This window comes from Chenopodium album, chromosome 23 (genome assembly GCF_948465745.1).
Source record: "Chenopodium album chromosome 23, dcCheAlbu1.1, whole genome shotgun sequence".
In the NCBI taxonomy this organism is placed as follows: Eukaryota; Viridiplantae; Streptophyta; class Magnoliopsida; order Caryophyllales; family Amaranthaceae; genus Chenopodium; species Chenopodium album.
Window position 1 is genome coordinate 16,236,163 of NC_137856.1, and position 1,153,433 is coordinate 17,389,595.

Below are 1,153,433 nucleotides of genomic sequence, written 5' to 3' on the forward strand. Positions count from 1 at the left end.
AACAAAGCTTTTAGAATCAAATGAAAGTCAAACACATTCAAACAAAGCTTTTTGAATCAAATGAAAGTCAAATGCATTCAACAAAGCTAATTGAGTCAAATGAAAGTCAAACATTTTCAACATAGCGTTTAGAATCAAATGAAAGTCAAATACATTCAATCAAAGCTTTTTGAATCAAATGAAAGTCTATTGCATTCCACAATTCTAATTAAGTCAAATGAAAGTCAAACACATTCAACAAAGCAAATTGAGTCAAAAGAAAGTCAAACACATTCAAATAAAACTTTTTGAATCAAATGAAAGTCAAATGCATTCAACAAAGCTAATTGAGTCAAATGAAAGTTAAACACTTTCAACAAAGCTAATTGAGTCAAATAAAAGTCAAACACATTCAAACAAAGCTTTTGATTCAAATGAAAGTCAAATGCATTCAACAAAGCTAATTGAGTCTAATGAAAGTCAAACACTTTCAATAAAGCTTTTTGAATCAAATGAAATTCAAACACATTCTTTTTGAATCAAATGAAAATCAAATGAATTCAACAAATCTTATTGAGTCAAAGAAAGTCAAACACATTCATCAAAGCTTTTAGAATCAAATGAAAGTCAAATACTTTCAAACAAAGCTTTTTGAATCAAATGGAAGTCAATTGCATTCCACAATGCTAATTGAGTCAAATGAAAGTCAAACACATTAATCAAAGCTTTTAGAATCAAATGAAAGTCAAATACTTTCAAACAAAGCTTTTTGAATCAAATGGAAGTCAATTGCATTCCACAATGCTAATTGAGTCAAATGAAAGTCAAACACATTTAACGAAGCTAATTGAGTCAAATAAAAGTCAAACACATTCAAACGAATTTTTTTGAATCAAATGAAAGTCAAATGCATTCAACAAAGCTAATTGAGTCAAATGAAAGTCAAACACTTTCAACAAAGCTTTTAGAATCAAAAGAAAGTCAAACACATTCAAACAAAGCTTTTTGAATCAAATGAAAGTCAAATGCATTCAACAAAGCTAATTGAGTCAAATGAAAGTCAAAAACTTTCAACAAAGCTAATTGAGTCAAATGAAAGTCAAACACATATAAATAAAGCTTTTTGATTCAAATGAAAGTCAAATGCATTCAACAAAGCTAATTGAGTCAAATGAAATTTAAACCCTTTCAACAAAGCTTTTAGAATCAAATGAAAGTCAAACACATTCAAACAAAGCTTTTTGAATCAAATGAAAATGAAATGAATTCAACAAAGCTAATTAAGTCAAATGAAAGTCAAACACTTTCATCAAAGCTTTTAGAATCAAATAAAAGTCAAATACATTCAAACAAAGCTTTTTGAATCAAATGAATGTCAAATGCATTCAACAAAGCTAATTGAGTCAAATGAAAGTCAAACACTTTCAACAAAGCTTTTAGAATCAAATGAAATTCAAACACATTCAAACAAAGCTTTTTGAATCAAATGAAAATCAAATGAATTCAACAAAGCCAATTGAGTCAAATGAAAGTCAAACACTTTCATCAAAGCTTTTAGAATCAAATAAAAGTCAAATACATTCAAACAAAGCTTTTTGAATCAAATGGAAGTCAATTGCATTCCACAATGCTAATTGAGTCAAATGAAAGTCAAACACATTCAACGAAGATAATTGAGTCAAATGAAAGTCAAACACATTCAAACAAAGCTTTTTGAATCAAATGAAAGTCAAATGCATTCAACAAAGCCAATTAAGTCAAATGAAAGTCAAACACATTCAAACAAAGCTTCTTGCTTCAAATGAAAGTCAAATGCATTCAACAAAGCTAATTGAGTCAAATTAAAGTCAAACACTTTCAACAAAGCTTTTAGAATCAAATGAAAGTGAAACACATTCAAACAAAGCTTTTTGAATTAAATGAAGGTCAATTGCATTCAAAAAGCTAATTGAGTCAAATGAAAGTCAAACACTTTCAACAAAGCTTTTAGAATAAAATAAAAGTTAAATGCATTCAAACAAAGCTTTTTGAATCAAATGAAAGTCAATTGCTTTCCACAATGTTAATTGGGTCAAATGAAAGTCAAACACATTCAACAAAGCTAATTGAGTCAAATGAAAGTTAAACACATTCAAACAAAGCTTCATGATTCAAGTGAAAGTCAAATTTATTCAACAAAGCTAATGGAGTCAAATGAAAGTCAAACACTTTCAACAAAGCTTTTAGAATCTAATGAAAGTCAAACACATTAAAACAAAGCTTTATGAATCAAATGAAAGTCAAATGCATTCAACAAAGCTAATTGAGTCAAATGAAATTCAAACCCTTTCAACAAAGCTTTTAGAATCAAATGAAAGTCAAACACATTCAAACAAAGCTTTTTGAATCAAATGAAAGTTAAATGCATTCAACAAAGCTAATTGAGTCAAATGAAAGTCAAACACTTTCAACAAAGCTTTTAGAATCAAATGAAAGTCAAATACATTAAAATAAGCTTTTTGATCAAATGAAAGTCTATTGCATTCCACAATGCTAATTGAGTCAAATGAAAGTCAAACACTTTCAACAAAGATTTTAGAATCAAATGAAAGTGAAACACATTCAAACAAAGCTTTTTGAATCAAATGAAAGTCAAATGCATTCAACAAAGCTAATTGAGTCAAATGAAAGTCAAACACTTTCAACAAAGCTTTTAGAATCAAATGAAAGTCAAATACATTAAAATAAGCTTTTTGATCAAATGAAAGTCTATTGCATGCCACAATGGTAATTGAGTCAAATGAAAGTCAAACACATTCAACAAAGCTAATTGAGACAAATGAAAGTCAAACACATTCAAACAAATCTTTTTGAATCAAATGAAAGTCAAATGCATTCCACAATGCTAATTGAGTCAAATGAAAGTCAAACACATTCAACAAAGCTAATTGAGTCAAAAGAAAGTCAAAAACATTCAATCAAAGCTTTTTGAATCAAATGAAAGTCAAATGCATTCAACAAAGCTAATTGAGTCAAATGATAGTCAAAAACTTTTAACAAAGCTAATTGAGTCAAATGAAAGTCAAACACATTTAAACAAAGCTTTTTGATTCAAATGAAAGTCAAATGCATTCAACAAAGCTAATTGAGTCAAATGAAAGTCAAACACTTTCAACAAAGCTTTTAGAATCAAATGAAAGTCAAACACATTCAAACAAAGCTTTTTGAATCAAATGAAAATTAAATGAATTCAACAAAGCTAATTGAGTCAAATGAAAGTCAAACACGTTCATCAAAGCTTTTAGAATCAAATGAAAGTCAAATACATTCAAACAAAGCTTTTTGAATCAAATGGAAGTCAATTGCATTCCACAATGCTAATTGAGTCAAATGAAAGTCAAACACATTCAACGAAGCTAATTGAGTGAAATGAAAGTCAAACACATTCAAACAAAGCTTTTTGAATCAAATGAAAGTCAAATGCATTCAACAAAGCCAATTGAGTCAAATGAAAGTCAAACACATTCAAACAAAGCTTTTTGAATCAAATGAAAGCCAAATGCATTCAACAAAGCCAATTGAGTCAAATGAAAGTAAAACACATTCAAACAAAGCTTTTTGAATCAAATGAAAATCAAATGAATTCAACAAAGCTAGTTGAGTCAAATGAATGTTAAACACATTTATCAAAGCTTTTAGAATCAAATGAAAGTCAAACACATTCAAACAAAGCTTTTTGAATTAAATGAAGGTCAATTGCATTCAACAAAGCTAATTGAGTCAAATGAAAGTCAAACACTTTCAACAGAGCTTTTAGAATAAAATAAAAGTTAAATGCATTCAAACAAAGCTTTTTGAATCAAATGAAAGTCAATTGTTTTCCACAATGTTCATTGGGTCAAATGAAAGTCAAACACATTCAACAAAGCTAATTGAGTCAAATGAAAGTCAAACACTTTCAACAAAGCTTTTAGAATAAAATAAAAGTCAAACACATTCAAACAAAGCTTCTTGATTCAAGTGAAAGTCAAATGCATTCAAAAAAGCTAATTAAGTCAAATGAAAGTCAAACACTTTCAGCAAAGCTTTTAGAATCTAATGAAAGTCAAACACATTAAAACAAAGCTTTTTGAATCAAATGAAAGTCAAATGCATTCAACAAAGCTAATTGAGTCAAATGAAAGTCAAACACTTTCAACAAAGCTTTTAGAATCAAATGAAAGTCAAATACATTAAACTAAGCTTTTTGATCAAATGAAAGTCAATTGCATTCCACAATATTATTTGAGTCAAATGAAAGTCAAACACTTTCAACAAAGCTTTTAGAATCAAATGAAATTAAATACATTGAAACAAAGCTTTTTGAATCAAATGATAGTCAATTGCATTCCACAATGCTAATTGAGTCAAATGAAAGTCAAACACATTCAACAAAGCTCATTGAGTCAAAAGAAAGTCAAACAAATTAAAACAAAGCTTTTTGAATCAAATGAAAGTGAAATGCATTCAACAAAGCCAATTGAGTCAAATGAAAGTAAAACACTTTCAACAAATCTAATTGAGTCAAATGAAAGTCAAACACATTCAAACAAAGCTTTTTGATTCAAAAGAAAGTCAACTGCATTCAATAAAGCTAATTGAGTCAAACACTTTCAACAAAGCTTTTAAAATCAAATGAAAGTGAAACACATTCAAACAAAGCTTTTTGAATCAAATGAAAATCAAATGAATTCAACAAAGCTAATTGAGTCAAATGAAAGTCAAACACTTTCATCAAAGCTTTTAGAATCAAATGAAAGTCAAATACATTCTAACAAAGCGTTTTGAATCAAATGGAAGTCAATTGCATTCCACAATGCTAATTGAGTCAAATGAAAGTCAAACACATTCAACGAAGCTAATTGAGTCAAAAGAAAGTCAAACACATTCAAACAAAGCTTTTTGAATCAAATGAAAGTCAAATGCATTCAACAAAGCTAATTGAGTCAAATGAAAGTCAAACACTTTTAACAAAGCTAATTGAGTCAAATGAAAGTCAAACACATTCAAACATAGCTTTTTGATTCAAATGAGAGTTAAATGCATTCAACAAAGCTAATTGAGTCAAATGAAAGTCAAACACTTTCAACAAAGCTTTTAGAATCAAATGAAAGTCAAACACACTCAAACAAAGCTTTTTGAATCAAATGAAAATCAAATCAATTCAACAAATCTAATTGAGTCAAATGAAAGTCCAACACATTCATCAAAGCTTTTAGAATCAAATGAAAGTCAAATACTTTCAAACAAAGCTTTTTGAATCAAATGAAAGTCCATTGCATTCCACAATGTTAATTGAGTCAAATTAAAGTCAAACACATTCAACGAAGCTAATTGAGTCAAATGAAAGTCAAACACATTCAAACAAAGCTTTTTGAATCAAATGAAAGTCAAATGCATTCAACAAAGCCAATTGAGTCAAATGAAAGTCAAAAACTTTCAACAAAGCTAATTGAGTCAAATGAAAGTCAAACACATTTAAACAAAGCTTTTTGATTCAAATGAAAGTCAAATGCATTCAACAAAGCTAATTAAGTCAAATGAAAGTCAAACACTTTCAACAAAGCTTTTAGAATCAAATGAAAGTCATACACATTTAAACAAAGCTAATTGAGTCAAATGAAAGTCAAACACGTTCATCAAAGCTTTTAGAATCAAATGAAAGTCAAATACATTCAAACAAAGCTTTTTGAATCAAATGGAAGTCAATTGCATTCCGCAATGCTAATTGAGTCAAATGAAAGTCAAACACATTCAACGAAGCTAATTGAGTGAAATGAAAGTCAAACACATTCAAACAAAGCTTTTTGAATCAAATTAAAGTCAAATGCATTCAACAAAGCCAATTGAGTCAAACAAAAGTCAAACACATTCAAACAAAGCTTCTTGATTCAAATGAAAGTCAAATGCATTCAACAAAGCTAATTGAGTCAAATTAAAGTCAAACACTTTCAACAAAGCTTTTAGAATCAAATGAAAGTCAAACACATTCAAACAAAGATTTTTGAATTAAATGAAGGTGAATTGCATTCAACAAAGCTAATTGAGTCAAACGAAAGTCAAACACTTTCAACAAAGCTTTAAGAATAAAATAAAAGTTAAATGCATTCAAACAAAGTTTTTTGAATCAAATGAAAGTCCTTTGCTTTCCACAATGTTAATTGGGTCAAATGAAAGTCAAACACATTCCAAAAAGCTAATTGAGTCAAATGAAAGCTAAACACATTCAAACAAAGCTTCTTGATTCAAGTGAAAGTCAAATGCATTCAACAAAAATAATTGAAACAAATGAAAGTCAAACACTTTCAACAAAGCTTTTAGAATCTAATGAAAGTCAAACACATTAAAACAAAGCTTTTTGAATCAAATGAAAGTCAAATGCATTCAACAAAGCTAATTGAGTCAAATGAAAGTCAAACACTTTCAACAAAGCTAATTGATTCAAATGAAAGTCAAACACATTCAAACATAGCTTTTTGATTCAAATGAAAGTTAAATGCATTCAACAAAGCTAATTGAGTCAAATGAAAGTCAAACACATTCAACAAAGCTTTTAGAATCAAATGAAAGTCAAATACATTCAATCAATGCTTTTTGAATCAAATGAAAGTCAATTGCATTCCACAATGCTAATTGAGTCAAATGAAAGTCAAACACTTTCAACAAAGCGTTTAGAATCAAATGAAAGTCAAATACATTCAATCAAAGCTTTTTGAATCAAATGAAAGTCAATTGTATTCCACAATGCTAATTGAGTCAAATGAAAGTCAAACACATTCAACTAAGCTAATTGAGTCAACAGAAAGTCAAACACATTCAAACAAAGCTTTTTGAATCAAATGAAAGTAAAATGCATTCAACAAAGCTAATTGAGTCAAATGAAAGTCAAACACTTTCAACAAAGCTGATTGAGTCAAATGAAAATCAAACACATTCAAACAAAGCTTTTTGATTCAAATGAAAGTCAATTGCATTCAACAAAGCTAATAGAGTCAAATGAAAATCAAACACTTTCAACAAAGCTTTTAGAATCAAATGAAAATCAAATGAATTCAACAAAGCTAACTGAGTCAAATGAAAGTCAAACACTTTCATCAAAGCTTTTATAATCAAATGAAAGTCAAACACATTCAAACAAAGCTTTTTGAATCAAATGAAAGTCAAATGCATTCAACAAAGCTAATTGAGTAAAATGAAAGTCAAACACTTTCATCAAAGCTTTTAGAATCAAATGAAAGTCAAATACATTCAAACAAAGCTTTTAGAATCAAATGAAAGTCAATTGTATTCCACAATGCTAATTGAGTCAAATGAAAGTCAAACACATTCAACGAAGCTAATTGAGTCAAATGAAAGTCAAACACATTCAAACAAATCTTTTTGAATCAAATGAAAGTCAAATGCATTCAACAAAGCCAATTGAGTCAAATGAAAGTCAAACACATTCAAACAAAGCTTCTTGATTCAAATGAAAGTCAAATGCATTTAACAAAGCTAATTGAGTCAAATTAAAGTCAAACACTTTCAACAAAGCTTTTAGAATCAAATGAAAGACAAACACATTCAAACAAAGCTTTTTGAATCAAATAAAGGTCAATTGCATTCAACAAAGCTAATTGAGTCAAATGAAAGTCAAACACTTTCAACGAAGCTAATTGAGTCAAATGAAAGTCAAACACATTCAAACAAAGCTTTTTGAATCAAATGAAAGTCAAATGCATTTAACAAAGCCAATTGAGTCAAATGAAATTAAAAAACTTTCAACAAAGCTAATTGAGTCAAATGAAAGTCAAACACATTTAAACAAAGCTTTTTGATTCAAATGAAAGTCAAATGCATTCAACAAAGCTAATTGAGTCAAATGAAAGTCAAACACTTTCAACAAAGCTTTTAGAATCAAATGAAAGTGAAACACATTCAAACAAAGCTTTTTGAATCAAATGAAAATCAAATGAATTCAACAAAGCTAATTGAGTCAAATGAAAGTCAAACACGTTCATCAAAGCTTTTCGAATCAAATGAAAGTCAAATACATTCAAACAAAGCTTTTTAAATCAAATGGAAGTCAATTGCATTCCACAATGCTAATTGAGTCAAATGAAAGTCAAACACATTCAACGAAGCTAATTGAGTCAAAAGAAAGTCAAACACATTCAAACAAAGATTTTTGAATCAAATGAAAGTCAAATGCATTCAACAAAGCCAATTAAGTCAAATGAAAGTCAAACACATTCAAACAAAGCTTCTTGATTCAAATGAAAGTCAAATGCATTCAACAAAGCTAATTGAGTCAAATTAAAGTCAAACACTTTCAACAAAGCTTTTAGAATCAAATGAAAGTCAAACACATTCAAACAAAGATTTTTGCATTAAATGAAGGTAAATTGCAATCAACAAAGCTAATTGAGTCAAATGAAAGTCAAACACTTTCAACAAAGCTTTTAGAATAAAATAAAAGTTAAATGCATTCAAACAAAGTTTTTTGAATCAAATGAAAGTCAATTGCTTTCCACAATGTTAACTGGGTCAAATGAAAGTCAAACAAATTCAAAAAAGCTAATTGAGTCAAATGAATGTTAAACACATTCAAACAAAGCTTCTTGATTCAAGTGAAAGTCAAATGCAATCAACAAAGCTAATTGAGTCAAATGAAAGTCAAACACTTTCAACAAAGCTTTTAGAATCTAATGAAAGTCAAACACATTAAAACAAAGCTTTTTGAATCAAATGAAAGTCAAATGCATTTAACAAAGTTAATTGAGTCAAATGAAAGTCAAATACTTTCAACAAAGCTAATTGATTCAAATGAAAATCAAACACATTCAAACAAAGCTTTTTGATTCAAATGAAAGTCAATTGCATTCAACAAAGCTAATTGAGTCAAATGAAAGTCAAACATTTTCAACAAAGCTTTTAGAATCAAATGAAAGTCAAACACATTCAAACAAAGCTTTTTGAATCAAATGAAAATCAAATGAATTCAACAAAGCTAATTGAGTCAAATGAAAGTCAAACACTTTCATCAAAGCTTTTATAATCAAATGAAAGTCAAACACATTCAAACAAAGCTTTTTGAATCAAATGAAAGTCAAATGCGTTCAACAAAGCTAATTGAGTCAAATGAAAGTCAAACACTTTCATCAAAGCTTTTAGAATTAAATTAAAGTCAAATACATTCAAACAAAGCTTTTTGAATCAAATGAAAGTCAATTGTATTCCACAATGCTAATTGAGTCAAATGAAAGTCAAACACATTCAACGAAGCTAATTGAGTCAAATGAAAGTCAAACACATTCAAACAAATCTTTTTGAATCAAATGAAAGTCAAATGCATTCAACAAAGCCAATTGAGTGAAATGAAAGTCAAAAACATTCAAACAAAGCTTTTTGATTCAAATGAAAGTCAAATGCATTCAACAAAGCTAATTGAGCCAAATGAAAGTCAAACACTTTCAACAAAGCTTTTAGAATCAAATGAAAGTCAAACACATTCAAACAAAGCTTTTTGAATCAAATGAAAGTCAAATGCATTCTACAAAGCTAATTTAGTCAAATGAAAGTCAAACACTTTCATCAAAGTTTTTAGAATCAAATGAAATTCAAATACATTCAAACAAAGCTTTTTGAATCAAATGAAAGTCAATTGCATTCCACAATGCTAATTGAGTGAAATGAAAGTCAAACACATTCAACGAAGCTAATTGAGTCAAATGAAAGTCAAACACATTCAAACAAAGCTTTTGAATCAAATGATAGTCAAATGCATTCAACAAAGCCAATTGAGTCAAATGAAAGTCAAACACATTCAAACAAAGCTTCTTGATTCAAATGAAAGTCAAATGCATTCAACAAAGCTAATTGAGTCAAATGAATGTCAAACACTTTCAACAAAGCTTTTAGAATCAAATGAAAGTAAAACACATTAAAACAAAGCTTTTTTAATCAAATGAATATCAAATACATTCAACAAAGCTAATTGAGTCAAATGAAAGTCAAACACATTCAACAAAGCTGATTGAGTCAAAAGAAAGTCAAACACATTCAAACAAAGCTTTTCGAATCAAATGAAAGTCAAATGCATTCAACAAAGCTAATTGAGTCAAATGAAAGTCAAACACTTTCAACAAAGCGTTTAGAATCAAATGAAAGTCAAATACATTCAATAAAAGCTTTTTGAATCAAATGAAAGTCAATTGCATTCCACAATGCTAATTGAGTCAAATGAAAGTCAAAAACATTCAACAAAGCTAATTGAGTCAAAAGAAAGTCAAACACATTCAAACAAAACTTTTTTAATCAAATGAAAGTAAAATGCATTCAACAAAGCTAATTGAGTCAAATGAAAGTCAAACATTTTCAACAAAGCTAATTGAGTCAAAAGAAAGTCAAATACATTGAAACAAAGCTTTTTGAATCAAATGAAAGTCAAATGCATTCAACAAAGCTAATTGAGTCAAATGAAAGTCAAACACTTTCAACAAAGCTAATTGAGTCAAATGAAATTCAAACACATTTAAACAAAGCTTTTTGAATCAAATGAAAATCAAATGAATTCAACAAAGCTAATTGAGTCAAATGAAAGTCAAACACTCTCATCAAAGCTTTTAGAATCAAATTAAAGTCAAATATATTCAAACAAAGCTTTTTTAATCAAATTAATTCAATTGAATTCCACAATTCTTATTGAGTGAAATGAAAGTCAAACACATTCAACAAAGCTTTTTAAATCAAATGAAAGTCAAATAATTTCAAACAAAGCTTTTTGAATTAAATGGAATTCAATTGCATTCCACAATGCTAATTGAGTCAAATGAAAGTCAAACACATTCAACGAAGCTAATTGAGTCAAATGAAAGTCAAACACATTCAAACAAAGCTTTTTGAATCAAATGAAAGTCAAATGCATTTAACAAAGCCAATTGAGTCAAATGAAAGTCAAACACATGCAAACAAAGCTTCTTGATTCAAATGAAAATCAAATGCATTCAACAAAGCTAATTGAGTCAAATGAAAGTCAAACACTTTCAACAAAGCTTTTAGAATCAAATGAAAGTCAAACACATTCAAACAAAACTTTTTGAATTAAATGAAAGTCAAATCATTCAACAAAGCTAATTTAGACAAATGAAAGTCAAACACTTTCGACAAAGCTTTTAGAATCAAATGAAAGTCAAATACATTAAACTAAGCTTTTTGATCAAATGAAAGTCTATTGCATTCCACAATGGTAATTGAGTCAAATGAAAGTCAAACACATTCAACAAAGCTAATTGAGTCAAATGAAAGTCAAACACTTTCAAACAAAGCTTTTTGAATCAAATGAAAGCCAAATGCATTCAACAAAGCTAATTGAGTCAAATGAATGTCAAACACTTTCAACAAAGCTTTTAGAATCAAATGAAAGTCAAACACATTCAAACAAAGCTTTTTGAATCTGATGAGTGACATTTTTGGCACTCATTTGGTTCCTTTTTGGATGATTTTTATTTCTTTTTATCTTACTTTTGTTTAGTTTCCCTTAGTTTTATTCGTGTTTTCTTCATTTCGTGCTTTTTGTAGTTAATTTCTCTATTTCGTGCTTTTTCTTGTTTACTTGCTTTCTTTTCCCTTTTTACTTTCTTTTTATCCTTTGATTGTAGGTTGTGATTGATTGTCCAAGGATTCCCGGGCTTCCCTTCCATAGTTTTCCATTGATTATCATGCCTAAAGCTTGTGCAAGAAGTTTCAAGTCAATGTGAGGTTCAAGGAGCATGCTTCAAAGTCTTGTTTATGCCTTCCTCATAGCTCATTTTCTTCAAGAAATTCAAGGAAGTTGCTGCCTACCTTGTCCTCCATCATCATCATCTAGGATGCGTGCACCTCGTGAGCAAGGGCAAAGAAGAAAGGAGGAAGCTGCAGTTGTGTGCGGGCGCACTTGAGGAATGTGCGGCCGCACATCTGTCGTGTGCGGCCGCACATCAGATGTGTGCGGGCACACATACCTGGGTGTGCTCCCGTGCGCACCATTCTCTCTCCTCCGAGCGCCCGCACCAACGTGGGTCTATTTTTGGACGTCTTTCCCAACTTCCTCTTGGGATTATAGTTATTTCTTTCCATATTTAGAGAGAAGATTAGATCTTCATGGGGGGAATTCAGATTAGATTAGATTTTAGAGAGAGAAAACATTAGTACTTAGCATTTTTAGAGAGAGAAAGTGTGGGTTTGATGATTGAAGATTGCTTCATTTGATTTGATTTCTATCAAGTTTGTAAGGATTCTTTACTCTTTAATGCAATTCAAAGTTTGATTTCATTAGTATTGTTGTTTGATTTGGTTAATTGATAGTTAAATTGATTTGATTGAATTTGTTGGTTTCAATTTGATTTCAATTGATGAATTTGGGAATGATGATTAGTTTAGTTTTGATTTTGATGTTCTTTATGGATTGTGAGTAGTTTATTTGCTAGGGTAGTGGTGAAGCATGTATTGATGATGAATTGAGATTAATTTGGGGGAAATTGATTGAGTTGATAATGTGATTAAATTGGTTGATTGATTTTGTGCATGTGTGTGCTTGATTAGGCTTGATCACCCTTGTTATTCACACTAGATTGCATTGTGAGTTCACATTGATACGGACCATTGATTGGTGGCTTACATTTACTCGATTGAGATATCTTGTGATGTTTCCTAGCTAGTGTTTGATGTAGTTGACGCTAATTAGACCTCTAGGAGAATAGCTTGATATACTCTCTTGGTTGCAATTTCGGTTTTCCCTCGCATTGTTTGACTTAATCGGTTAATTCGCCGAGTTGATTGAACTACATCGTTGATGCATGTGGATCCATTCCCCTAGTGTCTTAGAATTCATTTAGTACTAGCATTTTGCATTGCCTAGCTTATTCTTAGTGTCTACCATATACCCCTACTAAATTTCGGAATAGCTTAATTTTGGCATCGTGCATTTATTCTCCATTCCCTTGGGTTCGACCTTGACTTGCCACTACGCTATATAGGGGTTAGTTAAGCTATAAATATTGTTTGATAGGGTGGGGTGGTAGCCCAACGACCTACCATTCTTCGCCACATCAAAATGGCGCCGTTGCCGGGGAATGGTGTTTTGTATGCATGTTGCTTTTGAGTCTATTCCACTCTATTTGCAAAATACAAAAAGATTTTACACTTAGGCTACACTTGTAGCCGTGCTACTAATATTGTCTTTGAGTTTTGTGTGTGTAGATCCCAAGTCATGGGAGGTAGTTCAAGGGTTACCTTGAAAGAGCTTGGAGTGCCCGGGGCTTATAGGTATGAGAGCGCAATAGCTCCACCTATATCACCGGAGAATGACTTTGAAATAAAGCCGGCAATGATCACTCTTATTGAGAGGAGACAATATGGTGGGGCAAAGAACGAGACCCATTGAACCATCTTAAGGAGTTTGAAAAATATTGTAACACAATCAAGATTAATGGAGTTTCTCAAGAATTCATCCGCCTTAAGTTGTTCCCTTTCTCCCTCATAGGAAGATCTTTGGAATGGCTAGATAAAGAGATGAAGCCCAATTCCTTGAAAACTTGGGATGATGTCACCAAAGCTTTCTTGTTCCGTTTCTATCCTCAAAAGAAAACGGCGGAAGCAAGAGCTTTGATTCAAAGGTTCAAGCAAAAGCCTAATGAAAGCCTTTATGAAGCATGGGAAAGATTTAAGGATTATCAAAGGGAGTGTCCATACCATGGGATTCCTACCTATCAAATCATACATATCTTTTATGGTGGGTTGAGTTCTCATGGGAGAGCAAGTTTGGATGCCAGAGCCGGAGGCCCAATCATGAACAAGACGGAAGAAGAAGTGGTTGATGCTATTGATGAAGTAGCTCGTCATTATATGAATTGGCAAGAAGTGGAAAGAGAACCAACAAGCAAGGGTTACTCGATTGAACAACTTAGTGTCATTAATGATTTGACCACTTTGATTGAGGATTTAGGGAAAGAAGTTAAGTCCCTCAAGGAAAAGCTTGAGAAGCCTCCTTCCCAAGCTCCAATTCTTCCCTCCCAAGTTAAGGGGAGAGGTACATCTTCTCACTCTAACTCCAATCTTTCTACTTGTTGCATGATTGTGGAATGTTGGCCATGTCAATTATGTGGAATGAATGATCATAATGCTTCTATGTGCCCAAATGTTTCTTGTAGTGAATGTGATGGAAGTGAAATTGAACACATGAATTATGTCAATAATCATGCTTGTGAACCTAGAAATGATGTTCAAAGGAATATTGGAAATAGGAATTATCATATGAATCATCATGATTATAACCAAAATGGAGGTTATAGAAATCATGAATGCCAAGAGATTCATGGTAACTATAACCATCATGGTTGTAAAGGTCATGGTCATGGCTATAGACATGGGGATCATAACCAAGGTTATGATAACTATGGTCAACAAAGGAGCCAAAATGAAACTAGGGGTAATTGGAATAATCAATCTAGGGGATATTTTCAAGCAAGTTTTCAAGATGGTTCCCCAATTGATTTAGTTCCAAATGCTCAAAGTTTAAATGATAATTCTCATGACCAATCATTTTCTTCTAGGGAATTTTTGGAAAATGTCATTGAAAAGCAAGCCAAGACTATGGAAATGTGTATGGTTTTGAATGAAGAGAAATTTAATTACATGTTGGCTTATAACAAAGATTTGAGTGAAAAACTTTCTCAATTGACTAGTATATTCAAGGAATATGCAAACTCTTCTTCTTCTTTGACTCCACCTAGCTTAGACTCTAGGAACCCTATGGATGCCATTGTTACTAGAAGTGGTAAGGTCCTTGATGGAGGTGTGCCTAAGAAGAGTGTTGCTAATGAGAGAACTAGTAAGAATTCCATTGAAATTGAAGGTGATGAATGCCGTTTGAGCGAAAATGTTGGTGAGAAACAAGTAGAGAAGGTGATAGAGAAAGAGAGAGAGGTTTGCAAACAAAGGCTTCCCTATCCTCAAAGATATAATAGATATAAGTTGGATGAGCAATTTGGGAAGTTTGTAGAGATGCTTAAGCAACTTCATTTAACTCTTCCTTTCACCGATGTTGTTGAGCAAATGCCAAATTATGCTAAGTTCCTTAAGGAAATTTTGAGTGGAAAAAGGACTTGTGATGTGGCGGAGACCATTAGCCTTACCGAGCATTGTAGTGCAATCATCATGAATAAGATGCCTCCTAAGTTGAAGGATCCCGGAAATTTTTCCATCCCTTGTGCTATCAACAAGACCCAAATTGATAATGCCTTATGTGATTTAGGAGCTAGTGTTAGCCTTATGCCATGTTCGGTTTATCAAAGGTTAGGTCTAGGAGAACTTCTACCTTCAAAGATTACCTTGCAATTAGCCGATAGATCAATCAAGATTCCTAAGGGAAAGGTAGAAGATGTGCCTTTGAGGGTTGGAAAATTTGTTATTTCGGTTGATTTTGTAGTGTTGGACATGGATGAAGATGCTACAATACCTATCATCTTAGGTAGACCTTTCCTTGCTACATCGGGGGCTATGATAGATGTGAAAAGTGCTAAGATATCTCTTAAGATAGGGGAGGAAGTAATTAAATTTGATTTGAATGAAGGAATGAAATATCCTTCCTCTTCTTTAGAAAATTGCATGAGAGTTGAAGTGCTTGATAATATTGTGAATTCCATGCATGAGCACTTGCTCACATCTAACGATCCTCTTGAGTGTGTTTTATTGAACAAGGAAAAGATAGGTATCTCAACCAAGGAAGAGCAATTGTATGAAAACTTGCTTAATGAAGGCGATATAGGGAGTGGAGAAGAAACTTGCATGGGGATATCAAGTCAAGATGCTTTACAAGTGGCCTCAACCAAAGAAGGTAAAGGTGTTCCCATGGTAGAGCTAAAACCTCTACCATCACACCTTAGGTATGAATTATTAGGCCCTAATTCTACATATCCCGTTATTGTTAGTGCATCCTTGAGTGAGAGCCAAGCTCAAGCGTTATGTGGTGTTTTAAGAAAGCACCAAGGTGCCTTGGGGTACACAATTGATGATCTTAAGGGCATAAGCCCCGCCTTGTGTACTCACCACATAACACTTGAGGAAGGCACCCTTCCTTCTATTGAACGACAAAGGAAACTACATCCCCAAATGGGAGAAGTAGTCAAGAAAGAGATCACCAAGCTTTTGGATGCGGGAATTATATTCCCCATTTCAAGCTCAAGGTGGGTCTCCCCCGTGCATGTCGTTCCTAAAAAGGGGGGTATGACCGTAGTTGAGAATGAGAAAGGTGAGCTCATTCCAACTCGAACGGTCACCGGTTGGAGGATGTGTATAGACTATAGACGTCTAAACACATCAACCAAAAAGGATCATTTCCCTCTCCCTTTTATTGACCAAATGCTTGAAAGGTTGACTTGGCACAAATTCTATTGCTTTCTTGATGGATATTCGGGATTCTTTCAAATTCCTATTCACCCCGAGGATCAAGAAAAGACAACCTTCACATGCCCCTATGGTACCTTTGCTTATAGAAGAATTCCCTTTGGGTTGTGTAATGCTCCGGCGACCTTTCAAAGGTGTATGATGAGCATTTTTGGGGACATGCTTGAAGAGGAAATGGAAGTCTTCATGGATGATTTTTCCGTGGGAGGTGTTTCATTTGAGGATTGCCTCAAAAATCTTGAAAGATGCTTAGAGAGATGTGAAAAGGTCAACTTGGTGCTTAATTGGGAAAAATGCCACTTCATGGAGGAAGAAGGGATTGTTCTAGGCCATAAAATTTCCAATAAAGGCATCGAGGTTGACAAGGCTAAGATTGAGGTGATAGAGAAGTTGCCTCCCCCGGTCAATGTGAAAGGGGTAAGATCATTTTTGGGTCATGCCGGATTTTATAGGAGGTTTATCAAAGACTTTTCTCTTATTGCTAAGCCCTTAAATGATCTTCTCCAAAAAGATGTTGATTTTGTCTTTAATGATGCTTGCTTGGAAACTTTTAATAAATTGAAGAAAGCTTTGACTTCTACTCCTATTTTCCAAGCCCCTAGATGGGATTTGCCATTTGAGCTAATGTGTGATGCAAGTGATACGGCTATAGGAGGTGTGTTGGGTCAAAGAATTGACAAGAAGCTCCATGTCATCTATTATATGTCAAAGACTCTCAATGGTGCTCAAAGAAATTACACAACAACGGAAAAGGAATTCTTGGCTATTGTTCATTCTTTTGAGAAATTCCGTTGTTACTTGTTGGGGTCTAAGACTATAGTTTTCACCGATCATGCGGCTTTGAAATATCTCTTTGGGAAAAAAGAATCCAAACCGAGGTTAATTCGTTGGGTCCTTGAACTTCAATCTTTTGATCTTGAGATCCGAGATAAAAAAAGGTGCTGAAAATGTTGTTGCGGATCATTTGTCTAGACTTGAAGATTTTCAAGTTCAAGACGATGGGTCTCCTATAGAGGACCGGATGTTGGATGATTCTTTGTATGTTATCAATATGAAGGAGCTCCCTTGGTTTGCCGATTTGGTGAATTTTCTTGCTTGTGGGGAGTTCCCTCTTTCTTTTTCCAACAATCAAAAGAAAGCTTAAGAGAGAAGTAAGGCACTATGTATGGGATGAGCCAATCTTGTACAAAAGAGGTGTGGATGGATTGTTGTGCCGATGTGTGCCAAATGAGGAAATACCAAATGTTTTGAAGATGTGCCACTCGGATCCTAGTGGTGGTCATATGGGTGTTTCAAGAACGGCCTCTAAGGTGCTTCAATGTGGATTATGGTGGCCTAACCTCTTTAAGAATTCTTGGGAGTATGTCAAAAGTTGTGATCAATGCCAAAGGACCGGGAATATTTCAAGGAGGAATGAGATGCCCCAACAACCAATACTTGAATTGGAGATATTTGATGTTTGGGGTATAGATTTTATGGGTCCTTTTCCATCTTCTTATGGGAATCAATATATCCTTGTTGCCGTTGATTATGTGTCAAAGTGGGTGGAAGCCATTGCTTCTCCCACTAATGACCATAAAGTAGTGATGAAATTGTTCAAAAAGATAATATTCCCTAGGTTTGGCATCCCCAAAGCGGTTATATGTGACAATGGCTCACATTTTGTGCACTATGCTTTCCGGAAGATGTTGAAGAAGCATGGAGTGAACCAACGATTTGGTCTTCCTTATCATCCTCAAACTAATGGGCAAGTTGAGGTATCTAATCGTCAAATTAAGTTAATTCTTGAGAAGACGGTTGCAAGGAGTAGGAAAGATTGGGCAAACAAGCTTGATGATGCTCTATGGGCATATAGAACGGCTTTCAAAACTCCTATTGGTACCACTCCTTATCGCTTGGTTTATGGGAAATCTTGTCACCTTCCGGTTGAGCTTGAGCACCACACTCATTGGGCTATTAAAAAGATCAATTTTGATTTGGCTAGTGCGGGTGAGCAACGTTGGTTAGATCTTCATGAGTTAGAAGAGCTTCGATTGGATGCTTATGATTGTGCTAGCTTGTATAAAGCTAGAACTAAGGAGGTGCATGATAAGCTCATTGAGAAGAAAGAGTTTGTTCCGGGGGATAAGGTGCTTCTTTTCAATTCCAAAATGAGACTTTTTCCCGGAAAATTGATGTCTCGTTGGACCGGCCCTTTTGTTGTTCAAGAGGTGTTTTCAAATGGTTCTATCGAAATTTCTCCTTTGGATTTTTCAAGAACCTTTAATGTTAACGGACATAGACTAAAGAGGTATTATGATGGAGTGTTCGTGGGGGTCATTCATGACATGACTCTCTATGATCCGCCTTGAAAGAGGTGGAAGATGTCTAGCTTAAGACTCTAAATTAAGCGCTTCACGGGAGGCAACCCGTGTTTTCTAACTTTTTCTTCCTTTTTCTTTTGGTTTTTCTTTGGGTTTTGATGATGATTTTTTGATCTAATTTTGTTGTGTTTGATGTTGTAGGATGGTTTGAGTTTAATTCCAACAATTTTGATGCCAATTTGAGGTAAACTTGTCCCAATTCTTAAGTTGGAAAGGTGGGTAAGTATGGAGAATGGTGAATACTTGTGTTTATTTTCATGATTTTCATGTTTTTCTTTCTCCAATATGAAGTGTAGCTACTGCCTATATGGTTCCTCATAACCATCATGGGGTGTGCGCACATGATGAGGGAGGAAGAAAATCGGGAATAAAAACCCAGATTTTGTGCGCCCGCACAACAGCACTGTGCGGCCGCACACGAGCACTGTGCGGGCGCACATCCCTCTTGTGCGGCCGCACATTGCTGGGTGTACGTGGGGAGTGTTTTTCCCTCCTCTCTTAAACCCGATTTTTCCTTCTCTCTCTCTCCTATTTCATTCTCCTTCCTCCTTAGGTATATTGTGGTTGCTCATAGTTGCTCTCCATTCTCCTCATAATATTTTTCATTTTTCCTCATCAAATTTTCCATAATTCTCATTACTTTGCTCCCCAAGTCTTCATTCTACATCCTTAAAGGTAATTTTCTCACTCCTAGTTTGAAAATTTTGGGTACTTGTTAATTGAAACTTGTTGGTATGATTGTTGGGGATGTTTATGTGTAGTAGTGTTTTTCTTGCTTAATTGTTGTGATTTCAATCAATTGAAAGTATAATTGCATGTTTTATGTGCTAAAGTTTCAATTTTCATATTTGAGCATGACTATTACTACCCTCATACTCTCCACCATTACTACCACTTGTTTTTGTGATGATGATTGTGGAATTGTTGATGATGGTTTTGTGAAATCTATCTATGATGTTGATTTTACTTGAGCATTCACAAATTTTGGCATGAACCTTGTTGGATTTCCATATGTTTAGTTTTAGGGTGTTTTGTTGATGTTGATGGTGATAATGGAGAAAGTGGTTGTTGGTAGTATGAAGTATAGTTGCTTTTGTTAATTGTGATTTGGGGTAATACTTGTGTCAATTGTGATGCCTTGATTATGCATTATTCACCTCTATTGAAATTTTGCTTAACTCATGTCATATTGTCCTTTTATTTTTCCCCATGTTCATGATTAATTTTCGGCACACCATTCCTACTATTGAATTCTTTTTCATTGTGCATTATCTTATAGATGGGTGGTTCAAGACAAGCTAAGCGTGCAAAGGTTACAAAATCGAGGAACACAATTGATCCACCTTCTTCCATAAAAGAAACTTATGGCATCAAGTTCACGGTTCAAGAGCATTGGGCTAGATTTGAAAGTCTTTCTTCACGGAAATTGTATTCCACAAGATTCTATGATAGAGACACTACTACTCTTCTTGGGATAGATGATGATGTGAGGATGTTAGCTCGGAATTTGGGACTTGAGCATTTCATTGACCTTAATGCTCCCACCTATGCAAGGCTCACTTTTGAGTTCCTATCTTCGCTCGAAGTGCAAGAGGATGGTGACGATAATGAATGTCCAACACTTACCTTCCAAGTATTCAATGAAGACTATTCCATCCCTCTTTCATTCCTAAACAAGATGTTCAACTTTCCGGAGCCTATTGATGGCAAGCCTTTGATTTATCCGGCCTATGAAGCTCTCCATCGCGACCATAGGTATGATGAGAATGATTGGTGGGATGATATTTCTATTGAGGATACTTATTGTGCCCAAACTTCCAAATCGGCCTCTATAGTCCATGGAGCGATGCGCTATTTTAGCCGCATGCTAACCTATGCATTTTTCTCCAAGGAATCTCTTGGAGCTATTTCTCAAGAGCAATTAAGTTGGCTATGGTTGGCTCATCGTTATAGGGATGATATGTTGGAGGACTTTGATGTAATTGATTTTGCTAGGCATTTGCTTGACCGCTTCATCGATATTCGTGACGGTTTCTTTCTCTCGGGGAAGCATTCAAATTGGGGGTATGATCACCCTCATCGTGCTATCACTTAACAAAAAATATGCTTCCATGATTGGAGATCTTGTGGAGATTAAGGATCCTAGAGAAAAGTCTCCGTCTTGTTTGTTGGGTACATTTGCCTTAATCAATCAAATGTTCATCAAGCGCACTATCATGGATGATTTGTTTATTTGGAAGGTGTCTCGAACAACCGATTGGTGCCTCATTCCCTATGAAGGGTCGATGGTGAGAGACAAGAGTTCGCCCTATCCTTGGAAGCCGCCCAAGAGAGACATTCCGGTTTCTTTTCGTCGGGGATCCGTGCCTTCTTCGGGTAATGTTCTTCCAAAGTCTAAGGCCTCTTCATCTAAGGGAGGTATCCCTCGAACTTCTTCTCCTACTCCTCTTCCTCCTTCGTCCCCTCCCTTGCATGATTTATCTAGCTTGCATGCCAAGATTGATGCCCTTTCTATTGCATTGTCTTCCTCTTCTATGGGAAATACTTGTTTTGTGGATGGTTATGATTATCATGCTAGGAGGGTGTATGACTTTCATGTTTCTAGGGGTGATATTGAGCCTTATGTGAATTATCCTTATCTCCCGGTCCAAGAGGGCCCTGTCCCACAGTGGGAGCCTTTTGACAAGGCGGTGGGGCCCCGTCTTTGCTATCCCTACTGGGAGGGCCCGCATATTGCGCATAGTGCCATTCGTGGGACCTCTAAGGGGGATTACGATTACAGGAGGCCGGGAGGATGTGACTGGACTTATGACCCAGCAAACCCTGCTCCTTTCCCTTCCCCTGAGACTGAGGGGAGATGGGGTCGTTCAGGGCCTCCTGTCTTGGATGACTGGTCTGACTATTTTGCTGCTGATGCCCTTAGGAGGTTGGGTAGGGCTAAGGGGAAGGAAGTTGTTTCGTCAGGTGGGGGGAGTACTAGTTCTACCCCTTACTTTAGTGCCGAGTGAGCCATTTTGGCTACCCCTCTCCGTATGCATGCTTTATGATTGTGCTTTGTGTTTGCCCTATGGTTGGGTTTAGCTTGGGGGAGGGGTGGCTCATTTCTAACTTGGGGGAGTTGGTTTAGGTTGGTTATGGTTTGCACGGTTCTCCTCCTTGCTAGTGGTTTACTTTGCATTTTTCTTTCTTAGCCTCTATGTCCTCTGTCTGCTCTGGTGTCTCTGTGATGTTTTATCTGCTGTTTCTTTGATGATGACTCGCTCTGTTCTTTATCTATCTGCTCTGCTATTGCTCCGATGATTCTTGTTGCTGATGATGTTTCCTGATGTTTCACTGTCTCTGATTTATATTTTTCATTTCCTATCGTTATGCTGCCGAATTTTCGGTTGGTTTCATTTGGAAGTTACTAACAATTTTCTTTGTATATAGATTCTTTTATTCTCTTTTTCTCACTTGGTCTTTAGCAAAAGCTTTTGTTTATGGAATGCAACGAGGTGGCTTCTACTTACTTCGTTTATTTTTGCTAAGCTTGGAGCCGGTGAGATCTTTCTTATTTTTCTCTTTATTTTCCTTGGTTGCATAGAATAGGATTAGTTTAGGAGAAGTTGAATGGTTCGAGGATGGATGCTTGTTAAGACGTAATGTGTTTGGGATCGGTGACTTTGTTGTCTATCGATCACTTGTTTATCGATTGGGATTTTTATGTGTTTAACATGCTTTCTAGAACTTTGCATGCTTTTCTCCTATGTTTTCCTTTCCTAAGTCTCCATTTTCTTTTCTTTTACTTTCTTTTATTTTACCTTTTTCTCTTATTGTCTTTTATTTTTCTTTTTAATTTTGATGTGATTTTGAGGCATTGTTTTTCATTTCTTTTCTTTTGAGATGAACATTGTACATTGGACTTGTCTTTTGCATGACTTTCTTCCTAGGTTGTACAGGTATGCACGGTTTGAGATTATGTTCGGTTGACTCTAGGATAGTGTATGCTAGGGTAGTTGGTTTGAACTAGGAGGATCATGAAGCCAGATTCTACTTGTTTGTGGTACGTTGGTAGTTGCTTCTCATGGTTGATTTGACACCATTAGTGAGTTTTTGCCACATCCTTGTGAGGTTACTTGTTTTTCTAGCCTTCAACATTCCTTGTATGAGCGGCATGGATCCTTGACTATGCAAACCTAATCTAATAAAGCTTGATGTATGATTCTCAAACACGAGACCGAACTATCTAGGAAGGACAAAGGCACATTTTTCGGGATGGTATTTTTCATTTTTAGGATAGTTTTTATTCATTTTCTTTATTTTTGGGTTTACATTTGCCTCCTTGCAACCATTTGAGCCTTATACCTTCTTTTCAAGCCACATCTTTAGATTTTTGGCCTATTGTTTCATTTTTCTACTTTTCTTGGTTTTTGTGAAGCAATTGATCATGTTGATGGAGTTTGTGGTGGAGAAGTTGAAATGTTAGGTTTTTATGAAAGCACGATTGTGTTATGATTTCCTTGTGAATAATGGCAAATGAGTTTGAGTGAAAGCCGTCCTACATTACAAAAGGCATGGACAAATAAGTGCGAAATCGAAAAAGCCGTCCCCACGTCAAAGAGGCAAGGACAAAGCATTATAAAAAAAAAGGAAAAAATTGAAAAAATGAAAAAAATTCAAAATATTTTAATGTGAGTTTTCTCCCTTTTTGAGCATTGAGGACAATGCTCCATTTAAGCTTGGGGGGGAAGCGTTCTCACGCTTTTTGTATATATGTTTGTGTTTATAGCTTTGAATAAGCTTGGGGGTGTGAGTATTTTTGTTTGGATTGGTGATTACTTGATTGTGTTTGTAAAGAAAGGCGCCCTCTTTGCTTCACTTTTAGGAAAACCACCAAATTTCAAATTTTAGCCTACCTTCACCCTTATTGCCTTACGTTACAACCTTTGGGAAAGACCTTTTGACCTAGATAGTTGAGTCACTATTCGAGGGAGGGCATCATGGGTCATTGCCTAAGGAAAGGGGATGCATAGTCAAGATGTCGAGTAGCCTTAAAATATTTCTTTTCCGGTTCCTTCGAGGAATCATTGGGACACTCACTAAGGGGAGATTTGAGACTAGTGGGAAGAACGCGGTAAGATTGTTTGGGATGAAAGTGAATTGTGATAACTAGTTCCTATGCCTAGCATACCCTATGTTTCAATCAACCTTGGATATCTTGGAACGTGCATACCTTAACTACTTGAGAAAGATTGTCATTCATTTGCATTGTAGTCTTTGTGTTGGTTCATTTCGTAAAGGTTTGTTTTAATTTCATTTTCTATCTTTTATTTTTATGGTTTGCCTCATTGATGTTTGGTGGAGAGTTATGGGTCAAACTCTTAGGATACCCTTACGAGACCTCACTCGTCCTCATAGGCGACTTTGGGGTTTAAAGGGCTTGTTGTAGCTAAAAACAACCGTGATTCCTACGACAATGAGTTTTAGTGTATATTCTTATCTTGAGTCTTCCTTTTTCGTTTTCAATAAAATTTTCATCCTCTCTTTTTCTTGCTTTGTTTTGCTCGAGGACGAGCAAAAGTTTAGCTTGGGGGAATTTGATGAGTGACATTTTTGGCACTCATTTGGTTCCTTTTTGGATGATTTTTATTTCTTTTTATCTTTCTTTTCTTTAGTTTCCCTTAGTTTTATTCGTGTTTTCTTCATTTCGTGCTTTTTGTAGTTAATTTCTCTATTTCGTGCTTTTTCTTGTTTACTTGCTTTTTATCCTTTGATTGTAGGTTGTGATTGATTGTCCAAGGATTCCCGGGCTTCCCTTCCATAGTTTTCCATTGATTTTCATGCCTAAAGCTTGTGCAAGAAGTTTCAAGTCAATGTGAGGTTCAAGGAGCATGCTTCAAAGTCTTGTTTATGCCTTCCTCATAGCTCATTTTCTTCAAGAAATTCAAGGAAGTTGCTGCCTACCTTGTCCTCCATCATCATCATCTAGGATGCGTGCACCTCGTGAGCAAGGGCAAAGAAGAAAGGAGGAAGTTGCAGTTGTGTGCGGGCGCACTTGAGGAATGTGCGGCCGCACATCTGTCGTGTGCGGCCGCACATCAGATGTGTGCGGGCGCACATCAGATGTGTGCGGGCGCACATACCTGGGTGTGCTCCCGTGCGCACCACTCTCTCTCCTCCGAGCGCCCGCACCAACGTGGGTCTATTTTTGGACGTCTTTCCCAACTTCCTCTTGGGATTATAGTTATTTCTTTCCATATTTAGAGAGAAGATTAGATCTTCATGGGGGGAATTCAGATTAGATTAGATTTTAGAGAGAGAAAACATTAATACTTAGCATTTTTAGAGAGATGTGATTAAATTGGTTGATTGATTTTGTGCATGTGTGTGCTTGATTAGGCTTGATCACCCTTGTTATTCACACTAGATTGCATTGTGAGTTCACATTGATACGGACCATTGATTTGTGGCTTACATTTACTCGATTGAGATATCTTGTGATGTTTCCTAGCTAGTGTTTGATGTAGTTGACGCTAATTAGACCTCTAGGAGAATAGATTGACATACTCTCTTGGTTGCAATTTCGGTTTTCCCTCGCATTGTTTGACTTAATCGGTTAATTCCCCGAGTTGATTGAACTACATCGTTGATGCATGTGGATCCATTCCCCTAGTGTCTTAGCATTCATTTAGTACTAGAATTTTGCATTGCCTAGCTTATTCTTAGTGTCTACCATATACCCCTACTAGATTTCGGAATAGCTTAATTTTGGCATCGTGCATTTATTCTCCATTCCCTTGGGTTCGACCTTGACTTGCCACTACGCTATATAGGGGTTAGTTAAGCTATAAATATTGTTTGATAGGGTGGGGTGCTAGCCCAACGACCTACCATTCTTCGCCACATCAGAATCAAATGAAAGTCAAATGCATTCAACAAAGCTAATTGAGTCAAATGAAAGTCAAACACTTTCAATAAAGTTTTTAGAATCAAATGAAAGTCAAATACATTCAAACAAAGCTTTTTGAATCAAACTAAAATCAAATGAATTCAACAAAGCTAATTGAATCAAATGAAAGTCAATCACTTTCATCAAAGCTTTTAGAATCAAATGAAAGTCAAATACATTCAAACAAAGCTTTTTGAATCAAATGAAAGTCGATTGCATTCCACAATGCTAATTGAGTCAAATGAAAGTCAAACACATTCAACGAAGCTAATTGAGTCAAGTGAAAGTCAAACACATTCAAACAAAGCTTTTTGAATCAAATGAAAGTCAAATGCATTCAACAAAGCCAATTGAGTCAAATGAAAGTCAAACACATTCAAATAAAGCTTCTTGATTCAAATGAAAGTCAAATGCATTCAACAAAGCTAATTTCGTCAAATGAAAGTCAAACACTATCAACAAAGCTTTAAGAATCAAATGAAAGTCAAAAACATTCAAACAAAGCTTTTGAATCAAATGAAAGTCAAATGCATTCAACAAAGCTAATTGAGTCAAATGAAAGTCAAACACTTTCAACAAAGCGTTTAGAATCAAATGAAAGTCAAATACATTCAATCAAAGCTTTTTGAATCAAATGAAAGTCAATTGCTTTCCACAATGCTAATTGAGTCAAATGAAAGTCAAACACATTCAACAAAGTTATTTAAGTCAAAAGAAAGTCAAACACATTCAAAAAAAGCTTTTTGAATCAAATGAAAGTAAAATGCATTCAACAAAGCTAATTGAGTCAAATGAAAGTCAAACACTTTCAACAAAGCTAATTGAGTCAAAAGAAAGCCAAACACATTCAAACAAAGCTTTTTGAATCAAATGAAAGTCAAATGCATTCAACAAAGCTAATTGAGTCAAATGAAAGTCAAACACTTTCAACAAAGCTAATTGAGTCAAATAAAAGTCAAACACATTTAAACAAAGATTTTTGAATCAAATGAAAGTCAAATGAATTAAACAAAGCTAATTGAGTCAAATGAAAGTCAAACACTTTCATCAAAGCTTTTAGAAGCAAATTAAAGTCAAATATATTCAAACAAAGCTTTTTGATTCAAATGAAAGTCAATTGCATTCCACAATGTTAATTAATTAAATGAAGGTCAAACACATTCAACGAAGCTAATTGAGTCAAATGAAAGTCAAACACATTCAAACAAAGCTTTTAGAATCAAATGAAAGTCAAATGCATTCAACAAAGCCAATTGAGTCAAATGAAAGTCAAACACATTCAAACAAAGCTTCTTGATTCAAATGAAAGTCAAATGCATTCAACAAAGCTAATTGAGTCAAATGAAAATCAAACACTTTCAACAAAGCTTTTAGAATCAAATGATAGTCAAACACATTCAAACAAAACTTTTTGAATCAAATGAAAGTCAAATCATTCAATAAAGCTAATTGAGTCAAATGAAAGTCAAACACTTTCGACAAAGCTTTTAGAATCAAATGAAAGTCAAATACATTAAACTAAGCTTTTTGATCAAATGAAAGTCTATTGCATTCCACAATGGTAATTGAGTCAAATGAAAGTCAAACACATTCAACAAAGCTAATTGAGTCAAATGAAAGTCAAACACATTCAAACAAAGCTTTTTGAATAAATTGAAAGCCAAATGCATTCAACAAAGCTAATTGAGTCAAATGAATGTCAAACACATTCAACAAAGCTTTTAGAATCAAATGAAAGTCAAACACATTCAAACAAAGCTTTTTGAATCAAATGAAAGTCAAATGCATTCAACAAAGCTAATTGAGTCAAATGAAAGTCAAACACTTTTAACAAAGCGTTTAGAATCAAATGAAAGTCAAATACATTCAATCAAAGCTTTTTGAATCAAATGAAAGTCAATTGCATTCTACAATGCTAATTGAGTCAAATGAAAGTCAAGCACATTCAACAAAGCTAATTAAGTCAAAAGAATGTCAAACACATTCAAACAAAGCTTTTTGAATCAAATGAAAGTAAAATGCATTCAACAAAGCTAATTGAGTCAAATGAAAATTAAACACTTTCAACAAAGCTAATTGAGTCAAATGAAAGTCAAACACATTCAAACAAAGCTTTTTCATTCAAATGAAAGTCAAATGAAAGCCAAACACATTCAAACAAAGCTTTTTGATTGAAATGAAAGTCAAATGCATTCAACAAAGCTAATTGAGTCAAATGAAAGTCAAACATTTTCTACAAAGCTTTTAGAATACAATGAAAGTCAAACACATTCAAACAAAGCTTTTTGAATCAAATGAAAGTCAAATGCATTCAACAAAGCTAATTGAGTCAAATGAAAGTCAATCACTTTCATCAAAGCTTTTAGAATCAAATGAAAGTCAAATACATTCAAACAAAGCTTTTTGAATCAAATGAAAGTCAATTGCATTCCACAATGCTAATTGAGTCAAATGAATGTCAAACACATTCAACGAAGCTAATTGAGTCAAATGAAAGTCAAAAACATTCAAACAAATCTTTTTGAATAAAATGAAAGTCAAATGCATTCAACAAAGCCAATTGAGTGAAATGAAAGTCAAACACATTCAAACAAAGCTTTTCGAATCAAATGAAAGTCAAATGCATTCAACAAAGCTAATTGAGTCAAATGAAAGTCAACTACTTTCAACAAAGCGTTTAGAATCAAATGAAAGTCAAATACATTCAATCAAAGCTTTTTGAATCAAATGAAAGTCAATTGCATTCCACAATGCTAATTGAGTCAAATGAAAGTCAAAAACATTCAACAAAGCTAATTGAGTCAAAAGAAAGTCAAACACATTCATACAAAGCTTTTTAATCAAATGAAAGTAAAATGCATTCAACAAAGATAATTGAGTCAAATGAAAGTCAAACACTTTCAACAAAGCTAATTGAGTCAAAAGAAAGTCAAACACATTTAAACAAAGCTTTTTGAATCAAATGAAAGTCAAATGCATTCAACAAAGCTAATTGAGTCAAATGAAAGTCAAACACTTTCAACAAAGCTAATTGAGTCAAATGAAAGTCAAACACATTTAAACAAAGCTTTTTGAATAAAATGAAAATCAAATGAATTCAACAAAGCTAACTGAGTCAAATGAAAGTCAAACACTCTCATCAAAGCTTTTAGAATCAAATTAAAGTGAAATATATTCAAACAAAGCATTTAGAATCAAATGAAAGTCAATTGCATTCCACAATGCTAATTGAGTCAAATGAAGGTCAAACACATTCAACGAAGCTAATTGAGTCAAATGAAAGTCAAACACATTCAAACAAAGCTTTTTGAATCAAATGAAACTCAAATGCATTCAACAAAGCCAATTGAGTCAAATAAAAGTCAAACAAATTCAAACAAAGCTTCTTGATTCAAATCAAAGTCAGATGCATTCAACAAAGCTAATTGAGTCAAATGAAAGTCAAACACTTTCAACAAAGCTTTTAGAATCAAATGAAAGTCAAACACATTCAAACACAACTTTTTGAATCAAATGAAAGTCAAATCATTTAACAAAGCTAATTGAGTCAAATGAAAGTCAAACACATTCAAACAAAGCTTTTTGAATCAAATGAAAGTCAAATGCATTCAAAAAAGCCAATGGAGTCAAATGAAAGTCAAACACATTCAAATAAAGCTTTTTGAATCAAATGAAACTCAAATGCATTCAACAAAGCTAATTGTGTCAAATGAAAGTCAAACACTTTCAACAAAGCTTTTAGAATCAAATGAAAGTCAAACACATTCAAACAAAGCTTTTTGAATCAAATGAAAGTCAAATGCATTCAACAAAGCTAATTGAGTCAAATGAAAGTCAAACACTTTCAACAAAGCGTTTAGAATCAAATGAAAGTCAAATACATTCAATCAAAGCTTTTTGAATCAAATGAAAGTCAATTGCATTCCACAATGCTAATTGAGTCAAATGAAAGTCAAACACATTCAACAAAGCTAATTGAGTCAAAAGAAAGTCAAACACATTCAAACAAAGATTTTTTAATCAAATGAAAGTAAAATGCATTCAACAAAGCTAATTGGGTCAAATAAAAGTCAAACACTTTCAACAAAGCTAATTGAGTCAAATGAAAATCAAACACATTCAAACAAAGTTTTTTGATTCAAATGAAAGTGAAATGCATTCAACAAAGCTAATTGAGTCAAATGAAAGTCAAACACTTTCAACGAAGCTTTTAGAATCAAATGAAAGTCAAACACATTCAAACAAAGCTTTTTGAATCAAATGAAAATCAAATGAATTCAACAAAGCTAATTGAGTCAAATGAAAGTCAAGCACTTTCATCAAAGCTTTAAGAATCAAATTAAAGTCAAATATATTCAAACAAAGCTTTTTGAATCAAATGAAAGTCAAATGCATTCCACAATGCTAATTGAGTCAAATGAAAGTCAAACACATTCAACGAAGCTAATTGACTCAAATGAAAGTCAAACACCTTCAAACAAAGCTTTTTGAATCAAATGAAAGTCAAATGCATTCAACAAAGCCAATTGAGTCAAATGAAAGACAAAAACATTCAAACAAAGCTTCTTGATTCAAATGAAAGTCAAATGCATTCAACAAAGCTAATTGAGTCAAATGAAAGTCAAACACTTTCAACAAAGCGTTTAGAATCAAATGAAAGTCAAATACATTCAATCAAAGCTTTTTGAATTAAATGAAAGTCAATTGCATTCCACAATGCTGATTGAGTCAAATGAAAGTCAAACACATTCAACAAAGCTAATTGAGTCAAAAGAAAGTCAAACACATTCAAACAAAGCTTTTTTAATCAAATGAAAGTAAAATGCATTCAACAAAGCTAAATGAGTCAAATGAAAGTCAAACACTTTAAACAAAGCTAATTGAGTCAAATGAAAATCAAACACATTCAAACAAAGTTTTTTGATTCAAATGAAATTCAAATGCATTCAACAAAGCTAATTTAGTCAAATGAAAGTCAAACACTTTCAACAAAGCTTTTAGAATCAAATGAAAGTTAAACACATTCAAACAAAGCTTTTTGAATCAAATGAAAATCAAATGAATTCAACAAAGCTAATTAAGTCAAATGAAAGTCAAACACTTTCATCAAAGCTTTTAGAGTCAAATTAAAGTCAAATATATTCAAACAAAGCTTTTTGAATCAAATGAAAGTCAAATGCATTCCACAATGCTAATTGAGTCAAATGAAGGTCAAACACATTCAACGAAGCTAATTGAGTCAAAAGAAAGTCAAACATATTCAAACAAAGCTTTTTGAATCAAATGAAAGTCAAATGCATTCAACAAAGCCAATTGAGTCAAATGAAAGTTAAATACTTTCAACAAATCTAATTGAGTCAAATGAAAGTCAAACACATTCAAACAAAGCTTTTTGATTCAAATGAAAGTCAACTGCATTCAAAAAAGCTAATTGAGTCAAACACTTTCAACAAAGCTTTTAATAATCAAATGAAAGTGAAACACATTCAAACAAAGCTTTTTGAATCAAATGAAAATCACATGAATTCAACAAAGCTAATTGAGTCAAATGAAAGTCAAGCACTTTCAACAATGCTTTTAGAATCAAATGAAAGTCAAATACATTCAAACAAAGCTTTTTGAATCAAATGAAAGTCAAATGCATTCAACAAAGCTAATTGAGTCAAATGAAAGTCAAACACTTTCAACAAAGCTTTTAGAATCAAATGAAAGTTAAACACATTCAAACAAAGCTTTTTGAATCAAATGAAAATCAAATGAATTCAACAAAGCTAATTGAGTCAAATGAAAGTCAAACACTTTCATCAAAACTTTTAGAATCAAATTAAGGTCAAATATATTCAAACAAAGCTTTTCGAATCAAATGAAAGTCAAATGCATTCCACAATGCTAATTTGGTCAAATGAAGGTCAAACACATTCAACGAAGCTAATTGAGTCAAAAGAAAGTCAAACATATTCAAACAAAGCTTTTTGAATCAAATGAAAGTCAAATGCATTCAACAAAGCCAATTGAGTCAAATGAAAGTTAAATACTTTCAACAAATCTAATTGAGTCAAATGAAAGTCAAACACATTCAAACAAAGCTTTTTGATTCAAATGAAAGTCAACTGCATTCAACAAAGCTAATTGAGTCAAACACTTTCAACAAAGCTTTTAAAATCAAATGAAAGTGAAACACATTCAAACAAAGCTTTTTGAATCAAATGAAAATCACATGAATTCAACAAAGCTAATTGAGTCAAATGAAAGTCAAGCACATTCATCAAAGCTTTTAGAATCAAATGAAAGTCAAATACATTCTAACAAAGCGTTTTGAATCAAATGGAAGTCAATTGCATTCCACAATGCTAATTGAGTCAAATGAAAGTCAAACACATTCAACGAAGCTAATTGAGTCAAAAGAAAGTCAAACACATTCAAACAAAGCTTTTTGAATCAAATGAAATTCAAATGCATTCAACAAAGCTAATTGAGTCAAATGAAAGTCAAACACTTTCAACAAAGCTTTTAGAATCAAATGAAAGTCAAACACATTCAAACAAAACTTTTGAAATCAAATGAAAGTCAAACACTTTCAACGAAGCTTTTAGAATCAAATGAAAGTCAAACACATTCAAACAAAGCTTTTTGAATTAAATGAAGGTCAATTACATTCAACAAAGCTAATTGAGTCAAATGAAAGTTAAACACTTTCAACAAAGATTTTAAAATAAAATAAAAGTTAAATGCATTCAAACAAAGCTTTTTGAATCAAATGAAAGTCAATTGCTTTCCACAATGTTAATTGGGTCAAATGAAAGTCAAACACATTCAACAAAGCTAATTGAGTCAAATGAAAGTTAAATACATTCAAACAAAGCTTCTTGATTCAAGTGAAAGTCAAATGCATTCAACAAAGCTGATTGAGTCAAATGAAAGTCAAACACTTTCAACAAAGCTAATTGAGTCAAATGAAAGTCGAACACATTCAAACAAAGCTTTTTGATTCAAATGAAAGTCAAATGCATTCAACAAAGCTAAATGAGTCAAATGAAACTCAAACACTTTCAACAAAGCTTTAGAATCAAATGAAAGTCAAATACATTCAAACAAAGCTTTTTGAATCAAAGGAAAATCAAATGAATTCAACAAAACTAATTGAGTCTAATGAAAGTCAAACACTTTCATCAAAGCTTTTAGAATCAAATGAAAGTCAAATACATTCAAACAAAGCTTTTTGAATCAAATGGAAGTCGATTGCATTCCACAATGCTAATTGAGTTAAATGAAAGTCAAACACATTTAACGAAGCTAATTAAGTCAAATAAAAGTCAAGCACATTCAAACAAGGCTTTTTGAATCAAATGAAAGTCAAATGCATTCCACAAAGCCAATTGAGTCAAATGAGAGTCAAACACATTCAAATAAAGCTTCTTGATTCAAATGAAAGTAAAATGCATTCAACAAAGCTAATTGAGTCATATGAAAGTCAAACAATTTCAACAAAGCTTTTAGAATCAAATGAAAGTCAAATACATTAAACTAAGCTTTTTGATCAAATGAAAGTCAATTGCATTCCACAATGCTAATTGAGTCAAATGAAAGTCAAACACTTTCAACAAAGCATTTAGAATCAAATGAAAGTCAAATACATTCAAACATAGCTTTTTAAATCAAATGAAAATCAATTGCATTCCACAATGCTGATTGAGTCAAATGAAAGTCAAACACATTCAACAAAGCTAATTGAGTCAAAAGAAAGTCAAACACATTCAAACAAAGCTTTTTGAATCAAATGAAAGTCAAATGCATTCAACAAAGCCAATTGAGTCAAATGAAAGTTAAACACTTTCAACAAATCTAATTGATTCAAATGAAAGTCAAACACATTGAAACGAAGCTTTTTGAATCAAATGAAAGTCAAATGCATTGAACAAAGCTAATTGAGTCAAATGAAAGTCAAACACTTTCAACAAAGCTTTTAGAATCAAATGAAAGTTAAATAAATTAAACTAAGCTTTTTGATCAAATGAAAGTCAATTGCATTCCACAATGCTAATTGAGTCAAATGAAAGTCAAACACTTTCAACAATGCTTTTAGAATCAAATGAAAGTCAAATACATTCAAACAAAGCTTTTTGAATCAAATGAAAGTCAATTGCATTCCACAATGCTAATTGAGTCAAATGAAAGTCAAACACATTCAACGAAGCTAATTGAGTAAAAAGAAAGTCAAACATATTCAAACAAAGCTTTTTGAATCAAATGAAAGTCAAATGCATTCAACAAAGCCAATTGAGTCAAATGAAAGTTAAATACTTTTAACAAATCTAATTGAGTCAAATGAAAGTCGAACACATTCAAACAAAGCTTTTTGATTCAAATGAAAGTCAACTGCATTCAACAAAGCTAATTGAGTCAAACACTTTCAAAAAAGCTTTTAAAATCAAATGAAAGTGAAACACATTCAAACAAAGCTTTTTGAATCAAATGAAAATCACATGAATTCAACAAAGCTAATTGAGTCAAATGAAAGTTAAACACTTTCATCAAAGCTTTTAGAATCAAATGAAAGTCAAATACATTCTAACAAAGCGTTTTGAATCAAATAGAAGTCAATTGCATTCCACAATGCTAATTGAGTCAAATGAAATGCAAACACATTCAACGAAGCTAATTGAGTCAAAAGAAAGTCAAACACATTCAAACAAAGCTTTTTGAATCAAATGAAAGTCAAATGCATTCAACAAAGCTAATTGAGTCAAATGAAAGTCAAACACTTTCAACAAAGCTTTTAGAATCAAATGAAAGTCAAACACATTCAAACAAAACTTTTGAAATCAAATGAAAGTCAAATCATTCAACAAAGCTAATAGAGTCAAATTAAAGTCAAACACTTTCAACAAAGCTTTTAAAATCAAATGAAAGTCAAACACATTCAAACAAAGCTTTTTGATTCAAATGAAAGTCAAATGCATTCAACAAAGCTAATTGAGTCAAATGAAAGTCAAACACTTTCAACAAAGCTTTAGAATCAAATGAAAGTCAAATACATTCAAACAAAGCTTTTTGAATCAAAGGAAAATCAAATGAATTCAACAAAACTAATTGAGTCTAATGAAAGTCAAACACTTTCATCAAAGCTTTTAGAATCAAATGAAAGTCAAATACATTCAAACAAAGCTTTTTGAATCAAATGGAAGTCGATTGCATTCCACAATGCTAATTGAGTTAAATGAAAGTCAAACACATTTAACGAAGCTAATTAAGTCAAATAAAAGTCAAGCACATTCAAACAAGGCTTTTTGAATCAAATGAAAGTCAAATGCATTCCACAAAGCCAATTGAGTCAAATGAGAGTCAAACACATTCAAATAAAGCTTCTTGATTCAAATGAAAGTAAAATGCATTCAACAAAGCTAATTGAGTCATATGAAAGTCAAACAATTTCAACAAAGCTTTTAGAATCAAATGAAAGTCAAATACATTAAACTAAGCTTTTTGATCAAATGAAAGTCAATTGCATTCCACAATGCTAATTGAGTCAAATGAAAGTCAAACACTTTCAAAAAAGCATTTAGAATCAAATGAAAGTCAAATACATTCAAACATAGCTTTTTAAATCAAATGAAAATCAATTGCATTCCACAATGCTGATTGAGTCAAATGAAAGTCAAACACATTCAACAAAGCTAATTGAGTCAAAAGAAAGTCAAACACATTCAAACAAAGCTTTTTGAATCAAATGAAAGTCAAATGCATTCAACAAAGCCTATTAAGTCAAATGAAAGTTAAACACTTTCAACAAATCTAATTGATTCAAATGAAAGTCAAACACATTAAAACGAAGCTTTTTGAATCAAATGAAAGTCAAATTCATTGAACAAAGCTAATTGAGTCAAATGAAAGTCAAACACTTTCAACAAAGCTTTTAGAATCAAATGAAAGTTAAATAAATTAAACTAAGCTTTTTGATCAAATGAAAGTCAATTGCATTCCACAATGCTAATTGAGTCAAATGAAAGTCAAACACTTTCAACAATGCTTTTAGAATCAAATGAAAGTCAAATACATTCAAACAAAGCTTTTTGAATCAAATGAAAGTCAATTGCATTCCACAATGCTAATTGAGTCAAATGAAAGTCAAACACATTCAACGAAGCTAATTGAGTAAAAAGAAAGTCAAACATATTCAAACAAAGCTTTTTGAATCAAATGAAAGTCAAATGCATTCAACAAAGCCAATTGAGTCAAATGAAAGTTAAATACTTTTAACAAATCTAATTGAGTCAAATGAAAGTCGAACACATTCAAACAAAGCTTTTTGATTCAAATGAAAGTCAACTGCATTCAACAAAGCTAATTGAGTCAAACACTTTCAAAAAAGCTTTTAAAATCAAATGAAAGTGAAACACATTCAAACAAAGCTTTTTGAATCAAATGAAAATCACATGAATTCAACAAAGCTAATTGAGTCAAATGAAAGTTAAACACTTTCATCAAAGCTTTTAGAATCAAATGAAAGTCAAATACATTCTAACAAAGCGTTTTGAATCAAATAGAAGTCAATTGCATTCCACAATGCTAATTGAGTCAAATGAAATGCAAACACATTCAACGAAGCTAATTGAGTCAAAAGAAAGTCAAACACATTCAAACAAAGCTTTTTGAATCAAATGAAAGTCAAATGCATTCAACAAAGCTAATTGAGTCAAATGAAAGTCAAACACTTTCAACAAAGCTTTTAGAATCAAATGAAAGTCAAACACATTCAAACAAAACTTTTGAAATCAAATGAAAGTCAAATCATTCAACAAAGCTAATAGAGTCAAATTAAAGTCAAACACTTTCAACAAAGCTTTTTAAATCAAATGAAAGTCAAACACATTCAAACAAAGCTTTTTGATTCAAATGAAAGTCAAATGCATTCAACAAAGCTAATTGAGTCAAATGAATGTCAAACACTTTCAACAAAGCTTTAGAATCAAATGAAAGTCAAATACATTCAAACAAAGCTTTTTGAATCAAAGGAAAATCAAATGAATTCAACAAAACTAATTGAGTCTAATGAAAGTTAAACACTTTCATCAAAGCTTTTAGAATCAAATGAAAGTCAAATACTTTCAAACAAAGCTTTTTGAATCAAATGGAAGTTGATTGCATTCCACAATGCTAATTGAGTCAAATGAAAGTCAAACACATTCAACGAAGCTAATTAAGTCAAATGAAAGTGAAGCACATTCAAACAAGGCTTTTTGAATCAAATGAAAGTCAAATGCATTCAACAAAGCCAATTGAGTCAAATGAAAGTCAAGCACATTCAAATAAAGCTTCTTGATTCAAATGAAAGTAAAATGCATTCAACAAAGCTAATTGAGTCAAATGAAAGTCAAACAATTTCAACAAAGCTTTTAGAATCAAATGAAAGTCAAATACATTAAACTAAGCTTTTTGATCAAATGAAAGTCAATTGCATTCCACAATGGTAATTGAGTCAAATGAAAGTCAAACACTTTCAACAAAGCTTTTAGAATCAAATGAAAGTCAAATACATTCAAACATAGCTTTTTGATTCAACTGAAAATCAATTGCATTCCACAATGCTGATTGAGTCAAATGAAAGTCAAACACATTCAACAAAGCTAATTGAGTCAAAAGAAAGTCAAACACATTCAAACAAAGCTTTTTGAATCAAATGAAAGTCAAATGCATTCAACAAAGCCAATTGAGTCAAATGAAAGTTAAACACTTTCAACAAATCTAATTGATTCAAATGAAAGTCAAACACTTTCAAACAAAGCTTTTTGATTCAAATGAAAGTCAACTACATTCAACAAAGCTAATTGAGTCAAACACTTTCAACAAAGCTTTTAAAATCAAATGAAAGTGAAACACATTCAAACAAAGCTTTTTGAATCAAATGAAAATCAAATGAATTCAACAAAGCTAATTGAGTCAAATGAAAGTCAAACACTTTCATCAAAGCTTTTAGAATCAAATGAAAGTCAAATATATTCTAACAAAGCGTTTTGAATCAAATGGAAGTCAATTGCATTCCACAATGCTAATCGAGACAAATGAAAGTCAAACACATTCAACGAAGCTAATTGAGTCAAAAGAAAGTCAAACACATTAAAACAAAGCTTTTTGAATCAAATGAAAGTCAAATGCATTCAACAAAGCTAATTGAGTCAAATGAAAGTCAAACACTTTCAACAAAGCTTTTAGAATCAACTGAAAGTCAAATACATTAAACTAAGCTTTTTGATCAAATGAAAGTCAATTGCATTCCACAATGCTAATTGAGTCAAATGAAAGTCAAACACTTTCAACAAAGCTTTTAGAATCAAATGAAAGTCAAACACATTCAAACAAAGCTTTTTGAATCAAATGAAAGTCAAATGCATTCAACAAAGCTAATTGAGTCACATGAAAGTCAAACACTTTCAACAAAGCTTTTAGAATCAAATGAAAGTCAAATACATTAAACTAAGCTTTTTGATCAAATGAAAGTCAATTGCATTCCACAATGGTAATTGAGTCAAATGAAAGTCAAACACTTTCAACAAAGCTTTTAGAATCAAATGAAAGTCAAATACATTCAAACAAAGCTTTTTGAATCAAATGAAAGTCAATTGCATTCCGTAATGCCAATTGAGTCAAATGAAAGTCAAACACATTCAACGAAGCTAATTGAGTCAAAAGAAAGTCAAACATATTCAAACAAAGCTTTTTGAATCAAATGAAAGTCAAATGCATTCAACAAAGCCAATTGAGTCAAATGAAAGTTAAATACTTTCAACAAATCTAATTGAGTCAAATGAAAGTCAAACACATTCAAACAAAGCTTTTTGATTCAAATGAAAGTCAACTGCATTCAACAAAGCTAAATGAGTCAAACACTTTCAACAAAGCTTTTAGAATCAAATGAAAGTCAAACACATTCAAACAAAACTTTTGAAATTAAATGAAAGTCAAATCATTCAACAAAGCTAATTGAGTCAAATTAAAGTCAAACACTTTCAACAAAGCTTTTAGAATCAAATGAAAGTCAAACACATTCAAACAAAGCTTTTTGAATTAAATGAAGGTCAATTGCATTCAACAAAGCTAATTGAGTCAAATGAAAGTCAAACACTTTCAACAAAGATTTTAGAATAAAATAAAAGTTAAATGCATTCAAACAAAGCTTTTTGAATCAAATGAAAGTCAATTGCTTTCCACAATGTTAATTGGGTCAAATGAAAGTCAAACACATTCAACAAAGCTAATTGAGTCAAATGAAAGTTAAATACATTCAAACAAAGCTTCTTGATTCAAGTGAAAGTCAAATGCATTCAACAAAGCTAATTGAGTCAAATGAAAGTCAAACACTTTCAACAAAGATAATTGAGTCAAATGAAAGTCAAACACATTCAAACAAAGCTTTTTTATTCAAATGAAAGTGAAATGCATTCAACAAAGCTAATTGAGTCAAATGAAAGTCAAACACTTTTAACAAAGCTTTAGAATTAAATGAAAGTCTAATACATTCAAACAAAGCTTTTTGAATCAAAGGAAAATCAAATGAATTTAACAAAACTAATTGAGTCTAATGAAAGTCAAACACTTTCATCAAAGCTTTTAGAATCAAATGAAAGTCAAATACATTCAAACAAAGCTTTTTGAATCAAATGGAAGTCGATTGCATTCCACAATGCTAATTGAGTCAAATAAAAGTCAAACACATTCAACGAAGCTAATTAAGTCAAATGAAAGTCAAGCACATTCAAACAAGGCTTTTTGAATCAAATGAAAGTCAAATGCATTCAACAAAGCCAATTGTGTCAAATGAAAGTCAAACACATTCAAATAAAGCTTCTTGATTCAAATGAAAGTAACATGCATTCAACAAAGCTAATTGAGTCAAATGAAAGTCAAACAATTTCAACAAAGCTTTTAGAATCAAATGAAAGTCAAATACATTAAACTAAGCTTTTTGATCAAATGAAAGTCAATTGCATTCCACAATGCTAATTGAGTCAAATGAAAGTCAAACACTTTCAACAAAGCTTTTAGAATCAAATGAAAGTCAAATACATTCAAACATAGCTTTTTGAATCAAATGAAAATCAATTGCATTCCACAATGCTGATTGAGTCAAATGAAAGTCAAACACATTCAACAAAGCTAATTGAGTCAAAAGAAAGTCAAACACATTCAAACAAAGCTTTTTGAATCAAATGAAAGTCAAATGCATTCAACAAAGCCAATTGAGTCAAATGAAAGTTAAACACTTTCAACAAATCTAATTGATTCAAATGAAAGTCAAACACATTCAAACAAAGCTTTTTGATTCAAATGAAAGTCAACTGCATTCAACAAAGCTAAATGAGTCAAACACTTTCAACAAAGCTTTTAAAATCAAATGAAAGTGAAACACATTCAAACAAAGCTTTTTAAATCAAATGAAAATCAAATAAATTCAACAAAGCTAATTGAGTCAAATGAAAGTCAAACACTTTCATCAAAGCTTTTAGAATCAAATGAAAGTTAAATACATTCTAACAAAGCGTTTTGAATCATATGAAAGTCAATTGCATTCCACAATGCTAATTGAGTCAAATGAAAGTCAAACACATTCAACGAAGCTAATTGAGTCAAAAGAAAGTCAAACACATTCAAACAAAGCTTTTTGAATCAAATGAAAGTCAAATGCATTCAACAAAGCTAATTGAGTCAAATGAAAGTCAAACACTTTCAACAAAGCTTTTAGAATCAAATGAAAGTCAAACACATTCAAACAAAACTTTTGAAATCAAATGAAAGTCAAATCATTCAACAAAGCTAATTGAGTCAAATTAAAGTCAAACACTTTCAACAAAGCTTTTAGAATCAAATGAAATTCAAACACATTCAAACAAAGCTTTTTGAATTAAATGAAGGTCAATTGCATTCAACAAAGCTAATTGAGTCAAATGAAAGTCAAACACTTTCAACAAAGCCTTTAGAATAAAATAAAAGTTAAATGCATTCAAACAAAGCTTTTTGAATCAAATGAAAGTCAGTTGCTTTCCACAATGTTAATTGGGTCAAATGAAAGTCAAACACATTCAACAAAGCTAATAGAGTCAAAAGAAAGTCAAATACATTCAAACAAAGCTTTTTGAATCAAATGAAGGTCAAATGCATTCAACAAAGCCCTTTGAGTCAAATGAAAGTTAAATACTTTCAACAAATCTAATTGAGTCAAATGAAAGTCAAACACATTCAAACAAAGCTTTTTGATTCAAATGAAAGTCAACTGCATTCAAACAAAGCTTTTTGAATTAAATAAAGGTCAATTGCATTCAACAAAGCTAATTGAGTCAAATGAAAGTCAAACACTTTCAACAAAACTTTTAGAATAAAATAAAAGTTAAATGCATTCAAATAAAGCTTTTTGAATCAAATGAAAGTCAGTTGCTTTCCACAATGTTAATTGAGTCAAATGAAAGTCAAACACATTCAACAAAGCTAATTGAGTCAAAAGAAAGTCAAATACATTCAAACAAAGCTTTTTGAATCAAATGAAAGTCAAATGCATTCAACAAAGCCAATTGAGTCAAATGAAAGTTAAATACTTTCAACAAATCTAATTGAGTCAAATGAAATTCAAACACATTCAAACAAAGCTTTTTGATTCAAATGAAAGTCAACTGCATTCAACAAAGCTAATTGAGTCAAACACTTTCAACAAAGCTTTTAAAATCAAATGAAAGTGAAACACATTAAAACAAAGCTTTTTGAATGAAATGAAAATCACATGAATTCAACAAAGCTAATTGAGTCAAATGAAAGTCAAACACTTTCATCAAAGCTTTTAGAATAAAATGAAAGTCAAACACATTCTAACAAAGTGTTTTGAATCAAATGGAAGTCAATTGCATTCCACAATGCTAATTGAGTCAAATGAAAGTCAAACACATTCAACGAAGCTAATTGAGTCAAAAGAAAGTCAAACACATTCAAACAAAGGTTTTTGAATCAAATGAAAGTCAAATGCATTCAACAAAGCTAATTGAGTCAAATGAAAGTCAAACACTTTCAACAAAGCTTTTAGAATCAAATGAAAGTCAAACACATTCAAACAAAACTTTTGAAATCAAATGAAAGTCAAATCATTCAACAAAGCTAATTGAGTCAAATTAAAGTCAAACACTTTCAACAAAGCTTTTAGAATCAAATGAAAGTCAAACACATTCAAACAAAGCTTTTTGAATTAAATGAATGTCAATTGCATTCAACAAAGCTAATTGAGTCAAATGAAAGTCAAACACTTTCAACAAAGCTTTTAGAATAAAATAAAAGTTAAATGCATTCAACAAAGCTTTTCGAATCAAATGAAAGTCAGTTGCTTTCCACAATGTTAATTGGGTCAAATGAAAGTCAAACACATTCAACAAAGCTAATTGAGTCAAATGAAAGTTAAACACATTCAAACAAAGCTTCTTGATTCAAGTGAAAGTCAAATGCATTTAACAAAGCTAATTGAGTCAAATGAAAGTCAAACACTTTCAACAAAGCTTTTAGAATCTAATGAAAGTCAAACACATTAAAACAAAGCTTTTTGAATCAAATGAAAGTCAAATGCATTCAACAAAGCTAATTGAGTCAAATGAAAGTCAAACACTTTCAACAAAGCTTTTAGAATCAAATGAAAGTCAAATACATTAAACTAAGCTTTTTGATCAAATGAAAGTCAATTGCATTCCACAATGGTAATTGAGTGAAATGAAAGTCAAACACTTTCAACAAAGCTTTTAGAATCAAATGAAAGTCAAATACATTTAAACAAAGCTTTTTGAATCAAATGAAAGTCAATTGCATTCCGCAATGGTAATTGAGTCAAATGAAAGTCAATCACATTCAACGAAGCTAATTGAGTCAAAAGAAAGTCAAACATATTCAAACAAAGCTTTTTGAATCAAATGAAAGTCAAATGCATTCAATAAAGCCAATTGAGTCAAATGAAAGTTAAATACTTTCAACAAATCTAATTGAGTCAAATGAAAGTCAAACACATTCAAACAAAGCTTTTTGATTCAAATGAAAGTCAACTGCATTCAACAAAGCTAATTGAGTCAAACACTTTCAACAAAGCTTTTAAAATCAAATGAAAGTGAAACACATTCAAACAAAGCTTTTTAAATAAAATGAAAATCAAATGAATTCAACAAAGCTAATTGAGTCAAATGAAAGTCAAACGATTTCATCAAAGCTTTTAGAATCAAATGAAAGTCAAATACATTCTAACAAAGCGTTTTGAATCAAATGGAAGTCAATTGCATTCCACAATGCTAATTGAGTCAAATGAAAGTCAAATACATTCAACGAAGCTAATTGAGTCAAATGAAAGTCAAACACATTCAAACAAAGGTTTTTGAATCAAATGAATGTCAAATGCATTCAACAAAGCTAATTGAGTCAAATGAAAGTCAAACACTTTCAACAAAGCTTTTAGATTCAAATGAAATTCAAACACATTCAAACAAAACTTTTGAAATCAAATGAAAGTCAAATCATTCAACAAAGCTAATTGAGTCAAATTAAAGTCAAACACTTTCAACAAAGCTTTTAGAATCAATTGAAAGTCAAACACAGTCAAACAAAGCTTTTTGAATTAAATGAAGGTCAATTGCATTCAACAAAGCTCATTTAGTCAAATGAAAGTCAAACACTTTCAACAAAGCTTTTAGAATAAAATAAAAGTTAAATGCATTCAAACAAAGCTTTTTGAATCAAATGAAAGTCAGTTGCTTTCCACAATGTTAATTGGGTCAAATGAAAGTCAAACACATTCAACAAAGCTAATTGAGTCAAATGAAAGTTAAACACATTCAAACAAAGCTTTTTGATTCAAGTGAAAGTCAAATGCATTCAACAAAGCTAATTGAGTCAAATGAAAGTCAAACACTTTCAAAAAAGCTTTTATAATCTAATGAAAGTCAAACACATTAAAACAAAGCTTTTTGAATCAAATGAAAGTCAAATGCATTCAACAAAGCTAATTGAGTCAAATGAAAGTCAAACACTTTCAACAAAGCTTTTAGAATCAAATGCAAGTCAAATACATTAAACTAAGCTTTTTGATTAAATGAAAGTCAATTGCATTCCACAATGCTTATTGAGTCAAATGAAAGTTAAACACTTTCAACAAAGCTTTTAGAATCAAATGAAAGTCAAATACATTCAAACAAAGCTTTTTGAATCAAATGAAAGTCAATTGCATTCCACAATGCTAATTGAGTCAAATGAAAGTCAAACACATTCAACGAAGCTAATTGAGTCAAAAGAAAGTCAAACATATTCAAACAAAGCTTTTTGAATCAAATGAAAGTCAAATGCATTCAACAAAGCCAATTGAGTCAAATGAAAGTTAAATACTTTCAACAAATCTAATTGAGTCAAATGAAAGTCAAACACATTCAAACAAAGTTTTTTGATTCAAATGAAAGTCAACTGCATTCAACAAAGCTAATTGAGTCAAACACTTTCAACAAAGCTTTTAAAATCAAATGAAAGTGAAACACATTCAAACAAAGCTTTTTGAATCAAATGAAAATCAAATGAATTCAACAAAGCTAATTAAGTCAAATGAAATTCAAACACATTCATCAAAGCTTTTAGAATCAAATGAAAGTCAAATACATTCTAACAAAGCGTTTTGAATCAAATGGAAGTCAATTGCATTCCACAATGCTAATTGAGTCAAATGAAAGTCAAACACATTCAACGAAGCTAATTGAGTCAAAAGAAAGTCAAACACATTAAAACAAAGCTTTTTGAATCAAATGAAAGTCAAATGCATTCAACAAAGCTAATTGAGTCAAATGAAAGTCAAACACTTTCAACAAAGCTTTTAGAATCAAATGAAAGTCAAATACATTAAACTAAGCTTTTTGATCAAATGAAAGTCAATTGCATTCCACAATGGTAATTGAGTGAAATGAAAGTCAAACACTTTCAACAAAGCTTTTAGAATCAAATGAAAGTCAAATACATTCAAATAAAGCTTTTTGAATCAAATGAAATTCAATTGCATTCCGCAATGCTAATTGAGTGAAATGAAAGTCAAACACATTCAACGAAGCTAATTGAGTCAAAAGAAAGTCAAACATATTCAAACAAAGCTTTTTGAATCAAATGAAAGTCAAATGCATTCAACAAAGCCAATTGAGTCAAATGAAAGTTAAATACTTTCAACAAATCTAATTAAGTCAAATGAAAGTCAAACACATTCAAACAAAGCTTTTTGATTTAAATGAAAGTCAACTGCATTCAACAAAGCTAATTGAGTCAAACACTTTCAACAAAGCTTTTAAAATCAAATGAAAGTGAAACACATTCAAACAAAGCTTTTTAAATCAAATAAAAATCAAATGAATTCAACAAAGCTAATTGAGTCAAATGAAAGTCAAACACTTTCATCAAAGCTTTTAGAATCAAATGAAAGTCAAATACATTCTAATAAAGCGTTTTGAATCATATGGAAGTCAATTTCATTCCACAATGCTAATTGAGTCAAATGAAAGTCAAACACATTCAACGAAGCTAATTGAGTCAAAAGAAAGTCAATCACATTCAAACAAAGCTTTTAGAATCAAATGAAAGTCAAATGCATTCAACAAAGCTAATTGAGTCAAATGAAAGTCAAACACTTTCAACAAAGCTTTTAGAATCAAATGAAAGTCAAACACATTCAAACAAAACTTTTGAAATCAAATGAAAGTCAAATCATTCAACAATGTTAATTGAGTCAAATTAAAGTCAAACACTTTCAACAAAGCTTTTAGAATCAAATGAAAGTCAAACACATTCAAACAAAACTTTTTGAATTAAATGAAGGTCAATTGCATTCAACAAAGCTAATTGAGTCAAATGAAAGTCAAACACTTTCAACAAAGCTTTTAGAATAAAATAAAAGTTAAATGCATTCAAACAAAGCTTTTTGAATCTAATGAAAGTCAGTTGCTTTCCACAATGTTAATTGGGTCAAATGAAAGTCAAACACATTCAACAAAGCTAATTAAGTCAAATGAAAGTTAAACACATTCAAACAAAGCTTCTTGATTCAAGTGAAAGTCAAATGCGTTCAACAAAGCTAATTGAGTCAAATGAAAGTCAAACACTTTCAACAAAGCTTTTAGAATCTAATGAAAGTCAAACACATTCAAACAAAGCTTTTTGAATCAAATGAAAGTCAAATGCATTCAACAAAGCTAATTGAGTCAAATGAAAGTCCAACACTTTCAACAAAGCTTTTAGAATCAAATGAAAGTTAAATACATTAAACTAAGCTTTTTTATCAAATGAAAGTCAATTGCATTCCACAATGCTAATTGAGTTAAATTAAAGTCAAACACTTTCAACAAAGCTTTTAGAATCAAATGAAATTCAAATACATTTAAACAAAGCTTTTTGAATCAAATGAAAGTCAATTGCATTCCACAATGCTAATTGAGGCAAATGAAAGTCAAACACATTCAACGAAGCTAATTGAGTCAAAAGAAAGTCAAACATATTCAAACAAAGCTTCTTGAATCAAATGAAAGTCAAATGCATTCAACAAAGCCAATTGAGTCAAATGAAAGTTAAATACTTTCAACAAATCTAATTGAGTCAAATGAAAGTCAAACACATTCAAACAAAGCTTTTTGATTCAAATGAAAGTCAAATGCATTCAACAAAGCTAATTGAGTCAAACACTTTCAACAAAGCTTTTAAAATCAAATGAAAGTGAAACACATTCAAACAAAGCTTTTTGAATCAAATGAAAATCAAATGAATTCAACAAAGCTAATTGAGTCAAATGAAAGTCAAACACTTTCATCAAAGCTTTTAGAATCAAATGAAAGTCAAATACATTCTAACAAAGCGTTTTGAATCAAATGGAAGTCAATTGCATTCCACAATGCTAATTGAGTCAAATGAAAGTCAAACACATTCAACGAAGCTAATTGAGTCAAAAGAAAGTCAAACACATTCAAACAAAGGTTTTTGAATCAAATGAAAGTCAAATGCATTCAACAAAGCTAATTGAGTCAAATGAAAGTCAAACACTTTCAACAAAGCTTTTAGAATCAAATGAAAGTCAAACACATTCAAACAAAACTTTTGAAATCAAATGAAAGTCAAATCATTCATCAAAGCTAATTGAGTCAAATTAAAGTCAAACACTTTCAACAAAGCTTTTAGAATCAAATGAAAGTCAAACACATTCAAACAAAGCTTTTTGAATCAAATGAAAGTCAAATGCATTCAACAAAGCTAATTGAGTCAAATGAAAGTCAAACACTTTCAACAAAGCTTTTAGAATAAAATAAAAGTTAAATGCATTCAAACAAAGCTTTTTGAATCAAATGAAAGTCAATTGCTTTCCACAATGTTAATTGGGTCAAATGAAAGTTAAACACATGCAACAAAGCTAATTAAGTCAAATGAAAGTTAAACACATTCAAACAAAGCTTCTTCATTCAAATGAAAGTCAAATGATTCAACAAAGCTAATTGAGTCAAATGAAAGTCAAATACATTCAAACAAAGCTTTTTGAATCAAATGAAAGTCAATTGCATTCCGCAATGCTAATTGAGTCAAATGAAAGTCAAACACATTCAACGAAGCTAATTGAGTCAAAAGAAAGGCAAACATATTCAAACAAAGCTTTTTGAATTAAATGAAAGTCAAATGCATTCAACAAAGCCAATTGAGTCAAATGAAAGTTAAATACTTTCAACAAATCTAATTGAGTCAAATGAAAGTCAAACACATTCAAACAAAGGTTTTTGATTCAAATGAAAGTCAATTGCATTCAACAAAGCTAATTGAGTCAAACACTTTCAACAAAGCTTTTAAAATCAAATGAAAGTGAAACATATTCAAACAAAGCTTTTTAAATCAAATGAAAATCAAATGAATTCAACAAAGCTAATTGAGTCAAATGAAAGTCAAACACTTTCAACAAAGCGTTTAGAATCAAATGAAAGTCAAATACATTCTAACAAAGCGTTTTGAATCAAATGGAAGTCAATTGCATTCCACAATGCTAATTGAGTCAAATGAAAGTCAAACACATTCAACGAAGCTAATTGAGTCAAAAGAAATTCAAACACATTCAAACAAATCTTTTTGAATCAAATGAAAGTCAAATGCATTCAACAAAGCTAATTGAGTCAAATGAAAGTCAAACACTTTCAACAAAGCTTTTAGAATAAAATAAAAGTTAAATGCATTCAAACAAAGCTTTTTGAATCAAATGAAAGTCAAATGCATTCAACAGAGCTAATTGAATCAAATGAAAGTCAATTGCTTTCCACAATGTTAATTGGGTCAAATGAAAGTCAAACACATTCAACAAAGCTAATTAAGTCAAATGAAAGTTAAACACATTCAAGCAAAGGTTCTTGATTCAAGTGAAAGTCAAATGCATTCAACAAAGCTAATTGAGTCAAATGAAAGTCAAACACTTTCAACAAAGCTTTTAGAATCTAATGAAAGTCAAACACATTAAAACAAAGCTTTTTGAATCAAATGAAAGTCAAATGCATTCAACAGAGCTAATTGAGTCAAATGAAAGTCAAACACTTTCAACAAAGCTTTTAGAATCAAAGGAAAGTTAAATACATTAAACTAAGCTTTTTGATCAAATGAAAGTCAATTGCATTCCACAATGGTAATTGAGTCAAATGAAAGTCAAACACTTTCAACAAAGCTTTTAGAATCAAATGAAAGTCTAACATTCAAACAAAGCTTTTTGAATCAAATGAAAGTCAATTGCATTCCGCAATGCTAATTGAGTCAAATGAAAGTCAAACACATTCAACGAAGCTAATTGAGTCAAAAGAAAGGCAAACATATTCAAACAAAGCTTTTTGAATCAAATGAAAGTCAAATGCATTCAACAAAGCCAATTGAGTCAAATGAAAGTTAAATACTTTCAACAAATCTAATTGAGTCAAATGAAAGTCAAACACATTCAAACAAAGGTTTTTGATTCAAATGAAAGTCAACTGCATTCAACAAAGCTAATTGAGTCAAACACTTTCAACAAAGCTTTTAAAATCAAATGAAAGTGTAACAAATTCAAACAAAGCTTTTTAAATCAAATGAAAATCAAATGAATTCAACAAAGCTAATTGAGTCAAATGAAAGTCAAACACTTTCATCAAAGCTTTTAGAATCAAATGAAAGTCAAATACATTCTAACAAAGCGTTTTGAATCAAATGGAAGTCAATTGCATTCCACAATGTTAATTGAGTCAAATGAAAGTCAAACACATTCAACGAAGCTAATTGAGTCAAAAGAAAGTCAAACACATTCAAACAAATCTTTTTGAATCAAATGAAAGTCAAATGCATTCAACAAAGCACATTGAGTCAAATGAAAGTCAAACACTTTCAACAAAGCTTTTAGAATCAAATGAAAGTCAAACACATTCAAACAAAACTTTTGAAATCAAATGAAAGTCAAATCATTCAACAAAGCTAATTGAGTCAAATTAAAGTCAAACACTTTCAAGAAAGCTTTTAGAATCAAATGAAAGTCAAACACATTCAAACAAAGCTTTTTGAATTAAATGAAGGTCAATTGCATTCAACAAAGCTAATTGAGTCAAATGAAAGTCAAACACTTTCAACAAAGCTTTTAGAATAAAATAAAAGTTAAATGCATTCAAACAAAGCTTTTTGAATCAAATGAAAGTCAGTTGCTTTCCACAATGTTAGTTGGGTCAAATGAAAGTCAAACACATTCAACAAAGCTAATTGAGTCAAATTAAAGTTAAACACATTCAAACAAAGCTTCTTGATTTAAGTGAAAGTCAAATGCATTCAACAAAGCTAATTGAGTCAAATGAAAGTCAAACACTTTCAACAAAGCTTTTAGAATCTAATGGAATTCAAACACATTAAAACAAAGCTTTTTGAATCAAATGAAAGTCAAATGCATTCAACAAAGCTAATTGAGTCAAATGAAAGTCAAACACTTTCAACAAAGCTTTTAGAATCAAATGAAAGTTAAATACATTAAACTAAGCTTTTTGATCAAATGAAAGTCAATTGCATTCCACAATGGTAATTGAGTCAAATGAAAGTCAAACACTTTCAACAAAGCTTTTAGAATCAAATGAAAGTCAAATACATTCAAACAAAGCTTTTTGAATCAAATGAAAGTCAATTGCATTCTGCAATGCTAATTGAGTCAAATGAAAGTCAAACACATTCAACGAAGCTAATTGAGTCAAAAGAAAGGCAAACATATTCAAACAAAGCTTTTTGAATTAAATGAAAGTCAAATGCATTCAACAAAGCCAATTGAGTCAAATGAAAGTTAAATAATTTCAACAAATCTAATTGAGTCAAATGAAAGTCAAACACATTCAAACAAAGGTTTTTGATTCAAATGAAAGTCAACTGCATTCAACAAAGCTAATTGAGTAAAACACTTTCAACAAAGCTTTTAAAATCAAATGAAAGTGAAACATATTCAAACAAAGCTTTTTAAATCAAATGAAAATCAAATGAATTCAACAAAGCTAATTGAGTCAAATGAAAGTCAAACACTTTCATCAAAGCTATTAGAATCAAATGAAAGTCAAATACATTCTAACAAAGCGTTTTGAATCAAATGGAAGTCAATTGCATTCCACAATGCTAATTGAGTCAAATGAAAGTCAAACACATTCAACGAAGCTAATTGAGTCAAAAGAAATTCAAACACATTCAAACAAATCTTTTTGAATCAAATGAAAGTCAAATGCATTCAACAAAGCTAATTGAGTCAAATGAAAGTCAAACACTTTCAACAAAGCTTTTAGAATCAAATGAAAGTCAAACACATTCAAACAGAACTTTTGAAATAAAATGAAAGTCAAATCATTCAACAAAGCTAATTGAGTCAAATTAAAGTCAAACACTTTCAAGAAAGCTTTTAGAATCAAATGAAAGTCAAACACATTCACACAAAGCTTTTTGAATTAAATGAAGGTCAATTTCATTCAATAAAGCTAATTGAGTCAAATTAAAGACAAACACTTTCAACAAAGCTTTTAGAATAAAATAAAAGTTAAATGCATTCAAACAAAGCTTTTTGAATCAAATGAAAGTCAGTTGCTTTCCACAATGTTAGTTGGGTCAAATGAAAGTCAAACACATTCAACAAAGCTAATTGAGTCAAATTAAAGTTAAACACATTCAAACAAAGCTTCTTGATTCAAGTGAAAGTCAAATGCATTCAACAAAGCTGATTGAGTCAAATGAAAGTCAAACACTTTCAACAAAGCTTTTAAAATCTAATGAAAGTCAAACACAATAAAACAAAGCTTTTTGAATCAAATGAAAGTCAATTGCATTCAACAAAGCTAATTGAGTCAAATGAAAGTCAAACACTTTCAACAAAGCTTTTAGAATCAAACGAAAGTCAAATACATTAAACTAAGCTTTTTGATCAAATGAAAGTCAATTGCATTCCACAATGCTAATTGAGTCAAATGAAAGTCAAACACTTTCAACAAAGCTTTTAGAATCAAATAAAAGTCAAATACATTCAAACAAAGCTTTTTGAATCAAATGAAAGTCAATTGCATTCCACAATGCTAATTGAGTCAAATGAAGGTCAAACACATTCAACGAAGCTAATTGAGTCAAATGAAAGTCAAACACATTCAAACAAAGCTTTTTGAATCAAATGAAAGTCAAATGCATTCAACAAAGCCAATTCAGTCAAATGAAAGTCAAACACATTCAAACAAAGCTTCGTGATTCAAATAAAAGTCAAATGCATTCAACAAAGCTAATTGAGTCAAATGAAAGTCAAACACTTTCAACAAAGCTTTTAGAATCAAATAAAAGTCAAACACATTCAAACAAAACTTTTTGAATCAAATGAAAGTCAAATCATTCAACAAAGCTAATTGAGTCAAATGAAAGTCAAACACTTTCGACAAAGCTTTTAGAATCAAATGAAAGTCAAATACATTAAACTAAGCTTTTTGATCAAATGAAAGTCTATTGCATTCCACAATGGTAATTGAGTCAAATGAAAGTCAAACACATTCAACAAAGCTAATTGAGTCAAATGAAAGTCAAACACATTTAAACAAAGCTTTTTGAATCAAATGAAAGCCAAATGCATTCAACAAAGCTAATTGAGTCAAATGAATGTCAAACACTTTCAACAAAGCTTTTAGAATCAAATAAAAGTCAAATACATTCAATCAAAGCTTTTTGAATCAAATGAAAGTCAATTGCATTCAACAATGCTAATTGAGTCAAATGAAAGTCAAACACATTCAACAAAGCTAATTGAGTCAAAAGAAAGTCAAACACATTCAAACAAAGCTTTTTGAATCAAAAGAAAGTAAAATGCATTCAACAAAGCTAATTGAGTCAAATGAAAGTCAAACAAATTCAACAAAGCTAATTGAGTCAAAAGAAAGTCAAACACATTCAAACAAATCTTTTTGAATCAAATGAAAGTCAAATGCATTCAACAAAGCTAATTGAGTCAAATGAAAGTCAAACACTTTCAACAAAGCGTTTAGAATCAAATGAAAGTCAAATACATTCAATCAAAGCTTTTTGAATCAAATGAAAGTCAATTGCATTCCACAATGCTAATTGAGTCAAATGAAAGTCAAACACATTCAACAAAGCTAATTGAGTAAAAAGAAAGTCAAACACATTCAAACAAAGCTTTTTGAATCAAATGAAAGTAAAATGCATTCAACAAAGCTAATTGAGTCAAATGAAAGTCAAACACTTTCAACAAAGCTAATTGAGTCAAATGAAAGTCAAACACATTCAAACAAAGCTTTTTGATTCAAATGAAAGTCAAATGCATTCAACAAAGGTAATTGAGTCAAATGAAAGTCAAACACTTTCAACAAAGCTTTTAGAATCAAATGAAAGTCAAACACATTCAAACAAAGCTTTTTGAATCAAATGAAAATCAAATGAATTCAACAAAGCTAATCGAGTCAAATGAAAGTCAAACACTTTCATCAAAACTTTTAGAATCAAATTAAAGTCAAATATATTCAAACAAAGCTTTTTGAATCAAATGAAAGTCAAATGCATTCCACAATGCTAATTGAGTCAAATGAAGGTCAAACACATTCAACGAAGCTAATTGAGTCAAATGAAAGTCAAACACATTCAAACAAAGCTTTTTGAATCAAATGAAAGTCAAATGCATTCAACAAAGCCAATTGAGTCAAAAGAAAGTCAAACACATTCAAACAAAGCTTTTTAAATCAAATGAAAGTTTAATGCATTCAACAAAGCTAATTGAGTCAAATGAAAGTCAAACACTTTCAACAAAGCTAATTGAGTCAAATGAAAGTCCAACACATTCAAACAAAGCTTTTTGATTCAAATGAAAGTCAAATGCATTCAACAAAGCTAATTGAGTCAAATGAAAGTCAAACACTTTCAACAAAGCTTTAGAATCAAATGAAAGTCAAATACATTCAAACAAAGCTTTTTGAATCAAACGAAAATCAAATGAATTCAACAAAACTAATTGAGTCTAATGAAAGTCAAACACTTTCATCAAAGCTTTTAGAACCAAATGAAAGTCAAATACATTCAAACAAAGCTTTTTGAATCAAATGGAAGTCGATTGCATTCCACAATGCTAATTGAGTCAAATGAAAGTCAAACACATTCAACGAAGCGAATTGAGTCAAATGAAAGTCAAACACATTCAAACAAAGCTTTTTGAATCAAATGAAAGTCAAATGCATTCAACAAAGCCAATTGAGTCAAATGAAAGTCAAACACATTCAAATAAAGCTTCTTGATTCAAATGAAAGTCAAATGCAATCAACAAAGCTAATTGTGTCAAATGAAAGTCAAACACTTTCAACAAAGCTTTTAGAATCAAATGAAAGTCAAACACATTCAAACAAAGCTTTTTGAATCAAATGAAAGTCAAATGCATTCAACAAAGCTAATTGAGTCAAATGAAAGTCAAACACTTTCAACAAAGCGTTTAGAATCAAATGAAAGTCAAATACATTCAATCAAAGCTTTTTGAATCAAATGAAAGTCAATTGCATTCCACAATGCTAATTGAGTCAAATGGATGTCAAACACATTCAATAAAGCTAATTGAGTCAAAAGAAAGTCAAACACATTCAATCAAAGCTTTTTGAATCAAATGAAAGTCAAATGCATTCAACAATGCTAATTGAGTCAAATGAAAGTCAAACACTTTCAACAAAGCTAATTGAGTCAAATGAAAGTCAAACACATTTAAACAAAGCTTTTTGAATTAAATGAAACTCAAATGAATTCAACAAAGCTAATTGAGTCAAATGAAAGTCAAACACTTTCATCAAAGCTTTTAGAATCAAATTAAAGTCAAATATATTCAAACAAAGCTTTTTGAATCAAATGAAAGTCAATTGCATTCCACAATGCTAACTGAGTCAAATGAAGGTCAAACACATTCAACGAAGCTAATTGAGTCAAATGAAAGTCAAACACATTCAAACAAAGCTTTTTGAATCAAATGAAAGTCAAATGCATTCAACAAAGCCAATTGAGTCAAATGAAAGTCAAACACATTCAAACAAAGCTTCTTGATTCAAATGAAAGTCAAATGCATTCAACAAAGCTAATTGAGTCAAATGAAAGTCAAACACTTTCAACAAAGCGTTTAGAATCAAATGAAAGTCAAATACATTCAATCAAAGCTTTTTGAATCAAATGAAAGTCAATTGCATTCCACAATGCTAATTAAGTCAAATGAAAGTCAAACACATTCAACAAAGCAAATTGAGTCAAAAGAAAGTCAAACACATTCAAACAAAGCTTTTTAAATCAAATGAAAGTCAAATGCATTCAACAAAGCTAATTGAGTCAAATGAAAGTCAAACACTTTCAACAAAGCTTTTAGAATCTAATGAAATTCAAACACATTCAAACAAATCTTTTTGATTCAAATGAAAGTCAAATGCATTCAACAAAGCTAATTGAGTCAAATGAAAGTCAAACACTTTCAACAAAGCTTTTAGAATCAAATGAAAGTCAAACACATTCAAACAAAACTTTTGAAATAAATTGAAAGTCAAATCATTCAACAAAGCTAATTGAGTCAAATTAAAGTCAAACACTTTCAAGAAAGCTTTTAGAATCAAATGAAAGTCAAACACATTCAAACAAAGCTTTTTGAATTAAATGAAGGTCAATTTCATTCAATAAAGCTAATTGAGTCACTTGAAAGTCAAACACTTTCAACAAAGCTTTTAGAATAAAATAAAAGTTAAATGCATTCAAACAAAGCTTTTTGAATCAAATGAAAGTCAGTTGCTTTCCACAATGTTAGTTGGGTCAAATGAAAGTCAAACACATTCAACAAAGCTAATTGAGTCAAATTAAAGTTAAACACATTCAAACAAAGCTTCTTGATTCAAGTGAAAGTCAAATGCATTCAACAAAGCTAATTGAGTCAAATGAAAGTCAAACACTTTCAACAAAGCTTTTAAAATCTAATGAAAGTCAAACACATTAAAACAAAGCTTTTTGAATCAAATGAAAGTCAATTGCATTCAACAAAGCTAATTGAGTCAAATGAAAGTCAAACACTTTCAACAAAGCTTTTAGAATCAAATGAAAGTCAAATACATTAAACTAAGCTTTTTGATCAAATGAAAGTCAATTGCATTCCACAATGCTAATTGAGTCAAATGAAAGTCAAACACTTTCAACAAAGCTTTTAGAATCAAATGAAAGTCAAATACATTCAAACAAAGCTTTTTGAATCAAATGAAAGTCAATTGCATTCTACAATGCTAATTGAGTCAAATGAAGGTCAAACACATTCAACGAACCTAATTGAGTCAAATGAAAGTCAAGCACATTCAAACAAAGCTTTTTGAATCAAATGAAAGTCAAATGCATTCAACAAAGCCAATTGAGTCAAATGAAAGTCAAACACATTCAAACAAAGCTTCGTGATTCAAATGAAAGTCAAATGCATTCAACAAAGCTAATTGAGTCAAATGAAAGTCAAACTCTTTCAACAAAGCTTTTAGAATCAAATAAAAGTCAAACACATTCAAACAAAACTTTTTGAATCAAATGAAAGTCAAATCATTCAACAAAGCTAATTGAGTCAAATGAAAGTCAAACACTTTCGACAAAGCTTTTAGAATCAAATGAAAGTCAAATACATTAAACTAAGCTTTTTGATCAAATGAAAGTCTATTGCATTCCACAATGGTAATTGAGTCAAATGAAAGTCAAACACATTCAACAAAGCTAATTGAGTCAAATGAAAGTCAAACACATTCAAACAAAGCTTTTTGAATCATATGAAAGCCAAATGCATTCAACAAAGCTAATTGAGTCAAATGAATGTCAAACACTTTCAACAAAGCTTTTAGAATCAAATGAAAGTCAAACACATTCAAACAAAGCTTTTTGAATCAAATGAAAGTCAATTGCATTCAACAATGCTAATTGAGTCAAATGAAAGTCAAACACATTCAACAAAGCTAATTGAGTCAAAAAAATGTCAAACACATTCAAACAAAGCTTTTTGAATCAAAAGAAAGTCAAATGCATTCAACAAAGCCAATTGAGTCAAAAGAAAGTCAAATGCATTCCACAATGCTAATTGAGTCAAATGAAGGTCAAACACATTCAACAAAGCTAATTGAGTCAAATGAAAGTCAAACACTTTCAACAAAGCTTTAGAATCAAATGAAAGTCAAATACATTCAAACAAAGCTTTTTGAATCAAACGAAAATCAAATGAATTCAACAAAACTAATTGAGTCTAATGAAAGTCAAACACTTTCATCAAAGCTTTTAGAATCAAATGAAAGTCAAATACATTCAAACAAAGCTTTTCGAATCAAATGGAAGTTGATTGCATTCCACAATGCTAATTGAGTCAAATGAAAGTCAAACACATTCAACGAAGCTAATTGAGTCAAATGAAAGTCAAACACATTCAAACAAAGCTTTTTAAATCAAATGAAAGTCAAATGCATTCAACAAATCCAATTGAGTCAAATGAAAGTCAAACATATTCAAATAAAGCTTCTTGATTCAAATGAAAGTCAAATGCATTCAAACAAAGCTTTTTGAATCAAATGACAGTCAAATGCATTCAACAAAGCTAATTGAGTCAAATGAAAGTCAAACACTTTCAACAAAGCGTTTAGAATCAAATGAAAGTCAAATACATTCAATCAAAGCTTTTTGAATCAAATGAAAGTCAATTGCATTTCACAATGCTAATTGAGTCAAATGGAAGTCAAACACATTTAAAAAGCTAATTGAGTCAAAAGAAAGTCAAGCACATTCAATCAAAGCTTTTTGAATCAAATGAAAGTCAAATGCATTCAACAAAGCTAATTGAGTCAAATGAAAGTCAAACACTTTCAACAAAGCTAATTGAGTCAAATGAAACTCAAACACATTTAAACAAAGCTTTTTGAATCAAATGAAAATCAAATGAATTCAACAAAGCTAATTGAGTCAAATGAAAGTCAAACACTTTCATCAAAGCTTTTAGAATCAAATTAAAGTCAAATATATTCAAACAAAGCTTTTTGAATCAAATGATTGTCAACTGCATTCCACAATGCTAATTGAGTCAAATGAAGGTCAAACACATTCAACGAAGCTAATTGAGTCAAATGAAAATCAAACACATTCAAACAAAGCTTTTTGAATCAAATGAAAGTCAAATGCATTCAACAAAGCCAATTGAGTCAAATGAAAGTCAAACACATTCAAACAAAGCTTCTTGATTCAAATGAAAGTCAAATGCATTCAACAAAGCTAATTGAGTCAAATGAAAGTCAAACTCTTTCAACAAAGCGTTTAGAATCAAATGAAAGTCAAATACATACAATCAAAGCTTTTTGAATCAAATGAAAGTCAATTGCATTCCACAATGCTAATTAAGTCAAATGAATGTCAAACACATTTAACAAAGCTAATTGAGTCAAAAGAAAGTCAAACACATTCAAACAAAGCTTTTTGAATCAAATGAAAGTCAAATGCATTCAACAAAGCTAATTGAGTCAAATGAAAGTCAAACACTTTCAACAAAGCTAATTAAGTCAAAAGAAAGTCAAACACATTCAAACAAAGCTTTTTGATTCAAACGAAAGTCAAATGCATGCAACAAAGCTAATTGAGTCAAATGAAAGTCAAACACTTTCATCAAAGCTTTTGGAATCAAATTAAAGTCAAATACATTCAAACAAAGCTTTTTGAATCAAATGAAAGTCAATTGCATTCCACAATGCTAATTGAGTCAAATGAAGGTCAAACACATTCAACGAAGCTAATTGAGTCAAATGAAAGTCAAACACATTCAAACAAAGCTTTTTGAATCAAATGAAAGTCAAATGCATTCAACAAAGCCAATTGAGTCAAATGAAAGTCAAACACATTCAAACAAAGCTTCTTGATTCAAATGAAAGTCAAATGCATTCAACAAAGCTAATTGAGTCAAATGAAAGTCAAACACTTTCAACAAAGCTAATAGAATCAAATGAAAGTCAAATACATTCAATCAAAGCTTTTTGAATCAAATGAAAGTCAATTGCATTCCACAATGCTAATTAAGTCAAATGAAAGTCTAACACATTCAACAAAGCTAATTGAGTCAAAAGAAAGTCAAACACATTCAAACAAAGCTTTTTGAATCAAATGAAAGTCAAATGCATTCAACAAAGGTAATTGAGTCAAATGAAAGTCAAACACTTTCAACAAAGCTAATTGAGTCAAAAGAAAGTCAAACACATTCAAACAAAGCTTTTTGATTCAAATGAAAGTCATATGCATTCAACAAAGCTAATTGAGTCAAATGAAAGTCAAGCACTTTCAACAAAGCTAATTGAGTCAAATGAAAGTCAAACACATTCAAACAAAGCTTTTTGATTCAAATGAAAGTCATATGCATTCAACAAAGCTAATTGAGTCAAATGAATGTCAAACACTTTCAACAAAGCTTTAGAATCAAATGAAAGTCAAATACATTCAAACAAAGCTTTTGAATCAAATGGAAGTCGATTGCATTCCACAATGCTAATTGAGTCAAATGAAAGTCAAACAAATTCAACGAAGCTAATTGAGTCAAATGAAAGTCAAACACATTCAAACAAAGCTTTTTGAATCAAATGAAAGTCAAATGCATTCAACAAAGCCAATTGAGTCAAATGAAAGTCAAACACATTCAAATAAAGCTTCTTGATTCAAATGAAAGTCAAATGCATTCAACAAAGCTAATTGCGTCAAATGAAAGTCAAACACTTTCAACAAAGCTTTTAGAATCAAATGAAAGTCAAACACATTCAAACAAAGCTTTTTGAATCAAATGAAAGTCAAATGCATTCAACAAAGCTAATTGAGTCAAATGAAAGTCAAACACTTTCAACAAAGCGTTTAGAATCAAATGAAAGCCAAATACATTCAATCAAAGCTTTTTGAATCAAATGAAAGTCAATTGCATTCTACAATGCTAATTGAGTCAAATGAAAGTCAAACACATTCAACAAAGCTAATTGAGTCAAAAGAAAGTCAAACACATTCAAACAAAGCTTTTTGAATCAAATGACAGTAAAATGCATTCTACAAAGGTAATTGAGTCAAATGAAAGTCAAACACTTTCAACAAGGCTAATTGAGTCAAAAGAAAGTCAAACACATTCAAACAAAGCTTTTTAAATCAAATGAAAGTCAAATCTATTCAACAAAGCTAATTGAGTCAAATGAAAGTCAAACACTTTCAACAAAGCTAATTGAGTCAAATGAAAGTCAAACACATTTAAACAAAGCTTTTTGAATCAAATGAAAATCAAATGAATTCAACAAAGCTAATTGAGTCAAATGAAAGTCAAACACTTTCATCAAAGCTCTTAGAATCAAATGAAAGTCAAATACATTCAAACAAAGCTTTTTGAATAAAATGGAAGTTGATTGCATTCCACAATGCTAATTGAGTCAAATGAAAGTCAAACACATTCAACGAAGCTAATTGAGTCAAATGAAAGTCAAACACATTCAAACAAAGCTTTTTAAATCAAATGAAAGTCAAATGCATTCAACAAAGCCAATTGAGTCAAATGAAAGTCAAACACATTCAAATAAAGCTTCTTGATTCAAATGAAAGTCAAATGCATTCAACGAAGCTAATTGTGTCAAATGAAAGTCAAACACTTTCAACAAAGCTTTTAGAATCAAATGAAAGTCAAACACATTCAAACAAAGCTTTTTGAATCAAATGAAAGTCAATTGTATTCCACAATGCTAAAAAAGTCGAATGAAAGTCAAACACATTCAACAAAGCTAATTGAGTCAAAGGAAAGTCAAACACTTTCAACAAAGCTAATTGAGTCAAATGGAAGTCAAACACATTCAAACAAAGCTTTTTGATTCAAATAAAAGTTAAATGCATTCAACAAAGCTAATTGCGTCAAATGAAAGTCAAACACTTTCAACAAAGCGTTTAGAATCAAATGAAAGTCAAATACGTTCAATCAAAGCTTTTTGAATCAAATGAAAGTCAATTGCATTCCACAATGCCAATTGAGTCAAATGGAAGTCAAACACATTCAAAAAGCTAATTGGGTCAAAAGAAAGTCAAACACATTCAATCAAAGCTTTCTGAATCAAATGAAAGTCAAATGCATTCAACAAAGCTAATTGAGTCAAATGAAAGTCAAACACTTTCAACAAAGCTAATTGAGTCAAATGAAAGTCAAACACATTTAAACAAAGCTTTTTGAATCAAATGAAAGTCAAATGCATTCAACAAAGCTAATTGAGTCAAATGAAAGTCAAACACTTTCAACAAAGCTAATTGAGTTAAATGAAAGTCAAAAACATTTAAACAAAGCTTTTTGAATCAAATGAAAATCAAATGAATTCAACAAAGCTAATTGAGTCAAATGAAAGTCAAACACTTTCATCAAAGCTTTTAGAATCAAATGAAAGTCAAATACATTCAAACAAAGCTTTTGAATCAAATGGAAGTCGATTGCATTCCACAATGCTAATTGAGTCAAATGAAAGTCAAACAAATTCAACGAAGCTAATTGAGTCAAATGAAAGTCAAACACATTCAAACAAAGCTTTTTGAATCAAATGAAAGTCAAATGCATTCAACAAAGCCAATTGAGTCAAATGAAAGTCAAACACATTCAAATAAAGCTTCTTGATTCAAATGAAAGTCAAATGCATTTAACGAAGCTAATTGTGTCAAATGAAAGTCAAACACTTTCAACAAAGCTTTTAGAATCAAATGAAAGTCAAACACATTCAAACAAAGCTTTTTGAATCAAATGAAAGTCAATTGTATTCCACAATGCTAAAAAAGTCGAATGAAAGTCAAACACATTCAACAAAGCTAATTGAGTCAAAGGAAAGTCAAACACTTTCAACAAAGCTAATTGAGTCAAATGGAAGTCAAACACATTCAAACAAAGCTTTTTGATTCAAATAAAAGTTAAATGCATTCAACAAAGCTAATTGCGTCAAATGAAAGTCAAACACTTTCAACAAAGCGTTTAGAATCAAATGAAAGTCAAATACGTTTAATCAAAGCTTTTTGAATCAAATGAAAGTCAATTGCATTCCACAATGCCAATTGAGTCAAATGGAAGTCAAACACATTCAAAAAGCTAATTGGGTCAAAAGAAAGTCAAACACATTCAATCAAAGCTTTTTGAATCAAATGAAAGTCAAATGCATTCAACAAAGCTAATTGAGTCAAATGAAAGTCAAACACTTTCAACAAAGCTAATTGAGTCAAATGAAAGTCAAACACATTTAAACAAAGCTTTTTGAATCAAATGAAAGTCAAATGCATTCTACAAAGCTAATTGAGTCAAATGAAAGTCAAACACTTTCAACAAAGCTAATTGAGTTAAATGAAAGTCAAAAACATTTAAACAAAGCTTTTTGAATCAAATGAAAATCAAATGAATTCAACAAAGCTAATTGAGTCAAATGAAAGTCAAACACTTTCATCAAAGCTTTTAGAATCAAATGAAAGTCAAATACATTCAAATAAAGCTTTTTGAATCAAATGGAAGTTGATTGCATTCCACAATGCTAATTGAGTCAAATGAAAGTCAAACACATTCAACGAAGCTAATTGAGTCAAATGAAAGTCAAACACATTCAAACAAAGCTTTTTAAATCAAATGAAAGTCAAATGCATTCAACAAAGCCAATTGAGTCAAATGAAAGTCAAACACATTCAAATAAAGCTTCTTTATTCAAATGAAAGTCAAATGCATTCAACAAAGCTAATTGTGTCTATTGAAAGTCAAACACTTTCAACAAAGCTTTTAGAATCAAATGAAATTCAAACACATTCAAACAAAGCTTTTTGAATCAAATGAAAGTCAATTGTATTCCACAATGCTAAAAAAGTCGAATGAAAGTCAAACACATTCAACAAAGCTAATTGAGTCAAAGGAAAGTCAAACACTTTCAACACAGCTAATTGAGTCAAATGGAAGTCAAACACCTTCAAACAAAGCTTTTTGATTCAAATAAAAGTTAAATGCATTCAACAAAGCTAATTGCGTCAAATGAAAGTCAAACACTTTCAACAAAGCGTTTAGAATCAAATGAAAGTCAAATACATTCAATCAAAGCTTTTTGAATCAAATGAAAGTCAATTGCATTCCACAATGCTAATTGAGTCAAATGGAAGTCAAACACATTCAAAAAGCTAATTGGGTTAAAAGAAAGTCAAACACATTCAATCAAAGCTTTTTGAATCAAATGAAAGTCAAATGCATTCAACAAAGCTAATTGAGTCAAATGAAAGTCAAACACTTTCAACAAAGCTAATTGAGTCAAATGAAAGTCAAACACAGTTAAACAAAGCTTTTTGAATCTAATTAAAATCAAATGAATTCAACAAAGCTAATTGAGTCAAATGAAAGTCAATCACTTTCATCAAAGCTTTTGGAATCAAATTAAAGTCAAATATATTCAAACAAAGCTTTTTGAATCAAATGAAAGTCAAATGCATTCAACAAAGCCAATTGAGTCAAATGAAAGTCAAACACATTCAACGAAGTTAATTGAGTCAAATGAAAGTCAAACACATTCAAACAAAGCTTTTTGAATCAAATGAAAGTCAAATGCATTCAACAAAGCCAATTGAGTCAAATGAAAGTCAAACACATTCAAACAAAGCTTCTTGATTCAAATGAAAGTCAAATGCATTCAACAAAGCTAATTGAGTCAAATGAAAGTCAAACACTTTCAACAAAGCTTTTAGAATCAAATGAAAGTCAAATACATTCAATCAAAGCTTTTTGAATCAAATGAAAGTTAATTGCATTCCACAATGCTAATTAAGTCAAATGAAAGTCAAACACATTCAACAAAGCTAATTGAATCAAAAGAAAGTCAAACACATTCAAACAAAGCTTTTTGAATCAAATGAAAGTCAAATGCATACAACAAAGGTAATTGAGTCAAATGAAAGTCAAACACTTTCAACAAAGCTAATTGAGTCAAAAGAAAGTCAAACACATTCAAACTAAGCTTTTTGATTCAAATGAAAGTCATATGCATTCAACAAAGCTAATTGAGTCAAATGAAAGTCAAACACTTTCAACAAAGCTTTAGAATCAAATGAAAGTCAAATACATTCAAACAAAGCTTTTTGAATCAAACGAAAATCAAATGAATTCAACAAAACTAATTGAGTCTAATGAAAGTCAAACACTTTCATCAAAGCTTTTAGAATCAAATGAAAGTCAAATACATTCAAACAAAGCTTTTGAATCAAATAGAAGTCGATTGCATTCCACAATGCTAATTGAGTCAAATGAAAGTCAAACAAATTCAACGAAGCTAATTGAGTCAAATGAAAGTCAAACACATTCAAACAAAGCTTTTTGAATCAAATGAAAGTCAAATGCATTCAACAAAGCTAATTGAGTCAAATGAAAGTCAAACACTTTCAACAAAGCGTTTAGAATCAAATGAAAGCCAAATACATTCAATCAAAGCTTTTTGAATCAAATGAAAGTCAATTGCATTCCACAATGCTAATTGAGTCAAATGAAAGTCAAACACATTCAACAAAGCTAATTGAGTCAAAAGAAAGTCAAACACATTCAAACAAAGCTTTTTGAATCAAATGAAAGTAAAATGCATTCTACAAAGATAATTGAGTCAAATGAAAGTCAAACACTTTCAACAAAGCTAATTGAGTCAAAAGAAAGTCAAACACATTCAAACAAAGCTTTTTGAATCAAATGAAAGTCAAATGTATTCAACAAAGCTAATTGAGTCAAATGAAAGTCAAACACTTTCAACAAAGCTAATTGAGTCAAATGAAAGTCAAACACATTTAAATAAAGCTTTTTGAATCAAATGAAAATTAAATGAATTCAACAAAGCTAATTGAGTCAAATGAAAGTCAAACACTTTCATCAAAGCTTTTAGAATCAAATTAAAGTCAAATATATTCAAACAAAGTTTTTTGAATCAAATGAAAGTCAATTGCATTTTACAATGCTAATTGAGTCAAATGAAGGTCAAACACATTCAACGAAGCTAATTGAGTCAAATGAAAGTCAAACACATTCAAACAAAGCTTTTCAAATCAAATGAAAGTCAAATGCATTCAACAAAGCCAATTGAGTCAAATGAAAGTCAAACACATTCAAACAAAGCTTCTTGATTCAAATGAAAGTCAAATGCATTCAAGAAAGCTAATTGAGTCAAATGAAAGTCAAACACTTTCAACAAACGTTTAGAATCAAATGAATGTCAAATACATTCAATCAAAGCTTTTTGAATCAAATGAAAGTCAATTGCATTACACAATGTTAATTAAGTCAAATGAAAGTCAAACACATTCAACAAAGCTAATTGAGTCAAAAGAAAGTCAAACACATTCAAACAAAGCTTTTTGAATCAAACGAAAGTCAAATGCATTCAACAAAGCTAATTGAGTCAAATGAAAGTCAAACACTTTCAGCAAAGCTAATTGAGTCAAATGAAAATCAAACACATTCAAACAAAGCTTTTTGATTTAAATGAAAGTCAAATGCATTCAACAAAGTTAAATAAGTCAAATGAAAGTTAAACACTTTCAACAAAGCTTTAGAATCAAATGAAAGTCAAATACATTCAAACAAAGCTTTTTGAATCAAACGAAAATCAAATGAATTTTACAAAACTAATTGAGTCTAATGAAAGTCAAACACTTTCATCAAAGCTTTTAGAATCAAATGAAAGTCAAATACATTCAAACAAAGCTTTTTGAATCAAATGGAAGTTGATTGCATTCCACAATGCTAATTGAGTCAAATGAAAGTCAAACACATTCAACGAAGCTAATTGAGTCAAATGAAAGTCAAACACATTCAAACAAAGCATTTTTAATCAAATGAAAATCAAATGCATTCAACAAAGCCAATTGAGTCAAATGAAAGTCAAACACATTCAAATAAAGCTTCTTGATTCTAATGAAAGTCAAATGCATTCAACAAAGCTAATTGTGTCAAATGAAAGTAAAACACTTTCAAAAAAGCTTTTAAAATCAAATGAAAGTCAAACACATTCAAACAAAGCTTTTTGAATCAAATGAAAGTCAATTGTATTCCACAATGCTAAAAAAGTCAAATGAAAGTCAAACACATTCAACAAAGCTAATTGAGTCAAAGGAAAGTCAAACACATTCAAACAAAGCTTTTTGAATCAAATGAAAGTCAAATGCATTCAACAAAGCTAATTGAGTCAAATGAAAGTCAATCACATTCAACAAAGCGTTTAGAATCAAATGAAAGTCAAATACATTCAATCAAAGCTTTTTGAATCAAATATAAGTCAATTGCATTCCACAATGCTAAAAAAGTCAAAGGAAAGTCAAACACATTCAAACAAAGCTTTTTGAATCAAATGAAAGTAAAATGCATTCAACAAAGCTAATTGAGTCAAATGAAAGTCAAACACATTCAACAAAGCTAATTGAGTCAAAAGAAAGTCAAACACATTCAAACAAAGCTTTTTGAATCAAATGAAAGTCAAATGCATTCAACAAAGGTAATTGAGTCAAATGAAAGTGAAACACTTTCAACAAAACTAATTGAGTCAAAAGAAAATCAAACACATTCAAACAAAGCTTTTTGAATCAAATGAAAGTCAAATGCATTCAACAAAGCTAATTGAGTCAAATGAAAGTCAAACACTTTCAACAAAGCTAATTGAGTCAAATGAAAGTCAAACACATTTTCACAAAGCTTTTTGAATCAAATGAAAATTAAATGAATTCAACAAAGCTAATTGAGTCAAATGAAAGTCAAACACTTTCATCAAAGCTTTTAGAATCAAATTAAAGTTAAATATATTCAAACAAAGCTTTTAGAATCAAATGAAAGTCAATTGCATTCCACAATGCTAATTGAGTCAAATGAAGGTCAAACACATTCAACGAAGCTAATTGAGTCAAATTAAAGTTAAACACATTCAAACAAAGCTTCTTGATTCAAATGAAAGTCAAATGCATTCAACAAAGCTAATTGAGTCAAATGAAAGTCAAACACTTTCAACAAAGCGTTTAGAATCAAATGAAAGTCAAATACATTCAATCAAAGCTTTTTGAATCAAATGAAAGTCAATTGCATTCCACAATGCTAAAAAAGTCAAAGGAAAGTCAAACACATTCAAACAAAGCTTTTTCAATCAAATGAAAATCAAATGAATTCAACAAAGCTAATTGAGTCAAATGAAAGTCAAACACTTTCAATAAAGCTTTAGAATCAAATGAAAGTCAAATACATTCAAACAAAGCTTTTTGAATCAAATGAAAGTCAAATGCATTCAACAAAGCCAATTGAGTCAAATTAAAGTTAAACACATTCAAACAAAGCTTCTTGATTCAAATGAAAGTCAAATGCATTCAACAAAGCTAATTGAGTCAAATGAAAGTCAAACACTTTCAACAAAGCGTTTAGAATCAAATGAAAGTCAAATACATTCAATCAAAGCTTTTTGAATCAAATGAAAGTCAATTGCATTCCACAATGTTAAAAAAGTCAAATGAAAGTCAAACACATTCAACAAATCTAATTGAGTCAAAGGAAAGTCAAACACATTCAAACAAAGATTTTTCAATCAAATGAAAGTTAAATGCATTCAACAAAGCTAATTGAGTCAAATGAAAGTCAAACACTTTCAACAAAGCTAATTGAGTCAAATGAAAGTCAAACACATTCTCAAACAAAGCTTTTTGATTCAAATGAAAGTCAAATGCATTCAACAAAGCTAATTGAGTCAAATGAAAGTTAAACACTTTCAACAAAGCTTTTAGAATCAAATGAAAGTCAAATACATTCAAACAAAGCTTTTTGAATCAAACGAAAATCATATGAATTCAACAAAGCTAATTGTGTCTAATGAAAGTCAAACACTTTCATCAAAGCTTTTAGAATCAAATGAAAGTCAAATACATTCAAACAAAGCTTTTTGAATCAAATGGAAGTCGATTGCATTCCACAATGCTCATTGAGTTAAATGAAAAACAAACACATTCAACGAAGCTAATTGAGTCAAATGAAAGTCAAACACATTCAAACAAAGCTTTTTGAATCAAATAAAAGTCAAATGCATTCAACAAAGCCAATTGAGTCAAATGAAAGTCAAACACATTCAAACATAGCTTCTTGATTCAAATGAAAGTCAAATGCATTCAACAAAGCTAATTGAGTCAAATGAAAGTCAAACACTTTCAACAAAGCTTTAAGAATCAAATGAAAGTAAAACACATTCAAACAAAGCTTTTTGAATCAAATGAATGTCAAATGCAATCAACAAAGCTAATTGAGTCAAATGAAAGTCAAACACATTCAACAAAGCTAGTTGAGTTAAAAGAAAGTCAAACACATTCAAACAAAGCTTTTTGAATCAAATGATAGTCATATGCATTCAACAAAGCTAATTGAGTCAAATGAAAGTCAAACACATTCAAACAAAGCTTCTTGATTCAAATGAAAGTCAAATGCATTCAACAAAGCTAATTGAGTCAAATGAAAGTCAAACACATTCAACAAAGCGTTTAGAATCAAATGAAAGTCAAATGCATTCAATCAAAGCTTTTTGAATCAAATGAAAGTCAATTACATTCCACAATGCAAATTAAGTCAAATGAAAGTCAAACACATTCAACAAAGCTAATTGAGTCAAAAAAAAAGTCAAACACATTCAGACAAAGCTTTTTGAATCAAATGAAAGTCAAATGCATTCAACAAAGCTAATTGAGTCAAACAAAAGTCAAACACTTTCAACAAAGCTAATTGAGTCAAATGGAAGTCAAACAAAGCTTTTTGATTCAAATAAAAGTCAAATGCAATCAACAAAGCTCATTGAGTCAAATGAAAGTCAAACACTTTCAACAAAGATTTTAGAATCAAATGAAAGTCAAACACATTCAAACAAAGCTTTTTGAATCAAATGAAAATCAAATGATTTCAACAAAGCTAATTGAGTCAAATGAAAGTCAAACACTTTCAACAAAGCTTTTAGAATCAAATGAAAGTCAAATACATTCAAACAAAGCTTTTTGAATCAAATGGAAGTTGATTGCATTCCACAATGCTAATTGAGTCAAATGAAAGTCAAACACATTCAACGAAGCTAATTGAGTCAAATGAAAGTCAAACACATTCAAACAAAGCTTTTTGAATCAAATGAAAGTCAAATGCATTCAACAAAGCTAATTGAGTCAAATGAAAGTCAAACACATTCAAATAAAGCTTCTTGATTCAAATGAAAGTCAAATGCATTCAACAAAGCTAATTGTGTCAAATGAAAGTCAAACACTTTCAATAAAGCTTTTAGAATCAAATGAAAGTCAAACACATTCAAACAAAGCTTTTTGAATCAAATGAAAGTCAAATGTATTCAACAAAGCTAATTGAGTCAAATGAAAGTCAAACACTTTCAACAAAGCGTTTAGAATCAAATGAAAGTCAAATACATTCAATCAAAGCTTTTTTAATAAAATGAAAGTCACTTACATTCCACAATTTCAAATTGAGTCAAATGAAAGTCAAACACATTCAACAAAGCTAATTGAGTCAAAAGAAAGTCAAACACATTCAAACAAAGCTTTTTGAATCAAATGAAAGTAAAATGCATTCAACAAAGCTAATTGAGTCAAATGAAAGTCAAACACTTTCAACAAATCTAATTGATTCAAAAGAAAGTCAAACACATTCAAACAAAGCTTTTTGATTCAAACGAAAGTCAAATGCATGCAACAAAGCTAATTGAGTCAAATGAAAGTCAAATGCATTCAACAAAGCTAATTGAGTCAAATGAAAGTCAAACACTTTCAACAAAGCTAATTGAGTCAAAAGAAAGTCAAACACATTCAAACAAAGCTTTTTGATTCAAACGAAAGTCAAATGCATGAAACAAAGCTAATTGAGTCAAATGAAAGTCAAACACTTTCAACAAAGATTTATAATAAAATGAAAGTCAAATACATTCAAACAAAGCTTTTTGAATCAAACGAAAATCAAATGAATTCAACAAAACTAATTGAGTCTAATGAAAGTCAAACACTTTCATCAAAGCTTTTAGAATCAAATGAAAGTCAAATACATTCAAACAAAGCTTTTTGAATCATATTGAAGTTGATTGCATTCCACAATGCTAATTGAGTCAAACGAAAGTCAAACACATTCAACGAAGCTAATTGAGTCAAATGAAAGTCAAACACATTCAAACCAAGCTTTTTGAATCAAATGAAAGTCAAATGCATTCAACAAAGCCAATTGAGTCAAATGAAAGTCAAACACTTTCAACAAAGCGTTTAGAATCAAATGAAAGTCAAATACATTCAATCAAAGCTTTTTGAATCAAATGAAAGTCAATTACATTCCACAATGCTAATTGAGTCAAATGAAAGTCAAACACATTCAACAAAGCTAATTGAGTCAAAAGAAAGTCAAACACATTCAAACAAAGCATTTTGAATCAAATGAAAGTCAAATGTATTCAACAAAGCTAATCGAGTCAAATGAAAGTCAAACACTTTCAACAAAGCGTTTAGAATCAAATGAAAGTCAAATACATTCAATCAAAGCTTTTTGAATAAAATGAAAGTCACTTACATTCCACAATTTCAAATTGAGTCAAATGAAAGTCAAACACATTTAACAAAGCTAATTGAGTCAAAAGAAAGTCAAACACATTCAAACAAAGCCTTTTGAATCAAATGAAAGTAAAATGCATTCAACAAAGCTAATTGAGTCAAATGAAAGTCAAACACTTTCAACAAAGCTAATTGATTCAAAAGAAAGTCAAACACATTCAAACAAAGCTTTTTGATTCAAACGAAAGTCAAATGCATGCAACAAAGCTAATTGAGTCAAATGAAAGTCAAATGCATTCAACAAAGCTAATTGAGTCCAATGAAAGTCAAACACTTTCAACAAAGCTAATTGAGTCAAAAGAAAGTCAAACACATTCAAACAAAGCTTTTTGATTCAAACGAAAGTCAAATGCATGAAACAAAGCTAATTGAGTCAAATGAAAGTCAAACACTTTCAACAAAGATTTATAATAAAATGAAAGTCAAATACATTCAAACAAAGCTTTTTGAATCAAACGAAAATCAAATGAATTCAACAAAACTAATTGAGTCTAATGAAAGTCAAACACTTTCATCAAAGCTTTTAGAATCAAATGAAAGTCAAATACATTCAAACAAAGCTTTTTGAATCATATTGAAGTTGATTGCATTCCACAATGCTAATTGAGTCAAACGAAAGTCAAACACATTCAACGAAGCTAATTGAGTCAAATGAAAGTCAAACACATTCAAACAAAGCTTTTTGAATCAAATGAATATCAAATGCATTCAACAAAGCCAATTGAGTCAAATGAAAGTCAAACACATTCAAATAAAGCTTCTTGATTCAAATGAAAGTCAAATGCATTCAACGAAGCTAATTGTGTCAAATGAAAGTCAAACACTTTCAACAAAGCTTTTAGAATCAAATGAAAGTCAAACACATTCAAACAAAGCTTTTTGAATCAAATGAAAGTCAAATGCATTCAACAAAGCTAATTGAGTCAAATGAAAGTCAAACACTTTCAACAAAGCGTTTAGAATCAAATGAAAGTCAAATACATTCAATCAAAGCTTTTTGAATCAAATGAAAGTCAATTACATTCCACAATGCTAATTGAGTCAAATGAAAGTCTAACACATTCAACAAAGCTAATTGAGTCAAAAGAAAGTCAAACACATTCAAACAAAGCATTTTGAATCAAATGAAAGTAAAATGCATTCAACAAAGCTAATTGAGTCAAATGAAAGTCAAACACTTTCAACAAAGCTAATTGAGTCAAAAGAAAGTCAAACACATTCAAACAAAGCTTTTTGAATCAAATGAAAGTCAAATGCATTCAACAAAGCTAATTGAGTCAAATGAAAGTCAAACACTTTCAACAAAGCTAATTGAGTTAAATGAAAGTCAAAAACATTTAAACAAAGCTTTTTGAATCAAATGAAAATCAAATGAATTCAACAAAGCTAATTGAGTCAAATGAAAGTCAAACACTTTCATCAAAGCTTTTAGAATCAAATGAAAGTCAAATACATTCAAATAAAGCTTTTTGAATCAAATGGAAGTTGATTGCATTCCACAATGCTAATTGAGTCAAATGAAAGTCAAACACATTCAACGAAGCTAATTGAGTCAAATGAAAGTCAAACACATTCAAACAAAGCTTTTTAAATCAAATGAAAGTCAAATGCATTCAACAAAGCCAATTGAGTCAAATGAAAGTCAAACACATTCAAATAAAGCTTCTTTATTCAAATGAAATTCAAATGCATTCCACAAAGCTAATTGTTTCAATTGAAAGTCAAACACTTTCAACAAAGCTTTTAGAATCAAATGAAAGTCAAACACATTCAAACAAAGCTTTTTGAATCAAATGAAAGTCAATTGTATTCCACAATGCTAAAAAAGTCGAATGAAAGTCAAACACATTCAACAAAGCTAATTGAGTCAAAGGAAAGTCAAACACTTTCAACAAAGGTAATTGAGTCAAATGGAATTCAAACACATTCAAACAAAGCTTTTTGATTCAAATAAAAGTTAAATGCATTCAACAAAGCTAATTGCGTCAAATGAAAGTCAAATACCTTCAAAAAAGCGTTTAGAATCAAATGAAAGTCAAATACATTCAATCAAAGCTTTTTGAATCAAATGAAAGTCAATTGCATTCCACAATGCTAATTGAGTCAAATAGAAGTCAAACACATTCAAAAAGCTAATTGGGTTAAGAGAAAGTCAAACACATTCAATCAAAGCTTTTTGAATCAAATGAAAGTCAAATGCATTCAACAAAGCTAATTGAGTCAAATGAAAGTCAAACACTTTTAAACAAAGCTTTTTGAATCTAATTAAAATCAAATGAATTCAACAAAGCTAATTGAGTCAAATGAAAGTCAAACACTTTCATCAAAGCTTTTGGAATCAAATTAAAGTCAAATATATTCAAACAAAGCTTTTTGAATCAAATGAAAGTCAATTGCATTCCACAATGCTAATTGAGTCAAATGAAGGTCAAACACATTCAACGAAGCTAATTGAGTCAAATGAAAGTCAAACACATTCAAACAAAGCTTTTTGAATCAAATGAAAGTCAAATGCATTCAACAAAGCCAATTGAGTCAAATGAAAGTCAAACACATTCAAACAAAGCTTCTTGATTCAAATGAAAGTCAAATGCATTCAACAAAGCTAATTGAGTCAAATGAAAGTCAAACACTTTCAACAAAGCTTTTAGAATCAAATGAAAGTCAAATACATTCAATCAAAGCTTTTTGAATCAAATGAAAGTCAATTGCATTCCACAATGCTAATTAAGTCAAATGAAAGTCAAACACATTCAACAAAGCTAATTGAGTCAAAAGAAAGTCAAACACATTCAAACAAAGCTTTTTGAATCAAATGAAAGTCAAATGCATTCAACAAAGGTAATTGAGTCAAATGAAAGTCAAACACTTTCAACAAAGCTAATTGAGTCAAAAGAAAGTCAAACACATTCAAACAAAGCTTTTTGATTCAAATGAAAGTCATATGCATTCAACAAAGCTAATTGAGTCAAATGAAAGTCAAACACTTTCAACAAAGCTTTAGAATCAAATGAAAGTCAAATACATTCAAACAAAGCTTTTTGAATCAAACGAAAATCAAATGAATTCAACAAAACTAATTGAGTCTAATGAAAGTCAAACACTTTCATCAAAGCTTTTAGAATCAAATGAAAGTCAAATACATTCAAACAAAGCTTTTGAATCAAATGGAAGTCGATTGCATTCCACAATGCTAATTGAGTCAAATGAAAGTCAAACAAATTCAACGAAGCTAATTGAAAGTTTAACACATTCAAACAAAGCTTTTTGAATCAAATGAAAGTCAAATGCATTCAACAAAGCCAATTGAGTCAAATGAAAGTCAAACACATTCAAATAAAGCTTCTTGATTCAAATGAAAGTCAAATGCATTCAACAAAGCTAATTGTGTCAAATGAAAGTCAAACACTTTCAACAAAGCTTTTAGAATCAAATGAAAGTCAAACACATTCAAACAAAGCTTTTTGAATCAAATGAAAGTCAAATGCATTCAACAAAGCTAATTGAGTCAAATGAAAGTCAAACACTTTCAACAAAGCGTTTAGAATCAAATGAAAGCCAAATACATTCAATCAAAGCTTTTTGAATCAAATGAAAGTCAATTGCATTCCACAATGCTAATTGAGTCAAATGAAAGTCAAACACATTCAACAAAGCTAATTGAGTCAAAAGAAAGTCAAACACATTTAAACAAAGGTTTTTGAATCAAATGAAAGTAAAATGCATTCGACAAAGGTAATTGAGTCAAATGAAAGTCAAACACTTTCAACAAAGCTAATTGAGTCAAAAGAAAGTCAAACACATTCAAACAAAGCTTTTTGAATCAAATGAAAGTCAAATGTATTCAACAAAGCTAATTGAGTCAAATGAAAGTCAAACACTTTCAACAAAGCTAATTGAGTCAAATGAAAGTCAAACACATTTAAATAAAGCTTTTTGAATCAAATGAAAATTAAATGAATTCAACAAAGCTAATTGAGTCAAATGAAAGTCAAACACTTTCATCAAAGCTTTTAGAATCAAATTAAAGTCAAATATATTCAAACAAAGTTTTTTGAATCAAATAAAAGTCAATTGCATTCTACAATGCTAATTGAGTCAAATGAAGGTCAAACACATTCAACGAAGCTAATTGAGTCAAATGAAAGTCAAACACATTCAAACAAAGCTTTTTAAATCAAATGAAAGTCAAATGCATTCAACAAAGCCAATTGAGTCAAATGAAAGTCAAACACATTCAAACAAAGCTTCTTGATTCAAATGAAAGTCAAATGCATTCAACAAAGCTAATTGAGTCAAATGAAAGTCAAACACTTTCAACAAACGTTTAGAATCAAATGAATGTCAAATACATTCAATCAAAGCTTTTTGAATCAAATGAAAGTCAATTGCATTACACAATGTTAATTAAGTCAAATGAAAGTCAAACACATTCAACAAAGCTAATTGAGTCAAAGGAAAGTCAAACACATTCAAACAAAGCTTTTTGAATCAAATGAAAGTCAAATGCATTCAACAAAGCTAATTGAGTCAAATGAAAGTCAAACACTTTCAGCAAAGCTAATTGAGTCAAATGAAAATCAAACACTTTCAAACAAAGCTTTTTGATTCAAATGAAAGTCAAATGCATTCAACAAAGTTAAATAAGTCAAATGAAAGTTAAACACTTTCAACAAAGCTTTAGAATCAAATGAAAGTCAAATACATTCAAACAAAGCTTTTTGAATCAAACGAAAATCAAATGAATTTTACAAAACTAATTGAGTCTAATGAAAGTCAAACACTTTCATCAAAGCTTTTAGAATCAAATGAAAGTCAAATACATTCAAACAAAGCTTTTTGAATCAAATGGAAGTTTATTGCATTCCACAATGCTAATTGAGTCAAATGAAAGTCAAACACATTCAACGAAGCTAATTGAGTCAAATGAAAGTCAAACACATTCAAACAAAGTTTTTTTAATCAAATGAAAATCAAATGCATTCAACAAAGCCAATTGAGTCAAATGAAAGTCAAACACATTCAAATAAAGCTTCGTGATTCTAATGAAAGTCAAATGCATTCAACAAAGCTAATTGTGTCAAATGAAAGTAAAACACTTTCAAAAAAGCTTTTAGAATCAAATGAAAGTCAAACACATTCAAACAAAGCTTTTTGAATCAAATGAAAGTCAAATGTATTCAACAAAGCTAATTGAGTCAAATGAAAGTCAAACACTTTCAACAAAGCTAATTGAGTCAAATGAAAGTCAAACACATTTAAATAAAGCTTTTTGAATCAAATGAAAATTAAATGAATTCAACAAAGCTAATTGAGTCAAATGAAAGTCAAACACTTTCATCAAAGCTTTTAGAATCAAATTAAAGTCAAATATATTCAAACAAAGTTTTTTGAATCAAATAAAAGTCAATTGCATTCTACAATGCTAATTGAGTCAAATGAAGGTCAAACACATTCAACGAAGCTAATTGAGTCAAATGAAAGTCAAACACATTCAAACAAAGCTTTTTAAATCAAATGAAAGTCAAATGCATTCAACAAAGCCAATTGAGTCAAATGAAAGTCAAACACATTCAAACAAAGCTTCTTGATTCAAATGAAAGTCAAATGCATTCAACAAAGCTAATTGAGTCAAATGAAAGTCAAACACTTTCAACAAACGTTTAGAATCAAATGAATGTCAAATACATTCAATCAAAGCTTTTTGAATCAAATGAAAGTCAATTGCATTACACAATGTTAATTAAGTCAAATGAAAGTCAAACACATTCAACAAAGCTAATTGAGTCAAAGGAAAGTCAAACACATTCAAACAAAGCTTTTTGAATCAAATGAAAGTCAAATGCATTCAACAAAGCTAATTGAGTCAAATGAAAGTCAAACACTTTCAGCAAAGCTAATTGAGTCAAATGAAAATCAAACACTTTCAAACAAAGCTTTTTGATTCAAATGAAAGTCAAATGCATTCAACAAAGTTAAATAAGTCAAATGAAAGTTAAACACTTTCAACAAAGCTTTAGAATCAAATGAAAGTCAAATACATTCAAACAAAGCTTTTTGAATCAAACGAAAATCAAATGAATTTTACAAAACTAATTGAGTCTAATGAAAGTCAAACACTTTCATCAAAGCTTTTAGAATCAAATGAAAGTCAAATACATTCAAACAAAGCTTTTTGAATCAAATGGAAGTTTATTGCATTCCACAATGCTAATTGAGTCAAATGAAAGTCAAACACATTCAACGAAGCTAATTGAGTCAAATGAAAGTCAAACACATTCAAACAAAGTTTTTTTAATCAAATGAAAATCAAATGCATTCAACAAAGCCAATTGAGTCAAATGAAAGTCAAACACATTCAAATAAAGCTTCGTGATTCTAATGAAAGTCAAATGCATTCAACAAAGCTAATTGTGTCAAATGAAAGTAAAACACTTTCAAAAAAGCTTTTAGAATCAAATGAAAGTCAAACACATTCAAACAAAGCTTTTTGAATCAAATGAAAGTCAATTGTATTCCACAATGCTAAAAAAGTCAAATGAAAGTCAAACACATTCAACAAAGCTAATTGAGTCAAAGGAAAGTCAAACACATTCAAACAAAGCTTTTTGAATCAAATGAAAGTCAAATGCATTCAACAAAGCTAATTGAGTCAAATGAAAGTCAATCACATTCAACAAATCGTTTAGAATCAAATGAAAGTCAAATACATTCAATCAAAGCTTTTTGAATCAAATGAAAGTCAATTGCATTCCACAATGCTAAAAAAGTCAAAGGAAAGTCAAACACATTCAAACAAAGCTTTTTGAATCAAATGAAAGTAAAATGCATTCAACAAAGCTAATTGAGTCAAATGAAAGTCAAACACATTCAACAAAGCTAATTGAGTCAAAAGAAAGTCAAACACATTCAAACAAAACTTTTTGAATCAAATGAAAGTCAAATGCATTCAACAAAGAGAAATTGAGACAAATGAAAGTCAAACACTTTCAACAAAGCTAATTGAGTCAAAAGAAAGTCAAACACATTCAAACAAAGCTTATTGAATCAAATGAAAGTCAAATGCATTCAACAAAGCTAATTGAGTCAAATGAAAGTCAAACACTTTCAACAAAGCTAATTGAGTCAAATGAAAGTCAAACACATTTACACAAAGCTTTTTGAATCAAATGAAAATTAAATGAATTCAACAAAGCTAATTGAGTCAAATGAAAGTCAAACACTTTCATCAAAGCTTTTAGAATCAAATTAAAGTTAAATATATTCAAACAAAGCTTTTTGAATCAAATGAAAGTCAATTGCATTCCACAATGCTAATTGAGTCAAATGAAGGTCAAACACATTCAACGAAGCTAATTCAGTCAAATTAAAGTTAAACACATTCAAACAAAGCTTCTTGATTCAAATGAAAGTCAAATGCATTCAACAAAGCTAATAGAGTCAAATGAAAGTCAAACACTTTCAACAAAGCGTTTAGAATCAAATGAAAGTCAAATACATTCAATCAAAGCTTTTTGAATCAAATGAAAGTCAATTGCATTCCACAATGCTAAAAAAGTCAAAGGAAAGTCAAACACATTCAAACAAAGCTTTTTGAATCAAATGAAAATCAAATGAATTCAACAAAGCTAATTGAGTCAAATGAAAGTCAAACACTTTCAATAAAGCTTTAGAATCAAATGAAAGTCAGATACATTCAAACAAAGCTTTTTGAATCAAATGAAAGTCAAATGCATTCAACAAAGCCAATTGAGTCAAATTAAAGTTAAACACATTCAAACAAAGCTTCTTGATTCAAATGAAAGTCAAATGCATTCAACAAAGCTAATTGAGTCAAATGAAAGTCAAACACTTTCAACAAACGTTTAGAATCAAATGAATGTCAAATACATTCAATCAAAGCTTTTTGAATCAAATGAAAGTCAATTGCATTACACAATGTTAATTAAGTCAAATGAAAGTCAAACACATTCAACAAAGCTAATTGAGTCAAAGGAAAGTCAAACACATTCAAACAAAGCTTTTTGAATCAAATGAAAGTCAAATGCATTCAACAAAGCTAATTGAGTCAAATGAAAGTCAAACACTTTCAGCAAAGCTAATTGAGTCAAATGAAAATCAAACACTTTCAAACAAAGCTTTTTGATTCAAATGAAAGTCAAATGCATTCAACAAAGTTAAATAAGTCAAATGAAAGTTAAACACTTTCAACAAAGCTTTAGAATCAAATGAAAGTCAAATACATTCAAACAAAGCTTTTTGAATCAAACGAAAATCAAATGAATTTTACAAAACTAATTGAGTCTAATGAAAGTCAAACACTTTCATCAAAGCTTTTAGAATCAAATGAAAGTCAAATACATTCAAACAAAGCTTTTTGAATCAAATGGAAGTTTATTGCATTCCACAATGCTAATTGAGTCAAATGAAAGTCAAACACATTCAACGAAGCTAATTGAGTCAAATGAAAGTCAAACACATTCAAACAAAGTTTTTTTAATCAAATGAAAATCAAATGCATTCAACAAAGCCAATTGAGTCAAATGAAAGTCAAACACATTCAAGTAAAGCTTCGTGATTCTAATGAAAGTCAAATGCATTCAACAAAGCTAATTGTGTCAAATGAAAGTAAAACACTTTCAAAAAAGCTTTTAGAATCAAATGAAAGTCAAACACATTCAAACAAAGCTTTTTGAATCAAATGAAAGTCAATTGTATTCCACAATGCTAAAAAAGTCAAATGAAAGTCAAACACATTCAACAAAGCTAATTGAGTCAAAGGAAAGTCAAACACATTCAAACAAAGCTTTTTGAATCAAATGAAAGTCAAATGCATTCAACAAAGCTAATTGAGTCAAATGAAAGTCAATCACATTCAACAAAGCGTTTAGAATCAAATGAAAGTCAAATACATTCAATCAAAGCTTTTTGAATCAAATGAAAGTCAATTGCATTCCACAATGCTAAAAAAGTCAAAGGAAAGTCAAACACATTCAAACAAAGCTTTTTGAATCAAATGAAAGTAAAATGCATTCAACAAAGCTAATTGAGTCAAATGAAAGTCAAACACATTCAACAAAGCTAATTGAGTCAAAAGAAAGTCAAACACATTCAAACAAAACTTTTTGAATCAAATGAAAGTCAAATGCATTCAACAAAGAGAAATTGAGACAAATGAAAGTCAAACACTTTCAACAAAGCTAATTGAGTCAAAAGAAAGTCAAACACATTCAAACAAAGCTTATTGAATCAAATGAAAGTCAAATGCATTCAACAAAGCTAATTGAGTCAAATGAAAGTCAAACACTTTCAACAAAGCTAATTGAGTCAAATGAAAGTCAAACACATTTACACAAAGCTTTTTGAATCAAATGAAAATTAAATGAATTCAACAAAGCTAATTGAGTCAAATGAAAGTCAAACACTTTCATCAAAGCTTTTAGAATCAAATTAAAGTTAAATATATTCAAACAAAGCTTTTTGAATCAAATGAAAGTCAATTGCATTCCACAATGCTAATTGAGTCAAATGAAGGTCAAACACATTCAACGAAGCTAATTCAGTCAAATTAAAGTTAAACACATTCAAACAAAGCTTCTTGATTCAAATGAAAGTCAAATGCATTCAACAAAGCTAATAGAGTCAAATGAAAGTCAAACACTTTCAACAAAGCGTTTAGAATCAAATGAAAGTCAAATACATTCAATCAAAGCTTTTTGAATCAAATGAAAGTCAATTGCATTCCACAATGCTAAAAAAGTCAAAGGAAAGTCAAACACATTCAAACAAAGCTTTTTGAATCAAATGAAAATCAAATGAATTCAACAAAGCTAATTGAGTCAAATGAAAGTCAAACACTTTCAATAAAGCTTTAGAATCAAATGAAAGTCAGATACATTCAAACAAAGCTTTTTGAATCAAATGAAAGTCAAATGCATTCAACAAAGCCAATTGAGTCAAATTAAAGTTAAACACATTCAAACAAAGCTTCTTGATTCAAATGAAAGTCAAATGCATTCAACAAAGCTAATTGAGTCAAATGAAAGTCAAACACTTTCAACAAAGCGTTTAGAATCAAATGAAAGTCAAATACATTCAATCAAAGCTTTTTGAATCAAATGAAAGTCAATTGCATTCCACAATGTGAAAAAAGTCAAATGAAGGTCAAATATATTCAACAAAGCTAATTGAGTCAAAGGAAAGTCAAACACATTCAAACAAAGATTTTTGAATCAAATGAAAGTCAAATGCATTCAACAAAGCTAATTGAGTCAAATGAAAGTCAAACACTTTCAACAAAGCTAATTGAGTCAAATGAAAGTCAAACACATTCTCAAACAAAGCTTTTTGATTCAACTGAAAGTCAAATGCATTCAACAAAGCTAATTGAGTCTAATGAAAGTTAAACACTTTCAACAAAGCTTTTAGAATCAAATGAAAGTCAAATACATTCAAACAAAGCTTTTTGAATCAATCGAAAATCATATGAATTCAACAAAGCTAATTGTGTCTAATGAAAGTCAAACACTTTCATCAAAGCTTTTAGAATCAAATGAAAGTCAAATACGTTCAAACAAAGCTTTTTGAATCAAATGGAAGTTTATTGCATTCCACAATGCTCATTGAGTCAAATGAAAAACAAACACATTCAACGAAGCTAATTGAGTCAAATGAAAGTCAAACACATTCAAACAAAGCTTTTTGAATCAAATAAAAGTCAAATGCATTCAACAAAGCCAATTGAGTCAAATGAAAGTCAAACACATTCAAACATAGCTTCTTGATTCAAATGAAAGTCAAATGCATTCAACAAAGCTAATTGAGTCAAATGAAAGTCAAACACTTTCAACAAAGCTTTAAGAATCAAATGAAAGTAAAACACATTCAAACAAAGCTTTTTGAATCAAATGAATGTCAAATGCAATTAACAAAGCTAATTGAGTCAAATGAAAGTCAAACACATTCAACAAAGCTAGTTGAGTTAAAAGAAAGTCAAACACATTCAAACAAAGCTTTTTGAATCAAATGAAAGTCATATGCATTCAACAAAGCTAATTGAGTCAAATGAAAGTCAAACACATTCAACAAAGCTTTTAGAATCAAATGAAAGTCAAACACATTCAAACAAAGCTTTTAGAATCAAATGAAAGTCAAATGCATTCAACAAAGCTAATTGAGTCAAATGAAAGTCAAACACTTTCCACAAAGCGTTTAGAATCAAATGAATGTCAAACACATTCAATCAAAGCTTTTTGAATCAAATGAAAGTCAATTGCATTCCACAATGCTAATTGAGTCAAATGAAAGTCAAACACATTCAACAAAGCTAATTGAGTCAAATGAAAGTCAAACACATTCAAACAAAGCTTTTTGAATCAAATGAAAGTCAAATGCATTCAACAAAGCCAATTGAGTCAAATGAAAGTCAAAGACATTCAAATAAAGATTCTTGATTCAAATGAAAGTCAAATGCATTCAACAAAGCTAATTGTGTCAAATGAAAGTCAAACACTTTCAACAAAGCTTTTAGAATCAAATGAAAGTCAAACACATTCAAACAAAGCTTTTTGAATCAAATGAAAGTCAAATGCATTCAACAAAGCTAATTGAGTCGAATGAAAGTCAAACACTTTCCACAAAGCGTTTAGAATCAAATGAAAGTCAAACACATTCAAACAAAGCTTTTTGAATCAAATGAAAGTCAATTGTATTCCACAATGCTAAAAAAGTCAAATGAAAGTCAAACACATTGAACAAAGCTAATTGAGTCAAAGGAAAGTCAAACACATTCAAACAAAGCTTTTTGAATCAAATGAAAGTCAAATGCATTCAACAAAGCTAATTGGGTCAAATGAAAGTCAATCACATTCAACAAAGCGTTTAGAATCAAATGAAAGCCAAATACATTCAATCAAAGCTTTTTGAATCAAATGAAAGTCAATTGCATTCCACAATGCTAATTGAGTCAAATGAAAGTCAAACACATTCAACAAGGCTAACTGAGTCAAAAGAAAGTCAAACACATTCAAACAAAGCTTTTTGAATCAAATGAAAGTAAAATGCATTCAACAAAGCTAATTGAGTCAAATGAAAGTCAAACACTTTCAACAAAGCTAATTGAGTCAAAAGAAAGTGAAACACATTCAAACAAAGCTTTTTGAATCAAATGAAAGTCAAATGCATTCAACAAAGCTAATTGAGTCAAATGAAAGTCAAACACTTTCAACAAAGCTAATTGAGTCAAATGAAAGTCAAACACTTTCATCAAAGCTTTTAGAATCAAATTAAAGTTAAATATATTCAAACAAAGCTTTTTTAATCAAATGAAAGTCAATTGCATTCCACAATGCTAATTGAGTCACATGAAGGTCAAACACATTCAACGAAGCTAATTGAGTCAAATGAAAGTCAAACACATTCAAACAAAGCTTTTTGAATCAAATGAAAGTCAAATGCATTCAACAAAGCCAATTGAGTCAAATTAAAGTTAAACACATTCAAACAAAGCTTCTTGATTCAAATGAAAGTCAAATGCATTCAACAAAGCTAATTGAGTCAAATGAAAGTCAAACACTTTCAACAAAGAGTTTAGAATCAAATGAAAGTCAAATACATTCAATCAAAGCTTTTTGAATCAAATGAAAGTCAATTGCATTCTACAATGCTAAAAAAGTCAAATGAAAGTCAAACACATTCAACAAAGCTAATTGAGTCAAAGGAAAGTCAAACACATTCAAACAAAGCTTTTTGAATCAAATGAAAGTCAAATGCGTTCAACAAAGCTAATTGAGTCAAATGAAAGTCAAACACTTTCAACAAAGCTAATTGAGTCAAATGAAAGTCAAACACATTCTCAAACAAAGCTTTTTGATTCAAATGAAAGTGAAATGCATTCAACAAAGCTAATTGACTCAAATGAAAGTTAAACACTTTCAACAAAGCTTTTAGAATCAAATGAAAGTCAAATACATTCAAACAAAGCTTTTTGAATCAAACGAAAATCATATGAATTCAACAAAGCTAATTGTGTCTAATGAAAGTCAAATACTTTCATCAAAGCTTTTAGAATCAAATGAAAGTCAAATACATTCAAACAAAGCTTTTTGAATCAAATGGAAGTCGATTGCATTCCACAATGCTAATTGAGTCAAATGAAAGTAAAACACATTCAACAAAGCTAATTGAGTCAAATGAAAGTCAAACACATTCAAACAAAGCTTTTAGATTCAAATGAAAGTCAAACACATTCAACAAAGCTAATTGAGTCAAGTCAAACACATTCAAACAAAGCTTTTTGAATCAAATGAAAGTCAAATGCGTTCAACAAAGCTAATTGAGTCAAATGAAAGTCAAACACTTTCAACAAAGCTAATTGAGTCAAATGAAAGTCAAACACATTCTCAAACAAAGCTTTTTGATTCAAATAAAAGTGAAATGCATTCAACAAAGCTAATTGACTCAAATGAAAGTTAAACACTTTCAACAAAGCTTTTAGAATCAAATGAAAGTCAAATACATTCAAACAAAGCTTTTTGAATCAAACGAAAATCATATGAATTCAACAAAGCTAATTGTGTCTAATGAAAGTCAAATACTTTCATCAAAGCTTTTAGAATCAAATGAAAGTCAAATACATTCAAACAAAGCTTTTTGAATCAAATGGAAGTCGATTGCATTCCACAATGCTAATTGAGTCAAATGAAAGTAAAACACATTCAACAAAGCTAATTGAGTCAAATGAAAGTCAAACACATTCAAACAAAGCTTTTTGAATCAAATGAAAGTCAAATGCATTCAACAAAGCCAATAGAGTCAAATGAAAGTCAAAGACATTCAAATAAAGCTTCTTGATTCAAATGAAAGTAAAATGCATTCAACAAAGCTAATTGTGTCAAATGAAAGTCAAACACTTTCAACAAAGCTTTTAGAATCAAATGAAAGTCAAACACATTCAAACAAAGCTTTTTGAATCAAATGAAAGTCAAATGCATTCAACAAAGCTAATTGAGTCAAATGAAAGTCAAACACTTTCCACAAAGCGTTTAGAATCAAATGAAATTCAAATACATTCAATCAAAGCTTTTTGAATCAAATGAAAGTCAATTGCATTCCACAATGCTAATTGAGTCAAATGAAAGTCAAACACATTCAACAAAGCTAATTAAGTCAAAAGAAAGTCAAACACATTCAGACAAAGCTTTTTGAATCAAATGAAAGTCAAATGCATTCAACAAAGCTAATTGCGTCAAACGAAAGTCAAACACTTTCAACTAAGCTAATTGAGTCAAATGGAAGTCAAACACATTCAAACAAAGCTTTTTGATTCAAATCTAAGTTAAATGCATTCAACAAAGCTAATTGCGTCAAATGAAAGTCAAACACTTTCAACAAAGCTTTTAGAATCAAATGAAAGTCAAACACATTCAAACAAAGCTTTTTGAATCAAATGAAAATCAAATGAATTCAACAAAGCTAATTGAGTCAAATGAAAGTCAAAAACTTTCAACAAAGCTTTAAGAATCAAATGAAAGTAAAACACATTCAAACAAAGCTTTTTGAATCAAATGAATGTCAAATGCAATCAACAAAGCTAATTGAGTCAAATGAAAGTCAAACACATTCAAACAAAGCTTCTTGAATCAAATGAAAGTCATATGCATTCAACAAAGCTAATTGAGTCAAATGAAAGTCAAACACATTCAACAAAGCTTTTAGAATCAAATGAAAGTCAAACACATTCAAACAAAGCTTTTAGAATCAAATGAAAGTCAAATGCATTCAACAAAGCTAATTGAGTCAAATGAAAGTCAAACACTTTCCACAAAGCGTTTAGAATCAAATGAATGTCAAACACATTCAATCAAAGCTTTTTGAATCAAATGAAAGTCAATTGCATTCCACAATGCTAATTGAGTCAAATGAAAGTCAAACACATTCAACAAAGCTAATTGAGTCAAATGAAAGTCAAACACATTCAAACAAAGCTTTTTGAATCAAATGAAAGTCAAATGCATTCAACAAAGCCAATTGAGTCAAATGAAAGTCAAAGACATTCAAATAAAGATTCTTGATTCAAATGAAAGTCAAATGCATTCAACAAAGCTAATTGTGTCAAATGAAAGTCAAACACTTTCAACAAAGCTTTTAGAATCAAATGAAAGTCAAACACATTCAAACAAAGCTTTTTGAATCAAATGAAAGTCAAATGCATTCAACAAAGCTAATTGAGTCGAATGAAAGTCAAACACTTTCCACAAAGCGTTTAGAATCAAATGAAAGTCAAACACATTCAAACAAAGCTTTTTGAATCAAATGAAAGTCAATTGTATTCCACAATGCTAAAAAAGTCAAATGAAAGTCAAACACATTGAACAAAGCTAATTGAGACAAAGGAAAGTCAAACACATTCAAACAAAGCTTTTTGAATCAAATGAAAGTCAAATGCATTCAACAAAGCTAATTGGGTCAAATGAAAGTCAATCACATTCAACAAAGCGTTTAGAATCAAATGAAAGTCAAATACATTCAATCAAAGCTTTTTGAATCAAATGAAAGTCAATTGCATTCCACAATGCTAATTGAGTCAAATGAAAGTCAAACACATTCAACAAGGCTAATTGAGTCAAAAGAAAGTCAAACACATTCAAACAAAGCTTTTTGAATCAAATGAAAGTAAAATGCATTCAACAAAGCTAATTGAGTCAAATGAAAGTCAAACACTTTCAACAAAGCTAATTGAGTCAAAAGAAAGTGAAACACATTCAAACAAAGCTTTTTGAATCAAATGAAAGTCAAATGCATTCAACAAAGCTAATTGAGTCAAATGAAAGTCAAACACTTTCAACAAAGCTAATTGAGTCAAATGAAAGTCAAACACTTTCATCAAAGCTTTTAGAATCAAATTAAAGTTAAATATATTCAAACAAAGCTTTTTTAATCAAATGAAAGTCAATTGCATTCCACAATGCTAATTGAGTCAAATGAAGGTCAAACACATTCAACGAAGCTAATTGAGTCAAATGAAAGTCAAACACATTCAAACAAAGCTTTTTGAATCAAATGAAAGTCAAATGCATTCAACAAAGCCAATTGAGTCAAATTAAAGTTAAACACATTCAAACAAATCTTCTTGATTCAAATGAAAGTCAAATGCATTCAACAAAGCTAATTGAGTCAAATGAAAGTCAAACACTTTCAACAAAGAGTTTAGAATCAAATGAAAGTCAAATACATTCAATCAAAGCTTTTTGAATCAAATGAAAGTCAATTGCATTCCACAATGCTAAAAAAGTCAAATGAAAGTCAAACACATTCAACAAAGCTAATTGAGTCAAAGGAAAGTCAAACACATTCAAACAAAGCTTTTTGAATCAAATGAAAGTCAAATGCGTTCAACAAAGCTAATTGAGTCAAATGAAAGTCAAACACTTTCAACAAAGCTAATTGAGTCAAATGAAAGTCAAACACATTCTCAAACAAAGCTTTTTGATTCAAATGAAAGTGAAATGCATTCAACAAAGCTAATTGACTCAAATGAAAGTTAAACACTTTCAACAAAGCTTTTAGAATCAAATGAAAGTCAAATACATTCAAACAAAGCTTTTTGAATCAAACGAAAATCATATGAATTCAACAAAGCTAATTGTGTCTAATGAAAGTCAAATACTTTCATCAAAGCTTTTAGAATCAAATGAAAGTCAAATACATTCAAACAAAGCTTTTTGAATCAAATGGAAGTCGATTGCATTCAACAATGCTAATTAAGTCAAATGAAAGTAAAACACATTCAACAAAGCTAATTGAGTCAAATGAAAGTCAAACACATTCAAACAAAGCTTTTTGAATCAAATGAAAGTCAAATGCATTCAACAAAGCCAATAGAGTCAAATGAAAGTCAAAGACATTCAAATAAAGCTTCTTGATTCAAATGAAAGTCAAATGCATTCAACAAAGCTAATTGTGTCAAATGAAAGTCAAACACTTTCAACAAAGCTTTTAGAATCAAATGAAAGTCAAACACATTCAAACAAAGCTTTTTGAATCAAATGAAAGTCAAATGCATTCAACAAAGCTAATTGAGTCAAATGAAAGTCAAACACTTTCCACAAAGCGTTTAGAATCAAATGAAATTCAAATACATTCAATCAAAGCTTTTTGAATCAAATGAAAGTCAATTGCATTCCACAATGCTAATTGAGTCAAATGAAAGTCAAACACATTCAACAAAGCTAATTAAGTCAAAAGAAAGTCAAACACATTCAGACAAAGCTTTTTGAATCAAATGAAAGTCAAATGCATTCAACAAAGCTAATTGCGTCAAACGAAAGTCAAACACTTTCAACTAAGCTAATTGAGTCAAATGGAAGTCAAACACATTCAAACAAAGCTTTTTGATTCAAATAAAAGTTAAATGCATTCAACAAAGCTAATTGCGTCAAATGAAAGTCAAACACTTTCAACAAAGCTTTTAGAATCAAATGAAAGTCAAACACATTCAAACAAAGCTTTTTGAATCAAATGAAAATCAAATGAATTCAACAAAGCTAATTGAGTCAAATGAAAGTCAAAAACTTTCAACAAAGCTTTAAGAATCAAATGAAAGTAAAACACATTCAAACAAAGCTTTTTGAATCAAATGAATGTCAAATGCAATCAACAAAGCTAATTGAGTCAAATGAAAGTCAAACACATTCAAACAAAGCTTCTTGATTCAAATGAAAGTCAAATGCATTCAACAAAGCTAATTGAGTCAAATGAAAGTCAAACACTTTCAACAAAGCTAATTGAGTCAAAAGAAAGTCAAACACATTCAAACAAAGCTTTTTGAGTCAAATGAAAGTCAAATGCATTCAACAAAGCTAATTGAGTCAAATGAAAGTCAAACACTTTCAACAAAGCTAATTGAGTCAAATGAAAGTCAAATACATTTAAACAAAGCTTTTTGAATCAAATGAAAATCAAATGAATTCAACAAAGCTAGTTGAGTCAAATGAAAGTCAAACACTTTCATCAAAGCTTTTAGAATCAAATGAAAGTCAAATACATTCAAACAAAGCTTTTTGAATCAAACAAAAATCAAATGAATTCAACAAAGCTAATTGTGTCTAATGAAAGTCAAACACTGTCATCAAAGCTTTTAGAATCAAATGAAAGTCAAATACATTCAAAATAAGATTTTTGAATCAAATGGAAGTCGATTGCATTCCACAATGCTAATTGAGTCAAATAAAAAACAAACATATTCAACGAAGCTAATTGAGTCAAATGAAAGTCAAACACATTCAAACAAAGCTTTTTGAATCAAATTAAAGTTAAATGCATTCAACAAAGCCAATTGAGTCAAATGAAAGTCAAACACATTCAAATAAAGCTTCTTGATTCAAATGAAAGTCAAATGCATTCAACAAAGCTAATTGTGTGAAATGAAAGTCAAACACTTTCTACAAACCTTTTAGAATCAAATGAAAGTCAAACACATTCAAACAAAGCTTTTTGAATCAAATGAAAGTCAAATGAATTCAACAAAGCTAATTGAGTCAAATGAAAGTCAAACACTTTCAACAAAGCGTTTAAAATCAAATGAAAGTCAAATACATTTAATCAAAGCTTTTTGAATCAAATGAAAGTCAATTGCATTCCACAATGCTAATTGAGTCAAATGAAGGTTAAACACATTCAACAAAGCTAATTGAGTCAAATGAAAGTCAAACACATTCAAACAAAGCTTTTTGAATCAAATGAAAGTCAAATGCGTTCAACAAAGCCAATTGAGTCAAATGAAAGTGAAACACATTCAAACAAAGCTTCTTGATTCAAATGAAAGTCAAATGCATTCAATCAAAGCTAATTGAGTCAAATGAAAGTCAAACACTTTCTTCAAAGCGTTTAGAATCAAATGAAAGTCAAATACATTCAATCAAAGCTTTTTGAATCAAATGAAAGTCAATTGCATCCACAATGCTAAAAAAGTGAAATGAAAGTCAAACACATTCAACAAAGCTAATTGAGTCAAAAGAAAGTCAAACACATTCAAACATAGCTTTTTGAATCAAATGAAATTCAAATGCATTCAACAAAGCTAATTGAGTCAAATGAAAGTCAAACACTTTCAACAAAGCTAATTGAGTCAAATGAATGTCAAACACATTCAAACAAAGCTTTTTGATTCAAATGAAAGTCAAATGCATTCAACAAAGCTAATTGAGTCAAATGAAAGTCAAACACTTTCAACAAAGCTTTTAGAATCAAATGAAAGTCAAATACATTCAAACAAAGCTTTTTGAATCAAATGGAAGTCGATTGCATTCCACAATGCTAATTGAGTCAAATGAAAAACAAACACATTCAACGAAGCTAATTGAGTCAAATGAAAGTCAAACACATTGAAACAAAGCTTTTTGAATCAAATGAAAGTCAAATGCATTCAACAAAGCCAATTGAGTCGAATGAAAGTCAAACACATTCAAATAAATCTAGATTCAATTGAAAGTCAAATGCATTCAACAAAGCTGATTGTGTGAAATGAAAGTCAAACACTTTCAACAAAGCTTTTAGAATCAAATGAAAGTCAAACACATTCAAACAAAGCTTTTAGAATCAAATGAAAGTCAAATGCATTCAACAAAGCTAATTGAGTCAAATGAAAGTTAAACACTTTCAACAAAGCTAATTGAGTCAAATGAATGTCAAACACATTCAAACAAAGCTTTTTGATTCAAATGAAAGTCAAATGCATTCAACAAAGCTAATTGAGTCAAATGAAAGTCAAACACTTTCAACAAAGCTAATTGAGTCAAATGAATGTCAAACACATTCAAACAAAGCTTTTTGATTCAAATGAAAGTCAAATGCATTCAACAAAGCTGATTGTGTGAAATGAAAGTCAAACACTTTCAACAAAGCTTTTAGAATCAAATGAAAGTCAAACACATTCAAACAAAGCTTTTAGAATCAAATGAAAGTCAAATGCATTCAACAAAGCTAATTGAGTCAAATGAAAGTTAAACACTTTCAACAAAGCTAATTGAGTCAAAATAAAGTCAAACACATTCAAACAAAGCTTTTTGAATCAAATGAAAGTAAAATGCATTCAACAAAGCTAATTGAGTCAAATGAAAGTCAAACACTTTCAACAAAGCTAATTGAGTCAAATGAATGTCAAACACATTCAAACAAAGCTTTTTGATTCAAATGAAAGTCAAATGCATTCAACAAAGCTAATTGAGTCAAATGAAAGTCAAACACTTTCAACAAAGCTTTTAGAATCAAATGAAAGTCAAATACATTCAAACAAAGCTTTTTGAATCAAATGGAAGTCCATTGCATTCCACAATGCTAATTGAGTCAAATGAAAAACAAACACATTCAACGAAGCTAATTGAGTCAAATGAAAGTCAAACACATTGAAACAAAGCTTTTTGAATCAAATGAAAGTCAAATCCATTCAACAAAGCCAATTGAGTCGAATGAAAGTCAAACACATTCAAATAAAGCTAGATTTAAATGAAAGTCAAATGCATTCAACAAAGCTGATTGTGTGAAATGAAAGTCAAACACTTTCAACAAAGCTTTTAGAATCAAATAAAAGTCAAACACATTCAAACAAAGCTTTTTGAATCAAATGAAAGTCAAATGCATTCAACAAAGCTAATTGAGTCAAATGAAAGTCAAACACTTTCAACAAAAATAATTGAGTCAAATGAAAGTCAAACACATTCAAACAAAGCTTTTTGATTCAAATGAAAGTCAAATGCATTCAACAAAGCTAATAGAGCAAATGAAAGTCAAACACTTTCAACAAAGCTAATTGAGTCAAATGAAAGTCAAACACTTTCAACAAAGCGTTTAGAATCAAATGAAAGTCAAATACATTCAATCAAAGTTTTTTGAATCAAATGAAAGCCAATTGCATTCCACAATGCTAATTAAGTCAAATGAAAGTCAAACACATTCAACAAAGCTAATTTAGTCAAAAGAAAGTTAAACACATTCAAACAAAGCTTTTTGAATCAAATGAAAGTCAAATGCATTCAACAAAGCCAATTGAGTCAAATTAAAGTCAAACAAATTCAAACAAAGCTTCTTGATTCAAATGAAAGTCAAATGCATTCAACAAAGCTAATTGAGTCAAATGAAAGTCAAACACTTTCAACAAAGAGTTTAGAATCAAATGAAAGTCAAATACATTCAATCAAAGCTTTTTGAATCAAATGAAAGTCAATTGCATCCACAATGCTAAAAAAGTCAAATGAAAGTCAAACACATTCAACAAAGCTAATTGAGTCAAAGGAAAGTCCAAGACATTCAAACAAAGCTTTTTGAATCAAATGAAATTCAAATGCATTCAACAAAGCTAATTGAGTCAAATGAAAGTCAAACACTTTCAACAAAGCTAATTGAGTCAAATGAATGTCAAACACATTCAAACAAAGCTTTTTGATTCAAATGAAAGTCAAATGCATTCAACAAAGCTAATTGAGTCAAATGAAAGTCAAACACTTTCAACAAAGCTTTTAGAATCAAATGAAAGTCAAATACATTCAAACAAAGCTTTTTGAATCAAATGGAAGTCGATTGCATTGCACAATGCTAATTGAGTCAAATGAAAAACAAACACATTCAACGAAGCTAATTGAGTCAAATGAAAGTCAAACACATTGAAACAAAGCTTTTTGAATCAAATGAAAGTCAAATGCATTCAACAAAACCAATTGAGTCGAATGAAAGCCAAACACATTCAAATAAAGCTAGATTCAAATGAAAGTCAAATGCATTCAACAAAGCTAATTGTGTGAAATGAAAGTCAAACACTTTCAACAAAGCTTTTAGAATCAAATGAACGTCAAACACATTCAAACAAAGCTTTTAGAATCAAATGAAAGTCAAATGCATTCAACAAAGCTAATTGAGTTAAATGAAAATCAAACACTTTCAACAAAGCGTTTAGAATCAAATGAAAGTCAAATACATTCAATCATAGCTTTTTGAATCAAATGAAAGTCAATTGCATTCCACAATGCTAATTGAGTCAAATGAAAGTCTAACACATTCAACAGAGCTAATTGAGTCAAAAGAAAGTCAAACACATTCAAACAAAGCTTTTTGAATCAAATGAAAGTAAAATGCATTCAACAAAGCTAATTGTGTCAAATGATTGTCAAACACTTTCAACAAAGCTTTTAGAATCAAATGAAAGTCAAACACATTCAAACAAAGCTTTTTGAATCAAATGAAAGTCAAATGCATTCAACAAAGCTAATTGAGTCAAATGAAAGTCAAACACTTTTAACAAAGCGTTTAGAATCAAATGAAAGTCAAATACATTCAATCAAAGCTTTTTGAATCAAATGAAAGTCAATTGCATTCCACAATGCTAATTGAGTCAAATGAAAGTCAAACATATTCAACAAAGCTAATTGAGTCAAAAGAAAGTCAAACACATTCAGACAAAGCTTTTTGAATGAAATGAAAGTCAAATGCATTCAACAAAGCTAATTGAGTCAAACGAAAGTCAAACACTTTCAACAAAGCTAATTGTGTCAAATGGAAGTCAAACATATTCAAACAAAGCTTTTTGATTTAAATAAAAGTCAAATGCATTCAACAAAGCTAATTGAGTCAAATGAAAGTCAAACACTTTCAACAAAGCTTTTAGAATCAAATGAAAGTCAAACACATTAAAACAAAGCTTTTTGAATCAAATGAAAATCAAATGAATTCAACAAAGCTAATTGAGTCAAATGAAAGTCAAACACTTTTAACAAAGCTTTAAAATCAAATGAAAGTCAAATACATTCAAACAAAGCTTTTTGAATCAAACGAAAATCAAATGAATTCAACAACACTAATTGAGTCTAATGAAAGTCAAACACTTTCTTCAAAGCTTTTAGAATCAAATAAAAGTCAAATACATTCAAACAAAGCATTTTGAATCAAATGGAAGTCGATTGCATTCCACAATGCTAATTGAGTCAAATGAAAGTCAAACACATTCAACAAAGCAAATTGAGTCAAATGAAAGTCAAACACATTCAAACAAAGCTTTTTGAATCAAATGAAAGTCAAATGCATTCAACAAAGCCAATTGAGTCAAATGAAAGTCAAACACATTCAAATAAAGCTTCTTGATTCAAATGAAAGTAAAATGCATTCAACAAAGCTAATTGTGTCAAATGAAAGTCAAACACTTTCAATAAAGCTTTTAGAATCAAATGAAAGTCAAACACATTTAAACAAAGCTTTTTGAATCAAATGAAAGTCAAATGCATTTAACAAAGCTAATTGAGTCAAATGAAAGTCAAACACTTTCAACAAAACGTATAGAATCAAATGAAAGTCAAATACACTCAATCAACGCTTTTTGAATCAAATGAAAGTCAATTGCATTCCACAATGCTAATTGAGTCAAATAAAAGTCAAACACATTCAACAAAGGTAATTGAGTCAAAAGAAAGTCAAACACATTCAAACAAAGCTTTTTGAATCAAATAAAAGTAAAATGCATTCAACAAAGCTAATTGAGTCAAATGAAAGTCAAACACTTTCAACAAAGCTAATTGAGTCAAAAGAAAGTCAAACACAATCAAACAAAGCTTTTTGAATCAAATGAAAGTCAAATGCATTCAACAAAGCTAATTGAGTCAAATGAAAGTCAAACACTTTCAACAAAGCTAATTGAGTCAAATGAAAGTCAAATACATTTAAACAAAGCTTTTTGAATCAAATGAAAATCAAATGAATTCAACAAAGCTAATTGAGTCAAATGAAAGTCAAACACTTTCATCAAAGCTTTTAGAATCAAATTAAACTCAAATATATTCAAACAAAGCTTTTTGAATCAAATGAAAGTCAATTGCATTCCACCATGCTAATTGAGTCAAATGAAGGTCAAACACATTCAACGAAGCTAATTGAGTCAAATGAAAGTCAAACACATTCAAACAAAGCTTTTTGAATCAAATGAAAGTCAAATGCATTCAACAAAGCCAATTGAGTCAAATGAAAATCAAACACATTCAAACAAAGCTTCTTGATTCAAATGAAAGTCAAATGCATTCAACAAAGCTAATTGAGTCAAAAGAAAGTCAAACACATTCAACAAAGCGTTTAGAATCAAATGAAAGTCAAATACATTCAATCAAAGCTTTTTGAATCAAATGAAAGTCAATTGCATTCCACAATGCTAATTAAGTCAAATGAAAGTCAAACACATTCAACAAAGCTAATTGAGTCAAAAGAAAGTCAAACACATTAAAACAATGCTTTTTGAATAAAATGAAAGTCAAATGCATTCAACAAAGCTAATTGAGTCAAATGAAAGTCAAACACTTTCAACAAATCTAATTGAGTCAAATGAAAGTCAAACACATTCAAACAAAGCTTTTTGATTCAAATGAAAGTCAAATGCATTCAACAAAGCTAATTGAGTCAAATGAAAGTCAAACACTTTCAACAAAGCGTTTAGAATCAAATGAAAGCCAAATACATTCAATCAAAGCTTTTTGAATCAAATGAAAGTCAATTGCATTCCACAATGCTAATTGAGTCAAATGAAAGTCAAACACATTCAACAAAGCTAATTGAGTCAAAAGAAAGTCAAACACGTTCAAACAAAGCTTTTTGAATCAAATGAAAGTCAAATGCATTCAACAAAGCTAATTAAGTCAAATGAAAGTCAAACACTTTCAACAAATCTAATTGAGTCAAATGAAAGTCAAACACATTCAAACAAAGCTTTTTGATTCAAATGAAAGTCAAATACATTCAACAAAGCTAATTGAGTCAAATGAAAGTCAAAAACTTTCAACAAAGCTTTTAGAATCAAATGAAAGTCAAATACATTCAAATAAAGCTTTTTGAATCAAACTAAAATCAAATGAATTCAACAAAGCTAATTGTGTCGAATGAAAGTCAAACACTTTCATCAAAGCTTTTAGAATCAAATGAAAGTCAAATACATTCAAACAAAGCTTTTTGAATCAAATGAAAGTCAAATGCATTCAACAAAGCTAATTGAGTCAAATGAAAGTCAAACACTTTTGACAAAGCGTTTAGAATCAAATGAAAGTCAAATACATTCAATCAAAGCTTTTTGAATCAAATGAAAGTCAATTGCATTCCACAATGCTAATTGAGTCAAATGAAAGTCAAACACATTCAACAAAGCTAATTGAGTCAAAAGAAAGTCAAACACATTCAGACAAAGCTTTTTGAATTAAATGAAAGTCAAATGCATTCAACAAAGCTAATTGAGTCAAACGAAAGTCAAACACTTTCAACAAAGCTAATTGTGTCAAATGGAAGTCAAACATATTCAAACAAAGCTTTTTGATTCAAATAAAAGTCAAATGCATTCAACAAAGCTAATTGTGTCAAATGAAAGTCAAACACTTTCAACAAAGCTTTTAGAATAAAATGAAAGTCAAACACATTAAAACAAAGCTTTTTGAATCAAATGAAAATCAAATGAATTCAACAAAGCTAATTGAGTCAAATGAAAGTCAAACACTTTCAACAAAGCTTTAGAATCAAATGAAAGCCAAATACATTCAAACAAAGCTTTTTGAATCAAACGAAAATCAAATGAATTCAACAACACTAATTGAGTCTAATGAAAGTCAAACACTTTCATCAAAGCTTTTAGAATCAAATAAAAGTCAAATACATTCAAACAAAGCATTTTGAATCAAATGGAAGTCGATTGCATTCCACAATGCTAATTGAGTCAAATGAAAGTCAAACACATTCAACAAAGCAAATTGAGTCCAATGAAAGTCAAACACATTCAAACAAAGCTTTTTGAATCAAATGAAAGTCAAATGCATTCAACAAAGCCAATTGAGTCAAATGAAAGTCACACACATTCAAATAAAGCTTCTTGATTCAAATGAAAGTCAAATGCATTCAACAAAGCTAATTGTGTCAAATGAAAGTCAAACACTTTCAACAAAGCTTTTAGAATCAAATGAAAGTCAAACACATTCAAACAAAGCTTTTTGAATCAAATGAAAGTCAAATGCTTTTAACAAAGCTAATTGAGTCAAATGAAAGTCAAACACTTTCAACAAAACGTTTAGAATCAAATGAAAGTCAAATACATTCAATCAACGCTTTTTGAATCAAATGAAAGTCAATTGCATTCCACAATGCTAATTGAGTCAAATAAAAGTCAAACACATTCAACAAAAGCTAATTGAGTCAAAAGAAAGTCAAACACATTCAAACAAAGCTTTTTGAATCAAATGAAAGTAAAATGCATTCAAAAAAGCTAATTGAGTCAAATGAAAGTCAAACACTTTCAACAAAGCTAATTAAGTCAAAAGAAAGTCAAACACATTCAAACAAAGCTTTTTGAATCAAATGAAAGTCAAATGCATTCAACAAAGCTAATTGAGTCAAATGAAAGTCAAACACTTTCAACAAAGCTAATTGAGTCAAATGAAAGTCAAACACTTTCAACAAAGCTAATTGAGTCAAATGAAAGTCAAATACATTCAAACAAAGCTTTTTGAATCAAATGAAAATCAAATGAATTCAACAAAGCTAATTGAGTCAAATGAAAGTCAAACACTTTCATCAAAGCTTTTAGAATCAAATTAAAGTCAAATATATTCAAACAAAGCTTTTTGAATCAAATGAAAGTTAATTGCATTCCACCATGCTAATTGAGTCAAATGAAGGTCAAACACATTCAACGAAGCTAATTGAGTCAAATAAAAGTCAAACACATTCAAACAAAGCTTTTTGAATCAAATGAAAGTCAAATGCATTCAACAAAGCTAATTGAGTCAAATGAAAGTCAAACACATTCAAATAAAGCTTCTTGATTCAAATGAAAGTAAAATGCATTCAACAAAGCTAATTGTGTCAAATGAAAGTCAAACACTTTCAATAAAGCTTTTAGAATCAAATGAAAGTCAAACACATTTAAACAAAGCTTTTTGAATCAAATGAAAGTCAAATGCATTTAACAAAGCTAATTGAGTCAAATGAAAGTCAAACACTTTCAACAAAACGTTTAGAATCAAATGAAAGTCAAATACATTCAATCAACGCTTTTTGAATCAAATGAAAGTCAATTGCATTCCACAATGCTAATTGAGTCAAATAAAAGTCAAACACATTCAACAAAGGTAATTGAGTCAAAAGAAAGTCAAACACATTCAAACAAAGCTTTTTGAATCAAATAAAAGTAAAATGCATTCAACAAAGCTAATTGAGTCAAATGAAAGTCAAACACTTTCAACAAAGCTAATTGAGTCAAAAGAAAGTCAAACACAATCAAACAAAGCTTTTTGAATCAAATGAAAGTCAAATGCATTCAACAAAGCTAATTGAGTCAAATGAAAGTCAAACACTTTCAACAAAGCTAATTGAGTCAAATGAAAGTCAAATACATTCAAACAAAGCTTTTTGAATCAAATGGAAGTCGATTGCATTCCACAATGCCAATTGAGTCAAATAAAAAACAAACACTTTCAACGAAGCTAATTGGGTCAAATGAAGGTCAAACACATTCAAACAAAGCTTTTTGAATCAAATAAAAGTCAAATGCATTCAACAAAGCCAATTGAGTCAAATGAAAGTCAAACACATTCAAATAAAGCTTCTTGATTCAAATGAAAGCCAAATGCATTCAACAAAGCTAATTGTGTGAAATGAAAGTAAAACACTTTCTACAAAGCTTTTAGAATCAAATGAAAGTCACACATATTCAAACAAAGCTTTTTGAATCAAATGAAAGTCAAATGCATTCAACAAAGCTAATTGATTCAAATGAAAGTCAAACACTTTCAACAAAGCGTTTAAAATCAAATGAAAGTCAAATACATTCAATCAAAGCTTTTTGAATCAAATGAAAGTCAATTGCATTCCACAATGCTAATTGAGTCAAATGAAAGTCAAACACATTCAACAAAGCTAATTGAGTCAAAAGAAAGTCAAACACATTCAAACAAAGCTTTTTGAATCAAATGAAAGTAAAATGCATTCAACAAAGCTAATTGAGTCAAATGAAAGTCAAACACTTTCAACAAAGCTAATTGAGTCAAAATAAAGTCAAACACATTCAAACAAAGCTTTTTGAATCAAATGAAAGTCAAATGCATTCAACAAAGCTAATTGAGTCAAATGAAAGTCAAACACTTTCAACAAAGCTAATTGAGTCAAATGAAAGTCAAACACTTTCAACAAAGCTAATTGAGTCAAATGAAAGTCAAATACATTCAAACAAAGCTTTTTGAATCAAATGAAAATCAAATGAATTCAACAAAGCTAATTGAGTCAAATGAAAGTCAAACACTTTCATCAAAGCTTTTAGAATCAAATTAAAGTCAAATATATTCAAACAAAGCTTTTTGAATCAAATGAAAGTTAATTGCATTCCACCATGCTAATTGAGTCAAATGAAGGTCAAACACATTCAACGAAGCTAATTGAGTCAAATAAAAGTCAAACACATTCAAACAAAGCTTTTTGAATCAAATGAAAGTCAAATGCATTCAACAAAGCCAATTGAGTCAAATGAAAATCAAACACATTCAAACAAAGCTTCTTGATTCAAATGAAAGTCAAATGCATTCAACAAAGCTAATTGAGTCAAATGAAAGTCAAACACATTCAACAAAGCGTTTAGAATCAAATGAAAGTCAAATACAATCAATCAAAGCTTTTTGAATCAAATGAAAGTCAATTGCATTCCACAATGCTAATTAAGTCAAATGAAAGTCACACACATTCAACAAAGCTAATTGAGTCAAAAGAAAGTCAAACACATTCAAACAAAGCTTTTTGAATCAAATGAAAGTCAAATGCATTCAACAAAGCTAATTGAGTCAAATGAAATTCAAACACTTTCAACAAATCTAATTGAGTCAAATGAAAGTCAAACACATTCAAACAAAGCTTTTTGATTCAAATGAAAGTCAAATGCATTTAACAAGCTAATTGAGTCAAATGAAAGTAAAAAACTTTCAACAAAGCTTTTAGAATCAAATGAAAGTCAAATACATTCAAACAAAGCTTTTTGAATCAAACAAAAATCAAATGAATTCAACAAAGCTAATTGTGTCTAATGAAAGTCAAACACTTTCATCAAAGCTTTTAGAATCAAATGAAAGTCAAATACATTCAAACAAAGCTTTTTGAATCAAATGGAAGTCGATTGCATTCCACAATGCTAATTGAGTCAAATAAAAAACAAACACATTCAACGAAGCTAATTGAGTCAAATGAAAGTCAAACACATTCAAACAAAGCTTTTTGAATCAAATGAAAGTCAAATGCATTCAACAAAGACAATTGAGTCAAATGAAAATCAAACACATTCAAACAAAGCTTCTTGATTAAAATGAAAGTCAAATGCATTCAACAAAGCTAATTGAGTCAAATGAAAGTCAAACACATTCAACAAAGCGTTTAGAATCAAATGAAAGTCAAATACATTCAATCAAAGCTTTTTGAATCAAATGAAAGTCAATTGCATTCCACAATGCTAATTAAGTCAAATGAAAGTCAAACACATTCAACAAAGCTAATTGAGTCAAAAGAAAGTCAAACACATTCAAACAAAGCTTTTTGAATCAAATGAAAGTCAAATGCATTCAACAAAGCTAATTGAGTCAAATGAAAGTCAAACACTTTCAACAAATCTAATTGAGTCAAATGAAAGTCAAACACATTCAAACAAAGCTTTTTGATTCAAATGAAAGTCAAATGCATTCAACAAAGCTAATTGAGTCAAATGAAAGTCAAAAACTTTCAAAAAAGCTTTTAGAATCAAATGAAAGTCAAATACATTCAAACAAAGCTTTTTGAATCAAACTTAAATCAAATGAATTCAACAAAGCTAATTGTGTCTAATGAAAGTCAAACACTTTCATCAAAGCTTTTAGAATCAAATGAAAGTCATATACATTCAAACAAAGCTTTTTGAATCAAATGGAAGTCGATTGCATTCCACAATGCTAATTGAGTCAAATAAAAAACAAACACTTTCAACGAAGCTAATTGGGTCAAATGAAGGTCAAACACATTCAAACAAAGCTTTTTGAATCAAATAAAAGTCAAATGCATTCAACAAAGCCAATTGAGTCAAATGAAAGTCAAACACATTCAAATAAAGCTTCTTGATTCAAATGAAAGCCAAATGCATTCAACAAAGCTAATTGTGTGAAATGAAAGTAAAACACTTTCTACAAAGCTTTTAGAATCAAATGAAAGTAAAACATATTCAAACAAAGCTTTTTGAATCAAATGAAAGTCAAATGCATTCAACAAAGCTAATTGATTCAAATGAAAGTCAAACACTTTCAACAAAGCGTTTAAAATCAAATGAAAGTCAAATACATTCAATCAAAGCTTTTTGAATCAAATGAAAGTCAATTGCATTCCACAATGCTAATTGAGTCAAATGAAAGTCAAACACATTCAACAAAGCTAATTGAGTCAAAAGAAAGTCAAACACATTCAAACAAAGCTTTTTGAATCAAATGAAAGTAAAATGCATTCAACAAAGCTAATTGAGTCAAATGAAAGTCAAACACTTTCAACAAAGCTAATTGAGTCAAAATAAAGTCAAACACATTCAAACAAAGCTTTTTGAACAAATGAAAGTCAAATGCATTCAACAAAGCTAATTGAGTCAAATCAAAGTCAAACACTTTCAACAAAGCTAATTGAGTCAAATGAAAGTCAAACACATTCAAACAAAGCTTTTTGAATCAAATGAAAGTCAAATGCATTGAACAAAGCTAATTGAGTCAAATGAAAGTCAAACACTTTCAACAAAGCTTTAGAATCAAATGAAAGTCAAATACATTCAAACAAAGCTTTTTGAATCAAACGAAAATCAAATGAATTTTACAAAACTAATTGAGTCTAATGAAAGTCAAACACTTTCATCAAAGCTTTTAGAATCAAATGAAAGTCAAATACATTCAAACAAAGCTTTTTGAATCAAATGGAAGTTGATTGCATTCCACAATGCTAATTGAGTCAAATGAAAGTCAAACACATTCAATGATGCTAATTGAGTCAAATGAAAGTCAAACACGTTCAAACAAAGCTTTTTGAATCAAATAAAAGTCAAATGCAATCAACAAAGCCAATTGAGTCAAATGAAAGTCAAACACATTCAAATAAAGCTTCTTGATTCTAATGAAAGTCAAATGCATTCAACAAAGCTAATTGAGTCAAATGAAAGTCAAACACTTGCAACAAAGCTAATTGAGTCAAATGAAAGTCAAACACATTCAAACAAAGCTTTTTGATTCAAATGAAAGTAATATGCATTCAACAAAGCTAATTGAGTCAAATGAAAGTCAATCACTTTCAACAAAGCGTTTAGAATCAAATGAAAGTCAAATACATTCAATCAAAGCATTTTGAATCAAATGAAATTCAATTGCATTCCACAATGCTAATTGAGTCAAATGAAAGTCAAACACATTCAACAAAGCTAATTGAGTCAAAAGAAAGTCAAACACATTCAAACAAAGCTTTTTGAATCAAATGAAAGTAAAATGCATTCAACAAAGCTAATTGAGTCAAATGAAAGTCAAACACTTTCTACAATGCTAATTGAGTCAAAAGAAAGTCAAACACATTGAAACAAAGCTTTTTGAATCAAATGAAAGTTAAATGCATTCAACAAAGCTAATTGAGTCAACTGAAAGTCAAACACTTTCAACAATGCTAATTGAGTCAAATGAAAGTCAAACACATTTAAACAAAGCTTTTTGAATCAAATGAAAATTAAATGAATTCAACAAAGCTAATTGAGTCAACTGAAAGTCAAACACTTTCATCAAAGCTTTTAGAATCAAATTAAAGTCAAATATATTCAAACAAAGCTTTTTGAATCAAATGAAAGTCAATTGCATTCCACAATGCTAATTGAGTCAAATGAAGGTCAAACACATTCAACGAAGCTAATTGAGTGAAATGAAAGTCAAACACATTCAAAAAAAGCTTTTTGAATCAAATGAAAGTCAAATGCATTCAACAAAGCCAATTGAATCAAATTAAAGTCAAACAAATTCAAACAAAGCTTCTTGATTCAAATGAAAGTCAAATGCATTCAACAAAGCTAATTGAGTCAAATGAAAGTCAAACACTTTCAACAAAGCGTTAAGAATCAAATGAAAGTCAAATACATTCAATCAAAGCTTTTTGAATCACATGAAAGTGAATTGCATCCACAATGCTAAAAAAGTCAAATGAAAGTCAAACACATTCAACAAAGCTAATTGAGTCAAAGGAAAGTCAAACACATTCAAACAAAGGTTTTTGAATCAAATGAAATTCAAATGCATTCAACAAAGCTAATTGAGTGAAATGAAAGTCAAACACTTTCAACAAAGCTAATTGAGTCAAATGAATGTCAAACATATTCAAACAAAGCTTTTTGATTCAAATGAAAGTCAAATGCATTCAACAAAGCTAATTGAGTCAAATGAAAGTCAAACACTTTCAACAAAGCTTTTAGAATCAAATGAAAGTCAAATACATTCAAACAAAGCTTTTTGAATCAAATGGAAGTCGATTGCATTCCACAATGCTAATTGAGTCAAATGAAAAACAAACACATTCAACGAAGCTAATTGAGTCAAATGAAAGTCTAACACATTCAACAAAGCTAATTGAGTCAAAAGAAAGTCAAACACATTCAAACAAAGCTTTTTAAATCAAATGAAAGTAAAATGCATTCAACAAAGCTAATTGAGTCAAATGAAAGTCAAACACTTTCAACAAAGCTAATTGAGTCAAAAGAAAGTCAAACACATTCAAACAAAGCTTTTTGAATCAAATGAAAGTCAAATGCATTCAACAAAGCTAATTGAGTCAAATGAAAGTCAAACACTTTCAACAAAGCGTTTAGAATCAAATGAAAGTCAAATACATTCAATCAAAGCTTTTTGAATCAAATGAAAGTCAATTGAATTCCACAATGCTAATTAAGTCAAATGAAAGTTAAACACATTCAACAAAGCTAATTGAGTCAAAAGAAAGTCAAACACATTCAAACAAAGCTTATTAAATAAAATGAAAGTCAAATGCATTCAACAAAGCTAATTGAGTCAAATGAAAGTCAAACACTTTCAACAAAAATAATTGAGTCAAATGAAAGTCAAACACATTCAAACAAAGCTTTTTGATTCAAATGAAAGTCAAATGCATTCAACAAAGCTAATAGAGTCAAATGAAAGTCAAACACTTTCAACAAAGCTAATTGAGTCAAACGAAAGTCAAACACTTTCCACAAAGCGTTTTGAATAAAATGAAAGTCAAATACATTCAATCAAAGCTTTTTGAATCAAATGAAAGCCAATTGCATTCCACAATGCTAATTAAGTCAAATGAAAGTCAAACACATTCAACAAAGCTAATTTAGTCAAAAGAAAGTCAAACACATTCAAACAAAGCTTTTTGAATCAAATGAAAGTCAAATGCATTCAACAAAGCTAATTGAGTCAAACGAAAGTTAAACACTTTCAACAAAAATAATTGAGTCAAATGAAAGTCAAACACATTCAAACAAAGCTTTTTGAATCAAATGAAAGTCAAATGCATTCAACAAAGCTAATTGAGTCAAATGAAAGTCAAACACTTTCAACAAAGCTAATTGAGTCAAATGAAAGTCAAACACTTTCAACAAAGCGTTTAGAATCAAATGAAAGTCAAATACATTCAATCAAAGCTTTTTGAATCAAATAAAAGTTAATTGCATTCCACAATGCTAATTAAGTCAAATGAAAGTCAAACACATTCAACAAAGCTAATTTAGTCAAAAGAAAGTCAAACACATTCAAACAAAGCTTTTTGAATCAAATGAAAGTCAAATGCATTCAACAAAGCTAATTGAGTCAAACGAAAGTTAAACACTTTCAACAAAAATAATTGAGTCAAATGAAAGTCAAACACATTCAAACAAAGCTTTTTGAATCAAATGAAAGTCAAATGCATTCAACAAAGCTAATAGAGTCAAATGAAAGTCAAACACTTTCAACAAAGCTAATTGAGTCAAATGAAAGTCAAACACTTTCAACAAAGCGTTTAGAATCAAATGAAAGTCAAATACATTCAATCAAAGCTTTTTGAATCAAATAAAAGCCAATTGCATTCCACAATGCTAATTAAGTCAAATGAAAGTCAAACACATTCAACAAAGCTAATAGAGTCAAAAGAAAGTCAAACACAATCAAACAAAGCTTTTTGAATCAAATGAAAGTCAAATGCATTCAACAAAGCTATTTGAGTCAAATGAAAGTTAAACACTTTCAACAAAAATAATTGAGCCAAATGAAAGTCAAACACATTCAAACAAAGCTTTTTGAATCAAATGAAAGTCAAATGCATTCAACAAAGCTAATTGAGTCAAATGAAAGTTAAACACTTTCAACAAAAATAATTGAGTCAAATGAAAGTCAAACACATTCAAACAAAGCTTTTTGAATCAAATGAAAGTCAAATGCATTCAACAAAGCTAATTGAGTCAAATGAAAGTCAAACACATTCAAACATAGCTTCTTGATTCAAATGAAAGTCAAATGCATTCAACTAAGCTAATTGAGTCAAATGAAAGTCAAACACTTTCAACAAAGCTTTAAGAATCAAATGAAAGTAAAACACATTCAAACAAAGCTTTTTGAATCAAATGAATGTCAAATGCATTCAACAAAGCTAATTGAGTCAAATGAAAGTCAAACACATTCAACAAAGCTAATTGAGTCAAATGAAAGTCAAACACTTTCAACAAAGCGTTTAGAATCAAATGAAAGTCAAATACATTCAATCAAAGCATTTTGAATCAAATGAAAGTCAATTGCATTCCACAATGCTAATTAAGTCAAATGAAAGTCAAACACATTCAACAAAGCTAATTTAGTCAAAAGAAAGTCAAACACATTCAAACAAAGCTTTTTGAATCAAATGAAAGTCAAATGCATTCAACAAAGCTAATTGAGTCAAACGAAAGTTAAACACTTTCAACAAAAATAATTGAGTCAAATGAAAGTCAAACACATTCAAACAAAGCTTTTTAAATCAAATGAAAGTCAAATGCATTCAACAAAGCTAATTGAGTCAAATGAAAGTCAAACACTTTCAACAAAGCTAATTGAGTCAAATGAAAGTCAAACACTTTCAACAAAGCGTTTAGAATCAAATGAAAGTCAAATACATTCAATCAAAGCTTTTTGAATCAAATAAAAGTTAATTGCATTCCACAATGCTAATTAAGTCAAATGAAAGTCAAACACATTCAACAAAGCTAATTTAGTCAAAAGAAAGTCAAACACATTCAAACAAAGCTTTTTGAATCAAATGAAAGTCAAATGCATTCAACAAAGCTAATTGAGTCAAACGAAAGTTAAACACTTTCAACAAAAATAATTGAGTCAAATGAAAGTCAAACACATTCAAACAAAGCTTTTTGAATCAAATGAAAGTCAAATGCATTCAACAAAGCTAATAGAGTCAAATGAAAGTCAAACACTTTCAACAAAGCTAATTGAGTCAAATGAAAGTCAAACACTTTCAACAAAGCGTTTAGAATCAAATGAAAGTCAAATACATTCAATCAAAGCTTTTTGAATCAAATGAAAGCCAATTGCATTCCACAATGCTAATTAAGTCAAATGAAAGTCAAACACATTCAACAAAGCTAATAGAGTCAAAAGAAAGTCAAACACAATCAAACAAAGCTTTTTGAATCAAATGAAAGTCAAATGCATTCAACAAAGCTATTTGAGTCAAATGAAAGTTAAACACTTTCAACAAAAATAATTGAGCCAAATGAAAGTCAAACACATTCAAACAAAGCTTTTTGAATCAAATGAAAGTCAAATGCATTCAACAAAGCTAATTGAGTCAAATGAAAGTTAAACACTTTCAACAAAAATAATTGAGTAAAATGAAAGTCAAACACATTCAAACAAAGCTTTTTAAATCAAATGAAAGTCAAATGCATTCAACAAAGCTAATTGAGTCAAACGAAAGTTAAACACTTTCAACAAAAATAATTGAGTCAAATGAAAGTCAAACACATTCAAACAAAGCTTTTTAAATCAAATGAAAGTCAAATGCATTCAACAAAGCTAATTGAGTCAAATGAAAGTCAAACACTTTCAACAAAGCTAATTGAGTCAAATGAAAGTCAAACACTTTCAACAAAGCGTTTAGAATCAAATGAAAGTCAAATACATTCAATCAAAGCATTTTGAATCAAATGAAAGTCAATTGCATTCCACAATGCTAATTAAGTCAAATGAAAGTCAAACACATTCAACAAAGCTAATTTAGTCAAAAGAAAGTCAAACACATTCAAACAAAGCTTTTTGAATCAAATGAAAGTCAAATGCATTCAACAAAGCTAATTGAGTCAAACGAAAGTTAAACACTTTCAACAAAAATAATTGAGTCAAATGAAAGTCAAACACATTCAAACAAAGCTTTTTGAATCAAATGAAAGTCAAATGCATTCAACAAAGCTAATTGAGTCAAATGAAAGTCAAACACTTTCAACAAAGCTAATTGAGTCAAATGAAAGTCAAACACTTTCAACAAAGCGTTTAGAATCAAATGAAAGTCAGATACATTCAATCAAAGCTTTTTGAATCAAATAAAAGCCAATTGCATTCCACAATGCTAATTAAGTCAAATGAAAGTCAAACACATTCAACAAAGCTAATTTAGTCAAAAGAAAGTCAAACACATTCAAACAAAGCTTTTTGAATCAAATGAAAGTCAAATGCATTCAACAAAGCTAATTGAGTCAAACGAAAGTTAAACACTTTCAACAAAAATAATTGAGTCAAATGAAAGTCAAACACATTCAAACAAAGCTTTTTGAATCAAATGAAAGTCAAATGCATTCAACAAAGCTAATAGAGTCAAATGAAAGTCAAACACTTTCAACAAAGCTAATTGAGTCAAATGAAAGTCAAACACTTTCAACAAAGCGTTTAGAATCAAATGAAAGTCAAATACATTCAATCAAAGCTTTTTGAATCAAATGAAAGCCAATTGCATTCCACAATGCTAATTAAGTCAAATGAAAGTCAAACACATTCAACAAAGCTAATAGAGTCAAAAGAAAGTCAAACACTATCAAACAAAGCTTTTTGAATCAAATGAAAGTCAAATGCATTCAACAAAGCTATTTGAGTCAAATGAAAGTTAAACACTTTCAACAAAAATAATTGAGTCAAATGAAAGTCAAACACATTCAAACAAAGCTTTTTGAATCAAATGAAAGTCAAATGCATTCAACAAACCTAATTGAGTCAAATGAAAGTTAAACACTTTCAACAAAAATAATTGAGTCAAATGAAAGTCAAACACATTCAAACAAAGCTTTTTGAATCAAATGAAAGTCAAATGCATTCAACAAAGCTAATTGAGTCAAATGAAAGTCAAACACATTCAAACATAGCTTCTTGATTCAAATGAAAGTCAAATGCATTCAACAAAGCTAATTGAGTCAAATGAAAGTCAAACACTTTCAACAAAGCTTTAAGAATCAAATGAAAGTAAAACACATTCAAACAAAGCTTTTTGAATCAAATGAATGTCAAATGCATTCAACAAAGCTAATTGAGTCAAATGAAAGTCAAACACATTCAACAAAGCTAATTGAGTCAAATGAAAGTCAAACACTTTCAACAAAGCGTTTAGAATCAAATGAAAGTCAAATACATTCAATCAAAGCATTTTGAATCAAATGAAAGTCAATTGCATTCCACAATGCTAATTAAGTCAAATGAAAGTCAAACACATTCAACAAAGCTAATTGAGTCAAAAGAAAGTCAAACACAATCAAACAAAGCTTTTTGAATCAAATGAAAGTCAAATGCATTCAACAAAGCTATTTGAGTCAAATGAAAGTTAAACACTTTCAACAAAAATAATTGAGTCAATTGAAAGTCAAACACATTTAAACAAAGCTTTTGGAATCAAATGAAAGTCAAATGCATTCAACAAAGCTAATTGAGTCAAATGAAAGTCAAACACATTCAAACAAAGCTTTTTGAATCAAACGAAAATCAAATGAATTCAACAAAGCTAACAGAGTCAAATGAAAGTCAAACACTTTCATCAAAGCTTTTAGAATAAAATGAAAGTCAAATATATTCAAACTAAGCTTTTTGAATCAAATGGAAGTCAATTGCATTCCACAATGCTAATTGAGTCAAATGAAAGTCAAACACATTCAACGAAGCTAATTGAGTCAAATGAAAGTCAAACACATTCAAACAAAGCTTTTTGAATCAAACGAAAATCAAATGAATTCAACAAAGCTAACAGAGTCAAATGAAAGTCAAACACTTTCATCAAAGCTTTTAGAATAAAAAGAAAGTCAAATATATTCAAACTAAGCTTTTTGAATCAAATGGAAGTCAATTGCATTCCACAATGCTAATTGAGTCAAATGAAAGTCAAACACATTCAACGAAGCTAATTGAGTCAAATGAAAGTCAAACACATTCAAACAAAGCTTTTTGAATCAAAAGAAAGTCAAATGCATTCAACAAAGCCAATTGAGTCAAATGAAAGTCAAACACATTCACATAAAGCTTCTTGATTCAAATGAAAGTCAAATGCATTCAAAAAAGCTAATTGAGTCAAATGAAAGTCAAACACTTTCAACAAAGCTAATTGAGTCAAATGAAAGTCAAACACATTCAAACAAAGCTTCTTGATTCAAATGAAAGTCTAATGCATTCAACAAAGCTAATTGAGTCAAATGAAAGTCAAACACTTTCAACAAAGCTTTTACAATCAAATTAAAGTCAAACACATTCAAATAAAGCTTTTTGAATCAAATAAAAATCAAATGAATTCAACAAAGCTAACTGAGTCAAATGAAAGTCAAACACTTTCGTCAAAGCTTTTAGTATCAAATTAAAGTCAAATATATTCAAACAAAGCTTTTTGAATCAAATGAAACTCAATTGCATTCCACAATACTAATTGAGTCAAATGAAGGTCAAACACATTCAACGAAGCTAATTGAGTCAAATGAAAGTCAAACACATTCAAACAAAGCTTTTTGGATCAAATGAAAGTCAAATGCATTCAACAAATCCAATTGAGTCAAATGAAAGTCAAACACATTCAAACAAAGCTTCTTGATTCAAATGAAAGTCAAATGCATTTAACAAAGCTAATTGAGTCAAATGAAAGTCAAACACTTTCAACAAAGCGTTTAGAATCAAATGAAAGTCAAATACATTCAATCAAAGCTTTTTGAATCAAATGAAAGTTAATAGCATTCCACAATGCTAATTAAAATCAAATGAAAGTCAAACACATTCAACAAAGCTAATTGAGTCAAAAGAAAGTCAAACACATTCAAACAAAGCTTTTTGAATCAAATGAAAGTCAAATGCATTCAACAAAGCTAATTGAGTCAAATGAAAGTCAAACACTTTCAACAAAGCTAATTGAGTCAAATGAAAGTCAAACTCATTCAAACAAAGCTTTTTGATTCAAATGAAAGTCAAATGCATTCAACAAAGCTAATTGAGTTAAATGAAAGTCAAACACTTTCAACAAAGGTTTTAGAATCAAATGAAAGTCAAATACATTCAAACAAAGCTTTTTGAATCAAACGAAAATCAAATGAATTCAACAAAGCTAATTGAGTAAAATAAAAGTGAAACAATTTCATCAAAGCTTTTAGAATAAAATGAATGTCAAATACATTCAAACAAACCTTTTTGAATCAAATCGAAGTCAATTGCATTCCACAATGCTAATTGAGTCAAATGAAAGTCAAACACATCCAACGAAGCTAATTGAGTCAAATGAAAGTCAAACACATTTAAACAAAGCTTTTTGAATCAAATGAAAGTCAAATGCATTCAACAAAGCCAATTGAGTCAAATGAAAGTCAAACACATTCAAATAAAGATTCTTGATTCAAATGAAAGTCAAATGCATTCAATAAAGCTAATTGTGTCAAATGAAAGTCAAACACTTTCAACAAAGCTTTTAGAATCAATTGAAAGTCAAACACATTCAAACAAAGCTTTTTGAATCAAATGAAAGTCAAATGCATTCAACAAAGCTAATTGAGTCAAATGAAAGTCAAACACTTTCAACAAAGCGTTTAGAATCAAATGAAAGTCAAATACATTCAATCAAAACTTTTTGAATCAAATGAAAGTCAATTGCATTCCACAATGCTATTTGAGTCAAATGAAAGTCAAACACATTCAACAAAGCTAATTGAGTCAAAAGAAAGTCAAACACATTCACACAAAGCTTTTTGAATCAAATGAAAGTCAAATGCATTCAACAAAGCTAATTGAGTCAAATGAAAGTCAAACACTTTCAACAAAACTAATTGAGTCAAATGAAAGTCAAACACATTCAAACAAAGCTTTTTGATTCAAATGAAAGTCGAATGCATTCAACAAAGCTAATTGAGTCAAATGAAAGTCAAACACTTTCAACAAAGCTTTTAGAATCAAATGAAAGTCAAATACATTCAAACAAAGCTTTTTGAATCAAATGAAAGTCAAACACATTCAAACAAAGCTTTTTGAATCAAACGAAAATCAAATGAATTCAACGAAGCTAACCGAGTCAAATGAAAGTCAAACACTTTCATCAAAGCTTTTAGAATTAAATGAAAGTAAAATACATTCAAACAAAGCTTTTTGAATCTAATGGAAGTCAATTGCATTCCACAATGCTAATTGAGTCAAATGAAAGTCAAACACATTCAACGAAGCTAATTGAGTCAAATGAAAGTCAAACACATTCAAACAAAGCTTTTTGAATCAAAAGAAAGTCAAATGCATTCAACAAAGCCAATTGAGTCAAATGAAAGTCAAACATATTCAAATAAAGCTTCTTGATTAAAATGAAAGTCAAATGCATTCAACAAAGCTAATTGATTCAAATGAAAGTCAAACACTTTCAACAAAGCTAATTGAGTCAAATGAAAGTCAAACACATTCAAACAAAGCTTCTTGATTCAAATGAAAGTCAAATGCATTCAACAAAGCTAATTGAGTCAAATGAAAGTCAAACACTTTCAACAAAGCTTTTAGAATCAAATTAAAGTCAAACACATTCAAACAAAGTTTTTTGAGTCAAATGAAAATCAAATGAATTCAACAAAGCTAATTGAGTCAAATGAAAGTCAAACACTTTCGTCAAAGCTTTTAGAATCAAATTAAAGTCAAATATATTCAAACAAAGCATTTTGAATCAAATGAAAGTCAATTGCGTTCCACAATGCTAATTGAGTCAAATGAAGGTCAAACACATTCAACGAAGCTAATTGAGTCAAATGAAAGTCAAACACATTCAAACAAAGCTTTTTGAATCAAATGAAAGTCAAATGCATTCAACAAATCCAATTGAGTCAAATGAAAGTCAAACACATTCAAACAAAGCTTCTTGATTAATATGAAAGTCAAATGCATTCAACAAAGCTAATTGTGTCAAATGAAAGTCAAACACTTTGAACAAAGCGTTTAGAATCAAATGAAAGTCTAATACATTCAATCAAAGCTTTTTGAATCAAATGGAAGTCAATTGCATTCCACAATGCTAATTGAGTCAAATGAAAGTAAAACACATTCAACGAAGCTAATTGAGTCAAATGAAAGTCAAACACATTCAAACAAAGCTTTTGAATCAAATGAAAGTCAAATGCATTCAACAAAGCCAATTGAGTAAAAAATGAAAGTCAAACACATTCACATAAAGCTTCTTGATTCAAATTAAAGTCAAATGCATTCAAAAAAGCTAATTGAGTCAAATGAAAGTCAAACACTTTCAACAAAGCTTATTGAGTCAAATGAAAGTCAAACACATTCAAACAAAGCTTCTTGATTCAAATGAAAGTCTAATGCATTCAACAATGCTAATTGAGTCAAATGAAAGTCAAACACTTTCAACAAAGCTTTTAGAATCAAATGAAATTCAAACACATTCAAACAAAGCTTTTTGAATCAAATGAAAGTCAAATGCATTGAACAAAGCTAATTGAGTCAAATGAAAGTCAAACACTTTCAACAAAGCGTTTAGAATCAAATGAAACTCAAATACATTCAATCAAAGCTTTTTGAATCAAATGAAATTCAATTGCATTCTACAATGCTAATTGATTCAAATGAAAGTCAAACACATTCAACAAAGCTAATTGAGTCAAAAGAAAGTCAAACACATTCAAACAAAGCATTTTGAATCAAATGAAAGTAAAATGCATTCAACAAAGCTAATTGAGTCAAATGAAAGTCAGACACTTTCAACAAAGCTAATTGAGTCAAAAGAAAGTCAAACACATTCAAACAAAGCTTTTTGAATCAAATGAAAGTCAAATGCATTCAACAAAGCTAATTGAGTCAAATGAATGTCAAACAAATTCAACAAAGCTTTTAGAATCAAAAGAAAGTCAAACACATTCAAACAAAGCTTTTTGAATCAAATGACAGTCAAATGCATTCAACAAAGCTAGTTGAGTCAAATGAAAGTCAAACACTTTCAACAAAGCGTTTAGAATCAAATGAAAGTCAAATACATTCAATCAAAGCTTTTTGAATCCAATGAAAGTCAATTGCATTCCACAATGCTAATTGAGTTAAATGAAAGTCAAGCACATTCAACAAAGATAATTAAGTCAAAAGAAAATCAAACACATTCAAACAAAGCTTTTTGAATCAAATGAAAGTAAAATGCATTCAACAAAGCTAATTGAGTTAAATGAAAGTCAAACACTTTCAACAAAGCTAATTGAGTCAAATGAAAGTCAAACACATTTAAACAAAGCTTTTAGATTCAAATGAAAGTCAAATGAAAGTCAAACACATTCAAACAAAGCTTTTTGATTCAAATGAAAGTCAAATGCATTCAACAAAGCTAATTGAATGAAATGAAAGTCAAACACTTTCTACAAAGCTTTTAGAATCAAATGAAAGTCAAACACATTCAAACAAAGCTTTTTGAATCAAATGAAAGTCAAATGCATTCAACAAAGCTAATTGAGTCAAATGAAAGTCAAACACTTTCATCAAAGCTTTTAGTTACAAATGAATGTCAAATACATTCAAACAAAGCTTTTTGAATCAAATGAAAGTCAATTGCATTCCACAATGCTTATTGAGTCAAATGAAAGTCAAACACATTCAACGAAGCTAATTGAGTCCAATGAAAGTCAAACACATTCAAACAAATCTTTTTGAATCAAATGAAAGTCAAATGCATTCAACAAAGCCAATTGAGTGAAATGAAAGTCAAACACATTCAAACAAAGCTTTTTGAATCAAATGAAAGTCAAATGCATTCAACAAAGCTAATTGAGTCAAATGAAAGTCAAACGCTTTCAACAAAGCGTTTAGAATCAAATGAAAGTCAAATACATTCAATCAAAGCTATTTGAATCAAAAGAAAGTCAATTGCATTACACAATCCTAATTGAGTCAAATGAAAGTCAAACACATTCAACAAAGCTAATTGAGTCAAAAGAAAGTCAAACACATTCAAACAAAGCTTTTTGAATCAAATGAAAGTAAAATGCATTCAACAAAGCTAATTGAGTCAAATGAAAGTCAAACACTTTCAACAAATCTAATTGAGTCAAAAGAAAGTCAAACACATTCAAACAAAGCTTTTTGAATCAAATGAAAGTCAAATGCATTCAACAAAGCTAATTGAGTCAAATGAAAGTCAAACACTTTCAACAAAGCTAATTGAGTCAATAGAAAGTCAAACACATTCAAACAAAGCTTTTTGAATCAAATGAAAGTCAAATGCATTCAACAAAGCTAATTGAGTCAAATGAAAGTCAAACACTTTCAACAAAGCGTTTAGAATCAAATGAAAGTCAAATACATTCAATCAAATCTTTTTGAATCAAATGAAAGTCAATTGCATTCCACAATGCTAATTGAGTCAAATGAAAGTCAAACACATTCAACAAAGCTAATTGAGTCAAAAGAAAGTTAAACACATTCTAACAAAGCTTTTTGAATCAAATGAAAGTCAAATGCATTCAACAAAGCTAATTTAGTCAAATGAAACTAAAACACTTTCAACAAAGCTAATTGAGTCAAATTAAAGTCAAACACATTCAAACAAAGCTTTTTGATTCAAATGAAAGTCAATTGCATTCAACAAAGCTAATTGAGTCAAATGAAAGTCAAACACTTTCAACAAAGCTAATTGAGTCAAAAGAAAGTCAAACACATTCAAACAAAGCTTTTTGAATCAAATGAAAGTCAAACACTTTCAACAAAGCTAATTGAGTCAAATGAAAGTCAAACACATTTAAACAAAGCTTTTTGAATCAAATGAAAATTAAATGAATTCAACAAAGCTAATTGAGTCATATGAAAGTCAAACACTTTCATCAAAGCTTTTAGAATCAAATTAAAGTCAAATATATTCAAACAAAGCTTTTTGAATCAAATGACAGTCAATTGCATTCCACAATGCTAATTAAGTCAAATGAAGGTCAAACACATTCATCGAAGCTAATTGAGTCAAATGAAAGTCAATCACATTCAAACAAAGCTTTTTGAATCAAATGAAAGTCAAATCCATTCAACAAAGGCAATTGAGTCAAATTAAAGTCAAACACATTCAAACAAAGTTTCTTGATTCAAATGAAAGTCAAATGCATTCAAGAAAGCGAATTGAGTCAAAAGAAAGTCAAACACTTTCAACAAAGCGTTTAGAATCAAATGAAAGTCAAATACATTCAATCAAAGCTTTTTGAATCAAATGAAAGTCAAATACATTCAATCAAAGCTTTTTGAATCAAATGAAAGTCAATTGCATTCCACAATGCTAATTAAGTCAAATGAAAGTCAAACACATTCAACAAAGCTAATTGAGTCAAAAGAAAGTCAAACACATTCAAACAAGAACCAAATGAAAGTCAAATGCATTCAACAAAGCTAATTGAGTCAAATGAAAGTCAAACACTTTCAACAAAGCTAATTGAGTCAAATGAAAGTCAAGCACATTCAAACAAAGCTTTTTGATTCAAGTGAAAGTCAAATGCATTCAACAAAGCTAATTTAGTCAAATCAAATTAAAACACATTCAACAAAGCTTTTAAAATCAAATGAAAGTCAAACACATTCAAACAAAGCTTTTTAAATCAAACGAAAATCAAATGAATTCAACAAAGCTAATTGAGTCAAATGAAAGTCAAACACTTTCATCAAAGCTTTTAGAATCAAATGAAAGTCAAATACATTCAAACAAAGCTTTTTGAATCAAATAGAAGTCAATTGCATTCCACAATGCTAATTGAGTCAATTGAAAGTCAAACACATTCAACGAAGCTAATTGAGTCAAATGAAAGTCAAACACATTTAAACAATGCTTTTTGAATCAAATGAAACTCAAATGCATTCAACAAACCCAATTGAGTCAAATGAAAGTCAAACACATTCAAATAAAGCTTCTTGATTCAAATGAAAGTCAAATGCATTCAACAAAGCTAATTGAGTCAAATGAAAGTCAAACACTTTCAACAACGCTAATTGAGTCAAAAGAAAGTCAAACACATTCAAACAAAGCTTCTTGATTCAAATGAAAGTCAAATGCATTCAACAAATCTAATTGAGTCAAATGAAAGTCAAACACTTTCAACAAAGCGTTTAGAATCAAATGAAAGTCAAATACATTCAAACAAAGCTTTTTGAATCAAATGGAAGTCAAATGCATTCCACAATGCTAATTGAGTCAAATGAAAGTCAAACACATTCAACGAAGCGAATTGAGTCAAATGAAAGTCAAACACATTGAAACAAAGCTTTTTGAATCAAATGAAAGTCAAATGCATTCAACAAAGCCAATTGAATCAAATGAAAGCCAAACACATTCAAATAAAGCTTCTTGATTCAAATGAAAGTCAAATGCATTCAACAAAGCTAATTGTGTCAAATGAAAGTCAAACACTTTCAACAAAGCTTTTAGAATCAAATGAAAGTCAAACACATTCAAACAAAGCTTTTTGAATCAAATGAAAGTCAAATGCATACAACAAAACTAATTGAGTCAAATGAAAGTCAAACACTTTCAACAAAGCGTTTAGAATCAAATGAAAGTCAAATACATTCAATCAAAGCTTTTTGAATCAAATGAAAGTCAATTGCATTCCACAATGCTAATTGAGTCAAATGGAAGTCAAACACATTCAACAAAGCTATTTGAGTCAAAAGAAAGTCAAACACATTCAAACAAAGCTTTTTGATTCAAGTGAAAGTCAAATGCATTCAACAAAGCTAATTTAGTCAAATCAAATTCAAACACATTCAACAAAGCTTTTAAAATCAAATGAAAGTCAAACACATTCAAACAAAGCTTTTTAAATCAAACGAAAATCAAATGAATTCAACAAAGCTAATTGAGTCAAATGAAAGTCAAACACTTTCATCAAAGCTTTTAGAATCAAATGAAAGTCAAATACATTCAATCAAAGCTTTTTGAATCAAATGAAAGTCAAATACATTCAATCAAAGCTTTTTGAATCAAATGAAAGTCAATTGCATTCCACAATGCTAATTAAGTCAAATGAAAGTCAAACACATTCAACAAAGCTAATTGAGTCAAAAGAAAGTCAAACACATTCAAACAAGAACCAAATGAAAGTCAAATGCATTCAACAAAGCTAATTGAGTCAAATGAAAGTCAAACACTTTCAACAAAGCTAATTGAGTCAAATGAAAGTCAAACACATTCAAACAAAGCTTTTTGAATCAAATGAAAGTCAATTGCATTCCACAATGCTAATTGAGTCAAATGGAAGTCAAACATATTCAACAAAGCTAATTGAGTCAAAAGAAAGTCAAACACATTCAATCAAAGCTTTTTGAATCAAATGAAAGTCAAATGCATTCAACAAAGCTAATTGAGTCAAATGAAAGTCAAACACTTTCAACAAAGCTAATTGAGTCAAAAGAAAGTCAAACACATTCAAACAAAGCTTTTTGAATCAAATAAAAGTCAAATGCATTCAACAAAGCTAATTGAGTCAAATGAAAGTCAAGCACATTCAACAAAGATAATTAAGTCAAAAGAAAGTCAAACACATTCAAACATAGCTTTTTGAATCAAATGAAAATTAAATGAATTCAATAAAGCTAATTGAGTCAAATGAAAGTCAAACACTTTCATCAAAGCTTTTAGAATCAAATTAAAGTCAAATATATTCAACAAAGCTTTTTGAATCAAATGAAAGTCAATTGCATTCCACAATGCTAATTGAGTCAAATGAAGGTCAAACACATTCAACGAAGCTAATTGAGTCAAATGAAAGTCAATCACATTCAAACAAAGCTTTTTGAATCAAATGAAAGTCAAATCCATTCAACAAAGCCAATTGAGTCAAATTAAAATCAAACACATTCAAACAAAGTTTCTTGATTCAAATGAAAGTCAAATGCATTCAACAAAGCGAATTGAGTCAAAAGAAAGTCAAACACTTTCAACAAAGCGTTTAGAATCAAATAAAAGTCAAATACATTCAATCAAAGCTTTTTGAATCAAATGAAAGTCAATTGCATTCCTCAATGCTAAAAAAGTCAAATGAAAGTCAAACACATTCAACAAAGCTAATTGAGTCAAAGGAAAGTCAAACACATTCAAACAAAGCTTTTTGAATCAAATGAAAGTCAAATGCATTCAACAAATCTAATTGAGTCAAATGAAAGTCAAACACTTTCAACAAAGCTAATTGAGTCAAATGAAAGTCAAACACATTCAAACAAAGCTTTTTGATTCAAATGAAAGTCAAATTCATTCAACAAAGCTAATTGAGTCAAATGAAAGTCAAACACTTTCAACAAAGCTTTTAGAATCAAATGAAAGTCAAATACATTCAATCAAAGCTTTTTGAATCAAACGAAAGTCAAACACTTTCATCAAAGCTTTTAGAATCAAATGAAAGTCAAACACTTTCATCAAAGCTTTTAGAATCAAATGAAAGTCAAATACATTCAAACAAAGCTTTTTGAATCAAATGGAAGTCGATTGCATTCCACAATGCTAATTGAGTCAAATGAAAAAAAAACACATTCAACGAAGCTAATTGAGTCAAATGAAAATCAAACACATTCAAACAAAGCTTTTTGAATCAAATGAAAGTCAAATGTATTCAACAAAGCCAATTGAGTCAAATGAAAGTCAAACACATTCAAATAAAGCTTCTTGATTCAAATAAAAGTCAAATGCATTCAACAAAGCTAATTGTGTGAAATGAAAGTCAAACACTTTCAACAAAGCTTTTAGAATCAAATGAAAGTCAAACACTTTCAACAAAGCTTTAGAATCAAATGAAAGTCAAACACATTCAAACAAAGCTTTTAGAATCAAATGAAAGTTGATTGCAATGCTAATTTAGTCAGATGAAAGTCAACCACATTCAACGAAGCGAATTGAGTCTAATGAAAGTCAAACACATTCAAACAAAGCTTTTTGAATCAAATGAAAGTCAAATGCATTCAACAAAGCCAATTGAGTCAAATGAAAGTCAAACACATTCATATAAAGCTTCTTGATTCAAATGAAAGTCAAATGCATTCAACAAAGCTAATTGTGTCAAATGAAAGTCAAACACTTTCAACAAAGCTTTTAGAATCAAATGAAAGTCAAACACATTCAAACAAAGCTTTTTGAATCAAATGAAAGTCAAATGCATTCAACTAAGCCAATTGAGTCAAATGAAAGTCAAACACTTTCAACAAAGCGTTTAGAATCAAATGAAAGTCAAACACATTTAAACAAAGCTTTTTGAATCAAATGAAAGTCAATTGCATTCCACAATGCTAATTGAGTCAAATGGAAGTCAAACACATTCAACAAAGCTAATTGAGTCAAAAGAAAGTCAAACACATTCAATCAAAGCTTTTTGAATCAAATGAAAGTCAAATGCATTCAACAAAGCTAATTGAGTCAAATGAAAGTCAAACACTTTCAACAAAGTTAATTGAGTCAAATGAAAGTCAAACACATTTAAACAAAGCTTTTTGAATTTAATGAAAATCAAATGAATTCAACAAAGCTAATTGAGTCAAATAAAAGTCAAACACTTTCATCAAAGCTTTTAGAATCAAATTAAAGTCAAATATATTCAAACAAAGCTTTTTGAATCAAATGAAAGTCAATTGCATTCCACAATAGTAATTGAGTCAAATGAAGGTCAAACACATTCAACGAAGCTAATTGAGTCAAATGAAAGTCAAACACATTCAAACAAAGCTTTTTGAATCAAATGAAAGTCAAATGCATTCAACAAAGCCAATTGAGTCAAATGAAAGTCAAACACATTCAAACAAAAGCTTCTTGATTCAAATGAAAGTCAAATGCATTCAACAAAGCTAATTGAGTCAAATGAAAGTCAAACACTTTCAACAAAGCGTTTAGAATTAAATGAAAGTCAAATACATTCAATCAAAGCTTTTTGAATCAAATGAAAGTCAATTGCATTCCACAATGCTAATTAAGTCAAATGAAAGTCAAACACATTCAACAAAGCTAATTGAGTCAAAAGAAAGTCAAACACATTCAGACAAAGCTTTTTGAATCAAATGAAAGTCAAATGCATTCAACAAAGCTAATTGAGTCAAATGAAAGTCAAACACTTTCAACAAAGCTAATTGAGTCAAATGAAAGTCAAACACATTTAAACAAAGCTTTTTGATTCAAATGAAAGTCAAATGAAAGTCAAACACATTCAAACAAAGCTTTTTGATTCAAATAAAAGTTAAATGCATTCAACAAAGCTAATTGAGTCAAATGAAAGTCAAACACTTTCAACAAAGCTTTAGAATCAAATGAAAGTAAAAAACATTCAAACAAAGCTTTTTGAATCAAACGAAAATCAAATGAATTCAACAAAACTAATTGAGTCTAATGAAAGTCAAACACTTTCATCAAAGCTTTTAGAATCAAATGAAAGTCAAATTCATTCAAACAAAGCTTTTTGAATCAAACACTTTCAACAAAGCTAATTGAGTCAAATAAAAGTCAAACACATTCAAAAAAGCTTTTTGATTCAAATGAAAGTCAAATGAAAGTCAAACACATTCAAACAAAGCTTTTTGATTCAAATGAAAGTCAAATGCATTCAACAAAGCTAATTGAGTCAAATGAAAGTAAAACACTTTCAACAAAGCTTTTAGAATCAAATGAAATTCAAACACATTCAAACAAAGCTTTTTGAATCAAATGAAAGTCAAATGCATTCAACAAAGCTAATTGAGTCAAATGAAAGTCAAACACTTTCAACAAAGCGTTTAGAATCAAATGAAAGTCAAATACATTCAATCAAAGCTTTTTGAATCAAATGAAAGTCAATTGCATTCCACAATGCTAATTGAGTCAAATGATAGTCAAACACATTCAACAAAGCTAATTGAGTCAAAAGAAAGTCAAACACATTCAAACAAAGCATTTAGAATAAAATGAAAGTAAAATGCATTCAACAAAGCTAATTGAGTCAAATGAAAGTCAAACACTTTCAACAAAGCTAATTGAGTCAAAAGAAAGTCAAACACATTCAAACAAAGCTTTTTGAATCAAATGAAAGTCAAATGCATTTAACAAAGCTAATTGAGTCAAATGAATGTCAAACAAATTCAACAAAGCTTTTAGAATCAAATGAAAGTCAAACACATTCAAACAAAGCTTTTTGAATCAAATGAAAGTCAAATGCATTCAACAAAGCTAATTGAGTCAAATGAAAGTCAAACACTTTCAACAAAGCGTTTAGAATCAACTGAAAGTCAAATACATTCAATCAAAGCTTTTTGAATCAGATGAATGTCAATTGCATTCCACAATGCTAATTGAGTCAAATGAAAGTCAAGCACATTCAACAAAGATAATTAAGTCAAAAGAAAGTCAAACACATTCAAACATAGCTTTTTGAATCAAATGAAAGTAAAATGCATTCAACAAAGCTAATTGAGTCAAATGAAAGTCAAACACTTTCAACAAAGCTAATTGAGTCAAATGAAAGTCAAACACATTTAAACAAAGCTTTTTGATTCAAATGAAAGTCAAATGAAAGTCAAACACATTCAAACAAAGCTTTTTGATTCAAATGAAAGTAAAATGCATTCAACAAAGCTAATTGAATGAAATGAAAGTCAAACACTTTCTACAAAGCTTTTAGAATCAAATGAAAGTCAAACACATTCAAACAAAGCTTTTTGAATCAAATGAAAGTCAAATGCATTCAACAAGGCTAATTGAGTCAAATGAAAGTCAAACACTTTCATCAAAGCTTTTAGAATCAAATTAAAGTCAAATATATTCAAACAAAGCTTTTTTAATAAAATGAAAGTCAATTGCATTCCATAATGCTAATTGAGACAAATGAAGGTCAAACACATTCAACGAAGCTAATTGAGTCAAATGAAAGTCAAACACATTCAAACAAAGCTTTTTGAATCAAATGAAAGTCAAACAATTTCAACAAAGCTTTTTGAATCAAATGAAAGTAAAATGCATTGAACAAAGCTAATTGAGTCAAATGAAAATCAAACACTTTCAACAAAGCTAATTGAGTCAAATGAAAGTCAAACACTTTCAACAAAGCTTTTAGAATCAAATGAAAGTCAAACACTTTCAAACAAAACTTTTTGAATCAAATGAAAGTCAAATCATTCAACAAAGCTAATTGAGTCAAATGAAAGTCAAACACTTTCGACAAAGCTTTTAGAATCAAATGAAAGTCAAATACATTAAACTAAGCTTTTTGATCAAATGAAAGTCTATTGCATTCCACAATGCTAATTGAGTCAAATGAAAGTCAAACACATTCAACGAAGCTAATTGAGTCAAATGAAAGTCAAACACATTCAAACAAATCTTTTTGAATCAAATGAAAGTCAAATGCATTCAACAAGCCAATTGAGTGAAATGAAAGTCAAACACATTCAAACAAAGCTTTTTGAATCAAATGAAAGTCAAATGCATTCAACAAAGCTAATTGAGTCAAATGAAAGTCAAACACTTTCAACAAAGTGTTTAGAATCAAATGAAAGTCAAATATATTCAATCAAAGCTTTTTGAATCAAATGGAAGTCAATTGCATTCCACAATGCTAATTGAGTCAAATGAAAGTCAAACACATTCAAGGAAGCTAATTGAGTCAAATGAAAGTCAAACACATTCAAACAAAGATTTGTGAATCAAATGGAAGTCAAATGCATTCAACAAAGCTAATTGACTCAAATGAAAGTCAAACACATTCAAATAAAGCTTCTTGATTCAAATGAAAGTCAAATGCATTCAACCAAGCTAATTGTGTCAAATGAATGTCAAACACTTTCACCAAAGCTTTTAGAATCAAATGAAAGTCAAACACATTCAAACAAAGCTTTTTGAATCAAATGGAAGTCAATTGCATTCCACAATACTAATTGAGTCAAATGAAAGTCAAACACATTCAACAAAGCTAATTGAGTCAAAAGAAAGTTAAAAACATTCTAACAAAGCTTTTTGAATCAAATGAAAGTCAAATGCATTCAACAAAGCTAATTGAGTCAAATGAAAGTCAAACACATTCAAACAAAGCTTTTTGATTCAAATGAAAGTCAATTGCATTCTACAAAGCTAATTGAGTCAAATGAAAGTCAAACACTTTCAACAAAGCTTTTAGAATCAAATGAAAGTCAAATACATTCAAACAAAGCTTTTTTGAATCAAACGAAAATCAAATGAATTCAACAAAGCTAATTGAGTCAAATGAAAGTCAAACACTATGATCAAAGCGTTTAGAATCAAATGAAAGTCAGATACATTTAAACAAAGCTTTTTGAATCAAATGGAAGTCAATTGCATTCCACAATACTAATTAAGTGAAATGAAAGTCAAACACATTCAACGAAGCTAATTGAGTCAAATGAAAGTCAAACACATTCAAACAAAGCTTTTTGAATCAAATGAAAGTCAAATGCATTCAACAAAGCCAATTGAGTCAAATGAAAGTCAAACACATTTAAAAAAAGCTTCTTGATTCAAATGAAAGTCAAATGCATTCAACAAAGCTAATTGTGTCAAATGAAAGTCAAACACTTTCGACAAAGCTTTTAGAATCAAATGAAAGTCAAACACATTCAAACAAAGCTTTTTGAATCAAATGGAAGTCAATTGCATTCCACAATACTAATTGAGTCAAATAAAAGTCAAACACATTCAACAAAGCTAATTGAGTCAAAAGAAAGTTAACCACATTCTAACAAAGCTTTTTGAATCAAATGAAAGTCAAATGCATTCAACAAAGCTAATTGAGTCAAATGAAAGTCAAACACATTCAAACAAAGCTTTTTGATTCAAATGAAAGCCAATGGCATTCAACAATGCTAATTGAGTCAAATGAAAGTCAAACACTTTCAACAAAGCTTTTAGAATCAAATGAAAGTCAAATACATTCAAACAAAGCTTTTTTGAATCAAACGAAAATCAAATGAATTCAACAAAGCTAATTGAGTCAAATGAAAGTCAAACACTTTGATCAAAGCTTTCAGAATCAAATGAAAGTCAAATACATTTAAACAAAGCTTTTTGAATCAAATGGAAGTTAATTGCATTCCACAATACTAATTAAGTGAAATGAAGGTCAAACACATTCAACGAAGCTAATTGAGTCAAATGAAAGTCAAACACATTCAAACAAAGCTTTTTGAATCAAATGAAAGTCAAATGCATTCAACAAAGCCAATTGAGTCAAATGAAAGTCAAACACATTCAAAAAAAGCTTCTTGATTCAAATGAATGTCAAATGCATTCAACAAAGCTAATTGTGTCAAATGAAAGTCAAACACTATCAACAAAGCTTTTAGAATCAAATGAAAGTCAAACACATTCAAACAAAGCTTTTTGAATCAAATGGAAGTCAATTGCATTCCACAATACTAATTGAGTCAAATGAAAGTCAAACACATTTAACAAAGCTAATTGAGTCAAAAGAAAGTTAAACACATTCTAACAAAGCTTTTTGAATCAAATGAAAGTCAAATGCATTCAACAAAGCTAATTGAGTCAAATGAAAGTCAAACACATTCAAACAAAGCTTTTTGATTCAAATGAAAGTCAATGGCATTCAACAAAGCTAATTGAGTCAAATGAAAGTCAAACACTTTCAACAAAGCTTTTAGAATCAAATGAAAGTCAAATACATTCAAACAAAGCTTTTTTGAATCAAACGAAAATCAAATGAATTCAACAAAGCTAATTGAGTCAAATGAAAGTCAAACACTTTGATCAAAGCTTTTAGAATCAAATGAAAGTCAAATACATTTAAACAAAGCTTTTTGAATCAAATGGAAGTCAATTGCATTCCACAATACTAATTAAGTGAAATGAAAGTCAAACACATTCAACGAAGCTAATTAAGTCAAATGAAAGTCAAACACATTCAAACAAAGCTTTTTGAATCAAATGAAAGTCAAATGCATTCAACAAAGCCAATTGAGTCAAATGAAAGTCAAACACATTCAAAAAAAGCTTCTTGATTCAAATGAAAGTCAAATGCATTCAACAAAGTTAATTGTGTCAAATGAAAGTCAAACACTTTCAACAAAGTTTTTAGAATCAAATGAAAGTCAAACACATTCAAACAAAGCTTTTTGAATCAAATGAAAGTCAAATGCATTCAACAAAGCTAATTGAGTCAAATGATAGTCAAACACTTTCAACAAAGCGTTAAGAATTAAATGAAAGTCAAATACATTCAATCAAAGCTTTTTGAATCAAATGAAAGTCAATTGCATTCCACAATGCTAATTGAGTCAAATGAAAGTCAAACACATTCAACAAAGCTAATTGAGTCAAAAGAAAGTCAAACACATTCAAACAAAGCTTTTTGAATCAAATGAAAGTAAAATGCATTCAACAAAGCTAATTGAGTCAAATGAAAGTCAAACACTTTCAACAAAGCTAATTGAGTCAAATGAAAGTCAAACACATTCAAACAAAGCTTTTTGATTCAAATGAAAGTCAAATGCATTCAACAAAGCTAATTGAGTCAAATGAAAGTTAAACACTTTCAACAAAGCTTTTGAAAGGAATGGTGTCCTCCGAACAAGTGTACTATTCCGTTAGCGGGTTCAGAATTATTCGAAAGCTAATATATTCAGTAAGGTCAAGTGATCGGAATGCCTGGGTGGAGGCCGCTTCCGATCAGTAATATTAATGGATAATTAATGTTACAGCTTAATCTTGACTGAACCCTTCGGGTCACACCCAAGCATTCAACAAACCGAAACGACGAATTAATTCGGAAGGAATTAATGAGTCGACCGAGTAATATTTATTTAGACGTCGGAAATTCGAGCTTAGAGCGTCGAAACCGAGCGTCGGAAGTCGAGTCGAAAAATAGTGAAAGACGAGACGAGAAATAGTAATAAATCAACAAAAGACCAAAATACCCCTAGCATCGGAATGCCCAAGCAAACCGAGTGCTAAGGGCGTATAGCCTAGCATGGTGGCTAGCATGCGCACCAAGCCGAGCCTAGGCTGGCTGGTGCGTGCTAGCGCACTCATGCTGGCATCGCAAGGCTAGGCGCTGCCTAGTGCGTGCTAGCATGCTAGGCGCAGCCTTGTGCGCGCAATGGCTAGCAAGCCATGCCGCAACAAGCTGCTGGAGCTAGCACGCTAGGCGCGCCAGCTCGCCACAGCTAGCAGCAGCATGGCTAGGCCATTGCTTGCTGCCTAGCAGCGCTGGCCAAGGCACAAGGCCAGCAGCAGCAGCCCGCACAAGCATGCTGGGCGTGCTGGCCAACAGCGGCTGGCAGCCCGCATGCGAGTGCTGGGCTTGCTGGGCTTGCCAGAAAACGACCAGAAATGCATTTTTCGAGGGATTTTTCGTTTTGACGAAAAATTTTAAGTCTTTCTAACCTTGAAAATTGATTGCATATTTATGGTGGTTATGTAAATGGTTCTTTCCTTATTTTATATGCAATTTTAGACCACTTTAAGCATGATTACTTGGTAGTAATTTGTGCTTGAAAGTTTGGTTTTATTTTTCACATAATTGCAAATTAATTGCATTAAGTGTGAAATAGTTGTTCTTTGTTGCTTCCAAGTATTAAAGATTCAATCTTTACTTATGATAAGTGATTGAAACTTTGAGTTACTAAATTCCATGAATTTTGGTTAAACTTTGTTGATTTAATCATTTTTTAGTTGATTGGAATCATAAAGTTTAAAACTTGTGATAGAAATTGGTTTATCTTCATATTGGAAGATATAATTTTTCATGGAGTCACAAGTATTAAAGTTGGAGTCTTTATTGAACTTATGTTCATTTTTCCAACTCCCTTTTATTTTGTCAAAATCTCAAGATTAATTTAAAGTGATTAAATTAATAGTGAGAAATGCCCTAATTTATTTTGTTACACCAAGTTAAACCAATTTTATTAAAGAATGATTCTTGGTAATAAATTTGGTTAATTGCTTTGAATGAATTATTTAAGTTGGACTTGTTATTTTTTCATTTTTCCTCAAAATTGATTCTAAAATTAATTTAGAATTGATTTATAATGTCACGCACAAAATTCGATAATTTTCGAAGCATTAGCACGCAACACGAGGCCTAAGAGCCCCGAGCTAGCTCTCGGCCAGCTGGGCTGCTCACGCGTGTGTGTTTCGTTCTTAGGTGCGTGGTGCTGTGCGTCTGTGTGTGCGAGGAAGGGCGTGGGCTGCTGCTCGCTGCCAGCAACATAGCGCACCAGCCAGCAGCAAGCAGCAGCATGGCGCAGCAGCAGCATAGTGCTATGCGCGCTGTGCGTGCTGCTACGCTTGGCTCGGCTGGGCGTGGCGTGTGCGAGCACAAGCAGCCCATGGGCATGCTTGGTGTTGCGGGGGTACGAATGGGTATGTTACGAGCTTGTTGTACGGTACGTACGATCCCATAATTGGCACAATAACCCCGGGTTATTAAGGCGATGCTATTTTAAAGTTAATTTTAGCGTTGCTTAATATGTAAATAAGGGTAATTTTGGGTTCCAAGTCTTAGTGCTAGGCACTTAGACATTATGGAATACGTAATTTTGCTTAGATTGTCGTTTTAATTATTTTAATTATTTTGTTTATTTAATTAAAATTTTGGAGGCTAGGCCTCGGGTTTTTGAGCGACATTTGCAAAATTAATTTTGACAAATATTTGGGTTCACCGACTTAATTAATTGGATTAGTTAAGATTGGATGCGGAATGTAGTGGGAGGTCTCTTAGTTATTACCATAACCGGTTAAAACAACTTTGACTAGTTTAATTAGGCGTGTTAATTGGATTGACCACATAGATTAATTACTAGTTCTCGCGCGGTTTTATGCATTGTTACTTGTTTGATCGTTGTAAAATGCATGGGCCATTCACAGATAGTGAATGGATGAATGGAATGTAAAATTCTCTCGCAGGTTTTATGAAATGGCAACTAGTGGGGCCCGATTAGGATAGAAAATACGGACTGTGATCCGTGATGTATTTTTGTAAATCTAAATACGGTCTGCGAACCGTTGAGTATTTTCGTACCTTAATATTTAGATTAGTCCTAATCGTAGATATTAGCAATTATATTATTTGGTCAAGTCTTGAAGACGGGGTTCTTAGAAGACGAAGCCATGAAGTTGCAAATGAAGACCTTTTGAAGACTTGAAGATCTCAAGGGGTCATGCTAGTTGCCAAATGCATCTCTATTTATGTTTTCGATATATATTTATGTTTATATATTTGAATTATATGTTAGATGCATGGTTAGGATTTCGAATGTTGAGATGATTAATTAAGTTCACTTAAATCAACCAACATAGAAACCCTAGGTCCCTTAAAATTGAGTAAAACTTGCCATTCCAAAACACACTTACCAACCGAACGAGGGTAGTGGTGGGCTACGCCAAAGCGAGGCATCACTACTTCTCCAAGGAACGTAAGGCATACTGGGTATGCAAGTGGTTTTGGTTATACTCAACGATATGAGTGATGGAGTCCTAACATGTCGTGGCAAAGTGAATAAATTGTTTAGAGAGCATTGGATGCGACGATTTATTCAACCAAGAATGGCTTGGAGCCATTAGCAAAGCGTTGCTTACCTTAGGAGATTGAGTGTTAAGACAAGCCAAAGCATGCTTAACCACTCTTTGTTTCTTTGGATCTTGGAATCGACTTATTCTCACCAAAATTGGGGACAATCTTTAATGTGTGAATAAGACGTTTTAAATAAGTTTGATTAAAATGCATGATTTCAATCTTATTTAAGTATAATGAATGGTTTTTCATTTCAAATTCTTTCAATTGTAGAATCATGTCTTCAAATAACTTAAACAACCAATTCTCGTTACGCTCAATTCTCGACAAGGAGAAACTGAGTGGGCCAAATTTTCTTGATTGGCAAAGGAATTTGCGAATTGTTCTCATGCAAGAGCAAAAGGAATATGTCCTTGATGAGGAAATGCCCGAGACTCCCAATGAGGAGGTAACTCAAGCTGCCCTAAATCGATGGCAAAGTGCCAATCGAGATGTCAAATGTATCATGTTGGCCACAATGTCTCCTGAGCTTCAAAAGACTCTCTTTGAAAAGGAGACGACTTTTGAGATCATTTCTGAATTGCAGAATATGTTCCAAGAGCAGGCCCGAACTGAAAGGTTTGAAACCCACAGGCAGATCCTTGAGAGCAAGCTCAAGAAAGGAGAGCCAGTCAGCCCACATGTACTCAAAATGATTGGATTGTTTGAAAACATGGGAAGGCTTGATGCGGGGTATTCAACCGAGATGGCAATTGACATCATTCTCCACTCGCTGCACAAAGGCTATGATCAGTTCAAGATGAACTATAATATGCATATCATGGAGAAAACCCTCACCGAGCTTCATGGTATGTTGAAGCAAGCTGAGCAAACGCTCAAGGATGAGGGAAAGCATGATATGCTCATGATTAAAAAGGGCAAGCCGTTCAAATTTTCGGGCAAGAAGAAGAAAGGCTTTAAGGGGAAAGGTAAGAAGAAAACTTTTCCGCCTAAGTCTAAAGCTACCAAGGATAAGAGGGTAGCGTCTTCTAAATCTGATTCCGAATGTTTCTACTGTAAGAAGAAGGGACATTGGAAGAGAGATTGCCTCAAGTTCAAGGAAGATAAGAAGAACGGAACCGTTGCTTCTGAATCAGGTATATTCGTTATAGACTTTAACTTCACTAGCTTAACATCATGGGTATTAGATACCGGATGTGGCTCACACCTTTGTTCCAATTCTCAGGGACTAAGGAACGCTAGAAGGCTAGAGAAGGGAGAGATTGAACTCCGGGTCGGCAATGGAGCCAGAATTGGTGCCGTATTCGTAGGAACTCTCAGTTTGTCTTTGCCCACCGAGCTAGTTTTGGAACTCGATAATGTTTATTATGTTCCTAACATTACCAAAAACATTATTTCAATTTCGGCGTTGGACGCCAAAGGTTTTGAATTTCGAGTAAAGAACAAAGAATGTTCATTTTATCTCGATAATGTTTTATATGGTATTGCACATTCTGAAAATGGTCTTTATGTGCTTTCATTAGACAAACAAGTTTATAATGTGAATAATGATACCAAAAGAGCTAAGACCATGGAGTCAAATCAGACTTACTTGTGGCATTGTCGTCTTGGCCACATTAACATCAAACGCATCAAGAAACTTCTACAAGAAGGTGTTCTTGACTCTTTCGATTTAGAATCGTTTGAGAATTGCGAAGGATGTCTATTAGGCAAGATGATTAAACAGCCATTCTCCAAGATGGGAGAAAGGGCAAGTGACTTATTGGGTCTTATACATACCGATGTATGTGGACCAATGAGCTCAACCACAAGAAATGGACATCGATATTTCATCACTTTCACAGACGACTATAGTAGATATGGCTATGTCTACCTCATGTCGCACAAATCTGAATCATTTGAAAAGTTCAAAGAATTTCAGAGTGAAGTTGAAAATCAGCTTGGCAAGAAAATCAAAGCCCTTCGATCGGATCGAGGTGGTGAATACTTGAGCCAAGAATTCGATGACCATCTGAAAGAAAAGGGTATACTTTCAGAATTGACACCTCCAGGAACTCCACAATGGAACGGAGTATCCGAAAGGAGAAATCGGACCTTGTTAGACATGGTACGATCAACAATGGGTCTTAGTGATCTTCCTATCTCTTTCTGGGGACACGCACTTCTAACTGCGGCACTAACACTGAACCGTGCTCCATCAAAAGCTGTAGAAAAGACTCCATATGAATTATGGACGAAGAAACCTCCTAGGTTATCTTTTTTAAAGATATGGGGATGCGAAGCATATGTCAAGAAATTGATCTCTGACAAACTTCATCCCAAATCTGACAAGGTTTACTTTGTGGGCTACCCAAAAGAAACCAAAGGGTATCACTTCTACAACAAATCGGAGAACAAAGTGTTTGTTGCTCGCGATGGTGTCTTTTTGGAGAAGGAGCACCTTTCCAAAATGACAAGTGGGAGGAAAATCGAACTCGACGAAGTTCGTAAGGATGAGCAACAAAATCATAATGACAGTCAAAGTGCTCAAACAGCATCTGTTGACGCAAGTCAAAATGATCAAAATGTGCAAAGTCGAACCGACAATGCAAATGCTCAATCCATTACCCTACGTAGGTCTCTGAGGCCGAGATCTCAACCTGATAGATATCTTGGTTTAGTATTAACCGAGAATCAGGACATCCTGATTATGGATGGAGATGAACCAGCAACCTACAAGCAAGCGATGGCAAGCACCGACTCTGCTAAATGGAAAGAGGCCATGAGATCTGAAATGGATTCCATGTTTGAAAATCAAGTCTGGGACTTGGTTGACTTACCCGAAGGTTATACACCGATCGGATGTAAGTGGATTTTCAAGTTGAAAACCGACAAAGATGGAAATGTATTCATTTACAAAGCTAGATTGGTGGCAAAAGGTTACAGACAAGTTCATGGTATTGATTACGATGAAACCTTTTCACCAGTCGCAATGCTTAAATGCGTTCGGATCCTCCTAGTGATTGCTGCATATTACGACTATGAAATATGGCAGATGGACGTCAAAACCGCCTTCGTTAATGGTTATTTGGAAGAAACTGTGTATATGACACAGCTTGAAGGTTTTGTCGACCAAAACAATGCTAGGAAAGTTTGTAAGCTTAAGAAGTCCATTTATGGATTAAAGCAAGCAAGCAGAAGTTGGAATCTGCGTTTCGATGAAGCCATCAGTAAGTTTGGTTTTATCAAGAATCCAGATGAATCTTGTGTTTACAAGAAGGTCAGTGGGAGTGACATCGCCTTCCTAGTCTTATATGTCGATGACATATTGCTCATTGGAAACAGCATTCCGTTGTTAGAGTCTGTAAAGGCCTGGCTTGGAAAGTGCTTCTCAATGAAAGACTTGGGAGAGGGTCAGTACATACTAGGCATCAAGATCTATAGGGATAGATCGAAAAGGATGATTGGATTGAGTCAAAGTACTTATATTGATAAGGTACTTGCTCGATTTGGCATGGAGGAGGCCAAAAGAGGTCACCTGCCAATGTCACATGGCATAACCCTAAGCAAGAAGCAGTGTCCACAGACACCTGATGAGCGGGTAAGAATGAATCAGATTCCATATGCTTCGCTTATTGAATCTATCATGTATGCCATGATATGTACTAGGCCAGATGTGTCGTATGCCTTGAGTGCTACGAGCCGTTACCAATCAGACCCAGGAGAGGCGCATTGGACTGCGGCCAAAAATATCCTACAGTACCTGAAAAGGAACAAGGATAAATTCCTGGTGTATGGTGGTGCAAAGGATTTAGTTGTGGAAGGTTATACCGACGCAAGCTTCCAGACAGACAGAGACGATTTCAAATCGCAATCTGGATATGTGTTATGTCTAAATGGAGGGGCGTTTAGTTGGAAGAGCGCAAAGCAGTGTACAACTGCAGATTCTACAACTGAAGCCGAATACTTGGCAGCTGCTGAAGCAGCTAAGGAGGCTGTTTGGATTCGTAAGTTCGTTGGCGAACTTGATGTTGTACCCTCCATAAAGGGTCCAATAGCCCTCTATTGTGACAACAATGGAGCTATTGCTCAGGCCAGAGAGCCTAGGGAACATCATAAGGTCAAACATGTCAAGCGGCGATTTCACATGATTCGAGAATGGAAATCAGAGGGTGAAATCAGAATTTGCAAAGTTGGAACGGATGACAATGTAGCCGATCCACTTACTAAACCTTTGCCTCAAGTGAAGCACAACAAGCACGTTGAGGCAATGGGAATCAAGCATGTAGGAGACTGGCTTTGATTTTGAGAAAAGTTAATGTAAGACACTAAGGAAAACCATTCATGTTTTGGAGTAATATAAAATTTCATGCAACATTTTATTACTCCGTTATGCTATTTAATTGTGGTTTAGGATTAAATAATGAGTCCATTCGATTCTGAGAATATTCAAAATAGGGTATCAAGACCAGTCTTGGTAAGGAAACACCTATTAAGTGAACATTGAATATTATAATCGAAAATTATCCCTAATCAAGGTCATTTAAACGATGGACGATTAATGACCAATTGAGATTAGTGTGTAGTCTGATTTATAGCACCGTTTCATGTGCTACGAGGACATGATTGTCATAAATCATTTGCACAGGTATTGGTTTAGAACCATACTGGATCGACCTATGAGAATACTTTAAGAAATTAAAAATTTGTCATAAGTATACTTCTCATTATGGCTATCGGAACCTATTTCCTCGACCATGAGTAGTGTGAGTTCTCTTGTTTGAGTACTAGTTCGCTTTGATGTTGTCAAACGTCTGCCGTAATAGGGGATTATAACGGCAACACTCGGGCGGCTAGGTCCTCTCAGTAAGAGGAGCTACATTACAAGAATGGGAATGTCCCCCTAGTAAAATAGGGAAGATGTCTTTGTTGTATACAAGGCCTCTCGTAGAGCGAGACTGTAAAATGCATGGCCGTGCTCGGATGGATTTTAGAAATCATCTGTTTATTGACAGTCGGACTCGGAATCGGGAAACACTTCTGGACGTAATAAGGATGACAAAAATAAATCTTACCTTATAGTTCATGAAGAGACATTAAGCGACATAGGAAAAGGCTGTACACAAAATGAGCACTTGTCCGGAAGGACAAGTGGGAGATTGAAAGGAATGGTGTCCTTCGAACAAGTGTACTATTCCGTTAGCGGGTTCAGAATTATTAGAAAGCTAATATATTCAGTAAGGTCAAGTGATCGGAATGCCTGGGTGGAGGCCGCTTCCGATCAGTAATATTAATGGATAATTAATGTTACAGCTTAATCTTGACTGAACCCTTCGGGTCACACCCAAGCATTCAACAAACCGAAACGACGAATTAATTCGGAAGGAATTAATGAGTCGACCGAGTAATATTTATTTAGACGTCGGAAATTCGAGCTTAGAGCGTCGAAACCGAGCGTCGGAAGTCGAGTCGAAAAATAGTGAAAGACGAGACGAGAAATAGTAATAAATCAACAAAAGACCAAAATACCCCTAGCATCGGAATGCCCAAGCAAACCGAGTGCTAAGGGCGTATAGCCTAGCATGGTGGCTAGCATGCGCACCAAGCCGAGCCTAGGCTGGCTGGTGCGTGCTAGCGCACTCATGCTGGCATCGCAAGGCTAGGCGCTGCCTAGTGCGTGCTAGCATGCTAGGCGCAGCCTTGTGCGCGCAATGGCTAGCAAGCCATGCCGCAACAAGCTGCTGGAGCTAGCACGCTAGGCGCGCCAGCTCGCCACAGCTAGCAGCAGCATGGCTAGGCCATTGCTTGCTGCCTAGCAGCGCTGGCCAAGGCACAAGGCCAGCAGCAGCAGCCCGCACAAGCATGCTGGGCGTGCTGGCCAGCAGCGGCTGGCAGCCCGCATGCGAGTGCTGTGCTTGCTGGGCGTGGCTGCCACGGACAGCAGCACATGGCAGCCCACCTTGGCTGCCTTGGTGCCCAAGGGTGGGTGCCATGTGGCTTGTGGTCCTTGAGTGTGTGGGGAGTGAGGTGGCCGGTTATGGGAGAGGGAGTGGGGAGCAAGTTTGGTCCCCCCCTTCTCCAAGTGGTCCTCACCTAACCACTCACATGAGCTTGCCACTTGTTGATTTATTACTAGCTTGATTATTGATTTTATTTTAGCTTTAAAATAAAATGGAAAAATCATACTATCCCACATTGATGGGAGAGTAAATGATACTCCCATCATTTCCTATAAATACCCAAGTATGGGCATTGGGAAAGATGCTTGAGTAAGAGTTGGAAAAGGCATCACAATTAGTGAAAACCTTTGAACTCAATATAATTACTCGGGTTTTGTTGGTCGGGTCTTGCTAACCCCAAGACATTGGACCTAGTCGGTTTTGTTGGTGCGGGTGGACTTCGTTGGAGGTCTCCGTGCGAGCGGGACTTGAAGCTTTCAAGTAAGAGCTCATTTGGAGCGAAGCACGCGTCAAAGGTAATTAGCTTATCTTAATCTTGTGATTAATTTAATTATGTTTATGGTTTTATTTATTGCGAGTGCGGTCTTGGTTTTGGGTTTGTTTCCGCGGTGAGTCGGACTCACCAAACCTCAACAGCTTTTAGAATCAAATGCAAGTCAAACACATTCAAACAGAGCTTTTTAAATCAAATGAAAATCAAATGAATTCAACAAAGCTAATTGAGTCCAATGAAAGTCAAACACTTTCATCAAATCTTTTAGAATCTAATTAAAGTTAAATATATTCAAACAAAGCTTTTTGAATCAAATGAAAGTAAAATGCATTCGACAATGCTAATTGAGTCAAATGAAGGTCAAACACATTCAACGAAGCTAATTGAGTCAAATGAAAGTCAAACACATTCAAACAAAGCTTCTTGATTCAAATGAAAGTCAAATGCATTCAACAAAGCTAATTGAGTCAAATAAAAGTCCAACACTTTCAACAAAGCGTTTAGAATCAAATGAAAGTCAAATACATTCAATCAAAGCTTTTTGAATCAAATGAAAGTCAATTGCATTCCACAATGCTAATTATGTCAAATGAAAGTCAACACATTCAACAAAGCTAATTGAGTCAAAAGAAAGTCAAACACATTCAGACAAAGCTTTTTGAATCAAATGAAAGTCAAATGCATTCAACAAAGCTAATTGAGTCAAATGAAAGTCAAACGCTTTCAACAAAGCTAATTGAGTCAAATGAAAGTCAAACACATTCAAACAAAGCTTTTTGATTCAAATGAAAGTCAAATGCATTCAACAAAGCTAATTGAGTCAAATGAAAGTCAAACACTTTCAACAAAGCTTTAGAATCAAATGAAAGTCAAAAACATTCAAATAAAGCTTTTTGAATCAAACGAAAATCAAATGAATTCAACAAAACTAATTGAGTCTAATGAAAGTTAAACACTTTCATCAAAGCTTTTAGAATCAAATGAAAGTCAAATACATTCAAACAAAGCTTTTTGAATCAAATGGAAGTCGATTGCATTCCACAATGCTAATTGAGTCAAATGAAAGTCAAACACATTCAACGAAGCTAACTGAGTCAAATGAAAGTCAAACACATTCAAACAAAGCTTTTTGAATCAAATGAAAGTTAAATGCATTCAACAAAGCCAATTCAGTCAAATGAAAGTCAAACACATTCAAAAAAAGCTTCTTGATTCAAATGAAAGTCAAATGCATTCAACAAAGCTAATTGTGTCAAATGAAAGTCAAACACTTTCAACAAAGCTTTTAGAATCAAATGAAAGTCAAACACATTCAAACAAAGCTTTTTGAATCAAATAAATGTCAAATGCATTCAACAAAGCTAATTGAGTCAAATGAAAGTCAAACACTTTCAACAAAGCGTTTAGAATCAAATGAAAGTCAAAAACATTCAATCAAAGCTTTTTGAATCAAATGAAAGTCAATTGCATTCCACAATGCTAATTGAGTCAAATGAAATTCAAACACATTCAACAAAGCTAATTGAGTCAAAAGAAAGTTAAACACATTCTAACAAAGCTTTTTGAATCAAATGAAAGTCAAATGCATTCAACAAAGCTAATTAAGTCAAATGAAAGTAAAACACTTTCAACAAAGCTAATTGAGTCAAATGAAAGTCAAACACATTCAAACAAAGCTTTTTGATTCAAATGAAAGTCAATTGCATTCAACAAAGCTAATTGAGTCAAATGAAAGTCAAACACTTTCAACAAAGCATTTAGAATCAAATGAAAGTCAAATACATTCAAACAAAGCTTTTTCAATCAAACGAAAATCAAATGAATTCAACAAAGCTAATTGAGTCAAATGAAAGTCAAACACTTTGATCAAAGCTTTTAGAATCAAATGAAAGTCAAATACATTTAAACAAAGCTTTTTGAATCAAATGGAAGTCAATTGCATTCCACAATACTAATTGAGTCAAATTAAAGTCAAACACATTCAACGAAGCTAATTGAGTCAAATGAAAGTCAAACACATTCAAACAAAGCTTTTTGAATCAAATGAAAGTCAAATGCATTCAACAAAGCCAATTGAGTCAAATGAAAGTCAAACACATTCAAAAAAAGCTTCTTGATTCAAATGAAAGTCAAATGCATTCAACAAAGCTAATTGTGTCAAATGAAAGTCAAACACTTTCAACAAAGCTTTTAGAATCAAATGAAAGTCAAACACATTCAAACAAAGCTTTTTGATTCAAATGAAATTCAATTGCATTCAACAAAGCTAATTGAGTCAAATGAAAGTCAAACACTTTCAACAAAGCATTTAGAATCAAATGAAAGTCAAATACATTCAAACAAAGCTTGTTGAATCAAACGAAAATCAAATGAATTCAACAAAGCTAATTGAGTCAAATGAAAGTCAAACACTTTGATCAAAGCTTTTAGAATCAAATGAAAGTCAAATACATTTAAACAAAGCTTTTTGAATCAAATGGAAGTCAATTGCATTCCACAATACTAATTGAGTCAAATTAAAGTCAAACACATTCAACGAAGCTAATTGAGTCAAATGAAAGTCAAACACATTCAAACAAAGCTTTTTGAATCAAATGAAAGTCAAATGCATTCAACAAAGCCAATTGAGTCAAATGAAAGTCAAACACATTCAAAAAAAGCTTATTGTTTCAAATGAAAGTCAAATGCATTCAACAAAGCTAATTGTGTCAAATGAAAGTCAAACACTTTCAACAAAGCTTTTAGAATCAAATGAAAGTCAAACACATTCAAACAAAGCTTTTTGAATCAAATGAAAGTCAAATGCATTCAACAAAGCTAATTGAGTCAAATGAAAGTCAAACACTTTCAACAAAGTGTTTAGAATCAAATGAAAGTCAAATATATTCAATCAAAGCTTTTTGAATCAAATGGAAGTCAATTGCATTCCACAATGCTAATTGAGTCAAATGAAAGTCAAACACATTCAACGAAGCTAATTGAGTCAAATGAAAGTCAAACACATTCAAACAAAGCTTTTTGAATCAAATGAAAGTCAAATGCATTCAACAAAGCTAATTGACTCAAATGAAAGTCAAACACATTCAAATAAAGCTTCTTGATTCAAATGAAAGTCAAATGCTTTCAACAAAGCTAATTGTGTCAATAGAAAGTCAAACACTTTCAACAAAGCTTTTAAAATCAAATGAAAGTCAAACACATTCAAACAAAGCTTTTTGAATCAAATGAAAGTCAAATGCATTCAACAAAGCTAATTGAGTAAAATGAAAGTCAAACACTTTCAACAAAGCGTTTAGAATCAAATGAAAGTCAAATACATTCAAACAAAGCTTTTTGAATCAAATGGAAGTCAATTGCATTCCACAATACTAATTAAGTCAAATGAAAGTCAAACACATTCAACGAAGCTAATTGAGTCAAATGAAAGTCAAACACATTCAAACAAAGCTTTTTGATTCAAATGAAAGTCAAATGCATTCAACAAAGCCAATTGAGTCAAATGAAAGTCAAACACATTCAAAAAAAGCTTCTTGATTCAAATGAAAGTCGATTGCATTCAACAAAGCTAATTGAGTCAAATGAAAGTCAAACACTTTCAACAAAGCTTTTAGAATCAAATGAAAGTAAAACACATTCAAACAAAGCTTTTTGAATCAAATGAAAGTCAAATGCATTCAACAAAGCTAATTGAGTCAAATGAAAGTCAAACACTTTCAACAAAGCGTTAAGAATCAAATGAAAGTCAAATACATTCAATCAAAGCTTTTTGAATCAAATGAAAGTCAATTGCATTCCACAATGCTAATTGAGTCAAATGAAAGTCAAACACATTTAACAAAGCTAATTGAGTCAAAAGAAAGTCAAACACATTCACACAAAGCTTTTTGAATCAAATGAAAGTAAAATGCATTCAGCAAAGCTAATTGAGTCAAATGAAAGTCAAACACTTTCAACAATGCTAATTGAGTCAAATGAAAGTCAAACACATTCAAACAAAGCTTTTTGATTCAAATGAAAGTCAAATGCATTCAACAAAGCTAATTGAGTCAAATGAAAGTTAAACACTTTCAACAAAGCTTTTAGAATAAAATGCAAGTCAAACACATTCAAACAAAGCTTTTTGAATCAAATGAAAATCAAATTAATTCAACAAAGCTAATTGAGTCAAATGAAAGTCAAACACTTTCATCAAATCTTTAAGAATCCAATTAAAGTCAAATATATTCAAACAAAGCTTTTTGAATCAAATGAAAGTCAAATGCATTCGACAATTCTAATTGAGTCAAATGAAGGTCAAACACATTCAACGAAGCTAATTGAGTCAAATGAAAGTCAAACACATTCAAACAAAGCTTTTTGAATCAAATGAAAGTCAAACGCATTCAACAAAGCCAACTGAGTCAAAAGAAAGTCAAACACATTCAAACAAAGCTTCTTGATTCAAATGAAAGTCAAATGCATTCAACAAAGCTAATTGAGTCAAATGAAAGTCAAACACTTTCAACAAAGCGTTTAGAATCAAATTAAAGTCAAATACATTCAATCAAAGCTTTTTGAATCAAATGAAAGTCAATTGCATTCCACATTGCTAATTATGTCAAATGAAAGTCAACACATTCAACAAAGCTAATTGAGTCAAAAGAAAGTCAAACACATTCAGACAAAGCTTTTTGAATCATATGAAAGTCAAATGCATTCAACAAAGCTAATTGTGTCAAATGAAAGTCAAACACTTTCAACAAAGCTAATTGAGTCAAATGAAAGTCAAACACATTCAAACAAAGCTTTTTGATTCAAATGAAAGTCAAATGCATTCAACAAAGCTAATTGAGTCAAATGAAAGTCAAACACTTTCAACAAAGCTTTAGAATCAAATGAAAGTAAAAAACATTCAAAGAAAGCTTTTTGAATCAAACGAAAATCAAATGAATTCAACAAAACTAATTGAATCTAATGAAAGTCAAACACTTTCATCAAAGCATTTAGAATCAAATGAAAGTCAAATACATTCAAACAAAGCTTTTTGAATCAAATGGAAGTCGATTGCATTCCACAATGCTAATTGAGTCAAATGAAAGTCAAACACATTCAACGAAGCTAACTGAGTCAAATGAAAGTCAAACACATTCAAACAAAGCTTTTTGAATCAAATGAAAGTCAAATGCATTCAACAAAGCCAATTCAGTCAAATGAAAGTCAAACACATTCAAAAAAAGCTTCTTGATTCAAATGAAAGTCAAATGCATTCAACAAAGCTAATTGTGTCAAATGAAAGTCAAACACTTTCAACAAAGCTTTTAGAATCAAATGAAAGTCAAACACATTCAAACAAAGCTTTTTGAATCAAATGAAAGTCAAATGCATTCAACAAAGCTAATTGAGTCAAATGAAAGTCAAACACTTTCAACAAAGCGTTTAGAATCAAATGAAAGTGAAATACATTCAATCAAAGCTTTTTGAATCAAATGAAAGTCAATTGCATTCCAAAATGCTAATTGAGTCAAATGGAAGTCAAACACATTCAACAAAGCTAATTGAGTTAAAAAAAAGTCAAACACATTCAATCAAAGCTTTTTAAATCAAATGAAAGTAAAATGCATTCAACAGAGCTAATTGAGTCAAATGAAAGTCAAACACTTTCAACAAAGCTAATTGAGTCAAAAGAAAGTCAAACACATTCAAACAAAGCTTTATGAATCAAATGAAAGTCAAATGCATTCAACAAAGCTAATTTAGTCAAATTAAAGTCAAACACTTTCAACAAAGCTAATTGAGTCAAATGAAAGTCAAACACATTTAAACAAAGCTTTTTGAATCAATTGAAAATCAAATGAATTCAACAAAGCTAATGAGTCAAATGAAAGTCAAACACTTTCATCAAAGCTTTTAGAATCAAATTAAAGTAAAATATATTCAAACAAAGCTTTTTGAATCAAATGAAAGTCAATTGCATTCCACAATGCTAATTGAGTCTAATGAAGGTCAAACACATTCAACGAAGCTAATTGAGTCAAATGAAAGTCAAACACATTCAAACAAAGCTTTTTGAATCAAATGAAAGTCAAATGCATTCAACAAAGCCAATTGAGTCAAATAAAAGTCAAACACATTCAAACAAAGCTTCTTGATTCAAATGAAAGTCAAATGCATTCAACAAAGCTAATTGAGTCAAATGAAAGTCAAACACTTTCAACAAAGCGTTTAGAATAAAATGAAAGTCAAATACATTCAATCAAAGCTTTTTAAATCAAATGAAAGTCAATTGCATTCCACAATGCTAATTAAGTCAAATGAAATTCAAACACATTCAACAAAGCTAATTGAGTTAAAAGAAAGTCAAACACATTCAAACAAAGCTTTATGAATCAAATGAAAGTCAAATGCATTCAACAAAGCTAATTCAGTCAAATGAAAGTCAAACACTTTCAACAAAGCTAATTGAGTCAAATGAAAGTCAAACACATTTAAACAAAGCTTTTTGAATCAATTGAAAATCAAATGAATTCAACAAAGCTAATGAGTCAAATGAAAGTCAAACACTTTCATCAAAGCTTTTAGAATCAAATTAAAGTAAAATATATTCAAACAAAGCTTTTTGAATCAAATGAAAGTCAATTGCATTCCACAATGCTAATTGAGTCTAATGAAGGTCAAACACATTCAACGAAGCTAATTGAGTCAAATGAAAGTCAAACACATTCAAACAAAGCTTTTTGAATCAAATGAAAGTCAAATGCATTCAACAAAGCCAATTGAGTCAAATGAAAGTCAAACACATTCAAACAAAGTTTCTTGATTCAAATGAAAGTCAAATGCATTCAACAAAGCGAATTGAGTCAAAAGAAAGTCAAACACTTTCAACAAAGCGTTTAGAATCAAATGAAAGTCAAATACATTAAATCAAAGCTCTTTGAATCAAATGAAAGTCAATTGCATTCCACAATGCTAAAAAAGTCAAATGAAAGTCAAACACATTCAACAAAGCTAATTGAGTCAAAGGAAAGTCAAACACATTCAAACAAAGCTTTTTGAATTAAATGAAAGTCAAATGCATTCAACAAAGCTAATTGAGTCAAATGAAAGTCAAACACTTTCAACAAAGCTAATTGAGTCAAATGAAAGTCAAACACATTCAAACGAAGCTTTTTGATTTAAATGAAAGTCAAATTCATTCAACAAAGCTAATTGAGTCAAATGAAAGTCAAACACTTTTAACAAAGCTTTTAGAATCAAATGAAAGTCAAATACATTCAAACAAAGCTTTTTGAATCAAACGAAAGTCAAACACTTTCATCAAAACTTTTAGAATCAAATGAAAGTCAAACACTTTCATCAAAGCTTTTAGAATCAAATGAAAGTCAAATACATTCAAACAAATCTTTTTGAATCAAATGGAAGTCGATTGCATTCCACAATGCTAATTGAGTCAAATGAAAAAAAACACATTCAACGAAGCTAATTGAGTCAAATGAAAATCAAACACATTCAAACAAAGCTTTTTGAATCAAATGAAAGTCTAATGCATTCAACAAAGCCAATTGAGTCAAATGAAAGTCAAACACATTCAAATAAAGCTTCTTGATTCAAATGAAAGTCAAATGCATACAACAAAGCTAATTGTGTGAAATGAAAGTCAAACACTTTCAACAAAGCTTTTAGAATCAAATGAAAGTCAAACACATTCAAACAAAGCTTTTAGAATCAAATGAAAGTCAAACACTTTCAACAAAGCTTTTAGAATCAAATGAAAGTCAAACACATTCAAACAAAGCTTTTAGAATCAAATGAAAGTTGATTGCAATGCGAATTTAGTCAGATGAAAGTCAACCACATTCAACGAAGCGAATTGAGTCAAATGAAAGTCAAACACATTCAAACAAAGCTTTTTGAATAAAATGAAAGTCAAATGCATTCAACAAAGCCAATTGAGTCAAATGAAAGTCAAACACATTCATATAAAGCTTCTTGATTCAAATGAAAGTCAAATGCATTCAACAAAGCTAATTGTGTCAAATGAAAGTCAAACACTTTCAACAAAGCTTTTAAAATCAAATGAAAGTCAAACACATTCAAACAAAGCTTTTTGAATCAAATGAAAGTCAAATGCATTCAACAAAGCTAATTGAGTCAAATGAAAGTCAAACACTTTCAACAAAGCGTTTAGAATCAAATGATTGTCAACCACATTTAAACAAAGCTTTTTGAATCAAATGAAAGTCAATTGCATTCCACAATGCTAATTGAGTCAAATGGAAGTCAAACACATTCAACAAAGCTAATTGAGTCAAAAGAAAGTCAAACACATTCAATCAAAGCTTTTTGAATCAAATGAAAGTCAAATGCATTCAACAAAGCTAATTGAGTCAAATGAAAGTCAAACACATTCAACGAAGCTAATTGAGTCAAATGAAAGTCAAACACATTCAAACAAAGCTTTTTGAATCAAATGAAAGTCAAATGCATTCAACAAAGCCAATTGAGTCAAATGAAAGTCAAACACATTTAAACAAAGCTGTTTGAATCAAATGAAAATCAAATGAATTCAACAAAGCTAATTGAGTCAAATGAAAGTCAAACACTTTCATCAAAGCTTTTAGAATCAAATTAAAGTAAAATATATTCAAACAAAGCTTTTTGAATCAAATGAAAGTCAATTGCATTCCACAATAGTAATTGAGTCAAATGAAGGTCAAACACATTCAACGAAGCTAATTAAGTCAAATGAAAGTCAAACACATTCAAACAAAGCTTTTTGAATCAAATGAAAGTCAAATGCATTCAACAAAGCCAATTGAGTCAAATGAAAGTCAAACACATTCAAACAAAGCTTCTTGATTCAAATGAAAGTCAAATGCATTCAGCAAAGCTAATTGAGTCAAATGAAAGTCAAACACTTTCAACAAAGCGTTTAGAATTAAATGAAAGTCAAATACATTCAATCAAAGCTTTTTGAATCAAATGAAAGTCAATTGCATTCCACAATGCTAATTAAGTCAAATGAAAGTCAAACACATTCAACAAAGCTAATTGAGTCAAAAGAAAGTCAAACACATCGAAACAAAGCTTTTTGAATCAAATGAAAGTCAAATGCATTCAACAAAGCTAATTGAGTCAAATGAAAGTCAAACACTTTCAACAAAGCTAATTGAGTCAAAAGAAAGTCAAACACATTCAAACAAAGCTTTTTGATTCAAATGAAAGTCATATGCATTCAACAAAGCTAATTGAGTCAAATGAAAGTCAAACACTTTCAACAAAGCTTTAGAATCAAATGAAAGTCAAATACATTCAAACAAAGCTTTTTGAATCAAACGAAAATCAAATGAATTCAACAAAACTAATTGAGTCTAATGAAAGTCAAACACTTTCATCAAAGCTTTTAGAATCAAATGGAAGTCAAATACATTCAAACAAAGCTATTTGAATCAAATGGAAGTTGATTGCATTCCACAATGCTAATTGAGTCAAATGAAATTTAAACACATTCAACGAAGCTAATTGAGTCAAATGAAAGTCAAACACATTCAAACAAAGCTTTTTAAATCAAATGAAAGTCAAATGCATTCAACAAAGTTAATTGAGTCAAATGAAAGCCAAACACATTTAAATAAAGCTTCTTGATTCAAATGAAAGTCAAATGCATTCAACAAAGCTAATTGTGTCAAATGAAAGTCAAACACTTTCAACAAAGCTTTTAGAATCAAATGAAAGTCAAACACATTCAAACAAAGCTTTTTGAATGAAATGAAAGTCAAATGCATTCAACAAAGCTAATTGAGTCAAATGAAAGTCAAACACTTTCAACAAAGCGTTTAGAATCAAATGAAAGTCAAATACATTCAATCAAATATTTTTGAATCAAATGAAAGTCAATTGCATTCCACAATGCTAATTGAGTCAAATGGAAGTCAAACACATTCAAAAAGCTAATTGAGTCAAAAGAAAGTCAAACACATTCAATCAAAGCTTTTTGAATCAAATGAAAGTCAAATGCATTCAACAAAGCTAATTGAGTCAAATGAAAGTCAAACACTTTAAACAAAGCTAATTGAGTCAAATGAAAGTCAAACACATTTAAACAAAGCTTTTTAAATCAAATGAAAATCAAATGAATTCAACAAAGCTAATTGAGTCAAATGAAAGTCAAACACTTTCATCAAAGCTTTTAGAATCAAATTAAAGTCAAATATATTCAAACAAAGCTTTTTAAATCAAATGAAAGTCAATTGCATTCCACAATGCTAATTGTGTCAAATGAAGGTCAAACACATTCAACGAAGCTAATTGAGTCAAATGAAAGTCAAACACATTCAAACAAAGCTTTTTGAATCAAATGAAACGCTACTACAAAAAGAGTGATTTTTGGACGCAATTGGTTCGACGTTGTTGAAGTGGCGTCAGTCTATATTTTTTGGTTCTGTGTTTTTGCGACGCTTTTTGTAGTCTGAAATTTTCTCGACACGTAAAAGCGTCGAGAAACTCACGTGATATGCACGTGAATAAAGTTGCCCGCAATTTTGAATTTTTTTAATGAAATAATTAGCGGGTTTGTGTATTTTCACCCTCAGTCGAAATAGCTTAGGTTCCCAATTAAACTGCCCATCTCTATTCTGCTCTCCTCTAAACTCCATCATCACTCTCATATCGAAACCCTGCTCCCAAGGACAGTCGGCCTTAAGTGAGGTTCCCCCTTTCCCCAACTGGTTATCTGATGCTGATGCCGCTAAATTTCTGGGTTAATTTCTATTCTGCTCTCCGCTAAATTTGGTGAGGTTCCCCTTTTCACCAAAAAAATCACAAATTTTAGGTTAATTCTGGGTTTTGCTTGCTAAATTTCAAGGAATTTGGGGTTTTGTGGCTCGTCACTTTCATAAATTTGAGGTATCAATTTACAATTTGCTGAACAATATTGTTGCTAGGTATATCTCTATCGTTTTTGGCACCTAATATTCACAATTCTCTAAATTTTCGTTAAAATTGGGAATTATTTGTTTGCATGTCTTCGATTTTGCGTTGGTGATGAAGAACAAGAATCAATCTCTTGTTGCGAGGTAATTTTTTGGCCTTAATTAGATAAATTAATTTCTTTTTGTGTTGTTTTTTTTCGTGAATTCTGTTTTTGAATCCAAGTTTTCATGTTTTTTTTTTCAAATTGTTTTTTGGTTTTTGTTATGATTTTTATGGCATTTTAGGGTTTTAGTTTGGAATGTTATGGGTTTTTTATATGAATATTATAGGCTTTGAATTTTCTGGTTTTTTATATGAATTTTGTAGGCTTTGAATTTTATGGGTTTTAGTTTGTAGGCTTTGAATTTTCTGGTTTTTTATATGAATTTTGTAGGCTTTGAATTTTATGGGTTTTAGTTTGTAGGCTTTGAATTTTCTGGTTTTTGATATGATACCCGTAAAACAAACAATTGCTTCTGGTTCATTATGTAAAGGAAAATTCAGTACTTATTCTAATGATTGAGAGAGAGAAAAAGAGATGAAGACTTTCGTTTTATTATCAAATTGATGTAGAAATATTTATATCACATGTAAAAAATTAAACGAAAAGAAAAATATATGGTGAAATATTTATTCAAAATCATTAAAGAAAAAATAAAGTTTTTATGTGATTCACCTGGAGGGGAAGAATTGTGGACCAAAGTTAAGGTTGGTGATGCCAGCTTGAATGTGGAAGTGTTCCTGGGACACATATAGTGTGATGTTTATTTTGGTAACGTTAATGGCATTTGGATTAGGCTGATGCAGATCTGAGTAAGCTATTTTTGAGTATGTAACGAAAAAAATATCAATTATGAGCCAGCTATGGATAAAGTAGAGAGAGATATGTTAGTGATTTAATCCTTAATTAACCTTATAATATAGCTTTAAAATTTATTGACTGTTCTCTTTGGCAATAGTTAGGTTCCGTTCAGTATCACTATCAATTTATTATTTCATCTATTTCTAAATAATTTGATAAATCAAATATGGTTTTTGATATAAATTTTATGGGTTTTTTATATGAGTTTTCTTGTTTTTCTATGGTGATTTTGTGGCTGATGATTGCATTCTGTCTTCACATGCTCTACTCTTAGAAGCAATAGCCTACTGCCTCCCCTAGCCTAGTTCTCTTTCATTGCCTATATTTTTTTAGCTCTTATTTTGGATCAAGAATCTGAAATATTGACAATTGCTCGGTGATGACAATTGCCTCTTAGAGGTAAAAGTAAGCAATGTATGAATTTACATAATTGACAGAAATTTATGTGCAGAAAGCTTACTTCTAAGGTGGAACATTGTTAAATAACTTGTCATAAATGATTTGCATTATGTTTAAACAACTCTATGATGTTTGGAGGGAAGCATGATCGAGGCTAAAATTTTTCTTTATAAACAGATATTTCCTTTGATGTTGTTGCAGCTGTAGATTTTTTGGTTGAGAGTTACATTTCGCTTGTGGTTTTAGACAAGCCAAAGTTTATTAAGGTACGATTTTCATTGTATCAAACATCGATATATTCATAATCTTGTCTGATTTTGTTATGGTTGAGTAATTGACAGTGAAAATGCAGTTGTACATCATTCTGAAAGTCTCAATTTTATACATTTTATATTTAGTCTATATATGCAGTCCTAGTAGACTCCTATTGTTGTCTAGCAAAGATAGATTACCAAAATGGATGTGTGTGAGTTAGTTGGATTTGAATAGCTGCATGCCTCGACTTACCTTTTTTTATTCACTATCTACGACACTACATGTAAGGCCGTGGACAATTGTATTAAGGAATTTCAGAATTGTTGCATTTTGTCTTCCTATGAGCTCTCACTCATTCCCTTGCCTAATACTCATGACCTGCTGCTGTATTGGTGCCTTGGTGCCTGTTTTCAATTTAAAATCTATGTATATCAAGGGTTTAATGTTGTATATTCTATTAAATCCGGTGGTTATGAATATAGTGTTGTATACTCTATTTGTAAACTTTTTTTTGTTGTTGCATGTTTCTTTCTAATTTTCTTCTTTCACCCACAACAAGTTTGTAGGCTTGAATTACTTACTGTCATTGTTTTTGTTTGGCAATTAACTATATACTTCTTTGTAGACATGGATACTAGTTGGATTGATTTACCAAGAGGTGATCTTGGTTATTTTAAAGGTTGCATGAAATTCTTGGAACTTGCTAAAGAGACTCTTTTACCAAATACATGGGAAACTAAATGCCCATGTAATAAGTGCAAGTTAAATAAAACGAATTCTGTAGAAAAAGTTGGAGGGCATATTTTATTTTATGGTTTTTATAAAAACTATAGAAATTGGATATTTCATCGTAAAGATGAAGGGAGTAAGACCTATGATCTAAGTGATGATCAAGTGAATGCAGTAGGTCGAGATGATATGGACGGGTTACTAAGAGCAGCTTTTAGATTTAATACACAACAAACCGACAAAACTCAAGATCCATCATTTAATGAACAAAGTATTGAGGATGACAATTCATATATTCATCCCTAAGACACATACTTAGACGGTCTCTTACTTCTAATAGATTACTTACTGATTTATATTTTTAACTAATTATTTTTACTGAAGGACCGTTTTGTGATTCCTTCTGGCGTGGAATATGACAACCAAGCTCTCAAGCGTGCCAATAAATGTTGGAGGCAGTTCAAATATTCTCTGAAACTGATTCATTACAAGCCACTAGAGAAGAAATTGGATGATATGTGTAATAATGTGCCACATGGAATTACCAGTAGTAACTGGGTTAAGTTGGTAAAATATTGGGATACGGATTACGGGAAAGTAAGGACAATATTTACCTTATTGTTTACTCTATTAAACGTTATTTAATCTCTAACTAAAAAATCTGAAAATGTGATTGCAGACTATGTCAGAATGCGGTAAAAAGGCACGAGCTAGTCAAAATCAGATTCATACATCTGGCTCTAAAAGTTTTGCAAACCAACAAGCTGATTATGTATGGAATATATATGTCATTTTATATTTACTTAGGATATTAGTAAGAGCAAAGCCAAGTTATATGCGTTATATACTATTGTACACATATTTAATGCTTGTTTTGCCTTATTATTTATAGGAGGATGAACATGGACAAAAAATGAGCTTGTTAGCGTTGTGGATTAAAACCCATGCGGGTAAAGACGGAAAATTTCTTCCTGACACAGTCACTCAAGATTTTGTGGTATGGTTTTGTGACAGATTTCTGGTATCATTTTGTGTAGATTTTGTGGTGTGATTATGTGTTATTTGTGGTCTTACAATACTCCTAAATGTTGGTATAGGATGATGTTAAAGCTAAGGTTGAAGAGTTGAGGATGGTGCACCCTAAGATGTCTGAACAAGAGCTCGAAGATGAAGCATTTCAGCAAACTATGTATGGCAATGAGATTCCCGATCGTCCGGTGGGTTATGGACAAGGGGTTAAAAAGGGGGACATTTTCGGAGTACGTGGTGTGTTAAGGAAGGAAGGCTATGGAAAAGTTTAAAAGAGGACTATTGTGATGGATAGTGTTAAAGAAGAAGTGAATGCTTTGCACAAAAAAATGATACACTATCTCAAGAAAATGAAAAGTTGAAAGACGAGGTCGGACACAACAATCTTCTTCTTAAAGCGCTTGTTGGACAATTTTCTCAGATTGTAGGTGCAGTTCGTCAAGGGAATGCATCTCCGGGTCTTCTAGACAAAGCATCTGAATTCTTAGGAAAGGCAAAACATTAGGTAACATTTAGAGCTTGTGTGAATGCTTGCTTGTGATGTGTGTGTGTGTGTGTGTGTGTGCCCTACTCCCCTGCTGCTTTTATACTACTTGTCTTAACTTGAGCTTGTGTGAACATCAGAACTTGAGTTGTTGCTCTTATTTCAGAACTGACATTAGAACTTGAATTTCAGAACTGAATTCAGAACTGAATCTAGAGCTGAATTCAAGAACTGAACTCAGAACTGAATGCAGATCTGATCTTCAGAACCAGTTCTGGAATTCAGTTTTGAATTGCAGCTCTGAAAATCAGTTCTGGAATTCAGTTTTGAATTCAGTTCTTGTTATTTCAACTATGATGCATTGATATTTACAGCAGCACATACATTCACTAAAATAGCCATACAAACAACTAATTTGATCCATGTAACACATCAGAATCGCAGGGTCGAGTCAGCAACAGAGGATGCATATCCCTTTCTCCAAATCTGTTAAATTTCAACCGTTGAGCAACAATGACTAAAATTTTGGTGTAGAATGAAATTGGAATATAAATTAAGGTCAGATTTGTGTCTCTAGAGCTATATGTCAATATAATTATCAGGAAAGTACAGAATCAAATGTGATTGATATAATTATAGTTGGTTAGCTCTCAATAATTATACAATAATTATACAAGTTTAAGGATCTCTTGGGAATGTCAGCTTTTATTCAAGAAGTTCTGTTTTAGTAAAAATTATGACGTGTTTGGTGATTTTATTCAGCTGTGACTTTTACTTACATATATAGATTTTGCTCCATCCAACCCCACTTCACATTGGAATGGAGGAATTCTTTGGGTAATCCTTTTCTTTAACAAGATTATCTAAAAAATAGTAATTTAAGTAAAAAAAAAAAAAAAAAGTAATAATGTTGTATAGATAATGATTTGGCAGATCTGTGACAGAGAAACCCAAACTTCACATATGGAAGAGCAAGTGAGAGAGAGAGAGAGAGGCTCTATTAATTTAATCAACTTTTGGATGAAAACACTCACTATTTTTTTCTTTCTTTCTGATGCAAGCCGAGAATTATTTAGAAGTAGAAAGATTTCAGAGTACAACTAAGTTAGAGAGGTCTATCCTCCATCATTGTATTAGATAAGAAATTCAGGCTATTGTTCTCTGAATTGAAACAATAATTTGTGGAGTCACTTAGCCTACACTTCTTAGCTATAATTACATTAGATAAGATTGTTGTTTTATTGCATCCTCCAGGCTCATAGCTAATTTGAATATTAGGCGAAGCCTTCAGCGGGTCCCTGCATTGTTTGATAATAAGCAATTTAGCATCTTTAATTTGATCCTCTTGCAGCACCCTGTTAATTGCTTGTTGAGAGTCAAAGCAAATTTGGATGGTGGACTAGCCATTTGATTCAATAATAGAAAGCCCAATATGAATTGCCTTTAGCACCCTGCTAATTTGCTTGTTGAGACTTTTAGTTGCTATTTGCTTTTGTTTGTTTGCTTTTAGCTATCATCAACTTTCAAAGCTGATGTTTCCTCATCCTTATGCTGCTATCTTTTATTATTATGCTGTAATGCTTCTGTTTTTAGTTTATGTATGCTGTTTTAGGAAGTACTTTGAAAGTTTAGTGTGGTATCATATGCCCTCTACTTTCCTTTTGTTAGGATTGCTGGTTAAATTCAGCAACTTTCCTTCTTTTGTTCTGATGATTTATCAGTTATATTATGATATAATATGAATGTGCTTCCTTTGTGTTAAAAAATATATGAAGTATGAACTGAGTGTGATCAAGTTATTCATATGTGTAATGGTGGTTGCTCTGGTAAAAAATGATTTAGACTAATTTATACTTTGTAATTTTTTTTTTTTGAAGATTGGAAAAGGCAATGTAGGTGCAACAAAAGAATAGGCCGGGACACTTGAGCATCAACAAGCGACTATATCGATCAATGTGGCCATCATCTATCTATTTTGGTTTTTAGTCTTATATTAGTGATGTATTTATTTAGGGACAAGCTACATACTATAATATGCGGCCATTTTTTTTTATTGATCGATTGTACTGTGTTGATGTTTTCTTTTCTAAATTTGGTAATTCACTACGTACCCTTTTTATTGTTGATTAATTATTGTTTTTTTTATCTAGTTATATAGAATTTTTGTTTATTTTTAATTTAATGTTATTAATTAATTTAATTTATGATAAATTTAAATAATTATAATGTATTTATGATGATAAATTGATAAAAGAAAAAAAAAAGCTTAAAAAATAAATCTAGACGCTTTTTAATGTCTACATAATTGCACATTTTCAAATTTCAAAGACTTTCCCGCCATACCAAAGGTTGACACGAATAAACGCAAGACAACAAAAAGCGTCGCTAAATTTGATTATGTGGACAAGAAAAAGCGTCACTAAAAAACTACATACATTTGGGATAATGCGCGAAATACGTAATTTTCGACGCTTCGTATATTACTTTGGAAAAAGCGTCGAGAATCTCGACGCTTTTTTGTGTCTCTGAAAAATTTTCGACTCATGGATTTGCGACGCTTTTTTGCAGCGTCGAGAAATAATTTTTGTAGTAGTGAAAGTCAAATACATTCAACAAAGCCAATTGAGTCAAATGAAAGTCAAACACATTCAAACAAAGCTTCTTGATTCAAATGAAAGTCAAATGCATTCAACAAAGCTAATTGAGTCAAATGAAAGTCAAACACTTTCAACAAAGCGTTTAGAATCAAATGAAAGTCAAATACATTCAATCAAAGCTTTTTGAATCAAATGAAAGTCAATTGCATTCCACAATGCTAATTAAGTCAAATGAAAGTCAAACACATTCAACAAAGCTAATTGAGTCAAAAGAAAGTCAAACACATTCAAACAAAGCTTTTTGAATCAAATGAAAATCAAATGCATTCAACAAAACTAATTGAGTCAAATATAAGGCAAACACTTTCAACAAAGCTAATTGAGTCAAAAGAAAGTCAAACACATTCAAACAAAGCTTTTTGATTCAAATGAAAGTCATATGCATTCAACAAAGCTAATTGAGTCAAATGAAAGTCAAACACTTTCAACAAAGCTTTAGAATCAAATGTAAGTCAAATACATTCAAACAAAGCTTTTTGAATCAAACGAAAATCAAATGAATTCAACAAAACTAATTGAGTCTAATGAAAGTCAAACACTTTCATCAAAGCTTTTAGAATCAAATGAAAGTCAAATACATTCAAACAAAGCTTTTGAATCAAATGGAAGTCGATTGCATTCCACAATGCTAATTGAGTAAAATGAAAGTCAAACAAATTCAACGAAGCTAATTGAGTCAAATGAAAATTAAACACATTCAAACAAAGCTTTTTGAATCAAATGAAAGTCAAATGCATTCAACAAAGCCAATTGAGTCAAATGAAAGTCAAACACATTCAAATAAAGCTTCTTGATTCAAATGAAAGTCAAATGCATTCAACAAAGCTAATTGTGTCAAATGAAAGTCAAACACTTTCAACAAAGCTTTTAGAATCAAATGAAAGTCCAACACATTCAAACAAAGCTTTTTGAATCAAATGAAAGTCAAATGTATTCAACAAAGCTAATTGAGTCAAATGAAAGTCAAACACTTTCAACAAAGCGTTTAGAATCAAATGAAAATCAAATACATTCAATCAAAGCTTTTTGAATCAAATGAAAGTCAATTGCATTCCACAATGCTAATTGAGTCAAATGAAAGTCAAACACATTCAACAAAGCTAATTGAGTCAAAAGAAAGTCAAACACATTCAAACAAAGCTTTTTGAATCAAATGAAAGTAAAATGAATTCAACAAAGCTAATTGAGTCAAATGAAAGTAAAACACTTTCAACAAAGCTAATTATGTCAAAAGAAAGTCAATCACATTCAAACAAAGCTTTTTGAATCAAATGAAAGTCAAATGCATTCAACAAAGCTAATTGAGTCAAATGAAAGTCAAACACTTTCAACAAAGCTAATTGAGTCAAATGAAATTCAAACACATTTAAACAAAGCTTTTTGAATCAAATGAAAATTAAATGAATTCAACAAAGCTAATTGAGTCAAATGAAAGTCAAACACTTTCATCAAAGCTTTTAGAATTAAATTAAAGTCAAATATATTCAAACAAAGCTTTTTGAATCAAATGAAAGTCAATTGCATTCCACAATGCTAATTGAGTCAAATGAAAGTCAAACACATTCAAACAAAGCTTCTTGATTCAAATGAAAGTCAAATGCATTCAACAAAGCTAATTGAGTCAAATGAAAGTCAAATGCATTCAACAAAGCTAATTGAGTCAAATGAAAATCAAACACTTTCATCAAAGCTAATTGAGTCAAATGAAAGTCAAACACATTCAAACAAAGCTAATTGAGTCAAATGAAAGTCAAATGCATTCAACAAAGCTAATTGAGTCAAATAAAAGTCAAACACTTTCAACAAAGCTTTTAGAATCAAATGAAAGTCAAATACATTCAAACAAAGCTTTTTAAATCAAACAAAAATCAAATAAATTCAACAAAGCTAATTGTGTCTAATGAAAATCAAACACTTTCATCAAAGCTTTAAGAATCAAATGCAAGTCAAATACATTCAAACAAAGCTTTTTGAATCAAATGGAAGTCCATTGCATTCCACAATGCTAATTGAGTCAAATGAAAAACAAACACATTCAACGAAGCTAATTGAGTCAAATGAAAGTCAAACACATTCAAACAAAGCTTTTTGAATCAAATGAAAGTCAAATGCATTCAACAAAGCCAATTGAGTCAAATGAAAGTCAAACACATTCAAATAAAGCTTCTTGATTCAAATGAAAGTCAAATGCATTCAACAAAGCTAATTGTGTGAAATGAAAGTTAAACACTTTCAACAAATGTTTTAGAATCAAATGAAAGTCAAACACATTCAAACGAAGCTTTTTGAATCAAATGAAAGTCAAATGCATTCAAAAAAGCTAATTGAGTCAAATGAAAGTCAAACACATTCAACAAAGCGTTTAGAATCAAATGAAAGTCAAATACATTCAATTAAAGCTTTTTGAATCAAATGAAAGTCAATTGCATTCGACAATGCTAATTGAGTCAAATGAAAGTCAAACACATTCAACAAAGCTAATTGAGTAAAAAGAAAGTCAAACACATTCAAACAAAGCTTTTTGAATCAAATGAAAGTAAAATGCATTCAACAAAGCTAATTGAGTCAAATGAAAGTCAAACAGTTTCAACAAAGCTAATTGAGTCAAAAGAAAGTCAAACACATTCAAACAAAGCTTTTTGAATCAAATGAAAGTCAAATGCATTCAACAAAGCTAATTGAGTCAAATGAAAGTCAAACACTTTCAACAAAATTAATTGAGTCAAATGAAAGTCAAACACATTCAAACAAAGCTTTTTGATTCAAATGAAAGTCAAATGCATTCAACAAAGCTAATTGAGTCAAATGAAAGTCAAACACTTTCAACAAAGCTTTTAGAATCAAATGAAAGTCAAACGCATTCAAATAAAGCTTTTTGAATCAAATGAAAGTCAAATGCATTCAACAAAGCCAATTGAGTCAAATGAAAGTCAAACACTTTCAACAATGCTTTAAGAATCAAATGAAAGTAAAACACATTCAAACAAAGCTTTTTGAATCAAATGAATGTCAAATGCATTCAACAAAGCTAATTGAGTCAAATGAAAGTCAAACACATTCAACAAAGCTAATTGAGTCAAATGAAAGTCAAACACTTGCAACAAAGCGTTTAGAATCAAATGAAAGTCAAATACATTCAATCAAAGCTTTTTGAATCAAATGAAAGTCAAATATATTCAAACAAAGCTTTTTGAATCAAATGAAAGTCAATTGCATTCCACAATGCTGATTGAGTCAAATGAAGGTCAAACACATTCAAAAAGCTAATTGAGTCAAAAGAAAGTCAAACACATTCAAACAAAGCTTTTTGAATCAAATGAAAGTCAAATGCATTCAACAAAGCTAATTGAGTTAAATGAAAGTTAAACACTTTCAACAAAAATAATTGAGTCAAATGAAAGTCAAACACATTCAAACAAAGCTTTTTGAATCAAATGAAAGTCAAATGCATTCAACAAAGCTAATTGAGTCAAATGAAAGTTAAACACTTTCAACAAAAATAATTGAGTCAAATGAAAGTCAATCACATTCAAACAAAGCTTTTTGAATCAAATGAAAGTCAAATGCATTCAACAAAGCTAATTGAGGCAAATGAAAGTTAAACACTTTCAACAAAAATAATTGAGTCAAATGAAAGTCAAACACATTCAAACAAAGCTTTTTTATTCAAATGAAAGTCAAATGCATTCAACAAAGCTAATTGAGTCAAATGAAAGTCAAACACTTTCAACAAAGCTTTTAGAATCAAATGAAAGTCAAATACATTCAAACAAAGCTTTTTGAATAAAACGAAAATCAAATGAATTCAACTAAGCAAATTGAGTCAAATGAAAGTCAAACACTTTTATCAAAGCTCTTAGAATCAAATGAAAGTCAAATATATTCAAACAAAGCTTTTTGAATCAAATGAAAGTCAATTGCATTCCACAATGCTGATTGAGTCAAATGAAGGTCAAACACATTCAACGAAGCTAATTGAGTCAAATGAAAGTCAAACACATTCAAACAAAGATTTTTGAATCAAATAAAAGTCAAATGCATTCAACAAAGCCAATTGAGTCAAATGAAAGTCAAACACATTCAAACATAGCTTCTTGATTCAAATGAAAGTCAAATGTATTCAACAAAGCTAATTGAGTCAAATGAAAGTCAAACACTTTCAACAAAGCTTTAAGAATCAAATGAAAGTAAAACACATTCAAAAAAGCTTTTTGAATCAAATGAATGTCAAATGCATTCAACAAAGCTAATTGAGTCAAATGAAAGTCAAACACATTCAACAAAACTAATTAAGTTAAAAGAAAGTCAAACACATTCAAACAAAGCTTTTTGTATCAAATGAAAGTCAAATGCAATCAACAAAGCCAATTGAGTCAAATGAAAGTCAAACACATTCAAATAAAGCTTCTTGATTTAAATGAAAGTCAAATGCATTCAACAAAGCTAATTGAGTCAAATGAAAGTCAAACACTTTCAACAAAGCTAATTGAGTCAAATGAAAGTCAAACACATTCAAACAAAGCTTTTTGAATCAAATGAAAGTCAAATGCATTCAACAAAGCTAATTGAGTCAAATGAAAGTCAAACACTTTCAACAAAGCATTTAGAATCAAATGAAAGTCAAATACATTCAAACAAAGCTTTTTGAATCAAATGAAAATCAAATGAATTCAACAAAGCTAATTGAGTCAAATGAAAGGCAAACACTTTCATCAAAGCTTTTAGAATCAAATAAAAGTCAAATACATTCAAACAAAGCTTTTTGAATCAAATGGAAGTCGATTGCATTCCACAATGCTAATTGAGTCAAATGAAAAACAAACACATTCAACGAAGCTAATTGAGTCAAATGAAAGTCAAACACATTCAAACAAAGCTTTTTGAATCAAATGAAAGTCAAATGCATTCAACAAAGCCAATTGAGTCAAATCAAAATCAAACACATTCAAATAAAGCTTCTTGATTCAAATGGAAGTCAAATGCATTCAACAAAGCTAATTGTGTGAAATGAAAGTCAAACACTTTCAACAAAGCTAATTGAGTCAAATGAAAGTCAAATACATTTAAACAAAGCTTTTTGAATCAAATGAAAATCAAATGAATTCAACAAAGCTAATTGAGTCAAATGAAAGTCAAACACTTTCATCAAAGCTTTTAGAATCAAATTAAAGTCAAATTTATTCAAATAAAGCTTTTTGAATCAAATGAAAGTCAATTACATTCCACCATGCTAATTGAGTCAAATGAAGGTCAAACACATTCAACGAAGCTAATTGAGTCAAATGAAAGTCAAACACATTCAAACAAAGCTTTTTGAATCAAATGAAAGTCAAATGCATTCAACAAATCCAATTGAGTCAAATGAAAGTCAAAGACATTCAAACAAAGCTTCTTGATTCAAATGAAAGTCAAATGCATTCAACAAAGCTAATTGAGTCAAATGAAAGTTAAACACTTTCAACAAAGCGTTTAGAATCAAATGAAAGTCAAATACATTCAATCAAAGCTTTTTGAATCAACTGAAAGTCAATTGCATTCCACAATGCTAATTAAGTCAAATGAAAGTCAAACACATTCAACAAAGCTAATTGAGTCAAAAGAAAGTCAAACACATTCAAACAAAGCTTTTTGAATCAAATGAAAGTCAAATGCATTCAATAAAGCTAATTGAGTCAAATGAAAGTCAAACACTTTCAACAAAGCTAATTGAGTCAAATGAAAGTCAAACACATTCAAACAAAGCTTTTTGATTCAAATGAAAGTCAAATGCATTCAACAAAGCTAATTGAGTCAAATAAAAGTCAAACACTTTCATCAAAGCTTTTTGAATCAAATGAAAGTCAAATGCATTCAAAAAAGCTAATTGAGTCAAATGAAAGTCAAACACATTCAACAAAGCGTTTAGAATCAAATGAAAGTCAAATACATTCAATTAAAGCTTTTTGAATCAAATGAAAGTCAACTGCATTCGACAATGCTAATTGAGTCAAATGAAAGTCAAACACATTCAACAAAGCTAATTGAGTAAAAAGAAAGTCAAACACATTCAAACAAAGCTTTTTGAATCAAATGAAAGTAAAATGCATTCAACAAAGCTAATTGAGTCAAATGAAAGTCAAACAGTTTCAACAAAGCTAATTGAGTCAAAAGAAAGTCAAACACATTCAAACAAAGCTTTTTGAATCAAATGAAAGTCAAATGCATTCAACAAAGCTAATTGAGTCAAATGAAAGTTAAACACTTTCAACAAAGCTTTTAGAATCAAATGAAAGTCAAACACATTCAAACAAAACTTTTTGAATCAAATGAAAGTCAAATGCATTCAACAAAGCCAATTGAGTCAAATGAAAGTCAAACACATTCAAACATAGCTTCTTGATTCAAATGAAAGTCAAATGCATTCAACAAAGCTAATTGAGTCAAATGAAAGTCAAACACATTCAACAAAGCTAATTGAGTCAAATGAAAGTCAAACACTTGCAACAAAGCGTTTAGAATCAAATGAAAGTCAAATACATTCAATCAAAGCTTTTTGAATCAAATGAAAGTCAATTGCATTCCACAATGCTAATTAAGTCAAATGAAAGTCAAACACATTCAACAAAGCTAATTGAGTCAAAAGAAAGTCAAACACATTCAAACAAAGCTTTTTTAATCAAATGAAAGTCAAATGCATTCAACAAAGCTAATTGAGTTAAATGAAAGTTAAACACTTTCAACAAAAATAATTGAGTCAAATGAAAGTCAAACACATTCAAACAAAGCTTTTTGAATCAAATGAAAGTCAAATGCATTCAACAAAGCTAATTGAGTCAAATGAAAGTTAAACACTTTCAACAAAAATAATTGAGTCAAATGAAAGTCAATCACATTCAAACAAAGCTTTTTGAATCAAATGAAAGTCAAATGCATTCAACAAAGCTAATTGAGTCAAATGAAAGTTAAACACTTTCAACAAAAATAATTGAGTCAAATGAAAGTCAAACACATTCAAACAAAGCTTTTTTATTCAAATGAAAGTCAAATGCATTCAACAAAGCTAATTGAGTCAAATGAAAGTCAAACACATTCAACAAAGCTAATTGAGTCAAATGAAAGTCAAACACTTGCAACAAAGCGTTTAGAATCAAATGAAAGTCAAATACATTCAATCAAAGCTTTTTGAATCAAATGAAAGTCAATTGCATTCCACAATGCTAATTAAGTCAAATGAAAGTCAAACACATTCAACAAAGCTAATTGAGTCAAAAGAAAGTCAAACACATTCAAACAAAGCTTTTTGAATCAAATGAAAGTCAAATGCATTCAACATAGCTAATTGAGTTAAATGAAAGTTAAACACTTTCAACAAAAATAATTGAGTCAAATGAAAGTCAAACACATTCAAACAAAGCTTTTTGAATCAAATGAAAGTCAAATGCATTCAACAAAGCTAATTGAGTCAAATGAAAGTTAAACACTTTCAACAAAAATAATTGAGTCAAATGAAAGTCAATCACATTCAAACAAAGCTTTTTGAATCAAATGAAAGTCAAATGCATTCAACAAAGCTAATTGAGTCAAATGAAAGTTAAACACTTTCAACAAAAATAATTGAGTCAAATGAAAGTCAAACACATTCAAACAAAGCTTTTTTATTCAAATGAAAGTCAAATGCATTCAACAAAGCTAATTGAGTCAAATGAAAGTCAAACACTTTCAACAAAGCTTTTAGAATCAAATGAAAGTCAAATACATTCAAACAAAGCTTTTTGAATCAAACGAAAATCAAATGAATTCAACTAAGCTAATTGAGTCAAATGAAAGTCAAACACTTTTATCAAAGCTCTTAGAATAAAATTAAAGTCAAATATATTCAAACAAAGCTTTTTGAATCAAATGAAAGTCAATTGCATTCCACAATGCTGATTGAGTCAAATGAAGGTCAAACACATTCAACGAAGCTAATTGAGTCAAATGAAAGTCAAACACATTCAAACAAAGCTTTTTGAATCAAATAAAAGTCAAATGCATTCAACAAAGCCAATTGAGTCAAATGAAAGTCAAACACATTCAAACATAGCTTCTTGATTCAAATGAAAGTCAAATGCATTCAACAAAGCTAATTGAGTCACATGAAAGTCAAACACTTTCAACAAAGCTTTAAGAATCAAATGAAAGTAAAACACATTCAAACAAAGCTTTTTGAATCAAATGAATGTCAAATGCATTCAACAAAGCTAATTGAGTCAATGAAAGTCAAACACATTCAACAAAACTAATTGAGTTAAAAGAAAGTCAAACACATTTAAACAAAGCTTTTTGTATCAAATGAAAGTCAAATGCATTCAACAAAGCCAATTGAGTCAAATGAAAGTCAAACACATTCAAATAAAGCTTCTTGATTTAAATGAAAGTGAAATGCATTCAACAAAGCTAATTGAGTCAAATGAAAGTCAAACACTTTCAACAAAGCTAATTGAGTCAAATGAAAGTCAAACACATTCAAACAAAGCTTTTTGAATCAAATGAAAGTCAAATGCATTCAACAAAGCCAATTGAGTCAAATGAAAGTCAAACACATTCAAACAAAGCTTCTTGATTCAAATGAAAGTCAAATGCATTGAACAAAGCTAATTGAGTCAAATGAAAGTCAAACACTTTCAACAAAGCGTTTAGAATCAAATGAAAGTCAAATACATTCAATCAAAGCTTTTTGAATCAAATGAAAGTCAATTACATTCCACAATGCTAATTAAGTCAAATGAAAGTCAAACACATTCAACAAAGCTAATTGAGTCAAAAGAAAGTCAAACACATTCAAACAAAGCTTTTTGAATCAAATGAAAATAAAATGCATTCAACAAAGCTAATTGAGTCAAATGAAAGTCAAACATTTTCAACAAAGCTAATTGAGTCAAAAGAAAGTCTTACACATTTAAACAAAGCTTTTTGAATCAAATGAAAGTCAAATGCATTCAACAAAGCTAATTGAGTCAAATGAAAGTCAAACACTTTCAACAAAGCTTTAGAATCAAATGAAAGTCAAATACATTCAAACAAAGCTTTTTGAATTAAACGAAAATCAAATGAATTCAACAAAACTAATTGAGTCTAATGAAAGTCAAACACTTTCATCAAATCTTTTAGAATCAAATTAAAGTCAAATATATTCAAATAAAGCTTCTTGAAAGCTAATTGTGTGAAATGAAGGTCAAACACATTCAACGAAGCTAATTGAGTCAAATGAAAGTCAAACACATTCAAACAAAGCTTTTTGAATCAAATGAAAGTCAAATGCATTCAACAAAGCTAATTGAGTCAAATGAAAGTCAAACACATTCAAACAAAGCTTTTTGAATCAAATGAAAGTCAAATGCATTCAACAAAGCCAATTGAGTCAAATGAAAGTCAAACACATTCAAATAAAGCTTCTTGATTCAAATGAAAGTCAAATGCATTCAACAAAGCTAATTGTGTGAAATGAAAGTCAAACACTTTCAACAAAGCTTTTAGAATCAAATGAAAGTCAAACACATTCAAACAAAGCTTTTTGAATCAAATGAAAGTCAAATGCATTCAACAAAGCTAATTGAGTCAAATGAAAGTCAAACACTTTCAACAAAAATAATTGAGTCAAATGAAAGTCAAACATATTCAAACAAAGCTTTTTGATTCAAATGAAAGTCAAATGCATTCAACAAAGCTAATTGAGTCAAATGAAAGTCAAATGCATTCAACAAAGCTAATTGAGTCAAATGAAAATCAAACACTTTCAACAAAGCTAATTGAGTCAAATGAAAGTCAAACACATTCAAACAAAGCTAATTGAGTCAAATGAAAGTCAAATGCATTCAACAAAGCTTTTAGAATCAAATGAAAGTCAAAAACATTCAAACAAAGCTTTTTGAATCAAACGAAAATCAAATGAATTCAACAAAGCTAATTAAGTCAAATGAAAGTCAAACACTTTCATCAAAGCTTTTAGAATCAAATTAAAGTCAAATATATTCAAACAAAGCTTTTTGAATCAAATGAAAGTCAATTGCATTCCACAATGCTAATTGAGTCAAATGAAGGTCAAACACATTCAACGAAGCCAATTGAGTCAAATGAAAGTCAAACACATTCAAACAAAGCTTTTTGAATCAAATGAAAGTCAAATGCATTCAACAAAGCCAATTGAGTCAAATGAAAGTCAAACACATTCAAACATAGCTTCTTGATTCAAATGAAAGTCAAATGCATTCAACAAAGCTAATTGAGTCAAATGAAAGTCAAACACTTTCAACAAAGCTTTAAGAATCAAATGAAAGTGAAACACATTCAAACAAAGCTTTTTGAATCAAATGAGTGTCAAATGCATTCAACGAAGCTAATTGAGTCAAATGAAAGTCAAACACATTCAACAAAGCTAATTAAGTCAAATGAAAGTCAAACACTTGCAACAAAGCGTTTAGAATCAAATGAAAGTCAAATACATTCAATCAAAGCTTTTTGAATCAAACTAAAGTCACTTGGATTCCACAATGCTAATTAAGTCAAATGAAAGTCAAACACATTCAACAAAGCTAATTGAGTCAAAAGAAAGTCAAACACATTCAAACAAAGCTTTTTGAAACAAATGAAAGTCAAATGCATTCAACAAAGCTAATTGAGTCAAATGAAAGTTAAACACTTTCAACAAAAATAATTGAGTCAAATGAAAGTCAAACACATTCAAACAAAGCTTTTTGAATCAAATGAAAGTCAAATGCATTCAACAAAGCTAATTGAGTCAAATGAAAGTCAAACACTTTCAACAAAAATAATTGAGTCAAATAAAAGTCAAACACATTCAAACAAAGCTTTTTGAATCAAATGAAAGTCAAATGCATTCAACAAAGCTAATTGAGTCAAATGAAAGTTAAACACTTTCAACAAAAATAATTGAGTCAAATGAAAGTCAAACACATTCAAACAAAGCTTTTTGATTCAAATGAAAGTCAAATGCATTCAACAAAGCTAATTGAGTCAAATGAAAGTCAAACACTTTCAACAAAGCGTTTAGAATCAAATGAAAGTCAAATATATTCAAACAAAGCTTTTTGAATCAAATGAAAGTCAATTGCATTCCACAATGCTGATTGAGTCAAATGAAGGTCAAACACATTCAACGAAGCTAATTGAGTCAAATGAAAGTCAAACACATTCAAACAAAGCTTTTTGAATCAAATAAAAGTCAAATGCATTCAACAAAGCCAATTGAGTCAAATGAAAGTCAAACACATTCAAACATAGCTTCTTGATTCAAATGAAAGTCAAATGCATTCAACAAAGCTAATTGAGTCAAATGAAAGTCAAACACTTTCAACAAAGCTTTAAGAATCAAATGAAAGTAAAACACATTCAAAAAAGCTTTTTGAATCAAATGAATGTCAAATGCATTCAACAAAGCTAATTGAGTCAAATGAAAGTCAAACACATTCAACAAAACTAATTGAGTTAAAAGAAAGTCAAACACATTCAAACAAAGCTTTTTGTATCAAATGAAAGTCAAATGCAATCAACAAAGCCAATTGAGTCAAATGAAAGTCAAACACATTCAAATAAAGCTTCTTGATTTAAATGAAAGTCAAATGCATTCAACAAAGCTAATTGAGTCAAATGAAAGTCAAACACTTTCAACAAAGCTAATTGAGTCAAATGAAAGTCAAACACATTCAAACAAAGCTTTTTGAATCAAATGAAAGTCAAATGCATTCAACAAAGCTAATTGAGTCAAATGAAAGTCAAACACTTTCAACAAAGCATTTAGAATCAAATGAAAGTCAAATACATTCAAACAAAGCTTTTTGAATCAAATGAAAATCAAATGAATTCAACAAAGCTAATTGAGTCAAATGAAAGGCAAACACTTTCATCAAAGCTTTTAGAATCAAATAAAAGTCAAATACATTCAAACAAAGCTTTTTGAATCAAATGGAAGTCGATTGCATTCCACAATGCTAATTGAGTCAAATGAAAAACAAACACATTCAACGAAGCTAATTGAGTCAAATGAAAGTCAAACACATTCAAACAAAGCTTTTTGAATCAAATGAAAGTCAAATGCATTCAACAAAGCCAATTGAGTCAAATCAAAATCAAACACATTCAAATAAAGCTTCTTGATTCAAATGGAAGTCAAATGCATTCAACAAAGCTAATTGTGTGAAATGAAAGTCAAACACTTTCAACAAAGCTAATTGAGTCAAATGAAAGTCAAATACATTTAAACAAAGCTTTTTGAATCAAATGAAAATCAAATGAATTCAACAAAGCTAATTGAGTCAAATGAAAGTCAAACACTTTCATCAAAGCTTTTAGAATCAAATTAAAGTCAAATTTATTCAAATAAAGCTTTTTGAATCAAATGAAAGTCAATTACATTCCACCATGCTAATTGAGTCAAATGAAGGTCAAACACATTCAACGAAGCTAATTGAGTCAAATGAAAGTCAAACACATTCAAACAAAGCTTTTTGAATCAAATGAAAGTCAAATGCATTCAACAAATCCAATTGAGTCAAATGAAAGTCAAAGACATTCAAACAAAGCTTTTTGATTCAAATGAAAGTCAAATGCATTCAACAAAGCTAATTGAGTCAAATGAAAGTTAAACACTTTCAACAAAGCGTTTAGAATCAAATGAAAGTCAAATACATTCAATCAAAGCTTTTTGAATCAACTGAAAGTCAATTGCATTCCACAATGCTAATTAAGTCAAATGAAAGTCAAACACATTCAACAAAGCTAATTGAGTCAAAAGAAAGTCAAACACATTCAAACAAAGCTTTTAGAATCAAATGAAAGTCAAATGCATTCAATAAAGCTAATTGAGTCAAATGAAAGTCAAACACTTTCAACAAAGCTAATTGAGTCAAATGAAAGTCAAACACATTCAAACAAAGCTTTTTGATTCAAATGAAAGTCAAATGCATTCAACAAAGCTAATTGAGTCAAATAAAAGTCAAACACTTTCATCAAAGCTTTTTGAATCAAATGAAAGTCAAATGCATTCAAAAAAGCTAATTGAGTCAAATGAAAGTCAAACACATTCAACAAAGCGTTTAGAATCAAATGAAAGTCAAATACATTCAATTAAAGCTTTTTGAATCAAATGAAAGTCAACTGCATTCGACAATGCTAATTGAGTCAAATGAAAGTCAAACACATTCAACAAAGCTAATTGAGTAAAAAGAAAGTCAAACACATTCAAACAAAGCTTTTTGAATCAAATGAAAGTAAAATGCATTCAACAAAGCTAATTGAGTCAAATGAAAGTCAAACAGTTTCAACAAAGCTAATTGAGTCAAAAGAAAGTCAAACACATTCAAACAAAGCTTTTTGAATCAAATGAAAGTCAAATGCATTCAACAAAGCTAATTGAGTCAAATGAAAGTCAAACACTTTCAACAAAAATAATTGAGTCAAATGAAAGTCAAACACATTCAAACAAAGCTTTTTGATTCAAATGAAAGTCAAATGCATTCAACAAAGCTAATTGAGTCAAATGAAAGTCAAACACTTTCAACAAAGCTTTTAGAATCAAATGAAAGTCAAACACATTCAAACAAAACTTTTTGAATCAAATGAAAGTCAAATGCATTCAACAAAGCCAATTGAGTCAAATGAAAGTCAAACACATTCAAACAAAGCTTCTTGATTCAAATGAAAGTCAAATGCATTGAACAAAGCTAATTGAGTCAAATGAAAGTCAAACACTTTCAACAAAGCGTTTAGAATCAAATGAAAGTCAAATACATTCAATCAAAGCTTTTTGAATCAAATGAAAGTCAATTACATTCCACAATGCTAATTAAGTCAAATGAAAGTCAAACACATTCAACAAAGCTAATTGAGTCAAAAGAAAGTCAAACACATTCAAACAAAGCTTTTTGAATCAAATGAAAATAAAATGCATTCAACAAAGCTAATTGAGTCAAATGAAAGTCAAACATTTTTAACAAAGCTAATTGAGTCAAAAGAAAGTCTTACACATTTAAACAAAGCTTTTTGAATCAAATGAAAGTCAAATGCATTCAACAAAGCTAATTGAGTCAAATGAAAGTCAAACACTTTCAACAAAGCTTTAGAATCAAATGAAAGTCAAATACATTCAAACAAAGCTTTTTGAATTAAACGAAAATCAAATGAATTCAACAAAACTAATTGAGTCTAATGAAAGTCAAACACTTTCATCAAATCTTTTAGAATCAAATTAAAGTCAAATATATTCAAATAAAGCTTCTTGAAAGCTAATTGTGTGAAATGAAGGTCAAACACATTCAACGAAGCTAATTGAGTCAAATGAAAGTCAAACACATTCAAACAAAGCTTTTTGAATCAAATGAAAGTCAAATGCATTCAACAAAGCTAATTGAGTCAAATGAAAGTCAAACACATTCAAACAAAGCTTTTTGAATCAAATGAAAGTCAAATGCATTCAACAAAGCCAATTGAGTCAAATGAAAGTCAAACACATTCAAATAAAGCTTCTTGATTCAAATGAAAGTCAAATGCATTCAACAAAGCTAATTGTGTGAAATGAAAGTCAAACACTTTCAACAAAGCTTTTAGAATCAAATGAAAGTCAAACACATTCAAACAAAGCTTTTTGAATCAAATGAAAGTCAAATGCATTCAACAAAGCTAATTGAGTCAAATGAAAGTCAAACACTTTCAACAAAAATAATTGAGTCAAATGAAAGTCAAACATATTCAAACAAAGCTTTTTGATTCAAATGAAAGTCAAATGCATTCAACAAAGCTAATTGAGTCAAATGAAAGTCAAATGCATTCAACAAAGCTAATTGAGTCAAATGAAAATCAAACACTTTCAACAAAGCTAATTGAGTCAAATGAAAGTCAAACACATTCAAACAAAGCTAATTGAGTCAAATGAAAGTCAAATGCATTCAACAAAGCTTTTAGAATCAAATGAAAGTCAAAAACATTCAAACAAAGCTTTTTGAATCAAACGAAAATCAAATGAATTCAACAAAGCTAATTAAGTCAAATGAAAGTCAAACACTTTCATCAAAGCTTTTAGAATCAAATTAAAGTCAAATATATTCAAACAAAGCTTTTTGAATCAAATGAAAGTCAATTGCATTCCACAATGCTAATTGAGTCAAATGAAGGTCAAACACATTCAACGAAGCCAATTGAGTCAAATGAAAGTCAAACACATTCAAACAAAGCTTTTTGAATCAAATGAAAGTCAAATGCATTCAACAAAGCCAATTGAGTCAAATGAAAGTCAAACACATTCAAACATAGCTTCTTGATTCAAATGAAAGTCAAATGCATTCAACAAAGCTAATTGAGTCAAATGAAAGTCAAACACTTTCAACAAAGCTTTAAGAATCAAATGAAAGTGAAACACATTCAAACAAAGCTTTTTGAATCAAATGAAAGTCAAATGCATTCAACAAAGCTAATTGAGTCAAATGAAAGTCAAACACTTTCAACAAAGCATTTAGAATCAAATGAAAGTCAAATACATTCAAACAAAGCTTTTTGAATCAAATGAAAATCAAATGAATTCAACAAAGCTAATTGAGTCAAATGAAAGGCAAACACTTTCATCAAAGCTTTTAGAATCAAATAAAAGTCAAATACATTCAAACAAAGCTTTTTGAATCAAATGGAAGTCGATTGCATTCCACAATGCTAATTGAGTCAAATGAAAAACAAACACATTCAACGAAGCTAATTGAGTCAAATGAAAGTCAAACACATTCAAACAAAGCTTTTTGAATCAAATGAAAGTCAAATGCATTCAACAAAGCCAATTGAGTCAAATCAAAATCAAACACATTCAAATAAAGCTTCTTGATTCAAATGGAAGTCAAATGCATTCAACAAAGCTAATTGTGTGAAATGAAAGTCAAACACTTTCAACAAAGCTAATTGAGTCAAATGAAAGTCAAATACATTTAAACAAAGCTTTTTGAATCAAATGAAAATCAAATGAATTCAACAAAGCTAATTGAGTCAAATGAAAGTCAAACACTTTCATCAAAGCTTTTAGAATCAAATTAAAGTCAAATTTATTCAAATAAAGCTTTTTGAATCAAATGAAAGTCAATTACATTCCACCATGCTAATTGAGTCAAATGAAGGTCAAACACATTCAACGAAGCTAATTGAGTCAAATGAAAGTCAAACACATTCAAACAAAGCTTTTTGAATCAAATGAAAGTCAAATGCATTCAACAAATCCAATTGAGTCAAATGAAAGTCAAAGACATTCAAACAAAGCTTTTTGATTCAAATGAAAGTCAAATGCATTCAACAAAGCTAATTGAGTCAAATGAAAGTTAAACACTTTCAACAAAGCGTTTAGAATCAAATGAAAGTCAAATACATTCAATCAAAGCTTTTTGAATCAACTGAAAGTCAATTGCATTCCACAATGCTAATTAAGTCAAATGAAAGTCAAACACATTCAACAAAGCTAATTGAGTCAAAAGAAAGTCAAACACATTCAAACAAAGCTTTTAGAATCAAATGAAAGTCAAATGCATTCAATAAAGCTAATTGAGTCAAATGAAAGTCAAACACTTTCAACAAAGCTAATTGAGTCAAATGAAAGTCAAACACATTCAAACAAAGCTTTTTGATTCAAATGAAAGTCAAATGCATTCAACAAAGCTAATTGAGTCAAATAAAAGTCAAACACTTTCATCAAAGCTTTTTGAATCAAATGAAAGTCAAATGCATTCAAAAAAGCTAATTGAGTCAAATGAAAGTCAAACACATTCAACAAAGCGTTTAGAATCAAATGAAAGTCAAATACATTCAATTAAAGCTTTTTGAATCAAATGAAAGTCAACTGCATTCGACAATGCTAATTGAGTCAAATGAAAGTCAAACACATTCAACAAAGCTAATTGAGTAAAAAGAAAGTCAAACACATTCAAACAAAGCTTTTTGAATCAAATGAAAGTAAAATGCATTCAACAAAGCTAATTGAGTCAAATGAAAGTCAAACAGTTTCAACAAAGCTAATTGAGTCAAAAGAAAGTCAAACACATTCAAACAAAGCTTTTTGAATCAAATGAAAGTCAAATGCATTCAACAAAGCTAATTGAGTCAAATGAAAGTCAAACACTTTCAACAAAAATAATTGAGTCAAATGAAAGTCAAACACATTCAAACAAAGCTTTTTGATTCAAATGAAAGTCAAATGCATTCAACAAAGCTAATTGAGTCAAATGAAAGTCAAACACTTTCAACAAAGCTTTTAGAATCAAATGAAAGTCAAACACATTCAAACAAAACTTTTTGAATCAAATGAAAGTCAAATGCATTCAACAAAGCCAATTGAGTCAAATGAAAGTCAAACACATTCAAACAAAGCTTCTTGATTCAAATGAAAGTCAAATGCATTGAACAAAGCTAATTGAGTCAAATGAAAGTCAAACACTTTCAACAAAGCGTTTAGAATCAAATGAAAGTCAAATACATTCAATCAAAGCTTTTTGAATCAAATGAAAGTCAATTACATTCCACAATGCTAATTAAGTCAAATGAAAGTCAAACACATTCAACAAAGCTAATTGAGTCAAAAGAAAGTCAAACACATTCAAACAAAGCTTTTTGAATCAAATGAAAATAAAATGCATTCAACAAAGCTAATTGAGTCAAATGAAAGTCAAACATTTTTAACAAAGCTAATTGAGTCAAAAGAAAGTCTTACACATTTAAACAAAGCTTTTTGAATCAAATGAAAGTCAAATGCATTCAACAAAGCTAATTGAGTCAAATGAAAGTCAAACACTTTCAACAAAGCTTTAGAATCAAATGAAAGTCAAATACATTCAAACAAAGCTTTTTGAATTAAACGAAAATCAAATGAATTCAACAAAACTAATTGAGTCTAATGAAAGTCAAACACTTTCATCAAATCTTTTAGAATCAAATTAAAGTCAAATATATTCAAATAAAGCTTCTTGAAAGCTAATTGTGTGAAATGAAGGTCAAACACATTCAACGAAGCTAATTGAGTCAAATGAAAGTCAAACACATTCAAACAAAGCTTTTTGAATCAAATGAAAGTCAAATGCATTCAACAAAGCTAATTGAGTCAAATGAAAGTCAAACACATTCAAACAAAGCTTTTTGAATCAAATGAAAGTCAAATGCATTCAACAAAGCCAATTGAGTCAAATGAAAGTCAAACACATTCAAATAAAGCTTCTTGATTCAAATGAAAGTCAAATGCATTCAACAAAGCTAATTGTGTGAAATGAAAGTCAAACACTTTCAACAAAGCTTTTAGAATCAAATGAAAGTCAAACACATTCAAACAAAGCTTTTTGAATCAAATGAAAGTCAAATGCATTCAACAAAGCTAATTGAGTCAAATGAAAGTCAAACACTTTCAACAAAAATAATTGAGTCAAATGAAAGTCAAACATATTCAAACAAAGCTTTTTGATTCAAATGAAAGTCAAATGCATTCAACAAAGCTAATTGAGTCAAATGAAAGTCAAATGCATTCAACAAAGCTAATTGAGTCAAATGAAAATCAAACACTTTCAACAAAGCTAATTGAGTCAAATGAAAGTCAAACACATTCAAACAAAGCTAATTGAGTCAAATGAAAGTCAAATGCATTCAACAAAGCTTTTAGAATCAAATGAAAGTCAAAAACATTCAAACAAAGCTTTTTGAATCAAACGAAAATCAAATGAATTCAACAAAGCTAATTAAGTCAAATGAAAGTCAAACACTTTCATCAAAGCTTTTAGAATCAAATTAAAGTCAAATATATTCAAACAAAGCTTTTTGAATCAAATGAAAGTCAATTGCATTCCACAATGCTAATTGAGTCAAATGAAGGTCAAACACATTCAACGAAGCCAATTGAGTCAAATGAAAGTCAAACACATTCAAACAAAGCTTTTTGAATCAAATGAAAGTCAAATGCATTCAACAAAGCCAATTGAGTCAAATGAAAGTCAAACACATTCAAACATAGCTTCTTGATTCAAATGAAAGTCAAATGCATTCAACAAAGCTAATTGAGTCAAATGAAAGTCAAACACTTTCAACAAAGCTTTAAGAATCAAATGAAAGTGAAACACATTCAAACAAAGCTTTTTGAATCAAATGAGTGTCAAATGCATTCAACGAAGCTAATTGAGTCAAATGAAAGTCAAACACATTCAACAAAGCTAATTAAGTCAAATGAACGTCAAACACTTGCAACAAAGCGTTTAGAATCAAATGAAAGTCAAATACATTCAATCAAAGCTTTTTGAATCAAACTAAAGTCACTTGGATTCCACAATGCTAATTAAGTCAAATGAAAGTCAAACACATTCAACAAAGCTAATTGAGTCAAAAGAAAGTCAAACACATTCAAACAAAGCTTTTTGAAACAAATGAAAGTCAAATGCATTCAACAAAGCTAATTGAGTCAAATGAAAGTTAAACACTTTCAACAAAAATAATTGAGTCAAATGAAAGTCAAACACATTCAAACAAAGCTTTTTGAATCAAATGAAAGTCAAATGCATTCAACAAAGCTAATTGAGTCAAATGAAAGTCAAACACTTTCAACAAAAATAATTGAGTCAAATAAAAGTCAAACACATTCAAACAAAGCTTTTTGAATCAAATGAAAGTCAAATGCATTCAACAAAGCTAATTGAGTCAAATGAAAGTTAAACACTTTCAACAAAAATAATTGAGTCAAATGAAAGTCAAACACATTCAAACAAAGCTTTTTGATTCAAATGAAAGTCAAATGCATTCAACAAAGCTAATTGAGTCAAATGAAAGTCAAACACTTTCAACAAAGCGTTTAGAATCAAATGAAAGTCAAATATATTCAAACAAAGCTTTTTGAATCAAATGAAAGTCAATTGCATTCCACAATGCTGATTGAGTCAAATGAAGGTCAAACACATTCAACGAAGCTAATTGAGTCAAATGAAAGTCAAACACATTCAAACAAAGCTTTTTGAATCAAATAAAAGTCAAATGCATTCAACAAAGCCAATTGAGTCAAATGAAAGTCAAACACATTCAAACATAGCTTCTTGATTCAAATGAAAGTCAAATGCATTCAACAAAGCTAATTGAGTCAAATGAAAGTCAAACACTTTCAACAAAGCTTTAAGAATCAAATGAAAGTAAAACACATTCAAAAAAGCTTTTTGAATCAAATGAATGTCAAATGCATTCAACAAAGCTAATTGAGTCAAATGAAAGTCAAACACATTCAACAAAACTAATTGAGTTAAAAGAAAGTCAAACACATTCAAACAAAGCTTTTTGTATCAAATGAAAGTCAAATGCAATCAACAAAGCCAATTGAGTCAAATGAAAGTCAAACACATTCAAATAAAGCTTCTTGATTTAAATGAAAGTCAAATGCATTCAACAAAGCTAATTGAGTCAAATGAAAGTCAAACACTTTCAACAAAGCTAATTGAGTCAAATGAAAGTCAAACACATTCAAACAAAGCTTTTTGAATCAAATGAAAGTCAAATGCATTCAACAAAGCTAATTGAGTCAAATGAAAGTCAAACACTTTCAACAAAGCATTTAGAATCAAATGAAAGTCAAATACATTCAAACAAAGCTTTTTGAATCAAATGAAAATCAAATGAATTCAACAAAGCTAATTGAGTAAAATGAAAGGCAAACACTTTCATCAAAGCTTTTAGAATCAAATAAAAGTCAAATACATTCAAACAAAGCTTTTTGAATCAAATGGAAGTCGATTGCATTCCACAATGCTAATTGAGTCAAATGAAAAACAAACACATTCAACGAAGCTAATTGAGTCAAATGAAAGTCAAACACATTCAAACAAAGCTTTTTGAATCAAATGAAAGTCAAATGCATTCAACAAAGCCAATTGAGTCAAATCAAAATCAAACACATTCAAATAAAGCTTCTTGATTCAAATGGAAGTCAAATGCATTCAACAAAGCTAATTGTGTGAAATGAAAGTCAAACACTTTCAACAAAGCTAATTGAGTCAAATGAAAGTCAAATACATTTAAACAAAGCTTTTTGAATCAAATGAAAATCAAATGAATTCAACAAAGCTAATTGAGTCAAATGAAAGTCAAACACTTTCATCAAAGCTTTTAGAATCAAATTAAAGTCAAATTTATTCAAATAAAGCTTTTTGAATCAAATGAAAGTCAATTACATTCCACCATGCTAATTGAGTCAAATGAAGGTCAAACACATTCAACGAAGCTAATTGAGTCAAATGAAAGTCAAACACATTCAAACAAAGCTTTTTGAATCAAATGAAAGTCAAATGCATTCAACAAATCCAATTGAGTCAAATGAAAGTCAAAGACATTCAAACAAAGCTTTTTGATTCAAATGAAAGTCAAATGCATTCAACAAAGCTAATTGAGTCAAATGAAAGTTAAACACTTTCAACAAAGCGTTTAGAATCAAATGAAAGTCAAATACATTCAATCAAAGCTTTTTGAATCAACTGAAAGTCAATTGCATTCCACAATGCTAATTAAGTCAAATGAAAGTCAAACACATTCAACAAAGCTAATTGAGTCAAAAGAAAGTCAAACACATTCAAACAAAGCTTTTAGAATCAAATGAAAGTCAAATGCATTCAATAAAGCTAATTGAGTCAAATGAAAGTCAAACACTTTCAACAAAGCTAATTGAGTCAAATGAAAGTCAAACACATTCAAACAAAGCTTTTTGATTCAAATGAAAGTCAAATGCATTCAACAAAGCTAATTGAGTCAAATAAAAGTCAAACACTTTCATCAAAGCTTTTTGAATCAAATGAAAGTCAAATGCATTCAAAAAAGCTAATTGAGTCAAATGAAAGTCAAACACATTCAACAAAGCGTTTAGAATCAAATGAAAGTCAAATACATTCAATTAAAGCTTTTTGAATCAAATGAAAGTCAACTGCATTCGACAATGCTAATTGAGTCAAATGAAAGTCAAACACATTCAACAAAGCTAATTGAGTAAAAAGAAAGTCAAACACATTCAAACAAAGCTTTTTGAATCAAATGAAAGTAAAATGCATTCAACAAAGCTAATTAAGTCAAATGAAAGTCAAACAGTTTCAACAAAGCTAATTGAGTCAAAAGAAAGTCAAACACATTCAAACAAAGCTTTTTGAATCAAATGAAAGTCAAATGCATTCAACAAAGCTAATTGAGTCAAATGAAAGTCAAACACTTTCAACAAAAATAATTGAGTCAAATGAAAGTCAAACACATTCAAACAAAGCTTTTTGATTCAAATGAAAGTCAAATGCATTCAACAAAGCTAATTGAGTCAAATGAAAGTCAAACACTTTCAACAAAGCTTTTAGAATCAAATGAAAGTCAAACACATTCAAACAAAACTTTTTGAATCAAATGAAAGTCAAATGCATTCAACAAAGCCAATTGAGTCAAATGAAAGTCAAACACATTCAAACAAAGCTTCTTGATTCAAATGAAAGTCAAATGCATTGAACAAAGCTAATTGAGTCAAATGAAAGTCAAACACTTTCAACAAAGCGTTTAGAATCAAATGAAAGTCAAATACATTCAATCAAAGCTTTTTGAATCAAATGAAAGTCAATTACATTCCACAATGCTAATTAAGTCAAATGAAAGTCAAACACATTCAACAAAGCTAATTGAGTCAAAAGAAAGTCAAACACATTCAAACAAAGCTTTTTGAATCAAATGAAAATAAAATGCATTCAACAAAGCTAATTGAGTCAAATGAAAGTCAAACATTTTTAACAAAGCTAATTGAGTCAAAAGAAAGTCTTACACATTTAAACAAAGCTTTTTGAATCAAATGAAAGTCAAATGCATTCAACAAAGCTAATTGAGTCAAATGAAAGTCAAACACTTTCAACAAAGCTTTAGAATCAAATGAAAGTCAAATACATTCAAACAAAGCTTTTTGAATTAAACGAAAATCAAATGAATTCAACAAAACTAATTGAGTCTAATGAAAGTCAAACACTTTCATCAAATCTTTTAGAATCAAATTAAAGTCAAATATATTCAAATAAAGCTTCTTGAAAGCTAATTGTGTGAAATGAAGGTCAAACACATTCAACGAAGCTAATTGAGTCAAATGAAAGTCAAACACATTCAAACAAAGCTTTTTGAATCAAATGAAAGTCAAATGCATTCAACAAAGCTAATTGAGTCAAATGAAAGTCAAACACATTCAAACAAAGCTTTTTGAATCAAATGAAAGTCAAATGCATTCAACAAAGCCAATTGAGTCAAATGAAAGTCAAACACATTCAAATAAAGCTTCTTGATTCAAATGAAAGTCAAATGCATTCAACAAAGCTAATTGTGTGAAATGAAAGTCAAACACTTTCAACAAAGCTTTTAGAATCAAATGAAAGTCAAACACATTCAAACAAAGCTTTTTGAATCAAATGAAAGTCAAATGCATTCAACAAAGCTAATTGAGTCAAATGAAAGTCAAACACTTTCAACAAAAATAATTGAGTCAAATGAAAGTCAAACATATTCAAACAAAGCTTTTTGATTCAAATGAAAGTCAAATGCATTCAACAAAGCTAATTGAGTCAAATGAAAGTCAAATGCATTCAACAAAGCTAATTGAGTCAAATGAAAATCAAACACTTTCAACAAAGCTAATTGAGTCAAATGAAAGTCAAACACATTCAAACAAAGCTAATTGAGTCAAATGAAAGTCAAATGCATTCAACAAAGCTTTTAGAATCAAATGAAAGTCAAAAACATTCAAACAAAGCTTTTTGAATCAAACGAAAATCAAATGAATTCAACAAAGCTAATTAAGTCAAATGAAAGTCAAACACTTTCATCAAAGCTTTTAGAATCAAATTAAAGTCAAATATATTCAAACAAAGCTTTTTGAATCAAATGAAAGTCAATTGCATTCCACAATGCTAATTGAGTCAAATGAAGGTCAAACACATTCAACGAAGCCAATTGAGTCAAATGAAAGTCAAACACATTCAAACAAAGCTTTTTGAATCAAATGAAAGTCAAATGCATTCAACAAAGCCAATTGAGTCAAATGAAAGTCAAACACATTCAAACATAGCTTCTTGATTCAAATGAAAGTCAAATGCATTCAACAAAGCTAATTGAGTCAAATGAAAGTCAAACACTTTCAACAAAGCTTTAAGAATCAAATGAAAGTGAAACACATTCAAACAAAGCTTTTTGAATCAAATGAGTGTCAAATGCATTCAACGAAGCTAATTGAGTCAAATGAAAGTCAAACACATTCAACAAAGCTAATTAAGTCAAATGAACGTCAAACACTTGCAACAAAGCGTTTAGAATCAAATGAAAGTCAAATACATTCAATCAAAGCTTTTTGAATCAAACTAAAGTCACTTGGATTCCACAATGCTAATTAAGTCAAATGAAAGTCAAACACATTCAACAAAGCTAATTGAGTCAAAAGAAAGTCAAACACATTCAAACAAAGCTTTTTGAAACAAATGAAAGTCAAATGCATTCAACAAAGCTAATTGAGTCAAATGAAAGTTAAACACTTTCAACAAAAATAATTGAGTCAAATGAAAGTCAAACACATTCAAACAAAGCTTTTTGAATCAAATGAAAGTCAAATGCATTCAACAAAGCTAATTGAGTCAAATGAAAGTCAAACACTTTCAACGAAAATAATTGAGTCAAATAAAAGTCAAACACATTCAAACAAAGCTTTTTGAATCAAATGAAAGTCAAATGCATTCAACAAAGCTAATTGAGTCAAATGAAAGTTAAACACTTTCAACAAAAATAATTGAGTCAAATGAAAGTCAAACACATTCAAACAAAGCTTTTTGATTCAAATGAAAGTCAAATGCATTCAACAAAGCTAATTGAGTCAAATGAAAGTCAAACACTTTCAACAAAGCGTTTAGAATCAAATGAAAGTCAAATATATTCAAACAAAGCTTTTTGAATCAAATGAAAGTCAATTGCATTCCACAATGCTGATTGAGTCAAATGAAGGTCAAACACATTCAACGAAGCTAATTGAGTCAAATGAAAGTCAAACACATTCAAACAAAGCTTTTTGAATCAAATAAAAGTCAAATGCATTCAACAAAGCCAATTGAGTCAAATGAAAGTCAAACACATTCAAACATAGCTTCTTGATTCAAATGAAAGTCAAATGCATTCAACAAAGCTAATTGAGTCAAATGAAAGTCAAACACTTTCAACAAAGCTTTAAGAATCAAATGAAAGTAAAACACATTCAAAAAAGCTTTTTGAATCAAATGAATGTCAAATGCATTCAACAAAGCTAATTGAGTCAAATGAAAGTCAAACACATTCAACAAAACTAATTGAGTTAAAAGAAAGTCAAACACATTCAAACAAAGCTTTTTGTATCAAATGAAAGTCAAATGCAATCAACAAAGCCAATTGAGTCAAATGAAAGTCAAACACATTCAAATAAAGCTTCTTGATTTAAATGAAAGTCAAATGCATTCAACAAAGCTAATTGAGTCAAATGAAAGTCAAACACTTTCAACAAAGCTAATTGAGTCAAATGAAAGTCAAACACATTCAAACAAAGCTTTTTGAATCAAATGAAAGTCAAATGCATTCAACAAAGCTAATTGAGTCAAATGAAAGTCAAACACTTTCAACAAAGCATTTAGAATCAAATGAAAGTCAAATACATTCAAACAAAGCTTTTTGAATCAAATGAAAATCAAATGAATTCAACAAAGCTAATTGAGTCAAATGAAAGGCAAACACTTTCATCAAAGCTTTTAGAATCAAATAAAAGTCAAATACATTCAAACAAAGCTTTTTGAATCAAATGGAAGTCGATTGCATTCCACAATGCTAATTGAGTCAAATGAAAAACAAACACATTCAACGAAGCTAATTGAGTCAAATGAAAGTCAAACACATTCAAACAAAGCTTTTTGAATCAAATGAAAGTCAAATGCATTCAACAAAGCCAATTGAGTCAAATCAAAATCAAACACATTCAAATAAAGCTTCTTGATTCAAATGGAAGTCAAATGCATTCAACAAAGCTAATTGTGTGAAATGAAAGTCAAACACTTTCAACAAAGCTAATTGAGTCAAATGAAAGTCAAATACATTTAAACAAAGCTTTTTGAATCAAATGAAAATCAAATGAATTCAACAAAGCTAATTGAGTCAAATGAAAGTCAAACACTTTCATCAAAGCTTTTAGAATCAAATTAAAGTCAAATTTATTCAAATAAAGCTTTTTGAATCAAATGAAAGTCAATTACATTCCACCATGCTAATTGAGTCAAATGAAGGTCAAACACATTCAACGAAGCTAATTGAGTCAAATGAAAGTCAAACACATTCAAACAAAGCTTTTTGAATCAAATGAAAGTCAAATGCATTCAACAAATCCAATTGAGTCAAATGAAAGTCAAAGACATTCAAACAAAGCTTTTTGATTCAAATGAAAGTCAAATGCATTCAACAAAGCTAATTGAGTCAAATGAAAGTTAAACACTTTCAACAAAGCGTTTAGAATCAAATGAAAGTCAAATACATTCAATCAAAGCTTTTTGAATCAACTGAAAGTCAATTGCATTCCACAATGCTAATTAAGTCAAATGAAAGTCAAACACATTCAACAAAGCTAATTGAGTCAAAAGAAAGTCAAACACATTCAAACAAAGCTTTTAGAATCAAATGAAAGTCAAATGCATTCAATAAAGCTAATTGAGTCAAATGAAAGTCAAACACTTTCAACAAAGCTAATTGAGTCAAATGAAAGTCAAACACATTCAAACAAAGCTTTTTGATTCAAATGAAAGTCAAATGCATTCAACAAAGCTAATTGAGTCAAATAAAAGTCAAACACTTTCATCAAAGCTTTTTGAATCAAATGAAAGTCAAATGCATTCAAAAAAGCTAATTGAGTCAAATGAAAGTCAAACACATTCAACAAAGCGTTTAGAATCAAATGAAAGTCAAATACATTCAATTAAAGCTTTTTGAATCAAATGAAAGTCAACTGCATTCGACAATGCTAATTGAGTCAAATGAAAGTCAAACACATTCAACAAAGCTAATTGAGTAAAAAGAAAGTCAAACACATTCAAACAAAGCTTTTTGAATCAAATGAAAGTAAAATGCATTCAACAAAGCTAATTGAGTCAAATGAAAGTCAAACAGTTTCAACAAAGCTAATTGAGTCAAAAGAAAGTCAAACACATTCAAACAAAGCTTTTTGAATCAAATGAAAGTCAAATGCATTCAACAAAGCTAATTGAGTCAAATGAAAGTCAAACACTTTCAACAAAAATAATTGAGTCAAATGAAAGTCAAACACATTCAAACAAAGCTTTTTGATTCAAATGAAAGTCAAATGCATTCAACAAAGCTAATTGAGTCAAATGAAAGTCAAACACTTTCAACAAAGCTTTTAGAATCAAATGAAAGTCAAACACATTCAAACAAAACTTTTTGAATCAAATGAAAGTCAAATGCATTCAACAAAGCCAATTGAGTCAAATGAAAGTCAAACACATTCAAACATAGCTTCTTGATTCAAATGAAAGTCAAATGCATTCAACAAAGCTAATTGAGTCAAATGAAAGTCAAACACATTCAACAAAGCTAATTGAGTCAAATGAAAGTCAAACACTTGCAACAAAGCGTTTAGAATCAAATGAAAGTCAAATACATTCAATAAAAGCTTTTTGAATCAAATGAAAGTCAATTGCATTCCACAATGCTAATTAAGTCAAATGAAAGTCAAACACATTCAACAAAGCTAATTGAGTCAAAAGAAAGTCAAACACATTAAAACAAAGCTTTTTTAATCAAATGAAAGTCAAATGCATTCAACAAAGCTAATTGAGTTAAATGAAAGTTAAACACTTTCAACAAAAATAATTGAGTCAAATGAAAGTCAAACACATTCAAACAAAGCTTTTTGAATCAAATGAAAGTCAAATGCATTCAACAAAGCTAATTGAGTCAAATGAAAGTTAAACACTTTCAACAAAAATAATTGAGTCAAATGAAAGTCAATCACATTCAAACAAAGCTTTTTGAATCAAATGAAAGTCAAATGCATTCAACAAAGCTAATTGAGTCAAATGAAAGTTAAACACTTTCAACAAAAATAATTGAGTCAAATGAAAGTCAAACACATTCAAACAAAGCTTTTTTATTCAAATGAAAGTCAAATGCATTCAACAAAGCTAATTGAGTCAAATGAAAGTCAAACACATTCAACAAAGCTAATTGAGTCAAATGAAAGTCAAACACTTGCAACAAAGCGTTTAGAATCAAATGAAAGTCAAATACATTCAATCAAAGCTTTTTGAATCAAATGAAAGTCAATTGCATTCCACAATGCTAATTAAGTCAAATGAAAGTCAAACACATTCAACAAAGCTAATTGAGTCAAAAGAAAGTCAAACACATTCAAACAAAGCTTTTTGAATCAAATGAAAGTCAAATGCATTCAACAAAGCTAATTGAGTTAAATGAAAGTTAAACACTTTCAACAAAAATAATTGAGTCAAATGAAAGTCAAACACATTCAAACAAAGCTTTTTGAATCAAATGAAAGTCAAATGCATTCAACAAAGCTAATTGAGTCAAATGAAAGTTAAACACTTTCAACAAAAATAATTGAGTCAAATGAAAGTCAATCACATTCAAACAAAGCTTTTTGAATCAAATGAAAGTCAAATGCATTCAACAAAGCTAATTGAGTCAAATGAAAGTTAAACACTTTCAACAAAAATAATTGAGTCAAATGAAAGTCAAACACATTCAAACAAAGCTTTTTTATTCAAATGAAAGTCAAATGCATTCAACAAAGCTAATTGAGTCAAATGAAAGTCAAACACTTTCAACAAAGCTTTTAGAATCAAATGAAAGTCAAATACATTCAAACAAAGCTTTTTGAATCAAACGAAAATCAAATGAATTCAACTAAGCTAATTGAGTCAAATGAAAGTCAAACACATTTATCAAAGCTCTTAGAATAAAATTAAAGTCAAATATATTCAAACAAAGCTTTTTGAATCAAATGAAAGTCAATTGCATTCCACAATGCTGATTGAGTCAAATGAAGGTCAAACACATTCAACGAAGCTAATTGAGTCAAATGAAAGTCAAACACATTCAAACAAAGCTTTTTGAATCAAATAAAAGTCAAATGCATTCAACAAAGCCAATTGAGTCAAATGAAAGTGAAACACATTCAAACATAGCTTCTTGATTCAAATGAAAGTCAAATGCATTCAACAAAGCTAATTGAGTCAAATGAAAGTCAAACACTTTCAACAAAGCTTTAAGAATCAAATGAAAGTAAAACACATTCAAACAAAGCTTTTTGAATCCAATGAATGTCAAATGCATTCAACAAAGCTAATTGAGTCAATGAAAGTCAAACACATTCAACAAAACTAATTGAGTTAAAAGAAAGTCAAACACATTTAAACAAAGCTTTTTGTATCAAATGAAAGTCAAATGCATTCAACAAAGCCAATTGAGTCAAATGAAAGTCAAACACATTCAAATAAAGCTTCTTGATTTAAATGAAAGTGAAATGCATTCAACAAAGCTAATTGAGTCAAATGAAAGTCAAACACTTTCAACAAAGCTAATTGAGTCAAATGAAAGTCAAACACATTCAAACAAAGCTTTTTGAATCAAATGAAAGTCAAATGCATTCAACAAAGCCAATTGAGTCAAATGAAAGTCAAACACATTCAAACAAAGCTTCTTGATTCAAATGAAAGTCAAATGCATTCAACAAAGCTAATTGAGTCAAATGAAAGTCAAACACTTTCAACAAAGCGTTTAGAATCAAATGAAAGTCAAATACATTCAATCAAAGCTTTTTGAATCAAATGAAAGTCAATTACATTCCACAATGCTAATTAAGTCAAATGAAAGTCAAACACATTCAACAAAGCTAATTGAGTCAAAAGAAAGTCAAACACATTCAAACAAAGCTTTTTGAATCAAATGAAAATAAAATGCATTCAACAAAGCTAATTGAGTCAAATGAAAGTCAAACATTTTCAACAAAGCTAATTGAGTCAAAAGAAAGTCTTACACATTTAAACAAAGCTTTTTGAATCAAATGAAAGTCAAATGCATTCAACAAAGCTAATTGAGTCAAATGAAAGTCAAACACTTTCAACAAAGCTTTAGAATCAAATGAAAGTCAAATACATTCAAACAAAGCTTTTTGAATTAAACGAAAATCAAATGAATTCAACAAAACTAATTGAGTCTAATGAAAGTCAAACACTTTCATCAAATCTTTTAGAATCAAATTAAAGTCAAATATATTCAAATAAAGCTTCTTGAAAGCTAATTGTGTGAAATGAAGGTCAAACACATTCAACGAAGCTAATTGAGTCAAATGAAAGTCAAACACATTCAAACAAAGCTTTTTGAATCAAATGAAAGTCAAATGCATTCAACAACGCTAATTGAGTCAAATCAAAGTCAAACACATTCAAACAAAGCTTTTTGAATCAAATGAAAGTCAAATGCATTCAACAAAGCCAATTGAGTCAAATGAAAGTCAAACACATTCAAATAAAGCTTCTTGATTCAAATGAAAGTCAAATGCATTCAACAAAGCTAATTGTGTGAAATGAAAGTCAAACACTTTCAACAAAGCTTTTAGAATCAAATGAAAGTCAAACACATTCAAACAAAGCTTTTTGAATCAAATGAAAGTCAAATGCATTCAACAAAGCTAATTGAGTCAAATGAAAGTCAAACACTTTCAACAAAAATAATTGAGTCAAATGAAAGTCAAACATATTCAAACAAAGCTTTTTGATTCAAATGAAAGTCAAATGCATTCAACAAAGCTAATTGAGTCAAATGAAAGTCAAATGCATTCAACAAAGCTAATTGAGTCAAATGAAAATCAAACACTTTCAACAAAGCTAATTGAGTCAAATGAAAGTCAAACACATTCAAACAAAGCTAATTGAGTCAAATGAAAGTCAAATGCATTCAACAAAGCTTTTAGAATCAAATGAAAGTCAAAAACATTCAAACAAAGCTTTTTGAATCAAACGAAAATCAAATGAATTCAACAAAGCTAATTAAGTCAAATGAAAGTCAAACACTTTCATTAAAGCTTTTAGAATCAAATTAAAGTCAAATATATTCAAACAAAGCTTTTTGAATCAAATGAAAGTCAATTGCATTCCACAATGCTAATTGAGTCAAATGAAGGTCAAACACATTCAACGAAGCCAATTGAGTCAAATGAAAGTCAAACACATTCAAACAAAGCTTTTTGAATCAAATGAAAGTCAAATGCATTCAACAAAGCCAATTGAGTCAAATGAAAGTCAAACACATTCAAACATAGCTTCTTGATTCAAATGAAAGTCAAATGCATTCAACAAAGCTAATTGAGTCAAATGAAAGTCAAACACTTTCAACAAAGCTTTAAGAATCAAATGAAAGTGAAACACATTCAAACAAAGCTTTTTGAATCAAATGAGTGTCAAATGCATTCAACGAAGCTAATTGAGTCAAATGAAAGTCAAACACATTCAACAAAGCTAATTAAGTCAAATGAAAGTCAAACACTTGCAACAAAGCGTTTAGAATCAAATGAAAGTCAAATACATTCAATCAAAGCTTTTTGAATCAAACTAAAGTCACTTGGATTCCACAATGCTAATTAAGTCAAATGAAAGTCAAACACATTCAACAAAGATAATTGAGTCAAAAGAAAGTCAAACACATTCAAACAAAGCTTTTTGAAACAAATGAAAGTCAAATGCATTCAACAAAGCTAATTGAGTCAAATGAAAGTTAAACACTTTCAACAAAAATAATTGAGTCAAATGAAAGTCAAACACATTCAAACAAAGCTTTTTGAATCAAATGAAAGTCAAATGCATTCAACAAAGCTAATTGAGTCAAATGAAAGTCAAACACTTTCAACAAAAATAATTGAGTCAAATAAAAGTCAAACACATTCAAACAAAGCTTTTTGAATCAAATGAAAGTCAAATGCATTCAACAAAGCTAATTGAGTCAAATGAAAGTTAAACACTTTCAACAAAAATAATTGAGTCAAATGAAAGTCAAACACATTCAAACAAAGCTTTTTGATTCAAATGAAAGTCAAATGCATTCAACAAAGCTAATTGAGTCAAATGAAAGTCAAACACTTTCAACAAAGCGTTTAGAATCAAATGAAAGTCAAATATATTCAAACAAAGCTTTTTGAATCAAATGAAAGTCAATTGCATTCCATAATGCTAATTGAGTCTAATGAAGGTCAAACACATTCAACGAAGCTAATTGAGTCAAATGAAAGTCAAACACATTCAAACAAAGCTTTTTAAATCAAATGAAAGTCAAATGCATTCAACAAAGCCAATTGAGTCAAATGTAAGTCAAACACATTCAAACATAGGTTCTTGATTCAAATGAAAGTCAAATGCATTCAACAAAGCTAATTGAGTCAAATGAAAGTTAAACACTTTCAAAAAAGCTTTAAGAATCAAATGAAAGTAAAACACATTCAAACAAAGCTTTTTGAATCAAATGAATGTCAAATGCATTCAACAAAGCTAATTGAGTCAAATGAAAGTCAAACACATTCAACAAAACTAATAGAGTTAAAAGAAAGTCAAACACATTCAAACAAAGCTTTTTGTATCAAATGAAAGTCAAATGCATTCAACAAAGCCAATTGAGTCAAATGAAAGTCAAACACATTCAAATAAAGCTTCTTGATTCAAATGAAAGTCAAATGCATTCAACAAAGCTAATTGAGTCAAATGAAAGTTAAACACTTTCAACAAAGCTAATTGAGTCAAATGAAAGTTAAACACATTCAAACAAAGCTTTTTGAATCAAATGAAAGTCAAATGCATTCAACAAAGCTAATTGAGTCAAATGAAAGTCAAACACTTTCAACAAAGCATTTAGAATTAAGTGAAAGTCAAATACATTCAATCAAAGCTTTTAGAATCAAATGAAAGTCAAATACATTCAAACAAAGCTTTTTGAATCAAATGGAAGTCGATTGCATTCCACAATGCTAATTGAGTCAAATTAAAAACAAACACATTCAACGAAGCTAATTGAGTCAAATGAAAGTCAAACACATTCAATCAAAGCTTTTTGAATCAAATGAAAGTCAAATGCATTCAACAAAGCCAATTGAGTCAAATGAAAGTCAAACACATTCAAATAAAGCTTCTTGATTCAAATGAAAGTCAAATGCATTCAACAAAGCTAATTGTGTGAAATGAAAGTCAAACACTTTCAACAAAGCTTTTAGAATCAAATGAAAGTCAAACACATTCAAACAAAGCGTTTAGAATCAAATGAAAGTCGATTGCATTCCACAATGCTAATTGAGTCAAATGAAAGTCAACCACATTCAACGAAGCGAATTGAGTCAAATGAAAGTGAAACACATTCAAACAAAGCTTTTTGAATCAAATGAAAGTCAAATGCATTCAACAAAGCCAATTGAGTCAAATGAAAGTCAAACACATTCATATAAAGCTTCTTGATTCAAATGAAAGTCAAATGCATTCAACAAAGCTATTTCTGTCAAAATGAAAGTCAAACACTTTCAACAAAGCTTTTAGAATCAAATGAAAGTCAAACACATTCAAACAAAGCATTTTGAATCAAATGAAAGTCAAATGCATTCAACAAAGCTAATTGAGTCAAATGAAAGTCAAACACTTTCAACAAAGCGTTTAGAATCACATGAAAGTCAAATACATTCAATCAAAGCTTTTTGAATCAAATGAAAGTCAATCGCATTCCACAATGCTGATTGAGTCAAATGAAAGTCAAACACTTTTAACAAAGCTAATTGAGTCAAATGAAAGTCAAACACTTTCAACAAAGCTAATTGAGTCAAATGAAAGTCAAAAACATTTAAACAAAGCTTTTTGAATCAAATGAAAATCAAATGAATTCAACAAAGCTAATTGAGTCAAATGAAAGTCAAACACTTTCATCAAAGCTTTTAGAATCAAATTAAAGTCAAATATATTCAAACAAAGCTTTTTGAATCAAATGAAAGTCAATTGCATTCCACAATAGTAATTGAGTCAAATGAAGGTCAAACACATTCAACGAAGCTAATTGAGTCAAATGAAAGTCAAACACATTCAAACAAAGCTTTTTGAATCAAATGAAAGTCAAATGCATTCAACAAAGCCAATTAAGTCAAATGAAAGTCAAACACATTCAAACAAAGCTTCTTGATTCAAATGAAAGTCAAATGCATTCAACAAAGCTAATTGAGTCAAATGAAAGTCAAACACTTTTACCAAAGCGTTTAGAATCAAATGAAAGTCAAATACATTCAATCAAAGCTTTTTGAATCAAATGAAAGTCAATTGCATTCCACAAAGCTAATTAAGTCAAATGAAAGTCAAACACATTCAACAAAGCTAATTGAGTCAAAAGAAAGTCAAACACATTCAAACAAAGCTTTTTGAATCAAATGAAAGTCAAATGCATTCTACAAAGCTAATTGAGTCAAATGAAAGTCAAACACTTTCAACAAAGCTAATTGAGTTCAAAGAAAGTCAAACACATTCAAACAAAGCTTTTTGATTCAAATGAAAGTCATATGCATTCGACAAAGCTAATTGAGTCAAATGAAAGTCAAACACTTTCAACAAAGCTTTAGAATAAAATGAAAGTCAAATACATTCAAACAAAGCTTTTTGAATCAAACGAAAATCAAATGAATTCAACAAACCTAATTGAGTCTAATGAAAGTCAAACACTTTTATCAAAGCTTTTAGAATCAAATGAAAGTCAAATACATTCAAACAAAGCTTTTTAAATCAAATGGAAGTTGATTGCATTCCACAATGCTAATTGAGTCAAATGAAAGTCAAACACATTCAACAAAGCTAATTGAGTCAAATGAAAGTCAAACACATTCAAACAAAGCTTTTTAAATCAAATGAAAGTCAAATGCATTCAACAAAGCCAATTGAGTCAAATGAAAGTCAAACACATTCAAATAAAGCTTCTTGATTCAAATGAAAGTCAAATGCATTCAACAAAGCTAATTGAGTCAAATGAAAGTCAAACACTTTCAACAAAGCTTTTAGAATCAAATGAAAGTCAAAAACATTCAAACAAAGCTTTTTGAATCAAACGAAAATCAAATGAATTCAACAAAGCTAATTAAGTCAAATGAAAGTCAAACACTTTCATCAAAGCTTTTAGAATCAAATTAAAGTCAAATATATTCAAACAAAGCTTTTTGAATCAAATGAAAGTCAATTGCATTCCACAATGCTAATTGAGTCAAATGAAGGTCAAACACATTCAACGAAGCCAATTGAGTCAAATGAAAGTCAAACACATTCAAACAAAGCTTTTTGAATCAAATGAAAGTCAAATGCATTCAACAAAGCCAATTGAGTCAAATGAAAGTCAAACACATTCAAACATAGCTTCTTGATTCAAATGAAAGTCAAATGCATTCAACAAAGCTAATTGAGTCAAATGAAAGTCAAACACTTTCAACAATGCTTTAAGAATCAAATGAAAGTGAAACACAGTCAAACAAAGCTTTTTGAATCAAATGAGTGTCAAATGCATTCAACAAAGCTAATTGAGTCAAATGAAAGTCAAACACATTCAACAAAGCTAATTAAGTCAAATGAAAGTCAAACACTTGCAACAAAGCGTTTAGAATCAAATGAAAGTCAAATACATTCAATCAAAGCTTTTTGAATCAAACTAAAGTCAATTGGATTCCACAATGCTAATTAAGTCAAATGAAAGTCAAACACATTCAACAAAGCTAATTGAGTCAAAAGAAAGTGAAACACATTCAAACAAAGCTTTTTGAAACAAATGAAAGGCAAATGCATTCAACATAGCTAATTGAGTCAAATGAAAGTTAAACACTTTCAACAAAAATAATTGAGTCAAATGAAAGTCAAACACATTCAAACAAAGCTTTTTGAATTAAATGAAAGTCAAATGCATTTAACAAAGCTAATTGAGTCAAATGAAAGTTAAACACTTTCAACAAAAATAATTGAGTCAAATAAAAGTCAAACACATTCAAACAAAGCTTTTTGAATCAAATGAAAGTCAAATGCATTCAACAAAGCTAATTGAGTCAAATGAAAGTTAAACACTTTCAACAAAAATAATTGAGTCAAATGAAAGTCAAACACATTCAAACAAAGCTTTTTGATTCAAATGAAAGTCAAATGCATTCAACAAAGCTAATTGAGTCAAATGAAAGTCAAACACTTTCAACAAAGCGTTTAGAATCAAATGAAAGTCAAATATATTCAAACAAAGCTTTTTGAATCAAATGAAAGTCAATTGCATTCCATAATGCTAATTGAGTCTAATGAAGGTCAAACACATTCAACGAAGCTAATTGAGTCAAATGAAAGTCAAACACATTCAAACAAAGCTTTTTAAATCAAATGAAAGTCAAATGCATTCAACAAAGCCAATTGAGTCAAATGTAAGTCAAACACATTCAAACATAGGTTCTTGATACAAATGAAAGTCAAATGCATTCAACAAAGCTAATTGAGTCAAATGAAAGTTAAACACTTTCAAAAAAGCTTTATGAATCAAATGAAAGTAAAACACATTCAAACAAAGCTTTTTGAATCAAATGAATGTCAAATGCATTCAACAAAGCTAATTGAGTCAAATGAAAGTCAAACACATTCAACAAAACTAATAGAGTTAAAAGAAAGTCAAACACATTCAAACAAAGCTTTTTGTATCAAACGAAAATTAAATGAATTCAACAAAACTAATTGAGTCTAATGAAAGTCAAACACTTTCATCAAAGCTTTTAGAATCAAATGAAAGTCAAATTCATTCAAACAAAGCTTTTTAAATCAAATGGAAGTTGATTGCATTCCACAATGCTAATTGAGTAAAATGAAAGTCAAACACATTCAACGAAGCTAATTGAGTCAAATGAAAGTCAAACACATTCAAACAAAGCTTTTTAAATCAAATGAAAGTCAAATGCATTCAACAAAGCCAATTGATTCAAATGAAAGTCAAACACATTCAAATAAAGCTTCTTGATTCAAATGAAAGTCAAATGCATTCAACAAAGCTAATTGAGTCAAATGAAAGTTAAACACTTTCAACAAAGCTAATTGAGTCAAATGAAAGTCAAACACATTCAAACAAAGCTTTTTGAATCAAATGAAAGTCAAATGCATTCAACAAAGCTAATTGAGTCAAATGAAAGTCAAACACTTTCAACAAAGCATTTAGAATCAAGTGAAAGTCAAATACATTCAATCAAAGCTTTTAGAATCAAATGAAAGTCAAATACATTCAAACAAAGCTTTTTGAATCAAATGGAAGTCGATTGCATTCCACAATGCTAATTGAGTCAAATTAAAAACAAACACATTCAACGAAGCTAATTGAGTCAAATGAAAGTCAAACACATTCAATCAAAGCTTTTTGAATCAAATGAAAGTCAAATGCATTCAACAAAGCCAATTGAGTCAAATGAAAGTCAAACACATTCAAATAAAGCTTTTTGATTCAAATGAAAGTCAAATGCATTCAACAAAGCTAATTGTGTGAAATGAAAGTCAAACACTTTCAACAAAGCTTTTAGAATCAAATGAAAGTCAAACACATTCAAACAAAGCGTTTAGAATCAAATGAAAGTCGATTGCATTCCACAATGCTAATTGAGTCAAATGAAAGTCAACCACATTCAACAAAGCGAATTGAGTCAAATGAAAGTGAAACACATTCAAACAAAGCTTTTTGAATCAAATGAAAGTCAAATGCACTCAACAAAGCCAATTGAGTCAAATGAAAGTCAAACACATTCATATAAAGCTTCTTGATTCAAATGAAAGTCAAATGCATTCAACAAAGCTAATTGTGTCAAAATGAAAGTCAAACAATTTCAACAAAGCTTTTAGAATCAAATGAAAGTCAAACACATTCAAACAAAGCATTTTGAATCAAATGAAAGTCAAATGCATTCAACAAAGCTAATTGAGTCAAATGAAAGTCAAACACTTTCAACAAAGCGTTTAGAATCAAATGAAAGTCAAATACATTCAATCAAAGCTTTTTGAATCAAATGAAAGTCAATCGCATTCCACAATGCTGATTGAGTCAAATGAAAGTCAAACACTTTCAACAAAGCTAATTGAGTCAAATGAAAGTCAAACACATTCAAACAAAGCTTTTTGAATCAAATGAAAGTCAAACACATTCAACGAAGCTAATTGAGTCAAATGAAATTCAAACACATTCAAACAAAGCTTTTTGAATCAAATGAAAGTCAAATGCATTCAACAAAGCCAATTAAGTCAAATGAAAGTCAAACACATTCAAACAAAGCTTCTTGATTCAAATGAAAGTCAAATGCATTCAACAAAGCTAATTGAGTCAAATGAAAGTCAAACACTTTCAACAAAGCTTTTAGAATCAAATGTAAGTCAAACACATTCAAACAAAGCTTTTTGAATCAAATGAAAGTCAAACACATTCAAACAAAGCTTTTTGAATCAAATGAAAGTCAAATGCATTCAACAAAGCCAATTGAGTCAAATGAAAGTCAAACACATTCAAATAAAGCTTCTTGATTCAAATGAAAGTCAAATGCATTCAACAAAGCTAATTGTGTCAAATGAAAGTCAAACACTTTCAACAAAGCTTTTAGAATCAAATGTAAGTCAAACACATTCAAATAAAGCTTTTTGAATCAAATGAAAGTCAAATGCATTCAACAAAGCTAATTGAGTCAAATGAAAGTCAAACACTTTCAACAAAGCGTTTAGAATCAAATGAAAGTCAAATACATTCAATCAAAGCTTTTTGAATCAAATGAAAGTCAATTGCATTCCACAATGCTAATTGAGTCAAATGGAAGTCAAACACATTCAAAAAGCTAATTGAGTCAAAAGAAAGTCAAACACATTCAATCAAAGCTTTTTGAATCAAATGAAAGTCAAATGCATTCAACAAAGCTAATTGAGTCAAATGAAAGTCAAACACTTTCAACAAAGCTAATTAAGTCAAATGAAAGTCAAACACATTTAAACAAAGCTTTTTGAAACAAATGAAAATCAAATGAATTCAACAAAGCTAATTGAGTCAAATGAAAGTCAAACACTTTCATCAAAGCTTTTAGAATCAAATTAAAGTAAAATATATTCAAACAAAGCTTTTTGAATCAAATGAAAGTCAATTGCATTCCACAATACTAATTGAGTCAAATGAAGGTCAAACACATTCAGCGAAGCTAATTAAGTCAAATGAAAGTCAAACACATTCAAACAAAGATTTTTCAATCAAATGAAAGTCAAATGCATTCAACAAAGCCAATTGAGTCAAATGAAAGTCAAACACATTCAAACAAAGCTTCTTGATTCAAATGAAAGTCAAATGCATTCAACAAAGCTAATTGAGTCAAATGAAAGTCAAACACTTTCAACAAAGCGTTTAGAATCAAATGAAAGTCAAATACATTCAATCAAAGCTTTTTGAATCAAATGAAAGTCAATTGCATTCGACAATGCTAATTAAGTCAAATGAAAGTCAAACACATTCAACAAAGCTAATTGAGTCAAAAGAAAGTCAAACACATTCAAACAAAGCTTTTTGAATCAAATGAAAGTCAAATGCATTCTACAAAGGTAATTGAGTCAAATGAAAGTCAAACACTTTCAACAAAGCTAATTGAGTTCAAAGAAAGTCAAACACATTCAAACAAAGCTTTTTGATTCAAATGAAAGTCATATGCATTCGACAAAGCTAATTGAGTCAAATGAAAGTCAAACACTTTCAACAAAGCTTTAGAATCAAATGAAAGTCAAATACATTCAAACAAAGCTTTTTGAATCAAACGAAAATCAAATGAATTCAACAAACCTAATTGAGTCTAATGAAATTCAAACACTTTCATCAAAGCTTTTAGAATCAAATGAAAGTCAAATACATTCAAACAAAGCTTTTTAAATCAAATGGAAGTTGATTGCATTCCACAATGCTAATTGAGTCAAATGAAAGTCAAACACATTCAACGAAGCTAATTGAGTCAAATGAAAGTCAAACACATTCAAACAAAGCTTTTTAAATCAAATGAAAGTCAAATGCATTCAACAAAGCCAATTGAGTCAAATGAAAGTCAAACACATTCAAATAAAGCTTCTTGATTCAAATGAAAGTCAAATGCATTCAACAAAGCTAATTGTGTCAAATGAAAGTCAAACACTTTCAACAAAGCTTTTAGAATCAAATGAAAGTCAAACACATTCAAACAAAGCTTTTTGAATCAAATGAAAGTCAAATGCATTCAACAAAGCTAATTGAGTCAAATGAAAGTCAAACACTTTCAACAAAGCGTTTAGAATCAAATGAAAGTCAAATACATTCAATCAAAGCTTTTTGAATCAAATGAAAGTCAAATACATTCAAACAAAGCTTTTTGAATCAAATGGAAGTCGATTGCATTCCACAATGCTAATTGAGTCAAATTAAAAACAAACACATTCAACGAAGCTTTTTGAATCAAATGAAAGTCAAATGCATTCAACAAAGCTAATTGAGTCAAATGAAAGTCAAACACTTTCAACAAAGCTAATTAAGTCAAATGAAAGTCAAACACATTTAAACAATGCTTTTTGAAACAAATGAAAATCAAATGAATTCAACAAAGCTAATTGAGTCAAATGAAAGTCAAACACTTTCATCAAAGCTTTTAGAATCAAATTAAAGTCAAATATATTCAAACAAAGCTTTTTGAATCAAATGAAAGTCAATTGCATTCCACAATACTAATTGAGTCAAATGAAGGTCAAACACATTCAGCGAAGCTAATTGAGTCAAATGAAAGTCAAACACATTCAAACAAAGCTTTTTGAAACAAATGAAAGTCAAATGCATTCAACAAAGCTAATTGAGTCAAATGAAAGTCAAACACTTTCAACAAAGCTAATTGAGTCAAATGAAAGTCAAACATATTCAAACAAAGCTTTTTGATTCAAATGAAAGTCAAATGCATTCATCAAAGCTAATAGAGTCAAATGAAAGTCAAACACTTTCAACAAAGCTAATTGAGTCAAATGAAAGTCAAACACTTTCAACAAAGCGTTTAGAATCAAATGAAAGTCAAATACATTCAATCAAAGCTTTTTGAATCAAATGAAAGCCAATTGCATTCCACAATGCTAATTAAGTCAAATGAAAGTCAAACACATTCAACAAAGCTAATAGAGTCAAAAGAAAGTCAAACACATTCAAACAAAGCTTTTTGAATCAAATGAAAGTCAAATGCATTCAACAAAGCCAATTGAGTCAAATGAAAGTCAAACACATTCAAACCAAGCTTCTTGATTCAAATGAAAGTCAAATGCATTCAACAAAGCTAATTGAGTCAAATGAAAGTCAAACACTTTCAACAAAGCGTTTAGAATCAAATGAAAGTCAAATATATTCAATCAAAGCTTTTTGAATCAAATGAAAGTCAATTGCATTCCACAATGCTAATTAAGTCAAATGAAAGTCAAACACATTCGACAAAGCTAATTGAGTCAAAAGAAAGTCAAACACATTCAAACAAAACTTTTTGAATCAAATGAAAATAAAATGCATTCAACAAAGCTAATTGAGTCAAATGAAAGTCAAACATTTTCAACAAAGCTAATTGAGTCAAAAGAAAGTCAAACACATTTAAACAAAGCTTTTTGAATCAAATGAAAGTCAAATGCATTCAACAAAGCTAATTGAGTCAAATGAAAGTCAAACACTTTCAACAAAGCTAATTGAGTCAAATGAAAGTCAAACACATTTAAACAAAGCTTTTTGAATCAAATGAAAATTAAATGAATTCAACAAAGCTAATTGAGTCAAATGAAAGTCAAACACTTTCATCAAAGCTTTTAGAATCAAATTAAAGTCAAATATATTCAAACAAAGCTTTTTGAATCAAATGAAAGTCAATTGCATTCCACAATGCTAATTGAGTCAAATGAAGGTCAAACACATTCAACGAAGCTAATTGAGTCAAATGAAAGTCAAACACATTCAAACAAAGCTTTTTGAATCAAATGTAAGTCAAATGCATTCAACAAAGCCAATTGAATCAAATGAAGGTCAAACACATTCAAACAAAGCTTCTTGATTCAAATGAAAGTCAAATGCATTCAACAAAGCTAATTGAGCCAAATGAAAGTCAAACACTTTCAACAAACGTTTAAAATCAAATGAATGTCAAATACATTCAATCAAAGCTTTTTGAATTAAATGAAAGTCAATTGCATTCCACAATGCTAATTAAGTCAAATGAAAGTCAAACACATTCAACAAAGCTAATTGAGTCAAAAGAAAGTCAAACACATTCAAACAAAGCTTTTTGAAACAAATGAAAGTCAAATGCATTCAACAAAGCTAATTGAGTGAAATGAAAGTCAAACACTTTCAACAAAGCTAATTCAGTCAAATGAAAGTCAAACACATTCAAACAAAGCTTTTTGATTCAAATGAAAGTCAAATGCATTCAACAAAGCTAATTGAATCAAATGAAAGTCAAACACTTTCAACAAAGCTTTAGAATCAAATGAAAGTCAAATACATTCAAACAAAGCTTTTTGAATCAAACGAAAATCAAATGAATTTTACAAAACTAATTGAGTCTAACGAAAGTCAAACACTTTCATCAAAGCTTTTAGAATCAAATGAAAGTCAAATACATTCAAACAAAGCGTTTTAAATCAAATGGAAGTTGATTGCATTCCACAATGCTAATTGAGTCAAATGAAAGTCAAACACATTCAACGAAGCTAATTGAGTCAAATGAAAGTCAAACACATTCAAATAAAGCTTTTTGAATCAAATGAAAGTCAAATGCATTCAACAAAGCCAATTGAGTCAAATGAAAGTCAAACACATTCAAATAAAGCTTCTTGATTCTAATGAAAGTCAAATGCATTCAACAAAGCTAATTGTGACAAATGAAAGTCAAACACTTTCAACAAAGCTTTTAGAATCAAATGAAAGTCAAACACATTCAAACAAAGCTTTTTGAATCAAATGAAAGTCAAATGCATTCAACAAAGCTAATTGTGTCAAATGAAAGTCAATCACTTTCAACAAAGCGTTTAGAATCAAATGAAAGTCAAATACATTCAATCAAAGCTTTTTGAATCAAATGAAAGTCAATTGCATTCCACAATGCTAATTGAGTCAAATGAAAGTCAAACACATTCAACAAAGCTAATTGAGTCAAAAGAAAGTCAAACACATTCAAACAAAGCTTTTTGAATCAAATGATGGTAAAATGCATTCAACAAAGCTAATTGAGTCAAATGAAAGTCAAACACTTTCAACAAAGCTAATTGAGTCAAAAGAAAGTCAAACACATTCAAACAAAGCTTTTTGAATCAAATAAAAGTCAAATGCATTCAACAAAGCTAATTTAGTCAAATGAAAGTCAAACACTTTCAACAAAGATAATTGAGTCAAATGAAAGTCAAACACATTTAAACAAAGCTTTTTGAATCAAATGAAAATTAAATAAATTCAACAAGGCTAATTGAGTCAAATGAAAGTCAAACACTTTCATCAAAGCTTTTAGAATCAAATTAAAGTCAAATATATTCAAACAAAGATTTTTGAATCAAATGAAAGTAAAATGAATTCAGCAAAGCTAATTGAGTCAAATGAAAGTCAAACACATTCAAACAAAGCTTTTTGACTCAAATGAAAGTCAAATGCATTCAACAAAGCTAATTGAGTCAAATGAAAGTCAAACACTTTTAACAAAGCTAATTGAGTCAAATGAAAGTCAAACACATTTAAACAAAGCTTTATGAATGAAATGAATATTAAATGAATTCAACAAAGCTAATTGAGTCAAATGAAAGTCAAACACTTTTATCAAAGCTTTTAGAACCAAATTAAAGTCAAATATATTCAAACAAAGCTTTTTGAATAAAATGAAAGTCAATTGCATTCCACAATGCTAATTGAGTCAAATGAAGGTCAAACACATTCAACGAAGCTAATTGAGTCAAATGAAAGTCAAACACATTCAAACAAAGCTTTTTGAATCAAATGAAAGTCAAATGCATTCAACAAAGCCAATTGAGTCAAATGAAAGTCAAACACATTCAAACAAAGCTTCTTGATTCAAATGAAAGTCAAATGCATTCAACAAAGCTAATTGAGTCAAATGAAAGTCAAACACTTTCAACAAACGTTTAGAATCAAATGAATGTCAAATACATTCAATCAAAGCTTTTTGAATTAAATAAAAGTCAATTGCATTCCACAATGCTGGTTAAGTCAAATAAAAGTCAAACACATTCAACAAAGCTAATTGAGTCAAAAGAAAGTCAAACACATTCAAACAATGCTTTTTGAATCAAATGAAAGTCAAATGCATTCAACAAAGCTAATTGAGTCAAATGAAAGTCTAACACTTTTAACAAAGCTAATTGAGTCAAATGAAAGTCAAACACATTCAAACAAAGCATTTTGATTCAAATGAAAGTCAAATGCATTCAACAAAGCTAATTGAGTCAAATGAAAGTCAAACACTTTCAACAAAGCTTTAGAATCAAATGAAAGTCAAATACATTCAAACAAAGCTTTTTGAATCAAACGAAAATCAAATGAATTTTACAAAACTAATTGAGTCTAATGAAAGTCAAACACTCTCATCAAAGCTAATAGAATCAAATGAAAGTCAAATACATTTAAACAAAGCTTTTTGAATCAAATGGAAGTTGATTGCATTCCACAATGCTAATTGAGTCAAATGAAAGTCAAACACATTCAACGAAGCTAATTGAGTCAAATGAAAGTCAAAGACATTCAAACAAAGCTTTTTGAATCAAATGAAAGTCAAATGCATTCAACAAAGCCAATTGAGTCAAATGAAAGGCAAACACATTCAAATAAAGCTTCTTGATTCTAATGAAAGTCAAATGCATTCAACAAAGCTAATTGTGTCAAATGAAAGTCAAACACTTTCAACAAAGCTTTTAGAATCAAAAAAAATTCAAACACATTCAAACAAAGCTTTTTGAATCAAATGAAAGTCAAACACATTCAAACAAAGCTTTTTGAATCAAATGAAAGTCATATGCATTCAACAAAGCCAATTGAGTCAAAAGAAAGTCAAATACATTCAATCAAATCTTTTTGAATCAAATGAAAGTCAATTGCATTCCACAATGCTAATTGAGTCAAATGAAAGCCAAACACATTCAACAAAGCTAATTGAGTCAAAAGAAAGTCAAACACATTCAAACAAAGCTTTTTGAATCAAATGAAAGTTAAATGCATTCAACAAAGCTAATTGAGTCAAATGAAAGTCAAACACTTTCAACAAAGCTAATTGAGTCAAAAGAAAGTCAAACACATTCAAACAAAGCTTTTTGAATCAAATAAAAGTCAAATGCATTCAACAAAGCTAATTAAGTCAAATGAAAGTCAAACACTTTCAACAAAGCTAATTGAGTCAAATAAAAGTCAGACACATTTAAACAAAGCTTTTTGAATCAAATGAAAATTAAATGAATTCAACAAAGCTAATTGAGTCAAATGAAAGTCAAACACTTTCATCAAAGCTTTTAGAATCAAATTAAAGTCAAATATATTCAAACAAAGCTTTTTGAATCAAATGAAAGTCAATTGCATTCCACAATGCTAATTGAGTCAAATGAAGGTCAAACACATTCAACGAAGCTAATTGAGTCAAATGAAAGTCAAACACATTCAAACAAAGCTTTTTGAATCAAATGAAAGTCAAATGCGTTCAACAAAGCCAATTGAGTCAAATGAAAGTCAAACACATTCAAACAAAGCTTCTTGATTCAAATGAAAGTCAAATGCATTCAACAAAGCTAATTGAGTCAAATGAAAGTCAAACACTTTCAACAAACGTTTAGAATCAAATGAATGTCAAATACATTCAATCAAAGCTTTTTGAATTAAATGAAAGTCAATTGCATTCCACAATGCTAATTAAGTCAAATGAATGTCAAACACATTCAACAAAGCTAATTGAGTCAAAAGAAAGTCAAACACATTCAAACAAAGCTTTTTAAAACAAATGAAAGTCAAATGCATTCAACAAAGCTAATTGAGTCAAATGAAAGTCAAACACTTTCAACAAAGCTAATTGAGTCAAATGAAAGTCAAACATATTCAAACAAAGCTTTTTGATTCAAATGAAAGTCAAATGCATTCAACAAAGCTAATTGAGTCAAATGAAAGTCAAACACTTTCATCAAAGCTTTTAGAATCAAATGAAAGTCAAATACATTCAAACAAAGCGTTTTGAATCAAATGGAAGTTGATTGCATTCCATAATGCTAATTGAGTCAAATGAAAGTCAAACACATTCAACGAAGCTAATTGAGTCAAATGAAAGTCAAACACATTCAAATAAAGCTTTTTGAATCAAATGAAAGTCAAATGCATTCAACAAAGCCAATTGAGTCAAATGAAAGTCAAACACATTCAAATAAAGCTTCTTGATTCTAATGAAAGTCAAATGCATTCAACAAAGCTAATTGTGACAAATGAAAGTCAAACACTTTAAACAAAGCTTTTAGAATCAAATGAAAGTCAAACACATTCAAACAAAGCTTTTTGAATCAAATGAAAGTCAAATGCATTCAACAAAGCTAATTGTGTCAAATGAAAGTCAATCACTTTCAACAAAGCGTATAGAATCAAATGAAAGTCAAATACATTCAATCAAAGCTTTTTGAATCAAATGAAAGTCAATTGTATTCCACAATGCTAATTGAGTCAAATGAAAGTCAAACACATTCAACAAAGCTAATTGAGTCAAAAGAAAGTCAAACACATTCAAACAAAGCTTTTTGAATCAAATGATAGTAAAATGCATTCAACAAAGCTAATTGAGTCAAATGAAAGTCAAACACTTTCAACAAAGCTAATTGAGTCAAAAGAAAGTCAAACAAATTCAAACAAAGCTTTTTGAATCAAATAAAAGTCAAATGCATTCAACAAAGCTAATTTAGTCAAATGAAAGTCAAACACTTTCAACAAAGCTAATTGAGTCAAATGAAAGTCAAACACATTTAAACAAAGCTTTTTGAATCAAATGAAAATTAAATGAATTCAACAAGGCTAATTGAGTCAAATGAAAGTCAAACACTTTCATCAAAGCTTTTAGAATCAAATTAAAGTCAAATATATTCAAACAAAGCTTTTTGAATCAAATGAAAGTAAAATGAATTCAACAAAGCTAATTGAGTCAAATGAAAGTCAAACACATTTAAACAAAGCTTTTTGAATCAAATGAAAGTCAAATGCATTCAACAAAGCTAATTGAGTCAAATGAAAGTCAAACACTTTTAACAAAGCTAATTGAGTCAAATGAAAGTCAAACACTTTTAACAAAGCTAATTGAGTCAAATGAAAGTCAAACACATTTAAACAAAGCTTTATGAATGAAATGAAAATTAAATGAATTCAACAAAGCTAATTAAGTCAAATGAAAGTCAAACACTTTTATCAAAGCTTTTAGAATCAAATTAAAGTCAAATATATTCAAACAAAGCTTTTTGAATAAAATGAAAGTCAATTGCATTCCACAATGCTAATTGAGTCAAATGAAGGTCAAACACATTCAACGAAGCTAATTGAGTCAAATGAAAGTCAAACACATTCAAACAAAGCTTTTTGAATCAAATGAAAGTCAAATGCGATCAACAAAGCCAATTGAGTCAAATGAAAGTCAAACACGTTCAAACAAAGCTTCTTGATTCAAATGAAAGTCAAATGCATTCAACAAAGCTAATTGAGTCAAATGAAAGTAAAACACTTTCAACAAACGTTTAGAATCAAATGAATGTCAAATACATTCAATCAAAGCTTTTTGAATTAAAAAAAAGTCAATTGCATTCCACAATGCTAATTAAGTCAAATAAAAGTCAAACACATTCAACAAAGCTAATTGAGTCAAAAGAAAGTCAAACACATTCAAACAATGCTTTTTGAATCAAATGAAAGTCAAATGCATTCAACAAAGCTAATTGAGTCAAATGAAAGTCAAACACTTAACAAAGCTAATTGAGTCAAATGAAAGTCAAACACATTCAAACAAAGCTTTTTGATTCAAATGAAAGTCAAATGCATTCAACAAAGCTAATTGAGTCAAATGAAAGTCAAACACTTTCAACAAAGCTTTAGAATCAAATGAAAGTCAAATACATTCAAACAAAGCTTTTTGAATCAAACGAAAATCAAATGAATTTTACAAAACTAATTGAGTCTAATGAAAGTCAAACACTCTCATCAAAGCTAATAGAATCAAATGAAAGTCAAATACATTCAAACAAAGCTTTTTGAATCAAATGGAAGTTGATTGCATTCCACAATGCTAATTGAGTCAAATGAAAGTCAAACACATTAAACGAAGCTAATTGAGTCAAATGAAAGTCAAACACATTCAAACAAAGCTTTTTGAATCAAATGAAAGTCAAATGCATTCAACAAAGCCAATTGAGTCAAATGAAAGGCAAACACATTCAAATAAAGCTTCTTGATTCTAATGAAAGTCAAATGCATTCAACAAAGCTAATTGTGTCAAATGAAAGTCAAACACTTTCAACAAAGCTTTTAGAATCAAATGAAAGTCAAACACATTCAAACAAAGCTTTTTGAATCAAATGAAAGTCAAATGCATTCAACAAAGCTAATTGAGTCAAATGAAAGTCAATCACTTTCAACAAAGCGTTTAGAATCAAATGAAAGTCAAATACATTCAATCAAAGCTTTTTGAATCAAATGAAAGTCAATTGCATTCCACAATGCTAATTGAGTCAAATGAAAGCCAAACACATTCAACAAAGCTAATTGAGTCAAAAGAAAGTCAAACACATTCAAACAAAGCTTTTTGAATCAAATGAAAGTTAAATGCATTCAACAAAGCTAATTGAGTCAAATGAAAGTCAAACACTTTCAACAAAGCTAATTGAGTCAAATAAAAGTCAAACACATTTAAACAAAGCTTTTTGAATCAAATGAAAGTCAAATGCATTCAACAAAGCTAACTGAGTCAAATGAAAGTCAAACACTTTCAACAAAGCGTTTAGAATCAAATGAAAGTCAAATACATTCAATCAAAGCTTTTCGAATCAAATGAAAGTCAATTGCATTCCATAATGCTAATTGAGTCAAATGAAAGTCAAACACATTCAACAAAGCTAATTGAGTCAAAAGAAAGTCAAACACATTCAAACAAAGCTTTTTGAATCAAATAAAAGCCAAATGCATTCAACAAAGCTAATTGAGTCAAATGAAAGTCAAACACTTTCAACAAAGCTTATTGAGTCAAATGAAAGTCAAACACATTCAAACAAAGCTTTTTGATTCAAATGAAAGTCAAATGCATTCAACAAAGCTAATTGAGTCAAATGAAAGATAAAACACTTTCAACAAAGCTTTTAGAATCAAATTAAAGTCAAAAACATTCAAACAAAGCTTTTTGAATCAAACGAAAATCAAATGAATTCAACAAAGCTAATTGAGTCAAATGAAAGTCAAACACTTTCATCAAAGCTTTTAGAATCAAATTAAAGTAAAATATATTCAAACAAAGCTTTTTGAATCAAATGAAAGTCAATTGCATTCCGCAATGCTAATTGAGTCAAATGAAGGTCAAACACATTCAACGAAGCTAATTGAGTCAAATGAAAGTCAAACACATTCAAACAAAGCTTTTTGAATGAAATGAAAGTCAAATGCATTCAACAAAGCCAATTGAGTCAAATGAAAGTCAAACACATTCAAACATAGCTTCTTAATTCAAATGAAAGTCAAATGCATTCAACAACGCTAATTGAGTCAAATGAAAGTCAAACACTTTCAACAAAGCTTTAAGAATCAAATGAAAGTAAAACACATTCAAACAAAGCTTTTTGAATTAAATGAATGTCAAATGCATTCAACAAAGCTAATTGAGTCAAATGAAAGTCAAACACATTCAACAAAGCTAATTGAGTCAAATGAAAGTCAAACACTTTCAACAAAGCGTTTAGAATCAAATGAAAGTCAAATACATTCAATCAAAGCTTTTTGAATCAAATGAAAGTCAATTGCATTCCATAATGCTAATTAAGTCAAATGAAAGTCAAACACATTCAACAAAGCTAATTGAGTCAAAAGAAAGTCAAACACATTCAAACAAAGCTTTTTGAATCAAATGAAAGACAAATGCATTCAACAAAGCTAATTGAGTCAAATGAAAGTTAAACACTTTCAACAAAAATAATTGAGTCAAATGAAAGTCAAACACATTCAAACAAACCTTTTTGAATCAAATGAAAGTCAAATGCATTCAACAAAGCTAATTGAGTCAAATGAAAGTTAAACACTTTTAAAAAAAATAATTGAGTCAAATGAAAGTCAAACACATTCAAACAAAGCTTTTTGATTCAAATGAAAGTCAAATGCATTCAACAAAGCTAATTGAGTCAAATGAAAGTTAAACACTTTCAACAAAGCTTTTAGAATCAAATGAAAGTCAAATACATTCAAACAAAGCTTATTGAATCAAACGAAAATCAAATGAATTCAACAAAGCTAATTGAGTCAAATGAAAGTCAAACACTTTCATCAAAGCTCTTAGAATCAAAATAAAGTCAAATATATTCAAACAAAGCTTTTTGAATCAAATGAAAGTCAATTGCATTCCACATAGCTAATTGAGTCAAATGAAGGTCAAACACATTCAACGAAGCTAATTGAGTCAAATGAAAGTCAAACACATTCAAACAAAGCTTTTTAAATGAAATGAAAGTCAAATGCATTCAACAAAGCCAATTGAGTCAAATGAAAGTCAAACACATTCAAACATAGCTTCTTGATTCAAATGAAAGTAAAATGCATTCAACAAAGCTAATTGAGTCAAATGAAAGTCAAACACTTTCAACAAACGTTTAGAATCAAATGAATGTCAAATACATTCAATCAAAGCTTTTTGAATTAAATGAAAGTCAATTGCATTCCACAATGCTAATTAAGTCAAATGAAAGTCAAACACATTCAACAAAGCTAATTGAGTCAAAAGAAAGTCAAACACATTCAAACAAAGCTTTTTGAAACAAATGAAAGTCAAATGCATTCAACAAAGCTAATTGAGTCAAATGAAAGTCAAACACTCTCAACAAAGCTAATTGAGTCAAATGAAAGTCAAACACATTGAAACAAAGCTTTTTGATTCAAATGAAAGTCAAATGCATTCAACAAAGCTAATTGAGTCAAATGAAAGTCAAACACTTTCATCAAAGCGTTTAGAATCAAATGAAAGTCAGATACATTCAAACAAAGCTTTTTCAATCAAATGGAAGTTTATTGCATTCCACAATGCTAATTGAGTCAAATGAAAGTCAAACACATTCAACGAAGCTAATTGAGTCAAATGAAAGTCAAACACATTCAAACAAAGCTTTTTGAATCAAATGAAAGTCAAATGCATTCAACAAAGACAATTGAGTCAAATGAAAGTCAAACACATTCAAATAAAGCTTCTTGATTCTAATGAAAGTCAAATGCATTCAACAAAGCTAATTGTGTCAAATGAAAGTCAAACACTTTCAACAAAGCTTTTAGAATCAAATGAAAGTCAAACACATTCAAACAAAGCTTTTTGAATCAAATGAAAGTCAATTGCATTCAACAAAGCTAATTGAGTCAAATGAAAGTCAATCACTTTCAACAAAGCTAATTGAGTCAAATGAAAGTCAAACACATTCAAACAAAGTTTTTTGATTCAAATGAAAGTCAAATGCATTCAACAAAGCTAATTGAGTTAAATGAAAGTCAAACACTTTCAACAAAGCTTTAGAATCAAATGAAAGTCAAATACATTCAAACAAAGCTTTTTGAATCAAACGAAAATCAAATGAATTTTACAAAACTAATTGAGTCTAATGAAAGTTAAACACTTTCATCAAAGCTTTTAGAATCAAATGAAAGTCAAATACATTAAAACAAAGCTTTTTGAATCAAATGGAAGTTGATTGCATTCCACAATGCCAATTGAGTCTAATGAAAGTCAAACACATTCAACGAAGCTAATTGAGTCAAATGAAAGTCAAACACATTCAAACAAAGCTTTTTGAATCAAATGAAAGTCATATGCATTCAACAAAGCCAATTGAGTCAAAAGAAAGTCAAATACATTCAATCAAAGCTTTTTGAATCAAATGAAAGTCAATTGCATTCCACAATGCTAATTGAGTCAAATGAAAGTCAAACACATTCAACAAAACTATTTGAGTCAAAAGAAAGTCAAACACATTCAAACAAAGCTTTTTGAATCAAATGAAAGTAAAATGCATTCAACAAAGCTAATTGAGTCAAATGGAAGTCTAACAGTTTCAACAAAGCTAATTGAGTCAAAAGAAAGTCAAACACATTCAAACAAAGCTTTTTGAATCAAATGAAAGTCAAATGCATGCAACAAAGCTAATTGAGCCAAATGAAAGTCAAACACTTTCAACAAAGCCAATTGAGTCAAATGAAAGTCAAACACATTCAAACAAAGCTTTTTGAATCAAATGAAAGTCAAATGCATTCAACAAAGCTAATTGAGTCAAATGAAAGTCAAACACTTTCAACAAAAATAATTGAGTCAAATGAAAGTCAAACACATTCAAACAAAGTTTTTTGATTCAAATGAAAGTCAAATGCATTCAACAAAGCTAATTGAGTTAAATGAAAGTCAAACACTTTCAACAAAGCTTTAGAATCAAATGAAAGTCAAATACATTCAAACAAAGCTTTTTGAATCAAACGAAAATCAAATGAATTTTACAAAACTAATTGAGTCTAATGAAAGTTAAACACTTTCATCAAAGCTTTTAGAATCAAATGAAAGTCAAATACATTAAAACAAAGCTTTTTGAATCAAATGGAAGTTGATTGCATTCCACAATGCCAATTGAGTCTAATGAAAGTCAAACACATTCAACGAAGCTAATTGAGTCAAATGAAAGTCAAACACATTCAAACAAAGCTTTTTGAATCAAATGAAAGTCATATGCATTCAACAAAGCCAATTGAGTCAAAAGAAAGTCAAATACATTCAATCAAAGCTTTTTGAATCAAATGAAAGTCAATTGCATTCCACAATGCTAATTGAGTCAAATGAAAGTCAAACACATTCAACAAAACTATTTGAGTCAAAAGAAAGTCAAACACATTCAAACAAAGCTTTTTGAATCAAATGAAAGTAAAATGCATTCAACAAAGCTAATTGAGTCAAATGAAAGTCTAACAGTTTCAACAAAGCTAATTGAGTCAAAAGAAAGTCAAACACATTCAAACAAAGCTTTTTGAATCAAATGAAAGTCAAATGCATGCAACAAAGCTAATTGAGCCAAATGAAAGTCAAACACTTTCAACAAAGCCAATTGAGTCAAATGAAAGTCAAACACATTCAAACAAAGCTTTTTAAATCAAATGAAAGTCAAATGCATTGAACAAAGCTAATTGAGTCAAATGAAAGTCAATCACTTTGAACAAAGCGTTTAGAATCAAATGAAAGTCAAATACATTCAATCAAAGCTTTTTGAATCAAATGAAAGTCAATTGCATTCCACAATGCTAATTGAGTCAAATGAAAGTCAAACACATTCAACAAAGCTAATTGAGTCAAAAGAAAGTCAAACACATTTAAACAAAGCTTTTTGAATCAAATGAAAGTAAAATGCATTCAACAAAGCTAATTGAGTCAAATGAAAGTCAAACACTTTCAACAAAGCTAATTGAGTCAAAATAAAGTCAAACACATTCAAACAAAGGTTTTTGAATCAAATGAAAGTCAAATGCATTCAACAAAGCTAATTGAGTCAAATGAAAGTCAAACACTTTCAACAAAGCTAATTGAGTCAAATGAAAGTCAAACACATTTAAAAAAAGCTTTTTGAATCAAATGAAAATTAAATGAATTCAACAAAGCTAATTGAGTCAAATGAAAGTCAAACACTTTCATCAAAGCTTTTGGAATCAAATTAAAGTCAAATATATTCAAACAAAGCTTTTTGAATCAAATGAAAGTCAATTGCATTGCACAATGCTAATTGAGTCAAATGAAGGTCAAACACATTCAACGAAGCTAATTGAGTCAAATGAAAGTCAAACACATTCAAACAAAGCTTTTTGAATCAAATGAAAGTCGAATGCATTCAACAAAGCCAATTGAGTCAAATGAAAGTCAAACACATTCAGATAAAGCTTCTTGATTCTAATGAAAGTCAAATACATTCAACAAAGCTAATTGTGTCAAATGAAAGTCAAACACTTTCAACAAAGCTTTTAGAATCAAATGAAAGTCAAACACATTCAAACAAAGCTTTTTGAATCAAATGAAAGTCAATTGCATTCAACAAAGCTAATTGAGTCAAATGAAAGTCAATCACTTTCAACAAAGCTAATTGAGTCAAATGAAAGTCAAACACATTCAAACAAAGTTTTTTGATTCAAATGAAAGTCAAATGCATTCAACAAAGCTAATTGAGTTAAATGAAAGTTAAACACTTTCAACAAAGCGTTAGAATCAAATGAAAGTCAAATACATTCAAACAAAGCTTTTTGAATCAAACGAAAATCAAATGAATTTTACAAAACTAATTGAGTCTAATGAAAGTTAAACACTTTCATCAAAGCTTTTAGAATCAAATGAAAGTCAAATACATTAAAACAAAGCTTTTTGAATCAAATGGAAGTTGATTGCATTCCACAATGCCAATTGAGTCTAATGAAAGTCAAACACATTCAACGAAGCTAATTGAGTCAAATGAAAGTCAAACACATTCAAACAAAGCTTTTTGAATCAAATGAAAGTCATATGCATTCAACAAAGCCAATTGAGTCAAAAGAAAGTCAAATACATTCAATCAAAGCTTTTTGAATCAAATGAAAGTCGATTGCATTCCACAATGCTAATTGAGTCAAATGAAAATCAAACACATTCAACAAAACTATTTGAGTCAAAAGAAAGTCAAACACATTCAAACAAAGCTTTTTGAATCAAATGAAAGTAAAATGCATTCAACAAAGCTAATTGAGTCAAATGAAAGTCTAACAGTTTCAACAAAGCTAATTGAGTCAAAAGAAAGTCAAACACATTCAAACAAAGCTTTTTGAATCAAATGAAAGTCAAATGCATGCAACAAAGCTAATTGAGCCAAATGAAAGTCAAACACTTTCAACAAAGCCAATTGAGTCAAATGAAAGTCAAACACATTCAAACAAAGCTTTTTGAATCAAATGAAAGTCAAATGCATTCAACAAAGCTAATTGAGTCAAATGAAAGTCAAACACTTTCAACAAAAATAATTGAGTCAAATGAAAGTCAAATGCATTCAACAAAGCCAATTGAGTCAAATGAAAGTCAAACACATTCAAACATAGCTTCTTGATTCAAATGAAAGTAAAATGCATTCAACAAAGCTAATTGAGTCAAATGAAAGTCAAACACTTTCAACAAACGTTTAGAATCAAATGAATGTCAAATACATTCAATCAAAGCTTTTTGAATTAAATGAAAGTCAATTGCATTCCACAATGCTAATTAAGTCAAATGAAAGTCAAACACATTCAACAAAGCTAATTGAGTCAAAAGAAAGTCAAACACATTCAAACAAAGCTTTTTGAAACAAATGAAAGTCAAATGCATTCAACAAAGCTAATTGAGTCAAATGAAAGTCAAACACTCTCAACAAAGCTAATTGAGTCAAATGAAAGTCAAACACATTCAAACAAAGCTTTTTGATTCAAATGAAAGTCAAATGCATTCAACAAAGCTAATTGAGTCAAATGAAAGTCAAACACTTTCATCAAAGCGTTTAGAATCAAATGAAAGTCAAATACATTCAAACAAAGCTTTTTCAATCAAATGGAAGTTTATTGCATTCCACAATGCTAATTGAGTCAAATGAAAGTCAAACACATTCAACGAAGCTAATTAAGTCAAAAGAAAGTCAAACACATTCAAACAAAGCTTTTTGAATCAAATGAAAGTAAAATGCATTCAACAAAGCTAATTAAGTCAAATGAAAGTCTAACAGTTTCAACAAAGCTAATTGAGTCAAAAGAAAGTCAAACACATTCAAACAAAGCTTTTTGAATCAAATGAAAGTCAAATGCATGCAACAAAGCTAATTGAGCCAAATAAAAGTTAAACACTTTCAACAAAGCCAATTGAGTCAAATGAAAGTCAAACACATTCAAACAAAGCTTTTTGAATCAAATGAAAGTCAAATGCATTCAACAAAGCTAATTGAGTCAAATGAAAAACAAACACTTTCAACAAAAATAATTGAGTCAAATGAAAGTCAAACACAATCAAACAAAGCTTTTTGATTCAAATGAAAGTTAAATGCATTCAACAAAGCTAATTGAGTCAAATAAAAGTCAAACACTTTCAACAAAGCTTTTAGAATCAAATGAAAGTCAAACACATTCAAACAAAGCTTTTTAAATCAAACGAAAGTAAAATGCATTGAACAAAGCTAATTGAGTCAAATGAAAGTCAATCACTTTCAACAAAGCGTTTAGAATCAAATGAAAGTCAAATACATTCAATCAAAGCTTTTTGAATCAAATGAAATTCAATTGCATTCCACAATGCTAATTGAGTCAAATGAAAGTCAAACACATTCAACAAAGCTAATTGAGTCAAAAGAAAGTCAAACACATTTAAACAAAGCTTTTTGAATCAAATGAAAGTAAAATGCATTCAACAAAGCTAATTGAGTCAAATGAAAGTCAAACACTTTCAACAAAGCTAATTGAGTCAAAATAAAGTCAAACACATTCAAACAAAGGTTTTTGAATCAAATGAAAGTCAAATGCATTCAACAAAGCTAATTGAGTCAAATGAAAGTCAAACACTTTCAACAAAGCTAATTGAGTCAAATGAAAGTCAAACACATTTAAAAAAAGCTTTTTGAATCAAATGAAAATTAAATGAATTCAACAAAGCAAATTGAGTCAAATGAAAGTCAAACACTTTCATCAAAGCTTTTGGAATCAAATTAAAGTCAAATATATTCAAACAAAGCTTTTTGAATCAAATGAAAGTCAATTGCATTACACAATGCTAATTGAGTCAAATGAAGGTCAAACACATTCAACGAAGCTAATTGAGTCAAATGAAAGTCAAACACATTCAAACAAAGCTTTTTGAATCAAATGAAAGTCGAATGCATTCAACAAAGCCAATTGAGTCAAATGAAAGTCAAACACATTCAAATAAAGCTTCTTGATTCTAATGAAAGTCAAATACATTCAACAAAGCTATTTGTGTCAAATGAAAGTCAAACACTTTCAACAAAGCTTTTAGAATCAAATGAAAGTCAAACACATTCAAACAAAGCTTTTTAAATCAAACGAAAGTCAAATGCATTGAACAAAGCTAATTGAGTCAAATGAAAGTCAATCACTTTCAACAAAGCGTTTAGAATCAAATGAAAGTCAAATACATTCAATCAAAGCTTTTTGAATCAAATGAAAGTCAATTGCATTCCACAATGCTAATTGAGTCAAATGAAAGTCAAACACATTCAACAAAGCTAATTGAGTCAAAAGAAAGTCAAACACATTCAAACAAAGCTTTTTGAATCAAATGAAAGTAAAATGCATTTAACAAAGCTAATTGAGTCAAATGAAAGTCAAACACTTTCAACAAAGCTAATTGAGTCAAAAGAAAGTCAAACACATTCAAACAAAGGTTTTTGAATCAAATGAAAGTCAAATGCATTCAACAAAGCTAATTGAGTCAAATGAAAGTCAAACACTTTCAACAAAGCTAATTGAGTCAAATGAAAGTCAAACACATTTAAACAAAGCTTTTTGAATCAATTGAAAATTAAATGAATTCAACAAAGCTAATTGAGTCAAATGAAAGTCAAACACTTTCATCAAAGCTTTTGGAATCAAATTAAAGTCAAATATATTCAAACAAAGCTTTTTGAATCAAATGAAAGTCAATTGCATTCAACAATGCTAATTGAGCCAAATGAAGGTCAAACACATTCAACGAAGCTAATTGAGTCAAATGAAAGTCAAACACATTCAAACAAAGCTTTTTGAATCAAATGAAAGTCAAATGCATTCATCAAAGCTAACTGAGTCAAATGAAAGTCAAACACTTTCAACAAAGCGTTTAGAATCAAATGAAAGTCAAATACATTCAATCAAAGCTTTTCGAATCAAATGAAAGTCAATTGCATTCCATAATGCTAATTGAGTCAAATGAAAGTCAAACACATTCAACAAAGCTAATTGAGTCAAAAGAAAGTCAAACACATTCAAACAAAGCTTTTTGAATCAAATAAAAGCCAAATGCATTCAACAAAGCTAATTGAGTCAAATGAAAGTCAAACACTTTCAACAAAGCTTATTGAGTCAAATGAAAGTCAAACACATTCAAACAAAGCTTTTTGATTCAAATGAAAGTCAAATGCATTCAACAAAGCTAATTGAGTCAAATGAAAGATAAAACACTTTCAACAAAGCTTTTAGAATCAAATTAAAGTCAAAAACATTCAAACAAAGCTTTTTGAATCAAACGAAAATCAAATGAATTCAACAAAGCTAATTGAGTCAAATGAAAGTCAAACACTTTCATCAAAGCTTTTAGAATCAAATTAAAGTTAAATATATTCAAACAAAGCTTTTTGAATCAAATGAAAGTCAATTGCATTCCGCAATGCTAATTGAGTCAAATGAAGGTCAAACACATTCAACGAAGCCAATTGAGTCAAATGAAAGTCAAACACATTCAAACAAAGCTTTTTGAATGAAATGAAAGTCAAATGCATTCAACAAAGCCAATTGAGTCAAATGAAAGTCAAACACATTCAAACATAGCTTCTTAATTCAAATGAAAGTCAAATGCATTCAACAACGCTAATTGAGTCAAATGAAAGTCAAACACTTTCAACAAAGCTTTAAGAATCAAATGAAAGTAAAACACATTCAAACAAAGCTTTTTGAATTAAATGAATGTCAAATGCATTCAACAAAGCTAATTGAGTCAAATGAAAGTCAAACACATTCAACAAAGCTAATTGAGTCAAATGAAAGTCAAACACTTTCAACAAAGCGTTTAGAATCAAATGAAAGTCAAATACATTCAATCAAAGCTTTTTGAATCAAATGAAAGTCAATTGCATTCCATAATGCTAATTAAGTCAAATGAAAGTCAAACACATTCAACAAAGCTAATTGAGTCAAAAGAAAGTCAAACACATTCAAACAAAGCTTTTTGAATCAAATGAAAGTCGAATGCATTCAACAAAGCTAATTGAGTCAAATGAAAGTTAAACACTTTCAACAAAAATAATTGAGTCAAATGAAAGTCAAACACATTCAAACAAACCTTTTTGAATCAAATGAAAGTCAAATGCATTCAACAAAGCTAATTGAGTCAAATGAAAGTTAAACACTTTCAAAAAAAATAATTGAGTCAAATGAAATTCAAACACATTCAAACAAAGCTTTTTGATTCAAATGAAAGTCAAATGCATTCAACAAAGCTAATTGAGTCAAATGAAAGTTAAACACTTTCAACAAAGCTTTTAGAATCAAATGAAAGTCAAATACATTCAAACAAAGCTTATTGAATCAAACGAAAATCAAATGAATTCAACAAAGCTAATTGAGTCAAATGAAAGTCAAACACTTTCATCAAAGCTCTTAGAATCAAATTAAAGTCAAATATATTCAAACAAAGCTTTTTGAATCAAATGAAAGTCAATTGCATTCCACAAGGCTAATTGAGTCAAATGAAGGTCAAACACATTCAACGAAGCTAATTGAGTCAAATGAACGTCAAACACATTCAAACAAAGCTTTTTAAATGAAATGAAAGTCAAATGCATTCAACAAAGCCAATTGAGTCAAATGAAAGTCAAACACATTCAAACATAGCTTCTTGATTCAAATGAAAGTCAAATGCATTCAAGAAAGCTAATTGAGTCAAATGAAAGTCCAACACTTTCAACAAAGCTTTAAGAATCAAATGAAAGTAAAACACATTCAAACAAAGCTTTTTGAATCAAATGAATGTCAAATGCATTCAACAAAGCTAATTGAGTCAAATGAAAGTCAAACACTTTCAACAAAGCTAATTGAGTCAAAAGAAAGTCAAACACATTCAAACAAAGCTTTTTTAATCAAATGAAAGTCAAATGCATTCAACAAAGCTAATTGAGTCAAATGAAAGTCAAACACTTTCAACAAAGCTAATTGAGTCAAATGAAAGTCAAACACATTTAAACAAAGCTTTTTGAATCAAATGAAAATCAAATGAATTCAACAAAGCTAATTGAGTCAAACGAAAGTCAAACACTTTCGTCAAAGCTTTTAGAATCAAATTAAAGTCAAATATATTCAAACAAAGCTTTTTGAATCAAATGAAAGTCAATTGCATTCCACAATGCTAATTGAGTCAAATGAAGGTCAAACGCATTCAAACAAAGCTTTTTGAATCAAATGAAAGTCAAATGCATTCAACAAAGCTAATTGAGTCAAATGAAAGTCAAACACTTTCAACAAAGCATTTAGAATCAAATGAAAGTCAAATACATTCAATCAAAGCTTTTTGAATCAAATGAAAGTCAAATGCATTCAACAAAGCTAATTGAGTTAAATGAAAGTCAAACACTTTCAACAAAGCTTTTAGAATCAAATTAAAGTCAAACACATTCAAACAAAGCTTTTTGAATCAAACGAAAATCAAATGAATTCAACAAAGCTAATTGAGTCAAATAAAAGTCAAACAATTTCATCAAAGCTTTTAGAATAAAATGAATATCAAATACATTCAAACAAAGCTTTTGTAATCAAATCGAATTCAATTGCATTCCACAATGCTAATTAAGTCAAATGAAAGTCAAACACATTCAACGAAGCTAATTGAGTCAAATGAAAGTCAAACACATTCAAACCAAGCTTTTTGAATCAAATGAAAGTCGAATGCATTCAACAAAGCCAATTGAGTCAAATGAAAGTCAAACACATTCAAATAAAGCTTCTTGATTCAAATGAAAGTCAAATGCATTCAACAAAGCTAATTGTGTCAAATGAAAGTCAAACACTTTCAACAAAGATTTTAGAATCAAATGAAAGTCAAACATATTCAAACAAAGCTTTTTGAATTAAATGAAAGTCAAATGCATTCAACAAAGCTAATTGAGTCAAATGAAAGTCAAACACTTTCAACAAAGCGTTTAGAATCAAATGAAAGTCAAATACATTCAATAAAAGCTTTTTGAATCAAATGAAAATCAATTGCATTCCACAATGATAATTAAGTCAAATGAAAGTCAAACACATTCAACAAAGCTAATTGAGTCAAAAGAAAGTTAAACACTTTCAGACAAAGCTTTTTGAATGAAATGAAAGTCAAATGCATTCAACAAAGCTAATTGAGTCAAACGAAAGTGAAACACTTTCAACAAAGCTAATTGAGTCAAATGAAAGTCAAACACATTCAAACAAAGCTTTTTGAATCAAATGAAAATCAAATGAATTCAACAAAGCTAATTGAGTCAAATGAAAGTCAAACACTTTCGTCAAAGCTTTTAGAATCAAATTAAAGTCAAATATATTAAAACAAAGCTTTTTAAATCAAATGAAAGTCAATTGCATTCCACAATGCTAATTGAGTCAAATGAAGGTCAAACACATTAAACGAAGCTAATTGAGTCAAATGAAAGTCAAACACATTCAAACAAAGCTTTTTGAATCACATGAAGGTCAAATGCATTCAACAAATCCAATTGAGTCAAATGAAAGTCAAGCACATTCAAACAAAGCTTCTTGATTCAAATGAAAGTCAAATGCATTCAACAAAGCTAATTGAGTCAAATGAAAGTCAAACACTTTCAACAAAGCGTTTAGAATCAAATGAAAGTCAAATACATTCAATCAAAGCTTTTTGAATCAAATGAAAATCAATTGCATTCCACAATGCTAATTAAGTGAAATGAAAGTCAAACACATTCAACAAAGCTAATTGAGTCAAAAGAAAGTCAAACACATTCAAACAATGCTTTTTGAATCAAATGAAAGTCAAATGCATTTAACAAAGCTAATTGAGTCAAATGGAAGTCAAACACTTTCGACAAAGCTAATTGAGTCAAATGAAAGTCAAACACATTCAAACAAAGCTGTTTGATTCAAATGAAAGTCAAATGCATTCAATAAAGCTAATTGAGTCAAATGAAAGTCAAACACATTCAAACAAAGCTTTTTGAATCAAATGAAAATCAAATGAATTCAACAAAGCTAATTGAGTCAAATGAAAGTCAAACACTTTCGTCAAAGCTTTTAGAATCAAATTAAAGTCAAATATATTAAAACAAAGCTTTTTAAATCAAATGAAAGTCAATTGCATTCCACAATGCTAATTGAGTCAAATGAAGGTCAAACACATTTAACGAAGCTAATTGAGTCAAATGAAAGTCAAACACATTCAAACAAAGCTTTTTGAATCAAATGAAAGTCAAATGCATTCAACAAATCCAATTGAGTCAAATGAAAGTCAAGCACATTCAAACAAAGCTTCTTGATTCAAATGAAAGTCAAATGCATTCAACAAAGCTAATTGAGTCAAATGAAAGTCAAATGCATTCAACAAAGCTAATTGAGTCAAATGAAAGTCAAACACTTTCAACAAAGCGTTTAGAATCAAATGAAAGTCAAATACATTCAATCAAAGCTTTTTGAATCAAATGAAAATCAATTGCATTCCACAATGCTAATTAAGTCAAATGAAAGTCAAACACATTCAACAAAGCTAATTGAGTCAAAAGAAAGTCAAACACATTCAAACAATGCTTTTTGAATCAAATGAAAGTCAAATGCATTTAACAAAGCTAATTGAGTCAAATGGAAGTCAAACACTTTCAACAAAGCTAATTGAGTCAAATGAAAGTCAAACACATTCAAACAAAGCTGTTTGATTCAAATGAAAGTCATATGCATTCAATAAAGCTAATTGAGTTAAATGAAAGTCAAACACTTTCAACAAAGCTTTTAGAATCAAATGAAAGTCAAATACATTCAAACAAAGCTTTTTGAATCAAACGAAAATCAAATGAATTTAACGAAGCTAATTGAGTCAAATGAAAGTCAAACACTTTCATCCAAGCTTTTAGAATAAAATTAAAGTCAAATACATTCAAACAAAGCTTTTTGAATCAAATCGAAGTCAATTGCATTCCACAATGCTAATTGAGTCAAATGAAAGTCAAACACATTCAACGAAGCTAATTGAGTCAAATGAAAGTCAAACACATTCAAACAAAGCTTTTTGAATCAAATGAAAGTCAAATGCATTCAACAAAGCCAATTGAGTCAAATGAAAGTCAAACACATTCAAATAAAGCTTCTTGATTCAAATGAAAGTAAAATGCATTCAACAAAGCTAATTGTGTCAAATGAAAGTCAAACACTTTCAACAAAGCTTTTAGAATCAAATGAAAGTCAAACACATTCAAACAAAGCTTTTTGAATCAAATGAAAGTCAAATGCATTCAACAAAGCTAATTGAGTCAAATGAAAGTTAAACACTTTCAACAAAGCGTTTTGAATCAAATGAAAGTCAAATACATTCAATCAAAGCTTTTCGAATCAAATGAAAGTCAATTGCATTCCACAATGCTAATTGAGTCAAATGAAAGTCAAACACATTCAACAAAGCTAATTGTGTCAAAAGAAAGTCAAACACATTCAAACAAAGCTTTTTGAATCAAATGAAAATCAAATGAATTCAACAAAGCTAATTGAGTCAAATGAAAGTCAAACACTTTCAACAAAGCTTTTAGAATCAAATGAAAGTAAAACACATTCAAACAAAGCTTTATCAATCAAATGAATGTCAAATGCATTCAACAAAGCTAATTGAGTCAAATGAAAGTCAAACACATTTAAAGAAGCTAATTGAGTTAAAAGAAAGTCAAACACATTCAAACAAAGCTTCTTGAATCAAATGAAAGTAAAATGCATTCAACAAAGCCAATTGAGTCAAATGATAGTCAAACACATTCAAATAAAGCTTTTTGAATCAAATGAAAGTCAAATGCATTCAACAAAGCTAATTGAGTCAAACGAAAGTCAAACACTTTCAACAAAGCTAATTGAGTCAAATGAAAGTCAAACACATTCAAACAAAGCTTTTTGATTCAAATGAAAGTCAAATGCATTCAACAAAACTAATTGTGTCAAATGAAAGTCAAACACTTTCAACAAAGCGTTTAGAATCAAATGAAAGTCAAATACATTCAATCAAAGCTTTTTGAATCAAATGAAAGTCAATTGCATTCCACAATGCTAATTGAGTCAAATGAAAGTCAAACACATTCAACAAAGCTAATTGAGTCAAAAGAAAGTCAAACACATTCATACAAAGCTTTTTGAATCAAATGAAAGTCAAATGCATTCAACAAAGCCAATTGAGTCAAATGAAAGTCAAACACATTCAAATAAAGCTTCTTGATTCAAATGAAAGTAAAATGCATTCAACAAAGCTAATTGTGTCAAATGAAAGTCAAACACTTTCAACAAAGCTTTTAGAATCAAATGAAAGTCAAACACATTCAAACAAAGCTTTTTGAATCAAATGAAAGTCAAATGCATTCAACAAAGCTAATTGAGTCAAATGAAAGTTAAACACTTTCAACAAAGCGTTTTGAATAAAATGAAAGTCAAATACATTCAATCATAGCTTTTCGAATCAAATGAAAGTCAATTGCATTCCACAATGCTAATTGAGTCAAATGAAAGTCAAACACATTCAACAAAGCTAATTGAGTCAAAAGAAAGTCAAACACATTCAAACAAAGCTTTTTGAATCAAATGAAAATCAAAGGAATTCAACAAAGCTAATTGAGTCAAATGAAAGTCAAACACTTTCATCAAAGCTTTTAGAATCAAATACAAGTCAAATACATTCAAACAAAGCTTTTTGAATCAAATGAAAGTCAATTGCATTCCACAATGCTAATTGAGTCAAATGAAAATTAAACACATTCAACGAAGCTAATTGAGTCAAATGAAAGTCAAACACATTCAAACAAAGCTTTTTGAATCAAATGAAAGTCAAATGCATTCAACAAAGCCAATTGAGTCAAATGAAAGTCAAACACATTCAAACATAGCTTCTTGATTAAAATGAAAGTCAAATGCATTCAACAAAGCTAATTGAGTCAAATGAAAGTCAAACACTTTCAACAAAGCTTTTAGAATGAAATGAAAGTAAAACACATTCAAAAAAAGCTTTTTCTATCAAATGAATGTCAAATGCATTCAACAAAGCTAATTGAGTCAAATGAAAGTCAAACACATTTAAAGAAGCTAATTGAGTTAAAAGAAAGTCAAACACATTCAAACAAAGCTTCTTGAATCAAATGAAAGTAAAATGCATTCAACAAAGCCAATTGAGTCAAATGAAAGTCAAACACATTCAAATAAAGCTTTTTGAATCAAATGAAAGTCAAATGCATTCAACAAAGCTAATTGAGTCAAACGAAAGTCAAACACTTTCAACAAAGCTAATTGAGTCAAATGAAAGTCAAACACATTCAAACAAAGCTTTTTGATTCAAATGAAAGTCAAATGCATTCAACAAAGCTAATTGTGTCAAATGAAAGTCAAACACTTTCAACAAAGCGTTTAGAATCAAATGAAAGTCAAATACATTCAATCAAAGCTTTTTGAATCAAATGAAAGTCAATTGCATTCCACAATGCTAATTGAGTCAAATGAAAGTCAAACACATTCAACAAAGCTAATTGAGTCAAAAGAAAGTCAAACACATTCATACAAAGCTTTTTGATTCAAATGAAAGTCAAACGCATTCAACAAAGCTAATTGAGTCAAATGAAAGTCAAACACTTTCAACAAAACTAATTGAGTCAAATGAAAGTCAAACACATTCAAACAAAGCTGTTTGATTCAAATGAAAGTTAAATGCATTCAACAAATCCAATTGAGTCAAATGAAAGTCAAACACATTCAAACAAAGCTTCTTGATTCAAATGAGAGTTAAATGCATTCAACAAAGCTAATTGAGTCAAATGAAAGTCAAACACTTTCAACAAAGCGTTTAGAATCAAATGAAAGTCAAATACATTCAATCAAAGCTTTTTGAATCAAATGAAAGTCAATTGCATTCCACAATGCTAATTAAGTCAAATGAAAGTCAAACACATTCAACAAAGCTAATTGAGTCAAAAGAAAGTCAAACACATTCAAACAAAGCTTTTTGAATCAAATGAAAGTCAAATGCATTTAACAAAGCTAATTGAGTCAAATGAAAGTCAAACACTTTCAACAAAGCTAATTGAGTCAAATGAAAGTCAAACACATTCAAACAAAGCTGTTTGATTCAAATGAAAGTCAAATGCATTCAATAAAGCTAATTGAGTCAAATGAAAGTCAAACACTTTCAACAAAGCTTTTTGAATCAAACGAAAATCATATGAATTTAACAAAGCTAATTGAGTCAAATGAAAGTCAAACACTTTCATCAAAGCTTTTAGAATAAAATTAAAGTCAAATACATTCAAACAAAGCTTTTTGAATCAAATCGAAGTCAATTGCATTCCACAATGCTAATTGAGTCAGATGAAAGTCAAACATATTCAACGAAGCTAATTGAGTCAAATGAAAGTCAAACACATTCAAACAAAGCTTTTTGAATCAAATGAAACTCAAATGCATTCAACAAAGTAAATTGAGTCCATTGAAAGTCAAACACATTCAAATAAAGCTTCTTGATTCAAATGAAAGTCAAATGCATTCAACAAAGCTAATTGAGTCAAATAAAAGTCAAACACTTTCAACAAAGCTAATTGAGTCAAATGAAAGTCAAACACATTCAAACAAAGCTTTTTGAATCAAATAAAAGTCAAATTCATTCAACAAAGCTAATTGAGTCAAATGAAAGTCAAACACTTTCAACAAAGAGTTTAGAATCAAATGAAAGTCAAATACATTCAATAAAAGCTTTTTGAATCAAATGAAAGTCAATTGCATTCAACAATGATAATTAAGTCAAATGAAAGTCAAACACATTCAACAAAGCTAATTGAGTCAAAAGAAAGTTAAACACATTCAGAAAAAGCTTTTTGAATCAAATGAAAGTCAAATGCATTCAACAAGGCTAATTGAGTCAAACGAAAGTCAAACACTTTCAACAAAGCTAATTGAGTCAAATGAAAGTCAAACACATTCAAACAAAGCTTTTTGATTCAAATGAAAGTCAAATGCATTCAACAAAGCTAATTGAGTAGAATGAAAGTCAAACACTTTTAACAAAGCTTTTAAAATCAAATTAAAGTCAAACACATTCAAACAAAGCTTTTTGAATCAAATGAAAATCAAATGAATTCAACAAAGCTAATTGAGTCAAATGAAAGTCAAACACATTCAAACAAAGCTTTTTGAATCAAATGAAAGTCAAATGCATTCAACAAAGCTAATTGAGTCAAACGAATGTCAAACACTTTCAACAAAGCTAATTGAGTCAAATGAAAGTCGAACACATTTAAACAAAGCTTTTTGATTCAAATGAAAGTCAATTGCATTCCAGAATGCTAATTGAGTCAAATGAAGGTCAAACACATTCAACGAAGATAATTGAGTCAAATGAAAGTCAAATACATTCAAACAAAGCTTTTTGAATCAAATGAAAGTCAAATGCATTCAACTAAGCTAATTGAGTCAAATGAAAGTCAAACACATTCAACAAAGCTAATTGGTTCAAAAGAAAGTCAAACACATTCAAACAAAGCTTTTTGAATCAAATGAAAGTCAAATGCATTCAACAAAGCTAATTGAGTCAAATGAAAGTCAAACACTATCAACAAAACTAATTGAGTCAAATGAAAGTCAAACACATTCAAACAAAGTTTTTTGATTCAAATGAAAGTCAAATGCATTCAACAAAGCTAATTGAGTTAAATGAAAGTCAAACACTTTCAACAAAGCTTTTAGAATCAAATGAAAGTCAAATACATTCAAACAAAGCTTTTTGAATCAAACGAAAATCAAATGAATTCAACAAAGCTAATTGAGTCAAATGAAAGTCAAACACTTTCATCAAAGCTTTTATAATAAAATGAAAGTTAAATACATTCAAACAAAGCTTTTTGAATCAACTGAAAGTCAAATGCATTCAACAAAGCTAATTGAGTCAAACGAAAGTCAAACACTTTCAACAAAGCTAATTGAGTCAAATGAAAGTCAAACACATTCAAACAAAGCTTTTTTATTCAAATGAAAGTCAAATGCATTCAACAAAGCTAATTGAGTTGAATGAAAGTCAAACACTTTCAACAAAGCTTTTAGAATAAAATTAAAGTCAAACACATTCAAACAAAGCTTTTTGAATCAAATGAAAATCAAATGAATTCAACAAAGCTAATTGAGTCAAATGAAAGTCAAACACATTCAAACAAAGCTTTTTGAAACAAATGAAAGTCAAATGCATTCAACAAAGCTAATTGAGTCAAACGAAAGTCAAACACTTTCAACAAAGCTAATTGAGTCAAATGAAATTCAAACACATTCAAACAAAGCTTTTTGATTAAAATGAAAGTCAATTGCATTCCACAATGCTAATTGAGTCAAATGAAGGTTAAACACATTCAACGAAGCTAATTGAGTCAAATTAAAGTCAAACACATTCAAACAAAGCTTTTTGAATCAAATGAAAGTCAAATGCATTCAACAAAGCTAATTGAGTCAAATGAAAGTCAAACACTTTCAACAAAACTAATTGAGTCAAATGAAAGTCAAACACATTCAAACAAAGTTTTTTGATTCAAATGAAAGTCAAATGCATTCAACAAAGCTAATTGAGTCAAATGAAAGTCAAACACTTTCAACAAAGCTTTTAGAATCAAATGAAAGTCAAATACATTCAAACAAAGCTTTTTGAATCAAACGAAAATAAAATGAATTCAACAAAGCTAACTGAGTCAAATGAAAGTCAAACACTTTCATCAAAGCTTTTAGAATAAAATGAAAGTTAAATACATTCAAACAAAGCTTTTTGAATCAAATAAAAGTCAATTGCATTCCACAATGCTAATTGAGTCAAATGAAAGTCAAACACATTCAACGAAGCTAATTGAGTCAAATGAAAGTCAAACACATTCAAACAAAGCTTTTTGAATCAAATGAAAGTCAAATGCATTCAACAAAGTAAATTGAGTCCAATGAAAGTCAAACACATTCAAATAAAGCTTCTTGATTCAAATGAAAGTCAAATGCATTCAACAAAGCTAATTGAGTCAAATGAAAGTCAAACACATTCAAACAAAGCTTTTTGAATCAACTAAAAGTCAAATGCATTCAACAAAGTTAATTGAGTCAAATGAAAGTCAAACACTTTCAACAAAGCGTTTAGAATCAAATGAAAGTCAAATACATTCAATAAAAGCTTTTTCAATCAAATGAAAGTCAATTGCATTCCACAATGATAATTAAGTCAAATGAAAGTAAAACACATTCAACAAAGCTAATTGAGTCAAAAGAAAGTTAAACACATTCATACAAAGCTTTTTTTGAATCAAATGAAAGTCAAATGCATTCAACAAAGCTAATTGAGTCAAACGAAAGTCAAACACTTTCAACAAAGCTAATTGAGTCAAATGAAAGTCAAACACATTCAAACAAAGCTTTTTGATTCAAATGAAAGTCAAATGCATTCAACAAACTAATTGAGTTGAATGAAAGTCAAACACTTTCAACAAAGATTTTAGAATCAAATAAAAGTCAAACACATTCAAACAAAGCTTTTTGAATCAAATGAAAATCAAATGAATTCAACAAAGCTAATTGAGTCAAATGAAAGTCAAACACATTCAAACAAAGCTTTTTGAATCAAATGAAAGTCAAATGCATTCAACAAAGCTAATTGAGTCAAACAAAAGTCAAACATTTTCAACAAAGCTAATTGAGTCAAATGAAAGTCAAACACATTCAAACAAAGCTTTTTGATTCAAATGAAAGTCAATTGCATTCCACAATGCTAATGGAGTCAAATGAAGGTCAAACACATTCAACGAAGCTAATTGAGTCAAATGAAAGTCAAACACATTCAAACAAAGCTTTTTGAATCAAATGAAAGTCAAATGCATTCAACAAAGCTAATTGAGTCAAATGAAAGTCAAACACTTTCAACAAAGCTAATTGAGTCAAATGAAAGTCAAACACATTCAAACAAAGCTTTTTGAATCAAATGAAAGTCAAATGCATTCAACAAAGCTAATTGAGTCAAACGAAAGTCAAACACTTTCAACAAAACTAATTGAGTCAAATGAAAGTCAAACACATTCAAACAAAGCTTTTTGATTCAAATGAAAGTCAAATGCATTCAACAAAGCTAATTGAGTCAAATGAAAGTCAAACACTTTCAACAAAGCTTTTAGAATCAAATGAAAGTCAAATATATTCAAACAAAGCTTTTTAAATCAAACGAAAATCAAATGAATTCAACAAAGCTAACTGAGTCAAATGAAAGTCAAACACTTTCATCAAAGCTTTTACAATAAAATGAAAGTCAAATACATTCAAACAAAGGTTTTTGAATCAAATGGAAGTCAATTGCATTCCACAATGCTAATTGAGTCAAATGAAAGTCAAACACATTCAACGAAGCTAATTGAGTCAAATGAAAGTCAAACACATTCAAACAATGTTTTTTGAATCAAATTAAAGTCAAATGCATTCAATAAAGCCAATTGACTCAAATGAATGTCAAACACATTCAAATAAAGCTTCTTGATTCAAATGAAAGTCAAATGCATTCAACAAAGCTAATTGAGTCAAATGAAAGTCAAACACTTTCAACAAAGCTAATTGAGTCAAATGAAAGTCAAACACATTCAAACAAAGCTTCTTGATTCAAATAAAAGTCAAATGCATTCAACAAATCTAATTGAGTCAAATGAAAGTCAAACACTTTCAACAAAGCGTTTAGAATAAATTAAACTCAAATACATTCAATCAAAGCATTTTGAATCAAATGAAAGTCAATTGCATTCCACAATGCTAATTAAGTCAAATGAAAGTCAAACACATTCAACAAAGCTAATTGAGTCAAAAGAAAGTCAAACACATCCAAACAAAGTTTTTTGAATCAAATGAAAGTCAAATGCATTCAGCAAAGCTAATTGAGTAAAATGAAAGTCAAACACCTTCAACAAAGCTAATTGAGTCAAATGAAAGTCAAACACATTCAAACAAAGCTTTTTGATTCAAATGAAAGTCAAATGCATTCAACAAAGCTAATTGAGTTAAATGAAAGTCAAACACTTTCAACAAAGTTTTTAGAATCAAATGAAAGTCAACTACATTCCAACAAAGCTTTTTAAATCAAACGAAAATCAAATGAATTCAACAAAGCTAATTGAGTCAAATGAAAGTCAAACACTTTCATCAAAGCTTTTAGAATAAAATGAAAGTTAAATACATTCAAACAAAGCTTTTTGAATCAAATCGAAGTCAATTGCAATCCACAATGCTAATTGAGTCAAATGAAAGTCAAACACATTCAACGAAGCTAATTGAGTCAAATGAAAGTCAAACACATTCAAACAAAGCTTTTTGAATCATATGAAAGTCAAATGCATTCAACAAAGTAAATTGAGTCCAATGAAAGTCAAACACATTCAAATAAAGCTTCTTGATCCAAATGAAAGTCAAATACATTCAACAAAGCTAATTAAGTCAAATGAAAGTCAAACACATTCAAATAAAGCTTTTTGAATCAAATAAAAGTCAAATGCATTCAACAAAGCTAATTGAGTCAAATGAAAGTCAAACACTTTCAACAAAGCGTTTAGAATCAAATGAAAGTCAAATACATTTAATAAAAGCTTTTTGAATCAAATGAAAGTCAATTGCATTCCACAATGATAATTAAGTCAAATGAAAGTCAAACACATTCAACAAAGCTAATTGAGTCAAAAGAAAGTTAAACACATTCAGACAAAGCTTTTTGAATCAAATGAAAGTCAAATGCATTCAACAAAGCTAATTAAGTCAAACGAAAGTCAAACGAAAGTCAAACACTTTCAACAAAGCTAATTCAGTCAAATGAAAGTCAAACACATTCAAACAAAGCTTTTTGATTCAAATGAAAGTCAAATGCATTCAACAAATCTAATTGAGTCAAATGAAAGTCAAACACTTTCAACAAAGCGTTTAGAATCAAATGAAAGTCAAATACATTCAATCAAAGCTTTTTGAATCAAATGAAAGTCAATTGCATTCCACAATGGTAATTGAGTCAAATGAAAGTCAAACACATTCAACGAAGCTAATTGAGTCAAATGAAAGTCAAACACATTCAAACAAAGCTTCTTGATTCAAATGAAAGTCAAATGCATTCAACAAAGCTAATTGAGTCAAATGAAAGTCAAACACTTTCAACAAAGCTAATTGAGTCAAATGAAAGTCAAACACATTCAAACAAAGCTTCTTGATTCAAATAAAAGTCAAATGCATTCAACAAATCTAATTGAGTCAAATGAAAGTCAAACACTTTCAACAAAGCGTTTAGAATAAATTAAAGTCAAATACATTCAATCAAAGCATTTTGAATCAAATGAAAGTCAATTGCATTCCACAATGCTAATTAAGTCAAATGAAAGTCAAACACATTCAACGAAGCTAATTGAGTCAAATGAAAGTCAAACACATTCAAACAAAGTTTTTTGAATCAAATGAAAGTCAAATGCATTCAGCAAAGCTAATTGAGTAAAATGAAAGTCAAACACCTTCAACAAAGCTAATTGAGTCAAATGAAAGTCAAACACATTCAAACAAAGCTTTTTGATTCAAATGAAAGTCAAATGCATTCAACAAAGCTAATTGAGTTAAATGAAAGTCAAACACTTTCAACAAAGTTTTTAGAATCAAATGAAAGTCAACTACATTCCAACAAAACTTTTTAAATCAAACGAAAATCAAATGAATTCAACAAAGCTAATTGAGTCAAATGAAAATCAAACACTTTCATCAAAGCTTTTAGAATAAAATGAAAGTTAAATACATTCAAACAAAGCTTTTTGAATCAAATCGAAGTCAATTGCAATCCACAATGCTAATTGAGTCAAATGAAAGTCAAACACATTCAACGAAGCTAATTGAGTCAAATGAAAGTCAAACACATTCAAACAAAGCTTTTTGAATCATATGAAAGTCAAATGCATTCAACAAAGTAAATTGAGTCCAATGAAAGTCAAACACATTCAAATAAAGCTTCTTGATCCAAATGAAAGTCAAATGCATTCAACAAAGCTAATTGAGTCAAATGAAAGTCAAACACATTCAAATAAAGCTTTTTGAATCAAATAAAAGTCAAATGCATTCAACAAAGCTAATTGAGTCAAATGAAAGTCAAACACTTTCAACAAAGCGTTTAGAATCAAATGAAAGTCAAATACATTTAATAAAAGCTTTTTGAATCAAATGAAAGTCAATTGCATTCCACAATGATAATTAAGTCAAATGAAAGTCAAACACATTCAACAAAGCTAATTGAGTCAAAAGAAAGTTAAACACATTCAGACAAAGCTTTTTGAATCAAATGAAAGTCAAATGCATTCAACAAAGCTAATTAAGTCAAACGAAAGTCAAACGAAAGTCAAACACTTTCAACAAAGCTAATTCAGTCAAATGAAAGTCAAACACATTCAAACAAAGCTTTTTGATTCAAATGAAAGTCAAATGCATTCAACAAACTAATAGAGTTGAATGAAAGTTCAACACTTTCATCAAAGCTTTTAGAATCAAATTAAAGTCAAACAGATTCAAACAAAGCTTTTTGAATCAAATGAAAATCAAGTGAATTCAACAAAGCTAATTGAGTCAAATGAAAGTCAAACACATTCAAACAAAGCTTTTTGAATCAAATGAAAGTCAAATGCATTCAACAAAGCTAATTGAGTCAAACGAAAGTCAAACATTTTCAACAAAGCTAATTGAGTCAAATGAAAGTCAAACACATTCAAACAAAGCTTTTTGATTCAAATGAAAGTCAATTGCATTCCACAATGCTAATTGAGTCAAATGAAGGACAAACACATTCAACGAAGCTAATTGAGTCAAATGAAAGTCAAACACATTCAAACAAAGCTTTTTGAATCAAATGAAAGTCAAATGCATTCAACAAAGCTAATTGAGTCAAATGAAAGTCAAACACTTTCAACAAAGCTAATTAAGGCAAATGAAAGTCAAACACATTCAAACAAAGCTTTTTGAATCAAATGAAAGTCAAATGCATTCAACAAAGCTAATTGAGTCAAATGAAAGTCAAACACTTTCAACAAAGCTAATTGAGTCAAATGAAAGTCAAACACATTCAAACAAAGCTTTTTGAATCAAATGAAAGTCAAATGCATTCAACAAAGCTAATTGAGTCAAACGAAAGTCAAACACTTTCAACAAAACTAATTGAGTCAAATGAAAGTCAAACACATTCAAACAAAGCTTTTTGATTCAAATGAAAGTCAAATGCATTCAACAAAGCTAATTGAGTCAAATGAAAGTCAAACAATTTCAACAAAGCTTTTAGAATCAAATGAAAGTCAAATACATTCAAACAAAGCTTTTCAATCAAACGAAAATCAAATGAATTCAACAAAGCTAACTGAGTCAAATGAAAGTCAAACACTTTCATCAAAGCTTTTAGAATAAAATGAAAGTCAAATACATTCAAAAAAAGCTTTTTGAATCAAATGGAAGTCAATTGCATTCCACAATGCTAATTGAGTCAAATGAAAGTCAAACACATTCAACGAAGCTAATTGAGTCAAATAAAAGTCAAACACATTCAAACAAAGCTTTTTGAATCAAATGAAAGTCAAATGCATTCAACAAAGCCAATTGAGTCAAATGAAAGTCAAACACATTCAAATAAAGATTCTTGATTCAAATGAAAGTCAAATGCATTCAACAAAGCTAATTGAGTCAAATGAAAGTTAAACACTTTCAACAAAGCTAATTGAGTCAAATGAAAGTCAAACACATTCAAACAAAGCTTCTTGATTCAAATGAAAGTCAAATGCATTCAACAAATCTAATTGAGTCAAATGAAAGTCAAACACTTTCAACAAAGCGTTTAGAATCAAATGAAAGTCAAATACATTCAATCAAAGCTTTTTGAATCAAATGAAAGTCAATTGCATTCCACAATGGTAATTGAGTCAAATGAAAGTCAAACACATTCAACGAAGCTAATTGAGTCAAATGAAAGTCAAACACATTCAAACAAAGCTTTTTGAATCAAATGAAAGTCAAATGCATTCAACAAAGCTAATTGAGTCAAATGAAAGTTAAACACTTTCAACAAAACTAATTGAGTCAAATGAAAGTCAAACACATTCAAACAAAGCTTTTTGATTCAAATGAAAGTCAAATGCATTCAACAAAGCTAATTGAGTCAAATGAAAGTCAAACACTTTCAACAAAGCTTTTAGAATCAAATGAAAGTCAAATACATTCAAACAAAGCTTTTTGAATCAAACGAAAATCAAGTGAATTCAACTAAGCTAACTGAGTCAAATGAAAGTCAAACACTTTCATCAAAGCTTTTAGAATAAAATGAAAGTCAAATACATTCAAAAAAAGCTTTTTGAATCAAATGGAAGTCAATTGCATTCCACAATGCTAATTGAGTCAAATGAAAGTCAAACACATTCAACGAAGCTAATTGAGTCAAATAAAAGTCAAACACATTCAAACAAAGCTTTTTGAATCAAATGAAAGTCAAATGCATTCAACAAAGCCAATTGAGTCAAATGAAAGTCAAACACATTCAAATAAAGCTTCTTGATTCAAATGAAAGTCAAATGCATTCAACAAAGCTAATTGAGTCAAATGAAAGTCAAACACTTTCAACAACGCTAATTGAGTCAAAAGAAAGTCAAACACATTCAAACAAAGCTTCTTGATTCAAATGAAAGTCAAATGCATTCAACAAATCTAATTGAGTCAAATGAAAGTCAAACACTTTCAACAAAGCGTTTAGAATCAAATGAAAGTCAAATACGTTCAATCAAAGCTTTTTGAATCAAATGAAAGTCAATTGCATTCCACAATGCTAATTAAGTCAAATGAAAGTCAAACACATTCAACAAAGCTAATTGAGTAAAAAAAAAGTCAAACACATTCAAAAAAGGTTTTTTGAATCAAATGAAAGTCAAATGCATTCAACAAAGCTAATTGAGTCAAATGAAAGTCAAACACTTTCAACAAAGCTAATTGAGTCAAATGAAAGTCAAACACATTCAAACAAAGCTTTTTGATTCAAATGAAAGTCATATGCATTCAACAAAGCTAATTGAGTTAAATGAAAGTCAAACACTTTCAACAAAGCTTTTAGAATCAAATGAAAGTCAAATACATTCCAACAAAGCTTTTTGAATCAAACGAAAATCAAATGAATTCAACAAAGCTAATTGAGTCAAATGAAAGTCAAACACTTTCATCAAAGCTTTTAGAATAAAATGAAAGTTAAATACATTCAAACAAAACTTTTTGAATCAAATCGAAGTCAATTGTATTCCACAACGCTAATTGAGTCAAATGAAAGTCAAACACATTCAACGAAGCTAATTGAGTCAAATGAAAGTCAAACACATTCAAACAAAGCTTTTTGAATCAAATAAAAGTCAAATGCATGCAACAAAGTAAATTGAGTCAAATGAAAGTTAAACACATTCAAATAAAGCTTCTTGATTCAAATGAAAGTCAAATGCATTCAACAAAGCTAATTGAGTCAAATGAAAGTCAAACACTTTCAACAAAGTTAATTGAGTCACATGAAAGTCAAACACATTCAAACAAAGCTTTTTGAATCAAATAAAAGTCAAATGCATTCAACAAAGCTAATTGAGTCAAATGAAAGTCAAACACTTTCATCAAAGTGTTTAGAATCAAATGAAAGTCAAATACATTCGATAAAAGCTTTTTGAATCAAATGAAAGTCAATTGCATTCCACAATGATAATTAAGTCAAATGAAAGTCAAACACATTCAACAAAGCTAATTGAGTCAAAAGAAAGTTAAACACATTCAGACAAAGCTTTTTGAATCAAATGAAAGTCAAATGCATTCAACAAAGCTAATTGAGTCAAACGAAAGTCAAACACTTTCAACAAAGCTAATTGAGTCAAATGAAAGTCAAACACATTCAAACAAAGCGTTTTGATTCAAATGAAAGTCAAATGCATTCAACAAAGCTAATTGAGTTTAATGAAAGTCAAACACTTTCAACAAAGCTTTTAGAATCAAATTAAAGTCAAACACATTCAAACAAAGCTTTTTGAATCAAATGAAAATCAAATGAAATCAACAAAGCTAATTGAGTCAAATGAAAGTCAAACACTTTCGTCAAAGCTGTTTGAGTCAAATGAAAGTCAAACACATTCAAACAAAGCTTTTTGATTCAAATGAAAGTCAAATGCATTCAACAAAGCTGATTGAGTCAAATGAAAGTCAAACACTTTCAACAAAGCTTTTAGAATCAAACGAAAGTCAAACACATTCAAACAAAGCTTTTTGAATCAAATGAAAATCAAATGAATTCAACAAAGCTAATTGAGTCAAATGAAAGTCAAACACTTTCATCAAAGCTTTTAGAATCAAATAAAAGTCAAATACATTCAAACAAAGCTTTTTGAATCAAATGAAAGTCAATTGCATTCCACAATGCTAATTGTGTCAAATGAAAGTTAAACACATTCAACGAAGCTAATTGAGTCAAATGAAAGTCAAACACATTCCAACAAAGCTTTTTGAATCAAATGAAACTCAAATGCATTTAACAAAGCCAATTGAGTCAAATGAAAGTCAAACACATTTAAACATAGCTTCTTGATTCAAATGAAAGTCAAATGCATTCAACAAAGTAAATTGAGTCCAATGAAAGTCAAACACATTGAAATAAAGCTTCTTGATTCATTTGAAAGTCAAATGCATTCAACAAAGCTAATTGAGTCAAATGAAAGTCAAACGCTTTCAACAAAGCTAATTCAGTCAAATGAAAGTCAAACACATTCAAACAAAGCTTTTTGAATCAAATAAAAGTCAAATGCATTCAACAAAGCTAATTGAGTTAAATGAAAGTCAAACACTTTCAACAAAGTTTTTAGAATCAAATGAAAGTCAACTACATTCCAACAAAGCTTTTTAAATCAAACGAAAATCAAATGAATTCAACAAAGCTAATTGAGTCAAATGAAAGTCAAACACTTTCATCAAAGCTTTTAGAATAAAATGAAAGTTAAATACATTCAAACAAAGCTTTTTGAATCAAATCGAAGTCAATTGCAATCCACAATGCTAATTGAGTCAAATGAAAGTCAAACACATTCAACGAAGCTAATTGAGTCAAATGAAAGTCAAACACATTCAAACAAAGCTTTTTGAATCATATGAAAGTCAAATGCATTCAACAAAGTAAATTGAGTCCAATGAAAGTCAAACACATTCAAATAAAGCTTCTTGATCCAAATGAAAGTCAAATGCATTCAACAAAGCTAATTGAGTCAAATGAAAGTCAAACACATTCAAATAAAGCTTTTTGAATCAAATAAAAGTCAAATGCATTCAACAAAGCTAATTGAGTCAAATGAAAGTCAAACACTTTCAACAAAGCGTTTAGAATCAAATGAAAGTCAAATACATTTAATAAAAGCTTTTTGAATCAAATGAAAGTCAATTGCATTCCACAATGATAATTAAGTCAAATGAAAGTCAAACACATTCAACAAAGCTAATTGAGTCAAAAGAAAGTTAAACACATTCAGACAAAGCTTTTTGAATCAAATGAAAGTCAAATGCATTCAACAAAGCTAATTAAGTCAAACGAAAGTCAAATGAAAGTCAAACACTTTCAACAAAGCTAATTCAGTCAAATGAAAGTCAAACACATTCAAAAAAAGCTTTTTGATTCAAATGAAAGTCAAATGCATTCAACAAACTAATTGAGTTGAATGAAAGTTCAACACTTTCATCAAAGCTTTTAGAATCAAATTAAAGTCAAACACATTCAAACAAAGCTTTTTGATTCAAATGAAAGTCAAATGCATTCAACAAACTAATTGAGTTGAATGAAAGTTCAACACTTTCATCAAAGCTTTTAGAATCAAATTAAAGTCAAACACATTCAAACAAAGCTTTTTGAATCAAATGAAAAACAAGTGAATTCAACAAAGCTAATTGAGTCAAATGAAAGTCAAACACATTAAAACAAAGCTTTTTGAATCAAATGAAAGTCAAATGCATTCAACAAAGCTAATTGAGTCAAACGAAAGTCAATCATTTTCAACAAAGCTAATTGAGTCAAATAAAAGTCAAACACATTCAAACAAAGCTTTTTGATTCAAATGAAAGTCAATTGCATTCCACAATGCTAATTGAGTCAAATGAAGGTCAAACACATTCAACGAAGCTAATTGAGTCAAATGAAAGTCAAACACATTCAAACAAAGCTTTTTGAATCAAATGAAAGTCAAATGCATTCAACAAAGCTAATTGAGTCAAATGAAAGTCAAACACTTTCAACAAAGCTAATTAAGGCAAATGAAAGTCAAACACATTCAAGCAAAGCTTTTTGAATCAAATGAAAGTCAAATGCATTCAACAAAGCTAATTGAGTCAAATGAAAGTCAAACACTTTCAACAAAACTAATTGAGTCAAATGAAAGTCAAACACATTCAAACAAAGCTTCTTGATTCAAATGAAAGTCAAATGCATTCAACAAAGCTAATTGAGTCAAATGAAAGTCAAACAATTTCAACAGCGCTTTTAGAATCAAATGAAAGTCAAATACATTCAAACAAAGCTTTTTGAATCAAACGAAAATCAAATGAATTCAACAAAGCTAACTGAGTCAAATGAAAGTCAAACACTTTCATCAAAGCTTTTAGAATAAAATGAAAGTCAAATACATTCAAAAAAGCTTTTTGAATCAAATGGAAGTCAATTGCATTCCACAATGCTAATTGAGTCAAATGAAAGTCAAACACATTCAACGAAGCTAATTGAGTCAAATAAAAGTCAAACACATTCAAACAAAGCTTTTTGAATCTAATGAAAGTCAAATGCATTCAACAAAGCCAATTGAGTCAAAAGAAAGTCAAACACATTCAAATAAAGCTTCTTGATTCAAATGAAAGTCAAATGCATTCAACAAAGCTAATTGAGTCAAATGAAAGTTAAACACTTTCAACAAAGCTAATTGAGTCAAATGAAAGTCAAACACATTCAAACAAAGCTTTTAGAATCAAATGAAAGTCAAATACATTCCAACAAAGCTTTTTGAATCAAACGAAAATCAAATGAATTCAACAAAGCTAATTGAGTCAAATGAAAGTCAAACACTTTCATCAAAGCTTTTAGAATAAAATGAAAGTTAAATACATTCAAACAAAACTTTTTGAATCAAATCGAAGTCAATTGCATTCCACAACGCTAATTGAGTCAAATGAAAGTCAAACACATTCAACGAAGCTAATTGAGTCAAATGAAAGTCAAACACATTCAAACAAAGCTTTTTGAATCAAATAAAAGTCAAATGCATTCAACAAAGTAAATTGAGTCAAATGAAAGTCAAACACATTCAAATAAAGCTTCTTGATTCAAATGAAAGTCAAATGCATTCAACAAAGCTAATTGAGTCAAATGAAAGTCAAACACTTTCAACAAAGTTAATTGAGTCAAATGAAAGTCAAACACATTCAAACAAAGCTTTTTGAATCAAATAAAAGTCAAATGCATTCAACAAAGCTAATTGAGTCAAATGAAAGTCAAACACTTTCATCAAAGTGTTTAGAATCAAATGAAAGTCAAATACATTCGATAAAAGCTTTTTGAATCAAATGAAAGTCAATTGCATTCCACAATGATAATTAAGTCAAATGAAAGTCAAACACATTCAACAAAGCTAATTGAGTCAAAAGAAAGTTAAACACATTCAGACAAAGCTTTTTGAATCAAATGAAAGTCAAATGCATTCAACAAAGCTAATTGAGTCAAACGAAAGTCAAACACTTTCAACAAAGCTAATTGAGTCAAATGAAAGTCAAACACATTCAAACAAAGCGTTTTGATTCAAATGAAAGTCAAATGCATTCAACAAAGCTAATTGAGTTTAATGAAAGTCAAACACTTTCAACAAAGCTTTTAGAATCAAATTAAAGTCAAACACATTCAAACAAAGCTTTTTGAATCAAATGAAAATCAAATGAAATCAACAAAGCTAATTGAGTCAAATGAAAGTCAAACACTTTCGTCAAAGCTGTTTGAGTCAAATGAAAGTCAAACACATTCAAACAAAGCTTTTTGATTCAAATGAAAGTCAAATGCATTCAACAAAGCTGATTGAGTCAAATGAAAGTCAAACACTTTCAACAAAGCTTTTAGAATCAAACGAAAGTCAAACACATTCAAACAAAGCTTTTTGAATCAAATGAAAATCAAATGAATTCAACAAAGCTAATTGAGTCAAATGAAAGTCAAACACTTTCATCAAAGCTTTTAGAATCAAATAAAAGTCAAATACATTCAAACAAAGCTTTTTGAATCAAATGAAAGTCAATTGCATTCCACAATGCTAATTGTGTCAAATGAAAGTTAAACACATTCAACGAAGCTAATTGAGTCAAATGAAAGTCAAACACATTCCAACAAAGCTTTTTGAATCAAATGAAACTCAAATGCATTTAACAAAGCCAATTGAGTCAAATGAAAGTCAAACACATTTAAACATAGCTTCTTGATTCAAATGAAAGTCAAATGCATTCAACAAAGTAAATTGAGTCCAATGAAAGTCAAACACATTGAAATAAAGCTTCTTGATTCATTTGAAAGTCAAATGCATTCAACAAAGCTAATTGAGTCAAATGAAAGTCAAACGCTTTCAACAAAGCTAATTCAGTCAAATGAAAGTCAAACACATTCAAACAAAGCTTTTTGAATCAAATAAAAGTCAAATGCATTCAACAAAGCTAATTGAGTTAAATGAAAGTCAAACACTTTCAACAAAGTTTTTAGAATCAAATGAAAGTCAACTACATTCCAACAAAGCTTTTTAAATCAAACGAAAATCAAATGAATTCAACAAAGCTAATTGAGTCAAATGAAAGTCAAACACTTTCATCAAAGCTTTTAGAATAAAATGAAAGTTAAATACATTCAAACAAAGCTTTTTGAATCAAATCGAAGTCAATTGCAATCCACAATGCTAATTGAGTCAAATGAAAGTCAAACACATTCAACGAAGCTAATTGAGTCAAATGAAAGTCAAACACATTCAAACAAAGCTTTTTGAATCATATGAAAGTCAAATGCATTCAACAAAGTAAATTGAGTCCAATGAAAGTCAAACACATTCAAATAAACCTTCTTGATCCAAATGAAAGTCAAATGCATTCAACAAAGCTAATTGAGTCAAATGAAAGTCAAACACATTCAAATAAAGCTTTTTGAATCAAATAAAAGTCAAATGCATTCAACAAAGCTAATTGAGTCAAATGAAAGTCAAACACTTTCAACAAAGCGTTTAGAATCAAATGAAAGTCAAATACATTTAATAAAAGCTTTTTGAATCAAATGAAAGTCAATTGCATTCCACAATGATAATTAAGTCAAATGAAAGTCAAACACATTCAACAAAGCTAATTGAGTCAAAAGAAAGTTAAACACATTCAGACAAAGCTTTTTGAATAAATTAAAGTCAAATGCATTCAACAAAGCTAATTAAGTCAAACGAAAGTCAAATGAAAGTCAAACACTTTCAACAAAGCTAATTCAGTCAAATGAAAGTCAAACACATTCAAAAAAAGCTTTTTGATTCAAATGAAAGTCAAATGCATTCAACAAACTAATTGAGTTGAATGAAAGTTCAACACTTTCATCAAAGCTTTTAGAATCAAATTAAAGTCAAACACATTCAAACAAAGCTTTTTGATTCAAATGAAAGTCAAATGCATTCAACAAACTAATTGAGTTGAATGAAAGTTCAACACTTTCATCAAAGCTTTTAGAATCAAATTAAAGTCAAACACATTCAAACAAAGCTTTTTGAATCAAATGAAAAACAAGTGAATTCAACAAAGCTAATTGAGTCAAATGAAAGTCAAACACATTCAAACAAAGCTTTTTGAATCAAATGAAAGTCAAATGCATTCAACAAAGCTAATTGAGTCAAACGAAAGTCAATCATTTTCAACAAAGCTAATTGAGTCAAATAAAAGTCAAACACATTCAAACAAAGCTTTTTGATTCAAATGAAAGTCAATTGCATTCCACAATGCTAATTGAGTCAAATGAAGGTCAAACACATTCAACGAAGCTAATTGAGTCAAATGAAAGTCAAACACATTCAAACAAAGCTTTTTGAATCAAATGAAAGTCAAATGCATTCAACAAAGCTAATTGAGTCAAATGAAAGTCAAACACTTTCAACAAAGCTAATTAAGGCAAATGAAAGTCAAACACATTCAAACAAAGCTTTTTGAATCAAATGAAAGTCAAATGCATTCAACAAAGCTAATTGAGTCAAATGAAAGTCAAACACTTTCAACAAAACTAATTGAGTCAAATGAAAGTCAAACACATTCAAACAAAGCTTCTTGATTCAAATGAAAGTCAAATGCATTCAACAAAGCTAATTGAGTCAAATGAAAGTCAAACAATTTCAACAAAGCTTTTAGAATCAAATGAAAGTCAAATACATTCAAACAAAGCTTTTTGAATCAAACGAAAATCAAATGAATTCAACAAAGCTAACTGAGTCAAATGAAAGTCAAACACTTTCATCAAAGCTTTTAGAATAAAATGAAAGTCAAATACATTCAAAAAAGCTTTTTGAATCAAATGGAAGTCAATTGCATTCCACAATGCTAATTGAGTCAAATGAAAGTCAAACACATTCAACGAAGCTAATTGAGTCAAATAAAAGTCAAACACATTCAAACAAAGCTTTTTGAATCAAATGAAAGTCAAATGCATTCAACAAAGCCAATTGAGTCAAAAGAAAGTCAAACACATTCAAATAAAGCTTCTTGATTCAAATGAAAGTCAAATGCATTCAACAAAGCTAATTGAGTCAAATGAAAGTTAAACACTTTCAACAAAGCTAATTGAGTCAAATGAAAGTCAAACACATTCAAACAAAGCTTTTAGAATCAAATGAAAGTCAAATACATTCCAACAAAGCTTTTTGAATCAAACGAAAATCAAATGAATTCAACAAAGCTAATTGAGTCAAATGAAAGTCAAACACTTTCATCAAAGCTTTTAGAATAAAATGAAAGTTAAATACATTCAAACAAAACTTTTTGAATCAAATCGAAGTCAATTGCATTCCACAACGCTAATTGAGTCAAATGAAAGTCAAACACATTCAACGAAGCTAATTGAGTCAAATGAAAGTCAAACACATTCAAACAAAGCTTTTTGAATCAAATAAAAGTCAAATGCATTCAACAAAGTAAATTGAGTCAAATGAAAGTCAAACACATTCAAATAAAGCTTCTTGATTCAAATGAAAGTCAAATGCATTCAACAAAGCTAATTGAGTCAAATGAAAGTCAAACACTTTCAACAAAGTTAATTGAGTCAAATGAAAGTCAAACACATTCAAACAAAGCTTTTTGAATCAAATAAAAGTCAAATGCATTCAACAAAGCTAATTGAGTCAAATGAAAGTCAAACACTTTCATCGAAGTGTTTAGAATCAAATGAAAGTCAAATACATTCGATAAAAGCTTTTTGAATCAAATGAAAGTCAATTGCATTCCACAATGATAATTAAGTCAAATGAAAGTCAAACACATTCAACAAAGCTAATTGAGTCAAAAGAAAGTTAAACACATTCAGACAAAGCTTTTTGAATCAAATGAAAGTCAAATGCATGCAACAAAGCTAATTGAGTCAAACGAAAGTCAAACACTTTCAACAAAGCTAATTGAGTCAAATGAAAGTCAAACACATTCAAACAAAGCGTTTTGATTCAAATGAAAGTCAAATGCATTCAACAAAGCTAATTGAGTTTAATGAAAGTCAAACACTTTCAACAAAGCTTTTAGAATCAAATTAAAGTCAAACACATTCAAACAAAGCTTTTTGAATCAAATGAAAATCAAATGAAATCAACAAAGCTAATTGAGTCAAATGAAAGTCAAACACTTTCGTCAAAGCTGTTTGAGTCAAATGAAAGTCAAACACATTCAAACAAAGCTTTTTGATTCAAATGAAAGTCAAATGCATTCAACAAAGCTGATTGAGTCAAATGAAAGTCAAACACTTTCAACAAAGCTTTTAGAATCAAATGAAAGTCAAACACATTCAAACAAAGCTTTTTGAATCAAATGAAAATCAAATGAATTCAACAAAGCTAATTGAGTCAAATGAAAGTCAAACACTTTCATCAAAGCTTTTAGAATCAAATAAAAGTCAAATACATTCAAACAAAGCTTTTTGAATCAAATGAAAGTCAATTGCATTCCACAATGCTAATTGTGTCAAATGAAAGTTAAACACATTCAACGAAGCTAATTGAGTCAAATGAAAGTCAAACACATTCCAACAAAGCTTTTTGAATCAAATGAAATTCAAATGCATTTAACAAAGCCAATTGAGTCAAATGAAAGTCAAACACATTTAAACATAGCTTCTTGATTCAAATGAAAGTCAAATGCATTCAACAAAGTAAATGGAGTCCAATGAAAGTCAAACACATTGAAATAAAGCTTCTTGATTCATTTGAAAGTCAAATGCATTCAACAAAGCTAATTGAGTCAAATGAAAGTCAAACGCTTTCAACAAAGCTAATTCAGTCAAATGAAAGTCAAACACATTCAAACAAAGCTTTTTGAATCAAATAAAAGTCAAATGCATTCAACAAAGCTAATTGAGTTAAATGAAAGTCAAACACTTTCAACAAAGTTTTTAGAATCAAATGAAAGTCAACTACATTCCAACAAAGCTTTTTAAATCAAACGAAAATCAAATGAATTCAACAAAGCTAATTGAGTCAAATGAAAGTCAAACACTTTCATCAAAGCTTTTAGAATAAAATGAAAGTTAAATACATTCAAACAAAGCTTTTTGAATCAAATCGAAGTCAATTGCAATCCACAATGCTAATTGAGTCAAATGAAAGTCAAACACATTCAACGAAGCTAATTGAGTCAAATGAAAGTCAAACACATTCAAACAAAGCTTTTTGAATCATATGAAAGTCAAATGCATTCAACAAAGTAAATTGAGTCCAATGAAAGTCAAACACATTCAAATAAAGCTTCTTGATCCAAATGAAAGTCAAATGCATTCAACAAAGCTAATTGAGTCAAATGAAAGTCAAACACATTCAAATAAAGCTTTTTGAATCAAATAAAAGTCAAATGCATTCAACAAAGCTAATTGAGTCAAATGAAAGTCAAACACTTTCAACAAAGCGTTTAGAATCAAATGAAAGTCAAATACATTTAATAAAAGCTTTTTGAATCAAATGAAAGTCAATTGCATTCCACAATGATAATTAATTCAAATGAAAGTCAAACACATTCAACAAAGCTAATTGAGTCAAAAGAAAGTTAAACACATTCAGACAAAGCTTTTTGAATCAAATGAAAGTCAAATGCATTCAACAAAGCTAATTAAGTCAAACGAAAGTCAAACGAAAGTCAAACACTTTCAACAAAGCTAATTCAGTCAAATGAAAGTCAAACACATTCAAACAAAGCTTTTTGATTCAAATGAAAGTCAAATGCATTCAACAAACTAATTGAGTTGAATGAAAGTTCAACACTTTCATCAAAGCTTTTAGAATCAAATTAAAGTCAAACACATTCAAACAAAGCTTTTTGAATCAAATGAAAATCAAGTGAATTCAACAAAGCTAATTGAGTCAAATGAAAGTCAAACACATTCAAACAAAGCTTTTTGAATCAAATGAAAGTCAAATGCATTCAACAAAGCTAATTGAGTCAAACGAAAGTCAAACATTTTCAACAAAGCTAATTGAGTCAAATGAAAGTCAAACACATTCAAACAAAGCTTTTTGATTCAAATGAAAGTCAATTGCATTCTACAATGCTAATTGAGTCAAATGAAGGTCAAACACATTCAACGAAGCTAATTGAGTCAAATGAAAGTCAAACACATTCAAACAAAGCTTTTTGAATCAAATGAAAGTCAAATGCATTCAACAAAGCTAATTGAGTCAAATGAAAGTCAAACACTTTCAACAAAGCTAATTAAGGCAAATGAAAGTCAAACACATTCAAACAAAGCTTTTTGAATCAAATGAAAGTCAAATGCATTCAACAAAGCTAATTGAGTCAAATGAAAGTCAAACACTTTCAACAAAACTAATTGAGTCAAATGAAAGTCAAACACATTCAAACAAAGCTTCTTGATTCAAATGAAAGTCAAATGCATTCAACAAAGCTAATTGAGTCAAATGAAAGTCAAACACTTTCAACAAAACTAATTGAGTCAAATGAAAGTCAAACACATTCAAACAAAGCTTCTTGATTCAAATGAAAGTCAAATGCATTCAACAAAGCTAATTGAGTCAAATGAAAGTCAAACAATTTCAACAAAGCTTTTAGAATCAAATGAAAGTCAAATACATTCAAACAAAGCTTTTTGAATCAAACGAAAATCAAATGAATTCAACAAAGCTAACTGAGTCAAATGAAAGTCAAACACTTTCATCAAAGCTTTTAGAATAAAATGAAAGTCAAATAAATTCAAAAAAAGCTTTTTGAATCAAATGGAAGTCAATTGCATTCCACAATGCTAATTGAGTCAAATGAAAGTCAAACACATTCAACGAAGCTAATTGAGTCAAATAAAAGTCAAACACATTCAAACAAAGCTTTTTGAATCAAATGAAAGTCAAATGCATTCAACAAAGCCAATTGAGTCAAATGAAAGTCAAACGCATTCAAATAAAGCTTCTTGATTCAAATGAAAGTCAAATGCATTCAACAAAGCTAATTGAGTCAAATGAAAGTTAAACACTTTCAACAAAGCTAATTGAGTCAAATGAAAGTCAAACACATTCAAACAAAGCTTCTTGATTCAAATGAAAGTCAAATGCATTCAACAAATCTAATTGAGTCAAATGAAAGTCAAACACTTTCAACAAAGCGTTTAGAATCAAATGAAAGTCAAATACATTCAATCAAAGCTTTTTGAATCAAATGAAAGTCAATTGCATTCCACAATGGTAATTGAGTCAAATGAAAGTCAAACACATTCAACGAAGCTAATTGAGTCAAATGAAAGTCAAACACATTCAAACAAAGCTTTTTGAATCAAATGAAAGTCAAATGCATTCAACAAAGCTAATTGAGTCAAATGAAAGTTAAACACTTTCAACAAAACTAATTGAGTCAAATGAAAGTCAAACACATTCAAACAAAGCTTTTTGATTCAAATGAAAGTCAAATGCATTCAACAAAGCTAATTGAGTCAAATGAAAGTCAAACACTTTCAACAAAGCTTTTAGAATCAAATGAAAGTCAAATACATTCAAACAAAGCTTTTTGAATCAAACGAAAATCAAGTGAATTCAACTAAGCTAACTGAGTCAAATGAAAGTCAAACACTTTCATCAAAGCTTTTAGAATAAAATAAAAGTCAAATACATTCAAAAAAAGCTTTTTGAATCAAATGGAAGTCAATTGCATTCCACAATGCTAATTGAGTCAAATGAAAGTCAAACACATTCAACGAAGCTAATTGAGTCAAATAAAAGTCAAACACACTCAAACAAAGCTTTTTGAATCAAATGAAAGTCAAATGCATTCAACAAAGCCAATTGAGTCAAATGAAAGTCAAACACATTCAAATAAAGCTTCTTGATTCAAATGAAAGTCAAATGCATTCAACAAAGCTAATTGAGTCAAATGAAAGTCAAACACTTTCAACAACGCTAATTGAGTCAAAAGAAAGTCAAACACATTCAAACAAAGCTTCTTGATTCAAATGAAAGTCAAATGCATTCAACAAATCTAATTGAGTCAAATGAAAGTCAAACACTTTCAACAAAGCGTTTAGAATCAAATGAAAGTCAAATACGTTCAATCAAAGCTTTTTGTATCAAATGAAAGTCAATTGCATTCCACAATGCTAATTAAGTCAAATGAAAGTCAAACACATTCAAACAAAGCTTCATGATTCAAATGAAAGTCAAATGCATTCAACAAAGCTAATTGAGTCAAATGAAAGTCAAACAATTTCAACAAAGCTTTTAGAATCAAATGAAAGTCAAATACATTCAAACAAAGCTTTTTGAATCAAACGAAAATCAAATGAATTCAACAAAGCTTATTGAGTCAAATGAAAGTCAAACACTTTCATCAAAGCTTTTAGAATAAAATGAAAGTTAAATACATTCAAACAAAACTTTTTGAATCAAATCGAAGTCAATTGCATTCCACAACGCTAATTGAGTCAAATGAAAGTCAAACACATTCAACGAAGCTAATTGAGTCAAATGAAAGTCAAACACATTCAAACAAAGCTTTTTGAATCAAATAAAAGTCAAATGCATTCAACAAAGTAAATTGAGTCAAATGAAAGTCAAACACATTCAAATAAAGCTTCTTGATTCAAATGAAAGTCAAATGCATTTAACAAAGCTAATTGAGTCAAATGAAAGTCAAACACTTTCAACAAAGTTAATTGAGTCAAATGAAAGTCAAACACATTCAAACAAAGCTTTTTGAATCAAATAAAAGTCAAATGCATTCAACAAAGCTAATTGAGTCAAATGAAAGTCAAACACTTTCAACAAAGTGTTTAGAATCAAATGAAAGTCAAATACATTCGATAAAAGCTTTTTGAATCAAATGAAAGTCAATTGCATTCCACAATGATAATTAAGTCAAATGAAAGTCAAACACATTCAACAAAGCTAATTGAGTCAAAAGAAAGTTAAACACATTCAGACAAAGCTTTTTGAATCAAATGAAAGTCAAATGCATTCAACAAAGCTAATTGAGTCAAACGAAAGTCAAACACTTTCAACAAAGCTAATTGAGTCAAATGAAAGTCAAACACATTCAAACAAAGCGTTTTGATTCAAATGAAAGTCAAATGCATTCAACAAAGCTAATTGAGTTTAATGAAAGTCAAACACTTTTAACAAAGCTAATTGAGTCAAATGAAAGTCAAACACATTCAAATAAAGCTTCTTGATTCAAATGAAAGTCAAATGCGTTCAACAAAGCCAATTAAGTCAAATGAAAGTCAAACACTTTCAACAAAGCTTTTAGAATCAAATGAAAGTCAAACACATTCAAACAAAGCTTTTTGAATCAAATGAAAATCAAATGAATTCAACAAAGCTAATTGAGTCAAATGAAAGTCAAACACTTTCATCAAAGCTTTTAGAATCAAATAAAAGTCAAATACATTCAAACAAAGCTTTTTGAATCAAATGAAAGTCAATTGCATTCCACAATGCTAATTGTGTCAAATGAAAGTTAAACACATTCAACGAAGCTAATTGAGTCAAATGAAAGTCAAACACATTCCAACAAAGCTTTTTGAATCAAATGAAATTCAAATGCATTTAACAAAGCCAATTGAGTCAAATGAAAGTCAAACACATTTAAACATAGCTTCTTGATTCAAATGAAAGTCAAATGCATTCAACAAAGTAAATTGAGTCCAATGAAAGTCAAACACATTGAAATAAAGCTTCTTGATTCATTTGAAAGTTAAATGCATTCAACAAAGCTAATTGAGTCAAATGAAAGTCAAACGCTTTCAACAAAGCTATTTCAGTCAAATGAAAGTCAAACACATTCAAACAAAGCTTTTTGAATCAAATAAAAGTCACATGCATTCAACAAAGCTAATTGAGTCAAATGAAAGTCAAACACTTTCAACAAAGCGTTTAGAATCAAATGAAAGTCAAATACATTCAATAAAAGCTTTTTGAATCAAATGAAAGTCAATTGCATTCCACAATGCTAATTAAGTCAAATGAAAGTCAAACACATTCAACAAAGCTAATTGAGTCAAAAGAAAGTTAAACACATTCAGACAAAGCTTTTTGAATCAAATGAAAGTCAAATGCATTCAACAAAGCTAATTGAGTCAAACGAAAGTCAAACACTTTCAACAAAGCTAATTGAGTCAAATGAAAGTCAAACACATTCAAACAAAGCTTTTTGAATCAAATGAAAATCAAATGAATTCAACAAAGCTAATTGAGTCAAATGAAAGTCAAACACATTCTAACAAAGCTTTTTGAATCAAATGAAAGTCAAATGCATTCAACAAAGCTAATTGAGTCAAACAAAAGTCAAACACTTTCAACAAAGCTAATTGAGTCAAATGAAAGTCAAACACATTCAAACAAAGCTTTTTGATTCAAATGAAAGTCAATTGCATTCCACAAAGCTAATTGAGTCAAATAAAAGTCAAACGCTTTCAACAAAGCTAATTCAGTCAAATGAAAGTCAAACACATTCAAACAAAGCTTTTTGAATCAAATAAAAGTCACATGCATTCAACAAAGCTAATTGAGTCAAATGAAAGTCAAACACTTTCAACAAAGCGTTTAGAATCAAATGAAAGTCAAATACATTCAATAAAAGCTTTTTGAATCAAATGAAAGTCAATTGCATTCCACAATGCTAATTCAGTTAAATGAAGGTCAAACACATTCAACGAAGCTAATTGAGTCAAATGAAAGTCAAACACATTCAAACAAAGCTCTTTGAATCAAATGAAAGTCAAATGCATTCAACAAAGCTAATTGAGTCAAATGAAATTCAAACACTTTCAACAATGCTAATTGAGTCAAATGAAAGTCAAACACATTCAAACCAAGCTTTTTGAATCAAATGAAAGTCAAATGCATTCAACAAAGCTAATTGAGTCAAATGAAAGTCAAACACTTTCAACAAAACTAATTGAGTCAAATGAAAGTCAAACACATTCAAACAAAGCTTTTTGATTCAAATGAAAGTCAAATGAATTCAACAAAGCTAATTGAGTCAAATAAAAGTCAAACACTTTCAACAAAACTAATTGAGTCAAATGAAAGTCAAACACATTCAAACAAAGCTTTTTGAATCAAATAAAAGTCAAATGCATTCAACAAAGCTAATTGAGTCAAATGAAAGTCAAACACTTTCAACAAAGCGTTTAGAATCAAATGAAAGTCAAATACATTCAATAAAAGCTTTTTGAATCAAATAAAAGTCAATTGCATTTCACAATGATAATTAAGTCAAATGAAAGTCAAACACATTCCACAAGGCTAATTGAGTCAAAAGAAAGTTAAACACATTCAGACAAAGCTTTTTGAATCAAATGAAAGTAAAATGCATTCAACAAAGCTAATTGAGTCAAACGAAAGTCAAACACTTTCAACAAAGCTAATTGAGTCAAATGAAAGTCGAACACATTCAAACAAAGCTTTTTGAATCAAATGAAAGTCAAATGCATTTAACAAAGCCAATTGAGTCAAATGAAAGTCAAACACATTCAAACATAGCTTCTTGATTCAAATGAAAGTCAAATGCATTCAACAAAGTAAATTGAGTCCAATGAAAGTCAAACACATTCAAATATAGCTTCTTGATTCAAATGAAAGCCAAATGCATTCAACAAAGCTAATTGAGTCAAATGAAAGTCAAACGCTTTCAACAAAGCTAATTGAGTCAAATGAAAGTCAAATACATTCAAACAAAGCTTTTTGAATCAAATAAAAGTCAAATGCATTCAACAAAGCTAATTGAGTCAAATGAAAGTCAAACACTTTCAACAAAGCGTTTAAAATCAAATGAAAGTCAAATACATTCAATAAAAGCTTTTTGAATCAAATGAAAGTCAATTGCATTCCACAATGATAATTAAGTCAAATGAAAGTCAAACACATTCAACAAAGCTAATTGAGTCAAAAGAAAGTTAAACACATTCAGACAAAGCTTTTTGAAACAAATGAAAGTCAAATGCATTCAACAAAGCTAATTGAGTCAAACGAAAGTCAAACACTTTCAACAAAGCTAATTGAGTCAAATGAAAGTCAAACACATTCAAACAAAGCTTTTTGATTCAAATGAAAGTCAAATGCATTCAACAAAGCTAATTGAGTTAAATGAAAGTCAAACACTTTCAACAAAGCTTTTAGAATCAAATTAAAGTCAAACACATTCAAACAAAGCTTTTTAAATCAAATGAAAATAAAATGAAATCAACAAAGCTAATTGAGTCAAATGAAAGTCAAACACTTTCGTCAAAGCTTTTTGAGTCAAATGAAAGTCAAACACATTCAAACAAAGCTTTTTGAATCAAATGAAAGTCAAATGCATTCAACAAAGTAAATTGAGTCAAATGAAAGTCAAACACATTCAAATAAAGCTTCTTGATTCAAATGAAAGTCAAATGCATTCAACAAAGCTAATTGAGTCAAATGAAAGTCAAACACTTTCAACAAAGCTAATTGATTCAAATGAAAGTCAAACACATTCAAACAAAGCTTTTTGAATCAAATAAAAGTCAAATGCATTCAACAAAGCTAATTGAGTCAAATGAAAGTCAAACACTTTCAACAAAGCGTTTAGAATCAAATGAAAGTCAAATACATTCAATAAAAGCTTTTTGAATCAAATGAAAGTCAATTGCATTCCACAATGATAATTAAGTCAAATGAAAGTCAAACACATTCAACAAAGCTAATTGATTCAAAAGAAAGTTAAACACATTCAGACAAAGCTTTTTGAATCAAATGAAAGTCAAATGCATTCAACAAAGCTAATTGAGTCAAACGAAAGTCAAACACTTTCAACAAAGCTAATTGAGTCAAATGAAAGTCAAACACATTCAAACAAAGCGTTTTGATTCAAATGAAAGTCAAACACTTTCAACAAAACTAATTGAGTCAAATGAAAGTCAAACACATTCAAACAAAGCTTTTTGAATCAAATAAAAGTCAAATGCATTCAACAAAGCTAATTAAGTCAAATGAAAGTCAAACACTTTCAACAAAGCGTTTAGAATCAAATGAAAGTCGATTACATTCAATCAAAGCTTTTTGAATCAAATGAAAGTCAATTGCATTCCACAATGATAATTAAGTCAAATGAAAGTCAAACACATTCAACAAAGCTAATTGAGTCAAAAGAAAGTTAAACACATTCAGACAAAGCTTTTTGAATCAAATGAAAGTCAAATGCATTCAACAAAGCTAATTGAGTCAAACGAAAGTCAAACACCTTCAACAAAGCTAATTGAGTCAAATGAAAGTCAAACACATTCAAACAAAGCTTTTTGATTCAAATGAAAGTCAAATGCATTCAACAAAGCTAATTGAGTTGAATGAAAGTCAAACACTTTCAACAAAGCTTTTAGAATCAAATTAAAGTCAAACACATTCAAACAAAGCTTTTTGAATCAAATGAAAATCAAATGAATTCGACAAAGCTAATTGAGTCAAATGAAAGCCAAACACATTCAAACAAAGCTTTTTGAATCAAATGAAAGTCAAATGCATTCAACAAAGCTAATTAAGTCAAACGAAAGTCAAACACTTTCAACAAAGCTAATTGAGTCAAATGAAAATCAAACACATTCAAATAAAGCTTTTTGATTCAAATGAAAGTCAATTGCATTCCACAATGCTAATTCAGTTAAATGAAGGTCAAACACATTCAACGAAGCTAATTGAGTCAAATGAAAGTCAAACATATTCAAACAAAGCTCTTTGAATCAAATGAAAGTCAAATGCATTAAACAAAGCTAATTGAGTCAAATGAAAGTTAAACACTTTCAACAAAGCTAATTGATTTAAATGAAAGTCAAACACATTCGAAACAAAGCTTTTTGAATCAAATGAAAGTCAAATGCATTCAACAAAGCTAATTGAGTCAAATGAAAGTCAAACACTTTCAACAAAACTAATTGAGTCAAATGAAAGTCAAACTCATTAAAACAAAGCTTTTTGATTCAAATGAAAGTCAAATGCATCCAACAAAGCTAATTGAGTCAAATAAAAGTCAAACACTTTCAACAAAGCTAATTGAGTGAAATGAAAGTCAAACACATTCAAACAAAGCTTTTTGAATCAAATAAAAGTCAAATGCATTCAACAAAGCTAATTGAGTCAAATGAAAGTCAAACACTTTCAACAAAGCGTTTAGAATCAAATGAAAGTCAAATACATTCAATAAAAGCTTTTTGAATCAAATGAAAGTCAATTGCATTCCACAATGATAATTAAGTCAAATGAAAGTCAAACACATTCAAAAAAGCTAATTGAGTCAAAAGAAAGTTAAACACATTCAGACAAAGCTTTTTGAATCAAATGAAAGTCAAATGCATTCAACAAAGCTAATTGAGTCAAACGAAAGTCAAACACTTTCAACAAAGCTAATTGAGTCAAATGAAAGTCAAACACATTCAAACAAAGCTTTTTGATTCAAATGAAAGTCAAATGCATTCAACAAAGCTAATTGAGTTAAATGAAAGTCAAACACTTTCAACAAAGCTTTTAGATTCAAATTAAAGTCAAACACATTCAAACAAAGCTTTTTAAATCAAATGAAAATAAAATGAAATCAACAAAGCTAATTGAGTCAACTGAAAGTCAAACACTTTCGTCAAAGCTTTTTGAGTCAAATGAAAGTCAAACACATTCAAACAAAGCTTTTTGAATCAAATGAAAGTCAAATGCATTCAACAAAGTAAATTGAGTCAAATGAAAGTCAAACACATTCAAATAAAGCTTCTTGATTCAAATGAAAGTTAAATGCATTCAACAAAGCTAATTGAGTCAATTGAAAGTCAAACACTTTCAACAAAGCTTATTGAGTCAAATGAAAGTCAAACACATTCAAACAAAGCTTTTTGAATCAAATAAAAGTCAAATGCATTCAACAAAGCTAATTGAGTCAAATGAAAGTCAAACACTTTCAACAAAGCGTTTATAATCAAATGAAAGTCAAATACATTCAATAAAAGCTTTTTGAATCAAATGAAAGTCAATTGCATTCCACAATGATAATTAAGTCAAATGAAAGTCAAACACATTCAACAAAGCTAATTGAGTCAAAAGAAAGTTAAACACATTCAGACAAAGCTTTTTGAATCAAATGAAAGTCAAATGCATTCAACAAAGCTAATTGAGTCAAACGAAAGTTAAACACTTTCGACAAAGCTAATTGAGTCAAATGAAACTCAAACACATTCAAACAAAGCGTTTTGATTCAAATGAAAGTCAAATGCATTCAACAAAGCTAATTGAGTTAAATGAAAGTCATACACTTTCAACAAAGCTTTTAGAATCAAATTAAAGTCAAACACATTCAAACAAAGCTTTTTGAATCAAATGAAAATCAAATGAAATCGACAAAGCTAATTGAGTCAAATGAAAGTCAAACACTTTCGTCAAAGCTTTTTGAGACAAATGAAAGTCAAACACATTCAAACCAAGCTTTTTGATTCAAATGAAAGTCAAATGCATTCAGCAAAGCTAATAGAGTCAAATGAAAGTCAAACACTTTCAACAAAGCTTTTAGAATCAAATGAAAGTCAAACACATTCAAACAAAGCTTTTTGAATCAAATGAAAATCAAATGAATTCAACAAAGCTAATTGAGTCAAATGAAAGTCAAACACTTTCATCAAAGTTTTTAGAATCAAATAAAAGTCAAATACATTCAAACAAAGCTTTTTGAATCAAATAAAAGTCAAATGCAGTCAACAAAGCTAATTGAGTCAAATGAAAGTCAAACACTTTCAACAAAGCGTTTAGAATCAAATGAAAGTCAAATACATTCAATAAAAGCTTTTTGAATCAAATGAAAGTCAATTGCATTCCACAATGATAATTAAGTCAAATGAAAGTCAAACACATTCAACAAAGCTAATTGAGTCAAAAGAAAGTTAAACACATTCAGACAAAGCTTTTTGAATTAAATGAAAGCCAAATGCATTCAACAAAGCTAATTGAGTCAAACGAAAGTCAAACACTTTCAACAAAGCTAATTGAGTCAAATGAAAGTCAGTCACATTCAAACAAAGCTTTTTGATTCAAATGAAAGTCAAATGCATTCAACAAAGCTAATTGAGTTGAATGAAAGTCAAACACTTTCAACAAAGCTTTTAGAATCAAATTAAAGTCAAACACATTCAAACAAAGCTTTTTGAATCAAATGAAAATCAAATGAATTCAACAAAGCTAATTGAGTCAAATGAAAGTCAAACACATTCAAACAAAGCTTTTTGAATCAAATGAAAGTCAAATGCATTCAACAAAGCTAATTGAGTCAAACGAAAGTCAAACACTTTCAACAAAGCTAATTGAGTCAAATGAAAGTCAAACACATTCAAATAAAGCTTTTTGATTCAAATGAAAGTCAATTGCATTCCACAATGCTAATTCAGTTAAATAAAGGTCAAACACATTCAACGAAGCTAATTGAGTCAAATGAAAGTCAAACACATTCAAACAAAGCTTTTTGATTCAAATGAAAGTCAAATGCATTCAACAAAGCTAATTGAGTCAAATAAAAGTCAAACACTTTCAACAAAGCTAATTGAGTCAAATAAAAGTCAAATGCATTCAACAAAGCTAATTGAGTCAAATGAAAGTCAAACACTTTCAACAAAGCGTTTAGAATCAAATGAAAGTCAAATACATTCAATAAAAGCTTTTTGAATCAAATGAAAGTCAATTGCATTCCACAATGATAATTAAGTCAAATGAAAGTCAAACACATTCAACAAAGCTAATTGAGTCAAAAGAAAGTTAAACACATTCAGACAAAGCTTTTTGAATCAAATGAAAGTCAAATGCATTCAACAAAGCTAATTGAGTCAAACGAAAGTCAAACACTTTCAACAAAGCTAATTGAGTCAAATGAAAGTCAAACACATTCAAACAAAGCTTTTTGAATCAAATGAAAGTCAAATGCATTTAACAAAGCCAATTGAGTCAAATGAAAGTTAAACACATTCAAACATAGCTTCTTGATTCAAATGAAAGTCAAATGCATTCAATAAAGTAAATTGAGTCCAATGAAAGTCAAACACATTCAAATATAGCTTCTTGATTCAAATGAAAGTCAAATGCATTCAACAAAGCTAATTGAGTCAAATGAAAGTCAAACGCTTTCAACAAAGCTAATTGAGTCAAATGAAAGTCAAACACATTCAAAGAAAGCTTTTTGAATCAAATAAAAGTCAAATGCATTCAACAAAGCTAATTGAGTCAAATGAAAGTCAAACACTTTCAACAAAGCGTTTAGAATCAAATGAAAGTCAAATACATTCAATAAAAGCTTTTTGAATCAAATGAAAGTCAATTGCATTTCACAATGATAATTAAGTCAAATGAAAGTCAAACACATTCAACAAAGCTAATTGAGTCAAAAGAAAGTTAAACACATTCAGACAAAGCTTTTTGAATCAAATGAAATTCAAATGCATTCAACAAAGCTAATTGAGTCAAACGAAAGTCAAACACTTTCAACAAAGCTAATTGAGTCAAATGAAAATCAAACACATTCAAATAAAGCTTTTTGATTCAAATGAAAGTCAATTGCATTCCACAATGCTAATTCAGTTAAATGAAGGTCAAACACATTCAACGAAGCTAATTGAGTCAAATGAAAGTCAAACATATTCAAACAAAGCTCTTTGAATCAAGTGAAAGTCAAATGCATTAAACAAAGCTAATTGAGTCAAATGAAAGTTAAACACTTTCAACAAAGCTAATTGATTCAAATGAAAGTCAAACACATTCGAAACAAAGCTTTTTGAATCAAATGAAAGTCAAATGCATTCAACAAAGCAAATTGAGTCAAATGAAAGTCAAACACTTTCAACAAAACTAATTGAGTCAAATGAAAGTCAAACTCATTAAAACAAAGCTTTTTGATTCAAATGAAAGTCAAATGCATTCAACAAAGCTAATTGAGTCAAATAAAAGTCAAATACTTTCAACAAAGCTAATTGAGTGAAATGAAAGTCAAACACATTCAAACAAAGCTTTTTGAATCAAATAAAAGTCAAATGCATTCAACAAAGCTAATTGAGTCAAATGAAAGTCAAACACTTTCAACAAAGCGTTTAGAATCAAATGAAAGTCAAATACATTCAATAAAAGCTTTTTGAATCAAATGAAAGTCAATTGCATTCCACAATGATAATTAAGTCAAATGAAAGTCAAACACATTCAAAAAAGCTAATTGAGTCAAAAGAAAGTTAAACACATTCAGACAAAGCTTTTTGAATCAAATGAAAGTCAAATGCATTCAACAAAGCTAATTGATTCAAACGAAAGTCAAACACTTTCAACAAAGCTAATTGAGTCAAATGAAAGTCAAACACATTCAAACAAAGCTTTTTGATTCAAATGAAAGTCAAATGCATTCAACAAAGCTAATTGAGTTAAATGAAAGTTAAACACTTTAAACAAAGCTTTTAGATTCAAATTAAAGTCAAACACATTCAAACAAAGCTTTTTAAATCAAATGAAAATAAAATGAAATCAACAAAGCTAATTGAGTCAACTGAAAGTCAAACACTTTCGTCAAAGCTTTTTGAGTCAAATGAAAGTCAAACACATTCAAACAAAGCTTTTTGAATCAAATGAAAGTCAAATGCATTCAACAAAGAAAATTGAGTCAAATGAAAGTCAAACACATTCAAATAAAGCTTCTTGATTCAAATGAAAGTTAAATGCATTCAACAAAGCTAATTGAGTCAATTGAAAGTCAAACACTTTCAACAAAGCTAATTGAGTCAAATGAAAGTCAAACACATTCAAACAAAGCTTTTTGAATCAAATAAAAGTCAAATGCAGTCAACAAAGCTAATTGAGTCAAATGAAAGTCAAACACTTTCAACAAAGCGTTTATAATCAAATGAAAGTCAAATACATTCAATAAAAGCATTTTGAATCAAATGAAAGTCAATTGCATTCCACAATGATAATTAAGTCAAATGAAAGTCAAACACATTCAACAAAGCTAATTGAGTCAAAAGAAAGTTAAACACATTCAGACAAAGCTTTTTGAATCAAATGAAAGTCAAATGCATTCAACAAAGCTAATTGAGTCAAACGAAAGTTAAACACTTTCGACAAAGCTAATTGAGTCAAATGAAACTCAAACACATTCAAACAAAGCGTTTTGATTCAAATGAAAGTCAAATGCATTCAACAAAGCTAATTGAGTTAAATGAAAGTCATACACTTTCAACAAAGCTTTTAGAATCAAATTAAAGTCAAACACATTCAAACAAAGCTTTTTGAATCAAATGAAAATCAAATGAAATCGACAAAGCTAATTGAGTCAAATGAAAGTCAAACACTTTCGTCAAAGCTTTTTGAGACAAATGAAAGTCAAACACATTCAAACAAAGCTTTTTGATTCAAATGAAAGTCAAATGCATTCAGCAAAGCTGATAGAGTCAAATGAAAGTCAAACACTTTCAACAAAGCTTTTAGAATCAAATGAAAGTCAAACACATTCAAACAAAGCTTTTTGAATCAAATGAAAATCAAATGAATTCAACAAAGCTAATTGAGTCAAATGAAAGTCAAACACTTTCATCAAAGTTTTTAGAATCAAATAAAAGTCAAATACATTCAAACAAAGCTTTTTGAATCAAATAAAAGTCAAATGCATTCAACAAAGCTAATTGAGTCAAATGAAAGTCAAACACTTTCAACAAAGCGTTTAGAATCAAATGAAAGTCAAATACATTCAATAAAAGCTTTTTGAATCAAATGAAAGTCAATTGCATTCCACAATGATAATTAAGTCAAATGAAAGTCAAACACATTCAACAAAGCTAATTGAGTCAAAAGAAAGTTAAACACATTCAGACAAAGCTTTTTGAATTAAATGAAAGCCAAATGCATTAAACAAAGCTAATTGAGTCAAACGAAAGTCAAACACTTTCAACAAAGCTAATTGAGTCAAATGAAAGTCAGTCACATTCAAACAAAGCTTTTTGATTCAAATGAAAGTCAAATGCATTCAACAAAGCTAATTGAGTTGAATGAAAGTCAAACACTTTCAACAAAGCTTTTAGAATCAAATTAAAGTCAAACACATTCAAACAAAGCTTTTTGAATCAAATGAAAATCAAATGAATTCAACAAAGCTAATTGAGTCAAATGAAAGTCAAACACATTCAAACAAAGCTTTTTGAATCAAATGAAAGTCAAATGCATTCAACAAAGCTAATTGAGTCAAACGAAAGTCAAACACTTTCAACAAAGCTAATTGAGTCAAATGAAAGTCAAACACATTCAAACAAAGCTTTTTGATTCTAATGAAAGTCAAATGCATTCAACAAAGCTAATTGAGTCAAACGAAAGTCAAACACTTTCAACAAAGCGTTTAGAATCAAATGAAAGTCAAATACATTCAATAAAAGCTTTTTGAATCAAATGAAAGTCAATTGCATTCCACAATGATAATTAAGTCAAATGAAAGTCAAACACATTCAAATAAAGCTTTTTGATTCAAATGAAAGTCAATTGCATTCCACAATGCTAATTCAGTTAAATAAAGGTCAAACACATTCAAGAGAAGCTAATTGAGTCAAATGAAAGTCAAACACATTCAAACAAAGCTTTTTGATTCAAATGAAAGTCAAATGCATTCAACAAAGCTAATTGAGTCAAATAAAAGTCAAACACTTTCAACAAAGCTAATTGAGTCAAATAAAAGTCAAATGCATTCAACAAAGCTAATTGAGTCAAATGAAAGTCAAACACTTTCAACAAAGCGTTTAGAATCAAATGAAAGTTAAATACATTCAATAAAAGCTTTTTGAATCAAATGAAAGTCAATTGCATTCCACAATGATAATTAAGTCAAATGAAAGTCAAACACATTCAACAAAGCTAATTGAGTCAAAAGAAAGTTAAACACATTCAGACAAAGCTTTTTGAATCAAATGAAAGTCAAATGCATTCAACAAAGCTAATTGAGTCAAACGAAAGTCAAACACTTTCAACAAAGCTAATTGAGTCAAATGAAAGTCAAACACATTCAAACAAAGCTTTTTGAATCAAATGAAAGTCAAATGCATTTAACAAAGCCAATTGAGTCAAATGAAAGTTAAACACATTCAAACATAGCTTCTTGATTCAAATGAAAGTCAAATGCATTCAATAAAGTAAATTGAGTCCAATGAAAGTCAAACACATTCAAATATAGCTTCTTGATTCAAATGAAAGTCAAATGCATTCAACAAAGCTAATTGAGTCAAATGAAAGTCAAACGCTTTCAACAAAGCTAATTGAGTCAAATGAAAGTCAAACACATTCAAAGAAAGCTTTTTGAATCAAATAAAAGTCAAATGCATTCAACAAAGCTAATTGAGTCAAATGAAAGTCAAACACTTTCAACAAAGCTTTTAGAATAAAATTAAAGTCAAATACATTCAAACAAAGCTTTTTGAATCAAATCGAAGTCAATTGCATTCCACAATGCTAATTGAGTCAAACGAAAGACAAACACATTCAACGAAGCTAATTGAGTCAAATGAAAGTCAAACACATTCAAACAAAGCTTTTTGAATCAAATGAAAGTCAAATGCATTCAACAAAGCCAATTGAGTCAAATGAAAGCCAAACACATTCAAATAAAGCTTCTTGATTCAAATGAAAGTCAAATGCATTCAACAAAGCTAATTGTGTCAAATGAAAGTCAAACACTTTCAACAAAGCTTTTAGAATCAAATGAAAGTCAAACACATTCAAACAAAGCTTTTTGAATCAAATTAAAGTCAAATGCATTCAACAAAGCTAATTGAGTCAAACGAAAGTCAAACACTTTCAACAAAGCGTTTAGAATCAAATGAAAGTCAAATACATTCAATCAAAGCTTTTCGAATCAAATGAAAGTCAATTGCATTCCACAATGCTAATTAAGTCAAATGAAAGTCAAACACATTCAACAAAGCTAATTGAGTCAAAAGAAAGTTAAACACATTCAGACAAAGCTTTTTGAATCAAATGAAAGTCAAATGCATTCAACAAAGCTAATAGAGTCAAACGAAAGTCAAACACTTTCAACAAAGCTAATTGAGTCAAATGAAAGTTAAACACATTCAAACAAAGCTTTTTGAATCAAATGAAAGTCAAATGCATTCAACAAATCCAATTGAGTCAAATGAAAGTCAAACACATTCAAACAAAGCTTCTTGATTCAAATGAAAGTCAAATGCATTCAAGAAAGCTAATTGAGTCAAATGAAAGTCAAACACTTTCAACAAAGCGTTTAGAATCAAATGAAAGTCAAATACATTCAATCAAAGCTTTTTGAATCAAATGAAAGTCAATTGTATTCCACAATGCTAATTAAGTCAAATGAAAGTCAAACACATTCAACAAAGCTAATTGAGTCAAAAGAAAGTCAAACACATTCAAACAAAGCTTTTTGAATCAAATGAAAGTCAAATGCATTTAACAAAGCTAATTGAGTCAAATGAAAGTCAAACACTTTCAACAAAGCTAATTGAGCCAAATGAAAGTCAAACACATTCAAACAAAAATGTTTGATTCAAATGAAAGTCAAATGCATTCAATAAAGCTAATTGAGTTAAATGAAAGTCAAACACTTTCAACAAAGCTTTTAGAATCAAATGAAAGTCAAATACATTCAAACAAAGCTTTTTGAATCAAACGAAAATCAAATGAATTTAACAAAGCTAATTGAGTCAAATGAAACTCAAACACTTTCATCAAAGCTTTTAGAATAAAATTAAAGTCAAATACATTCAAACAAAGCTTTTTGAATCAAATCGAAGTCAATTGCATTCCACAATGCTAATTGAGTCAAACGAAAGTCAAACACATTCAACGAAGCTAATTGAGTCAAATGAAAGTCAAACACATTCAAACAAAGCTTTTTGAATCAAATGAAAGTCAAATGCATTCAACAAAGCCAATTGAGTCAAATGAAAGTCAAACCCATTCAAATAAAGTTTCTTGATTCAAATGAAAGTCAAATGCATTCAACAAAGCTAATTATGTCAAATGAAAGTCAAACACTTTCAACAAAGCTTTTAGAATCAAATGAAAGTCAAACACATTCAAACAAAGCTTTTTGAATCAAATTAAAGTCAAATGCATTCAACAAAGCTAATTGAGTCAAATGAAAGTCAAACACTTTCAACAAAGCGTTTTGAATCAAATGAAAGTCAAATACATTCAATCAAAGCTTTTCGAATCAAATGAAAGTCATTTGCATTCCACAATGCTAATTGAGTCAAATGAAAGTCAAACACATTCAACAAAGCTAATTCAGTCAAAAGAAAGTCAAACACATTCAAACAAAGCTTTTTGAATCAAATGAAAGTAAAATGCATTCAACAAAGTTAATTGTGTCAAATGAAAGTCAAACACTTTCATCAAAGCTTTTAGAATCAAACAAAAGTCAAATACATTCAAATAAAGCTTTTTGAATCAAATGAAAGTCAATTGCATTTCACAATGCTAATTGAGTCAAATGAAAGTTAAACACATTCAACGAAGCTAATTGAGTCAAATGAAAGTCAAACACATTCAAACAAAGCTTTTTGAATCAAATGAAAGTCAAATGCATTCAAAAAAGCCAATTGAGTCAAATGAAAGTCAAACACATTCAAACATAGCTTCTTGATTCAAATGAAAGTCAAATGCATTCAACAAAGCTAATTGAGTCAAATGAAAGTCAAACACTTTCAACAAAGCTTTTAGAATCAAATGAAAGTAAAACACATTCAAACAAAGCCTTTTGAATTAAATGAATGTCAAATGCATTCAACAAAGCTAATTGAGTCAAACGAAAGTCAAACACATTCAACGAAGCTAATTGAGTTAAAAGAAAGTCAAACACATTCAAACAAAGCTTCTTGAATCAAATGAAAGTCAAATGCATTCAACAAAGCCAATTGAGTCAAATAAAAGTCAAACACATTCAAATAAAGCTTTTTGAATCAAATGAAAGTCAAACGCATTCACAATAAAGCTTTTTGAATCAAATGAAAGTCAAATACATTTAAACAAAGCTTTTTGAATCAAATGAAAGTCAAATGAATTCAACAAAGCCAATTGAGTCAAATGAAAGTCAAACCCATTCAAATAAAGTTTCTTGATTCAAATGAAAGTCAAATGCATTCAACAAAGCTAATTATGTCAAATGAAAGTCAAACACTTTCAACAAAGCTTTTAGAATCAAATGAAAGTCAAACACATTCAAACAAAGCTTTTTGAATCAAATTAAAGTCAAATGCATTCAACAAAGCTAATTGAGTCAAATGAAAGTCAAACACTTTCAACAAAGCGTTTTGAATCAAATGAAAGTCAAATACATTCAATCAAAGCTTTTCGAATCAAATGAAAGTCATTTGCATTCCACAATGCTAATTGAGTCAAATGAAAGTCAAACACATTCAACAAAGCTAATTCAGTCAAAAGAAAGTCAAACACATTCAAACAAAGCTTTTTGAATCAAATGAAAGTAAAATGCATTCAACAAAGTTAATTGTGTCAAATGAAAGTCAAACACTTTCATCAAAGCTTTTAGAATCAAACAAAAGTCAAATACATTCAAATAAAGCTTTTTGAATCAAATGAAAGTCAATTGCATTTCACAATGCTAATTGAGTCAAATGAAAGTTAAACACATTCAACGAAGCTAATTGAGTCAAATGAAAGTCAAACACATTCAATCAAAGCTTTTTGAATCAAATGAAAGTCAAATGCATTCAACAAAGCCAATTGAGTCAAATGAAAGTCAAACACATTCAAACATAGCTTCTTGATTCAAATGAAAGTCAAATGTATTCAACAAAGCTAATTGAGTCTAATGAAAGTCAAACACTTTCAACAAAGCTTTTAGAATCAAATGAAAGTAAAACACATTCAAACAAAGCTTTTTGAATCAAATGAATGTCAAATGCATTCAACAAAGCTAATTGAGTTAAAAAACGTCAAACACTTTCAAACAAAGCTTTTTGAATCAAATGAAAGTCAAATGCATTCAACAATGCCAATTGAGTCAAATGAAAGTCAAACACATTCAAATAAAGATTCTTTATTCAAATGAAAGTTAAATGCATTCAACAAAGCTAATTGAGTCAAATGAAAGTTAAACACATTCAACAAAGCTTTTAGAATCAAATGAAAGTAAAACACATTCAAACAAAGCTTTTAGAATCAAATGAATGTCAAATGCATTCAACAAAGCTAATTGAGTCAAATGAAAGTCAAACACATTCAACAAAGCTAATTGAGTTAAAAGAAAGTCAAACACATTCAAACAAAGCTTTTTAAATCAAATGAAATTCAAATGCATTCAACAAAGCCAATTGAGTCAAATGAAAGTTAAACTCATTCAAATAAAGCTTCTTGATTCAAATGAAAGTCAAATGCATTCAACAAAGCTAATTGAGTCAAATGAAAGTCATACACTTTCAACAAAGCTAATTGAGTCAAATGAAAGTCAAACACATTCAAACAAAGCTTTTTGAGTCAAATGAAAGTCAAATGCATTCAACAAAGCTAATTGATTCAAATGAAAGTCAAGCACTTTCAACAAAGCATTTAGAATCAAATGAAAGACAAATACATTCAATCAAAGCTTTTTGAATCAAATGAAAGTCAATTTTATTCCACAATGCTAATTAAGTCAAATGAAAGTCAAACACATTCAACAAAGCTAATTGAGTCAAAAGAAAGTCAAACACATTCAGACAAAGCTTTTTGAATCAAATGAAAGTCAAATGCATTCAACAAAGCTAATTGAGTCAAACGAAAGTCAAACTCTTTCAACAAAGCTAATTGAGTCAAATGAAAGTCAAACACATTCAAACAAAGCTTTTTGATTCAACTGAAAGTCAAATGCATTTAACAAAGCTAATTGAGTCAAATGAAAGTCAAACACTTTCAACAAAGCTTTTAGAATCAAATGAAAGTCAAATACATTCAAACAAAGCTTTTTGAATCAAACGAAAATCAAACGAATTCAACAAAGCTAATTGAGTCAAGTGAAAGTCAAACACTTTCATCAAAGCTTTTAGAATAAAATGAAAGTCAAATACATTCAATCAAAGCTTTTTGAATCAAATCGAAGTCAATTGCATTCAACAATGCTAATTGTGTTAAATGAAAGTCAAACACATTTAACGAAGCTAATTGATTCAAATGAAAGTCAAACACATTCAAACAAAGCTTTTTGAATCAAATGAAAGTCAAATGCATTCAACAAAGCCAACTGAGTCAAATGAAAGTCAAAAACATTAAAATAAAACTTCTTGATTCAAATAAAAGTCAAATGCATTCAACAAAGCTAATGGTGTCAAATGAAAGTCAAACACTTTCAACAAAGCGTTTAGAATCAAATGAAAGTCAAATACATTCAATCAAAGCTTTTTGAATCAAATGAAAGTCAGTTGCATTCCACAATGCTAATTGAGTCAAATGAAAGTCAAACACATTCAAACAAAGCTTTTTGAATCAAACGAAAATCAAATTAATTCAACAAAGCTAATTGAGTCAAGTGAAAGTCAAACACTTTCATCAAAGCTTTTAGAATAAAATGAAAGTCAAATACATTCAACAAAGCCAATTGAGTCAAATGAAAGTCAAACACATTCAAATAAAGCTTCTTGATTCAAATGAAAGTGAAATACATTCAACAAAGCTAATGGTGTCAAATGAAAGTCAAACACTTTCAACAAAGCTTTTAGAATCAAATGAAATTTAAACACATTCAAACAAAGCTTTTTGAATCAAATGAAAGTCAAATGCATTCAACAAAGCTAATTGAGTCAAATGAAAGTCAAACACTTTCAACAAAGCTAATTGAGTCAAATAAAAGTCAAACACATTGAAACAAAGCTTTTTGAATCAAATGAAAGTCAAATGCATTCAACAAAGCTAATTGATTCAAATGAAAGTCAAACACTTTCAACAAAGCGTTTAGAATCAAATGAAAGTCAAATACATTCAATCAAAGGTTTTTGAATCAAATGAAAGTCAGTTGCATTCCACAATGCTAATTGAGTCAAATGAAAGTCAAACACATTCAACAAAGCTAATTGAGTCACAAGAAAGTCAAACACATTCACACAAAGCTTTTTGAATCAAATGAAAGTAAAATGCATTCAATAAAGCTAATTGAGTCAAATAAAAGTCAAACACATTCAACAAAGCTAATTGAGTTAAATGAAAGTCAAACACATTCAAACAAAGCTTTTTGATTCTAATGAAAGTCAAATGCATTCAACAAAGCTAATTGAGTCAAATGAAAGTTAAACACTTTCAACAAAGCTAATTGAGTCAAATGAAAGTCAAACACATTGAAACAAAGCTTTTTGAATCAAATGAAAGTCAAATGCATTCAACAAAGCTAATTGAGTCAAATGAAAGTCAAACACTTTCAACAAAGCGTTTAGAATCAAATGAAAGTCAAATACATTCAATCAAAGCTTTTTGAATCAAATGAAAGTCAATTGCATTCCACAATGCTAATTGAGTCAAATGAAAGTCAAACACATTCAACAAAGCTAATTGAGTCAAAAGAAAGTCAAACACATTCAAACAAAGCTTTTTGAATCAAATGAAAGTAAAATGCAATCAACAAAGCTAATTGAGTCAAATGAAAGTCAAACACTTTCAACAAAGCTAATTGAGTCAAATGAAAGTCAAACACATTCAAACAAAGCTTTTTAAATCAAATGAAAGTCAAATGCATTCAACAAAGATAATTGAGTCAAATGAAAGTCAAACACTTTCAACAAAGCGTTTAGAATCAAATGAAAGTCAAATACATTCAATAAAAGCTTTTTGAATCAAATGAAAGTCAATTGCATTCCACAATGATAATTAAGTCAAATGAAAGTCAAACACATTCAACAAAGCTAATTGAGTCAAAAGAAAGTTAAACACATTCAGACAAAGCTTTTTGAAACAAATGAAAGTCAAATGCATTCAACAAAGCTAATTGAGTCAAACGAAAGTCAAACACTTTCAACAAAGCTAATTGAGTCAAGTGAAAGTCAAACACATTCAAACAAAGCTTTTTGATTCAAATGAAAGTCAAATGCATTCAACAAAGCTAATTGAGTTAAATGAAAGTCAAACACTTTCAACAAAGCTTTTAGAATCAAATTAAAGTCAAACACATTCAAACAAAGCTTTTTAAATCAAATGAAAATAAAATGAAATCAACAAAGCTAATTGAGTCAAATGAAAGTCAAACACTTTCGTCAAAGCTTTTTGAGTCAAATGAAAGTCAAACACATTCAAACAAAGCTTTTTGAATCAAATGAAAGTCAAATGCATTCAACAAAGTAAATTGAGTCAAATGAAAGTCAAACACATTCAAATAAAGCTTCTTGATTCAAATGAAAGTCAAATGCATTCAACAAAGCTAATTGAGTCAAATGAAAGTCAAACACTTTCAACAAAGCTAATTGATTCAAATGAAAGTCAAACACATTCAAACAAAGCTTTTTGAATCAAATAAAAGTCAAATGCATTCAACAAAGCTAATTGAGTCAAATGAAAGTCAAACACTTTCAACAAAGCGTTTAGAATCAAATGAAAGTCAAATACATTCAATAAAAGCTTTTTGAATCAAATGAAAGTCAATTGCATTCCACAATGATAATTAAGTCAAATGAAAGTCAAACACATTCAACAAAGCTAATTGATTCAAAAGAAAGTTAAACACATTCAGACAAAGCTTTTTGAATCAAATGAAAGTCAAATGCATTCAACAAAGCTAATTGAGTCAAACGAAAGTCAAACACTTTCAACAAAGCTAATTGAGTCAAATGAAAGTCAAACACATTCAAACAAAGCGTTTTGATTCAAATGAAAGTCAAACACTTTCAACAAAACTAATTGAGTCAAATGAAAGTCAAACACATTCAAACAAAGCTTTTTGAATCAAATAAAAGTCAAATGCATTCAACAAAGCTAATTAAGTCAAATGAAAGTCAAACACTTTCAACAAAGCGTTTAGAATCAAATGAAAGTCGATTACATTCAATCAAAGCTTTTTGAATCAAATGAAAGTCAATTGCATTCCACAATGATAATTAAGTCAAATGAAAGTCAAACACATTCAACAAAGCTAATTGAGTCAAAAGAAAGTTAAACACATTCAGACAAAGCTTTTTGAATCAAATGAAAGTCAAATGCATTCAACAAAGCTAATTGAGTCAAACGAAAGTCAAACACCTTCAACAAAGCTAATTGAGTCAAATGAAAGTCAAACACATTCAAACAAAGCTTTTTGATTCAAATGAAAGTCAAATGCATTCAACAAAGCTAATTGAGTTGAATGAAAGTCAAACACTTTCAACAAAGCTTTTAGAATCAAATTAAAGTCAAACACATTCAAACAAAGCTTTTTGAATCAAATGAAAATCAAATGAATTCGACAAAGCTAATTGAGTCAAATGAAAGCCAAACACATTCAAACAAAGCTTTTTGAATCAAATGAAAGTCAAATGCATTCAACAAAGCTAATTAAGTCAAACGAAAGTCAAACACTTTCAACAAAGCTAATTGAGTCAAATGAAAATCAAACACATTCAAATAAAGCTTTTTGATTCAAATGAAAGTCAATTGCATTCCACAATGCTAATTCAGTTAAATGAAGGTCAAACACATTCAACGAAGCTAATTGAGTCAAATGAAAGTCAAACATATTCAAACAAAGCTCTTTGAATCAAATGAAAGTCAAATGCATTAAACAAAGCTAATTGAGTCAAATGAAAGTTAAACACTTTCAACAAAGCTAATTGATTCAAATGAAAGTCAAACACATTCGAAACAAAGCTTTTTGAATCAAATGAAAGTCAAATGCATTCAACAAAGCTAATTGAGTCAAATGAAAGTCAAACACTTTCAACAAAACTAATTGAGTCAAATGAAAGTCAAACTCATTAAAACAAAGCTTTTTGATTCAAATGAAAGTCAAATGCATCCAACAAAGCTAATTGAGTCAAATAAAAGTCAAACACTTTCAACAAAGCTAATTGAGTGAAATGAAAGTCAAACACATTCAAACAAAGCTTTTTGAATCAAATAAAAGTCAAATGCATTCAACAAAGCTAATTGAGTCAAATGAAAGTCAAACACTTTCAACAAAGCGTTTAGAATCAAATGAAAGTCAAATACATTCAATAAAAGCTTTTTGAATCAAATGAAAGTCAATTGCATTCCACAATGATAATTAAGTCAAATGAAAGTCAAACACATTCAAAAAAGCTAATTGAGTCAAAAGAAAGTTAAACACATTCAGACAAAGCTTTTTGAATCAAATGAAAGTCAAATGCATTCAACAAAGCTAATTGAGTCAAACGAAAGTCAAACACTTTCAACAAAGCTAATTGAGTCAAATGAAAGTCAAACACATTCAAACAAAGCTTTTTGATTCAAATGAAAGTCAAATGCATTCAACAAAGCTAATTGAGTTAAATGAAAGTCAAACACTTTCAACAAAGCTTTTAGATTCAAATTAAAGTCAAACACATTCAAACAAAGCTTTTTAAATCAAATGAAAATAAAATGAAATCAACAAAGCTAATTGAGTCAACTGAAAGTCAAACACTTTCGTCAAAGCTTTTTGAGTCAAATGAAAGTCAAACACATTCAAACAAAGCTTTTTGAATCAAATGAAAGTCAAATGCATTCAACAAAGTAAATTGAGTCAAATGAAAGTCAAACACATTCAAATAAAGCTTCTTGATTCAAATGAAAGTTAAATGCATTCAACAAAGCTAATTGAGTCAATTGAAAGTCAAACACTTTCAACAAAGCTAATTGAGTCAAATGAAAGTCAAACACATTCAAACAAAGCTTTTTGAATCAAATAAAAGTCAAATGCATTCAACAAAGCTAATTGAGTCAAATGAAAGTCAAACACTTTCAACAAAGCGTTTATAATCAAATGAAAGTCAAATACATTCAATAAAAGCTTTTTGAATCAAATGAAAGTCAATTGCATTCCACAATGATAATTAAGTCAAATGAAAGTCAAACACATTCAACAAAGCTAATTGAGTCAAAAGAAAGTTAAACACATTCAGACAAAGCTTTTTGAATCAAATGAAAGTCAAATGCATTCAACAAAGCTAATTGAGTCAAACGAAAGTTAAACACTTTCGACAAAGCTAATTGAGTCAAATGAAACTCAAACACATTCAAACAAAGCGTTTTGATTCAAATGAAAGTCAAATGCATTCAACAAAGCTAATTGAGTTAAATGAAAGTCATACACTTTCAACAAAGCTTTTAGAATCAAATTAAAGTCAAACACATTCAAACAAAGCTTTTTGAATCAAATGAAAATCAAATGAAATCGACAAAGCTAATTGAGTCAAATGAAAGTCAAACACTTTCATCAAAGCTTTTTGAGACAAATGAAAGTCAAACACATTCAAACCAAGCTTTTTGATTCAAATGAAAGTCAAATGCATTCAGCAAAGCTAATAGAGTCAAATGAAAGTCAAACACTTTCAACAAAGCTTTTAGAATCAAATGAAAGTCAAACACATTCAAACAAAGCTTTTTGAATCAAATGAAAATCAAATGAATTCAACAAAGCTAATTGAGTCAAATGAAAGTCAAACACTTTCATCAAAGTTTTTAGAATCAAATAAAAGTCAAATACATTCAAACAAAGCTTTTTGAATCAAATAAAAGTCAAATGCAGTCAACAAAGCTAATTGAGTCAAATGAAAGTCAAACACTTTCAACAAAGCGTTTAGAATCAAATGAAAGTCAAATACATTCAATAAAAGCTTTTTGAATCAAATGAAAGTCAATTGCATTCCACAATGATAATTAAGTCAAATGAAAGTCAAACACATTCAACAAAGCTAATTGAGTCAAAAGAAAGTTAAACACATTCAGACAAAGCTTTTTGAATTAAATGAAAGCCAAATGCATTCAACAAAGCTAATTGAGTCAAACGAAAGTCAAACACTTTCAACAAAGCTAATTGAGTCAAATGAAAGTCAGTCACATTCAAACAAAGCTTTTTGATTCAAATGAAAGTCAAATGCATTCAACAAAGCTAATTGAGTTGAATGAAAGTCAAACACTTTCAACAAAGCTTTTAGAATCAAATTAAAGTCAAACACATTCAAACAAAGCTTTTTGAATCAAATGAAAATCAAATGAATTCAACAAAGCTAATTGAGTCAAATGAAAGTCAAACACATTCAAACAAAGCTTTTTGAATCAAATGAAAGTCAAATGCATTCAACAAAGCTAATTGAGTCAAACGAAAGTCAAACACTTTCAACAAAGCTAATTGAGTCAAATGAAAGTCAAACACATTCAAATAAAGCTTTTTGATTCAAATGAAAGTCAATTGCATTCCACAATGCTAATTCAGTTAAATAAAGGTCAAACACATTCAACGAAGCTAATTGAGTCAAATGAAAGTCAAACACATTCAAACAAAGCTTTTTGATTCAAATGAAAGTCAAATGCATTCAACAAAGCTAATTGAGTCAAATAAAAGTCAAACACTTTCAACAAAGCTAATTGAGTCAAATAAAAGTCAAATGCATTCAACAAAGCTAATTGAGTCAAATGAAAGTCAAACACTTTCAACAAAGCGTTTAGAATCAAATGAAAGTCAAATACATTCAATAAAAGCTTTTTGAATCAAATGAAAGTCAATTGCATTCCACAATGATAATTAAGTCAAATGAAAGTCAAACACATTCAACAAAGCTAATTGAGTCAAAAGAAAGTTAAACACATTCAGACAAAGCTTTTTGAATCAAATGAAAGTCAAATGCATTCAACAAAGCTAATTGAGTCAAACGAAAGTCAAACACTTTCAACAAAGCTAATTGAGTCAAATGAAAGTCAAACACATTCAAACAAAGCTTTTTGAATCAAATGAAAGTCAAATGCATTTAACAAAGCCAATTGAGTCAAATGAAAGTTAAACACATTCAAACATAGCTTCTTGATTCAAATGAAAGTCAAATGCATTCAATAAAGTAAATTGAGTCCAATGAAAGTCAAACACATTCAAATATAGCTTCTTGATTCAAATGAAAGTCAAATGCATTCAACAAAGCTAATTGAGTCAAATGAAAGTCAAACGCTTTCAACAAAGCTAATTGAGTCAAATGAAAGTCAAACACATTCAAAGAAAGCTTTTTGAATCAAATAAAAGTCAAATGCATTCAACAAAGCTAATTGAGTCAAATGAAAGTCAAACACTTTCAACAAAGCGTTTAGAATCAAATGAAAGTCAAATACATTCAATAAAAGCTTTTTGAATCAAATGAAAGTCAATTGCATTTCACAATGATAATTAAGTCAAATGAAAGTCAAACACATTCAACAAAGCTAATTGAGTCAAAAGAAAGTTAAACACATTCAGACAAAGCTTTTTGAATCAAATGAAATTCAAATGCATTCAACAAAGCTAATTGAGTCAAACGAAAGTCAAACACTTTCAACAAAGCTAATTGAGTCAAATGAAAATCAAACACATTCAAATAAAGCTTTTTGATTCAAATGAAAGTCAATTGCATTCCACAATGCTAATTCAGTTAAATGAAGGTCAAACACATTCAACGAAGCTAATTGAGTCAAATGAAAGTCAAACATATTCAAACAAAGCTCTTTGAATCAAGTGAAAGTCAAATGCATTAAACAAAGCTAATTGAGTCAAATGAAAGTTAAACACTTTCAACAAAGCTAATTGATTCAAATGAAAGTCAAACACATTCGAAACAAAGCTTTTTGAATCAAATGAAAGTCAAATGCATTCAACAAAGCAAATTGAGTCAAATGAAAGTCAAACACTTTCAACAAAACTAATTGAGTCAAATGAAAGTCAAACTCATTAAAACAAAGCTTTTTGATTCAAATGAAAGTCAAATGCATTCAACAAAGCTAATTGAGTCAAATAAAAGTCAAATACTTTCAACAAAGCTAATTGAGTGAAATGAAAGTCAAACACATTCAAACAAAGCTTTTTGAATCAAATAAAAGTCAAATGCATTCAACAAAGCTAATTGAGTCAAATGAAAGTCAAACACTTTCAACAAAGCGTTTAGAATCAAATGAAAGTCAAATACATTCAATAAAAGCTTTTTGAATCAAATGAAAGTCAATTGCATTCCACAATGATAATTAAGTCAAATGAAAGTCAAACACATTCAAAAAAGCTAATTGAGTCAAAAGAAAGTTAAACACATTCAGACAAAGCTTTTTGAATCAAATGAAAGTCAAATGCATTCAACAAAGCTAATTGATTCAAACGAAAGTCAAACACTTTCAACAAAGCTAATTGAGTCAAATGAAAGTCAAACACATTCAAACAAAGCTTTTTGATTCAAATGAAAGTCAAATGCATTCAACAAAGCTAATTGAGTTAAATGAAAGTTAAACACTTTAAACAAAGCTTTTAGATTCAAATTAAAGTCAAACACATTCAAACAAAGCTTTTTAAATCAAATGAAAATAAAATGAAATCAACAAAGCTAATTGAGTCAACTGAAAGTCAAACACTTTCGTCAAAGCTTTTTGAGTCAAATGAAAGTCAAACACATTCAAACAAAGCTTTTTGAATCAAATGAAAGTCAAATGCATTCAACAAAGAAAATTGAGTCAAATGAAAGTCAAACACATTCAAATAAAGCTTCTTGATTCAAATGAAAGTTAAATGCATTCAACAAAGCTAATTGAGTCAATTGAAAGTCAAACACTTTCAACAAAGCTAATTGAGTCAAATGAAAGTCAAACACATTCAAACAAAGCTTTTTGAATCAAATAAAAGTCAAATGCATTCAACAAAGCTAATTGAGTCAAATGAAAGTCAAACACTTTCAACAAAGCGTTTATAATCAAATGAAAGTCAAATACATTCAATAAAAGCATTTTGAATCAAATGAAAGTCAATTGCATTCCACAATGATAATTAAGTCAAATGAAAGTCAAACACATTCAACAAAGCTAATTGAGTCAAAAGAAAGTTAAACACATTCAGACAAAGCTTTTTGAATCAAATGAAAGTCAAATGCATTCAACAAAGCTAATTGAGTCAAACGAAAGTTAAACACTTTCGACAAAGCTAATTGAGTCAAATGAAACTCAAACACATTCAAACAAAGCGTTTTGATTCAAATGAAAGTCAAATGCATTCAACAAAGCTAATTGAGTTAAATGAAAGTCATACACTTTCAACAAAGCTTTTAGAATCAAATTAAAGTCAAACACATTCAAACAAAGCTTTTTGAATCAAATGAAAATCAAATGAAATCGACAAAGCTAATTGAGTCAAATGAAAGTCAAACACTTTCGTCAAAGCTTTTTGAGACAAATGAAAGTCAAACACATTCAAACAAAGCTTTTTGATTCAAATGAAAGTCAAATGCATTCAGCAAAGCTAATAGAGTCAAATGAAAGTCAAACACTTTCAACAAAGCTTTTAGAATCAAATGAAAGTCAAACACATTCAAACAAAGCTTTTTGAATCAAATGAAAATCAAATGAATTCAACAAAGCTAATTGAGTCAAATGAAAGTCAAACACTTTCATCAAAGTTTTTAGAATCAAATAAAAGTCAAATACATTCAAACAAAGCTTTTTGAATCAAATAAAAGTCAAATGCATTCAACAAAGCTAATTGAGTCAAATGAAAGTCAAACACTTTCAACAAAGCGTTTAGAATCAAATGAAAGTCAAATACATTCAATAAAAGCTTTTTGAATCAAATGAAAGTCAATTGCATTCCACAATGATAATTAAGTCAAATGAAAGTCAAACACATTCAACAAAGCTAATTGAGTCAAAAGAAAGTTAAACACATTCAGACAAAGCTTTTTGAATTAAATGAAAGCCAAATGCATTAAACAAAGCTAATTGAGTCAAACGAAAGTCAAACACTTTCAACAAAGCTAATTGAGTCAAATGAAAGTCAGTCACATTCAAACAAAGCTTTTTGATTCAAATGAAAGTCAAATGCATTCAACAAAGCTAATTGAGTTGAATGAAAGTCAAACACTTTCAACAAAGCTTTTAGAATCAAATTAAAGTCAAACACATTCAAACAAAGCTTTTTGAATCAAATGAAAATCAAATGAATTCAACAAAGCTAATTGAGTCAAATGAAAGTCAAACACATTCAAACAAAGCTTTTTGAATCAAATGAAAGTCAAATGCATTCAACAAAGCTAATTGAGTCAAACGAAAGTCAAACACTTTCAACAAAGCTAATTGAGTCAAATGAAAGTCAAACACATTCAAACAAAGCTTTTTGATTCTAATGAAAGTCAAATGCATTCAACAAAGCTAATTGAGTCAAACGAAAGTCAAACACTTTCAACAAAGCGTTTAGAATCAAATGAAAGTCAAATACATTCAATAAAAGCTTTTTGAATCAAATGAAAGTCAATTGCATTCCACAATGATAATTAAGTCAAATGAAAGTCAAACACATTCAAATAAAGCTTTTTGATTCAAATGAAAGTCAATTGCATTCCACAATGCTAATTCAGTTAAATAAAGGTCAAACACATTCAACGAAGCTAATTGAGTCAAATGAAAGTCAAACACATTCAAACAAAGCTTTTTGATTCAAATGAAAGTCAAATGCATTCAACAAAGCTAATTGAGTCAAATAAAAGTCAAACACTTTCAACAAAGCTAATTGAGTCAAATAAAAGTCAAATGCATTCAACAAAGCTAATTGAGTCAAATGAAAGTCAAACACTTTCAACAAAGCGTTTAGAATCAAATGAAAGTTAAATACATTCAATAAAAGCTTTTTGAATCAAATGAAAGTCAATTGCATTCCACAATGATAATTAAGTCAAATGAAAGTCAAACACATTCAACAAAGCTAATTGAGTCAAAAGAAAGTTAAACACATTCAGACAAAGCTTTTTGAATCAAATGAAAGTCAAATGCATTCAACAAAGCTAATTGAGTCAAACGAAAGTCAAACACTTTCAACAAAGCTAATTGAGTCAAATGAAAGTCAAACACATTCAAACAAAGCTTTTTGAATCAAATGAAAGTCAAATGCATTTAACAAAGCCAATTGAGTCAAATGAAAGTTAAACACATTCAAACATAGCTTCTTGATTCAAATGAAAGTCAAATGCATTCAATAAAGTAAATTGAGTCCAATGAAAGTCAAACACATTCAAATATAGCTTCTTGATTCAAATGAAAGTCAAATGCATTCAACAAAGCTAATTGAGTCAAATGAAAGTCAAACGCTTTCAACAAAGCTAATTGAGTCAAATGAAAGTCAAACACATTCAAAGAAAGCTTTTTGAATCAAATAAAAGTCAAATGCATTCAACAAAGCTAATTGAGTCAAATGAAAGTCAAACACTTTCAACAAAGCTTTTAGAATAAAATTAAAGTCAAATACATTCAAACAAAGCTTTTTGAATCAAATCGAAGTCAATTGCAGTCCACAATGCTAATTGAGTCAAACGAAAGACAAACACATTCAACGAAGCTAATTGAGTCAAATGAAAGTCAAACACATTCAAACAAAGCTTTTTGAATCAAATGAAAGTCAAATGCATTCAACAAAGCCAATTGAGTCAAATGAAAGCCAAACACATTCAAATAAAGCTTCTTGATTCAAATGAAAGTCAAATGCATTCAACAAAGCTAATTGTGTCAAATGAAAGTCAAACACTTTCAACAAAGCTTTTAGAATCAAATGAAAGTCAAACACATTCAAACAAAGCTTTTTGAATCAAATTAAAGTCAAATGCATTCAACAAAGCTAATTGAGTCAAACGAAAGTCAAACACTTTCAACAAAGCGTTTAGAATCAAATGAAAGTCAAATACATTCAATCAAAGCTTTTCGAATCAAATGAAAGTCAATTGCATTCCACAATGCTAATTAAGTCAAATGAAAGTCAAACACATTCAACAAAGCTAATTGAGTCAAAAGAAAGTTAAACACATTCAGACAAAGCTTTTTGAATCAAATGAAAGTCAAATGCATTCAACAAAGCTAATAGAGTCAAACGAAAGTCAAACACTTTCAACAAAGCTAATTGAGTCAAATGAAAGTTAAACACATTCAAACAAAGCTTTTTGAATCAAATGAAAGTCAAATGCATTCAACAAATCCAATTGAGTCAAATGAAAGTCAAACACATTCAAACAAAGCTTCTTGATTCAAATGAAAGTCAAATGCATTCAAGAAAGCTAATTGAGTCAAATGAAAGTCAAACACTTTCAACAAAGCGTTTAGAATCAAATGAAAGTCAAATACATTCAATCAAAGCTTTTTGAATCAAATGAAAGTCAATTGTATTCCACAATGCTAATTAAGTCAAATGAAAGTCAAACACATTCAACAAAGCTAATTGAGTCAAAAGAAAGTCAAACACATTCAAACAAAGCTTTTTGAATCAAATGAAAGTCAAATGCATTTAACAAAGCTAATTGAGTCAAATGAAAGTCAAACACTTTCAACAAAGCTAATTGAGCCAAATGAAAGTCAAACACATTCAAACAAAAATGTTTGATTCAAATGAAAGTCAAATGCATTCAATAAAGCTAATTGAGTTAAATGAAAGTCAAACACTTTCAACAAAGCTTTTAGAATCAAATGAAAGTCAAATACATTCAAACAAAGCTTTTTGAATCAAACGAAAATCAAATGAATTTAACAAAGCTAATTGAGTCAAATGAAACTCAAACACTTTCATCAAAGCTTTTAGAATAAAATTAAAGTCAAATACATTCAAACAAAGCTTTTTGAATCAAATCGAAGTCAATTGCATTCCACAATGCTAATTGAGTCAAACGAAAGTCAAACACATTCAACGAAGCTAATTGAGTCAAATGAAAGTCAAACACATTCAAACAAAGCTTTTTGAATCAAATGAAAGTCAAATGCATTCAACAAAGCCAATTGAGTCAAATGAAAGTCAAACCCATTCAAATAAAGTTTCTTGATTCAAATGAAAGTCAAATGCATTCAACAAAGCTAATTATGTCAAATGAAAGTCAAACACTTTCAACAAAGCTTTTAGAATCAAATGAAAGTCAAACACATTCAAACAAAGCTTTTTGAATCAAATTAAAGTCAAATGCATTCAACAAAGCTAATTGAGTCAAATGAAAGTCAAACACTTTCAACAAAGCGTTTTGAATCAAATGAAAGTCAAATACATTCAATCAAAGCTTTTCGAATCAAATGAAAGTCATTTGCATTCCACAATGCTAATTGAGTCAAATGAAAGTCAAACACATTCAACAAAGCTAATTCAGTCAAAAGAAAGTCAAACACATTCAAACAAAGCTTTTTGAATCAAATGAAAGTAAAATGCATTCAACAAAGTTAATTGTGTCAAATGAAAGTCAAACACTTTCATCAAAGCTTTTAGAATCAAACAAAAGTCAAATACATTCAAATAAAGCTTTTTGAATCAAATGAAAGTCAATTGCATTTCACAATGCTAATTGAGTCAAATGAAAGTTAAACACATTCAACGAAGCTAATTGAGTCAAATGAAAGTCAAACACATTCAAACAAAGCTTTTTGAATCAAATGAAAGTCAAATGCATTCAAAAAAGCCAATTGAGTCAAATGAAAGTCAAACACATTCAAACATAGCTTCTTGATTCAAATGAAAGTCAAATGCATTCAACAAAGCTAATTGAGTCAAATGAAAGTCAAACACTTTCAACAAAGCTTTTAGAATCAAATGAAAGTAAAACACATTCAAACAAAGCCTTTTGAATTAAATGAATGTCAAATGCATTCAACAAAGCTAATTGAGTCAAACGAAAGTCAAACACATTCAACGAAGCTAATTGAGTTAAAAGAAAGTCAAACACATTCAAACAAAGCTTCTTGAATCAAATGAAAGTCAAATGCATTCAACAAAGCCAATTGAGTCAAATAAAAGTCAAACACATTCAAATAAAGCTTTTTGAATCAAATGAAAGTCAAACGCATTCACAATAAAGCTTTTTGAATCAAATGAAAGTCAAATACATTTAAACAAAGCTTTTTGAATCAAATGAAAGTCAAATGAATTCAACAAAGCCAATTGAGTCAAATGAAAGTCAAACCCATTCAAATAAAGTTTCTTGATTCAAATGAAAGTCAAATGCATTCAACAAAGCTAATTATGTCAAATGAAAGTCAAACACTTTCAACAAAGCTTTTAGAATCAAATGAAAGTCAAACACATTCAAACAAAGCTTTTTGAATCAAATTAAAGTCAAATGCATTCAACAAAGCTAATTGAGTCAAATGAAAGTCAAACACTTTCAACAAAGCGTTTTGAATCAAATGAAAGTCAAATACATTCAATCAAAGCTTTTCGAATCAAATGAAAGTCATTTGCATTCCACAATGCTAATTGAGTCAAATGAAAGTCAAACACATTCAACAAAGCTAATTCAGTCAAAAGAAAGTCAAACACATTCAAACAAAGCTTTTTGAATCAAATGAAAGTAAAATGCATTCAACAAAGTTAATTGTGTCAAATGAAAGTCAAACACTTTCATCAAAGCTTTTAGAATCAAACAAAAGTCAAATACATTCAAATAAAGCTTTTTGAATCAAATGAAAGTCAATTGCATTTCACAATGCTAATTGAGTCAAATGAAAGTTAAACACATTCAACGAAGCTAATTGAGTCAAATGAAAGTCAAACACATTCAATCAAAGCTTTTTGAATCAAATGAAAGTCAAATGCATTCAACAAAGCCAATTGAGTCAAATGAAAGTCAAACACATTCAAACATAGCTTCTTGATTCAAATGAAAGTCAAATGTATTCAACAAAGCTAATTGAGTCTAATGAAAGTCAAACACTTTCAACAAAGCTTTTAGAATCAAATGAAAGTAAAACACATTCAAACAAAGCTTTTTGAATCAAATGAATGTCAAATGCATTCAACAAAGCTAATTGAGTTAAAAAACGTCAAACACTTTCAAACAAAGCTTTTTGAATCAAATGAAAGTCAAATGCATTCAACAATGCCAATTGAGTCAAATGAAAGTCAAACACATTCAAATAAAGATTCTTTATTCAAATGAAAGTTAAATGCATTCAACAAAGCTAATTGAGTCAAATGAAAGTTAAACACATTCAACAAAGCTTTTAGAATCAAATGAAAGTAAAACACATTCAAACAAAGCTTTTAGAATCAAATGAATGTCAAATGCATTCAACAAAGCTAATTGAGTCAAATGAAAGTCAAACACATTCAACAAAGCTAATTGAGTTAAAAGAAAGTCAAACACATTCAAACAAAGCTTTTTAAATCAAATGAAATTCAAATGCATTCAACAAAGCCAATTGAGTCAAATGAAAGTTAAACTCATTCAAATAAAGCTTCTTGATTCAAATGAAAGTCAAATGCATTCAACAAAGCTAATTGAGTCAAATGAAAGTCATACACTTTCAACAAAGCTAATTGAGTCAAATGAAAGTCAAACACATTCAAACAAAGCTTTTTGAGTCAAATGAAAGTCAAATGCATTCAACAAAGCTAATTGATTCAAATGAAAGTCAAGCACTTTCAACAAAGCATTTAGAATCAAATGAAAGACAAATACATTCAATCAAAGCTTTTTGAATCAAATGAAAGTCAATTTTATTCCACAATGCTAATTAAGTCAAATGAAAGTCAAACACATTCAACAAAGCTAATTGAGTCAAAAGAAAGTCAAACACATTCAGACAAAGCTTTTTGAATCAAATGAAAGTCAAATGCATTCAACAAAGCTAATTGAGTCAAACGAAAGTCAAACTCTTTCAACAAAGCTAATTGAGTCAAATGAAAGTCAAACACATTCAAACAAAGCTTTTTGATTCAACTGAAAGTCAAATGCATTTAACAAAGCTAATTGAGTCAAATGAAAGTCAAACACTTTCAACAAAGCTTTTAGAATCAAATGAAAGTCAAATACATTCAAACAAAGCTTTTTGAATCAAACGAAAATCAAACGAATTCAACAAAGCTAATTGAGTCAAGTGAAAGTCAAACACTTTCATCAAAGCTTTTAGAATAAAATGAAAGTCAAATACATTCAATCAAAGCTTTTTGAATCAAATCGAAGTCAATTGCATTCAACAATGCTAATTGTGTTAAATGAAAGTCAAACACATTTAACGAAGCTAATTGATTCAAATGAAAGTCAAACACATTCAAACAAAGCTTTTTGAATCAAATGAAAGTCAAAAACATTAAAATAAAACTTCTTGATTCAAATAAAAGTCAAATGCATTCAACAAAGCTAATGGTGTCAAATGAAAGTCAAACACTTTCAACAAAGCGTTTAGAATCAAATGAAAGTCAAATACATTCAATCAAAGCTTTTTGAATCAAATGAAAGTCAGTTGCATTCCACAATGCTAATTGAGTCAAATGAAAGTCAAACACATTCAAACAAAGCTTTTTGAATCAAACGAAAATCAAATTAATTCAACAAAGCTAATTGAGTCAAGTGAAAGTCAAACACTTTCATCAAAGCTTTTAGAATAAAATGAAAGTCAAATACATTCAACAAAGCCAATTGAGTCAAATGAAAGTCAAACACATTCAAATAAAGCTTCTTGATTCAAATGAAAGTGAAATACATTCAACAAAGCTAATGGTGTCAAATGAAAGTCAAACACTTTCAACAAAGCTTTTAGAATCAAATGAAATTTAAACACATTCAAACAAAGCTTTTTGAATCAAATGAAAGTCAAATGCATTCAACAAAGCTAATTGAGTCAAATGAAAGTCAAACACTTTCAACAAAGCTAATTGAGTCAAATAAAAGTCAAACACATTGAAACAAAGCTTTTTGAATCAAATGAAAGTCAAATGCATTCAACAAAGCTAATTGATTCAAATGAAAGTCAAACACTTTCAACAAAGCGTTTAGAATCAAATGAAAGTCAAATACATTCAATCAAAGGTTTTTGAATCAAATGAAAGTCAGTTGCATTCCACAATGCTAATTGAGTCAAATGAAAGTCAAACACATTCAACAAAGCTAATTGAGTCACAAGAAAGTCAAACACATTCACACAAAGCTTTTTGAATCAAATGAAAGTAAAATGCATTCAATAAAGCTAATTGAGTCAAATAAAAGTCAAACACATTCAACAAAGCTAATTGAGTTAAATGAAAGTCAAACACATTCAAACAAAGCTTTTTGATTCTAATGAAAGTCAAATGCATTCAACAAAGCTAATTGAGTCAAATGAAAGTTAAACACTTTCAACAAAGCTAATTGAGTCAAATGAAAGTCAAACACATTGAAACAAAGCTTTTTGAATCAAATGAAAGTCAAATGCATTCAACAAAGCTAATTGAGTCAAATGAAAGTCAAACACTTTCAACAAAGCGTTTAGAATCAAATGAAAGTCAAATACATTCAATCAAAGCTTTTTGAATCAAATGAAAGTCAATTGCATTCCACAATGCTAATTGAGTCAAATGAAAGTCAAACACATTCAACAAAGCTAATTGAGTCAAAAGAAAGTCAAACACATTCAAACAAAGCTTTTTGAATCAAATGAAAGTAAAATGCAATCAACAAAGCTAATTGAGTCAAATGAAAGTCAAACACTTTCAACAAAGCTAATTGAGTCAAATGAAAGTCAAACACATTCAAACAAAGCTTTTTAAATCAAATGAAAGTCAAATGCATTCAACAAAGATAATTGAGTCAAATGAAAGTCAAACACTTTCAACAAAGCTAATTGAGTCAAATGAAAGTCAAACACATTCAAACAAAGCTTTTTGATTCTATTGAAAGTCAAATGCATTCAACAAAGCTAATTGAGTCAAATGAAAGTCAAACACTTTCAACAAAGCTTTTAGAATCAAATGAAAGTCAATTACATTCAAACAAAGCTTTTTGAATCAAACGAAAATCAAATGAATTCAACAAAGCTAATTGAGTCAAGTGAAAGTCAAACACTTTCATCAAAGCTTTTAGAATAAAATGAAAGTCAAATACATTCAATCAAAGCTTTTTGAATCAAATCGAAGTCAATTGCATTCCACAATACTAATTGAGGCAAATGAAAGTCAAACACATTCATCGAAGCTAATTGAGTCAAATGAAAGTCAAACACATTCAAACAAAGCTTTTTGAATCAAATGAAAGTCAAACACATTCAAATAAAGCTTCTTGATTCAAATGAAAGTCAAATGCATTCAACAAAGCTAATTGAGTCAAATGAAAGTCAAACACATTCAACAAAGCTAATTGAGTCAAAAGAAAGTCAAACACATTCAAACAAAGCTTTTTGAATCAAATGAAAGTAAAATGCATTCAAAAAAGCTAATTGAGTCAAATGAAAGTCAAACACTTTCAACAAAGCTAATTGAGTCAAATGAAAGTCAAACACATTCAAACAAAGCTTTTTGATTCAAATGAAAGTCAAATGCATTGAACAAAGCTAATTGAGTCAAATGAAAGTCAGACACTTTCAACAAAGCTTTTAGAATCAAATGAAAGTCAAACACATTCAAACAAAGCTTTTTGAATCAAATGAAAATCAAATGAATTCAACAAAGCTAATTGAGTCAAATGAAAGTCAAACACTTTCATCAAAGCTTTTAGAATCAAATGAAAGTCAAATACATTCAAACAAAGCTTTTCGAATCAAATGAAAGTCAATTGCATTCCACAATGCTAATTGAGTCAAATGAAAGTCAAACACATTCAACGAAGCTAATTGAGTCAAATGAAAGTCAAACACATTCAAACAAAGCTTTTTTAATAAAATGAAAATCAAATGAATTCAACAAAGCTAATTGAGTCAAATGAAAGTCAAACACTTTCATCAAAGCTTTTAGAATCAAATGAAAGTCAAATACATTCAAACAAAGCTTTTTGAATCAAATGAAAGTCAATTGCATTCCACAATGCTAATTGAGTCAAATGAAACTCAAACACATTCAACGAAGCTAATTGAGTCAAAATAAAGTCAAACACATTCAAACAAAGCTTTTTTAATCAAATGAAAGTCTAATGCATTCAACAAAGCTAATTGAGTCAAATGAAAGTCAAACACATTCAAACAAAGCTTTTTAATTCAAATGAAAGTCAAATGCATTCAACAAAGCTAATTGAGTCAAATGAAAGTCAAACACTTTAACAAAGCTTTTAGAATCAAATGAAAGTCAAATACATACAAACAAAACTTTTTGAATCAAACGAAATTCAAATGAATTCAACAAAGCTAATTGAGTCAAATGAAAGTCAAACACTTTCATCAAAGCTTTTAGAATAAAATGAAAGTCAAATACATTCAATCAAAGCTTTTTGAATCAAATGAATGTCAAATGCATTCCACAATGCTAATTGAGTCAAATGAAAGTCAAACACATTCAACGAAGCTAATTGAGTCAAATGAAAGTCAAACAAATTCAAACAAAGCTTTTTGAATCAAATGAAAGTCAACTGCATTCAACAAAGCCAATTGAGTCAAATGAAAGTCAAACACATTCAAACATAGCTTCTTGATTCAAATGAAAGTCAAATGCATTCAACAAAGCTAATTGAGTCAAATGAAAGTCCAACACTTTCAACAAAGCGTTTAAAATCAAATGAAAGTCAAATACATTCAATCAAAGCTTTTTGAATCAAATGAAAGTCAATTGCATTCCACAATGGTAATTGAGTCAAATGAAAGTCAAACACATTCAGCAAAGCTAATTGAGTCAAAAGAAAGTCAAACACATTCAAACAAAGCTTTTTGAATCAAATGAAAGTAAAATGCATTCAACAAAGCTAATTGAGTCAAATGAAAGTCAAACACTTTCAACAAAGCTAATTGAGTCAAATGAAAGTCAAACACATTCAAACAAAGCTTTTTGATTCAAATGAAAGTCAAATGCATTCAACAAAGCTAATTGAGTCAAATGAAAGTCAGACACTTTCAACAAAGCTTTTAGAATCAAATGAAAGTCAAACACATTCAAACAAAACTTTTTTAATCAAATGAAAATCAAATGAATTCAGCAAAGCTAATTGAGTCAAATGAAAGTCAAACACTTTTATCAAAGCTTTTAGAATCAAATGAAAGTCAAATACATTCAAACAAAGCTTTTTGATTCAAATGAAAGTCAATTGCATTCCACAATGGTAATTGAGTCAAATGAAAGTCAAACACATTCAACAAAGCTAATTGAGTCAAAAGAAAGTCAAACACATTCAAACAAAGCTTTTTGAATCAAATGAAAGTCAAATGCATTTAACAAAGCTAATTGAGTCAAATGAAAGTCAAACACTTTCAACAAAGCTAATTGAGCCAAATGAAAGTCAAACACATTCAAACAAAAATGTTTGATTCAAATGAAAGTCAAATGCATTCAATAAAGCTAATTGAGTTAAATGAAAGTCAAACACTTTCAACAAAGCTTTTAGAATCAAATGAAAGTCAAATACATTCAAACAAAGCTTTTTGAATCAAACGAAAATCAAATGAATTTAACAAAGCTAATTGAGTCAAATGAAACTCAAACACTTTCATCAAAGCTTTTAGAATAAAATAAAAGTCAAATACATTCAAACAAAGCTTTTTGAATCAAATCGAAGTCAATTGCATTCCACAATGCTAATTGAGTCAAACGAAAGTCAAACACATTCAACGAAGCTAATTGAGTCAAATGAAAGTCAAACACATTCAAACAAAGCTTTTTGAATCAAATGAAAGTCAAATGCATTCAACAAAGCCAATTGAGTCAAATGAAAGTTAAACACATTCAAATAAAGCTTCTTGATTCAAATGAAAGTCAAATGCATTCAACAAAGCTAATTGTGTCAAATGAAAGTCAAACACTTTCAACAAAGCTTTTAGAATCAAATGAAAGTCAAACACATTCAAACAAAGCTTTTTGAATCAAATTAAAGTCAAATGCATTCAACAAAGCTAATTGAGTCAAATGAAAGTTAAACACTTTCAACAAAGCGTTTTGAATCAAATGAAAGTCAAATACATTCAATCAAAGCTTTTCGAATCAAATGAAAGTCAATTGCATTCCACAATGCTAATTGAGTCAAATGAAAGTCAAACACATTCAACAAAGCTAATTGAGTCAAAAGAAAGTCAAACACATTCAAACAAAGCTTTTTGAATCAAATGAAAGTAAAATGCATTCAACAAAGCTAATTGAGTCAAATGAAAGTCAAACACTTTCATCAAAGCTTTTAGAATCAAACAAAAGTCAAATACATTCAAATAAAGCTTTTTGAATCAAATGAAAGTCAATTGCATTTCACAATGCTAATTGAGTCAAATGAAAGTTAAACACATTCAACGAAGCTAATTGAGTCAAATGAAAGTCAAACACATTCAAACAAAGCTTTTTGAATCAAGTGAAAGTCAAATGCATTCAACAAAGCCAATTGAGTCAAATGAAAGTCAAACACATTCAAACATAGCTTCTTGATTCAAATGAAAGTCAAATGCATTCAACAAAGCTAATTGAGTCAAATGAAAGTCAAACACTTTCAACAAAGCTTTTAGAATCAAATGAAAGTAAAACACATTCAAACAAAGCTTTTTGAATCAAATGAATGTCAAATGCATTCAACAAAGCTAATTGAGTCAAATAAAAGTCAAACACGTTCAACGAAGCTAATTGAGTTAAAAGAAAGTCAAACACATTCAAACAAAGCTTCTTGAATCAAATGAAAGTCAAATGCATTCAACAAAGCGAATTGAGTCAAATGAAAGTCAAACACATTCAAATAAAGCTTTTTGAATCAAATGAAAGTCAAATGCATTCAACAAAGCTAATTGAGTCAAACAAAAGTCAAACACTTTCAACAAAGCTAATTGAGTCAAATGAAAGTCAAACACATTCAAACAAAGCTTTTTGATTCAAATGAAAGTCAAATGCATTCAACAAAGCTAATTGAGTCAAATGAAAGTCAAACATTTTCAACAAAGCTTTTAGAATCTAATGAAAGTCAAACACATTCAAACAAAGCTTTTTGAATCAAATGAAAATCAAATGAATTCAACAAAGCTAATTGAGTCAAATGAAAGTCAATTACTTTCGCCAAAGCTTTTAGAATCAAATTAAAGTCAAATATATTCAAACAAAGTTTTTTGAATCAAATGAAAGTTAATTGCATTCCACAATTCTAATTGAGTCAAATGAAGGTCAAACACATTCAACGAAGCTAATTGTGTCAAATGAAAGTCAAACACATTCAAACAAAGCTTTTTGAATCAAATGAAAGTCAAATGCATTCAACAAAGTCGATTGAGTCAAATGAAAGTCAAACACATTCAAACATAGCTTCTTGATTCAAATGAAAGTCAAATGCATTCAACAAAGCTAATTGAGTCAAATGAAAGTCAAACACTTTCAACAAAGCATTTAGAATCAAATGAAAGTCAAATACATTCAAACAAAGCTTTTTGAATCAAACAAAAATCAAATGAATTCAACAAAGCTAATGGAGTCAAATGAAAGTCAAACACTTTCATCAAAGCTTTTAGAATAAAATAAAAGTCAAATACATTCAATCAAAGCTTTTTGAATCAAATGAAAGTCAAATGCATTCAACAAAGCCAATTGAGTCAAATGAAAGTCAAACACATTCAAACATAGCTTCTTGATTCAAATGAAAGTCAAATGTATTCAACAAAGCTAATTGAGTCTAATGAAAGTCAAACACTTTCAACAAAGCTTTTAGAATCAAATGAAAGTAAAACACATTCAAACAAAGCTTTTAGAATCAAATGAATGTCAAATGCATTCAACAAAGCTAATTGAGTCAAATGAAAGTCAAACACATTCAACAAAGCTAATTGAGTTAAAAAAAAGTCAAACACATTCAAACAAAGCTTTTTAAATCAAATGAAATTCAAATGCATTCAACAAAGCCAATTGAGTCAAATGAAAGTTAAACTCATTCAAATAAAGCTTCTTAATTCAAATGAAAGTCAAATGCATTCAACAAAGCTAATTGAGTCAAATGAAAGTCATACACTTTCAACAAAGCTAATTGAGTCAAATGAAAGTCAAACACATTCAAACAAAGCTTTTTGAGTCAAATGAAATTCAAATGCATTCAACAAAGCTAATTGATTCAAATGAAAGTCAAGCACTTTCAACAAAGCATTTAGAATCAAATGAAAGACAAATACATTCAATCAAAGCTTTTTGAATCAAATGAAAGTCAATTGCATTCTACAATGCTAATTAAGTCAAATGAAAGTCAAACATATTCAACAAAGCTAATTGAGTCAAAAGAAAGTCAAACACATTCAGACAAAGCTTTTTGAATCAAATGAAAGTCAAATGCATTCAACAAAGCTAATTGAGTCAAACGAAAGTCAAACACTTTCAACAAAGCTAATTGAGTCAAATGAAAGTCAAACACATTCAAACAAAGCTTTTTGATTCAACTGAAAGTCAAATGCATTTAACAAAGCTAATTGAGTCAAATGAAAGTCAAACACTTTCAACAAAGCTTTTAGAATCAAATATAAGTCAAATACATTCAAACAAAGCTTTTTGAATCAAACGAAAATCAAACGAATTCAACAAAGCTAATTGAGTCAAGTGAAAGTCAAACACTTTCATCAAAGCTTTTAGAATAAAATGAAAGTAAAATACATTCAATCAAAGCTTTTTGAATCAAATCGAAGTCAATTGCATTCCACAATGCTAATTGAGTCAAATGAAAGTCAAACACATTCAACAAAGCTAATTGAGTCAAATGAAATTGAAACACATTCAAACAAAGATTTTTGAATCAAATGAAAGTCAAATGCATTCAACAAAGCCAATTGAGTCAAATGAAAGTCAAACACTTTCAACAAAGCGTTTAGAATCAAATGAAAGTCAAATACATTCAATCAAAGCTTTTTGAATCAAATGAAAGTTAGTTGAAATCCACAATGCTATTTAAGTCAAATGAAAGTCAAACACATTCAACAAAGCTAATTGAGTCAAAAGAAAGTCAAACACATTCAAACAAAGCTTTTTTAATCAAATGAAAGTCTAATGCATTCAACAAAGCTAATTGAGTCAAATGAAAGTCAAACACATTCAAACAAAGCTTTTTAATTCAAATGAAAGTCAAATGCATTCAACAAAGCTAATTGAGTCAAATGAAAGTCAAACACTTTCAACAAAGCTTTTAGAATCAAATGAAAGTCAAATACATTCAAACAAAGCTTTTTGAATCAAACGAAAATCAAATGAATTCAACAAAGCTAATTGAGTCAAATGAAAGTCAAACACTTTCATCAAAGCTTTTAGAATAAAATGAAAGTCAAATACATTCAATCAAAGCTTTTTGAATCAAATCGAAGTCAATTGCATTCCACAATGCTAATTGAGTCAAATGAAAGTCAAAATCATTCAACGAAGCAAATTGAGTCAAATGAAAGTCAAACAAATTCAAACTAAGCTTTTTGAATCAAATGAAAGTCAACTGCATTCAACAAAGCCAATTGAGTCAAATGAAAGTCAAACACATTCAAACATAGCTTCTTGATTCAAATGAAAGTGAAATGCATTCAACAAAGCTAATTGAGTCAAATGAAAGTCAAACACTTTCAACAAAGCGTTTAAAATCAAATGAAAGTCAAATACATTCAATCAAAGCTTTTCGAATCAAATGAAAGTCAATTGCATTCCACAATGTTAATTGAGTCAAATGAAAGTCAAACACATTCAGCAAAGCTAATTGAGTCAAAAGAAAGTCAAACACATTCAAACAAAGCTTTTTGATTCAAATGAAAGTCAAATGCATTCAACAAAGCTAATTGAGTCAAACGAAAGTCAGACACTTTCAACAAAGCTTTTAGAATCAAATGAAAGTCAAACACATTCAAACAAAGCTTTTTTAATCAAATGAAAATCAAATGAATTCAGCAAAGCTAATTGAGTCAAATGAAAGTCAAACACTTTTATCAAAGCTTTTAGAATCAAATGAAAGTCAAATACATTCAAACAAAACTTTTTGAATCAAATGAAAGTCAATTGCATTCCACAATGTTAATTCAGTCAAATGAAAGTAAAACACATTCAACGAAGCTAATTGAGTCAAATGAAAGTCAAACACATTCAAACAAAGCTTTTTGAATCAAATGAAAGTCAAATGCATTCAACAAAGCCAATTGAGTCAAATGAAAGTCAAACACATTCAAACATAGCTTCTTGATTCAAATGAAAGTCAAATGCATTCAACAAAGCTAATTGAGTCAAATGAAAGTCAAACATTTCAACAAAGCTTTTAGAATCAAATGAAAGTAAAACACATTCAAACAAAGCTTTTTGAATCAAATGAATGTCAAATGCATTCAACAAAGCTAATTGAGTCAAATGAAAGTCAAACATATTCAACAAAGCTAATTGAGTTAAAAGAAAGTCAAACACATTCAAACAAAGCTTTTTGAATCAAATGAAAGTCAAATGCATTCAACAAAGTCGATTGAGTCAAATGAAAGTCAAACACATTCAAACATAGCTTCTTGATTCAAATGAAAGTCAAATGCATTCAACAAAGCTAATTGAGTCAAATGAAAGTCAAACACTTTCAACAAAGCATTTAGAATCAAATGAAAGTCAAATACATTCAAACAAAGCTTTTTGAATCAAATGAAAGTTAGTTGAAATCCACAATGCTATTTAAGTCAAATGAAAGTCAAACACATTCAACAAAGCTAATTGAGTCAAAAGAAAGTCAAACACATTCAAACAAAGCTTTTTTAATCAAATGAAAGTCTAATGCATTCAACAAAGCTAATTGAGTCAAATGAAAGTCAAACACATTCAAACAAAGCTTTTTAATTCAAATGAAAGTCAAATGCATTCAACAAAGCTAATTGAGTCAAATGAAAGTCAAACACTTTCAACAAAGCTTTTAGAATCAAATGAAAGTCAAATACATTCAAACAAAGCTTTTTGAATCAAACGAAAATCAAATGAATTCAACAAAGCTAATTGAGTCAAATGAAAGTCAAACACTTTCATCAAAGCTTTTAGAATAAAATGAAAGTCAAATACATTCAATCAAAGCTTTTTGAATCAAATCGAAGTCAATTGCATTCCACAATGCTAATTGAGTCAAATGAAAGTCAAACACATTCAACGAAGCTAATTGAGTCAAATGAAAGTCAAACAAATTCAAACTAAGCTTTTTGAATCAAATGAAAGTCAACTGCATTCAACAAAGCCAATTGAGTCAAATGAAAGTCAAACACATTCAAACATAGCTTCTTGATTCAAATGAAAGTCAAATGCATTCAACAAAGCTAATTGAGTCAAATGAAAGTCAAACACTTTCAACAAAGCGTTTAAAATCAAATGAAAGTCAAATACATTCAATCAAAGCTTTTCGAATCAAATGAAAGTCAATTGCATTCCACAATGTTAATTGAGTCAAATGAAAGTCAAACACATTCAGCAAAGCTAATTGAGTCAAAAGAAAGTCAAACACATTCAAACAATGCTTTTTGAATCAAATGAAAGTAAAATGCATTCAACAAAGCTAATTGAGTCAAATGAAAGTCAAACACTTTCAACAAAGCTAATTGAGTCAACTGAAAGTCAAACACATTCAAACAAAGCTTTTTGATTCAAATGAAAGTCAAATGCATTCAACAAAGCTAATTGAGTCAAACGAAAGTCAGACACTTTCAACAAAGCTTTTAGAATCAAATGAAAGTCAAACACATTCAAACAAAGCTTTTTTAATCAAATGAAAATCAAATGAATTCAGCAAAGCTAATTGAGTCAAATGAAAGTCAAACACTTTTATCAAAGCTTTTAGAATCAAATGAAAGTCAAATACATTCAAACAAAACTTTTTGAATCAAATGAAAGTCAATTGCATTCCACAATGTTAATTCAGTCAAATGAAAGTCAAACACATTCAACGAAGCTAATTGAGTCAAATGAAAGTCAAACACATTCAAACAAAGCTTTTTGAATCAAATGAAAGTCAAATGCATTCAACAAAGCCAATTGAGTCAAATGAAAGTCAAACACATTCAAACATAGCTTCTTGATTCAAATGAAAGTGAAATGCATTCAACAAAGCTAATTGAGTCAAATGAAAGTCAAACACTTTCAACAAAGCGTTTAAAATCAAATGAAAGTCAAATACATTCAATCAAAGCTTTTCGAATCAAATGAAAGTCAATTGCATTCCACAATGTTAATTGAGTCAAATGAAAGTCAAACACATTCAGCAAAGCTAATTGAGTCAAAAGAAAGTCAAACACATTCAAACAAAGCTTTTTGATTCAAATGAAAGTCAAATGCATTCAACAAAGCTAATTGAGTCAAACGAAAGTCAGACACTTTCAACAAAGCTTTTAGAATCAAATGAAAGTCAAACACATTCAAACAAAGCTTTTTTAATCAAATGAAAATCAAATGAATTCAGCAAAGCTAATTGAGTCAAATGAAAGTCAAACACTTTTATCAAAGCTTTTAGAATCAAATGAAAGTCAAATACATTCAAACAAAACTTTTTGAATCAAATGAAAGTCAATTGCATTCCACAATGTTAATTCAGTCAAATGAAAGTAAAACACATTCAACGAAGCTAATTGAGTCAAATGAAAGTCAAACACATTCAAACAAAGCTTTTTGAATCAAATGAAAGTCAAATGCATTCAACAAAGCCAATTGAGTCAAATGAAAGTCAAACACATTCAAACATAGCTTCTTGATTCAAATGAAAGTCAAATGCATTCAACAAAGCTAATTGAGTCAAATGAAAGTCAAACATTTCAACAAAGCTTTTAGAATCAAATGAAAGTAAAACACATTCAAACAAAGCTTTTTGAATCAAATGAATGTCAAATGCATTCAACAAAGCTAATTGAGTCAAATGAAAGTCAAACATATTCAACAAAGCTAATTGAGTTAAAAGAAAGTCAAACACATTCAAACAAAGCTTTTTGAATCAAATGAAAGTCAAATGCATTCAACAAAGTCGATTGAGTCAAATGAAAGTCAAACACATTCAAACATAGCTTCTTGATTCAAATGAAAGTCAAATGCATTCAACAAAGCTAATTGAGTCAAATGAAAGTCAAACACTTTCAACAAAGCATTTAGAATCAAATGAAAGTCAAATACATTCAAACAAAGCTTTTTGAATCAAATGAAAGTTAGTTGAAATCCACAATGCTATTTAAGTCAAATGAAAGTCAAACACATTCAACAAAGCTAATTGAGTCAAAAGAAAGTCAAACACATTCAAACAAAGCTTTTTTAATCAAATGAAAGTCTAATGCATTCAACAAAGCTAATTGAGTCAAATGAAAGTCAAACACATTCAAACAAAGCTTTTTAATTCAAATGAAAGTCAAATGCATTCAACAAAGCTAATTGAGTCAAATGAAAGTCAAACACTTTCAACAAAGCTTTTAGAATCAAATGAAAGTCAAATACATTCAAACAAAGCTTTTTGAATCAAACGAAAATCAAATGAATTCAACAAAGCTAATTGAGTCAAATGAAAGTCAAACACTTTCATCAAAGCTTTTAGAATAAAATGAAAGTCAAATACATTCAATCAAAGCTTTTTGAATCAAATCGAAGTCAATTGCATTCCACAATGCTAATTGAGTCAAATGAAAGTCAAACACATTCAACGAAGCTAATTGAGTCAAATGAAAGTCAAACAAATTCAAACTAAGCTTTTTGAATCAAATGAAAGTCAACTGCATTCAACAAAGCCAATTGAGTCAAATGAAAGTCAAACACATTCAAACATAGCTTCTTGATTCAAATGAAAGTCAAATGCATTCAACAAAGCTAATTGAGTCAAATGAAAGTCAAACACTTTCAACAAAGCGTTTAAAATCAAATGAAAGTCAAATACATTCAATCAAAGCTTTTCGAATCAAATGAAAGTCAATTGCATTCCACAATGTTAATTGAGTCAAATGAAAGTCAAACACATTCAGCAAAGCTAATTGAGTCAAAAGAAAGTCAAACACATTCAAACAATGCTTTTTGAATCAAATGAAAGTAAAATGCATTCAATAAAGCTAATTGAGTCAAATGAAAGTCAAACACTTTCAACAAAGCTAATTGAGTCAACTGAAAGTCAAACACATTCAAACAAAGCTTTTTGATTCAAATGAAAGTCAAATGCATTCAACAAAGCTAATTGAGTCAAACGAAAGTCAGACACTTTCAACAAAGCTTTTAGAATCAAATGAAAGTCAAACACATTCAAACAAAGCTTTTTTAATCAAATGAAAATCAAATGAATTCAGCAAAGCTAATTGAGTCAAATGAAAGTCAAACACTTTTATCAAAGCTTTTAGAATCAAATGAAAGTCAAATACATTCAAACAAAACTTTTTGAATCAAATGAAAGTCAATTGCATTCCACAATGTTAATTCAGTCAAATGAAAGTCAAACACATTCAACGAAGCTAATTGAGTCAAATGAAAGTCAAACACATTCAAACAAAGCTTTTTGAATCAAATGAAAGTCAAATGCATTCAACAAAGCCAATTGAGTCAAATGAAAGTCAAACACATTCAAACATAGCTTCTTGATTCAAATGAAAGTCAAATGCATTCAACAAAGCTAATTGAGTCAAATGAAAGTCAAACATTTCAACAAAGCTTTTAGAATCAAATGAAAGTAAAACACATTCAAACAAAGCTTTTTGAATCAAATGAATGTCAAATGCATTCAACAAAGCTAATTGAGTCAAATGAAAGTCAAACATATTCAACAAAGCTAATTGAGTTAAAAGAAAGTCAAACACATTCAAACAAAGCTTTTTGAATCAAATGAAAGTCAAATGCATTCAACAAAGCCAATTGAGTCAAATGAAAGTCAAACACATTCAAATAAAGCTTCTTGATTCAAATGAAAGTCAAATGCATTCAACAAAGTTAATTGAGTCAAATGAAAGTCAAACACTTTCAACAAAGCTAATAGAGTCAAATGAAAGTCAAACACATTCAAACAAAGCTTTTTGATTCTAATGAAAGTCAAATGCATTCAACAAAGCTAATTGAGTCAAATGAAAGTCAAACACTTTCAACAAAGCTAATTGAGTCAAATGAAAGTCAAACACATTGAAACAAAGCTTTTTGAATCAAATGAAAGTCAAATGCATTCAACAAAGCTAATTGAGTCAAATGAAAGTCAAACACTTTCAACAAAGCGTTTAAAATCAAATGAAAGTCAAATACATTCAATCAAAGCTTTTTGAATCAAATGAAAGTCAATTGCATTCCACAATGCTAATTGAGTCAAATGAAAGTCAAACACATTCAACAAAGCTAATTGAGTCACATGAAAGTCAAACATATTCAAACAAAGCTTTTTTAATCAAATGAAAATCAAATGAATTTAACAAAGCTAATTGAGTCAAATGAAAGTCAAACACTTTCATCAAAGCTTTTAGAATCAAATGAAAGTCAAATACATTCAAACAAAGCTTTTTGAATCAAATGAAAGTCAATTGCATTCCACAATGCTAATTGAGTCAAATGAAAGTCAAACACATTCAACGAAGCTAATTGAGTCAAATGAAAGTCAAACACATTCAAACAAAGATTTTTGAATTAAATGAAAATCAAATGCATTCAACAAAGCCAATTGAATCAAATGAAAGTCAAACACATTCAAACATAGCTTCTTGATTTAAATGAAAGTCAAATGCATTCAACAAAGCTAATTGAGTGAAATGAAAGTCAAACACTTTCAACAAAGCTTTTAGAATCAAATGAAAGTAAAACACATTCAAACAAAGCTTTTTGAATCAAATGAATGTCAAATGCATTCAACAAAGCTAATTGAGTCAAATGAAAGTCAAACACATTCAACAAAGCTAATTGAGTTTAAAGAAAGTCAAACACATTCAAACAAAGCTTTTTGAATCAAATGAAAGTCAAATGCATTCAACAAAGCCAATTGATTCAAATGAAAGTCAAACACATTCAAATAAAGCTTCTTAATTCAAATGAAAGTCAAATGCATGCAACAAAGCTAATTGAGTCAAATGAAAGTCAAACACTTTCAACAAAGCTAATTGAGTCAAATGAAAGTCAAACACATTCAAACAAAGCTTTTTGAATCAAATGAAAGTCAAATGCATTCAACAAAGCTAATTGAGTCAAATGAAAGTCAAACACTTTCAACAAAGCGTTTAGAATCAAATGAAAGTCAAATACATTCAATCAAAGCTTTTTGAATCAAATGAAAGTCAATTGCATTCCACAATGCTAATTGAGTCAAATGAAAGTCAAACATATTCACCAAAGCTAATTGAGTCAAAATAAAGTCAAACACATTCAAACAAAGCTTTTTGAATCAAATGAAAGTAAAATGCATTCAACAAAGCTAATTGAGTCAAATGAAAGTCAAACACTTTCAACAAAGCTAATTGAGTCAAATGAAAGTCAAACACATTCAAACAAAGCTTTTTGATTCAAATGAAAGTCAAATGCATTCAACAAAGCTAATTGAGTCAAATGAAAGTCAAACACTTTCAACAAAGCTTTTAGAATCAAATGAAAGTCAAACACATTCAAACAAAGCTTTTTGAAACAAATGAAAATCAAATGAATTCAACAAAGCTAGTTGAGTCAAATGAAAGTCAAACACTTTCATCAAAGCTTTAAGAATCAAATGAAAGTCAAATACATTCAAACAAAGCTTTTTGAATCAAATGAAAGTCAATTGCATTCCACAATGCTAATTGAGGCAAATGAAAGTCAAACACATTCAACGAAGCTAATTGAGTCAAATGAAAGTCAAACACATTCAAACAAAGCTTTTTGAATCAAATGAAACTCTAATGCATTCAACAAAGCCAATTGAGTCAAATGAAATTGAAACACATTCAAACATAGCTTCTTGATTCAAATGAAAGTCAAATGCATTCAACAAAGCTAATTGAGTCAAATGAAAGTCAAACACTTTCAACAAAGCTTTTAGAATCAAATGAATGTAAAACACATTCAAACAAAGCTTTTTGAATCAAATGAATGTCAAATGCATTCAACAAAGCTAATTGAGTTAAAAGAAAGTCAAACACATTCAAACAAAGCTTTTTGAATCAAATGAAAGTCAAATGCATTCAACAAAGCCAATTGAGTCAAATGAAAGTCAAACACATTCAAACAAAGCTTCTTGATTGAAATGAAAGTCAAATGCATTCAACAAAGCTAATTGAGTCAAACGAAAGTCAAACACTTTCAACAAAGCGTTTAGAATCAAATGAAAGTCAAAAACATTCAATCAAAGCTTTTTGAATCAAATGAAAGTTAGTTGAATTCCACAATGCTAATTAAGTCAAATGAAAGTCAAACACATTCAACAAAGCTAATTGAGTCAAAAGAAAGTCAAACACATTCAAACAAAGCTTTTTTAATCAAATGAAAGTCTAATGCATTCAACAAAGCTAATTGAGTCAAATGAAAGTCAAACACATTCAAACAAAGCTTTTTAATTCAAATGAAAGTCAAATGCAGTCAACAAAGCTAATAGAGTCAAATGAAAGTCAAACACTTTCAACAAAGCTTTTAGAATCAAATGAAAGTCAAATACATTCAAACAAAGCTTTTTGAATCAAACGAAAATCAAATGAATTCAACAAAGCTAATTGAGTCAAATGAAAGTCAAACACTTTCATCAAAGCTTTTAGAATAAAATGAAAGTCAAATATATTCAATCAAAGCTTTTTGAATCAAATCGAAGTCAATTGCATTCCACAATGCTAATTGAGTCAAATGAAAGTCAAACACATTCAACGAAGCTAATTGAGTCAAATGAAAGTCAAACAAATTCAAACTAAGCTTTTTGAATCAAATGAAAGTCAACTGCATTCCACAATGTTAATTCAGTCAAATGAAAGTCAAACACATTCAAACATAGCTTCTTAATGAAAGTCAAATGCATTCAACAAAGCTAATTGAGTCAAATGAAAGTCAAACACTTTCAACAAAGCGTTTAAAATCAAATGAAAGTCAAATACATTGAATCAAAGCTTTTTGAATCAAATGAAAGTCAATTGCATTCCACAATGGTAATTGAGTCAAATGAAAGTCAAACACATTCAGCAAAGCTAATTGAGTCAAAAGAAAGTCAAACACATTCAAACAAAGCTTTTTGAATCAAATGAAAGTAAAATGCATTCAACAAAGCTAATTGAGTCAAATGAAAGTCAAACACTTTCAACAAAGCTAATTGAGTCAAATGAAAGTCAAACACATTCAAACAAAGCTTTTTGATTCAAATGAAAGTCAAATGCATTCAACAAAGCTAATTGAGTCAAATGAAAGTCAGACACTTTCAACAAAGCTTTTAGAATCAAATGAAAGTCAAACACATTCAAACAAAGCTTTTTTAATCAAATGAAAATCAAATGAATTCAGCAAAGCTAATTGAGTCAAATGAAAGTCAAACACTTTTATCAAAGTTTTTAGAATCAAATGAAAGTCAAATACATTCAAACAAAACTTTTTGAATCAAATGAAAGTCAATTGCATTCCACAATGTTAATTCAGTCAAATGAAAGTCAAACATTCAACGAAGCTAATTGAGTCAAATGAAAGTCAAACACATTCAAACAAAGCTTTTTGAATCAAATGAGAGTCAAATGCATTCAACAAAGCCAATTGAGTCAAATGAAAGTCAAACACATTCAAACATAGCTTCTTGATTCAAATGAAAGTCAAATGCATTCAACAAAGCTAATTGAGTCAAATGAAAGTCAAACATTTCAACAAAGCTTTTAGAATCAAATGAAAGTAAAACACATTCAAACAAAGCTTTTTGAATCAAATGAATGTCAAATGCATTCAACAAAGCTAATTGAGTCAAATGAAAGTCAAACATATTCAACAAAGCTAATTGAGTTAAAAGAAAGTCAAACACATTCAAACAAAGCTTTTTGAATCAAATGAAAGTCAAATGCATTCAACAAAGCCAATTGAGTCAAATGAAAGTCAATCACATTCAAATAAAGCTTCTTGATTCAAATGAAAGTCAAATGCATTCAACAAAGCTAATTGAGTCAAATGAAAGTCAAACACTTTCAACAAAGCTAATAGAGTCAAATGAAAGTCAAACACATTCAAACAAAGCTTTTTGATTCTAATGAAAGTCAAATGCATTCAACAAAGCTAATTGAGTCAAATGAAAGTCAAACACTTTCAACAAAGCTAATTGAGTCAAATGAAAGTCAAACACATTGAAACAAAGCTTTTTGAATCAAATGAAAGTCAAATGCATTCAACAAAGCTAATTGAGTCAAATGAAAGTCAAACACTTTCAACAAAGCGTTTAAAATCAAATGAAAGTCAAATACATTCAATCAAAGCTTTTTGAATCAAATGAAAGTCAATTGCATTCCACAATGCTAATTGAGTCAAATGAAAGTCAAACACATTCAACAAAGCTAATTGAGTCAAAAGAAAGTCAAACACTTTCAACAAAGCTAATAGAGTCAAATGAAAGTCAAACACATTCAAACAAAGCTTTTTGATTCTAATGAAAGTCAAATGCATTCAACAAAGCTAATTGAGTCAAATGAAAGTCAAACACTTTCAACAAAGCTAATAGAGTCAAATGAAAGTCAAACACATTCAAACAAAGCTTTTTGATTCTAATGAAAGTCAAATGCATTCAACAAAGCTAATTGAGTCAAATGAAAGTCAAACACTTTCAACAAAGCTAATTGAGTCAAATGAAAGTCAAACACATTGAAACAAAGCTTTTTGAATCAAATGAAAGTCAAATGCATTCAACAAAGCTAATTGAGTCAAATGAAAGTCAAACACTTTCAACAAAGCGTTTAAAATCAAATGAAAGTCAAATACATTCAATCAAAGCTTTTTGAATCAAATGAAAGTCAATTGCATTCCACAATGCTAATTGAGTCAAATGAAAGTCAAACACATTCAACAAAGCTAATTGAGTCACATGAAAGTCAAACATATTCAAACAAAGCTTTTTTAATCAAATGAAAATCAAATGAATTTAACAAAGCTAATTGAGTCAAATGAAAGTCAAACACTTTCATCAAAGCTTTTAGAATCAAATGAAAGTCAAATACATTCAAACAAAGCTTTTTGAATCAAATGAAAGTCAATTGCATTCCACAATGCTAATTGAGTCAAATGAAAGTCAAACACATTCAACGAAGCTAATTGAGTCAAATGAAAGTCAAACACATTCAAACAAAGATTTTTGAATTAAATGAAAATCAAATGCATTCAACAAAGCCAATTGAATCAAATGAAAGTCAAACACATTCAAACATAGCTTCTTGATTCAAATGAAAGTCAAATGCATTCAACAAAGCTAATTGAGTGAAATGAAAGTCAAACACTTTCAACAAAGCTTTTAGAATCAAATGAAAGTAAAACACATTCAAACAAAGCTTTTTGAATCAAATGAATGTCAAATGCATTCAACAAAGCTAATTGAGTCAAATGAAAGTCTAACACATTCAACAAAGCTAATTGAGTTTAAAGAAAGTCAAACACATTCAAACAAAGCTTTTTGAATCAAATGAAAGTCAAATGCATTCAACAAAGCCAATTGATTCAAATGAAAGTCAAACACATTCAAATAAAGCTTCTTAATTCAAATGAAAGTCAAATGCATGCAACAAAGCTAATTGAGTCAAATGAAAGTCAAACACTTTCAACAAAGCTAATTGAGTCAAATGAAAGTCAAACACATTCAAACAAAGCTTTTTGAATCAAATGAAAGTCAAATGCATTCAACAAAGCTAATTGAGTCAAATGAAAGTCAAACACTTTCAACAAAGCGTTTAGAATCAAATGAAAGTCAAATACATTCAATCAAAGCTTTTTGAATCAAATGAAAGTCAATTGCATTCCACAATGCTAATAAAGTCAAATGAAAGTCAAACATATTCACCAAAGCTAATTGAGTCAAAATAAAGTCAAACACATTCAAACAAAGCTTTTTGAATCAAATGAAAGTAAAATGCATTCAACAAAGCTAATTGAGTCAAATGAAAGTTAAACACTTTCAACAAAGCTAATTGAGTCAAATGAAAGTCAAACACATTCAAACAAAGCTTTTTGATTCAAATGAAAGTCAAATGCATTCAACAAAGCTAATTGAGTCAAATGAAAGTCAAACACTTTCAACAAAGCTTTTAGAATCAAATGAAAGTCAAACACATTCAAACAAAGCTTTTTGAAACAAATGAAAATCAAATGAATTCAACAAAGCTAGTTGAGTCAAATGAAAGTCAAACACTTTCATCAAAGCTTTAAGAATCAAATGAAAGTCAAATACATTCAAACAAAGCTTTTTGAATCAAATGAAAGTCAATTGCATTCCACAATGCTAATTGAGGCAAATGAAAGTCAAACACATTCAACGAAGCTAATTGAGTCAAATGAAAGTCAAACACATTCAAACAAAGCTTTTTGAATCAAATGAAACTCTAATGCATTCAACAAAGCCAATTGAGTCAAATGAAATTGAAACACATTCAAACATAGCTTCTTGATTCAAATGAAAGTCAAATGCATTCAACAAAGCTAATTGAGTCAAATGAAAGTCAAACACTTTCAACAAAGCTTTTAGAATCAAATGAATGTAAAACACATTCAAACAAAGCTTTTTGAATCAAATGAATGTCAAATGCATTCAACAAAGCTAATTGAGTTAAAAGAAAGTCAAACACATTCAAACAAAGCTTTTTGAATCAAATGAAAGTCAAATGCATTCAACAAAGCCAATTGAGTCAAATGAAAGTCAAACACATTCAAACAAAGCTTCTTGATTGAAATGAAAGTCAAATGCATTCAACAAAGCTAATTGAGTCAAACGAAAGTCAAACACTTTCAACAAAGCGTTTAGAATCAAATGAAAGTCAAAAACATTCAATCAAAGCTTTTTGAATCAAATGAAAGTTAGTTGAATTCCACAATGCTAATTAAGTCAAATGAAAGTCAAACACATTCAACAAAGCTAATTGAGTCAAAAGAAAGTCAAACACATTCAAACAAAGCTTTTTTAATCAAATGAAAGTCTAATGCATTCAACAAAGCTAATTGAGTCAAATGAAAGTCAAACACATTCAAACAAAGCTTTTTAATTCAAATGAAAGTCAAATGCAGTCAACAAAGCTAATTGAGTCAAATGAAAGTCAAACACTTTCAACAAAGCTTTTAGAATCAAATGAAAGTCAAATACATTCAAACAAAGCTTTTTGAATCAAACGAAAATCAAATGAATTCAACAAAGCTAATTGAGTCAAATGAAAGTCAAACACTTTCATCAAAGCTTTTAGAATAAAATGAAAGTCAAATATATTCAATCAAAGCTTTTTGAATCAAATCGAAGTCAATTGCATTCCACAATGCTAATTGAGTCAAATGAAAGTCAAACACATTCAACGAAGCTAATTGAGTCAAATGAAAGTCAAACAAATTCAAACTAAGCTTTTTGAATCAAATGAAAGTCAACTGCATTCCACAATGTTAATTCAGTCAAATGAAAGTCAAACACATTCAAACATAGCTTCTTAATGAAAGTCAAATGCATTCAACAAAGCTAATTGAGTCAAATGAAAGTCAAACACTTTCAACAAAGCGTTTAAAATCAAATGAAAGTCAAATACATTGAATCAAAGCTTTTTGAATCAAATGAAAGTCAATTGCATTCCACAATGGTAATTGAGTCAAATGAAAGTCAAACACATTCAGCAAAGCTAATTGAGTCAAAAGAAAGTCAAACACATTCAAACAAAGCTTTTTGAATCAAATGAAAGTAAAATGCATTCAACAAAGCTAATTGAGTCAAATGAAAGTCAAACACTTTCAACAAAGCTAATTGAGTCAAATGAAAGTCAAACACATTCAAACAAAGCTTTTTGATTCAAATGAAAGTCAAATGCATTCAACAAAGCTAATTGAGTCAAATGAAAGTCAGACACTTTCAACAAAGCTTTTAGAATCAAATGAAAGTCAAACACATTCAAACAAAGCTTTTTTAATCAAATGAAAATCAAATGAATTCAGCAAAGCTAATTGAGTCAAATGAAAGTCAAACACTTTTATCAAAGTTTTTAGAATCAAATGAAAGTCAAATACATTCAAACAAAACTTTTTGAATCAAATGAAAGTCAATTGCATTCCACAATGTTAATTCAGTCAAATGAAAGTCAAACATTCAACGAAGCTAATTGAGTCAAATGAAAGTCAAACACATTCAAACAAAGCTTTTTGAATCAAATGAGAGTCAAATGCATTCAACAAAGCCAATTGAGTCAAATGAAAGTCAAACACATTCAAACATAGCTTCTTGATTCAAATGAAAGTCAAATGCATTCAACAAAGCTAATTGAGTCAAATGAAAGTCAAACATTTCAACAAAGCTTTTAGAATCAAATGAAAGTAAAACACATTCAAACAAAGCTTTTTGAATCAAATGAATGTCAAATGCATTCAACAAAGCTAATTGAGTCAAATGAAAGTCAAACATATTCAACAAAGCTAATTGAGTTAAAAGAAAGTCAAACACATTCAAACAAAGCTTTTTGAATCAAATGAAAGTCAAATGCATTCAACAAAGCCAATTGAGTCAAATGAAAGTCAATCACATTCAAATAAAGCTTCTTGATTCAAATGAAAGTCAAATGCATTCAACAAAGCTAATTGAGTCAAATGAAAGTCAAACACTTTCAACAAAGCTAATAGAGTCAAATGAAAGTCAAACACATTCAAACAAAGCTTTTTGATTCTAATGAAAGTCAAATGCATTCAACAAAGCTAATTGAGTCAAATGAAAGTCAAACACTTTCAACAAAGCTAATTGAGTCAAATGAAAGTCAAACACATTGAAACAAAGCTTTTTGAATCAAATGAAAGTCAAATGCATTCAACAAAGCTAATTGAGTCAAATGAAAGTCAAACACTTTCAACAAAGCGTTTAAAATCAAATGAAAGTCAAATACATTCAATCAAAGCTTTTTGAATCAAATGAAAGTCAATTGCATTCCACAATGCTAATTGAGTCAAATGAAAGTCAAACACATTCAACAAAGCTAATTGAGTCAAAAGAAAGTCAAACACATTCAAACAAAGCTTTTTGAATCAAATGAAAGTAAAATGCAATCAACAAAGCTAATTGAGTCAAATGAAAGTCAAACACTTTCAACAAAGCTAATTGAGTCAAATGAAAGTCAAACACATTCAAACAAAGCTTTTTGAATCAAATGAAAGTCAAACACATTCAAGTAAAGCTTCTTGATTCAAATGAAAGTCAAATGCATTCAACAAAGCTAATTGAGTCAAATGAAAGTCAAACACATTCAACAAAGCTAATTGATTCAAAAGAAAGTCAAACACATTCAAACAAAGCTTTTTGAATCAAATGAAAGTAAAATGCATTCAACAAAGCTAATTGAGTCAAATGAAAGTCAAACACTTTCAACAAAGCTAATTGAGTCAAATGAAAGTCAAACACATTCAACGAAGCTAATTGAGCCAAATGAAAGTCAAACATATTCAAACAAAGCTAATTGAGTCAAATGAAAGTAAAATGCATTGAACAAAGCTAATTGAGTCAAATGAAAGTCAGACACTTTCAACGAAGCTTTTAGAATCAAATGAAAGTCAAACACATTCAAACAAAGCTTTTTGAATCAAATGAAAATCAAATGAATTCAACAAAGCTAATTGAGTCAAATGAAAGTCAAACACTTTCATCAAAGCTTTTAGAATCAAATGAAAGTCAAATACATTCAAACAAAGCTTTTTGAATCAAATGAAAGTCAATTGCATTCCACAATGCTAATTGAGTCAAATGAAAGTCAAACACATTCAACGAAGCTAATTGAGTCACATGAAAGTCAAACATATTCAAACAAAGCTTTTTTAATCAAATGAAAATCAAATGAATTTAACAAAGCTAATTGAGTCAAATGAAAGTCAAACACTTTCATCAAAGCTTTTAGAATCAAATGAAAGTCAAATACATTCAAACAAAGCTTTTTGAATCAAATGATAGTCAATTGCATTCCACAATGCTAATTGAGTCAAATGAAAGTCAAACACATTCAACGAAGCTAATTGAGTCAAATGAAAGTCAAACACATTCAAACAAAGATTTTTGAATTAAATGAAAATCAAATGCATTCAACAAAGCCAATTAAATCAAATGAAAGTCAAACACATTCAAACATAGCTTCTTGATTCAAATGAAAGTCAAATGCATTCAACAAAGCTAATTGAGTGAAATGAAAGTCAAACACTTTCAACAAAGCTTTTAGAATCAAATGAAAGTAAAACACATTCAAACAAAGCTTTTTCAATCAAATGAATGTCAAATGCATTCAACAAAGCTAATTGAGTCAAATGAAAGTCAAACACATTCAACAAAGCTAATTGAGTTTAAAGAAAGTCAAACACATTCAAACAAAGCTTTTTGAATCAAATGAAAGTCAAATGCATTCAACAAAGCCAATTGATTCAAATGAAAGTCAAACACATTCAAACAAAGCTTCTTGATTGAAATGAAAGTCAAATGCATTCAACAAAGCTAATTGAGTCAAACGAAAGTCAAACACTTTCAACAAAGCGTTTAGAATCAAATGAAAGTCAAATACATTCAATCAAAGCTTTTTGAATCAAATGAAAGTTAGTTGAATTCCACAATGCTAATTAAGTCAAATGAAAGTCAAACACATTCAACAAAGCTAATTGAGTCAAAAGAAAGTCAAACTCATTCAAACAAAGCTTTTTTAATCAAATGAAATTCTAATGCATTCAACAAAGCTAATTGAGTCAAATGAAAGTCAAACACATTCAAACAAAGCTTTTTAATTCAAATGAAAGTCAAATGCATTCAACAAAGCTAATTGAGTCAAATGAAAGTCAAACACTTTCAACAAAGCTTTTAGAATCAAATGAAAGTCAAATACATTCAAACAAAGCTTTTTGAATCAAACGAAAATCAAATGAATTCAACAAAGCTAATTGAGTCAAATGAAAGTCAAACACTTTCATCAAAGCTTTTAGAATAAAATAAAAGTCAAATACATTCAATCAAAGCTTTTTGAATCAAATCGAAGTCAATTGCATTCCACAATGCTAATTGAGTCAAATGAAAGTCAAACACATTCAACGAAGCTAATTGAGTTAAATGAAAGTCAAACAAATTCAAACAAAGCTTTTTGAATCAAATGAAAGTCATCTGCATTCAACAAAGCCAATTGAGTCAAATGAAAGTCAAATACATTCAATCAAAGCTTTTTGAATCAAATGAAAGTCAATTGCATTCCACAATGGTAATTGAGTCAAATGAAAGTCAAACACATTCAACAAAGCTAATTGAGTCAAAAGAAAGTCAAACACATTCAAACAAAGCTTTTTGAATCAAATGAAAGTAAAATGCATTCAACAAAGCTAATTGAGTCAAATGAAAGTCAAACACTTTCAACAAAGCTAATTGAGTCAAATGAAAGTCAAACACATTCAAACAAAGCTTTTTGATTCAAATGAAAGTCAAATGCATTCAACAAAGCTAATTGACTCAAATGAAAGTCAGACACTTTCAACAAAGCTTTTAGAATCAAATGAAAGTCAAACACATTCAAACAAAGCTTTTTTAATCAAATGAAAATCAAATGAATTCAACAAAGCTAATTGAGTCAAATGAAAGTCAAACACTTTTATCAAAGCTTTTAGAATCAATTGAAAGTCAAACACATTCAAACAAACCTTTTTGAATCAAATGAAAGTCAAATGCATTCAACAAAGCCAATTGAGTCAAATGAAAGTCAAACACATTCAAACATAGCTTCTTAATTCAAATGAAAGTCAAATGCATTCAACAAAGCTAATTGAGTTAAATGAAAGTCGAACATTTCAACAAAGCTTTTAGAATCAAATGAAAGTAAAACACATTCAAACAAAGCTTTTTGAATCAAATGAATGTCAAATGCATTCAACAAAGCTAATTGAGTCAAATGAAAGTCAAACATATTCAACAAAGCTAATTGAGTTAAAAGAAAGTCAAACACATTCAAACAAAGCTTTTTGAATCAAATGAAAGTCAAATGCATACAACAAAGCCAATTGAGTCAAATGAAAGTCAAACACATTCAAATAAAGCTTCTTGATTCAAATGAAAGTCAAATGCATTCAGCAAAGCTAATTGAGTCAAATGAAAGTCAAACACTTTCAACAAAGCTAATAGAGTCAAATGAAAGTCAAACACATTCAAACAAAGCTTTTTGAATCAAATGAAAGTCAAATGCATTCAACAAAGCTAATTGAGTCAAATGAAAGTCAAACACTTTCAACAAAGCGTTTAGAATCAAACGAAAGTCAAATACAATCAATCAAAGCTATTTGAATCAAATGAAAGTCAATTGCATTCCACAACGCTAATTGAGTCAAATGAAAGTCAAACACATTCAACAAAGCTAATTGAGTCAAAATAAAGTCAAACACATTCAAACAATGCTTTTTGAATCAAATGAAAGTAAAATGCATTCAACAAAGCTAATTGAGTCAAATGGAAGTCAAACACTTTCAACAAAGCTAATTGAGTCAAATGAAAGTCAAACACATTCAAACAAAGCTTTTTGATTCAAATGAAAGTCGAATGCATTCAACAAAGCTAATTGAGTCAAATGAAAGTCAAACACTTTCAACGAAGCTTTTGGAATCAAATGAAAGTCAAACACATTCAAACAAAGCTTTTTGAATAAAATGAAAATCAAATGAATTCAACAAAGCTAATTGAGTCAAATAAAAGTCAAACACTTTCATCAAAGCTTTTAGAATCAAATGGAAGTCAAATACATTCAAACAAAGCTTTTTGAATCAAATGAAAGTCAATTGCATTCCACAATGCTAATTGAGTCAAATGAAAGTCAAACAGATTCAACGAAGCTAATTGAGTCAAATGAAAGTCAAACACATTCAAACAAAGCTTTTTGAATCAAATGAAAGTCAACTGCATTCAACAAAGCCAATTGAGTCAAATGAAAGTCAAACACATTCAAATTAAGCTTTCTGATTAAAATGAAAGTCAAATGCATTCAACAAAGCTAATTAAATCAAATGAAAGTCAAACACTTTCAACAAAGCGTTTTGAATCAAATGAAAGTCTAATACATTGAATCAAAGCTTTTTGAATCAATTGAAAGTCAATTGCATTCCACAATGCTAATTGAGTGAAATGAAAGTCAAACACTTTCAACAAAGCTTTAAGAATAAAATGAAAGTCAAATACATTCAAACAAAGCTTTTTGAATCAAACGAAAATCAAATGAATTCAACAAAGCTAATTGAGTCAAATGAAAGTCAAACACTTTCATCAAAGCTTTTAGAATAAAATGAAAGTCAAATACATTCAATCAAACCTTTTTGAATCAAATCGAAGTCAATTGCATTCCACAATGCTAATTGAGTCAAATGAAAGTCAAACACATTCAACGAAGCTAATTGATTCAAATGAAAGTCAAATGCATTCAACAAAGCTGATTGAGTCAAATGAAAGTCAAACACTTTCAACAAAGCTTTTAGAATCAAATGAAAGTCAAACACATTCAAACAAAGCTTTTTAAATCAAATGAAAGTCAAATGCATTCAACAAAGCCAATTGAGTCAAATGAAAGTCAAACACATTCAAATAAAGCTTCTTAATTAAAATGAAAGTCAAATGCATTCAACAAAGCTAATTGTGTCAAATGAAAGTCAAACACTTTCAACAAAGCTTTTAGAATCAAATGAAAGTCAAACACATTCAAACAAAGCTTTTTGAATCAAATGAAAGTCAAATGCATTCAACAAAGCTAATTGAGTCAAATGAAAGTCAAACTTTTTCAACAAAGCGTTCTGAATCAAATGAAAGTCAAATACATTCAATCAAAGCTTTTTGAATCAAATGAAAGTCAATTGCATTCCACAATGCTAATTGAGTCAAATGAAAGTGAAATTCATTCAACAAAGCTAATTGAGTCAAAAGAAAGTCAAACACATTCAAACAAAACTTTTTGAATCAAATGAAAGTAAAATGCATTTAACAAAGCTAATTGAGTCAAATGAAAGTCAAACACTTTCATCAAGGCTTTTAGAATAAAATGAAAGTCAAATACATTCAATCAAAGCTTTTTGAATCAAATTCATTCAACAAAGCTAATTGAGTCAAATGAAAGTTAAACACTTCCAACAAAGCGTTTAGAATCAAAGGAAAGTCAAATACATTCAATCAAAGCTTTTTGAATCAAATAAAAGTCAATTGCATTCCACAATGCTAATTAAGTCAAATGAAAGTCAAACACATTCAACAAAGCTAATTGAGTCAAAATAAAGTCAAACACATTCAAACAAAGCTTTTTGAATCAAATGAAAGCCGAATGCATTCAACAAAGCTAATTTTGTCAAATGAATGTCAAACACTTTCAACAAAGCTTTTAGAATCAAATGAAAGTCAATTGCATTCCACAATTGTTATTGAGTCAAATGAAAGTCAAACACATTCAACGAAGCTAATTGAGTCTAACGAAAGTCAAACACATTCGAACAAAGCTTTTTGAATCAAATGAAAGTCAAATGCATTCAACAAAGCTAATTGAGTCAAATGAAAGTCAAACACTTTCAACAAAGCTAATTGAGTCAAATGAAAGTCAAACACATTCAACAAAGCTAATTGAGTCAAAAGAGAGTCAAACACATTCAAATAAAGCTTTTTGAATCAAATAAAAGTCAAATGCATTCAACAAAGCTAATTGAGTCAAATGAAAGTCAAACACTTTCAACAATGCTTTTAGAATCAAATGAAAGTCAAACACATTCAAACAAAGCTTTTTGAATGAAATGAAAGTCAAATGCATTCAACAAAGCTAAGTGAGTCAAATAAAAGTCAAACACTTTCAACAACGCTAATTGAGTCAAATGAAAGTCAAACACATTCAAACAAAGCTTTTTGAATCAAATGAAAGTCAAATGCATTCAACAAATCTAATTGAGTCAAATGAAAGTCAAACACTTTCAACAAAGCGTTTAGAATCAAATGAAAGTCAAATACATTCAATCAAAGCTTTTTGAATCAAATGAAAGTCAATTGGTTTCCACAATGCTAATTAAGTCAAATGAAAGTCAAACACATTCAACAAAGCTAATTGAGTAAAAAAAAGTCAAACACATTCAAACGAAGCTTTTTGAATCAAATGAAAGTCAAACACATTCAACAAAGCTAATTAAGTAAAAAAAAAGTCAAACACATTCAAACAAAGCTTTTTGAATCAAATGAAAGTCAAATGCATTCAACAAAGCTAATTGAATCAAATGAAAGTCAAACACTTTCAACAAAGCTAATTGAGTCAAATGAAAGTCAAACACATTCAAACAAAGCTTTTTGATTCAAATGAAAGTCAAATGCATTCAACAAAGCTAATTAAGTCAAATGAAAGTCAAACACATTCAAACAAAGCTCTTTGAATCAAATGAAAGCCAAATGCATTCAACAAAGCTAATTGAGTCAAATGAATGTCAGACACTTTCAACAAAGCTTTTAGAATCAAATGAAAGTCACACACATTCAAACAAAGCTTTTTGAATCAAATGAAAGTTAAATGCATTCAACAAAGCTAATTGAGTCAAATGCAAGTCAAACACTTTCAACAAAGCGTTTAGAATCAAATCAAACTCAAATACATTCAAACAAAGCTTTTTTAATCAAATGAAAGTCAATTGCATTCCACAATGCTAATTGAGTCAAATGAAAGTCAAACACATTCAACAAAGCTAATTGAGTCAAAAGAAAGTCAAACACATTCAAACAAAGCTTTTTGAATCAAATGAAAGGCAAATTCATTCAACAAAGCTAATTGAGTCAAATGAAAGTCAAGCACTTTCAACAAAGCGTTTAGAATCAAATGAAAGTCAAATACATTCAATCAAAGCTTTTTGAATCAAATGAAAGTCAGTTGCATTCCACAATGCTAATTAAGTCAAATGAAAGTCAAACACATTCAACAAAGCTAATTGAGTCAAAAGAAAGTCAAACACATTCAAACAAAGCTTTTTGAATCAAATGAAAGTGAAATGCATTCAACAAAGCTAATTGAGTCAAATGAAAGTCAAACACTTTCAACAAAGCTAATTGAGTCAAATGAAAGTTAAACACATTCAAACAAAGCTTTTTGATTTAAATGAAAGTCAAATGCATTCAACAAAGCTAATTGAGTCAAATGAAAGTCAAACACTTTCAACAATGCTTTTAGAATCAAATGAAAGTCAAACACATTCAAACAAAGCTTTTTGAATGAAATGAAAGTCAAATGCATTCAACAAAGCTAAGTGAGTCAAATAAAAGTCAAACACTTTCAACAACGCTAATTGAGTCAAATGAAAGTCAAACACATTCAAACAAAGCTTTTTGAATCAAATGAAAGTCAAATGCATTCAACAAATCTAATTGAGTCAAATGAAAGTCAAACACTTTCAACAAAGCGTTTAGAATCAAATGAAAGTCAAATACATTCAATCAAAGCTTTTTGAATCAAATGAAAGTCAATTGGTTTCCACAATGCTAATTAAGTTAAATGAAAGTCAAACACATTCAACAAAGCTAATTGAGTAAAAAAAAGTCAAACACATTCAAACAAAGCTTTTTGGATCAAATGAATGTCAAACACATTCAAGAAAGCTAATTGAGTAAAAAAAAAGTCAAACACATTCAAACAAAGCTTTTTGAATCAAATGAAAGTCAAATGCATTCAACAAAGCTAAGTGAGTCAAATAAAAGTCAAACAATTTCAACAACGCTAATTGAGTCAAATGAAAGTCAAACACATTCAAACAAAGCTTTTTGAATCAAATGAAAGTCAAATGCATTCAACAAAGCTAATTGAGTCAAATGAAAGTCAAACACTTTCAACAAAGCGTTTAGAAACAAATCAAAGTCAAATACATTCAAACAAAGCTTTTTGAATCAAATGAAAGTCAATTGTATTCCACAATGCTAATTGAGTCAAATGAAAGTCAAACACATTGAACAAAGCTAATTGAGTCAAAAGAAAGTCAAACACATTCAAACAAAGCTTTTTAAATCAAATGAAAGGCAAATTCATTCAACAAAGCTAATTGAGTCAAATGAAAGTCAAACACTTTCAACAAAGCTAATTGAGTCAAATGAAAGTCAAACACATTCAAACAAAGCTTTTTGAATCAAATGAAAGTCAAATGCATTCAACAAATCTATTTGAGTCAAATGAAAGTCAAACACTTTCTACAAAGCGTTGAGAATCAAATGAAAGTCAAATACATTCAATCAAAGCTTTTTTAAACAAATGAAAGTCAATTGCATTCCACAATGCTAGTTAAGTCAAATGAAAGTCAAACACATTCAAACAAAGCTTTTTGATTCAAATGAAAGTCAAATGTATTCAAGAAAGCTAATTGAGTCAAATGAAAGTCAAATGCATTCAACAAAGCTTTTTGAATCAAATGAAAATCAAATGAATTCAACAAAGCTAATTGAGTCAAATGAAAGTCAAACACATTCAAACAAAGCTTTTTGATTCAAATGAAAGTCAAATGCATTCAACAAAGCTTTTTGAATCAAATGAAAATCAAATGAATTCAACAAAGCTAATTGAGTCAAATGAAAATCAAACACATTCAAACAAAGCTTCTTGATTCAAATGAAAGTCAAATGCATTCAACAAAGCTAATTGAGTCAAATGAAAGTCAAACACTTTCAACAAAGCTTTTAGAATCAAATGAAAGTCAAACACATTCAAACAAAGTTTTTTGAATCAAATGAAAGTCAAATGCATTCAACAAAGCTAATTGAGTCAAATGAAAGTCAAACACTTTCAACAAAGCGTTTAGAATCAAATGAAAGTTAAATACATTCAATCAAAGCTTTTTGAATCAAATGAAAGTCAATTGCATTCCACAATGCTAATTGAGTCAAATGAAAGTCAAACACATTCAACAAAGCTAATTGACTCAAAACAAAGTCAAACACATTCAAACAAAGCTTTTTGAATCAAATGAAAGTAAAATGCATTCAACAAAGCTAATTGAGTCAAATGAAAGTCAAACACTTTCAACAAAGTTAATTGAGTCAAATGAAAGTCAAACACATTCGAACAAAGCTTTTTTAATCAAATGAAAGTCAAATGCATTCAACAAAGCTAATTGAGTCAAATGAAAGTCAAACACTTTCCACAAAGCGTTGAGAATCAAATGAAAGTCAAGTACATTCAATCAAAGCTTTTTTAATCAAATGAAAGTCAATTGCATTTCGCAATGCTAATTAAGACAAATGAAAGTCAAACACATTCAACAAAGCTAATTGAGTCAAAAGAAAGTCAAACACATTCAAACAATGCTTTTTGAATCAAATGAAAGTCAAATGCATTCAACAAAGCTAATTGAGTCAAATGAAAGTCAAATACTTTCAACAAAGCTAATTGAGTCAAATGAAAGTCAAACACATTCAAACAAAGCTTTTTGATTCAAATGAAAGTCAAATGTATTCAAGAAAGCTTTTTGAATCAAATGAAAATCAAATGAATTCAACAAAGGTAATTGAGTCAAATGAGAGTCAAACATATTCAAACAAAGCTTTTTGATTCAAATGAAAGTCAAATGCATTCAACAAAGCTTTTTGAATCAAATGAAAATCAAATGAATTCAACAAAGCTAATTGAGTCAAATGAGAGTCAAACACATTCAAACAAAGCTTTTTGATTCAAATGAAAGTCAAATGCATTCAACAAAGCTTTTTGAATCAAATGAAAATCAAATGAATTCAACAAAGCTAATTTAGTCAAATGAAAGTCAAACACTTTCAACAAAGCTCTTAGAATCAAATGAAATTTAAATACATTCAAACAAAGCTTTTTGAATCAAATAAAAGTCAATTGCATTCCACAAAGCTTCTTGATTCAAATGAAAGTCAAATGCATTCAACAAAGCTAATTGAGTAAAATGAAAGTCAAACACATTCAAACAAAGCTTTTTTATTCAAATGAAAGTCAAATGCATTCAACAAAGCTAATTGAGTCAAATGAAAGTCAAACACTTTCAACAAAGCTTTTAGAATCAAATGAAAGTCAAACAAATTCAAACAAAGCGTTTTGAATCAAACAAAAATCAAATGAATTCAACAAAGCTAATTGAGTCAAAAGAAAGTCAAACACTTTCATCAAAGCTTTTAGAATCAAATGAAATTCAAATACATTCAAACAAAGCTTTTTGAATCAAATGAAAGTCAATTGCATTCCACAATGCTAATTGAGTCAAATGAAAGTCAAACACATTCAACAAAGCTAATTGAGTCTAAAGAAAGTCAAACACATTAAAACAAAGCTTTTTGAATCAAATGAAAGTAAAATGCATTTAACAAAGCTAATTGAGTCAAATGAAAGTCAAACACTTTCAAAAAGCTAATTGAGTCAAATGAAAGTCAAACACATTCAAACAAAGCTTTTTGATTCAAATGAAAGTCAAATGCATTAAACAAAGCCAATTAGGTCAAATGAAAGTCAAACACATTCAAACAAAGCTTCTTGATTCAAATGAAAGTCAAATGCATTCAACAAAGCCAATTAGGTCAAATGAAAGTCAAACACATTCAACAAAGCTTTTAGAATGAAATGAAAGTCAAATGCATTCAACAAAGCTAATTGAGTCAAATGAAAGCCAAACACATTCAACAAAGCTAATTAAATAAAATGAAAGTCAAACACTTTCTACAAAGCTTTTAGAATCAAATGAAAGTCAAACACATTCAAACAAAGCTTTTGGAATCAAATGAAAATCAAATAAATTCAACAAAGCTAATTGAGTCAAATGAAAGTCAAACACATTCATCAAAGCTTTTAGAATCAAATGAAAGTCAAATACATTCAAACAAAGCTTTTTGAATCAAATGGAAATCAATTGCATTGCACAAAGCTAATTGAGTCAAATGAAAGCCAAACACATTCAACAATGCTAATTGAATCAAATGAAAGTCAAACACTTTCAACAAAGCTTTTAGAATCAAATGAAAGTCAAACACATTCAAACAAAGCTTTTTATATCAAATGGAAATCAATTGCATTGCACAAAGCTAATTGAATCAAATGAAAGCCAAATTCATTCAACAAAGCTAATTGAATCAAATGAAAGTCAAACACTTTCAACAAAGCTTTTAGAATCAAATGAAAGTCAAACACATTCAAACAAAGCTTTTGGAATCAAATGAAAATCAAATAAATTCAACAAAGCTAATTGAGTCAAATGAAAGTCAAACACATTCATCAAAGCTTTTAGAATCAAATGAAAGTCAAATACATTCAAACAAAGCTTTTTGAATCAAATGGAAATCATTTGCATTCCACAATGCTAATTGAGTCAAATGAAAGTCAAACACATTCAACGAAGCTAATTGAGTCAAACGAAAGTCAAACACATTTAAACAAAGCTTTTTGAATCAAATGAAAGTCAAATGCATTCAACAAAGCCAATTGAGTCAAATGAAAGTCCCAAACACATTCAAACAAAGCTTCTTGATTCAAATGAAAGTCAAATGCATTCAACAAAGCTAATTGAGTCAAATGAAAGTCAAACGCTTTCAACAAAGCTTTTAGAATGAAATGAAAATCAAACATATTTAAACAAAGCTTTTTGAATCAAATGAAGGACAATTTCATTCAACAAAGCTAATTGAGTCAAATGAAAGTCAAACACTTTCAACAAAGCTTTTGAATCAAATAAAACTCAATTGCATTCCACAATGTTAATTGAGTCAAATGAAAGTCAAACACATTCAACAAAGCTAATTGAGTCAAATGAAAGTCAAACACATTCAAACAAAGCTTCTTGATTCAAATGAAAGTCAAATGCATTCAACAAAGCTAATTGAGTCAAATGAAAGTCAAACACTTTCAACAAAGCTTTTAGAATCAAATGAAAGTCAAACACATTCAAACAAAGCTTTTTGAATCAAATGAATGACAAATGCATTCAACAAAGCTAATTGAGTCAAATGAAATTCAAACACTTTCAACAAAGCTTTTAGAATCAAATGAAAGTCAAATACATTAAACTATGCTTTTTGATCAAATAAAATCTATTGCATTCCAGAATGGTAATTGAGTCAAATGAAAGTCAAACACATTCAACAAAGCTAATTAAGTCAAATGAAAGTCAAACACATTCAAACAAAGCTTTTTGAATCAAATATAAGTCAAATGCATTCAACGAAGCTTATAGAGTCAAATGAAAGTCAAACCCTTTCAACAATTCGTTTAGAATCAAATGAAAATCAAATACATTCAATCAAAGCTTTTTGAATCAAATGAAAGTCAATTGCATTCCACAATGCTAATTAAGTCAAATGAAAGTCAAACACATTCAACAAAGCTAATTGAGTCAAAAGAAAGTCAAACACATTCAAACAAAGCTTTTTGAATCAAATGAAAGCCAAATGCATTCAACAAAGCTAATTTTGTTAAATGAATGTCAAACACTTTCAACAAAGCTTTTAGAATCAAATGAAAGTCAATTGCATTCCACAATTGTAATTGAGTCAAATGAAAGTCAAACACATTCAACGAAGCTAATTGAGTCAAACGAAAGTCAAACACATTCAAACAAAGCTTTTTTATTCAAACGAAAGTCAAATGAATTCAACAAAGCTAATTTAGTCAAATGAAAGTCAAACACATTCAAACAAAGCTTTTCGAATCAAATGAAAGTCAAATGCATTCAACAAAGCCAATTGAGTCAAATGAAAGTCAAACACATTCAAACATAGTTTCTTGATTCAAATGAAAGTCAAATGCATTCAACAAAGCTAATTGAGTCAAATGAAAGTCAAACACATTCAAACAAAGCTTTTTTATTCAAATGAAAGTCAAATGCATTCAACAAAGCCAATTGAGTCAAATGAAAGTCAAACACTTTCAACAAAGCTTTTAGAATCAAATGAAAGTCAAACACATTCAAACAAAGCTTTTTGAATCAAATGAAAATCAAATAAATTCAACAAAGCTAATAGAATCAAATGAAAGTCAAACACATTCATCAAAGCTTTTAGAATCAAATGAAAGTCAAATACATTCAAACAAAGCTTTTTGAATCAAATGGAAATCAATTGCATTGCACAAAGCTAATTGAGTCAAATGAAAGCCAAACACATTCAACAAAGCTAATTGAATCAAATGAAAGTCAAACACTTTCAACAAAGCTTTTAGAATCAAATGAAAGTCAAACACATTCAAACAAAGCTTTTGGAATCAAATGAAAATCAAATAAATTCAACAAAGCTAATTGAGTCAAATGAAAGTGAAACACATTCATCAAAGCTTTTAGAATCAAATGAAAGTCAAATACATTCAAACAAAGCTTTTTGAATCAAATGGAAATCATTTGCATTCCACAATGCTAATTGAGTCAAATGAAAGTCAAACACATTCAACGAAGCTAATTGAGTCAAACGAAAGTCAAACACATTTAAACAAAGCTTTTGGAATCAAATGAAAGTCAAATGCATTCAACAAAGCCAATTGAGTCAAATGAAAGTCAAACACATTCAAACAAAGCTTCTTGATTCAAATGAAATTCAAATGCATTCAACAAAGCTAATTGAGTCAAATGAAAGTCAAATACTTTCAACAAAGCTTTTGAATCAAATAAAAGTCAATTGCATTCCACAATGTTAATTGAGTCAAATGAAAGTCAAACACATTCAACAAAGCTAATTGAGTCAAATGAAAGTTAAACACATTCAAACAAAGCTTCTTGATTCAAGTGAAAGTCAAATGCATTCAACAAAGCTAATTGAGTCAAATGAAAGTCAAACATTTTCAACAAAGCTTTTAGAATCTAACGAAAGTTAAATACATTAAACTAAGCTTTTTGATCGAATGAAAGTCAATTGCATTCCACAATGCTCATTGAGTCAAATGAAATTCAAACACATTCAACAAAGCTAATTGAGTCAGATGAAAGTCAAACACTTTCAACAAAGCTTTTAGAATCAAATGAAAGTCAAATATATTCAAACAAAGCTTTGTGAATCAAATGAAAGTCAATTACATTCCACAATGCTAATTGAGTCAAATGAAAGTCAAACACATTCATCAAAGCTAATTGAGTCAAAAGAAAGTCAAACACATTCATACAAAGCTTTTAGAATCAAATGAAAGTCAAACAAATTCAAGCAAAGCTTTTTGAATCAAATGAAAGTCAAATAAATTCAACAAAGCTAATTGAGTCAAATGAAAGTCAAACACTTTCAACAAAGCTTTTAGAATCAAATGAAAGTCAAATACATTAAACTAAGCTTTTTGACCAAATGAAAGTCTATTGCATTCCACAATTGTAATTGAGTCAAATGAAAGTCAAACACATTCAACAAAGCTGATTGAGTCAAATGAAAGTCAAACACATTCAAACAAAGTTTTTTGAATCAAATGAAAGCCAAATGCATTCAACAAAGCTAATTTTGTCAAATGAATGTCAAACACTTTCAACAAAGCTTTTAGAATCAAATGAAAGTCAATTGCATTCCACAATTGTAATTGAGTTAAATGAAAGTCAAACACATTCAACGAAGCTAATTGAGTCAAACGAAAGTCAAACACATTCAAACAAAGCTTTTTGAATCAAATGAAAGTCAAATGCATTCAACAAAGCTAATTGAGTCAAATGAAAGTCAGACACTTTCAACAACGCTAATTGAGTCAAATGAAAGTCAAACACATTCAAACAATGCTTTTTGATTCAAATGAAAGTCAAATGCATTCAACAAAGCTAATTGAGTCAAATGAAAGTCAAACACTTTTAACAAAGCTTTTAGAATCAAATGAAAGTCAAATACATTAAACTAAGCTTTTTGAATCAAATGAAAGTCAATACCATTCCACAATGTTAATTGAGTCAAATGAAAGTCAAACACATTCAACAAAGTTAATTGAGTCAAATGAAAGTCAAACATTTTCAACAAAGCTTTTAGAATCTACTGAAAGTCAAACACATTAAAACAAAGCTTTTTGAATCACATGAAAGCCAAATGCATTCAACAAAGCTAATTGAGTCAAATGAATGTCAAACACTTTGAACAAAGCTTTTGGAATCAAATGAAAGTCAAACACATTCAAACAAAGCTTTTTGAATCAAATGAAAGTCAAATGCATTCAACAAAGCTAATTGAGTTAAATAAAAGTCAAACACTTAAAACAAAGCGTTTAGAATCAAATGAAAGTCAATTGCATTCCACAATGCAACGTGAGTCAAATGAAAGTCAAACACATTCAACAAAGATAATTAAGTCAAAAGAATGTCAAACACATTCAAACAAAGCTTTTTGAATCAAATGAAAGTCAAATGCATTCAACAAAGCTAATTGAGTCAAATGAAAGTCAAACACATATGACAAAGCTTATTGAGTCAAAAGAAAGTCAAACACATTCAAACATAGCTTTTTGAATCAAATGAAAGTCAAATGCATTCAACAAAGCTAATTGAGTCAAATGAAAGTCAAACACTTTCAACAAAGCTAATTGAGTCAAATGAAAGTCAAACAAATTCAAACAAAGCTTTTTGATTCAAATGAAAGAAAAACGCATTCAACAAAGCTAATTAAGTCAAATGAAAGTCAAACACTTTCAACAAAGCTTTTAGAATAAAATGAAAGTCAAACACATTCAAACAAAGCTTTTCGAATCAAATGAAAATCAAATGAATTCAACAAAGCTAATTGAGTCAAATGAAAGTCAAACACTTTCATCAAAGCTTTTTGAATCAAATGTAAGTCAATTGCATTCCACAATGCTAATTGAGTCAAATGAAAGTCAAACACATTCAACGAAGCGAATTGAGTCAAATGAAAATCAAACACATTCAAACAAAGCTTTTTGAATCAAATGAAAGTCAAACACATTCAAACCAAGCTTCTTGATTCAAATGAAAGTCAAATGCATTCAACAAAGCTAATTGAGTCAAATGAAAGTTAAAGACTTTCAACAAAGCTTTTAGAATCAAATGAAAGTCAAACAAATTCAAACAAAGCTTTTTGAATCAAATGAAAGACCAATGCATTCAACAAAGCTAATTGAGTAAAATGAATGTCAAACACTTTCAACAAAGCTTTTAGAATCAAATGAAAGTAAAACACATTCAAACAAAGCTTTTTGAATCAAATGAAAGTCAAATGCATTCAACAAAGCTAATTGAGTCAAATGAAAGTCAAACACTTTCAACAAAGCTAATTGAGTCAAATGAAAGTCAAACACATTCAAACAAAGCTTTTTGATTCAAATGAAAGTCAAATGCATTCAACAAAGCTAATTGAGTCAAATGAAAGTCAAACGCTTTCAAAAAAGCTAATTGAGTCAAATGAAAGTCAAACACATTCAAACAAAGCTTTTTGATTCAAATGAAAGAAAATTGCATTCAACAAAGCTAATTGAGTCAAATGAAAGTCAAACACTTTCAACAAAGCTTTTAGAATCAAATGAAAGTCAAACACATTCAAACAAAGCTTTTTGAATCAAATGAAAATCAAATGAATTCAACAAAGCTAATTGAGTCAAATGAAAGTCAAATACTTTCATCAAAGCTTTTTGGATCAAATGAATGTCAAACACATTCAAGAAAGTCAAACACATTCAAACAAAGCTTATTGAATCCAATGAACGTCATTGCATTCCACAATGCTAATTGAGTCAAATGAAAGTCAAACACATTCAAACAAAGCTTCTTGATTCAAATGGAAATCAAATGCATTCAACAAAGCTAATTGAGTCAAATGAAAGTCAAACGCTTTCAACAAAGCTTTTAGAATCAAATGAAAGTCAAACACATTAAAACAAAGCTTTTTGAATCAAATGAAAGTCAAATGCATTCAACAAAGCTAATTGAGTCAAATGAAAGTCAAACACTTTCAACAAAGCTTTTAGAATCAAATGGAAGTCATATACATTCAAACAAAGCTTATTGAATCCAATGAACGTCATTGCATTCCACAATGCTAATTGAGTCAAATGAAAGTCAAACACATTCAAACAAAGCTTTTCGAATCAAATGAAAATCAAATGCATTCAACAAAGCTACTTGAGTCAAATGAAAGTGAAACACTTTCATCAAAGCTTTTAGAATCAAATGAAAGTCTAATACATTCAAACAAAGCTTTTAGAATTAAATGAAAGTCAATTGCATTCCACAATGCTAATTGAGTCAAATGAAAGTCAAACACATTCAACGAAGCTAATTGAATCAAATGAAAATCAAATGAATTCAACAAAGCTAATTGAGTCAGATGAAAGTCAAACACTTTCATCAAAGCTTTTAGAATCAAATGAAAGTCAAACATATTCAAACAAAGCTTTTTGAATCAAATGAAAGTCAAATGCATTCAACAAAGCCAATTGAGTCAAATGAAAGTCAAACACATTCAAACATAGCTTCTTGATTCAAATGAAAGTCAAATGCATTCAACAAAGCTAATTGAGTCAAATGAAAGTCAAACACTTTCAACAAAGCTTTAAGAATCAAATGAAAGTAAAACACATTCAAACAAAGCTTTTTGAATCAAATGAATGTCAAATGCATTCAACAAAGCTAATTGAGTCAAATGAAAGTCAAACACATTCAACAAAGCTAATTGAGTTAAAAGAAAGTCAAACACATTCAAACAAAGCTTTTTGAATCAAATGAAAGTCAAATGCATTCAACAAAGCCAATTAAGTCAAATGAAAGTTAAACACATTCAAATAAAGCTTCTTGATTCAAATGAAAGTCAAATGCATCCAACAGAGCTAATTGAGTCAAATGAAAGTCAAACACTTTTAACAAAGCTAATTGAGTCAAATGAAAGTCAAACACATTCAAATAAAACTTTTTGAATCAAATGAAAGTCAAATGCATTCAACAAAGCTAATTGAGTCAAATGAAAGTCAAACACTTTCAACAAAGCGTTTAGAATCAAATGATAGTCAAACACATTCAATCAAAGCTTTTTGAATCAAATGAAAGTCAATTGCATTCCACAATGCTAATTAAGTCAAATGAAAGTCAAACACATTCAACAAAGCTAATTGAGTCAAAAGAAAGTCAAACACATTCAGACAAAGCTTTTTGAATCAAATGAAATTCAAATGCATTCAACAAAGCTAATTGAGTCAAACGAAAGTCAAACACTTTCAACAAAGCTAATTGAGTCAAATGAAAGTCAAACACATTCAAACAAAGCTTTTTAAATCAAATGAAAGTCAAATGCATTCAACAAAGCTAATTGAGTCAAATGAAAGTCAAACAATTTCAACAAAGCTAATTAAGTCAAATGAAAGTCAAACACATTTAAACAAAGCTTTTTGAATCAAATGAAAATCAAATGAATTCAACAAAGCTAATTGAATCAAATGAAAGTCAAACACTTTCATCAAAGCTTTTTGAATCAAATTAAAGTCAAATATATTCAAACAAAGCTTTTTGAATCAAATGAAAGTCAATTGCATTCCACAATGGTAATTATGTCAAATGAAGGTCAAACACATTCAACGAAGCTAATTGAGTCAAATGAAAGTCAAACACATTCAAACAAAGCTTTTTGAATCAAATGAAAGTCAAATGCATTCAACAAAGCCAATTGAGTCAAATGAAAGTCAAACACATTCAAACAAAGCTTCTTGATACAAATGAAAGTCAAATGCATTCAACAAAGCTGATTGAGTCAAATGAAAGTCAAACACTTTCAACAAAGCGTTTAGAATCAAATGAAAGTCAAATACATTCAATCAAAGCTTTTTGAATCAAATGAAAGCCAATTGCATTCCACAATGCTAATTAAGTCAAATGAAAGTCAAACACATTCAACAAAGCTAATTGAGTTAAAAGAAAGTCAAACACATTCAAACAAAGCTTTTTGAATCAAATGAAAGTCAAATGCATTCAACAAAGCTAATTGAGTCAAATGAAAGTCAAACACTTTCAACAAAGCTAATTGAGTCAAATGAAAGTCAAACACCTTCAAACAAATCTTTTTGATTCAAATGAAAGTCAAATACATTCAACAAAGCTAATTGAGACAAATGAAAGTCAAACACTTTCAACAAAGCTTTAGAATCAAATGAAAGTCAAATACATTCAAACAAAGCTTTTTGAATCAAACGAAAATCAAATGAATTCAACAAAACTAATTGAGTCTAATGAAAGTCAAACACTTTCATCAAAGCTTTTAGAATAAAATGAAAGTCAAATACATTCAAACAAAGCTTTTTGAATCAAAAGGAAGTCGATTGCATTCCACAATGCTAATTGAGTCAAATGAAAGTCAAACATATTCAACGAAGCTAATTCAGTCAAATGAAAGTCAAACACATTCAAACAAAGCTTTTTGAATCAAATGAAAGTCAAATGCATTCAACAAAGCCTATTGAGTCAAATGAAAGTCAAACACATTCAAATAAAGCTTCTTGATTCAAATGAAAGTCAAATGCATTCAACAAAGCTAATTGTGTCAAATGAAAGTCAAACACTTTCAACAAAGCTTTTAGAATCAAATGAAAGTCAAACACATTTAAACAAAGCTTTTTGAATCAAATGAAAGTCAAATGCATTCAACAAAGCCAATTGAGTCAAATGAAAGTCAAACACATTCAAACATAGCTTCTTGATTCAAATGAAAGTCAAATGCATTCAACAAAGCTAATTGAGTCAAATGAAAGTCAAACACTTTCAACAAAGCTTTAAGAATCAAATGAAAGTAAAACACATTCAAACAAAGCTTTTTGAATCAAATGAATGTCAAATGCATTCAACAAAGCTAATTGAGTCAAATGAAAGTCAAACACATTCAACAAAGCTAATTGAGTTAAAAGAAAGTCAAACACATTCAAACAAAGCTTTTTGAATCAAATGAAAGTCAAATGCATTCAACAAAGCTAATTGAGTCAAATGAAAGTCAAACACTTTCAACAAAGCTAATTGAGTCAAATGAAAGTCAAACACCTTCAAACAAATCTTTTTGATTCAAATGAAAGTCAAATACATTCAACAAAGCTAATTGAGACAAATGAAAGTCAAACACTTTCAACAAAGCTTTAGAATCAAATGAAAGTCAAATACATTCAAACAAAGCTTTTTGAATCAAACGAAAATCAAATGAATTCAACAAAACTAATTGAGTCTAATGAAAGTCAAACACTTTCATCAAAGCTTTTAGAATAAAATGAAAGTCAAATACATTCAAACAAAGCTTTTTGAATCAAAAGGAAGTCGATTGCATTCCACAATGCTAATTGAGTCAAATGAAAGTGAAACACATTCAACGAAGCTAATTCAGTCAAATGAAAGTCAAACACATTCAAACAAAGCTTTTTGAATCAAATGAAAGTCAAATGCATTCAACAAAGCCTATTGAGTCAAATGAAAGTCAAACACATTCAAATAAAGCTTCTTGATTCAAATGAAAGTCAAATGCATTCAACAAAGCTAATTGTGTCAAATGAAAGTCAAACACTTTCAACAATGCTTTTAGAATCAAATGAAAGTCAAACACATTTAAACAAAGCTTTTTGAATCAAATGAAAGTCAAATGCATTCAACAAACCTAATTGAGTCAAATGAAAGTCAAACACTTTCAACAAAGCGTTTAGAATCAAATGAAAGTCAAATACATTCAATCAAAGCTTTTTGAATCAAATGAAAGTCAATTGCATTCCACAATGCTAATTGAGTCAAATGAAAGTCAAACACATTCAACAAAGCTAATTGAGTCAAAAGAAAGTCAAACACATTCAAACAAAGGTTTTTGAATCAAATGAAAGTAAAATGCATTCAACAAAGCTAATTGAGTCAAATGAAAGTCAAACACTTTCAACGAAGCTAATTGAGTCAAATGAAAGTCAAACACGTTCAAACAAAGCTTTTTGAATCAAATGAAAGTCAAATGCATTCAACAAATCCAATTGAGTCAATTGAATGTCAAACACATTCAAACAAAGCTTCTTCATTCCAATGAAAGTCAAATGCATTCAACAAAGCTAATTGTGTCAAATGAAAGTGAAACACTTTCAACAAAGCTTTTAGAATAAAATGAAAGTCAAACACATTCAAACAAAGCTTTTTGAATCAAATGAATGTCAAATGCATTAAACAAAGCTAATTGAGTCAAATGAAAGTCAAACACATTCAACAAAGCTAATTGAGTCAAAAGAAAGTCAAACACATTCAAACAAAGCTTTTTGAATCAAATGAAAGTCAAATGCATTCAACAAAGCTAATTGAGTCAAATGAAAGTCAAACACTTTCAACAAAGCTAATTGAGTCAAAAGAAAGTCAAACACATTCAAACAAAGCTTTTTGAATCAAATGAAAGTCAAATGCATTCAACAAAGCTAATTGAGTCAAATGAAAGTCAAACACTTTCAACAAAGGTAATTGAGTCAAATGAAAGTCAAACACATTTAAACAAAGCTTTTTGAATCAAATGAAAATCAAATGAATTCAACAGAGCTAATTGAGTCAAATGAAAGTCAAACATTTTCATCAAAGCTTTTAGAATCAAATTAAAGTCAAATATATTCAAACAAAGCTTTTTGAATCAATTGAAAGTCATTTGCATTCCACAATGCTAATTGAGTCAAATGAAGGTCAAACACATTCAACGAAGCTAATTGAGTCCAATGAAAGTCAAACACATTCTAACAAAGCTTTTTGAATCAAATGAAAGTCAAATGCATTCAACAAAGCCAATTGAGTCGAATGAAAGTCAAACACATTCAAACAAAGCTTCTTGATTCAAATGAAAGTCAAATGCATTCAACAAAGCTAATTGAGTCAAATGAAAGTCAAACACTTTCAACAAAGCGTTTCGAATCAAATGAAAGTCAAATACATTCAATCAAAGCTTTTTGAATCAAATGAAAGTCAATTACATTCCACAATGCTAATTAAGTCAAATGAAAGTCAAACACATTCAACAAAGCTAATTGAGTCAAAAGAAAGTCAAACACATTCAAACAAAGCTTTTTGAATCAAATGAAAGTCAAATGCATTCAACAAAGCTAATTGAGTCAAATGAAAGTCAAACACTTTCAACAAAGCTAATAGAATCAAATGAAAGTCAAACACATTCAAACAAAGCTTTTTGAATCAAATGAAAATCAAATGAATTCAACAAAGCTAATTGAGTCAAATGAAAGTGAAAGACTTTCATCAAAGCTTTTAGAATCAAATGAAAGTCTAATACATTCAAACAAAGCTTTTAGAATCAAATGAAAGTCAATTACATTCCACAATGCTAATTGAGTCAAATGAAAGTCAAACACATTCTAAGAAGCTAATTGAATCAAATGAAAATCAAATGAATTCAACAAAGCTAATTGAGTCAAATGAAAGTCAAACACTTTCGTCAAAGCTTTTAGAATCAAATGAAAGTCAAACATATTCAAACAAAGCTTTTTGAATCAAATGAAAGTCAAATGCATTCAACAAAGCCAATTGAGTCAAATGAAAGTCAAACACATTCAAACATAGCTTCTTGATTCAAATGAAAGTCAAATCATTCAACAAAGCTAATTGAGTCAAATGAAAGTCAAACACTTTCAACAAAGCTTTAAGAATCAAATGAAAGTAAAACACATTCAAACAAAGCTTTTTGAATCAAATGAATGTCAAATGCATTCAACAAAGCTAATTGAGTCAAACGAAAGTCAAACACATTCAACAAAGCTAATTGAGTTAAAAGAAAGTCAAACACATTCAAACAAAGCTTTTTGAATCAAATGAAAGTCAAATGCATTCAACAAAGCCAATTGAGTCAAATGAAAGTTAAACACATTCAAATAAAGCTTCTTGATTCAAATGAAAGTCAAATGCATTCAACAGAGCTAATTGAGTCAAATGAAAGTCAAACACTTTCAACAAAGCTAATTGAGTCAAATGAAAGTCAAACACATTCAAATAAAACTTTTTGAATCAAATGAAAGTCAAATGCATTCAACAAAGCTAATTGAGTCAAATGAAAGTCAAACACTTTCAACAAAGCTAATTGAGTCAAATGAAAGTCAAACACATTCAAATAAAACTTTTTGAATCAAATGAAAGTTAAATGCATTCAACAAAGCTAATTGAGTCAAATGAAAGTCAAACACTTTCAACAAAGCTAATTGAGTCAAATGAAAGTAAAACACATTCTCAAACAAAGCTTTTTGATTCAAATGAAAGTGAAATGCATTCAACAAAGCTAATTGACTCAAATGAAAGTTAAACACTTTCAACAAAGCTTTTAGAATCAAATGAAAGTCAAACACTTTCAACAAAGCTAATTGAGTCAAATGAAAGTCAAACACATTCAAACAAAGCTTTTTGAATCAAATGAAAGTCAAATGAATTCAACAAAGCTAATTGAGTCAAATGAAAGTCAAACACTTTCATCAAAGCTTTTAGAATCAAATTAAAGTCAAATATATTCAAACAAAGCTTTTTGAATCAAATGAAAGTCAATTGCATTCCACAATGGTAATTAAGTCAAATGAAGGTCAAACACATTCAACGAAGCTAATTGAGTCAAATGAAAGTCAAACACATTCAAATAAAGCTTTTTGAATCAAATGAAAGTCAAATGCATTCAACAAAGCCAATTGAGTCAAATGAAAGTCAAACACATTCAAACAAAGCTTCTTGATACAAATGAAAGTCAAATGCATTCAACAAAGCTGATTGAGTCAAATGAAAGTCAAACACTTTCAACAAAGCGTTTAGAATCAAATGAAAGTCAAATACATTCAATCAAAGCTTTTTGAATCACATGAAAGTCAATTGCATTCCACAATGCTAATTAAGTCAAATGAAATTCAAACACATTCAACAAAGCTAATTGAGTTAAAAGAAAGTCAAACACATTCAAACAAAGCTTTTTGAATCAAATGAAAGTCAAATGCATTCAACAAAGCTAATTGAGTCAAATGAAAGTCAAACACTTTCAACAAAGCTAATTGAGTCAAATGAAAGTCAAACACCTTCAAACAAATCTTTTTGATTCAAATGAAAGTCAAATACATTCAACAAAGCTAATTGAGACAAATGAAAGTCAAACACTTTCAACAAAGCTTTAGAATCAAATGAAAGTCAAATACATTCAAACAAAGCTTTTTGAATCAAACGAAAATCAAATGAATTCAACAAAACTAATTGAGTCTAATGAAAGTCAAACACTTTCATCAAAGCTTTTAGAATAAAATGAAAGTCAAATACATTCAAACAAAGCTTTTTGAATCAAAAGGAAGTCGATTGCATTCCACAATGCTAATTGAGTCAAATGAAAGTGAAACCCATTCAACGAAGCTAATTCAGTCAAATGAAAGTCAAACACATTCAAACAAAGCTTTTTGAATCAAATGAAAGTCAAATGCATTCAACAAAGCCAATTGAGTCAAATGAAAGTCAAACACATTCAAATAAAGCTTCTTGATTCAAATGAAAGTCAAATGCATTCAACAAAGCTAATTGTGTCAAATGAAAGTCAAACACTTTCAACAAAGCTTTTAGAATCAAATGAAAGTCAAACACATTCAAACAAAGCTTTTTGAATCAAATGAAAGTCAAATGCATTCAACAAACCTAATTGAGTCAAATGAAAGTCAAACAATTTCAACAAAGCGTTTAGAATCAAATGAAAGTCAAATACATTCAATCAAAGCTTTTTGAATCAAATGAAAGTCAATTGCATTCCACAATGCTAATTGAGTCAAATGAAAATCAAACACATTCAACAAAGCTAATTGAGTCAAAAGAAAGTCAAACACATTCAAACAAAGCTTTTTGAATCAAATGAAAGTAAAATGCATTCAACAAAGCTAATTGAGTCAAATGAAAGTCAAACACTTTCAACGAAGCTAATTGAGTCAAATGAAAGTCAAACACGTTCAAACAAAGCTTTTTGAATCAAATGAAAGTCAAATGCATTCAACAAATCCAATTGAGTCAAATGAATGTCAAACACATTCAAACAAAGCTTCTTCATTCCAATGAAAGTCAAATGCATTCAACAAAGCTAATTGTGTCAAATGAAAGTGAAACACTTTCAACAAAGCTTTTAGAATAAAATGAAAGTCAAACACATTCAAACAAAGCTTTTTGAATCAAATGAATGTCAAATGCATTAAACAAAGCTAATTGAGTCAAATGAAAGTCAAACACATTCAACAAAGCTAATTGAGTCAAAAGAAAGTCAAACACATTCAAACAAAGCTTTTTGAATCAAATGAAAGTCAAATGCATTCAACAAAGCTAATTGAGTCAAATGAAAGTCAAACACTTTCAACAAAGCTAATTGAGTCAAAAGAAAGTCAAACACATTCAAACAAAGCTTTTTGAATCAAATGAAAGTCAAATGCATTCAACAAAGCTGATTGAGTCAAATGAAAGTCAAACACTTTCAACAAAGGTAATTGAGTCAAATGAAAGTCAAACACATTTAAACAAAGCTTTTTGAATCAAATGAAAATCAAATGAATTCAACAGAGCTAATTGAGTCAAATGAAAGTCAAACATTTTCATCAAAGCTTTTAGAATCAAATTAAAGTCAAATATATTCAAACAAAGCTTTTTGAATCAATTGAAAGTCATTTGCATTCCACTATGCTAATTGAGTCAAATGAAGGTCAAACACATTCAACGAAGCTAATTGAGTCCAATGAAAGTCAAACACATTCTAACAAAGCTTTTTGAATCAAATGAAAGTCAAATGCATTCAACAAAGCCAATTGAGTCGAATGAAAGTCAAACACATTCAAACAAAGCTTCTTGATTCAAATGAAAGTCAAATGCATTCAACAAAGCTAATTGAGTCAAATGAAAGTCAAACACTTTCAACAAAGCGTTTCGAATCAAATGAAAGTCAAATACATTCAATCAAAGCTTTTTGAATCAAATGAAAGTCAATTACATTCCACAATGCTAATTAAGTCAAATGAAAGTCAAACACATTCAACAAAGCTAATTGAGTCAAATGAAAGTCAAACACATTCAAACAAAGCTTTTTGAATCAAATGAAAGTAAAATTCATTCAACAAAGCTAATTGAGTCAAATGAAAGTCAAACACTTTCAACAAAGCTAATTGAGTCAAATGAAAGTCAAACACATTCAAACAAAGCTTTTTGATTCAAATGAAAGTCAAATGCATTCTACAAAGCTAATTGAGTCAAATGAAAGTCAAACACTTTCAACAAAGCTTTTAGAATCAAATGAAAGTCAAACACATTCAAACAAAGCTTTTTGAATCAAATGAAAATCAAATGAATTCAACAAAGCTAATTTAGTCAAATGAAAGTCAAACAATTTCATCAAAGCTTTTAGAATCAAATGAAAGTCAAATACATTCAAACAAAGCTTTTTGAATCAAATGAAAGTCAATTGCATTCCACAATGCTAATTGAGTCAAATGAAAGTCAAACACTTTCAACAAAGCTAATTGAGTCTAAAGAAAGTCAAACACATTCAGAGAAAGCTTTTTGAATCAAATGAAAGTCAAATGCATTCAACAAAGCTAATTAAGTCAAACGAAAGTCAAACACTTTCAACAAAGCTAATTGAGTCAAATGAATGTCAAACACATTCAAACAAAGCTTTTTGATTCAAATGAAAGTCAAATGCATTCAACAAAGCTAATTGAGTCAAATGAAAGTCAAACACTTTTAACAAAGCTTATAGAATCAAATGAAAGTCAAACACATTCAAACAAAGCTTTTTGAATCAAATGAAAATCAAATGAATTCAACAAAGCTAATTGAGTCAAATGAAAGTCAGACACTTTCATCAAAGCTTTTAGAATCAAATGAAAGTCAAATACATTCAAACAAAGCTTTTTGAATCAAATGAAAGAGAATTGCATTCCACAATGCTAATTGAGTCAAATGAAAGTCAAACACTTTCAACAAAGCTAATTGAGTCAAATGAATGTCAAACACATTCAAACAAAGCTTTTTGAATCAAATGAAAGTAAAATGCATTCAACAAAGCTAATTGAGTCAAATGAAAGTCAAACACTTTCAACAAAGCTAATTAAGTCAAATGAATGTCTAACACATTCAAACAAAGCTTTTTGATTCAAATGAAAGTCAAATGCAATCAACAAAGCTAATTGAGTCTAATGAAAGTCAAACACTTTCGTCAAAGCTTTTAGAATCAGATTAAAGTCAAATATATTCAAACAAAGCTTTTTGAATCAAATGAAAGTGAATTGCATTCCACAATGCTAATTGAGTCAAATCAAGGTGAAACACATTCAATGAAGCTAATTGAGTCAAATGAAAGTCAAACACATTCAAAAAAAGCTTTTTGAATCAAATGAAAGTCAAATGCATTCAACAAATCCAATTGAGTCAAATGAAAGTCGAACACATTCAAACAAAGCTTCTTGATTCAAATGAAAGTCAAATGCATTCAACAAAGCTAATTAAGTCAAATGAAAGTCAAACACTTTCATCAAAGCTTTTAGAATAAAATGAAAGTCAAATACATTCAAACAAAGCTTTTTGAATCAAATCGAAGTCAATTGCATTCCAGATTGCTAATTGAGTCAAATGAAAGTCAAACACATTCAACGAAGCTAATTGAGTCAAATGAAAGTCAAACACATTCAAACAAAGCTTTTTTAATCAAATGAAAGTCAAATGCATTTAACAAAGCCAATTGAGTCAAATCAAAGTCAAACACATTCAAATAAAGCTTCTTGATTCAAATAAAAGTCAAATGCATTCAACAAAGCTAATTGAGTCAAATGAAAGTCAAACACATTCAAACAAAGCTTTTTGAATTAAATGAAAGTCAAATGCATTCAACAAAGCTAATTGAGTCAAATGAAAGTCAAACACTTTCAACAAAGCGTTTAGAATCAAATGAAAGTCAAATACATTCAATCAAAGCTTTTTGAATCAAATGAAAGTCAATTGCATTCCACAATGCTAATTGAGTCAAATGAATGTCAAACACATTCAACAAAGCTAATTGAGTCAAAATAAAGTCAAACACATTCAAAAAAAGCTTTTTGAATCAAATGAAAGTGAAATGCATTCAACAAAGCTAATTGAGTCAAATGAAAGTCAAACACTTTCAACAAAGCTAATTAAGTCAAATGAATGTCTAACACATTCAAACAAAGCTTTTTGATTCAAATGAAAGTCAAATGCAATCAACAAAGCTAATTGAGTCAAATGAAAGTCAAACACTTTCAACAAAGCTTTTAGAATCAAATAAAAGTCAAAATTCAACAAAGCTAATTGAGTTAAATGAAAGTCAAACACTTTCAACAAAGCTTTTAGAATCAAATGAAACTCAAATACATTCAAACAAAGCTTTTTGAATCAAACGAAAATCAAATGAATTCAACAAAGCTAATTGAGTCAAATGAAAGTCAAACAATTTCATCAAAGCTTTTAGAATAAAATGAAAGTCAAATACATTCAAACAAAGCTTTTTGAATCAAATCAAAGTCAATCGCATTCCACAATGCTAATTGAGACAAATGAATGTCAAACACATTCAACGAAGCTAAATGAGTCAAATGAAAGTCAAACACATTCAAACAAAGCTTTTTGAATCAAATGAAAGTCAAATGCATTCAACAAAGCCAATTGAGTAAAATGAAAGTCAAACACATTCAAATAAAGCTTCTTGATTCAAATGAAAGTCAAATGCATTCAACAAAGCTAATTGTGTCAAATGAAAGTCAAACACTTTCAACAAAGCTTTTAGAATCAAATGAAAGTCAAACACATTCAAACAAAGCTTTTAGAATCAAATGAAAGTCAAATGCATTCAACAAAGCTAATTGAGTCAAATGAAAGTCAAACAGTTTCAACTAAGCGTTTTGAATCAAATGAAAGTCAAAAACATTCAATCAAAGCTTTTTGAATCAAATTAAAGTCAATTGCATTCCACAATGCTAATTGAATCAAAGGAAAGTCAAACACATTCAACAAAGCTAATTGAGTTAAAAGAAAGTCAAACACATTCAAACAAAGCTTTTTGAATCAAATGAAAGTCAAATGCATTCAACAAAGCCAATTGAGTCAAATGAAAGTCAAACACATTCAAACAAAGCTTTTTGAATCAAATGAAAGTCAAATGCATTCAACAAAGCTAATTGAGTCAAATGAAAGTCAAACACTTTCAACAAAGCTAATTGAGTCAAATTAAAGTCAAACACATTCAAACAAAGCTTTTTGATTCATATGAAAGTCAAATGCATTCAACAAAGCCAATTGAGTCAAATGAAAGTCAAACACATTCAAATAAAGCTTCTTGATTCAAATGAAAGTCAAATGCATTCAACAAAGCTAATTGAGTCAAATGAAAGTCAAACACATTCAAACAAAGCTTTTTAAATCAAATGAAAGTCAAATGCATTCAACAAAGCTAATTGAGTCAAATGAAAGTCAAACACTTTCAACAAAGCGTTTAGAATCAAATGAAAGTCAATTGCATTCCACAATGCTAATTGAGTCAAATGAAAGTCAAACACATTCAACAAAGCTAATTTAGTCAAAATAAAGTCAAACACATTCAAACAAAGCTTTTTGAATCAAATGAAAGTAAAATGCATTCAACAAAGCTAATTGAGTCAAATGAAAGTCAAACACTTTCAACAAAGCTAATTGAGTCAAATGAAAGTCAAACACATTCAAACAAAGCTAATTGAGTCAAATGAAGGTCAAATGCATTCCACAAAGCTAATTGAGTCAAATGAAAGTCAAACACTTTCAACAAAGCTTTTAGAATAAAATGAAAGTCAAATACATTCAAACAAAGCTTTTTGAATCAAATGAATGTCAAATGCATTCAACAAAGCTAATTGAATCAAATGAAAGTCAAACACATTCAACAAAGCTAATTGAGTTAAAAGAAAGTCAAACACATTCAAACAAAGCTTTTTGAATCAAATGAAAGTCAAATGCATTCAACAAAGCCAATTGAGTCAAATGAAAGTCAAACACATTCAAATAAAGCTTCTTTATTCAAATGAAAGTCAAATGCATTCAATAATGCTAATTGAGTCAAATGAAAGTCAAACACTTTAAACAAAGCTAATTGAGTCAAATGAAAGTCAAACACTTTCAACAAAGCTTTTAGAATCAAATGAAAGTAAAACACATTCAAACAAAGCTTTTTGAATCAAATGAATGTTAAATGCATTCAACAAAGCTAATTGAGTCAAATGGAAGTCAAACACATTCAACAAAGCTAATTGAGTTAAAAGAAAGTCAAACACATTCAAACAAAGCTTTTTGAATCAAATGAAAGTCAAATGCATTAACAAAGCCAATTGCGTCAAATGAAAGTCAAACACATTCAAATAAAGCTTCTTGATTCAAATGAAATTCAAATGCATTCAACAAAGCTAATTGAGTCAAATGAAAGTCAAACACATTTAAATAAAGCTTCTTGATTCAAATGAAATTCAAATGCATTCAACAAAGCTAATTGAGTCAAATGAAAGTCATACACTTTCAACAAAGCTAATTGAGTCAAATGAAAGTCAAACACATTCAAACAAAGCTTTTTGAATCAAATGAAAGTCAAATGCATTCAACAAATCCAATTGAGTCAAATGAAAGTCAAACACTTTCAACAAAGCGTTTAGAATCAAATGAAAGTCAAATACATTCAATTAAAGCTTTTTGAATCAAATGAAAGTCAATTGCATTCCACAATGCTAATTAAGTCAAATGAAAGTCAAACACGTTCAACAAAGCTAATTGAGTCAAAAGAAAGTCAAACACATTCAGAAAAAGCTTTTTGAATGAAATGAAAGTCAAATGCATTCAACAAAGCTAATTAAGTCAAACGAAAGTCAAACACTTTCAACAAAGCTAATTGAGTCAAATGAAAGTCAAACACATTCAAACAAAGCTTTTTGATTCAAATGAAAGTCAAATGCATTCAACAAAGCTAATTGAGTCAAAAGAAAGCCAAACACATTCAAACAAAGCTTTTTGAATCAAATGAAAGTCAAATACATTCAACAAAGCTAATTAAGTCAAACGAAAGTCAAACACTTTCAACAAAGCTAATTGAGTCAAATGAAAGTCAAACACATTCAAAAAAAGCTTTTTTATTCAAATGAAAGTCAAACACATTCAAACAAAGCTTTTTGAATCAAATGAAAATCAAATTAATTCAACAAAGCTAATTGAGTCAAATGAAAGTGAAACACTTTCGTCAAAGCTTTTAGAATCAAATTAAAGTCAAATATATTCAAACAAAGCTTTTTGAATCAAATGAAAGTCAATTGCATTCCACAATGCTAATTGAGTCAAATGAAGGTCAAACACATTCAACGAAGCTAATTGAGTCAAATGAAAGTCAAACACATTCAAACAACGCTTTTTGAATCAAATGAAAGTTAAATGCATTCAACAAATCCAATTGAGTCAAATGAAAGTCAAACACATTCAAACAAAGCTTCTTGATTCAAATGAAAGTCAAATGCATTCAACAAAGCTAATTGAGTCAAATGAAAGTCAAACACTTTTAACAAAGCGTTTAGAATCAAATGAAAGTCAAATACATTCAATCAAAGCTTTTTGAATCAAATGAAAGTCAATTGCATTCCACAATGCTAATTGAGTTAAATGAAAGTCAAACACATTCAACAAAGCTAATTGAGTCAAAAGAAAGCCAAACACATTCAAACAAAGCTTTTTGAATCAAATGAAAGTCAAATGCATTCAACAAAGCTAATTGAGTCAAATGAAAGTCAAACACTTTCAACAAAGCTAATTGAGTCAAATGAAAGTCAAACACATTCAAACAAAGCTTTTTGATTCTACTGAAAGTCAAATGCATTCAACAAAGCTAATTGAGTTAAATGAAAGTCAAAAACTTTCAACAAAGCTTTTAGAATCAAACGAAAATCAAATGAATTCAACAAAGCTAATTGAGTCAAATGAAAGTCAAACACTTTCATCAAAGCTTTTAGAATCAAATGAAAGTCAAATACATTCAAACAAAGCTTTTTGAATCAAATCGAAGTCAATTGCATTCCACAATGCTAATTAAGTCAAATGAAAGTCAAACACATTCAACGAAGCTAATTGAGTCAAATGAAAGTCAAACACATTCAAACAAAGCTTTTTGAATCAAATGGAAGTCAAATGCATTCAACAAAGCCAATTGAGTCAAATGAAAGTCAAACACATTCAAATAAAGCTTCTTGATTCAAATGAAAGTCAAATGCATTCTACAAAGCTAATTGAGTCAAATGAAAGTCAAACACATTCAAACAAAGCTTTTTGAATCAAATGAAAGTCAAATGCATTCAACAAAGCTAATTGAGTCAAATGAAAGTCAAACACATTCAAACATAGGTTCTTGATTCAAATGAAAGTCAAATGCATTCAACAAAGCTAATTGAGTCAAATGAAAGACAAACACTTTCAACAAAGCTTTTAGAATCAAATGAAAGTAAAACACATTCAAACAAAGCTTTTTGAATCAAATGAATGTAAAATGCATTCAACAAAGCTAATTGAGTCAAATGAAAGTCAAACACATTCAACAAAGCTAATTGAGTTAAAAGAAAGTCAAACACATTCAAACAAAGCTTTTTGAATCAAATGAAAGTCAAACACATTCTAACAAAGCTTTTTGAATCAAATGAAAATCAAATGAATTCAACAAAGCTAATTGACTCAAATGAAAGTCAAACACTTTCATCAAAGCTTTTAGAATCAAATGAAAGTGAAATACATTCAAACAAAGCTTTTTAAATCAAATGAAAGTGAATTGCCTTCCACAATGCTAATTGAGTCAAATGAAAGTCAAACACATTCAAACAAAGCTTTTTGAATCAAATGAAAGTCAAATGCATTCAACAAAGCCAATTGAGTCAAATGAAAGTCAAACACATTCAAACATAGGTTCTTGATTCAAATGAAAGTCAAATGCATTCAACAAAGCTAATTGAGTCAAATGAAAGTCAAACACTTTCAACAAAGCTTTTAGAATCAAATGAAAGTAAAACACATTCAAACAAAGCTTTTTGAATCAAATGAATGTCAAATGCATTCAACAAAGCTAATTGAGTCAAATGAAAGTCAAACACATTCAACAAAGCTAATTGAGTTAAAAGAAAGTCAAACATATTCAAACAAAGCTTTTTGAATCAAATGAAAGTCAAATGCATTCAACAAAGCCAATTGAGTCAAATGAAAGTCAAACACATTCAAATAAAGCTTCTTTATTTAAATGAAAGTCAAATGCATTCAACAATGCTAATTGAGTCAAAAGAAAGTCAAACACTTTCAACAAAGCTAATTGAGTCAAATGAAAGTCAAACACTTTCAACAAAGCTTTTAGAATCAAATGAAAGTCAAACACATTCAAACAAAGCTTTTAGAATCAAATGAAAGTCAAATGCATTCAACAAAGCTAATTGAGTCAAATGAAAGTCAAACAGTTTCAACTAAGCGTTTTGAATCAAATGAAAGTCAAAAACATTCAATCAAAGCTTTTTGAATCAAATTAAAGTCAATTGCATTCCACAATGCTAATTGAATCAAATGAAAGTCAAACACATTCAACAAAGCTAATTGAGTCAAAAGAAAGTCAAACACATTCAAACAAAGCTTTTTGAATCAAATGAAAGTAAAATGCATTCAACAAAGCTAATTGAGTCAAATGAAAGTCAAACACTTTCAACAAAGCTAATTGAGTCAAATGAAAGTCAAACACATTCAAACAAAGCTTTTTGATTCAAATGAAAGTCAAATGCAATCAACAAAGCTAATTGAGTCAAATGAAAGTCAAACACTTTCAACAAAGCTTTTAGAATCAAATGAAAGTCAAACACATTCAAACAAAGCTTTTGAATCAAATGAAAATCAAATGAATTCAACAAAGCTAATTAAGTCAAATGAAAGTCAAACACTTTCATCAAAGCTTTTAGAATCAAATGAAAGTCAAATACATTCAAACAAAGCTTTTTAAATCAAATGAAAGTGAATTGCATTCCACAATGCTAATTGAGTCAAATGAAAGTCAAACACATTCAAACAAAGCTTTTTGAATCAAATGAAAGTCAAATGCATTCAACAAAGCCAATTGAGTCAAATGAAAGTCAAACACATTCAAACATAGGTTCTTGATTCAAATGAAAGTCAAATGCATTCAACAAAGCTAATTGAGTCAAATGAAAGTCAAACACATTCAACAAAGCTTTTAGAATCAAATGAAAGTAAAACACATTTAAACAAAGCTTTTTGAATCAAATGAATGTCAAATGCATTCAACAAAGCTAATTGAGTCAAATGAAAGTCAAACACATTCAACAAAGCTAATTGAGTTAAAAGAAAGTCAAACACATTCAAACAAAGCTTTTTGAATCAAATGAAAGTCAAATGCATTCAACAAAGCCAATTGAGTCAAATGAAAGTCAAACACATTCAAACAAAGCTTTTTGAATCAAATGAAAGTCAAATGCATTCAACAAATATAATTTAGTCAAATGAAAGTCAAACACTTTCAACAAAGCTAATTGAGTCAAATGAAAGTCAAACACATTCAAACAAAGCTTTTTGATTCAAATGAAAGTCAAATGCATTCAATAAAGCTAATTGAGTCAAATGAAAGTCAAACACTTTCAACAAAGCTTTTAGAATCAAATGAAAGTCAAACACATTGTAACAAAGCTTTTTGAATCAAATGAAAATCAAATGAATTTAACAAAGCTAATTGAGTTAAATGAAAGTGAAACACTTTCATCAAAGCTTTTAGAATCAAATGAAAGTCGAATACATTCAAACAAAGCTTTTTGAATCAAATTAAAGACAATTGCATTCCACAATGCTAATTGAGTCAAATGAAAGTGAAACACATTCAACGAAGCTAATTGAGTCAAATGAAAGTCAAACACATTCAAACAAAGCTTTTTGAATCAAATGAAAGTCAAATGCATTCAACAAAACCAATAAAGTCAAATGAAAGTCAAACACATTCAAACATAGCTTCTTGATTCAAATGAAAGTCAAATGCATTCAACAAAGCTAATCGAGTCAAATGAAAGTCAAACACTTTCAACAAAGCTTTTAGAATCCAATGAAAGTAAAACACATTCAAACTAAGCTTTTTGAATCAAATGAATGTCAAATGCATTCAACAAAGCTAATTGAGTCAAATGAAAGTCAAACACATTCAACAAAGCTAATTGAGTTAAAAGAAAGTCAAACACATTCAAACAAAGCTTTTTGAATCAAATGAAAGTCAAATGCATTCAACAAAGCCAATTGAGTCAAATGAAAGTCAAACACATTCAAACATAGGTTCTTGATTCAAATGAAAGTCAAATGCATTCAACAAAGCTAATTGAGTCAAATGAAAGTCAAACACTTTCAACAAAGCTTTTAGAATCAAATGAAAGTAAAACACATTCGAACAAAGCTTTTTGAATCAAATGAATGTCAAATGCATTCAACAAAGCTAATTGAGTCAAATGAAAGTCAAACACATTCAACAAAGTTAATTGAGTTAAAAGAAAGTCAAACACATTCTAACAAAGCTTTTTGAATCAAATGAAAGTCAAATGCATTCAACAAAGCTAATTGAGTCAAATGAAAGTCAAACACTTTCAACAAAGCTAATTAAGTCAAATGAAAGTCAAACACATTCAAACAAAGATTTTTGATTCAAATGAAAGTCAAATGCATTCAACAAAGCTAATTGAGTCAAATGAAAGTCACACACATTCAACAAATCTTTTAAAATCAAATGAAAGTCAAATACATTCAAACAAAGCTTTTTGAATCAAACGAAAATCAAATGAATTCAACAAAGCTAATTGAGTCAAATGAAAGTCAAACACTTTCATCAAAGCTTTTAGAATAAAATGAAAGTCAAATACATTCAATCAAAGCTTTTTAAATCACATCGAAGTCAATTGCATTCCACAATGCTAATTGAGTCAAATGAAAGTCAAACACATTCAACGAAGCTAATTGAGTCAAATGAAAGTCAAACACATTCAAACAAAGCTTTTTGAATCAAATGAAAGTGAAATGCATTCAACAAAGCCAATTGAGTCAAATGAAAGTCAAACACATTCAAATAAAGCTTCTTGATTAAAATGAAAGTTAAATGCATTCAACAAAGCTAATTGTGTCGAATGAAAGTCAAACACTTTCAACAAAGCTTTTAGAATCAAATGAAAGTCAAACACAATCAAACAAAGCTTTTTGAATCAAATGAAAGTCAAATGCATTCAACAAAGCTAATTGAGTCAAATGAAAGTCAAACACTTTCAACAAAGCATTTTGAATCAAATGAAAGTCAAATACATTCAATCAAAGCTTTTTGAATCAAATGAATGTCAATTGCATTCCACAATGCTAATTGAGTCAAATGAAAGTCAAACACTTTCAACAAAGCTTTTAGAATCAAATGAAAGTCAAATACATTCAAACAAAGCTTTTTGAATCAAACGAAAATCAAATGAATTCAACAAAGCTAATTGAGTCAAATGAAAGTCAAACACTTTCATCAAAGCTTTTAGAATAAAATGAAAGTCAAATACATTCAATCAAAACTTTTTGAATCAAATCGAAGTCAATTGCATTCCACAATGGTAATTGAGTCAAATGAAAGTCAAACACATTCAACGAAGCTAATTGAGTCAAATGAAAGTCAAACACATTCAAACAAAGCTTTTTGAATCAAATGAAAGTCAAATGCATTCAACAAAGCCAATTGAGTCAAATGAAAGTCAAACACATTCAAACATAGCTTCTTGATTCAAATGAAAGTCAAATGCATTCAACAAAGCTAATTGAGTCAAATTAAAGTCAAACACTTTCAACAAAGCTTTTAGAATCAAATGAAAGTAAAACACATTCAAACAAAGCTTTTTGAATCAAATGAAAGTCAAATGCATTCAACAAAGCTAATTAAGTCAAATGAAAGTCAAATACTTTCAACAAAGCGTTTAGAATCAAATGAAAGTCAAATACATTCAATCAAAGCTTTTTGAATCAAATGAAAGTCAATTGCATACCACAATGCTAATTGAGTCAAAGAAAAAGTCAAACACATTCAACAAAGCTAATTGAGTCAAAAGAAAGTCAAACACATTCAAACAATGCTTTTTGAATCAAATGAATGTAAAATGCATTCAACAAAGCTAATTGAGTCAAATGAATGTCAAACACTTTCAACAAAGCTAATTGAGTCAAATGAAAGTCAAACAGATTCAAACAAAGCTTTTTGATTCAAATGAAAGTCAAATGCATTCAACAAAGCTAATTGAGTCAAATGAAAGTCAAACACTTTCAACAAAGCTTTTAGAATCAAATGAAAGTCAAACACATTCAAACAAAGCTTTTTGAATCAAATGAAAATCAAATGAATTCAATAAAGCTAATTGAGTCAAATGAAAGTCAAACACTTTCGTCAAAGCTTTTAGAATCAAATTAAACTCAAATATATTCAAACAAAGCTTTTTGAATCAATTGAAAGTCAATTGCATTCCACAATGCAAATTCAGTCAAATGAAGGTCAAACACATTCAACGAAGCTAATTGAGTCAAATGAAAGTCAAACACATTCAAACAAAGCTTTTTAAATCAAATGAAAGTCAAATGCATTCAACAAAGCCAATTGAGTCAATTGAAAGTCAAACACATTCAAACAAAGCTTCTTGATTCAAATGAAAGTCAAATGCATTCAACAAAGCTAATTGAGTCAAATGAAAGTCAAACACTTTCAACAAAGCTTTTAGAATCAAATGAAAGTCAAACAAATTCTAACAAAGCTTTTTGAATCAAATGAAAGTCAAATGCATTCAACAAAGCTAATTGAGTCAAATGAAAGTCAAACACTTTCAACAAAGCGTTTAGAATCAAATGAAAGTCAAATAAATTCAATCAAAGCTTTTTGAATCAAATGAAAGTCAATTGCATTCCACAATGCTATTTAAGTCAAATGAAAGTCAAACACATTCAACAAAGCTAATTGAGTCAAAAGAAAGTCAAACACATTCAAACAAAGCTTTTTGAATCAAATGAAAGTCAAATGCATTCAACAAAGTTAATTGAATCAAATGAAAGTCAAACACTTTCAACAAAGCTAATTGAGTCAAATGAAAGTCAAACACATTCAAACAAAGCTTTTTGATTCAAATGAAAGTCAAATGCATTCAACAAAGCTAATTGAGTCAAATGAAAGTCTAACACTTTCAAAAAAGATTTTAGAATCAAATGAAAGTCAAACACATTCAAACAAAGCTTTTTGAATAAAATGAAAGTCAAATGCATTCAACAAAGCTAATTGAGTCAAATGAAAGTCAAACACTTTCAACAAAGCGTTTTGAATCAAATGAAAGTCAAATACATTCAAACAAAGCTTTTTGAATCAAACGAAAATCAAATGAATTCAACAAAGCTAATTGAGTCAAATAAAAGTCAAACACATTCATCAAAGCTTTTAGAAGCAAATTAAAGTCAATTATATTCAAACAAAGCTTTTTGAATCAAATGAAAGTCAATTGCATTCCAAAATGCTAATTGAGTCAAATGAAGGTCAAACACATTCAACGAAGCTAATTGAGTCAAATGAAAGTTAAACACATTCAAACAAAGCTTTTTGAATCAAATGAAAGTCAATTGCATACCACAATGCTAATTGAGTCAAATAAAAAGTCAAACACATTCAACAAAGCTAATTGAGTCAAAAGAAAGTCAAACACATTCAAACAATGCTTTTTGAATCAAATGAAAGTAAAACGCATTCAACAAAGCTAATTGAGTCAAATGAAAGTCAAACACTTTCAACAAAGCTAATTGAGTCAAATGAAAGTCAAACAGATTCAAACAAAGCTTTTTGATTCAAATGAAAGTCAAATGCATTCAACAAAGCTAATTGAGTCAAAAGAAAGTCAAACACTTTCAACAAAGCTTTTAGAATCAAATGAAAGTCAAACACATTCAAACAAAGCTTTTTGAATCAAATGAAAATCAAATGAATTCAACAAAGCTAATTGAGTCAAATGAAAGTCAAACACTTTCGTCAAAGCTTTTAGAATCAAATTAAAGTCAAATATATTCAAACAAAGCTTTTTGAATCAATTGAAAGTCAATTGCATTCCACAATGCAAATTGAGTTAAATGAAGGTCAAACACATTCAACAAAGCTAATTGAGTCAAATGAAAGTCAAACACATTCAAACAAAGCTTTTTAAATCAAATGAAAGTCAAATGCATTCAACAAAGCCAATTGAGTCAATTGAAAGTCAAACACATTCAAACAAAGCTTCTTGATTCAAATGAAAGTCAAATGCATTCAACAAAGCTAATTGAGTCAAATGAAAGTCAAACACTTTCAACAAAGCGTTTAGAATCAAATGAAAGTCAAATAAATTCAATCAAAGCTTTTTGAATCAAATGAAAGTCAATTGCATTCCACAATGCTAATTAAGTCCAATGAAAGTCAAACACATTCAACAAAGCTAATTGAGTCAAAAGAAAGTCAAACACATTCAAACAAAGCTTTTTGAATCAAATGAAAGTCAAATGCATTCAACAAAGTTAATTGAATCAAATGAAAGTCAAACACTTTCAACAAAGCTAATTGAGTCAAATGAAAGTCAAACACATTCAAACAAAGCTTTTTGATTCAAATGAAAGTCAAATGCATTCAACAAAGCTAAATTGAGTCAAATGAAAGTCTAACACTTTCAAAAAAGATTTTAGAATCAAATGAAAGTCAAACACATTCAAACAAAGCTTTTTGAATCAAATGAAAGTCAAATGCATTCAACAAAGCTAATTGAGTCAAATGAAAGTCAAACACATTCAACAAAGCTAATTGAGTCAAAAGAAAGTCAAACACATTCAGACAAAGCTTTTTGAATCAAATGAAAGTCAAATGCATTCAACAAAGCTAATTGAGTCAAACGAAAGTCAAACACTTTCAACAAAGCTATTTGAGTCAAATGAAAGTCAAACACATTCAAACAAAGCTTTTTGATTCAAATGAAAGTCAAATGCATTCAAAACGCTAATTGAGTCAAATGAAAGTCAAACACTTTCAACAAAGCTTTAAGAATCAAATGAAAGTCAAACACATTCAAACAAAGCTTTTTGAATCAAATGAAAGTCAAATGCATTCCACAATGCTAATTAAGTCAAATGAAAGTCAAACACATTCAACAAAGCTAATTGAGTCAAAAGAAAGTCAAACACATTCAAACAAAGCTTTTTGAATCAAATGAAAGTCAAATGCATTCAACAAAGTTAATTGAATCAAATGAAAGTCAAACACTTTCAACAAAGCTAATTGAGTCAAATGAAAGTCAAAAACATTCAAACAAAGCTTCTTGATTCAAATGAAAGTCAAATGCATTCAACAAAGCTAATTGAGTCAAATGAAAGTCAAACACTTTCAGCAAAGCGTTTAGAATCAAATGAAAGTCAAATACATTCAATCAAAGCATTTTGAATCAAACGAAAATCAAATGAATTCAACAAAGCTAATTGAGTCAAATGAAAGTCAAACAATTTCATCAAAGCTTTTAGAATAAAATGAAAGTCAAATACATTCAAACAAAGCTTTTTGAATCAAATCGAAGTCAATCGCATTCCACAATGCTAATTGAGACAAATGAAAGTCAAACACATTCAACGAAGCTAAATGAGTCAAATGAAAGTCAAACACATTCAAACAAAGCTTTTTGAATTAAATGAAAGTCAAATGCATTCAACAAAGCCAATTGAGTAAAATGAAAGTCAAACACATTCAAATAAAGCTTCTTGATTCAAATGAAAGTCAAATGCATTCAACAAAGCTAATTGTGTCAAATGAAAGTCAAACACTTTCAACAAAGCTAATTGAGTCAAATGAAAGTCAAACACATTCAAACAAAGCTTTTTGATTCAAATGAAAGTCAAATGCATTCAACAAAGCTAAATTGAGTCAAATGAAAGTCAAACACTTTCAGCAAAGCGTTTAGAATCAAATGAAAGTCAAATACATTCAATCAAAGCATTTTGAATCAAATGAATGTCAATTGCATTCCACAATGCTAATTAAGTCAAATGAAAGTCAAACACATTCAACAAAGCTAATTGAGTCAAAAGAAAGTCAAACACATTCAAACAAAGCTTTTTGAATCAAATGAATGTCAATTGCATTCCACAATGCTAATTAAGTCAAATGAAAGTCAAACACATTCAACAAAGCTAATTGAGTCAAAAGAAAGTCAAACACATTCAAACAAAGCTTTTTGAATCAAATGAAAGTCAAATGCATTCAACAAAGTTAATTGAATCAAATGAAAGTCAAACACTTTCAACAAAGCTAATTGAGTCAAATCAAAGTCAAAAACATTCAAACAAAGCTTCTTGATTCAAATGAAAGTCAAATGCATTCAACAAAGCTAATTGAGTCAAATGAAAGTCAAACACTTTCAGCAAAGCGTTTAGAATCAAATGAAAGTCAAATACATTCAATCAAAGCATTTTGAATCAAATGAATGTCAATTGCATTCCACAATGCTAATTAAGTCAAATGAAAGTCAAACACATTCAACAAAGCTAATTGAGTCAAAAGAAAGTCAAACACATTCAAACAAAGCTTTTTGAATCAAATGAAAGTCAAATGCATTCAACAAAGCTAATTGAATCAAATGAAAGTCAAACACTTTAAACAAAGCTAATTGAGTCAAATGAAAGTCAAACACATTCAAACAAAGCTTTTTGATTCTTATGAAAGTCAAATGCATTCAACAAAGCTAATTGAGTTAAATGAAAGTCAAACACTTTCAACAAAGCTTTTAGAATCAAACGAAAATCAAATGAATTCAACAAAGCTAATTGAGTCAAATGAAAGTCAAACACTTTCATCAAAGCTTTTAGAATAAAATGAAAGTCAAATACATTCAAACAATGTTTTTTGAATCAAATCGAAGTTAATTGCATTCCACAATGCTAATTGAGTCAAATGAAAGTCAAACACATTCAACGAAGCTAATTGAGTCAAATGAAAGTCAAACACATTCAAACAAAGCTTTTTGAATCAAATGAAATTCAAATGCATTCAACAAAGCCAATTGAGTCAAATGAAAGTCAAACACATTCAAATAAAGCTTCTTGATTCAAATGAAAGTCAAATGCATTCAACAAAGCTAATTGTGTCAAATGAAAGTCAAACACTTTCAACAAAGCTTTTAGAATCAAATGAAAGTCAAACACATTCAAACAAAGCTTTTTGAATCAAATGAAAGTCAAATGCATTCAACACAGCTAATTGAGTCAAATGAAAGTCAAACACTTTCAACAAAGCGTTTTGAATCAAATGAAAATCAAAAACATTCAATCAAAGCTTTTTGAATCAAATTAAAGTCAATTGCATTCCACAATGCTAATTGAATCAAATGAAAGTCAAACACATTCAACAAAGCTAATTGAGTCAAAAGAAAGTCAAACACATTCAAACAAAGCTTTTTGAATCAAATTAAAGTAAAATGCATTCAACAAAGCTAATTGAGTCAAATGAAAGTCAAACACTTTCAACAAAGCTAATTGAGTCAAATGAAAGTCAAACACATTCAAACAAAGCTTTTTGATTCAAATGAAAGTCAAATGCAATCAACAAAGCTAATTGAGTCAAATGAAAGTCAAACACTTTCAACAAAGCTTTTAGAATCAAATGAAAGTCAAACACATTCAAACAAAGCTTTTGAATCAAATGAAAATCAAATGAATTCAACAAAGCTAATTGAGTCAAATGAAAGTCAAACACTTTCATCAACGCTTTTAGAATCAAATGAAAGTCAAATACATTCAATCAAAGCTTTTTGAATCAAATGAAAGTCAATTCCATTCCACAATGCTAATTTAGTCAAATGAAAGTCAAACACATTCAACAAAGCTAATTGAGTCAAAAGAAAGTCAAACACATTCAGATAAAGCTTTTTGAATAAAATGAAAGTCAAATGCATTCAACAAAGCTAATTGAGTCAAATGAAAGTCAAACACTTTCAACAAAGCTTTTAGAATCAAATGAAAGTCAAACACATTCAAATAAAGCTTTTTGAATCAAATCAAAATCAAATGAATTCAACAAAGCTAATTGAGTCAAATGAAAGTCAAACACTTTCGTCAAAGCTTTTAGAAGCAAATTAAAGTCAAATATATTCAAACAAAGCTTTTTGAATCAAATGAAAGTCAATTGCATTCCACAATGCTAATTGAGTCAAATGAAGGTCAAACACATTCAACGAAGCTAATTGAGTCAAATGAAAGTTAAACACATTCAAACAAAGCTTTTTGAATCAAATGAAAGTCAAACACTTTCAACAAAGCTAATTGAGTTAAATGAAAGTCAAACACATTCAAACAAAGCTTTTTTATTCAAATGAAAGTCAAATGCAATCAACAAAGCTAATTGAGTCAAATGAAAGTCAAACACTTTCAACAAAGCTTTTAGAATCAAATGAAAGTCAAACACATTCAAACAAAGCTTTTGAATCAAATGAAAATCAAATGAATTCAACAAAGCTAATTAAGTCAAATGAAAGTCAAACACTTTCATCAACGCTTTTAGAATCAAATGAAAGTCAAATACATTCAAACAAAGCTTTTTGAATCAAATGAAAGTCAATTGCATTCCACAATGCTAATTGAGTCAAATGAAAGTCAAACACATTCAACGAAGCTAATTGAGTCAAAAGAAAGCCAAACACATTCAAACAAAGCTTTCTGAATCAAATGAAAGTCAAATGCATTCAACAAAGCTAATTGAGTCAAATGAAATTCAAACACTTTCAACAAAGCTAATTGAGTCAAATGAAAGTCAAACACATTCAAACAAAGCGTTTTGATTCTAATGAAAGTCAAATGCATTCAACAAAGCTAATTGAGTTAAATGAAAGTCAAAAACTTTCAACAAAGCTTTTAGAATCAAACGAAAATCAAATGAATTCAACAAAGCTAATTGAGTCAAATGAAAGTCAAACACTTTCATCAAGGCATTTAGAATAAAATGAAAGTCAAATACATTCAAACAAAGCTTTTTGAATCAAATCGAAATCAATTGCATTCTACAATCCTAATTGAGTCAAATGAAAGTCAAACACATTCAACGAAGCTAATTGAGTCAAATGAAAGTCAAACACATTCAAACAAAGCTTTTTGAATCAAATGAAAATCAAATGCATTCAACAAAGCCAATTGATTCAAATGAAAGTCAAATGCATTCAACAAAGCTAATTGAGTCAAATGAAAGTCAAACACATTCAAACAAAGCTTTTTAAATCAAATGAAAGTCAAATGCATTCAACAAAGCTAATTGAGTCAAATGAAAGTCAAACACTTTCAACAAAGCGTTTAGAATCAAATGAAAGTCAATTGCATTCCACAATGCTAATTGAGTCAAATGAAAGTCAAACACATTCAACAAAGCTAATTTAGTCAAAATAAAGTCAAACACATTCAAACAAAGCTTTTTGAATCAAATGAAAGTAAAATGCATTCAACAAAGCTAATTGAGTCAAATGAAAGTCAAACACTTTCAACAAAGCTAATTGAGTCAAATGAAAGTCAAACACATTCAAACAAAGCTAATTGAGTCAAATGAAGGTCAAATGCATTCCACAAAGCTAATTGAGTCAAATGAAAGTCAAACACTTTCAACAAAGCTTTTAGAATAAAATGAAAGTCTAATACATTCAAACAAAGCTTTTTGAATCAAATGAATGTCAAATGCATTCAACAAAGCTAATTGAGTCAAATGAAAGTCAAACACATTCAACAAAGCTAATTGAGTTAAAAGAAAGTCAAACACATTCAAACAAAGCTTTTTGAATCAAATGAAAGTCAAATGCATTCAACAAAGCCAGTTGAGTCAAATGAAAGTCAAACACATTCAAATAAAGCTTCTTTATTCAAATGAAAGTCAAATGCATTCAATAATGCTAATTGAGTCAAATGAAAGTCAAACACTTTAAACAAAGCTAATTGAGTCAAATGAAAGTCAAACACTTTCAACAAAGCTTTTAGAATCAAATGAAAGTAAAACACATTCAAACAAAGCTTTTTGAATCAAATGAATGTTAAATGCATTCAACAAAGCTAATTGAGTCAAATGGAAGTCAAACACATTCAACAAAGCTAATTGAGTTAAAAGAAAGTCAAACACATTCAAACAAAGCTTTTTGAATCAAATGAAAGTCAAATGCATTAACAAAGCCAATTGCGTCAAATGAAAGTCAAACACATTCAAATAAAGCTTCTTGATTCAAATGAAATTCAAATGCATTCAACAAAGCTAATTGAGTCAAATGAAAGTCATACACTTTCAACAAAGCTAATTGAGTCAAATGAAAGTCAAACACATTCAAACAAAGCTTTTTGAATCAAATGAAAGTCAAATGCATTCAACAAATCCAATTGAGTCAAATGAAAGTCAAACACTTTCAACAAAGCGTTTAGAATCAAATGAAAGTCAAATACATTCAATTAAAGCTTTTTGAATCAAATGAAAGTCAATTGCATTCCACAATGCTAATTAAGTCAAATGAAAGTCAAACACGTTCAACAAAGCTAATTGAGTCAAAAGAAAGTCAAACACATTCAGAAAAAGCTTTTTGAATCAAATGAAAGTCAAATGCATTCAACAAAGCTAATTAAGTCAAACGAAAGTCAAACAGTTTCAACAAAGCTAATTGAGTCAAATGAAAGTCAAACACATTCAAACAAAGCTTTTTGATTCAAATGAAAGTCAAATTCATTCAACAAAGCTAATTGAGTCAAAAGAAAGCCAAACACATTCAAACAAAGCTTTTTGAATCAAATGAAAGTCAAATGCATTCAACAAAGCTAATTAAGTCAAACGAAAGTCAAACACTTTCAACAAAGCTAATTGAGTCAAATGAAAGTCAAACACATTCAAAAAAAGCTTTTTTATTCAAATGAAAGTCAAACACATTCAAACAAAGCTTTTTGAATCAAATGAAAATCAAATTAATTCAACAAAGCTAATTGAGTCAAATGAAAGTGAAACACTTTCGTCAAAGCTTTTAGAATCAAATTAAAGTCAAATATATTCAAACAAAGCTTTTTGAATCAAATGAAAGTCAATTGCATTCCACAATGCTAATTGAGTCAAATGAAGGTCAAACACATTCAACGAAGCTAATTGAGTCAAATGAAAGTCAAACACATTCAAACAAAGCTTTTTGAATCAAATGAAAGTTAAATGCATTCAACAAATCCAATTGAGTCAAATGAAAGTCAGACACATTCAAACAAAGCTTCTTGATTCAAATGAAAGTCAAATGCATTCAACAAAGCTAATTGAGTCAAATGAAAGTCAAACACTTTTAACAAAGCGTTTAGAATCAAATGAAAGTCAAATACATTCAATCAAAGCTTTTTGAATCAAATGAAAGTCAATTGCATTCCACAATGCTAATTGAGTTAAATGAAAGTCAAACACATTCAACAAAGCTAATTGAGTCAAAAGAAAGCCAAACACATTCAAACAAAGTTTTTGAATCAAATGAAAGTCAAATGCATTCAACAAAGCTAATTGAGTCAAATGAAAGTCAAACACTTTCAACAAAGCTAATTGAGTCAAATGAAAGTCAAACACATTCAAACAAAGCTTTTTGATTCTACTGAAAGTCAAATGCATTCAACAAAGCTAATTGAGTTAAATGAAAGTCAAAAACTTTCAACAAAGCTTTTAGAATCAAACGAAAATCAAATGAATTCAACAAAGCTAATTGAGTCAAATGAAAGTCAAACACTTTCATCAAAGCTTTTAGAATCAAATGAAAATCAAATACATTCAAACAAAGCTTTTTGAATCAAATCGAAGTCAATTGCATTCCACAATGCTAATTAAGTCAAATGAAAGTCAAACACATTCAACGAAGCTAATTGAGTCAAATGAAAGTCAAACACATTCAAACAAAGCTTTTTGAATCAAATGGAAGTCAAATGCATTCAACAAAGCCAATTGAGTCAAATGAAAGTCAAACACATTCAAATAAAGCTTCTTGATTCAAATGAAAGTCAAATGCATTCTACAAAGCTAATTGAGTCAAATGAAAGTCAAACACATTCAAACAAAGCTTTTTGAATCAAATGAAAGTCAAATGCATTCAACAAAGCTAATTGAGTCAAATGAAAGTCAAACACATTCAAACATAGGTTCTTGATTCAAATGAAAGTCAAATGCATTCAACAAAGCTAATTGAGTCAAATGAAAGACAAACACTTTCAACAAAGCTTTTAGAATCAAATGAAAGTAAAACACATTCAAACAAAGCTTTTTGAATCAAATGAATGTCAAATGCATTCAACAAAGCTAATTGAGTCAAATGAAAGTCAAACACATTCAACAAAGCTAATTGAGTTAAAAGAAAGTCAAACACATTCAAACAAAGCTTTTTGAATCAAATGAAAGTCAAACACATTCTAACAAAGCTTTTTGAATCAAATGAAAATCAAATGAATTCAACAAAGCTAATTGACTCAAATGAAAGTCAAACACTTTCATCAAGGCATTTAGAATCAAATGAAAGTGAAATACATTCAAACAAAGCTTTTTAAATCAAATGAAAGTGAATTGCCTTCCACAATGCTAATTGAGTCAAATGAAAGTCAAACACATTCAAACAAAGCTTTTTGAATCAAATGAAAGTCAAATGCATTCAACAAAGCCAATTGAGTCAAATGAAAGTCAAACACATTCAAACATAGGTTCTTGATTCAAATGAAAGTCAAATGCATTCAACAAAGCTAATTGAGTCAAATGAAAGTCAAACACTTTCAACAAAGCTTTTAGAATCAAATGAAAGTAAAACACATTCAAACAAAGCTTTTTGAATCAAATGAAAGTCAAATGCATTCAACAAAGCTAATTGAGTCAAATGAAAGTCAAACAGTTTCAACTAAGCGTTTTGAATCAAATGAAAGTAAAAAACATTCAATCAAAGCTTTTTGAATCAAATTAAAGTCAATTGCATTCCACAATGCTAATTGAATCAAATGAAAGTCAAACACATTCAACAAAGCTAATTGAGTCAAAAGAAAGTCAAACACATTCAAACAAAGCTTTTTGAATCAAATGAAAGTAAAATGCATTCAACAAAGCTAATTGAGTCAAATGAAAGTCAAACACTTTCAACAAAGCTAATTGAGTCAAATGAAAGTCAAACACATTCAAACAAAGCTTTTTGAATCAAATGAAAGTCAAATGCATTCAACAAAGCTAATCGAGTCAAATGAAAGTCAAACAGTTTCAACTAAGCGTTTTGAATCAAATGAAAGTCAAAAACATTCAATCAAAGCTTTTTGAATCAAATTAAAGTCAATTGCATTCCACAATGCTAATTGAATCAAATGAAAGTCAAACACATTCAACAAAGCTAATTGAGTCAAAAGAAAGTCAAACACATTCAAACAAAGCTTTTTGAATCAAATGAAAGTAAAATGCATTCAACAAAGCTAATTGAGTCAAATGAAAGTCAAACACTTTCAACAAAGCTAATTGAGTCAAATGAAAGTCAAACACATTCAAACAAAGCTTTTTGATTCAAATGAAAGTCAAATGCAATCAACAAAGCTAATTGAGTCAAATGAAAGTCAAACACTTTCAACAAAGCTTTTAGAATCAAATGAAAGTCAAACACATTCAAACAAAGCTTTTGAATCAAATGAAAATCAAATGAATTCAACAAAGCTAATTAAGTCAAACACTTTCATCAAAGCTTTTAGAATCAAATGAAAGTCAAATACATTCAAACAAAGCTTTTTAAATCAAATGAAAGTGAATTGCATTCCACAATGCTAATTGAGTCAAATGAAAGTCAAACACATTCAAACAAAGCTTTTTGAATCAAATGAAAGTCAAATGCATTCAACAAAGCCAATTGAGTCAAATGAAAGTCAAACACATTCAAACATAGGTTCTTGATTCAAATGAAAGTCAAATGCATTCAACAAAGCTAATTGAGTCAAATGAAAGTCAAACACATTCAACAAAGCTTTTAGAACCAAATGAAAGTAAAACACATTCAAACAAAGCTTTTTGAATCAAATGAATGTCAATGCATTCAACAAAGCTAATTGAGTCAAATGAAAGTCAAACACATTCAACAAAGCTAATTGAGTTAAAAGAAAGTCAAACACATTCAAACAAAGCTTTTTGAATCAAATGAAAGTCAAATGCATTCAACAAAGCCAATTGAGTCAAATGAAAGTCAAACACATTCAAACAAAGCTTTTTGAATCAAATGAAAGTCAAATGCATTCAACAAAGCTAATTGAGTCAAATGAAAGTCAAACACTTTCAACAAAGCTAATTGAGTCAAATGAAAGTCAAACACATTCAAACAAAGCTTTTTGATTCAAATGAAAGTCAAATGCATTCAACAAAGCTAATTGAGTCAAATGAAAGTCAAACACTTTCAACAAAGCTTTTAGAATCAAATGAAAGTCAAACACATTGTAACAAAGCTTTTTGAATCAAATGAATTTAACAAAGCTAATTGAGTCAAATGAAAGTGAAACACTTTCATCAAAGCTTTTAGAATCAAATGAAAGTCGAATACATTCAAACAAAGCTTTTTGAATCAAATTAAAGACAATTGCATTCCACAATGCTAATTGAGTCAAATGAAAGTGAAACACATTCAACGAAGCTAATTGAGTCAAATGAAAGTCAAACACATTCAAACAAAGCTTTTTGAATCAAATGAAAGTCAAATGCATTCAACAAAACCAATAAAGTCAAATGAAAGTCAAACACATTCAAACATAGCTTCTTGATTCAAATGAAAGTCAAATGCATTCAACAAAGCTAATCGAGTCAAATGAAAGTCAAACACTTTCAACAAAGCTTTTAGAATCCAATGAAAGTAAAACACATTCAAACTAAGCTTTTTGAATCAAATGAATGTCAAATGCATTCAACAAAGCTAATTGAGTCAAATGAAAGTCAAACACATTCAACAAAGCTAATTGAGTTAAAAGAAAGTCAAACACATTCAAACAAAGCTTTTTGAATCAAATGAAAGTCAAATGCATTCAACAAAGCCAATTGAGTCAAATGAAAGTCAAACACATTCAAACATAGGTTCTTGATTCAAATGAAAGTCAAATGCATTCAACAAAGCTAATTGAGTCAAATGAAAGTCAAACACTTTCAACAAAGCTTTTAGAATCAAATGAAAGTCAAACACATTCGAACAAAGCTTTTTGAATCAAATGAATGTCAAATGCATTCAACAAAGCTAATTGAGTCAAATGAAAGTCAAACACATTCAACAAAGTTAATTGAGTTAAAAGAAAGTCAAACACATTCTAACAAAGCTTTTTGAATCAAATGAAAGTCAAATGCATTCAACAAAGCCAATTGAGTCAAATGAAAGTCAAACACATTCAACAAAGCTTTTAAAATCAAATGAAAGTCAAATACATTCAAACAAAGCTTTTTGAATCAAACGCAAATCAAATGAATTCAACAAAGCTAATTGAGTCAAATGAAAGTCAAACACTTTCATCAAAGCTTTTAGAATAAAATGAAAGTCAAATACATTCAATCAAAGCTTTTTAAATCACATCGAAGTCAATTGCATTCCACAATGCTAATTGAGTCAAATGAAAGTCAAACACATTCAACGAAGCTAATTGAGTCAAATGAAAGTCAAACACATTCAAACAAAGCTTTTTGAATCAAATGAAAGTCAAATGCATTCAACAAAGCCAATTGACTCAAATGAAAGTCAAACACATTCAAATAAAGCTTCTTGATTAAAATGAAAGTTAAATGCATTCAACAAAGCTAATTGTGTCGAATGAAAGTCAAACACTTTCAACAAAGCTTTTAGAATCAAATGAAAGTCAAACACATTCAAACAAAGCTTTTTGAATCAAATGAAAGTCAAATGCATTCAACAAAGCTAATTGAGTCAAATGAAAGTCAAACACTTTCAACAAAGCATTTTGAATCAAATGAAAGTCAAATACATTCAATCAAAGCTTTTTGAATCAAATGAATGTCAATTGCATTCCACAATGCTAATTGAGTCAAATGAAAGTCAAACACATTCAACAAAGTTAATTGAGTTAAAAGAAAGTCAAACACATTCTAACAAAGCTTTTTGAATCAAATGAAAGTCAAATGCATTCAACAAAGCTAATTGAGTCAAATGATAGTCAAACACTTTCAACAAAGCTAATTAAGTCAAATGAAAGTCAAACACATTCAAACAAAGATTTTTGATTCAAATGAAAGTCAAATGCATTCAACAAAGCTAATTGAGTCAAATGAAAGTCAAACACATTCAACAAAGCTTTTAAAATCAAATGAAAGTCAAATACATTCAAACAAAGCTTTTTGAATCAAACGAAAATCAAATGAATTCAACAAAGCTAATTGAGTCAAATGAAAGTCAAACACTTTCATCAAAGCTTTTAGAATAAAATGAAAGTCAAATACATTCAATCAAAGCTTTTTAAATCACATCGAAGTCAATTGCATTCCACAATGCTAATTGAGTCAAATGAAAGTCAAACACATTCAACGAAGCTAATTGAGTCAAATGAAAGTCAAACACATTCAAACAAAGCTTTTTGAATCAAATGAAAGTCAAATGCATTCAACAAAGCCAATTGAGTCAAATGAAAGTCAAACACATTCAAATAAAGCTTCTTGATTAAAATGAAAGTTAAATGCATTCAACAAAGCTAATTGTGTCGAATGAAAGTCAAACACTTTCAACAAAGCTTTTAGAATCAAATGAAAGTCAAACACATTCTAACAAAGCTTTTTGAATCAAATGAAAGTCAAATGCATTCAACAAAGTTAATTGAATCAAATGAAAGTCAAACACTTTCAACAAAGTTAATTGAGTCAAATGAAAGTCAAAAACATTCAAACAAAGCTTCTTGATTCAAATGAAAGTCAAATGCATTCAACAAAGCTAATTGAGTCAAATGAAAGTCAAACACTTTCAGCAAAGCGTTTAGAATCAAATGAAAGTCAAATACATTCAATCAAAGCATTTTGGATCAAACGAAAATCAAATGAATTCAACAAAGCTAATTGAGTCAAATGAAAGTCAAACAATTTCATCAAAGCTTTTAGAATAAAATTAAAGTCAAATACATTCAAACAAAGCTTTTTGAATCAAATCGAAGTCAAGCGCATTCCACAATGCTAATTGAGACAAATGAAAGTCAAACACATTCAACGAAGCTAAATGAGTCAAATGAAAGTCAAACACATTCAAACAAAGCTTTTTGAATTAAATGAAAGTCAAATGCATTCAACAAAGCCAATTGAGTAAAATGAAAGTCAAACACATTCAAATAAAGCTTCTTGATTCAAATGAAAGTCAAATGCATTCAACAAAGCTAATTGTGTCAAATGAAAGTCAAACACTTTCAACAAAGCTAATTGAGTCAAATGAAAGTCAAACACATTCAAACAAAGCTTTTTGATTCAAATGAAAGTCAAATGCATTCAACAAAGCTAAATTGAGTCAAATGAAAGTCAAACACTTTCAGCAAAGCGTTTAAAATCAAATGAAAGTCAAATACATTCAATCAAAACTTTTTGAATCAAATGAAAGTCAATTGCATTCAACAATGCTAATTGAATCAAATGAAAGTCAAACAAATTTAACAAAGCTAATTGAGTCAAAAGAAAGTCAAACACATTCAAACAAAGCTTTTTGAATCAAATGAAAGTAAAATGCATTCAACAAAGCTAATTGAGTCAAATGAAAGTCAAACACTTTCAACAAAGCTAATTGAGTCAAATGAAAGTCAAACACATTCAAACAAAGCTTTTTTATTCAAATGAAAGTCAAATGCAATCAACAAAGCTAATTGAGTCAAATGAAAGTCTAACACTTTCAACAAAGCTTTTAGAATCAAATGAATAGTCAAATACATTCAATCAAAGCTTTTTGAATCAAATGAAAGTCAATTGCATTCCACAATGCTAATTGAGTCAAATGAAAGTCAAACACATTCAACGAAGCCAATTGAGTTAAATGAAAGTCAAACACATTCAAACATAGCTTTTTGATTCAAATGAAAGTCAAATACATTCAACAAAGCTAATTGAGTCAAATGAAAGTCAAACACTTTCAACAAAGCTTTTAGAATCAAATGAAAGTAAAACACATTCAAACAAAAGCTTTTTGAATCAAATGAATGTCAAATGCATTCAACAAATCTAATTGAGCCAAATGAAAGTCAAACACATTCAACAAAGCTAATTTACTCAAAAGAAAGTCAAACACATTCAAACAAAGCTTTTTGAATCAAATGAAAGTCAAATGCATTCAACAAAGCCAATTGAGTCAAATGAAAGTCAAACACATTCAAATAAAGCTTCTTGATTCAAATGAAAGTCAAATGCATTCAACAAAGCTAATTGAGTCAAATGAAAGTCAAACACTTTCAACAAAGCTAATTGAGTCAAATGAAAGTCAAACACATTCAAACAAAGCTTTTTGATTCAAATGAAAGTCAAATGCATTCAACAAAGCTAATTGAGTCAAATGAAAGTCAAACACTTTCAACAAAGGTTTTAGAATCAAATGAAAGTCAAACACATTCAAACAAAGGTTTTTGAATCAAATGAAAATCAAATGAATTCAACAAAGCTAATTGAGTCAAATGAAAGTCAAACACTTTCATCAAAGCTTTTAGAATTAAATGAAAGTCAAATACATTCAAACACAGCTTTTTGATTCAAATGAAAGTCAAATGCATTCAACAAAGCTAATTGAGTCAAATGAAAGTCAAACACATTCAACAAAGCTAATTGAGTTAAAAGAAAGTCAAACACATTCAAACAAATCTCTTTGAATCAAATGAAAGTCAAATGCGTTCAACAAAGCCAATTGAGTCAAATGAAAGTCAAACACATTCAAACAAAGCTTCTTGATTCAAATGAAAGTCAAATGCATTCAACAAAGCTAATTGAGTCTGACCAATATGGTCAAGACTCTAATGATCATGTTCAAGATAGTCAAGGGTCAATTGTCCAAGATGAAGAGGTTCAAAACGGTGTTAGTGTTCAAGGTGATAAAGAATTATTTTTGTCCAAATCTTTCTTTAATCCTATGCACGGTTTTGGTCCAAATATTCTTACAAGGGGTTGCACTTCACTTAGTGTAATTAACCTTGTAGAAAGTATCTAAATTGGTGGCGGTTTGGGCGTGTTTCATGCTAGCCGTTTGGAGACTTTGTGAGCTGTTTAAAGAGGCGTGTTTCATGGCACTTGTTGGGCGTGAATTATGGAGTTTGTTGGCTGAATATTGCACCTCATTATTTGGGGGTTATGTGTGTTTAAATTCAGAGTTGTTGCTAGAATAAAGGGGCGTGAATCAAGGAATTAAAATGGGAGTTACAAGCTTGAAGAATGGAGCTGTTTTGGGCGTGTGATTGATGCTCTTTGGATGCTTATTTTGGCTGGTCGTTTTTCCTTGTTTCAAGCCTAGTCCTTAGCATAATTTTATTAGCTTAATTAAGTGTGTAATGGAGATGAATGTGGACGCATATTAGCCACCTAATTCTCCTTAGTTTTGTTGTCTTTTTATTTTATTTTGTTAATTAAGTTAGGCAAGTGAAAGGGTTGTAATGAATGATGTAAGTGCTATATATAGCATACTTTGATTGAATGAAAAAATCATCCAAGAATATTTGCCTAAAACGTGAGTTTTGTTAATTGAAGTGACTTGTGTTTAGTTCACTTTGCTGTCCAAATTTGAGTGTCCAAATTTGAAGAGTGTTAATTTTGGTGAGAGTTCCCAAGGTTAAGACTTGTAGTTTGTGATTTGGTGAGAGTTCCCTTATCTAAACTACCCCAAGCAATTGAGTGAGAGTTCCTCTTTGCTATATCCTTAGCTTAGGGTGAGTGTTCCCCTAACTAAACTAATCATCCTAAAACAATACTTAAAATTCGATTGACCTTCTTTAAATCATCTTTTGTAACAAGGTTTCTCATCTTGTTTACACATCATTTGGCGCGTCAGGTAGGGGGAGTTTTTTTCTAAATACTTCCAAAGGGGTCGAATACCTACACACCATGGGAGAGAATCCAGATTTGAGGGTAGCATTGGAAGCTCTCAACCGTTCCATTGCTAGTCAAGAAAGGTTGGCCGAAACCAATGCCAATCTACAAGGGAATCTTGCTGCCTTGATGGCAAGACTCATGAACGAGCAAGATAGAAGAGATCAAGGTGAAGAACCTCCACCTAGGAGGGAGGATAGGAGTCTCAAAGTGGACGTTCCATCCTTTGATGGTTCACTTGATCCTGAGAAGTACTTGGAGTGGGAGAAATCCTTAGAAAGATACTTTGAGTACAAGGGCATCCTTGAGGAAGTCCAACAGTACAAGATAGCCAAAGTCAAACTGAAGGGCTATGGTGACAGTTGGTTGCAAGGAGAACAAAGGGCACGTACCCTTAGGGGTAAGGCTCACATTTCCACTTGGGAAAAGCTGAAGAAAAGGATGAGAGATCGTTTCATTCCTCACAATTACAAGCAAAGTCAATATGTGAAGTGGAGTACTTTGCAACAGAATGGTGACCCTGTAGAAGACTACATCAAAGAGTTTGATAGGCTTGCTATTGTATGTGAAGTTACGGAGAATGAAGAACTCAAGATGGGACGTTTCGTGGCTGGTTTGGATCAAGAGTTGCAAGAGAAACTCGAAGGTTACACCAATTTAACCTTTGTTGAAGCTTGTAAACTTGTGGTCAAATTTGATTCAAAAAGGAAGAAGAAGAAGCCGTTTGTCACCCCTCAAATGGCACGAAAACCCACCTTCCCTACAAAGGAGGGTTCTCCTTCTATCAAAACTAATGAGCCACCTAAGAAGAACACAAAAGACTTCAAGCTTAGTGACATTGTGTGTTACAAGTGTGGAGGTAGAGGACACTACAAAAAAGATTGTCCTAATTCAAGAGCCTTAACCATGCAAGAGGTTAAACTCATAGCCACCCAAAACATCAATTGGGAGGAAATTGAGACTGAAGAAGGGGAGGCCGAAACTCCCAATGAAGAGGATGAAGATAGTGATTGCTTTCCTGAGAAGGAGGACAAGACCAACCTAGTGGTGAGAAGGGCATTGCAAGCTCGTGTGGAGGAACCTTTGGCGCCACAAAGACAACACATTTTCATCACCAAATGTAAAATTGGTGACGAGGTATGTGATTTGATTATTGATGGGGGTAGTGAGGCTAATACTGTGTCAAAAACTTTAGTGTCTAGACTTGGTCTTACCACCACTAATCATCCACACCCTTACAAGTTGAGTTGGTTAGATTCTAATGCTAGTACCGGGGTTAGAAAGCAATGCATGGTGAATTTTTCTATTGGTTCATATCATGATAATCAATTGTGTGATGTTGTTTTAATGGATGCTTGTCACATTCTTCTTGGTAGACCATGGCAATCTGATAAAAAATCAATTCATGATGGGTACCATAACACTTACACTATCACTCACCAAGGGAAACAAAAAAAATTGCATCCATTACCACCCCCACGGTTTTTACAACCACAAAAACCACAAATTTCTTTGTTGTCTTGTAAAGAATTTGAGAGGGAGTTTGAAGGTGAGGAAGAGATATTCATGTTGTACTCTAAAGAAATCCATGAAAAATTTGTGAGTCAAAATCCTAAACTTGCAAAATTGATTAAGGAGTTTGAGGATGTTTTTCCTGATGAGTTACCTAAGGGATTACCACCCTTGAGAGGAATTGAGCATCAAATTGATCTCATTCCAGGCGCACCTCTACCAAATAAACCTGCCTATAGATGTAACCCTTTAGAAACTAAGGAGTTGCAAAGACAAATTGAAGAATTGATGGGTATGGGTTATGTACGTGAGTCTATGAGTCCATGTGCGGTTCCTGCTTTGTTGGTCCCTAAAAAGGATGGTACTTGGCGCATGTGTATTGATAGTAGAGCTGTTAACAATATTACTATCAAGTACAGGTTTCCAATTCCAAGACTTGATGATATGTTGGACGAATTGAGTGGTTCAAAACTATTCTCAAAGGTTGATTTGAGAAGTGGTTACCATCAAATTCGTATGAGGGAAGGTGATGAATGGAAGACTGCATTCAAGACAAAGCATGGGTTGTATGAATGGCTCGTGATGCCGTTTGGTCTTACAAATGCCCCTAGCACTTTCATGAGGTTGATGAACGAGGTGTTGAGGCCATTTCTTGGCAAGTTCGTGGTGGTGTACCTTGATGATATCCTTATTTACTCTAAAAATGAGGATGAACATTTAGATCATCTATTTCAAGTTTTTTCTGTTTTGAGAGAGCAAAAATTGTATGGAAAACTTGAAAAATGTGATTTTATGTTATATGAGGTCACTTTTCTTGGTTACATAGTTTCAGGTGATGGCGTGAAGGTGGATCCTTGCAAGATTGAAGCAATTCAGTCATGGCCTAGTCCTAAGACACTCACGGAGGTCCGTTCTTTCCATGGCCTAGCTTCTTTCTATAGAAGATTCATCAAGAATTTTAGCACACTCATGGCTCCTATAACTGAGTGTACTAAAAAGGGGACGTTTGAGTGGACTCCACAAGCTCAAAATGCGTTTGAAACCGTCAAGGAGAAGATGTGCAACACTCCTATTCTTGCGCTCCCGGATTTTTCCAAACCATTTGAAGTTGAATGTGATGCAAGTGGGAAGGGGATTGGAGCAGTTTTGATTCAAGAAGGGCGTCCAATTGCATATTTCAGTGAGAAGTTGAGTCAAGGCAAGTTGAATTATTCCACCTATGATAAAGAGTTCTATGCTATGGTACGAGCTCTAGATCATTGGTCACATTACTTGAGGCCACAACCGTTCATATTGCATTCCGATCATGAGTCCTTGAGATTTATTCATGGTCAAAAGAAGTTGAATTCGAGACATGCTAAATGGGTAGAATTCTTGCAATCATTTAACTTTTCCTCTAAATACAAGAGTGGAAAGGCTAATGTTGTTGCGGATGCCTTATCTAGGAGGCATAATTTGCTTGGTGTTGTTGAAGCAAAGGTCCTTGGTTTTGATTTGATCAAGGAATACTACAAGGAAGATGGCGATTTTAATGGCATCTTAGAGAAGTGTGTTCATGGAGTATATGATTTATTTTCCTTACATGATGGCTTTCTTTTTAAGGGAAATAGATTATGCATTCCTAAGTGTCCAATTAGAAGCTTGTTGATTCATGAGGCTCATGGAGGAGGTCTAGCTGGTCACGTTGGGATTCAAAAAACAATGGAGCTTCTTCAAGCTCACTTTTATTGGCCAAAAATGTTAGCCACGGTTCATCATGTGGTTAGTCGTTGTTCTACTTGTCAAAGGGCCAAGATGGTGTTTCACAAAGGTCTTTACAAGCCATTGCCAATTCCGGAAAGACCTTGGGAAGATATAAGCATGGATTTCATTGTGGCTTTACCTAGGACTCAAAGGGGTAAAGACTCAATCATGGTGGTTGTTGATCGATTTTCAAAGATGGCTCACTTCATTCCTTGCCATAAAACTGAAGATGCCATGAAAGTGGCTAAGTTATATTTTGAAGAAGTGGTTCGTTTTCATGGGGTGCCACGCACCATTGTGTCTGATCGTGATACAAAGTTCCTTAGTCATTTTTGGAAGTCCATATGGCGCCTAATGGGAACAAAGCTACTATTTTCTACTTCACACCATCCACAAACCGATGGGCAAACAGAAGTGGTGAATAGGATACTTGGTTCTTTGCTTAGGACCTTGGTTAGTAAGAGTACTAAGGATTGGGATGTCAAGTTAGCTCATGCCGAGTTTGCTTACAATAGGACTCCTAGTGCTACTACAAAGTACTCTCCTTTTGAGGTGGTCTATGGTGTCAATCCTTATGTTCCTATTGATCTCATAGCTTTGCCACAAGACAAATTCGTTCATGGTGGAGCTAAGGAACAAGCCGAGTTCATGTTAAAGGTCCACAAGGAAGTTAGGAAGAACATTGAGAAAGCAAATGAAGTCTACAAAAAACAAGCCAACAAGAGAGTGAAAAATGTGAAGCAATTCGAAGTTGGTGACTTAGTGTGGATTTACATGAGAAAAGAGAGATTTCCTAGCAAAAGAAAGAACAAGTTAATGCCAAGAGCCGAGGGTCCATTTGAGATCGTGGGGAAGGTCAATGACAATGCATACAAAGTTGATTTGGGAGGCCAATTTGGTGTCTCAAGTACATTCAACGTTGGTGATCTTGCTCCTTACCTTGATGATGACGAATTGAGGGCAATTCCTTTTGAAGAAGGGGAGGATGACCAATATGGTCAAGACTCTAATGATCATGTTCAAGATAGTCAAGGGTCAATTGTCCAAGATGAAGAGGTTCAAAACGGTGTTAGTGTTCAAGGTGATAAAGAATTATTTTTGTCCAAATCTTTCTTTAATCCTATGCACGGTTTTGGTCCAAATATTCTTACAAGGGGTTGCACTTCACTTAGTGTAATTAACCTTGTAGAAAGTATCTAAATTGGTGGCGGTTTGGGCGTGTTTCATGCTAGCCGTTTGGAGACTTTGTGAGCTGTTTAAAGAGGCGTGTTTCATGGCACTTGTTGGGCGTGAATTATGGAGTTTGTTGGCTGAATATTGCACCTCATTATTTGGGGGTTATGTGTGTTTAAATTCAGAGTTGTTGCTAGAATAAAGGGGCGTGAATCAAGGAATTAAAATGGGAGTTACAAGCTTGAAGAATGGAGCTGTTTTGGGCGTGTGATTGATGCTCTTTGGATGCTTATTTTGGCTGGTCGTTTTTCCTTGTTTCAAGCCTAGTCCTTAGCATAATTTTATTAGCTTAATTAAGTGTGTAATGGAGATGAATGTGGACGCATATTAGCCACCTAATTCTCCTTAGTTTTGTTGTCTTTTTATTTTATTTTGTTAATTAAGTTAGGCAAGTGAAAGGGTTGTAATGAATGATGTAAGTGCTATATATAGCATACTTTGATTGAATGAAAAAATCATCCAAGAATATTTGCCTAAAACGTGAGTTTTGTTAATTGAAGTGACTTGTGTTTAGTTCACTTTGCTGTCCAAATTTGAGTGTCCAAATTTGAAGAGTGTTAATTTTGGTGAGAGTTCCCAAGGTTAAGACTTGTAGTTTGTGATTTGGTGAGAGTTCCCTTATCTAAACTACCCCAAGCAATTGAGTGAGAGTTCCTCTTTGCTATATCCTTAGCTTAGGGTGAGTGTTCCCCTAACTAAACTAATCATCCTAAAACAATACTTAAAATTCGATTGACCTTCTTTAAATCATCTTTTGTAACAAGGTTTCTCATCTTGTTTACACATCAGAGTCAAATGAAACTCAAACACTTTCAACAAAGCATTTAGAATCAAATGAATAGTCAAATACATTCAATCAAAGCTTTTTGAATCAAATGAAAGTCAATTGCATTCCACAATGCTAATTAAGTCAAATGAAAGTCAAACACATTCAACAAAGCTAATTGAGTCAAAAGAAAGTCAAACACATTCAAACAAAGCTTTTTGAATCAAATGAAAGTCAAATGCATTCAACAAAGCCAATTGAGTCAAATGAAAGTCAAACACATTCAAACATAGCTTCTTGATTCAAATGAAAGTCAAATGCATTCTACAAATCTAATTGAGTCAAATGAAAGTCAAACACTTTCAACAAAGCGATTAGAATCAAATGAAAGTCAAATACATTCAATCAAAGTTTTTTGAATCAAATGAAAGTCAATTGCATTCAACATTGCTAATTAAGTCAACTGAAAGTCAAACACATTCAACAAAGCTAATTGAGTCAAAAGAAAGTCAAACGCATTCAAACAAAGCTTTTTGAATCAAATGAAAGTCAAATGCATTCAACAAATCTAATTGAGTCAAATGAAAGTCCAACACTTTAAACAAAGCTAATTGAGTCAAATGAAAGTCAAACACATTCAAACAAAGCTTTTTGATTCATATGAAAGTCAAATGCATTCAACAAAGCTAATTGAGTTAAATGAAAGTCAAACACTTTCAACAAAGCTTTTAGAGTCAAATGAAACTCAAATACATTCAAACAAAGCTTTTTGAATCAAACGAAAATCAAATGAATTCAACAAAGCTAATTGAGTCAAATGAAAGTCAAACACATTCAAACAAAGCTTTTTGAATCAAATCGAAGTCAATTGCATTCTACAATGGTAATTGAGTCAAATGAAAGTCAAACACATTCAACTTAGCTAATTGAGTCAAATGAAAGTCAAACACATTCAAACAAAGCTTTTTGAATCAAATGAAAGTCAAATGCATTCAACAAAGGTAATTGAGTCAAATGAAAGTCAAACACATTCAAATAAAGCTTCTTGATTCAAATGAAAGTCAAATGCATTCAACAAAGCTAATTGTGTCAAATGAAAGTCAAACACTTTCAACAAAGCTTTTAGAATCAACTGAAAGTCAAACACATTCAAACAAAGCTTTTTGAATCAAATGAAAGTCAAATGCATTCAACAAAGCTAATTGAGTCAAATGAAAGTCAAACACTTTCAACAAAGCGTTTTGAATCAAATGAAAGTCAAATACATTCAATCAAAGCTTTTTGAATCAAATGAAAGTCAATTGCATTCAACAATGCTAATTGAATCAAATGAAAGTCAAACGAATTTAACAAAGCTAATTGAGTCAAAAGAAAGTCAAACACATTCAAACAAAGCTTTTTGAATCAAATGAAAGTAAAATGCATTCAACAAAGCTAATTGAGTCAAATGAAAGTCAAACACTTTCAACAAAGCTAATTGAGTCAAATGAAAGTCAAACACATTCAAACAAAGCTTTTTTATTCAAATGAAAGTCAAATGCAATCAACAAAGCTAATTGAGTCAAATGAAAGTCTAACACTTTCAACAAAGCTTTTAGAATCAAATGAATAGTCAAATACATTCAATCAAAGCTTTTTGAATCAAATGAAAGTCAATTGCATTCCACAATGCTAATTGAGTCAAATGAAAGTCAAACACATTCAACGAAGCCAATTGAGTTAAATGAAAGTCAAACACATTCAAACATAGCTTTTTGATTCAAATGAAAGTCAAATACATTCAACAAAGCTAATTGAGTCAAATGAAAGTCAAACACTTTCAACAAAGCTTTTAGAATCAAATGAAAGTAAAACACATTCAAACAAAAGCTTTTTGAATCAAATGAATGTCAAATGCATTCAACAAATCTAATTGAGCCAAATGAAAGTCAAACACATTCAACAAAGCTAATTGACTTAAAAGAAAGTCAAACACATTCAAACAAAGCTTTATGAATCAAATGAAAGTCAAATGCATTCAACAAAGCCAATTGAGTCAAATGAAAGTCAAACACATTCAAATAAAGCTTCTTGATTCAAATGAAAGTCAAATGCATTCAACAAAGCTAATTGAGTCAAATGAAAGTCAAACACTTTCAACAAAGCTAATTGAGTCAAATGAAAGTCAAACACATTCAAACAAAGCTTTTTGATTCAAATGAAAGTCAAATGCATTCAACAAAGCTAATTGAGTCAAATGAAAGTCAAACACTTTCAACAAAGGTTTTAGAATCAAATGAAAGTCAAACACATTCAAACAAAGGTTTTTGAATCAAATGAAAATCAAATGAATTCAACAAAGCTAATTGAGTCAAATGAAAGTCAAACACTTTCATCAAAGCTTTTAGAATTAAATGAAAGTCAAATACATTCAAACAAAGCTTTTTGATTCAAATGAAAGTCAAATGCATTCAACAAAGCTAATTGAGTCAAATGAAAGTCAAACACATTCAACAAAGCTAATTGAGTTAAAAGAAAGTCAAACACATTCAAACAAATCTTTTTGAATCAAATGAAAGTCAAATGCATTCAACAAAGCCAATTGAGTCAAATGAAAGTCAAACACATTCAAACAAAGCTTCTTGATTCAAATGAAAGTCAAATGCATTCAACAAAGCTAATTGAGTCAAATGAAACTCAAACACTTTCAACAAAGCATTTAGAATCAAATGAATAGTCAAATACATTCAATCAAAGCTTTTTGAATCAAATGAAAGTCAATTGCATTCCACAATGCTAATTAAGTCAAATGAAAGTCAAACACATTCAACAAAGCTAATTGAGTCAAAAGAAAGCCAAACACATTCAAACAAAGCTTTTTGAATCAAATGAAAGTCAAATGCATTCAACAAAGCTAATTGAGTCAAATGAAAGTCAAACACTTTCAACAAAACTAATTGAGTCAAATGAAAGTCAAACACATTCAAACAAAGCTTTTTGATTCTAATGAAAGTCAAATGCATTCAACAAAGCTAATTGAGTTAAATGAAAGTCAAAAACTTTCAACAAAGCTTTCAGAATCAAACGAAAATCAAATGAATTCAACAAAGCTAATTGAGTCAAATGAAAGTCAAACACTTTCATCAAAGCTTTTAGAATAAAATGAAAGTCAAATACATTCAAACAAAGCTTTTTGAATCAAATCGAAGTCAATTGCATTCTACAATGCTAATTGAGTCAAATTAAAGTCAAACACATTCAACGAAGCTAATTGAGTCAAATGAAAGTCAAACACGTTCAAATAAAGCTTTTTGAATCAAATGAATGTCAAATGCATTCAACAAAGCCAATTGAGTCAAATGAAAGTCAAACACATTCAAATAAAGCTTCTTGATTCAAATGAAAGTTAAATGCATTCAACAAAGCTAATTGAGTCAAATGAAAGTCAAACACATTCAAACAAAGCTTTTTGAATCAAATGAAAGTCAAATGCATTCAACAAAGCTAATTGAATCAAATGAAAGTCAAACACTTTCAACAAAGCATTTAGAATCAAATGAAAGTCAATTGCATTCCAAAATGATAATTGAGTCAAATGAAAGTCAAACACATTCAACAAAGCTAATTGAGTCAAAATAAAGTCAAACACATTCAAACAAAGCTTTTTGAATCAAATGAAAGTAAAATGCATTCAACAAAGCTAATTCAGTCAAATGAAAGTCAAACACTTTCAACAAAGCTAATTGAGTCAAAATAAAGTCAAACACATTCTAACAAAGCTTTTTGAATCAAATGAAAGTAAAATGCATTCAACAAAGCTAATTGAGTCAAATGAAAGTCAAACACTTTCAACAAAGCTAATTGAGTCAAATGAAAGTCAAACACATTCAAACAAAGCTAATTGAGTCAAATGAAAGTCAAATGCATTCAACTAATCTAATTGAGTCAAATGAAAGTCAAACACTTTCAACAAAGCTTTTAGAATCAAATGAAAGTCAAACACATTCAAACAAAGCTTTTTGAATCAAATGAAAATCAAATGAATTCAACAAAGCTAATTGGGTCAAATGAAAGTCAAATGCATTCAACAAATCTAATTGAGTCAAATGAAAGTCAAACACTTTCAACAAAGCTTTTAGAATCAAATGAAAGTCAAACACATTCTAACAAAGCTTTTTGAATCAAATGAAAATCAAACGAATTCAACAAAGCTAATTGAGTCAAATGAAAGTCAAACACTTTCATCAAAGCTTTTAGAATCAAATGAAAGTCAAATACATTCCAACAAAGCTTTTTGAATCAAATGAAAATGAATTGCATTCCACAATGCTAATTAAGTCAAATGAAAGTCAAACACATTCAAACAAAGCTTTTTGAATCAAATGAAAGTCAAATGCATTCAACAAAGCCAATTGAGTCAAATGAAAGTCAAACACATTCAAACATAGCTTCTTGATTCAAATAAAAGTCAAATGCATTCAACAAAGCTAATTGAGTCAAATGAAAGTCAAACACTTTCAACAAAGCTTTTAGAATCAAATGAAAGTAAAAGACATTCAAACAAAGCTTTTTGAATCAAATGAATGTCAAATGCATTCAACAAAGCTAATTGAGTAAAATGAAAGTCAAACACATTCAACAAAGCTAATTGAGGTAAAAGAAAGTCAAACACATTCAAACAAAGCTTTTTGAATCAAATGAAAGTCAAATGCATTCAACAAAGCCAATTGAGTCAAATGAAAGTCAAACACATTCAAATAAAGCTTTTTGATTCAAATGAAAGTCAAATCCAATCAACAAAGCTAATTGAGTGAAATGAAAGTCAAATGCATTCAACAAAGCTAATTGAGTTAAAAGAAAGTCAAACACATTCAAACAAATCTTTTTGAATCAAATGAAAGTCAAATGCATTCAACAAAGCCAATTGAGTCAAATGAAAGTCAAACACATTCAAATAAAGCTTCTTGATTCAAATGAAAGTCAAATGCATTCAACAAAGCTAATTGAGTCAAATGAAAGTCAAACACTTTCAACAAAGCGTTTAGAATCAAATGAAAGTCAAATACATTCAATCAAAGCTTTTTGAATCAAATGAAAGTCAAATGCATTCAACAAAGCTAATTAAGTCAAACGAAAGTCAAACACTTTCAACAAAGCTAACTGAGTCAAATGAAAGTCAAACACATTCAAACAAAGCTTTTTGATTCAAATGAAAGTCAAATGCATTCAACAAAGCTAATTGATTCAAATGAAAGTCGAACACTTTCAACAAAGCTTTTGGAATCAAATGAAAGTCAAACACATTCAAACAAAGCTTTTTGAATCAAATGAAAATCAAATGAATTCAACAAAGCTAATTGAGTCAAATGAAAGTCAAACACTTTCAACAAAGCGATTAGAATCAAATGAAAGTCAAATACATTCAATCAAAGCTTTTTGAATCAAATGAAAGTCAATTGCATTCCACAATGCTAATTAAGTCAAATGAAAGTCAAACACATTCAACAAAGCTAATTGAGTCAAAAGAAAGTCAAAAACATTCAAACAAAGCTTTTTGAATCAAATGAAAGTCAAATGCATTCAACAAAGCTAATTGAGTCAAATGAAAGTCAAACACTTTAAACAAAGCTAATTGCGTCAAATGAAAGTCAAACACATTCAAACAAAGCTTTTTTATTCATATGAAAGTCAAATGCATTCAACAAAGCTAATTGAGTTAAATGAAAGTCAAACACTTTCAACAAAGCTTTTAGAATCAAATGAAACTCAAATACATTCAAACAAAGCTTTTTGAATCAAACGAAAATCAAAAGAATTCAACAAAGCTAATTGAGTCAAATGAAAGTCAAACACTTTCATCAAAGCTTTTAGAATAAAATGAAAGTGAAATACATTCAAACAAAGCTTTTTGAATCAAATGGAAGTCAATTGCAATCCACAATGGTAATTGAGTCAAATGAAAGTCAAACACATTCAACGAAGCTAATTGAGTCAAATGAAAGTCAAACACATTCAAACAAAGCTTTTTGAATCAAATGAAAGTCAAATGCATTCAACAAAGTTAATTTAATCAAATGAAAGTCAAACACTTTCAACAAAGCTAATTGAGTCAAATGAAAGTCAAACACATTCAAACAAAGCTTTTTGATTCAAATGAAAGTCAAATGCATTCAACAAAGCTAATTGAGTCAAATGAAAGTCAAACACTTTCAAAAAAGATTTTAGAATCAAATGAAAGTCAAATACATTCAAACAAAGCTTTTTAAATCAAACGAAAATCAAAGGAATTCAACAAAGCTAATTGAGTCAAATAAAAGTCAAACACTTTCATCAAAGCTTTTAGAAGCAAATTAAAGTCAATTATATTCAAACAAAGCTTTTTGAATCAAATGAAAGTCAATTGCATTCCACAATGCTAATTGAGTCAAATGAAGGTCAAATACATTCAACGAAGCTAATTGAGTCAAATGAAAGTTAAACACATTCAAACAAAGCTTTTTGAATCAAATGAAAGTCAAATGCATTCAACAAATCCAATTGAGTCAAATGAAAGTCAAACACATTCAAACAAAGCTTCTTGATTCAAATGAAAGTCAAATGCATTCAACAAAGCTAATTGAGTCAAATGAAAGTCAAACACTTTCAACAAAGCGATTAGAATCAAATGAAAGTCAAATACATTCAATCAAAGCTTTTTGAATCAAATGAAAGTCAATTGCATTCCACAATGCTAATTAAGTCAAATGAAAGTCAAACACATTCAACAAAGCTAATTGAGTCAAAAGAAAGTCAAAAACATTCAAACAAAGCTTTTTGAATCAAATGAAAGTCAAATGCATTCAACAAAGCTAATTGAGTCAAATGAAAGTCAAACACTTTAAACAAAGCTAATTGCGTCAAATGAAAGTCAAACACATTCAAACAAAGCTTTTTTATTCATATGAAAGTCAAATGCATTCAACAAAGATAATTGAGTTAAATGAAAGTCAAACACTTTCAACAAAGCTTTTAGAATCAAATGAAACTCAAATACATTCAAACAAAGCTTTTTGAATCAAACGAAAATCAAAAGAATTCAACAAAGCTAATTGAGTCAAATGAAAGTCAAACACTTTCATCAAAGCTAATTGAGTCAAATGAAAGTCAAACACATTCAAACAAAGCTTTTTGAATCAAATGAAAGTCAAATGCATTCAACAAAGTTAATTGAATCAAATGAAAGTCAAACACTTTCAACAAAGCTAATTGAGTCAAATGAAAGTGAAACACATTCAAACAAAGCTTTTTGATTCAAATGAAAGTCAAATGCATTCAACAAAGCTAATTGAGTCAAATGAAAGTCAAACACTTTCAAAAAAGATTTTAGAATCAAATGAAAGTCAAATACATTCAAACAAAGCTTTTTAAATCAAACGAAAATCAAAGGAATTCAACAAAGCTAATTGAGTCAAATAAAAGTCAAACACTTTCATCAAAGCTTTTAGAAGCAAATTAAAGTCAATTATATTCAAACAAAGCTTTTTGAATCAAATGAAAGTCAATTGCATTCCACAATGCTAATTGAGTCAAATGAAGGTCAAACACATTCAACGAAGCTAATTGAGTCAAATGAAAGTTAAACACATTCAAACAAAGCTTTTTGAATCAAATGAAAGTCAAATGCATTCAACAAATCCAATTGAGTCAAATGAAAGTCAAACACATTCAAACAAAGCTTCTTGATTCAAATGAAAGTCAAATGCATTCAACAAAGCTAATTGAGTCAAATGAAAGTCAAACACTTTCAACAAAGCGATTAGAATCAAATGAAAGTCAAATACATTCAATCAAAGCTTTTTGAATCAAATGAAAGTCAATTGCATTCCACAATGCTAATTAAGTCAAATGAAAGTCAAACACATTCAACAAAGCTAATTGAGTCAAAAGAAAGTCAAAAACATTCAAACAAAGCTTTTTGAATCAAATGAAAGTCAAATGCATTCAACAAAGCTAATTGAGTCAAATGAAAGTCAAACACTTTAAACAAAGCTAATTGCGTCAAATGAAAGTCAAACACATTCAAACAAAGCTTTTTTATTCATATGAAAGTCAAATGCATTCAACAAAGCTAATTGAGTTAAATGAAAGTCAAACACTTTCAACAAAGCTTTTAGAACCAATTGAAACTCAAATACATTCAAACAAAGCTTTTTGAATCAAACGAAAATCAAAAGAATTCAACAAAGCTAATTGAGTCAAATGAAAGTCAAACACTTTCATCAAAGCTAATTGAGTCAAATAAAAGTCAAACACATTCAAACAAAGCTTTTTGAATCAAATGAAAGTCAAATGCATTCAACAAAGTTAATTGAATCAAATGAAAGTCAAACACTTTCAACAAAGCTAATTGAGTCAAATGAAAGTCAAACACATTCAAACAAAGCTTTTTGATTCAAATGAAAGTCAAATGCATTCAACAAAGCTAATTGAGTCAAATGAAAGTCAAACACTTTCAAAAAAGATTTTAGAATCAAATGAAAGTCAAATACATTCAAACAAAGCTTTTTAAATCAAACGAAAATCAAAGGAATTCAACAAAGCTAATTGAGTCAAATAAAAGTCAAACACTTTCATCAAAGCTTTTAGAAGCAAATTAAAGTCAATTATATTCAAACAAAGCTTTTTGAATCAAATGAAAGTCAATTGCATTCCACAATGCTAATTGAGTCAAATGAATGTCAAACACATTCAACGAAGCTAATTGAGTCAAATGAAAGTTAAACACATTCAAACAAAGCTTTTTGAATCAAATGAAAGTCAAATGCATTCAACAAATCCAATTGAGTCAAATGAAAGTCAAACACATTCAAACAAAGCTTCTTGATTCAAATGAAAGTCAAATGCATTCAACAAAGCTAATTGAGTCAAATGAAAGTCAAACACTTTCAACAAAGCGATTAGAATCAAATGAAAGTCAAATACATTCAATCAAAGCTTTTTGAATCAAATGAAAGTCAATTGCATTCCACAATGCTAATTAAGTCAAATGAAAGTCAAACACATTCAACAAAGCTAATTGAGTCAAAAGAAAGTCAAAAACATTCAAACAAAGCTTTTTGAATCAAATGAAAGTCAAATGCATTCAACAAAGCTAATTGAGTCAAATGAAAGTCAAACACTTTAAACAAAGCTAATTGCGTCAAATGAAAGTCAAACACATTCAAACAAAGCTTTTTTATTCATATGAAAGTCAAATGCATTCAACAAAGCTAATTGAGTTAAATGAAAGTCAAACACTTTCAACAAAGCTTTTAGAATCAAATGAAACTCAAATACATTCAAACAAAGCTTTTTGAATCAAACGAAAATCAAAAGAATTCAACAAAGCTAATTGAGTCAAATGAAAGTCAAACACTTTCATCAAAGCTTTTAGAATAAAATGAAAGTGAAATACATTCAAACAAAGCTTTTTGAATCAAATGGAAGTCAATTGCAATCCACAATGGTAATTGAGTTAAATGAAAGTCAAACACATTCAACGAAGCTAATTGAGTCAAATGAAAGTCAAACACATTCAAACAAAGCTTTTTGAATCAAATGAAAGTCAAATGCATTCAACGAAGGTAATTGAGTCAAATGAAAGTCAAACACATTCAAATAAATCTTCTTGATTCAAATGAAAGTCAAATGCATTCAACAAAGCTAATTGTGTCAAATGAAAGTCAAACACTTTCAACAAAGCTTTTAGAATCAAATGAAAGTCAAACACATTCAAACAAAGCTTTTTGAATCAAATGAAAGTCAAATGCATTCAACAAAGCTAATTGAGTCAAATGAAAGCCAAACACTTTCAACAAAGCGTTTTGAATCAAATGAAAGTCAAATACATTCAATCAAAGCTTTTCGAATCAAATGAAAGTCAATTGCATTCCACAATGCTAATTGAATCAAATGAAAGTCAAACACATTCAACAAAGCTAATTGAGTCAAAAGAAAGTCAAACACATTCAAACAAAGCTTTTTGAATCAAATGAAAGTAAAATGCATTCAACAAAGCTAATTGAGTCAAATGAAAGTCAAACACATTCAAACATAGCTTCTTGATTCAAATAAAAGTCAAATGCATTCAACAAAGCTAATTGAGTCAAATGAAAGTCAAACACTTTCAACAAAGCCTTTAGAATCAAATGAAAGTAAAAGACATTCAAACAAAGCTTTTTGAATCAAATGAATGTCAAATGCATTCAACAAAGCTAATTGAGTCAAATGAAAGTCAAACACATTGAACAAAGCTAATTGAGGTAAAAGAAAGTCAAACACATTCAAACAAAGGTTTTTGAATCAAATGAAAGTCAAATGCATTCAACAAAGCCAATTGATGCATTCAACAAAGCCAATTGAGTCAAATGAAAGTCAAACACATTCAAATAAAGCTTCTTGATTCAAATGAAAGTCAAATGCATTCAACAAAGCTAATTGAGTGAAATGAAAGTCAAATGCATTCAACAAAGCCAATTGAGTCAAATGAAAGTCAAACACATTCAAATAAAGCTTCTTGATTCAAATGAAAGTCAAATGCATTCAACAAAGCTAATTGAGTCGAATGAAAGTCAAACACATTCAAACAAAGCTTTTTGAATGAAATGAAAGTCAAATGCATTCAACAAAGCTAATTAAGTCAAACGAAAGTCAAACACTTTCAACAAAGTTAACTGAGTCAAATGAAAGTCAAACACATTCAAACAAAGCTTTTTGATTCAAATGAAAGTCAAATGCATTCAACAAAGCTAATTGATTCAACTGAAAGTCGAACACTTTCAACAAAGCTTTTAGAATCAAATGAAAGTCAAACACATTCAAACAAAGCTTTTTGAATCAAATGAAAATCAAATGAATTCAACAAAGCTAATTGAGTCAAATGAAAGTCAAACACTTTCGTCAAAGCTTTTAGAATCAAATTAAAGTCAAATATATTCAAACAATGCTTTTTGAATCAAATGAAAGTCAATTGCATTCCACAATGCTAATTGAGTCAAATGAAGGTCAAACACATTCAACGAAGCTAATTGAGTCAAATGAAAGTCAAACACATTCAAACAAAGCTTCTTGATTCAAATGAAAGTCAAATGCATTCAACAAAGCTAATTGAGTCAAATGAAAGTCAAACACTTTCAACAAAGCTTTTAGAATCAAATGAAAGTCAAATACATTCAATTAAAGCTTTTTGAATCAAATGAAAGTCAATTGCATTCCACAATGCTAATTGAGTCAAATGAATTTCAAACACATTCAACAAAGCTAATTGAGTCAAAATAAAGTCAAACACATTCAAACAAAGCTGTTTGAATCAAATGAAAGTAAAATGCATTCAACAAAGCTAGTTGAGTCAAATGAAAGTCAAACACTTTCAACAAAGCTAATTGAGTCAAATGAAAGTCAAACACATTCAAACAAAGCTTTTTGAATGAAATGAAAGTCAAATGCATTCAACAAAGCTAATTGAGTCAAATGAAAGTCAAACACTTTCAACAAAGGTTTTAGAATCAAATGAAAGTCAAACACATTCAAACAAAGCTTTTTGAATCAAATGAAAATCAAATGAATTCAACAAAGCTAATTGAGTCAAATGAAAGTCAAACACTTTCATCAAAGCTTTTAGAATCAAATGAAAGTCAAATACATTCAAACAAAGCTTTTTGATTCAAATGAATGTCAAATGCATTCAACAAAGCTAATTGAGTCAAATGAAAGTCAAACACATTCAACAAAGCTAATTGAGTTAAAAGAAAGTCAAACACATTCAAACAAAGCTTTTTGAATCAAATGAAAGTCAAATGCATTCAAAAAAGCCAATTGAGTCAAATGAAAGTCAAACACATTCAAACAAAGCTTCTTGATTCAAATGAAAGTCAAATGCATTCAACAAAGCTAATTGAGTAAAATGAAAGTCAAACACTTTGAACAAAGCGTTTAGAATCAAATGAAAGTGAAATACATTCAATCAAAGCTTTTTGAATCAAATGAAAGTCAATTGCATTCCACAATGCTAATTCAGTCAAATGAAAGTCAAACACATTCAACAAAGCTAATTGAGTCAAAAGAAAGTTAAACACATTCAAACAAAGCTTTTTGAGTCAAATGAAAGTCAAATGCATTCAACAAACCTAATTGAGTCAAATGAAAGTCAAACACTTTCGTCAAAGCTTTTAGAATCAAATGAAAGTCAAACACATTCAAACAAAGCTTTTTGAATCAAATGAAAATTAAATGAATTCAACAAAGCTAATTGAGTCAAATGAAAGTCAAACACTTTCATCAAAGCTTTTAGAATCAAATGAAAGTCAAATACATTCAAACAAAGTTTTTGAATTAAATGAAAGTCAATTGCATTTCACAATGCTAATTGATTCAAATGAAAGTCAAACACATTCAACGAAGCTAATTGAGTCAAATGAAAGTCAAACACATTCAAACAAAGCTTTTTGTATCAAATGAAAGTCAAATGCATTCAACAAAGCCAATTGAGTCAAATGAAAGTCAAACACATTCAAACATAGCTTCTTGATTCAAATAAAAGTCAAATGCATTCAACAAAGCTAATTGAGTCAAATGAAAGTCAAACACTTTCAACAAAGCCTTTAGAATCAAATGAAAGTAAAACACATTCAAACAAAGCTTTTTGAATCAAATGAATGTCAAATGCATTCAACAAAGCTAATTGAGTTAAATGAAAGTCAAACACATTCAACAAAGCTAATTGAGGTAAAAGAAAGTCAAACACATTCAAACAAAGCTTTTTGAATCAAATGAAAGTCAAATGCATTCAACAAAGCCAATTGAGTCAAATGAAAGTCAAACACATTCAAATAAAGCTTCTTGATTCAAATGAAAGTCAAATGCATTCAACAAAGCTAATTGAGTCAAATGAAAGTCAAATGCATTCAACAAAGCCAATTGAGTCAAATGAAAGTCAAACACATTCAAATAAAGCTTCTTGATTCAAATGAAAGTCAAATGCATTCAACAAAGCTAATTGAGTCAAATGAAAGTCAAATGCATTCAACAAAGCCAATTGAGTCAAATGAAAGTCAAACACATTCAAATAAAGCTTCTTGATTCAAATGAAAGTCAAATGCATTCAACAAAGCTAATTGAGTCAAATGAAAGTCAAACACATTCAAACAAAGCTTTTTGAATGAAATGAAAGTCAAATGCATTCAACAAAGCTAATTAAGTCAAACGAAAGTCAAACACTTTCAACAAAGTTAACTGAGTCAAATGAAAGTCAAACACATTCAAACAAAGCTTTTTGATTCAAATGAAAGTCAAATGCATTCAACAAAGCTAATTGATTCAAATGAAAGTCGAACACTTTCAACAAAGCTTTTAGAATCAAATGAAAGTCAAACACATTCAAACAAAGCTTTTTGAATCAAATGAAAATCAAATGAATTCAACAAAGCTAATTGAGTCAAATGAAAGTCAAACACTTTCGTCAAAGCTTTTAGAATCAAATTAAAGTCAAATATATTCAAACAATGCTTTTTGAATCAAATGAAAGTCAATTGCATTCCACAATGCTAATTGAGTCAAATGAAGGTCAAACACATTTAACGAAGCTAATTGAGTCAAATGAAAGTCAAACACATTCAAACAAAGCTTCTTGATTCAAATGAAAGTCAAATGCATTCAACAAAGCTAATTGAGTCAAATGAAAGTCAAACACTTTCAACAAAGCTTTTAGAATCAAATGAATGTCAAATACATTCAATTAAAGCTTTTTGAATCAAATGAAAGTCAATTGCATTCCACAATGCTAATTGAGTCAAATGAAAGTCAAACACATTCAACAAAGCTAATTGAGTCAAAATAAAGTCAAACACATTCAAACAAAGCTGTTTGAATCAAATGAAAGTAAAATGCATTCAACAAAGCTAATTGAGTCAAATGAAAGTCAAACACTTTCAACAAAGCTAATTGAGTCAAATGAAAGTCAAACACATTCAAACAAAGCTTTTTGATTCAAATGAAAGTCAAATGCATTCAACAAAGCTAATTGAGTCAAATGAAAGTCAAACACTTTCAACAAAGGTTTTAGAATCAAATGAAAGTCAAACACATTCAACCAAAGCTTTTTGAATCAAATGAAAATCAAATGAATTCAACAAAGCTAATTGAGTCAAATGAAAGTCAAACACTTTCATCAAAGCTTTTAGAATCAAATGAAAGTCAAATACATTCAAACAAAGCTTTTTGATTCAAATGAATGTCAAATGCATTCAACAAAGCTAATTGAGTCAAATGAAAGTCAAACACATTCAACAAAGCTAATTGAGTTAAAAGAAAGTCAAACACATTCAAACAAAGCTTTTTGAATCAAATGAAAGTCAAATGCATTCAAAAAAGCCAATTGAGTCAAATGAAAGTCAAACACATTCAAACAAAGCTTCTTGATTCAAATGAAAGTCAAATGCATTCAACAAAGCTAATTGAGTAAAATGAAAGTCAAAAACTTTGAACAAAGCGTTTAGAATCAAATGAAAGTGAAATACATTCAATCAAAGCTTTTTGAATCAAATGAAAGTCAATTGCATTCCACAATGCTAATTAAGTCAAATGAAAATCAAACACATTCAACAAAGCTAATTGAGTCAAAAGAAAGCCAAACACATTCAAACAAAGCTTTTTGAGTCAAATGAAAGTCAAATGCATTCAACAAACCTAATTGAGTCAAATGAAAGTCAAACACTTTCGTCAAAGCTTTTAGAATCAAATGAAAGTCAAACACATTCAAACAAAGCTTTTTGAATCAAATGAAAATTAAATGAATTCAACAAAGCTAATTGAGTCAAATGAAAGTCAAACACTTTCATCAAAGCTTTTAGAATCAAATGAAAGTCAAATACATTCAAACAAAGTTTTTGAATTAAATGAAAGTCAATTGCATTTCACAATGCTAATTGATTCAAATGAAAGTCAAACACATTCAACGAAGCTAATTGAGTCAAATGAAAGTCAAACACATTCAAACAAAGCTTTTTGTATCAAATGAAAGTCAAATGCATTCAACAAAGCCAATTGAGTCAAATGAAAGTCAAACACATTCAAACATAGCTTCTTGATTCAAATAAAAGTCAAATGCATTCAACAAATCTAATTGAGTCAAATGAAAGTCAAACACTTTCAACAAAGCCTTTAAAATCAAATGAAAGTAAAACACATTCAAACAAAGCTTTTTGAATCAAATGAATGTCAAATGCATTCAACAAAGCTAATTGAGTCAAATGAAAGTCAAACACATTCAACAAAGCTAATTGAGGTAAAAGAAAGTCAAACACATTCAAACAAAGCTTTTTGAATCAAATGAAAGTCAAATGCATTCAACAAATCCAATTGAGTCAAATGAAAGTCAAACACATTCAAACAAAGCTTCTTGATTCAAATGAAAGTCAAATGCATTCAACAAAGCTAATTGAGTCAAATGAAAGTCAAACACTTTCAACAAAGCGATTAGAATCAAATGAAAGTCAAATACATTCAATCAAAGCTTTTTGAATCAAATGAAAGTCAATTGCATTCCACAATGCTAATTAAGTCAAATGAAAGTCAAACACATTCAACAAAGCTAATTGAGTCAAAAGAAAGTCAAAAACATTCAAACAAAGCTTTTTGAATCAAATGAAAGTCAAATGCATTCAACAAAGCTAATTGAGTCAAATGAAAGTCAAACACTTTAAACAAAGCTAATTGCGTCAAATGAAAGTCAAACACATTCAAACAAAGCTTTTTTATTCATATGAAAGTCAAATGCATTCAACAAAGCTAATTGAGTTAAATGAAAGTCAAACACTTTCAACAAAGCTTTTAGAACCAATTGAAACTCAAATACATTCAAACAAAGCTTTTTGAATCAAACGAAAATCAAAAGAATTCAACAAAGCTAATTGAGTCAAATGAAAGTCAAACACTTTCATCAAAGCTAATTGAGTCAAATAAAAGTCAAACACATTCAAACAAAGCTTTTTGAATCAAATGAAAGTCAAATGCATTCAACAAAGTTAATTGAATCAAATGAAAGTCAAACACTTTCAACAAAGCTAATTGAGTCAAATGAAAGTCAAACACATTCAAACAAAGCTTTTTGATTCAAATGAAAGTCAAATGCATTCAACAAAGCTAATTGAGTCAAATGAAAGTCAAACACTTTCAAAAAAGATTTTAGAATCAAATGAAAGTCAAATACATTCAAACAAAGCTTTTTAAATCAAACGAAAATCAAAGGAATTCAACAAAGCTAATTGAGTCAAATAAAAGTCAAACACTTTCATCAAAGCTTTTAGAAGCAAATTAAAGTCAATTATATTCAAACAAAGCTTTTTGAATCAAATGAAAGTCAATTGCATTCCACAATGCTAATTGAGTCAAATGAATGTCAAACACATTCAACGAAGCTAATTGAGTCAAATGAAAGTTAAACACATTCAAACAAAGCTTTTTGAATCAAATGAAAGTCAAATGCATTCAACAAATCCAATTGAGTCAAATGAAAGTCAAACACATTCAAACAAAGCTTCTTGATTCAAATGAAAGTCAAATGCATTCAACAAAGCTAATTGAGTCAAATGAAAGTCAAACACTTTCAACAAAGCGATTAGAATCAAATGAAAGTCAAATACATTCAATCAAAGCTTTTTGAATCAAATGAAAGTCAATTGCATTCCACAATGCTAATTAAGTCAAATGAAAGTCAAACACATTCAACAAAGCTAATTGAGTCAAAAGAAAGTCAAAAACATTCAAACAAAGCTTTTTGAATCAAATGAAAGTCAAATGCATTCAACAAAGCTAATTGAGTCAAATGAAAGTCAAACACTTTAAACAAAGCTAATTGCGTCAAATGAAAGTCAAACACATTCAAACAAAGCTTTTTTATTCATATGAAAGTCAAATGCATTCAACAAAGCTAATTGAGTTAAATGAAAGTCAAACACTTTCAACAAAGCTTTTAGAATCAAATGAAACTCAAATACATTCAAACAAAGCTTTTTGAATCAAACGAAAATCAAAAGAATTCAACAAAGCTAATTGAGTCAAATGAAAGTCAAACACTTTCATCAAAGCTTTTAGAATAAAATGAAAGTGAAATACATTCAAACAAAGCTTTTTGAATCAAATGGAAGTCAATTGCAATCCACAATGGTAATTGAGTTAAATGAAAGTCAAACACATTCAACGAAGCTAATTGAGTCAAATGAAAGTCAAACACATTCAAACAAAGCTTTTTGAATCAAATGAAAGTCAAATGCATTCAACGAAGGTAATTGAGTCAAATGAAAGTCAAACACATTCAAATAAATCTTCTTGATTCAAATGAAAGTCAAATGCATTCAACAAAGCTAATTGTGTCAAATGAAAGTCAAACACTTTCAACAAAGCTTTTAGAATCAAATGAAAGTCAAACACATTCAAACAAAGCTTTTTGAATCAAATGAAAGTCAAATGCATTCAACAAAGCTAATTGAGTCAAATGAAAGCCAAACACTTTCAACAAAGCGTTTTGAATCAAATGAAAGTCAAATACATTCAATCAAAGCTTTTCGAATCAAATGAAAGTCAATTGCATTCCACAATGCTAATTGAATCAAATGAAAGTCAAACACATTCAACAAAGCTAATTGAGTCAAAAGAAAGTCAAACACATTCAAACAAAGCTTTTTGAATCAAATGAAAGTAAAATGCATTCAACAAAGCTAATTGAGTCAAATGAAAGTCAAACACATTCAAACATAGCTTCTTGATTCAAATAAAAGTCAAATGCATTCAACAAAGCTAATTGAGTCAAATGAAAGTCAAACACTTTCAACAAAGCCTTTAGAATCAAATGAAAGTAAAAGACATTCAAACAAAGCTTTTTGAATCAAATGAATGTCAAATGCATTCAACAAAGCTAATTGAGTCAAATGAAAGTCAAACACATTGAACAAAGCTAATTGAGGTAAAAGAAAGTCAAACACATTCAAACAAAGGTTTTTGAATCAAATGAAAGTCAAATGCATTCAACAAAGCCAATTGATGCATTCAACAAAGCCAATTGAGTCAAATGAAAGTCAAACACATTCAAATAAAGCTTCTTGATTCAAATGAAAGTCAAATGCATTCAACAAAGCTAATTGAGTGAAATGAAAGTCAAATGCATTCAACAAAGCCAATTGAGTCAAATGAAAGTCAAACACATTCAAATAAAGCTTCTTGATTCAAATGAAAGTCAAATGCATTCAACAAAGCTAATTGAGTCGAATGAAAGTCAAACACATTCAAACAAAGCTTTTTGAATGAAATGAAAGTCAAATGCATTCAACAAAGCTAATTAAGTCAAACGAAAGTCAAACACTTTCAACAAAGTTAACTGAGTCAAATGAAAGTCAAACACATTCAAACAAAGCTTTTTGATTCAAATGAAAGTCAAATGCATTCAACAAAGCTAATTGATTCAACTGAAAGTCGAACACTTTCAACAAAGCTTTTAGAATCAAATGAAAGTCAAACACATTCAAACAAAGCTTTTTGAATCAAATGAAAATCAAATGAATTCAACAAAGCTAATTGAGTCAAATGAAAGTCAAACACTTTCGTCAAAGCTTTTAGAATCAAATTAAAGTCAAATATATTCAAACAATGCTTTTTGAATCAAATGAAAGTCAATTGCATTCCACAATGCTAATTGAGTCAAATGAAGGTCAAACACATTCAACGAAGCTAATTGAGTCAAATGAAAGTCAAACACATTCAAACAAAGCTTCTTGATTCAAATGAAAGTCAAATGCATTCAACAAAGCTAATTGAGTCAAATGAAAGTCAAACACTTTCAACAAAGCTTTTAGAATCAAATGAAAGTCAAATACATTCAATTAAAGCTTTTTGAATCAAATGAAAGTCAATTGCATTCCACAATGCTAATTGAGTCAAATGAATTTCAAACACATTCAACAAAGCTAATTGAGTCAAAATAAAGTCAAACACATTCAAACAAAGCTGTTTGAATCAAATGAAAGTAAAATGCATTCAACAAAGCTAGTTGAGTCAAATGAAAGTCAAACACTTTCAACAAAGCTAATTGAGTCAAATGAAAGTCAAACACATTCAAACAAAGCTTTTTGAATGAAATGAAAGTCAAATGCATTCAACAAAGCTAATTGAGTCAAATGAAAGTCAAACACTTTCAACAAAGGTTTTAGAATCAAATGAAAGTCAAACACATTCAAACAAAGCTTTTTGAATCAAATGAAAATCAAATGAATTCAACAAAGCTAATTGAGTCAAATGAAAGTCAAACACTTTCATCAAAGCTTTTAGAATCAAATGAAAGTCAAATACATTCAAACAAAGCTTTTTGATTCAAATGAATGTCAAATGCATTCAACAAAGCTAATTGAGTCAAATGAAAGTCAAACACATTCAACAAAGCTAATTGAGTTAAAAGAAAGTCAAACACATTCAAACAAAGCTTTTTGAATCAAATGAAAGTCAAATGCATTCAAAAAAGCCAATTGAGTCAAATGAAAGTCAAACACATTCAAACAAAGCTTCTTGATTCAAATGAAAGTCAAATGCATTCAACAAAGCTAATTGAGTAAAATGAAAGTCAAACACTTTGAACAAAGCGTTTAGAATCAAATGAAAGTGAAATACATTCAATCAAAGCTTTTTGAATCAAATGAAAGTCAATTGCATTCCACAATGCTAATTCAGTCAAATGAAAGTCAAACACATTCAACAAAGCTAATTGAGTCAAAAGAAAGTTAAACACATTCAAACAAAGCTTTTTGAGTCAAATGAAAGTCAAATGCATTCAACAAACCTAATTGAGTCAAATGAAAGTCAAACACTTTCGTCAAAGCTTTTAGAATCAAATGAAAGTCAAACACATTCAAACAAAGCTTTTTGAATCAAATGAAAATTAAATGAATTCAACAAAGCTAATTGAGTCAAATGAAAGTCAAACACTTTCATCAAAGCTTTTAGAATCAAATGAAAGTCAAATACATTCAAACAAAGTTTTTGAATTAAATGAAAGTCAATTGCATTTCACAATGCTAATTGATTCAAATGAAAGTCAAACACATTCAACGAAGCTAATTGAGTCAAATGAAAGTCAAACACATTCAAACAAAGCTTTTTGTATCAAATGAAAGTCAAATGCATTCAACAAAGCCAATTGAGTCAAATGAAAGTCAAACACATTCAAACATAGCTTCTTGATTCAAATAAAAGTCAAATGCATTCAACAAAGCTAATTGAGTCAAATGAAAGTCAAACACTTTCAACAAAGCCTTTAGAATCAAATGAAAGTAAAACACATTCAAACAAAGCTTTTTGAATCAAATGAATGTCAAATGCATTCAACAAAGCTAATTGAGTTAAATGAAAGTCAAACACATTCAACAAAGCTAATTGAGGTAAAAGAAAGTCAAACACATTCAAACAAAGCTTTTTGAATCAAATGAAAGTCAAATGCATTCAACAAAGCCAATTGAGTCAAATGAAAGTCAAACACATTCAAATAAAGCTTCTTGATTCAAATGAAAGTCAAATGCATTCAACAAAGCTAATTGAGTCAAATGAAAGTCAAATGCATTCAACAAAGCCAATTGAGTCAAATGAAAGTCAAACACATTCAAATAAAGCTTCTTGATTCAAATGAAAGTCAAATGCATTCAACAAAGCTAATTGAGTCAAATGAAAGTCAAATGCATTCAACAAAGCCAATTGAGTCAAATGAAAGTCAAACACATTCAAATAAAGCTTCTTGATTCAAATGAAAGTCAAATGCATTCAACAAAGCTAATTGAGTCAAATGAAAGTCAAACACATTCAAACAAAGCTTTTTGAATGAAATGAAAGTCAAATGCATTCAACAAAGCTAATTAAGTCAAACGAAAGTCAAACACTTTCAACAAAGTTAACTGAGTCAAATGAAAGTCAAACACATTCAAACAAAGCTTTTTGATTCAAATGAAAGTCAAATGCATTCAACAAAGCTAATTGATTCAAATGAAAGTCGAACACTTTCAACAAAGCTTTTAGAATCAAATGAAAGTCAAACACATTCAAACAAAGCTTTTTGAATCAAATGAAAATCAAATGAATTCAACAAAGCTAATTGAGTCAAATGAAAGTCAAACACTTTCGTCAAAGCTTTTAGAATCAAATTAAAGTCAAATATATTCAAACAATGCTTTTTGAATCAAATGAAAGTCAATTGCATTCCACAATGCTAATTGAGTCAAATGAAGGTCAAACACATTTAACGAAGCTAATTGAGTCAAATGAAAGTCAAACACATTCAAACAAAGCTTCTTGATTCAAATGAAAGTCAAATGCATTCAACAAAGCTAATTGAGTCAAATGAAAGTCAAACACTTTCAACAAAGCTTTTAGAATCAAATGAATGTCAAATACATTCAATTAAAGCTTTTTGAATCAAATGAAAGTCAATTGCATTCCACAATGCTAATTGAGTCAAATGAAAGTCAAACACATTCAACAAAGCTAATTGAGTCAAAATAAAGTCAAACACATTCAAACAAAGCTGTTTGAATCAAATGAAAGTAAAATGCATTCAACAAAGCTAATTGAGTCAAATGAAAGTCAAACACTTTCAACAAAGCTAATTGAGTCAAATGAAAGTCAAACACATTCAAACAAAGCTTTTTGATTCAAATGAAAGTCAAATGCATTCAACAAAGCTAATTGAGTCAAATGAAAGTCAAACACTTTCAACAAAGGTTTTAGAATCAAATGAAAGTCAAACACATTCAACCAAAGCTTTTTGAATCAAATGAAAATCAAATGAATTCAACAAAGCTAATTGAGTCAAATGAAAGTCAAACACTTTCATCAAAGCTTTTAGAATCAAATGAAAGTCAAATACATTCAAACAAAGCTTTTTGATTCAAATGAATGTCAAATGCATTCAACAAAGCTAATTGAGTCAAATGAAAGTCAAACACATTCAACAAAGCTAATTGAGTTAAAAGAAAGTCAAACACATTCAAACAAAGCTTTTTGAATCAAATGAAAGTCAAATGCATTCAAAAAAGCCAATTGAGTCAAATGAAAGTCAAACACATTCAAACAAAGCTTCTTGATTCAAATGAAAGTCAAATGCATTCAACAAAGCTAATTGAGTAAAATGAAAGTCAAAAACTTTGAACAAAGCGTTTAGAATCAAATGAAAGTGAAATACATTCAATCAAAGCTTTTTGAATCAAATGAAAGTCAATTGCATTCCACAATGCTAATTAAGTCAAATGAAAATCAAACACATTCAACAAAGCTAATTGAGTCAAAAGAAAGCCAAACACATTCAAACAAAGCTTTTTGAGTCAAATGAAAGTCAAATGCATTCAACAAACCTAATTGAGTCAAATGAAAGTCAAACACTTTCGTCAAAGCTTTTAGAATCAAATGAAAGTCAAACACATTCAAACAAAGCTTTTTGAATCAAATGAAAATTAAATGAATTCAACAAAGCTAATTGAGTCAAATGAAAGTCAAACACTTTCATCAAAGCTTTTAGAATCAAATGAAAGTCAAATACATTCAAACAAAGTTTTTGAATTAAATGAAAGTCAATTGCATTTCACAATGCTAATTGATTCAAATGAAAGTCAAACACATTCAACGAAGCTAATTGAGTCAAATGAAAGTCAAACACATTCAAACAAAGCTTTTTGTATCAAATGAAAGTCAAATGCATTCAACAAAGCCAATTGAGTCAAATGAAAGTCAAACACATTCAAACATAGCTTCTTGATTCAAATAAAAGTCAAATGCATTCAACAAATCTAATTGAGTCAAATGAAAGTCAAACACTTTCAACAAAGCCTTTAAAATCAAATGAAAGTAAAACACATTCAAACAAAGCTTTTTGAATCAAATGAATGTCAAATGCATTCAACAAAGCTAATTGAGTTAAATGAAAGTCAAACACATTCAACAAAGCTAATTGAGGTAAAAGAAAGTCAAACACATTCAAACAAAGCTTTTTGAATCAAATGAAAGTCAAATGCATTCAACAAAGCCAATTGAGTCAAATGAAAGTCAAACACATTCAAATAAAGCTTCTTGATTCAAATGAAAGTCAAATGCATTCAACAAAGCTAATTGAGTCAAATGAAAGTCAAATGCATTCAACAAAGCCAATTGAGTCAAATGAAAGTCAAATAAAGCTTCTTGATTCAAATGAAAGTCAAATGCATTCAACAAAGCTAATTGAGTCAAATGAAAGTCAAACACTTTCGTCAAAGCTTTTAGAATCAAATGAAAGTCAAACACATTCAAACAAAGCTTTTTGAATCAAATGAAAATTAAATGAATTCAACAAAGCTAATTGAGTCAAATGAAAGTCAAACACTTTCATCAAAGCTTCTAGAATCAAATGAAAGTCAAATACATTCAAACAAAGTTTTTGAATCAAATGAAAGTCAATTGCATTTCACAATGCTAATTGATTCAAATGAAAGTCAAAAACATTTAACGAAGCTAATTGAGTCAAATGAAAGTCAAACACATTCAAACAAAGCTTTTTGAATCAAATGAAAGTCAAATGCATTCAACAAAGCAAATTGAGTCAAATGAAAGTCAAACACATTCAAACATAGCTTCTTGATTCAAATAAAAGTCAAATGCATTCAACAAAACTAATTGAGTCAAATGAAAGTCAAACACATTCAACAAAGCTAATTGAGTCAAATGAAAGTCAAACACATTCAAACAAAGCTTTTTGAATGAAATGAAAGTCAAATGCATTCAACAAAGCTAATTAAGTCAAACGAAAGTCAAACACTTTCAACAAAGTTAACTGAGTCAAATGAAAGTCAAACACATTCAAACAAAGCTTTTTGATTCAAATGAAAGTCAAATGCATTCAACAAAGCTAATTGATTCAAATGAAAGTCGAACACTTTCAACAAAGCTTTTAGAATCAAATGAAAGTCAAACACATTCAAACAAAGCTTTTTGAATCAAATGAAAATCAAATGAATTCAACAAAGCTAATTGAGTCAAATGAAAGTCAAACACTTTCGTCAAAGCTTTTAGAATCAATTTAAAGTCAAATATATTCAAACAATGCTTTTTGAATCAAATGAAAGTCAATTGCATTCCACAATGCTAATTGAGTCAAATGAAGGTCAAACACATTCAACGAAGCTAATTGAGTCAAATGAAAGTCAAACACATTCAAACAAAGCTTCTTGATTCAAATGAAAGTCAAATGCATTCAACAAAGCTAATTGAGTCAAATGAAAGTCAAACACTTTCAACAAAGCTTTTAGAATCAAATGAATGTCAAATACATTCAATTAAAGCTTTTTGAATCAAATGAAAGTCAATTGCATTCCACAATGCTAATTGAGTCAAATGAAAGTCAAACACATTCAACAAAGCTAATTGAGTCAAAATAAAGTCAAACACATTCAAACAAAGCTGTTTGAATCAAATGAAAGTAAAATGCATTCAACAAAGCTAATTGAGTCAAATGAAAGTCAAACACTTTCAACAAAGCTAATTGAGTCAAATGAAAGTCAAACACATTCAAACAAAGCTTTTTGATTCAAATGAAAGTCAAATGCATTCAACAAAGCTAATTGAGTCAAATGAAAGTCAAACACTTTCAACAAAGGTTTTAGAATCAAATGAAAGTCAAACACATTCAACCAAAGCTTTTTGAATCAAATGAAAATCAAATGAATTCAACAAAGCTAATTGAGTCAAATGAAAGTCAAACACTTTCATCAAAGCTTTTAGAATCAAATGAAAGTCAAATACATTCAAACAAAGCTTTTTGATTCAAATGAATGTCAAATGCATTCAACAAAGCTAATTGAGTCAAATGAAAGTCAAACACATTCAACAAAGCTAATTGAGTTAAAAGAAAGTCAAACACATTCAAACAAAGCTTTTTGAATCAAATGAAAGTCAAATGCATTCAAAAAAGCCAATTGAGTCAAATGAAAGTCAAACACATTCAAACAAAGCTTCTTGATTCAAATGAAAGTCAAATGCATTCAACAAAGCTAATTGAGTAAAATGAAAGTCAAAAACTTTGAACAAAGCGTTTAGAATCAAATGAAAGTGAAATACATTCAATCAAAGCTTTTTGAATCAAATGAAAGTCAATTGCATTCCACAATGCTAATTAAGTCAAATGAAAATCAAACACATTCAACAAAGCTAATTGAGTCAAAAGAAAGCCAAACACATTCAAACAAAGCTTTTTGAGTCAAATGAAAGTCAAATGCATTCAACAAACCTAATTGAGTCAAATGAAAGTCAAACACTTTCGTCAAAGCTTTTAGAATCAAATGAAAGTCAAACACATTCAAACAAAGCTTTTTGAATCAAATGAAAATTAAATGAATTCAACAAAGCTAATTGAGTCAAATGAAAGTCAAACACTTTCATCAAAGCTTTTAGAATCAAATGAAAGTCAAATACATTCAAACAAAGTTTTTGAATTAAATGAAAGTCAATTGCATTTCACAATGCTAATTGATTCAAATGAAAGTCAAACACATTCAACGAAGCTAATTGAGTCAAATGAAAGTCAAACACATTCAAACAAAGCTTTTTGTATCAAATGAAAGTCAAATGCATTCAACAAAGCCAATTGAGTCAAATGAAAGTCAAACACATTCAAACATAGCTTCTTGATTCAAATAAAAGTCAAATGCATTCAACAAATCTAATTGAGTCAAATGAAAGTCAAACACTTTCAACAAAGCCTTTAAAATCAAATGAAAGTAAAACACATTCAAACAAAGCTTTTTGAATCAAATGAATGTCAAATGCATTCAACAAAGCTAATTGAGTTAAATGAAAGTCAAACACATTCAACAAAGCTAATTGAGGTAAAAGAAAGTCAAACACATTCAAACAAAGCTTTTTGAATCAAATGAAAGTCAAATGCATTCAACAAAGCCAATTGAGTCAAATGAAAGTCAAACACATTCAAATAAAGCTTCTTGATTCAAATGAAAGTCAAATGCATTCAACAAAGCTAATTGAGTCAAATGAAAGTCAAATGCATTCAACAAAGCCAATTGAGTCAAATGAAAGTCAAATAAAGCTTCTTGATTCAAATGAAAGTCAAATGCATTCAACAAAGCTAATTGAGTCAAATGAAAGTCAAACACTTTCGTCAAAGCTTTTAGAATCAAATGAAAGTCAAACACATTCAAACAAAGCTTTTTGAATCAAATGAAAATTAAATGAATTCAACAAAGCTAATTGAGTCAAATGAAAGTCAAACACTTTCATCAAAGCTTCTAGAATCAAATGAAAGTCAAATACATTCAAACAAAGTTTTTGAATCAAATGAAAGTCAATTGCATTTCACAATGCTAATTGATTCAAATGAAAGTCAAACACATTTAACGAAGCTAATTGAGTCAAATGAAAGTCAAACACATTCAAACAAAGCTTTTTGAATCAAATGAAAGTCAAATGCATTCAACAAAGCAAATTGAGTCAAATGAAAGTCAAACACATTCAAACATAGCTTCTTGATTCAAATAAAAGTCAAATGCATTCAACAAAACTAATTGAGTCAAATGAAAGTCAAACACTTTCAACAAAGCTTTTAGAATCAAATGAAAGTAAAACACATTCAAACAAAGCTTTTTGAATCAAATGAATGTCAAATGCATTCAACAAAGCTAATTGAGTCAAATGAAAGTCAAACACATTCAACAAAGCTAATTGAGGTAAAAGAAAGTCAAACACATTCAAACAAAGCTTTTTGAATCAAATGAAAGTCAAATGCATTCAACAAAGCCAATTGAGTCAAATGAAAGTCAAACACATTCAAATAAAGCTTCTTGATTCAAATGAAAGTCAAATGCATTCAACAAAGCTAATTGAGTCAAATGAAAGTCAAATGCATTCAACAAAGCCAATTGAGTCAAATGAAAGTGAAACACATTCAAATAAAGCTTCTTGATTCAAATGAAAGTCAAATGCATTCAACAAAGCTAATTGAGTCAAATGAAAGTCAAACACATTCAAATAAAGCTTTTTGAATGAAATGAAAGTCAAATGCATTCAACAAAGCTAATTAAGTCAAACGAAAGTCAAACACTTTCAACAAAGTTAACTGAGTCAAATGAAAGTCAAACACATTCAAACAAAGCTTTTTGATTCAAATGAAAGTCAAATGCATTCAACAAAGCTAATTGATTCAAATGAAAATCGAACACTTTCAACAAAGCTTTTAGAATCAAATGAAAGTCAAACACATTCAAACAAAGCTTTTTGAATCAAATGAAAATCAAATGAATTCAACAAAGCTAATTGAGTCAAATGAAAGTCAAACACTTTCGTCAAAGCTTTTAGAATCAAATTAAAGTCAAATATATTCAAACAATGCTTTTTGAATCAAATGAAAGTCAATTGCATTCCACAATGCTAATTGAGTCAAATGAAGGTCAAACACATTCAACGAAGCTAATTGAGTCAAATGAAAGTCAAACACATTCAAACAAAGCTTCTTGATTCAAATGAAAGTCAAATGCATTCAACAAAGCTAATTGAGTCAAATGAAAGTCAAACACTTTCAACAAAGCTTTTAGAATCAAATGAAAGTCAAATACATTCAATTAAAGCTTTTTGAATCAAATGAAAGTCAATTGCATTCCACAATACTAATTGAGTCAAATGAAAGTCAAACACATACAACAAAGCTAATTGAGTCAAAATAAAGTCAAACACATTCAAACAAAGCTGTTTGAATCAAATGAAAGTAAAATGCATTCAACAAAGCTAATTGAGTCAAATGAAAGTCAAACACTTTCAACAAAGCTAATTGAGTCAAATGAAAGTCAAACACATTCAAACAAAGCTTTTTGATTCAAATGAAAGTCAAATGCATTCAACAAAGCTAATTGAGTCAAATGAAAGTCAAACACTTTCAACAAAGGTTTTAGAATCAAATGAAAGTCAAACACATTCAAACAAAGCTTTTTGAATCAAATGAAAATCAAATGAATTCAACAAAGCTAATTGAGTCATATGAAAGTCAAACACTTTCATCAAAGCTTTTAGAATCAAATGAAAGTCAAATACATTCAAACAGAGCTTTTTGATTCAAATGAAAGTCAAATGCATTCAACAAAGCTAATTGAGTCAAATGAAAGTCAAACACATTCAACAAAGCTAATTGAGTTAAAAGAAAGTCAAACACATTCAAACAAAGCTTTTTGAATCAAATGAAAGTCAAATGCATTCAAAAAAGCCAATCAAGTCAAATGAAAGTCAAACACATTCAAACAAAGCTTCTTGATTCAAATGAAAGTCAAATGTATTCAACAAAGCTAATTGAGTAAAATGAAAGTCAAACACTTTGAACAAAGCGTTTAGAATCAAATGAAAGTCAAATACATTCAATCAAAGCTTTTTGAATCAAATGAAAGTCAATTGCATTCCACAATGCTAATTAAGTCAAATGAAAGTCAAACACATTCAACAAAGCTAATTGAGTCAAAAGAAAGCCAAACACATTCAAACAAAGCTTTTTGAATCAAATGAAAGTCAAATGCATTCAACAAACCTAATTGAGTCAAATGAAAGTCAAACACTTTCGTCAAAGCTTTTAGAATCAAATGAAAGTCAAACACATTCAAACAAAGCTTTTTGAATCAAATGAAAATTAAATGAATTCAACAAAGCTAATTGAGTCAAATGAAAGTCAAACACTTTCATCAAAGCTTTTAGAATCAAATGAAAGTCAAATACATTCAAACAAAGTTTTTGAAACAAATGAAAGTCAATTGCATTTCACAATGCTAATTGATTCAAATGAAAGTCAAACACATTCAACGAAGCTAATTGAGTCAAATGAAAGTCAAACACATTCAAACAAAGCTTTTTGAATCAAATGAAAGTCAAATGCATTCAACAAAGCAAATTGAGTCAAATGAAAGTCAAACACATTCAAACATAGCTTCTTGATTCAAATAAAAGTCAAATGCATTCAACAAAACTATTTGAGTCAAATGAAAGTCAAACACTTTCAACAAAGCTTTTAGAATCAAATGAAAGTAAAACACATTCAAACAAAGCTTTTTGAATCAAATGAATGTCAAATGCATTCAACAAAGCTAATTGAGTCAAATGAAAGTCAAACACATTCAACAAAGCTAATTGAGGTAAAAGAAAGTCAAACACATTCAAACAAAGCTTTTTGAATCAAATTAAAGTCAAATGCATTCAACAAAGCCAATTGAGTCAAATGAAAGTCAAACACATTCAAATAAAGCTTCTTGATTCAAATGAAAGTCAAATGCATTCAACAAAGCTAATTGAGTCAAATGAAAGTCAAACACTTTCAACAAAGCTTATTGAGTCTAATGAAAGTCAAACACATTCAAACAAAGCTTTTTGAATCAAATGAAAGTCAAATGCATTCAACAAAGCTAATTGAGTCAAATGAAAGTCAAACACTTTCAACAAAGCTTTTAGAATCAAATGAAAGTCAAATACATTCAATTAAAGCTTTTTGAATCAAATGAAAGTCAATTGCATTCCACAATGCTAATTGAGTCAAATGAAAGTCAAACACATTCAACAAAGCTAATTGAGTCAAAATAAAGTCAAACACATTCAAATAAAGCTTCTTGATTCAAATGAAAGTCAAATGCATTCAACAAAGCTAATTGAGTCAAATGAAAGTCAAACACATTCAAACAAAGCTTTTTGAATGAAATGAAAGTCAAATGCATTCAACAAAGCTAATTAAGTCAAACGAAATTCAAACACTTTCAACAAAGTTAACTGAGTCAAATGAAAGTCAAACACATTCAAACAAAGCTTTCTGATTCAAATGAAAGTCAAATGCATTCAACAAAGCTAATTGATTCAAATGAAAGTCGAACACTTTCAACAAAGCTTTTAGAATCAAATGAAAGTCAAACACATTCAAACAAAGCTTTTTGAATCAAATGACAATCAAATGAATTCAACAAAGCCAATTGAGTCAAATGAAAGTCAAACACTTTCGTCAAAGCTTTTAGAATCAAATTAAAATCAAATATATTCAAACAATGCTTTTTGAATCAAATGAAAGTCAATTGCATTCCACAATGCTAATTGATTCAAATGAAGGTCAAACACATTCAACGAAGCTAATTGAGTCAACTGAAAGTCAAACACATTCAAACAAAGCTTCTTGATTCAAATGAAAGTCAAATGCATTCAACAAAGCTAATTGAGTCAAATGAAAGTCAAACACTTTCAACAAAGCTTTTAGAATCAAATGAAAGTCAAATACATTCAATTAAAGCTTTTTGAATCAAATAAAAGTCAATTGCATTCCACAATGCTAATTGAGTCAAATGAAAGTCAAACACATTCAACAAAGCTAATTGAGTCAAAATAAAGTCAAACACATTCAAACAAAGCTGTTTGAATCAAATGAAAGTAAAATGCATTCAACAAAGCTAATTGAGTCAAATGAAAGTCAAACACTTTCAACAAAGCTAATTGAGTCAAATGAAAGTCAAACACATTCAAACAAAGCTTTTTGATTCAAATGAAAGTCAAATGCATTCAACAAAGCTAATTGAGTCAAATGAAAGTCAAACACTTTCAACAAAGGTTTTAGAATCAAATGAAAGTCAAACACATTCAAACAAAGCTTTTTGAATCAAATGAAAATCAAATGAATTCAACAAAGCTAATTGAGTCAAATGAAAGTCAAACACTTTCATCAAAGCTTTTAGAATCAAATGAAAGTCAAATACATTCAAACAAAGCTTTTTGATTCAAATGAAAGTCAAATGCATTCAACAAAGCTAATTGAGTCAAATGAAAGTCAAACACATTCAACAAAGCTAATTGAGTTAAAAGAAAGTCAAACACATTCAAACAAAGCTTTTTGAATCAAATGAAAGTCAAATGCATTCAAAAAAGCCAATTGAGTCAAATGAAAGTCAAACACATTCAAACAAAGCTTCTTGATTCAAATGAAAATCAAATGCATTCAACAAAGCTAATTGAGCAAAATGAAAGTCAAACACTTTGAACAAAGCGTTTAGAATCAAATGAAAGTCAAATACATTCAATCAAAGCTTTTTGAATCAAATGAAAGTCAATTGCATTCCACAATGCTAATTAAGTCAAATGAAAGTCAAACACATTCAACAAAGCTAATTGAGTCAAAAGAAAGCCAAACACATTCAAACAAAGCTTTTTGAATCAAATGAAAGTCAAATGCATTCAACAAACCTAATTCGGTCAAATGAAAGTCAAACACTTTCGTCAAAGCTTTTAGAATCAAATGAAAGTCAAACACATTCAAACAAAGCTTTTTGAATCAAATGAAAATTAAATGAATTCAACAAAGCTAATTGAGTCAAATGAAAGTCAAACACTTTCATCAAAGCTTTTAGAATCAAATGAAAGTCAAATACATTCAAACAAAGTTTTTGAATCAAATGAAAGTCAATTGCATTTCACAATGCTAATTGATTCAAATGAAAGTCAAACACATTCAACGAAGCTAATTGAGTCAAATGAAAGTCAAACACATTCAAACAAAGCTTTTTGAATCAAATGAAAGTCAAATGCATTCAACAAAGCAAATTGAGTCAAATGAAAGTCAAACACATTCAAACATAGCTTCTTGATTCAAATAAAAGTCAAATGCATTCAACAAAACTAATTGAGTCAAATGGAAGTCAAACACTTTCAACAAAGCTTTTAGAATCAAATGAAAGTAAAACACATTCAAACAAAGCTTTTTGAATCAAATGAATGTCAAATGCATTCAACAAAGCTAATTGAGTCAAATGAAAGTCAAACACATTCAACAAAGCTAATTGAGGTAAAAGAAAGTCAAACACATTCAAACAAAGCTTTTTGAATCAAATGAAAGTCAAATGTATTCAACAAAGCCAATTGAGTCAAATGAAAGTCAAACACATTCAAATAAAGCTTCTTGATTCAAATGAAAGTCAAATGCATTCAACAAAGCTAATTGAGTCAAATGAAAGTCAAACACTTTCAACAAAGCTTATTGAGTCTAATGAAAGTCAAACACATTCAAACAAAGCTTTTTGAATCAAATGAAAGTCAAATGCATTCAACAAAGCTAATTGAGTCAAATGAAAGTCAAACACTTTCAACAAAGCTTTTAGAATCAAATGAAAGTCAAATACATTCAATTAAAGCTTTTTGAATCAAATGAAAGTCAATTGCATTCCACAATGCTAATTGAGTCAAATGAAAGTCAAACACATTCAACAAAGCTAATTGAGTCAAAATAAAGTCAAACACATTCAAACAAAGCTGTTTGAATCAAATGAAAGTAAAATGCATTCAACAAAGCTAATTGAGTCAAATGAAAGTCAAACACTTTCAACAAAGCTAATTGAGTCAAATGAAAGTCAAACACATTCAAACAAAGCTTTTTGATTCAAATGAAAGTCAAATGCATTCAACAAAGCTAATTGAGTCAAATGAAAGTCAAACACTTTCAACAAAGGTTTTAGAATCAAATGAAAGTCAAACACATTCAAACAAAGCTTTTTGAATCAAACGAAAATCAAATGAATTCAACAAATCTAATTGAGTCAAATGAAAGTCAAACACTTTCATCATAGCTTTTAGAATCAAATGAAAGTCAAATACATTCAAACAAAGCTTTTTGATTCAAATGAAAGTCAAATGCATTCAACAAAGCTAATTGAGTCAAATGAAAGTCAAACACATTCAACAAAGCTAATTGAGTCAAAAGAAAGTCAAACACATTCAAACAAAGCTTTTTGAATCAAATGAAAGTCAAATGCATTCAACAAAGCAAATTGAGTCAAATGAAAGTCAAACACTTTCAAACATAGCTTCTTGATTCAAATAAAAGTCAAATGCATTCAACACAACTAATTGAGTCAAATGAAAGTCAAACACTTTCAACAAAGCTTTTAGAATCAAATGAAAGTAAAACACATTCAAACAAAGCTTTTTGAATCAAATGAATGTCAAATGCATTCAACAAAGCTAATTGAGTCAAATGAAAGTCAAACACATTCAACAAAGCTAATTGAGGTAAAAGAAAGTCAAACACATTCAAACAAAGCTTTTTGAATCAAATGAAAGTCAAATGCATTCAACAAAGCCAATTGAGTCAAATGAAAGTCAAACACATTCAAATAAAGCTTCTTGATTCAAATGAAAGTCAAATGCATTCAACAAAGCTAATTGAGTCAAATTAAAGTCAAACACTTTCAACAAAGCTTATTGAGTCTAATGAAAGTTAAACACATTCAAACAAAGCTTTTTGAATCAAATGAAAGTCAAATGCATTCAACAAAGCTAATTGAGTCAAATGAAAGTCAAACACTTTCAACAAAGCTTTTAGAATCAAATGAAAGTCAAACACATTCAAACAAAGCTTTTTGAATCAAATGAAAATCAAATGAATTCAACAAAGCTAATTGAGTCAAATGAAAGTCAAACACTTTCGTCAAAGCTTTTAGAATCAAATTAAAGTCAAATATATTCAAACAAAGCTTTTTGAATCAATTGAAAGTCAATTGCATTCCACAATGCTAATTGAGTCAAATGAAGGTCAAACACATTCAACGAAGCTAATTGAGTCAAATAAAAGTCAAACACATTCAAACAAAGCTTTTTAAATCAAATTAAAGTCAAATCCATTCAACAAAGCCAATTGAGTCAAATGAAAGTCAAACACATTCAAACAAAGCTTCTTGATTCAAATGAAAGTCAAATGCATTCAACAAAGCTAATTGAGTCAAATGAAAGTCAAACACTTTCAACAAATCGTTTAGAATCAAATGAAAGTCAAATAAATTCAATCAAAGCATTTTGAATTAAATGAAAGTCAATTGCATTCCACAATGCTAATTAAGTCAAATGAAAATCAAACACATTCAACAAAGCTAATTGAGTCAAAAGAAAGTCAAACATATTCAAACAAAGTTTTTTGAATCAAATGAAATTCAAATGCATTCAACAAAGTTAATTGAATCAAATGAAAGTCAAACACTTTCAACAAAGCTAATTGAGTCAAATGAAAGTCAAACACATTCAAACAAAGCTTTTTGATTCAAATGAAAGTCAAATGCATTCAACAAAGCTAATTGAGTCAAATGAAAGTCAAACACTTTCAAAAAAGATTTTAGAATCAAATGAAAGTCAAATACATTCAAACAAAGCTTTTCAAATCAAACGAAAATCAAAGGAATTCAACAAAGCTAATTGAGTCAAATAAAAGTTAAACACTTTCATCAAAGCTTTTAGAAGCAAATTAAAGTCAATTATATTCAAACAAAGCTTTTTGAATCAAATGAAAGTCAATTGCATTCCACAATGCTAATTGAGTCAAATGAAGGTCAAACACATTCAACGAAGCTAATTGAGTCAAATGAAAGTTAAACACATTCAAACAAAGCTTTTTGAATCAAATGAAAGTCAAATGCATTCAACAAATCCAATTGAGTCAAATGAAAGTCAAACACATTCAAACAAAGCTTCTTGATTCAAATGAAAGTCAAATGCATTCAACAAAGCTAATTGAGTCAAATGAAAGTCAAACACTTTCAACAAAGCGATTAGAATCAAATGAAAGTCAAATACATTCAATCAAAGCTTTTTGAATCAAATGAAAGTCAATTGCATTCCACAATGCTAATTAAGTCAAATGAAAGTCAAACACATTTAACAAAGCTAATTGAGTCAAAAGAAAGTCAAACACATTCAAACAAAGCTTTTTGAATCAAATGAAAGTCAAATGCATTCAACAAAGCTAATTGAGTCAAATGAAAGTCAAACACATTCAACAAAGCTAAATGAGTTAAAAGAAAGTCAAACACATTCAAACAAAGCTTTTTGAATCAAATGAAAGTCAAATGCATTCAAAAAAGCCAATTGAGTCAAATGAAAGTCAAACCTATTCAAACAAAGCTTCTTGATTCAAATGAAAGTCAAATGCATTCAACAAAGCTAATTGAGCAAAATGAAAGTCAAACACTTTGAACAAAGCGTTTAGAATCAAATAAAAGTCAAATACATTCAATCAAAGCTTTTTGAATCAAATGAAAGTCAATTGCATTCCACAATGCTAATTAAGTCAAATGAAAGTCAAACACATTCAACAAAGCTAATTGAGTCAAAAGAAAGCCAAACACATTCAAACAAAGCTTTTTGAATCAAATGAAAGTCAAATGCATTCAACAAACCTTATTGAGTCAAATGAAAGTCAAACACTTTCGTCAAAGCTTTTAGAATCAAATGAAAGTCAAACACATTCAAACAAAGCTTTTTGAATCAAATGAAAATTAAATGAATTCAACAAAGCTAATTGAGTCAAATGAAAGTCAAACACTTTCATCAAAGCTTTTAGAATCAAATGAAAGTCAAATACATTCAAACAAAGTTTTTGAATCAAATGAAAGTCAATTGCATTTCACAATGCTAATTGATTCAAATGAAAGTCAAACACATTTAACGAAGCTAATTGAGTCAAATGAAAGTCAAACACATTCAAACAAAGCTTTTTGAATCAAATGAAAGTCAAATGCATTCAACAAAGCAAATTGAGTCAAATGAAAGTCAAACACATTCAAACATAGCTTCTTGATTCAAATAAAAGTCAAATGCATTCAACAAAACTAATTGAGTCAAATGGAAGTCAAACACTTTCAACAAAGCTTTTAGAATCAAATGAAAGTAAAACACATTCAAACAAAGCTTTTTGAATCAAATGAATGTCAAATGCATTCAACAAAGCTAATTGAGTCAAATGAAAGTCAAAAACATTCAACAAAGCTAATTGAGGTAAAAGAAAGACAAACACATTCAAACAAAGCTTTTTGAATCAAATGAAAGTCAAATGTATTCAACAAAGCCAATTGAGTCAAATGAAAGTCAAACACATTCAAATAAAGCTTCTTGATTCAAATGAAAGTCAAATGCATTCAACAAAGCTAATTGAGTCAAATGAAAGTCAAACACTTTCAACAAAGCTTATTGAGTCTAATGAAAGTCAAACACATTCAAACAAAGCTTTTTGAATCAATTGAAAGTCAAATGCATTCAACAAAGCTAATTGAGTCAAATGAAAGTCAAACACTTTCAACAAAGCTTTTAGAATCAAATGAAAGTCAAATACATTCAATTAAAGCTTTTTGAATCAAATGAAAGTCAATTGCATTCCACAGTGCTAATTGAGTCAAATGAAAGTCAAACACATTCAACAAAGCTAATTGAGTCAAAATAAAGTCAAACACATTCAAACAAAGCTGTTTGAATCAAATGAAAGTAAAATGCATTCAACAAAGCTAATTGAGTCAAATGAAAGTCAAACACTTTCAACAAAGCTAATTGAGTCAAATGAAAGTCAAACACATTCAAACAAAGCTTTTTGATTCAAATGAAAGTCAAATGCATTCAACAAAGCTAATTGAGTCAAATGAAAGTCAAACACTTTCAACAAAGGTTTTAGAATCAAATGAAAGTCAAACACATTCAAACAAAGCTTTTTGAATCAAACGAAAATCAAATGAATTCAACAAAGCTAATTGAGTCAAATGAAAATCAAACACTTTCATCATAGCTTTTAGAATCAAATGAAAGTCAAATACATTCAAACAAAGCTTTTTGATTCAAATGAAAGTCAAATGCATTCAACAAAGCTAATTGAGTCAAATGAATGTCAAACACATTCAACAAAGCTAATTAAGTTAAAAGAAAGTCAAACACATTCAAAAAAAGCTTTTTGAATCAAATGAAAGTCAAATGCATTCAAAAAAGCCAATTGAGTCAAATGAAAGTCAAATACATTCAAACAAAGCTTTTAGAATCAAACGAAAATCAAATGAATTCAACAAAGCTAATTGAGTCAAATGAAAGTCAAACACTTTCATCAAAGCTTTTAGAATAAAATGAAAGTCAAATACATTCAAACAAAGCTTTTTGAATCAAATCGAAGTCAATTGCATTCCACAATGCTAATTGAGTCAAAAGAAAGTCAAACACATTCAACGAAGCTAATTGAGTCAAATGAAAGTCAAACACATTCAAACAAAGCTTTTTGAATCAAATGAAAGTCAAATGCATTCAACAAAGCCAATTGAGTCAAATGAAAGTCAAACACATTCAAATAAAGCTTCTTGATTCAAATGAAAGTCAAATGCATTCAACAAAGCTAATTGAGTCAAATGAAAGTCAAATGCATTCAACAAAGCCAATTGAGTCAAATGAAAGTCAAACACATTTAAATAAAGCTTCTTGATTCAAATGAAAGTCAAATGCATTCAACAAAGCTAATTGAGTAAAATGAAAGTCAAACACTTTGAACAAAGCGTTTAGAATCAAATGAAAGTCAAATACATTCAATCAAAGCTTTTTGAATCAAATGAAAGTCAATTGCATTCCACAATGCTAATTAACTCAAATGAAAGTCAAACACATTCAACAAAGCTAATTGAGTCAAAAGAAAGCCAAACACATTCAAACAAAGCTTTTTGAATCAAATGAAAGTCAAATGCATTCAACAAACCTAATTGAGTCAAATGAAAGTCAAACACTTTCGTCAAAGCTTTTAGAATCAAATGAAAGTCAAACACATTCAAACAAAGCTTTTTGAATCAAATGAAAATTAAATGAATTCAACAAAGCTAATTGAGTCAAATGAAAGTCAAACACTTTCATCAAAGCTTTTAGAATCAAATGAAAGTCAAATACATTCAAACAAAGTTTTTGAATCAAATGAAAGTCAATTGCATTTCACAATGCTAATTGATTCAAATGAAAGTCAAACACATTCAACGAAGCTAATTGAGTCAAATGAAAGTCAAACACATTCAAACAAAGCTTTTTGAATCAAATGAAAGTCAAATGCATTCAACAAAGCAAATTGAGTCAAATGAAAGTCAAACACATTCAAACATAGCTTCTTGATTCAAATAAAAGTCAAATGCATTCAACACAACTAATTGAGTCAAATGAAAGTCAAACACTTTCAACAAAGCTTTTAGAATCAAATGAAAGTAAAACACATTCAAACAAAGCTTTTTGAATCAAATGAATGTCAAATGCATTCAACAAAGCTAATTGAGTCAAATGAAAGTCAAACACATTCAACAAAGCTAATTGAGGTAAAAGAAAGTCAAACACATTCAAACAAAGCTTTTTGAATCAAATGAAAGTCAAATGCATTCAACAAAGCCAATTGAGTCAAATGAAAGTCAAACACATTCAAATAAAGCTTCTTGATTCAAATGAAAGTCAAATGCATTCAACAAAGCTAATTGAGTCAAATGAAAGTCAAACACTTTCAACAAAGCTTATTGAGTCTAATGAAAGTTAAACACATTCAAACAATGCTTTTTGAATCAAATGAAAGTCAAATGCATTCAACAAAGCTAATTGAGTCAAATGAAAGTCAAACACTTTCAACAAAGCTTTTAGAATCAAATGAAAGTCAAACACATTCAAACAAAGCTTTTTGAATCAAATGAAAATCAAATGAATTCAACAAAGCTAATTGAGTCAAATGAAAGTCAAACACTTTCGTCAAAGCTTTTAGAATCAAATTAAAGTCAAATATATTCAAACAAAGCGTTTTGAATCAATTGAAAGTCAATTGCATTCCACAATGCTAATTGAGTCAAATGAAGGTCAAACACATTCAACGAAGCTAATTGAGTCAAATGAAAGTCAAACACATTCAAACAAAGCTTTTTAAATCAAATTAAAGTCAAATCCATTCAACAAAGCCAATTGAGTCAAATGAAAGTCAAACACATTCAAACAAAGCTTCTTGATTCAAATGAAAGTCAAATGCATTCAACAAAGCTAATTGAGTCAAATGAAAGTCAAACACTTTCAACAAATCGTTTAGAATCAAATGAAAGTCAAATAAATTCAATCAAAGCATTTTGAATTAAATGAAAGTCAATTGCATTCCACAATGCTAATTAAGTCAAATGAAAATCAAACACATTCAACAAAGCTAATTGAGTCAAAAGAAAGTCAAACACATTCAAACAAAGCTTTTTGAATCAAATGAAAGTCAAATGCATTCAACAAAGCTAATTGAGTCAAATGAAAGTCAAACACTTTAAACAAAGCTAATTGCGTCAAATGAAAGTCAAACACATTCAAACAAAGCTTTTTTATTCATATGAAAGTCAAATGCATTCAACAAAGCTAATTGAGTTAAATGAAAGTCAAACACTTTCAACAAAGCTTTTAGAATCAAATGAAACTCAAATACATTCAAACAAAGCTTTTTGAATCAAACGAAAATCAAAAGAATTCAACAAAGCTAATTGAGTCAAATGAAAGTCAAACACTTTCATCAAAGCTTTTAGAATAAAATGAAAGTGAAATACATTCAAACAAAGCTTTTTGAATCAAATGGAAGTCAATTGCATTCCACAATGCTAATTGAGTCAAATGAAGGTCAAACACATTCAACGAAGCTAATTGAGTCAAATGAAAGTCAAACACATTCAAACAAAGCTTTTTGAATCAAATGAAAGTCAAATGCATTCAACGAAGGTAATTGAGTCAAATGAAAGTCAAACACATTCAAATAAAGCTTCTTGATTCAAATGAAAGTCAAATGCATTCAACAAAGCTAATTGTGTCAAATGAAAGTCAAACACTTTCAACAAAGCTTTTAGAATCAAATGAAAGTCAAACACATTCAAACAAAGCTTTTTGAATCAAATGAAAGTCAAATGCATTCAACAAAGCTAATTGAGTCAAATGAAAGTCAAACACTTTCAACAAAGCGTTTTGAATCAAATGTAAGTCAAATATATTCAATCAAAGCTTTTTGAATCAAATAAAAGTCAATTGCATTCCACAATGCTAATTGAATCAAATGAAAGTCAAACACATTCAACAAAGCTAATTGAGTCAAAAGAAAGTCAAACACATTCAAACAAAGCTTTTTGAATCAAATGAAAGTAAAATGCATTCAACAAAGCTAATTGAGTCAAATGAAAGTCAAACAATTTCAACAAAGCTAATTGAGTCAAATGTAAGTCAAACACATTCAAACAAAGCTTTTTGATTCAAATGAAAGTCAAATGCAATCAACAAAGCTAATTGAGTCAAATGAAAGTCAAACACTTTCAACAAAGCTTTTAGAATCAAATGAAAATCAAACACATTCAAACAAAGCTTTTTGAATCAAATGAAAATCAAATGAATTCAACAAAGCTAATTGAGTCAAATGAAAGTCAAACACTTTCATCAAAGCTTTTAGAATCAAATGAAAGGCAAATACATTCAAACAAAGCTTTTTGAATCAAATGAAAGTCAATTGCATTCCACAATGCTAATTGAGTCAAATGAAAGTCAAACACATTCAACGAAGCTAGTTGAGTCAAATGAAAGTCTAACACATTCTAACAAAGCTTTTTGAATTAAATGAAAGTCAAATGCATTCAACAAAGCCAATTGAGTCAGACGAAAGTCAAACACATTCAAATAAAGCTTCTTGATTCAAATGAAAGTCAAATGCGTTCAACAAAGCTAATTGAGTCAAATGAAAGTCATACACTTTCAACAAAGTTAATTGAGTCAAATGAAAGTGAAACACATTCAAACAAAGCTTTTCGAATCAAATGAAAGTCAAATGCATTCAACAAAGCCAATTGAGTCAAATGAAAGTCAAACACATTCAAATAAAGCTTCTTGATTCAAATGAAAGTCAAATGCATTCAATAAAGCTAATTGAGTCAAATGAAAGTCATACACTTTCAACAAAGCTAATTGAGTCAAATGAAAGTCAAACACATTCAAACAAAGCTTTTTGAATTAAATGAAAGTCAAATGCATTCAACAAAGCCAATTGAGTCAAATGAAAGTCAAACACATTCAAATAAAGCTTCTTGATTCAAATGAAAGTCAAATGCATTCAACAAAGCTAATTGAGTCAAATGAAAGTCATACACTTTCAACAAAGCTAATTGAGTCAAATGAAAGTCAAACACATTCAAACAAAGCTTTTTGAATTAAATGAAAGTCAAATGCATTCAACAAAGCTAATTGTGTCAAATGAAAGTCAAACACTTTCAACAAAGCTTTTAGAATCAAATGAAAGTCAAACACATTCAAACAAAGCTTTTTGAATCAAATGAAAATCAAATGAATTCAACAAAGCTAATTGAGTCAAATGAAAGTCAAACACTTTCTTCAAAGCTTTTAGAATCAAATTAAAGTCAAATATATTCAACCAAAGCTTTTTGAATCAAATGAAAGTAAATTGCATTCCACAATGCTAATTGAGTCAAATGAAGGTCAAACACATTCAACGAAGCTAATTGAGTCAAATGAAAGTCAAACACATTCAAACAAAGCTTTTTGAATCAAATGAAAGTCAAATGCATTCAACAAATCCAATTGAGTCAAATGAAAGTCAAACACATTCAAACAAAGCTTCTTGATTCAAATGAAAGTCAAATGCATTCAACAAAGCTAATTGTGTCAAATGAAAGTCAAACACTTTCAACAAAGCTTTTAGAATCAAATGAAATTCAAACACATTCAAACAAAGCTTTTTGAATCAAATGAAAGTCAAATGCATTCAACAAAGCTAATTGATTCAAATGAAAGTCAAACACTTTTAACAAAGCGTTTTGAATCAAATGAAAGTAAAAAACATTCAATCAAAGCTTTTTGAATCAAATTAAAGTCAAATGCATTCAACAAAGTTAATTGAGTCAAATGAAAGTCAAACACTATCAACAAAACTAATTGAGTCAAATGAAAGTCAAACACATTCAAACAAAGCTTTTTGATTCTAATTAAAGTCAAATGCATTCAACAAAGCTAGTTGAGTTAAATGAAAGTCAAAAACTTTCAACAAAGCTTTTAGAATCAAACGAAAATCAAATGAATTCAACAAAGCTAATTGAGTCAAATGAAAGTCAAACACTTTCATCAAAGCTTTTAGAATAAAATGAAAGTCAAATACATTCAAACAAAGCTTTTTGAATCAAATCGAAGTCAATTGCATTCCACAATGCTAATTGAGTCAAAAGAAAGTCAAACACATTCAACGAAGCTAATTGAGTCAAATGAAAGTCAAACACATTCAAACAAAGCTTTTTGAATCAAATGAAAGTCAAATGCATTCAACAAAGCCAATTGAGTCAAATGAAAGTCAAACACATTCAAATAAAGCTTCTTGATTCAAATGAAAGTCAAATGCATTCAACAAAGCTAATTGAGTCAAATGAAAGTCAAATGCATTCAACAAAGCCAATTGAGTCAAATGAAAGTCAAACACATTTAAATAAAGCTTCTTGATTCAAATGAAAGTCAAATGCATTCAACAAAGCTAATTGAGTAAAATGAAAGTCAAACACTTTGAACAAAGCGTTTAGAATCAAATGAAAGTCAAATACATTCAATCAAAGCTTTTTGAATCAAATGAAAGTCAATTGCATTCCACAATGCTAATTAACTTAAATGAAAGTCAAACACATTCAACAAAGCTAATTGAGTCAAAAGAAAGCCAAACACATTCAAACAAAGCTTTTTGAATCAAATGAAAGTCAAATGCATTCAACAAACCTAATTGAGTCAAATGAAAGTCAAACACTTTCGTCAAAGCTTTTAGAATCAAATGAAAGTCAAACACATTCAAACAAAGCTTTTTGAATCAAATGAAAATTAAATGAATTCAACAAAGCTAATTGAGTCAAATGAAAGTCAAACACTTTCATCAAAGCTTTTAGAATCAAATGAAAGTCAAATATATTCAAACAATGCTTTTTGAATCAAATGAAATTCAATTGCATTCCACAATGCTAATTGAGTCAAATGAAGGTCAAACACATTCAACGAAGCTAATTGAGTCAAATGAAAGTCAAACATATTCAAACAAAGCTTCTTGATTCAAATGAAAGTCAAATGCATTCAACAAAGCTAATTGAGTCAAATGAAAGTCAAACACTTTCAACAAAGCTTTTAGAATCAAATGAAAGTCAAATACATTCAATTAAAGCTTTTTGAATCAAATGAAAGTCAATTGCATTCCACAATGCTAATTGAGTCAAATGAAAGTCAAACACATTCAACAAAGCTAATTGAGTCAAAATAAAGTCAAACACATTCAAACAATGCTGTTTGAATCAAATGAAAGTAAAATGCATTCAACAAAGCTAATTGAGTCAAATGAAAGTCAAACACTTTCAACAAAGCTAATTGAGTCAAATGAAAGTCAAACACATTCAAACAAAGCTTTTTGATTCAAATGAAAGTCAAATGCATTCAACAAAGCTAATTGAGTCAAATGAAAGTCAAACACTTTCAACAAAGGTTTTAGAATCAAATGAAAGTCAAACACATTCAAACAAAGCTTTTTGAATCAAATGAAAATCAAATGAATTCAACAAAGCTAATTGAGTCAAATGAAAGTCAAACACTTTCATCAAAGCTTTTAGAATCAAATGAAAGTCAATTACATTCAAACAAAGCTTTTTGATTCAAATGAAAGTCAAATGCATTCAACAAAGCTAATTGAGTCAAATGAAAGTCAAACACATTCAACAAAGCTAATTGAGTTAAAAGAAAGTCAAACACATTCAAACAAAGCTTTTTGAATCAAATGAAAGTCAAATGCATTCAAAAAAGCCAATTGAGTCAAATGAAAGTCAAACACATTCAAACAAAGCTTCTTGATTCAAATGAAAGTCAAATGCATTCAACAAAGCTAATTGAGTAAAATGAAAGTCAAACACTTTGAACAAAGCGTTTAGAATCAAATGAAAGTCAAATACATTCAATCAAAGCTTTTTGAATCAAATGAAAGTCAATTGCATTCCACAATGCTAATTAAGTCAAATGAAAGTCAAACACATTCAACAAAGCTAATTGAGTCAAAAGAAAGCCAAACACATTCAAACAAAGCTTTTTGAATCAAATGAAAGTCAAATGCATTCAACAAACCTAATTGAGTCAAATGAAAGTCAAACACTTTCGTCAAAGCTTTTAGAATCAAATGAAAGTCAAACACATTCAAACAAAGCTTTTTGAATCAAATGAAAATTAAATGAATTCAACAAAGCTAATTGAGTCAAATGAAAGTCAAACACTTTCATCAAAGCTTTTAGAATCAAATGAAAGTCAAATACATTCAAACAAAGTTTTTGAATCAAATGAAAGTCAATTGCATTTCACAATGCTAATTGATTCAAATGAAAGTTAAACACATTCAACGAAGCTAATTGAGTCAAATGAAAGTCAAACACATTCAAACAAAGCTTTTTGAATCAAATGAAAGTCAAATGCATTCAACAAAGCCAATTGAGTCAAATGAAAGTCAAACACATTCAAACATAGCTTCTTGATTCAAATAAAAGTCAAATGCATTCAACAAAACTAATTGAGTCAAATGAAAGTCAAACACTTTCATCAAAGCTTTTAGAATCAAATGAAAGTCAAATACATTCAAACAAAGTTTTTGAATCAAATGAAAGTCAATTGCATTTCACAATGCTAATTGATTCAAATGAAAGTTAAACACATTCAACGAAGCTAATTGAGTCAAATGAAAGTCAAACACATTCAAACAAAGCTTTTTGAATCAAATGAAAGTCAAATGCATTCAACAAAGCCAATTGAGTCAAATGAAAGTCAAACACATTCAAACATAGCTTCTCGATTCAAATAAAAGTCAAATGCATTCAACAAAACTAATTGAGTCAAATGAAAGTCAAACACTTTCAACAAAGCTTTTAGAATCAAATGAAAGTAAAACACATTCAAACAAAGCTTTTTGAATCAAATAAATGTCAAATGCATTCAACAAAGCTAATTGAGTCAAATGAAAGTCAAACACAATTAACAAAGCTAATTGAGGTAAAAGAAAGTCAAACACATTCAAACAAAGCTTTTTGAATCATATGAATGTCAAATGCATTCAACAAAGCCAATTGAGTCAAATGAAAGTCAAACACATTCAAATAAAGCTTCTTGATTCAAATGAAAGTCAAATGCATTCAACGAAGCTAATTGAGTCAAATGAAAGTCAAACACTTTCAACAAAGCTTATTGAGTCTAATGAAAGTCAAACACATTTAAACAAAGCTTTTTGAATCAAATGAAAGTCAAATGCATTCAACAAAGCTAATTGAGTCAAATGAAAGTCAAACACTTTCAACAAAGCTTTTAGAATCAAATGAAAGTCAAACTCATTCAAACAAAGCTTTTTGAATCAAATGAAAATCAAATGAATTCAACAAAGCTAATTGAGTCAAATGAAAGTCAAACACTTTCGTCAAAGCTTTTAGAATCAAATTAAAGTTAAATATATTCAAACAAAGCTTTTTAAATCAATTGAAAGTCAATTGCATTCCACAATGCTAATTGAGTCAAATGAAGGTCAAACACATTCAACGAAGCTAATTGAGTCAAATGAAAGTCAAACACATTCAAACAAAGCTTTTTGAATCAAATGAAAGTCAAATGCATTCAACAAAGCTAATTGAGTCAAATGAAAGTCAAACACTTTAAACAAAGCTAATTGCGTCAAATGAAAGTCAAACACATTCAAACAAAGCTTTTTTATTCATATGAAAGTCAAATGCATTCAACAAAGCTAATTGAGTTAAATGAAAGTCAAACACTATCAACAAAGCTTTTAGAATCAAATGAAACTCAAATACATTCAAACAAAGCTTTTTGAATCAAACGAAAATCAAAAGAGTTCAACAAAGCTAATTGAGTCAAATGAAAGTCAAACACTTTCATCAAAGCTTTTGGAATAAAATGAAAGTGAAATACATTCAAACAAAGCTTTTTGAATCAAATGGAAGTCAATTGCATTCCACAATGGTAATTGAGTCAAATGAAAGTCAAACACATTCAACGAAGCTAATTGAGTCAAATGAAAGTCAAACACATTCAAACAAAGCTTTTTGAATCAAATGAAAGTCAAATGCATTCAACGAAGGTAATTGAGTCAAATGAAAGTCAAACATATTCAAATAAAGCTTCTTGATTCAAATGAAAGTCAAATGCATTCAACAAAGCTAATTGTGTCAAATGAAAGTCAAACACTTTCAACAAAGCTTTTAGAATCAAATGAAAGTCAAACACATTCAAACAAAGCTTTTTGAATCAAATGAAAGTCAAATGCATTCAACAAAGCTAATTGAGTACAATGAAAGTCAAACACTTTCAACAAAGCGTTTTGAATCAAATGAAAGTCAAATACATTGAATCAAAGCTTTTTGAATCAAATGAAAGTCAATTGCATTCCACAATGCTAATTAAATCAAATGAAAGTCAAACACATTCAACAAAGCTAATTGAGTCAAAAGAAAGTCAAACACATTCAAACAAAGCTTTTTGAATCAAATGAAAGTAAAATGCATTCAACAAAGCTAATTGAGTCAAATGAAAGTCAAACAATTTCAACAAAGCTAATTGAGTCAAATGAAAGTCAAACACATTCAAACAAAGCTTTTTGATTCAAATGAAAGTCAAATGCAATCAACAAAGCTAATTGAGTCAAATGAAAGTCAAACACTTTCAACAAAGCTTTTAGAATAAAATGAAAGTCAAACACATTCAAACAAAGCTTTTTGAATCAAATGAAAATCAAATGAATTCAACAAAGCTAATTGAGTCAAATGAAAGTCAAACACTTTCATCAAAGCTTTTAGAATCAAATGAAAGTCAAATACATTCAAACAAAGCTTTTTGAATCAAATGAAAGTCAATTGCATTCCACAATGCTAATTGAGTCAAATGAAAGTCAAACACATTCAACGAAGCTAATTGAGTCAAATGAAAGTCTAACACATTCTAACAAAGCTTTTTGAATCAAATGAAAGTCAAATAAATTCAACAAAGCCAATTGAGTTAAATGAAAGTCAAACACATTCAAACATAGCTTCTTAATTCAAATGAAAGTCAAATGCATTCAACAAAGCTAATTGAGTCAAATGAAAGTCAAACACTTTCAACAAAGCTTTTAGAATCAAATGAAAGTAAAACACATTCAAACAAAAGCTTTTTGAATCAAATGAATGTCAAATGCATTCAACAAAGCTAATTGAGCCAAATGAAAGTCAAACACATTCAACAAAGCTAATTGAGTTAAAAGAAAGTCAAACACATTCAAACAAAGCTTTTTGAATCAAATGAAAGTCAAATGCATTCAACAAAGCCAATTTGAGTCAAATGAAAGTCAAACACATTCAAATAAAGCTTCTTGATTCAAATGAAAGTCAAATGCATTGAACAAAGCTAATTGAGTCAAATGAAAGTCATACACTTTCAACAAAGCTAATTGAGTCAAATGAAAGTCAAACACATTCAAACAAAGCTTTTTGAATCAAATGAAAGTCAAATGCATTCAACAAAGCTAATTAAGTCAAATGAAAGTGAAACACTTTCAACAAAGCGTTTAGAATCAAATGAAAGTGAAATACATTCAATCAAAGCTTTTTGAATCAAATGAAAGTCAATTGCATTCCACAATGCTAATTGAGTCAAATAAAAAGTCAAACACATTCAACAAAGCTAATTGAGTCAAAAGAAAGTCAAACACATTCAAACAATGCTTTTTGAATCAAATGAAAGTAAAATGCATTCAACAAAGCTAATTGAGTCAAATGAAAGTCAAACACTTTCAACAAAGCTAATTGAGTCAAATGAAAGTCAAACACATTCAAACAAAGCTTTTTGATTAAAATGAAAGTCAAATGCATTCAACAAAGCTAATTGAGTCAAATGAAAGTCAAACACTTTCAACAAAGCTTTTAGAATCAAATGAAAGTCAAACACATTCAAACAAAGCTTTTTGAATCAAATGAAAATCAAATGAATTCAACAAAGCTAATTGAGTCAAATGAAAGTCAAACACTTTCTTCAAAGCTTTTAGAATCAAATTAAAGTCAAATATATTCAACCAAAGCTTTTTGAATCAAATGAAAGTGAATTGCATGCCACAATGCTAATTGAGTCAAATGAAGGTCAAACACATACAACGAAGCTAATTGAGTCAAATGAAAGTCAAACACATTCAAACAAAGCTTTTTGAATCAAATGAAAGTCAAATGCATTCAACAAATCCAATTGAGTCAAATGAAAGTCAAACACATTCAAACAAAGCTTCTCGATTCAAATGAAATTCAAATGCATTCAACAAAGCTAATTGTGTCAAATGAAAGTCAAACACTTTCAAACAAAGCTTTTTGAATCAAATGAATGTAAATTACATTCAACAAAGCTAATTGAGTCAAATGAAAGTCAAACACTTTCAACAAAGCTAACTGAGTCAAATGAAAGTCAAACAAATTCAAACAAAGCTTTTTGATTCAAATGAAAGTTAAATGCATTCAACAAAGCTAATTGAGTTAAATGAAAGTCAAACACTTTCAACAAAGCTTATAGAATCAAATGAAACTCAAATACATTCAAACAAAGCTTTTTGAATCAAACGAAAATCAAATGAATTCAACAAAGCTAATTGAGTCAAATGAAAGTCAAACACTTTCATCAAAGCTTTTAGAATAAAATGAAAGTCAAATACATTCAAACAAAGCTTTTTGAATAAAATCGAAGTCGATTGCATTCCACAATGGTAATTGAGTCAAATGAAAGTCAAACACATTCAACGAAGCTAATTGAGTCAAATGAAAGTCAAACATATTCAAACAAAGCTTTTTAAATCAAATGAAAGTCAAATACATTCAACAAAGCTAATTGAGTCAAATGAAAGTCAAACACATTCAAATAAAGCTTCTTGTTTCAAATGAAAGTCAAATGCATTCAACAAAGCTAATTGTGTCAAATGAAAGTCAAACACTTTCAACAAAGCTTTTAGAATCAAATGAAAGTCAAACACATTCAAACAAAGCTTTTTGAATAAAATGAAAGTCAAATGCATTCAACAAAGCTAATTGAGTCAAATGAAAGTCAAACACTTACAACAAAGCGTTTTGAATCAAATGAAAGTAAAAAACATTGAATCAAAGCTTTTTGAATCAAATTAAAGTCAATTGCATTCCACAGTGCTAATTGAATCAAATGAAAGTCAAACACATTCAACAAAGCTAATTGAGTCAAAAGAAAGTCAAACACATTCAAACAAAGCTTTTTGAATCAAATGAAAGTCAAATGCAATCAACAAAGCTAATTGAGTCAAATGAAAGTCAAACACTTTCGTCAAAGCTTTTAGAATCAAATGAAAGTCAAATACATTCAAACAAAGCTTTTTGAATCAAATGAAAGTTAATTGCATTCCACAATGCTAATTGAGTCAAATGAAAGTCAAACACATTCAACGAAGCTAATTGAGTCAAATGAAAGTCTAACACATTCAAACAAAGCTTTTTGAATTAAATGAAAGTCAAATGCATTCAACAAAGCCAATTGAGTCAAATGAAAGTCAAACACATTCAAACAAAGCTTCTTGATTCAATGAAAGTCAAATGCATTCAACAAAGCTAATTAAGTCAAATGAAAGTCAAACACTTTCAACAAAGCGTTTAGAATCAACTCAAAGTCAAATACATTCAATCAAAGCTTTTTGAATCAAATGAAAGTCAATTGCATTCCACAATGCTAATTAAGTCAAATGAAAGTCAAACCCATTCAACAATGCTAATTGAGCCAAAGAAAGCCAAACATATTCAAACAAAGCTTTTTGAATCAAATGAAAGTCAAATACATTCAACAAAGCTAATTGAGTCAAATGAAAGTCAAACACTTTCAACAAAGCTAATTGAGTCAAATGAAAGTCAAACACATTCAAACAAAGCTTTTTGATTCTAATGAAAGTCAAATGCATTAAACAAAGCTAATTGAGTTAAATGAAAGTCAAAAACTTTCATCAAAGCTTTTAGAATAAAATGAAAGTCAAATACATTCAAACAAAGCTTTTTGAATCAAATCGAAGTCAATTGCATTCCACAATGCTAATTGAGTCAAATGAAAGTCAAACACATGCAACGAAGCTAATTGAGTCAAATGAAAGTCAAACACATTCAAACAAAGCTTTTTGAATCAAATGAAAGTCAAATGCATTCAACAAAGCCAATTGATTTAAATGAAAGTCCAACACATTCAAATAAAGCTTCTTGATTCAAATGAAAGTCAAATGCATTCAACAAAGCTAATTGAGTCAAATGAAAGTCAAACACATTCAAACAAAGCTTTTTGAATCAAATGAAAGTCAAATGCATTCAACAAAGCTAATTGAATCAAATGAAAGTCAAACACTTTCATCAAAGCTTTTAGAATAAAATGAAAGTCAAATACATTCAAACAAAGCTTTTTGAATCAAATCGAAGTCAATTGCATTCCACAATGCTAATTGAGTCAAATGAAAGTCAAACACATGCAACGAAGCTAATTGAGTCAAATGAAAGTCAAACACATTCAAACAAAGCTTTTTGAATCAAATGAAAGTCAAATGCATTCAACAAAGCCAATTGATTTAAATGAAAGTCCAACACATTCAAATAAAGCTTCTTGATTCAAATGAAAGTCAAATGCATTCAACAAAGCTAATTGAGTCAAATGAAAGTCAAACACATTCAAACAAAGCTTTTTGAATCAAATGAAAGTCAAATGCATTCAACAAAGCTAATTGAATCAAATGAAAGTCAAACACTTTCAACAAAGCGTTTAGAATCAAATGAAAGTCAATTGCATTCCACAATGCTAATTGAGTTAAATGAAAGTCAAACACATTCAACAAAGCTAATTGAGTCAAAATAAAGTCAAACACATTCAAACAAAGCTTTTTGAATCAAATGAAAGTAAAATGCATTCAACAAAGCTAATTGAGTCAAATGAAAGTCAAACACTTTCAACAAAGCTAATTGAGTCAAATGAAAGTCAAACACATTCAAACAAAGCTAATTGAGTCAAATGAAAGTCAAACACTTTCAACAAAGCTAATTGAGTCAAATGAAAGTCAAATTCTTTCAACAAAGCTTTTAGAATCAAATGAAAGTCAAACACATTCTAACAAAGCTTTTTGAATCAAATGAAAATCAAATGAATTCAACAAAGCTAATTGAGTCAAATGAAAGTCAAACACTTTCATCAAAGCTTTTAGAATCAAATGAAAGTCAAATACATTTCAACCAAGCTTTTTGAATCAAATGAAAGTGAATTGCATTGCACAATGCTAATTGAGTCAAATGAAAGTCAAACACATTCAAACAAAGCTTTTTGAATCAAATGAAAGTCAAATGCATTCAACAACGCCAATTGAGTCAAATGAAAGTCAAACACATTCAAACATAGCTTCTTGATTCAAATAAAAGTCAATTGCATTCCACAATGCTAATTGAGTCAAATGAAAGTCAAACACATTCAACGAAGCTTATTGAGTCAAATGAAAGTCAAACACTTTCAACAAAGCTAATTGAGTCAAATGATAGTCAAACACTTTCAACAAAGCTTTTAGAATCAAATGAAAGACAAACACATTCAAACAAAACTTTTTGAATCAAATGAAAATCAAATGAATTCAACACAGCTAATTGAGTCAAATGAAAGTCAAACACTTTCGTCAAAGCTTTTAGAATCAAATTAAAGTCAAATATATTCAAACAAAGCTTTTTGAATCAAATGAAAGTCAATTGCATTCCACAATGCTAATTGAGTCAAATGAAGGTCAAACACATTCAACGAAGCTAATTTAGTCAAATGAAAGTCAAACACATTCAAACAAAGCTTTTTGAATCAAATGAAAGTCAAATGCATTCAACAAAGCTAATTGAGTCAAATGAAAGTCAAACACATTCAAACAAAGCTTTTTGAATCAAATGAAAGTCAAATGCATTCAACGAAGCTAATTGAATCAAATGAAAGTCAAACACTTTCAACAAAGAGTTTAGAATCAAATGAAAGTCAATTGCATTCCACAATGCTAATTGAGTCAAATGAAAGTCAAACACATTCAACAAAGCTAATTTAGTCAAAATAAAGTGAAACACATTCAAACAAAGCTTTTTTAATCAAATGAAAGTAAAATGCATTCAACAAAGCTAATTGAGTCAAATGAAAGTCAAACACTTTCAACAATGCTAATTGAGTCAAATGAAAGTCAAACACATTCAAACAAAGCTAATTAAGTCAAATGAAAGTCAAACACTTTCAACAAAGCTAATTGAGTCAAATGAAAGTCAAACACTTTCAACAAAGCTTTTAGAATCAAATGAAAGTCAAACACATTCTAACAAAGCTTTTTGAATCAAATGAAAATCAAATGAATTCAACAAAGCTAATTGAGTCAAATGAAAGTCAAACACTTTCATCAAAGCTTTTAGAATCAAATGAAAGTCAAATACATTCCAACAAAGCTTTTTGAATCAAATGAAAGTGAATTGCATTGCACAATGCTAATTGAGTCAAATGAAAGTCAAACACATTCAAACAAAGCTTTTTGAATCAAATGAAAGTCAAATGCATTCAACAAAGCCAATTGAGTCAAATGAAAGTCAAACACATTCAAACATAGCTTCTTGATTCAAATAAAAGTCAAATGCATTCAACAAAGCTAATTGAGTCAAATGAAAGTCAAACACTTTCAACAAAGCTTTCAGAATCAAATGAAAGTAAAACACATTCAAACAAAGCTTTTGGAATCAAATGAATGTCAAAGGCATTCAACAAAGCTAATTGAGTCAAATGAAAGTCAAACACATTCAACAAAGCTAATTGAGGTAAAAGAAAGTCAAACACATTCAAACAAAGCTTTTTGAATCAAATGAAAGTCAAATGCATTCAACAAAGCAAATTGAGTCAAATGAAAGTCAAACACATGCAAATAAAGTTTCTTGATTCAAATGAAAGTCAAACGCATTCAACAAAGCTAATTGAGTGAAATGAAAGTCAAATGCATTCAACAAAGCCAATTGAGTCAAATGAAAGTCAAACACATTCAAATAAAGCTTTTTGATTCAAATGAAAGTCAAATGCATTCAACAAAGCTAATTGAGTCAAATGAAAGTCAAACACTTTAAACAAAGCGTTTAGAATCAAATGAAAGTCAAATACATTCAATCAAAGCTTTTTGAATCAAATGAAAGTCAAATGCATTCATCAAAGCTAATTAAGTCAAACGAAAGTCAAACACTTTCAACAAAGCTAACTGAGTCAAATGAAAGTCAAACACATTCAAACAAAGCTTTTTGATTCAAATGAAAGTCAAATGCATTCAACAAAGCTAATTGATTCAATTGAAAGTCGAACACTTTCAACAAAGCTTTTAGAATCAAATGAAAGTCAAACACATTCAAACAAAGCTTTTTGAATCAAATGAAAATCAAATGAATTCAACAAAGCTAATTGAGTCAAATGAAAGTCAAACACTTTCGTCAAAGCTTTTAGAATCAAATGAAAGTCAAACACATTCAAACAAAGCTTTTTGAATCAAATGAAAATCAATTGCATTCCACAATGCTAATTGAGTCAAATGAAGGTCAAACACTTTCAACAAAGCTAATTGAGTCAAATGAAAAGTCAAACACATTCAAACAAAGCTTTTTGATTCTAATGAAAGTCAAAAGCATTAAACAAAGCTAATTGAGTTAAATGAAAGTCAAAAACTTTCAACAAAGCTTTTAGAATCAAACGAAAATCAAAATGAATTCAACAAAGCTAATTGAGTCAAATGATATTCAAACACTTTCATCAAAGCTTTTAGAATAAAATGAAAGTCAAATACATTCAAACAACGCTTTTTGAATCAAATCGAAGTCAATTGCATTCCACAATGCTAATTGAGTCAAATGAAAGTCAAACACATTCAACGAAGCTAATTGAGTCAAATAAAAGTCAAACACATTCAAACAAAGCTTTTTGAATCAAATGAAAGTCAAATGCATTCAACAAAGCCAATTGAGTCAAATGAAAGTCAAACACATTCAAATAAAGCTTCTTGATTCAAATGAAAGTCAAATGCATTCAACAAAGCTAATTGAGTCAAATGAAAGTCAAACACATTCAAACAAAGCTTTTTGAATCAAATGAAAATCAAATACATTCAACAAAGCTAATTGAATCAAATGAAAGTCAAACACTTTCAACAAAGCGTTTAGAATCAAATGAAAGTCAATTGCATTCCACAATGCTAATTGAGTCAAATGAAGGTCAAACACTTTCAACAAAGCTAATTGAGTCAAATGAAAAGTCAAACACATTCAAACAAAGCTTTTTGATTCTAATGAAAGTCAAAAGCATTCAACAAAGCTAATTGAGTTAAATGAAAGTCAAACACTTTCAACAAAGCTTTTAGAATCAAACGAAAATCAAAATGAATTCAACAAAGCTAATTGAGTCAAATGATATTCAAACAATTTCATCAAAGCTTTTAGAATAAAATGAAAGTCAAATACATTCAAACAAAGCTTTTTGAATCAAATCGAAGTCAATTGCATTCCACAATGCTAATTGAGTCAAATGAAAGTCAAACACATTCAACGAAGCTAATTGAGTCAAATAAAAGTCAAACACAGTCAAACAAAGCTTTTTGAATCAAATGAAAGTCAAATGCATTCAACAAAGCCAATTGAGTCAAATGAAAGTCAAACACATTCAAATAAAGCTTCTTGATTCAAATGAAAGTCAAATGCATTCAACAAAGCTAATTGAGTCAAATGAAAGTCAAACACATTCAAACAAAGCTTTTTGAATCAAATGAAAGTCAAATGCATTCAACAAAGCTAATTGAATCAAATAAAAGTCAAACACTTTCAACAAAGCGTTTAGAATCAAATGAAAGTCAATTGCATTCCACAATGCTAATTGAGTCAAATGAAAGTCAAACACATTCAACAAAGCTAATTGAGTCAAAATAAAGTCAAATACATTCAAACAAAGCTTTTTGAATCACATGAAAGTAAAATGCATTCAACAAAGCTAATTGAGTCAAATGAAAGTCAAACACTTTCAACAAAGCTAATTGAGTCAAATGAAAGTAAAACACATTCAACCAAAGCTAATTGAGTCAAATGAAAGTCAAACACTTTCAACAAAGCTAATTGAGTCAAATGAAAGTCAAACACTTTCAACAAAGCTTTTAGAATCAAATGAAAGTCAAACACATTCTAACAAAGCTTTTTGAATCAAATGAAAATCAAATGAATTCAACAAAGCTAATTGAGTCAAATGAAAGTCAAACACTTTCATCAAAGCTTTTAGAATCAAATGAAAGTCAAATACATTCCAACAAAGCTTTTTGAATCAAATGAAAGTGAATTGCATTCCAGAATGCTAATTGAGTCAAATGAAAGTCAAACACATTCAAACAAAGCTTTTTGAATCAAATGAAAGTCAAATGCATTCAACAAAGCCAATTGAGTCAAATGAAAGTCAATCACATTCAAACATAGCTTCTTGATACAAATAAAAGTCAAATGCATTCAACAAAGCTAATTGAGTCAAATGAAAGTCAAACACTTTCAACAAAGCTTTTAGAATCAAATGAAAGTAAAACACATTCAAACAAAGCTTTTTGAATCAAATGAATGTCAAATGCATTCAACAAAGCTAAATGAGTCAAATGAAAGTCAAACACATTCAACAAAGCTAATTGAGGTAAAAGAAAGTCAAACACATTCAAACAAAGCTTTTTGAATCAAATGAAAGTCAAATGCATTCAACAAAGCCAATTGAGTCAAATGAAAGTCAAAACACATTCAAAGAAAGCTTCTTGATTCAAATGAAAGTCAAATGCATTCAACAAAGCTAATTGAGTGAAATGAAAGTCAAATGCATTCAACAAAGCCAATTGAGTCAAATGAAAGTCAAACACATTCAAATAAAGCTTCTTGATTCAAATGAAAGTCAAATGCATTCAACAAAGCTAATTGAGTCAAATGAAAGTCAAACACTTTCAACAAAGCGTTTAGAATCAAATGAAAGTCAAATACATTCAATCAAAGCTTTTTGAATCAAATGAAGGTCAAATGCATTCATCAAAGCTAATTAAGTCAAACGAAAGTCAAACACTTTCAACCAAAACTAACGAAGTCAAATGAAAGTCAAACACATTCAAACAAAGCTTTTTGATTCAAATGAAAGTCAAATGCATTCAACAAAGCTAATTGATTCAAATGAAAGTCGAACACTTTCAACAAAGCTTTTAGAATCTAATGAAAGTCAAACACATTCAAACAAAACTTTTTGAATCAAATGAAAATCAAATAAATTCAACAAAGCTAATTGAGTCAAATGAAAGTCAAACACTTTCGTCAAAGCTTTTAGAATCAAATTAAAGTCAAATATATTCAAACAAAGCTTTTTGAATCAAATGAAAGTCAATTGCATTCCACAATGCTAATTGAGTCAAATGAAGGTCAAACACATTCAACGAAGCTAATTTAGTCAAATGAAAGTCAAACACATTCAAACAAAGCTTTTTGAATCAAATGAAAGTCAAATGCATTCAACAAAGCTAATTAAGTCAAATGAAAGTCAAACACTTAAAACAAAGCTAATTGAGTCAAATGAAAGTCAAACACATTCAAACAAAGCTTTTTGATTCTAATGAAAGTCAAATGCATTAAACAAAGCTAATTGAGTTAAATGAAAGTCAAAAACTTTCAACAAAGCTTTTAGAATCAAACGAAAGTTAAATACATTCAAACAAAGCTTTTTGAATCAAATCGAAGTCAATTGCATTCCACAATGCTAATTGAGTCAAATGAAAGTCAAACACATTCAACGAAGCTAATTGAGTCAAATGAAAGTCAAACACATTCAAACAAAACTTTTTGAATCAAATGAAAGTCAAATGCATTCAACAAAGCCAATTGAGTCAAATGAAAGTCAAACACATTCAAATAAAGCTTCTTGATTCAAATGAAAGTCAAATGCATTCAACAAAGCTAATTGAGTCAAATGAAAGTCAAACACCTTCAAACAAAGATTTTTGAATCAAATGAAAGTCAAATGCATTCAACAAAGCTAATTGAATCAAATGAAAGTCAAACACTTTCAACAAAGCTTTTAGAATCAAATGAAAGTCAATTGCATTCCACAATGCTAATTGAGTCAAATGAAAGTCAAACACATTCAACAAAGCTAATTGAGTCAAAAAAAAGTCAAACACATTCAAACAAAGCTTTTTGAATCAAATGAAAGTAAAATGCATTCAACAAAGCTAATTGAGTCAAATGAAAGTCAAACACTTTCAACAAAGCTAATTGAGTCAAATGAAAGTCAAACACATTCAAACAAAGCTAATTGAGTCAAATGAAAGTCAAACACTTTCAACAAAGCTAATTGAGTCAAATGAAAGTCTAACACTTTCAACAAAGCTTTTAGAATCAAATGAAAGTCAAACACATTCTAACAAAGCTTTTTGAATCTAATGAAAATCAAATGAATTCAACAAAGGTAATAGAGTCAAATGAAAGTCAAACACTTTCATCAAAGCTTTTAGAATCAAATGAAAGTCAAATACATTCAACCAAAGCTTTTTGAATCAAATGAAAGTCAAATGCATTCATCAAAGCTAATTAAGTCAAACGAAAGTCAAACACATTCAAACATAGCTTCTTGGTTCATTTAAAAGTCAAATGCATTCAACAAAGCTAATTGAGTCAAATGAAAGTCAAACACTTTCAACAAAGTTTTTAGAATCAAATGAAAGTAAAACACATTCAAACAAAGCTTTTTGAATCAAATGAATGTCAAATGCATTCGACAAAGCTAATAGAGTCAAATGAAAGTCACACACATTCAACAAAGCTAATTGAGGTAAAAGAAAGTCAAACACATTCAAACAAAGCTTTTTGAATCAAATGAAAGTCAAATGCATTCAACAAAGCCAATTGAGTCAAATGAAAGTCAAACACATTCAAATAAAGCTTCTTGATTCAAATGAAAGTCAAATGCATTCAACAAAGCTAATTGAGTGAAATGAAAGTCAAATGCATTCAACAAAGCCAATTAAGTCAAATGAAAGTCAAACACATTCAAATAAAGCTTCTTGATTCAAATGAAAGTCAAATGCATTCAACAAAGCTAATTGAGTCAAATGAAAGTCAAACACTTTCAACAAAGCGTTTAGAATCAAATGAAAGTCAAATACATTCAATCAAAGCGTTTTGAATCAAATGAAAGTCAAATGCATTCATCAAAGCTAATTAAGTCAAACGAAAGTCAAACACTTTCAACAAAGCTAACTGAGTCAAATGAAAGTCAAACACATTCAAACAAAGCTTTTTGATTCAAATGAAAGTCAAATGCATTCAACAAAGCTAATTGATTCAAATGAAAGTCGAACACTTTCAACAAAGCTTTTAGAATCAAATGAAAGTCAAACACATTCAAACAAAGCTTTTTGAATCAAATGAAAATCAAATGAATTCAACAAAGCTAATTGAGTCAAATGAAAGTCAAACACTTTCGTCAAAGCTTTTAGAATCAAATTAAAGTCAAATATATTCAAACAATGCTTTTTGAATCAAATGAAAGTCAATTGCATTCCACAATGCTAATTGAGTCAAATGAAGGTCAAACACATTCAACGAAGCTAATTGAGTCAAATGAAAGTCAAACACATTCAAACAAAGCTTCTTGATTCAAATGAAAGTCAAATGCATTCAACAAAGCTAATTGAGTCAAATGAAAGTCAAACACTTTCAACAAAGCTTTTAGAATCAAATGAAAGTCAAATACATTCAATTAAAGCTTTTTGAATCAAATGAAAGTCAATTGCATTCCACAATGCTAATTGAGTCAAATGAAATTCAAACACATTCAACAAAGTTAATTGAGTCAAAATAAAGTCAAACACATTCAAACAAAGCTGTTTGAATCAAATCGAAGTCAATTGCATTCCACAATGCTAATTGAGTCAAATGAAAGTCAAACACATTCAACGAAGCTAATTGAGTCAAATGAAAGTCAAACACATTCAAACAAAGCTTTTTGAATCAAATGAAAGTCTAATGCATTCAACAAAGCCAATTGAGTCAAATGAAAGTCAAACACATTCAAATAAAGCTTCTTGATTCAAATGAAAGTCAAATGCATTCAACAAAGCTAATTGAGTCAAATGAAAGTCAAACACATTCAAACAAAGCTTTTTGAATCAAATGAACGTCAAATGCATTCAACAAAGCTAATTGAATCAAATGAAAGTCAAACACTTTCAACAAAGCGTTTAGAATCAAATGAAAGTCAATTGCATTCCACAATGCTAATTGAGTCAAATGAAAGTCAAACACATTCAACAAAGCTAATTGAGTCAAAATAAAGTCAAACACATTCAAACAAAGCTTTTTGAATCAAATGAAAGTCAAATGCATTCATCAAAGCTAATTGAGTCAAATGAAAGTCAAACACATTCAACAAAGCTAATTGAGTCAAATGAAAGTCAAACACATTCAAACAAAGCTAATTGAGTCAAATGAAAGTCAAACACTTTCAACAAAGCTAATTGAGTCAAATGAAAGTCAAACACTTTCAACAAAGCTTTTAGAATCAAATGAAAGTCAAACGCATTCTAACAAAGCTTTTTGAATCAAATGAAAATCAAATGAATTCAACAAAGCTAATTGAGTCAAATGAAAGTCAAACACTTTCATCAAAGCTTTTAGTATCAAATGAAAGTCAAATACATACCAACAAAGCTTTTTGAATCAAATGAAAGTGAATTGCATTCCACAATGCTAATTGAGTCAAATGAAAGTCAAACACATTAAACAAAGCTTTTTGAATCAAATGAAAGTCAAATGTATTCAACAAAGCCAATTGAGTCAAATGAAAGTCAAACACATTCAAACATAGCTTCTTGATTCATTTAAAAGTCAAATGCATTCAACAAAGCTAATTGAGTCAAATGAAAGTCAAACACTTTCAACAAAGCTTTTAGAATCAAATGAAAGTAAAACACATTCAAACAAAGCTTTTTGAATCAAATGAATGTCAAATGCATTCAACAAAGCTAATTGAGTCAAATGAAAGTCAAACACATTCAACAAAGCTAATTGAGGTAAAAGAAAGTCAAACACATTCAAATAAAGCTTTTTGAATCAAATGAAAGTCAAATGCATTCAACAAAGCCAATTGAGTCAAATGAAAGTCAAACACATTCAAATAAAGCTTCTTGATTCTAATGAAAGTCAAATGCATTAAACAAAGCTAATTGAGTCAAATGAAAGTTAAATGCATTCAACAAAGACAATTGAGTCAAATGTAAGTCAAACACATTCAAATAAAGCTTCTTGATTCAAATGAAAGTCAAATGCATTCAACAAAGCTAATTGAGTCAAATGAAAGTCAAACACTTTCAACAAAGCGTTTAGAATCAAATCAAAGTCAAATTACATTCAATCAAAGCGTTTTGAATCAAATGAAAGTCAAATGCATTCATCAAAGCTAATTAAGTCAAACGAAAGTCAAACACTTTCAACAAAGCTAACTGAGTCAAATGAAAGTCAAACACATTCAAACAAAGCTTTTTGAATCAAATGAAAGTCAAATGCATTCAACAAAGCTAATTGATTCAAATGAAAGTCGAACACTTTCAACAAAGCTTTTAGAATCAAATGAAAGTCAAACACATTCAAACAAAGCTTTTTGAATCAAATGAAAATCAAATGAATTCAACAAAGCTAATTAAGTCAAATGAAAGTGAAACACTTTCGTCAAAGCTTTTAGAATAAAATGAAAGTCAAATACATTCAAACAAAGCTTTTTGAATCAAATCGAAGTCAATTACATTCCACAATGCTAATTGAGTCAAATGAAAGTCAAACACATTCAACGAAGCTAATTGAGTCAAATGAAAGTCAAACACATTCAAACAAAGCTTTTTGAATCAAATGAAACTCAAATGAATTCAACAAAGCTAATTGAGTCAAATGAAAGTCAAACACTTTCATCAAAGCTTTAAGAATAAAATGAAAGTCAAATACATTCAAACAAAGCTTTTTGAATCAAATCGAAGTCAATTGCATTCCACAATGCTAATTGAGTCAAATGAAAGTCAAACACATTCAACGAAGCTAATTGAGTCAAATGAAAGTCAAACACATTCAAACAAAGCTTTTTGAATCAAATGAAAGTCAAATGCATTCAACAAAGCCAATTGAGTCAAATGAAAGTCAAACACATTCAAATAAAGCTTCTTGATTCAAATGAAAGTCAAATGCATTCAACAAAGCTAATTGAGTCAAATGAAAGTCAAACACATTCAAACAAAGCTTTTTGAATCAAATGAAAGTCAAATGCATTCAACAAACCTAATTGAATCAAATGAAAGTCAAACACTTTCAACAAAGCGTTTAGAATCAAATGAAAGTCAATTGCATTCCACAATGCTAATTGAGTCAAATGAAAGTCAAACACATTCAACAAAGCTAATTGAGTCAAAATAAAGTCAAACACATTCAAACAAAGCTTTTTGAATCAAATGAAAGTAAAATGCATTCAACAAAGCTAATTGAGTCAAATGAAAGTCAAACACTTTCAACAAAGCTAATTGAGTCAATTGAAAGTCAAACACATTCAAACAAAGCTAATTGAGTCAAATGAAAGTCAAACACTTTCAACAAAGCTAATTGAGTCAAATGAAAGTCAAACACTTTCAACAAAGCTTTTAGAATCAAATGAAAGTCAAACGCATTCTAACAAAGCTTTTTGAATCAAATGAAAATCAAATGAATTCAACAAAGCTAATTAAGTCAAATGAAAGTCAAACACTTTCATCAAAGCTTTTAGAATCAAATGAAAGTCAAATACATTCCAACAAAGCTTTTTGAATCAAATGAAAGTGAATTGCATTCCACAATGCTAATTGAGTCAAATGAAAGTCAAACACATTCAAACAAAGCTTTTTGAATCAAATGAAAGTCAAATGCATTCAACAAAGCCAATTGAGTCAAATGAAAGTCAAACACATTCAAACATAGCTTCTTGATTCAAATAAAAGTCAAATGCATTCAACAAAGCTAATTGAGTCAAATGAAAGTCAAACACTTTCAACAAAGCTTTCAGAATCAAATGAAAGTAAAACACATTCAAACAAAGCTTTTGGAATCAAATGAATGTCAAATGCATTCAACAAAGCTAATTGAGTCAAATGAAAGTCAAACACATTCAACAAAGCTAATTGAGGTAAAAGAAAGTCAAACACATTCAAACAAAGCTTTTTGAATCAAATGAAAGTCAAATGCTTTTAACAAAGCCAATTGAGTCAAATAAAAGTCAAACACATGCAAATAAAGCTTCTTGATTCAAATGAAAGTCAAACGCATTCAACAAAGCTAATTGAGTGAAATGAAAGTCAAATGCATTCAACAAAGCCAATTGAGTCAAATGAAAGTCAAACACATTCAAATAAAGCTTTTTGATTCAAATGAAAGTCAAATGCATTCAACAAAGCTAATTGAGTCAAATGAAAGTCAAACACTTTAAACAAAGCGTTTAGAATCAAATGAAAGTCAAATACATTCAATCAAAGCTTTTTGAATCAAATGAAAGTCAAATGCATTCATCAAAGCTAATTAAGTCAAACGAAAGTCAAACACTTTCAACAAAGCTAACTGAGTCAAATGAAAGTCAAACACATTCAAACAAAGCTTTTTGATTCAAATGAAAGTCAAATGCATTCAACAAAGCTAATTGATTCAATTGAAAGTCGAACACTTTCAACAAAGCTTTTAGAATCAAATGAAAGTCAAACACATTCAAACAAAGCTTTTTGAATCAAATGAAAATCAAATGAATTCAACAAAGCTAATTGAGTCAAATGAAAGTCAAACACTTTCGTCAAAGCTTTTAGAATCAAATGAAAGTCAAACACATTCAAACAAAGCTTTTTGAATCAAATGAAAATCAATTGCATTCCACAATGCTAATTGAGTCAAATGAAGGTCAAACACTTTCAACAAAGCTAATTGAGTCAAGTGAAAAGTCAAACACATTCAAACAAAGCTTTTTGATTCTAATGAAAGTCAAATGCATTCAACAAAGATAATTGAGTCAAATGAAAGTCAAACACTTTCAACAAAGCTTTTAGAATCAAATGAAAGTCAAAATGAATTCAACAAAGCTAATTGAGTCAAATGATATTCAAACACTTTCATCAAAGCTTTTAGAATAAAATGAAAGTCAAATACATTCAAACAAAGCTTTTTGAATCAAATCGAAGTCAATTGCATTCCACAATGCTAATTGAGTCAAATGAAAGTCAAACATATTCAACGAAGCTAATTGAGTCAAATAAAAGTCAAACAAATTCAAACAAAGCTTTTTGAATCAAATGAAAGTCAAATGCATTCAACAAAGCCAATTGAGTCAAATGAAAGTCAAGCACATTCTAATAAAGCTTCTTGATTCAAATGAAAGTCAAATGCATTCAACAAAGCTAATTGAGTCAAATGAAAGTCAAACACATTCAAACAAAGCTTTTTGAATCAAATGAAAGTCAAATGCATTCAACAAAGCTAATTGAATCAAATGAAAGTCAAACACTTTCAACAAAGCGTTTAGAATCAAATGAAAGTCAATTGCATTCCACAATGCTAATTGAGTCAAATGAAAGTCAAACACATTCAACAAAGCTAATTGAGTCAAAATAAAGTCAAATACATTCAAACAAAGCTTTTTGAATCAAATGAAAGTAAAATGCATTCAACAAAGCTAATTGAGTCAAATGAAAGTCAAACACTTTCAACAAAGCTAATTGAGTCAAATGAAAGTCAAACACATTCAAACAAAGTTAATTGAGTCAAATGAAAGTCAAACACTTTCAACAAAGCTAATTGAGTCAAATGAAAGTCAAACACTTTCAACAAAGCTTTTAGAATCAAATGAAAGTCAAACACATTCTAACAAAGCTTTTTTAATCAAATGAAAATCAAATGAATTCAACAAAGCTAATTGAGTCAAATGAAAGTCAAACACTTTCATCAAAGCTTTTAGAATCAAATGAAAGTCAAATACATTCCAACAAAGCTTTTTGAATCAAATGAAAGTGAATTTCATTGCACAATGCTAATTGAGTCAAATGAAAGTCAAACACATTCAAACAAAGCTTTTTGAATCAAATGAAAGTCAAATGCATTCAACAAAGCCAATTGAGTCAAATGAAAGTCAAACACATTCAAACATAGCTTCTTGATACAAATAAAAGTCAAATGCATTCAACAAAGCTAATTGAGTCAAATGAAAGTCAAACACTTTCAACAAAGCTTTTAGAATCAAATGAAAGTAAAACACATTCAAACAAAGCTTTTTGAATCAAATGAATGTCAAATGCATTCAACAAAGCTAATTGAGTCAAATGAAAGTCAAACACATTCAACAAAGCTAATTGAGGTAAAAGAAAGTCAAACACATTCAAACAAAGCTTTTTGAATTAAATGAAAGTCAAATGCATTCAACAAAGCCAATTGAGTCAAATGAAAGTCAAAACACATTCAAAGAAAGCTCCTTGATTCAAATGAAAGTCAAATGCATTCAACAAAGCTAATTGAGTAAAATGAAAGTCAAATGCATTCAACAAAGCCAATTGAGTCAAATGAAAGTCAAACACATTCAAATAAAGCTTCTTGATTCAAATGAAAGTCAAATGCATTCAACAAAGCTAATTGAGTCAAATCAAAGTCAAATACATTCAATCAAAGCGTTTTGAATCAAATGAAAGTCAAATGCATTCATCAAAGCTAATTAAGTCAAACGAAGGTCAAACACTTTCAACAAAGCTAACTGAGTCAAATGAAAGTCAAACACATTCAAACAAAGCTTTTTGAATCAAATGAAAGTCAAATGCATTCAACAAAGCTAATTGATTCAAATGAAAGTCGAACACTTTCAACAAAGCTTTTAGAATCAAATGAAAGTCAAACACATTCAAACAAAGCTTTTTGAATCAAATGAAAATCAAATGAATTCAACAAAGCTAATTAAGTCAAATGAAAGTGAAACACTTTCGTCAAAGCTTTTAGAATAAAATGAAAGTCAAATACATTCAAACAAAGCTTTTTGAGTCAAATGAAAGTCAAACACTTTCGTCAAAGCTTTTAGAATCAAATTAAAGTCAAATATATTCAAACAATGCTTTTTGAATCAAATGAAAGTCAATTGCATTCCACAATGCTAATTGAGTCAAATGAAGGTCTAACACATTCAACGAAGCTAATTGAGTCAAATGAAAGTCAAACACATTCAAACAAAGCTTCTTGATTCAAATGAAAGTCAAATGCATTCAACAAAGCTAATTGAGTCAAATGAAAGTCAAACACTTTCAACAAAGCTTTTAGAATCAAATGAAAGTCAAATACATTCAATTAAAGCTTTTTGAATCAAATGAAAGTCAATTGCATTCCACAATGCTAATTGAGTCAAATGAAATTCAAACACATTCAACAAAGCTAATTGAGTCAAAATAAAGTCAAACACATTCAAACAAAGCTGTTTGAATCAAATCGAAGTCAATTGCATTCCACAATGCTAATTGAGTCAAATGAAAGTCAAACACATTCAACGAAGCTAATTGAGTCAAATGAAAGTCAAACACATTCAAACAAAGCTTTTTGAATCAAATGAAAGTCTAATGCATTCAACAAAGCCAATTGAGTCAAATGAAAGTCAAACACATTCAAATAAAGCTTCTTGATTCAAATGAAAGTCAAATGCATTCAACAAAGCTAATTGAGTCAAATGAAAGTCAAACACATTCAAACAAAGCTTTTTGAATCAAATGAACGTCAAATGCATTCAACAAAGCTAATTGAATCAAATGAAAGTCAAACACTTTCAACAAAGCGTTTAGAATCAAATGAAAGTCAATTGCATTCCACAATGCTAATTGAGTCAAATGAAAGTCAAACACATTCAACAAAGCTAATTGAGTCAAAATAAAGTCAAACACATTCAAACAAAGCTTTTTGAATCAAATGAAAGTCAAATGCATTCATCAAAGCTAATTGAGTCAAATGAAAGTCAAACACATTCAACAAAGCTAATTGAGTCAAATGAAAGTCAAACACATTCAAACAAAGCTAATTGAGTCAAATGAAAGTCAAACACTTTCAACAAAGCTAATTGAGTCAAATGAAAGTCAAACACTTTCAACAAAGCTTTTAGAATCAAATGAAAGTCAAACGCATTCTAACAAAGCTTTTTGAATCAAATGAAAATCAAATGAATTCAACAAAGCTAATTGAATCAAATGAAAGTCAAACACTTTCATCAAAGCTTTTAGTATCAAATGAAAGTCAAATACATACCAACAAAGCTTTTTGAATCAAATGAAAGTGAATTGCATTCCACAATGCTAATTGAGTCAAATGAAAGTCAAACACATTAAACAAAGCTTTTTGAATCAAATGAAAGTCAAATGTATTCAACAAAGCCAATTGAGTCAAATGAAAGTCAAACACATTCAAACATAGCTTCTTGATTCATTTAAAAGTCAAATGCATTCAACAAAGCTAATTGAGTCAAATGAAAGTCAAACACTTTCAACAAAGCTTTTAGAATCAAATGAAAGTAAAACACATTCAAACAAAGCTTTTTGAATCAAATGAATGTCAAATGCATTCAACAAAGCTAATTGAGTCAAATGAAAGTCAAACACATTCAACAAAGCTAATTGAGGTAAAAGAAAGTCAAACACATTCAAATAAAGCTTTTTGAATCAAATGAAAGTCAAATGCATTCAACAAAGCCAATTGAGTCAAATGAAAGTCAAACACATTCAAATAAAGCTTCTTGATTCTAATGAAAGTCAAATGCATTAAACAAAGCTAATTGAGTCAAATGAAAGTTAAATGCATTCAACAAAGACAATTGAGTCAAATGTAAGTCAAACACATTCAAATAAAGCTTCTTGATTTAAATGAAAGTCAAATGCATTCAACAAAGCTAATTGAGTCAAATGAAAGTCAAACACTTTCAACAAAGCGTTTAGAATCAAATCAAAGTCAAATACATTCAATCAAAGCGTTTTGAATCAAATGAAAGTCAAATGCATTCATCAAAGCTAATTAAGTCAAACGAAAGTCAAACACTTTCAACAAAGCTAACTGAGTCAAATGAAAGTCAAACACATTCAAACAAAGCTTTTTGAATCAAATGAAAGTCAAATGCATTCAACAAAGCTAATTGATTCAAATGAAAGTCGAACACTTTCAACAAAGCTTTTAGAATCAAATGAAAGTCAAACACATTCAAACAAAGCTTTTTGAATCAAATGAAAATCAAATGAATTCAACAAAGCTAATTAAGTCAAATGAAAGTGAAACACTTTCGTCAAAGCTTTTAGAATAAAATGAAAGTCAAATACATTCAAACAAAGCTTTTTGAATCAAATCGAAGTCAATTGCATTCCACAATGCTAATTGAGTCAAATGAAAGTCAAACACATTCAACGAAGCTAATTGAGTCAAATGAAAGTCAAACACATTCAAACAAAGCTTTTTGAATCAAATGAAAGTCAAATGAATTCAACAAAGCTAATTGAGTCAAATGAAAGTCAAACACTTTCATCAAAGCTTTAAGAATAAAATGAAAGTCAAATACATTCAAACAAAGCTTTTTGAATCAAATCGAAGTCAATTGCATTCCACAATGCTAATTGAGTCAAATGAAAGTCAAACACATTCAACGAAGCTAATTGAGTCAAATGAAAGTCAAACACATTCAAACAAAGCTTTTTGAATCAAATGAAAGTCAAATGCATTCAACAAAGCCAATTGAGTCAAATGAAAGTCAAACACATTCAAATAAAGCTTCTTGATTCAAATGAAAGTCAAATGCATTCAACAAAGCTAATTGAGTCAAATGAAAGTCAAACACATTCAAACAAAGCTTTTTGAATCAAATGAAAGTCAAATGCATTCAACAAACCTAATTGAATCAAATGAAAGTCAAACACTTTCAACAAAGCGTTTAGAATCAAATGAAAGTCAATTGCATTCCACAATGCTAATTGAGTCAAATGAAAGTCAAACACATTCAACAAAGCTAATTGAGTCAAAATAAAGTCAAACACATTCAAACAAAGCTTTTTGAATCAAATGAAAGTAAAATGCATTCAACAAAGCTAATTGAGTCAAATGAAAGTCAAACACTTTCAACAAAGCTAATTGAGTCAATTGAAAGTCAAACACATTCAAACAAAGCTAATTGAGTCAAATGAAAGTCAAACACTTTCAACAAAGCTAATTGAGTCAAATGAAAGTCAAACACTTTCAACAAAGCTTTTAGAATCAAATGAAAGTCAAACGCATTCTAACAAAGCTTTTTGAATCAAATGAAAATCAAATGAATTCAACAAAGCTAATTAAGTCAAATGAAAGTCAAACACTTTCATCAAAGCTTTTAGAATCAAATGAAAGTCAAATACATTCCAACAAAGCTTTTTGAATCAAATGAAAGTGAATTGCATTCCACAATGCTAATTGAGTCAAATGAAAGTCAAACACATTCAAACAAAGCTTTTTGAATCAAATGAAAGTCAAATGCATTCAACAAAGCCAATTGAGTCAAATGAAAGTCAAACACATTCAAACATAGCTTCTTGATTCAAATAAAAGTCAAATGCATTCAACAAAGCTAATTGAGTCAAATGAAAGTCAAACACTTTCAACAAAGCTTTCAGAATCAAATGAAAGTAAAACACATTCAAACAAAGCTTTTGGAATCAAATGAATGTCAAATGCATTCAACAAAGCTAATTGAGTCAAATGAAAGTCAAACACATTCAACAAAGCTAATTGAGGTAAAAGAAAGTCAAACACATTCAAACAAAGCTTTTTGAATCAAATGAAAGTCAAATGCATTCAACAAAGCCAATTGAGTCAAATGAAAGTCAAACACATTCAAATAAAGCTTCTTGATTCTAATGAAAGTCAAATGCATTAAACAAAGCTAATTGAGTCAAATGAAAGTTAAATGCATTCAACAAAGACAATTGAGTCAAATGTAAGTCAAACACATTCAAATAAAGCTTCTTGATTCAAATGAAAGTCAAATGCATTCAACAAAGCTAATTGAGTCAAATGAAAGTCAAACACTTTCAACAAAGCGTTTAGAATCAAATCAAAGTCAAATACATTCAATCAAAGCGTTTTGAATCAAATGAAAGTCAAATGCATTCATCAAAGCTAATTAAGTCAAACGAAAGTCAAACACTTTCAACAAAGCTAACTGAGTCAAATGAAAGTCAAACACATTCAAACAAAGCTTTTTGAATCAAATGAAAGTCAAATGCATTCAACAAAGCTAATTGAATCAAATGAAAGTCAAACACTTTCAACAAAGCGTTTAGAATCAAATGAAAGTCAATTGCATTCCACAATGCTAATTGAGTCAAATGAAAGTCAAACACATTCAACAAAGCTAATTGAGTCAAAATAAAGTCAAATACATTCAAACAAAGCTTTTTGAATCAAATGAAAGTAAAATGCATTCAACAAAGCTAATTGAGTCAAATGAAAGTCAAACACTTTCAACAAAGCTAATTGAGTCAAATGAAAGTCAAACACATTCAAACAAAGTTAATTGAGTCAAATGAAAGTCAAACACTTTCAACAAAGCTAATTGAGTCAAATGAAAGTCAAACACTTTCAACAAAGCTTTTAGAATCAAATGAAAGTCAAACACATTCTAACAAAGCTTTTTTAATCAAATGAAAATCAAATGAATTCAACAAAGCTAATTGAGTCAAATGAAAGTCAAACACTTTCATCAAAGCTTTTAGAATCAAATGAAAGTCAAATACATTCCAACAAAGCTTTTTGAATCAAATGAAAGTGAATTTCATTGCACAATGCTAATTGAGTCAAATGAAAGTCAAACACATTCAAACAAAGCTTTTTGAATCAAATGAAAGTCAAATGCATTCAACAAAGCCAATTGAGTCAAATGAAAGTCAAACACATTCAAACATAGCTTCTTGATACAAATAAAAGTCAAATGCATTCAACAAAGCTAATTGAGTCAAATGAAAGTCAAACACTTTCAACAAAGCTTTTAGAATCAAATGAAAGTAAAACACATTCAAACAAAGCTTTTTGAATCAAATGAATGTCAAATGCATTCAACAAAGCTAATTGAGTCAAATGAAAGTCAAACACATTCAACAAAGCTAATTGAGGTAAAAGAAAGTCAAACACATTCAAACAAAGCTTTTTGAATTAAATGAAAGTCAAATGCATTCAACAAAGCCAATTGAGTCAAATGAAAGTCAAAACACATTCAAAGAAAGCTCCTTGATTCAAATGAAAGTCAAATGCATTCAACAAAGCTAATTGAGTAAAATGAAAGTCAAATGCATTCAACAAAGCCAATTGAGTCAAATGAAAGTCAAACACATTCAAATAAAGCTTCTTGATTCAAATGAAAGTCAAATGCATTCAACAAAGCTAATTGAGTCAAATCAAAGTCAAATACATTCAATCAAAGCGTTTTGAATCAAATGAAAGTCAAATGCATTCATCAAAGCTAATTAAGTCAAACGAAAGTCAAACACTTTCAACAAAGCTAACTGAGTCAAATGAAAGTCAAACACATTCAAACAAAGCTTTTTGAATCAAATGAAAGTCAAATGCATTCAACAAAGCTAATTGATTCAAATGAAAGTCGAACACTTTCAACAAAGCTTTTAGAATCAAATGAAAGTCAAACACATTCAAACAAAGCTTTTTGGATCAAATGAAAATCAAATGAATTCAACAAAGCTAATTAAGTCAAATGAAAGTGAAACACTTTCGTCAAAGCTTTTAGAATAAAATGAAAGTCAAATACATTCAAACAAAGCTTTTTGAATCAAATCGAAGTCAATTGCATTCCACAATGCTAATTGAGTCAAATGAAAGTCAAACACATTCAACGAAGCTAATTGAGTCAAATGAAAGTCAAACACATTCAAACAAAGCTTTTTGAATCAAATGAAAGTCAAATGAATTCAACAAAGCTAATTGAGTCAAATGAAAGTCAAACACTTTCATCAAAGCTTTAAGAATAAAATGAAAGTCAAATACATTCAAACAAAGCTTTTTGAATCAAATCGAAGTCAATTGCATTCCACAATGCTAATTGAGTCAAATGAAAGTCAAACACATTCAACGAAGCTAATTGAGTCAAATGAAAGTCAAACACATTCAAACAAAGCTTTTTGAATCAAATGAAAGTCAAATGCATTCAACAAAGCCAATTGAGTCAAATGAAAGTCAAACACATTCAAATAAAGCTTCTTGATTCAAATGAAAGTCAAATGCATTCAACAAAGCTAATTGAGTCAAATGAAAGTCAAACACATTCAAACAAAGCTTTTTGAATCAAATGAAAGTCAAATGCATTCAACAAACCTAATTGAATCAAATGAAAGTCAAACACTTTCAACAAAGCGTTTAGAATCAAATGAAAGTCAATTGCATTCCACAATGCTAATTGAGTCAAATGAAAGTCAAACACATTCAACAAAGCTAATTGAGTCAAAATAAAGTCAAACACATTCAAACAAAGCTTTTTGAATCAAATGAAAGTAAAATGCATTCAACAAAGCTAATTGAGTCAAATGAAAGTCAAACACTTTCAACAAAGCTAATTGAGTCAATTGAAAGTCAAACACATTCAAACAAAGCTAATTGAGTCAAATGAAAGTCAAACACTTTCAACAAAGCTAATTGAGTCAAATGAAAGTCAAACACTTTCAACAAAGCTTTTAGAATCAAATGAAAGTCAAACGCATTCTAACAAAGCTTTTTGAATCAAATGAAAATCAAATGAATTCAACAAAGCTAATTAAGTCAAATGAAAGTCAAACACTTTCATCAAAGCTTTTAGAATCAAATGAAAGTCAAATACATTCCAACAAAGCTTTTTGAATCAAATGAAAGTGAATTGCATTCCACAATGCTAATTGAGTCAAATGAAAGTCAAACACATTCAAACAAAGCTTTTTGAATCAAATGAAAGTCAAATGCATTCAACAAAGCCAATTGAGTCAAATGAAAGTCAAACACATTCAAACATAGCTTCTTGATTCAAATAAAAGTCAAATGCATTCAACAAAGCTAATTGAGTCAAATGAAAGTCAAACACTTTCAACAAAGCTTTCAGAATCAAATGAAAGTAAAACACATTCAAACAAAGCTTTTGGAATCAAATGAATGTCAAATGCATTCAACAAAGCTAATTGAGTCAAATGAAAGTCAAACACATTCAACAAAGCTAATTGAGGTAAAAGAAAGTCAAACACATTCAAACAAAGCTTTTTGAATCAAATGAAAGTCAAATGCATTCAACAAAGCCAATTGAGTCAAATGAAAGTCAAACACATTCAAATAAAGCTTCTTGATTCTAATGAAAGTCAAATGCATTAAACAAAGCTAATTGAGTCAAATGAAAGTTAAATGCATTCAACAAAGACAATTGAGTCAAATGTAAGTCAAACACATTCAAATAAAGCTTCTTGATTCAAATGAAAGTCAAATGCATTCAACAAAGCTAATTGAGTCAAATGAAAGTCAAACACTTTCAACAAAGCGTTTAGAATCAAATCAAAGTCAAATACATTCAATCAAAGCGTTTTGAATCAAATGAAAGTCAAATGCATTCATCAAAGCTAATTAAGTCAAACGAAAGTCAAACACTTTCAACAAAGCTAACTGAGTCAAATGAAAGTCAAACACATTCAAACAAAGCTTTTTGAATCAAATGAAAGTCAAATGCATTCAACAAAGCTAATTGAATCAAATGAAAGTCAAACACTTTCAACAAAGCGTTTAGAATCAAATGAAAGTCAATTGCATTCCACAATGCTAATTGAGTCAAATGAAAGTCAAACACATTCAACAAAGCTAATTGAGTCAAAATAAAGTCAAATACATTCAAACAAAGCTTTTTGAATCAAATGAAAGTAAAATGCATTCAACAAAGCTAATTGAGTCAAATGAAAGTCAAACACTTTCAACAAAGCTAATTGAGTCAAATGAAAGTCAAACACATTCAAACAAAGTTAATTGAGTCAAATGAAAGTCAAACACTTTCAACAAAGCTAATTGAGTCAAATGAAAGTCAAACACTTTCAACAAAGCTTTTAGAATCAAATGAAAGTCAAACACATTCTAACAAAGCTTTTTTAATCAAATGAAAATCAAATGAATTCAACAAAGCTAATTGAGTCAAATGAAAGTCAAACACTTTCATCAAAGCTTTTAGAATCAAATGAAAGTCAAATACATTCCAACAAAGCTTTTTGAATCAAATGAAAGTGAATTTCATTGCACAATGCTAATTGAGTCAAATGAAAGTCAAACACATTCAAACAAAGCTTTTTGAATCAAATGAAAGTCAAATGCATTCAACAAAGCCAATTGAGTCAAATGAAAGTCAAACACATTCAAACATAGCTTCTTGATACAAATAAAAGTCAAATGCATTCAACAAAGCTAATTGAGTCAAATGAAAGTCAAACACTTTCAACAAAGCTTTTAGAATCAAATGAAAGTAAAACACATTCAAACAAAGCTTTTTGAATCAAATGAATGTCAAATGCATTCAACAAAGCTAATTGAGTCAAATGAAAGTCAAACACATTCAACAAAGCTAATTGAGGTAAAAGAAAGTCAAACACATTCAAACAAAGCTTTTTGAATTAAATGAAAGTCAAATGCATTCAACAAAGCCAATTGAGTCAAATGAAAGTCAAAACACATTCAAAGAAAGCTCCTTGATTCAAATGAAAGTCAAATGCATTCAACAAAGCTAATTGAGTAAAATGAAAGTCAAATGCATTCAACAAAGCCAATTGAGTCAAATGAAAGTCAAACACATTCAAATAAAGCTTCTTGATTCAAATGAAAGTCAAATGCATTCAACAAAGCTAATTGAGTCAAATCAAAGTCAAATACATTCAATCAAAGCGTTTTGAATCAAATGAAAGTCAAATGCATTCATCAAAGCTAATTAAGTCAAACGAAAGTCAAACACTTTCAACAAAGCTAACTGAGTCAAATGAAAGTCAAACACATTCAAACAAAGCTTTTTGAATCAAATGAAAGTCAAATGCATTCAACAAAGCTAATTGATTCAAATGAAAGTCGAACACTTTCAACAAAGCTTTTAGAATCAAATGAAAGTCAAACACATTCAAACAAAGCTTTTTGGATCAAATGAAAATCAAATGAATTCAACAAAGCTAATTAAGTCAAATGAAAGTGAAACACTTTCGTCAAAGCTTTTAGAATAAAATGAAAGTCAAATACATTCAAACAAAGCTTTTTGAATCAAATCGAAGTCAATTGCATTCCACAATGCTAATTGAGTCAAATGAAAGTCAAACACATTCAACGAAGCTAATTGAGTCAAATGAAAGTCAAACACATTCAAACAAAGCTTTTTGAATCAAATGAAAGTCAAATGAATTCAACAAAGCTAATTGAGTCAAATGAAAGTCAAACACTTTCATCAAAGCTTTAAGAATAAAATGAAAGTCAAATACATTCAAACAAAGCTTTTTGAATCAAATCGAAGTCAATTGCATTCCACAATGCTAATTGAGTCAAATGAAAGTCAAACACATTCAACGAAGCTAATTGAGTCAAATGAAAGTCAAACACATTCAAACAAAGCTTTTTGAATCAAATGAAAGTCAAATGCATTCAACAAAGCCAATTGAGTCAAATGAAAGTCAAACACATTCAAATAAAGCTTCTTGATTCAAATGAAAGTCAAATGCATTCAACAAAGCTAATTGAGTCAAATGAAAGTCAAACACATTCAAACAAAGCTTTTTGAATCAAATGAAAGTCAAATGCATTCAACAAACCTAATTGAATCAAATGAAAGTCAAACACTTTCAACAAAGCGTTTAGAATCAAATGAAAGTCAATTGCATTCCACAATGCTAATTGAGTCAAATGAAAGTCAAACACATTCAACAAAGCTAATTGAGTCAAAATAAAGTCAAACACATTCAAACAAAGCTTTTTGAATCAAATGAAAGTAAAATGCATTCAACAAAGCTAATTGAGTCAAATGAAAGTCAAACACTTTCAACAAAGCTAATTGAGTCAATTGAAAGTCAAACACATTCAAACAAAGCTAATTGAGTCAAATGAAAGTCAAACACTTTCAACAAAGCTAATTGAGTCAAATGAAAGTCAAACACTTTCAACAAAGCTTTTAGAATCAAATGAAAGTCAAACGCATTCTAACAAAGCTTTTTGAATCAAATGAAAATCAAATGAATTCAACAAAGCTAATTAAGTCAAATGAAAGTCAAACACTTTCATCAAAGCTTTTAGAATCAAATGAAAGTCAAATACATTCCAACAAAGCTTTTTGAATCAAATGAAAGTGAATTGCATTCCACAATGCTAATTGAGTCAAATGAAAGTCAAACACATTCAAACAAAGCTTTTTGAATCAAATGAAAGTCAAATGCATTCAACAAAGCCAATTGAGTCAAATGAAAGTCAAACACATTCAAACATAGCTTCTTGATTCAAATAAAAGTCAAATGCATTCAACAAAGCTAATTGAGTCAAATGAAAGTCAAACACTTTCAACAAAGCTTTCAGAATCAAATGAAAGTAAAACACATTCAAACAAAGCTTTTGGAATCAAATGAATGTCAAATGCATTCAACAAAGCTAATTGAGTCAAATGAAAGTCAAACACATTCAACAAAGCTAATTGAGGTAAAAGAAAGTCAAACACATTCAAACAAAGCTTTTTGAATCAAATGAAAGTCAAATGCATTCAACAAAGCCAATTGAGTCAAATGAAAGTCAAACACATTCAAATAAAGCTTCTTGATTCTAATGAAAGTCAAATGCATTAAACAAAGCTAATTGAGTCAAATGAAAGTTAAATGCATTCAACAAAGACAATTGAGTCAAATGTAAGTCAAACACATTCAAATAAAGCTTCTTGATTCAAATGAAAGTCAAATGCATTCAACAAAGCTAATTGAGTCAAATGAAAGTCAAACACTTTCAACAAAGCGTTTAGAATCAAATCAAAGTCAAATACATTCAATCAAAGCGTTTTGAATCAAATGAAAGTCAAATGCATTCATCAAAGCTAATTAAGTCAAACGAAAGTCAAACACTTTCAACAAAGCTAACTGAGTCAAATGAAAGTCAAACACATTCAAACAAAGCTTTTTGAATCAAATGAAAGTCAAATGCATTCAACAAAGCTAATTGAATCAAATGAAAGTCAAACACTTTCAACAAAGCGTTTAGAATCAAATGAAAGTCAATTGCATTCCACAATGCTAATTGAGTCAAATGAAAGTCAAACACATTCAACAAAGCTAATTGAGTCAAAATAAAGTCAAATACATTCAAACAAAGCTTTTTGAATCAAATGAAAGTAAAATGCATTCAACAAAGCTAATTGAGTCAAATGAAAGTCAAACACTTTCAACAAAGCTAATTGAGTCAAATGAAAGTCAAACACATTCAAACAAAGTTAATTGAGTCAAATGAAAGTCAAACACTTTCAACAAAGCTAATTGAGTCAAATGAAAGTCAAACACTTTCAACAAAGCTTTTAGAATCAAATGAAAGTCAAACACATTCTAACAAAGCTTTTTTAATCAAATGAAAATCAAATGAATTCAACAAAGCTAATTGAGTCAAATGAAAGTCAAACACTTTCATCAAAGCTTTTAGAATCAAATGAAAGTCAAATACATTCCAACAAAGCTTTTTGAATCAAATGAAAGTGAATTTCATTGCACAATGCTAATTGAGTCAAATGAAAGTCAAACACATTCAAACAAAGCTTTTTGAATCAAATGAAAGTCAAATGCATTCAACAAAGCCAATTGAGTCAAATGAAAGTCAAACACATTCAAACATAGCTTCTTGATACAAATAAAAGTCAAATGCATTCAACAAAGCTAATTGAGTCAAATGAAAGTCAAACACTTTCAACAAAGCTTTTAGAATCAAATGAAAGTAAAACACATTCAAACAAAGCTTTTTGAATCAAATGAATGTCAAATGCATTCAACAAAGCTAATTGAGTCAAATGAAAGTCAAACACATTCAACAAAGCTAATTGAGGTAAAAGAAAGTCAAACACATTCAAACAAAGCTTTTTGAATTAAATGAAAGTCAAATGCATTCAACAAAGCCAATTGAGTCAAATGAAAGTCAAAACACATTCAAAGAAAGCTCCTTGATTCAAATGAAAGTCAAATGCATTCAACAAAGCTAATTGAGTAAAATGAAAGTCAAATGCATTCAACAAAGCCAATTGAGTCAAATGAAAGTCAAACACATTCAAATAAAGCTTCTTGATTCAAATGAAAGTCAAATGCATTCAACAAAGCTAATTGAGTCAAATCAAAGTCAAATACATTCAATCAAAGCGTTTTGAATCAAATGAAAGTCAAATGCATTCATCAAAGCTAATTAAGTCAAACGAAAGTCAAACACTTTCAACAAAGCTAACTGAGTCAAATGAAAGTCAAACACATTCAAACAAAGCTTTTTGAATCAAATGAAAGTCAAATGCATTCAACAAAGCTAATTGATTCAAATGAAAGTCGAACACTTTCAACAAAGCTTTTAGAATCAAATGAAAGTCAAACACATTCAAACAAAGCTTTTTGGATCAAATGAAAATCAAATGAATTCAACAAAGCTAATTAAGTCAAATGAAAGTGAAACACTTTCGTCAAAGCTTTTAGAATAAAATGAAAGTCAAATACATTCAAACAAAGCTTTTTGAATCAAATCGAAGTCAATTGCATTCCACAATGCTAATTGAGTCAAATGAAAGTCAAACACATTCAACGAAGCTAATTGAGTCAAATGAAAGTCAAACACATTCAAACAAAGCTTTTTGAATCAAATGAAAGTCAAATGAATTCAACAAAGCTAATTGAGTCAAATGAAAGTCAAACACTTTCATCAAAGCTTTAAGAATAAAATGAAAGTCAAATACATTCAAACAAAGCTTTTTGAATCAAATCGAAGTCAATTGCATTCCACAATGCTAATTGAGTCAAATGAAAGTCAAACACATTCAACGAAGCTAATTGAGTCAAATGAAAGTCAAACACATTCAAACAAAGCTTTTTGAATCAAATGAAAGTCAAATGCATTCAACAAAGCCAATTGAGTCAAATGAAAGTCAAACACATTCAAATAAAGCTTCTTGATTCAAATGAAAGTCAAATGCATTCAACAAAGCTAATTGAGTCAAATGAAAGTCAAACACATTCAAACAAAGCTTTTTGAATCAAATGAAAGTCAAATGCATTCAACAAACCTAATTGAATCAAATGAAAGTCAAACACTTTCAACAAAGCGTTTAGAATCAAATGAAAGTCAATTGCATTCCACAATGCTAATTGAGTCAAATGAAAGTCAAACACATTCAACAAAGCTAATTGAGTCAAAATAAAGTCAAACACATTCAAACAAAGCTTTTTGAATCAAATGAAAGTAAAATGCATTCAACAAAGCTAATTGAGTCAAATGAAAGTCAAACACTTTCAACAAAGCTAATTGAGTCAATTGAAAGTCAAACACATTCAAACAAAGCTAATTGAGTCAAATGAAAGTCAAACACTTTCAACAAAGCTAATTGAGTCAAATGAAAGTCAAACACTTTCAACAAAGCTTTTAGAATCAAATGAAAGTCAAACGCATTCTAACAAAGCTTTTTGAATCAAATGAAAATCAAATGAATTCAACAAAGCTAATTAAGTCAAATGAAAGTCAAACACTTTCATCAAAGCTTTTAGAATCAAATGAAAGTCAAATACATTCCAACAAAGCTTTTTGAATCAAATGAAAGTGAATTGCATTCCACAATGCTAATTGAGTCAAATGAAAGTCAAACACATTCAAACAAAGCTTTTTGAATCAAATGAAAGTCAAATGCATTCAACAAAGCCAATTGAGTCAAATGAAAGTCAAACACATTCAAACATAGCTTCTTGATTCAAATAAAAGTCAAATGCATTCAACAAAGCTAATTGAGTCAAATGAAAGTCAAACACTTTCAACAAAGCTTTCAGAATCAAATGAAAGTAAAACACATTCAAACAAAGCTTTTGGAATCAAATGAATGTCAAATGCATTCAACAAAGCTAATTGAGTCAAATGAAAGTCAAACACATTCAACAAAGCTAATTGAGGTAAAAGAAAGTCAAACACATTCAAACAAAGCTTTTTGAATCAAATGAAAGTCAAATGCATTCAACAAAGCCAATTGAGTCAAATGAAAGTCAAACACATGCAAATAAAGCTTCTTGATTCAAATGAAAGTCAAATGCATTCAACAAAGCTAATTGAGTGAAATGAAAGTCAAATGCATTCAACAAAGCTAATTGTGTCAAATGAAAGTCAAACACATTCAAATAAAGCTTTTTGATTCAAATGAAAGTCAAATGCATTCAACAAATCTAATTGAGTCAAATGAAAGTCAAACACTTTAAACAAAGCGTTTAGAATCAAATGAAAGTCAAATACATTCAATCAAAGCTTTTTGAATCAAATGAAAGTCAAATGCATTCATCAAAGCTAATTAAGTCAAACGAAAGTCAAACACTTTCAACAAAGCTAACTGAGTCAAATGAAAGTCAAACACATTCAAACAAAGCTTTTTGATTCAAATGAAAGTCAAATGCATTCAACAAAGCCAATTGAGTCAAATGAAAGTCAAAAACTTTCAACAAAGCTAATTGAGTCAAATGAAAGTCAAACACATTTAAACAAAGCTTTTTGATTCAAATGAAAGTCAAATGCATTCAACAAAGCTAATTAAGTCAAATGAAAGTCAAACACTTTCAACAAAGCTTTTAGAATCAAATGAAAGTCAAACACATTCAAACAAAGCTTTTTGAATCAAATGAAAATCAAATGAATTCAACAAAGCTAATTGAGTCAAATGAAAGTCAAACACTTTCATCAAAGCTTTTAGAGTCAAATGAAAGTCAAATACATTCCAACAAAGCTTTTTGAATCAAATGAAAGTGAATTGCATTGCACAATGCTAATTGAGTCAAATGAAAGTCAAACACATTCAAACAAAGCTTTTTGAATCAAATGAAAGTCAAATGCATTCAACAAAGCCAATTGAGTCAAATGAAAGTCAAACACATTCAAACATAGCTTCTTGATACAAATAAAAGTCAAATGCATTCAACAAAGCTAATTGAGTCAAATGAAAGTCAAACACTTTCAACAAAGCTTTTAGAATCAAATGAAAGTAAAACACATTCAAACAAAGCTTTTTGAATCAAATGAATGTCAAATGCATTCAACAAAGCTAATTGAGTCAAATGAAAGTCAAACACATTCAACAAAGCTAATTGAGGTAAAAGAAAGTCAAACACATTCAAACAAAGCTTTTTGAATCAAATGAAAGTCAAATGCATTCAACAATGCTAATTGAATCAAATAAAAGTCAAACACTTTCAACAAAGCGTTTAGAATCAAATGAAAGTCAATTGCATTCCACAATGCTAATTGAGTCAAATGAAAGTCAAACACATTCAACAAAGCTAATTGAGTCAAAATAAAGTCAAATACATTCAAACAAAGCTTTTTGAATCACATGAAAGTAAAATGCATTCAACAAAGCTAATTGAGTCAAATGAAAGTCAAACACTTTCAACAAAGCTAATTGAGTCAAATGAAAGTCAAACACATTCAACCAAAGCTAATTGAGTCAAATGAAAGTCAAACACTTTCAACAAAGCTAATTGAGTCAAATGAAAGTCAAACACTTTCAACAAAGCTTTTAGAATCAAATGAAAGTCAAACACATTCTAACAAAGCTTTTTGAATCAAATGAAAATCAAATGAATTCAACAAAGCTAATTGAGTCAAATGAAAGTCAAACACATTCATCAAAGCTTTTAGATTCAAATGAAAGTCAAATACATTCAACCAAAGCTTTTTGAATCAAATGAAAGTGAATTGCATTGCACAATGCTAATTGAGTCAAATGAAAGTCAAACACATTCAAACAAAGATTTTTGAATCAAATGAAAGTCAAATGCATTCAACAAAGCCAATTGAGTCAAATGAAAGTCAAACACATTCAAACATAGCTTCTTGATTCATTTAAAAGTCAAATGCATTCAACAAAGCTAATTGAGTCAAACACTTTCAACAAAGTTTTTAGAATCAAATGAAAGTAAAACACATTCAAACAAAGCTTTTTGAATCAAATGAATGTCAAATGCATTCGACAAAGCTAATTGAGTCAAATGAAAGTCAAACACATTCAACAAAGCTAATTGAGGTAAAAGAAAGTCAAACACATTCAAACAAAGCTTTTTGAATCAAATGAAAGTCAAATGCATTCAACAAAGCCAATTGAGTCAAATGAAAGTCAAACACATTCAAATAAAGCTTCTTGATTCAAATGAAAGTCAAATGCATTCAACAAAGCTAATTGAGTGAAATGAAAGTCAAATGCATTCAACAAAGCCAATTGAGTCAAATGAAAGTCAAACACATTCAAATAAAGCTTCTAGATTCAAATGAAAGTCAAATGCATTCAACAAAGCTAATTGAGTCAAATGAAAGTCAAACACTTTCAACAAAGCTAATTGAGTCAAATGAAAGTCTAACACTTTCAACAAAGCTTTTAGAATCAAATGAAAGTCAAACACATTCTAACAAAGCTTTTTGAATCTAATGAAAATCAAATGAATTCAACAAAGCTAATTGAGTCAAATGAAAGTCAAACACTTTCATCAAAGCTTTTAGAATCAAATGAAAGTCAAATACATTCAACCAAAGCTTTTTGAATCAAATGAAAGTGAATTGCATTGCACTATTCTAATTGAGTCAAATGAAAGTCAAACACATTCAAACAAAGCTTTTTGAATCAAATGAAAGTCAAATGCATTCAACAAAGCCAATTGAGTCAAATGAAAGTCAAACACATTCAAACATAGCTTCTTGATTCATTTAAAAGTCAAATGCATTCAACAAAGCTAATTGAGTCAAATGAAAGTCAAACACTTTCAACAAAGTTTTTAGAATCAAATGAAAGTAAAACACATTCAAACAAAGCTTTTTGAATCAAATGAATGTCAAATGCATTCGACAAAGCTAATTTAGTCAAATGAAAGTCAAACACATTCAACAAAGCTAATTGAGGTAAAAGAAAGTCAAACACATTCAAACAAAGCTTTTTGAATCAAATGAAAGTCAAATGCATTCAACAAAGCCAATTGAGTCAAATGAAAGTCAAACACATTCAAATAAAGCTTCTTGATTCAAATGAAAGTCAAATGAATTCAACAAAGCTAATTGAGTGAAATGAAAGTCAAATGCATTCAACAAAGCCAATTGAGTCAAATGAAAGTCAAACACATTCAAATAAAGCTTCTTGATTCAAATGAAAGTCAAATGCATTCAACAAAGCTAATTGAGTCAAATGAAAGTCAAACACTTTCAACAAAGCGTTTAGAATCAAATGAAAATCAAATACATTCAATCAAAGCGTTTTGAATCAAATGAACGTCAAATGCATTCATCAAAGCTAATTAAGTCAAACGAAAGTTAAACACTTTCAACAAAGCTAACTGAGTCAAATGAAAGTCAAACACATTCAAACAAAGCTTTTTGATTCAAATGAAAGTCAAATGCATTCAACAAAGCTAATTGATTCAAATGAAAGTCGAACACTTTCAACAAAGCTTTTAGAATCAAATGAAAGTCAAACACATTCAAACAAAGCTTTTTGAATCAAATGAAAATCAAATGAATTCAACAAAGCTAATTGAGTCAAATGAAAGTCAAACACTTTCGTCAACGCTTTTAGAATCAAATTAAAGTCAAATATATTCAAACAAAGCTTTTTGAATCAAATGAAAGTCAATTGCATTCCACAATGCTAATTGAGTCAAATGAAGGTCAAACACATTCAACGAAGCTAATTGAGTCAAATGAAAGTCAAACACATTCAAACAAAGCTTTTTGAATCAAATGAAAGTCAAATGCATTCAACAAAGCTAATTGAGTCAAATGAAAGTCAAACACTTTCAACAAAGCTAATTGAGTCAAATGAAAGTCAAACACATTCAAACAAAGCTTTTTGATTCTAATGAAAGTCAAATGCATTAAACAAAGCTAATTGAGTTAAATGAAAGTCAAAAACTTTCAACAAAGCTTTTAAAATCAAACGAAAATCAAATGAATTCAACAAAGCTAATTGAGTCAAATGAAAGTCAAACACTTTCATCAAAGCTTTTAGAATAAAATGAAAGTCAAATACATTCAAACAAAGCTTTTTGAATCAAATCGAAGTCAATTGCATTCCACAATGCTAATTGAGTCAAATGAAAGTCAAACACATTCAACGAAACTAATTGAGTCAAATGAAAGTCAAACACATTCAAACAAAGCTTTTTGAATCAAATGAAAGTCTAATGCATTCAACAAAGCCAATTGAGTCAAATGAAAGTCAAACACATTCAAATAAAGCTTCTTGATTCAAATGAAAGTCAAATGCATTCAACAAAGCTAATTGAGTCAAATGAAAGTCAAACACATTCAAACAAAGCTTTTTGAATCAAATGACATCAAATGCATTCAACAAAGCTAATTGAATCAAATGAAAGTCAAACACTTTCAACAAAGCGTTTAGAATCAAATGAAAGTCAATTGCATTCCACAATGCTAATTGAGTCAAATCAAAGTCAAACACATTCAACAAAGCTAATTGAGTCAAAATAAAGTCAAACACATTCAAACAAAGCTTTTTGAATCAAATGAAAGTAAAATGCATTCATCAAAGCTAATTGAGTCAAATGAAAGTCAAACACATTCAACAAAGCTAATTGAGTCAAATGAAAGTCAAACACATTCAAACAAAGCTAATTGAGTCAAATGAAAGTCAAACACTTTCAACAAAGCTAATTGAGTCAAATAAAAGTCAAACACTTTCAACAAAGCTTTTAGAATCAAATGAAAGTCAAACGCATTCTAACAAAGCTTTTTGAATCAAATGAAAATCAAATGAATTCAACAAAGCTAATTGAGTCAAATGAAAGTCAAACACTTTCATCAAAGCTTTTAGAATCAAATGAAAGTCAAATACATACCAACAAAGCTTTTTGAATCAAATGAAAGTGAATTGCATTCCACAATGCTAATTGAGTCAAATGAAAGTCAAACACATTAAACAAAGCTTTTTGAATCAAATGAAAGTCAAATGCATTCAACAAAGCCAATTGAGTCAAATGAAAGTCAAACACATTCAAACATAGCTTCTTGATTCATTTAAAAGTCAAATGCATTCAACAAAGCTAATTGAGTCAAATGAAAGTCAAACACTTTCAACAAAGCTTTTAGAATCAAATGAAAGTAAAACACATTCAAACAAAGCTTTTTGAATCAAATGAAAGTCAAATGCATTCAACAAAGCTAATTGATTCAAATGAAAGTCGAACACTTTCAACAAAGCTTTTAGAATCAAATGAAAGTCAAACACATTCAAACAAAGCTTTTTGAATCAAATGAAAATCAAATGAATTCAACAAAGCTAATTGAGTCAAATGAAAGTCAAACACTTTCATCAAAGCTTTTAGAATCAAATGAAAGTCAAATACATACCAACAAAGCTTTTTGAATCAAATGAAAGTGAATTGCATTCCACAATGCTAATTGAGTCAAATGAAAGTCAAACACATTAAACAAAGCTTTTTGAATCAAATGAAAGTCAAATGCATTCAACAAAGCCAATTGAGTCAAATGAAAGTCAAACACATTCAAACATAGCTTCTTGATTCATTTAAAAGTCAAATGCATTCAACAAAGCTAATTGAGTCAAATGAAAGTCAAACACTTTCAACAAAGCTTTTAGAATCAGATGAAAGTAAAACACATTCAAACAAAGCTTTTTGAATCAAATGAAAGTCAAATTTATTCAACAAAGCTAATTGAGTCAAATGAAAGTCAAACACTTTCAACAAAGCTAATTGAGTCAAATGAAAGTCAAACACATTCAAACAAAGCTTTTTGATTATAATAAAAGTCAAATGCATTAAACAAAGCTAATTGAGTTAAATGAAAGTCAAAAACTTTCAACAAAGCTTTTAAAATCAAACGAAAATCAAATGAATTCAACAAAACTAATTGAGTCAAATGAAAGTCAAACACTTTCATCAAAGCTTTTAGAATAAAATGAAAGTCAAATACATTCAAACAAAGCTTTTTGAATCAAATCGAAGTCAATTGCATTCCACAATGCTAATTGAGTCAAATGAAAGTCAAACACATTCAACGAAGCTAATTGAGTCAAATGAAAGTCAAACACATTCAAACAACGCTTTTTGAATCAAATGAAAGTCTAATGCATTCAACAAAGCCAATTGAGTCAAATGAAAGTCAAACACATTCAAATAAAGCTTCTTGATTCAAATGAAAGTCAAATGCATTCAACAAAGCTAATTGAGTCAAATGAAAGTCAAACACATTCAAACAAAGCTTTTTGAATCAAATGAACGTCAAATGCATTCAACAAAGCTAATTGAATCAAATGAAAGTCAAACACTTTCAACAAAGCGTTTAGAATGAAATGAAAGTCAATTGCATTCCACAATGCTAATTGAGTCAAATCAAAGTCAAACACATTCAACAAAGCTAATTGAGTCAAAATAAAGTCAAACACATTCAAACAAAGCTTTTTGAATCAAATGAAAGTAAAATGCATTCATCAAAGCTAATTGAGTCAAATGAAAGTCAAACACATTCAACAAAGCTAATTGAGTCAAATGAAAGTCAAACACATTCAAACAAAGCTAATTGAGTCAAATGAAAGTCAAACACTTTCAACAAAGCTAATTGAGTCAAATGAAAGTCAAACACTTTCAACAAAGCTTTTAGAATCAAATGAAAGTCAAACGCATTCTAACAAAGCTTTTTGAATCAAATGAAAATCAAATGAATTCAACAAAGCTAATTGAGTCAAATGAAAGTCAAACACTTTCATCAAAGCTTTTAGAATCAAATGAAAGTCAAATACATACCAACAAAGCTTTTTGAATCAAATGAAAGTGAATTGCATTCCACAATGCTAATTGAGTCAAATGAAAGTCAAACACATTAAACAAAGCTTTTTGAATCAAATGAAAGTCAAATGCATTCAACAAAGCCAATTGAGTCAAATGAAAGTCAAACACATTCAAACATAGCTTCTTGATTCATTTAAAAGTCAAATGCATTCAACAAAGCTAATTGAGTCAAATGAAAGTCAAACACTTTCAACAAAGCTTTTAGAATCAAATGAAAGTAAAACACATTCAAACAAAGCTTTTTGAATCAAATGAAAGTCAAATGCATTCAACAAAGCTAATTGATTCAAATGAAAGTCGAACACTTTCAACAAAGCTTTTAGAATCAAATGAAAGTCAAACACATTCAAACAAAGCTTTTTGAATCAAATGAAAATCAAATGAATTCAACAAAGCTAATTGAGTCAAATGAAAGTCAAACACTTTCATCAAAGCTTTTAGAATCAAATGAAAGTCAAATACATACCAACAAAGCTTTTTGAATCAAATGAAAGTGAATTGCATTCCACAATGCTAATTGAGTCAAATGAAAGTCAAACACATTAAACAAAGCTTTTTGAATCAAATGAAAGTCAAATGCATTCAACAAAGCCAATTGAGTCAAATGAAAGTCAAACACATTCAAACATAGCTTCTTGATTCATTTAAAAGTCAAATGCATTCAACAAAGCTAATTGAGTCAAATGAAAGTCAAACACTTTCAACAAAGCTTTTAGAATCAAATGAAAGTAAAACACATTCAAACAAAGCTTTTTGAATCAAATGAAAGTCAAATGCATTCAACAAAGCTAATTGATTCAAATGAAAGTCGAACACTTTCAACAAAGCTTTTAGAATCAAATGAAAGTCAAACACATTCAAACAAAGCTTTTTGAATCAAATGAAAATCAAATGAATTCAACAAAGCTAATTGAGTCAAATGAAAGTGAAACACTTTCGTCAAAGCTTTTAGAATAAAATGAAAGTCAAATACATTCAAACAAAGCTTTTTGAATCAAATCGAAGTCAATTGCATTCCACAATGCTAATTGAGTCAAATGAAAGTCAAACACATTCAACGAAGCTAATTGAGTCAAATGAAAGTCAAACACATTCAAACAAAGCTTTTTGAATCAAATGAAAGTCAAATGAATTCAACAAAGCTAATTGAGTCAAATGAAAGTCAAACACTTTCATCAAAGCTTTAAGAATAAAATGAAAGTCAAATACATTCAAACAAAGCTTTTTGAATCAAATCGAAGTCAATTGCATTCCACAATGCTAATTGAGTCAAATGAAAGTCAAACACATTCAACGAAGCTAATTGAGTCAAATGAAAGTCAAACACATTCAAACAAAGCTTTTTTAATCAAATGAAAGTGAATTGCATTCCACAATGCTAATTGAGTCAAATGAAAGTCAAACACATTAAACAAAGCTTTTTGAATCAAATGAAAGTCAAATGCATTCAACAAAGCTAATTGAGTCAAATGAAAGTCAAACACATTCAAACAAAGCTTTTTGAATCAAATGAAAGTCAAATGCATTCAACAAACCTAATTGAATCAAATGAAAGTCAAACACTTTCAACAAAGCGTTTAGAATCAAATGAAAGTCAATTGCATTCCACAATGCTAATTGAGTCAAATGAAAGTCAAACACATTCAACAAAGCTAATTGAGTCAAAATAAAGTCAAACACATTCAAAAAAAGCTTTTTGAATCAAATGAAAGTAAAATGCATTCAACAAAGCTAATTGAGTCAAATGAAAGTCAAACACTTTCAACAAAGCTAATTGAGTCAATTGAAAGTCAAACACATTCAAACAAAGCTAATTGAGTCAAATGAAAGTCAAACACTTTCAACAAAGCTAATTGAGTCAAATGAAAGTCAAACACTTTCAACAAAGCTTTTAGAATCAAATGAAAGTAAAACACATTCAAACAAAGCTTTTTGAATCAAATGAAAGTCAAATGCATTCAACAAAGCTAATTGAGTCAAATGAAAGTCAAACACTTTCAACAAAGCTAATTGAGTCAAATGAAAGTCAAACACTTTCAACAAAGCTTTTAGAATCAAATGAAAGTCAAACGCATTCTAACAAAGCTTTTTGAATCAAATGAAAATCAAATGAATTCAACAAAGCTAATTGAGTCAAATGAAAGTCAAACACTTTCATCAAAGCTTTTAGAATCAAATGAAAGTCAAATACATACCAACAAAGCTTTTTGAATCAAATGAAAGTGAATTGCATTCCACAATGCTAATTGAGTCAAATGAAAGTCAAACACATTAAACAAAGCTTTTTGAATCAAATGAAAGTCAAATGCATTCAACAAAGCCAATTGAGTCAAATGAAAGTCAAACACATTCAAACATAGCTTCTTGATTCATTTAAAAGTCAAATGCATTCAACAAAGCTAATTGAGTCAAATGAAAGTCAAACACTTTCAACAAAGCTTTTAGAATCAAATGAAAGTAAAACACATTCAAACAAAGCTTTTTGAATCAAATGAAAGTCAAATGCATTCAACAAAGCTAATTGATTCAAATGAAAGTCGAACACTTTCAACAAAGCTTTTAGAATCAAATGAAAGTCAAACACATTCAAACAAAGCTTTTTGAATCAAATGAAAATCAAATGAATTCAACAAAGCTAATTGAGTCAAATGAAAGTGAAACACTTTCGTCAAAGCTTTTAGAATAAAATGAAAGTCAAATACATTCAAACAAAGCTTTTTGAATCAAATCGAAGTCAATTGCATTCCACAATGCTAATTGAGTCAAATGAAAGTCAAACACATTCAACGAAGCTAATTGAGTCAAATGAAAGTCAAACACATTCAAACAAAGCTTTTTGAATCAAATGAAAGTCAAATGAATTCAACAAAGCTAATTGAGTCAAATGAAAGTCAAACACTTTCATCAAAGCTTTAAGAATAAAATGAAAGTCAAATACATTCAAACAAAGCTTTTTGAATCAAATCGAAGTCAATTGCATTCCACAATGCTAATTGAGTCAAATGAAAGTCAAACACATTCAACGAAGCTAATTGAGTCAAATGAAAGTCAAACACATTCAAACAAAGCTTTTTGAATCAAATGAAAGTCAAATGCATTCAACAAAGCCAATTGAGTCAAATGAAAGTCAAACACATTCAAATAAAGCTTCTTGATTCAAATGAAAGTCACATGCATTCAACAAAGCTAATTGAGTCAAATGAAAGTCAAACACATTCAAACAAAGCTTTTTGAATCAAATGAAAGTCAAATACATTCAACAAACCTAATTGAATCAAATGAAAGTCAAACACTTTCAACAAAGCGTTTAGAATCAAATGAAAGTCAATTGCATTCCACAATGCTAATTGAGTCAAATGAAAGTCAAACACATTCAACAAAGCTAATTGAGTCAAAATAAAGTCAAACACATTCAAAAAAAGCTTTTTGAATCAAATAAAAGTAAAATGCATTCAACAAAGCTAATTGAGTCAAATGAAAGTCAAACACTTTCAACAAAGCTAATTGAGTCAATTGAAAGTCAAACACATTCAAACAAAGCTAATTGAGTCAAATGAAAGTCAAACACTTTCAACAAAGCTAATTGAGTCAAATGAAAGTCAAACACTTTCAACAAAGCTTTTAGAATCAAATGAAAGTAAAACACATTCAAACAAAGCTTTTTGAATCAAATGAAAGTCAAATGCATTCAACAAAGCTAATTGAGTCAAATGAAAGTCAAACACTTTCAACAAAGCTAATTGAGTCAAATGAAAGTCAAACACTTTCAACAAAGCTTTTAGAATCAAATGAAAGTCAAACGCATTCTAACAAAGCTTTTTGAATCAAATGAAAATCAAATGAATTCAACAAAGCTAATTGAGTCAAATGAAAGTCAAACACTTTCATCAAAGCTTTTAGAATCAAATGAAAGTCAAATACATACCAACAAAGCTTTTTGAATCAAATGAAAGTGAATTGCATTCCACAATGCTAATTGAGTCAAATGAAAGTCAAACACATTAAACAAAGCTTTTTGAATTAAATGAAAGTCAAATGCATTCAACAAAGCCAATTGAGTCAAATGAAAGTCAAACACATTCAAACATAGCTTCTTGATTCATTTAAAAGTCAAATGCATTCAACAAAGCTAATTGAGTCAAATGAAAGTCAAACACTTTCAACAAAGCTTTTAGAATCAAATGAAAGTAAAACACATTCAAACAAAGCTTTTTGAATCAAATGAAAGTCAAATGCATTCAACAAAGCTAATTGATTCAAATGAAAGTCGAACACTTTCAACAAAGCTTTTAGAATCAAATGAAAGTCAAACACATTCAAACAAAGCTTTTTGAATCAAATGAAAATCAAATGAATTCAACAAAGCTAATTGAGTCAAATGAAAGTGAAACACTTTCGTCAAAGCTTTTAGAATAAAATGAAAGTCAAATACATTCAAACAAAGCTTTTTGAATCAAATCGAAGTCAATTGCATTCCACAATGCTAATTGAGTCAAATGAAAGTCAAACACATTCAACGAAGCTAATTGAGTCAAATGAAAGTCAAACACATTCAAACAAAGCTTTTTGAATCAAATGAAAGTCAAATGAATTCAACAAAGCTAATTGAGTCAAATGAAAGTCAAACACTTTCATCAAAGCTTTAAGAATAAAATGAAAGTCAAATACATTCAAACAAAGCTTTTTGAATCAAATCGAAGTCAATTGCATTCCACAATGCTAATTGAGTCAAATGAAAGTCAAACACATTCAACGAAGCTAATTGAGTCAAATGAAAGTCAAACACATTCAAACAAAGCTTTTTGAATCAAATGAAAGTCAAATGCATTCAACAAAGCCAATTGAGTCAAATGAAAGTCAAACACATTCAAATAAAGCTTCTTGATTCAAATGAAAGTCAAATGCATTCAACAAAGCTAATTGAGTCAAATGAAAGTCAAACACATTCAAACAAAGCTTTTTGAATCAAATGAAAGTCAAATGCATTCAACAAACCTAATTGAATCAAATGAAAGTCAAACACTTTCAACAAAGCGTTTAGAATCAAATGAAAGTCAATTGCATTCCACAATGCTAATTGAGTCAAATGAAAGTCAAACACATTCAACAAAGCTAATTGAGTCAAAATAAAGTCAAACACATTCAAAAAAAGCTTTTTGAATCAAATGAAAGTAAAATGCATTCAACAAAGCTAATTGAGTCAAATGAAAGTCAAACACTTTCAACAAAGCTAATTGAGTCAATTGAAAGTCAAACACATTCAAACAAAGCTAATTGAGTCAAATGAAAGTCAAACACTTTCAACAAAGCTAATTGAGTCAAATGAAAGTCAAACACTTTCAACAAAGCTTTTAGAATCAAATGAAAGTAAAACACATTCAAACAAAGCTTTTTGAATCAAATGAAAGTCAAATGCATTCAACAAAGCTAATTGAGTCAAATGAAAGTCAAACACTTTCAACAAAGCTAATTGAGTCAAATGAAAGTCAAACACTTTCAACAAAGCTTTTAGAATCAAATGAAAGTCAAACGCATTCTAACAAAGCTTTTTGAATCAAATGAAAATCAAATGAATTCAACAAAGCTAATTGAGTCAAATGAAAGTCAAACACTTTCATCAAAGCTTTTAGAATCAAATGAAAGTCAAATACATACCAACAAAGCTTTTTGAATCAAATGAAAGTGAATTGCATTCCACAATGCTAATTGAGTCAAATGAAAGTCAAACACATTAAACAAAGCTTTTTGAATCAAATGAAAGTCAAATGCATTCAACAAAGCCAATTGAGTCAAATGAAAGTCAAACACATTCAAACATAGCTTCTTGATTCATTTAAAAGTCAAATGAATTCAACAAAGCTAATTGAGTCAAATGAAAGTCAAACACTTTCATCAAAGCTTTAAGAATAAAATGAAAGTCAAATACATTCAAACAAAGCTTTTTGAATCAAATCGAAGTCAATTGCATTCCACAATGCTAATTGAGTCAAATGAAAGTCAAACACATTCAACGAAGCTAATTGAGTCAAATGAAAGTCAAACACATTCAAACAAAGCTTTTTGAATCAAATGAAAGTCAAATGCATTCAACAAAGCCAATTGAGTCAAATGAAAGTCAAACACATTCAAATAAAGCTTCTTGATTCAAATGAAAGTCAAATGCATTCAACAAAGCTAATTGAGTCAAATGAAAGTCAAACACATTCAAACAAAGCTTTTTGAATCAAATGAAAGTCAAATGCATTCAACAAACCTAATTGAATCAAATGAAAGTCAAACACTTTCAACAAAGCGTTTAGAATCAAATGAAAGTCAATTGCATTCCACAATGCTAATTGAGTCAAATGAAAGTCAAACACATTCAACAAAGCTAATTGAGTCAAAATAAAGTCAAACACATTCAAAAAAAGCTTTTTGAATCAAATGAAAGTAAAATGCATTCAACAAAGCTAATTGAGTCAAATGAAAGTCAAACACTTTCAACAAAGCTAATTGAGTCAATTGAAAGTCAAACACATTCAAACAAAGCTAATTGAGTCAAATGAAAGTCAAACACTTTCAACAAAGCTAATTAAGTCAAATGAAAGTCAAACACTTTCAACAAAGCTTTTAGAATCAAATGAAAGTAAAACACATTCAAACAAAGCTTTTTGAATCAAATGAAAGTCAAATGCATTCAACAAAGCTAATTGAGTCAAATGAAAGTCAAACACTTTCAACAAAGCTAATTGAGTCAAATGAAAGTCAAACACTTTCAACAAAGCTTTTAGAATCAAATGAAAGTCAAACGCATTCTAACAAAGCTTTTTGAATCAAATGAAAATCAAATGAATTCAACAAAGCTAATTGAGTCAAATGAAAGTCAAACACTTTCATCAAAGCTTTTAGAATCAAATGAAAGTCAAATACATACCAACAAAGCTTTTTGAATCAAATGAAAGTGAATTGCATTCCACAATGCTAATTGAGTCAAATGAAAGTCAAACACATTAAACAAAGCTTTTTGAATCAAATGAAAGTCAAATGCATTCAACAAAGCCAATTGAGTCAAATGAAAGTCAAACACATTCAAACATAGCTTCTTGATTCATTTAAAAGTCAAATGCATTCAACAAAGCTAATTGAGTCAAATGAAAGTCAAACACTTTCAACAAAGCTTTTAGAATCAAATGAAAGTAAAACACATTCAAACAAAGCTTTTTGAATCAAATGAAAGTCAAATGCATTCAACAAAGCTAATTGATTCAAATGAAAGTCGAACACTTTCAACAAAGCTTTTAGAATCAAATGAAAGTCAAACACATTCAAACAAAGCTTTTTGAATCAAATGAAAATCGAATGAATTCAACAAAGCTAATTGAGTCAAATGAAAGTGAAACACTTTCGTCAAAGCTTTTAGAATAAAATGAAAGTCAAATACATTCAAACAAAGCTTTTTGAATCAAATCGAAGTCAATTGCATTCCACAATGCTAATTGAGTCAAATGAAAGTCAAACACATTCAACGAAGCTAATTGAGTCAAATGAAAGTCAAACACATTCAAACAAAGCTTTTTGAATCAAATGAAAGTCAAATGAATTCAACAAAGCTAATTGAGTCAAATGAAAGTCAAACACTTTCATCAAAGCTTTAAGAATAAAATGAAAGTCAAATACATTCAAACAAAGCTTTTTGAATCAAATCGAAGTCAATTGCATTCCACAATGCTAATTGAGTCAAATGAAAGTCAAACACATTCAACGAAGCTAATTGAGTCAAATGAAAGTCAAACACATTCAAACAAAGCTTTTTGAATCAAATGAAAGTCAAATGCATTCAACAAAGCCAATTGAGTCAAATGAAAGTCAAACACATTCAAATAAAGCTTCTTGATTCAAATGAAAGTCACATGCATTCAACAAAGCTAATTGAGTCAAATGAAAGTCAAACACATTCAAACAAAGCTTTTTGAATCAAATGAAAGTCAAATACATTCAACAAACCTAATTGAATCAAATGAAAGTCAAACACTTTCAACAAAGCGTTTAGAATCAAATGAAAGTCAATTGCATTCCACAATGCTAATTGAGTCAAATGAAAGTCAAACACATTCAACAAAGCTAATTGAGTCAAAATAAAGTCAAACACATTCAAAAAAAGCTTTTTGAATCAAATAAAAGTAAAATGCATTCAACAAAGCTAATTGAGTCAAATGAAAGTCAAACACTTTCAACAAAGCTAATTGAGTCAATTGAAAGTCAAACACATTCAAACAAAGCTAATTGAGTCAAATGAAAGTCAAACACTTTCAACAAAGCTAATTGAGTCAAATGAAAGTCAAACACTTTCAACAAAGCTTTTAGAATCAAATGAAAGTAAAACACATTCAAACAAAGCTTTTTGAATCAAATGAAAGTCAAATGCATTCAACAAAGCTAATTGAGTCAAATGAAAGTCAAACACTTTCAACAAAGCTAATTGAGTCAAATGAAAGTCAAACACTTTCAACAAAGCTTTTAGAATCAAATGAAAGTCAAACGCATTCTAACAAAGCTTTTTGAATCAAATGAAAATCAAATGAATTCAACAAAGCTAATTGAGTCAAATGAAAGTCAAACACTTTCATCAAAGCTTTTAGAATCAAATGAAAGTCAAATACATACCAACAAAGCTTTTTGAATCAAATGAAAGTGAATTGCATTCCACAATGCTAATTGAGTCAAATGAAAGTCAAACACATTAAACAAAGCTTTTTGAATCAAATGAAAGTCAAATGCATTCAACAAAGCCAATTGAGTCAAATGAAAGTCAAACACATTCAAACATAGCTTCTTGATTCATTTAAAAGTCAAATGCATTCAACAAAGCTAATTGAGTCAAATGAAAGTCAAACACTTTCAACAAAGCTTTTAGAATCAAATGAAAGTAAAACACATTCAAACAAAGCTTTTTGAATCAAATGAAAGTCAAATGCATTCAACAAAGCTAATTGATTCAAATGAAAGTCGAACACTTTCAACAAAGCTTTTAGAATCAAATGAAAGTCAAACACATTCAAACAAAGCTTTTTGAATCAAATGAAAATCAAATGAATTCAACAAAGCTAATTGAGTCAAATGAAAGTGAAACACTTTCGTCAAAGCTTTTAGAATAAAATGAAAGTCAAATACATTCAAACAAAGCTTTTTGAATCAAATCGAAGTCAATTGCATTCCACAATGCTAATTGAGTCAAATGAAAGTCAAACACATTCAACGAAGCTAATTGAGTCAAATGAAAGTCAAACACATTCAAACAAAGCTTTTTGAATCAAATGAAAGTCAAATGAATTCAACAAAGCTAATTGAGTCAAATGAAAGTCAAACACTTTCATCAAAGCTTTAAGAATAAAATGAAAGTCAAATACATTCAAACAAAGCTTTTTGAATCAAATCGAAGTCAATTGCATTCCACAATGCTAATTGAGTCAAATGAAAGTCAAACACATTCAACGAAGCTAATTGAGTCAAATGAAAGTCAAACACATTCAAACAAAGCTTTTTGAATCAAATGAAAGTCAAATGCATTCAACAAAGCCAATTGAGTCAAATGAAAGTCAAACACATTCAAATAAAGCTTCTTGATTCAAATGAAAGTCAAATGCATTCAACAAAGCTAATTGAGTCAAATGAAAGTCAAACACATTCAAACAAAGCTTTTTGAATCAAATGAAAGTCAAATGCATTCAACAAACCTAATTGAATCAAATGAAAGTCAAACACTTTCAACAAAGCGTTTAGAATCAAATGAAAGTCAATTGCATTCCACAATGCTAATTGAGTCAAATGAAAGTCAAACACATTCAACAAAGCTAATTGAGTCAAAATAAAGTCAAACACATTCAAAAAAAGCTTTTTGAATCAAATGAAAGTAAAATGCATTCAACAAAGCTAATTGAGTCAAATGAAAGTCAAACACTTTCAACAAAGCTAATTGAGTCAATTGAAAGTCAAACACATTCAAACAAAGCTAATTGAGTCAAATGAAAGTCAAACACTTTCAACAAAGCTAATTGAGTCAAATGAAAGTCAAACACTTTCAACAAAGCTTTTAGAATCAAATGAAAGTAAAACACATTCAAACAAAGCTTTTTGAATCAAATGAAAGTCAAATGCATTCAACAAAGCTAATTGAGTCAAATGAAAGTCAAACACTTTCAACAAAGCTAATTGAGTCAAATGAAAGTCAAACACTTTCAACAAAGCTTTTAGAATCAAATGAAAGTCAAACGCATTCTAACAAAGCTTTTTGAATCAAATGAAAATCAAATGAATTCAACAAAGCTAATTGAGTCAAATGAAAGTCAAACACTTTCATCAAAGCTTTTAGAATCAAATGAAAGTCAAATACATACCAACAAAGCTTTTTGAATCAAATGAAAGTGAATTGCATTCCACAATGCTAATTGAGTCAAATGAAAGTCAAACACATTAAACAAAGCTTTTTGAATCAAATGAAAGTCAAATGCATTCAACAAAGCCAATTGAGTCAAATGAAAGTCAAACACATTCAAACATAGCTTCTTGATTCATTTAAAAGTCAAATGCATTCAACAAAGCTAATTGAGTCAAATGAAAGTCAAACACTTTCAACAAAGCTTTTAGAATCAAATGAAAGTAAAACACATTCAAACAAAGCTTTTTGAATCAAATGAAAGTCAAATGCATTCAACAAAGCTAATTGATTCAAATGAAAGTCGAACACTTTCAACAAAGCTTTTAGAATCAAATGAAAGTCAAACACATTCAAACAAAGCTTTTTGAATCAAATGAAAATCAAATGAATTCAACAAAGCTAATTGAGTCAAATGAAAGTGAAACACTTTCGTCAAAGCTTTTAGAATAAAATGAAAGTCAAATACATTTAAACAAAGCTTTTTGAATCAAATCGAAGTCAATTGCATTCCACAATGCTAATTGAGTCAAATGAAAGTCAAACACATTCAACGAAGCTAATTGAGTCAAATGAAAGTCAAACACATTCAAACAAAGCTTTTTGAATCAAATGAAAGTCAAATGAATTCAACAAAGCTAATTGAGTCAAATGAAAGTCAAACACTTTCATCAAAGCTTTAAGAATAAAATGAAAGTCAAATACATTCAAACAAAGCTTTTTGAATCAAATCGAAGTCAATTGCATTCCACAATGCTAATTGAGTCAAATGAAAGTCAAACACATTCAACGAAGCTAATTGAGTCAAATGAAAGTCAAACACATTCAAACAAAGCTTTTTGAATCAAATGAAAGTCAAATGCATTCAACAAAGCCAATTGAGTCAAATGAAAGTCAAACACATTCAAATAAAGCTTCTTGATTCAAATGAAAGTCAAATGCATTCAACAAAGCTAATTGAGTCAAATGAAAGTCAAACACATTCAAACAAAGCTTTTTGAATCAAATGAAAGTCAAATGCATTCAACAAACCTAATTGAATCAAATGAAAGTCAAACACTTTCAACAAAGCGTTTAGAATCAAATGAAAGTCAATTGCATTCCACAATGCTAATTGAGTCAAATGAAAGTCAAACACATTCAACAAAGCTAATTGAGTCAAAATAAAGTCAAACACATTCAAAAAAAGCTTTTTGAATCAAATGAAAGTAAAATGCATTCAACAAAGCTAATTGAGTCAAATGAAAGTCAAACACTTTCAACAAAGCTAATTGAGTCAATTGAAAGTCAAACACATTCAAACAAAGCTAATTGAGTCAAATGAAAGTCAAACACTTTCAACAAAGCTAATTAAGTCAAATGAAAGTCAAACACTTTCAACAAAGCTTTTAGAATCAAATGAAAGTAAAACACATTCAAACAAAGCTTTTTGAATCAAATGAAAGTCAAATGCATTCAACAAAGCTAATTGAGTCAAATGAAAGTCAAACACTTTCAACAAAGCTAATTGAGTCAAATGAAAGTCAAACACTTTCAACAAAGCTTTTAGAATCAAATGAAAGTCAAACGCATTCTAACAAAGCTTTTTGAATCAAATGAAAATCAAATGAATTCAACAAAGCTAATTGAGTCAAATGAAAGTCAAACACTTTCATCAAAGCTTTTAGAATCAAATGAAAGTCAAATACATACCAACAAAGCTTTTTGAATCAAATGAAAGTGAATTGCATTCCACAATGCTAATTGAGTCAAATGAAAGTCAAACACATTAAACAAAGCTTTTTGAATCAAATGAAAGTCAAATGCATTCAACAAAGCCAATTGAGTCAAATGAAAGTCAAACACATTCAAACATAGCTTCTTGATTCATTTAAAAGTCAAATGCATTCAACAAAGCTAATTGAGTCAAATGAAAGTCAAACACTTTCAACAAAGCTTTTAGAATCAAATGAAAGTAAAACACATTCAAACAAAGCTTTTTGAATCAAATGAAAGTCAAATGCATTCAACAAAGCTAATTGATTCAAATGAAAGTCGAACACTTTCAACAAAGCTTTTAGAATCAAATGAAAGTCAAACACATTCAAACAAAGCTTTTTGAATCAAATGAAAATCGAATGAATTCAACAAAGCTAATTGAGTCAAATGAAAGTGAAACACTTTCGTCAAAGCTTTTAGAATAAAATGAAAGTCAAATACATTCAAACAAAGCTTTTTGAATCAAATCAAAGTCAATTGCATTCCACAATGCTAATTGAGTCAAATGAAAGTCAAACACATTCAACGAAGCTAATTGAGTCAAATGAAAGTCAAACACATTCAAACAAAGCTTTTTGAATCAAATGAAAGTCAAATGAATTCAACAAAGCTAATTGAGTCAAATGAAAGTCAAACACTTTCATCAAAGCTTTAAGAATAAAATGAAAGTCAAATACATTCAAACAAAGCTTTTTGAATCAAATCGAAGTCAATTGCATTCCACAATGCTAATTGAGTCAAATGAAAGTCAAACACATTCAACGAAGCTAATTGAGTTAAATGAAAGTCAAACACATTCAAACAAAGCTTTTTGAATCAAATGAAAGTCAAATGCATTCAACAAACCTAATTGAATCAAATGAAAGTCAAACACTTTCAACAAAGCGTTTAGAATCAAATGAAAGTCAATTGCATTCCACAATGCTAATTGAGTCAAATGAAAGTCAAACACATTCAACAAAGCTAATTGAGTCAAAATAAAGTCAAACACATTCAAAAAAAGCTTTTTGAATCAAATGAAAGTAAAATGCATTCAACAAAGCTAATTGAGTCAAATGAAAGTCAAACACTTTCAACAAAGCTAATTGAGTCAATTGAAAGTCAAACACATTCAAACAAAGCTAATTGAGTCAAATGAAAGTCAAACACTTTCAACAAAGCTAATTGAGTCAAATGAAAGTCAAACACTTTCAACAAAGCTTTTAGAATCAAATGAAAGTAAAACACATTCAAACAAAGCTTTTTGAATCAAATGAAAGTCAAATGCATTCAACAAAGCTAATTGAGTCAAATGAAAGTCAAACACTTTCAACAAAGCTAATTGAGTCAAATGAAAGTCAAACACTTTCAACAAAGCTTTTAGAATCAAATGAAAGTCAAACGCATTCTAACAAAGCTTTTTGAATCAAATGAAAATCAAATGAATTCAACAAAGCTAATTGAGTCAAATGAAAGTCAAACACTTTCATCAAAGCTTTTAGAATCAAATGAAAGTCAAATACATACCAACAAAGCTTTTTGAATCAAATGAAAGTGAATTGCATTCCACAATGCTAATTGAGTCAAATGAAAGTCAAACACATTAAACAAAGCTTTTTGAATCAAATGAAAGTCAAATGCATTCAACAAAGCCAATTGAGTCAAATGAAAGTCAAACACATTCAAACATAGCTTCTTGATTCATTTAAAAGTCAAATGCATTCAACAAAGCTAATTGAGTCAAATGAAAGTCAAACACTTTCAACAAAGCTTTTAGAATCAAATGAAAGTAAAACACATTCAAACAAAGCTTTTTGAATCAAATGAAAGTCAAATGCATTCAACAAAGCTAATTGATTCAAATGAAAGTCGAACACTTTCAACAAAGCTTTTAGAATCAAATGAAAGTCAAACACATTCAAACAAAGCTTTTTGAATCAAATGAAAATCAAATGAATTCAACAAAGCTAATTGAGTCAAATGAAAGTGAAACACTTTCGTCAAAGCTTTTAGAATAAAATGAAAGTCAAATACATTCAAACAAAGCTTTTTGAATCAAATCGAAGTCAATTGCATTCCACAATGCTAATTGAGTCAAATGAAAGTCAAACACATTCAACGAAGCTAATTGAGTCAAATGAAAGTCAAACACATTCAAACAAAGCTTTTTGAATCAAATGAAAGTCAAATGAATTCAACAAAGCTAATTGAGTCAAATGAAAGTTAAACACTTTCATCAAAGCTTTAAGAATAAAATGAAAGTCAAATACATTCAAACAAAGCTTTTTGAATAAAATCGAAGTCAATTGCATTCCACAATGCTAATTGAGTCAAATGAAAGTCAAACACATTCAACGAAGCTAATTGATTCAAATGAAAGTCAAACACATTCAAACAAAGCTTTTTGAATCAAATGAAAGTCTAATGCATTCAACAAAGCCAATTGAGTCAAATGAAAGTCAAACACATTCAAATAAAGCTTCTTGATTCAAATGAAAGTCAAATGCATTCAACAAAGCCAATTGAGTCAAATGAAAGTCAAACACATTCAAACAAAGCTTTTTGAATCAAATGAACGTCAAATGCATTCAACAAAGCTAATTGAATCAAATGAAAGTCAAACACTTTCAACAAAGCGTTTAGAATCAAATGAAAGTCAATTGCATTCCACAATGCTAATTGAGTCAAATGAAAGTCAAACACATTCAACAAAGCTAATTGAGTCAAAATAAAGTCAAGCACATTCAAACAAAGCTTTTTGAATCAAATGAAAGTAAAATGCATTCATCAAAGCTAATTGAGTCAAATGAAAGTCAAACACATTCAACAAAGCTAATTGAGTCAAATGAAAGTCAAACACATTCAAACAAAGCTAATTGAGTCAAATGAAAGTCAAACACTTTCAACAAAGCTAATTGAGTCAAATGAAAGTCAAACACTTTCAACAAAGCTTTTAGAATCAAATGAAAGTCAAACGCATTCTAACAAATCTTTTTGAATCAAATGAAAATCAAATGAATTCAACAAAGCTAATTAAGTCAAATGAAAGTCAAACACTTTCATCAAAAGCTTTTAGAATCAAATGAAAGTCAAATACATTCCAACAAAGCTTTTTGAATCAAATGAAAGTGAATTGCATTCCACAATGCTAATTGAGTCAAATGAAAGTCAAACACATTCAAACAAAGCTTTTTGAATCAAATGAAAGTCAAATGCATTCAACAAAGCCAATTGAGTCAAATGAAAGTCAAACACATTCAAACATAGCTTCTTGATTCAAAAAAAAGTCAAATGCATTCAACAAAGCTAATTGAGTCAAAAGAAAGTCAAACACTTTCAACAAAGCTTTTAGAATCAAATGAAAGTAAAACACATTCAAACAAAGCTTTTTGAATCAAATGAATGTCAAATGCATTCAACAAAGCTAATTGAGTCAAATGAAAGTCAAACACATTCAACAAAGCTAATTGTGGTAAAAGAAAGTCAAACACATTCAAACAAAGCTTTTTGAATCAAATAAAAGTCAAATGCATTCAACAAAGCCAATTGAGTCAAATGAAAGTCAAACACATTCAAACAAAGCTTCTTGATTCAAATGAAAGTCAAATGCGTTCAACAAAGCCAATTAAGTCAAATGAAAGTCAAACACTTTCAACAAAGCGTTTAGAATCAAATGAAAGTCAAATACATTCAATCAAAGCTTTTTAAATCAAATGAAAGTCAATTGCATTCCACAATGCTAATTAAGTCAAATGAAAGTGAAACACATTCAAACGAAGTAATTGAGTCAAACGAAAGTCAAACACTTTCAACAAAGCTAATTGAGTCAAATGAAAGTCAAACACATTCAAACAAATCTTTTTGATTCAAATGAAAGTCAAATGCATTCAACAAAGCTAATTAAGTCAAACGAAAGTCAAACACTTTCAACAAAGCTAATTGAGTGAAATGAAAGTCAAATGCATTCAACAAAGCCAATTGAGTCAAATGAAAGTCAAACACATTCAAATAAAGCTTCTTGATTCAAATGAAAGTCAAATGCATTCAACAAAACTAATTGAGTCAAATGAAAGTCAAACACTTTCAACAAAGCGTTTAGAATCAAATGAAAATCAAATACATTCAATCAAAGCGTTTTGAATCAAATGAACGTCAAATGCATTCATCAAAGCTAATTAAGTCAAACGAAAGTCAAACGCTTTCAACAAAGCTAACTGAGTCAAATGAAAGTCAAACACATTCAAACAAAGCTTTTTGATTCAAATGAAAGTCAAATGCATTCAACAAAGCTAATTGATTCAAATGAAAGTCGAACACTTTCAACAAAGCTTTTAGAATCAAATGAAAGTCAAACACATTCAAACAAAGCTTTTTGAATCAAATGAAAATCAAATGAATTCAACAAAGCTAATTGATTCAAATGAAAGTCAAACACTTTCGTCAAAGCTTTTAGAATAAAATTAAAGTCAAATATATTCAAACAAAGCTTTTTGAATGAAATGAAAGTCAATTGCATTCCACAATGCTAATTGAGTCAAATGAAGGTCAAACACATTCAACGAAGCTAATTGAGTCAAATGAAAGTCAAAAACATTCAAACAAAGCTTTTTGAATCAAATGAAAGTCAAATGCATTCAACAAAGCTAATTGAGTCAAATGAAAGTCAAACACTTACAACAAAGCTAATTGAGTCAAATGAAAGTCAAACACATTCAAACAAAGCTTTTTGATTCTAATGAAAGTCAAATGCATTCAACAAAGCTAATTGAGTCAAATGAAAGTTAAATGCATTCAACAAAGACAATTGAGTCAAATGAAAGTCAAACACATTCAAATAAAGCTTCTTGATTCAAATGAAAGTCAAATGCATTCAACAAAGCTAATTGAGTCAAATGAAAGTCAAACACTTTCAACAAAGCGTTTAGAATCAAATGAAAGTCAAATACATTCAATCAAAGCGTTTTGAATTAAATGAAAGTCAAATGCATTCATCAAAGCTAATTAAGTCAAACGAAAGTCAAACACTTTCAACAAAGCTAACTGAGTCAAATGAAAGTCAAACACATTCAAACAAAGCTTTTTGAATCAAATGAAAGTCAAATGCATTCAACAAAGCTAATTGATTCAAATGAAAGTCGAACACTTTCAACAAAGCTTTTAGAATCAAATGAAAGTCAAACACATTCAAACAAAGCTTTTTGAATCAAATGAAAATCAAATGAATTCAACAAAGCTAATTGAGTCAAATGAAAGTGAAACACTTTCGTCAAAGCTTTTAGAATAAAATGAAAGTCAAATACATTCAAACAAAGCTTTTTGAATCAAATCGAAGTCAATTGCATTCCACAATGCTAATTGAGTCAAATGAAAGTCAAACACATTCAACGAAGCTAATTGAGTCAAATGAAAGTCAAACACATTCAAACAAAGCTTTTTGAATAATATGAAAGTCAAATGAATTCAACAAAGCTAATTGAGTTAAATGAAAGTCAAACACTTTCATCAAAGCTTTAAGAATAAAATGAAAGTCAAATACATTCAAACAAAGCTTTTTGAATCAAATCGAAGTCAATTGCATTCCACAATGCTAATTGAGTCAAATGAAAGTCAAACACATTCAACGAAGCTAATTGAGTCAAATGAAAGTCAAACACATTCAAACAAAGCTTTTTGAATCAAATGAAAGTCAAATGCATTCAACAAAGCCAATTGAGTCAAATGAAAGTCAAACACATTCAAATAAAGCTTCTTGATTCAAATGAAAGTCAAACGCATTCTAACAAAGCTTTTTGAATCAAATGAAAATCAAATGAATTCAACAAAGCTAATTGAGTCAAATGAAAGTCAAACACTTTCATCAAAGCTTTTAGAATCAAATGAAAGTCAAATACATACCAACAAAGCTTTTTGAATCAAATGAAAGTGAATTGCATTCCACAATGCTAATTGAGTCAAATGAAAGTCAAACACATTAAACAAAGCTTTTTGAATCAAATGAAAGTCAAATGCATTCAACAAAGCCAATTGAGTCAAATGAAAGTCAAACACATTCAAACATAGCTTCTTGATTCATTTAAAAGTCAAATGCATTCAACAAAGCTAATTGAGTCAAATGAAAGTCAAACACTTTCAACAAAGCTTTTAGAATCAAATGAAAGTAAAACACATTCAAACAAAGCTTTTTGAATCAAATGAAAGTCAAATGCATTCAACAAAGCTAATTGATTCAAATGAAAGTCGAACACTTTCAACAAAGCTTTTAGAATCAAATGAAAGTCAAACACATTCAAACAAAGCTTTTTGAATCAAATGAAAATCAAATGAATTCAACAAAGCTAATTGAGTCAAATGAAAGTGAAACACTTTCGTCAAAGCTTTTAGAATAAAATGAAAGTCAAATACATTCAAACAAAGCTTTTTGAATCAAATCGAAGTCAATTGCATTCCACAATGCTAATTGAGTCAAATGAAAGTCAAACACATTCAACGAAGCTAATTGAGTCAAATGAAAGTCAAACACATTCAAACAAAGCTTTTTGAATCAAATGAAAGTCAAATGAATTCAACAAAGCTAATTGAGTCAAATGAAAGTTAAACACTTTCATCAAAGCTTTAAGAATAAAATGAAAGTCAAATACATTCAAACAAAGCTTTTTGAATAAAATCGAAGTCAATTGCATTCCACAATGCTAATTGAGTCAAATGAAAGTCAAACACATTCAACGAAGCTAATTGATTCAAATGAAAGTCAAACACATTCAAACAAAGCTTTTTGAATCAAATGAAAGTCTAATGCATTCAACAAAGCCAATTGAGTCAAATGAAAGTCAAACACATTCAAATAAAGCTTCTTGATTCAAATGAAAGTCAAATGCATTCAACAAAGCCAATTGAGTCAAATGAAAGTCAAACACATTCAAACAAAGCTTTTTGAATCAAATGAACGTCAAATGCATTCAACAAAGCTAATTGAATCAAATGAAAGTCAAACACTTTCAACAAAGCGTTTAGAATCAAATGAAAGTCAATTGCATTCCACAATGCTAATTGAGTCAAATGAAAGTCAAACACATTCAACAAAGCTAATTGAGTCAAAATAAAGTCAAGCACATTCAAACAAAGCTTTTTGAATCAAATGAAAGTAAAATGCATTCATCAAAGCTAATTGAGTCAAATGAAAGTCAAACACATTCAACAAAGCTAATTGAGTCAAATGAAAGTCAAACACATTCAAACAAAGCTAATTGAGTCAAATGAAAGTCAAACACTTTCAACAAAGCTAATTGAGTCAAATGAAAGTCAAACACTTTCAACAAAGCTTTTAGAATCAAATGAAAGTCAAACGCATTCTAACAAATCTTTTTGAATCAAATGAAAATCAAATGAATTCAACAAAGCTAATTAAGTCAAATGAAAGTCAAACACTTTCATCAAAAGCTTTTAGAATCAAATGAAAGTCAAATACATTCCAACAAAGCTTTTTGAATCAAATGAAAGTGAATTGCATTCCACAATGCTAATTGAGTCAAATGAAAGTCAAACACATTCAAACAAAGCTTTTTGAATCAAATGAAAGTCAAATGCATTCAACAAAGCCAATTGAGTCAAATGAAAGTCAAACACATTCAAACATAGCTTCTTGATTCAAAAAAAAGTCAAATGCATTCAACAAAGCTAATTGAGTCAAAAGAAAGTCAAACACTTTCAACAAAGCTTTTAGAATCAAATGAAAGTAAAACACATTCAAACAAAGCTTTTTGAATCAAATGAATGTCAAATGCATTCAACAAAGCTAATTGAGTCAAATGAAAGTCAAACACATTCAACAAAGCTAATTGTGGTAAAAGAAAGTCAAACACATTCAAACAAAGCTTTTTGAATCAAATAAAAGTCAAATGCATTCAACAAAGCCAATTGAGTCAAATGAAAGTCAAACACATTCAAACAAAGCTTCTTGATTCAAATGAAAGTCAAATGCGTTCAACAAAGCCAATTAAGTCAAATGAAAGTCAAACACTTTCAACAAAGCGTTTAGAATCAAATGAAAGTCAAATACATTCAATCAAAGCTTTTTAAATCAAATGAAAGTCAATTGCATTCCACAATGCTAATTAAGTCAAATGAAAGTGAAACACATTCAAACGAAGTAATTGAGTCAAACGAAAGTCAAACACTTTCAACAAAGCTAATTGAGTCAAATGAAAGTCAAACACATTCAAACAAATCTTTTTGATTCAAATGAAAGTCAAATGCATTCAACAAAGCTAATTAAGTCAAACGAAAGTCAAACACTTTCAACAAAGCTAATTGAGTGAAATGAAAGTCAAATGCATTCAACAAAGCCAATTGAGTCAAATGAAAGTCAAACACATTCAAATAAAGCTTCTTGATTCAAATGAAAGTCAAATGCATTCAACAAAACTAATTGAGTCAAATGAAAGTCAAACACTTTCAACAAAGCGTTTAGAATCAAATGAAAATCAAATACATTCAATCAAAGCGTTTTGAATCAAATGAACGTCAAATGCATTCATCAAAGCTAATTAAGTCAAACGAAAGTCAAACGCTTTCAACAAAGCTAACTGAGTCAAATGAAAGTCAAACACATTCAAACAAAGCTTTTTGATTCAAATGAAAGTCAAATGCATTCAACAAAGCTAATTGATTCAAATGAAAGTCGAACACTTTCAACAAAGCTTTTAGAATCAAATGAAAGTCAAACACATTCAAACAAAGCTTTTTGAATCAAATGAAAATCAAATGAATTCAACAAAGCTAATTGATTCAAATGAAAGTCAAACACTTTCGTCAAAGCTTTTAGAATAAAATTAAAGTCAAATATATTCAAACAAAGCTTTTTGAATGAAATGAAAGTCAATTGCATTCCACAATGCTAATTGAGTCAAATGAAGGTCAAACACATTCAACGAAGCTAATTGAGTCAAATGAAAGTCAAAAACATTCAAACAAAGCTTTTTGAATCAAATGAAAGTCAAATGCATTCAACAAAGCTAATTGAGTCAAATGAAAGTCAAACACTTACAACAAAGCTAATTGAGTCAAATGAAAGTCAAACACATTCAAACAAAGCTTTTTGATTCTAATGAAAGTCAAATGCATTCAACAAAGCTAATTGAGTCAAATGAAAGTTAAATGCATTCAACAAAGACAATTGAGTCAAATGAAAGTCAAACACATTCAAATAAAGCTTCTTGATTCAAATGAAAGTCAAATGCATTCAACAAAGCTAATTGAGTCAAATGAAAGTCAAACACTTTCAACAAAGCGTTTAGAATCAAATGAAAGTCAAATACATTCAATCAAAGCGTTTTGAATTAAATGAAAGTCAAATGCATTCATCAAAGCTAATTAAGTCAAACGAAAGTCAAACACTTTCAACAAAGCTAACTGAGTCAAATGAAAGTCAAACACATTCAAACAAAGCTTTTTGAATCAAATGAAAGTCAAATGCATTCAACAAAGCTAATTGATTCAAATGAAAGTCGAACACTTTCAACAAAGCTTTTAGAATCAAATGAAAGTCAAACACATTCAAACAAAGCTTTTTGAATCAAATGAAAATCAAATGAATTCAACAAAGCTAATTGAGTCAAATGAAAGTGAAACACTTTCGTCAAAGCTTTTAGAATAAAATGAAAGTCAAATACATTCAAACAAAGCTTTTTGAATCAAATCGAAGTCAATTGCATTCCACAATGCTAATTGAGTCAAATGAAAGTCAAACACATTCAACGAAGCTAATTGAGTCAAATGAAAGTCAAACACATTCAAACAAAGCTTTTTGAATAATATGAAAGTCAAATGAATTCAACAAAGCTAATTGAGTTAAATGAAAGTCAAACACTTTCATCAAAGCTTTAAGAATAAAATGAAAGTCAAATACATTCAAACAAAGCTTTTTGAATCAAATCGAAGTCAATTGCATTCCACAATGCTAATTGAGTCAAATGAAAGTCAAACACATTCAACGAAGCTAATTGAGTCAAATGAAAGTCAAACACATTCAAACAAAGCTTTTTGAATCAAATGAAAGTCAAATGCATTCAACAAAGCCAATTGAGTCAAATGAAAGTCAAACACATTCAAATAAAGCTTCTTGATTCAAATGAAAGTCAAACGCATTCTAACAAAGCTTTTTGAATCAAATGAAAATCAAATGAATTCAACAAAGCTAATTGAGTCAAATGAAAGTCAAACACTTTCATCAAAGCTTTTAGAATCAAATGAAAGTCAAATACATACCAACAAAGCTTTTTGAATCAAATGAAAGTGAATTGCATTCCACAATGCTAATTGAGTCAAATGAAAGTCAAACACATTAAACAAAGCTTTTTGAATCAAATGAAAGTCAAATGCATTCAACAAAGCCAATTGAGTCAAATGAAAGTCAAACACATTCAAACATAGCTTCTTGATTCATTTAAAAGTCAAATGCATTCAACAAAGCTAATTGAGTCAAATGAAAGTCAAACACTTTCAACAAAGCTTTTAGAATCAAATGAAAGTAAAACACATTCAAAAAAGCTTTTTGAATCAAATGAATGTCAAATGCATTCAACAAAGCTAATTGAGTCAAATGAAAGTCAAACACATTCAACAAAGCTAATTGAGGTAAAAGAAAGTCAAACACATTCAAACAAAGCTTTTTGAATCAAATGAAAGTCAAATGCATTCAACAAAGCCAATTGAGTCAAATGAAAGTCAAACACATTCAAATAAAGCTTCTTGATTCTAATGAAAGTCAAATGCATTCAACAAAGCTAATTGAGTCAAATGAAAGTCAAATGCATTCAACAAAGACAATTGAGTCAAATGAAAGTCAAACACATTCAAATAAAGCTTCTTGATTCAAATGAAAATCAAATGCATTCAACAAAGCTAATTGAGTCAAATGAAAGTCAAACACTTTCAACAAAGCGTTTAGAATCAAATGAAAGTCAAATACATTCAATCAAAGCGTTTTGAATCAAATGAAGATCAAATGCATTCATCAAAGCTAATTAAGTCAAAAGAAAGTCAAACACATTCAGAAAAAGCTAACTAAGTCAAATGAAAGTCAAACACATTGAAACAAAGCTTTTTGATTCAAATGAAAGTCAAATGCATTCAACAAAGCTAATTGATTCAAATGAAAGTCGAACACTTTCAACAAAGCTTTTAGAATCAAATGAAAGTCAAACACATTCAAACAAAGCTTTTTGAATCAAATGAAAATCAAATGAATTCAACAAAGCTAATTGAGTCAAATGAAAGTCAAACACTTTCGTCAAAGCTTTTAGAATCAAATTAAAGTCAAATATATTCAAACAAAGCTTTTTGAATCAAATGAAAGTCAATTGCATTCCACAATGCTAATTGAGTCAAATGAAGGTCAAACACATTCAACGAAGCTAATTGAGTCAAATGAAAGTCAAACACATTCAAACAAAGCTTTTTGAATCAAATGAAAGTCAAATGCATTCAACAAAGCTAATTAAGTTAAACGAAAGTCAAACACTTTCAACAAAGCTAATTGAGTCAAATGAAAGTCAATTGCATTCCACAATGCTAATTGAGTCAAATGAAGGTCAAACACATTCAACAAAGCTAATTGAGTCAAATGAAAGTCAAACACATTCAAACAAAGCTTTTTGAATCAAATGAAAGTCAAATGCATTCAACAAAGCTAATTGAGTCAAATGAAAGTCAAACACTTTCAACAAAGCTAATTGAGTCAAATGAAAGTCAAACACATTCAAACAAAGCTTTTTGATTCTAATGAAAGTCAAATGCATTAAACAAAGCTAATTGAGTTAAATGAAAGTCAAAAACTTTCAACAAAGCTTTTAAAATCAAACGAAAATCAAATGAATTCAACAAAGCTAATTGAGTCAAATGAAAGTCAAACACTTTCATCAAAGCTTTTAGAATAAAATGAAAGTCAAATACATTCAAACAAAGCTTTTTGAATCAAATCGAAGTCAATTGCATTCAACAAAGCTAATTGAGTCAAATGAAAGTCAAACACATTCAACAAAGCTAATTGAGTCAAATGAAAGTCAAACACATTCAAACAAAGCTAATTGAGTCAAATGAAAGTCAAACACTTTCAACAAAGCTAATTGAGTCAAATGAAAGTCAAACACTTTCAACAAAGCTTTTAGAATCAAATGAAAGTCAAACGCATTCTAACAAAGCTTTTTGAATCAAATGAAAATCAAATGAATTCAACAAAGCTAATTGAGTCAAATGAAAGTCAAACACTTTCATCAAAGCTTTTAGAATCAAATGAAAGTCAAATACATACCAACAAAGCTTTTTAAATCAAATGAAAGTGAATTGCATTCCACAATGCTAATTGAGTCAAATGAAAGTCAAACACATTAAACAAAGCTTTTTGAATCAAATGAAAGTCAAATGCATTCAACAAAGCCAATTGAGTCAAATGAAAGTCAAACACATTCAAACATAGCTTCTTGATTCATTTAAAAGTCAAATGCATTCAACAAAGCTAATTGAGTCAAATGAAAGTCAAACACTTTCAACAAAGCTTTTAGAATCAAATGAAAGTAAAACACATTCAAAAAAGCTTTTTGAATCAAATGAATGTCAAATGCATTCAACAAAGCTAATTGAGTCAAATGAAAGTCAAACACATTCAACAAAGCTAATTGAGGTAAAAGAAAGTCAAACACATTCAAACAAAGCTTTTTGAATCAAATGAAAGTCAAATGCATTCAACAAAGCCAATTGAGTCAAATGAAAGTCAAACACATTCAAATAAAGCTTCTTGATTCTAATGAAAGTCAAATGCATTCAACAAAGCTAATTGTGTCAAATGAAAGTCAAATGCATTCAACAAAGACAATTGAGTCAAATGAAAGTCAAACACATTCAAATAAAGGTTCTTGATTCAAATGAAAGTCAAATGCATTCAACAAAGCTAATTGAGTCAAATGAAAGTCAAACACTTTCAACAAAGCGTTTAGAATCAAATGAAAGTCAAATACATTCAATCAAAGCGTTTTGAATCAAATGAAGATCAAATGCATTCATCAAAGCTAATTAAGTCAAACGAAAGTCAAACACTTTCAACAAAGCTAACTGAGTCAAATGAAAGTAAAACACATTGAAACAAAGCTTTTTGATTCAAATGAAAGTCAAATGCATTCAACAAAGCTAATTGATTCAAATGAAAGTCGAACACTTTCAACAAAGCTTTTAGAATCAAATAAAAGTCAAACACATTCAAACAAAGCTTTTTGAATCAAATGAAAATCAAATGAATTCAACAAAGCTAATTGAGTCAAATGAAAGTCAAACACTTTCGTCAAAGCTTTTAGAATCAAATTAAAGTCAAATATATTCAAACAAAGCTTTTTGAATCAAATGAAAGTCAATTGCATTCCACAATGCTAATTGAGTCAAATGAAGGTCAAACACATTCAACGAAGCTAATTGAGTCAAATGAAAGTCAAACACATTCAAACAAAGCTTTTTGAATTAAATGAAAGTCAAATGCATTCAACAAAGCTAACTGAGTCAAATGAAAGTCAAACACTTTCAACAAAGCTAATTGAGTCAAATGAAAGTCAAACACATTCAAACAAAGCTTTTTGATTCTAATGAAAGTCAAATGCATTAAACAAAGCTAATTGAGTTAAATGAAAGTCAAAAACTTTCAACAAAGCTTTTAGAATCAAACGAAAATCAAATGAATTCAACAAAGCTAATTGAGTCAAATGAAAGTCAAACACTTTCATCAAAGCTTTTAGAATAAAATGAAAGTCAAATACATTCAAACAAAGCTTTTTGAATCAAATCGAAGTCAATTGCGTTCCACAATGCTAATTGAGTCAAATGAAAGTCAAACACATTCAACGAAGCTAATTGAGTCAAATGAAAGTCAAACACATTCAAACAAAGCTTTTTAATTCAAATGAAAGTCAAATGCATTCAACAAAGCCAATTGAGTCAAATGAGAGTCAAACACAATCAAATAAAGCTTCTTGATTCAAATGAAAGACAAATGCATTCAACAAAGCTAATTGAGTCAAATGAAAGTCAAACACATTCAAACAAAGCTTTTTGAATCAAATGAAAGTCAAACGCATTCAACAAAGCTAATTGAATCAAATGAAAGTCAAACACTTTCAACAAAGCGTTTAGAATCAAATGAAAGTCAATTGCATTCCACAATGCTAATTGAGTCAAATGAAAGTCAAACACATTCAACAAAGCTAATTGAGTCAAAATAAAGTCAAACACATTCAAACAAAGCTTTTTGAATCAAATGAAAGTAAAATGCATTCAACAAAGCTAATTGAGTCAAATGAAAGTCAAACACTTTCAACAAAGCTAATTGAGTCAAATGAAAGTCAAACACATTCAAACAAAGCTAATTGAGTCAAATGAAAGTCAAACACTTTCAACAAAGCTAATTGAGTCAAATGAAAGTCAAACACTTTCAACAAAGCTTTTAGAATCAAATGAAAGTCAAACACATTCTAACGAAGCTTTTTGAATCAAATGAAAATCAAATGAATTCAACAAAGCTAATTGAGTCAAATGAAAGTCAAACACTTTCATCAAAGCTTTTAGAATCAAATGAAAGTCAAATACATTCCAACAAAGCTTTTTGAATCATATGAAAGTGAATTGCATTCCACAATGCTAATTGAGTCAAATAAAAGTCAAACACATTTAAACAAAGCTTTTTGAATCAAATGAAAGTCAAATGCATTCAACAAAGCTAATTGAATCAAATGAAAGTCAAACACTTTCAACAAAGCGTTTAGAATCAAATGAAAGTCAATTGCATTCCACAATGCAAATTAAGTCAAATGAAAGTCAAACACATTCAACAAAGCTTATTGAGTCAAAATAAAGTCAAACACATTCAAACAAAGCTTTTTGAATCAAATGAAAGTAAAATGCATTCAACAAAGCTAATTGAGTCAAATGAAAGTCAAACACTTTCAATAAAGCTAATTGAGTCAAATGAAAGTCAAACACATTCAAACAAAGCTAATTGAGTCAAATGAAAGTCAAATACTTTCAACAAAGCTAATTGAGTCAAATGAAAGTCAAACACTTTCAACAAAGCTTTTAGAATCAAATGAAAGTCAAATGAATTCAACAAAGCTAATTGAGTCAAATGAAAGTCAAACACTTTCATCAAAGCTTTTAGAATAAAATGAAAGTCAAATACATTCAAACAAAGCTTTTTAAATCAAATCGAAGTCAATTGCATTCCACAATGCTAATTGAGTCAAATGAAAGTCAAACACATTCAACGAAGCTAATTGAGTCAAATGAAAGTCAAACACATTCAAACAAAGCTTTTTGAATCAAATGAAAGTCAAATGCATTCAACAAAGCCAATTGAGTCAAATGAGAGTCAAACACAATCAAATAAAGCTTCTTGATTCAAATGAAAGACAAATGCATTCAACAAAGCTAATTGAGTCAAATGAAAGTCAAACACATTCAACAAAGCTAATTGAGGTAAAAAAAGTCAAACACATTCAAACAAAGCTTTTTGAATCAAATGAAAGTCAAATGCATTCAACAAAGCTAATTAAGTCAAACGAAAGTCAAACACTTTCAACAAAGCTAACTGAGTCAAATGAAAGTCAAACACATTCAAACAAAGCTTTTTGATTCAAATGAAAGTTAAATGCATTCAACAAAGCTAATTAATTCAAATGAAAGTCGAAAACTTTCAACAAAGCTTTTAGAATCAAATGAAAGTCAACCGCATTCAAACAAAGCTTTTTGAATCAAATGAAAATCAAATGAATTCAACAAAGCTAATTGAGTCAAATGAAAGTCGAACACTTTCGTCAAAGCTTTTAGAATCAAATTAAAGTCAAATATATTCAAACAAAGCTTTTTGAATCAAATGAAAGTCAATTGCATTCCACAATGCTAATTGAGTCAAATGAAGGTCAAACACATTCAACGAAGCTAATTGAGTCAAATGAAAGTCAAACACATTCAAACAAAGCTTTTTGATTCTAATGAAAGTCAAATGCATTAAACAAAGCTAATTGAGTTAAATGAAAGTCAAAAACTTTCAACAAAGCTTTTAGAATCAAACGAAAATCAGATGAATTCAACAAAGCTAATTGAGTCAAATGAAAGTCAAACACTTTCATCAAAGCTTTTAGAATAAAATGAAAGTCAAATACATTCAAACAAAGCTTTTTGAATCAAATCGAAGTCAATTGCATTCCACAATGCTAATTGAGTCAAATGAAATTCAAACACATTCAACGAAGCTAATTGAGTCAAATGAAAGTCAAACACATTCAAACAAAGCTTTTTGAATCAAATGAAAGTCAAATGCATTCAACAAAGCCAATTGAGTCAAATGAAAGTCAAACACATTCAAATAAAGCTTCTTGATTCAAATGAAAGTCAAATGCGTTCAACAAAGCTAATTGAGTCAAATGAAAGTCAAACACATTCAAACAAAGCTAATAGAGTCAAATGAAAGTCAAACACTTTCAACAAAGCTAATTGAGTCAAATGAAAGTCAAACACTTTCAACAAATCTTTTAGAATCAAATGAAAGTTAAGCACACTCTAACAAAGGTTTTTGAATCATATGAAAATCAAATGAATTCAACAAAGCTAATTGAGTCAAATGAAAGTCAAACACTTTCATCAAAGCTTTTAGAATCAAATGAAAGTCAAATACATTCCAACAAAGCTTTTTGAATCAAATGAAAGTGAATTGCATTCCACAATGCTAATTGAGTCAAATGAAAGTCAAACACATTCAAACAAAGCTTTTTGAATCAAATGAAAGTCAAATGCATTCAACAAAGCCAATTGATTCAAATGAAAGTCAAACACATTCAAACATAGCTTCTTGATTCAAATAAAAGTCAAATGCATTCAACAAAGCTAATTGAGTCAAATGAAAGTCAAACACTTTCAACAAAGCTTTTAGAATCAAATGAAAGTAAAACACATTCAAACAAAGCTTTTTGAATCAAATGAATGTCAAATGCATTCAACAAAGCTAATTGAGTCAAATGAAAGTCAAACACATTCAACAAAGCTAATTGAGGTAAAAGAAAGTCAAACACATTTAAACAAAGCTTTTTGAATCAAATGAAAGTCAAATGCATTCAACAAAGCCAATTGAGTCAAATGAAAGTCAAACACATTCAAATAAAGCTTCTTGATTCAAATGAAAGTCAAATGCATTCAACAAAGCTAATTGAGTGAAATGAAAGTCAAATGCATTCAACAAAGCCAATTGAGTCAAATGAAAGTCAAACACATTCAAATAAAGCTTCTTGATTCAAATGAAAGTCAAATGCATTCAACAAAGCTAATTGAGTCAAATGAAAGTCAAACACTTTCATCAAAGCTTTTAGAATCAAATGAAAGTCAAACACATTCAAACAAAGCTTTTTGAATCAAATGAAAGTCAAATGCATTCAACAAAGCTAATTGAATCAAATGAAAGTCAAACACTTTCAACAAAGCGTTTAGAATCAAATGAAAGTAAATTGCATTCCACAATGCTAATTGAGTCAAATGAAAGTCAAACACATTCAACAAAGCTAATTGAGTCAAAATAAAGTCAAACACATTCAAACAAAGCTTTTTGAATCAAATGAAAGTAAAATGCATTCAACAAAGCTAATTGAGTCAAATGAAAGTCAAACACTTTCAACAAAGCTAATTGAGTCAAATGAAAGTCAAACACATTCAAACAAAGCTAATAGAGTCAATTGAAAGTCAAACACTTTCAACAAAGCTAATTGAGTCAAATGAAAGTCAAACACTTTCAACAAATCTTTTAGAATCAAATGAAAGTTAAGCACACTCTAACAAAGGTTTTTGAATCAAATGAAAATCAAATGAATTCAACAAAGCTAATTGAGTCAAATGAAAGTCAAACACTTTCATCAAAGCTTTTAGAATCAAATGAAAGTCAAATACATTCCAACAAAGCTTTTTGAATCAAATGAAAGTGAATTGCATTCCACAATGCTAATTGAGTCAAATGAAAGTCAAACACATTCAAACAAAGCTTTTTGAATCAAATGAAAGTCAAATGCATTCAACAAAGCCAATTGATTCAAATGAAAGTCAAACACATTCAAACATAGCTTCTTGATTCAAATAAAAGTCAAATGCATTCAACAAAGCTAATTGAGTCAAATGAAAGTCAAACACTTTCAACAAAGCTTTTAGAATCAAATGAAAGTAAAATGCATTCAACAAAGCTAATTGAGTCAAATGAAAGTCAAACACATTCAAACAAAGCTAATTGAGTTAAATGAAAGTCAAACACATTCAAACAAAGCTTTTTGATTCTAATGAAAGTCAAATGCATTCAACAAAGCTAATTAAGTTAAATGAAAGTCAAAAACTTTCAACAAAGCTTTTAGAATCAAACGAAAATCAAATGAATTCAACAAAGCTAATTGAGTCAAATGAAAGTCAAACACTTTCATCAAAGCTTTTAGAATAAAATGAAAGTCAAATACATTCAAACAAAGCTTTTTGAATCAAATCGAAGTCAATTGCATTCCACAATGCTAATTGAGTCAAATGAAAGTCAAACACATTCAACGAAGCTAATTGATTCAAATGAAAGTGAAACACATTCAAACAAAGCTTTTTGAATCAAATGAAAGTCAAATTCATTCAACAATGCCAATTGAGTCAAATGAAAGTCAAACACATTCAAATAAAGCTTCTTGATTCAAATGAAAGTCAAATGCATTCAACAAAGCTAATTGAGTCAAATGAAAGTCAAACACATTCAAACAAAGCTTTTTGAATCAAATGAAAGTCAAATGCATTCAACAAAGCTAATTGAGTCAAATGAAAGTCAAACACTTTCATCAAAGCTTTTAGAATAAAATGAAAGTCAAATACAGTCAAACAAAGCTTTTTGAATCAAATCGAAGTCAATTGCATTCCACAATGCTAATTGAGTCAAATGAAAGTCAAACACATTCAACCAAGCTAATTGAGTCAAAATAAAGTCAAGCACATTCAAACAAATCTTTTTGAATCAAATGAAAGTAAAATGCATTCAACAAAGCTAATTGAGTCAAATGAAAGTCAAACACTTTCAACAAAGCTAATTGAGTCAAATGAAAGTCAAACACATTCAAACAAAGCTAATTGAGTCAAATGAAAGTCAAATGCATTCAACAAAGCTAATTGATTCAAATGAAAGTTAAACACTTTCAACAAAGCTTTTAGAATCAAATGAAAGTCAAACACATTCTAACAAAGCTTTTTGAATCAAATGAAAATCAAATGAATTCAACAAAGCTAATATTGTCAAATGAAAGTCAAACACTTTCATCAAAGCTTTAAGAATCAAATGAAAGTCAAATACATTCAAACAAAGCTTTTTGAATCAAATGAAAGTGAATTGCATTCCACAATGCTAATTGAGTGAAATGAAAGTCGAACATTCAAACAAAGCTTTTTGATTCAAATGAAAGTCAAATGCATTCAACAAAGATAATTAAGTCACATGAAAGTCAAACACTTTCAACAAAGCTTTTAGAATCAACTGAAAGTCAAATACATTCAAACAAAGCTTTTAGAATCAAACGAAAATCAAATGAATTCAACAAAGCTAATTGAGTCAAATGAAAGTCAAATTTTTCATCAAAGCTTTTAGAATAAAATGAAAGTCAAATACATTCAATCAAAGCTTTTTGAATCAAATCGAAGTCAATTGCATTCCACAATGCTAATTGAGTCAAATGAAAGTCAAACACATTCAACGAAGCTAATTGAGTCAAATGAAAGTCAAACACATTCAAACAAAGCTTTTTCAATCAAATGAAAGTCAAATGCATTCAACAATGATGATTGAGTCAAATGAAAGTCAAACACTTTCAACAAAGCAAATTGAGTCAAATGAAAGTCAAACACTTTCAACAAAGCTTTTAGAATCAAATGAAAGTAAAACACATTCAAACAAAGCTTTTTGAATCAAATGAATGTCAAATGCATTCAACAAAGCTAATTGAGTCAAATGAAAGTCAAACACATTCAACAAAGCTAATTGAGTTAAAAGAAAGTCAAACACATTCAAACAAAGCTTTTTGAATCAAATGAAAGTCAAATGCATTCAACTAAGCCAATTGAGTCAAATGAAAGTCAAACACATTCAAATAAAGCTTCTTAATTCAAATGAAAGTCAAATGCATTCAATAAAGCTAATTGAGTCAAATGAAAGTCATACACTTTCAACAAAACTAATTGAGTCAAATGAAAGTCAAACACATTCAAACAAAGCTTTTTGAATCAAATGAAAGTCAAATGCATTCAACAAATCCAATTTAGTCAAATGAAAGTCAAACACTTTCAACAAAGCGTTTAGAATCAAATGAAAGTCAAATACATTCAATCAAAGCTTTTTGAATCAAATGAAAGTCAATTGCATTCCACAATGCTAATTAAGTCAAATGAAAGTCAAATACATTCAACAAAGCTAATTGAGTCAAAAGAAAGTCAAACACATTCAGAAAAAGCTTTTTGAATCAAATGAAAGTCAAATGCATTCAACAAAGCTAATTAAGTCAAACGAAAGTCAAACACTTTCAACAAAGCTAATTAAGTCAAATGAAAGTCAAACACATTCAAACAAAGCTTTTTGATTCAAATCAAAGTCAAATGCATTCAACAAAGCTAATTGAGTCAAATGAAAGTCAAACACTTTCAACAAAGCTTTTAGAATCAAATGAAAGTCAAACACATTCAAACAAAGCTTTTTGAATCAAATGAAAATCGAATGAATTCAACAAAGCTAATTGAGTCAAATGAAAGTGAAACACTTTCGTCAAAGCTTTTAGAATCAAATTAAAGTCAAATTTATTCAAACAAAGCTTTTTAAATAAAATGAAAGTCAATTGCATTCCACAATGCTAATTGAGTCAAATGAAGGTCAAACACATTCAATGAAGCTAATTGAGTCAAATGAAAGTCAAACACATTCAAACAAAGCTTTTTGAATCAAATGAAAGTCAAATGCATTCAACAAATCCAATTGAGTCAAATGAAAGTCAAACACATTCAAACAAAGCTTCTTGATTCAAATGAAAGTCAAATGCATTTAACAAAGCTAATTGAGTCAAATGAAAGCCAAACACTTTCAACAAAGCGTTTAGAATCAAATGAAAGTCAAATACATTCAATCAAAGCTTTTTGAATCAAATGAAAGTCAATTGCATTCCACAATGCTAATTAAGTCAAATGAAAGTCAAACACATTCAACAAAGCTAATTGAGTCAAAAGAAAGCCAAACACATTCAAACAAAGCTTTTTGAATCAAATGAAAGTCAAATGCATTCAACAAAGCTAATTAAGTCAAATGAAAGTCAAACACTTTCAACAAAGCTAATTGAGTTAAATGAAAGTCAAACACATTAAAACAAAGCTTTTTGATTCTAATGAAAGTCAAATGCATTCAACAAAGCTAATTGAGTTAAATGTAAGTCAAAAACTTTCAACAAAGCTTTTAGAATCAAACGGAAATCAAATGAATTCAACAAAGCTAATTGAGTCATATGAAAGTCAAACACTTTCATCAAAGCTTTTAGAATAAAATGAAAGTCAAATACATTCAAACAAAGCTTTTTGAATCAAATCGAAGTCAATTGCATTCCACAATGCTAATTGAGTCAAATGAAAGTCAAACACATTCAACGAAGCTAATTGAGTCAAATGAGAGTCAAACACATTCAAACAAAGCTTTTTGAATCAAATGAAAGTCAAATTCATTCAACAAAGCCAATTGAGTCAAATGAAAGTCAAACACATTCAAATAAAGCTTCTTGATTCAAATGAAAGTCAAATGCATTCAACAAAGCTAATTGAGTCAAATGAAAGTCAAACACATTCAAACAAAGCTTTTTGAATCAAATGAAAGTCAAATGCATTCAACAAAGCTAATTGAATCAAATGAAAGTCAAACACTTTCAACAAAGCGTTTAGAATCAAATGAAAGTCAAATGCATTCCACAATGCTAATTGAGTCAAATGAAAGTCAAACACATTCAACGAAGCTAATTGAGTCAAATGAAAGTCAAACACATTCAAACAAAGCTTTTTGAATCAAATGAAAGTAAAATGCATTCAACAAAGCCAATTGAGTCAAATGAAAGTCAAACACATTCAAATAAAGCTTCTTGATTCAAATAAAAGTCAAATGCATTCAACAAAGCTAATTGAGTCAAATGAAAGTCAAACACTTTCAACAAAGCGTTTAGAATCAAATGAAGTCAAATACATTCAATTAAAGCTTTTTGAATCAAATGAAAGTCAATTGCATTCCACAATGCTTATTGAGTCAAATGAAAGTCAAACACATTCAACAAAGCTAATTGAGTCAAAATAAAGTCAAACACATTCATACAAAGCTTTTTGAATCAAATGAAAGTAAAATGCATCCAACAAAGCTAATTGAGTCAAATGAAAGTCAAACACTTTCAACAAAGCTAATTGAGTCAAATGAAAGTCAAACACATTCAAACAAAGCTTTTTGATTCAAATTGTTGTATATTTGGAGTAACAACCCGAAATACACAAGGGTTTAACCAAAGGATAAGTAAGGCTAAAGAACCAATTGTTACTTAGATACAGTTACACCACTAAGAAACAAATTGGGCTCCTAAGAACACAAGCTAACTAGTAGCCTAAGCTAGTTAACTAAGCAAAGGAAAACGAAATTCCAAATCCAAGAATTTCAAGTTTGTTTCTAATCCAAGAAACGAGTGTAAAACACAATTTTTGTTGTTCAAAATATTCTAATTTTTCCATTCACATTAGCTTGCTATTTATAGTAAACAAGCATCCTAAGTACAAGCTAAATCAAGTGACTTTTCAGCTCACTTGTACACGCCTAAGCTAAGTACATGATCAACTTTTTGTTGTCTAGATACATTAATAAAAGAAGCCTTGTTTAACTAGATACATAAGCTAAAAGTGGCGGCCATAACCTCCCCCATTAAGCCTCATCAAATCTGAAATAAAGGAGTGTCACTCCCCTAGAATCACGCCCAACAAGGCAGCAAAATAGAAGGTGTAACTTGTCCTTGATTGACGCCCATTCAAACAGCAAAAAGAATCCAAGATTCATGCCCATTCAAACAACGAAATAAAGGAGTGAAACTCTCCCTTGATTCTCTCCTAACAAGGCAGCAAATTAGAGCATAACATCTCCTTAACTCACGCCTCAACCAAGCAGCAAATAAGAAGCTAAACAGCCCCTTAATTCACGCCTAATTCAAACAGCAAAAAAAGGAGTGTAACTCCTCCTTGATTCAAGCCTTGAATTAAGCTTGAATGTATGTAGACAAGAGTGAATTTGGACGCCCTTTTGATGCCCAATGCTGGCAGCAAGAAACGCCCATATGAATGCCCATTTGATGGCTTATAATTCCTTCATTAAGGCTGCTCGTAACACCCATTTGAAGCCTTGAGATTCCTCCAAAAGAATTTCGGATTCTATGTTGAATTCCAAGCATAAATGGCTGCCTTCTTCATATGTCTTGTACTTGTACTTTATGTGAATGTAATATTACATTTTGAACTTTAACAAACTAAAGAAAATGTAACTAATTTGCAAACTTAAAATAAGACTAAAGTTTACAATTTATTCAAAGCATAAAAATGAACTAGAATGAACTAGTTAATAAGAACAACAAGAAACTCAAGGGATTGAATATCTTGTTGCCCATGGATAGAACGCATAGCACCAATGCATGATGCTACGTCTTGGACCAAAGAAACGTCCATAACCAAGTTGTTAGGCTTGGCTACAACATTCCCCCCTTCTTGAAAAGAGTTTGCCCTCAAACTCGGCAACTCTTCAAACTCATCATAGTAAGGTGATAAATCAGCCACATTAAAGGTGCTAGAAACACCATAATCTCCGGGCAATTCAACTTTGTAAGCATTATCATTCACCTTTTCAACAATAGCAAATGGACCATCACTACGAGGACTAACCTTGGAACGTCTTTTGGAAGGAAATCTTTCCTTTCGAAGATGAATCCAAACTAAGTCACCAGGTTGAAAACGGACTTCTTTCCTCTTCTTGTCATAATAGGCCTTTGTCTTTGCATTAGCTTGTTCAATTTTAGAACGAACTTGCTCATGCATAGACTTGATCTCCTTTGCGCGCACCTCAGCATCATGACTAAACTTGTTTGGTGATGGAATGGGAGTGAGATCAATAGGAGTACAAGGATTGAATCCATACACAACCTCAAAAGGACTCAAACCGGTTGTCTTGCTAGGCACTCGGTTGTAAGCAAACTCCGCATGAGGAAGCATCTCTTCCCATTGCTTAGGACGTTTTGTAGCCAAAGTCCGTAACAAAGAACCCAAGGTTCTATTGGTCACTTCAGTTTGGCCATCTGTTTGAGGGTGGCTTGAAGTACTAAAGTTCAATTTAGTACCCATCTTCTTCCATAACGTAAGCCAAAAATGACTTAGGAATTTTGGATCACGATCACTCACCATGGACTTAGGTACACCATGTAAGCGCACAACCTCATTAAAAAACAAGTTAGCAACATGAGTAGCATCATAAGTTGTATGACAAGCAATGAAATGAGCCATTTTAGAAAAACGGTCCACAACAACCATAATAGAATCTTTCTTTCGTTGGGTCATAGGAAGTCCCACAACGAAATCAAGACTAACATCTTCCCATGGTGCTTGTGGAATAGGTAAGGGCAAAAGATAGCCTTGTGGAAGACTATGACTTTTGGCCTTTTGACAAATCACACATCTTTTCACAATGAACTCCACATCACGAACCAATCTAGGCCAATGAAAATACTCATGCACAAGAAGAGTAGTCTTCTCTATGCCAAAGTGTCCCGCCATTCCTCCTTCATGAAACTCTTTGATAAGAGATTCTCTAAGGCTTGACCGTGGAATGCACAACCTGTTTCCTTTGAACAAAAATCCATCTAAAATGTAATAATCTTTGTAAGCATGATTAGAACATTTTAAAAATAAATCACCAAAGTCAAGATCATCTTTGTAACTTGATTTTACATCATCAATACTAATCACCCTTGCTTTGAAAGAATTCAAGAGTGTGTATCTCCTTGAAAGTGCATCAGCCCCTTTGTTCATGGCGCCTCTTCTATGCTTGATCACAAAATGAAAAGCTTGCAAATACTCCACCCATTTGGCATGGCGTGGTTGGAGTTTTTGTTGGCTTTGAAGATACTTGAGAGCTTCATGATCTGAATGAAGAATGAATTCCTTGGAAATGAGATAATGCCGCCAGTGATCCAAAGCACGAACAAGAGCAAAGAACTCCTTATCATATGTGCTATACTTTCGTTGTGCTTCATTGAGTTTTTCACTAAAATAGGCAAGAGGACGCCCATTTTGTGATAAAACCGCTCCAATACCAACTCCACTAGCATCACATTCAACTTCAAAAACTTCATCAAAGTTAGGTAAAGCAAGAATAGGTGCACTAGTAAGTTGATGTTTTACCTCATCAAAAGCCATTTGAGCTTTGTCATTCCAAACTAACTTTTGATGTTTAGTTAGCTCGGTGATAGGTGCCATGAGAGTACTAAAATTTCGCACAAATCTTCTATAGAAAGAAGCAAGTCCATGAAAACTACGAACTTGTTGAATTGTTTGTGGCGTGGGCCACTCACGAATTGCAGCAACTTTCTTTTCATCAACCTCTATGCCTTGAGATGAAACTTTGAAACCAAGAAAAATAACTTGGGAAGTGAAGAAATGACACTTCTCTAAGTTACCATATAATTGCTCACGAGCAAGGGCTTCAAAAACCTGTTGCAAATGCATAGCATGCTCTTCTTCTTCCCTACTATACACCAAAATATCATCAAAATAAACTACAACAAATTTACCCATGAAAGGTTGCATAACCTGATTCATTAGGCGCATAAATGTAGAAGGTGCATTAGACAAACCAAAGGGCATCACAAGCCATTCATAGAGTCCCTCCTTTGTTTTGAAAGCGGTCTTCCATTCATCTCCTTCGAAAATTCGAATTTGATGATATCCACTTCTCAAATCAATTTTAGAGAACACTTTAGAACCATACAAGTCATCAAGCAAATCATTCAATCTTGGAATAGGAAACCGGTATTTGATAGTGATCTTGTTGATTGATCTACTATCAACACACATGCGCCACTCTCCATTTTTCTTAGGCACAATCAAAGTAGGACAAGCACATGGACTAAGAGACTTACGAATAAGACCCTTTGATAACAATTCCTCCACCTGTTTTCTAATTTCCTCGGTTTCTTTGGGATTGGTTCTATAGGCTGGTTTGTTTGGGAGCATGGATCCGGGAACAAGATCAATCTTGTGTTGGATGTCACGCTTTGGGGGTAATCCGTGAGGGATATCTTTGGGGAAAACATGGGAATAGGTTTTGAGAAGAGAGGTGAGGAGTGGGTGGTCTTTTTCTTTGGACGGTTGAGAGGGGGTATCAAGTTGGCTCAATATGAAGTGTTTATGAGCTCTATATTCATGAAATTCAGATTTTATGAGAGTGGTGAGGGAAGTGGGAGGCGTGGATATGGGGTGATCATTTTTGAGGATTAAAGGGGTAAGGACAATTTTCTTTCCATCTTTGGAAAAGGAGTAGGTGTTTTTGTATCCATCATGCATCACACGTCTATCAAATAACCAAGGTCTACCAAGTAAAACATGACATGCATCCATAGGTACAACATCACACCATAATTCTTCCTCATAAGTTTTACCAATGCTAAATGATAACAAGACTTGTTGTGTGACATGAATCCCTTTACTATGACTTAACCATTGAATTTTATATGGTTTAGGATGAGGGATAGTTTTCATTTTCAGCTTGTCTATCATAACTTTTGAAGCTACATTGGTACAACTACCTCCATCAATAATCAAAGTGCATACCTTTCCTCCAATGGTGCAACGAGTGTGAAAGATTGCCTCACGTTGCAAGCTCCCTTCTTGGTCCAACATATTGCTAAGCGTACGTCGAACCACCAAGCATTCTCCTTCATCCGGACCTAGACACGCATAGTCATCATTCTCCTCTAGATTGATGTCCTCTTCAACCTCTAATTCGTTCTCCTCTTCATAATCAATCAATGTAACAATTTTTTTATTTGGACAATCACTAGCCATATGCCCAAGGCCTTGACACCTAAAACATCTTCTTGGGAGTGATTTTGGGTTGAAATTTTGGGTGGTTTGAGAAGGTGGTTTAGAAGTAGGTTGGTTGGTTGTGGGTTTGAAAGGTTGGAAATTGGTTGTTTGCTTTTTTTGGGGAAATGAGGATTGTGAAGCAAAACGTGAAGAATCATTTTTGCCTCTTGCTTTTTGTTGTTGCTCAATCTTATGTGCTAAGATAATGAGCTCTTCAAGGGTGGTGTAAGGGTGTAGTTCGGCTACATTGGCTATTTTTGGGTCAAGTCCGCCTAGAAAACGAACCAATGTTTGAGGCTCATCTTCCTCTACTCCACACTTCATGACAAATCCTTCAAACTCCCTAGCATACTCCTCTACTGATTTCGTGCCTTGCTTAAGGTTATGGAATTTTGAAAAGTTTTCTTGCACATAGTATGTGGGAAGAAACTTTTGTTTCAACATTTTTTTCATTTTAATCCATGACCTTACTTTTTCTTTGCCTTGCCTTTCCCTCTTGGCGCACACACTAGCCCACCAAGTTGAGGCATATTTTCGTAGCTTCAAGGCCACAATCTTCACCTTTTTCTCTTCCGGTGTTTGCTTGTAATCAAACACTCTCTCCACCGTTCTTAACCATTCTACAAACTCATCAGCATCGAGTTTGCCATCATACTCCGGAATGTCAGCTTTAATATCATTGTCAGGCCGTGACCTTTCTCGTTCAGTAAAAGGTCTCTCATTGTTGTTGACATTAGACTCACTCATGTCATCATCACTATGAGAGGGTGAACCTTCTCTATTATGGCGCAACTTAAGAGTAAGATCTTTCAGTTGATCTTGCATATATTTCATTCGTTGCTCCATGTCTTCTTTCTCTTGCTCAACCTTATTGACATACTCTTGCCAATTAGGTGGGGGAACGTTTGCCATGGGATGTGTTTGGGTTTGTGTTTAGGGTTTGTGTTTGGGGTTTGTGATTGGACGGTTGTTTTGTTAGTCCCCCTCCTTCTAGCGCCAAATGTTGTATATTTGGAGTAACAACCCGAAATACACAAGGGTTTAACCAAAGGATAAGTAAGGCTAAAGAACCAATTGTTACTTAGATACAGTTACACCACTAAGAAACAAATTGGGCTCCTAAGAACACAAGCTAACTAGTAGCCTAAGCTAGTTAACTAAGCAAAGGAAAACGAAATTCCAAATCCAAGAATTTCAAGTTTGTTTCTAATCCAAGAAACGAGTGTAAAACACAATTTTTGTTGTTCAAAATATTCTAATTTTTCCATTCACATTAGCTTGCTATTTATAGTAAACAAGCATCCTAAGTACAAGCTAAATCAAGTGACTTTTCAGCTCACTTGTACACGCCTAAGCTAAGTACATGATCAACTTTTTGTTGTCTAGATACATTAATAAAAGAAGCCTTGTTTAACTAGATACATAAGCTAAAAGTGGCGGCCATAACCTCCCCCATTAAGCCTCATCAAATCTGAAATAAAGGAGTGTCACTCCCCTAGAATCACGCCCAACAAGGCAGCAAAATAGAAGGTGTAACTTGTCCTTGATTGACGCCCATTCAAACAGCAAAAAGAATCCAAGATTCATGCCCATTCAAACAACGAAATAAAGGAGTGAAACTCTCCCTTGATTCTCTCCTAACAAGGCAGCAAATTAGAGCATAACATCTCCTTAACTCACGCCTCAACCAAGCAGCAAATAAGAAGCTAAACAGCCCCTTAATTCACGCCTAATTCAAACAGCAAAAAAAGGAGTGTAACTCCTCCTTGATTCAAGCCTTGAATTAAGCTTGAATGTATGTAGACAAGAGTGAATTTGGACGCCCTTTTGATGCCCAATGCTGGCAGCAAGAAACGCCCATATGAATGCCCATTTGATGGCTTATAATTCCTTCATTAAGGCTGCTCGTAACACCCATTTGAAGCCTTGAGATTCCTCCAAAAGAATTTCGGATTCTATGTTGAATTCCAAGCATAAATGGCTGCCTTCTTCATATGTCTTGTACTTGTACTTTATGTGAATGTAATATTACATTTTGAACTTTAACAAACTAAAGAAAATGTAACTAATTTGCAAACTTAAAATAAGACTAAAGTTTACAATTTATTCAAAGCATAAAAATGAACTAGAATGAACTAGTTAATAAGAACAACAAGAAACTCAAGGGATTGAATATCTTGTTGCCCATGGATAGAACGCATAGCACCAATGCATGATGCTACGTCTTGGACCAAAGAAACGTCCATAACAAAGCCAATTGAGTCAAATGAAAGTCAAACACTAATCAACAAAGTTATTAGAATCAAATGAAAGTCAAACACATTCAAACAAAGCTTTTTGATTCAAATGAAAGTCAAATGCATTCAACAAAGCTAATTGAGACAAATGAAAGTCAAACACTTTCAACAAAGCTTTAGAATCACATGAAAGTCAAATACATTCAAACAAAGCTTTTTGAATCAAACGAAAATCAAATGAATTCAACAAAACTAATTGAGTCTAATGAAAGTCTAACACTTTCATCAAAGCTTTTAGAATCAAATGAAAGTCAAATACATTCAAACAAAGCTTTTTGAATCAAATGGAAGTCGATTGCATTCCACAATGCTAATTGAGTCAAATGAAAGTCAAACACATTCAACGAAGCTAATTGAGTCAAATGAAAGTCAAACACATTCAAACAAAGCTTTTTGAATCAAATGAAAGTCAAATGCATTCAACAAAGCCAATTGAGTCAAATGAAAGTCAAACACATTCAAATAAAGCTTCTTGATTCAAATGAAAGTCAAATGCAATCAACAAAGCTAATTATGTCAAATGAAAGTCAAACACTTTCAACAAAGCTTTTAGAATCAAATGAAATTCAAACACATTCAAACAAAGCTTTTTGAATCAAATGAAAGTCAAATGCATTCAACAAAGCTAATTGAGTCAAATGAAAGTCAAACACTTTCAACAAAGCGTTTTGAATCAAATGAAAGTCAAATACATTCAATCAAAGCTTTTTGAATCAAATGAAAGTCAATTGCATTCCAAAATGCTAATTGAGTCAAATGAAAGTCAAACACATTCAACAAAGCTAATTGAGTCAAAAGAAAGTCAAACACATTCAAACAAAGCTTTTTGAATCAAATGAAAGTAAAATGCATTCAACAAAGCTAATTGAGTCAAATGAAAGTCAAACACATTCAAATAAAGCTTCTTGATTCAAATGAAAGTCAAATGCAATCAACAAAGCTAATTATGTCAAATGAAAGTCAAACACTTTCAACAAAGCTTTTAGAATCAAATGAAATTCAAACACATTCAAACAAAGCTTTTTGAATCAAATGAAAGTCAAATGCGTTCAACAAAGCTAATTGAGTCAAATGAAAGTCAAACACTTTGAACAAAGCTAATTGAGTCAAAAGAAAGTCAAACACATTCAAACAAAGCTTTTTGAATCAAATGAAAGTCAAATGCATTCAACAAAGCCAATTGAGTCAAATAAAAGTCAAACACTTTCAACAAAGCTAATTGAGTCAAATGAAAGTCAAACACATTTGAACAAAGCTTTTTGAATCAAATGAAAACCAAATGAATTCAACAAAGCTAATTGAGTCAAATGAAAGTTAAACACTTTCATCAAAGCTTTTAGAATCAAATTAAAGTCAAATATATTGAAACAAAGCTTTTTGAATCAAATGAAAGTCAATTGCATTCCACAATGCTAATTGAGTCAAATGAAGGTCAAACACATTCAACGAAGCTATTGAGTCAAATGCAAGTCAAACACATTCAAACAAAGCTTTTTGAATCAAATTAAAGTCAAATGCATTCAACAAAGCCAATTGAGTCAAATGAAAGTCAAACACATTCAAACAAAGCTTCGTGATTCAAATGAAAGTCAAATGCATTCAACAACGCTAATTGAGTCAAATGAAAGTCAAACACTTTCAACAAAGCGTTTAGAATCAAATGAAAGTGAAATACATTCAATCAAAGCTTTTTGAACCAAATGAAAGTCAATTGCATTCCACAATGTTAATTAAGTCAAATGAAAGTCAAACACATTCAACAAAGCTAATTGAGTCAAAAGAAAGTCAAACACATTCAAACAAAGCTTTTTGAATCAAATGAAAGTCAAATGCATTCAACAAAGCTAATTGAGTCAAATGAAAGTCAAACACTTTCAACAAAGCTAATTGAGTCAAATGAAAGTCAAACACATTCAAACAAAGCTTTTTGATTCAAATGAAAGTCAAATGCATTCAACAAAGCTAATTGAGACAAATGAAAGTCAAACACTTTCAACAAAGCTTTAGAATCACATGAAAGTCAAATACATTCAAACAAAGCTTTTTGAATCAAACGAAAATCAAATGAATTCAACAAAACTAATTGAGTCTAATGAAAGTCTAACACTTTCATCAAAGCTTTTAGAATCAAATGAAAGTCAAATACATTCAAACAAAGCTTTTTGAATCAAATGGAAGTCGATTGCATTCCACAATGCTAATTGAGTCAAATGAAAGTCAAACACATTCAACGAAGCTAATTGAGTCAAATGAAAGTCAAACACATTCAAACAAAGCTTTTTGAATCAAATGAAAGTCAAATGCATTCAACAAAGCCAATTGAGTCAAATGAAAGTCAAACACATTCAAATAAAGCTTCTTGATTCAAATGAAAGTCAAATGCAATCAACAAAGCTAATTATGTCAAATGAAAGTCAAACACTTTCAACAAAGCTTTTAGAATCAAATGAAATTCAAACACATTCAAACAAAGCTTTTTGAATCAAATGAAAGTCAAATGCATTCAACAAAGCTAATTGAGTCAAATGAAAGTCAAACACTTTCAACAAAGCGTTTTGAATCAAATGAAAGTCAAATACATTCAATCAAAGCTTTTTGAATCAAATGAAAGTCAATTGCATTCCAAAATGCTAATTGAGTCAAATGAAAGTCAAACACATTCAACAAAGCTAATTGAGTCAAAAGAAAGTCAAACACATTCAAACAAAGCTTTTTGAATCAAATGAAAGTAAAATGCATTCAACAAAGCTAATTGAGTCAAATGAAAGTCAAACACTTTCAACAAAGCTAATTGAGTCCAAAGAAAGTCAAACACATTCAAACAAAGCTTTTTGAATCAAATGAAAGTCAAATGCATTCAACAAAGCTAATTGAGTCAAATGAAAGTCAAACACTTTCAACAAAGCGTTTAGAGTGAAATGACAGTCAAACACATTTAAACAAAGCTTTTTGAATCAAATGAATTCAACAAAGCTAATTGAGTCAAATGAAAGTCAAACACTTTCATCCAAGCTTTTAGAATCAAATTGAAGTCAAATATATTCAAATAAAGCTTTTTGAATCAAATGAAAGTCAATTGCATTCCACAATGCTAATAGAGTCAAATGAAGGTCAAACACATTCAACGAAGCTAATTGAGTTAAATGAAAGTCAAAAACATTCAAACAAAGCTTTTTGAATCAAATGAAAGTCAAATGCATTCAACAAAGCCAATTGAGTCAAATGAAAGTCAAACACTTTCAACAAAGCTATTAGAATCAAATGAAAGTCAAACACATTCAAATAAAGCTTTTTAAATCAAATGAAAGTCAAATGCATTCAACAAAGCTAATTGAGTCAAATGAAAGTCAAACACTTTCAACAAAGCGTTTAGAATCAAATGAAAGTCAAATACATTCAATAAAAGCTTTTTGAATCAAATGAAAGTCAATTGCATTCCATAATGCTGATTGAGTCAAATGAAAGTCAAACACATTCAACAAAGCTAATTGAGTCAAAAGAAAGTCAAACACATTCAAACAAAGCTTTTTGAATCAAATTAATGTAAAATGCATTCAACAAAGCTAATTAAGTCAAATGAAATTCAAACACTTTCAACAAAGCTAATTGAGTCAAATGAAAGTCAAACAAATTCAAACAAAGCTTTTTCATTCAAATGATAGTCAAATGCATTCAACAAAGCTAATTGAGTCAAATGAAAGTCAAACACTTTCAACAAAGCTTTTAGAATCAAATGAAAGTCAAATACATTCAAACAAAGCTTTTTGAATCAAACGAAAATCAAATGAATTCAACAAACTAATTGAGTCAAATGAAAGTTAAACACTTTCTTCAAAGCTTTTAGAATAAAATGAAAGTCAAATACATTCAAATAAAGCATTTTCAATCAAATCGAAGTCAATTGAATTCCACAATGCTAATCGAGTCAAATGAAAGTCAAACACATTCAACGAAGCTAATTGAGTCAAATGAAAGTCAAATACATTCAAACAAAGTTTTTTGAATCAAATGAAAGTCAAATGCATTCAACAAAGCCAATTGAGTCAAATGAAAGTCAAACACATTCAAATAAAGCTTCTTGATTCAAATGAAAGTCAAATGCATTCAACAAAGCTAATTGTGTCAAATGAAAGCCAAACACTTTCAACAAAGCTTTTAGAATCAAATGAAAGTCAAACACATTCAAACAAAGCTTTTTGAATCAAATGAAAGTCAAATGCATTCAACAAAGCTAATTGAGTCAAATGAAAGTCAAACACTTTGAACAAAGTGTTTATAATCAAATGAAAGTCAAATACATTCAATCAAAGCTTTTTGAATCAAATGAAAGTCAATTGCATTCCACAATGCTAATTGAGTCAAATGAAAGTCAAACACATTCAACAAAGCTAATTGAGTCTAAAGAAAGTCAAACACATTCAAACAAAGCTTTTTGAATCAAATGAAAGTAAAATGTATTTAACAAAGCTAATTTAGTCAAATGAAAGTCAAACACTTTGAACAAAGCTAATTGAGTCAAAAGAAAGTCAAACACATTCAAACAAAGCTTTTTGAATCAAATTAAAGTAAAATGCATTTAACAAAGCTAATTGAGTCAAATGAAAGTCAAACACTTTCAACAAAGCTAATTGAGTCCAAAGAAAGTCAAACACATTCAAACAAAGCTTTTTGAATCAAATGAAAGTCAAATGCATTCAACAAAGCTAATTGAGTGAAATGAAAGTCAAACACTTTCAACAAAGCGTTTAGAGTCAAATGACAGTCAAACACATTTAAACAAAGCTTTTTGAATCAAATGAAAATCAAATGAATTCAACAAAGCTAAATGAAAGTCAAACACTTTCATCCAAGCTTTTAGAATCAAATTAAAGTCAAATATATTCAAATATAGCTTTTTGAATCAAATGAAAGTCAATTGCATTCCACAATGCTAATTGAGTCAAATGAAAGTCAAACACATTCAACGAAGCTAATTGAGTCAAATGAAAGTAAAAAACATTTAAACAAAGCTTTTTGAATCAAATGAAAGTCAAATGCATTCAACAAAGCCAATTGAGTCAAATGAAAGTCAAACACTTTCAACAAAGCTATTAGAATCAAATGAAAGTCAAACACATTCAAACAAAGCTTTTTGAATCAAATGAAAGTCAAATGCATTCAACAAAGCTAATTGAGTCAAATGAAAGTCAAACACTTTCAACAAAGCGTTTAGAATCAAATGAAAGTCAAATACATTCAATCAAAGCTTTTTGAATCAAATGAAAGTCAATTGCATTCCATAATGCTGATTGAGTCAAATGAAAGTCAAACACATTCAACAAAGCTAATTGAGTCAAAAGAAAGTCAAACACATTCAAACAAAGCTTTTTGAATCAAATTAATGTAAAATGCATTCAACAAAGCTAATTGTGTCAAATGAAAGCCAAACACTTTCAACAAAGCTTTTAGAATCAAATGAAAGTCAAACACATTCAAACAAAGCTTTTTGAATCAAATGAAAGTCAAATGCATTCAACAAAGCTAATTGAGTCAAATGAAAGTCAAACAATTTCAACAAAGCTAATTGAGTCAAATAAAAGTCAAACACATTTAAACAAAGCTTTTTGAATCAAATGAAAATCAAATGAATTCAACAAAGCTAGTTGAGTCAAATGAAAGTCAAACACTTTCATCAAAGCTTTTAGAATCAAATTAAAGTCAAATATATTCAAACAAAGCTTTTTGAATCAAATGAAAGTCAATTGCATTCCACAATGCTAATTGAGTCAAATGAAGGTCAAACACATTCAACGAAGCTAATTGAGTCAAATGAAAGTCAAACACATTCAAACAAAGCTTTTTGAATCAAATTAAAGTCAAATGCATTCAACAAAGCCAATTGAGTCAAATAAAATCAAACACATTCAAACAAAGCTTCTTGATTCAAATGAAAGTCAAATGCATTCAACAACGCTAATTGAGTCAAATGAAAGTCAAACACTTTCAACAAAGCGTTTAGAATCAAATGAAAGTGAAATACATTCAATCAAAGCTTTTTGAATCAAATGAAATTCAATTGCATTCCACAATGCTAATTAAGTCAAATTAAAGTCAAACACATTCAACAAAGCTAATTGAGTCAAAAGAAAGTCAAACACATTCAAACAAAGCTTTTTGAATCAAATCAAAGTCAAATGCATTCAACAAAGCTAATTGAGTCAAATGAAAGTCAAAAAATTTCAACAAAGCTAATTGAGTCAAATGAAAGTCAAACACATTCAAACAAAGCTTTTTGATTCAAATGAAAGTCAAATGCATTCAACAAAGCTAATTGAGACAAATGAAAGTCAAACACTTTCAACAAAAGCTTTAGAATCACATGAAAGTCAAATACATTCAAACAAAGCTTTTAGAATCAAACGAAAATCAAATGAATTCAACAAAACTAATTGAGTCTAATGAAAGTCAAACATTCAAACAAAGCTTTTAGAATCAAATGAAAGTCAAATACATTCAAACAAAGCTTTTTGAATCAAATGGAAGTCGATTGCATTCCACAATGCTAATTGAGTCAAATGAAAGTCAAACACATTCAACGAAGCTAATTGAGTCAAATGAAAGTCAAACACATTCAAACAAAGCTTTTTGAATCAAATGAAAGTCTAATGCATTCAACAAAGCCAATTGAGTCAAATGAAAGTCAAACACATTCAAATAAAGCTTCTTGATTCAAATGAAAGTCAAATGCATTCAACAAAGCTAATTGTGTCAAATGAAAGCCAAACACTTTCAACAAAGCTTTTAGAATCAAATGAAAGTCAAACACATTCAAACAAAGCTTTTTGAATCAAATGAAAGTCAAATGCATTCAACAAAGCTAATTGAGTCAAATGAAAGACAAACACTTTCAACAAAGCGTTTAGAATCAAATGAAAGTCAAATACATTCAATCAAAGCTTTTTGAATCAAATGAAAGTCAAGTGCATTCCAAAATGCTAATTGAGTCAAATGAAAGTCAAACACTTTCAACAAAGATAATTGAGTCCAAAGAAAGTCAAACACATTCAAACAAAGCTTTTTGAATCAAATGAAAGTCAAATGCATTCAACAAAGCTAATTGAGTCAAATGAAAGTCAAACACTTTCAACAAAGCGTTTGGAGTCAAATGACAGTCAAACACATTTAAACAAAGCTTTTTGAATCAAATGAAAATCAAATGAATTCAACAAAGCTAATTGAGTCAAATGAAAGTCAAACACTTTCATCCAAGCTTTTAGAATCAAATTAAAGTCAAATATATTCAAATAAAGCTTTTTGTATCAAATGAAAGTCAATTGCATTCCACAATGCTAATTGAGTCAAATGAAGGTCAAACACATTCAACGAAGCTAATTGAGTCAAATGAAAGTCAAAAACATTCAAACAAAGCTATTAGAATCAAATGAAAGTCAAACATATTCAAACAAAGCTTTTTGAATCAAATGAAAGTCAAATGCATTCAAAAAAGGTAATTGAGTCAAATGAAAGTCAAACACTTTCAACAAAGCGTTTAGAATCAAATGAAAGTCAAATATATTCAATCAAAGCTTTTAGAATCAAATGAAAGTCAAACACTTTCAACTAAGCTTTTAGAATCAAATGAAAGTCAAATACATTCAAACAAAGCTTTTTGAATCAAATGAAAGTCAAATGCATTCAACAAAGCTAATTGAGTCAAATGAAAGTCAAACACTTTCAACAAAGCGTTTAGAATCAAATGAAAGTCAAATACATTCAATAAAAGCTTTTAGAATCAAAAGAAAGTCAAACACTTTCAACTAAGCTTTTAGAATCAAATGAAAGTCAAATACATTCAAACAAATCTTTTTGAATCAAATGAAAGTCAAATGCTTTCAACAAAGCTAATTGAGTCAAATAAAAGTCAAATACTTTCAACAAAGCTTTTAGAATCAAATGAAAGTAAAACACATTCAAACAAAGCTTTTTGAATCAAATGAAAGTCAAATGCATTCAACAAAGCTAATTGAGTCAAATAAAAGTCAAACACTTTCAACAAAGCGTTTAGAATCAAATGAAAGTCAAATACATTCAATCAAAGCTTTTAGAATCAAATGAAAGTCAAACACTTTCAACTAAGCTTTTAGAATCAAATGAAAGTCAAATACATTCAAACAAAGTTTTTTGAATCAAATGAAAGTCAAATGCATTCAACAAAGCTAATTGAGTCAAATGAAAGTCAAACACTTTTAACAAAGCGTTTAGAATCAAATGAAAGTCAAATACATTCAATCAAAGCTTTTTGAATCAAATGAAAGTCAATTGCATTCCATATTGCTAATTGAGTCAAATGAAAGTCAAATACATTCAACAAAGCTAATTGAGTCAAAAGAAAGTCAAACACATTCAAACAAAGCTTTTTGAATCAAATTAAAGTAAAATGCATTCAACAAAGCTAATTGAGTCAAATGAAAGTCAAACACTTTCAACAAAGCTAATCGAGTCAAATGAAAGTCAAACACATTCAAACAAAGCTTTTTGATTCAAATGAAAGTCAAATGCATTCAACAAAGCTAATTGAGTCAAATGAAAGTCAAACACTTTCAACAAAGCTATTAGAATCAAATGAAAGTCAAACACATTCAAACAAAGCTTTTTGAATCAAATGAGAATCAAATGAATTCAACAAAGCTAATTGAGTCAAATGAAAGTCAAACACTTTCATCAAAGCTTTTAGAATCAAATGAAAGTCTAATACATTCAAACAATGCTTTTTGAATCAAATGAAAGTCAATTGCATTCCACAATGCTAATTAAGTCAAATGAAAGTCAAACACATTCAAAGAAGCTAATTGAGTCAAATGAAAGTCAAACACATTCAAACATAGCTTCTTGATTCAAATAAAGTAAAATGCATTCAACAAAGCTAATTGAGTCAAATGAAAGTCAAACACTTTCAACAAAGCTTTAAGAATCAAATGAAAGTAAAACACATTCAAACAAAGCTTTTTGAATCAAATGAATGTCAAATGCATTCAACAAAGCTAATTGAGTCAAATGAAAGTCAAACACATTCAACAAAGCTAATTGAGTTAAAAGAAAGTCAAACACATTCAAACAAAGCTTTTTGAATCAAATGAAAGTCAAATGCATTCAACAAAGCCAATTGAGTCAAATGAAAGTTAAACACATTCAACTAAAGCTTCTTGATTCAAATGAAAGTCAAATGCATTCAACAAAGCTAATTGAGTCAAATGAAAGTCATACACTTTCAACAAAGCTAATTGAGTCAAATGAAAGTCAAACACATTCAAACAAAGATTTTTGAATCAAATGAAAGTCAAATGCATTCAACAAAGCTAATTGAGTCAAATTAAAGTCAAACACTTTCAACAAAGCGTTAAGAATCAAATGAAAGTCAAAAACATTCAATCAAAGCTTTTTGAATCAAATGAAAGTCAATTGCATTCCACAATGTTAATTAAGTCAAATGAAAGTCAAACACATTCAACAAAGCTAATTAAGTCAAAAGAAAGTCAAACACATTCAGACAAAGCTTTTTGAGTCAAATGAAAGTCAAATACATTCAACAAAGCTAATTAAGTCAAACGGAAGTCAAACACTTTCAACAAAGCTAATTGAGTCAAATGAAAGTCAAACACATTCAAACAAAGCTTTTTGATTCAAATGAAAGTCAAATGCATTCAACAAAGCTAATTGAGTTAAATGAAAGTCAAACACTTTCAACAAAGCTTTTAGAATCAAATGAATGTCAAATACATTCAAACAAAGCTTTTTGAATCAAACGAAAATCAAATGAATTCAACAAAGTTAATTGAGTCAAATGAAAGTCAAACACTTTCATCAAAGCTTTTAGAATAAAATGAAAGTCAAATACATTCAAACAAAGCTTTTTGAATCAAATCGAAGTCAATTGCATTCCACAATGCTAATTGAGTCAAATGAAAGTCAAACACATTCAACGAAGCTAATTGAGTCAAATGAAAGTCAAACACATTCAAACAAAGGTTTTTGAATCAAATGAAATTCGAATGCATTCAACAAAGCCAATCGAGTCAAATGAAAGTCAAACACATTCAAATAAAGCTTCTTGATTCAAATGAAAGTCAAATGCATTCAACAAAGCTAATTGAGTCAAATGAAAGTCAAACACTTTCAACAAAGCTAATTGAGTCAAATGAAAGTGAAACACATTCAAACAAAGCTTTTAGAATAAAATGAAAGTCAAATGCATTCAACAAAGCTAATTGAGTCAAATGAAAGTCAAACACTTTCAACAAAGCATTTAGAATCAAATGAAAGAGAAATACATTCAATCAAAGCTTTTTGAATCAAATGAAAGTCAATTGCATTCCACAATGCTAATTAAGTCAAATGAAAGTCAAACACATTCAACAAAGCTAATTAAATCAAAAGAAAGTCAAACACATTCAGACAAAGCTTTTTGAATCAAATGAAAGTCAAATGCATTCAACAAATCTAATTGAGTCAAACGAAAGTCAAACACTTTCAACAAAGCTAATTGATACAAATGAAAGTCAAACACATTCAAACAAAGCTTTTTGATTCAAATGAAAGTCAAATGCATTCAACAAAGCTAATTGAGTCAAATGAAAGTCAAACACTTTCAACAAAGCTTTTAGAATCAAATGAAAGTCAAACACATTCAAACAAAGCTTTTTGAATCAAATGAAAATCAAATGAATTCAACAAAGCTAATTGAGTCAAATGAAAGTCAAACACTTTCGTCAAAGCTTTTAGATACAAATTAAAGTCAAATATATTCAAACAAAGCATTTTGAATCAAACGAAAGTGAATTGCATTCCACAATGCTAATTGAGTCAAATGAAGGTCAAACACATTCAACGAAGCTAATTGAGTAAAATGAAAGTCAAACACATTCAAACAAAGCTTTTTGAATCAAATGAAAGTCAAATGCATTCAACAAATCCAATTGAGTCAAATGAAAGTCAAACACATTCAAACAAAGCTTCTTGATTCAAATGAAAGTCAAATGCATTCAACAAAGCTAATTGTGTCAAATGAAAGTCAAACACTTTCAACAAAGCTTTTAGAATCAAATGAAAGTCAAACACATTCAAACAAACCTTTTTGAATCAAATGAAAGTCAAATGCATTCAACAAAGCTAATTGAGTCAAATGAAAATCAAACACTTTCAACAAAGCGTTTTGAATCAAATGAAAGTCAACAACATTCAATCAAAGCTTTTTGAATCAAATTAAAGTTAAATGCATTCAACAAAGCTAATTGAGTCAAATGAAAGTCAAACACTTTCAACAAAGCTAATTGAGTCAAATGAAATTCAAACACATTCAAACAAAGCTTTTTGATTCTAATGAAAGTCAAATGCATTCAACAAAGCTAATTGAGTTAAATGAAAGTCAAAAACTTTTAACAAAGCTTTTAGAATCAAACGAAAATCAAATGAATTCAACAAAGTTAATTGAGTCAAATGAAAGTCAAACACTTTCATCAAAGCTTTTAGAATAAAATGAAAGTCAAATACATTCAAACAAAGCTTTTTGAATCAAATCGAAGTCAATTGCATTCCACAATGCTAATTGAGTCAAATGAAAGTCAAACACATTCAACGAAGCTAATTGAGTCAAATGAAAGTCCAACACATTCAAACAAAGGTTTTTGAATCAAATGAAAGTCAAATGCATTCAACAAAGCCAATCGAGTCAAATGAAAGTCAAACACATTCAAATAAAGCTTCTTGATTCAAATGAAAGTCAAATGCATTCAACAAAGCTAATTGAGTCAAATGAAAGTCAAACACTTTCAACAAAGCTAATTGAGTCAAATGAAAGTCAAACACATTCAAACAAAGCTTTTTGAATAAAATGAAAGTCAAATGCATTCAACAAAGCTAATTGAGTCAAATGAAAGTCAAACACTTTCAACAAAGCATTTAGAATCAAATGAAAGAGAAATACATTCAATCAAAGCTTTTTGAATCAAATGAAAGTCAATTGCATTCCACAATGCTAATTAAGTCAAATGAAAGTCAAACACATTCAACAAAGCTAATTGAATCAAAAGAAAGTCAAACACATTCAGACAAAGCTTTTTGAATCAAATGAAAGTCAAATGCATTCAACAAATCTAATTGAGTCAAACGAAAGTCAAACACTTTCAACAAAGCTAATTGATACAAATGAAAGTCAAACACATTCAAACAAAGCTTTTTGATTCAAATGAAAGTCAAATGCATTCAACAAAGCTAATTGAGTCAAATGAAAGTCAAACACTTTCAACAAAGCTTTTAGAATCAAATGAAAGTCAAACACATTCAAACAAAGCTTTTTGAATCAAATGAAAATCAAATGAATTCAACAAAGCTAATTGAGTCAAATGAAAGTCAAACACTTTCGTCAAAGCTTTTAGATACAAATTAAAGTCAAATATATTCAAACAAAGCATTTTGAATCAAACGAAAGTGAATTGCATTCCACAATGCTAATTGAGTCAAATGAAGGTCAAACACATTCAACGAAGCTAATTGAGTAAAATGAAAGTCAAACACATTCAAACAAAGCTTTTTGAATCAAATGAAAGTCAAATGCATTCAACAAATCCAATTGAGTCAAATGAAAGTCAAACACATTCAAACAAAGCTTCTTGATTCAAATGAAAGTCAAATGCATTCAACAAAGCTAATTGTGTCAAATGAAAGTCAAACACTTTCAACAAAGCTTTTAGAATCAAATGAAAGTCAAACACATTCAAACAAACCTTTTTGAATCAAATGAAAGTCAAATGCATTCAACAAAGCTAATTGAGTCAAATGAAAATCAAACACTTTCAACAAAGCGTTTTGAATCAAATGAAAGTCAACAACATTCAATCAAAGCTTTTTGAATCAAATTAAAGTTAAATGCATTCAACAAAGCTAATTGAGTCAAATGAAAGTCAAACACTTTCAACAAAGCTAATTGAGTCAAATGAAATTCAAACACATTCAAACAAAGCTTTTTGATTCTAATGAAAGTCAAATGCATTCAACAAAGCTAATTGAGTTAAATGAAAGTCAAAAACTTTTAACAAAGCTTTTAGAATCAAACGAAAATCAAATGAATTCAACAAAGTTAATTGAGTCAAATGAAAGTCAAACACTTTCATCAAAGCTTTTAGAATAAAATGAAAGTCAAATACATTCAAACAAAGCTTTTTGAATCAAATCAAAGTCAATTGCATTCCACAATGCTAATTGAGTCAAATGAAAGTCAAACACATTCAACGAAGCTAATTGAGTCAAATGAAAGTCCAACACATTCAAACAAAGGTTTTTGAATCAAATGAAAGTCAAATGCATTCAACAAAGCCAATCGAGTCAAATGAAAGTCAAACACATTCAAATAAAGCTTCTTGATTCAAATGAAAGTCAAATGCATTCAACAAAGCTAATTGAGTCAAATGAAAGTCAAACACTTTCAACAAAGCTAATTGAGTCAAATGAAAGTCAAACACATTCAAACAAAGCTTTTTGAATAAAATGAAAGTCAAATGCATTCAACAAAGCTAATTGAGTCAAATGAAAGTCAAACACTTTCAACAAAGCATTTAGAATCAAATGAAAGAGAAATACATTCAATCAAAGCTTTTTGAATCAAATGAAAGTCAATTGCATTCCACAATGCTAATTAAGTCAAATGAAAGTCAAACACATTCAACAAAGCTAATTGAATCAAAAGAAAGTCAAACACATTCAGACAAAGCTTTTTGAATCAAATGAAAGTCAAATGCATTCAACAAATCTAATTGAGTCAAACGAAAGTCAAACACTTTCAACAAAGCTAATTGATACAAATGAAAGTCAAACACATTCAAACAAAGCTTTTTGATTCAAATGAAAGTCAAATGCATTCAACAAAGCTAATTGAGTCAAATGAAAGTCAAACACTTTCAACAAAGCTTTTAGAATCAAATGAAAGTCAAACACATTCAAACAAAGCTTTTTGAATCAAATGAAAATCAAATGAATTCAACAAAGCTAATTGAGTCAAATGAAAGTCAAACACTTTCGTCAAAGCTTTTAGATACAAATTAAAGTCAAATATATTCAAACAAAGCATTTTGAATCAAACGAAAGTGAATTGCATTCCACAATGCTAATTGAGTCAAATGAAGGTCAAACACATTCAACGAAGCTAATTGAGTCAAATGAAAGTCAAACACATTCAAACAAAGCTTTTTGAATCAAATGAAAGTCAAATGCATTCAACAAATCCAATTGAGTCAAATGAAAGTCAAACACATTCAAACAAAGCTTCTTGATTCAAATGAAAGTCAAATGCATTCAACAAAGCTAATTGTGTCAAATGAAAGTCAAACACTTTCAACAAAGCTTTTAGAATCAAATGAAAGTCAAACACATTCAAACAAACCTTTTTGAATCAAATGAAAGTCAAATGCATTCAACAAAGCTAATTGAGTCAAATGAAAATCAAACACTTTCAACAAAGCGTTTTGAATCAAATGAAAGTCAACAACATTCAATCAAAGCTTTTTGAATCAAATTAAAGTTAAATGCATTCAACAAAGCTAATTGAGTCAAATGAAAGTCAAACACTTTCAACAAAGCTAATTGAGTCAAATGAAAGTCAAACACATTCAAACAAAGCTTTTTGATTCTAATGAAAGTCAAATGCATTCAACAAAGCTAGTTGAGTTAAATGAAAGTCTAAAAACTTTTAACAAAGCTTTTAGAATCAAACGAAAATCAAATGAATTCAACAAAGTTAATTGAGTCAAATGAAAGTCAAACACTTTCATCAAAGCTTTTAGAATAAAATGAAAGTCAAATACATTCAAACAAAGCTTTTTGAATCAAATCGAAGTCAATTGCATTCCACAATGCTAATTGAGTCAAATGAAAGTCAAACACATTCAACGAAGCTAATTGAGTCAAATGAAAGTCAAACACATTCAAACAAAGGGTTTTGAATCAAATGAAAGTCAAATGCATTCAACAAAGCTAAATGAGTCAAATGAAAGTCAAACACTTTCAACAAAGCTTTTAGAATCAAATGAAAGTCAAACACATTCAAACAAAGCTTTTGAATCAAATGAAAATCAAATGAATTCAACAAAGCTAATTGAGTCAAATGAAAGTCAAACACTTTCGTCAAAGCTTTTAGATACAAATTAAAGTCAAATATATTCAAACAAAGCTTTTTGAATCAAATGAAAGTGAATTGCATTCCACAATGCTAATTGAGTCAAATGAAGGTCAAACACATTCAACGAAGCTAATTGAGTCAAATGAAAGTCAAACACATTCAAACAAAGCTTTTTGAATCAAATGATAGTCAAATGCATTCAACAAATCCAATTGAGTCAAATGAAAGTCAAACACATTCAAACAAAGCTTCTTGATTCAAATGAAAGTCAAATGCATTCAACAAAGCTAATTGTGTCAAATGAAAGTCAAACACTTTCAACAAAGCTTTTAAAATCAAATGAAAGTCAAACACATTCAAACAAAGCTTTTTGAATCAAATGAAAGTCAAATGCATTCAACAAAGCTAATTGAGTCAAATGAAAATCAAACACTTTCAACAAAGCGTTTTGAATCAAATGAAAGTCAACAACATTCAATCAAAGCTTTTTGAATCAAATTAAAGTTAAATGCATTCAACAAAGCTAATTGAGTCAAATGAAAGTCAAACACTTTCAACAAAGCTAATTGAGTCAAATGAAAGTCAAACACATTCAAACAAAGCTTTTTGATTCTAATGAAAGTCAAATGCATTCAACAAAGCTAATTGAGTCAAATGAAAGTCAAACACTTTCAACAAAGCGTTTAGAATCAAATGAAAGTCAAATACATTCAAACAAAGCTTTTTGAATCAAATGAAAGTCAATTGCATTCCACAATGCTAATTGAGTCAAATGAAAGTCAAACACATTCAACGAAGCTAATTGAGTCAAATGAAAGTCAAACACATTCAAACAAAGTTTTTTGAATCAAATAAAAGTCAAATGCATTCAACAAAGCCAATTGAATCAAATGAAAGTCAAATGCATTCAACAAAGCTAATTGAGTCAAATGAAAGTCAAACACATTCAAACAAAGCTTTTTGAATCAAATGAAAGTCAAATGCATTCAACAAAGCTAATTGAGTCAAATGTAAGTCAAACACTTTCAACAAAGCGTTTAGAATCAAATGAAAGTCACATACATTCAATCAAAGCTTTTTGAATCAATGGAAAGTCAATTGCATTCCACAATGTTAATTGAGTCAAATGAAAGTCAAACACATTCAACAAAGCTAATTGAGTCAAAATAAAGTCAAACACATTCAAACAAAGCTTTTTGAATCAAATGAAAGTAAAATGCATTCAACAAAGCTAATTGAGTCAAATCAAAGTCAAACACATTTAAATAAAGCTTCTTGATTCAAATGAAAGTTAAATGCATTCAACAAAGCTAATTGAGTCAAATGAAAGTCAAACACTTTCAACAAAGCGTTTAGAATCAAATGAAAGTCACATACATTCAATCAAAGCTTTTTGAATCAATCGAAAGTCAATTGCATTCCACATTGTTAATTGAGTCAAATGAAAGTCAAACACATTCAACAAAGCTAATTGAGTCAAAATAAAGTCAAACACATTCAAACAAAGCTTTTTGAATCAAATAAAAGTAAAATGCATTCAACAAAGCTAATTGAGTCAAATGAAAGTCAAACACTTTCAACAAAGCTAACTGAGTCAAATGAAAGTCAAACACATTCAAACAAAGCTTTTTGATTCAAATGAAATCAAATGCATTCAAAAAAGCTAATTGAGTCAAATAAAAGTCAAACACTTTCATCAAAGCTTTTCGAATCAAATGAAAGTCAAATACATTCAAACATAGCTTTTTGAATCAAATGAAAGTCAATTGCATTCCACAATGCTAATTGAGTCAAATGAAGGTCAAACACATTCAACGAAGCTAATTGAGTCAAATGAAAGTCAAACACATTCAAACAAAGCTTTTTGAATCAAATGAAAGTCAAATGCATTCAACAAAGCCAATTGAATCAAATGAAAGTCAAACATATTCAAACATAGCTTCTTGATTCAAATGAAAGTAAAATGCATTCAACAAAGCTAATTGAGTCAAATGAAAGTCAAACACTTTCAACAAAGCTTTTAGAATCAAATGAAAGTAAAACACATTCAAACAAAGCTTTTTGAATCAAATGACTGTCAAATGCATTCAACAAAGCTAATTGAGTCAAATGAAAGTCAAACACATTAACAAAGCTAATTGAGTTAAAAGAAAGTCAAACACATTCAAACAAAGCTTTTTGAATCAAATGAAAGTCAAATGCATTCAACAAAGCCAATTGAGTCAAATGAAAGTCAAACACATTCAAATAAATCTTCTTGATTCAAATGAAAGTCAAATGCATTCAACAAAGCTAATTGAGTCAAATGAAAGTCATACACTTTCAACAAAGCTAATTGAGTCAAATGAAAGTCAAACACATTCAAACAAAGCTTTTTGAATCAAATGAAAGTCAAATGCATTAAACAAAGCTAATTAAATCAAATGAAAGTCAAATGCGTTTAGAATCAAATGAAAGTCAAATACATTCGATCAAACCTTTTTAAATAAAATGAAAGTCAATTGCATTCCACAATGCTAATTAAGTCAAATGAAAGTCAAACACATTCAACAAAGTTAATTGAGTCCAAAGAAAGTCAAACACATTCAGACAAAGCTTTTTGAATCAAATGAAAGTCAAATGTATTCAACAAAGCAAATTAAATCAAACGAAAGTCAAACACTTTCAACAAAGGTAATTGAGTCAAATGAAAGTCAAACACATTCAAACAAAGCTTTTTGATTCAAATGAAAGTCGAATGCATTCAACAAAGCTAATTGAGTCAAATGAAAGTCAAACACTTTCAACAAAGCTTTTAGAATCAAATGAAAGTCAAACACATTCAAACAAAGCTTTTTGAATCTAATGAAAATCAAATGAATTCAACAAAGCTAATTGAGTCAAATGAAAGTCAAACACTTTCGTCAAAGCTTTTAGAAGCAAATTAAAGTCAAATATATTCAAACAAAGCTTTTTGAATCAAATGAAAGTCAATTGCATTCCACAAAGCTAATTGAGTCAAATGAAGGTCAAACACATTCAATGAAGCTAATTGAGTCAAATGAAAGTCAAACACATTCAAACAAAGCTTTTTGAATCAAATGAAAGTCAAATGCATTCAACAAAGCCAATTGATTCAAATGAAAGTCAAACACATTCAAATAAAGCTTCTTGATTCAAATGAAAGTCAAATGCATTCAACAAAGCTAATTGAGTCAAATGAAAGTCAAACACTTTCAACAAAGCTTTTAGAATCAAATGAAAGTAAAACACATTCAAACAAAGCTTTTTGAATCAAATGACTGTCAAATGCATTCAACAAAGCTAATTGAGTCAAATGAAAGTCAAACACATTAACAAAGCTAATTGAGTTAAAAGAAAGTCAAACACATTCAAACAAAGCTTTTTGAATCAAATGAAAGTCAAATGCATTCAACAAAGCCAATTGAGTCAAATGAAAGTCAAACACATTCAAATAAAGCTTCTTGATTCAAATGAAAGTCAAATGCATTCAACAAAGCTAATTGAGTCAAATGAAAGTCATACACTTTCAACAAAGCTAATTGAGTCAAATGAAAGTCAAACACATTCAAACAAAGCTTTTTGAATCAAATGAAAGTCAAATGCATTCAACAAAGCTGATTGAGTCAAATGAAAGTGAAACACTTTCAACAAAGCTTTTAGAATCAAATGAAAGTCAAATACATTCAATCAAACCTTTTTGAATCAAATGAAAGTCAATTGCATTCCACAATGCTAATTAAGTCAAATAAAAGTCAAACAAATTCAACAAAGCAAATTGAGTCAAAAGAAAGTCAAACACATTCAGACAAAGCTTTTTGAATCAAATGAAAGTCAAATGTATTCAACAAAGCTAATTAAGTCAAACGAAAGTCAAACACTTTCAACAAAGCTAATTGAGTCAAATGAAAGTCAAACACATTCAAACAAATCTTTTTGATTCAAATGAAAGTCAAATGCATTCAACAAAGCTAATTGAGTCAAATGAAAGTCAAACACTTTCAGCAAAGCTTTTAGAATCAAATGAAAGTCAAACACATTCAAACAAAGCTTTTTGAATCAAATGAAAATCAAATGAATTCAACAAAGCTAATTGAGTCAAATGAAAGTCAAACACTTTCGTCAAGGCTTTTAGAATCAAATTAAAGTCAAATATATTCAAACAAAGCTTTTTGAATCAAATGAAAGTGAATTGTATTCCACAATGCTAATTGAGTCAAATGAAGGTCAAACACATTCAACGAAGCTAATTGAGTCAAATGAAAGTCAAACACATTCAGACAAAGCTTTTTGAATCAAATGAAAGTCAAATGCATTCCACAATGCTAATTGAATCAAATGAAAGTCAAACACATTCAACAAAGCTAATTGAGTCAAAAGAAAGTCAAACACATTCAAACAAAGCTTTTTGAATCAAATGAAAGTAAAATGCATTCAACAAAGCTAATTGAGTCAAATAAAAGTCAAACACTATCAACAAAGCTAATTGAGTCAAATGAAAGTCAAACACATTCGAACAAAGCTTTTTGATTCAAATGAAAGTCAAATGCAATCAACAAAGGTAATTGAGTCAAATGAAAGTCAAACACTTTCAACAAAGCTTTTAGAATCAAATGAAAGTCAAACACATTCAAACAAAGCTTTTTGATTCAAATGAAAGTCAAATGCAATCAACAAAGGTAATTGAGTCAAATGAAAGTCAAACACTTTCAATAAAGCTTTTAGAATCAAATGAAAGTCAAACACATTCAAACAAAGCTTTTTGAATCAAATAAAAGTCAATTGCATTCCACAATGCTAATTGAGTCAAATGAAAGTCAAACACTTTCAACAAAACAAAGCTAATCGAGTCAAATTAAAGTCAAACACATTCAAACAAAACTTTTTGAATAAAATGAAAGTCAAATGCATTCAACAAAGCCAATTGAGTCAAATGAAAGTCAACCATTTTCAACAAAGCGTTTAGAATCAAATGAAAGTCAAATACATTCAATCAAAGCTTTTGAAATCAAATGAAAGTCAATTGCATTCCACAATGCTAATTAAGTCAAATGAAAGTCAAACACATTCAACAAAGCTAATTGAGTCAAAAGAAAGTCAAACACATTCAGACAAAGCTTTTTGAATCAAATAAAAGTCAAATGCATTCAACAAAGCTAATTGAGTCAAACGAAAGTCAAACACTTTCAACAAAGCTAATTGAGTCAAATGAAAGTCAAACACATTCAAACAAAGCTTTTTGATTCAAATGAAAGTCAAATGCATTCAACAAAGCTAATTGAGTCAAATGAAAGTCAAACACTTTCAACAAAGCTTTTAGAATCAAATGAAAGTTAAACACATTCAAACAAAGCTTTTTGAATCAAATGAAAATCAAATGAATTCAACAAAGCTAATTGAGTCAAATGAAAGTCAAACACTTTCGTCACAGCTTTTAGATACAAATTAAAGTCAAATATATTCAAACAAAGCTTTTTGAATCAAATGAAAGTCAGTTGCATTCCACAATGCTAATTGAGTCAAATGAAGGTCAAACACATTCAACGAAGCTAATTGAGTCAAATGAAAGTTAAACACATTCAAACAAAGGTTTTTGAATCAAATGAAAGTCAAATGCATTCAACAAATCCAATTGAGTCAAATGAAAGTCAAACACATTCAAACAAAGCTTCTTGATTCAAATGAAAGTCAAATGCACTCAACAAAGCTAATTGAGTCAAATGAAAGTCAAACACTTTCAACAAATCGTTTAGAATCAAATGAAAGTCAAATACATTCAATCAAAGCTTTTTGAATCAAATGAAAGTCAATTGCATTCCACAATGCTAATTGAGTCATATGAAAGTCAAACACATTCAACAAAGCTAATTGAGTCAAAAGAAAGTCAAACACATTCAAACAAAGCTTTTTGAATCAAATGAAAGTAAAATGCATTCAATAAAGGTAATTGAGTCAAATGAAAGTCAAACACTTTCAACAAAGCTAATTGAGTCAAATGAAAGTCAAACACATTCAAACAAAGCTTTTTGATTCAAATGAAAGTCAAATGCATTCAACAAAGCTAATTGAGTCAAATGAAAATCAAATGCATTCAACAAAGCTAATTGAGTCAAATGAAAGTCAAACACATTCAACAAAGCGTTTAGAATCAAATGAAAGTCAAATACATTCAATCAAAGCTTTTTGAATCAAACGAAAGTCAATTGCATTCCACAATGCTAATTAAGTCAAATGAAAGTCAAACACATTCAACAAAGCTAGTTGAGTCAAAAGAAAGTCAAACACATTCAAACAAAGCTTTTTAAATCAAATGAAAGTCAAATGCATTCAACAAAGCTAATTGAGTCAAATGAAAGTCAAACACTTTAAACAAAGCTAATTGAGTCAAATGAAAGTCAAACACATTCAAACAAAGCTTTTTGATTCATATGAAAGTCAAATGCATTAAACAAAGCTAATTGAGTTAAATGAAAGTCAAACACTTTCAACAAAGCTTTTAGAATCAAATGAAACTCAAATACATTCAAACAAAGCTTTTTGAATCAAACGAAAATCAAATGAATTCAACAAAGCTAATTGAGTCAAATGAAAGTCAAACACTTTCATCAAAGCTTTTACAATAAAATGAAAGTCAAATACATTCAAACAAAGCATTTTGAATCAAATCGAAGTCAATTGCATTCCACAACGCTAATTGAGTCAAATGAAAGTCAAATAAATTCAACGAAGCTCATTGAGTCAAATGAAAGTCAAACACATTCAAACAAAGCTTTTTGAATCAAATGAAAGTCAAATGCATTCAACAAAGCCAATTGAGTCAAATGAAAGTCAAACACATTCAACAAAGCTTTTTGAATCAAATGAAAGTCAAATGCATTCAACAAAGCCAATTGAGTCAAATGAAAGCCAAACACATTCAAATAAAGCTTCTTGATTCAAATGAAAGTCAAATGCATTCAACAAAGCTAATTGAGTCAAATGAAAGTCAAACACTTTCAACAAAGCTAATTGAGTCAAATGAAAGTCAAACACATTCAAACAAAGCTTTTTGAATCAAATGAAAGTAAAATGCATTCAACAAAGCTAATTGAGTCAAATGAAAGTCAAACAATTTCAACAAAGCTAATTGAGTCAAATGAAAGTCAAACACATTCAAACAAAGCTTTTTGATTCAAATGAAAGTCAAATGCATTCAACAAAGCTAATTGAGTCAAATGAAAGTCAAATGCATTCAACAAAGCTAATTGAGTCAAATGAAAGTCAAACACTTTCAACAAAGCGTTTAGAATCAAATGAAAGTCAAATACATTCAATAAAAGCTTTTTGAATCAAATGAAAGTCAATTGCATTCCACAATGCTAATTAAGTCAAATGAAAGTCAAACACATTCAACAAATCTTTTTGATTTATATGAAAGTCAAATGCATTCAACAAAGCTAATTGAGTTAAATGAAAGTCAAACACTTTCAACAAAGCTTTTAGAATCAAATGAAAGTCAAATACATTCAAACAAAGCTTTTTGAATCAAACGAAAATCAAATGAATTCAACAAAGCTAATTGAGTCAAATGAAAGTCAAACACTTTCATCAAAGCTTTTAGAATAAAATGAAAGTCAAATACATTCAAACAAAGCATTTTGAATCAAATCGAAGTCAATTGCATTCCACAATGCTAATTGAGTCAAATGAAAGTCAAACAAATTCAACGAAGCTAATTGAGTCAAGTGAAAGTCAAACACATTCAAACAAAGCTTTTTGAATCAAATGAAAGTCAAATGCATTCAACAAAGCCAATTGAGTCAAATGAAAGTCAAACACATTCAAATAAAGCTTCTTGATTCAAATGAAAGTCAAATGCATTCAACAAAGCTAATTGTGTCAAATGAAAGTCAAACACTTTCAACAAAGCTTTTAGAATCAAATGAAAGTCAAAAACATTCAAACAAAGCTTTTTGAATCAAATGAAAGTGAAATGCATTCAACAAAGCTAATTGAGTCAAATGAAAGTCAAACACTTTCAACAAAGCGTTTTAAATCAAATGAAAATCAAAAACATTCAATCAAAGCTTTTTGAATCAAGTTAAAAGTCAATTGCATTCCACAATGCTAATTGAATCAAATGAAAGTCAAACACATTCAACAAAGCTAATTGAGTCAAAAGAAAGTCAAACACATTCAAACAAAGCTTTTTGAATCAAATGAAAGTAAAATGCATTCAACAAAGCTAATTGAGTCAAATGAAAGTCAAACACTTTGAACAAAGCTAATTGAGTCAAATGAAAGTCAAACACATTCAAACAAAGCTTTTTGATTCAAATGAAAGTCAAATGCAATCAACAAAGCTAATTGAGTCAAATGAAAGTCAAACACTTTCAACAAAGCTTTTAGAATCAAATGAAAGTCAAACACATTCAAACAAAGCTTTTGAATCAAATGAAAATCAAATGAATTCAACAAAGCTAATTGAGTCAAATGAAAGTCAAACACTTTCATCAACGCTTTTAGAATCAAATGAAAGTCAAATACATTCAAACAAAGCTTTTTGAATCAAATGAAAGTCAATTGCATTCCACAATGCTAATTGAGTGAAATGAAAGTCAAACACATTCAACGAAGCTAATTGAGTCAAATGAAAGTCAAACACATTCAAACAAAGGTTTTTGAATCAAATGAAAGTCAAATGCATTCAACAAAGCCAATTGAGTTAAATGAAAGTCAAACATATTCAAACATACCTTCTTGATTCAAATGAAAGTCAAATGCATTCAACAAAGCTAATTGATTCAAATGAAAGTCAAACACTTTCAACAAAGCTTTTAGAATCAAATGAAAGTAAAACACATTTAAACAAAGCTAATTGAGTCAAATGAAAGTCAAACACATTCAACAAAGCTAATTGAGTCAAATGAAAGTCAAATGCATTCAACAAAGCCAATTGAGTCAAATGAAAGTCAAACACATTCAAATAAAGCTTCTTGATTCAAATGAAAGTCAAATGCATTCAACAAAGCTAATTGAGTCTAATGAAAGTCAAACACTTTCAACAAAGCTAATTGAATCAAATGAAAGTCAAACACATTCAAACAAAGCTTTTTGAATAAAATGAAAGTCAAATGCATTCAACAAAGCTAATTGAGAAAAATGAAAGTCAACCACTTTCAACAAAGCGTTTAGAATCATATGAAAGTCAAATACATTCAATCAAAGCTTTATGAATCAAATGAAAGTCAATTGCATTCCACAATGCTAATTAAGTCAAATGAAAGTCAAACACATTCAACAAAGCTAATTGAGTCAAAAGAAAGTCAAACACATTCAAACAAAGCTTTTTGAATCAAATGAAAGTAAAATGCATTCAACAAAGCTAATTGAGTCAAATGAAAGTCAAACACTTTCAACAAAGCTTTTAGAATCAAATGAAAGTCAAACACATTCAAACAAAGCTTTTGAATCAAATGAAAATCAAATGAATTCAACAAAGCTAATTGAGTCAAATGAAAGTCAAACACTTTCAACAAAGCGTTTAGAATCAAATGAAAGTCAAATACATTCAATCAAAGCTTTTTGAATCAAATGAAATTCAATTGCATTCTACAATGCTAATTAAGTCAAATGAAAGTCAAACACATTCAACAAAGCTAATTGAGTCAAAAGAAAGTCAAACACATTCAGACAAAGCTTTTTGAATAAAATGAAAGTCAAAAGCATTCAACAAAGCTAATTGAGTCAAACGAAAGTCAAACACTTTCAACAAAGCTAATTGAGTCAAATGAAAGTCAAACACTTTCTACAAAGCTTTTAGAATCAAATGAAAGTCAAACACATTCAAACAAAGCTTTTTGAATCAAATGAAAATCAAATGAATTCAACAAAGCTAATTGAGTCAAATGAAAGTCAAACACTTTCGTCAAAGCTTTTAGAAGCAAATTAAAGTCAAATATATTCAAACAAAGCTTTTTGAATCAAATGAAAGTCAATTGCATTCCACAATGCTAATTGAGTCAAATGAAGGTCAAACACATTCAACGAAGCTAATTGAGTCAAATGAAAGTTAAACACATTCAAACAAAGCTTTTTGAATCAAATGAAAGTCAAATGCATTCAACAAATCCAATTGAGTCAAATGAAAGTAAAACACATTCAAACAAAGCTTCTTGATTCAAATGAAAGTCAAATGCATTCAACAAAGCTAATTGAGTCAAATGAAAGTCAAACACTTTCAACAAAGCGTTTAGAATCAAATGAAAGTCAAATACATTCAATCAAAGCTTTTTGAATCAAATGAAAGTCAATTGCATTCCATAATGCTAATTAAGTCAAATGAAAGTCAAACACATTCAACAAAGCTAATTGAGTCAAACGAAAGTCAAACACATTCAAACAAAGCTTTTTGAATCAAATGAAAGTTAAATGCATTCAACAAAGCTAATTGAGTCAAATGAAAGTCAAACACTTTAAACAAAGCTAATTCAGTCAAATGAAAGTCAAACACATTCAAACAAAGCTTTTTGATTCATATGAAAGTTAAATGCATTCAACAAAGCTAATTGAGTTAAATGAAAGTCAAACACTTTCAACAAAGCTTTTAGAATCAAATGAAACTCAAATACATTCAAACAAAGCTTTTTGAATCAAACGAAAATCAAATGAATTCAACAAAGCTAATTCAGTCAAATGAACGTCAAACATTTTCATCAAAGCATTAGAATAAATTGAAAGTCAAATACATTCAAACAAAGCTTTTTGAATCAAATCGAAGTCAATTGCATTCCACAATGCTAATTGAGTCAAATGAAAGTCAAACACATTCAAACAAAGCTTTTTGAATCAAATGAAAGTCAAATGCATTCAACAAACCCAAATGAGTCAAATGAAAGTCAAACACATTCAAATAAAGCTTCTTGATTCAAATTAAAATCAAATGCATTCAACAAAGCTAATTGTGTCAAATGAAAGTCAAACACTTTCAACAAAGCTTTTAGAATCAAATGAAAGTCAAACACATTCAAACAAAGCTTTTAGAATCAATTGAAAGTCAAATGCATTCAACAAAGCTAATTGAGTCAAATGAAAGTCAAACACTTTCAACAAAGCGTTTAGAATCAAATGAAAGTCAAAAACATTCAATCAAAGCTTTTTGAATCAAATTAAAGTCAATTGCATTCCTCAATGCTAATTGAATCAAATGAAAGTCAAACACATTCAACAAAGCTAATTGAGTCAAAAGAAAGTCAAACACATTCAAACAAAGCTTTTTGAATCAAATGAAAGTAAAATGCATTCAACAAAGCTAATTGAGTCAAATGAAAGTCAAACACTTTCAACAAAGCTTTTAGAATAAAATGAAAGTCAAACACATTCAAACAAAGCTTTTGAATCAAATGAAAATCAAATGAATTCAACAAAGCTAATTGAGTCAAATGAAAGTCAAACACTTTCATCAACGCTTTTAGAATCAAATGAAAGTCAAATACATTCAAACAAAGCTTTTTGAATCAAATGAAAGTCAATTGCATTCCACAATGCTAATTGAGTGAAATGAAAGTCAAACACATTCAACGAAGCTAATTGAGTCAAATGAAAGTCAAACACATTCAAACAAAGGTTTTTGAATCAAATGAAAGTCAAATGCATTCAACAAAGCCAATTGAGTTAAATGAAAGTCAAACATATTCAAACATACCTTCTTGATTCAAATGAAAGTCAAATGCATTCAACAAAGCTAATTGATTCAAATGAAAGTCAAACACTTTCAACAAAGCTTTTAGAATCAAATGAAAGTAAAACACATTTAAACAAAGCTTTTTGAATCAAATGAACGTCAAATGCATTCAACAAAGCTAATTGAGTCAAATGAAAGTCAAACACATTCAACAAAGCTAATTGAGTCAAATGAAAGTCAAATGCATTCAACAAAGCCAATTGAGTCAAATGAAAGTCAAACACATTCAAATAAAGCTTCTTGATTCAAATGAAAGTCAAATGCATTCAACAAAGCTAATTGAGTCTAATGAAAGTCAAACACTTTCAACAAAGCTAATTGAGTCAAATAAAAGTCAAACACATTCAAACAAAGCTTTTTGAATAAAATGAAAGTCAAATGCATTCAACAAAGCTAATTGAGAAAAATGAAAGTCAACCACTTTTAACAAAGCGTTTAGAATCATATGAAAGTCAAATACATTCAATCAAAGCTTTTTGAATCAAATGAAAGTCAATTGCATTCCACAATGCTAATTAAGTCAAATGAAAGTCAAACACATTCAACAAAGCTAATTGAGTCAAAAGAAAGTCAAACACATTCAAACAAAGCTTTTTGAATCAAATGAAAGTAAAATGCATTCAACAAAGCTAATTGAGTCAAATGAAAGTCAAACACTTTCAACAAAGCTTTTAGAATCAAATGAAAGTCAAACACATTCAAACAAAGCTTTTGAATCAAATGAAAATCAAATGAATTCAACAAAGCTAATTGAGTCAAATGAAAGTCAAACACTTTCAACAAAGCGTTTAGAATCAAATGAAAGTCAAATACATTCAATCAAAGCTTTTTGAATCAAATGAAATTCAATTGCATTCTACAATGCTAATTAAGTCAAATGAAAGTCAAACACATTCAACAAAGCTAATTGAGTCAAAAGAAAGTCAAACACATTCAGACAAAGCTTTTTGAATAAAATGAAAGTCAAAAGCATTCAACAAAGCTAATTGAGTCAAACGAAAGTCAAACACTTTCAACAAAGCTAATTGAGTCAAATGAAAGTCAAACACTTTCTACAAAGCTTTTAGAATCAAATGAAAGTCAAACACATTCAAACAAAGCTTTTTGAATCAAATGAAAATCAAATGAATTCAACAAAGCTAATTGAGTCAAATGAAAGTCAAACACTTTCGTCAAAGCTTTTAGAAGAAAATTAAAGTCAAATATATTCAAACAAAGCTTTTTGAATCAAATGAAAGTCAATTGCATTCCACAATGCTAATTGAGTCAAATGAAGGTCAAACACATTCAACGAAGCTAATTGAGTCAAATGAAAGTTAAACACATTCAAACAAAGCTTTTTGAATCAAATGAAAGTCAAATGCATTCAACAAATCCAATTGAGTCAAATGAAAGTAAAACACATTCAAACAAAGCTTCTTGATTCAAATGAAAGTCAAATGCATTCAACAAAGCTAATTGAGTCAAATGAAAGTCAAACACTTTTAACAAAGCGTTTAGAATCAAATGAAAGTCAAATACATTCAATCAAAGCTTTTTGAATCAAATGAAAGTCAATTGCATTCCATAATGCTAATTAAGTCAAATGAAAGTCAAACACATTCAACAAAGCTAATTGAGTCAAACGAAAGTCAAACACATTCAAACAAAGCTTTTTGAATCAAATGAAAGTTAAATGCATTCAACAAAGCTAATTGAGTCAAATGAAAGTCAAACACTTTAAACAAAGCTAATTGAGTCAAATGAAAGTCAAACACATTCAAACAAAGCTTTTTGATTCATATGAAAGTTAAATGCATTCAACAAAGCTAATTGAGTTAAATGAAAGTCAAACACTTTCAACAAAGCTTTTAGAATCAAATGAAACTCAAATACATTCAAACAAAGCTTTTTGAATCAAACGAAAATCAAATGAATTCAACAAAGCTAATTGAGTCAAATGAAAGTCAAACATTTTCATCAAAGCTTTAGAATAAAATGAAAGTCAAATACATTCAAACAAAGCTTTTTGAATCAAATCGAAGTCAATTGCATTCCACAATGCTAATTGAGTCAAATGAAAGTCAAACACATTCAAACAAAGCTTTTTGAATCAAATGAAAGTCAAATGCATTCAACAAACCCAATTGAGTCAAATGAAAGTCAAACACATTCAAATAAAGCTTCTTGATTCAAATGAAAATCAAATGCATTCAACAAAGCTAATTGTGTCAAATGAAAGTCAAACACTTTCAACAAAGCTTTTAGAATCAAATGAAAGTCAAACACATTCAAACAAAGCTTTTAGATTCAATTGAAAGTCAAATGCATTCAACAAAGCTAATTGAGTCAAATGAAAGTCAAACACATTCAACAAAGCGTTTAGAATCAAATGAAAGTCAAAAACATTCAATCAAAGCTTTTTGAATCAAATTAAAGTCAATTGCATTCCTCAATTCTAATTGAATCAAATGAAAGTCAAACACATTCAACAAAGCTAATTGAGTCAAAAGAAAGTCAAACACATTCAAACAAAGCTTTTTGAATCAAATGAAAGTAAAATGCATTCAACAAAGCTAATTGAGTCAAATGAAAGTCAAACACTTTCAACAAAGCTAATTGAGTCAAATGAAAGTCAAACACATTCAAACAAAGCTTTTTGAATCAAATGAAAGTCAAATGCATTCAACAAATCCAATTGAGTCAAATGAAAGTCAAACACATTCAAACATAGCTTCTTGATTCAAATGAAAGTCAAATGCATTCAACAAAGCTAATTGAGTCAAATGAAAGTCAAACACTTTCAACAAAGCTTTTAGAATCAAATGAAAGTAAAACACATTCAAACAAAGCTTTTTGAATCAAATGAATGTCAAATGCATTCAACAAAGCTCATTGAGTCAAATGAAAGTCAAACACATTCAACAAAGCTAATTGAGTTAAAAGAAATTCAAATACATTCAAACAAAGCTTTTTGAATCAAATGAATGTCAAATGCATTCAACAAAGCTAATTGAGTCAAATGAAAGTCAAACACATTCAACAAAGCTAATTGAGTCAAATGAACGTCAAACAAATTCAAACAAAGCTTTCTGAATCAAATGAAAGTCAAATGCGTTCAACAATGCTAATTGAGTCAAATGAAAGTCAAACACTTTCAACAAAGCTAATTGAGTCAAATGAAAGTCAAACACTTTCAACAAAGCTTTTAGAATCAAATTAAAGTAAAACACATTCAAACAAAGCTTTTTGAATCAAATGAAAGTCAATTGCATTCTACAATGCTAATTGAGTAAAATGAAAGTCAAACACATTCCACAAAGCTAATTGAGTCAAAATCAAGTCAAACACATTCAAACAAAACTTTTTGAATCAAATGAAAGTCAAATGCATTCAACAAAGCTAATTGAGTCAAATGAAAGTAAAACACTTTCAACAAAGCGTTTAGAATCAAATTAAAGTCAAATACATTGAATCAAAGCTTTTTGAATCAAATGAAAGTCAATTGCATTCCACAATGCTAATTGAATCAAATGAAAGTCAGACACTTTCAACAAAGCTAATTGAGTCAAATGAAAGTCAAACACATTCAAACAAAGCTTTTTGATTCTAATGAAAGTCAAATGCATTCAACAAAGCTAATTGAGTTAAATGAAAGTCAAAAACTTTCAACAAAGCTTTTAGAATCAAACGAAAATCAAATGAATTCAACAAAGCTAATTGAGTCAAATGAAAGTCAAACACTTTCATCAAAGCTTTTAGAATAAAATGAAAGTCAAATACATTCAAACAAAGCTTTTTGAATCAAATCGAAGTCCATTGCATTCCACAATGCTAATTGAGTCAAATGAAAGTCAAACACATTCAACGAAGCTAATTGAGTCAAATGAAAGTCAAACACATTCAAACAAAGCTTTTTGAATCAAATGAAAGTCAAATGCATTTAACAAAGCCAATTGAGTCAAATGAAAGTCAAACACATTCAAATAAAGCTTCTTGATTCAAATGAAAGTCAAATGCATTCAACAAAGCCAATTGAGTCAAATGAAAGTCAAACACATTCAAATAAAGCTTCTTGATTCAAATGAAAGTCAAATACATTCAACAAAGCTAATTGAGTCAAATGAAAGTCAAACACATTCAAACAAAGCTTTTTGAATCAAATGAAAGTCAAATGCATTCAACAAAGCTAATTGAGTCAAATGAAAGTCAAACACATTCAAAAAAGCGTTTTGAATCAAATGAAAGTGAAATATATTCAATCAAATCTTTTTAAATCAAATGAAGATCAATTGCATTCCACAATGCTAATTGAGTCAAATGAAAGTCAAACACATTCAACAAAGCTAATTGAGTCAAAAGAAAGTCAAACACATTCAAACAAAGCTTTTTGAATCAAAAGAAAGTCAAACACATTCAAACAAAGCTTTTTGAATCAAATGAAAGTCAAATGAATTCAACAAAGCTAATTGAGTCAAATGAAAGTCAAACACTTTCATCAAAGCTTTTAGAATCAAATGAAAGTAACACACATTCAAACAAAGCTTTTTGAATCAAATGAAAGTCAAATGCATTCAACAAAGCTAATTGAGTCAAATGAAAGTCAAACACATTCAACAAAGCTAATTGAGTCAAATGAAAGTCAAACACATTCAAACAAAGCTTTTTGAATCAAATGAAATAAAAATGCATTCAACAAAGCTAATTGAGTCAAATGAAAGTCAAACACATTCAACAAAACTAATTGAGTCAAAAGATAGTCAAACACATTCAAACAAAGCTTTTTGAATCAAATGAAAGTAAAATGCATTCAACAAAGCTAATTGAGTCAAATGAAAGTCAAACACTTTCAACAAAGCTAATTGAGTCAAATGAAAGTCAAACACATTCAAACAAAGCTTTTTGATTCAAATGAAAGTCAAATGCATTCAACAAAGCTAATTGAGTCAAATGAAAGTCAAATGCATTCAACAAAGCTAATTGAGTCAAATGAACGTCAAACACTTTCAACAAAGCGTTTAGAATTAAATGAAAGTCAAATACATTCAATCAAAGCTTTTTGAATCAAATGAAAGTCAATTGCATTCCACAATGCTAATTGAGTCAAATGAAAGTCAAACACATTCAACAAAGCTAATTGAGTCAAAAGAAAGTCAAACACATTCAAACAAAGCGTTTTGAATCAAATGAAAGTAAAATGCATTCAACAAAGCTAATTGAGTCAAATGAAAGTCAAACACTTTCAACAAAGCTAATTGAGTCAAATGAAAGTCAAACACTTTCAACAAAGCCTTTAGAATCAAATGAAAGTCAAATACATTCAAACAAAGCTTTTTGAATCAAACGAAAATCAAATGAATTCAACAAAGCTAATTGAGTCAAATGAAAGTCAAACACTTTCATCAAAGCTTTTAGAATAAAATGAAAGTCAAATACATTCAATCAAAGCTTTTTCAAAACAAATCGAAGTCTATTGCATTCCACAATGCTAATTGAGTCAAATGAAAGTCAAACACATTCAACGAAGCTAATTGAGTCAAATGAAAGTCAAACACATTCAAACAAAGGTTTTTGAATCAAATTAAAGTCAAATGCATTCAACAAAGCCAATTGAGTCAAATGAAAGTCAAACACATTCAAATAAAGCCTCTTGATTAAAATGAAAGTTAAATGCATTCAACAAAGCTAATTGTGTCAAATGAAAGTCAAACACTTTCAACAAAGCTTTTAGAATCAAATGAAAGTCAAACACATTCAAACAAAGCTTTTTGAATCAAATGAAAGTCAAATGCATTCAACAAAGCCAATTGAGTCGAATGAAAGTCAAACACATTCAAATAAAGCTTCTTGATTCAAATGAAAGTCAAATGCATTCAACAAAGCTAATTGAGTCAAATAAAAGTCAAACACATTAAAACAAAGCTTTTTGAATCAAATGAAAGTCAAATGCATTCAACAAAGCTAATTGAGTCAAATGAAAGTCAAACACTTTCAACTTAGCGTTTAGAATCAAATGAAAGTCAAATACATTCAATCAAAGCTTTTTAAATCAAATGAAAGTCAATTGCATTCCACAATGCTAATTGAGTCAAATGAAAGTCAAACTCATTCAACAAAGCTAATTGAGTCAAAATAAAGTCAAACACATTCAAACAAAGCTTTTTGAATCAAATGAAAGTAAAATGGATTCAACAAAGCTAATTGAGTCAAATGAAAGTCAAACACTTTCAACAAAGCTAATTGAGTCAAATGATAGTCAAACACATTCAAACAAAGCTTTTTGATTCAAATGAAAGTCAAATGCATTCAACAAAGCTAATTGATTCAAATGAAAGTCGAACACTTTCAACAAAGCTTTTAGAATCAAATGAAAGTCAAACACATTCAAACAAAGCTTTTTGAATTAAATAAAAATCAAATGAATTCAACAAAGCTAATTGAGTCAAATGAAAGTCAAACACTTTCGTCATCGCTTTTAGAATCAAATTAAAGTCAAATATATTCAAACAAAGCTTTTTGAATCAAATGAAAGTCAATTGCATTCCACAATGCTAATTGAGTCAAATGAAGGTCAAACACATTCAACGAAGCTAATTGAGTCAAATGAAAGTCAAACACATTCAAACAAAGCTTCTTGATTCAAATGAAAGTCAAATGCATTCAACAAAGCTAATTGAGTCAAATGAAAGTCAAACACTTTCAACAAAGCGTTTAGAATCAAATGAACGTCAAATACATTCAATCAAAGCTTTTTGAATCAAATGAAAGTCAACTGCATTCCACAATGCTAATTAAGTCAAATGAAAGTCAAACACATTCAACAAAGCTAATTGAGTCAAAAGAAAGCCAAACACATTCAAACAAAGCTTTTTGAATCAAATGAAAGTCAAATGCATTCAACAAAGCTAATTGAGTCAAATGAAAGTCAAACACATTCAACAAAGCTAATTGAGTCAAATGAAACTCAAACACATTCAAACGAAGCTTTTTGATTCTAATGAAAGTCAAATGCATTCAAAAAAGCTAATTGAGTTAAATGAAAGTCAAAAACTTTCAACAAAGCTTTTAGAATCAAACGAAAATCAAATGAATTCAACAAAGCTAATTGAGTCAAATGAAAGTCAAACACTTTCATCAAAGCTTTTAGAATAAAATGAAAGTGAAATACATTCAAACAAAGCTTTTTGAATCAAATCGAAGTCCATTGAATTCCACAATGTTAATTGAGTCAAATGAAAGTCAAACACATTCAACGAAGCTAATTGAGTCAAGTGAAAGTCAAACACATTCAAACAAAGCTTTTTGAATCAAATGAAAGTCAAATGCATTCAACAAAGCCAATTGAGTCAAATGAAAGTCAAACACATTCAAATAAAGCTTCTTGATTAAAATGAAAGTCAAATGCATTCAACATTGCTAATTGTGTCAAATGAAAGTCAAACACATTCAAACAAAGATTTTTGAATCAAATGAAAGTCAAATGCATTCAACAAAGCTAATTGTGTCAAATGAAAGTCAAACACTTTCAACAAAGCGTTTAGAATCAAATGAAAGTCAAATACATTCAATCAAAGCTTTTTAAATTAAATGAAAGTCAATTGCATTCCACAATGCTAATTGAGTCAAATGAAAGTCAAACTCATTCAACAAAGCTAATTGAGTCAAAATAAAGTCAAACACATTCAAACAAAGCTTTTTGAATCAAATGAAAGTAAAATGCATTCAACAAAGCTAATTGAGTCAAATGAAAGTCAAACACTTTCAACAAAGCTAATTGAGTCAAATGAAAGTCAAACACATTCAAACAAAGCTTTTTGATTCAAATGAAAGTCAAATGCATTCAACAAAGCTAATTGATTCAAATGAAAGTCGAACACTTTCAACAAAGCTTTTATAATCAAATGAAAGTCAAACACATTCAAATGAAAGTCGAACACATTCAAACAAAGCTTTTTGAATCAAATGAAGATCAAATGAATTCAACAAAGCTAATTGAGTCAAATGAAAGTCAAACACTTTCGTCAAAGCTTTTAGAATCAAATTAAAGTCAAATATATTCAAACAAAGCTTTTTGAATCAAATGAAAGTCAATTGCATTCCACAATGCTAACTGAGTCAAATGAAGGTCAAACACATTCAACGAAGCTAATTGAGTCAAATGAAAGTCAAACACATTCAAACAAAGCTTCTTGATTCAAATGAAAGTCAAATGCATTCAACAAAGCTAATTGTGTCAAATGAAAGTCAAACACTTTCAACAAAGCGTTTAGAATCAAATGAAAGTCAAATACATTCAATCAAAGCTTTTGGAATCAAATGAAAGTCAATTGCATTCCACAATGCTAATTAAGTCAAATGAAAGTCAAACACATTCAACAAAGCTAATTGAGTCAAAAGAAAGCCAAACACATTCAAACAAAGCTTTTTGAATCAAATGAAAGTCAAATGTATTCAACAAAGCTAATTGAGTCAAATGAAAGTCAAACACATTCAACAAAGCTGATTGAGTCAAATGAAAGTCAAACATATTCAAACGAAGCTTTTTGATTCTAATGAAAGTCAAATGCATTCAACAAAGCTAATTGAGTTAAATGAAAGTCGAAAACTTTCAACAAAGCTTTTAGAATCAAACGAAAATCAAATGAATTCAACAAAGCTAATTGAGTCAAATGAAAGTCAAACACTTTCATCAAAGCTTTAAGAATGAAATGAAAGTGAAATACATTCAAACAAAGCTTTTTGAATCAAATCAAAGTCCATTGCGTTCCACAATGCTAATTGAGTCAAATGAAAGTCAAACACATTCAACGAAGCTAATTGAGTCAAGTGAAAGTCAAACACATTCAAACAAAGCTTTTTGAATCAAATGAAAGTCAAATGCATTCAACAAAGCCAATTGAGTCAAATGAAAGTCAAACACATTCAAATAAAGCTTCTTGATTCAAGTGAAAGTCAAATGCATTCAACAAAGCTAATTGAGTCAAATGAAAGTCAAACACTTTCAACAAATTGTTTAGAATCAAATGAAAGTCAAATACATTCAATCAAAGCTTTTTAAATCAAATGAAAGTCAATTGCATTCCACAATGCTAATTGAGTCAAATGAAAGTCAAACTCATTCAACAAAGCTTATTGAGTCAAATGAAAGTCAAACACATTCAAACAAAGCTTTTTGAATCAAATGAAAGTCAAATGCATTCAACAAAGCCAATTGAGTCAAATGAAAGTCAAACACATTCAAACATAGCTTCTTGATTCAAATGAAAGTCAAATGCATTCAACAAAGCTAATTAAGTCAAATGAAAGTCAAACACTTTCAACAAAGCTTTTAGAATCAAATGAAAGTAAAACACATTCAAACAAAGCTTTTTGAATCAAATGAATGTCAAATGCATTCAACAAAGCCAATTGAGTCAAATGAAAGTCAAACACATTCAAACAAAGCTTCTTGATTAAAATGAAAGTCAAATGCATTCAACAAAGCTAATTGAGTCAAATGAAAGTCAAACACTTTCAACAAAGCGTTTAGAATCAAATGAAAGTCAAATACATTCAATCAAAGCTTTTTAAATCAAATGAAAGTCAATTGCATTCCACAATGCTAATTGAGTCAAATGAAAGTCAAACTCATTCAACAAAGCTAATTGAGTTAAATGAAAGTCAAACACATTCAAACAAAGCTTTTTGAATCAAATGAAAGTCAAATGCATTCAACAAAGCCAATTGAGTTAAATGAAAGTCAAACACATTCAAACAAAGCTTTTTGAATCAAATGAAAATCAAATGAATTCAACAAAGCTAATTGAGTCAAATGAAAGTCAAACACTTTCATCAAAGCTTTTAGAATTAATTGAAAGTCAAATACATTCAAACAAAGCTTTTTGAATCAAATGAAAGTCAATTGCATTCCACAATGCTAATTGAGTCAAATGAAAGTCTAGCACATTCAACGAAGCTAATTGAGTCAAATGAAAGTCAAACACATTCAAACAAAGCTTTTTGAATCAAATGAAAGTCAAATGCATTCAACAAAGCCAATTGAGTCAAATGAAAGTCAAACACATTCAAACATAGCTTCTTGATTCAAATGAAAGTCAAATGAATTCAACAAAGCTAATTGAGTCAAATGAAAGTAAAACACATTCATACAAAGCTTTTTGAATCAAAATAATGTCAAATGCATTCAACAAAGCTAATTAAGTCAAATGAAAGTCAAACACATTCAACAAAGCTAATTGAGTTAAAAGAAAGTCAAACACATTCAAACAAAGCTTTTTGAATCAAATGAAAGTCAAATGGTTTCAACAAAGCCAATTGAGTCAAATGAAAGTCAAACACATTCAAATAAAGCTTCTTGATTCAAATGAAAGTCAAATGCATTCAACAAAGCTAATTGAGTCAAATGAAAGTCAAACACTTTCAACAAAGCTAATTGAGTCAAATGAAAGTCAAACACATTCAAACAAATCTTTTTGAATCAAATGAAAGTCAAATGCATTCAACAAAGCTAATTGAGTCAAATGAAAGTCAAACACTTTCAACAAAGCGTTTAGAAAAAAATGAAAGTCAAATACATTCAATCAAAGCTTTTTGAATCAAATGAAAGTCAATTGCATTCCACAATGCTAATTGAGTCAAATGAAAGTCAAACACATTCAACAAAGCTAATTGAGTCAAAAGAAAGTCAAACACATTCAAACAAAGCTTTTTGAATCAAATGAAAGTAAAATGCATTCAACAAAGCTAATTAAGTCAAATGAAAGTCAAACACTTTCAAGAAAGCTAATTGAGTCAAATGAAAGTCAAACACATTCAAACAAAGCTTTTTGATTCAAATGAAAGTCAAATGCATTCAACAAAGCAAATTGAGTCAAATGAAAGTCAAATGCATTCAACAAAGCTAATTGAGTCAAATGAAAGTCAAACACTTTCAACAAAGCTAATTAAGTCAAATGAAAGTCAAACACATTCAAACAAAAGCTTTTTGATTCAAATGAAAGTCAAATGCATTCAACAAAGCTAATTGAGTCAAATGAAAGTCAAACACTTTCAACAAAGCGCTTAGAATCAAATGAAAGTCAAATACATTCAATCAAAGCTTTTTGAATCAAATAAAAGTAAATTGCATTCCACAATGCTAATTGAGTCAAATGAAAGTCAAACACATTCAACAAAGCTTTTTGAATCAAATGAAAGTCAAATGCATTCAACAAAGCCAATTGAGTCAAATGAAAGTCAAACACATTCAAACATAGCTTCTTGATTAAAATGAAAGTCAAATGCATTCAACAAAGCTAATTGAGTCAAATGAAAGTCAAACACTTTCAACAAAGCGTTTAGAATCAAATGAAAGTCAAATACATTCAATCAAAGCTTTTTAAATCAAATGAAAGTCAATTGCATTCCACAATGCTAATTGAGTCAAATGAAAGTCAAACTCATTCAACAAAGCTAATTGAGTTAAATGAAAGTCAAACACATTCAAACAAAGCTTTTTGAATCAAATGAAAGTCAAATGCATTCAACAAAGCCAATTGAGTTAAATGAAAGTCAAACACATTCAAACAAAGCTTTTTGAATCAAATGAAAATCAAATGAATTCAACAAAGCTAATTGAGTCAAATGAAAGTCAAACACTTTCATCAAAGCTTTTAGAATTAATTGAAAGTCAAATACATTCAAACAAAGCTTTTTGAATCAAATGAAAGTCAATTGCATTCCACAATGCTAATTGAGTCAAATGAAAGTCTAGCACATTCAACGAAGCTAATTGAGTCAAATGAAAGTCAAACACATTCAAACAAAGCTTTTTGAATCAAATGAAAGTCAAATGCATTCAACAAAGCCAATTGAGTCAAATGAAAGTCAAACACATTCAAACATAGCTTCTTGATTCAAATGAAAGTCAAATGAATTCAACAAAGCTAATTGAGTCAAATGAAAGTAAAACACATTCATACAAAGCTTTTTGAATCAAAATAATGTCAAATGCATTCAACAAAGCTAATTAAGTCAAATGAAAGTCAAACACATTCAACAAAGCTAATTGAGTTAAAAGAAAGTCAAACACATTCAAACAAAGCTTTTTGAATCAAATGAAAGTCAAATGGTTTCAACAAAGCCAATTGAGTCAAATGAAAGTCAAACACATTCAAATAAAGCTTCTTGATTCAAATGAAAGTCAAATGCATTCAACAAAGCTAATTGAGTCAAATGAAAGTCAAACACTTTCAACAAAGCTAATTGAGTCAAATGAAAGTCAAACACATTCAAACAAATCTTTTTGAATCAAATGAAAGTCAAATGCATTCAACAAAGCTAATTGAGTCAAATGAAAGTCAAACACTTTCAACAAAGCGTTTAGAAAAAAATGAAAGTCAAATACATTCAATCAAAGCTTTTTGAATCAAATGAAAGTCAATTGCATTCCACAATGCTAATTGAGTCAAATGAAAGTCAAACACATTCAACAAAGCTAATTGAGTCAAAAGAAAGTCAAACACATTCAAACAAAGCTTTTTGAATCAAATGAAAGTAAAATGCATTCAACAAAGCTAATTAAGTCAAATGAAAGTCAAACACTTTCAAGAAAGCTAATTGAGTCAAATGAAAGTCAAACACATTCAAACAAAGCTTTTTGATTCAAATGAAAGTCAAATGCATTCAACAAAGCTAATTGAGTCAAATGAAAGTCAAATGCATTCAACAAAGCTAATTGAGTCAAATGAATATCAAACAATTTCAACAAAGCTAATTAAGTCAAATGAAAGTCAAACACATTCAAACAAAAGCTTTTTGATTCAAATGAAAGTCAAATGCATTCAACAAAGCTAATTGAGTCAAATGAAAGTCAAACACTTTCAACAAAGCGCTTAGAATCAAATGAAAGTCAAATACATTCAATCAAAGCTTTTTGAATCAAATAAAAGTAAATTGCATTCCACAATGCTAATTGAGTCAAATGAAAGTCAAACACATTCAACAAAGCTAATTGAGTCAAAATAAAGTCAAACACATTCAAACAAAGCTTTTTGAATCAAATGAAAGTAAAATGCATTCAACAAAGCTAATTGAGTCAAATTAAAGTCAAACACTTTCAACAAAGCTAATTAAGTCAAATGAAAGTCAAACACATTCAAACAAAGCTTTTTGATTCAAATGAAAGTCAAATGCATTCAACAAAGGTAATTGAGTCAAATGAAAGTCAAACACTTTCAACAAAGCTAATTGAGTCAAATGAAAGTCAAACACATTCAAACAATGCTTTTTGAATCAAATGAAAGTAAAATGCATTCAACAAAGCTAATTGAGTCAAATGAAAGTCAAACACTTTCAACAAAGCTAATTGAGTCAAATGAAAGTCTAACACATTCAAACAAAGCTTTTTGATTCAAATGAAAGTCAAATGCATTCAACAAAGCTAATTGAGTCAAATGAATGTCAAACACTTTCAACAAAGCGCTTAGAATCAAATGAAAGTCAAATACATTCAATCAAAGCTTTTTGAATCAAATGAAAGTCAATTGCATTCCACAATGCTAATTGAGTCAAATGAAAGTCAAACACATTCAACGAAGCTAATTGAGTCAAATGAAAGTCAAACACATTCAACAAAGCTAATTGAGTCAAAATAAAGTCAAACACATTCAAACAAAGATTTTTGAATCAAATGAAAGTAAAATGCATTTAACAAAGCCAATTAAGTCAAATGAAAGTCAAACACTTTCAACAAAGCTAATTGAGTCAAATGAAAGTCAAACACATTCAAACAAAGCTTTTTGATTCAAATTAAAGTCAAATGCATTCAACAAAGCTAATTGAGTCAAATGAAAGTCAAATGCATTCAACAAAGCTAATTGAGTCAAATGAAAGTCAAACACTTTCAACAAAGCTAATTGAGTCAAATGAAAGTCAAACACATTCAAACAAAGCTTTTTGATTCAAATGAAAGTCAAATGCATTCAACAAAGCTAATTGAGTCAAATGAAAATCAAACACTTTCAACAAAGCGCTTAGAATCAAATGAAAGTCAAATACATTCAATCAAAGCTTTTTGAATCAAATGAAAGTAAATTGCATTCCACAATGCTAATTGAGTCAAATGAAAGTCAAACACATTCAACAAAGCTAATTGAGTCAAAATAAAGTCAAACACATTCAAACAAAGCTTTTTGAATCAAATGAAAGTAAAATGCATTCAACAAAGCTAATTGAGTCAAATTAAAGTCAAACACTTTCAACAAAGCTAATTGAGTCAAATGAAAGTCAAACACATTCAAACAAAGCTTTTTGATTCAAATGAAATTCAAATGCATTCAACAAAGCTAATTGAGTCAAATGAAAGTCAAACACTTTCAACAAAGATTTTAGACTCAAATGAAAGTAAAACACATTCAAACAAAGCTTTTTGAATCAAATGAATGTCTGTATTCAACAAAGCTAATTAAGTCAAATGAAAGTCAAACACATTCAACAAAGCTAATTGAGTTAAAAGAAAGTCAAACACATTCAAACAAAGCTTTTTGATTCAAATGAAAGTCAAATGCATTCAACAAAGCCAATTGAGTCAAATGAAAGTCAAACACATTCAAATAAAGTTTCTTGATTCAAATGAAAGTCAAATGCATTCAACAAAGCTAATTGAGTCAAATGAAAGTCAAACACTTTCAACAAAGCTAATTGAGTCAAATGAAAGTCAAACACATTCAAACAAAGCTTTTTGATTCAAATGAAAGTCAAATGCATTCAACAAAGCTAATTGAGTCAAATGAAAGTCAAATGCATTTAACAAAGCTAATTGAGTCAAACGAAAGTCAAACACTTTCAACAAAGCGTTTAGAATCAAATGAAAGTCAAATACATTCAATCAAAGCTTTTTGAATCAAATGAAAGTCAACTGCATTCCACAATGCTAATTGAGTCAAATGAAAGTCAAACACATTCAACAAAGCTAATTGAGTCAAAAGAAAGTCAAACACATTCAAACAAAGCTTTTTGAATCAAATGAAAGTAAAATGCATTCAACAAAGCTAATTGAGTCAAATGAAAGTCAAACACTTTCAACAAAGCTAATTGAGTCAAATGAAAGTCAAACACATTTAAACAAAGCTTTTTGATTCAAATGAAAGTCAAATGCATTCAACAAAGCTAATTGAGTCAAATGAAAGTCAAACACTTTCAACAAAGCTTTTAGAATCAAATGAAAGTCAAACACATTTAAACAAAGCATTTTGAATCAAATGTAAATCAAATGAATTCAACAAAGCTAATTGAGTCAAATGAAAATCAAACACTTTCATCAAAGCTTTTAGAATCAATTGAAAGTCAAATACATTCAAACAAAGCTATTTGAATCAAATGAAAGTCAATTGCATTCCACAATGCTAATTGAGTCAAATGAAAGTCAAACACTTTCAACAAAGCTAATTGAGTCAAATGAAAGTCAAACACATTCAAACAAAGCTTTTTGAATCAAATGAAAGTCAAATGTATTCAACAAAGCTAATTGAGTCAAATTAAAGTCAAACACTTTCAACAAAGCGTTTAGAATCAAATGAAAGTCAAATACATTCAATCAAAGCTTTTTGAATCAAATGAAAGGCAATTGCATTCCACAATGTTAATTGAGTCAAATGAAAGTCAAACACTTTCATCAAAGCTTTTAGAATCAAATGAAAGTCGAATACATTCAAACAAAGCTTTTTGAATCAAATGAAAGTCAATTGCATTCCACAATGCTAATTGAGTGAAATGAAAGTCAAACACATTCAACGAAGCTAATTGGGTCAAATGAAAGTCAAAAACATTCAAACAAAGCTTTTTAAATCAAATGAAAGTCAAATGCATTCAACAAAGCCAATTGAGTAAAATGAAAGTCAAACACATTCAAACATAGCTTCTTGATTCAAATGAAAGTCAAATGCATTCAACAAAGCTAATTGAGTCAAATGAAAGTCAAACACTTTCAACAAAGCTAATTGAGTCAAATGAAAGTCAAACACATTCAAACAAAGCTTTTTGAATCAAATGAAAGTCAAATGCATTCAACAAAGCTAATTGAATCAAATGAAAGTCAAACACTTTCAACAAAGAGTTTAGAATCAAATGAAAGTCAAATACATTCAATCAAAGCTTTTTGAATCAAATGAAAGTCAATTGCATTTCACAATGCTAATTGAGTCAAATGAAAGTCAAACACATTCAACAAAGCTAATTGAGTCAAAAGAAAGTCAACCACATTCAAACAAAGCTTTTTGAATCAAATGAAAGTAAAATGCATTCAACAAAGCTAATTGAGTCAAATGAAAGTCAAACACTTTCAACACAGCTAATTAAGTCAAATGAAAGTCAAACACATTCAAACAAAGCTTTTTGATTCAAATGAAAGTCAAATGCATTCAACAAAGCTAATTGAGTCAAATGAAAGTCAAATGCATTTAACAAAGCTAATTGAGTCAAATGAAAGTCAAACACTTTCAACAAAGCGTTTAGAATCAAATGAAAGTCAAATACATTCAATCAAAGCTTTTTGAATCAAATGAAAGTCAATTATATTCCACAATGCTAATAGAGTCAAATGAAAGTCAAACACATTCAACAAAGCTAATTGAGTCAAAAGAAAGTCAAACACATTCAAACAAAACTTTTTGAATCAAATGAAAGTAAAATGCATTCAACAAAGCTAATTGAGTCAAATGAAATTCAAACACTTTCAACAAAGCTAATTGAGTCAAATGAAAGTCAAACACATTCAAACAAAGCTTTTTGATTCAAATGAAAGTCAAATGCATTCAACAAAGCCAATTGAGTTAAATGAAAGTCAAACACATTCAAACAAAGCTTTTTGAATCAAATGAAAATCAAATGAATTCAACAAAGCTAATTGAGTCAAATGAAAGTCAAACACTTTCATCAAAGCTTTTTGAGTCAAATGAAAGTCAAATGCATTCAACAAAGCTAATTGAGTTAAATGAAAGTCAAACACTTTCAACAAAGCGTTTAGAATCAAATGAAAGTCAAATACATTCAATCAAAGCTTTTTGAATCAAATGAAAGTCAATTGCATTCCACAATGCTAATTGAGTCAAATGAAAGTCAAACACATTCAACAAAGCTAATTGAGTCAAAAGAAAGTCAAACACATTCAAACAAAGCTTTTTGAGTCAAATGAAAGTAAAATGCATTCAACAAAGCTAATAGAGTCAAATGAAAGTCAAACACTTTCAACAAAGCTAATTGAGTCAAATGAAAGTCAAACACATTCAAACAAAGCTTTTTGATTCAAAAGAAAGTTAAATGCATTCAACAAAGCTAATTGAGTCAAATGAAAGTCAAACACTTTCAACACAGCTAATTAAGTCAAATGAAAGTCAAACACATTCAAACAAAGCTTTTTGATTCAAATGAAAGTCAAATGCATTCAACAAAGCTAATTGAGTCAAATGAAAGTCAAATGCATTCAACAAAGCTAATTGAGTCAAATTAAAGTCAAATACATTCAAACAAAGCTTTATGAATCAAATGAAAGTAAAATGCATTCAACAAAGCTAATTGAGTCAAATGAAAGTCAAACACTTTCAACAAAGCTAATTGAGTCAAATGAAAGTCAAACAAATTCAAACAAAGCTTTTTGATTCTAATGAAAGTCAAATGCATTCAACAAAGCTAATTGAGTCAAATGAAAGTCAAACACTTTCAACAAAGATGTTGGAATCAAATGAAAGTAAAACACATTCAAACAAAGCTTTTTGAATCAAATGAATGTCTGTATTCAACAAAGCTAATTAAGTCAAACACATTCAAACAAAGCTTTTTGATTCAAATGAAAGTCAAATGCATTCAACAAAGCTAATTGAGTCAAATGAAAGTCAAACACTTTCAACAAAGCGTTTAGAATCAAATGAAAGTCAAATACATTCAATCAAAGCTTTTTGAATCAAATGAAAGTCAATTGCATTCCACAATGCTAATTGAGTCAAATGAAAGTCAAACACATTCAACAAAGCTAATTGAGTCAAAAGAAAGTCAAACACATTCAAACAAAGCTTTTTGAGTCAAATGAAAGTAAAATGCATTCAACAAAGCTAATAGAGTCAAATGAAAGTCAAACACTTTCAACAAAGCTAATTGAGTCAAATGAAAGTCAAACACATTCAAACAAAGCTTTTTGATTCAAAAGAAAGTTAAATGCATTCAACAAAGCTAATTGAGTCAAATGAAAGTCAAACACTTTCAACACAGCTAATTAAGTCAAATGAAAGTCAAACACATTCAAACAAAGCTTTTTGATTCAAATGAAAGTCAAATGCATTCAACAAAGCTAATTGAGTCAAATGAAAGTCAAATGCATTCAACAAAGCTAATTGAGTTAAATGAAAGTCAAACACTTTCAACAAAGCGTTTAGAATCAAATGAAAGTCAAATACATTCAATCAAAGCTTTTTGAATCAAATGAAAGTCAATTGCATTCCACAATGCTAATTGAGTCAAATGAAAGTCAAACACATTCAACAAAGCTAATTGAGTCAAAAGAAAGTCAAACACATTCAAACAAAGCTTTTTGAGTCAAATGAAAGTAAAATGCATTCAACAAAGCTAATAGAGTCAAATGAAAGTCAAACACTTTCAACAAAGCTAATTGAGTCAAATGAAAGTCAAACACATTCAAACAAAGCTTTTTGATTCAAAAGAAAGTTAAATGCATTCAACAAAGCTAATTGAGTCAAATGAAAGTCAAACACTTTCAACAAAGCGTTTAGAATCAAATGAAAGTCAAATACATTCAATCAAAGCTTTTTGAATCAAATGAAAGTCAATTGCATTCCACAATGCTAATTGAGTCAAATGAAAGTCAAACACATTCAACAAAGCTAATTGAGTCAAATTAAAGTCAAATACATTCAAACAAAGCTTTATGAATCAAATGAAAGTAAAATGCATTCAACAAAGCTAATTGAGTCAAATGAAAGTCAAACACTTTCAACAAAGCTAATTGAGTCAAATGAAAGTCAAACAAATTCAAACAAAGCTTTTTGATTCTAATGAAAGTCAAATGCATTCAACAAAGCTAATTGAGTCAAATGAAAGTCAAACACTTTCAACAAAGATGTTGGAATCAAATGAAAGTAAAACACATTCAAACAAAGCTTTTTGAATCAAATGAATGTCTGTATTCAACAAAGCTAATTAAGTCAAATGAAACTCTAACACATTCCACAAAGCTAATTGAGTTAAACGAAAGTCAAACACATTCAAACAAAGCTTTTTGAATCAAATGAAAGTCAAATGCATTCAACAAAGCCAACTGAGTCAAATGAAAGTCAAACACATTCAAATAAAGCTTCTTGATTCAAATGAAAGTCAAATGCATTCAACAAAGCTAATTGAGTCAAATGAAAGTCAAACACTTTCAACAAAGCTAATTGAGTCAAATGAAAGTCAAACACTTTCAACAAAGCTAATTGAGTCAAATGAAAGTCAAACACATTCAAACAAAGCTTTTTGAATCAAATGAAAGTCAAATGCATTCAACAAAGCTAATTGAGTCAAATGAAAATCAAACACATTCAACAAAGCTAATTGAGTTAAAAGAAAGTCAAACACATTCAAACAAAGCTTTTTGAATCAAATGAAAGTCAAATGCATTCAACAAAGCCAATTGAGTCAAATGAAAGTCAAACACATTCAAATAAAGCTTTTTGATTCAAATGAAAGTAAAACACATTCAACAAAGCTAATTGAGTCAAAAGAAAGTCAAACACATTCAAACAAAGCTTTTTGAATCAAATGAAAGTCAAATGCATTCAACAAGTCTAATTGAGTCAAATGAAAGTCAAACACTTTCAACAAAGCTAATTGAGTCAAATGAAAGTCAAACACATTCAAACAAAGCTTTTTGATTCAAATGAAAGTCAAATGCATTCAACAAAGCTAATTGAGTCAAATGAAAGTCAAACACTTTCAACAAAGCTTTTAAAATCAAATGAAAATCAAATACATTCAAACAAAGCTTTTTGAATCAAACGAAAATCAAATGAATTCAACAAAGCTAATTGAGTCAAATGAAAGTCAAACACTTTCATCAACGCTTTTAGAATAAAATGAAAGTCAAATACATTCAATCAAAGCTTTTTAAATCAAATCGAAGTCAATTGCATTCCACAATGCTAATTGAGTCAAATGAAAGTCAAACACAATCAACGAAGCTAATTGAGTCAAATGAAAGTCAAACACATTCAAACAAAGCTTTTTGAATCAAATGCAAGTCAAATGCATTCAACAAAGCCAATTGAGTCAAATGAAAGTCAAACACATTCAAATGAAGCTTTTTGATTCAAATGAAAGTCAAATGCATTCAACAAATCTAATTGAGTCAAATGAAAGTCAAACACTTTCAACAAAGCTAATTGAGTCAAATGAAAGTCAAACACATTCAAACAAAGCTTTTTGAATCAAATGAAATTCAAATGCATTCAACAAAGCTAATTGAGTCAAATGAAAGTCAAACACTTTCAACAAAGCTTTTAAAATCAAATGAAAATCAAATACATTCAAACAAAGCTTTTTGAATCAAACGAAAATCAAATGAATTCAACAAAGGTAATTGAGTCAAATGAAAGTCAAACACTTTCATCAACGCTTTTAGAATAAAATGAAAGTCAAATACATTCAATCAAAGCTTTTTAAATCAAATCGAAGTCAATTGCATTCCACAATGCTAATTGAGTCAAATGAAAGTCAAACACAATCAACGAAGCTAATTGAGTCAAATGAAAGTCAAACACATTCTAACAAACCTTTTTGAATCAAATGGAAGTCAAATGCATTCAAGAAAGCCAATTGAGTCAAATGAAAATCAAACACATTCAAATAAAGCTTCTTGATTCAAATGAAAATCAAATGCATTCTACAAAGCTAATTGAGTCAAATAAAAGTCAAACACATTCAAACAAAGCTTTTTGAATCAAATGAAAGTCAAATGCATTCAACAAAGCTAATTGAGTCAAATGAAAGCCAAACACTTTCAACAAAGCGTTTAGAATCAAATGAAAGTCAATTGCATTCCACAATGCTAATTGAGTCAAATGAAAGTCAAACACATTCAACAAAGCGAATTGAGTCAAATGAAAGTCAAACACATTCAAACAAAGCTTTTTGAATCAAATGAAAGTAAAATGCATTCAACAAAGCTAATTGAGTCAAATGAAAGTCAAACATTTTCAACAAAGCTAATTGAGTCAAATGAAAGTCAAACACATTCAAATAAAGCTTTTTGATTCAAATGAAAGTAAAACACATTCAACAAAGCTAATTGAGTCAAAAGAAAGTCAAACACATTCAAACAAAGCTTTTTGAATCAAATGAAAGTCAAATGCATTCAACTAGTCTAATTGAGTCAAATGAAAGTCAAACACTTTCAACAAAGCTAATTGAGTCAAATGAAAGTCAAACACATTCAAACAAAGCTTTTTGATTCAAATGAAAGTCAAATGCATTCAACAAAGCTAATTGAGTCAAATGAAAGTCAAACACTTTCAACAAAGCTTTTAAAATCAAATGAAAATCAAATACATTCAAACAAAGCTTTTTGAATCAAACGAAAATCAAATGAATTCAACAAAGCTAATTGAGTCAAATGAAAGTCAAACACTTTCATCAACGCTTTTAGAATAAAATGAAATTCAAATACATTCAATCAATGCTTTTTAAATCAAATCGAAGTCAATTGCATTCCACAATGCTAATTGAGTCAAATGAAAGTCAAACACAATCAACGAAGCTAATTGAGTCAAATGAAAGTCAAACACATTCAAACAAAGCTTTTTGAATCAAATGCAAGTTAAATGCATTCAACAAAGCCAATTGAGTCAAATGAAAGTCAAACACATTCAAATGAAGCTTCTTGATTCAAATGAAAGTCAAATGCATTAAACAAATCTAATTGAGTTAAATGAAAGTCAAACACTTTCAACAAAGCTAATTGAGTCAAATGAAAGTCAAACACATTCAAACAAAGCTTTTTGAATCAAATGAAATTCAAATGCATTCAACAAAGCTAATTGAGTCAAATGAAAGTCAAACACTTTCAACAAAGCTTTTAAAATCAAATGAAAATCAAATACATTCAAACAAAGCTTTTTGAATCAAACGAAAATCAAATGAATTCAACAAAGCTAATTGAGTCAAATGAAAGTCAAACACTTTCATCAACGCTTTTAGAATAAAATGAAAATCAAATACATTCAATCAAAGCTTTTTAAATCAAATCGAAGTCAATTGCATTCCACAATGCTAATTGAGTCAAATGAAAGTCAAACACAATCAACGAAGCTAATTGAGTCAAATGAAAGTCAAACACATTCAAACAAAGCTTTTTGAATCAAATGCAAGTCAAATGCATTCAACAAAGCCAATTGAGTCAAATGAAAGTCGAACACATTCAAATGAAGCTTCTTGATTCAAATGAAAGTCAAATGCATTCAACAAATCTAATTGAGTCAAATGAAAATCAAAAACTTTCAGCAAAGCTAATTGAGTCAAATGAAAGTCAAACATATTCAAACAAAGCTTTTTTATTCAAATGAAAGTCAAATGCATTCAGCAAAGCTAATTGAGTCAAATGAAAGTTAAACACTTTCAACAAAGCTTTTAGAATCAAATGAAAGACAAACACATTCAAACAAAGCTTTTTGAATCAAACGAAAATCAAATGAATTCAACAAAGCTAATTGAGTCAAATGAAAGTCAAACACTTTCATTAAAGCTTTTAGAATCAAATGAAAGTCAAATACATTCAAACAAAGCTTTTTGAATCAAATGGAAGTCAATTGCATTCCACAATGCTAATTGAGTCAAATGAAAGTCAAACACAATCAACGAAGCTAATTGAGTCAAATGAAAGTCAAACACATTCAAACAAAGCTTTTTGAATCAAATGCAAGTCAAATGCATTCAACAAAGCCTATTGAGTCAAATGAAAGTCAAACACATTCAAATGAAGCTTCTTGATTCAAATGAAAGTCAAATGCATTCAACAAATCTAATTGAGTCAAATGAAAGTCAAACACTTTCAACAAAGCTAATTGAGTAAAATGAAAGTCAAACACATTCAAACAAAGCTTTTTGAATCAAATGAAATTCAAATGCTTTCAACAAAGCTAATTGAGTCAAATGAAAGTCAAACACTTTCAACAAAGCGTTTAGAATCAAATGAAAGTCAAATAAATTCAATCAAAGCTTTTTGAATCAAATGAAAGTCAATTGCATTCCACAATGCTAATTAAGTCAAATGAAAGTCAAACACATTCAACAAAGCTAATTGAGTCAAAAGAAAGTCAAACACATTCAAACAAAGCTTTTTGAATCAAATGAAAGTCAAATGCATTCAACAAAGCTAATTGAGTCAAATGAAAGTCAAACACTTTCAACAAAGCTAATTGAGTCAAATGAAAGTCAAACACATTCAAACAAAGCTTTTTGAATCAAATGAAAGTCAAATGCATTTAACAAAGCTAATTGAGTCAAATGAAAGTCAAAGACTTTCAACAAAGCGTTTAGAATTAAATGAAAGTCAAATACATTCAATCAAAGCTTTTTGAATAAAATGAAAGTCAATTGCATTCCACAATGCTAATTAAGTAAAATGAAAGTCAAACACATTCAACAAAGCTAATAGAGTCAAAAGAAAGTCAAACACATTCAAACAAAGCTTTTTGAATCAAATGAAAGTCAAATGCATTCAACAAAGCTAATTGAGTCAAATGAAAGTCAAACACTTTCAGCAAAGCTAATTGAGTCAAATGAAAGTCAAACACATTCAAACAAAGCTTTTTGATTCAAATGAAAGTCAAATGCATTCAGCAAAGCTAATTGAGTCAAATGAAAGTTAAACACATTCAAACAAAGCTTTTTGAATCAAACGAAAATCAAATGAATTCAACAAAGCTAATTAAGTCAAATGAAAGTCAAACACTTTCATCAAAGCTTTTAGAATCAAATGAAAGTCAAATACATTCAAACAAAGCTTTTTGAATCAAATGGAAGTCAATTGCATTCCACAATGCTAATTGAGTCAAATGAAAGTCAAACACATTCAACGAAGCTAATTGAGTCAAATGAAAGTCAAACACATTCAAACAAAGCTTTTTGAATCAAATGAAAGTCAAATTCATTCAACAAAGCCAATTGAGTCAAATGAAAGTCAAACACATTCAAATGAAGCTTCTTGATTCAAATGAAAGTCAAATGCATTCAACAAAGCTAATTGAGTCAAATGAAAGTTAAACACTTTCAACAAAGCTAATTGAGTCAAATGAAAGTCAAACACATTCAAACCAAGCTTTTTGATTCAAATGAAAGTCAAATGCATTCAACAAAGCTAATTGAGTCAAATGAAAGTCAAACACTTTCAACAAAGCTTTTAGAATCAAATGAATGTCAAACACATTCAAGCAAAGCTTTTTAAATCAAATGAACATCAAATGAATTCAACAAAGCTAATTGAGTCAAATGAAAGTCAAACACTTTCATCAAAGCTTTTAGAATCAAATGAAAGTCAAATACATTCAAACAAAGCTTTTTGAATCAAATTAAAGTCAATTGCATTCCACAATACTAATTGAGTCAAATGAAAGTCAAACACATTCAACGAAGCTAATTGAGTCAAATGAAAGTGAAACACATTCAAACAAAGCTTTTTGAATCAAATGAAAGTCAAATGCATTCAACAAAGCCAATTGAGTCAAATGAAAGTTTAACACATTCAAACATAGCTTCTTGATTCAAATGAAAGTCAAATGCATTCAACAAAGCTAATTGAGTCAAATGAAAGTCAAACACTTTCAACAAAGCTTTTAGAATCAAATGAAAGTAAAACACATTCAAACAAAGCTTTTTGAATCAAATGAATGTCAAATGCATTCAACAAAGCTAATTGAGTCAAATGAAAGTCCAACACATTCAACAAAGCTAATTGAGTTAAAAGAAAGTCAAACACATTCAAACAAAGCTTTTTGAATCAAATGAAAGTCAAATGCATTCAACAAAGCCAATTGAGTCAAATGAAAGTCAAACACATTCAAATAAAGCTTCTTTATTCAAATGAAAGTCAAATGCATTCAACAATGCTAATTGAGTCAAATGAAAGTCAAACACTTTCAATATAGCTAATTGAGTCAAATGAAAGTCAAACACTTTCAACGAAGCTTTTAGAATCAAATGAAAGTAAAACACATTCAAACAAATCTTTTTGAATCAAATGAATGTCAAATGCATTCAACAAAGCTACTTGAGTCAAATGAAAGTCATACACTTTCAACAAAGCTAATTGAGTCAAATGAAAGTCAAACACATTCAAACAAAGCTTTTTGAATCAAATGAAAGTCAAATGCATTCAACAAATCCAATTGAGTCAAATTAAAGTCAAACACTTTCAACAAAGCGTTTAGAATCAAAAGAAAGTCAAATACATTCAATCAAAGCTTTTTGAATCAAATGAAAGTCAATTGCATTCCACAATGCTAATTAAGTCAAATGAAAGTCAAACACATTCAACAAAGCTAATTGAGTCAAAAGAAAGTTAAACACATTCAGAAAAAGCTTTTTGAATCAAATGAAAGTCAAATGCATTCAACAAAGCTAATTAAGTCAAACGAAAGTCAAACACTTTCAACAAAACTAATTGAGTCAAATGAAAGTCAAACACATTCAAACAAAGCTTTTTGATTCAAATGAAAGTCAAATGCATTCAACAAAGCTAATTGAGTCAAATGAAAGTCAAACACTTTCAACAAAGCTTTTAGAATCAAATGAAAGTCAAACACATTCAAACAAAGCTTTTTGAATCAAATGAAAATCAAATGAATTCAACAAAGCTAATTGAGTCAAATGAAAGTGAAACACTTTCGTCAAAGCTTTTAGAATCAAATTAAAGTCAAATATATTCAAACAAAGCTTTTTGAATCAAATGAAAGTCAATTGCATTCCAAAATGCTAATTGAGTCAAATGAAGGTCAAACACATTCAACGAAGCTAATTGAGTCAAATGAAAGTCAAACACATTCAAACAAAGCTTTTTGAATCAAATGAAAGTCAAATGCATTCAACAAATCCAATTGAGTGAAATGAAAGTCAAACACATTCAAACAAAGCTTCTTGATTCAAATGAAAGTCAAATGCATTCAACAAAGCTAATTGAGTCAAATGAAAGTCAAACACTTTCAACAAAGCGTTTAGAATCAAATGAAAGTCAAATACATTCAATCAAAGCTTATTGAATCAAATGAAAGTCAATTGCATTCCACAATGCTAATTAAGTCAAATGAAAGTCAAACACATTCAACAAAGCTAATTGAGTCAAAAGAAAGCCAAACACATTCAAACAAAGCTTTTTGAATCAAATGAAAGTCAAATGCATTCAACAAAGCTAATTGAGTCAAATGAAAGTCAAACACTTTCAACAAAGCTAATTGAGTCAAATGAAAGTCAAACACATTCAAACAAAGCTTTTTGATTCTAATGAAAGTCAAATGCATTCATCAAAACTAATTGAGTTAAATGAAAGTTAAAAACTTTCAACAAAGCTTTTAGAATCAAATGAAAATCAAATGAATTGAACAAAGCTAATTGAGTCAAATGAAAGTCAAACACTTTCATCAAAGCTTTTAGAATAAAATGAAAGTCAAATACATTCAAACAAAGCTTTTTGAATCAAATCGAAGTCAATTGCATTCCACAATGCTAATTGAGTCAAATGAAAGTCAAACATATTCAACGAAGCTAATTGAGTCAAATGGAAGTCAAACACATTCTAACAAACCTTTTTGAATCAAATGGAAGTCAAATGCATTCAAGAAAGCCAATTGAGTCAAATGAAAATCAAACACATTCAAATAAAGCTTCTTGATTCAAATGAAAATCAAATGCATTCTACAAAGCTAATTGAGTCAAATAAAAGTCAAACACATTCAAACAAAGCTTTTTGAATCAAATGAAAGTCAAATGCATTCAACAAAGCTAATTGAGTCAAATGAAAGCCAAACACTTTCAACAAAGCGTTTAGAATCAAATGAAAGTCAATTGCATTCCACAATGCTAATTGAGTCAAATGAAAGTCAAACACATTCAACAAAGCGAATTGAGTCAAATGAAAGTCAAACACATTCAAACAAAGCTTTTTGAATCAAATGAAAGTAAAATGCATTCAACAAAGCTAATTGAGTCAAATGAAAGTCAAACATTTTCAACAAAGCTAATTGAGTCAAATGAAAGTCAAACACATTCAAACAAAGCTAATTGAGTCAAATGAAATTCAAATGCATTCATAAAAACTAATTGAGTCAAATGAAAGTCAAACACCTTCAACAAAGCTTTTAGAATCAAATAAAAGTCAAACACATTCTAAAAAAGCTTTTTGAATAAAATGAAAATCAAATGAATTCAACAAAGCTAATTGAGTCAAATGAAAGTGAAACACTTTCGTCAAAGCTTTTAAAATCAAATTAAAGTCAAATATATTCAAACAAAGCTTTTTGAATCAAATGAAAATCAATTGCATTCCAAAATGCTAATTGAGTCAAATGAAGGTCAAACACATTCAACGAAGCTAATTGAGTCAAATGAAAGTCAAACACATTCAAACAAAGCTTTTTGAATCAAATGAAAGTCAAATGCATTCAACAAAGGCAATTGCGTCAAATGAAAGTCAAACACTTTCAACAAAGCTAATTGAGTCATGTCAAAGTCAAACACATTCTAACAAAGCTTTTTGATTCTAATGAAAGTCAAATGCATTCAACAAAGCTAATTGAGTTAAATGAAAGTCAAAAACTTTCAACAAAGCTTTTAGAATCAAACGAAAATCAAATGAATTCAACAAAGCTAATTGAGTCAAATGAAAGTCAAACACTTTCATCAAAGCTTTTAGAATAAAATGAAAGTCAAATACATTCAAATAAAGCTTTTTGAATCAAATCGAAGTCAATTGCATTCCACAATGCTAATTGAGTCAAATGAAAGTCAAACACATTCAACGAAGCTAATTGAGTCAAATGAAAGTCAAACACATTCAAACAAAGCTTTTTGAATCAAATGAAAGTCAAATGCATTCAACAAATCCAATTGAGTCAAATGAAAGTCAAACACAAAAGCTTGTTGATTCAAATGAAAGTCAAATGCATTCAACAAAGCTAATTGAGTAAAATGAAAGTGAAACACATTCAAACAAAGCTTTTTGAATCAAATGAAAGTCAAATGAGTTCAACAAAGCTAATTGAGTCAAATGAAAGTCAAATACTTTCAACAAAGCGTTTCGAATCAAATGAAAGTCAATTGCATTCCACAATGCTAATTGAGTCAAATGAAAGTCAAACACATTCAACAAAGCTAATTGAGTCAAAATAAAGTCAAACACATTCAAACAAAGCTTTTTGAATCAAATGAAAGTCAAATACATTCAAACAAAGCTTTTTGAATCAAATGAAAGTGAATTGCATTCCACAATGCTAATTGAGTCAAATGAAAGTCAAACACATTCAAACAAAGCTTTTTGAATCAAATGAAAGTCAAATGCATTCAACAAAGCCAATTGAGTCAAATGAAAGTCAAACACATTCAAACATAGCTTCTTGATTCAAATGAAAGTCAAATTTATTCAACAAAGCTAATTGAGTCAAATGAAAGTCAAACACTTTCAACAAAGCTTTTAGAATCAAATGAAAGTAAAACACATTCAAACAAAGCTTATTGAATCAAATGAATGTCAAATGCATTCAACAAAGCTAATTGAGTCAAATGAAAGTCAAACACATTCAACAAAGCTAATTGAGTTAAAAGAAGGTCAAACACATTCAAACAAAGCTTTTTGAATCAAATGAAAGTCAAATGCATTCAAGAAAGCCAATTGAGTCAAATGAAAGTTTAACACATTCAAATAAAGCTTCTTGATTCAAATGAAAGTCAAATGCATTCAACAAAGCTAATTGAGTCAAATGAAAGTCAAACACTTTCAACAAAGCGTTTAGAATCAAATGAAAGTCAAATACATTCAATCAAAGCTTTCTGAATCAAATGAAAGTCAATTGCATTCCACAATGCTAATTAAGTCAAATGAAAGTCAAACACATTCAACAAAGCTAATTGAGTCAAAAGAAAGTCAAACACATTCAAATAAAGCTTTTTGAATCAAATGAAAGTCAAATGCATTCAACAAAGCTAATTGAGTCAAATGCAAGTCAAACACTTTCAACAAAGCTAATTGAGTCAAATGAAAGTCGGACATTCAAACAAAGCTTTTTGATTCAAATGAAAGTCAAATGCATTCAACAAAGCTAATTGAGTCAAATGAAAGTCAAACAATTTCAACAAAGCTTTTAGAATCAAATGAAAGTCAAATACATTCAAACAAAGCTTTTAGAATCAAACGAAAATCAAATGAATTCAACAAAGCTAATTGAGTCAAATGAAAGTCAAACACTTTCATCAAAGCTTTTAGAATAAAATGAAAGTCAAATACATTCAATCAAAGCTTTTGAATCAAATCGAAGTCAATTGCATTCCACAATGCCAATTGAGTCAAATGAAAGTCAAACACATTCAACGAAGCTAATTGAGTCAAATGAAAGTCAAACACATTCAAACAAAGCTTTTTGAATCAAATGAAAGTCAAATGCATTCAACAAAGCCAATTGAGTCAAATGAAAGTCAAACACATTCAAATAAAGCTTTTTGATTAAAATGAAAGTCAAATGTGTTTTGGGTGTTTTTGTCCCTTGGGAGAGTTACAACTCGAAGATTGGTCCTGAAAGCCTCTGTACCTGCAAAATTAACGGAGACACCGTTTGGGGTGGTGCTCAGCCTCCAACGCTCAAGTTAGTAACTTGAAGGAGAGTAAAGAAGTGCGGAATTTAAGGTGGGGATCTGCTTGGATTTCAAGCTCAAGTGTTCTCTGATGAGAGAGAAAATATGGTGTAATAAATGTTGGGTGAATTTCTGAATGTCCCCCATTTGGAGGAATATCTCCCTATTTATAGGGTCCTTGGGAAAGGTTCCCTTTCCTAGGTTATTTAACCTAGGATTGATGGGCTGCGCCGCCAAATAGCGTATTTTTGGGGAATTGGGCCCCTGAAGGCCGCAATTCTAAAGGAGTATCTGGAGAGGCCACGTGTCAACTGGGGGTTAGTCAAGGATGACCTGCCCCCCTCTGACACGTGGCACCTCCTCATTGGTCCACTTTTCTAGGGTAAAATTTCCCTAAACATTTGCCCCTCACAGGTGCCACGTGGCAGGCCACGTGGGGCCTGTGACACGCGTCACCCCATGAAGGGTGAACAGTAAAAAACGGCCATTTTTTGATAGTCATGACTGTTCATAACGCCGTTTCACCCCCTATAAATAGGGATTTACCCCCCCCCCCCCCCTCTCTCTTAACATTTTCGCATTTGACTTTTCTAGAGAGAGAAAGAGAGTTTTAGAGAGAAGTGCTCTGATCCCGGTTGCGTTCAAGCAAATTCAAGATTTCCGTGTGCTCTTTCGAAGTCACCCGGTCACGGCACTGCCTAGGACGCTCAGCCGGTCACCAGGAACGGCTGAGTCTAGAAACGGGGGTGCCTTGTCTGGAGTTTCTGGAGTGCTTTGCTCATCTCCGGCTTCTTCCCTCTCTGTGTCTATGCAGGACACAATGGCCAGAACCAAACAAACGGCTACCAAGCCCAGGAGGCGGCGCACTAGGGAAGTGCCCGCAAGTGAAGTAGTGAGGGAGGAGGACTACGAGGCGGCTGAGCAAAGTACTTCAGCTGAGGATACCCCGTCCACCTCCAGCAGCAGCAACTCCGGGGGAGACGGTGAGGAGACCGCCTCCTCCCCAGACCAAAATAACTCAGCTGAAGAAGCGGCTGAGGAGCAAGAAGGATCCGGTGATGAAAAAGAGGACCTTGCTGAGGCTTATCGCCAAACAGCAAAGAAAGAAACAAACCCGGATCCTACTAAAACCCGGATGAAGCCTGGGGACATAGCCCTTCTTGAAAGTGGCTTTGAGGCGTTCAAAGAGCAACACCCCTTTGGGGAGGACTGGGACATCATCGTCCCTCCGGCTAATGCTGTTCTAGCCTGGGGGGATGACATTGAAAATGCAGACAACTACTTTGTCTGCTACGAGGCGGTGATAGAAGTTGGCCTCCGCTTTCCCCTTCACCGAGGCATCCGGAAGATCCTGAAGGGATATGACCTGGGAGTATGGCAACTTACGCCTAACTCTTGGGTCAATATCTTGAGCTACATCGCCGCCTGCGAGTTCCAGGACATTGAACTGAGCTTCACCGCCTTCGCCCACATGCACTATCTCAAAAGTGCCCCAGGCGGATATGGAGCGTGGTACACTATCTCCACGCTCCCGGAATATTTGATGTCTTTGGACAAAGTGTCCAAGTGGGGAGGCTGGAAAGACAAATGGTACTTGGTCTCCTCCCCAAGTTTAAGGATGAATAAAATTCTCCGGCGCTACAATAAGGAGCCGGCTTTGATAGGCCAGAAGGCTGTTCGCCCGGCTCTGACCGCCAATGCCCGGGAGCAAATCATAGAGCCGGAGTTTTTCAAAACAACTACTGCACCCTTGGGGGATGGGTCTCAGATAGTTGTTCCAAAGAATTGGATCCCCCACCCGGATTTCTTTGCGGATGAGAGGTTCTTGTCCGCCTGCGGGTTGAGCCCTATGTTTCCAAAGGGTAGATACACTCACACACCCGGCGGTCTTCCACCTGCTTTTTAACTTTAATGCTTTTGAACTTGTTTTTGTTCTAACACTTGGTGTTCTATTTGCAGAGGAAGCTAGGAGGATGGTCGACCCGGCTAAGACCCCTCAAAAATCTGCGGCTCTGCTCCGCAAAGAGAACATTTTGGCCAAGAAGGCCAACATTGAGGCCAAGAAAGGAGGGGTAAGACATTCCAACTTTACTTGTGATTTCTTTCAAGTTTTTCTGATTCCGGATGACTGACATTTTTGTTGCATTTTGCAGACCTCAACCGGCATTCTTCCCCGCTCCATGACAAAGGTCTTGAAAAGACCTGGGGATGAGAACCTTCGGAAGCCGGTTGATAAGTCCGGGAGGAAGGCCACCTCAACATCCTCTGGAGTTAATGCCAGAGGATTTCCAACAACCGGGGGTAAAGGCCCCGAAGCCATGGCTACTCTGAGTGAAAACTCAGAGAAGTCCAGGAAAAAGCCGGATGCTCATGGAGCATCGAAGGATGGCGAGCCATCCAAGGCTGCAGGTGGTGCTGCAGCCGCAGGAGAGGAGCCGGCGAAGGACGGCTCGAAAGGTAAGATAGAAATTCCTTGGCCGCTTGACTTTATGCGCGTCAAGACTATGACTGACCCTTCCGGGGGTTTTGTGAGTAGCCGGCAAAGAATGAATGCCAAATATGCTGCCAGTCTCTCACCAAGTCCTTCTTATGCTGCAGATGCTACTTCTGCCCCGGACCTGGCGGGGTTTGGAAAACGGATGGTGAGAACCCTCACCCAGACGGAGAAGAACTCCATACCCAACCGCCATGAGGTCGATTTTGACCAGATCCTGGGGCAGCTGGCGGAGGTAAGTGGAACTTGCCCCTTATCCTTCACATTTCTTTTTATTTCATTTTGGTTTGAAAAAATTGCTAAGTGTTTGGTTTCCCGGATGACCTTACTCAGGTTATGGTCTGGGTGGATGGACTCCGGTTGCCCTTCCGGAAGAAGCAAGAAGAGGTAACTGATGCCAAATGAAGGGCTCAAGCTAATCTCAACTCTGCTGAATATGCATATATAAATTTTGATGTTGAGATTAAAGCCCTCGAGTTGAAACAGGAGGAGCTGGTAAGGACGTTGACGGCTGCTAATGACGAGGCCAACAACAAAATCCAGGATCTGGAGCAGCAACTGAAAACTGCCGGCTCCAACCTTAAGGCATTAGAGGGAGCCGATCAAGAGAACGTTTCCCTCAGAGCTGACAAGTCCCGGCTGATTGGGGAACTTGCCACTCTAAAGGGCAAACATGCTGAGGAGCTCAAGGCTGAGCAGGACCGGCTCATCAAGGAGAATGAGCGGGACAATGAGATCCGCCTCCGTTATGCTTGGGGGCTTCTCTATCCGGAGGTAGACTTCGAAGTCTACAAACTGAGGTACAACTACGCCACTATGGCGTATGATGCCAAGGTTCTCCAGGATCTTGCTCCGGCTCGCTTCAAGGAATGGGCTTTGGAGAATGGAGCTGAGGTTTCGGACACAGAGGAGCCGGACCTGGACGAAATTATTAAGGAAGTGAACAGGGAAAATCAGCCCGAAGCGGTTGAGATTTCGGATGATGTTCCTTCTACCTCTCTAGCCCAGCCGGAAGAACCAGCTGCATAGCTCCTCTCCTTTTTTCAGCGGCAGTATGCCAATCTTGCTTTTTCGGCCTGTGCGCCGAGTAACTGTGTAATTTTTCTACTTTTTCCATTGTATCTCTGTACTCCAGATGTGTATCCGGCTAACAATTATTTCTGGCCTTGAGCCAGTTTATTTTATGAAGTACACCGACCCAGTCGGTTTTCTTATACTTGCATAATTTTCAGTTTTTTCAATTTTTCAATTTTTTGCAATTTTTTCACTTTTGCATATATACTCAATATACACTTGTGAATTTGCCTAACCATTTGCCTAACTTATAAAAAGCATGCGGCAGGAATCATATCCGGGTGTCCTTGCCCCTGGACGGCTGTGTTGTTGGTTTAATTCAAACAAAGAGAGGATTGATTGCCTTGGAAACTTCTCATACTTAAAAGAGTATGAGATGTTTGTAAAGCAATCAATCACAATAGTGATTGCCCCAAACCAAGTACACAGCCGGCCAAATACCAGGCATTTAACCTCTGCCCTAGTCGGTGTCGAACCGTCTGGGTACACTTCATAGCTGTTTACGTAAAAGAGGGGTTTACCCCTGAAGTACGCAACTTGAGGAAAATTTTTCTAAGTAAAAGACATTCGATTTTTCTCCGACTGATAGTTGTAAACAGCCGGAAAATTTTCAATTAAAGATTACTTGGGAGAAATAATATGCACAGACAGCTATGAGTTGGCTGCTTTAGCCACTCAATTGTTGCCACCTGCATGGGCTTATAGAACAAGCATGGTGGCTGTTCTCTGCGACGATTGCACCCGGAGGGGTGTCGCCGGACGCCTATAGCCACATTGGAATAGACGAATTTTGAGAAAATAGACAACCATCTGGCCCTTGGCCTCAGATCTAGTTTTTAGACTGGCTGATAGCTGCTAAACGGTTTTTTGCTTAGCGTTAAGATCCGGCTGTTAGCCTCTTGTCACTATGGACTTTTTTGATTTCATATACTAAGTATTGAACTTAGTTTTTATCTGGCCATTGGCCTCAGGTTATTCACACATTTTCCACATTAGCATGGGTAAACCCAAACGGAAATAAAAAGCCAATAAATGAAACAAAAGCATTTCTCATTAATACTTCTTGTTACAAAAAATTTACAATACTCAGAAGTAGTACTTTTTTAAGTTGTCTACATTCCAAGTTCTAGGCAGGCGTCTACTGTCTGGGGTTTCCAGGCGGTATGTGCCATCCCTAACTTCTTCATAGATCCGGTAGGGGCCTTCCCAGTTAGGAGTTAGCTTTCCAAGCTCATTGGCCCTACCGGTTGCCTCCATTTTCCGTAACACAAAATCGTCCACTTTCAAAGGGCGTTTGTGCACTCTTTTGTTGTAGGCTCTCGTCATTCTCAGACGGTATATCTCATGACGTAGGGCACCATTGCCCCTACGTTCCGGGAGGGAGTCTAATGCCAGCCGCATGGCCTCCCAATTTGCCTCTTCATCATAGAGCATCACTCTGAGCGTAGGCTCATAGTGTTCAATGGGTAAAACGGCTTCAGCCCCGTATACCATGAGAAACGGGGTTTCTCCGGTTGACCCCTTTGCAGTTTTCCGGATGGCCCATAACACATGAATTAATTCTTCGGCCCATAGGCCACCGGCTCTTTCAATTTTCTTTTTGATTCCGTCTGAGATGAGTTTGTTGAATGCCTCAACCTGACCATTTGCTTGAGGACGGCCGACTGAGGCAAAGTAACTTGAGACGCCTTGATCTCCTAACCAAGTCTTGAGCTGAGGCGTTTCAAACCGAGGGCCATTATCAAACACCATAGACATAGGTACCCCAAACCGGGTGATGATATTCTTCCATATGAAGGAGATGACATCCTTTGTCTTGATATTCTTGACTACCTCCGCCTCCACCCATTTGGTGAAGTAATCCACAGCCACCAAAATATAGCGCTTTCCGCCTGGAGCAGGCGTATATGGACCCAATATGTCCATCCCCCATTTAGCAAACGGGACTGGGCTGTGGATTGCCGTCAGATCAGTAGCCGGGCGGTGTATTAGCTTGCCAAACCTCTGGCATTTATCACATTTCTTCACAAATTCCTTGGCATCTGCCTCAAGGGTAGGCCAAAAGTAATGCCGCCTGGCTCTGACGGCTAGGGACTTGCCGCCTACATGGGAGGCGCAAAATCCCGCATGCAGCTCTTCGAGTACTTCTTTCCCCTTTTCTGGGGTAACACATTTCAACAAGGGCTTGAGAAAACCAGCCTTGAAGAGTTCTCCATTTCTCAACTCGAAATTTGCTGCCCTCTTTTTCATGACGGCTGCTTCCTGAGGTGTATCAGGGAGCGTGCCGTCTTTAAGATACGCCCGGATGCCGTCCATCCAAGTAGAACTTCGATCCAGAATTCCAATGGGCTCTTCATAAATACTTCGTTTTTCAAGAACTTCCCAGAAGACTGACCGAGGCGTATCATGGCAGGCGGATGAGGCCAATTTTGATAATGCATCCGCCGGGTGGTTATCTGACCGGGGCACTTGATTCAATCTGAACTCCTCAAGTGTCCCAGCCTCATTTTTGACAGCCTGAAGATATTTGATCATAGCCGGATGGGTCGCTTCATAAGTGCCCTCATACTGGCTAACAACCAACTGAGAATCAGAGTGGGCGTCAATCTTTGTTGCCCCTGCTACCTTACACATGCGGATTCCGGCTAGCAGGGCTTCATACTCCGCCTCATTATTCGAGGCTTGAAACTTGAACCGTAGTGCATACTCATATCTATCTCCTTCCGGAGATTCACAAACTATGCGTGCACCACAGCCGTTCTTTGTAGAGCTTCCGTCTACATACACCTTCCAAACCTGATCAACATTATCCGGAAGAACCGGACGAGTCATTTCAACAATGAAGTCGGCAAACGCCTGACCTTTCACTGCTTTCCTTGGTTCGAAGGATATTTCCAGACTTTGCATTTCAATAGCCCATTTAAGCATTCTGCCGGATGACTCCAAAGTGGACATTGGCCGCTTGAGGGGCTGGTCGGTGTAGATTACCACCGGATGTGCCAGAAAGTATGGCTTCAACTTTTTGAAGGCCATATATAGAGCAAGGCCAAATTTTTCCACCATGGGGTACCGGAGTTCAGCATTTTTTAACACATGACTAATGAAATATACCGGGAGCTGCGTACCGTCTCGTTCAGCAAGGAGAACGGCACTGAGAGCATGGTCTGAGACGGCTAGGTACATGTATAACTTCTCTCTTGGCAAAGGACTAACAAGTCTTGGCAAAGAGTGCAAGTGTTCTTTCAACTTCTGAAATGCCGCCTCAGCATCATCCCCCCATTCAAATCTAGTCTCTTCCTGATTGCTTGAAAGAAATAAAGGCATTTGTCACCTGACCGGCTGAGGAACCTCCCCAAAGCGGCCAGGCAACCGGTGAGTCTCTGAACTTCCTTGACAGTGCGGGGTGACTTCATGTCAATTACCGCCTGTATCTTCTCAAGGTTAGCCTCTATCCCCCTTTGATCAATCAGGAATCCGAGAAACTTCCCAGACTCAACACCAAAGACGCATTTCTTAGGATTTAACATAACCTTATGCCGCCTGAGTGTGGTGAAGGTTTCTCGGAGATCAGCAAGATGATCCGCCTGCTGCTTGGATTTGACTATCATGTCATCAATATACGCCTCTACATTCCTCCCAATTTGATTAATGAAGACCGTATTAATCATCCGTTGGAATGTAGCCGGCGCATTCTTCAAGCCAAACGGCATCACAGTGTAACAGAATAACCCCTGATCAGTGACGAAGGCCGTCTTTTCTTGATCTTTTTTCCACAGAGGTATCTGATGGAAGCCGGAATAGGCATCCATAAAACTCATCAAGGCATGACCGGCTGTTGAATCAACCAAACTGTCAATTTTTGGAAGTGGGTAACTATCCTTCGGGCATGCCTTGTTGAGATCTGTGTAATCTACACACATCCGCCAAGTTCCATTCGGCTTCTTTACAAGAACAACGTTTGCCACCCAGTCGGGGAAATTACAATGCCGAATGAACCTAGCATCTAACAGCTTTTTTACTTCGGCAGCTGCCGCCTGACTTCTTTCCTCACCGTGGTTTCTCTTCTTTTGCCGGATGGGCTTCATTTTTGGATCCACAGCGAGTTTGTGGACAGCAAGATCCGGGCTGATGCCTGGCATCTCTTCCACTTCAAAGGCAAACACATCTTTGAATTCTTTCAGCAGGAGGTGCAAGTCTGCACCTAGAACAGCATTAGCAACCGTCCCAACCTTAACAGTTCGTTCTGGACAGCTGTCATCCAGAACGAGATCAACACTCTCACCAGCCGGTTGGGGACGGAGCTCCTCTGACCGTTCACCGGTCAGTGATTGCTATTTCTTTTCTTTCTTCGCCACCACCAGCTCTGCAGCTTTTCTCTTTTTTCCGGCTGCTGGTGGAGGTGAGGAAGCATCCTTGACATTGTCAAGGTCTATTGGTTCCTTCCCTTGGCCGTCTGCGGCCACAGTATCCTTGACGGCTGAGAGATAGCATTCCCTAGCCGTCTTCTGATCCCCGTTCAGGGAACCAACAGAACCATCATCCCTCTCATACTTGATGAGCATGAGAGAAGGGATGATTACAGCCTTGGCTTCGTTGAGGGTTGGCCTCCCAAGAATGATGTTGTAGGCGGTCAACTCCTCAACGACCAAGAATCTGACGACCAGGTGTCGTCCTTGGCCCTTCTCACCCAGCCGGATGGGTAAGTCAATTCTGCCGGCTGGATAGACCATCCCACCCCCAAAACCAACCAGAGGGTGGGTGACCGGATGCATGCTGCTGGAGTTGTATTTCAGCTTCTGCAAGCACCGGAGGCTGATGATGTCTGACGAGCTGCCGGTGTCAATAAGGATGCGCCCAACTAACTGGTTGGCAACTTTGCATTCAATGACAACCGGATCGTCATGCGGGCGGCGGACGTTGCCTCTGTCCTTCTCAGTAATGAGGACATCCGGAAAAGTGGAGCTGGCAGATGCCTGCTCCTCATCATCCTTATCCATCTTTCGAAGATGGCTTTTGGTGCCCCGGATGGTAGGGCCACCACAAGAGAACCCGCCTGCAATGGTGTAGACCGGATCCTTGTGGGTTTCCGAACTACTTGCCGGCTGGGAGGCAGCCTTAGAGGACTGACCTTTGTTCTTCTTCTTTGCCCCGGCTGGGGACTTAGAAATATAGGACTTCAGATGTCCTTTGTCAGCCAGACGGTCCAACGTCCGTTGTAAACTGAAGCAGTCGTTGGTGTCATGGCCAACTTCCTCATGGAATTGACAATATTTGCCCTTGTTCCGGGATTGAACGAAACTCTTCATTGGATTCGGCTTCTCAATGGACAGCCGGTCCTTTACCTCCATGAGGATGGAGTTACAATCCTTGTTAAACTCGTACCGGGGAACGTACGGTTTAAGTTCTTTTTTCTTTTTCTGGGACGGCTGCTCAGAATCACTGACCGCCCAGACTTCTTTTCTTTTCTTGCTCTCTTCTTTTTTCTTCGCCGGCTGAGCTGGCCGGCTCTCTTTTTGCTTGTCAAACTTCTTAGAGTCCGACTGGTTACCAGGCATGCTAAGGTTGGTTGCTTGTATATAGCTTTCGGCCTCCCTTAGGGCCGCGTGTAGCGTAAAAGCCCCTTTTCTGACAAGGTCGAACTTAAAGGCCGACCCGTCTCTCAAACCTTTGAAAAAGTCTGTAAATGCTACCTCGTCAGACAGCCCCTGGATTTGAATTCTAACCAGGTTAAACCGCCTGACATATGAGCGTAGCCCTTCTCTCTCTCCCTGCCTAATAGTGCTCAAGTCTAAACTTGTCTTCTTAGCAGGGATGTTCATTGAGAAGTTGGTGGCAAACAAGAAGGCTAGCTTCTTGAAACAATCAATAGATCCGGCTGGCAGGTTGCCAAACCATTGTTGGGCAATGCCCTTCAATGTAGTCGGAAAGCAGCGGCACCAGGTAGCATCATCCCAACCTTGTAAACACATCAGGTTGGTGTATGCCATCAGGTGATCTTCAGGGTTGGTGGTGCCATCATAAGCACCAACCAAGATGTTCTTAACCTTGGCCGGCTGAGCCGCCTCGGTTATATTGGCTGCAAAGGCAGACGGCTGTTCGCCTAGCGTCATCAGCCGGAGCTGCCAATCCAGTGGTTGGGCACTGGTATATGCCGCCTGACCTCCGAATAGGGGTGGCTGCATGAATTGGAGGCCATATTGCCCATACTGCGCCTGGGGTGCGTATGGCATAGACCCTATCATCAGCTGAGGTTCGGTGTTGACGGATTTACCGTCTGTCCGACTCTCATGCAAGGACATAGAGTTCCTTGCAGAAGCTTGCTTGAAGCTGTCTGGAAAGCTCGAGGTAGAAGCTGACTCAGACTGCTCCTGCCTCCTAAGATTGATGACTTCTCGAGCATCAAAGGTGGAGGCCTTTTTGCCATCCGGCTGGGGTCGACGGGGCATCAGAATCTTAGACCAGTCAAGTTTTGCGGCTGCCTTCTCCTTTGGGTGAGGAGTTGGCTGCCTGTCCTTGACCGGCTTCTTCTTCTTCCCATTATTGGGAGTTCTTTTAGCCGGCTGACTCTTGGAAGAGCCTGCCTTGTTGTTGATCATGTCTTTAATCTCACCCTTGAAGGAGTTCATGAACTTCATGAGCTCATTCCGGGTGACTGGAGCTTCTCCTCTGGCCTTCCGGGTTTCCCCGTCTGACCTCCCAGTGGGCCGGCTACTAGGGCCCGCCTGATCCAGATTTCGTTCCAGCTGATCTCTGGAACGGATGGATTTAGAGATGAGAGAACCATCCCTAGAGATGTAAGTCTCAACATCATTGTCTTCTTCTTCATCCTCCTCCTCAGTAAATACCTCTGGCTAACCGGTTGCAAGTCTTCCGGGTTACCCGTCTGAGTACCCGGACGTAGAGAGGTAGAATTGAGAATTGGTACAGAATTTTGAACCATCTTGAGGTACTCTCCCCACAGACGGCGCCAAATGTTTTGGGTGTTTTTGTCCCTTGGGAGAGTTACAACTCGAAGATTGGTCCTGAAAGCCTCTGTACCTGCAAAATTAACGGAGACACCGTTTAGGGTGGTGCTCCGCCTCCAACGCTCAAGTTAGTAACTTGAAGGAGAGTAAAGAAGTGCGGAATTTAAGGTGGGGATCTGCTTGGATTTCAAGCTCAAGTGTTCTCTGATGAGAGAGAAAATAGGGTGTAAAAAATGTTGGGTGAATTTCTGAATGTCCCCCATTTGGGGGAATATCTCCCTATTTATAGGGTACTTGGAAAAGGTGCCCTTTCCTAGGTTAAATACCTAGGATTGATGGGCTGCGCCGCCAAATAGCGTATTTTTGGGGAATTGGACCCCTGAAGGCCGCAATTCTAAAGGAGTATCTGGAGAGGCCACGTGTCAACTGGGGGTTGGTCAAGGATGACCTGCCACCCTCGTGGCACCTCCTCATTGGTCCACTTGTTTAGGGTAAAATTTCCCTAAACAAAATACATTCAACAAAGCTAATTGTGTCAAATGAACGTCAAACACTTTCAACAAAGCTTTTAGAATCAAATGAAAGTCTAACACATTCAAACAAAGCTTTTTGAATCAAATGAAAGTCAAATGCATTCAACAAAGCTAATTGAGTCAAATGAAAGTTAAACACTTTCAACAAAGCGTTTTGAATCAAATGAAAGTCAAATACATTCAATCAAAGCTTTTTGAATCAAATGAAAGTCAATTGCATTCCACAATGCTAATTGAGTCAAATGAAAGTCAAACACTTTCAACAAAGCTTTTAGAATCAAATGAAAGTCTAATACATTCAAACAAAGCTTTTTGAATCAAACGAAAATCAAATGAATTCAACAAAGCTAATTGAGTCAAATGAAAGTCAAACACTTTCATCAAAGCTTTTAGAATAAAATGAAAGTCAAATACATTCAATCAAAGCTTTTTGAATCAAATCGAAGTCAATTGCATTCCACAATGCTAATTGAGTCAAATGAAAGTCAAACACATTCAACGAAGCTAATTGAATCAAATGAAAGTCAAACACATTCAAACAAAGCTTTTTGAATCAAATGAAAGTCAAATGCATTCAACAAAGCCAATTGAGTCAAATGAAAGTCAAACACATTCAAATAAAGCTTCTAGATTAAAATGAAAGTCAAATGCATTCAACAAAGCTAATTGTGTCAAATGAAAGTCAAACACTTTCAACAAAGCTTTTAGAATCAAATGAAAGTCAAACACATTCAAACAAAGCTTTTTGAATCAAATGAAAGTCAAATGCATTCAACAAAGCTAATTGAGTCAAATGAAAGTCAAACACATTCAACAAAGAGTTTTGAATCAAATGAAAGTCAAATACATTCAATCAAAGCTTTTTGAATCAAATGAAAGTCAATTGCATTCCACAATGCTAATTGAGTCAAATGAAAGTCAAACACATTCAACAAAGCTAATTGAGTCAAAAGAAAGTCAAACACATTCAAACAAAGCTTTTTGAATCAAATGAAAGTAAAATGCATTCAACAAAGCTAATTGAGTCAAATGAAAGTCAAACACTTTCAACAAAGGTAATTGAGTCAAATGAAAGTCAAACACATTCAAACAAAGCTTTTTGATTCAAATGAAAGTCAAATGCATTCAACAAAGCTAATTGAGTCAAATGAAAGCCAAACACTTTCAACAAAGCTTTTAGAATCAAATGAAAGTCAAACACATTCAAACAAAGCTTTTAGAATCAAATGAAAATCAAATGAATTCAACAAAGCTAATTGAGTCAAATGAAAGTCAAACACTTTAATCAAAGCTTTTAGATTCAATTGAAAGTCAAATACATTCAAACAAAGCTTTTTGAATCAAATGAAAGTCAATTGCATTCTACAATGCTAATTGAGTCAAATGAAAGTCAAACACATTCAACGAAGCTAATTGAGTCAAATGAAAGTCAAACACATTCAAACAAAGCTTTTTGAATCAAATGAAAGTCAAATGCATTCAACAAAGCCAATTGAGTCAAATGAAGGTCAAACACATTCAAACATAGCTTCTTGATTCAAATGAAAGTCAAATGCATTCAACAAAGCTAATTGAGTCAAATGAAAGTCAAACACTTTCAACAAAGATTTTAGAATCAAATGAAAGTAAAACACATTCATACAAAGCTTTTTGAATCAAATGAATGTCAAATGCATTCAACAAAGCTAATTAAGTCAAATGAAACTCAAACACATTCAACAAAGCTAATTGAGTTAAAAGAAAGTCAAACACATTCAAATAAAGCTTCTTGATTAAAATGAAAGTCAAATGCATTCAACAAAGCTAATTGAGTCAAATGAAAGTCAAACACTTTCAATAAAGCTAATTGACTCAAATGAAAGTCAAACACATTCAAACAAATCTTTTTGAATCAAATAAAAGTCAAATGCATTCAACAAAGCTAATTGAGTCAAATGAAAGTTAAACACTTTCAACAAAGCGTTTAGAATCAAATGAAAGTCAAATACATTCAATCAAAGCTTTTTGAATCAAATAAAAGTCAATTGCATTCCACAATGCTAATTGAGTCAAATGAAAGTCAAACACATTCAACAAAGCTAATTGAGTCAAAAGAAAGTCAAACACATTCAAACAAAGCTTTTTGAATTAAATGAAAGTAAAATGCATTCAACAAAGCTAATTGAGTCAAATGAAAGTCAAACACTTTCAACAAAGCTAATTGAGTCAAATGAAAGTCAAACACATTCAAACAAAGCTTTTTGATTCAAATGAAAGTCAAATGCATTCAACAAAGCTAATTGATTCAAATGAAAGTCAAATGCATTCAACAAAGCTATTTGAGTCAAATAAAAGTCAAACACTTTCAACAAAGCGTTTAGAATCAAATGAAAGTCAAATCCATTCAATCAAAGCATTTTGAATCAAATGAAAGTCAATTGCATTCCACAATGCTAATTGAGTCAAATGAAAGTCAAACACATTCAACAAAGCTAATTGAGTAAAAAGAAAGTCAAACACATTCAACAAAGCTAATTGAGTAAAAAGAAAGTCAAACACATTCAAACAAAGCTTTTTGAATCAAATGAAAGTAAAATGCATTCAACAAAGCTAATTGAGTCAAATGAAAGTCAAACACTTTCAACAAAGCTAATTGAGTCAAATGAAAGTCAAACACATTCAAACAAAGCTTTTTGATTCAAATGAAAGTCAAATCCATTCAAGAAAGCTAATTGAGTCAAATGAAAGTCAAATGCATTCAACTAAGCTAATTGAGTCAAATGAAAGTTAAACACTTTCAACAAAGCGTTTAGAATCAAATGAAAGTCAAATACATTCAATCAAAGCTTTTTGAATCAAATGAAAGTCAAACGCATTCCACAATGCTAATTGAGTCAAATGAAAGTCAAACACATTCAACAAAGCTAATTGAGTCAAAAGAAAGTCAAACACATTCAAACAAAGCTTTTTGAAGCAAATGAAAGTAAAATGCATTCAACAAAGCTAATTGAGTCAAATGAAAGTCAAACACATTCAAACAAAGCTTTTTGATTCAAATGAAAGTTAAATGCATTCAACAAAGTTAATTAAGTCAAATGAAAGTCAAACACTTTCAACAAAGCGTTTAGAATCAAATGAAAGTCAAATACATTCAATCAAAGCATTTTGAATCAAATGAAAGTCAATTGCATTCCACAATGCTAATTGAGTCAAATGAAAGTCAAACACATTAAACAAACCTAATTGAGTTAAAATAAAGTCAAACACATTCAAACAAAGCTTTTTGAATCAAATGAAAGTAAAATGCATTCAACAAAGCCTATTGAGTCAAATGAAAGTCAAACACTTTCAACAAAGCTAATTGAGTCAAATGAAAGTCAAGAACATTCAAACAAAGCTTTTTGATTCAAATGAAAGTCAAATGCATTCAACAAAACTAATTGAGTCAAATGAAAGTCAAACACTTTCAACAAAGATTGTAGAATCAAATGAAAGTAAAACACATTCAAACAAAGCTTTTTGAATCAAATGAATGTCAAATGTATTCAACAAAGCTAATTAAGTCAAATGAAAGTCAAACACATTCAACAAAGCTAATTGAGTTAAAAGAAAGTCAAACACATTCAAACAAAGCTTTTTGAATCAAATGAAAGTCAAATGCATTCAACAAAGCCAATTGAGTCAAATGAAAGTCAAACACATTCAAATAAAGCTGCTTGATTCAAATGAAAGTCAAATGCATTCAACAAAGCTAATTGAGTCAAATGAAAGTCAAACACTTTCAACAAAGCTAATTGAGTCAAATGAAACTCAAACACTTTCAACAAAGCTAATTGAGTCAAATGAAAGTCAAACACATTCAATCAAAGCTTTTTGAATCAAATGAAAGTCAAATGCATTCAACAAAGCTAATTGAGTCAAATGAAAGTCAACCACTTTCAACAAAGCGTTTAGAATCAAATGAAAGTCAAATACATTCAATCAAAGCTTTTTGAATCAAATGAAAGGCAATTGCATTCCACAATGCTTATTGAGTCAAAGGAAACTCAAACACATTCAACAAAGCTAATTGAGTCAAAATAAAGTCAAACACATTCAAACAAAGCTTTTTGAATCAAATGAAAGTAAAATGCATTCAACAAAGCTAATTGAGTCAAATAAAAGTCAAACACATTCAACAAAGCTTTTAGAATCAAATGAAAGTCAAACACATTCTAACAAAGCTTTTTGAATCAAATGAAAATCAAATGAATTCAACAAAGCTCATTGAGTCAAATGAAAGTCAAACACTTTCATCAAAGCTTTTAGAATCAAATGAAAGTCGAATACATTCAAACAAAGCTTTTTGAATCAAATGAAAGTCAATTGCATTCTACAATGCTAATTGACTCAAATGAAAGTCAAACACATTCAACGAAGCTAATTGAGTCAAATGAAAGTCAAACACATTCAAACAAAGCTTTTTGAATCAAATGAAAGTCAAATGCATTCAACAAAGCCAATTGAGTCAAATGAAGGTCAAACACATTCAAACATAGCTTCTTGATTCAAATGAAAGTCAAATGCATTCAACAAAGCTAATTGAGTCAAATGAAAGTCAAACACTTTCAACAAAGATTTTAGAATCAAATGAAAGTAAAACACATTCATACAAAGCTTTTTGAATCAAATGAATGTCAAATGCATTCAACAAAGCTAATTAAGTCAAATGAAACTCAAACACATTCAACAAAGCTAATTGAGTTAAAAGAAAGTCAAACACATTCAAACAAAGCTTTTTGAATCAAATGAAAGTCAAATGCATTCAACAAAGACAATTGAGTCAAATGAAAGTCAAACACATTCAAATAAAGCTTCTTGATTCAAATGAAAGTCAAATGCATTCAACAAAGCTAATTGAGTCAAATGAAAGTCAAACACTTTCAACAAAGCTAATTGACTCAAATGAAAGTCAAACACATTCAAACAAATCTTTTTGAATCAAATGAAAGTCAAATGCATTCAACAAAGCTAATTGAGTCAATTGAAAGTTAAACACTTTCAACAAAGCGTTTAGAATCAAATGAAAGTCAAATACATTCAATCAAAGCTTTTTGAATCAAATAAAAGTCAATTGCATTCCACAATGCTAATTGAGTCAAATGAAAGTCAAACACATTCAACAAAGCTAATTGAGTCAAAAGAAAGTCAAACACATTCAAACAAAGCTTTTTGAATTAAATGAAAGTAAAATGCATTCAACAAAGCTAATTGAGTCAAATGAAAGTCAAACACTTTCAACAAAGCTAATTGAGTCAAATGAAAGTCAAACACATTCAAACAAAGCTTTTTGATTCAAATGAAAGTCAAATGCATTCAACAAAGCTAATTGATTCAAATGAAAGTCAAATGCATTCAACAAAGCTATTTGAGTCAAATAAAAGTCAAACACTTTCAACAAAGCGTTTAGAATCAAATGAAAGTCAAATCCATTCAATCAAAGCATTTTGAATCAAATGAAAGTCAATTGCATTCCACAATGCTAATTGAGTCAAATGAAAGTCAAACACATTCAACAAAGCTAATTGAGTAAAAAGAAAGTCAAACACATTCAAACAAAGCTTTTTGAATCAAATGAAAGTAAAATGCATTCAACAAAGCTAATTGAGTCAAATGAAAGTCAAACACTTTCAACAAAGCTAATTGAGTCAAATGAAAGTCAAACACATTCAAACAAAGCTTTTTGATTCAAATGAAAGTCAAATCCATTCAAGAAAGCTAATTGAGTCAAATGAAAGTCAAATGCATTTAACTAAGCTAATTGAGTCAAATGAAAGTCAAACACTTTCAACAAAGCGTTTAGAATCAAATGAAAGTCAAATACATTCAATCAAAGCTTTTTGAATCAAATGAAAGTCAAATGCATTCCACAATGCTAATTGAGTCAAATGAAAGTCAAACACATTCAACAAAGCTAATTGAGTCAAAAGAAAGTCAAACACATTCAAACAAAGCTTTTTGAAGCAAATGAAAGTAAAATGCATTCAACAAAGCTAATTGAGTCAAATGAAAGTCAAACACTTTCAAAAAAGCTAATTGAGTCAAATGAAAGTCAAACACATTCAAACAAAGCTTTTTGATTCAAATGAAAGTTAAATGCATTCAACAAAGTTAATTGAGTCAAATGAAAGTCAAACACTTTCAACAAAGCGTTTAGAATCAAATGAAAGTCAAATACATTCAATCAAAGCATTTTGAATCAAATGAAAGTCAATTGCATTCCACAATGCTAATTGAGTCAAATGAAAGTCAAACACATTAAACAAACCTAATTAAGTTAAAATAAAGTCAAACACATTCAAACAAAGCTTTTTGAATCAAATGAAAGTAAAATGCATTCAACAAAGCCTATTGAGTCAAATGAAAGTCAAACACTTTCAACAAAGCTAATTGAGTCAAATGAAAGTCAAACACATTCAAACAAAGCTTTTTGATTCAAATGAAAGTCAAATGCATTCAACAAAACTAATTGAGTCAAATGAAAGTCAAACACTTTCAACAAAGATTGTAGAATCAAATGAAAGTAAAACACATTCAAACAAAGCTTTTTGAATCAAATGAATGTCAAATGTATTCAACAAAGCTAATTAAGTCAAATGAAAGTCAAACACATTCAACAAAGCTAATTGAGTTAAAAGAAAGTCAAACACATTCAAACAAAGCTTTTTGAATCAAATGAAAGTCAAATGCATTAAACAAAGCCAATTGAGTCAAATGAAAGTCAAACACATTCAAATAAAGCTGCTTGATTCAAATGAAAGTCAAATGCATTCAACAAAGCTAATTGAGTCAAATGAAAGTCAAACACATTAAGCTTTTTGAATCAAATGAAAGTCAAATGCATTCAACAAAGCTAATTGAGTCAAATGAAAGTCAAACACTTTTAACAAAGCATTTAGAATCAAAAGAAAGTCAGATACATTCAATCAAAGCTTTTTGAATCAAATGAAAGTCAATTGCATTCCACAAAGCTAATTGAGTCAAATGAAAGTCAAACACATTCAACAAAGCTAATTGAGTCAAAATAAAGTCAAACACATTCAAACAAAGCTTTTTCAATCAAATGAAAGTAAAATGCATTCAACAAAGCTAATTGAGTCAAATGAAAGCCAAATACTTTCAACAAAGCTAACTGAGTCAAATGAAAGTCAAACACATTCAAACAAAGCATTTTGATTCAAATGAAAGTCAAATGCATTCAAAAAAGCTAATTGAGTTAAATGAAAGTCAAACACTTTCAACAAAGCTTTTAGAATGAAATGAATGTCAAATACATTCAAACAAAGCTTTCTGAATCAAACGAAAATCAAATGAATTCGACAAAGTTAATTGAGTCAAATGAAAGTCAAACACTTTCATCAAAGCTTTTAGAATAAAATGAAAGTCAAATACATTCAAACAAAGCTTTTTGAATCAAATCGAAGTCAATTGCATTCCACAAAGCTAATTGAGTCAAATAAAGGTCAAACACATTCAACGAAGCTAATTGAGTCAAATAACAGTCAAACACATTCAAACAAAGCTTTTTGAATCAAATGAAAGTTAAATGCATTCAACAAAGCCAATTGAGTCAAATGAAAGTCAAACACATTCAAATAAAGCTTCTTGATTCAAATGAAAGTCAAATGCATTCAACAAAGCTAATTGAGTCAAATGAAAGTCAAACACTTTCAACAAAGCTAATTGACTCAAATGAAAGTCAAACACATTCAAACAAATCTTTTTGAATCAAATGAAAGTCAAATGCATTCAACAAAGCTAATTGAGTCAAATGAAAGTTAAACACTTTCAACAAAGCGTTTAGAATCAAATGAAAGTCAAATACATTCAATCAAAGCTTTTTGAATCAAGTAAAAGTCAATTGCATTCCACAATGCTAATTGAGTCAAATGAAAGTCAAACACATTCAACAAAGCTAATTGAGTCAAAAGAAAGTCAAACACATTCAAACAAAGCTTTTTGAATTAAATGAAAGTAAAATGCATTCAACAAAGCTAATTGAGTCAAATGAAAGTCAAACACTTTCAACAAAGCTAATTGAGTCAAATGAAAGTCAAACACATTCAAACAAAACTTTTTGATTCAAATGAAAGTTAAATGCATTCAACAAAGCTAATTGATTCAAATGAAAGTCAAATGCATTCAACAAAGCTATTTGAGTCAAATAAAAGTCAAACACTTTCAACAAAGCGTTTAGAATCAAATGAAAGTCAAATCCATTCAATCAAAGCATTTTGAATCAAATGAAAGTCAATTGCATTCCACAATGCTAATTGAGTCAAATGAAAGTCAAACACATTCAACAAAGCTAATTGAGTAAAAAGAAAGTCAAACACATTCAAACAAAGCTTTTTGAATCAAATGAAAGTAAAATGCATTCAACAAAGCTAATTGAGTCAAATGAAAGTCAAACACTTTCAACAAAGCTAATTGAGTCAAATGAAAGTCAAACACATTCAAACAAAGCTTTTTGATTCAAATGAAAGTCAAATCCATTCAAGAAAGCTAATTGAGTCAAATGAAAGTCAAATGCATTCAACTAAGCTAATTGAGTCAAATGAAAGTCAAACACTTTCAACAAAGCGTTTAGAATCAAATGAAAGTCAAATACATTCAATCAAAGCTTTTTGAATCAAATGAAAGTCAAATGCATTCCACAATGCTAATTGAGTCAAATGAAAGTCAAACACATTCAACAAAGCTAATTGAGTCAAAAGAAAGTCAAACACATTCAAACAAAGCTTTTTGAATTAAATGAAAGTAAAATGCATTCAACAAAGCTAATTGAGTCAAATGAAAGTCAAACACTTTCAACAAAGCTAATTGAGTCAAATGAAAGTCAAACACATTCAAACAAAGCTTTTTGATTCAAATGAAAGTCAAATGCATTCAACAAAGCTAATTGATTCAAATGAAAGTCAAATGCATTCAACAAAGCTATTTGAGTCAAATAAAAGTCAAACACTTTCAACAAAGCGTTTAGAATCAAATGAAAGTCAATTGCATTCCACAATGCTAATTGAGTCAAATGAAAGTCAAACACATTAAACAAACCTAATTGAGTTAAAATAAAGTCAAACACATTCAAACAAAGCTTTTTGAATCAAATGAAAGTAAAATGCATTCAACAAAGCCTATTGAGTCAAATGAAAGTCAAACACTTTCAACAAAGCTAATTGAGTTAAAAGAAAGTCAAACACATTCAAACAAAGCTTTTTGAATCAAATGAAAGTCAAATGCATTCAACAAAGCCAATTGAGTCAAATGAAAGTCAAACACATTCAAACAAAGCTTTTTGATTCAAATGAAAGTCAAATGCATTCAAAAAAGCTAATTGAGTTAAATGAAAGTCAAACACTTTCAACAAAGCTTTTAGAATCAAATGAATGTCAAATACATTCAAACAAAGCTTTTTGAATCAAACGAAAATCAAATGAATTCAACAAAGTTAATTGAGTCAAATGAAAGTAAAACACTTTCATCAAAGCTTTTAGAATAAAATGAAAGTCAAATACATTCAAACAAAGCTTTTTGAATCAAATCGAAGTCAATTGCATTCCACAATGCTAATTGAGTCAAATAAAGGTCAAACACATTCAACGAAGCTAATTGAGTCAAATAACTGTCAAACACATTCAAACAAAGCTTTTTGAATCAAATGAAAGTTAAATGCATTCAACAAAGCCAATTGAGTCAAATGAAAGTCAAACACATTCAAATAAAGCTTCTTGATTCAAATGAAAGTCAAATGCATTCAACAAAGCTAATTGAGTCAAATGAAAGTCAAACACTTTCAACAAAGCTTTTAGAATCAAATGAAAGTCAAACACATTCAAACAAAGCTTTTTGAATCAAATGAAAATCAAATGAATTCAACAAAGCTAATTGAGTCAAATGAAAGTCAAACACTTTCGTCAAGGCTTTTAGAAGCAAAATAAAGTCAAATATATTCAAACAAAGCTTTTTGAATCAAATGAAAGTCAATTGCATTCCACAATGCTAATTGAGTCAAATGAAGGTCAAACACATTCAACGAAGCTAATTGAGTCAAATGAAAGTTAAACACATTCAAACAAAGCTTTTTGAATCAAATGAAAGTCAAATGAATTCAACAAATCCAATTGAGTCAAATGAAAGTCAAACACATTCAAACAAAGCTTCTTGATTCAAATGAAAGTCAAATGCATTCAACAAAGCTAATTGAGTCAAATGAAAGTCAAACACTTTCAACAAAGCGTTTAGAATCAAATGAAAGTCAAATACATTCAATCAAAGCTTTTTGAATCAAATGAAAGTCAATTGCATTCCACAATGCTAATTAAGTCAAATGAAAGTCAAACACATTCAACAAAGCTAATTGATTCAAAAGAAAGCCAAACACATTCAAACAAAGCTTTTTGAATAAAATGACAGTCAAATGCATTCCACAAAGCTAATTGAGTCAAATGAAAGTCAAACACTTTAAACAAAGCTAATTGAGTCAAATGAAAGTCAAACACATTCAAACAAAGCTTTTTGATTCATATGAAAGTAAAATGCATTCAACAAAGCTAATTGAGTTAAATGAAAGTCAAACACTTTCAACAAAGCTTTTAGAATCAAATGAAACTCAAATACATTCAAACAAAGCTTTTTCAATCAAACGAAAATCAAATGAATTCAACAAAGCTAATTGAGTCAAATGAAAGTCAAACACTTTCATCAAAGCTTTTAGAATAAAATGAAAGTCAAATACATTCAAACAAAGCTTTTTGAATCAAATCGAAGTCAATTGCATTCCACAATGCTAATTGAGTCAAATGAAAGTCAAACACATTCAACGAAGCTAATTGAGTCAAATGAAAGTCAAACACATTCAAACAAAGCTTTTTGAATCAAATGAAAGTCAAATGCATTCAACAAAGACAATTGAGACAAATGAAAGTCAAACACATTCAAATAAAGCTTCTTGATTCAAATGAAAGTCAAATGCATTCAACAAAGCTAATTGTGTCAAATGAAAGTCAAACACTTTCAACAAAGCTTTTAGAATCAAATGAAAGTCAAACACATTCAAACAAAGCTTTTTAAATCAAATGAAAGTCAAATGCATTCAACAAAGCTAATTGAGTCAAATGAAAGTCAAACACTCTCAACAAAGCGTTTAGAATCAAATGAAAGTCAAATACATTCAATCAAAGCTTTTTGAATCAAATGAAAGTCAATTGCATTCCACAATAGTAATTAAGTTAAATGAAAGTCAAACACATTCAACAAAACTAATTGAGTCAAAAGAAAGTCAAACACATTCAAACAAAGCTTTTTGAATCAAATGAAAGTAAAATGCATTCAACAAAGCTAATTGAGTCAAATGAAAGTCAAACACTTTCAACAAAGCTAATTGTGTCAAATGAAAGTCAAACACATTCAAACAACGCTTTTTGATTCAAATGAAAGTCAAATGCAATTAACAAAGCTAATTGAGTCAAATGAAAGTCAAACACTTTCAACAAAGCTTTTAGAATCAAATGAAAGTGAAACACATTCAAAAAAAGCTTTTGAATCAAATGAAAATCAAATGAATTCCACAAAGCTAATTGATTCAAATGAAAGTCAAACACTTTCATCAACGCTTTTAGAATCAAATGAAAGTCAAATACATTCAAACAAAACTTTTTGAATCAAACGAAAGTCAATTGCATTCCACAATGCTAATTGAGTCAAATGAAAGTCAAACATATTCAACGAAGCTAATTGAGTCAAATGAAAGTCAAACACATTCAAACAAAGCTTTTTGAATCAAATGAAAGTCTAATGCATTCAACAAAGCCAATTGAGTCAAATGAAAGTCAAACACATTCAAACATAGCTTCTTGATTCAAATGAAAGTCAAATTGCATTTAACAAAGCTAATTGAGACAAATGAAAGTCAAACACTTTCAACAAAGCTTTTTGAATCAAATGAAAGTAAAACACATTCAAACAAAGCTTTTTGAATCAAATGAATGTAAAATGCATTCAACAATGCTAATTGAGTCAAATGAGAGTCAAACACATTCAACAAAGCTTTTTGAATCAAATGAAAGTCAAATGCATTCGACAAAGCCAATTGAGTCAAATGAAAGTCAAACACATTCAAATAAAGCTTCTTGATTCAAATGAAAGTCAAATGCATTCAACAAAGCTAATTGAGTCAAATGAAAGTCAAACACTTTCAACAAAGCTAATTGAGTCAAATGAATGTCAAACACATTCAAACAAAGCTTTTTGAATAAAATGAAAGTCAAATGCATTCAACAAAGCTAATTGAGGCAAATGAAAGACAACCACTTTCAACAAAGCGTTTAGAATCAAATGAAAGTCAAATACATTCAATCAAAGCTTTTTGAATCAAATGAAAGTCAATTGCATTCCACAATGCTAATTAACTCAAATGAAAGTCAAACTCATTCAACAAAGCTAATTGAGTCAAAAGAAAGTCAAACACATTCAGACAAAACTTTTTGAATAAAATGAAAGTCAAATGCATTCAACAAAGCTAATTGAGTCAAATGAAAGTCAAACACATTCAACAAAGCTAATTGAGTCAAATGAAAGTCAAACACATTCAAACAAAGCTTTTTAAATCAAATAAAAATCAAATGAATTCAACAAAGCTAATTGAATCAAATGAAAGTCAAACACTTTAGTCAAAGCTTTTAGAAGCAAATTAAAGTCAAATATATTCAAACAAAGCTTTTAGAATCAAATGAATTTCAATTGCATTCCACAATGCTAATTGAGTCAAATGAAGGTCAAACACATTCAACGAAGCTAATTGAGTCAAATGAAAGTTAAACACGTTCAAACAAAGCTTTTTGAATCAAATGAAAGTCAAATGCATTCAACAAATCTAATTGAGTCAAATGAAAGTCAAACACATTCAAACAAAGCTTCTTGATTCAAATGAAAGTCAAATGCATTCAACAAAGCTAATTGAGTCAAATGAAAGTCAAACACTTTCAACAAAGCGTTTAGAATCAAATGAAAGTCAAATACATTCAATCAAAGCTTTTTGAATCAAATGAAAGTCAATTGCATTCCACAATGCTAATTAAGTCAAATGAAAGTCAAACACATTCAACAAAGCTAATTGAGTCAAAACAAAGTCAAACACATTCAGACAAAGCTTTTTGAATAAAATGAAAGTCAAATGCATTCAACAAAGCTAATTGAGTTAAATGAAAGTCGAACACTTTCAACAAAGCTTTTAGAATCAAATGAAAGTCAAACACATTCAAACAAAGCTTTTTGAATCAAATGAAAGTCAAATGAATTCAACAAAGCTAATTGAGTCAAATGAAAGTCAAACACTTTCGTCAAAGCTTTTAGAAGCAAATTAAAGTCAAATATATTCAAACAAAGCTTTTTGAATCAAATGAAAGTCAATTGCATTCCACAATGCTAATTGAGTCAAATGAAGGTCAAACACATTCAACGAAGCTAATTGAGTCAAATGAAAGTTAAACACATTCAAACAAAGCTTCTTGATTCAAATGAAAGTCAAATGCATTCAACAAAGCTAATTGTGTCAAATGAAAGTCAAACACTTTCAACAAAGCTTTTAGAATCAAATGAAAGTCAAACACATTCAAACAAAGTTTTTTGAATCAAACGATAGTCAAATGCATTCAACAAAGCTAATTGAGTCAAATGAAAGTCAAACACTTTCCACAAAGCGTTTTGAATCAAATGAAAGTCAAATACATTCAATCAAAGCTTTTTGAATCAAATTAAAGTCAATTGCATTCCACAATGCTAATTGAATCAAATGAAAGTCAAACACATTCAACAAAGCTAATTGAGTCAAAAGAAAGTCAAACACATTCAAACAAAGCTTTTTGAATCAAATTAAAGTAAAATGCATTCAACAAAGCTAATTAAGTCAAATGAAATTCAAACATTTTCAACAAAGCTAATTGAGTCAAATAAAAGTCAAAAACATTCAAACAAAGCTTTTTGATTCAAATGAAAGTCAAATGCAAATCAACAAAGCTAATTGAGTCAAATGAAAGTCAAACACTTTCAACAAAGCTTTTATAATCAAATGAAAGTGAAAAACATTCAAAAAAAGCTTTTAAATCAAATGAAAATCAAATGAATTCAACAAAGCTAATTGAGTCAAATGAAAGTCAAACACTTTCATCAACGCTTTTAGAATCAAATGAAAGTCAAATACATTCAAACAAAACTTTTTGAATCAAACGAAAGTCAATTGCATTCCACAATGCTAATTGAGTCAAATGAAAGTCAAACACATTCAACGAAGCTAATTGAGTCAACTGAAAGTCAAACACATTAAAACAAAGCTTTTTAAATCAAATGAAATTCAAATGCATTCAACAAAGCCAATTGAGTCAAATGAAAGTCAAACACATTCAAACATAGCTTCTTGATTCAAATGAAAGTCAAATGCATTCAACAAAGCTAATTGAGTCAAATGAAAGTCAAACACTTTCAATAAAGCTAATTGAGTCAAATGAAAGTCAAACACATTCAAACAAAGCTTTTTGAATAAAATGAAAGTCAAATGCATTCAACAAAGCTAATTGAGTCAAATGAAAGTCAACCACTTTCAACAAAGCGTTTAGAATCAAATGAAAGTCAAATACATTCAATCAAAGCATTTTGAATCAAATGAAAGTCAATTGCTTTCCACAATGCTAATTAAGTCAAATGAAAGTCAAACACATTCAACAAAGCTAATTAAGTCAAACGAAAGTCAAACACATTCAAACAAAGCTTTTTGAATCAAATGAAATTCAAATGCATTTTACAAAGCTAATTGAGTCAAATGAAAGTCAAACACTTTAAACAAAGCTAATTGAGTCAAATGAAAGTCAAACACATTCAAACAAAGCTTTTTGATTCATATGAAAGTCAAATGCATTCAACAAAGCTAATTGAGTTAAATGAAAGTCAAACACTTTCAACAAAGCTTTTAGAATCAAATGAAACTCAAATACATTCAAACAAAGCTTTTTGAATCAAACGAAAATCAAATGAATTCAACAAAGCTAATTGAGTCAAATGAAAGTCAAACACTTTCATCAAAGCTTCTTGATTCAAACAAAGCTTTTTGAATAATCGAAGTCAATTGCATTCCACAATGCTAATTGAGTCAAATGAAAGTCAAACACATTCAACGAAGCTAATTGAGTCAAATGAAAGTCAAACACATTCTAACAAAGCTTTTTGAATAAAATGAAAGTCAAATGCATTCAACAAAGCCAATTGAGTTAAATGAAAGTCAAATACTTTCAACAAAGCTAACTGAGTCAAATGAAAGTCAAACACATTCAAATAAAGCTTCTTGATTCAAATGAAAGTCAAATGCATTCAACAAAGCTAATTCCTTCAAATGAAAGTCAAACACTTTCAACAAAGCTTTTAGAATCAAATGAAAGTCAAACACATTTAAACAAAGCTTTTAGAATCAAATGAAAGTCAAACACTTTCAACAAAGCGTTTTGAATCAAATGAAAGTAAAAAACATTCCATCAAAGCTTTTTGAATCAAATTAAAGTCAATTGCATTCCACAATGCTAATTGAATCAAATGAAAGTCAAACACATTCAACAAAGCTAATTGAGTCAAAAGAAAGTCAAACACATTCAAACAAAGCTTTCTGAATCAAATGAAAGTAAAATGCAATCAACAAAGCTAATTGAGTCAAATGAAAGTCAAACACTTTCTACAAAGCTTTTAGAATCAAATGAAAGTAAAACACATTCAAACAAAGCTTTTTGAATCAAATGAATGTCAAATGCATTCAACAAAGCTAATTGAGTCAAATGAAAGTCAAACACATTCAACAAAGCTAATTGAGTTAAAAGAAAGTCAAACACATTCAAACAAAGCTTTTTGAATCAAATGAAAGTCAAATGCATTCAACAAAGCTAATTGAGTCAAATGAAAGTCAAACACATTCAACAAAGCTAATTGAGTTAAAAGAAAGTCAAACACATTCAAACAAAGCTTTTTGAATCAAATGAAAGTCAAATGCATTCAACAAAGCTAATTGAGTCAAATGAAAGTCAAACACTTTCAACAAAGCTAATTGAGTCAAATGAAAGTCAAATACATTCAAACAAAGCTTTTTGAATCAAATGAAAGTCAATTGCATTCCACAATGCTAATTGAGTTAAATGAAAGTCAAACACATTCAACGAAGCTAATTGAGTCAAATGAAAGTCAAACATATTCAAACAAAGGTTTTTAAATCAAATGAAAGTCAAATGCATTCAACAAAGCCAATTGCGTCAAATGAAAGTCAAACACATTCAAACATAGCTTCTTGATTCAAATGAAAGTCAAATGCATTCAACAAAGCTCATTGAGTCAAATGAAAGTCAAACACTTTCAACAAAGCTTTTAGAATCAAATGAAAGTAAAACACATTCAAACAAAGCTATTTGAATCAAATGAAAGTCAAACACATTCAAATAAAGCTTCTTGATTCAAATGAAAGTCAAATGCATTCAACAAAGCTAATTGAGTCAAATGAAAGTCAAACACATTCAAATAAAGCTTTTTGAATCAAATGAATGTCAAATGCATTCAACAAAGCTAATTGAGTCAAATGAAAGTCAAACACATTCAACAAAGCTAATTGAGTTAAAAGAAAGTCAAACACATTCAAACAAAGCTTTTTGAATCAAATGAAAGTCAAATGCATTCAACAAAGCTAATTGAGTCAAATGAAAGTCAAACACATTCAACAAAGCTAATTGAGTCAAATGAAAGTCAAACACTTGCAACAAAGCGTTTAGAATCAAATGAAAGTCAAATACATTCAATCAAAGCTTTTTGAATCAAATGAAAGTCAATTGCATTCCACAATGCTAATTAAGTCAAATGAAAGTCAAACATATTCAACAAAGCTAATTGAGTCAAAATAAAGTCAAACACATTCAAACAAAGCTTTTTGAATCAAATGAAAGTAAAATGCCTTCAACAAAGCTAATTGAGTCATATGAAAGTGAAACACTTTCAACAAAGCTAATTGAGTCAAATGAAAGTCAAACACATTCCAACAAAGCTTTTTGATTCAAATGAAAGTCAAATGCATTCAACAAAGCTAATTGAGTCAAATGAAAGTCAAACACTTTCAACAAAGCTTTTAGAATCAAATGAAAATCAAATGAATTCAACAAAGCTAATTGAGTCAAATGAAAGTCAAACACTTTCATCAAAGATTTAAGAATCAAATGAAAGTCAAATACATTTAAACAAAGCTTTTTGAATCAAATGAAAGTCAATTGCATTCCACAATGCTAATTGAATCAAATGAAAGTTAAACACATTCAACGAAGCTAATTGAGTCAAATGAAAGTCAAACACATTCAAACAATGCTTTTTGAATCAAATGAAAGTCTAATGCATTCAACAAAGCCAATTGAGTCAAATGAAAGTCAAACACATTCAAACAAAGCTTCTTGATTCAAATGAAAGTCAAATGCATTCAACAAAGCTAATTGAGTCAAATGAAAGTCAAACACTTTCAACAAAGCGTTTAGAATCAAATGAAAGTCAAATACATTCAACCAAAGCTTTTTGAATCAAATGAAAGTCAATTACATTCCACAATGCTAATTAAGTCAAATGAAAGTCAAACATATTCAACAAAGCTAATTGAGTCAAAACAAAGCCAAACACATTCAAACAAAGCTTTTTGAATCAAATGAAAGTCAAATACATTCAACAAAGCTAATTGAGTCAAATGAAAGTCAAACACTTTCAACAAAGCTAATTGAGTCAAATGAAATTCAAACACATTCAAACATAGCTTTTTGATTCTAATGAAAGTCAAATGCATTCAACAAAGCTAATTGAGTTAAATGAAAGTCAAAAACTTTCAACAAAGCTTTTAGAATCAAACGAAAATCAAATGAATTCAACAAAGCTAATTGAGTCAAATGAAAATCAAACACTTTCATCAAAGCTTTTAGAATAAAATGAAAGTCAAATACATTCAAACAAAGGTTTTTGAATCAAATCGAAGTCAATTGCATTCCACAATGCTAATTGAGACAAATGAAAGTCAAACACATTCAACGAAGCTAATTGAGTCAAATGAAAGTCAAACACATTCAAACAAAGATATTTGAATCAAATGAAAGTCAAATGCATTCAACAATGCCAATTGAGTCAAATGAAAGTCAAACACATTCATATAAAGCTGCTTGATTCAAATGAAAGTCAAATGCATTCAACAAAGCTAATTGAGTCAAATGAAAGTCAAACACATTTAAACAAAGCTTTTTGAATCAAATGAAAGTCAAATGCATTCAACAAAGCTAATTGAGTCAAATGAAAGCCAAACACTTTCAACAAAGCGTTTAGAATCAAATGAAAGTCAATTGCATTCCACAATGCTAATTGAGTCAAATGAAAGTCAAACACATTCAACAAAGCTAATTGAGTCAAAATAAAGTCAAACACATTCAAACAAAGCTTTTTGAATCAAATGAAAGTAAAATGCATTCAACAAAGCTAATTGAGTCAAATGAAAGTCAAACACTTTCAACAAAGCTAATTGAGTCAAATGAAAGTCAAACACATTCAAACAAAGCTAATTGAGTCAAATGAAAGTCAAATGTATTCAACAAAGCTAATTGAGTCAAATGAAAGTCAAACACTTTCAACAAAGCTTTTAGAATCAAATGAAAGTCAAACACATTCTAACAAAGCTTTTTGAATCAAATGAAAATCAAATGAATTCAACAAAGCTATTTAAGTCAAATGAAAGTCAAACACTTTCACCAAATATTTAGAATCAAATGAAAGTCAAATACATTGCAACAAAGCTTTTTGAATCAAATGAAAGTGAATTGCATGCCACAATGCTAATTGAGTCAAATAAAAGTCAAACACATTCAAACAAAGCTTTTTGAATCAAATGAAAGTAAAATGCATTCAACAAAGCCAGTTGAGTCAAATGAAAGTCAAACACATTCAAACATAGCTTCTTGATTCAAATAAAAGTCAAATGCATTCAACAAAGCTAATTGCGTCAAATGAAAGTCAAACACTTTCAACAAAGCTTTTAGAATCAAATGAAAGTAAAACACATTCAAACAAAGCTTTTTGAATCAAATGAATGTCAAATGCATTCAACAAAGCTAATTGAGTCAAATGAAAGTCAAACACATTTAAATAAAGCTTCTTGATTCAAATGAAAGTCAAATGCATTCAACAAAGTTAATTGAGTGAAATGAAAGTCAAACACTTTTAACAAAGCGTTTAGAATCAAATGAAAGTCAAATACATTCAATCAAAGCTTTCTGAATCAAATGAAAGTCAAATGCATTCAACAAAGCTAATTGAATCAAATGAAAGTCAAACACTTTCAACAAAGCTAATTGAGTCAAATCAAAGTCAAACACATTCAAACAAAGCTTTTTGATTCAAATGAAAGTCAAATGCATTCAGCAAAGCTAATTGAGTCAAATGAAAGTCAAACACTTTCAACAAAGCTTTTAGAATCAAATGAAAGTCAAACACATTCAAACAAAGCTTTTTGAATCAAATGAAAATCAAATGAATTCAACAAAGTTAATTGAGTCAAATGAAAGTGAAACACTTTCGTCAAAGCTTTTAGAATCAAATTAAAGTTAATTATATTCAAACAAAACTTTTTGAATCAAATGAAAGTCAATTGCATTCCACAATGCTAATTGAGTCAAATGAAGGTCAAACACATTCAACGTAGCTAATTGAGTCAAATGAAAGTCAAACACATTCAAACAAAGCTTTTTGAATCAAATGAAAGTCAAATGCATTCAACAAATCCCATTAAGTCAAATGAAAGTCAAACACATTCAAACAAAGCTTCTTGATTCAAATGAAAGTCAAATGCATTCAACAAAGCTAATTGAGTCAAATGAAAGTCAAACACTTTCAACAAAGCGTTTAGAATCAAATGAAAGTCAAATACATTCAATCAAAGCTTTTTGAATCAAATGAAAGTCAATTGCATTCCACAATGCTAATTAAGTCAAATGAAAGTCAAACACATTCAACAAAGCTAATTGAGTCAAAAGAAAGCCAAACACATTCAAACAAAGCTTTTTGATTCTAATGAAAGTCAAATGCATTCAACAAAGCTAATTGAGTTAAATGAAAGTCAAAAACTTTCAACAAAGCTTTTAGAATCAAACGAAAATCAAATGAATTCAACAAAGCTAATTGAGTCAAATGAAAGTCAAATACATTCATCAAAGCTTTTAGAATAAAATGAAAGTCAAATACATTCAAACAAAGCTTTTTGAATCAAATCGAAATCCATTGCATTCCACAATGCTAATTGAGTCAAATGAAAGTCAAACACATTCAACGAAGCTAATTGAGTCAAATGAAAGTCAATCACATTCATACAAAGCTTTTTGAATCAAATGAAAGTCAAATGCATTCAACAAATCTAATTGAGTCAAATGAAAGTCAAACACATTCAACAAAGCGTTTTGAATCAAATGAAAGTCAAATACATTCAATCAAAGCTTTTTGAATCAAATGAAAGTCAATTGCATTCCACAATACTAATTGAGTCAAATGAAAGTCAAACACATTCAACAAAGCTTTTAGAATCAAATGAAAGTCTAATACATTCAAACAAAGCTTTTTGAATCAAACGAAAATCAAATGAATTCAACAAAGCTAATTGAGTCAAATGAAAGTCAAACACTTTCATCAAAGCTTTTAGAATAAAATGAAAGTCAAATACATTCAATCAAAGCTTTTTGAATCAAATCGAAGTCAATTGCATTCCACAATGCTAATTGAGTCAAATGAAAGTGTAACACATTCAACGAAGCTAATTGAGTCAAATGAAAGTCAAACACATTAAAACAAAGCTTTTTGAATCAAATGAAAGTAAAATGCATTCAACAAAGCCAATTGAGTCAAATGAAAGTCAAACACATTCAAATGAAGCTTCTTGATTCAAATGAAAGTCAAATGCATTCAACAAAGCTAATTGAGTCAAATAAAAGTCAAACACTTTCAACAAAGCTAATTGAGTCAAATGAAGTCAAACACATTCAAACAAAGTTTTTTGAATCAAATGAAAGTAAAATGCATTCAACAAAGCTAATTGAGTCAAATGAAAGTGAAACACTTTCAACAAAGCTAACTGAGTCAAATGAAAGTCAAACACATTCAAACAAAGCTTTTTGATTCAAATGAAAGTCAAAAGCATTCAACAAAGCTAATTGAGTCAAATGAAAGTCAAACACTTTCAACAAAGCTTTTAGAATCAAATGAAAGTCAAACACATTCAAACAAAGCTTTTTGAATCAAATGAAAATCAAATGAATTCAACAAAGCTAATTGAGTCAAATGAAAGTCAAACACATTCATCAAAGCTTTTAGAATCAAATGAAAGTCAAATAAATTCAAACAAAGCTTTTTGAATCAAATGAAAGTCAATTGCATTCCACAATGCTAATTGAGTCAAATGAAGGTCAAACACATTCAACGAAGCTAATTGAGTCAAATGAAAGTCAAACACATTCAAACAAAGCTTTTTGAATCAAATGAAAGTCAAATGCATTCAACAAATCCAATTAAGTCAAATGAAAGTCAAACACATTCAAACAAAGCTTCTTGATTTAAATGAAAGTCAAATGCATTCAACAAAGCTAATTGAGTCAAATGAAAGTCAAACACTTTCAACAAAGCGTTTAGAATCAAATGAAAGTCAAATACATTCAATCAAAGCTTTTTGAATCAAATGAAAGTCAAATGCATTCAACAAAGCTAATTAAGTCAAACGAAAGTCAAACACTTTCAACAAAGCTAACTAAGTCAAATGAAAGTCAAACACATTCAAACAAAGCTTTTTGATTCAAATGAAAGTCAAATGCATTCAACAAAGCTAATTGATTCAAATGAAAGTCGAACACTTTCAACAAAGCTTTTAGAATCAAATGAAAGTCAAACACATTCAAACAAAGCTTTTTGAATCAAATGAAAATCAAATTAATTCAACAAAGCTAATTGAGTCAAATGAAAGTCAAACACTTTCGTCAAAGCTTTTAGAATCAAATGAAAGTCAAATATATTCAAACAAAGCTTTTTGAATCAAATGAAAGTCAATTGCATTCCACAATGCTAATTGAGTCAAATGAAGGTCAAACACATTCAACGAGGCTAATTGAGTCAAATGAAAGTCAAACACATTAAAACAAAGCTTCTTGGTTCAAATGAAAGTCAAATGCATTCAACAAAGCTAATTGAGTCAAATGAAAGTCAAACACTTTCAACAAAGCTTTTAGAATCAAATGAAAGTCAAACACATTCAAACAAAGCTTTTTGAATCAAATGAAAATCAAATGAATTCAACAAGGCTAATTGAGTCAAATGAAAGTCAAACACATTCAAACAAAGCTTTTTGAATCAAATGAAAATTAAATGAATTCAACAAAGCTAATTGAGTCAAATGAAAGTGAAACACTTTTGTCAAAGCTTTTAGAATCAAATTAAAGTCAAATATATTCAAACAAAGCTTTTTGAATCAAATGAAAGTTAATTGCATTCCACAATGCTAATTGAGTCAAATGAAGGTTAAACACATTCAACGAAGCTAATTGAGTCAAATGAAAGTCAAACACATTCAAACAAAGCTTTTTGAATCATATGAAAGTCAAATGCATTCAACAAATCCAATTGAGTCAAATGAAAGTAAAACACATTCAAACAAAGCTTCTTGATTCAAATGAAAGTCAAATGCATTCAACATAGCTAATTGAGTCAAATGAAAGTCAAACACTTTCAACAAAGCGTTTTGAATCAAATGAAAGTCAAATACATTCAATCAAAGCTTTTTGAATCAAATGAAAGTCAATTGCATTCCACAATACTAACTGAGTCAAATGAAAGTCAAACACATTGACCAATATGGTCAAGACTCTAATGATCATGTTCAAGATAGTCAAGGGTCAATTGTCCAAGATGAAGAGGTTCAAAACGGTGTTAGTGTTCAAGGTGATAAAGAATTATTTTTGTCCAAATCTTTCTTTAATCCTATGCACGGTTTTGGTCCAAATATTCTTACAAGGGGTTGCACTTCACTTAGTGTAATTAACCTTGTAGAAAGTATCTAAATTGGTGGCGGTTTGGGCGTGTTTCATGCTAGCCGTTTGGAGACTTTGTGAGCTGTTTAAAGAGGCGTGTTTCATGGCACTTGTTGGGCGTGAATTATGGAGTTTGTTGGCTGAATATTGCACCTCATTATTTGGGGGTTATGTGTGTTTAAATTCAGAGTTGTTGCTAGAATAAAGGGGCGTGAATCAAGGAATTAAAATGGGAGTTACAAGCTTGAAGAATGGAGCTGTTTTGGGCGTGTGATTGATGCTCTTTGGATGCTTATTTTGGCTGGTCGTTTTTCCTTGTTTCAAGCCTAGTCCTTAGCATAATTTTATTAGCTTAATTAAGTGTGTAATGGAGATGAATGTGGACGCATATTAGCCACCTAATTCTCCTTAGTTTTGTTGTCTTTTTATTTTATTTTGTTAATTAAGTTAGGCAAGTGAAAGGGTTGTAATGAATGATGTAAGTGCTATATATAGCATACTTTGATTGAATGAAAAAATCATCCAAGAATATTTGCCTAAAACGTGAGTTTTGTTAATTGAAGTGACTTGTGTTTAGTTCACTTTGCTGTCCAAATTTGAGTGTCCAAATTTGAAGAGTGTTAATTTTGGTGAGAGTTCCCAAGGTTAAGACTTGTAGTTTGTGATTTGGTGAGAGTTCCCTTATCTAAACTACCCCAAGCAATTGAGTGAGAGTTCCTCTTTGCTATATCCTTAGCTTAGGGTGAGTGTTCCCCTAACTAAACTAATCATCCTAAAACAATACTTAAAATTCGATTGACCTTCTTTAAATCATCTTTTGTAACAAGGTTTCTCATCTTGTTTACACATCATTTGGCGCGTCAGGTAGGGGGAGTTTTTTTCTAAATACTTCCAAAGGGGTCGAATACCTACACACCATGGGAGAGAATCCAGATTTGAGGGTAGCATTGGAAGCTCTCAACCGTTCCATTGCTAGTCAAGAAAGGTTGGCCGAAACCAATGCCAATCTACAAGGGAATCTTGCTGCCTTGATGGCAAGACTCATGAACGAGCAAGATAGAAGAGATCAAGGTGAAGAACCTCCACCTAGGAGGGAGGATAGGAGTCTCAAAGTGGACGTTCCATCCTTTGATGGTTCACTTGATCCTGAGAAGTACTTGGAGTGGGAGAAATCCTTAGAAAGATACTTTGAGTACAAGGGCATCCTTGAGGAAGTCCAACAGTACAAGATAGCCAAAGTCAAACTGAAGGGCTATGGTGACAGTTGGTTGCAAGGAGAACAAAGGGCACGTACCCTTAGGGGTAAGGCTCACATTTCCACTTGGGAAAAGCTGAAGAAAAGGATGAGAGATCGTTTCATTCCTCACAATTACAAGCAAAGTCAATATGTGAAGTGGAGTACTTTGCAACAGAATGGTGACCCTGTAGAAGACTACATCAAAGAGTTTGATAGGCTTGCTATTGTATGTGAAGTTACGGAGAATGAAGAACTCAAGATGGGACGTTTCGTGGCTGGTTTGGATCAAGAGTTGCAAGAGAAACTCGAAGGTTACACCAATTTAACCTTTGTTGAAGCTTGTAAACTTGTGGTCAAATTTGATTCAAAAAGGAAGAAGAAGAAGCCGTTTGTCACCCCTCAAATGGCACGAAAACCCACCTTCCCTACAAAGGAGGGTTCTCCTTCTATCAAAACTAATGAGCCACCTAAGAAGAACACAAAAGACTTCAAGCTTAGTGACATTGTGTGTTACAAGTGTGGAGGTAGAGGACACTACAAAAAAGATTGTCCTAATTCAAGAGCCTTAACCATGCAAGAGGTTAAACTCATAGCCACCCAAAACATCAATTGGGAGGAAATTGAGACTGAAGAAGGGGAGGCCGAAACTCCCAATGAAGAGGATGAAGATAGTGATTGCTTTCCTGAGAAGGAGGACAAGACCAACCTAGTGGTGAGAAGGGCATTGCAAGCTCGTGTGGAGGAACCTTTGGCGCCACAAAGACAACACATTTTCATCACCAAATGTAAAATTGGTGACGAGGTATGTGATTTGATTATTGATGGGGGTAGTGAGGCTAATACTGTGTCAAAAACTTTAGTGTCTAGACTTGGTCTTACCACCACTAATCATCCACACCCTTACAAGTTGAGTTGGTTAGATTCTAATGCTAGTACCGGGGTTAGAAAGCAATGCATGGTGAATTTTTCTATTGGTTCATATCATGATAATCAATTGTGTGATGTTGTTTTAATGGATGCTTGTCACATTCTTCTTGGTAGACCATGGCAATCTGATAAAAAATCAATTCATGATGGGTACCATAACACTTACACTATCACTCACCAAGGGAAACAAAAAAAATTGCATCCATTACCACCCCCACGGTTTTTACAACCACAAAAACCACAAATTTCTTTGTTGTCTTGTAAAGAATTTGAGAGGGAGTTTGAAGGTGAGGAAGAGATATTCATGTTGTACTCTAAAGAAATCCATGAAAAATTTGTGAGTCAAAATCCTAAACTTGCAAAATTGATTAAGGAGTTTGAGGATGTTTTTCCTGATGAGTTACCTAAGGGATTACCACCCTTGAGAGGAATTGAGCATCAAATTGATCTCATTCCAGGCGCACCTCTACCAAATAAACCTGCCTATAGATGTAACCCTTTAGAAACTAAGGAGTTGCAAAGACAAATTGAAGAATTGATGGGTATGGGTTATGTACGTGAGTCTATGAGTCCATGTGCGGTTCCTGCTTTGTTGGTCCCTAAAAAGGATGGTACTTGGCGCATGTGTATTGATAGTAGAGCTGTTAACAATATTACTATCAAGTACAGGTTTCCAATTCCAAGACTTGATGATATGTTGGACGAATTGAGTGGTTCAAAACTATTCTCAAAGGTTGATTTGAGAAGTGGTTACCATCAAATTCGTATGAGGGAAGGTGATGAATGGAAGACTGCATTCAAGACAAAGCATGGGTTGTATGAATGGCTCGTGATGCCGTTTGGTCTTACAAATGCCCCTAGCACTTTCATGAGGTTGATGAACGAGGTGTTGAGGCCATTTCTTGGCAAGTTCGTGGTGGTGTACCTTGATGATATCCTTATTTACTCTAAAAATGAGGATGAACATTTAGATCATCTATTTCAAGTTTTTTCTGTTTTGAGAAAGCAAAAATTGTATGGAAAACTTGAAAAATGTGATTTTATGTTATATGAGGTCACTTTTCTTGGTTACATAGTTTCAGGTGATGGCGTGAAGGTGGATCCTTGCAAGATTGAAGCAATTCAGTCATGGCCTAGTCCTAAGACACTCACGGAGGTCCGTTCTTTCCATGGCCTAGCTTCTTTCTATAGAAGATTCATCAAGAATTTTAGCACACTCATGGCTCCTATAACTGAGTGTACTAAAAAGGGGACGTTTGAGTGGACTCCACAAGCTCAAAATGCGTTTGAAACCGTCAAGGAGAAGATGTGCAACACTCCTATTCTTGCGCTCCCGGATTTTTCCAAACCATTTGAAGTTGAATGTGATGCAAGTGGGAAGGGGATTGGAGCAGTTTTGATTCAAGAAGGGCGTCCAATTGCATATTTCAGTGAGAAGTTGAGTCAAGGCAAGTTGAATTATTCCACCTATGATAAAGAGTTCTATGCTATGGTACGAGCTCTAGATCATTGGTCACATTACTTGAGGCCACAACCGTTCATATTGCATTCCGATCATGAGTCCTTGAGATTTATTCATGGTCAAAAGAAGTTGAATTCGAGACATGCTAAATGGGTAGAATTCTTGCAATCATTTAACTTTTCCTCTAAATACAAGAGTGGAAAGGCTAATGTTGTTGCGGATGCCTTATCTAGGAGGCATAATTTGCTTGGTGTTGTTGAAGCAAAGGTCCTTGGTTTTGATTTGATCAAGGAATACTACAAGGAAGATGGCGATTTTAATGGCATCTTAGAGAAGTGTGTTCATGGAGTATATGATTTATTTTCCTTACATGATGGCTTTCTTTTTAAGGGAAATAGATTATGCATTCCTAAGTGTCCAATTAGAAGCTTGTTGATTCATGAGGCTCATGGAGGAGGTCTAGCTGGTCACGTTGGGATTCAAAAAACAATGGAGCTTCTTCAAGCTCACTTTTATTGGCCAAAAATGTTAGCCACGGTTCATCATGTGGTTAGTCGTTGTTCTACTTGTCAAAGGGCCAAGATGGTGTTTCACAAAGGTCTTTACAAGCCATTGCCAATTCCGGAAAGACCTTGGGAAGATATAAGCATGGATTTCATTGTGGCTTTACCTAGGACTCAAAGGGGTAAAGACTCAATCATGGTGGTTGTTGATCGATTTTCAAAGATGGCTCACTTCATTCCTTGCCATAAAACTGAAGATGCCATGAAAGTGGCTAAGTTATATTTTGAAGAAGTGGTTCGTTTTCATGGGGTGCCACGCACCATTGTGTCTGATCGTGATACAAAGTTCCTTAGTCATTTTTGGAAGTCCATATGGCGCCTAATGGGAACAAAGCTACTATTTTCTACTTCACACCATCCACAAACCGATGGGCAAACAGAAGTGGTGAATAGGATACTTGGTTCTTTGCTTAGGACCTTGGTTAGTAAGAGTACTAAGGATTGGGATGTCAAGTTAGCTCATGCCGAGTTTGCTTACAATAGGACTCCTAGTGCTACTACAAAGTACTCTCCTTTTGAGGTGGTCTATGGTGTCAATCCTTATGTTCCTATTGATCTCATAGCTTTGCCACAAGACAAATTCGTTCATGGTGGAGCTAAGGAACAAGCCGAGTTCATGTTAAAGGTCCACAAGGAAGTTAGGAAGAACATTGAGAAAGCAAATGAAGTCTACAAAAAACAAGCCAACAAGAGAGTGAAAAATGTGAAGCAATTCGAAGTTGGTGACTTAGTGTGGATTTACATGAGAAAAGAGAGATTTCCTAGCAAAAGAAAGAACAAGTTAATGCCAAGAGCCGAGGGTCCATTTGAGATCGTGGGGAAGGTCAATGACAATGCATACAAAGTTGATTTGGGAGGCCAATTTGGTGTCTCAAGTACATTCAACGTTGGTGATCTTGCTCCTTACCTTGATGATGACGAATTGAGGGCAATTCCTTTTGAAGAAGGGGAGGATGACCAATATGGTCAAGACTCTAATGATCATGTTCAAGATAGTCAAGGGTCAATTGTCCAAGATGAAGAGGTTCAAAACGGTGTTAGTGTTCAAGGTGATAAAGAATTATTTTTGTCCAAATCTTTCTTTAATCCTATGCACGGTTTTGGTCCAAATATTCTTACAAGGGGTTGCACTTCACTTAGTGTAATTAACCTTGTAGAAAGTATCTAAATTGGTGGCGGTTTGGGCGTGTTTCATGCTAGCCGTTTGGAGACTTTGTGAGCTGTTTAAAGAGGCGTGTTTCATGGCACTTGTTGGGCGTGAATTATGGAGTTTGTTGGCTGAATATTGCACCTCATTATTTGGGGGTTATGTGTGTTTAAATTCAGAGTTGTTGCTAGAATAAAGGGGCGTGAATCAAGGAATTAAAATGGGAGTTACAAGCTTGAAGAATGGAGCTGTTTTGGGCGTGTGATTGATGCTCTTTGGATGCTTATTTTGGCTGGTCGTTTTTCCTTGTTTCAAGCCTAGTCCTTAGCATAATTTTATTAGCTTAATTAAGTGTGTAATGGAGATGAATGTGGACGCATATTAGCCACCTAATTCTCCTTAGTTTTGTTGTCTTTTTATTTTATTTTGTTAATTAAGTTAGGCAAGTGAAAGGGTTGTAATGAATGATGTAAGTGCTATATATAGCATACTTTGATTGAATGAAAAAATCATCCAAGAATATTTGCCTAAAACGTGAGTTTTGTTAATTGAAGTGACTTGTGTTTAGTTCACTTTGCTGTCCAAATTTGAGTGTCCAAATTTGAAGAGTGTTAATTTTGGTGAGAGTTCCCAAGGTTAAGACTTGTAGTTTGTGATTTGGTGAGAGTTCCCTTATCTAAACTACCCCAAGCAATTGAGTGAGAGTTCCTCTTTGCTATATCCTTAGCTTAGGGTGAGTGTTCCCCTAACTAAACTAATCATCCTAAAACAATACTTAAAATTCGATTGACCTTCTTTAAATCATCTTTTGTAACAAGGTTTCTCATCTTGTTTACACATCACACATTCAACAAAGCTAATTGAGTCAAAAGAAAGTCAAACACATTCAAACGAAGCTTTTTGAATCAAATGAAAGTAAAATGCATTCAACAAAGCTAATTAAGTCAAATGAAAGTAAAACACTTTGAACAAAGCTAATTGAGTCAAATGAAAGTCAAACACATTCAAACAAAGCTTTTTGATTCAAATGAAAGTCAAATGCAATCAACAAAGATAATTGAGTCAAATGAAAGTCAAACACTTTCAACAAAGCTTTTAGAATCAAATGAAAGTCAAACACATTCAAAAAAAGCTTTTGAGTCAAATGAAAATCAAATGAATTTTACATAGCTAATTAAGTCAAATGAAAGTAAAACACTTTCAACAAAGCTAATTAAGTCAAATGAAAGTAAAACACTTTCAACAAAGCTAATTGAGTCAAATGAAAGTCAAACACATTCAAACAAAGCTTCTTGATTCAAATGAAAGTCAAATGCATTCAACATAGCTAATTGAGTCAAATGAAAGTCAAACACTTTCATCAACGCTTTTAGAATCAAATGAAAGTCAAATACATTCAAACAAAACTTTTTGAATCAAATGAAAGTCAATTGCATTCCACAATGCTAATTGAGTCAAATGAAAGTCAAACACATTCAACGAAGCTAATTGAGTCAAATGAAAGTCAAACACATTCAAACAAAGCTTTTTGAATCAAATGAAAGTCAAATGCATTCAACAAAGCCAATTGAGTCAAATGGAAGTCAAACACATTCAAACATAGCTTCTTGATTCAAATGAAAGTCAAATGCATTCAACAAAGCTAATTGAGTCAAATGAAAGTCAAACACTTTAAACAAAGCTTTTAGAATCAAATGAAAGTAAAACACATTCAAACAAAGCTTTTTAAATCAAATGAATGTCAAATGCATTCAACAAAGCTAATTGAGTCAAATGAAAGTCAAACACTTTCATCAAAGCTAATTGAGTTAAAAGAAAGTCAAACACATTCAAACAAAGCTAATTTAGTCAAAAGAAAGTCAAACACATTCAAACAAAGCTTTTTGAATTAAATGAAAGTCAAATGCATTCAACAAAGCTAATTGAGTCAAATGAAAGTCAAACACATTCAAACAAAGATTTTTGAATCAAATGAAAGTCAAATGCATTCAACATAGCTAATTGAGTCAAATGAAAGTCAAACACTTTCAACAAAGCGTTTAGAATAAAATGAAAGTCAAATAGATTCAATCAAAGATTTTTGAATCAAATGAAAGTCAATTGCATTCCACAATGCTAATTAAGTCAAATGAAAGTCAAACACATTCAACAAAGCTAATTGAGTCAAAAGAAAGCCAAACATATTCAAACAAAGCTTTTTGAATCAAATGAAAGTCAAATGCATTCAACAAAGCTAATTGAGTCAAATGAAAGTCAAACACTTTCAACAAAGCGTCTAGAATGAAATGAATGTCAAATATATTCAATCAAAGCTTTTTGAATCAAATGAAAGTCAATTGCATTCCACAATGCTAATTGAGTCAAATGAAAGTCAAACACATTCAACGAAGCTAATTGAGTCAAATGAAAATCAAACACATTCAAACAAAGCTTTTTGAATCAAATGAAAGTCAAATGCATTCAACAAAGCCAATTGAGTCAAATGAAAGTTAAACACATTCAAACATAGCTTCTTGATTCAAATGAAAGTCAAATGCATTCAACAAAGCTAATTGAGTCAAATGAAAGTCAAACACTTTCAACAAAGATTTTAGAATCAAATGAAAGTAAAACACATTTATACAAAGCTTTTTGAATCAAATGAATGTCAAATGCATTCAACGAAGCTAATTAAGTCAAATGAAAGTCAAACACATTCAACAAAGCTAATTGAGTTAAAAGAAAGTCAAACACATTCAAACAAAGCTTTTTGAATCAAATGAAAGTCAAATGCATTCAACAAAGCCAATTGAGTCAAATGAAAGTAAAACACATTCAAATAAAGCTTCTGTATTCAAATGAAAGTCAAATGCATTCAACAAAGCCAATTGAGTCAAATGAAAGTCAAACACATTCAACAAAGCTTTTTGAATCAAATGAAAATCAAATGCATTCCACAAAGCTAATTGAGTCAAATGAAAGTCAAACACTTTCAACAAAGCGTTTAGAATCAAATGAAAGTCAAATACATTCAATCAAAGCTTTTTGAATCAAATGAAAGTCAATTGCATTCCACAATGCTAATTGAGTCAAATGAAAGTCAAACACATTCAACAAAGCTAATTTAGTCAAAAGAAAGTCAAACACATTCAAACAAAGCTTTTTGAATTAAATGAAAGTCAAATGCATTCAACAAAGCTAATTGAGTCAAATGAAAGTCAAACACATTCAAACAAAGATTTTTGAATCAAATGAAAGTCAAATGCATTCAACAAAGCTAATTCAGTCAAATGAAAGTCAAACACTTTCAACAAAGCGTTTAGAATCAAATGAAAGTCAAATACATTCAATCAAAGCTTTTTGAATCAATTGAAAGTCAATTGCATTCCACAATGCTAATTGAGTCAAATGAAAGTCCAACACATTCAACAAAGCTAATTGAGTCAAAAGAAAGTCAAACACATTCAAACAAAGCTTTTTGAATCAAATGAAAGTCAAATGCATTCAACAAAGCTAATTGAGTCAAATGAAAGTCAAACACTTTCAACAAAGCTAATTGAGTCAAATGAAAGTCAAACACATTCAAACAAAGTTTTTGATTCAAATGAAAGTCAAATGCAATCAACAAAGCTAATTGAGTCAAATGAAAGTGAAACACTTTCAACAAAGCTTTTAGAATCAAATGAAAGTCAAACACATTCAAACAAAGATTTTGAATCAAATGAAAATTAAATGAATTCAACAAAGCTAATTGAGTCAAATGAAAGTCAAACACTTTCATCAACGCTTTTAGAATCAAATGAAAGTCAAATACATTCAAACAAAGCTTTTTGATTCAAATGAAAGTTAATTGCATTCCACAATGCTAATTGAGTTAAATGAAAGTCAAACACATTCAACGAAGCTAATTGAGTCAAATGAAAGACAAACACATTCAAACAAAGCTTATTGAATCAAATGAAAGTCAAATGCATTCAACAAAGCCAATTGAGTCAAATGAAAGTCAAACACATTCAAACATAGCTTCTTGATTCAAATGAAAGTCAAATGCATTCAACAAAGCTAATTGAGTCAAATGAAAGTCAAACACTTTCAACAAAGCTTTTAGAATCAAATGAAAATAACACATTCAAACAAAGCTTTTTGAATCAAATGAATGTCAAATGCATTCAACAATGCTAATTGAGTCAAATGAAAGTCAAACACATTCAACAAAGCTAATAGAGTTAAAAGAAAGTCAAACACATTCAAACAAAGCTTTTTGAATCAAATGAAAGTCAAATGCATTCAACAAAGCCAATTAAGTCAAATGAAAGTCAAACACATTCAAATAAAGCTTCTTGATTCAAATGAAAGTCAAATGCATTCAACAAAGCTAATTGAGTCAAATGAAAGTCATACACTTTCAACAAAGCTAATTGAGTCAAATGAAAGTCAAACACATTCAAACAAAGCTTCTTGATTCAAATGAAAGTCAAATACATTCAACATAGCTAATTGAGTCAAATGAAAGTCAAACACTTTCAACAAAGCGTTTAGAATAAAATGAAAGTCAAATACATTCAATCAAAGATTTTTGAATCAAATGAAAGTCAATTGCATTCCACAATGCTAATTAAGTCAAATGAAAGTCAAACACATTCAATAAAGCTAATTGAGTCAAAACAAAGCCAAACATATTCAAACAAAGCTTTTTGAATCAAATGAAAGTCAAATGCATTCAACAAAGCTAATTGAGTCAAATGAAAGTCAAACACTTTCAACAAAGCTAATTGAGTCAAATGAAAATCAAACACATTCAAACAAAGCTTTTTGAATCAAATGAGAGTCAAATGCATTCAACAAAGCTAATTGAGTCAAATGAAAGTCAAACACTTTCTACAAAGCGTTTAGAATGAAATGAAAGTCAAATACATTCAATCAAAGCTTTTTGAATCAAATGAAAGTCAATTGCATTCCACAATGCTAATTGAGTCAAATGAAAGTCCAACACATTCAACGAAGCTAATTGAGTCAAATGAAAGTCAAACACATTCAACGAAGCTAATTGAGTCAAATGAAAGTCAAACACATTCAAACAAAGCTTTTTGAATCAAATGAAAGTCAAATGCATTCAACAAAGCCAATTGAGTCAAATGAAAGTCAAACACATTCAAACATAGCTTCTTGATTCAAATGAAAGTCAAATGCATTCAACAAAGCTAATTGAGTCAAATGAAAGTCAAACACTTTCAACAAAGATTTTAGAATCAAATGAAAGTAAAACACATTCATACAAAGCTTTTTGAATCAAATGAATGTCAAATGCATTCAACGAAGCTAATTAAGTCAAATGAAAGTCAAACACATTCAACAAAGCTAATTGAGTTAAAAGAAAGTCAAACACATTCAACCAAAGCTTTTTGAATCAAATGAAAGTCAAATGCATTCAACAAAGCCAATTGAGTCAAATGAAAGTCAAACACATTCAAATAAAGCTTCTTTATTCAAATGAAAGTCAAATGCATTCAACAAAGCCAATTGAGTCAAATGAAAGTCAAACACATTCAACAAAGCTTTTTGAATCAAATGAAAGTCAAATGCATTCAAAAAAGCTAATTGAGTCAAATGAAAGTCAAACACTTTCAACAAAGCGTTTAGAATCAAATGAAAGTCAAACACTTTCGTCAAAGCTTTTAGAATCAAATGAAAGTCAAATATATTCAAACAAAGCTTTTTGAATCAAATGAAAGTCAATTGCATTCCACAATGCTAATTGAGTCAAATGAAAGTCAAACACATTCAACAAAGCTAATTAAGTCAAAAGAAAGTCAAACACATTCAAACAAAGCTTTTTGAATCAAATGAAAGTAAAATGCATTCAACAAAGCTAATTGAGTCAAATGAAAGTTAAACACTTTCAACAAAGCTAATTGAGTTAAATGAAAGTCAAACACATTCAAACAAAGCTTTTTGATTCAAATGAAAGTCAAATGCATTCAACAAAGCTAATCGAGTCAAATGAAAGTCAAATGCATTCAACAAAGCTAATTGAGTCAAATGAAAGTCAAACACTTTCAACAAAGCATTTAGAATCAAATGAAAGTCAAATACATTCAATCAAAGCTTTTTGAATCAAATGAAAGTCAATTGCATTCCACAATGCTAATTGAGTCAAATGAAAGTCAAACACATTCAACAAAGCTAATTGAGTCAAATGAAAGTCAAACACATCCAAACAAAGCTTTTTGAATCAAATGAAAGTAAAATGCATTCAACAAAGCTAATTGAGTCAAATAAAAGTCAAACACTTTCAACAAAGCTAATTGAGTCAAATGAAAGTCAAACACATTCAAACAAAGCTTTTTGATTCAAATGAAAGTCAAATGCATTCAACAAAGCTAATTGAGTCAAATGAAAGTCCAATACTTTCAACAAAGCTAATTGAGTCAAATGAAAGTCAAACACTTTCAACAAAGCGTTTAGAATCAAATGAAATCAAATACATTCAATCAAAGGTTTTTGAATAAATGAAAGTCAATTGCATTCCACAATGCTAATTAAGTCAAATGAAAGTCAAAGACATTCAACAAAGCTAATTGAGTCAAAAGAAAGTCAAACACATTTAGAAAAAGCTTTTTGAATCAAATGAAAGTCAAATGCATTCAACAAAGCTAATTGAGTCAAATGAAAGTCAAACACTTTCAACAAAGCTAATTGAGTCAAATGAAAGTCAAACACATTCAAACAAAGCTTTTTGATTCAAATGAAAGTCAAATGCATTCAACAAAGCTAGTTGAGTCAAATGAAAGTCAAACACTTTCAACAAAGCGTTTAGAATCAAATGAAAGTCAAATACATTTAATCTAAGCTTTTTGAATCAAATAAAAGTCAATTGCATTCCACAATGCTAATTGAGTCAAATGAAAGTCAAACACATTCAACAAAGCTAATTGAGTCAAAATAAAGTCAAACACATTCAAACAAAGCTTTTTGAATCAAATGAAAGTAAAATGCATTCAACAAAGCTAATTGAGTCAAATGAAAGTCAAACACTTTCAACAAAGCTAATTGAGTCAAATGAAAGTCAAACACATTCAAACAAAGCATTTTGATTCAAATGAAAGTCAAATGCATTCAACAAAGCTAATTGAGTCAAATGAAAGTCAAACACTTTCAACAAAGATTTTAGAATCAAATGAAAGTAAAACACATTAAAACAAAGCTTTTTGAATCAAATGGATGTCAAATGTATTCAACAAAGCTAATTAAGTCAAATGAAAGTTCAACACATTCAACAAAGCTAATTGAGTTAAAAGAAAGTCAGACACATTCAAACAAAGCTTTTTGAATCAAATGAAAGTCAAACGCATTCAAATAAAGCCAACTGAGTCAAATGAAAGTCAAATGCATTCAACAAAGCTAATTGAGTCAAATGAATGTCAAACACTTTCAACAAAGCTAATTGAGTCAAATGAAAGTCAAACACTTTCAACAAAGCTAATTGAGTCAAATGAAAGTCAAACACATTCAAACAAAGCTTTTTGAACCAAATGAAAGTCAAATGCATTCAACAAAGCTAATTGAGTCAAATGAAAGTCATACACTTTCAACAAAGCATTTAGAATCAAATGAAAGTCAAATACATTCAATCAAAGCTTTTTGAATCAAATGAAATGCAATTGCATTCCACAATGCTAATTGAGTCAAATGAAAGTCAAACACATTCAACAATGCTAATTGAGTCAAATGAAAGTCAAACACATTCAATAAAGCTAATTGAGTCAAATGAAAGTCAAACACATTCAAACAAAGGTTTTTGAATCAAATGAAAGTCAAATGCATTCAACAAAGCCAATTGAGTCAAATGAAAGTCAAACACATTCAAATAAAGCTTCTTGATTCAAATGAAAGTCAAATGCATTCAACAAAGCTAATTGAGTCAAATGAAAGTCAAACACTTTCAACAAAGCTAATTGAGTCAAATGAAAGTCAAACACTTTCAACAAAGCTAATTGAGTCAAATGAAAGTCAAACACATTCAAACAAAGCTATTTGAATCAAAAGAAAATCAAATGAATTCAACAAAGGTAATTGAGTCAAATGAAAGTCAAACACTTTCGTCAAAGCTTTTAGAAGCAAAATAAAGTCAAATATATTCAAACAAAGCTTTTTGAATCAAATGAAAGTCAATTGCATTCCACAATGCTAATTGAGTCAAATGAAGGTCAAACACATTCAACGAAGCTAATTGAGTCAAATGAAAGTCAAACGCATTCAAACAAAGCTTTTTGAATCAAATGAAAGTCAAATGCATTCAACAAAGCCAATTGAGTCAAATGAAAGTCAAACACATTCAAATAAAGCTTCTTGATTCAAATGAAAGTCAAATGCATTCAACAAAGCTAATTGTGTCAAATGAAAGTCAAACACTTTCAACAAAGCTTTTAGAATCAAATGAAAGTCAAACACATTCAAACAAAGCTTTAAGAATCAAATGAAAGTCAAATGCATTCAACAAAGCTAATTGAGTCAAATGAAAGTCAAACACTTTCAACAAATCGTTTTGAATCAAATGAAAGTAAAAAACATTCAATCAAAGCTTTTTGAATCAAATGAAAGTCAATTGCATTCCACAATGCTTATTGAATCAAACGAAAGTCAAACACATTCAACAAAGCTAATTGAGTCAAAAGAAAGTCAAACACATTCAAACAAAGCTTTTTGAATCAAATGAAAGTAAAATGCATTCAACAAAGCTAATTGATTCAAATAAAAGTTAAACACTTTCAACAAAGCTAATTGATTCAAATGAAAGTCAAACACATTCAAACAAAGCTTTTTGAATCAAATGAAAGTAAAATGCATTCAACAAAGCTAATTGAGTCAAATGAAAGTCAAACACTTTCAACAAAGCTAATTGAGTCAAATGAAAGTCAAACACATTCAAACAAAGCTTTTTGATTCAAATGAAAGTCAAATGCATTCAACAAAGCGAATTGAGTCAAATGAAAGTCAAACACTTTCAACAAAGCGTTTAGAATCAAATGAAAGTCAAATACATTCAATCAAAGCTTTTTGAATCAAATGAAAGTCAATTGCATTCCACAATGCTAATTAAGTCAAATGAAAGTCAAACACATTCAACAAAGCTAATTGAGTCAAAAGAAAGTCAAACACATTTAGAAAAAGCTTTTTGAATCAAATGAAAGTCAAAAGCATTCAACAAAGCTAATTAAGTCAAACGAAAGTCAAACACTTTCAACAAAGCTAATTGAGTCAAATGAAAGTCAAACAAATTCAAACAAAGCTTTTTGAATCAAATGAAAGTAAAATGCATTCAACAAAGCTAATTGAGTCAAATGAAAGTCAAACACTTTCAACAAAGCTAATTGAGTCAAATGAAAGTCAAACACATTCAAACAAAGCTTTTTGATTCAAATGAAAGTCAAATGCATTCAACAAAGCTAATTGAGTCAAATGAAAGTCAAACAATTTCAACAAAGCTTTTAGAATCAAATGAAAGTCAAATACATTCAAACAAAGCTTTTAGAATCAAACGAAAATCAAATGAATTCAACAAAGCTAATTGAGTCAAATGAAAGTCAAACACTTTCATCAAAGCTTTAAGAATAAAATGAAAGTCAAATACATTTAATCAAAGCTTTTTGAATCAAATCGAAGTCAATTGCATTCCACAATGCTAATTGAGTCAAATGAAAGTCAAACACATTCAACGAAGCTAATTGAATCAAATAAAAGTCAAACACATTCAAACAAAGCTTTTTGAATCAAATGAAAGTCAAATGCATTCAAAAAGCCAATTGAGTCAAATGAAAGTCAAACACATTCAAATAAAGCTTCTTAATTAAAATGAAAGTCAAATGCATTCAACAAAGCTAATTGTGTCAAATTAAAGTCAAACACTTTCAACAAAGCTTTTAGAATCAAATGAAAATCAAACACATTCAAAAAAAGCTTTTTGAATCAAATGAAATTCAAATGCATTCAACAAAGCTAATTGAGTCAAATGAAAGTCAAACACATTCAACAAAGCGTTTTGAATCAAATGAAAGTCAAATACACTCAATCAAAGCTTTTTGAATCAAATGAAAGTCAATTGCATTCCACAATGCTAATCGAGTCAAATGAAAGTCAAACACATTCAACAAAGCTAATTGAGTCAAAAGAAAGTCAAACACATTCAAACAAAGCTTTTTGAATCAAATGAAAGTAAAATGCATTCAACAAAGCTAATTGAGTCAAATGAAAGTCAAACACTTTCAACAAAGCTAATTGAGTCAAATGAAAGTCAAACACATTCAAACAAAGCTTTTTGATTCAAATGAAAGTCAAATGCATTCAACAAAGCTAATTGAGTCAAATGAAAGTCAAACACTTTCAACAAAGCGTTTAGAATCAAATGAAAGTCAAATACATTTAATCAAAGCTTTTTGAATCAAATGAAAGTCAATTGCATTCCACAATGCTAATTGAGTCAAATGAAAGTCAAACACATTCAACAAAGCTAATTAAGTCAAAAGAAAGTCAAACACATTCAAACAAAGCTTTTTGAATCAAATGAAAGTAAAATGCATTCCACAAAGCTAATTAAGTCAAATGAAAGTCAAACACTTTCAACAAAGCTAATTGAGTTAAATGAAAGTCAAACACATTCAAACAAAGCTTTTTGATTCAAATGAAAGTCAAATGCATTCAACAAAGCTAATTGAGTCAAATGAAAGTCAAACACTTCCAACAAAGCGTTTAGAATCAAATGAAAGTCAAATACATTCAATCAAAGCTAATTGAGTCAAATGAAAGTCAAACACTTTCAACAAAGCTAATTGAGTCAAATTAAAGTCAAACACATTAAAACAAAGCTTTTTGATTCAAATGAAAGTCAAATGCATTCAACAAAGTTAATTGAGTCAAATGAAAGTCAAACACTTTCAACAAAGCGTTTAGAATCAAATAAAAGTCAAATACATTCAATCAAAGCTTTTTGAATCAAATGAAATTCAATTGCATTCCACAATGCTAATTGAGTCAAATGAAAGTCAAACACATTCAACAAAGCTAATTGAGTCAAAAGAAAGTCAAACACATTCAAACAAAGCTTTTTGAATCAAATGAAAGTAAAATGCATTCAACAAAGCTAATTGAGTCAAATGAAAGTCAAACACATTCAACAAAGCTAATTGAGTTAAAAGAAAGTCAAACACATTCAAACAAAGCTTTTTGAATCAAATGAAAGTCAAATGCTTTCAACAAAGCCAATTGAGTCAAATGAAAGTCAAACACATTAAAATAAAGCTTCTTGATTCAAATGAAAGTCAAATGCATTCAACAAAGCTAATTGAGTCAAATGAAAGTCAAACACTTTCAACAAAGCTAATTGAGTCAAATGAAAATCAAACACATTCAAACAAAGCTTTTTGATTCAAATGAAAGTAAAATGCATTCAACAAAGCTAATTGAGTCAAATGAAAGTCAAACACTTTCAACAAAGATTTTAGAATCAAATGAAAGTAAAACACATTCAAACAAAGCTTTTTGAATCAAATTAATGTCAAATGTGTTCAACAAAGCTAATTAAGTCAAATGAAAGTTCAACACATTCAACAAAGCTAATTGAGTTAAAAGAAAGTCAAACACATTCAAACAAAGCTTTTTGAATCAAATGAAAGTCAAATGCATTCAACAAAGCCAACTGAGTCACATGAAAGTCAAACACATTCAAATAAAGCTTTTTGAATCAAATGAAAGTAAAATGCATTCAACAACGCTAATTGAGTCAAATGAAAGTCAAACACATTCAAACAAAGCTTTTAGATTCAAATGAAAGTCTAATGCATTCAACAAAGCTAATTGAGTCAAATGAAAGTTAAATGCATTCAACAAAGCTAATTGAGTCAAATGAAAGTCAATCACATTCAACAAAGCGTTTAGAGTCAAATGAAAGTCAAATACATTCAATCAAAGCTTTTTGAATCAAATGAAAGTCAATTGCATTCCACAATGCTAATTGAGTCAAATGAAAGTCAAACACATTCAACAAAGCTAATTAAGTCAAAAGAAAGTCAAACACATTCAAACAAAGCTTTTTGAATCAAATGAAAGAAAAATGCATTCAACAAAGCTAATTGAGTCAAATGAAAGTCAAACACTTCCAACAAAGCTAATTGAGTCAAATGAAAGTCAAACACATTCAAACAAAGCTTTTTGATTCAAATGAAAGTCAAATGCATTCAACAAAGCTAATTGAGTCAAACGAAAGTCAAATGCATTCAACAAAGCTAATTGAGTCAAATGAAAGTCAAACACTTTCAACAAAGCGTTTAGAATCAAATGAAAGTCAAATACATTCAATCAAAGCTTTTTGAATCAAATGAAAGTCAATTGCATTCCAGAATGCTAATTGAGTCAAATGAAAGTAAAATACATTCAACAAAGCTAATTGAGTCAAAAGAAAGTCAAACACATTAAACAAAGCTTTTTGAATCAAATGAAAGTAAAATGCATTCAACAAAGCTAATTGAGTCAAATGAAAGTCAAACACTTTCAACAAAGCTAATTGAGTCAAATGAAAGTCAAACACATTCAAACAAAGCTTTTTGATTCAAATGAAAGTCAAATGCATTCAACAAAGCTAATTGAGTCAAATGAAAGTCAAACACTTTCAACAAAGCGTTTAGAATCAAATGAAAGTCAAATACATTTAATCAAAGCTTTTTGAATCAAATGAAAGTCAATTGCATTCCACAATGCTAATTGAGTCAAATGAAGTCAAACACATTCAACAAAGCTAATTAAGTCAAAAGAAAGTCAAACACATTCAAACAAAGCTTTTTGAATCAAATGAAAGTAAAATGCATTCCACAAAGCTAATTGAGTCAAATGAAAGTCAAACACTTTCAACAAAGCTAATTGAGTCAAATGAAAGTCAAACACATTCAAACAATGCTTTTTGATTCAAATGAAAGTCAAATGCATTCAACAAAGCTAATTGAGTCAAATGAAAGTCAAACACTTTCAACAAAGCGTTTAGAATCAAATGAAAGTCAAATACATTCAATCAAAGCTAATTGAGTCAAATGAAAGTCAAACACTTTCAACAAAGCTAATTGAGTCAAATGAAAGTCAAACAGATTCAAACAAAGCTAATTGAGTCAAATGAAATTCAAATGCATTCAACAAAGCTAATTGAGTCAAATGAAAGTCAAACACTTTCTACAAAGCTTTTAGAATCAAATGAAAGTCAAACACATTCTAACAAAGCTTTTTGAATCAAATGAAAATCAAATGAATTCAACAAAGCTTATTGAGTCAAATGAAAGTCAAACACTTTCATCAAAGCTTTTAAAATCAAATGAAAGTCAAATACATTCAAACAAAGCTTTTTAAATCAAATGAAAGTGAATTGCATTCCACAATGCTAATTGAGTCAAATGAAAGTCAAACACATTCAAACAAAGCTTTTTGAATCAAAGGAAAGTCAAATTCATTCAACAAAGCCAATTGAGTCAAATGAAAGTCAAACACTTTCAACAAAGTTTTTAGAATCAAATGAAAGTCAAATACGTTCAATCAAAGCTTTTTGAATCAAATGAAAGTCAATTGCATTCCACAATGCTAATTGAGTCGAAAGAAAGTCAAACACATTCAACAAAGCTAATTGAGTCAAATGAAAGTCAAACATATTCAAACAAAGCTTTTGAATCAAATGAAAGTCAAATGCATTCAACAAAGCTAATTGAGTCAAATGCAAGTCAAACACTTTCAACAAAGCTAATTGAGTCAAATGAAAGTCGGACATTCAAACAAAGCTTTTTGATTCAAATGAAAGTCAAATGCATTCAACAAAGCTAATTGAGTCAAATGAAAGTCAAACACTTTCAACAAAGCTTTTAGAATCAAATGAAAGTCAAATACATTCAAACAAAGCTTTTAGAATCAAACGAAAATCAAATGAATTCAACAAAGCTAATTGAGTCAAATGAAAGTAAAACACTTTCATCAAAGCTTTTAGAATAAAATGAAAGTCAAATACATTCAATCAAAGCTTTTTGAATCAAATCGAAGTCAATTGCATTCCACAATGCTAATTGAGTCAAATGAAAGTCAAACACATTCAACGAAGCTAATTGAGTCAAATGAAAGTCAAACACATTAAAACAAAGCTTTTTGAGTCAAATGAAAGTCAAACACTTTCAACAAAGCTAATTGAGTCAAATGAAAGTCAAACACATTCAAACAAAGCTTTTTGATTCAAATGAAAGTCAAATGCATTAAACAAAGCTAAATGTGTCAAATGAACGTCAAACACTTTCAACAAAGCTTTTAGAATCAAATGAAAGTCAAACACATTCAAACAAAGCTTTTTGAATCAAAGGAAAGTCAAATGCATTCAACAAAGCTAATTGAGTCAAATGAAAGTTAAACACTTTCAACAAAGCGTTTTGAATCAAATGAAAGTCAAATACATTCAATCAAAGCTTTTTGAATCAAATGAAAGTCAATTGCATTCAGCAATGCTAATTGAGTCAAATGAAAGTTAAACACTTTCAACAAAGCTTTTAGAATCAAATGAAAGTCTAATACATTCAAACAAAGCTTTTTGAATCAAACGAAAATCAAATGAATTCAACAAAGCTAATTGAGTCAAATGAAAGTCAAACACTATCATCAAAGCTTTTAGAATAAAATGAAATTCAAATACATTCAATCAAGGCTTTTTGAATCAAATCGAAGTCAATTGCATTCCACAATGCTAATTGAGTCATATGAAAGTCAAACACATTCAACGAAGCTAATTGAATCAAATGAAAGTCAAACACATTCAAACAAAGCTTTTTGAATCAAATGAAAGTCAAATGCATTCAACACAGCTAATTGAGTCAAATGAAAGTCAAACACATTCAAATAAAGCTTCTTGATTAAAATGAAAGTCAAATGCATTCAACAAAGCTTATTGTGTCAAATGAAAGTCAAACACTTTCAACAAAGCTTTTAGAATCAAATGAAAGTCAAACACATTTAAACAAAGCTTTTTGAATCAAATGAAAGTCAAATGCATTCAACAAAGCTAATTGAGTCAAATGAAAGTCAAACAGATTCAACAAAGCGTTTTGAATCAAATGAAAGTCAAATACATTCAATCAAAGGTTTTTGAATCAAATGAAAGTCAATTGCATTCCACAATGCTAATTGAGTCAAATGAAAGTCAAACACATTCAACAATGCTAATTGAGTAAAAAGAAAGTCAAACACATTCAAACAAAGCTTTTTGAATCAAATGAAAGTTAAACACATTCAAACAAAGCTTTTTGATTCAAATGAAAGTCAAATGCATTCAACAAAGGTAATTGATTCAAATGAAAGTCAAACACTTTCAAAAAAGCTTTTAGAATCAAATGAAAGTCAAACACATTCAAACAAAGCTTTTTGAATTAAATGAAAATCAAATGAATTCAACAAAGCTAATTGAGTAAAATGAAAGTCAAACACTTTCGTCAAAGCTTTTAGAATCAAATTAAAGTCTAATATATTCAAACAAAGCTTTTTGAATCAAATGAAAGTCAATTGCATTCCACAATGCTAATTGAGTCAAATGAAGGTCAAACACATTCAACGAAGCTAATTGAGTCAAATGAAAGTCAAACACATTCAAACAAAGCTTTTCGAATCAAATGAAAGTCAAATGCATTCAACAAAGCTAATTAAATCAAATGAAAGTCAAACACTTTCAACAAAGCGTTTAGAATCAAATGAAAGTCAATTGCATTCCACAATGCTAATTGAGTCAAATGAAAGTCAAACACATTCAACAAAGCTAATTGAGTCAAAATAAAGTCAAACACATTCAAACAAAGCTTTTTGAATCAAATGAAAGTAAAATGCATTCAACAAAGCTAACTGAGTCAAATGAAAGTCAAACACATTCAAACAAAGCTAATTGAGTCAAATGAAAGTCAAACACTTTCAACAAAGCTAATTGAGTCAAATGAAAGTCAAACACTTTCAACAAAGCTTTTAGAATCAAATGAAAGTCAAACACATTCTAACAAAGCTTTTTGAATCAAATGAAAATCAAATGAATTCAACAAAGCTAATTGAGTCAAATGAAAGTCAAACACTTTCATCAAAGCTTTTAGAATCAAATGAAAGTCAAATACATTCCAACAAAGCTTTTTGAATCAAATGAAAGTGAATTGCATTCCACAATGCTAATTGAGTCAAATGAAAGTCAAACACATTCAAACAAAGCTTTTTGAATCAAATGAAAGTTAAATGCATTCAACAAAGCCAATTGAGTCAAACGAAAATCAAACACATTCAAACATAGCTTCTTGATTCAAATAAAAGTCAAATGCATTCAACAAAGCTAATTGAGTCAAATGAAAGTCAAACACTTTCAACAAAGCTTTTAGAATCAAATGAAAGTAAAACACATTGAAACAAAGCTTTTTGAATCAAATGAATGTCAAATGCATTCAACAAAGCTAATTGAGTCAAATGAAAGTCAAACACATTCAAATAAAGCTTCTTGATTCAAATGAAAGTCAAATGCATTCAACAAAGCTAATTGAGTCAAATGAAAGTCAAACACTTTCAACAAAGCGTTTAGAATCAAATGAAAGTCAAATACATTCAATCAAAGCTTTTTGAATCAAATGAAAGTCAAATGCATTCATCAAAGCTAATTAAGTCAAACGAAAGTCAAACACTTTCAACAAAGCTAACTGAGTCAAATGAAAGTCAAACACATTCAAACAAAGCTTTTTGATGCAAATGAAAGTCAAATGCATTCAACAAAGCTAATTGATTCAAATGAAAGTCGAACACTTTCAACAAAGCTTTTAGAATCAAATGAAAGTCAAACACATTCAAATAAAGCTTTTTGAATCAAATGAAAATCAAATGAATTCAACAAAGCTAATTGAGTCAAATGAAAGTCAAACACTTTCGTCAAAGCTTTTAGAATCAAATTAAAGTCAAATATATTCAAACAAAGCTTTTTGAATCAAATGAAAGTCAATTGCATTCAACAAAGCCAATTGAGTCAAATGAAAGTCAAACACATTCAAATAAAGCTTTTTGAATCAAATGAAAGTCAAATGCATTCAACAAAGCTAATTGAGTCAAATGAAAGTCAAACACTTTCAACAAAGCTAATTGAGTCAAATGAAAGTCAAACACATTCAAACAAAGCTTTTTGATTCAAATGAAAGTCAAATGCATTCAACAAAGCTAATTGAGTCAAATGAAAGTCAAACACTTTCAACAAAGCGTTTAGAATCAAATGAAAGTCAAATACATTTAATCAAAGCTTTTTGAATCAAATGAAAGTCAATTGCATTCCACAATGCTAATTGAGTCAAATGAAGTCAAACACATTCAACAAAGCTAATTAAGTCAAAAGAAAGTCAAACACATTCAAACAAAGCTTTTTGAATCAAATGAAAGTAAAATGCATTCCACAAAGCTAATTGAGTCAAATGAAAGTCAAACACATTCAACAAAGCTAATCAAGTCAAAATAAAGTCAAACACATTCAAACAAAGCTTTTTGAATTAAATGAAAGTAAAATGCATTCAACAAAGCTAACTGAGTCAAATGAAAGTCAAACACTTTCAACAAAGCTAATTGAGTCAAATGAAAGTCAATAACATTCAAACAAAGCTAATTGAGTCAAATGAAAGTCAAACACTTTCAACAAAGCTAATTGAGTCAAATGAAAGTCAAACACATTCAACAAAGCTTTTAGAATCAAATGAAAGTCAAACACATTCTAACAAAGCTTTTTGAATCAAATGAAAATCAAATGAATTCAACAAAGCTAATTGAGTCAAATGAAAGTCAAATACTTTCATCAAAGCTTTTAGAATCAAATGAAAGTCAGATACATTCCAACAAAGCTTTTTGAATCAAATGAAAGTGAATTGCATTCCACAATGCTAATTGAGTCAAATGAAAGTCAAACACATTCAAACAAAGCTTTTTGAATCAAATGAAAGTCAAATGCATTCAACAAAGCCAATTGAGTCAAATGAAAATCAAACACATTCAAACATAGCTTCTTGATTCAAATAAAAGTCAAATGCATTCAACAAAGCTAATTGAGTCAAATGAAAGTCAAACACTTTCAACAAAGGTTTTAGAATCAAATGAAAGTAAAACACATTCAAACAAAGCTTTTTGAATCAAATGAATGTCAAATGCATTCAACGAAGCTAATTGAGTCAAATGAAAGTCAAACACATTCAACAAAGCTAATTGAGGTAAAAGAAAGTCAAACACATTCAAACAAAGATTTTTGAATCAAATGAAAGTCAAATGCATTCAACAAAGCCAATTGAGTCAAATGAAAGTCAAACACATTCAAATAAAGCTTCTTGATTCAAATGAAAGTGAAATGCATTCAACAAAGCTAATTGAGTCAAATGAAAGTCAAACACTTTCAACAAAGCGTTTAGAATCAAATGAAAGTCAAATACATTCAATCAAAGCTTTTTGAATCAAATGAAAGTCAAATGCATTCATCAAAGCTAATTAAGTCAAACGAAAGTCAAACACTTTCAACAAAGCTAACTGAGTCAAATGAAAGTCAAACACATTCAAACAAAGCTTCTTGATTCAAATGAAAGTCAAATGAAAGTCAAATGAAAGTCAAACACATTCAAACAAAGCTTTTTGATTCAAATGAAAGTCAAATGCATTCAACAAAGCTAATTGAGTCAAATGAAAGTCAAATGCATTCAACAAAGCCAATTGAGTCAAATGAAAGTCAAACACATTCAAATAAAGCTTCTTGATTCAAATGAAAGTCAAATGCATTCAACAAAGCTAATTGAGTCAAATGAAAGTCAAACACTTTCAACAAAGCGTTTAGAATCAAATGAAAGTCAAACACATTCTAACAAAGCTTTTTGAATCAAATGAAAATCAAATGAATTCAACAAAGCTAATTGAGTCAAATGAAAGTCAAACACTTTCATCAAAGCTTTTAGAATCAAATGAAAGTCAAATATATTCAAACAAAGCTTTTTGAATCAAATGAAAGTCAATTGCATTCCACAATGCTAATTGAGTCAAATGAAGGTCAAACACATTCAACGAAGCTAATTGAGTCAAATGAAAGTCAAACACATTCAAACAAAGCTTTTTGATTCAAATGAAAGTCAAATGCATTCAACAAAGCCAATTGAGTCAAATGAAAGTCAAACACATTCAAATAAAGCTTTTTGAATCAAATGAAAGTCAAATGCATTCAACAAAGCTAATTGAGTCAAATGAAAGTCAAACACTTTCAACAAAGCTAATTGAGTCAAATGAAAGTCAAACACATTCAAACAAAGCTTTTTTATTCTAATGAAAGTCAAATGCATTAAACAAAGCTAATTGAGTTAAATGAAAGTCAAAAACTTTCAACAAAGCTTTTAGAATCAAACGAAAATCAAATGAATTCAAAAAAGCTAATTGAGTCAAATGAAAGTCAAACACTTTCATCAAAGCTTTTAGAATAAAATGAAAGTCAAATACATTCAAACAAAGCTTTTTGAATCAAATCGAAGTCAATTGCATTCCACAATGCTAATTGAGTCAAATGAAAGTCAAACACATTCAACAAAGCTAATTGAGTCAAATGAAAGTCAAACACATTCAAACAAAGCTTTTTGAATCAAATGAAAGTCAAATGCATTCAACAAAGCCAATTGAGTCAAATGAAAGTCAAACACATTCAAATAAAGCTTCTTGATGCAAATGCTAGTCAAATGCGTTCAACAAAGCTAATTGAGTCAAATGAAAGTCAAACACATTCAAACAAAGCTTTTTGAATCAAATGAAAGTCAAATGCATTTAACAAAGCTAATTGAATCAAATGAAAGTCAAACACTTTCAACAAAGCGTTTAGAATCAAATAAAAGTCAATTGCATTCCACAATGCTAATTGAGTCAAATGAAAGTCAAACACATTCAACAAAGCTAATTGAGTCAAAATAAAGTCAAACACATTCAAACAAAGCTTTTTGAATCAAATGAAAGTAAAATGCATTCAACAAAGCTAATTGAGTCAAATGAAAGTCAAACACTTTCAACAAAGCTAATTGAGTCAAATGAAAGTCAAACACATTCAAACAAAGCTGATTGAGTCAAATGAAAGTCAAACACTTTCAACAAAGCTAATTGAATCAAATGAAAGTCAAACACTTTCAACAAAGCTTTTAGAATCAAATGAAAGTCAAACACATTCTAACAAAGCTTTTTGAATCAAATGAAAATCAAATGAATTCAACAAAGCTAATTGAGTCAAATGAAAGTCAAACACTTTCATCAAAGCTTTTAGAATCAAATGAAAGTCAAATACATTCTAACATAGCTTTTTGAATCAAATGAAAATCAAATGAATTCAACAAAACTAATTGAGTCAAACGAAAGTCAAACACTTTCATCAAAGCTTTTAGAATCAAATGAAAGTCAAATACATTCCAACAGAGCTTTTTGAATCAAATGAAAGTGAATTGCATTCCACAATGCTAATTGAGTCAAATGAAAGTCAAACACATTCAAACAAAGCTTTTTGAATCAAATGAAAGTCAAATGCATTCAACAAAGCCAATTGAGTCAAATGAAAGTCAAACACATTCAACGAAGCTGCTTGATTCAAATAAAAGTCAAATGCATTCAACAAAGCTAATTGAGTCAAATGAAAGTCAAACACTTTCAACAAAGCTTTTAGAATCAAATGAAAGTAAAACACATTCAAACAAAGCTTTTTGAATCAAATGAATGTCAAATGCATTCAACAAAGCTAATTGAGTCAAATGAAAGTCAAACACATTCAACAAAGCTAATTGAGGTAAAAGAAAGTCAAACACATTCAAACAAAGCTTTTTGAATCAAATGAAAGTCAAATGCATTCAACAAAGCCAATTGAGTCAAATGAAAGTCAAACACATTCAAATAAAGCTTCTAGATTCAAATGAAAGTCAAATGCATTCAACAAAGCTAATTGAGTGAAATGAAAGTCAAATGCATTCAACAAAGCCAATTGAGTCAAATGAAAGTCAAACACATTCAAATAAAGCTTCTTGATTCAAATGAAAGTCAAATGCATTCAACAAAGCTAATTGAGTCAAATGAAAGTCAAACGCTTTCAACAAAGCGTTTAGAATCAAATGAAAGTCAAATACATTCAATCAAAGCTTTTTGAATCAAATGAAAGTCAAATGCATTCATCAAAGCTAATTAAGTCAAACGAAAGTCAAACACTTTCAACAAAGCTAACTGAGTCAAATGAAAGTCAAACACATTCAAACAAAGCTTTTTGATTTAAATGAAAGTCAAGTGCATTCAACAAAGCTAATTGATTCAAATGAAAGTCGAACACTTTCAACAAAGCTTTTAGAATCAAATGAAAGTCAAACACATTCAAACAAAGCTTTTTGAATCAAATGAAAATCAAATGAATTCAACAAAGCTAATTGAGTCAAATGAAAGTCAAACACTTTCGTCAAAGCTTTTAGAATCAAATTAAAGTCAAATATATTCAAACAAAGCTTTTTGAATCAAATGAAAGTCAATTGCATTCCACAATGCTAATTGAGTCAAATGAAGGTCAAACACATTCAACGAAGCTAATTGAGTCAAATGAAAGTCAAACACATTCAAACAAAGCTTTTTGAATCAAATGAAAGTCAAATGCATTCAACAAAGCTAATTGAATCAAATGAAAGTCAAACACTTTCAACAAAGCGTTTAGAATCAAATGAAAGTCAATTGCATTCCACAATGCTAATTGAGTCAAATGAAAGTCAAACACATTCAACAAAGCTAATTGAGTCAAAATAAAGTCAAACACATTCAAACAAAGCTTTTTGAATCAAATGAAAGTAAAATGCATTCAACAAAGCTAATTGAGTCAAATGAAAGTCAAACACTTTCAACAAAGCTAATTGAGTCAAATGAAAGTCAAACACATTCAAACAAAGCTAATTGAGTCAAATGAAAGTCAAACACTTTCAACAAAGCTTTTAGAATCAAATAAAAGTCAAACACATTCTAACAAAGCTTTTTGAATCAAATGAAAATCAAATGAATTCAACAAAGCTAATTGAGTCAAATGAAAGTAAAACACTTTCATCAAAGCTTTTAGAATCAAATGAAAGTCAAATACATTCCAACAAAGCTTTTTGAATCAAATGAAAGTGAATTGCATTCCACAATGCTAATTGAGTCAAATGAAAGTCAAACACATTCAAACAAAGCTTTTTGAATCAAATGAAAGTCAAATGCATTCAACAAAGCCAATTGAGTCAAACGAAAATCAAACACATTCAAACATAGCTTCTTGATTCAAATAAAAGTCAAATGCATTCAACAAAGCTAATTGAGTCAAATGAAAGTCAAACACTTTCAACAAAGCTTTTAGAATCAAATGAAAGTAAAACACATTGAAACAAAGCTTTTTGAATCAAATGAATGTCAAATGCATTCAACAAAGCTAATTGAGTCAAATGAAAGTCAAACACATTCAACAAAGCTAATTGAGGTAAAAGAAAGTCAAACACATTCAAACAAAGCTTTTTGAATCAAATGAAAGTCAAATGCATTCAACAAAGCCAATTGAGTCAAATGAAAGTCAAACACATTCAAATAAAGCTTCTTGATTCAAATGAAAGTCAAATGCATTCAACAAAGCTAATTGAGTGAAATGAAAGTCAAATGCATTCAACAAAGCCAATTGAGTCAAATGAAAGTCAAACACATTCAAATAAAGCTTCTTGATTCAAATTAAAGTCAAATGCATTCAACAAAGCTAATTGAGTCAAATGAAAGTCAAACACTTTCAACAAAGCGTTTAGAATCAAATGAAAGTCAAATACATTCAATCAAAGCTTTTTGAATCAAATGAAAGTCAAATGCATTCATCAAAGCTAATTAAGTCAAACGAAAGTCAAACACTTTCAACAAAGCTAACTGAGTCAAATGAAAGTGAAACACATTCAAACAAAGCTTTTTGATTCAAATGAAAGTCAAATGCATTCAACAAAGCTAATTGATTCAAATGAAAGTCGAACACTTTCAACAAAGCTTTTAGAATCAAATGAAAGTCAAACACATTCAAACAAAGCTTTTTGAATCAAATGAAAATCAAATGAATTCAACAAAGCTAATTGAGTCAAATGAAAGTCAAACACTTTCGTCAAAGCTAATTGAGTCAAATGAAAGTCAAACACATTCAAACAAAGCTTTTTGATTCTAATGAAAGTCAAATGCATTAAACAAAGCTAATTGAGTTAAATGAAAGTCAAAAACTTTCAACAAAGCTTTTAGAATCAAACGAAAATCAAATGAATTCAAAAAAGCTAATTGAGTCAAATGAAAGTCAAACACTTTCATCAAAGCTTTTAGAATAAAATGAAAGTCAAATACATTCAAACAAAGCTTTTTGAATCAAATCGAAGTCAATTGCATTCCACAATGCTAATTGAGTCAAATGAAAGTCAAACACATTCAACGATGCTAATTGAGTCAAATGAAAGTCAAACACATTCAAACAAAGCTTTTTGAATCAAATGAAAGTCAAATGCATTCAACAAAGCCAATTGAGTCAAATGAAAGTCAAACACATTCAAATAAAGCTTCTTGATTCAAATGAAAGTCAAATGCGTTCAACAAAGCTAATTGAGTCAAATGAAAGTCAAATACATTCAAACAAAGCTTTTTGAATCAAATGAAAGTCAAATGCATTTAACAAAGCTAATTGAATCAAATGAAAGTCAAACACTTTCAACAAAGTGTTTAGAATCAAATGAAAGTCAATTGCATTCCACAATGCTAATTGAGTCAAATGAAAGTCAAACACATTCAACAAAGCTAATTGAGTCAAAATAAAGTCAAACACATTCAAACAAAGCTTTTTGAATCAAATGAAAGTAAAATGCATTCAACAAAGCTAATTGAGTCAAATGAAAGTCAAACACTTTCAACAAAGCTAATTGAGTCAAATGAAAGTCAAACACATTCAAACAAAGCTAATTGAGTCAAATGAAAGTCAAACACTTTCAACAAAGCTAATTGAGTCAAATGAAAGTCAAACACTTTCAACAAAGCTTTTAGAATCAAATGAAAGTCAAACACATTCTAACAAAGCTTTTTGAATCAAATGAAAATCAAATGAATTCAACAAAGCTAATTGAGTTAAATGAAAGTCAAACACTTTCATCAAAGCTTTTAGAATCAAATGAAAGTCAAATACATTCCAACAAAGCTTTTTGAATCAAATGAAAGTGAATTGCATTCCACAATGCTAATTGAGTCAAATGAAAGTCAAACACATTCAAACAAAGCTTTTTGAATCAAATGAAAGTCAAATGCATTCAACAAAGCCAATTGAGTCAAATGAAAGTCAAACACATTCAAACATAGCTTCTTGATTCAAATAAAAGTCAAATGCATTCAACAAAGCTAATTGAGTCAAAAGAAAGTCAAACACTTTCAACAAAGCTTTTAGAATCAAATGAAAGTAAAACACATTCAAACAAAGCTTTTTGAATCAAATGAATGTCAAATGCATTCAACAAAGCTAATTGAGTCAAATGAAAGTCAAACACATTCAACAAAGCTAATTGAGGTAAAAGAAAGTCAAACACATTCAAACAAAGCATTTTGAATCAAATGAAAGTCAAATGCATTCAACAAAGCCAATTGAGTCAAATGAAAGTCAAACACATTCAAATAAAGCTTCTTGATTCAAATGAAAGTCAAATGCATTCAACAAAACTAATTGAGTCAAATGAAAGTGAAACACTTTCAACAAAGCGTTTAGAATCAAATGAAAGTCAAATACATTCAATCATAGCTTTTTGAATCAAATGAAAGTCAAATGCATTCATCAAAGCTAATTAAGTCAAACGAAAGTCAAACACTTTCAACAAAGCTAACTGAGTCAAATGAAAATCAAACACATTCAAACAAAGCTTTTTGATTCAAATGAAAGTCAAATGCATTCAACAAAGCTAATTGATTCAAATGAAAGTCGAACACTTTCAACAAAGCTTTTAGAATCAAATGAAAGTCAAACACATTTAAACAAAGCTTTTTGAATCAAATGAAAATCAAATGAATTCAACAAAGCTAATTGAGTCAAATGAAAGTCAAACACTTTCGTCAAAGCTTTAAGAATCAAATTAAAGTCAAATATATTCAAACAAAGCTTTTTGAATCAAATGAAAGTCAATTGCATTCCACAATGCTAATTGAGTCAAATGAAGGTCAAACACATTCAACGAAGCTAATTGAGTCAAATGAAAGTCAAACACATTCAAACAAAGCTTTTTGAATCAAATGAAAGTCAAATGCATTCAACAAAGCCAATTGAGTCAAATGAAAGTCAAACACATTCAAATAAAGCTTCTTGATTCAAATGAAAGTCAAATGCGTTCAACAAAGCTAATTGAGTCAAATGAAAGTCAAACACATTCAAACAAAGCTTTTTGAATCAAATGAAAGTCAAATGCATTCAACAAAGCTAATTGAATCTAACGAAAGTCAAACACTTTCAACAAAGCGTTTAGAATCAAATGAAAGTCAATTGCATTCCACAATGCTAATTGAGTCAAATGAAAGTCAAGCACATTCAACAAAGATAATTGAGTCAAAATAAAGTCAAACACATTCAAACAAAGCTTTTTGAATCAAATGAAAGTAAAATGCATTCAAAAAAGCTAATTGAGTCAAATGAAAGTCAAACACTTTCAACAAAGCTAATTGAGTCAAATGAAAGTCAAACACATTCAAACAAAGCTAATTGAGTCAAATAAAAGTCAAACACTTTCAACAAAGCTAATTGAGTCAAATGAAAGTTAAACACTTTCAACAAAGCTTTTAAAATCAAATGAAAGTCAAACACATTCTAACAAAGCTTTTTGAATCAAATGAAAATCAAATGAATTCAACAAAGCTAATTGAGTCAAATGAAAGTCAAACACTTTCATCAAAGCTTTTAGAATCAAATGAAAGTCAAATACATTACAACAAAGCTTTTTAAATCAAATGAAAGTGAATTGCATTCCACAATTCTAATTGAGTCAAATGAAAGTCAAACACATTCAAACAAAGCTTTTTGAATCAAATGAAAGTCAAATGCATTCAACAAAGCCAATTGAGTCAAATGAAAGTCAAACACATTCAAACATAGCTTCTTGATTCAAATAAAAGTCAAATGCATTCAACAAAGCTAATTGAGTCAACTGAAAGTCAAACACTTTCAACAAAGCTTTTAGAATCAAATGAAAGTAAAACACATTCAAACAAAGCTTTTTGAATCAAATGAATGTCAAATGCATTCAACAAAGCTAATTAAGTCAAATGAAAGTCAAACACATTCAACAAAGCTAATTGAGGTAAAAGAAAGTCAAACACATTCAAACAAAGCTTTTTGAATCAAATGAAAGTCAAATGCATTCACCAAAGCCAATTGAGTCAAATGAAAGTCAAACACATTCAAATAAAGCTTCTTGATTCAAATGAAAGTCAAATGCATTAAACAAAGCTAATTGAGTGAAATGAAAGTCAAATGCATTCAACAAAGCCAATTGAGTCAAATGAAAGTCAAACACATTCAAATAAAGCTTCTTGATTCAAATGAAAGTCAAATGCATTCAACAAAGCTAATTGAGTCAAATGAAAGTCAAACACTTTCAACAAAGCGTTTAGAATCAATTGAAAGTCAAATACATTCAATCAAAGCTTTTTGAATCAAACGAAAGTCAAACACTTTCAACAAAGCTAACTGAGTTAAATGAAAGTCAAAGACATTCAAACAAAGCTTTTTGATTCAAATGAAAGTCAAATGCATTCAACAAAGCTAATTGATTCAAATGAAAGTCGAACACTTTCAACAAAGCTTTTAGAATCAAATGAAAGTCGAACACATTCAAACAAAGCTTTTTGAATCAAATGAAAATCAAATGAATTCAACAAAGCTAATTGAGTCAAATGAAAGTCAAACACATTCAAACATAGCTTCTTGATTCAAATAAAAGTCAAATGCATTCAACAAAGCTAATTGAGACAAATGAAAGTCAAACACTTTCAACAAAGCTTTTAGAATCAAATGAAAGTAAAACACATTCAAACAAAGCTTTTTGAATCAAATGAATGTCAAATGCATTCAACAAAGCTAATTGAGTCAAATGAAAGTCAAACACATTCAACAAAGCTGATTGAGTTAAAAGAAAGTCAAACACATTCAAACAAAGCTTTTTGAATCAAATGAAAGTCAAATGCATTCAACAAAGCTAATTGAGCCAAATGAAAGTCAAACACATTCAAACAAAGCTTCTTGATTCAAATGAAAGTCAAATGCATTCAACAAAGCTAATGGGGTCAAATGAAAGTCAAACACTTTCAACAAAGCGTTTAGAATCAAATGAAAGTCAAATACATTCAATCAAAGCTTTTTGAATCAAATGAAAGTCAATTGCATTCCACAATGCTAATTTAGTCAAATGAAAGTCAAACACGTTCAACAAAGCTAATTGAGTCAAAAGAATGCCAAACACATTCAAACAAAGCTTTTTGAATCAAATGAAAGTCAAACGCATTCAACAAAGCTAATTGAGTCAAATGAAAGTCAAACACTTTCAACAAAGCTAATTGAGTCAAATGAAAGTCAAACACATTCAAACAAAGCTTTTTGATTCTAATGAAAGTCAAATGCATTAAACAAAGCTAATTGAGTTAAATGAAAGTCAAAAACTTTCAACAAAGCTTTTAGAATCAAACGAAAATCAAATACATTCAAACAAAGCTTTTTGAATCAAATCGAAGTCAATTGCATTCCTCAATGCTAATTGAGTCAAATGAAAGTCAAACACATTCAACGAAGCTAATTGAGTCAAATGAAAAACAAACACATTCAAACAAAGCTTTTTGAATCAAATGAAAGTCAAATGCATTCAACAAAGCCAATTGATTTAAATGAAAGTCAAACACATTCAAATAAAGCTTCTTGATTCAAATGAAAGTCAAATGCATTCAACAAAGCTAATTGTGTCAAATGAACGTCAAACACGTTCAACAAAGCTTTTAGAATCAAATGAAAGTCAAACACATTCAAACAAAGCTTTTTGAATCAAATGAAAGTCAAATGCATTCAACAAAGCTAATTGAGTCAAATGAAAGTCAAACACTTTCAACAAAACGTTTTGAATCAAATGAAAGTCAAATACATTCAATCGAAGCTTTTTGAATCAAATGAAAGTCAATTGCATTCCACAATGCTAATTGAGTCAAATGAAAGTCAAACACTTTCAACAAAGCTAATTGAGTCAAAAGAAAGTCAAACACATTCAAACAAAGCTTTTTGAATCAAATGAAAGTAAAATGCATTCGACAAAGCTAATTGAGTCAAATGAAAGTCAAATATTTTCCACAAAGCTAATTGAGTCAAATGAAAGTCAAACACACTCAAACAAAGCTTTTTGATTCAAATGAAAGTGAAATGCATTCAACAAAGCTAATTGAGTCAAATGAAAGTTAAACACTTTCAACAAAGCTTTTAGAATCAAATGAAATTCAAACACATTCAAACAAAGCTTTTTGAATCTAATGAAAATCAAATGAATTCAACAAAGCTAATTGAGTCAAATGAAAGTCAAACACTTTCAACAAAGCTTTTAGAATCAAATGAAAGTAAAACACATTCAAACAAAAAATTTTTGAATCAAATGAATGTCAAATGCATTCAACAAAGCTAATTGAGTCAAATGAAAGTCAAACACATTCAACAAAGCTAATTGAGTTAAAAGAAAGTCAAACACATTCAAACAAAGCTTTTTGAATCAAATGAAAGTCAAATGCCTTCAACAAAGCCAATTGAGTCAAATGAAAGTCAAACGCATTCAAATAAAGCTTCTTGATTTAAATGAAAGTCAAATTAATTCAACAAAGCTAATTGAGTCAAATGAAAGTCATACACTTTCAACAAAGCTAATTGAGTCAAATGAAAGTCAAACACATTCAAACAAAGATTTTTGAATCAAATGAAAGTCAAATGCATTCAACAAAGCTAATTGAGTCAAATGAAAGTCAAACACTTTCAACAAAGCGTTTAGAATCAAATGAAAGTCAAATACATTCAATCAAAGCTTTTTGAATCAAATGAAAGTCAATTGCATTCCACAATGCTAATTGAGTCAAATAAAAAGTCAAACACATTCAACAAAGCTAATTGAGTCAAAAGAAAGTCAAACACATTCAAACAATGCTTTTTGAATCAAATGAAAGTAAAATGCATTCAACAAAGCTAATTGAGTCAAATGAAACTCAAACACTTTCAACAAAGCTAATTAAGTCAAATGAAAGTCAAAACACATTCAAACAAAGGTTTTTGATTCAAATTAAAGTCAAATGCATTCAACAAAGCTAATTGAGTCAAATGAAGGTCAAACACTTTCAACAAAGCTTTTAGAATCAAATGAAAGTCAAACACATTCAAACAAAGCTTTTTGAATCGAATGAAAATCAAATGAATTCAACAAAGCTAATTGAGTCAAATGAAAGTCAAACACTTTCGTCAAAGCTTTTAGAATCAAATTAAAGTCAAATATATTCAAACAAAGCTTTTTGAATCAAATGAAAGTGAATTGCATTCCACAATGCTAATTGAGTCAAATGAAGGTCAAACACATTCAACGAAGCTAATTGAGTCAAATGAAAGTCAAACACATTCAAACAAAGCTTTTTGAATCAAATGAAAGTCAAATGCATTCAACAAATCCAATTGAGTCAAATGAAAGTCAAACACATTCAAACAAAGCTTCTTGATTCAAATGAAAGTCAAATGCATTCAACAAAACTAATTGTGTCAAATGAAAGTTAAACACTTTCAACAAAGCTTTTAGAATCAAATGAAAGTCAAACACATTCAAACAAAGCTTTTTGAATCAAATGAAAATCAAATGAATTCAACAAAGCTAATTGAGTCAAATGAAAGTGAAACACTTTCGTCAAAGCTTTTAGAATCAAATTAGAGTCAAATATATTCAAACAAAGCTTTTTGAATCAAATAAAAGTCAATTGCATTCCACAATGCTAATTGAGTCAAATGAAGGTCAAACACATTCAACGAAGCTAATTGAGTCAAATGAAAGTCAAACACATTCAGACAAAGCTTTATCAATCAAATGAAAGTCAAATGCATTCAACAAATCCAATTGAGTCAAATGAAAGTCAAACACATTCAAACAAAGCTTCTTGATTCAAATGAAAGTCAAATGCATTCAACAAAACTAATTGAGTCAAATGAAAGTCAAACACTTTCAACAAAGCGTTTAGAATCAAATGAAAGTCAAATACATTCAATCAAAGCTTTTTGAATCAAATGAAAGTCAATTGCAATCCACAATGCTAATTAAGTCAAATGAAAGTCAAACACATTCAACAAAGCTAATTGAGTCAAAAGAAAGCCAAACACATTCAAACAAAGCTTTTTGAATCAAATGAAAGTCAAATGCATTCAACAAAGCTAATTGAGTCAAATGAAAGTCAAACACTTTCAACAAAGCTAATTGAGTCAAATGAAAGTCAAACACATTCAAACAAAGCTTTTTGAATCAAATGAAAGTCAAATGCATTCAACAAAGCTAATTGAGTCAAATGAAAGTCAAACACTTTCAACAAAGAGTTTAGAATCAAATGAAAGTCAATCGCATTCCACAATGCTAATTGAGTCAAATGAAAGTCAAACACATTCAACAAAGCTAATTGAGTCAAAATAAAGTCAAACACATTCAAACAAAGCTTTTTGAATCAAATGAAAGTAAAATGCATTCAACAAATCTAATTGAGTCAAATGAAAGTCAAACACTTTCAAAAAAGCTAATTGAGTCAAATAAAAGTCAAACACATTCAAACAAAGCTAATTGAGTCAAATGAAAGTCAAATGCATTCAACAAAGCTAATTGAGTCAAATGAAAGTCAAACACTTTCAACAAAGCTTTTAGAATCAAATGAAAGTCAAACACATTCTAACAAAGCTTTTTGAATCAAATGAAAATCAAATGAATTCAACAAAGCTAATTGAGTCAAATGAAAGTCAAACACTTTCAACAAAGCGTTTAGAATCAAATCAAAGTCAAAAACATTCAATCAAAGCATTCTGAATCAAATGAAAGTCAATTGCATTCCACAATGCTAATTAAGTCAAATGAAAGTCAAACACATTCAACAAAGCTAATTGAGTCAAAAGAAAGTCAAACACATTCAAACAAAGCTTTTTGAATCAAATGAAAGTCAATTGCATTCAACAAAGCCAATTGAGTCAAATGAAAGTCAAACACATTCAAATAAAGCTTCTTGATTCAAATGAAAGTCAAATGCATTCAACAAAGCTAATTGAGTCAAATGAAAGTCAAACACTTTCAACAAAGCGTTTAGAATCAAATGAAAGTCAAATACATTCAATCAAAGCTTTCTGAATCAAATGAAAGTCAATTGCATTCCACAATGCTAATAAAGTCAAATGAAAGTCAAACACATTCAACAAAGCTAATTGAGTCAAAAGAAAGTCAAACACATTCAAACAAAGCTTTTTGAATCAAATGAAAGTCAAATGCATTCAACAAAGCTAATTGAGTCAAATGCAAGTCAAACACTTTCAACAAAGCTAATTGAGTCAAATGAAAGTCGGATATTCCAACAAAGCTTTTTGATTCAAATGAAAGTCAAATGCATTCAACAAAGCTAATTGAGTCAAATGAAAGTCAAACAATTTCAACAAAGCTTTTAGAATCAAATGAAAGTCAAATACATTCAAACAAAGCTTTTAGAATCTAACGAAAATCATATGAATTCAACAAAGCTAATTGAGTCAAATGAAAGTCAAACAATTTCATCAAAGCTTTTAGAATCAAATGAAAGTCAAATACATTCCAATAAAGCATTTTGAATCAAATGAAAGTGAATTGCATTCCACAATGCTAATTGAGTCAAATGAAAGTCAAACACATTCAAACAAAGCTTTTTGAATCAAATGAAAGTCAAATGCATTCAACAAAGCCAATTGAGTCAAATGAAAGTCAAACACATTCAAATAAAGCTTCTTGATTAAAATGAAAGTCAAATGCATTCAACAAAGCTAATTGTGTCAAATGAACTTCAAACACTTTCAACAAAGCTTTTAGAATCAAATGAAAGTCAAACACATTCAAACAAAGCTTTTTGAATCAAATGAAAGTCAAATGCATTAAACAAAGCTATTTGAGTCAAATGAAAGTCAAACACTTTCAACAAAGCGTTTTGAATCAAATGAAAGTCAAATACATTCAATCAAAGCTTTTTGAATCAAATGAAAGTCAATTGCATTCCACCATGCTAATTGAGTCAAATGAAAGTCAAACACTTTCAACAAAGCTTTTTGAATCAATTGAAAGTCAAACACATTCAAACAAAGCTTTTTGAATCAAATGAAAATCAAATGAATTCAACAAAGCTAATTGAGTCAAATGAAAGTCAAACACTTTCATCAAAGCTTTTAGAATCAAATGAAAGTCAAATACATTCAAACAAAGCTTTTTCAATCAAATTAAAGTCAATTGCATTCCACATTGCTAATTGAGTCAAATTAAAGTCAAACACATTCAACGAAGCTAATTGAGTCAAATGAAAGTCAAACACATTCAACGAAGCTAATTGACTCAAATGAAAGTCAAACACATTCAAACAAAGCTTTTTGAATCAAATGAAAGTCAAATGCATTCAACAAAGCCAATTGAGTCAAATGAAAGTCAAACACATTCAAACATAGCTTCTTGATTCAAATGAAAATCAACTGAACTCAACAAAGCTAATTGAGTCAAATAAAAGTCAAACACTTTCAACAAAGCTAATTGAGTTAAAAGAAAGTGAAACACATTCAAACAAAGCTTTTTGAATCAAATGAAAGTCAAATGCATTCAACAAAGCCAATTGAGTCAAATGAAAGTCAAACACATTCAAATAAAGCTTCTTGATTCAAATGAAAGTCAAATGCATTCAACAAAGCTAATTGAGTCAAATGAAAGTTAAACACTTTCAACAAAGCTAATTGAGTCAAATGAAAGTAAAATACATTCAATCAAAGCTAATTGAGTCAAAAGAAAGTCAAACACATTCAAACAAAGCTTTTTGAATGAAATGAAAGTAAAATGCATTCAACAAAGCTAATTGAGTCAAATGAAAGTTAAACACATTCAACAAAGCTAATAGAGTCAAAAGAAAGTCAAACACATTCAAACAAAGCTTTTTTAATCAAATGAAAGTCAATTGCATTCCACAATACTAATTGAGTCAAATGAAAGTCAAACACATTCAACAAAGCTAATTAAGTCTAAAGGAAGTCAAACACATTCAATCAAAGCTTTTTGAATCAAATGAAAGTAAAATGCATTCAACAAAGCTAATTGAGTCAAATGAAAGTCAAACACTTTCAGCAAAGCTAATTGAGTCAAATGAAAGTCAAACACATTCAAATAAAGCTTTTTGATTCAAATGAAAGTCAAATGCATTCAGCAAAGCTAATTGAGTCAAATGAAAGTCAAACACTTTCATCAAAGCTTTTAGAATCAATTGAAAGTCAAACACATTCAAACAAAGCTTTTTGAATCAAATGAAAATCAAATGAATTCAACAAAGCTAATTGAGTCAAATGAAAGTCAAACACTTTCATCAAAGCTTTTAGAATCAAATGAAAGTCAAATACATTCAAACAAAGCTTTTTCAATCAAATTAAAGTCAATTGCATTCCACAATGCTAATTGAGTCAAATTAAAGTCAAACACATTCAACGAAGCTAATTGAGTCAAATGAAAGTCAAACACATTCAACGAAGCTAATTGAGTCAAATGAAAGTCAAACACATTCAAACAAAGCTTTTTGAATCAAATGAAAGTCAAATGCATTCAACAAAGCCAATTGAGTCAAATGAAAGTCAAACACATTCAAACATAGCTTCTTGATTCAAATGAAAATCAAATGCACTCAACAAAGCTAATTGAGTCAAATAAAAGTCAAACACTTTCAACAAAGCTAATTGAGTTAAAAGAAAGTGAAACACATTCAAACAAAGCTTTTTGAATCAAATGAAAGTCAAATGCATTCAACAAAGCCAATTGAGTCAAATGAAAGTCAAACACATTCAAATAAAGCTTCTTGATTCAAATGAAAGTCAAATGCATTCAACAAAGCTAATTGAGTCAAATGAAAGTTAAAAACTTTCAACAAAGCTAATTGAGTCAAATGAAAGTAAAATACATTCAATCAAAGCTTTTTGAATCAAATGAAAGTCAAATGCATTCAACAAAGCCAATTGAGTCAAATGAAAGTCAAACACATTCAAACATAGCTTCTTGATTCAAATGAAAATCAAATGCACTCAACAAAGCTAATTGAGTCAAATAAAAGTCAAACACTTTCAACAAAGCTAATTGACTTAAAAGAAAGTGAAACACATTCAAACAAAGCTTTTTGAATCAAATGAAAGTCAAATGCATTCAACAAAGCCAATTGAGTCAAATGAAAGTCAAACACATTCAAATAAAGCTTCTTGATTCAAATGAAAGTCAAACACATTCAACAAAGCTAATTGAGTCAAAAGAAAGTCAAACACATTCAAACAAAGCTTTTTGAATCAAATGAAGGTCAATTGCATTCCACAATGCTAATTAAGTCAAATGAAAGTCAAACACATTCAACAAAGCTAATTGAGTCAAAAGAAAGTCAAACACATTCAAACAAAGCTTTTTGAATCAAATAAAAGTAAAATGCATTCAACAAAGCTAATTGAGTTAAATGAAAGTCTAACACTTTCAACAAAGCTAATTGAGTCAAATGAAAGTCAAACACATTCAAACAAAGCTTTTTGATTCAAATGAAAGTCAAATGCATTCAACAAAGCTAATTGAGTCAAATGAAAGTCAAATGCATTCAACAAAGCTAATTGAGTAAAATGAAAGTCAAACACTTTCAACAAAGCGTTTAGAATCAAATGAAAGTCAAATAATTCAATCAAAGCATTTTTAAATCAAATGAAAGTCAATTGCATTCCACAATGCTAATTGAGTCAAATGAAAGGCAAACACATTCAGCAAAGCTAATTGAGTCAAAAGAAAGTCAAACACATTCAAACAAAGCTTTTTGAATCAAATGAAAGTAAAATGCATTCAACAAAGCTAATTCAGTCAAATGAAAGTCAAACACTTTCAACAAAGCTAATTGAGTCAAATGAAAGTCAAACACATTCAAACAAAGCTTTTTGATTCAAATGAAAGTCAAATGCATTTAACAAAGCTAATTGAGTCAAATGAAAGTCAAATGCATTCAACAAAGCTAATTGAGTCAAATGAAAGTCAAACACTTTCAACAAAGCGTTTAGAATCAAATGAAAGTCAAATACATTCAATCAAAGCTTTTTGAATCAAATGAAAGTCAATTGCATTCCACAATGCTAATTGAGTCAAATGAAAGTCAAACACATTCAACAAAGCTAATTGAGTCAAAAGAAAGTCAAACACATTCAAACAAAGCTTTTTGAATCAAATGAAAGTAAAATGCATTCAACAAAGCTAATTGAGTCAAATGAAAGTCAAACACTTTCAACAAAGCGTTTAGAATCAAATGAAAGTCAAATACATTCAATCAAAGCTTTTTGAATCAAATGAAAGCCAATTGCATGCCACAATGCTAATTGAGTCAAATGAAAGTCAAACACATTAAACAAAGCTAATTGAGTCAAAATAAAGTCAAACACATTCAAACAAAGCTTTTTGAATCAAATGAAAGTAAAATGCGTTCAACAAAGCTAATTGAGTCAAATGAAAGTCAAACACTTTCAACAAAGCTAATTGAGTCAAATGAAAGTCAAACACATTCAAATAAAGCTTTTTGATTCAAATGAAAGTCAAATGCATTCAGCAAAGCTAATTGAGTCAAATGAAAGTCAAACAATTTCATCAAAGCTTTTAGAATCAATTGAAAGTCAAACACATTCAAACAAAGCTTTTTGAATCAAATGAAAATCAAATGAATTCAACAAAGCTAATTGAGTCAAATGAAAGTCAAACACTTTCATCAAAGCTTTTAGAATCAAATGAAAGTCAAATACATTCAAACAAAGCTTTTTGAATCAAATTAAAGTCAATTGCATTCCACAATGCTAATTGAGTCAAATGAAAGTCAAACACATTCAACGAAGCTAATTGAGTCAAATGAAAGTCAAACACATTCAAACAAAGCTTTTTGAATCAAATGAAAGTCAAATGCATTCAACAAAGCCAATTGAGTCAAATGAAAGTCAAACACATTCAAACATAGCTTCTTGATTCAAATGAAAATCAAATGCACTCAACAAAGCTAATTGAGTCAAATGAAAGTCAAACACTTTCAACAAAGCTAATTGAGTTAAAAGAAAGTGAAACACATTCAAACAAAGCTTTTTGAATCAAATGAAAGTCAAATGCATTCAACAAAGCCAATTGAGTCAAATGAAAGTCAAACACATTCAAATAAAGCTTCTTGATTCAAATGAAAGTAAAATGCATTCAACAAAGCTAATTGAGTCAAATGAAAGTTAAACACTTTCAACAAAGCTAATTGAGTCAAATGAAAGTAAAATACATTCAATCAAAGCTTTTTGAATCAAATGAAAGTCAATGGCATTCCACAATGCTAATTAAGTCAAATGAAAGTCAAACACATTCAACAAAGCTAATTGAGTCAAAAGAAAGTCAAACACATTCAAACAAAGCTTTTTGAATCAAATGAAGGTCAATTGCATTCCACAATGCTAATTAAGTCAAATGAAAGTCAAACACATTCAACAAAGCTAATTGATTCAAAAGAAAGTCAAACACATTCAAACAAAGCTTTTTGAATCAAATAAAAGTAAAATGCATTCAACAAAGCTAATTGAGTTAAATGAAAGTCTAACACTTTCAACAAAGCAAATTGAGTCAAATGAAAGTCAAACACATTGAAACAAAGCTTTTTGATTCAAATGAAAGTCAAATGCATTCAACAAAGCTAATTGAGTCAAATGAAAGTCAAATGCATTCAACAAAGCTAATTGAGTAAAATGAAAGTCAAACACTTTCAACAAAGCGTTTAGAATCAAATGAAAGTCAAATACATTCAATCAAAGCTTTTTGAATCAAATGAAAGTCAATTGCATTCCACAATGCTAATTGAGTCAAATGAAAGGCAAACACATTCAACAAAGCTAATTGAGTCAAAAGAAAGTCAAACACATTCAAACAAAGCTTTTTGAATCAAATGAAAGTAAAATGCATTCAACAAAGCTAATTCAGTCAAATGAAAGTCAAACACTTTCAACAAAGCTAATTGAGTCAAATGAAAGTCAAAAACATTCAAACAAAGCTTTTTGATTCAAATGAAAGTCAAATGCATTCAACAAAGCTAATTGAGTCAAATGAAAATCAAATGCATTCAACAAAGCTAATTGAGTCAAATGAAAGTCAAACACTTTCAACAAAGCGTTTAGAATCAAATGAAAGTCAAATACATTCAATCAAAGCTTTTTGAATCAAATGAAAGTCAATTGCAATCCACAATGCTAATTGAGTCAAATGAAAGTCAAACACATTCAAAAAAGCTAATTGAGTCAAAAGAAAGTCAAACACATTCAAACAAAGCTTTTTGAATCAAATGAAAGTAAAATGCGTTCAACAAAGCTAATTGAGTCAAATGAAAGTCAAACACTTTCAACAAAGCTAATTGAGTCAAATGAAAGTCAAACACATTCAAACAAAGCTTTTTGATTCAAATGAAAGTCAAATGCATTCAACAAAGCTAATTGAGTCAAATGAAAGTCAAACACTTTCAACAAAGCGTTTAGAATCAAATGAAAGTCAAACACATTCAATCAAAGCTTTTTGAATCAAATGAAAGTCAATTGCATTCCACAATGCTAATTGAGTCAAATGAAAGTCAAACACATTCAACAAAGCTAATTGAGTCAAAAGAAAGTCTAACACATTCAAACAAAGCTTTTTGAATCAAATGAAAGTAAAATGCATTCAACAAAACTAATTGAGTCAAATGAAAGTCAAACACTTTCAACAAAGCGTTTAGAATCAAATGTAAGTCAAATACATTCAATCAAAGCTTTTTGAATCAAATAAAAGCCAATTGCATGCCACAATGCTAATCGAGTCAAATGAAAGTCAAACACTTTCAACAAAGCTAATTGAGTCAAATGAAAGTCAAATACATTCAATCAAAGCTTTTTGAATCAAATGAAAGTCAATGGCATTCCACAATGCTAATTAAGTCAAATGAAAGTCAAACACATTCAACAAAGCTAATTGAGTCAAAAGAAAGTCAAACACATTCAAACAAAGCTTTTTGAATGAAATGAAAGTAAAATGCATTCAACAAAGCTAATTGAGTCAAATGAAAGTCAAAAACATTCAACAAAGCTAATAGAGTCAAAAGAAAGTCAAACACATTCAAACAAAGCTTTTTGAATCAAATGAAAGTCAAATGCATTCAACAAAGCTAATTGAGTCAAATGAAAGTCAAACACTTTCAGCAAAGCTAATTGAGTCAAATGAAAGTCAAACACATTCAAATAAAGCTTTTTGATTCAAATGAAAGTCAAATGCATTCAGCAAAGCTAATTGAGTCAAATGAAAGTCAAACACTTTCATTAAAGCTTTTAGAATCAATTGAAAGTCAAACACATTCAAACAAAGCTTTTTGAATCAAATGAAAATCAAATGAATTCAACAAAGCTAATTGAGTCAAATGAAAGTCAAACACTTTCATCAAAGCTTTTAGAATCAAATGAAAGTCAAATACATTCAAACAAAGCTTTTTCAATCAAATTAAAGTCAATTGCATTCCACAATGCTAATTGAGTCAAATTAAAGTCAAACTCATTCAACGAAGCTAATTGAGTCAAATGAAAGTCAAACACATTCAACGAAGCTAATTGAGTCAAATGAAAGTCAAACACATTCAAACAAAGCTTTTTGAATCAAATGAAAGTCAAATGCATTCAACAAAGCCAATTGAGTCAAATGAAAGTCAAACATATTCAAACATAGCTTCTTGATTCAAATGAAAATCAAATGCACTCAACAAAGCTAATTGAGTCAAATGAAAGTCAAACACTTTCAACAAAACTAATTGAGTTAAAAGAAAGTGAAACACATTCAAACAAAGCTTTTTGAATCAAATGAAAGTCAAATGCATTCAACAAAGCCAATTGAGTCAAATGAAAGTCAAACACATTCAAATAAAGCTTCTTGATTCAAATGAAAGTCAAATGCATTCAACAAAGCTAATTGAGTCAAATGAAAGTTAAACACTTTCAACAAAGCTAATTGAGTCAAATGAAAGTAAAATACATTCAATCAAAGCTTTTTGAATCAAATGAAAGTCAATGGCATTCCACAATGCTAATTAAGTCAAATGAAAGTCAAACACATTCAACAAAGCTAATTGAGTCAAAAGAAAGTCAAACACATTCAAACAAAGCTTTTTGAATCAAATGAAGGTCAATTGCATTCCACAATGCTAATTAAGTCAAATGAAAGTCAAACACATTCAACAAAGCTAATTGATTCAAAAGAAAGTCAAACACATTCAAACAAAGCTTTTTGAATCAAATAAAAGTAAAATGCATTCAACAAAGCTAATTGAGTTAAATGAAAGTCTAACACTTTCAACAAAGCAAATTGAGTCAAATGAAAGTCAAACACATTCAAACAAAGCTTTTTGATTCAAATGAAAGTCAAATGCATTCAACAAAGCTAATTGAGTCAAATGAAAGTCAAATGCATTCAACAAAGCTAATTGAGTAAAATGAAAGTCAAACACTTTCAACAAAGCGTTTAGAATCAAATGAAAGTCAAATACATTCAATCAAAGCTTTTTGAATCAAATGAAAGTCAATTGCATTCCACAATGCTAATTAAGTCAAATGAAAGTCAAACACATTCAACAAAGCGTTTTGAATCAAATGAAAGTCAAATACATTCAATCAAAGCTTTTTGAATCAAATGAAAGTCAATTGCATTCCACAATTCTAATTGAGTCAACTGAAAGTCAAACACATTCAACAAAGCTAATTGAGTCAAAAGAAAGTCAAACACATTCAAACAAAGCTTTTTGAATCAAATGAAAGTAAAATGCATTCAACAAAGCTAATTGAGTCAAATGAAAGTCAAACACTTTCAACAAAGCTAATTGAGTCAAATGAAAGTCAAACACATTCAAACAAAGCTTTTTGATTCAAATGAAAGTCAAATGCATTCAACAAAGCTAATTGAGTCAAATGAAAGTCAAATGCATTCAACAAAGCTAATTGAGTCAAATGAAAGTCAAACACTTTCAACAAAGCGTTTAGAATCAAATGAAAGTCAAATACATTCAATCAAAGCTTTTTGAATCAAATGAAAGTCAATTGCAATCCACAATGCTAATTGAGTCAAATGAAAGTCAAACACATTCAAAAAATCTAATTGAGTCAAAAGAAAGTCAAACACATTCAAACAAAGCTTTTTGAATCAAATGAAAGTAAAATGCGTTCAACAAAGCTAATTGAGTCAAATGAAAGTCAAACACTTTCAACAAAGCCAATTGAGTCAAATGAAAGTCAAACACATTCAAACAAAGCTTTTTGATTCAAATGAAAGTCAAATGCATTCAACAAAGCTAATTGAGTCAAATGAAAGTCAAACACTTTCAACAAAGCGTTTAGAATCAAATGAAAGTCAAACACATTCAATCAAAGCTTTTTGAATCAAATGAAAGTCAATTGCATTCCACAATGCTAATTGAGTCAAATGAAAGTCAAACACATTCAACAAAGCTAATTGAGTCTAAAGAAAGTCTAACACATTCAAACAAAGCTTTTTGAATCAAATGAAAGTAAAATGCATTCAACAAAACTAATTGAGTCAAATGAAAGTCAAACACTTTCAACAAAGCGTTTAGAATCAAATGTAAGTCAAATACATTCAATCAAAGCTTTTTGAATCAAATAAAAGCCAATTGCATGCCACAATGCTAATCGAGTCAAATGAAAGTCAAACACTTTCAACAAAGCTAATTGAGTCAAATGAAAGTCAAATACATTCAATCAAAGCTTTTTGAATCAAATGAAAGTCAATGGCATTCCACAATGCTAATTAAGTCAAATGAAAGTCAAACACATTCAACAAAGCTAATTGAGTCAAAAGAAAGTCAAACACATTCAAACAAAGCTTTTTGAATGAAATGAAAGTAAAATGCATTCAACAAAGCTAATTGAGTCAAATGAAAGTCAAACACATTCAACAAAGCTAATAGAGTCAAAAGAAAGTCAAACACATTCAAACAAAGCTTTTTGGATTAAATGAAAGTCAAATGCATTCAACAAAGCTAATTGAGTCAAATGAAAGTCAAACACTTTCAGCAAAGCTAATTGAGTCAAATGAAAGTCAAACACATTCAAATAAAGCTTTTTGATTCAAATGAAAGTCAAATGCATTCAGCAAAGCTAATTGAGTCAAATGAAAGTCAAACACTTTCATTAAAGCTTTTAGAATCAATTGAAAGTCAAACACATTCAAACAAAGCTTTTTGAATCAAATGAAAATCAAATGAATTCAACAAAGCTAATTGAGTCAAATGAAAGTCAAACACTTTCATCAAAGCTTTTAGAATCAAATGAAAGTCAAATACATTCAAACAAAGCTTTTTCAATCAAATTAAAGTCAATTGCATTCCACAATGCTAATTGAGTCAAATTAAAGTCAAACACATTCAACGAAGCTAATTGAGTCAAATGAAAGTCAAACACATTCAACGAAGCTAATTGAGTCAAATGAAAGTCAAACACATTCAAACAAAGCTTTTTGAATCAAATGAAAGTCAAATGCATTCAACAAAGCCAATTGAGTCAAATGAAAGTCAAACATATTCAAACATAGCTTCTTGATTCAAATGAAAATCAAATGCACTCAACAAAGCTAATTGAGTCAAATGAAAGTCAAACACTTTCAACAAAACTAATTGAGTTAAAAGAAAGTGAAACACATTCAAACAAAGCTTTTTGAATCAAATGAAAGTCAAATGCATTCAACAAAGCCAATTGAGTCAAATGAAAGTCAAACACATTCAAATAAAGCTTCTTGATTCAAATGAAAGTCAAATGCATTCAACAAAGCTAATTGAGTCAAATGAAAGTTAAACACTTTCAACAAAGCTAATTGAGTCAAATGAAAGTAAAATACATTCAATCAAAGCTTTTTGAATCAAATGAAAGTCAATGGCATTCCACAATGCTAATTAAGTCAAATGAAAGTCAAACACATTCAACAAAGCTAATTGAGTCAAAAGAAAGTCAAACACATTCAAACAAAGCTTTTTGAATCAAATGAAGGTCAATTGCATTCCACAATGCTAGTTAAGTCAAATGAAAGTCAAACACATTCAACAAAGCTAATTGATTCAAAAGAAAGTCAAACACATTCAAACAAAGCTTTTTGAATCAAATAAAAGTAAAATGCATTCAACAAAGCTAATTGAGTTAAATGAAAGTCTAACACTTTCAACAAAGCAAATTGAGTCAAATGAAAGTCAAATACATTCAATCAAAGCTTTTTGAATCAAATGAAAGTCAATGGCATTGCACAATGCTAATTAAGTCAAATGAAAGTCAAACACATTCAACAAAGCTAATTAAGTCAAAAGAAAGTCAAACACATTCAAACAAAGCTTTTTGAATGAAATGAAAGTAAAATGCATTCAACAAAGCTAATTGAGTCAAATGAAAGTCAAACACATTCAACAAAGCTAATAGAGTCAAAAGAAAGTCAAACACATTCAAACAAAGCTTTTTGGATTAAATGAAAGTCAAATGCATTCAACAAAGCTAATTGAGTCAAATGAAAGTCAAACACTTTCAGCAAAGCTAATTGAGTCAAATGAAAGTCAAACACATTCAAATAAAGCTTTTTGATTCAAATGAAAGTCAAATGCATTCAGCAAAGCTAATTGAGTCAAATGAAAGTCAAACACTTTCATTAAAGCTTTTAGAATCAATTGAAAGTCAAACACATTCAAACAAATCTTTTTGAATCAAATGAAAATCAAATGAATTCAACAAAGCTAATTGAGTCAAATGAAAGTCAAACACTTTCATCAAAGCTTTTAGAATCAAATGAAAGTCAAATACATTCAAACAAAGCTTTTTCAATCAAATTAAAGTCAATTGCATTCCACAATGCTAATTGAGTCAAATGAAAGTCAAACACATTCAACGAAGCTAATTGAGTCAAATGAAAGTCAAACACATTCAACGAAGCTAATTGAGTCAAATGAAAGTCAAACACATTCAAACAAAGCTTTTTGAATCAAATGAAAGTCAAATGCATTCAACAAAGCCAATTGAGTCAAATGAAAGTCAAACATATTCAAACATAGCTTCTTGATTCAAATGAAAATCAAATGCACTCAACAAAGCTAATTGAGTCAAATGAAAGTCAAACACTTTCAACAAAGCTAATAGAGTCAAAAGAAAGTGAAACACATTCAAACAAAGCTTTTTGAATCAAATGAAAGTCAAATGCATTCAACAAAGCCAATTGAGTCAAATGAAAGTCAAACACATTCAAATAAAGCTTCTTGATTCAAATGAAAGTCAAATGCATTCAACAAAGCTAATTGAGTCAAATGAAAGTTAAACACTTTCAACAAAGCTAATTGAGTCAAATGAAAGTAAAATACATTCAATCAAAGCTTTTTGAATCAAATGAAAGTCAATGGCATTCCACAATGCTAATTAAGTCAAATGAAAGTCAAACACATTCAACAAAGCTAATTGAGTCAAAAGAAAGTCAAACACATTCAAACAAAGCTTTTTGAATCAAATGAAGGTCAATTGCATTCCACAATGCTAGTTAAGTCAAATGAAAGTCAAACACATTCAACAAAGCTAATTGATTCAAAAGAAAGTCAAACACATTCAAACAAAGCTTTTTGAATCAAATAAAAGTAAAATGCATTCAACAAAGCTAATTGAGTTAAATGAAAGTCTAACACTTTCAACAAAGCAAATTGAGTCAAATGAAAGTCAAATACATTCAATCAAAGCTTTTTGAATCAAATGAAAGTCAATGGCATTCCACAATGCTAATTAAGTCAAATGCAAGTCAAACACATTCAACAAAGCTAATTGAGTCAAAAGAAAGTCAAACACATTCAAACAAAGCTTTTTGAATGAAATGAAAGTAAAATGCATTCAACAAAGCTAATTGAGTCAAATGAAAGTCAAACACATTCAACAAAGCTAATAGAGTCAAAAGAAAGTCAAACACATTCAAACAAAGCTTTTTGAATCAAATGAAAGTCAAATGCATTCAACAAAGCTAATTGAGTCAAATGAAAGTCAAACACTTTCAGCAAAGCTAATTGAGTCAAATGAAAGTCAAACACATTCAAATAAAGCTTTTTGATTCAAATGAAAGTCAAATGCATTCAGCAAAGCTAATTGAGTCAAATGAAAGTCAAACACTTTCATTAAAGCTTTTAGAATCAATTGAAAGTCAAACACATTCAAACAAAGCTTTTTGAATCAAATGAAAATCAAATGAATTCAACAAAGCTAATTGAGTCAAATGAAAGTCAAACACTTTCATCAAAGCTTTTAGAATCAAATGAAAGTCAAATACATTCAAACAAAGCTTTTTCAATCAAATTAAAGTCAATTGCATTCCACAATGCTAATTGAGTCAAATTAAAGTCAAACACATTCAACGAAGCTAATTGAGTCAAATGAAAGTCAAACACATTCAACGAAGCTAATTGAGTCAAATGAAAGTCAAACACATTCAAACAAAGCTTTTTGAATCAAATGAAAGTCAAATGCATTCAACAAAGCCAATTGAGTCAAATGAAAGTCAAACATATTCAAACATAGCTTCTTGATTCAAATGAAAATCAAATGCACTCAACAAAGCTAATTGAGTCAAATGAAAGTCAAACACTTTCAACAAAACTAATTGAGTTAAAAGAAAGTGAAACACATTCAAACAAAGCTTTTTGAATCAAATGAAAGTCAAATGCATTCAACAAAGCCAATTGAGTCAAATGAAAGTCAAACACATTCAAATAAAGCTTCTTGATTCAAATGAAAGTCAAATGCATTCAACAAAGCTAATTGAGTCAAATGAAAGTTAAACACTTTCAACAAAGCTAATTGAGTCAAATGAAAGTAAAATACATTCAATCAAAGCTTTTTGAATCAAATGAAAGTCAATGGCATTCCACAATGCTAATTAAGTCAAATGAAAGTCAAACACATTCAACAAAGCTAATTGAGTCAAAAGAAAGTCAAACACATTCAAACAAAGCTTTTTGAATCAAATGAAGGTCAATTGCATTCCACAATGCTAGTTAAGTCAAATGAAAGTCAAACACATTCAACAAAGCTAATTGATTCAAAAGAAAGTCAAACACATTCAAACAAAGCTTTTTGAATCAAATAAAAGTAAAATGCATTCAACAAAGCTAATTGAGTTAAATGAAAGTCTAACACTTTCAACAAAGCAAATTGAGTCAAATGAAAGTCAAATACATTCAATCAAAGCTTTTTGAATCAAATGAAAGTCAATGGCATTCCACAATGCTAATTAAGTCAAATGAAAGTCAAACACATTCAACAAAGCTAATTAAGTCAAAAGAAAGTCAAACACATTCAAACAAAGCTTTTTGAATGAAATGAAAGTAAAATGCATTCAACAAAGCTAATTGAGTCAAATGAAAGTCAAACACATTCAACAAAGCTAATAGAGTCAAAAGAAAGTCAAACACATTCAAACAAAGCTTTTTGGATTAAATGAAAGTCAAATGCATTCAACAAAGCTAATTGAGTCAAATGAAAGTCAAACACTTTCAGCAAAGCTAATTGAGTCAAATGAAAGTCAAACACATTCAAATAAAGCTTTTTGATTCAAATGAAAGTCAAATGCATTCAGCAAAGCTAATTGAGTCAAATGAAAGTCAAACACTTTCATTAAAGCTTTTAGAATCAATTGAAAGTCAAACACATTCAAACAAATCTTTTTGAATCAAATGAAAATCAAATGAATTCAACAAAGCTAATTGAGTCAAATGAAAGTCAAACACTTTCATCAAAGCTTTTAGAATCAAATGAAAGTCAAATACATTCAAACAAAGCTTTTTCAATCAAATTAAAGTCAATTGCATTCCACAATGCTAATTGAGTCAAATGAAAGTCAAACACATTCAACGAAGCTAATTGAGTCAAATGAAAGTCAAACACATTCAACGAAGCTAATTGAGTCAAATGAAAGTCAAACACATTCAAACAAAGCTTTTTGAATCAAATGAAAGTCAAATGCATTCAACAAAGCCAATTGAGTCAAATGAAAGTCAAACATATTCAAACATAGCTTCTTGATTCAAATGAAAATCAAATGCACTCAACAAAGCTAATTGAGTCAAATGAAAGTCAAACACTTTCAACAAAGCTAATAGAGTCAAAAGAAAGTGAAACACATTCAAACAAAGCTTTTTGAATCAAATGAAAGTCAAATGCATTCAACAAAGCCAATTGAGTCAAATGAAAGTCAAACACATTCAAATAAAGCTTCTTGATTCAAATGAAAGTCAAATGCATTCAACAAAGCTAATTGAGTCAAATGAAAGTTAAACACTTTCAACAAAGCTAATTGAGTCAAATGAAAGTAAAATACATTCAATCAAAGCTTTTTGAATCAAATGAAAGTCAATGGCATTCCACAATGCTAATTAAGTCAAATGAAAGTCAAACACATTCAACAAAGCTAATTGAGTCAAAAGAAAGTCAAACACATTCAAACAAAGCTTTTTGAATCAAATGAAGGTCAATTGCATTCCACAATGCTAGTTAAGTCAAATGAAAGTCAAACACATTCAACAAAGCTAATTGATTCAAAAGAAAGTCAAACACATTCAAACAAAGCTTTTTGAATCAAATAAAAGTAAAATGCATTCAACAAAGCTAATTGAGTTAAATGAAAGTCTAACACTTTCAACAAAGCAAATTGAGTCAAATGAAAGTCAAATACATTCAATCAAAGCTTTTTGAATCAAATGAAAGTCAATGGCATTCCACAATGCTAATTAAGTCAAATGCAAGTCAAACACATTCAACAAAGCTAATTGAGTCAAAAGAAAGTCAAACACATTCAAACAAAGCTTTTTGAATGAAATGAAAGTAAAATGCATTCAACAAAGCTAATTGAGTCAAATGAAAGTCAAACACATTCAACAAAGCTAATAGAGTCAAAAGAAAGTCAAACACATTCAAACAAAGCTTTTTGAATCAAATGAAAGTCAAATGCATTCAACAAAGCTAATTGAGTCAAATGAAAGTCAAACACTTTCAGCAAAGCTAATTGAGTCAAATGAAAGTCAAACACATTCAAATAAAGCTTTTTGATTCAAATGAAAGTCAAATGCATTCAGCAAAGCTAATTGAGTCAAATGAAAGTCAAACACTTTCATTAAAGCTTTTAGAATCAATTGAAAGTCAAACACATTCAAACAAAGCTTTTTGAATCAAATGAAAATCAAATGAATTCAACAAAGCTAATTGAGTCAAATGAAAGTCAAACACTTTCATCAAAGCTTTTAGAATCGAATGAAAGTCAAATACATTCAAACAAAGATTTTTCAATCAAATTAAAGTCAATTGCATTCCACAATGCTAATTGAGTCAAATTAAAGTCAAACACATTCAACGAAGCTAATTGAGTCAAATGAAAGTCAAACACATTCAACGAAGCTAATTGAGTCAAATGAAAGTCAAACACATTCAAACAAAGCTTTTTGAATCAAATGAAAGTCAAATGCATTCAACAAAGCCAATTGAGTCAAATGAAAGTCAAACATATTCAAACATAGCTTCTTGATTCAAATGAAAATCAAATGCACTCAACAAAGCTAATTGAGTCAAATGAAAGTCAAACACTTTCAACAAAGCTAATAGAGTCAAAAGAAAGTGAAACACATTCAAACAAAGCTTTTTGAATCAAATAAAAGTCAAATGCATTCAACAAAGCCAATTGAGTCAAATGAAAGTCAAACACATTCAAATAAAGCTTCTTGATTCAAATGAAAGTCAAATGCATTCAACAAAGCTAATTGAGTCAAATGAAAGTTAAACACTTTCAACAAAGCTAATTGAGTCAAATGAAAGTAAAATACATTCAATCAAAGCTTTTTGAATCAAATGAAAGTCAATGGCATTCCACAATGCTAATTAAGTCAAATGAAAGTCAAACACATTCAACAAAGCTAATTGAGTCAAAAGAAAGTCAAACACATTCAAACAAAGCTTTTTGAATCAAATGAAGGTCAATTGCATTCCACAATGCTAGTTAAGTCAAATGAAAGTCAAACACATTCAACAAAGCTAATTGATTCAAAAGAAAGTCAAACACATTCAAACAAAGCTTTTTGAATCAAATAAAAGTAAAATGCATTCAACAAAGCTAATTGAGTTAAATGAAAGTCTAACACTTTCAACAAAGCAAATTGAGTCAAATGAAAGTCAAATACATTCAATCAAAGCTTTTTGAATCAAATGAAAGTCAATGGCATTCCACAATGCTAATTAAGTCAAATGAAAGTCAAACACATTCAACAAAGCTAATTGAGTCAAAAGAAAGTCAAACACATTCAAACAAAGCTTTTTGAATGAAATGAAAGTAAAATGCATTCAACAAAGCTAATTGAGTCAAATGAAAGTCAAACACATTCAACAAAGCTAATAGAGTCAAAAGAAAGTCAAACTCATTCAAACAAAGCTTTTTGAATCAAATGAAAGTCAAATGCATTCAACAAAGCTAATTGAGTCAAATGAAAGTCAAACACTTTCAGCAAAGCTAATTGAGTCAAATGAAAGTCAAACACATTCAAATAAAGCTTTTTGATTCAAATGAAAGTCAAATGCATTCAGCAAAGCTAATTGAGTCAAATGAAAGTCAAACACTTTCATTAAAGCTTTTAGAATCAATTGAAAGTCAAACACATTCAAACAAAGCTTTTTGAATCAAATGAAAATCAAATGAATTCAACAAAGCTAATTGAGTCAAATGAAAGTCAAACACTTTCATCAAAGCTTTTAGAATCAAATGAAAGTCAAATACATTCAAACAAAGCTTTTTCAATCAAATTAAAGTCAATTGCATTCCACAATGCTAATTGAGTCAAATTAAAGTCAAACACATTCAACGAAGCTAATTGAGTCAAATGAAAGTCAAACACATTCAACGAAGCTAATTGAGTCAAATGAAAGTCAAACACATTCAAACAAAGCTTTTTGAATCAAATGAAAGTCAAATGCAATCAACAAAGCCAATTGAGTCAAATGAAAGTCAAACATATTCAAACATAGCTTCTTGATTCAAATGAAAATCAAATGCACTCAACAAAGCTAATTGAGTCAAATGAAAGTCAAACACTTTCAACAAAACTAATTGAGTTAAAAGAAAGTGAAACACATTCAAACAAAGCTTTTTGAATCAAATGAAAGTCAAATGCATTCAACAAAGCCAATTGAGTCAAATGAAAGTCAAACACATTCAAATAAAGCTTCTTGATTCAAATGAAAGTCAAATGCATTCAACAAAGCTAATTGAGTCAAATGAAAGTTAAACACTTTCAACAAAGCTAATTGAGTCAAATGAAAGTAAAATACATTCAATCAAAGCTTTTTGAATCAAATGAAAGTCAATGGCATTCCACAATGCTAATTAAGTCAAATGAAAGTCAAACACATTCAACAAAGCTAATTGAGTCAAAAGAAAGTCAAACACATTCAAACAAAGCTTTTTGAATCAAATGAAGGTCAATTGCATTCCACAATGCTAGTTAAGTCAAATGAAAGTCAAACACATTCAAGAAAGCTAATTGATTCAAAAGAAAGTCAAACACATTCAAACAAAGCTTTTTGAATCAAATAAAAGTAAAATGCATTCAACAAAGCTAATTGAGTTAAATGAAAGTTTAACACTTTCAACAAAGCAAATTGAGTCAAATGAAAGTCAAACACATTCAAACAAAGCTTTTTGATTCAAATGAAAGTCAAATGCATTCAACAAAGCTAATTGAGTCAAATGAAAGTCAAATGCATTCAACAAAGCTAATTGAGTAAAATGAAAGTCAAACACTTTCAACAAAGCGTTTAGAATCAAATGAAAGTCAAATACATTCAATCAAAGCTTTTTGAATCAAATGAAAGTCAATTGCATTCCACAATGCTAATTGAGTCAAATGAAAGGCAAACACATTCAACAAAGCTAATTGAGTCAAAAGAAAGTTAAACACATTCAAACAAAGCTTTTTGAATCAAATGAAAGTAAAATGCATTCAACAAAGCTAATTCAGTCAAATGAAAGTCAAACACTTTCAACAAAGCTAATTGAGTCAAATGAAAGTCAAACACATTCAAACAAAGCTTTTTGATTCAAATGAAAGTCAAATGCATTCAACAAAGCTAATTGAGTCAAATGAAAGTCAAATGCATTCAACAAAGCTAATTGAGTCAAATGAAAGTCAAACACTTTCAACAAAGCGTTTAGAATCAAATGAAAGTCAAATACATTCAATCAAAGCTTTTTGAATCAAATGAAAGTCAATTCCATTCCACAATGCTAATTGAGTCAAATGAAAGTCAAACACATTCAAAAAAGCTAATTGAGTCAAAATAAAGTCAAACACATTCAAACAAAGCTTTTTGAATCAAATGAAAGTAAAATGCGTTCAACAAAGCTAATTGAGTCAAATGAAAGTCAAACACTTTCAACAAAGCTAATTGAGTCAAATGAAAGTCAAACACATTCAAACAAAGCTTTTTGATTCAAATGAAAGTCAAATGCATTCAACAAAGCTAATTGAGTCAAATGAAAATCAAACACTTTCAACAAACCGTTTAGAATCAAATGAAAGTCAAACACATTCAATCAAAGCTTTTTGAATCAAATGAAAGTCAATTGCATTCCACAATGCTAATTGAGTCAAATGAAAGTCAAACACATTCAACAAAGCTAATTGAGTCAAAAGAAAGTCAAACACATTCCAACAAAGCTTTTTGAATCAAATGAAAGTAAAATGCATTCAACAAAGCTAATTGAGTCAAATGAAAGTCAAACACTTTCAACAAAGCGTTTAGAATCAAATGAAAGTCAAATACATTCAATCAAAGCTTTTTGAATCAAATGAAAGCCAATTGCATGCCACAGTGCTAATTAAGTCAAATGAAAGTCAAACACATTAAACAAAGCTAATTGAGTCAAAATAAAGTCAAACACATTCAAACAAAGCTTTTTGAATGAAATGAAAGTAAAATGCATTTAACAAAGCTAATTGAGTCAAATGAAAGTCAAACACTTTCAACAAAGCTAATTGAGTCAAATGAAAGTCAAATACATTCAATCAAAGCTTTTTGAATCAAATGAAAGTCAATGGCATTCCACAATGCTAATTAAGTCAAATGAAAGTCAAACACATTCAACAAAGCTAATTGAGTCAAAAGAAAGTCAAACACATTCAAACAAAGCTTTTTGAATGAAATGAAAGTAAAATGCATTCAACAAAGCTAATTGAGTCAAATGAAAGTCAAACACATTCAACAAAGCTAATAGAGTCAAAAGAAAGTCAAACACATTCAAACAAAGCTTTTTGAATCAAATGCAAGTCAAATGCATTCAACAAAGCTAATTGAGTCAAATGAAAGACAAACACTTTCAGCAAAGCTAATTGAGTCAAATGAAAGTCAAACACATTCAAATAAAGCTTTTTGATTCAAATGAAAGTCAAATGCATTCAGCAAAGCTAATTGAGTCAAATGAAAGTCAAACACTTTCATCAAAGCTTTTAGAATTAATTGAAAGTCAAACACATTCAAACAAAGCTTTTTGAATCAAATGAAAATCAAATGAATTCAACAAAGCTAATTGAGTCAAATGAAAGTCAAACACTTTCATCAAAGCTTTTAGAATCAAATGAAAGTCAAATACATTCAAACAAAGCTTTTTCAATCAAATTAAAGTCAATTGCATTCCACAATGCTAATTGAGTCAAATTAAAGTCAAACACATTCAACGAAGCTAATTGAGCCAAATGAATGTCAAACACATTCAACGAAGCTAATTGAGTCAAATGAAAGTCAAACACATTCAAACAAAGCTTTTTGAATCAAATGAAAGTCAAATGAATTCAACAAAGCTAATTGAGTCAAATGAAAGTCAAACACTTTCATCAAAGCTTTAAGAATAAAATGAAAGTCAAATACATTCAAACAAAGCTTTTTGAATCAAATCGAAGTCAATTGCATTCCACAATGCTAATTGAGTCAAATGAAAGTCAAACACATTCAACGAAGCTAATTGAGTCAAATGAAAGTCAAACACATTCAAACAAAGCTTTTTGAATCAAATGAAAGTCAAATGCATTCAACAAAGCCAATTGAGTCAAATGAAAGTCAAACACATTCAAATAAAGCTTCTTGATTCAAATGAAAGTCAAATGCATTCAACAAAGCCAATTGAGTCAAATGAAAGTCAAACACATTCAAATAAAGCTTCTTGATTCAAATGAAAGTCAAATGCATTCAACAAAGCTAATTGAGTCAAATGAAAGTTAAACACTTTCAACAAAGCTAATTGAGTCAAACGAAAGTAAAATACATTCAATCAAAGCTTTTTGAATCAAATGAAAGTCAATGGCATTCCACAATGCTAATTAAGTCAAATGAAAGTCAAACACATTCAACAAAGCTAATTGAGTCAAAAAAAGTCAAACACATTCAAACAAAGCTTTTTGAATCAAATGAAGGTCAATTGCATTCCACAATGCTAATTAAGTCAAATGAAAGTCAAACACATTCAACAAAGCTAATTGAGTCAAAAGAAAGTCAAACACATTCAAACAAAGCTTTTTAAATCAAATAAAAGTAAAATGCATTCAACAAAGCTAATTGGGTTAAATGAAAGTCTAACACTTTCAACAAAGCTAATTGAGTCAAATGAAAGTCAAACACATTCAAACAAAGCTTTTTGATTCAAATGAAAGTCAAATGCATTCAACAAAGCTAATTGAGTCAAATGAAAGTCAAATGCATTCAACAAAGCTAATTGAGTCAAATAAAAGTTAAACACTTTCAACAAAGCTAATTGAGTCAAATGAAAGTTAAATACATTCAATCAAAGCTTTTTGAATCAAATGAAAGTCAATGGCATTCCACAATGCTAATTAAGTCAAATGAAAGTCAAACACATTCAACAAAGCTAATTGAGTCAAAAGAAAGTCAAACACATTCAAACAATGCTTTTTGAATCAAATGAAAGTAAAATGCATTCAACAAAGCTAATTGAGTTAAATGAAAGTCTAACACTTTCAACAAAGCTAATTGAGTCAAATGAAAGTCAAACACATTCAAACAAAGCTTTTTGATTCAAATGAAAGTCAAATGCATTCAACAAAGCTAATTGAGTCAAATGAAAGTCAAATGCATTCAACAAAGCTAATTGAGTCAAATGAAAGTCAAACACTTTCAACAAAGCGTTTAGAATCAAATGAAAGTCAAATACATTCAATCATAGCTTTTTGAATCAAATGAAAGTCAATTGCATTCCACAATACTAATTAAGTCAAATGAAAGTCAAACACATTCAACAAAGCTAATTAAGTCAAAAGGAAGTCAAACATATTCAATCAAAGCTTTTTGAATCAAATGAAAGTAAAATGCATTCAACAAAGCTAATTGAGTCAAATGAAAGTCAAACACTTTCAACAAAGCTAATTGAGTCAAATGAAAGTCAAACACATTCAAACAAAGCTTATTGATTCAAATGAAAGTCAAATGCATTCAACAAAGCTAATTGAGTTAAATGAAAGTCAAATGCATTCAACAAAGCTAATTGAGTAAAATGAAAGTCAAACACTTTCAACAAAGCGTTTAGAATCAAATGAAAGTCAAATACATTCAATCAAAGCTTTATGAATCAAATGAAAGTCAATTGCATTCCACAATGCTAATTAACTCAAATGAAAGGCAAACACATTCAACAAAGCTAATTGAGTCAAAAGAAAGTCAAACATATTCAAACAAAGCTTTTTGAATCAAATGAAAGTAAAATGCATTCAACAAAGCTAATTCAGTCAAATGAAAGTCAAACACTTTCAACAAAGCTAATTGAGTCAAATGAAAGTCAAACACATTCAAACAAAGCTTTTTGATTCAAATGAAAGTCAAATGCATTCAACAAAGCTAATTGAGTCAAATGAAATTCAAATGCATTCAACAAAGCTAATTGAGTCAAATGAAAGTCAAACACTTTCAACAAAGCGTTTAGAATCAAATGAAAGTAAAATACATTCAATCAAAGCTTTTTGAATCAAATGAAAGTCAATTGCATTCCACAATGCTAATTGAGTCAAATGAAAGTCAAACACATTCAACAAAGCTAATTGAGTCAAAAGAAAGTCAAACACATTCAAACAAAGCTTTTTGAATCAAATGAAAGTAAAATGCGTTCAACAAAGCTAATTGAGTCAAATGAAAGTCAAACACTTTCAACAAAGCTAATTGAGTCAAATGAAAGTCAAACACATTCAAACAAAGCTTTTTGTTTCAAATGAAAGTCAAATGCATTCAACATAGCTAATTGAGTCAAATGAAAGTCAAACACATTCAACAAAGCTAATTAAGTCTAAAGGAAGTCAAACACATTCAATCAAAGCTTTTTGAATCAAATGAAAGTAAAATGCATTCAACAAAGCTAATTGAGTCAAATGAAAGTCAAACACTTTCAACAAAGCTAATTGAGTCAAATGAAAGTCAAACACATTCAAATAAAGCTTTTTGATTCAAATGAAAGTCAAATGCATTCAACAAAGCTAATTGAGTTAAATGAAAGTCAAATGCATTCAACAAAGCTAATTGAGTAAAATGAAAGTCAAACACTTTCAACAAAGCGTTTAGAATCAAATGAAAGTCAAATACATTCAATCAAAGCTTTATGAATCAAATGAAAGTCAATTGCATTCCACAATGCTAATTAACTCAAATGAAAGGCAAACACATTCAACAAAGCTAATTGAGTCAAAAGAAAGTCAAACATATTCAAACAAAGCTTTTTGAATCAAATGAAAGTAAAATGCATTCAACAAAGCTAATTCAGTCAAATGAAAGTCAAACACTTTCAACAAAGCTAATTGAGTCAAATGAAAGTCAAACACATTCAAACAAAGCTTTTTGATTCAAATGAAAGTCAAATGCATTCAACAAAGCTAATTGAGTCAAATGAAATTCAAATGCATTCAACAAAGCTAATTGAGTCAAATGAAAGTCAAACACTTTCAACAAAGCGTTTAGAATCAAATGAAAGTCAAATACATTCAATCAAAGCTTTTTGAATCAAATGAAAGTCAATTGCATTCCACAATGCTAATTGAGTCAAATGAAAGTCAAACACATTCAACAAAGCTAATTGAGTCAAAAGAAAGTCAAACACATTCAAACAAAGCTTTTTGAATCAAATGAAAGTAAAATGCGTTCAACAAAGCTAATTGAGTCAAATGAAAGTCAAACACTTTCAACAAAGCTAATTGAGTCAAATGAAAGTCAAACACATTCAAACAAAGCTTTTTGTTTCAAATGAAAGTCAAATGCATTCAACAAAGCTAATTGAGTCAAATGAAAGTCAAACACTTTCAACAAAGCGTTTAGAATCAAATGAAAGTCAAACACATTCAAACAAAGCTTTTTGAATCAAATGAAAGTCAATTGCATTCCACAATGCTAATTGAGTCAAATGAAAGTCAAACACATTCAACAAAGCTAATTGAGTCAAAAGAAAGTCAAACACATTCAAACAAAGCTTTTTGAATCAAATGAAAGTAAAATGCGTTCAACAAAGCTAATTGAGTCAAATGAAAGTCAAACACTTTCAACAAAGCTAATTGAGACAAATGAAAGTCAAACACATTCAAACAAAGCTTTTTGAATCAAATGAAAGTAAAATGCATTTGACAAAGCTAATTGAGTCAAATGAAAGTCAAACACTTTCAACAAAGCGTTTAGAATCAAATGAAAGTCAAATACATTCAATCAAAGCTTTTTGAATCAAATGAAAGTCAATTGCATTCCACAATGCTAATTGAGTCAAATGAAATTCAAACACATTCAACAAAGCTAATTGAGTCAAAAGAAAGTCAAACACATTCAAACAAAGCTTTTTGAATGAAATGAAAGTAAAATGCATTCAACAAAGCTAATTGAGTCAAATGAAAGTCAAACACTTTCAACAAAGCTAATTGAGTCAAATGAAAGTCAAATACATTCAATCAAAGCTTTTTGAATCAAATGAAAGTCAATGGCATTCCACAATGCTAATTAAGTCAAATGAAAGTCAAACACATTCAACAAAGCTAATTGAGTCAAAAGAAAGTCAAACACATTCAAACAAAGCTTTTTGAATCAAATGAAAGTCAAATGCATTCAACAAAGCTAATTGAGTCAAATGAAAGTCAAACACTTTCAACAAAGCTAATTGAGTCAAATGAAAGTCAAACAGATTCGAACAAAGCTTTTTGAATCAAATGAAAGTCAAATGCATTCAACAAAGCTAATTGAGTCAAATGAAAGTCAAACACTTTCAACAAAACGTTTAGAATTAAATGAAAGTCAAATACATTCAATCAAAGCTTTTTGAATCAAATGAAAGTCAATTGCATTCCACAATGCTAATTAAGTAAAATGAAAGTCAAACACATTCAACAAAGCTAATAGAGTCAAAAGAAAGTCAAACACATTCAAACAAAGCTTTTTGAATCAAATGAAAGTCAAATGCATTCAACAAAGCCAATTGAGTCAAATGAAAGTCAAACACTTTCAGCAAAGCTAATTGAGTCAAATGAAAGTCAAACACATTCAAATAAAGCTTTTTGATTCAAATGAAAGTCAAATGCATTCAGCAAAGCTAATTGAGTCAAATGAAAGTCAAACACTTTCATCAAAGCTTTTAGAATCAAATGAAAGTCAAACACATTCAAACAAAGCTTTTTAAATCAAATGAAAATCAAATGAATTCAACAAAGCTAATTGAGTCAAATGAAAGTCAAACACTTTCATCAAAGCTTTTAGAATCAAATGAAAGTCAAATACATTCAAACAAAGCTTTTTGAATCAAATTAAAGTCAATTGCATTCCACAATGCTAATTGAGTCAAATTAAAGTCAAACACATTCAACGAAGCTAATTGAGTCAAATGAAAGTCAAACACATTCAACGAAGCTAATTGAGTCAAATGAAAGTCAAACACATTCAAATAATGCTACTTGATTCAAATGAAAGTCAAATGCATTCAACAAAGCTAATTGAGTCAAATAAAAGTTAAACACTTTCAACAAAGCTAATTGAGTCAAATGAAAGTTAAATACATTCAATCAAAGCTTTTTGAATCAAATGAAAGTCAATGGCATTCCACAATGCTAATTAAGTCAAATGAAAGTCAAACACATTCAACAAAGCTAATTGAGTCAAAAGAAAGTCAAACACATTCAAACAAAGCTTTTTGAATCAAATGAAGGTCAATTGCATTCCACAATGCTAATTAAGTCAAATGAAAGTCAAACACATTCAACAAAGCTAATTGAGTCAAAAGAAAGTCAAACACATTCAAACAATGCTTTTTGAATCAAATGAAAGTAAAATGCATTCAACAAAGCTAATTGAGTTAAATGAAAGTCTAACACTTTCAACAAAGCTAATTAAGTCAAATGAAAGTCAAACACATTCAAACAAAGCTTTTTGATTCAAATGAAAGTCAAATGCATTCAACAAAGCTAATTGAGTCAAATGAAAGTCAAATGCATTCAACAAAGCTAATTGAGTCAAATGAAAGTCAAACACTTTCAACAAAGCGTTTAGAATTAAATGAAAGTCAAATACATTCAATCAAAGCTTTTTGAATCAAATGAAAGTCAATTGCATTCCACAATGCTAATTAAGTAAAATGAAAGTCAAACACATTCAAAAAAGCTAATAGAGTCAAAAGAAAGTCAAACACATTCAAACAAAGCTTTTTGAATCAAATGAAAGTCAAATGCATTCAACAAAGCTAATTGAGTCAAATGAAAGTCAAACACTTTCAGCAATACTAATTAAGTCAAATGAAAGTCAAACACATTCAAATAAAGCTTTTTGATTCAAATGAAAGTCAAATGCATTCAGCAAAGCTAATTGAGTCAAATGAAAGTCAAACACTTTCATCAAAGCTTTTAGAATCAAATGAAAGTCAAACACATTCAAACAAAGCTTTTTGAATCAAATGAAAATCAAATGAATTCAACAAAGCTAATTGAGTCAAATGAAAGTCAAACACTTTCATCAAAGCTTTTAGAATCAAATGAAAGTCAAATACATTCAAACAAAGCTTTTTGAATCAAATTAAAGTCAATTGCATTCCACAATGCTAACTGAGTCAAATTAAAGTCGAACACATTCAACGAAGCTAATTGAGTCAAATGAAAGTCAAACACATTCAACGAAGCTAATTGAGTCAAATGAAAGTCAAACACATTCAAACAAAGCTTTTTGAATCAAATGAAAGTCAAATGCATTCAACAAAGCCAATTGAGTCAAATGAAAGTCAAACACATTCAAATAAAGCTTCTTGATTCAAATGAAAGTCAAATGCATTCAACAAAGCTAATTGAGTCAAATGAAGGGTAAACACTTTCAACAAAGCTAATTGAGTCAAATGAAAGTCAAATACATTCAATCAAAGCTTTTTGAATCAAATGAAAGTCAATGGCATTCCACAATGCTAATTAAGTCAAATGAAAGTCAAACACATTCAACAAAGCTAATTGAGTCAAAAGAAAGTCAAACACATTCAAACAAAGCTTTTTGAATCAAATGAAGGTCAATTGCATTCCACAATGCTAATTAAGTCAAATGAAAGTCAAACACATTCAAACAAATCTTTTTGAATCAAATGAAAATCAAATGAATTCAACAAAGCTAATTGAGTCAAATGAAAGTCAAACACTTTCATCAAAGCTTTTAGAATCAAATGAAAGTCAAATACATTCAAACAAAGCTTTTTCAATCAAATTAAAGTCAATTGCATTCCACAATGCTAATTGAGTCAAATGAAAGTCAAACACATTCAACGAAGCTAATTGAGTCAAATGAAAGTCAAACACATTCAACGAAGCTAATTGAGTCAAATGAAAGTCAAACACATTCAAACAAAGCTTTTTGAATCAAATGAAAGTCAAATGCATTCAACAAAGCCAATTGAGTCAAATGAAAGTCAAACATATTCAAACATAGCTTCTTGATTCAAATGAAAATCAAATGCACTCAACAAAGCTAATTGAGTCAAATGAAAGTCAAACACTTTCAACAAAGCTAATAGAGTCAAAAGAAAGTGAAACACATTCAAACAAAGCTTTTTGAATCAAATGAAAGTCAAATGCATTCAACAAAGCCAATTGAGTCAAATGAAAGTCAAACACATTCAAATAAAGCTTCTTGATTCAAATGAAAGTCAAATGCATTCAACAAAGCTAATTGAGTCAAATGAAAGTTAAACACTTTCAACAAAGCTAATTGAGTCAAATGAAAGTAAAATACATTCAATCAAAGCTTTTTGAATCAAATGAAAGTCAATGGCATTCCACAATGCTAATTAAGTCAAATGAAAGTCAAACACATTCAACAAAGCTAATTGAGTCAAAAGAAAGTCAAACACATTCAAACAAAGCTTTTTGAATCAAATGAAGGTCAATTGCATTCCACAATGCTAGTTAAGTCAAATGAAAGTCAAACACATTCAACAAAGCTAATTGATTCAAAAGAAAGTCAAACACATTCAAACAAAGCTTTTTGAATCAAATAAAAGTAAAATGCATTCAACAAAGCTAATTGAGTTAAATGAAAGTCTAACACTTTCAACAAAGCAAATTGAGTCAAATGAAAGTCAAATACATTCAATCAAAGCTTTTTGAATCAAATGAAAGTCAATGGCATTCCACAATGCTAATTAAGTCAAATGAAAGTCAAACACATTCAACAAAGCTAATTGAGTCAAAAGAAAGTCAAACACATTCAAACAAAGCTTTTTGAATGAAATGAAAGTAAAATGCATTCAACAAAGCTAATTGAGTCAAATGAAAGTCAAACACATTCAACAAAGCTAATAGAGTCAAAAGAAAGTCAAACACATTCAAACAAAGCTTTTTGAATCAAATGAAAGTCAAATGCATTCAACAAAGCTAATTGAGTCAAATGAAAGTCAAACACTTTCAGCAAAGCTAATTGAGTCAAATGAAAGTCAAACACATTCAAATAAAGCTTTTTGATTCAAATGAAAGTCAAATGCATTCAGCAAAGCTAATTGAGTCAAATGAAAGTCAAACACTTTCATTAAAGCTTTTAGAATCAATTGAAAGTCAAACACATTCAAACAAAGCTTTTTGAATCAAATGAAAATCAAATGAATTCAACAAAGCTAATTGAGTCAAATGAAAGTCAAACACTTTCATCAAAGCTTTTAGAATCGAATGAAAGTCAAATACATTCAAACAAAGATTTTTCAATCAAATTAAAGTCAATTGCATTCCACAATGCTAATTGAGTCAAATTAAAGTCAAACACATTCAACGAAGCTAATTGAGTCAAATGAAAGTCAAACACATTCAACGAAGCTAATTGAGTCAAATGAAAGTCAAACACATTCAAACAAAGCTTTTTGAATCAAATGAAAGTCAAATGCATTCAACAAAGCCAATTGAGTCAAATGAAAGTCAAACATATTCAAACATAGCTTCTTGATTCAAATGAAAATCAAATGCACTCAACAAAGCTAATTGAGTTAAATGAAAGTCAAACACTTTCAACAAAGCTAATAGAGTCAAAAGAAAGTGAAACACATTCAAACAAAGCTTTTTGAATCAAATAAAAGTCAAATGCATTCAACAAAGCCAATTGAGTCAAATGAAAGTCAAACACATTCAAATAAAGCTTCTTGATTCAAATGAAAGTCAAATGCATTCAACAAAGCTAATTGAGTCAAATGAAAGTTAAACACTTTCAACAAAGCTAATTGAGTCAAATGAAAGTAAAATACATTCAATCAAAGCTTTTTGAATCAAATGAAAGTCAATGGCATTCCACAATGCTAATTAAGTCAAATGAAAGTCAAACACATTCAACAAAGCTAATTGAGTCAAAAGAAAGTCAAACACATTCAAACAAAGCTTTTTGAATCAAATGAAGGTCAATTGCATTCCACAATGCTAGTTAAGTCAAATGAAAGTCAAACACATTCAACAAAGCTAATTGATTCAAAAGAAAGTCAAACACATTCAAACAAAGCTTTTTGAATCAAATAAAAGTAAAATGCATTCAACAAAGCTAATTGAGTTAAATGAAAGTCTAACACTTTCAACAAAGCAAATTGAGTCAAATGAAAGTCAAATACATTCAATCAAAGCTTTTTGAATCAAATGAAAGTCAATGGCATTCCACAATGCTAATTAAGTCAAATGAAAGTCAAACACATTCAACAAAGCTAATTGAGTCAAAAGAAAGTCAAACACATTCAAACAAAGCTTTTTGAATGAAATGAAAGTAAAATGCATTCAACAAAGCTAATTGAGTCAAATGAAAGTCAAACACATTCAACAAAGCTAATAGAGTCAAAAGAAAGTCAAACTCATTCAAACAAAGCTTTTTGAATCAAATGAAAGTCAAATGCATTCAACAAAGCTAATTGAGTCAAATGAAAGTCAAACACTTTCAGCAAAGCTAATTGAGTCAAATGAAAGTCAAACACATTCAAATAAAGCTTTTTGATTCAAATGAAAGTCAAATGCATTCAGCAAAGCTAATTGAGTCAAATGAAAGTCAAACACTTTCATTAAAGCTTTTAGAATCAATTGAAAGTCAAACACATTCAAACAAAGCTTTTTGAATCAAATGAAAATCAAATGAATTCAACAAAGCTAATTGAGTCAAATGAAAGTTAAACACTTTCATCAAAGCTTTTAGAATCAAATGAAAGTCAAATACATTCAAACAAAGCTTTTTCAATCAAATTAAAGTCAATTGCATTCCACAATGCTAATTGAGTCAAATTAAAGTCAAACACATTCAACGAAGCTAATTGAGTCAAATGAAAGTCAAACACATTCAACGAAGCTAATTGAGTCAAATGAAAGTCAAACACATTCAAACAAAGCTTTTTGAATCAAATGAAAGTCAAATGCAATCAACAAAGCCAATTGAGTCAAATGAAAGTCAAACATATTCAAACATAGCTTCTTGATTCAAATGAAAATCAAATGCACTCAACAAAGCTAATTGAGTCAAATGAAAGTCAAACACTTTCAACAAAACTAATTGAGTTAAAAGAAAGTGAAACACATTCAAACAAAGCTTTTTGAATCAAATGAAAGTCAAATGCATTCAACAAAGCCAATTGAGTCAAATGAAAGTCAAACACATTCAAATAAAGCTTCTTGATTCAAATGAAAGTCAAATGCATTCAACAAAGCTAATTGAGTCAAATGAAAGTTAAACACTTTCAACAAAGCTAATTGAGTCAAATGAAAGTAAAATACATTCAATCAAAGCTTTATGAATCAAATGAAAGTCAATGGCATTCCACAATGCTAATTAAGTCAAATGAAAGTCAAACACATTCAACAAAGCTAATTGAGTCAAAAGAAAGTCAAACACATTCAAACAAAGCTTTTTGAATCAAATGAAGGTCAATTGCATTCCACAATGCTAGTTAAGTCAAATGAAAGTCAAACACATTCAAGAAAGCTAATTGATTCAAAAGAAAGTCAAACACATTCAAACAAAGCTTTTTGAATCAAATAAAAGTAAAATGCATTCAACAAAGCTAATTGAGTTAAATGAAAGTTTAACACTTTCAACAAAGCAAATTGAGTCAAATGAAAGTCAAACACATTCAAACAAAGCTTTTTGATTCAAATGAAAGTCAAATGCATTCAACAAAGCTAATTGAGTCAAATGAAAGTCAAATGCATTCAACAAAGCTAATTGAGTAAAATGAAAGTCAAACACTTTCAACAAAGCGTTTAGAATCAAATGAAAGTCAAATACATTCAATCAAAGCTTTTTGAATCAAATGAAAGTCAATTGCATTCCACAATGCTAATTGAGTCAAATGAAAGGCAAACACATTCAACAAAGCTAATTGAGTCAAAAGAAAGTTAAACACATTCAAACAAAGCTTTTTGAATCAAATGAAAGTAAAATGCATTCAACAAAGCTAATTCAGTCAAATGAAAGTCAAACACTTTCAACAAAGCTAATTGAGTCAAATGAAAGTCAAACACATTCAAACAAAGCTTTTTGATTCAAATGAAAGTCAAATGCATTCAACAAAGCTAATTGAGTCAAATGAAAGTCAAATGCATTCAACAAAGCTAATTGAGTCAAATGAAAGTCAAACACTTTCAACAAAGCGTTTAGAATCAAATGAAAGTCAAATACATTCAATCAAAGCTTTTTGAATCAAATGAAAGTCAATTCCATTCCACAATGCTAATTGAGTCAAATGAAAGTCAAACACATTCAAAAAAGCTAATTGAGTCAAAATAAAGTCAAACACATTCAAACAAAGCTTTTTGAATCAAATGAAAGTAAAATGCGTTCAACAAAGCTAATTGAGTCAAATGAAAGTCAAACACTTTCAACAAAGCTAATTGAGTCAAATGAAAGTCAAACACATTCAAACAAAGCTTTTTGATTCAAATGAAAGTCAAATGCATTCAACAAAGCTAATTGAGTCAAATGAAAATCAAACACTTTCAACAAACCGTTTAGAATCAAATGAAAGTCAAACACATTCAATCAAAGCTTTTTGAATCAAATGAAAGTCAATTGCATTCCACAATGCTAATTGAGTCAAATGAAAGTCAAACACATTCAACAAAGCTAATTGAGTCAAAAGAAAGTCAAACACATTCCAACAAAGCTTTTTGAATCAAATGAAAGTAAAATGCATTCAACAAAGCTAATTGAGTCAAATGAAAGTCAAACACTTTCAACAAAGCGTTTAGAATCAAATGAAAGTCAAATACATTCAATCAAAGCTTTTTGAATCAAATGAAAGCCAATTGCATGCCACAGTGCTAATTAAGTCAAATGAAAGTCAAACACATTAAACAAAGCTAATTGAGTCAAAATAAAGTCAAACACATTCAAACAAAGCTTTTTGAATGAAATGAAAGTAAAATGCATTTAACAAAGCTAATTGAGTCAAATGAAAGTCAAACACTTTCAACAAAGCTAATTGAGTCAAATGAAAGTCAAATACATTCAATCAAAGCTTTTTGAATCAAATGAAAGTCAATGGCATTCCACAATGCTAATTAAGTCAAATGAAAGTCAAACACATTCAACAAAGCTAATTGAGTCAAAAGAAAGTCAAACACATTCAAACAAAGCTTTTTGAATGAAATGAAAGTAAAATGCATTCAACAACGCTAATTGAGTCAAATGAAAGTCAAACACATTCAACAAAGCTAATAGAGTCAAAAGAAAGTCAAACACATTCAAACAAAGCTTTTTGAATCAAATGCAAGTCAAATGCATTCAACAAAGCTAATTGAGTCAAATGAAAGACAAACACTTTCAGCAAAGCTAATTGAGTCAAATGAAAGTCAAACACATTCAAATAAAGCTTTTTGATTCAAATGAAAGTCAAATGCATTCAGCAAAGCTAATTGAGTCAAATGAAAGTCAAACACTTTCATCAAAGCTTTTAGAATTAATTGAAAGTCAAACACATTCAAACAAAGCTTTTTGAATCAAATGAAAATCAAATGAATTCAACAAAGCTAATTGAGTCAAATGAAAGTCAAACACTTTCATCAAAGCTTTTAGAATCAAATGAAAGTCAAATACATTCAAACAAAGCTTTTTCAATCAAATTAAAGTCAATTGCATTCCACAATGCTAATTGAGTCAAATTAAAGTCAAACACATTCAACGAAGCTAATTGAGCCAAATGAATGTCAAACACATTCAACGAAGCTAATTGAGTCAAATGAAAGTCAAACACATTCAAACAAAGCTTTTTGAATCAAATGAAAGTCAAATGAATTCAACAAAGCTAATTGAGTCAAATGAAAGTCAAACACTTTCATCAAAGCTTTAAGAATAAAATGAAAGTCAAATACATTCAAACAAAGCTTTTTGAATCAAATCGAAGTCAATTGCATTCCACAATGCTAATTGAGTCAAATGAAAGTCAAACACATTCAACGAAGCTAATTGAGTCAAATGAAAGTCAAACACATTCAAACAAAGCTTTTTGAATCAAATGAAAGTCAAATGCATTCAACAAAGCCAATTGAGTCAAATGAAAGTCAAACACATTCAAATAAAGCTTCTTGATTCAAATGAAAGTCAAATGCATTCAACAAAGCCAATTGAGTCAAATGAAAGTCAAACACATTCAAATAAAGCTTCTTGATTCAAATGAAAGTCAAATGCATTCAACAAAGCTAATTGAGTCAAATGAAAGTTAAACACTTTCAACAAAGCTAATTGAGTCAAACGAAAGTAAAATACATTCAATCAAAGCTTTTTGAATCAAATGAAAGTCAATGGCATTCCACAATGCTAATTAAGTCAAATGAAAGTCAAACACATTCAACAAAGCTAATTGAGTAAAAAAAAGTCAAACACATTCAAACAAAGCTTTTTGAATCAAATGAAGGTCAATTGCATTCCACAATGCTAATTAAGTCAAATGAAAGTCAAACACATTCAACAAAGCTAATTGAGTCAAAAGAAAGTCAAACACATTCAAACAAAGCTTTTTAAATCAAATAAAAGTAAAATGCATTCAACAAAGCTAATTGGGTTAAATGAAAGTCTAACACTTTCAACAAAGCTAATTGAGTCAAATGAAAGTCAAACACATTCAAACAAAGCTTTTTGATTCAAATGAAAGTCAAATGCATTCAACAAAGCTAATTGAGTCAAATGAAAGTCAAATGCATTCAACAAAGCTAATTGAGTCAAATAAAAGTTAAACACTTTCAACAAAGCTAATTGAGTCAAATGAAAGTTAAATACATTCAATCAAAGCTTTTTGAATCAAATGAAAGTCAATGGCATTCCACAATGCTAATTAAGTCAAATGAAAGTCAAACACATTCAACAAAGCTAATTGAGTCAAAAGAAAGTCAAACACATTCAAACAATGCTTTTTGAATCAAATGAAAGTAAAATGCATTCAACAAAGCTAATTGAGTTAAATGAAAGTCTAACACTTTCAACAAAGCTAATTGAGTCAAATGAAAGTCAAACACATTCAAACAAAGCTTTTTGATTCAAATGAAAGTCAAATGCATTCAACAAAGCTAATTGAGTCAAATGAAAGTCAAATGCATTCAACAAAGCTAATTGAGTCAAATGAAAGTCAAACACTTTCAACAAAGCGTTTAGAATCAAATGAAAGTCAAATACATTCAATCATAGCTTTTTGAATCAAATGAAAGTCAATTGCATTCCACAATACTAATTAAGTCAAATGAAAGTCAAACACATTCAACAAAGCTAATTAAGTCAAAAGGAAGTCAAACATATTCAATCAAAGCTTTTTGAATCAAATGAAAGTAAAATGCATTCAACAAAGCTAATTGAGTCAAATGAAAGTCAAACACTTTCAACAAAGCTAATTGAGTCAAATGAAAGTCAAACACATTCAAACAAAGCTTATTGATTCAAATGAAAGTCAAATGCATTCAACAAAGCTAATTGAGTTAAATGAAAGTCAAATGCATTCAACAAAGCTAATTGAGTAAAATGAAAGTCAAACACTTTCAACAAAGCGTTTAGAATCAAATGAAAGTCAAATACATTCAATCAAAGCTTTATGAATCAAATGAAAGTCAATTGCATTCCACAATGCTAATTAACTCAAATGAAAGGCAAACACATTCAACAAAGCTAATTGAGTCAAAAGAAAGTCAAACATATTCAAACAAAGCTTTTTGAATCAAATGAAAGTAAAATGCATTCAACAAAGCTAATTCAGTCAAATGAAAGTCAAACACTTTCAACAAAGCTAATTGAGTCAAATGAAAGTCAAACACATTCAAACAAAGCTTTTTGATTCAAATGAAAGTCAAATGCATTCAACAAAGCTAATTGAGTCAAATGAAATTCAAATGCATTCAACAAAGCTAATTGAGTCAAATGAAAGTCAAACACTTTCAACAAAGCGTTTAGAATCAAATGAAAGTCAAATACATTCAATCAAAGCTTTTTGAATCAAATGAAAGTCAATTGCATTCCACAATGCTAATTGAGTCAAATGAAAGTCAAACACATTCAACAAAGCTAATTGAGTCAAAAGAAAGTCAAACACATTCAAACAAAGCTTTTTGAATCAAATGAAAGTAAAATGCGTTCAACAAAGCTAATTGAGTCAAATGAAAGTCAAACACTTTCAACAAAGCTAATTGAGTCAAATGAAAGTCAAACACATTCAAACAAAGCTTTTTGTTTCAAATGAAAGTCAAATGCATTCAACATAGCTAATTGAGTCAAATGAAAGTCAAACACATTCAACAAAGCTAATTAAGTCTAAAGGAAGTCAAACACATTCAATCAAAGCTTTTTGAATCAAATGAAAGTAAAATGCATTCAACAAAGCTAATTGAGTCAAATGAAAGTCAAACACTTTCAACAAAGCTAATTGAGTCAAATGAAAGTCAAACACATTCAAATAAAGCTTTTTGATTCAAATGAAAGTCAAATGCATTCAACAAAGCTAATTGAGTTAAATGAAAGTCAAATGCATTCAACAAAGCTAATTGAGTAAAATGAAAGTCAAACACTTTCAACAAAGCGTTTAGAATCAAATGAAAGTCAAATACATTCAATCAAAGCTTTATGAATCAAATGAAAGTCAATTGCATTCCACAATGCTAATTAACTCAAATGAAAGGCAAACACATTCAACAAAGCTAATTGAGTCAAAAGAAAGTCAAACATATTCAAACAAAGCTTTTTGAATCAAATGAAAGTAAAATGCATTCAACAAAGCTAATTCAGTCAAATGAAAGTCAAACACTTTCAACAAAGCTAATTGAGTCAAATGAAAGTCAAACACATTCAAACAAAGCTTTTTGATTCAAATGAAAGTCAAATGCATTCAACAAAGCTAATTGAGTCAAATGAAATTCAAATGCATTCAACAAAGCTAATTGAGTCAAATGAAAGTCAAACACTTTCAACAAAGCGTTTAGAATCAAATGAAAGTCAAATACATTCAATCAAAGCTTTTTGAATCAAATGAAAGTCAATTGCATTCCACAATGCTAATTGAGTCAAATGAAAGTCAAACACATTCAACAAAGCTAATTGAGTCAAAAGAAAGTCAAACACATTCAAACAAAGCTTTTTGAATCAAATGAAAGTAAAATGCGTTCAACAAAGCTAATTGAGTCAAATGAAAGTCAAACACTTTCAACAAAGCTAATTGAGTCAAATGAAAGTCAAACACATTCAAACAAAGCTTTTTGTTTCAAATGAAAGTCAAATGCATTCAACAAAGCTAATTGAGTCAAATGAAAGTCAAACACTTTCAACAAAGCGTTTAGAATCAAATGAAAGTCAAACACATTCAAACAAAGCTTTTTGAATCAAATGAAAGTCAATTGCATTCCACAATGCTAATTGAGTCAAATGAAAGTCAAACACATTCAACAAAGCTAATTGAGTCAAAAGAAAGTCAAACACATTCAAACAAAGCTTTTTGAATCAAATGAAAGTAAAATGCGTTCAACAAAGCTAATTGAGTCAAATGAAAGTCAAACACTTTCAACAAAGCTAATTGAGACAAATGAAAGTCAAACACATTCAAACAAAGCTTTTTGAATCAAATGAAAGTAAAATGCATTTGACAAAGCTAATTGAGTCAAATGAAAGTCAAACACTTTCAACAAAGCGTTTAGAATCAAATGAAAGTCAAATACATTCAATCAAAGCTTTTTGAATCAAATGAAAGTCAATTGCATTCCACAATGCTAATTGAGTCAAATGAAATTCAAACACATTCAACAAAGCTAATTGAGTCAAAAGAAAGTCAAACACATTCAAACAAAGCTTTTTGAATGAAATGAAAGTAAAATGCATTCAACAAAGCTAATTGAGTCAAATGAAAGTCAAACACTTTCAACAAAGCTAATTGAGTCAAATGAAAGTCAAATACATTCAATCAAAGCTTTTTGAATCAAATGAAAGTCAATGGCATTCCACAATGCTAATTAAGTCAAATGAAAGTCAAACACATTCAACAAAGCTAATTGAGTCAAAAGAAAGTCAAACACATTCAAACAAAGCTTTTTGAATCAAATGAAAGTCAAATGCATTCAACAAAGCTAATTGAGTCAAATGAAAGTCAAACACTTTCAACAAAGCTAATTGAGTCAAATGAAAGTCAAACAGATTCGAACAAAGCTTTTTGAATCAAATGAAAGTCAAATGCATTCAACAAAGCTAATTGAGTCAAATGAAAGTCAAACACTTTCAACAAAACGTTTAGAATTAAATGAAAGTCAAATACATTCAATCAAAGCTTTTTGAATCAAATGAAAGTCAATTGCATTCCACAATGCTAATTAAGTAAAATGAAAGTCAAACACATTCAACAAAGCTAATAGAGTCAAAAGAAAGTCAAACACATTCAAACAAAGCTTTTTGAATCAAATGAAAGTCAAATGCATTCAACAAAGCCAATTGAGTCAAATGAAAGTCAAACACTTTCAGCAAAGCTAATTGAGTCAAATGAAAGTCAAACACATTCAAATAAAGCTTTTTGATTCAAATGAAAGTCAAATGCATTCAGCAAAGCTAATTGAGTCAAATGAAAGTCAAACACTTTCATCAAAGCTTTTAGAATCAAATGAAAGTCAAACACATTCAAACAAAGCTTTTTAAATCAAATGAAAATCAAATGAATTCAACAAAGCTAATTGAGTCAAATGAAAGTCAAACACTTTCATCAAAGCTTTTAGAATCAAATGAAAGTCAAATACATTCAAACAAAGCTTTTTGAATCAAATTAAAGTCAATTGCATTCCACAATGCTAATTGAGTCAAATTAAAGTCAAACACATTCAACGAAGCTAATTGAGTCAAATGAAAGTCAAACACATTCAACGAAGCTAATTGAGTCAAATGAAAGTCAAACACATTCAAATAATGCTACTTGATTCAAATGAAAGTCAAATGCATTCAACAAAGCTAATTGAGTCAAATAAAAGTTAAACACTTTCAACAAAGCTAATTGAGTCAAATGAAAGTTAAATACATTCAATCAAAGCTTTTTGAATCAAATGAAAGTCAATGGCATTCCACAATGCTAATTAAGTCAAATGAAAGTCAAACACATTCAACAAAGCTAATTGAGTCAAAAGAAAGTCAAACACATTCAAACAAAGCTTTTTGAATCAAATGAAGGTCAATTGCATTCCACAATGCTAATTAAGTCAAATGAAAGTCAAACACATTCAACAAAGCTAATTGAGTCAAAAGAAAGTCAAACACATTCAAACAATGCTTTTTGAATCAAATGAAAGTAAAATGCATTCAACAAAGCTAATTGAGTTAAATGAAAGTCTAACACTTTCAACAAAGCTAATTAAGTCAAATGAAAGTCAAACACATTCAAACAAAGCTTTTTGATTCAAATGAAAGTCAAATGCATTCAACAAAGCTAATTGAGTCAAATGAAAGTCAAATGCATTCAACAAAGCTAATTGAGTCAAATGAAAGTCAAACACTTTCAACAAAGCGTTTAGAATTAAATGAAAGTCAAATACATTCAATCAAAGCTTTTTGAATCAAATGAAAGTCAATTGCATTCCACAATGCTAATTAAGTAAAATGAAAGTCAAACACATTCAAAAAAGCTAATAGAGTCAAAAGAAAGTCAAACACATTCAAACAAAGCTTTTTGAATCAAATGAAAGTCAAATGCATTCAACAAAGCTAATTGAGTCAAATGAAAGTCAAACACTTTCAGCAATACTAATTAAGTCAAATGAAAGTCAAACACATTCAAATAAAGCTTTTTGATTCAAATGAAAGTCAAATGCATTCAGCAAAGCTAATTGAGTCAAATGAAAGTCAAACACTTTCATCAAAGCTTTTAGAATCAAATGAAAGTCAAACACATTCAAACAAAGCTTTTTGAATCAAATGAAAATCAAATGAATTCAACAAAGCTAATTGAGTCAAATGAAAGTCAAACACTTTCATCAAAGCTTTTAGAATCAAATGAAAGTCAAATACATTCAAACAAAGCTTTTTGAATCAAATTAAAGTCAATTGCATTCCACAATGCTAACTGAGTCAAATTAAAGTCGAACACATTCAACGAAGCTAATTGAGTCAAATGAAAGTCAAACACATTCAACGAAGCTAATTGAGTCAAATGAAAGTCAAACACATTCAAACAAAGCTTTTTGAATCAAATGAAAGTCAAATGCATTCAACAAAGCCAATTGAGTCAAATGAAAGTCAAACACATTCAAATAAAGCTTCTTGATTCAAATGAAAGTCAAATGCATTCAACAAAGCTAATTGAGTCAAATGAAGGGTAAACACTTTCAACAAAGCTAATTGAGTCAAATGAAAGTCAAATACATTCAATCAAAGCTTTTTGAATCAAATGAAAGTCAATGGCATTCCACAATGCTAATTAAGTCAAATGAAAGTCAAACACATTCAACAAAGCTAATTGAGTCAAAAGAAAGTCAAACACATTCAAACAAAGCTTTTTGAATCAAATGAAGGTCAATTGCATTCCACAATGCTAATTAAGTCAAATGAAAGTCAAACACATTCAACAAAGCTCATTGAGTCAAAAGAAAGTCAAACACATTCAAACAATGCTTTTTGAATCAAATGAAAGTAAAATGCATTCAACAAAGCTAATTGAGTTAAATGAAAGTCTAACACTTTCAACAAAGCTAATTGAGTCAAATGAAAGTCAAACACATTCAAACAAAGCTTTTTGATTCAAATGAAAGTCAAATGCATTCAACAAAGCTAATTGAGTCAAATGAAAGTCAAATGCATTCAACAAAGCTAATTGAGTCAAATGAAAGTCAAACACTTTCAACAAAGCGTTTAGAATCAAATGAAAGTCAAATACATTCAATCATAGCTTTTTGAATCAAATGAAAGTCAATTGCATTCCACAATACTAATTGAGTCAAATGAAAGTCAAACACATTCAACAAAGCTAATTAAGTCAAAAGGAAGTCAAACACATTCAATCAAAGCTTTTTGAATCAAATGAAAGTAAAATGCATTCAACAAAGCTAATTGAGTCAAATGAAAGTCAAACACTTTCAACAAAGCTAATTGAGTCAAATGAAAGTCAAACACATTCAAACAAAGCTTTTTGATTCAAATGAAAGTCAAATGCATTCAACAAAGCTAATTGAGTTAAATGAAAGTCAAATGCATTCAACAAAGCTAATTGAGTAAAATGAAAGTCAAACACTTTCAACAAAGCGTTTAGAATCAAATGAAAGTCAAATACATTCAATCAAAGCTTTATGAATCAAATGAAAGTCAATTGCATTCCACAATGCTAATTAACTCAAATGAAAGGCAAACACATTCAACAAAGCTAATTGAGTCAAAAGAAAGTCAAACATATTCAAACAAAGCTTTTTGAATCAAATGAAAGTAAAATGCATTCAACAAAGCTAATTCAGTCAAATGAAAGTCAAACACTTTCAACAAAGCTAATTGAGTCAAATGAAAGTCAAACACATTCAAACAAAGCTTTTTGATTCAAATGAAAGTCAAATGCATTCAACAAAGCTAATTGAGTCAAATGAAATTCAAATGCATTCAACAAAGCTAATTGAGTCAAATGAAAGTCAAACACTTTCAACAAAGCGTTTAGAATCAAATGAAAGTCAAATACATTCAATCAAAGCTTTTTGAATCAAATGAAAGTCAATTGCATTCCACAATGCTAATTGAGTCAAATGAAAGTCAAACACATTCAACAAAGCTAATTGAGTCAAAAGAAAGTCAAACACATTCAAACAAAGCTTTTTGAATCAAATGAAAGTAAAATGCGTTCAACAAAGCTAATTGAGTCAAATGAAAGTCAAACACTTTCAACAAAGCTAATTGAGTCAAATGAAAGTCAAACACATTCAAACAAAGCTTTTTGATTCAAATGAAAGTCAAATGCATTCAACAAAGCTAATTGAGTCAAATGAAAGTCAAACACTTTCAACAAAGCGTTTAGAATCAAATGAAAGTCAAACACATTCAATCAAAGCTTTTTGAATCAAATGAAAGTCAATTGCATTCCACAAAGCTAATTGAGTCAAATGAAAGTCAAACACATTCAACAAAGCTTTTTGAATCAAATGAAAGTAAAATGCATTCAACAAAGCTAATTGAGTCAAATGAAAGTCAAACACTTTCAACAAAGCGTTTAGAATCAAATGAAAGTCAAATACATTCAATCAAAGCTTTTTGAATCAAATGAAAATCAATTGCATTCCACATTGCTAATTGAGTCAAATGAAAGTCAAACACATTCAACAAAGCTAATTGAGTCAAAAGAAAGTCAAACACATTCAAACAAAGCTATTTGAATGAAATGAAAGTAAAATGCATTCAACAAAGCTAATTGAGTCAAATGAAAGTCAAACACTTTCAACAAAGCTAATTGAGTCAAATGAAAGTCAAATACATTCAATCAAAGCTTTTTGAATCAAATGAAAGTCAATGGCATTCCACAATGCTAATTAAGTCAAATGAAAGTCAAACACATTCAACAAAGCTAATTGAGTCAAAAGAAAGTCAAACACATTCAAACAAAGCTTTTTGAATCAAATGAAAGTCAAATGCATTCAACAAAGCTAATTGAGTCAAATGAAAGTCAAACACTTTCAACAAAGCTAATTAAGTCTAATGAAAGTCCAACACATTCAAACAAAGCTTTTTGAATCAAATGAAAGTCAAATGCATTCAACAAAGCTAATTGAGTCAAATGAAAGTCAAACACTTTCAACAACGCTTTTAGAATCAAATGAAAGTCAAACACATTCAAACAAAGCTTTTTGAATCAAATGAAACTCAAATGAATTCAACAAAGCTAATTGAGTCAAATGAAAGTCAAACACTTTCATCAAAGCTTTTAGAATCAAATGAAAGTAAAATACATTCAAACAAAGCTTTTTGAATCAAATTAAAGTCAATTGCATTCCACAATGCTAATTGAGTCAAATGAAAGTCAAACACATTTAACGAAGCTAATTGAGTCAAATGAAAGTCAAACACATTCAAACAAAGCTTTTTGATTCAAATGAAAGTCAAATGCATTCAACAAAGCTAATTGAGTCAAATGAAAGTCAAACACTTTCGACAAAGCGTTTAGAATCAAATGAAAGTCAAATACATTCATTCAAAGCTTTTTGAATCAAATGAAAGTCAATTGCATTCCACAATGCTAATTGAGTCAAATGAAAGTCAAACACATTCAACAAAGCTAATTGAGTCAAAAGAAAGACAAACACATTCAAACAAAGCTTTTTGAATCAAATGAAAGTAAAATACATTCAACAAAGCTAATTGAGTCAAATGAAAGTCAAACACTTTCAACAAAGCTAATTGAGTCAAATGAAAGTCAAATACATTCAATCAAAGCTAATTGAGTCAAAAGAAAGTCAAACACATTCAAACAAAGCTTTTTGAATCAAATGAAAGTCAAATGCATTCAACAAAGCCAATTGAGTCAAATGAAAGTCAAACACTTTCAGCAAAGCTAATTGAGTCAAATGAAAGTCAAACACATTCAAATAAAGCTTTTTGATTCAAATGAAAGTCAAATGCATTCAGCAAAGCTAATTGAGTCAAATGAAAGTCAAACACTTTCATCAAAGCTTTTAGAATCAAATGAAATTCAAACACATTCAAACAAAGCTTTTTAAATCAAATGAAAATCAAATGAATTCAACAAAGCTAATTGAGTTAAATGAAAGTCAAACACTTTCATCAAAGCTTTTAGAATCAAATGAAAGTCAAATACATTCAAACAAAGCTTTTTGAATCAAATTAAAGTCAATTGCATTCCACAATGCTAATTGAGTCAAATTAAAGTCAAACACATTCAACGAAGCTAATTGAGTCAAATGAAAGTCAAACACATTCAACGAAGCTAATTGAGTCAAATGAAAGTCAAACACATTCAAATAAAGCTTCTTGATTCAAATGAAAGTCAAATGCATTCAACAAAGCTAATTGTGTCAAATAAAAGTTAAACACATTCAACAAAGCTAATTGAGTCAAATGAAAGTCAAATACATTCAATCAAAGCTTTTTGAATCAAATGAAAGTCAATGGCATTCCACAATGCTGATTAAGTCAAATGAAAGTCAAACACATTCAACAAAGCTAATTGAGTCAAAAGAAAGTCAAACACATTCAAACAAAGCTTTTTGAATCAAATGAAGGTCAATTGCATTCCACAATGCTAATTAAGTCAAATGAAAGTCAAACACATTCAACAAAGCTAATTGAGTCAAAAGAAAGTCAAACACATTCAAACAATGCTTTTTGAATCAAATGAAAGTAAAATGCATTCAACAAAGCTAATTGAGTTAAATGAAAGTCTAACACTTTCAACAAAGCTAATTGAGTCAAATGAAAGTCAAACACATTCAAACAAAGCTTTTTGATTCAAATGAAAGTCAAATGCATTCAACAAAGCTAATTGAGTCAAATGAAAGTCAAATGCATTCAACAAAGCTAATTGAGTCAAATGAAAGTCAAACACTTTCAACAAAGCGTTTAGAATTAAATGAAAGTCAAATACATTCAATCAAAGCTTTTTGAATCAAATGAAAGTCAATTGCATTCCACAATGCTAATTAAGTAAAATGAAAGTCAAACACATTCAAAAAAGCTAATAGAGTCAAAAGAAAGTCAAACACATTCAAACAAAGCTTTTTGAATCAAATGAAAGTCAAATGCATTCAACAAAGCTAATTGAGTCAAATGAAAGTCAAACACTTTCAACAAAGCTAATTGAGTCAAATGAAAGTCAAACACATTCAAACAAAGCTTTTTGATTCAAATGAAAGTCAAATGCATTCAGCAAAGCTAATTGAGTCAAATGAAAGTCAAACACTTTCATCAAAGCTTTTAGAATCTAATGAAAGTCAAACACATTCAAACAAAGCTTTTTGAATCAAATGAAAATCAAATGAATTCAACAAAGCTAATTGAGTCAAATGAAAGTCAAACACTTTCATCAAAGCTTTTAGAATCAAATGAAAGTCAAATACATTCAAACAAAGCTTTTTGAATCAAATTAAAGTCAATTGCATTCCACAATGCTAACTGAGTCAAATTAAAGTCGAACACATTCAACGAAGCTAATTGAGTCAAATGAAAGTCAAACACATTCAACGAAGCTAATTGAGTCAAATGAAAGTCAAACACATTCAAACAAAGCTTTTTGAATCAAATGAAAGTCAAATGCATTCAACAAAGCCAATTGAGTCAAATGAAAGTCAAACACATTCAAATAAAGCTTCTTGATTCAAATGAAAGTCAAATGCATTCAACAAAGCTAATTGAGTCAAATGAAGGGTAAACACTTTCAACAAAGCTAATTGAGTCAAATGAAAGTCAAATACATTCAATCAAAACTTTTTGAATCAAATGAAAGTCAATGGCATTCCACAATGCTAATTAAGTCAAATGAAAGTCAAACACATTCAACAAAGCTAATTGAGTCAAAAGAAAGTCAAACACATTCAAACAAAGCTTTTTGAATCAAATGAAGGTCAATTGCATTCCACAATGCTAATTAAGTCAAATGAAAGTCAAACACATTCAACAAAGCTAATTGAGTCAAAAGAAAGTCAAACACATTCAAACAATGCTTTTTGAATCAAATGAAAGTAAAATGCATTCAACAAAGCTAATTGAGTTAAATGAAAGTCTAACACTTTAAACAAAGCTAATTGAGTCAAATGAAAGTCAAACACATTCAAACAAAGCTTTTTGATTCAAATGAAAGTCAAATGCATTCAACAAAGCTAATTGAGTCAAATGAAAGTCAAATGCATTCAACAAAGCTAATTGAGTCAAATGAAAGTCAAACACTTTCAACAAAGCGTTTAGAATCAAATGAAAGTCAAATACATTCAATCATAGCTTTTTGAATCAAATGAAAGTCAATTGCATTCCACAATACTAATTGAGTCAAATGAAAGTCAAACACATTCAACAAAGCTAATTAAGTCTAAAGGAAGTCAAACACATTCAATCAAAGCTTTTTGAATCAAATGAAAGTAAAATGCATTCAACAAAGCTAATTGAGTCAAATGAAAGTCAAACACTTTCAACAAAGCTAATTGAGTCAAATGAAAGTCAATCACATTCAAACAAAGCTTTTTGATTCAAATGAAAGTCAAATGCATTCAACAAAGCTAATTGAGTTAAATGAAAGTCAAATGCATTCAACAAAGCTAATTGAGTAAAATGAAAGTCAAACACTTTCAACAAAGCGTTTAGAATCAAATGAAAGTCAAATACATTCAATCAAAGCTTTATGAATCAAATGAAAGTCAATTGCATTCCACAATGCTAATTAACTCAAATGAAAGGCAAACACATTCAACAAAGCTAATTGAGTCAAAAGAAAGTCAAACATATTCAAACAAAGCTTTTTGAATCAAATGAAAGTAAAATGCATTCAACAAAGCTAATTCAGTCAAATGAAAGTCAAACACTTTCAACAAAGCTAATTGAGTCAAATGAAAGTCAAACACATTCAAACAAAGCTTTTTGATTCAAATGAAAGTCAAATGCATTCAACAAAGCTAATTGAGTCAAATGAAATTCAAATGCATTCAACAAAGCTAATTGAGTCAAATGAAAGTCAAACACTTTCAACAAAGCGTTTAGAATCAAATGAAAGTCAAATACATTCAATCAAAGCTTTTTGAATCAAATGAAAGTCAATTGCATTCCACAATGCTAATTGAGTCAAATGAAAGTCAAACACATTCAACAAAGCTAATTGAGTCAAAAGAAAGTCAAACACATTCAAACAAAGCTTTTTGAATCAAATGAAAGTAAAATGCGTTCAACAAAGCTAATTGAGTCAAATGAAAGTCAAACACTTTCAACAAAGCTAATTGAGTCAAATGAAAGTCAAACACATTCAAACAAAGCTTTTTGTTTCAAATGAAAGTCAAATGCATTCAACAAAGCTAATTGAGTCAAATGAAAGTCAAACACTTTCAACAAAGCGTTTAGAATCAAATGAAAGTCAAACACATTCAAACAAAGCTTTTTGAATCAAATGAAAGTCAATTGCATTCCACAATGCTAATTGAGTCAAATGAAAGTCAAACACATTCAACAAAGCTAATTGAGTCAAAAGAAAGTCAAACACATTCAAACAAAGCTTTTTGAATCAAATGAAAGTAAAATGCATTTGACAAAGCTAATTGAGTCAAATGAAAGTCAAACACTTTCAACAAAGCGTTTAGAATCAAATGAAAGTCAAATACATTCAATCAAAGCTTTTTGAATCAAATGAAAGTCAATTGCATTCCACAATGCTAATTGAGTCAAATGAAATTCAAACACATTCAACAAAGCTAATTGAGTCAAAAGAAAGTCAAACACATTCAAACAAAGCTTTTTGAATGAAATGAAAGTAAAATGCATTCAACAAAGCTAATTGAGTCAAATGAAAGTCAAACACTTTCAACAAAGCTAATTGAGTCAAATGAAAGTCAAATACATTCAATCAAAGCTTTTTGAATCAAATGAAAGTCAATGGCATTCCACAATGCTAATTAAGTCAAATGAAAGTCAAACACATTCAACAAAGCTAATTGAGTCAAAAGAAAGTCAAACACATTCAAACAAAGCTTTTTGAATCAAATGAAAGTCAAATGCATTCAACAAAGCTAATTGAGTCAAATGAAAGTCAAACACTTTCAACAAAGCTAATTGAGTCAAATGAAAGTCAAACAGATTCGAACAAAGCTTTTTGAATCAAATGATAGTCAAATGCATTCAACAAAGCTAATTGAGTCAAATGAAAGTCAAACACTTTCAACAAAACGTTTAGAATTAAATGAAAGTCAAATACATTCAATCAAAGCTTTTTGAATCAAATGAAAGTCAATTGCATTCCACAATGCTAATTAAGTAAAATGAAAGTCAAACACATTCAACAAAGCTAATAGAGTCAAAAGAAAGTCAAACACATTCAAACAAAGCTTTTTGAATCAAATGAAAGTCAAATGCATTCAACAAAGCCAATTGAGTCAAATGAAAGTCAAACACTTTCAGCAAAGCTAATTGAGTCAAATGAAAGTCAAACACATTCAAATAAAGCTTTTTGATTCAAATGAAAGTCAAATGCATTCAGCAAAGCTAATTGAGTCAAATGAAAGTCGAACACTTTCATCAAAGCTTTTAGAATCAAATGAAAGTCAAACACATTCAAACAAAGCTTTTTAAATCAAATGAAAATCAAATGAATTCAACAAAGCTAATTGAGTCAAATGAAAGTCAAACACTTTCATCAAAGCTTTTAGAATCAAATGAAAGTCAAATACATTCAAACAAAGCTTTTTGAATCAAATTAAAGTCAATTGCATTCCACAATGCTAATTGAGTCAAATTAAAGTCAAACACATTCAACGAAGCTAATTGAGTCAAATGAAAGTCAAACACATTCAACGAAGCTAATTGAGTCAAATGAAAGTCAAACACATTCAAATAATGCTACTTGATTCAAATGAAAGTCAAATGCATTCAACAAAGCTAATTGAGTCAAATAAAAGTTAAACACTTTCAACAAAGCTAATTGAGTCAAATGAAAGTTAAATACATTCAATCAAAGCTTTTTGAATCAAATGAAAGTCAATGGCATTCCACAATGCTAATTAAGTCAAATGAAAGTCAAACACATTCAACAAAGCTAATTGAGTCAAAAGAAAGTCAAACACATTCAAACAAAGCTTTTTGAATCAAATGAAGGTCAATTGCATTCCACAATGCTAATTAAGTCAAATGAAAGTCAAACACATTCAACAAAGCTAATTGAGTCAAAAGAAAGTCAAACACATTCAAACAAAGCTTTTTGAATCAAATGAAAGTAAAATGCATTCAACAAAGCTAATTGAGTTAAACGAAAGTCTAACACTTTCAACAAAGCTAATTGAGTCAAATGAAAGTCAAACACATTCAAACAAAGCTTTTTGATTCAAATGAAAGTCAAATGCATTCAACAAAGCTAATTGAGTCAAATGAAAGTCAAATGCATTCAACAAAGCTAATTGAGTCAAATGAAAGTCAAACACTTTCAACAAAGCGTTTAGAATCAAACGAAAGTCAAATACATTCAATCATAGCTTTTTGAATCAAATGAAAGTCAATTGCATTCCACAATGCTAATTGAGTCAAATGAAAGTCAAACACATTCAACAAAGCTAATTAAGTCAAACGAAAGTCAAACACATTCAAACAAAGCTTTTTGAATCAAATGAAAGTAAAATGCATTCAACAAAGCTAATTGAGTTAAATGAAAGTCTAACACTTTCAACAAAGCTAATTGAGTCAAATGAAAGTCAAACACATTCAAACAAAGCTTTTTGATTCAAATGAAAGTCAAATGCATTCAACAAAGCTAATTGAATCAAATGAAAGTCAAATGCATTTAACAAAGCTAATTGAGTCAAATGAAAGTCAAACACTTTCAACAAAGCGTTTAGAATCAAATGAAAGTCAAATACATTCAATCAAAGCTTTTTGAATCAAATTGAAGTCAATTGCATTCCACAATGCTAATTGAGTCAAACGAAAGGTAAACACATTCAACAAAGCTAATTGAGTCAAAAGAAAGTCAAACACATTAAAACAAAGCTTTTTGAATCAAATGAAAGTAAAATGCATTCAACAAAGCTAATTCAGTCAAATGAAAGTCAAACACTTTCAACAAAGCTAATTGAGTCAAATGAAAGTCAAACACATTCAAACAAAGCTTTTTGATTCAAATGAAAGTCAAATGCATTCAACAAAGCTAGTTGAGTCAAATGAAATTCAAATGCATTCAACAAAGCTAATTGAGTCAAATGAAAGTCAAACACTTTCAAGAAAGCGTTTAGAATCAAATGAAAGTCAAATACATTCAATCAAAGCTTTTTGAATCAAATGAAAGTCAATTGCATTCCACAATGCTAATTGAGTCAAATGAAAGTCAAACACATTCAACAAAGCTAATTGAGTCAAAAGAAAGTCAAACACATTCAAACAAAGCTTTTTGAATCAAATGAAAGTAAAATGCGTTCAACAAAGCTAATTGAGTCAAATGAAAGTCAAACACTTTCAACAAAGCTAATTGAGTCAAATGAAAGTCAAACACATTCAAACAAAGCTTTTTGATTCAAATGAAAGTCAAATGCATTCAACAAAGCTAATTGAGTCAAATGAAAGTCAAATGCATTCAACAAAGCTAATTGAGTAAAATGAAAGTCAAACACTTTCAACAAAGCGTTTAGAATCAAATGAAAGTCAAATACATTCAATCAAAGCTTTTTGAATCAAATTGAAGTCAATTGCATTCCACAATGCTAATTGAGTCAAACGAAAGGTAAACACATTCAACAAAGCTAATTGAGTCAAAAGAAAGTCAAACACATTAAAACAAAGCTTTTTGAAAAAAATGAAAGTAAAATGCATTCAACAAAGCTAATTCAGTCAAATGAAAGTCAAACACTTTCAACAAAGCTAATTGAGTCAAATGAAAGTCAAACACATTCAAACAAAGCTTTTTGATTCAAACGAAAGTCAAATGCATTCAACAAAGCTAATTGAGTCAAATGAAATTCAAATGCATTCAACAAAGCTAATTGAGTCAAATGAAAGTCAAACACTTTCAAGAAAGCGTTTAGAATCAAATGAAAGTCAAATACATTCAATCAAAGCTTTTTGAATCAAATGAAAGTCAATTGCATTCCACAATGCTAATTGAGTCAAATGAAAGTCAAACACATTCAACAAAGCTAATTGAGTCAAAAGAAAGTCAAACACATTCAAACAAAGCTTTTTGAATCAAATGAAAGTAAAATGCGTTCAACAAAGCTAATTGAGTCAAATGAAAGTCAAACACTTTCAACAAAGCTAATTGAGTCAAATGAAAGTCAAACACATTCAAACAAAGCTTTTTGATTCAAATGAAAGTCAAATGCATTCAACAAAGCTAATTGAGTCAAATGAAAGTCAAACACTTTCAACAAAGCGTTTAGAATCAAATGAAAGTCAAACACATTCAATCAAAGCTTTTTGAATCAAATGAAAGTCAATTGCATTCCACAATGCTAATTGAGTCAAATGAAAGTCAAACACATTCAACAAAGCTTTTTGAATCAAATGAAAGTAAAATGCATTCAACAAAGCTAATTGAGTCAAATGAAAGTCAAACACTTTCAACAAAGCGTTTAGAATCAAATGAAAGTCAAATACATTCAATCAAAGCTTTTTGAATCAAATGAAAATCAATTGCATTCCACATTGCTAATTGAGTCAAATGAAAGTCAAACACATTCAACAAAGCTAATTGAGTCAAAAGAAAGTCAAACACATTCAAACAAAGCTATTTGAATGAAATGAAAGTAAAATGCATTCAACAAAGCTAATTGAGTCAAATGAAAGTCAAACACTTTCAACAAAGCTAATTGAGTCAAATGAAAGTCAAATACATTCAATCAAAGCTTTTTGAATCAAATGAAAGTCAATGGCATTCCACAATGCTAATTAAGTCAAATGAAAGTCAAACACATTCAACAAAGCTAATTGAGTCAAAAGAAAGTCAAACACATTCAAACAAAGCTTTTTGAATCAAATGAAAGTCAAATGCATTCAACAAAGCTAATTGAGTCAAATGAAAGTCAAACACTTTCAACAAAGCTAATTAAGTCTAATGAAAGTCAAACACATTCAAACAAAGCTTTTTGAATCAAATGAAAGTCAAATGCATTCAACAAAGCTAATTGAGTCAAATGAAAGTCAAACACTTTCAACATAGCTAATTGAGTCAAATGAAAGTCAAACACATTCAAACAAAGCTTTTTGATTCAAATGAAAGTCAAATGCATTCAACAAAGCTAATTGAGTCAAATGAAAGTCAAACACTTTCAACAACGCTTTTAGAATCAAATGAAAGTCAAACACATTCAAACAAAGCTTTTTGAATCAAATGAAACTCAAATGAATTCAACAAAGCTAATTGAGTCAAATGAAAGTCAAACACTTTCATCAAAGCTTTTAGAATCAAATGAAAGTAAAATACATTCAAACAAAGCTTTTTGAATCAAATTAAAGTCAATTGCATTCCACAATGCTAATTGAGTCAAATGAAAGTCAAACACATTCAACGAAGCTAATTGAGTCAAATGAAAGTCAAACACATTCAAACAAAGCTTTTTGATTCAAATGAAAGTCAAATGCATTCAACAAAGCTAATTGAGTCAAATGAAAGTCAAACACTTTCGACAAAGCGTTTAGAATCAAATGAAAGTCAAATACATTCATTCAAAGCTTTTTGAATCAAATGAAAGTCAATTGCATTCCACAATGCTAATTGAGTCAAATGAAAGTCAAACACATTCAACAAAGCTAATTGAGTCAAAAGAAAGACAAACACATTCAAACAAAGCTTTTTGAATCAAATGAAAGTAAAATACATTCAACAAAGCTAATTGAGTCAAATGAAAGTCAAACACTTTCAACAAAGCTAATTGAGTCAAATGAAAGTCAAATACATTCAATCAAAGCTAATTGAGTCAAAAGAAAGTCAAACACATTCAAACAAAGCTTTTTGAATCAAATGAAAGTCAAATGCATTCAACAAAGCCAATTGAGTCAAATGAAAGTCAAACACTTTCAGCAAAGCTAATTGAGTCAAATGAAAGTCAAACACATTCAAATAAAGCTTTTTGATTCAAATGAAAGTCAAATGCATTCAGCAAAGCTAATTGAGTCAAATGAAATTCAAACACTTTCATCAAAGCTTTTAGAATCAAATGAAATTCAAACACATTCAAACAAAGCTTTTTAAATCAAATGAAAATCAAATGAATTCAACAAAGCTAATTGAGTCAAATGAAAGTCAAACACTTTCATCAAAGCTTTTAGAATCAAATGAAAGTCAAATACATTCAAACAAAGCTTTTTGAATCAAATTAAACTCAATTGCATTCCACAATGCTAATTGAGTCAAATTAAAGTCAAACACATTCAACGAAGCTAATTGAGTCAAATGAAAGTCAAACACATTCAACGAAGCTAATTGAGTCAAATGAAAGTCAAACACATTCAAATAAAGCTTCTTGATTCAAATGAAAGTCAAATGCATTCAACAAAGCTAATTGTGTCAAATAAAAGTTAAACACATTCAACAAAGCTAATTGAGTCAAATGAAAGTCAAATACATTCAATCAAAGCTTTTTGAATCAAATGAAAGTCAATGGCATTCCACAATGCTAATTAAGTCAAATGAAAGTCAAACACATTCAACAAAGCTAATTGAGTCAAAAGAAAGTCAAACACATTCAAACAAAGCTTTTTGAATCAAATGAAGGTCAATTGCATTCCACAATGCTAATTAAGTCAAATGAAAGTCAAACACATTCAACAAAGCTAATTGAGTCAAAAGAAAGTCAAACACATTCAAACAATGCTTTTTGAATCAAATGAAAGTAAAATGCATTCAACAAAGCTAATTGAGTTAAATGAAAGTCTAACACTTTCAACAAAGCTAATTGAGTCAAATGAAAGTCAAACACATTCAAACAAAGCTTTTTGATTCAAATGAAAGTCAAATGCATTCAACAAAGCTAATTGAATCAAATGAAAGTCAAATGCATTTAACAAAGCTAATTGAGTCAAATGAAAGTCAAACACTTTCAACAAAGCGTTTAGAATCAAATGAAAGTCAAATACATTCAATCATAGCTTTTTGAATCAAATGAAAGTCAATTGCATTCCACAATACTAATTGAGTCAAATGAAAGTCAAACACATTCAACAAAGCTAATTTAGTCAAAAGGAAGTCAAACACATTCAATCAAAGCTTTTTGAATCAAATGAAAGTAAAATGCATTCAACAAAGCTAATTGAGTCAAATGAAAGTCAAACACTTTCAACAAAGCTAATTGAGTCAAATGAAAGTCAAACACATTCAAACAAAGCTTTTTGATTCAAATGAAAGTCAAATGCATTCAACAAAGCTAATTGAGTTAAATGAAAGTCAAATGCATTCAACAAAGCTAATTGAGTAAAATGAAAGTCAAACACTTTCAACAAAGCGTTTAGAATCAAATGAAAGTCAAATACATTCATTCAAAGCTTTATGAATCAAATGAAAGTCAATTGCATTCCACAATGCTAATTAACTCAAATGAAAGGCAAACACATTCAACAAAGCTAATTGAGTCAAAAGAAAGTCAAACATATTCAAACAAAGCTTTTTGAATCAAATGAAAGTAAAATGCATTCAACAAAGCTAATTCAGTCAAATGAAAGTCAAACACTTTCAACAAAGCTAATTGAGTCAAATGAAAGTCAAACACATTCAAACAAAGCTTTTTGATTCAAATGAAAGTCAAATGCATTCAACAAAGCTAATTGAGTCAAATGAAATTCAAATGCATTCAACAAAGCTAATTGAGTCAAATGAAAGTCAAACACTTTCAACAAAGCGTTTAGAATCAAATGAAAGTCAAATACATTCAATCAAAGCTTTTTGAATCAAATGAAAGTCAATTGCATTCCACAATGCTAATTGAGTCAAATGAAAGTCAAACGCATTCAACAAAGCTAATTGAGTCAAAAGAAAGTCAAACACATTCAAACAAAGCTTTTTGAATCAAATGAAAGTAAAATGCGTTCAACAAAGCTAATTGAGTCAAATGAAAGTCAAACACTTTCAACAAAGCTAATTGAGTCAAATGAAAGTCAAACACATTCAAATAAAGCTTTTTGTTTCAAATGAAAGTCAAATGCATTCAACAAAGCTAATTGAGTGAAATGAAAGTCAAACACTTTCAACAAAGCGTTTAGAATCAAATGAAAGTCAAACACATTCAATCAAAGCTTTTTGAATCAAATGAAAGTCAATTGCATTCCACAATGCTAATTGAGTCAAATGAAAGTCAAACACATTCAACAAAGCTAATTGAGTCAAAAGAAAGTCAAACACATTCAAACAAAGCTTTTTGAATCAAATGAAAGTAAAATGCATTCGACAAAGCTAATTGAGTCAAATGAAAGTCAAACACTTTCAACAAAGCGTTTAGAATCTAATGAAAGTCAAATACATTCAATCAAAGCTTTTTGAATCAAATGAAAGTCAATTGCATTCCACAATGCTAATTGAGTCAAATGAAATTCAAACACATTCAACAAAGCTAATTGAGTCAAAAGAAAGTCAAACACATTCAAACAAAGCTTTTTGAATGAAATGAAAGTAAAATGCATTCAACAAAGCTAATTGAGTCAAATGAAAGTCAAACACTTTCAACAATGCTAATTGAGTCAAATGAAAGTCAAACACATTCAAACAAAGCTTTTTGATTCAAATGAAAGTCAAATGCATTCAATAAAGCTAATTGATTCAAATGAAAGTCAAATGCATTCAACAAAGCTAATTGAGTCAAATGAAAGTCAAACACTTTCAACAAAGCGTTTAGAATCAAATGAAAGTCAAACACATTCAATCAAAGCTTTTTGAATCAAATGAAAGTCAATTGCATTCCACAATGCTAATTGAGTCAAATGAAAGTCAAACACATTCAACAAAGCTAATTGAGTCAAAAGAAAGTCAAACACATTCAAACAAAGCTTTTTGAATCAAATGAAAGTCAAATGCATTCAACAAAGCTAATTGAGTCAAATGAAAGTCAAACACTTTCAACAAAGCTAATTGAGTCAAATGAAAGTCAAACACATTCAAACAAAGCTATTTGATTCAAATGAAAGTCAAATGCATTCAACAAAGCTAATTGAGTCAAATGAAAGTCAAACACTTTCAACAAAGCTAATTGAGTCAAATGAAAGTCAAACACATTCAAACAAAGCTTTTTGATTCAAATGAAAGTCAAATGCATTCAACAAAGCTAATTGAGTCAAATGAAATTCAAATGCATTCAACAAAGCTAATTGAGTAAAATGAAAGTCAAACACTTTCAACAAAGCGTTTAGAATCAAATGAAAGTCAAATACATTCAATCAAAGCTTTTTGAATCAAATGAAAGTCAATTGCATTCCACAATGCTAATTGAGTCAAATGAAAGTCAAACACATTCAACAAAGCTAATTGACTCAAAAGAAAGTCAAACACATTCAAACAAAGCTTTTTGAATCAAATGAAAGTAAAATGCGTTCAACAAAGCTAATTGAGTCAAATGAAAGTCAAACACTTTCAACAAAGCTAATTGAGTCAAATGAAAGTCAAACACATTCAAACAAAGCTTTTTGTTTCAAATGAAAGTCAAATGCATTCAACAAAGCTAATTGATTCAAATGAAAGTCGAACACTTTCAACAAAGCTTTTAGAATCAAATGAAAGTCAAACACATTCAAACAAAGCTTTTTGAATCAAATGAAAATCAAATGAATTCAACAAAGCTAATTGAGTCAAATGAAAGTCAAACACTTTCGTCAAAGCTTTTAGAATCAAATTAAAGTCAAATATATTCAAACAAAGCTTTTTGAATCAAATGAAAGTCAAATGCATTCCACAATGCTAATTGAGTCAAATGAAAGTCAAACACATTCAACAAAGCTAAATGAGTCAAAAGAAAGTCAAACACATTCAAACAAAGATTTTTGAATCAAATGAAAGTAAAATGCATTCAACAAAGCTAATTGAGTCAAATGAAAGTCAAACATTTTCAACAAAGCTAATTGAGTCAAATGAAAGTCAAACACATTCAAACAAAGCTTTTTGATTCAAATGAAAGTCAAATGCATTCAACAAAGCTAATTGAGTCAAATGAAAGTCAAATGCATTCAACAAAGCTAATTGAGTCAAATGAAAGTCTAACACTTTCAACAAAGCGTTTAGAATCAAATGAAAGTCAAATACATTCAATCAAAGCTTTTTGAATCAAATGAAAGTCAATTGCATTTCACAATGCTAATTGAGTCAAATGAAAGTCAAACACATTCAACAAAGCTAATTGAGTCAAAAGAAAGTCAAACACATTCAATCAAAGCTTTTTGAATCAAATGAAAGTAAAATGCATTCAACAAAGCTAATTGAGGCAAATGAAAGTCAAACACTTTCAACAAAGCTAATTGAGTCAAATGAAAGTCAAACACATTCAAACAAAGCTTTTTGATTCAAATGAAAGTCAAATGCATTCAATAAAGCTAATTGAGTCAAATGAAAGTCAAACACTTTCAACAAAGCTTTTAGAATCAAATGAAAGTCAAACACATTCAAACAAAGCTTTTTGAATCAAATGAATTCAACAAAGCTAATTTAGTCAAATGAAAGTCAAACACTTTCATCAAAGCTTTTAGAATAAAATGAAAGTCAAATACATTCAAACAAAGCTTTTTGAGTCAAATGAAAGTCAAACACTTTCAACAAAGCTAATTGAGTCAAATGAAAGTCAAACACATTCAAACAAAGCTTTTTGAATCAAATGAAAGTCAATCGCATTCAACAAAGCTAATTGAGTCAAATGAAAGTCAAACACATTCAAACATAGCTTCTTGATTCAAATGAAAGTCAAATGCATTCAACAAAGCTAATTGTGTCAAATGAAAGTCAAACACTTTCAACAAAGCTTTTAGAATCAAATGAAAGTCAAACACATTCAAACAAAGCTTTTTGAATTAAATGAAAGTCAAATGCATTCAACAAAGCTATTTGAGTCAAATGAAAGTCAAACACTTTTAACAAAGCGTTTTGAATCAAATAAAAGTCAAATACATTCAATCAAAGCTCTTTGAATCAAATGAAAGTCAATTGCATTCCACAATGCTAATTGAGTCAAATGAAAATCAAACACATTTAACAAAGCTAGTTGAGTCAAAAGAAAGTTAAACACATTCAAACAAAGCTTTTTGAATCAAATAAAAGTAACATGCATTCAACAAAGCTAATTGAGTCAAATGAAAGTCAAACACTTTCAACAAAGCTAATTAAGTCAAAAGAAAGTCAAACACATTCAAATAAAGCTTCTTGATTCAAATGAAAGTCAAATGCATTCAACAAAGCTAATTGAGTCAAATGAAAGTCAAACACTTTAAACAAAGCTAATTGAGTCAAATGAAAGTCAAACACATTCAAACAAAGCATTTTGAATTAAATGAAATACAAATGCATTCAACAAAGCTAATTGAGTCAAATGAAAGTCAAATACTTTTAACAAAGCGTTTAGAATCAAATGAAAGTCAAATACATTCAATTAAAGCTTTTTGAATCAAATGAAAGTCAATTGCATTCCACAATGCTAATTGTGTCAAATGAAAGTCAAACACATTCAACAAAGCTAAATGAGTCACAAGAAAGTCAAACACATTCAAACAAAGCTTTTTGAATCAAATGAAAGTAAAATGCATTCAACAAAGCTAATTGAGTCAAATGAAAGTCAAACATTTTCAACAAAGCTAATTGAGTCAAATGAAAGTCAAACACATTCAAACAAAGCTTTTTGATTCAAATGAAAGTCAAATGCATTCAACAAAGCTAATTGAGTCAAATGAAAGTCAAATGCATTCAACAAAGCTAATTGAGTCAAATGAAAGTCTAACACTTTCAACAAAGCGTTTAGAATCAAATGAAAGTCAAATACATTCAATCAAAGCTTTATGAATCAAATGAAAGTCAATTGCATTCCACAATGCTAATTGAGTCAAATGAAAGTCAAACACATTCAACAAAGCTAATTGAGTCAAAAGAAAGTCAAACACATTCAAACAAAGCTTTTTGAATCAAATGAAAGTAAAATGCATTCAACAAAGCTAATTGAGTCAAATGAAAGTCAAACACTTTCAACAAAGCTAATTGAGTCAAATGAAAGTCAAACACATTCAAACAAAGCTTTTTGATTCAAATGAAAGTCAAATGCATTCAACAAAGCTAATTGAGTCAAATGAAAGTCAAATGCATTCAACAAAGCTAATTGAGTCAAATGAAAGTCAAACACTTTCAACAAAGCGTTTAGAATCAAATGAAAGTCAAATACATTCAATCAAAGCTTTTGAATCAAATGAAAGTCAATTGCATTCCACAATGCTAATTGAGTCAAACGAAAGTCAAACACATTCAACAAAGCTAATTGAATCAACAGAAAGTCAAACACATTCAAACAAAGCTTTTTGAATCAAATGAAAGTAAAATGCATTCAACAAAGCTAATTGAGTCAAATGAAAGTCAAACACTTTCAACATAGCTAATTGAGTCAAATGAAAGTCAAACACTTTCAACAAAGCGTTTAGAATCAAATGAAAGTCAAATACATTCAATCAAAGCTTTTTGAATCAAATGAAAGTCAATTGCATTCCACAATGCTAATTGAGTCAAATGAAAGTCAAACACATTCAACAAAGCTAATTGAGTCAAAAGAAAGTCAAACACATTCAAACAAAGCTTTTTGAATCAAATGAAAGTTAAATGCATTCAACAAAGCTAATTGAGTCAAATGAAAGTCAAACACTTTCAACAAAGCTAATTGAGTCAAATGAAAGTCAAACACATTCAAACAAAGCTTTTTGATTCAAATGAAAGTCAAATGCATTCAACAAAGCTAATTGAGTCAAATGAAAGTCAAATGCATTCAACAAAGCTAATTGAGTCAAATGAAAGTCAAACACTTTCAACAAAGCGTTTAGAATCAAATGAAAGTCAAATACATTCAATCAAAGCTTTTTGAATCAAATGAAAGTCAATTGCATTCCACAATGCTAATTGAGTCAAATGAAAGTCAAACACATTCAACAAAGCTAATTGAGTCAAAAGAAAGTCAAACACATTCAAACAAAGCTTTTTGAATCAAATGAAAGTAAAATGCATTCAACAAAGCTAATTGAGTCAAATGAAAGTCAAACACTTTCAACATAGCTAATTGAGTCAAATGAAAGTCAAACACATTCAAACAAAGCTTTTTGATTCAAATGAAAGTCAAATACATTCAACAAAGCTAATTGAATCAAATGAAAGTCAAACGCTTTCAACAAAGCGTTTAGAATCAAATGAAAGTCAAACACATTCAATCAAAGCTTTTTGAATCAAATGAAAGTCAATTGCATTCCACAATGCTAATTGAGTCAAATGAAAGTCAAACACATTCAACAAAGCTAATTGAGTCAAAAGAAAGTCAAACACATTCAAACAAAGCTTTTTGAATCAAATGAAAGTAAAATGCACTCAACAAAGCTAATTGAGTCAAATGAAAGTCAAACACTTTCATCAAAGCTTTTAGAATCAAATGAAAGTAAAACACATTCAAACAAAGCTTTTTGAATCAAATCGAAGTCAATTGCATTCCACAATGCCAATTGAGTCAAATGAAAGTCAAAAACATTCAACGAAGCTAATTGAGTCAAAAGAAAGTCAAACACATTCAAAAAAATCTTTTTGAATTAAATGAAAGTCAAATGCATTCAACAAAGCTAATTGAGTCAAATGAAAGTCAAACACTTTCAACAAAGCTAATTGAGTCAAATGAAAGTCAAACACATTCACACAAAGCTTTTTGAATCAAATGAAAGTCAAATGCATTCAACAAACCTAATTGAGTCAAATGAAAGTCAAACACTTTCAACAAAGCGTTTAGAATTAAATGAAAGTCAAATACATTCAATCAAAGCTTTTTGAATCAAATGAAAGTCAATTGCATTCCACAATGCTAATTAAGTAAAATGAAAGTAAAACACATTCATCAAAGCTAATAGAGTCAAAAGAAAGTCAAACACATTCAAACAAAGCTTTTTGAATCAAATGAAAGTCAAATGCATTCAACAAAGCTAATTGAGTCAAATGAAAGTCAAACACTTTCAGCAAAGCTAATTGAGTGAAATGAGAGTCAAACACTTTCGAACAAAGCTTTTTGATTCAAATGAAAGTCAAATGCATTCAGCAAAGCTAATTGAGTCTAATGAAAGTTAAACAATTTCAACAAAGGTTTTAGAATCAAATGAAAGACAATCACATTCAAACAAAGCTTTTTGAATCAAACGAAAATCAAATGAATTCAACAAAGCTAATTGAGTCAAATGAAAGTCAAACACTTTCATCAATGTTTTTAGAATCAAATGAAAGTCAAATACATTCAAACAAAGCTTTTTGAATCAAATGGAAGTCAATTGCATTCCACAATGCTAATTGAGTCAAATGAAAGTCAAACACGTTCAACGAAGCTAATTGAGTCAAATGAAAGTCAAACACCTTCAAACAAAGCTTTTTGAATCAAATGAAAGTCAAATGCATTCAACAAAGCCTATTGAGTCAAATGAAAGTCAAACACATTCAAATGAAGCTTCTTGATTCAAATGAAAGTCAAATGCATTCAACAAAGTTAATTGAGTCAAATGAAAGTCAAACACCTTCAACAAAGCTAATTGAGTCAAATGAAAGTCAAACACATTCAAACAAAGCTTTTTGAATCAAATGAAAGTCAAATGCATTCAACAAAGCTAATTGAGTCAAATGAAAGTCAAACACTTTCAACATAGCTAATTGAGTCAAATGAAAGTCAAACACATTCAAACAAAGCTTTTTGATTCAAATGAAAGTCAAATGCATTCAACAAAGCTAATTGAGTCAAATGAAAGTCAAACACTTTCAACAAAGCTTTTAGAATCAAATGAAAGTCAAACACATTCAAACAAAGCTTTTTGAATCAAAAAAATGAATTCAACAAAGCTAATTGAGTCAAATGAAAGTCAAACACTTTCATCAAAGCTTTTAGAATCAAATGAATGTCAAATACATTCAAACAAAGCTTTTTGAATCAAATTAAAGTCAATTGCATTCCACAATGCTAATTGAGTCAAATGAAAGTCAAACACATTCAACGAAGCTAATTGAGTAAAATGAAAGTCAAACACATTCAAACAAAGCTTTTTGAATCAAATGAAAGTCAAATGCATTCAACAAAGCCAATTGAGTCAAATTAAAGTCAAACACATTCAAACATAGCTTCTTGATTCAAATGAAAGTCAAATGCATTTAACAAAGCTAATTGAGTCAAATGAAAGTCAAACACTTTCAACAAAGCTTTTAGAATCAAATAAAAGTAAAACACATTCAAACAAAGCTTTTTGAATCAAATGAATGTCAAATGCATTCAACAAAGCTATTGAGTCAAATGAAAGTCAAACACATTCAACAAAGCTAATTGAGTTAAAAGAAAGTCAAACACATTCAAACAAAGCTTTTTGAATCAAATGAAAGTCAAATGCATTCAACAAAGCCAATTGAGTCAAATGAAAGTCAAACACATTCAAATAAAGCTTCTTTATTCAAATGAAAGTCAAATGCATTCAACAATGCTAATTGAGTCAAATGAAAGTCAAACACTTTCAACAAAGCTAATTGAGTCAAATGAAAGTCAAACACTTTCAACAAAGCTTTTAGAATCAAATGAAAGTAAAACATATTCAAACAAAGCTTTTTGAATCAAATGAATGTCAAATGCATTCAACAAAGCTAATTGAGTCAAATGAAAGTCAAACACATTCAACAAAGCTAATTGAGTTAAAAGAAAGTCAAACACATTCAAACAAAGCTTTTTGAATTAAATGAAAGTCAAATGCATTCAACAAAGCCAATTGAGTCAAATGAAAGTCAAACACATTCAAATTAAGCTTCTTGATTTAAATAAAAGTCAATTGCATTCAACAAAGCTAATTGAGTCAAATGAAAGTCATACACTTTCAACAAAGCTAATTGAGTCAAATGAAAGTCAAACACATTCAAACAAAGCTTTTTGAATCAAATGAAAGTCAAATGCATTCAACAAATCCAATTGAGTCAAATGAAAGTCAAACACATTCAACAAAGCGTTTAGAATCAAAAGAATGTTTAATACATTCAATCAAAGCTTTTTCAATCAAATGAAAGTCAATTGCATTCCACAATGCTAATTAAGTCAAATGAAATTCAAACACATTCAACAAAGCTAATTGAGTCAAATGAAAGTCAAACACATTCAAACAAAGCTTTTTGAATCAAATGAAAGTCAAATGCATTCAACAAATCCAATTGAGTCAAATGAAAGTCAAACACATTCAAACAAAGCTTCTTGATTCAAATGAAAGTCAAATGCATTCAACAAAACTAATTGAGTCAAATGAAAGTCAAACACTTTCAACAAAGCATTTAGAATCAAATGAAAGTCAAATACATTCAATCAAAGCTTTTTGAATCAAATGAAAGTCAATTGCATTCCACAATGCTAATTAAGTCAAATGAAAGTCAAACACATTCAACAAAGCGTTTTGAATCAAATGAAAGTCAAATACATTCAATCAAAGCTTTTTGAATCAAATGAAAGTCAATTGCATTCCACAATTCTAATTGAGTCAACTGAAAGTCAAACACATTCAACAAAGCTAATTGAGTCAAAAGAAAGTCAAACACATTCAAACAAAGCTTTTTGAATCAAATGAAAGTAAAATGCATTCAACAAAGCTAATTGAGTCAAATGAAAGTCAAACACTTTCAACAAAGCTAATTGAGTCAAATGAAAGTCAAACACATTCAAACAAAGCTTTTTGATTCAAATGAAAGTCAAATGCATTCAACAAAGCTAATTGAGTCAAAAAAAAGTCAAACACTTTCAACAAAGCTTTTAGAATCAAATGAAAGTCAAACACATTCAAACAAAGCTTTTTGAATCAAATGAAAATCAAATGAATTCAACAAAGCTAATTGAGTCAAATGAAATTCAAACACTTTCATCAAAGCTTTTAGAATCAATTGAAAGTCAAATACATTCAAATAAAGCTTTTTGAATCAAATGAAAGTCAATTGCATTCCACAATGCTAATTGATTCAAATGAAAGTCAAACACATTCAACGAAGCTAATTGAGTCAAATGAAAGTCAAACACATTCAAACAAAGCTTTTTGAATCAAATGAAAGTCAAATGCATTCAACAAAGCCAATTGAGTCAAATGAAAGTCAAACACATTCAAACGTAGATTCTTGATTCAAATGAAAGTCAAATGCACTCAACAAAGCTAATTGAGTCAAATGAAAGTCAAACACTTTCAACAAAGGTAATTGAGTTAAAAGAAAGTGAAACACATTCAAACAAAGCTTGTTGAATCAAATGAAAGTCAAATGCATTCAACAAAGCCAATTGAGTCAAATGAAAGTCAAACACAATCAAATAAAGCTTCGTGATTCAAATGAAAGTCAAATGCATTCAACAAAGCTAAGTGAGTCAAATGAAAGTCAAACACTTTCAACAAAGCTAATTGAGTCAAATGAAAGTCAAACACATTCAAACAAAGCTTTTTCAATCAAATGAAATACAAATGCATTCAACAAAGCTAATTGAGTCAAATGAAAGTCAAATACTTTTAACAAAGCGTTTAGAATCAAATGAAAGTCAAATACATTCAATCAAAGCTTTTTGAATCAAATGAAAGTCAATTGCATTCCACAATGCTAATTGAGTAAAATGAAAGTCAAACACATTCAACAAAGCTAAATGAGTCAAAAGAAAGTCAAACACATTCAAACAAAGCTTTTTGAATCAAATGAAAGTAAAATGCATTTAACAAAGCTAATTGAGTCAAATGAAAGTCAAACATTTTCAACAAAGCTAATTGAGTCAAATGAAAGTCAAACACATTCAAACAAAGCTTTTTGATTCAAATGAAAGTCAAATGCATTCAACAAAGCTAATTGAGTCAAATGAAAGTCAAATGCATTCAACAAAGCTAATTGAGTCAAATGAAAGTCAAACACTTTCAACAAAGCGTTTAGAATCAAATGAAAGTCAAATACATTCAAACAAAGCTTTTTGAATCAAATGAAAGTCAATTGCATTCCACAATGCTAATTGAGTCAAATGAAAGTCAAACATTTTCAACAAAGCTAATTGAGTCAAATGAAAGTCAAACACATTCAAACAAAGCTTTTTGAGTCAAATGAAAGTCAAATGCATTCAACAAAGCTAATTGAGTCGAATGAAAGTCAAATGGATTCAACAAAGCTAATTGAGTCAAATGAAAGTCAAACACTTTCAGCAAAGCGTTTAGAATCAAATGAAAGTCAAACACATTCAATCAAAGCTTTTTGAATCAAATGAAAGTCAATTGCATTCCACAATGCTAATTGAGTCAAATGAAAGTCAAACACATTCAACAAAGCTAATTGAGTCAAAAGAAAGTCAAACACATTCAAACAAAGCTTTTTGAATCAAATGAAAGTAAAATGCATTCAACAAAGCTAATTGAGTCAAATGAAAGTCAAACACTTTCAACAAAGCTAATTGAGTCAAATGAAAGTCAAACACATTCAAACAAAGCTTTTTGATTCAAATGAAAGTCAAATGCATTCAACAAAGCTAATTGAGTCAAATGAAAGTCAAATGCATTCAACAAAGCTAATTGAGTCAAATGAAAGTCAAACACTTTCAACAAAGCGTTTAGAATCAAATGAAAGTCAAATACATTCAATCAAAGCTTTTTGAATCAAATGAAAGTCAATTGCATTCCACAATGCTAATTGAGTCAAATGAAAGTCAAACACATTCAACGAAGCTAATTGAGTCAAAAGAAAGTCAAACACATTCAAACAAAGCTTTTTGAATCAAATGAAAGTAAAATGCATTCAACAAAGCTAATTGAGTCAAATGAAAGTCAAACACTTTCAACAAAGCTAATTGAGTCAAATGAAAGTCAAACACATTCAAACAAAGCTTTTTGATTCAAATGAAAGTCAAATGCATTCAACAAAGCTAATTGAGTCAAAAAAAAGTCAAACACTTTCAACAAAGCTAATTGAGTCAAATGAAAGTCGGACATTCAAACAAAGCTTTTTGATTCAAATGAAAGTCAAATGCATTCAACAAAGCTAATTGAGTCAAATGAAAGTCAAACAATTTCAACAAAGCTTTTACAATCAAATGAAAGTCAAATACATTTAAACAAAGCTTTTTGAATCAAATGAAAGTCAAATGCATTCAACAAAGCTAATTGAGTCAAATGAAAGTCAAACACATTCAACAAAGCGTTTTGAATCAAATGAAAGTCAAATACATTCAAACAAAGCTTTTTGAATCAAATGAAAGTCAATTGCATTCCACAATGCTAATTGATTCAAATGAAAGTCAAACACATTCAACGAAGCTAATTGAGTCAAATGAAAGTCAAACACATTCAAACAAAGCTTTTTGAATCAAATGAAAGTCAAATGCATTCAACAAAGCTAATTGAGTCAAATGCAAGTCAAACACTTTCAACAAAGCTAATTGAGTCAAATGAAAGTCGGACATTCAAACAAAGCTTTTTGATTCAAATGAAAGTCAAATGCATTCAACAAAGCTAATTGAGTCAAATGAAAGTCAAACAATTTCAACAAAGCTTTTACAATCAAATGAAAGTCAAATACATTCAAACAAAGCTTTTAGAATCTAACGAAAATCAAATGAATTCAACAAAGCTAATTGAGTCAAATGAAAGTCAAACACTTTCATCAAAGCTTTTAGAATCAAATGAAAGGAAAACACATTCAAACAAAGCTTTTTAAATCAAATCGAAGTCAATTGCATTCCACAATGCTAATTGAGTCAAATGAAAGTCAAACACATTCAACGAAGCTAATTGAATCAAATGAAAGTCAAACACATTCAAACAAAGCTTTTTGAATCAAATGAAAGTCAAATGCATTCAACAAAGCCAATTGAGTCAAATGAAAGTCAAACACATTCAAATAAAGCTTCTTGATTAAAATGAAAGTCAAATGCATTCATCCAAGCTAATTGTGTCAAATGAAAGTCAAACACTTTCAACAAAGCTTTTAGAATCAAATGAAAGTCAAACACATTCAAACAAAGCTTTTTAAATCAAATGAAAGTCAAATGCATTCAACAAAGCTAATTGAGTCAAATGAAAGTCAAACACATTCAACAAAGCGTTTTGAATCAAATGAAAGTCAAATACATTCAATCAAAGCTTTTTGAATCAAATGAAAGTCAATTGCATTCCACAATTCTAATTGAGTCAACTGAAAGTCAAACACATTCAACAAAGCTAATTGAGTCAAAAGAAAGTCAAACACATTCAAACAAAGCTTTTTGAATCAAATGAAAGTAAAATGCATTCAACAAAGCTAATTGAGTCAAATGAAAGTCAAACACATTAAACAAAGCTAATTGAGTCAAAAGAAAGTCAAACACATTCAAACAAAGCTTTTTGAATCAAATGAAAGTAAAATGCATACAACAAAGCTAATTGAGTCAAATGAAAGTCAAACACATTCAACAAAGCTAATTGAGTCAAATGAAAGTCGGACATTCAACCAAAGCTTTTTGATTCAAATGAAAGTCAAATGCATTCAACAAAGCTAATTGAGTCAAATGAAAGTCAAACAATTTCAACAAAGCTTTTACAATCAAATGAAAGTCAAATACATTCAAACAAAGCTTTTAGAATCTAGCGAAAATCAAATGAAATCAACAAAGCTAATTGAGTCAAATGAAAGTCAAACACTTTCATCAAAGCTTTTAGAATCAAATGAAAGTAAAACACATTCAAACAAAGCTTTTTGAATCAAATCGAAGTCAATTGCATTCCACAATGCTAATTGAGTCAAATGAAAGTCAAACACATTCAACGAAGCTAATTGAATCAAATGAAAGTCAAACACATTCAAACAAAGCTTTTTGAATCAAATGAAAGTCAAATGCATTCAACAAAGCCAATTGAGTCAAATGAAAGTCAAACACATTCAAATAAAGCTTCTTGATTAAAATGAAAGTCAAATGCATTCAACCAAGCTAATTGTGTCAAATGAAAGTCAAACACTTTCAACAAACCTTTTAGAATCAAATGAAAGTCAAACACATTCAAACAAAGCTTTTTAAATCAAATGAAAGTCAAATGCATTCAACAAAGCTAATTGAGTCAAATGAAAGTCAAACACATTCAACAAAGCGTTTTGAATCAAATGAAAGTCAAACACATTCAATCAAAGCTTTTTGAATCAAATGAAAGTCAATTGCATTCCACAATGCTAATTGAGTCAACTGAAAGTCAAACACATTCAACAAAGCTAATTGAGTCAAAAGAAAGTCAAACACATTCAAACAAAGCTTTTTGAATCAAATGAAAGTAAAATGCATACAACAAAGCTAATTGAGTCAAATGAAAGTCAAACACATTCAACAAAGCTAATTGAGTCAAATGAAAGTCGGACATTCGAACAAAGCTTTTTGATTCAAATGAAAGTCAAATGCATTCAACAAAGCTAATTGAGTCAAATGAAAGTCAAACAATTTCAACAAAGCTTTTACAATCAAATGAAAGTCAAATACATTCAAACAAAGCTTTTAGAATCTAACGAAAATCAAATGAAATCAACAAAGCTAATTGAGTCAAATGAAAGTCAAACACTTTCATCAAAGCTTTTAGAATCAAATGAAAGTAAAACACATTCAAACAAAGCTTTTTGAATCAAATCGAAGTCAATTGCATTCCACAATGCTAATTGAGTCAAATGAAAGTCAAACACATTCAACGAAGCTAATTGAATCAAATGAAAGTCAAACACATTCAAACAAAGCTTTTTGAATCAAATGAAAGTCAAATGCATTCAACAAAGCCAATTGAGTCAAATGAAAGTCAAACACATTCAAATAAATCTTCTTGATTAAAATGAAAGTCAAATGCATTCAACCAAGCTAATTGTGTCAAATGAAAGTCAAACACTTTCAACAAACCTTTTAGAATCAAATGAAAGTCAAACACATTCAAACAAAGCTTTTTAAATCAAATGAAAGTCAAATGCATTCAACAAAGCTAATTGAGTCAAATGAAAGTCAAACACATTCAACAAAGCGTTTTGAATCAAATGAAAGTCAAATACATTCAAACAAAGCTTTTTGAATCAAATGAAAGTCAATTGCATTCCACAATGCTAATTGATTCAAATGAAAGTCAAACACATTCAACGAAGCTAATTGAGTCAAATGAAAGTCAAACACATTCAAACAAAGCTTTTTGAATCAAATGAAAGTCAAATGCATTCAGCAAAGCTAATTGAGTCAAATGCAAGTCAAACACTTTCAGCAAAGCTAATTGAGTCAAATGAAAGTCGGACATTCAAACAAAGCTTTTTTATTCAAATGAAAGTCAAATGCATTCAACAAAGCTAATTGAGTCAAATGAAAGTCAAACAATTTCAACAAAGCTTTTACAATCAAATGAAAGTCAAATACATTCAAACAAAGCTTTTAGAATCTAACGAAAATCAAATGAATTCAACAAAGCTAATTGAGTCAAATGAAAGTCAAACACTTTCATCAAAGCTTTTAGAATCAAATGAAAGGAAAACACATTCAAACAAAGCTTTTTAAATCAAATCGAAGTCAATTGCATTCCACAATGCTAATTGAGTCAAATGAAAGTCAAACACATTCAACGAAGCTAATTGAATCAAATGAAAGTCAAACACATTCAAACAAAGCTTTTTGAATCAAATGAAAGTCAAATGCATTCAACAAAGCCAATTGAGTCAAATGAAAGTCAAACACATTCAAATAAAGCTTCTTGATTAAAATGAAAGTCAAATGCATTCATCCAAGCTAATTGTGTCAAATGAAAGTCAAACACTTTCAACAAAGCTTTTAGAATCAAATGAAAGTCAAACACATTCAAACAAAGCTTTTTAAATCAAATGAAAGTCAAATGCATTCAACAAAGCTAATTGAGTCAAATGAAAGTCAAACACATTCAACAAAGCGTTTTGAATCAAATGAAAGTCAAATACATTCAATCAAAGCTTTTTGAATCAAATGAAAGTCAATTGCATTCCACAATTCTAATTGAGTCAACTGAAAGTCAAACACATTCAACAAAGCTAATTGAGTCAAAAGAAAGTCAAACACATTCAAACAAAGCTTTTTGAATCAAATGAAAGTAAAATGCATTCAACAAAGCTAATTGAGTCAAATGAAAGTCAAACACATTAAACAAAGCTAATTGAGTCAAAAGAAAGTCAAACACATTCAAACAAAGCTTTTTGAATCAAATGAAAGTAAAATGCATACAACAAAGCTAATTGAGTCAAATGAAAGTCAAACACATTCAACAAAGCTAATTGAGTCAAATGAAAGTCGGACATTCAAACAAAGCTTTTTGATTCAAATGAAAGTCAAATGCATTCAACAAAGCTAATTGAGTCAAATGAAAGTCAAACAATTTCAACAAAGCTTTTACAATCAAATGAAAGTCAAATACATTCAAACAAAGCTTTTAGAATCTAACGAAAATCAAATGAATTCAACAAAGCTAATTGAGTCAAATGAAAGTCAAACACTTTCATCAAAGCTTTTAGAATCAAATGAAAGGAAAACACATTCAAACAAAGCTTTTTGAATCAAATCGAAGTCAATTGCATTCCACAATGCTAATTGAGTCAAATGAAAGTCAAACACATTCAACGAAGCTAATTGAGTCAAATGAAAGTCAAACACATTAAAACAAAGCTTTTTGAGTCAAATGAAAGTCAAACACTTTCAACAAAGCTAATTGAGTCAAATGAAAGTCAAACACATTCAAACAAAGCTTTTTGATTCAAATGAAAGTCAAATGCATTCAACAAAGCTAATTGACTCAAATGAAAGTCAAACACTTTCAACAAAGCTTTTAGAATCAAATGAAAGTCAAACACATTCAAACAAAGCTTTTTGAATCAAATGAAAATCAAATGAATTCAACAAAGCTAATTGAGTCAAATGAAAGTCAAACACTTTCATCAAAGCTTTTAGAATCAATTGAAAGTCAAATACATTCAAACAAAGCTTTTTGAATCAAATGAAAGTCAATTGCATTCCACAATGCTAATTGATTCAAATGAAAGTCAAACACATTCAACGAAGCTAATTGAGTCAAATGAAAGTCAAACACATTCAAACAAAGCTTTTTGAATCAAATGAAAGTCAAATGCATTCAACAAAGCCAATTGAGTCAAATGAAAGTCAAACACATTCAAACGTAGCTTCTTGATTCAAATGAAAGTCAAATGCACTCAACAAAGCTAATTGAGTCAAATGAAAGTCAAACACTTTCAACAAAGGTAATTGAGTTAAAAGAAAGTGAAACACATTCAAACAAAACTTGTTGAATCAAATGAAAGTCAAATGCATTCAACAAAGCCAATTGAGTCAAATGAAAGTTAAACACATTCAAATAAAGCTTCTTGATTCAAATGAAAGTCAAATGCATTCAACAAAGCTAATTGAGTCAAATGAAAGTCAAACACTTTCAACAAAGCTAATTGAGTCAAATGAAAGTCAAACACATTCAAACAAAGCTTTTTGAATCAAATGAAATACAAATGCATTCAACAAAGCTAATTGAGTCAAATGAAAGTCAAATACTTTTAACAAAGCGTTTAGAATCAAATGAAAGTCAAATACATTCAATCAAAGCTTTTTGAATCAAATGAAAGTCAATTGCATTCCACAATGCTAATTGAGTCAAATGAAAGTCAAACACATTCAACAAAGCTAATTGAGTCAAAAGAAAGTCAAACACATTCAAACAAAGCTTTTTGAATCAAATGAAAGTAAAATGCATTCAACAAAGCTAATTGAGTCAAATGAAAGTCAAACACATTCAACAAAGCTAATTGAGTCAAAAGAAAGTCAAACACATTCAAACAAAGCTTTTTGAATCAAATGAAAGTCAAATGCATTCAACAAAGCTAATTGAGTCAAATGCAAGTCAAACACTTTCAACAAAGCTAATTGAGTCAAATGAAAGTCGGACATTCAAACAAAGCTTTTTGAATCAAATGAAAATCAAATGAATTCAACAAAGCTAATTGAGTCAAATGAAAGTCAAACACTTTCATCAAAGCTTTTAGAATCAATTGAAAGTCAAATACATTCAAACAAAGCTTTTTGAATCAAATGAAAGTCAATTGCATTCCACAATGCTAATTGATTCAAATGAAAGTCAAACACATTCAACGAAGCTAATTGAGTCAAATGAAAGTCAAACACATTCAAACAAAGCTTTTTGAATCAAATGAAAGTCAAATGCATTCAACAAAGCCAATTGAGTCAAATGAAAGTCAAACACATTCAAACATAGCTTCTTGATTCAAATGAAAGTCAAATGCACTCAACAAAGCTAATTGAGTCAAATGAAAGTCAAACACTTTCAACAAAGCTAATTGAGTTAAAAGAATGTGAAACACATTCAAACAAAGTGTTGAATCAAATGAAAGTCAAATGCATTCAACAAAGCCAATTGAGTCAAATGAAAGTCAAACACATTCAAATAAAGCTTCTTGATTCAAATGAAAGTCAAATGCATTCAACAAAGCTAATTGAGTCAAATGAAAGTCAAACACTTTCAACAAAGCTAATTGAGTCAAATGAAAGTCAAACACATTCAAACAAAGCTTTTTGAATCAAATGAAATACAAATGCATTCAACAAAGCTAATTGAGTCAAATGAAAGTCAAATACTTTTAACAAAGCGTTTAGAATCAAATGAAAGTCAAATACATTCAATCAAAGCTTTTTGAATCAAATGAAAGTCAATTGCATTCCACAATGCTAATTGAGTCAAATGAAAGTCAAACACATTCAACAAAGCTGAATGAGTCAAAAGAAAGTCAAACACATTCAAACAAAGCTTTTTGAATCAAATGAAAGTAAAATGCATTCAACAAAGCTAATTGAAACAAATGAAAGTCAAACATTTTCAACAAAGCTAATTGAGTCAAATGAAAGTCAAACACATTCAAACAAAGCTTTTTGATTCAAATGAAAGTCAAATGCATTCAACAAAGCTAATTGAGTCAAATGAAAGTCAAATGCATTCAACAAAGCTAATTGAGTCAAATGAAAGTCAAACACTTTCAACAAAGCGTTTAGAAACAAATGAAAGTCAAATACATTCAATCAAAGCTTTTTGAATCAAATGAAAGTCAATTGCATTCCACAATGCTAATTGAGTCAAATGAAAGTCAAACACATTCGACGAAGCTAATTGAGTCAAAAGAAAGTCAAACACATTCAAACAAAGCTTTTTGAATCAAATGAAAGTAAAATGCATTCAACAAAGCTAATTGAGTCAAATGAAAGTCAAACACGTTCAACAAAGCTAATTGAGTCAAAAGAAAGTCAAACACATTCAAACAAAGCTTTTTGAATCAAATGAAAGTAAAATGCATTCAACAAAGCTAATTGAGTCAAATGAAAGTCAAACACATTCAACAAAGCTAATTGAGTCAAATGAAAGTCGGACATTCAAACAAAGCTTTTTGATTCAAATGAAAGTCAAATGCATTCAACAAAGCTAATTGAGTCAAATGAAAGTCAAACAATTTTAACAAAGCTTTTACAATCAAATGAAAGTCAAATACATTCAAACAAAGCTTTTAGAATCTAACGAAAATCAAATGAATTCAACAAAGCTAATTGAGTCAAATGAAAGTCAAACACTTTCATCAAAGCTTTTAGAATCAAATGAAAGTAAAGCACATTCAAACAAAGCTTTTTGAATCAAATCGAAGTCAATTGCATTCCACAATGCTAATTGAGTCAAATGAAAGTCAAACACATTCAACGAAGCTAATTGAATCAAATGAAAGTCAAACACATTCAAACAAAGCTTTTTGAATCAAATGAAAGTCAAATGCATTCAACAAAGCCAATTGAGTCAAATGAAAGTCAAACACATTCAAATAAAGCTTATTGATTAAAATGAAAGTCAAATGCATTCAACCAAGCTAATTGTGTCAAATGAAAGTCGAACACATTCAACAAACCTTTTAGAATCAAATGAAAGTCAAACACATTCAAACAAAGCTTTTTAAATCAAATGAAAGTCAAATGCATTCAACAAAGCTAATTGAGTCAAATGAAAGTCAAACACATTCAACAAAGCGTTTTGAATCAAATGAAAGTCAAATACATTCAATCAAAGCTTTTTGAATCAAATGAAAGTCAATTGCATTCCACTATGCTAATTGAGTCAACTGAAAGTCAAACACATTCAACAAAGCTAATTGAGTCAAAAGAAAGTCAAACACATTCAAACAAAGCTTTTTGAATCAAATGAAAGTAAAATGCATTCAACAAAGCTAATTGAGTCAAATGAAAGTCAAACACTTTCAACAAAGCTAATTGAGTCAAATGAAAGTCAAACACATTCAAACAAAGCTTTTTGATTCAAATGAAAGTCAAAATGCATTCAACAAAGCTAATTGAGTCAAATGAAAGTCAAACACTTTCAACAAAGCTTTTAGAATCAAATGAAAGTCAAACACATTCATACAAAGCTTTTTGAATCAAATGAAAATCAAATGAATTCAACAAAGCTAATTGAGTCAAATGAAAGTCAAACACTTTCATCAAAGCTTTTAGAATCAATTGAAAGTCAAATACATTCAAACAAAGCTTTTTGAATCAAATGAAAGTCAATTGCATTCCACAATGCTAATTGATTCAAATGAAAGTCAAACACATTCAACGAAGCTAATTGAGTCAAATGAAAGTAAAACACATTCAAACAAAGCTTTTTGAATCAAATGAAAGTCAAATGCATTCAACAAAGCCAATTGAGTCAAATGAAAGTCAAACACATTCAAACGTAGCTTCTTGATTCAAATGAAAGTCAAATGCACTCAACAAAGCTAATTGAGTCAAATGAAAGTCAAACACTTTCAACAAAGGTAATTCAGTTAAAAGAAAGTGAAACACATTCAAACAAAGCTTGTTGAATCAAATGAAAGTCAAATGCATTCAACAAAGCCAATTGAGTCAAATGAAAGTCAAACACATTCAAATAAAGCTTCTTGATTCAAATGAAAGTCAAATGCATTCAACAAAGCTAATTGAGTCAAATGAAAGTCAAACACTTTCAACAAAGCGTTTAGAATCAAATGAAAGTCAAATACATTCAATCAAAGCTTTCTGAATCAAATGAAAGTCAATTGCATTCCACAATGCTAATTAAGTCAAATGAAAGTCAAACACATTCAACAAAGCTAATTGAGTCAAATGAAAGTCAAACATATTCAAACAAAGCTTTTTGAATCAAATGAAAGTCAAATGCATTCAACAAAGCTAATTGAGTCAAATGCAAGTCAAACACTTTCAACAAAGCTAATTGAGTCAAATGAAAGTCGGACATTCAAACAAAGCTTTTTGATTCAAATGAAAGTCAAATGCATTCAACAAAGCTAATTGAGTCAAATGAAAGTCAAACACTTTCAACAAAGCTTTTAGAATCAAATGAAAGTCAAACACATTCAAACAAAGCTTTTTGAATCAAATGAAAATCAAATGAATTCAACAAAGCTAATTGAGTCAAATGAAAGTCAAACACTTTCATCAAAGCTTTTAGAATCAATTGAAAGTCAAATACATTCAAACAAAGCTTTTTGAATCAAATGAAAGTCAATTGCATTCCACAATGCTAATTGATTCATATGAAAGTCAAACACATTCAACGAAGCTAATTGAGTCAAATGAAAGTCAAACAAATTCAAACAAAGCTTTTTGAATCAAATGAAAGTCAAATGCATTCAACAAAGCCAATTGAGTCAAATGAAAGTCAAACACATTCAAACATAGCTTCTTGATTCAAATGAAAGTCAAATGCACTCAACAAAGCTAATTGAGTCAAATGAAAGTCAAACACTTTCAACAAAGCTAATTGAGTTAAAAGAAAGTGAAACACATTCAAACAAAGCTTGTTGAATCAAATGAAAGTCAAATGCATTCAACAAAGCCAATTGAGTCAAATGAAAGTCAAACACATTCAAATAAAGCTTCTTGATTCAAATGAAAGTCAAATGCATTCAACAAAGCTAATTGAGTCAAATGAAAGTCAAACTCTTTCAACAAAGCTAATTGAGTCAAATGAAAGTCAAACACATTCAAACAAAGCTTTTTGAATCAAATGAAATACAAATGCATTCAACAAAGCTAATTGAGTCAAATGAAAGTCAAATACTTTTAACAAAGCGTTTAGAATCAAATGAAAGTCAAATACATTCAATCAAAGCTTTTTGAATCAAATGAAAGTCAATTGCATTCCACAATGCTAATTGAGTCAAATGAAAGTCAAACACATTCAACAAAGCTGAATGAGTCAAAAGAAAGTCAAACACATTCAAACAAAGCTTTTTGAATCAAATGAAAGTAAAATGCATTCAACAAAGCTAATTGAGTCAAATGAAAGTCAAACATTTTCAACAAAGCTAATTGAGTCTAATGAAAGTCAAACACATTCAAACAAAGCTTTTTGAATCAAATGAAAGTCAAATGCATTCAACAAAGCCAATTGAGTCAAATGAAAGTCAAACACATTCAAACGTAGCTTCTTGATTCAAATGAAAGTCAAATGCACTCAACAAAGCTAATTGAGTCAAATGAAAGTCAAACACTTTCAACAAAGCGTTTAGAATCAAATGAAAGTCAAATACATTCAATCAAAGCTTTTTGAATTATATGAAAGTCAATTGCATTCCACAATGCTAATTGAGTCAAATAAAAGTCAAACAAATTCAACGAAGGTAATTGAGTCAAATGAAAGTCAAACACATTCAAACAAAGCTTTTTGAATCAAATGAAAGTCAAATGCATTCAACAAAGCCAATGGAGTCAAATGAAAGTCAAACACATTCAAACATAGCTTCTTGATTCAAATGAAAGTCAAATGCATTCAACAAAGCTAATTGAGTCAACTGAAAGTCAAACACTTTCAACAAAGATAATTGAGTCAAATGAAAGTCAAACACATTCAAACAAAGCTTTTTGAATCAAATGAAAGTCAAATGCATTCAACAAAGCTAATTGAGTCAAATGAAAGTCAATCACTTTCAACAAAGCGTTTTGAATCAAATGAAAGTCAAATACATTCAATCAAAGCTTTTTGAATCAAATGAAAGTCAATTGCATTTCACAATGCTAATTGAGTCAAATGAAAGTCAAACACATTCAACAAAGCTAATTGAGTCAAAAGAAAGTCAAACACATTCAAACAAAGCTTTTTGAATCAAATGAAAGTAAAATGCATTCAACAAAGCTAATTGAGGCAAATGAAAGTCAAACCCTTTCAACAAAGCTAATTGAGTCAAATGAAAGTCAAACACATGCAAACAAAGCTTTTTGATTCAAATGAAAGTCAAATGCATTCAACAAAGCTAATTGAGTCAAATGAAAGTCAAACACTTTCAACAAAGCTTTTAGAATCAAATGAAAGTCAAACACATTCAAACAAAGCTTTTTGAATCAAATGAAAGTCAATTGCATTCCACAATGCTAATTGAGTCAAATGAAAGTCAAACACATTCAAACAAAGCTTTTTGAATCAAATGAAAGTCAAATGCATTCAACAAAGCTAATTGAGTCAAATGAAAGTCAAACACATTCAAACATAGCTTCTTGATTCAAATGAAAGTCAAATGCATTCAACAAAGCTAATTGAGTCAAATGAAAGTCAAACACTTTCGTCAAAGCTTTTAGAATAAAATGAAAGTCAAATACATTCAAACAAAGCTTTTTGAATCAAATGAAAGTCAATTGCATTCCACAATGCTAATTGAGTCAAATGAAAGTCAAACACATTCAAACAAAGCTTTTTGAATCAAATGAAAGTCAAATGCATTCAACAAAGCTAATTGAGTCAAATGAAAGTCAAACACATTCAAACATAGCTTCTTGATTCAAATGAAAGTCAAATGCATTCAACAAAGCTAATTGAGTCAAATGAAAGTCAAACACTTTCAACAAAGCTTTTAGAATCAAATGAAAGTAAAACACCTTCAAACAAAGCTTTTTGAATCAAATGAATGTCAAATGCATTCAACAAAGCTAATTGAGTCAAATGAAAGTAAAACACTTTCAACAAAGCTAATTAAGTTAAAAGAAAGTCAAACACATTCAAACAAAGCTTTTTGAATCAAATGAAAGTCAAATGCATTCAACAAAGCCAATTGATTCAAATGAAAATCAAACACATTCAAATAAAGCTTCTTGATTCAAATGAAAGTCAAATGCATTCAACAAAGCTAATTATGTCAAATGAAAGTCAAACAATTTCAACAAAGATTTTAGAATCAAATGAAAGTCAATTGCATTCCACAATGCTTATTGAGTCAAATGAAAGTCAAACACATTCAAACAAAGCTTTTTGAATCAAATGAAAGTCAAATGCATTCAACAAAGCTAATTGAGTCAAATGAAAGTCAAACACTTTTAACAAAGATTTTAGAATCAAATGAAAGTAAAACACATTCAAATAAAGCTTTTTGAATCAAATGAATGTCAAATGCATTCAACAAAGCTAATTAATTCAAATGAAAGTCAAACACATTCAACAAATCTAATTGAGTTAAAAGAAAGTCAAACACATTCAAACAAAGCTTTTTCAATCAAATGAAAGTCAAATGCATTCAACAAAGCCAATTGAGTCAAGTGAAAGTCAAACACATTCAAATAAAGCTTCTTGATTCAAATGAAAGTCAAATGCATTCAACCAAGCTAATTGAGTCAAATGAAAGTCAAACACTTTCAACAAAGATAATTGAGTCAAATGAAAGTCAAACACATTCAAACAGAGCTTTTTGAATAATATGAAAGTCAAATGCATTCAACAAAGCTAATTGAGTCAAATATAAGTCAAACACTTTCAACAAAGGTTTTAGAATAAAATAAAAGTCAAATACATTCAATCAAAGCTTTTTGAATCAAATCGAAGTCAATTGCATTCCACAATGCTAATTGAGTCAAATGAAAGTCAAACACATTCAACGAAGCTAATTGAGTCAAATGAAAGTCAAACACATTAAAACAAAGCTTTTTGAGTCAAATGAAAGTCAAACACTTTCAACAAAGCTAATTAAGTCAAATGAAAGTCAAACACATTCAAACAAAGCTATTTGATTCAAATGAAAGTCAAATGCATTCAACAAAGCTAATTGAGTCAAATGAAAGTCAAACACTTTCAACAAAGCTTTTAGAATCAAATGAAAGTCAAACACATTCAAACAAAGCTTTTTGAATCAAATGAAAATCAAATGAATTCAACAAAGCTAATTGAGTCAAATGAAAGTCAAACACTTTCATCAAAGCTTTTAGAATCAATTGAAAGTCAAATACATTCAAACAAAGCTTTTTGAATCAAATGAAAGTCAATTGCATTCCACAATGCTAATTGATTCATATGAAAGTCAAACACATTCAACGAAGCTAATTGAGTCAAATGAAAGTCAAACACATTCAAACAAAGCTTTTTGAATCAAATGAAAGTCAAATGCATTCAACAAAGCCAATTGAGTCAAATGAAAGTCAAACACATTCAAACATAGCTTCTTGATTCAAATGAAAGTCAAATGCACTCAACAAAGCTAATTGAGTCAAATGAAAGTCAAACACTTTCAACAAAGCTAATTGAGTTAAAAGAAAGTGAAACACATTCAAACAAAGCTTGTTGAATCAAATGAAAGTCAAATGCATTCAACAAAGCCAATTGAGTCAAATGAAAGTCAAACACATTCAAATAAAGCTTCTTGATTCAAATGAAAGTCAAATGCATTCAACAAAGCTAATTGAGTCAAATGAAAGTCAAACTCTTTCAACAAAGCTAATTGAGTCAAATGAAAGTCAAACACATTCAAACAAAGCTTTTTGAATCAAATGAAATACAAATGCATTCAACAAAGCTAATTGAGTCAAATGAAAGTCAAATACTTTTAACAAAGCGTTTAGAATCAAATGAAAGTCAAATACATTCAATCAAAGCTTTTTGAATCAAATGAAAGTCAATTGCATTCCACAATGCTAATTGAGTCAAATGAAAGTCAAACACATTCAACAAAGCTGAATGAGTCAAAAGAAAGTCAAACACATTCAAACAAAGCTTTTTGAATCAAATGAAAGTAAAATGCATTCAACAAAGCTAATTGAGTCAAATGAAAGTCAAACATTTTCAACAAAGCTAATTGAGTCTAATGAAAGTCAAACACATTCAAACAAAGCTTTTTGAATCAAATGAAAGTCAAATGCATTCAACAAAGCCAATTGAGTCAAATGAAAGTCAAACACATTCAAACGTAGCTTCTTGATTCAAATGAAAGTCAAATGCACTCAACAAAGCTAATTGAGTCAAATGAAAGTCAAACACTTTCAACAAAGCGTTTAGAATCAAATGAAAGTCAAATACATTCAATCAAAGCTTTTTGAATTACATGAAAGTCAATTGCATTCCACAATGCTAATTGAGTCAAATAAAAGTCAAACACATTCAACGAAGGTAATTGAGTCAAATGAAAGTCAAACACATTCAAACAAAGCTTTTTGAATCAAATGAAAGTCAAATGCATTCAACAAAGCCAATGGAGTCAAATGAAAGTCAAACACATTCAAACATAGCTTCTTGATTCAAATGAAAGTCAAATGCATTCAACAAAGCTAATTGAGTCAACTGAAAGTCAAACACTTTCAACAAAGATAATTGAGTCAAATGAAAGTCAAACACATTCAAACAAAGCTTTTTGAATCAAATGAAAGTCAAATGCATTCAACAAAGCTAATTGAGTCAAATGAAAGTCAATCACTTTCAACAAAGCGTTTTGAATCAAATGAAAGTCAAATACATTCAATCAAAGCTTTTTGAATCAAATGAAAGTCTATTGCATTTCACAATGCTAATTGAGTCAAATGAAAGTCAAACACATTCAACAAAGCTAATTGAGTCAAAAGAAAGTCAAACACATTCAAACAAAGCTTTTTGAATCAAATGAAAGTAAAATGCATTCAACAAAGCTAATTGAGGCAAATGAAAGTCAAACACTTTCAACAAAGCTAATTGAGTCAAATGAAAGTCAAACACATGCAAACAAAGCTTTTTGATTCAAATGAAAGTCAAATGCATTCAACAAAGCTAATTGAGTCAAATGAAAGTCAAACACTTTCAACAAAGCTTTTAGAATCAAATGAAAGTCAAACACATTCAAACAAAGCTTTTTGAATCAAATGAATTCAACAAAGCTAATTGAGTCAAATGAAAGTCAAACACTTTCGTCAAAGCTTTTAGAATGAAATGAAAGTCAAATACATTCAAACAAAGCTTTTTGAATCAAATGAAAGTCAATTGCATTCCACAATGCTAATTGAGTCAAATGAAAGTCAAACACATTCAAACAAAGCTTTTTGAATCAAATGAAAGTCAAATGCATTCAACAAAGCTAATTGAGTCAAATGAAAGTCAAACACATTCAAACATAGCTTCTTGATTCAAATGAAAGTCAAATGCATTCAACAAAGCTAATTGAGTCAAATGAAAGTCAAACACTTTCAACAAAGCTTTTAGAATCAAATGAAAGTAAAACACCTTCAAACAAAGCTTTTTGAATCAAATGAATGTCAAATGCATTCAACAAAGCTAATTGAGTCAAATGAAAGTAAAACACTTTCAACAAAGCTTTTTGAATCAAATCGAAGTCAATTGCATTCCACAATGCTAATTGAGTCATATGAAAGTCAAACACATTCAACGAAGCTAATTGAGTCAAATGAAAGTCAAACACATTTAAACAAAGCTTTTTGAATCAAATGAAAGTTAAACGCATTCAACAAAGCCAATTGAGTCAAATGAAAGTCAAACACATTCAAATAAAGCTTCTTGATTAAAATGAAAGTCAAATGCATTCAACAAAGCTAATTGTGTCAAATGAAAGTCAAACACATTCAAACAAAGCTTTTTGAATCAAATGAAAGTCAAATGCATTCAACAAAGCTAATTGAGTCAAATGAAAGTCAAACACTTTCAACATAGCGTTTAGAATCAAATGAAAGTCAAATACATTCAATCAAAGCTTTTTGAATCAAATGAAAGTCAATTGCATTCCACAATGCTAATTGAGTCAAATGAAAGTCAAACAAATTCAACGAAGCTAATTAAGTCAAATGAAAGTCTAACACATTCAAACAAAGCTTTTTGAATCAAATGAAAGTCAAATGCATTCAACAAAGCCAATTATGTCAAATGAAAGTCAAACACATTCAAATAAAGCTTCTTGATTCCAATGAAAGTCAAATGCATTCAACAAAGCTAATTGAGTCAAATCAAAGTCAAACACATTCAACAAAGCTTTTAGCATCAAATGAAAGTCAAACACATTCAAACAAAGCTTTTTGATTCAAATGAAAGTCAAATGCATTCAACAAAGCTAATTGAGTCAAATGAAAGTCAAACACTTTCAACAAACCTTTTAGAATCAAATGAAAGTCAAACACATTCAAACAAAGCTAATTGAGTCAAATGAAACTCAAACACTTTCATCAAAGCTTTTAGAATCAAATGAAAGTCAAACACATTCAAACAAAGTTTTTTGATTCAAATGAAAGTCAAATGCATTCAACAAAGCTAATTTAGTCAAATCAAAGTCAAACACATTCAACAAAGCTTTTAGCATCAAATGAAAGTCAAACACATTCAAACAAAGCTTTTTAAATCAAACGAAAATCAAATGAATTCAACAAAGCTAATTGAGTCAAATGAAAGTCAAACACTTTCATCAAATCTTTTAGAATCAAATGAAAGTCAAATACATTCAAACAAAGCTTTTTGAATCAAATAAGAGTCAATTGCATTCCACAATGCTAATTGAGAATGAAAGTCAAACACATTCAACGAAGTTAATTGAGTCAAATGAAAGTCAAACACATTCAAACAAAGCTTCTTGATTCAAATGAAAGTCAAAGGCATTCAACAAAGCCAATTGATTCAAATCAAAGTCAAACACTTTCAACAAAGCGTTTAGAATCAAAAGAAAGTCAAACACTTTCAACAAAGCTTTTTGAATCAAATGAAAGTAAAATGCATTCAACAAAGCTAATTGAGTCGAATGAAAGTCAAATACTTTCAACAAAGCTAATTAAGTCAATTGAAAGTCAAACACATTCAAACAAAGCTTTTTGATTCAAATGAAAGTCAAATGCATTCAACAAAGCTAATTAAGTCAAATGAAAGTCAAACACTTTCAACAAAGCTTTTTGAATCAAACGAAAATCAAATGAATTCTACAAAGCTAATTGAGTCAAATGAAAGTGAAACACTTTCATCAAAGCTTTTAGAATCAAATGAAAGTCAAATACATTCAAACAAAGCTTTTTGATTCAAATGGAAGTCAATTGCATTCCACAATGCTAATTGAGTCAAATGAAAGTCAAACACATTCAACGAAGCTAATTGAGTCAAATGAAAGTCAAACACATTCAAACAATGCTTTTTGAAACAAATGAAAGTCAAATGCATTAAACAAAGCCAATTGAGTCAAATGAAAGTCAAACACATTCAAATAAAGCTTCTTGATTTAAATAAAAGTCAAATGCATTCAACAAAGCGAATTGTGTCAAATGAAAGTCAAACACTTTCAACAAAGCTTTTAGAATCAAATGAAAGTCAAACACATTCAAACATAGCTTTTTGAATCAAATGAAAGTCAAATGCATTCAACAAAGCTAATTGAGTCAAATGAAAGTCAAACACTTTCAACATAGCTAATTGAGTCAAATGAAAGTCAAACACATTCAAACAAAGCTTTTTAATTCAAATGAAAGTCAAATGCATTCAACAAAGCTAATTGTGTCAAATGAAAGTCAAACACATTCAACAAACCTAATTGAGTCAAAAAAAGTCAAACACATTCAAACAAAGCTTTTAGAATCAAATGAAAGTCAAATGCATTCAACAAAGCTAATTGAGTCAAATGAAACTCAAACACTTTCAACAAAGCTAATTGAGTCAAATGAAAGTCAAACACATTCAAACAAAGCTTTTTGATTCAAATGAAAGTCAAATGCATTCAACAAAGCTAATTGAGTCAAATCAAAGTCAAACACTTTCAACAAAGCGTTTAGAATCAAATGAAAGTCAAACACATTCAAACAAAGCTTTATGAATCAAACGAAAATCAAATGAATTCAACAATGCTAATTGAGTCAAATGAAAGTCAAACACTTTTATCAAAGCTTTTAGAATCAAATGAAAGTCAAATACATTCAAACAAAGCATTTGGAATCAAATGGAAGTCAATTGCATTCCACAATGCTAATGGAGTCAAATGAAAGTCAAACACATTCAACGAACCTAATTGAGTCAAATGAAAGTCTAACACATTCAAACAAAGCTTTTTGAATCAAATGAAAGTCAAATGCATTCAACAAAGCCAATTGGTTCCAATGAAAGTCAAACACATTCAAATAAAGCTTCTTGGTTCCAATGAAAGTCAAATGCATTCAACAAAGCTAATTGAGTCAAATGAAAGTCAATCACTTTCAACAAAGCTTTTAGAATCAAATGAAAGTCAAACACATTCAAACAAAGCTTTTTGAATCAAATGAAAGTCAAATGCATTCAACAAAGCTAATTGAGTCAAATGAAAGTAAAACACTTTCAACAAAGCTTTTAGAATCAAATGAAAGTCAAATACATTAAACTTAGCTTTTTGATCAAATGAAAGTCTATTGCATTCCACAATGGTAATTGAGTCAAATGAAAGTCAAACACATTAAACAAAGCTAATTGAGTCAAATAAAAGTCAAACACATTCAAACAAAGCTTTTTGAATCAAATAAAAGCCAAATGCATTCAGCAAAGCTAATTGAGTCAAATGAATGTCAGACACTTTCAACAAAGCTTGTAGAATCAAATGAAAGTCAAACACATTCAAACAAAGCTTTTTGAATCAAATGAAAGTCAAATGCATTCAACAAAGATAATTGAGTCAAATGAAAGTCAAACACTTTCAAACAAAGCTTTTTGAATCAAATGAAAGTCAAATTCATTCAATAAAGCTAATTGAGTCAAATGAAAGTCAAACACTTTCAACAAAGCTTTTAGAATCAAATGAAAGTTAAACACATTCAAACCAAGCTTTTTGAATCAAACGATAATCAAATGAATTCAACAAAGCTAATTGAGTCAAATGAAAGTCAAAACACTTTTATCAAAGCTTTTAGAATCAAATGAATGTCAAATACATTCTAACAAAGCTTTTTGAATCAAATGAAAGTCAATTGCATTCCATAATGCTAATTTAGTCAAATGAAATTCAAACACATTCATCAAAGCTAATTGAGTCAAAAGAAAGTCAAACACATTCAAACAAAGCTTTTTGAATCAAATGAAAGTGAAATACATTGAACAAAGCTAATTGAGTCAAATGAAAGTCAAACACTTTCAGCAAAACTAATTGAGTCAAATGAAAGTCAAACACATTCAAACAAAGCTTTTTGAATCAAATGAAAGTCAAACACATTCAAACAAAGCTTTTTGATTCAAATGAAAGTCAATTGCATTCCACAATGCTAATTGAGTCAAATGAAAGTCAAACACATTCAACAAAGCTAATTGAGTCAAAAGAAAGTCAAACACATTCAAACAAAGCTTTTTGAATCAAATGAAAGGCAAATGCATTCAACAAAGTTAATTGAGTAAAATGAAAGTCAAACTCTTTCAACAAGGCGTTTAGAATCCAATGAAAGTCAAATACATTCAATCAAAGCTTTTTGAATCAAATGAAAGTCAATTGCATTCCACAATGCTAATTAAGTCAAATAAAAGTCAAACACATTCAACAAAGCTAATTGAGTCAAAAGAAAGTCAAACACATTCAAACCAAGCTTTTTGAATCAAATGAAAGTCAAATGCATTCAACAAACATAATTGAGTGAAATGAAAGTCAAACACTTTCAACAAAGCTAATTGAGTCAAATGAAAGTCTAACACATTCAACAAAGCTAATTGAGTCAAAAGAAAGTCAATCACATTCAAACAAAGCTTTTTGAACCAAATGAAAGTCAAATGCATTCAACAAAGCCAATTGACTCAAATGAAAGTCAAACACATTCAAATAAAGCTTTTTGATTCAAATGAAAGTCAAATGCATTCAACAAAGCTAATTGAGTCAAATGAAAGTTAAACACTTTCAACAAATCTAATTGAGTCAAATGAAAGTCAAACACTTTCAACAAAGCGTTTAGAATCAAATGAAAGTCAAATACATTCAATCAAAGCTTTTTGAATCAAATGTAAGTCAATTGGTTTCCACAATGCTATTTAAGTCAAATGAAAGTCAAACACATTCAACAAAGCTAATTGAGTCAAATGAAAGTCAAACACATTCAAACAAAGCTTTTTGACTCAAATGAAATTCAAATGCATTCAACAAAGCTAATTGAGTCAAATGAAAGTCAAACACATTCAAACAAAGCTTTTAGAATCAAATGAAAGTCAATCACATTCAAACAAAGCTTTTTGAATCAAACGAAAATCAAATGAATTCAACAAAGCTAATTGAGTCAAATGAAAGTCAAACACTTTCATCAAAGTTTTTAAAATCAAATGAAAGTCAAATACATTCAAATAAAGCTTTTGGAATCAAATAGAAGTCAATTGCATTCCACAATGCTAATTGAGTCAAATGAAAGTCAAACACATTCAACGAAGCTAATTGAGTTAGATGAAAGTCGAACACATTCAAACAAAGCTTTTTGAATCAAATGAAAGTCAAATGCATTCAACAAAGCCAATTGAGTCAAATGAAAGTCAAACACATTCAAATAAAGCTTCTTGATTCCAATGTAAGTCAAATGCATTCAACAAGCTAATTGAGTCAAATGAAAGTCAATCACTTTCAACAAAGCTTTTAGAATCAAATGAAAGTCAAAAGCATTCAACAAAGCTAATTGAGTCAAATGAAATCAAAACACTTTGAGTCAAAGCTTTTAGAATCAAATGAAAGTCAAATACATTCAACAAAGCTAATTGAGTCAAATGAAAATCAAATGAATTCAACAAAGCTAATTGAGTCAAATGAAACTCAAACACTTTCATCAAAGCTTTTAGAATCAAATGAAAGTCAAACACATTCAAACAAAGCTTTTTGATTCAAATGAAAGTCAAATGCATTCAACAAAGCTAATTTAGTCAAATCAAAGTCAAACACATTCAACAAAGCTTTTAGCATCAAATGAAAGTCAAACACATTCAAACAAAGCTTTTTAAATCAAACGAAAATCAAATGAATTCAACAAAGCTAATTGAGTCAAATGAAAGTAAAACACTTTCATCAAATCTTTTAGAATCAAATGAAAGTCAAATACATTCAAACAAAGCTTTTTGAATCAAATAAGAGTCAATTGCATTCCACAATGCTAATTGAGTCAAATGAAAGTCAAACACATTCAACGAAGTTAATTGAGTCAAATGAAAGTCAAACACATTCAAACAAAGCTTTTTGAATTAAATGAAAGTCAATTGCATTCAACAAAGCCAATTGAGTCAAATGAAAGTCAAACACATTCAAACAAAGCTTCTTGATTCAAATGAAAGTCAAAGGCATTCAACAAAGCTAATTGATTCAAATCAAAGTCAAACACTTTCAACAAAGCTTTTAGATTCAAAAGAAAGTCAAACACATTCAAACAAAGCTTTTTGAATCAAATGAAAGTAAAATGCATTCAACAAAGCTAATTGAGTCGAATGAAAGTCAAACACTTTCAACAAAGCTAATTAAGTCAAATGAAAGTCAAACACATTCAAACAAAGCTTTTTGATTCAAATGAAAGTCAAATGCATTCAACAAAGCTAATTGAGTCAAATGAAAGTCAAACACTTTCAACAAAGCTTTTTGAATCAAACGAAAATCAAATGAATTCTACAAAGATAATTGAGTCAAATGAAAGTGAAACACTTTCATCAAAGCTTTTAGAATCAAATGAAAGTCAAATACATTCAAACAAAGCTTTTTGATTCAAATGGATGTCAATTGCATTCCACAATGCTAATTGAGTCAAATGAAAGTCAAACACATTCAACGAATCTAATTGAGTCAAATGAAAGTCAAACACATTCAAACAATGCTTTTTGAAACAAATGAAAGTCAAATGCATTAAACAAAGCCAATTGAGTCAAATGAAAGTCAAATACATTCAAATAAAGCTTCTTGATTCAAATAAAAGTCAAATGCATTCAACAAAGCTAATTGTGTCAAATGAAAGTCAAACACTTTCAACAAAGCTTTTAGAATCAAATGAAAGTCAAACACATTCAAACATAGCTTTTTGAATCAAATGAAAGTCAAATGCATTCAACAAAGCTAATTGAGTCAAATGAAAGTCAAACACTTTCAACATAGCTAATTGAGTCAAATGAAAGTCAAACACATTCAAACAAAGCTTTTTAATTCAAATGAAAGTCAAATGCATTCAACAAAGCTAATTGTGTCAAATGAAAGTCAAACACATTCAACAAACCTAATTGAGTCAAAAAAAGTCAAACACATTCAAACAAAGCTCTTAGAATCAAATGAAAGTCAAATGCATTCAACAAAGCTAATTGAGTCAAATGAAACCTAAACACTTTCAACAAAGCTAATTGAGTCAAATGAAAGTCAAACACATTCAAATAAAGCTTTTTGATTCAAATGAAAGTCAAATGCATTCAACAAAGCTAATTGAGTCAAATGAAAGTCAAACACTTTCAACAAAGCGTTTAGAATCAAATGAAAGTCAAACACATTCAAACAAAGCTTTATGAATCAAACGAAAATCAAATGAATTCAACAAAGCTAATTGAGTCAAATGAAAGTCAAACACTTTTATCAAAGCTTTTAGAATCAAATGAAAGTCAAATACATTCAAACAAAGCATTTGGAATCAAATGGAAGTCAATTGCATTCCACAATGCTAATGGAGTCAAATGAAAGTCAAACACATTCAACGAACCTAATTTAGTCAAATGAAAGTCTAACACATTCAAACAAAGCTTTTTGAATCAAATGAAAGTCAAATGCATTCAACAAAGCCAATTGGTTCAAATGAAAGTCAAACACATTCAAATAAAGCTTCTTGATTCCAATGAAAGTCAAATGCATTCAACAAAGCTAATTGAGTCAAATGAAAGTCAATCACTTTCAACAAAGCTTTTAGAATCAAATGAAAGTCAAACACATTCAAACAAAGCTTTTTGAATCAAATGAAAGTCAAATGCATTCAACAAAGCTAATTGAGTCAAATGAAAGTAAAACACTTTCAACAAAGCTTTTAGAATCAAATGAAAGTCAAATACATTAAACTTAGCTTTTTGATCAAATGAAAGTCTATTGCATTCCACAATGGTAATTGAGTCAAATGAAAGTCAAACACATTAAACAAAGCTAATTGAGTCAAATAAAAGTCAAACACATTCAAACAAAGCTTTTTGAATCAAATAAAAGCCAAATGCATTCAGCAAAGCTAATTAAGTCAAATGAATGTCAGACACTTTCAACAAAGCTTGTAGAATCAAATGAAAGTCAAACACATTCAAACAAAGCTTTTTGAATCAAATGAAAGTCAAATGCATTCAACAAAGATAATTGAGTCAAATGAAAGTCAAACACTTTCAAACAAAGTTTTTTGAATCAAATGAAAGTCAAATTCATTCAATAAAGCTAATTGAGTCAAATGAAAGTCAAACACTTTCAACAAAGCTTTTAGAATCAAATGAAAGTTAAACACATTCAAACCTAGCTTTTTGAATCAAACGAAAATCAAATGAATTCAACAAAGCTAATTGAGTCAAATGAAAGTCAAAACACTTTTATCAAAGCTTTTAGAATCAAATGAATGTCAAATACATTCTAACAAAGCTTTTTGAATCAAATGGAAGTCAATTGCATTCCATAATGCTAATTTAGTCAAATGAAAGTCAAACACATTCATCAAAGCTAATTGAGTCAAAAGAAAGTCAAACACATTCAAACAAAGCTTTTTGAATCAAATGAAAGTGAAATACATTGAACAAAGCTAATTGAGTCAAATGAAAGTCAAACACTTTCAACAAAGCTAATTGAGTCAAATGAAAGTCAAACACATTCAAACAAAGCTTTTTGAATCAAATGAAAGTCAAACAAATTCAAACAAAGCTTTTTGATTCAAATGAAAGTCAATTGCATTCCACAATGCTAATTGAGTCAAATGAAAGTCAAACACATTCAACAAAGCTTTTTGAATTAAATGAAAGGCAAATGCATTCAACAAAGTTAATTGAGTCAAATGAAAGTCAAACTCTTTCAACAAAGCGTTTAGAATCCAATGAAAGTCAAATACATTCAATCAAAGCTTTTTGAATCAAATGAAAGTCAATTGCATTCCACAATGCTAATTAAGTCAAATAAAAGTCAAACACATTCAACAAAGCTAATTGAGTCAAAAGAAAGTCAAACACATTCAAACCAAGCTTTTTGAATCAAATGAAAGTCAAATGCATTCAACAAACATAATTGAGTGAAATGAAAGTCAAACACTTTCAACAAAGCTAATATAGTCAAATGAAAGTCGAACACATTCAACAAAGCTAATTGAGTCAAAAGAAAGTCAATCACATTCAAACAAAGCTTTTTGAACCAAATGAAAGTCAAATGCATTCAACAAAGCCAATTGACTCACATGAAAGTCAAACACATTCAAATAAAGCTTCTTGATTCAAATGAAAGTCAAATGCATTCAACAAAGCTAATTGAGTCAAATGAAAGTTAAACACTTTCAACAAATCTAATTGAGTCAAATTAAAGTCAAACACTTTCAACAAAGCGTTTAGAATCAAATGAAAGTCAAATACATTCAATCAAAGCTTTTTGAATCAAATGTAAGTCAATTGGTTTCCACAATGCTATTTAAGTCAAATGAAAGTCAAACACATTCAACAAAGCTAATTGAGTCAAATGAAAGTCAAACACATTCAAACAAAGCTTTTTGATTCAAATGAAAGTCAAATGCATTCAACAAAGCTAATTGAGTCAAATGAAAGTCAAACACATTCAAACAAAAGCTTTTAGAATCAAATGAAAGTCAATCACATTCAAACAAAGCTTTTTGAATCAAACGAAAATCAAATGAATTCAACAAAGCTAATTGAGTCAAATGAAAGTAAAACACTTTCATCAAAGTTTTTAAAATCAAATGAAAGTCAAATACATTCAAATAAAGCTTTTGGAATCAAATAGAAGTCAATTGCATTCCACAATGCTAGTTGAGTCAAATGAAAGTCAAACACATTCAACGAAGCTAATTGAGTCAAATGAAAGTCGAACACATTCAAACAAAGCTTTTTGAATCAAATGAAAGTCAAATGCATTCAACAAAGCCAATTGAGCCAAATGAAAGTCAAACACATTCAAATAAAGCTTCTTGATTCCAATGAAAGTCAAATACATTCAACAAAGCTAATTGAGTCAAATGAAAGTCAATCACTTTCAACAAAGCTTTTAGAATCAAATGAAAGTCAAACACATTCAAACAGAGCTTTTCGAATCAAATGAAAGTCAAAAGCATTCAACAAAGCTAATTGAGTCAAATGAAATCAAAACACTTTGAGTCAAATCTTTTAGAATCAAATGAAAGTCAAATACATTCAACAAAGCTAATTGAGTCAAATGAAAATCAAATGAATTCAACAAAGCTAATTGAGTCAAATGAAACTCAAACACTTTCATCAAAGCTTTTAGAATCAAATGAAAGTCAAACACATTCAAACAAAGCTTTTTTATTCAAATGAAAGTCAAATGCATTCAACAAAGCTAATTTAGTCAAATCAAAGTCAAACACATTCAACAAAGCTTTTAGCATCAAATGAAAGTCAAACACATTCAAACAAAGCTTTTTAAATCAAACGAAAATCAAATGAATTCAACAAAGCTAATTGAGTCAAATGAAAGTCAAACACTTTCATCAAATCTTTTAGAATAAAATGAAAGTCAAATACATTCAAACAAAGCTTTTTGAATCAAATAAGAGTCAATTGCATTCCACAATGCTAATTGAGTCAAATGAAAGTTAAACACATTCAACGAAGTTAATTGAGTCAAATGAAAGTCAAACACATTCAAACAAAGCTTCTTGATTCAAATGAAAGTCAAAGGCATTCAACAAAGCTAATTGATTCAAATCAAAGTCAAACACTTTCAACAAAGCTTTTAGATTCAAAAGAAAGTCAAACACATTCAAACAAAGCTTTTTGAATCAAATGAAAGTAAAATGCATTCAACAAAGCTAATTGAGTCGAATGAATGTCAAACACTTTCAACAAAGCTAATTAAGTCAAATGAAAGTCAAACACATTCAAACAAAGCTTTTTGATTCAAATGAAAGTCAAATGCATTCAACAAAGCTAATTGAGTCAAATGAAAGTCAAACACTTTCAACAAAGCTTTTTGAATCAAACGAAAATCAAATGAATTCTACAAAGCTAATTGAGTCAAATGAAAGTGAAACACTTTCATCAAAGCTTTTAGAATCAAATGAAAGTCAAATACATTCAAACAAAGCTTTTTGATTCAAATGGAAGTCAATTGCATTCCACAATGCTAATTGAGTCAAATGAAAGTCAAACACATTCAACGAAGCTAATTGAGTCAAATGAAAGTTAAACACATTCAAACAATGCTTTTTGAAACAAATGAAAGTCAAATGCATTAAACAAAGCCAATTGAGTCAAATGAAAGTCAAACACATTCAAATAAAGCTTCTTGATTCAAATAAAAGTCAAATGCATTCAACAAAGCTAATTGTGTCAAATGAAAGTCAAACACTTTCAACAAAGCTTTTAGAATCAAATGAAAGTCAAACACATTCAAACATAGCTTTTTGAATCAAATGAAAGTCAAATGCATTCAACAAAGCTAATTGAGTCAAATGAAAGTCAAACACTTTCAACATAGCTAATTGAGTCAAATGAAAGTCAAACACATTCAAACAAAGCTTTTTAATTCAAATGAAAGTCAAATGCATTCAACAAAGCTAATTGTGTCAAATGAAAGTCAAACACATTCAACAAACCTAATTGAGTCAAAAAAAGTCAAACACATTCAAACAAAGCTTTTAGAATCAAATGAAAGTCAAATGCATTCAACAAAGCTAATTGAGTCAAATGAAACTCAAACACTTTCAACAAAGCTAATTGAGTCAAATGAAAGTCAAACACATTCAAACAAAGCTTTTTGATTCAAATGAAAGTCAAATGCATTCAACAAAGCTAATTGAGTCAAATGAAAGTCAAACACTTTCAACAAAGCGTTTAGAATCAAATGAAAGTCAAACACATTCAAACAAAGCTTTATGAATCAAACGAAAATCAAATGAATTCAACAAAGCTAATTGAGTCAAATGAAAGTCAAACACTTTTATCAAAGCTTTTAGAATCAAATGAAAGTCAAATACATTCAAACAAAGCATTTGGAATCAAATGGAAGTCAATTGCATTCCACAATGCTAATGGAGTCAAATGAAAGTCAAATACATTCAACGAACCTAATTGAGTCAAATGAAAGTCTAACACTTTCAAACAAAGCTTTTTGAATCAAATGAAAGTCAAATGCATTCAACAAAGCTAATTGGTTCAAATGAAAGTCAAACACATTCAAATAAAGCTTCTTGATTCCAATGAAAGTCAAATGCATTCAACAAAGCTAATTGAGTCAAATGAAAGTCAATCACTTTCAATAAAGCTTTTAGAATCAAATGAAAGTCAAACACATTCAAACAAAGCTTTTTGAATCAAATGAAAGTCAAATGCATTCAACAAAGCTAATTGAGTCAAATGAAAGTAAAACACTTTCAACAAAGCTTTTAGAATCAAATGAAAGTCAAATACATTAAACTTAGCTTTTTGATCAAATGAAAGTCTATTGCATTCCACAATGGTAATTGAGTCAAATGAAAGTCAAACACATTAAACAAAGCTAATTGAGTCAAATAAAAGTCAAACACATTCAAACAAAGCTTTTTGAATCAAATAAAAGCCAAATGCATTCAGCAAAGCTAATTGAGTCAAATGAATGTCAGACACTTTCAACAAAGCTTGTAGAATCAAATGAAAGTCAAACACATTCAAAAAAAGCTTTTTGAATCAAATGAAAGACAAATGCATTCAACAAAGATAATTGAGTCAAATGAAAGCCAAACACTTTCAAACAAAGCTTTTTGAATCAAATGAAAGTCAAATTCATTCAATAAAGCTAATTGAGTCAAATGAAAGTCAAACAATTTCAACAAAGCTTTTAGAATCAAATGAAAGTTAAACACATTCAAACCAAGCTTTTTGAATCAAACGAAAATCAAATGAATTCAACAAAGCTAATTGAGTCAAATGAAAGTCAAAACACTTTTATCAAAGCTTTTAGAATCAAATGAATGTCAAATACATTCTAACAAAGCTTTTTGAATCAAATGAAAGTCAATTGCATTCCATAATGCTAATTTAGTCAAATGAAAGTCAAACACATTCATCAAAGCTAATTGAGTCAAAAGAAAGTCAAACACATTCAAACAAAGCTTTTTGAATCAAATGAAAGTGAAATACATTGAACAAAGCTAATTGAGTCAAATGAAAGTCAAACACTTTCAACAAAGCTAATTGAGTCAAATGAAAGTCAAACACATTCAAACAAAGCTTTTTGAATCAAATGAAAGTCAAACACATTCAAACAAAGCTTTTTGATTCAAATGAAAGTCAATTGCATTCCACAATGCTAATTGAGTCAAATGAAAGTCAAACACATTCAACAAAGCTAATTGAGTCAAAAGAAAGTCAAACACATTCAAACAAAGCTTTTTGAATCAAATGAAAGGCAAATGCATTCAACAAAGTTAATTGAGTCAAATGAAAGTCAAACTCTTTCAACAAAGCGTTTAGAATCCAATGAAAGTCAAATACATTCAACCAAAGCTTTTTGAATCAAATGAAAGTCAATTGCATTCCACAATGCTAATTAAGTCAAATAAAAGTCAAACACATTCAACAAAGCTAATTGAGTCAAAAGAAAGTCAAACACATTCAAACCAAGCTTTTTGAATCAAATGAAAGTCAAATGCATTCAACAAACATAATTAAGTGAAATGAAAGTCAAACACTTTCAACAAAGCTAATTGAGTCAAATGAAAGTCTAACACATTCAACAAAGCTAATTGAGTCAAAAGAAAGTCAATCACATTCAAACAAAGCTTTTTGAACCAAATGAAAGTCAAATGCATTCAACAAAGCCAATTGACTCAAACGAAAGTCAAACACATTCAAATAAAGCTTCTTGATTCAAATGAAAGTCAAATGCATTCAACAAAGCTAATTGAGTCAAATGAAAGTTAAACACGTTCAACAAATCTAATTGAGTCAAATGAAAGTCAAACACTTTCAACAAAGCGTTTAGAATCAAATGAAAGTCAAATACATTCAATCAAAGCTTTTTGAATCAAATGTAAGTCAATTGGTTTCCACAATGCTATTTAAAACAAATGAAAGTCAAACACATTCAACAAAGCTAATTGAGTCAAATGAAAGTCAAACACATTCAAACAAAGCTTTTTGATTCAAATGAAAGTCAAATGCATTCAACAAAGCTAATTGAGTCAAATGAAAGTCAAACACTTTTTCAACAAAGCATTTAGAATCAAATGAAAGTCAAACACATTCAAACAAAGCTTTTTGAATCAAACGAAAATCAAATGAATTCAACAAAGCTAATTGAGTCAAATGAAAGTCAAACACTTTCATCAAAGCTTTTAAAATCAAATGAAAGTCAAATACATTCAAATAAAGCTTTTGGAATCAAATAGAAGTCAATTGCATTCCACAATGCTAATTGAGTCAAATGAAAGTCAAACACATTCAACGAAGCTAATTGAGTCAAATGAAAGTCGAACACATTCAAACAAAGCTTTTTGAATCAAATGAAAGTCAAATGCATTCAACAAAGCCAATTGAGTCAAATGAAAGTCAAACACATTCAAATAAAGCTTCTTGATTCCAGTGAAAGTCAAATGCATTCAACAAAGCTAATTGAGTCAAATGAAAGTCAATCACTTTTTACAAAGCTTTTAGAATCAAATGAAAGTCAAACACATTCAAACAAAGCTTTTCGAATCAAATGAAAGTCAAAAGCATTCAACAAAGCTAATTGAGTCAAATGAAATTAAAACACTTTGAGTCAAAGCTTTTAGAATCAAATGAAAGTCAAATACATTCAACAAAGCTAATTGAGTCAAATGAAAGTCAAACACATTCAAACAAAGCTTTTTGAATCAAATGAAAGCCAAATGCATTCAACAAAGCTAATTGAGTCAAATGAATGTCAGACACTTTCAACAAAGCTTTTAGAATCAAATGAAAGTCAAACACATTCAAACAAAGCTTTTTGAATCAAATGAAAGTCAAATGCATTCAACAAAGCTAATTGAGTCAAATGAAAGTCAAACACTTTCAACAAAGCGTTTAGAATTAAATCAAAGTCAAATACATTCAATCAAAGCTAATTGAATCAAATGAAAGTCAATTGCATTCCAAAATGCTAATTGAGTCAAATGAAAGTCAAACACATTTAACAAAGCTAATTGAGTCAAAAGAAAGTCAAACACATTCAAACATAGCTTTTTGATTCAAATGAAAGGCAAATTCATTCAACAAAGCTAATTGAGTCAAATGAAAGTCGAACACTTACAACAAAGCGTTTAGAATCAAAGGAAAGTCAAATACATTCAATCAAAGCTTTTTGAATCAAATGAAAATCAATTGCACTCCACAATGCTAATTAAGTCAAATGAAAGTCAAAAACATTCAACAAAGCTAATTGAGTCAAAAGAAAGTTAAACACCTTCAAACAAAGCTTTTTGAATCAAATGAAAGCCGAATGCATTCAACAAAGCTAATTTTGTCAAATGAATGTCAAACACTTTCAACAAAGCTTTTAGAATCAAATGAAAGTCAATTGCATTCCACAATTGTAATTGAGTCAAATGAAAGTCAAACACATTCAACGAAGCTAATTGAGTCAAACGAAAGTCAAACACATTCAAACAAAGCTTTTTGTATCAAATGAAAGTCAAATGCATTCAACAAAGCTAATTGAGTCAAATGAAAGTCAAACACTTTCAACAAAGCGTTTAGAATCAAATGAAAGTCAAACACATTCAAACAAAGCTTTTTGAATGAAATGAAAGTCAAATGCATTCAACAAAGCTAAGTGAGTCAAATAAAAGTCAAACACTTTCAACAACGCTAATCGAGTCAAATGAAAGTCAAACACATTCTAACAAAGCTTTTTGAATCAAATGAAAGTCAAATGCATTCAACAAATCTAATTGAGTCAAATGAAAGTCAAACACTTTCAACAAATCGTTTAGAATCAAATGAAAGTCAAATACATTCAATCAAAGCTTTTTGAATCAAATGAAAGTCTATTGGTTTCCACAATGCTAATTAAGTCAAATGAAAGTCAAACACATTCAACAAAGCTAATTGAGTAAAAAAAAGTCAAACACATTCAAACAAAGCTTTTGGAATCAAATGAAAGTCAAACACATTCAACAAAGCTAATTGAGTAAAAAAAAAAAAGTCAAACACATTCAAACAAAGCTTTTTGAATCAAATGAAAGTCAAATGTATTCAACAATGCTAATTGAATCAAATGAAAGTCAAACACTTTCAACAAATTTAATTGAGTCAAATGAAAGTCGAACACATTCAAACAAAGCTTTTTGAATCAAATGAAAGTCAAATGCATTCAACAAAGCCAATTGAGTCAAATGAAAGTCAAACACATTCAAATAAAGCTTCTTGATTCCAATGAAAGTCAAATGCATTCAACAAAGCTAATTGAGTCAAATGAAAGTCAAACACTTTCAACAAAGCTTTTAGAATAAAATGAAAGTCAAACATATTCAAACAAAGCTTTTTGAATCAAATGAAAATCAAATGAATTCAACAAAGCTAATTGAGTCAAATGAAAGTTAAAGACTTTCATCAAAGTTTATAGAATCAAATGAAAGTCAAATACATTCAAATAAAGCTTTTGGTATCAAATGGAAGTCAATTGCATTCCACAATGCTAATTGAGTCAAATGAAAGTCAAACACATTCAACGAAGCTAATTGAGTAAAATGAAAGTCAAACACATTCAAACAAAGCTTTTTGAATCAAATGAAAGTCAAATGCATTCAACAAAGCCAATTGAGTCAAATGAAAGTTAAACACATTCAAATAAAGCTTCTTGATTCCAATGAAAGTGAAATGCATTCAACAAAGCTAATTGAGTCAAATGAAAGTCAATAACTTTCAACAAAGCTTTTAGAATCAAATGAAAGTCAAACACATTCAAACAAAGCTTTTCGAATCAAATGAAAGTCAAATGCATTCAACAAAGCTAATTGAGTCAAATAAAAGTAAAACACTTTCAACAAAGCTTTTAGAATCAAATGAAAGTCAAACACATTAAACTTAGCTTTTTGATCAAATGAAAGTTTATTGCATTCCACAATGATAATTTAGTCAAATGAAAGTCAAACACATTTAACAAAGCTAATTGAGTTAAAAGAAAGTCAATCACATTCAAACAAAGCTTTTTGAATCAAATGAAAGTCAAATGCATTCAACAAAGCTAATTGAGTCAAATGAAAGTCAAACACATTCAAACAAAGCTCTTTGAATCAAATGAAAGTCAAATGCATTCAACAAAGCTAATTGAGTTAAATGAATGTCAGACACTTTCAACAAAGCTTTTAGAATCAAATGAAAGTCACACACATTCAAACAAAGCTTTTTGAATCAAATGAAAGTTAAATGCATTCAACAAAGCTAATTGAGTCAAATGAAAGTCAAACACTTTCAACAAAGCGTTTATAATCAAATCAAACTCAAATACATTCAAACAAAGCTTTTTTAATCAAATGAAAGTCAATTGCATTCCACAATGCTAATTGAGTCAAATGAAAGTCAAACACATTCAACAAAGCTAATTGAGTCAAAAGAAAGTCAAACACATTCAAACAAAGCTTTTTGAATCAAATGAAAGGCAAATTCATTCAACAAAGCTAATTGAGTCAAATGAAAGTCAAGCACTTTCAACAAAGCGTTTAGAATCAAATGAAAGTCAAATACATTCAATCATTGCTTTTTGAATCAAATGAAAGTCAATTGCATTCCACAAAGCTAATTAAGTCAAATGAAAGTCAAACACATTCAACAAAGCTAATTGAGTCAAAAGAAAGTCAAACACATTCAAACAAAGCTTTTTGAATCAAATGAAAGTGAAATGCATTCAACAAAGCTAATTGAGTCAAATGAAAGTCAAACACTTTCAACAAAGCTAATTGAGTCAAATGAAAGTCAAACACATTCAAACAAAGCTTTTTGATTCAAATGAAAGTCAAATGCATTCAACAAAGCTAATTGAGTCAAATGAAAGTCAAACACTTTAAAAAAGCTTTTAGAATCAAATGAAAGTCAAACACATTCAAACAAAGCTTTTTGAATCAAATGAAAATCAAATGAATTCAACAAAGCTAATTGAGTCAAATGAAAGTCAAAGACTTTCATCAAAGTTTTTAGAATCAAATAAAAGTCAAATACATTCAAATAAAGCTTTTGGAATCAAATGGAAGTCAATTGCATTCCACAATGCTAATTGAGTCAAATGAAAGTCAAACACATTCAACGAAGCTAATTGAGTAAAATGAAAGTCAAACACATTAAAACAAAGCTTTTTGAATCAAATGAAAGTCAAATGCATTCAACAAAGCCAATTGAGTCAAATGAAAGTCAAACACATTCAAATAAAGCTTCTTGATTCCAATGAAAGTGAAATGCATTCAACAAAGCTAATTGAGTCAAATGAAAGTCAATAACTTTCAACAAAGCTTTTAGAATCAAATGAAAGTCAAACACATTCAAACAAAGCTTTCGAATCAAATGAAAGTCAAATGCATTCAACAAAGCTAATTGAGTCAAATGAAAGTAAAACACTTTCAACAAAGCTTTTAGAATCAAATGAAAGTCAAATACATTAAACTTAGCTTTTTGATCAAATGAAAGTCTATTGCATTCCACAATTCTAATTGAGTCAAATGAAAGTCAAACACATTCAACAAAGCTAATTGAGTCAAAAGAAAGTCAAACACATTCAAACAAAGCTTTTTGAATCAAATGAAAGGCAAATTCATTCAACAAAGCTAATTGAGTCAAATGAAAGTCAAATTCTTTCAACAAAGCGTTTAGAATCAAATGAAAGTCAAATACATTCAATCAAAGCTTTTTGAATCAAATGAAAGTCAGTTGCATTCCACAATGCTAATTCAGTCAAATGAAATTCAAACACTTTCAACAAAGCTAATTGAGTCAAAAGAAAGTCAAACACATTCAAAAAAAGCTTTTTGAATCAAATGAAAATCAAATGCATTCAACAAAGCTAATTGAGTGAAATGAAAGTCAAACACTTTCAACAAAGCTAATTGAGTCAAATGAAAGTCAAATACATTCAACAAAGCTAATTGAGTCAAAAGAAAGTCAAACACATTCAAACAAAGCTTTTTGAATCAAATGAAAGTCAAATGCATTCAACAAAGCCAATTGACTAAAATGAAAGTCAAACACTTTCAACAAAGCTAATTGAGTCAAATGAAAGTCAAACACATTCAAACAAAGCTTTTTGAATCAAATGAAAGTCAAATGCATTCAACAAATCTATTTGAGTCAAATGAAAGTCAAACACTTTCAACAAAGCTAATTGAGTCAAATGAAAGTCAAACACATTCAAACAAAGCTTTTTGATTCAAATGAAAGTCAAATGCATTCAACAAAGGTAATTGAGTCAAATGAAAGTCAAACACTTTCAACAAAGCTAATTGAGTCAAATGAAAGTCAAACACATTCAAACAAAGCTTTTTGATTCAAATGAAAGTCAAATGCATTCAACAAAGCTAATTGAGTCAAATGAAAGTCAAACACTTTGAACAAAGCTTTTATAATCAAAAGAAAGTCAAACACATTCAAACAAAGCTTTTTGATTCAAATGAAAGTCAATTGCATTCCACAATGCTAATTGAGTCAAATGAAAGTCAAACACATTCAATAAAACTAATTGAGTCAAAAGAAAGTCAAACACATTCAAACAAAGCTTTTTGAATCAAATGATAGGGAAATTCGTTCAACAAAGCTAATTGAGTCAAATGAAAGTCAAACTCTTTCAACAAAGCGTTTAGAATCAAATGAAAGTTAAATACATTCAATCAAAGCTTTTTGAATCAAATGAAAGTCAATTGCATTCCACAATGCTAATTAAGTCAAATGAAAGTCAAACACATTCAACAAAGCTAATTGAGTCAAAAGAAAGTCAAACACATTCAAACAAAGCTTTTTGAATCAAATGAAAGTCAAATGCATTCAACAAAGCCAATTGACTCAAATGAAAGTCAAACACATTCAAATAAAGCTTCTTGATTCCAATGAAAGTCAATTGCATTCAACAAAGCTAATTGAGTCAAATGAAAGTTAAACACTTTCAATAAAGCTTTTAGAATCAAATGAAAGTCAGACACATTCAAACAAAGCTTTTTTAATCAAATGAAAGTCAATTGCATTCCACAATGCTAATTGAGTCAAATGAAAGTAAAACACTTTCAACAAAGCTTTTAGAATCAAATGAAAGTCAAATACATTAAACTTAGCTTTTTGATCTAATGAAAGTCTATTGCATTCCACAATGGTAATTGAGTCAAATGAAAGTCAAACACATTCAACAAAGCTAATTGAGTCAAATGAAAGTCAAACACATTCAAACAAATCTTTTTGAATCAAAAGAAAGTCAAATGCATTCAACAAAGCCAATTGAGTCAAATGAAAGTCAAACACATTTAAACAAAGCTTCTTGATTCAAATGAAAGTCAAACACTTTCAACAAAGCTAATTGAGTCAAATGAAAGTAAAACACATTCAACAAAGCTAATTGAGTCAAAAGAGAGTCAAACACATTCAAACAAAGCTTTTTGAATCAAATAAAAGTCAAATGCATTCAACAAAGCCAATTGACTCAAATGAAAGTCAAACACATTCTAACAAAGATTTTTGATTCAAATGAAAGTCAATTGCATTCCACAATGCTAATTGAGTCAAATGAAAGTCAAACGCTTTCAACAAAGCTAATTGAGTCAAATGAAAGTCAAACACATTCAAACAAAGCTTTTTGAATCAAACGAAAATCAAATGAATTTTACAAAGCTAATTGAGTCAAATGAAAGTCAAACACTTTCAACAAAGCGTTTAGAATCAAATGAAAGTCAAATACATTTAATCAGAGCTTTTTGAATCAAATAAAAGTCAATTGCATTCCATAATGCTAATTAAGTCAAATGAAAGTCACACATTCAACAAAGCAAATTGAGTCAAAAGAAAGTCAAACACAATCAAACAAAGCTTTCCGAATCAAATGAATGACAAATGCATTCAACAAAGCTAATTGAGTCAAATGAAAGTCAAACACTTTCAACAAAGCTTTTTGAGTCAAATGAAAGTCAAACCCATTCAAACAAAGCTTTTTGATTCAAGTGAAAGTCAAATGTATTCAAGAAAGCTTTTTGAATCAAATGAAAATCAAATGAATTCAACAAAGCTAATTGAGTCAAATGAAAGTCAAACATATTCAAACAAAGCTTTTTGAGTCAAATGAAAGTCAAATTCATTCCACAATGCTAATTGAGTCAAATGAAAGTAAAACACATTCAACAAAGCTAATTGAGTCAATAGAAAGTCAAACACATTCAAACAAAGCTTTTTGATTCAAATGAAAGTCAAATGCATTCAACAAAGCTAATGGAGTCAAATGAAAGTCAAACACTTTCAACAAAGCTTTTAGAATCAAATGAATGTCAAACACATTCAAACAAAGCTTTTTGAATCAAATGAAAGTAAAATGCATTCAACAAAGCTAATTGAGTCAAATGAAAGTCAAACACTTTCAACAAAGTTAATTGAGTCAAATGAAAGTCAAACACATTCAAACAAAGCTTTTTGAATCAAATGAATGACAAATGCATTCAACAAAGCTAATTGAGTCAAATGAAAGTCAAACACTTTCAACAAAGCTTTTAGAATCAAATGAAAGTCAAATACATTAAACTATACTTTTTGATCAAATGAAAGTCTATTGCATTCCACAATGGTAATTGAGTCAAATGAAAGTCAAACACATTCAACAAAGCTAATTGAGTCAAATGAAAGTCAAATGAATTCAACAAAGCAAATTGAGTCAAATGAAAGTCAAACACATTCATCAAAGATTTTAGAATCAAATGAAAGTCAAATACATTCAAACAATGCTTTTTTTATCAAATGGAAGTCAATTGCATTCCACAATGCTAATTGAGTCAAATGAAAGTAAATCACATTCTACAAAGCTTTTTGAATCAAATGGAAGTCAAATGCATTCAACAAAGCCAATTGAGTCAAATGAAAGTCAAACACATTCAAACATAGCTTTTTGAATCAAATGAAAGTCAAATGCATTCAACAAAGCTAATTGAGTCAAATGAAAGTCAAACACTTTCAACAAAGCGTTGAGAATCAAATGAAAGTCAAATACATTCAATCAAAGCTTTTTTAATCAAATGAAAGTCAATTGCATTCCACAATGCTAATTAAGTCAAATGAAATTCAAACACATTCAACAAAGCTATTTGAGTCAAAAGAAAGTCAAACACATTCAAACAACGCTTTTTGAATCAAATGAAAGTCAAATGCATTCAACAAAGCTAATTGAGTCAAATGAAAGTCAAACACTTTCAACAAAGCTAATTGAGTCAAATGAAAGTCAAACACATTCAAACAAAGCTTTTTGATTCAAATGAAAGTCAAATGTATTCAAGAAAGCTTTTTGAATCAAATGAAAATCAAATGAATTCAACAAAGCTAATTGAGTCAAATTAAAGTCAAACATATTCAAACAAAGCTTTTTGAGTCAAATAAAAGTCAAATGCATTCAACAAAGCTTTTTGAATCAAATGAAAATCAAATGAATTCAACAAAGCTAATTGAGTCAAATGAAAGTCAAACACATTCAAACAAAGCTTTTTGAATCAAATGAAAGTCAAATGCATTCAACAAAGCTAATTGAGTCAAATGAAAGTCAAACACTTTCAACAAAGCGTTAAGAATCAAATCAAAGTCAAATACATTCAAACAAAGCTTTTTGAATCAAATGAAAGTCAATTGCATTCCACAATGCTAATTGAGTCAAATGAAAGTCAAACACATTCAACAAAGCTAATTGATTCAAAAGAAAGTCCAACACATTCAAACAAAGTTTTTTGAATCAAATGAAAGGCAAATTCATTCAACAAAGCTAATTGAGTCAAATGAAAGTCAAACACATTCAAACAAAGCTTTTTGAATCAAACGATAATCAAATGAATTCAACAAAGCTAATTGAGTCAAATGAAAGTCAAACCCTTTCATCAAAGCTTTTAGAATAAAATGAAAGTCATATACATTTAAACATAGCTTTTGGAATCAAATGGAAGTCAATTGCATTCCACAATGCTAATTGAGTCAAATGAAAGTCAAACACATTCAACGAAGCTAATTGAGTCAAATGAAAGTCAAACACATTCAAACAAAGCTTTTTGAATCAAATCAAAGTCAAATGCATTCAACAAAGCCAATTGAGTCAAATGAAAGTCAAACACATTCAAATAAAGCTTCTTGATTCCAATGAAAGTGAATTGCATTCAACAAAGCTAATTGAGTCAAATGAAAGTCAAACACTTTCAATAAAGCTTTTAGAATCAAATGAAAGTCAGACACATTCAAACAAAGCTTTTTTAATCAAATGAAAGTCAATTGCATTCCACAATGCTAATTGAGTCAAATGAAAGTAAAACACTTTCAACAAAGCTTTTAGAATCAAATGAAAGTCAAATACATTAAACTTAGCTTTTTGATCTAATGAAAGTCTATTGCATTCCACAATGGTAATTGAGTCAAATGAAAGTCAAACACATTCAACAAAGCTAATTGAGTCAAATGAAAGTCAAACACATTCAAACAAAGATTTTTGAATCAAAAGAAAGTCAAATGCATTCAACAAAGCCAATTGAGTCAAATGAAAGTCAAACACATTTAAACAAAGCTTCTTGATTCAAATGAAAGTCAAATGCATTCAACAAAGCTAATTGAGTCAAATGAAAGTCAAACACTTTCAACAAAGTTAATCGAGTCAAATGAAAGTCAAACACATTCAAACAAAGCTTTTTGATTCAAATGAAAGTGAAATGTATTCAAGAAAGCTTTTTGAATCAAATGAAAATCAAAAGAATTCAACAAAGCTAATTGAGTCAAATGAAAGTCAAAAGCATTCAACATAGCTTTTTGAATCAAATGAAAATCAAATGAATTCAACAACGCTAATTGAGTCAAATGAAAGTCAAACACATTCAAACAAAGCTTTTTGATTCAAATGAAAGTCAAATGCATTCAACAAAGCTTTTTGAATCAAATGAAAATCAAACACATTCAAACAAAGCTATTTGAATAAAATGAAAATCAAATGAATTCAACAAAGCTAATTGAGTCAAATGAAGTCAAACACATTCATCAAAGCTTTTAGAATAAAATGAAAGTCAAATTCATTCAAACAAAGATTTTTTAATCAAATGGATGTCAATTGCATTCCACAATGCTAATTGAGTCAAATGAACGTCAAACACATTCTACAAAGCTTTTTGAATCAAAAGAAAATCAAATGGATTCAACAAAGCCAATTAAGTCAAATGACAATCAAACACATTCAAACAAAGCTTCTTGATTCAAATGAAAGTCAAATGCATTCAACAAAGCTAATTGAGTCAAATGAAAGTCAAACACTTTCATCAAAGCTTTTAGAATCAAATGAAAGTCAAACACATTCAAACAAAGTTTTTTGAATCAAATGAAAGTCAAATGCATTCAACAAAACTAATTGAGTCAAATGAAAGTCAAACACTTTCGGCAAAGCTTTTAGAATCAAATGAAAGTCAAATACATTCAAACAAAGCTTTTTGAATCAAATGAAAGTCAATTGCATTCAACAAAGCTAATTGAGTCAAATGAAAGTCAAACACATTCAAACAAATCTTTTTGAATCAAATGAAAGCCAAATGCATTCAACAAAGCTAATTGAGTCAAATGAAAGTCAAACACTTTCAAAAAAGCTTTTTGAATCAAATGAAAGTCAATTGCATTCTACAATGCTAATTGAGTCAATTGAAAGTCAAACACATTCAACGAAGCTAATTGAGTCAAATGAAAGTCAAACACATTCAAATAAACCTTTTTGAATCAAATGAAAGTCAAATACATTCAACAAAGCCAATTGAGTCAAATGAAAGTCAAACACATTCAAACAAAGCTTCTTGATTCAAATGAAATTCAAATGCATTCAACAAAGCTAATTGAGTCAAATAAAGTCAAACACTTTCAACAAAGCTTTTAGAATCAAATGAAAGTCAAACACATTCAAACAAAGCTTTTTGAATCAAATGAAAGTCAAATGCATTCAACAAGGTAATTGAGTCAAATGAAAGTCAAACACTTTCAACAAAGCGTTGAGAATCAAATGAAAGTAAAGTACATTCAATCAAAGCTTTTTTAATCAAATGAAAGTCAATTGCATTCCACAATGCTAATTAAGTCAAATGAAAGTCAAACACATTCAACAAAGCTAATTGAGTCAAAAGAAAGTCAAACACATTCAAACAAAGCTGTTTGAATCAAATGAAAGTCAAATGCATTCAACAAAGCTGATTGAGTCAAATGAAAGTCAAACACTTTCAACAAAGCTAATTGAGTCAAATGAAAGTCAAACACATTCAAACAAAGCTTTTTGATTCAAATGAAAGTCAAATGTATTCAAGAAAGCTTTTTGAATCAAATGAAAATCAAATGCATTCAACAAAGCTAATTTAGTCAAATGAAAGTCAAACACTTTCAACAAAGCTTTTAGAATCAAATGAAAGTCAAATGCAATCAAACAAAGCTTTTTGAATCAAACGAAAATCAAATGAATTCAACAAAGCTAATTGAGTCAAATGAAAGTCAAACCCTTTGATCAAAGCTTTTAGAAGCAAATGAAAGTCAAATACATTCAAACAAAGCTTTTTGAATCAAATGGAAGTCAATTGCATTCCACAATGTTAATTGAGTCAAATGAAAGTCAAACACATTCAACGAAGCTAATTGAGTCAAATGAAAGTCAAACACATTCAAACAAAGCTTTTTGAATCAAATGAAAGTCAAATGCATTCAACAAAGCTAATTGAGTCAAATGAAAGTCAAACACTTTAAACAAAGCTAAATGAGTCAAATGAAAGTCAAACACATTCAAACAAAGCTTTTTGAATCAAATGAAAGTCAAATGCATTCAACAAAGCTAATTGAGTCAAATGAAAGTCAAACACTTTCAACAAAGCGTTTAGAATCAAATGAAAGTCAAATACATTCAATCAAAGCTTTTTTAATCAAATGAAATTCAATTGCATTCCACAATGCTAGTTAAGTCAAATAAAAGTCAAACACATTCAAAAAAGCTAATTGAGTCAAAAGAAAATCAAACACATTCAAACAAAGCTTTTTGAATCAAATGAAAGTCAAATGCATTCAACAAAGCTAATTGAGTCAATGAAAGTCAAACACTTTCAACAAACCTAATCGAGTCAAATGAAAGTCAAACACATTCAAACAAAGTTTTTTGATTCAAATGAAAGTCAAATGTATTCAAGAAAGCTTTTTGAATCAAATGAAAATCAAATGAATTCAACAAAGCCAATTGAGTCAAATGAAAGTTAAACACATTCAAATAAAGCTTCTTGATTCAAATGAAAGTCAAATGCATTCAACAAAGCTAATTGAGTCAAATGAAAGTCAAACACTTAAACAAAGCTAATTGAGTCAAATGAAAGTCAAACACATTCAAACAAAGCTTTTTGAATCAAATGAAAGTCAAATGCATTCAACAAAGCTAATTGAGTCAAATGAAAGGCAAACACTTCAACAAAGCTTTGAGAATCAAATGAAAGTCAAATACATTCAATCAAAGCTTTTATAATCAAATGAAAGTCAATTGCATTCCACAATGCTAATTAAGTCAAATGAAAGTCAAACACATTCAACAAAGCTAATTGAGTCAAAAGAAAGTCAAACACATTCAAACAAAGCTTTTTGAATCAAATGAAAGTCAAATGCATTCAACAAAGCTAATTGAGTCAAATGAAAGTCAAACACTTTCGACAAAGCTAATTGAGTCAAATATAAGTCAAACACATTCAAACAACGCTTTTTGATTCAAATGAAAGTCAAATGTATTCAAGAAAGCTTTTTGAATCAAATGAAATTCAAATGAATTCAACAAAGGTAGTTGAGTCAAATGAAAGTCAAACACATTCAAACAAAGCTTTTTGATTCAAATGAAAGTCAAATGCATTCAACAAAGCTTTTTGAATCAAATGAAAATCAAATGAATTCAACAAAGCTAATTGAGTCAAATGAAAGTCAAACAAATTCAAACAAAGCTTTTTGATTCAAATGAAAATCAAATTCATTCAACAAAGCTTTTTGAATCAAATGAAAATCAAATGAATTCAACAAAGCTAATTTAGTCAAATGAAAGTTAAACACTTTCAACAAAGCTTTTAGAATCAAATGAAAGTCAAATACATTCAAACAAAGCTTTTTGAATCAAATAAAAGTCAATTGCATTCCACAATGCTAATTGAGTCAAATGAAAGTCAAGCACATTCAACAAAGCTAATTGAGTCAAATGGAAGTCAAACACATTCAAACAAAGCTTTTTGAATCAAATGAAAGTGAAATACATTCGACAAAGCCAATTGAGTCAAATGAAGGTCAAACACATTCAAACAAAGCTTCTTGATTCAAATGAAAGTCAAATGCATTCAACAAAGCTAATTGGGTCAAATGAAAGTCAAACACTTTTAACAAAGCTTTTAGAATCAAATGTAGTCAAACACATTCAAACAAAGCTTTTTGAATCAAATGAATGACAAATGCATTCAACAAAGCTAATTGAGTCAAATGAAAGTCAAACACTTTCAACAAAGCTTTTAGAATCAAATGAAAGTCAAATACATTCAAACAAAGCGTTTTGAATCAAATGAAAGTCAATTGCATTCCACAATGCTAATTGAGTCAAATGAAAGTCAAACACATTCAACAAAGCTAATTGAGTCAAATGGAAGTCAAACACATTCAAACAAAGCTTTTTGAATCAAATGAAAGTCAAATGCATTCAACAAAGCTAATTGAGTCAAATGAAAGTCAAACACTTTAAACAAAGCTAAATGAGTCAAATGAAAGTCAAACACATTCAAACAAAGCTTTTTGAATCAAATGAAAGTCAAATGCATTCAACAAAGCTAATTGAGTCAAATGAAAGTCAAACACTTTCAACAAAGCGTTTAGAATCAAATGAAAGTCAAATACATTCAATCAAAGCTTTTTTAATCAAATGAAATTCAATTGCATTCCACAATGCTAGTTAAGTCAAATAAAAGTCAAACACATTCAAAAAAGCTAATTGAGTCAAAAGAAAGTCAAACACATTCAAACAAAGCTTTTTGAATCAAATGAAAGTCAAATGCATTCAACAAAGCTAATTGAGTCAATGAAAGTCAAACACTTTCAACAAACCTAATCGAGTCAAATGAAAGTCAAACACATTCAAACAAAGTTTTTTGATTCAAATGAAAGTCAAATGTATTCAAGAAAGCTTTTTGAATCAAATGAAAATCAAATGAATTCAACAAAGCGAATTGAGTCAAATGAAAGTTAAACACATTCAAATAAAGCTTCTTGATTCAAATGAAAGTCAAATGCATTCAACAAAGCTAATTGAGTGAAATGAAAGTCAAACACTTAAACAAAGCTAATTGAGTCAAATGAAAGTCAAACACATTCAAACAAAGCTTTTTGAATCAAATGAAAGTCAAATGCATTCAACAAAGCTAATTGAGTCAAATGAAAGGCAAACACTTCAACAAAGCTTTGAGAATCAAATGAAAGTCAAATACATTCAATCAAAGCTTTTATAATCAAATGAAAGTCAATTGCATTCTACAATGCTAATTAAGTCAAATGAAAGTCAAACACATTCAACAAAGCTAATTGAGTCAAAAGAAAGTCAAACACATTCAAACAAAGCTTTTTGAATCAAATGAAAGTCAAATGCATTCAACAAAGCTAATTGAGTCAAATGAAAGTCAAACACTTTCGACAAAGCTAATTGAGTCAAATATAAGTCAAACACATTCAAACAACGCTTTTTGATTCAAATGAAAGTCAAATGTATTCAAGAAAGCTTTTTGAATCAAATGAAATTCAAATGAATTAAACAAAGGTAGTTGAGTCAAATGAAAGTCAAACACATTCAAACAAAGCTTTTTGATTCAAATGAAAGTCAAATGCATTCAACAAAGCTTTTTGAATCAAATGAAAATCAAATGAATTCAACAAAGCTAATTGAGTCAAATGAAAGTCAAACAAATTCAAACAAAGCTTTTTGATTCAAATGAAAGTCAAATTCATTCAACAAAGCTTTTTGAATCAAATGAAAATCAAATGAATTCAACAAAGCTAATTTAGTCAAATGAAAGTTAAACACTTTCAACAAAGCTTTTAGAATCAAATGAAAGTCAAATACATTCAAACAAAGCTTTTTGAATCAAATAAAAGTCAATTGCATTCCACAATGCTAATTGAGTCAAATGAAAGTCAAGCACATTCAACAAAGCTAATTGAGTCAAATGGAAGTCAAACACATTCAAACAAAGCTTTTTGAATCAAATGAAAGTGAAATACATTCGACAAAGCCAATTGAGTCAAATGAAGGTCAAACACATTCAAACAAAGCTTCTTGATTCAAATGAAAGTCAAATGCATTCAACAAAGCTAATTGGGTCAAATGAAAGTCAAACACTTTTAACAAAGCTTTTAGAATCAAATGTAGTCAAACACATTCAAACAAAGCTTTTTGAATCAAATGAATGACAAATGCATTCAACAAAGCTAATTGAGTCAAATGAAAGTCAAACACTTTCAACAAAGCTTTTAGAATCAAATGAAAGTCAAATACATTCAAACAAAGCTTTTTGAATCAAATGAAAGTCAATTGCATTCCACAATGCTAATTGAGTCAAATGAAAGTCAAACACATTCAACAAAGCTAATTGAGTCAAATGGAAGTCAAACACATTCAAACAAAGCTTTTTGAATCAAATGAAAGTCAAATGCATTCGACAAAGCCAATTGAGTCAAATGAAAGTCAAACACATTCAAACAAAGCTTCTTGATTCAAATGAAAGTCAAATGCATTCAACAAAGCTAATTGAGTCAAATGAAAGTCAAACACTTTTAACAAAGCTTTTAGAATCAAATGAAGTCAAACACATTCAAATAAAGCTTTTTGAATCAAATGAATGACAAATGCATTCAACAAAGCTAATTGAGTCAAATGAAAGTCAAACACTTTCAACAAAGCTTTTAGAATCAAATGAAAGTCAAATACATTCAAACAAAGCTTTTTGAATCAAATGAAAGTCAAATGCATTCAACAAAGCTAATTGAGTCAAATGAAAGTCAAACACTTTCAACAAAGCGTTTAGAATCAAATCAAAGTCAAATACATTCAAACAAAGCTTTTTGAATCAAATGAAAGTCAATTGCATTCCACAATGCTAATTAAGTCATATGAAATTCAAACACATTCAACAAAGCTAATTGAGTCAGAAGAAAGTCAAACACATTCAAACAAAGCTTTTTGAATCAAATGAAAGTAAAATGCATTCAACAAAGCTAATTGAGTCAAATGAAAGTTAAACACTTTCAACAAAGCTAATTGAGTCAAATGAAAGTCAAACACATTCAAATAAAAGCTTCTTGATTCAAATGAAAGTAAAATGCATTCAACAAAGCTAATTGAGTCAAATGAATGTCAAACACTTTCAACAAAGCTAATTGAGTTAAATGAAAGTCAAACACATTCAAACAAAGCTTTTTGATTCAAATGAAAATCAAATGAATTCAACAAAGCTAATTGAGTCAAATGAAAGTCAAACACTTTCATCAAAGCTTTTAGAATCAAATGAAAGTCAAATACATTCAAAAAAAGCTTTTGGAATCAAATGGAAGTCAATTGCATTCCACTATTCTAATTAAGTCAAATGAAAGTCACACATTTAACAAAGAAAATTGAGTCAAAAGAAAGTCAAACACATTCAAACAAAGCTTTTTGAATCAAATGAAAGTCAAATGCATTCAACAAAGCTAATTGAGTCAAATGAAAGTCAAACACTTTCAACAAAGCTAATTAAGTCAAATGAAAGTCAAACACATTCAAACAAAACTTTTTGATTCAAATGAAAGTCAAATGCATTCAACAAAGTTAATTGAGTCAAATGAAAGTCAAACACTTTCAACAAAGCTTTTAGAATCAAATGAAAGTCAAACACATTCAAACAAAGCTTTTTGAATCAAACGAAAATCAAATGAATTTAACAAAGCTAATTGAGTAAAATGAAAGTCAAACACTTTCATCAAAGCTTTTAGAATCAAATGAAAGTCAAATATATTCAAACAAAGCTTTTTGAATCAAATGGAAGTCAATTGCATTCCACAATGCTAATTGAGTCAAATGAAAGTCAAACACATTCAACGAAGCTAATTGAGTCAAATGAAAGTCAAACACATTCAAACAAAGCTTTTTGAATCAAATGAAAGTCAAATGCATTCAACAAAGCTAATTGAGTCAAATGAAAGTCAAACAATTTCTACAAAGCTTTTAGAATCAATTGAAAGTCAAATACATTAAACTTTGCTTTTTGATCAAATGAAAGTCTATTGCATTCCACAATGGTAGTTGAGTCAAATGAAAGTCAAACACATTCAACAAAGCTAATTGAGTCAAATGAAAGTCAAACACATTCAAACAAAGCTTTTTGAATTAAATGAAAATCAAACACATTCAAACAAAGCTTTTTGAATCAAATGAAAATCAAATGAATTCAAACAAGCTAATTGAGTCAAATGAAAGAAAAACACATTCATCAAAGCTTCTAGAATTAAATGAAAGTCAAATACATTCAAACAAAGCTTTTTTAATCAAATGGAAGTCAATTGCATTCCACAATGCTAATTGAGTCAAATGAAAGTCAAACACTTTCAACAAAGCTTTTAGAATCAAATGAAAGTCAAATACATTCAAACAAAGCTATTTGAATCAAATGAAAGTCAAATGATTCAACAAAGCTAATTGAGTCAAATGAAAGTCAAACACTTTCAACAAAGCGTTTAGAATCAAATCAAAGTCAAATACATTCAAACAAAGCTTTTTGTATCAAATGAAAGTCAATTGCATTCCACAATGCTAATTGAGTCAAATGAAAGTCCAACACATTCAACAAAGCTAATTGAGTCAAAAGAAAGTCAAACACATTCAAACAAAGCTTTTTGAATCAAATGAAAGGCAAATTCATTCAACAAAGCTAATTGAGTCAAATGAAAGTCAAATTCTTTCAATAAAGCGTTTAGAATCAAATGAAAGTCAAATACATTCAAACAAAGCTTTTTGAATCAAATGAAAGTCAATTGCATTCCACAATGCTAATTAAGTCAAATGAAATTCAAACACATTCAACAAAGCTAATTGAGTCAGAAGAAAGTCAAACACATTCAAACAAAGCTTTTTGAATCAAATGAAAGTAAAATGCATTGAACAAAGCTAATTAAGTCAAATGAAAGTCAAACACTTTCAACAAATCTAATTGAGTCAAATGAAATTCAAACACATTCATCGAAGCTAATTGAGTCAAATGAAATTCAAACACATTCAAACAAAGCTTTTTGAATCAAAAGAAAGTCAAATGCATTCAACAAAGCCAATTGAGTCAAATGAAAGTCAAACACATTCAAACAAAGCTTCTTGATTCAAATAAAAGTCAAATGCATTCAACAAAGCTAATTGAGTCAAATGAAAGTAAAACACTTTCAACAAAGCTTTTAGAATCAAATGAAAGTCAAACACATTCAAACAAAGCTTTTTGAATCAAATGAAAATCAAATGAATTCAACAAAACTAATTGAGTCAAATGAAAGTCAAACACTTTCATCAAAGCATTTAGAATCAAATGAAAGGCGAATATATTCAAACAAAGCTTTTTGAATCAAATAAAAGTCAATTGCATTCTCCAATGCTAATTGAGTCAAATGAAAGTCAAACACATTCAACAAAGCTAATTGAGTCAAATGAAAGTCAAACACATTCAAATAAAGCTTTTTGAATCAAATGAAAGTCAAATGCATTCAACAAAGTCAATTGAGTCAAATGAAAGTCAAACACATTCAAACAAAGCTACTTGATTCAAATGAAAGTCAAATTCAACAAGGAAATTGAGTCAAATGAAAGTCAAACACTTTCAACAAAGCGTTGAGAATCAAATGAAAGTCAAGTACATTCAATCAAATCTTTTTTAATCAAATGAAAGTCAATTGCATTCCACAATGCTAATTAAGTCAAATGAAAGTCAAACACATTCAACAAAGCTAATTGAGTCAAATGAAAGTCAAATGCATTCAACAAAGCTAATTGTGTCATATGAAAGTCAAACACTTTCAACAAAGCTAATTGAGTCAAATGAAAGTCAAACACTTTCAACAAAGCTTTTAGAATCAAATGAAAGTCAAATGCATTTAAACAAAGCTTTTTGAATCAAACGAAAATCAAATGAATTCAACAAAGCTAATTGAATCAAATGAAAGTCAAACCCTTTCATCAAAGCTTTTAGAAGCAAATGAAAGTCAAATACATTCAAACAAAGCTTTTTGAATCAAATGGAAGTCAATTGCATTCCACAATGATAATTGAGTCAAATGAAAGTCAAACACATTCAACGAAGCTAAGTGAGTCAAATGAAAGTCAAACACATTTAAACAAAGCTTTTTGAATCAAATGAAAGTCAATTGCATTCTACAATGCTAATTGAGTCAAATGAAAGTCAAACACATTCAACGAAGCTAATTGAGTCAAATGAAAGTCAAACACATTCAAATAAAGCTTCTTGATTCAAATGAAAGTCAAATGCATTCAACAAAGCTAATTGAGTCAAATGAAAGTCAAACACTTAAACAAAGCTAATTGAGTCAAATGAAAGTCTAACACATTCAAACAAAGCTTTTTGAATCAAATGAAAGTCAAATGCATTCAACAAAGCTAATTGAGTCAAATGAAAGTCAAACACTTTCGACAAAGCGTTGAGAATCAAAATGAAAGTCAAATACATTCAATCAAAGCTTTTATAATCAAATGAAAGTCAATTGCATTCCACAATGCTAATTAAGTCAAATGAAAGTCAAACACATTCAACAAAGCTAATTGAGTCAAAACAAAGTCAAACACATTCAAACAAAGCTTTTTGAATCAAATGAAAGTCAAATGCATTCAACAAAGCTAATTGAGTCAAATGAAAGTCATACACTTTCAACAAAGCTAATTGAGTCAAATGAAAGTCAAACACATTCAAACAAAGCTTTTTGATTCAAATGAAAGTCAAATGTATTCAAGAAAGCTTTTTGAATCAAATGAAAATCAAATGCATTCAACAAAGCTAATTGAGTCAAATGAAAGTCAAACACTTTCAACAAAGCTTTTAGAATCAAATGAAAGTCAAATGCATTCAAACAAAGCTTTTTGAATCAAACAAAAATCAAATGAATTCAACAAAGCTAATTGAGTCAAATGAAAGTCAAACCCTTTCATCAAAGCTTTTAGAAGCAAATGAAAGTCAAATACATTCAAACAAAGCTTTTTGAATCAAATGGAAGTCAATTGCATTCCACAATGTTAATTGAGTCAAATGAAAGTCAAACACATTCAACGAAGCTAATTGAGTCAAATGAAAGTCAAACACATTCAAACAAAGCTTTTTGAATCAAATGAAAGTCAAATGCATTCAACAAAGCCAATTGAGTCAAATGAAAGTCAAACACATTCAAACAAAGCTTCTAGATTCAAATGAAAGTCAAATGCATTCAACAAAGCCAATTGAGTCAAATGAAAGTCAAACACATTCAAACAAAGCTTCTTGATTTAAATGAAAGTCAAATGCATTCAACAAAGCTAATTGAGTCAAATAAAGTCAAACACTTTCAACAATGCTTTTAGAATCAAATGAAAGTCAAACACATTCAAACAAAGCTTTTTGAATCTAATGAAAGTCAAATGCATTCAACAAGGTAATTGAGTCAAATGAAAGTCAAACACTTTCAACAAAGCGTTGAGAATCAAATGAAAGTCAAGTACATTCAATCAAAGCTTTTTTAATCAAATGAAAGTCAATTGCATTCCACAATGCTAATTAAGTCAAATAAATGTCAAACACATTCAACAAAGTTAATTGAGTCAAAAGAAAGTCAAACACATTCAAACAAGCTGTTTGAATCAAATGAAAGTCAACTGCATTCAACAAAGCTAATTGAGTCAAGTGAAAGTCATACACTTTCAACAAAGCTAATTGAGTCAAATGAAAGTGAAACACATTCAAACAAAGCTTTTTGATTCAAATGAAAGTCAAATGTATTCAAGAAAGCTTTTTGAATCAAATGAAAATAAAATGCATTCAACAAAGATAATTGAGTCAAATGAAAGTCAAACACTTTCAACAAAGCCATTAGAATCAAATGAAAGTCAAATGCATTCAAACAAAGCTTTTTGAATCAAACAAAAATCAAATGAATTCAACAAAGCTAATTGAGTCAAATGAAAGTCAAACCCTTTCATCAAAGCTTTTAGAAGCAAATGAAAGTCAAATACATTCAAACAAAGCTTTTTGAATCAAATGGAAGTCAATTGCATTCCACAATGTTAATTGAGTCAAATGAAAGTCAAACACATTCAACGAAGCTAATTGAGTCAAATGAAAGTCAAACACATTCAAACAAAGCTTTTTGAATCAAATGAAAGTCAAATGCATTCAAAAAAGCCAATTGAGTCAAATGAAAGTCAAACACATTCAAATAAAGCTTCTTGATTAAAATGAAAGTCAAATGCATTCAACAAAGCAAATTGAGTCAAATGAAAGTCAAACACTTAAACAAAGCTAATTGAGTCAAATGAAAGTCAAACACATTCAAACAAAGCTTTTTGAATCAAATGAAAGTCAAATGCATTCAACAAAGCGAATTGAGTCAAATGAAAGTCAAACACATTCAAATAAAGCTTCTTGATTAAAATGAAAGTCAAATGCATTCAACAAAGCTAATTGAGTCAAATGAAAGTCAAACACTTAAACAAAGCTAATTGAGTCAAATGAAAGTCAACCACATTCAAACAAAGCTTTTTGAATCAAATGAAAGTCAAATGCATTCAACAAAGCTAATTGAGTCAAATGAAAGTCAAACACTTTCAACAAAGCTAATTGAGTCAAATGAAATTCAAACACATTCAACGAAGCTAATTGAGTCAAATGAAATTCAAACACATTCAAACAAAGATTTTTGAATCAAAAGAAAGTCAAATGCATTCAACAAAGCCAATTGAGTCAAATGAAAGTCAAACACATTCAAACAAAGCTTCTAGATTCAAATGAAAGTCAAATGCATTCAACAAAGCCAATTGAGTCAAATGAAAGTCAAACTCATTCAAACAAAGCTTCTTGATTTAAATGAAAGTCAAATGCATTCAACAAAGCTAATTGAGTCAAATAAAGTCAAACACTTTCAACAAAGCTTTTAGAATCAAATGAAAGTCAAACACATTCAAACAAAGATTTTTGAATCTAATGAAAGTCAAATGCATTCAACAAGGTAATTGAGTCAAATGAAAGTCAAACACTTTCAACAAAGCGTTGAGAATCAAATGAAAGTCAAGTACATTCAATCAAAGCTTTTTTAATCAAATGAAAGTCAATTGCATTCCACAATGCTAATTAAGTCAAATGAAAGTCAAACACATTCAACAAAGTTAATTGAGTCAAAAGAAAGTCAAACACATTCAAACAAAGCTGTTTGAATCAAATGAAAGTCAAATGCATTCAACAAAGCTAATTGAGTCAAATGAAAGTCATACACTTTCAACAAAGCTAATTGAGTCAAATGAAAGTCAAACACATTCAAACAAAGCTTTTTGATTCAAATGAAAGTCAAATGTATTCAAGAAAGCTTTTTGAATCAAATGAAAATCAAATGCATTCGACAAAGCTAATTGAGTCAAATGAAAGTCAAACACTTTCAACAAAGCTAATTGAGTCAAATGAAAGTCAAACACATTCAAAGAAAGCTTTTTGAATCAAACAAAAATCAAATGAATTCAACAAAGCTAATTGAGTCAAATGAAAGTCAAACACTTTCATCAAAGCTTTTAGAAGCAAATGAAAGTCAAATACATTCAAACAAAGCTTTTTGAATCAAATGGAAGTCAATTGCATTCCACGATGTTAATTGAGTCAAATGAAAGTCAAACACATTCAACGAAGCTAATTGAGTCAAATGAAAGTCAAACACATTCAAACAAAGCTTTTTGAATCAAATGAAAGTCATATGCATTCAAAAAAGCCAATTGAGTCAAAAGAAAGTCAAACACATTCAAACAAAGCTGTTTGAATCAAATGAAAGTCAAATGCATTCAACAAAGCTAATTGAGTCAAATGAAAGTCAAACACTTAAACAAAGCTAATTGAGTCAAATGAAAGTCAAACACATTCAAACAAAGCTTTTTGAATCAAATGAAAGTCAAATGCATTCAACAAAGCCAATTGAGTCAAATGAAAGTCAAACACATTCAAATAAAGCTTCTTGATTAAAATGAAAGTCAAATGCATTCAACAAAGCTAATTGAGTCAAATGAAAGTCAAACACTTAAACAAAGCTAATGAGTCTAATGAAAGTCAAACACATTCAAACAAAGCTTTTTGAATCAAATGAAAGTCAAATGCATTCAACAAAGCTAATTGAGTCAAATGAAAGTCAAACACTTTCGACAAAGCTAATTGAGTCAAATGAAATTCAAACACATTCTACGAAGCTAATTGAGTCAAATGAAATTCAAACACATTCAAACAAAGCTTTTTGAATCAAAAGAAAGTCAAATGCATTCAACAAAGCCAATTGAGTCAAATGGAAGTCAAACACATTCAAACAAAGCTTCTAGATTCAAATGAAAGTCAAATGCATTCAATAAAGCCAATTGAGTCAAATGAAAGTCAAACACATTCAAACAAAGCTTCTTGATTTAAATGAAAGTCAAATGCATTCAACAAAGCTAATTGAGTCAAATAAAGTCAAACACTTTCAACAAAGCTTTTAGAATCAAATGAAAGTCAAACACATTCAAACAAAGCTTTTTGAATCTAGTGAAAGTCAAATGCATTCAACAAGGTAATTGAGTCAAATGAAAGTCAAACACTTTCAACAAAGCGTTGAGAATCAAATGAAAGTCAAGTACATTCAATCAAAGCTTTTTTAATCAAATGAAAGTCAATTGCATTCCACAATGCTAATTAAGTCAAATGAATGTCAAACACATTCAACAAAGTTAATTGAGTCAAAAGAAAGTCAAACACATTCAAACAAAGCTGTTTGAATCAAATGAAAGTCAAATGCATTCAACAAAGCTAATTGAGTCAAATGAAAGTCATACACTTTCAACAAAGCTAATTGAGTCAAATGAAAGTCAAACACATTCAAACAAAGCTTTTTGATTCAAATGAAAGTCAAATGTATTCAAGAAAGCTTTTTGAATCAAATGAAAATAAAATGCATTCAACAAAGATAATTGAGTCAAATGAAAGCCAAAAACTTTCAACAAAGCCTTTAGAATCAAATGAAAGTCAAATGCATTCAAACAAAGCTTTTTGAATCAAACAAAAATCAAATGAATTCAACAAAGCTAATTGAGTCAAATGAAAGTCAAACCCTTTCATCAAAGCTTTTAGAAGCAAATGGAAGTCAAATACATTCAAACAAAGCTTTTTGAATCAAATGGAAGTCAATTGCATTCCACAATGTTAATTGAGTCAAATGAAAGTCAAACACATTAAACGAAGCTAATTGAGTCAAATGAAAGTCAAACACATTCAAACAAAGCTTTTTGAATCAAATGAAAGTCAAATGCATTCAAAAAAGCCAATTGAGTCAAATGAAAGTCAAATACATTCAAATAAAGCTTCTTGATTAAAATGAAAGTCAAATGCATTCAACAAAGCTAATTGGGTCAAATGAAAGTCAAACACTTAAACAAAGCTAATTGAGTCAAATGAAAGTCAAACACATTCAAACAAAGCTTTTTGAATCAAATGAAAGTCAAATGCATTCGACAAAGCTAATTGAGTCAAATGAAAGTCAAACACATTCAAATAAAGCTTCTTGATTAAAATGAAAGTCAAATGTATTCAACAAAGCTAATTGAGTCAAATGAAAGTCAAACACTTAAACAAAGCTAATTGAGTCAAATGAAAGTCAACCACATTCAAACAAAGCTTTTTGAATCAAATGAAAGTCAAATGCATTCAACAAAGCTAATTGAGTCAAATGAAAGTCAAACACTTTCAACAAAGCTAATTGAGTCAAATGAAATTCAAACACATTCAACGAAGCTAATTGAGTCAAATGAAATTCAAACACATTCAAACAAAGCTTTTTGAATCAAAAGAAAGTCAAATGCATTCAACAAAGCCAAATTGAGTCAAATGAAAGTCAAACACATTCAAACAAAGCTTCTAGATTCAAATAAAAGTCAAATGCATTCAACAAAGCCAATTGAGTCAAATGAAAGTCAAACACATTCAAACAAAGCTTCTTGATTTAAATGAAAGTCAAATGCATTCAACAAAGCTAATTGAGTCAAATAAAGTCAAACACTTTCAACAAAGCTTTTAGAATCAAATGAAAGTCAAACACATTCAAACAAAGCTTTTTGAATCAAATGAAAGTCAAATACATTCAACAAGGTAATTGAGTCAAATGAAAGTCAAACACTTTCAACAAAGCGTTGAGAATCAAATGAAAGTCAAGTACATTCAATCAAAGCTTTTTTAATCAAATGAAAGTCAATTGCATTCCACAATGCTAATTAAGTCAAATGAAAGTCAAACACATTCAACAAAGTTAATTGAGTCAAAAGAAAGTCAAACACATTCAAACAAAGCTGTTTGAATCAAATGAAAGTCAAATGCATTCAACAAAGCTAATTGAGTCAAATGAAATTCATACACTTTCAACAAAGCTAATTGAGTCAAATGAAAGTCAAACACATTCAAACAAAGCTTTTTGAATCAAATGAAAGTCAAATGCATTCAACAAAGCCAATTGAGTCAAATGAAAGTCAAACACATTCAAATAAAGCTTCTTGATTAAAATGAAAGTCAAATGCATTCAACAAAGCTAATTGAGTCAAATGAAAGTCAAACACTTAAACAAAGCTAATTGAGTCAAATGAAAGTCAAACACATTCAAACAAAGCTTTTTGAATCAAATGAAAGTCAAATGCATTCAACAAAGCTAATTGAGTCAAATGAAAGTCAAACACTTTCAACAAAGCTAATTGAGTCAAATGAAATTCAAACACATTCAACGAAGCTAATTGAGTCAAATGAAATTCAAACACATTCAAACAAAGCTTTTTGAATCAAAAGAAAGTCAAATGCATTCAACAAAGCCAAATTGAGTCAAATGAAAGTCAAACACATTCAAACAAAGCTTCTAGATTCAAATGAAAGTCAAATGCATTCAACAAATGCAATTGAGTCAAATGAAAGTCAAACACATTCAAACAAAGCTTCTTGATTTAAATGAAAGTCAAATGCATTCAACAAAGCTAATTGAGTCAAATAAAGTCAAACACTTTCAACAAAGCTTTTAGAATCAAATAAAAGTCAAACATATTCAAACAAAGCTTTTTGAATCTAATGAAAGTCAAATGCATTCAACAAGGTAATTGAGACAAATGAAAGTCAAACACTTTCAACAAAGCTTTGAGAATCAAATGAAAGTCAAGTACATTCAATCAAAGCTTTTTTAATCAAATGAAAGTCAATTGCATTCCACAATGCTAATTAAGTCAAATGAAAGTCAAACACATTCAACAAAGTTAATTGAGTCAAAAGAAAGTCAAACACATTCAAACAAAGCTGTTTGAATCACATGAAAGTCAAATGCATTCAACAAAGCTAATTGAGTCAAATGAAAGTCATACACTTTCAACAAAGCTAATTGAGTCAAATGAAAGTCAAACACATTCAAACAAAGCTTTTTGAATCAAATGAAAGTCAAATGCATTCAACAAAGCCAATTGAGTCAAATGAAAGTCAAACACATTCAAATAAAGCTTCTTGATTAAAATGAAAGTCAAATGCATTCAACAAAGCTAATTGAGTCAAATGAAAGTCAAACACTTAAACAAAGCTAATTGAGTCAAATGAAAGTCAAACACATTCAAACAAAGCTTTTTGAATCAAATGAAAGTCAAATGCATTCAACAAAGCTAATTGAGTCAAATGAAAGTCAAACACTTTCAACAAAGCTAATTGAGTCAAATGAAATTCAAACACATTCAACGAAGCTAATTGAGTCAAATGAAATTCAAACACATTCAAACAAAGCTTTTTGAATCAAAAGAAAGTCAAATGCATTCAACAAAGCCAATTGAGTCAAATGAAAGTCAAACACATTCAAACAAAGCTTCTAGATTCAAATGAAAGTCAAATGCATTCAACAAAGCCAATTAAGTCAAATGAAAATCAAACACATTCAAACAAAGCTTCTTGATTTAAATGAAAGTCAAATGCATTCAAAAAGCTAATTGAGTCAAATAAAGTCAAACACTTTCAACAAAGCTTTTAGAATCAAATGAAAGTCAAGTACATTCAATCAAAGCTTTTTTAATCAAATGAAAGTCAATTGCATTCCACAATGCTAATTAAGTCAAATGAAAGTCAAACACATTCAACAAAGTTAATTGAGTCAAAAGAAAGTCAAACACATTCAAACAAAGCTGTTTGAATCAAATGAAAGTCAAATGCATTCAACAAAGCTAATTGAGTCAAATGAAAGTCATACACATTCAACAAAGGTAATTGAGTCAAATGAAAGTCAAACACATTCAAACAAAGCTTTTTGATTCAAATGAAAGTCCAATGTATTCAAGAAAGCTTTTTGAATCAAATGAAAATCAAATGCATTCAACAAAGCTAATTGAGTCAAATGAAAGTCAAACACTTTCAACAAAGCTTTTAGAATCAAATGAAATTCAAATGCATTCAAACAAAGCTTTTTGAATCAAACGAAAATGAAATGAATTCAACAAAGCTAATTGAGTCAAATGAAAGTCAAACCCTTTCATCAAAGCTTTTAGAAGCAAATGAAAGTCAAATACATTCAAACAAAGCTTTTTAAATCAAATGGAAGTCAATTGCATTCCACAATGTTAATTGAGTCAAATGAAAGTCAAACACATTCAACGAAGCTAATTGAGTCAAATGAAAGTCAAACACATTCAAACAAAGCTTTTTGAATCAAATGAAAGTCAAATGCATTCAACAAAGCCAATTGAGTCAAATGAAAGTCAAACACATTCAAATAAAGCTTCTTGATTAAAATGAAAGTCAAATGCATTCAACAAAGCTAATTGAGTCAAATGAAAGTCAAACACTTAAACAAAGCTAATTGAGTCAAATGAAAGTCAAAAACATTCAAACAAAGCTTTTTGATTCAAATGAAAGTCAAATGCATTCAACAAAGCTTTTTGAATCAAATGAAAATCAAACAAAGCTTTTTGATTCAAATGAAAGTCAAATGCATTCAACAAAGCTTTTTGAATCAAATGAAAATCAAATGAATTCAACAAAGCTAACTGAGTCAAATGAAAGTCAAACACTTTCAACAAAGCTTTTAGAATCAAATGAAAGTCAAATACATTCAAACAAAGCTTTTTGAATCAAATGAAAGTCAATTGCATTCCACAATGCTAATTGAGTCAAATGAAAGTCAAACACATTCAACGATGCTAATTGAGTCAAATGGAAGTCAAACATATTCAAACAAAGCTTTTTGAATCAAATGAAAGTCAAATGCATTCGACAAAGCCAATTGAGTCAAATGAAAGTCAAACACATTCAAACAAAGCTTCTTGATTCAAATGAAAGTCAAATGCATTCAACAAATCTAATTGAGTCAAATGAAAGCCAAACACTTTCAACAAAGCTTTTAGAATCAAATGAAAGTCAAACACATTCAAACAAAGCTGTTTGAATCAAATGAAAGTCAAATGTATTCAAGAAAGCTTTTTGAATCAAATGAAAATCAAATGCATTCAACAAAGCTAATTGAGTCAAATGAAAGTCAAACACTTTCAACAAAGCCTTTAGAATCAAATGAAAGTCAAATGCATTCAAACAAAGCTTTTTGAATCAAACAAAAATCAAATGAATTCAACAAAGCTAATTGAGTCAAATGAAAGTCAAACCCTTTCATCAAAGCTTTTAGAAGCAAATGAAAGTCAAATACATTCAAACAAAGCTTTTTGAATCAAATGGAAGTCAATTGCATTCCACAATGTTAATTGAGTCAAATGAAAGTCAAACACATTCAACGAAGCTAATTGAGTCAAATGAAAGTCAAACACATTCAAACAAAGCTTTTTGAATCAAATGAAAGTCAAATGCATTCAAAAAAGCCAATTGAGTCAAATGAAAGTCAAACACATTCAAATAAAGCTTCTTGATTAAAATGAAAGTCAAATGCATTCAACAAAGCTAATTGAGTCAAATGAAAGTCAAACACTTAAACAAAGCTAATTGAGTCAAATGAAAGTCAAACACATTCAAACAAAGCTTTTTGAATCAAATGAAAGTCAAATGCATTCGACAAAGCTAATTGAGTCAAATGAAAGTCAAACACATTCAAATAAAGCTTCTTGATTAAAATGAAAGTCAAATGCATTCAACAAAGCTAATTGAGTCAAATGAAAGTCAAACACTTAAACAAAGCTAATTGAGTCAAATGAAAGTCAAACACATTCAAACAAAGCTTTTTGAATCAAATGAAAGTCAAATGCATTCAACAAAGCTAATTGAGTCAAATGAAAGTCAAACACTTTCAACAAAGCTAATTGAGTCAAATGAAAGTCATACACTTTCAACAAAGGTAATTGAGTCAAATGAAAGTCAAACACATTCAAACAAAGCTTTTTGATTCAAATGAAAGTCCAATGTATTCAAGAAAGCTTTTTGAATCAAATGAAAATCAAATGCATTCAACAAAGCTAATTGAGTCAAATGAAAGTCAAACACTTTCAACAAAGCTTTTAGAATCAAATGAAATTCAAATGCATTCAAACAAAGCTTTTTGAATCAAACAAAAATCAAATGAATTCAACAAAGCTAATTGAGTCAAATGAAAGTCAAACACTTTCATCAAAGCTTTTAGAAGCAAATGAAAGTCAAATACATTCAAACAAAGCTTTTTGAATCAAATGGAAGTCAATTGCATTCCACAATGTTAATTGAGTCAAATGAAAGTCAAACACATTCAACGAAGCTAATTGAGTCAAATGAAAGTCAAACACATTCAAACAAAGCTTTTTGAATCAAATGAAAGTCATATGCATTCAAAAAAGCCAATTGAGTCAAAAGAAAGTCAAACACATTCAAACAAAGCTGTTTGAATCAAATGAAAGTCAAATGCATTCAACAAAGCTAATTGAGTCAAATAAAGTCAAACACTTTCAACAAAGCTTTTAGAATCAAATGAAAGTCAAACATATTCAAACAAAGCTTTTTGAATCTAATGAAAGTCAAATGCATTCAACAAGGTAATTGAGTCAAATGAAAGTCAAACACTTTCAACAAAGCGTTGAGAATCAAATGAAAGTCAAGTACATTCAATCAAAGCTTTTTTAATCAAATGAAAGTCAAATGCATTCCACAATGCTAATTAAGTCAAATGAAAGTCAAACACATTCAACAAAGTTAATTGAGTCAAAAGAAAGTCAAACACATTCAAACAAAGCTGTTTGAATCAAATGAAAGTCAAATGCATTCAACAAAGCTAATTGAGTCAAATGAAAGTCATACACTTTCAACAAAGCTAATTGAGTCAAATGAAAGTCAAACACATTCAAACAAAGCTTTTTGATTCAAATGAAAGTCAAATGTATTCAAGAAAGCTTTTTGAATCAAATGAAAATCAAATGCATTCAACAAAGATAATTGAGTCAAATGAAAGTCAAACACTTTCAACAAAGCCTTTAGAATCAAATGAAAGTCAAATGCATTCAAACAAAGCTTTTTGAATCAAACAAAAATCAAATGAATTCAACAAAGCTAATTGAGTCAAATGAAAGTCAAACCCTTTCATCAAAGCTTTTAGAAGCAAATGAAAGTCAAATACATTCAAACAAAGCTTTTTGAATCAAATGGAAGTCAATTGCATTCCACAATGTTAATTGAGTCAAATGAAAGTCAAACACATTCAACGAAGCTAATTGAGTCAAATGAAAGTCAAACACATTCAAACAAAGCTTTTTGAATCAAATGAAAGTCAAATGCATTCAAAAAAGCCAATTGAGTCAAATGAAAGTCAAACACATTCAAATAAAGCTTCTTGATTAAAATGAAAGTCAAATGCATTCAACAAAGCTAATTGAGTCAAATGAAAGTCAAACACTTAAACAAAGCTAATTGAGTCAAATGAAAGTCAAACACATTCAAACAAAGCTTTTTGAATCAAATGAAAGTCAAATGCATTCGACAAAGCTAATTGAGTCAAATGAAAGTCAAACACATTCAAATAAAGCTTCTTGATTAAAATGAAAGTCAAATGCATTCAACAAAGCTAATTGAATCAAATGAAAGTCAAACACTTAAACAAAGCTAATTGAGTCAAATGAAAGTCAAACACATTCAAACAAAGCTTTTTGAATCAAATGAAAGTCAAATGCATTCAACAAAGCTAATTGAGTCAAATGAAAGTCAAACACTTTCAACAAAGCTAATTGAGTCAAATGAAATTCAAACACATTCAACGAAGCTAATTGAGTCAAATGGAAGTCAAACACATTCAAACAAAGCTTTTTGAATCAAATGAAAGTCAAATGCATTCGACAAAGCCAATTGAGTCAAATGAAAGTCAAAAACATTCAAACAAAGCTTTTTGATTCAAATGAAAGTCAAATGCATTCAACAAAGCTTTTTGAATCAAATGAAAATCAAACAAAGCTTTTTGATTCAAATGAAAGTCAAATGCATTCAACAAAGCTTTTTGAATCAAATGAAAATCAAATGAATTCAACAAAGCTAACTGAGTCAAATGAAAGTCAAACACTTTCAACAAAGCTTTTAGAATCAAATGAAAGTCAAATACATTCAAACAAAGCTTTTTGAATCAAATGAAAGTCAATTGCATTCCACAATGCTAATTGAGTCAAATGAAAGTCAAACACATTCAACGATGCTAATTGAGTCAAATGGAAGTCAAACATATTCAAACAAAGCTTTTTGAATCAAATGAAAGTCAAATGCATTCGACAAAGCCAATTGAGTCAAATGAAAGTCAAACACATTCAAACAAAGCTTCTTGATTCAAATGAAAGTCAAATGCATTCAACAAATCTAATTGAGTCAAATGAAAGCCAAACACTTTCAACAAAGCTTTTAGAATCAAATGAAAGTCAAACACATTCAAACAAAGCTGTTTGAATCAAATGAAAGTCAAATGTATTCAAGAAAGCTTTTTGAATCAAATGAAAATCAAATGCATTCAACAAAGCTAATTGAGTCAAATGAAAGTCAAACACTTTCAACAAAGCCTTTAGAATCAAATGAAAGTCAAATGCATTCAAACAAAGCTTTTTGAATCAAACAAAAATCAAATGAATTCAACAAAGCTAATTGAGTCAAATGAAAGTCAAACCCTTTCATCAAAGCTTTTAGAAGCAAATGAAAGTCAAATACATTCAAACAAAGCTTTTTGAATCAAATGGAAGTCAATTGCATTCCACAATGTTAATTGAGTCAAATGAAAGTCAAACACATTCAACGAAGCTAATTGAGTCAAATGAAAGTCAAACACATTCAAACAAAGCTTTTTGAATCAAATGAAAGTCAAATGCATTCAAAAAAGCCAATTGAGTCAAATGAAAGTCAAACACATTCAAATAAAGCTTCTTGATTAAAATGAAAGTCAAATGCATTCAACAAAGCTAATTGAGTCAAATGAAAGTCAAACACTTAAACAAAGCTAATTGAGTCAAATGAAAGTCAAACACATTCAAACAAAGCTTTTTGAATCAAATGAAAGTCAAATGCATTCGACAAAGCTAATTGAGTCAAATGAAAGTCAAACACATTCAAATAAAGCTTCTTGATTAAAATGAAAGTCAAATGCATTCAACAAAGCTAATTGAGTCAAATGAAAGTCAAACACTTAAACAAAGCTAATTGAGTCAAATGAAAGTCAAACACATTCAAACAAAGCTTTTTGAATCAAATGAAAGTCAAATGCATTCAACAAAGCTAATTGAGTCAAATGAAAGTCAAACACTTTCAACAAAGCTAATTGAGTCAAATGAAAGTCATACACTTTCAACAAAGGTAATTGAGTCAAATGAAAGTCAAACACATTCAAACAAAGCTTTTTGATTCAAATGAAAGTCCAATGTATTCAAGAAAGCTTTTTGAATCAAATGAAAATCAAATGCATTCAACAAAGCTAATTGAGTCAAATGAAAGTCAAACACTTTCAACAAAGCTTTTAGAATCAAATGAAATTCAAATGCATTCAAACAAAGCTTTTTGAATCAAACAAAAATCAAATGAATTCAACAAAGCTAATTGAGTCAAATGAAAGTCAAACACTTTCATCAAAGCTTTTAGAAGCAAATGAAAGTCAAATACATTCAAACAAAGCTTTTTGAATCAAATGGAAGTCAATTGCATTCCACAATGTTAATTGAGTCAAATGAAAGTCAAACACATTCAACGAAGCTAATTGAGTCAAATGAAAGTCAAACACATTCAAACAAAGCTTTTTGAATCAAATGAAAGTCATATGCATTCAAAAAAGCCAATTGAGTCAAAAGAAAGTCAAACACATTCAAACAAAGCTGTTTGAATCAAATGAAAGTCAAATGCATTCAACAAAGCTAATTGAGTCAAATAAAGTCAAACACTTTCAACAAAGCTTTTAGAATCAAATGAAAGTCAAACATATTCAAACAAAGCTTTTTGAATCTAATGAAAGTCAAATGCATTCAACAAGGTAATTGAGTCAAATGAAAGTCAAACACTTTCAACAAAGCGTTGAGAATCAAATGAAAGTCAAGTACATTCAATCAAAGCTTTTTTAATCAAATGAAAGTCAAATGCATTCCACAATGCTAATTAAGTCAAATGAAAGTCAAACACATTCAACAAAGTTAATTGAGTCAAAAGAAAGTCAAACACATTCAAACAAAGCTGTTTGAATCAAATGAAAGTCAAATGCATTCAACAAAGCTAATTGAGTCAAATGAAAGTCATACACTTTCAACAAAGCTAATTGAGTCAAATGAAAGTCAAACACATTCAAACAAAGCTTTTTGATTCAAATGAAAGTCAAATGTATTCAAGAAAGCTTTTTGAATCAAATGAAAATCAAATGCATTCAACAAAGATAATTGAGTCAAATGAAAGTCAAACACTTTCAACAAAGCCTTTAGAATCAAATGAAAGTCAAATGCATTCAAACAAAGCTTTTTGAATCAAACAAAAATCAAATGAATTCAACAAAGCTAATTGAGTCAAATGAAAGTCAAACCCTTTCATCAAAGCTTTTAGAAGCAAATGAAAGTCAAATACATTCAAACAAAGCTTTTTGAATCAAATGGAAGTCAATTGCATTCCACAATGTTAATTGAGTCAAATGAAAGTCAAACACATTCAACGAAGCTAATTGAGTCAAATGAAAGTCAAACACATTCAAACAAAGCTTTTTGAATCAAATGAAAGTCAAATGCATTCAAAAAAGCCAATTGAGTCAAATGAAAGTCAAACACATTCAAATAAAGCTTCTTGATTAAAATGAAAGTCAAATGCATTCAACAAAGCTAATTGAGTCAAATGAAAGTCAAACACTTAAACAAAGCTAATTGAGTCAAATGAAAGTCAAACACATTCAAACAAAGCTTTTTGAATCAAATGAAAGTCAAATGCATTCGACAAAGCTAATTGAGTCAAATGAAAGTCAAACACATTCAAATAAAGCTTCTTGATTAAAATGAAAGTCAAATGCATTCAACAAAGCTAATTGAATCAAATGAAAGTCAAACACTTAAACAAAGCTAATTGAGTCAAATGAAAGTCAAACACATTCAAACAAAGCTTTTTGAATCAAATGAAAGTCAAATGCATTCAACAAAGCTAATTGAGTCAAATGAAAGTCAAACACTTTCAACAAAGCTAATTGAGTCAAATGAAATTCAAACACATTCAACGAAGCTAATTGAGTCAAATGAAATTCAAACACATTCAAACAAAGCTTTTTGAATCAAAAGAAAGTCAAATGCATTCAACAAAGCCAAATTGAGTCAAATGAAAGTCAAACACATTCAAACAAAGCTTCTAGATTCAAATAAAAGTCAAATGCATTCAACAAAGCCAATTGAGTCAAATGAAAGTCAAACACATTCAAACAAAGCTTCTTGATTTAAATGAAAGTCAAATGCATTCAACAAAGCTAATTGAGTCAAATAAAGTCAAACACTTTCAACAAAGCTTTTAGAATCAAATGAAAGTCAAACACATTCAAACAAAGCTTTTTGAATCTAATGAAAGTCAAATGCATTCAACAAGGTAATTGAGTCAAATGAAAGTCAAACACTTTCAACAAAGCTTTGAGAATCAAATGAAAGTCAAGTACATTCAATCAAAGCTTTTTTAATCAAATGAAAGTCAATTGCATTCCACAATGCTAATTAAGTCAAATGAAAGTCAAACACATTCAACAAAGTTAATTGAGTCAAAAGAAAGTCAAACACATTCAAACAAAGCTGTTTGAATCAAATGAAAGTCAAATGCATTCAACAACGCTAATTGAGTCAAATGAAATTCATACACTTTCAACAAAGCTAATTGAGTCAAATGAAAGTCAAACACATTCAAACAAAGCTTTTTGAATCAAATGAAAGTCAAATGCATTCAACAAAGCCAATTGAGTCAAATGAAAGTCAAACACATTCAAATAAAGCTTCTTGATTAAAATGAAAGTCAAATGCATTCAACAAAGCTAATTGAGTCAAATGAAAGTCAAACACTTAAACAAAGCTAATTGAGTCAAATGAAAGTCAAACACATTCAAACAAAGCTTTTTGAATCAAATGAAAGTCAAATGCATTCAACAAAGCTAATTGAGTCAAATGAAAGTCAAACACTTTCAACAAAGCTAATTGAGTCAAATGAAATTCAAACACATTCAACGAAGCTAATTGAGTCAAATGAAATTCAAACACATTCAAACAAAGCTTTTTGAATCAAAAGAAAGTCAAATGCATTCAACAAAGCCAAATTGAGTCAAATGAAAGTCAAACACATTCAAACAAAGCTTCTAGATTCAAATAAAAGTCAAATGCATTCAACAAAGCCAATTGACTCAAATGAAAGTCAAACACATTCAAACAAAGCTTCTTGATTTAAATGAAAGTCAAATGCATTCAACAAAGCTAATTGAGTCAAATAAAGTCAAACACTTTCAACAAAGCTTTTAGAATCAAATGAAAGTCAAACACATTCAAACAAAGCTTTTTGAATCTAATGAAAGTCAAATGCATTCAACAAGGTAATTGAGTCAAATGAAAGTCAAACACTTTCAACAAAGCTTTGAGAATCAAATGAAAGTCAAGTACATTCAATCAAAGCTTTTTTAATCAAATGAAAGTCAATTGCATTCCACAATGCTAATTAAGTCAAATGAAAGTCAAACACATTCAACAAAGTTAATTGAGTCAAAAGAAAGTCAAACACATTCAAACAAAGCTGTTTGAATCAAATGAAAGTCAAATGCATTCAACAAAGCTAATTGAGTCAAATGAAATTCATACACTTTCAACAAAGCTAATTGAGTCAAATGAAAGTCAAACACATTCAAACAAAGCTTTTTGAATCAAATGAAAGTCAAATGCATTCAACAAAGCCAATTGAGTCAAATGAAAGTCAAACACATTCAAATAAAGCTTCTTGATTAAAATGAAAGTCAAATGCATTCAACAAAGCTAATTGAGTCAAATGAAAGTCAAACACTTAAACAAAGCTAATTGAGTCAAATGAAAGTCAAACACATTCAAACAAAGCTTTTTGAATCAAATGAAAGTCAAATGCATTCAACAAAGCTAATTGAGTCAAATGAAAGTCAAACACTTTCAACAAAGCTAATTGAGTCAAATGAAATTCAAACACATTCAACGAAGCTAATTGAGTCAAATGAAATTCAAACACATTCAAACAAAGCTTTTTGAATCAAAAGAAAGTCAAATGCATTCAACAAAGCCAAATTGAGTCAAATGAAAGTCAAACACATTCAAACAAAGCTTCTAGATTCAAATGAAAGTCAAATGCATTCAACAAAGCCAATTGAGTCAAATGAAAGTCAAACACATTCAAACAAAGCTTCTTGATTTAAATGAAAGTCAAATGCATTCAACAAAGCTAATTGAGTCAAATAAAGTCAAACACTTTCAACAAAGCTTTTAGAATCAAATGAAAGTCAAACATATTCAAACAAAGCTTTTTGAATCTAATGAAAGTCAAATGCATTCAACAAGGTAATTGAGTCAAATGAAAGTCAAACACTTTCAACAAAGCGTTGAGAATCAAATGAAAGTCAAGTACATTCAATCAAAGCTTTTTTAATCAAATGAAAGTCAATTGCATTCCACAATACTAATTAAGTCAAATGAAAGTCAAACACATTCAACAAAGTTAATTGAGTCAAAAGAAAGTCAAACTCATTCAAACAAAGCTGTTTGAATCAAATGAAAGTCAAATGCATTCAACAAAGCTAATTGAGTCAAATGAAAGTCATACACTTTCAACAAAGCTAATTGAGTCAAATGAAAGTCAAACACATTCAAACAAAGCTTTTTGATTCAAATGAAAGTCCAATGTATTCAAGAAAGCTTTTTGAATCAAATGAAAATCAAATGCATTCAACAAAGCTAATTGAGTCAAATGAAAGTCAAACACTTTCAACAAAGCTTTTAGAATCAAATGAAAGTCAAATGCATTCAAACAAAGCTTTTTGAATCAAACGAAAATCAAATGAATTCAACAAAGCTAATTGAGTCAAATGAAAGTCAAACCCTTTCATCAAAGCTTTTAGAAGCAAATGAAAGTCAAATACATTCAAACAAAGCTTTTTAAATCAAATGGAAGTCAATTGCATTCCACAATGTTAATTGAGTCAAATGAAAGTCAAACACATTCAACGAAGCTAATTGAGTCAAATGAAAGTCAAACACATTCAAACAAAGCTTTTTGAATCAAATGAAAGTCAAATGCATTCAACAAAGCCAATTGAGTCAAATGAAAGTCAAACACATTCAACAAAACGTTTAGAATCAAATGAAAGTCAAATACATTCAATCAAAGCTTTTTGAACCAAATGAAAGTCAATTGCATTCCACAATGCTAATTGAGTCAAATGAAAGTCAAACACATTCAACAAAGTTAATTGAGTCAAAAGAAAGTCAAACTCATTCAAACAAAGCTGTTTGAATCAAATGAAAGTCAAATGCATTCAACAAAGCTAATTGAGTCAAATGAAAGTCATACACTTTCAACAAAGCTAATTGAGTCAAATGAAAGTCAAACACATTCAAACAAAGCTTTTTGATTCAAATGAAAGTCCAATGTATTCAAGAAAGCTTTTTGAATCAATTGAAAATCAAATGCATTCAACAAAGCTAATTGAGTCAAATGAAAGTCAAACACTTTCAACAAAGCTTTTAGAATCAAATGAAAGTCAAATGCATTCAAACAAAGCTTTTTGAATCAAACGAAAATCAAATGAATTCAACAAAGCTAATTGAGTCAAATGAAAGTCAAACCCTTTCATCAAAGCATTTAGAAGCAAATGAAAGTCAAATACATTCAAACAAAGCTTTTTAAATCAAATGGAAGTCAATTGCATTCCACAATGTTAATTGAGTCAAATGAAAGTCAAACACATTCAACGAAGCTAATTGAGTCAAATGAAAGTCAAACACATTCAAACAAAGCTTTTTGAATCAAATGAAAGTCAAATGCATTCAACAAAGCCAATTGAGTCAAATGAAAGTCAAACACATTCAAATAAAGCTTCTTGATTAAAATGAAAGTCAAATGCATTCAACAAAGCTAATTGAGTCAAATGAAAGTCAAACACTTAAACAAAGCTAATTGAGTCAAATGAAAGTCAAAAACATTCAAACAAAGCTTTTTGATTCAAATGAAAGTCAAATGCATTCAACAAAGCTTTTTGAATCAAATGAAAATCAAACAAAACTTTTTGATTCAAATGAAAGTCAAATGCATTCAACAAAGCTTTTTGAATCAAATGAAAATCAAATGAATTCAACAAAGCTAACTGAGTCAAATGAAAGTCAAACACTTTCAACAAAGCTTTTAGAATCAAATGAAAGTCAAATACATTCAAACAAAGCTTTTTGAATCAAATGAAAGTCAATTGCATTCCACAATGCTAATTGAGTCAAATGAAAGTCAAACACATTCAACGATGCTAATTGAGTCAAATGGAAGTCAAACACATTCAAACAAAGCTTTTTGAATCAAATGAAAGTCAAATGCATTCGACAAAGCCAATTGAGTCAAATGAAAGTCAAACACATTCAAACAAAGCTTCTTGATTCAAATGAAAGTCAAATGCATTCAACAAAGCTAATTGAGTCAAATGAAAGCCAAACACTTTCAACAAAGCTTTTAGAATCAAATGAAAGTCAAACACATTCAAACAAAGCTTTTTAAATCAAATGAATGACAAATGGATTCAACAAAGCTAATTGAGTCAAATGAAAGTCAAACACTTTCAACAAAGCTTTTAGAATCAAATGAAAGTCAAATACATTAAACTATGCTTTTTGATCAAATGAAAATCTATTGCATTCCAGAATGGTAATTGAGTCAAATGAAAGTCAAACACATTGTACAAAGCTAATTAAGTAAAATGAAATTCAAACACATTCAAACAAAGCATTTTTGAATCAAATGAAAGCCAAATGCATTCTACAAAGCTAACTGAGTCAAATGAATGTCAAACACTTTTAACAAAACTTTTAGAATCAAATGAAAGTCAAATGCATTCAACAAAGCTTATTGAGTCAAATGAAAGTCAAACACTTTCAACAAAGCGTTTAGAATCAAATGAAAGTCAAATACATTCAATCAAAGCTTTTGAATCAAATGAAAGTCAATTGCATTCCACAATGCTAATTGAGTCAAATGAAAGTCAAACACATTCAACAAAGCTAATTGAGTCAAAATAAAGTCAAACACATTCAACTAAAGCTTTTTGAATCAAATGAAAGTAAAATGCATTCAACAAAGCTAATTGAATCAAATGAAAGTCAAACACTTTCAACAAAGCTAATTGAGTCAAATGAAAGTCAAACACATTCAAACAAAGCTTTTTGATTCAAATGAAAGTCAAATGCATTCAACAAAGCTAATTGAGTCAAATGAAAGTCAAATGCATTCAACAAAGCTAATTGAGTCAAATGAAAGTCAAACACTTTCAACAAAGCGTTTAGAATCAAATGAAAGTCAAATACATTCAATCAAAGCTTTTTGAATCAAATTAAAGTCAATTGCATTCCACAATGCTAATTGAGTCAAATGAAAGTCAAACACATTCAACAAAGCTAATTGATTCAAAAGAAAGTCAAACACATTCAAACAAAGCTTTTTGAATCAAATGAAAGTAAAATGCATTCAACAAAGCTAATTGAGTCAAATGAAAGTCAAACACTTTCAACATAGCTAATTGAGTCAAATGAAAGTCAAACACATTTAAACAAAGCTTTTTGATTCAAATGAAAGTCAAATGCATTCAACAAAGCTAATTGAGTCAAATGAAAGTCAAACACTTTCAACAAAGCTTTTAGAATCAAATGAAAGTCAAACACATTTAATCAAAGCTTTTTGAATCAAATGAAAGTTAGTTGAATTCCACAATGCTAATTAAGTCAAATGAAAATTAAACACATTCAACAAAGCTAATTGAGTCAAAAGAAAGTCAAACACATTCAAACAAAGCTTTTTGAATCAAATGAAAGTCAAATGCATTCAACAAAGCTAATTGAGTCAAATGAAAGTCAAACACTTTCAACGGAGCTAATTGAGTCAAATGAAAGTCAAACACATTCAAACAAAGCTTTTTGATTCAAATGAAAGTCAAATGAATTCAACAAAGCTAATTGAGTCAAAAGAAAGTCAAACACTTTCATCAAAGCTTTTAGAATCAAATGAAAGTCAAACACATTCAAACAAAGCTTTTTGATTCAAACAAAAATCAAATGAATTCAACAAAGCTAATTGAGTCAAAAGAAAGTCAACACTTTCATCAAAGCTTTTAGAATCAAATGAAAGTCAAATACATTCAAACAATGCTTTTTGAATCAAATGAAAGTAAATTGCATTCCACAATGCTAATTGAGTCAAATGAAAGTCAAACACATTCCACAAAGCTAATTGAGACTAAAGAAAGTCAAACACAATCAAACAACGCTTTTTGAATCAAATGAAAGTCAAATACATTAAACTATGCTTTTTGATTAAATGAAAGTCTATTGCATTCCAGAATGGTAATTGAGTCAAATGAAAGTCAAACACATTCAACAAAGCTAATTAAGTAAAATGAAAGTCAAACACATTCAAACAAAGCATTTTTGAATCAAATGAAAGCCAAATGCATTCTACAAAGCTAACTGAGTCAAATGAATGTCAAACACTTTCAACAAAGCTTTTAGAATCAAATGAAAGTCAAATGCATTCAACAAAGCTAATTGAGTCAAATGATAGCCAAACAAATTCAACAAAGCTAATTGAATCAAATGAAAGTCAAACACTTTTAACAAAGCGTTTAGAATCAAATGAAAGTCAAATACATTCAAACAAAGCTTTTTGAATCAAATGAAAGTCAATTGCATTCCACAATGCTAATTGAGTCAAATGAAAGTCAAACACATTCAACAAAGCTAATTGAGTCAAAAGAAAATCAAACACATTCAAACAAAGCTTTTTGAATCAAAAGAAAGTAAAATGCAATCAACAAAGCCAATTGAGTCAAATGAAAGTCAAACACATTCAAACAAAGCTTCTTGATTCAAATGAAAGTCACATTTATTCAACAAAGCTAATTGAGTCAAATGAAGGTCAAACACTTTCAACAAAGCTTTTAGAATCAAATGAAAGTCAAACACATTCAAACAAAGCTTTTTGAATCAAATGAAAATCAAATGAATTCAACAAAGCTAATTGAGTCAAATGAAAGTCAAACACTTTCATCAAAGCTTTTAGAATCAAATGAAAGACAAATACATTCAAACAAAGCTTTTTGAATCAAATGAAAGTCAATTGCATTCTACAATGCTAATTGAGTCAAATGAAAGTCAAACACATTCAACAAAGCTAACTAAGTCAAATGAAAGTCAAACACATTTAAATAAAGCTTTTTGAATCAAATGAAAGTCAAATGCATTCAACAAAGCCAATTGAGTCAAATGAAAGTCAAACACATTCAAACAAAGCTTCTTGATTCAAATGAAAGTCAAATGCATTCAACAAAGGTAATTGAGTCAAATAAAGTCAAACACTTTCAACAAAGCTTTTAGAATCAAATGAAAGTCAAACACATTCAAACAAAGCTTTTTGAATCAAATGAAAGTCAATTGCATTCAACAAGGTAATTGAGTCAAATGAAAGTAAAACACTTTCAACAAAGCGTTGAGAATCAAATGAAAGTCAAGTACATTCAATCAAAGCTTTTTTAATCAAATGAAAGTCAATTGCATTCCAGAATGCTAATTAAGTCAAATGAAAGTCAAACACATTCAACAAAGCTAATTGAGTCAAAAGAAAGTCAAACACATTCAAACAAAGCTGTTTAAATCAAATGAAAGTCAAATGCATTCAACAAAGCTAATTGTGTCATATGAAAGTCAAACACTTTCAACAAAGCTAATTGAGTCAAATGAAAGTCAAACACATTCAAACAAAGCTTTTTGAAACAAATGAAAGTCAAATGCATTCAACAAAGTTAATTGAGTCAAAAGAAAGTCAAACAATTTCAACAAAGCTAATTTAGTCTAATGAAAGTCAAACACATTCAAACAAAGCTTTTTGATTCAAATGAAAGTCAACTGTATTCAAGAAAGCTTTTTGAATCAAATGAAAATCAAATGAATTCAACAAAGCTAATTGAGTCAAATGAAAGTCAAATACATTCAAACAAAGCTTTTTGATTCAAATGAAAGTCAAATGCATTCAACAAAGCTTTTTGAATCAAATGAAAATCAAATGAATTCAACAAAGCTAATTGAGTCAAATGAAAGTCAAACACATTCAAACAAAGCTTTTTGATTCAAATGAAAGTCAAATGCTTTCAACAAAGCTTTTTAAATCAAATGAAAATCAAATGAATTTAACAAAGCTAATTGAGTCAAATGAAAGTCAAACACTTTCAACAAAGCTTTTAGAATCAAATGAAAGTCAAATACATTCAAACAAAGGTTTTTGAATCAAATGAAAGTCAATTACATTCCACAATGCTAATTGAGTCAAATGAAAGTCAAACACATTCAACAAAGCTAATTGAGTCAAATGGAAGTCAAACACATTCAAACAAGCTTTTTGAATCAAATGAAAGTCAAATGCATTCGACAAAGCCAATTGAGTCAAATGAAAGTCAAACACATTCAAACAAAGCTAATTGAAGCAAAAGAAAGTCAAACACATTCAAACAAAGCTTTTTGAATCAAATGAAAGTCAAATGCATTCAACAAAGCTAATTGAGTCAAATGAAAGTCAGACACTTTCAACAAAGCTAATTGAGTCAAATGAAAGTCAAACACATTCAAACAATGCTTTTTGATTCAAATGAAAGTCAAATGCATTCAACAAAGCTAATTGAGTCAAATGAAAGTCATACACTTTCAACAAAGCTAAGTGAGTCAAATGAAAGTCAAACACTTTCAACAAAGCTTTTAGAATCAAATGAAAGTCAAATAAATTCAAACAAAGCTTTTTGAATCAAATAAAAGTCAATTGCATTCCACAATGCTAATTGAGTCAAATGAAAGTCAAACACATTCAACAAAGCTAATTGAGTCAAATGAAAGTCAAACACATTAAAACAAATCTTTCTGAATCAAATGAAAAATAAATGCATTCAACAAAGCTAATTGAGTCAAATGAAAGTCAAACACTTTCAACAAAGCTCATTGAGTCAAATGAAAGTCAAACACATTCAAACAAAGCTTTTTGATTTAAATGAAAGTCAAATGCATTCAATAAAGCTAATTGAGTGAAATGAAAGTCAAACACTTTCAACAAAGCTTTTAGAATCAAATGAAAGTCAAACAAATTCAAACAAAGCATTTTAAGTCAAATGAAAGTCAAATGCATACAACAAAGTTAATTAAGTCAAATGAAAGTCAAACACTTTCAACAAAGCTTTTAGAATCAAATGAAAGTCAAATACATTCAACAAATGAATGTCTATTGCATTCCACAATGATAATTGAGTCAAATGAAAGTCAAACACATTCAAAAAAGTTAGTTGAGTTAAATGAAAGTCAAACACATTAAAACAAAGCTTTTTGAATCAAATGAAAGTCATTGCATTCAACAAAGCTAATTGAGTCAAATGAAAGTCAAACACTTTCAACAAAGCTTTTAGAATCAAATGAAAGTCAAACAAATTCAAACAAAGCATTTTGAGTCAAATGAAAGTCAAATGCATTCAACAAAGCTAATTAAGTGAAATGAAAGTCAAACACTTTCAACAAAGCGTTTAAGATCAAATGAAAGTCAATTGCATTCCACAATGCAAATTGAGTCAAATGAAAGTCAAACACATTCAACAAAGCTAATTGAGTCAAAAGAAAGTCAAACACATTCAAACAAAGCTTTTTGAATCAAACGAAAGTCAAATGCATTCAACAAAGCTAATGGAGTCAAATGAAAGTCAAACACTTTCAACAAAGCTAATTGAGTCAAATGAAAGTCAAACACATTCAAACAAAGCTTTTTGATTCAAATGATAGTCAAATGCATTCAACAATGCTAATTGAGTCAAATGAATGTCAAACACTTTCAACAAAGCGTTTAGAATTAAATGAAAGTCAATCACATTCAAACAAAGCTTTTTGAATCATATGAAAGTCAAATGCATTCAACAAAGCTAATTGAGTCAAATGAAAGTCAAACACTTTTAACAAAGCTTTTAGAATCAAATGAAAGTCAAATACATTCAAACAAAGCTTTTTGAATCAAATGAAAGTCAATTGCATTCCTACAATGCTAATTGAGTCAAATGAAAGTTAAACACATTCAACAAAGCTAATTGAGTCAAATCAAAGTCAAACACTTTCAACAAAGCTTTTAGAATCAAATGAAAGTCAAATACTTTCAAACAAAGCTTTTTGATTCAAATGAAAGTCAATTGCATTCCAACAATGCTAATTGAGTCAAATGAAAGTCAAACACATTCAACAAAGCTAATTGAGTTAAATGAAAGTCAAACACTTTCAACAAAGCTTTTAGAATCAAATGAAAGTCAAATACTTTCAAACAAAGCTTTTTGATTCAATTGAAAGTCATTGCATTCCACAATGCTAATTGAGTCAAATGAAAGTCAAACACATTCAAACAAAGCTTCTTGATTCAAATGAAAGTCAAATGCAGTCAACAAAGCTAATTGAGTCAAATGAAAGTCAAACACTTTCAAAAAGGCATTTAGAATTAAATGAAAGTCAATCACATTCAAACAAAGCTATCTGAATCATATGAAAGTCAAATGCATTCAACAAAGCTAATTGAGTCAAATGAAAGTCAAACACTTTCAACAAATGCTAATTGAGTCAAATGAAAATCAAACACATTCAACAAAGCTAATTGAGTCAAATGAAAGTCAAACACATTCAAACAAAGCTTTTTGAATCAAATGAATGTCAAATGCGTTCAACAAAGCTAATTGAGTCAAATGAAAGTCAAACACTTTTAACAAAGCTTTTAGAATCAAAAGAAAGTCTAACACATTCAAATTAAGCTATTTGAATCAAATGAAAGTTAAATGCATTCAACAAAGCTAATCGAGTCAAATGAAAGTCAAACACTTTCAACAAAGCTTTTAGAATCAAATAATAGTCAAATACATTAAACTAAGCTTTTGGAATCAAATGAAAGTCAATTGCATTCCACAATGCTAATTGAGTCAAATGAAAGTAAAACACATTCAACAAAGCTAATTGAGTCAAATGAACGTCAAACACATTCAAACATAGCTTTCTAAATCAAATGAAAGTCAAATGTATTCAACAAAGCTAAGTGAGTCAAATGAAAGTCAAACACTTTCAACAAAGCTTTTAGAATCAAATTAAATTCTACCACATTCAAATTAAGCTTTTTGAATCAAATGAAAGTCAAATGCATTCAACAAATCTAATTGAGTCAAATGAAAGTCAAAAACACTCTAACAAAGCATTTTGAATCAAATGAAAGTCAAATGCATTCAACAAAGCTAATTGAGTCAAATGAAAGTTAAACACTTTCAACAAAGCTTTTAGAATCAAATGAAAGTCAAATACATTCAAACAAAGCTTTTGGAATCATATGAAAGTCAATTGCATTCCACAAAGCTAATTGAGTCAAATGAAAGTCTAACACATTCAACAAAGCTAATTGAGTCAAATGAACGTCAAACACATTCAAACATAGCTTTCTAAATCAAATGAAAGTCAAATGCATTCAATAAAGCTAAGTGAGTCAAATGAAAGTCAAACACTTTCAACAAAGCTTTTAGAATCAAATTAAATTCTACCACATTCAAATGAAGCTTTTTGAATCAAATGAAAGTCAAATGCATTCAACAAATCTAATTGAGTCAAATGAAAGTCAAAAACACTCTAACAAAGCATTTTGAATCAAATGAAAGTCAAATGCATTCAACAAAGCTAATTGAGTCAAATGAAAGTCAAACACTTTCAACAAAGCTTTTAGAATCAAATGAAAGTCAAATAAATTCAAACAAAGCTTTTTGAATCAAATGAAAGTCAATTGCATTCCACAATGCTAATTGAGTCAAATGAAAGTCAAACACATTCAACAAAGCTAATTGAGTCAAATGAAAGTCAAACACATTCAAACAAATCTTTCTGAATCAAATGAAAAATAAATGCATTCAACAAAGCTAATTGAGTCAAATGAAAGTCAAACACTTTCAACAAAGCTCATTGAGTCAAATGAAAGTCAAACACATTCAAACAAAGTTTTTTGATTTAAATGAAAGTCAAATGCATTCAATAAAGCTAATTGAGTGAAATGAAAGTCAAACACTTTCAACAAAGCTTTTAGAATCAAATGAAAGTCAAACAAATTCAAACAAAGCATTTTAAGTCAAATGAAAGTCAAATGCATTCAACAAAGTTAATTAAGTCAAATGAAAGTCAAACACTTTCAACAAAGCTTTTAGAATAAAATGAAAGTCAAATACGTTCAACAAATGAAAGTCAATTGCATTCCACAATGCTAATTGAGTCAAATGAAAGTCAAACACATTCAAAAAAGTTAATTGAGTTAAATTAAAGTCAAAAACATTAAAACAAAGCTTTTTGAATCAAATGAAAGTCATTGCATTCAACAAAGCTAATTGAGTCAAATGAAAGTCAAACACTTTCAACAAAGCTTTTAGAATCAAATGAAAGTCAAATACATTCAAACAAAGCTTTTTGTATCCAATGAACGCCATTGCATTCCACAATGCTAATTGAGTCTTATGAAAGTCAAACACATTCAAACAAAGCTTCTTGATTCAAATGAAAATCAAATGCATTCAACAAAGCTAATTGAGTCAAATGAAAGTCAAACACTTTCAACAAAGCTTTTAGAATCAAATGAAAGTCAAACACATTCAAACAAAGCTTTTCGAATCATATGAAAGTCAACTGCATTCTACAAAGCTAATTAAGTCAAATGAAAGTCAAACACTATCAACAAAGCTTTTAGAATCAAATGAAAGTCAAATACATTAAACTAAGCTTTTTGAACAAATGAAAGTCAATTGCATTCCTCAATGCTAATTGAGTCAAATGAAAGTCAAACATATTCAACGAAGCTAATTGAGTAAAATGAAAGTCAAACACTTTCAACAAAACTTTTAGAATCAAATGAAAGTCAAATAAATTCAAACAAAGCTTTTTGAATCAAATGAAAGTCAATTGCATTCCACAATGCTAATTGAGTCAAATGAAAGTCAAACACATTCAACAAAGCTAATTGAGTCAAATGAAAGTCAAACACATTCAAACAAAGCTTTTTGAATCAAATGAAAGTTAAATGCATTTAACAAAGCTAATGGAGTCAAATGAAAGTCAAACACATTTAAACGAAGCTTTTTGATTCAAATGAAAGTCAAATGCATTCAACAAAGCTAATTGAGTGAAATGAAAGTCAAACACTTTCAACAAAGCTTTTAGAATCAAATGAAAGTCAAACAAATTCAAACAAAGCATTTTGAGTCAAATGAAAGTCAAATGCATTCAACAAAGCTAATTAAGTGAAATGAAAGTCAAACACTTTCAACAAAGCTTTTAGAATCAAATGAAAGTCAAATACATTCAACAAATGAAAGTCAATTGCATTCCACATTGCTAATTGAGTCAAATGAAAGTCAAACACATTCAAAAAAGCTAATTAAGTTAAATGAAAGTCAAACACATTAAAACAAAGCTTTTTGAATCAAATGAAAGTCAAATGCATTCAACAAAGCTAACTGAGTCAAATGAAAGTCAAACACTTTCAACAAAGCTTTTAGAATCAAATGGAAGTCAAATACATTCAAACAAAGCTTATTGAATCCAATGAACGTCATTGCATTCCACAATGCTAATTGAGTCAAATGAAAGTCAAACACATTCAAACAAAGCTTCTTGATTCAAATAAAAATCAAATGCATTCAACAAAGCTAATTGAGTCAAATGAAAGTCAAACACTTTCAACATAGCTTTTAGAATCAAATGAAAGTCAAACACATTCAAACAAAGGTTTTTGAATCATATGAAAGTCAAATGCATTCTACAAAGCTAATTGAGTCAAATGAAAGTCAAACACTTTCAACAAAGCTTTTAGAATCATATGAAAGTCAAATACATTAAACTAAGCTTTTTGATCAAATGAAAGTCAATTGCATTCCACAATGCTAATTGAGTCAAATGAAAGTCAAACATATTCAACAAAGCTAATTGAGTCAAATGAAAGTCAAACACTTTCAACATAGCTTTTAAAATCAAATGAAAGTCAAATAAATTCAAAGAAAGCTATTTGAATCAAGTGAAAGTTAATTGCATTACACAATGTTAATTCATTCAAATGAAAATCAAACACATTCAACAAAGCTAATTGAGTCAAATGAAAGTCAAAAACATTCAAACAAATCTTTTTGAATCAAATGAAAGTTAAATGCATTCAACAAAGCTAATTGAGTCAAATGAAAGTCAATTGCATTCTACAATGCAAATTGAGTCAAATGAAAGTCAAACACATTCAACAAAGCTAATTGAGTCAAATGAAAGTCAAACACATTCGAACAAAGCTTTTTGAATCAAATGAAAGTCAAATGCATTCAACAAAGCTAATTGAGTCAAATGAAAGGTAAACACTTTCAATAAAGCTTTTAGAATTAAATGAAAGGTCAAATACATTCAAACAAAGCTTTTTGAATCAAATGAAAATCAATTGCATTCCACAATGCTAATTGAGACAAATGAAAGTCAAACACATTCAACAATGCTAATTGAGTCAAATGAAAGTCAAACACATTCAAACAAAGCTTTTTGAATCAAATGAAAGTCAAATGCATTCAACAAAGCTAATTGAGTCAAATGAAAGGTAAACACTTTCAATAAAGCTTTTAGAATCAAATGAAAGGTCAAATACATTCAAAAAAAGCTTTTTGAATCAAATGAAAGTCAATTGCATTCCACAATGCTAATTAAGTCAAATGAAAGTCAAACACATTCAACAATGCTAATTGAGTCAAATGAAAGTCAAACACATTCAACAATGCTAATTGAGTCAAATGAAAGTCAAACACATTCAAACAAATCTTTTTAATCAAATGAAAGCCAAATGCATTCAACAAAGCTAATTGAGTCAAATGAAAGTTAAACACTTTCAACAACGCTTTTAGAATCAAATGAAAGTCAAACACATTCAACAAAGCTTTTTGAATCAAATTAAAGTCAAATGCATTCAACAAAGCTAAGTGAGTCAACTGATAATCAAACACTTTCAACAAAACTTTTAAAATCAAATGAAAGTCAAATACATTCAATCAAAGCTTTTTGCATTAAATGAAAGTCAATTGCATTCCACAATGCTAATTGAGTCAAATGAAAGTCAAACACATTCAACAAAGCTAATTCAGTCAAATGAACGTCAAACGCATTCAAACAAAGCTTTCTGAATCAAATGAAAGTCAAATGCGTTCAACAAAGCTAATTAAGTCAACTGAAAGTCACACACTTTAAACAAAGCTTTTAGAATCAAATGAAAGTCAAACACATTCAAACAAAGCTTTTTGAATCAAATGAAAGTCATTCAACAAAGCTAATTGAGTCAAATGAATGTCAAACACATTCAACAAAGCTAATTGAGTCAAATGAAAGTCAAACACTTTCAACAATGCTGTTAGAATTAAATGAAAGTCAAACACATTCAAACAAAGCTTTTTAAATCAAATGAAAGTGAAATGCGTTCAACAAAGCTAAGTGAGTCAAATGAAAGTCAAACACTTTCAAGAAAACTTTTAGAATCAAATGAAAGTCAAACACATTCAAACAAAGCTTTTTGAATTAAATTAAAATCAATTGCATTTTATAATGTTGATTGAGTCAAATGAAAGTCAAACACATTCAACAAAGCTAATTGAGTCAAATGAACGTCAAACGCATTCAAACAATGCTTTTTGAATCAAATGAAAGTCAAATGCGTTCAAAAAAGCATATTGAGTCAAATGAAAGTCAAACACTTTAAACAAAGCTTTTAGAATGAAATGCAAGTCAAACACATTCAAACAAAGCTTTTTGAATCAAATGAAAGTCAAATGCATTCAACAAAGCTAATTGAGTCAAATGAAACTCAAACACAATCAAAAAAGCTAACTGAGTCAAATGAAAGTCAAACACATTCAAACAAAGCTTTTTGAATCAAATGAAAGTCAAATGCATTAAACAAAGCTAATTGAATCAAATGAAAGTTAAACACTTTCAACAAAGCTTTTAGAATCAAATGAAAGTCAAATGCATTCAACAAAGCCAATTGAGTCAAATGAAAGTCAAACACATTCAAATAAAGCTTCTTGATTCAAATGAAAGTCAAATGCATTCAACAAAGCTAATTGAGTCAAATGAAAGTCAAACACATTCAAAAAAGCTAATTGAGTCAAATGAAAGTCAAACACTTTCAACAAAGCTTTTAGAATCTAATGAAAGTTAAACACATTAAAACAAAGGTTTTTGAATCAAATGAAAGCCAAATGCATTCAGCAAAGCTAATTGAGTCAAATGAAAGTCAAACACTTTCAACAATGCTTTTAGAATCAAATGGAAGTCAAACACATTCAAACAAAGCATTTTCAATCAAATGAAAGTCAATTGCATTCCACAATGCTAATTGAGTCAAATGAAAGTCAAACACATTAAACAATGCTTTTAGAATCAAATGAAAGCAAAATGCATTCAACAAAGCTAATTGAGTCAAATGAAAGTCAAACACTTTCAACAATGCTTTTAGAATCAAATGAAAGTCAAATGCATTCAACAAAGCTAAGTGAGTCAAATGAAAGTCAAACACTTTCAACAAAGCTTTTGGAATCAAATGAAATTCAAACACATTCAAACAAAGCTTTTTGAATCAAATGAAAGTCAAATGCATTCAACAAAGCTAATTGAGTCAAATGTAAGTCAAACACATTCAACAAAGCTAATTGAGTCAAATGAACGTCAAACACATTGAAACAAAGCTTTCTGAATCAAATAAAAGTCCAACACTTTCAACAAAGCTAATAGAGTCAAATGAAAGTCCAACACTTTCAACAAAGCTAATTGAGTCAAATGAAAGTCGAACACTTTCAACAAAGCTTTAGAATCAAATGAAAGTAAAATACATTCAAACAAAGCTTTTTGAATCAAACGAAAATCAAATGAATTCAACAAAACTAATTGAGTCTAATGAAAGTCAAATACTTTCATCAAAGCTTTTTGAATCAAATGGAAGTCAATTGCATTCCACAATGCTAATTGAGTCAAATGAAAGTCAAACACATTCAACAAAGCTATTTAAGTCAAAAGAAAGTCAAACACATTCAAACAAAGCTTTTTGAATAAAATGAAAGTAAAATGCATTCAACAAAGTTAATTGAGTCAAATGAAAGTCAAACACTTTCAACAAAGCTAATTGAGTCAAAAGAAACTCAAACACATTCAAACACAGCTTTTTGAATCAAATGAAAGTCAAATGCATTCAACAAAGCTAATTGAGTCAAATGAAAGTCAAACAATTTCAACAAAGCTAATTGAGTCAAATGAAAGTCAAACACATTTAAACAAAGCTTTTTGAATCAAATGAAAATCAAATGAATTCAACAAAGCTAATTGAGTCAAATGAAAGTCAAACACTTTCGTCAAAGCTTTTAGAATCAAATTAAAGTCAAATATATTCAAACAAAGCTTTATGAATCAAATGAAAGTCAATTGCATTCCACAATGCTAATTAAGTCAAATGAAGGTCAAACACATTCAACGAAGCTAATTGAGTCAAATGAAAGTCAAACACATTCAAACAAAGCTTTTTGAATCAAATGAAAGTCAAATGCATTTAACAAAGCCAATTGAGTCAAATGAAAGTCAAACACATTCAAACAAAGCTTCTTGATTCAAATGAAAATCAAATGCATTCAACAAAGCTAATTGAGTCAAATGAAAGTCAAACACTTTCAACAAAGCGTTTAGAATCAAATGAAAGTCAAATACATTCAATCAAAGCTTTTTGAATCAAATGAAAGTCAATTGCATTCCACAATGCTAATTAAGTCAAATGAAAGTCAAACACATTCAACAAAGCTAATTGAGTTAAAAGAAGGTCAAACACATTCAAACAAAGCTTTTTGAATCAAATGAAAGTCAAATGCATTCAACAAAGCTAATTGAGTCAAATGAAAGTCAAACACTTTCAACAAAGCTAATTGAGTTAAATGACAGTCAAACACTTTAAAACAAAGTTTTTTGATTCAAATGAAAGTCAAATGCATTCAACAAAGCTAATTGAGACAAATGAAAGTCAAACACTTTCAACAAAGCTTTATAATCAAATGAAAGTCAAATACATTCAAACAAAGCTTTTAGAATCAAACGAAAGTCAATTGCATTCCACAATGGTAATTAAGTCAAATGAAGGTTAAACACATTCAACGAAGCTAACTCAGTCAAATGAAAGTCAAACACATTCAAACAAAGCTTTTTGAATCAAATGAAAGTCAAATGCATTCAACAAAGCCAATTGAGTCAAATGAAAGTCAAACACATTCAAATAAAGCTTCTTGATTCAAATGAAAGTCAAATGCATTCAACAAAGCTAATTGTGTCAAATGAAAGTCAAAAACTTTCAACAAAGCTTTTAGAATCAAATGAAAGTCAAACACATTTAAACAAAGCTTTTTGAATCAAATGAAAGTCAAATGCATTCAACAATGCTAATTGAGTCAAATGAAAGTCAAACACATTCAACAAAGCTAATTGAGTCAAAAGAAAGTCAAACACATTCAATCAAAGCTTTTTGAATCAAATGAAAGTAAAATGCATTCAACAAAGCTAATTGAGTCAAATGAAAGTCAAACACATTCAACAAAGCTAATTGAGTTAAAAGAAGGTCAAACACATTCAAACAAAGCTTTTTGAATCAAATGAAAGTCAAATGCATTCAACAAAGCTAATTGAGTCAAATGAAAGTCAAACACTTTCAACAAAGGTAATTGAGTCAAATGGAAGTCAATTGCATTCAAACACTTTCAACAAAGGTAATTGAGTCAAATAAAAGTCAAATATATTCAAACAAAGCTTTATGAATCAAATGAAAGTCAATTGCATTCCACAATGCTAATTAAGTCAAATGAAGGTCAAACACATTCAACGAAGCTAATTGAGTCAAATGAAAGTCAAACACATTCAAACAAAGCTTTTTGAATCAAATGAAAGTCAAATGCATTCAACAAAGCCAATTGAGTCAAATGAAAGTCAAACACATTCAAACAAAGCTTCTTGATTCAAATAAAAGTCAAATGCATTCAACAAAGCTAATTGAGTCAAATGAAAGTCAAACACTTTCAACAAAGCGTTTAGAATCAAATGAAAGTCAAATACATTCAATCAAAGCTTTTTGAATCAAATGAAAGTCAATTACATTCCACAATGCTAATTAAGTCAAATGAAAGTTAAACACATTCAAAAAAGCTAAACACATTCAACAAAGCTAACTGAGTCAAAAGAAAGTCAAACACATTCAAACAAAGCTTTTTGATTCAAATAAAAGTCAAATGCATTCAACAAAGCTAATTGAGTCAAATGAAAGTCAAACACTTTCAACAAAGCTATTAGAATCAAATGAAAGTTAAACACATTCAAACAAAGCTTTTCGAATCAAATGAAAATCAAATGAATTCAACAAAGCTAATTGAGTCAAATGAAAGTCAAACACTTTCATCAAAGCTTTTAGAATCAAATGAAAGTCTAATACATTCAAACAAAGCTTTTTGAATTAAATGAAAGTCAATTGCATTCCACAATGCTAATTGAGTCAAATGAAAGTCAAACACATTCAACGAAGTTGTTTGAATCAAATGAAAGTCAAATGCATTCAACAAAGCTAATTGAGTCAAATGAAAGTCAAACACTTTCAACAAAGCTATTAGAATCAAATGAAAGTTAAACACATTCAAACAAAGCTTTTCGAATCGAATGAAAATCAAATGAATTCAGCAAAGCTAATTGAGTCAAATGAAAGTCAAACACTTTCATCAAAGCTTTTAGAATCAAATGAAAGTCTAATACATTCAAACAAAGCTTTTTGAATTAAATGAAAGTCAATTGCATTCCACAATGCTAATTGAGTCAAATGAAAGTCAAACACATTCAACGAAGCTAATTGAATCAAATGAAAATCAAATGAATTCAACAAAGCTAATTGAGTCAAATGAAAGTCAAACACTTTCATCAAAGCTTTTAGAATCAAATGAAAGTCGAACATATTCAAACAAAGCTTTTTGAATCAAATGAAAGTCAAATGCATTCAACAAAGCCAATTGAGTCAAATGAAAGTCAAACACATTCAAACATAGCTTCTTGATTCAAATGAAAGTCAAATGCATTCAACAAAGCTAATTGAGTCAAATGAAAGTCAAACACTTTCAACAAAGCTTTAAGAATCAAATGAAAGTAAAACACATTCAAACATAGCTTTTTGAATTAAATGAATGTCAAATGCATTCAACAAAGCTAATTGAGTCAAATGAAAGTCAAACACATTCAACAAAGCTAATTGAGTTAAAAGAACGTCAAACACATTCAAACAAAGCTTTTTGAATCAAATGAAAGTCAAATGCATTCAACAAAGCCAATTGAGTCAAATGAAAGTCAAACACATTCAAATAAAGCTTCTTGATTCAAATGAAAGTCAAATGCATTCAACAAAGCTAATTGAGTCAAATGAAAGTCAAACACTTTCAACAAAGCTAATTGAGTCAAATGAAAGTCAAACACATTCAAATAAAACTTTTTGAATCAAATGAAAGTCAAATGCATTCAACAAAGCTAATTGAGTCAAATGAAAGTCAAACACTTTCAACAAAGCGTTTAGAATCAAATGAAAGTCAAACACATTCAATCAAAGCTTTTTGAATCAAATGAAAGTCAATTGCATTCCACAATGCTAATTAAGTCAAATGAAAGTCAAACACATTCAACAAAGCTAATTGAGTCAAAAGAAAGTCAAACACATTCAGACAAAGCTTTTTGAATCAAATGAAATTCAAATGCATTCAACAAAGCTAATTGAGTCAAACGAAAGTCAAACACTTTCAACAAAGCTAATTGAGTCAAATGAAAGTCAAACACATTCAAACAAAGCTTTTTGAATCAAATGAAAGTCAAATGCATTCAACAAAGCTAATTGAGTCAAATGAAAGTCAAACAATTTCAACAAACCTAATTGAGTCAAATGAAAGTCAAACACATTTAAACAAAGCTTTTTGAATCAAATGAAAATCAAATGAATTCAACAAAGCTAATTGAGTCAAATGAAAGTCAAACACTTTCATCAAAGCTTTTAGAATCAAATTAAAGTCAAATATATTCAAACAAAGCTTTTTGAATCAAATGAAAGTCAATTGCATTCCACAATGGTAATTAAGTCAAATGAAGGTCAAACACATTCAACGAAGCTAATTGAGTCAAATGAAAGTCAAACACATTCAAACAAAGCTTTTTGAATCAAATGAAAGTCAAATGCATTCAACAAAGCCAATTGAGTCAAATGAAAGTCACACACATTCAAACAAAGCTTCTTGATTCAAATGAAAGTCAAATGCATTCAACAAAGCTGATTGAGTCAAATGAAAGTCAAACACTTTCAACAAAGCGTTTAGAATCAAATGAAAGTCAAATACATTCAATCAAAGCTTTTTGAATCAAATGAAAGTCAATTGCATTCCACAATGCTAATTAAGTCAAATGAAAGTCAAACACATTCAACAAAGCTAATTGAGTTAAAAGAAAGTCAAACACATTCAAACAAAGCTTTTTGAATCAAATGAAAGTCAAATGCATTCAACAAAGCTAATTGAGTCAAATGAAAGTCAAACACTTTCAACAAAGCTAATTGAGTCAAATGAAAGTCAAACACATTCAAACAAATCTTTTTGATTCAAATGAAAGTCAAATACATTCAACAAAGCTAATTGAGACAAATGAAAGTCAAACACTTTCAACAAAGCTTTAGAATCAAATGAAAGTCAAATACATTCAAACAAAGCTTTTTGAATCAAACGAAAATCAAATGAATTCAACAAAACTAATTGAGTCTAATGAAAGTCAAACACTTTCATAAAAGCTTTTAGAATAAAATGAAAGTCAAATACATTCAAACAAAGCTTTTTGAATCAAAAGGAAGTCGATTGCATTCCACAATGCTAATTGAGTCAAATGAAAGTCAAACACATTCAACGAAGCTAATGAAGTCAAATGAAAGTCAAACACATTCAAACAAAGCTTTTTGAATCAAATGAAAGTCAAATGCATTCAACAAAGCCAATTGAGTCAAATGAAAGTCAAACACATTCAAATAAAGCTTCTTGATTCAAATGAAAGTCAAATGCATTCAACAAAGCTAATTGTGTCAAATGAAAGTCAAACACTTTCAACAAAGCTTTTAGAATCAAATGAAAGTCAAACACATTCAAACAAAGCTTTTTGAATCAAATGAAAGTCAAATGCATTCAACAACCTAATTGAGTCAAATGAAAGTCAAACACTTTCAACAAAGCGTTTAGAATCAAATGAAAGTCAAATACATTCAATCAAATCTTTTTGAATCAAATGAAAGTCAATTGCATTCCACAATGCTAATTGAGTCAAATGAAAGTCAAACACATTCAACAAAGCTAATTGAGTCAAAAGAAAGTCAAACACATTCAAACAAAGCTTTTTGAATCAAATGAAAGTAAAATGCATTTAACAAAGCTAATTGAGTCAAATGAAAGTCAAACACTTTCAACGAAGCTAATTGAGTCAAATGAAAGTCAAACACGTTCAAACAAAGCTTTTTGAATCAAATGAAAGTCAAATGCATTCAACAAATCCAATTGAGTTAAACGAATGTCAAACACATTTAAACAAAGCTTCTTCATTCCAATGAAAGTCAAATGCATTCAACAAAGCTAATTGTGTCAAATGAAAGTTAAACACTTTCAACAAAGCTTTTAGAATCAAATGAAAGTCAAACACATTCAAACAAAGCTTTTTGAATCAAATGAATGTCAAATGCATTAAACAAAGCTAATTGAGTCAAATGAAAGTCAAACACATTCAACAAAGCTAATTGAGTCAAAAGAAAGTCAAACACATTCAAACAAAGCTTTTTGAAACAAATGAAAGTCAAATGCATTCAACAAAGCTAATTAAGGCAAATGAAAGTCAAACACTTTCAACAAAGCTAATTGAGTCAAAAGAAAGTCAAACACATTCAAACAAAGCTTTTTGAATCAAATGAAAGTCAAATGCATTCAAAAAAGCTAATTGAGTCAAATGAAAGTCGAACACTTTCAACAAAGGTAATTGAGTCAAATAAAAGTCAAACACATTTAAACAAAGCTTTTTAAATCAAATGAAAATCAAATGAATTCAACAGAGCTAATTGAGTCAAATGAAAGTAAAACACTTTCATCAAAGCTTTTAGAATCAAATGAAAGTCAAACATATTCAAACAAAGCTTTTTGAATCAAATGAAAGTCAAATGCATTCAACAAAGCCAATTGAGTCAAATGAAAGTCAAACACATTCAAACATAGCTTCTTGATTCAAATGAAAGTCAAATGCATTCAACAAAGCTAATTGAGTCAAATGAAAGTCAAACACTTTCAACAAAGCTTTAAGAATCAAATGAAAGTAAAACACATTCAAACATAGCTTTTTGAATCAAATGAATGTCAAATGCATTCAACAAAGCTAATTGAGTCAAATGAAAGTCAAACACATTCAACAAAGCTAATTGAGTTAAAAGAAAGTCAAACACATTCAAACAAAGCTTTTTGAATCAAATGAAAGTCAAATGCATTCAACAAAGCCAATTGAGTCAAATGAAAGTCAAACACATTCAAATAAAGCTTCTTGATTCAAATGAAAGTCAAATGCATTCAACGAAGCTAATTGAGTCAAATGAAAGTCAAACACTTTCAACAAAGCTAATTGAGTCAAATGAAAGTCAAACACATTCAAATAAAACTTTTTGAATCAAATGAAAGTCAAATGCATTCAACAAAGCTAATTGAGTTAAATGAAAGTCAAACACTTTCCACAAAGCGTTTAGAATCAAATGAAAGTCAAACACATTCAATCAAAGCTTTTTGAATCAAATGAAAGTCAATTGCATTCCACAATGCTAATTAAGTCAAATGAAAGTCAAACACATTCAACAAAGCTAATTGAGTCAAAAGAAAGTCAAACACATTCAGACAAAGCTTTTTGAATCAAATGAAATTCAAATGCATTCAACAAAGCTAATTGAGTCAAACGAAAGTCAAACACTTTCAACAAAGCTAATTGAGTCAAATGAAATTCAAACACATTCAAACAAAGCTTTTTGAATCAAATGAAAGTCAAATGCATTCAACAAAGCTAATTGAGTCAAATGAAAGTCAAACAATTTCAACAAAGCTAATTGAGTCAAATGAAAGTCAAACACATTTAAACAAAGCTTTTTGAATCAAATGAAAATCAAATGAATCCAACAAAGCTAATTGAGTCAAATGAAAGTCAAACACTTTCATCAAAGCTTTTAGAATCAAATTAAAGACAAATATATTCAAACAAAGCTTTTTGAATCAAATGAAAGTCAATTGCATTCCACAATGGTAATTAAGTCAAATGAAGGTCAAACACATTCAACGAAGCTAATTGAGTCAAATGAAAGTCAAACACATTCAAACAAAGCTTTTTGAATCAAATGAAAGTCAAATGCATTCAACAAAGCCAATTGAGTCAAATGAAAGTCAAACACATTCAAACAAAGCTTCTTGATTCAAATGAAAGTCAAATGCATTCAACAAAGCTGATTGAGTCAAATGAAAGTCAAACAATTTCAACAAAGCGTTTAGAATCAAATGAAAGTCAAATACATTCAGTCAAAGCTTTTTGAATCAAATGAAAGTCAATTGCATTCCACAATGCTAATTAAGTCAAATGAAAGTCAAACACATTCAACAAAGCTAATTGAGTTAAAAGAAAGTCAAACACATTCAAACAAAGCTTTTTGAATCAAATGAAAGTCAAATGCATTCAACAAAGCTAATTGAGTCAAATGAAAGTCAAACACTTTCAACAAAGCTAATTGAGTCAAATGAAAGTCAAACACATTCAAACAAATCTTTTTGATTCAAATGAAAGTCAAATACATTCAACAAAGCTAATTGAGACAAATGAAAGTCAAACACTTTCAACAAAGCTTTAGAATCAAATGAAAGTCAAATACATTCAAACAAAGCTTTTTAAATCAAACGAAAATCAAATGAATTCAACAAAACTAATTGAGTCTAATGAAAGTCAAACACTTTCATAAAATCTTTTAGAATAAAATGAAAGTCAAATACATTCAAACAAAGCTTTTTGAATCAAAAGGAAGTCGATTGCATTCCACAATGCTAATTGAGTCAAATGAAAGTCAAACACATTCAACGAAGCTAATGAAGTCAAATGAAAGTCAAACACATTCAAACAAAGCTTTTTGAATCAAATGAAAGTCAAATGCATTCAACAAAGCCAATTGAGTCAAATGAAAGTCAAACACATTCAAATTAAGCTTCTTGATTCAAATGAAAGTCAAATGCATTCAACAAAGCTAATTGTGTCAAATGAAAGTCAAACACTTTCAACAAAGCTTTTAGAATCAAATGAAAGTCAAACACATTCAAACAAAGCTTTTTGAATCAAATGAAAGTCAAATGCATTCAACAACTTAATTGAGTCAAATGAAAGTCAAACACTTTCAACAAAGCGTTTAGAATCAAATGAAAGTCAAATACATTCAATCAAATCTTTTTGAATCAAATGAAAGTCAATTGCATTCCACAATGCTAATTGAGTCAAATGAAAGTCAAACACATTCAACAAAGCTAATTGAGTCAAAAGAAAGTCAAACACATTCAAACAAAGCTTTTTGAATCAAATGAAAGTAAAATGCATTCAACAAAGCTAATTGAGTCAAATGAAAGTCAAACACTTTCAACGAAGCTAATTGAGTCAAATGAAAGTCAAACACGTTCAAACAAAGCTTTTTGAATCAAATGAAAGTCAAATGCATTCAACAAATCCAATTGAGTTAAATGAATGTCAAACACATTCAAACAAAGCTTCTTCATTCCAATGAAAGTCAAATGCATTCAACAAAGCTAATTGTGTCAAATGAAAGTTAAACACTTTCAACAAAGCTTTTAGAATCAAATGAAAGTCAAACACATTCAAACAAAGCTTTTTGAATCAAATGAATGTCAAATGCATTAAACAAAGCTAATTGAGTCAAATGAAAGTCAAACACCTTCAACAAAGCTAATTGAGTCAAAAGAAAGTCAAACACATTCAAACAAAGCTTTTTGAATCAAATGAAAGTCAAATGCATTCAACAAAGCTAATTAAGTCAAATGAAAGTCAAACACTTTCAACAAAGCTAATTGAGTCAAAAGAAAGTCAAACATATTCAAACAAAGCTTTTTGAATCAAATGAAAGTCAAATGCATTCAACAAAGCTAATTGAGTCAAATGAAAGTCAAACACTTTCAACAAAAGTAATTGAGTCAAATGAAAGTCAAACACATTTAAACAAAGCTTTTTGAATCAAATGAAAATCAAATGAATTCAACAGAGCTAATTGAGTCAAATGAAAGTCAAACACTTTCATCAAAGCTTTTAGAATCAAATTAAAGTCAAATATATTCAAACAAAGCTTTTTGAATCAATTGAAAGTCATTTGCATTCCACAATGCTAATTGAGTCAAATGAAGGTCAAACACATTCAACGAAGCTAATTGAGTCCAATGAAAGTCAAACACATTCTAACAAAGCTTTTTGAATCAAATGAAAGTCAAATGCATTCAACAAAGCCAACTGAGTCGAATGAAAGTCAAACACATTCAAACAAAGCTTCTTGATTCAAATGAAAGTCAAATGCATTCAACAAAGCTAATTGAGTCAAATGAAAGTCAAACACTTTCAACAAAGCGTTTAGAATCAAATGAAAGTCAAATACATTCAATCAAAGCTTTTTGAATCAAATGAAAGTCAATTACATTCCACAATGCTAATTAAGTCAAATGAAAGTCAAACACATTCAACAAAGCTAATTGAGTCAAAAGAAAGTCAAACACATTCAAACAAAGCTTTTTGAATCAAATGAAAGTAAAATGCATTCAACAAAGCTAATTGAGTCAAATGAAAGTCAAACACTTTCAACAAAGCTAATTGAGTCAAATGAAAGTCAAACACATTCAAACAAAGCTTTTTGATTCAAATGAAAGTCAAATGCATTCAACAAAGGTAATTGAGTCAAATGAAAGTCAAACACATTCATCAAAGCTTATAGAATCAAATGAAAGTCTAATACATTCAAACAAAGCTTTTAGAATCAATTGAAAGTCAATTGCATTCCACAATGCTAATTGAGTCAAATGAAAGTCAAACACATTCAACGAAGCTAATTGAATCAAATGAAAATCAAATGAATTCAACAAAGCTAATTGAGTCAAATGAAAGTCAAACACTTTCATCAAAGCTTTTAGAATCAAATGAAAGTAAAATGCATTCAACAAAGCTAATTGAGTCAAATGAAAGTCAAACACTTTCAACGAAGCTAATTGAGTCAAATGAAAGTCAAACACTTTCAACAAAGCTTTAAGAATCAAATGAAAGTAAAACACATTCAAACAAAGCTTTTTGAATCAAATGAATGTCAAATGCATTCAACAAAGCTAACTGAGTCAAATGAAAGTCAAACACATTCAACAAAGCTAATTGAGTCAAAAGAAAGTCAAACGCATTCAGATAAAGCTTTTTGAATCAAATGAAATTCAAATGCATTCAACAAAGCTAATTAAGTCAAACGAAAGTCAAACACTTTCAACAAAGCTAATTGAGTCAAATGAAAGTCAAACACATTCAAACAAAGCTTTTTAATTCAAATGAAAGTCAAATGCATTCAACAAAGCTAATTGAGTCAAATGAAAGTCAAACACTTTCAACAAAGCTTTTAGAATCAAATGAAAGTCAAACACATTCAAACTAAGCTTTTTGAATCAAATGAAAATCAAATGAATTCAACAAAGCTAATTGAGTCAAATGAAAGTCAAACACTTTCGTCAATGCTTTTAGAATCAAATTAAAGTCAAATATATTCAAAGAAAGCTTTATGAATCAAATGAAAGTCAATTGCATTCCACAATGCTAATTGAGTCAAATGAAAATCAAACACATTCAACGAAGCTAATTGAGTCAAATGAAAGTGAAACACTTTCATCAAAGCGTTTAGAATCAAATGAAAGTCAAATACATTCAATCAAATCTTTTTGAATCAAATGAAAGTCAATTGCATTCCACAATGCTAATTGAGTCAAATGAAAGTCAAACACATTCAACAAAGCTAATTGAGTCAAAAGAAAGTCAAACACATTCAAACAAAGCTTTTTAATTCAAATGAAAGTCAAATGCATTCAACAAAGCTAATTGAGTCAAATGAAAGTCAAACACTTTCAACAAAGCTTTTAGAATCAAATGAAAGTCAAACACATTCAAACTAAGCTTTTTGAATCAAATGAAAATCAAATGAATTCAACAAAGCTAATTGAGTCAAATGAAAGTCAAACACTTTCGTCAATGCTTTTAGAATCAAATTAAAGTCAAATATATTCAAACAAAGCTTTTTGAATTAAATGAAAGTCAATTGCATTCCACAATGCTAATTGAGTCAAATGAAGGTCAAACACATTCAACGATGCTAATTGAGTCAAATGACAGTTAAACACATTCAAACAAAGCTTTTTGAATCAAATGAAAGTCAAATGCATTCAACAAATCCAATTGAGTCAAATGAAAGTCAAAAACATTCAAACAAAGCTTCTTGATTCAAATGAAAGTCAAATGCATTCAACAAAGCTAATTGAGTCAAATGAAAGTCAAACACTTTTAACAAAGCGTTTAGAATCAAATGAAAGTCAAAGACATTCAATCAAAGCTTTTTGAATCAAATGAAAGTCAAATGCATTCAACAAATCCAATTGAGTCAAATGAAAGTCAAACACATTCAAACAAAGCTTTTTGATTCAAATGAAAGTCAAATGCATTCAACAAAGCTAATTGAGTCAAATGAAAGTCAAACACTTTCAACAAAGCTTTTAGAATCAAATGAAAGTCAAACACATTCAAACAAAGCTTTTGAATCAAATGAAAATCAAATGAATTCAACAAAGCTAATTGAGTCAAATGAAAGTCAAACACTTTCATCAACGCTTTTAGAATCAAATGAAAGTCAAATACATTCAAAGAAAGCTTTATGAATCAAATGAAAGTCAATTGCATTCCACAATGCTAATTGAGTCAAATGAAAATCAAACACATTCAACGAAGCTAATTGAGTCAAATGAAAGTGAAACACTTTCATCAAAGCGTTTAGAATCAAATGAATGTCAAATACATTCAATCAAAGCTTTTGGAATCAAATGAAAGTCAATTGCATTCCACAATGCTAATTAAGTCAAATGAAAGTCAAACACATTCAACAAAGCTAATTGAGTCAAAAGAAAGCCAAACACATTCAAACAAAGCTTTTTGAATCAAATGAAAGTCAAATGCATTCAACAAAGCTAATTGAGTTAAATGAAAGTCAAAAACTTTCAACAAAGCTTTTAGAATCAAACGAAAATCAAATGAATTCAACAAAGCTAATTGAGTCAAATTAAAGTCAAACACTTTCATCAAAGCTTTTAGAATAAAATGAAAGTCAAATACATTCAAACAAAGCTTTTTGAATCAAATCGAAGTCAATTGCATTCCAGAATGCTAATTGAGTCAAATGAAAGTCAAACACATTCAACGAAGCTAATTGAGTCAAATGAAAGTCAAACACATTCAAACAAAGCTTTTTGAATCAAATGAAAGTCAAATGCATTTAACAAAGCCAATTGAGTCAAATCAAAGTCAAACACATTCAAATAAAGCTTCTTGATTCAAATAAAAGTCAACTGCATTCAACAAAACTAATTGAGTCAAATGAAAGTCAAACACATTCAAACAAAGCTTTTTGAATTAAATGAGAGTCAAATGCATTCAACAAAGCTAATTGAGTCAAATAAAAGTCAAACACTTTCAACAAAGCGTTTAGAATCAAATGAAAGTCAAATACATTCAATCAAAGCTTTTTGAATCAAATGAAAGTCAATTGCATTCCACAATGCTAATTGAGTCAAATGAATGTCAAACACATTCAACAAAGCTAATTGAGTCAAAATAAAGTCAAACACATTCAAACAAAGCTTTTTGAATCAAATGAAAGTAAAATGCATTTAACAAAGCTAATTGAGTCAAATGAAAGTCAAACACTTTCAACAAAGCTAACTGAGTCAAATGAAAGTCAAACACATTCAAAAAAGCTTTTTGATTCAAATGAAAGTCAAACACATTCAAACAAAGCTTTTTGAATCAAATGAAAGTCAAATGCATTCAACAAAGCTAATTGAGTTAAATGAAAGTCAAAAACTTTCAACAAAGCTTTTAGAATCAAACGAAAATCAAATATATTCAACAAAGCTAATTGAGTCAAATGAAAGTCAAACACTTTCATCAAAGCTTTTAGAATAAAATGAAAGTCAAATACATTCAAACAAAGCTTTTTGAATCAAATCGAAATCAATTGCATTCCAGAATGCTAATTGAGTCAAATGAAAGTCAAACACATTCAACGAAGCTAATTGAGTCAAATTAAAGTCAAACACATTCAAACAAAGCTTTTTGAATCAAATGAAAGTCAAATGCATTCAACAAAGCCAATTGAGTCAAATCAAAGTCAAACACATTCAAATAAAGCTTCTTGATTCAAATAAAAGTCAAATGCATTCAACAAAACTAATTGAGTCAAATGAAAGTCAAACACATTCAAACAAAGCTTTTTGAATTAAATGAAAGTCAAATGCATTCAACAAAGCTAATTGAGTCAAATGAAAGTCAAACACTTTCAACAAAGCATTTAGAATCAAATGAAAGTCAAATACATTCAATCAAAGCTTTTTGAATCAAATGAAAGTCAATTGCATTCCACAATGCTAATTGAGTCAAATGAATGTAAAACACTTTCATCAAAGCTTTTAGAATCAAATGAAAGTCAAATACATTCAAACAAAGCTTTTTGAATCAAATGAAAGTCAATAGCATTCCACAAAGCTAATTGAGTCAAATGAAAGTCAAACACTTTCAACAAAGCTAACTGAGTCAAATGAAAGTCAAACACATTCAAACAAAGCTTTTTGATTCAAATGAAAGTCAAATGCATTCAACAAAGCTAATTGAGTTAAATGAAAGTCAAACACTTTCAACAAAGCTAATTGAGTCAAATAAAAGTCAAACACATTCAAACAAAGCTTTTTGATTCAAATGAAAGTCAAATGCAATCAACAAAGCTAATTGTGTCAAATGAAAGTCAAACACTTTCAACAAAGCTTTTAGAATCAAATGAAAGTCAAACACATTCAAACAAAGCTTTTGAATCAAATGAAAATCAAAAGAATTCAACAAAGCTAATTGAGTCAAATGAAAGTCAAACAGTTTGAACAAAGCGTTTTGAATCAAATGAAAGTCAAAAACATTCAATCAAAGCTTTTTGAATCAAAATAAAGTCAATTGCATTCCACAATGCTAATTGAATAAAATGAAAGTCAAACACATTCAACAAAGCTAATTGAGTCAAAAGAAAGTCAAACACATTCAAACAAAGCTTTTTGAATCAAATGAAAGTAAAATGCATTCAACAAAGCTAATTGAGTCAAATGAAAGTCAAAAACTTTCTACAAAGCTAACTGAGTCAAAAGAAAGTCCAACACATTCAAACAAAGCTTTTTGATTCAAATGAAAGTCAAATGTAATCAACAAAGCTAATTGAGTCAAATGAAAGTCAAACACTTTCAACAAAGCTTTTAGAATCAAATGAAAGTCAAACACATTCAAACAAAGCTTTTGAATCAAATGAAAATCAAATGAATTCAACAAAGCTAATTGAGTCAAATGAAAGTCAAACACTTTCATCAACGCTTTTAGAATCAAATGAAAGTCAAATACATTCAAACAAAGCTTTTTGAATCAAATGAAAGTCAATTGCATTCCACAATGCTAATTGAGTCAAATGAAAGTCAAACACATTCAACGAAGCTAATTGAGTCAAAAGAAAGCCAAACACATTCAAACAAAGCTTTTTGAATCAAATGAAAGTCAAATGCATTCAACAAAGCTAATTGAGTCAAATGAAATTCAAACACTTTCAACAAAGCTAATTGAGTCAAATGAAAGTCAAACACATTCAAACAAAGCTTTTTTATTCTAATGAAAGTCAAATGCATTCAACAAAGCTAATAGAGTTAAATGAAAGTCAAAAACTTTCAACAAAGCTTTTAGAATCAAACGAAAATCGATTGAATTCAACAAAGCTAATTGAGTCAAATGAAAGTCAAACACTTTCATCAAAGCTTTTAGAATTAAATGAAAGTCAAATACATTCAAACAAAGCTTTTTGAATCAAATCGAAGTCAATTGCATTCCACAATGCTAATTGAGTCAAATGAAAGTCAAACACATTCAACGAAGGTAATTGAGTCAAATGAAAGTCAAACACATTCAAACAAAGCTTTTTGAATCAAATGAAAGTCAAATGCATTCAACAAAGCCAATTGAGTCAAATGAAAGTCAAACACATTCAAATAAAGCTTCTTGATTCAAATGAAAGTCAAATGCATTCAACAAAGCTAATTGAGTCAAATGAAAGTCAAACACATTCAAACAAAGCTTTTTAAATCAAATTAAAGTCAAATGCATTCAACAAAGCTAATTGAGTCAAATGAAAGTCAAACACTTTCAACAAAGCGTTTAGAATCAAATGAAAGTCAATTACATTGCACAATGCTAATTGAGTCAAATGAAAGTCAAACACATTCAACAAAGCTAATTTAGTCAAAATAAAGTCAAACACATTCAAACAAAGCTTTTTGAATCAAATGAAAGTAAAATGCATTCAACAAAGCAAATTGAGTCAAATGAAAGTCAAACACTTTAAACAAAGCTAATTGAGTCAAATGAAAGTCAAACACATTCAAACAAAGCTAATTGAGTCAAATGAAAGTCAAATGCATTCAACAAAGCTAATTGAGTCAAATGAAAGTCAAACACTTTCAACAAAGCTTTTAGAATCAAATGACAGTCAAACACATTCTAACAAAGCTTTTTGAATCAAATGAAAATCAAATGAATTCAACAAAGCTAATTGAGTCAAATGAAAGTCAAACACATTAACAAAGCTTTTTGAATCAAATGAAAGTCAATTGCATTCCACAATGCTAATTAAGTCAAATGAAAGTCAAACACATTCAACAAAGCAAATTAAGTCAAATGAAAGTCAAACACATTCAAACAAAGCTTTTTGATTCAAATGAAAGTCAAATGCATTCAACAAAGCTAATTGAGTCAAATGAAAGTCAAACACTTTCAACAAAGCTTTTAAAATCAAATGAAAGTCAAATACATTCAAACAAAGCTTTTTGAATCAAACGAAAATCAAATGAATTCAACAAAGCTAATTGAGTCAAATGAAAATCAAACACTTTCATCAAAGCTTTTAGAATAAAATGAAAGTCAAATACATTCAATCAAAGCTTTTTAAATCACATCGAAGTCAATTGCATTCCACAATGCTAATTGAGTCAAATGAAAGTCAAACACATTCAACGAAGCTAATTGAGTCAAATGAAAGTCTAACACATTCAAACAAAGCTTTTTGAATCAAATGAAAGTCAAATGCATTCAACAAAGCCAATTGAGTCAAATGAATGTCAAACACATTCAAATAAAGCTTCTTGATTAAAATGAAAGTTAAATGCATTCAACAAAGCTAATTGTGTCGAATGAAAGTCAAACACTTTCAACAAAGCTTTTAGAATCAAATGAAAGTCAAACACATTCAAACAAAGCTTTTTGAATCAAATGATAGTCAAATGCATTCAATAAAGCTAATTGAGTCAAATGAAAGTCAAACAATTTCAACAAAGCTAATTGAGTCAAATGAAAGTCAAACACATTTAAACAAAGCTTTTTGAATCAAATGAAAGTCAAACACATTCAAATAAAGCTTCTTGATTAAAATGAAAGTTAAATGCATTCAACAAAGCTAATTGTGTCGAATGAAAGTCAAACATTTTCAACAAAGCGTTTTGAATCAAATGAAAGTCAAATACATTCAATCAAAGCTTTTTGAATCAAATGAATGTCAATTGCATTCCACAATGCTAATTGAGTCAAATGAAAGTCAAACACTTTCAACAAAGCTTTTAGAATCAAATGAAAGTCAAATACATTCAAAGAAAGCTTTTTGAATCAAACGAAAATCAAATGAATTCAACAAAGCTAATTGAGTCAAATGAAAGTCAAACACTTTCATCAAAGCTTTTAGAATAAAATGAAAGTCAAATACATTCAATCAAAGCTTTTTGAATCAAATCGCAGTCAATTGCATTCCACAATGCTAATTGAGTCAAATGAAAGTCAAACACATTCAACGAAGCTAATTGAGTCAAATGAAAGTCAAACACATTCAAACAAAGCTTTTTGAATCAAATGAAAGTCAAATGCATTCAACAAAGCCAATTGAGTCAAATGAAAGTCAAACACATTCAAACATAGCTTCTTGATTCAAATGAAAGTCAAATGCATTCAACAAAGCTAATTGAGTCAAATGAAAGTCAAACATTTTCAACAAAGCTTTTAGAATCAAATGAAAGTAAAACACATTCAAACAAAGCTTTTTGAATCAAATGAAAGTCAAATGCATTCAACAAAGCTAATTGAGTCAAATGAAAGTCAAATACTTTCAACAAAGCGTTTAGTATCAAATGAAAGTCAAATACATTCAATCAAAGCTTTTTGAATCAAATGAAAGTCAATTGCATACCACAATGCTAATTGAGTCAAATAAAAAGTCAAACACATTCAACAAAGCTAATTGAGTCAAAAGAAAGTCAAACACATTCAAACAATGCTTTTTGAATCAAATGAAAGTAAAATGCATTCAACAAGGCTAATTGAGTCAAATGAAAGTCAAACACTTTCAACAAAGCTAATTGAGTCAAATGAAAGTCAAACAGATTCAAACAAAGCATTTTGATTCAAATGAAAGTCAAATGCATTCAACAAAGCTAATTGAGTCAAATGAAAGTCAAACACTTTCAACAAATCTTTTAGAATCAAATGAAAGTCAAACACATTCAAACAAAGCTTTTTGAATCAAATGAAAATCAAATGAATTCAACAAAGCTAATTGAGTCAAATGAAAGTCAAACACTTTCGTCAAAGCTTTTAGAATCAAATTAAAGTCAAATATATTCAAACAAAGCTTTTTGAATCAATTGAAAGTCAATTGCATTCCACAATGCAAATTGAGTCAAATGAAGGTCAAACACATTCAACGAAGCTAATTGAGTCAAATGAAAGTCAAACACATTCAAACAAAGCTTTTTAAATCAAATGAAAGTCAAATGCATTCAACAAAGCCAATTGAGTCAATTGAAAGTCAAACACATTCAAACAAAGCTTCTTGATTCAAATGAAAGTCAAATGCATTCAACAAAGCTAATTGAGTCAAATGAAAGTCAAACACTTTCAACAAAGCGTTTAGAATCAAATGAAAGTCAAATAAATTCAATCAAAGCTTTTTGAATCAAATGAAAGTCAATTTTATTCCACAATGCTAATTAAGTCAAATGAAAGTCAAACACATTCAACAAAGCTAATTGAGTCAAAAGAAAGTCAAACACATTCAAACAAAGCTTTTTGAATCAAATGAAAGTCAAATGCATTCAACAAATTTAATTGAATCAAATGAAAGTCAAACACTTTCAACAAAGCTAATTGAGTCTAATGAAAGTCAAACACATTCAAACAAAGCTTTTTGATTCAAATGAAAGTCAAATGCATTCAACAAAGCTAATTGAGTCAAATGAAAGTCAAACACTTTCAACAAAGCGTTTTGAATCAAATGAAAGTCAAATAAATTCAAACAAAGCTTTTTGAATCAAACGAAAATCAAATGAATTCAACAAAGCTAATTGAGTCAAATAAAAGTCAAACACATTCATCAAAGCTTTTAGAAGCAAATTAAAGTCAATTATATTCAATCAAAGCTTTTTGAATCAAATGAAAGTCAATTGCATTCCAAAATGCTAATTGAGTCAAATGAAGGTCAAACACATTCAACGAAGCTAATTGAGTCAAATGAAAGTTAAACTCATTCAAACAAAGCTTTTTGAATCAAATGAAAGTCAAATGCATTCAACAAATCCAATTGAGTCAAATGAAAGTCAAACACATTCAAACAAAGCTTCTTGATTCAAATGAAAGTCAAATGCATTCAATAAAGCTAATTGAGTCAAATGAAAGTCAAGCACTTTCAACAAAGCGATTAGAATCAAATGAAAGTCAAATACATTCAATCAAAGCTTTTTGAAACAAATGAAAGTCAATTGCATTCCACAATGCTAATTAAGTCAAATGAAAGTCAAACACATTCAACAAAGCTAATTGAGTCAAAAGAAAGTCAAACACATTCAACAAAGCTAATTGAGTCAAAAGAAAGTCAAACACATTCAAACAAAGCTTTTTGAATCAAATGAAAGTCAAATGCATTCAACAAAGCTAATTGAGTCAAATGAAAGTCAAACACTTTAAACAAAGCTAATTGAGTCAAATGAAAGTCAAACACATTCAAACAAAGCTTTTAGATTCATATGAAAGTCAAATGCATTCAACAAAGCTAATTAAGTTAAATGAAAGTCAAACACTTTCAACAAAGCTTTTAGAGTCAAATGAAACTCAAATACATTCAAACAAAGCTTTTTGAATCAAACGAAAATCAAATGAATTCAACAAAGCTAATTGAGTCAAATGAAAGTCAAACACTTTCATCAAAGCTTTTAGAATAAAATGAAAGTCAAATACATTCAAACAAAACTTTTTGAATCAAATCTAAGTCAATTGCATTCCACAATGGTAATTGAGTCAAATGAAAGTCAAACACATTCAACGTAGCTAATTGAGTCAAATGAATGTCAAGCACATTCAAACAAAGCTTTTTGAATCAAATGAAAGTCAAATGCATTCAACAAAGGTAATTGAGTCAAATGAAAGTCAAACACATTCAAATAAAGCTTCTTGATTCAAATGAAAGTCAAATGCATTCAACAAAGCTAATTGTGTCAAATGAAAGTCAAACACTTTCAACAAAGCTTTTAGAATCAAATGAAAGTCAAACACATTCAAACAAAGCTTTTTGAATCAAATGAAAGTCAAATGCATTCAACAAAGCTAATTGAGTCAAATGAAAGTCAAACACTTTCAACAAAGCGTTTTGAATCAAATGAAAGTCAAATACATTCAATCAAAGCTTTTTGAATCAAATGAAAGTCAATTGCATTCAACAATGCTAATTGAATTAAATGAAAGTCAAACACATTCAACAAAGCTAATTGAGTCAAAAGAAAGTCAAACACATTCAAACAAAGCTTTTTGAATCAAATGAAAGTAAAATGCATTCAACAAAGCTAATTGAGTCAAATGAAAGTCAAACACTTTCAATAAAGCTAATTAAGTCAAATGAAAGTCAAACACATTCAAACAAAGCTTTTTGATTCAAATGAAAGTCAAATGCAATCAACAAAGCTAATTGAGTCAAATGAAAGTCAAACACTTTTAACAAAGCTTTTAGAATCAAATGAAAGTCAAACACATTCAAACAAAGCTTTTTGAATCAAATGAATTCAACAAAGCTAATTGAGTCAAATGAAAGTCAAACACTTTCATCAAAGCTTTTAGAATCAAATGAAAGTCAAATACATTCAAACAAAGCTTTTTGAATCAAATGAAAGTCAATTGCATTCCACAATGCTAATTGAGTCAAATGAAAGTCAAACACATTCAACGAAGCTAATTGAGTCAAATGAAAGTCTAACACATTCAAACAAAGCTTTTTGAATCAAATGAAAGTCAAATGCATTCAACAAAGCCAATTGAGTTAAATGAAAGTCAAACACATTCAAACATAGCTTTTTGATTCAAATGAAAGTCAAATGCATTCAACAAAGCTAATTGAGTCAAATGAAAGTCAAACACTTTCAACAAAGCTTTTAGAATCAAATGAAAGTAAAACACATTCAAACAAAATCTTTTTGAATCAAATGAATGTCAAATGCATTCAACAAATCTAATTGAGCCAAATGGAATTCAAACACATTCAACAAAGCTAATTGAGTTAAAAGAAAGTCAAACACATTCAAACAAAGCTTTTTGAATCAAATGAAAGTCAAATGCATTCAACAAAGCCAATTGAGTCAAATGAAAGTCAAACACATTCAAATAAAGCTTCTTGATTCAAATGAAAGTCAAATGCATTCAACAAAGCTAATTGAGTGAAATGAAAGTCAAATGCATTCAACAAAGCCAATTGAGTCAAATGAAAGTCAAACACATTCAAATAAAGCTTCTTGATTCAAATGAAAGTCAAATGCATTCAACAAAGCTAATTGAGTCAAATGAAAGTCAAACACTTTCGACAAAGCGTTTAGAATAAAATAAAAGTCAAATACATTCAATCAAAGCTTTTTGAATCAAATGAAAGTCAAATGCATTCAACAAAGCTAATTAAGTCAAACGAAAGTCAAACACTTTCAACAAAGCTAACTGAGTCAAATGAAAGTCAAACACATTCAAACAAAGCTTTTTGATTCAAATGAAAGTCAAATGCATTCAACAAAGCTAATTGATTCAAATGAAAGTCGAACACTTTCAAAAAAGCTTTTAGAATCAAATGAAAGTCAAACACATTCAAACAAAGCTTTTTGAATCAAATGAAAATCAAATGAATTCAACAAAGCTAATTGAGTCAAATGAAAGTCAAACACTTTCATCAAAGCTTTTAGAATCAAATGAAAGTCAAATACATTCAAACAAAGCTTTTTGAATCAAATGAAAGTCAATTGCATTCCACAATGCTAATTGATTCAAATGAAAGTCAAACACATTCAACAAAGCTAATTGAGTCAAATGAAAGTCAAACACTTTCGTCAAAGCTTTTAGAATCAAATTAAAGTCAAAAATATTCAAACAATGCTTTTTGAATCAAATGAAAGTCAATTGCATTCCACAATGCTAATTGAGTCAAATGAAGGTCAAACGCATTCAACGAAGCTAATTGAGTCAAATGAAAGTCAAACACATTCAAACAAAGCTTCTTGATTCAAATGAAACTCAAATGCATTCAACAAAGCTAATTGAGTCAAATGAAAGTCAAACACTTTCAACAAAGGTTTTAGAATCAAATGAAAGTCAAACACATTCAAACAAAGCTTTTTGAATCAAATGAAAATCAAATGAATTCAACAAAGCTAATTGAGTCAAATGAAAGTCAAACACTTTCATCAAAGCTTTTAGAATCAAATGAAAGTCAAATACATTCAAACAAAGCTTTTTGAAGCAAATGAAAGTCAATTGCATTCCACAATGCTAATTGATTCAAATGAAACTCAAACACATTCAACGAAGCTAATTGAGTCAAACGAAAGTCTAACACATTCAAACAAAGCTTTTTGAATCAAATGAAAGTCAAATGCATTCAACAAAGCCAATTGAGTTAAATGAAAGTCAAACACTTTCAACAAAGCTAATTGAGTCAAATGAAAGTCAAACACATTCAAACAAAGCTTTTTGATTCAAATGAAAGTCAAATGCATTCAACAAAGCTAATTGAGTCAAATGAAAGTCAAACACTTTCAACAAAGGTTTTAGAATCAAATGAAAGTCAAACACATTCAAACAAAGCTTTTTGAATCAAATGAAAATCAAATGAATTCAACAAAGCTAATTGAGTCAAATGAAAGTCAAACTTTTTCATCAAAGCTTTTAGAATCAAATGAAAGTCAAATACATTCAAACAAAGCTTTTTGATTCAAATGAAAGTCAAATGCATTCAACAATGCTAATTGAGTCAAATGAAGGTCAAACACATTCAACGAAGCTAATTGAGTCAAATGAAAGTCAAACACATTCAAACAAAGCTTTTTAAATCAAATGAAAGTCAAATCCATTCAACAAAGCCAATTGAGTCAAATGAAAGTCAAACACATTCAAACAAAGCTTCTTGATTCAAATGAAAGTCAAATGCATTCAACAAAGCTAATTGAGTCAAATGAAAGTCAAACACTTTCTACAAATCGTTTAGAATCAAATGAAAGTCAAATAAATTCAATCAAAGCATTTTGAATCAAATGAAAGTTAATTGCATTCCACAATGCTAATTAAGTCAAATGAAAATCAAACACATTCAACAAAGCTAATTGAGTCAGAAGAAAGTCAAACACATTCAAACAAAGTTTTTTGAATCAAATGAAAGTCAAATGCATTCAACAAAGTTAATTGAATCAAATGAAAGTCAATCACTTTCAACAAAGCTAATTGAGTCAAATGAAAGTCAAACACATTCAAACAAAGCTTTTTGATTCAAATGAAAGTCAAATGCATTCAACAAAGCTAATTGAGTCAAATGAAAGTCAAACACTTTCAAAAAAGATTTTAGAATCAAATGAAAGTCAAATACATTCAAACAAAGCTTTTTAAATCAAACGAAAATCAAAGGAATTTAACAAAGCTAATTGAGTCAAATAAAAGTCAAACACTTTCATCAAAGCTTTTAGAAGCAAATTAAAGTCAATTATATTCAAACAAAGCTTTTTGAATCAAATGAAAGTCAATTGCATTCCACAATGCTAATTGAGTCAAATGAAGGTCAAACACATTCAACAAAGCTAATTGAGTCAAATGAAAGTTAAACACATTCAAACAAAGCTTTTTGAATCAAATGAAAGTCAAATGCATTCAACAAAGCTAATTGAGTCAAATGAAAGTCAAATCCATTCAACAAAGCCAATTGAGTCAAATGAAAGTCAAACACATTCAAACAAAGCTTCTTGATTCAAATGAAAGTCAAATGCATTCAACAAAGCTAATTGAGCCAAATGAAAGTCAAACACTTTCAACAAAGCGATTAGAATCAAATGAAAGTCAAATACATTCAATCAAAGCTCTTTGAATCAAATGAAAGTCAATTGCATTCCACAATGCTAATTAAGTCAAATGAAAGTCAAACACATTCAACAAAGCTAATTGAGTCAAAAGAAAGTCAAAAACATTCAAACAAAGCTTTTTGAATCAAATGAAAGTCAAATGCATTCAACAAAGCTAATTGAGTCAAATGAAAGTCAAACACTTTAAACAAAGCTAATTGCGTCAAATGAAAGTCAAACACATTCAAACAAAGCTTTTTTATTCATATGAAAGTCAAATGCATTCAACAAAGCTAATTGAGTTATATGAAAGTCAAACACTTTCAACAAAGCTTTTAGAATCAAATGAAACTCAAATAAATTCAAACAAAGCTTTTTGAATCAAACGAAAATCAAAAGCATTCAACAAAGCTAATTGAGTCAAATGAAAGTCAAACACTTTCATCAAAGCTTTTAGAATAAAATGAAAGTGAAATACATTCAAACAAAGCTTTTTGAATCAAATGGAAGTCAATTGCATTCCACAATGGTAATTGAGTCAAATGAAAGTCAAACACCTTCAACGAAGTTAATTGAGTCAAATGAAAGTCAAACACATTCAAACAAAGCTTTTTGAATCAAATGAAAGTCAAATGCATTCAACGAAGGTAATTGAGTCAAATGAAAGTCAAACACTTTCAACAAAGCGATTAGAATCAAATGAAAGTCAAATACATTCAATCAAAGCTTTTTGAATCAAATGAAAGTCAATTGCATTCCACAATGCTAATTGATTCAAATGAAGGTCAAACACATTCAACAAAGCTAATTGAGTCAAATGAAAGTTAAACACATTCAAACAAAGCTTTTTGAATCAAATGAAAGTCAAATGCATTCAACAAATCCAATTGAGTCAAATGAAAGCCAAACACATTCAAACAAAGCTTCTTGATTCAAATGAAAGTCAAATGCATTCAATAAAGCTAATTGAGTCAAATGAAAGTCAAGCACTTTCAACAAAGCGATTAGAATCAAATGAAAGTCAAATACATTCAATCAAAGCTTTTTGAAACAAATGAAAGTCAATTGCATTCCACAATGCTAATTAAGTCAAATGAAAGTCAAACACATTCAACAAAGCTAATTGAGTCAAAAGAAAGTCAAACACATTCAACAAAGCTAATTGAGTCAAAAGAAAGTCAAACACATTCAAACAAAGCTTTTTGAATCAAATGAAAGTCAAATGCATTCAACAAAGCTAATTGAGTCAAATGAAAGTCAAACACTTTAAACAAAGCTAATTGAGTCAAATGAAAGTCAAACACATTCAAACAAAGCTTTTAGATTCATATGAAAGTCAAATGCATTCAACAAAGCTAATTAAGTTAAATGAAAGTCAAACACTTTCAACAAAGCTTTTAGAGTCAAATGAAACTCAAATACATTCAAACAAAGCTTTTTGAATCAAACGAAAATCAAATGAATTCAACAAAGCTAATTGAGTCAAATGAAAGTCAAACACTTTCATCAAAGCTTTTAGAATAAAATGAAAGTCAAATACATTCAAACAAAACTTTTTGAATCAAATCTAAGTCAATTGCATTCCACAATGGTAATTGAGTCAAATGAAAGTCAAACACATTCAACGTAGCTAATTGAGTCAAATGAATGTCAAGCACATTCAAACAAAGCTTTTTGAATCAAATGAAAGTCAAATGCATTCAACAAAGGTAATTGAGTCAAATGAAAGTCAAACACATTCAAATAAAGCTTCTTGATTCAAATGAAAGTCAAATGCATTCAACAAAGCTAATTGTGTCAAATGAAAGTCAAACACTTTCAACAAAGCTTTTAGAATCAAATGAAAGTCAAACACATTCAAACAAAGCTTTTTGAATCAAATGAAAGTCAAATGCATTCAACAAAGCTAATTGAGTCAAATGAAAGTCAAACACTTTCAACAAAGCGTTTTGAATCAAATGAAAGTCAAATACATTCAATCAAAGCTTTTTGAATCAAATGAAAGTCAATTGCATTCAACAATGCTAATTGAATTAAATGAAAGTCAAACACATTCAACAAAGCTAATTGAGTCAAAAGAAAGTCAAACACATTCAAACAAAGCTTTTTGAATCAAATGAAAGTAAAATGCATTCAACAAAGCTAATTGAGTCAAATGAAAGTCAAACACTTTCAATAAAGCTAATTAAGTCAAATGAAAGTCAAACACATTCAAACAAAGCTTTTTGATTCAAATGAAAGTCAAATGCAATCAACAAAGCTAATTGAGTCAAATGAAAGTCAAACACTTTTAACAAAGCTTTTAGAATCAAATGAAAGTCAAACACATTCAAACAAAGCTTTTTGAATCAAATGAATTCAACAAAGCTAATTGAGTCAAATGAAAGTCAAACACTTTCATCAAAGCTTTTAGAATCAAATGAAAGTCAAATACATTCAAACAAAGCTTTTTGAATCAAATGAAAGTCAATTGCATTCCACAATGCTAATTGAGTCAAATGAAAGTCAAACACATTCAACGAAGCTAATTGAGTCAAATGAAAGTCTAACACATTCAAACAAAGCTTTTTGAATCAAATGAAAGTCAAATGCATTCAACAAAGCCAATTGAGTTAAATGAAAGTCAAACACATTCAAACATAGCTTTTTGATTCAAATGAAAGTCAAATGCATTCAACAAAGCTAATTGAGTCAAATGAAAGTCAAACACTTTCAACAAAGCTTTTAGAATCAAATGAAAGTAAAACACATTCAAACAAAATCTTTTTGAATCAAATGAATGTCAAATGCATTCAACAAATCTAATTGAGCCAAATGGAATTCAAACACATTCAACAAAGCTAATTGAGTTAAAAGAAAGTCAAACACATTCAAACAAAGCTTTTTGAATCAAATGAAAGTCAAATGCATTCAACAAAGCCAATTGAGTCAAATGAAAGTCAAACACATTCAAATAAAGCTTCTTGATTCAAATGAAAGTCAAATGCATTCAACAAAGCTAATTGAGTGAAATGAAAGTCAAATGCATTCAACAAAGCCAATTGAGTCAAATGAAAGTCAAACACATTCAAATAAAGCTTCTTGATTCAAATGAAAGTCAAATGCATTCAACAAAGCTAATTGAGTCAAATGAAAGTCAAACACTTTCGACAAAGCGTTTAGAATAAAATAAAAGTCAAATACATTCAATCAAAGCTTTTTGAATCAAATGAAAGTCAAATGCATTCAACAAAGCTAATTAAGTCAAACGAAAGTCAAACACTTTCAACAAAGCTAACTGAGTCAAATGAAAGTTAAACACATTCAAACAAAGCTTTTTGATTCAAATGAAAGTCAAATGCATTCAACAAAGCTAATTGATTCAAATGAAAGTCGAACACTTTCAAAAAAGCTTTTAGAATCAAATGAAAGTCAAACACATTCAAACAAAGCTTTTTGAATCAAATGAAAATCAAATGAATTCAACAAAGCTAATTGAGTCAAATGAAAGTCAAACACTTTCATCAAAGCTTTTAGAATCAAATGAAAGTCAAATACATTCAAACAAAGCTTTTTGAATCAAATGAAAGTCAATTGCATTCCACAATGCTAATTGATTCAAATGAAAGTCAAACACATTCAACAAAGCTAATTGAGTCAAATGAAAGTCAAACACTTTCGTCAAAGCTTTTAGAATCAAATTAAAGTCAAAAATATTCAAACAATGCTTTTTGAATCAAATGAAAGTCAATTGCATTCCACAATGCTAATTGAGTCAAATGAAGGTCAAACGCATTCAACGAAGCTAATTGAGTCAAATGAAAGTCAAACACATTCAAACAAAGCTTCTTGATTCAAATGAAACTCAAATGCATTCAACAAAGCTAATTGAGTCAAATGAAAGTCAAACACTTTCAACAAAGGTTTTAGAATCAAATGAAAGTCAAACACATTCAAACAAAGCTTTTTGAATCAAATGAAAATCAAATGAATTCAACAAAGCTAATTGAGTCAAATGAAAGTCAAACACTTTCATCAAAGCTTTTAGAATCAAATGAAAGTCAAATACATTCAAACAAAGCTTTTTGAAGCAAATGAAAGTCAATTGCATTCCACAATGCTAATTGATTCAAATGAAACTCAAACACATTCAACGAAGCTAATTGAGTCAAACGAAAGTCTAACACATTCAAACAAAGCTTTTTGAATCAAATGAAAGTCAAATGCATTCAACAAAGCCAATTGAGTTAAATGAAAGTCAAACACTTTCAACAAAGCTAATTGAGTCAAATGAAAGTCAAACACATTCAAACAAAGCTTTTTGATTCAAATGAAAGTCAAATGCATTCAACAAAGCTAATTGAGTCAAATGAAAGTCAAACACTTTCAACAAAGGTTTTAGAATCAAATGAAAGTCAAACACATTCAAACAAAGCTTTTTGAATCAAATGAAAATCAAATGAATTCAACAAAGCTAATTGAGTCAAATGAAAGTCAAACTTTTTCATCAAAGCTTTTAGAATCAAATGAAAGTCAAATACATTCAAACAAAGCTTTTTGATTCAAATGAAAGTCAAATGCATTCAACAATGCTAATTGAGTCAAATGAAGGTCAAACACATTCAACGAAGCTAATTGAGTCAAATGAAAGTCAAACACATTCAAACAAAGCTTTTTAAATCAAATGAAAGTCAAATCCATTCAACAAAGCCAATTGAGTCAAATGAAAGTCAAACACATTCAAACAAAGCTTCTTGATTCAAATGAAAGTCAAATGCATTCAACAAAGCTAATTGAGTCAAATGAAAGTCAAACACTTTCTACAAATCGTTTAGAATCAAATGAAAGTCAAATAAATTCAATCAAAGCATTTTGAATCAAATGAAAGTTAATTGCATTCCACAATGCTAATTAAGTCAAATGAAAATCAAACACATTCAACAAAGCTAATTGAGTCAGAAGAAAGTCAAACACATTCAAACAAAGTTTTTTGAATCAAATGAAAGTCAAATGCATTCAACAAAGTTAATTGAATCAAATGAAAGTCAATCACTTTCAACAAAGCTAATTGAGTCAAATGAAAGTCAAACACATTCAAACAAAGCTTTTTGATTCAAATGAAAGTCAAATGCATTCAACAAAGCTAATTGAGTCAAATGAAAGTCAAACACTTTCAAAAAAGATTTTAGAATCAAATGAAAGTCAAATACATTCAAACAAAGCTTTTTAAATCAAACGAAAATCAAAGGAATTTAACAAAGCTAATTGAGTCAAATAAGAGTCAAACACTTTCATCAAAGCTTTTAGAAGCAAATTAAAGTCAATTATATTCAAACAAAGCTTTTTGAATCAAATGAAAGTCAATTGCATTCCACAATGCTAATTGAGTCAAATGAAGGTCAAACACATTCAACAAAGCTAATTGAGTCAAATGAAAGTTAAACACATTCAAACAAAGCTTTTTGAATCAAATGAAAGTCAAATGCATTCAACAAAGCTAATTGAGTCAAATGAAAGTCAAATCCATTCAACAAAGCCAATTGAGTCAAATGAAAGTCAAACACATTCAAACAAAGCTTCTTGATTCAAATGAAAGTCAAATGCATTCAACAAAGCTAATTGAGCCAAATGAAAGTCAAACACTTTCAACAAAGCGATTAGAATCAAATGAAAGTCAAATACATTCAATCAAAGCTCTTTGAATCAAATGAAAGTCAATTGCATTCCACAATGCTAATTAAGTCAAATGAAAGTCAAACACATTCAACAAAGCTAATTGAGTCAAAAGAAAGTCAAAAACATTCAAACAAAGCTTTTTGAATCAAATGAAAGTCAAATGCATTCAACAAAGCTAATTGAGTCAAATGAAAGTCAAACACTTTAAACAAAGCTAATTGCGTCAAATGAAAGTCAAACACATTCAAACAAAGCTTTTTTATTCATATGAAAGTCAAATGCATTCAACAAAGCTAATTGAGTTATATGAAAGTCAAACACTTTCAACAAAGCTTTTAGAATCAAATGAAACTCAAATAAATTCAAACAAAGCTTTTTGAATCAAACGAAAATCAAAAGCATTCAACAAAGCTAATTGAGTCAAATGAAAGTCAAACACTTTCATCAAAGCTTTTAGAATAAAATGAAAGTGAAATACATTCAAACAAAGCTTTTTGAATCAAATGGAAGTCAATTGCATTCCACAATGGTAATTGAGTCAAATGAAAGTCAAACACCTTCAACGAAGTTAATTGAGTCAAATGAAAGTCAAACACATTCAAACAAAGCTTTTTGAATCAAATGAAAGTCAAATGCATTCAACGAAGGTAATTGAGTCAAATGAAAGTCAAACACTTTCAACAAAGCGATTAGAATCAAATGAAAGTCAAATACATTCAATCAAAGCTTTTTGAATCAAATGAAAGTCAATTGCATTCCACAATGCTAATTGATTCAAATGAAGGTCAAACACATTCAACAAAGCTAATTGAGTCAAATGAAAGTTAAACACATTCAAACAAAGCTTTTTGAATCAAATGAAAGTCAAATGCATTCAACAAATCCAATTGAGTCAAATGAAAGCCAAACACATTCAAACAAAGCTTCTTGATTCAAATGAAAGTCAAATGCATTCAACAAAGCTAATTGAGTCAAATGAAAGTCAAACACTTTCAACAAAGCGATTAGAATCAAATGAAAGTCAAATACATTCAATCAAAGCTTTTTGAATCAAATGAAAGTCAATTGCATTCCGCAATGCTAATTAAGTCAAATGAAAGTCAAACACATTCAACAAAGCTAATTGAGTCAAAAGAAAGTCAAAAACATTCAAACAAAGCTTTTTGAATCAAATGAAAGTCAAATGCATTCAACAAAGCTAATTGAGTCAAATGAAAGTCAAACACTTTAAACAAAGCTAATTGCGTCAAATGAAAGTCAAACACATTCAAACAAAGCTTTTTTATTCATATGAAAGTCAAATGCATTCAACAAAGCTAATTGAGTTAAATGAAAGTCAAACACTTTCAACAAAGCTTTTAGAATCAAATGAAACTCAAATAAATTCAAACAAAGCTTTTTGAATCAAACAAAAATCAAAAGAATTCAACAAAGCTAATTGAGTCAAATGAAAGTCAAACACTTTAAACAAAGCTAATTGCGTCAAATGAAAGTCAAACACATTCAAACAAAGCTTTTTTATTCATATGAAAGTCAAATGCATTCAACAAAGCTAATTGAGTTAAATGAAAGTCAAACACTTTCAACAAAGCTTTTAGAATCAAATGAAACTCAAATAAATTCAAACAAAGCTTTTTGAATCAAACGAAAATCAAAAGAATTCAACAAAGCTAATTGAGTCAAATGAAAGTCAAACACTTTCATCAAAGCTTTTAGGATAAAATGAAAGTGAAATACATTCAAACAAAGCTTTTTGAATCAAATGGAAGTCAATTGCATTCCACAATGGTAATTGAGTCAAATGAAAGTCAAACACATTCAACGAAGCTAATTGAGTCAAATGAAAGTCAAACACATTCAAACAAAGCTTTTTGAATCAAATGAAAGTCAAATGCATTCAACGAAGGTAATTGAGTCAAATGAAAGTCAAACACATTAAAATAAAGCTTCTTGATTCAAATGAAAGTCAAATGCATTCAACAAAGCTAATTGTATCAAATGAAAGTCATACACTTTCAACAAAGCTAATTGAGTCAAATGAAAGTCAAACACATTCAAACAAAGCTTTTTGAATCAAATGAAAGTCAAATGCATTCAACAAAGCTAATTGAGTCAAATGAAAGTCAAACACTTTCAACAAAGCGTTTTGAATCAAATGAAAGTCAAATACATTCAATCAAAGCTTTTTGAATCAAATGAAAGTCAATTGCATTCCACAATGCTAATTGAATCAAATGAAAGTCAAACACATTCAACAAAGCTAATTGAGTCAAAAGAAAGTCAAACACATTCAAACAAAGCTTTTTGAATCAAATGAAAGTTAAATGCATTCAACAAAGCTAATTGAGTCAAATGAAAGTCAAACAATTTCAACAAAGCTAATTGAGTCAAATGAAAGTCAAATACATTCAAACAAAGCTTTTTGATTCAAATGAAAGTCAAATGCAATCAACAAAGCTAATTGAGAAATGAAAGTCAAACACTTTCAACAAAGCTTTTAGAATCAAATGAAAGTCAAACACATTCAAACAAAGCTTTTTGAATCAAATGAAAATCAAATGAATTCAACAAAGCTAATTGAGTCAAATGAAAGTCAAACACTTTCATCAAAGCTTTTAGAATCAAATGAAAGTCAAATACATTCAAACAAAGCTTTTTGAATCAAATGAAAGTCAATTGCATTCCACAATGCTAATTGATTCAAATGAAAGTCAAACACATTCAACGAATCTAATTGAGTCAAACGAAAGTCTAACACATTCAAACAAAGCTTTTTGAATCAAATGAAAGTCAAATGCATTCAACAAAGCCAATTGAGTTAAATGAAAGTCAAACACATTCAGACATAGCTTCTTAATTCAAATGAAAGTCAAATGCATTCAACAAACCTAATTGAGTCAAATGAAAGTCAAACACTTTCAACAAAGCTTTTAGAATCAAATGAAAGTAAAACACATTCAAACAAAAGCTTTTTGAATCAAATGAATGTCAAATGCATTCAACAAAGCTAATTGAGCCAAATGAAAGTCAAACACATTCAACAAAGCTAATTAAGTTAAAAGAAAGTCAAACACATTCAAACAAAGCTTTTCGAATCAAATGAAAGTCAAATGCATTCAACAAAGCCAATTGAGTCAAATGAAAGTCAAACACATTCAAATAAAGCTTCTTGATTCAAATGAAAGTCAAATGCATTCAACAAAGCTAATTGAGTCAAATGAAAGTCATACACTTTCAACAAAGCTAATTGAGTCAATTGAAAGTCAAACACATTCAAACAAAGCTTTTTGAATCAAATGAAAGTCAAATGCATTCAACAAAGCTAATTGAGTCAAATGAAAGTCAAACACTTTCAACAAAGCGTTTAGAATCAAATGAAAGTCAAATACATTCAATCAAAGCTTTTTGAATCAAATAAAAGTCAATTGCATTCCACAATGCTAATTGAGTCAAATAAAAAGTCAAACACATTCAACAAAGATAATTGAGTCAAAAGAAAGTCAAACACATTCAAACAATGCTTTTTGAATCAAATGAAAGTAAAATGCATTCAACAAAGCTAATTGAGTCAAATGAAAGTCAAACACTTTCATCAAAGCTTTTAGAATAAAATGAAAGTCAAATACATTCAAACAAAGCTTTTTGAATCAAATCGAAGTCAATTGCATTCCACAATGCTAATTGAGTCAAATGAAAGTCAAACTCATTCAACGAAGCTAATTGAGTCAAATAAAAGTCAAACACATTCAAACAAAGCTTTTTGAATCTAATGAAAGTCAAATGCATTTAACAAAGCCAATTGAGTCAAATGAAAGTCAAACACATTCAAATAAAGCTTCTTGATTCAAATGAAAGTCAAATGCATTCAACAAAGCTAATTGAGTCAAATGAAAGTCAAACACATTCAAACAAAGCTTTTTGAATCAAATGAAAGTCAAATGCATTCATCAAAGCTAATTGAATCAAATGAAAGTCAAAGACTTTCAACAAAGCGTTTAGAATCAAATGAAAGTCAATTGCATTCCACAATGCTAATTGAGTCAAATGAAAGTCAAACACATTCAACAAAGCTAATTGAGTCAAAATAAAGTCAAACACATTCAAACAAAGCTTTTTGAATCAAATGAAAGTAAAATGCATTCAACAAAGCTAATTGAGTCAAATGAAAGTCAAACACATTCAAACAAAGCTAATTGAGTGAAATGAAAATCAAATGCATTCAACAAAGCTAATTGAGTCAAATGAAAGTCAAACACTTTCAACAAAGCTTTTAGAATCAAATGAAAGTCAAACACATTCTAACAAAGCTTTTTGAATCAAATGAATTCAACAAAGCTAATTGAGTCAAATGAAAGTGAAACACTTTTATCAAAGCTTTTAGAATCAAATGAAAGTCAAATACATCCCAACAAAGCTTTTTGAATCAAATGAAAGTGAATTGCATTCCACAATGCTAATTGAGTCAATTGAAAGTCAAACACATTCAAACAAAGCTTTTTGAATCAAATGAAAGTCAAATGCATTCAACAAAGCCAATTGAGTCAAATGAAAGTCAAACACATTCAAACATAGCTTCTTGATTCAAATAAAAGTCAAATGCATTCAACAAAGCTAATTGAGTCAAATGAAAGTCAAACACATTCAAATAAAGCTTCTTGATTCAAATGAAAGTCAAATGCATTTAACAAAGCTAATTGAGTGAAATGAAAGTCAAATGCATTCAACAAAGCCAATTGAGTCAAATGAAAGTCAAACACATTCAAATAAAGCTTCTTGATTCAAATGAAAGTTAAATGCATTCAACAAAGCTAATTGAGTCAAATGAAAGTCAAACACTTTGAACAAAGCGTTTAGAATCAAATAAAAGTCAAATACATTCAATCAAAGCTTTTTGAATCAAATGAAAGTCAAATGCATTCAACAAAGCTAATTAAGTCAAACGAAAGTCAAACACTTTCAACAAAGCTAACTGAGTCAAATGAAAATTAAACACATTCAAACAAAGCTTTTTGATTCAAATGAAAGTCAAATGCATTCAACAAAGCTAATTGATTCAAATGAAAGTCAAACACATTCAAACAAAGCTTTTTGAATCAAATGAAAATCAAATAAATTCAACAAAGCTAATTGAGTCAAATGAAAGTCAAACACTTTCGTCAAAGCTTTTAGAATCAAATTAAAGTAAAAAATATTCAAACAATGCTTTTTGAATCAAATGAAAGTCAATGGCATTCCACAATGCTAATTGAGTCAAATGAAGGTCAAACACATTCAACGAAGCTAATTGACTCAAATGAAAGTCAAACACATTCAAACAAAGCTTCTTGATTCAAATGAAAGTCAAATGCATTCAACAAAGCTAATTGAGTCAAATGAAAGTCAAACACTTTCAACAAAACTTTTAAAATCAAATGAAAGTCAAATACATTCAATTAAAGCTTTTTGAATCAAATGAAAGTCAATTGCATTCCACAATGCTAATTGAGTCAAATGAAAGTCAAACACATTATACAAAGCTAATTGAGTCAAAATAAAGTCAAACACATTCAAACAAAGCTGTTTGAATCAAATGAAAGTAAAATGCATTCAACAAAGCTAATTGAGTCAAATGAAAGTCAAACACTTTCAACAAAGCTAATTGAGTCAAATGAAAGTCAAACACATTCAAACAAAGCTTTTTGATTCAAATGAAAGTCAAATGCATTCAACAAAGCTAATTGAGTCAAATGAAAGTCTAACACTTTCAACAAAGCTTTTAGAATCAAATGAAAGTCAAACACATTCAAACAAAGCTTTTTGAATCAAATGAAAATCAAATGAATTCAACAAAGCTAATTGAGTCAAATGAAAGTCTAACACTTTCATCAAAGCTTTTAGAATCAATTGAAAGTAAAATACATTCAAACAATGCTTTTTGAATCAAATGAAAGACAATTGCATTCCACAATGCTAATTGAGTCAAATGAAAGTCAAACACATTCAACGAAGCTAATTGAGTCAAATGAAAGTCAAACACATTCAAACAAAGCTTTTTGAATCAAATGAAAGTCAAATGCATTCAACAAAGCCAATTGAGTCAAATGAAAGTCAAACACATTCAAACAAAGCTAATTGAGGTAAAAGAAAGTCAAACACATTCAAACAAAGCTTTTTGAATCAAATGAAAGTAAAATGCATTCAACAAAGCTAATTAAGTCAAACGAAAGTCAAACATTTTCAACAAAACTAACTGAGTCAAATGAAAGTCAAACACATTCAAACAAAGCTTTTTGATTCAAATGAAAGTCGAATGCATTCAACGAAGCTAATTGATTCAAATGAAAGTCGAACACTTTCAACAAAGCTTTTAGAATCAAATGAAAGTCAAACACATTCAAACAAAGCTTTTAGAATCAAATGAAAGTCAAACACATTCAAACAAAGCTTCTTGATTCAAATGAAAGTCAAATGCATTCAACAAAGCTAATTGAGTCAAATGAAAGTCAAACACTTTCAACAAAGCTTTTAGAATCAAATGAAAGTCAAATACATTCAATTAAAGCTTTTTGAATCAAATGAAAGTCAATTGCATTCCACAATGCTAATTGAGTCAAATGAAAGTCAAACACATTCAACAAAGCTAATTGAGTAAAAAAAAAGTCAAACACATTCAAACAAAGCTGTTTGAATCAAATGAAAGTAAAATGCATTCAACAAAGCTAATTGAGTCAAATGAAAGTCAAACACTTTCAACAAAGCTAATTGAGTCAAATGAAAGTCAAACACATTCAAACAAAGCTTTTTGAATCAAATGAAAGTAAAATGCATTCAACAAAGCTAATTGAGTCAAATGAAAGTCAAACACTTTCAACAAAGGTTTTAGAATCAAATGAAAGTCAAACACATTCAAACAAAGCTTTTTGAATCAAATGAAAATCAAATGAATTCAACAAAGCTAATTGAGTCAAATGAAAGTCAAACACTTTCATCAAAGCTTTTAGAATCAAATGAAAGTCAAATACATTCAAACAAAGCTTTTTGATTCAAATGAAAGTCAAATGCATTCAACAAAGCTAATTGAGTCAAATGAAAGTCAAACACATTCAACAAAGCTAATTGAGTTAAAAGAAAGTCAAACACATTCAAACAAAGCTTTTTGAATCAAATGAAAGTCAAATGCATTCAAAAAAGCCAATTGAGTCAAATGAAAGTCAAACACATTCAAACAAAGCTTCTTGATTCAAATGAAAGTCAATTGCATTCAACAAAGCAAATTGAGTCAAATGAAAGTCAAACACTTTGAACAAAGCGTTTAGAATCAAATGAAAGTCAAATACATTCAATCAAAGCTTTTTGAATCAAATGAAAGTCAATTGCATTCCACAATGCTAATTAAGTCAAATGAAAGTCAAACACATTCAACAAAGCTAATTGAGTCAAAAGAAAGCCAAACACATTCAAACAAAGTTTTTTGAATCAAATGAAAGTCAAATGCATTCAACAAACCTAATTGAGTCAAATGAAAGTCAAACACTTTCGTCAAAGCTTTTAGAATCAAATGAAAGTCAAACACATTCAAACAAAGCTTTTTGAATCAAATGAAAATCAAATGAATTCAACAAAGCTAATTGAGTCAAATGAAAGTCAAACACTTTCATCAAAGCTTTTAGTATCAAATGAAAGTCAAATACATTCAAACAAAGCTTTTTGAATCAAATGAAAGTCAATTGCATTTCACAATGCTAATTGATTCAAATGAAAGTCAAACACATTCAACGAAGCTAATTGAGTCAAATGAAAGTCAAACACATTCAAACAAAGCTTTTTGAATCAAATGAAAGTCAAATGCATTCAACAAAGCTAATTGAATCAAATGAAAGTCAAACACTTTCAACAAAGCGTTTAGAATCAAATGAAAGTCAATTGCATTCCACAATGCTAATTGAGTCAAATGAAAGTCAAACACATTCAACAAAGCTAATTGAGTCAAAATAAAGTCAAACACATTCAAACAAAGCTTTTTGAATCAAATGAAAGTAAAATGCATTCAACAAAGCTAATTGAGTCAAATGAAAGTCAAACACATTCAAACAAAGCTAATTGAGTCAAATGAAAGTCAAATGCATTCAACAAAGCTAATTGAGTCAAATGAAAGTCAAACACTTTCAACAAAGCTTTTAGAATCAAATGAAAGTCAAACACATTCTAACAAAGCTTTTTGAATCAAATGAAAATCAAATGAATTCAACAAAGCTAATTGAGTCAAATAAAAGTCAAACACTTTCATCAAAGCTTTTAGAATCAAATGAAAGTCAAATACATCCCAACAATGCTTTTTGAATCAAATGAAAGTGAATTGCATTCCACAATGCTAATTGAGTCAAATGAAAGTCAAACACATTCAAACAAAGCTTTTTGAATCAAATGAAAGTCAAATGCATTCAACAAAGCCAATTGAGTCAAATGAAAGTCAAACACATTCAAACATTGCTTCTTGATTCAAATAAAAGTCAAATGCATTCAACAAAGCTAATTGAGTCAAATGAAAGTCAAACACTTTCAACAAAGCTTTTAGAATCAAATGAAAGTAAAAGACATTCAAACAAAGCTTTTTGAATCAAATGAATGTCAAATGCATTTAACAAAGCTAATTGAGTCAAATGAAAGTCAAACACATTCAAATAATGCTTCTTGATTCAAATGAAAGTCAAATGCATTCAACAAAGCTAATTGAGTGAAATGAAAGTCAAATGCATTCAACAAAGCCAATTGAGTCAAATGAAAGTCAAACACATTCAAATAAAGCTTCTTGATTCAAATGAAAGTTAAATGCATTCAACAAAGCTAATTGAGTCAAATGAAAGTCAAACACTTTGAACAAAGCGTTTAGAATCAAATAAAAGTCAAATACATTCAATCAAAGCTTTTTGAATCAAATGAAAGTCAAATGCATTCAACAAAGCTAATTAAGTCAAACGAAAGTCAAACACTTTCAACAAAGCTAACTGAGTCAAATGAAAGTCAAACACATTCAAACAAAGCTTTTTGATTTAAATGAAAGTCAAATGCATTCAACAAAGCTAATTGAGTCAAATGAAAGTCAAACACTTTCAACAAAACTTTTAAAATCAAATGAAAGTCAAATACATTCAATTAAAGCTTTTTGAATCAAATGAAAGTCAATTGCATTCCACAATGCTAATTGAGTCAAATGAAAGTCAAACACATTATACAAAGCTAATTGAGTCAAAATAAAGTCAAACACATTCAAACAAAGCTGTTTGAATCAAATGAAAGTAAAATGCATTCAACAAAGCTAATTGAGTCAAATGAAAGTCAAACACATTCAACAAAGCTAGTTGAGGTAAAAGAAAGTCAAACACATTCAAACAAAGCTTTTTGAATCAAATGAAAGTCAAATGCATTCCACAAAGCCAATTGAGTCAAATGAAAGTCAAACACATTCAAATAAAGCTTCTTGATTCAAATGAAAGTCAAATGCATTTAACAAAGCTAATTGAGTGAAATGAAAGTCAAATGCATTCAACAAAGCCAATTGAGTCAAATGAAAGTCAAACACATTCAAATAAAGCTTCTTGATTCAAATGAAAGTCAAATGCATTCAACAAAGCTAATTGAGTCAAATGAAAGTCAAACACTTTCGACAAAGCGTTTAGAATCAAATGAAAGTCAAATACATTCAATCAAAGCTTTTTGAATCAAATGAAAGTAAAATGCATTCAACAAAGCTAATTAAGTCAAACGAAAGTCAAACATTTTCAACAAAGCTAACTGAGTCAAATGAAAGTCAAACACATTCAAACAAAGCTTTTTGATTCAAATGAAAGTCGAATGCATTCAACGAAGCTAATTGATTCAAATGAAAGTCGAACACTTTCAACAAAGCTTTTAGAATCAAATGAAAGTCAAACACATTCAAACAAAGCTTTTTGAATCAAATGAAAATCAAATGAATTCAACAAAGCTAATTGAGTCAAATGAAAGTCAAACACTTTCGTCAAAGCTTTTAGAATCAAATTAAAGTCAAATATATTCAAACAATGCTTTTTGAATCAAATGAAAGTCAATTGCATTCCACAATGCTAATTGAGTCAAATGAAGGTCAAACACATTCAACGAAGCTAATTGAGTCAAATGAAAGTCAAACACATTCAAACAAAGCTTCTTGATTCAAATGAAAGTCAAATGCATTCAACAAAGCTAATTGAGTCAAATGAAAGTCAAACACTTTCAACAAAGCTTTTAGAATCAAATGAAAGTCAAATACATTCAATTAAAGCTTTTTGAATCAAATGAAAGTCAATTGCATTCCACAATGCTAATTGAGTCAAATGAAAGTCAAACACATTCAACAAAGCTAATTGAGTCAAAATAAAGTCAAACACATTCAAACAAAGCTGTTTGAATCAAATGAAAGTAAAATGCATTCAACAAAGCTAATTGAGTCAAATGAAAGTCAAACACTTTCAACAAAGCTAATTGTGTCAAATGAAAGTCAAACACATTCAAACAAAGCTTTTTGAATCAAATGAAAGTAAAATGCATTCAACAAAGCTAATTGAGTCAAATGAAAGTCAAACACTTTCAACAAAGGTTTTAGAATCAAATGAAAGTCAAACACATTCAAACAAAGCTTTTTGAATCAAATGAAAATCAAATGAATTCAACAAAGCTAATTGAGTCAAATGAAAGTCAAACACTTTCATCAAAGCTTTTAGAATCAAATGAAAGTCAAATACATTCAAACAAAGCTTTTTGATTCAAATGAAAGTCAAATGCATTCAACAAAGCTAATTGAGTCAAATGAAAGTCAAACACATTCAACAAAGCTAATTGAGTTAAAAGAAAGTCAAACACATTCAAACAAAGCTTTTTGAATCAAATGAAAGACAAATGCATTCAAAAAAGCCAATTGAGTCAAATGAAAGTCAAACACATTCAAACAAAGCTTCTTGATTCAAATGAAAGTCAATTGCATTCAACAAAGCAAATTGAGTCAAATGAAAGTCAAACACTTTGAACAAAGCGTTTAGAATCAAATGAAAGTCAAATACATTCAATCAAAGCTTTTTGAATCAAATGAAAGTCAATTGCATTCCACAATGCTAATTAAGTCAAATGAAAGTCAAACACATTCAACAAAGCTAATTGAGTCAAAAGAAAGCCAAACACATTCAAACAAAGCTTTTTGAATCAAATGAAAGTCAAATGCATTCAACAAACCTAATTGAGTCAAATGAAAGTCAAACACTTTCGTCAAAGCTTTTAGAATCAAATGAAAGTCAAACACATTCAAACAAAGCTTTTTGAATCAAATGAATTCAACAAAGCTAATTGAGTCAAATGAAAGTCAAACACTTTCATCAAAGCTTTTAGTATCAAATGAAAGTCAAATACATTCAAACAAAGCTTTTTGAATCAAATGAAAGTCAATTGCATTTCACAATGCTAATTAATTCAAATGAAAGTCAAACACATTCAACGAAGCTAATTGAGTCAAATGAAAGTCAAACACATTCAAACAAAGCTTTTTGAATCAAATGAAAGTCAAATGCATTCAACAAAGCTAATTGAATCAAATGAAAGTCAAACACTTTCAACAAAGCGTTTAGAATCAAATGAAAGTCAATTGCATTCCACAATGCTAATTGAGTCAAATGAAAGTCAAACACATTCAACAAAGCTAATTGAGTCAAAATAAAGTCAAACACATTCAAACAAAGCTTTTTGAATCAAATGAAAGTAAAATGCATTCAACAAAGCTAATTGAGTCAAATGAAAGTCAAACACATTCAAACAAAGCTAATTGAGTCAAATGAAAGTCAAATGCATTCAACAAAGCTAATTGAGTCAAATGAAAGTCAAACACTTTCAACAAAGCTTTTAGAATCAAATGAAAGTCAAACACATTCTAACAAAGCTTTTTGAATCAAATGAAAATCAAATGAATTCAACAAAGCTAATTGAGTCAAATGAAAGTCAAACACTTTCATCAAAGCTTTTAGAATCAAACGAAAGTCAAATACATCCCAACAATGCTTTTTGAATCAAATGAAAGTGAATTGCATTCCACAATGCTAATTGAGTCAAATGAAAGTCAAACACATTCAAACAAAGCTTTTTGAATCAAATGAAAGTCAAATGCATTCAACAAAGCCAATTGAGTCAAATGAAAGTCAAACACATTCAAACATTGCTTCTTGATTCAAATAAAAGTCAAATGCATTCAACAAAGCTAATTGAGTCAAATGAAAGTCAAACACTTTCAACAAAGCTTTTAGAATCAAATGAAAGTAAAAGACATTCAAACAAAGCTTTTTGAATCAAATGAATGTCAAATGCATTTAACAAAGCTAATTGAGTCAAATGAAAGTCAAACACATTCAAATAAAGCTTCTTGATTCAAATGAAAGTCTAATGCATTCAACAAAGCTAATTGAGTGAAATGAAAGTCAAATGCATTCAACAAAGCTAATTGAGTCAAATGAAAGTCAAACACTTTGAACAAAGCGTTTAGAATCAAATAAAAGTCAAATACATTCAATCAAAGCTTTTTGAATCAAATGAAAGTCAAATGCATTCAACAAAGCTAATTAAGTCAAACGAAAGTCAAACACTTTCAACAAAGCTAACTGAGTCAAATGAAAGTCAAACACATTCAAACAAAGCTTTTTGATTCAAATGAAAGTCAAATGCATTCAACAAAGCTAATTGATTCAAATGAAAGTCGAACACTTTCAAAAAAGCTTTTAGAATCAAATTAAAGTCAAAAATATTCAAACAATGCTTTTTGAATCAAATGAAAGTCAATTGCATTCCACAATGCTAATTGAGTCAAATGAAGGTCAAACACATTCAACGAAGCTAATTGACTCAAATGAAAGTCAAACACATTCAAACAAAGCTTCTTGATTCAAATGAAAGTCAAATGCATTCAACAAAGCTAATTGAGTCAAATGAAAGTCAAACACTTTCAACAAAACTTTTAAAATCAAATGAAAGTCAAATACATTCAATTAAAGCTTTTTGAATCAAATGAAAGTCAATTGCATTCCACAATGCTAATTGAGTCAAATGAAAGTCAAACACATTATACAAAGCTAATTGAGTCAAAATAAAGTCAAACACATTCAAACAAAGCTGTTTGAATCAAATGAAAGTAAAATGCATTCAACAAAGCTAATTGAGTCAAATGAAAGTCAAACACTTTCAACAAAGCTAATTGAGTCAAATGAAAGTCAAACACATTCAAACAAAGCTTTTTGATTCAAATGAAAGTCAAATGCATTCAACAAAGCTAATTGAGTCAAATGAAAGTCAAACACTTTCAACAAAGGTTTTAGAATCAAATGAAAGTCAAACACATTCAAACAAAGCTTTTTGAATCAAATGAAAATCAAATGAATTCAACAAAGCTAATTGAGTCAAATGAAAGTCAAACACTTTCATCAAAGCTTTTAGAATCAAATGAAAGTCAAATACATTCAAACAAAGCTTTTTGATTCAAATGAAAGTCAAATGCATTCAACAAAGCTAATTGAGTCAAATGAAAGTCAAACACATTCAACAAAGCTAATTGAGTTAAAAGAAAGTCAAACACATTCAAACAAAGCTTTTTGAATCAAATGAAAGTCAAATGCGTTCAAAAAAGCCAATTGAGTCAAATGAAAGTCAAACACATTCAAACAAAGCTTCTTGATTCAAATGAAAGTCAAATGCATTCAACAAAGCAAATTGAGTCAAATGAAAGTCAAACACTTTGAACAAAGCGTTTAGAATCAAATGAAAGTCAAATACATTCAATCAAAGCTTTTTGAATCAAATGAAAGTCAATTGCATTCCACAATGCTAATTAAGTCAAATGAAAGTGAAACACATTCAACAAAGCTAATTGAGTCAAAAGAAAGCCAAACACATTCAAACAAAGCTTTTTGAATCAAATGAAAGTCAAATGCATTCAACAAACCTAATTGAGTCAAATGAAAGTCAAACACTTTCGTCAAAGCTTTTAGAATCAAATGAAAGTCAAACACATTCAAACAAAGCTTTTTGAATCAAATGAAAATCAAATGAATTCAACAAAGCTAATTGAGTCAAATGAAAGTCAAACACTTTCATCAAAGCTTTTAGAATCAAATGAAAGTCAAATACATTCAAACAAAGCTTTTTGAATCAAATGAAAGTCAATTGCATTTCACAATTCTAATTGATTCAAATGAAAGTCAAACACATTCAACGAAGCTAATTGAGTCAAATGAAAGTCAAACACATTCAAACAAAGCTTTTTGAATCAAATGTAAGTTAAATGCATTCAACAAAGCCAATTGAGTCAAATGAAAGTCAAACACATTCAAACATAGCTTCTTTATTCAAATAAAAGTCAAATGCATTCAACAAAGCTAATTGAGTCAAATGAAAGTCAAACACTTTCAACAAAGCTTTTAGAATCAAATGAAAGTAAAACACATTCAAACAAAGCTTTTTGAATCAAATGAATGTCAAATGCATTCAACAAAGCTAATTGAGTCAAATGAAAGTCAAACACATTCAACAAAGCTAATTGAGGTAAAAGAAAGTCAAACACATTCAAACAAAGCTTTTTGAATCAAATGAAAGTAAAATGCATTCAACAAAGCTAATTAAGTCAAACGAAAGTCAAACATTTTCAACAAAGCTAACTGAGTCAAATGAAAGTCAAACACATTCAAACAAAGCTTTTTGATTCAAATGAAAGTCGAATGCATTCAACGAAGCTAATTGATTCAAATGAAAGTCGAACACTTTCAACAAAGCTTTTAGAATCAAATGAAAGTCAAACACATTCAAACAAAGCTTTTTGAATCAAATGAAAATCAAATGAATTCAACAAAGCTAATTGAGTCAAATGAAAGTCAAACACTTTCGTCAAAGCTTTTAGAATCAAATTAAAGTCAAATATATTCAAACAATGCTTTTTGAATCAAATGAAAGTCAATTGCATTCCACAATGCTAATTGAGTCAAATGAAGGTCAAACACATTCAACGAAGCTAATTGAGTCAAATGAAAGTCAAACACATTCAAACAAAGCTTCTTGATTCAAATGAAAGTCAAATGCATTCAACAAAGCTAATTGAGTCAAATGAAAGTCAAACACTTTCAACAAAGCTTTTAGAATCAAATGAAAGTCAAATACATTCAATTAAAGCTTTTTGAATCAAATGAAAGTCAATTGCATTCCACAATGCTAATTGAGTCAAATGAAAGTCAAACACATTCAACAAAGCTAATTGAGTCAAAATAAAGTCAAACACATTCAAACAAAGCTGTTTGAATCAAATGAAAGTAAAATGCATTCAACAAAGCTAATTGAGTCAAATGAAAGTCAAACACTTTCAACAAAGCTAATTGAGTCAAATGAAAGTCAAACACATTCAAACAAAGCTTTTTGAATCAAATGAAAGTAAAATGCATTCAACAAAGCTAATTGAGTCAAATGAAAGTCAAACACTTTCAACAAAGGTTTTAGAATCAAATGAAAGTCAAACACATTCAAACAAAGCTTTTTGAATCAAATGAAAATCAAATGAATTCAACAAAGCTAATTGAGTCAAATGAAAGTCAAACACTTTCATCAAAGCTTTTAGAATCAAATGAAAGTCAAATACATTCAAACAAAGCTTTTTGATTCAAATGAAAGTCAAATGCATTCAACAAAGCTAATTGAGTCAAATGAAAGTCAAACACATTCAACAAAGCTAATTGAGTTAAAAGAAAGTCAAACACATTCAAACAAAGCTTTTTGAATCAAATGAAAGTCAAATGCATTCAAAAAAGCCAATTGAGTCAAATGAAAGTCAAACACATTCAAACAAAGCTTCTTGATTCAAATGAAAGTCAATTGCATTCAACAAAGCAAATTGAGTCAAATGAAAGTCAAACACTTTGAACAAAGCATTTAGAATCAAATGAAAGTCAAATACATTCAATCAAAGCTTTTTGAATCAAATGAAAGTCAATTGCATTCCACAATGCTAATTAAGTCAAATGAAAGTCAAACACATTCAACAAAGCTAATTGAGTCAAAAGAAAGCCAAACACATTCAAACAAAGCTTTTTGAATCAAATGAAAGTCAAATGCATTCAACAAACCTAATTGAGTCAAATGAAAGTCAAACACTTTCATCAAAGCTTTTAGTATCAAATGAAAGTCAAATACATTCAAACAAAGCTTTTTGAATCAAATGAAAGTCAATTGCATTTCACAATGCTAATTGATTCAAATGAAAGTCAAACACATTCAACGAAGCTAATTGAGTCAAATGAAAGTCAAACACATTCAAACAAAGCTTTTTGAATCAAATGAAAGTCAAATGCATTCAACAAAGCTAATTGAATCAAATGAAAGTCAAACACTTTCAACAAAGCGTTTAGAATCAAATGAAAGTCAATTGCATTCCACAATGCTAATTGAGTCAAATGAAAGTCAAACACATTCAACAAAGCTAATTGAGTCAAAATAAAGTCAAACACATTCAAACAAAGCTTTTTGAATCAAATGAAAGTAAAATGCATTCAACAAAGCTAATTGAGTCAAATGAAAGTCAAACACATTCAAACAAAGCTAATTGAGTCAAATGAAAGTCAAATGCATTCAACAAAGCTAATTGAGTCAAATGAAAGTCAAACACTTTCAACAAAGCTTTTAGAATCAAATGAAAGTCAAACACATTCTAACAAAGCTTTTTGAATCAAATGAAAATCAAATGAATTCAACAAAGCTAATTGAGTCAAATAAAAGTCAAACACTTTCATCAAAGCTTTTAGAATCAAATGAAAGTCAAATACATCCCTACAATGCTTTTTGAATCAAATGAAAGTGAATTGCATTCCACAATGCTAATTGAGTCAAATGAAAGTCAAACACATTCAAACAAAGCTTTTTGAATCAAATGAAAGTCAAATGCATTCAACAAAGCCAATTGAGTCAAATGAAAGTCAAACACATTCAAACATTGCTTCTTGATTCAAATAAAAGTCAAATGCATTCAACAAAGCTAATTGAGTCAAATGAAAGTCAAACACTTTCAACAAAGCTTTTAGAATCAAATGAAAGTAAAAGACATTCAAACAAAGCTTTTTGAATCAAATGAATGTCAAATGCATTTAACAAAGCTAATTGAGTCAAATGAAAGTCAAACACATTCAAATAAAGCTTCTTGATTCAAATGAAAGTCAAATGCATTCAACAAAGCTAATTGAGTGAAATGAAAGTCAAATGCATTCAACAAAGCCAATTGAGTCAAATGAAAGTCAAACACATTCAAATAAAGCTTCTTGATTCAAATGAAAGTTAAATGCATTCAACAAAGCTAATTGAGTCAAATGAAAGTCAAACACTTTGAACAAAGCGTTTAGAATCAAATAAAAGTCAAATACATTCAATCAAAGCTTTTTGAATCAAATGAAAGTCAAATGCATTCAACAAAGCTAATTAAGTCAAACGAAAGTCAAACACTTTCAACAAAGCTAACTGAGTCAAATGAAAGTCAAACACATTCAAACAAAGCTTTTTGATTCAAATGAAAGTCAAATGCGTTCAAAAAAGCTAATTGATTCAAATGAAAGTCGAACACTTTCAAAAAAGCTTTTAGAATCAAATTAAAGTCAAAAATATTCAAACAATGCTTTTTGAATCAAATGAAAGTCAATTGCATTCCACAATGCTAATTGAGTCAAATGAAGGTCAAACACATTCAACGAAGCTAATTGACTCAAATGAAAGTCAAACACATTCAAACAAAGCTTCTTGATTCAAATGAAAGTCAAATGCATTCAACAAAGCTAATTGAGTCAAATGAAAGTCAAACACTTTCAACAAAACTTTTAGAATCAAATGAAAGTCAAATACATTCAATTAAAGCTTTTTGAATCAAATGAAAGTCAATTGCATTCCACAATGCTAATTGAGTCAAATGAAAGTCAAACACATTCAACAAAGCTAATTGAGTCAAAATAAAGTCAAACACATTCAAACAAAGCTGTTTGAATCAAATGAAAGTAAAATGCATTCAACAAAGGTAATTGAGTCAAATGAAAGTCAAACACTTTCAACAAAGCTAACTGAGTCAAATGAAAGTCAAACACATTCAAACAAAGCTTTTTGATTCAAATGAAAGTCAAATGCATTCAACAAAGCTAATTGAGTCAAATGAAAGTCAAACACTTTCAACAAAGGTTTTAGAATCAAATGAAAGTCAAACACATTCAAACAAAGCTTTTTGAATCAAATGAAAATCAAATGAATTCAACAAAGCTAATTGAGTCAAATGAAAGTCAAACACTTTCATCAAAGCTTTTAGAATCAAATGAAAGTCAAATACATTCAAACAAAGCTTTTTGATTCAAATGAAAGTCAAATGCATTCAACAAAGCTAATTGAGTCAAATGAAAGTCAAACACATTCAACGAAGCTAATTGAGTTAAAAGAAAGTCAAACACATTCAAACAAAGCTTTTTGAAACAAATAAAAGTCAAATGCATTCAAAAAAGCCAATTGAGTCAAATGAAAGTCAAACACATTCAAACAAAGCTTCTTGAATCAAATGAAAGTCAAATGCATTCAACAAAGCTAATTGAGTCAAATGAAAGTCCAACACTTTCAACAAAGCGTTTAGAATCAAATGAAAGTCAAATACATTCAATCAAAGCTTTTTGAATCAAATGAAAGTCAAATGCATTCAACAAAGCTAATTAAGTCAAACGAAAGTCAAACATTTTCAACAAAGCTAACTGAGTCAAATGAAAGTCAAACACATTCAAACAAAGCTTTTTGATTCAAATGAAAGTCAAATGCATTCAACGAAGCTAATTGATTCAAATGAAAGTCGAACACTTTCAACAAAGCTTTTAGAATCAAATGAAAGTCAAACACATTCAAACAAAGCTTTTTGAATCAAATGAAAATCAAATGAATTCAACAAAGCTAATTGAGTCATATGAAAGTCAAACACTTTCGTCAAAGCTTTTAGAATCAAATTAAAGTCAAATATATTCAAACAATGCTTTTTGAATCAAATGAAAGTCAATTGCATTCCACAATGCTAATTGAGTCAAATGAAGGTCAAACACATTCAACGAAGCTAATTGAGTCAAATGAAAGTCCAACACATTCAAACAAAGCTTCTTGATTCAAATGAAAGTCAAATGCATTCAACAAAGCTAATTGAGTCAAATGAAAGTCAAACACTTTCAACAAAGCTTTTAGAATCAAATGAAAGTCAAATACATTCAATTAAAGCTTTTTGAATCAAATGAAAGTCAATTGCATTCCACAATGCTAATTGAGTCAAATGAAAGTCAAACACATTCAACAAAGCTAATTGAGTCAAAATAAAGTCAAACACATTCAAACAAAGCTGTTTGAATCAAATGAAAGTAAAATGCATTCAACAAAGCTAATTGAGTCAAATGAAAGTCAAACACTTTCAACAAAGCTAATTGAGTCAAATGAAAGTCAAACACATTCAAACAAAGCTTTTTGAATCAAATGAAAGTAAAATGCATTCAACAAAGCTAATTGAGTCAAATGAAAGTCAAACACTTTCAACAAAGGTTTTAGAATCAAATGAAAGTCAAACACATTCAAACAAAGCTTTTTGAATCAAATGAAAATCAAATGAATTCAACAAAGCTAATTGAGTCCAATGAAAGTCAAACACTTTCATCAAAGCTTTTAGAATCAAATGAAAGTCAAATACATTCAAACAAAGCTTTTTGATTCAAATGAAAGTCAAATGCATTCAACAAAGCTAATTGAGTCAAATGAAAGTCAAACACATTCAACAAAGCTAATTGAGTTAAAAGAAAGTCAAACACATTCAAACAAAGCTTTTTGAATCAAATGAAAGTCAAATGCATTCAAAATAGCCAATTGAGTCAAATGAAAGTCAAACACATTCAAACAAAGCTTCTTGATTCAAATGAAAGTCAAATGCATTCAACAAAGCAAATTGAGTCAAATGAAAGTCAAACACTTTGAACAAAGCGTTTAGAATCAAATGAAAGTCAAATACATTCAATCAAAGCTTTTTGAATCAAATGAAAGTCAATTGCATTCCACAATGCTAATTAAGTCAAATGAAAGTCAAACACATTCAACAAAGCTAATTGAGTCAAAAGAAAGCCAAACACATTCAAACAAAGCTTTTTGAATCAAATGAAAGTCAAATGCATTCAACAAACCTAATTGAGTCAAATGAAAGTCAAACACTTTCGTCAAAGCTTTTAGAATCAAATGAAAGTCAAACACATTCAAACAAAGCTTTTTGAATCAAATGAAAATCAAATGAATTCAACAAAGCTAATTGAGTCAAATGAAAGTCAAACACTTTCATCAAAGCTTTTAGTATCAAATGAAAGTCAAATACATTCAAACAAAGCTTTTTGAATCAAATGAAAGTCAATTGCATTTCACAATGCTAATTGATTCAAATGAAAGTCAAACACATTCAACGAAGCTAATTGAGTCAAATGAAAGTCAAACACATTCAAACAAAGCTTTTTGAATCAAATGAAAGTCAAATGCATTCAACAAAGCTAATTGAATCAAATGAAAGTCAAACACTTTCAACAAAGCGTTTAGAATCAAATAAAAGTCAATTGCATTCCACAATGCTAATTGAGTCAAATGAAAGTCAAACACATTCAACAAAGCTAATTGAGTCAAAATAAAGTCAAACACATTCAAACAAAGCTTTTTGAATCAAATGAAAGTAAAATGCATTCAACAAAGCTAATTGAGTCAAATGAAAGTCAAACACATTCAAACAAAGCTAATTGAGTCAAATGAAAGTCAAATGCATTCAACAAAGCTAATTGAGTCAAATGAAAGTCAAACACTTTCAACAAAGCTTTTAGAATCAAATGAAAGTCAAACACATTCTAACAAAGCTTTTTGAATCAAATGAAAATCAAATGAATTCAACAAAGCTAATTGAGTCAAATGAAAGTCAAACGCTTTCATCAAAGCTTTTAGAATCAAATGAAAGTCAAATACATCCCAACAATGCTTTTTGAATCAAATGAAAGTGAATTGCATTCCACAATGCTAATTGAGTCAAATGAAAGTCAAACACATTCAAACAAAGCTTTTTGAATCAAATGAAAGTCAAATGCATTCAACAAAGCCAATTGAGTCAAATGAAAGTCAAACACATTCAAACATAGCTTCTTGATTCAAATAAAAGTCAAATGCATTCAACAAAGCTAATTGAGTCAAATGAAAGTCAAACACTTTCAACAAAGCTTTTAGAATCAAATGAAAGTAAAAGACATTCAAACAAAGCTTTTTGAATCAAATGAATGTCAAATACATTTAACAAAGCTAATTGAGTCAAATGAAAGTCAAACACATTCAAATAAAAGCTTCTTGATTCAAATGAAAGTCAAATGCATTCAACAAAGCTAATAGAGTGAAATGAAAGTCAAATGCATTCAACAAAGCCAATTGAGTCAAATGAAAGTCAAACACATTCAAATAAAGCTTCTTGATTCAAATGAAAGTTAAATGCATTCAACAAAGCTAATTGAGTCAAATGAAAGTCAAACACTTTGAACGAAGCGTTTAGAATCAAATAAAAGTCAAATACATTCAATCAAAGCTTTTTGAATCAAATGAAAGTCAAATGCATTCAACAAAGCTAATTAAGTCAAACGAAAGTCAAACACTTTCAACAAAGCTAACTGAGTCAAATGAAAGTCAAACACATTCAAACAAAGCTTTTTGATTCAAATGAAAGTCAAATGCATTCAACAAAGCTAATTGATTTAAATGAAAGTCGAACACTTTCAACAAAGGTTTTAGAATCAAATGAAAGTCAAACACATTCAAACAAAGCTTTTTGAATCAAATGAAAATCAAATGAATTCAACAAAGCAAATTGAGTCAAATGAAAGTCAAACACTTTCATCAAAGCTTTTAGAATCAAATGAAAGTCAAATACATTCAAACAAAGATTTTTGATTCAAATGAAAGTCAAATGCATTCAACAAAGCTAATTGAGTCAAATGAAAGTCAAACACATTCAACGAAGCTAATTGAGTTAAAAGAAAGTCAAACACATTCAAACAAAGCTTTTTGAAACAAATAAAAGTCAAATGCATTCAAAAAAGCCAATTGAGTCAAATGAAAGTCAAACACATTCAAACAAAGCTTCTTGAATCAAATGAAAGTCAAATGCATTCAACAAAGCTAATTGAGTCAAATGAAAGTCCAACACTTTCAACAAAGCGTTTAGAATCAAATGAAAGTCAAATACATTCAATCAAAGCTTTTTGAATCAAATGAAAGTCAATTGCATTCCACAATGCTAATTAAGTCAAATGAAAGTCAAACACATTCAACAAATCTAATTGAGTTAAAAGAAAGCCAAACACATTCAAACAAAGCTTTTTGAATCAAATGAAAGTCAAATGCATCCAACAAACCTAATTGAGTCAAATGAAAGTCAAACACTTTCGTCAAAGCTTTTAGAATCAAATGAAAGTCAAACACATTCAAACAAAGCTTTTTGAATCAAATGAAAATCAAATGAATTCAACAAAGCTAATTGAGTCAAATGAAAGTCAAACACTTTCATCAAAGCTTTTAGAATCAAATGAAAGTCAAATACATTCAAACAAAGCTTTTTGAATCAAATGAAAGTCAATTGCAATTCACAATGCTAATTGATTCAAATGAAAGTCAAACACATTCAACGAAGCTAATTGAGTCAAATGAAAGTCAAACACATTCAAACAAAGCTTTTTGAATCAAATAAAGTCAAATGCATTCAACAAAGCCAATTGAGTCAAATGAAAGTCAAACACATTCAAACATAGCTTCTTGATTCAAATAAAAGTCAAATGAATTCAACAAAGCTAATTGAGTCAAATGAAAGTCAAACACTTTCAACAAAGCTTTTAGAATCAAATGAAAGTAAAACACATTCAAACAAAGCTTTTTGAATCAAATGTATGTCAAATGCATTCAACAAAGCTAATTGAGTCAAATGAAAGTCAAACATATTCAACAAAGCTAATTGAGGTAAAAGAAAGTCAAACACATTCAAACAAAGCTTTTTGAATCAAATGGAAGTCAAATGCATTCAACAAAGCCAATTGAGTCAAATGAAAGTCAAACACATTCAAATAAAGCTTCTTGATTCAAATGAAAGTCAAATGCATTCAACAAAGCTAATTGAGTCAAATGAAAGTCAAACACTTTCAACAAAGCTAGTTGAGGTAAAAGAAAGTCAAACACATTCAAACAAAGCTTTTTGAATCAAATGAAAGTCAAATGCATTCAACAAAGCTAATTGAGTCAAATGAAAGTCAAACACTTTCAACAAAGCTTTTAGAATCAAATGAAAGTCAAATACATTCAAACAAAGCTTTTTGAATCAAATGAAAATCAAATGAATTCAACAAAGCTAATTGAGTCAAATGAAAGTCAAACACTTTCGTCAAAGCTTTTAGAATCAAATTAAAGTCAAATATATTCAAACAAAGCTTTTTGAATCAATTGAAAGTCAATTGCATTCCACAATGCTAATTGAGTCAAATGAAGGTCAAACACATTCAACAAAGCTAATTGAGTCAAATGAAAGTCAAACACTTTCAACAAAGCTTTTTAAATCAAATGAAAGTTAAATCCATTCAACAAAGCCAATTGAGTCAAATGAAAGTCAAACACATTCAAACAAAGCTTCTTGATTCAAATGAAAGTCAAACACATTCAACAAAGCTAATTGAGGTAAAAGAAAGTCAAACACATTCAAACAAAGCTTTTTGAATCAAATGAAAGTCAAATGCATTCAACAAACCCAATTGAGTCAAATGAAAGTCAAACACATTCAAATAAAGCTTCTTGATTCAAATGAAAGTCAAATGCATTCAACAAAGCTAATTGAGTCAAATGAAAGTCAAACACATTCAAACAAAGCTTTTTAAATCAAATGAAAGTCAAATCCATTCAACAAAGCCAATTGAGTCAAATGAAAGTCAAACACATTCAAACAAAGCTTCTTGATTCAAATGAAAGTCAAATGCATTCAACAAAGCTAATTGAGTCAAATGAAAGTCAAACACTTTCAACAAATCGTTTAGAATCAAATGAAAGTCAAATAAATTCAATCAAAGCATTTTGAATCAAATGAAAGTCAATTGCATTCCACAATACTAATTAAGTCAAATGAAAATCAAACACATTCAACAAAGCTAATTGAGTCAAAAGAAAGTCAAACACATTCAAACAAAGTTTTTTGAATCAAATGAAAGTCAAATGCATTCAACAAAGTTAATTGAATCAAATGAAAGTCAAACACTTTCAACAAAGCTAATTGAGTCAAATGAAAGTCAAACACATTCAAACAAAGCTTTTTGATTCAAATGAAAGTCAAATGCATTCAACAAAGCTAATTGAGTCAAATGAAAGTCAAACACTTTCAACAAAGCTTTTAGAATCAAATGAAAGTCAAATGCATTCAAACAAAGCTTTTTGAATCAAATGAAAATCAAATGAATTCAACAAAGCTAATTGAGTCAAATGAAAGTCAAACACTTTCGTCAAAGCTTTTAGAATCAAATTAAAGTCAAATATATTCAAACAAAGCTTTTTGAATCAATTGAAAGTCAATTGCATTCCACAATGCTAATTAAGTCAAATGAAGGTCAAACACATTCAACGAAGCTAATTGAGTCAAATGAAAGTTAAACACATTCAAACAAAGCTTTTTGAATCAAATGAAAGTCAAATGCATTCAACAAATCCAATTGAGTCAAATGAAAGTCAAACACATTCAAACAAAGCTTCTTGATTCAAATGAAGGTCAAATGCATTCAACAAAGCTCATTGAGTCAAATGAAAGTCAAACACTTTCAACAAAGCGATTAGAATCAAATGAAAGTCAAATACATTCAATCAAAGCTTTTTGAATCAAATGAAAGTCAATTGCATTCCATAATGCTAATTAAGTCAAATGAAAGTCAAACACATTCAACAAAGCTAATTGAGTCAAAAGAAAGTCAAACACATTCAAACAAAGCTTTTTGAATCAAATGAAAGTCAAATGCATTCAACAAAGCTAATTGAGTCAAATGAAAGTCAAACACTTTAAACAAAGCTAATTGCGTCAAATGAAAGTCAAACACATTCAAACAAAGCTTTTTTATTCATATGAAAGTCAAATGCATTCAACAAAGCTAATTGAGTTAAATGAAAGTCAAACACTTTCAACAAAGCTTTTAGAATCAAATGATACTCAAATACATTCAAACAAAGCTTTTTGAATCAAACAAAAATCAAAAGAATTTAACAAAGCTAATTGAGTCAAATGAAAGTCAAACACTTTCATCAAAGCTTTTAGAATAAAATGAAAGTTAAATATTTTCAAACAAAGCTTTTTGAATCAAATGGAAGTCAATTGCATTCCACAATGGTAATTGAGTAAAATGAAAGTCAAACACATTCAACGAATCTAATTGAGTCAAAATAAAGTCAAACACATTCAAACAAAGCTGTTTGAATCAAAGGAAAGTAAAATGCATTCAACAAAGCTAATTGAGTCAAATGAAAGTCAAACACTTTCAACAAAGCTAATTGAGTCAAATGAAAGTCACACACATTCAAACAAAGCTTTTTGATTCAAATGAAAGTCAAATGCATTCAACAAAGCTAATTGAGTCAAATGAAAGTCAAACACATTCAACAAAGCTAATTGAGGTAAAAGAAAGTCAAACACATTCAAACAAAGCTTTTTGAATCAAATGAAAGTCAAATGCATTCAACAAAGCCAATTGAGTCAAATGAAAGTCAAACACATTCAAATAAAGCTTCTTGATTCAAATGAAAGTCAAATGCATTTAACAAAGCTAATTGAGTGAAATGAAAGTCAAATGCATTCAACAAAGCTAATTGAGTCAAATGAAAGTCAAACACTTTCGACAAAGCGTTTAGAATCAAATGAAAGTCAAATACATTCAATCAAAGCTTTTTGAATCAAATGAAAGTAAAATGCATTCAACAAAGCTAATTAAGTCAAACGAAAGTCAAACATTTTCAACAAAGCTAACTGAGTCAAATGAAAGTCAAACACATTCAAACAAAGCTTTTTGATTCAAATGAAAGTCAAATGCATTCAACGAAGCTAATTGATTCAAATGAAAGTCGAACACTTTCAACAAAGCTTTTAGAATCAAATGAAAGTCAAACACATTCAAACAAAGCTTTTTGAATCAAATGAAAATCAAATGAATTCAACAAAGCTAATTGAGTCAAATGAAAGTCAAACACTTTCGTCAAAGCTTTTAGAATCAAATTAAAGTCAAATATATTCAAACAATGCTTTTTGAATCAAATGAAAGTCAATTGCATTCCACAATGCTAATTGAGTCAAATGAAGGTCAAACACATTCAACGAAGCTAATTGAGTCAAATGAAAGTCAAACACATTCAAACAAAGCTTCTTGATTCAAATGAAAGTCAAATGCATTCAACAAAGCTAATTGAGTCAAATGAAAGTCAAACACTTTCAACAAAGCTTTTAGAATCAAATGAAAGTCAAATACATTCAATTAAAGCTTTTTGAATCAAATGAAAGTCAATTGCATTCCACAATGCTAATTGAGTCAAATGAAAGTCAAACACATTATACAAAGCTAATTGAGTCAAAATAAAGTCAAACACATTCAAATAAAGCTGTTTGAATCAAATGAAAGTAAAATGCATTCAACAAAGCTAATTGAGTCAAATGAAAGTCAAACACTTTCAACAAAGCTAATTGAGTCAAATGAAAGTCAAACACATTCAAACAAAGCTTTTTGATTCAAATGAAAGTCAAATGCATTCAACAAAGCTAATTGAGTCAAATGAAAGTCAAACACTTTCAACAAAGGTTTTAGAATCAAATGAAAGTCAAACACATTCAAACAAAGCTTTTTGAATCTAATGAAAATCAAATGAATTCAACAAAGCTAATTGAGTTAAATGAAAGTCCAACACTTTCATCAAAGCTTTTAGAATCAAATGAAAGTCAAATACATTCAAACAAAGCTTTTTGATTCAAATGAAAGTCAAATGCATTCAACAAAGCTAATTGAGTCAAATGAAAGTCAAACACATTCAACAAAGCTAATTGAGTTAAAAGAAAGTCAAACACATTCAAACAAAGCTTTTTGAAACAAATGAAAGTCAAATGCATTCAAAAAAGCCAATTGAGTCAAATGAAAGTCAAACACATTCAAACAAAGCTTTTTGAATCAAATGAAAGTCAAATGCATTCAACAAAGCTAATTGAGTCAAATGAAAGTCCAACACTTTCAACAAAGCGTTTTGAATCAAATGAAAGTCAAATATATTCAAACAAAGCTTTTTGAATCAATTGAAAGTCAATTGCATTCCACAATGCTAATTAAGTCAAATGAAGGTCAAACACATTCAACGAAGCTAATTGAGTCAAATGAAAGTTAAACACATTCAAACAAAGCTTTTTGAATCAAATGAAAGTCAAATGCATTCAACAAATCCAATTGAGTCAAATGAAAGTCAAACACATTCAAACAAAGCTTCTTGATTCAAATGAAGGTCAAATGCATTCAACAAAGCTCATTGAGTCAAATGAAAGTCAAACACTTTCAACAAAGCGATTAGAATCAAATGAAAGTCAAATACATTCAATCAAAGCTTTTTGAATCAAATGAAAGTCAATTGCATTCCATAATGCTAATTAAGTCAAATGAAAGTCAAACACATTCAACAAAGCTAATTGAGTCAAAAGAAAGTCAAACACATTCAAACAAAGCTTTTTGAATCAAATGAAAGTCAAATGCATTCAACAAAGCTAATTGAGTCAAATGAAAGTCAAACACTTTAAACAAAGCTAATTGCGTCAAATGAAAGTCAAACACATTCAAACAAAGCTTTTTTATTCATATGAAAGTCAAATGCATTCAACAAAGCTAATTGAGTTAAATGAAAGTCAAACACTTTCAACAAAGCTTTTAGAATCAAATGATACTCAAATACATTCAAACAAAGCTTTTTGAATCAAACAAAAATCAAAAGAATTTAACAAAGCTAATTGAGTCAAATGAAAGTCAAACACTTTCATCAAAGCTTTTAGAATAAAATGAAAGTTAAATATTTTCAAACAAAGCTTTTTGAATCAAATGGAAGTCAATTGCATTCCACAATGGTAATTGAGTAAAATGAAAGTCAAACACATTCAACGAATCTAATTGAGTCAAAATAAAGTCAAACACATTCAAACAAAGCTGTTTGAATCAAAGGAAAGTAAAATGCATTCAACAAAGCTAATTGAGTCAAATGAAAGTCAAACACTTTCAACAAAGCTAATTGAGTCAAATGAAAGTCACACACATTCAAACAAAGCTTTTTGATTCAAATGAAAGTCAAATGCATTCAACAAAGCTAATTGAGTCAAATGAAAGTCAAACACATTCAACAAAGCTAATTGAGGTAAAAGAAAGTCAAACACATTCAAACAAAGCTTTTTGAATCAAATGAAAGTCAAATGCATTCAACAAAGCCAATTGAGTCAAATGAAAGTCAAACACATTCAAATAAAGCTTCTTGATTCAAATGAAAGTCAAATGCATTTAACAAAGCTAATTGAGTGAAATGAAAGTCAAATGCATTCAACAAAGCTAATTGAGTCAAATGAAAGTCAAACACTTTCGACAAAGCGTTTAGAATCAAATGAAAGTCAAATACATTCAATCAAAGCTTTTTGAATCAAATGAAAGTAAAATGCATTCAACAAAGCTAATTAAGTCAAACGAAAGTCAAACATTTTCAACAAAGCTAACTGAGTCAAATGAAAGTCAAACACATTCAAACAAAGCTTTTTGATTCAAATGAAAGTCAAATGCATTCAACGAAGCTAATTGATTCAAATGAAAGTCGAACACTTTCAACAAAGCTTTTAGAATCAAATGAAAGTCAAACACATTCAAACAAAGCTTTTTGAATCAAATGAAAATCAAATGAATTCAACAAAGCTAATTGAGTCAAATGAAAGTCAAACACTTTCGTCAAAGCTTTTAGAATCAAATTAAAGTCAAATATATTCAAACAATGCTTTTTGAATCAAATGAAAGTCAATTGCATTCCACAATGCTAATTGAGTCAAATGAAGGTCAAACACATTCAACGAAGCTAATTGAGTCAAATGAAAGTCAAACACATTCAAACAAAGCTTCTTGATTCAAATGAAAGTCAAATGCATTCAACAAAGCTAATTGAGTCAAATGAAAGTCAAACACTTTCAACAAAGCTTTTAGAATCAAATGAAAGTCAAATACATTCAATTAAAGCTTTTTGAATCAAATGAAAGTCAATTGCATTCCACAATGCTAATTGAGTCAAATGAAAGTCAAACACATTATACAAAGCTAATTGAGTCAAAATAAAGTCAAACACATTCAAATAAAGCTGTTTGAATCAAATGAAAGTAAAATGCATTCAACAAAGCTAATTGAGTCAAATGAAAGTCAAACACTTTCAACAAAGCTAATTGAGTCAAATGAAAGTCAAACACATTCAAACAAAGCTTTTTGATTCAAATGAAAGTCAAATGCATTCAACAAAGCTAATTGAGTCAAATGAAAGTCAAACACTTTCAACAAAGGTTTTAGAATCAAATGAAAGTCAAACACATTCAAACAAAGCTTTTTGAATCTAATGAAAATCAAATGAATTCAACAAAGCTAATTGAGTTAAATGAAAGTCCAACACTTTCATCAAAGCTTTTAGAATCAAATGAAAGTCAAATACATTCAAACAAAGCTTTTTGATTCAAATGAAAGTCAAATGCATTCAACAAAGCTAATTGAGTCAAATGAAAGTCAAACACATTCAACAAAGCTAATTGAGTTAAAAGAAAGTCAAACACATTCAAACAAAGCTTTTTGAAACAAATGAAAGTCAAATGCATTCAAAAAAGCCAATTGAGTCAAATGAAAGTCAAACACATTCAAACAAAGCTTTTTGAATCAAATGAAAGTCAAATGCATTCAACAAAGCTAATTGAGTCAAATGAAAGTCCAACACTTTCAACAAAGCGTTTTGAATCAAATGAAAGTCAAATACATTCAATCAAAGCTTTTTGAATCAAATGAATGTCAAATGCATTCAACAAAGCTAATTAAGTCAAACGAAAGTCAAACATTTTCAACAAAGCTAACTGAGTCAAATGAAAGTCAAACACATTCAAACAAAGCTATTTGATTCAAATGAAAGTCAAATGCATTCAACGAAGCTAATTGATTCAAATGAAAGTCGAACACTTTCAACAAAGCTTTTAGAATCAAATGAAAGTAAAACACATTCAAACAAAGCTTTTTGAATCAAATGAAAATCAAATGAATTCAACAAAGCTAATTGAGTCAAATGAAAGTCAAACACTTTCATCAAAGCCTTTAGAATCAAATGAAAGTCAAATACATTCAAACAAAGCTTTTTGAATCAAATGAAAGTCAATTGCAATTCACAATGCTAATTGATTCAAATGAAAGTTAAACACATTCAACGAAGCTAATTGAGTCAAATGAAAGTCAAACACATTCAAACAAAGCTTTTTGAATCAAATGAAAGTCAAATGCATTCAACAAAGCCAATTGAGTCAAATGAAAGTCAAACACATTCAAACATAGCTTCTTGATTCAAATAAAAGTCAAATGAATTCAACAAAGCTTATTGAGTCAAATGAAAGTCAAACACTTTCAACAAAGCTTTTAGAATCAAATGAAAGTAAAACACATTCAAACAAAGCTTTTTGAATCAAATGTATGTCAAATGCATTCAACAAAGCTAATTGAGTCAAATGAAAGTCAAACATATTCAACAAAGCTAATTGAGGTAAAAGAAAGTCAAACACATTCAAACAAAGCTTTTTGAATCAAATGAAAGTCAAATGCATTCAACATAGCCAATTGAGTCAAATGAAAGTCAAACACATTCAAATAAAGCTTCTTGATTCAAATGCAAGTCAAATGCATTCAACAAAGCTAATTGAGTCAAATGAAAGTCAAACACTTTCAACAAGGCTTATTGAGTCTAATGAAAGTCAAACACATTCAAACAAAGCTTTTTGAATCAAATGAAAGTCAAATGCATTCAACAAAGCTAATTGAGTCAAATGAAAGTCAAACACTTTCAACAAAGCTTTTAGAATCAAATGAAAGTCAAACACATTCAAACAAAGCTTTTTGAATCAAATGAAAATCAAATGAATTCAACAAAGCTAATTGAGTCAAATGAAAGTCAAACACTTTCGTCAAAGCTTTTAGAATCAAATTAAAGTCAAATATATTCAAACAAAGCTTTTTGAATCAATTGAAAATCAATTGCATTCCACAATGCTAATTGAGTCAAATGAAGGTCAAACACATTCAACAAAGCTAATTGAGTCAAATGAAAGTCAAACACTTTCAACAAAGCTTTTTCAATCAAATGAAAGTTAAATCCATTCAACAAAGCCAATTGAGTCAAATGAAAGTCAAACACATTCAAACAAAGCTTCTTGATTCAAATGAAAGTCAAACACATTCAACAAAGCTAATTGAGGTAAAAGAAAGTCAAACACATTCAAACAAAGCTTTTTGAATCAAATGAAAGTCAAATGCATTCAACAAACCCAATTGAGTCAAATGAAAGTCAAACACATTCAAATAAAGCTTCTTGATTCAAATGAAAGTCAAATGCATTCAACAAAGCTAATTGAGTCAAATGAAAGTCAAACACTTTCAACAAGGCTTATTGAGTCTAATGAAAGTCAAACACAGTCAAACAAAGCTTTTTGAATCAAATGAAAGTCAAATGCATTCAACAAAGCTAATTGAGTCAAATGAAAGTCAAACACTTTCAAAAAAGCTTTTAGAATCAAATGAAAGTCAAACACATTCAAACAAAGCTTTTTGAATCAAATGAAAATCAAATGAATTCAACAAAGCTAATTGAGTCAAATGAAAGTCAAACACTTTCGTCAAAGCTTTTAGAATCAAATTAAAGTCAAATATATTCAAACAAAGCTTTTTGAATCAATTGAAAGTCAATTGCATTCCACAATGCTAATTGAGTCAAATGAAGGTCAAACACATTCAACGAAGCTAATTGAGTCAAATGAAAGTCAAACACATTCAAACAAAGCTTTTAGAATCAAATGAAAGTCAAATCCATTCAACAAAGCCAATTGAGTCAAATGAAAGTCAAACACATTCAAACATAGCTTCTTTATTCAAATAAAAGTCAAATGCATTCAACAAAGCTAATTGAGTCAAATGAAAGTCAAACACTTTCAACAAAGCTTTTAGAATCAAATGAAAGTAAAACACATTCAAACAAAGCTTTTTGAATCAAATGAATGTCAAATGCATTCAACAAAGCTAATTGAGTCAAATGAAAGTCAAACACATTCAACAAAGCTAATTGAGGTAAAAGAAAGTCAAACACATTCAAACAAAGCTTTTTGAATCAAATGAAAGTCAAATCCATTCAACAAAGCCAATTGAGTCAAATGAAAGTCAAACACATTCAAATAAAGCTTCTTGATTCAAATGAAAGTCAAATGCATTCAACAAAGCTAATTGAGTGAAATGAAAGTCAAATGCATTCAACAAAGCCAATTGAGTCAAGTGAAAGTCAAACACATTCAAATAAAGCTTCTTGATTCAAATGAAAGTCAAATGCATTCAACAAAGCTAATTGAGTCAAATGAAAGTCAAACACTTTCGACAAAGCGTTTAGAATCTAATGAAAGTCAAATACATTCAATCAAAGCTTTTTGAATCAAATGAAAGTCAAATGCATTCAACAAAGCTAATTAAGTCAAACGAAAGTCAAACATTTTCAACAAAGCTAACTGAGTCAAATGAAAGTCAAACACATTCAAACAAAGCTTTTTGATTCAAATGAAAGTCAAATGCATTCAACGAAGCTAATTGATTCAAATGAAAGTCGAACACTTTCAACAAAGCTTTTAGAATCAAATGAAAGTAAAACACATTCAAACAAAGCTTTTTGAATCAAATGAATGTCAAATGCATTCAACAAAGCTAATTGAGTCAAATGAAATACAAACACATTCAACAAAGCTAATTGAGGTAAAAGAAAGTCAAACACATTCAAACAATGCTTTTTGATTCAAATGAAAGTCAAATGCATTCAACAAAGCCAATTGAGTCAAATGAAAGTCAAACACATTCAAACATAGCTTCTTTATTCAAATAAAAGTCAAATGCATTCAACAAAGCTAATTGAGTCAAATGAAAGTCAAACACTTTCAACAAAGCTTTTAGAATCAAATGAAAGTAAAACACATTCAAACAAAGCTTTTTGAATCAAATGAATGTCAAATGCATTCAACAAAGCTAATTGAGTCAAATGAAAGTCAAACACATTCAACAAAGCTAATTGAGGTAAAAGAAAGTCAAACACATTCAAACAAAGCTTTTTGAATCAAATGAAAGTCAAATGCATTCAACAAAGCCAATTGAGTCAAATGAAAGTCAAACACATTCAAATAAAGCTTCTTGATTCAAATGAAAGTCAAATGCATTCAACAAAGCTAATTGAGTGAAATGAAAGTCAAATGCATTCAATAAAGCCAATTGAGTCAAATGAAAGTCAAACACATTCAAATAAAGCTTCTTGATTCAAATGAAAGTCAAATGCATTCAACAAAGCTAATTGAGTCAAATGAAAGTCAAACACTTTCGACAAAGCGTTTAGAATCAAATGAAAGTCAAATACATTCAATCAAAGCTTTTTGAATCAAATGAAAGTCAAATGCATTCAACAAAGCTAATTAAGTCAAACGAAAGTCAAACATTTTCAACAAAGCTAACTGAGTCAAATGAAAGTCAAACACATTCAAACAAAGCTTTTTGATTCAAATGAAAGTCAAATGCATTCAACGAAGCTAATTGATTGAAATGAAAGTCGAACACTTTCAACAAAGCTTTTAGAATAAAATGAAAGTAAAACACATTCAAACAAAGCTTTTTGAATCAAATGAATGTCAAATGCATTCAACAAAGCTAATTGAGTCAAATGAAAGTCAAACACATTCAACAAAGCTAATTGAGGTAAAAGAAAGTCAAACACATTCAAACAAAGCTTTTTGAATCAAATGAAAGTCAAATGCATTCAACAAAGCCAATTGAGTCAAATGAAAGTCAAACACATTCAAATAAAGCTTCTTGATTCAAATGAAAGTCAAATGCATTCAACAAAGCTAATTGAGTGAAATGAAAGTCAAATGCATTCAACAAAGCCAATTGAGTCAAATGAAAGTCAAACACATTCAAATAAAGCTTCTTGATTCAAATGAAAGTCAAATGCATTCAACAAAGCTAATTGAGTCAAATGAAAGTCAAACACTTTCGACAAAGCGTTTAGAATCAAATGAAAGTCAAATACATTCAATCAAAGCTTTTTGAATCAAATGAAAGTAAAGTGCATTCAACAAAGCTAATTAAGTCAAACGAAAGTCAAACATTTTCAACAAAGCTAACTGAGTCAAATGAAAGTCAAACACATTCAAACAAAGCTTTTTGATTCAAATGAAAGTCAAATGCATTCAACGAAGCTAATTGATTCAAATGAAAGTCGAACACTTTCAACAAAGCTTTTAGAATCAAATGAAAGTCAAACACATTCAAACAAAGCTTTTTGAATCAAATGAAAATCAAATGAATTCAACAAAGCTAATTGAGTCAAATGAAAGTCAAACACTTTCGTCAAAGCGTTTAGAATCAAATGAAAGTCAAATACATTCAATCAAAGCTTTTTGAATCAAATGAAAGTCAATTGAATTCCACAATGCTAATTAAGTCAAATGAAAGTGAAACACATTCAACAAAGCTAATTGAGTCAAAAGAAAGCCAAACACATTCAAACAAAGCTTTTTGAATCAAATGAAAGTCAAATGCATTCAACAAACCTAATTGAGTCAAATGAAAGTCAAACACTTTCGTCAAAGCTTTTAGAATCAAATGAAAGTCAAACACATTCAAACAAAGCTTTTTGAATCAAATGAAAATCAAATGAATTCAACAAAGCTAATTGAGTCAAATGAAAGTCAAACACTTTCATCAAAGCTTTTAGAATCAAATGAAAGTCAAATACATTCAAACAAAGCTTTTTGAATCAAATGAAAGTCAATTGCATTTCACAATGCTAATTGATTCAAATGAAAGTCAAACACATTCAACGAAGCTAATTGAGTCAAATGAAAGTCAAACACATTCAAACAAAGCTTTTTGAATCAAATGTAAGTTAAATGCATTCAACAAAGCCAATTGAGTCAAATGAAAGTCAAACACATTCAAACATAGCTTCTTTATTCAAATAAAAGTCAAATGCATTCAACAAAGCTAATTGAGTCAAATGAAAGTCAAACACTTTCAACAAAGCTTTTAGAATCAAATGAAAGTAAAACACATTCAAACAAAGCTTTTTGAATCAAATGAATGTCAAATGCATTCAACAAAGCTAATTGAGTCAAATGAAAGTCAAACACATTCAACAAAGCTAATTGAGGTAAAAGAAAGTCAAACACATTCAAACAAAGCTTTTTGAATCAAATGAAAGTAAAATGCATTCAACAAAGCTAATTAAGTCAAACGAAAGTCAAACATTTTCAACAAAGCTAACTGAGTCAAATGAAAGTCAAACACATTCAAACAAAGCTTTTTGATTCAAATGAAAGTCGAATGCATTCAATGAAGCTAATTGATTCAAATGAAAGTCGAACACTTTCAACAAAGCTTTTAGAATCAAATGAAAGTCAAACACATTCAAACAAAGCTTTTTGAATCAAATGAAAATCAAATGAATTCAACAAAGCTAATTGAGTCAAATGAAAGTCAAACACTTTCGTCAAAGCTTTTAGAATCAAATTAAAGTCAAATATATTCAAACAATGTTTTTTGAATCAAATGAAAGTCAATTGCATTCCACAATGCTAATTGAGTCAAATGAAGGTCAAACACATTCAACGAAGCTAATTGAGTTAAATGAAAGTCAAACACATTCAAACAAAGCTTCTTGATTCAAATGAAAGTCAAATGCATTCAACAAAGCTAATTGAGTCAAATGAAAGTCAAACACTTTCAACAAAGCTTTTAGAATCAAATGAAAGTCAAATACATTCAATTAAAGCTTTTTGAATCAAATGAAAGTCAATTGCATTCCACAATGCTAATTGAGTCAAATGAAAGTCAAACACATTATACAAAGCGAATTGAGTCAAAATAAAGTCAAACACATTCAAACAAAGCTGTTTGAATCAAATGAAAGTAAAATGCATTCAACAAAGCTAATTGAGTCAAATGAAAGTCAAACACTTTCAACAAAGCTAATTGAGTAAAATGAAAGTCAAACACATTCAAACAAAGCTTTTTGATTCAAATGAAAGTCAAATGCATTCAACAAAGCTAATTGAGTCAAATGAAAGTCAAACACTTTCAACAAAGGTTTTAGAATCAAATGAAAGTCAAACACATTCAAACAAAGCTTTTTGAATCAAATGAAAATCAAATGAATTCAACAAAGCTAATTGAGTTAAATGAAAGTCAAACACTTTCAACAAAGCTTTTAGAATCAAATGAAAGTCAAATACATTCAAACAAAGCTTTTTGATTCAAATGAAAGTCAAATGCATTCAACAAAGCTAATTGAGTCAAATGAAAGTCAAACACATTCAACAAAGCTAATTGAGTTAAAAGAAAGTCAAACACATTCAAACAAAGCTTTTTGAAACAAATGAAAGTCAAATGCATTCAAAAAAGCCAATTGAGTCAAATGAAAGTCTAACACATTCAAACAAAGCTTTTTGAATCAAATGAAAGTCAAATGCATTCAACAAAGCTAATTGAGTCAAATGAAAGTCCAACACTTTCAACAAAGCGTTTTGAATCAAATGAAAGTCAAATACATTCAATCAATGCTTTTTGAATCAAATGAAAGTAAATTGCATTCCACAATGCTAATTAAGTCAAATGAAAGTCAAACACATTCAACAAAGCTAATTGAGTTAAAAGAAAGCCAAACACATTCAAACAAAGCTTTTTGAATCAAATGAAAGTCAAATGCATCCAACAAACCTAATTGAGTCAAATGAAAGTCAAACACTTTCGTCAAAGCTTTTAGAATCAAATGAAAGTCAAACACATTCAAACAAAGCTTTTTGAATCAAATGAAAATCAAATGAATTCAACAAAGCTAATTGAGTCAAATGAAAGTCAAACACTTTCATCAAAGCTTTTAGAATCAAATGAAAGTCAAATACATTCAAACAAAGCTTTTTGAATCAAATGAAAGTCAATTGCAATTCACAATGCTAATTGATTCAAATGAAAGTCAAACACATTCAACGAAGCTAATTGAGTCAAATGAAAAACAAACACATTCAAACAAAGCTTTTTGAATCAAATGAAAGTCAAATGCATTCAACAAAGCCAATTGAGTCAAATGAAAGTCAAACACATTCAAACATAGCTTCTTGATTCAAATAAAAGTCAAATGAATTCAACAAAGCTAATTGAGTCAAATTAAAGTCAAACACTTTCAACAAAGCTTTTAGAATCAAATGAAAGTAAAACACATTCAAACAAAGCTTTTTGAATCAAATGAATGTCAAATGCATTCAACAAAGCTAATTGAGTCAAATGAAAGTCAAACATATTCAACAAAGCTAATTGAGGTAAAAGAAAGTCAAACACATTCAAACAAAGCTTTTTGAATCAAATGAAAGTCAAATGCATTCAACAAAGCCAATTGAGTCAAATGAAAGTCAAACACATTCAAACAAAGCTTTTTGAATCAAATGAAAGTCAAATGCATTCAACAAAGCTAATTGAGTCAAATGAAAGTCAAACACTTTCAACAAGGCTTATTGAGTCTAATGAAAGTCAAACACATTCAAACAAAGCTTTTTGAATCAAATGAAAGTGAAATGCATTCAACAAAGCTAATTGAGTCAAATGAAAGTCAAACACTTTCAACAAAGCTTTTAGAATCAAATGAAAGTCAAAGACATTCAAACAAAGCTTTTTGAATCAAATGAAAATCAAACACATTCAAACAAAGCTAATTGAGTCAAATGAAAGTCAAACACTTTCGTCAAAGCTTTTAGAATCAAATTAAAGTCAAATATATTCAAACAAAGCTTTTTGAATCAATTGAAAGTCAATTGCATTCCACAATGCTAATTGAGTCAAATGAAGGTCAAACACATTCAACAAAGCTAATTGAGTCAAATGAAAGTCAAACACTTTCAACAAAGCTTTTTAAATCAAATGAAAGTCAAATCCATTCAACAAAGCCAATTGAGTCAAATGAAAGTCAAACACATTCAAACAAAGCTTCTTGATTCAAATGAAAGTCAAATGCATTCAACAAAGATAATTGAGTCAAATGAAAGTCAAACACATTCAAACAAAGCTTTTTGATTCAAATGAAAGTCAAATGCAATCAACAAAGGTAATTGAGTCAAATGAAAGTCAAACACTTTCAACAAAGCTTTTAGAATAAAATGAAAGTCAAACACATTCAGACAAAGCTTTTTGAATCAAATGAAAATCAAATGAAGTCAACAAAGCTAATTGAGTCAAATGAAAGTCAAACACTTTCATCAAAGCTTTTAGAATCAAATGAAAGTCAAATACATTCAAACAAAGCTTTTTGAATCAAATGAAAGTCAATTGCATTCCACATTGCTAATTGAGTCAAATGAAAGTCATACACATTCAACAAAGCTAATTGAGTCAAAAGAAAGTCAAACACATTCAGACAAAGCTTTTTGAATCAAATGAAAGTCAAATGCATTCAACAAAGCTAATTAAGTCAAACGAAAGTCAAACACTTTCAACAAAGCTAATTGAGTCAAATGAAAGTCAAACACATTCAAACAAAGCTTTTTGATTCAAATGAAAGTCGAATGCATTCAACAAAACTAATTTCAAATGAAAGTCAAACACTTTCAACAAAGCTTTTAGAATCAAATGAAAGTCAAACACATTCAAACAAAGCTTTTTGAATCTAATGAAAATCAAATGAATTCAACAAAGCTAATTGAGTCAAATGAAAGTCAAACACTTTCGTCAAAGCTTTTAGAATAAAATGAAAGTCAAATACATTCAAACAAAGCTTTTTGAATCAAATCGAAGTCAATTGCATTCCACAATGGTAATTGAGTCAAATGAAGGTCAAATACATTCAACGAAGCTAATTGAGTCAAATGAAAGTCAAACACATTCAAACAAAGCATTTTGAATCAAATGAAAGTCAAATGCATTCAACAAAGCCAATTGAGTCAAATGAAAGTCAAACACATTCAAACAAAGCTTCTTGATTCAAATGAAAGTCAAATGCATTCAACAAAGCTAATTGTGTCAAATGAAAGTCAAACACTTTCAACAAAGCTTTTAGAATCAAATGAAAGTCAAACACATTCAACAAAGCTTTTTGAATCAAATAAAGTCAATTGCATTCCACAATGCTAATTGAATCTAATGAAAGTCAAACACATTCAACAATGCTAATTGAGTCAAAAGAAAGTCAAACACATTCAAACAAAGCTTTTTGAATCAAATGAAAGTAAAATGCATTTAACAAAGCTAATTGAGTCAAATGAAAGTTTAACACTTTCAGCAAAGCTAATTGAGTCAAATGAAAGTCAAACACATTCAAACAAAGCTTTTTGATTCAAATGAAAGTCAAATGCAATCAACAAAGGTAATTGAGTCAAATGAAAGTCAAACACTTTCAACAAAGCTTTTAGAATCAAATGAAAGTCAAACACATTCAAACAAAGCTTTTTGAATCAAATGAAAATCAAATGAAGTCAACAAAGCTAATTGAGTCAAATGAAAGTCAAACACTTTCATCAAAGCTTTTAGAATCAAATGAAAGTCAAATACATTCAAACAAAGCTTTTTGAACCAAATGAAAGTCAATTGCATTCCACAATGCTAATTAAGTCAAATGAAAGTCAAACACATTCAACAAAGCTAATTGAGTCAAAATAAAGTCAAACACATTCAAACAAAGCTTTTTGAATCAAATGAAAGTAAAATGCATTCAACAAAGCCTATTGAGTCAAATGAAAGTCAAACACTTTCAACAAAGCTAATTGAGTCAAATGAAAGTCATACACATTCAAACAAAGCTTTTTGATTCAAATGAAAGTCAAATGCAATCAACAAAGGTAATTGAGTCAAATGAAAGTCAAACACTTTTAACAAAGCTTTTAGAATCAAATGAAAGTCAAACACATTCAAACAAAGCTTTTTGAATCAAATGAAAATCAAATGAATTCAACAAAGCTAATTGAGTTAAATGAAAGTCAAACACTTTCATCAAAGCTTTTAGAATCAAATGAAAGTCAAATACATTCAAACAAAGCTTTTTGAATCAAATGAAAGTCAACTGCATTCCACAATGCTAATTGAGTCAAATGAAAGTCAAACACATTCAACGAAGCTAATTGAGTCAAATGAAAGTCAAACACATTTAAACCAAGCTTTTTGAATCAAATGAAAGTCAAATGCATTCAATAAAGCCAATTGAGTCAAATGAAAGTCAAACATATTCAAACATAGCTTCTTGATTGAAATGAAAGTCAAATGCATTCAACAAAGCTAATTGAGTCAAATGAAAGTCAAACACTTTCAACAAAGCTTTTAGAATCAAATGAAAGTAAAACACATTCAAACAAAGCTTTTTGAATCAAATAAATGTCAAATGCATTCAACAAAGCTAATTGAGTCAAATGAAAGTCAAACACATTCAACAAAGCTAATTGAGTTAAAAGAAAGTCAAACACATTCAAACAAAGCTTTTTAAATCAAATGAAAGTCAAATGCATTCAACAAAGCCAATTGAGTCAAATGAAAGTCAAACACATTAAAATAAAGCTTCTTGATTCAAATTAAAGTCAAATGCATTCAACTAAGCTAATTGAGTCAAATGAAAGTCATACACTTTCAACAAAGCTAATTGAGTCAAATGAAAGTCAAACACATTCAAACAAAGCTTTTTGAATAAAATAAAAGTCAAATGCATTCAACAAAGCTAATTGAGTCAAATGAAAGTCAAACACTTTCAACAAAGCGTTTAGAATCAAATGAAAGTCAAATACATTCAATCAAACCTTTTTAAATCAAATGAAAGTCAATTGCATTCCACAATGCTAATTAAGTCAAATGAAAGTCAAACACATTCAACAAAGCTAATTGAGTCAAAAGAAAGTCAAACACATTCAGACAAAGCTTTTTGAATCAAATGAAAGTCAAATGCATTCAACAAAGCTAATTAAGTCAAACGAAAGTCAAACACTTTCAACAAAGCTAATTAAGTCAAATGAAAGTCAAACACATTCAAACAAAGCTTTTTGATTCAAATGAAAGTCAAATGCATTCAACAAAGATAATTGAGTCAAATGAAAGTCAAACACTTTCAACAAAGCTTTTAGAATCAAATGAAAGTCAAACACATTCAAACAAAGCTTTTTGAATCAAATGAAAATCAAATGAATTCAACAAAGCTAATTGAGTCAAATGAAAGTCAAACACTTTCATCAAAGCTTTTAGAATAAAATGAAAGTCAAATACATTCAAACAAAGCTTTTTGAATCAAATGAAAGTGAATTGCATTCCACAATGCTAATTGAGTCAAATGAAGGTCAAACACATTCAACGAAGCTAATTGAGTCAAATGAAAATCAAACACATTCAAACAAAGCTTTTTGAATCAAATGATAGTCAAATGCATTCAACAAATCCAATTGAGTCAAATGAAAGTCAAACACATTCAAACAAAGCTTCTTGATTCAAATGAAAATCAAATGCATTCAACAAAGCTTATTAAGTCAAATGAAAGTGAAACACTTTCAACACAGCGTTTAGAATCAAATGAAAGTCAAATACATTCAATCAAAGCTTTTTGAATCAAATGAAAGTCAATTGCATTCCACAATGCTAATTAAGTCAAATGAAAGTCAAGCACATTCAACAAAGCTAATTGAGTCAAAAGAGAGCCAAACACATTCAAACAAAGCTTTTTGAATCAAATGAAAGTCAAATGCATTCAACAAAGCTAATTGAGTTAAATGAAAGTAAAAACTTTCAACAAAGCTTTTAGAATCAAACGAAAATCAAATGAATTCAACAAAGCTAATTGAGTCAAATGAAAGTCAAACACTTTCATCAAAGCTTTTAGAATAAAATGAAAGTCAAATACATTCAAACAAAGCTTTTTGAATCAAATGAAAGTCAATTGCATTCCACAATGCTAATTGAGTCAAATGAAAGTCAAACACATTCAACGAAGCTAATTGAGTCAAATGAAAGTCAAACACATTCAAACAAAGCTTTTTGAATCAAATGAAAGTCAAATGCATTCAACAAAGCCAATTGAGTCAAATGAAAGTCAAACATATTCAAACATAGCTTCTTGATTCAAATGAAAGTAAAATGCATTCAACAAAGCTAATTGAGTCAAATGAAAGTCAAACACTTTCAACAAAGCTAATTGAGTCAAATGAAAGTCAAACACATTCAAACAAAGCTTTTTGAATCAAATGAAAGTCAAATGCATTCAATAAAGCTAATTGAGTCAAATGAAAGTCAAACACATTCAACGAAGCTAATTGAGTCAAATGAAAGTCAAACACATTCAAACAAAGGTTTTTGAATCAAATGAAAGTCAAATGCATTCTACAAAGCCAATTGAGTTAAATGAAAGTCAAACATATTCAAACATACCTTCTTGATTCAAATGAAAGTCAAATGCATTCAACAAAGCTAATTGAGTCAAATGAAAATCAAACACTGTCAACAAAGCTTTTAGAATCAAATGAAAGTAAAACACATTTAAACAAAGCTTTTTGAATCAAATGAACGTCAAATGCATTCAACAAAGCTAATTGAGTCAAATGAAAGTCAAACACATTCAACAAAGCTTTTTGAATCAAATGAAAGTCAAATGCATTCAACAAAGCCAATTGAGTCAAATGAAAGTCAAACACATTCAAATAAAGCTTCTTGATTCAAATAAAAGTCAAATGCATTCAACAAAGCTAATTGAGTCAAATGAAAGTCAAACACTTTCAACAAAGCTTTTAGACTCAAATGAAAGTCAAACACATTCAAACAAAGCTTTTTGAATCAAATGAAAGTCAAATGCATTAAACAAAGCTAATTGAGAAAAATGAAAGTCAACCACTTTCAACAAAGCGTTTAGAATCAAATGAAAGTCAAATACTTTCAATCAAAGCTTTTTGAATCAAATGAAAGTCAATTGCATTCTACAATGCTAATTAAGTCAAATGAAAGTCAAACACATTCAACAAAGCTAATTGAGTCAAAAGAAAAACAAACACATTCAAACAAAGCTTTTTGAATCAAATGAAAGTAAAATGCATTCAACAAAGCTAATTGAGTCAAATGAAAGTCAAATACTTTCAACAAAGCTTTTAGAATCAAATGAAAGTCAAACACATTCAAACAAAGCTTTTGAATCAAATGAAAATCAAATGAATTCAACAAAGCTAATTGAGTCATATGAAAGTCAAACACTTTCAACAAAGCGTTTAGAATCAAATGAAAGTCAAATACATTCAATCAAAGCTTTTTGAATCAAATGAAAGTCAATTGCATTCCACAATGCTAATTAAGTCAAATGAAAGTCAAACACATTCAACAAAGCTAATTGAGTCAAAAGAAAGTAAAACACATTCAGACAAAGCTTTTTGAATAAAATGAAAGTCAAATGCATTCAACAAAGCTAATTGAGTCAAACGAAAGTCAAACACTTTCAACAAAGCAAATTGAGTCAAATGAAAGTCAAACACTTTCTACAAAGCTTTTAGAATCAAATGAAAGTCAAACACATTCAAACAATGCTTTTTGAATCAAATGAAAATCAAATGAATTCAACAAAGCTAATTGAGTAAAATGAAAGTCAAACACTTTCGTCAAAGCTTTTAGAAGCAAATTAAAGTCAAATATATTCAAACAAAGCTTTTTGAATCAAATGAAAGTCAATTGCATTCCACAATGCTAATTGAGTCAAATGAAGGTCAAACACATTCAACGAAGCTAATTGAGTCAAATGAAAGTTAAACACATTCAAACAAAGCTTTTTGAATCAAATTAAAGTCAAATGCATTCAACAAATCCAATTGAGTCAAATGAAAGTCAAACACATTCAAACAAAGCTTCTTGATTCAAATGAAAGTCAAATGAATTCAACAAAGCTAATTGAGTCAAATGAAAGTCAAACACTTTCAACAAAGCGTTTAGAATTAAATGAAAGTCAAATACATTCAATCAAAGCTTTTTGAATCAAATGAAAGTCAATTGCATTCCATAATGCTAATTAAGTCAAATGAAAGTCAAACACTTTCAACAAAGCGTTTAAAATCAAATGAAAGTCAAATACATTTAATCAAAGCTTTTTGAATCAAATGAAAGTCAATTGCATTCCACAATGCTAATTGAGTCAAATGAAGGTCAAACACATTCAACGAAGCTAATTGAGTCAAATGAAAGTCAAACACATTCAAACAAAGCTTTTTGATTCATATGAAAGTTAAATGCATTCAACAAAGCTAATTGAGTTAAATGAAAGTCAAACACTTTCAACAAAGCTTTTAGAATCAAATGAAACTCAAATATATTCAAACAAAGCTTTTTGAATTAAACGAAAATCAAGTGAATTCAACAAAGCTAATTGAGTCAAATGAAAGTTTAACACTTTCATCAAAGCTTTAGAATAAAATGAAAGTCAAATACATTCAAACAAAGCTTTTTGAATCAAATCGAAGTCAATTGCATTCCACAATGCTAATTGAGTCAAATGAAAGTCAAACACATTCAACGAAGCTAATTGTGTCAAATGAAAGTCAAACACATTCAAACAAAGCTTTTTGAATCAAATGAAAGTCAAATGCATTCAACAAACCCAATTGAGTCAAATGAAAGTCAAACACATTCAAATAAAGCTTCTTGATTCAAATGAAAATCAAATGCATTCAACAAAGCTAATTGTGTCAAATGAAAGTCAAACACTTTCAACAAAGCTTTTAGAATCAAATGAAAGTCAAACACATTCAAACAAAGCTTTTTGAATCAAATGAAAGTCAATTGCATTCCACAATGCTAATTAAGTCAAATGAAAGTCAAACACATTCAACAAAGCTAATTGAGTCAAAAGAAAGTAAAACACATTCAGACAAAGCTTTTTGAATAAAATGAAAGTCAAATGCATTCAACAAAGCTAATTGAGTCAAACGAAAGTCAAACACTTTCAACAAAGCAAATTGAGTCAAATGAAAGTCAAACACTTTCTACAAAGCTTTTAGAATCAAATGAAAGTCAAACACATTCAAACAATGCTTTTTGAATCAAATGAAAATCAAATGAATTCAACAAAGCTAATTGAGTAAAATGAAAGTCAAACACTTTCGTCAAAGCTTTTAGAAGCAAATTAAAGTCAAATATATTCAAACAAAGCTTTTTGAATCAAATGAAAGTCAATTGCATTCCACAATGCTAATTGAGTCAAATGAAGGTCAAACACATTCAACGAAGCTAATTGAGTCAAATGAAAGTTAAACACATTCAAACAAAGCTTTTTGAATCAAATGAAAGTCAAATGCATTCAACAAATCCAATTGAGTCAAATGAAAGTCAAACACATTCAAACAAAGCTTCTTGATTCAAATGAAAGTCAAATGAATTCAACAAAGCTAATTGAGTCAAATGAAAGTCAAACACTTTCAACAAAGCGTTTAGAATTAAATGAAAGTCAAATACATTCAATCAAAGCTTTTTGAATCAAATGAAAGTCAATTGCATTCCATAATGCTAATTAAGTCAAATGAAAGTCAAACACTTTCAACAAAGCGTTTAAAATCAAATGAAAGTCAAATACATTTAATCAAAGCTTTTTGAATCAAATGAAAGTCAATTGCATTCCACAATGCTAATTGAGTCAAATGAAGGTCAAACACATTCAACGAAGCTAATTGAGTCAAATGAAAGTCAAACACATTCAAACAAAGCTTTTTGATTCATATGAAAGTTAAATGCATTCAACAAAGCTAATTGAGTTAAATGAAAGTCAAACACTTTCAACAAAGCTTTTAGAATCAAATGAAACTCAAATATATTCAAACAAAGCTTTTTGAATTAAACGAAAATCAAGTGAATTCAACAAAGCTAATTGAGTCAAATGAAAGTTTAACACTTTCATCAAAGCTTTAGAATAAAATGAAAGTCAAATACATTCAAACAAAGCTTTTTGAATCAAATCGAAGTCAATTGCATTCCACAATGCTAATTGAGTCAAATGAAAGTCAAACACATTCAACGAAGCTAATTGTGTCAAATGAAAGTCAAACACATTCAAACAAAGCTTTTTGAATCAAATGAAAGTCAAATGCATTCAACAAACCCAATTGAGTCAAATGAAAGTCAAACACATTCAAATAAAGCTTCTTGATTCAAATGAAAATCAAATGCATTCAACAAAGCTAATTGTGTCAAATGAAAGTCAAACACTTTCAACAAAGCTTTTAGAATCAAATGAAAGTCAAACACATTCAAACAAAGCTTTTAGAATCAAATCAAAGTCAAATGCATTCAACAAAGCTAATTGAGTCAAATGAAAGTCAAACACTTTCAACAAAGATTTTAGAATCAAATGAAAGTAAAACACATTCAAACAAAGCTTTTTGAATCAAATGAATGTCAAATGTATTCAACAAAGCTAATTAAGTCAAATGAAAGTCAAACACATTCAACAAAGCTAATTGAGTTAAAAGAAAGTCAAACACATTCAAACAAAGCTTTTTGAATCAAATGAAAGTCAAATGCATTCAACAAAGCCAATTGAGTCAAATGAAAGTCAAACACATTCAAATAAAGCTTCTTGATTCAAATGAAAGTCAAATGCATTCAACAAAGCTAATTGAGTCAAATGAAAGTCAAACACTTTCAACAAAGCTAATTGAGTCAAATGAAAGTCAAACACTTTCAACAAAGCTAATTGAGTCAAATGAAAGTCAAACACATTCAAACAAAGCTTTTTGATTCAAATGAAAGTCAAATGCATTCAACAAAGCTAATTGAGTCAAATGAAAGTCAAACACTTTCAACAAAGCTTTTAGAATCAAATGAAAGTCAAACACATTCAAACAAAGCTTTTTGAATCAATCGAAAATCAAATGAATTCAACAAAGCTAATTGAGTCAAATGAAAGTCAAACACTTTCATCAAAGCTTTTAGAATAAAATGAAAGTCAAATACATTCAATCAAAGCTTTTTAAATCAAATCGAAGTCAATTGCATTCCACAATGCTAATTGAGTCAAATGAAAGTCAAACACATTTAACGAAGCTAATTGAGTCAAATGAAAGTCAAACACATTCAAACAAAGCTTTTTGAATCAAATGAAAGTCAAATGCATTCAACAAAGCCAATCGAGTCAAATGAAAGTCAAACACATTCAAAGAAAGCTTCTTGATTAAAATGAAAGTTAAATGCATTCAACAAAGCTAAATGTGTCAAATGAAAGTCAAACACTTTCAACAAAGCTTTTAGAAACAAATGAAAGTCAAACACATTCAAACAAAGCTTTTTGAATCAAATGAAAGTCAAATGCATTCAACAAAGCTAATTGAGTCAAATGAAAGTCAAACACTTTCAACAAAGCGTTTTGAATCAAATGAAAGTCAAATACATTCAATCAAAGCTTTTTGAATCAAATGAAAGTCAATTGCATTCCACAATGCTAATTGAGTCAAATGAAAGTCAAACACTTTCAACAAAGCTTTTAGAATCAAATGAAAGTCAAATACATTCAAACAAAGCTTTTTGAATCAAACGAAAATCAAATGAATTCAACAAAGCTAATTGAGTCAAATGAAAGTCAAACACTTTCATCAAAGCTTTAGAATAAAATGAAAGTCAAATACATTCAAACAAAGCTTTTTGAATCAAATCGAAGTCAATTGCATTCCACAATGCTAATTGAGTCAAATGAAAGTCAAACACATTCTACGAAGCTAATTGTGTCAAATGAAAGTCAAACACATTCAAACAAAGCTTTTTGAATCAAATGAAAGTCAAATGCATTCAACAAAGCCAATTGAGTCAAATGAAAGTCAAACACATTCAAATAAAGCTTCTTGATTAAAATAAAAGTCAAATGCATTCAACAAAGCTAATTGTGTCAAATGAAAGTCAAACACTTTCAACAAAGATTTTAGAATCAAATGAAAGTCAAACACATTCTAACAAATCTTTTTGAATCAAATGAAAGTCAAATGCATTCAACAAAGCTAATTGAGTCAAATGAAAGTCAAACACTTTCAACAAAGCGTTTTGAATCAAATGAAAGTCAATTGCATTCCACAATGCTAATTGAGTCAAATGAAAGTGAAACACATTCAACAAAGCTAATTGAGTCAAAAGAAAGTCAAACACATTCAAACAAAGCTTTTTGAATCAAATGAAAATAAAATGCATTCAACAAAGCTAATTGAGTCAAATGAAAGTCAAACACTTTCAACAAAGCTAATTGAGTCAAATGAAAGTCAAACACATTCAAACAAAGCTTTTTGATTCAAATGAAAGTGAAATGCATTCAACAAAGCTAATTGAGTCAAATGAAAGTTAAACACTTTCAACAAAGCTTTTAGAATCAAATGAAAGTCATACACATTCAAACAAAGCTTTTTGAATCAAATGAAAATCAAATGAATTCAACAAAGCTAATTGAGTCAAATGAAAGTCAAACACTTTCATCAAAGCTTTTAGAATCAAATTAAAGTAAAATACATTCAAACAAAGCTTTTTGAATCAAATGAAAGTCAATTGTATTCCACAATGCTAATTGAGTCAAATGAAAGTCAAACACATTCAACGAAGCTAATTGAGTCAAATGAAATTCAAACACATTCAAACAAAGCTTTTTGAATCAAATGAAAGTCAAATGCATTCACAAAGCCAATTGAGTTAAATGAAAGTCAAACACATTCAAACAAAGCTTTTTGATTCAAATGAAAGTCAAATGCATTCAACAAAGCTAATTGAGTCAAATGAAAGTTAAACACTTTCAACAAAGCTTTTAGAATCAAATGAAAGTCATACACATTCAAACAAAGCTTTTTGAATCAAATGAAAATCAAATGAATTCAACAAAGCTAATTGAATCAAATGAAAGTCAAACACTTTCATCAAAGCTTTTAGAATCAAATGAAAGTAAAATACATTCAAACAAAGCTTTTTGAATTAAATGAAAGTCAATTGCATTCCACAATGCTAATTGAGTCAAATGAAGGTCAAACACATTCAACGAAGCTAATTGAGTCAAATGAAAGTCAAACACATTCAAACAAAGCTTTTTGAATCAAATGAAAGTCAAATGCATTCAACAAAACCAATTGAGTCAAATGAAAGTCAAACACAGTCAAATAAAGCTTCTTGATTCAAATGAAAGTCAAATGCATTCAACAAAGCTAATTGAGTCAAATGAAAGTCAAATACTTTCAACAAAGCTTTTAGAATCAAATGAAAGTAAAACACATTCAAACAAAGCTTTTTGAATCAAACGAAAGTCAAATGCATTCAACAAAGCTAATTGAGTCAAATGAAAGTTAAACACTTTCAACAAAGCGTTTAGAATCAAATGAAAGTCAAATACATTCAATCAAAGCTTTTTGAATCAAATGAAAGTCAATTGCATTCCACAATGCTAATTGAGTCAAATAAAAAGTCAAACACATTCAACAAAGCTAATTGAGTCAAAATAAAGTCAAACACATTCAAACAAAGCTTTTTGAATCAAATGAAAGTAAAATGCATTCAACAAAGCTAATTGAGTCAAATGAAAGTCAAACACTTTCAACAAAGCTAATTGAGTCAAATGAATGTCAAACACATTCAAACAAAGCTTTTTGATTCAAATGAAAGTCAAATGCATTCAACAAAGCTAATTGAGTCAAATGAAAGTCAAACACTTTCAACAAAGCTTTTAGAATCTAATGAAAGTCAAACACATTCTAACAAAGCTTTTTGAATCAAATGAAAATCAAATGAATTCAACAAAGCTAATTGAGTCAAATGAAAGTAAAATACATTCAAACAAAGCTTTTTGAATCAAATGAATGTCAAATGTATTCAACACAGGTAATTAAGTCAAATGAAAGTCAAACACATTCAACAAAGCTAATTGACTTAAAAGAAAGTCAAACACATTCAAACAAAGCTTTTTGAATCAAATGAAAGTCAAATGCATTCAACAAAGCCAATTGAGTCAAATGAAAGTCAAAGACATTCAAATAAAGCTTCTTGATTCAAATGAAAGTCAAATGCATTCAACAAAGCTAATTGTGTCAAATGAAAGTCAAACACTTTCAACAATGCTTATTGAGTCAAATGAAAGTCAAACACATTCAACGAAGCTAATTGAGTCAAATGAAAGTCAAACACATTCAAACAAAGCTTTTTGAATCAAATGAAAGTCAAATGCATTCAACAAAGCCAATTGAGTCAAATGAAAGTCAAACACATTCAAATAAAGCTTCTTGATTAAAATGAAAGTTAAATGCATTCAACAAAGCTAATTGTGTCAAATGAAAGTCAAACACTTTCAACAAAGCTTTTAGACTCAAATGAAAGTCAAACACATTCAAACAAAGCTTTTTGAATCAAATGAAAGTCAAATGCATTAAACAAAGCTAATTGTGTCAAATGAAAGTCAAACACTTTCAACAAAGCGTTTTGAATCAAATGAAAGTCAAATACATTCAATCTAAGCTTTTTGAATCAAATGAAAGTCAATTGCATTCCACAATGCTAATAGAGTCAAATTAAAGTCAAACACTTTCAACAAAGCTTTTAGAATCAAATGAAAGTCAAATACATTCAAACAAAGCTTTTTGAATCAAACGAAAATCAAATGAATTCAACAAAGCTAATTGAGTCAAATGAAAGTCAAACACTTTCATCAAAGCTTTTAGAATAAAATGAAAGTCAAATACATTCAATCAAAGCTTTTTGAAACAAATTGAAGTTTATTGCATTCCACAATGCTAATTGAGTCAAATGAAAGTCAAACACATTCAACGAAGCTAATTGAGTCAAATGAAAGTCAAACACATTCAAACAAAGGTTTTTGAATCAAATGAAAGTCAAATGCATTCAACAAAGCCAATTGAGTCAAATGAAAGTCAAACACATTCAAATAAAGCTTCTTGATTAAAATGAAAGTTAAATGCATTCAACAAAGCTAATTGTGTCAAATGAAAGTCAAACACTTTCAACAAAGCTTTTAGAATCAAATGAAAGTCAAACACATTCAAACAAAGCTTTTTGAATCAAATGAAAGTCAAATGCATTCAACAAAGCTAATTGAGTCAAATGAAAGTCAAACACTTTCAACAAAGCGTTTTGATTCAAATGAAAGTCAAATACATTCAATCAAGGCTTTTTGAATCAAATGAAAGTCAATTGCATTCCACAATGCTAATTGAGTCAAATGAAAGTCAAACACTTTCAACAAAGCTTTTAGAATCAAATGAAAGTCAAATACATTCAAACAAAGCTTTTTGAATCAAACGAAAATCAAATGAATTCAACAAAGCTAATTGAGTCAAATGAAAGTCAAACACTTTCATCAAAGCTTTTAGAATAAAATGAAAGTCAAATACATTCAAACAAAGCTTTTTGAATCAAATCGAAGTCCATTGCATTCCACAATGCTAATTGAGTCAAATGAAAGTCAAACACATTCAACGAAGCTAATTGAGTCAAATGAAAGTCAAACACATTCAAACAAAGCTTTTTGAATCAAATGAAAGTCAAATGCATTTAACAAAGCCAATTGAGTCAAATGAAAGTCAAACACATTCAAATAAAGCTTCTTGATTAAAATGAAAGTTAAATGCATTCAACAAAGCTAATTGTGTCAAATGAAAGTCAAACACTTTCAACAAAGCTTTTAGAATCAAATGAAAGTCAAACACATTCAAACAAAGCTTTTTGAATCAAATGAAAGTCAAATACATTCAAACAAAGCTTTTTGAATCAAACGAAAATCAAATGAATTCAACAAAGCTAATTGAGTCAAATGAAAGTCAAACACTTTCATCAAAGCTTTAGAATAAAATGAAAGTCAAATACATTCAAACAAAGCTTTTTGAATCAAATCGAAGTCAATTGCATTCCACAATGCTACTTGAGTCAAATGAAAGTCAAACACATTCTACGAAGCTAATTGTGTCAAATGAAAGTCAAACACATTCAAACAAAGCTTTTTGAATCAAATGAAAGTCAAATGCATTCAACAAAGCCAATTGAGTCAAATGAAAGTCAAACACATTCAAATAAAGCTTCTTGATTAAAATAAAAGTCAAATGCATTCAACAAAGCTAATTGTGTCAAATGAAAGTCAAACACTTTCAACAAAGATTTTAGAATCAAATGAAAGTCAAACACATTCTAACAAATCTTTTTGAATCAAATGAAAGTCAAATGCATTCAACAAAGCTAATTGAGTCAAATGAAAGTCAAACACTTTCAACAAAGCGTTTTGAATCAAATGAAAGTCAATTGCATTCCACAATGCTAATTGAGTCAAATGAAAGTGAAACACATTCAACAAAGCTAATTGAGTCAAAAGAAAGTCAAACACATTCAAACAAAGCTTTTTGAATCAAATGAAAATAAAATGCATTCAACAAAGCTAATTGAGTCAAATGAAAGTCAAACACTTTCAACAAAGCTAATTGAGTCAAATGAAAGTCAAACACATTCAAACAAAGCTTTTTGATTCAAATGAAAGTCAAATGCATTCAACAAAGCTAATTGAGTCAAATGAAAGTTAAACACTTTCAACAAAGCTTTTAGAATCAAATGAAAGTCATACACATTCAAACAAAGCTTTTTGAATCAAATGAAAATCAAATGAATTCAATAAAGCTAATTGAGTCAAATGAAAGTCAAACACTTTCATCAAAGCTTTTAGAATCAAATTAAAGTAAAATACATTCAAACAAAGCTTTTTGAATCAAATGAAAGTCAATTGCATTCCACAATGCTAATTGAGTCAAATGAAAGTCAAACACATTCAACGAAGCTAATTGAGTCAAATGAAATTCAAACACATTCAAACAAAGCTTTTTGAATCAAATGAAAGTCAAATGCATTCACAAAGCCAATTGAGTTAAATGAAAGTCAAACACATTCAAACAAAGCTTTTTGATTCAAATGAAAGTCAAATGCATTCAACAAAGCTAATTGAGTCAAATGAAAGTTAAACACTTTCAACAAAGCTTTTAGAATCAAATGAAAGTCATACACATTCAAACAAAGCTTTTTGAATCAAATGAAAATCTAATGAATTCAACAAAGCTAATTGAATCAAATGAAAGTCAAACACTTTCATCAAAGCTTTTAGAATCAAATGAAAGTAAAATACATTCAAACAAAGCTTTTTGAATTAAATGAAAGTCAATTGCATTCCACAATGCTAATTGAGTCAAATGAAAGTCAAACACATTCAACGAAGCTAATTGAGTCAAATGAAAGTCAAACACATTCAAACAAAGCTTTTTGAATCAAATGAAAGTCAAATGCATTCAACAAAACCAATTGAGTCAAATGAAAGTCAAACACATTCAAATAAAGCTTCTTGATTCAAATGAAAGTCAAATGCATTCAACAAAGCTAATTGAGTCAAATGAAAGTCAAATACTTTCAACAAAGCTTTTAGAATCAAATGAAAGTAAAACACATTCAAACAAAGCTTTTTGAATCAAACGAAAGTCAAATGCATTCAACAAAGCTAATTGAGTCAAATGAAAGTTAAACACTTTCAACAAAGCGTTTAGAATCAAATGAAAGTCAAATACATTCAATCAAAGCTTTTTGAATCAAATGAAAGTCAATTGCATTCCACAATGCTAATTGAGTCAAATAAAAAGTCAAACACATTCAACAAAGCTAATTGAGTCAAAATAAAGTCAAACACATTCAAACAAAGCTTTTTGAATCAAATGAAAGTAAAATGCATTCAACAAAGCTAATTGAGTCAAATGAAAGTCAAACACTTTCAACAAAGCTAATTGAGTCAAATGAATGTCAAACACATTCAAACAAAGCTTTTTGATTCAAATGAAAGTCAAATGCATTCAACAAAGCTAATTGAGTCAAATGAAAGTCAAACACTTTCAACAAAGCTTTTAGAATCTAATGAAAGTCAAACACATTCTAACAAAGCTTTTTGAATCAAATGAAAATCAAATGAATTCAACAAAGCTAATTGAGTCAAATGAAAGTAAAATACATTCAAACAAAGCTTTTTGAATCAAATGAATGTCAAATGTATTCAACACAGGTAATTAAGTCAAATGAAAGTCAAACACATTCAACAAAGCTAATTGACTTAAAAGAAAGTCAAACACATTCAAACAAAGCTTTTTGAATCAAATGAAAGTCAAATGCATTCAACAAAGCCAATTGAGTCAAATGAAAGTCAAAGACATTCAAATAAAGCTTCTTGATTCAAATGAAAGTCAAATGCATTCAACAAAGCTAATTGTGTCAAATGAAAGTCAAACACTTTCAACAATGCTAATTGAGTCAAATGAAAGTCAAACACATTCAACGAAGCTAATTGAGTCAAATGAAAGTCAAACACATTCAAACAAAGCTTTTTGAATCAAATGAAAGTCAAATGCATTCAACAAAGCCAATTGAGTCAAATGAAAGTCAAACACATTCAAATAAAGCTTCTTGATTAAAATGAAAGTTAAATGCATTCAACAAAGCTAATTGTGTCAAATGAAAGTCAAACACTTTCAACAAAGCTTTTAGACTCAAATGAAAGTCAAACACATTCAAACAAAGCTTTTTGAATCAAATGAAAGTCAAATGCATTAAACAAAGCTAATTGTGTCAAATGAAAGTCAAACACTTTCAACAAAGCGTTTTGAATCAAATGAAAGTCAAATACATTCAATCTAAGCTTTTTGAATCAAATGAAAGTCAATTGCATTCCACAATGCTAATAGAGTCAAATGAAAGTCAAACACTTTCAACAAAGCTTTTAGAATCAAATGAAAGTCAAATACATTCAAACAAAGCTTTTTGAATCAAACGAAAATCAAATGAATTCAACAAAGCTAATTGAGTCAAATGAAAGTCAAACACTTTCATCAAAGCTTTTAGAATAAAATGAAAGTCAAATACATTCAATCAAAGCTTTTTGAAACAAATCGAAGTCTATTGCATTCCACAATGCTAATTGAGTCAAATGAAAGTCAAACACATTCAACGAAGCTAATTGAGTCAAATGAAAGTCAAACACATTCAAACAAAGGTTTTTGAATCAAATGAAAGTCAAATGCATTCAACAAAGCCAATTGAGTCAAATGAAAGTCAAACACATTCAAATAAAGCTTCTTGATTAAAATGAAAGTTAAATGCATTCAACAAAGCTAATTGTGTCAAATGAAAGTCAAACACTTTCAACAAAGCTTTTAGAATCAAATGAAAGTCAAACACATTCAAACAAAGCTTTTTGAATCAAATGAAAGTCAAATGCATTCAACAAAGCTAATTGAGTCAAATGAAAGTCAAACACTTTCAACAAAGCGTTTTGATTCAAATGAAAGTCAAATACATTCAATCAAGGCTTTTTGAATCAAATGAAAGTCAATTGCATTCCACAATGCTAATTGAGTCAAATGAAAGTCAAACACTTTCAACAAAGCTTTTAGAATCAAATGAAAGTCAAATACATTCAAACAAAGCTTTTTGAATCAAACGAAAATCAAATGAATTCAACAAAGCTAATTGAGTCAAATAAAAGTCAAACACTTTCATCAAAGCTTTTAGAATAAAATGAAAGTCAAATACATTCAAACAAAGCTTTTTGAATCAAATCGAAGTCCATTGCATTCCACAATGCTAATTGAGTCAAATGAAAGTCAAACACATTCAACGAAGCTAATTGAGTCAAATGAAAGTCAAACACATTCAAACAAAGCTTTTTGAATCAAATGAAAGTCAAATGCATTTAACAAAGCCAATTGAGTCAAATGAAAGTCAAACACATTCAAATAAAGCTTCTTGATTAAAATGAAAGTTAAATGCATTCAACAAAACTAATTGTGTCAAATGAAAGTCAAACACTTTCAACAAAGCTTTTAGAATCAAATGAAAGTCAAACACATTCAAACAAAGCTTTTTGAATCAAATGAAAGTCAAATGCATTCAACAAAGCTAATTGAGTCAAATGAAAGTCAAACACTTTCAACAAAGCGTTTTGATTCAAATGAAAGTCAAATACATTCAATCAAGGCTTTTTGAATCAAATGAAAGTCAATTGCATTCCACAATGCTAATTGAGTCAAATGAAAGTCAAACACTTTCAACAAAGCTTTTAGAATCAAATGAAAGTCAAATACATTCAAACAAAGCTTTTTGAATCAAACGAAAATCAAATGAATTCAACAAAGCTAATTGAGTCAAATGAAAGTCAAACACTTTCATCAAAGCTTTTAGAATCAAATTAAAGTAAAATACATTCAAACAAAGCTTTTTGAATCAAATGAAAGTCAATTGTATTCCACAATGCTAATTGAGTCAAATGAAAGTCAAACACATTCAACGAAGCTAATTGAGTCAAATGAAATTCAAACACATTCAAACAAAGCTTTTTGAATCAAATGAAAGTCAAATGCATTCACAAAGCCAATTGAGTTAAATGAAAGTCAAACACATTCAAACAAAGCTTTTTGATTCAAATGAAAGTCAAATGCATTCAACAAAGCTAATTGAGTCAAATGAAAGTTAAACACTTTCAACAAAGCTTTTAGAATCAAATGAAAGTCATACACATTCAAACAAAGCTTTTTGAATCAAATGAAAATCAAATGAATTCAACAAAGCTAATTGAATCAAATGAAAGTCAAACACTTTCATCAAAGCTTTTAGAATCAAATGAAAGTAAAATACATTCAAACAAAGCTTTTTGAATTAAATGAAAGTCAATTGCATTCCACAATGCTAATTGAGTCAAATGAAGGTCAAACACATTCAACGAAGCTAATTGAGTCAAATGAAAGTCAAACACATTCAAACAAAGCTTTTTGAATCAAATGAAAGTCAAATGCATTCAACAAAACCAATTGAGTCAAATGAAAGTCAAACACATTCAAATAAAGCTTCTTGATTCAAATGAAAGTCAAATGCATTCAACAAAGCTAATTGAGTCAAATGAAAGTCAAATACTTTCAACAAAGCTTTTAGAATCAAATGAAAGTAAAACACATTCAAACAAAGCTTTTTGAATCAAACGAAAGTCAAATGCATTCAACAAAGCTAATTGAGTCAAATGAAAGTTAAACACTTTCAACAAAGCGTTTAGAATCAAATGAAAGTCAAATACATTCAATCAAAGCTTTTTGAATCAAATGAAAGTCAATTGCATTCCACAATGCTAATTGAGTCAAATAAAAAGTCAAACACATTCAACAAAGCTAATTGAGTCAAAATAAAGTCAAACACATTCAAACAAAGCTTTTTGAATCAAATGAAAGTAAAATGCATTCAACAAAGCTAATTGAGTCAAATGAAAGTCAAACACTTTCAACAAAGCTAATTGAGTCAAATGAATGTCAAACACATTCAAACAAAGCTTTTTGATTCAAATGAAAGTCAAATGCATTCAACAAAGCTAATTGAGTCAAATGAAAGTCAAACACTTTCAACAAAGCTTTTAGAATCTAATGAAAGTCAAACACATTCTAACAAAGCTTTTTGAATCAAATGAAAATCAAATGAATTCAACAAAGCTAATTGAGTCAAATGAAAGTAAAATACATTCAAACAAAGCTTTTTGAATCAAATGAATGTCAAATGTATTCAACACAGGTAATTAAGTCAAATGAAAGTCAAACACATTCAACAAAGCTAATTGACTTAAAAGAAAGTCAAACACATTCAAACAAAGCTTTTTGAATCAAATGAAAGTCAAATGCATTCAACAAAGCCAATTGAGTCAAATGAAAGTCAAAGACATTCAAATAAAGCTTCTTGATTCAAATGAAAGTCAAATGCATTCAACAAAGCTAATTGTGTCAAATGAAAGTCAAACACTTTCAACAATGCTTATTGAGTCAAATGAAAGTCAAACACATTCAACGAAGCTAATTGAGTCAAATGAAAGTCAAACACATTCAAACAAAGCTTTTTGAATCAAATGAAAGTCAAATGCATTCAACAAAGCCAATTGAGTCAAATGAAAGTCAAACACATTCAAATAAAGCTTCTTGATTAAAATGAAAGTTAAATGCATTCAACAAAGCTAATTGTGTCAAATGAAAGTCAAACACTTTCAACAAAGCTTTTAGACTCAAATGAAAGTCAAACACATTCAAACAAAGCTTTTTGAATCAAATGAAAGTCAAATGCATTAAACAAAGCTAATTGTGTCAAATGAAAGTCAAACACTTTCAACAAAGCGTTTTGAATCAAATGAAAGTCAAATACATTCAATCTAAGCTTTTTGAATCAAATGAAAGTCAATTGCATTCCACAATGCTAATAGAGTCAAATTAAAGTCAAACACTTTCAACAAAGCTTTTAGAATCAAATGAAAGTCAAATACATTCAAACAAAGCTTTTTGAATCAAACGAAAATCAAATGAATTCAACAAAGCTAATTGAGTCAAATGAAAGTCAAACACTTTCATCAAAGCTTTTAGAATAAAATGAAAGTCAAATACATTCAATCAAAGCTTTTTGAAACAAATTGAAGTTTATTGCATTCCACAATGCTAATTGAGTCAAATGAAAGTCAAACACATTCAACGAAGCTAATTGAGTCAAATGAAAGTCAAACACATTCAAACAAAGGTTTTTGAATCAAATGAAAGTCAAATGCATTCAACAAAGCCAATTGAGTCAAATGAAAGTCAAACACATTCAAATAAAGCTTCTTGATTAAAATGAAAGTTAAATGCATTCAACAAAGCTAATTGTGTCAAATGAAAGTCAAACACTTTCAACAAAGCTTTTAGAATCAAATGAAAGTCAAACACATTCAAACAAAGCTTTTTGAATCAAATGAAAGTCAAATGCATTCAACAAAGCTAATTGAGTCAAATGAAAGTCAAACACTTTCAACAAAGCGTTTTGATTCAAATGAAAGTCAAATACATTCAATCAAGGCTTTTTGAATCAAATGAAAGTCAATTGCATTCCACAATGCTAATTGAGTCAAATGAAAGTCAAACACTTTCAACAAAGCTTTTAGAATCAAATGAAAGTCAAATACATTCAAACAAAGCTTTTTGAATCAAACGAAAATCAAATGAATTCAACAAAGCTAATTGAGTCAAATGAAAGTCAAACACTTTCATCAAAGCTTTTAGAATAAAATGAAAGTCAAATACATTCAAACAAAGCTTTTTGAATCAAATCGAAGTCCATTGCATTCCACAATGCTAATTGAGTCAAATGAAAGTCAAACACATTCAACGAAGCTAATTGAGTCAAATGAAAGTCAAACACATTCAAACAAAGCTTTTTGAATCAAATGAAAGTCAAATGCATTTAACAAAGCCAATTGAGTCAAATGAAAGTCAAACACATTCAAATAAAGCTTCTTGATTAAAATGAAAGTTAAATGCATTCAACAAAGCTAATTGTGTCAAATGAAAGTCAAACACTTTCAACAAAGCTTTTAGAATCAAATGAAAGTCAAACACATTCAAACAAAGCTTTTTGAATCAAATGAAAGTCAAATACATTCAAACAAAGCTTTTTGAATCAAACGAAAATCAAATGAATTCAACAAAGCTAATTGAGTCAAATGAAAGTCAAACACTTTCATCAAAGCTTTAGAATAAAATGAAAGTCAAATACATTCAAACAAAGCTTTTTGAATCAAATCGAAGTCAATTGCATTCCACAATGCTAATTGAGTCAAATGAAAGTCAAACACATTCTACGAAGCTAATTGTGTCAAATGAAAGTCAAACACATTCAAACAAAGCTTTTTGAATCAAATGAAAGTCAAATGCATTCAACAAAGCCAATTGAGTCAAATGAAAGTCAAACACATTCAAATAAAGCTTCTTGATTAAAATAAAAGTCAAATGCATTCAACAAAGCTAATTGTGTCAAATGAAAGTCAAACACTTTCAACAAAGATTTTAGAATCAAATGAAAGTCAAACACATTCTAACAAATCTTTTTGAATCAAATGAAAGTCAAATGCATTCAACAAAGCTAATTGAGTCAAATGAAAGTCAAACACTTTCAACAAAGCGTTTTGAATCAAATGAAAGTCAATTGCATTCCACAATGCTAATTGAGTCAAATGAAAGTGAAACACATTCAACAAAGCTAATTGAGTCAAAAGAAAGTCAAACACATTCAAACAAAGCTTTTTGAATCAAATGAAAATAAAATGCATTCAACAAAGCTAATTGAGTCAAATGAAAGTCAAACACTTTCAACAAAGCTAATTGAGTCAAATGAAAGTCAAACACATTCAAACAAAGCTTTTTGATTCAAATGAAAGTCAAATGCATTCAACAAAGCTAATTGAGTCAAATGAAAGTTAAACACTTTCAACAAAGCTTTTAGAATCAAATGAAAGTCATACACATTCAAACAAAGCTTTTTGAATCAAATGAAAATCAAATGAATTCAATAAAGCTAATTGAGTCAAATGAAAGTCAAACACTTTCATCAAAGCTTTTAGAATCAAATTAAAGTAAAATACATTCAAACAAAGCTTTTTGAATCAAATGAAAGTCAATTGCATTCCACAATGCTAATTGAGTCAAATGAAAGTCAAACACATTCAACGAAGCTAATTGAGTCAAATGAAATTCAAACACATTCAAACAAAGCTTTTTGAATCAAATGAAAGTCAAATGCATTCACAAAGCCAATTGAGTTAAATGAAAGTCAAACACATTCAAACAAAGCTTTTTGATTCAAATGAAAGTCAAATGCATTCAACAAAGCTAATTGAGTCAAATGAAAGTTAAACACTTTCAACAAAGCTTTTAGAATCAAATGAAAGTCATACACATTCAAACAAAGCTTTTTGAATCAAATGAAAATCTAATGAATTCAACAAAGCTAATTGAATCAAATGAAAGTCAAACACTTTCATCAAAGCTTTTAGAATCAAATGAAAGTAAAATACATTCAAACAAAGCTTTTTGAATTAAATGAAAGTCAATTGCATTCCACAATGCTAATTGAGTCAAATGAAAGTCAAACACATTCAACGAAGCTAATTGAGTCAAATGAAAGTCAAACACATTCAAACAAAGCTTTTTGAATCAAATGAAAGTCAAATGCATTCAACAAAACCAATTGAGTCAAATGAAAGTCAAACACATTCAAATAAAGCTTCTTGATTCAAATGAAAGTCAAATGCATTCAACAAAGCTAATTGAGTCAAATGAAAGTCAAATACTTTCAACAAAGCTTTTAGAATCAAATGAAAGTAAAACACATTCAAACAAAGCTTTTTGAATCAAACGAAAGTCAAATGCATTCAACAAAGCTAATTGAGTCAAATGAAAGTTAAACACTTTCAACAAAGCGTTTAGAATCAAATGAAAGTCAAATACATTCAATCAAAGCTTTTTGAATCAAATGAAAGTCAATTGCATTCCACAATGCTAATTGAGTCAAATAAAAAGTCAAACACATTCAACAAAGCTAATTGAGTCAAAATAAAGTCAAACACATTCAAACAAAGCTTTTTGAATCAAATGAAAGTAAAATGCATTCAACAAAGCTAATTGAGTCAAATGAAAGTCAAACACTTTCAACAAAGCTAATTGAGTCAAATGAATGTCAAACACATTCAAACAAAGCTTTTTGATTCAAATGAAAGTCAAATGCATTCAACAAAGCTAATTGAGTCAAATGAAAGTCAAACACTTTCAACAAAGCTTTTAGAATCTAATGAAAGTCAAACACATTCTAACAAAGCTTTTTGAATCAAATGAAAATCAAATGAATTCAACAAAGCTAATTGAGTCAAATGAAAGTAAAATACATTCAAACAAAGCTTTTTGAATCAAATGAATGTCAAATGTATTCAACACAGGTAATTAAGTCAAATGAAAGTCAAACACATTCAACAAAGCTAATTGACTTAAAAGAAAGTCAAACACATTCAAACAAAGCTTTTTGAATCAAATGAAAGTCAAATGCATTCAACAAAGCCAATTGAGTCAAATGAAAGTCAAAGACATTCAAATAAAGCTTCTTGATTCAAATGAAAGTCAAATGCATTCAACAAAGCTAATTGTGTCAAATGAAAGTCAAACACTTTCAACAATGCTAATTGAGTCAAATGAAAGTCAAACACATTCAACGAAGCTAATTGAGTCAAATGAAAGTCAAACACATTCAAACAAAGCTTTTTGAATCAAATGAAAGTCAAATGCATTCAACAAAGCCAATTGAGTCAAATGAAAGTCAAACACATTCAAATAAAGCTTCTTGATTAAAATGAAAGTTAAATGCATTCAACAAAGCTAATTGTGTCAAATGAAAGTCAAACACTTTCAACAAAGCTTTTAGACTCAAATGAAAGTCAAACACATTCAAACAAAGCTTTTTGAATCAAATGAAAGTCAAATGCATTAAACAAAGCTAATTGTGTCAAATGAAAGTCAAACACTTTCAACAAAGCGTTTTGAATCAAATGAAAGTCAAATACATTCAATCTAAGCTTTTTGAATCAAATGAAAGTCAATTGCATTCCACAATGCTAATAGAGTCAAATGAAAGTCAAACACTTTCAACAAAGCTTTTAGAATCAAATGAAAGTCAAATACATTCAAACAAAGCTTTTTGAATCAAACGAAAATCAAATGAATTCAACAAAGCTAATTGAGTCAAATGAAAGTCAAACACTTTCATCAAAGCTTTTAGAATAAAATGAAAGTCAAATACATTCAATCAAAGCTTTTTGAAACAAATCGAAGTCTATTGCATTCCACAATGCTAATTGAGTCAAATGAAAGTCAAACACATTCAACGAAGCTAATTGAGTCAAATGAAAGTCAAACACATTCAAACAAAGGTTTTTGAATCAAATGAAAGTCAAATGCATTCAACAAAGCCAATTGAGTCAAATGAAAGTCAAACACATTCAAATAAAGCTTCTTGATTAAAATGAAAGTTAAATGCATTCAACAAAGCTAATTGTGTCAAATGAAAGTCAAACACTTTCAACAAAGCTTTTAGAATCAAATGAAAGTCAAACACATTCAAACAAAGCTTTTTGAATCAAATGAAAGTCAAATGCATTCAACAAAGCTAATTGAGTCAAATGAAAGTCAAACACTTTCAACAAAGCGTTTTGATTCAAATGAAAGTCAAATACATTCAATCAAGGCTTTTTGAATCAAATGAAAGTCAATTGCATTCCACAATGCTAATTGAGTCAAATGAAAGTCAAACACTTTCAACAAAGCTTTTAGAATCAAATGAAAGTCAAATACATTCAAACAAAGCTTTTTGAATCAAACGAAAATCAAATGAATTCAACAAAGCTAATTGAGTCAAATGAAAGTCAAACACTTTCATCAAAGCTTTTAGAATAAAATGAAAGTCAAATACATTCAAACAAAGCTTTTTGAATCAAATCGAAGTCCATTGCATTCCACAATGCTAATTGAGTCAAATGAAAGTCAAACACATTCAACGAAGCTAATTGAGTCAAATGAAAGTCAAACACATTCAAACAAAGCTTTTTGAATCAAATGAAAGTCAAATGCATTTAACAAAGCCAATTGAGTCAAATGAAAGTCAAACACATTCAAATAAAGCTTCTTGATTAAAATGAAAGTTAAATGCATTCAACAAAGCTAATTGTGTCAAATGAAAGTCAAACACTTTCAACAAAGCTTTTAGAATCAAATGAAAGTCAAACACATTCAAACAAAGCTTTTTGAATCAAATGAAAGTCAAATGCATTCAACAAAGCTAATTGAGTCAAATGAAAGTCAAACACTTTCAACAAAGCGTTTTGATTCAAATGAAAGTCAAATACATTCAATCAAGGCTTTTTGAATCAAATGAAAGTCAATTGCATTCCACAATGCTAATTGAGTCAAATGAAAGTCAAACACTTTCAACAAAGCTTTTAGAATCAAATGAAAGTCAAATACATTCAAACAAAGCTTTTTGAATCAAACGAAAATCAAATGAATTCAACAAAGCTAATTGAGTCAAATGAAAGTCAAACACTTTCATCAAAGCTTTTAGAATAAAATGAAAGTCAAATACATTCAAACAAAGCTTTTTGAATCAAATCGAAGTCCATTGCATTCCACAATGCTAATTGAGTCAAATGAAAGACAAACACATTCAACGAAGCTAATTGAGTCAAATGAAAGTCAAACACATTCAAACAAAGCTTTTTGAATCAAATGAAAGTCAAATGCATTTAACAAAGCCAATTGAGTCAAATGAAAGTCAAACACATTCAAATAAAGCTTCTTGATTCAAATGAAAGTCAAATGCATTCAACAAAGCCAATTGAGTCAAATGAAAGTCAAACACATTCAAATAAAGCTTCTTGATTCAAATGAAAGTCAAATGCATTCAACAAAGCTAATTGAGTCAAATGAAAGTCAAACACATTCAAACAATGCTTTTTGAATCAAATGAAAGTAAAATGCATTCAACAAAGCTAATTGAGTCAAATGAAAGTCAAACACTTTCAACAAAGCTAATTGAGTCAAATGAAAGTCAAACACATTCAAACAAAGCTTTTTGAATCAAATGAAAGTCAAATGCATTCAACAAAGCCAATTGAGTCAAATGAAAGTCAAAGACATTCAAATAAAGCTTCTTGATTCAAATGAAAGTCAAATGCATTCAACAAAGCTAATTGTGTCAAATGAAAGTCAAACACTTTCAACAATGCTAATTGAGTCAAATGAAAGTCAAACACATTCAACGAAGCTAATTGAGTCAAATGAAAGTCAAACACATTCAAACAAAGCTTTTTGAATCAAATGAAAGTCAAATGCATTCAACAAAGCCAATTGAGTCAAATGAAAGTCAAACACATTCAAATAAAGCTACTTGATTAAAATGAAAGTTAAATGCATTCAACAAAGCTAATTGTGTCAAATGAAAGTCAAACACTTTCAACAAAGCTTTTAGACTCAAATGAAAGTCAAACACATTCAAACAAAGCTTTTTGAATCAAATGAAAGTCAAATGCATTAAACAAAGCTAATTGTGTCAAATGAAAGTCAAACACTTTCAACAAAGCGTTTTGAATCAAATGAAAGTCAAATACATTCAATCTAAGCTTTTTGAATCAAATGAAAGTCAATTGCATTCCACAATGCTAATAGAGTCAAATGAAAGTCAAACACTTTCAACAAAGCTTTTAGAATCAAATGAAAGTCAAATACATTCAAACAAAGCTTTTTGAATCAAACGAAAATCAAATGAATTCAACAAAGCTAATTGAGTCAAATGAAAGTCAAACACTTTCATCAAAGCTTTTAGAATAAAATGAAAGTCAAATACATTCAATCAAAGCTTTTTGAAACAAATCGAAGTCTATTGCATTCCACAATGCTAATTGAGTCAAATGAAAGTCAAACACATTCAACGAAGCTAATTGAGTCAAATGAAAGTCAAACACATTCAAACAAAGGTTTTTGAATCAAATGAAAGTCAAATGCATTCAACAAAGCCAATTGAGTCAAATGAAAGTCAAACACATTCAAATAAAGCTTCTTGATTCAAATGAAAGTCAAATGCATTCAACAAAGCTAATTGAGTCAAATGAAAGTCAAACACATTCAAACAATGCTTTTTGAATCAAATGAAAGTAAAATGCATTCAACAAAGCTAATTGAGTCAAATGAAAGTCAAACACTTTCAACAAAGCTAATTGAGTCAAATGAAAGTCAAACACATTCAAACAAAGCTTTTTGAATCAAATGAAAGTCAAATGCATTCAACAAAGCCAATTGAGTCAAATGAAAGTCAAAGACATTCAAATAAAGCTTCTTGATTCAAATGAAAGTCAAATGCATTCAACAAAGCTAATTGTGTCAAATGAAAGTCAAACACTTTCAACAATGCTAATTGAGTCAAATGAAAGTCAAACACATTCAACGAAGCTAATTGAGTCAAATGAAAGTCAAACACATTCAAACAAAGCTTTTTGAATCAAATGAAAGTCAAATGCATTCAACAAAGCCAATTGAGTCAAATGAAAGTCAAACACATTCAAATAAAGCTACTTGATTAAAATGAAAGTTAAATGCATTCAACAAAGCTAATTGTGTCAAATGAAAGTCAAACACTTTCAACAAAGCTTTTAGACTCAAATGAAAGTCAAACACATTCAAACAAAGCTTTTTGAATCAAATGAAAGTCAAATGCATTAAACAAAGCTAATTGTGTCAAATGAAAGTCAAACACTTTCAACAAAGCGTTTTGAATCAAATGAAAGTCAAATACATTCAATCTAAGCTTTTTGAATCAAATGAAAGTCAATTGCATTCCACAATGCTAATAGAGTCAAATGAAAGTCAAACACTTTCAACAAAGCTTTTAGAATCAAATGAAAGTCAAATACATTCAAACAAAGCTTTTTGAATCAAACGAAAATCAAATGAATTCAACAAAGCTAATTGAGTCAAATGAAAGTCAAACACTTTCATCAAAGCTTTTAGAATAAAATGAAAGTCAAATACATTCAATCAAAGCTTTTTGAAACAAATCGAAGTCTATTGCATTCCACAATGCTAATTGAGTCAAATGAACGTCAAACACATTCAACGAAGCTAATTGAGTCAAATGAAAGTCAAACACATTCAAACAAAGGTTTTTGAATCAAATGAAAGTCAAATGCATTCAACAAAGCCAATTGAGTCAAATGAAAGTCAAACACATTCAAATAAAGCTTCTTGATTAAAATGAAAGTTAAATGCATTCAACAAAGCTAATTGTGTCAAATGAAAGTCAAACACTTTCAACAAAGCTTTTAGAATCAAAAGAAAGTCAAACACATTCAAACAAAGCTTTTTGAATCAAATGAAAGTCAAATGCATTCAACAAAGCTAATTGAGTCAAATGAAAGTCAAACACTTTCAACAAAGCGTTTTGATTCAAATGAAAGTCAAATACATTCAATCAAGGCTTTTTGAATCAAATGAAAGTCAATTGCATTCCACAATGCTAATTGAGTCAAATGAAAGTCAAACACTTTCAACAAAGCTTTTAGAATCAAATGAAAGTCAAATACATTCAACTAAAGCTTTTTGAATCAAACGAAAATCAAATGAATTCAACAAAGCTAATTGAGTCAAATGAAAGTCAAACACTTTCATCAAAGCTTTTAGAATAAAATGAAAGTCAAATACATTCAAACAAAGCTTTTTGAATCAAATCGAAGTCCATTGCATTCCACAATGCTAATTGAGTCAAATGAAAGTCAAACACATTCAACGAAGCTAATTGAGTCAAATGAAAGTCAAACACATTCAAACAAAGCTTTTTGAATCAAATGAAAGTCAAATGCATTTAACAAAGCCAATTGAGTCAAATGAAAGTCAAACACATTCAAATAAAGCTTCTTGATTAAAATGAAAGTTAAATGCATTCAACAAAGCTAATTGTGTCAAATGAAAGTCAAACACTTTCAACAAAGCTTTTAGAATCAAATGAAAGTCAAACACATTCAAACAAAGCTTTTTGAATCAAATGAAAGTCAAATGCATTCAACAAAGCTAATTGAGTCAAATGAAAGTCAAACACTTTCAACAAAGCGTTTTGATTCAAATGAAAGTCAAATACATTCAATCAAGGCTTTTTGAATCAAATGAAAGTCAATTGCATTCCACAATGCTAATTGAGTCAAATGAAAGTCAAACACTTTCAACAAAGCTTTTAGAATCAAATGAAAGTCAAATACATTCAAACAAAGCTTTTTGAATCAAACGAAAATCAAATGAATTCAACAAAGCTAATTGAGTCAAATGAAAGTCAAACACTTTCATCAAAGCTTTTAGAATAAAATGAAAGTCAAATACATTCAAACAAAGCTTTTTGAATCAAATCGAAGTCCATTGCATTCCACAATGCTAATTGAGTCAAATGAAAGACAAACACATTCAACGAAGCTAATTGAGTCAAATGAAAGTCAAACACATTCAAACAAAGCTTTTTGAATCAAATGAAAGTCAAATGCATTTAACAAAGCCAATTGAGTCAAATGAAAGTCAAACACATTCAAATAAAGCTTCTTGATTCAAATGAAAGTCAAATGCATTCAACAAAGCCAATTGAGTCAAATGAAAGTCAAACACATTCAAATAAAGCTTCTTGATTTAAATGAAAGTCAAATGCATTCAAAAAAGCTAATTGAGTCAAATGAAAGTCAAACACATTCAAACAATGCTTTTTGAATCAAATGAAAGTAAAATGCATTCAACAAAGCTAATTGAGTCAAATGAAAGTCAAACACTTTCAACAAAGCTAATTGAGTCAAATGAAAGTCAAACACATTCAAACAAAGCTTTTTGAATCAAATGAAAGTCAAATGCATTCAACAAAGCCAATTGAGTCAAATGAAAGTCAAAGACATTCAAATAAAGCTTCTTGATTCAAATGAAAGTCAAATGCATTCAACAAAGCTAATTGTATCAAATGAAAGTCAAACACTTTCAACAATGCTAATTGAGTCAAATGAAAGTCAAACACATTCAACGAAGCTAATTGAGTCAAATGAAAGTCAAACACATTCAAACAAAGCTTTTTGAATCAAATGAAAGTCAAATGCATTCAACAAAGCCAATTGAGTCAAATGAAAGTCAAACACATTCAAATAAAGCTTCTTGATTAAAATGAAAGTTAAATGCATTCAACAAATCTAATTGTGTCAAATGAAAGTCAAACACTTTCAACAAAGCTTTTAGACTCAAATGAAAGTCAAACACATTCAAACAAAGCTTTTTGAATCAAATGAAAGTCAAATGCATTAAACAAAGCTAATTGTGTCAAATGAAAGTCAAACACTTTCAACAAAGCGTTTTGAATCAAATGAAAGTCAAATACATTCAATCTAAGCTTTTTGAATCAAATGAAAGTCAATTGCATTCCACAATGCTAATAGAGTCAAATGAAAGTCAAACACTTTCAACAAAGCTTTTAGAATCAAATGAAAGTCAAATACATTCAAACAAAGCTTTTTGAATCAAACGAAAATCAAATGAATTCAACAAAGCTAATTGAGTCAAATGAAAGTCAAACACTTTCATCAAAGCTTTTAGAATAAAATGAAAGTCAAATACATTCAATCAAAGCTTTTTGAAACAAATCGAAGTCTATTGCATTCCACAATGCTAATTGAGTCAAATGAAAGTCAAACACATTCAACGAAGCTAATTGAGTCAAATGAAAGTCAAACACATTCAAACAAAGGTTTTTGAATCAAATGAAAGTCAAATGCATTCAACAAAGCCAATTGAGTCAAATGAAAGTCAAACACATTCAAATAAAGCTTCTTGATTAAAATGAAAGTTAAATGCATTCAACAAAGCTAATTGTGTCAAATGAAAGTCAAACACTTTCAACAAAGCTTTTAGAATCAAATGAAAGTCAAACACATTCAAACAAAGCTTTTTGAATCAAATGAAAGTCAAATGCATTCAACAAAGCTAATTGAGTCAAATGAAAGTCAAACACTTTCAACAAAGCGTTTTGATTCAAATGAAAGTCAAATACATTCAATCAAGGCTTTTTGAATCAAATGAAAGTCAATTGCATTCCACAATGCTAATTGAGTCAAATGAAAGTCAAACACTTTCAACAAAGCTTTTAGAATCAAATGAAAGTCAAATACATTCAAACAAAGCTTTTTGAATCAAACGAAAATCAAATGAACTCAACAAAGCTAATTGAGTCAAATGAAAGTCAAACACTTTCATCAAAGCTTTTAGAATAAAATGAAAGTCAAATACATTCAAACAAAGCTTTTTGAATCAAATCGAAGTCCATTGCATTCCACAATGCTAATTGAGTCAAATGAAAGTCAAACACATTCAACGAAGCTAATTGAGTCAAATGAAAGTCAAACACATTCAAACAAAGCTTTTTGAATCAAATGAAAGTCAAATGCATTTAACAAAGCCAATTGAGTCAAATGAAAGTCAAACACATTCAAATAAAGCTTCTTGATTCAAATGAAAGTCAAATGCATTCAACAAAGCCAATTGAGTCAAATGAAAGTCAAACACATTCAAATAAAGTTTCTTGATTCAAATGAAAGTCAAATGCATTCAACAAAGCTAATTGAGTCAAATGAAAGTCAAACACATTCAAACAATGCTTTTTGAATCAAATGAAAGTAAAATGCATTCAACAAAGCTAATTGAGTCAAATGAAAGTCAAACACTTTCAACAAAGCTAATTGAGTCAAATGAAAGTCAAACACATTCAAACAAAGCTTTTTGAATCAAATGAAAGTCAAATGCATTCAACAAAGCCAATTGAGTCAAATGAAAGTCAAAGACATTCAAATAAAGCTTCTTGATTCAAATGAAAGTCAAATGCATTCAACAAAGCTAATTGTGTCAAATGAAAGTCAAACACTTTCAACAATGCTAATTGAGTCAAATGAAAGTCAAACACATTCAACGAAGCTAATTGAGTCAAATGAAAGTCAAACACATTCAAACAAAGCTTTTTGAATCAAATGAAAGTCAAATGCATTCAACAAAGCCAATTGAGTCAAATGAAAGTCAAACACATTCAAATAAAGCTTCTTGATTAAAATGAAAGTTAAATGCATTCAACAAAGCTAATTGTGTCAAATGAAAGTCAAACACTTTCAACAAAGCTTTTAGACTCAAATGAAAGTCAAACACATTCAAACAAAGCTTTTTGAAACAAATGAAAGTCAAATGCATTAAACAAAGCTAATTGTGTCAAATGAAAGTCAAACACTTTCAACAAAGCGTTTTGAATCAAATGAAAGTCAAATACATTCAATCTAAGCTTTTTGAATCAAATGAAAGTCAATTGCATTCCACAATGCTAATAGAGTCAAATGAAAGTCAAACACTTTCAACAAAGCTTTTAGAATCAAATGAAAGTCAAATACATTCAAACAAAGCTTTTTGAATCAAACGAAAATCAAATGAATTCAACAAAGCTAATTGAGTCAAATGAAAGTCAAACACATTCAACGAAGCTAATTGAGTCAAAAGAAAGTCAAACACATTCAAACAAAGCTTTTTGAATCAAATGAAAGTCAAATGCATTTAACAAAGCCAATTGAGTCAAATGAAAGTCAAACACATTCAAATAAAGCTTCTTGATTCAAATGAAAGTCAAATGCATTAAACAAAGCCAATTGAGTCAAATGAAAGTCAAACACATTCAAATAAAGCTTCTTGATTCAAATGAAAGTCAAATGCATTCAACAAAGCTAATTGAGTCAAATGAAAGTCAAACACATTCAAACAATGCTTTTTGAATCAAATGAAAGTAAAATGCATTCAACAAAGCTAATTGAGTCAAATGAAAGTCAAACACTTTCAACAAAGCTAATTGAGTCAAATGAAAGTCAAACACATTCAAACAAAGCTTTTTGAATCAAATGAAAGTCAAATGCATTCAACAAAGCCAATTGAGTCAAATGAAAGTCAAAGACATTCAAATAAAGCTTCTTGATTCAAATGAAAGTCAAATGCATTCAACAAAGCTAATTGTGTCAAATGAAAGTCAAACACTTTCAACAATGCTAATTGAGTCAAATGAAAGTCAAACACATTCAACGAAGCTAATTGAGTCAAATGAAAGTCAAACACATTCAAACAAAGCTTTTTGAATCAAATGAAAGTAAAATGCATTCAACAAAGCTCATTGAGTCAAATGAAAGTCAAACACTTTCAACAAAGCTTTTAGAATCAAATGAAAGTCAAACACATTCAAACAAAGCTTTTTGAATCAAATGAAAGTCAAATGCATTCAACAAAGCTAATTGAGTCAAATGAAAGTCAAACACTTTCAACAAAGCTAATTGAGTCAAATGAAAGTCAAACACATTCAAACAAAGCTTTTTGAATCAAATGAAAGTCAAATGCATTCAACAAAGCCAATTGAGTCAAATGAAAGTCAAAGACATTCAAATAAAGCTTCTTGATTCAAATGAAAGTCAAATGCATTCAACAAAGCTAATTGTGTCAAATGAAAGTCAAACACTTTCAACAATGCTAATTGAGTCAAATGAAAGTCAAACACATTCAACGAAGCTAATTGAGTCAAATGAAAGTCAAACACATTCAAACAAAGCTTTTTGAATCAAATGAAAGTAAAATGCATTCAACAAAGCTCATTGAGTCAAATGAAAGTCAAACACTTTCAACAAAGCTTTTAGAATCAAATGAAAGTCAAACACATTCAAACAAAGCTTTTTGAATCAAATGAAAGTCAAATGCATTCAACAAAGCTAATTGAGTCAAATGAAAGTCAAACACTTTCAACAAAGCGTTTTGATTCAAATGAAAGTCAAATACATTCAATCAAGGCTTTTTGAATCAAATGAAAGTCAATTGCTTTCCACAATGCTAATTGAGTCAAATGAAAGTCAAACACTTTCAACAAAGCTTTTAGAATCAAATGAAAGTCAAATACATTCAAACAAAGCTTTTTGAATCAAACGAAAATCAAATGAATTCAACAAAGCTAATTGAGTCAAATGAAAGTCAAACACTTTCATCAAAGCTTTTAGAATAAAATGAAAGTCAAATACATTCAAACAAAGCTTTTTGAATCAAATCGAAGTCCATTGCATTCCACAATGCTAATTGAGTCAAATGAAAGTCAAACACATTCAACGAAGCTAATTGAGTCAAATGAAAGTCAAACACATTCAAACAAAGCTTTTTGAATCAAATGAAAGTCAAATGCATTTAACAAAGCCAATTGAGTCAAATGAAAGTCAAACACATTCAAACAAAGCTTCTTGATTCAAATGAAAGTCAAATGCATTCAACAAAGCCAATTGAGTCAAATGAAAGTCAAACACATTCAAATAAAGCTTCTTGATTCAAATGAAAGTCAAATGCATTCAACAAAGCTAATTGAGTCAAATGAAAGTCAAACACATTCAAACAATGCTTTTTGAATCAAATGAAAGTAAAATGCATTCAACAAAGCTAATTGAGTCAAATGAAAGTCAAACACTTTCAACAAAGCTAATTGAGTCAAATGAAAGTCAAACACATTCAAACAAAGCTTTTTGAATCAAATGAAAGTCAAATGCATTCAACAAAGCCAATTGAGTCAAATGAAAGTCAAAGACATTCAAATAAAGCTTCTTGATTCAAATGAAAGTCAAATGCATTCAACAAAGCTAATTGTGTCAAATGAAAGTCAAACACTTTCAACAATGCTAATTGAGTCAAATGAAAGTCAAACACATTCAACGAAGCTAATTGAGTCAAATGAAAGTCAAACACATTCAAACAAAGCTTTTTGAATCAAATGAAAGTCAAATGCATTCAACAAAGCCAATTGAGTCAAATGAAAGTCAAACACATTCAAATAAAGCTTCTTGATTAAAATGAAAGTTAAATGCATTCAACAAAGCTAATTGTGTCAAATGAAAGTCAAACACTTTCAACAAAGCTTTTAGACTCAAATGAAAGTCAAACACATTCAAACAAAGCTTTTTGAATCAAATGAAAGTCAAATGCATTAAACAAAGCTAATTGTGTCAAATGAAAGTCAAACACTTTCAACAAAGCGTTTTGAATCAAATGAAAGTCAAATACATTCAATCTAAGCTTTTTGAATCAAATGAAAGTCAATTGCATTCCACAATACTAATAGAGTCAAATGAAAGTCAAACACTTTCAACAAAGCTTTTAGAATCAAATGAAAGTCAAATACATTCAAACAAAGCTTTTTGAATCAAACGAAAATCAAATGAATTCAACAAAGCTAATTGAGTCAAATGAAAGTCAAACACTTTCATCAAAGCTTTTAGAATAAAATGAAAGTCAAATACATTCAATCAAAGCTTTTTGAAACAAATCGAAGTCTATTGCATTCCACAATGCTAATTGAGTCAAATGAAAGTCAAACACATTCAACGAAGCTAATTGAGTCAAATGAAAGTCAAACACATTCAAACAAAGGTTTTTGAATCAAATGAAAGTCAAATGCATTCAACAAAGCCAATTGAGTCAAATGAAAGTCAAACACATTCAAATAAAGCTTCTTGATTAAAATGAAAGTTAAATGCATTCAACAAAGCTAATTGTGTCAAATGAAAGTCAAACACTTTCAACAAAGCTTTTAGAATCAAATGAAAGTCAAACACATTCAAACAAAGCTTTTTGAATTAAATGAAAGTCAAATGCATTCAACAAAGCTAATTGAGTCAAATGAAAGTCAAACACTTTCAACAAAGCGTTTTGATTCAAATGAAAGTCAAATACATTCAATCAAGGCTTTTTGAATCAAATGAAAGTCAATTGCATTCCACAATGCTAATTGAGTCAAATGAAAGTCAAACACTTTCAACAAAGCTTTTAGAATCAAATGAAAGTCAAATACATTCAAACAAAGCTTTTTGAATCAAACGAAAATCAAATGAATTCAACAAAGCTAATTGAGTCAAATGAAAGTCAAACACTTTCATCAAAGCTTTTAGAATAAAATGAAAGTCAAATACATTCAAACAAAGCTTTTTGAATCAAATCGAAGTCCATTGCATTCCACAATGCTAATTGAGTCAAATGAAAGTCAAACACATTCAACGAAGCTAATTGAGTCAAATGAAAGTCAAACACATTCAAACAAAGCTTTTTGAATCAAATGAAAGTCAAATGCATTTAACAAAGCCAATTGAGTCAAATGAAAGTCAAACACATTCAAATAAAGCTTCTTGATTCAAATGAAAGTCAAATGCATTCAACAAAGCCAATTAAGTCAAATGAAAGTCAAACACATTCAAATAAAGCTTCTTGATTCAAATGAAAGTCAAATGCATTCAACAAAGCTAATTGAGTCAAATGAAAGTCAAACACATTCAAACAATGCTTTTTGAATCAAATGAAAGTAAAATGCATTCAACAAAGCTAATTGAGTCAAATGAAAGTCAAACACTTTCAACAAAGCTAATTGAGTCAAATGAAAGTCAAACACATTCAAACAAAGCTTTTTGAATCAAATGAAAGTCAAATGCATTCAACAAAGCCAATTGAGTCAAATGAAAGTCAAAGACATTCAAATAAAGCTTCTTGATTCAAATGAAAGTCAAATGCATTCAACAAAGCTAATTGTGTCAAATGAAAGTCAAACACTTTCAACAATGCTAATTGAGTCAAATGAAAGTCAAACACATTCAACGAAGCTAATTGAGTCAAATGAAAGTCAAACACATTCAAACAAAGCTTTTTGAATCAAATGAAAGTCAAATGCATTCAACAAAGCCAATTGAGTCAAATGAAAGTCAAACACATTCAAATAAAGCTTCTTGATTAAAATGAAAGTTAAATGCATTCAACAAAGCTAATTGTGTCAAATGAAAGTCAAACACTTTCAACAAAGCTTTTAGACTCAAATGAAAGTCAAACACATTCAAACAAAGCTTTTTGAATCAAATGAAAGTCAAATGCATTAAACAAAGCTAATTGTGTCAAATGAAAGTCAAACACTTTCAACAAAGCGTTTTGAATCAAATGAAAGTCAAATACATTCAATCTAAGCTTTTTGAATCAAATGAAAGTCAATTGCATTCCACAATGCTAATAGAGTCAAATGAAAGTCAAACACTTTCAACAAAGCTTTTAGAATCAAATGAAAGTCAAATACATTCAAACAAAGCTTTTTGAATCAAACGAAAATCAAATGAATTCAACAAAGCTAATTGAGTCAAATGAAAGTCAAACACATTCAACGAAGCTAATTGAGTCAAATGAAAGTCAAACACATTCAAACAAAGCTTTTTGAATCAAATGAAAGTCAAATGCATTTAACAAAGCCAATTGAGTCAAATGAAAGTCAAACACATTCAAATAAAGCTTCTTGATTCAAATGAAAGTCAAATGCATTCAACAAAGCCAATTGAGTCAAATGAAAGTCAAACACATTCAAATAAAGCTTCTTGATTCAAATGAAAGTCAAATGCATTCAACAAAGCTAATTGAGTCAAATGAAAGTCAAACACATTCAAACAATGCTTTTTGAATCAAATGAAAGTAAAATGCATTCAACAAAGCTAATTGAGTCAAATGAAAGTCAAACACTTTCAACAAAGCTAATTGAGTCAAATGAAAGTCAAACACATTCAAACAAAGCTTTTTGAATTAAATGAAAGTCAAATGCATTCAACAAAGCCAATTGAGTCAAATGAAAGTCAAAGACATTCAAATAAAGCTTCTTGATTCAAATGAAAGTCTAATGCATTCAACAAAGCTAATTGTGTCAAATGAAAGTCAAACACTTTCAACAATGCTAATTGAGTCAAATGAAAGTCAAACACATTCAACGAAGCTAATTGAGTCAAATGAAAGTCAAACACATTCAAACAAAGCTTTTTGAATCAAATGAAAGTCAAATGCATTCAACAAAGCCAATTGAGTCAAATGAAAGTCAAACACATTCAAATAAAGCTTCTTGATTAAAATGAAAGTTAAATGCATTCAACAAAGCTAATTGTGTCAAATGAAAGTCAAACACTTTCAACAAAGCTTTTAGACTCAAATGAAAGTCAAACACATTCAAACAAAGCTTTTTGAATCAAATGAAAGTCAAATGCATTAAACAAAGCTAATTGTGTCAAATGAAAGTCAAACACTTTCAACAAAGCGTTTTGAATCAAATGAAAGTCAAATACATTCAATCTAAGCTTTTTGAATCAAATGAAAGTCAATTGCATTCCACAATGCTAATAGAGTCAAATGAAAGTCAAACACTTTCAACAAAGCTTTTAGAATCAAATGAAAGTCAAATACATTCAAACAAAGCTTTTTGAATCAAACGAAAATCAAATGAATTCAACAAAGCTAATTGAGTCAAATGAAAGTCAAACACTTTCATCAAAGCTTTTAGAATAAAATGAAAGTCAAATACATTCAATCAAAGCTTTTTGAAACAAATCGAAGTCTATTCCATTCCACAATGCTAATTGAGTCAAATGAAAGTCAAACACATTCAACGAAGCTAATTGAGTCAAATGAAAGTCAAACACATTCAAACAAAGGTTTTTGAATCAAATGAAAGTCAAATGCATTCAACAAAGCCAATTGAGTCAAATGAAAGTCAAACACATTCAAATAAAGCTTCTTGATTAAAATGAAAGTTAAATGCATTCAACAAAGCTAATTGTGTCAAATGAAAGTCAAACACTTTCAACAAAGCTTTTAGAATCAAATGAAAGTCAAACACATTCAAACAAAGCTTTTTGAATCAAATGAAAGTCAAATGCATTCAACAAAGCTAATTGAGTCAAATGAAAGTCAAACACTTTCAACAAAGCGTTTTGATTCAAATGAAAGTCAAATACATTCAATCAAGGCTTTTTGAATCAAATGAAAGTCAATTGCATTCCACAATGCTAATTGAGTCAAATGAAAGTCAAACACTTTCAACAAAGCTTTTAGAATCAAATGAAAGTCAAATACATTCAAACAAAGCTTTTTGAATCAAACGAAAATCAAATGAATTCAACAAAGCTAATTGAGTCAAATGAAAGTCAAACACTTTCATCAAAGCTTTTAGAATAAAATGAAAGTCAAATACATTCAAACAAAGCTTTTTGAATCAAATCGAAGTCCATTGCATTCCACAATGCTAATTGAGTCAAATGAAAGTCAAACACATTCAACGAAGCTAATTGAGTCAAATGAAAGTCAAACACATTCAAACAAAGCTTTTTGAATCAAATGAAAGTCAAATGCATTTAACAAAGCCAATTGAGTCAAATGAAAGTCAAACACATTCAAATAAAGCTTCTTGATTCAAATGAAAGTCAAATGCATTCAACAAAGCCAATCGAGTCAAATGAAAGTCAAACACATTCAAATAAAGCTTCTTGATTCAAATGAAAGTCAAATGCATTCAACAAAGCTAATTGAGTCAAATGAAAGTCAAACACATTCAAACAATGCTTTTTGAATCAAATGAAAGTAAAATGCATTCAACAAAGCTAATTGAGTCAAATGAAAGTCAAACACTTTCAACAAAGCTAATTGAGTCAAATGAAAGTCAAACACATTCAAACAAAGCTTTTTGAATCAAATGAAAGTCAAATGCATTCAACAAAGCCAATTGAGTCAAATGAAAGTCAAAGACATTCAAATAAAGCTTCTTGATTCAAATGAAAGTCAAATGCATTCAACAAAGCTAATTGTGTCAAATGAAAGTCAAACACTTTCAACAATGCTAATTGAGTCAAATGAAAGTCAAACACATTCAACGAAGCTAATTGAGTCAAATGAAAGTCAAACACATTCAAACAAAGCTTTTTGAATCAAATGAAAGTCAAATGCATTCAACAAAGCCAATTGAGTCAAATGAAAGTCAAACACATTCAAATAAAGCTTCTTGATTAAAATGAAAGTTAAATGCATTCAACAAAGCTAATTGTGTCAAATGAAAGTCAAACACTTTCAACAAAGCTTTTAGACTCAAATGAAAGTCAAACACATTCAAACAAAGCTTTTTGAATCAAATGAAAGTCAAATGCATTAAACAAAGCTAATTGTGTCAAATGAAAGTCAAACACTTTCAACAAAGCGTTTTGAATCAAATGAAAGTCAAATACATTCAATCTAAGCTTTTTGAATCAAATGAAAGTCAATTGCATTCCACAATGCTAATAGAGTCAAATGAAAGTCAAACACTTTCAACAAAGCTTTTAGAATCAAATGAAAGTCAAATACATTCAAACAAAGCTTTTTGAATCAAACGAAAATCAAATGAATTCAACAAAGCTAATTGAGTCAAATGAAAGTCAAACACATTCAACGAAGCTAATTGAGTCAAATGAAAGTCAAACACATTCAAACAAAGCTTTTTGAATCAAATGAAAGTCAAATGCATTTAACAAAGCCAATTGAGTCAAATGAAAGTCAAACACATTCAAATAAAGCTTCTTGATTCAAATGAAAGTCAAATGCATTCAACAAAGCCAATTGAGTCAAATGAAAGTCAAACACATTCAAATAAAGCTTCTTGATTCAAATGAAAGTCAAATGCATTCAACAAAGCTAATTGAGTCAAATGAAAGTCAAACACATTCAAACAATGCTTTTTGAATCAAATGAAAGTAAAATGCATTCAACAAAGCTAATTGAGTCAAATGAAAGTCAAACACTTTCAACAAAGCTAATTGAGTCAAATGAAAGTCAAACACATTCAAACAAAGCTTTTTGAATCAAATGAAAGTCAAATGCATTCAACAAAGCCAATTGAGTCAAATGAAAGTCAAAGACATTCAAATAAAGCTTCTTGATTCAAATGAAAGTCAAATGCATTCAACAAAGCTAATTGTGTCAAATGAAAGTCAAACACTTTCAACAATGCTAATTGAGTCAAATGAAAGTCAAACACATTCAACGAAGCTAATTGAGTCAAATGAAAGTCAAACACATTCAAACAAAGCTTTTTGAATCAAATGAAAGTCAAATGCATTCAACAAAGCCAATTGAGTCAAATGAAAGTCAAACACATTCAAATAAAGCTTCTTGATTAAAATGAAAGTTAAATGCATTCAACAAAGCTAATTGTGTCAAATGAAAGTCAAACACTTTCAACAAAGCTTTTAGACTCAAATGAAAGTCAAACACATTCAAACAAAGCTTTTTGAATCAAATGAAAGTCAAATGCATTAAACAAAGCTAATTGTGTCAAATGAAAGTCAAACACTTTCAACAAAGCGTTTTGAATCAAATGAAAGTCAAATACATTCAATCTAAGCTTTTTGAATCAAATGAAAGTCAATTGCATTCCACAATGCTAATAGAGTCAAATGAAAGTCAAACACTTTCAACAAAGCTTTTAGAATCAAATGAAAGTCAAATACATTCAAACAAAGCTTTTTGAATCAAACGAAAATCAAATGAATTCAACAAAGCTAATTGAGTCAAATGAAAGTCAAACACTTTCATCAAAGCTTTTAGAATAAAATGAAAGTCAAATACATTCAATCAAAGCTTTTTGAAACAAATCGAAGTCTATTGCATTCCACAATGCTAATTGAGTCAAATGAAAGTCAAACACATTCAACGAAGCTAATTGAGTCAAATGAAAGTCAAACACATTCAAACAAAGGTTTTTGAATCAAATGAAAGTCAAATGCATTCAACAAAGCCAATTGAGTCAAATGAAAGTCAAACACATTCAAATAAAGCTTCTTGATTAAAATGAAAGTTAAATGCATTCAACAAAGCTAATTGTGTCAAATGAAAGTCAAACACTTTCAACAAAGCTTTTAGAATCAAATGAAAGTCAAACACATTCAAACAAAGCTTTTTGAATCAAATGAAAGTCAAATGCATTCAACAAAGCTAATTGAGTCAAATGAAAGTCAAACACTTTCAACAAAGCGTTTTGATTCAAATGAAAGTCAAATACATTCAATCAAGGCTTTTTGAATCAAATGAAAGTCAATTGCATTCCACAATGCTAATTGAGTCAAATGAAAGTCAAACACTTTCAACAAAGCTTTTAGAATCAAATGAAAGTCAAATACATTCAAACAAAGCTTTTTGAATCAAACGAAAATCAAATGAATTCAACAAAGCTAATTGAGTCAAATGAAAGTCAAACACTTTCATCAAAGCTTTTAGAATAAAATGAAAGTCAAATACATTCAAACAAAGCTTTTTGAATCAAATCGAAGTCCATTGCATTCCACAACGCTAATTGAGTCAAATGAAAGTCAAACACATTCAACGAAGCTAATTGAGTCAAATGAAAGTCAAACACATTCAAACAAAGCTTTTTGAATCAAATGAAAGTCAAATGCATTTAACAAAGCCAATTGAGTCAAATGAAAGTCAAACACATTCAAATAAAGCTTCTTGATTCAAATGAAAGTCAAATGCATTCAACAAAGCCAATTGAGTCAAATGAAAGTCAAACACATTCAAATAAAGCTTCTTGATTCAAATGAAAGTCAAATGCATTCAACAAAGCTAATTGAGTCAAATGAAAGTCAAACACATTCAAACAATGCTTTTTGAATCAAATGAAAGTAAAATGCATTCAACAAAGCTAATTGAGTCAAATGAAAGTCAAACACTTTCAACAAAGCTAATTGAGTCAAATGAAAGTCAAACACATTCAAACAAAGCTTTTTGATTCAAATGAAAGTCAAATGCATTCAACAAAGCTAATTGAGTCAAATGAAAGTCAAACACTTTCAACAAAGCTAATTGAGTCATATGAAAGTCAAACACATTCAAACAAAGCTTTTTGATTCAAATGAAAGTCAAATGCATTCAACAAAGCTAATTGAGTCAAATGAAAGTCAAACACTTTCAACAAAGCTTTTAGAATCAAATGAAAGTCAAACACATTCAAACAAAGCTTTTTGAATCAAATGAAAATCAAATGAATTCAACAAAGCTAATTGAGTCAAATGAAAGTCAAACACTTTCATCAAAGCTTTTAGAATCAAATGAAAGTCAAATACATTCAAACAAAGCTTTTCGAATCAAATGAAAGTCAATTGCATTCCACAATGCTAATTGAGTCAAATGAAAGTCAAACACATTTAACGAAGGTAATTGAGTCAAATGAAAGTCAAACACATTCAAACAAAGCTTTTTGAATCAAATGAAAGTCAAATGTATTCAATAAAGCCAATTGAGTCAAATGAAAGTCAAACACATTCAAACATAGCTTCTTGATTCAAATAAAAGTCAAATGCATTCAACAAAGCTAATTGAGTCAAATGAAAGTCAAACACTTTCAACAAAGCTTTTAGAATCAAATGAAAGTAAAACACATTTAAACAAAGCTTTTTGAATCAAATGAATGTCAAATGCACTCAACAAAGCTAATTGAGTCAAATGAAAGTCAAACACATTCAACAAAGCTAATTGAGTTAAAAGAAAGTCAAACTGATTCAAACAAAGCTTTTTGAATCAAATGAAAGTCAAATGCACTCAACAAAGCCAATTGAGTTAAATGAATGTCAAACACATTCAAATAAAGCTTCTTGATTCAAATGAAAGTCAAATGCATTCAACAAAGCTAATAAAGTCAAATGAATGTCAAACACTTTCAACATAGCTTATTGAGTCAAATGAAAGTCAAACACATTCAAACAAAGCTTTTTGAATCAAATGAAAGTCAAATTCATTCAACAAAGCTAATTGAGTCAAATGAAAGTCAAACACTTTCAACAAAGCTTTTAGAATCAAATGAAAGTCAAACACATTCAAACAAATCTTTTTGAATCAAATGAAAATCAAACGAATTCAACAAAGCTAATTGAGTCAAATGAAAGTCAAACACTTTTGTCAAAGCTTTTAGAATCAAATTAAAGTCAAATATATTCAAACAAAGCTTTTTGAATCAATTGAAAGTCAATTGCATTCCACAATGCTAATTGAGTCAAATGAAGGTCAAACACATTCAACGAAGCTAATTGAGTCAAATGAAAGTCAAACACATTCAAACAAAGCTTTTTAAATCAAATGAAAGTCAAATGCATTCAACAAAGCCAATTGTGTCAAATGAAAGTCAAACACATTCAAACAAAGCTTCTTGATTCAAATGAAAGTCAAATGCATTCAACAAAGCTAATTGAGTCAAATAAAAGTCAAACACTTTCATCAAAGCTTTTAGAAGCAAATTCAAGTCAATTATATTCAAACAAAGCTTTTTGAATCAAATGAAAGTCAATTGCATTCCACAATGCTAATTAAGTCAAATGAAAGTCAAACACAATCAACAAAGCTAATTGAGTCAAAAGAAAGTCAAACACATTCAAACAAAGCAATTTGAATCAAATGAAAGTCAAATGCATTCAACAAAGTTAATTGAATCAAATGAAAGTCAAACACTTTCAACAAAGCTAATTGAGTCAAATGAAAGTCAAACACATTCAAACAAAGCTTTTTGATTCAAATGAAAGTCAACTGCATTCAACAAAGCTAATTGAGTCAAATGAAAGTCAAACACTTTCAAAAAAGATTTTAGAATCAAATGAAAGTCAAATACATTCAAACAAAGCTTTTTGAATCAAACGAAAATCAAATGAATTCAACAAAGCTAATTGAGTCAAATAAAAGTCAAACACTTTCATCAAAGCTTTTAGAAGCAAATTCAAGTCAATTATATTCAAACAAAGCTTTTTGAATCAAATGAAAGTCAAATGCATTCAACAAAGCCAATTGAGTCAAATGAAAGTCAAACACATTCAAATAAAGCTTCTTGATTCAAATGAAAGTCAAATGCATTCAACAAAGCTAATTGAGTCAAATGAAAGTCAAACACTTTCAACAAAGGTAATTGAGTCAAATGAAAGTCAAACACATTCAAACAAAGCTTTTTGAATCAAATGAAAGTCAAATGCATTCAACAAAGCTAATTGAGTCAAATGAAAGTCAAATGCATTCAACAAAGCTAATTGAGTCAAATGAAAGTCAAACACTTTCAACAAAGCTAATTGAGTCAAATGAAAGTCAAACACATTCAAACAAAGCTTTTTGATTCAAATGAAAGTCAAATGCATTCAACAAAGCTAATTGAGTCAAATGAAAGTCAAACACTTTCAACAAAGCGTTTAGAATCAAATGAAAGTCAAATACATTCAATCAAAGCTTTTTGAATCAAATGAAAGTCAATTGCATTCCACAATGCGAATTGAGTCAAATGAAAGTCAAACAAATTCAACAAAGCTAATTGAGTCAAATGAAAGTCAAACACATTCAAACAAAGCTTTTTGAATCAAATGAAAGTAAAATGCATTCAACAAAGCTAATTAAGTCAAATGAAAGTCAAACACTTTCAACAAAGCTAATTGAGTCAAATGAAAGTCAAACACATTCAAACAAAGCTTTTTGATTCAAATAAAAGTCAAATGCATTCAACAAAGCTAATTGAGTCAAATGAAAGTCAAATGCATTCAACAAAGCTAATTGAGTCAAATGAAAGTCAAACACTTTCAACAAAGCGTTTAGAATCAAATGAAAGTCAAATACATTCAATCAAAGCTTTTTGAACCAAATGAAAGTCAATTGCATTCCACAATGCTAATTGAGTCAAATGAAAGTCAAACACATTCAACAAATCTAATTGAGTCAAAAGAAAGTCAAACACATTCACACAAAGCTTTTTGAATCAAATGAAAGTAAAATGCATTCAACAAAGCTAATTGAGTCAAATGAAAGTCAAACACTTTCAACAAAGCTAATTGAGTCAAATGAAAGTCTAACACATTCAAACAAAGCTTTTTGATTCAAATGAAAGTCAAATGCATTCAACAAAGCTAATTGAGTCAAATGAAAGTCAAACACTTTCAACAAAGCATTTAGAATCAAATGAAAGTCAAATACATTCAATCAAAGCTTTTTGAATCAAATGAAAGTCAATTGCATTCCACAATGCTAATTGAGTCAAATGAAAGTCAAACACATTCAACAAAGCTAATTGAGTCAAAATAAAGTCAAACACATTTAAACAAAGCTTTTTGAATCAAATGAAAGTAAAATGCATTCGACAAAGCTAATTGAGTCAAACGAAAGTCAAACACTTTCAACAAAGCTAATTGAGTCAAATGAAAGTCAAACACATTCAAAAAAAGCTTTTTGATTCAAATGAAAGTCAAATGCATTCAACAAAGCTAATTGAGTCAAATGAAAGTCAAATGCATTCAACAAAGCTAATTGAGTCAAATGAAAGTCAAACACTTTCAACAAAGCTAATTGAGTCAAATGAAAGTCAAACACATTCAAACAAAGCTTTTTGATTCAAATGAAAGTCAAATGCATTCAACAAAGCTAATTGAGTCAAATGAAAGTCTAACACTTTCAACAAAGCTTTTAGAATCAAATGAAAGTCAAACACATTCAAACAAAGCTTTTTGAATCAAATGAAAATCAAATGAATTCAACAAAGCTAATTGAGTCAAATGAAAGTCTAACACTTTCATCAAAGCTTTTAGAATCAATTGAAAGTAAAATACATTCAAACAAAGCTTTTTGAATCAAATGAAAGACAATTGCATTCCACAATGCTAATTGAGTCAAATGAAAGTCAAACACATTCAACGAAGCTAATTGAGTCAAATGAAAGTCAAACACATTCAAACAAAGCTTTTTGAATCAAATGAAAGTCAAATGCATTCAACAAAGCCAATTGAGTCAAATGAAAGTCAAACACATTCAAACATAGCTTCTTGATTCAAATGAAAGTCAAATGCATTCAACAAAGCTAATTGAGTCAAATGAAAGTCAAACACTTTCAACAAAGATTTTAGAATCAAATGAAAGTAAAACACATTCATACAAAGCTTTTTGAATCAAATGAATGTCAAATGCATTCAACAAAACTAATTAAGTCAAATGAAAGACAAACACATTCAACAAAGCTAATTGAGTTAAAAGAAAGTCAAACACATTCAAACAAAGCTTTTTGAATCAAATAAAAGTCAAATGCATTCAACAAAGCCAATTGAGTCAAATGAAAGTCAAACACATTCAAATAAAGCTTCTTGATTCAAATGAAAGTCAAATGCATTCAACAAAGCTAATTGAGTCAAATGAAAGTCAAACACTTTCAACAAAGCTAATTGAGTCAAATGAAAGTCAAACACATTCAAACAAAGCTTTTTGATTCAAATGAAAGTCAAATGCATTCAACAAAGCTAATTGAGTCAAATGAAAGTCAAACACTTTCAACAAAGCTAATTGAGTCAAATGAAAGTCAAACACATTCAAACAAAGCTTTTTGAATCAAATGAAAGTTAAATGTATTCAACAAAGCTAATTGAGTCAAATGAAAGTCAAACACTTTCAACAAAGCGTTTAGAATCAAATGAAAGTCAAATACATTCAATCAAAGCTTTTTGAATCAAATGAAAGTCAATTGCATTCCACAATGCGAATTGAGTCAAATGAAAGTCAAACAAATTCAACAAAGCTAATTGAGTCAAAAGAAAGTCAAACACATTCAAACAAAGCTTTTTGAATCAAATGAAAGTAAAATGCATTCAACAAAGCTCATTGAGTCAAATGAAAGTCAAACACTTTCAACAAAGCTAATTGAGTCAAATGAAAGTGTAACACATTCAAACAAAGCTTTTTGATTCAAATGAAAGTCAAATGCATTCAACAAAGCTAATTTAGTCAAATGAAAGTCAAACACTTTCAACAAAGCGTTTAGAATCAAATGTAAGTCAAATACATTCAATCAAAGCTTTTTGAATCAAATGAAAGTCAATTGCATTCCACAATGCTAATTGAGTCAAATGAAAGTCAAACACATTCAACAAAGCTAATTGAGTCAAAATAAAGTCAAACACATTTAAACAAAGCTTTTTGAATCAAATGAAAGTAAAATGCATTCAACAAAGCTAATTGAGTCAAATGAAAGTCAAACACTTTCAACAAAGCTAATTGAGTCAAATGAAAGTCAAACACATTCAAACAAAGCTTTTTGATTCAAATGAAAGTCAAATGCATTCAACAAAGCTAATTGAGTCAAATGAAAGTCAAACACTTTCAACAAAGCTAATTGAGTCAAATGAAAGTCTAACACATTCAAACAAAGCTTTCTGATTCAAATGAAAGTCAAATGCATTCAACAAAGCTAATTGAGTCAAATGAAAGTCAAACACTTTCAACAAAGCTAATTGATTTAAAAGAAAGTCAAACACATTCAAACAAAGCTTTTTGATTCAAATGAAAGTCAAATGCATTCAACAAAGCCAATTGAGTCAAATGAAAGTCAAACACATTCAAATAAAGCTTCTTGATTCAAATGTAAGTCAAATGCATTCAACAAAGCTAATTGAGTCAAATGAAAGTCAAACACTTTCAACAAAGCCAATTGAGTCAAATGAAAGACAAACACATTCAAACAAAGCTTTTTGATTCAAATGAAAGTCAAATGCATTCAACAAAGCTAATTTAGTCAAATGAAAGTCAAACACTTTCAACAAAGCGTTTAGAATCAAATGTAAGTCAAATACATTCAATCAAAGCTTTTTGAATCAAATGAAAGTCAATTGCATTCCACAATGCTAATTGAGTCAAATGAAAGTCAAACACATTCAACAAAGCTAATTGAGTCAAAATAAAGTCAAACACATTTAAACAAAGCTTTTTGAATCAAATGAAAGTAAAATGCATTCAACAAAGCTAATTGAGTCAAATGAAAGTCAAACACTTTCAACAAAGCTAATTGAGTCAAATGAAAGTCAAACACATTCAAACAAAGCTTTTTGATTCAAATGAAAGTCAAATGCATTCAACAAAGCTAATTGAGTCAAATGAAAGTCAAACACTTTCAACAAAGCTAATTGAGTCAAATGAAAGTCAAACACATTCAAACAAAGCTTTTTGAATCAAATGAATGTCAAATGCATTCAACAAAGCTAATTGAGTCAAATGAAAGTCAAACACTTTCAACAAAGCTAATTGAGTCAAATGAAAGTCAAACACATTCAAACAAAGCTTTTTGATTCAAATAAAAGTCAAATGCATTCAACAAAGCTAATTGAGTCAAATGAAAGTCAAATGCATTCAACAAAGCTAATTGAGTCAAATGAAAGTCAAACACTTTCAACAAAGCGTTTAGAATCAAATGAAAGTCAAATACATTCAATCAAAGCTTTTTGAATCAAATGAAAGTCAATTGCATTCCACAATGCGAATTGAGTCAAATGAAAGTCAAACAAATTCAACAAAGCTAATTGAGTCAAAAGAAAGTCAAACACATTCAAACAAAGCTTTTTGAATGAAATGAAAGTAAAATGCATTCAACAAAGCTAATTGAGTCAAATGAAAGTCAAACACTTGCAACAAAGCTAATTGAGTCAAATGAAAGTCAAACACATTCAAACAAAGCTTTTTGATTCAAATAAAAGTCAAATGCATTCAACAAAGCTAATTGAGTCTAATGAAAGTCAAATGCATTCAATAAAGCTAATTGAGTCAAATGAGAGTCAAACACTTTCAACAAAGCGTTTAGAATCAAATGAAAGTCAAATACATTCAATCAAAGCTTTTTGAACAAAATGAAAGTCAATTGCATTCCACAATGCTAATTGAGTCAAATGAAAGTCAAACACATTCAACAAATCTAATTGAGTCAAAAGAAAGTCAAACACATTCAAACAAAGCTTTTTGAATCAAATGAAAGTAAAATGCATTCAACAAAGCTAATTGAGTCAAATGAAAGTCAAACACTTTCAACAAAGCTAATTGAGTCAAATGAAAGTCTAACACATTCAAACAAAGCTTTTTGATTCAAATGAAAGTCAAATGCATTCAACAAAGCTAATTGAGTCAAATGAAAGTCAAACACTTTCAACAAAGCGTTTAGAATCAAATGAAAGTCAAATACATTCAATCAAAGCTTTTTGAATCAAATGAAAGTCAATTGCATTCCACAATGCTAATTGAGTCAAATGAAAGTCAAACACATTCAACAAAGCTAATTGAGTCAAAATAAAGTCAAACACATTTAAACAAAGCTTTTTGAATCAAATAAAAGTAAAATGCATTCAACAAAGCTAATTGAGTCAAATGAAAGTCAAACACTTTCAACAAAGCTAATTGAGTCAAATGAAAGTCAAACACATTCAAATAAAGCTTTTTGATTCAAATGAAAGTCAAATGCATTCAACAAAGCTAATTGAGTCAAATGAAAGTCAAACACTTTCAACAAAGCTAATTGAGTCAAATGAAAGTCTAACACATTCAAACAAAGCTTTCTGATTCAAATGAAAGTCAAATGCATTCAACAAAGCTAATTGAGTCAAATGAAAGTCAAACACTTTCAACAAAGCTAATTGATTTAAAAGAAAGTCAAACACATTCAAACAAAGCTTTTTGATTCAAATGAAAGTCAAATGCATTCAACAAAGCCAATTGAGTCAAATGAAAGTCAAACACATTCAAATAAAGCTTCTTGATTCAAATGTAAGTCAAATGCATTCAACAAAGCTAATTGAGTCAAATGAAAGTCAAACACTTTCAACAAAGCCAATTGAGTCAAATGAAAGACAAACACATTCAAACAAAGCTTTTTGATTCAAATGAAAGTCAAATGCATTCAACAAAGCTAATTTAGTCAAATGAAAGTCAAACACTTTCAACAAAGCGTTTAGAATCAAATGTAAGTCAAATACATTCAATCAAAGCTTTTTAAATCAAATGAAAGTCAATTGCATTCCACAATGCTAATTGAGTCAAATGAAAGTCAAACACATTCAACAAAGCTAATTGAGTCAAAATAAAGTCAAACACATTTAAACAAAGCTTTTTGAATCAAATGAAAGTAAAATGCATTCAACAAAGCTAATTGAGTCAAATGAAAGTCAAACACTTTCAACAAAGCTAATTGAGTCAAATGAAAGTCAAACACATTCAAACAAAGCTTTTTGATTCAAATGAAAGTCAAATGCATTCAACAAAGCTAATTGAGTCAAATGAAAGTCAAACACTTTCAACAAAGCTAATTGAGTCAAATGAAAGTCAAACACATTCAAACAAAGCTTTTTGAATCAAATGAATGTCAAATGCATTCAACAAAGCTAATTGAGTCAAATGAAAGTCAAACACTTTCATCAAAGCTAATTCAGTCAAATGAAAGTCAAACACATTCAAACAAAGCTTTTTGAATCAAATGAAAGTCAAATGCATTCAACAAAGCTAATTGAGTCAAATGAAAGTCAAACACATTCAAATAAAGCTTCTTGATTCAAATGTAAGTCAAATGCATTCAACAAAGCTAATTGAGTCAAATGAAAGTCAAACACTTTCAACAAAGCCAATTGAGTCAAATGAAAGACAAACACATTCAAACAAAGCTTTTTGATTCAAATGAAAGTCAAATGCATTCAACAAAGCTAATTGAGTCAAATGAAAGTCAAACACTTTCAACAAAGCGTTTAGAATCAAATGTAAGTCAAATACATTCAATCAAAGCTTTTTGAATCAAATGAAAGTCAATTGCATTCCACAATGCTAATTGAGTCAAATGAAAGTCAAACACATTCAACAAAGCTAATTGAGTCAAAAGAAAGTCAAACACATTCAAACAAAGCTTTTTGAATCAAATGAAAGTAAAATGCATTCAACAAAGCTAATTGTGTCAAATGAAAGTCAAACACTTTCAACAATGCTAATTGAGTCAAATGAAAGTCAAACACATTCAACGAAGCTAATTGAGTCAAATGAAAGTCAAACACATTCAAACAAAGCTTTTTGAATCAAATGAAAGTCAAATGCATTCAACAAAGCCAATTGAGTCAAATGAAAGTCAAACACATTCAAATAAAGCTTCTTGATTAAAATGAAAGTTAAATGCATTCAACAAATCTAATTGTGTCAAATGAAAGTCAAACACTTTCAACAAAGCTTTTAGACTCAAATGAAAGTCAAACACATTCAAACAAAGCTTTTTGAATCAAATGAAAGTCAAATGCATTAAACAAAGCTAATTGTGTCAAATGAAAGTCAAACACTTTCAACAAAGCGTTTTGAATCAAATGAAAGTCAAATACATTCAATCTAAGCTTTTTGAATCAAATGAAAGTCAATTGCATTCCACAATGCTAATAGAGTCAAGTGAAAGTCAAACACTTTCAACAAAGCTTTTAGAATCAAATGAAAGTCAACTACATTCAAACAAAGCTTTTTGAATCAAACGAAAATCAAATGAATTCAACAAAGCTAATTGAGTCAAATGAAAGTCAAACACTTTCATCAAAGCTTTTAGAATAAAATGAAAGTCAAATACATTCAATCAAAGCTTTTTGAAACAAATCGAAGTCTATTGCATTCCACAATGCTAATTGAGTCAAATGAAAGTCAAACACATTCAACGAAGCTAATTGAGTCAAATGAAAGTCAAACACATTCAAACAAAGGTTTTTGAATCAAATGAAAGTCAAATGCATTCAACAAAGCCAATTGAGTCAAATGAAAGTCAAACACATTCAAATAAAGCTTCTTGATTAAAATGAAAGTTAAATGCATTCAACAAAGCTAATTGTGTCAAATGAAAGTCAAACACTTTCAACAAAGCTTTTAGAATCAAATGAAAGTCAAACACATTCAAACAAAGCTTTTTGAATCAAATGAAAGTCAAATGCATTCAACAAAGCTAATTGAGTCAAATGAAAGTCAAACACTTTCAACAAAGCGTTTTGATTCAAATGAAAGTCAAATACATTCAATCAAGGCTTTTTGAATCAAATGAAAGTCAATTGCATTCCACAATGCTAATTGAGTCAAATGAAAGTCAAACACTTTCAACAAAGCTTTTAGAATCAAATGAAAGTCAAATACATTCAAACAAAGCTTTTTGAATCAAACGAAAATCAAATGAATTCAACAAAGCTAATTGAGTCAAATGAAAGTCAAACACTTTCATCAAAGCTTTTAGAATAAAATGAAAGTCAAATACATTCAAACAAAGCTTTTTGAATCAAATCGAAGTCCATTGCATTCCACAATGCTAATTGAGTCAAATGAAAGTCAAACACATTCAACGAAGCTAATTGAGTCAAATGAAAGTCAAACACATTCAAACAAAGCTTTTTGAATCAAATGAAAGTCAAATGCATTTAACAAAGCCAATTGAGTCAAATGAAAGTCAAACACATTCAAATAAAGCTTCTTGATTCAAATGAAAGTCAAATGCATTCAACAAAGCCAATTGAGTCAAATGAAAGTCAAACACATTCAAATAAAGCTTCTTGATTCAAATGAAAGTCAAATGCATTCAACAAAGCTAACTGAGTCAAATGAAAGTCAAACACATTCAAACAATGCTTTTTGAATCAAATGAAAGTAAAATGCATTCAACAAAGCTAATTGAGTCAAATGAAAGTCAAACACTTTCAACAAAGCTAATTGAGTCAAATGAAAGTCAAACACATTCAAACAAAGCTTTTTGAATCAAATGAAAGTCAAATGCATTCAACAAAGCCAATTGAGTCAAATGAAAGTCAAAGACATTCAAATAAAGCTTCTTGATTCAAATGAAAGTCAAATGCATTCAACAAAGCTAATTGTGTCAAATGAAAGTCAAACACTTTCAACAATGCTAATTGAGTCAAATGAAAGTCAAACACATTCAACGAAGCTAATTGAGTCAAATGAAAGTCAAACACATTCAAACAAAGCTTTTTGAATCAAATGAAAGTCAAATGCATTCAACAAAGCCAATTGAGTCAAATGAAAGTCAAACACATTCAAATAAAGCTTCTTGATTAAAATGAAAGTTAAATGCATTCAACAAAGCTAATTGTGTCAAATGAAAGTCAAACACTTTCAACAAAGCTTTTAGACTCAAATGAAAGTCAAACACATTCAAACAAAGCTTTTTGAATCAAATGAAAGTCAAATGCATTAAACAAAGCTAATTGTGTCAAATGAAAGTCAAACACTTTCAACAAAGCGTTTTGAATCAAATGAAAGTCAAATACATTCAATCTAAGCTTTTTGAATCAAATGAAAGTCAATTGCATTCCACAATGCTAATAGAGTCAAATGAAAGTCAAACACTTTCAACAAAGCTTTTAGAATCAAATGAAAGTCAAATACATTCAAACAAAGCTTTTTGAATCAAACGAAAATCAAATGAATTCAACAAAGCTAATTGAGTCAAATGAAAGTCAAACACTTTCATCAAAGCTTTTAGAATAAAATGAAAGTCAAATACATTCAATCAAAGCTTTTTGAAACAAATCGAAGTCTATTGCATTCCACAATGCTAATTGAGTCAAATGAAAGTCAAACACATTCAACGAAGCTAATTGAGTCAAATGAAAGTCAAACACATTCAAACAAAGGTTTTTGAATCAAATGAAAGTCAAATGCATTCAACAAAGCCAATTGAGTCAAATGAAAGTCAAACACATTCAAATAAAGCTTCTTGATTAAAATGAAAGTTAAATGCATTCAACAAAGCTAATTGTGTCAAATGAAAGTCAAACACTTTCAACAAAGCTTTTAGAATCAAATGAAAGTCAAACACATTCAAACAAAGCTTTTTGAATCAAATGAAAGTCAAATGCATTCAACAAAGCTAATTGAGTCAAATGAAAGTCAAACACTTTCAACAAAGCGTTTTGATTCAAATGAAAGTCAAATACATTCAATCAAGGCTTTTTGAATCAAATGAAAGTCAATTGCATTCCACAATGCTAATTGAGTCAAATGAAAGTCAAACACTTTCAACAAAGCTTTTAGAATCAAATGAAAGTCAAATACATTCAAACAAAGCTTTTTGAATCAAACGAAAATCAAATGAATTCAACAAAGCTAATTGAGTCAAATGAAAGTCAAACACTTTCATCAAAGCTTTTAGAATAAAATGAAAGTCAAATACATTCAAACAAAGCTTTTTGAATCAAATCGAAGTCCATTGCATTCCACAATGCTAATTGAGTCAAATGAAAGTCAAACACATTCAACGAAGCTAATTGAGTCAAATGAAAGTCAAACACATTCAAACAAAGCTTTTTGAATCAAATGAAAGTCAAATGCATTTAACAAAGCCAATTGAGTCAAATGAAAGTCAAACACATTCAAATAAAGCTTCTTGATTCAAATGAAAGTCAAATGCATTCAACAAAGCCAATTAAGTCAAATGAAAGTCAAACACATTCAAATAAAGCTTCTTGATTCAAATGAAAGTCAAATGCATTCAACAAAGCTAATTGAGTCAAATGAAAGTCAAACACATTCAAACAATGCTTTTTGAATCAAATGAAAGTAAAATGCATTCAACAAAGCTAATTGAGTCAAATGAAAGTCAAACACTTTCAACAAAGCTAATTGAGTCAAATGAAAGTCAAACACATTCAAACAAAGCTTTTTGAATCAAATGAAAGTCAAATGCATTCAACAAAGCCAATTGAGTCAAATGAAAGTCAAAGACATTCAAATAAAGCTTCTTGATTCAAATGAAAGTCAAATGCATTCAACAAAGCTAATTGTGTCAAATGAAAGTCAAACACTTTCAACAATGCTAATTGAGTCAAATGAAAGTCAAACACATTCAACGAAGCTAATTGAGTCAAATGAAAGTCAAACACATTCAAACAAAGCTTTTTGAATCAAATGAAAGTCAAATGCATTCAACAAAGCCAATTGAGTCAAATGAAAGTCAAACACATTCAAATAAAGCTTCTTGATTAAAATGAAAGTTAAATGCATTCAACAAAGCTAATTGTGTCAAATGAAAGTCAAACACTTTCAACAAAGCTTTTAGACTCAAATGAAAGTCAAACACATTCAAACAAAGCTTTTTGAATCAAATGAAAGTCAAATGCATTAAACAAAGCTAATTGTGTCAAATGAAAGTCAAACACTTTCAACAAAGCGTTTTGAATCAAATGAAAGTCAAATACATTCAATCTAAGCTTTTTGAATCAAATGAAAGTCAATTGCATTCCACAATGCTAATAGAGTCAAATGAAAGTCAAACACTTTCAACAAAGCTTTTAGAATCAAATGAAAGTCAAATACATTCAAACAAAGCTTTTTGAATCAAACGAAAATCAAATGAATTCAACAAAGCTAATTGAGTCAAATGAAAGTCAAACACATTCAACGAAGCTAATTGAGTCAAATGAAAGTCAAACACATTCAAACAAAGCTTTTTGAATCAAATGAAAGTCAAATGCATTTAACAAAGCCAATTGAGTCAAATGAAAGTCAAACACATTCAAATAAAGCTTCTTGATTCAAATGAAAGTCAAATGCATTCAACAAAGCCAATTGAGTCAAATGAAAGTCAAACACATTCAAATAAAGCTTCTTGATTCAAATGAAAGTCAAATGCATTCAACAAAGCTAATTGAGTCAAATGAAAGTCAAACACATTCAAACAATGCTTTTTGAATCAAATGAAAGTAAAATGCATTCAACAAAGCTAATTGAGTCAAATGAAAGTCAAACACTTTCAACAAAGCTAATTGAGTCAAATGAAAGTCAAACACATTCAAACAAAGCTTTTTGAATCAAATGAAAGTCAAATGCATTCAACAAAGCCAATTGAGTCAAATGAAAGTCAAAGACATTCAAATAAAGCTTCTTGATTCAAATGAAAGTCAAATGCATTCAACAAAGCTAATTGTGTCAAATGAAAGTCAAACACTTTCAACAATGCTAATTGAGTCAAATGAAAGTCAAACACATTCAACGAAGCTAATTGAGTCAAATGAAAGTCAAACACATTCAAACAAAGCTTTTTGAATCAAATGAAAGTCAAATGCATTCAACAAAGCCAATTGAGTCAAATGAAAGTCAAACACATTCAAATAAAGCTTCTTGATTAAAATGAAAGTTAAATGCATTCAACAAAGCTAATTGTGTCAAATGAAAGTCAAACACTTTCAACAAAGCTTTTAGACTCAAATGAAAGTCAAACACATTCAAACAAAGCTTTTTGAATCAAATGAAAGTCAAATGCATTAAACAAAGCTAATTGTGTCAAATGAAAGTCAAACACTTTCAACAAAGCGTTTTGAATCAAATGAAAGTCAAATACATTCAATCTAAGCTTTTTGAATCAAATGAAAGTCAATTGCATTCCACAATGCTAATAGAGTCAAATGAAAGTCAAACACTTTCAACAAAGCTTTTAGAATCAAATGAAAGTCAAATACATTCAAACAAAGCTTTTTGAATCAAACGAAAATCAAATGAATTCAACAAAGCTAATTGAGTCAAATGAAAGTCAAACACTTTCATCAAAGCTTTTAGAATAAAATGAAAGTCAAATACATTCAATCAAAGCTTTTTGAAACAAATCGAAGTCTATTGCATTCCACAATGCTAATTGAGTCAAATGAAAGTCAAACACATTCAACGAAGCTAATTGAGTCAAATGAAAGTCAAACACATTCAAACAAAGGTTTTTGAATCAAATGAAAGTCAAATGCATTCAACAAAGCCAATTGAGTCAAATGAAAGTCAAACACATTCAAATAAAGCTTCTTGATTAAAATGAAAGTCAAATGCATTCAACAAAGCTAATTGTGTCAAATGAAAGTCAAACACTTTCAACAAAGCTTTTAGAATCAAATGAAAGTCAAACACATTCAAACAAAGCTTTTTGAATCAAATGAAAGTCAAATGCATTCAACAAAGCTAATTGAGTCAAATGAAAGTCAAACACTTTCAACAAAGCGTTTTGATTCAAATGAAAGTCAAATACATTCAATCAAGGCTTTTTGAATCAAATGAAAGTCAATTGCATTCCACAATGCTAATTGAGTCAAATGAAAGTCAAACACTTTCAACAAAGCTTTTAGAATCAAATGAAAGTCAAATACATTCAAACAAAGCTTTTTGAATCAAACGAAAATCAAATGAATTCAACAAAGCTAATTGAGTCAAATGAAAGTCAAACACTTTCATCAAAGCTTTTAGAATAAAATGAAAGTCAAATACATTCAAACAAAGCTTTTTGAATCAAATCGAAGTCCATTGCATTCCACAATGCTAATTGAGTCAAATGAAAGTCAAACACATTCAACGAAGCTAATTGAGTCAAATGAAAGTCAAACACATTCAAACAAAGCTTTTTGAATCAAATGAAAGTCAAATGCATTTAACAAAGCCAATTGAGTCAAATGAAAGTCAAACACATTCAAATAAAGCTTCTTGATTCAAATGAAAGTCAAATGCATTCAACAAAGCCAATTGAGTCAAATGAAAGTCAAACACATTCAAATAAAGCTTCTTGATTCAAATGAAAGTCAAATGCATTCAACAAAGCTAATTGAGTCAAATGAAAGTCAAACACATTCAAACAATGCTTTTTGAATCAAATGAAAGTAAAATGCATTCAACAAAGCTAATTGAGTCAAATGAAAGTCAAACACTTTCAACAAAGCTAATTGAGTCAAATGAAAGTCATACACATTCAAACAAAGCTTTTTTATTCAAATGAAAGTCAAATGCATTCAACAAAGCTAATTGAGTCAAATGAAAGTCAAACACTTTCAACAAAGCTAATTGAGTCATATGAAAGTCAAACACATTCAAACAAAGCTTTTTGATTCAAATGAAAGTCAAATGCATTCAACAAAGCTAATTGAGTCAAATGAAAGTCAAACACTTTCAACAAAGCTTTTAGAATCAAATGAAAGTCAAACACATTCAAACAAAGCTTTTTGAATCAAATGAATGTCAAATGCACTCAACAAAGCTAATTGAGTCAAATGAAAGTCAAACACATTCAACAAAGCTAATTGAGTTAAAAGAAAGTCAAACAGATTCAAACAAAGCTTTTTGAATCAAATGAAAGTCAAATGCACTCAACAAAGCCAATTGAGTTAAATGAATGTCAAACACATTCAAATAAAGCTTCTTGATTCAAATGAAAGTCAAATGCATTCAACAAAGCTAATAAAGTCAAATGAATGTCAAACAATTTCAACATAGCTTATTGAGTCAAATGAAAGTCAAACACATTCAAACAAAGCTTTTTGAATCAAATGAAAGTCAAATTCATTCAACAAAGCTAATTGAGTCAAATGAAAGTCAAACACTTTCAACAAAGCTTTTAGAATCAAATGAAAGTCAAACACATTCAAACAAATCTTTTTGAATCAAATGAAAATCAAACGAATTCAACAAAGCTAATTGAGTCAAATGAAAGTCAAACACTTTCGTCAAAGCTTTTAGAATCAAATTAAAGTCAAATATATTCAAACAAAGCTTTTTGAATCAATTGAAAGTCAATTGCATTCCACAATGCTAATTGAGTCAAATGAAGGTCAAACACATTCAACGAAGCTAATTGAGTCAAATGAAAGTCAAACACATTCAAACAAAGCTTTTTAAATCAAATGAAAGTCAAATGCATTCAACAAAGCCAATTGTGTCAAATGAAAGTCAAACACATTCAAACAAAGCTTCTTGATTCAAATGAAAGTCAAATGCATTCAACAAAGCTAATTGAGTCAAATAAAAGTCAAACACTTTCATCAAAGCTTTTAGAAGCAAATTCAAGTCAATTATATTCAAACAAAGCTTTTTGAATCAAATGAAAGTCAATTGCATTCCACAATGCTAATTAAGTCAAATGAAAGTCAAACACAATCAACAAAGCTAATTGAGTCAAAAGAAAGTCAAACACATTCAAACAAAGCAATTTGAATCAAATGAAAGTCAAATGCATTCAACAAAGTTAATTGAATCAAATGAAAGTCAAACACTTTCAACAAAGCTAATTGAGTCAAATGAAAGTCAAACACATTCAAACAAAGCTTTTTGATTCAAATGAAAGTCAACTGCATTCAACAAAGCTAATTGAGTCAAATGAAAGTCAAACACTTTCAAAAAAGATTTTAGAATCAAATGAAAGTCAAATACATTCAAACAAAGCTTTTTGAATCAAACGAAAATCAAATGAATTCAACAAAGCTAATTGAGTCAAATAAAAGTCAAACACTTTCATCAAAGCTTTTAGAAGCAAATTCAAGTCAATTATATTCAAACAAAGCTTTTTGAATCAAATGAAAGTCAATTGCATTCCACAATGCTAATTGCGTCAAATGAAGGTCAAACACATTCAACGAAGCTAATTAAGTCAAATGAAAGTTAAACACATTCAAACAAAGCTTTTTGAATCAAATGAAAGTCAAATGCATTCAACAAATCCAATTGAGTCAAATGAAAGTCAAACACATTCAAACAAAGCTTCTTGATTCAAATGAAAGTCAAATACATTCAACAAAGCTAATTGAGTCAAATGAAAGTCAAACACTTTCAACAAAGCGATTAGAATCAAATGAAAGTCAAATACATTCAATCAAAGCTTTTTGAATAAAATGAAAGTCAATTGCATTCCACAATGCTAATTAAGTCAAATGAAAGTCAAACACATTCAACAAAGCTAATTGAGTCAAAAGAAAGTCAAACACATTCAAACAAAGCTTTTTGAATCAAATGAAAGTCAAATGCATTCAACAAAGCTAATTGAGTCAAATGAAAGTCAAACACTTTAAACAAAGCTAATTGAGTCAAATGAAAGTCAAACACATTCAAACAAAGCTTTTTGATTCATATGAAAGTCAAATGCATTCAACAAAGCTAATTGAGTTAAATGAAAGTCAAACACTTTCAACAAAGCCTTTAGAATCAAATGAAACTCAAATACATTCAAACAAAGCTTTTTGAATCAAACGAAAATCAAATGAATTCAACAAAGCTAATTGAGTCAAATGAAAGTCAAACACTTTCATCAAAGCTTTTAGAATAAAATGAAAGTCAATTACATTCAAACATAGCTTTTTGAATCAAATCGAAGTAAATTGCATTCCACAATGGTAATTGAGTCAAATGAAAGTCAAACACATTCAACGAAACTAATTGAGTCAAATGAAAGCCAAACACATTCAAACAAAGCTTTTTGAATCAAATGAAAGTCAAATGCATTCAACAAAGGTAATTGAGTCAAATGAAAGTCAAACACATTCAAACAAAGCTTTTTGAATCAAATGAAAGTAAAATGCATTCAACAAAGCTAATTGAGTCAAATGAAAGTCAAACACTTTCAACAAAGCTAATTGAGTCAAATGAAAGTCAAACACATTCAAACAAAGCTTTTTGATTCAAATGAAAGTCAAATGCAATCAACAAAGCTAATTGAGTCAAATGAAAGTCAAACACTTTCAACAAAGCTTTTAGAATCAAATGAAAGTCAAACACATTCAAACAAAGCTTTTTGAATCAAATGAAAATCAAATGAATTCAACAAAGCTAATTGAGTCAAATGAATGTCAAACACTTTCATCAAAGCTTTTAGAATCGAATGAAAGTCAATTACATTCAAACAAAGCTTTTTGAATCAAATGAAAGTCAATTCCATTCCACAATGCTAATTGAGTCAAATGAAAGTCAAACACATTCAACGAAGCTAATTGAGTCAAATGAAAGTCAAACACATTCAAACAAAGGTTTTTGAATCAAATGAAAGTCAAATGCATTCAACAAATCCAATTGAGTCAAATGAAAGTAAAAAACATTCAAACAAAGCTTTTTGATTCATATGAAAGTCTAATGCATTCAACAAAGCTAATTGAGTTAAATGAAAGTCAAACACTTTCAACAAAGCTTTTAGAATCAAATGAAACTCAAATACATACAAACAAAACTTTTTGAATCAAACGAAAATCAAATGAATTCAACAAAGCTAATTGAGTCAAATGAAAGTCAAACACTTTCATCAAAGCTTTTAGAATAAAATGAAAGTCAAATACATTCAAAAAAAACTTTTTGAATAAAATCGAAGTCAATTGCATTTCACAATGGTAGTTGAGTCAATTGAAAGTCAAACACATTCAACGAAGCTAATTAGAATCAAATAAAAGTCAAATATATTCAAACAAAGCTTTTTGAATCAAATGAAAGTCAATTGCATTCCTCAATGCTAATTGAGTCAAATGAAGGTCAAACACATTTAACGAATATAATTGAGTCAAATGAAAGTCAAACACATTCAAACAAAGCTTTTTGAATCAAATGAAAGTCAAATGCAATCAACAAATCCAATTGAGTCAAATGAAAGTCAAACACATTCAAACAAAGCTTCTTGATTCAAATGAAAGTCAAATGCATTCAACAAAGCTAATTGAGTCAAATGAAAGTCAAACACTTTCAACAAAGCGTTTAGAATCAAAAGAAAGTCAAATACATTCAATCAAAGCTTTTTGAATCAAATGAAAGTCAAATGCATTCAACAAAGCTAATTAAGTCAAACGAAAGTCAAACACTTTCAACAAAGCTAACTGAGTCAAATGAAAGTCAAACACATTCAAACAAAGCTTTTTGATTCAAATGAAAGTCAAATGCATTCAACAAAGCTAATTGATTCAAATGAAAGTCGAACACTTTCAACAAAGCTTTTAGAATCAAATGAAAGTCAAACACATTCAAACAAAGCTTTTTGAATCAAATGAAAATCAAATGAATTCAACAAAGCTAATTGAGTCAAATGAAAGTCAAACACTTTCGTCAAAGCTTTTAGAATCAAATTAAAGTCAAATATATTCAAACAAAGCTTTTTGAATCAAATGAAAGTCAATTGCATTCCACAATGCTAATTGAGTCAAATGAAGGTCAAACACATTCAACGAAGCTAATTGAGTCAAATGAAACTCAAACACATTCAAACAAAGCTTCTTGATTCAAATGAAAGTCAAATGCATTCAACAAAGCTAATTGAGTCAAATGAAAGTCAAACACTTTCAACAAAGCGATTAGAATCAAATGAAAGTCAAATACATTCAATCAAAGCTTTTTGAATAAAATGAAAGTCAATTGCATTCCACAATGCTAATTAAGTCAAATGAAAGTCAAACACATTCAACAAAGCTAATTGAGTCAAAAGAAAGTCAAACACATTCAAACAAAGCTTTTTGAATCAAATGAAAGTCAAATGCATTCAACAAAGCTAATTGAGTCAAATGAAAGTCAAACACTTTAAACAAAGCTAATTGAGTCAAATGAAAGTCAAACACATTCAAACAAAGCTTTTTGATTCATATGAAAGTCAAATGCATTCAACAAAGCTAATTGAGTTAAATGAAAGTCAAACACTTTCAACAAAGCCTTTAGAATCAAATGAAACTCAAATACATTCAAACAAAGCTTTTTGAATCAAACGAAAATCAAATGAATTCAACAAAGCTAATTGAGTCAAATGAAAGTCAAACACTTTCATCAAAGCTTTTAGAATAAAATGAAAGTCAATTACATTCAAACATAGCTTTTTGAATCAAATCGAAGTAAATTGCATTCCACAATGGTAATTGAGTCAAATGAAAGTCAAACACATTCAACGAAACTAATTGAGTCAAATGAAAGCCAAACACATTCAAACAAAGCTTTTTGAATCAAATGAAAGTCAAATGCATTCAACAAAGGTAATTGAGTCAAATGAAAGTCAAACACATTCAAACAAAGCTTTTTGAATCAAATGAAAGTAAAATGCATTCAACAAAGCTAATTGAGTCAAATGAAAGTCAAACACTTTCAACAAAGCTAATTGAGTCAAATGAAAGTCAAACACATTCAAACAAAGCTTTTTGATTCAAATGAAAGTCAAATGCAATCAACAAAGCTAATTGAGTCAAATGAAAGTCAAACACTTTCAACAAAGCTTTTAGAATCAAATGAAAGTCAAACACATTCAAACAAAGCTTTTTGAATCAAATGAAAATCAAATGAATTCAACAAAGCTAATTGAGTCAAATGAATGTCAAACACTTTCATCAAAGCTTTTAGAATCGAATGAAAGTCAATTACATTCAAACAAAGCTTTTTGAATCAAATGAAAGTCAATTCCATTCCACAATGCTAATTGAGTCAAATGAAAGTCAAACACATTCAACGAAGCTAATTGAGTCAAATGAAAGTCAAACACATTCAAACAAAGGTTTTTGAATCAAATGAAAGTCAAATGCATTCAACAAATCCAATTGAGTCAAATGAAAGTAAAAAACATTCAAACAAAGCTTTTTGATTCATATGAAAGTCTAATGCATTCAACAAAGCTAATTGAGTTAAATGAAAGTCAAACACTTTCAACAAAGCTTTTAGAATCAAATGAAACTCAAATACATACAAACAAAACTTTTTGAATCAAACGAAAATCAAATGAATTCAACAAAGCTAATTGAGTCAAATGAAAGTCAAACACTTTCATCAAAGCTTTTAGAATAAAATGAAAGTCAAATACATTCAAAAAAAACTTTTTGAATAAAATCGAAGTCAATTGCATTTCACAATGGTAATTGAGTCAATTGAAAGTCAAACACATTCAACGAAGCTAATTAGAATCAAATAAAAGTCAAATATATTCAAACAAAGCTTTTTGAATCAAATGAAAGTCAATTGCATTCCTCAATGCTAATTGAGTCAAATGAAGGTCAAACACATTTAACGAATATAATTGAGTCAAATGAAAGTCAAACACATTCAAACAAAGCTTTTTGAATCAAATGAAAGTCAAATGCAATCAACAAATCCAATTGAGTCAAATGAAAGTCAAACACATTCAAACAAAGCTTCTTGATTCAAATGAAAGTCAAATGCATTCAACAAAGCTAATTGAGTCAAATGAAAGTCAAACACTTTCAACAAAGCGTTTAGAATCAAAAGAAAGTCAAATACATTCAATCAAAGCTTTTTGAATCAAATGAAAGTCAAATGCATTCAACAAAGCTAATTAAGTCAAACGAAAGTCAAACACTTTCAACAAAGCTAACTGAGTCAAATGAAAGTCAAACACATTCAAACAAAGCTTTTTGATTCAAATGAAAGTCAAATGCATTCAACAAAGCTAATTGATTCAAATGAAAGTCGAACACTTTCAACAAAGCTTTTAGAATCAAATGAAAGTCAAACACATTCAAACAAAGCTTTTTGAATCAAATGAAAATCAAATGAATTCAACAAAGCTAATTGAGTCAAATGAAAGTCAAACACTTTCGTCAAAGCTTTTAGAATCAAATTAAAGTCAAATATATTCAAACAAAGCTTTTTGAATCAAATGAAAGTCAATTGCATTCCACAATGCTAATTGAGTCAAATGAAGGTCAAACACATTCAACGAAGCTAATTGAGTCAAATGAAACTCAAACACATTCAAACAAAGCTTCTTGATTCAAATGAAAGTCAAATGCATTCAACAAAGCTAATTGAGTCAAATGAAAGTCAAACACTTTCAACAAAGCGATTAGAATCAAATGAAAGTCAAATACATTCAATCAAAGCTTTTTGAATAAAATGAAAGTCAATTGCATTCCACAATGCTAATTAAGTCAAATGAAAGTCAAACACATTCAACAAAGCTAATTGAGTCAAAAGAAAGTCAAACACATTCAAACAAAGCTTTTTGAATCAAATGAAAGTCAAATGCATTCAACAAAGCTAATTGAGTCAAATGAAAGTCAAACACTTTAAACAAAGCTAATTGAGTCAAATGAAAGTCAAACACATTCAAACAAAGCTTTTTGATTCATATGAAAGTCAAATGCATTCAACAAAGCTAATTGAGTTAAATGAAAGTCAAACACTTTCAACAAAGCCTTTAGAATCAAATGAAACTCAAATACATTCAAACAAAGCTTTTTGAATCAAACGAAAATCAAATGAATTCAACAAAGCTAATTGAGTCAAATGAAAGTCAAACACTTTCATCAAAGCTTTTAGAATAAAATGAAAGTCAATTACATTCAAACATAGCTTTTTGAATCAAATCGAAGTAAATTGCATTCCACAATGGTAATTGAGTCAAATGAAAGTCAAACACATTCAACGAAACTAATTGAGTCAAATGAAAGCCAAACACATTCAAACAAAGCTTTTTGAATCAAATGAAAGTCAAATGCATTCAACAAAGGTAATTGAGTCAAATGAAAGTCAAACACATTCAAACAAAGCTTTTTGAATCAAATGAAAGTAAAATGCATTCAACAAAGCTAATTGAGTCAAATGAAAGTCAAACACTTTCAACAAAGCTAATTGAGTCAAATGAAAGTCAAACACATTCAAACAAAGCTTTTTGATTCAAATGAAAGTCAAATGCAATCAACAAAGCTAATTGAGTCAAATGAAAGTCAAACACTTTCAACAAAGCTTTTAGAATCAAATGAAAGTCAAACACATTCAAACAAAGCTTTTTGAATCAAATGAAAATCAAATGAATTCAACAAAGCTAATTGAGTCAAATGAATGTCAAACACTTTCATCAAAGCTTTTAGAATCGAATGAAAGTCAATTACATTCAAACAAAGCTTTTTGAATCAAATGAAAGTCAATTCCATTCCACAATGCTAATTGAGTCAAATGAAAGTCAAACACATTCAACGAAGCTAATTGAGTCAAATGAAAGTCAAACACATTCAAACAAAGGTTTTTGAATCAAATGAAAGTCAAATGCATTCAACAAATCCAATTGAGTCAAATGAAAGTAAAAAACATTCAAACAAAGCTTTTTGATTCATATGAAAGTCTAATGCATTCAACAAAGCTAATTGAGTTAAATGAAAGTCAAACACTTTCAACAAAGCTTTTAGAATCAAATGAAACTCAAATACATACAAACAAAACTTTTTGAATCAAACGAAAATCAAATGAATTCAACAAAGCTAATTGAGTCAAATGAAAGTCAAACACTTTCATCAAAGCTTTTAGAATAAAATGAAAGTCAAATACATTCAAACAAAACTTTTTGAATAAAATCGAAGTCAATTGCATTTCACAATGGTAATTGAGTCAATTGAAAGTCAAACACATTCAACGAAGCTAATTAGAATCAAATAAAAGTCAAATATATTCAAACAAAGCTTTTTGAATCAAATGAAAGTCAATTGCATTCCTCAATGCTAATTGAGTCAAATGAAGGTCAAACACATTTAACGAATATAATTGAGTCAAATGAAAGTCAAACACATTCAAACAAAGCTTTTTGAATCAAATGAAAGTCAAATGCAATCAACAAATCCAATTGAGTCAAATGAAAGTCAAACACATTCAAACAAAGCTTCTTGATTCAAATGAAAGTCAAATGCATTCAACAAAGCTAATTGAGTCAAATGAAAGTCAAACACTTTCAACAAAGCGTTTAGAATCAAAAGAAAGTCAAATACATTCAATCAAAGCTTTTTGAATCAAATGAAAGTCAAATGCATTCAACAAAGCTAATTAAGTCAAACGAAAGTCAAACACTTTCAACAAAGCTAACTGAGTCAAATGAAAGTCAAACACATTCAAACAAAGCTTTTTGATTCAAATGAAAGTCAAATGCATTCAACAAAGCTAATTGATTCAAATGAAAGTCGAACACTTTCAACAAAGCTTTTAGAATCAAATGAAAGTCAAACACATTCAAACAAAGCTTTTTGAATCAAATGAAAATCAAATGAATTCAACAAAGCTAATTGAGTCAAATGAAAGTCAAACACTTTCGTCAAAGCTTTTAGAATCAAATTAAAGTCAAATATATTCAAACAAAGCTTTTTGAATCAAATGAAAGTCAATTGCATTCCACAATGCTAATTGAGTCAAATGAAGGTCAAACACATTCAACGAAGCTAATTGAGTCAAATGAAACTCAAACACATTCAAACAAAGCTTCTTGATTCAAATGAAAGTCAAATGCATTCAACAAAGCTAATTGAGTCAAATGAAAGTCAAACACTTTCAACAAAGCGTTTAGAATCAAATGAAAGTCAAATACATTCAATCAAAGATTTTTGAATCAAATGAAAGTCAATTGCATTCCACAATGCTAATTAAGTCAAATGAAAGTCAAACACATTCAACAAAGCTAATTGAGTCAAAAGAAAGCCAAACACATTCAAACAAAGCTTTTTGAATCAAATGAAAGTCAAATGCATTCAACAAAGCTAATTGAGTCAAATGAAAGTCAAACACATTCAACAAAGCTAATTGAGTCAAATGAAAGTCAAACACTTTCAACAAAGCTAATTGAGTCAAATGAAAGTCAAACACATTCAAACAAAGCTTTTTGATTCAAATGAAAGTCAAATGCATTCAACAAAGCTAATTGAGTCAAATGAAAGTCAAACACTTTCAACAAAGATTTTAGAATCAAATGAAAGTCAAACACATTCAAACAAAGCTTTTTGAATCAAATGAAAGTCAAATGCATTCAACAAAGCTAATTGAGTCAAATGAAAGTCAAAGACTTTCAACAAAGCTTTTAGAATCAAATGAAAGTCAAATATATTCAAACAAAGCTTTTTGATTCAAATGAAAGTCAAATGCATTCAACAAAGCTAATTGAGTCAAATGAAAGTCAAACACATTCAACAAAGCTAATTGAGTTACAAGAAAGTCAAACACATTTAAACAAAGCTTTTTGAATCAAATGAAAGTCAAATGCATTCAACAAAGCGAATTGAGTCAAATGAAAATTAAACACATTCAAACAAAGCTTCTTGATTCAAATGAAAGTCAAATGCATTCAACAAAGCTAATTGAGTCAAATGAAAGTAAACACTTTCAACAAAGCGTTTAGAATTAAAAAAAAGTCAAATACATTCAATCAAAGCTTTTTGAATCAAATGAAAGTCAATTGCATTCCACAATGCTAATTAAGTCAAATGAAAGTCTAACACATTCAACAAAGCTAATTGAGTCAAAAGAAAGCCAAACACATTCAAACAAAGCTTTTTGAATCAAATGAAAGTCAAATGCATTTTACAAAGCTGATTGAGTCAAATGAAAGTCAAACACTTTCAACAAAGCTAATTGAGTCAAATGAAAGTCAAACACATTCAAACAAAGCTTTTTGATTCTAATGAAAGTCAAATGCATTCAACAAAGCTAATTGATTCAAATGAAAGTCGAACACTTTCAACAAAGCTTTTATAATCAAATGAAAGTCAAACACATTCAAACAAAGCTTTTTGAATCAAATAAAAATCAAATGAATTCAACAAAGCTAATTGAGTTAAATGAAAGTCAAACACTTTCGTCAAAGCTTTTAGAATCAAATTAAAGTCAAATTTATTCAAACAAAGCTTTTTGAATCAAATGAAAGTCAATTGCATTCCACAATGCTAATTGAGTAAAATGAAGGTCAAACACATTCAACGAAGCTAATTGAGTCAAATGAAAGTAAAACACATTCAAACAAAGCTTCTTGATTCAAATGAAAGTCAAATGCATTCAACAAAGCTAATTGAGTCAAATGAAAGTCAAAAACTTTCAACAAAGCTTTTAGAATCAAACGAAAATCAAATGAATTCAACAAAGCTAATTGAGTCAAATGAAAGTCAAACACTTTCATCAAAGCTTTTAGAATAAAATTAAAGTGAAATACATTCAAACAAAGCTTTTTGAATCAAATCGAAGTCCATTAAATTCCACAATGCTAATTGAGTCAAATGAAAGTCAAACACATTCAACGAAGCTAATTGAGTCAAGTGAAAGTAAAACACATTCAACAAAGCTTTTTGAATCAAATGAAAGTCAAATGCATTCAACAAAGCCAATTGACTCAAATGAAAGTCAAACACATTCAAACAAAGCTTTTTGAATCAAATGAAAGTCAAATGCATTCAACAAAGCTAATTGAGTCAAATGAAAGTCAAACACTTTCAACAAAGCGTTTAGAATCAAATGAAAGTCAAATACATTTAATCAAAGCTTTTTAAATCAAATGAAAGTCAATTGCATTCCACAATGCTAATTGAGTCAAATGAAAGTCAAACTCATTCAACAAAGCTAATTGAGTCAAAATAAAGTCAAACACATTCAAACAAAGCTTTTTGAATCAAATGAAAGTAAAATGCATTCAACAAAGCTAATTGAGTCAAATGAAAGTCAAACACTTTCAACAAAGCTAATTGAGTCAAATGAAAGTCAAACACATTCAAACAAAGCTTTTTGATTCAAATGAAAGTCAAATGCATTCAACAAAGCTAATTGATTCAAATGAAAGTCGAACACTTTCAACAAAGCTTTTATAATCAAATGAAAGTCAAACACATTCAAACAAAGCTTTTTGAATCAAATGAAAATCAAATGAATTCAACAAAGCTAATTGAGTCAAATGAAAGTCAAACACTTTTGTCAAAGCTTTTAGAATCAAATTAAAGTCAAATATATTCAAACAAAGCTTTTTGAATCAAATGAAAGTCAATTGCATTCCACAATGCTAATTGAGTCAAATGAAGGTCAAACACATTCAACGAAGCTAATTGAGTCAAATGAAAGTCAAACACATTCAAACAAAGCTTCTTGATTCAAATGAAAGTCAAATGCATTCAACAAAGCTAATTGAATCAAATGAAAGTCAAACACTTTCAACAAAGCGTTTAGAATCAAATGAAAGTCAAATACATTCAATCAAAGCTTTTTGAAGAAAATGAAAGTCAATTGCATTCCACAATGCTAATTAAGTCAAATGAAAGTCAAACACATTCAACAAAGCTAATTGAGGCAAAAGAAAGCCAAACACATTCAAACAAAGCTTTTTGAATCAAATGAAAGTCAAATGCATTCAACAAAGCTAATTGAGTCAAATGAAAGTCAAACACATTCAACAAAGCTGATTGAGTCAAATGAAAGTCAAACACATTCAAACGAAGCTTTTTGATTCTAATGAAAGTCAAATGCATTCAACAAAGCTAATTGAGTTAAATGAAAGTCAAAAACTTTCAACAAAGCTTTTAGAATCAAACAAAAATCAAATGAATTCAACAAGCTAATTGAGTCAAATGAAAGTCAGACACTTTCATCAAAGCTTTTAGAATAAAATGAAAGTGAAATACATTCAAACAAAGCTTTTTGAATCAAATCAAAGTCAAATGCATTCAACAAAGCCAATTGAGTCAAATGAAAGTTAAACACATTCAAATAAAGCTTCTTGATTCAAATGAAAGTCAAATGCATTCAACAAAGCTAATTGAGTCAATTGAAAGTAAACACTTTCAACAAAGCTAATTGAGTTACAAGAAAGTCAAACACATTTAAACAAAGCTTTTTGAATCAAATGAAAGTCAAATGCATTCAACAAAGCGAATTGAGTCAAATGAAAATTAAACACATTCAAACAAAGCTTCTTGATTCAAATGAAAGTCAAATGCATTCAACAAAGCTAATTGAGTCAAATGAAAGTAAACACTTTCAACAAAGCGTTTAGAATCAAAATAAAGTCAAATACATTCAATCAAAGCTTTTTGAATCAAATGAAAGTCAATTGCATTCCACAATGCTAATTAAGTCAAATGAAAGTCTAACACATTCAACAAAGCTAATTGAGTCAAAAGAAAGCCAAACACATTCAAACAAAGCTTTTTGAATCAAATGAAAGTCAAATGCATTTTACAAAGCTAATTGAGTCAAATGAAAGTCAAACACTTTCAACAAAGCTAATTGAGTCAAATGAAAGTCAAACACATTCAAACAAAGCTTTTTGATTCTAATGAAAGTCAAATGCATTCAACAAAGCTAATTGATTCAAATGAAAGTCGAACACTTTCAACAAAGCTTTTATAATCAAATGAAAGTCAAACACATTCAAACAAAGCTTTTTGAATCAAATAAAAATCAAATGAATTCAACAAAGCTAATTAAGTTAAATGAAAGTCAAACACTTTCGTCAAAGCTTTTAGAATCAAATTAAAGTCAAATTTATTCAAACAAAGCTTTTTGAATCAAATGAAAGTCAATTGCATTCCACAATGCTAATTGAGTAAAATGAAGGTCAAACACATTCAACGAAGCTAATTGAGTCAAATGAAAGTAAAACACATTCAAACAAAGCTTCTTGATTCAAATGAAAGTCAAATGCATTCAACAAAGCTAATTGAGTCAAATGAAAGTCAAACACTTTCAACAAATCGTATAGAATCAAATGAACGTCAAATACATTCAATCAAAGCTTTTTGAATCAAATGAAAGTCAATTGCATTCCACAATGCTAATTAAGTCAAATGAAAGTCAAACACATTCAACAAAGCTAATTGAGTCAAAAGAAAGCCAAACACATTCAAACAAAGCTTTTTGAATCAAATGAAAGTCAAATGCATTCAACGAAGCTAATTGAGTCAAATGAAAGTCAAACACATTCAACAAAGCTAATTGAGTCAAATGAAAGTCAAACACATTCAAACGAAGCTTTTTGATTCTAATGAAAGTCAAATGCATTCAACAAAGCTAATTGAGTTAAATGAAAGTCAAAAACTTTCAACAAAGCTTTTAGAATCAAACGAAAATCAAATGAATTCAACAAAGCTAATTGAGTCAAATGAAAGTCAAACACTTTCATCAAAGCTTTTAGAATAAAATTAAAGTGAAATACATTCAAACAAAGCTTTTTGAATCAAATCGAAGTCCATTGAATTCCACAATGCTAATTGAGTCAAATGAAAGTCAAACACATTCAACGAAGCTAATTGAGTCAAGTGAAAGTCAAACACATTCAACAAAGCTTTTTGAATCAAATGAAAGTCAAATGCATTCAACAAAGCCAATTGACTCAAATGAAAGTCAAACACATTCAAATAAAGCTTCTTGATTCAAATGAAAGTCAAATGCATTCAACAAAGCTAATTGAGTCAAATGAAAGTCAAACACATTCAAACAAAGCTTTTTGAATCAAATGAAAGTCAAATGCATTCAACAAAGCTAATTGAGTCAAATGAAAGTCAAACACTTTCAACAAAGCGTTTAGAATCAAATGAAAGTCAAATACATTCAATCAAAGCTTTTTAAATCAAATGAAAGTCAATTGCATTCCACAATGCTAATTGAGTCAAATGAAAGTCAAACTCATTCAACAAAGCTAATTGAGTCAAAATAAAGTCAAACACATTCAAACAAAGCTTTTTGAATCAAATGAAAGTAAAATGCATTCAACAAAGCTAATTGAGTCAAATGAAAGTCAAACACTTTCAACAAAGCTAATTGAGTCAAATGAAAGTCAAACACATTCAAACAAAGCTTTTTGATTCAAATGAAAGTCAAATGCATTCAACAAAGCTAATTGATTCAAATGAAAGTCGAACACTTTCAACAAAGCTTTTATAATCAAATGAAAGTCAAACACATTCAAACAAAGCTTTTTGAATCAAATGAAAGTCAAATGAATTCAACAAAGCTAATTGAGTCAAATGAAAGTCAAACACTTTCGTCAAAGCTTTTAGAATCAAATTAAAGTCAAATACATTCAAACAAAGCTTTTTGAATCAAATGAAAGTCAATTGCATTCCACAATGCTAATTGAGTCAAATGAAGGTCAAACACATTCAACGAAGCTAATTGAGTCAAATGAAAGTCAAACATATTCAAACAAAGCTTCTTGATTCAAATGAAATTCAAATGTATTCAACAAAGCTAATTGAATCAAATGAAAGTCAAACACTTTCAACAAAGCGTTTAGAATCAAATGAAAGTCAAATACATTTAATCAAAGCTTTTTGAAGAAAATGAAAGTCAATTGCATTCCACAATACTAATTAAGTCAAATGAAAGTCAAACACATTCAACAAAGCTAATTGAGGCAAAAGAAAGCCAAACACATTCAAACAAAGCCTTTTGAATCAAATGAAAGTCAAATGCATTCAACAAAGCTAATTGAGTCAAATGAAAGTCAAACACATTCAACAAAGCTGATTGAGTCAAATGAAAGTCAAACACATTCAAACGAAGCTTTTTGATTCTAATAAAAGTCAAATGCATTCAACAAAGCTAATTGAGTTAAATGAAAGTCAAAAACTTTCAACAAAGCTTTTAGAATCAAACAAAAATCAAATGAATTCAACAAATCTAATTGAGTCAAATGAAAGTCATACACTTTCATCAAAGCTTTTAGAATAAAATGAAAGTGAAATACATTCAAACAAAGTTTTTTGAATCAAATCAAAGTCAAATGCATTCAACAAAGCGAATTGAGTTACAAGAAAGTCAAACACATTCAAACATAGCTTCTTGATTCAAATGAAAGTCAAATGCATTCAACAAAGCTAATTGAGTCAAATGAAAGTCTAACACTTTCAACAAAGCTTTTAGAATCAAATTAAAGTCAAATGCATTCAACAAAGCCAATTGAATCAAATGAAAGTCAAACACATTCAAACATAGCTTCTTGATTCAAATGAAAGTTAAATGCATTCAACAAAGCTAATTGAGTCAAATGAAAGTAAAACACATTCATACAAAGCTTTTTGAATCAAATAAATGTCAAATGCATTCAACAAAGCTAATTAAGTCAAATGAAAGTCAAACACATTACACAAAGCTAATTGAGTTAAAAGAAAGTCAAACACATTCAAACAAAGCTTTTTGAATCAAATGAAAGTCAAATGCATTCAACAAAGCCAATTGAGTCAAATGAAAGTCAAACACATTCAAATAAAGCTTCTTGATTCAAATGAAAGTCAAATGCATTCAACAAAGCTAATTGAGTCAAATGAAAGTCAAACACTTTCAACAAAGGTAATTGAGTCAAATGAAAGTCAAACACATTCAAACAAAGCTTTTTGAATCAAATGAAAGTCAAATGCATTCAACAAAGCTAATTGAGTCAAATGAAAGTCAAATGCATTCAACAAAGCTAATTGAGTCAAATGAAAGTCAAACACTTTCAACAAAGCTAATTGAGTCAAATGAAAGTCAAACACATTCAAACAAAGCTTTTTGATTCAAATGAAAGTCAAATGCATTCAACAAAGCTAATTGAGTCAAATGAAAGTCAAACACTTTCAACAAAGCGTTTAGAATCAAATGAAAGTCAAATACATTCAATCAAAGCTTTTTGAATCAAATGAAAGTCAATTGCATTCCACAATGCGAATTGAGTCAAATGAAAGTCAAACAAATTCAACAAAGCTAATTGAGTCAAATGAAAATCAAACACATTCAAACAAAGCTTTTTGAATCAAATGAAAGTAAAATGCATTCAACAAAGCTAATTAAGTCAAATGAAAGTCAAACACTTTCAACAAAGCTAATTGAGTCAAATGAAAGTCAAACACATTCAAACAAAGCTTTTTGATTCAAATAAAAGTCAAATGCATTCAACAAAGCTAATTGAGTCAAATGAAAGTCAAATGCATTCAACAAAGCTAATTGAGTCAAATGAAAGTCAAACACTTTCAACAAAGCGTTTAGAATCAAATGAAAGTCAAATACATTCAATCAAAGCTTTTTGAACCAAATGAAAGTCAATTGCATTCCACAATGCTAATTGAGTCAAATGAAAGTCAAACACATTCAACAAATCTAATTGAGTCAAAAGAAAGTCAAACACATTCACACAAAGCTTTTTGAATCAAATGAAAGTAAAATGCATTCAACAAAGCTAATTGAGTCAAATGAAAGTCAAACACTTTCAACAAAGCTAATTGAGTCAAATGAAAGTCTAACACATTCAAACAAAGCTTTTTGATTCAAATGAAAGTCAAATGCATTCAACAAAGCTAATTGAGTCAAATGAAAGTCAAACACTTTCAACAAAGCATTTAGAATCAAATGAAAGTCAAATACATTCAATCAAAGCTTTTTGAATCAAATGAAAGTCAATTGCATTCCACAATGCTAATTGAGTCAAATGAAAGTCAAACACATTCAACAAAGCTAATTGAGTCAAAATAAAGTCAAACACATTTAAACAAAGCTTTTTGAATCAAATGAAAGTAAAATGCATTCAACAAAGCTAATTGAGTCAAATGAAAGTCAAACACTTTCAACAAAGCTAATTGAGTCAAATGAAAGTCAAACACATTCAAAAAAAGCTTTTTGATTCAAATGAAAGTCAAATGCATTCAACAAAGCTAATTGAGTCAAATGAAAGTCAAATGCATTCAACAAAGCTAATTGAGTCATATGAAAGTCAAACACTTTCAACAAAGCTAATTGAGTCAAATGAAAGTCAAACACATTCAAACAAAGCTTTTTGATTCAAATGAAAGTCAAATGCATTCAACAAAGCTAATTGAGTCAAATGAAAGTCTAACACTTTCAACAAAGCTTTTAGAATCAAATGAAAGTCAAACACATTCAAACAAAGCTTTTTGAATCAAATGAAAATCAAATGAATTCAACAAAGCTAATTGAGTCAAATGAAAGTCTAACACTTTCATCAAAGCTTTTAGAATCAATTGAAAGTAAAATACATTCAAACAAAGCTTTTTGAATCAAATGAAAGACAATTGCATTCCACAATGCTAATTGAGTCAAATGAAAGTCAAACACATTCAACGAAGCTAATTGAGTCAAATGAAAGTCAAACACATTCAAACAAAGCTTTTTGAATCAAATGAAAGTCAAATGCATTCAACAAAGCCAATTGAGTCAAATGAAAGTCAAACACATTCAAACATAGCTTCTTGATTCAAATGAAAGTCAAATGCATTCAACAAAGCTAATTGAGTCAAATGAAAGTCAAACACTTTCAACAAAGATTTTAGAATCAAATGAAAGTAAAACACATTCATACAAAGCTTTTTGAATCAAATGAATGTCAAATGCATTCAACAAAACTAATTAAGTCAAATGAAAGACAAACACATTCAACAAAGCTAATTGAGTTAAAAGAAAGTCAAACACATTCAAACAAAGCTTTTTGAATCAAATAAAAGTCAAATGCATTCAACAAAGCCAATTGAGTCAAATGAAAGTCAAACACATTCAAATAAAGCTTCTTGATTCAAATGAAAGTCAAATGCATTCAACAAAGCTAATTGAGTCAAATGAAAGTCAAACACTTTCAACAAAGCTAATTGAGTCAAATGAAAGTCAAACACATTCAAACAAAGCTTTTTGATTCAAATGAAAGTCAAATGCATTCAACAAAGCTAATTGAGTCAAATGAAAGTCAAACACTTTCAACAAAGCTAATTGAGTCAAATGAAAGTCAAACACATTCAAACAAAGCTTTTTGAATCAAATGAAAGTTAAATGTATTCAACAAAGCTAATTGAGTCAAATGAAAGTCAAACACTTTCAACAAAGCGTTTAGAATCAAATGAAAGTCAAATACATTCAATCAAAGCTTTTTGAATCAAATGAAAGTCAATTGCATTCCACAATGCGAATTGAGTCAAATGAAAGTCAAACAAATTCAACAAAGCTAATTGAGTCAAAAGAAAGTCAAACACATTCAAACAAAGCTTTTTGAATCAAATGAAACTAAAATGCATTCAACAAAGCTCATTGAGTCAAATGAAAGTCAAACACTTTCAACAAAGCTAATTGAGTCAAATGAAAGTGTAACACATTCAAACAAAGCTTTTTGATTCAAATGAAAGTCAAATGCATTCAACAAAGCTAATTTAGTCAAATGAAAGTCAAACACTTTCAACAAAGCGTTTAGAATCAAATGTAAGTCAAATACATTCAATCAAAGCTTTTTGAATCAAATGAAAGTCAATTGCATTCCACAATGCTAATTGAGTCAAATGAAAGTCAAACACATTCAACAAAGCTAATTGAGTCAAAATAAAGTCAAACACATTTAAACAAAGCTTTTTGAATCAAATGAAAGTAAAATGCATTCAACAAAGCTAATTGAGTCAAATGAAAGTCAAACACTTTCAACAAAGCTAATTGAGTCAAATGAAAGTCAAACACATTCAAACAAAGCTTTTTGATTCAAATGAAAGTCAAATGCATTCAACAAAGCTAATTGAGTCAAATGAAAGTCAAACACTTTCAACAAAGCTAATTGAGTCAAATGAAAGTCTAACACATTCAAACAAAGCTTTCTGATTCAAATGAAAGTCAAATGCATTCAACAAAGCTAATTGAGTCAAATGAAAGTCAAACACTTTCAACAAAGCTAATTGATTTAAAAGAAAGTCAAACACATTCAAACAAAGCTTTTTGATTCAAATGAAAGTCAAATGCATTCAACAAAGCCAATTGAGTCAAATGAAAGTCAAACACATTCAAATAAAGCTTCTTGATTCAAATGTAAGTCAAATGCATTCAACAAAGCTAATTGAGTCAAATGAAAGTCAAACACTTTCAACAAAGCCAATTGAGTCAAATGAAAGACAAACACATTCAAACAAAGCTTTTTGATTCAAATGAAAGTCAAATGCATTCAACAAAGCTAATTTAGTCAAATGAAAGTCAAACACTTTCAACAAAGCGTTTAGAATCAAATGTAAGTCAAATACATTCAATCAAAGCTTTTTGAATCAAATGAAAGTCAATTGCATTCCACAATGCTAATTGAGTCAAATGAAAGTCAAACACATTCAACAAAGCTAATTGAGTCAAAATAAAGTCAAACACATTTAAACAAAGCTTTTTGAATCAAATGAAAGTAAAATGCATTCAACAAAGCTAATTGAGTCAAATGAAAGTCAAACACTTTCAACAAAGCTAATTGAGTCAAATGAAAGTCAAACACATTCAAACAAAGCTTTTTGATTCAAATGAAAGTCAAATGCATTCAACAAAGCTAATTGAGTCAAATGAAAGTCAAACACTTTCAACAAAGCTAATTGAGTCAAATGAAAGTCAAACACATTCAAACAAAGCTTTTTGAATCAAATGAATGTCAAATGCATTCAACAAAGCTAATTGAGTCAAATGAAAGTCAAACACTTTCAACAAAGCTAATTGAGTCAAATGAAAGTCAAACACATTCAAACAAAGCTTTTTGATTCAAATAAAAGTCAAATGCATTCAACAAAGCTAATTGAGTCAAATGAAAGTCAAATGCATTCAACAAAGCTAATTGAGTCAAATGAAAGTCAAACACTTTCAACAAAGCGTTTAGAATCAAATGAAAGTCAAATACATTCAATCAAAGCTTTTTGAATCAAATGAAAGTCAATTGCATTCCACAATGCGAATTGAGTCAAATGAAAGTCAAACAAATTCAACAAAGCTAATTGAGTCAAAAGAAAGTCAAACACATTCAAACAAAGCTTTTTGAATGAAATGAAAGTAAAATGCATTCAACAAAGCTAATTGAGTCAAATGAAAGTCAAACACTTGCAACAAAGCTAATTGAGTCAAATGAAAGTCAAACACATTCAAACAAAGCTTTTTGATTCAAATAAAAGTCAAATGCATTCAACAAAGCTAATTGAGTCTAATGAAAGTCAAATGCATTCAATAAAGCTAATTGAGTCAAATGAAAGTCAAACACTTTCAACAAAGCGTTTAGAATCAAATGAAAGTCAAATACATTCAATCAAAGCTTTTTGAACAAAATGAAAGTCAATTGCATTCCACAATGCTAATTGAGTCAAATGAAAGTCAAACACATTCAACAAATCTAATTGAGTCAAAAGAAAGTCAAACACATTCAAACAAAGCTTTTTGAATCAAATGAAAGTAAAATGCATTCAACAAAGCTAATTGAGTCAAATGAAAGTCAAACACTTTCAACAAAGCTAATTGAGTCAAATGAAAGTCTAACACATTCAAACAAAGCTTTTTGATTCAAATGAAAGTCAAATGCATTCAACAAAGCTAATTGAGTCAAATGAAAGTCAAACACTTTCAACAAAGCGTTTAGAATCAAATGAAAGTCAAATACATTCAATCAAAGCTTTTTGAATCAAATGAAAGTCAATTGCATTCCACAATGCTAATTGAGTCAAATGAAAGTCAAACACATTCAACAAAGCTAATTGAGTCAAAATAAAGTCAAACACATTTAAACAAAGCTTTTTGAATCAAATAAAAGTAAAATGCATTCAACAAAGCTAATTGAGTCAAATGAAAGTCAAACACTTTCAACAAAGCTAATTGAGTCAAATGAAAGTCAAACACATTCAAACAAAGCTTTTTGATTCAAATGAAAGTCAAATGCATTCAACAAAGCTAATTGAGTCAAATGAAAGTCAAACACTTTCAACAAAGCTAATTGAGTCAAATGAAAGTCTAACACATTCAAACAAAGCTTTCTGATTCAAATGAAAGTCAAATGCATTCAACAAAGCTAATTGAGTCAAATGAAAGTCAAACACTTTCAACAAAGCTAATTGATTTAAAAGAAAGTCAAACACATTCAAACAAAGCTTTTTGATTCAAATGAAAGTCAAATGCATTCAACAAAGCCAATTGAGTCAAATGAAAGTCAAACACATTCAAATAAAGCTTCTTGATTCAAATGTAAGTCAAATGCATTCAACAAAGCTAATTGAGTCAAATGAAAGTCAAACACTTTCAACAAAGCCAATTGAGTCAAATGAAAGACAAACACATTCAAACAAAGCTTTTTGATTCAAATGAAAGTCAAATGCATTCAACAAAGCTAATTTAGTCAAATGAAAGTCAAACACTTTCAACAAAGCGTTTAGAATCAAATGTAAGTCAAATACATTCAATCAAAGCTTTTTGAATCAAATGAAAGTCAATTGCATTCCACAATGCTAATTGAGTCAAATGAAAGTCAAACACATTCAACAAAGCTAATTGAGTCAAAATAAAGTCAAACACATTTAAACAAAGCTTTTTGAATCAAATGAAAGTAAAATGCATTCAACAAAGCTAATTGAGTCAAATGAAAGTCAAACACTTTCAACAAAGCTAATTGAGTCAAATGAAAGTCAAACACATTCAAACAAAGCTTTTTGATTCAAATGAAAGTCAAATGCATTCAACAAAGCTAATTGAGTCAAATGAAAGTCAAACACTTTCAACAAAGCTAATTGAGTCAAATGAAAGTCAAACACATTCAAACAAAGCTTTTTGAATCAAATGAATGTCAAATGCATTCAACAAAGCTAATTGAGTCTAATGAAAGTCAAACACTTTCATCAAAGCTAATTCAGTCAAATGAAAGTCAAACACATTCAAACAAAGCTTTTTGAATCAAATGAAAGTCAAATGCATTCAACAAAGCTAATTGAGTCAAATGAAAGTCAAACACATTCAAATAAAGCTTCTTGATTCAAATGTAAGTCAAATGCATTCAACAAAGCTAATTGAGTCAAATGAAAGTCAAACACTTTCAACAAAGCCAATTGAGTCAAATGAAAGACAAACACATTCAAACAAAGCTTTTTGATTCAAATGAAAGTCAAATGCATTCAACAAAGCTAATTGAGTCAAATGAAAGTCAAACACTTTCAACAAAGCGTTTAGAATCAAATGTAAGTCAAATACATTCAATCAAAGCTTTTTGAATCAAATGAAAGTCAATTGCATTCCACAATGCTAATTGAGTCAAATGAAAGTCAAACACATTCAACAAAGCTAATTGAGTCAAAAGAAAGTCAAACACATTCAAACAAAGCTTTTTGAATCAAATGAAAGTAAAATGCATTCAACAAAGCTAATTAAGTCAAATGAAAGTCAAACACTTTCAACAAAGCTAATTGAGTCAAATGAAAGTCAAACACATTCAAACAAAGCTTTTTGATTCAAATGAAAGTCAAATGCATTCAACAAAGCTAATTGAGTCAAATGAAAGTCAAATGCATTCAACAAAGCTAATTGAGTCAAATGAAAGTCAAACACTTTCAACAAAGCTAATTGAGTCAAATGAAAGTCAAACACATTCAAACAAAGCTTTTTGATTCAAATGAAAGTCAAATGCATTCAACAAAGCTAATTGAGTCAAATGAAAGTCAAACACTTTCAACAAAGCGTTTAGAATCAAATGAAAGTCAAATACATTCAATCAAAGCTTTTTGAATCAAATGAAAGTCAATTGCATTCCACAATGCTAATTGAGTCAAATGAAAGTCAAACACATTCATTAAAGCTAATTGAGTCAAAATAAAGTCAAACACATTTAAACAAAACTTTTTGAATCAAATGAAAGTAAAATGCATTCAACAAAGCTAATTGAGTCAAATGAAAGTCAAACACTTTCAACAAAGCTAATTGAGTCAAATGAAAGTCAAACACATTCAAACAAAGCTTTTTGATTCAAATGAAAGTCAAATGCATTCAACAAAGCTAATTGAGTCAAATGAAAGTCAAATGCATTCAACAAAGCTAATTGAGTCAAATGAAAGTCAAACACTTTCAACAAAGCTAATTGAGTCAAATGAAAGTCAAACACATTCAAACAAAGCTTTTTGATTCAAATGAAAGTCAAATGCATTCAACAAAGCTAATTGAGTCAAATGAAAGTCTAACACTTTCAACAAAGCTTTTAGAATCAAATGAAAGTCAAACACATTCAAACAAAGCTTTTTGAATCAAATGAAAATCAAATGAATTCAACAAAGCTAATTGAGTCAAATGAAAGTCTAACACTTTCATCAAAGCTTTTAGAATCAATTGAAAGTCAAATACATTCAAACAAAGCTTTTTGAATCAAATGAAAGTCAATTGCATTCCACAATGCTAATTGAGTCAAATGAAAGTCAAACACATTCAACGAAGCTAATTGAGTCAAATGAAAGTCAAACACATTCAAACAAAGCTTTTTGAATCAAATGAAAGTCAAATGCATTCAACAAAGCCAATTGAGTCAAATGAAAGTCAAACACATTCAAACATAGCTTCTTGATTCAAATGAAAGTCAAATGCATTCAACAAAGCTAATTGAGTCAAATGAAAGTCAAACACTTTCAACAAAGATTTTAGAATCAAATGAAAGTAAAACACATTCATACAAAGCTTTTTGAATCAAATGAATGTCAAATGCATTCAACAAAGCTAATTAAGTCAAATGAAAGACAAACACATTCAACAAAGCTAATTGAGTTAAAAGAAAGTCAAACACATTCAAACAAAGCTTTTTGAATCAAATAAAAGTCAAATGCATTCAACAAAGCCAATTGAGTCAAATGAAAGTCAAACACATTCAAATAAAGCTTCTTGATTCAAATGAAAGTCAAATGCATTCTACAAAGCTAATTGAGTCAAATGAAAGTCAAACACTTTCAACAAAGCTAATTGAGTCAAATGAAAGTCAAACACATTCAAACAAAGCTTTTTGAATCAAATGAAAGTTAAATGCATTCAACAAAGCTAATTGAGTCAAATGAAAGTCAAACACTTTCAACAAAGCGTTTAGAATCAAATGAAAGTCAAATACATTCAATCAAAGCTTTTTGAATCAAATGAAAGTCAATTGCATTCCACAATGCGAATTGAGTCAAATGAAAGTCAAACAAATTCAACAAAGCTAATTGAGTCAAAAGAAAGTCAAACACATTCAAACAAAGCTTTTTGAATGAAATGAAAGTAAAATGCATTCAACAAAGCTAATTGAGTCAAATGAAAGTCAAACACTTTTAGCAAAGCTAATTGAGTCAAATGAAAGTCAAACACATTCAAACAAAGCTTTTTGAATCAAATAAAAGTCAAATGCATTCAACAAAGCCAATTGAGTCAAATGAAAGTCAAACACATTCAAATAAAGCTTCTTGATTCAAATGAAAGTCAAATGCATTCAACAAAGCTAATTGAGTCAAATGAAAGCCAAACACTTTCAACAAAGCTAATTGAGTCAAATGAAAGTCAAACACATTCAAACAAAGCCTTTTGAATCAAATGAAAGTTAAATGCATTCAACAAAGCTAATTGAGTCAAATGAAAGTCAAACACTTTCAACAAAGCGTTTAGAATCAAATGAAAGTCAAATACATTCAATCAAAGCTTTTTGAATCAAATGAAAGTCAATTGCATTCCACAATGCGAATTGAGTCAAATGAAAGTCAAACAAATTCAACAAAGCTAATTGAGTCAAAAGAAAGTCAAACACATTTAAACAAAGCTTTTTGAATGAAATGAAAGTAAAATGCATTCAACAAAGCTAATTGAGTCAAATGAAAGTCAAACACTTTCAGCAAAGCTAATTGAGTCAAATGAAAGTCAAACACATTCAAACAAAGCTTTTTGATTCAAATAAAAGTCAAATGCATTCAACAAAGCTAATTGAGTCAAATGAAAGTCAAATGCATTCAACAAAGCTAATTGAGTCAAATGAAAGTCAAACACTTTCAACAAAGCGTTTAGAATCAAATGAAAGTCAAATACATTCAATCAAAGCTTTTTGAACCAAATGAAAGTCAATTGCATTCCACAATGCTAATTGAGTCAAATGAAAGTCAAACACATTCAACAAATCTAATTGAGTCAAAAGAAAGTCAAACACATTCAAACAAAGCTTTTTGAATCAAATGAAAGTAAAATGCATTCAACAAAGCTAATTGAGTCAAATGAAAGTCAAACACTTTCAACAAAGCTAATTGAGTCAAATGAAAGTCTAACACATTCAAACAAAGCTTTTTGATTCAAATGAAAGTCAAATGCATTCAACAAAGCTAATTGAGTCAAATGAAAGTCAAACACTTTCAACAAAGCGTTTAGAATCAAATGAAAGTCAAATACATTCAATCAAAGCTTTTTGAATCAAATGAAAGTCAATTGCATTCCACAATGCTAATTGAGTCAAATGAAAGTCAAACACATTCAACAAAGCTAATTGAGTCAAAATAAAGTCAAACACATTTAAACAAAGCTTTTTGAATCAAATGAAAGTAAAATGCATTCAACAAAGCTAATTGAGTCAAATGAAAGTCAAACACTTTCAACAAAGCTAATTGAGTCAAATGAAAGTCTAACACATTCAAACAAAGCTTTTTGATTCAAATGAAAGTCAAATGCATTCAACAAAGCTAATTGAGTCAAATGAAAGTCAAACACTTTCAACAAAGCGTTTAGAATCAAATGAAAGTCAAATACATTCAATCAAAGCTTTTTGAATTAAATGAAAGTCAATTGCATTCCACAATGCTAATTGAGTCAAATGAAAGTCAAACACATTCAACAAAGCTAATTGAGTCAAAATAAAGTCAAACACATTTAAACAAAGCTTTTTGAATCAAATGAAAGTAAAATGCATTCAACAAAGCTAATTGAGTCAAATGAAAGTCAAACAATTTCAACAAAGCTAATTGAGTCAAATGAAAGTCAAACACATTCAAACAAAGCTTTTTGAATCAAATGAAAGTAAAATGCATTCCACAAAGCAAATTAAGTCAAATGAAAGTCAAACACTTTCAACAAAGCTAATTGAGTCAAATGAAAGTCAAACACATTCAAACAAAGCTTTTTGATTCAAATGAAAGTCAAATGCATTCAACAAAGCTAATTGAGTCAAATGAAAGTCAAATGCATTCAACAAAGCTAATTGAGTCAAATGAAAGTCAAACACATTCAAACAAAGCTTTTTGATTCAAATGAAAGTCAAATGCATTCATCAAAGCTAATTGATTCAAATGAAAGTCGAACACTTTCAACAAAGCTTTTATAATCAAATGAAAGTCAAACACATTCAAACAAAGCTTTTTGAATTAAATGAAAATCAAATGAATTCAACAAAGCTAATTGAGTCAAATGAAAGTCAAACACTTTCGTCAAAGCTTTTAGAATCAAATTAAAGTCAAATATATTCAAACAAAGCTTTTTGAATCAAATGAAAGTCAATTGCATTCCACAATGCTAATTGAGTCAAATGAAGGTCAAACACATTCAACGAAGCTAATTGAGTCAAATAAAAGTCAAATGCATTCAACAAAGCTAATTGAATCAAATGAAAGTCAAACACTTTCAACAAAGCGTTTAGAATCAAATGAAAGTCAAATACATTCAATCAAAGCTTTTTGAAGAAAATGAAAGTCAATTGCATTCCACAATGCTAATTAAGTCAAATGAAAGTCAAACACATTCAACAAAGCTAATTGAGGCAAAAGAAAGACAAACACATTCAAACAAAGCTTTTTGAATCAAATGAAAGTCAAATGCATTCAACAAAGCTAATTGAGTCAAATGAAAGTCAAACACATTCAACAAAGCTGATTGAGTCAAATGAAAGTCAAACACATTCAAACGAAGCTTTTTGATTCTAATGAAAGTCAAATGCATTCAACAAAGCTAATTGAGTTAAATGAAAGTCAAAAACTTTCAACAAAGCTTTTAGAATCAAAAGAAAATCAAATGAATTCAACAAAGCTAATTGAGTCAAATGAAAGTCATACACTTTCATCAAAGCTTTTAGAATAAAATGAAAGTGAAATACATTCAAACAAAGCTTTTTGAATCAAATCGAAGTCCATTGCATTCCACAATGCTAATTGAGTCAAATGAAAGTCAAACACATTCAACGAAGCTAATTGAGTCAAGTGAAAGTCAAACACATTCAAACAAAGCTTTTTGAATCAAATGAAAGTCAAATGCATTCAACAAAGCCAATTGAGTCAAATGAAAGTCAAACACATTCAAATAAAGCTTCTTGATTCAAATGAAAGTCAAATGCATTCAAAAAAGCTAATTGAGTCAAATGAAAGTCAAACACATTCAAACAAAGCTTTTTGAATCAAATGAAAGTCAAATGCATTCAACAAAGCTAATTGAGTCAAATGAAAGTCAAACACTTTCAACAAAGCGTTTAGAATCAAATGAAAGTCAAATACATTCAATCAAAGCTTTTTGAATCAAATGAAAGTCAATTGCATTCCACAATGCCAAATGAGTCAAATGAAAGTCAAACTCATTCAACAAAGCTAATTGAGTCAAAATAAAGTGAAACACATTCAAACAAAGGTTTTTGAATCAAATGAAAGTAAAATGCATTCAACAAAGCTAATTGAGTCAAATGAAAGTCAAACACTTTCAACAAAGCTAATTGAGTCAAATGAAAGTCAAACACATTCAAACAAAGCTTTTTGATTCAAATGAAAGTCAAATGCATTCAACAAAGCTAATTGAGTCAAATGAAAGTCAAACACTTTCAACAAAGCTTTTAGAATCAAATGAAAGTCAAACACATTCAAACACTTTCACAAAGCTTTTAGAATCAAATGAAAGTCAAATGCATTCAACAAAGCTAATTGAGTCAAATGAAAGTCAAACACTTTCAACAAAGCTAATTGAGTTAATGAAAGTCAAACACATTCAAACAAAGCTTTTTGATTCAAATGAAAGTCAAATGCATTCAACAAAGCTAATTGAGTCAAATGAATGTCAAACACTTTCAACAAAGCTTTTAGAATCAAATGAAAGTCAAACATATGCAAACAAAGCTTTTTGAATCAAATGAAAATAAAATGAATTCAACAAAGCTAATTGAGTCAAATGAAAGTCAAACACATTCATCAAAGCCTTTAGAATCAAATGAAAGTCAAATACATTCAAACAAAGCTTTTTGAATAAAATGGAAGTCAATTGCATTCCACAATGCTAATTGAGTCAAATGAAAGTCAAACACATTCAAACAAAGCTTTTTGAATCAAATGAAAGTCAAATACATTCAACAAAGCCAATTAGGTCAAATGAAAGTCAAACACATTCAAACAAAGCTTTTTGATTCAAATGAAAGTCAAATGCATTCAACAAAGCCAATCAGGTCAAATGAAAGTCAAACACATTCAACAAAGCTTTTAGAATGAAATGAAAGTCAAATGCATTCAACAAAGCTAATTGAGTCAAATGAAAGCCAAACACATTCAACAAAGCTAATTGAATAAAATGAAAGTCAAACACTTTCAACAAAGCTTTTAGAATCAACTGAAAATCAAACACATTCAAACAAAGGTTTTTGAATCAAATGAAAATCAAATAAATTCAACAAAGCTAATTGAGTCAAATGAAAGTCAAACACATTCATCAAAGCTTTTAGAATCAAATGAAAGTCAAATACATTCAAACAAAGCTTTTTGAATCAAATGGAAATCAATTGCATTCCACAATCCTTATTGAGTCAAATGAAAGTCAAACACATTCAACGAAGCTAATTGAGTCAAACGAAAGTCAAACACATTTAAACAAAGCTTTTTGAATCAAATGAAAGTCAAATGCATTCAACAAAGCCAATTGAGTCAAATGAAAGTCAAACACATTCAAACAAAGCTTCTTGATTCAAATGAAAGTCAAATGCATTCAACAAAGCTAATTGAGTAAAATGAAAGTCAAACACTTTCAACAAAGCTTTTAGAATGAAATGAAAATCAAACATATTCAAACAAAGCTTTTTGAATCAAATAAGGTCAATTTCATTCAACAAAGCTAATTGAGTCAAATGAAAGTCAAACACTTTCAACAAAGCTTAATCAAATAAAAGTCAATTGCATTCCACAATGTTAATAGAGTCAAATGAAAGTCAAACACATTCAACAAAGCTAATTGAGTCAAATGAAAGTTAAACACATTCAAACAAAGCTTCTTGATTCAAGTGAAAGTCAAATGCATTCAACAAAGCTAATTGAGTCAAATGAAAGTCAAACACTTTCAACAAAGCTTTTTGAATCTAATGAAAGTTAAATACATTAAACTAAGCTTTTTGATCAAATGAAAGTCAATTGCATTCCACAATGCTCATTGAGTCAAATGAAATTCAAACACATTCAACAAAGCTAATTGAGTCAGATGAAAGTCAAACACTTTCAACAAAGCTTTTAGAATCAAATGAAAGTCAAATATATTCAAACAAAGCTTTTTGAATCAAATGAAAGTCAATTGCATTCCACAATGCTAATTGAGTCAAATGAAAGTAAAACACATTCAACAAAGCTAATTGAGTCAAAAGAAAGTCAAACACATTCATACAAAGCTTTTAGAATCAAATGAAAGTCATACAAATTCAAACAAAGTTTTTTGAATCAAATGAAAGTCAAATGCATTCAACAAAGCTAATTGAGTGAAATGAAAGTCAAACACTTTCAACAAAACTTTTAGAATCAAATGAAAGTCAAATACATTAAACTAAGCTTTTTGATCAAATGAAAGTCTATTGCATTCCACAATTGTAATTGAGTCAAATGAAAGTCAAACACATTCAACAAAGCTAATTGAGTCAAATGAAAGTCAAACACATTCAAACAAAGTTTTTTGAATCAAATGAAAGCCAAATGCATTCAACAAAGCTAATTTTGTCAATTGAATGTCAAACACTTTCAACAAAGCTTTTAGAATCAAATGAAACTCAATTGCATTCCACAATGCAAATTGAGTCAAATGAAAGTCAAACACATTCAACAAAGCTAATTGAGTCAAAAGAAAGTCAAACACATTCAAACAAAGCTTTTTGAATCAAATGAAAGTCAAATGCATTCAACAAAGCTAATTGAGTCAAATGAAAGTCAGACACTTTCAACAAAGCTAATTGAGTCAAATGAAAGTCAAACACATTCAAACAATGCTTTTTGATTCAAATGAAAGTCAAATGCATTCAACAAAGCTAATTGAGTCAAATGAAAGTCAAACACTTTCAACAAAGCTTTTAGAATCAAATGAAAGTCAAATACATTCAAACAAAGCTAATTGAGTCAAATGAAAGTCAAACACTTTCAACAAAGCTTTTAGAATCTAATGAAAGTCAAACACATTAAAACAAAGCTTTTTGAATCAAATGAAAGCCAAATGCATTCAACAAAGCTAATTGAGTCGAATGAATGTCAAACACTTTCAACAAAGCTTTTGGAATCAAATGAAAGTCAAACACATTCAAACAAAGCTTTTTGAATCAAATGAAAGTCAAATGCATTCAACAAAGCTAATTGAGTTAAATAAAAGTCAAAGACTTTCAACAAAGCGTTTAGAATCAAATGAAAGTCAATTGCATTCCACAATGCAAATTGAGTCAAATGAAAGTCAAACACATTCAACAAAGATAATTGAGTCAAAAGAATGTCAAACACATTCAAACAAAGCTTTTTGAATCAAATGAAAGTCAAATGCATTCAACAAAGCTAATTGAGTGAAATGAAAGTCAAACACTTTCAACAAAGCTTTTAGAATAAAATGAAAGTCAAACACATTCAAACAAAGCTTTTTGAATCAAATGAAAATCAAATGAATTCAACAAAGCTAATTGAGTCAAATGAAAGTCAAACACTTTCATGAAAGCTTTTTGAATCAAATGGAAGTCAATTGCATTCCACAATGCTAATTTAGTCAAATAAAAGTCAAACACATTCAACGAAGCTAATTGAGTCAAATGAAAATCAAACACATTCAAACAAAGCTTTTTGAATCAAATGAAAGTCAAATGCATTCAGCAAAGCCAATTGTGTCAAATGAAAGTCAAACACATTCAAACCAAGCTTCTTGATTCAAATGAAAGTCAAATGCATTCAACAAAACTAATTGAGTCAAATGAAAGTCAAACACTTTCAACAAAGATTTTAGAATCAAATGAAAGTAAAACACATTCATACAAAGCTTTTTGAATCAAATGAATGTCAAATGCATTCAACAAAGCTAATTAAGTCAAATGAAAGACAAACACATTCAACAAAGCTAATTGAGTTAAAAGAAAGTCAAACACATTCAAACAAAGCTTTTTGAATCAAATAAAAGTCAAATGCATTCAACAAAGCCAATTGAGTCAAATGAAAGTCAAACACATTCAAATAAAGCTTCTTGATTCAAATGAAAGTCAAATGCATTCTACAAAGCTAATTGAGTCAAATGAAAGTCAAACACTTTCAACAAAGCTAATTGAGTCAAATGAAAGTCAAACACATTCAAACAAAGCTTTTTGAATCAAATGAAAGTTAAATGCATTCAACAAAGCTAATTGAGTCAAATGAAAGTCAAACACTTTCAACAAAGCGTTTAGAATCAAATGAAAGTCAAATACATTCAATCAAAGCTTTTTGAATCAAATGAAAGTCAATTGCATTCCACAATGCGAATTGAGTCAAATGAAAGTCAAACAAATTCAACAAAGCTAATTGAGTCAAAAGAAAGTCAAACACATTCAAACAAAGCTTTTTGAATGAAATGAAAGTAAAATGCATTCAACAAAGCTAATTGAGTCAAATGAAAGTCAAACACTTTTAGCAAAGCTAATTGAGTCAAATGAAAGTCAAACACATTCAAACAAAGCTTTTTGAATCAAATAAAAGTCAAATGCATTCAACAAAGCCAATTGAGTCAAATGAAAGTCAAACACATTCAAATAAAGCTTCTTGATTCAAATGAAAGTCAAATGCATTCAACAAAGCTAATTGAGTCAAATGAAAGCCAAACACTTTCAACAAAGCTAATTGAGTCAAATGAAAGTCAAACACATTCAAACAAAGCCTTTTGAATCAAATGAAAGTTAAATGCATTCAACAAAGCTAATTGAGTCAAATGAAAGTCAAACACTTTCAACAAAGCGTTTAGAATCAAATGAAAGTCAAATACATTCAATCAAAGCTTTTTGAATCAAATGAAAGTCAATTGCATTCCACAATGCGAATTGAGTCAAATGAAAGTCAAACAAATTCAACAAAGCTAATTGAGTCAAAAGAAAGTCAAACACATTTAAACAAAGCTTTTTGAATGAAATGAAAGTAAAATGCATTCAACAAAGCTAATTGAGTCAAATGAAAGTCAAACACTTTCAGCAAAGCTAATTGAGTCAAATGAAAGTCAAACACATTCAAACAAAGCTTTTTGATTCAAATAAAAGTCAAATGCATTCAACAAAGCTAATTGAGTCAAATGAAAGTCAAATGCATTCAACAAAGCTAATTGAGTCAAATGAAAGTCAAACACTTTCAACAAAGCGTTTAGAATCAAATGAAAGTCAAATACATTCAATCAAAGCTTTTTGAACCAAATGAAAGTCAATTGCATTCCACAATGCTAATTGAGTCAAATGAAAGTCAAACACATTCAACAAATCTAATTGAGTCAAAAGAAAGTCAAACACATTCAAACAAAGCTTTTTGAATCAAATGAAAGTAAAATGCATTCAACAAAGCTAATTGAGTCAAATGAAAGTCAAACACTTTCAACAAAGCTAATTGAGTCAAATGAAAGTCTAACACATTCAAACAAAGCTTTTTGATTCAAATGAAAGTCAAATGCATTCAACAAAGCTAATTGAGTCAAATGAAAGTCAAACATTTTCAACAAAGCGTTTAGAATCAAATGAAAGTCAAATACATTCAATCAAAGCTTTTTGAATCAAATGAAAGTCAATTGCATTCCACAATGCTAATTGAGTCAAATGAAAGTCAAACACATTCAACAAAGCTAATTGAGTCAAAATAAAGTCAAACACATTTAAACAAAGCTTTTTGAATCAAATGAAAGTAAAATGCATTCAACAAAGCTAATTGAGTCAAATGAAAGTCAAACTCTTTCAACAAAGCTAATTGAGTCAAATGAAAGTCTAACACATTCAAACAAAGCTTTTTGATTCAAATGAAAGTCAAATGCATTCAACAAAGCTAATTGAGTCAAATGAAAGTCAAACACTTTCAACAAAGCGTTTAGAATCAAATGAAAGTCAAATACATTCAATCAAAGCTTTTTGAATTAAATGAAAGTCAATTGCATTCCACAATGCTAATTGAGTCAAATGAAAGTCAAACACATTCAACAAAGCTAATTGAGTCAAAATAAAGTCAAACACATTTAAACAAAGCTTTTTGAATCAAATGAAAGTAAAATGCATTCAACAAAGCTAATTGAGTCAAATGAAAGTCAAACAATTTCAACAAAGCTAATTGAGTCAAATGAAAGTCAAACACATTCAAACAAAGCTTTTTGAATCAAATGAAAGTAAAATGCATTCCACAAAGCTAATTAAGTCAAATGAAAGTCAAACACTTTCAACAAAGCTAATTGAGTCAAATGAAAGTCAAACACATTCAAACAAAGCTTTTTGATTCAAATGAAAGTCAAATGCATTCAACAAAGCTAATTGAGTCAAATGAAAGTCAAATGCATTCAACAAAGCTAATTGAGTCAAATGAAAGTCAAACACATTCAAACAAAGCTTTTTGATTCAAATGAAAGTCAAATGCATTCATCAAAGCTAATTGATTCAAATGAAAGTCGAACACTTTCAACAAAGCTTTTATAATCAAATGAAAGTCAAACACATTCAAACAAAGCTTTTTGAATTAAATGAAAATCAAATGAATTCAACAAAGCTAATTGAGTCAAATGAAAGTCAAACACTTTCGTCAAAGCTTTTAGAATCAAATTAAAGTCAAATATATTCAAACAAAGCTTTTTGAATCAAATGAAAGTCAATTGCATTCCACAATGCTAATTGAGTCAAATGAAGGTCAAACACATTCAACGAAGCTAATTGAGTCAAATAAAAGTCAAATGCATTCAACAAAGCTAATTGAATCAAATGAAAGTCAAACACTTTCAACAAAGCGTTTAGAATCAAATGAAAGTCAAATACATTCAATCAAAGCTTTTTGAAGAAAATGAAAGTCAATTGCATTCCACAATGCTAATTAAGTCAAATGAAAGTCAAACACATTCAACAAAGCTAATTGAGGCAAAAGAAAGACAAACACATTCAAACAAAGCTTTTTGAATCAAATGAAAGTCAAATGCATTCAACAAAGCTAATTGAGTCAAATGAAAGTCAAACACATTCAACAAAGCTGATTGAGTCAAATGAAAGTCAAACACATTCAAACGAAGCTTTTTGATTCTAATGAAAGTCAAATGCATTCAACAAAGCTAATTGAGTTAAATGAAAGTCAAAAACTTTCAACAAAGCTTTTAGAATCAAAAGAAAATCAAATGAATTCAACAAAGCTAATTGAGTCAAATGAAAGTCATACACTTTCATCAAAGCTTTTAGAATAAAATGAAAGTGAAATACATTCAAACAAAGCTTTTTGAATCAAATCGAAGTCCATTGCATTCCACAATGCTAATTGAGTCAAATGAAAGTCAAACACATTCAACGAAGCTAATTGAGTCAAGTGAAAGTCAAACACATTCAAACAAAGCTTTTTGAATCAAATGAAAGTCAAATGCATTCAACAAAGCCAATTGAGTCAAATGAAAGTCAAACACATTCAAATAAAGCTTCTTGATTCAAATGAAAGTCAAATGCATTCAACAAAGCTAATTGAGTCAAATGAAAGTCAAACACATTCAAACAAAGCTTTTTGAATCAAATGAAAGTCAAATGCATTCAACAAAGCTAATTGAGTCAAATGAAAGTCAAACACTTTCAACAAAGCGTTTAGAATCAAATGAAAGTCAAATACATTCAATCAAAGCTTTTTGAATCAAATGAAAGTCAATTGCATTCCACAATGCCAAATGAGTCAAATGAAAGTCAAACTCATTCAACAAAGCTAATTGAGTCAAAATAAAGTGAAACACATTCAAACAAAGGTTTTTGAATCAAATGAAAGTAAAATGCATTCAACAAAGCTAATTGAGTCAAATGAAAGTCAAACACTTTCAACAAAGCTAATTGAGTCAAATGAAAGTCAAACACATTCAAACAAAGCTTTTTGATTCAAATGAAAGTCAAATGCATTCAACAAAGCTAATTGAGTCAAATGAAAGTCAAACACTTTCAACAAAGCTTTTAGAATCAAATGAAAGTCAAACACATTCAAACACTTTCACAAAGCTTTTAGAATCAAATGAAAGTCAAATGCATTCAACAAAGCTAATTGAGTCAAATGAAAGTCAAACACTTTCAACAAAGCTAATTGAGTTAATGAAAGTCAAACACATTCAAACAAAGCTTTTTGATTCAAATGAAAGTCAAATGCATTCAACAAAGCTAATTGAGTCAAATGAATGTCAAACACTTTCAACAAAGCTTTTAGAATCAAATGAAAGTCAAACATATGCAAACAAAGCTTTTTGAATCAAATGAAAATAAAATGAATTCGACAAAGCTAATTGAGTCAAATGAAAGTCAAACACATTCATCAAAGCCTTTAGAATCAAATGAAAGTCAAATACATTCAAACAAAGCTTTTTGAATCAAATGGAAGTCAATTGCATTCCACAATGCTAATTGAGTCAAATGAAAGTCAAACACATTCAAACAAAGCTTTTTGAATCAAATGAAAGTCAAATACATTCAACAAAGCCAATTAGGTCAAATGAAAGTCAAACACATTCAAACAAAGCTTTTTGATTCAAATGAAAGTCAAATGCATTCAACAAAGCCAATCAGGTCAAATGAAAGTCAAACACATTCAACAAAGCTTTTAGAATGAAATGAAAGTCAAATGCATTCAACAAAGCTAATTGAGTCAAATGAAAGCCAAACACATTCAACAAAGCTAATTGAATAAAATGAAAGTCAAACACTTTCAACAAAGCTTTTAGAATCAACTGAAAATCAAACACATTCAAACAAAGGTTTTTGAATCAAATGAAAATCAAATAAATTCAACAAAGCTAATTGAGTCAAATGAAAGTCAAACACATTCATCAAAGCTTTTAGAATCAAATGAAAGTCAAATACATTCAAACAAAGCTTTTTGAATCAAATGGAAATCAATTGCATTCCACAATCCTTATTGAGTCAAATGAAAGTCAAACACATTCAACGAAGCTAATTGAGTCAAACGAAAGTCAAACACATTTAAACAAAGCTTTTTGAATCAAATGAAAGTCAAATGCATTCAACAAAGCCAATTGAGTCAAATGAAAGTCAAACACATTCAAACAAAGCTTCTTGATTCAAATGAAAGTCAAATGCATTCAACAAAGCTAATTGAGTAAAATGAAAGTCAAACACTTTCAACAAAGCTTTTAGAATGAAATGAAAATCAAACATATTCAAACAAAGCTTTTTGAATCAAATAAGGTCAATTTCATTCAACAAAGCTAATTGAGTCAAATGAAAGTCAAACACTTTCAACAAAGCTTAATCAAATAAAAGTCAATTGCATTCCACAATGTTAATAGAGTCAAATGAAAGTCAAACACATTCAACAAAGCTAATTGAGTCAAATGAAAGTTAAACACATTCAAACAAAGCTTCTTGATTCAAGTGAAAGTCAAATGCATTCAACAAAGCTAATTGAGTCAAATGAAAGTCAAACACTTTCAACAAAGCTTTTTGAATCTAATGAAAGTTAAATACATTAAACTAAGCTTTTTGATCAAATGAAAGTCAATTGCATTCCACAATGCTCATTGAGTCAAATGAAATTCAAACACATTCAACAAAGCTAATTGAGTCAGATGAAAGTCAAACACTTTCAACAAAGCTTTTAGAATCAAATGAAAGTCAAATATATTCAAACAAAGCTTTTTGAATCAAATGAAAGTCAATTGCATTCCACAATGCTAATTGAGTCAAATGAAAGTAAAACACATTCAACAAAGCTAATTGAGTCAAAAGAAAGTCAAACACATTCATACAAAGCTTTTAGAATCAAATGAAAGTCATACAAATTCAAACAAAGTTTTTTGAATCAAATGAAAGTCAAATGCATTCAACAAAGCTAATTGAGTGAAATGAAAGTCAAACACTTTCAACAAAACTTTTAGAATCAAATGAAAGTCAAATACATTAAACTAAGCTTTTTGATCAAATGAAAGTCTATTGCATTCCACAATTGTAATTGAGTCAAATGAAAGTCAAACACATTCAACAAAGCTAATTGAGTCAAATGAAAGTCAAACACATTCAAACAAAGTTTTTTGAATCAAATGAAAGCCAAATGCATTCAACAAAGCTAATTTTGTCAATTGAATGTCAAACACTTTCAACAAAGCTTTTAGAATCAAATGAAACTCAATTGCATTCCACAATGCAAATTGAGTCAAATGAAAGTCAAACACATTCAACAAAGCTAATTGAGTCAAAAGAAAGTCAAACACATTCAAACAAAGCTTTTTGAATCAAATGAAAGTCAAATGCATTCAACAAAGCTAATTGAGTCAAATGAAAGTCAGACACTTTCAACAAAGCTAATTGAGTCAAATGAAAGTCAAACACATTCAAACAATGCTTTTTGATTCAAATGAAAGTCAAATGCATTCAACAAAGCTAATTGAGTCAAATGAAAGTCAAACACTTTCAACAAAGCTTTTAGAATCAAATGAAAGTCAAATACATTCAAACAAAGCTAATTGAGTCAAATGAAAGTCAAACACTTTCAACAAAGCTTTTAGAATCTAATGAAAGTCAAACACATTAAAACAAAGCTTTTTGAATCAAATGAAAGCCAAATGCATTCAACAAAGCTAATTGAGTCGAATGAATGTCAAACACTTTCAACAAAGCTTTTGGAATCAAATGAAAGTCAAACACATTCAAACAAAGCTTTTTGAATCAAATGAAAGTCAAATGCATTCAACAAAGCTAATTGAGTTAAATAAAAGTCAAAGACTTTCAACAAAGCGTTTAGAATCAAATGAAAGTCAATTGCATTCCACAATGCAAATTGAGTCAAATGAAAGTCAAACACATTCAACAAAGATAATTGAGTCAAAAGAATGTCAAACACATTCAAACAAAGCTTTTTGAATCAAATGAAAGTCAAATGCATTCAACAAAGCTAATTGAGTGAAATGAAAGTCAAACACTTTCAACAAAGCTTTTAGAATAAAATGAAAGTCAAACACATTCAAACAAAGCTTTTTGAATCAAATGAAAATCAAATGAATTCAACAAAGCTAATTGAGTCAAATGAAAGTCAAACACTTTCATGAAAGCTTTTTGAATCAAATGGAAGTCAATTGCATTCCACAATGCTAATTTAGTCAAATAAAAGTCAAACACATTCAACGAAGCTAATTGAGTCAAATGAAAATCAAACACATTCAAACAAAGCTTTTTGAATCAAATGAAAGTCAAATGCATTCAGCAAAGCCAATTGTGTCAAATGAAAGTCAAACACATTCAAACCAAGCTTCTTGATTCAAATGAAAGTCAAATGCATTCAACAAAACTAATTGAGTCAAATGAAAATCAAAGACTTTCAACAAAGCTTTTAGAATCAAATGAAAGTCAAAAAAATTCAAACAAAGCTATTTGAATCAAATGAAAGTCAAATGCATTCAACAAAGCTAATTGAGTCAAATGATAGTCAAACACTTTCAACAAAGCTTTTAGAATCAAATGAAAGTCAAATGAATTCAACAAAGCTAATTGAGTCAAAAGAAAGTCAAACACATTCAAACAAAGCTTTTTGAATCAAATGAAAGTCAAATGCATTCAACAAAGCTAATTGAGTTAAATAAAAGTCAAAGACTTTCAACAAAGCGTTTAGAATCAAATGAAAGTCAATTGCATTCCACAATGCAAATTGAGTCAAATGAAAGTCAAACACATTCAACAAAGATAATTGAGTCAAAAGAATGTCAAACACATTCAAACAAAGCTTTTTGAATCAAATGAAAGTCAAATGCATTCAACAAAGCTAATTGAGTGAAATGAAAGTCAAACACTTTCAACAAAGCTTTTAGAATAAAATGAAAGTCAAACACATTCAAACAAAGCTTTTTGAATCAAATGAAAATCAAATGAATTCAACAAAGCTAATTGAGTCAAATGAAAGTCAAACACTTTCATGAAAGCTTTTTGAATCAAATGGAAGTCAATTGCATTCCACAATGCTAATTTAGTCAAATAAAAGTCAAACACATTCAACGAAGCTAATTGAGTCAAATGAAAATCAAACACATTCAAACAAAGCTTTTTGAATCAAATGAAAGTCAAATGCATTCAGCAAAGCCAATTGTGTCAAATGAAAGTCAAACACATTCAAACCAAGCTTCTTGATTCAAATGAAAGTCAAATGCATTCAACAAAACTAATTGAGTCAAATGAAAGTCAAACACTTTCAACAAAGATTTTAGAATCAAATGAAAGTAAAACACATTCATACAAAGCTTTTTGAATCAAATGAATGTCAAATGCATTCAACAAAGCTAATTAAGTCAAATGAAAGACAAACACATTCAACAAAGCTAATTGAGTTAAAAGAAAGTCAAACACATTCAAACAAAGCTTTTTGAATCAAATAAAAGTCAAATGCATTCAACAAAGCCAATTGAGTCAAATGAAAGTCAAACACATTCAAATAAAGCTTCTTGATTCAAATGAAAGTCAAATGCATTCTACAAAGCTAATTGAGTCAAATGAAAGTCAAACACTTTCAACAAAGCTAATTGAGTCAAATGAAAGTCAAACACATTCAAACAAAGCTTTTTGAATCAAATGAAAGTTAAATGCATTCAACAAAGCTAATTGAGTCAAATGAAAGTCAAACACTTTCAACAAAGCGTTTAGAATCAAATGAAAGTCAAATACATTCAATCAAAGCTTTTTGAATCAAATGAAAGTCAATTGCATTCCACAATGCGAATTGAGTCAAATGAAAGTCAAACAAATTCAACAAAGCTAATTGAGTCAAAAGAAAGTCAAACACATTCAAACAAAGCTTTTTGAATGAAATGAAAGTAAAATGCATTCAACAAAGCTAATTGAGTCAAATGAAAGTCAAACACTTTTAGCAAAGCTAATTGAGTCAAATGAAAGTCAAACACATTCAAACAAAGCTTTTTGAATCAAATAAAAGTCAAATGCATTCAACAAAGCCAATTGAGTCAAAAGAAAGTCAAACACATTCAAATAAAGCTTCTTGATTCAAATGAAAGTCAAATGCATTCAACAAAGCTAATTGAGTCAAATGAAAGCCAAACACTTTCAACAAAGCTAATTGAGTCAAATGAAAGTCAAACACATTCAAACAAAGCCTTTTGAATCAAATGAAAGTTAAATGCATTCAACAAAGCTAATTGAGTCAAATGAAAGTCAAACACTTTCAACAAAGCGTTTAGAATCAAATGAAAGTCAAATACATTCAATCAAAGCTTTTTGAATCAAATGAAAGTCAATTGCATTCCACAATGCGAATTGAGTCAAATGAAAGTCAAACAAATTCAACAAAGCTAATTGAGTCAAAAGAAAGTCAAACACATTTAAACAAAGCTTTTTGAATGAAATGAAAGTAAAATGCATTCAACAAAGCTAATTGAGTCAAATGAAAGTCAAACACTTTCAGCAAAGCTAATTGAGTCAAATGAAAGTCAAACACATTCAAACAAAGCTTTTTGATTCAAATAAAAGTCAAATGCATTCAACAAAGCTAATTGAGTCAAATGAAAGTCAAATGCATTCAACAAAGCTAATTGAGTCAAATGAAAGTCAAACACTTTCAACAAAGCGTTTAGAATCAAATGAAAGTCAAATACATTCAATCAAAGCTTTTTGAACCAAATGAAAGTCAATTGCATTCCACAATGCTAATTGAGTCAAATGAAAGTCAAACACATTCAACAAATCTAATTGAGTCAAAAGAAAGTCAAACACATTCAAACAAAGCTTTTTGAATCAAATGAAAGTAAAATGCATTCAACAAAGCTAATTGAGTCAAATGAAAGTCAAACACTTTCAACAAAGCTAATTGAGTCAAATGAAAGTCTAACACATTCAAACAAAGCTTTTTGATTCAAATGAAAGTCAAATGCATTCAACAAAGCTAATTGAGTCAAATGAAAGTCAAACACTTTCAACAAAGCGTTTAGAATCAAATGAAAGTCAAATACATTCAATCAAAGCTTTTTGAATCAAATGAAAGTCAATTGCATTCCACAATGCTAATTGAGTCAAATGAAAGTCAAACACATTCAACAAAGCTAATTGAGTCAAAATAAAGTCAAACACATTTAAACAAAGCTTTTTGAATCAAATGAAAGTAAAATGCATTCAACAAAGCTAATTGAGTCAAATGAAAGTCAAACACTTTCAACAAAGCTAATTGAGTCAAATGAAAGTCTAACACATTCAAACAAAGCTTTTTGATTCAAATGAAAGTCAAATGCATTCAACAAAGCTAATTGAGTCAAATGAAAGTCAAACACTTTCAACAAAGCGTTTAGAATCAAATGAAAGTCAAATACATTCAATCAAAGCTTTTTGAATTAAATGAAAGTCAATTGCATTCCACAATGCTAATTGAGTCAAATGAAAGTCAAACACATTCAACAAAGCTAATTGAGTCAAAATAAAGTCAAACACATTTAAACAAAGCTTTTTGAATCAAATGAAAGTAAAATGCATTCAACAAAGCTAATTGAGTCAAATGAAAGTCAAACAATTTCAACAAAGCTAATTGAGTCAAATGAAAGTCAAACACATTCAAACAAAGCTTTTTGAATCAAATGAAAGTAAAATGCATTCCACAAAGCTAATTAAGTCAAATGAAAGTCAAACACTTTCAACAAAGCTAATTGAGTCAAATGAAAGTCAAACACATTCAAACAAAGCTTTTTGATTCAAATGAAAGTCAAATGCATTCAACAAAGCTAATTGAGTCAAATGAAAGTCAAATGCATTCAACAAAGCTAATTGAGTCAAATGAAAGTCAAACACATTCAAACAAAGCTTTTTGATTCAAATGAAAGTCAAATGCATTCATCAAAGCTAATTGATTCAAATGAAAGTCGAACACTTTCAACAAAGCTTTTATAATCAAATGAAAGTCAAACACATTCAAACAAAGCTTTTTGAATTAAATGAAAATCAAATGAATTCAACAAAGCTAATTGAGTCAAATGAAAGTCAAACACTTTCGTCAAAGCTTTTAGAATCAAATTAAAGTCAAATATATTCAAACAAAGCTTTTTGAATCAAATGAAAGTCAATGGCATTCCACAATGCTAATTGAGTCAAATGAAGGTCAAACACATTCAACGAAGCTAATTGAGTCAAATAAAAGTCAAATGCATTCAACAAAGCTAATTGAATCAAATGAAAGTCAAACACTTTCAACAAAGCGTTTAGAATCAAATGAAAGTCAAATACATTCAATCAAAGCTTTTTGAAGAAAATGAAAGTCAATTGCATTCCACAATGCTAATTAAGTCAAATGAAAGTCAAACACATTCAACAAAGCTAATTGAGGCAAAAGAAAGACAAACACATTCAAACAAAGCTTTTTGAATCAAATGAAAGTCAAATGCATTCAACAAAGCTAATTGAGTCAAATGAAAGTCAAACACATTCAACAAAGCTGATTGAGTCAAATGAAAGTCAAACACATTCAAACGAAGCTTTTTGATTCTAATGAAAGTCAAATGCATTCAACAAAGCTAATTGAGTTAAATGAAAGTCAAAAACTTTCAACAAAGCTTTTAGAATCAAAAGAAAATCAAATGAATTCAACAAAGCTAATTGAGTCAAATGAAAGTCATACACTTTCATCAAAGCTTTTAGAATAAAATGAAAGTGAAATACATTCAAACAAAGCTTTTTGAATCAAATCGAAGTCCATTGCATTCCACAATGCTAATTGAGTCAAATGAAAGTCAAACACATTCAACGAAGCTAATTGAGTCAAGTGAAAGTCAAACACATTCAAACAAAGCTTTTTGAATCAAATGAAAGTCAAATGCATTCAACAAAGCCAATTGAGTCAAATGAAAGTCAAACACATTCAAATAAAGCTTCTTGATTCAAATGAAAGTCAAATGCATTCAACAAAGCTAATTGAGTCAAATGAAAGTCAAACACATTCAAACAAAGCTTTTTGAATCAAATGAAAGTCAAATGCATTCAACAAAGCTAATTGAGTCAAATGAAAGTCAAACACTTTCAACAAAGCGTTTAGAATCAAATGAAAGTCAAATACATTCAATCAAAGCTTTTTGAATCAAATGAAAGTCAATTGCATTCCACAATGCCAAATGAGTCAAATGAAAGTCAAACTCATTCAACAAAGCTAATTGAGTCAAAATAAAGTGAAACACATTCAAACAAAGGTTTTTGAATCAAATGAAAGTAAAATGCATTCAACAAAGCTAATTGAGTCAAATGAAAGTCAAACACTTTCAACAAAGCTAATTGAGTCAAATGAAAGTCAAACACATTCAAACAAAGCTTTTTGATTCAAATGAAAGTCAAATGCATTCAACAAAGCTAATTGAGTCAAATGAAAGTCAAACACTTTCAACAAAGCTTTTAGAATCAAATGAAAGTCAAACACATTCAAACACTTTCACAAAGCTTTTAGAATCAAATGAAAGTCAAATGCATTCAACAAAGCTAATTGAGTCAAATGAAAGTCAAACACTTTCAACAAAGCTAATTGAGTTAATGAAAGTCAAACACATTCAAACAAAGCTTTTTGATTCAAATGAAAGTCAAATGCATTCAACAAAGCTAATTGAGTCAAATGAATGTCAAACACTTTCAACAAAGCTTTTAGAATCAAATGAAAGTCAAACATATGCAAACAAAGCTTTTTGAATCAAATGAAAATAAAATGAATTCGACAAAGCTAATTGAGTCAAATGAAAGTCAAACACATTCATCAAAGCCTTTAGAATCAAATGAAAGTCAAATACATTCAAACAAAGCTTTTTGAATCAAATGGAAGTCAATTGCATTCCACAATGCTAATTGAGTCAAATGAAAGTCAAACACATTCAAACAAAGCTTTTTGAATCAAATGAAAGTCAAATACATTCAACAAAGCCAATTAGGTCAAATGAAAGTCAAACACATTCAAACAAAGCTTTTTGATTCAAATGAAAGTCAAATGCATTCAACAAAGCCAATCAGGTCAAATGAAAGTCAAACACATTCAACAAAGCTTTTAGAATGAAATGAAAGTCAAATGCATTCAACAAAGCTAATTGAGTCAAATGAAAGCCAAACACATTCAACAAAGCTAATTGAATAAAATGAAAGTCAAACACTTTCAACAAAGCTTTTAGAATCAACTGAAAATCAAACACATTCAAACAAAGGTTTTTGAATCAAATGAAAATCAAATAAATTCAACAAAGCTAATTGAGTCAAATGAAAGTCAAACACATTCATCAAAGCTTTTAGAATCAAATGAAAGTCAAATACATTCAAACAAAGCTTTTTGAATCAAATGGAAATCAATTGCATTCCACAATCCTTATTGAGTCAAATGAAAGTCAAACACATTCAACGAAGCTAATTGAGTCAAACGAAAGTCAAACACATTTAAACAAAGCTTTTTGAATCAAATGAAAGTCAAATGCATTCAACAAAGCCAATTGAGTCAAATGAAAGTCAAACACATTCAAACAAAGCTTCTTGATTCAAATGAAAGTCAAATGCATTCAACAAAGCTAATTGAGTAAAATGAAAGTCAAACACTTTCAACAAAGCTTTTAGAATGAAATGAAAATCAAACATATTCAAACAAAGCTTTTTGAATCAAATAAGGTCAATTTCATTCAACAAAGCTAATTGAGTCAAATGAAAGTCAAACACTTTCAACAAAGCTTAATCAAATAAAAGTCAATTGCATTCCACAATGTTAATAGAGTCAAATGAAAGTCAAACACATTCAACAAAGCTAATTGAGTCAAATGAAAGTTAAACACATTCAAACAAAGCTTCTTGATTCAAGTGAAAGTCAAATGCATTCAACAAAGCTAATTGAGTCAAATGAAAGTCAAACACTTTCAACAAAGCTTTTTGAATCTAATGAAAGTTAAATACATTAAACTAAGCTTTTTGATCAAATGAAAGTCAATTGCATTCCACAATGCTCATTGAGTCAAATGAAATTCAAACACATTCAACAAAGCTAATTGAGTCAGATGAAAGTCAAACACTTTCAACAAAGCTTTTAGAATCAAATGAAAGTCAAATATATTCAAACAAAGCTTTTTGAATCAAATGAAAGTCAATTGCATTCCACAATGCTAATTGAGTCAAATGAAAGTAAAACACATTCAACAAAGCTAATTGAGTCAAAAGAAAGTCAAACACATTCATACAAAGCTTTTAGAATCAAATGAAAGTCATACAAATTCAAACAAAGTTTTTTGAATCAAATGAAAGTCAAATGCATTCAACAAAGCTAATTGAGTGAAATGAAAGTCAAACACTTTCAACAAAACTTTTAGAATCAAATGAAAGTCAAATACATTAAACTAAGCTTTTTGATCAAATGAAAGTCTATTGCATTCCACAATTGTAATTGAGTCAAATGAAAGTCAAACACATTCAACAAAGCTAATTGAGTCAAATGAAAGTCAAACACATTCAAACAAAGTTTTTTGAATCAAATGAAAGCCAAATGCATTCAACAAAGCTAATTTTGTCAATTGAATGTCAAACACTTTCAACAAAGCTTTTAGAATCAAATGAAACTCAATTGCATTCCACAATGCAAATTGAGTCAAATGAAAGTCAAACACATTCAACAAAGCTAATTGAGTCAAAAGAAAGTCAAACACATTCAAACAAAGCTTTTTGAATCAAATGAAAGTCATATGCATTCAACAAAGCTAATTGAGTCAAATGAAAGTCAGACACTTTCAACAAAGCTAATTGAGTCAAATGAAAGTCAAACACATTCAAACAATGCTTTTTGATTCAAATGAAAGTCAAATGCATTCAACAAAGCTAATTGAGTCAAATGAAAGTCAAACACTTTCAACAAAGCTTTTAGAATCAAATGAAAGTCAAATACATTCAAACAAAGCTAATTGAGTCAAATGAAAGTCAAACACTTTCAACAAAGCTTTTAGAATCTAATGAAAGTCAAACACATTAAAACAAAGCTTTTTGAATCAAATGAAAGCCAAATGCATTCAACAAAGCTAATTGAGTCGAATGAATGTCAAACACTTTCAACAAAGCTTTTGGAATCAAATGAAAGTCAAACACATTCAAACAAAGCTTTTTGAATCAAATGAAAGTCAAATGCATTCAACAAAGCTAATTGAGTTAAATAAAAGTCAAAGACTTTCAACAAAGCGTTTAGAATCAAATGAAAGTCAATTGCATTCCACAATGCAAATTGAGTCAAATGAAAGTCAAACACATTCAACAAAGATAATTGAGTCAAAAGAATGTCAAACACATTCAAACAAAGCTTTTTGAATCAAATGAAAGTCAAATGCATTCAACAAAGCTAATTGAGTGAAATGAAAGTCAAACACTTTCAACAAAGCTTTTAGAATAAAATGAAAGTCAAACACATTCAAACAAAGCTTTTTGAATCAAATGAAAATCAAATGAATTCAACAAAGCTAATTGAGTCAAATGAAAGTCAAACACTTTCATGAAAGCTTTTTGAATCAAATGGAAGTCAATTGCATTCCACAATGCTAATTTAGTCAAATAAAAGTCAAACACATTCAACGAAGCTAATTGAGTCAAATGAAAATCAAACACATTCAAACAAAGCTTTTTGAATCAAATGAAAGTCAAATGCATTCAGCAAAGCCAATTGTGTCAAATGAAAGTCAAACACATTCAAACCAAGCTTCTTGATTCAAATGAAAGTCAAATGCATTCAACAAAACTAATTGAGTCAAATGAAAATCAAAGACTTTCAACAAAGCTTTTAGAATCAAATGAAAGTCAAAAAAATTCAAACAAAGCTATTTGAATCAAATGAAAGTCAAATGCATTCAACAAAGCTAATTGAGTCAAATGATAGTCAAACACTTTCAACAAAGCTTTTAGAATCAAATGAAAGTCAAATGAATTCAACAAAGCTAATTGAGTCAAAAGAAAGTCAAACACATTCAAACAAAGCTTTTTGAATCAAATGAAAGTCAAATGCATTCAACAAAGCTAATTGAGTCAAATGAAAGTCAAACACATTCAAACAAAGCTTTTTGATTCAAATGAAAGTCAAATGCATTCAACAAAGCTAATTGAGTCAAATGAAAGTCAAACACTTTCAACAAAGCTAATTGAGTCAAATGAAAGTCAAACACATTCAAACAAAGCTTTTTGATTCAAATGAAAGAAAATTGCATTCAACAAAGCTAATTGAGTCAAATGAAAGTCAAACACTTTCAACAAAGCTTTTAGAATCAAATGAAAGTCAAACACATTCAAACAAAGCTTTTTGAATCAAATGAAAATCAAATGAATTCAACAAATCTAATTGAGTCAAATGAAAGTCAAACACATTTAAACAAAGCTTCTTGATTCAAATGAAAGTCAAATGCATTCAACAAAGCTAATTGAGTAAAATGAATGTCAAACACTTTCAACAAAGCTTTTAGAATCAAATGAAAGTAAAACACATTCAAACAAATCTTTTTGAATCAAATGAAAGTCAAATGCATTCAACAAAGCTAATTGAGTCAAATGAAAGTCAAACACTTTCAACAAAGCGTTTAGAATCAAATGAAAGTCAATTGCATTCCACAATGCTAATTGAGTCAAATAAAAGTCAAACACATTCAACAAAGCTAATTGAGTCAAAAGAAAGTCAAACACATTCAAACAAAGCTTTTTGAATCAAATGAAAGTCAAATGCATTCAACAAAGCTAATTGAGTCAAATGAAAGTCAAACACTTTCAACAAAGCTAATTGAGTCAAATGAAAGTCAAACACATTCAAACAAAGCTTTTTGATTCACATGAAAGTCAAATGCATTCAACAAAGCTAATTGAGTCAAATGAAAGTCAAACACTTTCAACAAAGCTAATTGAGTTAAATGAAAGTCAAACACATTCAAACAGAGCTTTTTGATTCAAATGAAAGAAAATTGCATTCAACAAAGCTAATTGAGTCAAATGAAAGTCAAACACTTTAAACAAAGCTTTTAGAATCAAATGAAAGTCAAACACATTCAAACAAAGCTTTTTGAATCAAATGAAAATCAAATGAATTCAACAAATCTAATTGAGTCAAATGAAAGTCAAACACATTCAAACAAAGCTTCTTGATTCAAATGAAAGTCAAATGCATTCAACAAAGCTAATTGAGTCAAATGAAAGTCAAACACATTCAACAAAGCTAACTGAGTCAAATGAACGACAAATACATTCAAACAAAACTTTCCGAATCAAATGAAAGTCAAATGCTATCAACAAAGCTAAGTGAGTCAAATGAAAGTCAAACACTTTTAACAAAGCTTTTAGAATCAAATGAAAGTCTAACACATTCAAATTAAGCTTTTTGAATCAAATGAAAGTCAAATGCATTCAACAAAGCTAATTGAGTCAAAGGAAAGTCAAACACTTTCAAAAAAGCTTTTAGAATCAAATGAAAGTCAAACAAATTCAAACAAAGCTTTTTGAATCAAATGAAAGTCAAATGCATTCAACAAAGCTAATAGAGTCAAATGATAGTCAAACACTTTCAACAAAGCTTTTAGAATCAAATGAAAGTCAAATACATTAAACTAAGCTTTTTGATCAAATGAAAGTTTATTGCATTCCACAATCGTAATTGAGTCAAATGAAAGTCAAACATATTCAACAAAGTTAATTGAGTCAAATGAAAGTCAAACACATTCAAACAAAGCTTTTTGAATCAAATGAAAGACAAATGCATTCATCAAAGCTAATTGAGTCAAATGAATGTCAAACACTTTCAACAAAGCTTTTAGAATCAAATGAAAGTAAAACACATTCAAACAAAGCTTTTTGAATCAAATGAAAGTCAAATGCATTCAACAAAGCTAATTAAGTCAAATAAAAGTCAAACACTTTCAACAAAGCATTTAGAATCAAATGAAACTCAATTGCATTCCACAATGCTAATTGAGTCAAATGAAAGTCTAACACATTCAACAAAGCTAATTGAGTCAAAAGAAAGTCAAACACATTCAAACAAAGCTTTTTGAATCAAACGAAAGTCAAATGCATTCAACAAAGCTAATGGAGTCAAATGAATGTCAAACACTTTCAACAAAGCTTTTAGAGTCAAATGAAAGTCAAACACATTCAAACAAAGCTTTTTGAATCAAATGAAAGTCAAATGCATTCAACAAAGCTAATTGAGTCAAATGAAAGTCAAACACTTTCAACAAAGCTTTTAGAATCAAATGAAAGTTAAATACATTAAACTAAGCTTTTTGATCAAATGAAAGTCTATTGCATTCCTCAATTGTAATTGAGTCAAATGAAAGTCAAACACATTCAACAAAGCTAACTGAGTCATATGAAAGTCAAACACATTCAAACAAAGCTTTTTGATAATGAAAGCCAAATGCATTCAACAAAGCTAATTGAGTCAAATGAATGTCAAACACTTTCAACAAAGCTTTTCGAATCAAATGAAAGTCAAACACATTCAAACAAAGCTTTTTAAATCAAATGAAAGTCAAATGCATTCAACAAAGCTAATTGAGTCAAATGAAAGTCTAACACTTTCAACAAAGCGTTTAGAATCAAATGAAAGTCAATTGCATTCCACAATGCAAATTGAGTCAAATGAAAGTCAAACACATTCAACAAAGCTAATTGAGTGAAAAGAAAGTCAAACACATTCAAACAAAGCTTTTTGAATCAAATGAAAGTCAAAAGCATTCAACAAAGCTAATTGAGTCAAATGAAAGACAAACACTTTCAACAAAGCTAATTGAGTCAAAAGAAAGTCAAACACATTCAAACAATGCTTTTTGATTCAAATGAAAGTCAAATGCATTCAACAAAGCTCATTGAGTCAAATGAAAGTCAAACACTTTCAACAAAGCTTTTAGAATCAAATGAAAGTCAAATACATTAAACTAAGCTTTTTGAATCAAATGAAAGTCAATTGCATTCCACAATGTTAATTGAGTCAAATGAAAGTCAAACACATTCAACAAAGCTAATTGAGTTAAATGAAAGTTAAACACATTCAAACAAAGCTTCTTGATTCAAGTGAAAGTCAAATGCATTCAACAAAGCTAATTGAGTCAAATGAAAGTCAAACACTTTCAACAAAGCTTTTAGAATCTAATGAAAGTCAAACACATTAAAACAAAGCTTTTTGAATCAAATGAAAGCTAAATGCATTCAACAAAGCTAATTGAGTCAAATGAATGTCAAACACTTTCAACAAAGCTTTTAGAATCAAATGAAAGTCAAACACATTCTAACAAAGCTTTTTGAATCAAATGAAAGTCAAATTCATTCAACAAAGCTAATTGAGTCAAATGAAAGTCAAACACTTTCAACAAAGCATTTAGAATCAAATAAAAGTCAATTGCATTCCACAATGCAAATTGAGTCAAATGAAAGTCAAACACTTTCAACAAAGCTTTTAAAATCAAATGAAAGTCAAACACATTCAAACAAAGCTTTTTGAATCAAATGAATGTAAAATGCATTCAACAAAGCTAACTGAGTCAAATGAAAGTCAAACACTTTCAACAAAGCTAATTGAGTCAAATGAAAGTCAAACACATTCAAACAATGCTTTTTGATTCAAATGAAAGTCAAATGCATTCAACAAAGCTAATTGAGTTAAATGAAAGTCAAACACTTTCAACAAAGCTTTTAGAATCAAATGAAAGTCAAATACATTAAAATAAGCTTTTTAAATCAAATGAAAGTCAATTGCATTCCACAATGTTAATTGAGTCAAATGAAAGTGAAACACATTCAACAAAGCTAATTGAGTCAAATGAAAGTTAAACACATTCAAACAAAGCTTCTTGCTTCAAGTGAAAGTCAAATGCATTCAACAAAGCTAATTGAGTCAAATGAAAGTCTAACACTTTCAAGAAAGCTTTTACAATCTTATGAAAGTCAAACACATTAAAACAAAGCTTTTTGAATCAAATGAAAGTCAAATGCATTCAACAAAGCTAATTGAGTCAAATGAAAGTCAAACACTTTCAACAAAGCTTTTAGAATCAAATGAAAGTCAAATACATTAAACTAAGCTTTTTGATCAAATGAAAGTCAATTGCATTCCACAATGCTAATTGAGTCAAATGAAACTCAAACACATTCAACAAAGCTAATTGAGTTAAATGAATGTCAAACACAATCTACAAAGCTTTTAGAATCAAATGATAGTCAAACACATTCAAACAAAGCTTTTTGAATCAAATGAAATTCAAATGCATTCAATAAAGCTAATTGAGTCAAATGAAAGTTAAACACTTTCAACAAAGCTTTTAGAATCAAATGAAAGTCAAATACATTCAAACAAAGCTTTTTGAATCAAATGAAAGTGAATTTCATTCCACAAAGCTAATTTAGTCAAATGAAAGTCAAACACATTCAACAAAGCTAACTGAGTCAAATGAACAACAAATACATTCAAACAAAACTTTCCGAATCAAATGAAAGTCAAATGCTATCAACAATGCTAAGTGAGTCAAATGAAAGTCAAACACTTTTAACAAAGCTTTTAGAATCAAATGAAAGTCTAACACATTCAAATTAAGCTTTTTGAATCAAATGAAAGTCAAATGCATTCAACAAAGCTAATTGAGTCAAAGTAAAGTCAAACACTTTCAAAAAAGCTTTTAGAATCAAATGAAAGTCAAACAAATTCAAACAAAGCTTTTTGAATCAAATGAAAGTCAAATGCATTCAACAAAGCTAATTGAGTCAAATGAAAGTCAAACACTTTCAACAAAGCTTTTAGAATCTAATGAAAGTCAAACACATTAAAACAAAGCTTTTTGAATCAAATGAAAGCCAAATGCATTCAACAAAGCTAATTGAGTCAAATGAATGTCAAACACTTTCAACAAAGCTTTTAGAATCAAATGAAAGTCAAACACATTCTAACAAAGCTTTTTGAGTCAAATGAAAGTCAAATTCATTCAACAAAGCTAATTGAGTCAAATGAAAGTCAAACACTTTCAACAAAGCATTTAGAATCAAATAAAAGTCAATTGCATTCCACAATGCAAATTGAGTCAAATGAAAGTCAAACACTTTCAACAAAGCTTTTAAAATCAAATGAAAGTCAAACACATTCAAACAAAGCTTTTTGAATCAAATGAATGTAAAATGCATTCAACAAAGCTAACTGAGTCAAATGAAAGTCAAACACTTTCAACAAAGCTAATTGAGTCAAATGAAAGTCAAACACATTCAAACAATGCTTTTTGATTCAAATGAAAGTCAAATGCATTCAACAAAGCTAATTGAGTTAAATGAAAGTCAAACACTTTCAACAAAGCTTTTAGAATCAAATGAAAGTCAAATACATTAAAATAAGCTTTTTAAATCAAATGAAAGTCAATTGCATTCCACAATGTTAATTGAGTCAAATGAAAGTGAAACACATTCAACAAAGCTAATTGAGTCAAATGAAAGTTAAACACATTCAAACAAAGCTTCTTGCTTCAAGTGAAAGTCAAATGCATTCAACAAAGCTAATTGAGTCAAATGAAAGTCTAACACTTTCAAGAAAGCTTTTACAATCTTATGAAAGTCAAACACATTAAAACAAAGCTTTTTGAATCAAATGAAAGTCAAATGCATTCAACAAAGCTAATTGAGTCAAATGAAAGTCAAACACTTTCAACAAAGCTTTTAGAATCAAATGAAAGTCAAATACATTAAACTAAGCTTTTTGATCAAATGAAAGTCAATTGCATTCCACAATGCTAATTGAGTCAAATGAAACTCAAACACATTCAACAAAGCTAATTGAGTTAAATGAATGTCAAACACAATCTACAAAGCTTTTAGAATCAAATGATAGTCAAACACATTCAAACAAAGCTTTTTGAATCAAATGAAATTCAAATGCATTCAATAAAGCTAATTGAGTCAAATGAAAGTTAAACACTTTCAACAAAGCTTTTAGAATCAAATGAAAGTCAAATACATTCAAACAAAGCTTTTTGAATCAAATGAAAGTCAATTGCATTCCACAAAGCTAATTGAGTCAAATGAAAGTCAAACACATTCAACAAAGCTAACTGAGTCAAATGAACAACAAATACATTCAAACAAAACTTTCCGAATCAAATGAAAGTCAAATGCTATCAACAATGCTAAGTGAGTCAAATGAAAGTCAAACACTTTTAACAAAGCTTTTAGAATCAAATGAAAGTCTAACACATTCAAATTAAGCTTTTTGAATCAAATGAAAGTCAAATGCATTCAACAAAGCTAATTGAGTCAAAGGAAAGTCAAACACTTTCAAAAAAGCTTTTAGAATCAAATGAAAGTCAAACAAATTCAAACAAAGCTTTTTGAATCAAATGAAAGTCAAATGCATTCAACAAAGCTAATTGAGTCAAATGAAAGTCAAACACTTTCAACAAAGCTTTTAGAATCAAATGAAAGTCAAATACATTCAAACAAAGCTTTTTGAATCAAATGAAAGTCGATTGCATTCCACAATGCTAATTGAGTCAAATGAAACTCAAACACATTCAACAAAGCTAATTGAGTTAAATGAATGTCAAACACTTTCTACAAAGCTATTAGAATCAAATGAAAGTCAAACACATTCAAACAAAGCTTTTTGAATCAAATGAAAGTCAAATGCATTCAACAAAGCTAATTGAGTCAAATGAAAGTTAAACACTTTCAACAAAGCTTTTAAAATCAAATGAAAGTCAAATACATTCAAACAAAGCTTTTTGAATCAAATGAAAGTCAATTTCATTCCACAAAGCTAATTGAGTCAAATGAAAGTCAAACACATTCAACAAAGCTAACTGAGTCAAATGAACGTCAAATACATTCAAACAAAGCTTTCCTAATCAAATGAAAGTCAAATGCTATCAACAAAGCTAAGTGAGTCAAATGAAAGTCAAACACTTTTAACAAAGCTTTTAGAATCAAATGAAAGTCTAACTCATTCAAATTAAGCTTTTTGAATCAAATGAAAGTCAAATGCATTCAACAAAGCTAATTGAGTCAAATGAAAGTCAAACACTTTCAACAAAGCTTTTAGAAGCAAATGAAAGTTAAACACATTCAAACAAAGCTTTTTGAATCAAATGAAATTCAATTGCATTCAACAAAGATAATTGAGTCAAATGAAAGTCAAACACTTTCAACAAAGCTATTAGAATCAAATGAAAGTCAAATACATTCAAACAAAGCTTTTTGTATCAAAAATGCTAATTGAGTCAAATGAAAGTCAAACACATTCAACAAAGCTAATTGATTCGAATAAAAGCCAAACACATTCAAACAAAGCTTTTTGAATCAAATGAAAGTCAAATGCATTCAACAAAGCTAATTGAGTCAAATGAAAGTCAAACACTTTCATCAAAGCTTTTAGAATCAAATGAAAGTCAAATACATTCAAACAAAGCTTTTTGAATCAAATGAAAGTCAATAGCATTCCACAAAGCTAATTGAGTCAAATGAAAGCCAAACACATTCAAACAAAGCTTTTTGAATCAAGTGAAAGCCAAATGCATTCAACAAAGCTGGTTGAGTCAAATGAATGTCAAACACTTACAACAAAGCTTTTAGAATCAAATGAAAGTCAAACACATTCAAACAAAGCTTTTTGAATCAAATGAAAGTCAAATGCATTCAACAAAGCTAATTGAGTCAAATGAAAGTCAATAGCATTCCACAAAGCTAATTGAGTCAAATGAAAGTCAAACACATTCAACAAAGGTAATTGAGTCAAATGAACGTCAAATACATTCAAACAAAGCTTTTCGAATCAAATGAAAGTAAAATGCTATCAACAAAGCTAAGTGAGTCAAATGAAAGTCAAACACTTTTAACAAACCTTTTAGAATCAAATGAAAGTCAAACACATTCAAATTAAGCTTTTTGAATCAAATGAAAGTCAAGTGCATTCAACAAAGCTAATTGAGTCAAATGAAAGTCAAACACTTTTAACAAAGCTTTTAGTATCTAAACAAAGTCAAACACATTAAAACAAAGCTTTTTGAATCAAATGAAAGACAAATGCATTCAACAAAGCTAATTGAGTCAAATGAATGTCAAACACTTTCAACAAAGCTTTTAGAATCAAATGAAAGTCAAACACATTCAAAAAAAGCTTTTTGAATCAAATGAAAGTCAAATGCATTCAACAAAGCTAATTGAGTCAAATGAAAGTCAAACACTTTCAACAAAGCATTTAGAATCAAATGAAAGTCAATTGCATTCCACAATGCAAATTGAGTCAAATGAAAGTCAAACACTTTCAACAAAAGCTTTTAAAATCAAATGAAAGTCAAACACATTCAAACAAAGCTTTTTGAATCAAATGAAAGTAAAATGCATTCAACAAAGCGAACTGAGTCAAATGAAAGTCAAGCACTTTCAACAAAGCTAATTGAGTCAAATGAAAGTCAAACACATTCAAACAATGCGCTTTGATTCAAATGAAAGTCAAATGCATTCAACAAAGCTAATTGAGTCAAATGAAAGTCAAACACTTTCAACAAAGCTTTTAGAATCAAATGAAAGTCAAATACATTCAACTAAGCTTTTTGAATCAAAAGAAAGTCAATTGCATTACACAATGTTAATTGAGTCAAATGAAAGTCAAACACATTCAACAAAGCTAATTGAGTCAAATGAAAGTTAAACACATTCAAACAAAGCTTCTTGCTTCAAGTGAAAGTCAAATGCATTCAACAAAGCTAATTGAGTCAAATGAAAGTCTAACACTTTCAAGAAAGCTTGTAGAATCTTATGAAAGTCAAACACATTAAAACAAAGCTTTTTGAATCAAATGAAAGTCAAATGCATTCAACAAAGCTAATTGAGTCAAATGAGGGTCAAACACTTTCAACAAAGCTTTTAGAATCAAACGAAAGTCAAATACATTAAACTAAGCTTTTTGATCAAATGAAAGTCAATTGCATTCCACAATGCTAATTGAGTCAAATGAAACTCAAACACATTCAACAAAGCTAATTGAGTTAAATGAATGTCAAACACTTTCTACAAAGCTTTTAGAATCAAATGAAAGTCAAACACATTCAAACAAATTTTTTTGAATCAAATGAAAGTCAAATGCATTCAACAAAGCTAATTGAGTCAAATGAAAGTTAAACACTTTCAACAAAGCTTTTAGAATCAAATGAAAGTCAAATACATTCAAACAAAGCTTTTTGAATCAAATGAAAGTGAATTTCATTCCACAAAGCTAATTTAGTCAAATGAAAGTCAAACACATTCAACAAAGCTAACTGAGTCAAATGAACGTCAAATACATTCAAACAAAGCTTTCCGAATCAAATGAAAGTCAAATGCTATCAACAAAGCTAAGTGAGTCAAATGAAAGTCAAACACTTTTAACAAAGCTTTTAGAATCAAATGAAAGTATAACACTTTCAAATTAAGCTTTTTGAATCAAATGAAAGTCAAATGCATTCAACAAAGATAATTGAGTCAAATGAAAGTCAAACACTTTCAACAAAGCTTTTAGAATCAAATGAAAGTCAAATACATTCAAACAAAGCTTTTTGTATCAAATGAAAGTCAATTGCATTCCACAATGCTAATTGAGTCAAATGAAAGTCAAACACATTCAACAAAGCTAATTGAGTCAAATGAACGTCAAATACATTCAAACAAAGCTTTCCGAATCAAATGAAAGTAAAATGCTATCAACAAAGCTAAGTGAGTTAAATGTAAGTCAAACACTTTTAACAAAGCTTTTAGAATCAAATGAAAGTCAAACACATTCAAATTATGCTTTTTCAATCAAATGAAAGTCAAATGCATTCAACAAAGCTAATTGAGTCAAATAAAAGTCAAACACTTTCAACAAAGCTTTTAGAAGCAAATGAAAGTTAAACACATTCAAACAAAGCTTTTTGAATCAAATGAAATTCAATTGCATTCAACAAAGATAATTGAGTCAAATGAAAGTCAAACACTTTCAACAAAGCTTTTAGAATCAAATGAAAGTCAAATACATTCAAATAAAGCTTTTTGTATCAAATGAAAGTCAATTGCATTCCACAATGCTAATTGAGTCAAATGAAAGTCAAACACATTCAACAAAGCTAATTGATTCGAATAAAAGCCAAACACATTCAAACAAAGCTTTTTGAATCAAATGAAAGCCAAATGCATTCAACAAAGCTAGTTGAGTCAAATGAATGTCAAACACTTACAACAAAGCTTTTAGAATCAAATGAAAGTCAAACACATTTAAACAAAGCTTTTTGAATCAAATGAAAGTCAAATGCATTCAACAAAGCTAATTGAGTCAAGTGATAGTCAAACACTTTCAACAAAGCTTTTAGAATCAAATGAAAGTCAAATACATTCAAACAAAGCTTTTTGAATCAAATGAAAGTCAATAGCATTCCACAAAGCTAATTGAGTCAAATGAAAGTCAAACACATTCAACAAAGCTAATTGAGTCAAATGAACGTCAAATACATTCAAACAAAGCTTTCCGAATCAAATAAAAGTAAAATGCTATCAACAAAAATAAGTGAGTCAAATGAAAGTCAAACACTATTAACAAAGCATTTAGAATCAAATGAAAGTCAAACACATTCAAATTAAGCTTTTTGAATCAAATGAAAGTCAAATGCATTCAACAAAGCTAATTGAGTCAAACGAAAGTCAAACACTTTCAACAAAGCTTTTAGAAGCAAATGAAAGTCAAACACATTCAAACAAAGCTTTTTGAATCAAATGAAAGTCAAATGCATTCAACAAAGCTAATTGAGGCAAATGAAAGTCAAACACTTTCAACAAAGCTTTTAGAATCAAATGAAAGTCAAATACATTCAAACAAAGCTTTTTGAATCAAATGAAAGTCAATTGCATTCCACAAAGCTAATTGAGTCAAATGAAAGTCAAACACATTCAACAAAGCTAATTGAGTCAAATGAACGTCAAATACATTCAAACAAAGCTTTCCGAATCAAATGAAAGTAAAATGCTATCAACAAAGCTAAGTGAGTCAAATGAAAGTCAAACACTTTTAACAAACCTTTTAGAATCAAATGAAAGTCAAACACATTCAAATTAAGGTTTTTGAATCAAATTAAAGTCAAGTGCATTCAACAAAGCTAATTGAGTCAAATGAAAGTCAAACACTTTCAACAAAGCTTTTAGAATCTAATGATAGTCAAACACATTAAAACAAAGTTTTTTGAATCAAATGAAAGCCAAATGCATTCAACAAAGCTAATTGAGTCAAATGAATGTCAAACACTTTCAACAAAGCTTTTAGAATCAAATGAAAGTCAAACACATTCAAACAAAGCTTTTTGAATCAAATGAAAGTCAAATGCATTTAACAAAGCTAATTGAGTCAAATGAAAGTCAAACACTTTCAACAAAGCATTTAGAATCAAATGAAAGTCAATTGCATTCCACAATGCAAATTGAGTCAAATGAAAGTCAAACACTTTCAACAAAAGCTTTTAAAATCAAATGAAAGTCAAACACATTCAAACAAAGCTTTTTGAATCAAATGAAAGTAAAATGCATTGAACAAAGCTAACTGAGTCAAATGAAAGTCAAGCACTTTCAACAAAGCTAATTGAGTCAAATGAAAGTCAAACACATTCAAACAATGCTTTTTGATTCAAATGAAAGTCTAATGCATTCAACAAAGCTAATTGAGTCAAATGAAAGTCAAACACTTTCAACAAAGCTTTTAGAATCAAATGAAAGTCAAATACATTAAACTAAGCTTTTTGAATCAAATGAAAGTCAATTGCATTCCACAATGTTAATTGAGTCAAATGAAAGTCAAACACATTCAACAAAGCTAATTGAGTCAAATGAAAGTTATACACATTCAAACAAAGCTTCTTGCTTCAAGTGAAAGCAAAATGCATTCAACAAAGCTAATTGAGTCAAATGAAAGTCTAACACTTTCAAGAAAGCTTTTAGAATCTTATGAAAGTCAAACACATTAAAACAAAGCTTTTTGAATCAAATGAAAGTCAAATGCATTCAACAAAGCTAATTGAGTCAAATGAAAGTCAAACACTTTCAACAAAGCTTTTAGAATCAAATGAAAGTCAAATACATTAAACTAAGCTTTTTGATCAAATGAAAGTCAATTGCATTCCACAATGCTAATTGAGTCAAACGAAACTCAAACACATTCAACAAAGCTAATTGAGTTAAATGAATGTCAAACACTTTCTACAAAGCTTTTAGAATCAAATGAAAGTCAAACACATTCAAACAAAGCTTTTTGAATCAAATGAAAGTCAAATGCATTCAACAAAGCTAATTGAGTCAAATGAAAGTTAAACACTTTTAAAAAAGGTTTTAGAATCAAATGAAAGTCAAATACATTCAAACAAAGCTATTTGAATCAAATGAAAGTCAATTGCATTCCACAAAGCTAATTGAGTCAAATAAAAGTCAAACACATTCAACAATGCTAACTGAGTCAAATGAACGTCAAATACATTCAAACAAAGCTTTCCGAATCAAATGAAAGTCAAATGCTATCAACAAAGCTAAGTGAGTCAAATGAAAGTCAAACACTTTTAACAAAGCTTTTAGAATCAAATGAAAGTATAACACATTCAAATTAAGCTTTTTGAATCAAATGAAAGTCAAATGCATTCAACAAAGCTAATTGAGTCAAAGGAAAGTCAAACACTTTCAAAAAAGCTTTTAGAATCAAATGAAAGTTAAACACATTCAAACAAAGCTTTTTGAATCAAATGAAAGTCAAATGCATTCAACAAAGCTAATTGAGTCAAATGAAAGTCAAACACTTTCATCAAAGCTTTTAGAATAAAATGAAAGTCAAATACATTCAAACAAAGCTTTTTGAATCAAATGAAAGTCAATAGCATTCCACAAAGCTAATTGAGTCAAATGAAAGTCAAACACATTCAACAAAGCTAATTGAGTCAAATGAACGTCAAATACATTCAAACAAAGCTTTCCGAATCAAATAAAAGTAAAATGCTATCAACAAAGCTAAGTGAGTCAAATGAAAGTCAAACACTTTTAACAAAGCATTTAGAATCAAATGAAAGTCAAACACATTCAAATTAAGCTTTTTGAATCAAATGAAAGTCAAATGCATTCAACAAAGCTAATTGAGTCAAACGAAAGTCAAACACTTTCAACAAAGCTTTTAGAAGCAAATGAAAGTCAAACACATTCAAACAAAGCTTTTTGAATCAAATGAAAGTCAAATGCATTCAACAAAGCTAATTGAGGCAAATGAAAGTCAAACACTTTCAACAAAGCTTTTAGAATCAAATGAAAGTCAAATACATTCAAACAAAGCTTTTTGAATCAAATGAAAGTCAATTGCATTCCACAAAGCTAATTGAGTCAAATGAAAGTCAAACACATTCAACAAAGCTAATTGAGTCAAATGAAAGTCAAACACTTTCAACAAAGCTTTTAGAATCAAAAGAAAGTCAAATACTTACAAACAAAGCTTTTTGATTCAAATGAAAGCCATTGCATTCCACAATGCGAATTGAGTCAAATGAAAGTCAAACACATTCAAACAAAGCTTCTTGATTCAAGTGAAAGTCAAATGCATTCAACAAAGCTAATTGAGGCAAATGAAAGTCAAACACTTTCAACAAAGCATTTAGAATTAAATGAAAGTCAATCACATTCAAACAAAGCTTTTTGAATCATATGAAAGTCAAATGCATTCAACAAAGCTAATTGAGTCAAATGAAAGTCAAACACTTTCAACAAATGGTAATTGAGTCAAATGAAAATCAAACACATTCAACAAAGCTAATTGAGTCAAATGAAAGTCAAACACATTCAAACAAAGCTTTTTGAATCAAATGAAAGTCAAATGCATTCAACAAAACTAATCGAGTCAAATGAAAGTCAAACACTTTCAACAAAGCTTTTAGAATCAAATGAAAGTCAAATACATTCAAACAAAGCTTTTCGAATCAAATGAAAGTCAATTGCATTCCACAATGCTAATTGAGTCAAATGAAAGTCAAACACATTCAACAAAGGAGTTAAATGAAAGTCAAACACATTATTCACAGCTAATTGAGTCAAATGAAAGTTAAACATTTTAAACAAAGCTTTTAGAATCAAATGAAAGTCAAATACATTAAATTAAGATTTTTGATCAAATGAAAGTCAATTGCATTCCACAATGCTAATTGAGTCAAATGAAAGTCAAACACATTCAACAAAGCTAATTGAGTCAAATGAAAGTCAAACACATTGAAACAAAGGTTTTTTAATCAAATGAAAGCGAAATGCATTCAACAAAATTAATTAAGTCAAATGAATGTCAAACACTTTCAACAAAGCTTTTAGAATCAAATGAAAGTCAAACACATTCAAACAAAGCATTTTGAATCAAATGAAAGTCAAATGCAATCAACAAAGCTAATTGAGTCAAATGAAAGTCAAACACTTTCAACAAAGCTTTTAGAATCAAAAGAAAGTCAAATACATTAAACTAAGCTTTTTGATAAAATGATAGTCAATTGCATTCAACAAAACTAATCGAGTCAAATGAAAGTCAAACACTTTCAACAAAGCTTTTAGAATCAAATGAAAGTCAAATACATTCAAACAAAGCGTTTTGAATCAAATGAAAGTCAATTGCATTCCACAAAGCTAATTGAGTCAAATGAAAGTCAAACACATTCAACAAAGCTAATTGAGTCAAATGAAAGTTAAACACTTTCAACAAAGCTTTTTGAATCAAATGAAAGTAAAATGCATTGAACAAAGCTAACTGAGTCAAATGAAAGTCAAGCACTTTCAACGAAGCTAATTGAGTCAAATGAAAGTCAAACACATTCAAACAATGCTTTTTGATTCAAATGAAAGTCTAATGCATTCAACAAAGCTAATTGAGTCAAATGAAAGTCAAACACATTCAAACAAAGCTTCTTGATTCAAGTGAAAGTCAAATGCATTCAACAAAGCTAATTGAGTCAAATGAAAGTCAAACACATTCAACAAAGCTAATTGAGTCAAATGAAAGTCAAACACTTTCAACAAAGCTTTTAGAATCAAATGAAAGTCAAATACATTCAAACAAAGCTTTTTGAATCAAATGAAAGTCAATTGCATTCCACAAAGCTAATTGAGTCAAATGAAAGTCAAACACATTCAACAAAGCTAATTGAGTCAAATGAAAGTCAAACACTTTCAACAAAGCTTTTAGAATCAAAAGAAAGTCAAATACTTACAAACAAAGCTTTTTGATTCAAATGAAAGCCATTGCATTCCACAATGCGAATTGAGTCAAATGAAAGTCAAACACATTCAAACAAAGCTTCTTGATTCAAGTGAAAGTCAAATGCATTCAGCAAAGCTAATTGAGCCAAATGAAAGTCAAACACTTTCAACAAAGCATTTAGAATTAAATGAAAGTCAATCACATTCAAACAAAGCTTTTTGAATCATATGAAAGTCAAATGCATTCAACAAAGCTAATTGAGTCAAATGAAAGTCAAACACTTTCAAGAAATGCTAATTGAGTCAAATGAAAATCAAACACATTCAACAAAGCTAATTGAGTCAAATGAAAGTCAAACACATTCAAACAAAGCTTTTTGAATCAAATGAAAGTCAAATGCATTCAACAAAACTAATCGAGTCAAATGAAAGTCAAACAATTTCAACAAAGCTTTTAGAATCAAATGAAAGTCAAATACATTCAAACAAAGCTTTTCGAATCAAATGAAAGTCAATTGCATTCCACAATGCTAATTGAGTCAAATGAAAGTCAAACACATTCAACAAAGGAGTTAAATGAAAGTCAAACACATTATTCACAGCTAATTGAGTCAAATGAAAGTTAAACATTTTAAACAAAGCTTTTAGAATCAAATGAAAGTCAAATACATTAAATTAAGATTTTTGATCAAATGAAAGTCAATTGCTTTCCACAATGCTAATTGAGTCAAATGAAAGTCAAACACATTCAACAAAGCTAATTGAGTCAAATGAAAGTCAAACACATTGAAACAAAGGTTTTTTAATCAAATGAAAGCGAAATGCATTCAACAAAATTAATTAAGTCAAATGAATGTCAAACACTTTCAACAAAGCTTTTAGAATCAAATGAAAGTCAAACACATTCAAACAAAGCATTTTGAATCAAATGAAAGTCAAATGCAATCAACAAAGCTAATTGAGTCAAATGAAAGTCAAACACTTTCAACAAAGCTTTTAGAATCAAAAGAAAGTCAAATACATTAAACTAAGCTTTTTGATCAAATGATAGTCAATTGCATTCCACAATGCTAATTGAGTCAAATGAAAGTCAAATACATTCAACAAAGCTAATTGGGTCAAATGAAAGTCAAACACATTCAAACAAAGCTTTTTGAATCAAATGAAAGCCAAATGCATTCAACAAAGCTAATTGAGTCAAATGAATGTCAAACACTTTCAACAAAGCTTTTAGAATCAAATGAAAGTCAAATGTATTCAACAAAGCTAATTGAGTCAAATGAAAGTCAAACACATTCAACAAAGCTAATTGAGTCAAATGAAAGTCAAACACTTTCAACAAAGCTTTTAGAATTAAATGAAAGTCAAATACATTCAAATAAAGCTTTTTGAATCAAATGAAAGTCAATTGCATTCCACAAAGCTCATTGAGTAAAATGAAAGTCAAACACTTTCAACAAAGCTTTTATAATCAAATGAAAGTCAAACACATTCAAACAAAGCTTTTTGAATCATATGAAAGTCAAATGCATTCCGCAAAGCTAATTGAGTTAAATGAAAGTCAAACACTTACAACAAATGCTAGTTGAGTCACATTAAAGTCAAACACATTCAACAAAGATAGAGTCAAATGAAAGTCAAACACATTCAAACGAAGCTTTTTGAATCAAATGAAAGTCAAGTGCATTCAACAAAGCTAATTGAGTCAAATGAAAGTCAAACACTTTTAACAAAGCTTTTAGAATCAAATGAAAGTCTAACACATTAAAATTAAGCTTTTTGAATCAAATAAAAGTCAATTGTATTCAACAAAGCTAATTGAGTCAAATGAAAGTCAAACACTTTCAACAAAGCTTTTAGAATCAAATGAAAGTCAAATACTTTCAAACAAAGATTTTTGATTCAAATGAAAGTCATTGCATTCCACAATGCTAATTGACTCAAATGAAAGTCAAACACATTCAAACAAAGCTTCTTGATTCAAGTGAAAGTCAAATACATTCAACAAAGCTAATTGAGTCAAATGAAAGTTAAACACTTTCAACAAAACTTTTAGAATTAAATGAAAGTCAATCACATTCAAACAAAGCTTTTTGAATCATATGAAAGTGAAATGCATTCAACAAAGCTAATTGAGTCAAATGAAAGTCAAACACATTCAAACAAAGCTTTTTGAATCAAATGAAAGTCAAATGCATTCAACAAAGCTAATTGAGTTAAATGAAAGTCAAACACTTTTAACAAAGCTTTTAGAATCAAATGAAAGCCTAACACATTCAAATTAAGCTTTTTGAATCAAATGAAAGTTAAATGCATTCAACAAAGCTAATCGAGTCAAATGAAAGTCAAACACTTTCAACAAAGCTTTTTGATCAAATGAAAGTCAATTGCATTTCACAATGCTAATTGAGTCAAATGAAAGTCAAACACATTCAAACAAAGCTTTTTGAATCAAATGAAAGCGAAATGCTTTCAACAAAACTAATTGAGTTAAATGAATGTCAAACACTTTCAACAAAGCTTTTAGAATCAAATGAAAGTCAAACACATTAAAACAAAGCATTTTGAATCAAATGAAAGTCAAATGCATTCAACAAAGCTAATTGAGTCAAATGAAAGTCAAACACTTTCAACAAAGCTTTTAGAATAAAATGAAAGTCAAATACATTAAACTAAGCTTTTTGATCAAATGAAAGTCAATTGCATTCCACAATGCTAATTGAGTCAAATGAAAGTCAAACACATTCAACAAAGCTAATTGAGTCAAATGAACATCAAATACATTCAAACAAAGCTTTCCGAATCAAATTAAAGTCAATTGTATTCAACAAAGCTAATTGAGTCAAATGAAAGTCAAACACTTTCAACAAAGCTTTTAGAATCAAATGAAAGTCAAAGACATTCAAACAAAGCTTTTTGAATTAAATAAAAGTCAATTGCATTCAACAAACTAATTAAGTCAAATGAAAGTCAAACACTTTCAACAAAGCTTTAAAAATCAAAATGAAAGTCAAATACATTCAAACAAAGCTTTTTGAATCAAATGAAAGTCAATTGCATTCCAGAAACTAATTAAGACAGATGAAAGTCAAACACATTCAACAAAGCTAATTGAGTCAAATGAAAGTCAAACACATTCAAACAAAGCTTCTTGATTCAAATGAAAGTCAAATGCATTCAACAAATCTAATTGAGTCTAATGAAAGTCAAACACTTTCAATAAAGCTTTTAGATTCAAATGAAAGTCCAACACATTCAAACAAAGCTTTTTGAATCAAATGAAAGTCAAATGCATTCAACAAAGCTATTTGAGTCAAATGAAAGTCAAACACTTTCAACAAAGCTTCTAGAATCAAATGAAAGTCAAACACATTCAAACAAAGCTTTTTGAATCAAATGAAAGTCAAATGCCGTCAACAAAGCTAATTTAGGCAAATGAAAGTCAAACACTTTCAACAAAGCTTTTAGAATCAAATGAAAGTCAAATACATTCAAACAAAGCTTTTCGAATCAAATGAAAGTCAATTGCATTCCACAATGTTAATTGAGTCAAATGAAAGTCAAACACATTCAACAAAGGAGTTAAATGAAAGTCAAACACATTATTCACAGCTAATTGAGTCAAATGAAAGTTAAACATTTTAAACAAAGCTTTTAGAATCAAATGAAAGTCAAATACATTAAATTAAGATTTTTGATCAAATGAAGGTCAATTGCATTCCACAATGCTAATTGAGTCAAATGAAAGTCAAACACATTCAACAAAGCTAATTGAGTCAAATGAAAGTCAAACACATTGAAACAAAGGTTTTTTAATCAAATGAAAGCGAAATGCATTCAACAAAATTAATTAAGTCAAATGAATGTCAAACACTTTCAACAAAGCTTTTAGAATCAAATGAAAGTCAAACACATTCAAACAAAGCATTTTGAATCAAATGAAAGTCAAATGCAATCAACAAAGCTAATTGAGTCAAATGAAAGTCAAACACTTTCAACAAAGCTTTTAGAATCAAAAGAAAGTCAAATACATTAAACTAAGCTTTTTGATCAAATGATAGTCAATTGCATTCCACAATGCTAATTGAGTCAAATGAAAGTCAAATACATTCAACAAAGCTAATTGGGTCAAATGAAAGTCAAACACATTCAAACAAAGCTTTTTGAATCAAATGAAAGCCAAATGCATTCAACAAAGCTAATTGAGTCAAATGAATGTCAAACACTTTCAATAAAGCTTTTAGAATCAAATGAAAGTCAAATGTATTCAACAAAGCTAATTGAGTCAAATGAAAGTCAAACACATTCAACAAAGCTAATTGAGTCAAATGAAAGTCAAACACTTTCAACAAAGCTTTTAGAATTAAATGAAAGTCAAATACATTCAAATAAAGCTTTTTGAATCAAATGAAAGTCAATTGCATTCCACAAAGCTCATTGAGTAAAATGAAAGTCAAACACTTTCAACAAAGCTTTTATAATCAAATGAAAGTCAAACACATTCAAACAAAGCTTTTTGAATCATATGAAAGTCAAATGCATTCCGCAAAGCTAATTGAGTTAAATGAAAGTCAAACACTTACAACAAATGCTAGTTGAGTCACATTAAAGTCAAACACATTCAACAAAGATAGAGTCAAATGAAAGTCAAACACATTCAAACGAAGCTTTTTGAATCAAATGAAAGTCAAGTGCATTCAACAAAGCTAATTGAGTCAAATGAAAGTCAAACACTGTTAACAAAGCTTTTAGAATCAAATGAAAGTCTAACACATTCAAATTAAGCTTTTTGAATCAAATGAAAGTCAATTGTATTCAACAAAGCTAATTGAGTCAAATGAAAGTCAAACACTTTCAACAAAGCTTTTAGAATCAAATGAAAGTCAAATACTTTCAAACAAAGATTTTTGATTCAAATGAAAGTCATTGCATTCCACAATGCTAATTGACTCAAATGAAAGTCAAACACATTCAAACAAAGCTTCTTGATTCAAGTGAAAGTCAAATACATTCAACAAAGCTAATTGAGTCAAATGAAAGTTAAACACTTTCAACAAAACTTTTAGAATTAAATGAAAGTCAATCACATTCAAACAAAGCTTTTTGAATCATATGAAAGTGAAATGCATTCAACAAAGCTAATTGAGTCAAATGAAAGTCAAACACATTCAAACAAAGCTTTTTGAATCAAATGAAAGTCAAATGCATTCAACAAAGCTAATTGAGTTAAATGAAAGTCAAACACTTTTAACAAAGCTTTTAGAATCAAATGAAAGCCTAACACATTCAAATTAAGCTTTTTGAATCAAATGAAAGTTAAATGCATTCAACAAAGCTAATCGAGTCAAATGAAAGTCAAACACTTTCAACAAAGCTTTTTGATCAAATGAAAGTCAATTGCATTTCACAATGCTAATTGAGTCAAATGAAAGTCAAACACATTCAAACAAAGCTTTTTGAATCAAATGAAAGCGAAATGCTTTCAACAAAACTAATTGAGTTAAATGAATGTCAAACACTTTCAACAAAGCTTTTAGAATCAAATGAAAGTCAAACACATTAAAACAAAGCATTTTGAATCAAATGAAAGTCAAATGCATTCAACAAAGCTAATTGAGTCAAATGAAAGTCAAACACTTTCAACAAAGCTTTTAGAATAAAATGAAAGTCAAATACATTAAACTAAGCTTTTTGATCAAATGAAAGTCAATTGCATTCCACAATGCTAATTGAGTCAAATGAAAGTCAAACACATTCAACAAAGCTAATTGAGTCAAATGAACATCAAATACATTCAAACAAATCTTTCCGAATCAAATTAAAGTCAATTGTATTCAACAAAGCTAATTGAGTCAAATGAAAGTCAAACACTTTCAACAAAGCTTTTAGAATCAAATGAAAGTCAAAGACATTCAAACAAAGCTTTTTGAATTAAATAAAAGTCAATTGCATTCAACAAACTAATTAAGTCAAATGAAAGTCAAACACTTTCAACAAAGCTTTAAAAATCAAAATGAAAGTCAAATACATTCAAACAAAGCTTTTTGAATCAAATGAAAGTCAATTGCATTCCAGAAACTAATTAAGTCAGATGAAAGTCAAACACATTCAACAAAGCTAATTGAGTCAAATGAAAGTCAAACACATTCAAACAAAGCTTCTTGATTCAAATGAAAGTCAAATGCATTCAACAAATCTAATTGAGTCTAATGAAAGTCAAACACTTTCAATAAAGCTTTTAGATTCAAATGAAAGTCCAACACATTCAAACAAAGCTTTTTGAATCAAATGAAAGTCAATTGCATGCCACAGAGCTAATTGAGTCAAATGAAAGTCAAACACATTCAACAAAGCTAATTGAGTCAAAGAACATCAAATACATTCAAACAAAGCTATCCGAATCAAATAAAAGTCAAATGCTATCAACAAAGCTAAGTGAGTCAAATGAAAGTCAAACACTTTTAACAAAGATTTTAGAATAAAATGAAAGTCTAACACATTCAGACAAAGCTTTTTAATTAAAATGAAAGCCAAATGCATTAAACAAAGCTAATTGAGTAAAAAGAATGTCAAACACATTCAAAAACGCTAATTGAGTCAAATGAAAGTCAAGCACATTCAACGAAGCTAATTGAGTCAAATGAACGTGAAATACATTCAAACAAAGCTTTCCGAATCAAATGAAAATCAAATGCTATCAACAAAGGTAAGTGAGTAAAATTAAATTCAAACACTTTTAACAAAGCTTTTAGAATCAAATAAAAGTCTAACACATTCAAATTAAGCTTTTCGAATCAAATGAAAGTCAAATGCAATCAACAAAGCTAATTGAGTAAAATGAAAGTCAAACACTTTCAACAAAGCTTTTAGAATCAAATGAAAGTCAAATACATTAAACTAAGCTTTTTGATCCAATGAAAGTCAATTGCATTCCACAATGCTAATTGAATCAATGAAAGTCAAACACATTCAACAAAGCTAATTGAGTCAAATGAAAGTCAAACACATTCAAACAAAACTTTTTGAATCAAATGAAGGCCAAATGCATTCAACAAAGCTAATTGAGTCAAATGAATGTCAAACACTTTCAACAAAGCTTTTAAAATCAATTGAAACTCGCATTCAACAAAGCTAATTGAGTCAAATGAAAGTTAAACACTTTCAACAAACCTTTTAAAGTAAAATGAAAATTATATAGATTAAACTAAGCTTTTTGATCAAATTAAAGTTCATTGCATTCCACAATGCTAATTGAGTCAAATGAATGTCAAACACATTCAACAAAGCTAATTGAGTCAAATGAAAGTTAAACACATTCAAACAAAGCTTTTTGAATCAAATGAAAGCCAAATGCATTAAACAAAGCTAATTGAGTCAAATGAATGCCAAACACTTTCAACAAAGCTTTTAGAATCAAATGAAAGTAAAACAAATTCAAACAAAGCTTTTTAAATGAAATGAAAGTCAAATGCATTCAACAAAGCTAATTGAGTTAAATGAAAGTCAAACACTTTCAACAAAGCTTTTAGAATTAAATGAAAGTCAAATAAATTCAAACAAAGCTTTTTGAATCAAATGAAAGTCAAGTGCATTCCACAAAGCTCATTGAGTCAAATGAAAGTCAAACACATTCAACAAAGCTAATTGAGTCAAATGAACGTCAAACACATTCAAACAAAGCTTTCCGAATCAAATGAAAGTCAAATGCTATCAACAAAGCTAAGTGAGTCAAATGAAAGTCAAACACTTTTAACAAAGCTTTTAGAATCAAATGAAAGTCTAACACATTTAAAAAAAGCTTTTTGAATCAAATGAAAGCCAAATGCATTAAACAAGACTAATTAAGTCAAATGAATGTCAAACACTTTCAACAAAGCTTTTAGAATCAAATGAAAGTCAAACACATTCAAACAAAGCTTTTTGAATCAAATGAAATTCAATTGCATTCCACAATGCTAATTGTGTCAAATGAAAGTCAAACACATTGAAACAAAGCTTCTTGATTCAAATGAAAGTCAAATGCATTCAACAAAGCTAATTGAGTCTAATGAAAGTCTAACACTTTCAATAACGCATTTAGAATTAAATGAAAGTCTTCCACAATGCTAATTGAGTCAAATGAAAGTCAAACACGTTCAAACAAAGCTAATTGAGTCAAATGAAAGTTAAACTCATTCAAACAAAGCGTTTTGAATTAAATGAAAGGTAAATGCATTCAACAAAGCTAATTGAGTCAAATGAAAGTCAAACACTTTCAACAAAGCTTTTAGAATCAAATGAAAGTCAAACACATTCAAACAAAGCTTTTTGAATCAAATGAAAGTCAATTGCATTCAACAAAGTTAATTGAAACAATGAAAGTCAAACACTTTCAACAAAGCTTTTAGAATCAAATGAAAGTAAATTGCATTCCACAAAGCTATTTGAGTCAAATGAAAGTCAAACACATTCAACAAAGCTAATTGAGTCAAATGAACGTCAAACACATTAAAACATAGCTTTCTAAATCAAATGAAAGTCAAATGCATTCAACAAAGCTAAGTAAGTCAAATGAAAGTCAAACACTTTCAACAAAGCTTTTAGAATCAAATTAAATTCTACCACATTCAAATTAAGCTTTTTGAATCAAATGAAAGTCAAATGCATTCAACAAATCTAATTGAGTCAAATGAAAGTCAAACACATTCAACAACGCTAATTGAGTCAAATGAAAGTCAAACACTTTCAACAAAGCTTTTAGAATCAAATGAGAGTCAAATACTTTCAAACAAAGATTTTTGATTCATATGAAAGTCAAACACATTCCACAAAGCTAATTGAGTCAAATGAAAGTCAAACACATTCAAACAAAGCTTCTTGATTCAAGTGAAAGTAAAATGCATTCAACAAAGCTAATTGAGTCAAATGAAAGGCAAACACTTTCAACAAAGCTTTTAGAATTAAATGAAAGTCAATCACATTCAAACAAAGCTTTTTGAATCATATGAAAGTCAAATGCATTCAACAAAGCTAATTGAGTCAAATGAAAGTTAAACACTTTCAACAAATGCTAATTGAGTCAAATGAAAGTCAAACACATTCCACAAAGCTAATTGAGTCAAATGAAAGTCAAACACATTCAAACAAAGCTTTTTGAATCAAATGAAAGTCAAATGCATTCAACAAAGCTAATTGAGTTAAATGAAAGTCAAACACTTTTAACAAAGCTTTTAGAATCAAATGAAAGCCTAACACATTCAAATTAAGCTTTTTGAATCAAATGAAAGTTAAATGCATTCAACAAAGCTAATCGAGTCAAATGAAAGTCAAACACTTTCAACAAAGCTTTTTGATCAAATGAAAGTCAATTGCATTTCACAATGCTAATTGAGTCAAATGAAAGTCAAACACATTCAAACAAAGCATTTTGAATCAAATGAAAGTCAAATGCATTCAACAAAGCTAATTGAGTCAAATGAAAGTCAAACACTTTCAACAAAGCTTTAGAATCAAATGACAGTCAAATACATTAAACTAAGCTTTTTGATCAAATGAAAGTCAATTGCATTCCACAATGCTAATTGAGTCAAATGAAAGTCAAACACATTCAACAAAGCTAATTGAGTCAAATGAACATCAAATACATTCAAACAAAGCTTTCCGAATCAAATGAAAGTCAATTGTATTCAACAAAGCTAATTGAGTCAAATGAAAGTCATACACTTTCAACAAAGCTTTTAGAATCAAATGAAAGTCAAACAAATTCAAACAAAGCATTTTGAGTCAAATGAAAGTCAAATGCATTCAACAAAGCTAATTAAGTCAAATGAAAGTCAAACACTTTCAACAAATGAAAGTCAAATACATTCAAACAAAGCTTTTTGAATCCAATGAACGTCATTGCATTCCACAATGCTAATTGAGTCAAATGAAAATCAAACACATTCAAACGAAGCTTCTTGATTCAAATGAAAATCAAATGCATTCAACAAAGCTAATTGAGTCAAATGAAAGTCAAACACTTTCAACAAAGCTTTTAGAATCAAATGAAAGTCAAACACATTCAAACAAAGCTTTTTGAATCATGTGAAAGTCAAATGCATTCTACAAAGCTAATTGAGTCAAATGAAAGTCAAACACTTTCAACAAAGCTTTTAAAATCAAATGAAAGTCAAATACATTAAACTAAGCTTTTTGATCAAATGAAAGTTAATTGCATTCCACAATGCTAATTGAGTCAAATGAAAGTCAAACATATTCAACAAAGCTAATTGAGTCAAATGAAAGTCAAACACTTTCAACAAAGCTTTTAGAATCAAATGAAAGTCAAATAAATTCAAAGAAAGCTTTTTGAATCAAATGAAAGTCAATTGCATTACACAATGCTAATTGAGTCAAATGAAAGTCAAACACATTCAACAAAGCTAATTGAGTCAAATGAAAGTCAAACACATTCAAACAAATCTTTTTGAATCAAATGAAAGTTAAATGCATTCAACAAAGCTAATTGAGTCAAATGAAAGTCAAACGCTTTCAACAAAGCTAATTGAGTCAAATGAAAGTCAAACACATTCAAACAAAGCTTTTTGAATCAAATGAAAGTCAAATACATTCAAACAAAGCTTTTTGAATCAAATGAAAGTCTATTGCATTCTACAATGCAAATTGAGTCAAATGAGAGCAAACACATTCAACAAAGATAATTGAGTCAAATGAAAGTCAAACACATTCAAACAAAGCTTTTTGAATCAAATGAAAGTCAAATGCATTCAACAAAGCTAATGGAGTCAAATGAAAGGTAAACACTTTCAATAAAGCTTTTAGAATCAAATGAAATGTCAAATACATTCAAACAAAGCTTTTTGAATCAAATGAAAGTCAATTGCATTCCACAATGCTAAATGAGTCAAATGAAAATCAAACACATTCAACAATGTTAATTGAGTCAAATGAAAGTCAAAAACATTCAAACAAATCTTTTTAATCAAATGAAAGCCAAATGCATTCAACAAAGCTAATTGAGTCAAATGAAAGTCAAACACTTTCAACAACGCTTTTAGAATCAAATGAAAGTCAAACATATTCAACAAAGCTTTTTGAATCAAATTAAAGTCAAATGTATTCAACAAAGCTAAGTGAGTCAAATGATAATCAAACACTTTCAACAAAACTTTTAGAATCAAATGAAAGTCAAATACATTCAACCAAAGTTTTTTGGATTAAATGAAAGTCAATTGCATTCCATAATGCTAATTGAGTCAAATGAAAGTCAAACATATTCAACAAAGCTTTTTGAATCAAATGAAAGTCAAATGCATTCATCATAGCTAATTGAGTCAAATTAAAGTTAAACACTTTCAACAAACCTTTTAGAATCAAATGAAAGTCAAATACATTCATACAAAGCTTTTTGAATCAAATGAAAGTCAATTGCTTTCCACAATGCTAATTGAGTCAAATGAAAGTCTAATACATTCAACAATGCTAATTAAGTCAAATGAAAGTCAAACACATTCAAACAAAGCTTTTTGAATCAAATGAAAGCCAAATGCATTCAACAAAGCTAATTGAGTCAAATGAAAGTCAAACACTTTCAACAATGCTTTTAGAATTAAATGAAAGTCAAACACATTCAAACAAAGCTTATTGAATCAAATGAAAGTGAAATGCGTTCAACAAAGCTAAGTGAGTCAAATGAAAGTCAAATACATTCAAACAAAACTTTTTGAATTAAATGAAAGTCAATTGCATTCCATAATGCTTATTGAGTCAAATGAAAGTCAAACATATTCAACAAAGCTAATTACGTCAAACGAACGTCAAACGCATTCAAACAAAGCTTTTTGAATCTAATGAAAGTCAAATGCGTTCAACAAAGCTAATTGAGTCAACTGAAAGTCAAACACTTTAAACAAAGCTTTTAGAATTAAATGAAAGTCAAACACATTCAAACAAAGCTTTTTGAATCAAATGAAAGTCAAATGCATTCAACAAAGCTAATTGAGTCAAATGAAACTCAAACACATTCAACAAAGCTAATTGAGTCAAATGAAAGTCAAACACATTCAAACAAAGCTTTTTGAATCAAATGAAAGTCAAATGCATTTAACAAAACTAATTGAGTCAAAAGAAAGTTAAACACTTGCAACAAAGCTTTTAGAATCAAATGAAAGTCAAATGCTTTCAAACAAACTTTTTGAATCAAATGAAAGTCAATTGCATTCCACAATGCTATTTGAGTGAAATGAAAGTCAAACACATTCAACAATGCTAATTGAGTCAAATGATAGTCAAACACATTCAAACAAAGCTTTTTGAATCAAATGAAAGCAAAATGCATTCAACAAATCTAATTGAGTCAAATGAAAGTCAAACACTTTCAACAATGCTTTTAGAATCAAATAAAAGTCAAACACATTCAAACAAAGCTTTATGAATCAAATGAAAGCCAAATGCATTTAACAAAGCTAGTTGAGTCAAATGAATGTCAAACACTTTCAATAAAGCTTTTAGAATCAAATGAAAGTCAAACACATTCAAACAAAGCTTTTTGAAACAAATGAAAGTCAAAATCATTTAACAAAGCTAATTGAGTCAAATGAAAGTCAAACACATTCAACGAAGCTAATTGAGTCAAATGAAAGTCAAACACATTCAAACAAAGCTTTTTGAATCAAATGAAAGTCAAATGGATTCAACAAAGTCAATTGAGTCAAATGAAAGTCAAACACATTCAAATAAAGCTTCTTGATTCAAATGAAAGTCAAATGCATTCAACAAAGCTAATTGTGTCAAATGAAAGTCAAACACTTTCAACAAAGCTTTTATAATCAAATGAAACTCAAACACATTCAAACAAAGCTTTTTGAATCAAATGAAAGTCAAATGCATTCAACAAAGCTAATTGAGTCAAATGAGTCAAACACTTTCAACAAAGCGTTTAGAATCAAATGAAAGTCAAATACATTCAATCAAAGCTTTTTGAATCAAATGAAAGTCAATTGCATTCCACAATGCTAATTGAGTCAAATGAAAGTCAAACACATTCAACAATGCTAATTGAGTCAAAAGAAAGTCAAACACATTCAAACAATGCTTTTTGAATAAAATGAAAAAAAATGCATTCAACAAAGCTAATTGAGTCAAATGAAAGTCAAACACTTTCAACAAAGCTAATTGAGTCAAAAGAAAGTCAAACAGATTCAAACAAAGCTTTTTGAATCAAATGAAAGTCAAATGCATTCAACAAAGCTAATTGAGTCAAATGAAACTCAAACACTTTCAACAAAGCTAATTGAGTCGAATGAAAGTCAAACACATTTAAACAAAGCTTTTTGAATCAAATGAAAATCAAATGAATTCAACAAAGCTAATTGAGTCAAATGAAAGTCAAACACTTTCATCAAAGCTTTTAGAATCAAATTAAAGTCAAATATATTCAAACAAAGCTTTTTGAATAAATTGAAAGTCAATTGCATTCCACAATGCTAATTGAGTCAAATGAAGGTCAAACACATTCAACAAAGCGTTTAGAATCAAAGGAAAGTCAAATACATTCAATCAAAGCTTTTTGAATCTAATGAAAGTCAATTGCATTCCACAATGCTAATTAAGTCAAGTGAAAGTCAAACACATTCAACAAAGCTAATTGAGTTAAAAGAAAGTCAAACACATTCAAACAAAGCTAATTGAGTCAAATGAAAGTCAAATGCATTCAACAAAGCTAATTGAGTCAAATGAAAGTCAAACACTTTCAACATAGCTAATTGAGTCGAATGAAAGTCAAACACATTTAAACAAAGCTTTTTGAATCAAATGAAAGTCAATTGCATTCAACAAAGCTAATTGAGTCAAATGAAACTCAAACACTTTCAACAAAGCTAATTGAGTCAAATGAAAGTCAAACACATTGAAACAAAGCTTTTTGAATCAAATGAAAGTCAAATGCATTCAACAAAGCCAATTGAGTCAAATGAAAGTCAAACACATTCAAACAAAGCTTCTTGATTCAAATGAAAGTCAAATGCATTCAACAAAGCTAATTGAGTCAAATGAAAGTCAAACACTTTCAACAAAGCGTTTAGAATCAAATGAAAGTCAAATACATTCAATCAAAGCTTTTTGAATCTAATGAAAGTCAATTGCATTCCACAATGCTAATTAAGTCAAGTGAAAGTCAAACACATTCAACAAAGCTAATTGAGTTAAAAGAAAGTCAAACACATTCAAACAAAGCTTTTTGAATCAAATGAAAGTCAAATGCATTCAACAAAGCTAATTGAGTCAAATGAAAGTCAAACACTTTCAACAAAGCTAATTGAGTCAAAAGAAAGTCAAACACATTCAAACAAAGCTTTTTGAATCAAATGAAAGTCAAATGCATTCAACAAAGCTAATTGAGTCAAATGAAACTCAAACACTTTCAACAAAGCTAATTGTGTCAGATGAAAGTCAAACACATTTCAACAAAGCTTTTTGAATCAAATGAAAATCAAATGAATTCAACAAAGCTATTTGAGTCAAATGAAAGTCAAACACTTTCATCAAAGCTTTTAGAATCAAATTAAAGTCAAATATATTCAAACAAAGCTTTTTGAATAAATTGAAAGTCAATTGCATTCCACAATGCTAATTGAGTCAAATGAAGGTCAAACACATTCAACAAAGCTAATTGAGTCAAATAAAAGTCAAACACATTCAAACAAAGCTTTTTGAATCAAATGATAGTCAAATGCATTCAACAAAGCCAATTGAGTCAAATGAATGTCAAACACATTCAAACAAAGCTTCTTGATTCTAATGAAAGTCAAATGCATTCAACAAAGCTAATTGAGTCAAATGAAAGTCAAACACTTTCAACAAAGCGTTTAGAATCAAATGAAAGTCAAATACATTCAATCAAAGCTTTTTGAATCTAATGAAATTCAATTGCATTCCACAATGCTAATTAAGTCAAGTGAAAGTCAAACACATTCAACAAAGCTAATTGAGTTAAAAGAAAGTCAAACACATTCAAACAAAGCTTTTTGAATCAAATGAAAGTCAAATGCATTCAACAAAGCTAATTGAGTCAAATAAAAGTCAAACACTTTCAACAAAGCTAATTGAGTCTAAAGAAAGTCAAACACATTCAAACAAAGCTTTTTGAATCAAATGAAAGTCAAATGCATTCAACAAAGCTAATTGAGTCAAATGAAACTCAAACACTTTCAACAAAGCTAATTGTGTCAGATGAAAGTCAAACACATTTAAACAAAGCTTTTTGAATCAAATGAAAATCAAATGAATTCAACAAAGCTAATTGAGTCAAATGAAAGTCAAACACTTTCATCAAAGCTTTTAGAATCAAATTAAAGTCAAATATATTCAAACAAAGCTTTTTGAATCAAATGAAAGTCAATTGCATTCCACAATGCTAATTGAGTCAAATGAAGGTCAAACACATTCAACAAAGCTAATTGAGTCAAATGAAAGTCAAACACATTCAAACAAAGCTTTTTGAATCAAATGATAGTCAAATGCATTCAACAAAGCCAATTGAGTCAAATGAATGTCAAACACATTCAAACAAAGCTTCTTGATTCTAATGAAAGTCAAATGCATTCAACAAAGCTAATTGAGTCAAATGAAAGTCAAACACTTTCAACAAAGCGTTTAGAATCACATGAAAGTCAAATACATTCAATCAAAGCTTTTTGAATCAAATGAAAGTCAATAACATTCCACAATGCTAATTAAGTCAAATGAAAGTGAAACACATTCCACAAAGCTAATTGAGTCAAAAGAAAGTCAAACACATTCAAACAAAGCTTTTTGAATCAAATGAAAGTCAAATGCATTCAACAAAGCTAATTGAGTCAAATGAAAGTCAAACACTTTCAACAAAGCTAATTGAGTCAAAAGAAAGTCAAACACATTCAAACAAAGCTTTTTGAATCAAATGAAAGTCAAATGCATTCAACAAAGCTAATTGAGTCAAATGAAACTCAAACACTTTCGTCAAAGCTTTTAGAATCAAATTAAAGTCAAATATATTCAAACAAAGCTTTTTGAATCAAATGAAAGTCAATTGCATTCCACAATGCTAATTAACTCAAATGAAGGTCAAATACATTCAACGAAGCTAATTGAGTCAAATGAAAGTCAAACACATTCAAACAAAGCTTTTTGAATCAAATGAAAGTCAAATGCATTCAACAAAGCCAATTGAGTCAAATGAAAGTCAAACACAATCAAACAAAGCTTCTTGATTCAAATGAAAGTCAAATGCATTCAACAAAGCTAATTGAGTCAAATGAAAGTCAAACACTTTCAACAAAGCGTTTAGAATCAAATGAAAGTCAAATAAATTCAATCAAAGCTTTTTGAATCAAATGAAAGTCAATTGCATTCCACAATGCTAATTAAGTCAAATGAAAGTCAAACACATTCAACAAAGCTAATTGAGTCAAATGAAAGTCAAACACATTCAAACAAAGCTTTTTGAATCAAATGAAAGTCAAATGCATTCAACATAGCTAATTGAGTCAAATGAAAGTCAAACACTTTCAACAAAGCTAATTGACTCAAATGAAAGTCAAACACATTCAAACAAAGCTTTTTGATTCAAATGAAAGTCAAATGCATTCAACAAAGCTAATTGAGACAAATGAAAGTCAAACACTTTCAACAAAGCGTTTAGAATCAGATGAAAGTCAAATAAATTCAATCAAAGCTTTTTGAATCAAATGAAAGTCAATTGCATTCCACAATGCTAATTAAGTCAAATGAAAGTCAAACACATTCAACAAAGCTAATTGAGTCAAATGAAAGTCAAACACATTCAAACAAAGCTTTTTGAATCAAATGAAAGTCAAATGCATTCAACATAGCTAATTGAGTCAAATGAAAGTCAAACACTTTCAACAAAGCTAATTGACTCAAATGAAAGTCAAACACATTCAAACAAAGCTTTTTGAATCAAATGAAAGTCAAATGCATTCAACAAAGCCAATTGAGTCAAATGAAAGTCAAACACAATCAAACAAAGCTTCTTGATTCAAATGAAAGTCAAATGCATTCAACAAAGCTAATTGAGACAAATGAAAGTCAAACACTTTCAACAAAGATTTAGAATCAAATGAAAGTCAAATACATTCACACAAAGCTTTTTGAATCAATCGAAAATCAAATGAATTCAACAAAACTAATTGTGTCTAATGAAAGTCAAACACTTTCATCAAAGCTTTTAGAATCAAATGAAAGTCAAATACATTCTAACAAAGCTTTTTGAATCAAATGGAAGTCGATTGCATTCCACAATGCTAATTGAGTCAAATGAAAGTCAAACAAATTCAACGAAGCTAATTGAGTCAAATGAAAGTCAAACACATTCAAACAAAGCTTTTTGAATCAAATGAAAGTCAAATGCATTCAACAAAGCCAATTGAGTCAAAATAAAGTCAAACACATTCAAATAAAACTTCTTGATTCAAATGAAAGTCAAATGCATTCAACAAAGCTAATTGTGTCAAATGAAAGTCTAACACTTTCAACAAAGATTTTAGAATCAAATGAAGTCAAACACATTCAAACAAAGCTTTTTGAATCAAATGAAAGTGAAATGCATTCAACAAAGCTAATTGAGTCAAATGAAAGTCAAACACTTTCAACAAAGCGTTTAGAATCAAATGAAAGTCAAATACATTCAATCAAAGCTTTTTGAATCAAATGAAAGTCAATTGCATTCCACAATGCTAATTGAGTCAAATGAAAGTCAAACACATTCAACAAAGCTAATTGAGTCAAAAGAAGTCAAACACATTCAAACAATGCTTTTTGAATCAAATGAAAGTAAAATGCATTCAACAAAGCTAATTGAGTCAAATGAAAGTCAAAAACTTTCAACAAAGCTAATTGAGTCAAAAGAAATTCAAACACATTCAAACAAAGCTTTTTGAATCAAATGAAAGTCAAATGCATTCTACAAAGCTAATTGAGTCAAATGAAACTCAAACACTTTCAACAAAGCTAATTGAGTCGAATGAAAGTCAAACACATTTAAACAAAGCTTTTTGAATCAAATGAAAATCAACTGAATTCAACAAAGCTAATTGAGTCATATGAAAGTCAAACACTTTCATCAAAGCTTTTAGAATCAAATTAAAGTCAAATATATTCAAACAAAGCTTTTTGAATCAAATGAAAGTCAATTGCATTCCACAATGCTAATTAACTCAAATGAAGGTCAAATACATTCAACGAAGCTAATTGAGTCAAATGAAAGTCAAACACATTCAAACAAAGCTTTTTGAATCAAATGAAAGTAAAATGCATTCAACAAAGCCAATTGAGTCAAATGAAAGTCAAACACATTCAAACAAAGCTTCTTGATTCAAATGAAAGTCAAATGCATTCAACAAAGCTAATTGAGTCAAATGAAAGTCAAACACTTTCAACAAAGCTAATTGAGTCAAATGAACATCAAATACATTCAAACAAAGCTTTCCGAATCAAATGAAAGTCAATTGTATTCAACAAAGCTAATTGAGTCAAATGAAAGTCATACACTTTCAGCAAAGCTTTTAGAATCAAATGAAAGTCAAACAAATTCAAACAAAGCATTTTGAGTCAAATGAAAGTCAAATGCATTCAACAAAGCTAATTAAGTCAAATGAAAGTCAAACACTTTCAACAAATGAAAGTCAAATACATTCAAACAAAGCTTTTTGAATCCAATGAAAGTCAATTGCTTTCCACAATGCTAATTGAGTCAAATGAAAGTCTAATACATTCAACAATGCTAATTAAGTCAAATGAAAGTCAAACACATTCAAACAAAGCTTTTTGAATCAAATGAAAGCCAAATGCATTCAACAAAGCTAATTGAGTCAAATGAAAGTCAAACACTTTCAACAATGCTTTTAGAATTAAATGAAAGTCAAACACATTCAAACAAAGCTTATTGAATCAAATGAAAGTGAAATGCGTTCAACAAAGCTAAGTGAGTCAAATGAAAGTCAAATACATTCAAACAAAGCTTTTTGAATTAAATGAAAGTCAATTACATTCCATAATGCTTATTGAGTCAAATGAAAGTCAAACATATTCAACAAAGCTAATTAAGTCAAACGAACGTCAAACGCATTCAAACAAAGCTTTTTGAATCTAATGAAAGTCAAATGCGTTCAACAAAGCTAATTGAGTCAACTGAAAGTCAAACACTTTAAACAAAGCTTTTAGAATCAAATGAAAGTCAAACACATTCAAACAAAGCTTTCTGAATCAAATGAAAGTCAAATGCATTCAACAAAGCTAATTGAGTCAAATGAAACTCAAACACATTCAACAAAGCTAATTGAGTCAAATGAAAGTCAAACACATTCAAACAAAGCTTTTTGAATCAAATGAAAGTCAAATGCATTTAACAAAACTAATTGAGTCAAAAGAAAGTTAAACACTTGCAACAAAGCTTTTAGAATCAAATGAAAGTCAAATGCTTTCAAACAAACTTTTTGAATCAAATGAAAGTCAATTGCATTCCACAATGCTATTTGAGTGAAATGAAAGTCAAACACATTCAACAATGCTAATTGAGTCAAATGATAGTCAAACACATTCAAACAAAGCTTTTTGAATCAAATGAAAGCAAAATGCATTCAACAAAGCTAATTGAGTCAAATGAAAGTCAAACACTTTCAACAATTTTTTTAGAATCATATAAAAGTCAAACACATTCAAACAAAGCTTTATGAATCAAATGAAAGCCAAATGCATTTAACAAAGCTAGTTGAGTCAAATGAATGTCAAACACTTTCAATAAAGCTTTTAGAATCAAATGAAAGTCAAACACATTCAAACAAAGCTTTTTGAAACAAATGAAAGTCAAAATCATTTAACAAAGCTAATAGAGTCAAATGAAAGTCAAACACATTCAACGAAGCTAATTGAGTCAAATGAAAGTCAAACACATTCAAAAAAAGCTTTTTGAATCAAATGAAAGTCAAATGCATTCAACAAAGTCAATTGAGTCAAATGAAAGTCAAACACATTTAAATAAAGCTTCTTGATTCAAATGAAAGTCAAATGCATTCAACAAAGCTAATTGTGTCAAATGAAAGTCAAACACTTTCAACAAAGCTTTTATAATCAAATGAAAGTCAAACACATTCAAACAAAGCTTTTTGAATCAAATGAAAGTCAAATGCATTCAACAAAGCTAATTGAGTCAAATGAGTCAAACACTTTCAACAAAGCGTTTCGAATCAAATGAAAGTCAAATACATTCAATCAAAGCTTTTTGAATCAAATGAAAGTCAATTGCATTCCACAATGCTAATTGAGTCAAATGAAAGTCAAACACATTCAACAAAGCTAATTGAGTCAAAAGAAAGTCAAACACATTCAAACAATGCTTTTTGAATAAAATGAAAAAAAAATGCATTCAACAAAGCTAATTGAGTCAAATGAAAGTCAAACACTTTCAACAAAGCTAATTGAGTCAAAAGAAAGTCAAACACATTCAAACAAAGCTTTTTGAATCAAATGAAAGTCAAATGCATTCAACAAAGCTAATTGAGTCAAATGAAAGTTAAACACTTTCAACAAAGCTAATTGAGTTGAATGAAAGTCAAACACATTTAAACAAAGCTTTTTGAATCAAATGAAAGTTAAATGCATTCAACAAAGCTAATTGAGTCAAATGAAACTCAAACACTTTCATCAAAGCTTTTAGAATCAAATTAAAGTCAAATATATTCAAACAAAGCTTTTTGAATAAATTGAAAGTCAATTGCATTCCACAATGCTAATTGAGTCAAATGAAGGTCAAACACATTCAACAAAGCGTTTAGAATCAAAGGAAAGTCAAATACATTCAATCAAAGCTTTTTAAATGTAATGAAAGTCAATTGCATTCCACAATGCTAATTAAGTCAAGTGAAAGTCAAACACATTCAACAAAGCTAATTGAGTTAAAAGAAAGTCAAACACATTCAAACAAAGCCAATTGAGTCAAATGAAAGTCAAATGCATTCAACAAAGCTAATTGAGTCAAGTGAAAGTCAAACACTTTCAACATAGCTAATTGAGTCGAATGAAAGTCAAACACATTGAAACAAAGCTTTTTGAATCAAATGAAAGTCAAATGCATTCAACAAAGCCAATTGAGTCAAATGAAAGTCAAACACATTCAAACAAAGCTTCTTGATTCAAATGAAAGTCAAATGCATTCAACAAAGCTAATTGAGTCAAATTAAAGTCAAACACTTTCAACAAAGCGTTTAGAATCAAATGAAAGTCAAATACATTCAATCAAAGCTTTTTGAATCTAATGAAAGTCAATTGCATTCCACAATGCTAATTAAGTCAAGTGAAAGTCAAACACATTCAACAAAGCTAATTGAGTTAAAAGAAAGTCACACACATTCAAACAAAGCTTTTTGAATCAAATGAAAGTCAAATGCATTCAACAAAGCTAATTGAGTCAAATGAAAGTCAAACACTTTCAACAAAGCTAATTGAGTCAAAAGAAAGTCAAACACATTCAAACAAAGCTTTTTGAATCAAATGAAAGTCAAATGCATTCAACAAAGCTAATTGAGTCAAATGAAACTCAAACACTTTTAACAAAGCTAATTGTGTCAGATGAAAGTCAAACGCATTTAAACAAAGCTTTTTGAATCAAATGAAAATCAAATGAATTCAACAAAGCTATTTGAGTCAAATGAAAGTCAAATATATTCAAACAAAGCTTTTTGAATAAATTGAAAGTCAATTGCATTCCACAATGCTAATTGAGTCAAATGAAGGTCAAACACATTCAACAAAGCTAATTGAGTCAAATGAAAGTCAAACACATTCAAACAAAGCTTTTTGAATCAAATGATAGTCAAATGCATTCAACAAAGCCAATTGAGTCAAATGAATGTCAAACACATTCAAACAAAGCTTCTTGATTCTAATGATAGTCAAATGCATTCAACAAAGCTATTTGAGTCAAATGAAAGTCAAACACTTTCAACAAAGCGTTTAGAATCACATGAAAGTCAAATACATTCAATCAAAGCTTTTTGAATCAAATGAAAGTCAATAACATTCCACAATGCTAATTAAGTCAAATGAAAGTCAAACACATTCCACAAAGCTAATTGAGTCAAAAGAAAGTCAAACACATTCAAACAAAGCTTTTTGAATCAAATGAAAGTCAAATGCATTCAACAAAGCTAATTGAGTCAAATGAAAGTCAAACACTTTCAACAAAGCTAATTGAGTCAAATGAAAGTCAAACACATTCAAACAAAGCTTTTTGATTCAAATGAAAGTCAAATGCATTCAACAAAGCTAATTGAGTCAAATGAAACTCAAACACTTTCAACAAAGCTAATTGAGTCGAATGAAAGTCAAACACATTTAAACAAAGCTTTTTGAATCAAATGAAAATCAACTGAATTCAACAAAGCTAATTGAGTCATATGAAAGTCAAACACTTTCATCAAAGCTTTTAGAATCAAATTAAAGTCAAATATATTCAAACAAAGCTTTTTGAATCAAATGAAAGTCAATTGCATTCCACAATGCTAATTAACTCAAATGAAGGTCAAATACATTCAACGAAGCTAATTGAGTCAAATGAAAGTCAAACACATTCAAACAAAGCTTTTTGAATCAAATGAAAGTCAAATGCATTCAACAAAGCCAATTGAGTCAAATGAAAGTCAAACACATTCAAACAAAGCTTCTTGATTCAAATGAAAGTCAAATGCATTCAACAAAGCTAATTGAGTCAAATGAAAGTCAAACACTTTCAACAAAGTGTTTAGAATCAAATGAAAGTCAAATAAATTCAATCAAAGCTTTTTGAATCAAATGAAAGTCAATTGCATTCCACAATGCTAATTAAGTCAAATGAAAGTCAAACACATTCAACAAAGCTAATTGAGTCAAATGAAAGTCAAACACATTCAAACAAAGCTTTTTGAATCAAATGAAAGTCAAATGCATTCAACAAAGCTAATTGAGTCAAATGAAAGTCAAACACTTTCAACAAAGCTAATTGACTCAAATGAAAGTCAAACACATTCAAACAAAGCTTTTTGATTCAAATGAAAGTCAAATGCATTCAACAAAGCAAATTGAGACAAATGGAAGTCAAACACTTTCAACAAAGCTTTATAATCAAATGAAAGTCAAATACATTCACACAAAGCTTTTTGAATCAATCGAAAATCAAATGAATTCAACAAAACTAATTGTGTCTAATGAAAGTCAAACACTTTCATCAAAGCTTTTAGAATCAAATGAAAGTCAAATACATTCTAACAAAGCTTTTTGAATCAAATGGAAGTCGATTGCATTCCACAATGCTAATTGAGTCAAATGAAAGTCAAACAAATTCAACGAAGCTAATTGAGTCAAATGAAAGTCAAACACATTCAAACAAAGCTTTTTGAATCAAATGAAAGTCAAATGCATTCAACAAAGCCAATTGAGTCAAAATAAAGTCAAACACATTCAAATAAAACTTCTTGATTCAAATGAAAGTCAAATGCATTCAACAAAGCTAATTGTGTCAAATGAAAGTCTAACACTTTCAACAAAGATTTTAGAATCAAATGAAGTCAAACACATTCAAACAAAGCTTTTTGAATCAAATGAAAGTGAAATGCATTCAACAAAGCTAATTGAGTCAAATGAAAGTCAAACACTTTCAACAAAGCGTTTAGAATCAAATGAAAGTCAAATACATTCAATCAAAGCTTTTTGAATCAAATGAAAGTCAATTGCATTCCACAATGCTAATTGAGTCAAATGAAAGTCAAACACATTCAACAAAGCTAATTGAGTCAAAAGAAGTCAAACACATTCAAACAATGCTTTTTGAATCAAATGAAAGTAAAATGCATTCAACAAAGCTAATTGAGTCAAATGAAAGTCAAAAACTTTCAACAAAGCTAATTGAGTCAAAAGAAATTCAAACACATTCAAACAAAGCTTTTTGAAACAAATGAAAGTCAAATGCATTCTACAAAGCTAATTGAGTCAAATGAGTCAAACACTTTCAACAAAGCATTTAGAATCAAATGAAAGTCAAATACATTCAATCAAAGCTTTTTGAATCAAATGAAAGTCAATTGCATTCCACAATGCTAATTGAGTCAAATGAAAGTCAAACACATTCAACAAAGCTAATGGAGTCAAAAGAAAGTCAAACACATTCAAACAAAGCTTTTTGAATCAAATGAAAGTAAAATGCATTCAACAAAGCTAATTGAGTCAAATGAAAGTCAAACACTTTCAACAAAGCTAATTGAGTCAAAAGAAAGTCAAACACATTCAAACAAAGCCTTTTGAATCAAATGAAAGTCAAATGCATTCAACAAAGCTAATTGAGTCAAATGAAACTCAAACACTTTCAACAAAGCTAATTGAGTCAAATGAAAGTCAAACACATTTAAACAAAGCTTTTTGAATCAAATGAAAATTAAATGAATTCAACAAAGCTATTTGAGTCAAATGAAAGTCAAACACTTTCATCAAAGCTTTTAGAATCAAATTAAAGTCAAATATATTCAAACAAAGCTTTTTGAATCAATTGAAAGTCAATTGCATTCCACAATGCTAATTGAGTCAAATGAAGGTCAAACACATTCAACAAAGCTAATTGAGTCAAATGAAAGTCAAACACATTCAAACAAAGCTTTTTGAATCAAATGATAGTCAAATGCATTCAACAAAGCCAATTGAGTCAAATGAAAGTCAAACACATTCAAACATAGCTTCTTGATTCAAATGAAAGTCAAATGCATTCAACAAAGCTAATTGATTCAAATGAAAGTCAAACACTTTCAACAAAGATTTCAGAATCAAATGAAAGTAAAACACATTCATACAAAGCTTTTTGAATCAAATGAATGTCAAATGCATTCAACAAAGCTAATTAAGTCAAATGAAAGTCAAACACATTCAACAAAGCTAATTGAGTTAAAAGAAAGTCAAACACATTCAAACAAAGCTTCTTGATTCAAATGAAAGTAAAATGCATTCAACAAAGCTAATTGAGTCAAATGAAAGTCAAACACTTTCAACAAAGCGTTTAGAATCACATGAAAGTGAAATACATTCAATCAAAGCTTTTTGAATCAAATGAAAGTCAATAACATTCCACAATGCTAATTAAGTCAAATGAAAGTCAAACACATTCAACAAAGCTAATTGAGTCAAAAGAAAGTCAAACACATTCAAACAAAGCTTCTTGATTCAAATGAAAGTCAAACACATTCAAACAAAGCTTTTTAAATCAAATGAAAGTCAAATGCATTCAACAAAGCCAATTGAGTCAAATGAAAGTCAAACACATTCAAATAAAGCTTCTTGATTCAAATGAAAGTCATTTGCATTCAACAAAGATAATTGTGTCAAATGAAAGTCAAACAATTTCAACAAGGCGTTTAGAATCACATGAAAGTCAAACACATTCAAACAAAGCTTTTTGAATCAAATGAAAGTCAAATGCATTCAACAAAGCTAATTGAGTCAAATGAGTCAAACACATTCAACAAAGCGTTTAGAATCAAATGAAAGTCAAATACATTCAATCAAAGCTTTTTGAATCAAATGAAAGTCAATGGCATTCCGCAATGCTAATTAAGTCAAATGAAAGTCAAACACATTCAACAAAGCTAATTGAGTCAAAAGAAAGTCAAACACATTCAAACAAAGCTTTTTGAATCAAATGAAGGTCAATTGCATTCCACAATGCTAATTGAGTCAAATGAAAGTCAAACACATTCAATAAAGCTAATGGAGTCAAAAGAAAGTCAAACACATTCAAACAAAGCTTTTTGAATCAAATGAAAGTAAAATGCATTCAACAAAGCTAATTGAGTCAAATGAAAGTCAAACACTTTCAACAAAGCTAATTGAGTCAAAAGAAAGTCAAACACATTCAAACAAAGTTTTTTGAATCAAATGAAAGTCAAATGCACTCAACAAAGCTAATTAAGTCAAATGAAAGTCAAACACATTTAAACAAAGCTTTTTGAATCAAATGAAAATCAAATGAATTCAACAAAGCTATTTGAGTTAAATGAAAGTCAAACACTTTCATCAAAGCTTTTAGAATCAAATTAAAGTCAAATATATTCAAACAAAGCTTTTTGAATCAATTGAAAGTCAATTGCATTCCACAATGCTAATTGAGTCAAATGAAGGTCAAACACATTCAACAAAGCTAATTGAGTCAAATGAAAGTCAAACACATTCAAACAAAGCTTTTTGAGTCAAATGATAGTCAAATGCATTCAACAAAGCCAATTGAGTCAAATGAATGTCAAACACATTCAAACAAAGCTTCTTGATTCAAATGAAAGTCAAATGCATTCAACAAAGCTAATTGAGTCAAATGAAAGTCAAACACTTTCAACAAAGCGTTTAGAATCACATGAAAGTCAAATACATTCAATCAAAGCTTTTTGAATCAAATGAAAGTCAATAACATTCCACAATGCTAATTAAGTCAAATGAAAGTCAAACACATTCAACAAAGCTAATTGAGTCAAAAGAAAGTCAAACACATTCAAACAAAGCTTCTTGATTCAAATGAAAGTCAAACACATTCAAACAAAGCTTTTTAAATCAAATGAAAGTCAAATGCATTCAACAAAGCCAATTGAGTCAAATGAAAGTCAAACACATTCAAATAAAGCTTCTTGATTCAAATGAAAGTCATTTGCATTCAACAAAGATAATTGTGTCAAATGAAAGTCAAACAATTTCAACAAGGCGTTTAGAATCACATGAAAGTCAAACACATTCAAACAAAGCTTTTTGAATCAAATGAAAGTCAAATGCATTCAACAAAGCTAATTGAGTCAAATGAGTCAAACACATTCAACAAAGCGTTTAGAATCAAATGAAAGTCAAATACATTCAATCAAAGCTTTTTGAATCAAATGAAAGTCAATGGCATTCCACAATGCTAATTAAGTCAAATGAAAGTCAAACACATTCAACAAAGCTAATTGAGTCAAAAGAAAGTCAAACACATTCAAACAAAGCTTTTTGAATCAAATGAAGGTCAATTGCATTCCACAATGCTAATTGAGTCAAATGAAAGTCAAACACATTCAATAAAGCTAATGGAGTCAAAAGAAAGTCAAACACATTCAAACAAAGCTTTTTGAATCAAATGAAAGTAAAATGCATTCAACAAAGCTAATTGAGTCAAATGAAAGTCAAACACTTTCAACAAAGCTAATTGAGTCAAAAGAAAGTCAAACACATTCAAACAAAGTTTTTTGAATCAAATGAAAGTCAAATGCACTCAACAAAGCTAATTAAGTCAAATGAAAGTCAAACACATTTAAACAAAGCTTTTTGAATCAAATGAAAATCAAATGAATTCAACAAAGCTATTTGAGTTAAATGAAAGTCAAACACTTTCATCAAAGCTTTTAGAATCAAATTAAAGTCAAATATATTCAAACAAAGCTTTTTGAATCAATTGAAAGTCAATTGCATTCCACAATGCTAATTGAGTCAAATGAAGGTCAAACACATTCAACAAAGCTAATTGAGTCAAATGAAAGTCAAACACATTCAAACAAAGCTTTTTGAGTCAAATGATAGTCAAATGCATTCAACAAAGCCAATTGAGTCAAATGAATGTCAAACACATTCAAACAAAGCTTCTTGATTCAAATGAAAGTCAAATGCATTCAACAAAGCTAATTGAGTCAAATGAAAGTCAAACACTTTCAACAAAGCGTTTAGAATCACATGAAAGTCAAATACATTCAATCAAAGCTTTTTGAATCAAATGAAAGTCAATAACATTCCACAATGCTAATTAAGTCAAATGAAAGTCAAACACATTCAACAAAGCTAATTGAGTCAAAAGAAAGTCAAACACATTCAAACAAAGCTTTTTGAATCAAATGAAAGTCAAATGCATTCAACAAAGCTAATTGAGTCAAATGAAAGTCAAACACTTTCAACAAAGCTAATTGAGTCAAATGAAAGTCAAACACATTCAAACAAAGCTTTTTGATTCAAATGAAAGTCAAATGCATTCAACAAAGCTAATTGAGTTAAATGAAACTCAAACACTTTCAACAAAGCCAATTGAGTCAAATGAAAGTCAAACACATTCAAACAAAGCTTCTTGATTCAAATCAAATTCAAATGCATTAAACAAAGCTAATTGTGTCAAATGAAAGTCAAACACTTTCAACAAAGGTAATTGAGTCAAATGAAAGTCAAACACATTCAAACAAAGCTTTTTGAATCAAATGAAAGTCAAATGCATTCAACAAAGCTAATTGAGTCAAATGAAAGTCAAACACTTTCAACAAAGCTAATTGAGTCAAAAGAAAGTCAAACACATTCAAACAAAGCTTTTTGAATCAAATGAATGTAAAACGCATTCAACAAAGCTAATTGAGTCAAATGAAAGTCAAACACTTTCAACAAAGCTAATTGAGTCAAAAGAAAGTCAAACACATTCAAACAAAGCTTTTTGAATCAAATGAAAGTCAAATGCATTCAACAAAGCTAATTGAGTTAAATGAAAGTAAAACACTTTCAACAAAGCTAATTGAGTCAAATGAAAGTCAAACACATTTAAACAAAGCTTTTTGAATCAAATGTAAATCAAATGAATTCAACAAAGCTAATTGAGTCAAATGAAAGTCAAACACTTTCATCAAAGCTTTTAGAATCAAATTAAAGTCAAATATATTCAAACAAAGCTTTTTGAATCAAATGAAAGTCAATTGCATTCCACAATGCTAATTGAGTCAAATGAAGGTCAAACACATTCAACGAAGCTAATTGAGTCAAATGAAAGTCAAACACATTCAAACAAAGCTTTTTGAATCAAATGAAAGTCAAATGCATTCAACAAAGCCAATTGAGTCAAATGAAAGTCAAACACATTCAAACAAAGCTTCTTGATTCAAATGAAATTCAAATGCATTCAACAAAGCTAATTGTGTCAAATGAAAGTCAAACACTTTCAACAAAGCTAATTGAGTCAAATGAAAGTCAAACACATTCAAACAAAGCTTTTTGAATCAAATGAAAGTCAAATGCATTCAACAAAGCTAATTGAGTCAAATGAAAGTCAAACACTTTCATCCAAGCTTTTAGAATCAAATGAAAGCCAAATACATTAAACTATGCTTTTTGATCAAATGAAAGTCTATTGCATTCCATAATGGTAATTGAGTCAAATGAAAGTCAAACACATTCAAAAAAGCTAATTAAGTAAAATGAAAGTCAAACACATTCAAACAAAGCATTTTTGAATCAAATGAAAGCCAAATGCATTCTACAAAGCTAACTGAGTCAAATGAATGTCAAACACTTTCAACAAAGCTTTTAGAATCAAATGAAAGTCAAATACATTCAATCAAAGCTTTTTGAGTCAAATGAAAGTCAAACACTTTCAACAAAGCTTTTAGAATCAAATGAAAGTCAAACACATTCAAACAAAGCTTTTTGAATCAAATGAAAGTCAAATGCATTCAGCAAAGCTAATTGAGTCAAATGAAAGTCAAACACTTTCAACAAAGCTAATTGAGTCAAATGAAAGTCAAACACATTTAAACAAAGCTTTTTGAATCAAATGAAAATCAAATGAATTCAACAAAGCTAATTGAGTCAAATGAAAGTCAAACACTTTCATCAAAGCTTTTAGAATCAAATTAAAGTCAAATATATTCAAACAAAGCTTTTTGAATCAAATGAAAGTCAATTGCATTCCACAATGCTAATTGAGTCAAATGAAGGTCAAACACATTCAACGAAGCTAATTGAGTCAAATGAAAGTCAAACACATTCAAACAAAGCTTTTTGAATCAAATGAAAGTCAAATGCATTCAACAAAGCCAATTGAGTCAAATGAAAGTCAAACACATTCAAACAAAGCTTCTTGATTCAAATGAAATTCAAATGCATTCAACAAAGCTAATTGAGTCAAATGAAAGTCAAACACTTTCAACAAAGCGTTTAGAATCAAATAAAAGTCAAATGCATTCAAACAAAGCTTTTTGAATCAAATGGAAGTCGATTGCATTCCACAATGCTAATTGAGTCAAATGAAAGTCAAACACATTCAACGAAGCTAATTGAGTCAAATGAAAGTCAACCACATTCAAACAAAGCTTTTTGAATCAAATGAAAGTCAAATGCATTCAACAAAGCCAATTGAGTCAAATGAAAGTCAAACACATTCAAACAAAGCTTCTTGATTCAAATGAAATTCAAACACTTTCAACAAAGCTAATTGAGTCAAATGAAAGTCAAACACATTCAACGAAGCTAATTGAGTCAAATGAAAGTCAAACACATTCAAACAAAGGTTTTTGACTCAAATGAAAGTCAAATGCATTCAACAAAGCCAATTGAGTCAAATGAAAGTCAAACACATTCAAATAAAGCTTCTTGATTCAAATGAAAGTCAAATGCATTCAACAAAGCTAATTGAGTCAAATGAATGTCAAACACATTCAAACAAAGCTTTTTGAATCAAATGAAAGTCAAATGCATTCAACAAAGCTAATTGAGTCAAATGAAAGTCAAACACTTTCAACAAAGCGTTTAGAATCAAATGAAAGTCAAATACATTCAATCAAAGCTTTTTGAATCAAATGAAAGTCAATTGCATTTCACAATGCTAATTGAGTCAAATGAAAGTCAAACACATTCAACAAAGCTAATTGAGTCAAAATAAAGTCAAACACATTCAAACAAAGCTTTTTGTATCAAATGAAAGTAAAATGCATTCAACAAAGCTAATTGAGTCAAATGAAAGTGAAACACTTTCAACAAAGCTAATTGAGTCAAATGAAAGTCAAACACATTCAAACAAAGCATTTTGATTCAAATGAAAGTCAAATGCATTCAACAAAGCTAATTGAGTCAAATGAAAGTCAAACACTTTCAACAAAGCTTTTAGAATCAAATGAAAGTCAAACACATTCAAACAAAGCTTTTTGAATCAAATGAAAATCAAATGAATTCAACAAAGCTAATTGAGTCAAATGAAAGTCAAACACTTTCATCAAAGCTTTTAGAATCAAATGAAAGTCAAATACATTCAAACAAAGCTTTTTGAATCAAATGAAAGTCAATTGCATTCCATAATGCTAATTGAGTCAAATGAAAGTCAAACACATTCAACGAAGCTAATTGAGTCAAAAGAAAGTCAAACACATTCAAACAAAGCTTTTTGAATCAAATGAAAGTCAAATGCATTCAACAAAGCCAATTGAGTCAAATGAAAGTCAAACACATTCAAACATAGCTTCTTAATTCAAAAGAAAGTCAAATGCATTCAACAAAGCTAATTGAGTCAAATGAAAGTCAAACACTTTCAACAAAGCTTTTAGAATCAAATGAAAGTAAAACACATTCAAACAAAGCTTTTTGAGTCAAATGAATGTCAAATGCATTCAACAAAGCTAATTGAGTCAAATGAAAGTCAAACACATTCAACAAAGCTATTTGAGTTAAAAGAAAGTCAAACACATTTAAACAAAGCTTTTTGAATCAAATGAAAGTCAAATGCATTCAACAAAGCCAATTGAGTCAAATGAAAGTCAAACACATTCAAATAAAGCTTCTTGATTCAAATGAAAGTCAAATGCATTCAACAAAGCTAATTGAGTCAAATGAAAGTCAAGCACTTTCAACAAAGCTTTTAGAATCAAATGAAAATCAAGTACATTCAAACAATGATTTTTGAATCAAATGAAAGTCAAATGCATTCAACAAAGCTAAGTGAGTTAAATGAAAGTCAAACACTTTCAACAAAGCTTTTAAAATCAAATGAAAGTCAAATACATTCAAACAAAGCTTTTTGAATCAAATGAAAATCAAATAATTGCAAAGCTAGTTGAGTCAAATGAAAGTCAAACACATTCATCAAAGCTTTTAGAATCAAATGAAAGTCAAATACATTTAAACAAAGCTTTTTGAATCAAATGGAAGTCAATTGCATTCCACAATGCTAATTGTGTCAAATAAAAGTCAAACACATTCAAACAAAGCTTTTTGAATCAAATGAAAGTCAAATGCATTCAACAAAGCTAATTGAGTCAAATGAAAGTCAAACACATTCAAATAAAGCTTCTTTATTAAAATGAAAGTCAAATGCATTTAACAAAGCTAATTGTGTCAAATGAAAGTCAAACACTTTCAACAAAGCTTTTAGAATCAAATGAAAGTCAAACACATTCAAACAGAGCTTTTTGAATCAAATGAAAGTGAAATGCATAAAACAAAGCTAATTGAGTCAAATTAAAGTCAAACACATTCAACAAAGCGTTTTGAATCAAATGAAAGTGAAATACATTGAATAAAAGCTTTTTGAATCAAATGAAAGTCAATTGCATTCCACAATGCTAATTGAGTCAAATGAAAGTCAAACACATTCAACAAAGCTAATTGAGTCAAAAGAAAGTCAAACACATTCAAACAAAGCTTTTTGAATCAAATGAAAGTCAAACACATTCAAACAAAGCTTTTTGAATCAAATGAAAGTCAAATGCATTCAACAAAGCTAATTGAGTCAAATGAAAGTCAAACACATTCAACAAAGCGTTTTGAATCAAATGAAAGTCAAATACATTCAATCAAAGCTTTTTGAATCAAATGAAAGTTAATTGCATTCCACAACACTAATTGAGTTACATGAAAGTCAAACACATTCAACAAAGCTTTTAGAATCAAATGAAAGTCTAATACATTTAAACAAAGCTTTTTGAATCAAACGAAAATCAAATGAATTCAACAAAGCTAATTGAGTCAATTGAAAGTCAAACACTTTCATCAAAGCTTTTAGAATAAAATGAAAGTCAAATACATTCAATCAAAGCATTTTGAATCAAATCGAAGTCAATTGCATTCCACAATGCTTATGGAGTCAAATGAAAGTCAAACACATTCAACGAAGCTAATTGAGTCAAATGAAAGTCAAACACATTCAAACGAAGTTTTTAGAATCAAATAAATGTCAAATGCATTCAACAAAGCCAATTGAGTCAAATGAAAGTCAAACACATTCAAATAAAGCTTCTTGATTAAAATTAAAGTCAAATGCATTCAACAAAGCTAATTGTGTCAAATGAAAGTCAAACACTTTCAACAAAGCTTTTAGAATCAAATGAAAGTCAAACACATTCAAACAAAGCTTTTTGAATCAAATGAAAGTCAAATGCATTCAACAAAGCTAATTAAATCAAATGAAAGTCAAACACTTTCAACAAAGCATTTTGAATCAAATTAAAGTCAAATACATTCAATCAATGCTTTTTGAATTAAATGAAAGTCAATTGCATTCCACAATGCTTATTGAGTCAAATGAAAATCAAACACTTACAACAAAGCTTTTAGAATCAAATGAAGGTCTAATACATTCAAACAAAGCTTTTTGAATCAAACGAAAATCAAATGAATTCAACAAAGCAAATTGAGTCAAATGAAAGTCAAACACTTTCATCAAAGCTTTTAGAATAAAATGAAAGTCAAATACATTCAATCAAAGCTTTTTGAATCAAATCGAAGTCAATTGCATTCCACAATGCTAATTGAGTCAAATGAAAGTCAAACACATTCAACGAAGCTAATTGAGTCAAATGAAAGTCAAATACATTCAAACAAAGCTTTTTGAATCAAATGAAAGTTAAATGGATTCAACAAAGCCAATTGAGTCAAATGAAAGTCAAACACATTCAAATAAAGCTTCTTGATTAAAATGAAAATCAAATGCATTCAACAAAGCTAATTGTGTCAAATGAAAGTCAAACACTTTCAACAAAGCTTTTAGAATCAAATGAAAGTCAAACACATTCAAACAAAGCTTTTTGAATCAAATGAAAGTCAAATGCATTCAACAAAGCTAATTGAGTCAAATGAAAGTCAAACACATTCAACAAAGCGTTTTGAATCAAATGAAAGTCAAATACATTCAATCAAAGCTTTTTGAATCAAATGAAAGTCAATTGCATTCCACAATGCTAATTGAGTCAAATGAAAGTCAAACACATTCAACAAAGCTAATTGAGTCAAAAGAAAGTCAAACACATTCAAACAAAGCTTTTTGAATCAAATGAAAGTAAAATGCATTCAACAAAGCTAATTGAGTCAAATGAAAGTCAAACACTTTCAACAAAGCTAATTGAGTCAAATAAAAGTCAAACACATTCAATGAAGCTAATAGAGTCAAATGAAAGTCAAACACATTCAAACAAAGCTTTTTGACTCAAATGAAAGTCAAATGCATTCAACAAAGCCAATTGAGTCAAATGAAAGTCAAACACATTCAAATAAAGCTTCTTGATTGAAATGAAAGTCAAATGCATTCAACAAAGCTAATTGAGTCAAATGAAAGTCAAACACATTCAAACAAAGCTTTTTGAATCAAATGAAAGTCAAATGCATTCAACAAAGCTAATTGAGTCAAATGAAAGTCAAACACTTTCAACAAAGCGTTTAGAATCAAATGAAAGTCAAATAAATTCAATCAAAGCTTTTTGAATCAAATGAAAGTCAATTGCATTTCACAATGCTAATTGAGTAAAGTGAAAGTCAAACACATTCAACAAAGCTAATTGAGTCAAAATAAAGTCAAACACATTCAAACAAAGCTTTTTGAATCAAATGAAAGTAAAATGCATTCAACAAAGCTAATTGAGTCAAATGAAAGTGAAACACTTTCAACAAAGCTAATTGAGTCAAATGAAAGTCAAACACATTCAAACAAAGCTTTTTGATTCAAATGAAAGTCAAATGCATTCAACAAAGCTAATTGAGTCAAATGAAAGTCAAACACTTTCAACAAAGCTTTTAGAATCAAATGAAAGTCAAACACATTCAAACAAAGCTTTTTGAATCAAATGAAAATCAAATGAATTCAACAATGCTAATTGAGTCAAATGAAAGTCAAACACATTCAACAAAGCATTTTGAATCAAATAAAAGTCAAATACAATAAATCAAAGCTTTGTGAATCAAATGAGAGTCAATTGCATTCCACAATGCTAATTGAGTCAAATGAAAGTCAAACACATTCAACAAAGCTAATTGAGTCAAAAGAAAGTCAAACACATTCAAACAAAGCTTTTTGAATCAAATGAAAGTCAAATGCATTCAACAAAGCTAATTGAGTCAAATGAAAGGCAAACACTTTCAACAAAGCGTTTAGAATCAAATGAAAGTCAAATACATTCAATCAAAGCTTTTTGAATCAAATGAAAGTCAATTGCATTCCAGAATGCTAATTGAGTCAAATGAAAGTCAAACACATTCAACAAAGCTAATTGAGTCAAAAGAAAGTCAAACACATTCAAACATAGCTTTTTGAATCAAATGAAAGTAAAATGCATTCAACAAAGCTAATTGAGTCAAATGAAAGTCAAACACTTTCAACAAAGCTAATTGAGTCAAATAAAAGTCAAACACATTCAATGAAGCTAATTGAGTCAAATGAAAGTCAAACACATTCAAACAAAGCTTTTTGACTCAAATGAAAGTCAAATGCATTCAACAAAGCCAATTGAGTCAAATGAAAGTCAAACACATTCAAATAAAGCTTCTTGATTGAAATGAAAGTCAAATGCATTCAACAAAGCTAATTGAGTCAAATGAAAGTCAAACACATTCAAACAAAGCTTTTTGAATCAAATGAAAGTCAAATGCATTCAACAAAGCTAATTGAGTCAAATGAAAGTCAAACACTTTCAACAAAGCGTTTAGAATCAAATGAAAGTCAAATAAATTCAATCAAAGCTTTTTGAATCAAATGAAAGTCAATTGCATTTCACAATGCTAATTGAGTCAAGTGAAAGTCAAACACATTCAACAAAGCTAATTGAGTCAAAATAAAGTCAAACACATTCAAACAAAGCTTTTTGAATCAAATGAAAGTAAAATGCATTCAACAAAGCTAATTGAGTCAAATGAAAGTGAAACACTTTCAACAAAGCTAATTGAGTCAAATGAAAGTCAAACACATTCAAACAAAGCTTTTTGATTCAAATGAAAGTCAAATGCATTCAACAAAGCTAATTGAGTCAAATGAAAGTCAAACACTTTCAACAAAGCTTTTAGAATCAAATGAAAATCAAATACATTCAAACAATGATTTTTGAATCAAATGATAGTCAAATGCATTCAACAAAGCTAAGTGAGTTAAATGAAAGTCAAACACTTTCAACAAAGCTTTTAAAATCAAATGAAAGTCAAATACATTCAAACAAAGCTTTTTGAATCAAATGAAAATCAAATAATTGAACAAAGCTAGTTGAGTCAAATGAAAGTCAAACACATTCATCAAAGCTTTTAGAATCAAATGAAAGTCGAACACATTCAAACAAAGCTTTTTGAATCAAATGAAAATCAAATGAATTCAACAAAGCTAATTGAGTCAAATGAAAGTCAAACACATTCAACAAAGCGTTTTGAATCAAATGAAAGTGAAATACATTCAATCAAAGCTTTTTGAATCAAATGAAAGTCAATTGCATTCCACAATGCTAATTGAGTCAAATGAAAGTCAAACACATTCAACAAAGCTAATTGAGTCAAAAGAAAGTCAAACACATTCAAACAAAGCTTTTTGAATCAAATGAAAGTAAAATGCGTTCAAAAAAGCTAATTGAGTCAAATGAAAGTCAAACACTTTCAACAAAGCTAATTGAGTCAAATGAAAGTCAAACACATTCAACGAAGCTAATTGAGTCAAATGAAAGTCAAACACATTCAAAAAAAGCTTTTTGACTCAAATGAAAGTCAAATGCATTCAACAAAGCCAATTGAGTCAAATGAAAGTCAAACACATTCAAATAAAGCTTCTTGATTCAAATGAAAGTCAAATGCATTCAACAAAGCTAATTGAGTCAAATGAAAGTCAAACACATTCAAACAAAGCTTTTTGAATCAAATGAAAGTCAAATGCATTCAAAAAAGCTAATTGAGTCAAATGAAAGTCAAACACTTTCAACAAAGCGTTTAGAATCAAATGAAAGTCAAATACATTCAATCAAAGCTTTTTGAATCAAATGAAAGTCAATTGCATTTCACAATGCTAACTGAGTCAAATGAAAGTCAAACACATTCAACAAAGCTAATTGAGTCAAAATAAAGTCAAACACATTCAAACAAAGCTTTTTGAATCAAATGAAATTAAAATGCATTCAACAAAGCTAATTGAGTCAAATGAAAGTGAAACACTTTCAACAAAGCTAATTGAGTCAAATGAAAATCAAACACATTCAAACAAAGCTTTTTGATTCAAATGAAAGTCAAATGCATTCAACAAAGCTAATTGAGTCAAATGAAAGTCAACACTTTCAACAAAGCTTTTAGAATCAAATGAAAGTCAAACACATTCAAACAAAGCTTTTTGAATCTAATGAAAATCAAATGAATTCAACAAAGCTAATTGAGTCAAATGAAAGTCAAACACTTTCATAAAAGCTTTTAAAATCAAATGAAAGTCAAATACATTCAAACAAAGCTTTTTGATTCAAATGAAAGTCAATTGCATTGCACAATGCTAATTGAGTTAAATGAAAGTCAAACACATTCAACGAAGCTAATTGAATCAAATGAAAGTCAAACACATTCAAACAAAGCTTTTTGAATCAAATGAAAGTCAAATGCATTCAACAAAGCCAATTGAGTCAAATGAAAGTCAAACACATTCAAACATAGCTTCTTGATTCAAATGAAAGTCAAATGCATTCAACAAAGCTAATTGAGTCAAATGAAAGTCAAACACTTTCAACAAAGCATTTAGAATGAAATGAAAGTAAAACACATTCAAACAAACCTTTTTGAATCAAATGAATGTCAAATGCATTCAACAAAGCTAATTGAGTCAAATGAAAGTCAAACACATTCAACAAAGCTAATTGAGTTAAAAGAAAGTCAAACACATTCAAACAAAGCTTTTTGAATCAAATGAAAGTCAAATGCATTCAACAAAGCCAATTGAGTCAAATGAAAGTCAAATGCATTCAAACAAAGCTTTCTGAATCAAATGAAAGTTAAATGGATTCAACAAAGCCAATTGAGTCAAATGAAAGTTAAACACATTCAAATAAAGCTTCTTGATTAAAATGAAAGTCAAATGCATTTAACAAAGCTAATTGTGTCAAATGAAAGTCAAACACTTTTAACAAAGCTTTTAGAATCAAATGAAAGTCAAACACATTCAAACAAAGCTTTTTGAATCAAATGAAAGTGAAATGCATTCAACAAAGCTAATTGAGTCAAATGAAAGTCAAACACATTCAACATAGCGTTTTGAATCAAATGAAAGTCAAATACATTCAATCAAAGCTTTTTGAATCAAATGAAAGTCAATTGCATTCCACAATGCTAATTGAGTCAAATGAAAGTCAAACACATTCAACAAAGCTAATTGAGTCAAAAGAAAGTCAAACACATTCAAACAAAGCTTTTTGAATCAAATGAAAGTAAAATGCATTCAACAAAGCTAATTGAGTCAAATGAAAGTGAAACACTTTCAACAAAGCTAATTGAGTCAAATGAAAGTCAAACACATTCAAACAAAGCTTTTTGATTCAAATGAAAGTCAAATGCATTCAACAAAGCTAATTGAGTCAAATGAAAGTCAAACACTTTCAACAAAGCTTTTAGAATCAAATGAAAGTCAAACACATTCAAACAAAGCTTTTTGAATCAAATGAAAATCAAATTGTTGTAGCCAAGCCTAACAACTTGGTTATGGACGTTTCTTTGGTCCAAGATGTAGCATCATGCATTGATGCTATGCGTTCTATCTATGTGCAACAAGATATTCAATCCTTTGAGTTTCTTGTTGTTCTTATTAACTAGTTCATTCTAGTTCTTTTTATGCTTTGAATAAATTGTAAACTTTAGTTCTTTTAAGTTTGCAAATTAGTTATATTTTTCTTACTTCTTTTTAGCTAATTTTAGTTCGAAAAATATTGTTACATTCACATAAAGTACAAGTACAAGATACACAAAAGAAGACAGCCATTTAAGCTTGGAAAACAACATAGAATCCGAAATTCTTTTGGAGGAATCTCAAGGCTTCAAAATGGGAGTTACAATCAGTTTTCAAAGAGGAATTACAAGCCATTACAAGCCTTAATTTCAGCCTTTAAGTGGCCGTTAATTTCAGTCAAACTTGGAGCATCTTAAGCCTTAATTTCGGCCTTCATTTGGCTGTTCAATTCGGTCAGCTTTTGGAGCAACTAAAGGGCGTCCAAATACACTTTAGTCCACATACATTCAAGCTACTTTCAAGGCTAGAATCAAGGGGAAATTACTCTTCTTTTGCTGTTTGAATTAGGCGTGAATTATGGGGCTGTTTTGCTTCTAATTTGCTGCTTTGTTGGGCGTAAATCAAGGGGAGTTTAAAGCCATCACTTGCTGCTTTGTTGGGCGTAAATCAAGGGGAGTTTAAGCCTTCATTTGCTGCTTTGTTGGACGTGCATTAAGGGGGAGTTAAGCTCTCTTATTTTCTGATTTTTGGAGCATCTTTTGGAGGTTACAAACCGCCACTTTCTAAGCTTATGTACCTAGTTAAGTTTAGCTTCTTTAATTGATGTATCTAGAGATTAAAAATCAGATTTTGATGCTTAGTTTAAGCATGTAACAAGTGAGCTAAAAAGTCACTTAAGTTAGCTTGTACTTATGATGCTTGTTTACTATAAATAACAAGCAAATGTGAATGAAAAATATAGAGAATATTTTGAACAAAAAAATTGTGTTTTTACACTCGTTTCTTGGATTAGAAACAAACTTGAAATTCTTGGATTTGGAATTTCGTTTCCTTTGCTTAGTTAACTAGCTTAGACTACTAGTTGGCTTGTGATCTTAGGAACCCAAACTCGTTTCTTAGTGGTGTGTCTGTATCTAAGAAGCCTTTTTGGTTTTAGTCTTACTTATCCTTGGTTTATCCCTTGTGTATTTCGGGTTGATACTCCAAATATACAACATTTGGCGCTAGAAGGAGGGGGACTAGCAAAAAAAAAAAAAAAAAAAAATACTCGTCCCAAAACACATATCCCAAACACCTACCCCAAACACAAACCCAAACACAACCATGACAAACGTTCCACCACCTAATTGGCAAGAATATGTCAATAAGGTTGAGCAAGAGAAAGAAGATATGGAGCAACGAATGAAGTATATGCAAGATCAATTGAAAGATCTTACTATTAAGTTGCGCCATAATAGAGAAGGTTCACCCACCCATAGTGAAGATGACATGAGTGAGTCTACTTTCAATAACAATGAGAGACCTTTTAGTGAAAGAGAAAGGTCACGTTCTAACAATGACATAAAAGCAGACATTCCTGAATATGATGGCAAACTCGATGCTGATGAGTTTGTAGAATGGTTGAGAACGGTGGAGAGAGTGTTTGACTATAAGCAAACACCAGAGGAGAAAAAGGTGAAAATTGTGGCCTTGAAGCTACGAAAATATGCCTCAACTTGGTGGGCTAGTGTGTGCGCCAAGAGGGAAAGGCAAGACAAAGAAAAAGTGAGATCATGGGTTAAGATGAAGAAATTGTTGAAGCAAAAGTTTCTTCCCACATACTATGTGCAAGAAAACTTTTCAAAATTCCATAACCTCAAGCAAGGTACAAAATTGGTAGAAGAATATGCTAGGGAATTTGAAGGATTTGTCATGAAATGTGGAGTAGAGGAAGATGAACCTCAAACATTGGTGCGTTTTTTGGGAGGACTTGACCCAAAAATAGCCAATGTGGCCGAGCTACACCCTTACACCACCCTTGAAGAGCTCATTATCTTAGCACATAAGATTGAGCAACAACAAAAGGCAAGAGGCAAAAGTGATTCTTCACGTTTTGCTTCTCAATCCTCATCTCCCCAAAAAAGGCAAACAAATTTCCAACCTTTCAAATCCGCAACCACCCAACCTACTTCTAAACCACCCTCTCAAACCACCCAAAACTCCAATCCAAAACCAGGCCCAAGAAGATGCTTTAGGTGTCAAGGCCTTGGACATATGGCTAGTGATTGTCCAAATAAGAAAATTGTTACTTTGGTGGAGCATGAAGAGGAGAACGAATTAGAAGATGAAGAGGACAACAACCTTGAGGAGAATGATGAGTATGCGTGTCTAGGTCCGGATGAAGGGGAATGTTTGGTGGTTCGACGTACACTAAGCAATATGTTGGACCAAGAAGGGAGCTTGCAACGTGAGGCAATCTTTCGCACTCGTTGCACCATTGGAGGAAAGGTATGCACTTTGATTATTGATGGAGGTAGTTGTACCAATGTAGCTTCGCAAGTTATGATAGACAAGTTGAAAATGAAAACTATCCCTCATCCTACACCATATAAAATTCAATGGTTAAGTCATAGTAAAGGGATTTATGTCACACAACAAGTCTTGTTATCATTTAGCATTGGTAAAACTTATGAGGAAGAATTATGGTGTGATGTTGTACCTATGGATGCATGTCATGTTTTACTTGGTAGGCCTTGGTTATTTGATAGACGTGTGATGCATGATGGTTACAAAAACACCTACTCCTTTTCTAAGGATGGAAAGAAAATTGTCCTTACCTCTTTAATCCCCAAAAATGATCACTCCACATCCACGCTTCCCACTTCCCTCACCACTCTTTGCCTCTCAGAAAAAAATCACCCACTCCTTGCCTCTCTTCTCAAAACCTATGCTCATGTTTTCCCCAACGATATCCTTCATGGATTACCCCCAAAGCATATCAAGTATCGGTTTCCTATTCCAATATTGGTTGATAATGCTTACAAAGTTGCATTGCACGGAGAGTATGGTGTTTCTAGCATCTTTAATGTGGCTGATTTATCACTTTACTATGATGAGCTTGAAGAATTGCCGAGTTTGAGGGCAAACTCTTTTCAAGAAGGGGGGAATGTTGTAGACAAGCCTAACAACTTGGTTATGGACGTTTCTTTGGTCCAAGATGTAGCATCATGCATTGATGCTATGCGTTCTATCTATGTGCAACAAGATATTCAATCCTTTGAGTTTCTTGTTGTTCTTATTAACTAGTTCATTCTAGTTCTTTTTATGCTTTGAATAAATTGTAAACTTTAGTTCTTTTAAGTTTGCAAATTAGTTATATTTTTCTTACTTCTTTTTAGCTAATTTTAGTTCGAAAAATATTGTTACATTCACATAAAGTACAAGTACAAGATACACAAAAGAAGACAGCCATTTAAGCTTGGAAAACAACATAGAATCCGAAATTCTTTTGGAGGAATCTCAAGGCTTCAAAATGGGAGTTACAATCAGTTTTCAAAGAGGAATTACAAGCCATTACAAGCCTTAATTTCAGCCTTTAAGTGGCCGTTAATTTCAGTCAAACTTGGAGCATCTTAAGCCTTAATTTCGGCCTTCATTTGGCTGTTCAATTCGGTCAGCTTTTGGAGCAACTAAAGGGCGTCCAAATACACTTTAGTCCACATACATTCAAGCTACTTTCAAGGCTAGAATCAAGGGGAAATTACTCTTCTTTTGCTGTTTGAATTAGGCGTGAATTATGGGGCTGTTTTGCTTCTAATTTGCTGCTTTGTTGGGCGTAAATCAAGGGGAGTTTAAAGCCTTCACTTGCTGCTTTGTTGGGCGTAAATCAAGGGGAGTTTAAGCCTTCATTTGCTGCTTTGTTGGACGTGCATTAAGGGGGAGTTAAGCTCTCTTATTTTCTGATTTTTGGAGCATCTTTTGGAGGTTACAAACCGCCACTTTCTAAGCTTATGTACCTAGTTAAGTTTAGCTTCTTTAATTGATGTATCTAGAGATTAAAAATCAGATTTTGATGCTTAGTTTAAGCATGTAACAAGTGAGCTAAAAAGTCACTTAAGTTAGCTTGTACTTATGATGCTTGTTTACTATAAATAACAAGCAAATGTGAATGAAAAATATAGAGAATATTTTGAACAAAAAAATTGTGTTTTTACACTCGTTTCTTGGATTAGAAACAAACTTGAAATTCTTGGATTTGGAATTTCGTTTCCTTTGCTTAGTTAACTAGCTTAGACTACTAGTTGGCTTGTGATCTTAGGAACCCAAACTCGTTTCTTAGTGGTGTGTCTGTATCTAAGAAGCCTTTTTGGTTTTAGTCTTACTTATCCTTGGTTTATCCCTTGTGTATTTCGGGTTGATACTCCAAATATACAACATTTGGCGCTAGAAGGAGGGGGACTAGCAAAAAAAAAAAAAAAAAAAAATACTCGTCCCAAAACACATATCCCAAACACCTACCCCAAACACAAACCCAAACACAACCATGACAAACGTTCCACCACCTAATTGGCAAGAATATGTCAATAAGGTTGAGCAAGAGAAAGAAGATATGGAGCAACGAATGAAGTATATGCAAGATCAATTGAAAGATCTTACTATTAAGTTGCGCCATAATAGAGAAGGTTCACCCACCCATAGTGAAGATGACATGAGTGAGTCTACTTTCAATAACAATGAGAGACCTTTTAGTGAAAGAGAAAGGTCACGTTCTAACAATGACATAAAAGCAGACATTCCTGAATATGATGGCAAACTCGATGCTGATGAGTTTGTAGAATGGTTGAGAACGGTGGAGAGAGTGTTTGACTATAAGCAAACACCAGAGGAGAAAAAGGTGAAAATTGTGGCCTTGAAGCTACGAAAATATGCCTCAACTTGGTGGGCTAGTGTGTGCGCCAAGAGGGAAAGGCAAGACAAAGAAAAAGTGAGATCATGGGTTAAGATGAAGAAATTGTTGAAGCAAAAGTTTCTTCCCACATACTATGTGCAAGAAAACTTTTCAAAATTCCATAACCTCAAGCAAGGTACAAAATTGGTAGAAGAATATGCTAGGGAATTTGAAGGATTTGTCATGAAATGTGGAGTAGAGGAAGATGAACCTCAAACATTGGTGCGTTTTTTGGGAGGACTTGACCCAAAAATAGCCAATGTGGCCGAGCTACACCCTTACACCACCCTTGAAGAGCTCATTATCTTAGCACATAAGATTGAGCAACAACAAAAGGCAAGAGGCAAAAGTGATTCTTCACGTTTTGCTTCTCAATCCTCATCTCCCCAAAAAAGGCAAACAAATTTCCAACCTTTCAAATCCGCAACCACCCAACCTACTTCTAAACCACCCTCTCAAACCACCCAAAACTCCAATCCAAAACCAGGCCCAAGAAGATGCTTTAGGTGTCAAGGCCTTGGACATATGGCTAGTGATTGTCCAAATAAGAAAATTGTTACTTTGGTGGAGCATGAAGAGGAGAACGAATTAGAAGATGAAGAGGACAACAACCTTGAGGAGAATGATGAGTATGCGTGTCTAGGTCCGGATGAAGGGGAATGTTTGGTGGTTCGACGTACACTAAGCAATATGTTGGACCAAGAAGGGAGCTTGCAACGTGAGGCAATCTTTCGCACTCGTTGCACCATTGGAGGAAAGGTATGCACTTTGATTATTGATGGAGGTAGTTGTACCAATGTAGCTTCGCAAGTTATGATAGACAAGTTGAAAATGAAAACTATCCCTCATCCTACACCATATAAAATTCAATGGTTAAGTCATAGTAAAGGGATTTATGTCACACAACAAGTCTTGTTATCATTTAGCATTGGTAAAACTTATGAGGAAGAATTATGGTGTGATGTTGTACCTATGGATGCATGTCATGTTTTACTTGGTAGGCCTTGGTTATTTGATAGACGTGTGATGCATGATGGTTACAAAAACACCTACTCCTTTTCTAAGGATGGAAAGAAAATTGTCCTTACCTCTTTAATCCCCAAAAATGATCACTCCACATCCACGCTTCCCACTTCCCTCACCACTCTTTGCCTCTCAGAAAAAAATCACCCACTCCTTGCCTCTCTTCTCAAAACCTATGCTCATGTTTTCCCCAACGATATCCTTCATGGATTACCCCCAAAGCATATCAAGTATCGGTTTCCTATTCCAATATTGGTTGATAATGCTTACAAAGTTGCATTGCACGGAGAGTATGGTGTTTCTAGCATCTTTAATGTGGCTGATTTATCACTTTACTATGATGAGCTTGAAGAATTGCCGAGTTTGAGGGCAAACTCTTTTCAAGAAGGGGGGAATGTTGTAGACAAGCCTAACAACTTGGTTATGGACGTTTCTTTGGTCCAAGATGTAGCATCATGCATTGATGCTATGCGTTCTATCTATGTGCAACAAGATATTCAATCCTTTGAGTTTCTTGTTGTTCTTATTAACTAGTTCATTCTAGTTCTTTTTATGCTTTGAATAAATTGTAAACTTTAGTTCTTTTAAGTTTGCAAATTAGTTATATTTTTCTTACTTCTTTTTAGCTAATTTTAGTTCGAAAAATATTGTTACATTCACATAAAGTACAAGTACAAGATACACAAAAGAAGACAGCCATTTAAGCTTGGAAAACAACATAGAATCCGAAATTCTTTTGGAGGAATCTCAAGGCTTCAAAATGGGAGTTACAATCAGTTTTCAAAGAGGAATTACAAGCCATTACAAGCCTTAATTTCAGCCTTTAAGTGGCCGTTAATTTCAGTCAAACTTGGAGCATCTTAAGCCTTAATTTCGGCCTTCATTTGGCTGTTCAATTCGGTCAGCTTTTGGAGCAACTAAAGGGCGTCCAAATACACTTTAGTCCACATACATTCAAGCTACTTTCAAGGCTAGAATCAAGGGGAAATTACTCTTCTTTTGCTGTTTGAATTAGGCGTGAATTATGGGGCTGTTTTGCTTCTAATTTGCTGCTTTGTTGGGCGTAAATCAAGGGGAGTTTAAAGCCTTCACTTGCTGCTTTGTTGGGCGTAAATCAAGGGGAGTTTAAGCCTTCATTTGCTGCTTTGTTGGACGTGCATTAAGGGGGAGTTAAGCTCTCTTATTTTCTGATTTTTGGAGCATCTTTTGGAGGTTACAAACCGCCACTTTCTAAGCTTATGTACCTAGTTAAGTTTAGCTTCTTTAATTGATGTATCTAGAGATTAAAAATCAGATTTTGATGCTTAGTTTAAGCATGTAACAAGTGAGCTAAAAAGTCACTTAAGTTAGCTTGTACTTATGATGCTTGTTTACTATAAATAACAAGCAAATGTGAATGAAAAATATAGAGAATATTTTGAACAAAAAAATTGTGTTTTTACACTCGTTTCTTGGATTAGAAACAAACTTGAAATTCTTGGATTTGGAATTTCGTTTCCTTTGCTTAGTTAACTAGCTTAGACTACTAGTTGGCTTGTGATCTTAGGAACCCAAACTCGTTTCTTAGTGGTGTGTCTGTATCTAAGAAGCCTTTTTGGTTTTAGTCTTACTTATCCTTGGTTTATCCCTTGTGTATTTCGGGTTGATACTCCAAATATACAACACAAATGAATTCAACAATGCTAATTGAGTCAAATGAAAGTCAAACACATTCAACAAAGCATTTTGAATCAAATAAAAGTCAAATACAATAAATCAAAGCTTTGTGAATCAAATGAGAGTCAATTGCATTCCACAATGCTAATTGAGTCAAATGAAAGTCAAACACATTCAACAAAGCTAATTGAGTCAAAAGAAAGTCAAACACATTCAAACAAAGCTTTTTGAATCAAATAAAAGTCAAATGCATTCAACAAAGCTAATTGAGTCAAATGAAAGGCAAACACTTTCAACAAAGCGTTTAGAATCAAATGAAAGTCAAATACATTCAATCAAAGCTTTTTGAATCAAATGAAAGTCAATTGCATTCCAGAATGCTAATTGAGTCAAATGAAAGTCAAACACATTCAACAAAGCTAATTGAGTCAAAAGAAAGTCAAACACATTCAAACATAGCTTTTTGAATCAAATGAAAGTAAAATGCATTCAACAAAGCTAATTGAGTCAAATGAAAGTCAAACACTTTCAACAAAGCTAATTGAGTCAAATAAAAGTCAAACACATTCAATGAAGCTAATTGAGTCAAATGAAAGTCAAACACATTCAAACAAAGCTTTTTGACTCAAATGAAAGTCAAATGCATTCAACAAAGCCAATTGAGTCAAATGAAAGTCAAACACATTCAAATAAAGCTTCTTGATTGAAATGAAAGTCAAATGCATTCAACAAAGCTAATTGAGTCAAATGAAAGTCAAACACATTCAAACAAAGCTTTTTGAATCAAATGAAAGTCAAATGCATTCAACAAAGCTAATTGAGTCAAATGAAAGTCAAACACTTTCAACAAAGCGTTTAGAATCAAATGAAAGTCAAATAAATTCAATCAAAGCTTTTTGAATCAAATGAAAGTCAATTGCATTTCACAATGCTAATTGAGTCAAGTGAAAGTCAAACACATTCAACAAAGCTAATTGAGTCAAAATAAAGTCAAACACATTCAAACAAAGCTTTTTGAATCAAATGAAAGTAAAATGCATTCAACAAAGCTAATTGAGTCAAATGAAAGTGAAACACTTTCAACAAAGCTAATTGAGTCAAATGAAAGTCAAACACATTCAAACAAAGCTTTTTGATTCAAATGAAAGTCAAATGCATTCAACAAAGCTAATTGAGTCAAATGAAAGTCAAACACTTTCAACAAAGCTTTTAGAATCAAATGAAAATCAAATACATTCAAACAATGATTTTTGAATCAAATGAAAGTCAAATGCATTCAACAAAGCTAAGTGAGTTAAATGAAAGTCAAACACTTTCAACAAAGCTTTTAAAATCAAATGAAAGTCAAATACATTCAAACAAAGCTTTTTGAATCAAATGAAAATCAAATAATTGAACAAAGCTAGTTGAGTCAAATGAAAGTCAAACACATTCATCAAAGCTTTTAGAATCAAATGAAAGTCGAACACATTCAAACAAAGCTTTTTGAATCAAATGAAAATCAAATGAATTCAACAAAGCTAATTGAGTCAAATGAAAGTCAAACACATTCAACAAAGCGTTTTGAATCAAATGAAAGTGAAATACATTCAATCAAAGCTTTTTGAATCAAATGAAAGTCAATTGCATTCCACAATGCTAATTGAGTCAAATGAAAGTCAAACACATTCAACAAAGCTAATTGAGTCAAAAGAAAGTCAAACACATTCAAACAAAGCTTTTTGAATCAAATGAAAGTAAAATGCGTTCAACAAAGCTAATTGAGTCAAATGAAAGTCAAACACTTTCAACAAAGCTAATTGAGTCAAATGAAAGTCAAACACATTCAACGAAGCTAATTGAGTCAAATGAAAGTCAAACACATTCAAAAAAAGCTTTTTGACTCAAATGAAAGTCAAATGCATTCAACAAAGCCAATTGAGTCAAATGAAAGTCAAACACATTCAAATAAAGCTTCTTGATTCAAATGAAAGTCAAATGCATTCAACAAAGCTAATTGAGTCAAATGAAAGTCAAACACATTCAAACAAAGCTTTTTGAATCAAATGAAAGTCAAATGCATTCAAAAAAGCTAATTGAGTCAAATGAAAGTCAAACACTTTCAACAAAGCGTTTAGAATCAAATGAAAGTCAAATACATTCAATCAAAGCTTTTTGAATCAAATGAAAGTCAATTGCATTTCACAATGCTAACTGAGTCAAATGAAAGTCAAACACATTCAACAAAGCTAATTGAGTCAAAATAAAGTCAAACACATTCAAACAAAGCGTTTTGAATCAAATGAAAGTGAAATACATTCAATCAAAGCTTTTTGAATCAAATGAAAGTCAATTGCATTCCACAATGCTAATTGAGTCAAATGAAAGTCAAACACATTCAACAAAGCTAATTGAGTCAAAAGAAAGTCAAACACATTCAAACAAAGCTTTTTGAATCAAATGAAAGTAAAATGCGTTCAACAAAGCTAATTGAGTCAAATGAAAGTCAAACACTTTCAACAAAGCTAATTGAGTCAAATGAAAGTCAAACACATTCAACGAAGCTAATTGAGTCAAATGAAAGTCAAACACATTCAAAAAAAGATTTTTGAATCAAATGAAAGTCAAATGCATTCAACAAAGCCAATTGAGTCAAATTAAAGTCAAACACATTCAAACAAAGCTTCTTGATTCAAATGAAAGTCAAATGCATTCAACAAAGCTAATTGAGTCAAATGAAAGTCAAACACTTTCAACAAAGCTAATTGAGTCAAATGAAAGTCAAACACATTCAAACAAAGCTTTTTGAATCAAATGAAAGTCAAATGCATTCAACAAAGCTAATTGAGTCAAATGAAAGTCAAACACTTTCAACAAAGCATTTAGAATCAAATGAAAGTCAAATACATTCAATCAAAGCTTTTTGAATCAAATGAAAGTCAATTGCATTCCACAATGCTAATTAAGTCAAATGAAAGTCAAACACATTCAACCAAGCTAATTGAGTCAAAAGAAAGTCAAACACATTCAAACAAAGCTTTTTGAATCAAATGAACAAATGCATTCAACAAAGCCAATTGAGTCAAATTAAAGTCAAACACTTTCAACAAAGCTAATTGAGTCAAATGAAAGTCAAACACATTCAAACAAAGATTTTTGATTCAAATGAAAGTCAAATGCATTCAACAAATCCAATTGAGTCAAATGAAAGTCAAACACATTCAAATAAAGCTTCTTGATTCAAATGAAAGTCAAATGCATTCAACAAAGCTAATTGAGTCAAATGAATGTCAAACACATTCAAACAAAGCTTTTTGAATCAAATGAAAGTCAAATGCATTCAACAAAGCTAATTGAGTCAAATGAAAGTCAAACACTTTCAAATAAAGCTTCTTGATTCAAAAGAAAGTCAAATGCATTCAACAAAGCTAATTGTGTCAAATGAAAGTCAAACACTTTCAACAAAGCTTTTAGAATCAAATGAAAGTCAAACACATTCAAACAAAGCTTTTTGATTCAAATGAAAGTCAAATGCATTCAACAAATCCAATTGAGTCAAATGAAAGTCAAACACATTCAAATAAAGCTTCTTGATTCAAAAGAAAGTCAAATGCATTCAACAAAGCTAATTGTGTCAAATGAAAGTCAAACACTTTCAACAAAGCTTTTAGAATCAAATGAAAGTCAAACACATTCAAACAAAGCTTTTTGAATCAAATGAAAGTCAAATGCATTCAACAAAGCTAATTGAGTCAAATGAAAGTTAAACACTTTCAACAAAGCGTTTTGAATCAAATGAACGTCAAATACATTCAATCAAAGCTTTTCGAATCAAATGAAAGTCAATTGCATTCCACAATGCTAATTGAGTCAAATGAAAGTCAAACACATTCAACAAAGCTAATTGAGTCAAAAGAAAGTCAAACACATTCAAACAATGCTTTTTGAATCAAATGAAAGTAAAATGCATTCAACAAAGCTAATTGAGTCAAATGAAAGTCAAACACTTTCAACAGAGCTAATTGAGTCAAATGAAAGTCAAACACATTCAAACAAAGCTTTTTGATTCAAATGAAAGTCAAAGGCATTCAACAAAGCTAATTGAGTCAAATGAAAGTCAAACACTTTCAACAAAGCTTTTAGAATCAAATGAAAGTCAAACATATTCAAACAAAGCTTTTTGAATCAAATGAAAATCAAATGAATTCAACAAAGCTAATTGAGTCAAATGAAAGTCAAACACTTTCATCAAAGCTTATAGAATCAAATAAAAGTCAAATACATTCAAACAAAGCTTTTTAAATCAAATGAAAGTCAATTGCATTCCACAATGCTAATTGAGTCAAATGAAAGTTAAACACATTCAAAGAAGCTAATTGAGTCAAATGAAAGTCAAACACATTCAAACAAAGCTTTTTGAATCAAATGAAAGTCAAATGCATTCAACAAAGCCAATTGAGTAAAATGAAAGTCAAACACATTCAAACATAGCTTCTTGATTCAAATGAAAGTCAAATGCATTCAACAAAGCTAATTGAGTCAAATGAATGTCAAACACTTTCAACAAAGCTTTTAGAATCAAATGAAAGTAAAACACATTCAAACAAAGCTTTTTCAATCAAATGAATGTCAAATGCATTCAACAAAGCTAATTGAGTCAAATGAAAGTCAAACACATTCAACGAAGCTAATTGAGTTAAAAGAAAGTCAAACACATTCAAACAAAGCTTCTTGAATCAAATGAAAGTCAAATGCATTCAACGAAGCCGATTGAGTCAAATGAAAGTCAAACACATTCAAATAAAGCTTTTTGAATCAAATGAAAGTCAAATGCATTCAACAAAGCTAATTGAGTCAAATGAAAGTCAAACACTTTCAACAAAACTAATTGAGTCAAATGAAAGTAAAACTCATTCAAACAAAGCTTTTTGATTCAAATGAAAGTCAAATGCATTCAACAAAGCTAATTGAGTCAAATGAAAGTCAAACACTTTCAACAAAGCTTTTAGAATCAAATGAAAGTCAAATACATTCAAACAAAGCTTTTTGAATCAAACGAAATCAAATGAATTCAACAAAGCTAACCGAGTCAAATGAAAGTCAAACACTTTCATCAAAGCTTTTAGAATAAAATGAAAGTCAAATACATTCAAACAAAGCTTTTTGAATCAAATGGAAGTCAATTGCATTCCACAATGCTAATTGAGTCAAATGAAAGTCAAACACATTCAACGAAGCTAATTGAGTCAAATGAAAGTCAAACACATTCAAACAAAGCTTTTTGAATCAAATGAAAGTTAAATGCATTCAACAAAGCGAATTGAGTCAAATGAAAGTCAAACACATTCAAATAAAGCTTCTTGATTCAAATGAAAGTTAAATGCATTCAACAAAGCTAATTGAGTCAAATGAAAGTCAAACACTTTCAACAAAGCTAATTGAGTCAAATGAAAGTCAAACACATTCAAACAAAGCTTCTTGATTCAAATGAAAGTCAAATGCATTGAACAAAGCTAATTGAGTCAAATGAAAGTCAAACACTTTCAACAAAGCTAATTGAGTCAAAAGAAAGTCAAACACATTCAAACAAAGCTTTTTGAATCAAATAAAAGTCAAATGCATTCAACAAAGCTAATTGAGTCAAATGAAAGGCAAACACTTTCAACAAAGCTTTTTGAATCAAATAAAAGTCAAATACATTCAATCAAAGCATTTAGAATCAAATAAAAGTCAAATACATTCAATCAAAGCTTTTTGAATCAAATGAAAGTCAATTGCATTCCTCAATGCTAATTAAGTCAAATGAAAGTCAAACACATTCAACAAAGCTAATTGAGTCAAAAGAAAGTCAAACACATTCAAACAAAGCTTTTTGAATCAAATGAAAGTCAAATGCATTTAACAAAGCTAATTGAGTCAAATGAAAGTCAAACACTTTCAACAAAGCTAATTGAGTCAAATGAAAGTCAAACACATTCAAACAAAGCTGTTTGATTCAAATGAAAGTCAAATGGATTAAATAAAGCTAATTGAGTTAAATGAAAGTCAAACACTTTATACAAAGCTTTTAGAATCAAATGAAAATCAAATACATTCAAACAAAGCTTTTTGAATCAAACGAAAATCAAATGAATTTAACAAAGCTAATTGAGTCAAATGAAAGTCAAACACTTTCATCAAAGCTTTTAGAACAAAATTAAAGTCAAATACATTCAAACAAAGCTTTTTGAATCAAATCGAAGTCAATTGCATTCCACAATGCTAATTGAGTCAAACGAAAGTCAAACACATTCAACGAAGCTAATTGAGTCAAATGAATGTCAAACACATTCAAACAAAGCTTTTTGAATCAAATGAAAGTCAAATGCATTCAACAAAGCCAATTGAGTCAAATGAAAGTCAAACACATTCAAATAAAGCTTCTTGATTCAAATGAAAGTCAAATGCATTCAACAAAGCTAATTGAGTCAAATGAAAGTCAAACACTTTCATTAAAGCTAATTGAGTCAAATGATAGTCAAACACATTCAAACAAAGCTTCTTGATTCAAATGAGAGTCAAATGCATTCAACAAAATTAGCTAATTGAGTCAAATGAAAGTCAAACACTTTCAACAAAGCGTTTAGAATCAAATGAAAGTCAAATACATTCAATCAAAGCTTTTTGAATCAAATGAAAGTCAATTGCATTCCACAATGCTAATTAAGTCAAATGAAAGTCAAACACATTCAACAAAGCTAATTGAGTCAAAAGAAAGTCAAACACATTCACACAAAGTTTTTTGAATCAAATGAAAGTCAAATGCATTCAACAAAGCTAATTGAGTCAAATGAAAGTCAAACACTTTCAACAAAGCTAATTGAGTCAAATGAAAGTCAAACACATTCAAACAAAGCTTTTTGATTCAAATGAAAGTCAAATGCAATCAACAAAGCTAATTGAGTATTATGAAAGTCAAACACTTTCAACAAAGCTTTTAGAATCAAATGAAAGTCAAATACATTCAAACAAAGCTTTTTGAATCAAACAAAAATCAAATGATTTCAACAAAGCTAATTGAGTCAAATGAAAGTCAAACACTTTCATCAAAGCTTTTAGAATGAAATGAAAGTTAAATACATTTAAACAAAGCTTTTTGAATCAAATCGAAGTCAATTGCATTCCACAACGCTAATTGAGTCAAATGAAAGTCAAACACATTCAACGAAGCTAATTGAGTCAAATGAAAGTCAAACACATTCAAACAAAGCTTTTTGAATCAAATGAAAGTCAAATGCATTCAACAAAGTAAATTGAGTCAAATGAAAGTCAAACACATTCAAATAAAAGCTTCTTGATTCAAATGAAATTGAGTCAAATGAAAGTCAAACACATTCAAACAAAGCTTTTTGAATCAAATAAAAGTCAAATGCATTCAACAAAGCTAATTGAGTCAAATGAAAGTCAAACACATTCAACAAAGCGTTTAGAATCAAATGAAAGTCAAATACATTCAATAAAAGCTTTTTGAATCAAATGAAAGTCAATTGCATTCCACAATGATAATTAAGTCAAATGAAAGTCAAACACATTCAACAAAGCTAATTGATTCAAAAGAAAGTTAAACACATTCAGACAAAGCTTTTTGAATCAAATAAAAGTCAAATGCATTCAACAAAGCTAATTGAGTCAAACGAAAGTCAAACACTTTCAACAAAGCTAATTGAGTCAAATGAAAGTGAAACACATTCAAACAAAGCTTTTTGATTCAAATGAAAGTCAAATGCATTCCACAAAGCTAATTGAGTTAAATGAAAGTCAAACACTTTCAATAAAGCTTTTAGAATCAAATTAAAGTCAAACACATTCAAACAAAGCTTTTTGAATCAAATGAAAATCAAATGAATTCAACAAAGCTAATTGAGTCAAATGAAAGTCAAACACTTTCTTCAAAGCTTTTAGAATCAAATTAAAGTTAAATATATTCAAACAAAGCTTTTTGAATCAAATGAAAGTCAAGTGCATTCCACAATGCTAATTGAGTCAAATGAAGGTCAAACACATTCAATGATGCTAATTGAGTCAAATGAAAGTCAAACACATTCAAACAAAGCTTTTTGAATCAAATGAAAGTTAAATGCATTCGACAAATCCAATTGAGTCAAATGAAAGTCAAACACATTCAAACAAAGCTTCTTGATTCAAATGAAAGTCAAATGCATTCAACAAAGCTAATTGAGTCAAATGAAAGTCAAACACTTTCAACAAAGCGTTTAGAATCAAATGAAAGTCAAACACATTCAAACAAAGCTTTTTGAATCAAATGAATGTCAAATGCATTCAACAAAGCTAATTGAGTCAAATGAAAGTCAAACACACTCAACGAAGCTAATTGAGTTAAAAGAAAGTCAAACACATTCAAACAAAGCTTCTTGAATCAAATGAAAGTCAAATGCATTCAACAAAGCCAATTGAGTCAAATGAAAGTCAAACACAGTCAAATAAAGCTTTTTGAATCAAATGAAAGTCAAATGCATTCAACAAAGCTAATTGAGTCAAATGAAAGTCAAACACTTTCAACAAAGCTTTTAGAATCAAATGAAAGTCAAATACATTCAAACAAAGCTTTTTGAATTAAACGAAATCAAATGAATTCAACAAAGCTAACCGAGTCAAATGAAAGTCAAACACTTTCATCAAAGCTTTTAGAATAAAATGAAAGTCAAATACATTTAAACAAAGCTTTTTGAATCAAATGGAAGTCAAATGCATTCAACAAAGCTAATTGAGTCAAATGAAAGTCAAACACTTTCAACAAAGCGTTTAGAATCAAATAAAAGTCAAATACATTCAATCAAAGCTTTCTGAATCAAATGAAAGTCAATTGCATTCCTCAATGCTAATTAAGTCAAATGAAAGTCAAACACATTCAACAAAGCTAATTGAGTCAAAAGAAAGTCAAACACATTCAAACAAAGCTTTTTGAATCAAATGAAAGTCAAATGCATTCAACAAAGTAAATTGAGTCAAATGAAAGTTAAACACATTCAAATAAAAGCTTCTTGATTCAAATGAAAGTCAAATGCATTTAACAAAGCTAATTCAGTCAAATGAAAGTCAAACACTTTCAACAAAGCTAATTGAGTCAAATGAAAGTCAAACACATTCAAACAAAGCTTTTTGAATCAAATAAAAGTCAAATGCATTCAACAAAGCTAATTGAGTCAAATGAAAGTCAAACACATTCAACAAAGCGTTTAGAATCAAATGAAAGTCAAATACATTCAATAAAAGCTTTTTGAATCAAATGAAAGTCAATTGCATTCCACAATGATAATTAAGTCAAATGAAAGTCAAACACATTCAACAAAGCTAATTGATTCAAAAGAAAGTTAAACACATTCAGACAAAGCTTTTTGAATCAAATGAAAGTCAAATGCATTCAACAAAGCTAATTGAGTCAAACGAAAGTCAAACACTTTCAACAAAGCTAATTGAGTCAAATGAAAGTGAAACACATTCAAACAAAGCTTTTTGATTCAAATGAAAGTCAAATGCATTCCACAAAGCTAATTGAGTTAAATGAAAGTCAAACACTTTCAATAAAGCTTTTAGAATCAAATTAAAGTCAAACACATTCAAACAAAGCTTTTTGAATCAAATGAAAATCAAATGAATTCAACAAAGCTAATTGAGTCAAATGAAAGTCAAACACTTTCTTCAAAGCTTTTAGAATCAAATTAAAGTTAAATATATTCAAACAAAGCTTTTTGAATCAAATGAAAGTCAAGTGCATTCCACAATGCTAATTGAGTCAAATGAAGGTCAAACACATTCAATGATGCTAATTGAGTCAAATGAAAGTCAAACACATTCAAACAAAGCTTTTTGAATCAAATGAAAGTTAAATGCATTCGACAAATCCAATTGAGTCAAATGAAAGTCAAACACATTCAAACAAAGCTTCTTGATTCAAATGAAAGTCAAATGCATTCAACAAAGCTAATTGAGTCAAATGAAAGTCAAACACTTTCAACAAAGCGTTTAGAATCAAATGAAAGTCAAACACATTCAAACAAAGCTTTTTGAATCAAATGAATGTCAAATGCATTCAACAAAGCTAATTGAGTCAAATGAAAGTCAAACACACTCAACGAAGCTAATTGAGTTAAAAGAAAGTCAAACACATTCAAACAAAGCTTCTTGAATCAAATGAAAGTCAAATGCATTCAACAAAGCCAATTGAGTCAAATGAAAGTCAAACACAGTCAAATAAAGCTTTTTGAATCAAATGAAAGTCAAATGCATTCAACAAAGCTAATTGAGTCAAATGAAAGTCAAACACTTTCAACAAAGCTTTTAGAATCAAATGAAAGTCAAATACATTCAAACAAAGCTTTTTGAATTAAACGAAATCAAATGAATTCAACAAAGCTAACCGAGTCAAATGAAAGTCAAACACTTTCATCAAAGCTTTTAGAATAAAATGAAAGTCAAATACATTTAAACAAAGCTTTTTGAATCAAATGGAAGTCAAATGCATTCAACAAAGCTAATTGAGTCAAATGAAAGTCAAACACTTTCAACAAAGCGTTTAGAATCAAATAAAAGTCAAATACATTCAATCAAAGCTTTCTGAATCAAATGAAAGTCAATTGCATTCCTCAATGCTAATTAAGTCAAATGAAAGTCAAACACATTCAACAAAGCTAATTGAGTCAAAAGAAAGTCAAACACATTCAAACAAAGCTTTTTGAATCAAATGAAAGTCAAATGCATTCAACAAAGTAAATTGAGTCAAATGAAAGTTAAACACATTCAAATAAAAGCTTCTTGATTCAAATGAAAGTCAAATGCATTTAACAAAGCTAATTCAGTCAAATGAAAGTCAAACACTTTCAACAAAGCTAATTGAGTCAAATGAAAGTCAAACACATTCAAACAAAGCTTTTTGAATCAAATAAAAGTCAAATGCATTCAACAAAGCTAATTGAGTCAAATGAAAGTCAAACACATTCAACAAAGCGTTTAGAATCAAATGAAAGTCAAATACATTCAATAAAAGCTTTTTGAATCAAATGAAAGTCAATTGCATTCCACAATGATAATTAAGTCAAATGAAAGTCAAACACATTCAACAAAGCTAATTGATTCAAAAGAAAGTTAAACACATTCAGACAAAGCTTTTTGAATCAAATGAAAGTCAAATGCATTCAACAAAGCTAATTGAGTCAAACGAAAGTCAAACACTTTCAACAAAGCTAATTGAGTCAAATGAAAGTGAAACACATTCAAACAAAGCTTTTTGATTCAAATGAAAGTCAAATGCATTCCACAAAGCTAATTGAGTTAAATGAAAGTCAAACACTTTCAATAAAGCTTTTAGAATCAAATTAAAGTCAAACACATTCAAACAAAGCTTTTTGAATCAAATGAAAATCAAATGAATTCAACAAAGCTAATTGAGTCAAATGAAAGTCAAACACTTTCTTCAAAGCTTTTAGAATCAAATTAAAGTTAAATATATTCAAACAAAGCTTTTTGAATCAAATGAAAGTCAAGTGCATTCCACAATGCTAATTGAGTCAAATGAAGGTCAAACACATTCAATGATGCTAATTGAGTCAAATGAAAGTCAAACACATTCAAACAAAGCTTTTTGAATCAAATGAAAGTTAAATGCATTCGACAAATCCAATTGAGTCAAATGAAAGTCAAACACATTCAAACAAAGCTTCTTGATTCAAATGAAAGTCAAATGCATTCAACAAAGCTATTTGAGTCAAATGAAAGTCAAACACTTTCAACAAAGCGTTTAGAATCAAATGAAAGTCAAACACATTCAAACAAAGCTTTTTGAATCAAATGAATGTCAAATGCATTAAACAAAGTAAATTGAGTCAAATGAAAGTCAAACACATTCAAATAAAAGCTTCTTGATTCAAATGAAAGTCAAATGCATTTAACAAAGCTAATTCAGTCAAATGAAAGTCAAACACTTTCAACAAAGCTAATTGAGTCAAATGAAAGTCAAACACATTCAAACAAAGCTTTTTGAATCAAATAAAAGTCAAATGCATTCAACAAAGCTAATTGAGTCAAATGAAAGTCAAACACATTCAACAAAGCGTTTAGAATCAAATGAAAGTCAAATACATTCAATAAAAGCTTTTTGAATCAAATGAAAGTCAATTGCATTCCACAATGATAATTAAGTCAAATGAAAGTCAAACACATTCAACAAAGCTAATTGATTCAAAAGAAAGTTAAACACATTCAGACAAAGCTTTTTGAATCAAATGAAAGTCAAATGCATTCAACAAAGCTAATTGAGTCAAACGAAAGTCAAACACTTTCAACAAAGCTAATTGAGTCAAATGAAAGTGAAACACATTCAAACAAAGCTTTTTGATTCAAATGAAAGTCAAATGCATTCCACAAAGCTAATTGAGTTAAATGAAAGTCAAACACTTTCAATAAAGCTTTTAGAATCAAATTAAAGTCAAACACATTCAAACAAAGCTTTTTGAATCAAATGAAAATCAAATGAATTCAACAAAGCTAATTGAGTCAAATGAAAGTCAAACACTTTCTTCAAAGCTTTTAGAATCAAATTAAAGTGAAATATATTCAAACAAAGCTTTTTGAATCAAATGAAAGTCAAGTGCATTCCACAATGCTAATTGAGTCAAATGAAGGTCAAACACATTCAATGATGCTAATTGAGTCAAATGAAAGTCAAACACATTCAAACAAAGCTTTTTGAATCAAATGAAAGTTAAATGCATTCGACAAATCCAATTGAGTCAAATGAAAGTCAAACACATTCAAACAAAGCTTCTTGATTCAAATGAAAGTCAAATGCATTCAACAAAGCTAATTGAGTCAAATGAAAGTCAAACACTTTCAACAAAGCGTTTAGAATCAAATGAAAGTCAAACACATTCAAACAAAGCTTTTTGAATCAAATGAATGTCAAATGCATTCAACAAAGCTAATTGAGTCAAATGAAAGTCAAACACACTCAACGAAGCTAATTGAGTTAAAAGAAAGTCACACACATTCAAACAAAGCTTCTTGAATCAAATGAAAGTCAAATGCATTCAACAAAGCCAATTGAGTCAAATGAAAGTCAAACACAGTCAAATAAAGCTTTTTGAATCAAATGAAAGTCAAATGCATTCAACAAAGCTAATTGAGTCAAATGAAAGTCAAACACTTTCAACAAAGCTTTTAGAATCAAATGAAAGTCAAATACATTCAAACAAAGCTTTTTGAATCAAACGAAATCAAATGAATTCAACAAAGCTAACCGAGTCAAATGAAAGCCAAACACTTTCATCAAAGCTTTTAGAATAAAATGAAAGTCAAATACATTCAAACAAAGCTTTTTGAATCAAATGGAAGTCAAATGCATTCAACAAAGCTAATTGAGTCAAATGAAAGTCAAACACTTTCAACAAAGCGTTTAGAATCAAATAAAAGTCAAATACATTCAATCAAAGTTTTTTGAATCAAATGAAAGTCAATTGCATTCCTCAATGCTAATTAAGTCAAATGAAAGTCAAACACATTCAACAAAGCTAATTGAGTCAAAAGAAAGTCAAACACATTCAAACAAAGCTTTATGAATCAAATGAAAGTCAAATGCATTTAACAAAGCTAATTGAGTCAAATGAAAGTCAAACACCTTCAACAAAGCTAATTGAGTCAAATGAAAGTCAAACACATTCAAACAAAGCTGTTTGATTCAAATGAAAGTCAAATGGATTAAATAAAGCTAATTGAGTTAAATGAAAGTCAAACACTTTATACAAAGCTTTTAGAATCAAATGAAAGTCAAACACATTGAAACAAAGCTTTTTGAATCAAACGAAAATCAAATGAATTTAACAAAGCTAATTGAGTCAAATGAAAGTCAAACACTTTCATCAAAGCTTTTAGAACAAAATTAAAGTCAAATACATTCAAACAAAGCTTTTTGAATCAAATTGAAGTCAATTGCATTCCACAATGCTAATTGAGTCAAACGAAAGTCAAACACATTCAACGAAGCTAATTGAGTCAAATGAATGTCAAACACATTCAAACAAAGCTTTTTGAATCAAATGAAAGTGAAATGCATTCAACAAAGCCAATTGAGTCAAATGAAAGTCAAACACATTCAAATAAAGCTTCTTGATTCAAATGAAAGTCAAATGCATTCAACAAAGCTAATACAGTCAAATGAAAGTCAAACACTTTCATTAAAGCTAATTGTGTCAAATGAAAGTCAAACACATTCAAACAAAGCTTCTTGATTCAAATGAGAGTCAAATGCATTCAACAAAATTAGCTAATTGAGTCAAATGAAAGTCAAACACTTTCAACAAAGCGTTTAGAATCAAATGAAAGTCAAATACATTCAATCAAAGCTTTTTGAATCAAATGAAAGTCAATTGCATTCCACAATGCTAATTGAGTCAAATGAAACTCAAACACATTCAACAAAGCTTATTGAGTCAAAAGAAAGTCAAACACATTCACACAAAGTTTTTTGAATCAAATGAAAGTCAAATGCATTCAACAAAGCTAATTAAGTCAAATGAAAGTCAAACACTTTCAACAAAGCTAATTGAGGCAAATGAAAGTCAAACACATTCAAACAAAGCTTTTTGAATCAAACGAAAGTCAAATGCAATCAACAAAGCTAATTGAGTCAAATGAAAGTCAAACACTTTCATCAAAGCTTTTAGAATAAAATGAAAGTTAAATACATTTAAACAAAGCTTTTTGAATCAAATCGAAGTCAATTGCATTCCACAACGCTAATTGAGTCAAATGAAAGTCAAACACATTCAACGAAGCTAATTGAGTCAAATGAAAGTCAAACACATTAAAACAAAGCTTTTTGAATCAAATGAAAGTCAAATGCATTCAACAAAGTAAATTGAGTCAAATGAAAGTCAAACACATTCAAATAAAAGCTTCTTGATTCAAATGAAAGTCAAATGCATTTAACAAAGCTAATGCAGTCAAATGAAAGTCAAACAGTTTCAACAAAGCTAATTGAGTCAAATGAAAGTCAAACACATTCAAACAAAGCTTTTTGAATCAAATGAAAGTCAAATGCATTCAACAAAGCTAATTGAGTTAAATGAAAATCAAACACTTTCAACAAAGCTAATTGAGTCAAATGAAAGTCAAACACATTCAAACAAAGCTTTTTGATTCTAATGAAAGTCAAATGCATTCAACCAAGCTAATTGAGTCAAATGAAAGTCAAACACTTTCAACAAAGCTTTTAGAATCAAATGAAAGTCAAATACATTCAAACAAAGCTTTTTGAATCAAATGAATGTCAAATGCATTCTACAAAGCTAATTGAGTCAAATGAAAGTCAAACACATTCAACAAAGCTAATTTAGTTAAAAGAAAGTCAAACACATTCAAACAAAGCTTTTTGAATCAAATGAAAGTCAAATGCATTCAACACAGCCAATTGAGTCAAATGAAAGTCAAACACATTCAAATAAAGCTTCTTGATTCAAATGAAAGTCAAATGCATTCAACAAAGCTAATCGAGTCAAATGAAAGTCAAACACTTTCAACAAAGCTAATTGAGTCAAATGAAAGTCAAACACATTCAAACAAAGCTTTTTGAATCAAATGAAAGTCAAATGCATTCAAAAAAGCTAATTCAGTCAAATGAAAGTCAAACACTTTCAACAAAGCGTTTAGAATCAAATGAAAGTCAAATACATTCAATCAAAGCTTTTTCAATCAAATAAAAGTCAATTGCATTCCACAATGCTAATTGAGTCAAATGAAAGTCAAACACATTCAACAAAGCTATTTGAGTCAAAAGAAAGTCAAACACATTCAAACAAAGCTTTTTGTATCAAATGAAAGTCAAATGCATTCAACAAAGCTAATTGAGTCAAATGAAAGTAAAACGCTTTCAACAAAGCTAATTGAGTCGAATGAAAGTCAAAAACATTCAAACAAAGCTTTTTGATTCAAATGAAAGTCAAATGCATTCAATAAAGCTAATTGAGTCAAATGAAAGTTAAACACTTTCAAATAAAGCTTCTTGATTAAAATGAAAGTCAAATGCATTCAACAAAGCTAATTGTGTCAAATAAAAGTCGAACACTTTCAACAAAGCTTTTAGAATCAAATAAAGTCAAACACATTCAAACAAAGCTTTTTGAATCAAATGAAAGTCAAATGCATTCAATCAAAGCTTTTTGAATCAAATCGAAGTCAATTGCATTCCACAATGCTAATTGACTCAAATGAAAGTCAAACACATTCAACGAAGCTAATTGAGTCAAATGAAAGTCAAACACATTTAAACAAAGCTTTTTGAATCAAATGAAAGTCAAATGCATTCAACAAAGCCAATTGAGTCAAATGAAAGTCAAACACATTCAAATAAAGCTTCTTGATTAAAATGAAAGTCAAATGCATTCAACAAAGCTAATTGTGTCAAATGAAAGTCAAACACTCTCAACAAAGCTTTTAGAATCAAATGAAAGTCAAACACATTCAAACAAAGCTTTTTGAATCAAATGAAAGTCAAATGCATTCAACAAAGCTAATTGAGTCAAATGAAAGTCAAACACTTTCATCAAAGCTTTTAGAATATGAAAGTCAAATGCATTCAACAAAGCCAATTGAGTCAAATGAAAGTTAAACACATTCAAATAAAGCTTCTTGATTCAAATGAAAGTCAAATGCATTAAACAAAGCTAATTGAGTCAAATGAAAGTCAAACACTTTTAACAAAGCTAATTGAGTTAAATGAAAGTCAAACACATTGAAAAAAAGCTTTTTGAATCAAATGAAAGTCAAATGCATTCAACAAAGCTAATTGAGTCAAACGAAAGTCAAACACTTTCAACAAAGCGTTTAGAATCAAATGAAAGTCAAATACATTCAATCAAAGCCTTTTGAATTAAATGAAAGTCAATTGCATTCCACAGTGCTAATTGAGTCAAATGAAAGTCAAACACATTCAACAAAGCTAATTGAGTCAAAAGAAAGTCAAACACATTCAAACAAAGCTTTTTGAATCAAATGAAAGTAAAATGCATTCAACAAAGCTAATTGAGTCAAATGAAAGTCAAACACTTTCAACAAAGCTAATTGAGTCAAATGAAAGTCAAACACATTCAAACAAAGCTTTTTGAATCAAATGAAAGTCAAATGCATTCAACAAATCTAATTGAGTCAAATGAAAGTCAAACACTTTCAACAAAGCTAATTGAGTCAAATGAAAGTCAAACACTTTTAACAAAGCTAATTGAGTTAAATGAAAGTCAAACACATTGAGAAAAAGCTTTTTGAATCAAATGAAAGTCAAATGCATTCAACAAAGCTAATTGAGTCAAACGAAAGTCAAACACTTTCAACAAAGCGTTTAGAATCAAATGAAAGTCAAATACATTCAATCAAAGCCTTTTGAATTAAATGAAAGTCAATTGCATTCCACAGTGCTAATTGAGTCAAATGAAAGTCAAACACATTCAACAAAGCTAATTGAGTCAAAAGAAAGTCAAACACATTCAAACAAAGCTTTTTGAATCAAATGAAAGTAAAATGCATTCAACAAAGCTAATTGAGTCAAATGAAAGTCAAACACTTTCAACAAAGCTAATTGAGTCAAATGAAAGTCAAACACATTCAAACAAAGCTTTTTGAATCAAATGAAAGTCAAATGCATTCAACAAAGCTAATTGAGTCAAATGAAAGTCAAACACTTTCAACAAAGCTAATTGAGTCAAATGAAAGTCAAACACATTCAAACAAAGCTTTTTGATTCTAATGAAAGTCAAATGCATTCAACCAAGCTAATTGAGTCAAATGAAAGTCAAACACTTTCAACAAAGCTTTTAGAATCAAATGAAAGTCAAATACATTCAAACAAAGCTTTTTGAATCAAATGAATGTCAAATGCATTCTACAAAGCTAATTGAGTCAAATGAAAGTCAAACACATTCAACAAAGCTAATTTAGTTAAAAGAAAGTCAAACACATTCAAACAAAGCTTTTTGAATCAAATGAAAGTCAAATGCATTCAACACAGCCAATTGAGTCAAATGAAAGTCAAACACATTCAAATAAAGATTCTTGATTCAAATGAAAGTCAAATGCATTCAACAAAGCTAATCGAGTCAAATGAAAGTCAAACACTTTCAACAAAGCTAATTGAGTCAAATGAAAGTCAAACACATTCAAACAAAGCTTTTTGAATCAAATGAAAGTCAAATGCATTCAAAAAAGCTAATTCAGTCAAATGAAAGTCAAACACTTTCAACAAAGCGTTTAGAATCAAATGAAAGTCAAATACATTCAATCAAAGCCTTTTGATTTAAATGAAAGTCAATTGCATTCCACAGTGCTAATTGAGTCAAATGAAAGTCAAACACATTCAACAAAGCTAATTGAGTCAAAAGAAAGTCAAACACATTCAAACAAAGCTTTTTGAATCAAATGAAAGTAAAATGCATTCAACAAAGCTACTTGAGTCAAATGAAAGTCAAACACTTTCAACAAAGCTAATTGAGTCAAATGAAAGTCAAACACATTCAAACAAAGCTTTTTGAATCAAATGAAAGTCAAATGCATTCAACAAAGCTAATTGAGTCAAATGAAAGTCAAACAATTTCAACAAAGCTAATTGAGTCAAATGAAAGTCAAACACATTAAAACAAAGCTTTTTGATTCTAATGAAAGTCAAATGCATTCAACCAAGCTAATTGAGTCAAATGAAAGTCAAACACTTTCAACAAAGCTTTTAGAATCAAATGAAAGTCAAATACATTCAAACAAAGCTTTTTGAATCAAACGAAAATCAAATGAATTCAACAAAGCTAATTGAGTCAAGTGAAAGTAAAACACTTTCATCAATGCTTTTAGAATAAAATGAAAGTCAAATACATTCAATCAAAGCTTTTTGAATCAAATCGAAGTCAATTGCATTCCACAATGCTAATTGAGTCAAATGAAAGTCAAACACATTCAACAAGCTAATTGAGTCAAATGAAAGTTAAACACATTCAAACAAAGCTTTTTGAATCAAATGGAAGTCAAATGCATTCAACAAAGCTAATTGATTCAAATGAAAGTCAAACACTTTCAACAAAGCGTTTAGAATCAAATGAAAGTCGAATCCATTCAGTCAAAGCTTTTTTAATCAAATGAAAGTCAATTGCATTCCACAATGCTAATTGAGTCAAATGAAAGTCAAACACATTCAACAAAGCTAATTGAGTCAAAAGAAAGTCAAACACATTCAAACAAAGCTTTTTGAATCAAATGAAAGTAACATGCATTCAATAAAGCTAATTGAGTCAAATGAAAGTCAAACACATTCAACAAAGCTAATTGAGTCAAATGAAAGTCAAACACATTCAAACAAAGCTTTTTGATTCTAATGAAAGTCAAATGCGTTCAACAAAGCTAATTGAGTCAAATGAAAGTCAAACACTTTCAACAAAGCTAATTGAGTCAAATGAAAGTCAAACACATTGAAACAAAGCTTTTTGAATGAAATGAAAGTCAAATGAATTCAACAAAGCTAATTGAGTCAAATGAAAGTCAAACACTTTCAACAAAGCGTTTAGAATCAAATGAAAGTCAAATACATTCAATCAAAGCTTTTTGAATCAAATGAAAGTCAATTGCATTCCACAATGCTAATTGAGTCAAATGAAAGTCAAACACATTCAACAAAGCTAATTGAGTCAAATGAAAGTCAAACACACTAAAACAAAGCTTTTTGAATCAAATGAAAGTCAAATGCATTCAACAAAGCTAATTGAGTCAAATGAAAGTAAAACGCTTTCAACAAAGCTAATTGAGTCGAATGAAAGTCAAACACATTCAAACAAAGCTTTTTGATTCAAATGAAAGTCAAATGCATTCAATAAAGCTAATTGAGTCAAATGAAAGTTAAACACTTTCAAATAAAGCTTCTTGATTAAAATGAAAGTCAAATGCATTCAACAAAGCTAATTGTGTCAAATAAAAGTCGAACACTTTCAACAAAGCTTTTAGAATCAAATGAAAGTCAAACACATTCAAACAAATCTTTTTGAATCAAATGAAAGTCAAATGCATTCAATCAAAGCTTTTTGAATCAAATCGAAGTCAATTGCATTCCACAATGCTAATTGACTCAAATGAAAGTCAAACACATTCAACGAAGCTAATTGAGTCAAATGAAAGTCAAACACATTAAAACAAAGCTTTTTGAATCAAATGAAAGTCAAATGCATTCAACAAAGCCAATTGAGTCAAATGAAAGTCAAACACATTCAAATAAAGCTTCTTGATTAAAATGAAAGTCAAATGCATTCAACAAAGCTAATTGTGTCAAATGAAAGTCAAACACTCTCAACAAAGCTTTTAGAATCAAATGAAAGTCAAACACATTCAAACAAAGCTTTTTGAATCAAATGAAAGTCAAATGCATTCAACAAAGCTAATTGAGTCAAATGAAAGTCAAACACTTTCATCAAAGCTTTTAGAATATGAAAGTCAAATGCATTCAACAAAGCCAATTGAGTCAAATGAAAGTTAAACACATTCAAATAAAGCTTCTTGATTCAAATGAAAGTCAAATGCATTAAACAAAGCTAATTGAGTCAAATGAAAGTCAAACACTTTTAACAAAGCTAATTGAGTTAAATGAAAGTCAAACACATTGAAAAAAAGCTTTTTGAATCAAATGAAAGTCAAATGCATTCAACAAAGCTAATTGAGTCAAACGAAAGTCAAACACTTTCAACAAAGCGTTTAGAATCAAATGAAAGTCAAATACATTCAATCAAAGCCTTTTGAATTAAATGAAAGTCAATTGCATTCCACAGTGCTAATTGAGTCAAATGAAAGTCAAACACATTCAACAAAGCTAATTGAGTCAAAAGAAAGTCAAACACATTCAAACAAAGCTTTTTGAATCAAATGAAAGTAAAATGCATTCAACAAAGCTAATTGAGTCAAATGAAAGTCAAACACTTTCAACAAAGCTAATTGAGTCAAATGAAAGTCAAACACATTCAAACAAAGCTTTTTGAATCAAATGAAAGTCAAATGCATTCAACAAAGCTAATTGAGTCAAATGAAAGTCAAACACTTTCAACAAAGCTAATTGAGTCAAATGAAAGTCAAACACATTCAAACAAAGCTTTTTGATTCTAATGAAAGTCAAATGCATTCAACCAAGCTAATTGAGTCAAATGAAAGTCAAACACTTTCAACAAAGCTTTTAGAATCAAATGAAAGTCAAATACATTCAAACAAAGCTTTTTGAATCAAACGAAAATCAAATGAATTCAACAAAGCTAATTGAGTCAAGTGAAAGTAAAACACTTTCATCAAAGCTTTTAGAATAAAATGAAAGTCAAATACATTCAATCAAAGCTTTTTGAATCAAATCGAAGTCAATTGCATTCCACAATGCTAATTGAGTCAAATGAAAGTCAAACACATTCAACAAGCTAATTGAGTCAAATGAAAGTTAAACACATTCAAACAAAGCTTTTTGAATCAAATGGAAGTCAAATGCATTCAACAAAGCCAATTGAGTCAAATGAAAGTCAAACACATTCAAATAAAGCTTCTTGATTCAAATGAAAGTCAAATGCATTCAACAAATCTAATTGTGTCAAATGAAAGTCAAACACTTTCAACAAATCTTTTCGAATCAAATAAAATTTAAACACATTCAAACAAAGCTTTTTGAATCAAATGAAAGTCAAATGCATTAAACAAAGCTAATTGAGTCAAATGAAAGTCAAACACTTTCAACAAAGCTAATTGAGTCAAATGAAAGTCAAAAACATTGAAACAAAGCTTTTTGAATCAAATGAAAGTCAAATGCATTCAACAAAGCTAATTGATTCAAATGAAAGTCAAACACTTTCAACAAAGCGTTTAGAATCAAATGAAAGTCGAATACATTCAGTCAAAGCTTTTTTAATCAAATGAAAGTCAGTTGCATTCCACAATGCTAATTGAGTCAAATGAAAGTCAAACACATTCAACAAAGCTAATTGAGTCAAAAGAAAGTCAAAAACATTCAAACAAAGCTTTTTGAATCAAATGAAAGTAACATGCATTCAATAAAGCTAATTGAGTCAAATGAAAGTCAAACACATTCAACAAAGCTAATTGAGTCAAATGAAAGTCAAACACATTCAAACAAAGCTTTTTGATTCTAATGAAAGTCAAATGCGTTCAACAAAGCTAATTGAGTCAAATGAAAGTCAAACACTTTCAACAAAGCTAATTGAGTCAAATGAAAGTCAAACACATTGAAACAAAGCTTTTTGAATGAAATGAAAGTCAAATGAATTCAACAAAGCTAATTGAGTCAAATGAAAGTCAAACACTTTCAACAAAGCGTTTAGAATCAAATGAAAGTCAAATACATTCAATCAAAGCTTTTTGAATCAAATGAAAGTCAATTGCATTCCACAATGCTAATTGAGTCAAATGAAAGTCAAACACATTCAACAAAGCTAATTGAGTCAAATGAAAGTCAAACACACTCAAACAAAGCTTTTTGAATCAAATGAAAGTAAAATGCTATCAACAAAGCTAATTGAGTCAAATGAAAGTCAAACACTTTCAACAAAGCTAATTGAGTCAAATGAAAGTCAAACACATTCAAACAAAGCTTTTTGATTCAAATGAAAGTCAAATGCATTCAACAAAGCTAATTGAGTCTAACGAAAGTCCGACACTTTCAACAAAGCTTTTAGAATCAAATGAAAGTCAAACACATTCAAACAAAGCTTTTTGAGTCAAATGAAAATCAAATGAATTCAACAAAGCTAATTGAGTCAAATGAAAGTCAAACACTTTCATCAAAGCTTTTAGAATCAAATGAAAGTCAAATACATTCAAACAAAGCTTTTTGAATCAAATGAAAGTCAATTGCATTCCACAATGCTAATTGAGTCAAATGAAAGTCAAACACATTCAATGAAGCTAATTGAGTCAAATGAAAGTCAAACACATTCAAACAAAGCTTTTTGAATCAAATGAAAGTCTAATGCATTCAACAAAGCCAATTGAGTCAAATGAAAATCAAACACATTTAAACATAGCTTCTTGATTCAAATGAAAGTCAAATGCATTCAACAAAGCTAATTGAGTCAAATGAAAGTCAAACACTTTCAACAAAGCTTTTAGAATCAAATGAAAGTAAAACACATTCAAACAAAGCTTTTTGAATCAAATGAAAGTAAAATGCATTCAACAAAGCCAATTGAGTCAAATGAAAGTCAAACACATTCAAACAAAGCTTTTTGATTCAAATGAAAGTCATATGCATTCAACAAAGCTAATTGAGTCAAATGAAAGTCAACCACTTTCAACAAAGCGTTTAGAATCAAATGAAAGTCAAATACATTCAATCAAAGCATTTTGAATCAAATGAAAGTCAATTGCATTCCACAATGCTAATTAAGTCAAATGAAAGTCAAACACATTCAACAAAGCTAATTGAGTCAAATGAAAGTCAAACACATTGAAACAAAGCTTTTTGAATCAAATGAAAGTCAAATGCATTCAACAAAGCTAATTGATTCAAATGATAGTCAAACACTTTCAACAAAGCGTTTAGAATCAAATGAAAGTCGAATACATTGAGTGAAAGCTTTTTTAATCAAATGAAAGTCAGTTGCATTCCACAATGCTAATTGAGTCAAATGAAAGTCAAACACATTCAACAAAGCTAATTGAGTCAAAAGAAAGTCAAACACATTCAAACAAAGCTTTTTGAATCAAATGAAAGTAACATGCATTCAATAAAGCTAATTGAGTCAAATGAAAGTCAAACACATTCAACAAAGCTAATTGAGTCAAATGAAAGTCAAACACATTCAAAAAAGCTTTTTGAATCAAATGAAAGTAAAATGCATTCAACAAAGCTAATTGAGTCAAATGAAAGTCAAACACATTCAAACAAATCTTTTTGATTCAAATGAAAGTCAAATGCATTCAACAAAGCTAATTGAGTCAAATGAAAGTCAACCACTTTCAAAAAAGCGTTTAGAATCAAATGAAAGTCAAATACATTCAATCAAAGCATTTTGAATCAAATGAAAGTCAATTGCATTCCACAATGCTAATTAAGTCAAATGAAAGTCAAACACATTCAACAAAGCTAATTGAGTCAAATGAAAGTCAAACACATTGAAACAAAGCTTTTTGAATCAAATGAAAGTCAAATGCATTCAACAAAGCTAATTGATTCAAATGAAAGTCAAACACTTTCAACAAAGCGTTTAGAATCAAATGAAAGTCGAATACATTGAGTCAAAGCTTTTTTAATCAAATGAAAGTCAGTTGCATTCCACAATGCTAATTGAGTCAAATGAAAGTCAAACACATTCAACAAAGCTAATTGAGTCAAAAGAAAGTCAAACACATTCAAACAAAGCTTTTTGAATCAAATGAAAGTAACATGCATTCAATAAAGCTAATTGAGTCAAATGAAAGTCAAACACATTCAACAAAGCTAATTGAGTCAAATGAAAGTCAAACACATTCAAAAAAGCTTTTTGAATCAAATGAAAGTAAAATGCATTCAACAAAGCTAATCGAGTCAAATGAAAGTCAAACACATTCAAACAAATCTTTTTGATTCAAATGAAAGTCAAATGCATTCAACAAAGCTAATTGAGTCAAATGAAAGTCAACCACATTTAAACAAAGCTTTTTGAATCAAATGAAAGTCAAATGCATTCAACAAAGCCAATTGAGTCAAATGAAAGTCAAACACATTCAAACAAAGCTTCTTGATTAAAATGAAAGTCAAATGCATTCAACAAAGCTAATTGTGTCAAATGAAAGTCAAACACTTTCAACAAAGCTTTTAGAATCAAATGAAAGTCAAACACATTCAAACAAAGCTTTTTGAATCAAATGAAAGTCAAATGCATTCAACAAAGCTAATTGAGTCAAATGAAAGTCAAACACTTTCATCAAAGCTTTTAGAATATGAAAGTCAAATGCATTCAACAAAGCCAATTGAGTCAAATGAAAGTTAAACACATTCAAATTAAGCTTCTTGATTCAAATGAAAGTCAAATGCATTAAACAAAGCTAATTGAGTCAAATGAAAGTCAAACACTTTTAACAAAGCTAATTGAGTTAAATGAAAGTCAAACACATTGAAAAAAAGCTTTTTGAATCAAATGAAAGTCAAATGCATTCAACAAAGCTAATTGAGTCAAACGAAAGTCAAACACTTTCAACAAAGCGTTTAGAATCAAATGAAAGTCAAATACATTCAATCAAAGCCTTTTGAATTAAATGAAAGTCAATTGCATTCCACAGTGCTAATTGAGTCAAATGAAAGTCAAACACATTTAACAAAGCTAATTGAGTCAAAAGAAAGTCAAACACATTCAAACAAAGCTTTTTGAATCAAATGAAAGTAAAATGCATTCAACAAAGCTAATTGAGTCAAATGAAAGTCAAACACTTTCAACAAAGCTAATTGAGTCAAATGAAAGTCAAACACATTCAAACAAAGCTTTTTGAATCAAATGAAAGTCAAATGCATTCAACAAAGCTAATTGAGTTAAATGAAAGTCAAACACTTTCAACAAAGCTAATTGAGTCAAATGAAAGTCAAACACATTCAAACAAAGCTTTTTGATTCTAATGAAAGTCAAATGCATTCAACCAAGCTAATTGAGTCAAATGAAAGTCAAACACTTTCAACAAAGCTTTTAGAATCAAATGAAAGTCAAATACATTCAAACAAAGCTTTTTGAATCAAATGAATGTCAAATGCATTCTACAAAGCTAATTGAGTCAAATGAAAGTCAAACACATTCAACAAAGCTAATTTAGTTAAAAGAAAGTCAAACACATTCAAACAAAGCTTTTTGAATCAAATGAAAGTCAAATGCATTCAACACAGCCAATTGAGTCAAATGAAAGTCAAACACATTCAAATAAAGCTTCTTGATTCAAATGAAAGTCAAATGCATTCAACAAAGCTAATCGAGTCAAATGAAAGTCAAACACTTTCAACAAAGCTAATTGAGTCAAATTAAAGTCAAACACATTCAAACAAAGCTTTTTGAATCAAATGAAAGTCAAATGCATTCAAAAAAGCTAATTCAGTCAAATGAAAGTCAAACACTTTCAGCAAAGCGTTTAGAATCAAATGAAAGTCAAATGCATTCAATCAAAGCTTTTTCAATCAAATGAAAGTCAAATGCATTCCACAATGCTAATTGAGTCAAATGAAAGTCAAACACATTCAACAAAGCTATTTGAGTCAAAAGAAAGTCAAACACATTCAAACAAAGCTTTTTGAATCAAATGAAAGTCAAATGCATTCAACAAAGCTAATTGAGTCAAATGAAAGTAAAACGCTTTCAACAAAGCTAATTGAGTCGAATGAAAGTCAAACACATTCAAACAAAGCTTTTTGATTCAAATGAAAGTCAAATGCATTCAATAAAGCTAATTGAGTCAAATGAAAGTTAAACACTTTCAAATAAAGCTTCTTAATTAAAATGAAAGTCAAATGCATTCAACAAAGCTAATTGTGTCAAATAAAAGTCGAACACTTTCAACAAAGCTTTTAGAATCAAATGAAAGTCAAACACATTCAAACAAAGCTTTTTGAATCAAATGAAAGTCAAATGCATTCAATCAAAGCTTTTTGAATCAAATGAAAGTCAAATGCATTCAACAAAGCCAATTGAGTCAAATGAAAGTCAAACACATTCAAATAAAGCTTCTTGATTAAAATGAAAGTCAAATGCATTCAACAAAGCTAATTGTGTCAAATGAAAGTCAAACACTCTCAACAAAGCTTTTAGAATCAAATGAAAGTCAAACACATTCAAACAAAGCTTTTTGAATCAAATGAAAGTCAAATGCATTCAACAAAGCTAATTGAGTCAAATGAAAGTCAAACACTTTCATCAAAGCTTTTAGAATATGAAAGTCAAATGCATTCAACAAAGCCAATTGAGTCAAATGAAAGTTAAACACATTCAAATAAAGCTTCTTGATTCAAATGAAAGTCAAATGCATTAAACAAAGCTAATTGAGTCAAATGAAAGTCAAACACTTTTAACAAAGCTAATTGAGTTAAATGAAAGTCAAACACATTGAAAAAAAGCTTTTTGAATCAAATGAAAGTCAAATGCATTCAACAAAGCTAATTGAGTCAAACGAAAGTCAAACACTTTCAACAAAGCGTTTAGAATCAAATGAAAGTCAAATACATTCAATCAAAGCCTTTTGAATTAAATGAAAGTCAATTGCATTCCACAGTGCTAATTGAGTCAAATGAAAGTCAAACACATTCAACAAAGCTAATTGAGTCAAAATAAAGTCAAACACATTCAAACAAAGCTTTTTGAATCAAATGAAAGTAAAATGCATTCAACAAAGCTAATTGAGTCAAATGAAAGTCAAACACTTTCAACAAATCTAATTGAGTCAAATGAAAGTCAAACACATTCAAACAAAGCTTTTTGAATCAAATGAAAGTCAAATGCATTCAACAAAGCTAATTGAGTTAAATGAAAATCAAACACTTTCAACAAAGCTAATTGAGTCAAATGAAAGTCAAACACATTCAAACAAAGCTTTTTGATTCTAATGAAAGTCAAATGCATTCAACCAAGCTAATTGAGTCAAATGAAAGTCAAACACTTTCAACAAAGCTTTTAGAATCAAATGAAAGTCAAATACATTCAAACAAAGCTTTTTGAATCAAATGAATGTCAAATGCATTCTACAAAGCTAATTGAGTCAAATGAAAGTCAAACACATTCAACAAAGCTAATTTAGTTAAAAGAAAGTCAAACACATTCAAACAAAGCTTTTTGAATCAAATGAAAGTCAAATGCATTCAACACAGCCAATTGAGTCAAATGAAAGTCAAACACATTCAAATAAAGCTTCTTGATTCAAATGAAAGTCAAATGCATTCAACAAAGCTAATCGAGTCAAATGAAAGTCAAACACTTTCAACAAAGCTAATTGAGTCAAATGAAAGTCAAACACATTCAAACAAAGCTTTTTGAATCAAATGAAAGTCAAATGCATTCAAAAAAGCTAATTCAGTCAAATGAAAGTCAAACACTTTCAGCAAAGCGTTTAGAATCAAATGAAAGTCAAATGCATTCAATCAAAGCTTTTTCAATCAAATGAAAGTCAAATGCATTCCACAATGCTAATTGAGTCAAATGAAAGTCAAACACATTCAACAAAGCTATTTGAGTCAAAAGAAAGTCAAACACATTCAAACAAAGCTTTTTGAATCAAATGAAAGTCAAATGCATTCAACAAAGCTAATTGAGTCAAATGAAAGTAAAACGCTTTCAACAAAGCTAATTGAGTCGAATGAAAGTCAAACACATTCAAACAAAGCTTTTTGATTCAAATGAAAGTCAAATGCATTCAATAAAGCTAATTGAGTCAAATGAAAGTTAAACACTTTCAAATAAAGCTTCTTAATTAAAATGAAAGTCAAATGCATTCAACAAAGCTAATTGTGTCAAATAAAAGTCGAACACTTTCAACAAAGCTTTTAGAATCAAATGAAAGTCAAACACATTCAAACAAAGCTTTTTGAATCAAATGAAAGTCAAATGCATTCAATCAAAGCTTTTTGAATCAAATGAAAGTCAAATGCATTCAACAAAGCCAATTGAGTCAAATGAAAGTCAAACACATTCAAATAAAGCTTCTTGATTAAAATGAAAGTCAAATGCATTCAACAAAGCTAATTGTGTCAAATGAAAGTCAAACACTTTCAACAAAGCTTTTAGAATCAAATGAAAATCAAACACATTCAAACAAAGCTTTTTGAATCATATGAAAGTCAAATGCATTCAACAAAGCTAATTGAGTCAAATGAAAGTCAAACACTTTCATCAAAGCTTTTAGAATATGAAAGTCAAATGCATTCAACAAAGCCAATTGAGTCAAATGAAAGTTAAACACATTCAAATAAAGCTTCTTGATTCAAATGAAAGTCAAATGCATTAAACAAAGCTAATTGAGTCAAATGAAAGTCAAACACTTTTAACAAAGCTAATTGAGTTAAATGAAAGTCAAACACATTGAAAAAAAGCTTTTTGAATCAAATGAAAGTCAAATGCATTCAACAAAGCTAATTGAGTCAAACGAAAGTCAAACACTTTCAACAAAGCGTTTAGAATCAAATGAAAGTCAAATACATTCAATCAAAGCCTTTTGAATTAAATGAAAGTCAATTGCATTCCACAGTGCTAATTGAGTCAAATGAAAGTCAAACACATTCAACAAAGCTAATTGAGTCAAAAGAAAGTCAAACACATTCAAACAAAGCTTTTTGAATCAAATGAAAGTAAAATGCATTCAACAAAGCTAATTGAGTCAAATGAAAGACAAACACTTTCAACAAAGCTAATTGAGTCAAATGAAAGTCAAACACATTCAATTAAAGCTTTTTGAATCAAATGAAAGTCAAATGCATTCAACAAAGCTAATTGAGTCAAATGAAAGTCAAACACTTTCAACAAAGCTAATTGAGTCAAATGAAAGTCAAACACATTCAAATAAAGCTTCTTGATTCAAATGAAAGTCAAATGCATTCAACAAATCTAATTGTGTCAAATGAAAGTCAAACACTTTCAACAAATCTTTTCGAATCAAATGAAATTTAAACACATTCAAACAAAGCTTTTTGAATCAAATGAAAGTCAAATGCATTAAACAAAGCTAATTGAGTCAAATGAAAGTCAAACACTTTCAACAAAGCTAATTGAGTCAAATGAAAGTCAAACACATTGAAACAAAGCTTTTTGAATCAAATGAAAGTCAAATGCATTCAACAAAGCTAATTGATTCAAATGAAAGTCAAACACTTTCAACAAAGCGTTTAGAATCAAATGAAAGTCGAATACATTCAGTCAAAGCTTTTTTAATCAAATGAAAGTCAGTTGCATTCCACAATGCTAATTGAGTCAAATGAAAGTCAAACACATTCAACAAAGCTAATTGAGTCAAAAGAAAGTCAAACACATTCAAACAAAGCTTTTTGAATCAAATGAAAGTAACATGCATTCAATAAAGCTAATTGAGTCAAATGAAAGTCAAACACATTCAACAAAGCTAATTGAGTCAAATGAAAGTCAAACACATTCAAACAAAGCTTTTTGATTCTAATGAAAGTCAAATGCGTTCAACAAAGCTAATTGAGTCAAATGAAAGTCAAACACTTTCAACAAAGCTAATTGAGTCAAATGAAAGTCAAACACATTGAAACAAAGCTTTTTGAATGAAATGAAAGTCAAATGAATTCAACAAAGCTAATTGAGTCAAATGAAAGTCAAACACTTTCAACAAAGCGTTTAGAATCAAATGAAAGTCAAATACATTCAATCAAAGCTTTTTGAATCAAATGAAAGTCAATTGCATTCCACAATGCTAATTGAGTCAAATGAAAGTCAAACACAGTCAACAAAGCTAATTGAGTCAAATGAAAGTCAAACACATTCAAACAAAGCTTTTTAATTCAAATGAAAGTCATATGCATTCAACAAAGCTAATTGAGTCAAATGAAAGTCAAACACTTTCAACAAAGCTAATTGAGTCAAATGAAAGTCAAACACATTCAAACAAAGCTTTTTGATTCAAATGAAAGTCAAATGCATTCAACAAAGCTAATTGAGTCTAATGAAAGTCCGACACTTTCAACAAAGCTTTTAGAGTCAAATGAAAGTCAAACACATTCAAACAAAGCTTTTTGAGTCAAATGAAAATCAAATGAATTCAACAAAGCTAATTGAGTCAAATGAAAGTCAAACACTTTCATCAAAGCTTTTAGAATCAAATGAAAGTCAAATACATTCAAACAAAGCTTTTTGAATCAAATGAAAGTCAATTGCATTCCACAATGCTAATTGAGTCAAATGAAAGTCAAACACATTCAACGAAGCTAATTGAGTCAAATGAAAGTCAAACATATTCAAACAAAGCTTTTTGAATCAAATGAAAGTCTAGTGCATTCAACAAAGCCAATTGAGTCAAATGAAAGTCAAACACATTTAAACATAGCTTCTTGATTCAAATGAAAGTCAAATGCATTCAACAATGCTAATTGAGTCAAATGAAAGTCAAACACTTTCAACAAAGCTTTTAGAATCAAATGAAAGTAAAACACATTCAAACAAAGCTTTTTGAATCAAATGAAAGTAAAATGCATTCAACAAAGCCAATTGAGTCAAATGAAAGTCAAACACATTCAAACAAAGCTTTTTGATTCAAATGAAAGTCATATGCATTCAACAAAGCTAATTGAGTCAAATGAAAGTCAACCACTTTCAACAAAGCTAATTGAGTCAAATGAAAGTCTAACACATTCAAACAAAGCTTTTTGATTCAAATGAAAGTCAAATGCATTCAACAAAGCTAATTGAGTCAAATGAAAGTCAAACACTTTCAAACAAAGCTTTTTGATTCAAATGAAAGTCAAACACATTCAACGAAGCTAATTGAGTCAAATGAAAGTCAAACACATTCAAACAAAGCTTTTTGAATCAAATGAAAGTCTAATGCATTCAACAAAGCCAATTGAGTCAAATGAAAGTCAAACACATTTAAACATAGCTTCTTGATTCAAATGAAAATCAAATGAATTCAACAAAGCTAATTGAGTCAAATGAAAGTCAAACACTTTCATCAAAGCTTTTAGAATCAAATGAAAGTCAAATACATTCAAACAAAGCTTTTTTGAATCAAATGAAAGTCAATTGCATTCCACAATGCTAATTGAGTCAAATGAAAGTCAAACACATTAAACGAAGCTAATTGAGTCAAATGAAAGTCAAACACATTCAAACAAAGCTTTTTGAATCAAATGAAAGTCAAATGCATTCGACAAAGCCAATTGAGTCAAATGAAAGTCAAACACATTCAAACAAAGCTTCTTGATTCAAATGAAAGTCAAATGCATTCAACAAAGCTAATTGAGTCAAATGAAAGCCAAACACTTTCAACAAAGCTTTTAGAATCAAATGAAAGTCAAACACATTCAAACAAAGCTTTTTGAATCAAATGAAAGTCAAATGTATTCAAGAAAGCTTTTTGAATCAAATGAAAATCAAATGCATTCAACAAAGCTAATTGAGTCTAATGAAAGTCCGACACTTTCAACAAAGCTTTTAGAGTCAAATGAAAGTCAAACACATTCAAACAAAGCTTTTTGAGTCAAATGAAAATCAAATGAATTCAACAAAGCTAACTGATTCAAATGAAAGTCAAACACTTTCAACAAAGCGTTTAGAATCAAATGAAAGTCGAATACATTCAGTCAAAGCTTTTTTAATCAAATGAAAGTCAGTTGCATTCCACAATGCTAATTGAGTCAAATGAAAGTCAAACACATTCAACAAAGCTAATTGAGTCAAATGAAAGTCAAACACATTCAAAAAAGCTTTTTGAATCAAATGAAAGTAAAATGCATTCAACAAAGCTAATTGAGTCAAATGAAAGTCAAACACATTTAAACAAAGCTTTTTGATTCAAATGAAAGTCAAATGCATTCAACAAAGCTAATTGAGTCTAATGAAAGTCCGACACTTTCAACAAAGCTTTTAGAGTCAAATGAAAGTCAAACACATTCAAACAAAGCTTTTTGAGTAAAATGAAAATCAAATGAATTCAACAAAGCTAACTGATTCAAATGAAAGTCAAACACTTTCAACAAAGCGTTTAGAATCAAATGAAAGTCGAATACATTCAGTCAAAGCTTTTTTAATCAAATGAAAGTCAGTTGCATTCCACAATGCTAATTGAGTCAAATGAAAGTCAAACACATTCAACAAAGCTAATTGAGTCAAATGAAAGTCAAACACATTCAAAAAAGCTTTTTGAATCAAATGAAAGTAAAATGCATTCAACAAAGCTAATTGAGTCAAATGAAAGTCAAACACATTTAAACAAAGCTTTTTGATTCAAATGAAAGTCAAATGCATTCAACAAAGCTAATTGAGTCTAATGAAAGTCCGACACTTTCAACAAAGCTTTTAGAATCAAATGAAAGTCAAACACATTCAAACAAAGCTTTTTGAGTCAAATGAAAATCAAATGAATTCAACAAAGCTAATTGAGTCAAATGAAAGTCAAACACTTTCATCAAAGCTTTTAGAATCAAATGAAAGTCAAATACATTCAAACAAAGCTTTTTGAATCAAATGAAAGTCAATTGCATTCCACAATGCTAATTGAGTCAAATGAAAGTCAAACACATTCAACGAAGCTAATTGAGTCAAATGAAAGTCAAACACATTCAAACAAAGCTTTTTGAATCAAATGAAAGTCTAATGCATTCAACAAAGCCAATTGAGTCAAATGAAAGTCAAACACATTCAAACATAGCTTCTTGATTCAAATGAAAGTCAAATGCATTCAACAAAGCTAATTGAGTCAAATGAAAGTCAAACACTTTCAACAAAGCTTTTAGAATCAAATGAAAGTAAAACACATTCAAACAAAGCTTTTTGAATCAAATGAAAGTAAAATGCATTCAACAAAGCCAATTGAGTCAAATGAAAGTCAAACACATTCAAACAAAGCTTTTTGATTCAAATGAAAGTCATATGCATTTAACAAAGCTAATTGAGTCAAATGAAAGTCAACCACTTTCAACAAAGCGTTTAGAATCAAATGAAAGTCAAATACATTCAATCAAAGCATTTTGAATCAAATGAAAGTCAATTGCATTCCACAATGCTAATTAAGTCAAATGAAAGTCAAACACATTCAACAAAGCTAATTGAGTCAAATGAAAGTCAAACACATTGAAACAAAGCTTTTTGAATCAAATGAAAGTCAAATGCATTCAACAAAGCTAATTGATTCAAATGAAAGTCAAACACTTTCAACAAAGCGTTTAGAATCAAATGAAAGTCGAATACATTCAGTCAAAGCTTTTTTAATCAAATGAAAGTCAGTTGCATTCCACAATGCTAATTGAGTCAAATGAAAGTCAAACACATTCAACAAAGCTAATTGAGTCAAATGAAAGTCAAACACATTCAAAAAAGCTTTTTGAATCAAATGAAAGTAAAATGCATTCAACAAAGCTAATTGAGTCAAATGAAAGTCAAACACATTTAAACAAAGCTTTTTGATTCAAATGAAAGTCAAACACATTCAACGAAGCTAATTGAGTCAAATGAAAGTCAAACACATTCAAACAAAGCTTTTTGAATCAAATGAAAGTCTAGTGCATTCAACAAAGCCAATTGAGTCAAATGAAAGTCAAACACATTCAAACATAGCTTCTTGATTCAAATGAAAGTCAAATGCATTCAACAAAGCTAATTGAGTCAAATGAAAGTCAAACACTTTCAACAAAGCTTTTAGAATCAAATGAAAGTAAAACACATTCAAACAAAGCTTTTTGAATCAAATGAAAGTAAAATGCATTCAACAAAGCCAATTGAGTCAAATGAAAGTCAAACACATTCAAACAAAGCTTTTTGATTCAAATGAAAGTTATATGCATTCAACAAAGCTAATTGAGTCAAATGAAAGTCAACCACTTTAAACAAAGCGTTTAGAATCAAATGAAAGTCAAATACATTCAATCAAAGCATTTTGAATCAAATGAAAGTCAATTGCATTCCACAATGCTAATTAAGTCAAATGAAAGTCAAACACATTCAACAAAGCTAATTGAGTCAAATGAAAGTCAAACACATTGAAACAAAGCTTTTTGAATCAAATGAAAGTCAAATGCATTCAACAAAGCTAATTGATTCAAATGAAAGTCAAACACTTTCAACAAAGCGTTTAGAATCAAATGAAAGTCGAATACATTCAGTCAAAGCTTTTTTAATCAAATGAAAGTCAGTTGCATTCCACAATGCTAATTGAGTCAAATGAAAGTCAAACACATTCAACAAAGCTAATTGAGTCAAAAGAAAGTCAAACACATTCAAACAAAGCTTTTTGAATCAAATGAAAGTAACATGCATTCAATAAAGCTAATTGAGTCAAATGAAAGTCAAACACATTCAACAAAGGTAATTGAGTCAAATGAAAGTCAAACACATTCAAAAAAGCTTTTTGAATCAAATGAAAGTAAAATGCATTCAACAAAGCTAATTGAGTCAAATGAAAGTCAAACACATTCAAACAAATCTTTTTGATTCAAATGAAAGTCAAATGCATTCAACAAAGCTAATTGAGTCAAATGAAAGTCAACCACTTTCAACAAAGCGTTTAGAATCAAATGAAAGTCAAATACATTCAATCAAAGCATTTTGAATCAAATGAAAGTCAATTGCATTCCACAATGCTAATTAAGTCAAATGAAAGTCAAACACATTCAACAAAGCTAATTGAGTCAAATGAAAGTCAAACACATTGAAACAAAGCTTTTTTGAATCAAATGAAAGTCAAATGCATTCAACAAAGCTAATTGATTCAAATGAAAGTCAAACACTTTTAACAAAGCGTTTAGAATCAAATGAAAGTCGAATACATTGAGTCAAAGCTTTTTTAATCAAATGAAAGTCAGTTGCATTCCACAATGCTAATTGAGTCAAATGAAAATCAAACACATTCAACAAAGCTAATTGAGTCAAAAGAAAGTCAAACACATTCAAACAAAGCTTTTTGAATCAAATGAAAGTAACATGCATCCAATAAAGCTAATTGAGTCAAATGAAAGTCAAACACATTCAACAAAGCTAATTGAGTCAAATGAAAGTCAAACACATTCAAACGAAGCTTTTTGATTCTAATGAAAGTCAAATGCATTCAACAAAGCTAATTGAGTCAAATGAAAGTCAAACACTTTCAACAAAGCTAATTGAGTCAAATGAAAGTCAAACACATTGAAACAAAGCTTTTTGAATCAAATGAAAGTCAAATGAATTCAACAAAGCTAATTGAGTCAAATGAAAGTCAAAAACTTTCAACAAAGCGTTTAGAATCAAATGAAAGTCGAATACATTCAATCAAAGCATTTTGAATCAAATCGAAATCAATGCTAATTGAGTCAAATGAAAGTCAAACACATTCAACAAAGCTAATTGAGTCAAAAGAAAGTCAAAACATTCAAACAAAGCTTTATGAATCAAATGAAAGTAACATGCATTCAACAAAGCCAATTGAGTCAAATGAAAGTCTAACACATTCAAACAAAGCTTTTTGATTCAAATGAAAGTCAAATGCATTCAACAAAGCTAATTGAGTCTAATGAAAGTCAGACACTTTCAACAAAGCTTTTAGAATCAAATGAAAGTCAAACACATTCAAACAAAGCTTTTTGAGTCAAATGAAAATCAAATGAATTCAACAAAGCTAATTGAGTCAAATGAAAGTCAAACACTTTCATCAAAGCTTTTAGAATCAAATGAAAATCAAATACATTCAAACAAAGCTTTTTTGAATCAAATGAAAGTCAATTGCATTCCACAATGCTAATTGAGTCAAATGAAAGTCAAACACATTCAACGAAGCTAATTGAGTCAAATGAAAGTCAAACACATTCAAACAAAGCTTTTTGAATCAAATGAAAGTCTAATGCATTCAACAAAGCTAATTGAGTCAAATGAAAGTCAAACACTTTCAACAAAGCTAATTGAGTCAAATGAAAGTCAAACACATTCAAACAAAGCTTTTTGATTCAAATGAAAGTCAAATGCATTCAACAAAGCTAATTGAGTCAAATGAAAGTCAACCACTTTCAACAAAGCGTTTAGAATCAAATGAAAGTCAAATACATTCAATCAAAGCATTTTGAATCAAATGAAAGTCAATTGCATTCCACAATGCTAATTGAGTCAAATGAAAGTCAAACACTTTCAACAAAGCTAATTGAGTCAAATGAAAGTCAAACACACTCAAACAAAGCTTTTTGAATCAAATGAAAGTAAAATGCATTCAACAAAGCTAATTGAGTCAAATGAAAGTCAAACACTTTTAACAAAGCTAATTGAGTCAAATCAAAGTCAAATACATTCAAACAAAGCTTTTTGATTCAAATGAAAGTCAAATGCATTCAACAAAGCTAATTAAGTCTAATGAAAGTCAGACACTTTCAACAAAGCTTTTAGAATAAAATGAAAGTCAAACACATTCAATCAAAGCTTTTTGAATCAAATAAAAATCAAATGAATTCAACAAAGCTAATTGAGTCAAATGAAAGTCAAACACTTTCATCAAAGCTTTTAGAATAAAATGAAAGTCAAATACATTCAATCAAAGCTTTTTGAATCAAATCGAAGTCAATTGCATTCCACAATGCTAATTGAGTCAAATGAAAGTCAAACACATTCAACGAAGCTAATTGAGTCAAATGAAAGTGAAACACATTCAAACAAAGCTTTTTGAATCAAATGAAAGTCTAATGCATTCAACAAAGCCAATAGAGTCAAATGAAAGTCAAACACATTCAAACATAGCTTCTTGATTCAAATGAAAGTCAAATGCATTCAACAAAGCTAATTGAGTCAAATGAAAGTCAAACACTTTCAACAAAGCTTTTAGAATCAAATGAAAGTAAAACACATTCAAACAAAGCTTTTTGAATCAAATGAAAGTAAAATGCATTCAACAAAGCTAATTGAGTCAAATGAAAGTCAACCACTTTCAACAAAGCGTTTAGAATCAAATGAAAGTCAAATACATTCAATCAAAGCATTTTGAATCAAATGAAAGTCAATTGCATTCCACAATGCTAATTAAGTCAAATGAAAGTCAAACACATTCAACAAAGCTAATTGAGTCAAATGAAAGTCAAACACATTGAAACAAAGCTTTTTGAATCAAATGAAAGTCAAATGCATTCAACAAAGCTAATTGATTCAAATGAAAGTCAAACACTTTCAATAAAGCGTTTAGAATCAAATGAAAGTCGAATACATTCAGTCAAAGCTTTTTTAATCAAATGAAAGTCAGTTGCATTCCACAATGCTAATTGAGTCAAATGAAAGTCAAACACATTCAACAAAGCTAATTGAGTCAAAAGAAAGTCAAAAACATTCAAACAAAGCTTTTTGAATCAAATGAAAGTAACATGCATTCAACAAAGCCAATTGAGTCAAATGAAAGTCAAACACATTCAAACAAAGCTTTTTGATTCAAATGAAAGTCAAATGCATTCAACAAAGCTAATTGAGTCTAATGAAAGTCAGACACTTTCAACAAAGCTTTTAGAATCAAATGAAAGTCAAACACATTCAAACAAAGCTTTTTGAGTCAAATGAAAATCAAATGAATTCAACAAAGCTAATTGAGTCAAATGAAAGTCAAACACTTTCATCAAAGCTTTTAGAATCAAATGAAAGTCAAATACATTCAAACAAAGCTTTTTTGAATCAAATGAAAGTCAATTGCATTCCACAATGCTAATTGAGTCAAATGAAAGTCAAACACATTCAACGAAGCTAATTGAGTCAAATGAAAGTCAAACACATTCAAACAAAGCTTTTTGAATCAAATGAAAGTCAAATGCATTCGACAAAGCCAATTGAGTCAAATGAAAGTCAAACACATTCAAACAAAGCTTCTTGATTCAAATGAAAGTCAAATGCATTCAACAAAGCTAATTGAGTCAAATGAAAGCCAAACACTTTCAACAAAGCTTTTAGAATCAAATGAAAGTCAAACACATTCAAACAAAGCTGTTTGAATCAAATGAAAGTCAAATGTATTCAAGAAAGCTTTTTGAATCAAATGAAAATCAAATGCATTCAACAAAGCTAATTGAGTCAAATGAAAGTCAAACACATTCAAACAAAGCTTTTTGATTCAAATGAAAGTCAAATGCATTCAACAAAGCTAATTGAGTCAAATGAAAGTCAAACACTTTCAACAAAGCTTTTAGAATCAAATGAAAGTCAAACATATTCAAACAAAGCTTTTTGAATCAAATGAAAATCAAATGAATTCACCAAAGCTAATTGAGTCAAATGAAAGTCAAACACTTTCATCAAAGCTTTTAGAATCTAATGAAAGTCAAATACATTCAAACAAAGCTTTTTGAATCAAATAAAAGTCAATTGCATTCCACAATGCTAATTGAGTCAAATGAAAGTCAAACACATTCAACAAAGCTAATTGAGTCAAATGAAAGTCAAACACATTCAAACAAAGCTTTTTGAATCAAATGAAAGTCTAATGCATTCAACAAAGCCAATTGAGTCAAATGAAAGTCAAACACATTCAAACACAGCTTCTAGATTCAAATGAAATCAAATGCATTCAACAAAGCTAATTGAGTCAAATGAAAGTCAAACACTTTCAACAAAGCGTTTAGAATCAAATGAAAGTCAAATACATTCAATCAAAGCTTTTTGGATCAAATGAAAGTCAATTGCATTCAACAAAGCTAATTGAGTCAAATGAAAGTCAAACACTTTCATCAAAGCTTTTAGAATAAAATGAAAGTCAAATACATTCAATCAAAGCTTTTTGAATCAAATGAAAGTCAATTGCATTCCACAATTAAGTCAAACACATTCAACAAAGCTAATTGAGTCAAATGAAAGTCAAACACATTCAAACAAAGCTAATTGAGTCAAATGAAAGTCAAACACATTCAAACAAAGCTTTTTGAATCAAATGAAAGTCTAATGCATTCAACAAAGCCAATTGAGTCAAATGAAAGTCAAACACATTCAAACACAGCTTCTAGATTCAAATGAAATCAAATGCATTCAACAAAGCTAATTGAGTCAAATGAAAGTCAAACACTTTCAACAAAGCGTTTAGAATCAAATGAAAGTCAAATACATTCAATCAAAGCTTTTTGAATCAAATGAAAGTCAATTGCATTCCACAATGCTAATTAAGTCAAATGTAAGTCAAACACATTCAACAAAGCTAATTGAGTCAAAAGAAAGTGAAACACATTTAAACAAAGGTTTTTGAATCAAATAAAAGTCAAATGCATTCAACAAAGCCAATTGAGTCAAATGAAAGTCAAACACATTCAAACAAAGCTTCTTGATTCAAATAAAAGTCAAATGCATTCAACAAAGCTAATTGTGTTAAATGAAAGTCAAACACATTCAACAAAGCTAATTGAGTCAAATGAAAGTCAAACACATTCAAACAAAGCTTTTTGAATCAAATGAAAGTCTAATGCATTCAACAAAGCCAATTGAGTCAAATGAAAGTCAAACACAGCTTCTAGATTCAAATGAAATCAAATGCATTCAACAAAGCTAATTGAGTCAAATGAAAGTCAAACACTTTCAACAAAGCGTTTAGAATCAAATGAAAGTCAAATACATTCAATCAAAGCTTTTTGAATCAAATGAAAGTCAATTGCATTCCACAATGCTAATTAAGTCAAATGTAAGTCAAACACATTCAACAAAGCTAATTGAGTCAAAAGAAAGTGAAACACATTTAAACAAAGGTTTTTGAATCAAATAAAAGTCAAATGCATTCAACAAAGCCAATTGAGTCAAATGAAAGTCAACCACTTTCAACAAAGCGTTTAGAATCAAATGAAAGTCAAATACATTCAATCAAAGCATTTTGAATCAAATGAAAGTCAATTGCATTCCACAATGCTAATTAAGTCAAATGAAAGTCAAACACTTTCAACAAAGCTAATTGAGTCAAATGAAAGTCAAACACATTGAAACAAAGCTTTTTGAATCAAATGAAAGTCAAATGCATTCAACAAAGCTAATTGATGCAAATGAAAGTCAAACACTTTCAACAAAGCGTTTAGAATCAAATGAAAGTCGAATACATTCAGTCAAAGCTTTTTTCATCACATGAAAGACAGTTGCATTCCACAATGCTAATTGAGTCAAATGAAAGTCAAACACATTCAACAAAGCTAATTGAGTCAAATGAAAGTCAAAAACATTCAAACAAAGCTTTTTGAATCAAATGAAAGTAAAATGCATTCAACAAAGCTAATTGAGTCAAATGAAAGTCAAACACATTCAAACAAAGCTTTTTGATTCAAATGAAAGTTAAATCCATTCAACAAAGCTAATTGAGTCAAATGAAAGTCAACCACTTTCAACAAAGCGTTTAGAATCAAATGAAAGTCAAATACATTCAATCAAAGCATTTTGAATCAAATGAAAGTCAATTGCATTCCACAATGCTAATTAAGTCAAATGAAAGTCAAACACTTTCAACAAAGCTAATTGAGTCAAATGAAAGTCAAACACATTGAAACAAAGCTTTTTGAATCAAATGAAAGTCAAATGCATTCAACAAAGCTAATTGATGCAAATGAAAGTCAAACACTTTCAACAAAGCGTTTAGAATCAAATGAAAGTCGAATACATTCAGTCAAAGCTTTTTTCATCACATGAAAGACAGTTGCATTCCACAATGCTAATTGAGTCAAATGAAAGTCAAACACATTCAACAAAGCTAATTGAGTCAAATGAAAGTCAAATACATTCAATCAAAGCTTTTTGAATCAAATGAAAGTAAAATGCATTCAACAAAGCTAATTGAGTCAAATGAAAGTCAAACACATTCAAACAAAGCTTTTTGATTCAAATGAAAGTCAAATGCATTCAACAAAGCTAATTGAGTCAAATGAAAGTCAACCACTTTCAACAAAGCGTTTAGAATCAAATGAAAGTCAAATACATTCAATCAAAGCATTTTGAATCAAATGAAAGTCAATTGCATTCCACAATGCTAATTAAGTCAAATGAATGTCAAACACTTTCAACAAAGCTAATTGAGTCAAATGAAAGTCAAACACATTGAAACAAAGCTTTTTGAATCAAATGAAAGTCAAATGCATTCAACAAAGCTAATTGATGCAAATGAAAGTCAAACACTTTCAACAAAGCGTTTAGAATCAAATGAAAGTCGAATACATTCAGTCAAAGCTTTTTCCATCACATGAAAGACAGTTGCATTCCACAATGCTAATTGAGTCAAATGAAAGTCAAACACATTCAACAAAGCTAATTGAGTCAAATGAAAGTCAAAAACATTCAAACAAAGCTTTTTGAATCAAATGAAAGTAAAATGCATTCAACAAAGCTAATTGAGTCAAATGAAAGTCAAACACATTCAAACAAAGCTTTTTGATTCAAATGAAAGTCAAATGCATTCAACAAAGCTAATTGAGTCAAATGAAAGTCAACCACTTTCAACAAAGCGTTTAGAATCAAATGAAAGTCAAATACATTCAATCAAAGCATTTTGAATCAAATGAAAGTCAATTGCATTCCACAATGCTAATTAAGTCAAATGAATGTCAAACACTTTCAACAAAGCTAATTGAGTCAAATGAAAGTCAAACACATTGAAACAAAGCTTTTTGAATCAAATGAAAGTCAAATGCATTCAACAAAGCTAATTGATGCAAATGAAAGTCAAACACTTTCAACAAAGCGTTTAGAATCAAATGAAAGTCGAATACATTCAGTCAAAGCTTTTTTCATCACATGAAAGACAGTTGCATTCCACAATGCTAATTGAGTCAAATGAAAGTCAAACACATTCAACAAAGCTAATTGAGTCAAATGAAAGTCAAATACATTCAATCAAAGCTTTTTGAATCAAATGAAAGTCAATTGCATTCCACAATGCTAATTAAGTCAAACGTAAGTCAAACACATTCAACAAAGCTAATTGAGTCATAAGAAAGTCAAACACATTCAAACAAAGTTTTTTGAATCTAATAAAGGTCAAATGCATTCAACAAAGCCAATTAAGTCAAATGAAAGTCAAACACATTCAAACAAAGCTTCTTGATTCAAATAAAAGTCAAATGCATTCAACAAAGCTAATTGAGTCAAATGAAAGTCAAACACATTCAAACAAAGCTTTTTGAATCAAATGAAAGTCAAATGCATTCAACAAAGCTAATTGAGTCAAATGAAAGTCAAACACTTTCATCAAAGCTTTTAGAATAAAATGAAAGTCAAATACATTCAATCAAAGCTTTTTGAATCAAATCGAAGTCAATTGCATTCCACAATGCTAATTGAGTCAAATGAAAGTCAAACACATTCAACGAGGCTAATTGAGTCAAATGAAAGTCAAATGCATTCAACAAAGCTTTTTGAATCAAATGAAAGTCAAATGCATTCAACAAAGCCAATTGAGTCAAATGAAAGTCAAACACATTCAAATAAAGCTTCTTGATTAAAATGAAAGTCAAATGCATTCAACAAAGCTAATTGTGTCAAATGAAAGTCAAACACTTTCAACAAAGCTTTTAGAATCAAATGAAAGTCAAACACATTCAAACAAAGCTTTTTGAATCAAATGAAAGTCAAATGCATTCAACAAAGCTATTTGAGTCAAATGAAAGTCAAACACTTTCAACAAAGCGTTTTGAATCAAATGAAAGTCAAATACATTCAATCAAAGCTTTTTGAATCAAATGAAAGTCAATTGCATTCCACAATGCTAATTGAGTCAAATGAAAATCAAACACATTCAACAAAGCTAATTGAGTCAAAAGAAAGTCAAACACATTCAAACAAAGCTTTTTGAATCAAATGAAAGTAAAATGCATTCAACAAAGCTAATTGAGGCAAATGAAAGTCAAACACTTTCAACAAAGCTAATTGAGTCAAATGAAAGTCAAACACATTCAAACAAAGCTTTTTGATTCAAATGAAAGTCAAATGCATTCAACAAAGCTAATTGAGTGAAATGAAAGTCAAACACTTTCAACAAAGCGTTTAGAATCAAATGAAAGTCAAATACATTCAATCAAAGCTTTTTGAATCAAATGAAAGTTAATTGCATTCCACAATGCTAATTGAGTCAAATGAAAGTCAAACACATTCAACAAAGCTAATTGAGTCGAAAGAAAGTCAAACACATTCAAACAAAGCTTTTTGAATCAAATGAAAGTAACATGCATTCAATAAAGCTAATTGAGTCAAATGAAAGTCAAACACATTCAACAAAGCTAATTGAGTCAAATGAAAGTCAAACACATTCAAACAAAGCTTTTTAAATCAAATGAAAGTAAAATGCATTCAACAAAGCTAATTGAGTCAAATGAAAGTCAAACACATTCAAACAAAGCTTTTTGATTCAAATGAAAGTCAAATGCATTCAACAAAGCTAATTGAGTCAAATGAAAGTCAACCACTTTCAACAAAGCGTTTAGAATCAAATGAAAGTCAAATACATTCAATCAAAGCATTTTGAATCAAATGAAAGTCAATTGCATTCCACAATGCTAATTGAGTCAAATGAAAGTCAAACACATTCAACAAAGCTAATTGAGTCAAAAGAAAGTCAAACACACTCAAACAAAGCTTTTTGAATCAAATGAATGTAAAATGCATTCAACAAAGCTAATTGAGTCAAATGAAAGTCAAACACTTTCAACAAAGCGTTTAGAATCAAATGAAAGTCGAATACATTCAGTCAAAGCTTTTTTAATCAAATGAAAGTCAGTTGCATTCCACAATGCTAATTGAGTCAAATGAAAGTCAAACACATTCAACAAAGCTAATTGAGTCAAAAGAAAGTCAAACACATTCAAACAAAGCTTTTTGAATCAAATGAAAGTAACATGCATTCAATAAAGCTAATTGAGTCAAATGAAAGTCAAACACATTCAACAAAGCTAATTGAGTCAAATGAAAGTCAAACACAATTAAACAAAGCTTTTTGAATCAAATGAAAGTAAAATGCATTCAACAAAGCTAATTGAGTCAAATGAAAGTCAAACACATTCAAACAAAGCTTTTTGATTCAAATGAAAGTCAAATGCATTCAACAAAGCTTTTTGAATCAAATGAAAGTCAACCACTTTCAACAAAGCGTTTAGAATCAAATGAAAGTCAAATACATTCAATCAAAGCATTTTGAATCAAATGAAAGTCAATTGCATTCCACAATGCTAATTAAGTCAAATGAAAGTCAAATACTTTCAACAAAGCTAATTGAGTCAAATGAAAGTCAAACACATTGAAACAAAGCTTTTTGAATCAAATGAAAGTCAAATGCATTCAACAAAGCTAATTGATTCAAATGAAAGTCAAACACTTTCAACAAAGCGTTTAGAATCAAATGAAAGTCGAATACATTCAGTCAAAGCTTTTTTCATCAAATGAAAGACAGTTACATTCCACAATGCTAATTGAGTCAAATGAAAGTCAAACACATTCAACAAAGCTAATTGAGTCAAAAGAAAGTCAAAAAAATTCAAACAAAGCTTTTTGAATCAAATGAAAGTAACATGCATTCAATAAAGCTAATTGAGTCAAATGAAAGTCAAACACATTCAACAAAGCTAATTGAGTCAAATGAAAGTCAAACACATTCAAACAAAGCATTTTGATTCTAATGAAAGTCAAATGCATTCAACATAGCTAATTGAGTCAAATGAAAGTCAAACACTTTCAACAAAGCTAATTGAGTCAAATGAAAGTCAAACACATTGAAACAAAGCTTTTTGAATCAAATGAAAGTCAAATGAATTCAACAAAGCTAATTGAGTCAAATGAAAGTCAAACACATTCAAACAAAGCTTTTTGAATCAAATGAAAGTAAAATGCATTCAACAAAGCTAATTGAGTCAAATGAAAGTCAAACACATTCAAACAAAGCTTTTTGATTCAAATGAAAGTCAAATGCATTCAACAAAGCTAATTGAGTCAAATGAAAGTCAACCACTTTCAACAAAGCGTTTAGAATCAAATGAAAGTCAAATACATTCAATCAAAGCATTTTGAATCAAATGAAAGTCAATTGCATTCCACAATGCTAATTAAGTCAAATGAAAGTCAAACACTTTCAACAAAGCTAATTGAGTCAAATGAAAGTCAAACACACTCTCACAAAGCTTTTTGAATCAAATGAAAGTAAAATGCATTCAACAAAGCTAATTGAGTCAAATGAAAGTCAAACACTTTCAACAAAGCGTTTAGAATAAAATGAAAGTCGAATACATTCAGTCAAAGCTTTTTTAATTAAATGAAAGTCAGTTGCATTCCACAATGCTAATTGAGTCAAATGAAAGTGAAACACATTCAACAAAGCTAATTGAGTCAAAATAAAGTCAAACACATTCAAACAAAGCTTTTTGAATCAAATGAAAGTAACATGCATTCAATAAAGCTAATTGAGTCAAATGAAAGTCAAACACATTCAACAAAGCTAATTGAGTCAAATGAAAGTCAAACACATTCAAACAAAGCTTTTTGAATCAAATGAAAGTAAAATGCATTCAACAAAGCTAATTGAGTCAAATGAAAGTCAAACACATTCAAACAAAGCTTTTTGATTCAAATGAAAGTCAAATGCATTCAACAAAGCTAATTGAGTCAAATGAAAGATCAACCACTTTCAACAAAGCGTTTAGAATCAAATGAAAGTCAAATACATTCAATCAAAGCATTTTGAATCAAATGAAAGTCAATTGCATTCCACAATGCTAATTTAGTCAAAAGAAAGTCAAACACTTTCAACAAAGCTAATTGAGTCAAATGAAAGTCAAACACATTGAAACAAAGCTTTTTGAATCAAATGAAAGTCAAATGCATTCAACAAAGCTAATTGAGTCAAATGAAAGTCAAACACATTCAAACAAAGCTTTTTAAATCAAATGAAAGTCAAATACATTCAACAAAGCTAATTGAGTCAAATGAAAGTCAAACACTTTCATCAAAGCTTTTAGAATAAAATGAAAGTCAAATACATTCAATCAAAGCTTTTTGAATCAAATCGAAGTCAATTGCATTCCACAATGCTAATTGAGTCAAATGAAAGTCAAACACATTCAACGAGGCTAATTGAGTCAAATGAAAGTCAAACACATTCAAACAAAGCTTTTTGAATCAAATGAAAGTCAAATGCATTCAACAAAGCCAATTGAGTCAAATGAAAGTCAAACACATTCAAATAAAGCTTCTTGATTAAAATGAAAGTCAAATGCATTCAACAAAGCTAATTGTGTCAAATGAAAGTCAAACACTTTCAACAAAGCTTTTAGAATCAAATGAAAGTCAAACACATTCAAACAAAGCTTTTTGAATCAAATGAAAGTCAAATGCATTCAACAAAGCTATTTGAGTCAAATGAAAGTCAAACACTTTCAACAAAGCGTTTTGAATCAAATGAAAGTCAAATACATTCAATCAAAGCTTTTTGAATCAAATGAAAGTCAATTGCATTCCACAATGCTAATTGAGTCAAATGAAAGTCAAACACATTCAACAAAGCTAATTGAGTCAAACGAAAGTCAAACACATTCAAACAAAGCTTTTTGAATCAAATGAAAGTAAAATGCATTCAACAAAGCTAATTGAGGCAAATGAAAGTCAAACACTTTCAACAAAGCTAATTGAGTCAAATGAAAGTCAAACACATTCAAACAAAGCTTTTTGATTCAAATGAAAGTCAAATGCATTCAACAAAGCTAATTGAGTCAAATGAAAGTCAAACACTTTCAACAAAGCTTTTAGAATCAAATGAAAGTCAAACACATTCAAACAAAGCTTTTTGAATCAAATGAAAATCAAATGAATTCAACAAAGCTAATTGAGTCAAATGAAAGTCAAACACTTTCATCAAAGCTTTTAGAATAAAATGAAAGTCAAATATATTCAAACAAAGCTTTTTGAATCAAATGAAAGTAACATGCTTTCAATAAAGCTAATTGAGTCAAATGAAAGTCAAACACATTCAACAAAGCTAATTGAGTCAAATGAAAGTCAAACACATTCAAACAAAGCTTTTTGAATCAAATGAAAGTAAAATGCATTCAACAAAGCTAATTGATTCAAATGAAAGTCAAACACATTCAAACAAAGCTTTTTGATTCAAATGAAAGTCAAATGCATTCAACAAAGCTAATTGAGTCAAATGAAAGTCAACCACTTTCAACAAAGCGTTTAGAATCAAATGAAAGTCAAATACATTCAATCAAAGCATTTTGAATCAAATGAAAGTCAATTGCATTCCACAATGCTAATTAAGTCAAATGAAAGTTAAACACTTTCAACAAAGCTAATTGAGTCAAATGAAAGTCAAACACACTCTCACAAAGCTTTTTGAATCAAATGAAAGTAAAATGCATTCAACAAAGCTAATTGAGTCAAATGAAAGTCAAACACTTTCAACAAAGCGTTTAGAATCAACTGAAAGTCGAATACATTCAGTCAAAGCTTTTTTAATCAAATGAAAGTCAGTTGCATTCCACAATGCTAATTGAGTCAAATGAAAGTGAAACACATTCAACAAAGCTAATTGAGTCAAAATAAAGTCAAACACATTCAAACAAAGCTTTTTGAATCAAATGAAAGTAACATGCATTCAATAAAGCTAATTGAGTCAAATGAAAGTCAAACACATTCAACAAAGCTAATTGAGTCAAATGAAAGTCAAACACATTCAAACAAAGCTTTTTGAACCAAATGAAAGTAAAATGCATTCAACAAAGCTAATTGAGTCAAATGAAAGTCAAACACATTCAAACAAAGCTTTTTGATTCAAATGAAAGTCAAATGCATTCAACAAAGCTAATTGAGTCAAATGAAAGATCAACCACTTTCAACAAAGCGTTTAGAATCAAATGAAAGTCAAATACATTCAATCAAAGCATTTTGAATCAAATGAAAGTCAATTGCATTCCACAATGCTAATTTAGTCAAATGAAAGTCAAACACTTTCAACAAAGCTAATTGAGTCAAATGAAAGTCAAACACATTGAAACAAAGCTTTTTGAATCAAATGAAAGTCAAATGCATTCAACAAAACTAATTGATTCAAATGAAAGTCAAACACTTTCAACAAAGCGTTTAGAATCAAATGAAAGACGAATACATTCAGTCAAAGCTTTTTTAATCAAATGAAAGTCAGTTGCATTCCACAATGCTAATTGAGTCAAATGAAAGTCAAACACATTCAACAAAAGCTAATTGAGTCAAAAGAAAGTCAAAAACATTCAAACAAAGCTTTTTGAATCAAATGAAAGTAACATGCATTCAATAAAGCTAATTGAGTCAAATGAAAGTCAAACACATTCAACAAAGCTAATTGAGTCAAATGAAAGTCAAACACATTCAAACAAAGCTTTTTGATTCAAATGAAAGTCAAATGCATTCAACAAAGCTAATTGAGTCAAATGAAAGTCAAACACTTTCAACAAAGCTTTTAGAATCAAATGAAAGTCAAACACATTCAAACAAAGCTTTTTGAATCAAATGAAAATCAAATGAATTCAACAAAGCTAATTGAGTCAAATGAAAGTCAAATACTTTCATCAAAGCTTTTAGAATAAAATGAAAGTCAAATATATTCAAACAAAGCTTTTTGAATCAAATGAAAGTAACATGCTTTCAATAAAGCTAATTGAGTCAAATGAAAGTCAAACACATTCAACAAAGCTAATTGAGTCAAATGAAAGTCAAACACATTCAAACAAAGCTTTTTGAATCAAATGAAAGTAAAATGCATTCAACAAAGCTAATTGAGTCAAATGAAAGTCAAACACATTCAAACAAAGCTTTTTGATTCTAATGAAAGTCAAATGCATTCAACAAAGCTAATTGAGTCAAATGAAAGTCAAACACTTTCAACAAAGCTAATTGAGTCAAATGAAAGTCAAACACATTCAAACAAAGCTTTTTGATTCAAATGAAAGTCAAATGCATTCAACAAAGCTAATTGAGTCTAATGAAAGTCAGACACTTTCAATAAAGCTTTTAGAATCAAATGAAAGTCAAACACATTCAACAAAAGCTTTTTGAGTCAAATGAAAATCAAATGAATTCAACAAAGCTAATTGAGTCAAATGAAAGTCAAACACTTTCATCAAAGCTTTTAGAATCAAATGAAAGTCAAATACATTCAATCAAAGCATTTTGAATCAAATGAAAGTCAATTGCATTCCACAATGCTAATTTAGTCAAATGAAAGTCAAACACTTTCAACAAAGCTAATTGAGTCAAATGAAAGTCAAACACATTGAAACAAAGCTTTTTGAATCAAATGAAAGTCAAATGCATTCAACAAAGCTAATTGATTCAAATGAAAGTCAAACACTTTCAACAAAGCGTTTAGAATCAAATGAAAGACGAATACATTCAGTCAAAGCTTTTTTAATCAAATGAAAGTCAGTTGCATTCCACAATGCTAATTGAGTCAAATGAAAGTCAAACACATTCAACAAAAGCTAATTGAGTCAAAAGAAAGTCAAAAACATTCAAACAAAGCTTTTTGAATCAAATGAAAGTAACATGCATTCAATAAAGCTAATTGAGTCAAATGAAAGTCAAACACATTCAACAAAGCTAATTGAGTCAAATGAAAGTCAAACACATTCAAACAAAGCATTTTGATTCTAATGAAAGTGAAATGCATTCAACAAAGCTAATTGAGTCAAATGAAAGTCAAACACTTTCAACAAAGCTAATTGAGTCAAATGAAAGTCAAACACATTCAAACAAAGCTTTTTGATTCAAATGAAAGTCAAATGCATTCAACAAAGCTAATTGAGTCTAATGAAAGTCAGACACTTTCAATAAAGCTTTTAGAATCAAATGAAAGTCAAACACATTCAACAAAAGCTTTTTGAGTCAAATGAAAATCAAATGAATTCAACAAAGCTAATTGAGTCAAATGAAAGTCAAACACTTTCATCAAAGCTTTTAGAATCAAATGAAAGTCAAATACATTCAAACAAAGCTTTTTTGAATCAAATGAAAGTCAATTGCATTCCACAATGCTAATTGAGTCAAATGAAAGTCAAACACATTCAACGAAGCTAATTGAGTCAAATGAAAGTCAAACACATTCAAACAAAGCTTTTTGAATCAAATGAAAGTCTAATGCATTCAACAAAGCCAATTGAATCAAATGAAAGTAAAACACATTCAAACAAAGCTTTTTGAATCAAATGAAAGTAAAATGCATTCAACAAAGCTAATTGAGCCAATGAAAGTCAAACACTTTCAACAAAGCTAATTGAGTCAAATGAAAGTCAAACACTTTCAACAAAGCTAATTGAGTCAAATGAAAGTCAAACACATTCAAACAAATCTTTTTGATTCAAATTAAAGTCAAATGCATTCAACAAAGCTAATTGAGTCAAATGAAAGTCAAACACTTTAAACAAAGCTTTTAGAATCAAATGAAAGTCAAACACATTCAAACAAAGCTTTTTGAATCAAATGAAAATCAAATGAATTCACCAAAGCTAATTGAGTCAAATGAAAGTCAAACACTTTCATCAAAGCGTTTAGAATCTAATGAAAGTCAAATACATTCAAACAAAGCTTTTTGAATCAAATAAAAGTCAATTGCATTCCACAATGCTAATTGAGTCAAATGAAAGTCAAACACATTCAAACAAAGCTTTTTGATTCAAATGAAAGTCAAATGCATTCAACAAAGCTAGTTGAGTCTAATGAAAGTCAGACACTTTCAATAAAGCTTTTAGAATCAAATGAAAGTCAAACACATTCAACCAAAGCTTTTTGAGTCAAATGAAAATCAAATGCATTCAACAAAGCTAATTAAGTCAAATGAAAGTCAAACACTTTCATCAAAGCTATTAGAATCAAATGAAAGTCAAACACATTCAACCAAAGCTTTTTGAGTCAAATGAAAATCAAATGAATTCAACAAAGCTAATTGAGTCAAATGAAAGTCAAACACTTTCATCAAAGCTTTTAGAATCAAATGAAAGTCAAATACATTCAAACAAAGCTTTTTTGAATCAAATGAAAGTCAATTGCATTCCACAATGCTAATTGAGTCAAATGAAAGTCAAACACATTCAACGAAGATAATTGAGTCAAATGAAAGTCAAACACATTCAAACAAAGCTTTTTGAATCAAATGAAAGTCTAATGCATTCAACAAAGCCAATTGAGTCAAATGAAAGTCAAACACATTCAAACATAGCTTCTTGATTCAAATGAAAGTCAAATGCATTCAACAAAGCTAATTGAGTCAAATGAAAGTCAAACACTTTCAACAAAGCGTTTAGAATCAAATGAAAGTCAAATACATTCAATCAAAGCTTTTTGAATCAAATGAAAGTCAATTGCATTCCACAATGCTAAGTGAGTCAAATGTAAGTCAAACACATTCAACAAAGCTAATTGAGTCAAAAGAAAGTCAAACACATTCAAACAAAGCTTTTTGAATCAAATAAAAGTCAAATGCATTCAACAAAGCCAATTGAGTCAAATGAAAGTCAAACACATTCAAACAAAGCTTCTTGATTCAAATAAAACTCAAATGCATTCAACAAAGCTAATTGAGTTAAATGAAAGTCAAACACTTTCAACAAAGCGTTTAAAATCAAATGAAAGTCAAATACATTCAATCAAAGCTTTTTGAATCAAATGAAAGTGAATTGCATTCCACATCGCTAATTAGGTCAAATGTAAGTCAAACACTTTCAACAAAGCTAATTGAGTCAAATGAAAGTCAAACACATTCAAACAAAGCTTTTTGATTCAAATGAAAGTCAAATGCATTCAACAAAGCTAATTGAGTGAAATGAAAGTCAAACACTTTCAACAAAGCGTTTAGAATCAAATGAAAGTCAAATACATTCAATCAAAGCTTTTAGAATCAAATGAAAGTTAATTGCATTCCACAATGCTAATTGAGTCAAATGAAAGTCAAACACATTTAACAAAGCTAATTGAGTCAAAAGAAAGTCAAACACATTCAAACAAAGCTTTTTGAATCAAATGAAAGTAAAATGCATTCAACAAAGCTAATTGAGGCAAATGAAAGTCAAACACTTTCAACAAAGCTAACTGAGTCAAATGAAAGTCAAACACATTCAAACTGAGAATCAAATGAAAGTAAAACACATTCAAACAAAGCTTTTTGAATCAAATGAATGTCAAATGCATTCTACAAAGCTAATTGAGTCAAATGAAAGTCAAACACATTCAACAAAGCTAATTTAGTTACAAGAAAGTCAAACACATTCAAACAAAGCTTTTTGAATCAAATGAAAGTCAAATGCATTCAACAAAGCCAATTGAGTCAAATGAAAGTCAAACACATTCAAATAAAGCTTCTTGATTCAAATGAAAGTCAAATGCATTCAACAAAGCGAATCGAGTCAAATGAAAGTCAAACACTTTCAACAAAGCTAATTGAGTCAAATGAAAGTCAAACACATTCAAACAAAGCTTTTTGAATCAAATGAAAGTCAAATGCATTCAAAAAAGTTAATTCAGTCAAATGAAAGTCAAACACTTTCAACAAAGCGTTTAGAATCAAATGAAAGTCAAATACATTCAATCAAAGCTTTTTGAATCAAATGAAAGTCAATTGCATACCACAATGCTAATTGAGTCAAATGAAAGTCAAACACATTCAACAAAGCTATTTGAGTCAAAAGAAAGTCAAACACATTCAAACAAAGCTTTTTGAATCAAATGAAAGTCAAATGCATTCAACATAGCTAATTGAGTCAAATGAAAGTAAAACGCTTTCAACAAAATTAATTGAGTCGAATGAAAGTCAAACACATTCAAACAAAGCTTTTTGATTCAAATGAAAGTCAAATGCATTCAACAAAGCTAATTAAGTCAAATGAAAGTTAAACACTTTCAAATAAAGCTTCTTGATTAAAATGAAAGTCAAATGCATTCAACAAAGCTAATTGTGTCAAATGAAAGTCGAACACTTTCAACAAAGCTTTTAGAATCAAATGAAAGTCAAACACATTCAACCAAAGCTTTTTGAATAAATGAAAGTCAAATGCATTCAATCAAAGCTTTTTGAATCAAATCAAAGTCAATTGCATTCCACAATGCTAATTGAGTCAAATGAAAGTCAAACACTTTCAACAAAGCTAATTGAGTCAAAAGAAAGTCAAACACATTCAAACAAAGCTTTTTGAATCAAATGAAAGTAAAATGCATTCAACAAAGCTAATTGAGGCAAATGAAAGTCAAACACTTTCAACAAAGCTAATTGAGTCAAATGAAAGTCAAACACATTCAAACAAAGCTTTTTGATTCAAATGAAAGTCAAATGCATTCAACAAAGCTAATTGAGTGAAATGAAAGTCAAACACTTTCAACAAAGCGTTTAGAATCAAATGAAAGTCAAATACATTCAATCAAAGCTTTTTGAATCAAATGAAAGTTAATTGCATTCCACAATGCTAATTGAGTCAAATGAAAGTCAAACACATTTAACAAAGCTAATTGAGTCAAAAGAAAGTCAAACACATTCAAACAAAGCTTTTTGAATCAAATGAAAGTAAAATGCATTCAACAAAGATAATTGAGGCAAATGAATGTCAAACACTTTCAACAAAGCTAATTGAGTCAAATGAAAGTCAAACACATTCAAACAAAGCTTTTTGATTCAAATGAGAGTCAAATGCATTCAACAAAGCTAATTGAGTCAAATGAAAGTCAAACACATTCAAACAAAGCTTTTTGATTCAAATGAAAGTCAAATGCATTCAACAAAGCTAATTGAGTCAAATGAAAGTCAAACACTTTTAACAAAGCTTTTAGAATCAAATGAAAGTCAAACACATTCAAACAAAGCTTTTTGAATCAAATGAAAATCAAATGAATTCAACAAAGCTAATTGAGTCAAATGAAAGTCAAACACTTTCATCAAAGCTTTTAGAATAAAATGAAAGTCAAATATATTCAAACAAAGCTTTTTGAATCAAATGAAAGTCAATTGCATTCCACAATGCTAATTGAGTCAAATGAAGGTCAAACACATTCAACGAAGCTAATTGAGTCAAATGAAAGTCAAACACATTCAAACAAAGCTTTTTGAATCAAATGAAAGTCAAATGCATTCAAAAAAGCTAATTCAGTCAAATGAAAGTCAAACACTTTCAACAAAGCGTTTAGAATCAAATGAAAGTCAAATACATTCAATCAAAGATTTTTGAATCAAATGAAAGTCAATTGCATACCACAATGCTAATTGAGTCAAATGAAAGTCAAACACATTCAACGAAGCTAATTGAGTCAAATGAAAGTCAAACACATTCAAACAAAGCTTTTTGAATCAAATGAAAGTCAAATGCATTCAACAAAGCCAATTGTGTCAAATGAAAGTCAAACACATTCAAACATAGCTTCTTGATACAAATGAAAGTCAGATGCATTCATCAAAGCTAATTGAGTCAAATGAAAGTCAAACACTTTCAACAAAGCGTTTGGAATCAAATGAAAGTCAAATACATTCAATCAAAGCTTTTTGAATCAAATGAAAGTCAATTGCATTCTACAATGCTAATTAAGTCAAATGTAAGTCAAACACATTCAACGAAGCTAATTGAGTCAAAAGAAAGTCAAACACATTCAAACAAAGCTTTTTGAATCAAATAAAAGTCAAATGCATTCAACAAAGCCAATTGAGTCAAATGAAAGTCAAGCACATTCAAACAAAGCTTCTTGATTCAAATAAAAGTCAAATGCATTCAACAAAGCTAATTGAGTTAAATGAAAGTCAAACACTTTCAACAAAGCATTTAGAATCAAATGAAAGTCAAATACATTCAATCAAAGCTTTTTGAATCAAATGAAAGTCAATTGCATTCCACAATGCTAATTAAGTCAAATGTAAGTCAAACACATTCAACAAAGCTAATTGAGTCAAATGAAAGTCAAACACATTCAAACAAAGATTTTTGAATCAAATGAAAGTCAAACGCATTCAACAAATCTAATTAAGTCAAATGAAAGTCAAACACTTTCAACAAAGCTAATTGAGTCAAATGAAAGTCAAACACTTTCAAACAAAGCTTTTTGATTCAAATGAGAGTCAAATGCATTCAACAAAGCTAATTGAGTTAAATGAAAGTCAAACACATTCAAACAAAGCTTTTTGATTCAAATGCAAGTCAAATGCATTCAACAAAGCTAATTGAGTCAAATGAAAGTCAAACACTTTCAACAAAGCTTTTAGAATCAAATGAAAGTCAATACATTCAAACAAAGATTTTTGAATCAAACGAAAATAAAATGAATTCAACAAAGCTAATTGAGTCAAATGAAAGTCAAACACTTTCAACAAAGCTAATTGAGTCAAATGAAAGTCAAACACTTTCAAACAAAGCTTTTTGATTCAAATGAGAGTCAAATGCATTCAACAAAGCTAATTGAGTCAAATGAAAGTCAAACACATTCAAACAAAGCTTTTTGATTCAAATGAAAGTCAAATGCATTCAACAAAGCTAATTGAGTTAAATGAAAGTCAAACACTTTCAACAAAGCATTTAGAATCAAATGAAAGTCAAATACATTCAATCAAAGCTTTTTAAATCAAATGAAAGTCAATTGCATTCTACAATGCTAATTAAGTCAAATGTAAGTCAAACACATTCAACAAAGCTAATTGAGTCAAAAGAAAGTCAAACACATTCAAACAAAGCTTTTTGAATCAAATAAAAGTCAAATGCATTCAACAAAGCCAATTGAGTCAAATGAAAGTCAAACACATTCAAACAAAGCTTCTTGATTCAAATAAAAGTCAAATGCATTCAACAAAGCTAATTGAGTTAAATGAAAGTCAAACACTTTCAACAAAGCGTTTAGAATCAAATGAAAGTCAAATACATTCAATCAAAGCTTTTTGAATCAAATGAAAGTCAATTGCATTCCACAATGCTAATTAAGTCAAATGTAAGTCAAACACATTCAACAAAGCTAATTGAGTCAAAAGAAAGTCAAACACATTCAAACAAAGATTTTTGAATCAAATGAAAGTCAAACGCATTCAACAAATCTAATTGAGTCAAATGAAAGTCAAACACTTTCAACAAAGCTAATTGAGTCAAATGAAAGTCAAACACTTTCAAACAAAGCTTTTTGATTCAAATGAGAGTCAAATGCATTCAACAAAGCTAATTGAGTCAAATGAAAGTCAAACACATTCAAACAAAGCTTTTTGATTCAAATGAAAGTCAAATGCTTTCAACAAAGCTAATTGAGTCAAATGAAAGTCAAACACTTTCAACAAAGCTTTTAGAATCAAATGAAAGTCAATACATTCAAACATAGCTTTTTGAATCAAACGAAAATCAAATGAATTCAACAAAGCTAATTGAGTCAAATGAAAGTCAAACACTTTCATCAAAGCTTTTAGAATAAAATGAAAGTCAAATATATTCAAACAAAGCTTTTTGAATCAAATGAAAGTCAATTGCATTCCTCAATGCTAATTGAGTCAAATGAAAGTTAAACACATTCAACGAAGCTAATTGAGTCAAATGAAAGTCAAACACATTCAAACAAAGCTTTTTGAATCAAATGAAAGTCAAATGCATTCAACAACGCCAATTGAGCCAAATGAAAGTTAAAAACATTCAAACATAGCTTCTTGATTCAAATGAAAGTCAAATGCATTCAACAAAGCTAATTGAGTCAAATGAAAGTCAAACACTTTCAACAAAGCTTTGAGAATCAAATGAAAGTAAAACACATTCAAACAAAGCTTTTTGAATCAAATGAATGTCAAATGCATTCTACAAAGCTAATTGAGTCAAATGAAAGTCAAACACATTCAACAAAGCTAATTTAGTTACAAGAAAGTCAAACACATTCAAACAAAGCTTTTTGAATCAAATGAAAGTCAAATGCATTCAACAAAGCCAATTGAGTCAAATGAAAGTCAAACACATTCAAATAAAGCTTCTTGATTCAAATGAAAGTCAAATGCATTCAACAAAGCTAATCGAGTCAAATGAAAGTCAAACACTTTCAACAAAGCTAATTGAGTCAAATGAAAGTCAAACACATTCAAACAAAGCTTTTTGAATCAAATGAAAGTCAAATGCATTCAAAAAAGCTAATTCAGTCAAATGAAAGTCAAACACTTTCAACAAAGCGTTTAGAATCAAATGAAAGTCAAATACATTCAATCAAAGCTTTTTGAATCAAATGAAAGTCAATTGCATACCACAATGCTAATTGAGTCAAATGAAAGTCAAACACATTCAACAAAGCTATTTGAGTCAAAAGAAAGTCAAACACATTCAAACAAAGCTTTTTGAATCAAATGAAAGTCAAATGCATTCAACATAGCTAATTGAGTCAAATGAAAGTAAAACGCTTTCAACAAAGCTAATTGAGTCGAATGAAAGTCAAACACATTCAAACAAAGCTTTTTGATTCAAATGAAAGTCAAATGCATTCAACAAAGCTAATTGAGTCAAATGAAAGTTAAACACTTTCAAATAAAGCTTCTTGATTAAAATGAAAGTCAAATGCATTCAACAAAGCTAATTGTGTCAAATGAAAGTCGAACACTTTCAACAAAGCTTTTAGAATCAAATGAAAGTCAAACACATTCAACCAAAGCTTTTTGAATAAATGAAAGTCAAATGCATTCAATCAAAGCTTTTTGAATCAAATCAAAGTCAATTGCATTCCACAATGCTAATTGAGTCAAATGAAAGTCAAACACTTTCAACAAAGCTAATTGAGTCAAAAGAAAGTCAAACACATTCAAACAAAGCTTTTTGAATCAAATGAAAGTAAAATGCATTCAACAAAGCTAATTGAGGCAAATGAAAGTCAAACACTTTCAACAAAGCTAATTGAGTCAAATGAAAGTCAAACACATTCAAACAAAGCTTTTTGATTCAAATGAAAGTCAAATGCATTCAACAAAGCTAATTGAGTGAAATGAAAGTCAAACACTTTCAACAAAGCGTTTAGAATCAAATGAAAGTCAAATACATTCAATCAAAGCTTTTTGAATCAAATGAAAGTTAATTGCATTCCACAATGCTAATTGAGTCAAATGAAAGTCAAACACATTTAACAAAGCTAATTGAGTCAAAAGAAAGTCAAACACATTCAAACAAAGCTTTTTGAATCAAATGAAAGTAAAATGCATTCAACAAAGATAATTGAGGCAAATGAATGTCAAACACTTTCAACAAAGCTAATTGAGTCAAATGAAAGTCAAACACATTCAAACAAAGCTTTTAGATTCAAATGAGAGTCAAATGCATTCAACAAAGCTAATTGAGTCAAATGAAAGTCAAACACATTCAAACAAAGCTTTTTGATTCAAATGAAAGTCAAATGCATTCAACAAAGCTAATTGAGTCAAATGAAAGTCAAACACTTTTAACAAAGCTTTTAGAATCAAATGAAAGTCAAACACATTCAAACAAAGCTTTTTGAATCAAATGAAAATCAAATGAATTCAACAAAGCTAATTGAGTCAAATGAAAGTCAAACACTTTCATCAAAGCTTTTAGAATAAAATGAAAGTCAAATATATTCAAACAAAGCTTTTTGAATCAAATGATAGTCAATTGCATTCCTCAATGCTAATTGAGTCAAATGAAAGTTAAACACATTCAACGAAGCTAATTGAGTCAAATGAAAGTCAAACACATTCAAACAAAGCTTTTTGAATCAAATGAAAGTCAAATGCATTCAACAAAGCCAATTGAGCCAAATGAAAGTCAAAAACATTCAAACATAGCTTCTTGATTCAAATGAAAGTCAAATGCATTCAACAAAGCTAATTGAGTCAAATGAAAGTCAAACACTTTCAACAAAGCTTTGAGAATCAAATGAAAGTAAAACACATTCAAACAAAGCTTTTTGAATCAAATGAATGTTAAATGCATTCAACAAAGCTAATTGAGTCAAATGAAAGTCAAACACATTCAACAAAGCTAATTTAGTTACAAGAAAGTCAAACACATTCAAACAAAGCTTTTTGAATCAAATGAAAGTCAAATGCATTCAACAAAGCCAATTGAGTCAAATGAAAGTCAAACACATTCAAATAAAGCTTCTTGATTCAAATGAAAGTCAAATGGATTCAACAAAGCTAATCGAGTCAAATGAAAGTCAAACACTTTCAACAAAGCTAATTGAGTCAAATGAAAGTCAAACACATTCAAACAAAGCTTTTTGAATCAAATGAAAGTCAAATGCATTCAAAAAAGCTAATTCAGTCAAATGAAAGTCAAACACTTTCAACAAAGCGTTTAGAATCAAATGAAAGTCAAACACATTCAAACAAAGCTTTTTGAATAAATGAAAATCAAATGCATTCAATCAAAGCTTTTTGAATCAAATCAAAGTCAATTGCATTCCACAATGCTAATTGAGTCAAATGAAAGTCAAACACTTTCAACAAAGCTTTTAGAATCAAATAAATTTAAAACACATTCAAACAAAGCTTTTTGAATCAAATGAATGTCAAATGCATTCAACAAAGCTAATTGAGTCAAATGAAAGTCAAACACATTCAACAAAGCTAATTGAGTTAAAAGAAAGTCAAACACATTCAAACAAAGCTTTTTGAATCAAACGAAAGTCAAATGCATTCAACAAAGCCAATTGAGTCAAATGAAAGTCAAACACATTCAAATAAAGCTTCTTGATTCAAATGAAAGTCAAATGCATTCAACAAAGCTAATTGAGTCAAATGAAAGTCAAACACTTTCAACAAAGCGTTTAGAATCAAATGAAAGTCAAATACATTCAATCAAAGCTTTTTGAATCAAATGAAAGTCAATTGCATTCCACAATGTTAATTAAGTCAAATGAAAGTCAAACACATTCAACAAAGCTAATTGAGTCAAAAGAAAGTCAAACACATTCAAACAAAGCTTTTTGAATCAAATGAAAGTCAAATGCACTCAACAAAGCTAATTAAGTCAAATGAAAGTAAAACACTTTCAACAAAGCCAATTGAGTCAAATGAAAGTCAAACACATTCAAATAAAGCTTCTTGATTAAAATGAAAGTCAAATACATTCAACAAAGCTAATTGAGTCAAATGTTAGTTAAACACTTTCAACAAAGCTTTTAGAATCAAATGAAAGTCAAATACACTCAAACAAAGCTTATTGAATCAAACATAAATCAAATGAATTCAACAAAGCTAATTGAGTCAAATGAAAGACAAACACTTTCATAAAAGTTTTAGAATAATATGAAAGTCAAATACATTCAATCAAAGCTTTTTGAATCAAATCGAAGTCAATTGCATTCCACAATGCTAATTGAGTCAAATGAAAGTCAAACATATTCAACGAAGCTAATTGAGTCAAATGAAAGTCAAACACATTTAAACAAAGCTTTTTGAATCAAATGAAAGTCAAATGCATTCAACAAAGCCAATTGAATCAAATGAAAGTCAAACACATTCAAATAAATCTTCTTGATTAAAATGAAAGTCAAATGCATTCAACAAAGCTAATTGTAACAAATGAAAGTCTAACACTTTCTAGAAAGCTTTTAGAATCAAATGAAAGTAAAACACATTCAAACAAAGCTTTTTGAATCAAATGAAAGTCAAATGCATTCAACAAAGTTAATTGAGTCAAAGGAAAGTCAAACACTTTCAACAAAGCGTTTAGAATCAAATGAAAGTTAAATACATTCAATCAAAGCTTTTTTAATCAAATGAAAGTCAATTGCATTCCACAATGCTAATTAAGTCAAATGAAAGTCAAACACATTCAACAAAGCTATTTGAGTCAAAAGAAAGTCAAACACATTCAAACAAAGCTTTTTGAATCAAATGAAAGTCAAATGCATTCAACAAAGCTAATTGAGTCAAATGAAAGTAAAACACTTTCAACAAAGCTAATTGAGTCGAATGAAAGTCAAACACATTCAAACAAAGCTTTTGATTCAAATGAAAGTCAAATGCATTCAACAAAGCTAATTGAGTCAAATGAAAGTTAAACACTTTTCACAAAGCTTTTAGAATCAAATGAAAGTCAAATACATTCAAACAAAGCTTTTTGAATCAAACGAAAATCAAATGAATTCAACAAAGCTAATTGAGTCAAATGAAAGTCAAACACTTTCATCAAAGCTTTTAGAATCTAATGAAAGTCAAATACATTCAAACAAAGCTTTTTGAATCAAATGAAAGTCAATTGCATTCCACAATGCTAATTGAGTCTAATGAAAGTCAAACACATTCAACGAAGCTAATTGAGTCAAATGAAAGTCAAACACATTCAAACAAAGCTTTTTGAATCAAATGAAAGTCAAATGCATTCAACAAAGCCAATTGAGTCAAATGAAAGTCAAACACATTCAATAAAGCTTCTTGATTAAAATGAAAGTCAAATGCATTCAACAAAGCTAATTGTGTCAAATGAAAGTCAAACACTTTCAACAAAGCTTTTAGAATCAAATGAAAGTAAAACACATTCAAACAAAGCTTTTTGAATCAAATGAAAGTCAAATGCATTCAACAAAGCTAATTGAGTCAAATGAAAGTCAAACACTTTCAACAAAGCGTTTTGAATCAAATGAAAGTCAAATACATTCAATCAAAGCTTTTTGAATCAAATGAAAGTCAATTGCATTCCACAATGCTAATTGAGTCAAATGAAAGTCAAACACTTTCAACAAAGCTTTTAGAATCAAATGAAAGTCAAATACATTCAAACCAAGCTTTTTGAATCAAACAAAAATCAAATGAATTCAACAAAGGTAATTGAGTTAAATGAAAGTCAAACACTTTCATCAAAGCTTTAAAAATAAAATGAAAGTCAAATACATTCAATCAAAGCTTTTTGAATCAAATCGAAGTCAATTGCATTCCACCATGCTAATTGAGTCAAATGAAAGTCAAACACATTCAACGAAGCTAATTGAGTCAAATGAAAGTCAAACACATTCAAACAAAGCTTTTTGAATCAAATGAAAGTCAAATGCATTCAACAAAGCCAATTGAGTCAAATGAAAGTCAAACACTTTCATCAAAGCTTTTAGAATCAAATGAAAGTCAAATACATTCAAACAAAGCTTTTTGAATCAAATGAAAGTCAATTGCATTCCACAATGCTAATTGAGTCAAATGAAAGTCAAACACATTCAACGAAGGTAATTGAGTCAAATGAAAGTCAAACACATTCAAACAAAGCTTTTTGAATCAAATGAAAGTCTAATGCATTCAACAAAGCCAATTGAGTCAAATGAAAGTCAAACACATTCAAACATAGCTTCTTGATTCAAATGAAAGTCAAATGCATTCAACAAAGCTAATTGAGTCAAATGAAAGTCAAACACTTTCAACAAAGCTTTTAGAATCAAATGAAAGTAAAACACATTCAAACAAAGCTTTTTGAATCAAATGAAAGTAAAATGCATTCAACAAAGCTAATTGAGTCAAACGAAAGTCAAACACTTTCAACAAAGCTAATTGAGTCAAATGAAAGTCAAACACATTCAAACAAAGCTTTTTGATTCAAATAAAAGTCAAATGCATTCAACAAAGCTAATTGAGTCAAATGAAAGTCAAACACTTTCAACAAAGCTTTTAGAATCAAATGAAAGTCAAACACATTCAAACAAAGCTTTTTGAATCAAATGGAAATCAAATGAATTCAACAAAGCTAATTGAGTCAAATGAAAGTCAAACACTTTCATCAAAGCTTTTAGAATCTAATGAAAGTCAAATACATTCAAACAAAGCTTTTTGAATCAAATGAAAGTCAATTGCATTCCACAATGCTAATTGAGTCAAATGAAAGTCAAACACATTCAACGAAGCTAATTGAGTCAAATGAAAGTCAAACACATTCAAACAAAGCTTTTTGGATCAAATGAAAGTCTAATGCATTCAACAAAGCCAATTGAGTCAAATGAAAGTCAAACACATTCAAACATAGTTTCTTGATTCAAATGAAAGTCAAATGCATTCAACAAAGCTAATTGAGTCAAATGAAAGTCAAACACTTTCAACAAAGCTTTTAGAATCAAATGAAAGTAAAACACATTCAAACAAAGCTTTTTGAATAAAATGAATGTCAAATGCATTCAACAAAGCTAATTGAGTCAAATGAAAGTCAAACACATTCAACAAAGCTAATTGAGTCAAAAGAAATTTAAACACATTCAAACAAAGCTTTTTGAATCAAATGAAAGTCAAATGCATTCAACAAAGCCAATTGAGTCAAATGAAAGTCAAACACATTCAAACAAAGTTTCTTGATTGAAATGAAAGTCAAATGCATTCAACAAAGCTAATTGAGTCAAATGAAAGTCAAACACTTTCAACAAAGCGTTTAGAATCAAATGAAAGTCAAATACATTTAATCAAAGCTTTTTGAATCAAATGAAAGTCAGTTGAATTCCACAATGCTAATTAAGTCAAATGAAAATTAAACACATTCAACAAAGCTAATTGAGTCAAAAGAAAGTCAAACACATTCAAACAAAGCTTTTTGAATCAAATGAAAGTCAAATGCATTCAACAAAGCTAATTGAGTCAAATGAAAGTCAAACACTTTCAACAAAGCTAATTGAGTGAAATGAAATTTAAACACATTCAAACAAAGCAATTTAATTCAAATGAAAGTAAAATGAATTCAACAAAGCTAATTGAGTCAAATGATAGTCAAACACTTTCAACAAAGCTTTTAGAATCAAATGAAAGTCAAATACATTCAAACAAAGCTTTTTGAATCAAACGAAAATCAAATGAATTCAACAAAGTTAATTAAGTCAAATGAAAGTCAAACACTTTCATCAAAGCTTTTAGAATAAAATGAAAGTCAAATACATTCAATCAAAGCTTTTTGAATCAAATCGAAGTCAATTGCATTCCACAATGTTAATTGAGTCAAATGAAAGTCAAACACATTCAACGAAGCTAATTGAGTCAAATGAAAGTCAAACACATTCAAACAAAGCTTTTTGAATTAAATGAAAGTCAAATGCATTCAACAAAGCCAATTGAGTCAAATGAAAGTCAAACACATTCAAATAAAGCTTCTTAATTAAAATGAAAGTCAAATGCATTCAAGAAAGCTAATTGAGTCAATTGAAAGTCAAACACTTTCAACAAAGCGTTTTGAATCAAATGAAAGTCTAATACATTCAATCAAAGCTTTTTGAATCAAAAGAAAGTCAATTGCATTCCACAATGCTAATTGAGTGAAATTAAAGTCAAACACAAACAAAGCTTTAAGAATCAAATGAAAGTCAAATACATTCAAACAAAGCTTTTTGAATCAAACGAAAATCAAATGAATTCAACAAAGCTAATTGAGTCAAATGAAAGTCAAACACTTTCATCAAAGCTTTTAGAATAAAATGAAATTCAAATACATTCAATCAAACCTTTTTGAATCAAATCGAAGTTAATTGCATTCCACAATGCTAATTGAGTCAAATGAAATTCAAACACATTCAACGAAGCTAATTGAGTCAAATGAAAGTCAAACACATTCAAACAATGCTTTTTGAATAAAATGAAAGTCAAATGCATTCAACAAAGCCAATTGAGTCAAATGAAAGTCAAACACATTTAAATAAAGCTCCTTGATTAAAATGAAAGTCAAATGCATTCAACAAAGCTAATTGTGTCAAATGAAAGTCAAACACTTTCAACAAAGCTTTTAGAATCAAATGAAAGTCAAACACATTCAAACAAAGCTTTTTGAATCAAATGAAAGTCAAATGCATTCAACAAAGCTAATTGAGTCAAATGAAAGTCAAACACTTTCAACAAAGCTAATTGAGTCAAATGAAAGTCAAACACATTCAAACAAAGCTTTTTGATTCAAATGAAAGTCAAATGCATTCAACAAAGCTAATTGAGTGAAATGAAAGTCAAACACTTTCAACAAAGCGTTTAGAATCAAATGAAAGTCAAATACATTCAATCAAAGCTTTTTGAATCAAATGAAAGTTAATTGCATTCCACAATGCTAATTGAGTCAAATGAAAGTCAAACACATTTAACAAAGCTAATTGAGTCAAAAGAAAGTCAAACACATTCAAACAAAGCTTTTTGAATCAAATGAAAGTAAAATGCATTCAACAAAGATAATTGAGGCAAATGAATGTCAAACACTTGCAACAAAGCTAATTGAGTCAAATGAAAGTCAAACACATTCAAACAAAGCTTTTTGATTTAAATGAGAGTCAAATGCATTCAACAAAGCTAATTGAGTCAAATGAAAGTCAAACACATTCAAACAAAGCTTTTTGATTCAAATGAAAGTCAAATGCATTCAACAAAGCTAATTGAGTCAAATGAAAGTCAAACACTTTTAACAAAGCTTTTAGAATCAAATGAAAGTCAAACACATTCAAACAAAGCTTTTTGAATCAAATGAAAATCAAATGAATTCAACAAAGCTAATTGAGTCAAATGAAAGTCAAACACTTTCATCAAAGCTTTTAGAATAAAATGAAAGTCAAATATATTCAAACAAAGCTTTTTGAATCAAATGAAAGTCAATTGCATTCCTCAATGCTAATTGAGTCAAATGAAAGTTAAACACATTCAACGAAGCTAATTGAGTCAAATGAAAGTCAAACACATTCAAACAAAGCTTTTTGAATCAAATGAAAGTCAAATGCATTCAACAAAGCCAATTGAGCCAAATGAAAGTCAAAAACATTCAAACATAGCTTCTTGATTCAAATGAAAGTCAAATGCATTCAACAAAGCTAATTGAGTCAAATGAAAGTCAAACACTTTCAACAAAGCTTTGAGAATCAAATGAAAGTAAAACACATTCAAACAAAGCTTTTTGAATCAAATGAATGTCAAATGCATTCAACAAAGCTAATTGAGTCAAATGAAAGTCAAACACATTCAACAAAGCTAATTTAGTTACAAGAAAGTCAAACACATTCAAACAAAGCTTTTTGAATCAAATGAAAGTCAAATGCATTCAACAAAGCCAATTGAGTCAAATGAAAGTCAAACACATTCAAATAAAGCTTCTTGATTCAAATGAAAGTCAAATGCATTCAACAAAGCTAATCGAGTCAAATGAAAGTCAAACACTTTCAACAAAGCTAATTGAGTCAAATGAAAGTCAAACACATTCAAACAAAGCTTTTTGAATCAAATGAAAGTCAAATGCATTCAAAAAAGCTAATTCAGTCAAATGAAAGTCAAACACTTTCAACAAAGCGTTTAGAATCAAATGAAAGTCAAACACATTCAAACAAAGCTTTTTGAAAAAATGAAAGTCAAATGCATTCAATCAAAGCTTTTTGAATCAAATCAAAGTCAATTGCATTCCACAATGCTAATTGAGTCAAATGAAAGTCAAACACTTTCAACAAAGCTTTTAGAATCAAATAAATTTAAAACACATTCAAACAAAGCTTTTTGAATCAAATGAATGTCAAATGCATTCAACAAAGCTAATTGAGTCAAATGAAAGTCAAACACATTCAACAAAGCTAATTGAGTTAAAAGAAAGTCAAACACATTCAAACAAAGCTTTTTGAATCAAACGAAAGTCAAATGCATTCAACAAAGCCAATTGAGTCAAATGAAAGTCAAACACATTCAAATAAAGCTTCTTGATTCAAATGAAAGTCAAATGCATTCAACAAAGCTAATTGAGTCAAATGAAAGTCAAACACTTTCAACAAAGCGTTTTGAATCAAATGAAAGTCAAATACATTCAATCAAAGCTTTTTGAATCAAATGAAAGTCAATTGCATTCCACAATGCTAATTGAGTCAAATGAAAGTCAAACACTTTCAACAAAGCTTTTAGAATCAAATGAAAGTCAAATACATTCAAACCAAGCTTTTTGAATCAAACAAAAATCAAATAAATTCAACAAAGCTAATTGAGTTAAATGAAAGTCAAACACTTTCATCAAAGCTTTAAAAATAAAATGAAAGTCAAATACATTCAATCAAAGCTTTTTGAATCAAATCGAAGTCAATTGCATTCCACCATGCTAATTGAGTCAAATGAAAGTCAAACACATTCAACGAAGCTAATTGAGTCAAATGAAAGTCAAACACATTCAAACAAAGCTTTTTGAATCAAATGAAAGTCAAATACATTCAACAAAGCCAATTGAGTCAAATGAAAGTCAAACACTTTCATCAAAGCTTTTAGAATCAAATGAAAGTCAAATACATTCAAACAAAGCTTTTTGAATCAAATGAAAGTCAATTGCATTCCACAATGCTAATTGAGTCAAATGAAAGTCAAACACATTCAACGAAGGTAATTGAGTCAAATGAAAGTCAAACACATTCAAACAAAGCTTTTTGAATCAAATGAAAGTCTAATGCATTCAACAAAGCCAATTGAGTCAAATGAAAGTCAAACACATTCAAACATAGCTTCTTGATTCAAATGAAAGTCAAATGCATTCAACAAAGCTAATTGAGTCAAATGAAAGTCAAACACTTTCAACAAAGCTTTTAGAATCAAATGAAAGTAAAACACATTCAAACAAAGCTTTTTGAATCAAATGAAAGTAAAATGCATTCAACAAAGCTAATTGAGTCAAACGAAAGTCAAACACTTTCAACAAAGCTAATTGAGTCAAATGAAAGTCAAACACATTCAAACAAAGCTTTTTGATTCAAATGAAAGTCAAATGCATTCAACAAAGCTAATTGAGTCAAATAAAAGTCAAACACTTTCAACAAAGCTAATTGAGTCAAATGAAAGTCAAACACATTCAAACAAAGCTTTTTGAATCAAATGAAAGTCAAATGCATTCAAAAAAGCTAATTCAGTCAAATGAAAGTCAAACACTTTCAACAAAGCGTTTAGAATCAAATGAAAGTCAAACACATTCAAACAAAGCTTTTTGAATAAATGAAAGTCAAATGCATTCAATCAAAGCTTTTTGAATCAAATCAAAGTCAATTGCATTCCACAATGCTAATTGAGTCAAATGAAAGTCAAACACTTTCAACAAAGCTTTTAGAATCAAATAAATTTAAAACACATTCAAACAAAGCTTTTTGAATCAAATGAATGTCAAATGCATTCAACAAAGCTAATTGAGTCAAATGAAAGTCAAACACATTCAACAAAGCTAATTGAGTTAAAAGAAAGTCAAACACATTCAAACAAAGCTTTTTGAATCAAACGAAAGTCAAATGCATTCAACAAAGCCAATTGAGTCAAATGAAAGTCAAACACATTCAAATAAAGCTTCTTGATTCAAATGAAAGTCAAATGCATTCAACAAAGCTAATTGAGTCAAATGAAAGTCAAACACTTTCATCAAAGCTTTTAGAATCTAATGAAAGTCAAATACATTCAAACAAAGCTTTTTGAATCAAATGAAAGTCAATTGCATTCCACAATGCTAATTGAGTCAAATGAAAGTCAAACACATTCAACAAAGCTAATTGAGTCAAATGAAAGTCAAACACATTCAAACAAAGCTTTTTGGATCAAATGAAAGTCTAATGCATTCAACAAAGCCAATTGAGTCAAATGAAAGTCAAACACATTCAAACATAGTTTCTTGATTCAAATGAAAGTCAAATGCATTCAACAAAGCTAATTGAGTCAAATGAAAGTCAAACACTTTCAACAAAGCTTTTAGAATCAAATGAAAGTAAAACACATTCAAACAAAGCTTTATGAATAAAATGAATGTCAAATGCATTCAACAAAGATAATTGAGTCAAATGAAAGTCAAACACATTCAACAAAGCTAATTGAGTCAAAAGAAATTTAAACACATTCAAACAAAGCTTTTTGAATCAAATGAAAGTCAAATGCATTCAACAAAGCCAATTGAGTCAAATGAAAGTCAAACACATTCAAACAAAGTTTCTTGATTGAAATGAAAGTCAAATGCATTCAACAAAGCTAATTGAGTCAAATGAAAGTCAAACACTTTCAACAAAGCGTTTAGAATCAAATGAAAGTCAAATACATTTAATCAAAGCTTTTTGAATCAAATGAAAGTCAGTTGAATTCCACAATGCTAATTAAGTCAAATGAAAATTAAACACATTCAACAAAGCTAATTGAGTCAAAAGAAAGTCAAACACATTCAAACAAAGCTTTTTGAATCAAATGAAAGTCAAATGCATTCAACAAAGCTAATTGAGTCAAATGAAAGTCAAACACTTTCAACAAAGCTAATTGAGTGAAATGAAATTTAAACACATTCAAACAAAGCAATTTAATTCAAATGAAAGTAAAATGAATTCAACAAAGCTAATTGAGTCAAATGATAGTCAAACGAAAATCAAATTAACAACAAAGCTAATTGAGTCAAATGATAGTCAAACACTTTCAACAAAGCTTTTAGAATCAAATGAAAGTCAAATACATTCAAACAAAGCTTTTTGAATCAAACGAAAATCAAATGAATTCAACAAAGTTAATTAAGTCAAATGAAAGTCAAACACTTTCATCAAAGCTTTTAGAATAAAATGAAAGTCAAATACATTCAATCAAAGCTTTTTGAATCAAATCGAAGTCAATTGCATTCCACAATGCTAATTGAGTCAAATGAAAGTCAAACACATTCAACGAAGCTAATTGAGTCAAATGAAAGTCAAACACATTCAAACAAAGCTTTTTGAATTAAATGAAAGTCAAATGCATTCAACAAAGCCAATTGAGTCAAATGAAAGTCAAACACATTCAAATAAAGCTTCTTAATTAAAATGAAAGTCAAATGCATTCAAGAAAGCTAATTGAGTCAATTGAAAGTCAAACACTTTCAACAAAGCGTTTTGAATCAAATGAAAGTCTAATACATTCAATCAAAGCTTTTTGAATCAAAAGAAAGTCAATTGCATTCCACAATGCTAATTGAGTGAAATGAAAGTCAAACACAAACAAAGCTTTAAGAATCAAATGAAAGTCAAATACATTCAAACAAAGCTTTTTGAATCAAACGAAAATCAAATGAATTCAACAAAGCTAATTGAGTCAAATGAAAGTCAAACACTTTCATCAAAGCTTTTAGAATAAAATGAAATTCAAATACATTCAATCAAACCTTTTTGAATCAAATCGAAGTTAATTGCATTCCACAATGCTAATTGAGTCAAATGAAATTCAAACACATTCAACGAAGCTAATTGAGTCAAAAGAAAGTCAAACACATTCAAACAATGCTTTTTGAATAAAATGAAAGTCAAATGCATTCAACAAAGCCAATTGAGTCAAATGAAAGTCAAACACATTCAAATAAAGCTCCTTGATTAAAATGAAAGTCAAATGCATTCAACAAAGCTAATTGTGTCAAATGAAAGTCAAACACTTTCAACAAAGCTTTTAGAATCAAATGAAAGTCAAACACATTCAAACAAAGCTTTTTGAATCAAATGAAAGTCAAATGTATTCAACAAAGCTAATTGAGTCAAATGAAAGTCAAACACTTTCAACAAAGCGTTTTGAATCAAAAGAAAGTCAAATACATTAAATCAAAGCGTTTTGAATCAAATGAAAGTCAATTGCATTCCACAATGCTAATTGAGTCAAATAAAAGTCAAACACATTCAACAAAGCTAATTGAGTCAAAAGAAAGTCAAACACATTCAAACAAAGCTTTTTGAATCAAATGAAAGTAAAATGCGTTTAACAAAGCTAATTGCGTCAAATGAAAGTCAAACACTTTCAATAAAGCTAATTGAGTCAAATGAAAGTCAAACACATTCAAACAAAGGTTTTTGATTCAAATGAAAGTCAAATGCATTCAACAAAGCTAATTGAGTCAAATGAAAGTCAAACACTTTCAACAAAGCATTTAGAATCAAATGAAAGTTAAACACATTCAAACAAAGCTTTTTGAATCAAATGAAAATCAAATGAATTCAACAAAGCTAATTGACTCAAATGAAAGTCAAACACTTTCATCAAAGCTTTTAGAATCAAATGAAAGTTAAATACATTCAAACAAAGCTTTTTGAATCAAATCAAAGTCAATTGCATTCCATAATGCTAATTGAGTCAAATGAAAGTCAAACACATTCAACGAAGCTAATTGAGTCAAATGAAAGTCAAACACATTCAAACAAAGCTTTTTGAATCAAATGAAAGTCAAATGCATTCAACAAAGCCAATTGTGTCAAATGAAAGTCAAACACATTCAAACATAGCTTCTTGATTCAAATGAAAGTCAGATGCATTCATCAAAGCTAATTGAGTCAAATGAAAGTCAAACACTTTCAACAAAGCGTTTAGAATCAAATGAAAGTCAAATACATTCAATCAAAGCTTTTTGAATCAAATGAAAGTCAATTGCATTCTACAATGCTAATTAAGTCAAATGTAAGTCAAACACATTCAACAAAGCTAATTGAGTCAAAAGAAAGTCAAACACATTCAAACAAAGCTTTTTGAATCAAATAAAAGTCAAATGCATTCAACAAAGCCAATTGAGTCAAATGAAAGTCAAGCACATTCAAACAAAGCTTCTTGATTCAAATAAAAGTCAAATGCATTCAACAAAGCTAATTGAGTTAAATGAAAGTCAAACACTTTCAACAAAGCGTTTAGAATCAAATGAAAGTCAAATACATTCAATCAAAGCTTTTTGAATCAAATGAAAGTCAATTGCATTCCACAATGCTAATTAAGTCAAATGTAAGTCAAACACATTCAACAAAGATAATTGAGTCAAATGAAAGTCAAACACATTCAAACAAAGATTTTTGAATCAAATGAAAGTCAAACGCATTCAACAAATCTAATTGAGTCAAATGAAAGTCAAACACTTTCAACAAAGCTAATTGAGTCAAATGAAAGTCAAACACTTTCAAACAAAGCTTTTTGATTCAAATGAGAGTCAAATGCATTCAACAAAGCTAATTGAGTTAAATGAAAGTCAAACACATTCAAACAAAGCTTTTTGATTCAAATGCAAGTCAAATGCATTCAACAAAGCTAATTGAGTCAAATGAAAGTCAAACACTTTCAACAAAGCTTTTAGAATCAAATGAAAGTCAATACATTCAAACAAAGCTTTTTGAATCAAACGAAAATAAAATGAATTCAACAAAGCTAATTGAGTCAAATGAAATTCAAACACTTTCAACAAAGCTAATTGAGTCAAATGAAAGTCAAACACTTTCAAACAAAGCTTTTTGATTCAAATGAGAGTCAAATGCATTCAACAAAGCTAATTGAGTCAAATGAAAGTCAAACACATTCAAACAAAGCTTTTTGATTCAAATGAAAGTCAAATGCATTCAACAAAGCTAATTGAGTCAAATGAAAGTCAAACACTTTCAACAAAGCATTTAGAATCAAATGAAAGTCAAATACATTCAATCAAAGCTTTTTAAATCAAATGAAAGTCAATTGCATTCTACAATGCTAATTAAGTCAAATGTAAGTCAAACACATTCAACAAAGCTAATTGAGTCAAAAGAAAGTCAAACACATTCAAACAAAGCTTTTTGAATCAAATAAAAGTCAAATGCATTCAACAAAGCCAATTGAGTCAAATGAAAGTCAAACACATTCAAACAAAGCTTCTTGATTCAAATAAAAGTCAAATGCATTCAACAAAGCTAATTCAGTTAAATGAAAGTCAAACACTTTCAACAAATCGTTTAGAATCAAATGAAAGTCAAATACATTCAATCAAAGCTTTTTGAATCAAATGAAAGTCAATTGCATTCCACAATGCTAATTAAGTCAAATGTAAGTCAAACACATTCAACAAAGCTAATTGAGTCAAAAGAAAGTCAAACACATTCAAACAAAGATTTTTGAATCAAATGAAAGTCAAACGCATTCAACAAATCTAATTGAGTCAAATGAAAGTCAAACACTTTCAACAAAGCTAATTGAGTCAAATGAAAGTCAAACACTTTCAAACAAAGCTTTTTGATTCAAATGAGAGTCAAATGCATTCAACAAAGCTAATTGAGTCAAATGAAAGTCAAACACATTCAAACAAAGCTTTTTGATTCAAATGAAAGTCAAATGCTTTCAACAAAGCTAATTGAGTCAAATGAAAGTCAAACACTTTCAACAAAGCTTTTAGAATCAAATGAAAGTCAATACATTCAAACATAGCTTTTTGAATCAAACGAAAATCAAATGAATTCAAAAAAACCAATTGAGTCAAATGAAAGTCAAACACTTTCATCAATGCTTTTTGAATAAAATGAAAGTCAAATACATTCAATCAAAGCTTTTTGAATCAAATCGAAGTAAATTGCATTCCACAATGCTAATTGAGTCAAATGAAAGTCAAACACATTCAACGAGGCTAATTGAGTCAAATGAAAGACAAACACATTCAAACAAAGCTTTTTGAATCAAATGAAAGTCAAATGCATTCAGCAAAGCCAATTGAGTCAAATGAAATTCAAACACATTCAAATAAAGCTTCTTGATTAAAATGAAAGTCAATTGCATTCAACAAAGCTAATTGAGACAAATGAAAGTCAAACACTTTCAACAAAGCTTTTAGAATCAAATGAAAGTAAAACACATTCAAACAAAGCTTCTTGATTCAAATAAAAGTCAAATGCATTCAACAAAGCTAATTGAGTTAAATGAAAGTCAAAAACTTTCAACAAAGCGTTTAGAATCAAATGAAAGTCAAATACATTCAATCAAAGCTTTTTGAATCACATGAAAGTCAATTGCATTCCACAATGCTAATTAAGTCAAATGTAAGTCAAACACATTCAACAAAGCTAATTGAGTCAAATGAAAGTCAAACACATTCAAACAAAGATTTTTGAATCAAATGAAAGTCAAACGCATTCAACAAATCTAATTGAGTCAAATGAAAGTCAAACACTTTCAACAAAGCTAATTGAGTCAAATGAAAGTCAAACACTTTCAAACAAAGCTTTTTGAATCAAATAAAAGTCAAATGCATTCAACAAAGCCAATTGAGTCAAATGAAAGTCAAACACATTCAAACAAAGCTTCTTGATTCAAATAAAAGTCAAATGCATTCAACAAAGCAAATTGAGTTAAATGAAAGTCAAACACTTTCAACAAAGCGTTTAGAATCAAATGAAAGTCAAATACATTCAATCAAAGCTTTTTGAATCAAATGAAAGTCAATTGCATTCCACAATGCTAATTAAGTCAAATGTAAGTCAAACACATTCAACAAAGCTAATTGAGTCAAAAGAAAGTCAAACACATTCAAACAAAGATTTTTGAATCAAATGAAAGTCAAACGCATTCAACAAATCTAATTAAGTCAAATGAAAGTCAAACACATTCAACGAGGCTAATTGAGTCAAATGAAAGTCAAACACATTCAATCAAAGCTTTTTGAATCAAATGAAAGTCAAATGCATTCAACAAAGCCAATTGAGTCAAATGAAATTCAAACACATTCAAATAAAGCTTCTTGATTAAAATGAAAGTCAAATGCATTCAACAAAGCTAATTGTGTCAAATGAAAGTCAAACACTTCAACAAAGCTTTTAGAATCAAATGAAAGTCAAACACATTCAAACAAAGCTTTTTGAATCAAATGAAAGTCAAATACATTCAATCAAAGCTTTTTGAATCAAATGAAAGTCAATTGCATTCCACAATGCTAATTAAGTCAAATGTAAGTCAAACACATTCAACAAAGCTAATTGAGTCAAAAGAAAGTCAAACACATTCAAACAAAGATTTTTGAATCAAATGAAAGTCAAACGCATTCAACAAATCTAATTGAGTCAAATGAAAGTCAAACACTTTCAACAAAGCTAATTGAGTCAAATGAAAGTCAAACACTTTCAAACAAAGCTTTTTGATTCAAATGAGAGTCAAATGCATTCAACAAAGCTAATTGAGTCAAATGAAAGTCAAACACATTCAAACAAAGCTTTTTGATTCAAATGAAAGTCAAATGCTTTCAACAAAGCTAATTGAGTCAAATGAAAGTCAAACACTTTCAACAAAGCTTTTAGAATCAAATGAAAGTCAATACATTCAAACATAGCTTTTTGAATCAAACGAAAATCAAATGAATTCAACAAAGCTAATTGAGTCAAATGAAAGTCAAACACTTTCATCAATGCTTTTTGAATAAAATGAAATTCAAACACATTCAAACAAAGCTTTTTGAATCAAAAGAAAGTCAAATGCATTCAACAAAGCCAATTGAGTCAAATGAAAGTCAAACACATTCAACGAGGCTAATTGAGTCAAATGAAAGTCAAACACATTCAAACAAAGCTTTTTGAATCAAATGAAAGTCAAATGCATTCAACAAAGCCAATTGAGTCAAATGAAATTCAAACACATTCAAATAAAGCTTCTTGATTAAAATGAAAGTCAATTGCATTCAACAAAGCTAATTGAGACAAATGAAAGTCAAACACTTTCAACAAAGCTTTTAGAATCAAATGAAAGTAAAACACATTCAAACAAAGCTTCTTGATTCAAATAAAAGTCAAATGCATTCAACAAAGCTAATTGAGTTAAATGAAAGTCAAACACTTTCAACAAAGCGTTTAGAATCAAATGAAAGTCAAATACATTCAATCAAAGCTTTTTGAATCACATGAAAGTCAATTAAATTCCACAATGCTAATTAAGTCAAATGTAAGTCAAACACATTCAACAAAGCTAATTGAGTCAAATGAAAGTCAAACACATTCAAACAAAGATTTTTGAATCAAATGAAAGTCAAACGCATTCAACAAATCTAATTGAGTCAAATGAAAGTCAAACACTTTCAACAAAGCTAATTGAGTCAAATGAAAGTCAAACACTTTCAAACAAAGCTTTTTGAATCAAATAAAAGTCAAATGCATTCAACAAAGCCAATTGAGTCAAATGAAAGTCAAACACATTCAAACAAAGCTTCTTGATTCAAATAAAAGTCAAATGCATTCAACAAAGCAAATTGAGTTAAATGAAAGTCAAACACTTTCAACAAAGCGTTTAGAATCAAATGAAAGTCAAATACATTCAATCAAAGCTTTTTGAATCAAATGAAAGTCAATTGCATTCCACAATGCTAATTAAGTCAAATGTAAGTCAAACACATTCAACAAAGCTAATTGAGTCAAAAGAAAGTCAAACACATTCAAACAAAGATTTTTGAATCAAATGAAAGTCAAACGCATTCAACAAATCTAATTAAGTCAAATGAAAGTCAAACACATTCAACGAGGCTAATTGAGTCAAATGAAAGTCAAACACATTCAAACAAAGCTTTTTGAATCAAATGAAAGTCAAATGCATTCAACAAAGCCAATTGAGTCAAATGAAATTCAAACACATTCAAATAAAGCTTCTTGATTAAAATGAAAGTCAAATGCATTCAACAAAGCTAATTGTGTCAAATGAAAGTCAAACACTTCAACAAAGCTTTTAGAATCAAATGAAAGTCAAACAAATTCAAACAAAGCTTTTTGAATCAAATGAAAGTCAAATACATTCAATCAAAGCTTTTTGAATCAAATGAAAGTCAATTGCATTCCACAATGCTAATTAAGTCAAATGTAAGTCAAACACATTCAACAAAGCTAATTGAGTCAAAAGAAAGTCAAACACATTCAAACAAAGATTTTTGAATCAAATGAAAGTCAAACGCATTCAACAAATCTAATTGAGTCAAATGAAAGTCAAACACTTTCAACAAAGCTAATTGAGTCAAATGAAAGTCAAACACTTTCAAACAAAGCTTTTTGATTCAAATGAGAGTCAAATGCATTCAACAAAGCTAATTGAGTCAAATGAAAGTCAAACACATTCAAACAAAGCTTTTTGATTCAAATGAAAGTCAAATGCTTTCAACAAAGCTAATTGAGTCAAATGAAAGTCAAACACTTTCAACAAAGCTTTTAGAATCAAATGAAAGTCAATACATTCAAACATAGCTTTTTGAATCAAACGAAAATCAAATGAATTCAACAAAGCTAATTGAGTCAAATGAAAGTCAAACACTTTCATCAATGCTTTTTGAATAAAATGAAAGTCAAATACATTCAATCAAAGCTTTTTGAATCAAATCGAAGTAAATTGCATTCCACAATGCTAATTGAGTCAAATGAAAGTCAAACACATTCAAACAAAGCTTTTTGAATCAAATGAAAGTCAAATGCATTCAACAAAGCCAATTGAGTCAAATGAAATTCAAACACATTCAAATAAAGCTTCTTGATTAAAATGAAAGTCAATTGCATTCAACAAAGCTAATTGAGACAAATGAAAGTCAAACACTTTCAACAAAGCTTTTAGAATCAAATGAAAGTAAAACACATTCAAACAAAGCTTCTTGATTCAAATAAAAGTCAAATGCATTCAACAAAGCTAATTGAGTTAAATGAAAGTCAAACACTTTCAACAAAGCGTTTAGAATCAAATGAAAGTCAAATACATTCAATCAAAGCTTTTTGAATCACATGAAAGTCAATTGCATTCCACAATGCTAATTAAGTCAAATGTAAGTCAAACACATTCAACAAAGCTAATTGAGTCAAATGAAAGTCAAACACATTCAAACAAAGATTTTTGAATCAAATGAAAGTCAAACGCATTCAACAAATCTAATTGAGTCAAATGAAAGTCAAACACTTTCAACAAAGCTAATTGAGTCAAATGAAAGTCAAACACTTTCAAACAAAGCTTTTTGAATCAAATAAAAGTCAAATGCATTCAACAAAGCCGATTGACTCAAATGAAAGTCAAACACATTCAAACAAAGCTTCTTGATTCAAATAAAAGTCAAATGCATTCAACAAAGCAAATTGAGTTAAATGAAAGTCAAACACTTTCAACAAAGCGTTTAGAATCAAATGAAAGTCAAATACATTCAATCAAAGCTTTTTGAATCAAATGAAAGTCAATTGCATTCCACAATGCTAATTAAGTCAAATGTAAGTCAAACACATTCAACAAAGCTAATTGAGTCAAAAGAAAGTCAAACACATTCAAACAAAGATTTTTGAATCAAATGAAAGTCAAACGCATTCAACAAATCTAATTAAGTCAAATGAAAGTCAAACACATTCAACGAGGCTAATTGAGTCAAATGAAAGTCAAACACATTCAAACAAAGCTTTTTGAATCAAATGAAAGTCAAATGCATTCAACAAAGCCAATTGAGTCAAATGAAATTCAAACACATTCAAATAAAGCTTCTTGATTAAAATGAAAGTCAAATGCATTCAACAAAGCTAATTGTGTCAAATGAAAGTCAAACACTTTCAACAAAGCTTTTAGAATCAAATGAAAGTCAAACACATTCAAACAAAGCTTTTTGAATCAAATGAAAGTCAAATACATTCAATCAAAGCTTTTTGAATCAAATGAAAGTCAATTGCATTCCACAATGCTAATTAAGTCAAATGTAAGTCAAACACATTCAACAAAGCTAATTGAGTCAAAAGAAAGTCAAACACATTCAAACAACGATTTTTGAATCAAATGAAAGTCAAACGCATTCAACAAATCTAATTGAGTCAAATGAAAGTCAAACACTTTCAACAAAGCTAATTGAGTCAAATGAAAGTCAAACACTTTCAAACAAAGCTTTTTGATTCAAATGAGAGTCAAATGCATTCAACAAAGCTAATTGAGTCAAATGAAAGTCAAACACATTCAAACAAAGCTTTTTGATTCAAATGAAAGTCAAATGCTTTCAACAAAGCTAATTGAGTCAAATGAAAGTCAAACACTTTCAACAAAGCTTTTAGAATCAAATGAAAGTCAATACATTCAAACATAGCTTTTTGAATCAAACGAAAATCAAATGAATTCAACAAAGCTAATTGAGTCAAATGAAAGTCAAACACTTTCATCAATGCGTTTTAAATAAAATGAAAGTCAAATACATTCAATCAAAGCTTTTTGAATCAAATCGAAGTAAATTGCATTCCACAATGCTAATTGAGTCAAATGAAAGTCAAACACATTCAACGAGGCTAATTGAGTCAAATGAAAGTCAAACACATTCAAACAAAGCTTTTTGAATCAAATGAAAGTCAAATGCATTCAACAAAGCCAATTGAGTCAAATGAAATTCAAACACATTCAAATAAAGCTTCTTGATTAAAATGAAAGTCAATTGCATTCAACAAAGCTAATTGAGACAAATGAAAGTCAAACACTTTCAACAAAGCTTTTAGAATCAAATGAAAGTAAAACACATTCAAACAAAGCTTCTTGATTCAAATAAAAGTCAAATGCATTCAACAAAGCTAATTGAGTTAAATGAAAGTCAAACACTTTCAACAAAGCGTTTAGAATCAAATGAAAGTCAAATACATTCAATCAAAGCTTTTTGAATCAAATGAAAGTCAATTGCATTCCACAATGCTAATTAAGTCAAATGTAAGTCAAACACATTCAACAAAGCTAATTGAGTCAAATGAAAGTCAAACACATTCAAACAAAGATTTTTGAATCAAATGAAAGTCAAACGCATTCAACAAATCTAATTGAGTCAAATGAAAGTCAAACACTTTCAACAAAGCTAATTGAGTCAAATGAAAGTCAAACACTTTCAAACAAAGCTTTTTGAATCAAATAAAAGTCAAATGCATTCAACAAAGCCAATTGAGTCAAATGAAAGTCAAACACATTCAAACAAAGCTTCTTGATTCAAATAAAAGTCAAATGCATTCAACAAAGCAAATTGAGTTAAATGAAAGTCAAACACTTTCAACAAAGCGTTTAGAATCAAATGAAAGTCAAATACATTCAATCAAAGCTTTTTGAATCAAATGAAAGTCAATTGCATTCCACAATGCTAATTAAGTCAAATGTAAGTCAAACACATTCAACAAAGCTAATTGAGTCAAAAGAAAGTCAAACACATTCAAACAAAGATTTTTGAATCAAATGAAAGTCAAACGCATTCAACAAATCTAATTAAGTCAAATGAAAGTCAAACACATTCAACGAGGCTAATTGAGTCAAATGAAAGTCAAACACATTCAAACAAAGCTTTTTGAATCAAATGAAAGTCAAATGCATTCAACAAAGCCAATTGAGTCAAATGAAATTCAAACACATTCAAATAAAGCTTCTTGATTAAAATGAAAGTCAATTGCATTCAACAAAGCTAATTGAGACAAATGAAAGTCAAACACTTTCAACAAAGCTTTTAGAATCAAATGAAAGTAAAACACATTCAAACAAAGCTTCTTGATTCAAATAAAAGTCAAATGCATTCAACAAAGCTAATTGAGTTAAATGAAAGTCAAACACTTTCAACAAAGCGTTTAGAATCAAATGAAAGTCAAATACATTCAATCAAAGCTTTTTGAATCAAATGAAAGTCAATTGCATTCCACAATGCTTATTAAGTCAAATGTAAGTCAAACACATTCAACAAAGCTAATTGAGTCAAATGAAAGTCAAACACATTCAAACAAAGATTTTTGAATCAAATGAAAGTCAAACGCATTCAACAAATCTAATTGAGTCAAATGAAAGTCAAACACTTTCAACAAAGCTAATTGAGTCAAATGAAAGTCAAACACTTTCAAACAAAGCTTTTTGAATCAAATAAAAGTCAAATGCATTCAACAAAGCCAATTGAGTCAAATGAAAGTCAAACACATTCAAACAAAGCTTCTTGATTCAAATAAAAGTCAAATGCATTCAACAAAGCAAATTGAGTTAAATGAAAGTCAAACACTTTCAACAAAGCGTTTAGAATCAAATGAAAGTCAAATACATTCAATGAAAGCTTTTTGAATCAAATGAAAGTCAATTGCATTCCACAATGTTAATTAAGTCAAATGTAAGTCAAACACATTCAACAAAGCTAATTGAGTCAAAAGAAAGTCAAACACATTCAAACAAAGATTTTTGAATCAAATGAAAGTCAAACGCATTCAACAAATCTAATTAAGTCAAATGAAAGTCAAACACATTCAACGAGGCTAATTGAGTCAAATGAAAGTCAAACACATTCAAACAAAGCTTTTTGAATCAAATGAAAGTCAAATGCATTCAACAAAGCCAATTGAGTCAAATGAAATTCAAACACATTCAAATAAAGCTTCTTGATTAAAATGAAAGTCAAATGCATTCAACAAAGCTAATTGTGTCAAATGAAAGTCAAACACTTTCAACAAAGCTTTTAGAATCAAATGAAAGTCAAACACATTCAAACAAAGCTTTTTGAATCAAATGAAAGTCAAATGCATTCAACAAAGTTATTGGAGTCAAATGAAAGTCAAACACTTTCAACAAAGCGTTTTGAATCAAATGAAAGTCAAATACATTCAATCAAAGCTTTTTGAATCAAATGAAAGTCAATTGCATTCCACAATGCTAATTGAGTCAAATGAAAGTCAAACACATTCAACAAAGCTAATTGAGTCAAAAGAAAGTCAAACACATTCAAACAAAGCTTTTTGAATCAAATGAAAGTAAAATACATTCAACAAAGCTAATTGAGGCAAATAAAAGTCAAACACTTTCAACAAAGCTAATTGAGTCAAATGAAAGTCAAACACATTCAAATAAAGCTTTTTGATTCAAATGAAAGTCAAATGCATTCAACAAAGCTAATTGAGTCAAATGAAAGTCAAACTTTTTCAACAAAGCTTTTAGAATCAAATGAAAGTCAAACACATTCAAACAAAGCTTTTTGAATCAAATGAAAATCAAATGAATTCAACAAAGCTAATTGAGTCAAATGAAAGTCAAACACTTTCATCAAAGCTTTTAGAATAAAATGAAAGTCAAATATATTCAAACAAAGCTTTTTGAATCAAATGAAAGTCAATTGCATTCCACAATGCTAATTGAGTCAAATGAAAGTCAAACACATTCAACGAAGCTAATTGAGTCAAATGAAAGTCAAACACATTCAAACAAAGCTTTTAGAATCAAATGAAAGTCAAATGCATTCAACAAAGCTAATTGAGCCAAATGAAAGTCAAAAACATTCAAACATAGCTTCTTGATTCAAATGAAAGTCAAATGCATTCAACAAAGCTAATTGAGTCAAATGAAAGTCAAACACTTTCAACAAAGCTTTTAGAATCAAATGAAAGTAAAACACATTCAAACAAAGCTTTTTGAATCAAATGAATGTCAAATGCATTCTACAAAGCTAATTGAGTCAAATGAAAGTCAAACACATTCAACAAAGCTAATTTAGTTAGAAGAAAGTCAAACACATTCAAACAAAGCTTTTTGAATCAAATGAAAGTCAAATGCATTCAACAAAGCCAATTGAGTCAAATGAAAGTCAAACACATTCAAATAAAGCTTCTTGATTCAAATGAAAGTCAAATGCATTCAACAAAGCTAATTGTGTCAAATGAAAGTCGAACACTTTCAACAAAGCGTTTAGAATCAAATGAAAGTCAAATACATTCAATCAAAGCTTTTTGAATCAAATGAAAGTCAATTGCATTCCACAATGCTAATTAAGTCAAATGTAAGTCAAACACATTCAACAAAGCTAATTGAGTCAAATGAAAGTCAAACACATTCAAACAAAGATTTTTGAATCAAATGAAAGTCAAATGCATTCAACAAATCTAATTAAGTCAAATGAAAGTCAAACACATTCAACGAGGCTAATTGAGTCAAATGAAAGTCAAACACATTCAAACAAAGCTAATTGAGTCAAATGAAAGTCAAACACTTTCAACAAAGCGTATTTGAGTCAAATGAAAGTCAAACACATTCAACAAAGCTAATTGAGTCAAATGAAAGTCAAACACATTCAAACAAAGCTTTTTGAATCAAATGAAAGCCAAATGCATTCAACAAAGCTAATTAAGTCAAATGAATGTCAAACACTTTCAACAAAGCTTTTAGAATCAAATGAAAGTCAAACACATTCAAACAAAGCTTTTTGAATCAAATGAAAGTCAAATGCATTCAACAAAGCTAATTAAGTCAAATGAAAGTCAAACACTTTCAACAAAGCTAATTGAGTCAAATGAAATTCAAACACTTTCAACGAAGCTAATTGAGTCAAATGAAATTCAAACACATTCAAACAAAGCTTTTTGAATCAAAAGAAAGTCAAATGCATTCAACAAAGCCAATTGAGTCAAATGAAAGTCAAACACATTCAAACAAAGCTTCTTGATTCAAATGAAAGTCAAATGCATTCAACAAAGCTAATTGAGTCAAATGAAAGTCAAACACTTTCAACAAAGCTTTTAGAATCAAATGAAAGTCAAACAAATTCAAACAAAGCTTTTTGAATCAAATGAAAATCAAATGAATTCAACAAAGCTAATTGAGTCAAATGAAAGTCAAACACTTTCATTAAAGCTTTTAGAATCAAATGAAAGTCAAATACATTCAAACAAAGCTTTTTGAATCAAATGAAAGTCAAGTGCATTCTACAATGCTAATTGAGTCATATGAAAGTCAAACACATTTAACGAAGAAAATTGAGTAAAATTAAAGTCAAACACCTTCAAATAAAGCTTTTTGAATCAAATGAAAGTCAAATGCATTCAACAAAGCCAATTGAGTCAAATGAAAGTCAAACACATTCAAACAAAGCTTCTTGATTCAAATGAAAGTCAAATGCATGCAACAAAGTTCATTGAATCAAATAAAGTCAAACACTTTCAACAAAGCTTTTAGAATCAAATGAAAGTCAAACACATTCAAACAAAGCTTTAGAATCAAATGAAAGTCAATTGCATTCCACAATGCTTATTAAGTCAAATGTAAGTCAAACACATTCAACAAAGCTAATTGAGTCAAATGAAAGTCAAACACATTCAAACAAAGATTTTTGAATCAAATGAAAGTCAAACGCATTCAACAAATCTAATTGAGTCAAATGAAAGTCAAACACTTTCAACAAAGCTAATTGAGTCAAATGAAAGTCAAACACTTTCAAACAAAGCTTTTTGAATCAAATAAAAGTCAAATGCATTCAACAAAGCCAATTGAGTCAAATGAAAGTCAAACACATTCAAACAAAGCTTCTTGATTCAAATAAAAGTCAAATGCATTCAACAAAGCAAATTGAGTTAAATGAAAGTCAAACACTTTCAACAAAGCGTTTAGAATCAAATGAAAGTCAAATACATTCAATGAAAGCTTTTTGAATCAAATGAAAGTCAATTGCATTCCACAATGTTAATTAAGTCAAATGTAAGTCAAACACATTCAACAAAGCTAATTGAGTCAAAAGAAAGTCAAACACATTCAAACAAAGATTTTTGAATCAAATGAAAGTCAAACGCATTCAACAAATCTAATTAAGTCAAATGAAAGTCAAACACATTCAACGAGGCTAATTGAGTCAAATGAAAGTCAAACACATTCAAACAAAGCTTTTTGAATCAAATGAAAGTCAAATGCATTCAACAAAGCCAATTGAGTCAAATGAAATTCAAACACATTCAAATAAAGCTTCTTGATTAAAATGAAAGTCAAATGCATTTAACAAAGCTAATTGTGTCAAATGAAAGTCAAACACTTTCAACAAAGCTTTTAGAATCAAATGAAAGTCAAACACATTCAAACAAAGCTTTTTGAATCAAATGAAAGTCAAATGCATTCAACAAAGTTATTGGAGTCAAATGAAAGTCAAACACTTTCAACAAAGCGTTTTGAATCAAATGAAAGTCAAATACATTCAATCAAAGCTTTTTGAATCAAATGAAAGTCAATTGCATTCCACAATGCTAATTGAGTCAAATGAAAGTCAAACACATTCAACAAAGCTAATTGAGTCAAAAGAAAGTCAAACACATTCAAACAAAGCTTTTTGAATCAAATGAAAGTAAAATACATTCAACAAAGCTAATTGAGGCAAATAAAAGTCAAACACTTTCAACAAAGCTAATTGAGTCAAATGAAAGTCAAACACATTCAAATAAAGCTTTTTGATTCAAATGAAAGTCAAATGCATTCAACAAAGCTAATTGAGTCAAATGAAAGTCAAACTTTTTCAACAAAGCTTTTAGAATCAAATGAAAGTCAAACACATTCAAACAAAGCTTTTTGAATCAAATGAAAATCAAATGAATTCAACAAAGCTAATTGAGTCAAATGAAAGTCAAACACTTTCATCAAAGCTTTTAGAATAAAATGAAAGTCAAATATATTCAAACAAAGCTTTTTGAATCAAATGAAAGTCAATTGCATTCCACAATGCTAATTGAGTCAAATGAAAGTCAAACACATTCAACGAAGCTAATTGAGTCAAATGAAAGTCAAACACATTCAAACAAAGCTTTTAGAATCAAATGAAAGTCAAATGCATTCAACAAAGCTAATTGAGCCAAATGAAAGTCAAAAACATTCAAACATAGCTTCTTGATTCAAATGAAAGTCAAATGCATTCAACAAAGCTAATTGAGTCAAATGAAAGTCAAACACTTTCAACAAAGCTTTTAGAATCAAATGAAAGTAAAACACATTCAAACAAAGCTTTTTGAATCAAATGAATGTCAAATGCATTCTACAAAGCTAATTGAGTCAAATGAAAGTCAAACACATTCAACAAAGCTAATTTAGTTAGAAGAAAGTCAAACACATTCAAACAAAGCTTTTTGAATCAAATGAAAGTCAAATGCATTCAACAAAGCCAATTGAGTCAAATGAAAGTCAAACACATTCAAATAAAGCTTCTTGATTCAAATGAAAGTCAAATGCATTCAACAAAGCTAATTGTGTCAAATGAAAGTCGAACACTTTCAACAAAGCGTTTAGAATCAAATGAAAGTCAAATACATTCAATCAAAGCTTTTTGAATCAAATGAAAGTCAATTGCATTCCACAATGCTAATTAAGTCAAATGTAAGTCAAACACATTCAACAAAGCTAATTGAGTCAAATGAAAGTCAAACACATTCAAACAAAGATTTTTGAATCAAATGAAAGTCAAATGCATTCAACAAATCTAATTAAGTCAAATGAAAGTCAAACACATTCAACGAGGCTAATTGAGTCAAATGAAAGTCAAACACATTCAAACAAAGCTAATTGAGTCAAATGAAAGTCAAACACTTTCAACAAAGCGTATTTGAGTCAAATGAAAGTCAAACACATTCAACAAAGCTAATTGAGTCAAATGAAAGTCAAACACATTCAAACAAAGCTTTTTGAATCAAATGAAAGCCAAATGCATTCAACAAAGCTAATTAAGTCAAATGAATGTCAAACACTTTCAACAAAGCTTTTAGAATCAAATGAAAGTCAAACACATTCAAACAAAGCTTTTTGAATCAAATGAAAGTCAAATGCATTCAACAAAGCTAATTAAGTCAAATGAAAGTCAAACACTTTCAACAAAGCTAATTGAGTCAAATGAAATTCAAACACTTTCAACGAAGCTAATTGAGTCAAATGAAATTCAAACACATTCAAACAAAGCTTTTTGAATCAAAAGAAAGTCAAATGCATTCAACAAAGCCAATTGAGTCAAATGAAAGTCAAACACATTCAAACAAAGCTTCTTGATTCAAATGAAAGTCAAATGCATTCAACAAAGCTAATTGAGTCAAATGAAAGTCAAACACTTTCAACAAAGCTTTTAGAATCAAATGAAAGTCAAACAAATTCAAACAAAGCTTTTTGAATCAAATGAAAATCAAATGAATTCAACAAAGCTAATTGAGTCAAATGAAAGTCAAACACTTTCATTAAAGCTTTTAGAATCAAATGAAAGTCAAATACATTCAAACAAAGCTTTTTGAATCAAATGAAAGTCAAGTGCATTCTACAATGCTAATTGAGTCATATGAAAGTCAAACACATTTAACGAAGAAAATTGAGTAAAATTAAAGTCAAACACCTTCAAATAAAGCTTTTTGAATCAAATGAAAGTCAAATGCATTCAACAAAGCCAATTGAGTCAAATGAAAGTCAAACACATTCAAACAAAGCTTCTTGATTCAAATGAAAGTCAAATGCATTCAACAAAGTTCATTGAGTCAAATAAAATCAAACACTTTCAACAAAGCTTTTAGAATCAAATGAAAGTCAAACACATTCAAACAAAGCTTTAGAATCAAATGAAAGTCAATTGCATTCCACAATGCTAATTAAGTCAAATGAAAGTCAAACACATTCAACAAAGCTAATTGAGTCAAATGAAAGTCAAACACATTCAAACAAAGCTTTTTGAATCAAATGAAAGTCAAATGCATTCAACAAAGCCAATTGAGTCAAATGAAAGTCAAACCCTTTCATCAAAGCTTTTAGAATCAAATGAAAGTCATATACATTCAAACATAGCTTTTGGAATCAAATGGAAGTCAATTGCATTCCACAATGCTAATTGAGTTAAATGAAAGTCAAACACATTCAACGAAGCTAATTGAGTCATATGAAAGTCAAACACATTCAAACAAAGCTTTTTGAATCAAATCAATGTCAAATGCATTCAACAAAGCCAATTGAGTCAAATGAAAGTCAAACACATTCAAATAAAGCTTCTTGATTCCAATGAAAGTCAAACGCATTGAACAAAGCTAATTGAGTCAAATGAAAGTCAAACACTTTCAATAAAGCTTTTAGAATCAAATGAAAGTCAAACACATTCAAACAAAGCTTTTTTAATCAAATGAAAGTCAAATGCATTCAACAAAGCTAATTGAGTCAAATGAAAGTAAAACACTTTCAACAAAGCTTTTAGAATCAAATGAAAGTCAAACACATTCAAACAAAGCTTTTTAAATCAAATGACAGCAAAATGCATTCAACAAAGCTAATTGAGTCAAATGAAAGTCAAACACTTTCAACAAAGCTTTTAGAACCAAATGAAAGTCAAACACATTCAAACAAAGCTTTTTGAATCAAATGAAAATCAAATGAATTCAACAAAGCTAATTGAGTCAAATGAAAGTCAAACACTTTCATCAAAACTTTTAGAATCAAATGAAAGTCAAATACATTCAAACAAAGCTTTTTGAATCAAATGAAAGTCAATTGCATTCCACAATGCTAATTGAGTCAAATGAAAGTCAAACACATTCAACGAAGCTAATTGAGTCAAATGAAAGTCAAACACATTCAAACAAAGCTTTTTGAATCAAATGAAAGTCAAATGCATTCAACAAAGCCAATTGAGTCAAATGAAAGTCAAACACATTCAAACATAGCTTCTTGATTCAAATAAGCTTTTAGAGTCAAATGAAAATCAAACACATTCAAACAAAGCTTTTTGAATCAAACGAAAATCAAATGAATTCAACAAAGCTAATTGAGTCAAATGAAAGTCAAACCCTTTCATCAAAGCTTTTAGAATCAAATGAAAGTCATATACATTCAAACATAGCTTTTGGAATCAAATGGAAGTCAATTGCATTCCACAATGCTAATTGAGTTGAATGAAAGTCAAACACATTCAACGAAGCTAATTGAGTCAAATGAAAGTCAAACACATTCAAACAAAGCTTTTTGAATCAAATCAATGTCAAATGCATTCAACAAAGCCAATTGAGTCAAATGAAAGTCAAACACATTCAAATAAAGCTTCTTGATTCCAATGAAAGTCAAACGCATTGAACAAAGCTAATTGAGTCAAATGAAAGTCAAACACTTTCAATAAAGCTTTTAGAATCAAATGAAAGTCAAACACATTCAAACAAAGATTTTTTAATCAAATGAAAGTCAAATGCATTCAACAAAGCTAATTGAGTCAAATGAAAGTAAAACAGTTTCAACAAAGCTTTTAGAATCAAATGAAAGTCAAATACATTAAACTTAGCTTTTTGATCAAATGAAAGTCTATTGCATTCCACAATGGTAATTGAGTCAAATGAAAGTGAAACACATTCAACAAAGCTAATTGAGTCAAATGAAAGTCAAACACATTCAAACAAAGCTTTTTGAATCAAATGAAAGCCAAATGCATTCAACAAAGCTAATTAAGTCAAATCAATGTCAAACACTTTCAACAAAGCTTTTAGAATCAAATGAAAGTCAAACACATTCAAACAAAGCTTTTTGAATCAAATGAAAGTCAAATGCATTCAACAAAGCTAATTGAGTCAAATGAAAGTCAAACACTTTCAACAAAGCTAATTGAGTCAAATGAAATTCAAACACATTCAACGAAGCTAATTGAGTCAAATGAAATTCAAACACATTCAAACAAAGCTTTTTGAATCAAAAGAAAGTCAAATGCATTCAACAAAGCCAATTGAGTCAAATGAAAGTCAAACACATTCAAACAAAGCTTCTTGATTTAAATGAAAGTCAAATGCATTCAACAAAGCTAATTGAGTCAAATGAAAGTCAAACACTTTCAACAAAGCTTTTAGAATCAAATGAAAGTCAAACAAATTCAAACAAAGCTTTTTGAATCAAATGAAAATCAAATGAATTCAACAAAGCTAATTGAGTCAAATGAAAGTCAAACAATTTCATTAAAGCTTTTAGAATCAAATGAAAGTCAAATACATTCAAACAAAGCTTTTTGAATCAAATGAAAGTCAATTGCATTCTAAAATGCTAATTGAGTCAAATGAAAGTCAAACACATTTAACGAAGAAAATTGAGTCAAATGAAAGTCAAATACCTTCAAATAAAGCTTTTTGAATCAAATGAAAGTCAAATGCATTCAACAAAGCCAATTGAGTCAAATGAAAGTCAAACACATTCACACAAAGCTTCTTGATTCAAATGAAAGTCAAATGCATTCAACAAAGCTAATTGAGTCAAATAAAGTCAAACACTTTAAACAAAGCTTTTAGAATCAAATGAAAGTCAAACACATTCAAACAAAGCTTTTTGAATCAAATGAAAGTCAAATGCATTCTAAAAGGTAATTGAGTCAAATGAAAGTCAAACACTTTCAACAAAGCGTTGAGAATCAAATGAAAGTCAAGTACATTAAATCAAAGCTTTTTTAATCAAATGAAAGTCAATTGCATTCCACAATGCTAATTAAGTCAAATGAAAGTCAAACACATTCAACAAAGCTAATTGAGTCAAAAGAAAGTCAAACCCATTCAAACAAAGCTGTTTGAATCAAATGAAAGTCAAATGCATTCAACAAAGCTAATCGTGTCATATGAAAGTCAAACACTTTCAACAAAGCAAATTGAGTCAAATGAAAGTCAAACACATTCAAACAAAGCTTTTTTATTCAAATGAAAGTCAAATGCATTCAACAAAGCTAATAGAGTCAAATGAAAGTCAAACACTTTCAACAAAGCTTTTAGAATCAAATGAAAGTCAAACACATTCAAACAAAGCTTTTTGAATCAAACGAAAATCAAATGAATTCAACAAAGCTAATTGAGTCAAATGAAAGTCAAACCCTTTCATCAAAGCTTTTAGAAGCAAATGAAAGTCAAATACATTTAAACAAAGCTTTTTGAATCAAATGGAAGTTAATTGCATTCCACAATGTTAATTAAGTCAAATGAAAGTGAAACACATTCAACAAAGCTAATTGAGTCAAATGAAAGTTAAACACATTCAAAAAATCTTTTTGAATCAAATGAAAGTCAAATGCATTCAACAAAGCTAATTGAGTCAAATGAAAGTCAAACACTTTAAACAAAGCTAATTGAGTTAAATGAAAGTCAAACACATTCAAACAAGGCTTTTTGAATCAAATGAAAGTCAAATGCATTCAACAAAGCTAATTAAGTCAAATGAAAGTCAAACACTTTCAACAAAGCGTTGAGAATCAAATGAAAGTCAAATACATTCAATCAAAGCTTTTTTAATCAAATGAAAGTCAATTGCATTCCACAATGCTAATTAAGTCAAATGAAAGTCAAACACATTCAACAAAGCTAATTGAGTCAAAATAAAGTCAAACACATTCAAACAAAGCTTTTTGAATCAAATGAAAGTCAAATGCATTCAACAAAGCTAATTGAGTCAAATGAAAGTCAAACACTTTAAACAAAGCTAATCGAGTCAAATGAAAGTCAAACACATTCAAACAAAGCTTTTTGATACAAATGAAAGTCAAATGTATTCAAGAAAGCTTTTTGAATCAAATGAAAATCAAATGAATTCAACAAAGCTAATTGAGTCAAATGAAAGTCAAACACATTCAAACAAAGCTTTTTGATTCAAATGAAAGTCAAATGCATTCAACATAGCTTTTTGAATCAAAAGAAAATCAAATGAATTCAACAAAGCTAATTGAGTCAAATGAAAGTCAAACACATTCAAACAAAGCTTTTTGATTCAAATGAAAGTCAAATGCATTCAAACAAAGCTTTTTGAATCAAATGAATGACAAATGCATTCAACAAAGCTAATTGAGTCAAATGAAAGTCAAACACTTTCAACAAAGCTTTTAGAATCAAATGAAAGTCAAATACATTCAAACAAAGCTTTTTGAATCAAATGAAAGTAAAATGCATTCAACAAAGCTAATTGAGTAAAATGAAAGTCAAACACTTTCAACAAAGCTAATTGAGTCAAATAAAAATCAAACACATTCAACGAAGCTAATTGAGTCAAATGAAATTCAAACACATTCAAACAAAGCTTTTTGAATCAAAAGAAAGTCAAATGCATTCAACAAAGCCAATTGAGTCAAATGAAAGTCAAACACATTCAAACAAAGCTTCTTGATTCAAATGAAAGTCAAATGCATTCAACAAAGCTAATTGAGTCAAATGAAAGTCAAACACTTTCAACAAAGTTAATCGAGTCAAATGAAAGTCAAACACATTCAAACAAAGCTTTTTGAATCAAATGAATGACAAATGCATTCAACAAAGCTAATTGAGTCAAATGAAAGTCAAACACTTTCAACAAAGCTTTTAGAATCAAATGAAAGTCAAATACATTCAAACAAAGCTTTTTGAATCAAATGAAAGTAAAATGCATTCAACAAAGCTAATTGAGTAAAATGAAAGTCAAACACTTTCAACAAAGCTAATTGAGTCAAATAAAAATCAAACACATTCAACGAAGCTAATTGAGTCAAATGAAATTCAAACACATTCAAACAAAGCTTTTTGAATCAAAAGAAAGTCAAATGCATTCAACAAAGCCAATTGAGTCAAATGAAAGTCAAACACATTCAAACAAAGCTTCTTGATTCAAATGAAAGTCAAATGCATTCAACAAAGCTAATTGAGTCAAATGAAAGTCAAACACTTTCAACAAAGTTAATCGAGTCAAATGAAAGTCAAACACATTCAAACAAAGCTTTTTGAATAAAATGAATGACAAATGCATTCAACAAAGCTAATTGAGTCAAATGAAAGTCAAACACTTTCAACAAAGCTTTTAGAATCAAATGAAAGTCAAATACATTCAAACAAAGCTTTTTGAATCAAATGAAAGTAAAATGCATTCAACAAAGCTAATTGAGTAAAATGAAAGTCAAACACTTTCAACAAAGCTAATTGAGTCAAATAAAAATCAAACACATTCAACGAAGCTAATTGAGTCAAATGAAATTCAAACACATTCAAACAAAGCTTTTTGAATCAAAAGAAAGTCAAATGCATTCAACAAAGCCAATTGAGTCAAATGAAAGTCAAACACATTCAAACAAAGCTTCTTGATTCAAATGAAAGTCAAATGCATTCAACAAAGCTAATTGAGTCAAATGAAAGTCAAACACTTTCAACAAAGTTAATCGAGTCAAATGAAAGTCAAACACATTCAAACAAAGCTTTTAGATTCAAATGAAAGTCAAATGTATTCAAGCAAGCTTTTGAATCAAATGAAAATCAAATGAATTTAACAAAGCTCATTGAGTCAAATGAAAGTCAAATGCATTCAACAAAGCTTTTTGAATCAAATGAAAATCAAATGAATTCAACAAAGCTAATTGAGTCAAATGAAAGTCAAACACATTCAACGAAGCTAATTGAGTCAAATGAAAGTCAAACACATTCAAACAAAGCTTTTTGAATCAAATGAAAGTCAAATGCATTCAACAAAGCCAATTGAGTCAAATGAAAGTCAAACACATTCAAACATAGCTTCTTGATTCAAATAAGCTTTTAGAGTCAAATGAAAATCAAACACATTCAAACAAAGCTTTTTGAATCAAACGAAAATCAAATGAATTCAACAAAGCTAATTGAGTCAAATGAAAGTCAAACCCTTTCATCAAAGCTTTTAGAATCAAATGAAAGTCATATACATTCAAACATAGCTTTTGGAATCAAATGGAAGTCAATTGCATTCCACAATGCTAATTGAGTTGAATGAAAGTCAAACACATTCAACGAAGCTAATTGAGTCAAATGAAAGTCAAACACATTCAAACAAAGCTTTTTGAATCAAATCAATGTCAAAAACATTCAACAAAGCCAATTGAGTCAAATGAAAGTCAAACACATTCAAATAAAGCTTCTTGATTCCAATGAAAGTCAAACGCATTGAACAAAGCTAATTGAGTCAAATGAAAGTCAAACACTTTCAATAAAGCTTTTAGAATCAAATGAAAGTCAAACACATTCAAACAAAGCTTTTTTAATCAAATGAAAGTCAAATGCATTCAACAAAGCTAATTGAGTCAAATGAAAGTAAAACAGTTTCAACAAAGCTTTTAGAATCAAATGAAAGTCAAATACATTAAACTTAGCTTTTTGATCAAATGAAAGTCTATTGCATTCCACAATGGTAATTGAGTCAAATGAAAGTGAAACACATTCAACAAAGCTAATTGAGTCAAATGAAAGTCAAACACATTCAAACAAAGCTTTTTGAATCAAATGAAAGCCAAATGCATTCAACAAAGCTAATTAAGTCAAATCAATGTCAAACACTTTCAACAAAGCTTTTAGAATCAAATGAAAGTCAAACACATTCAAACAAAGCTTTTTGAATCAAATGAAAGTCAAATGCATTCAACAAAGCTAATTGAGTCAAATGAAAGTCAAACACTTTCAACAAAGCTAATTGAGTCAAATGAAATTCAAACACATTCAACGAAGCTAATTGAGTCAAATGAAATTCAAACACATTCAAACAAAGCTTTTTGAATCAAAAGAAAGTCAAATGCATTCAACAAAGCCAATTGAGTCAAATGAAAGTCAAACACATTCAAACAAAGCTTCTTGATTTAAATGAAAGTCAAATGCATTCAACAAAGCTAATTGAGTCAAATGAAAGTCAAACACTTTCAACAAAGCTTTTAGAATCAAATGAAAGTCAAACAAATTCAAACAAAGCTTTTTGAATCAAATGAAAATCAAATGAATTCAACAAAGCTAATTGAGTCAAATGAAAGTCAAACAATTTCATTAAAGCTTTTAGAATCAAATGAAAGTCAAATACATTCAAACAAAGCTTTTTGAATCAAATGAAAGTCAATTGCATTCTACAATGCTAATTGAGTCAAATGAAAGTCAAACACATTTAACGAAGAAAATTGAGTCAAATGAAAGTCAAATACCTTCAAATAAAGCTTTTTGAATCAAATGAAAGTCAAATGCATTCAACAAAGCCAATTGAGTCAAATGAAAGTCAAACACATTCAAACAAAGCTTCTTGATTCAAATGAAAGTCAAATGCATTCAACAAAGCTAATTGAGTCAAATAAAGTCAAACACTTTAAACAAAGCTTTTAGAATCAAATGAAAGTCAAACACATTCAAACAAAGCTTTTTGAATCAAATGAAAGTCAAATGCATTCTAAAAGGTAATTGAGTCAAATGAAAGTCAAACACTTTCAACAAAGCGTTGAGAATCAAATGAAAGTCAAGTACATTAAATCAAAGCTTTTTTAATCAAATGAAAGTCAATTGCATTCCACAATGCTAATTAAGTCAAATGAAAGTCAAACACATTCAACAAAGCTAATTGAGTCAAAAGAAAGTCAAACCCATTCAAACAAAGCTGTTTGAATCAAATGAAAGTCAAATGCATTCAACAAAGCTAATCGTGTCATATGAAAGTCAAACACTTTCAACAAAGCAAATTGAGTCAAATGAAAGTCAAACACATTCAAACAAAGCTTTTTTATTCAAATGAAAGTCAAATGCATTCAACAAAGCTAATAGAGTCAAATGAAAGTCAAACACTTTCAACAAAGCTTTTAGAATCAAATGAAAGTCAAACACATTCAAACAAAGCTTTTTGAATCAAACGAAAATCAAATGAATTCAACAAAGCTAATTGAGTCAAATGAAAGTCAAACCCTTTCATCAAAGCTTTTAGAAGCAAATGAAAGTCAAATACATTCAAACAAAGCTTTTTGAATCAAATGGAAGTTAATTGCATTCCACAATGTTAATTAAGTCAAATGAAAGTGAAACACATTCAACAAAGCTAATTGAGTCAAATGAAAGTCAAACACATTCAAAAAATCTTTTTGAATCAAATGAAAGTCAAATGCATTCAACAAAGCTAATTGAGTCAAATGAAAGTCAAACACTTTAAACAAAGCTAATTGAGTCAAATGAAAGTCAAACACATTCAAACAAGGCTTTTTGAATCAAATGAAAGTCAAATGCATTCAACAAAGCTAATTAAGTCAAATGAAAGTCAAACACTTTCAACAAAGCGTTGAGAATCAAATGAAAGTCAAATACATTCAATCAAAGCTTTTTTAATCAAATGAAAGTCAATTGCATTCCACAATGCTAATTAAGTCAAATGAAAGTCAAACACATTCAACAAAGCTAATTGAGTCAAAATAAAGTCAAACACATTCAAACAAAGCTTTTTGAATCAAATGAAAGTCAAATGCATTCAACAAAGCTAATTGAGTCAAATGAAAGTCAAACACTTTCAACAAAGCTAATCGAGTCAAATGAAAGTCAAACACATTCAAACAAAGCTTTTTGATACAAATGAAAGTCAAATGTATTCAAGAAAGCTTTTTGAATCAAATGAAAATCAAATGAATTCAACAAAGCTAATTGAGTCAAATGAAAGTCAAACACATTCAAACAAAGCTTTTTGATTCAAATGAAAGTCAAATGCATTCAACATAGCTTTTTGAATCAAAAGAAAATCAAATGAATTCAACAAAGCTAATTGAGTCAAATGAAAGTCAAACACATTCAAACAAAGCTTTTTGATTCAAATGAAAGTCAAATGCATTCAAACAAAGCTTTTTGAATCAAATGAATGACAAATGCATTCAACAAAGCTAATTGAGTCAAATGAAAGTCAAACACTTTCAACAAAGCTTTTAGAATCAAATGAAAGTCAAATACATTCAAACAAAGCTTTTTGAATCAAATGAAAGTAAAATGCATTCAACAAAGCTAATTGAGTAAAATGAAAGTCAAACACTTTCAACAAAGCTAATTGAGTCAAATAAAAATCAAACACATTCAACGAAGCTAATTGAGTCAAATGAAATTCAAACACATTCAAACAAAGCTTTTTGAATCAAAAGAAAGTCAAATGCATTCAACAAAGCCAATTGAGTCAAATGAAAGTCAAACACATTCAAACAAAGCTTCTTGATTCAAATGAAAGTCAAATGCATTCAACAAAGCTAATTGAGTCAAATGAAAGTCAAACACTTTCAACAAAGTTAATCGAGTCAAATGAAAGTCAAACACATTCAAACAAAGCTTTTTGAATCAAATGAATGACAAATGCATTCAACAAAGCTAATTGAGTCAAATGAAAGTCAAACACTTTCAACAAAGCTTTTAGAATCAAATGAAAGTCTCATACATTCAAACAAAGCTTTTTGAATCAAATGAAAGTAAAATGCATTCAACAAAGCTAATTGAGTAAAATGAAAGTCAAACACTTTCAACAAAGCTAATTGAGTCAAATAAAAATCAAACACATTCAACGAAGCTAATTGAGTCAAATGAAATTCAAACACATTCAAACAAAGCTTTTTGAATCAAAAGAAAGTCAAATGCATTCAACAAAGCCAATTGAGTCAAATGAAAGTCAAACACATTCAAACAAAGCTTCTTGATTCAAATGAAAGTCAAATGCATTCAACAAAGCTAATTGAGTCAAATGAAAGTCAAACACTTTCAACAAAGTTAATCGAGTCAAATGAAAATCAAACACATTCAAACAAAGCTTTTTGAATCAAATGAATGACAAATGCATTCAACAAAGCTAATTGAGTCAAATGAAAGTCAAACACTTTCAACAAAGCTTTTAGAATCAAATGAAAGTCAAATACATTCAAACAAAGCTTTTTGAATCAAATGAAAGTAAAATGCATTCAACAAAGCTAATTGAGTAAAATGAAAGTCAAACACTTTCAACAAAGCTAATTGAGTCAAATAAAAATCAAACACATTCAACGAAGCTAATTGAGTCAAATGAAATTCAAACACATTCAAACAAAGCTTTTTGAATCAAAAGAAAGTCAAATGCATTCAACAAAGCCAATTGAGTCAAATGAAAGTCAAACACATTCAAACAAAGCTTCTTGATTCAAATGAAAGTCAAATGCATTCAACAAAGCTAATTGAGTCAATTGAAAGTCAAACACTTTCAACAAAGTTAATCGAGTCAAATGAAAGTCAAACACATTCAAACAAAGCTTTTAGATTCAAATGAAAGTCAAATGTATTCAAGCAAGCTTTTGAATCAAATGAAAATCAAATGAATTCAACAAAGCTCATTGAGTCAAATGAAAGTCAAATGCATTCAACAAAGCTTTTTGAATCAAATGAAAATCAAATGAATTCAACAAAGCTAATTGAGTCAAATGAAAGTCAAACACATTCAAACAAAGCTTTTTGATTCAAATAAAAGTCAAATGCATTCAACAAAGCTTTTTGAATCAAATAAAAATCAAACACATTCAAACAAAGCTTTTTGAATCAAATGAAAATCAAATGAATTCAACAAAGCTAATTGAGTCAAATGAAAGTCAAACACATTCATCAAAGCTTTTAGAATAAAATGAAAGTCAAATTCATTCAAACAAAGCTTTTTTAATAAAATGGAAGTCAATTGCATTCCACAATGCTAATTGAGTCAAATGAAAGTCAAACACATTCCACAAAGCTTTTTGAATCAAAAGAAAGTCAAACACATTCAAACAAAGCTTCTTGATTCAAATGAAAGTCAAATGCATTCAACAAAGCTAATTGAGTCAAATGAAAGTCAAACACTTTCAACAAAGCTTTTAGAATCAAATGAAAGTTAAACACATTCAAACAAAGCTTTTTGAATCAAATGAAAGTCAAATGCATTCTAAAAGGTAATTGAGTCAAATGAAAGTCAAACACTTTCAACAAAGCGTTCAGAATCAAATGAAAGTCAAGTACATTCAATCAACGCTTTTTTAATCAAATGAAAGTCAATTGCATTCCACAATGCTAATTAAGTCAAATGAAAGTCAAACACATTCAACAAAGCTAATTGAGTCAAATGAAAGTCAAACACATTCAAACAAAGCTTTTTGAATCAAATGAAAGCCAAATGCATTCAACAAAGCTAATTGAGTCAAATGAAAGTCAAACATTTTCAACAAAGCTTTTAGAATCAAATGAAAGTCAAATACATTCAAACAAAGCTTTTTGAATCAAATGAAAGTAAAATGCATTCAACAAAGCTAATTGAGTAAAATAAAAGTCAAACACTTTCAACAAAGCTAATTGAGTCAAATAAAAATCAAACACATTCAACGAAGCTAATTGAGTCAAATGAAATTCAAACACATTCAAACAAAGCTTTTTGAATCAAAAGAAAGTCAAATGCATTCAACAAAGCCAATTGAGTCAAATGAAAGTCAAACACATTCAAACAAAGCTTCTTGATTCAAATGAAAGTCAAATGCATTCAACAAAGCTAATTGAGTCAAATGAAAGTCAAACACTTTCAACAAAGTTAATCGAGTCAAATGAAAGTCAAACACATTCAAACAAAGCTTTTAGATTCAAATGAAAGTCAAATGTATTCCAGAAAGCTTTTGAATCAAATGAAAATCAAATGAATTCAACAAAGCTCATTGAGTCAAATGAAAGTCAAATGCATTCAACAAAGCTTTTTGAATCAAATGAAAATCAAATGAATTCAACAAAGCTAATTGAGTCAAATGAAAGTCAAACACATTCAAACAAAGCTTTTTGATTCAAATAAAAGTCAAATGCATTCAACAAAGCTTTTTGAATCAAATAAAAATCAAACACATTCAAACAAAGCTTTTTGAATCAAATGAAAATCAAATGAATTCAACAAAACTAATTGAGTCAAATGAAAGTCAAACACATTCATCAAAGCTTTTAGAATAAAATGAATGTCAAATTCATTCAAACAAAGCTTTTTTAATAAAATGGAAGTCAATTGCATTCCACAATGCTAATTGAGTCAAATGAAAGTCAAACACATTCAACAAAGCTTTTTGAATCAAAAGAAAGTCAAACAAATTCAAACAAAGCTTCTTGATTCAAATGAAAGTCAAATGCATTCAACAAAGCTAATTGAGTCAAATGAAAGTCAAACACTTTCAACAAAGGTTTTAGAATCAAATGAAAGTTAAACACATTCAAACAAAGCTTTTTGAATCAAATGAAAGTCAAATGCATTCTAAAAGGTAATTGAGTCAAATGAAAGTCAAACACTTTCAACAAAGCGTTCAGAATCAAATGAAAGTCAAGTACATTCAATCAACGCTTTTTTAATCAAATGAAAGTCAATTGCATTCCACAATGCTAATTAAGTCAAATGAAAGTAAAATACATTCAACAAAGCTAATTGAGGCAAATAAAAGTCAAACACTTTCAACAAAGCTAATTGAGTCAAATGAAAGTCAAACACATTCAAATAAAGCTTTTTGATTCAAATGAAAGTCAAATGCATTCAACAAAGCTAATTGAGTCAAATGAAAGTCAAACTTTTTCAACAAAGCTTTTAGAATCAAATGAAAGTCAAACACATTCAAACAAAGCTTTTTGAATCAAATGAAAATCAAATGAATTCAACAAAGCTAATTGAGTCAAATGAAAGTCAAACACTTTCATCAAAGCTTTTAGAATAAAATGAAAGTCAAATATATTCAAACAAAGCTTTTTGAATCAAATGAAAGTCAATTGCATTCCACAATGCTAATTGAGTCAAATGAAAGTCAAACACATTCAACGAAGCTAATTGAGTCAAATGAAAGTCAAACACATTCAAACAAAGCTTTTAGAATCAAATGAAAGTCAAATGCATTCAACAAAGCTAATTGAGCCAAATGAAAGTCAAAAACATTCAAACATAGCTTCTTGATTCAAATGAAAGTCAAATGCATTCAACAAAGCTAATTGAGTCAAATGAAAGTCAAACACTTTCAACAAAGCTTTTAGAATCAAATGAAAGTAAAACACATTCAAACAAAGCTTTTTGAATCAAATGAATGTCAAATGCATTCTACAAAGCTAATTGAGTCAAATGAAAGTCAAACACATTCAACAAAGCTAATTTAGTTAGAAGAAAGTCAAACACATTCAAACAAAGCTTTTTGAATCAAATGAAAGTCAAATGCATTCAACAAAGCCAATTGAGTCAAATGAAAGTCAAACACATTCAAATAAAGCTTCTTGATTCAAATGAAAGTCAAATGCATTCAACAAAGCTAATTGTGTCAAATGAAAGTCGAACACTTTCAACAAAGCGTTTAGAATCAAATGAAAGTCAAATACATTCAATCAAAGCTTTTTGAATCAAATGAAAGTCAATTGCATTCCACAATGCTAATTAAGTCAAATGTAAGTCAAACACATTCAACAAAGCTAATTGAGTCAAATGAAAGTCAAACACATTCAAACAAAGATTTTTGAATCAAATGAAAGTCAAATGCATTCAACAAATCTAATTAAGTCAAATGAAAGTCAAACACATTCAACGAGGCTAATTGAGTCAAATGAAAGTCAAACACTTTCAACAAAGCGTATTTGAGTCAAATGAAAGTCAAACACATTCAACAAAGCTAATTGAGTCAAATGAAAGTCAAACACATTCAAACAAAGCTTTTTGAATCAAATGAAAGCCAAATGCATTCAACAAAGCTAATTAAGTCAAATGAATGTCAAACACTTTCAACAAAGCTTTTAGAATCAAATGAAAGTCAAACACATTCAAACAAAGCTTTTTGAATCAAATGAAAGTCAAATGCATTCAACAAAGCTAATTAAGTCAAATGAAAGTCAAACACTTTCAACAAAGCTAATTGAGTCAAATGAAATTCAAACACTTTCAACGAAGCTAATTGAGTCAAATGAAATTCAAACACATTCAAACAAAGCTTTTTGAATCAAAAGAAAGTCAAATGCATTCAACAAAGCCAATTGAGTCAAATGAAAGTCAAACACATTCAAACAAAGCTTCTTGATTCAAATGAAAGTCAAATGCATTCAACAAAGCTAATTGAGTCAAATGAAAGTCAAACACTTTCAACAAAGCTTTTAGAATCAAATGAAAGTCAAACAAATTCAAACAAAGCTTTTTGAATCAAATGAAAATCAAATGAATTCAACAAAGCTAATTGAGTCAAATGAAAGTCAAACACTTTCATTAAAGCTTTTAGAATCAAATGAAAGTCAAATACATTCAAACAAAGCTTTTTGAATCAAATGAAAGTCAAGTGCATTCTACAATGCTAATTGAGTCATATGAAAGTCAAACACATTTAACGAAGAAAATTGAGTAAAATTAAAGTCAAACACCTTCAAATAAAGCTTTTTGAATCAAATGAAAGTCAAATGCATTCAACAAAGCCAATTGAGTCAAATGAAAGTCAAACACATTCAAACAAAGCTTCTTGATTCAAATGAAAGTCAAATGCATTCAACAAAGTTCATTGAGTCAAATAAAATCAAACACTTTCAACAAAGCTTTTAGAATCAAATGAAAGTCAAACACATTCAAACAAAGCTTTAGAATCAAATGAAAGTCAATTGCATTCCACAATGCTAATTAAGTCAAATGAAAGTCAAACACATTCAACAAAGCTAATTGAGTCAAATGAAAGTCAAACACATTCAAACAAAGCTTTTTGAATCAAATGAAAGTCAAATGCATTCAACAAAGCCAATTGAGTCAAATGAAAGTCAAACCCTTTCATCAAAGCTTTTAGAATCAAATGAAAGTCATATACATTCAAACATAGCTTTTGGAATCAAATGGAAGTCAATTGCATTCCACAATGCTAATTGAGTTAAATGAAAGTCAAACACATTCAACGAAGCTAATTGAGTCATATGAAAGTCAAACACATTCAAACAAAGCTTTTTGAATCAAATCAATGTCAAATGCATTCAACAAAGCCAATTGAGTCAAATGAAAGTCAAACACATTCAAATAAAGCTTCTTGATTCCAATGAAAGTCAAACGCATTGAACAAAGCTAATTGAGTCAAATGAAAGTCAAACACTTTCAATAAAGCTTTTAGAATCAAATGAAAGTCAAACACATTCAAACAAAGCTTTTTTAATCAAATGAAAGTCAAATGCATTCAACAAAGCTAATTGAGTCAAATGAAAGTAAAACACTTTCAACAAAGCTTTTAGAATCAAATGAAAGTCAAACACATTCAAACAAAGCTTTTTAAATCAAATGACAGCAAAATGCATTCAACAAAGCTAATTGAGTCAAATGAAAGTCAAACACTTTCAACAAAGCTTTTAGAACCAAATGAAAGTCAAACACATTCAAACAAAGCTTTTTGAATCAAATGAAAATCAAATGAATTCAACAAAGCTAATTGAGTCAAATGAAAGTCAAACACTTTCATCAAAACTTTTAGAATCAAATGAAAGTCAAATACATTCAAACAAAGCTTTTTGAATCAAATGAAAGTCAATTGCATTCCACAATGCTAATTGAGTCAAATGAAAGTCAAACACATTCAACGAAGCTAATTGAGTCAAATGAAAGTCAAACACATTCAAACAAAGCTTTTTGAATCAAATGAAAGTCAAATGCATTCAACAAAGCCAATTGAGTCAAATGAAAGTCAAACACATTCAAACATAGCTTCTTGATTCAAATAAGCTTTTAGAGTCAAATGAAAATCAAACACATTCAAACAAAGCTTTTTGAATCAAACGAAAATCAAATGAATTCAACAAAGCTAATTGAGTCAAATGAAAGTCAAACCCTTTCATCAAAGCTTTTAGAATCAAATGAAAGTCATATACATTCAAACATAGCTTTTGGAATCAAATGGAAGTCAATTGCATTCCACAATGCTAATTGAGTTGAATGAAAGTCAAACACATTCAACGAAGCTAATTGAGTCAAATGAAAGTCAAACACATTCAAACAAAGCTTTTTGAATCAAATCAATGTCAAATGCATTCAACAAAGCCAATTGAGTCAAATGAAAGTCAAACACATTCAAATAAAGCTTCTTGATTCCAATGAAAGTCAAACGCATTGAACAAAGCTAATTGAGTCAAATGAAAGTCAAACACTTTCAATAAAGCTTTTAGAATCAAATGAAAGTCAAACACATTCAAACAAAGATTTTTTAATCAAATGAAAGTCAAATGCATTCAACAAAGCTAATTGAGTCAAATGAAAGTAAAACAGTTTCAACAAAGCTTTTAGAATCAAATGAAAGTCAAATACATTAAACTTAGCTTTTTGATCAAATGAAAGTCTATTGCATTCCACAATGGTAATTGAGTCAAATGAAAGTGAAACACATTCAACAAAGCTAATTGAGTCAAATGAAAGTCAAACACATTCAAACAAAGCTTTTTGAATCAAATGAAAGCCAAATGCATTCAACAAAGCTAATTAAGTCAAATCAATGTCAAACACTTTCAACAAAGCTTTTAGCATCAAATGAAAGTCAAACACATTCAAACAAAGCTTTTTGAATCAAATGAAAGTCAAATGCATTCAACAAAGCTAATTGAGTCAAATGAAAGTCAAACACTTTCAACAAAGCTAATTGAGTCAAATGAAATTCAAACACATTCAACGAAGCTAATTGAGTCAAATGAAATTCAAACACATTCAAACAAAGCTTTTTGAATCAAAAGAAAGTCAAATGCATTCAACAAAGCCAATTGAGTCAAATGAAAGTCAAACACATTCAAACAAAGCTTCTTGATTTAAATGAAAGTCAAATGCATTCAACAAAGCTAATTGAGTCAAATGAAAGTCAAACACTTTCAACAAAGCTTTTAGAATCAAATGAAAGTCAAACAAATTCAAACAAAGCTTTTTGAATCAAATGAAAATCAAATGAATTCAACAAAGCTAATTGAGTCAAATGAAAGTCAAACAATTTCATTAAAGCTTTTAGAATCAAATGAAAGTCAAATACATTCAAACAAAGCTTTTTGAATCAAATGAAAGTCAATTGCATTCTAAAATGCTAATTGAGTCAAATGAAAGTCAAACACATTTAACGAAGAAAATTGAGTCAAATGAAAGTCAAATACCTTCAAATAAAGCTTTTTGAATCAAATGAAAGTCAAATGCATTCAACAAAGCCAATTGAGTCAAATGAAAGTCAAACACATTCACACAAAGCTTCTTGATTCAAATGAAAGTCAAATGCATTCAAGAAAGCTAATTGAGTCAAATAAAGTCAAACACTTTAAACAAAGCTTTTAGAATCAAATGAAAGTCAAACACATTCAAACAAAGCTTTTTGAATCAAATGAAAGTCAAATGCATTCTAAAAGGTAATTGAGTCAAATGAAAGTCAAACACTTTCAACAAAGCGTTGAGAATCAAATGAAAGTCAAGTACATTAAATCAAAGCTTTTTTAATCAAATGAAAGTCAATTGCATTCCACAATGCTAATTAAGTCAAATGAAAGTCAAACACATTCAACAAAGCTAATTGAGTCAAAAGAAAGTCAAACCCATTCAAACAAAGCTGTTTGAATCAAATGAAAGTCAAATGCATTCAACAAAGCTAATCGTGTCATATGAAAGTCAAACACTTTCAACAAAGCAAATTGAGTCAAATGAAAGTCAAACACATTCAAACAAAGCTTTTTTATTCAAATGAAAGTCAAATGCATTCAACAAAGCTAATAGAGTCAAATGAAAGTCAAACACTTTCAACAAAGCTTTTAGAATCAAATGAAAGTCAAACACATTCAAACAAAGCTTTTTGAATCAAACGAAAATCAAATGAATTCAACAAAGCTAATTGAGTCAAATGAAAGTCAAACCCTTTCATCAAAGCTTTTAGAAGCAAATGAAAGTCAAATACATTCAAACAAAGCTTTTTGAATCAAATGGAAGTTAATTGCATTCCACAATGTTAATTAAGTCAAATGAAAGTGAAACACATTCAACAAAGCTAATTGAGTCAAATGAAAGTTAAACACATTCAAAAAATCTTTTTGAATCAAATGAAAGTCAAATGCATTCAACAAAGCTAATTGAGTCAAATGAAAGTCAAACACTTTAAACAAAGCTAATTGAGTTAAATGAAAGTCAAACACATTCAAACAAGGCTTTTTGAATCAAATGAAAGTCAAATGCATTCAACAAAGCTAATTAAGTCAAATGAAAGTCAAACACTTTCAACAAAGCGTTGAGAATCAAATGAAAGTCAAATACATTCAATCAAAGCTTTTTTAATCAAATGAAAGTCAATTGCATTCCACAATGCTAATTAAGTCAAATGAAAGTCAAACACATTCAACAAAGCTAATTGAGTCAAAATAAAGTCAAACACATTCAAACAAAGCTTTTTGAATCAAATGAAAGTCAAATGCATTCAACAAAGCTAATTGAGTCAAATGAAAGTCAAACACTTTAAACAAAGCTAATCGAGTCAAATGAAAGTCAAACACATTCAAACAAAGCTTTTTGATACAAATGAAAGTCAAATGTATTCAAGAAAGCTTTTTGAATCAAATGAAAATCAAATGAATTCAACAAAGCTAATTGAGTCAAATGAAAGTCAAACACATTCAAACAAAGCTTTTTGATTCAAATGAAAGTCAAATGCATTCAACATAGCTTTTTGAATCAAAAGAAAATCAAATGAATTCAACAAAGCTAATTGAGTCAAATGAAAGTCAAACACATTCAAACAAAGCTTTTTGATTCAAATGAAAGTCAAATGCATTCAAACAAAGCTTTTTGAATCAAATGAATGACAAATGCATTCAACAAAGCTAATTGAGTCAAATGAAAGTCAAACACTTTCAACAAAGCTTTTAGAATCAAATGAAAGTCAAATACATTCAAACAAAGCTTTTTGAATCAAATGAAAGTAAAATGCATTCAACAAAGCTAATTGAGTAAAATGAAAGTCAAACACTTTCAACAAAGCTAATTGAGTCAAATAAAAATCAAACACATTCAACGAAGCTAATTGAGTCAAATGAAATTCAAACACATTCAAACAAAGCTTTTTGAATCAAAAGAAAGTCAAATGCATTCAACAAAGCCAATTGAGTCAAATGAAAGTCAAACACATTCAAACAAAGCTTCTTGATTCAAATGAAAGTCAAATGCATTCAACAAAGCTAATTGAGTCAAATGAAAGTCAAACACTTTCAACAAAGTTAATCGAGTCAAATGAAAGTCAAACACATTCAAACAAAGCTTTTTGAATCAAATGAATGACAAATGCATTCAACAAAGCTAATTGAGTCAAATGAAAGTCAAACACTTTCAACAAAGCTTTTAGAATCAAATGAAAGTCAAATACATTCAAACAAAGCTTTTTGAATCAAATGAAAGTAAAATGCATTCAACAAAGCTAATTGAGTAAAATGAAAGTCAAACACTTTCAACAAAGCTAATTGAGTCAAATAAAAATCAAACACATTCAACGAAGCTAATTGAGTCAAATGAAATTCAAACACATTCAAACAAAGCTTTTTGAATCAAAAGAAAGTCAAATGCATTCAACAAAGCCAATTGAGTCAAATGAAAGTCAAACACATTCAAACAAAGCTTCTTGATTCAAATGAAAGTCAAATGCATTCAACAAAGCTAATTGAGTCAAATGAAAGTCAAACACTTTCAACAAAGTTAATCGAGTCAAATGAAAGTCAAACACATTCAAACAAAGCTTTTTGAATAAAATGAATGACAAATGCATTCAACAAAGCTAATTGAGTCAAATGAAAGTCAAACACTTTCAACAAAGCTTTTAGAATCAAATGAAAGTCAAATACATTCAAACAAAGCTTTTTGAATCAAATGAAAGTAAAATGCATTCAACAAAGCTAATTGAGTAAAATGAAAGTCAAACACTTTCAACAAAGCTAATTGAGTCAAATAAAAATCAAACACATTCAACGAAGCTAATTGAGTCAAATGAAATTCAAACACATTCAAACAAAGCTTTTTGAATCAAAAGAAAGTCAAATGCATTCAACAAAGCCAATTGAGTCAAATGAAAGTCAAACACATTCAAACAAAGCTTCTTGATTCAAATGAAAGTCAAATGCATTCAACAAAGCTAATTGAGTCAAATGAAAGTCAAACACTTTCAACAAAGTTAATCGAGTCAAATGAAAGTCAAACACATTCAAACAAAGCTTTTAGATTCAAATGAAAGTCAAATGTATTCAAGCAAGCTTTTGAATCAAATGAAAATCAAATGAATTTAACAAAGCTCATTGAGTCAAATGAAAGTCAAATGCATTCAACAAAGCTTTTTGAATCAAATGAAAATCAAATGAATTCAACAAAGCTAATTGAGTCAAATGAAAGTCAAACACATTCAACGAAGCTAATTGAGTCAAATGAAAGTCAAACACATTCAAACAAAGCTTTTTGAATCAAATGAAAGTCAAATGCATTCAACAAAGCCAATTGAGTCAAATGAAAGTCAAACACATTCAAACATAGCTTCTTGATTCAAATAAGCTTTTAGAGTCAAATGAAAATCAAACACATTCAAACAAAGCTTTTTGAATCAAACGAAAATCAAATGAATTCAACAAAGCTAATTGAGTCAAATGAAAGTCAAACCCTTTCATCAAAGCTTTTAGAATCAAATGAAAGTCATATACATTCAAACATAGCTTTTGGAATCAAATGGAAGTCAATTGCATTCCACAATGCTAATTGAGTTGAATGAAAGTCAAACACATTCAACGAAGCTAATTGAGTCAAATGAAAGTCAAACACATTCAAACAAAGCTTTTTGAATCAAATCAATGTCAAAAACATTCAACAAAGCCAATTGAGTCAAATGAAAGTCAAACACATTCAAATAAAGCTTCTTGATTCCAATGAAAGTCAAACGCATTGAACAAAGCTAATTGAGTCAAATGAAAGTCAAACACTTTCAATAAAGCTTTTAGAATCAAATGAAAGTCAAACACATTCAAACAAAGCTTTTTTAATCAAATGAAAGTCAAATGCATTCAACAAAGCTAATTGAGTCAAATGAAAGTAAAACAGTTTCAACAAAGCTTTTAGAATCAAATGAAAGTCAAATACATTAAACTTAGCTTTTTGATCAAATGAAAGTCTATTGCATTCCACAATGGTAATTGAGTCAAATGAAAGTGAAACACATTCAACAAAGCTAATTGAGTCAAATGAAAGTCAAACACATTCAAACAAAGCTTTTTGAATCAAATGAAAGCCAAATGCATTCAACAAAGCTAATTAAGTCAAATCAATGTCAAACACTTTCAACAAAGCTTTTAGAATCAAATGAAAGTCAAACACATTCAAACAAAGCTTTTTGAATCAAATGAAAGTCAAATGCATTCAACAAAGCTAATTGAGTCAAATGAAAGTCAAACACTTTCAACAAAGCTAATTGAGTCAAATGAAATTCAAACACATTCAACGAAGCTAATTGAGTCAAATGAAATTCAAACACATTCAAACAAAGCTTTTTGAATCAAAAGAAAGTCAAATGCATTCAACAAAGCCAATTGAGTCAAATGAAAGTCAAACACATTCAAACAAAGCTTCTTGATTTAAATGAAAGTCAAATGCATTCAACAAAGCTAATTGAGTCAAATGAAAGTCAAACACTTTCAACAAAGCTTTTAGAATCAAATGAAAGTCAAACAAATTCAAACAAAGCTTTTTGAATCAAATGAAAATCAAATGAATTCAACAAAGCTAATTGAGTCAAATGAAAGTCAAACAATTTCATTAAAGCTTTTAGAATCAAATGAAAGTCAAATACATTCAAACAAAGCTTTTTGAATCAAATGAAAGTCAATTGCATTCTACAATGCTAATTGAGTCAAATGAAAGTCAAACACATTTAACGAAGAAAATTGAGTCAAATGAAAGTCAAATACCTTCAAATAAAGCTTTTTGAATCAAATGAAAGTCAAATGCATTCAACAAAGCCAATTGAGTCAAATGAAAGTCAAACACATTCAAACAAAGCTTCTTGATTCAAATGAAAGTCAAATGCATTCAACAAAGCTAATTGAGTCAAATAAAGTCAAACACTTTAAACAAAGCTTTTAGAATCAAATGAAAGTCAAACACATTCAAACAAAGCTTTTTGAATCAAATGAAAGTCAAATGCATTCTAAAAGGTAATTGAGTCAAATGAAAGTCAAACACTTTCAACAAAGCGTTGAGAATCAAATGAAAGTCAAGTACATTAAATCAAAGCTTTTTTAATCAAATGAAAGTCAATTGCATTCCACAATGCTAATTAAGTCAAATGAAAGTCAAACACATTCAACAAAGCTAATTGAGTCAAAAGAAAGTCAAACCCATTCAAACAAAGCTGTTTGAATCAAATGAAAGTCAAATGCATTCAACAAAGCTAATCGTGTCATATGAAAGTCAAACACTTTCAACAAAGCAAATTGAGTCAAATGAAAGTCAAACACATTCAAACAAAGCTTTTTTATTCAAATGAAAGTCAAATGCATTCAACAAAGCTAATAGAGTCAAATGAAAGTCAAACACTTTCAACAAAGCTTTTAGAATCAAATGAAAGTCAAACACATTCAAACAAAGCTTTTTGATTCAAACGAAAATCAAATGAATTCAACAAAGCTAATTGAGTCAAATGAAAGTCAAACCCTTTCATCAAAGCTTTTAGAAGCAAATGAAAGTCAAATACATTCAAACAAAGCTTTTTGAATCAAATGGAAGTTAATTGCATTCCACAATGTTAATTAAGTCAAATGAAAGTGAAACACATTCAACAAAGCTAATTGAGTCAAATGAAAGTCAAACACATTCAAAAAATCTTTTTGAATCAAATGAAAGTCAAATGCATTCAACAAAGCTAATTGAGTCAAATGAAAGTCAAACACTTTAAACAAAGCTAATTGAGTCAAATGAAAGTCAAACACATTCAAACAAGGCTTTTTGAATCAAATGAAAGTCAAATGCATTCAACAAAGCTAATTAAGTCAAATGAAAGTCAAACACTTTCAACAAAGCGTTGAGAATCAAATGAAAGTCAAATACATTCAATCAAAGCTTTTTTAATCAAATGAAAGTCAATTGCATTCCACAATGCTAATTAAGTCAAATGAAAGTCAAACACATTCAACAAAGCTAATTGAGTCAAAATAAAGTCAAACACATTCAAACAAAGCTTTTTGAATCAAATGAAAGTCAAATGCATTCAACAAAGCTAATTGAGTCAAATGAAAGTCAAACACTTTCAACAAAGCTAATCGAGTCAAATGAAAGTCAAACACATTCAAACAAAGCTTTTTGATACAAATGAAAGTCAAATGTATTCAAGAAAGCTTTTTGAATCAAATGAAAATCAAATGAATTCAACAAAGCTAATTGAGTCAAATGAAAGTCAAACACATTCAAACAAAGCTTTTTGATTCAAATGAAAGTCAAATGCATTCAACATAGCTTTTTGAATCAAAAGAAAATCAAATGAATTCAACAAAGCTAATTGAGTCAAATGAAAGTCAAACACATTCAAACAAAGCTTTTTGATTCAAATGAAAGTCAAATGCATTCAAACAAAGCTTTTTGAATCAAATGAATGACAAATGCATTCAACAAAGCTAATTGAGTCAAATGAAAGTCAAACACTTTCAACAAAGCTTTTAGAATCAAATGAAAGTCAAATACATTCAAACAAAGCTTTTTGAATCAAATGAAAGTAAAATGCATTCAACAAAGCTAATTGAGTAAAATGAAAGTCAAACACTTTCAACAAAGCTAATTGAGTCAAATAAAAATCAAACACATTCAACGAAGCTAATTGAGTCAAATGAAATTCAAACACATTCAAACAAAGCTTTTTGAATCAAAAGAAAGTCAAATGCATTCAACAAAGCCAATTGAGTCAAATGAAAGTCAAACACATTCAAACAAAGCTTCTTGATTCAAATGAAAGTCAAATGCATTCAACAAAGCTAATTGAGTCAAATGAAAGTCAAAATCTTTCAACAAAGTTAATCGAGTCAAATGAAAGTCAAACACATTCAAACAAAGCTTTTTGAATCAAATGAATGACAAATGCATTCAACAAAGCTAATTGAGTCAAATGAAAGTCAAACACTTTCAACAAAGCTTTTAGAATCAAATGAAAGTCTAATACATTCAAACAAAGCTTTTTGAATCAAATGAAAGTAAAATGCATTCAACAAAGCTAATTGAGTAAAATGAAAGTCAAACACTTTCAACAAAGCTAATTGAGTCAAATAAAAATCAAACACATTCAACGAAGCTAATTGAGTCAAATGAAATTCAAACACATTCAAACAAAGCTTTTTGAATCAAAAGAAAGTCAAATGCATTCAACAAAGCCAATTGAGTCAAATGAAAGTCAAACACATTCAAACAAAGCTTCTTGATTCAAATGAAAGTCAAATGCATTCAACAAAGCTAATTGAGTCAAATGAAAGTCAAACACTTTCAACAAAGTTAATCGAGTCAAATGAAAATCAAACACATTCAAACAAAGCTTTTTGAATCAAATGAATGACAAATGCATTCAACAAAGCTAATTGAGTCAAATGAAAGTCAAACACTTTCAACAAAGCTTTTAGAATCAAATGAAAGTCAAATACATTCAAACAAAGCTTTTTGAATCAAATGAAAGTAAAATGCATTCAACAAAGCTAATTGAGTAAAATGAAAGTCAAACACTTTCAACAAAGCTAATTGAGTCAAATAAAAATCAAACACATTCAACGAAGCTAATTGAGTCAAATGAAATTCAAACACATTCAAACAAAGCTTTTTGAATCAAAAGAAAGTCAAATGCATTCAACAAAGCCAATTGAGTCAAATGAAAGTCAAACACATTCAAACAAAGCTTCTTGATTCAAATGAAAGTCAAATGCATTCAACAAAGCTAATTGAGTCAATTGAAAGTCAAACACTTTCAACAAAGTTAATCGAGTCAAATGAAAGTCAAACACATTCAAACAAAGCTTTTAGATTCAAATGAAAGTCAAATGTATTCAAGCAAGCTTTTGAATCAAATGAAAATCAAATGAATTCAACAAAGCTCATTGAGTCAAATGAAAGTCAAATGCATTCAACAAAGCTTTTTGAATCAAATGAAAATCAAATGAATTCAACAAAGCTAATTGAGTCAAATGAAAGTCAAACACATTCAAACAAAGCTTTTTGATTCAAATAAAAGTCAAATGCATTCAACAAAGCTTTTTGAATCAAATAAAAATCAAACACATTCAAACAAAGCTTTTTGAATCAAATGAAAATCAAATGAATTCAACAAAGCTAATTGAGTCAAATGAAAGTCAAACACATTCATCAAAGCTTTTAGAATAAAATGAAAGTCAAATTCATTCAAACAAAGCTTTTTTAATAAAATGGAAGTCAATTGCATTCCACAATGCTAATTGAGTCAAATGAAAGTCAAACACATTCCACAAAGCTTTTTGAATCAAAAGAAAGTCAAACACATTCAAACAAAGCTTCTTGATTCAAATGAAAGTCAAATGCATTCAACAAAGCTAATTGAGTCAAATGAAAGTCAAACACTTTCAACAAAGCTTTTAGAATCAAATGAAAGTTAAACACATTCAAACAAAGCTTTTTGAATCAAATGAAAGTCAAATGCATTCTAAAAGGTAATTGAGTCAAATGAAAGTCAAACACTTTCAACAAAGCGTTCAGAATCAAATGAAAGTCAAGTACATTCAATCAACGCTTTTTTAATCAAATGAAAGTCAATTGCATTCCACAATGCTAATTAAGTCAAATGAAAGTCAAACACATTCAACAAAGCTAATTGAGTCAAATGAAAGTCAAACACATTCAAACAAAGCTTTTTGAATCAAATGAAAGCCAAATGCATTCAACAAAGCTAATTGAGTCAAATGAAAGTCAAACATTTTCAACAAAGTGATGTGTAAACAAGATGAGAAACCTTGTTACAAAAGATGATTTAAAGAAGGTCAATCGAATTTTAAGTATTGTTTTAGGATGATTAGTTTAGTTAGGGGAACACTCACCCTAAGCTAAGGATATAGCAAAGAGGAACTCTCACTCAATTGCTTGGGGTAGTTTAGATAAGGGAACTCTCACCAAATCACAAACTACAAGTCTTAACCTTGGGAACTCTCACCAAAATTAACACTCTTCAAATTTGGACACTCAAATTTGGACAGCAAAGTGAACTAAACACAAGTCACTTCAATTAACAAAACTCACGTTTTAGGCAAATATTCTTGGATGATTTTTTCATTCAATCAAAGTATGCTATATATAGCACTTACATCATTCATTACAACCCTTTCACTTGCCTAACTTAATTAACAAAATAAAATAAAAAGACAACAAAACTAAGGAGAATTAGGTGGCTAATATGCGTCCACATTCATCTCCATTACACACTTAATTAAGCTAATAAAATTATGCTAAGGACTAGGCTTGAAACAAGGAAAAACGACCAGCCAAAATAAGCATCCAAAGAGCATCAATCACACGCCCAAAACAGCTCCATTCTTCAAGCTTGTAACTCCCATTTTAATTCCTTGATTCACGCCCCTTTATTCTAGCAACAACTCTGAATTTAAACACACATAACCCCCAAATAATGAGGTGCAATATTCAGCCAACAAACTCCATAATTCACGCCCAACAAGTGCCATGAAACACGCCTCTTTAAACAGCTCACAAAGTCTCCAAACGGCTAGCATGAAACACGCCCAAACCGCCACCAATTTAGATACTTTCTACAAGGTTAATTACACTAAGTGAAGTGCAACCCCTTGTAAGAATATTTGGACCAAAACCGTGCATAGGATTAAAGAAAGATTTGGACAAAAATAATTCTTTATCACCTTGAACACTAACACCGTTTTGAACCTCTTCATCTTGGACAATTGACCCTTGACTATCTTGAACATGATCATTAGAGTCTTGACCATATTGGTCATCCTCCCCTTCTTCAAAAGGAATTGCCCTCAATTCGTCATCATCAAGGTAAGGAGCAAGATCACCAACGTTGAATGTACTTGAGACACCAAATTGGCCTCCCAAATCAACTTTGTATGCATTGTCATTGACCTTCCCCACGATCTCAAATGGACCCTCGGCTCTTGGCATTAACTTGTTCTTTCTTTTGCTAGGAAATCTCTCTTTTCTCATGTAAATCCACACTAAGTCACCAACTTCGAATTGCTTCACATTTTTCACTCTCTTGTTGGCTTGTTTTTTGTAGACTTCATTTGCTTTCTCAATGTTCTTCCTAACTTCCTTGTGGACCTTTAACATGAACTCGGCTTGTTCCTTAGCTCCACCATGAACGAATTTGTCTTGTGGCAAAGCTATGAGATCAATAGGAACATAAGGATTGACACCATAGACCACCTCAAAAGGAGAGTACTTTGTAGTAGCACTAGGAGTCCTATTGTAAGCAAACTCGGCATGAGCTAACTTGACATCCCAATCCTTAGTACTCTTACTAACCAAGGTCCTAAGCAAAGAACCAAGTATCCTATTCACCACTTCTGTTTGCCCATCGGTTTGTGGATGGTGTGAAGTAGAAAATAGTAGCTTTGTTCCCATTAGGCGCCATATGGACTTCCAAAAATGACTAAGGAACTTTGTATCACGATCAGACACAATGGTGCGTGGCACCCCATGAAAACGAACCACTTCTTCAAAATATAACTTAGCCACTTTCATGGCATCTTCAGTTTTATGGCAAGGAATGAAGTGAGCCATCTTTGAAAATCGATCAACAACCACCATGATTGAGTCTTTACCCCTTTGAGTCCTAGGTAAAGCCACAATGAAATCCATGCTTATATCTTCCCAAGGTCTTTCCGGAATTGGCAATGGCTTGTAAAGACCTTTGTGAAACACCATCTTGGCCCTTTGACAAGTAGAACAACGACTAACCACATGATGAACCGTGGCTAACATTTTTGGCCAATAAAAGTGAGCTTGAAGAAGCTCCATTGTTTTTTGAATCCCAACGTGACCAGCTAGACCTCCTCCATGAGCCTCATGAATCAACAAGCTTCTAATTGGACACTTAGGAATGCATAATCTATTTCCCTTAAAAAGAAAGCCATCATGTAAGGAAAATAAATCATATACTCCATGAACACACTTCTCTAAGATGCCATTAAAATCGCCATCTTCCTTGTAGTATTCCTTGATCAAATCAAAACCAAGGACCTTTGCTTCAACAACACCAAGCAAATTATGCCTCCTAGATAAGGCATCCGCAACAACATTAGCCTTTCCACTCTTGTATTTAGAGGAAAAGTTAAATGATTGCAAGAATTCTACCCATTTAGCATGTCTCGAATTCAACTTCTTTTGACCATGAATAAATCTCAAGGACTCATGATCGGAATGCAATATGAACGGTTGTGGCCTCAAGTAATGTGACCAATGATCTAGAGCTCGTACCATAGCATAGAACTCTTTATCATAGGTGGAATAATTCAACTTGCCTTGACTCAACTTCTCACTGAAATATGCAATTGGACGCCCTTCTTGAATCAAAACTGCTCCAATCCCCTTCCCACTTGCATCACATTCAACTTCAAATGGTTTGGAAAAATCCGGGAGCGCAAGAATAGGAGTGTTGCACATCTTCTCCTTGACGGTTTCAAACGCATTTTGAGCTTGTGGAGTCCACTCAAACGTCCCCTTTTTAGTACACTCAGTTATAGGAGCCATGAGTGTGCTAAAATTCTTGATGAATCTTCTATAGAAAGAAGCTAGGCCATGGAAAGAACGGACCTCCGTGAGTGTCTTAGGACTAGGCCATGACTGAATTGCTTCAATCTTGCAAGGATCCACCTTCACGCCATCACCTGAAACTATGTAACCAAGAAAAGTGACCTCATATAACATAAAATCACATTTTTCAAGTTTTCCATACAATTTTTGCTTTCTCAAAACAGAAAAAACTTGAAATAGATGATCTAAATGTTCATCCTCATTTTTAGAGTAAATAAGGATATCATCAAGGTACACCACCACGAACTTGCCAAGAAATGGCCTCAACACCTCGTTCATCAACCTCATGAAAGTGCTAGGGGCATTTGTAAGACCAAACGGCATCACGAGCCATTCATACAACCCATGCTTTGTCTTGAATGCAGTCTTCCATTCATCACCTTCCCTCATACGAATTTGATGGTAACCACTTCTCAAATCAACCTTTGAGAATAGTTTTGAACCACTCAATTCGTCCAACATATCATCAAGTCTTGGAATTGGAAACCTGTACTTGATAGTAATATTGTTAACAGCTCTACTATCAATACACATGCGCCAAGTACCATCCTTTTTAGGGACCAACAAAGCAGGAACCGCACATGGACTCATAGACTCACGTACATAACCCATACCCATCAATTCTTCAATTTGTCTTTGCAACTCCTTAGTTTCTAAAGGGTTACATCTATAGGCAGGTTTATTTGGTAGAGGTGCGCCTGGAATGAGATCAATTTGATGCTCAATTCCTCTCAAGGGTGGTAATCCCTTAGGTAACTCATCAGGAAAAACATCCTCAAACTCCTTAATCAATTTTGCAAGTTTAGGATTTTGACTCACAAATTTTTCATGGATTTCTTTAGAGTACAACATGAATATCTCTTCCTCACCTTCAAACTCCCTCTCAAATTCTTTACAAGACAACAAAGAAATTTGTGGTTTTTGTGGTTGTAAAAACCGTGGGGGTGGTAATGGATGCAATTTTTTTTGTTTCCCTTGGTGAGTGATAGTGTAAGTGTTATGGTACCCATCATGAATTGATTTTTTATCAGATTGCCATGGTCTACCAAGAAGAATGTGACAAGCATCCATTAAAACAACATCACACAATTGATTATCATGATATGAACCAATAGAAAAATTCACCATGCATTGCTTTCTAACCCCGGTACTAGCATTAGAATCTAACCAACTCAACTTGTAAGGGTGTGGATGATTAGTGGTGGTAAGACCAAGTCTAGACACTAAAGTTTTTGACACAGTATTAGCCTCACTACCCCCATCAATAATCAAATCACATACCTCGTCACCAATTTTACATTTGGTGATGAAAATGTGTTGTCTTTGTGGCGCCAAAGGTTCCTCCACACGAGCTTGCAATGCCCTTCTCACCACTAGGTTGGTCTTGTCCTCCTTCTCAGGAAAGCAATCACTATCTTCATCCTCTTCATTGGGAGTTTCGGCCTCCCCTTCTTCAGTCTCAATTTCCTCCCAATTGATGTTTTGGGTGGCTATGAGTTTAACCTCTTGCATGGTTAAGGCTCTTGAATTAGGACAATCTTTTTTGTAGTGTCCTCTACCTCCACACTTGTAACACACAATGTCACTAAGCTTGAAGTCTTTTGTGTTCTTCTTAGGTGGCTCATTAGTTTTGATAGAAGGAGAACCCTCCTTTGTAGGGAAGGTGGGTTTTCGTGCCATTTGAGGGGTGACAAACGGCTTCTTCTTCTTCCTTTTTGAATCAAATTTGACCACAAGTTTACAAGCTTCAACAAAGGTTAAATTGGTGTAACCTTCGAGTTTCTCTTGCAACTCTTGATCCAAACCAGCCACGAAACGTCCCATCTTGAGTTCTTCATTCTCCGTAACTTCACATACAATAGCAAGCCTATCAAACTCTTTGATGTAGTCTTCTACAGGGTCACCATTCTGTTGCAAAGTACTCCACTTCACATATTGACTTTGCTTGTAATTGTGAGGAATGAAACGATCTCTCATCCTTTTCTTCAGCTTTTCCCAAGTGGAAATGTGAGCCTTACCCCTAAGGGTACGTGCCCTTTGTTCTCCTTGCAACCAACTGTCACCATAGCCCTTCAGTTTGACTTTGGCTATCTTGTACTGTTGGACTTCCTCAAGGATGCCCTTGTACTCAAAGTATCTTTCTAAGGATTTCTCCCACTCCAAGTACTTCTCAGGATCAAGTGAACCATCAAAGGATGGAACGTCCACTTTGAGACTCCTATCCTCCCTCCTAGGTGGAGGTTCTTCACCTTGATCTCTTCTATCTTGCTCGTTCATGAGTCTTGCCATCAAGGCAGCAAGATTCCCTTGTAGATTGGCATTGGTTTCGGCCAACCTTTCTTGACTAGCAATGGAACGGTTGAGAGCTTCCAATGCTACCCTCAAATCTGGATTCTCTCCCATGGTGTGTAGGTATTCGACCCCTTTGGAAGTATTTAGAAAAAAACTCCCCCTACCTGACGCGCCAAATGATGTGTAAACAAGATGAGAAACCTTGTTACAAAAGATGATTTAAAGAAGGTCAATCGAATTTTAAGTATTGTTTTAGGATGATTAGTTTAGTTAGGGGAACACTCACCCTAAGCTAAGGATATAGCAAAGAGGAACTCTCACTCAATTGCTTGGGGTAGTTTAGATAAGGGAACTCTCACCAAATCACAAACTACAAGTCTTAACCTTGGGAACTCTCACCAAAATTAACACTCTTCAAATTTGGACACTCAAATTTGGACAGCAAAGTGAACTAAACACAAGTCACTTCAATTAACAAAACTCACGTTTTAGGCAAATATTCTTGGATGATTTTTTCATTCAATCAAAGTATGCTATATATAGCACTTACATCATTCATTACAACCCTTTCACTTGCCTAACTTAATTAACAAAATAAAATAAAAAGACAACAAAACTAAGGAGAATTAGGTGGCTAATATGCGTCCACATTCATCTCCATTACACACTTAATTAAGCTAATAAAATTATGCTAAGGACTAGGCTTGAAACAAGGAAAAACGACCAGCCAAAATAAGCATCCAAAGAGCATCAATCACACGCCCAAAACAGCTCCATTCTTCAAGCTTGTAACTCCCATTTTAATTCCTTGATTCACGCCCCTTTATTCTAGCAACAACTCTGAATTTAAACACACATAACCCCCAAATAATGAGGTGCAATATTCAGCCAACAAACTCCATAATTCACGCCCAACAAGTGCCATGAAACACGCCTCTTTAAACAGCTCACAAAGTCTCCAAACGGCTAGCATGAAACACGCCCAAACCGCCACCAATTTAGATACTTTCTACAAGGTTAATTACACTAAGTGAAGTGCAACCCCTTGTAAGAATATTTGGACCAAAACCGTGCATAGGATTAAAGAAAGATTTGGACAAAAATAATTCTTTATCACCTTGAACACTAACACCGTTTTGAACCTCTTCATCTTGGACAATTGACCCTTGACTATCTTGAACATGATCATTAGAGTCTTGACCATATTGGTCACAAAGCTTTTAGAATCAAATGAAAGTCAAATACATTCAAACAAAGCTTTTTGAATCAAATGAAAGTAAAATGCATTCAACAAAGCTAATTGAGTAAAATAAAAGTCAAACACTTTCAACAAAGCTAATTGAGTCAAATAAAAATCAAACACATTCAACGAAGCTAATTGAGTCAAATGAAATTCAAACACATTCAAACAAAGCTTTTTGAATCAAAAGAAAGTCAAATGCATTCAACAAAGCCAATTGAGTCAAATGAAAGTCAAACACATTCAAACAAAGCTTCTTGATTCAAATGAAAGTCAAATGCATTCAACAAAGCTAATTGAGTCAAATGAAAGTCAAACACTTTCAACAAAGTTAATCGAGTCAAATGAAAGTCAAACACATTCAAACAAAGCTTTTAGATTCAAATGAAAGTCAAATGTATTCCAGAAAGCTTTTGAATCAAATGAAAATCAAATGAATTCAACAAAGCTCATTGAGTCAAATGAAAGTCAAATGCATTCAACAAAGCTTTTTGAATCAAATGAAAATCAAATGAATTCAACAAAGCTAATTGAGTCAAATGAAAGTCAAACACATTCAAACAAAGCTTTTTGATTCAAATAAAAGTCAAATGCATTCAACAAAGCTTTTTGAATCAAATAAAAATCAAACACATTCAAACAAAGCTTTTTGAATCAAATGAAAATCAAATGAATTCAACAAAACTAATTGAGTCAAATGAAAGTCAAACACATTCATCAAAGCTTTTAGAATAAAATGAATGTCAAATTCATTCAAACAAAGCTTTTTTAATAAAATGGAAGTCAATTGCATTCCACAATGCTAATTGAGTCAAATGAAAGTCAAACACATTCAACAAAGCTTTTTGAATCAAAAGAAAGTCAAACAAATTCAAACAAAGCTTCTTGATTCAAATGAAAGTCAAATGCATTCAACAAAGCTAATTGAGTCAAATGAAAGTCAAACACTTTCAACAAAGGTTTTAGAATCAAATGAAAGTTAAACACATTCAAACAAAGCTTTTTGAATCAAATGAAAGTCAAATGCATTCTAAAAGGTAATTGAGTCAAATGAAAGTCAAACACTTTCAACAAAGCGTTCAGAATCAAATGAAAGTCAAGTACATTCAATCAACGCTTTTTTAATCAAATGAAAGTCAATTGCATTCCACAATGCTAATTAAGTCAAATGAAAGTCAAACACATTCAACAAAGCTAATTGAGTCAAATGAAAGTCAAACACATTCAAACAAAGCTTCTTGATTCAAATGAAAGTCAAATGCATTCAACAAAGCTAATTGAGTCAAATGAAAGTCAAACACTTTGAACAAAGCTAATTGAGTCAAATGAAAGTCAAAAACATTCAAACAAAGCTTTTTGATTCAAATGAAAGTCAAATGCATTCAACAAAGCTAATTGAGTCAAATGAAAGTCAAACACTTTCAACAAAGCTTTTAGAACCAAATGAAAGTCAAACACATTCAAACAAAGCTTTTTGAATCAAATGAAAATCAAATGAATTCAACAAAGCTAATTGAGTCAAATGAAAGTCAAACACTTTCATCAAAACTTTTAGAATCAAATGAAAGTCAAATACATTCAAACAAAGCTTTTTGAATCAAATGAAAGTCAATTGCATTCCACAATGCTAATTGAGTCAAATGAAAGTCAAACACATTCAACGAAGCTAATTGAGTCAAATGAAAGTCAAACACATTCAAACAAAGCTTTTTGAATCAAATGAAAGTCAAATGCATTCAACAAAGCCAATTGAGTCAAATGAAAGTCAAACACATTCAAACATAGCTTCTTGATTCAAATAAGCTTTTAGAGTCAAATGAAAATCAAACACAATCAAACAAAGCTTTTTGAATCAAACGAAAATCAAATGAATTCAACAAAGCTAATTGAGTCAAATGAAAGTCAAACCCTTTCATCAAAGCTTTTAGAATCAAATGAAAGTCATATACATTCAAACATAGCTTTTGGAATCAAATGGAAGTCAATTGCATTCCACAATGCTAATTGAGTTGAATGAAAGTCAAACACATTCAACGAAGCTAATTGAGTCAAATGAAAGTCAAACACATTCAAACAAAGCTTTTTGAATCAAATCAATGTCAAATGCATTCAACAAAGCCAATTGAGTCAAATGAAAGTCAAACACATTCAAATAAAGCTTCTTGATTCCAATGAAAGTCAAACGCATTGAACAAAGCTAATTGAGTCAAATGAAAGTCAAACACTTTCAATAAAGCTTTTAGAATCAAATGAAAGTCAAACACATTCAAACAAAGCTTTTTTAATCAAATGAAAGTCAAATGCATTCAACAAAGCTAATTGAGTCAAATGAAAGTAAAACAATTTCAACAAAGCTTTTAGAATCAAATGAAAGTCAAATACATTAAACTTAGCTTTTTGATCAAATGAAAGTCTATTGCATTCCACAATGGTAATTGAGTCAAATGAAAGTGAAACACATTCAACAAAGCTAATTGAGTCAAATGAAAGTCAAACACATTCAAACAAAGCTTTTTGAATCAAATGAAAGCCAAATGCATTCAACAAAGCTAATTAAGTCAAATCAATGTCAAACACTTTCAACAAAGCTTTTAGAATCAAATGAAAGTCAAACACATTCAAACAAAGCTTTTTGAATCAAAAGAAAGTCAAATGCATTCAACAAAGCCAATTGAGTCAAATGAAAGTCAAACACATTCAAACAAAGCTTCTTGATTTAAATGAAAGTCAAATGCATTCAACAAAGCTAATTGAGTCAAATGAAAGTCAAACACTTTCAACAAAGCTTTTAGAATCAAATGAAAGTCAAACAAATTCAAACAAAGCTTTTTGAATCAAATGAAAATCAAATGAATTCAACAAAGCTAATTGAGTCAAATGAAAGTCAAACAATTTCATTAAAGCTTTTAGAATCAAATGAAAGTCAAATACATTCAAACAAAGCTTTTTGAATCAAATGAAAGTCAATTGCATTCTACAATGCTAATTGAATCAAATGAAAGTCAAACACATTTAACGAAGAAATTTGAGTCAAATACCTTCAAATAAAGCTTTTTGAATCAAATGATAGTCAAATGCATTCAACAAAGCCAATTGAGTCAAATGAAAGTCAAACACATTCAAACAAAGCTTCTTGATTCAAATGAAAGTCAAATGCATTCAACAAAGCTAATTGAGTCAAATAAAGTCAAACACTTTAAACAAAGCTTTTAGAATCAAATGAAAGTCAAACACATTCAAACAAAGCTTTTTGAATCAAATGAAAGTCAAATGCATTCTAAAAGGTAATTGAGTCAAATGAAAGTCAAACACTTTCAACAAAGCGTTGAGAATCAAATGAAAGTCAAGTACATTAAATCAAAGCTTTTTTAATCAAATGAAAGTCAATTGCATTCCACAATGCTAATTAAGTCAAATGAAAGTCAAACACATTCAACAAAGCTAATTGAGTCAAAAGAAAGTCAAACCCATTCAAACAAAGCTGTTTGAATCAAATGAAAGTCAAATGCATTCAACAAAGCTAATCGTGTCATATGAAAGTCAAACACTTTCAACAAAGCAAATTGAGTCAAATGAAAGTCAAACACATTCAAACAAAGCTTTTTTATTCAAATCAAAGTCAAATGCATTCAACAAAGCTAATAGAGTCAAATGAAAGTCAAACACTTTCAACAAAGCTTTTAGAATCAAATGAAAGTCAAACACATTCAAACAAAGCTTTTAGAATCAAACGAAAATCAAATGAATTTAATAAAGCTAATTGAGTCAAATGAAAGTCAAACCCTTTCATCAAAGCTTTTAGAAGCAAATGAAAGTCAAATACATTCAAACAAAGCTTTTTGAATCAAATGGAAGTCAATTGCATTCCACAATGTTAATTGAGTCAAATGAAAGTCAAACACATTCAACAAAGCTAATTGAGTCAAATGAAAGTCAAACACATTCAAAAAATCTTTTTGAATCAAATGAAAGTCAAATGCATTCAACACAGCTAATTGAGTCAAATGAAAGTCAAACACTTTAAACAAAGCTAATTGAGTCAAATGAAAGTCAAACACATTCAAACAAGGCTTTTTGAATCAAATGAAAGTCAAATGCATTCAACAAAGCTAATTAAGTCAAATAAAAGTAAAACACTTTCAACAAAGCGTTGAGAATCAAATGAAAGTCAAATACATTCAATCAAAGCTTTTTTAATCAAATGAAAGTCAATTGCATTCCACAATGCTAATTAAGTCAAATGAAAGTCAAACACATTCAACAAAGCTAATTGAGTCAAAATAAAGTCAAACACATTCAAACAAAGCTTTTTGAATCAAATGAAAGTCAAATGCATTCAACAAAGCTAATTGAGTCAAATGAAAGTCAAACACTTTCAACAAAGCTAATCGAGTCAAATGAAAGTCAAACACATTCAAACAAAGCTTTTTGATACAAATGAAAGTCAAATGTATTCAAGAAAGCTTTTTGAATCAAATGAAAATCAAATGAATTCAACAAAGCTAATTGAGTCAAATGAAAGTCAAACACATTCAAACAAAGCTTTTTGATTCAAATGAAAGTCAAATGCATTCAACATAGCTTTTTGAATCAAAACAAAATCAAATGAATTCAACAAAGCTAATTGAGTCAAATGAAAGTCAAACACATTCAAACAAAGCTTTTTGATTCAAATGAAAGTCAAATACATTCAACAAAGCTTTTTGAATCAAATGCATTCAACAAAGCTAATTGAGTCAAATGAAAGTCAAACACTTTCAACAAAGCTTTTAGAATCAAATGAAAGTCAAATACATTCAAACAAAGCTTTTTGAATCAAATGAAAGTAAAATGCATTCAACAAAGCTAATTGAGTAAAATGAAAGTCAAACACTTTCAACAAAGCTAATTGAGTCAAATAAAAATCAAACACATTCAACGAAGCTAATTGAGTCAAATGAAATTCAAACACATTCAAACAAAGCTTTTTGAATCAAAAGAAAGTCAAATGCATTCAACAAAGCCAATTGAGTCAAATGAAAGTCAAACACATTCAAACAAAGCTTCTTGATTCAAATGAAAGTCAAATGCATTCAACAAAGCTAATTGAGTCAAATGAAAGTCAAACACTTTCAACAAAATTAATCGAGTCAAATGAAAGTCAAACACATTCAAACAAAGCTTTTAGATTCAAATGAAAGTCAAATGTATTCAAGAAAGCTTTTGAATCAAATGAAAATCAAATGAATTCAACAAAGCTCTTTGAGTCAAATGAAAGTCAAATGCATTCAACAAAGCTTTTTGAATCAAATGAAAATCAAATGAATTCAACAAAGCTAATTGAGTCAAATGAAAGTCAAACACATTCAAACAAAGCTTTTTGATTCAAATAAAAGTCAAATGCATTCAACAAAGCTTTTTGAATCAAATGAAAATCAAACACATTCAAACAAAGCTTTTTGAATCAAATGAAAATCAAATGAATTCAACAAAGCTAATTGAGTCAAATGAAAGTCAAACACATTCATCAAAGCTTTTAGAATAAAATGAAAGTCAAATTCATTCAAACAAAGCTTTTTTAATAAAATGGAAGTCAATTGCATTCCACAATGCTAATTGAGTCAAATGAAAGTCAAACACATTCAACAAAGCTTTTTGAATCAAAAGAAAGTCAAACACATTCAAACAAAGCTTCTTGATTCAAATGAAAGTCAAATGCATTCAACAAAGCTAATTGAGTCAAATGAAAGTCAAACACTTTCAACAAAGCTTTTAGAATCAAATGAAAGTTAAACACATTCAAACAAAGCTTTTTGAATCAAATGAAAGTCAAATGCATTCTAAAAGGTAATTGACTCAAATGAAAGTCAAACACTTTCAACAAAGCGTTCAGAATCAAATGAAAGTCAAGTACATTCAATCAACGCTTTTTTAATCAAATGAAAGTCAATTGCATTCCACAATGCTAATTAAGTCAAATGAAAGTCAAACACATTCAACAAAGCTAATTGAGTCAAATGAAAGTCAAACACATTCAAACAAAGCTTTTTGAATCAAATGAAAGCCAAATGCATTCAACAAAGCTAATTGAGTCAAATGAAAGTCAAACATTTTCAACAAAGCTTTTAGAATCAAATGAAAGTCAAACACATTCAAACAAAGCTTTTTGAATAAAATGAAAGTCAAATGCATTCAACGAAGCTAATTGAGTCAAATGAAAGTCAAACACATTCAAATAAAGCTTCTTGATTCAAATGAAAGTCAAATGCATTCAAAAACCTAATTGAGTCAAATAAAGTCAAACACATTCAAACAAAGCTTTTTGAATCAAGTGAAAGTCAAATACATTCTAAAAGGTAATTGAGTCAAATGAAAGTCAAACACTTTCAACAAAGCGTTGAGAATCAAATGAAAGTCAAATACATTCAATCAAAGCTTTTTTAATCAAATGAAAGTCAATTGCATTCCACAATGCTAATTAAGTCAAATGAAAGTCAAACACATTCAACAAAGCTAATTGAGTCAAAAGAAAGTCAAACCCATTCAAACAAAGCTGTTTGAATCAAATGAAAGTCAAATGCATTCAACAAAGCTAATCGTGTCATATGAAAGTCAAACACTTTCAACAAAGCAAATTGAGTCAAATGAAAGTCAAACACATTCAAACAAAGCTTTTTTATTCAAATGAAAGTCAAATGCATTCAACAAAGCTAATAGAGTCAAATGAAAGTCAAACACTTTCAACAAAGCTTTTAGAATCAAATGAAAGTCAAACACATTCAAACAAAGCTTTTTGAATCAAACGAAAATCAAATGAATTCAACAAAGCTAATTGAATCAAATGAAAGTCAAACCCTTTCATCAAAGCTTTTAGAAGCAAATGAAATCAAATACATTCAAACAAAGCTTTTTGAATCAAATGGAAGTCAATTGCATTCCACAATGTTAATTGAGTCAAATGAAAGTCAAACACATTCAACAAAGCTAATTGAGTCAAATGAAAGTCAAACACATTCAAAAAATCTTTTTGAATCAAATGAAAGTCAAATGCATTCAACAAAGCTAATTGAGTCAAATGAAAGTCAAACACTTTAAACAAAGCAAATTGAGTCAAATGAAAGTCAAACACATTCAAACAAGGCTTTTTGAATCAAATGAAAGTCAAATGCATTCAACAAAGCTAATTAAGTCAAATGAAAGTCAAACACTTTCAACAAAGCGTTGAGAATCAAATGAAAGTCAAATACATTCAATCAAAGCTTTTTTAATCAAATGAAAGTCAATTGCATTCCACAATGCTAATTAAGTCAAATGAAAGTCAAACACATTCAACAAAGCTAATTGAGTCAAAATAAAGTCAAACACATTCAAACAAAGCTTTTTGAATCAAATGAAAGTCAAATGCATTCAACATAGCTAATTGAGTCAAATGAAAGTCAAACACTTTCAACAAAGCTAATCGAGTCAAATGAAAGTCAAACACATTCAAACAAAGCTTTTTGATACAAATGAAAGTCAAATGTATTCAAGAAAGCTTTTTGAATCAAATGAAAATCAAATGAATTCAACAAAGCTAATTGAGTCAAATGAAAGTCAAACACATTCAAACAAAGCTTTTTGATTCAAATGAAAGTCAAATGCATTCAACATAGCTTTTTGAATCAAAAGAAAATCAAATGAATTCAACAAAGTTAATTGAGTCAAATGAAAGTCAAACACATTCAAACAAAGCTTTTTGATTCAAATGAAAGTCAAATGCATTCAACAAAGCTTTTTGAATCAAATGAATGACAAATGCATTAAACAAAGCTAATTGAGCCAAATGAAAGTCAAACACTTTCAACAAAGCTTTTAGAATCAAATGAAAGTCAAATACATTCAAACAAAGCTTTTTGAATCAAATGAAAGTAAAATGCATTCAACAAAGCTAATTGAGTAAAATTAAAGTCAAACACTTTCAACAAAGCTAATTGAGTCAAATAAAAATCAAACACATTCAACGAAGCTAATTGAGTCAAATGAAATTCAAACACATTCAAACAAAGCTTTTTGAATCAAAAGAAAGTCAAATGCATTCAACAAAGCCAATTGAGTCAAATGAAAGTCAAACACATTCAAACAAAGCTTCTTGATTCAAATGAAAGTCAAATGCATTCAACAAAGCTAATTGAGTCAAATGAAAGTCAAACACTTTCAACAAAGTTAATCGAGTCAAATGAAAGTCAAACACATTCAAACAAAGCTTTTAGATTCAAATGAAAGTCAAATGTATTCAAGAAAGCTTTTGAATCAAATGAAAATCAAATGAATTCAACAAAGCTCATTGAGTCAAATGAAAGTCAAACCCTTTCATCAAAGCTTTTAGAAGCAAATGAAAGTCAAACACTTTCAACAAAGCTTTTAGAATCAAATGAAAGTCAAACACATTCAAACAAAGCTGTTTGAATCAAATGAAAGTCAAATGCATTCAACAAAGCTAATCGTGTCATATGAAAGTCAAACACTTTCAACAAAGCAAATTGAGTCAAATGAAAGTCAAACACATTCAATCAAAGCTTTTTTAATCAAATGAAAGTCAATTGCATTCCACAATGCTAATTAAGTCAAATGAAAGTCAAACACTTTCAACAAAGCTTTTAGAATCAAATGAAAGTCAAACACATTCAAACAAAGCTTTTTGAATCAAACGAAAATCAAATGAATTCAACAAAGCTAATTGAGTCAAATGAAAGTCAAACCCTTTCATCAAAGCTTTTAGAAGCAAATGAAAGTCAAATACATTCAAACAAAGCTTTTTGAATCAAATGGAAGTCAATTGCATTCAACAAAGCTAATAGAGTCAAATGAAAGTCAAACACTTTCAACAAAGCTTTTAGAATCAAATGAAAGTCAAACACATTCAAACAAAGCTTTTTGAATCAAACGAAAATCAAATGAATTCAACAAAGCTAATTGAGTCAAATGAAAGTCAAACCCTTTCATCAAAGCTTTTAGAAGCAAATGAAAGTCAAATACATTCAAACAAAGCTTTTTGAATCAAATGGAAGTCAATTGCATTCCACAATGTTAATTGAGTCAAATGAAAGTCAAACACATTCAACAAAGCTAATTGAGTCAAATGAAAGTCAAACACATTCAAAAAATCTTTTTGAATCAAATGAAAGTCAAATGCATTCAACAAAGCTAATTGAGTCAAATGAAAGTCAAACACTTTAAACAAAGAAAATTGAGTCAAATGAAAGTCAAACACATTCAAACAAGGCTTTTTGAATCAAATGAAAGTCAAATGCATTCAACAAAGCTAATTAAGTCAAATGAAAGTCAAACACTTTCAACAAAGCGTTGAGAATCAAATGAAAGTCAAATACATTCAATCAAAGCTTTTTTAATCAAATGAAATTCAATTGCATTCCACAATGCTAATTAAGTCAAATGAAAGTCAAACACATTCAACAAAGCTAATTGAGTCAAAATAAAGTCAAACACATTCAAACAAAGCTTTTTGAATCAAATGAAAGTCAAATGCATTCAACAAAGCTAATAGAGTCAAATGAAAGTCAAACACTTTCAACAAAGCTTTTAGAATCAAATGAAAGTCAAACACATTCAAACAAAGCTTTTTGAATCAAACGAAAATCAAATGAATTCAACAAAGCTAATTGAGTCAAATGAAAGTCAAACCCTTTCATCAAAGCTTTTAGAAGCAAATGAAAGTCAAATACATTCAAACAAAGCTTTTTGAATCAAATGGAAGTCAATTGCATTCCACAATGTTAATTGAGTCAAATGAAAGTCAAACACATTCAACAAAGCTAATTGAGTCAAATGAAAGTCAAACACATTCAAAAAATCTTTTTGAATCAAATGAAAGTCAAACACTTTCAACAAAGTGTTGAGAATCAAATGAAAGTCAAGTACATTCAATCAAAGCTTTTTTAATCAAATGAAAGTCAATTGCATTCCACAATGCTAATTAAGTCAAATGAAAGTCAAACACATTCAACAAAGCTAATTGAGTCAAAAGAAAGTCAAACCCATTCAAACAAAGCTGTTTGAATCAAATGAAAGTCAAATGCATTCAACAAAGCTAATCGTGTCATATGAAAGTCAAACACTTTCAACAAAGCAAATTGAGTCAAATGAAAGTCAAACACATTCAAACAAAGCTTTTTTATTCAAATGAAAGTCAAATGCATTCAACAAAGCTAATAGAGTCAAATGAAAGTCAAACACTTTCAACAAAGCTTTTAGAATCAAATGAAAGTCAAACACATTCAAACAAAGCTTTTTGAATCAAACGAAAATCAAATGAATTCAACAAAGCTAATTGAATCAAATGAAAGTCAAACCCTTTCATCAAAGCTTTTAGAAGCAAATGAAATCAAATACATTCAAACAAAGCTTTTTGAATCAAATGGAAGTCAATTGCATTCCACAATGTTAATTGAGTCAAATGAAAGTCAAACACATTCAACAAAGCTAATTGAGTCAAATGAAAGTCAAACACATTCAAAAAATCTTTTTGAATCAAATGAAAGTCAAATGCATTCAACAAAGCTAATTGAGTCAAATGAAAGTCAAACACTTTAAACAAAGCAAATTGAGTCAAATGAAAGTCAAACACATTCAAACAAGGCTTTTTGAATCAAATGAAAGTCAAATGCATTCAACAAAGCTAATTAAGTCAAATGAAAGTCAAACACTTTCAACAAAGCGTTGAGAATCAAATGAAAGTCAAATACATTCAATCAAAGCTTTTTTAATCAAATGAAAGTCAATTGCATTCCACAATGCTAATTAAGTCAAATGAAAGTCAAACACATTCAACAAAGCTAATTGAGTCAAAATAAAGTCAAACACATTCAAACAAAGCTTTTTGAATCAAATGAAAGTCAAATGCATTCAACATAGCTAATTGAGTCAAATGAAAGTCAAACACTTTCAACAAAGCTAATCGAGTCAAATGAAAGTCAAACACATTCAAACAAAGCTTTTTGATACAAATGAAAGTCAAATGTATTCAAGAAAGCTTTTTGAATCAAATGAAAATCAAATGAATTCAACAAAGCTAATTGAGTCAAATGAAAGTCAAACACATTCAAACAAAGCTTTTTGATTCAAATGAAAGTCAAATGCATTCAACATAGCTTTTTGAATCAAAAGAAAATCAAATGAATTCAACAAAGTTAATTGAGTCAAATGAAAGTCAAACACATTCAAACAAAGCTTTTTGATTCAAATGAAAGTCAAATGCATTCAACAAAGCTTTTTGAATCAAATGAATGACAAATGCATTAAACAAAGCTAATTGAGCCAAATGAAAGTCAAACACTTTCAACAAAGCTTTTAGAATCAAATGAAAGTCAAATACATTCAAACAAAGCTTTTTGAATCAAATGAAAGTAAAATGCATTCAACAAAGCTAATTGAGTAAAATTAAAGTCAAACACTTTCAACAAAGCTAATTGAGTCAAATAAAAATCAAACACATTCAACGAAGCTAATTGAGTCAAATGAAATTCAAACACATTCAAACAAAGCTTTTTGAATCAAAAGAAAGTCAAATGCATTCAACAAAGCCAATTGAGTCAAATGAAAGTCAAACACATTCAAACAAAGCTTCTTGATTCAAATGAAAGTCAAATGCATTCAACAAAGCTAATTGAGTCAAATGAAAGTCAAACACTTTCAACAAAGTTAATCGAGTCAAATGAAAGTCAAACACATTCAAACAAAGCTTTTAGATTCAAATGAAAGTCAAATGTATTCAAGAAAGCTTTTGAATCAAATGAAAATCAAATGAATTCAACAAAGCTCATTGAGTCAAATGAAAGTCAAACCCTTTCATCAAAGCTTTTAGAAGCAAATGAAAGTCAAACACTTTCAACAAAGCTTTTAGAATCAAATGAAAGTCAAACACATTCAAACAAAGCTGTTTGAATCAAATGAAAGTCAAATGCATTCAACAAAGCTAATCGTGTCATATGAAAGTCAAACACTTTCAACAAAGCAAATTGAGTCAAATGAAAGTCAAACACATTCAATCAAAGCTTTTTTAATCAAATGAAAGTCAATTGCATTCCACAATGCTAATTAAGTCAAATGAAAGTCAAACACTTTCAACAAAGCTTTTAGAATCAAATGAAAGTCAAACACATTCAAACAAAGCTTTTTGAATCAAACGAAAATCAAATGAATTCAACAAAGCTAATTGAGTCAAATGAAAGTCAAACCCTTTCATCAAAGCTTTTAGAAGCAAATGAAAGTCAAATACATTCAAACAAAGCTTTTTGAATCAAATGGAAGTCAATTGCATTCAACAAAGCTAATAGAGTCAAATGAAAGTCAAACACTTTCAACAAAGCTTTTAGAATCAAATGAAAGTCAAACACATTCAAACAAAGCTTTTTGAATCAAACGAAAATCAAATGAATTCAACAAAGCTAATTGAGTCAAATGAAAGTCAAACCCTTTCATCAAAGCTTTTAGAAGCAAATGAAAGTCAAATACATTCAAACAAAGCTTTTTGAATCAAATGGAAGTCAATTGCATTCCACAATGTTAATTGAGTCAAATGAAAGTCAAACACATTCAACAAAGCTAATTGAGTCAAATGAAAGTCAAACACATTCAAAAAATCTTTTTGAATCAAATGAAAGTCAAATGCATTCAACAAAGCTAATTGAGTCAAATGAAAGTCAAACACTTTAAACAAAGAAAATTGAGTCAAATGAAAGTCAAACACATTCAAACAAGGCTTTTTGAATCAAATGAAAGTCAAATGCATTCAACAAAGCTAATTAAGTCAAATGAAAGTCAAACACTTTCAACAAAGCGTTGAGAATCAAATGAAAGTCAAATACATTCAATCAAAGCTTTTTTAATCAAATGAAATTCAATTGCATTCCACAATGCTAATTAAGTCAAATGAAAGTCAAACACATTCAACAAAGCTAATTGAGTCAAAATAAAGTCAAACACATTCAAACAAAGCTTTTTGAATCAAATGAAAGTCAAATGCATTCAACAAAGCTAATAGAGTCAAATGAAAGTCAAACACTTTCAACAAAGCTTTTAGAATCAAATGAAAGTCAAACACATTCAAACAAAGCTTTTTGAATCAAACGAAAATCAAATGAATTCAACAAAGCTAATTGAGTCAAATGAAAGTCAAACCCTTTCATCAAAGCTTTTAGAAGCAAATGAAAGTCAAATACATTCAAACAAAGCTTTTTGAATCAAATGGAAGTCAATTGCATTCCACAATGTTAATTGAGTCAAATGAAAGTCAAACACATTCAACAAAGCTAATTGAGTCAAATGAAAGTCAAACACATTCAAAAAATCTTTTTGAATCAAATGAAAGTCAAATGCATTCAACAAAGCTAATTGAGTCAAATGAAAGTCAAACACTTTAAACAAAGCTAATTGAGTCAAATGAAAGTCAAACACATTCAAACAAGGCTTTTTGAATCAAATGAAAGTCAAATGCATTCAACAAAGCTAATTAAGTCAAATGAAAGTCAAACACTTTCAACAAAGCGTTGAGAATCAAATGAAAGTCAAATACATTCAATCAAAGCTTTTTTAATCAAATGAAAGTCAATTGCATTCCACAATGCTAATTAAGTCAAATGAAAGTCAAACACATTCAACAAAGCTAATTGAGTCAAAATAAAGTCAAACACATTCAAACAAAGCTTTTTGAATCAAATGAAAGTCAAATGCATTCAACAAAGCTAATTGAGTCAAATGAAAGTCAAACACTTTCAACAAAGCTAATCGAGTCAAATGAAAGTCAAACACATTCAAACAAAGCTTTTTAATACAAATGAAAGTCAAATGTATTCAAGAAAGCTTTTTGAATCAAATGAAAATCAAATGAATTCAACAAAGCTAATTGAGTCAAATGAAAGTCAAACACATTCAAACAAAGCTTTTTGATTCAAATGAAAGTCAAATGCATTCAACATAGCTTTTTGAATCAAAACAAAATCAAATGAATTCAACAAAGCTAATTGAGTCAAATGAAAGTCAAACACATTCAAACAAAGCTTTTTGATTCAAATGAAAGTCAAATGCATTCAACAAAGCTTTTTGAATCAAATGAATGACAAATGCATTCAACAAAGCTAATTGAGTCAAATGAAAGTCAAACACTTTCAACAAAGCTTTTAGAATCAAATGAAAGTCAAATACATTCAAACAAAGCTTTTTGAATCAAATGAAAGTAAAATGCATTCAACAAAGCTAATTGAGTAAAATGAAAGTCAAACACTTTCAACAAAGCTAATTGAGTCAAATAAAAATCAAACACATTCAACGAAGCTAATTGAGTCAAATGAAATTCAAACACATTCAAACAAAGCTTTTTGAATCAAAAGAAAGTCAAATGCATTCAACAAAGCCAATTGAGTCAAATGAAAGTCAAACACATTCAAACAAAGCTTCTTGATTCAAATGAAAGTCAAACACTTTCAACAAAGTTAATCGAGTCAAATGAAAGTCAAACACATTCAAACAAAGCTTTTAGATTCAAATGAAAGTCAAATGTATTCAAGAAAGCTTTTGAATCAAATGAAAATCAAATGAATTCAACAAAGCTCATTGAGTCAAATGAAAGTCAAATGCATTCAACAAAGATTTTTGAATCAAATGAAAATCAAATGAATTCAACAAAGCTAATTGAGTCAAATGAAAGTCAAACACATTCAAACAAAGCTTTTTGATTCAAATAAAAGTCAAATGCATTCAACTAAGCTTTTTGAATCAAATGAAAATCAAACACATTCAAACAAAGCTTTTTGAATCAAATGAAAATCAAATGAATTCAACAAAGCTAATTGAGTCAAATGAAAGTCAAACACATTCATCAAAGCTTTTAGAATAAAATGAAAGTCAAATTCATTCAAACAAAGCTTTTTTAATAAAATGGAAGTCAATTGCATTCCACAATGCTAATTGAGTCAAATGAAAGTCAAAACACATTCAACAAAGCTTTTTGAATCAAAAGAAAGTCAAACACATTCAAACAAAGCTTCTTGATTCAAATGAAAGTCAAATGCATTCAACAAAGCTAATTGAGTCAAATGAAAGTCAAACACTTTCAACAAAGCTTTTAGAATCAAATGAAAGTTAAACACATTCAAACAAAGCTTTTTGAATCAAATGAAAGTCAAATGCATTCTAAAAGGTAATTGGGTCAAATGAAAGTCAAACACTTTCAACAAAGCGTTCAGAATCAAATGAAAGTCAAGTACATTCAATCAACGCTTTTTTAATCAAATGAAAGTCAATTGCATTCCACAATGCTAATTAAGTCAAATGAAAGTCAAACACATTCAACAAAGCTAATTGAGTCAAATGAAAGTCAAACACATTCAAACAAAGCTTTTTGAATCAAATGAAAGCCAAATGCATTCAACAAAGCTAATTGAGTCAAATGAAAGTCAAACATTTTCAACAAAGCTTTTAGAATCAAATGAAAGTCAAACACATTCAAACAAAGCTTTTTGAATAAAATGAAAGTCAAATGCATTCAACGAAGCTAATTGAGTCAAATGAAAGTCAAACACATTCAAACAAAGCTTTTTGAATCAAATGAAAATCAAATGAATTCAACAAAGCTAATTGAGTCAAATGTAAGTCAAACACATTCATCAAAGCTTTTAGAATAAAATGAAAGTCAAATTCATTCAAACAAAGCTTTTTTAATAAAATGGAAGTCAATTGCATTCCACAATGCTAATTGAGTCAAATGAAAGTCAAACACATTCAACAAAGCTTTTTGAATCAAAAGAAAGTCAAACACATTCAAACAAAGCTTCTTGATTCAAGTGAAAGTCAAATGCATTCAACAAAGCTAATTGAGTCAAATGAAAGTCAAACACTTTCAACAAAGCTTTTAGAATCAAATGAAAGTTAAACACATTCAAACAAAGCTTTTTGAATCAAATGAAAGTCAAATGCATTCTAAAAGGTAATTGGGTCAAATGAAAGTCAAACACTTTCAACAAAGCGTTCAGAATCAAATGAAAGTCAGGTACATTCAATCAACGCTTTTTTAATCAAATGAAAGTCAATTGCATTCCACAATGCTAATTAAGTCAAATGAAAGTCAAACACATTCAACAAAGCTAATTGAGTCAAATGAAAGTCAAACACATTCAAACAAAGCTTTTTGAATCAAATGAAAGCCAAATGCATTCAACAAAGCTAATTGAGTCAAATGAAAGTCAAACATTTTCAACAAAGCTTTTAGAATCAAATGAAAGTCAAACACATTCAAACAAAGCTTTTTGAATAAAATGAAAGTCAAATGCATTCAACGAAGCTAATTGAGTCAAATGAAAGTCAAACACATTCAAATAAAGCTTCTTGATTCAAATGAAAGTCAAATGCATTCAACAAACCTAATTGAGTCAAATAAAGTCAAACACTTTCAACAAAGCTTTTAGAATCAAATGAAAGTCAAACACATTCAAACAAAGCTTTTTGAATCAAGTGAAAGTCAAATGCATTCTAAAAGGTAATTGAGTCAAATGAAAGTCAAACACTTTCAACAAAGCGTTGAGAACCAAATGAAAGTCAAGTACATTCAATCAAAGCTTTTTTAATCAAATGAAAGTCAATTGCATTCCACAATGCTAATTAAGTCAAATGAAAGTCAAACACATTCAACAAAGCTAATTGAGTCAAAAGAAAGTCAAACCCATTCAAACAAAGCTGTTTGAATCAAATGAAAGTCAAATGCATTCAACAAAGCTAATCGTGTCATATGAAAGTCAAACACTTTCAACAAAGCAAATTGAGTCAAATGAAAGTCAAACACATTCAAACAAAGCTTTTTTATTCAAATGAAAGTCAAATGCATTCAACAAAGCTAATAGAGTCAAATGAAAGTCAAACACTTTCAACAAAGCTTTTAGAATCAAATGAAAGTCAAACACATTCAAACAAAGCTTTTTGAATCAAACGAAAATCAAATGAATTCAACAAAGCTAATTGAGTCAAATGAAAGTCAAACCCTTTCATCAAAGCTTTTAGAAGCAAATGAAAGTCAAATACATTCAAACAAAGCTTTTTGAATCAAATGGAAGTCAATTGCATTCCACAATGTTAATTGAGTCAAATGAAAGTCAAACACATTCAACAAAGCTAATTGAGTCAAATGAAAGTCAAACACATTCAAAAAATCTTTTTGAATCAAATGAAAGTCAAATGCATTCAACAAAGCTAATTGAGTCAAATGAAAGTCAAACACTTTAAACAAAGAAAATTGAGTCAAATGAAAGTCAAACACATTCAAACAAGGCTTTTTGAATCAAATGAAAGTCAAATGCATTCAACAAAGCTAATTAAGTCAAATGAAAGTCAAACACTTTCAACAAAGCGTTGAGAATCAAATGAAAGTCAAATACATTCAATCAAAGCTTTTTTAATCAAATGAAATTCAATTGCATTCCACAATGCTAATTAAGTCAAATGAAAGTCAAACACATTCAACAAAGCTAATTGAGTCAAAATAAAGTCAAACACATTCAAACAAAGCTTTTTGAATCAAATGAAAGTCAAATGCATTCAACAAAGCTAATAGAGTCAAATGAAAGTCAAACACTTTCAACAAAGCTTTTAGAATCAAATGAAAGTCAAACACATTCAAACAAAGCTTTTTGAATCAAACGAAAATCAAATGAATTCAACAAAGCTAATTGAGTCAAATGAAAGTCAAACCCTTTCATCAAAGCTTTTAGAAGCAAATGAAAGTCAAATACATTCAAACAAAGCTTTTTGAATCAAATGGAAGTCAATTGCATTCCACAATGTTAATTGAGTCAAATGAAAGTCAAACACATTCAACAAAGCTAATTGAGTCAAATGAAAGTCAAACACATTCAAAAAATCTTTTTGAATCAAATGAAAGTCAAATGCATTCAACAAAGCTAATTGAGTCAAATGAAAGTCAAACACTTTAAACAAAGCTAATTGAGTCAAATGAAAGTCAAACACATTCAAACAAGGCTTTTTGAATCAAATGAAAGTCAAATGCATTCAACAAAGCTAATTAAGTCAAATGAAAGTCAAACACTTTCAACAAAGCGTTGAGAATCAAATGAAAGTCAAATACATTCAATCAAAGCTTTTTTAATCAAATGAAAGTCAATTGCATTCCACAATGCTAATTAAGTCAAATGAAAGTCAAACACATTCAACAAAGCTAATTGAGTCAAAATAAAGTCAAACACATTCAAACAAAGCTTTTTGAATCAAATGAAAGTCAAATGCATTCAACAAAGCTAATTGAGTCAAATGAAAGTCAAACACTTTCAACAAAGCTAATCGAGTCAAATGAAAGTCAAACACATTCAAACAAAGCTTTTTAATACAAATGAAAGTCAAATGTATTCAAGAAAGCTTTTTGAATCAAATGAAAATCAAATGAATTCAACAAAGCTAATTGAGTCAAATGAAAGTCAAACACATTCAAACAAAGCTTTTTGATTCAAATGAAAGTCAAATGCATTCAACATAGCTTTTTGAATCAAAACAAAATCAAATGAATTCAACAAAGCTAATTGAGTCAAATGAAAGTCAAACACATTCAAACAAAGCTTTTTGATTCAAATGAAAGTCAAATGCATTCAACAAAGCTTTTTGAATCAAATGAATGACAAATGCATTCAACAAAGCTAATTGAGTCAAATGAAAGTCAAACACTTTCAACAAAGCTTTTAGAATCAAATGAAAGTCAAATACATTCAAACAAAGCTTTTTGAATCAAATGAAAGTAAAATGCATTCAACAAAGCTAATTGAGTAAAATGAAAGTCAAACACTTTCAACAAAGCTAATTGAGTCAAATAAAAATCAAACACATTCAACGAAGCTAATTGAGTCAAATGAAATTCAAACACATTCAAACAAAGCTTTTTGAATCAAAAGAAAGTCAAATGCATTCAACAAAGCCAATTGAGTCAAATGAAAGTCAAACACATTCAAACAAAGCTTCTTGATTCAAATGAAAGTCAAACACTTTCAACAAAGTTAATCGAGTCAAATGAAAGTCAAACACATTCAAACAAAGCTTTTAGATTCAAATGAAAGTCAAATGTATTCAAGAAAGCTTTTGAATCAAATGAAAATCAAATGAATTCAACAAAGCTCATTGAGTCAAATGAAAGTCAAATGCATTCAACAAAGATTTTTGAATCAAATGAAAATCAAATGAATTCAACAAAGCTAATTGAGTCAAATGAAAGTCAAACACATTCAAACAAAGCTTTTTGATTCAAATAAAAGTCAAATGCATTCAACTAAGCTTTTTGAATCAAATGAAAATCAAACACATTCAAACAAAGCTTTTTGAATCAAATGAAAATCAAATGAATTCAACAAAGCTAATTGAGTCAAATGAAAGTCAAACACATTCATCAAAGCTTTTAGAATAAAATGAAAGTCAAATTCATTCAAACAAAGCTTTTTTAATAAAATGGAAGTCAATTGCATTCCACAATGCTAATTGAGTCAAATGAAAGTCAAAACACATTCAACAAAGCTTTTTGAATCAAAAGAAAGTCAAACACATTCAAACAAAGCTTCTTGATTCAAATGAAAGTCAAATGCATTCAACAAAGCTAATTGAGTCAAATGAAAGTCAAACACTTTCAACAAAGCTTTTAGAATCAAATGAAAGTTAAACACATTCAAACAAAGCTTTTTGAATCAAATGAAAGTCAAATGCATTCTAAAAGGTAATTGGGTCAAATGAAAGTCAAACACTTTCAACAAAGCGTTCAGAATCAAATGAAAGTCAAGTACATTCAATCAACGCTTTTTTAATCAAATGAAAGTCAATTGCATTCCACAATGCTAATTAAGTCAAATGAAAGTCAAACACATTCAACAAAGCTAATTGAGTCAAATGAAAGTCAAACACATTCAAACAAAGCTTTTTGAATCAAATGAAAGCCAAATGCATTCAACAAAGCTAATTGAGTCAAATGAAAGTCAAACATTTTCAACAAAGCTTTTAGAATCAAATGAAAGTCAAACACATTCAAACAAAGCTTTTTGAATAAAATGAAAGTCAAATGCATTCAACGAAGCTAATTGAGTCAAATGAAAGTCAAACACATTCAAACAAAGCTTTTTGAATCAAATGAAAATCAAATGAATTCAACAAAGCTAATTGAGTCAAATGTAAGTCAAACACATTCATCAAAGCTTTTAGAATAAAATGAAAGTCAAATTCATTCAAACAAAGCTTTTTTAATAAAATGGAAGTCAATTGCATTCCACAATGCTAATTGAGTCAAATGAAAGTCAAACACATTCAACAAAGCTTTTTGAATCAAAAGAAAGTCAAACACATTCAAACAAAGCTTCTTGATTCAAGTGAAAGTCAAATGCATTCAACAAAGCTAATTGAGTCAAATGAAAGTCAAACACTTTCAACAAAGCTTTTAGAATCAAATGAAAGTTAAACACATTCAAACAAAGCTTTTTGAATCAAATGAAAGTCAAATGCATTCTAAAAGGTAATTGGGTCAAATGAAAGTCAAACACTTTCAACAAAGCGTTCAGAATCAAATGAAAGTCAGGTACATTCAATCAACGCTTTTTTAATCAAATGAAAGTCAATTGCATTCCACAATGCTAATTAAGTCAAATGAAAGTCAAACACATTCAACAAAGCTAATTGAGTCAAATGAAAGTCAAACACATTCAAACAAAGCTTTTTGAATCAAATGAAAGCCAAATGCATTCAACAAAGCTAATTGAGTCAAATGAAAGTCAAACATTTTCAACAAAGCTTTTAGAATCAAATGAAAGTCAAACACATTCAAACAAAGCTTTTTGAATAAAATGAAAGTCAAATGCATTCAACGAAGCTAATTGAGTCAAATGAAAGTCAAACACATTCAAATAAAGCTTCTTGATTCAAATGAAAGTCAAATGCATTCAACAAACCTAATTGAGTCAAATAAAGTCAAACACTTTCAACAAAGCTTTTAGAATCAAATGAAAGTCAAACACATTCAAACAAAGCTTTTTGAATCAAGTGAAAGTCAAATGCATTCTAAAAGGTAATTGAGTCAAATGAAAGTCAAACACTTTCAACAAAGCGTTGAGAACCAAATGAAAGTCAAGTACATTCAATCAAAGCTTTTTTAATCAAATGAAAGTCAATTGCATTCCACAATGCTAATTAAGTCAAATGAAAGTCAAACACATTCAACAAAGCTAATTGAGTCAAAAGAAAGTCAAACCCATTCAAACAAAGCTGTTTGAATCAAATGAAAGTCAAATGCATTCAACAAAGCTAATCGTGTCATATGAAAGTCAAACACTTTCAACAAAGCAAATTGAGTCAAATGAAAGTCAAACACATTCAAACAAAGCTTTTTTATTCAAATGAAAGTCAAATGCATTCAACAAAGCTAATAGAGTCAAATGAAAGTCAAACACTTTCAACAAAGCTTTTAGAATCAAATGAAAGTCAAACACATTCAAACAAAGCTTTTTGAATCAAACGAAAATCAAATGAATTCAACAAAGCTAATTGAGTCAAATGAAAGTCAAACCCTTTCATCAAAGCTTTTAGAAGCAAATGAAAGTCAAATACATTCAAACAAAGCTTTTTGAATCAAATGGAAGTCAATTGCATTCCACAATGTTAATTGAGTCAAATGAAAGTCAAACACATTCAACAAAGCTAATTGAGTCAAATGAAAGTCAAACACATTCAAAAAATCTTTTTGAATCAAATGAAAGTCAAATGAATTCAACAAAGCTAATTGAGTCAAATGAAAGTCAAACACTTTAAACAAAGAAAATTGAGTCAAATGAAAGTCAAACACATTCAAACAAGGCTTTTTGAATCAAATGAAAGTCAAATGCATTCAACAAAGCTAATTAAGTCAAATGAAAGTCAAACACTTTCAACAAAGCGTTGAGAATCAAATGAAAGTCAAATACATTCAATCAAAGCTTTTTTAATCAAATGAAAGTCAATTGCATTCCACAATGCTAATTAAGTCAAATGAAAGTCAAACACATTCAACAAAGCTAATTGAGTCAAAATAAAGTCAAACACATTCAAACAAAGCTTTTTGAATCAAATGAAAGTCAAATGCATTCAACAAAGCTAATAGAGTCAAATGAAAGTCAAACACTTTCAACAAAGCTTTTAGAATCAAATGAAAGTCAAACACATTCAAACAAAGCTTTTTGAATCAAACGAAAATCAAATGAATTCAACAAAGCTAATTGAGTCAAATGAAAGTCAAACCCTTTCATCAAAGCTTTTAGAAGCAAATGAAAGTCAAATACATTCAAACAAAGCTTTTTGAATCAAATGGAAGTCAATTGCATTCCACAATGTTAATTGAGTCAAATGAAAGTCAAACACATTCAACAAAGCTAATTGAGTCAAATGAAAGTCAAACACATTCAAAAAATCTTTTTGAATCAAATGAAAGTCAAATGCATTCAACAAAGCTAATTGAGTCAAATGAAAGTCAAACACTTTAAACAAAGAAAATTGAGTCAAATGAAAGTCAAACACATTCAAACAAGGCTTTTTGAATCAAATGAAAGTCAAATGCATTCAACAAAGCTAATTAAGTCAAATGAAAGTCAAACACTTTCAACAAAGCGTTGAGAATCAAATGAAAGTCAAATACATTCAATCAAAGCTTTTTTAATCAAATGAAAGTCAATTGCATTCCACAATGCTAATTAAGTCAAATGAAAGTCAAACACATTCAACAAAGCTAATTGAGTCAAAATAAAGTCAAACACATTCAAACAAAGCTTTTTGAATCAAATGAAAGTCAAATGCATTCAACAAAGCTAATAGAGTCAAATGAAAGTCAAACACTTTCAACAAAGCTTTTAGAATCAAATGAAAGTCAAACACATTCAAACAAAGCTTTTTGAATCAAACGAAAATCAAATGAATTCAACAAAGCTAATTGAGTCAAATGAAAGTCAAACCCTTTCATCAAAGCTTTTAGAAGCAAATGAAAGTCAAATACATTCAAACAAAGCTTTTTGAATCAAATGGAAGTCAATTGCATTCCACAATGTTAATTGAGTCAAATGAAAGTCAAACACATTCAACAAAGCTAATTGAGTCAAATGAAAGTCAAACACATTCAAAAAATCTTTTTGAATCAAATGAAAGTCAAATGCATTCAACAAAGCTAATTGAGTCAAATGAAAGTCAAACACTTTAAACAAAGCTAATTGAGTCAAATGAAAGTCAAACACATTCAAACAAGGCTTTTTGAATCAAATGAAAGTCAAATGCATTCAACAAAGCTAATTAAGTCAAATGAAAGTCAAACACTTTCAACAAAGCGTTGAGAATCAAATGAAAGTCAAATACATTCAATCAAAGCTTTTTTAATCAAATGAAAGTCAATTGCATTCCACAATGCTAATTAAGTCAAATGAAAGTCAAACACATTCAACAAAGCTAATTGAGTCAAAATAAAGTCAAACACATTCAAACAAAGCTTTTTGAATCAAATGAAAGTCAAATGCATTCAACAAAGCTAATTGAGTCAAATGAAAGTCAAACACTTTCAACAAAGCTAATCGAGTCAAATGAAAGTCAAACACATTCAAACAAAGCTTTTTAATACAAATGAAAGTCAAATGTATTCAAGAAAGCTTTTTTAATCAAATGAAAATCAAATGAATTCAACAAAGCTAATTGAGTCAAATGAAAGTCAAACACATTCAAACAAAGCTTTTTGATTCAAATGAAAGTCAAATGCATTCAACATAGCTTTTTGAATCAAAACAAAATCAAATGAATTCAACAAAGCTAATTGAGTCAAATGAAAGTCAAACACATTCAAACAAAGCTTTTTGATTCAAATGAAAGTCAAATGCATTCAACAAAGCTTTTTGAATCAAATGAATGACAAATGCATTCAACAAAGCTAATTGAGTCAAATGAAAGTCAAACACTTTCAACAAAGCTTTTAGAATCAAATGAAAGTCAAATACATTCAAACAAAGCTTTTTGAATCAAATGAAAGTAAAATGCATTCAACAAAGCTAATTGAGTAAAATGAAAGTCAAACACTTTCAACAAAGCTAATTGAGTCAAATAAAAATCAAACACATTCAACGAAGCTAATTGAGTCAAATGAAATTCAAACACATTCAAACAAAGCTTTTTGAATCAAAAGAAAGTCAAATGCATTCAACAAAGCCAATTGAGTCAAATGAAAGTCAAACACATTCAAACAAAGCTTCTTGATTCAAATGAAAGTCAAATGCATTCAACAAAGCTAATTGAGTCAAATGAAAGTCAAACACTTTCAACAAAGTTAATCGAGTCAAATGAAAGTCAAACACATTCAAACAAAGCTTTTAGATTCAAATGAAAGTCAAATGTATTCAAGAAAGCTTTTGAATCAAATGAAAATCAAATGAATTCAACAAAGCTCATTGAGTCAAATGAAAGTCAAATGCATTCAACAAAGATTTTTGAATCAAATGAAAATCAAATGAATTCAACAAAGCTAATTGAGTCAAATGAAAGTCAAACACATTCAAACAAAGCTTTTTGATTCAAATAAAAGTCAAATGCATTCAACTAAGCTTTTTGAATCAAATGAAAATCAAACACATTCAAACAAAGCTTTTTGAATCAAATGAAAATCAAATGAATTCAACAAAGCTAATTGAGTCAAATGAAAGTCAAACACATTCATCAAAGCTTTTAGAATAAAATGAAAGTCAAATTCATTCAAACAAAGCTTTTTTAATAAAATGGAAGTTAATTGCATTCCACAATGCTAATTGAGTCAAATGAAAGTCAAAACACATTCAACAAAGCTTTTTGAATCAAAAGAAAGTCAAACACATTCAAACAAAGCTTCTTGATTCAAATGAAAGTCAAATGCATTCAACAAAGCTAATTGAGCCAAATGAAAGTCAAACACTTTCAACAAAGCTTTTAGAATCAAATGAAAGTTAAACACATTCAAACAAAGCTTTTTGAATCAAATGAAAGTCAAATGCATTCTAAAAGGTAATTGGGTCAAATGAAAGTCAAACACTTTCAACAAAGCGTTCAGAATCAAATGAAAGTCAAGTACATTCAATCAACGCTTTTTTAATCAAATGAAAGTCAATTGCATTCCACAATGCTAATTAAGTCAAATGAAAGTCAAACACATTCAACAAAGCTAATTGAGTCAAATGAAAGTCAAACACATTCAAACAAAGCTTTTTGAATCAAATGAAAGCCAAATGCATTCAACAAAGCTAATTGAGTCAAATGAAAGTCAAACATTTTCAACAAAGCTTTTAGAATCAAATGAAAGTCAAACACATTCAAACAAAGCTTTTTGAATAAAATGAAAGTCAAATGCATTCAACGAAGCTAATTGAGTCAAATGAAAGTCAAACACATTCAAACAAAGCTTTTTGAATCAAATGAAAATCAAATGAATTCAACAAAGCTAATTGAGTCAAATGAAAGTCAAACACATTCATCAAAGCTTTTAGAATAAAATGAAAGTCAAATTCATTCAAACAAAGCTTTTTTAATAAAATGGAAGTCAATTGCATTCCACAATGCTAATTGAGTCAAATGAAAGTCAAACACATTCAACAAAGCTTTTTGAATCAAAAGAAAGTCAAACACATTCAAACAAAGCTTCTTAATTCAAATGAAAGTCAAATGCATTCAACAAAGCTAATTGAGTCAAATGAAAGTCAAACACTTTCAACAAAGCTTTTAGAATCAAATGAAAGTTAAACACATTCAAACAAAGCTTTTTGAATCAAATGAAAGTCAAATGCATTCTAAAAGGTAATTGGGTCAAATGAAAGTCAAACACTTTCAACAAAGCGTTCAGAATCAAATGAAAGTCAAGTACATTCAATCAACGCTTTTTTAATCAAATGAAAGTCAATTGCATTCCACAATGCTAATTAAGTCAAATGAAAGTCAAACACATTCAACAAAGCTAATTGAGTCAAATGAAAGTCAAACACATTCAAACAAAGCTTTTTGAATCAAATGAAAGCCAAATGCATTCAACAAAGCTAATTGAGTCAAATGAAAGTCAAACATTTTCAACAAAGCTTTTAGAATCAAATGAAAGTCTAACACATTCAAACAAAGCTTTTTGAATAAAATGAAAGTCAAATGCATTCAACGAAGCTAATTGAGTCAAATGAAAGTCAAACACATTCAAATAAAGCTTCTTGATTCAAATGAAAGTCAAATGCATTCAACAAACCTAATTGAGTCAAATAAAGTCAAACACTTTCAACAAAGCTTTTAGAATCAAATGAAAGTCAAACACATTCAAACAAAGCTTTTTGAATCAAGTGAAAGTCAAATGCATTCTAAAAGGTAATTGAGTCAAATGAAAGTCAAACACTTTCAACAAAGCGTTGAGAATCAAATGAAAGTCAAGTACATTCAATCAAAGCTTTTTTAATCAAATGAAAGTCAATTGCATTCCACAATGCTAATTAAGTCAAATGAAAGTCAAACACATTCAACAAAGCTAATTGAGTCAAAAGAAAGTCAAACCCATTCAAACAAAGCTGTTTGAATCAAATGAAAGTCAAATGCATTCAACAAAGCTAATCGTGTCATATGAAAGTCAAACACTTTCAACAAAGCAAATTGAGTCAAATGAAAGTCAAACACATTCAAACAAAGCTTTTTTATTCAAATGAAAGTCAAATGCATTCAACAAAGCTAATAGAGTCAAATGAAAGTCAAACACTTTCAACAAAGCTTTTAGAATCAAATGAAAGTCAAACACATTCAAACAAAGCTTTTTGAATCAAACGAAAATCAAATGAATTCAACAAAGCTAATTGAGTCAAATGAAAGTCAAACCCTTTCATCAAAGCTTTTAGAAGCAAATGAAAGTCAAATACATTCAAACAAAGCTTTTTGAATCAAATGGAAGTCAATTGCATTCAACAATGTTAATTGAGTCAAATGAAAGTCAAACACATTCAACAAAGCTAATTGAGTCAAATGAAAGTCAAACACATTCAAAAAATCATTTTGAATCAAATGAGAGTCAAATGCATTCAACAAAGCTAATTGAGTCAAATGAAAGTCAAACACTTTAAACAAAGAAAATTGTGTCAAATGAAAGTCAAACACATTCAAACAAGGCTTTTTGAATCAAATGAAAGTCAAATGCATTCAACAAAGCTAATTAAGTCAAATGAAAGTCAAACACTTTCAACAAAGCATTGAGAATCAAATGAAAGTCAAATACATTCAATCAAAGCTTTTTTAATCAAATGAAAGTCAATTGCATTCCACAATGCTAATTAAGTCAAATGAAAGTCAAACACATTCAACAAAGCTAATTGAGTCAAAATAAAGTCAAACACATTCAAACAAAGCTTTTTGAATCAAATGAAAGTCAAATGCATTCAACAAAGCTAATAGAGTCAAATGAAAGTCAAACACTTTCAACAAAGCTTTTAGAATCAAATGAAAGTCAAACACATTCAAACAAAGCTTTTTGAATCAAACGAAAATCAAATGAATTCAACAAAGCTAATTGAGTCAAATGAAAGTCAAACCCTTTCATCAAAGCTTTTAGAAGCAAATGAAAGTCAAATACATTCAAACAAAGCTTTTTGAATCAAATGGAAGTCAATTGCATTCCACAATGTTAATTGAGTCAAATGAAAGTCAAACACATTCAACAAAGCTAATTGAGTCAAATGAAAGTCAAACACATTCAAAAAATCTTTTTGAATCAAATGAAAGTCAAATGCATTCAACAAAGCTAATTGAGTCAAATGAAAGTCAAACACTTTAAACAAAGAAAATTGAGTCAAATGAAAGTCAAACACATTCAAACAAGGCTTTTTGAATCAAATGAAAGTCAAATGCATTCAACAAAGCTAATTAAGTCAAATGAAAGTCAAACACTTTCAACAAAGCGTTGAGAATCAAATGAAAGTCAAATACATTCAATCAAAGCTTTTTTAATCAAATGAAAGTCAATTGCATTCCACAATGCTAATTAAGTCAAATGAAAGTCAAACACATTCAACAAAGCTAATTGAGTCAAAATAAAGTCAAACACATTCAAACAAAGCTTTTTGAATCAAATGAAAGTCAAATGCATTCAACAAAGCTAATAGAGTCAAATGAAAGTCAAACACTTTCAACAAAGCTTTTAGAATCAAATGAAAGTCAAACACATTCAAACAAAGCTTTTTGAATCAAACGAAAATCAAATGAATTCAACAAAGCTAATTGAGTCAAATGAAAGTCAAACCCTTTCATCAAAGCTTTTAGAAGCAAATGAAAGTCAAATACATTCAAACAAAGCTTTTTGAATCAAATGGAAGTCAATTGCATTCCACAATGTTAATTGAGTCAAATGAAAGTCAAACACATTCAACAAAGCTAATTGAGTCAAATGAAAGTCAAACACATTCAAAAAATCTTTTTGAATCAAATGAAAGTCAAATGCATTCAACAAAGCTAATTGAGTCAAATGAAAGTCAAACACTTTAAACAAAGCTAATTGAGTCAAATGAAACTCAAACACATTCAAACAAGGCTTTTTGAATCAAATGAAAGTCAAATGCATTCAACAAAGCTAATTAAGTCAAATGAAAGTCAAACACTTTCAACAAAGCGTTGAGAATCAAATGAAAGTCAAATACATTCAATCAAAGCTTTTTTAATCAAATGAAAGTCAATTGCATTCCACAATGCTAATTAAGTCAAATGAAAGTCAAACACATTCAACAAAGCTAATTGAGTCAAAATAAAGTCAAACACATTCAAACAAAGCTTTTTGAATCAAATGAAAGTCAAATGCATTCAACAAAGCTAATTGAGTCAAATGAAAGTCAAACACTTTCAACAAAGCTAATCGAGTCAAATGAAAGTCAAACACATTCAAACAAAGCTTTTTGATACAAATGAAAGTCAAATGTATTCAAGAACGCTTTTTGAATCAAATGAAAATCAAATGAATTCAACAAAGCTAATTGAGTCAAATGAAAGTCAAACACATTCAAACAAAGCTTTTTGATTCAAATGAAAGTCAAATGCATTCAACATAGCTTTTTGAATCAAAACAAAATCAAATGAATTCAACAAAGCTAATTGAGTCAAATGAAAGTCAAACACATTCAAACAAAGCTTTTTGATTCAAATGAAAGTCAAATGCATTCAACAAAGCTTTTTGAATCAAATGAATGACAAATGCATTCAACAAAGCTAATTGAGTCAAATGAAAGTCAAACACTTTCAACAAAGCTTTTAGAATCAAATGAAAGTCAAATAGATTCAAACAAAGCTTTTTGAATCAAATGAAAGTAAAATGCATTCAACAAAGCTAATTGAGTAAAATGAAAGTCAAACACTTTCAACAAAGCTAATTGAGTCAAATAAAAATCAAACACATTCAACGAAGCTAATTGAGTCAAATGAAATTCAAACACATTCAAACAAAGCTTTTTGAATCATAAGAAAGTCAAATGCATTCAACAAAGCCAATTGAGTCAAATGAAAGTCAAACACATTCAAACAAAGCTTCTTGATTCAAATGAAAGTCAAATGCATTCAACAAAGCTAATTGAGTCAAATGAAAGTCAAACACTTTCAACAAAGTTAATCGAGTCAAATGAAAGTCAAACACATTCAAACAAAGCTTTTAGATTCAAATGAAAGTCAAATGTATTCAAGAAAGCTTTTGAATCAAATGAAAATCAAATGAATTCAACAAAGCTCATTGAGTCAAATGAAAGTCAAATGCATTCAACAAAGCTTTTTGAATCAAATGAAAATCAAATGAATTCAACAAAGCTAATTGAGTCAAATGAAAGTCAAACACATTCAAACAAAGCTTTTTGATTCAAATAAAAGTCAAATGCATTCAACAAAGCTTTCTGAATCAAATGAAAGTCAAACACATTCAAACAAAGCTTTTTGAATCAAATGAAAATCAAATGAATTCAACAAAGCTAATTGAGTCAAATGAAAGTCAAACACATTCATCAAAGCTTTTAGAATAAAATGAAAGTCAAATTCATTCAAACAAAGATTTTTTAATAAAATGGAAGTCAATTGCATTCCACAATACTAATTGAGTCAAATGAAAGTCAAACACATTCAACAAAGCTTTTTGAATCAAAAGAAAGTCAAACACATTCAAACAAAGCTTCTTGATTCAAATGAAAGTCAAATGCATTCAACAAAGCTAATTGAGTCAAATGAAAGTCAAACACTTTAAACAAAGCAAATTGAGTCAAATGAAAGTCAAACACATTCAAACAAGGCTTTTTGAATCAAATGAAAGTCAAATGCATTCAACAAAGCTAATTGAGTCAAATGAAAGTCAAACACTTTCAACAAAGCGTTCAGAATCAAATGAAAGTCAAGTACATTCAATCAACGCTTTTTTAATCAAATGAAAGTCAATTGCATTCCACAATGCTAATTAAGTCAAATGAAAGTCAAACACATTCAACAAAGCTAATTGAGTCAAATGAAAGTCAAACACATTCAAACAAAGCTTTTTGAATCAAATGAAAGCCAAATGCATTCAACAAAGCTAATTGAGTCAAATGAAAGTCAAACATTTTCAACAAAGCTTTTAGAATCAAATGAAAGTCAAACACATTCAAACAAAGCTTTTTGAATAAAATGAAAGTCAAATGCATTCAACGAAGCTAATTGAGTCAAATGAAAGTCAAACACATTCAAATAAAGCTTCTTGATTCAAATGAAAGTCAAATGCATTCAACAAACCTAATTGAGTCAAATAAAGTCAAACACTTTCAACAAAGCTTTTAGAATCAAATGAAAGTCAAACACATTCAAACAAAGCTTTTTGAATCAAGTGAAAGTCAAATGCATTCTAAAAGGTAATTGAGTCAAATGAAAGTCAAACACTTTCAACAAAGCGTTGAGAATCAAATGAAAGTCAAGTACATTCAATCAAAGCTTTTTTAATCAAATGAAAGTCAATTGCATTCCACAATGCTAATTAAGTCAAATGAAAGTCAAACACATTCAACAAAGCTAATTGAGTCAAAAGAAAGTCAAACCCATTCAAACAAAGCTGTTTGAATCAAATGAAAGTCAAATGCATTCAACAAAGCTAATCGTGTCATATGAAAGTCAAACACTTTCAACAAAGCAAATTGAGTCAAATGAAAGTCAAACACATTCAAACAAAGCTTTTTTATTCAAATGAAAGTCAAATGCATTCAACAAAGCTAATAGAGTCAAATGAAAGTCAAACACTTTCAACAAAGCTTTTAGAATCAAATGAAAGTCAAACACATTCAAACAAAGCTTTTTGAATCAAACGAAAATCAAATGAATTCAACAAAGCTAATTGAGTCAAATGAAAGTCAAACCCTTTCATCAAAGCTTTTAGAAGCAAATGAAAGTCAAATACATTCAAACAAAGCTTTTTGAATAAAATGAAAGTCAAATGCATTCAACGAAGCTAATTGAGTCAAATGAAAGTCAAACACATTCAAATAAAGCTTCTTGATTCAAATGAAAGTCAAATGCATTCAAAAACCTAATTGAGTCAAATAAAGTCAAACACTTTCAACAAAGCTTTTAGAATCAAATGAAAGTCAAACACATTCAAACAAAGCTTTTTGAATCAAGTGAAAGTCAAATGCATTCTAAAAGGTAATTGAGTCAAATGAAAGTCAAACACTTTCAACAAAGCGTTGAGAATCAAATGAAAGTCAAGTACATTCAATCAAAGCTTTTTTAATCAAATGAAAGTCAATTGCATTCCACAATGCTAATTAAGTCAAATGAAAGTCAAACACATTCAACAAAGCTAATTAAGTCAAAAGAAAGTCAAACCCATTCAAACAAAGCTGTTTGAATCAAATGAAAGTCAAATGCATTCAACAAAGCTAATCGTGTCATATGAAAGTCAAACACTTTCAACAAAGCAAATTGAGTCAAATGAAAGTCAAACACATTCAAACAAAGCTTTTTTATTCAAATGAAAGTCAAATGCATTCAACAAAGCTAATAGAGTCAAATGAAAGTCAAACACTTTCAACAAAGCTTTTAGAATCAAATGAAAGTCAAACACATTCAAACAAAGCTTTTTGAATCAAACGAAAATCAAATGAATTCAACAAAGCTAATTGAGTCAAATGAAAGTCAAACCCTTTCATCAAAGCTTTTAGAAGCAAATGAAAGTCAAATACATTCAAACAAAGCTTTTTGAATCAAATGGAAGTCAATTGCATTCCACAATGTTAATTGAGTCAAATGAAAGTCAAACACATTCAACAAAGCTAATTGAGTCAAATGAAACTCAAACACATTCAAAAAATCTTTTTGAATCAAATGAAAGTCAAATGCATTCAACAAAGCTAATTGAGTCAAATGAAAGTCAAACACTTTAAACAAAGCAAATTGAGTCAAATGAAAGTCAAACACATTCAAACAAGGCTTTTTGAATCAAATGAAAGTCAAATGCATTCAACAAAGCTAATTAAGTCAAATGAAAGTCAAACACTTTCAACAAAGCGTTGAGAATCAAATGAAAGTCAAATACATTCAATCAAAGCTTTTTTAATCAAATGAAAGTCAATTGCATTCCACAATGCTAATTAAGTCAAATGAAAGTCAAACACATTTAACAAAGCTAATTGAGTCAAAATAAAGTCAAACACATTCAAACAAAGCTTTTTGAATCAAATGAAAGTCAAATGCATTCAACAAAGCTAATTGAGTCAAATGAAAGTCAAACACTTTCAACAAAGCTAATCGAGTCAAATGAAAATCAAACACATTCAAACAAAGCTTTTTGATACAAATGAAAGTCAAATGTATTCAAGAAAGCTTTTTGAATCAAATGAAAATCAAATGAATTCAACAAAGCTAATTGAGTCAAATGAAAGTCAAACACATTCAAACAAAGCTTTTTGATTCAAATGAAAGTCAAATGCATTCAACATAGCTTTTTGAATCAAAAGAAAATCAAATGAATTCAACAAAGTTAATTGAGTCAAATGAAAGTCAAACACATTCAAACAAAGCTTTTTGATTCAAATGAAAGTCAAATGCATTCAACAAAGCTTTTTGAATCAAATGAATGACAAATGCATTCAACAAAGCTAATTGAGTCAAATGAAAGTCAAACACTTTCAACAAAGCTTTTAGAATCAAATGAAAGTCAAATACATTCAAACAAAGCTTTTTGAATCAAATGAAAGTAAAATGCATTCAACAAAGCTAATTGAGTAAAATGAAAGTCAAACACTTTCAACAAAGCTAATTGAGTCAAATAAAAATCAAACACATTCAACGAAGCTAATTGAGTCAAATGAAATTCAAACACATTCAAACAAAGCTTTTTGAATCAAAAGAAAGTCAAATGCATTCAACAAAGCCAATTGAGTCAAATGAAAGTCAAACACATTCAAAAAAAGCTTCTTGATTCAAATGAAAGTCAAATGCATTCAACAAAGCTAATTGAGTCAAATGAAAGTCAAACACTTTCAACAAAGTTAATCGAGTCAAATGAAAGTCAAACACATTCAAACAAAGCTTTTAGATTCAAATGAAAGTCAAATGTATTCAAGAAAGCTTTTGAATCAAATGAAAATCAAATGAATTCAACAAAGCTCATTGAGTCAAATGAAAGTCAAATGCATTCAACAAAGCTTTTTGAATCAAATGAAAATCAAATGAATTCAACAAAGCTAATTGAGTCAAATGAAAGTCAAACACATTCAAACAAAGCTTTTTGATTCAAATAAAAGTCAAATGCATTCAACAAAGCTTTCTGAATCAAATGAAAATCAAACACATTCAAACAAAGCTTTTTGAATCAAATGAAAATCAAATGAATTCAACAAAGCTAATTGAGTCAAATGAAAGTCAAACACATTCATCAAAGCTTTTAGAATAAAATGAAAGTCAAATTCATTCAAACAAAGCTTTTTTAATAAAATGGAAGTCAATTGCATTCCACAATGCTAATTGAGTCAAATGAAAGTCAAACACATTCAACAAAGCTTTTTGAATCAAAAGAAAGTCAAACACATTCAAACAAAGCTTCTTGATTCAAATGAAAGTCAAATGCATTCAACAAAGCTAATTGAGTCAAATGAAAGTCAAACACTTTCAACAAAGCTTTTAGAATCAAATGAAAGTTAAACACATTCAAACAAAGCTTTTTGAATCAAATGAAAGTCAAATGCATTCTAAAAGGTAATTGAGTCAAATGAAAGTCAAACACTTTCAACAAAGCGTTCAGAATCAAATGAAAGTCAAGTACATTCAATCAACGCTTTTTTAATCAAATGAAAGTCAATTGCATTCCACAATGCTAATTAAGTCAAATGAAAGTCAAACACATTCAACAAAGCTAATTGAGTCAAATGAAAGTCAAACACATTCAAACAAAGCTTTTTGAATCAAATGAAAGCCAAATGCATTCAACAAAGCTAATTGAGTCAAATGAAAGTCAAACATTTTCAACAAAGCTTTTAGAATCAAATGAAAGTCAAACACATTCAAACAAAACTTTTTGAATAAAATGAAAGTCAAATGCATTCAACGAAGCTAATTGAGTCAAATGAAAGTCAAACACATTCAAATAAAGCTTCTTGATTCAAATGAAAGTCAAATGCATTCAAAAACCTAATTGAGTCAAATAAAGTCAAACACTTTCAACAAAGCTTTTAGAATCAAATGAAAGTCAAACACATTCAAACAAAGCTTTTTGAATCAAGTGAAAGTCAAATGCATTCTAAAAGGTAATTGAGTCAAATGAAAGTCAAACACTTTCAACAAAGCGTTGAGAATCAAATGAAAGTCAAGTACATTCAATCAAAGCTTTTTTAATCAAATGAAAGTCAATTGCATTCCACAATGCTAATTAAGTCAAATGAAAGTCAAACACATTCAACAAAGCTAATTGAGTCAAAAGAAAGTCAAACCCATTCAAACAAAGCTGTTTGAATCAAATGAAAGTCAAATGCATTCAACAAAGCTAATCGTGTCATATGAAAGTCAAACACTTTCAACAAAGCAAATTGAGTCAAATGAAAGTCAAACACATTCAAACAAAGCTTTTTGAATCAAACGAAAATCAAATGAATTCAACAAAGCTAATTGAGTCAAATGAAAGTCAAACCCTTTCATCAAAGCTTTTAGAAGCAAATGAAAGTCAAATACATTCAAACAAAGCTTTTTGAATCAAATGGAAGTCAATTGCATTCCACAATGTTAATTGAGTCAAATGAAAGTCAAACACATTCAACAAAGCTAATTGAGTCAAATGAAACTCAAACACATTCAAAAAATCTTTTTGAATCAAATGAAAGTCAAATGCATTCAACAAAGCTAATTGAGTCAAATGAAAGTCAAACACTTTAAACAAAGCAAATTGAGTCAAATGAAAGTCAAACACATTCAAACAAGGCTTTTTGAATCAAATGAAAGTCAAATGCATTCAACAAAGCTAATTAAGTCAAATGAAAGTCAAACACTTTCAACAAAGCGTTGAGAATCAAATGAAAGTCAAATACATTCAATCAAAGCTTTTTTAATCAAATGAAAGTCAATTGCATTCCACAATGCTAATTAAGTCAAATGAAAGTCAAACACATTTAACAAAGCTAATTGAGTCAAAATAAAGTCAAACACATTCAAACAAAGCTTTTTGAATCAAATGAAAGTCAAATGCATTCAACAAAGCTAATTGAGTCAAATGAAAGTCAAACACTTTCAACAAAGCTAATCGAGTCAAATGAAAGTCAAACACATTCAAACAAAGCTTTTTGATACAAATGAAAGTCAAATGTATTCAAGAAAGCTTTTTGAATCAAATGAAAATCAAATGAATTCAACAAAGCTAATTGAGTCAAATGAAAGTCAAACACATTCAAACAAAGCTTTTTGATTCAAATGAAAGTCAAATGCATTCAACATAGCTTTTTGAATCAAAAGAAAATCAAATGAATTCAACAAAGTTAATTGAGTCAAATGAAAGTCAAACACATTCAAACAAAGCTTTTTGATTCAAATGAAAGTCAAATGCATTCAACAAAGCTTTTTGAATCAAATGAATGACAAATGCATTCAATAAAGCTAATTGAGTCAAATGAAAGTCAAACACTTTCAACAAAGCTTTTAGAATCAAATGAAAGTCAAATACATTCAAACAAAGCTTTTTGATACAAATGAAAGTCAAACACATTCAAACAAAGCTTTTTGATACAAATGAAAGTCAAATGTATTCAAGAAAGCTTTTTGAATCAAATGAAAATCAAATGAATTCAACAAAGCTAATTGAGTCAAATGAAAGTCAAACACATTCAAACAAAGCTTTTTGATTCAAATGAAAGTCAAATGCATTCAACATAGCTTTTTGAATCAAAAGAAAATCAAATGAATTCAACAAAGTTAATTGAGTCAAATGAAAGTCAAACACATTCAAACAAAGCTTTTTGATTCAAATGAAAGTCAAATGCATTCAACAAAGCTTTTTGAATCAAATGAATGACAAATGCATTCAACAAAGCTAATTGAGTCAAATGAAAGTCAAACACTTTCAACAAAGCTTTTAGAATCAAATGAAAGTCAAATACATTCAAACAAAGCTTTTTGAATCAAATGAAAGTAAAATGCATTCAACAAAGCTAATTGAGTAAAATGA

At 29.6% G+C, this 1,153,433-nt stretch overlaps 1 protein-coding gene and 1 non-coding gene across 2 annotated transcripts; one reads left to right on the forward strand and one right to left on the reverse strand.

The window, feature by feature from the left end:
- Positions 1-13,609: 13,609 nt before the first annotated feature.
- On the reverse strand, positions 13,610-13,715 carry LOC145609783 (small nucleolar RNA R71). The gene has a single exon (XR_014106078.1). It is a non-coding gene; the product is annotated as a small nucleolar RNA R71 (small nucleolar RNA).
- A 134,621-nt stretch (positions 13,716-148,336) lies between these two features.
- Positions 148,337-149,034, forward strand: LOC145607088 (uncharacterized). The gene is made up of 3 exons (XM_081662855.1): positions 148,337-148,497; positions 148,598-148,795; positions 148,951-149,034. Exons 1-3 carry the CDS (start codon positions 148,414-148,416, stop codon positions 149,032-149,034), a joined length of 366 nt encoding a protein of 121 aa, XP_081518981.1. The 5' UTR covers positions 148,337-148,413.
- Positions 149,035-1,153,433: the final 1,004,399 nt, after the last annotated feature.

What these genes read in the sequence shown, in the direction of transcription:
- LOC145607088 (XM_081662855.1), top strand. Translation starts at nt 148,414, where the DNA reads ATGAGCTTGTTAGCGTTGTGGATTAAAACCCATGCGGGTAAAGACGGA. An exon ending in CAGTCACTCAAGATTTTGTG is followed by an intron (nt 148,498 to 148,597) that starts GTATGGTTTTGT and finishes ATGTTGGTATAG; the next exon opens with GATGATGTTAAAGCTAAGGT. An exon ending in GGAAGGAAGGCTATGGAAAA is followed by an intron (nt 148,796 to 148,950) that starts GTTTAAAAGAGG and finishes CAATTTTCTCAG; the next exon opens with ATTGTAGGTGCAGTTCGTCA.